The sequence below is a fragment of the Solenopsis invicta genome, chromosome 8 (genome assembly GCF_016802725.1).
Source record: "Solenopsis invicta isolate M01_SB chromosome 8, UNIL_Sinv_3.0, whole genome shotgun sequence".
NCBI lineage: Eukaryota > Metazoa > Arthropoda > Insecta > Hymenoptera > Formicidae > Solenopsis > Solenopsis invicta.
The window spans coordinates 5,735,176-6,677,155 of NC_052671.1; the positions used below are offsets into that span (position 1 = coordinate 5,735,176).

Genomic DNA, 941,980 nt, shown 5'->3' on the forward strand with positions numbered 1-941,980 from the left:
TAAAATGTATTTTTCAATTAATATAATTTCTGCTTCGTATTACATTCCACGCATTTCATTCTAAAATATGTTAAAATACAGAATGTCTGTTTACCGTTATGCAAATGTATGATAAATATGATCGAATAATTAAACGCATGACGATGTTGAAAATTTAGATACCGGCATAACGCGCGTCGCGATAAAATAGCGATGTAATAATAGGAGGGGAATATTGCCATTCATCAAGTTAACTCGTTAGCAGTAGCTGGCATTAAAAATGTTCGAAAAACCGCTCGTGCGCGCAAGCGTGTGCGAGAAAGTTTCGCGACGGATGAAAATTTTCGGTGCGGAAACCACCGCCAAAACGGCAGCGAAAGGAAGAAGAGCATTTTTTCACTGTCGTTCGCCAGGATTTTTGTAGCGTTACCGAAACAAAAAGCCAGCCACATAGTTCCGAAACAATTTCGTCGTGGAATTCCACGACATCCGTGGCTAAAAGGTAGCAGGAAATTTCGCGCGTATTCCGTATATGTGGACGACGGTATGTACAGTCCGAGTTAAAATTGTCATCAGAAAGGAAATGATTTAAGCTATTAAGTATACAAAAACATTAAAAAAAGATAAGAAATTATTATTATACATAATTGCTTCGTTTGTTTTAGATACATGCAAAAGATCATCTTTCGACTATTTTTAAACAAATAATATTTCTTGGATAAAATTTTAAAATTGATCTTGAAGTAATTCTTAAAAATAAAAATATCTTTTACTTTATATTTATTTAATTATTATATTATAATATATGTATACACGGAAAGAATAATTTTGTTGAAATACAGACCTGAAAATAATTGTGTTGAACTTTATTTAAAAAATTGTTTCGGATATTTAACTTGGTTGCTAAAATGTCGAAACTATTTGCAGCAACGTTATTATGCTTGGACGTCCTACATAATTATTTTGTTCGTCAACATAAAACTACTTTCTGATCTATATTCAGTTGAATTTTTATATGTTACAGTAAAGTTGTTCTTTCCGCATATTTTTAATAATATTTTTTTTCTCTTCACACACAAATTTTTTAATAGGCGATATCAGAATCCAATATAAAACTGTGCAACACAATTGATGGAAAATTTTACATTTATTTATAATTGGCATTAATAAAATCTTGGACATGCTTCAGATCGCGAAAGCAGAATAATTTATAAGTTTGAGTGCTGCGTAATGAAACTGCGTTGGTATTCTAATGCTTGCCATTTGTCGTCGTAGAGACAAGGGTGTTGTACCGAAGCAGTGTCTCGCGAATTTGCTTAGCGCATAATTCTATTCCCTTCGCGGCGGTAAACGAGTATCAATGTCTTGATTTGCTCGTGTCACCGCGCGTCTTCCTTCGAGCCGCAACCATCTACGCGAGGCATTTGCATGGGAACGCCCGACTTTAATTCGCGCAGCGGCGAGCTGCCGGCGCGGCGGTACTGAATTATGCCAGCGGCGTAATTTGCATAACCCTTGCAGGCCGGCCCCGATAAATGACGATTCGCGGAAAATTGGCCCCCGGCCGCGGCGCGCACCCCGCACGCCGAATTAAATCCGCCGCTTAATTAACAGAAGTTTACAGCACGGACGAGAGTCGCCGCAATCTCGCCCGCTACGGCCGCGCTTAAGCGAGCGTCGCTGTCACGTAAAATCGTAAGAACTTTCCGTTCGGCGCTTAACATTCACGTGTCTTGCGACATTAACTTTTTAGTATCCAATTAAATATAGCAGTTATAAAATATTTCATTCAACTTTACAACATGTGTAGAATTAATGAAATAACGCAGATAGCTGTATTAAATATTAAGGAAAGTACATTAGTTTCCTTATATGATTCTTTTTTTTTTTTAATGTTCTCCTCGATTATGACGCATTAATTCTAATTAAGTCAGCGTCTTCTCAGACTTCCTCAAATCAATATAAGTTTCTGAACAATAGCTGCGAGAAGGCTGTATCGTGTAATTACGCTCTTAGGCTATGTTGTCGGATAACAGCTGAGAACATCGAAGTTTCGAAGTAGCGTTTAAGTCAAGGAAGCTGTTAGTTAACCTCTGAACTTCGCTGCTCGAACAGAGGAAGAGGAAAAATTCACATTAACTAGTGCCCTGCTTTAGAAGCGCGTACACATCGGAATGAATAGCTTCAATTGGTTTACCCTCGAGGCCCCCGAAGTCATTATGTCGCAACGGTCGATGTTTCTCTTTCTTCTCCCTCGCGTTCTTCATTCATACAATCGCCAATCACGCCAGCCGCGAGAATTGACGGTAAAAACCTCTTTTACTAGATCGTTCGGCGCAACGAGGCACGGTCGACATGATGCATGATTCAAGGCTGAATCAAAAGGCGATTACCTGGCTTGTATCCGGTCGGCATATGCTGAATCTCAATCCCCCTCTCCTTTTTTTCCTCTCTCCTCCGGCGATACCTTTTTTTCGCGTTTGATGCTGCATGGTGGTGCAATTCATCGCATTAACAAATCACTCTCCCGCCTCTTAATGTATGCACGTCTTGACTTAAATTCTCGACGCATGATATCGTCGGCATTCCGTCTGCTGACTTTCTCTCCGACGCGTCGCCGCGCGCGCGCGCAATTTTGCATTCTGGTTTCTGTCAGCCCGACTTTTCGACGAAATTCCCGGTTCCCGATCGGCAATCTGTAGAATGAAAATGATATCACCGAAAGACATCGTTAGCCGACAGTTACGAAATTTGAATATGTAATGCTCCGGTAACTCTTTCGCCGGCGAGGAGCGCGAAATGTTCGAATCTCTCCGATCAGTCCGCGGATGCACCCGCGCCGCGCTAATAATGCGATTCATGTCGCTTTCATTTCCACGCGCCTCTATCTCGAAATAGCATTAATTATCAAACATAAATTGTGTCAGTGTGCGTCGCATTTTAACAGGTGGATTCATGCATAAACATATCCTCTCGATCTACGATCCCCAATTGGTCATGTAATTTTAAAAATGTAATATCGCTACATTGTAACCGTCCGTCGTGGGCTTTTTCGTTGTTAATGACGCAATCATGCCGCCCCGTCCCCCTTTACCGGGACGCGATGTTTCGAATTAACAAATTGCCAGCACGCCTCTCGTCGTTGCACAAATGCAATTTCGTACCGGTTTTAACTTTAAAGTTCCGTGCGTGTGCATACTAATTCGTACCCAGCCTGGTTTTTTATTCACTGCTTTATCAGCGACATTTTATACTCTTTCGAGCCAATTTTGGAAGTAAAAAAGCACGATGAGAGAATTCAAATTACATTTGTCAATTATATCTTCGGCTCTTTCTATACTGCAGCGAGTTTTCAAAATTTCATAACGATGAACGACGATAATCCAATAATTCTGGAATTAATGAATACTTTGGAATTATATGATTGCGACATAACTTTGTCGTAATAATAAACCCACTTGATCAAATGCGATACGTAAAATGGCGATGGGAAGGTTTCTGACAAATTTCAGCAAGTTGTTTGTCAGGCTTAATATATAGATAACGTAATTCGTCACGTCCATTCTTGTCGCAATTCTATTTCGGGGTTTTCACGTTAGGGGCCACGATAGTCATCACGTATAGAACTAGAGGAAGATTTTATGATCTGATATTGATAGATGAAGGGAGAGGAGCGAACATCGAAAGAAACACACCGGCGGGTTCTCTGCTTCAGTGTCGCATTCCCGGGACGCTGACAGTGAAGAACTGACCATCGTGCCGCGGAGATTAGTTCTGCTTTTTGAAGAATCGACCATCGTCCAGCTATACACGACCACCAAACATCACCGGTGAGAATGTACGCGACGGGCGACACGCACGGCATGAAAAAGTCCGGTCGAAATCATATATCGAAATAGAACAAATCGTCCGCGATGTAACAGTGACATCGCGATATTTGTCAAAAGCAAAATCGCTTTAAACCTCTGTTATTATAGGACCTCGAGGCGCAAAAAGGGATGATGGATGTTACGCACAGTTGACAATTGTGAAATGCGTTAGGGCGGCCGCGCCTTCGAATTTTGCGAGGCGGAGCACTACGGTGATGTGTCATACGTAAATTGAAATTCACATATTAAATGCAAGTAGAGAATTGATATGTGCCGACCATACGCGCATTAAATTTAATGAATGGCCGCGTATCTATCTCTACGGGCGCATACTCCATTTACAACGCTGCAAGCCGCAATGATGCCGATAATTCATCGTGGTTTCGCATAATTCGACGATGCACATATCGTTCGTCGATCACCGGCGGAATGTTCGCATTATGTATTAATAGCGGCTCAATGACTTTCGCCGCGCGTAAAAAGATATCGGGTTGCAAATATGTTTACGCGTTTCCGTGTCTCTATGGCTTCTCTCTGTCTTTTCTATTCGTTCGTTTTCGAGGTCTCTGAGAAATAGAATCGCCGAGGCATAGCCGAGAATTCAAAAAAATAATCAGAGTCTCTTTATCGAAGGTATAGCACTTGTACGGAACCCGATCGTGCTACATGTTAACTTAAGCAACGTTGTACACGGCGGGAGGGAAGAGGGGCCTCAGGGAGTCGCTATAAATACGGCAATAAATCGCTACCATAAATCGCTGGCTTTGTTACCGGCGGTATCGATATCGCTGTCGACCCCGCTATCGGATCCAGGTTAGATCTCGGTTAGCGTCGAGGATGACAACGCGGAGAGGCGGGGACAAGGAGAAAGCGACCAAGGAGGAGCAAACACCCTCCGTTACGTGTAGGACGAGGCACGGACGTGTTTCCATAAGAGGATGAAGGGAAGAGGATGCTCTCGATAACGCTCTTGTTACTTCGGACGCGGACACGTCGCGCTCCGTGTATCGGGGTTCTCGAGGAGGGCCAGCTACGATCGAGCCGCTCGATCTTCTTGGGTAGATAGGACGCGGCCGATTCGTCGCGCGAACATCTTGGTTTTTGCCGCTAAAGAGATCGTCCTCCGTCCGACGACGGGCCATCTCGTCCCGGACGAACTCGAAAGGTGTCGTCGTCGATGAAGAAAAACGTCAAGATTGCAAAGTCTGCAACTTGGCGTTTTATACGGCGGTTGAAGGAACGAGCGCCAATTTAGCTTTAAGTTTCTTTTCAGGATTAAAAGAGAGTTTATTAGTCGAAGGGAAGATTTATTCTTCGGAAGAAACTAGCACTTTTCGCCGACGTCGAAGGAAAATTGCTCTATGAAAGGTATAAAGGGGAAGCAGCGAGTGTCAATTATCTCGAGTTTAACAAAACGAGATACATAAATTTGAAAGGAACCTTAATCTCGCTTTGCCGTACAGCCCTTTCGCATTTATTTGTTGCGAAACTTCATAGATTGTCTAATGGATTGGGAGCCAACAATTTCTTGCTGTCTGCAATCCTTCGAGCAATACTTTCGTTTGTTACATCCCCGTGGCCCCGCGCGACTCTGACTGCGTTTCTTCAATAAAACTCTTCACGGTTCCCAAGGCGCCCCGACTCGTGTTTTAATTTCAGGCACTACGTCGTCTCTCCACTTCCTTGCTTCTTTTGGGATGTCTGTATTTTAGTTGTTTCTAGTGCTCTCTTTCTGTCCGATCGAAAACTCGATAGATACCAGTGGACCTTATCTATCGTGGAAATTTCATTTCCTCTCATTGTTTCTACATCAGACTCTCCAGACAACTTCATCGCGGAAGCGAGTTAAAGTATCTGCTTCCAGATTTTCGCGTGAGTTAAAGTATCTACTTTTACATCTAAATAACATTAGGTTTGTATTACAGATTTTGAAGAAAAAAGAACTTAACGAGCGTCTCATTGTAAAAAAGCGCGATACGTACATGTTTCGATTACTATAATCTATAACAATAATCTGCCGAAAATCTCGTCAAAATCTTTGTTTTTTTTTGTTTTTTTCGAAGAGTAGAAAAAACAATTTTGTTGATACACAGATTCGAAAATAATTATGTCAAATCATTAAAAAAATTATACTGAACATTTAAACCGATTGCTAGAATGTTAAAGCTTTTGGCAATTATTATGGAACATTCTACACAATTATTTTGATGGACCAATATAAAATTATTTTCTGGTCTAGCTAGATGTATATTTTTGAATCTAGCTAAATTTTTAAATATCGCAGTAAAATTGTTCTCTTCATACATTATACTTCAAAAGCGCAAAAAAAAAAAAAATAAGTGGGGAAAAACAGGCGAAATTTTTATTTGTCGAATATATCGTATTATTGTAAATTTCTATTTTGAGCGTACTCTCACTATTCAATTGTATTTTAGATTCAATATTTAATTGAGAAGTCAAAATTTCTGGAGATAAAACGATTTTGTTACAGCTATCAAAGAAATTCGATATTAGCAGATTAATTCAATCGCTCAATCGTTGGCAATTTCTCTCTTTTCTCTCTCGGCCAAAGACCATAATCGAAACGCGCAAATAACCAGGTGGAACCTCTACCAGCCAATTGTATCACATCACTCCGTGACCATATGCACTTCTTCAGTGAGAGAGACCTCGCTTGCGCGGGACCACATTATCGCTTAGTACGCCGGATACGCTCCGGGCACTCCGAAGTAGCCTGGCGCTATCGTATTCTTTCGTCTCTGTTGAATTTGCACGCGCCTCGCATGCGTATGTACGTGCGTGCGCGAATGCACGCGTGAATGCGTGCGTGCGTGAGTGCATGCATGCGTTCTCGTCCAGCCGTAGGCGTGGTGCGGCGCGAGACTTGCCGTAGATTACACGGTCGCATCGTACAGTGTTACCTTCCTCCTCGTACCACGCGCGCAGGAAAATCGAAGGGGCAAACCGAAAAAGTCGGAGCGAGTGGTTACGTAGCTGCGGGCAAAAAGCTGCGACGCGACGCGCGCTCGGCTTTATTTACGACATTATTTCCGAGGAATCCGCCGCGCCGCGCGCGCTCGGCGGTACGACCGCCGCTCGCGCGGTGGCAATTTGGTCATACGGGGCCGTGTTACCCGCTAGCCGAGCCGATGTAAATGCAAATACAAATGCATTTAAACCGACCGCGGTCTCTGCTTCTCTCTCTCTCTCTCTCTCTCTCTCTCTCTCTTTCTCTGTTCCTCGATCTCTCTTTTACTCGCGCGTCCGCGATTTCAGCCGCGCGCGTCCTCTTCTCCTCTCGCTCGAGTAAAGCCAAGCCGAGCCCTGCCTATTCGCCGCGGCCGTAACCGTTAATCCGCGTCGGAACTAACCGCGCTTGGATGTGCGAGTGCGGCTACATGCACGGCATGCACGGGCCGGAGCAGCACCCTTCCTCTTAGGCAAACCTAATGCTCTCTCCGTGGTTCGCGAGCCTCTGCTGAATCCTCGACGCTAACGTAGACGCAGCCCCTTCTTCTTCATTATCCCCGACGGGTCCCGTGTACGCGCGGTTAACTTTCCTTTGGCCGAGCACACCTCGAAGATCCACGCGGGCCGAGCGACGGGGTTGCGGAGCGTAACTAATTTCAGGCATGTAGTTTGTCGCCTTAATTAGGTATTTTAATGCGACGTGCGCGCATGACGTTGTCGCGAGCGGCGAACAGTCCGTGCGCCACCGGGGTCTATTCTATATTTGGATTCCGGTCTTTACTGCATTCATCGCGCGTCGCGTCGTGAGATTCACGTGACTCTAATTTCTTTTGTTTTCCGGAGAATTTATTAACGTATTCTTTTTGCTCCGATGAAAGAATATATTGCGCGATTTTTTATTCTGTCAAATATATTTTACATGTACCTTCCAGTAAATGTATTAATTCTTCTACTGGTCATAGCTAGATCTTGATGCTGACATTTTACACATTTACGAATCTGTGCGTTGAATAAATTTTTAGTCTTGAAGCACAGTTATAAATTAAACAAGAATAATAATATATCACGATATTAAACTGATAACTAGTTTGATAATAAATGATGACAAGCATTTAACGTAATGATGCCAATATGATAAAATTTCCTCCCTTAAACATTGGTCTATACACTTTTATTATTATGATTTAAAAATAAAATAAACAATAATAAGAACTGATGAAAATGTCCAATATAAAATTAGCAGGCATATGTCATCAGTCACAGCGATTTTTAGGACTGAATAACACTTAATTTTTAATTTTTACAATCTCCGGCTTATTTGTACTGCATAATATTCGTCGAACTTGAAACGCAGTCATGAAGCCGGAGTACGTAATATAAAATAAAATTATTTACAGGTTTTCCGGGAAAGAGGAGATTACATAAATGCTTCTGAAGCATTAATATTACGTACTTTGGTATCATATCTGTGCTTCAAGTCCGACAGATACGCGGCACGCAATTCAAATAAGTCGGAGAGATTATAAAAATTAAAAATTATTATTCGGCATTTAAGAATCACTGTGACTGACGTAGGCCTGTTAACTTTATGCTTGATAAAAATAAAATATTAAAACGTACGATAAAACGCGAGAGACGTATAAATTTATGGAGTCTCGGATGCATAAGTATTCTCGTTATTGAGCAGCTTTGAAAAATCTGACGGTCTCGCGTAAAAGAGGTACTTGCTGCATTTTCTTCCCTCTATCGCGCGAAGGTGTTTCCCTTCTCACCGGGGCGGAGGGAGGAGGAACCTCACCCCGCCGTATATACGAATCATAGCGGACGTGTCTGGCGACGACAGGATAAAGAGGCGCTCCTACACGCACTTACGTCACGTCCTTCCCCTTTGTACTCCCGCGCCTTCCGGTGCAAAACCGTTCGCCGTGTTATCAGCGCGGAGCGCGCGTCCAGATAAGGCACGTCGGACGTGGCGCGCGCCCAACAGCATAAATTGTTTCGAGGACACTCGCCGATCGCGCGAGCGATTCGCGAGCAGTGAGGAGCGACGAACGGGTCTCTTGTACGCGCTCACATACATAAGTCGCACCATATAAACCCCCTATATACTCCGGCGTACGTCGTACAGTTTATATAGTAGCGAGCGTTATACACGCGTTCGCTCGCTACCATCGAGAGAACAAATGTCTCCTTCCCTGCTCTCCTCTTCTCTTGTCTCCCTGGAGCAACAGGAAGTTCGATCGTTGAAGCCACAAGAAAGTATCCTCCGCGATTCTTTTCTCTCAGAAACCGCAACGATCCTCCGTAATCTCGGAATGTTTCGGACGTGCTGTTGTGACGCGTCGCCGAAAGAAAAAGAGCGGTAATACTTTCCGAATACCTGCTGGCGATCGCACAAAGGTGGTCGTGTTTGTGTAATTTTAATATTTTAAAGAGAAAGGATTACATTACGTATGTCGTAATCAGCGCGAGCTTGTTTTGTTAAATAAAATCTACGTGTATCCGAAACTTTTTTGGCAAATATCACATTTTTCGTCCGGGAAATTACGGGACGTCGATTTCGCCAGGAAAACACTCGGAAATCCACTTTTATTGGAGATTCTACTGCGATTTAAACGGAAGAACGCGGCCGAAGCTCTTTCCTTTGCTGGAGTTGGTAGATAGCAAGATGAAGACGAAGGGTGAGTCTTAGCCAGCGCAAGAAAGCGGCTCCACCAGCATGTTACTTTCCGTTGGTAAATCGTGGTCAGCGATTTCTCGGAAATCTTACCGCGATTTACAGGAGCAAACGTTATTAAGGAGTTTTCGTCCGCAGCGATGCGAACGGCTGAGAAAAAGAGGAATTCCATCGTGGAGGATTCTCGGTCCAGGACCGAGCGCGATTGAAAATTTTATTTCCCCTCCACCGCCGAAACAGGTACAAGTTGAGAGAAATGGTTTTGAACGGGCGCGACGGGTGGCGGGAAAGGAGGGAGAGGGAGGAAAACATTGTCGAGAAGAGGACGAGAGGACGGTGGTTCGTTAGCCGATGTAATTTCAAACTTGCTGACTGGCCCCGTGTATGAATGGATCCGGGGGAAGGTGATCGGGCCAGGGGGGAGAGCCGCGAAACCCCCATTCTATCGGGCTGGTGTACCTCATTTCAAAGCCCAGGGGCGGATTAGACCTTCGATTGACCCTTCTCAAGTTTGTTCTTTGGACTGCGAGCCGTTTGACCGTCCCGAAAGGCGAACTCTCAAGTGGCGCGTATACAAAATCTTTCTTTCAATACTCTCTCCATTTTACTCTGGCGATTTTGCCTTCGCGGCGTAATGGAACGGCTTTTAGCGAGCTGAATAGGCACCCGAGAAGAAGTAAGCAGACCGATGAAGATGACTTTAAGTATGCCACGAGTACGGCTCGCAAATGTTAACTACTTTTTCCTTACTTAGCTCCAATGTACTTTTTAATAACTATGTTTTAATAACCGTCTTGAAAATATCTTATTCGCGTTTTCAATAAATCGCCCAAATCCATGTAATATCAAGATAATGTCGAGGGATGATGAAAGCTGCCGTAAGGATCGATAATCCTACATTTATACGGGCGAATCGTAAACTGTCGTTATGAGGACTGGCATTAACTCGATCGCCATCCAATCCGAGATTAGGGATCCTTGCCAGAGCGTATATCAATCGCGCGATAGCCTGAATTGTGGAATCCCATGAGCTTCGAAGACGATCGCCTTTGCATTTAGAGTTACGTTATAAGCGTGGCGAATAGTTCTGTCCACCCGAGCGCTTTAGAATGTCGGGCATGCAATATACTCGTTGCATCTGCTACTTGAATATCAATTGTGTGTGCATATCTGAAATGCATACACACACACACGCGCGCGCGCGATAAAAATGATAAATTTACTCGAGAGGAATTTTAGTAAATATTTCTATGCAATATAAGATAAAAGTAGGAGAAAAGTATTCCTATGATTTTATGATCTCATGTTGCATATTATACGCAACTTATCGGGAAACGTAACAGTTCATTTAGTATGACACTATTAACATACAACAGAGATTAATAGACTACTTTACGATACAATCGACGCTACCTGTATCAAGCAGGAAATTGTTATCGTTACAAATTTATTCCAATTCTCACCTGCGCCAGCTGTGCACCGTGGAATCGCCGTTAATTACTATGATGCTTCCATGCATAACCCCGCGGCATTGTTTCTCAAGCATGAGAAATGCCTCGAGAAGAGAAGGACTACAAGCAAAGTACGCGGTCGAGCGAGTTGGCGTGCCACGACGCGTTAAAAGCTGTCGTTATTCATAATTAGCGCCGAATCACCGAGGCTTTTACACGGATGAAGGCCTTTTAAAATGGCGGGGATTCGTGACCGTCGACTGTTAGAATAGTTGAGCACGCAGGCACGGTATTACGACGGCGAGTTTTCAGTCTGCGTTGAATATGCCTGGACTGCGTCTGAAACAATGAAAAAAATTTCACCGCAACCATGAAGTTAAGTACATGGGTGAAATTGTTTCCAGGTTCTCCGTAGCCACGATAGTGCCGCGAAAAATGTCGTATGTACGATCGATAAATTATTTCTCAAAATTGTACTCGCGTTCACTTTTCATACGATATTGCCCGTCGAGAAAGTCATTTATTATACAGATTATATAACATTTTCTTTTAAGAACAGCCACGTATGCTCAATTAAAATTAATTTGTATGTCAGAAGGAAAGTTGCAAAATACGTATTACATCTTTATTAAAATATTTATTAAAATAATTACTCTTTGGAATTTATTTTTATACTTTGTTAATAAGCGCAATATAATTATGCTGTTTTCTTATTCTAACCGAGTCACTGGTGCCTGATAGTGTTTATGAAAATGTTTTTGGGCTCCAACAAATCTGAAAAAATTCTTATACATTGTTTCTGTTTTAAGAAACAACGAAGGCATTTTGGACGTTGTTCTTCAAATTGTAGCAATCGCATATAATCTAAACCTACATAATTGCACGTAGCAGGAAGAATGAATCCGAATGAAGTTGGGTATACAGCTTGTATACAAGTTTTCCACGGTCTTTATGGTCACAGAGCCGACCACTTGGCAGGCTAGTCCTTTCTTGACGAATAAACTTTTTCGCCCAGGGTTTGCCTCCTGTGAATAAACGAGGCACGCCCAGTCATTTGTGCAAACGCATAAAAGCAGCGCAAGAAAGGCAATGAATCGCTTTATTCGACAAAAAAAAGAAGCAGGTGGTGAAAAGGGAGGAGTTGCTGCGGTAGGTAAATAAAATCTTAAAGATGGAAATCGCGGTACAATGATATAATACATAAATATCTCAATTTCGGGCACGTTAACATTTTAAAAATTGATTCTTAATTAATATTCAAAATCATTGTATCTCAATTAAAACATATTTATATTTATATTGAATTATAAAAATGAGCAGACTATGCTTCGTTACTAGAACTTGGGACTTTAACATCATTTCTTAATTGAGATTGAGATGAAAATGGGGAGTGTTAAGATTTTAAGTACAAATGTCGATTAAAAAGGGTAGGAGGGGGGTTAAAGACCATTTTAATACACGCAAAGATATTTGTTTCCATAACAATTCGAACCCTTATCACTCTTATCAGTAACTTTTGTTCGAAATTTTGACAGGGGTTGTCCGAAACAAAGACGGCAATTTCTAAAGGCGCTTCGTTACGTCGACGGTGGTTGACGTCACCACCGACATCGGCGAAAGGCCGCAACAAAGGAACCGAGATCCACAAAGAGGAATATTATTCCTGCTGGGCGTAATCCTAGTACGAATATTTATTATGCGGGCCATGTTAAAGCGGGTCGGCTGAATGCGAAAACAATGGCGGATTTTCCTCAAACTGACTAGCCACACACGAATAACGCGGCCTATTCTGATTTATAGGGAACTTCTTTCTCTCGTTTTATCTCTGAGGGAAATCAGGGCCTTCCGGTTGGTGTCGCAATATCCGTGAAAATGCGCGCGAGAACACATTGTTAGAAGCGCACCATCATTTTGCGACAATATTAATACATGTGGTACGAGAGAGAATTAATGTCATTAAGTATTTATGGTGTGAGAGAAGCTTTGGGGCTTTGGTCTTCTGAGCAGCGATTCGCGCGGTGATGCCGTCTAATAAAAGCAGCCAAAATATATTTCCTTAAACATCGGAGGTTAAATCGCGACTTTGTCTAAATCAAGGAGCGTAAATACCGCGTTGTTTCTTTCAGTTGTAAAGTCTATAATTGTTTCAGGGAAAACGAAGGTAAGACGTCTCTTATTCCTTTGTGGCGTAAAAGGTTCCCGATTTTCATGGTAAGTCCACCTTTTCACGTAACAACCGTCATTTCTCGCAGAGAGCGAAGTCGCGCTCGCTTTCCGCTCTTTTACCCTTGTTTTAAAATATTTGGGTTTTATGAACGGGGTGCATAAATTATACGATATTTTGTGCGACGTAAAGAGAGCGAGAGAGAGAGGGAAAGAGATGCGAAGAAGTGAAGCGTCCGGAATATAATGTCCCGTCGGCTTTTTCCCCTGGCACAAAACACCGCCGGTAAAGCACACAAATTGCGCGACGAGAGAAAGGGGAGAAGGAGCAGGAGAAGTCGACCGCTCGGATGTCACATCGAATATTCGTGGCATAAATTGTCACGTCCCGCTCACGCACCGGTGTGTTGAGCCATAGGCAACGCGTTTTCTGATATTTCTGTGGTATTCTGCCTACCAAAAAAAAAAAAAAAAAAAAAATCAACGGGACGTATTCGATGAAAATTGTATTCGCACCGAAAAATGCTGTACTCGTTGGCGCAATTACATTAGTCTTACGCGGAAAAATTTTTCTTTTTGTCATGTAAACATAATTTCTTGCACTTTACATGACAATAATATAAGTGTAAAATATTTGGTTAAAAAGTTTCGTCGAAAAATTTAATAATGCAATTTGTAAGCAGTCACATATAGTATGTTTCGATTACAAAAGATATCGAACGGAACTCTATCCCATAAGAGAAAGGGTCATAGGTGAAATGTGGGTAAGACGCATTTATCTTCGTTTGAGGCGAATCGAGTGCGAATAGCCGAACACCGATAACCTCGTACACCTGGGATACGGATCGACTTATTTCCGACAAATCGGCACGAATGGCGCCAGGGCTTCGATTGATCGAACGAAACATTCCCGCTCCCCCGGGTCTTCCCGAGGGATCGGAGCGTCCCCTCTGCGTTTCTATATCCGCAACGGTGAAAGTCGAAACTTTCCTCGGTTCCGACCGTGAAATCCCCGGGCGCGCAGGTACAATGATTTGCACTGTAAACGTAGAATACGCATCCCCAAGCTATTTTCGTTAACTTTCGCCGTTATGTTTCCGCGGAAATAATACGCCGCGACGGTAAGCATAAGAGCTCATCTCATTTCTTATTCGCCAACTTTTATGTAGTAATAATACGTAAACGACTCCGCGGACTCTCTCTCTGTTTTTATTAAAGATAGAACAACTTTGTATGTATAGAATATCTTTGTTTGAACGTCTTTGTTTTGTTGAAACTATTAGAGGAGAAAGTAATATTATGGCTCCTGTGAGTATAAGGGTTACTTGTAATATTTCTATTAGGTGACAAATTCTAGTTATGGAACTCTTGTTACTTGTGAAATTATTTATTTAGTAGCTTTAATGTAGTAGCGCTCGCTAATATGTGAATAATACACGATAAACGACATTCGAGATAAGGCATTTTTTCTTTTCGAAATTTTTTCAAAGTATATTTTAACATTTAATTACACTTATTTTCTAATTTTTTATACTTAGACGTATTATTACATATTTTATATACTTTATATTGTTTTTGCTTTTCAACATTTTATTCGGTTATATATATTTCAGATTATGCAAAGTTAAACAATAGCATGAAATTTTGCTAGACCTAATGACCTCTTTTTATATCGAAGTGGTTATTCGGTAACAGTAATTGTAGTTCTGTTGTTAATCTATAGTTTGCATTACATGTATTATAAATTTTCAGTATTACAGATAAAAAGTTGTGTATACGTACGTATATTTGCATATATTCAGCAACATTTTCTCTTCATTTTGAAGAAATATATAATTTTATAATAAAAGTTGTGTTCTTTTAAACAAAACTATTTTTTTTAAATTCATTTTGATAGTCACATTATTCTTTCTTTTTGACCTGCAATATTGTCACATTTTTATAAATAACATTTTAAGTAAGAAATATTTGACACCTTTATATCTAAAATCAATTGAACAACATTGACGAATGTAATTGTTGAGTTTTTAAATATTGATAATTAAAATATTAATTATTAATAAAATTATCGTACAAAACGGAAGACGTTAATACCATCTTCTCTATATATCTTTCTTGATTATTATGTTGTCCGTAACGTAAAAGATATAATTGGAAACACTCAGTTGTGCGATCATTTACCACGCAGACTCCAGTCAAACTCCAATCTGTCTTGGATAGCGTTTCTCACTTAATTGCTCTGTGTTTTTTCCCTTCATCAGCCGACGTTTAAGTATTCTTTGAAGGCCAGGCGTAGAATTCTGCTCGTTTTATTCGCGGCTCGCCTGCCCTCTCGTTCGTTCGCTCATGTGCCAGCTCACGCTGCACAGACGCGCGACTATGCCTCCGAGATATTTTAATTGTCGCCTCAAAGCACAGCGGGTCCTAATGTAAAAATTCTTCGTCACCCGGGTGAAATATGAGAGGAGTTGACGAGTCGCTAATAACCTCCCCGCGGAGCTACTGACGGCGAATTTAAAGTTCCCCCGACGGGGGCCCTCAACGTGTAATTCTACACTCGCATCTTAGACTAATGCGTTAACATTTCCATTATGAACGCGAAAAGTCTTCCCTCTTTTCCGTATTAAGAAATTGCAATAAAATTTAATTTTATTGCAATTTTCTAATAAATTTTTATGACGGTCTTTTTACTTTTTAATATACATAGTAGCTTTATAAAACTCATGATTATAATTTATTTATTCACCAAAAAAATTGTGTGTTCTTAACTTGAGAATTTATCTCTTATTTTTAAACGTAGTCTCTTTTAAAATACCAAGAGAATTTCCTTCAACTTGAGAGAATTTTCTTTAACTTCAGAGGAAATTCTTCCAAAGGATAAATTAGTAGCAGGTATTCTTAATTTTTATACAAGAATATATTTGGAGAAGACGAGAGATTTTATAGACGAGAGATTTACTTCAGCACCAATTTTTACCAAATATAAAAAATAATGTAATTTTAAAACAAACTAATAAATATTATAAATATTAATTTTTAAATACGCATGCCTTTTAAGGTTTTGAGTGTTAAACATTATACAACACTGGGTTATGTTTAATTATAATTGTTGCAAGCACCAAATAAAACATGATTTGCATAGAATGTGATTATTCAGAAGGTTTGTTGGAAAGAATATATTCTTAGCTTGAACAGATATTCTATAAAGGAAGAATATAATCTGTTATTCATTAAGTGCTAAGAGGGCTTGTAAAGTATTTAGTCCCCTCATTTTGAGCGTAAAATTTTGTCGGTTACAATGTCGCAAAGGTTACGCGAGGTGTTTTCGGTATTTATGAGGACATTAAATATTTACATTGAGACGAGCAATGGCGAGAAACGATTCGAAAAAACAGATCGGGAATAGCGATGGAGTGCATCGAACCGTCACAAAGGATTTCATTTCACCGATAGTCGATTTCCGAGGCTCAGGTGCCTGGATGTTAAATTCAGTCCCCCGGGCTCGGCTGTGCACGGCAGCCCGTGGAAGTTCATAGGATCGCGCGCCGAGTAAATCGGGGTGCAAGGGGATCGGCACTGCAAACGCGAGCCGGTAAAGAGAGCCGTTGGAGCTCGTTAACACGCCCTTTCGACGGACCTTAAATCACCCGTGTCCTCGAAGAATTGGAAAAGAAACTTTATAACATTCTGAGATTAAATTGGATTTCCCCACTCGGTCGTCCACCTACGGAAAGAGCATGCAAAGAAAGAGAGAAGGCCAGGGGAGAGGAACTCCATGCCGGCTTAATTTTCAAGGGAGAGGGGGGAACCCTTTCGGAAGGGTTCGTCAGGTGGCCATGGAAGGTGAATCGCCGCGGGTACATCGATTAGCAATAAGGGGTAAAGTTTATTTTACGAGGTAATGAATTGATTCACACCGATTAACTCGCGTGGATCGTTACAGCCGCCAAATGAACTCCCGACGTGGTGGAATTTTGGGAGGGGTACATACCCCGAGCCTCGACGCTTATCAAGGGTGATTTTTCACTGACTCGCCCTTGGCAGTGAGACAAGGTTCTCTACATCGATAAAACTCTTTCTTTCTCCCTCTTTCGTTTACTTGCTCGTGCGGCAGGGGTGAAAAATAATTTGCCGCGCGGAGCTGGTAACTTTTGCGAACATTTCGGGCCATTTGTCCGCGGTAGCACCTCGCCTTACAGAAGGAACTACTTTAATATCGCTCCTACCGTCTATTTCGTATGCATGCCGCGACGCGATCTCGTTTTCTCTTTCTCTCGGTCGTCGTCCCGTCCGCCCTCTCTCCTTTCCCGTCAGGGAGAGAGCACACGTGAGCGACCTCGCTCGTTGGGAATGATACTCGTTCGTAACCCTCCATGGACAGGATCATTCGGATCATGCTACGTAGTCTGAGGCGCGCACGTCTGGCGTGCGAAAGGAGGAATCGCAGGCATAACTTTAAAGCCCAACTACAGCTACACTTCGCGCTTCGGATAATAGAAATCCTCGCTTTACACGAGCGCGTTTTCTTGCCACTCAGACCTCGGGAGAAGCTGAAATTGAAACAAAAGTCTTGAGAAACGTGAAAGATTACACTTTTTTAAACCCGTTAACGCCTCCGACCTGCGTAAGAAGATGTCCTAAGTGTTTCAGAAGAGTTAGTTACCACGTTGAAGACTTCTACAACTACAATACGTGCTTGTTTGGAACATGGATGTTTCCCATTCTCACGTAATCCTCTTTATTTTACATGATATTTAGTGCTTTTCAGAATAACACTGTGAATTGTACATCTCTCTCGAATCTCTGTCTCGTTAAAACTCATAGAACGTTTTAGAGTTTGAATGTAGAGGAGAAGATGGTATTACGGCTCCCTATTTACATTTTGTACAGTAACTTTGTTAACAATCAATATTTTAAATTAAAAACTTCACCGTTACATTCGTCAATGTGTTGCTCAATCGATTCAAAATTATGAAATATTTATTTAGGGTATTGTATTTATAAAAATGTGACGACTGCATAATGGGTCGAAGAGAAACAAATGTGGTAATGTGCGCCTCCCTCCACAATAATAGATTTAAAAAATTGATTTAAAAAACCCGGTGTTTTATTGTATAAAATATGTTTATTCAAAATGACGAGAAAATGTTGCAGAATATATGCAAATGTATATATGTAATCATAACCCTTGCGCATTATAGACTGCAATATTAAAAGTCCATGTAATTGTGAACTATGGAACAACAATAAACTTATCGAATGAATTTCTGTATAAAAATCTCGAAAAAGAAGCCGTATTAGAGCGTCAGCATGTTTAAGGAGCTACATTAGCAAAATTCTATACTATTATTTAATTTTGTGTAAAAATCAAAATATATAATATAACCGAATAAAATGTTAAATAACAAAAAAAACACTCGCAAATGTACATACATTCGTGTGATAATACGCTGAAGTTTAAAAAGAATAAGAAAGTTTGTGTAATTAAACGCTAAAATGTACATTGAAAAAGTTTTAAAATTCTAAAAGTACCTTATAACAAATGGTTATTGTTGACATATTAGCATTAGTGCATACCAATGAGCTACAAATTATTACGTAAATAGTAGAATTTGTCACCTAATAATGGAGATATAGCGAGTGTGGTTATTATACACGATATCACTTTCTCCTATATTAAATATTTTAGTTAAAGAAGAAACTTGCATCTGTTTTTGTTGTAGAATTGTGGAAGAAATAGTGCAAATTGTCTCTTTTACGGTTGAAAAGAAAAAATGTGATAATAAGTTTGTCTCAACATGTCTATGAGTGAATCACGTTGCTGTAAAATAAAGTTGAATGCTACCCGGACGTGGTAATCTTAAGAGCATACGTTACATCAAAGTGTACGTGGCTTTTAATAAAGAGCATCGTCGGAGAAACGCGGCTTAATAATGCAGGAAAGCTTTCTTCCGCTCTCCATTGTCGCTTGGAAATTGCGTAAATAAAGAGGACGCAGTAAACTCTACAGTTATTGGCACTCTAAGAGCAGGTGTTCGGAATGATTTCTCTTGGGATTCCGACTCTCTTCGGGTGTGATTCTTTTATTCTAGCCAAGTGAATTCTTCTGTGTGCGCATAAGAGATCAGACATGGAAAGATTAGTAGAAAAGGTGAACGTCAGACCAAGAAATAATAGCTGATCGTGCACTGCGTTTATCATAAATTTTAACATTCTCGTATGTCGAATTTTTTTGCGAGAGGACAGTTTGTATTGAAACATTTATCTAAACGGCATTTCAAGATATTTACAGAAATATGTACAGGATGTTTTATAACATGTGAGCATAATTTCAATAATAAATTTAGGACACAAAAATACTATAAAAGAGTTAATATGCACTACTTATTCGCGCGGCTCAGTTATCGAGACATACAGATAATTTTATTAATATTGTAACAGGCGCAAAGTATCATACATTTACAACTTTTATTAGCGAATTTTATTATGTTATAATTTTATTAGGTAAATAGTATTCTTCTAATTATGTAATATTTATTTAAAATGTTCATCTTCTGTTTGTAAACATACTACGCTCTATGTAGCACTCTTTCAATTAATTTGCCCAAGTCCAATAAATTGAGTAATTAATTTAATTATTAGGAGAATAACATTTACCTAAAATTATAAAGTGCACTAATAAAAGTTATAAATATCTAGTGTACTTTGTTTGTCATAATATTATTAAAATTATCTAGATAACTAAGCTGCGCGCAAATTGATTTATAGTGTAATGAATTTTTCATGTCCTGAATTTATTTCTGAAGTTATGCTCACACGTTATGAAATATTCTGTATATACATGCGCATATAACATGAAAGAAAATAATCGTATTTTCTTCCATTTACAAAAGATATAAATATCATAAATATATTACATCCTAAGGAATACCAAAGATAAATGTTTATACCTTTGCGTGAAATATTTATTTATATGTAACGGATAATACGCATGCGTAGATTAAATCATTGAATTAGATGGACTTCGTAGAGATTTTTCTACGTTTACGGCGGGTATACAATCCAGAGCTTATAAAGAATATTTATTGTTTCACGCCACTCCGAGATCGATTTAAAATCGGCCTACGACTAAGGACGCGTGGGCTGATTTCCGGCGAACGGCATTACTGCCGGAACACGATTCAGGCTGCTGTCATTTCGGACGATTCGTTTTCTGCCTGCCTTCGTCGGCAGCGGACGCGCGAGAGAACGTAGGTGGATACACGAACTTCCAGAGGAGTACTCGCTCTCTGTCCACCGTACGTACAGGCGAGGCCATAAATTCACAGCGTGCGAGCCCGCGCCAGAACCGTGTCTTCATAAAATCTTAGATCGAAGATTACCGCGCTCTCGTCGCGCCGCTCGTGTACATGCGAAAAAAATAATTAGGTGGATGAGCTTTTATAAGCGCGGCGCATTGTGCGGGTACGCACATTGTTGCGCATAAATTGTCGCAGAGGCGTGCTAATCCTTATTTATTAGGGCACTGTATTTTATCCTACCCTCTTAAACGACTACAAGCTTGCGGCACAAAGCTACCGCAATGGGGAAAGCGAAAGTCGTGCTTAATGAGCTATTTGAAGCTTTCTCGGAGAAAGTCGTTTCTTTTGTTCCTTTTTTTCATATTTTTTAATTAACGTACCGCTTGTGAGAGAAAATAATTTGAATGCCACGTGCACGTAAAATAGGGATTTCACAATAATTGAATTTTACTCTGAAGTATCTCTGTCCGGGACGAACGAAGTTCTTTATGTACGTAAGTGACGGTAAACTTCTGTCAGTTGACACTTTACGCTCACTACTCACGCGTCCGCAGTTTGCTCCTGGAATTAAAACAGTATGAGATCTTTTTTTTTTTATGAAGGGACGATTAAAGCACGTGTAAAACCGCCGGGGCGCACGCTCGTCCCGAGAGACACGCTGTGTGTATTTTAAAAATGTAAATTTATAAAATCCGAGTACGCGCGCGAGGAGTAGAGTCCTAGTCGCTGGCCGGCGAGACACCGCCGCGAGAGAGGGTTTGGCGTAATTTATGCTCGTGCTCGTATAGAGGGTTGGTTTGCCCCATAAAGCAAGATAAATACACGTGCCGTACCTCCGCACACTTTTAAGACTTATGCACGCGAATCGAGCGCAATCGAATTTTCTGGCGTCACATTATGGTCGCACCGGGCTGCGCAAGGTGCGATGCCGCGCTTGGATGAAAATAAGTTTCAAGTAACGTACGTAACTTCAACTACCGCCGTAAAATCCTTCTCTAGTAACTTAACTCTCTTGAGCTTGGCAGGCAAATAAATTTGCGGAATCGCGGAATGATGCAGGAGAGGAGGAGGGGGGGGGGAGAGGAGGGGCTGAACGCAAACCTAAAAGCCGGCCAATACGTGCGCCGTAGCTTCACATTGCGCACCGCGAAAGTATACTCGTATATCTCTACTCCTAGGTGCTTTCTTGAGAATATGAGAGACATATTTACTGCCCATTCATTTATCCTGCCTCTTACTTGCGCCAACGTCAGTTGATTCCGCGCTGCTCTCACAATTCAGCGAAGCGTTTCTGAATGCTTCTTCTCGGGTTTCAATTCGATTTCTTTAATGACCGCAGCCGCAATAGTCGCACGGAATGAAGAAATCGAGTAATTAAATTAATTAATAATTACTACAAGTATGAAAGGAGTAATATAATATAGCCTACATACCTACATTTATTTTCTTTCTGGAAATCGCATCGCAGGGCGTCTCTCGAGATTGAGCTAGCTAGATCGTGTACCGATCCGTAATATAGCCGGTGTTATGATTTTATTTCAATCATGTCTTCCGTTTTATAGGAATTGCTAGCGCACCAGTACTAAACGTTCCTCGAACTGGAAGCAATTCGTGTTTGCGTGCAACTCGGCGAAAATGCGCCGTATATTTCTCGCCGTTTCAAGGTGTCTTCCCGAGAGATACGTTTACTACCCTCGCTCCGGTTATTCTTTTTTCTTCTGCCTGTTTTCCCCCGCTTTCTGCCTCTCACTCTTCCTCTCCCCCTCTATTTCTCTCTCTCTCTCTCTCTCTCTCTCTCTTTCTCCCTTCACTCTCCTGCCTCTGATTTTACCCGCGCGCCGATTGATCATCTCTCGTACCACCCACAACTTTACCTCGAACACGAGCCACGTGTGCCTCACGGCATTTTTCGCACCCGCGAAATTGTTTTCGTACGTAACTCTCGCACCGTTGTGGACGTTGTAGCTTAATAGCTGTACATTATTCAGTTGCACGCATCGCGATTGAAAGAGGCATTGCGAAAAAAAAATCGGAAACGAATTGGATTATTCGATTCCATGCGACAGGTAATCGCGAGTACAAGCAACCGGTATCGCAGCATATATTTTAACACTGATGTGCCAGTTATTTTTAAATTCATATAATTTCGTTTTTTTAATTTTATTTCTATTTATGCGTGTGTACTAATTGATTTTATCTGCTCAAAACGCATGTTAAAATAATAGTTTATTTTCGACGTTTAATAGCAATAATTACAAAACGCTCTGTCAAGTTTCAACGGAATGTTTTTAGTCATTATTTATGCTTTCTCCAAAAATAAAAACATTAAGGGTACTTTGGCTATATAATACAAACTAAAAGTTATTAAAATTTTAAAACTGAACGCTTCTCTACGTTTATTCTTTTTTTTTAATCAGAAATAAAAAATTTTGGTCGCTAATTTTCGCTCTGAAATCCACAGTTTTTGCAACAAAATTACTACATTTTGCTGCAGTTTTAAATAAATGATTTTTAAACAACAAATAACTGAATCTAAATAAATTCTTGCACAAATATTTATTAAAGTTTTATTAATATATGTAAAAATTTTGATTTAATTAGTTATTGTACTTTCCCATTAAATTTGCAAATAAGTTCTGCAAAACGCAAATTTACATAAGAATCAAGACTAAAAAATTAAATACCTTTAAACCAATAAGCAAATTGTGTTCAAATTTTACATGGATGTTTAAACGTAATACTAAAGTGTTTTATAAAATTTTTATATTTTTGCTAATGTTTTGAGTGTATGACACATAATTCCTTAAACAATAATTGCATTTTTCACGACGCAGTTCTCTCTCTTTCTTTGTCTGACTCTCTGTCGCTAGGCGCAACAGTTGATGAAGTCTCGACGACGCACGTTGTCTCAGGGCGGAAGAGAGTTTCCGATGCGTTTTGCGTCATCCATCGTAGGAAACGACGAACGAGAGTAACGAGTTGACAAACGACAACAAGACCGACGAAATCCTCCCTAGCATGAGAATGCACTTTGGGAATCAAGCACGGTTACGATCCGTAAGCGTTCGTAGTGTCTCCATCCATCACGCTTCTTAGAGTTCGACCGTTCGACTGGTCCTGTCGGTATGCTGATTAATGATCGGCGAGTCAGCAAGCGCATGGCGATCGAGGGTGTCCGGTATCGAGTTTCCTTCGAGGATCGACGTGGCACCGTTAATTCGCGAAATCCGACCGGTGTCCATTGATGTCCGTCTTCTCTTTTCCTCCGCCTTCCCTCCTTATCCTTCTTCTCCTTCTCTTCCTTCTCGTCTTCTTTCGGAGAACCGCGGGTAGCTTCTTTCAATCAATGTCGATTAATCTCGATTTGAGCTCATCTCCCCTCTCTCCGTTCATCTCGCGAATCCTCTTTTTTCGGCTCACGTGTACTGCAGTCTCTTCGTCAGCTAAAGGGCGGAGAGCGCATAATTATTCATCAGGGTCTTTGCCTAATTCCAGCTCGTTAATCACCTTCCTCACCGTCTTCGTCGGGTCAACGACCTAATCAACAATTCGCAAGAAATCGACGTTTTAAAGCTTCTTCGTTGATCAGAATGAACAAACGTTTTTTGCCGTTTAATTACACTAGTTTACAAATTTTACATTAATTTTAGTACAAAAAGAAAAGAAAACAGCTTTTTTATTGTATCTTGGGGTACTAAATTCGAATCTACTGCCAGAAAAAAATCGATTAGGTCGTTCTTAAGATATAGCATGTTGATAGCATTATTTGATTGATAATGACATTGCAATGTATCATTATTTGTTTACAAAAATATCACACAAAGTTGTGTTAGTTTACTGTTTAATTTGTTTTTTTCTTTTTTTAATAGTATTATGTAAGATTAATCCAAATTCTTCCTAGATTTGTTGGATATACATTATTTAAAAAAAGAGCCGAGTACGCATCACAGAATTTGTTTATTTATTTGTTTATTATTTTTTTATATAAAAAACAACACATGCGAATTAAACGTTTAACACGTCTAATTATTTTCTAATTTTAGAACAACTCTACTGTGTATCAAAAAAAATATCTTCTTTTATAAAAAAGTATCTTCCATCTTAAAAACCGAATCTGGAAGTATTTCGATGACAGATTTATATTTATCGGCGAAACGGTTTTCATATGTTCTTGTGCTAAACCTTAGTGTAGATTGGTGTTATTATCAAACTTCGATATCGTCTGTTCTCAAATTATGCGTCCGCTGCATAATGAAAATGTCAATTTAAAAACTGTAATTAACGAGAAAGTAAAGTAAGCTTTATGTAAAAATAAATAGAAATTATAGTATACCATGCAATATACGTGTATGAATTGCCTCAAGTGTGTGCGAAATAATTTTATATTGAGGTCTATAATCAACTTATCTTGCCTACGATATGAAATTATTTTGCTTTTCGTCTTAATTGGCACATAGGACAAGTACAAGGCTTGGGAATTAAGGTGCGCTTACATTGTAAATATAAAGTACGACTGTAGTGTTGCACGTACAACCATAGAACCAGAACCATAAAATTAAGTGGCTCCCGTGCACGCGTTACAGGAACGAAATCCACTTCGGTAAAAGAAAATTATTGGACCGCTCTCTCTTTCTTTCTCCCTCTCTCCGCGCCTCGGCGAAAATTGCTGTCGTCGTGTTTTTGTTCTGATACGTCGCCGTGATATCCTCGACGGAGGCAGTTTCGATCCGGTTCCCTACGCCGATACGAATCTCCGCGCCGTATGAACGAGCTTTAACGTCGGAACGATCTGGTAGTACGGCCGACTAGAGATCGTAAATGAAGCTTCGTCCGCCACAGATGAGAATCTTCTTACGGGAAACGAATGAAGATATCGCATCGTTTCAGTTACATGACTCTATGGTGTTTGCGTCAATTAACGTTTATTGCCCGGCGCGATTTATTTGCGACTGGCAAAAAATTCACTGGAAACGTTAGGAAATAATCTTTAAAGATATATCAATTCAGTTTTATTTAGGCAAAGAGCATATAATATATTATCCGCGTTTATGCTTTGCCGTGCGAGTTAAGCGTTAAATGTTCGCGTTCGTTGTTGCGCACAAATACGGATAGATTGCGTAATTTCCAGTCGCTTGTTGGCATACCAATTGGATAACGCAACGTCGATGCGTCCAATAGTCACGTAATGCATCGGTTACCATTCACGCTAATAATATATCGGACTATTAGCGTGATTGCTGCAGCAGCACTGTGCAATGCGAAGTTATACCTACAGATGTTGCGGAATTAATACAAACGCATCTCCGAAGTCAAAGTTTCGTCGCGAAACTTCGCTAACAATTGAGTGGCGAGATAATTAGAAGTTAAAGGAGAAGGAGAAAAAGAAGTGTAAAGCGATTAAGGGAAAAATGGATAAAGAGAGAAAAACTGCTATTAAATTATCGGAAAGAAATCAAAGTTGAATGCACACAAACGTTTCTCGATGCTCAGTCGCAGGGGGACAATCAATTCCGTATTTGCCATATTGATCTCGATATTTTTCCTCGAAAGCCATGCATTCTTTCGCGTGATCTTCGACTCTGTAAGAACAGCTCTGGAACTTAGACCCACGGGAGAGTGGATCACTCAATGCGCCCCTATCGATCAGTGCCTCATTCAGGCTGCATTATCCGTACGTGAGCGCTCGTAGCCACTCTCTTTTCCCTCCCTTGTCCTTTAATTCACTCTTTTATCCTCTTTCTCCTCGCGCCACCGTTAAATCTTTGCGTCGGAGCGTATTTGGTGCGATTTCTTTCTGTAATTGACGCCCATTCGATCCGCTTACGTACTCGGGTGAATCTCTCGGACGTTGTTTTTGTCCTTAATTACTTCGCTCGGCGTGGTACCGAAAAAGAAAGGTGACGAAAGGAAAAGGGGGGAGGGGGGAGGGTGGAAGCCGCGCTAGAGACTCGTTAGTTTTCATTCGGGTCGGCGAACTAATTAATTTCGTCCGACCGCGACGAGCCGCGCGTTCTCCGTTTAAACCGTGAAAAGGAAGATCGAGCGAGGAGAGGAACTCCCTTTGGCCGCATCCCCAATTAGACACGGATACGTAACCGTCGTTAAATTAACTCCGCGCGACGCGTGTCATGCGTGAGATTGATCGCCGACGCTCCTCTTTCTCCGACGGAGGAGACAGCGGGACAGACAGCGTCAGAGAGAATCGTTTTCACGGCCGGAATATGGAAGCGCGAACTCTAGGACACTTTTTTTTGTACGGGTGACAGGTCGACGGTGAAAAATTGCGAATCTTGTCTTCTTCGTGGTTGGGAAAGTTTCCTCTCCGGCACGACGCGACGCGACGTCGAGCTTCTACATGCGGCCGCGCGGCTGACGTCAACGTGCGAATGCATGCGCGACGCGAAATCATATCACTTCCTGACGCAAAAGTTGACAAACATTGCCGTAACAATTGAATATTTGTCACTCGTCTCGGCTGTACTTGTGATTTATCTGCAAATCCGCAGCTGCGAGCGATGCTTATTACACTTATGCCGCGATTAACGACGATCGCGTTCGGACGAATTTAGCACACAAATCCACAAAATTCCAGTATATATCGTCCGATTTGGCAGAACGCTCACAAAAGAAGATGTCGGGAGTCTTCGGGGAGAATTACGTTTGTAATTGTAGTTTCTCGTACAATACGAAGAATTCCTCCCGTTGCACCCTCCCGCGGTGCAAGAATTTAGATCTGCGCTAGAACGAATTCGCCGGGGGATATAAAAGGGCTCGGGTTATGTTTGGATTCAGTGGTGTGTTTGCGCAAAAGCGACTGCATGGGTAGAGCACGGGAGTCGTGCACACCCTGATTACACCATAAATCGAATCTCGGCCGACCGCGCGGAAGCTCGGATTAAATGAAATTCCTATGCCATCTCGTATATCTTTCCGGTTTGTAGTGGCGGTTGCTTCGGCAACGAGAACCGCGTCAATGTAACGTTTCCCGCCGTTGGAGTTGTCTGAGGAGCTCCTCAAGGCCGCTTTGCGCGAAATGCACGGCAAGATTTGAGGGCGTGGATCACCTTACTCTTATTAAATGCAATCTACTAGGTTGATTGATAACCAACGCCGCGACTGGCGTACCACTCTGCAGGGAAACAATAAATCTCGCATCCAACAGTTAAAATGCGAAATTGCTGGATATCCGATATCCCCAAGGCTTAATATATGGGACTTTAAAATATCCCTGTCAGTTGTTTCAGATAAAGAATCGTGGATTATTTTACTATAGAATTATAGATGACAGATACGATTCTGACACGGCATGTTAAAAATACATCGCACGAATTGCAAGTCTCTTAAATATTATTTATAAATCGTAATAAAAATAATGTTCTCGTTTCAAAAATATACGCGCATCAATTTTCTCCAAAGCTCATTTGCTTCATTCGATCCTTCCGTTATCTTTGCAATATTTGATACCTCGTTGGCTGTGTCACTGGTAATGCCGGCGATGTTTCTGTCTCGAAATACTATTCGTTCCGACGCGTTTCGTGGTGCTACGTCGTCTCTCGTCTGGGCTGTAGAAAAGAAGATGGGCAGATAAGAAACGCGAGGCCGCGATAAAGAAGAAAGGGGATGATTCGTGCGAAAGCAGAAGAAAAAGAGAGAAAGAGAGAAGAAAACGAACGGAGCGAGTCGAACACGTTCTTTGAGTGTGGGCGGGCAAGCCGAAAGATCGACAAGATCGATAAGATCGCTCGACCGCGGTTCGATGCTCGTGGTTGAATTGTCAACTGGTTCCGTCGATTCATTGAACGGTCAGGATTCAGGAACGAATCGGGCAGCTCTGCGGGAACACCTCGAAATTCTGTGAGGGAGAGGAGGGAAAGACTCGTGACGTATCGCTGACGCATCCTGAACGCTTACGACGCTTCTTGAATGGAGAAACGCGACTGACTGTTGCGTTCAATTTCATTATACAGCTATAAACAACGCGCGATCTATCCAACTCGTCGATACTTCGCACGATATCTTCTTTATTGTACGACATTTGTAAACAAATTAAAGATTGCGTTAAGTTTACTGTAACGGCACTTTGTGGCGCAAAGTTACAATTACGGACGCACGAACGAGTTTCAGGATAAGAAACTCTCCGTTGCAGAAAATGTGGCCGCCCTGAACGACTTTATAATCGAAGATACCGACTCAGCGGATTCTCAAACGAGCCCGGCGCGGCGCGCGGGGCGTTCTGGCGCAGCGCTGTAGAAGTATCTGGCTTTGGAAAGTTTTTAACGAGCTTCTTCACTCGTCTTTTCCTCAGAACCCCGTGTTTACTCTGGTAAAGCAAGACTTGGCGACGCTGGTACCCGTAGATGGGAGTGCGGTGCACCATCGTTTGTTATTTGTCTTCGTCTCGCCGTGGCGATTTGCCGGCGAAAAATGTACCTCTACGAAATGAAATGTGTAAGCGGCGAGTGGCTACGCGACCGTTTGTCTTGCGTGCCTCAGGGCGATGTTAATTAAATTGCTCGCAATCGGGTCTTATCAAGAATTAATATCAATTAAAGGTAACGATCCGTCGGTCGATCGAGATTGATACGCTGCGAAGTAACGAGGCGGCTTGTTTATCTCGAATTCAGATATCTCGTTCCATTCCATCACGAACAATTTTCCGATACTCGTTCCATCACTCTTTCAGAGATTTCATAACTAATATATCGCCTGCACGTTACCTTTATGAGTATTCTTAACTAATTATTTTCTATATACTGGAAAGTTGTTAATCTTTGTAGATTGGAAAGTTATCACTAGTAAAACTGAAACACTGAAACAGTTTTGAAATAAGAAATAAAATAAATTTTAATAATTTTTACTTAAAATAGAATTAAGAAAATAGAAACGTTTGTGTCGAATTTATTAATAAATTTATGTTTTATACAAATATCTAAAAAATTTTTTTGCTCGTCTGATTGGCTTTACTTATTATTTATTAATTAAAAAAAAAAATAGATTTCCCCGCTTTTAAAAATTAATTGACGCTTATGTTCAAATCTCCTACCTTATGTCATTTTTTCTATTGATAAATATATTACATATTGTTTGTTTATATACAGTATAAACAGTACCGATCAATTATCACGTCATAAAAATATTATGATGCATTGCAAAATTTATATAAGATATTGCATATATCGATATGCAGCATTATTTTATTTAAAACAATAAAGCATCATAAATTGTTTAACAATTGTTTTATTTTAAAATTATTGAAATTGAATTATATATATTTTATATTTTATCGTATTAAAATATAAAATATGTATGGTAGGTATAATAAATCGGATTAATAAAATTATATCAAATTCCTTAAAATACAAAGTTGTTCGACAACTGTCATGTTTTCAAATAAATTTTATGAAAAAATTGTCTCCGTGCACAGGCTTAAAAGAATATACTAATTCGTATACATTAAACTAAACTTTTAGGAGACAATTCATGTGTAAAAACTTAATAATAATTCTACATTTTTAAATAATGATTTAATATTATCTTTACTAACTGCAACAATATGGAAGATAATAATCTTTTCTGACATTCGAAGTAAATGCGGTAGCTCCTAGAGCAATTAAGAGTACCCATAACTGTTCCTCTGTGTACGTTTTGTTAAATCCAATCGTAAAATCCAATTCAACCTCAGTACGCAATACTTACGACAGTTTTAGCTGTGGATAGAAACTGGATACTGAATAAAGACATTTGGCCATTTCCAGGCTGTGATTTCGCTGGTCGACCGCTTCCACGGAATCACGTCATGAACTTTGCTCGTTACAAGCGCCGGAGCGGACGCGCACGGAAAGGATCGTGCTGCGACGTTAATCCTTTGACAGTTCGAGAACGGGTATTTGCCGAGCTAATGTCACGCGAGAGAGCAGGACGGCAAGGTGGAGGGAGACGCCGGATGGAAGAACAGCGCGGAAGGGGAGGAAACGTGACAGGGACAACCCTCGCGCGAATGTCCGACCCTTTGTTTGAGCTCTGTCAACCGAGATACATTTTCCGTTTCGCGCCGAGGGTGCAAAACGATTGTTCGACGCTTGCTAGAGCTGCGCGCGTGTAAGAGCATCTCTCAGCTGCACTTACGCGCATTAAAGCACCCTTCTTTCTGCTTCTTTCATTGCTCGAGCTCTCGCGGTAACACCGTCTCGTGAAGAGAACGTGGATTCCGACGGTGCAATGCTTCGCGATATGATACAACCTGTAAGTTTCTGGCAGATGAAATTTATCCCACTATAGATGTTAATAGACAATGTATTTTTGTACACCGGAGAAAATTGATAACATGTTGATTTTTGAGACTCTTGACGCGTAATATAATGAGTATAACAGCGTTTCTGCGTTATAATCGGAGATGCATTATCTACTCGCAACGATGTTCTCCTGTGGTGCATAGATACACGCTCTTGGCGTACAAGCCGAAAGTAATGGTACTATGAAATATTCATGGCCACCAATAACGGCGCAAATCACGATGTTTCGTGTATTCTCGCCAGGTGCAGTCGCCGCAGTCGCCGCGCCGTGTAGGTGTAATCCGCGCCGCTTAATCGCGTGGAGTATGTCAGGAATCGATTGTAGCGCGGAAATCGGTATTAGCACTCCCCGATTATGTAAAGCTCGAGCGATTATGGAGATCGAATTAAGCTCGTGGCGCGCGCCCGCGCACTCAAACGGGACTGACGCGTGAAGAGAGGGTGGGCTGCAGATGAAAGGGGTACAGAGAGGTTGAGAGGGGGGTGGGGGAGGAGCTGTATATGGCATAGGGCAGGGATCGTGAGTGCTTTTCGCGGAGGTAGCGTAGCCTCTCTACGACAGAGAGTAGGGGGCTTGCAATTCCCGTAAATTAAAGGACAATCGAGCCGAGGTCACTCCCTATTGTTGCTGGCTTTGGTTCCAACGGCACGACCGGACAATGCGCATCCAGCGAGATTCGCTCTCGTATTTCATGTAACTGCCAAACGCTCGCGGTTTCCGGTCCGAAAGAGAAGCGGGAGGGGGGGGGAGGAGGTTGTGCCAGCGGGAGAGACAGGCGTATAAATACGGGAACAAAAAACCGGGTGTGATAATGACGACGAGAAAGAAGGAAGCGAGAAGTGAGAGTTTACCGATGTAATTTCGGTATTATCCTCCAACTATTTTAGGTAAATCAGGTAGAACTACTTCAGAAAGATTCCACGCATCATACGTATAGTCTCTAGAACCAAACAATATCTCGAGGAGTTATTAAGTATCGATAATCGTACCGCAAGGTGATCGCGCGCTGAGGTGCTCAAGCTCGTTACTTCGAAATTCCGCAAGTTCGGGGCGAGTACCTTGGCACCCACCGACTGCCACCTGCATGAGCTCGAGTTTACACCCTTCTCACCAAATCTCTCGTCGCATTAGACTCTCGGCAACAGCAAGATCTCCGGAGATCTTGGTTTACTTCGATTCGCGACGGTTTGCCCTGAGTTACCGGCGTACTTTGATCTTCGGCTTCGATAAGTCGCGAAAGGATCCCCCTTCCCGTGCCAATTGCTTGTGTAAACTTTCATCGAGTTCCCGGCGCGATTGCCAGCAGTCGCGTGCTGCTCGGACGGCGAATCGATCTTGCCGCGGTACTTAAAGTCAAACAAGCTTGTACAGATATGTAAATCGCGTTACGCTCTCGAAGTCTTGCCCAGCTAGTCGATTAATTTGACGTATTTTAATTCCCTGGTCGATCTCGAGTCGCTCGTAATTGCTCACGAAAGGCCAGTCTACCGAGTGAGAATTATCTTTTAATTGATCGAATAATTTTATAGATAAATGGAGCAAGTATGCCTGCAACTGGAATCACCGTCGCCAAGTTTATTTGCCAATCTTATGTCAGAAATTAATACAGCTACGAAAAGCTACCTTGTACGCGCGATTAGATATTACATAAAAAATATTTAATTAATGAGCTCATTAAAAACTTGTATGTATGCGAATTTAATAAAATCACGTCTCACGTAGAGTAATCTAAAGTGAGTCAAATATTCTAATAAATTATAATAAATTAGACATGTCGTACGATACAAAATAGCTCGTAGAAAATTAGAAGTTGCTTTAATTTAACACAGAAGACAAAAAAAGATATTAAATATTATAAGATCTGTATCTACGTAAAGAACGATCTATCAAACGAGTAATCTTTAAATAGATCAAATCGACGAATCGTTTTCATTCTGCCGTCCGTTATGATGGAGTGCCGCAGAAACTTTTCTGACGCATTTATAAAACGAAGACTGCAGTCTTCTCTACCAAAACGCATCTCTGTCACGCGGAGAACGCGCCGCGTACCCCGCGGCGCGGAAGTCACCGGCAGCCGTTCTCTCGTGCCCTATTAAAATCCGTCAAACGCTTCGCGGGCAATTAAAGCAGCGGCGGCCGAGCCGCGTCAAATAAATCAGGGATCAATAAATTAGCGGGCGGTTAAAGCTCGAGGGGCTGTGACTTTATCTGCGCGGTGGCATCGCGGCGAGCTGCATCGCGCGCGGCCCGACCCGACCCGACCCGACTCTGGGGAGGCAGAAGAGCGGAAGCTGGCCCCAATAAAACACTTGCCACCCGGCGCTCTTACGTTTACGTCTGCGTTTGCGCCCGCTTCTCCGTTCTCTAATCTGCATTTTAAATGTCGACGCCCCTACGTTGCGTATAGATAACGCCGGGACTGAAATCCGCCACCGCCACCGCCCTTGCCACCCCCGCCGACGAGTTACTTCTCTTTCTCTCTATCTTTCTCCTTCCTTCCCCTGCTGTCTCTCTCTCTTTCTCTCTCCCTTTCTCGTCAGCAGATCTCTTCGTCGTCGGATTCGCCGGATGCGCTGCTACCGGATACCTCGCGAGTACATTCTCGCGCTCGCCGCGGAGATAAAAGTACCTGCCAGGATGAGCTACGGAGATCCCATCCGTGTACCGCCAGCTATGCTGAGAGCCTGTCCGCGAGCATTCGCCAGACGACTTCATTGTTCACCATACTTTTCGGAGTTCCGCCTTTCCGTGCGAGGGATATCGGCCCAGTCTGCAGCTCGCTCGCAAATTCTTTTTGTTTCTGGGATAACGAGCTATGCAGCAGCGCGCCGCTTGAAAGCTGGTTTATGGATCGTTTGGAGCTTCCCTTTACGGCGCGACTGAGAGCTTTAATATTCATTTCAATACGTCTTTTGTTTTTTTACCGCGCGAAAATCAGCCATTGGGACGAGAAACGCTTGAAGAAGGTGAAGAAGGTAATTATGAATGCCGGCACTTGGTGGGAATGTAAAAAGTGCATCAAGAGTGTGTAAAAGAGCATTTAAATAAGAAATTTAAAAGCTTTTAAATATTCTTGTATTTTTTACTTACAGATATCTAAAGAGATTTTTCAACCTTATGATGCGTGTCTTAAGGAGCAGGTTTCAACGGCTTCTGTCTTGCCCCCGTAAAAATATCTTCCTTCTGTGCACGACGCCCCGCGTTAAGTATAGACGCTCGAGAGATCGCCTGGCATCTGCGCACCGTTGCGGAGATCAGCGGAAATGAGGCGTCGCGGTTTCGCCGACGACATAAATCCCATCGTCAGTGGCTCGAGCCGAAAGAACGCTCGATTTTATGGCTCCGTCGAATTCAATGGAACAAGAGTTACGATGTACCGAATACATCATAAGAGGGAGCGATATCGTAGCGACGCAAAGGGGGAATGGATCGGGGGCGATCAGCCTCTTGGCCAAATGACCGAATATGATTGCGCGAGGGAAAAGCTCTTACTGTTTTTCCTTCTCACGTCAATTTCGTAAAGATGACGAAAAGCAGTGCTATTTCCGTTACAATCTCGGTGAAAGTTTCTCCAAGTTTTAAGACAACTTTTCTCTTTAGGAAATAAATATTTTTAAAGATGCATGGGTCATATCTCAAAAATATAATTTTATAATATTCTAGTATTATGTTTGAGTGTGTGTAAAATTTAAGCACAATTTACTTATTGGTTTAAAAGTTATTTAATTTTTTGTTTACTCTTGATTTTTATGTAAAATTGCGTTTTGCAGTACTCATTCGCAAATTTGATAGGGAAGTAGCATTACCAATTAAATCAAAATTTTTATATATATACGTAATAAAACTTTAATAAATATTTGTGCAAAAATTCATTTAGATCCACTTACCCGTTTAAAAGTAATTTATTTAAAACTGCAATAAAATGTAGTAATTTTTGCTGCAAAAATATTATAAATAAATTTTTGGCTGTTTTCTTCTTTGAAGTTAGCTAAAATTTAAGCACTCGCAATTTTGCAAGCTACATTTTTTTTGTTGTTAATTAGGAAAAAAGAATAAACCTAGAGAAGCTTTCAGTTTTTTAATTTCGGTAATTTTTAGCTCGTAGTGTATAGAGAAAACATTCTTAATGATTTTTTATCTTACGATTTATAAGCATGCTCCACAAAAAGCAAATCTCGTTTTTATAGAATAAAGTAAACTGTAAATGTTAATCGCCAAACTTTTTTAAGACATAAATATATTCACTTTAAGACATAAATATATTCTCTTTTTAGTTTCGTAATGCATCTTCAGATAAAAGAACATTAAGAAAAAAAACTGCATAAACATAAAATTGTTCATGTAGATGCGAAGAGCACAAAAGCAGCGATGGAAAAGAGAGATGATGCCGGTAGCTGCCATTCTTGAGAAAAGTGCCAGTAAAGTCAAAGGGACAACGTCAGATCCTTTTTGGTAGGGTATTCCTTTCTGCCTTCCCCTACGGTGACTTATGCAGACCTTGTCATCGTACGCGCAAACAATGGCTTTTCGCGAACGACTGCGTGAGTCGCGAAAAAGTAAGACAGCCGCGCGGAAGGACCCTTTGTCTTTGGGGTACACTGAGGGTACTTACGAGGGGACCAGTTCGAAAGAGAAAGATCCGCGCTTCGCCAGCTATTCTTTCTTCATTTATTAAAAACCGACTCGGGAGCCTTTTGTTTTACGTTCAAGGGAAAAATATATTACTTGGAAAGAAACTTTAACTATAGAAATTACGGCCAGTCATCATTTGATTGTGCCTTTCCTTATTCTCGTAACAAACGCTACAAGGCTTTCAAATATTAGAGCAAACAATATTGCTGCAAACGTTTCTGTTATGTGTAACTTCCATAAAGTTTAATTTCAAGTCATTCGGTATTAAGCGCTACCTGAAGTTGCATTTTCCATTATTTCAAAGCAAGAACTTGCAAGCGGGAGGCTAACAATAAGACCTGGCGCCATGCAACTACACGCGTCAAACGCTCGCAGTCTTTCGCCGTTCCATTCTCTCACCTAGTTGTAAACCAACAAAAGCTGCGAGCGACACAATAGCGTCGCCTCACACCAAGAGGCACTTACATGGCAGACTAGAACAAAGTAGCGTGACACTTCCAGTAACAGAAGCGTCATCGGACAGAGATACGTTGGAATGTCAGCGTGCTGGCGCCCTGTCTATCTGTCCTCGGCAGACAATACGAGATCCGAGGACAGACGTGGCCGAACCGCGCCCCTTTCATGTACCGCTGATTGATACCCTTGGTCCTGCCCGACGTGGGGGTGCGACGGTAATGTCGCCCTCGTTGCCAGTCTCGCGTATGGCCACATTATCAACGCCAGGCCCCGAGATGTACCGATTAACCGAGCGCTCGGTGCTCGACATTGCCGAAAATGTTGAATCGCGCGCCCGCCGTTTCCACGTGTGTCGAAGTAGATGGTGGACGCATAGAGGGTAAGGACACGCGCTATTATCGGGTTTTATAAATTCACGTTTTATCGTCAAATATCGAATTAGTGCACGCAGCAAGCTATAATTTACTTTATCAGTACACGAGAAAAAATTAATTTATTCAGTAAATTCTAATGCACATAGTCGCTGTCAATGCCACCAGTCAATGAATAAATAAGAAATTGGACCAGTTAATAAACAAACATAAAATAACATAATACAATTACGTTTTCAAATAAAAAATTACATTTTAATAAAATCTCCATGAAAATTAGATTTCAACAATATCAATTAATTTTGCAGTTAATTATTTTAAAATCTTATTATTTTAATAGTTTTTCTAAACAGTCATTTATTAACGAGTGGTTCAGCGACTGGTGCAACGACCCTATATGCGTTCGTGATGCAAATCTTTACAATGTTACAATTTTTTTATCTCGACACACTTTCCTTAATGCAAGGATATTTTTGTGAAAATATGGAATCTCGAAAAGTCAGGAAGTGCATCGGATAGAACACTCGAGATACGGCACGCGCGTCTTTATTTTATGCACATAACTGCGCATTAACTTGATCACATCGAAGTGTGGTAGCACTATTTCCGCCTGTCGTCGGGCGACGATCGGTATTGCCGCGCTTCCGGCTCGAACTTGCGATAAATGTCATTCCATTCGCATCGAGGTAACGCGAGCGGCGACATTTCAAAGGGCTTTTCCCGGTGTCGGCAAAAGGGCGGACCCGCACGGATACGCCGTTGCGGAGTTATCCGTCGCATCCGTCGCTTCTTGTTAGAGTGACATTCGCGAGAGACGATCAAAGGCGACATTCCTCGCAGGCAAGAATCTGCGGAATTGCTTTCCGGACACAAGCCGGCAAGCCGTGCGTGACGATTCGGTGAGGAAATTAACGGGTTGTTGCCTACGCGGCTCCTTGTCATCGGCATCGCGTCGTCATACTGCCGCGGGCATTGCTTAAATTCGCGTGAGTGCCGTTTTAATCATGCACAAAGCACCGTTTATAACGCGAATTACGCCGCGGGAAGACTTATCGATCTATGCACACGATAATATGACGCGGATAACACACGGGCAGCTTTGTTATGTGCTCGCGAATTTAAAAAAGTCCCCAGTACATTATGTAACACTAGATTTCTACCGACATGATGAACAGATTTTATTTAGTCACTACGTTCATAGCTTGTTTTTTTCTAAACGTAACAAACATATTACTTAATGCAAAATCAAATTATTTTCTTATTTTCTCATTTTTCTATTCTCCATATTAAGTACGTAATGATGTTAAAAATTATAGCAATTACTTTAAAGATTTTAGTGTTCTAATAAAGCTATTACCACTAAAAAATATATAAAATAGGCTAAACGTTTTTTATTAGAAATATATACATAATATACATATTTAAAAAATTAACAAATTATTTCTCTCAAATTACATTATTACGTTATTTGAATTGATTGTTAAATATATAATATTATGAGTATAATATTGTACGGTATTGTATCAGTAATTTCTCTAAACATACAGCACCTTGTAACATACTTTTATTACTTTGATTTTCAATACAACTTTTTGACATATTGCAATTTGAATTAATTACAAACGATTTCGCATGCCGTGAAAAATTGTCGATTAACAACTAAATCAAATAACCGCGAATATTGATGCCTTTTTGCCTGCCTTTCACAACTTACAATATGTGTTGTCGGAGGCAAATTATTCTGTTTACATCTACTATTTCTCCGCTATTCGCAATTTTCCCAATATCGACATAACCGTTTTCAGTTATGTAAACTTCGGGTAATGTGTAATGGTTATTCAACCACTCCAATAATTTGTTGAGTATCGACATTGTAATCTACGATTAAAATTATATAATTGTGAGACATATATATTTTCATGCATAATAGATAACATTTGGTCTTATATTCTGTAATAATTCACAATTTTTTGTGCACATATTTGCGCATACATATGCATTCTTGCTATTTGAACGAATGTAATACCAGTGTCATGTTCGAGAGATTTTCTCCTGTTTATATTTTAACTGTATTGATATTAATTTCTTCGTAAAAATTAATTCTGTAAAAATCGGATCAAAATTTTTGAAAAATTGCACTTTTTTGGTAAAATAAGATAGCCATAAAAGAAATCTTAAAAAAGTTTTTTATAATTTTTCCATTCTATTTCTCATAAGTTTCAAACAAATTAGCGCTTTTGTTGAAATTTGGATGAATGAATATAAAAAATGTTTTAGGTCCTTAAATGTTTGTTTATGGATTATCATTATCTATGTGTAAAATCCTTTTCTTTTCTATCGTTGATTGCGAAAAAATTGTATTTTTAATAGAAATACATATCATAGATATTATGTATACATACATACATACATACATACATACATACATACATACATATATATATATATATATATATATATTTGTATATATATGTATATATTATATATGTATGTATGTATACATGAAATTTCTTTTTAGGTCACAATTGTTGGTTTATAAATTATTATTTTACATGTACGTATGGTATCTATGACATGCATTTTTATTGAAAATTGCATTTTGTATATGTATAATATACATATATATGTACACACATATACACACACGCACACACATACACACGGGCGCGCACAACCAACGCATACCATTTTGTAACTGGTGAAAATTTTCATTATACACGTTATACACTTTCACGTACGCTAATAACGTGTGATGACCGCAATGATAATCTGTAATGCCAAATTGATTAATTGCCGCTATACGCATATTGCGGTCAGGATATGCCATCAAATTCGCTTCGTTTATGGTAACCCAAAATTTCACTGAAACGCAGAATCAAAATGACAGCATAAGTGTATCTGCAAAAATTATAGAATTTCGTAATTAAAATTTTTCAGAAAATATATAGTTTTGTCGTTTTATTTTTTCTCTTTTTTCAATTTGTATATAAAATTATACACTTTTAAATGTAAATGTCCGAGTAATGAAATCAAGTTTTCCTTTTTATTCATCTATTTTGTCTTAAAGATTATTTTAATGTAATTCTGAAATTGTTCTATGCTATATATAATACAATGATCATCCAAGAATTATAAAGTGAGCGGTAAATCCCAGTCAAACGGGATAACCGTAAGTGTCATATCATTCGTTATAATTTCATTAATAACGTCGTTATAGTGTCGTATAACATCTTCGTTAACGTAGTTTCTGAAGCTCAAAATTCTTACCCGTGACAAGGACATCTTAAACATTTTAGAGTCTGCAAATGAGGAAACTTCTTAGACGACACCACAAGAAGAAGAGCGTCGTTATATTACAATATTCCCGCACCAACAGTACACTTACTTCAATGCTTTACGTGAGAAAATTCTCCTTGTAGAGATATGGGAATCAAGGGTTTTTTTTTACATTGGATTGAATCGAATAAAATTTCATTTCTTCGTTCGAATCCGAATGTAACAAAATTTAACTAAATCAACAAAATTTAGTTTATTTGTCGATTTACTTAAATCATATCGAATCGAATTAAATTGAATTAAACTATTTAAACATTCAGTTAGCAGCACAATTATTATTAAATGGAATTTTAATGTATATACAAAAATTTCTACTTAATAGTATTGAGTTTATGAAAACTATTCATAACAATATTCTGTTCAACGATTATAATTAATTAATTTTTAAATAAATTAATAAAATTCACACTTCTCAGTTATACAAGTTGTTTAAAAAATTATACTTACATCTTATTTTTGAAATCACTATAAATAATAAATTATTCTTACTATTCAAATATATGTAGTTGGATTCTTTTCTTTTACACATACGAATTGAATCTTTTCTCCTTACTTGAAAAAGAAAAAGAAAGACAGTAGCTGGAAGGTATTAAAAGATATTCAAAACATATGTGCAGATGCAAAGAGGATCTAGATGCTTCTTGTCCGACGTAGATCCTCTTTGTATTTATGATAAAAATCATTCGCTACATTCGAGTTGCTCCCGTCTCGTATTAGTCTCAGATTCGCATGAGTCATATAATCCTACGGATTGCACTCTATTTATAGATTGTTTTCAGGACGATGTATAAGGAACAGACTTTAGTTTTTTGATAATAATGATAAAGTCTAATAAAAATTATGTTGAAACATAAACATAAAATATGTATGTACAAAGGATGTTACAAAAAGTTTTTGTTGTATTCAGAAGTAAAATAAATATCATTTCTGATAGTTTTAAGATAAGATAACTAATAATGTTAAAAATATAACAATTGGAAATAGGATCGAATCATGAATAAATATTTCTGATATAAAAAGCACATTGCAAAAATCAATTTTGCAATTGATTGTTATAAACTAATTATTTTTTGCATAAACGGAAAACGATTTAAAAAATTTATACCTCAGATTTTTTTAAATAATTTTTCCCATAGAATCGATTGGCTGATTAATCAATTTTCCTTTAATCACAATTTTCAGTTTTAATTATTAATTTTCAAATTCTTTATAACAATTAATTTCAAATTTGATTTTTGAAATGTACATTTTATGTCAGAAACGTTTGTTCCCGTTCGGGTTCTAGTTGTTATTTTTTGGCTAACCTTGTCAGTCTAGCCTTGACATTAACAGCAAAAATATAGAACGGAGAGATCATAAAGAATACATTGAGCGTATTTGACGTCAGGTAGTGAAAATCAGGTACAAAAAAAATAGAAAGTTTTTGCCATATGTTTTTCTCTCTCTGTTATTCACGCAATTATCTCTTCTCTCTCTTAGGCTGGTACATAGAAAACAGTAAGCAGTCGATGACTTAATAAATAAATCGATCAATCACAGTCGAAAAATAAGACAATAGCATAAATAGTAGTAAATAAAAAATGTTGATTTTATTATTGCTTATATCTTATTGCTCAAGGTTTTCATAAGAATCATTAGCATTGTTGTCTTCTGTCTCTTTCTGAAGATTTCGCGCCTTACGCTCAGTCTATTCTTAAAATGTTTATGGAAAAGGATACGTATAGAGATAAGCACGGCGCGCGGCGGTTCGCCGAGTGAGAGAAACCGACCCAACATGTTCGTTCAAGCACTCGAAAACATTCCATTGCGTGTGTAATATTTTCGCTTAAATGTAGCATTTTTAAAAGATATTCTATATGTTTAATATCAAAATATGATGTTTCACATTGTGTACTATCGGTTTATATAGTTTAGCGAACTGTCTTGTAAATATCTACATCATGCATTTCTCCGACTTAAATATTATACAATTTTTTTATGAGTTTCTGTGATATAATTTTTACTAAAATTGGATCTTTATTCTAAAAAATTATAAGGAATGTCTATTTTATTTTCCATGAGTAGAGCAAAAACAAATCTTGTTGCAACACCTTTCTTTGTTTTTTGTATTTTTTAATATAAAAATTTGTATTTATTTATAAAATATAAATATCGTTTTTCTTCTGTAAGGACAAAAGTAATGTATTATCTTATTAAAAGATTTATTACATTATTTTTTATTACATATTACATTAATTATGTTCTATTAAGATAAACATAATATCCATGTATAAAATAAAAAAAATATATATACGTATATAAGATAGGGCCATAAGGCCCTATTGAGTACTATATAGGCAAGTAAAGTAACTAAGTAATCAGTGGAGCAGTCGTGGAGCAGCAGTGAGAGTGCTAGACATCGGAGCCAAGGGTCCCGAGTTCGAATCCAGCCGTGTCCGCCGATTTTTCCGTCGTCTAATTTCCGGAGAGAGTCTAGTTGTAACCAACCCAGAGGACGTTGCGTTCGCTACGCTCTTAGGAGCACAAAGGTACAATTCGCCAAGCGCTAAGCCGTGTGGAGTACGTTTCTCAGACGATAGAAGCTGCTCATTCGAAGGTAGTGTTATTGTGGTCGGCACACCTTCTCTCAAGTCAATGGGTGGAGAGCTTTCCGGGGGGGCTCATCGATACCCGATCTCGTGCGCTGAATTCTTCAATGACTCGGTCTTAAGTCACAAGGACAACCTAGGAATAATCACGTGCAAGGGCTGATTACTAGGTCGACCGTCAAGAGTCGTCAAATGCATTTGCAAGGAAGGGGCCTGCATCGAGGCCAGGCTTTGGGTTGGACATCATTCACATAGGCACACGGAATAAAATCGCAGGGCAGCGCGCGCCTTCAACAGTGGCTGGATAAGAACGCAGGATCCCGACTCCGATATCCGGGCTGCTCCTTTATTTTTGGCATTGTCTATGATACACGTAACATAAATTGCATATAAATTGTTAATTAAAAATTTTTTTAATGAATGTAATTATGGTATAACATATATATCTCAAATATATTTTTAACACTAACTGATATATTTAAAATATTGGTAATATTCCAAATAATATTTATATTTTATACATTTTCCATATAATTTTAACAGATTTTTTAAATTGTCTTTGAGAATTTTTATCTTCAAAATATCTACACGATATATAGTTTAAATCTATAATAACAAAAAATTAATACTTTATAATTAATTCTTATTATTAAATAAGATATTTAAAATAATGATATTGATTTACAAATGATCTGACTTCGATTCAAAATTACCGATTAGAAAGATCAATTATAAAGCCTATGATATCGATGGTTCTTTGCATGACATTTAATACTTTACATATACATTATTTGAAAATTGTCTATTCCATGTTAACCATGTCTTCTTCTAGCATACCTATTTTTCTACAATTATAATTTTGGATAATAAATAGTTATTAGATTAATTTTAAAATTTTTCTAATTTTTGTGGCGTGCATTAAGAAAAGGTATTTTTTTATCTTCTATTTAAGAAGTTTCCATTTAATCTAAATTTAAAAATAAACACATTTTTCTGTTGACACGATTTCTTAAAAACTACTCTTGTTTTCAACTTTTACGTATACCTACGTACATATGTTTATCACATAAATACAGAAAAAATAAAAAAATGTTACAAATTATTAAAATGATTTTAAGAAACAAGTATTTTCTAATATTTAAATTTAGTATGTATGGAAAAAAATAATTAATTGATAAATATCTCAATAATCCTAATTTATGCGATAAGCAAATACATATTTTACATATATGCAAAAGATGAAATTGATAGCTTTAATAATTTTTAAGAAATATGAGTAAAAGCGTAGAAAAATATGTGCAGCAGTTATCTTTAATCTTCAATTCAATAACCGGTATCCAGGTATTCGTGTATTTCGTGTTTTTTCGCTCTAAATTGCGCCAAACAGCTTCGGATTCCCATTATTTAGACAGTTTCATGTAAGCTCAACTATTCATAAAAAAAACATGTCAGAAAAAAATTGTGAATTTGCGATCATCAAAGTTGACTACACGATTGTACAATAACCAATACTCATTCGCATTTTTTTATTGGAAAGACAGAAGAGCGAGATCTCTTATATTTGGATAAATAAAAAGACAATTAATTTAGAAAGATGCTAGAAATAATAAAAGTACTTTATTTAAACAAGATTTTTGAGTTTTTAATTATTTTCAAAGTAAATCTTACATTTAGTTACAGTTTAACAGTGTTTGTTACACACCGATCTGCCGCAGTCGGCACAAGCGTTGCTAATTTTTCTACACTTCCGAATTTCAATACTGTTATATAGCTATGTAGCAGGCACCAATAACTTTCTTTCTTTCGTCGAGTCCTTTACTGCAGTTACAGAAGTGGAAAACAAAGCACTTTCGTTGATAATATTGACATCATATAACATGCATTAGATGCCACTTTAATTATATTTGTTATTTTAAAACTATATTACAAATATAAGGCGATCACAGCACAGGAATGAACATTAAATTATTAAATATATCATAGATATGTTATCAACTTTCGTAACGTATTAAGAATAGTCTCGATTCAACGGACATTATGAGATTGAGTTACGTACATTCAAACTTGCTTCTGAGAAAGGGCATGGGATGACCTGACAGCTGTACACACTATTGTTAGCAGCTCGAGAAACTAAACCGAAAGATCAATAACAGGTCTAAGGATCTTTTTTTACATGCAACGTAGGAAATTTCCTAGTAGATACTCGGTTATTGAGATTACGTGTAACTTTTGATTATTAAAGTAAGAGATTTAAAAATTCTCAAAAATGGGTAATTTTTTTACGTTCTAGACTGGAAACTAGCTCCTTAAACAATTAACAATTTTCCTAAATAATTTAAATTTATTAACAAAATATAGATGCATATTATTAGTTATTAATTCATATATTTTTTTAAGTATGCTACAGAATGAAGGAAAACTTTGGGATTAATCTAATAACAATTATTTATCATGCAAAATTATAAATGTAGTTAAGTTAATTTAAAAATCTGTTAAAAATATATAAAAGACATATAAAAACAAATTATTTAGAATATTATTAATACCTTAAATATCTTAGTGTTAACAAAATATTTCTAAGATGCGCCGTTATATTATTAATAATTACGTTCATTTAAAAAATTTTTAAATTAGCATCAATATATATATGTATATATATATTATATATACTATAGATGGCGACAAAATTAAAGGAGCAGCCCGGGAATTAGAGCTTGGGGTTCTTCGTTCGCCAATCGACAATTTATTCCGATCACCTATTGTTAAATGTCCACCCAAATTTCGGCATTACATGTAAATGTTTTTTGCAAGCTTGGCCCGACCTGGAATCACGTATATTCTTGTGCCGCGGTGATGTGTCCGAGGTCTTTCTGAAGCCGAAGCCAATGATAAATATGATGGCCGGTAGTACTTTGAGCCCCCCCCAAAACTCGCCCACCGACTTTTGTTGACGGCACACAGTAAAACTTCGAATAATGTAAGCATCTCCATCGCACAGAAGTCGTGCGATGGCTCCATCATATCTTTATTCCCATCGCAGCTATGAGGAGTCATAGCAAACGCGCAACCGTCCTTTGGGTCTGACAATTCCTATTGAATCCTACCTCTGAAATAACGCTACGGAAAAATTGACGACGGCTGGATTCGAACTCGGGACCCTTTGCTCCAATGGCTAGCACTCTCACTGCTACCCCACGACTGCTCCACTGATCGACTAGTTATTTTGTCTGCCTATTAATGTTTAATATGGCTTTACAGTCCTATATGCTGAATAATACTAATTCATAAACAAACATATTTTATATACATGCAAAAGTTAAATTTACCAGCTTTAGTAGTTCCTGAAATCATTATCAGCTGACTTGAAAATGTGTTTATTTTTAAATTCACGTTACATAGAAATTAATAAACACACATTTGGCCATACCAAAATATTTAATGAATATGTAAAACACGTGTAAAAGCGAAAAAATATGTGCAGCAGGTTGCTTTAAAAAAATTGTTAAAAATAAGTTCTTCTTTCGCAATTAAATATGTTTTATTGATATTTGCTTGTTTTATAAACTAGGATTATTTCTATAAATTAACTATTTTTTTATTTATGCTAAATTCAAATGTTAGAAAATATTTATTTCTTAAAATCACTTTAATAATTTAAAATACTTTTTATTTTTCCTATATTTATGTGATAAACACGTATGTACTTTACATATACGTAAAAGTTGAAGTCGAGAGTTATTTTTAAGAAATCGTGTCAACAAAAAAATGTGTTTTCTTTTAAATTTAAATAAAATAAAAACTCCTTAAGTAGAAGATAAAAAATCTAAATATAAAAATATTATATACCTTGTTGATAGCAGTAAAATATCTTACTCGATAAATCAAATTAGAAAAAATTTTTATAAAATATCATTTCTATTTGATACATTTTAAATTATAAAATATATCAAATCTCAAGTTTCTAATGTTGGAACTCACTATCATACATATTATGAATTTGGACATGTGCCAGAAGCAGATTATGACCATATAGAGATTATCTGTTAATACTTGATTAGTTCAATACAAATGCATAATATATTGTACAACCAAAGATAGATATTTATCGATCCGTTTTTAATATACAATATTTGACTTAAAAATTATGTGCATGTGTAAAAAGTATATAAAAATATGGAAAAATTCTAAATTAAGTATTTTAATAAGTATTACAAGGGTATTTATCATTTTATAAAATTATGAGTTTTAATTTTTAATTCAAGCACTTGCACTATTTAATTATATTTTATATTTATTACTTTATAAAAATCACACTTTATATTTTTGGAAACAGTTATAACAATTTTAACATAATTGTCAAACAAATTTAATATTATATAATAAATTAATTTAATTATTCAATTGTTGTAAAGAAAATATGATTACCTTATAATATTGTAACTATAAATATTTTTTGTTAATTATTTTCTTTAACTTATTTAAAATTAATTAATAAAGATATCAAAATGTTTTTAAATATATTTGATCAAATAAGTCAAAATAAAGAGGTACCTATTTCAGTATCATACATTTCAGTATCATATTTTTTATTGAGCATTAGTTAGTCTTGCTTCCAGCTTTGTTGTCGATCGAGTATCCTTGAATTCATGATATGTGTCAGCTGCCATGGTATTGTGTTGGTTGATAGCCGGATTCACGTACGTCATGTAATCCCAAATGGATTGCCTTTCGCCTATAAATTACTGATTACAATTTGAAACAGTACCACGGTGTATTTCCTTCTCAATGACATACATATTTTTAACAAACGTGCAACTTAATCGTACCAAAACATTATTTATTTCTTGATGTTATGTATTTTTAATAAAAACACACAAATAAAAATCTTAGCTATTTATATGCGCTATTAAATTTTAACAATTTTAGATAATATATTTTAATATAAAATTCGTAAATTTTAATGTAAAATTTTGAAGTTTATGTAAAAGTTTGAAGAAACATTGCTTTACATTTTTTAGTTTTAATATTATTTGTTTAAATGTTAAGACTTAGTGTACCGAACATTAGGACTTATCAAAGTTTATCAAAGAACATTAAATTTCAATCTATCTTCGATTATTACAGTAATAAACACTGCTTTAGAATTTCAAACGCATAATCTTATATTTGGAAAACATTTGCTTTTCTTTACGCGTCATTACACTCGACTATTACAGTTCAGTGAATGTCTTTTATCAAGCATTTCGTTGTATTGATCTTGGTTACGATCTCCCCTAAAAGCGGAAATTTATTATATTGCAAGTTTTCTTCTTTCTTGAATATTTATGAAATTCTTACATTTGTTCTGCTATTTGATAGAAGTAAATTTATAAAAATTTAAAGCAGTTATAAAACACAAAGTAATTTACTTATAGCAAGGATATCTTACAATTTATTGTTATCTACATTAAGCATGTAACGTATTGATAAAACACACATTTAATAATTATATTAAAAATTTTTTTATTTGTAAATATAAAAAAATTTATCTTATTAATTTGTCAATTAGTAAATATCAGGAGACACACAATGTTGATATCTTCCGCGAGGCATAGCAAACCAACGAAGGGTTTTCTTCGATCGTCGATAGTGCCAAGGAGTTTGAGTCTTATCAACCTTTTCTATGATTTTCGGTTTACCGAGAGTAACATTAAATGATCTTTTCAGAACGGATGACTCGTTGTATGGATGTATCTATACAATAATCATTAATTAATTACACATATATTTAGTTGACCTAACTTAACAATTGATATTAATTAATAATTAATATTTAATAAACTTTAATAATTTAATCGTATTGGTATAGTTTAGTTTATATTTAATTGCGCATAATGTTTTCAAGTGGTACACAGTAATATTTGTAATAACATGCGCATTTTTCTAATATCTACAAATTTACAAAGCATTTTACGCGTGGACATAACGAAAATACAGCAGACAGAATAATGCAGGATGCTAGCCATCTCATAGTACATAACTATGCCTCATACATCACCATCTGAAGCATCCGGTATTACTCTCATATGCCGTGAGCACGCAATATCCTGCCATGTTATAACTAAGTAAATACTGCCGAATGGAATTCTACTAGCCGGGAGATTAAAAATTGTAACCGATCGAAGCCGATCACTCGCTCGTCATTAAATAAATTTTTCGATGCACGGGATTGAACTAACACAAAATCCATAAAAAAAATTCATTTGTCATTACATAATGTGACGTACATATGACGTATGAACAGTCAAAAGTATAGCGCATAATTTTTGCTATTATTTATTATGTACATATATAAATAATTTTTTTAATCTTCTAAAATTCTAGGTACTTAATATTTTATACCATTTTGATTTGTTATTCAACTTTTACTGCGTGTATGTGTAAAATAGAACTCTGGTATTAAATATTCCATAAAATATGCCGTCGGTTGCTCATAAATTGAAAGAATCTTACGCGATAATGCAATGGCCCTGGCCCTTTGACATCCATCTTTTTTTCACGTGGAGCGGAATATATCACGCCATTCTTTACGTTCTTTGATATATCTCCCCTGAGATCGTAGTGTGCTGGACCTTTGCATGCATAGCAATAATGAAAAAGCTTCCTCTTTCGATTTCTTTTGATATTTACTTCACTTTATACCTGGTACATGAAAATCGGTTTTTGGTATCACTGGAAACCGACTGGCGCGTGAGCCGAAGGGTGGAGCTAATCGTCGACAAAGGAAATCGCATCTATCACGATTAGCTTTGAAGGCTGATAAAGCTTCGTAAGCACCTGAATCCGGTACATCACCCTATCAAAATTGAACGATAAATGAGATTTAATCGAAATGAATACTGACACAATACTCAATCTTATTTTTAACATGAAGATTGCGATTTCAAAATATTGTAAATATTTGTATTTTTATATTTCGAAGCATGTTACTTCCCTGCCTGATAAAATCCAAAGACTCAAAGAAAAAAAAAACAAAAAAAAAACAGAGAATTTGCTTTTTCCCCTCTTTATAATTTAATCATTTAGAACGGCAAATTCGAACACAAATCTAAGCGCCGATGTTTCCAGCTATCCGCAACTCACGCTGTAGAGACAGAGACACCAGGCACGGATTGGCTCGAATTTCCGGCTCAACGAGCCGGAAGTGATCAACGAGCCGGAAGTGATTTCCCTGGGCAACATCAGCCACGTGCCTCTGCGTGGAAATGACCTGCAGAGCGTAGCAAAATGTCATTTCCGGCCTACACGGTCACCATTCTTCCCTACGTTATGTAAATACAGCTTCCACAAAGTAGGACGTTATTGTCAACGAGAGAGTATTCAACGAAAAGAAGAATATCGACTAGTCGGCCATTACGAAGTTATTTAAGCTCATTCAGCGAGAAAGAACCATCGCGGCTGCTAAACAATGTTAATTTAGATCAACATCGTACGTTTGCATAATCTACAAATTTCATTAATAACGTTGCGCTGCTCCGATTGTTTAAGTGAAATGCTAGCTAATCTAAACTACACGGACTCGTCGAAATACGGCGGAATCAGCAGCAAGTCGCTTAGCACTGACGACCATCCTGGCCTATCTACGGGCTGTGGCATCGAATCTCGTCCCGACGCTCTCGATTAACGGCCAGATTGGATCGTAGCCCCGAATCGCCCCGGGTACAGATGCATCGGTTCGATCCGCTCCCATTAATTTCGTCTCCGGCTCTCCTGATTACCTTGCGCTACCCGGATTACTCGGCTCCACCGAGCCCACAGATTCCCGAGCAAGTCCGAAAGAATCTTCGGACGTTTGGTCTGACCACAGAGTTATTGCGACTACTAGCGCGAGTTTCTCGCCGTCTTAATCTTTATGCTCTTAACGCTGTAAGAGCAACTTTGACTGCTTCGGTGCAGCGATTATAGATTGGTTAATTTATCACGATAAATGTAACATATGTAAATAATGTGTTTTTTTATGTATATTTCTAAATATGATTTTGTTCCGAGTTTTTCGAAACACAAGATTCGAAGTGCTTGATGTTAGTTTGAAGAAATGATTTATTTATTGCATGCGTTATATAATTAGCTTTGTCGTTATTAAAACGGAACAATAATTTATGCAAATTGTTAATATGCTATGCTTTATAATTTTCAGAACATTCCTGTGAGAGGTGCAGTATCAAAAGTGATTAAAATCGACTGGAATACATTATCTTCATACAAAATTATGATAAATAAAGTATATTGTATAAATAAATTTATAAAATTTATTATTTAATTACGTTCTTATAACGGCTGGCATCTCTTAGCGTATTGAAACTGAACGCATGTCCATTTCATCGATGCAGTTACATCGATCAAGTGACATCAAATTAGCATGAGATTAAAACAAGCACTTGCTCGGTGAAGCATTGATTGAGCATGCGAGCATGTAACTTCAATCAAATTAATCGGATAAGCAATATATATCATATTAAGCAAAAAGTTCTTACAATACTCACATTTCTGGTAATTTGTGGAAATCTGTCCACTCTTGATTTGAAAACTGCATGATATATCGGACATTTTACTTCGTCCATTTTTGCTACTTTATATTCATCGATTACCGTGTATTCATCATCGTCGCTCATCGACGTCAGTGTTTCGTAAAATTGTGGGTAACCCAACATTTTTTCACGTTTATTTTTAAAACGTTTTGCAGATTCATAAGCCAATGTTCCGATATCCGTGTAGTAATCCGCGGGACCTGCAACATAAACTTACTCAGTTCTAATACAGATTAAGTGCATACAATGTAAAAAATTTTTTCGCACGACATATGTATACCTGATATCGTTACGTCAACAATTTTTCTGAAACGGTGATCGAAAGCGCCAAAAGGTGCATGAAAAATAGAACCGTAACAAATTTGCGGAGCCACAATTTCGTACGCTCCAGGACCAGGTGTATCTAATTGAAAATTCTCTTCGAATCGCTTGAAGAAGAGGAATAAATTGTAATTGTGTTGTAATATAATTAGAACAAACATTTAGAAACGTACCTTCGCAGTTTGATCGAATGGTGGGCGTTCTGCCGTATGAGGGCCACATTTACACGTAATACGTTTGTGCTTGTCAAACACGCTTTTTGGTAGGCCGTAATGATTGGGAGCTGGTAGGTTCTTTGTAGGAAAGGCAAATTTTCATAAGGCGATTCACAGATACAAAGGCAGTTTCCCCGGCTCAGAGTTTTCGCGAAAGAACCGGCGACTGCGAAAGTTACAAAGCATGTTCTTAAAATTACTTGGCGTAATTTTTGCTGGTACAAAGCTTCCAAGAAACGCGACTGCTTAGCGGCGGCTCTTTTCGCTTCCCTAGTTCTCTCGTTGTGGATTTGGGCGGGACTTTTCTTTGTTTCGTGCTCGTAGTCACCGGGACCCGGGGTCACGGAAGTCCGTTCGTCATCTCTACCCTTCATTCTGCTCCAAAAGTTTCCTTTGTACCTCAGAGTGGTAAAGTTTGTCTCCTGCGGTATAAATAATCGTTCGCGAGGTATTCCACAAACGGGAGCCACGGCATCTTATCCATACCCCTCGGGGAACGTCGTAGAAATCGGTTGGCTCACGTTCGATGACTGATTTTTTCACGAGTACGCCTCGCTCGTCGTATCCGCCGAAGTCACGTTTCGAAGGAACGGAAAGGCCTGTTGTGAGCGGTCGCGGCGGACGGGTCAGCCATAACTAACAGATACGTCAAATAAGTTGAATGCAGAAATGTTGCATCGTACATTAAATTAAATAACAGATCGTAAAAGATGTGTATTTTTTTAACGGCAATGACCAACGCAAATTATCTTATATAGCACCGCTTTGTTTTATATAACTTTAGCGTAATCTGATTAAAAATTTTATATGAGTTGTATAAAATGTTTCTCTTTGAGATAGAGTCACTGCACCAGTCAATAAACAAATGAAAGATTGAACTAGTTAATAAACACATAAATAAAATTTTAATATAATTACATTTTTAAATAAAAAATATTTTAATAAAATTTTTATGAAAATTAGATCTTCAAAAATACAATTAATTTGCAATTTATTATTTTAAAATCTTATTATTTTAATACCTTTTTGAAACAATCATTTATTGGTAATTGTTCAACAACTGATGCACTGACCCTATTTGTTCCTACTTTTATACTTTTCGTTTATGAGCGTCAATGACTGTCTAGCATTTAAGATTCGCATAAATTTACAAACTGATTACACAAACGCGTTAAAATAGACAAAAAAGAAAACATTACACTGACATACGTATTTGCAAATATTTGCAGGAAACTGGTGCGCAAATATACACAAATCGCAGAAAGCGTTTTACTTTGCCCGCGAAGCCACGCCAAGTGCCCGGATGAGATCTTATTTTCCGAGGAGTTTCTTTAAACAAATCGTTCGGCAAGGTGTACTCCGTCTGACTCGATTCCTCACACACCACTTCTTTAAATCTAACATCGGTGTAATCGAGACTAACGCCGCCCTGTAAATTATAGAATCTCAGAAGGATATCGAACATCCATGTGTATGTGTATGTATGCCGATGCGGAAGAATTGCAAATAAATGAGGCATGAATAGGGAAAATGCACGTTCTGGTATACGTTTCCGCGGCGCCTCTATATTGTAAGAACCAGGACCCGGAAACTTATGCGCGTCTTTTGGTATGCCGAGTGTCTGCCTGCTGGCTCCGCTCAAAAATGGATAAGCGTTGTCTGTGAAACGTAGAGTCTGTGTGTAACGTAATGGCATACACGACTCGTGCAAATGCAAGTTTCACGGGGGATACTCGCGGATGTTGCGCATTGCGAGTTACCCGGGTCTCGAGCTGGCTTTGATAGATCCGATACGTCGTAGGTCCCTGGGCCCACTCGAGCAGGAGTCGACGCCGCTGCCTCCACTTTGAATCTTTCCGTCCTGTCGAACGCCATGCGTCAGTCCTCGTTCGTACGATTCAGAGGGGAAATGATCAAAGTGTACGCGATTTATAACCTAAACCGGATGTTATTCCCATGTCGTGTAAATCTACGCTTGAGAACGTATCGCGAGATGCAATGCGATCGCAAGATGTAAAACAACGTAGAGTCAATTTCTTTTCGTAATTGTCAATGGAGATTGATGGAGATTGTCAAAGCGCGATAGTGCTTTCCGTCGCCTTTTCGCGTGTATAAGATAGTTTGATTTACATCGGGCGAGAAATATTGTTTATTTTGCAAATACAACTCCGAATGTAATATCTAGCAACGACGAAGCGATTGATATGAAACGTTCCGCACCGTGCATCCTAATGCTCGAGAAAGAGGAAAGAGAGAGATGGTAGAAAACAATATTTCTTGAGATACATTCCGATAAGACGCACGTTTCAAGCTTTTTCCGTTTCGATCGAATTCCTTACGGCAGACGACTTTGCAACATCATTGCATATCTCTATGCAATGTTTCAAAAACGTATTTGTTATAATGTAAATGTGTAATATGATTTTAATAATGTTGCAGCAAAATTTTGAACACATTGCGAAAATAAGCTGTTAAGATTTTATGTATAAATATTTATGTAGATACGCATGTACATTTTCTCATTCGTTTAACTTACAAACAATTTTATGCAAGCCTTGTATTACATTTAAACACGAGTTTATGATGATGAATCATTCAACCATGATGAAAATATTTTGGCAAATATTTGATAGTAACAATTTCTGTTATTCAAATCAAGTAATTTTGATCTCTTTTCAAGTAATGTAGACATTTTAACATCCTTATTAACATCTCAAAAGATCGCGGTCAGGGTTGGTAAAAATCATGTTTCTTTAAAGAACAAAATATTATAATTTTTTAAAACACATTTTAATGCTTCAAATAATATTTTTAAAAATTAACATGTTTAAAAAAAAATTCACGACTTAAATATATTTTAAGTACATAATATTTAGAATAAATATATAAATATAAATACACGTATAATCTGTACATTTTTTATACAATAACGTCAATCTCATGTTACGTTTTATTTTTTAATGTAAGAATTTAATAAGTATTCAGTGAGAAGTATTCAGTGGTAAATTAAATTTATGTCTATTCGACGTCGATTTAAAGATTTCGAGATTGAATTGGTGTCGAATTAAAGCCAATTTAGTTATTTTTCAATTATATAACTTGTTATGTTTAATAATTATTATAAGAATATAAACTGTAAAAAATTATTGATTTTAAATCAAGATTTTGATTTTTAATAATAAAAAATAAATTTAGTTTAATAAAATTAGATGTTCTTTATATTCTAATATAAAAATAATATATTATTGGATTGCTACAAATAATTTGTATCTCTACTGAATAGAAACTCTCAATATGAATATAAAAATTTAAATAATAAAACTACAGGTGTAATTTTTATGTCTTCATATATATTTTGGATATTATTAACATTTATATTTTAGAAAAAAGAAATTTTTTTTATATTAATATTTACGAGAAATAAATATTATAATACATACAAAAAAATGAATATACAAATATGAATACCATAAAATTTATGTTGAATCTTTTTTCTCAAAAAAAAAAATATATATATATATGTATATAATAAACTGTTGTTTTAAAAACGTTTAAAACAAATTTGCTTAAAGTCGTATAGTGTTTAAAACACATTTTAAATATCTGTTAAACATAACGATCCCGATCGCGGCGTTAAATGATTTCCCGCGTCGCGTCGGGTGGAAGTGCGAAATTGAATGGTCACGTGACCGAAATTAGTTGGTACCGGTCAGTTAGCGTCGCGCCATTGTCCGTGTGTAGTCAAGGAGCGATCGTTTCCGCGTATCGCCGTCTTCTTACTCCGCTCCGGCCGAATTTACGTTACGTGCGAGTGTCCGCAGTGATGGACACAGTGATGGACCGTCGTCGCCGTGTGGCAAACGGTTCCTGTGACCGCGATCAGCGTGTACGCCTCGGATATTCGTAATCGGCGTCCGTCGTGTCGTCTCACGGGTCCCGCGTTGCATTCTCTGCAGCAAGCTCCCCGCATATTTCGGAGCAGTCGTACGCTTGACTAACGAGTCGCGCGAGTGCCGTTCGGTATTGCATATCGAGGGGAAAGCGAAAGGAAGAATCATCGTCGGAGGATCATCCTAATCATCCCCACGGGTTAGTCGCGGCGGGTGCAAACCACCTTCGCCACCCGCGATTTGCGTGACGCAGTCCGCCATGATTTTTCGTTATCAGTGTTGCCTCGAGATTTCTGGGATAGCGTCGCGCTAGTGTTGTTCCATGCCGGGAGTGTCAAGGATCGTCGAGAGAGGCACCGGCGTTGATCATCCTCGTGGATTAATCGCGACAGACGGTAGTGATTAGTGATCTACGTCTGAAAGTGTCTGTGCATATTCGCGAATGCGAAAGTGTGAGAGCAAGTGTGAAAATCTCAGTGTTCAAGAATAAAAAGTGTATGTGTATGAAAGTGTACGTGGAGCATAACGAAGGATTACATGCAGCATAACAAAGGATTAACGGAGTACGAATCGAGAGAGAGGGAGCGACTTGCGTTCAGCCAACACCGGTGAGTCTCCGCATGCGTTAATTTTCGTTCGACTACTTCTTGGGTTTTTTCATCGCATGTTGTTTTGACGCACGTTTCCCTGAATTCCGTGGAAGGCTCGCGTCGCGCCCTTCCACTCGTCCTTTTACCGCCCCCCGACCAGCGTCGTCGCTCGAGCGCTCGGGCGATGCTAACAAGTCGAAACAACCCGCGCCTGGATTGCCCTTTATCTGATTTCAGCGAAATGATTAGCCCGAAATATTCCGTAACCAAGTCACAAGCTTATGAGTGAAAAACTGAAAGTTGAACATATTTAGCAACAAATGTTTAGTTAATCTTGTTAGAAGATACTGCCAACATTTCTTAAAAATTTAATGAATATCTGGTAAAATATTTTTTATGCAAATGTGTATAAATATATACGGGCGAAATAATGTCCATATACATTATGTTCACATGTTTATATACATATATTTACGCAAGCAGCAAAGTTTTTAAAAATAATTTTAGAATATTTTTAAAAAACGTTAAAAATAATAAATTATAAAGAAGTTACCTTTATTTCATTAAAAAAAAAATATTTCTCTTAATGAATGGATTGCTTTTAACGTTTGTTTGGTAAACGTTTATTTTAACATTAAACGTTTATTCTAATAAACGTATTCTAAAAATTATCCTTTTATTAAAATAAACTTCTTTTTTAATGAAATAAAGAGAATTTTACCCATTATTTGTAACGTTTTTAAAAATAGTTTTAAAATGTTCTAAAAATATTTTTAAGAACTTTGCTGCTCAGGTATTTGTTCTTTATAAAAAAATTTTTGTCGGGATATATTACTTAAAAGAAAATGGGAATGTAATGATTTATGATGATCTGATTTTCGAAATGGCTCCTAATATCGTGAAGTGATTTTATTTAATGGTGGCATATAATAGTTTAATCAAATTGTAGAGCATTATGTGAAGCATTATGGAAAGCAAATTATACGATAATTTAATCAAGTTAGAAATTAATTTAAAGATGAAGTAGAGTGCGAGATTAATTTAAATAATTAATTTTAACAATGATCTTTTTATATATAAATTATTCTATAAATATCATTTTAAATATAACCGAATTTATAAACTTCTCATAATGAAATTTACACAAACTTTATTATGCCTAGATTGCATAGCGATCATTCAATAGGGTATATACGAAAATCGATTATATGTAGTCACGATATGATATAAAATTCACACGCAATTTAAATATGATAAATTTTTTTCGTATTTAAACAATCTTATAAATAAATGAATGGTGTACTCGAAAGTTGCTAAATCGTTTAGCAACTGACGTTATGTCGAAAATCATGCGGTTACTTTTCACAGTTATCTTTTTTATTCAAGATATATTCAACAAATATTTCTTGTTATTATTTTTGCACTTTAGATATGTTTACGAGAATTGCCTTTTGCAATTTTCTACTTTTGTATTTAATTTTTATGGAAAAAAATACTTATATCAACGGTCGATAACCAACTCGAGGTTTTTCCATCTCTATGCCGTCAGAGCACGCTACTAATGCTGCTCAGCTGGTCGTGTCGTTTCAATCCGGTCGATAATTCTAGATTATTCGAGTATTTTCCCCACGGAAACGTGGTGTGTGTTGTTGGTCTAGCAACAAAGCTTCGTTGCTACGGTTTAACGAATATTCAACGTGTCGGCTTTTCTCTCGTTAAGTGATTTGCGTCGACTCACGAGTATTGAGGAATAATGACGAAGGATCAATTCGATGGAATGTTGCTGGCATTGGCACAGCAACATGAAGGCGGTGTCCAGGATGTAAGTACGGATTTTCTTGGTTGAGGTTAACTCACGCGATGATAGATTTGCGTTTCACGACTTTGCTCACAAGATTCACGACCGTTTTTTTTGTTTTTTAGTTGTTAGACACTATCTTCAGTTTTCTAGCGAGAAAAACAGACTTTTATACCGGAGGTGGTGAAGGGGCAGCTGAAAAGGTAACTGCGTATACGAAAAGTAACGCGAGATAATTTTCTTGGGTTGTTTTAGAAAAGTTCTGAGTTGACTGCGATTTGTTTTTTTTATATGCAGCTTGTCATGAGCAAATTCAAGAAATATGAGGCTAATGGTGTCGCCAAGGCTGCCTCCGATAAAGCAGAAAGACTAGAGCAAGAGAAAAGGCGTAAAGAGAGACTTGATAAGAAGAAAAAGGAAGAACAGGCCGAGGAATTAAAACTAGATAACGATTCTAGAATAGTTGAATTAACTGATGAACAAGCTGTTAAATTACAAGAAGAGATAGACAACAAGGTATTTACATAGTGAAATATCTAATTCTTGTCATTTTTACGTTCTGTTGAGCTGAAATCACACACATAATTGCAAAATTTTTTGTGTGATTAGCTTTCTTTCTGTTCTGCCTAAAGATCATTCTACATTAGTCAATTGCAAGTAGTAATTGGAAGCAAAGGTACCATTGATACTTCTGATTGATTTTTGCACAACCGATGTGGAATGGTTTTTAGTGTAAGAAATCATGCATTGTGTGATTTTAACTTTATTTAATGATTTCTTTAAGATATGGAAAGCTACAGATTGAATGATATTTGACAATTAAAATCGAGAAAGGCCAGTACATAATCACAGCAAAATCTTAGTTCTGAAATACTGTTTCCTGTCTGATGTAATTTATTAGCTAGATTTTAGCATTTATATTTATTTTATGATTTTATATTTACATTTTTTAAATTTACATTTATTTGGCACACAGTTTTATGAACTTAAAAATGTATATAAAATAACATAACAAATATTAGCACTAAGATCTAGTCGTTGAAGCATCTCGATTGTTTGTATTGCGTTTTCACATATCGGTCAAAGTTCTTTATTACTATGAATCAGAAAAGTAATATCACAGAATTAATTTGACAATTAGTTTAATATTAATAATGCTAATTAATATCTCCGAGATCTTCCATCTAGGAAAAATCTGTTGCAAAAAATATTATCTCAGCTAAGGTTTGAATTTAGATCTTCTTACATTCTGTCCTAATCAATTCGACGTGTATTATATACAAATTGCAGTCTTGATTATAGTATGTATGCGCCGACTTTCAAGATGTTCATTAAATATCATTTCTTGTGTAATAAATAATACCAAATGCTTCAGTGGTTTTGGCTAGGACACTCGTACCGAATGAAAGGATCTCATAGACACTAATAATAGACGCATTAGTAATGTATAAATTGATTATCAATATAATTTTATAATTATATTTTTCTGATTCAGAAAAGAAGCAGAAACCGAAAGTAACGATGTACAGTTTGAAAGAATTGAAAATTGTTTGTAAAATCACACAAAAAAAAACATTATTTCAGCACTAATTGTAAGATCTTACTGACCATATACTGGCTTTTCTCAATTCTAATTGTATTGTATACAAATCACGGTCTTGATTCCAATATTAATTACTATAAATGATTTTATTATACAGAAATTAGCAAATGATCTCGCTGCTGTCGCGGGATCTAGCAACGACCGTGATGACAGCGCTAAGAATGAAAAAGATGAAAGTACTGATTCTAAGAACGGCAACGTGTCAGATGAGGAAGAAGACGAGAAGGAGAAAAACAAATTGAAGCCTAACAGCGGTAATGGTGCAGACATGCCGAATTACAGATGGACACAGACTCTTGGAGAGGTTGAGGTAAGTTTGTGTCATATTTTATATCGACGATCAACTACACATGTGGCGCCGAAACATCTTTTTAAAGAAAATTTTTGGAGATTAGAAAATTTTTTAAAATTTATTTTCAAAAGTATTTTTAAAATACTTGAAAAACTTTATTTAATATTATTTTTTAAAATATTTTTTCTTTTAAAAGTAAATTATAAAATATTTTTAAATATTAATTTCTTATTATTCGTACCTAAGCACAGAGCACAATTTAACTTAAATTTATTTTGATGATAGCAATTATAATTATAATCGAAAATATATGTATATCGAAATGAAGAGATATCAAAGTTGCGGCAAATAAAATGACAAAGTTAATAGATTAAGATACTTATCCCACGATACATCGTTATCATTCTCCGCTATTGTGCCGACAGCACACACATCGACACACTGCAAAGGGCGGGTTGAAATGAAATGACGTTTAGTATGTTTGACAGTTTCTTGTTAAACCGACGATTAATACGCAAGTAATATCACAGACGCGAAAAGCGATCGACGCGACCGCCCTTCATTGCTCTTCCGTTTACATTTGCTTCCGGAATAACAATTTGATGGAAATCCAGGTGTGATTAAGGTAGCTTGTTAGTAAAAATTAAATTACAGGCCCTAAGTAGATATTTGCTATCTTGGTCCCATCATCTCTCGCCGATTGCTTCAAACTGTCCGTCGGGACCGTCGGTAATTATTGTTGAAAAAATACTATCGTGATTCGAGATTTCATTGGACGACTAGGATTAGTGACACTTGAGTGATACTTTAATTATAATATACCTCCTCCTCTCTCTCATCGGCTCTCGTTAATGTCGACGCGATTTACAATGATACGATAAATCGGTTGAGAACTCAAGCGGGGAGAAGCGTCGCTACGCGAGAAGCAAACGTTTATTATTTGGAGCAATCGCGGACCACGTCGTGTGTCACCATCGTCCGTAACTCCTTACCACATACATATATCTTTCTACGCGAAAAGATACGGCGTGCAGAGAGATATTATAATCACGCGTGAAACAGTGAAGAAATTTTTAGAGAAAGTTTCGCTTCTGCTCTACATGACACGCGCTATACGCGGTAAGAAGTTAATTAATTAACATTAAAGTATTACGTTATCCGCCGAATCGCGTCTCGCGACACGATCCGGCGAGTCCGTTAAAGATCCGGCATAAATACGCAAGGCTATCCCATCGCGAGGGATCTCGTCGATCCCTTAACAGTACGTCGCTCATTACACAAATGTAATTACTGGTTTTCACGTACCACACTTTTGTCGCGGTGCAATACAATAGACACTTAAGATTCTAACCGCCGCTGTCGGGAACGTCCACTGACACCGAGAGCGGCTGCTAAACGGCTTACACAGATGTACATATATGTATAAATATGAGTAAGTCAAATTGATATCGTGACTGGATCGTGCGCGTTTCCTTTCTTTCTCTCTCTCTCTCTTTCTCTCCCTCATTCTCTTTTCGTCTGCGTGTGTGGAAACAATTTTCCCGACTCCGTTCGCTCCATAGTAGTCATTTTCTTCGCCGCCCGTATCTATCGCGACGATCATCATTCACGGTCACGTGTCGCCGCCGTTTCTGCTCCCCTCGCTCACCCTCGGCCTAGTTGTACTTGTCGCGAGCCCTCACTGCAATCAGAGGTAAACATCAGCGAGGAAGTTCGTGGATGGTGAATCCGCGCGATGTCGAAACACACGCGGTGGATGTAGCAACAGTTTGCGTCGCGCCGCGGCAGCGGCAGCGGCTGCTGCTGCTGGCAGCAGATACTACTCACTTTCCATGTAAAGGATCCCGGCGAGCAGACCGACCATGAATAGAAAACTCATGGTGCACACGAGAACGGTGAGCTGATTTCGCGCGCACCAGGACTTCCTGTAGACGGTGGCCGGTCTGCCGAGACCGTTCACGACCGTGAAGTGGGTGCTGCTGGCGACCGAGGCGGTGTCCATCTGCTTAGGCGCCGTCACCGTGGGCGGATGTATGGCGGCGAGGTTCGCCAGATTCGCGGCCGTGAGTAGCAACGTTCCCGACGCGGCGCTCTGCGAACCGAAAAACTCGATTATGATTTTTATAAAATCTCAAACTTTTTTATACGTAACGTAGAAAGCCGGACTTTTATTTATTTTGCTGATCAGCAGACCTATTCTGTAAACTGTGTTATAACGTTGTTACGTAGATGTAATGTATGTAATATAATGACGATAACAAAACTGTCGTTAAGAGATAGATCCGCAGAACTCATCATGTGCGATGCATAAATTATTCTTCGAATTTTTATCATTGATATTCATCGAACGAAGAACTTGAAGCAAAGTATAACTTTTTGGAATTTGCATCGGAATTTTAAGTTGCGATCGAAAAGCGGGTTTTAATTTAAATTTAAAATCAAGCGAATTTCAATATTTCTGCGAATGGTCGTGTTAAACAGACGAAATTTACGTGTGTACTGGCGGTGGATCCTTGAGACGACGTTGACCCTCTCGAGGGGGAGTTCGGATGCAAGTGATGAGCCCAGCTTCCATTTTCGCTGTCCCTCTCGCTGCGTCCGACCAAGGACGGCCTTGGGATGTGCCAGGAAAGCGGGTTGGCGGCAGCTACCGCCGTTGTTGTTGCCACCGCCGTCGTCTCGATCTGAAACCAACGTAAATCGACGTGAAGCTTCGATTGCATAAGCGATAATGCCATGCCAATTGCAGTTCTACTCTCTCGCCCGCATGTCCTCCATCTGCAACCGCGTGTCGTTTATCTGTCACCAGAAAACATTACTCTACATATAGCTACGCGAGGTATCGTCGGTATTTAAAATTTAAACGCATTAAACGCGTATTATTTAAATGCCAGAGGGTTTTTAGATAAAACTTAACAAGCCGCACTCGGAAAAAAATTCATAGCGGTGGTAACTATAAAAGTGACAACTATACAAGTTTGATACATGGAATTAATGTGCATAGTTCAGTGAACTATTTTATAGTTATTGCAACTCAAGTCTTAGTTCCAATAATTATAAAATAGATTGTGTTACCACGGCACAAATATTTGTACAACTTATTTACAGCGAAATAGCACCTTAACTATAATTACATAATTATATAGACTAGTTGTAATTACTTAACTATAATTACATAGTTATTATAAACAGGTTATGACAATTACTTTCAGTTTACGGCCAGCTGTACGATTGGAATAACTGTGGTAGCAGTGCAGGAATAAGTGTTAAGAATGAGAACGAGGTATCCCGAGTTTGAATCTTAGTCAGTTACTCAGTTCAATTTTTTCACCACTTACATTTTTGCATTAATATTTTTTTATAATTTATCTAACAATTTCACTAAAAATAGTCATATAACTTATTATTTTTATTACAATTGTGTAATACATAGTTGAGATGCTATATATTTGTTCACAAATTTATAGTTACTGATACGATTTTTTATCCGAGTACGTGAAGATCGTTTTATTACACTGACAATTAAACCTACTTACCCACATCTCGTCATGAAAGAAATACTAATGCATTGTGTGACATGATTTTTATAAAATTGAGATTGACTTCTTATAGGCAGGCTTTCAATTTCTCTATTTTTCCTGCAAACTCCTGTTTTTTTCATATTTCCGATTGTTGTCCTTGTCTTGCTTTTAGAAAGTGCAATTAGCTTTTGTTCAGACACAAATGTTCTAACACGTGCGGGATGATCGTATTATCGTTACCGTTGCATCAGCAGGCTTGAAGTGGGAAAACGTCGCGTTCGAAACACCAAACCCTGCACTTCAGCGTAGGGATAAAGGCAAGTGTCAGCGGTCGATTCAAAGTTTCACGTTGCGTGCAGCTGTTAGAAACATCTCGGCCGGGATATACAATACGTGCTCACTATTAATTGATTAATTGAGCGTCGAGTACGCCGCCTCCACGTATATCCATATCTCTATCGTCGGATAATGCACGATTTCACCGAGCGGTATTCTCATTCAAGAATCTGTCGTACCGTAATTTCTCTATCGAGAAGCGGGCACTTGAAGCGCGCGCGCGTCGTCAAAGCAGGACGGTGGGCATATCGCGAATGCATCTTCTGCTCCCACTCTTCCTTCCTGCGAGAGGAAGATTGACGAGAATTTCGGCGTCTCCCGGGGGCGTGGAGCACCTCGACATTCCGGTTTGATCGTTGCATAACGCTCGTTGCGCTCTCGAATTCCGCGCGCCGCCGCCGTCGCTTTGCGCGGCGTCAAGTCCGCCGCCGTTGTTTTTGCACCGCTCTCGTCCTTCGCGCTGAGAGAAGAGATGCGAAGAAATTCGTCGTTGTCGTTCCTCTCGCGCGTTTAACGCGCACCTGTATCTTCGCACGCATACGTTTGTAGTCGCTTTGTACTTCGGGCTCGCGCAGTACGCGCAGCTGGACGTTTCCGCGACTTCGCGTCGCGTCGCGGCTGCGTCGCGCCGCGTTCGCGTATACATGCCGATTACGCCAGTTAATTGGCCATTTTCGCACGTAAATCAAGTGCATTTCGCATCGGTGTGGCCTACCTTCGCGACCGGGCGCCGCCCAAGGACTGCGCCCGCTGTAAGACTGAACGAGTTTGCGCGCGTTCTTTTTCGTCTCCAACGTCGGTTTTTCAGACGCGCACTCGCGCTCGTCCCGACCGGTACGACCGGCGACTCTAATGAAATACTGCGTTTCGTACTTGCCGTTCTGCTCAATGTGCATTCTCGAGCGTATAAAGAAGATTTAATTGAACTGCTGGAGCCAGTAAGGCGCTAAGTCATACACAGTCGAGAGAGAGAGAGAGAGAGAGAGGAGAGAAACCAACGTAAAACTCGTATATTTATTTACAGCGCCGATTATCATTCCCGTGAAAAATGCTCGCCTTGTCTTTATTGTACATTAAGAACTCAGTTCAAAGGCTACGAGGAAGGATAAATCTTCTTAACGATCCGCGGTGTTTTTTATGTATTCGCCTATTCAATTTGCTTCACGCAACTTAATGATATTGACTTTAATTACATACCAGATTATTCCAATTTATCGTAAGTCATTGCTCGCTATACTTATAAACGATCGTGCCAAATTAGGAATACAATAAGAGGCATATAAATTGCGATATATGATTGATTTATTGCACCCGCGTCAAACGCACATCGTTATTCTATAGCAATGCGCGTCGTCATTATAAATGGAAATAGTATCGTCTGTTTATGTATTTCTCCCTTTCAACGAAACAATATTTTATAAATATTTATTGACTCCATAGTCCAATGTTTTTCTATGCTTTCCCTAGTTCAGTCATTCGTGCCCGATAGTGTTTTTGAAAGGGTTTAAAAAATTGGAAAAAATTCTGTGGTAGACCCTTCCAAAATTTCAGAATACGATTTCACAATTGTTTGATTCGAAACGTTTTTCACACTTTTTTTTTACATGTCCGAATTTGAGGCAGAATAATTCAAAATTGAAAATTCGCTCAGGATCTTCAAAACTATGTAGAGTTAAATAATATAATTGTGGAATAGATACTATCGTATTAATAGGATGAATATATGATTTGGCGTCATGCAAATGTCGCGTGTGTAACTGTGTAAATGTCTAACGTGACAAAACATTCGTCAAACGTCAAACAAAGCGCGATTTCATTACGAAATCGCCGAAGCGATGACGATGACAGGTATAATTCTTTGCGAGTCGATATCTCAAAAAAATCCTTCATCGTGCGAGAGTAAAAGGTGGGAGAAAGGAGTAACAGAATACGAAGATGAGAAAGAGATAGGGAGAATGGCGACATTTACGGTGAGGAGTCGTTAGGTATTTTTGTGGAACTCAATACACCGGTCAGCCTCGAAGCGCCGCACCTGTGCCATGCCCATGTAACGTGATACCCTGAAACGGATTTTGAACTCCGTATGTGGAATTTGTCTTTAAAAGGTGTTAAAACGAATTTTTTTCCGAAAAGGAAATTGCATGCCACCTGTTTTAACGTCAATAGATACTTGTCGGAAATAAAAAAGGGCAAATTAACTTTTTCATCAAAATCTCGAAAGTTACGCGTGCGTTTTGGACATAAAAAAGTTATCTTCATTATAAAAAAAATTTTTAATTCTAATCTTTTTTTACTTCTGAATGTAAAAATGTTTTTCTTTTATTTTTATGATAATTTAATATTAATCATTTAATATTAAATTACCATTTTAAATATCAATTTACATTCAATTTAATAGATAATTTATATAATATAATGTATATACATAACAGATAAATAAAGTCCTATGAGATAGTCACATCTGCGGAATTAACATTCACGATTATGTCTGCATTTACATCTATTCTCACGTTCATTCACATTTATGTATCTATCACAGTATACAATTCTAATGTATCTATACAATTCCCAATATGTTTTATGAAAGGTTTTAAATATTAGTCATTTAATATTAAATTCTCATTTTAAATATCAATTTACATTCAATGTAATAGATAATTTATATATATAATATAATGTATATACACAACATATAAATAATAAAATGTATATATTTTATTATTATTAGTATATTTAAATATATATTATATATTGTGTATATTATATAGATAATATAAATATACATATATACAATAAAATTTCTATTTTTACACTATTGTAAAAACATAATTAAAATTTTTTGGAGAAGCGCTTGAGTCGCAAATCGAAAATAAGACGCTACATAATATCTTTCCAGACGTAAAGTCATCAAAAGACGCAGTTAACTGAATTTGTGTAACGTTGGAAAAAGAATAACGTGTTCCATCTCATTGGTAGTCGAAAAGAGTAATCTGCGCGCACGCAGAGAAATTTGGCTCGGAATGTCCTTGGTGCTCGTGTGATTAAGGTACGACATTAAAGTTTGAGATCGTTGCATATGTCGGACATTATGAAAATGCACGCTCGGCGGCTCGCGATACCTCATTAATTGCGTCGCCAATCTTTTGAGGCAGCGCTATTCCTCGTTTCCGCCATATCCTCGGCTAATTACGTTGTCATCGCGCGAGTTTGTCGTTCCGGCCTTCCAGGAATGCAATAAGTACGATCTTCGAGGTGAGCTTTCGTCCATTAACGCGGCAATAGCGAATAAAATTATCGGTGGCACGCGTTATCGCAGTATTTGGAGCAAGGCTACTCGCTTTAGAAAGAAAAAACAAATTTTTTTTCTGTTCTTCATCGAGATTATCGGGAACGCCGTTGGCGTTCACAGGACAAATGTCAAATGCCGTAAAACTGCTTGCGCAGTATTAAATGGTTAATAACGGTGGTTATAACGTCAATGCCGCATATGGCACCGTCGTAATCATCTGTTATTGTCCACCTCTAATATAAACGTCCTCATTAAAAGACTCGCCGTGTACTCGCCATTAACGAAGATCCCTACCATCACATTCTACGACAGCGAAACGGTAGTGTCCGTAATGAACGTTACATTGTGTCTTTTTTTTTCTGTCCGCGCTGTTCATGAATCTATGAATAAATCCATTGACATTTCGCCAAGTGTACACCGTTCCTTTTGATAGCCCGTCGTTATTACAGGCAACACCACGGCGAAGTCCACGAAGTTTCCTCCGCGATTATTTCCTCCGCGATTACATCGCGTTGTCTCTTTCCTATATTATGTAAAGGCTCGCAAGAAAAGAAAAACCGGCGATGCACAAGTTGGAATTCAATATCGCCATGAGGCATGGAGATTAATTAACTCATTAATTGACGGTTGGCACGTTCACGGGCGAAACTTTCGATATTGAAGACGCGGCTGCACGTCATTCTGCACCTAAGGGCATATTTTCTCGTTATCGACGACCCCCGATGGTTCATTTTGTTTGTAAGCAGCAAACGAACGTCACCTCGCCGGATGCGTGAACGCTAATGAGCGTAAAAAGTTATATGTTACAAGGTAGCGATAACAAACATCGCCACGTGGCCTTGTGCATCTTAAAACGGATTACTTTACACTTGCGCGTCGATCGTTTCGATCTATCGAACCGTTTGGCAGATTCGCGGAAACGAGCTATCCGCTAACACCGCATTTCACAGCTGTAACTTTTACCGGCATAATCATGTGTCGATGCGTGTACACTTTTTACTTATATGCGCATTTCACTATACGCTCGCGAGCCACTGCGTCGTAAAATTGGCCGTACTTTCCAATACGTGCAAAGCGAGAAATAAATTACGAAATGTCTTGGAGGAAAAAATATATCACGGAGGATTGATGATAAATCTTATTTAAAACAGGATTGAGATGTAGCAAATTCAGACTCAATTCTCTCCGTGACGACGCGTAACGTCACCTTGCAGCAAAAACTTCATTCATATACAAAAATGTTCAACTACATTTCTTCATGTTCGAGTAATATTGCATTCATCTTCTAGTCCCCTCTAGGATCGCCAATATATTTTTTCTTCTATAATTGAATATTCATATGATAATTAATATCTGCTGAGATTCACATAATTTTATACGCACACAGATATTACATATTGAACGAACTAAAGGTTAACTGTTCGATTGATGTATCGCTAGCTAAAATAAAAAGGTTCTTTAAATAAGCAATAATTAAAATTTTAATATATAGCATGCCTGAAGCAATAAGAGCCGAAAGAAACGAACCAGATCACACGAGATATAATCAGGGTTGAGTAATCACTAGTTAAAAAGTTAAAAGTTAAATAATAAAAGTAAACGTTAATAACTTTTAAGTCATTATTTTTGGAACGCGAATTTCAATTTATTAACTTTTTTCTCAAGTTAAAAATGTATCTATGTAAAAAAAAATTAAAAGCAAAAGTACATTCTTATATAAAAATAATATTCTTTGTTATTTTATATAAATTTAGTACAAATAAAATGTTAAAAATTTGATTATTTAAATTATAATTATTTTGAGTAATCCAATTTAAAAAAATTATGATTGATTCTTATGATTTAATATGAATAATGCTTTTTAAAATTAATTTTTATTTAATTTAATCGTTTAAGTTAATTTTTGGTTTACGTTACTTCTCAATCTATCTAAATTAATTTTATAAGCGATTAACTTGAAAAAAAACTCTTAATTTAGTTAAAAAGATATAATAACTTAACCAACCCTGGATATAATATATACGATTTTTTAAGATAAATTGTTCATGTCACAGTATGTTTCATGAAAAATTTTTCATGTCGAAGTGTATTTAATGCATCGCGTGCTATAGGCGATTGAGAATAAATTGCTTCTTAGAGTTAAGAAATTTAACGGACAATTAAAGATTTTTTTTTTTATTGTAGACAAGAAATTAAGACCGTAACTGCGTGAATTAGCATACTTCATCACATGTTGCATGTATACACCATGCCAGGTATGAGTGAAAGGTTATCGGCATGGTCAGTTCCGTACTTTGCACAGGCTACCTTTCTTCCCCAAGCATTATTCAAGGATACATTTAATAGCGAGTAAAAGAGACATTATGTTTTATCACGAATCTAGCACACCACCTATCTGTTGAGCTGTTGTGATATTTTCATTAGATGGAATGCCATCAGCCAATAATCAGGATTTCGTTAGTCTGTTTATTACGCAAATAAATCCGTTTGGCTTTAATTTTTGTTTACATGTCATGTTTAAAGAATTGTCCAAACTTTACGAGAAAACAGCCGCGTTATGCGTTTTCTCCTCACATTAAAAGTTAAACATTTTAGTTGAAACAGTGTCACGTACATAAATTACGGAAAATCAGTTAGGCGTAATTTAACAATTTTATAGTCCAAGAAATTCAACAGACATTTAAAGTAGCGTCATGTGTTATGGTGACTATAGCTTTTCAAGGTGTACACGAGAAGTGCTCTTCGGTATCTCTTGCGTAATTTATCATATATTTTGCAACATTGCCACATCGCTTCGAGAATCACGGCGGGGATTTACGATCGTTGCTAAGGCAAACTTGCCAATTTCTTGCAGCATTCTGTGATTCGAAATGCATCGATTGGAATACTATCGTTCGGCGGGACTATCGTTCGATGGGATTACCATTTCGTCTCGGGTCCTTGGATGTTCGAGTCAGCTTTGTAACACGATTGTGAATTAATAAAGGCACTTGAACGCGTTACGTACGCGATTATGAAACGGATTTACGATTACGAGGGGAACGTTTGCTCCGATGCAATTATTTCGCGTGCGTCGCGCATCGATCGTTGCGTTTCACGCCTAAGAAACGCTGAGAACGCGAGATAAATTGAGGTGAGAATTTCCTTCGGAAGAAAGAAAAAAAGTCTCGCTTTTATCCTCCTCTGCTAGCGCGAAAACTGCGCTTAATGCAATAAGATGCAGTGACACATGCATGAGATGAGAACGGTGAGCGATAAAGTTTTCATACCCGAGAACAAAGCCTTATTTTTTTTTGTCGACGGTCGTCGCGCATTATCAGATGGAATTATACGCTCGTTGCAAAATTTGATTATATAATTGTACGTGGAATGTTTCTTGATTCCGTAATGCTCCAGTTCTCTCACTTTCATCGTGGACTTTGAAAAGTAACTGATAATTGATACTTATAATATATTACTTTTCATCTCTTCGTTAACTTGTCATTGGGTTAATTGGAAATATAAGGTGTGCCAATATTATTTACAATCTTTTTTTTTTTTCAACGTCGCTCGAACGCAAAATCTGCTTCGCAGCGTATGAACTCATGATTTGAGAGAGATTATTGATTGTTCCACGTCTATTATCATTTTTATGGTGCCACTTAAGACCGATCTTATTTTCGAGGACGCGTATCATCGGACAAACGCGAAAAACATGATGTAAATCGTTTTTGTCCAGTGTGTCATTGCCTTCTTTTTTATTGTGTCTCGTATCTTGAATGGTCGACCCCGAAGTCAACCTGATTGCCAATTAGTAGATACAAGAATGAGATTTGCGAGAAAAAAAGGATCGTCGCCGTTGTATAGCGAAAGATCGAACGATGACTAAATGAAAACTATGTGTCAAGTGTCCTTATTGATAATTATTTGTTATCATGAGTGCCTATGTGCGCTGATTAAAATTGACGCGATGGTTTATTAATATAGAAATTAGATTATGGTTTATTAGTATATAGAATATGAATTTGAAGATTAATTTACTGGAAAGTCGAATGGTTCTATAATTATACTACGTGGAAAAATATAATTTTCTAAAATTTATCAGTTATTACACAGAAAAAAAAAATTGGTATTAAATCAACAATTCATTGTTTCATATGTAAGCAAGAATATAAAATCTGTTTGAAAGAATTTGATAATTTTAAACAGACATAATTTGCTTACATGAAGAAACAAAATTGTTTGTTTAAAATTATAAATTCTTTCAAGATGATTTTATATTCTTGCTTATGTATGAAATAATTAATTGTTGATTTGATATTAATTTTTCTTTCTGTGTATGTAGACAGTAAAAAGATTAGTTAAGAGTTGTTATTTGCTAGATATAAGTTTATTAAAAAATATACAAATTATTTTGTAAGAACAAATTGATTGAATCACGAGTTTAAACCCATATGAGTTCATTAGTATGAATAGTAGTATTTTTGCTCTAATAGCAAAAATATTTGCTAAGAATATATTATTTTACTTTAAGCAAACTAATCTAATTATAAATGCACTTAGCAATGTTTTTCTATTTTAACTACAAAACAGATTCTGTTCTATTAATTAACAATAATTTATAAAATTAATTATGTCAATTAAATTTTATTGCCAATACATTTATGCAACAGCAAAGACAATTTTGTTACAATACCAAAATTATTTTTCTCCGTGTATAATTATCTCCATTTAGGTTTTTTTTTTTTTTTTACTATTTGATTATAGAAATTTTGTGTGCACGATATGAGAGAGATAATATAACCTGAGAAGACACACTAATTCTCTCGAAAGACGTGATTAAATGTTTAACATAAGCGATTGTTACGGGAAGATGAAAGTCGTCGTGTTACACAGACACGTGCTCTAAGTTTACAAGCGTTCGACAAGCGTTCAAAGAGTAGGAAGAAAATTATTTCCTGAAGCGGACAGTGCGTATTTGCGCGTGAGATGCGCGCAAACCATACGGCATATGGACTCGAGAGTTTTCACCGCAATTCTGTTCCTCTTGCCATAATTCATTTTCTCGTAGCGAATGTCCGTCATAGTAATTTTACCGTTGTGACGGTGCAGGATAGACGACGTAAGGATTACACGACTTCCTATAATGATCCGGCAACAAAGCGGAGTTGTATCATGTTCTAATATTACGCGTAATGTATGCGCAACAGATTAATTGGCTCGTAAATAAAGTTTACGCGCACGTCTCTCGACAGATTATTTACGACGATGCGTGCCCGAATAAACAATTTAACGTACGCGCAAGAACACATTCCCATGGTTTTTCGTCTACTTTGAAACTAAATTAAATCGAATAATAATCTTTACTGATCAATCACAAGAATTCGAAATTTATATTACTAATTTATCATTCGCAGAGACGCTTCGATCACGCGATATATCTCTCCTCGTAGGCACTTATAATTTAATTAATTTCAGTTAATGGCATCTATCGTAGACTAAATACCTATCGCACATTTTTTTTCTACCGCGTGCTGACATACAACCGGCCGTTTATCTTCGTTAATCTCCATTTAGACCTTCAGCATGGCCCGTGGCGATTTGTCAAACGTAAGCAGGGGCTTAGCACGCGATAGGAGTTAATTTCGCGCCGTAAGTTTCTGATGCTCATAATTCACAACATCCTCGACACCTTTAACGGGCATCCTCAGGTAATCGCGTATTTGGTAATTTTTTGATTTTGATCGTCCGTCCTTGGATGCGAATGAGCGAGCAGGAAGAGAGCAGTTAATCGATTATGCCCACCGTTTCTTTCCTCACGTAGCCGAATGCAATGCAAATGCAAATACTTTCTTACGGCCGTGACGCGGCTTACAGATCCCCAACAACTTTCTTTTTCCGTTTCGTCTCTAACTACAAAGATTCGACAGATGACACAAGACGTATGTACCCGTGAGTGATGTTCAACACCTACCTTCCTCCACTTTCGATCACTTTCTTTCGCTCTCCGCCCAAGGGCAATTGAGAAATTTCGTCGTTTATTTCGGTAATCAGTGGCGATTTCGATAAGATAGATTGCCGTGTAACCTTTTGGGCGGGTGTTAATTGGTGGCGAACAGCTGGGCCACTTCCTCGAGCAGATATTCGCTAAAAAATTATCGCCAGAATTTCCAACGTGAGCGATTCTAACGAGGTATATATCAACGCCAGGAATTGCCATCTATAAATTCGACGTCGTTACGGCCGCTTTCTTCTTTCTTGCACGTGAGATTTAACGGTCACGGTTGATGAAGAATGTCGTAAGACCGCATACATCGATTTAATATACGATCTTCCGTGCTACGCGCGGCGAGATTGCTTATTAAAACAAGCGACGCGGTCGGTGAAGGACAATCTCGGTGAACGAAATAAGACGTTTTTATTCACCGTAATCGTCACGTCGCGTCGCCGCCGCCGCACCGTGAAATATCACAGTAACTTTCCGACGAGCTCTGCGTACGTCTCAATCATCGGCTTGGAACTTCTCTAGGTCATCGTGGACTTTGGCATCAAATTGATTTGCATTTACGATGTAAATAAAAATAAAGCCCGACGGGATGGCGCTCCATAAATCGTAAAAGATTACGTCCAACTCGCTAAAGGACACTGAAGCCGGCTTTACGTTTTTTCTTCTTGTCCCTCACCTTCTGTCTAGAGTCCCGATACGAGTCTAATAGCCGATATTGCCGAACTCGGTCATCGATCGCTTTCGAAGTCGATCGTGTCGTAATCCATCATATGGTCTTTACGCGGATGACGTGCGACGTATCACGTTCGTGAAGGCCGTCCGTAAATTGGAATGTGCAATCAGTTGTTTATCGAAACAAAGGACGTTTTGGAAAGTGGCCTAGGAAAGGACCGTTTGATGTCGCAATTCGTGATTCTATGGCGATCCGTGTTCGCGAGAATCAAAGATCGGCGAGGCCTCGTGATGTTCGCTTGGATGGAGATGCTAATTACGAAGCAAACGATGGATTGCAAAATGCACACTGTGCTTAACGTAATCAAACGGTCCTCTCTTGACAGTCTCGCTTTTTTCCATTAAAATTTCTGAGGCGTGATTGCAAATATCGGAATGTCCCGAAGATGTGACACACAAAGGTCGGATGAAAGTTCGACACACATCTTCCCGATCACGTAACCTAACGAAATGTTTCCTCAAGGAATTTGTCGGGCCCGTGCTTATATAATTGTGGTGTAAACGCGGTGTAACGTTTAGCGATGTGATAACATCACTTAGTCATCATTTTCGGCTCTTTCCTTCAAATATGTGACGTGGCTATCGAAATCGGTTCCTGAAATCGTGTAGAGGCGATATGTTAACTTAAAAGGACCAAGTTATAAATAAAAGCTTTTAAAGCTTTGTAATACAAACTAGTTTGTATTGTATAAGTCATTACATAAGTAATACAAATGGTTCACACACAGATAAAGCAGATTGAAGTGATCGGGTCGAAGGCTTTTACACACATTGAAAAATGATTTTTTTTTTATGTACTATTATTTCATCAAAGCTGCCACGTTAGTACTTTTATCATATAAGTGGAAAAAAAGTCGATTAAAATCATTAATTTTTTAACAAAAGTCGACTAGCATTATATGTGAACTTCAGTTGAATAAACAAATCAATTTTTTTATTAAAATCGAAGTTTAATTTACATTCCATAAATACGAATGCACAATATCATTATTTAATTTCTGTTTTATTTAACTTTTATTTTACCAAAGATCTAAACGATTTATGTCTACCGAAGAGATATCTGGGTATATATATTTTATATGGAATTTTTAATATACACACACTGAAAAAAAATGGTTAAAAAACTAAAATATTTAGTCCGATACGCACAACTAAACATTGGGTTGAGTCAACAATTATTTAGTTGCACGAAAAAAGATGTTTATTGATATTAATTATTCCAATTTTTTAACTAAGAATTAATTAAATCAACTCAATATTTAGTCGTGCGTATCGGACTAAATATTTTAGTTTTTCAACCAATTTTTTTTCTCAGTGCACATATTTGTATATGTTTTCAATATGTTCAACGTTGTGGCTTTAGCAGAGCATTTATTTATTTTAAACGTAATTTAAAAATTCGAAAATCAGACTTTCACGGACGGTTTCTAAAAAATCTCGCGTTCGAATTGTGTAAGCAGCTTTATGTTTGCTTGCCGTTTTATTTATCTTTCGTTTTTAATCAAGATTAGTCAAGAAAAATCTTTTTTAGTTTTCTTTTCAAAAAACTCCTTATTTTTGTTCAAAACGGAATGCTGTTAATAATCGGTCCTAGTTAATTTTTTTAGTCTTTAGCGAGATCTATTTTTAAATCGATTCTCCAAATTTTTGTTACACGACGAAACTTCTGGGACTTTCCGTATTTTCTGTGTGACAACCAAAAGGAAAAATATGAAATAACTCGGTTAGGTGTTAATTTGCGTACGGATAAAAAATTATTTGTCCCACCGACGGATCCTGTTCTTAAGCGAATTTGCGCGTCCAGAATGAATTGCATCCAGGTCTTACATAAATCCAATTTGTAACCTGCCGTGTAGCGATTTTTTCCCTGTCACACGGAGCTAACGCGACGCGCAATTATATTTCGTTGTCCGCGGATAATTCGATCGACGGCGGAAGGGAGCACTCGCGTTAATAATTACAAAAAGAAAAAAAGAAATTTAAGTCGCCAGGGAGAGAATGCAGTAAATAGTTTCTCTTTCATTCTCGTGGTCGGATGTTATAATGTCATGGAACTTCCCTAGTCGGTATGTTGCAACCGGTCGAATAATTCTGTTGCAAGATGCATGAGAGGGGTTCGACCGCGAGGCGAATCATCATGCGCTAAATACGAACGCGTGGAAAGTGAAATCCTCAGATCATCGTATCGATCATGTTCCCTATAAGGCTAAGAGAATCTTAATCTGCAATCCATCAGTTCCCTGAAGGAATTCGTGAACCTTTAAAAATATGGGCGAATCAATTTTACTTATTTTAAAACTCGTGTTTAATTTTAATATTATTATATTTCAAAATTTGATTGTATCCAATTTTCTTTTTACAAAAGAAACACCGAGTTCTTACGTTGAAAATAGATATAATGTAGAGATATAATGTAGATTATTAAAAGTATATACATATATTATATATTAATTTGACGAAATAAATTCAAATATTTTTTTTATGTCTAAACGCACTAATAATTTTATATTTTTATTGTAGAGATTCGTGACTAAAGAGATGATGAGCGTTACTATTGTGAACGTTTAACATGATGTTTTTTATGCGATTATTGACATCTACAGATTCTTCACTGGCCTCGTCGTTTGAGGTCAAATTAATCGCTTGATTTAATGAGCCCGATAATGACTTAAGCCTGGCAATCTTTTAATGAATCATTTCTATGCGAAACTTTGTCGTTTGGTAAAAATTATTCGTGAATCTCGCCGGTTCGACGTTCGCGGTTGAAGGTTGCTTTCAACACTTTAAGCGCCAAGGAAGCAATCGTTTCTGACACACCGCTGCAGTTTGCATGCTAAGCAAGCTGTATAAGTCGATACGTCGCTAATTTTGTACACATGGCTAATTATAGTACCGTGAATTCACTCGTGCACCGGAATGAATATTGTGTTTTCGTACGTCCGTCCGATACAGTCGCAAACGACGTGTAAGACGTTTTTTCGCCGTGTGCATACTCGTTCTTTTTCCTCTCACAATGACGTTAAGTACCAAAGTTAACGTTTGCCTTTGAGCATTTCGCAGCCACTTTTGCACCTCCGAGGCGTGCCGTGATGCAAAAAGAGGCGAGATTATACCTTGCATGACTAGTCGTTCGGCAAACGACACTCGTTTTACGCATGCATTCCTTCCGTCCATATCTCTTGAAGGTCTCCCAGACGCGCATAATAAAATCGAGCGAATAGAGAAAATTTTCTACTCGTTTATTTTGATCAACAAAGTATCGAAATTGGACTTTGAGAGTCAAAGGCAGTTATTTTTCCGCGAATAATTAAACAATATACCTTGTTTCATCATTCTAAAATTTGCGATTACATCGTTTTTACAAAAATTTTAAATCTCTTAACAGATTTGTCGATAAAAGAATTAAAATTTTTGTCTTACGCCTTGAAAACAGCTCGAACTACAGCTGAATATTGGCAATGTAATCGCAAGACTTTTGGAAGGATGCAAATAAAGTACATTATTAATTATTTGCGCAAAAACTGCGTTTGATTCTCCCTAACATCTCGATATTTTATTGATTGCTTTATATAAGCAAGGTCGTAGAATTATTTGAAATTTTGTTCATTTTAGTTTAAACAGCACATTTATAGAATATTTTAGAAAGAGATCGGATCCGGATGAGAGATGTCTGTGCAATCGAATTTTTCAATCGTAGGGAATCATTACGCTGTCATGTAAAATGATCGATATCGCGACCTTCGAATTCAATTGGCGGCACTCGTCCTCTATCTTTTTCGATCGCATTTTTGATTCACTATTGCGAGATACTATTGCAAAATAGACGTGGGCGTTAAAATTCAATCATTATTTAGCTGCCATTTTAGACGTTTTGTTTATTCATTGGCGGTTTTGCCATTTAAAAAATATTTAGTATACGCGATGCTTGCGCAAATTGCGCATATACGAAACGAATGCAGAAAACGGACAAAGTCATAAATCACTCTACAGTTACTTTTCGTTATAGCAGAAGTTAAACGTGGCACAGGATGGCCAGCGAGGCATAAATTGAGACTTAAAAAAAATATCGGACAAAGTGTCTTGGGAATTAAAATTTATGACAATTGGGTGTATTATTGGGATGTCAAAATTATATTTCTTCGCGCGTAAAGCATCACCCACAAAAATTCTGACTTGCAATAAAATCTAAATGAACTTTAAAGCAATGGGTTCAGAACGCGCAGTAAAGTTTTCGTTAGTCATTAAAAATTTCCTTGCTCGTAAATTAAGATTCCCTGAAACTTACGCCGGACAAAAGGAAGGTCCGTCGCGATAACGCGTTATGCGGTGGTACCGTACGCGTCTCTTCACGTACGCCTCACCTGTACGCGCGAGAGTAAAGTCGTAAACATTAAAATTACGAGAATTATGGAACTTGCGCGTATGATGATTAATGTCTCGCAGGTGGCTGCTTACCGCCTCGTTGAAATCTCTCGTTCAGTCTCGCGCGGTGGTAGAAGTACATAGATTGTTCTCTTGCGACAGCACCCGCATCCGCGCTTTATTTCTCTGACCTTAACGTCGAATCGTTACAAGACTAACGTACTCGTAAATTGCGAACGCAGCTCGGGGATTTAAATTGGCGATCGACAAACAGGGAAACGCCCCGGCAGCGCGGCGGCGATGTCGTTACGGAAGCGGGCGATAATTAAGAGAATTTTATTCATTTTCAAACTGGAATTAAGATTTTCTAGGAAACATATGTCGTTTTGCATTTTTATGATACGCATACGCGATGAGGCTGATATATCCTGCGATATGTCTTGCTTCGAACGTGAAAGTTTAAAGTATCGATAGTGTAAGTGAAACTGAATCTTTAACCAGGAATAAATCAATGACTCGTGTGACTCGTGGGCTTTCGGTAAAAGTCGCACGCGATATTATTTTAATTAGCTGCCGCTATCAATATTGAGGCAAACATCACAAACGTAATAAATGAAGGAGCAAGTCGGATTATTTACAGTTGCGGAGCACCGCGGTCTGTTGAATGTAAAACGAAACCAAATGAAAATGATACCAACATATACTTAAATAGCTCTCGCAAAAAAAAAGAAGAAAAAAAATACAACTCTGGAATAGTCAAGCACGCTGGATGGCCTGAAAACCGCAATCTCACTTTTAACGATAAATTCTATGATCTATCGCGAGTAGATTTTCTTTTCTTAAACGAGACGTTGAGAGATACTTCCGTATCGGAGAAATTGTGTAATTATGCGTGACGCGCGCTATTGTTGAGCTACATCTCCCTTTAAACGCAGATAAAGTTGATGTTTTCTATCTCAGGGTGCACAGAGATTCTCACGTATAACAATTACTACATAGTTAACGTCGTAGACTATCAGCGAGCGTTCGGGGAAGACTTTTTATCTCTGATGCATTATTTTCCGCAGTTACTCTCGTCACGGGATGCATGTTATATGGGAACAATTCTGCCCTTCGCTTCCCAAGTGGTAGCGAGGTTGTGGAGCCCCGTTTTTGCGTTACATAAAACTTGGCGGACGGTAGTCGAGCTCATTAAGTATTTGCGGTGAACGATATAGCTGCACACGTTGCCCGTGAACCTAATGCGTTCGACGCCTTTTACCGGAATACCTCAATTATTAAAACCGCGTCGCCCGTTAAAGCTCGCCGTACGCGTTCGTGCGTTGAACTTGATTCTCAACATCGTAGTTCGCGTACATGTCAGAGTAACAGACAGCGTCAAGAGAACTTGCCATCATAAATCATCCGGCAAAGTCCGTAACCAAAAGTGAATCTAACGCGTTGACTTGTACACGTGTACGACACTGCTCAAATTTCTACTAGACTAACTAGACGGAAGTTGTTCGCACAGGTGAATAGAAGCCTAACTATACATCTCATTGACCATCTATTTTTTTTATTTTTTTTTTTATGGAGAGGAGCCATCGATTAGCACGGGCATAATTAATAGCGTGTATTCTCATTTGTAGAGCTATACAAGTGCTATTTTCGCCGTCAATGCGCATGACCTATTAGCTCGTTAGTTCGCTCCGATCGTTTCACTGGATCGCGTCGCGATTTCTGATTACGCTCGCGGCTCCCTTTGTGCCGCGACGAGTTTTCCCGCCGAATCAAAAGTTGCTCGTCGCGCAACCGTGAAAGTGCCTCCGGGTTTCGCGGAGGCACGTTGATCTCCGAGATGCGAGGATCGAAAACCTGGATGAGCAGCAGCCATCTGAATGGCGGAAGAAACGGTGAAATAGAAAGCCGGCGACCGATAAAAAGCAGAGGACACGCGTGATTTCCGCGATGCCGCGACTTCTCCCCTCCGCACTTCCCCATCCCGAAGTTCGCCGACGAGGTAAGATGTTATTACATCGAGGATTATCGAGTAGCAGCTGCCGCGCGCAATGGACTTACGTCTCTAACGATATCCTCGCCGTCGTTGGAAGCCTCCTCCACGTTGATACGAATAGCCGACATGCTACGAGGCGTCGATCCCTCGCGAAGCCACCCTGATAGAATACTCTCTTGTAGATTGCCGTCGAAAGTCGATGATGCTTCCTGGATCCTCATCAGTGTTATTCGGAAATCGTTCCTCGACCGAGATCACCACTCCTTGGCGCGCCGGCTGGTGATCCTCCTTGTATTAATCCACGGATTTCACAAGAAACCCCACTGTCGGTCACCCTCGGAGAACGAATTGATTTTTCGCGCGGGTGCTCCGTGCGTGACTATCGGCGTTTAACTCGAGATCTTCGCCCTCTCTTCGTACTTAGGAGCGAGAGATCGCTACGAAGCGCATATATCCCAGGGAATGTTTTTTTTTTCCGAAGACAGAGCCGAATCGGAGCTCGCTGTCCTTTCTCTCCCTTTGGAGCAGGACAATGCCTCGTCGTCTCGTCAACTTAATTTCCCTTTGGATGTGCACAGGTACCGGAGACTCGCTTTCGAAGACCCCTTCGCGAAAATCCTGCACGGAATCACTACCGAGGGACGACGACCGGTAGTGCGCTGGTCACTGTCGCATGTAACATGTGTGTACGTTACGTGACACGCGTTTCGCGTTCTGTTAAGAAGGAGTACCGCACGCCGATTATCGTGATCGTCTCTCTCGCACGCGTGCGACTAGAGCCGCCGCCGCATCTGGCCTTTGGACTGGCTGGCACCAGTCTACCAGATCGGTTTTATACCTTCGTATCTCCCACTCTTGTGGACGTGCGAGCGCGCTTGTGTTCGCTTGCTCGCTCGTTCGCTCGCACCGCGGCACGTCGATTCTACACACGGGCAGTTCCACCACGGCCGAGAGGATCGATCTTTTTTTTTTTTTTTTTTTTTTGCTTCCTTCCCAGACGCACATACGCCGTGGAGCGACAGGGCCCATGCGTCGCGCACCTTGTCGATGCGAGGGGACACTTCTCTCCGTGGGTGGGTGCTCTAGGTGCAAGGACGAACGGGAGGTCGAGGGAAGGGTCCACCACCTGAGAGCGAGCCCTAACAAGTCCGATTGACGAGTGTGTGCACGCCGTCGACCGGATCGCGATCGAACCAATTTCCCTGTCTCGCGGAGATACAGGAAATGTGGCGAGCGCAAGCACCAAGGCGTTATCTCCTAATGACCGCGTAACGACCGTCTAGGAAGTATGTGTGGGCTCGCTCTTATCTCGCGGATTCCGTATGTAACCGCGACAGGCACGCCTCGACACCGCGAATTTTATTCGCTTCGAATGCGGACGGGGAAAGGTGGCGTGTATCGGCTCGTCTTATCTCGACTTCCGACATTGATTTTAATATCGTAGACAGATTGACGTCCGTCTGCCGTGTCATTCTTCGGCAATGCGTAACATTTGTTTTTTCCCTACCGTGCACAGATTGCTTCGAATGATGAACGATGACAACAAATAACACTTCTCGCGAATTACGATAATCATCTCTCGTTTTAATAATTTAATCGAGATTTTATTAATACGAGACTATAAAATGCAATAAGGAAATTTTAATTGATTCCGATATAATCGCTCTTTAGGGCCGATATGAAATATCCTTGATGAAAAATTCCGTTGGTGAAATATTAAATGGCCTCACATTATCGTTAAATTAAACATTAATTCTTGCTGTCGTGAAATATCTGTCTCGTAGCTTTAACGTGCATTTTGTATTTCTTTTTTCTTCGTGTGACGAAGTATCTGCAGTCTTGTAATTCATCGTCCTTCGGGTGTGTCTGTCGGCGTCGGTCGTAAGTAAGACCAACGACCGGAAGTGAGTTCCGTCTTATCGCATGTTGTCCGGTTCGCCTGATTTTTATGCCGTTCCGCGTAATCTGGAGCTCGTTTTTCGATGGCCCGCTCACATCGCTCACCGCACGTACGCGCTCGTAATTTTTTACAGGAATATCGCGTGGTACGATGACAGCGATGCTGATAATGACCAAAGGAGAGAAGAGAGATTCCGTTCCTATCTCCAAGCCGCTCTCAATGCAAATTCGGGTAATTAACGACGCGACGGGAGGAGCGAGCTGCACGAATCAGTTCTCTCTGTCCGTGAATGCGTGACACGCTCGAGGAAAGTGCATCCGACGCGAGACGGTATCTCCGCATCATCGTGTTAGATCTCCGCCGTCCTCGGGAACAATCGCGCGCTCCATTTTATGCAACGTCAAAGGCGCGTCGAGGCGTGTGAATCGCACGTTTTCTTTTGTCCGATCAGACCGGATAAAATGAAAAACATCGACCGTGACTGCCACCGACCGAGTTAATGCAGAAATTTTGTAACAGTGATATTGGGCAATCGCGTGGGAGGCTCATATATTTCCATACAGTTCAATTTCACGGCAATCGTATCGCGATTAATCTCCCATTATGACAGAATTAATTCAGCAAGACCTGCGACAAAAATGACGATTCGTCTCGCGAAATATCACATTTACCGGAAGATCTCGACCGACGATTGAAAGGCTCGAGGGGCCTGTGCATAAGAGACAGATAGAAATTACGCGATGCAGACATTATAGGAAGAAAGTATGTCTGACAGCGGTTACTATGTAACTTCCGAATCATCGGCTGACGAAAGTTAACGTAACCGCGACGAAACGATGATCCTTATGCAACGCATAATGTCCGGATTATACGTTTCGGCAGACGTTTCGTAACCTTGAATCCTTCATGCTCACCAAAGATAGCATCATCGACATTCAATTGATCCGCGTAAAAATACCAGGCATCGATCGATTCCGGGAAGCTCTCTGACGTGTTTCGACCTCAATTGGCCCGACTGACTCAACCGATCGCTCGCTCGCCAGTTCGCGAGGACAAGGCGCGAGTTAACGCACATCTCGCAAATTAGATCTAATCACACGACGTTCGGCTTTCCGCGCAAATTAAATATTCCACTCAGGAGTCGTGCGCATACACGCGCATAGCGCTCTATTTCAGGCAAGGACTAACGCACCAGGCTTCCTTCTTGGACCGCTTCCTTCCTACCCCGGCTCCTTTCCCGCGTCGCTCAGGCTCGCGGTCCGCGAGAGAAATCTACGAGGTCGTGATCTCACGGAACGATCTCGATCGTCGGGAGTCAAGTGCACCGTCCCTTCTCGGCCGACCTCCGGTCTCCTCGGTCGCCCCAAGGCGAAAAGTTACGTGGCTTTTATAGCCCGATCTCTCACGAGTTGGCATCCACGGACATCTCGCAAAAGTCACTGTTCAAACAGATCGGCGCGTGCCTCGCATCCCGTATCGCCGATATCGGTAATTTGTTAGATCACGCCTGACCTTTTACGCGTCGTCAATTAATTTCGTTTCTTGTTTCTTTTTTACGATAAATTGAGAGAAACGGCATTGCGGACATTTGAAAGATTAAGCGCGAAATTAATGTCGATAAGACATTAATTAAGTAAAATTGCCTTGAATCTTTCAAGTTATATTTACAGATAATGACTTCTTCAGATACCTTAAAACCATTTCGGGTTTTTTTTTTTTTATAAAATTTTAACAGCTGTTTACCAGTTTTTTAAAGATATTATTACGAAAAATCTCTATAATTTCTAATTGTTTCTTTGTTTAACAATATTATGCTTCGCGAGATTATTTGTGTCACGAGAGGAAAAATTGTTTATAATTAGCCTAAAGATTCCATGTATATGAAAGGAAGTGCGCGCGCGCGCGCGCGCAACAATGCAGGGACATTTGCACTCTACACTTACGATTATGCTCGCCATACAATTAGTCATCTCTACAGTTGCCTGCTACCCATTTTCTTAAGTATATACCAGAGGGACAAAGTCTTTGCGTACGAGTCGATTAAAGTTATTAGCCGTATTTCGCAAGCGGACATTAATCGTCGCCGACAAGTCCTGAGATCGTCGTTGGTTATTCGTCGGAAAAAACGAGTACATCCTCGCGTGCAATTTGTACGGTTTCCATTAATGGCGATTGCGCCTCGATTGAAATTTAAATGCGTCTGCGAGTTACCGCGCGTGCGGCGCACCTACGCTCATCGCGCGATGCGATTTAACGACTCGCGCGCCACGTATCTATCGCGATTGATTGCGTGCCGGAGAATTCCTCTTAACCCTTTATCGCACGATTTTTTTCCTCGGCAAAAAGTATTTTATTAAACCGGATTTTCTTCGATGCTTTTATTCCTCCCGGAGTCGCGGTGTAATCAACGCTGTCGTATTCCGCAATTATGTATTACCGTATTTATAGCTCTGACTGAAAGCGTTGATCATTCTTAGCGCATTATGATAACTCAAACTATGCAGTTAATTTTCAAAATACGTTATTATAATCATACCTCTGGAAGCTTGAATTAGTGTCTTTGATTAATTTTTATTTTATTTTCTTATTTTATCTGTACTGAAAGAAAAAAATATCTTAAAAAATTTCACTTAACATAAAAAAATTATTTACTCGGTGAATCTTAATACGATAGCTTGTTTACTTGCAGTCAAGTTAGAGATTTTTTAATTGAGATATTTGTGTAAATAAAATGAAATAATTTTTTCTTGTAGTTCTAGAAAATATTTACTGTTAAGACTATTTTTATATTCAAAATAATCAGATTTTTTTATTTGAGAAAACAATTTAAGTTTAATAATGTTATTAGCTTATTTGTAAAATCATTATTTAAATGTCAAGAATATAAAAATACAATGTTACATATCTATTTACTTAAAAGTAAATATTTTTATTTAAACAGAACAAACAAATGCTTGCATCAAAATATAGTTTTAAGAGAATGTATTTTTTTTCCAGTAAAAAAAAAATTGTTTTTCAGTGTGCAAAATGCTAGGAATCTTAAAGAGAATACTCTGTTTCTCGTTACGTGTGGCACAACGTTCTTTTATTTGCGGAACAGTTAAAACCTCATTAACAAAAATGGACGCAGGTCCGTGAGATTTTTTCTACTTTCGAATTCGGTTTTGCCTCACGAATCTATCCGCTGCTTTCCGTGGGGCAAGGTCACGCTTTCGACAGCTTCCTGATCCATGTCGCGCACCGCTGCCGGGAGAAATGCGCGTGCGTGCGTGCGTGCACGCAGTAAAAAAAAGCGTGCGTTCAATGGTATATCGATCTTTTGCGATCGCGAGCAAGGTCAAAAGGGATTGGTTTTACCTCGCTCTTCCTCCTCGCGTTACCCCCCCCGCTCGCCGTCTTCGTTCTGCCCACATATTGTTTCTCTTTTTTGCGTAGCACATTTCGTCGTCGTTCGCCCACTTCGAGTCGATATGCGAACCTTCGCTTCGAGAAATTAATTGCGCGCCCGTCTACCTGTCCCTGCTGCGTGTACCACCTCCCGTGCCTCTTCCCGACACTTGCTCAAGAGTCGATCGTTGGATGCTACGCGTCTCTTTTATGACGATGAATGTATCTCCGCGCGCGAGTCAGCCACTTGTGAGATACGTCTGCGCGAGGATTTTCCGGGATGGGCTCGGCAAAGGTTCTCTCGAGAGTGAATGCAATGTACGCCGGTTAAGGAAAGCTTAAAAATGCCTTTTGTATATCCTACAACTTGACCGATAAACGTTACAAACGTTCGACCTCGACTTGACCCTACACTATTGATATTTGTTCACGTCTGCCAGCTTGATTCCTCGATAAATTCGATGCTAAACTCTGCAGTTTATGCAGATTATGTAGATTCAATTTGCTTACTCGATGGAGTTACGCGCGCGACAAAGTGCGTGCGACAATAATGTGCATGAATATTCAATCGTCGATGATCGTCGGACGTTGCAGTTCGGTCCGCCGTTTGCAGGAGCTTTGCTTGTATAGGCGAATTATTCTCATAATTGCTGAAGACAGTGTTAACGATTTGTGCTATGGTTAGTAATGGTTCATTGCGAGTAATTGACTTTGTAAACATAGCCAATAGCTACAAAATATCTTGTTAATATCAAGCTGCGACGCGGTGTAACGAGGCGGAGAAAACGAGGCGATCTAGCTTAACATTGTAGGCCGTAATTGTGCGTCTGCGTTAACTTGTCTGCGCAATTGCTAAACTGCCGTAACCGCTAATTGCCGTCCCTAATTACATTTTTGCCGGCGGACGGACCAGACGATATATATGTCACAATGATGCATGTAACGCGACGCGTGACTGTATTCGCGCAAGAATTCACGCCACCGCACCGTACCGCCATTAAAGCGATACCGAACTTTCCCCTATGGTCGTGCCGAAGACAGTAGATGACGAAACGATCATGGGCGGGTTCAAGCTAACGCCGCCGCTTCAATCGTTCGCAAAGTGTAAAATCTCCGCGACATTTAGACGCCGCCTTCGGTTTTCCAGCACGAATACCACTGTATCTAGGAACAAATATAAAAATCAGTGACCTTTAATTTGAAATGAATTATAGAGTGTAAAGGGTTCAAACCTATTTACATGAATTGTTATAATATTCTGTCTGTTGCATTCGAAACGCTTATAAAAACTTCTCATAACGTTAATGACGAAAATTCTTATTACGATGTAATGATTTCTCTCTATATCTCGTAGAGTGAAACTACATTCTAAAGCCCACTCGACACGATCTATAATATGCTATACAGAATTCAAGACAGAATCCTATTTACAATTTTATATTTAAAAATGTATTATACCGTAATTGGAAATTATGTATAGAATATTCAGTTGTTTCTTTTTTCCCTATAAGCGCTAACAATATTTCTAGAATATTATGCAAATATTATTAAAACTAAAAATAATATTCCGAGAATATTAATCAATATTTTTAACATTTTTTTTTAATATTATGGGAATATTGTATGTTTGTTTTTACATAATATCTGTGGTATATTATTTTAATATTTGTGGAATATTATGAAAATATTCTACGAATATTATTTTGGTAAAAAATTAATGTGAATCATTATGCATAAAATATTCATAAACTTTATAATTATACATTTAAAAGTTATAATATTTCCGATAATTTCCGATAATTTAAAATATTGAAGTAAATAATATTATTTACCTCTCACATAATATTCTTATAATATTATCAGAAGAGGACATAACCATTTTTTATGAATTAATATTTCAGAAATATTGTTTAACATTAAATAATATCGTAGCGCTTATAGGGTTTCTTTTTGTTTTAATTCTGTCGCAAATAAAATCACAGATCGCATAAAGCGGATTTAAAAGAGAAAATTGAGCTTGTGCAATTTTCGAGTAATTTTTCATTCTACGAGATTTAGAGAGTCATTATCTAGTGAATGCGTAGCATTGCATAGAGACGTTTTTATACAATGTCGCTGGAATCTCGTTATCACATCGTTCACTCGAAACAGGCTTCAACATTGCGTTACGTGTACACAACTTGTTCTTATGTCATATATCGTGCAAGAATCCCGGCTCGACTTCCTGATTAGCATGCCGTCACATGGTACCGGTACAATCGAATATATCTTCGTAGTAAACTATACCAAGATTAAAAGCGTCGACCACTTATACCGTAGGGTGATTAATTCCGGAATGTACTCACGCGTGTCCGTATTTGGACGCACCTACATGGGACTCAAATCGTTGGTGGGCCGCTAATAGATCCGCATGTCCATACAAGAGCCAAAATCGAGTTTTACCTGCCGATTAACGGGCCGAAGTGAGTGCGGCATTCTGACAAACGGGGAATGTAGAATCCTTCATCAATTTCGCGGAGGTTCGTGAATGGTGTTCCGTGTGAGAGAAGCGTGGCCCGTCTGTGCACGAACCCGGACACGGCTCTCTCGCTCTCCCTCGCGCATTACGTTATTGCTACGTTGCTCCCGATTCGATCACGATCCGTTTATCTCATCGGCGTAGAACGGTATATATCCGTGCCCGTGAACGCGAGACACGTGTTACGATATATTTGCTGCTGGTTTCTCGTTGAAATCCATCGCGAACGTTTTCGTGCGATTAATTCGAATCTGGGTTGTGTTCTCAAAATCAATAACGCATGTTTAGAGATACACTATTAAAAATGTGAAATTCAATGTATTTTTAAGTTACACGTTAAACGTAGTGTATCTACAGCTAAAAAGCATGCGCATGAAATTTAGTGCACTTTTGGCAATATTAAATTTACATTAAATGTTTCTAATGTATCTAACTGAAATTTGTTTCCATTAAATTTTGCTGCCGATTTTTAACAGTGTAGAATGTGTATGAAACTAGGAAATATTGCTGTCGTAAAATATCTTTTTTTTTCTTTATTGAATTTTTATGAAGTCGATTTTTTTTAAGAACATAAATTGCTATGATAACGTAAATAAAAATTATATATTATGTTAGTAAACACGAGCTTGCCAACCGGTCACGCAGGAACTGCAACAAAGAAAGTTAACGCGATAGGCAGGAAACGTATCAGTATCTAGAGAGAAGAGACTTTCCCGAAAGTAAACATACGTAACAACCAATTAACAGAGACCCGCGATAATTGGTATCGGCGTGTGCAAGCCTCCCGCTGTATTTGCGAAATTGAAGTTCTATCGCTGACTTGTGTGTTTTATTCTCTTGTGTTTGATCTTTACTTGCGTGCGAAGCAGACACTTTAGAGGCGAATAAACATTTCAGGATACATGATGGATATCACCGGTGCAGTGTCGACAAATTGGAAACGGTAAAAGGAGAATAGACAAATGGCATAACTTGATTAAACTGTAGAGGCGGGATTTTTCATTAAAGCCTCGTACTGTCATAATTATACTACACCGTAACGAACACTTTTGATTGATATTACGTTAGATTAATCGATGTAATTCCGATAAAGATAATACGCGCTCGGGCCACGTGCTTGATTGATTATATGGTATGCGTAGGCATATGCGAAGAAGCAGGAAACATTTGCGATTATTTATGCGCGGCGGAGAAAATGTCCAGTAATTTCGTACTCGTGATAATAATAGATTCACCGTGGACAATTTATAATCTCTGCACTCTGACTACCGTATTCTATTCTATTCTATTAATTATTGGTGTTAAACGATATCGATTGAATGCTCGTTGCGATATGTAACGTAACTGGCGATAATCCTGATAAATTTATTCAAACTTTCGCGAATATTGAGACGCCGAGCTCGTATCGAAGTATCATATCGCCACGAGTTGCCATTTCTCGTGTCGTTTGATTGGCACGCAAAATCCGCTTATTCTCGAATGCGAGAACACGTGCAACCCACATGCGGGCCATGAATCAAAATCCGCGATTTTTCCAACGCCAACACTTGTCGGTGTTTCCTCGCTTAATAGTTTCAGAAATACTCGACCGATATCACGCTCGAATTTTTTACATCATTTCCACGCCTATACGCCCTGTAAAATATTCATGTGTTTGCTATATATGCACACTGAGAGAAAAAAATAGTCACAATAACTATAATTTATAGTTATTTTCGACGCCAACTATATATATTTGTCTATACAAATGATAGCTATTAGTTGTTATTACTACGTAAATAGCGAATATTTAAGAAATAGTTAACTACAATTACTATAATTAATTGCATTTACTTTCTAAAAATGTTTATCTTTTACCATCCATGTCTTGATATTTTATTATATTAATATTTGAAATTGTTGTAATTTATAGTAAATATTTTTCATTGTTAGTAGAACTTAAGGTTACTAATATTGTACCAGGAATAAGTCTAAAAATAGAGCTCCTATAATTATTTTACCAATTATTGCAACTGCAGTCACGAATACCAAGTTTCTCTCAGTGTGAATATTTTCTATCCTCATCATTTTAATTGAAAAAAAAATTCATCGAAACGAGCAGATAGATCGCAATTTGAAAAACTCATTTATTCGTGCTGTTACTTCATCGGAAAATTACACATTTAACTGTTACGCGAGATCCTTGAATTTATTTGTAAGTCTGTGCAAGTTCCGATACCTGTTCCGGCATTTACAATGCCCCTTACGTCACTGCTCAACGAAATTCATAGCTGTACATAAAGACATCACAGCATCCCATATTATGTAATTACATCATAATTTTATGATTACATGACGTTCATACTTTCTTCTGAGTTTGTTACGATCTCGCGTAATTAGTCTCGCTTGTGCCTCATTTGCATTCCGCGTATCTTTTTGCGCCGTACTCGTCCTCTATGCAAGTGCGCGTATCTCGCCGTTTGTGTCGCTCGTTAAATCGGGAAGGAAGGACGTGTAATTGTGCAATCCGGTGGCGAGGAAATCTCCGCTATCTCCTACGTGTCGCGGACCACGTGGACGATTTGTGCGGCTTAGGTAAGTCGAAAAGAAAGTGACTATTTGAAGGAGGGGCGCGCGCCTTCGTAACAAGGCGCGTCCGTCTTTATGCGTGCACGTGACTTAACGTCGGCGTTAATTCTTCACGTGCTGTTGAGGAAGCCATTGCGCAATAGCCCGTAGACTCCGGTAGTCGCTAGCGATCGACGATATCGGCGTTTATTATTCGAAGACGAGAAACTCGCTGAAGAAGGCAGCGAAATACGTTAAGCGAGAAATAGAAATGTGAAACTGCTTCAATCGCGTCGCGATGATACTCGTACTGATAAGGAAAACTGGCACAACTGATAACGAGTGAACCTTCCGCGAATTCGTTTCTCGAGATTTCATTAAATACAAACTATAAACACAGTATTTTTAGAATGTTATACGAATATTGTTAAAAATTAAAATAATATTCCGAGAATATATTATTCAATATTTTAATATTATGGCAGTATTATGTGAATGTTTTTTTATATTCGGTATATTACTTCAATATCCGTGGAATATCTTCTACGAACATTATTGTGGTCAGAAATTAATGTTAATTATTATGCACAAGATATTCATATGCTTTTATAATTATTACATTTAAAAGTTATAATATTCCCGATACTTAAAAATGTTGAGATAAATAATACTATTTACTTTTTATAGAATATTTATATAATATTATCAGGAGGTGGACATATAAGTATTTTGTATCAATATTTCAGGAATATTATTGAAAATGAAAATAATATTACGCGCTTGGTAGGAGAATATATACCGTTGAGTAAATCAAATGAAAAGTAGGCTACATATCTTAAAATGTATTTTCTTATATTGACATTGTAATTCCACCTTTAACCCTTAGATTATTAAGTGCTTGTATCTTTCAAACTCACAATATTTTGCATCTTATCTCTGCGTGAAGTACGATTGTTCACTACCGCTTTACTTCCAAACTGTATTGAAACATAATTCGATACGGTTGTGAAGCCGGTTTTTAATGGTCGATTACGATAAATATACAAGCATATAATTAACAACGCGATGCATCGCGCGTCACTGTAAGTAACGCCCAAGTTACGACCTATATTCTACGTCTCGTAAGTTCGACGGCGCTGTCTTTATAAATTACAATTGCCGTAGCAGCAATTCAGCCGCGCGACCTTCGGTAGCGAATTATAATTATGTCGGGCGTAGCGATTCGTGAGTAACGGTCGCCGTCGCAGGCACCGATGCAATTAAGTTTGGCGGAACGTGCTTGCGCGATACGTCGTCTCGCGGATGACGGATGCTAGGCGCAAACGCACTTTCAGCTTCCTCGAACCTTCACAAGTCGGCGATTAAAACGAGCACGTCCGGCCGGGCGTGTATGTCCCCGAATGGGCGTTGAAGAGAACGCATTTCGGTATTAAAACGACCGATAAGTTTTACCCGTGAATCTTTTTTCGGGCGTTTCTCAGCGATTGCATTTCAAGATTGCGCCCGAATTAACCGCTGGAGGCCATCGGTTTGAAACATTGACGCGATAGTCGGCCGAAAATGCATGGATGCGCGATTATACTGCATGTTTACAAGATCGCGAAAGATACAACTTGGATGGGAATTTAATATTTTCTCTGTGGTGAATATTTTATAGGTGTGTTTATAACGTGGAGCGTCATTAAGCTCGCTCGGAGCGAAATATTACGCTCGCAGTCGACGTACTGTTATTCCAAAGGTTATCTCTCCGTTAGTCCCTAAGCGCGATAGGTTAAAGATTTCATTAAAGATTTCCGTTTGCATCATAGGTCTGGTATTTCGCACGTTATGAAATTCTTTTCTATATTATAAACGTGACTGTTTGTAATTTTTCAAGTACTTGCCACACCAAGTCAACGATCTATAGTCAAGGTTAATCGTAGCAGAGATAAACCAATTCTGTCTGGACCGCTCTATCCGGTTCCTGGTTGTAAATTTATGATACTCGGTACCGCGGCTGACGTCGAATCCTGCTAGCAACCGACGCGACGGCGACGGCGAGCCTACGAGACATTCTATTTTATCCGTGGGAATTTTGGGGGAATTCCCAATGACCACTAAGTATGCAGGAATGCTTACGTCGAAATGCAGCTCTTCAAGTTCACGGTTAGGTAGTATCTATAAAATACAGCGAGGTAGTGACGAAAATATAATATTTACATACTTCATAAAACCCTGATTTATACGCGAGTTAGATCCTGTTTCGAAGCTTTTAATAAAACAAATGTTGCTGAAGATATTTTAAAATGCAATTCCACGAATAGTGGTAGGAATGCGGAAAGTTAAATCTTGGCGTCATATGTATATGTATAATAAATTTTTTGTTAAAAATTCGACTATTGTTTTGAGAATTTTGTTAAAAAATTTGCCGCGCAATATATATAATTTCTAGAATAGAAACTTTAATCAGTATAAATATCATTATATAATTTATTTCGAGATAAAAGTGATTATTTAATATACGTTATTCTTATACAATTTGATTTTAAAAGTATCTATTTATACCGTTCAGTTGTATAACCATGTCTCTACCTGATTTTATTGTACTTTAAAATTAATGTAATGTCGGAAACTGTCGATAGTTGATAATGAACACCAACCGTTTCGAACCATTATGTCAGCTTACGTGATTACAGCGTTTTCTCGGAAAAAGGCTCGCAAATTGTAATTTATGCACAAACACGCGGTCAAATACCACTTTTCTTCCGTATACGATTATATGGGAATTTGCAAGACTAGGTTCGCACGACCTACTGAGCGCTCACGCGATCTTATAAGTGTTGTCATTTTCACTCTTCATCAATCGTTACTTGTAGCGTACCTTTGGAACATAGGCTCGCAACTCTATTATTACAAACATTGCATTAACTTTATATTACATTTACAACTGTAAAAGTTATTATTCAATGAAACGATTTAATAAGCTCTGACGTTTAGCATATTTTTTTTTATTCTAATTTGTGTTTAAATGTTTTTAAATTTGTCTTACATTTTTTTCTAATTTATCTTATAAAAATGTATTATATCATAAAACAAACGTTGGAGATAATTTTGGTTAGGCTTTAGGTACGCAAAAAATATAAATTGTACTGCTAAGAAAAACGATTCCTTAACTTATCTTTTTTCTTTTAGCAAATAAAGATTATCTTTGACAAAGAATAATTTTCTTAGTAATTGTCTTAAAATATATTTGCCATAAATTGTATAAAAACTCATTATCATATTCAAAAAATGAATTTATATTCTTTCTGAGAACATTATAAAATCTCATCGAAGAGAAAAGTAGAACAATAAATTGAATTTTTGTTTCAACTTAATATTCTTGATTGAAATATTAAATTACTAGAATACAGAATATATTTTGAATATTTTTTGTGCTTATGACCTTAGGATAGATTTGCAGATACGTGCGAAATAAGTATTGTAATATTTACTTAATTTATGTAAGTTTTACAATATGCGTTCTTTTGTGTACACAGAAGTTTCCCTTAGGTAAATATTACTTCGAGTAAATGACGAATATATTTTAAGATTATTAGCGAGAAAATATTTTTTGTAAAGATAAAACGTACTAAAAGAAGAAAATTAAAAGTTGAGTAATCACTTTCTTAGCACGAGAATACTTTTTTGCATGTATGATTAAGAATCATATATCGTAAATATTATTCACGCAATCCACTGGTATTTCCATTGAAAAAATTAAACATTTTTTTAATGTAACGTCAGTTTCCACTTATAAGTTCATGACTCGCGACTGTCGCATATCAAAAATTAAAAAGACCGTATCATATATCCGTATATCACTTTGACACTCCATAACATTGTCCCATCTGCTAAATTCCACGCATAACATCACTCGTTTCATAAAAAAAAAAGAAATAAAAACATGACTTCTCACAGTGAATCATCACAGTTTTTGCAGCGAAGCCAAGAGCCTCGATTTTCATCTCGCTCGCGTACGTATGCATACGTGCTCATGAGCATGCAGTATATTCCATGTACATACTCCGAGAGAATGAGGGAAAGACAGAGAGAGAGAGAGAGAGAGAGAGAGCGTGTCTTTTCTTCGCGAAACGTTGCGATCGTTTTTGCCGCGATAACTCTCAACTCCGAAGTAAGAAGTAAAAAAAAAAGAACAGAAAAGAATCCGTCGCGCCGCGCCGGCAGTTACGAGCACACGCGGCGCATACACATGATTCTCATAACGTAACACAAGTAGCAAAATGGGACGAGGCGCGCGATCGGTTACACGGTCGATCTCTAATTGGCTGCTGACCGTTTGCGATTTCGCAATTCGTTCGCGACTCGTCTGGACCTTCCACGAAATCCCCGAAGTCCGATTTATCCAAAACTTCGATACGCGACCTGTAAAAAGCGATACGGCGCTTGGAAATGCAATCCGGCGTTGGTCCAACTTTGTCGAAACGAAGACGAGAATATGCGAAACACACTCCATGTGGGCGAATACGACCTCTTCCAAACGAAGATTAAGAGAAAGGAAGCTCGGCGCGCGATGCAATCGATCCTTCTTCTCCTCTTCACGCGCGCGACGGCATCGCCTCAGCTGCGTTCGGCCGGAATTCATGACGTTCATACTACGAATTCCGTGCACGTCATTTCGATGTTGTGTCGCCGCGAAGTATCGTGACACCTACGCGTTTGCCGGCTTCGCAATTGTTTCGAGTAACGGTCGAGTAACGGTGTATATACCTACCCGAGACAACTGAGACGACGTACAATCGAGTGTTTCCTTAAATTCGTGAAACAAATTAGCCATATGGACCTTTCTGATGATTCATTCGCCTTGGCTCGTTTCCTCGAAATGTCGTTAATGAGGATTGCAAAATCTCCTTACGAAACGTTGGTGAAATAATATCACAAATGGCCTAAGCGAAAACGTTTGAGTTAATGATAATTGGTGTCTTTTGCAAATTTGGTAACATGTAGGAAGTGTTGTTTCTCCATTTTTATTATACATTCAGTTTCACTAGATTAATCAAAGTAGTATGTCCACATGATTCTACTTATTTAATATTTTGAGGCCGCCCACTTGATTATATCAATATTAATAATATATATAATATATATAATATATATAATATATTACAATAAGTTTATGCTGGATGTGAATATTATGAATGTTACCAGTTTTTTATCTTTACGAATTATTTCGCAATTGCACGTGGCATGTATGACGTACAAATTTTTACAACACTCCAATGGTATTTTGATGTCGCTTTTTCACAAAATTTATTCCGACGCCAACAAGAGTCGTGAAAAACTCATCTTCGGAATTTTGCCGGAACAGTTTGCACGTGCGTGAATAAAGTTTAATCGTTCGAGATCGCCCGTAAATTGATATTAAATATTCATCATCACGTTGACGTTATACACGTGGAATCGCGGTGTACATCCGGATTAAACTTTTTATACTATCGGCCTATTCTGAAAGTCACAAAGTAAATTCTTATTTAGAATTCGCCGCATCACCGACTATTGTATGCTCCGTAAGGCAATCAAGATTTCTATACTTAATACAGTCGTCATAAAAGCAAAAAAGGAACCCTTTTCTGGCCTGTCCAGTCGGATGCCAGTCGAATCAGAAAAGATCCAACACAATGGCGAAGCCGACGAAAAAAATTCAATTATGCGAGAAAGATGACAAAGTTCGAAGAGCATTGCCCTCGAGGCAGGCTATCGCTTGGTTAGCATTTCCTTGGAATTCGTTTTTGTAAATTCCTCAACCCTTGCCGCGGTCTGCAAGAAAAAGAATTCCATGATCAGCATTTGAAAGAGGATCCATGCACGAAACGTTCTCCATTCCTCGTGCTGCTGCTGACGCTTGTCGCCCTAAAAATGCGAGTCGTCGCATTATCACTAAGAGACGGCTGCTATTCGTCGTCGCAAGGTGAACGGGCGCGTGAAGTATTTTGCGACACCACGCGTATAGAAATCTTTATCCTTCCTCCTTTCATCTTTTTGTCTATTACGACTGCGCCAAGTTTTTCTGCTCTGTTAAACGCGGTCGCAGCAGCGCTATTTGAAATCCTGATATCATCTCGTTGATATAAAAGTGACGAAACGAGGCGTACTAATTATGAAGTTTCACTTCTTCGCGAGATCTAGAAGGCTTGACCAAAATTGTGTCATGATGTGAATTTTATGGTGATTTCCTAATTTCGTATTATACGACCATTAAATTCATATTATTAATATTTGCAAAGTAGAATCATAAAAATTCTTATTAAGACACTTATTTCTTTCAATCACGTTTAGAAATTTTTGACTTTTTAAAAAGCAACAAACACACTTGTTTAGAGTGAGCAAAAGGTAACGAACCGATCTCGAAAACAAAACATTTGATAAAAAAATGTTTCATGCAAAAATTGTATTGAAAGAGGACAAATATTATAGTAGAATTAATTTTCAAAAAAATACATTTTTCAATGTCATATAAAGATTATTGCTATTTTTTTAAACGAAATTATATAATTTTTTTACATAACATAATTCTGCATGTAAAGATATTCTGTACCCTCTGTAGTCCAATTTATTTTTCATTACTTAAATCAACCAGGTCACTAAAGTGAACGGTTGTTTTTTTAAAGAATTCTTTGGACTTTAAAAAAGTGGAAAAATTTTGATGTATATTCTTTGAATATTTATGTTTTTACGTTTTTTGTACATGTTTAAATTTGAGATGAAATGCATTATTACAATGAAAAATTTACTTCTTTATACATGCATTTAAGAAAATTCTTTTAGCTTTGAACAGTTTAAAATTAGTACTTAACAGAAAAAAATAAAAAGTGTGATTATTTTAATTTGAAAAATGTATAATTATGTGATAATTAGAAGATTAGAAATTTTGGTTTGTAGAAATTAGAAAAAAATAATACGTAGAAAAAGGGAAAACTACTCTTTGCAAAAAAAATTAGATATTTTATTTAAAAAATTGTATTAATTTTATCTTAATATGTAAAATGATTAGAGAAATCAGATTATGTTAAAAAAAACTATGAAATTCCAATGTCTTGTTTTCGAAATATTTTACCAGCCCAATACCTTTTGCTCGCTCTGTTTACATGTAAATTCATCGGTAAATCATCGTATATGCTATACTTGTAAAATTTCTGAATTATTTACTTCTTACAATAGTTGTATGCCATAAAATTAATGTATTTACATGTACGCGTGATTTTCTTCTACCTGTGTTTTCTCACACATCACGGACGATGTACATAACTTCGGCACAATTCGCGACAAGGACGTGATTCGAATTGCTCGCTGGTACACACCCGTACAGCCGTGAACCCCCATTCGCAGACATCGGAGCTGGCAGCTTCTCGATTCTTCTTCGTCTCCTGCCTCATCGCTCCATTCGCATATCTCGCCGTCTCCCGCTGTCTGCGGGACTACAAAAATGTCTAATTGCAATCGCGCAACGCGGGTGTGTGCGGCGACTGTCTACGGTCCGTCCGGTATGCGATGGAATCGCATTTCTCTATCTCTCTTTGTTTCTCTCGTGCCGTCTCCTCCGCGACGAGAGAGAGAGGGAGAGAGATAGCTAGCTACAAGAATTTATACGCTCGGTACATTTATATACGCAGCTCCGCGCGGGCAAACCTGTCCGCTTAACGATAAACCACAAGAGCCTTTTTTTCCTTCAACTGCGCACGCACCACCCTGCTTTAAGATTCTTTTATCCCCGGTCGGGTATTCAGTAATGATTCGCCGTACGCAAGGTCGCGCGCGAACAGGTTTCTCGTACTTCCTCCCGTGTCTGCGCGAACAGAAAGGGTAAAATATTGCCAAGGGGGTGTGCGCGGCGACGATCACGGTCGCGCCGCAAATGGCAGACAAAAGGATCCATGTCTCCGAACGTTTATCCGACGTAAATCCAATTACGCGCGAAAAATCGCGATGAGAGATAAAGCAAATACACGGCGGGATCAGCGGGATCAGCGGTGTCACCGTGAAACGGTTAGAGTGATTCATCGCGGGTACTCGGTGCGGAGATCCGTTAAACTGATGAAATGATCAAGAAATAAGGGAATTTAATAGACCGGATTACGGATGAGCCGACGCGTAACAGATAATCGCGTTGGCGCGTAACCGATTAATCTTGCACGAAGTGCGTTTCCAGCAACGGCTTAAGTTTTTGTCCGCTGGAATTCCCCCAGTTGCATATCCATTAATTATATGGACGACCGGTTGCAGCGCTCGGCTACTGCTTTCGCGGTACATGCTTCGCTCGCTTGCCTAAGGCGTTTTAACGTCGCGATACATATACATTATGCGATTAGTCACCGGCTGTGTCCCCAGAACCCGGAACTTGTTATAATTATGCATTACTCTATTATCCGGCGAAGGCGGACTGTGGCGCGCACGATTTTATCGGTAATACCAGCCTGAAAACGACAATAAGATGACCGTCGCCCTTACACGGGGGTCACAAATCACCTTCGTCTTCTCATAAGGGCATCATCGCGAAAGGAGCCGACTACAGAAGCTGTTAATAACTCCTCGCCGCGTTAAAAGCGTCTGCACGACAGTTTGTGAAAGGAAACTTTGTCCTTAAATGTATCCTTCCTTAAAGGAAAAGGTCATACTTTATCTATATGCGTTTAACCTGCATCAATTTATCAAATACTGTCATAACCGTTCAGCTATATATCAAAAGTTCAAGATCAAGACCTGGCGGAATAAGGCACGCATTTCTATTATCGACCGATACAGCTACATTTCACGTACGGTCTTTATTATAATCTTTATAATATCTCTGTCATAAATATCTCACGTAACATTGGATCACTTTTGAATAAATTGTTTTTTTTTTTTATAGTTTCGTGCGAATATTAAATATAAATTTAGCAGTAATAAATATTGATTATGAAAGCGATGAAAGTTCAGAATATAAATATAACAATAAAAAACCATTAACAAGACTGTGAAGCATTATGTCTATGTTTACGGCATAAGTCTTATATCAGGAAATTTTCATGAAATACGGAAGCTTGTAGAATGAAGTACGAGCATGCAATTTTATTACGAGGAATATATTTATGCTGATCCAGGCTGGCCAGGCTTTTGTGGTATAAGGAAGTGTAATAAGCACCAGCAAGGTTGCGATATAACTTGTATCTTTTTAAGATAGAGGCATTAAGTAACTAGCGAAAAAAAAAAATTTTTTTTATAGCAATACAAGAAAAGTGGGAGCAGAGGGGGGGAGCATTGAAAATGCGCGAGATGTGCGGCATTCAATTTCATATTTAAATAAATTGCCGCGACTTTTTGATTTTAAGCGTTTTACAAGTAGCATACGCCGATTATAGTCTCGGAATTTATACGAAGCGGAAATATTTGTGCACTGAAACGCTCGCTCGCGTAATCACTGTCGCCCGTCGCGCAAAATGTTTTAAAATTATAGGTCTTTCTATGTGGTTTATGTTTTCCTCGTGCAACAAATTGTTATGGGATAATACTTTATAGCGGGGCATTTTGCGGAACGCAATGGAGTTATGTTTATCATTCTTCCGTGTATCTAATTGCTGCTTTATATATATAAAGCAGCAGTTATAATGGATACACGGAAGACTGCGGATATATTTTATATATATATGTATATGAGACTGATATATTGTATATAAAGATGATTTTTATGTATAATTATTTTTAAAGTTATATATGTATATAAAAACTGAGAAAAAAGTTATTAAATTTTAATAAATATTTATTTAAATAGTTGCAATGAAATATTTACCAAATGTAAGTAAATATTTAGCACAAGAACCATTAATTTAATTTAACTATTATTTTTTTTTTATTGAGTAAATATTTATGTACCGTAAGTAAATATTTCATTGCAATTATTCAAACAAATATTTATTCAAATTTTGTCTTTTTTTTCAGTGTATTATTTATATATCGTACACATAGAGCTTTCAAAAAAAGTATATGATTGCTAAAAAATTGTTAATTAGTAAAACGATGACAGTTATATCTCGGCGAGTATTAATCGTCCCCTTGAATTCTTTGAACCGAACGGACTTATAAGTAATTTTGTTATCATTTTATGTATTCCAACGAAGTAACTCGCGCTACTTGTCGATCAATGCACTCCGATTTCCATTCAATACGGTGGAATATTTTTCGCACTCTTTGGCATGAATGTAATATCAGATTTGTAACGCTCTCTCACGTATTTTGTGACCGTGAAAGCACTCACGTAATACTTGAACGTGCAAGAAGAAAGCAAACGCGCGAATATAAATACAATATATATATGTAACAAGATGCACAATCTGTTATATATTTATTTTAATATTTATATTCACATTTCTTTTTTTGTTTAGTAATTACAACTAAATTAATTTATTCATTTCTTAGAAATTTAACCAAGTTTAGGCTAGTTTCTATTGACCGCACATCACAAATCGATTTATATTTTGATAATTTCTTTACTTGGATATTTTTATATTTTGTCGCTTCAGCAAATGCGAGAAATGCTATCTATTTTCTTCAGTAGTTTCTCTTCACCGCGAACTCATTGTTTTGCAATTCGATATTGTAACGCCTGGCACGTGATTTCATTCACGGGCAGCATAATATTTACATAATGTCATTTCATTGCAGCCCCCGTAATAATTCGTAAGTAAAAGAAAAAAATAAGGAGAATGATAACGACGATCTTATGTAAACATGCATCGGTTTATTAGCTCGTTACGTGGCGCAAACATTTCTTGCATTCGTGTCTAAGAAATGGTGAAAGCGGCGGCAACGCACAACAGCTCGGTTTTCGTCATTCCATTACGCCTCTCTCATGCTATTCATATCCCATCCATCTTTGTGCGCGTCGGTACTTTCGGAACGCATCGCCGGATTTTAATGCAGAACCGCGCGCGACGCTACATCATCGTGCATGATGAAGGCTAAACGTGATTATACGCATACGCAGGGGGGCACGAAGCCGCGACGGAATGATGTTCATGATGCCCGTGTGGTATCATTTTGCTCGTATCACTTTCCCGCGAATCCGCTTTTGCCCGCGCACTCCATAGGAGGATTCTCCAAGGGCACAAAAGCAGCGAGCACGCGAGCATTAAGATCAGAGGGCGTTGCACCCCGCCGCCGCCCGTATCGCGCTACACTCGAAGCAGAAAGATTAAATCGAACGCTTATTAAAAAATAATGATAAACTTGCTTGTTCGACCAGCTTTCACGAGCGTATTTAGCTCCGAGATAGAAAGAAATTTGCAAGATATATATGCATATTATGATACTTAGCTTTTATTCGCGGAATTAAATTAGTGATTCTGTATGGCAATTACAGTCAACCTTGATAGTACTCTCGTCGGCGAATGCGATACCAAAAAGACACGGCAAAGTAAAATTAATCTTCAAAGGGACAAGTATGTGCGTTTACAATGTCATAATCTGCACTTATCACGCAAACATATGTCAATATCAGGAAATATTCGAAATACGTCGTGTCCAGTGCTTCTCGTACGCGAAAGGTTTTTTCCTACAAGAGTTTCGTGTAACACTCGCTAACAGAGTCTTACATAATTCTAAGCAACAGATTGTTTACATTCATTTTTTTTTATATAATCGCAACCCGTACAGCACAGTATAGCAAAAACATTGCAAAATATTGCAATGTTTCAGCAATATTGCAGCAAGGGCAAAATGTCCGCTTTAAAATATTTATACGTAATTGCAGCAACATGTATAATATAATTGTATTAACGTTGCTGCAATATTGCTGAAACATTGTACACTGAGAGAAAAAAAAATTACTAAATTTTAATAAATATTTATTTGAATAATTGAATCAAATATTTACTCAATAAGAAAAATGATGGCTAACGTTTCTTGTACTAAATAAATATTTGTTTCCATTTAGTAAATATTCCATTGCTACTATTTAAAGTATTTAAACAAATATTTATTGAAACTTGGTAATTTATTTTCTCAGTGTAGCAATATTTTACAATGTTTTTCGTGTAGCAATATTTCACAATGCTGTGCTATATGGGAAATGATGCAGGGTCTAATTTGATTGTTACTGAATCACGCGGATCTATTTTCTCAATTGTTAATAAACGCTTCCGTGTTCTTGGCGCACGAACCAATCTCTAATTCTCATTAGTATTTTATAATAACTCTCAGACTTTGGATTTTAATAACGTTCAGACAAGACTTTGTGCGGATTGCCGCCGACCGAACATTGCGCAATAGCTACTTTCTAATTATAACTTAGATAATCGAACAGGATTTGATTTTCTCTATTTTTAATAACAATACGACGAGAATGCCCAGCTATTTCGTCGACACAATAACCTTCCGGCCGTGAACATTACAATATGGTATGTACCATACCACTTTCACGGAAATCTGATGACGCGACGTAGAGTTATCGCGCTGCCGCCGCTGTGTCATTGAAATCGCCCGGTCTTGAACACGTGCGAAGTCTGTAGCAACATTAGGCCACCATACGCACCAGCGATTAAACGTCGCGTGTACAATCCTACTTTCGCATGGACAAAAACGACAGTTCAAGGTATGCCTGCCCCTGGTCCAACTTCCGCGCCGACGAAGCGATTTATTGACGATCGCAAAAAAGGGCACCAAGAAACTTACATCGCGTGCACTCAGCTGATCAAATACGCGCGAAGCAGTGTGATTAATCCGAGAATAGTCACCCGAGATAGTTTTTGTACCTCTAGCGTCGGAAAAATGAGGCTCACGTCATACAGCAAATTTTTTTACTGATTTAAAATCCTATTTTTCATTCGAAGATTTCAAGACTTAGCTTGTATAATAGAAATGAGAGTTATGACTCCTATATATTCACAATACCGATCTGTTGAAACTAGCTGGGATAAAAAACAGATTATTATTTACATTATAAAATCAATCAAGTGTGGTAAGAGTTTATGTTATATATTGGAAATAATTTTTTTTTAATGAGGTTAAAAATTGTTATAAGCTATTAATATCTTTATGTTTATTTATACGAAAAGTTTATATCATTTTTCTATAAATGTTTATTTTTCGGGGCGAAGGGATCTTATGCTTCTTAGCATCTGTATTATTATAAATTGATTATGAATTTAATATTGTGATGGTTTTTTTATAGTTTTACAGTTCAATTTAAGAACTGTGTTTTAAGACCGAAAGTAACGATGTGTAATACGAAGAAGCTAATAAACATCTATAAGATATCTCGTATTGTATAAACATAAAGAAATTAATAGCTATAATAATTTTTAATTTAAACCTCATTTAAAAAAATTGTTATTTTGTCTATAATCTAAACTCTTGCCATACTTAATTTTATAAATAATGAATGATACATACCATATTGTAATATTCACGACCGGAAGGTCATTATGTCAGCGAAATAGCTGGCATTCTCATCATGCTATTAACATAGTAAAACAGAGAAAATCAAGTCCTGTTCGACTATTCAAGTTATAATCAGAAAGTGGCTATTAGAAAATCACACAAAAAATATTATTTGAGCATTAGAATTCAGCTTTCGTCTTTCATCGATTTTAATTATATTTACACACCGCAATCTTACCCCAATTATTAATCAATAATTCTTGGTTCTCATGTTGTTCGTAAATCATATTGATATTCGATTTGAAATACGCGCAGGAAATTGCTTGTTGTGTATTCCGTCTATCGAGTGTGTGTCTCGACAGGTTGGTCGACATGATGCCAGTTCCCTAAAAGTGCATAGCCAATCTCGAGAACCCGAGTTATCGCTTGCGTAACCAGCGTATAAATAACTATGTACAATAAAATAAGACGTGCGTCGAAATGCATAGGGGGGTTCCTTTTAGGCGGCCCCAATCGTGCAAACGTTCCCTCTTCTTGTTTGTGAACTTTTTATGACGAGCCGTTCATCATCGATCGCGTCAACGCGCTAACAGCTCGCTCGCTGTTTTTAAACTCCCTGCCGGGTGAAAAGAAAAAAAGATCTTAGTGAACGTGGTGGAGTGGGCCCGACCGTCGAGAAACGCGCCGCTAATCCGAGGAATTTTTAAGTATCAAGTGTCTGTGGAGCACAATGAACGCTGACGTAACGCGTGCAATATTGATGACGTAAGGACGATAAGATCTTGAAATGTACGCGCGTAAAAAAAAGGCGAGCACGCTATAGGAAAGCGTAAGCGTACGTTTACATCGCTTGCGTTAATTATATCCTGTTAAAAAGCTATTACCGCCATGTGGTAGGCGAAACTAAGCTAAAAATAAACGTATCCTGCTCCTGTTCGCACACATTCCGACTGCGATACGAAATCATTCTCCTTTGAATTCTTATTATTTAAGAATCTACATTATTTTTTGTGATAATAATAGCTTATTTACAGTGGACTACAATAATTTATCCATGGTATTTTAAAACAGATTATATGAAAAAAAAAAATAATAATATTTTACTTCGTAATGATAAATTAACCCTTTTATATTTATACCTGTTTTATCTAATTTTATCTACTTTAAAGTAGCAAGTTAATGTTGATAAAATATTAATCCAAGGTGGGTCCAAATGTTTGTTGTCGTCGGTATTTTCAAACTACATCTCTTTATAATGATACACGAGATCTGAATGATCGAAGATACGAGGATAAAAATTATCGTCGGTACGCGTTATTACCTTGTATTTACCTTATATTTTACGACGTCAAGCGATCGACAGTTAAAAATATTGGAACAGAAGCGTTTCAAAAGATATCTCTTGCATTTTTTTTTTTTTATTTTGTCTTAAACCAATTACATGCTCCCTCGATCCTGTTCACGGGATGCTATTGACAATCGACAAAATAATGCGAGTGAGCTAAATGCGGTTTCGTTTTACCGTCTCGTTCTACATATCCGTGTCGATATTTCTCGTTTTGTTTTCGTCGTGAAAATATACCCTCGTAAAGACGGCGGTAATCATACGTGGGAGGGTAACTGCCGAACGCGGTCATCATTGGATGCAGTCGTTCGCGCGCGGTTGTATGTATGTACATACACGTACCACGTATATTCGGCATTAAAGCTGAGAAGGGTGGGGCGCGATATGAGCGGGATATATGAGCGCGGATCGGACCAGTTCAAACGAGTTTGAGGCCGAGGAGGCCGAAGGCGAACCGCTCGGTTCACGAAAAGCACGAGCGGAAAGTGAAAGGGATGCAGGTGGTGACGGGAGGGAGACAGGTGGAGTTGCGGGGTCCGGGACGACTTCCCCTGTGTGGAAGCTCCCCGACCTAGCATAACCGGCCGACGCAGCGCCGAACGCTATTATCTTCGGCACGTTGCTAAATGGATTTCCTGGGAATCCCGGGGGAACGTACGGCGCGAACGCCAAATCGAGAATCGGAGAGCATCGCTCCTCTCCGGCCGAGAACGGGCGAAAGCACGTCGACCTTGGGAAACGCGAGGAATCGCGATCCCCCTCGTGGAATCAGCAGCGGGCTCCGCTCCGTTCCGCTTTCGAGGAAGGAACGACCTTCGCGCGTGCGGACGATCGCCTCCCGTGCGTATCATCAGTCATGAATTTCTATGGTTGATGTTGCAACAAAGAACGGCCTGCAAAAACAGATTCTAATCGGCGGGCCCTTACAAAGGTCGTTAAATTTCTTTCCTCGACGGCCTTCGCCGACAAACTCATGACCGGCAAATGTGACGAGGTATCGACCGTGACCTTGAAGAGACAGTCGACGGATGTATTTAACTAGTTCTAGACTCGAGCGAAGGAAAAACACAATTTTATTTTTATTGAATTGGGTTGAGCGAGCACCATGGTCGTCTCACGTGAATCTTGTTGGAACCCCAATTAATCGGCAAAATGGCGAGTCCGTGTCCGAACGCTTAGGTCGAAGAATCCAATTATCATTAAAGAAGTTGCTACCGTTCTATCGTATCTCTTACTAAGATTTTCCCGATTTTAGAAAAAAGATATCGCCCCGATCGGGAGAGTCATTACGAGTTAGGAACTCGATTGTTGTTTTTTTCTCATGGCTTTCTCGATGTCTATTTTTAAGAATGCGCGGTTATTTATAAATCGAATGCATCAGGCTATAAGAGTATTATTAGCCGAGTATATGACGCGACTTCCATTGGTATCTGGAAGGTATCTTAACTAAAATTGACGAATTTCTGTTTTCATATATACGAGTATGTATCTAGATGCACAATGTTGTTTGCTGATATTTACACACTCGCTCGTGCTTCGACGTCCCGTTCGTCGAGGAGGAGTGCCCAAGTCCTAAGGCCGTTCTTCATTATTCCTCACCCGTAACCTCAGCAATGCATATATCCGCGTTGCGGCCAAATGATGCGGTTATTACATGTAATATGCGAGGTCCACGAAAATCTTACCTAAGCCTATAACGATAATTATACGTCTTGAGTTCTAACAACGTTCGCCTGGTGATCGCGATGCTTAAAAATCACAGTTGCGGTAGGGTTGCGGTTAATCGGGGATACTCGGAAGAGAGCCTTGTGCGTCGGCCGTGGCGATTGGTTACTTTGCATATTCGCGCGAGTACGAATATCACGCGCCGTTCGATATTTCCGTTAAAGAGAAATTTCGTACTTTACATATAATTGGTGACAGGCGAATGTCACACGTGAGATTTTCGAGAGTGCGGTCACTAGGTGCTTGCTCGGGATCGCTAATAAGCGAAACGCGACGCGAAGCTTCTTCCACAGCGGTGTCACTTCAGCGCGCTCGACACCAAGCCAAGTCATTACGATGAAGACCTTGTGTGTCTTCTACGATTCAAAATCATCAACATACCGTGCTTTATTGCAGAATTGCGCCAATCCTCTCTCCCTCTTAAGATGACGTTCTTACGCAAATAATGCCATAACACCGTGACAAATATCTGTCGGCTCGCGACAGGTGATGCCTCGCGCGAGAACGTGCTTCGCAGTGATCGCGCTGGCTAAGCCGGACCTGATGGATCACTGTTTCTCGGGTAAAGCGCGGCGAGCCCCGAGTGATTTTCATCCTCGCGAGAGATCTGGCGCAATATTATTCCTAATGCGGTCATTCCGCGCGTGACCTCGTGACACTCGCGGTTTTTCAATACAGCTAATGGTGAAAATCTATTAGTCGCGCGCGCTGAATCGCCGTAAATTGCTCACCAATACGCCGTCGTATCGCTTTGTAGCAAAAATGATTTATTAATCAGACATAATCATACGACGCCCGTATGGTTACGTGTACGCCTCTTTCAATGCTTCTTCAATGTTCTTTGAATCGCACGTGCCGGTAAAACCCTAGAGACGATATTTTTGCGAGCCAGCTAATGTTATGAAACGAACTGTCCTTTCGACCTCCCAGAGCACCAAAAGTTGCTAAATTGGGAGATTTGCAATTAAATGTAGATTTTGTTATTATCACGAGAAACTTTATGGGTGAATAAAAAATTTAAGGGAATCTTCATGGGAGAAAAATATAAAAATGTACACTAAAAAAAAAGTTGTTAACTAAATTTTTCAGCTTGACTGAATTTTTTCTGTTTAAGTATTTATGTATTTAAATAGTTAAATATATATGTAGTTGAGTTAAATATATAATTGCTTAAACTGAAGTTCAAGTATTTTATGTATTTAAATTAAATACATAAATAATGAAAAAAATTAATTGAGTTGAAAAATTTAGGTAAGTTAATGATTTTTTTCACAATGTATATTTTTATCTTTCCAAAAATATCTCTGTGATAATAACAATTAATAAAATTCAAATTTAGGAGAAAATTTTGGCAACTCTTCAGAATCGCGTTGATGATTATCAATTACAAGTTTAAAATATAATAAAATTGAATTTGATGCATGTATTTATTAGATCTTATTTATCTTTTATTTACTTCTTTGGTATTTTTGTAATTGAATCTAATATGCATGAAAGTAATTATTTAAAATACTGATTAGAAACTTATTATATGTAATTGGTAATTGCAGCAATTGTTTCCTTATTTGCTCACACTTCATATTTACTTATTACGCGACCACGCTAAGATATTTGCAAATAAATCTGCGAAGTTAAATATAAATTTTCTTCATTATTTTCTTAACGATATAACATAACCGGATTTTACTACAAAACGAATCACTCAACAAATTATAAATAATTAAGCTTACATATGTTGCAACCTGATCGTTTAAAACAGAGTTATTTCTCTGTTTGAGTAGATTATAAAAAATGATCGCTTCTTTAAAATTGCATACAGTATCTTATAAGATGTTAAGAAATTGGTAAGGTTTATGGCCATACTTTACTAGAAAGGCAAAATTTCCAGATTTCCCTATAATATGCGTAATTAATAATATCCTTCGGAATTTTATATTCGTAAAGAGATAAGTTCGAGACGGATTTTCTCTAATAATGAAAATGGTCGATCAGACTCACGTTCTTGTAAATTTAACGAGATAACTCACACGTAAGCTATTTTTATTACAGCTGATTTCCCTTTAAAAACCATTCTTCTTAATTTTAAAACAAATTGCCGTTGAGTGTCATCGTTGCACATAATCTCGCATGTATTATAGATGTATATTACATCTCGCGGTAGTATTACGTTATCCGTCAAGGTCGCGATTGCGGTTTTGTTGGAGGATGATTAGGCACGTTAGACCGATGTATCAATGCAATGCGCGACGTATGGTAACACGGAAATGACGTTCCCCGAGGAAGAAGAACGGGGCAAAAAACAGATCCGCGAGGAGCATGTGACGTAAGCCTCCTCGTCGGAGGCAACAAAAAAGTCGAAGAAGAAACGTGGCCGCTTGTTACGGCGATCAATGCTCAAGTGGTCGACTTCTCTTCCTCGTGATAAATTTTTCTGCCTCCTACGACTTCCAGGCCTGTATAAATAGCGCGAGTATAGTCTTGAGACGCGAGACGCGGAACTCAGACACCGGGTGTTCATTAATTCGTTGCTCGAGAAACGGTCTGCTACGGGCACGTCTAATGAATGGGCATGAAGACATCGTACTTGTTTCGTTAAAAATCTGACAGCCGATTAATCCAATTACAAAGTAAATCGTGTGAAAAGCCAAAAGTCATTGAACTCACGTGCATGCGGTGCTGGGAATCGTCTATTCTAGTCGGTGTAGATTGAAAAGACGATGATTAAAACGCGATTATTAAGAAACACCTTGAAATTTCCTGGAGAGTCGCGATCATTAGTACGAGAGCGTCTCGTTGCAATGACTTTTAACAAAAAAAATTGCTTTGCATGCACACTTCACGTTGATTGGGTCATGCTTATTTAACGAATGTCCTTATTATATTACAAATTGTATTATATACATATTTGGATATACACACGTGCAAGAAGCGCAATTTATATTTCATAAGAAATATTTCTTCTCGGAACGGTATATAGTTTCTCCCGAGTTTATCCGACGAATGTGCATCGATTCTACGTTTTGCCCGCGGGCAAAACGTAGATCGATGCATATTCGTCAGGTAAATTCTCGGCCGCACACCTTTCAAGTTCGTCACGCTCCCCCCTTCGACAATTAATTCAGTTTTACCACCGTACCGGATCTTGGATTACAAATATTCTCCGAGCTGCGTGTATATATATGTGTGCGTATACAGGACGCTGGCTTTTTATAAATTCCTCCCCGACCAGTCTGTGGAATGTGGATTTTTTTTTTAAGCGCTGGCGAACGCACGCAAGGGCAAGGTTTTTTTACGGTATTCGCGGATCCGTCCGCGGAACAAAAGGGGCGGGGAGAGTCGCAAGCAAGTGATCGCAGACCCGTCCTGAGACAAAGGCAAGCGTGCAGAGCCCGGGTCCGCTTCGAAAATCACTCCTCTCGTTTAAAAGGTTCGAGGACATAGGTAAATGCTCCTTCGTCACCGATTTAATGAGACAAATAACATGAACACTGCAGGTTCACTTGAAAACGTATCGCATCGGGAATACACATAATGGAACTCGGGAACTTTAGCACATCTTATTCAGAATCTTCTTATTGTATTGGACTTTATGTACGGAGAGGTTCTGGAATTACTAGAATTACATGCCACCAGTCTGGGAGTTCAGCATTGTAGATTGCATTTGTTAATCGTAGAAACACCTATCCAATTACCAGAATTCGATGTAATATTCTTATTATTTCATTATTCGTCGAGACGACTAACTTTCTGCAAAGAACGGTAGCTATTGAAGATACAATTCTGTAATAACGCGTATAAATTAAGAACTTGGTCGGTCCCTAATTTAGATCGAGGATTGCCGCTCAAACGGTCTCGGATCGGTACTTGACTGCATTAAGCACAACGGGAGAGCCCTCTCCGGGATTCTTATCTCGCCCGACGAATCCGATGAACAATTTTGATGCGGGAATTAAATGCGCGGGACGCACTCTCTTGCAATAAGGACTTGCATTCGCATAACGATAATGCCCGACGCCGTTTTCTTCCAGGAAAAGATGCGAATCTCGAGAGATCCTCTCGATCCTGGCGGTCGACCTTCGGCGTCTTCTTTCGGAGCGCTACGTAACAACGACACCGGGCCTATCCCCCGCTCTCGAGAGCGTTCAATGATGCGATGAACATTCAAGTCGCGCTAATTAAGGCGATTCTATCATCTGGCGGTGCGCACGCGGGGGTGTTTCGAGTGTCGCTTCTACATGCCATTTATGATCGTCCAGTTCCCGGACGCTCGCGGTGCTCGCACGTGTGTGCATGCACCGACAGGCAAAAATTATAAATTTAAATGCACCCGGGCAATCTGTTAACGAGATGCTTGGAAGTCGAGTCGAGTGCGGCGCGGAGATATACTATACTGGCAAGCATGGTTACGGCTGCCACCGCTAGAAATCGTTTCGTCTCGCTAATTGACTCGCGCTGGTTATTGCACGAGCCTCAATAATCGTAACACGAAATTCAGTGAGCGTGTGCTCCTTGCCCTGCGCTGAGCGAGGACGTCACCTCGAAACGAGGTTAATCGCCCGCTAGTGTCAGTGGGAGCAGCGGCCCGTGCATCATTCGAGATGTCCACTTGGTGCACGCCACGTTCCAAAAGCACCCAATAGCACGCACAATAACGTCATTATAATTAGCGATTGCCTCGTCAACGATCTTATATGGTTAACGATGTGATATGATTGAAACGACAGACGGGTGACAGGCGAAACAAAGTCCGCATGTTATTACGCTGAAACAGCAACGAGATTTCAAAGAGATCTTTTGAATGCCGCGTGATACCTGTATTATCTGTATAAATGTGTGCTGTAGAAGGATATTAATCCGACATTGCAAAATAAAATAGCAAGCAATGAATATCGTTAATAAATATCAACTCTGTTTGACGGAACGTAATGTTTTTTTTTTACACGTTATTTAGTGTGATCTAACGATAGGTTGTTTTATATTTAATTGATATTTTCTGAATGAAATTTAAACTTCTCATAAAATTTTTCCAACGTCGCGCGGCACCTGTCTTGTGTGGAATATTTGGCTACACATTTCTTACGGTGTGTTTCATGTTTTATGCAAATCAAGTACTTACCGGTTTGCAAACATGTCAACGAGATTAGCTATTCGCTTATCGGATTTACGTGTAATTTATTTCAGTAGTGTCGCGACTTATGAAGAGAAATTTGCAGAAGTACATCCTCGTCAGTGTCAGTCGATGATGGGTTTATTGCACAGATCTCGCTGTTTAATTTTCTATAAATTTCTTTTTGTAAAATAGTCATATTACGACTTATTACATGCGATTACCAAAACGTGATGGCAGCGAGAACGTATTACGAATCTCAGCGAGCTAGCACGAGATTTACACACGTGCAAAAGTAAATTTGTACCTTCGTCAACGCCAATCAAGTCATTGTTCCGCTGTCTTGAACCTGCTACCTGTGATCGATGCTTCGAGATCCTACGCACGTTTACACGATACGGCTTATATCAGCAGAACAATGAACATGGAAGAACCGTGACATCAGCCGTGTACCTTTCGCGGCAATTTTAATATCAAGAAATACCGGATGATACATCTCGAGTGCTAACGTTACATGAGCTGCATAGCAGGCTTATTTTCATACAGAAAAGAATTTTTAGATTGATATTTTTCGATTTATACAATCAATATATCGAGCGTAAAATTCTGATAAAACGTGATTTGTCAAATTTTCGCTGTATTATAAAAAAATGTTACACAAAATCTGTCTTATCTACAAACTAGTTTCAATGTATTATATTTGAAAGTAATATTACGAGTATTATACCGTACAAAGAAACGATATTTACGCGATGTTGCATAATCTATCATGTAATTTGATGCTTTAATATACGTACAGGATCTAATTTGTTATTTCATACATAATCGTTTGCGGCTACAAGAATTATATCAAAGTCTCTGAGGTGTCTGCACATTACTGCAAACCGCAGGTGGAAGAGTACAGTCATTTATAGGCGTTGTTTCCCCAAATGCCAACACGAAATTCATTTCGCCGCGCCATGTAGTTTCTCACTCAAGTCATATTGATATACCACATAATACATCAAGTAAGTACAACGAGGCAAACGCCGTGCCGCAGCAGTGGTCGGGGTCCCTCCTAGCCAAATGCAATTGGCGGGTCTGAATATTCCCACTGGATAAACCTACCCAGTAAATTCCAGTGTGGCGGGAGATCCGCGTTACCTGTCATCGTTCTCTCTCGTACCATCCGCATGGAAATCCGGCTTATAGCGACTGTAGCGGTAGCGTCAACGTCTGACGCGATTTGACGTTCTTCGCGAGACAATGAACAGACCGAGAATTGAAGAGACGATCCTTAGGACGGGACGGGAGCGGGGGAGAAATGCCGTTCGGAATACCGTCGAAGGTTTCGTCGTCGTTGCCCATCCCGGGATTACGTACCTTGGTCGTAGACCTTACTCGTGCCGCGATCGCACGTCGCGTACTCGCGCGTCTAACGATTGCATAACATCTCTCGGTGCGCGCGCTCATTGCCGCCGCGTCGATTCTCAATAATGCGCGTCGTCGAGTCTCCTTCGAGAACTCATCCCACTTAATGCTCGCACGAAAGGTTACGCCGACTGCACGTTAGATTAGCAGTGACGATACGCGCATCTGCGTAGGCATATAGACGATCGGTCGCGATACCGTCGATTTATCTTGTGGCAGAAGCTGCGGGAAGTCTATTCTTGTAAGTATGCGCTTTTGACGACTGTCGCGTCGCATATTGATGAATGAAAAATGTAGATAAATATGATTTTCAACGTGTGTATGTGTGTGGAGGAATTCCAAGAGAATATCGTAAACGGAACTTCTTTCTTCCGCGAAAACGCAATTACGGAGAATTAAAAATGTAATGATTAAAAATAATTTAACAACTTAATAATTATACGTCGAATTCAATATATATTTTTATAAGGACTTGTATTTGCTTCTTGCGACGCGCGATTCAACGGAATGGTGCTTGCCATGATGCAAAAATCATTTAAAGATAATTACCTGCTGGTTTTTTTTTTATATAACCCACGTGAATTCATCCACAATTGCGCGTATAATTCGTGATAAATGCAATAATAGTTTAGCATGTCTGTGCGTATACACGCAACGTTGTCCGTCCACGACGATAATTTACCATCGCATGTAATTCTTTCTTCACAAGCCACTTGACATGCTAAATTGGCTGCAGCCTATGAAATATGATGTGAGGGATGATACGTGGTATCTAATATCTTGAAGAATAAACCGTAAATTTTGCAGAATGCAAGAAGATAGGAATTAATCGGTGTTTAGCAAAGTTTAATCCTAAGAAGCGACGCGTTCTTTGCAAGATGCATTCTCGAATCTTTTTTTTTTTTTGCACGCGATTCCGCGCTGATGCACGCACGTCAGAAGGATCTGAAACTAACACACGCCTCGATAATCTTTCGTACTTACGAAATGTTCATGCGCCGCGTTGCCGTAACGCTGAGAAGAAAGAGAAAGAGAACCGACAAGCTGCCATTAATTGCCGCTACTCGCGCACGCGTTACGCTTTACATATACATATGTGAATTACGCAAACATCTCCGCGATTTGCATTCGACGCTTTATGCGTAATAACGGTCTAATCCATGTTATACGCCTGGACAATGCGCCCGCGTGATGTAACCGTCGGTTTTTACGAAATCCCGATATGGCGGACAATGCAAAAGTTTGACACGTTTCACAATGAACAGCAGCGGATGGTGCATCAAATTTCAGTCCTTAAATTCTAAAGAGGCGAAAAGTAATCTCTCTAAATAATCACGCAGTATTTTGTATTACTACTGCAATATATGCGCAATGTGCAATTATTGCCGAAAGGTGGAAAGACACAGGAGACGCGTCTATTCCGACTTTCTTCTTCTGCCTTTTCCCTCTCTTGGTCTTGCGCAGTCTTATGCCCACCGTGCAATTAAATTTGACATATCTGGGTAATAAGCTTTTGCCCACCGCTATTGGCATTCCAGTCGTTTGTCTATCGAATACATATCTCGCAAAAATCAGCGTTCCTCCGACTTTCCACTGCATTCTTATTAAAAGAAAAAAAAAACAAGAAAAAAAACTGGACTTGAACGTCATGTTCTTTCTTCGGCGTGTCATTGCTGTGTCGTCGTCCACGTTCCGTCCGAACTAAAGACTCCGTTTACCTCGGACGTATTCTCAATTAGCGTTTGACAGTGAGATCGCGGAAGAGAGCGAATAAAAGGAGAGATACGTGTTAAAAAGAGCATTGTGTTCCTGACAAATGCATTCAATTCAAGATGCATTTCATCTCTGAGTGCAGCACGGAGTTCGCAACGCTTCTAATCGATTTCAAGGCATCTCGGAATAACGAGTGAATGAAAAGAAGGGAGGAGGGACAGCGACCGACATTAAAAGTCGTCGAGTACGACGTGACTGGATAATCTGGCCATGGCATCTTGCCAAATAAACGATTCTCAACCGTGGCCGGCCAAGTGGAGTCGTGACTTTTTATTATGCCACGGATTTGTGTACGCGCCGACGAAAACCTCGGCGGAGACAAAAGCGCGAGATTCAATTTTTAATCGCGCGCAAAAAGAAAAAAAAAGAAGAAATACAAACTGTGCAAATGTACACATTTTAAATCAATCGAATTAAGGTTATCGTGGAAGTGGAAGTTGGCAATATTATTTTAGTCTGATTAAGTGCTTACTTTTCAAGTTATTGCTACCAAAAGAGAATGTTTATATTATGTAATTCCATTGAACGTTAAATATAATAAGATCGTAACCGGAGTGCATAGCAGTAAATATGCCGCTTGAAAGACAGTCGATGAAATAATTTATATTTTATAATCCGTCTGAATATGAGAAATATAGCTAACATAAAAGGGGCTATTAACCCGTCTCTGTTGGAAATCGTTCAGAAGCCAATATATATATGTATATACGTATATGTATCGCTGCCGGTTTTGTAAACGTCTGCATTACGTTTTACGGCGTTGTTGCGACACTATCAGATTTGGAAGTGGACCACCGCGCGCATGAAAAGTCACCCGAATTGCGAAGACACTTGTATGATCACGGCTGGCCGTTGCGTATCGAGAAAACATCGAAGTCACATTAAGTCGCGTCCGGGACACGCCATTAGCTGAATCTTGAAAGCCTTGTGCGTACGTGGAAAGACTCATGGGAACGGCGAAGGAGCATGAGGTCCTTCACACCCACGCTCTGTTCTATTGATAATCTATTGAGCAGTGTCCGGTATCTATTGTGCTATTTCTTCCTCACGAGAGATACCGTAAATATTTTCTGTACGTGACTTGTTCTCTTATGAAGGAACATTAATCCGGATAGATTTGTCCTAGCACGTAAAGTACACAAATTACTTTGTCACGCGAAGGACTTATTTGAATATAGTGTCTAACGAGTATAAAATTAGAAATTTATTCAAAGATATGTTAATAATTTTTTTTTATCTAGCTTAAGACATTTGAAGTTATTGTTTGAATTATTTAACATTTTTATTCATGAAGCGTGTCATCCTTGGTTATTTTAATATATGTTGTAACTAAATAAGTAAATGATAGTACGTGAACGTATTTTTAAATACCTAACACTTGAACATTTTTTTACGATAAGAAGTAGAGAATAATATCTCTCGATCAGAAAGTGTTGCGATCATATTATATGCTACCTTTATATTATGCATTATACGAGCATGTGACTCAAGTTAGAGAATGGAGGATGCAGTGACCAATATTAAATGAAACAGCTTGGAAAGTACGTTGTGAGTGAGACGGAATCTGGGTCATTGCAGCAACCAAGACTTAAAGGGGCTTTTCATTATTATAGTAATATAATTAAATAAAAAAATGCTTACAATTCTGCTCGCATACGTTTATAATCTTATCGTATCTTTTTTTTTGCGTGTAATCCCACGAACAATCGATAATTCTATCTGAATGTCTGAATGCATTGGCGCAGCTTATGATACAGTTTATGACGGTAAATTCCATTTTAATTTAAATCGCAGAATGATTGTTTAATTATTATTTGGCTAGATAGATCAAACTAACATAAATAGTCAATCCGAGGACTTATTGCGATGCGACAATTGTTCAATTTTGTTTTTTGTTCTTCGCTACTGGATAGTAACTTGCTACTTTTTTCAATGATATTATAAATTGAGATAGTAATGAATAAATCGATCTAACGATCCGTATAAAGCACCATGCTGTGCTTAATAATCTTCCATTCGTCAGAGATTATTAGAATACATGTTATTAGAATAGGCAATGCTAATTTGTTCAAAGTCTTGTTCCTGGAATTGGCTAATGAGATCTGAAAGCGGAAGCATACCATTTAATATCAAGGATGATTTCCTTTCTACATATCCAATTGTAAAATGTTAAAATGAATATCAACCAGGAAGAGAATTTACGAATTTGATTCATTATAATATTCGTAGATTATATGCTCGTATTAGTTTTTTCTCTGTTATTATAGTTCTTTATTATATACATACCTATATAAAGGAATGTTTAATTTCAAATCGTCTATTTGCTATAAAATTGGTACAATCTGGCGTTACCGACAAAGAAAATTTCACATTTCGATTTGATTTTGAGAACATAAAAATTAATGTCCAGTTCTTCTCGACCGATATCCTGCGGCGAATTGAAATGGTCGAGCGGAGTCATGGTAGTTACCGGAGCCAGCGGAGCGTGCACGCGACTTTTCCACAGTCACTTTCATAATACAAGCCACTTCCGAAAGTGAATCAACGTATCCTACGTTAAGAGAAGGTTACGCACAGCTAATGCAATCTTATTTATAAGACGAGATCACGCGCGCAGCACACTGAGGAATTTCTTTGTGCACGATTTTTGACATGCGCATGGTTATACAGCGATATTTTTATAGACAATTGGCTAATATATTGCCACTGAATATTATTGATGCTAATATTCCAGTGAAGGTAATAAAGGCGCACGTGCGAAACAGCAATGCTAATATTGGAGCTTTATACATGACATAACCGTCCTCTTATCGATCGCTATAATTTAACGACCCAGTCACCCGTAGCCAATTTAATTGCACCATTTGTTATAGCTTTGATTTGTTGTTGATAATTGCATTAAATTTTATATAGATTCGAAGGTAGTAAATAATCACAAATCATTTTATATATGAAAATCAGTGTTAATCAGTTAAAATAAATAATTGATGATGTGCTGCCGCCTATTTAGTAAAAAAAATATATATATATGTGTATGTGTGTATATATTTTTTTCTGAATAGGTTATGGATTAATTTTTATTTATTTTAATAAATTAATTGATTAATACTAATTTTCACATGCATACTTATATATATAAGACACTTATATATTAAAATATACATGTATAAGTGGAGGAATCGTTGCTCTTGGCATCATATTAAGGAGCAATAAAATGAGGTGATCGGCCAATGTTACTACGGTTGCCGAATAATTAGTCATGCTTTTCAGTCTGTAACTCCTTACCAAACATAGAATGGATTGAGATGTAATGTGAAAAACTACTTTAATGTTTCGACTTTCACGCACGCCCATTAGCATCACGCTACCACAAGGATAATGATAGAACAATCAACTGTGCGTCACGGTCAATAAAATTAATGCAATAATTTTATCTACAAAAAAATAAAATTAAAATTTTTTGTATATAAAATTGACTTTCAATTTAATAACGCGATGTTGTCATTTCCTGTTCAACTTAAGAACTGTGAACAAAAATTTATTTGGCGCGCAGTTTTGTAAACATGAAAATGTATATAAAATAATTAAAAATGTATAAAACACAATTAATAATACATAATAAAAAATGTATATAAAACAATAATTATCAGCACTAAGATCTAGATACGATAAGGCATCTCGATTGTTCATGAAATTTTTTGCTTTCTTCGACTTTGCTTCTTGGGGAGGAAAGTAGTTATTCCGTTGTGAGAACACTAATATCTTACGCAGGGGTATATTTAAAAATTTGATTTTGTCGTGCGATATTGCGCGATTAGAACTATTTAGATACAATGCGGTGATTGTGTTGCACATCCAATACTACAATGCTTGATTACTCCGTTATATAGTCAAGAATCCGGTCTCGAATTGTCGCGAGAAATGCTTCGTAACGGCAGTGTAACTTTCATTCTCACACTTTAAGCCTGTCACCGATAAAGTATTGCTGGATTGTTTGGCGATTTATAACTGCTCGAGAAATTGAACCGAAATAATTTATCATCATTTTGCAAATAACGTCGGCTCTTGCAATATAATTATCTTTGAAGAAATTTATTATTTTGTTATTTAATAACATTGTAACAAATATTTTTATTGCAATTATTTTTAAATATAATTTCGTAACTATTTTAAAATTTTTATATTGCCTTTTATAAAACGGCACGTTCGTTACATTATTATATACAATTTGTTGAAAATATACTTGTAAATTGTATTCTACAGTAATTGCCGAGAAGCAAATTTAGATTCAGTAGTTAAGAACGATGAGCCCATCAATGATAATACTTTGTAATGACCGTCGAAGAAAATGGTCATCGAAGTGGTATAACTCTATGGTGAATCCCCAACAATCTCAATCAACGCTCGACGATGTTACGTGATTCGCATTGTTCCCAAGTGTCACGGACATTTATTGCGCAATGGCGTTTTGATGAGTGATTGACCTACAGGCACCTTCGCTATATAGTTTTTATAAGTGTCGAAGCAAAACACGTTATTTAAGCGCATTAGCCGCGGTTGAAGTGCCTACATATTACAATTGCAACACTTTTCACGTTATTGCATGAGCCGTATAAACTACTTTCGATTTGATTAAAATGTATTCCGATACCATGACAATCTATTGTCATTTTGAAGAACAAGAGCTCATAGTGTAATCATATCGTTTAAATAATTATTGCATAATTGTTTAAATAGATAAAAAAAATATTAATTGCTTCGATCTATTCAGCAGGAATGCACTTCTAAATATTAATCGAGATTTTGCGTTGTATCTTTGTTAAAGAATTTCTTAACAAACAGACAAGTTTGTTTATGTCGACAACAAATTGATATAAAAATATAGGCCAAAATAACGAAAAATATTACAATTTTACTGGATCGTAAGTTTAATTTAAAATATTTAAAATATTTAAATATTTCTACATCAATTTGTTAAAGAATTTTTGTTTCGAGAATAGTTAATATCAGTCAAACTTGATTAATTGCGTGACATTTGTGAGAAAAATATAAACATATTTCCAGACATATGTATACATACTTGAAATGTATGTTACGAGTATATCAGTAATGAGCATTCGAAACTTGACACGATCAAGTTTTTTACGCTTTTACAGTTTTTGCGTTTCACTAAATTTAGCACGCGTAAATAAATCCAGTTCCAATGGAATCCGATAAATCTTGCATAATAACAGGCACGAACGTGATACTTACCAACATTTCGATCAAGGACAATTCGACGTATCTCGAAGATCGCGTGGATCTTAAGATGCACCGATCGTACCTTCCCAATTAGTCCGCGCGAGATGATGGCCTTCTCAATGGCGCACCGATTTCGGTCGTCATTCAATTTCACTTTCCTTCCTTTCGGTGAATTACGTAGCGTTCGAGTTATGACGAAACGACGGTGAACTAAAAAGCGCGATCTTAAGTAAAGAGTCAAACAATATTATTTGGTAATATCATCCGCGGCACAACGCAGTGGGGACGTTACAAATGCGCGGAGACATGCGGGTTTCGCCCGTAATTCGAAGACTGGTCATCGCGGTGGCGATGCCACGGTATTCAAAGATCGAAACCGAGTGTCGCCTCCCGCGGGGGATCGAATGATTCGAGGAAGGTGTGCGTCCTGTTGGGAACGGGGAGAGACGGGAGAGAGAACTGTCATGGAGAGGGGACCGAGGGCCCCCCCGCGATCTTCATGGAAGGGGCAGAGGCATCCGAACCCCCAAGTTTGTTGGTAGGGGCCTGGGAGAGGGCCCAGGTGAACCGAGCGAAAGACAGAGGAGAGAGAGAGAGAAAGAGCAAGCGTGATGAGGTACGAAAGGGGGAAAAGAGACGCGTTTACCATCGAGAAGAAGAGAGAGATAACGCAAGACGCGATCCACTGTGAATCGCTCGTAAGAAACGCGCATTGTTGTGTGTCAGCGCGCGCGATAGTTATGGGCCCCAGGCAACCTTGTCCCAGTACCGTGTGGCCGTTCGCGCTCATCCAGCGTGCTCCCGCCGCGACGCGGTGGGACGTGGCGAGTAAACGGGCGGACGAGCGGCCGGACGCAACGCACATATCCGACGAAATACGAGCGTCGATGAGGAACCGAGCGGCGCCGCCTCGCGCAAGCGAGAGATCCAAAGTGCCACACGATGAAATCCACACGAGGAAGAAATCCTTCCGCGCTGGTATCGCCGCGCGCTTCGCTTTCGCGTCCGGAGGATGCGTAGTATCTGGCCACTATCTGGGTCATGGATGCACCTGAGAAAACGACGCTATATTTTGGTCAGCCCCCCCTCCCCCTCCCCTTTCCCCTCCTCGTGAGTGGACACGCTCTCCGCTCCCGTCGTCGTCGTCGTCGTCGTCGTCGTCGTCGTCGTCGTCGTCGTCGTCGTCGTTGCCGATTAAGCAGGACCTCAATTTGCATCGCGTTCAGAAAAATAAATGGCGCGCGATTAATGAGAACGGAGGATACGTAATGTCCAAGTTATCCCACGAAATGCGCATTACAGCGAGCTCATGCCGGGGCTGGAGCCGGCTGTTGCACTCGCCAGGTCGCGACGCGAGACAATTTACGAAGGAGAGCCGAACACACAATGCACGCATTGAGAGTCAAATCCGAGACCTCTTCGTCCCGTCGTTTTATCTTCCGTGCCTCCTTCATTTCTCTCCCGTGTTTTTCCACGTCTCTCTCCAGAGCCTCGCTTTAATATGCGAGTCTACAACGATATCATTTACATAACGAATGCTTATTTTAATCAAGTGACAAGTCGATGCAGCGGTCCACGGCGGAATTATATAAGCGTCTAGGAGAAGTACTCATTGTCAGACACATCGCAATATTTCGATTGGTAAACTACTTCTATACTTACGGCTTTTTTTAACATTCTGACAATGATGAGGGCGCCCTGTTACAACTGTGCATATTATGCTATGAAAATAATTCTCCGCGCCTCGTGTTAATCGTACGACGGATTGTAAAATCATCGTTCTTCATTTTGCTAGAATAGTGAAAGCGATTTTGATTAAAAAAAAAAAAGAAAAAAAAATCCAAGTGCAGTTGAATGAAATGATTTACGAGAATTATTACGAAACAAAGAGCTGCATTTAAACGTTCCGACGACGGAAAGGAAAAAAAAGCAGTTCGCATCGGATGGGCAGATACGTAAATGAGAGGCACTTTACGAGATGGTACCGCTAATTAGTTTTAATCGCGGCGTTATTTCGATATCTCGCAAACGCCGATCGTGCTCTTCTCTCTGTCTTTATTATCCGAACGCACTGTAATTATTTCACTGTATGATTATCATGTATATACAACGGTTGGCATGTAACGTCATGTACGCGATCCGGGCATCGGACAGCGTGATCATCGATAAGTCGATACCTCCCGTGCGAGCAAATGCATGATTCGACGATGTGCGGTGCCCGGTCGTGACGGATCGTGATTATTGCTGAAGAGAACGTTCGAAAAAGCTTCTTTCTTCTCCTCTTTTTTTAATACGTTAAATGCAGCGGGTCAGGCATGTGGGTCAGGGACTGGCAGGGAGCTGTTTTGACAGCCTAGGTGAGTCGAAGATGCCGCTACCCCTTTGATATCACGAGACGATAAAATAATCCGAGTTATGTCTACCGTGAATTCGATTCTTTATCGCACTCATACGTGCAATGAGAGACAAAGAGACATATTCGAGATACTCGCATTTATCGAATTCTCGGCATCATTGATTCATCACAACAACGATTCTCCGCTGACAGTCTTCTTCGTATGCATTCATTGTCGCGGTGTCCTCTATTCGCTTGTCTCTAAGCCTGGGATAGTATCACAAATGAATTCGTTGCGAATACGAACGAACGCGCGTGACTCATGCGTTATTCGCAATTAATCGAACGGTGAAGCGAACAATCTTCGATCGGTTAACGCAAAACCCACCGATTGAGTGGAGATAGTTAAGTTGAATAGCAATTGCGTAATGATGTTGTTAAGATAAGCTACTGCAACGCCGTTCATTTTTTTTTTTTTTATATTACATACCGGAAATAATATATCTAAACAACCATTATTTTTTGCAGTTCTGAATTTAATCTGTAGATAGGAAAGTATACATTACATAGAACTCTATAACTTTATTGCAAAACAAACGATACCTTCAACTTTGACATATTTTCTTTAATCAGGGACTATCTTGCATCGAAATACTATTTAAGAATCTTGATTTTTGGTTTAGCTTTACCAGTATGTTTATTGTCATGTCGCAACGTCTAAATTGACAAATTTTGTTAATCCAATATCGTCTTATCGTACATTCGCTGTTGCCATTTGCTAGTCATTAATCATGGGTCAAGAGCTTCTAAAAACTTTTCGAAACGGCATTGCAGATAAAAAAAATGTCAATCTTTTTGGCAGTGTAATTTCGATAAAGAGAATGGCTGGAGATTATCATTTAAAGTATTTTTTTTTTTTTTTTTTGTAGATGCTATTCGCTCCATCTAGGTCAATGTCGGCAAGAGAGCTATTTCAGTGTCGTTTCTGATATGAATCGCGAGAGCCCTTTTGTTAAAAAGAACAGAATCACATCGACGGTAATCGCTCCTTTTATTACGTTTCGAGTGAATTTCCACAAGAGTAAAAGGATTGTATTTCTGACAATCATTGTCGGCAATAAAGTAAATTATCACCGCCGCTTAGTATCCTTTTACGTTCAATATGAGTTATGAAATGTGAACAAGTTTATGATTGCTTACTTTAAGATATCGATCTGTTCTATTATGAAGTCAATTGATACTTAAAGTCAGATGCAATTGATGAATGTCAAGAGTATCAGTAGCTCTTTATCTTTCTTTTTTTATACTTTTGTCTATAATCATGATATCATCCACTCGAAGTTTCACGATGGAAGATGTTGAGAAAATATTGATACCAAGAACTGTTTGTGTACATGCTAAGTTGAAATTTGAAACAGACATGTTGCAAACAATACAATTGATTACATACTCCAAGTTAAGCAATGCACAATGTTTTTATTTACATTTCAATATTCGTATTTTAATATTCTTAAAAAAAATATGAATGTTAATTAACATTATTTAATAGAATTATCTTTGTGAAAAACAATTTTTTTTTAAATATGTATTTATCTTTTGGCGCTTACAAGTTTATATTTTGTACTGAAAAACCAACTTGCCAGGAGTAGAAAGACTTATACGTATCGATTGCTGCATATACAATAATAAATTGAGATTGCTCTCAATTACGATTTATCTCTTATTAATCGGGTGGTTCCAATAAATCGCGCTGAAAGGACGCGTCGTTGCTCCAGGCTGGCGAATCATGCACGATTTAAGCACGATGCCTTCGAACGTGCGCCTTTTCTTAATCGGCGAACCGCGAAGACGTCGAGGGAGATGTTTTTATCCGTCCGATCGAGCGTGCGGTGGAGCGAAATCGATTTCGAGCAATCGCGTCCGCCAACCATTAAGCCGTATCTCATAATCGCTCATCTGGCGCGATACGAGTCTGTCGAAAAATCCGATCGACCCGTCGAAGTGTATCACCGCGCGCAATTGTTATATTCGGAGTGCATTTAAGTGCATTTAAGATCGCACGAATATCTAAGAGGACATCTGCATTACGAGGAAGTGATAACATGATGCAATCGAGCAACAACTTTTCTTTATCGACTGCGAAATTAACGCGTAGTACATTTTCGAGTAGGATTTATCTTTTTGTGCTACTTTCGAAATGTGCACTTTTTCCCTAAAAACAAAAAGGAATGCCAAATAATTAAGGTAACAAGTTACGTCACGAACGTAGATGCGTTGCAGTCAAACGCAAAAATGAAGAATTATAACGTCAGAAAATGTGTACATAGCGCAATATGTCGAAGGTCGAGGACTTGCGCGAGCGTTCGGCGTATACTGTCAAGTGCAAGGTTTTCGATATAGCACGAAGGCAATCAGGGGGCAGGGCAGGGCATCTCGCTGGACATCAGCGGAGATTGGTACAGTACCCCAGGGAGTCCGATTTTGTTCTTTTCTTCTCTCTTTTCTCTCTGTCTCTGTCTCTCTCTCTCTCTCTTCCTTGCTGCGGTACTCGTCGCTAATTATTTTGCACGAAATCGCCTGGAAACGAAGAAACTCTCCAGCCGGCGACGCTCCCTCTCGTTGTTTCGCAACGTTTCGTAATATCAATTACGCGATACCTGTCAAGTTGTACACGCGCATGGTGTGGCAGCGGCGTGGCGCGGCGCGGCGTCGCGTATCGCTTTTCACGGCGTGGCATTATTCCTAAAGGTGTTCTAAAGTATTTAAGGCCGTGTAATTGAATGAAGTCGTGCCGGCGCGCGGCGCGAAGGCTCGCGCTTTGGCTGCCAGGTCGAATTCCAGGCCGTTCGCGGTTTAAAAATTCCGCCCTTTACGAAACTGTAAAATTACAAGCGCGAGTAGAACGCCCTCCGGTTTCGTTCTTAATCCGCTGCCCACAGGCTAGGCGAATTCCCTACTCCGTATGTAACACAACAATTTTCACAGCCCCGCCGGCAAAACGTACGTTAACATTCTCTTTTACGTAAGGAACATTCTTCACGCCGGATCGAGGTTCGCGTTTGCGCGCGAAGAAAAAAAAAACGTACTAACGGACATAAAGTACGCATTCGCGTCTGTATATTTTATAACACTTTGGCACGTTGTGTAAAACTGAATTGTTAAAACATTGTGATCGAATATCGCGATTATTTATCGGGGCTCCTCGATCGCGCGTACAAGCACATCTTCGTGCACCGTACATTTCGCTTGGCGAGTAGGAACGGGGTTGTGTGTGCCGAGAGATGAGTTATACGCGAGCTCGTAAAAAAAACCTCAGAGAATATTCGATTGCACCCGAGAAGCCAGCCGTGACATAAGTAGGAAATGTGAAGAGATAAATTAAAATAACCGCGCGGCGCGCGCGTACGTACGTACGTACGTTTGCATCGGCGCGACGGCGCGCGCGTTCGGGGAAGGGGTTTAAGTAAGATGTATTTTTAGAACCGACGCACATCCCACCGCGCCGCGCCGGCCCGTTACCGCCGAAGCAGAAGCTGCACCGGAGCCGCGACCGTCGGCGCCGAAATTCTAAGTTAACCGGTTTTGCAATTTTGGCGCCACTCACCTTTGAGAAATCGCAGCGCGCGGTCCAGTTTCAGCGATTGGAGTCGGCCCTCATACAGACGGCCCCAGCTGCATGTTACACACGAAACGTTTTCCAATGTGATCTACCTTCTCGGCTCGTTTCATCTCGATTAATTACGTCCTATGTTGGACTCTATGATGATCGAGTTGTTACCTAAACGCGATTGCGTCTACTCGCGCTATGCAGGATCGCGCATGTCGCCACATCGTATCCATTAAAAGCATCCGTAAATCAAAGTGCAACGAGGTAGACGCGAGTTTGCATATATCAATAATTATGCGAATGTATTTACTAATTCGCGTAATTAATGGTTAATTTATTTATCTTGCCACTCTTTCATCTTTTCATCCAGCGCAGTCCGACAACTCGTAAAAGTCGAGACTTTTCACGCAGAACTCGTTTCCTTCGCGAGATCGCGTCTTCGTGCTAAACGAAGTCACCGAGAACGACGGGATTATCTCGCGCCGCGGGAAGGGAGTTAACGACTCCGGCGAGACGCGGCGGAGAATCTATCTGCACGTCTAGTTGCATCTACGATTATCCGGCCAGGATGTGGCGATTGGTATTTAGGCCTCGCAGTTACGCAAGTTGCGCGCGCGCGCGCGACCGTCACGACGATGGATAAAAACCTATTCCGGGGAACGAGGGGGGGATGGTAGCGGATCATGGGGGACTGACATTGAACTCATATTTTCCGTATGCGTCTCGCGTTCCGCCGGGACATACGGCGGTCGGGAGCCCGTCTTCTTTTCACCTTCTCGCATTCTACCTCGCTTGCTCACGCGTCTCGTTCGTCTCACCTCTCAGTCACGTATGAACGCTCGTCAAAGACCCTAACGCGTATGACACGGCTGCTTATGTACTCACCTACGTGCCCGGGAACGCGTAGAACGGGCATCCGCCAATTGCGAAATGCAGGAATTTAAAGGGGAGTTGAAATTCTTCTAAGGTTAACAACGACACCGCCGGGGTCATTCTGGTAATCGTACGCGCAATTAAAGCGCGTGCCCGGCCATGTAAAAGTGACGTATGTTCTCATCGTTTCGAAGAACGTGCGAACATTAGCATTTCCGAAATCCGGTCTGGCAGGGACTCTAGATGTGAACTCATTACGTCGAGAAATGCGTCAAAAATTTTCTATAAAGTCATATCTCAGATTTCATGTTAAAGTTTTTTTATTTTTATTTTTTTTTTAATAAGCTGGTGCATGATTTACTTAGCTATAATTGGTATATACCTAGGTGATATTGCTTTGTGTATATATAATGTTGCAATATTAATTTGGAAACGTTGAATGTACGACTTCGATACTGAAACATGAGGCACCTTATTGCGAAACGAAATTTCATTTTCGTAATATCTCAATTGCAAATAAAAAGGTACTATCTCCCAGATTTTTCGTAAGATTATCCTGCTTCTTCAGGGTCATCGCGGTAATTGTTTGTAGCAATTAAAATATGCGCGGGAGACGACGAGTGCTCTACACGCTCTCAACAATTTTGTCATAAAGACAAACGCGCGTAAGATAGCGAAAAAGAAAAACATGTAACGATATAGAGGAAATAACGTAAAAAAATAACAACGATTCGATTTAATATCTCTCCTCGCAGCTCGCAAAAGGGGAGGAACAAACAAACGCTATACTTCGTTGCCAATTATCCTTTTACCAGTGGTCCTGCCGCGGGATTGACCTTTAATGCCAGAAAGTGTAAGGTCACGCGTAGTCACGAGGTCGCGGCGATAATTATCGCGAAATTAGAACGCGCATTTCGCACGTCGTATTTAATAACGTTGCAACGGTGGCTTACAGACGAAAAGCGCTTTAGAAGCGGCCCCGAATAACAGCAATAGAAACGTGGTAGTTTCGTTCGATACAAGCGTCACTTCAATCACGGCGGAAACTGCTCGTATAGCGCGCTATTATGAAAGTACCTGTCTAATTTAACCGTAATTGCATACGTACGCGTGCCGCATTTAGCCTTAAATGTCAGTTTACAGCCCAACGTTCGTATATATCTTTTGTAGGTTGGAAACGAAGTACGCCTCTGATTTCTTTCATAAGGCAGAAACGGGAGAAAGATCTGCAGAGATTTCAATTATTTTATAGCTCGCCCTCCGGTCTCTCCCTCTTCTGATATGTTTGTCAGTTATGAAATGCAGAAGTTGCAATGCCTGCGCGCCGGGGTCATCGCAGCAATTACTATGCAGTTAGAGAATGTGCGGCTGACGATCGACGACGTCTCGCGCGCCTTGCAAGAACCGGTAATTTTGCAACATTGTTGCCCGATTCGCGAGAAAAATATAATAATAAAATATAATAAAGTCCGCCTTAAGACGGACGAGCGTAATTGTGCCGAAAAACGGTCGTGCGTGCGCCCGCGTCGACCGATCCGCAATTCCCCTTCATATTTCGAGCAGCAGAATTGTCGCGTTACGAAAGATTCCCGCGCTACTTAGCGAATTTGTATTCTCGTTTCTTGCGGTAACGATGTCCTTAACCAAATAATAGTCCCTCATTAGCGCGTGTCTGGCCTCGTATATTTTGAAATTTAATGAAACGTGAGACGCTCGATTGTCAGAAGCTGAAAGAAATCGGAAATCGATGATGAGTTTACATTATCTTTAGTGGTACGAGCACTAGTCTTTTGTTGAATCTCGGTTAAAGGATCTTTCAAGAGATCGTAATAGTTGATAAAGAGAATCGCCGAAATCAAATCCGTCTCGCAATTACATTGCAGCAGTTATGAATTATAGTTGGCGATTCTCAGCCAAGTTAGTCAAGACTTAATTAAGTGAGAGCCGGTTGTTACTAACGATCATAATTGTAATAGCAGCAACGCGGTGCAATGGCTACCAAATACATTTATTTTGCGTCACTATTCTATAAATTACCAGCTGGAAATCTTGTCCGTTATCGGTCTTGTTCCGTTTCAAAACGAGAAACTTTAATAATTTGTGCTCGAGAATGCTCGAGAAATCGTATCTTGATTTGCAATTTGCCGACGTGCTTCTAAATCTTACTTATGAAAAATGAAATCGGTGATTTATAATCTAAAGCGGTATGAGGTAGCTACACTGTTAAAAATACGCAGCTTTAATGTAACAGAAGAAATTTCAAACAGTTAGATTAATTAAAACATTTATTATAATGTTGTAATAAAAGCACTAAATTTCATACTTATGTTTTTCAGTTATAGATACATTAAATTTAATGTATTTATTATAATATATATCTATAGTTTTAGAGATGTTTGTAAGCATCAGAATTATTAAATTGAATAGCAATTTAGTTTCGTGATATTAGATTTCTAAATTCTACTTCAAAGTTACGTTTTAAGGTTAGTAGGTAGCAACTCTTAGTTTGAAGAATTTTGTAAATGTCTGTAAATTCACCTAGAAAATTATTATTAAAATCTGCTTTCGATCGATGTAGCCTTTCTCGTTATTTAAACGTGTTGATACTTCTCGATCATATTAAATTTAATGTATTTGTATAAATGAAAAATACATTGAATCTTTAACAGTGTAGGGAAACGATTGCAAATTGAAATTAATTTCTCTTTAGAGAAAAGATATTTTTATGAAGATAAGAAACAAGTAGGATAACGCGAGTCATTAGAAAACGTCATTGGAATCGTTAGCCATATAAATTGTGCATTGTCAGTTGTGGCCTGGCGGGGGGACGGCATTTATCTGTTCCAAGCCGATCTAATCGTTATTAAATCGTCATTAATTACAATCAATGGCACTGATTGATACATACGCGCGGAAGAAGGAACATAGATTGGGCACCGTGTCGCGCGATTTGCCACGGTGTCACTTGGCCGCGCACAGCCTTGTAACATATACGCAAATAACCCAATAAATCTTGGTATAGACTTCTGCTCATCCTTCGGAGTCCTTGACACCGACGTAGTGTCACCGGCTGCGAGTGCGCGAGCCGCCGCGCCGCCGTCACCGTCGCTCCGTGGAGGAAAACGAGAGTCGGCCGTTGTGGAAGCGACCCGGATCAACCTCGGCGTCGTTTCCCAATACGCGTATAGCCGTTTTCTGCAGCGATCCGCCGCGCGTCATTCTTCTCAATGACGTGTAGTCCCCCTAGAAAAGACGTTAATGATCCTTAGGAGTTATCGACCGCGAGAGGTTCCGCTCGGCTACCTTGAGGAGCGTGGAAGACGCTCTTTCGCAATAATCCCCGAGAGTTTCTGGTCTGCGCGCGGCAGTTTCTTATTTCTCCGCGCGTTCCGACGTTCCTGGAATTTTCGCGACCATCGAGCGATACCACAAATCGGTTGGTATATGCCGACGCGCGAGGTTTGACGATGACGTTGATCTTGAAAGGGCATTACGTACAGACGATGCGCGGGCTGCACCACGCGCATTCGCGACTCTAATTTTCCCGACATTCAGCATGAACAAAGAAATTGTAACGATTAATGTTGAGTAACGTTCGACTGATGCGTGAAAGGTGCTCGCTGACCCAGATCAATAATCGCGATCCGAGCAATTTTCAACTAGCGGCTTAGCCGCCGCACTGTGACGTTTTCGCTCCTTCGAAGTGTCGGTTGTTCTCCGATGCAGCAACCGATGAAATTAATTTGCTCGATGATCACCGTGGTATCTATCAATGGTGAAATCAATAAAAGATTTCTTTTTATTGCGCGAGAGATATGCACACACACACACACACACACGCGCGCGCGCGCGCGCGCGCAAATCATTATGTGAAAAATAAAGCAGATTAAAATTATCCATATGGTCATTCTTAATTAAAATTATTTATGAAATTAATGACACTCGGCGATAATTATCAAGCGCGTAATAATAACGTGAAATCAGTTTTATTTCCCAATCCGAGTGTACTTCAGCAACCGGCAATTAATCCCCCGTATACTATAGCGTGTTTTCAATCGTGGCGAGACAAGGAGAGAGTTACCGAGTGACAGTTTGCTAGTAATTAGCGGTATACACGCGTCATATCGATGATGTACAACAGGCATGAAAGTAAAAATGAAAGAAGATGATGACGATAATATTTATGTTTCGCATCGATAGCGAAAAATTCATATAAACCGCCAATTCCACCCGCCTGCGGTACCGCGGAATAATCGCAGAAGACAAATGGATAAGCCACGCGTAGTGCGCACCTCGGAATAATGGAGGGCACCTAAGGGAGAGTAATTATCAGCTACATGACATTGCTTTTAAGTAGCGATGCAGCGGCGAGCATGCAGCGCGCGCGAGTCGCGATTATTTGTCGTATTAATAGTTACGCAAGGGCGGATGTCATTGTGCGTAATTAAAATTCTTCCACGCGCCTCGTAAAAATTTACGAGCGAATCATCCCCTAACAGGTGCATTCCGAGCATATTACTCGGATTACGGATGCGTCACGGTAATAGACGTTGTCGTTGCCCGCGTGCACCGGGATTATTAGTTATGCGTTTAACTACTGAGCAACCAATCGGCGATATTTTGCAGTATCACTTAAAAACAGGATATAATGATGCACTTAAACGTAATCGAACGCTCGTAACGATCCCGTCCGCGTACACACATTTTTGTGCGCAAGCATGTCAAGGAGATATTTACAAAACAGTAGTGTACGAGCGCTGTGGCATTTAACGCCTTTGAGGAGCGAGTTCTACACCTCTGGATTTTATTAAAACCGATGATAACGGAAGAATAAATTACGGTACGACGCGTGGATCGATATCAAGTCCGTTAATTAGAATTACCGAACGATTTACGGCGTATTCGAGAAAATTTATATTTAATTTCGTCGTATTTCAGATACATTGACAATATTTGAAGTGCCTCTTAAGTCCTAGAAGATAATTCCTAAGATGTAACGTAAGAGCGATATAAATATAGAATATCGTTGGATTATCGACGTCATTTGATTGCCTAACGTATTCAGGAATTTCATCTATTTAGAATTTTATTCCTAATTTTTAGTTTTAAAAATGAAGTTTTTATATATTTTGCATGTGCACGCGAGATTGTTTTGGTGATTCGATTAAAATAGTTGACTGCATCTTATCTAAATTGAAATTTTGAGTTATTTGATAAGACGCACATGAAGAAAGAATTATGAATATTTAATCGCATAGGTTTATTACAAAGTAAAAATTTTTAAATAGAAAAACTTGAGTTTTAAATTTATTTACTTATGTACAGAAAGGACATGTACAGGAAGGGAAAAATATTTACGGTATTAAAGGAGCCGAAGAATGATAAATAATATGTAGCCGCTACATTACATCCGTATATATATCATTATTTATCATAATCCTAATCAGCACATTGCAATAAATTATCGTCCCGGTAAAATTCCCAAATGATCTAAAGCGGAAGATATTTGAGTTTTTAAACGTAATTCCCGCAGAGAGATACCTGCGTTGCTGATCAAAGGTCAAAGTCGCAGGACTATGAAATTGGCTTATCCTCAATCCTAACGGTTTATCACGAAACTTAAAAAAAAACGTAGTATTCAGAATGCTTGTAGCCTTGACAGCAATCACACGACTCGTTTTTTTTTTTTACGAAACTTATACATTTTTGTCGTATTTAAGAATTTGAAGTAACAAAATATAGTTTATTTAACTTTGTACGTTAAATCTTTTACGGAGAAACATATGCCATGACATGTAATAAATCTTTTATACATCTGTTAAGAATTTAATTAACACCGATTCTTGCTTGATAAAGCAGGAATCGTTAAGAAAACGGTTGCCAAATGCTTCCGTATCATAATGCGGTTAGGTAATGTACCTTGGAAAATAACCGGAAACGTCGGCGGCTGATAATAATCTATAATTTTCATCTGCTAAATCTTCTATAGCCGTATCTTTTCATACTCGCTCGCTTTCAGATCAACGAAGCCGGATAAGCGCAACTGGACAAAATCGAAAAAAATTCTCGTAATTCTCATAAGAAGTCAACGAGGTTCGCTTTGAGAACAATGGTCATCGACGGTGTAGCTTGCGCAAGCATAGTTAACAGGGTTGCGATCGCTCGCGTAGTTTTTTTCTCGCGTAGTTTATGGCAGGCTGTGCACGCGGGTGGTCTTTTAACAAGACACCGGAAAAGGCATTCCTCACGATTTTAAGCGCCGATAACCCACTCCCGCGGGCTCGTTTCTATTCATGCTACCGTGGTATTTCTCTACGTATCGCGGCACGTACTCGCCTCTACCCTCTCATAATACATCACAAATGTGACGAAATAGAGCTATACCTCTATAAGTTTATAAGTCATCAGGATTTAAATGATATTTATTAAATCTGTTTATTAAATATTTTAAAATTTAATTTAACGGACTCGGTGTATACTTGCGAACGCATCTCGTGCAATTAAGTTGTTAATAAGCTACATGTACATTAGTTTTAAAATAATTTTTAAATTAATTTAGAAATAATTTAGAATTAATTATTTTAACACTAATATACGTTTAGTTTATTATAATTAAAAATTAACAACTTAATTGCATGAAATGCAATTTGCAAGCGTATACCGAGACTGTTAAATTATAGCTTTCGTTACAAATTATGTAAGCAGAAATGTAAAGACCGATAGCATCCCTATAAGCGCTGCAATATCCCTAGGATATTATTATTAAAATTTAAAATAGTATGAAAATAATATTCCGAAAATCTATTTTTTTAATATTATAGGAATATTGCATTAATATCATATGTTTGCTTTATATAATATACGTAGTATATTATTTTAATACTCATGTATTACGCAAATGTTCTACGAATATTAATTATTTTTTGTTCAAAAATTAATGTGAATTACCATGCATAAAATATTCATAAATTTTATAATTATTACAATGAAAAGTTATAATATTCCCGGTAATGTAAAATGTCGAAGTAGATAATATATTATTTATTTCTCGTATAATATTATAGCGCCTATGTATATCTCTCTAGATCACCGAGATTTTCACCGAGCAGCACCGCGAGATCGATGCTTCGCGACGATTGCCCAAGTAACGCGAGAAATACGATCACGTCAAGGGAGGCTGCGTACTCGTTTCACTTCCCTTTTCGACTTAGCATCTCGAAGCGCCCTATCTCCGCCTGGTCCTCTTCCATCTCTCGATTTCACTTTTGGCGGTCGCGGCGCGCACCAGTCTTTCCCCCGCGCGCGTACCCCCTTCTCTCGATCTCCTTTTCTCCGGTAATTGCGTAAGCGGCGCGTATGCGCGTCGGCAGCGGCAGCGCGCAACGACGACGATCTGCCGCGCGCTCGCGGCGGGCGCCCGGGCCGCACGCGCACACCTCCTCCGAACGAAAAGGACCATTACACCAGGGCGCAATTTGCAAAACGCGCGTTCGCCGCAAAATCCGCGAAAGTAGAGCGATTGTTATTACCGTCCATCTAGCGCGGCGCGCGATGCAACTTTCCACATGCGCGTATATATATTCGCTTACATCCGCGGATCACTCGTGCGCCGATATTTATCGCTCGACGACGAAAAACTTTATCTGCCTCGTGAAAATCTTAGCGTACGCCAATCGACTCGACCTCGCGCATTAACGTTATATTGCGTTATCCACGTGCGTTTCTGTTGCGCAATATTTATGAGCACTGAAGATAATACTTGTTCCGTCCTGTTCTTGTCTATTTCTTCACGTGGTGGCACTTGAAATCTTCGTAGCGCGTAACTATAATGAACAGGAGCAAGTTTCGTAAGGCAAATTTCTCGTACAAATATTGATAAAAAGTTTTTGACGGGAACATCTGCTATTCGTGCGTGATTACTGCCTCAAGGCGGTAAGTAAGGCTTAAGTGACTTACGACTAAGGCGCGCGCGTAATTGATACTGGATAAAGTCATCGCGCATCTAAAGCGAACAAATTGGTAATAAGTCAGCGACTATCTATGGGCCAGGTATGTTCGCGCAAAATTATGTGGGGTTGCAACATTTGCGCTTTCTCGTATACCGGAGGATAGAGAGCACGGCCTTATTATTGCCTGGGTTCCTTTGCGCGCTGCACTGGGCAGAGTGCTTATTTACCGTGCTGTAGCTCGCTTTTGTTGCCTTTCGCGATCACGTATAAAGCATTATCTGCTCAATAATACAACTGATCTGTCGTAACTCACGAATTTCTGTTCGCGTCAACAATTTTGTTCGTGAAATCAAGAAGAGGCCGCGTCTGACGAAAGTTAACGCTCGTCTGTCCGCACTTCGTGCAGATAGCACGGATAAATCAAGGATAAAGCCGATGATTTAATGACATTCAATCGCCCGTTTTAAACACGATGACCTATGCTAATGTCTAATCTCAGCTCAGAATTTAGCATATAGCTCATCACACATCAATACAGTCCGGAGAATTTGGTAAAATTCGTAATTGGTAAAAATCGTTTGAGTCTTTCCATTTAAGGAAATAAGCGCATGTGACTGTGAAGATGCCATCATAAACTTTCCTAATTTAGAGATAAACGATCATCGTTAATTTTTCAACTTGAATAGAAAACACTTGCGAGGCTCGCGGAGTGCCATCTTCAAGCGAGACAATATTAATACAACGCAATATTGTTTACTTCTTCATCATCACCGTTTTATTTTTATTTTTTTTTCCCTCTCTGACATAAGATCACTGTTTACGCCACTGACATCGGCGAATCAAGGTGAGGAGGGGGATCGCGAGGACGCCAAAAGCGCGAGGAGCAGTCACGACGGCGGGAGAGGCGATGGGAAGGTAGAGAGGAGGCCGCGGGAGAGTGAGAGACGGACGAGAGGCAAGGCCGTTCTTTGACCCGAAACGGTCAGCTCGGCGCCAATTTTTCGGGAGGAACCGGTCTCACCCGGCCCCCTGGAATTCTGATCGGCGGGCGCGCACACCGCCGTTGCCGCTGGATCACGATTTCGCCGAGAAGACCGAGGGCGACACGTTGGGTACCATCGCTGGTAGCGGGGCCGCACCTGCCTCTCCCCGTCGACGTTGTATCGCGCCTGGATGTCGCGACGTAGCCCCGAACGATTTATATTGAAAGAAGCCTACCTCGCGAGAGCCTCGTCGATCAGCGATTATCGTGTAGAAAACGATGAGAGATGTCAGCGCGCACCTCTCGGACCGTTTAATAATATTTTGAGCCTGATATTTGCATGTAGCGAGAAAGCGCACATCTCTAAAATTAATTCAGTTTTTTTTTTCGATAAATCTTTTTCATGCGTCACGGAATATTTCCAGTGTGATTTACGGGAATCGAGATTTTAAATTAATCAAATAAAGTGGAGATAAATGCACTATCAGCAATATTTCTCTCTCTCCGGCAATAAACTATAGTAATGCATCCTACGATTATATGCACATACGCACACATAAATCTGCAGGACGATTCTTACTTAATATTATCCGGATCTATCTAATATCTAATCTTGAACGGATACCCTTGGCGATGCCTTATTCTTCACGATTTCGCCGGGATATAAATTGCGCGTTACATCCGCTCGCTTATGAAGGTAAATATATTAATGATTGAAGTAAAGTAACGCTCGACCTACATTAGCCCCGATTCCAGATTGTGGTGTGAAGAAATATTTACCTACGGCCTCCCGCCTCTCCGGTTTACTCCTCACCGCGACCTGAATTCCGTGTCTACCGGCTGTAACAATTTTTACCTTAACGCCCCTGACGCGATGTGCACTCTTGCTTCGGGAAGCGCATCCATTGTCGGCGCTTATTATCGCGACGGCAACTTCTCCGTTTTAATCTCGGCGAGCGGCGTGTCTTTTGCAACATCTTTTCATACGTATAAATTACCCGTCGTGTTTTCGCGCGTGTAAACGTGCATGTTGCGCACCCTGTCTCGTCTCTTTCCCCGCCCCTGGGCCCGCTGATCGTTGGCGAATTGCACAAAATCAGCGTTGAGAATCCTAATCCTCTCCTCCGAGCCGGATGCACGTTCGCAGGCGCCGATTTATCTGTGCCTCGCATCGCCTTTTTGCCTCCTCTCGCGATCTGCACATCTCTCCTCCATTCGGCTCCGTTTCTTCTCGCGCACGGAACGATGCGCATGCACGTGCTTTCGCAGACGTACGCGATGCACCTGTACACTTGCGCACCTGAGCGCGCTCACTGAGAGAAGCTCATCGATCTTCTCGCATCCTTTCGATCGCGCTACTCCTTGGCTTCGTTTTATCGTAATCGTGAATATTAAACTACTGACATAATGTTGAATAATGGCAAAATATATCGTATACGCAATATCTCTTCATTATATATAAAAATGTGTATATAACATTAATATTTCACGCAATTACACCATCGTAAGAATATTTGCAACTCTTTTTGTTTTCTATTTTTTCTAAGCAATTACAAATGTGTTTTTTTAGTGCTGCTTCTACGATAAAATGTTGCACTATTCTTTTTTGCAAACGTGTATTAACTACTTAATGACAATTATTTATTATATGGTAGAGTGCTAATGTACAATAGTTTAGCTACCGTTTGAATATATATATATATTTATTTATTTATAGTATCTATCGGAAGTCATAAATTATATTTTTATCTGTACCGTCGCTTTATGTTTCATCGTTAAAAGACCGATTAGCGATAACAGTGTTTGATTTTGCAAAAACGCGCATTAAATGAACCGCCTGTCACGGGATAATTATATCCTCTGCCGTAACGGACTGCAACTGATTATGAAAAGCGCGAGACGGCACTCGTATGGATAATTGCTAATTTAAATAACAGATTTTGTAGCGTTAATAACGACGTGAGAAGCATCTTGCATTAACCGCGGTCGATACACGATTACTTTTGCGGAACACGATAAAAAAATTTTGTGTGAACCGAGAGCAAATATCTGGAAAGTTTTTACGAATATTTCCAATTTTAATGCGATTAACATGCTGGAATAGAATTTTATGGTTCGATGGTAATTCGAATGCTACGTAAAGTCACGCAGATTGATTTATCATTGAATGACGTTCCCATCCTTAATTTGTCTTCGGCTTTCAATCGTACTACCTTCGTCAGAAGTTTCTTCTTCATCCGTCCGTTATCGTCACTATGAATATTTAATATCGACGTTGAAGTTTCATGCAGAATCAATTACTGCATACACATTATTACTTTACTTCACTCGTTCATTTGACTCTAGAATGCATATGAGCATTTATGAATCAATCTTTATTCACGCTAATAGGTATAAATGGAATCCGTCAATACAAATGGTCAGATTATTCACGTCATCTTTTCTTTGATATTCCACTACTGTTTCGCAAAATTTTTCTTTATTCGAAATAATTTATTGTGCTTTAATATCCTTCCCGAGTTTTTCGTATATATGAAATGCTATCAAGTCTATCTACACTTTGTAATGTGCCTTTACAATATGCGTTAGAAGAGAGATGCGATAGCTATAAAATAATATATTAAATCCAACTGATCAGCAAAAATATAGTCTTTTTTCAAAATAATGATACGAATTTTCAGGTTTTTTTTTTTAATTTTATTTTAACGCGTTTTTCACATTTCGTACGTTACGCACATTATGGTAGAAACTACAGTGACAGCGAAAGAAGAAAACGAAGAGTCTGCTTCTTAATTAAAGACAAAATATAACCAGCTAAAATAATATAAAAACGGACAAGTACACTTGATCTTCGTCCTGACGAGTGGCTGCAACGCTTGCCTAACGTTTTACCAAACTAGTTTTTTTTTTTGTATTTATTAAAGTAGTAAGTCAACCTTGTTCCCGCGTATTTTTGCGTCTCGCATCGTCCTTGGCGTCTTGAGGAGATATCGTATTCGTTAGTTGAGCTTCTATAGTTGTCTGCCGATTGCGATTAATATTGTTTTGTCGCCGATGTATTACCAGGAATTTCATAAATGGAAGTCTTCTTAGTCGTGTAACATCGAATCCGCGATCGCAAATTTCGATCTGGTCACAAAACCTCGCGAAAAAAAGGCGCGTTATTCGACACCATGAGTAACGCGCAAACTATTTGATTGCGTAAACGCGAGTAAAACGTTTCCGATTCTTTAGTATCAAGGATTTCGACGAAGCGCCAAATAAATCGGTTATCCACGAATGAGGCGACGCGCGGCCGTAATAGCCTTCGAAATCACCGTTCGCCCGTTCGTGACAACAAATCGAATGCCGAGGTCCCGAACGTGAACTCGTATAATGTGTAATTTTTATGCCATTTTTAAAGCCTAAAAACATCTTGCGCGATACGGCTACGCGATGATAAGAACGAGCGTAAGTTTCGCAGTTACGAAACGGCATCAGTACAACAGGTCTGTTTTATGCAAGTGCAAGTTAAAGTCCAAGTTAAAGTCAGGATAGCAATTAAATAGTGAACTAGCAGTATTTTTTATATTTTAAGAATTTATATCTTCTAAAGGAATATGCTAATTTAAAACGTTTACCTATTTTCGGGAATTTTGTTTTTTTTTAAAGAAAAACTGTGTTGTACATATTTTTCTCACTTTTGCACGTTTGCTTGTACATATTTAGTCAATATTTACAATATGAATAAATATTTATTAGTTTTTATGTTCTGTATATTTACAAACATATTTTTCAAGTTGATCGACACGATTTCTCAAAAACTATCGATTGAAGCTGTCGACTTCAACTTTTACATATGTAAATACATGTATATTTATCGCATAAATTAGGATAAATAAAAAATATTGTAAATTAAAATGACGTGGTTAAAAAAGCAAGATTTTTAAGATTAGATATCGCAATAATTCTAGTTCTTAGGCCAGTTTTTCGCGCTTTAGAATAGAATACCCGTTAATGCAATCTCTCATAGGCGTCCGGAAAAACAAAAATTGTTAGAAGAGCAAATGCGGAAGAAATCGAGGATCTATGTGCTAAGATTATTTAAAGCTATCTTATTTGAACGCAGCATGCTTTTAATCTTTATTACGTACAATCGGAGATGATCAATTCCTTACTCGGTAAAAAGTTCTGAGAACAAGCTGTGTCAATACAGCTGTGATTGCCAATCATAATACATATGGAAACAGCTGATCTTTGCACCCTAGTTTTTTAAGTATAAAAAGCTAACTACGTTTATATGACATATATCGTTTGGCATTGAACAAAATTCAGTCGTAGCAAGGGTATTGGGATAGAGATAAGAAAACAATATTGCTTTACGATTATTATTTGAGAAAACATTGCCAAGTAACAAGGCTTAGAAAGAAGAAAAACGCAGAATCATCGCGATTGCGAAAGGGAAATATCGTAGTAACATGAGTTCTTAATTATAACGCGTGAATTAACTTTCCAGTGGGGATTCCACGAATGTCTCGAAGATTGTTAAAGCGCACACGTCACAGTCTACTTAGGGTAGGCCTCGGCAAAAGCGAGCTGCCTTACGGCCGTCTTCTTCCTCGCCTTCTCTCGCGGTGCCGCTTTTATAATGATATTCCATTTTGTTAACGTCGGGCGCAAAGTCGGTAGCCATGATCCGTTTCCACGCACCGGTGCACCCAGCTCCGCCGCTGCGCGTTGTTGTCGTCATTCTGGAAATCCAAGAACGAGCTACTGCGAGATGAGTCGGATAATCGCTATGCGATATGAGCCGCGATATGTTCCTTCTTATTGGAAATCGATGTATCGTAAAGGATCATAAAGGTACGCGAAATAATTTCAATCGGTAGCCCAAACGTTAATTACAGAATTCAAAAGATCGTGTAGCGTAGCGAGTGATCGGCGGCTACTGAAAAAAAAGTCTAGTTATAACTACCAAATGTATAGTGAAATAATATCAATTAAATATTTTGCCAATATAACCAAAAATAATTTTGTGTTTCTAAGTGTTTAGTAAGTATTATCAAATCTGATGTAAGTTACTGAATATTTAGAAAAGTAAAATTATTTTTGGTTACATTAGCCAAATATTTAATTGCTACTATTTCACTATACATTTGGTAGTTATTACCAGTCTTTTTTTTCAGTGTACACAGCCGCGAGTTACGCGAAGCTGCGAGCTGTGCATCGCGAAAATTACGTAAACGCGTGAGACCTTACCTTGTTACCTGAGTTACACGAATCGATAAATTTTGAGAGAAGGTTCAAGATAATACAGCAGGATTTGCATGCTTAATAAACTTAAGCATCTTGAATTGTTTACCTGCCACAAATTGAAATTGAAATACAGAGAAGACGTCGGACGCGTGGAAACCACTCTGTCGTGACGGTACATGAATATGTATTAATGAATTTTACTATTCACATTATAATTTACATCAGGACGAAGGTTCAATCAGATGCGCGATACTAGCTGCGATAAGCTAATTAAATGAGAAATTCAAGATCGTAACATATTTGTAATAGTTGGAATATTACGTTGGCGTGTCACGCAGTCTGAGTTTTAATGAATATCATTACTGATTATTATGATTTTCGCTAGCTTGACAGTGACTCAGGTGGTCGCGCAAATGAATGACTCGATAGAACAGCGACCACCATCCCAGATTCGGACGCTTTCACATAAAGCGAACATTCACGTTCGTGATCTGTCTATACTCTTGACCCTTTTGAACTGGCAATGACCCAAAGCCAAGATCTGATCCGCATACGCCTGCGATCAATTAAAGCGAGTACTCTTCGTGGTTAATCAGGTGTATCCCAGGAATGCCAAACCTTTGCCATTTCGCTTCGTGGATCGTTACAATGCACCTTTCATCTTACAGTTCGTGCTCGAAAGATCTGTGAGTGTGCCCCCACGAATCTTCCAAATGTTCAAGGTTTCCTTCTGAGGTCATTGCGATTTTTCGTTTCCGAAATTCGAGCTCGAGGTCACAGATTCGGATCACAATGATCAGTAACGAGATCGTAATCGTAGAAGGACAAAAAACGCGTCCGTGCAGAACACTGGAAACAATTCTCACCCTCCCTCCATCGTTCTCCGTATCCATTCTCTCTTCACTTGGGCGTATCAACTATCCATGGGAGTCTACAGAGTTTTGTAAAATCCAGGCTTCAGAATAAATCACAACTAATTCACATTATATTGAGTGAAGAAGGGGAATGAATTATAATAATAGAAAAAGTATTTATATACACTGAGAGAACAAATTTCTAAATTCTAAATATTTATTCAAATAGTACTTATACAATATTTGTGATACGTAAATATTTACTTTATAAGAATAAGTGATACTTAAATTAAATTAATGGTTCTTGTATTAAATAAATATCTATTTATACAAATATTTAGTAAATATTTTATTAGTACAATTCGAATAAATATTTATTAAAATTTAGTAATTTTTCCATCAGTTTAGGAACATATTATTTTTTGTTAAATAAAGCACTTGTCTTCTTATTGTTTTTATATCACAAATGAGTTTCCGACAAAGTTTCTTTTCATACGAATGTCGTAGGCGCCACATGTGAGTAATACGCGCTTGAGAGAACATACAAATGCAAAAGTTGCGCTCTTTACATTTACAGATTAGAGTGCCGCTAAAGGTAAGTTTTTCGGTGAGACCCAGAGACGTGGTCGTGTCGATCGCAAAGAAACACCTGAGCTGCGGATTGAAAGGCCATCCGCCAATTCTCGTTGGGGACTTTCCGCACGAGGTCAAACTCGAGGAATCTACTTGGGTAATTGAGGACGGAAAACTATTGCTAATTAATCTGGAAAAGGTGAGTGGTGAGCACGTAACAGAGGCGCCCGCGTAAACGCGCTTTTTCGCGACCTCGCCGATCTTCGGCCTTGCCGGAACGATAATTCTGACAGTTCTAACACCATACAGTCGCAGATAGGGATTTAACATTGCGTGACCGATCGTTAATGAATCAGGCAAACCGACATGTCCTTCGATATACGAAATACGGCGTTTAATTAGGCACTTATCCAATTAACTTTTTCGTGTCTGATTATCATATAGATATTTCGTGATTCTGCTTATCTTATTTTTTGTTCCCAATATTATCTCATTAACGGTATATTATAATTAATTTGTCACAAATATTATAATAATGCAAGTATTCTTCTGCTTACGACTACCTTGATTTACGAATTTTCGGATTTGCAATCGGCATGCTGTTGACCGAAAATTAACCAGAAGTAGATTATAAAAAAAACTGATTAAACACTTCAATAATCCAAATTAAATTAATTATTAATTTATATATAATAATTATTAATTTTACTAAAGTACTAAATATTAAGTTATATTTTTTAGGAAAAAAATATTACTGTCTTTAAATCATTTGTTGAAATTAATCTGTGTTTAAGTTGAATATTAATTTTATAATAATATATTAAGAATTATTATTTTTTTTTTTATTTTATTACTTCCTAAGTAGAGGTTTATAATCGTTTCTTAAAATAGCATTTTAAACTATATTGACAATAAATAAAAATGATATACTATTAATGTGAATCTAAAGCACATCGATATTTTCTTATTGAAAAATATTTTTCAAAAATTCTATGTATGGATTTTCAAATTCTTTTATGAATTTGAATACACACCGAATTGAAATACACACAAAAAAGATCACAGAGTGATTTTATGCTAATATAAAAAAATTTTTTTTTATTTTTAATGTGTTAACAATTTTTAAGACATTGAAATTAGGATCTTTTTAATAAATGGTAATATAATTATATACGTATTGATTAATTATTTAATATTATAATAATTGTAATATTAGCCATATTTCTCATAACTGGTGATAGAATTGACATTTGCCGATTGCAGGTGAATAAGATGCAATGGTGGGCACATGTTATAACGAGCGAGCCAGAAATTAGCACGAAGAAAGTGAACCCCGAACCTAGTAAACTCTCTGACCTCGATGGAGAGACAAGAGGTCTCGTGGAAAAGATGATGTACGATCAGAGACAGAAGGAACTAGGACTTCCGACATCCGATGAACAGAAGAAGCAGGACGTCATTAAAAAGTAAAAATATCTCCTGACATTCTTGTTATATTGTACCAACACCAATATCCACGTTTTGAACTGATTAATGAATTTTGTTTAATTTTTCTAGGTTTATGCAACAACATCCCGAAATGGACTTCTCAAAGTGTAAATTCAATTAAAAAAATTTAGTAACATGCTTAATGCTACTCCACTATTAATATGCATATATGTATGTTAATACTGGAATATCATTAAGCGCGTTAATAAATTTTTTTATAATGTAAAAAAATGGCAAAGAAAATGAGAGAATAATTTCAAGAAACTGTTCGATCGAGTTAGCAGAACTCTGTATATAAAGCATTATAGTCTATCACTGTGCTGCCATCTTTACAACAGCATTGACTTTACAACTGTATTCCTCTTCAACATGAGAACATCGCACGTAGAAGACCGCATATTATAACGATAAAAATCAAGATGGTATCTCAATATATATATAATATACATTGATATTATTCAGATACATCTTACTTTTCTACATTCTCTCTCCATGTTCTTATATTGTTGAAGAAGAATACAATTGAAACACAATACTGTTGTGAAGATGACAGCAATGTTAGACTACAACGTTATGTACAGTTCTATTAATTTGAATGTTTCTCAAAATTATTCTTTTATTTTCTTACCACTTTTTTCCATTTTATTTACGTTTCCTTATAAATTCTTTCTATTAAATGATAAGAAAAGCGATAATAGAAAAAAAAATTAGAATTGTATGAAAGAGATGTAACATTGAAAATAGTAGCAGTAGTTCCTCTGATTCCCGTTAAGGATTACGAATTTAAAAAATCCATATATTTATATGTGTGGGATATATGGGTTTGAATTGTAACCTGTTACTCACGAGCTTGTCACTTCTATACGAAGCTGCACAACAACTGTTTTTATTCTTTTCCCGATGTTTTTTTTTCAAATAAAAGATTAATTAAAAGAATAATGTGAATTATTTACAGTGTTATTTTGCATTAGTAAAAATGAGTCTGAAAGAAATATTTGCATATACGATTATAATATACAAGTTTTGGAAAAGAACAAAAATGGTAGCTGAAAAATATTGAGAATTTATCATTTGCTACATGACTAAAAAAATTGTTGTTTTTTTTTCTATTTATCTGCAAAGAAAAGAGAATTCTAATAAAAATTGAATAGACTGAAGAGTTAATGATACTTTTATTTTTTTTTTAATTAATAGGCTAAATCATATTTAAAAATTACAAAATTTTAATTTAAAACATTCAAATTGGAAAATTTTGATTTTTTGTTTTGTTTTGTTTTAATTATGTCGTAGCAAATGAGCAATATCTCTTATGGTAAAGATGACAACAGGAAACCTTTGATAAAAATGTAGGATGAGGATCAGAATCCCAGGACTTCTTGATTACGAATCGGTCGCTTTCGCAATCAATTACACATTACCCTAAGTAAACAGATAAATGAAAAACGATATAAACTCGTATAATTGACCGCAATAATTTCCGCATAAGTTACACTTCATTCCCTGTCTTCTTATATAAAACGATACAATTTTGAAAAAAAAAAAAAAATGTGCGGTATAATAACAGGTTGCAGTATAATTAACTTTATACTTAGCGCTTTTAAATGCGGAGCATTTTTTGTCGTATCGATATACAACTTAAAATTTGTATCCCGATTGCTTGCTATATTTTTCACTTTTAAGCTCGTTTATGCATGAATACTAATTACAGTTATAATACATGCGCCATATTTCCTAGATATGATCGTCCGTTTGTTTCATCACCTTTGTAATCCATCGCACATAATTAGACAGTCTGGCGTATATACCGAATTTACCGCGCTTGCCGCAACCTTCGCCGAAACTAGTGATACCAAAAATTGTCCACGGGTGATCGGGTTTCCGTGGATCTCTGCAGAGCAGAGGTCCTCCGCTGTCACCCGCGCAAGAATCCATTTTGCCACGGCGATAACCCGCACAGAACATATTGTCCGTAATTCTGTAATCTATGTAGACCTCTCGGCAGGTTTCTGGGGACACTATTGGAACCTAAAATCAAATTTTAGCGTTTGTATTGTTTTTCTATTATAAAATATGCATTTGGTTTTGTATGCCTACTATTAAATAATTAAATTCTTTCTATTAAAATCGCATATACTTTAACTTCGTGCAGCACATCTGTTCCGAAATCATCTGTCACGCTGGACTTGCCCCAACCGATAATGGTGCACAATTGGTTCGTAGGTAAGGGCTGCTTTGGCGCAGGCAGACACGCGATTCCCCTCGAAGGAGACGGGGTCAAGGTAACTGGTAAACGAAGTAGAGCCACGTCGTTATCAACGGTATCAGCATCGTACTCCGGGTGGATGGTCACCGAGTCCACCTACGTGACCATAGGATTAATCAGCGCGGCGGCAAATTATCTATTTAGCTCTTGACTGTGACATTTACCCTAAGCTCCAATTCCGTGCCTTCTTTCACCGTTAAATCGTGCTCTCCAATGCGAACGTAGAGGCGTTTTCTAATGCAGTGCGCGGCAGTTAACACCCACCTTGGAGATACCAATGTTCCACCGCAGAAAGCTTCCTAAAAGAAAAAAGCAATCGATTTTAGACAATGTGAAGCCTCTTTTTTCATCGATAATTTGTACAGGCCTTTTTTGTAGACTTCTATTATTTTTTGCTTATAAGAATATAGAACTATCGTCGAACATACCCGAAATCGATTTAGCACGGCCACTTGCCATGGCCAGCTACCAGGTGTAGTTGGACGGCCGCCGATAATTCGCGTAAAGTATGATAATCTGGATCCTTTATGAGTGTTTGCCACTCCACATTTCCAAATGTTCGAATGCTTCTCCGGAGCGAAACTATCCACAGTGTTAGGATTGAGTTCGAACTCGTCCAACACCAAGTCTAAAAAATCGATGAAAGTGATCGCTTGTATTTTTGTATTAATATTCAATCTTGTTGGATTACGCGTACCATCGCCGTCCTCTTCGTGGCTACCACGAATTTTTCGATGGATCCATCTTTGGCAGAAGCTACCTTCGACGTAGCAATAGGCGCTCTCTCGTATCACGTCGCGCCCACAGATGCCTGGCTTTCTGCACCATCTGATCAGAACGAATGAATAATGTATGATGTGTTAGTTACGTGACATACAAATTTTTGTAATACCTGTGACGTTGAGTAGTGCACAATCTCGTGCAAGGCGACCATTTGCTCCATTTTCCATAATGCTTTCCGGAGTGCTCCTTGCTATTTTTGCCTTTTTGTTTTCCATGCCTAGGCTCCGCTTCCTTAGGTACCTGTCGAAAACACGTGCGTGTATTAGCAAATCGAAAATCGATTTATTATCGCGTGTCACGACTTACTTGAACCACGTGAAATCTTTTGTTTCTTCGTCGACGTCCCCGGCGCTGGCGTTGTTTGCATCGCCTTTGGCGAACCTCACGATGATGTTCGCAACCACGTTCCTCCTGAACGATAAACTGTTAATAAAAAATCGTTACGATATCGCATAATTATGTCATTCGCATATTTACCCTAAGTACAGTGGTCCCGCAATCTTTTTTCGATCGGCACCTCCTGACGCGATTTTGCGTGCAATGTCGATCGCACACCGACCACTCGCTCCAGTTTGTAAAGTACGACTTTATCGCTTCTGTATAACAGTATTAATATGTGAGAACATAGATTAGAATTATAATGGTGGTATATAAAGTTGAGAATATTGGAAAAAAAAATACTTTCGATCAGGACGAGGAAATTTATGGAAAGTGCACATACACTTACTGTTCTTTGGCAAATGCTCTACGGTAGACGGCTGATCGGTCGAATGGAGGCAGCTTTCGTTGCCCTTAACTCCAAAGACGAATGCCTTATCCTCATTCTACAAAATTTTTAAATATATTTAACAATATTATAATATCTAGATTTTTTCATTATTAAATCAAAATTCTACTTTTACGTTACAATATTTATTACGAATAGTTATTATGAATTTTGATATTTAAGAAATTCTATGACTATTGTTGAACATATTAATAAGTTGTGACAGATTGTACTTCAAGTTTTGACCTTATCGAATTAATATCTAGTCACTTGACACGTTTTTGTGTCAAGTGGCTAGATAATGCGATATGATAAACACATTGACGACGGCTGCATACTGATACGATTAAAATGCTTTGAAATTATCTGTCCTAGACCGAAAGACTTAATAGATACGACCTGGCCAGCACTCTACTGGTTTTATTATTTAGTATGCTCCAAGGCTGTGTAACGCCCAAGTCGCGACATTAAACTCAATTTGTCCGTAGGTAATGGCATCGCGACGTAATCGCCGTCGGCGCTAATCATGCGTTACACGATGTCACCGTGTCGACAGAGTACGTAGGCATATAAAATTACTGTCATTTTGCCGTCGCGCCTTCTCGAGCTTCTCGAAATCTACGTTCTGAAATTCCCAGTAATAGTTACTGATCGCAATCGCGATGATACGTTATAGTTGATGAATTTAGACGCGCTCAAAATGATATTCGTAACGTCCTTTTAGCAGCCTACCGCCAATGTTGTTCGAAATAACAATGACGCAAAATTTGATTACGTAACCGAGACTGATCACCTCAAAGAATTTTTAATATTGAGTTTGCAATAAGAGAGAAACTTTAAACAGTACTCGTTGGCAAAACATTTTGAAAAAAAATATGTTATTCGCTTGATGTAAATAAAAACATTTATTCATGTTTTCAAATTTATGCTGTAGAAAAATCTACAATAAAAAATGTGTTTAAAAAAATGCATTACTGTAAATGTATTCATAATGAATTGAATATGTGTTTTTATAAAATATAGAGGTATTTTAACATATTTTAATAAGAGACACGCTTTTGGACAGTCATCTTTATAAAGTGGCATACAACCGTGATTAAATATTCATTTTTAACGTGCGAACATTGTCATTATTCAGCATTTAAAGACCGAGACAAGAACAATTTTTGACTATGCCCTTGAAAACGGTCGCAATTTAAAATTAATATCGTCGCGCTGTAAGATTTTTTTGTGAATGCACGAGTTATCAATTGAATTTCTTATTCGGATTGTGCTCGTGCGAACGCTTCTGCGAATGCGATCACGATGAATTTTTAATAATTAGAATCTCGGAACATTTCGAGGATTCCAGAATGATTACCATTTATTGAATTGATTTCATGTATTTCGAGAGGCACTGCCACGAGTTGAATATTATTGAAAGGTTAATAGAATTATATACATGTGTGTTCGAACCGGATTTCTCGACTGTGCCGTGAATATTTAATTAGCTTGAATCAAACATAACAAAACGATATTCTGATACATGTATAGAGACGCTATTGAAACACAAACGTGAACAATATATTGTCCGATAATTGCTCCATAATAACAAAATTGTTTGATAAACAACAGATGACGATGATCCATTAGTAATTGTTTGTTGAAACATGAAACGCTAGATAGAAAAACGTTAAGTGAAAGAAAAGACGATCTCGGAAAGGACAACAAATGAAGTAAGAGAAATTTGTATGCGGCAAGGTTCGCGTGTCCAAACTAGGCTGAGACGTGCGGTACCTTGCATCTCGGTGACGATCCCGCAAAAAGTTTGTGTCGCTAAAAGGGAAGACAATTCCATGGGGTAAAGTTGAAGAGCATGTTACATGTTGCCAATACGACTTCCACCGTTTGAAAAATTGTTTACAAAATGTACGCGAGAATAGTACAAATTATTAAGGAATCTTCACTCTGCGTCCACAAAAAAAAAACAAATTTTGTCAATTTATATGAAACTTAATTAGTTAATCAAACCTTTCAATTTTTTGAAAATTTTTTTTTGACATCTATTTCATGTTAAACGATTAGTAACGGGCAATTTTTATTTTTTATTTGAGATAATTTAATATTTTCATCCGTTTATATTCTTTGTTTAGTCCATATTCATATTTTTATATCTATTCCACGAAAAAAAAATTGATTTATATCTGTGTACTGTAATTTAATACAACAGAATCTAACATATTACAAAATACGTTATTACACGAGATTAATGATAAAAATGAAAGAGGAAATCAGAGGATGAAAAAAATTAGCAAATTTGAATTATGCAATTTAAAAATAACAGCGCATTATAACGGATAAAATTCAAGATCATTGTTCGATTCAATCTCGATCGTAAATCCATGTGAAAAAAAACCTTTAAGCCGTTTTGGATGGTAGACGAAGAAAGGTTCGGAAGCCGTTTCCCGAGCTAGCGCCTAAGCTATACCTTAGATGGTATCGTGGCCGGTCTGCCCACCGTGTCCGCGCATATTTTAATATTACGAGATCGACGCATGGGTGCCACGACATGTGCTTTCATCTCGCACATTATACTTCCTACAGTTTCTTGAGCTAAATTGTCTCCGATAAACATTTATTTCGCTAACATCAATTTGCTTCTATATCTTTCAATCTGTAATCTTGTCCATTCGTAATTATTATTAAAAAAAAATTAATAATTATAACGTGAAAATTTATAGCTTATCTTAGTAATACTAATTTTTTAAACATGCTAATCTGTGAATTTCGTAAATTTTGTACGAATAGTTGCCCGCACGAAGACAAGGGATCTAAAAAGAGCGATATTCGTTTCACGAATTAACACCTCCCTAGATGGTAACGTCGTTGCTCAATGTCCGAAAATGGTTTGCGACTTCTTCAGCGAAGAAGGGTTGCTACAAATTCAATGTGGGATCTCGTGGCCCCGGTTGTTGTCTCGCCGCGCTGTCAACGGAATGCTCGCTATGGCGAGTTCGTGATCTGATTTATGGTACACGCACAATCGGAAAGCCATTCTTGTTGTATTTGTTGATCTTTAAGAAGATGATCTCTAAGATTTTATTAATAATTTCATTCGACTTTATCTTAAAGAATAGAATGGGAAATTGACTAAAAAGACTAATAAATTAATAAAGTTATATTGTAAACGCGAATGCTTCTATATAGCAAGTAAATTAATATTTATTAAACAAATAAATTATATTAAAATTGATGTAATCATCGTGTAATTTGAGTGGTGTATCTGACCACATGATGTATTCGTTCATTTGTTCCCAAGAGAAATTACGCTTACAACTTTGGCGCAGCCGCCGGGACATTTGTTTCGGGTTCGCCGCCTTATAGAGAGGCATAACCGCAAGAGTATGCTCGCACGTATAATCAGAATGATCATTACGACATTGTCGCGATGGTTGCATGAATAATGTTAGACTCGTAACGCGGGACCGCAACTCGCAACGCGCATCAAATTCGCGTTTATTCCGTCCTGCCAACAATCGATTAAAGCAATAGGCAGCATCGTAAAGTACAATAATACCGTGCCGTTTGAATCGGCAGTTGTTAAGAGCAGTCTGTGCCCCTCGAAACGCAGCCCGTTCCACAACGCGTCGCTCGTCACCGAGCGTAACAACGCTGTGTCATTTCTCTTTTTGCGCCGCCTCTTTATATAAGGGTTCGATATCCTTTCGCGTTGAAGTTTACGAGAGCTCGTAAATGCTGCTCCATTTTAATTAGATTTTTAATAGCTGCAATAAACGCACGTGGCCCGACCTGAAAAATCGCCGTCATCTATTCCGCGAATGACATTGTCCATGACGAAAACGATTTCCTCGTAGAACCTTCAGAACCGCGAATCGTTTCGCTTCCCAGCTCTCGCAATCCGACTGAGCCACTCACCGCAGTTTGATCTTTATCTTCTCTTCTGATCCATTTGCGGTAATATTATGCGTCTAATATGTCACAGGTTACATAATTTCTCAGTTGCCTTTCCAGCGTGAGTGAGAGTGCGCAGAATTTATTACTAGCCGCAGTAACGACTTCACTTCTTTATTATGCCTCTCCTCTAAACTTTCAGAGTTTAGAAGAAAAACGTAATAAAGTTAATGTTTGTTGCAATCTCTCAGTGCCGCGGTAAGAACGTGTCATTTGATTTACAGTGTTCGTTTCGTTTAATGCACGGCTTAACGCAACAAAATTATTTTTGTATCACAACTCTGCGAAATATTCTAAGATATCTCTGTCAAGTCGACACTGATAAAGTTCAAGCAGAATGTTACCGCGAGCAATATTCGAATTAAGAGTTATTGTCGTAATTAAATACCAATATTCATTCGGAGGATTACATCTTGATAAAATTATTTACGATCGCGTAAATATCACAGCGTTTATTCTCCATTCGCTAATCACGTGTGTATGCGGGGTTAATTTATAAGTAACATATCAATTCGCGTCGTCGTGTCGAAAGCTTGTCTCAGTGCTCTTCTCTTTATACTTTATTTGCTTCCCTCAATCACTTTAAGCTCCTATAAGTGTTCTTAATGATGCAATTCTCTTGAGACCGGATCTGATTATTTCGATACGCATCGTAACTGCATTGTATCTCGCATACAACGGAAGTGCGTTACGTAAGATTAATAAATTACGAGCTAAATTAATTCCATAGGTTAATGTCGTCCAATTTTCTACGAGTATAAATAGAAATTTACGAGAGCGATAAGAAATGTCGGAAGACGCGCACACGATTCCTCCAAATAGGAGCTCCAAGTTAATTTACAGCGGCGTCTCAAATGGAAATTTAGGCTGTAAAACTGATCATTATGATCGTTTGAGAGACGTAACAAAGGGATTCACCTGCAGCGCTTTTAACCATCTCCAACTGTTTCTTCTTCTACCTGCTGTTCTTTATTTCCCTTCGTTCGTTCTTTCACACATTCGCGTTTGCATTTATGGGCACGGTTATTTCCGGATCAGCGTCTCCGACACTGTACGCCACCGCTTTATATTATTAGGACTGTGTAATTTCTCATTGTTCCTCTCCACTGGCATTCGCTCGCATGAAAGGTTCTACGCGAGATACATCAGCACCCGCGGCTAATTTTACGAGAATTCTATTGATACGCTTCTATGCGGAACTATCATAATAGCCGCTCGTCGCTTCCTCATCCTATCTTCGTTTTATTAGACACGATAAAATTGAAACGTGCTTTCATCTTGATTTTTTTCCTCTCAAGTATGCAAATACACGAATAGAACAATTTTACTGCAGCATCTAAAAATTTAGGTAGATGTAGATCAGAAAATAATTTTATGTCGAGTCATCAAAATAATTCTGTAGAACGTCCAATCGTGCTAATGTTGCTGGAAATAGTTTTCATTTTTCTACCAACCAAGTTAAACATTCGATACAATTTTTTAAATGGTTCCACGTAATTACTTTCAAATCTGTATTTCAGCAAAATTATTCTTTCCGAGTATAGTTGTTAAATTAATAATTTTATTCATTAACATCTGACATGTAAAAAAATATGTCAGACCATTTAATGAGTGTATGATAAATATATCTTAGTAAATTTTTGTGTTTTTTGTAAGGCTAATTTGAATGTTAGCGGGTTGTGTAAAAATAACTTTAACGCGAATTCTTTCACGACGATGAAATTTTGGTCCCGCTGTCTCAAATAGGATGACCCACGTTTACCGGAAACGGTACATTCATTTCAGCAGACAACCTACATAGGCATCGGTTAATACGCGATATTAATGAAGGCAGGTCTTTGTGCGTAGACGAGTTATACCGGAATAACTTGTTTCGAGACATTCCCACTCTATGTACGACGATTGCTAAATCTAAAGTAAAGGCACAATGTCACGTGCAGCAGTGCACCAATCGTGCTAACCGGTTATCATAATTTTACGCGCTTGTCTCGTAGATTTAGAGATGCCATTTATGAGCGTAATTCATAAATGTTATTATCCGTTAACAAGATAATTGGGGGCGTGTAAAATTCCGACTTTTTTCTCTACTGCGGAGTACAACTTGATGTAGATATCACATGAAGCATGATCTATTGCTTGAAGTGCACGGATTAGATTGTGACACGATAAAAATTTCGAAATATCTCATTCTTTAAACGTCATTCTTTTACACAGACACGTAAATGCCATTAAGCAAATATTTCATTCAAACGTACGTTACGCGACAAAGCGTAAAGTGCTTAAGCAAATCATGCGTCTCTCATCGATGAATCAAACGTGAAACAGTAATTCGTGTCATGAGCCGTGGTGTGTATCGGATTCTTCGGTGATCGAGGCCTCGACAATCACGCATTGAACTCGCGGCCGATCGCTGAATTTTAATCGTTCGTTCCGCCGCGACCGCTTTCCTCACGTACATCGACGACGAGACAATGGAATCGCCGGTCTTGGCACAGACGACGTGAAACGTCTCGGCAAAGAAACCACCAGGAAGGAGATGAGGAACGACAGGCGGACCGGACGGGGGTGGATGGAACGGAGGAGAGACAGGCCCTAACGGACACCGAGAATCTTACGAAAGAAAGAAAGAGAGATAAACGAACGCATCTCGGAGGCGGTTGCAAGTCTGAGGACGCTGCTGAAGGGAACCGTACGCGACATTCTCTCTCTCTCATCCTTCTTTACGTTCTCTTCGTCCTCTCCCGAGACCCGACCCCCTTGCACCTCTCTCCCTCTTTCCCGTCAATCCCGCGTGGTACCACGTTTCTTTCCACGATGACGGCAACTTTTTATCAGCCGCGAGACTCACATACTTCCTGCCCGACAACGGGCTGAAATTCCACGCGGTAGTCGTCACGATACACAGTAAGAAGCTAATCGAGCTGGATCCGCCAGAAGGAGTTGCCGAGTGATCCGGAGGGTCCCGCAGGAGAGGGAGAGGATTCTCCACGGGGTGCCAACGAGACGTTCCAGTCTTTCCCGGCTGTTCTTGCGCCGGTGAAAAGCACGCGGTATCCGTACGTTTTTTGCGTAACTTAATGAAGCGAAAGAAGGGCCGGCGATTCTCCATTAGGCGATTTAATTCGCGGCGCATGGATTTTGCTCTTTTTCTTTGCTTCTTTCTTTCTTTTTTTTTTTTTTTTTAACGAACACACGTCTCTTGGGATACGGTATTCGAGATATTCGAGATGCTGTCGAAAAATAGCAATTCATTGCCGAACGCGATAAATTTAGCGCGAGTAGGCTGATGCGAGTCGGCTCTGCAATCTTATAAAATTATATATGTAATTATATTTTAATATAAAAAAGCAATGTAATAAAGACCTTTGCTTATGAAATACATACTTTCGTGCTGATATATAATAGTCAATACAATATAAATTTTGTCGAACTATCCATCGATTTAAATAATAAAAGAATATTTTCTCTCAGGACTAAACGCAAAAAAAGTATTTAGTACTGACATTAGTAATATTTTACGCACGATTACGAGTTAACGTTTTCTCGGCGAAACGATTGACGATCCTTCAATGGAGGCGGAGAAATCATTTGGACGAGCTTCCGTTGCCGCGTGTTCGCGTCAGAGTTCGCGGTGATGTCCGGCGAAGGAACATTGCTTCTTCGGGAAAGTGGAAACAGCTGCTGGAATGTTCCGACAGGGCCTTTCGGCGTTATGATAATAGGGTACTACACGAGCATCTCCGAGGATAACGCGACAGGAAGTTTCACTGCGGGATGTCCGTGGTACATGCAACAGGGCCGAGGTCAACCGTCGACGAGTGATACCTACGCGGTTAGAAAGTCAGATGTTCAGCGATTGATGCAACGTCTCCTTCGCGAACGTCCGACTACACTCACTTTAATGCCGAGAAGCGGCTGTTAATTGGAAAATCGACGTTGCGGTTGATTCAACTCTTCGGGATGCGAGAGGTGCTTCTTCAACTTTAGAGCTTACTCGGTAGAACGCAAGGAGCTCTTCATGGGGTGCCAAGGAGTTGTACAGGAAAAGTTGTTTTGCTCTTCTGCCGTATAGAAAGGCGGAATTATTGCGCAGGAGTGATTACGCTGTCAGTGTATTGATACGAGTCGCTTCTCTGGCGTGACAAAACTCGATAAGACATTTAAGCGAAGTTGCATAATGTATGCGCCGATGATGATCAACATTAAAAAAAGAAATGCATACTTTCGTAAATATGAGGAATGAATATTATAATTTAGTAATTGGGTGACATTACATTTACACTTATCTAGAGAGAAACTATACGTCAAGATACTTAACGACATCTCAAGAGAGCGTCCTACCTATTGGCAGTATTTACATGACGGGGCATGTTAATAAACGAGCTGAAAGGACGATGCAGTTAAGTTTCCTCGAGACTTCCTATACCCTAGCTCGCAAACGTCAGTTCTAATCGACATAGCAATAAACAGACCTTCGCTCGGTAAAATGGATGCGGAGAGACCGCTGTAAAAACACACGCTCGCGTTCCAAATACCAGGCGATCGCGATATCGCCGCATTGCCGGATAAACTAGAGAAACAAATATCCGCCGTTCGATTATTTTCAACAAATTCGAATTTACGGTTGACAAGTTACATCGAGGATGAAACAGCGTCGCACTTCCAACGTCTACAGAATATCTGGCGAATGTCTGTTTTGACGCCGATTGTACCGTAAATTGGCTTATTAGTTGGACGTATCGGATAAGAGGACTCAGATACATTCTTATCCGTTTCTCTATCTGTCGTCCACAGATACGTATGAATGCATCGAATCTTCCTACTCGTTCTCTCTTTCCTTCCGCCTATATAGCCAAAGGATACGGGCAATCGGATATCGATAGTGCTAGCTGGCGGATCATTTGGCACGACTGACCAAACGATCGTGCCTGGCGCGATAACCCCGACGTGTGATTTCGCGAATGCCCGATTACGACGTGATATCATCCACGCACGGCAACGTCATATACATATATATATACGTGCATCGAAAGAGCCGAAGTATGGCATTCGTCCGGCCAAATATAACCCACGTTTCGCTACAACTGACGAGGATCTTATCTCTGAAGATTGGCACTCTCTCTTTCGCGCGTGCACCGCTAAATTTCGATACAAAGTCACCGGATACAACGCCCGAGACGATCGCTGAACAGTGTTGCGCGACGCGAAACTTTTCCGACGCCGAGACGTACTTCGACGATCGGCCTTGTCGATCGTGTCTACATAATTAGAAGGAAGAAAAAAAAGAAGAATACTTAAACTTTACGCAAGAAACACGTTGCGTGTTCTATATTATGTAAGCTAAGTTAATAATTGCCATTTGACGTTAAAAGTTTAACACTTCCGCGTTCTCTTTGGAGGATGGATACATTGTGTCTAACTAACGTTCATCTTTCGCAGAGTTCACATAATTTTCAGCGCGTCCGCTTTAGCCTCGCTCGTAACGGAACCTCGTGTTTTGCGAAATATAAATACCTCGTTGGTTCCCGCACCTGGACGTGGACCTCTTTTCAAATCGTGGCAGTTACAATAAAATGAGGATTTCGAGCAATGTTATTACCGGCCGACTAGCGATAGAACTAGTTTACGTGTCGGCATATTAACCTCGAAAACTGTAAATGATTATTGCAGCCTAAGAATGGTCACGAAACGAAATTACAGTAATTATCCCGACGTGCTTAACTAAAACGAGGTTTCTCCGCTTTGGTCAGTAATTGCGCTAGTATTGCTAGGTTTCTGCCGACACGATGCTTTATCGATTCCTTTAGGCCTCTTGAACCTTTCCATCTTCCCTAATATTCCTACTAATTACCAATTTACTTTTGATAAATTAGACTACATTAATCCGGATCAGTTCAAACTGAATTTAGTACGAGAATATTCTCTTTGTGCCAAGTAGGCACTTAATTTTAATCTTCATGCAAAATCCCATCCAGAGCATTTCGATTTTGATTTCGTTGAATGAATTTATAAGTATTTGTCTACGCGCATTCAAAGTTTTTAGTTTATTAATTAAGATGTAAGTGAATAAATATAGCGGACACATAAAATTGTAGCGTGCGGCCTGTGTGAACGTAAGCGGGAACTCGAGATTGAGTATAATTTTTCACAAATTTATATTATTCAGGTCAATATCAATTTATTCTACATCAAATTTGAAGCGCGAGATTACACGCGCTTTCTGAAATTACGGTGTGTATTAACTGCCGGCTAGATATTACCAGATACGATTCGGCAAACCAATTAAGTAAACTCGTACACGATGAATATCCAAAATTACAGTGCATTAGCTTGGTACAAGGTACGCGTAATACCCCGTTTTTCCCAACTAAACGATTTTACGATCAATAATCGATCGGTCAGGAAAGTCTTTGCTTCCCGTAATATGATGCGGGGTCGATACTTCTGCGTCTACAGAGGCTAAACGCATCGTAATCGTGAGAACTATTGCCCATTATGCTTCAGTTAGTAGTTAGCGGAATTCTTTTCAGTTGACAATGTAATTCCACGCGGCTTCTAACTTTCGCAAAAAATACGTATTCAAATAATTGATCTGATGCATTCAAAAAATGTGTTTTGCTGATGTAAGTAGATTTCTAGGTGTCACACAACAAGAATTTATCTTTGGCTATTTTTTTGTATCTGTTAAAATATTGTTTGCCACGTATAAAACTTATAACAAAATTTATAGTAATTTAGCAATATCTAGAAAATTTCTAATTTATTATTTTGTAACAAGTGTAATTGATCTTCACATGAATATATGTCATAGAAAAATTTTCTAAATAAACAGTTCAGATATAATTAAATTCTGTCTCTATTATTTAGATTGGTTATGTATCAAACATTTACGATATCACAATATTTATTAATCATTTTTCCACTTTAGTTTTGCAGCCAAAAAGCTATACTTGCAAAACTGTTTTTTGAGTATATAATAATCGATTTCAAATTTGTCAAGAATTGACGGAGCAACTGCGTTACAGCTTGTATATATTTTATGATTTTGCTATCAACCTATAATGATATTTTACAGATAATGATCTTCTTGTAGATAAAAATAATGTTTTAATCTAAAATTTTTTCATTGTGCTCAACTTAAATATCATTTTGATATGATTCTCGATATTATTGATGATAAAATACAAGAGATACAGAAAGATAAAGTAGCATGCTGGTGGCATTAATAATAACATTGCAATTACATTTGTTTCAATTACAATTATTTTTCAATGTTATATATTAAATACGATTTAAAAGAATAATATAAAAACTCCCGCGATTTATACAACTTTGTATTTTATTCTTGTTGCAATAGATGAATGATAATTCGCAATGAAAACAGTGTCAGAAATCTGAAGAATTACAACTTTGCAATCGCAATATTTTTTATTGATGCCGTCGATGTGTACGAGACACTTACCGAACAGTTGGCAGCGACCACGTAACCGAGGGTGAGCAAGACGACGAAAACTCGAAAGATCGTGGCGGCGTCGCCGGCGATCATGCCCGGAAGTGGATCGGTGGATCGCAGCCAGCAGGGCGACGAGCGCAGACGGTTCGACGGCGACGGGGACGCATTCGTCGGCGGCGAGGCAGACCGGTGGTGCTTCTGTCGCGGACGCATCGCGTCATGATCGCGACGTGCTGCCGCTCGCTCCCTGCAAACGTGGGCCCGACGTGGCTCGCTCGGTCTCTCGACGGCTGTTCCACGCGTATCTACCTACCCACCCTGGCGACGGAGGACGAGGGAGCCAACGTGCGTGTGCCGCGCGCTCGCGTACGTGGCCCTACGAACCGCACCGCCACACGCGGATCTATAAATACGGGCGCGACTCCACGCGAAGAATTTCAAACAACCGCGCTGTGAAATACCGTCGGTGAGACCGGGGGAGACTCTCCGTGGCTCGATTCTCCGATGCTCGAGCACCACCGTCGTCTAATCCGTCTGTCGCGAGAAACGACGGGCTCTTGGCCTTGACACTGCGCCCCAAGTCCGAACTCGATCTGAAACCCAATGCAGATAGATCTTAGGTTACACGAATTAGCAGCGTAAGAACGTTAGAATTATTTTGTACGGAGAAAGTTGGGTTACTTTCTCAGAAGTTATGCAGAAGTACCCAAGGATTGCATCCGTTAAGGCAATTTCTCAAACGAATCGCATTAATATTATTTGAAAAGTTACTTCTGGTACGGCAATGAAAAGTTTGTGACATGCGTTTAATCATATAAAGTGGAACTTCAGTGATGATTCCAATAACGATATCCCGCGTATTTTACACGTGCCGCGAAGATTCCTATTATAGCGCAGTATGATTTATATCTCCTCCAGCCGGTCTTCAAGTCAGACGAGCGCGATGTAAAAAAATACACATTTCATGCATTTTAACTAGTTTGTATCCAACGAAACCGTTTGACGTTTCATTCTCGCGCGTAAATCGTTACAAGATCAAAAGATCGTACTTGACGTCTCTACCCCCTTGGAGAACGCGAGAACTTGGCTTGCTTATATACCTCGGTTCCCTAAATAACGTGCACCAACGGGGGAAATCTTACCCCGGTGCTTCAACACGCCCGAAAGAATAAATAGCTCGAAGTTGTAAAAAAGTTCATTGATGCATCAAGGTCGAGCAAACGACGTAGACGACGCGGAGACGCCAGTAGCCTTTGCCTTGGCGTTTCAATTCACATGACTATACCTGCTATTTTTGACGTTATCTTCGACGAGTGTGTACAGCAATAGCAGACGACGGTGGACGACGCGACGTCGCGACGACGAGTAGCGGTGGTAGACGGAGACGCAGCCCACCGTAGATCACGCGTGAAGACGCGGCGCGATCGCGTTCCCCGTGAATGTCCGGTCTGTCGGCGGGCTCGTTGCGGTAACGACGATCGTGCCGGATAGTCGTTTACCGCGAATCGCCGTCCGCGAGATTAAAGGCGAGCCCTGTCTCATGGAGATATCACTCTCCTCTCCAGCCGGTAAAATTGTCCAGCGTGGAATATACGACGACGTGGCGGGGCTGCTGCGGGCGCACACCGCCGGCCAACCGCGGAACCGGCTGATATTTTTAGTTCTCCCGACTTCCAACCGACTGTCTGTCTTCACCTTTGAGAGCTACCTAGTCGCTCTCAGCTCGCGGTGATATCTTTGTTCTTCCTCGAAGCACTCTCCCGCGTACATACGCCGTCGGCATTGGTGGCGAATCATACCGCGTCTCGGCAAGCTTGATCGATGAACTCGCGATGAGATATTTCGGTCCTCCTTTGAGTCGGCGTTCGATTACGCGATTGTATTCTTCGCGAGCTACTGGATCTTGGATTCGTTGAACACGTATGAGCATCCTGTATCCATTAGTATCTCGTGCTATTTGTTTCTCGACGAGATGAAAGAACATTTAATATGTTAGGTGCATTGCGTGTGTAGTCTCGGCATCTTGACACAGATAAATTGGTAGAGCTGCTTTTTAGTTACTCTTCAGCTTTTTCTTTCCCGAGTTCTTCGTCAATTATCCTATCCCGCGTACGTCATCAACAAGCCGGTATCTCTCTTAGTCCATTAGCAGCTGGATTCTCTGCAGCTAGCTTTCTCATCGATCGATTTTTCGATAATGAAGACGAATGTATATATATGTGTGTGTGCGTGTATGAGTATGACTCGGGAAATGCAATCGTCTTTCTACACCGGTAACCCCGCTCAAAGACGTTCATCTGTCATCGGACGTACGCGCAGTAGAACAGCTCGATCGCGCGATTCATCGGCACGAAATGACACTGTCCGATGTGTCGCTCGTGCGGGAGCCACTCGAGCGAGCACACGCACGTGGCTCCAGGCCGACTGACGAGATACACGCGCGCGAGAGGAAGTATCATCGGAGGCTGCTGAGAGGAGTGGCTGCCAAGCCAGGCGGAAGTGGAGGGTGTTTCTGCGGCGGGTGGGATGTGGGATGACTACGGGTATCGTCGGCAGATGAGACCTCTACCTCGTAGTAGAACACGCGTTTACGGTTGACCACGCGTAATGTCCGCGCGAAGACGGATTTGTATCGACGCGACGTTTGTTTATCGCCGTTCGGCAAACGATAGGAGAGTTCGCGGAGAGCTCCCGCCGCCGCCGGTCGACAATCGCCGACCGGCCGGACTGGTCTCGCGCCGCGATAATATCAGCTCTTTTCCGACATTAATTTCAAAATAGATTAGCCGGTTAATAGCGTGGTACTAAAATGCTCTTACGCCTGCATCCCGGTTGTTAGGTTCTTGCGCGCCGATGGAGATGCCTGGCAATTTCTTGTTCAATTAAGACGTTAGAGTACATACGACGTATATGCGTTACAGATGGAATGAATTTTTATGAGAAAATTGTGCGATGTTTGATTTTAATGTAAGTGCTTACGCCTCCGTATGACGTGATCTTTAGTGCTTTACCGCTGAACGCGCGCACACACATGTAGGTCATGGACGTGTTTTGCGCGACACTAAAAGATATGTGAAAAATCCTAGAGACTTGTCGTGACGCTAACTACATTTGACAATTCTAATAATGTCCAATATTAATTGCCATGTCAATCAAACTATCTAGCGATATTCTTCAATTCTTCATTTCTTCGGTTTTTTTTTTTTTTTAAGGAATATCGAGACATCGCATATTAAGCAGCCGCTTGTATAATATTTTTTTTAGAGAATTGAAAACTAAATATAGCTTTTAGACGATTAATAATATTGTGCAAATAATACTGAGCATGTAGGAACTCTTTAGAGATTATTGCTACGCGTATCATTAACCTACGGTCAGTTCGGGTGGACCACACCTTCGTAATTCTAAACTTATTCATTCAACTTCGAAAAGGGGGAAGCAGAGACCGACCACGGTCAGTTGAAGGATTCGGTTAATGACACACGTCGCAGTTGCCTACCAAAGTATCCCTGTGGTCTGAGCCACGCCCCGCTCTCGCAAGAAGATTACACGAAATTGGCTGTTTTTGAGGAAAAAATAAGCAAGAAGCATGCCCGCTCTTCAGGCCGGTGATTTCGTTCCCGAAACGAGGACCTCTTTTCGACCTAAGCGAGACTGACTCACGTAAACGATACGCTCGCGCTCGCAAGAGCAGGTCGGAGGCGTTCCGCTCGTTTGAGGAAACTGTTACATTGATCAAAATTGCTCGCGTCCATCTCGCGCCGTATATAACGATTACGCGTCGACGTCACGACGTGCAATAACGAAGATTAACTGCGTTCCGCAGTGCGCGGAACGCGATTAAAGTACGCGTCTCATTATCGCCGCCGGTATCGCGGTGAGCATCAGTTTCGCGACAATGATCTGTCTATTCGATAATGTCGCCTTGAGGGAACCAATTTTCGAATTACGTATGCATGATAATATTGATTGACGTCTAATCATGAGTAGAAACAAATTTTTGATGACAATAACCTGATTCATCGTAATTATATTGCAGTTTGTCGTTCTTCGTATTTTAAAATTATTCTTTAATTTCATCGATCGAGGGAAGGGGGAGAGATATATTATTTAAATGGACAAAGATATTAAAATATTTCCAAGTTAATTCGTTAATAAAAGTAAAAGCAGAGATGGAATATTCCGTTATAAGTGGATTATCAGTTAAAAAATACGTTGACATATTTAAAGTCTACTCTCTGATCTCTTTAAAAAAAAATGTTGGTTGCTTTCTTTCATTTTTCGGGTATTTGTGATGCTATTTATCGCGAATACCTTTCAATGCAAGCATTGGAAATAAATTGTTGGCAAGCCTGATATAAAGCGATTCTTCCGAAAAAACATTACTAACCTGGAAACAGATAACAAAGCTTCGTCATGGTATCATTGTTTGGAATGCTGTTGATGACGCACAGTTTGGCTCAATTTTTATCTACAAAGCACGTTCGGGTGCATCAGCAGATCTTTGAGATAGATATCTATAGAGGAAATCTCTAAGACTTTTTTGCCTGATTTGCGTATGTCATATTTTACATAAGACACTTTTGTATACAGTTTGATGATGCTCTGCACATTTTCAATGAATACAATGGCTGCTGTCAAACCTAAACTTTGAACACAATTAGAAAATTTCTACGGTTGAGAAACTTATAAGAAGCAATTGAATCGCAATGCCGGCCATAAAATCCTGCTTTGCAATCAACCTTGGTACTATAAAGCATCAATTCTCGATGAAGAGAGAGCTGGTGTGTTGTATGTGTGCTACATAAAAGTTTTCCAAGTCAGCAGCGTAATCAGGAAGACTCCATATTTTTTGAAAGATATATCACTCAAGATGCCATATTGACAGCCATTAGACATTATCTGGAAATATATGGGTTTTGTTATTACCTCAGGCACACCGGTGAAGTTCATTTCGTCCGTCAAGATCTCACTTAGAATCTTGTCCACGTCTTTCAACTCTTGCCCCTTAGGGTACTAATACAATGTCGTTGTATGAAAGCATCTCAACAGGTAAATACGTACACGAGTTAATAACCCTGTATATTTGGAAAACCATGTGAATGATGTACAATCTGTGGAATATGGTTTCTCGGTATGGCTGTTGATGAACAAGTATCGATGGACAATCGTAGAGCACTTGTCGGAATATTCAGATCTAAAGTGTTCTGCGACGATGGAGTTGAGAATCTTGTTCGGTCACATTGTTAGAAACAACATCGCGAGATTGTGACACAGTCGTCGGAGTATCATCAGTGCAAGTACCTTGGGCCAGGCGCGTCGTGAATGAAGCGTTTCGTGTCTTCGGCTACGAGGTCGCCCTCGACAATATCCGGTCCTCGCCCCGAGACATAGATATACATGACTAGATCGCGTGACATTGCCCAGCAAGAAACCTGAAACTCTGGCTCTGTTTTACGTAAAGCGTCAGTACATATTCAGTTGTCGCTGCGGCTATTTTACCGAGAATATCGTTCGCCTGCTCGCCTAACAGCGAATCTCAAAGTATGAGAAGCCCATCGTTACGTGACGTTTGCAATACTTTGCTCAAGATATCCGCGAAGAAGTCTTTGCACTCTTCGTTCGAACGATCATTTAGCGGAGAGAAACGGAGCTTTGACTTTCGACAAAACTGGTAAGCTGGTTCAGAACAAATGTCGCCACATGATTCTCATTTCGCCGAGCATGGAAAGAAGTGACTACGGTTATCAGAAGTAATTGAAATGACGGCTGCAAAGACCTTGATATCGAGTATTGACAAATGCGTCACTGCAATTGCGTCACTAGTTGCACAAATTATGCGTTAACGAAAAAAAAAGAATTATTTTTAGAATTCTTAGGCTACAGTTTTTAAAATAATTATTATTTAAATTAATAGTATTTAAATTTGATGCGTTCTACCAATTTGGAATCTGACAATGATGAGAATATCCTATTGGTACATTGAAACATATAAAGAGCTACTTTCAAATTAATTCCCACGAGCTCGAGACTAAAGAAGATGGGATGGCCGTCTGCGCATCCGAACGCCATAGTCCAGTGCCCTTTTAAGTTAAAGGGAAGAAGAGTCGACGGCGAATGCCGCAGAAACCGAAGGGACACTGATATAAATCAACGTCCGGCCGGCACGGCGACTTGCGCGAGAACGGAGTGGAGCAAGCTGAGGAAGAGAGACCGCGCGCACGGACGGCGAGACACCGAAGTCGAACTCGCCTCGTGTCTCTCCCTCGCTACTTATGCTAATGTCGGCAAATCAATTTATTTATATTTATTTATAGCATTCAAATGTTTCCCCCGGAACGGAGCTGAGCCGCGCGCGGACGTCGTCGGTTGTCGGCGCGGACCACCCGCGAAAGAGAGCCGATCCCGCTCGCTGCGGGCTACGAGATCCGTGGGGTCCAAGATCGCCCCCCTTCTCTCGGACTGATACAGATAGCTGGAGGATGCTGGACGTGGGTCCGGGCACTCTCCGCTCGACGCATCACCAGTCGATTCGAAATTTCATGATGCAGATCTTTAAACGCGATCGCGGCGAGAACAAATAGACAAGACATTTTCACAAATAGACTTTGAAACACCTGAGCGACGCGACGCAGCAAACACACTTGTCGCAACAGTGGTGTCCCGTTTTCTCAGAAGCATATAATTTTTTTATAATTTGATTGCGTAGAGACATTGAACTGTGTGTTCTACACTCTGGTACGCGCGAACGATCGTGCTTGTCTAACAAAAACTCGTGGATGGTTAGAGACAATTGACTGACAACCAGTTTATTTTCTAATAATGCGCTTACGTGCATAATGCAGCATAGTGTCTGTATATATTTATATATTTGTTCTACATCACAATATTGTGAGATATCTGATGTTATAACTTTAAATTTTTGACGTGAGAAAACTAAGTTTTGATTTAAATTGATTAATATAAGTATTATTAAACTATTTTTTTATATACATATACATTTTTTCTTTTATATATATTGGAATATATAATGAAATAAAAATATCGGAATATACAATTTGAAAATTGCCTCTTATCTTTTTAAAATAACTTTTTCTTCTTTTTCTTCTTATATCCATTTATTTGAAGACAAATCACTTCGTTTTCTATTTTGCATTCTCTATATTGGATTTACCACTATAAAATAATTTCACTCCTCTGGTGAACATACATGTGACTATATGCCATGACACTATGACAAGGAACATCATATCTGTCGGGCGCGGTTGACTCGAGTCACGCGTGACGTAACTCCGAAGAACCCGAGTATACCCGAAGTTCTCAGTGACGTATATACGAAAATATATGTAATATATCGAGAGAACTTCCCGATATATTTCCTTATAATATAAAAACTTTTACTTTTAAAGCAATTCAGTACATTGTCTAATATTTTTTTTTATATCAGATACATTTTTTGATATTTAATTATTACCACAATATAATTACAATATCGATATAGTAAATATAAATTTACTATATAATAAGATTTACTTAGTAGTGAGATAGCCTTTACAGGCAACGGGGTCAGAGTTAACTGCACCATACAGTTAATTGTGATAATTAAACAATTATGATGATGGACTTGTTCCAGTACGACTTATGATCCCGGAAATTTTATTTTGAATCATAAAAGAATGTTTTTCTATATTTATTCACAACATTAAAAGTTTTTGCATTTGCATGGTTACTTATGGTTTTTTTTTATATCGATTAATTCTACAGTAATTATCCGGGGTTTCTTTAGCAAGCAGTTTGCTCCGATTCATTTATTTCTGAATCACCCAGTATAACTTGGTATAACTGAAGCTACTAGAGGTCTAGCGCGGCGCGCGGTCAGTTGTGTCAATTATAGGCGTGGACACATAGAATATATAAAGAGTATTTAGAGGCATCGACTCTCTATTGTGAGGCGTTTTTACAAAGTTAAGACGTTTTTCCCGAAATGGCCCTTGAAATCCGCTTTTCTTTTTTCGCGATAGCGTTACTCTTTCTTTGCTGCGTCCAACAAGGTATGTTAGAAAAAGATTTAAGCTTTAATTAATATTTTGATATTAACCTTCAAATAACCTTCTCAAAGCACGAGATTGCAAATATTTTGCGTGTACGTGTGTGTGCGACGTCATCGGTTTTTCTACAGAGATCTGCTTATAATTACGATAAAAGTTTTATTTCGCAAACATATTCCTAACCTCCATTTTGTAGAATGTATACAAGTGAATTAGGTAGTATTTAAATAGAAGGCATTTAAAATGTTGGAAATGGAGCATATACTTGTAACTGACGGTAAGAAAGTTTAAACTTTGCCGTATGTTTTTTTTAGGCCTCTCTATCAAATGTTGGGTGTGCAGGTCAGACTCAGATCCAAAGTGCGCGGATCCGTTTGACAATTCCACAGTGCCTATTACAGACTGTAAGCAAGAACCTGAACTGGAGCACTTACCAGGGGTAAAGCCGACAATGTGTCGTAAAATTCGTCAAAAAGGTTATTTATTTATAATGGCATTATGCAATTCCCTATAGCTAATGAGCAAAAATACATATGTGTTGTCTGTCAATTTTATTATTGCACTCTGTATTTTCATGTAAATTTCATTTACAGTTAACGGGGAATGGAGATATTTTCGTAGCTGCGCTTATATGGGCGAGCCAGGAATTTCGGGCGATGAGCGATTCTGCTTAATGCGAACTGGAACGTATAATATATTTATGGAATACTGTACATGCAATAGCAAAGACGGTTGTAACTCGGCACCTTATCAATATGCAAACTGGCATCTCTTATTAATCGGCCTAATAACAACCGTTCGATACGTGTTCGTCGTTTAAAAAAGTCTAGCCAAAGATTCTTAACAGATCTGATTCACTGGATAGTTTAGATTTCAGTAACTATCTTTACGGTTCAAGATTCACTTGTACTTACACAATACTCCTCTCATCTTACACATCGAACGTCAGGGAAGATACAATCTCCAGCAATCAAATATGTATAGATGCATTAATTTTTACAATGCAATTTTGTAATTTTATAATTTTTTATACAATCAAGTGCCTTTTTATATCTATCTTTACATATCTCAATGATGGAAATTTTTAATATTTATAAGAAGTAATATAACTTCCAGTAAGTCAGTAATTTACCCCTTGGCTGAAGCTACATTTTATCAATAAATTACATATTTTATAGAAATATATTTTTACTGCTATACAAAAAAATGAATATTCGTACTATTTTTTTCCATTTTAATATTACTATAGTACAAATTATGAATCTTACTAATATCGAATTAGTCGATTATTATAACCCCAGATATTAAAAATAAGACTGCTAAAACCGTCCAGATTAATCATACGATTAATTTAGTTCTATTGCGGCAATTTGCCTCCTTCTTATTATTTTTGTACATATTTTTTTAGGAATATTTAGTCTTTTACTGCCATACAACATAAACAAGGCATGATTTGTAACATTGTATCATCGATATATTTGATTCATATAAAACACAATATCATTCAATATACATACTTAAAATTCCATATTAAATTGTTAGGTAATTGTATAAAGTACAGACAATAAAATGATTTCTAAATTGAAAATTAGATATTGTCTTGACGAATATAAAACCTGAAATACTTATCGAGCTTTCTATTCGTCGCAGGAAAATAATGAAATTGTTCACTATATGAGATATATTTATAAATAAAGCTTTTTTTCTCTTTTACATACAATACAGAAGTAAATAAAAATATTATTTTAAACAAAATGTATGTGTACTTTTTGGTGTGTCAGCAGTTACAAACATACAAATATTCCTTAAAATAGCAATAGAGTATGCATTACTAAAACAATTCTAGAAAGTCATAGCAAATATGTTAATTGATATTACATCATTTTTTAATATTTTGAAATTTTCTTAACTCTTTTCGTGGCATTTTTATTTGAGCTGTAAAAACATGGAAAATATTAATACTAATTAATTAATAATCAATGCCTTTAAAGGTATATAGTGCAATTATATAATTATGTTTTGTGATTTTTGTGGCATCTTAACATTGATATAAAATTTTATATTGATTTTTATTCTATATTAATATTTTATATTAATAAATGTATGAATAATAATCGATAGAAAAAAAAACATTTCGATGTATCACAAATGGAAATAGCTGTGTGTTAATATCAACTCCGTATATTGGATAAATATCGCCCCTCGCTCCGTTTCTAGCTAACGTGATAATAAAAATGAGCATTTAACGTACGTAAAAAACAAGTCGAATTTATCATTATTAAAAGATATATCGACTTTAACGGCATGCTTTTGTAAACAATTATATATATGAGCGTTTTAATTCATATAAAATTATAGTTACGTTATCTGTATCGAAACAAAATATCAATTAATACTAAAGTAACGTGGCGAGCTTATTCTCGCGATCTTACGAAATATGATATGTAGTATTTGTTACAATTATTCATTAACTATACATATATACTTAGGCAATAGTTCTTATTTTACGGACGGTTACATTGATCGGATTCGGGATAGAAACATCAAGTTTTCTCTTTTGCGGAATCAAGGACGGTTAAAATTGGCAAAGATTTTGTATATACAGAATACGTGCGATTGAAAATTCCAACTAGATTCATGCATTGAAAAACAATTTCCTCTTGCATAGTCACGTAATAATTTTATCATGTAAAAATAACAACAGATCGTAAACGCCGGCGTGTGCAGCAAGAAAGATTCACGTAAAACGTTTTCATTCGCATACGTTTCTATGGTATTCTTTGGAATAGCAGTATCGATCGGTGTCTTAAATATTTATGGCGTACGCGCGCGTATAGCGCAATCTCATTTGTGCCGCGGTGCCTCTAGATATCTAAAGAGGAAAAGTACGTCGTACAACAGCTGCAGTTTTCGTAATGTTGAATAAGTTACCGACTCCTCGCGCGCCTTATTTTTATTCAAACGCCTGCCACTTTGTTATTTGCTGTCCCGGTTTCGCTAAAGCTTGTTTCCATTGCTCACCGTAGGTTCCACCAACGTCAGGTCCGATCACAAAATGGCCCACGGGACTCTTCTTACCTATAAATAATTATAAGAACGATGCATTCGTGTATCGTCGATACTTCGATACTTAATATATTTCGAAGGTGGAACTTGTGCGGCTTACCCATTTTATTTTTTGAGACGAATTTTACAACGAAGCTCACGTCGTTGAGCGCTCCTTTGTATGGATTGTCAGCGGCGACTCTCGCCGTATCCGGTGAGAATTTCATGGACACCGTCGGTGCAAATCGATCGCTCTTCCAGAAATGTGTTACTCGACCACTGTCGACCACCGACATCTTCAGATACATTTGTCCTTTTAGATTCTCGTGCTCGTGCATCGTCTGAAGCGAACATCTCAGACGATTTAGAGACAATACTAGTTGTCCGTCACTGTCCTCATCCTTTTCACCCTTCGAGAGACACAATGACAATTCGACTTGCCCCTTTTTGTTCTCTTTCTGAAAGATTATTGCCTCGTGTATATTTTAACAGCAAAATTAATAAGAAACATATCGATTAATATGATGGAAAGAAATATTACTCTGAGGGGAAAAATTACTAAATTTTAATAAATATTTGTTCAAATAGTTGCAATGAAATATTTACTTACGATACATAAATATTTACTCAATCAAAAAATAATGAGTTAAATTAAATTGATGGTTCTTGTACTAAATAAATACTTATTTACATTTAGTACATATTTCATTTCAACTATTCAAACAAATATTTATTAAAATTTAGTAATTTTATTCTCTCAGTATAATACACAGAAAATAAACACATACTCAAGTTTTTTCATTTCTTTCATTTTTATACTTAATGTATAAGATGTGTTACAGTTATTTCCAAAGAATTGGAAAAGTAAAGAAAAGAAACTATTATAATTATAACCTAATTTAATGATGAAGATTTTATTGCGCGAAAACAGATCTATCTTTAAGAATATTTCTTCGTCAAAAGTATGCTTGCGCCATAATTACGAGTACACACAATATTATTGCGTTAGTTAAAAGATCAAGGTCCACGTTTTTTGTCACTCCACCTTCTTTCTAATGAATGATAAAAATAGAATGATAAAAAGCTAATATCTCTATAAGAGCATTCTGAATATAGGCCTAAAGCAAATAGTGTACTTAAGTCTTCATTTAGAAATGACAACCGTGGTTTTTGCGACTGCTGTATAGTTGCTATGCTTTTTACAACGTTGTGAATACTTACTCTATCCTCAGCACCTGAGATACCACTGGCGATCGGTCGTAGTGGTTTCCACAGCTCTCCTGTAGACACGTCGCTGGTATGTTTCGATTTTGGCGGTTTGCAGACGAAATTTTTCGGATCAAGTGGAATCGTCGTCGCACCAACAGTTCGCCTCTTGTCATAGGCTCTTCTCTCCACGGCTGTAGATTCCGCGAGTTTGTCGGAATTCTTGCCAAAGAATTGGCTGAGAAGTTTGTTCTTTGAGGTTTCTTGATCGGCAGAGCTGCTTTGACCTTCCTTTTTTTTTCCACCTTTCTTCGCTGACTCTTTAGTAGGTGACGTTTTCTCTTTATCCGCCTCCTTCTTTTCAGTCGCTATCAGAGGTTTGTCCTCGAGAACGGCGTAGAGAGTTGCGACGACGAATCTAGATCCGTTAATTTCTTCCTCCACGACTTTCGATTTGCCGAACTTTTGCTTGATTTCTTTGCGCAAGGGAAAAACAAATTCCTCGTTCCATTGGGGCCAGGATTCATTCCTCGAAGTGGTTTCGAACTTATCCTTTCCAGGAATCATCTTCACCTAAAAAATTAAAATCGTTAATCAAGTTCGTTTCTTCGATATTTTTATAATAAAAAGAGAGTGGATATATATAGAAATTAAACAAATATAAAAAGTGGATAAGCAGTAGATTTAAAGAAATTAATACATTTTGATTGTCTTTTGCAGCAAAAAAAAATTCTTTTGAATTGTAAAGTATGCGTTTTTAATTAGTTATACTTTGTTAACTAATAATTATTAAAATTCAGTCGTAAATAGAACGTAAATTTTGTACCGTTGAAATTCAATCGACTATAATTGATTAATAATTAATAATTATTAATCGATTATAGTCGATTGAATTTTAACGGTACAAAATTTATGTTCTATTTACGACTGAATTTTCGCTCAGGGGTAAATAATGAAATTAAGTTAGAAATATTTATGACCGTCACTCTCTGGCAACAGATATTAAAGATTCGTGTACTCCGCGTGTCCCCGAAATATACTGAATCGATTTATTACATATATAGAGATACGTTCAGCGATACGTTGTCTCGTTCGCGCGACAAATCAAAGGAAATTGTATAAGTATACAGAACATTTACTCGTCACTCAATAAGATACTACAGTCAATGTCGGACTTCTATAATGCGTTACTCATATAGTATTACGTAATCGCAGATAACACCCAAGACTGCCGTGAGCGTCTCCGCCTTACGCGTAATTCAGGCTCGAGTACAGCGAAGCGTAGCGGAGCGCGATCTTACAGTTCGCACACAAGTGTGTTAGAATCGTCCGGCATCTCCGACGCACATTTATCGAACGTGATTATTTCGTCCAGTATTTCCATCAGTGCGAACGAAATTGAATTAACTGTGTGTACGGGGAAAAAAAAAAAAAAAAAAGAATGATTACATCTATGGATTTAAACGGATTCGTTCGACGTTAAATGTGCGTCGAAAAAACAAGCCGTTGATGAAACATACGCGCCTTTTGTTTGCTCAAATGCAATCGATCCACATTCACGAGCCACCTACGTCCTCTCATGTTTACTCTACCTTTACAACATAGCTATTGACTCTGGTGAAGCCGAAGTTCTGTGGCAAGTGTCTGGCGCCGAGAACTGTGACGTTCAGTGTCTTCTCGTTCGGCGAGTGCACGATCTTGATGCCGATTTCCGGCTCCAGATTCACCGTACGATCCAACGGCGTGGACACCGTCTTCAGGCTGTTGTCAATGAAATTCCTAATCTTGGCCAGCGCCATGTCCTCGCGTGACTGTTCTCTTGAAATTCCAATTACGGCTTACTGGCGAACGAGCGATCGGTTTAGATAACGGTCGATTACCACAGGCTCGGTAACGTCATCCACGAACGCTGCAAAATTCTATCGTGAGCTGACTTTACTATGAGCTAGCCGCACAAGCGCACGCTAAAGGTGCGCTATTAATACGCGCATGAATGTATATAATACGGCCGTCATGCTTGCTCGCGGATATTCGCGAGACACGAGATTTTCGACACGGCGCGAGATTGTTTGCTGTGGATAGCGACGTAAGAATTTCCGTAGATATCTTTGATAACGAGAAGATCTTCTCTTTTCGTTGTTATTATCTTGTAGATAGTATGACGGTTATTAAAACGTTGATACAATAATTCTGTTTTACAATGACTTTAAAGTTTTATCAGTTGGGCTTATCTTTTTTTTTTTACTTACATGAATAATTTATTGGAAATTATCTTATTTTCATAAAAAATGGAAGAACCTTCAACCATTTTGTGATATCGACTACATCGTCGCGCGTTGTAGCGTTTGTTATTTTATAGAACAACTAAATAGTTTACAGACTTACGATATGCTTACCAAACTTTATTACACTAGTTTACATCCAAAAATCATTTTAAATCAGACAAGGTATTTCTTAAAAATTTTTCAATGCTAAAAATGATGCTACAAATTATATTTCACCAGCACGTTTTCAAAATAATTCAAGTTTAATGTGTAAAATATGATTTTTTGGGGATATTTGATTTTTTCGTAGAAAAGGTTAACGTATCTGGAAATTCTGATCAGATATTATGAATGTATTGTTCACTTTTTATAAAATACAATTTTTTTATTTTGATATCTTATTTTTTAGCCGTGAAAGATTAAAGCTGGGAAATATTTTGAAGGTAGCGTCGCATGATCGGTAGTTTAGTGGGAAGGGAATGATTTTATCATTATTTGTCCTCCTTTAAATAATATAACTTTTGTCTGAAACATATTTTTCAAAAATGCATTTGTTTCGAAAAATTCCAAGTGAGCAATTAAAATGAGACACTAGATCTCACTAAATACATATATGTATAAATATATCTCTACCAGAATAAATTACGCTGCACGTGTGTATCAATAATCATAAATTATGAATATTATAAGTTATATATATCTTCATCATCATAAGCAGTAAAATAACTCTATAAATAACTCTTAAATCCTTCATGTCATGGTTAAAAAGTAAGATAGATAATTGACCTTTTTTTTACAAAAAATTTCAAATATTGCAAAAAAGTCATTTAAACCTCAATTATTTCTAAAATATGTCGTGTTGATGAAAAGTAGCTTGTAACATCCAAAAATTTGTAAGAAGCACCTTGTCTGATTTAAAATAATTCTGGGATATAAACTAGTGTAATAAACGTTTTGTAAACATATGTAAATTGTTTCTCGGTATAAAAATCTGGAAGACACACCTTGTCTCTGATTCAAAATGAAAAAAAAAGTATTTTTTTGCAAACTAGTGTTATTAGAAAAATATTAAAGCAACATCGCCATACTTCGGACGATTCTTTTGACTTTCGATCGCTAAAATCTGTCGATCGTAAAATGCGATCGTAAAGCAGCGTGCTTTCTCTTCTCGTTGGACAATACAATACTTCTATCACCAACAGGTGATTATCAGCTGTTTTCAATCGGCAACGAGCAACGGCCCAACCCTTTCGCTCCAGGCGCAATAAAGTCGCGTGCGTGCGAGAGCAGGATATTCCAGAGAGCATCGAAAAAACGAGTCAACGCGATCGAACTTTCCCCGTGAGAAATAAAAATAAAGAGCTTCGCCCCGCTGTAACCACCGTCGATCGATCCGGGAGCGATCGTGCGACCGCTATGCAGCGACCGCGGAATGCCGCAAGGAAAATCGCGTTAAAACCCGAGACCCAATGGCACCGACCTCCATTATAACGTCATTAACTAAGGGGAATTGACGAGGCAAATACAATAGAGACGCCTGGCATCACCCGGCTTCTTAATAGAGACTTTAATGCTCGGTGTGTCATCCGGAGTTGGGTAAAACAAAGGCGATAATTCCAATTTTCTTACCACGGCGTCCCTCCGTGTCGTTCGCAAATTCAATAAAATTTTGCTCTAACCGTATTAATTAAATGCCTTAGGAACATATTTTTCGCGTTGAAACAGCGATAGTTGCACAACAGCGGAAATGAGTATTTTTATTTTGTTTACTTATCTCTTTTTTTTTAATTGCTTACTCAGTGTTTCTTTTTTTTTTTTTTAACTATTATTAAAAGCATTCTGAAATGATCCGTTATACTAGTCCATCTAATTTGACACGAGCGTGCGCGGTTTCGAATTACGAGAAGTATTACAGTGCACCGACTCGGATAACGCGTCAGGTAGCTTGCTCCACGCGTGACAGTAATGTCCAAGCTATTTGTAAACCAACGACAATTGCGTGGAATTGCGCGAGCCGCGAGAATAAGCGAAACTTGCACGTACCATAATCGCGATCACGGTGATTCGGCGCAAATTACTGCTGCTGCTGCTGCTGCTGTTGCGGCGGCGGCGGCGGCGGCCGCTCTCTCGGCAACGACCGAGATCTCGAGCGAGCAGGAAGAGGATCGTTGTTGGAACCGGCGTGGAGCAGCAACGGGTCTGCGTGGCGGGTCCACGTCTGGTGGCGGTCGGCGGGGCTGCGACTGGTGAGGAGGGATCCTCCGGCGCGGATCTTCCCGTCGTTGGTCAACGGTGTCAGACGCGCGACACCATGGTCACACCGAAAGCGATCGAACGCGTACGCGCACCACCACCTCTGCCGATCGCTCGAGGAGGAATTCACCGGAGAGGGCTTTCACCGCACACGCCGTCGTTCTCGTCCTCGTCGTCCGCAATCGCGTTCGCAGCGCGATCCACCGCGCATCGCGAAGTGAGAGAACTTATTCAGGCGGTCGCATCGACAACCGTCAACCGAGATGTGTGGGACCCCATATGAATGGCTGCTTCGTAGGCTATTGCGCGCGTGCGATCGTTATTGTAGTTGTGGACAGTCGTCGGCTCCGTTTGCGCGCGACGCGCCGCCGTGGTATGCAGCTTGCTTTCGCGTGGGTTCCCTTTATAAGAGACCAGCGTGGCTGGTTTACAGTGACGGATCGTGACAAGGCGTCTTCCGTGGGCGCCGATCGAACAGGAATTTATAGGATGTGCGTAAGAAATTGGTTAGAAAGATATGGAGCTCTCTCGAGTATATTATGTGTGAATTGTAACATTAATGTCTTCTTTTTAGATATCTTTTGCTTAATTCCTCATACAAAGTATACGTAATTATTGGTGTTATTGGTATTGTTCTGTTTAATATTTAATATGTAATTAAATTTCATGATCAGGTCAGAGATGAATTTCAAAATTAAAATTAATCTCAGTATTTGAAAATTCTCTATATAAATTTGGTAACTCCAATTTTTGTAACTACGGCACTGTCGTAAAAGTGGCCGTTGCCGTTAAAGTAGGGGATTTACTCGTACCCGTCATACACCGTCTCTGCGTTGTAGAGTTGTAGTTGTGGAGTGACGCCTGTTGCGCTCACAAGGTCGCACACTCACATTGCACGTTGCTGTACATATACAGGTATGTGAATGTGCAGGTGCGTGAATGTGCACGAGCTTCTGCGTGAGTAAACACAACTACATGAATGAGAGTCTGAGGGTAGACGGAAACAGGATCGTAGATAGCTATAAGTTCTCCTTGCTCCAGCGCGAGCGTCAGAAAAAAATAAACGACAAACAATATTTGCGATAAAAGGAAAAAGATTTCAGTATTAGAGTTGATGTGAAATTTTTAACGACATCGAAATTTTTAATTAAGGAACACAAAATTCAGGCTGTGAAGAATATAAATCATAGAAATTTACTTGTACGGAGAAACAAAGTTTTATGTGTATTTGTAACGTCGTAGACTTTAGTAAGCACGACAATATCATTTAATATTAAATAATATTCTTGTAATATTATAAAAAATATTAATAAAAAATGATTATAAAGGAAAAATAATAATTATAAAGTTTATGAATATTTTATGCATAATAATTTACATTAATTTTTGAAAAAAAATAATATTTGAAAAAAATAAAACATTTTCTTAATATTCTATGAATGTTGAAATAATGTACCACAAATATTATACAATATAATGCGAACATTAATGTAAGTTTAATACAATATTCCTTTAATATTAAAATAATATTAAAAGTATTGAATAATATTCTTGGAATATACATATATTATTTTAATTTTTAATAATATTCATGTAATATTCTAGGAACATTGTAGCGCTTATAGGATATGACGTAAAAAGTTTAGGAAGAGTGCAATAATATAATACTAGAGACAATATACCACGATGATAAGCAAGCGTAACAAAGAGATTATTACGAACTGATGATGAAGAATTGACACATTGGAACGATATGCGATTGAAACATGCATAAGAATGATAACGATCGTCGCAGTGGACCTACGTAATATAAATTTACACATCTGCGTAGAAAAAACTAATTGTCATTTCGCACGATGTCGTCTCATGTAGGCAGCTCGAAAGAATGCGGTAGAGAATATATCGCGCTGCATAGAAAATTAATCGTGCATTAGAATACGATATAAGTCCAACGTGTTGCAGTTAAAAAAGCAACTTGTTGTAGAGCAACTTACGAGATAAATTATTTAAATAAACAATTTATTTTATGATTATTTCCAGATGTCTATTATCTTCTTACGATTTATCACAATTCGATCTTTGAACCTCTTATTTCAGTAAGATAATGTAAGATACTGTGAAAATATAAAGATTTTATAAATAACGCTCTCTCACAATTTTCCTAATTTATATTCTTTTCTTACTTATAAAATGCGCGCTCATAATACACAATAGATTTTTACTGAAATGAACACATTTACGCTCACGATTATGCATTATTTTAAATGCAGCATTTGAATAACGCGTTCCGAACGATGCTCTGCGCGTATCTAATTGCGTTGATCGCACGTGATGATATGCAAGGATGGCTCTGACAGGTATTATGGCCTTCAGAGTTAAGTAATATTTCTCACCAATGATTATATTAATCAAATTACATCTTAAAAGTGAACCCAATTTGTCATCACGTTGTTATATCGTTGTTTATTCGAAGAAAGTAAATTATCTTGATTATTTACAACATGAAATAAGTAAACTTTTATAAAGGGTTAATTACAAACAAGTAAAAATAAATTATAATTGGAAAGTAATGGTTATCTAATGTGGATAGATAAAATTTAATAATTGAAGACTCTCTCGTGAGGTAATAGGAACTGATATTTTCTGCCGAAGTTAAGCAGCAGAGAAGGTTGAAAGTAGTTGCTGCACCCTACTGTAGATGGCAATAATGATGATCAACCCCTTCCTTTAGCCAAACAACCCTCACGATTGACGATCAGCTGTTCAGCACCGCCATGGCGCACGCGACGTCGCGACGTCAAAAACACTTCGAACAATTTCGATTTATCCATGCCGAAAAAATCTTTCCGCGTTGTGATACGATTTACCTGGTGATAAACTTTCGATCGTAGACCGATATTCGGTGATAGTGTTTCGGGCTGTGCCAATTTGTATATTCGCGAGTGATATTAAGGTGACATTTCAGAAATATTAAGTGTGAATATTTTTATTCTTAACAGGTAGGAATTTGTTTTACTTACTTCTTAACGCCTTTTGGGAATAATAGATTAGAAAGAGATGATACATAATTTTTGTCAAGATTCAACGGAGAGATTGAAATATAATCGGCAGATCAGAAAGATACACACAAGATACAATGATAAAAAGATATAATAATGTAATAAATAATATTAAATGACTTTCTTTTTAATTATTTATTTTCAAAAATAAATAATTTTTATTACAGGTACAATATTTTTCTATATCTTACACATTTATTACATATTAAGTAAATAAGACAGATATTATTTTCAAAAGACGATAATCTATTTTTATTATGCTTATATATGAAGCATATAAAAATTTCTTAATTATGTTATTGAAACAATATTTGAAGAAGTATCAAAGAGAAGCTATTTGTTTATATATGTATACACATCAGTATATCGTTTTACTTTGTGTGTGCACATATTATGTAACGTATATTCTTTCAAATTAAATACCTATTTAAATTACCAAGATACCTTATTTAGAAGTTATAAAATACTTAACATCTTGATCGTGAGATGGCACCACGTAGATACATTTCGATTTGACAAATGTAGAACAACTTATTTTATTTTGCAAATTATCGTTCACAATTTACATTCAAATCCAGTAAGTGTCATTTCTGCATTGATCCGCTTCATTAGTCATGTTTATTTTCCATGAGAAATTGATAAAAATTAAGAAATTATTTAAAACGAAAAGAAGATTCTATCATGCTTATATATTTATATAATTACATGTTCAACATGTTTTACATGATTATAATTTTCTGCAAGGTATAAGAAACTTGAATATATTTTTATAACAATTTTATTATAGAAGAGAATGTGAGATTCTGTGAATTATATCGAATGTTTTGCGCTCGTATGCGTATCACATTTCTCTTCTTTGACAATCATAAAACAATCTTAGTGATTTGTTACAAGATGTTAATATGATTTGCATACGTGTGACGAAGAGCAATAGGGATATAATCCTTTTTTTCGGAGAGGAAAGGCAACACACACGATCCGGAAAATCATACACTCTGTTTTCAGTTACACGTGTTCTTATTCAAGTCACGTTCTGACGACAAGGGTAATAGCCCCGAACTTTGTCTTCGTCGGATCAGCTTAACTTCCGGTAGTAAAATTTCACGAAATTCTAGTGCGGTCTCGGCGAAATATGTTTTCTGTGGTTCCTGGCATTTTTCAGCTTGATCGATCACTGCCACGTTGTTGTACGTAGGAAGCCGGAGATATAGCGGACGTTTTTATGAGTTTCCTGGAACATGGACGTTACATCACATCGATTAATTTACATTACCGTATAACATACGCAGGCAATTAAATTATAAAATATTTTACAAAATTAAATTATAACAATAATTTAAAAGGAGGAAATTACAATTAATTTTAAATTAATGAGATTTTATAAATATATAATAGTTAAAAAAATTATTTGAAAAATAAGTTTTAATTTAAAAAAAATAAAATTAATTAAAAAAATAATTAGTTTTGTTATTACAATAGTAAAACAGTCGCTAAACTTATTTGCATTAAAAAAAAAAACGCAACCGTGCGTTCAAATTATCCGTATCTATATATGCAGGAGCTATCTGATGTTCAATACACGGTGCCGCGACGGCACAATAAGAAAAAAAACCCGATATGGCGAAATCACATTATGCGCTAGTAATCCGCGCTGCATTACGATGAATGCTGCACGTGTCTGCGGCTTTTCCACGTCACGAGATTCATGAATGCAAATACTCCGCGAATAAAGAGTCACGCGCGCTCTTTACATCATTCACCTTTCTCATTTTTGTTCCGCCTCTCTTTCCCGCACTGCCCTCACCCATCCCTTTGTTCTTTCTTACGTTATTTCCCGCTGGCTCACCTTCATAACGGGTCAAACTTCAAACCCTAGACGTATCCTGATACGCGCCACCCATTTTCGCGTTTATGATTTAATGAACGCAACTCCGCACCTACCACCATCGACAACCAGTCCGCGCTTCTTCCCTCGGTAAATCTCCGGCATATTCCTTATTATAAACTCTTTTGCGCGGTGCAATTTAAAAGTATAGCTCGCAACTTGGTCCCGCGAAGCCTCGTATTAAGCTTCCACTTTAAAAGCAGCGCCTTGGCAGCCGGTGGAAGTATCGCCAAAGTTTAGCTAATCGTTTCTCATCGCGGACGCTGATAAATTATTCAATTATAACGTCCACCGCCATCGACCGAACAATTTCGAGGAAGGAAGGAAGGAAAGGGAGAAAAAGAATGGATGTAGTTTTCTTGATGCTAACCATTCGAACATTTCTTACGATATCGAATTAGTATCGCGCCGTCAGTGCGGAGATTAAAGTCAGATTTCGAAGTGCTTGGTAATTCCCTGTACGTATTTCTCGCACGTAGTCGCAGCTTGATATATTTAACCTCCCTTTGACCCTGCGCACCCTTTTAAGTGCATCATTACGTATTCTCTTTTGTAACGCCAGGCTTTATGCAGACCACATTCGTAGCACCTTTACTATTCTTGATCATATCGCATATTAACCATGCAAGGTGATAATTTTATCTCTTATTGTGCAAATGTGCCTTCTATTAAGAAAATGTATGTACGACAAATTTAATATACGTGTACATATGTATTTATTTATTACATAACAAATCATTTGTTAGAAATGGTCAGATACTTTTCGTATTAATCTAAAACGATGTGTGCGGAAAAGAAACAAATTACACTTTGAAACCGATAAATCTACAAAATAGAACACGTAACTAAATGCTTTTTATTAATGCATTGAACCATTAATTAATTATTGGTATTTATACAGAAAAAAGTGTAACGAAGGAACAGCGTTCTTTACATTATTCATCTTTTCACTTTTATTCCGCGTTTTCTTCCACAATGCCCCTTTCAATTTCTTCAGTTCCTTTTTTACATTATTTCGTTCTCGCTTTCCTCTTTAATAAATTAAACTTCAATTGATATTTACACTTTTTAAAATTGTATTGATCTATATTAACTTGCAGCAAATTAATGTTGAATTAACTTTTTGCGTCTCCAACAGAGAGAGAGAGAGAGGGGGGGGGGAGGCAAATAGAAACGCATAGTGGATCCGTTTCGGATCCTATACAAGGAAAGTTTTGCAATTGGACAAATCTAAGGATAGCGCGCTGGCTTTAATTGGAATCTATTTGTGCCTGTTGGTGTAGGTTTGAACATGATTCTGTTAATATCGCTCTCCTCGGCGTGTTCACCTTGCTGCTTGTATGACACTTTGTCCCAGTTCTACAACACGAGGACAGAGAAAGAGGTCGGAAGTTTCTGGATGTCGGTAATGAATATATGAATGTAAGAGCGCCGTTTGTCACTCGGGAATGGTATATGTATCGTTTTCATGAATATCACGCATATTATGTTTTCAATTCCAGCAACATTTAACAAGTGCGTACTTCTTTACATTACCGTCTTTACTTATTGAGGAGAGTCAAGTTCCTAAGCTATCGTTCTTTTCACAAATCACGTTTTCTCGTACGATTTTATTTACATAACTAGTTTACGATCTCTAACAGAAACAATTATTGCTAACTACTATTCAAGTAATACCAATTCCTTCTAAGCGAGTATAACAAAACTGCGCTTGTGCATATCGGGAACGAACAATGCGCATTATAAGTGAATACACGTGACAGACGTCTGTCCATCAAATATGTAATCGTGGCATCATCAATTGTTCGAATCCCTACGTAGACAGAGATTTCATTTATCGAGAAAGTTTAAATCAAACCGCCATTACTCACGATGCAACTGTGACGGAGCATTTCGATTCACCAGAAGGCAATTGAAATTCGTTTCGTCATCGGCTTTTACGAGTCGTCTTTTTTTGCGATTTTGCAATTTATAGTAGGTATTTCAAGATTCTGAATCGGCACAATTTGGCGGAACGCGGAAAAATACAATTCGTACGTGGCGGGGCTTTTTAGATCCTCTCTTTTTAATTTTCTATCTATCCTGCGGCACACACAGACCCGACGAATGTAAATTTCTGCCGATTACGATTGGCGTACAAAAATCTATTTTATGAAATACGTTCGTAGTTTGTCAATCATGCAGAACAGAGCGCTTTGGAAAAGCGGAACGCAAACAATTACTCGGCTCGCGGACGATCGTGTGCGTAATTTACGATACCTATAACGTAAAATAATTTAATTCATGATCGCGGCAAAAAAATGTGTAGTTCTTGCCATTTCGCTGGAAGTACTAAATTGCCATGAATTTCGACACTTCGTGCAACTCGAATCCCCGAAACTTCCAGATAAAATGGATTAGTACCGACTGTATCCGAACGAAGGGGATGTAAATCGATTTCGTCGTGCCCTTAAATTCTATTAGCGCCAACTCCGATTGCATTCTTCAAATGGAAATAGGGAACGAGATTTTCGCGACGGAGAAGTGATTTCGACAAAGCAAAGTCGCGCTGGGCGTGTGATTAGATTTTACACTCTCGCTTTACCTTTACGAATGCCGTTGTCTTCGTTGTGTCCTTTAAACGAAGCCCTATGCTGGAACAGTACCGAGCGCGATATCGGAAAATAAATTTTGCGTAATCGTGTTTCGACTATGGAGGGCACCGTGGCTATTAAACGCAGGAAATTCTTGTCCTGCTCTGGCAGAGAACTAACAGGACCATTTCCCTTTCCAGTTTAAACTGCCATTTGTGAAACCGTCTGCCGCGGCGAACGAGTGTCCCGGTTCCTGTTCTATCGTTGATGATTTATTCAATCGCGCGCTTGTCGATATTTATCGTTCGGCAACCGTTCCGAGGGGACCAGACACTCTCGACGAGATAAATCATATTATCGTAGACAAGTAGCGTCCAGTACGTGGCAATCCGCGTCCATGCCAAAATCTGCGGTCGTACGAACATGGAAATCGTATTAGATTGATACCGTGCGTAACGGCGTGCATAATCTGCTCTTATCAGTGTCAACTGTCTTTTTGCGTCCCCATTATAAAGGGTAAACATTAATGATAAAGACGTTTACCTAGCTTATACCTACGTTTCTTTCGTTATTTTCTTTCGAAAAAGAATCATAAGCTTAATTCGTAGTCTTACTCGTCGGTACTTATATATTTAAGAACATCTCGAGTACAGTGAAGACTTTTAAAGACGTCATAAACTAATCACGGAACCGTATTAACATTTTAAAGCACAACTCAAGGTATAACTTGAGACGTTACTTAACTTGAAACGTTCAAGAGACAAGGTTACTTAAAACTTGAAATAAGATCGGACTATGAATATCGGTCATAATGTTACTCTTAAAACTTTTCAAAGATCATGCCTTTGAGAACTTTTTTTATGCCGCGTTCTTTCCGTACCGTTTCCCTTTGTACGAGGAAATAAGAGACGAATGAGAAATTATACAAGTTTCTACATTGTCATTCTTATACTCTTGCTACTCTTTCCTATCAAATATCTGTATCTTATATTTTCCACGTGCCCCTTTAAATTTTCGAGCAAGATCGAGCCCGGTTTGTCGCGGCGAGACATAACATGCAAATGTGACGAGATGTTGCAGCGTAGACGTGCAGAACGACACTTTATCATGGGTAGGGTTAATGTAGAATTGTCGAGTTTCCTCTCGGAAACTTTGGATCCGACAGCCTCCAGCATCATTACGCGAACTAAAACGTTTACCTCGCGAATTCTCCGAGGATGCGCTCTCGGAGAAAGTCCCAGATAGGAAACAAATCCTATCCAGACGGAATAGCCGTTCGGGAGAGTTGCTGCAACGATTGAATGCACGCCATGCTCGATTATTTAAGCGCGCGCCCGAGATTTCTCGGGCGTAAGTCGGGTGCGGCGCCGAAGATCGACGGGAGCACCCTCGGCGTGGCGCGAGACGGTGGATATATAGCGCGATAAGGAAGAGAGAGAGAGAGAGAGAGAGAGAGAGAGAGAGAGAGAGAAGCGTGTGTCGGCTGACGCCGCTTCGCGGAGAGCGATATCGATTCCGACCTGTCGAGCGTGAGCGATTTAAACTCGAAAGACGGAGGAGATAACGTAAGTCTCCGTCCCTACGTCCCTCTCCCTCTCTCTCTTTCGTGCTGGTCCGTGCACCGCGAAGTCGATCGGATTCGAACAGCGAGGAGTATTTCTATGATTTACTCGATCGACGCACCGCTGCGTCCTCAGTGACAACGTAGCAACGATACTGTTTAGATTGTCATAATAGGATTATCTTCTTTTTCCTGTTAACTCTGTTCGATTTAACACAGCGATATTGAAAAAGTTAAGTAAACGATTTTGTCAATTGCAATACGAGGATTTAAACTGAAAAAAGATTTAAAGCTTACCGGTTATCTAAAATCTTTCTAATTTCTGAAAAAATATAAATTTGTGTTTTTGTTAATTGCAAAAATTTTTTAAAAAGAAGTCATAAGAATTTGTCGCAATATGTCTCAATCAATATATTCTACTACTTCTCTTGAACAGCTATTTCGTGTAAAATTTAATAGCACATTTATCACTTGTTATATCTCGTTAAGATAATATATCATTAAAATTGTATAAAAATATATCGGAAATAATTGTTACGCTCTTAAAAGTTATTTTTTACAGCATTTGAGAGGTCTTATTGGTATCATTACCATAATAGATGCTTGCTGGCATTATTATTATTAAATTGATCAATTTAATAATATGAGATTATTGTTTTTTGTTCAACTTAAAATTGTGTCTCAAGATAAAAAATTTATTCGGCGCTTAATTTGTTAAAGTTGAAAATGTTTATAAAGTTACACAGAAAATAAGAGCACAATGATCTAGCTAAGGATAATAAGGCTCATTTTGAATTACACTGTAATCTCGTAATAGAATATCTCGAAATAACGCGAAAAATATCTTATATATGCGCTCGATGCACGTGAGTGGCATGAGTGGAAGTAGCGATGCAACCGCGTAGCTACATTTATCATTTATGTTTTTATAAACAAATCCTCTCCTGGCGATCTATATTGGAAAGGGTGCGTTCGTGCAGGTCTCGTGCGAAATTGTGGTTTGCTGGTATGGTTTATGATTTTATTTTTTGCAATAGTCAATGTTTTGACAAACTTTTTTTTGAAAAACTAAAAAGAAAATTCTTTACAAATTTCTATTTCGAAAGAAATTCAAAGAGGGAAAATGCGAGATGATATTTTGAAAACGTGTAATACGTAAAGTACATTATATATTCACATGAAAGTTCTAATTCGATAAGATACGTTTACGATAGATGATACGTATTTCTTTCTTTATTCATCTCTATAAACATAATAATTTTTTATAATTTTATAATTTAATAGAAAAATTGATGTCAATAAAATTTTCTCTAAAAATTATACTTTTATAGAATAAACGTATTGTAACAAAATATTACTTTTTACATAATAATTATTCAAAAAATTTACATAAATATAAATAAAATAATGAATGAAATAACTGCGGTCTTATTTCATGGTTTGAAAATTAAGTAAGAATAACTGTGTTATTAAGCACATACATCACTTAGGGCCCCGAATTGCGCTCTATTACAAGATTCCAATGTAATTGTGTTTTCACATATATCTATGCTCGCCAGTTATAATATAAAAATATTTGTATCAAAATATATTTTTTATTATCGGTTTCATACACCGAGAAAACCTTGGAAAGTTGAATTTAGAAGGGGATACGCGGCGTTAAATCTACATTTCCAAAAATATTATTCCAGGGGTATTCGCGTGGTAGATAGGACGGCGAGACTGCGCCCAGCCGATGCGGCTACTTTGCGGGGCCGAATATCGATTTCGTATTGCAGCGGCAGATATCGAAAATATTGTCGTTTGTATGTAGCTGAAGGAGCGAGTGCGATTTAGGATTCCAGATAAATAGTTACGACCACCCCAGTCCGGTCAGTCCCTATGCAGTCCCCCCGTTTCGAAACGTTTTACGCGAAAATTTAAGGGCTTACGCGTGCTGTCGGCAGGTGTTGTCCCTTGGAGAGAACGATATCGATTCTGCGCCGTCGAGCATGAGCGATTTAAACTGCGAAAACAGTGGGGTTTATAAAGCCACCGTGCCATAGAATCAGCCCGCGTCGGAAACAGTTAAATCCTTTACTTCCTTCCTCTTCCTCCGACATTTTCGCTTATCTAAGCGTTTTAAGATGCCCTATTAATTCCAGTCCGATAAATAAAGCCAAAGAATGGCAGTTCGCGAATGATACAGGATCGATCGACGTAGCCGATTGGTTTAGATCAGCTTCTCTAAAGTCCTTTCCGAGAGAACTTTGGGTTAGTTTCAGAGTGTTAATGCTTGGCTCGTATCTACGACGGTTATAGGGACGTCATTATGGCTCCGCAACGCCTCTAATCATCGTTGGCGATCTTCACCGATATTCCATAGAAACCATGTCACGTAAATGTGGACTACCATAGGTATAAGTCACTGCGGCTAATGATGACATTAATTATATGTGCGTAACGAAAGAGAGATGCTGACGATAATAGAATCACACTTTGAAAACTCAGTTAATCATTTTATCAGAGAGACACACACAGCGGTTATCCTCTTTGCAATTAAAATTGTAATCAAAATCAATTAAAATTATCTTTCCAAGTGAATATTTTTTTAAATAATTACCGGCTGTACATATTTTCTCCCAATTCCATGTTATCTATTACATCTTCTTGGCTAATCGAGGTCGTCCGCGACCCGAATTGCGCTACAGAAATGAAAATATTTCAATACCGACGATATGATGCCCGGAGTTTCTTCCTCCATGGCAGTTGTAAAACACAATGACAGTACATCAGTTTTATAACCGTGTTAGTGATTTAACTCAATTAAAGGCACGTTACCTGGTTATTACTAGTAAAAATAATGTAATTGGCAGAAATGAAAATTACTGGCGTTCCGTTTCGTTTCTTTCACCAGTAAAACCCAGCAGATGATCCCAAACAGTCCGAAGCGTCATAAAAATTTTCAGGTTGAAAATTATGGACATTTCAACGTTACCACGAGCTCGTAGTAACATTGCAGAAATTTTTTGTAACTTCCGTGCAATATTTAGTTCCGCGGACGATACTTCCTGATATCCATCGAGATTTCTTCTCCGCCCCAACAACGTCGCCTTTAAAACAGTATATTAGGCTGCGAGGGTTATAAATCAGACTGGCGGGGTGGCGGCGGCGGTTGGTGGTCGTGATAGTGCTTAGTAAGTAAGACAGTATGCTGCGCCCCGCGTTGTACGTGTTACATTAGATGTGCCTACAGGACGTATCAGAAATGTGCGTTTTCTTTCAGATATAAATTCCTTAATGAATTCATAGAATCAAGTTTCTCCTAAAAATTTAAAAATTTTCATTAAATACCTTGGACGCGGAATTACACGAATTTTGTATGCAGAACGAAATCAATAGTGCAAGATGCATTATTACTTAATACATAATTAATCATATAAATTTGCAGTGTTGCGTTTCTTTCAGTTAAGCTAAATGCCATTGGAAGTTAGTAGTTCTGCCGTGAAACGTTTCTTAATGGAAAATCGCTTGCAATCGCTTCGTATCTAATCACTAGATTGCGCGCGACTTCTGATGCATCCTGTATACGCGCGCAACGTACGTAGAATACCAGCAGGTTGGAGTCACGAGATTCCCCGGGTAGCCTGCTGCTACAATATTGCTCTTCCCTGGCGTCAGGCCAACTCTTGCCTTCGACGGAGGAAAGAGAAGTGCGTGGAAAGGAGATAGACGAAGTCAGGATAAGAGCGGAACGAAGTAGGTGAATGCCTATCATGTTGATAAGCTCACTCGACGATGTACGTGGGCGTCCTTTTAATCTGCGTACCATTCCATTCCTCTATAGTCCTCTTTACGTTTCTTTTACCTTTCTTTTACCTTTCATCCTCTCTCTCCCTTTCACATTTTTATCTTTTTTTTTATCATTGCTTTCTTTTTCCCGTCAATACTGCGTTAAATGGTGTCTTATCCTGCCTCAGCGAGTGTGGCCGCCATTCAATCTTCGTCTGTCAATCGCCGGATTTAACCACGGCGTCGAAAGCATCAACGAGGATGACGGTGATAAAGGGAAAGATTATGGATCGGATACGTTATCCTCTCTCACGAAGAGATTAGATTCGAACGGAGGTGTTCGCTTTTAAGAATCTGCGAGATCTTATCAGATCTCTCGCGTAACGATTTCACGAAGCTTTCAATAAATATGGAATATGGCATTTGCACTGCTTGTTCAATTGTACAATGTGAGCTATGAGGAAATGATTCCATTGATTCATTTTGATTTGCTGCTGAACACGATCGAAATTCTATAACAACGCATTTTAGATAGAAATAGAAATGTGAAAACAAATAGAAACGTGCTATATTATAAACAATTCTATTTACTTTATAAACGAGAGATCATATTGTTATAGAATTATATCCATATGCGATTTCAATTTGCGCTACAATACGTTGAACAATTTTATTTTTTTTAATTTTTATTTTTTTACTATAGAATATATTTAATCCTCATCTATGTTACGCAGACATTTCGAAAATACGATAAAATTATTTCAACGAGAATGCTTCTTAAGAATTTGTGAATTTGTGAAGTCGGTTCGCACAGTGTCCGAAGTTCGAGGCTCTTCGCAATCTTCACGATGCTACGTCAAGCGAAATGAACTCTTGAAATTATTCTACGCGATAAGTTATTTGAATAATCATAAGTTAGTTTGGAAATTTATGAGAAATCAGTATGAAAATCGTCATGAACTTCGGCAAGCAAGTGAATGAGATTTGTGACTTGTGCGTCAAGATTTTATTAGTTACTTTTCATTGAGACACGACATTTCGATAGAAAATTTCAAACGAGTAATATTTGCATGTAAATTCTGAATTTTTACACTTTTTTTTATTTTATTTATTTAAATTAAATTCTTGATTACAATTTAATTAAATTAGTGATATTACGAATGCTCAACGAATTCCGTCGCTTAGAAAATATTTGATAAAATTGATTTGAGAAAGATCTATTAAAAAAACAGTAATTAATTTTAAAATTCAATGCACGCGTCTGTTTTTTTTTTCAACGCATTGCGCACCTATTTTTAAAGTATCACGGACAATAGTAAATAATACTAATTGGAGCGCAGCGTGTTTTTCTCAACGCGAACAGTGACGAATGCTTCAGTAACGTGTAGCGTACGGATCGGGTCTAACGATAAATTGCACCGAGCGCTACCTCTAACGAAAACATCGTTTCCGCGAACATCGGTCCGCATAGCGCTACATACCAACTGCCGGCCACCTTATCCCTCTTCATTACTCGGCCGAACTTTTCGGCGTGTGCCCGGCTGAATTATATTTTCTCTGTGGCTCCTGCCCACTCGCAAATGCCGCCGCGGAAGCAGCCTGGAGATGACCACAGACTCGTTATTCTCCCGCGGCGACGACGACTCCAATCCACTAAATTCCATTGCCGCGGTTGTTTCCTATTTATCGCGGTCGAAAGAACGGAGGAAGAAAAAGAAAGTAATCGAGGATATGGAAAGAGAGGAAAGAGCTGTACATGCACGAACAGCACGCGCACGAAAAGATTGGAAGCCCGGAGCGAAACGTGTCGAACGAGAGAAAATCGGTTGAAAGAGAAATGGACTGGCGATCGAAAAGAGACGACGATCTCGCCGTGGTGGTTGATCGGTCACCATCGTCAACCCCGAGGGTGGTTTGCCGGGTTAACCGATGCAGTACGACGCAGCGGGGTGTCCTATTGCGACCAGCTTGAAAATCGTTCGAGTGTACCGACGACCCCGGCCGGCCTGCGGTTGCTCATTGGACGTTATATCTGCAGTATTATATAGGTGCACATATGCACAAATACATACGTGTACAGATACAGGGACATTGGTATATGCAATCATAGATATGCGTGCGTACAGGCGGGACACGAGACAGCGACGCTTCCGGGTTCCCGTGAGAGAACTAGAATGAGTGGATGAGTATCGCTGTTAACGTCTCAATGGACACACGCCGTGGCACTGTCCGCTGTCTAACCGATAACGTTGCCAACTCGTTGGGAATGAATGGGCCATTGGTAGAGAGGAGAAGGGGGGGGGGATCGGAGACAATAGAGTCGGTAACGGCATCCGTTCGAGTATATCCCCCGCCTTCTTCTCATCGCTCTTCGGAACTTTGTCGGCGCACTTCATCCTCAATTACTCCGATACCTTGTAATTAATCTCGAGAGCTTGGGTGGTGTTTGTTGGAGCTCATTATATCGGGAATAGAGCCACGGTGGCGGAAGAAGGCGACGAAGGCTGGTGGCCTCCAAAACGCTGCCTTGAGAAATTGAGACGTACATAAAGGATATACTCGGGCATACAGCCGGGAAAAGGACTGCCGGGAGAGGGTGACTTTACTTTGAAGCGCCGCGCCGACCCTCGTCACTGAAGTAATCAAAGAGCGTTAATCGTCCGTGACGCGATTAATTTGATTTTATTGCCTAGTCTCTTTATTTACGACCGATTATCCACGTAGATGATGTTTCGGGTGTTATCTCCTCCTGTCTACCTTGTTAGGACGAAGCTTTTAACGTAAGCGGATTTAATTTTGAGTAATTTGTAGGTGAACGTAAAATGGAAATAAGGAAGCGCGTGTATCGATATTCATCGTCGATAGTTCGCTGTTTTTGAGAATTTAGCTATTAAAGCGAGTCTGGTTACGTGCAAGCCGGTTAAGAAATGGCTTTTAATATTCATGTGTAACTTGAGATATTGGCTGGCGACTGCGACAACCGCGACGGTCACCGGGCAATTGTAAATTCAAATCATCGTTAAAGTTTAAGGCGAGGCAGCGAGTCGCGCGCAGTGGCTCTTTAAGGGGGATACCCGAAGAAAATTATAACTTTCCTCATTGCCGATATCTCAACGGCGCGCTTTTTAGGTCAATTGGTTGAAGTAAAATTTCGCGACGCTTATCTTATCAGTCGGTCGGTGCATTATCCTCCCTCGCCAAATATGCGTGTGGCCGTTCTCCTCGCGCCGAGCGCAAGACGAACAGGAACAACTTATCCTTGCCTCGATAAGGCTACTTTTCCTCGAATGCTCCGTCTACCGTGAGAGTAATCATGTCACACGATCGTAAGAACTTTTGCCTCGGTCGTAGATCACTGTAAACCACTGCGTGTGACGCGCGGTGAAACTCTACAAAACTTTCGTTTCCCTTAAACCAGAGCGCGCGCGCGCGCGCGGGATTAAACCCCAAGGTAGCCCCCGGGATAACAATGGAATCGATTGTCGTCGGCCGGCAAACGCTCGGAGATGACTGCCGGATCCAATCGTCGTGATTCCGCGCGCTCATAGATCGTTATCGGCATACTGACATTAGATCCTACACCGAGTGCGCAACTCCCGGAACTCGCTCTCGCCAACTCGTGAAACGCGCGATCGCCGCCGTTTCCCGGGGCTGGATAACTCGGAATAAACCACCCGATAAGCTATCCAAGTTCTACCGAATGATCGGTATAAGGACGTTTACTGTGTACTTTAGCAAGAGAAGAGTTATTGAAGGTAGTCTTAATTGGATATCGTGAATTATGTAACTTGGTGTTTTACTTGATAATTAGTAGCTCCATTTCTTCACCACGTTAATGTTTGCACGCAATTAAAAATTACATTAATTGAAGAACGTTCTATAATTTTAACATTTATGAATCTACGTTTCGTTATTGAAATTGTGATAAATTTTCGGTTATCTTGGGTGATTATTTTTTAATAAAACATACAACGTTTCATCAATGCAAATTCGCTCCCTTTAAAATTTTTCAATGGAAGATGAAGCCGGAACAAACTGAGACAGCAATTTTTTTTCCGAGTGGAAAACGATCATCGGTAAGAGGAGCAGTGGAGGGGAGCCAGACATCGTGAATGCTTCATAAACTTTTGGGCAGGGACGACAAAGTGATCTTGAGCTTTGGACGCGAGAGATCCTCGACGACGACGTGACGGAAGGATGTTGTAAGCATTGTCGCCGCAGGTTTATGATGGATAGACGGACGAGAAATTCCGGGGGCCTTCGAGCTTGCCGCTCAGTGCCGCTTGATTCCCGGGGTGGAATGCGCGCCCCTTAAAAACGGGGGCTGCGGATAAACTCGAGTAATTTGTCACTTCGCCGCCGTCTCCTGTACAACGGCTGCGACGGCACGCCCTTCATCGTTCGCGTAAAAAGCGAGTCGCTTTCCACCCCCGCCTTTCCTCCCTCTCCCTCCCCCCTGCATAGCGCACCCTTGCTTTCGCATGCCGAGCTGCACGAGATATGACTTTCTGCTCGCGGCAGAAACGAAGAAAAAAGCAACTACATTCACCGAGTGGAAGTCATTTCGTTCCATTTTCGACTGTGTTTTGCGACCGATTATTTTCTCTCTATTAGTAGCCAGTCTGCTTAATCACGTTTACAATACTTGTAAAGATTTTTTTCTTAATTAATATATCAATTTGTGAGAGACGCTGGGCATGTATTCCATAAAATATTGCAAGAATTTTAACTGCCAGTCAGAAAATAATTTTTATCAATTTGTACTTAATCTAGAAAGAATTCGATATTAAAAAAAAGAACCTGTCTTCAATTTGCGTCAATTATTGCAAAGCTGCCATTATTCGCGTCCATATTTTTACGATGAAAAAAGACTTAATGAAATCTCTGGCTAATATCGTTCTTCGACGTACGACAGCTTTAAGAAAATCGAGAGCGGAAAAGCTGCGCTCGTTACCGCCGCTCCTCCTCCTTCTTCTTCTTTCGCGCTCTATTCTCTTCTTTTGCACGCGCGTTATCGCGCCAAAAATAGTCGAGTCAAGATTGCACGGTGCCGAACGATCATATCGATTCTAGATCGTTACTTGCTGAAAGAAGCCGGAGATTCTATCGTCAATAACGAACGCGAACGGAAAGAGGAGAACCGTCGCAATTTTAAGGCTTTTTCTTTCATTCCGCTCAGGAAAGCGCAACCACATCGTGGATGTACGTGTGTGTCCATGTGCGTATGTGTAGAACGCAGTGCTAGTAAAAAGTACATGACACAATCTGGAGGCGCTTAGTTTCATCTTTCCTTCGACTCGCTCGCCTTTCTTTATTTTAGTTTCTCCTTCTTACACACACGTACGGGCGCATACACGGATACCTTATGGAATCTTCACTCCATGTCTCTAAAGAGGTTTACGCAGATAAGGAATAAAGAGCGTACACACGAGCATTCGCGTTAATCTCTACGACAAGAAGGAGTAAACTAGACGTAATTACAGATGATACACCGCGCTTGTTTGCGGACCGCTATTACGAGACTAAGCGATGTATAGTTAAAAGCTTCATTTAGCGACGATGAAATTCCAACGAGAGACGTTTCTCACGTAACAATCTATTTTATTAATGTTCCAACGGCCCTTCCATGGCGATGTGTTTATCGCGAAATTATCGACCGATTGGTGAAACTGCTGTATAAATTTCACAAACGCGCCCAGCATATCCGAGCTAGATCGATATTGGTGTATGGCAACGCGTATATTGCTGCCGAAAACGTCGATGCCCCGGCATCGTAAAGCTGCAGGGGGCGGCGAGTTCGCAAGTGCAACGCGCCACGATCAAACGTTGCAATTAAGTAGGCGCGCCAGCCACTATCTCGTCGCGAAATCTACCTACGTGTAGTACGCCCGTGCCACTGATACTGTGTACCTATTCGCGGTCACGAAAATGTACGCTGACTGTACATTACCTGCCGAACTTCTCGAGGGTGATCGATATTGCTTACATTACTGCCGACGAAGAGTAATTGTATCGAGACGTGTAACGAAATGTAATCTAACTGCTTGATACGGATGGGAATTACGTTACATTATATCGATTACATTACGATGTGGAAATGGAATATGTACGTCAAATCTCTGATGGGGCTGGTTAATTAATTATTGAATTAATTACTAATTAACGTATAATATTAGAGCTTCATGTTAGAATACAGCCAGTGATACGTTAATATCATCGTCCGGCATGATATGTGTCAATAAATGTGTCGATAATACAATTTTTGCACGTTGAATGATGGCGCATCTCAATTACTGATAACTGCAATACTAATCTTATCTTTAGCGCGTCGCGTAAACCATCGAGTATCTTTCCTCGTTTTGGACACCTCTTCTCCTTGCCGTTGTTAATTCGCCGTGCTCTCGCCGTCAATTTGTCTTGCGGAAGATAAAAATAAGGAGTATGTTGCCAGAGAGTCCGGGGTATGGGTAGCTTGCGAGCGAGGAGTTATTGCAGATAAGGGACACGGTGGACGAGGGTGCGAGCCGCGCAAGATGGGACACTCGTTTGTCATCGCTGAATAATCGCGGAGCACGGGGGTAGTGTAGTACGCGAAAGGGTGAGAGTCACAGCAGGGATGGGCGTTTAAAAGTACAATGGAGACCATTTACCCTCGACCCTCGCGCAGCGGTCCGCTCGTCCCCGTCCGCACTTCACGGACGGGTTTAGAGTGCCTTGCACAGGGTTGGAATTCGCTTCATTGATGCAGCCGTGTCCCGGTATGCGTGCAAGTCCGGCCATTCCGCGTAGCGTATGTACATACGAGACGAAATCGCTTCTTTTACCGTGTATGGTCTTGACAACGTCGGACGAGGTGGGTTGACGGTAACGGCGGTGGCAGCGATGATAACCAACAGCATCTTCTACCTGTATTTCCGAACATCAGCGCGTTTTTGTCACGCACTAATGCCACCGTCGTAATTTATCACTGTCTACGCGCGGCCGCGCGGGCGCGAGCGCGGCGCTCCTTCAGTATCGTGTTGGCAACAGCCATTTTATCGCGCAGAGACAATGAATACAACCTCGCGCAAAGTAACTGAATTTATTATTCTTTATCGGCTAGGTACCCATCTGTGTTAGCTTTCTCTTGTATTACGTTTTACCTTCCAATTTTTTAACTTCGCTGAAATACGCCAATTAATATGCTCTCGATTTATTTGTTCTTTAATTCTGATGTGACACATGCTAAAGCAAATCACCTTCCTACTCTAGACAACTTTTTATAGATATCTCTAATTATTCAGATTTTTATAATAAATAGTTATTATATTATTATGTTTATGAAATTCAAAGTTGTAAATTTCTCTATCTCAGAACGACGTGCGTTTCTCGGCGACGACGACACGGTGACGGTTTATCCTTCCATTGACACTACCTCGACAAGATCCTCAAAGATACATATCGCGTTTCTTCCATAAATTGAGATTGATCGTACATACGAAGTCAGTCCGTCAGCACGTAGTATTACGAGATGTTCCGATTTCGACGACCGGATGTCGTACACTTCGCAATGGGTATCGTTCGCCGAGTTTCGCAATCTGATTTATGACAGCCGGTGATCGCTTACCATCGTATCCCCGGGCAAAGGAGGAGCAATTCGTATCTGCCTTGGATTTGATGGGTCTCAGCACGACGATCCTCGACGTTCCTTGATGTACAATGCGCAGTCGTATAGACCTCGCTTTAATCTCAAAACCAACATTAAAGAATTACATCGCAGAATTGAAAGTTTTGAAAACAAATTTTCTTTAAAAAAACGTTTGATTACACAAGCAGACGTAAAGACATCTATCATAGAAATAATAAATCTTTGTAGAAAAATGTTTAAAAGCGCTTAAATTTAATTGAAGCAATAAATATTCAACAATTAATACGAGAGCTGAAATTTTAGTTATTCATACAATTAAATAACCAGGACGTCACGCGATTATGGTAAGATAAGGGCCATTACGATGAGAAACGATCGTTGATCTCTTCTCATACCCAGCATCAATAATCATTACGTGAGCCTTGCCGTGCGATGGAGCAAGAAGACGCCGTGCGCCATCCGTTCTAATTACTCAAGATGGACGGAATATCAACATTTGCGCACCAATGCGAACGTGCTCGTTCGGTCGATGCATCGCATATATATGTATATATATACGCGGGAATCGGTCGGAGAGACAGCAGCATCTCGAGTTATGCCTAATGTCTAAGTGATCCAATCTGTAATGCTAAGCGCCATCTCAATGTGAGTGCGGCATGTGACAAAGGACTTCAACCTAAGGGCGCTGCGTATCCAGGTTGACATAAGACTAATTAGAGAGAGACAGAGAGAGAAAGATAGAGTAAATTAATTTTCAGTTTAGATATCTAATTATTTATTAAAATTAATTAATAACAAAGAAAGAGAAATGGTTCCCATATAGTACAGAAAGATTGCAAAAACGTAGCGAAATGCTGCGCTTTTGTCTGCTTTTAGGAATATTGCAATACAGTAATATATGTTCAGTAACATTTTGTAATATCGTGATAAAGTGTTTTTAATTTAAACACACTTTAATTAAAGATTTCCTAATAAAGCGCAGCAAACAATCCGTAGGATATATATACAAGAGAATTAAAAATTAAAAACATAATTACATTAATAAATTTGTAATGCACTATTAATAACACGTTATTATAACATGTATTATACATATATTTATATTATCTAAAATATGTATTATAATATGTATTAATACATTATTAAAGCGTAATTGTTAATTTATATTTATATAATTGTTTTCTGAATTTTTGATTCTTGTATGCACACGTGTTCCACAGATTGTTCGTAATTTAAATAACATTATAGTTTTTAAAATTTACATAACATTATAATATAATTTTTAGTGTTTTTGAATCACATTAAAATTTAATGTTAAAACTTTGCTGTGAATACAAAATTATAAATTTTACTTGTATTTAAAAAATAGCACACCGTGACTAATCACAATAAAATCAACAGTGTTATTCTAAATATTTTAACAAGAAAACATCTCTAACATATTAAATATGCGCGATAAGTATCTCGTCTTTTGCTCCTTTTTGGAAATTATTACACTTGAGATATTAAACCTTAGCTCGTAAGGTTTAATCTACAACGAAACTCTTTTCGAGATAGAATTAATCTATCTTTCTTCCACGAGCGCGTCACCAGACTTGCAGTTATTAAATTTTTTTTTTTCTTCCTTTCCGTTCAATCGATAAGCTCGCGATCTCTTTGATCCATCTTCTCCGACTATGAGCGCTGCAGATTTTAATACGTTATCCTCAGGTCTCTATCAGCTCCATTTTAATCCTTCGTTTTGCTAACGGTCCGGCTTTCTTTTCATTCAATCGAGCTCCTTGGTTATAATAGAGATCTCTTTTTACAACGCAAATATGGTTACATGGAAGACGAAGGAAGAAATGTACAATACATCTATACAGGAGAGAAAAATGAAGCGAAATGACGTCCTATTTATTACGTTGAACCGTTTGTATATTAAGGTCTATCCGAGATTGAGCGAGTGTTATAAATTTGCGTCGCGCAAATTATTTTTTTTTAACAATGAGTTTTAATGTACCGAGGGAGACGGATTGATAGATAGAGGACTCCATTTGAGGGATAATTCGCCTAATGACTGGTCGACTAACTGCCGCCTTAAAAATCGATATTCCGCGGGTTTCGCAGCAGGTCGCTCGTCGTACACATGCCGCAACGACATCCATTTTCGTCAAAACATGATGATTATAAGCATTACATGGCATTTGACATACCTACACGAAAAAGCGACCGTGCGCCGGTTTATTGATCGTCGGGAGGGATTGCCGCGCGTCCCATTATTAATACATTTCATTTCTGAAACACGGAAATGCCACATATAATTATCGCGACGCGCTAATCAATTTGGAGCGTTCATATATTTCAATAAATTTTGTGTGAGCATTACCAAGAATATTTTGATCATTATCGCCGCAATTTCGCAAATGCCAGAAACGACATCATTTTACCTGTAATAACGGGAATAATTACAACAAATTTTGACAATTCTGAGAAAAAGCTTGATTCCGGGATCCACAGTCGTTAATTTATTCGCATTTGCGAAACAGCGATCAAATGGAAGATATAAATTACGCATCCGTATTAAAGAATCGTGGACTTTCGATAATGATGCTGCCGCAATTGATATTGGCAAACACATTCATCAATTTCCTTTTGCAATGTCTGATGATACTCACTCGTCACAATACTCTCAGTACAATTGCGCCTCGATTTGGAAACTTTTTTTTTCGATTGTCAGTCATAATCGCGTGATCTCCAGGTACTCCGTGAAGCAACGACGCCGATAACCTCACACGTACAATCGTTAACCCCCCCGACGATAGACATTATTTATGGTGGCCAACGCGTCTCGAATCAATTGAAACGACGAGCCAAATCGCGTCTCCGTCTGGCCATTTGCGAGCGGCGGGCAGGAGGGCTGTTTCGGATCGAAGGGGTCGTTTCTTACGGGTTGTTAGCCCCGATCCTACGAGCCATTACCGACATTACGTTATCTCGGCGCGCTCCTGAATGTTATCGTTCGACTTCCACACCCACACCCGTGTGCCAATCCGCCCCCTGACTTTCGTTTCCTTCCGTCACCTTCATCGAACACCTCGAGGCCGTGTTGCGCGCCTTCTCGGCTAATCTTCTTTCAGTTGCACGACTGTAAGCTCGTCGTAAAGCACGCACACTCGTGTGCCACGATGCACACGTAAGATTCCCGTCGTCGTCGAGACTGGTAAAATCAAAATCGCACTCTAGGAAGAAAGATGCGAGGGTAGCTTCAAAGCGGAAGCGACGAGCCGCGTTCTCGGCGATAAAAGGAAACTTTCTGCCTTGGACTCGCCAATGTGAATCGTCAGCACGATATTGCGGGTAGTTACCCGTAAAACGGATGGACACCCACTCTCCTTTTTCTGAGTAGATGCAATCTGCGCCCTTATGGCGCGTTCGCACACCGCGCGCCTCGAGCGAGGCGATCATTCTCGTGTCAATGGACGATGAATCCATTCGCGCGCGGTTTATCTAGCTAACACCACGCGCCGTCGCCACCGTTCTAGATGATTTATATTACGACGCTACTAGGAACCCCCGTTGCGCATGTTGAGCATTTTTTCGTCGGCATTATGCGCGATATTGTAATGCACGACGTTGCCTCTGCCGGCGACACCGAGATACCAAATTTGAATTATATCTGCCCGGTCGTTGACTTCTACCTTGTCACATGTTTCCTTTTCGCTTTAGAAAGTGGGATAAATCTATGTTTCTGCTTGTTTCAAAACTCTCACCTGTTTTTGCTCTCTATTTATTCTCTATTTTCTGCGGACAAAAACGATTGCAATAACTTATAATAGGAACGTATAATGCAAATTGGATGCAACTTTCGCGTACTGTTACATAATGATAAGTTTAATCGAATGTGTTGGAAGTTTGAATTTAATTTTAGTTGAATTGAATAGACGCAATTTTTAAGTTACAAATTATATACAAATTACATATTTTTAAAAGCCAATTTAATTTGTATTTACACACACGTTACTACATTTGTGAACTATATATTATTATTTATGCATTTACTATTATGCATTCGGTATGCATCTAATGAATTAAATGGAATCAAATTTAACATTTCTATAGTTAACCTGTTCAACTTTATTGTTTCAGTTAAAATTGACGACATATTAAGTAAGAACAACGGCCTATAAGAATGATTCAAATTGAGTAGAATTTGATGGCAAATAAAGATATAATAATCTCTGCACTGTACTAAACAAACACAAAGATATGTTATCGTGCTTAAATGTCTTTTTTACATTTAAATAATTATTTAAACTCGCTCTTGTCGTTATCACTGAAAAATGATATCAGCTGTTGTTTCACATCAATTGTAGCAGAGATATATTCATATATAATGCTAAGTTGAGTAAAAAATAATGCGGTATTAACTTTCATAAAAAAATTTTTTTACATAATTTAAATGTATTTACAAATAAAATTTAAACTATAAAATACTGTCAAAAAAGCATTTAAATACAAAATACTCTTAAAAAATATATGTAAATACAAAATGTATTTAAATATGTATTTTAAAAACATGTATATAAAACACTGCGCAGCCCTGTACACACACATACACTCACGCGCACGTACGCGCACGCACGCGCACGCACGCGCGCGGGTGAACATGTACGTGTGTAAGTATTGGTTAAATTTTATTTATACATTTGATATTTTTGATAAAATGGATATATATTTTATGAATATCCATCTAAATAGGATGGGTTTAATGTTTATTTACTGTATATACAAAAGCAAAGACCACATTGCAAATAAGAAAATTAATAAAATTCTTTTAATATGTCTTTTTGCGTAACATACAATACAATAATTAATACAGATTACAATATTGTAGAATAAAAATCTTGTTAATTATACAAACAGAAATGAACATTTTAATAGTAATATTAACTGTAGAGAACATTATAGGATTTAATAGAGATCCCCTATGTAAAATTTCGATTGCTTACTGTGTGAAGGCATAATGAGAAAAAAGGTTCAGGGGAGGGAAGGAAAGTTTGAAGTCAAAATCATCGATCGCTATGATTGACCAAAATTGCTCACTTAAAGATTAAACGTTACAAAAGCAGAATTTTGTTCCATCGATATGGTGTGTTCTAGAGTTGAGCTTTTTAAGAAGGCCGTGATATTACAAATTACAAGATTAAATAACTATAAGAAAATTATAAGAATTATTGAATTGACCAAAACAGCACAACTAATCCTGAGGTTAGTATTGTGATAGTTGATATCGTATTCTTATGCATTGCACAGGTCTGTCTTGCATTCATAGCATTCTGTTAACTGCAACTCGTCCTTCGCAGCTTCACAGAAGTTTTCAATAGCGCATCCACGTATATCAACATACACTTCTGAAAAAAAATATTTTACTTATAACTTACAATTTATAAACAATTTATTAACTTACATATACATATATACATGTACATAAATAGTGTTAAGGATTGTATTGTTTAATTTGCAAGAAACAAATACCATATTTTTAAGCATCTTGGAATGCTTCATGAAATAATTAAAAGTATACAAGTCTCTATAAGCTATTCGACAAGAAAGTAGAAGAAAACTGGAAATTGAAAAAATGCAAATAAAGTTTTTTTAGCGTTGCGATAGCATATTGTAAAAACTATAGCTGAGTAAATGTTGCAACATTTTGAAAAACATTATTCGTATAAAGTACTTTAAACGTAGGATTCACAAATATGTTATAAAAGTTATAAGTTTCTTTTACTTTAGATACTGACTGCTTGAAAATTTGACACATAAAGGCTTAGTCGGTGGACACTCCATCCTCTCCATCTCTCGATCCTCGATCTTCTCCATGGTTAATTCATCGAAGCTCGAAGCATAACATTTCAGTGCCTTGCCTTAAAAAAGATATAAATGCCTTAAAAAAAGATGTAAAACAATAAACTAATTAAAATATTTTTATAGTAATGGCCATGTTAAAATGAAATTGGGAAATAAAAGAAATATGGACGTCGAATCTATACTAATTAGTTGCACAATGAAGTAAATATTTATTATGTAATTGTTACAAACTTGATAATTCTATAGTTTATTGTTTTTAATATTAATTCATTACAAAGCAATTCATAGCAACTGTTAATTATTGTTCATATTCTCTAGATTAATTTTGTTACGTATAAATCCAAATACCAAACTGGCGTCGTCATTCTAACATCGAAATAACGTTTTTGACATTTTGATGTTTACTCCCTGGAAAATTGTTAAGATAAAATATTTTCAATTAAGTCTAAAATTTATATTTAGTATTTTATTAAAAATTTTAATAACGATTTTGAAATAACGGTATAATTTTATGTAATAGTGACAATAACGCTAGAATTAGAGAACAGTCACTTTCAATCACAGACAAGTAACTCGTTATCATTATATATTATTCCTTGAAAAAAGTTGACTTATTACGTAACGAGCAACAGTAACGCAAAAGTAACTCATTACTTTGACTTGTTAATAACAAGTAATTTATAAGTTAGTATTTTTAATGAGTAACACATAACCATAATAAATAAAGTGTCAAAAATAACTAGTCCTAGCCTTATCATTATTACCATAGAAGATTGTAACATTATTACCAAGTTAAAAAAAAATATATTATATTAATGTAATTAGTAACGTTACTTCTTTTAACTCGTTACTTTCCATCCTTGATTAAAATGTGATATATAGTTGTATAGTATCAAAATGACAGTACGGTAACAAAAATGATTAAAACTTAATTTTATTAATATTTTTGTTATTATCATTAATAAAATTGTTAACAATCGAATAAGTTGACAAAAATTTACATCACTTACTTGAATGAAGAATGGAGAGTGCCATCACCAAAAATATGATAATGGAAAAGTGATTTTGCCTTTGCATTTTTCTTTTAGCTTAGTTGATATCTGATCTTGTTTTACCACTAAAAAAATTCGATCGAGGACTAACGCAGTTATTATTGTGGGGTTTATATATACCTGTGATAAACTTCCAACATTCTAATTATCGATAAGTTATCAATAATTAGATTATAGATTAGATGTAAAATACAATCACATGTTTGTTGTAAACGCTTTTATAACAAGATGTAAATGTAAAAATTACTTCAAATAGTAAAATTATTTTCTTAACAAAGATAGATTTTTAACAGACTAATAAATAAAATATAACAATTATAATACATGAAAATACAAAAATCCATTACCTTATTATATACGTAACATTTTGTAGAAAATGTTAGTACATAAAATAATATACTAAGTATGATATTGACAATTCTGTATAACATAACGTAACTAATAAAATTTATATTAATTATTTTGAATAAACCTTTCTTATAATTATATAATTTATATAATTTTAAGAAAATTATTGAATCAAACATTAGAAATTTTTTAATTAAAAAAAAATATAAAATTTAAACGACTTTGATTAAAAAATCACGTTAGATTAAATTTACTATGCATACATTTTAACACGGAAATATCTCCAAATACTTCTAAGCTGATAAACAAAATGAATGTATTTTATCGACATGAGAAATCGGAATATTTTCCACGGAGATTTTTAGATAATTTTATATTTGCGATAAAGCTGTGTGCCCTTGTGCGTGTGTGTGTAAATATTAAGTTAAAATTTATTTATATATTTATTATAAATTTTTAATAAAATGGATATTTTATAAATATCAATCTAAATATGGGTTCAATGTTTATTTATTGTATATACAAAAGCAAAGACCACATTGCAAGTAACAAGATTAATGAAATTCCTTTAATATGTTTTTTTGCCTAACATATAATACAATAATTAGTACAGATTACAATATTATAAAATTAAAAAACTTGTTAATTATAAAAACAGAAATAATTATAAAAACAGAACATTTTAATAGTAGGGGAGAGTAGGGTAAATCGATATTTTGCTTGGATTTTGAAGTAAGCAGGGAAGTGTTTGGCGAGATAGAAAGCTTCGAGTGAGGTAAATCGGACCTAGCTGCAGTTTTGCTCTCTATAAGGCGCAAATAAAGCATGCAAATCTGTTTAACCTATTCATTTAAATTAAAAAGATCCGATTTGTAACACGATCCAATTTAAACCACATTCCCCTAATATAAATTCTAGAAGACATTATCGGATCTAATAGAGACTTCGTATGAAATTCAAATCGTTTGCTGTGTGAAAACGCAATGAGAATAAGGTTCAGAATAGGGGAGGGGAGGAAAGTTTGAAGTCAAAACCATAGATCATTACGATTGAACAAAATTGTTTATTTAGAGAATAACGTCACAAAAGCAAAATTTTGTTCCACCGATATGGTGTGTTCTAGTTGAGCTTTTTAAGAAGGCCATGATATTACAAATTACAAGATTAAATAACTATAAGAAAATTATAAGAATTATTGAATTGACCAAAACAGCACAACCAATCCTGAGGTTAGTATTGTGATAGTTGATATCGTATTCTTATGCATTGCACAGGTCTGTCTTGCATTCATAGCATTCTGTTAACTGCAACTCGTCCTTCGCTACTTCACAGAAGTTGTCAATAGCGCATGCATGTATATTATCGCCAACATATTCTGAAAGAAGATGTTTTACTTTTAACTTTCAATTTGTATACATATACATGTACATAAATACAATGTTAAAAATTGTATTGTTAATTCGTAAGAAATAAAGACCACATTCTTACGTATCTTTGAACGCTTCATAAAATCATTAAAAAATACACAAGTTTCGATAAGCTATTTGAAAAGAAAACAGAAGAAAACTTGAAATTGAAAAAACTGCAAATAAAGTTTTTTAGTGTTGTGATATTGTAAAAAATAGAGCTGAGTAAACTTTGCAACATTTTAAAAAACATTATTCATATAAAGTGTTTTAAACGTAGGATCCACAAATGTGTTATAAAAGTTATAAGTCTTTTTTATTTTGGATACTGACCGCTAGAAAATTTGACACATTCAGGGAAATTCGGCGGACACTGCATCTCTTGGTATCCACCATCGTCAGTCGTACCATAACAATTCAGTGCCTTACCTTAAGAAAAAACATAAATGACTTACGAAAAAGATATAAAACAACAAACAAATTAAAATACTTTTATATTAATGGCCATGTTAAAATAAAATTGGGAAAGAAAAAAGATTATGTACGTCAAAGCTATACTAATTTGTTGCACAGTAAAATAAATTTTGATTATGTAATTATTACAAACTTGATAATTGTATTATTAAATAAGGCTCACTTATACATTTATTGTTATAGCCATTGCCATTTGTTTATTATGTATGTGGCTTGCAACAATGATTTTCAATGATGCTAACTTTCCATAAACTAAAATTTCACTAAAATATTATAGCCAGAATTTCTTAAAGTTAAAATATTAATTATAGACAAATTTAAAAATTATTGTAATGTTTTACAGTAAAATAAAGTCTTAAATCTCAAGTATTTTGTATTTGTGATTAATAATCATTTTAACAGTGAGTTGAAAAATATGTTTAATTTCTTTGTTATTTTCAATTTATTTTTAATTCGGGTCTTATTAAAAACACAAGAATTTAATAAGGCCCTATCTCAGAGTTTAAAACAATTTCTTTTTTGTTTATTTAGAAATGTTTTATATAAATGATAATTTTATTTTGGCAAGTGGTTGAAATAAACATTTTATTCTCATTTAGTTCATTTCAATATTTTTGTAAATGAAAGTTATAAAAAATAAAATAAGTTAGGTGGGCCTTATTTGGTTCGGGTATCTTAGTAACGTTACTTCCTGTAACTTGTAACTTTCCATACTTGATTAAAATATGATATACGTTTGTATAGTGTCAACATGACAATACGGTAGCAAAAATTATTATAAATCAATTTTTTCATTATTTTTGCTTTTGTCATTAATAAAATTGTTAACGATCGAATAAATTGCCAAAAATTTACATCACTTACTTGAATGAAGAATAGCGAGTACCACCACTAAAAATATAACAACGGAAAAGCGATTTTGCCCTTGCATTTTTTTGCAGCTTACTTGATATTTGATTTTGAATTCTCACTAATAAAAATTTGATCGAAAAGTAATGCAGTTATTATTGCAAAGTCTATATATACCTGTGATAAACTTCCAAAATTTTAAATTTTATTGATAAGTTATCAATAATTAAATTAAAGATTAGATTGTAAAATACAATCGCATTTTTGTTATGAACTTTATAACAAGATCAAGGTGTAAAAATTACTTCAAGCAGTAAAATTATTTTCTTAAAAAATACAGTTTTTTAACAGACAAATAAATAAAATATAATAGTTACAATACATGTTAAAAAATGTTAAAAATACAATATTTATTAGCTTATTACATTCTTAACATTTTTACAAAAAAAACTCATTTTCAAACTATTAAGTTGTATCGTCACATTTTTTTAACATGCTAATTAATATTTTATAATTTTGAGTTTAAAATTCATTAAACAATGATTAAAAATAACTCCTATTGAGTAGAATTTGATGGCAAATAAAAATATAATAATTTTTCCACTGTATTAAACAAACACGAAGATATGTTATCGTGCTTAAATGCCTTTTTTACATCTACATAATTATTTAAACTCACTCTTGTCGTTATCACTGAAAAATGATATCAGCTGTTGTTTCACATTAATTGCATCTGAGATATACTCATACATTAATGCTAAGTTGAGTCAACATCAATGCGATTTTAACTTACGCAAAAAAATTTTTTACATAATTTAAATGTATTTACAAATAAAATTTAAAATATAAAATACTGTCAAAAAAATATTAAAATACAAAATATAGAATACTGTTAAAAAATATATGTAAATACAAAATACAAAATAAATTTGAATATGTATTTCAAATACGTGAAGGTATATCAAACACTGCCAGCCCTATACACAGACACACACATACACGCACGCACACGCACACACACACACACACACACACACACACACACACACACACACACACACACACACACACACACACACACACACACACACACACACACACACACATATGATGTGTATGTAAATATTAATTAAAATTTATTAATATATTTATTATATATTTTTGATGAAATGGATATATTTTATTAATATCAATCTAAATATGTGTTTAATGTTCATTTATTGCATATACAAAAGCAAAGACCACATTGCAAGTAACAAAATTAATGAGATTCTTTTAACATGTACTTTTGCGTAACATATAATACAATAATTAATACAGATTATAATATTGTAGAATTAAAAAGTTTGTTAATTATAAAAACAAAAATAAACATTTTAATAGTAATATTTACTCTAAAACACATTATGCGATCTAATAGAGATTTCCTATGAAATTTGGATTGCTTGCTGTGTGAATAGGAATGAGAAAAAAGATTCAGGATAGGAGAGGGGAGGAAAGTTTGAAGTCAAAACCCCTGTTTGCTATAATTGACCAAAATTGCTTAGAGATTAAACGTTACAGAAGTAAAATTTTGTTCCACCAATATTATATGTTCTACAGTTAAGGGGGGAAGATCATGTAATCGGCCGAGAAAAAGCTGATTTACATAATTTTTTTTGCGGCACAAGACTTTTAATGAACTATCCACAACTTTTCTCACATATTTCTTATAATTCGTAGATGAACGAAAAATTTTTTTAAATCAAATTAATTAAAATATGGCGGCGTAATAACGCTTGCTCTTCAAGTTCTGGTTTTCGAGAGAGTCAAATAGCGTACAATGCAGTATTTATTTATCTCATTCTGAAATAAAAAGTCGAACAAATCTGTCTTTTTGATAAAATTGCACACCGGAAGAGCATAAATCTGATAGTAAAAAGTACTAAAGTAAAAATTCTACGCAGTTTTGAAAAAAATCGAATTTTTGAATAAAATTTTCATTTTTATCATGTAAAAAAATAGTTTAGATAGTTATTCTTACAAGTTTTATAGGTAGATCCGGTGGTAAATTTAATGAAAAAATAAATATGCACCGTTTCAGCTATATTAATCGAATATTTTTTGAATTATATTGTTCACTGTTTTAAAAACGTAGTTTCGAGAAAAACGTGTTTAAAGTTTGAAACGCGCGTGAGTATTTACTGAACGCGCACAAATTACTTGTTGTAGGATCGTTAATATGTCGATCTCCAATATAAGGACTTGAAATTTGAATTCTTGAAATCTTTTGGTACATATACATATTGTATATGCAAACAGAAAAAACCCAATTTTTACCTGACATTTCCTCCTTAAGCTTTTTAAGAAGACTTTAATATTTCAAACTGCAAGATTAAATAACTATAAAATAAATTATAAGATTTATTGAATTGACCAAAACTGCAAAATTTGATTTTTTTCACAAAAATATTCATAAAATTTTTAATTTTTGAGATAATTCAATAAAAATTAAGGGGTGTATTCTCAAGATAGAATACTTTCAGATAAAAATTAGTTTCATAGAAGGTTGTTCGATTTTGAATGATCTGTGTACCCTTAAAGTTAGCGTGGGATCTTCTGGATCCTTAGTGATTAAATGACGGATTAAATATGTAAAAATATTTTTTTAATATTTAAATGTATTTACAAATAAAATTCAAAATATAAAATATTAGAAAAGTATTTGAATACAAACTACTCAAAAAGATATATGTAAATACAAAAACGCTGAATTGCGTAAAAGAGGATCGGTCACTTTCGCTTCACGTACACTTGGCGCGAGGCTCAACAGCGCCTCTTGACATAAAATACTCCTAAAAAATATATGTAAATATAAAATACAAAATGTATTTAAAGATGTATTTCAAATACACGTATATCAAACCCTGCCCAACCTTGTACTCACACAAATACACACGCGCGCGCATGCGTGCATGTGTTTGTGTGTGTGTAAATATTAGTTAAAATATTAGTAAAAATTTATATATTTATTATATATTTTTGATGAAATAGATACATTATATGAATACCAATCTAAATAATGAGTTTAATATTTATTTATTGTATATAAAAAAGCAAAGACCACATTGCGAATAACGAGATTAATGAAATTCCTTAAATATGTCTTTTTGCGTAACATACAATACAATAATTAATACAGATTACAATATTGTACAATCAAAAAAACTTGTTAATTATAAAAACAGAAATAAACATTTTAATTAATAGTAATATTAACTTTAAAACACATTATAGGATCTAATAGAGACCTCTTATGAAATTGCTCGCTGTGTGAATGCGAAAAAAGGTTTAGGATAGGGTACGCAAGAAAAGTTTGAAGTAAAAACCAATGATCGCTATGATTGACCAAAATTGCTCACTTACAGATTAAACGTCACAGAAGATTTTGTTCCACCGATATAGTGTGTCTTAGAGTTGAGCTTTTTAAGAAGACCGTGATATTACAAATTACAAGATTAAATAACTATAAGAAAATTATAAAAATTATTGAATTGAACCAATCAGCGTAATCAATTCTGTGGTTAGTATGTGACAGTTGATAACGTATTCTTAGAGGATACATTATTTATTACACAGATCTGTCTTGCATTCATAACATTCTGTGTCCACGCCCTCATTAATTTGACAGAAGTTTTCAAAACCGCATCCACGTATATTATCGCCAATAAATTCTGAAAGAAGATGTTTTACTTTTAACTTTTAATTTATATACATATACATGTACAATAAGATGCATTAATGACGTCCTTTTTCGGTGTAGGAACTCCAGTAATTTAACTAATCATGTGTTGCCATTGGCTTTGTGAGTTTGTCTGATTGGTTAAGATTGCTGTGACTTATTAGCTACACCGAAAACGGACCTCATTAATGCATCTTATTGTATATAAATACAATGTTAAAGGTTGTATTGTATAATTTGTAAGAAATAAAGACCACATTTTTACGCATTTTTAAACGCTTCATGAAATAATTAAAAAATACAAAAGTTTCTATAAGCTGTTTGAAATGAAAATAGAAGAAAACTTGAAATTGGAAAAAAATGCACATGTTTTTTAGCGTTGTAAAAAATAGAGCTCAGTAAATGTTGCGATATTTCGAAAAACATTATTCGTTTAAAGTATTTCAAACGTAGGATCCACAAATGTGTTATAGAAGTCATAAGTCTCTTTTCTTTTAGATACTGACTGCTTGAAAATTTGACACATAAAGGGAAATGCGACGGACACTCGATCTCCGCGGTTGATCCATCCATTTGCGTACCATAACAAATCAGTGCCTTGCCTTAAAAGAAAAACAAATGACTTAAGAAAAAGATATAAGATATAAAGCAACAAACTAATATATATGTTTTTATATTAATGGCCACGTTAAAATAAAATTTGGAAAGAAAAGAGATTATCCACGTCAGAGCTATATTAATTAATTACACAGTGAAGTAAATTTTGATTATGTAATTGTTGCAAACTTAATAATTCTATAGTTTATAATTTTCAATATTAATTCATTACATAGCAATTTATAGCAGCTGTTAATTATTACTAATATTCTTTAGACTAATTTTATTAAATATACATCTAAAGCTGGTGTTGTTTGTCATCATTTTAATATCAAAATAACATCTTTGACGACATTTTAACGTTTATCACTTGGAAAATTGTTAAAATGTAATATTTTTAACTGTATCTACAATTTATATTTAAAATATTTATTTTTATTATAAGTTTTAATAGCAGTTTGAAATAACGTTAAAATTTTATATAATGGTGAACGTAACGCCAGGATTAGAGAATAGTTACATTCAATCACAGACAAGTAACTCGTTATCATTATACACTACTCATTGAAAAAAAGAATTCATTAGTTAACTCATTAGAAAACATGCAAGCGTAATGCAAAAGTAACTCATTCCTTTAACTTGTTAATAACAAGTAATTTATAAGTTAGTATTTTTAATGAGTAACACATAATAATAATAAATTGAGTATCAAAAATAACTAGTCCAACTCTAACCTTCTCATTATTACCATGAAAGATTGTAACATTATTACCAAATTATAAATATTATAATAATGTAAATAGTAACGTTACTTCTTGTAACTTCCTATCCTTGATTAAAATATGATATATGTTTGTATAGTGTCAACATGACAATACGGTAGCAAAAGTTATTATAAATCAATTTCTTCAACATTTTTGTTATTGTCATTTATAAAATTGTTAACGCTCAAATAAGTTGCTAAACGTTACATCACTTACTTGAATGAAGAATAGCAAGTATGATCACCAAAAATATGATACCGGAAAAGCGATTTTGTCCTTGCATTTTTCTTGTAGCTTGGTTGATATCTGATCTTGAATTCTATATTCACTAATAAAAAATCAATCGAAAAATAACGCAGTTATTATTGCGGGGTCTATATATACCTGTGACAAACTTTCAAAATTCTAATCATTGATAAGTTACCGATAATTAGATTAAAGATTAGATTGTGAAATACAAGCATATTTTTGTTGTGGATGCCTTTATAACAAGATCAAGATGTAAAAATTACTTCAAATAGTAAAATTATTTTCTTAACAAAGATAGATTTTTAACAAACTAATAAATAAAATATAACAATTATAATACATGAAAATACAAAAATTGATTACCTTATCATATACTTAACATTTTATAGAAAATGTTAGTACATAAAATAATATACTAACATGATATTATCAATTCTGTATATGCATAACATAACTAATAAAATTTATATTTATTTAAATAATTATTTCAAATAAATTTTTCTTATAATTATATGAGTTTATAATTATATAAGTTTAAGAAAATTATCGCAATATAAACATTAGAAGTTTTAATTTTTTAATAAAAAAAACATTAAAAAATATCAAGCAAATTTGATGAAAAGATCATGTTAAATTTAATTTACTTTGCATACATTTTAATACAGAAGCTACCTCTAAATACTTCTAAGTTGATAAACAAAATGAATGTATTTTATCGACATGAGAAATCGGAATATTTTCCACGGAGATTTTTACATAACGTTTATATTTGCGATAAAGCTGTGTGTGTGTGTGTGTGTGTGTGTGTGTGTGTGTGTGTGTATGTGTGTGTGTGTGTGCTAATATTAGTTAAAATTTATTTATATATTTATTACATGTTTTTGATGAAATAAATATATTTCATGAATATCAATCTAAATATGGGTTCAATGTTTATTTATTGTATATACAAAAGCAAAAACCACATTGCATGCAACAAGATTAATAAAATTCTTTAATATGTCTTTTTGCGTAACATACAATACAATAATTAATACAGATTACAATATTGTACAATTAAAAAATTGTTAATTATAAAAATAGAAATAGACGTTTTAATTAATAATAATATTAACTTTAGAACACATTATAAGACTTCCTATAAAATTTCAATTGCTTATTGTGTGAAGGCGGAATGCGAAAAAAGATTCAGGATAGAAGTGGAGAAAAAAGTTTGAAGTAAAAACCAATAACCGCTATGATTGACCAAAATTGCTCATTGACAGATTAAACGTTACAGAAGCAAAATTTTGTTCCACCGATATGGTGTGTTCTAGAGATAAGCTTCTCTTAACAAGACCGTGATATTACAAATTACAAGATTAAATAACTATAAGAAAATTATAAGAATTATTGAACTGATCAAAACAGAATAATAAATCCTGAGGTTACTATTGTGATAGTTGATATCGTATTCTTATAGGATGTATTATTTACACTCCCAACTTCTTAGAGAGAAAAGTCACTTTAAGACAGTGAGAATTGAGCCAGTGCAATTTTCGAGTAACTTTTCACTCTAATAAAAGTAAAAATTTACTCGTGTAGAGTGAAAATTTATTCCTAAAGAGTGACAATTGAGCTAGTTCAATCCTTCGAGTGATTTTTTACTCTAAGAGAGTTTAGAGTGTATTGCACAGATCTGTCTTGCATTCATAACATTCTGTGACCACGTCCTTATTAATGTCACAGAAGTTTTCAATGCCGCATCCACGTATATCCTTGCCAACAAAATCTGAAAGAAGATGTTTTACTTTTAACTTACAATTTATATACATATATACATGTACAGAAATACAATGTTAAAGATTGTATTGTTTAATTCGCAAGAGATAAAGACCACATTCTTACGCATCTTTGGACGCTTCATGAAGTAATTAAAAAATACACAAGTTTCTATAAACTATTCAAAAAGAAAATAGAAGAAAACTTAAAGTTGGAAAAAATGCAAGAGAAGTTTTTCAGCGTTATGATATTGTAAAAAATAGAGTTGAGTAAATGTTGCAACATTTAAAAAAATATTATTCGTATAAAGTATTTTAAACGTAGGATCCATAAATGTGTTATAAAAGTCATAAGTCTCTTTTATTTTAGATACTGACCGGCTGAAAATGTGATACATAAAGGGTAATCCGGCGGACACTCCATCTCCACACCTGATCCATCGTCAGCCGTACCATAACACTTCAGTGCCTTGCCTTTAAAAAATGCATAAATGACTTAAGAAAAGATATAAAGCAACAAATTAATTAAAATATTTTTATATTAATGGTCATGTTAAAATAAAATTAGGAGAGAAAAGAGATTATGTACGTCAAAGCTATACTAATTAGTTGCACAGTAAAGCAAATTTTAATTATGTAATTGTTACAAACTTGATAATTTTATAGCTTATTGTTTCCAATATTAATTCATTACATAGCAATTCATAGCAACAGTTTATTATTGTTCATATTCTCTAGATTAATTTTATTACATATAAACTCAAATAACAAATTGGCGTTATTTGTCGACATTTTAACATCAAAATAACGTCTTTGACGACTTTTGACTTTAAAATAAATAACATCAATTTGCTAACTAAAAAATTCTTAAAATCTAATACTTTTAATTATATCTAAAATTTATATTTAAAATATTTAATTTTATTAAAAATTTTAATGTCGATTTTGAAATAAAATTATAATTTTACATAATGGTGATGATAACGCCAGAATTAGAGAACAGTCGCATTCAATCATAGATAAGTAACTTGTTATCATTATACATTACTCATTGAGGAAAATAATTCATTAGTTGACTCATTTCGAAACGAACGAAAGTAACGCAAAAGTAACTCATCAAAGTAACTTTGACTTGGTAATAGCGAGTAAATTACAAGTTAGTATTTTTTAATGAGTGACACATAACCGTAATAAATTGAGTGTCAAAAATAACGAATCCAACTCTAACCTTATCATTATTACCATGGAACATTGTAACATTATTACTAAATTATAAAAAAGTATTATAATAATGTAACTCATATTTTATTGTAACTTATTACTTCCCATGTTTGTTTAAAATATGATATATAGTTGTATAGTATCAAAATGACAGTACGGAAGCAAAAATTATTATAAATCACTTTCTTCAACATTTTTGCTGTACCATTAATAAAATTGTTAACGATCGAATAAATTGCCAAAAATTTACATCACTTACTTGAATGAAGAATAGAGAGTATCACCACTAAAAATATGACAACGGAAAAGCGATTTTGCTCTTGCATTTTTCTTATAGCTTAGTTGATATTTGATCTTGAATTATATCACTAATAAAAATTTAATCGAAAAGTAACGCAGTTATTATTGCGAAGTCTATATATACCTGTGATAAACTTCAAAAATTTTAATTTTTATCGATATGTTATCAATAATTAAAGATTAGATTGTAAAATACAATGGCATTTTTGTTGTGAACTTTATAATAAGATTAAAATGTAAAAATTGCTTCAAGTAGTAAAATTATTTTCTTAACAATTACAGATTTTTAATAAACAAATAAATAAAATATTCAACGAAAATTTAGGATTGTATTCTCAAGATAGTATACTTTCAGATAAAAAATAGTTTCATAGAAGATTATTCGATTTTGAATAATTTGTGAAACCCTTAAAGTTAACGGGAGGTCTTTTGGACCTCTAGTGATCTCAACTGGATCGTATTAAATATGTAAAAATACTTTTTACATATTTAAATATATTTACAAATAAAATTCAAAATATAAAATACTGTCAAAAAAGTATGTAAATACAAAATACAAAATACTAATAATAATGTATGTAAATACAAAATATAAAATACTCCTAAAAAATATATGTTGATACAAAATATAAAATGTATTTAAATATGTATTTCAAGTACATGTATATCAAACACTGCCCTATATACACACGCGTACACACACGCGCGCGCGCATGTGTATGTGTGTAAATATTGGGTTAAAATTTATTTATATATTTATAATATATTTTTAATGGAATGGATATATGTATTTTACAAATATCAATCTAAATATAGATTTAATGTTTCTTTATTGCATATACAAAAGCAAAGACTACATTGCAAATAAGAAAATTAATGAAATTCTTTTAATATGTCTTTTTGCGTAACATACAATACAATAATTAATACAAATTACAATATTGTTATACAATTTAAAAAAACTTGTTAATTAAAAAAACAGAAATAAACATTTTAATTAATAGTAATATTAACTTTAGAACATTATAGGATCTAATAGAGACCCCCTATAACATTTCAATTGCTTGTTCTGTGAATGCAAAAGAAGGTTCAAGATAGAGTAGGGAAGGAAAGTTTGAAGTCAAAACCAATGATCGCTATGATTAACCAAAATTGCTCACTTACAGAGAAAACGTCACAGACGCAAAATATTGTTCCACCAATATGGTGTGTTCTAGAGTTGAGCTTTTTAAAAAGACCGTGATATTACAAATTACAAGATTAAATAACTAGAAGAAAATTATAAGAATTATTGAACAAAACAGCGTAATCAATCCTGAGGTCAGTATTGTGATAGTTGATACCGTATTCTTAGTGGATGCATTATTTGTTACACAGATCTGTCTGGCATTCATAACATTCTGTGACCCAGTCCTTCGAAATTTCACAGAAGTTTTCAACAGCGCATCCACGTATATTATCGCCAATATAATCTGAAAGATGTTTTACCTTTAACTTACAATTTATATACATGTACATAAATACAATGTTAAAGGTTGTATTATTTAATTCGCAAGAGATAAAGGTCAGATTCTTACGCATCTTTGAACGTTCATCTTTCATGAAGTAATTAAAAAATACACAAATTTCTATAAACCATTCAAAAAAAAAAAAAAAAAAAAAAAAAAAAAACTTGAAATTGGAAAAAATGCAAATGAATTTTTTTATCGTTGTGATAGCATTGTAAAAAAGAAAGCTGAGTAAACGTTGCAACATTTTGAAAACATTATTCGTATAAAGTATTTTAAACGTAGGATTCATAAATGTGTTATATAAGTCTGTTTTATTTTAAATACTGACCGCTAGAAATTTTGACACACAAAGGCATATTCGGTGGACACTCCATCTCCTCGTATGATTCACCCTCGGTCGTACCATAACATTTCCGGGCCATGCCTTAAAAAAACATAGATGACTTAAGAAAATATATAAAGTGACAAACTAATTAAAATATTTTTATATTAATGGCCATGTTAAAACAAAATTGGGGAAAAAAGAGATTATTTATGTCGAAGCTATACTAATTAGTTGCATAGTAAAGTAAATTTTGATTATATAATTGTAAGAAACTTGATAATTCTATAATTTATTGTTCTTAATATTAATTTATTACATAACAATTTATAGCAACTGTTAATTATTGTTCACATTCTCTAGATTAATTTTATTACATATAAATTCAAATAGTAAATTGGCGTTATTTATCGTCATTTTAATATCAAAATAACATCTTCGATGACATTTTGACGTTTTCTTCCCTGAAAATTGTTAAGATCTAATATATTCAATTATATCTAAATTTATATTTAAAATATTTAATTTTATTAAAAATTTTAATACGGACTTTGCAATAACGTTACAATTTTATATAATGGTGATGAGGATTAAACCCAGGATTAGAGAACAGTCACATTCAATCACAAACAAGTAATTCGTTATCATTATGCAATACTCATTGAAAAAAGTAATTCATTAATTGATTAATAACGAGCATTAATAACGAGCAAAAGTAACACAAAAATAACTCACTACTTTGACTTGTTAATAACGAGTTAGTTACAAGTTAGTATTTTTTGATGAGTAACACATAACCGTAATAAATTAAGTGTCAAAAATAATTAATCTAACCCTAGCTTTATCATTATTATCGTGAAAGATTGTAACATTATTGCAACGTTACTTCTTGTAACTTGTTATTTTCTATCCTTGATTAAAATATGATATATGGTTGTATAGTATCAAAATAACAGTACAATAGTAAAAATTGTTATAAATCCATTTCTTCAACATTTCTGCTATTGTCATTAATAAAATTATTAACGATTGAATAAGTTGCCATAAATTTATATCACTTACTTGAATGAAGAATAGAGAGTATCACCATCAAAAATATAATAACAAAAAAGCGATTTTGCCCTTGCATTTTTCTTGTAGCTTAGTTGATATGTGATCTTGAATTATTACTAATAAAAGTTCTATCGAATAGTAACACAGTTATTATTGCAAAGTCTATATATACCTGTGACAAACTTCCCAAATTTTAATTTTTATCGATAAGTTATCAATAATTAGATTAAAGATTAGATTGTAAAATACAATCACATTTTTGTTATAAACATCTTTATAACAAGATCAAGATGTAAAAATTACTTCAAGCGGTAAAATTATTTTCGTAACAAATACAGATTTTTAACAAACGAACAAATAAGTATAACAGTTACAATATATGTTAAAAATGCAAAATCCGTTATTAATATGTTCTTAACATTTGTTTACTTCACAAATTCGGTCTCGCCTATGTCGGAGGTCGTAGAACTCTTCCGCGTATTAAGATAAGCTGAAAGAAGCCGAGATAAAATAACGCACTCGAATTGATAATAAGCTCTCTTTACTGATATGTTCTATACACAGATTGCGATAGACAAAAGCGGGGCAGCGCGCGTTTCAAAAACGGAAGGCCTAGCACTTTCCTTATCCCGTCTGCCGCATCCTCGCCCCAGCTATTCGATCCATCGAGTCGCGAGGATTCGGCCGGCAGGTACAACCACCTAGTTGACATTTATTAATATAAAATCGGAGTAATGGGATGCTCAACGACAGAAAGAACGCGAACAACATTTTTACAGAATAGAACTCATTTTCAAACTATTAAGTTGTATCGTCACATTTTTGTAACATCCTAAATAATATTTTATAATTTTGAGTTAAAAATTTATTGGACAATATATCAGCAAATGTAAACGTTAAATTTTCCATTTAAAATATTAATTATTAACAAAGTTATTGTGCAAAATGTAAATGGGGATTTATAATACCACCTTCTCATCTATTCATTATAACGATCCGAGAAATGTTGGGCGACGTTAAATATCTACCTTTTCGCGAGATACATCGCGTTACATAATCCATTCGGCAAACGAGCCTAATGAACCTCTGTTGGTAGATACAGCAGTGTTTGCATGATAGAGCCGTAACACGATTTTATCACTTATGTAAGTTATATACGTACTCTCGCATGGCGTGGTAATAAATTCGCGATAATTACACCGGGTGCAACTAAACGAAGTTATTAACTAGAAAGGTTTAAGATCTCACGCAAAAAAAAAAACCTGAAACGATGCGTCAACGTACGTCGTGCCTACATATCTCCGTAGTCGTCACATTCGGCCAATTATAAATCGATTCGTTATATACGATGACATAATTGGAACGCGAGCAATCTGTCGCCGCGTGTTACCCGAACATGCGTACATCATATGACTTCTCGTGGCCGGTGGCTGTGCGAGGGTTGGCAATATTTACCGTGCGCTAATATTGGCCTTTGCTATTGGCTATTTGCCAGTAAATAGAAATTTTCCCCGTAGTCCTGGATACTTCACCAGAGTATCACCGGCGCACATCGAGCAATTATCCTTTTCCTTCGTGCTGCGCGCGATAACCCCGGTACACAATCCTAGAAGACGTAAGCTGTTCTGTAAAATAGAACGTCAGCAGTACCTCTAACTACAGTTACAGTTTCCTAAATGTGATAAGATAACTTCTCGCGACGCGAACTGAAAGATTTTTCTGCACGGGACGCGTGTCGCGTCGCGTCGCGGTAAAGTATCACGAGAGAGGAAGAGACGAGTCGAAACTAAAGTAAAGCACCGTAGAAAAATAACGGAGATAAATCGTAGCGTTACGATCGCGGAGGGTATGTCACTTTGGCGTTGTAACAGTTACATGGTTACGTCAGTCGCCACGCAACTTCCTCGTAGTTGCAACAGTAAACTGTCGTGACTCTTATTCGCTATATACGTGCCAAGATCACGACACATACATAGACGCGCGTACGTATCTCTCGCGCGACAGTTTCTCTGCGAACTTAATGCAGACACGGTACTTTTACTGACGTAAAGACGTCGTATTCACGACGGGCGGCGAAAAATATTAATCGGAAAGTATTAGAAGCGTTCGGAGCGCTCTTGCGTCAAATATTGTCGCTCGCGTGACAATTGGCACGAGGCTTTTTTGCGTTTCTATAAAAAGTATCTCGCCACATGAAACACACTTACGTGCTCATAACGTAATCAAAGAAAGGGGAGAAAAAGTGAGCGACAAAACGAAAGAGAAAGGAGCAGTCGGTCACGCGACGTAAGAGAGCTATCAGTTGGACGTCTTTATCTCCGCGCTATTAACCGCAATGTTTCCTCGGCGCTGCTTAAAGGGTAAGCGGTTTTCCTGTTAATTGTCCGCCGTTTCTGCGACGAGAGGAAACGCGAAAATAAGTCCCGGTCACGTAATGGCCATGATTAATGGATTACGACGCGCTGTAAATTATAAGTCGTGAGGTGTCGCAGTGAATAGTGGACACTCACGATCAGACGTGACGCGCAAGTAGCAGCGGTACTGATATGGTCAGACAGTAGATACGGCGCGCGCTTTGTGCGGTCTTTGTGCGGTCTTAGGATCGTGTGATATCTTAATCGCGGATTACAAAGATAACATATAGAGTGTTGAAAAATTGTTGGAAGACTGCTAAATGCTCGTTTGACATAACGAAGCCTGTTTATAAACACTTCTCTAAAGATCGATTATTTCTGTTGAAACACACAATGCAAATTAGTATATCAATAGAATTATTAATGGAATATTAAATAAAATGACGTTATTAATTAAAACATATTATATCATAAATATTAAATTGATCGTAATCTCGTTATAAATCGTTCATTGTTGCGCGCGTAATTGTTAGCGATACGTGGAACATAATTTAAAGCGTAAGCAAATCTAAAGATACGATTTTCAGAATCGGACGCGCAAACAAATCTAAGATACGATTTTCAGAATCGGACGCTACTTCAAACTTGTACACATAATGGCATAGATAGGTATACTGAGTAATGAGCCGTATTTCACGCATTGGCGCAGAAATAACTACGTGTACATATATCAACAGTATTGGACTTCCATTCGATGGAATAAATATGTTCGAGGAAAATAAGCTCTCCCCGGGGGAAAACCATAGAGACAGCACCGTGCAACAGGGGAATACCGATAATAATGGAACAGCGATTGTGGGATGATGATTATTATCGAAGTACGAAAGGAAGGGAGCCGCGTAATCACATTGCTATAACTAAACAGAGTTAGCCATAATTGAAGAGAGAGAGAAAAAGAGATACGCGCCGGTCAGCCGTGGGACTAAATCGACCGTGTCATCGTGAACCCAGTCGTAGATTCGCGTTGGCCCGACTCAGGTGGGTTAAACGAATAGCGGTCGGTAAATAGATCGACGAAGAGTGACGAAGGACGCGGACGACGGCGATTGGGCGAGCACCCTTGTCTCCATCGGCCAACCACTTTCGCGCGCCAAGAAGCTATCTCTCTTCTTGCCTCTCTTTGCCTTTTGTTGGAATGAAGGCCGCTTAAATAAGCTCGACTTCGATAAGGATTGCAAGTGAAGGGAAATAAATTACTTAGTTCGTAATATCGCGAGCGGCCCACCTTATTACCTCAGGCTGCCCCTGCTACTAATCCACCTCCGTCATTTTGCGTTCACCCGCTTCTGTTCAACGCCCCGCTCATTTGACAGAAATAGCAAGGCGACGTTAAAGACGCGGAAATATTTTTCTCTATTCTTCCCTTGGAACTCGAGCGCAAGAATTTTTCTTTGATTATGAAAAAAACGGATATTGCACTATTTAATTATCAGCACAGAGATTGCATCATACGCGATGATGCGCGTGATAGGCGGTGATACGCGATAACGTTACAAAATGTTTAACTAACGGAACTGTCGCGCATAAAGTTTTCCCTCTGCACTAGCGATTGTATTTGTAATTCGTTTCAAACATTCCAACATTTTTGTATCCTCTCGCGCCGCACGCAAACTTACACTGCATTACCACGTGCTTTTTTAATTCATGTAAAAAAAAAATACGAAAATTCTCTTTTTCCACGATTTCAACCGTATTTTTGTTCCCTACAACGTCATGTTGAATTCACTTTTGTCTCTGATATTTTCCGTTATTTATACCGAGTGTTCTGCAACTATCGTACATTATTTCTATAGCATATCCGGCCCAATAGTTGATTTTACCTTCCCTATCATGTGTCGCATACATGTACGTGTGCGTGTACGTGTCATACATCAGCAATCAGCTAATAATGACAAATAATCGATTCCTAATCAATTTTAATTATGTAAATTTCTTTATCTTAAATATTACAAATTTTTTTTACTTTTTTATATTTAAAAAATACATTTATAAATAAACTCAACATTTATTTTATCACATAATCTATCGTGTATTATAAGCGTTATATTTTATTTATTTGTTTGTTAAAAATCCGTATTTGTTAAGAAAATAATTTTACAGTTTGAAGTAATTTTTACATTTTGATTTTGTTATGAAGATGTCCATAAGAGACATCGTATTTAACAATCTAATCTCTGATCTGTAGTTACTGATAATATATAGGTTATTAAAACCTTGAAAGTTTATCACAGGTTTATATACGAACACTGCGATAATAACTATGTCACTATACGTTCGATTTTCATTAATGATAGTTCAAAATCAGATATTAACAAAGCTACAGGAAAAATGCAAGGGCAAAATCGCTTTTCCGTTATAATATTTTTGGTGGTCGTACTCTCTATTCTTCATTCAAGTAAGTGATGTAAATTTTTGGCAACTTATTCGATCGTTAACAATTTTAATAATGATAATGGCAAAAATGTAGAAAAAAATGATTTATAATAATTTACCGTACTGTCATTTTGATACTATACAACCATATATCATATTTTAATCAAGGATGGGAAGTAACAAGTTACAATAAGTAACGTTACTATTTACATTATTATAATACTTATTTATAATTTGATAATAATGTTACAATCTTCCAAGGTAATAATGATAAGGCTGTGGTTGGACTAGTTATTTTTAACACTCAATTTATTACCATTATGTGTTACTCATTAAAAAATATTAACTCGTAATTTTCGTTATTAACAAGTTAAAGTAATGAGTTACTTTTGCATTACTTTCGCTCGTTACGTAACGAGTCAACTAATAAATTACTTTTCTCAATGAGTAATGTAGAATCAGTTGCTTGTTTCTGATTGAAAATGACTATTCTTTAACCCTGCAGTTATCATTATTATGAAAAATTGTAACGTCTAAATTGTTATTATAATTTTTAATAAATATAAATATTTTAGATATAAATTGTAGATATAATTAAAAATTACATTTTAACAATTTTCCAGGTAGTAAACGTCAAAATGTCATCAAAGATGTTATTTTGATATTAAAATAATGACAAATAACGTCAGCTTGCTATTTGGATGTTGTATATGTAATAAAATTAGTTTAGAAAATATGAATAATAATTAACAACTGCTATAAATTGCTATATAATGAATTAATATTAAAAACCGTAAACTATAGAATTATTAAGTTTGTAATAATTACATAATCAAAATTTACTTTACTGTGCAATTAGTTAATATAGCTTTGACGTAGATAATCGCTTTTCTTTCCCAATTTTATTTTAACATGGCCATTAATATAAAAATATTTTAATTAGTTTTGATCTACGTCTTTTTTTAAGACATTTATGTCTCTTTTAAGGTATGGCCCGGAGATGTTATAGTACGAACATGGATGGGTCATATTAGGAGATGAATTGTACGATGGGTATGCCTTTATGTATCAAAGTTACAAGCGGTCAGTATCTAAAATGAAAGAGATTTATGACTTTTATAACACATTTGTGGATCCTACGTTTAAAATACTTTATATAAATAATGTTTTTCAAAATGTTGCAATATTTACTCAACTCTATTTTACAATATGCTATCGCAACGTTAAAAAACTTTATTCGCATTCTTTCTAATTTCAAGTTCTTTTGTATTTTCTTTTTGAATAGGTTATAGAAATTCATGTATTTTTTAAGTATTTCATGAAGCATTCAAAGATGCGTAAGAATGTGGTCCTTGTCTTTTACTAATTAAACAATACAACCTTTAATAGAGTGTTTATGTACATGTATAAGTGTAGAAATTGTAAGTTAAAAGTAAAACATCTTCTTTCAGATAATATACGTGCATGCGCTATTGGAAACTTTTGTGAAATTTATAAGCACGTGATCACAGAATGTTATGAATGCAACTCAGATCTGTGTAATGCGTCTACTAAAAATATGGTATCAATTATCACTATACTAACCTCAGGATTGATTACGCTGTTTTGGTCAATTCAATAATTCTTATAATTTTTTATAGTTATTTAATCTTGCCGTTTGTAATATCACAACCTTCTTAAAAAACTTAACTCTAGAATACACCGTATCGGCGGAACAAAATTTTGCTTCCGTGCCGTTTAATCTCTAAGTGAGCAATTTTGATCAGCCATAGCGATCGATAGTGGAGATACTTTAAACTCTTCTCTTTTCCTCCATCCAAAATCTCTTTTCTCATTCCGTCTTCACACAGCAAGCGATCCAAATTTCATACGAAGTCTCTATTAAATCATACAATGTATTTTAGGATTAATATTGTTATTAAAATGTTTATTTCTGTTTTTATAATTAATGAGTTTTTTTAATTCGACATTATTGTAATCTCAATCTGTATTAATTACTACATTGGATGTTGGAGCAAAAATGTATATTAAAAGAGTTTCATTAAACTATTAAGAAAATAATTTTATCACATAATTTCTTTTTTTTAGTCATTAAATTTTATGTTTAATATGGTATCATAGATACTGAAGATTCTCTAAGCAGTTATATAAATATAACACTTTTTAAAATATTTTTCTCTTTTAAAGTAAGTAGGATATATTATTTCTATAGCACATCCGGCCCAATAGTTGATTTTACCTTCCCTATCATGTGTCGCATGCATGATACGTGTACGTGTCATACATCAGCAATCAGCTAATAATGACAAATAATCGATTCCTAATCAATTTTAATTATGTAAATTTCTTTAACTTAAATATTACTAAATTTTTTTACTTTTTTATATTAAAAAAAACATTTATAAATAAAATTACCTTAATTTTATCACATAATCTATCGTGTATTATAAACGTTATATTTTATTTATTTGTTTGTTAAAAATCCGTATTTGTTAAGAAAATAATTTTACAGCTTAAAGTAATTTTTACATCTTGATTTTGTTATAAAAATGTCCATAAGAGACATCGTATTTAACAATCTAATCTCTGCTCTCTTGTTACTGATAATATATCGATGATTAAAATCTTGAAAGTTTATCACAGGTTTATATACGAACGCTGAGATAATAACTGTCATTATACGTTCGATTTTTATTAGTAATAATTCAAGATCAGCTATTAACCAAGCTACAAAAAAAAAATGCAAGAGCAAAATCGCTTTTCCGTTATAATATTTTTGGTGCTCGTACTCTCTATTCTTCATTCAAGTAAGTACTGTAAATTTCTGGCAACTTATTCGATCGTTAACAATTTTAATAATGATAATGACAAAAATGTAAAAAAAAATTGATTTATAATAATTTTTGCTACCGTACTGTCATTTTGATAGTATACAACCATATATCATATTTTAATCAAGGATTGGAAGGAACAATTTACAATATGTAACGTTACTATTATAATACTTATTTATAATTTGATAATAATGTTACAATCTTCCAAGGTGATAATGATAAGGCTATGATTGAACTAGTTATTTTTGACACTCAATTTATTACCATTATGTGTTACTCATTAAAAAATATTAACTCGTAATTTTCTCGTTATTAATAAGTTAAAGTAATGAGTTATTTTCACTCGTTACGTAACAAGTCAACTAATGAATTACTTTTCTCAATGAGTAATGTAGAATAAGTTGCTTGTTTCTAATTGAAAGTGACTGTTTTTTAACGCTGCAGTTATTATCATTGTGAAAAATTGTAACGTCTAAATTGGTATCGTAATTTTTAATAAATATAAATATTTTAAATATAAATTATAGATATAATTAAAAATTACATTTTAACAATTTTCCAAGTAGTAAACGTTATTAAATGTCGTCAAAGATGTTATTTTAATATTAAAATGATGACAAATAACGCCAGCTTTAGATGTATATTTAATAAAATTAATCTAGAAAATATTAGCAATAATTAACAGGTGCTATAAATTGCTATGTAATGAATCAATATTGAAAATCATAAACTATAAAATTATTAAGTTTGTAACAATTACATAATCAAAATTTACTGTAAAATTAATTAATATAGTTTCAACGTAGATAATCTCTTTTCTTTCCCAATTTTATTTTAACATGGCCATTAATATAAAAATATTTTAATTACTTTATGATCTACATCTTTTTTAAAGTATTTATGTCTCTTTTAAGGCATGGCCCGGAGATGTTATGGTACGACCGTGGGTGAATCATACGAAGAGATGTATTGTCCGTGGGGTTACCCTTTATGTGTCAAATTTTCAAACAGTCAGTATCTAAAATAAAAGAGACTTATGACTTTTATAACACATTTGTGGATTCCACGTTTAAAATACTTTATACGAATAATGTTTTTCAATATGTTGCAATATTTACTCAGCTCTATTTTTTACTTTTTAATGCTGTTGCAACGTTAAAAAACGTCATACGCATTTTTTTTAATTTCAAGTTCTTTTGTATTTTCTTTTTGAATAGGTTATAGAAATTTGTGTATTTTTTAATTATTTCATGAGCGTTCAAAGATACGTAAGGATGTGGTCCTTGTCTCTTACTAATTAAACAATACAACCTTTAATAGAGTATTTATGTACATGCATATTTATAGAAATTGTAAGTTAAAAGTAAAACATCTTCTTTCAGATTTCTATGGCCATGATTTTCGTGCATGCGGTGTTGAAAACTTCTGTGAAATAGCGAGGGACAAGTTAGAGTTAACAGAATGTTATGAATGCAACTCAGATCTGTGTAATGCTTCTACTAAGAATATGGTATCAACTATCACTATACTAACCTCAGGATTGATTACGCTGTTTTGGTCAATTCAATAATTCTTATAATTTTTTATAGTTATTTAATCTTGCCGTTTGTAATATCACAACCTTCTTCAAAAACTTAACTCTAGAATTAGACACTGTATCGGCGGAACAAAATTTTGCTTCCGTGTCGTTTAATCTCTAAGTGAGCAATTTTGATTAGCCATAGCGATCGATAGTGGAGACACTTTAAACTCTTCTCTCTTCTCCCATCCTAAACCTCTTTTCTCATTCCGTCTTCACACAGCAAGCGATCCAAATTTCATACGAAGTCTCTGTTAAATTGTACAATGTATTTTAGGGTTAATATTGTTATTAAAATGTTTATTTCTGTTTTTATATTTAATGAGTTTTTTTAATTCGACGTTATTGTAATCTCAATCTGTATTAATTACTACTTTGTTTTTTTTAGCAAAAATATATATTAAAAGAGTTTCATTAAACTATTAAGAAAATAATTTTATCACATAATTTCTTTTCTTTTAGTCATTAAATTTTATATTTAATATGATATCATAGATACTGAAGATTCTCTAAGCAGTTATATAAATATAACAGTTTTTAAAATATTTTTCTCTTTTAAAGTAAGTAGGATATATTATTTCTATAGCACATCCTGCCCAATAGTTGATTTTACCTTCCCTATCATATGTCGCATACATGATACGTGTACGTGTCATACATCAGCAATCAGCTAATAATGACAAATAATCGATTTTAATTATGTAAATTTCTTTATCTTAAATATTACTAAATTTTTTTTATTTTTTATATTTAAAAAAAACATTTATAAATAAAATCAACATAATTTTATCACATAATCTATCGTGTATTATAAACGTTATATTTTATTTATTTGTTTGTTAAAAATCCGTATTTAATAAGAAAGTAATTTTACAGCTTGAAGTAATTTTGACATCTTGATTTTGTTATAAAGATGTCCATAAGAGACATCGTATTTAATAATCTAATTTCTCTCTGATTTCTTCTCCTTCCGTTACTGATAATATATCGATAATAACAACCTTGAAAGTTTATCACAGGTTTATATGCGAACACTGAGATAATAACTGTCATTATACGTTCAATTTTTATTAGTGATAGATCAAGATATTAACAAAGCTACAAAAAAAATGCAAGAGCAAAATCGCTTTTCCGTTATAATATTTTTGGTGGTCGTACTCTCTATTCTTCATTCAAGTAAGTACTGTAAATTTTTGGCAACTTATTCGATCGTTAACAAATTTAATAATGATAATGACTAAAATGTAGAAAAAAATGATTTATAATAATTTTTACTACCGTACTGTCATTTTTATACTTTACAACCATATATCATATTTTAATCAAGGATGGGAAGTAACAAGTTACAATAAGTAACGTTACTATTTACATTATTATAATACTTATTTATAATTTGATAATAATGTTACAATCTTCCAAGGTGATAATGATAAGGCTATGATTGAACTAGTTATTTTTGACACTCAATTTATTACCATTATGTGTTACTCATTAAAAAATATTAACTTGCAATTTTTTTGTTATTAACAAGTTAAAGTAATGAGTTACTTTCTCTCGTTATGTAACAAGTCAACTAATGAATTACTTTTCTCAACGAGTAATGTAGAATAAGTTGCTTGTTTCTAATTGAAAGTAACTAATTGAAAGTAATTGAAAGTAACTTTTAACGCTGCAGTTATCATTATTGTGAAAAATTGTAACGTCTAAATTGTTATTGTAATTTTTAATAAATATAAATATTTTAAATATAAATTATAGATATAATTAAAAATTACATTTTAACAATTTTCCAGGTAGTAAACGTCAAATGTCAAAAATGTTATTTTAATATTAAAATGATGACAAATAATACCAGCTTTGGATGTATATTTAATAAAATTAATATAGAGAATATTAGCTATAATTAACAGGTGCTATAAATTGCTATGTAATGAATTAATATTAAAAATCATAAACTATAAAATTATTAAGTTTGTAACAATTACATAATCAAAATTTACTGTAAAATTAACTAATATAGCTTCAACGTAGATAATCTCTTTTCTTTCCCAATTTTATTTTAACATGGCTATTAATGTAAAAATATTTTAATTAGTTTATGATCTACATCTTTTTTTTAAGGCATTTATGTCTCTTTTAAGGCATGGCCCGGAGATGTTATGTTAAGATCGAGGGTGAATCATATAAAGAGATGAATTGTCTGCGGAATTGCCCTTTATGTGTCAAATTTTCAAACAGTCAGTATCTAAAAAAAAGAAACTTATGACTTTTATAACACATTTGTGGATCCTACGTTTAAAATACTTTATACGAATAATGTTTTTCAATATGTTGCAATATTTACTCAGCTTTATTTTTTACTTTTCAATATGCTATCGCAACGTTAAAAAACTTTATTCGCATTTTTTTTAATTTCAAGTTCTTTTGTATTTTCTTTTTGAATAGGTTATAAAAATTTGTGTATTTTTTAATTATTTTATGAGCGTTCAAAGATGCGTAAGAATGTAGTCCTTGTCTCTTACTAATTAAACAATACAATCTTTAATAAAGTATTTATGTACATGCATATGTATAGAAATTGTAAGTTAAAAGTAAAACATTTTCTTTCAGATTCGAATGGCCATTATGTTCATGCATGCGGTATTGAAAACTTCTGTGAAATTAATAAGGACGTGCTCACAGAATGTTATGAATGCAACTCAGATCTGTGTAATGCTTCTACTAAGAATATGGTATCAACTATCACTATACTAATCTCAGGATTGATTACGCTGTTTTGGTCAATTCAATAATTCTTATAATTTTTTATAGTTATTTAATCTTGCCGTTTGTAATATCACAACCTTCTTATAAAACTTAACTCTCGAATACATAGTATCAGCGGAACAAAATTTTGTTTCCGTGCCGTTTAATCTCTAAGTGAGCAATTTTGATCAGCCATAGCGCTCGATAGTGAAGACATTTTAAACTCTTCTCTTTTCCCCCATCCTAAACCTCTTTTCTCATTCCGTCTTCACACAGCAAGCGATCGAAATTTCATACGAAGTCTCTATTAGCTCGTACACTCTATTTTAGGGTTAATATTAAAATGTTTATTTCTGTGTTTATAATTAACGAGTTTTTTTAATTCGACGTTATTGTAATCTCAATCTGTATTAATTACTACTTTGTTTTTTTTTAGCAAAAATATATATTAAAAGAGTTTCATTAAACTATTAAGAAAATAATTTTATCACATAATTTCTTTTCTTTTATTCTTTTATTGAATTTTATATTTTATGGTATCACAGATATTGAAGATTATCCAAGACAGCTATACAAATTTAACAGTTTTTTAAATATTCTTCTTTCTTAAAACAAGTAGGATGTAAATCCGGATCTCACATGCAATTAATTACAATATAAGTGACTGTCACTGGGTGATTTAATAAGATCGAATAAATCAAATCTTGTTTAGTTTAGAGAGCTTGTATTTGATACGTTTTTACGTTTTTTGCAATTTAATTGGTTAATAGGTTATCTTAAACGACGTGAAATTTGTAATGTACCGAATATTATAATAAAATAATTAATATAATTGTTACTTTGCGCATAATCCGAAGACCGTTACCCGACAGTGGGAATTTAAACGTCCGCAATGGCGGTAATTGTGACACCACACATTTAACATTCCCCCGCCGTCCCATCTGCACAGCGTGTGCCGTCCGTTTTCTCGTTACGGCGTTACCACCGGGGTGTGTACACACAAACCGAACGGTGGTTAATGGACCGAGGCAATAAAGCGGACGGCGTTACATCGATTACCAGCCTGGAACGGAACTTTCTGCGATCCGGCAATAACTCTAAATATCGAGGTATCGGTCCGTACCCTGGATTCCCCGGATTAGTTCGACCTGGTTAGTCCGCGACAAGTAACGGCTACTCTTCGACACCCGTTATATGCGAAACAGTGCCGACTACGGGAGTCTCTCTAGCCTCCTCGTTCTTTTTGCTCGTCTCTCTCTCTCTCCGCTGCCATCGCGACATTTGTTATTTTTCATATTTTGCAAGGGTAATTGGCGCTTTTTATTCAGAACAATTAATCCCAAAACAAACACCTACATTAGTTTATGTGTTTCTTTCCCGATACAGGCTCCATATTATTCGCTTACTTAATTAATAATGCAGCAAAGATGTGACGTTCGAGCACTTTTTATTTTCAGAACAAGACTAAAATACTGGACTACAATTAGAGAAAAAAAAAACATGCAGGTTTATTAGTAAAATGTAAAAACGTTTTACATTTTATCGTGCTCAAAATATTTTATACGTTATTTTCTATTTTTAAGAACTTTTCTTCTTGTGTTATTCGTAAACGAATAGTAGATATTTTTATATTTGTCGATTTTAATAACAAAGCACATTGTTTATTTTACGAAATAACTCGAAAAGAAAGTTAACGATGCGCTTAACTATAAAAAGCTGCGATGCGAACAGTCATTCGTTTATGCGGAACAACGAGAGACAAACGGATATTTCCGAATGGCTTTGTAAATTGGGGACGTCAATCGATGCCCGCGAGGATTGGGGCGACTCAGCGAGGTGTAATAAAATAGACACAAATCAGCCAAGCGTGCTGCGCCAATATCTCTGTGTGAAGTAGTACAGTTGTTGAATACTCACGAAAACCGTCTCATAGAGGGTGTGCAATATTAAGAAGCAGTCTTGATCGGGTCGGTCCGTCTGCTCGTGCTGGAATTGAACCAACCGAATTCATCAAGTCTACTTTCGCAAAAAGTTTTCACGCAACGAAGTAACTTTGCCAAGTTTTATTATCGAGCTTTCAAATTCGTAGTTGGCCGGTCATCCATTTTTGTCTATCGCGCATTTTTATCCCGAATTTTTGAATCATACGATTGTTGAATATTAATTGACATCTTAAATGAATGAAACATTTACAGAATTAAATAATAACTTACAATAAGCTTCGGGATTTTTACAAATAAAAAGAGATAAAAAATAGATAATGAAATTGTATGAATAAGTTTCCTAAAATTAGAAAATATAAAAGTTATCGAAGTTTTCCATGAGTCATTTATTTTCCTACATTGCTATTGTTAGCTGCTATCAAGATTTAGATCAATATCAAAACTTTTCGGAAGAGATAGCTACCAGAATTGTCTGAATGTGGATAAGAAGTTTCATTTTCATATCTAAAGTAAGAAAAGGAGAGAGAGAGAGAGAGAGAGAGAGAGAGAGAGAGAGAGAGAGAAACTCGCCAGTAGAAATTACCTTCATTCACCGTTACAAGGATACCGGAAGAATGGTTAAAAAGAGTGGTCGAGTAACAGTGATGGAGGAACACAAATGAAGGCTGTCTCAAAGATACTCGGTCGTCCTCAAGAGGACCTATCACCTGACGGAAATTTAGAAGCCTTTTATCCGCTCCTTTCACGATGAAAACCGAACCGCTGCCTCATATCAAGCGGATGTACGAGTAGGTTGCAGGATACACAAGAGATCGTCTCTCACCCGCGAAACAGATTGGAACTCGAGAGCGGCCAAGGACCGGAGTAAAACTAAAGGACAAATGAGAGGCGAGATGAAGTGGACGACGGTGTATCGTGGCGAACTGTGCTTTTCCTTTTAACGAGCCGGTCGAGCGGCAAAGTTCTTTTTGCGGCTATTAACCTTACCGCGTGCGCGCGCGCGAGCGCGCGGCCCGTAGGGGAAACGGATTCATGTAAAATTCATTCGGAGTTGCCACCGGCAGTTCGGATGAAGTAAGAGCCCGAAGAGAAAGCGAGTTTTATGAAATTTACCCTTTCATCGTACCGCGAGAGCATCGGGATATATAGTTTTTTAATGAGTGACCTTTTCCCTCTACGTCTTGCTTTCCCTCGAGTTTTTGGGAGTTATGGAGCGTAATTTATACAGAAACTTATATAGGGTGAGAGACGGTCATGTTCAATTTGTGTAAATTATTAAAGGAAGGAACAAGACATTCGAGTGAAAATGTTTTTATTCTCTTTGCAGGCCGAATTTCGCGAACTTGGTGGTGAAAACAAGCGCCTACCGTTGCGCAATAGAACGAATTACATTTTGTAAATAAAGCAGACGATTTTACAATTTTACTTTTCAACTGTAAAGTTTTCTCTGTTTACGTTAATGGATTGTTCTTTTAGGATCTGCTTTCTCGCAGCAGTTAGCGGATGGGTTTCTTGAAATCCGCTTTATACCTTTATGTCCTTTATTTTATTTCCTCTTTCTCTTGAAGCTTGCAATAACTTTTTAATTCTCACCACTCTTCTGACATCAGTCAGTTCCGCTTCCGTCAAGCATCGTGCTGTTTACAGAACTCTTCAGCTAGCCGTATCACCACGTTCTGCACATTCTTCGAACTTATGGCACAAACGTCTAAAGGGGTGCGTTAAGGGTGTCTGCGTTGCTTCTGGCATTACTTCTGGGCAAAGAGTTGAGTGAACAGGCAGCAGTTATTGCTCGGAATTTACTCATCCTTACACATAGCTGGAATTCCTTTTTCGTACACGAAAAGGAATTGCAGAAGAGTAATGCGAAAAACACGCCGGCAAAAAGTCTGAGGTTTTTCGGTGAAGTTCTTTCTGATTTTATTGTGTTTGAAAAAATTGAGAGACGGTCTTGAGAAATAAAAACTATAGTATCCCTTTAAGTTCTCTTTACATATTCTATAATTTGTGACAAAATTCAGAACAGAATTCTTTTTATATGTTAAATTATGAATATAATTCTGAAGAAAAAAATATTGTATTATACGAACCATAAGTTGATTAAAAATTAAATATAATATTTAATTATTTTTTTTTCTTCAACATAATTGAGATATTAAAAAATATGATGAATCTCGAATTCTGCCGCAAATTGTTGATTGCTTAAGCGGGCTTTAGAGAACAAAATCAACAAAAAAAAAGAAAAAAAGTGGAACTAACAACATTGTAACAAAAGAAATCGATCAGCGAGTGGCAGCAATTATCTCTAAGTTCTTCATAACTGCATAACTGCATAATCATGTGCGTAAGGAAATTGATTGATTCATTTTCTTATGCATGTGCTAATGAGCTAATGTATATATTTCCTTATGTATACAATTATGTAGCCATGCAAGGGTCTGTGCTCCGGCCTTTATCTCTATATCGTTTCACATTCTTGGTGCAACAGTCGAAGGCATCTTTACGCAAATATGCAGAATACGGCTTTCATTATCGTGCGCAGGGTGCCAACGTCGGCGGAGCGTTAGTTAGGTTCCACGGCGGGATGTGCAACCGCCATTTGCTCGAAATAAGGGTTGGATACCTAACGGAAGTTTAGTTCACCGCCCACGCTTCTCTTGCGAGTGCATCGCGCGCGAGAATATTTGCCCTGGCAGTGTTCGGCGCTTTCCGCGCTAATAAACCGTTCCTCTTGCTACCGTCGCTAATTACTCAACGAACGAGAGCGCCCACCACCCCCATCCGTCGAACGTACCGCGTACGTCGCTCCTCCAATCTCACACCCCTTTAAGCGCGAAACTACTTACTACTCCTTAGTCGTGCGAAAGGTATTCTCGGAATTTTCGCGAGATTGATGCCGCTTCCAGCAGCAAGCACTTTATTATCGGACATAAATAATTAACTTCGCCTTTACGTTAAAGCTATAACCGACTCGTATTTCATTAAAGTAATCAAACCTGTAATAAAGTGCAATTTTCAATAACTTGAAGCTAATTCGCCATAATATAAAATTGTAATACACTGATTTTATATATAATACATATATACGGTTTATACACGTACAATTTCTAATTTTAATAAATAAGATCATGCATTAAATTTTATTAATGCTTAAATTATTTTAATGACGGGCATTAACCGGCGCTATTCCACAGGAGTTTCTCAAATTCTCAAGGGTCCGCAATCCCTTTCGCATTACTTCGCCCAGGTCGCATCGACCGAAACTCAGCAGGAACTTTCGCTCAAGTGCGACCAGGCGTCGCGGATGGATAGAGTTAGCAAGAGAAATAGAATTAGAAGGCACGAGTGGAGGGCCTTAAATTTATGTAATTAAGGGTAGGCATTTTCAATTTGATGCGTTGCGCTCGTTGACATTAAATCTAGTCGTCGGCAAACTATCTCAGGTGCATCTCAATCAATTACCTTCCTCGCGAAATGTCAAGCGTGCAGCGAAGTGTGCGAAATAGGCGACGCGGCGGCGACGGCTTCTTCATCGGACATTTCAGGGTGCCGCTGACGCGATTTTTGTTTTTGACAGTCCTCTTTCACTAAAGGATCGCGTCGTTTCAAACTCTGAGGATTGCTCAAACTTAGAGTGTCACGACGGAGAGACGAGCGGAAGCAAATCAGGGAAAGGAGAGGGAAAAAAAAGGAAAAGAAAAGGTCGCTCAACTGCCAATAGCGGGAACAAGTTATTAACGTTTCAGATCGCCCGAGGGCAAGGAGGACTTTGTTGCGAAAGGTTGTTTAAACTTGAAACGTTTAGTCCTCTTCCGCGCGCGCTCGTCGACATTGACGGCGACGGCGACGGTGACGACGACGACGACAGGCAATGGCGGTTTCGCAGTGTACTCGTGGATGACCCCGCACTCGCGCCCATGTAAACGTTCGTCTCGTATTCCCAGAGGGTTTAATTAAGAGGGCGTGTTGTCGGTACCTCGTCGCCGTTGATCAATAGCTCAAGGGGTGCTACGTGCCGCGATCCTCTTCGTTTCGCATCCAGCCACTCCGATTCCCCGTCCTCTTCGCAACCTCTTACGACTCGATGGTAGGTGGGACGAGTTGGCGTATCTCGATCTATCTAACCATCTTTCTCCCGTCGAGCTGGCTTCGATTCTGTCACTAATACTCGACAGGCTCTTTGATGTCGAGGGCTGGAAGACACTGTCATCGCGTCGTCATGGATACTATGGCACTTGAGAGGCGGAGGAAACCTCTTAGCCTCCTTTCCGCGAGAAATTAAGCGGTCATCTTTTACGTGATCGGGAAATCAAGCACACATTCTCATCAATAATGCGTGCTGCATCGTACTTATCTTGATTTCATACGCTTGACGTGTATTATACCGTTTAATTGAAGAACAAGTCTGTCTGATTGAAAGTGCGACGAGATGGTAAAACGATGTAGCTACCGTCTTGAATTTTAAAATCCGCTTGATTGAATAAAGTGTAACGAAATTATAGTTACGTCATCGTGTGAAATGAGATCATACAATATATTAAAATGCAAATACTTGTTTATGAATTAATTTTGTAAGTTACAAACTCTAATAAAAATATTATAATTCAAATTTATTACAATTATATAAATTAAATGTGTATTTACATATAAAATTCAGAATATAAAATACTCTTAAAAAAGTATTTAAATACAAAATACAAAATGTATTTAAATAATGTATATTAATATAAATTAAATTAATTAAAATTTATTTATATATTTATTACTATATTATTATATTATTATTATATTATATTATTTATTATTATATTATTTTTGATGAAATGGATATATTTTATGAATAACAATCTAAATAAATTTAATGTTTATTTATTACAAAAAAGCAAAGACCAAATTGTATTAAGTAACAAGTTTGATAAAATTCCTTTAATACATCTATTTGCGTAACATCTAATGCAATAATTAATACAGATTATAATTAAAAAATGTAGAATTAAAAGAATTCGTTAATTATAAAAAGAGAAATAAACATTTTAATAACAATATTTATCCTAGAACACACTATAGGATCTAATAAAGACCCACTATGAAATTACGATTGCTTGCTGTGTGAAAGCGGAATAAGATAAAAGGTTTAAGATAGAGGAGGGAAGTAAAGTTTGAAGTCAAAACCATCGATCGCTATAATCGACTAAAATTGCTAAGAGATTAAACGTCACAAAAGCAAAATTTTGTTCCGCCGATACAATGTATTCTACAGTTAAGCATTTTAAGAAGACTGTTATATTACAAAATGCAAGATTAAATAATTATAAAAAAAATTATAAAAATTATTGAATTCACCAAAACAGCGCAATCAATCCTGACGTTAGTATTGTAATAGTTGATATCATATACTTAGTAGAGGCATTACACAGATTTGAGTCGCATTCATAACATTCTGTGACATCGTACTTAAAAATTTTACAGAAGTTTTCAATACCACATTCACATTGATTATTACCAAGAATTTCTAAAAAATGTTTTATTTTTAACTTACACTTTATATACATATACATGTACATAAATACAATGTTAAATGTTGTATTGTTTAATTCGCTAGAGATAAAGACTACATTCTTACGCATCTTTGAACGCTTCATGAAATAATTAAAAAATACACAAGTTTCTATAAGCTACTCAAAAAGAAAATAGAAGAAAACTTGAAATTGGAAAAAAATTCAAATAAAGTTTTTTAGCGTTGTGATAGCATATTTTAAAAAATAGAGCTGAGTAAACGTTGCAACATTTTGAAAAACATTATTCGTATAAAGTATTTTAAACGTAGGATCACAAACGTGTTATAAAAATCATAAGTTTCTTTTATTTTATATACTGACTGCTTGAATATTTGACACATAAAGGCTTAGTCGGTGGACACTCTATTTCGTCGTATGATTCATAATGTTCGGCCGTATCATAACATTTCCGAGCCTTGCCTTAAAAGAGACATAAATGCCTTAAAAAAGATATAAAGCAACAAACTAATAAAAACATTTTTATATTAATGGCCACGTTAAAATAAAATTGGGAAAGAAAAGAGATTATCAACGCCGAAGTTATATTGTTACAAACTTAATAATTCTATAGTTTATTGTCTTCAATATTAATTCATTACATAGCAATTCATAGCAACTGTTAATTATTGTACATATTCTCTAAATTATTTAATTTTATTACATATAAATTGAAATAAAAAAATTTGCGTTATTTGTTGTCATTTTAATATCAAAATAACGTCTTTAACGATGTTATTACGTTAAGATAATGATAAATAACGTCAATTTGCTACCTAAAAAATTGTTAAGATCTAATATTTTTAATTATATCTAAAATTTATATCTACAATATTTAATTTTATTAAAAATCTTAATAACGATTTGAAATGTTACAATTTGTTATAACGGTAATAATAATGCCAGAATTAGTTAACATTATATATTATGCATTGAAAAAAGTAATTCAGTAGTTAACTCGTTACATTGATGCGATTTATAATTTCATACGCGAAAATGGACGTTGGTGACGCTAATGGTCAAAAATGGCCATGGTCGCTCGCAGGTTTCTCTGATCGAAAGCAATGGTGTTAATCTGATTGTTTGATGTTAACATCAGATTATCCAGTGAATAAATAATATCTGACTATCCAATTTAATCCGGCATGGATATGGTGAACGAGACGGAAAAGGGCTAGTATAATAAGTTCTATCTCGTCTAGTATAATACATCCTATCTGCTTTAACCATGGGACTATGAGATCTAGGTCATGGATTATCTGGATGTACATCAATGGCAATAGTATAGGTTCTATTAAACATATTATTATACTGCATAAAGATACCGCCATAAGCACACTATATCCAAAAGTAAAAGCGAACATAAGAAAGCAAGTAGTAGAAGTAGATAGTAACATTGAAAAAAGTACAAAGTACCAAGTAGTAGAAGTATTTAGTAACGCAAAAATAAAAGAACACCAAGGAAAAGGAATGAACACGTAGCAGGTAGCAATAACATATTCATTTTCTGAAATAATTGCTAGTGAAGTGTTCGTTGGTGATGTCATATTATATGTTACTGCATCTAGAAAAATATAATTTGTAATTAGTAAATAATTATATCTATTAATAATTAATTAATTTTTTTTTACAATAACTAATTATTACATAATATATTAAAAAATTAATTTTGTTAAATATAAAAATTTGTTATAAATAAATTTATCTGTTGATTCTAAATAAAGCTAAATTATTTTTATATAAAAAATAACTTTTCAATAATTTCTTTAATTTATTAATTGTTAAATAAAGACGATAGAAAGAAAATAATTTAATTACGCTATATAATTAAATTATAACAAATTTTTAAATAAAACTATAAGAGAAAAGAGTTATGCAATTCTGTCTATATATTTTTATTCTATATAGTGGGAGACCAGGGCAATTCGGAAAACTTTTTTCTTTTGCATTTCCTGAGTCCTAATATTCATTAAAATAAAAATGTTGGACGATTTAAAAGGTTGAACCTTCCCTTTCACAATCCCGTTATAAATAGAACACGGAAATGTACTTGCTTTGAAGTACATATAAAAATGTCGACCAATACCAAATATTTCGAATAACCCCGAGCCCGGGGTAATTCAAAGCTAGTCCAGAAATATTTTGAAATTTATGTTTTAAGATGAAAAAAAATGTAAAAAAGGACTATGTTTTATTCAGAAAAGAATATATAGTATTATGAAGAAATGTTACAGTAAAAGAATACAAACGCACAATAAAGAATTCTATTGCTTTAGCGTTTTGGAACAAATCAGGGACTATTCGTATTTCGTGTAACTACATCTGTTGAGTATTAAATTATGTATTTGGTACATAGAACGTAAATATAAAAGAAAAAAATTGACCGAACGACAATTCGACGTTTGGTGTTCCAAATAGCCCAGACATTAACTGTGCGCATTATTGCGTATGATCGACAAAGTAGACATCACACAGTAAAAAATAAACACAAAATGTTTTAAATACATTCAACCAGACACAATATATTCAAAGTTTTCAAAAAAAATCTTATTTATCTTACTTAAATTTCGAAGAAATACTGACTATCAGAAATTACTTCAACTGTCGCAATACACATTTTTCACTACTACGACTTTAAGATAACGCCGTTACCAACAAAACTTTGTTAACACCTTCATTACATTAGGACGTTTACAGTATTTAAAGTAAATTTTTAATATGTATCCATAAAAAGATATTTCCATTTTTCTAATTGCCCCGTCTCCGGAATTGCCCCAGTTTTTCCTATCTTTTAACATTTCATACATTATGTTTTACAACATTAATTTTATAATCTTCAATATGGTATTCTTATTAAAAGTTGTAGTAAATTTTAATATTATATTATGCTATTTTTTATCATATGTCATTTCTTATCAATTTATTTATTGCTATAAAATATAATAGGCATAACACTTGCCATGTTTTGAAGATTATACAATTAAGAGAATAATAAATAAATAAAGCATTATTTTTTTAGTATAAATTACTTTACCTTTATGTATATTGATGAATAATTTGATCCATGTTGTTAATAGTATCACAATGAAGTTTATTTTCCAGTTATCCTTATTTTTAGGCAAAGTCATTTTTGTTGATAGTAATTAGTATCTTGATATATGGCGTAATGTCTAAAATTAGTAACGTTTCAAATTAATAGTGGATTTATTTTCGATCTTTAAATCAGTGCTCGGAGTTGGTTGCTCATTTCGAGCCGATTCTCGAAGCGACGCCCACTACCGCTCGCCGCTTGACTGTCGAGCCAACGATCACGCGGCAGGCGCTCTGCATCAGGAGCGTCCCTGAGTGAAAAATACGCTGGTAGCGTACCATTCAAGAAATTTGTCGTAAAAACTTATCTTAATTCTAATAATCATACATTATTGTCATTTATATTTTTGCAAAAAATATTTATGTAAATAACAGAAAATTTTATTTATAAAAATTATGTGAAAAGGAAAATTTTTTACGACAAATTACTCGAATGGTCCTAATGCAGAGCGCCAGCGGAGTGATCGTCGGCTCGATCGTCAAGCGGCGAGCGGTAGTGGGGGAACAGTAGACGACTCTTCAGGAATCGGCTCGAAATGAGCAACTTAGAGCAACTAACTTCGAGCACCGGTTTAAATAATAGAGAACACAATAATATATTATCTGCCAGCTTATTAATTCGTGATCTATTTATCGATAATGGACGGGAAGCCACGAATTATGAGCCATGATTTGTGAGCTTCGAGTAACGTGCAGTAAGCTGCTAACAATAACGAATTACTCTTACGGTCACGTGGCTCAGTGTGTTTTCAATTTTCCGCAAATTTGTACACAATGAACCTTGACTTTATCAAAGCTGTGAATATTTTGATGTTACACAGCTCAGTAGCGGGATTCTGTAACTCCTTAGCGACAATTCGGTATCGTTACAGCGTCGTTGCGCAGATATTATATATGGTAAAAAAGCTGCGCAACGACACGTAACGATATCCCTAGCTGTCGTTAAGAGTTACAGAATCCCGCTACAGCTCACAATATTCCACTCGAAGATGATAAGATTTTATAATATTTTATAAGAAAAATAAACATTCTTTTTGAAGATTTCTAACCTGTATAAATTTCTGCAGTAAAAGAGTTTCACGAACTTTTCTTAGGCTGAATGGATCGTTTTGAAATCTTGAAAAGATATTGCTGACTTGTGTAACTTCTTAAAAATCGTAATGTTAATGCAAATGATTCGTGCACAATAATGTATATACTTAGGCCAAGCTTACGAACTCTAGCGCAAAGTTAAACTGATGAAGAAACTGTGCGAAAAAGAGCCTTCCTTATGATCCCCTCTTTTCAATCAACACTAGTCCTTGGAGGAAAGAAAAGAAAACTCATAGATGACTCATGCATCAACATACAGAATAGACTGCTGATGACCATGGTGGGGGTAGAAAGACACATAAAGTGAGAGGAAGACAATACGAAGAACGTTCGTTCTCTGTCTACAAGTCTGATTGGTGGTTGCTGGGGTCCCAACAACCAATCACTCTATGTGCCTTTCTACCCCCACCACGGTCATCAGCAATCCATTCTGTATGTCGATGGACTCATGTCGTACAGTTTTGTTGTCAATACACCATCTTCATGTTTTCTACAAAAAGATTGTTGAATACTGGACCTAGGTGTATGTACACCCATGGTAGAAAGACAAGGGTATGCTCTTGCGCATCGTAAGACGGCTAGCCAATGAGAAGCTGTATCTTGCTCACGCTAAGTTAGGTCATATTAAGCGGCAAATTGAACTGTTCTAATAATGGGCATTTTCCAACAAGCAATACAATTGATACAGCATAACACAGAAAATCATTTTATCCTTTTTGTTCATTAATAAACAAGGATAAAGTGCTGCACTGTGTCTTTCTGTGTGAAAAGCGCCCAATTAATATTAACTTAGTAATATTAATGAACTTTGCACAATTCAATATTAATTCAATATTAAATTCCGGAAAGGTGCATATCTTAAGATATTTGTTAACGTTTGTGATTTTTATTTATAACTAAATATTTATTTTTAAATAATTAATATATAATGTATACATATATTGTAATAATTTATTTTGAAATAATAATTTATACATTTAGATTAAAAGGTATTAAAAAACAAAATTTTTAACAACATATATTTCTAAAATTCACAGTATTTATATTATAACAAAATCAATGTACAAGCAATAAATGTTTAATAAATATTTAAGATATACTATTTTTGCCAGGGAGATAAGCGTACGATTAGCATTGTTGTTGGCATTATTTACATATTTTGGAGGTATTAATATTTAAAAAAAAAACGAAAAAGTCAAAATAATGTTAATTTGATGTTAAACTAATCAAATTTAATTTATATTAAATTAATCAAATTATCATTTTTTAAATTATAAGAATAATACGAGAAATTAAATTTTGTCAAAAATATTCAAGTATAAGGGCATCTAAATAATTCCACTAATCAAATAACAGTAAAGGTAAATAAATGGGTCTTTAACAAGCAGATTAAATGATATGGCAATCAATACATATTTATTTTGAAGAAACAATAATATACATAAATAACAACTTTGAAAACTTTAAAATTTTGCCAGATTTGATATATATAATTGGCACAGAGAATTTAAAAAGAATTCAGACTTATGTCATCATTCAAAATTTATTTTCAAATGCAAAAAGAACTTTTTTCAAAAAAAAGAATTTTTTCTGCATTTCAAATGAACTAAATTGATGACATAAGTCTGAATTCTTTTTCAATTCTTTTTGAATCTGTGTGCCGACTGGGTATATTTGTAAAATTTAAAAACCAAAGGTGTTTTATTCTATACTGAGCCTTCATTAAGCTTGTATCAGACTACGCATTGAAAATTGAAGATTGAAGATTAAAGATTGAGCTTTGGCCAATTAAAATAAAAGGAGTTAAAATTTCCTTGTTTTGATTGGTCAAATTTCAATCTTTAATCTTCAATCTCAATCTTCAATGCATAGTCTGATACGGGCTTTAGGAGGCTTATTAAAAAATTAGTATAAAATTCAATAAATAATAGAATTTAACATTTATGTTTGTTTAACATTTATTGGAATAGCATCCCGAATGTCACCGCGATTTACACAGAAATGTGCTCTAGATCCAAATGTGAAATGAACATGCAAATATATAAAAATAAATATATAAATAAATAATAAAAATAAATAAATACTTAATAAATATAATAATCTTTATGTCAGTGTTAAAAAGAATCAAATAAAACAAGAGATGCGTGTTTTAGGTTTTCTGTATGAATTGGTGCAACCTTTTACTGTACAATACATTTTCGGAAAAAATATTTTTAATTTAAGTATCGATTCTTTCCGACAATAACTTCACAACAGATTTTTCGTACCCACCTCTTGATTTTCTGCTAATAACAATGTCATATGTATCACGGATCACGCTTTTGATAGCGGACAGTCACATGTTATTGACTTATAGTGTCGAAGCGTTCGTTCAATTTCTGCGCGAATGTGACGTCAGCTTGATACATCACGTGATGCGCAGAGAAGTCTTAAGGCTCGGACCCCGGAAGAGCATACCCTTGTCTTTCTACCATGTGTACACCCATGGAATTTGATTCTGTCCATGGGGAAATTTTCCAAACTAAGAAATCGCTATCTTTCTACATACTTAAAGTTCATGATTAACGTAACGACCAATAAGCTCTAGTTGTTACATTAATCATAAACTGCGAGTATGTAGAAAGTGGTGACTTCTCAGTCTAGAAAATTTCCCCACGGACAGAATCAAAAGGTTTGTTCGAGTTGCTTAAAATCCCCAAAAATTTTTGCACTCTAGATGAGATAAATATATTTCGATCGTAAGAAAGAGAGAGAGGACAAAGAAATTAATTCAAAAAGGGCAGCAACACGAACAGGCCTAAAGTCCTTAGGTGTACGTATATACCTAGATCCAGCATTTAAAAGACTTTCCGTAGAAAACACGAAGATGGCATATTGAGAGAGAAACTGTACGACATGAGTCATCTGTGAATTTTCTTCTGTTTCTTTCAAGAACTAGTGTTGATTGAAAAGAGGAAATCACATAAAGAAAGCTCTTTTACGCAGTTTTTTTACACCAGTTTAACTTTGCGCTAGAGTTTGTAAGCTTAGTCTATTGTAAATATACAGGGTGATTATTAATGATGTCCCTACGTTTTACCATAGGAATCTGATTTACCGACAAATATGTATTTCTAACATTATATTAGAAATTACAAATGCGTGCTCTTATGGTAAAACGTGGGGACATTCATGAATAATTACCCTGTATACATTATTGTGCACGAAATATTTGCATTAACATTACAATTTTTAAGAAGTTACTCTTACATAAGTCAGCAATATCTATTCAAGATGTCGAAATGATCCATCAGCCTAAGAGAAGTTTGTGAAACTCTAATACTGAAAAATTTATACAGGTTAGAATTTAAAAAAAAAATATTTATTTTTCTTACGAAATATTATAAAACGTTATCGTCTTCGGGTAGAATATTATAAACTGAGCTGTGTAACATCAAAAAAATACTCACGGCTTTGATATAAAGTTAAGGTTTATCGTGTACAGATTCGCGGAAAATCGAGAACACAGTAAGCCATGTGGCAAAAGTAATTCGTTATTGTTAGCAACTCATGGCTTAGTTTGCAGCTTGCTGCACGTGGTTTGCAGCTCACAGATCGTGGTTCGTAATTCGTGGCTTATCATTCCCGTCCATTATCGATAAATAGATCGCGAATTAATAAGCTGGCAGATATATATATTATTGTATTCTCCATTATTCAAACATTGAAAATAAATACACTATTAATTTAAGACGTTACTAATTTCACCCATATATCAAGATACTAATTACTATCAAGAAAAATTACGACTGACAATAAAGATCACTGGATATTATGGATTATAATGCTATTAAAAATATGGATGATCTTCAGTACGCGTCCCGGTAAAATAATTTATATTTAAAAAATGATGCTTTATTTATTTATTATTCTCTTAATTGAATAAGCTTCATAAATGGTAAGTGTTATGCCTATTATATTTTTTAACAATAAGTAAATTTATAAAAAATAACATAATATGATAAAAAATAACATAATATAATATTAAAATTTTCTACAACTTTTAATAAGAATACCATATTGAAGATTATAAAATTAATGTTGTAAAACATTATATATAAAATGTTAAAAGATATGGAATAAAAATATATAAACAGAATTACATAACCCTTTTCTATTAGTTTTATTTAAAAACTTGTTATAATTTAATTAAGTAGTGTAATTAAATTATTTTCTTTATATCATCTTTATTAAACAATTAATAAATTTAAAAAATTATTAAAAAGTTATTTTTTATGTATAAATAATTTAGTTTTATATATTTAGAATCAACAGATAAATTTATTCATAATACATTTTTATATTTAACAAAATTAATTTGTTAACATATAATGTAATAACTAATTATTACAAAAAAAATTACATAAAATAATATACTAATAAAATTAACATAACTAATAAAATTTATTGTATATTAATTATTTTGAATCAACATTTCTTATAATTATATAATTTACATAATTTTAAAAAAATTATCAGAATATAAACATTAAAAATTTTAATATTTTAATAAAAAAACGTTATAAAAAATCAAGCGAATTTGATGAAAAGATCACGTTAGATTAAATTTACTTTGCATACATTTTAACACGGAAAGTGTTAAAAAATCTTCAAATATTTTTAAGCTGATAAACAAGATAAATGTATTTTATCAATATGAGAAAGCGGAATATTTTCCACGAAGATTTTTACATAACGTCTACATTTACGGTAAAATTGTGTGTGTGTGTGTGTGCGCGTGCGTGCGCGCGCGCGCGCGTGTGTGTGTAAATGTGCGTGCGCGCGCGCGCGCGTGTGTGTGTAAATATTAGTTAAAATTGGTTTATATATTTATTATTTATTTTTGATGAAACAAATATATTTTATGAATATCAATCCAAATATAGGTTTATTTATTGTATATACAAAAACAAAGACCACATCGCAAGTAACAAGATTAAAGAAATTTTTTTAATATGTATTTTTGCGTAACATATAATACAATAATTAATATAGATTACAATATTGTAGAATTAAAAAAATTTGTTAATTATAAAAACAGAAATAGATAATTTTAATAGTAATATTAATTTTATAACACATTAGAGGATCTAATAGAGACCCCCTATGAAACTTCGATTGCTTGCTGTGTAAAAGCTGAATGAGAAAAAGGTTCAGGATAGTGGAGGAAAGGAAAGTTTGAAGTCAAAACCAATGATCGTTATGATTGACCAAAATTGTTCACTTACAGATTAAACATGACAGAAGCAAGATTTTGTTCCACCGTATGGTGTGTTTTAGAGTTGAGCTTTTTAAAAAGACCGTGATATTACAAATTACAAGATTAAGTAACTATAAGAAAATTATAAGTATTATTAAATTAAGCAAAACAGCATAATCAATTCTGAGGTTAATATTGTGATAGTTGATATCGTATTCTTAGAGGATGCATTATTTATTACACAGATCTGTGTTGCATTCATGACATTCTGTAAACGTGTGATCGTCCTTCACTCTTTCACAGAAGTTTTCAATAGCGCATCCACGTTGATTATCCCCAAAAATTTCTGAAAGATGTTTACTTTTAACTTACAATTTCTATACATATTCATGTACATAAATGCAATGTAAAAGGTATTGTTTAATTCGCTAGAGACAAAGACCACATTCTTGTGCGTATTTGAACGCTGAAATAATAAAAAAATACACAAGTTTCTATAAGCTATTTGAAGAGAAAATAGAAGAATACTTGAAATTGGAAAAAATGCAAATGAAGTTTTTTAGCGCTGTGATATTATAATGTAAAAAATAGAACTAAGTAAACGTTGCAATATTTTGAAGAACATTATTCGTATAAAGTATTTTAAACGTAGGATCTACAAATGTGTTATACAAGTTTCTTTTATTTTATATACTGACTGTTTGAATATTTGACACACAAAGGCATATTCGGCGGACACTCCATCTCTTCGTATGATTCACCCTGGGTCGTACCATAACATTTCCGGGCCTTGCCTTAAAAGAGACATAAATGCCTTAAAAAGAGATATAAAGCAACAAACTAGTAAAAACGTTTATATATTATTAGCAACGTCAAATTAAAATTGAGAAAGGAAGAGAGATTATCTACGTCGAGGTTATAAATTTAATTGTATAGTGAAGTAAATTTGAAGTGATTAGGTAATTGTTACAAACTTAATAATTCTATAGTTTGTTGTTTTCAATACTAATTCATTACATAGCAATTCATAGCAACTGTTAATTATTGTTCATATTGTCTAGATTAATATTATTACGTATAAATCCAAAATGCAAATTAGCATTATTTGTCGTCATGTTAACATCAAAATAACGTCTTTGACGACATTTTGATGTTAAGATGACAATAAATAACGTCAATTTGCTACCTGGAAAATTGTTAAGATATAATAATTTTAATTATATCTAAAAATTATATCTACAGTATTTAATTTTATTAGAAATTTTAATAACAATTTAAAACGTTACAATTTTTCATAACAGTAACGATAATGCCAGAATTACAGAAAAATCACTTTTAATTATAGACAAGCAACTAGTTATCACCATACATTACTCATTAAAAAAAGTAATTCATTAGTTGACTCGTTACATAACAAGCGAAAGTAACGCAAAGGTAATTCATTACTTTGACTTGTTAATAACAAGTAAGTTACAATTTAGTATTTTTTAATGAGTAACACATAACCACAATAAATCAAGTATCAAAAAGAACTAGTTCAAGCCTAGCCTTATCATTATTACCATGGAAGATTGTAACATTATTACCAAATTATAAAAAAGTATTATAATGTAAATAGTAACGTTACTTTTTGTAACTCGTTACTTTCCATCCTTGATTAAAATATGATATATAGTTGTATAGTATCAATATGACAGTACGGTAGCAAAAATTATTATAAATCAATTTCTTCAACATTTTTGCTATTATCATTAATAAAATTGTTAACGATCGAATAAGTTGTCAAAAATTTACATCACTTACTTGAATGAAGAATAGAGAGTACGACCACAAAGAATATAATAACGGAAAAGCGATTTTGCCTTTGCATTGTTCTTGTATCTAATTGATATCTGATCTTGAACTATCACTAATAAAAATTCGAAAACATGTCACGCAGTTATTGTCGCGGTGTTTATATATAAATCTGTGATTAACTTTTCAAGTTCTAATCATCGATTATCAATGATTCGATTAAAGATTAGATTGTGAAATACGATGTCTTTTATGAACGATGTTCTTAATAAGAAAATTAAAATGTAAAAATTACTTCAAGCAGTAAAATTATTTTCTTAACAAAAATAAATTTTTAACAGACAAATAAATAAAATATAATAATTAACATACATGTTAAAAATATAAAAATCTATTAACTTATTATATACTTAATATTTTATAGAAAATGTTATTACATATAATAATATATTAAGTATGATATTAACAATTCTGACAGGTATTAAGCTGGCACAGTCATTTCAACACAATTAAATGAAACTTACAATTAGAGCAAATAGAGCAAAAGATTAGCAAAAAATACCCAAAAAATTCTAAATAAGTTTCATTTGACTGTACTGAAATAGCTGTGCCAGCTTAATAGACATACAATTCTGTATAAACATAACGTAACTAATGAAATCTATATTAATTAGTTTAAATAAACCTTTCTTATAATTATATAATTTATATAATTTTAAGAAAATTCTCGGAACACAAACGTTAGAAATTTTTATTTTTTAATATGAAGAACGTTATAAAAAATCAAGCAAATTTGATGGAATAATTACGTTAGATTAAATTTACTTTACACATTTTAACACGGAAACTATCTCCAAATACTTCTAAGCTGATAAACAAGATGAATGTATTTTATCGACATGAGAAATCGGAATATTTTCCACGGGAATTTTTACATAACGTCTATATTTGCGGTAAAGCTAATAAACCACGTTGATCACAGATAGCTCTTCTTTTCACCCGTTTTAATGGCGTTTTATATTGGGATTGGCAGCCCAAAGCCAATATCGGTACCGATATTCTTCGCCAGTATCGAATATTTGAGAGTGTTGTTTTAACAGAACGGCTTCGAACGAATATCCTCTTACATTTCCTATATAGAGCGATGAATGAGATGAAAAGTGCCACGTGCGCGCTCTATTATTCAAACGGCATTGTTAAAATCATTTTTATTTGTGTAATACGACGCAACAAATAAATGTCGGGAATCAGCAAATATTTTTTTTTCATTCATATATGTATATGTGGTACGTGCGTATTAACGTAAATACGCAAAGCTTTGATGAAATTGTCTGCACGTGTGAATTTAGGGGAGGTATGTGAGGGATATAAGGGATTCCGCACGGAATTATGGAATTTATTATGATAATACACACTGATGGTAACTTCGCCTTTCCTCATATAGGATTAAACTATGCGACAAGCGATTTCTGCGTTACACCGCTTAACACGCAAATTCAATTTTAACAAATTTATCCTAAACCGAGTGATGCGGCGCCCCCGACCAAAGTAATCTATTTACAAAGTTTTGAACCGGTCCTGTACTTGAGACTCAATTAATAATGGAATTAATGCACCGCCTCGGTATAAAGCGCATTTGCGAAACAATGATACTTAAAGCGGTACAGATTACGCTAAGAAATTACACAAACTTTTTCGTGGATCATAATTTAGTAAACGTTTAATTTATAATTTTTTTTTATTATTAAAATATATTAAAAATGTATTTCAGATATTAGAATTATAAATGTCCCTTTCTGAATAGGATAATCACATAAATTCTTCAACAACCATTTTCTTTTTTAAATAATTTTTCTTCAAGAAGAAATAAACATTGATCAAATTGTTTCGATAAAAAAATATACAAATGAATTCTGACAATAGCATTAGATCTGTGCGATCTACAACATAGTTTTAAATTGTTCGAATGGCAAATTGCAATGCACCGAACCACTTAACCACTGCCGACGTGCTACCGGGGGTTAGGCGTACATCAAAAACGCTCTCGCGGCGGCGAACCTCCCAAAGCGCCTCTAAATCCCGACACTTCTGGAATTCCTAGTATCAAGACTCATCCTTGAATTTGGGATTAGTACGGTACACGCGCGTGAACAGTAATAGCAATATAGTTTGTTGCTCGAGTTGAACGGTAGCTTACATGAGAAGGAAAGCGCTGTCGGATAAATTGTGATTTAATGTGAGGACACAGTGAAATGCAAATTTGCGGGATTAGCTTTTAAGCTGTAAACTCGTATATTGTTATCACTTTCACATACTTTCCACGTGCAAGTGCGACATGCATTCCTCGTACTAATTAGATATATACAATAGATTGCAAAAATAAATTACTCGTTGGTTATTTTGAAATATTTGTAACAAATAAATAGGGAGTATTATGAACGGAAATTGAATTAAATCAATTGGAATTACAAGAATAGAGAATCTGATGTCGATGCATTGTCAAGATATATATGATCTATCGACAGTTAATCGAAAAAAATATCTATCGTGATGCAAATTGCATGCAAAGTAGTTACGTTGTTCGATGAACGATCATCGATTTTCTCAAAAAAAAAAGTCAAGCAGCAAACTGACAAGCAGCAGAAGAAGATAGATAATAGATGCGACAGACTCAAGCAGTGCAACGAATGACGCGACGAGGGGGGAAAAGGTGGTGGAAAGCGCGAGTGGACAACAAAAGAGAACGAGATTCCCAGAGGGAATAACGTCGGTGAGAGACCAATGGTAGCGCGGAAAGGTAGAGGGAAAGAGAACTGTCGAAATAATATATACAAAGCCATAAATCGAAGGTGTGCTGCCGACGCAGCAACAGTGTTACCGACTACGCAGGACAGAGGGTGAAAATGCCAGTCCCACCGTTCACACCCAGACGCGTTATCCTGGTACGTAACGTGCCCTGGTGTCGTGGGTGTGCGCGCACGTTTGCAAAGGGTTGAATGTGAACGAACAGAAGATAGGGATATTAATCCCACAAGTAACTCATCGTGCAGTAAACCCCGCAGCAAGTGTGGCGTGTGTACCGGGTGTCCCGCTAAAACGAGACACCACCCGGACGCTGCTGATTTACGTCCGAAGTCGCCGCGAAGTTCGCGGGGCCGTGGCACGAGTTTACCGGGCTTTTTGGCACGTTCGTGCCCCCTCCCCTCTGACTAATTGCCGAGATCCCCGACGCGGTGCCGCTAATTCGGCGCTTATCAAGACTGGCACGTTTAAGGGGTATTCCACCTGCACTTTTGGCGGCTCCTGGACACTCGAGCACCGGCAGCTCCGTTATTAAGTACTCGCTCGAGATGTAATACTGCGGAAGTAATGAGAAACCATGAGATTGATGTTTCGCCCGGATTTATAATTAAAAACATTGCCCGCTTCTGTTTTTTTACATTCATGAGAAAAAAAACAAAGAGTATCCAATATTTCTTTGTCCTACGAGAAATCTCTTCTAACGGATATTAAATTTTTCCGATTTATCGAAAGAAATAAGTAATAACAGAAAGGAGGAAGAAAGGAAAATAGAACGAAGGCTACAGGATTACAATTAGCCGCGGCAAGTGTCCCGATTTTTGCGAACAGGATATTTGATAAAGCGCGGTATTGTTTTAGCAGCAAGTTTTCTTAAGAAAAAAAAAAATGTTTCTCGAATTTTTTTTTCTCCGCCATCGGTCTATGCCTCGTTCGCGAGATCATAACTTATTCCGGATAGCAGAACTCGCGGGTCGTATAATAGTTCACAGACGGTTAACCGTGGAATTAATTTCTTGGCAATGTCTCTTTTTGCCGTGCTCACCGCTGCTGTCGCCGCGCCGGGCGCGGGTCGCGCTGTTTTCCATTTTTCCCTCACCCTGCCACCTCGCCACTCTCGAAGGCACGTGACAAATGAATTGGACGTAATCCGAATGCCCATTGTTTCGCTTTAACGACGGTCTCGCAGACTGGGTACGTTATGCCGTACCCCCGGAACACATGGAAGCACACCGACGCCTTTAAACGTGATACCTCGGCCTGTTCGAGCCAGACGCGTACGGCAGAGTTCACGACAAAGCGATGCAGTCTTCTCCGATTTCGAGGAATTTGCCTAATTTATTCTAACATTTCTCTCAATTTTACAGCACGATTCTCTCGCATTTGTAAAGGGATGCTGCGGGGATCAAATTCAATTCTTATGAAATATTCTTCGAGCAATTTATAGCGCTATCAAACGGTAATAATATTTCCATTTCTTCTGCCGAGCAAAAGAGAAATTATGAAATTCAATTATTTTACTCGTGCACAATGCTGCTGCATGGCCGCCGAAGGCTAATTAATAATTTCAATAGAGAGCAGAGCGTGCTATTCCAAGGCGTATCACCGGACTATTCCAAGGCGTATCACCGGAACGAAGCAGAAATTTTTTTTTTATAAACAAACGTGAGAAACGAAATTGAAGAAATTAAGTGCGACGCGCGGACAATAGTGCGCCGATAGATGATAATAAATGAACATTTGTTCCTCGCGATCTACTCGTATATCGGCGCGGCATGCAATTTCGATGAGCACACCAATTCGCGCCGTGAAAGTTGTTTACGATCGCGCGCCGAAAAATACCGGGACGCCGGTGGGTTTTCGCACAAAAATAAAATATTTTTCGCGGACGCGGCCGACCAAACCCGCCGATGTGTCGGATTTATTGGTTTCCGTCTCCCTCCTCCTCCTCCTCCTCCTGCCCTCCCCCTCCCTTCCGCGGCTTTTGCAGATTCTGTTGTAGCGAGTGCAATTGTGCCGATATTGTCTCGCTGCATTCCACTGGAATTCGTTAAAGCATCGCTTCGTTGAAATAATAAGCTCGATAAACCAGCGAACCCTCCCGCTGTGCTTGTTTCGTCAACGTAACACGTGGTAATAAATTAGGAAGGTTTCACGGATTCTAGTTGTATACAGGAATTATCTACTGCGCGTACAGCGAGCATCACTGTCCTCGCTGTTGAAACTGATCTTGATATTTTCATGGCAAAGGTAAAAGTATCTAAATTGAGACGATATCGATCATATTAATAGGCATTATAATCCGACTCGGGTGTCGTCGCTGTTCAAAGTTTCGCTGAAGTGTACGTGTCCCACAACCGCGCTTCTAGTCCTCGAAATCGTGCCCTTAACCACTACTCCGGAAGATTTTACGATGATGGACGACTTCCCGTGCCAGGGAGGTCGGTGGACACCCCTTCATTAAACGCATGTTGCGAAAGCCATCGGAGGGGGTGAATTCATCGGGTAGTGATTTTCTCGGCATGATTATATGTCTAGCCAGTTGTACCAGGCACCAGATCTTCCAGACGGTCGTGCAATCGCGCGTTTCCCCGTCCATCGGTCCTGTTTGATCGATATCATTTTTTACGCGACTTAAACTCCTCCCTTTTTTTTTTGGACTTAACGAGCCCCAGGACGACGTAACTTTCCCTCATGCAAATTGCCCGTCAGCCCGAGAGGCATTAGTCGAAATAAAAAGGGTGCGTCCGCAGGGAATGCCATCTAATATCTTCGTTAACATTATTATAGTTCTCTGATTGACGGCAATTCCGTCTGATCTACTAACGTCATTATCGTCACCCCAGCGTTTCACTTCGGCCGCCCACGGTGCTCGCTCAGTCGATAGAAAACGCGTTTCTCGCCACTGATTAGATCCGATATGCCGTTATCGATCGATATTCGAAGAAAGCGGAAACAGGAGGAACGTAGAATTAATTAATTTGATATACCTTGTGTCTGTCTGACTAAAGAATCGAATATCGCGATTTTAATTGCTCGATGCTTTAATTACGAGCCGGATAGATTTTAACAACACGAAACTTGACGTATCCGACGGAACTTTCCGCCGGTTGTTAATCCGACGATAAAGTGAAATCTTCCTCGTAGCTTCCTCGCTCCGACCATTACGGATATAACATCACGAAGGCAGACGCGATGCCTTTACGCGCGCATCCCTTTCGTCCCTCTCCTAGGGCCTCCAAAACTGCGATGCTATTCATTCGCGCGCTCTTTCAGGCCGTGACGCGCGTATAGAGATAAGGGTGCTAGACTTTGATAGCGAGCTGTCTCACGCACAAAGGGTCTGAAAACTCTATGAATATGGTCGACATTGTCCAGTACTACGTCGTCATTCGTACATCTCTCGGTAAGGGTTCGCCTCGTGCTTGAATTAACTAAGCTTGAATTAATCGAGCTGCGTCTCTAATCATAGATTGTCAGATACGAAGCGGAGACTGATTAATTTTCACAATTATCCCCGTGCTCCGTAAGTTCTTTTGATAAATTCTTCGCAAAGTCGGTATTATTGTACAACCGAGACTTACAAATAATAACGCTGCTGCGCAACGGATGATATTGCACTTTGTCAACATGCGCCATGAATCAAAGCGAATGATCGCGTTTGACTAATTCGAACAACTTTTACGGCATTCTACAACGCTAATTTTCAGTATGAATGTTTAATAAAGAGGAACGCTGAAAATGTTTGGAAACGTTTTGAAGTTGAACTCTAATTAAAATAAATTCGAATTTATTAAATTCGAATAAAATTTTTCGCTTCCAATGTTAATTTTCCGGTTTAAAACTTCACGCTTAATTACATTTAGTATGAAACTAAAAAATGTACTGAAATTACAAACAGTTGTATATTCTCATATTAATAGATAATAAATACAATATACGAAAAATATGAACAATATTTCCGCGTTTACGAATGCGTAATTACCTTGCTTTCATCCCGCATTTTCGACGTGATTTTTTTCCGGTCGGTTTCTTCGCTATGGTAAAAAATAATCCGATCTGCGGATTGCTCGAAGCCGGTTAGTAAAGCCTGGACTGTCACGCTTTGCGCAAAATCACGTTTCTCTCCGTTATGGTGAAAATATTATTGATAAAAAAGGGATGGGAATTGACGATTGACACCCCCAGCGGGAAAAACTAAACGTCCGTCCGATTGTCAATTTTTATGTACACAAATTTGACTTGTTGATTTAGTTCATAAAATGAAAATGTACGATATTCACATAGTCATGTAGGTACAATCAAACCCATTCATCGGCATTCTATTTTATTGGTGCATTGTGTTTGATTATTGTTAAACGATTCAACAATCATTCAACATTTTTGACAACTAGTTTTATACTCAATATATAGCCATAACTTTTCAATTTCTTTTAACTTCTGATTTTATTGTTGAGACTTATGCCGCTTATTTGTAGATGACTAAGTAATCGCTGTGCAAGTAAGAGTTATTATTGCCAATACGCGACGTTGCGCGTATATTAAAGATCATACAACATACTTGTAAGGATTTTAAATAGGGTCGTAAAAAAGTGCACTGGAAGGCTCTGATTTTCAAGACAATGACTAGAACGTGATAGCTCTATTGACCACGAGCTATCTGTAACTTCGATACTATTTACGACACCCATGGCAGTAAACGAGACCCGCACCGTGCTATAAAAATCCCAGGCCACACGATTACGGCCATTTTCTTTATTTTTCCTCTTTTGCGACGAGCGACGCGGTCGTAATGCATCGCACAAAATATCCCATGACGTTGAACACAGCCCATTTGTGCAGCATCTTCCGCCAGTGTTATCAGGCAAATCACCTTCCTCTTCGCTGTCTTTGGATAATGTACGAGCTGCATTGTATCCACGTCGTGGAAAGCGGTTTAATTTCTTCGAAGTGAGAAAATCTTCATAAATACTGTCGCGATTTCCTAACATATGTTGCATTGACGAAGATAAATCGAAGTTATAAGAATTTTATGTTTCGTAAGAATTTCATATAAATTTAATAACTAAATAGTACAACTAAAAGAACATTGTTTCTATGTTACATGTATCACTTTTTAAAAAAGAATTTTAAAATGTGTAAGAAAAAATTAGGTCCTTTACGAGATATTAAAATTATCCGCAAGAAATGTAATAAAAGTGAATAACAAGATTATATTATTAAAATATTTATGAAAAAATATAAAATGACATTATCATTCAATTATGATGAGGTAACATACATTCGGATGAAAAGAGCAGCTTACAGGACTTTTTAGAAAGACTAAGTTAATCTCGAGCGTCTTTGAAAGATAATTCGCGTCGTAAACGACGAAAGATTGTAATCAAAGCGTAAGTACGTAATGATAAAAGCGTTGTACATCCGAGGCGCACGTTGAAGCGAGCTCGATAGACGCTCGAAGCCGGAAGGGATAAAATGCGGCGAAGGAGTAATCTCGCGGAGCAACGTGCTTCTTAAAGGGAACAGGCTATTAGCGAGCGGCTCATCCTAGTTTAGGACGCAGCGGCAACGTCCGTTTCTTGGGACGAGAACCGCCTGAACTTTGACGAGCGTCCGCAAGATATTAAACCGAAGCCAAACTAACTTCCTCGTCCGCCCTTCCATCTTCGTCCGAGCGCGGCGCAGTTCGTCGGCTAGTTAATTACTTAGGTTCCAAACATGGGAGATGGAAATTCTAAGGGGTCTCTTCGCGTTACACATAATGCCGAATGGCGCTTCTCTGCCTCCGTTCGACTATCTCGCAAGGAGAAGCAGTTCCATGGCCGAAAGCTCGAGGAAATGAAATCTATTCGAGTGGACTACGCGGCAGGGGCTAACTATCCCCCAGCGTATCCAACCAGCGGCACCCCCTTTACCGTTATCGTGAAGCTTTTACTTCTTCGTAAGAGCGTGCAAGAGCCCATCCACTCTTCTCCTTCAACCCCGCCGACCCCTGCCGCTTCTCAGCAATTTTGCGCAAAAGCTTGGAAACTCCGTGGCACTTTGTGCTCCATTGTTTGACTTGTGCTCTAACTATCCGCTCCTAGAATCAACCTAATATTTTACTTCGGAGAACGAACGGCCCGTCTTGTATGATGGAGGGCTATTGGAAAGTACTTGTACCCGATTGACTCTCTCTCTCTCTCTCTCTCTCTCTCTCTCTCTCTCTCTCTTTCTCCGACTGTTTCTTATGAACTTACCTGCACTGTCTTTTGCTTTATCCCTTTTCTTATTTCTTTTTTTTTTCTTACCTGCATGCCCCTTTTCGCTCTTTGCTGATGACTATACCTCTACGTTCGCAGAAATTACACATCTTCTGTCCGAGTTGTGGATCTTCGATCTAAAAAGTTCCGACTCGCCTGAGGTGGTTCGGCGAGATTTCACTGTTAGTTTCTTGCGTCGATGATATCCAAAGTAATCAGAGTATAATTGCTCCTATCTCTGTAGATGGTGGATCTGACCCTATTGTAACTTGCACTAACGATTCGCTCGTATTACGGATAAGAAAGTACATTCTCGCGCGGGATAACAATTTCTCGGAACATTAACGACCGAGTCTCCTGTGAAGAACTTTATTTCCGTAGCCATAATAAAGAAATCACACGGTTGTAATACCGACGAGGTACTTTCGTCGAATGCAGCCGCGTTGAAAGAGCGACGAGGTAAAATCGCATAACTTTCCGCACTCGCGCTCTGCGCCGATTGCGGCTTACTCGCTGTTACTTGCCGCTTAAATCCATTAGTGCGTCGAAATCGCGTCGCGGATAAAACCCTAGCGCTAGGTAAAACGGTAGAAAGGCAAAGAGAGACAGAGACAGAGAAAGAGAGAGAGAAAGAGGATGCTTTGGAAATGGTCTCACCGATTATACCATCGCTTCTGGAAACGCCTCGGCAGCCTCATCCCAATAGCACGCTGCTCTTCCATTCGAACGAAATCTTGTCATTCCGAAGCGACGATTGCCGCGTCAAACTTCGAGCGGCCCTCTTCAACGTCCTATCTGGAACACTTTCCTCGATCCGGACCAACTTCCTACAGTGCGAATTCCACATGATGGGATAAGGCGGAGCGGCGCGGCGCGACGACGACGTCTAAAGAACTTCGAGGGCGCGTTGAATCGATTAAATGGCATTCCGAGCTACGAAACTTTTCTCTCTCGCGAATTCATAGCTCGCTCGGCATTCTGCCCGGATTATGTCAAGATTGCTGGAGATCACCCGAGATTTGTCTCGCCGCAATATCGTTCTTTCTCTCACCGCGCATTCTCAGTATATACGCGCTCGCGAGAAATTTTATTAATTGCATCGTGCGAATATTAAAAGTACGAACGCTGTCGGCCAAATGACCGAAACGCTTAATAAGCGCGTACAGAAGCACCAATCGTCGATTCATCTAAAGTCTCAATTTATTTATTTTATTACTATTAATGAAATCTGACGCTAAATCTCAAATCCAGTAATGATCTATTAACTACACTTTCAATAATTAATATAACAATTAACAATCATTGTTCGAGATTAATTATTAATTCTCGAATATTCGTTAAATTCACGACACTCGCATTACCGTTCGCAAACATGCATAATATATTATCTGTATCAGCTGAAAGAAAGTTAAATGTCACGATAAGAAACGTCCTTCTTGCAGGAAACACTGACCGATTCTTCCGACGGAATTTCTTTGAGGTAAAGAAACACCTCGCTGAAAGGACAGTTAACTTCCTCGCAAGCCCTGATTTCGTCTCGATCGAAAAGGGCTAAGAGTCGGCTCACCCTAAGGGAATCCTCCCCGACGCAATTCCACGGAGATCGGATATACGAGGAGGTCGGACAAAAAGTCAGCTGCCCCTCGTCGATGCTGATAGATTCCTGATGTGCTCCCGGGATAGAAGTTTTTGTAACGTTCACTCGAGACCTCTCGCGTCGGGGTTGCCGGGACGGAAGAGATAAGAAGTCAATGTATATAGCGAGACGCATGACGGCCAAAAATTATGTCCAAGATGGAATAGTCGGCAATGGATGCTTGTTCAATGGCTGCTTCTTCTTGCCGATCGTGGCGTGCCGTTCGGCAGCGATAAAAGCGACGTATATAGTCATGTATGATCTATTGCATTATTTTATCTAATGGCCGTCTCTCATTCTCCATTTCCTCCGCGTATACACGCCCGTGAGAAATTTTATTAATCTCATCGTCAGTCGTATTGAAAGTATAAACAGTAGTCTAACCGAAGTATCAATCATCGGTCCATTTAAAGTCCACGTAATTATTAATTTATTATAGACGAAAAATGTGGCATTAAATCTTGTGCATGTTTAAGAATTCATTAAATAATTCATTTCAATAATTATACACATTTTTTCATATTATATGTATTGCAATACGAGTATATCAGCGCGTATAATTATAGCAGATAATTCATCAGCTACACTTTAGAATGACATAGATTAGTTCGAGGTTATCTCCGCGAAACATTTCTCATCTCCGCCGACGTGGTCCTGATGATCTAACTCTTGATTTCTCGCATAGCATGTAGTATCACGTGTTGTAGCTCGTTCGATTAATGATCCTCACGTTACTGCGGTAAACCATAATTCCTTCACCTTGTCTTCGTAAGATAACACAGTGTTCTCTCCTACGTTCAAGCAGCAGAGACTTTCGTAAAGTTGTAAAGATTCAAAGTACAAGTGGATCATCGTCGATCGTACAAATAGGCTTACGAGTTCGTTTACTTGCTGATCATTCCAATGATAGTATGGTTTATCGGTCCCAGGGTAACGAGTATATATGAAAGTTTATGGTTGTTCGAAACAGTGGTTACAATGCCGATCGCCAAGGTAATCCTATAAAAGAGACTTTAAGCTCGAGTGGATCATGTTCCGTTGCACAAAGCACGTACTTTTCCGAGCCAAATTGGCTTAACTCTTCAGCGGCGACTTCTGCATGTCATACGGTTGTTATAAGAAAATCATTGTGTACAGTACCTATTTAAAGTATCGTCAATCTCGGTTTGCGACTGTGCATTCAAATAACATTGACAACTGCATAATATTATAGACAGAACTAAAACAAGATTATCACCATAAAAACGAATGTTTATATGAGTGTGTGTTAGACAGATTACTTATTATTTTCAAAAATTTATTATTTTGCAAAAAATTATAAACAAATAATATACTTGACAGCTCAGGTATTAGAGGAAAAAGTGGTATGACCCTTGTAATAATGATCACTCGAAATATTTTCGTGATTTAGTGATGAATTCTTGTGGTTATGAAATTATTTATACTTAATAGCTTACTTTTATGCATTGGTACTAATATGCTAATAGTCGACATTTATTATAAAATAATTTTATTTTTGATAAATTTGTGACTTCGTCAAAGTAGAGTTTAGCATTTAATTACACGTGCATCCTTATTCATTTTAAATTTCAGCGACTCTAGTGACTATTGTCTCACAAATATATGTATATTTCAGTATATTTTTCACTTTTTGCTTTGTTATTTGAGTTTGTAATTGAGTGTATTTTTTGCTATTTTATATTTTATTCGATTGTACATGTTTCGAGTTATGCAAAGTTAAACAATAGCATGGGATTTTGCTAATGTAGCGTGTTGACACTTTAACATGTCTCTTTCAAAGTTTTCATATTGAAGTAGTTAAGTTTATTGTAGTTTCACTACTGATCTATAGTTTACATTATACGTTTTATAGATTTTCAATACTGTAGTCTATATGCGGAAGGTTATGTGTACATACGTACATATATTTGCATATATTCTACAATATTTTCCCTTTATTTTGAATAAATATTTTATAACAAAACACTGTGTTTTTTTTTTAAACTAAACCAATTTTTTAAACCTATTTTTGTAGAGCGACCACGTTGTCACCTTTGTTTTTCTATGACATTATACAATGTTGTCACATTTATAAACAACATCCTAAGTAATAAGTGACTGAGTTTTGAGTCAAGTGAACAACACATTAACAAATTAAAAATTTTTAATTTAAAATGTTGATTATTAATATAATTATTGTAAATATGGGCCATACTAGCTATATAATAATAATTATTCTCTTTAATAAGAAATTGTAATATATAAAAAAAATAATAATAATAAAATCGGTTATTAAATCTTTTTAGTACTACTTTCGACATGTATATTGCGCTTTCTCTCTCTCTCCCTTTTTAAAATTTCTCAGAAAAATTTTGTCTTATGGCATAATAAAATATTATTCATTCGTTCATTCTCAATTACTACCCGACCGTACTCGCCGTAGAAGACGGCGATAAGCACAGCTAGACTATTAAGTTAAATTAAGAATCGCAGGGCGCCGTGCTCGACGCGTAACGAAGACATCGCGTTTGCTCAGACCTGGTTCACCATCGTCGAGCATCGTTGATTCTTAATACGCGCCGCAGTGCCCATTGTCGCCATTTTCCTGGCGATTAACCCGCGAGCCGGCCATACAAATTCCCTCGTCTCCGCGGCTCGGGCTATTTTTCTCGCCTAATGTACGCTCGCATTAGCGTCACGGAGTCGCTCTTTACGAGAGGGAAAATTATAATTTCCCTGGGAAAAGTCAGCGCTGAATTTACTACCTCGTGATAGTCGCGCTCACCCTACGGAAAATCGTGCACCTCCCTTTTTCCTGCGCGACCTGCTTCCTCTCCTCCTCCCTCTTCTCCTCACATTCACGTGCTTCGGTCCACCTTGTACACCCGTGTTCCTATTCTCGTTTATATCTACGACCATTTCCCGCCTCCGTCACATTTTCTTGATTGCGCGGGCCGCGGATACTTTCGATAAAACATGAGTGTGTAGAGGGATTGTGACCGCGAAATTATTTCTGTATATATCGCACCCGGTGCTCGGACCCGGTGCTTTTTTTCGGAAATACCGATAAATTGAATGCCCGAGCTATTTTACTGCCGTAGAATATGGTTCGCCATTTGAAGCATTTGCGCGCGGAATCGACGCTAAAATATGTGAAACTAATAAAAGTCCATTGTATCAAAATTTCGCTGCGGATTCTATTAAAGCGGCGATTTGTCTGTTAAAATTGCATTATTGTCCCGACGTGGATACGTGAATGAAAAATCGTTCCTCTCCGTCAGGTCCCATTCCCCAAAATTTGACCGCTCATCCCTATCGTAGTACGGCTGCAATTGCCTCGGCTTGAAATACGGCGAGAGACCCATACTGATCGAATCAAACCGCAAGCGTGGTTTCGACATAACTTAGCATGGCAGGCGATCCGCAAGTGAGCGATTTTAGGCGCCGAGGTGGTCGCGTCCACGGTCGCTGGCGGCGGCGATATGTCTGTTTTACGATAGACCCTGTAACTCCTCCACGCTCGAGCGGTATTATTGCCTAATGCGGATCATCGAGCTTTACCGTGCTCGCATTATGCTTCGGTCCGCGCCGCATCCTGTAAATCATAGGCCTGCCCTGCCGTTAAACCACCCAACACACATTCCAGTAGTAACGACGCGTCGTTGCCAGCCGCGCGTCGCGCCGCCAGTAGTACAGTCGCAGTTGTCGCTCGCGACGACGCACGACGAGTATCGTAATCGACCAATTAAATTAGGCGGCGACGCATAATTGTACGTCAACGTCTGCCGTCCGGGCGTCCGCGTAATTGGAAGTTAACGTGTTCGCGCACGTATAACGCCATTCAGCGTAATTAGAACTGTACCGTTGCGAAAACGTTACGCGGGCGTCTCGGAGAAAAGCCCTGGCAAATTGCGCCTCGTCGATACGTTATTCCTACCGACGCTGCTAATTATTTTACTTTGTTTCGTTAGCCACGCGTATCGCGTACGGCTTTAACGTTATTGTGACAATCGCGCGAGAGCGCACGGTATGCGTAATTGCCAAAGCTTTCTCTCTCTCTCTCTCTCTCTCTCTCTCTCTCTCTCTCTCTACGTCGCGCGTAGAGATCTTCCGGGGAGAACGTGCTCGGTTTTTGGAACGAGGGTGGTGATTCATTGACGGGGGCGAGTCGTTCGCACGTTCGCAGAAATATTGATAAAAGAAACGAGCCCGCATTTTACTAAAGTGGAGTTTAGAGATCCAGTGAGCTGTGTTTAGCGATTGTTGTCGCAGGGCGCCGTTAGCAGACTGTTACATCGGCATTGCGATAACATTTGTTAAGCACCGTATTTCTCGCTTTAATTCGACCCGCGCCGCGATAACGTTCAACCACCGTAACGAAAGATCGTCAGCCTGAAATTCAGAACTTTCCATTCCCGAGAGCGTAGAGAGCGTAGAGAGTCTCGCGACGAGAAATTATTACCAGCTGCTGCCGATGGACCACTTATGCGACTTATAAGTTTGTGTACCGGCGCAGAGGAGCGTGCAGTTAACGCATATAACACCACGAACGATACGAGACACATGGCAGATGACGACATGGCGTAAGACTCCGCAAACCGGAATCAGAATCAAAACAGACGCAAAATCTCTCGCCTGTGGTTCGTGGCACCGCGCCGCGTCGTGTGTCACACAGAAGAACGGAGAGTTCTGGCACACGTGTATGCATGTACGGCGCCGCGCACATAAACTCTCGTTGCGCTATTAATTCGACATCCAGGTAAGACGAGCTTATGCCGCGGATAAACAGCGTCGCGACACTCGATTCGCGACGCGACACGTTATATGAGAACTACTCGCGCTGAGAAAACAGGTCACGCGAAATTAGCACGCGGATTGAAAAATGACGCGGCAGCGTAATTGCACGCTTCGCCTGTTATTTATTCCGCAGGCGATGATATTCGCCACGGTTATATCATGACATAAATCCGGTAATGGTATCATCGATGTAACTCAATATTGCCCGAAATGTCAAAGCGGATTATTTGATTACTGCTCTGACGATTTTTGCGTCTCCCTTGTGTCGCGCCTATCGCTTCTTTTTTTTTTACCCTTTTTCACGGTTTTTTTACGTTTAACGATATTTTCCGAGAATCCTCGCGATACGCATATCTTTTTATTTCCCATTAGAGTCGAATTACAATTATACATTTTGCTTGGGTGACGTGCGCATGCATCTGTTCTAGCTTGATGCTGATGCATACGAAAGTTGCGAAATAATCCGCGAATCCATCATAGGAAGCATTAATTACATTGCAAAATGATCTCGTTTTGTCCCGCTTTGATTGCACAGATTGTTATGCCACATTCGTAATATTATTAGTATTGCTCTTGCCTACCATCTATACAGGTTTGTTCGTGGTCGAGCGTAGCCAACATGGCCAGTGCAATCTCACAGTAGTTATTGCAAAGCGTGGTCAGCCAGTAGTCACGCTAGCCCATATACATCAGTTAGCGCTAGCTAGTGTATAATGCACAGCATGCACGTATTTGACATCAATTAAATCGAGGAGGTCTATTAATTAGTATTATATATCAGACGTCTGGAATCGAATAATTTAGATAGAAACCCAGAATTATATGGTGACGTCTAAAACTAGGTCACCTATTAGTCTCGTGGAACATTCTCATGTGTCACATCAAAAATGTAATAATATTAATTTATTTGTCATTAATTATGTACGCGACCAGTATGCTAATATAGCTAATTAATAAATTTATAATTTAAACACCATCTTTATTTCATTTCCATCTAAGTTGATTTCGATCTATCTCCACCTAATTTGACTGTACGTGAAGCGTCTAATTTATTTTGCGGATCGCTCTGAAAGACATAGTCTCATTGCAATGCAGTTAATTGCACGATAATTACGAAGTGATGCCCGGAGAAATTCAAGACGAGTTGTTTTATTTTCGCTCTGATGGTTTCTGTGCTTTTCTCGAGTTTCTCGAGTTTTTTTGCAGCTTTTCGCCGATTCGCGACTTCCTCCGAGAATCATTGGCAAGACTATACCGTCTTGTTTTCCATTGGAATTATAATACGATATAATATGTCCATAATTGTTGTTAGCGTTAATTAAAATTAACTTATTAAATCTTGAATTGTTTTAGAAATTGTATTCGTTATAACGATACGCTTATTAGCGTGAACTGGAAACAAGAAATATTTTTATAATTTTGACTTTTTTCTGTACACGACCGCGTAAAGAGAAATAAAATTGTGCGGCAACGTGCAATATTCAAAATTAAATCTAGCTAATAAAACTGATTTACTGACAGCACACTGTGGAATACGATGAAACATTTTAATTGAAACATTTCTCGTTATTTTTATATTAATACATTTACTTTATTAGCGCGTTATTGAGAAAGATACATTCAATAATTTCTGTCGTTCGATGTCTCCTGTTTTACGCCCCGAATACTTTTTTTATGGCCACGTCTTTTTTAGACTGTCGTAAAAATTTTATGCCTCTTCGTTCAAAGTGAAGCTGTAACATCAAACTCTGGCAAATTTTGAGACTGATGAACGGATCCATGGATGTTTCCTGTTCTTGGTCGTGACCTCGCGACCTCGCCCATCTTCCGCGCAATTGAGTTGGGCACTTTAAATGCAATCGAGTCAAGTACTTTCTACGTCAAATATTCGTCACTCCGCGTCTGGACGTTCAGATTACGCATTTTAGAATAATCATTTTGTTCGGTTCGTGACCGAGCAAACCACAGCAACTGCTGCACAATTTCCATGACAAAATTTCGATTTTGCATTTCGCAGCACTGCTGATGTGCTCTATTTCGTGAGTATTGGCAAATTGCATCGTATTTTATTATATTTGAAGCACATTGATACAAAAAAATATAAATGATGTCGCATGTAAAATCGCATAATTTCGTTATCACAAAAATACGTAAAATTCTTTTATTCATTGCGAATTTTATCTTGCGTAAGCTAAATTAAAAAATTATCCAATTAGTAAATAAGTGTTTGCATTTAATTAAATTTAACGTAACGATATTTCATCGTAATATCGTCGTTTGTTTGCATGATTAAAAATTATGCATATGAAAAAAATAGGAAAAAAGCAATATAAATACACAATGTAAACGAGAAATACGCCACGGTGACAGCTAAAATTATAGGAAAACGAGTTAGTCTGACTTCCTAAAAAAACATTTTAATAATGACGGACATTATGTTCCGTTACCATTTTTATAAGTTCAATATTGACTTAAGAGCAGCAACGTAAATTCAATAAAAATCGACCAACTCTCGACCAGAGTTTTTATCCGCAATTATCAAAACGGGATATAGATTGATAGAGCCATTTATCCTGTGTAAAGCCTCGCTTAGTTTCTACAGCGCTGCACGCTCGCATGTCACACGACTGAAATCGGCTTGTGTACGCGTAAGCCTCGGAGCACGTAACCGACCAATGCGCTCGGAGAGGAAAATTGCGAATGGGACGTGACAAAGTTTTTTTTTCGCGACAAGAGATCGCACAGTTGCAGCAGCGAGCGAACGGTTTTCGAGCGACGAACAAACAAGCGCTAACGACAAATAACAAGAGCTGTTGAGCTCTGGCGAAGGAAAACCCGTGGTGGTTACGGTTATACGGCATCTTTTTGCGCAACATATTTTTTCGTGGAACAGATATTTAAAAAATTCTCATTCGAAAATGTTTACTATGGTAATTTCGTGTCAGGAGGGGATGTATGTACCATTTTGTAATTTCTAAGTTCATAGAATATGCAAGATTTTATAATACGTACGTGTGTGTTGTGCGCGTATAATTTTTATAAAATTCTTCTAGTGAAAAAGAGGGGAAAACTCGGTTGTGCGTCGGAATCGAAACGACTCAAACATAAATCTTTGTTATTGACAAAAGGAATCCAATTATTTTCAAATATCATTTACGCAAATTATTTTCTGCACCTCTGCCTGGCGAGCGAGATGAATTTAAAAACTCGGTCACGCAGCAGTTAGTCGCGCGATTTAATGAAACTCTTGCAATATGTAGAGTGGTACCTGGTCACGGGGAAAAGGAGGGTGTCTGTAGGTGGAGGGAAAATTACCGACGTGACGAAGTGGCCATTAATAACGCAAAATGGTCCCGCGACGCTTCATTACTTTCACCCCCTTTTTTTAAATTAGCAGTCGAGAAAAAGTGTTAGACGGTCGGTACGTTCCTTGAATTAAACCTCCGTACAAGTTTCATTAGAACAAACAGAGTAATGGCCGTTTTACTTACCTGCCATCGATTCGTCGGGGAAACAAGCAAAATTAATGGATGAACAGCAACGACGAGATAAATGATATTGTAAATCATTTCAACTGAGATTGGACTTGAGTTTTTTTTTTTGAGAAAATCATATTTAACAGAAAAAAATATATTCCGCTTGTTTAACTCGTTTCTTTTTGTTATCTTTTTTTTAAATAAAATTTGCGATATATATCTTTGAATAAGTTTTATCAAATTTTGTCACTGTCTCTGAAACGATTCAATTAATTGTGAATTTCGTCAGCAAAGATACCAAAGGAAATAAATTTGCTAAAGAATGATATATCTCAGATAGATCTCAGCCATTCAAAACGTGCATCGTGAAATTTGAGCAAAAAAAAAAGAATATTAATTTTGCGCTATTCTCGCGCGATGATGAGGAGCGTACGGAAATTGACCCGCAGGCAAACCGCGTGACAGGTTCGAAACTAGTTTCGCGGTCGTTCTATGTCCCGACATCGCTCGACAACTTTCCGTTATCGTCAGACATACGTTATGTGTGCGTGAAATTTGAGATTTCTCATTTAACTTTCGTTTAATTATTATTACGGTAGGACCGTTTGGGACTGTCATTATCACGGGACATGTGGCTCAGTCCGCGGACGATGTTTCACTTCGGGCAAAAACCAACAGGATTATGAAGCAGCGGCAGCGCTCGGTACATAGGTCCAAGTGTCGTTAAATTTATGCAAATAATTTTCATTAATATTAAACGGTTGCATGATGCAGCTTGAGAGACGCGCCGTTCACACTCCGTTAAATAACGCTTGTGAATGGTTGTGGACTCTTGATCCTTTCCCGCTTCACACGTCATTTTAATATTTCAGGGACGCCTCTTTCCTATCATCCGTAACACAAATTTAATATTAAGATTAACAAAATTTATAACAAATTTATATAAATTTTCTCTTCTAAATTTTATTCCGCTTTCCGTCGAATTATTAAATATTTTAATATCTTCTTTCCCCGTGTACTCGCTCACAAGGCAAACACACGTTAAGTTTGAACGTTACGTTTGGAGAGATGCTTTGGGTATCTTGCTTTTAGAGGTAATGTAGATTCTATGTTACCTCCTGACTGCTCTTCGTATTACGTCAGCATTTGAGCGCGTTCAGTTCCGCTGATAGTTTAATTAATATTTCGTTCTCCGCGATGGGGGGAAAAGGACAGAAGCAGTATTGAAATATTAATAATTAATTTAATAGTTAATTTAATATTTAATTGCGCGATATTCACGCAAAATTTATAAACCGTTTAATCGAGAGATGATTTGTACAATCCGTCATGATGGCGTTTATGATTCATGTATATGTATTATATATGTATGTGTTACAGAATGCATTTTCATACCTTATCATAAACGTAGCCAATGCCAGTGGTGCTCACGCGAGGTCAGCGTATTACAAAATCACGTTAAAGATAATATATTCCTTATATTCCGTAATATGAAATTAAAATGCATGCTCCTGCTCAGAACAAATTTCTCGTCAAAAAGCGTCTCTTTTGCATGCTACCGCGCAATAATGTGAGCATAAATGACGTCCTTGCATACGACCGACCTTATAATTGGCCGTAAAAAAGAAGTATAGATTTCCTTATACTACTATTAAAACTACAATGGAGTCAGGCGGCCCATGTGACGTTCAATTACCAGCGTTTGTTACCTTGTTTCTCCGCGAGAAACAGAGCATAAATGTAGCTCACAAAGTTTTAAAGATACCACGGTACAGGAAATTTTAGATTCGCGTTTAGATTTCACGTAAGTGGTCACGAAGGTTGAGATACGTTGCAGGTAACGTGTATTAAATTCCAAATCCTCTACAACCGCGTTTCTTTCGCAAGATCTACATCTTTCTCGGAGGGACGGCACCTTGTAGCTGTCAACGTTCGTGTCCGCGCACGACAATTATGCCATATTAACTTGATCTCGCGATGTGTCTCGTCGTGACAGAGCGTTGTCACACACGCTTCGGACATTTCTGTGCCACTGCCGGCTGCATTGTCCGCCTGAAATCAAAGCCGGACCAGGTTCCAACCACAGAGGAAGGAAATCAGAGAGAGATAGATAAACAGCGTGAGAGAAAGGGGGAAGGGAGAGAAGACTACAGAGAAAGGAGAGATAGAGTGAGATCCAACGATACTGGCAGCGAGATCGGGGTGCTACAACCATAGCGTAACACATAACGCAAATACGACTCGCTGACGTATGCGCTGACGTAGGTGAGATGCGACGTCGCGAACGCGCGTTTCACGGGCGCGCAGCCGAATCGCGACGTCGGTGCACCGCAGAAACCGTGACAGTCGACCAGGGGAATGGAGAACGAGGGGAGACAGGGTTAACGAAAGAGAGGAAACGGCACGGGGAACACAACGGTAGCACGGGGAGGGAGGGCAAAATGAGGGAGCGCAAAATGAGAGAGAGAGAGAGAGAGAGAGAGAGAGGGAGAAGAGCCTCCTGTTGTGCAGCCGTCAGCACTGAGACTGGCAAGTGAGTTCCACCGGCTCTTTCGCCCGTTGTGGTACGGCCCGTGAGTGGCTTCCGGAGTGACAGAAATCTTCTTCCGCCTCGTGCCCCCACCTCGTCCCGTTCGCATTTGAATCGCAAATCCCCCGCATCGTCATTGTTTGCCCGGCCAACTTCGCGAAACGGGACGCGCAACGCATCATCCGCGGAGTAAGCGTTCTCTTGCTCCGTGCAGTCGGATGATCTTCGCGAGATCTTCGCTCTGAAAGACGATAGAAGGGTCCTTCGCAGATTCTTCTGCGGGATAGATTTGCTCACACTTGATTCTGCGACACTAAATTTTTAACACTTTTTAGTAGAATCGTGTGATCGACACACATATTGTACTCTTTTCAACAGAGATCTCCCTTGAAAGTGACGAAGACCGTCTGAACTAAATACTCCTTTGTTTGACTAATTAAATATGTTAGAGAATAGATATCGTCAAAATGCAAATATTTCTCTGTTGTACACGATGCATGACATTACCACACCTGTATCTATTCAAGAAGATACTGAAAGCGATCTAATCATGCCTTCTAGATACATGTGCCTTGCCCCAGTTGTCGTAATTGGATATCGATCTCTGGTAAACACATTGCAAAAAGTTCAATTTTGAACTCGTCTTTTCGCCTCTCTCATTCAGCTCTCCCATGCTCGTTGGAATTACTATCGACTAAAGCCGAGTGAATTACGAAAAATTGACGTATCACCGGGCGAGCAGGCGGGCGGGTTGCGTTATACGAAATTGAAACGCCTAATTTTCATGATGACGCTGTACCGTGCGCTTGTTCCGCGTGCAACGCGTGGATAAAAGCGCGCGCGGCTTTTTCCGACGTATCAGCCGGCCGAAAAATAATGCATGTGCGTGTCGCAGGTGCGCTTGTCTCCTCTCACTTGCATATATCGCGCGTTTAGTGCATGCGGCCGAAACGCATGCGAAGGCCGCATCTGTACTGCATTTCACATGCGCGCGACACAAAGAGAAAGAGAGAGAGAGAGAGGGGGGTTCTGCGTGTTGCATCCAGGCTCTCTCTGGCGCCTTTATGCATCGTTCTTTCGTATAACGTCGCACGCATGCACAAATCAACATTTACACAGAGACGGATTCGCGCATACGAAAGCTTCCACGGGACGGTTCGTTATGACTAACGGTTCGTTTCGCGTATCCGGGAGGGAAATATACGATTTTTTACGATGGCACAGCCTTCGTGCCCTTCTGCGTTTCTCTCGTTGTCCCTCTCCGCAAAAGGGATGCGAGATAACGGGACGCAACGAAATGTTATCCGTTATTCGTCCGGCTTTAACGGCGAATGCATGGTGCTAGTGATTGGTACGCAGCGCCGTGGTTTATCGGTGTTCTGTGTGGCCGAAAGTTTTTTTCTGTTTTCACGGCTGTGACAAATATCGATACATTTCACCGGGGTGTCGCCGCAAGAGCGGAAATCGCCGGAAAGAACGGAGTCATAATGTACAGCTTTCACCACTTCCGAAGAATGCGACAAACGAGTCGTAGCGTTTCCATAAGAAAAATTAACACGTCTTGCGTCTCGCAAAGTATGGGCCGTGGTACGTGATGGTATCTTGAAGTAATTTAAACAGCTTACTTAAAATGTAAACCATTACATCATGTTATATGTTATACGTCCTAACAAATTTTAAATAAAAAGCATAAAGTTGCAGAATGTTGCATGCGTATTGCAGAAGTCGTGTATTTCTTTTGAAACGCAGAGGAAATTAAGAAAATTGAGAAAAGATTTTAATATCGATTTTAATTTAATAATATATTAAATCAAAGGAGTTTTCTACTGTGTTACATGGATTTCTCAGGAGGTTTGTAGGAATTTGTTTGGGAAAGCAAAAAAGAGTAAATATTTTTAAAAATTACCTAATTTATTATTGTTTAAAGATTGATGTCCTATTTTTTTTAGTAAAAAATATAAATAATAATTGTGGTGATTGTGACGTAAGAGCAACTGCTCTATGTGCGAAAAAGATTCAGGTTCTTATCCATTTAGAACGTGTCAGATTTTTCCAACAACGTCTTCTCGGAAGACAATAATAAACCACCAAGAGTATAACTTTTCTATCTTTGTCATAAAAAATTGACTTGAAAAAAAAAATTAATAATTAATTAATAACAGATCTATTTAACTCTGCATGATTTATTGATGGTTTCGGATTTTGCAGTGGATTAAAATTAAAAACTCGAATGTCGTTTTAATCAGAGCACTTCGTCATAAGCATTCCAATACAATTTTATTATCGAAGTCAAAATTTTTTTAATTTTTTAATGGCTCCGCGTGAATTGAATGAAGATAATTATCATTTAACATCGTTATTAATTAAGCCTGAAATTTTCATCGCATAACTATAAACAATCTTTTATGTTCAGTGTTCTGATTAAAATGACGTTCGAGTTTGTAATTTTATTCGGGAAATCCGGAATCATGATCAAATTAATCTGTTATTAATTAATATTATTATTAATTAATTATATTTTTTATAAGACAATAATAGGAAAGCAATCTTCAAACAATAATAAACAAAGAACAAAGAGTAAGAAGTATTTATCCACTTTGTTATTAAAAATAATTGCTAAAAATCTCCTAAAAAAATCAATACGACAAAGTAAACAATTCCGCTTAATGTACATGTATAAACTTTACACTTTAACAAAATTGGGACAGCCATTTCGAATCGATGAAAAATATGATGAAATATAAATTTTATATAGATACGCATAGTCGAGTTGTTTTCACGCGAGCATGTAATAAAATAAAAGTTAGTATACAACAGCCAAAAATTTTAGAAACATATTAAATAAGTACATAAAATTGATGACAAATGTAACGCTTGTGCGTTATCTCGGGCTATAAACTTACGACTAATCTCGGCGCGATATCGTGTGCCGCTATACACGTTCGACAACAACACTGTAAACTAGCAAAAGTTTATCGACGATTTTACGCAGTGCATACGGCTACAACGATTTTCGCTCAAACGCGTCCATTCTGAACGTTCGGATGTAGCATGAGCGGCATTCGTCGGAACTGCGGTGAGCCCTGGCGCTATTACTGGGCCTTTTACTAGCATGTGGCATCAGTATAGACAGCAGCAGCCAGGCGGAAAACGCGATGGGAAATCGCCAGGGGGTGAAAATCTCCGGATAGACGTGGCGGACGAAAAGGGAGGTGTGGGCGCGCGGTTTGCGACGAGAGCGGGTAAGCGGGAAAGAACGGAGAACGAAATTTGAATAATTCAATCGCAGAGGAGAGTTGGACGCGGCGTTAAATAAAATAACGCGGCAAAATGTTGGAATAAAGCCGGCGATGGCTCCCGACGTCGTCGGTGCAATCGTTTTGGGGAGAGGGGACTACCGTCGACGGTACCGCGATCCAATTTTCTCTGCTGCCGCTTCGGGGACTTTGCCGACGTCCCCACTCTTCCTTCCTTCCTTCCTTCCTTCGCCCTCGAAGGGACGAGCGAACTCCCCGGACCGGTAAAAAATGCCCCACGGCAATTGGACAGGCGTAACGTGCGCGCCCTCAACAAGGGCTCGTTTCTCAAGAAATATGCATAAACCCGCGCGATATATGTTCTGCGATCCGGTGCCCAATATTACCAGGTTGCATTATTCACCGGGATACGAGCGCACGCGCGCTCAGCTTTTTAACAAGCTAATATTCTGATTTGATCAATTGCTTTTTTTCAGGAGCTATCACGTGAAATTTTTATTAACGATCTCCCCGTGGTAACAAGCATGAAACCAATTTCCTGTATGAAATATACGTCTATCGATATTTCTTCATTATTGTAGTCTCCATGTTATTTCAGAATTATTAATTAGTAGAGGAGAAGGTGGCCCTTGCTGGTACAATAGCCACTCGTAATATTTCCATTATTAAATGGTGAATTTTAGTGATTACTTATGGAACCATTTGTTTAATAGCCTACCGTTATGCAGTAGCGCTAATATACCAATATGTAATAGCCAATATTTATTACGAGGCATTTTTACTTTTCAACATTTCGAAACTTTTTCAAGGAATATTTTAGCATTTCATTACATTATATTGTATGATTTTCTCATTCTTTTTAAACTTGAGCGTATTGTTACATGAATATATGTACACTGAGTGCTTTCTTTATTATTTAATATATTTTTTGGTTGTATACATTTCGAATTATGTAAAGTTAAACAATAACAAATTTTGTTCAACAGACCTCATGTGGACTCTTTGATGTCAGAGAAGTTATTCAATTAGTTTATTGCAGTTCTGTACTACTAATCTACAGTAGTTTACATTACATATATTATAAACTTTCAGTACTGCAGTTCATATGAAGAAAAGTTTTGTGTGCGTATATTCGTTTGCATATTCTATATAATATTTTCTTTTCATTTAAATGTATAATTTTACAACTAAACATTACCATCCCTATTTCTCCGCGATCCATTAAATAGTATCATTTTTATAAAAAAAGAACGTCCCAATAAATATTTCATAACTTTGAGTCCAGAATCGATTGAGCAATATATATATTGACGAATATAATCATTAAGTGTTCAATTTAAAATTTGATTATTAACAAAGTTATTGTAGAAAAAGTAAAAGGGACGGACGGGCATATATTACATCACCTTCTCCTCTATTATTTATTAGTATTATTTACATAGCGTTTCTTATTAAACTCTCGAGACAATCGATTATCCGCGTTATTACGTAACAAAGTTTGCGTTATTTATTACCGAGGATATAATCGAGATCACGTTTATCGTAAAATAGCAGAGAGAGAGAGAGAGAGGTGCTCTTTCTCGCGTTTATCGCTATAATTATAACCGGGTTAAAATTTCAATGTGTGCTTATTTCCGGATTATTCCAAAAATATATCGTCTGCATTTTATCGTCCACATTGTGACCGTTCCCATGATCCGAGGAGATACGATTTCCATTCGCGGCGAAGCGCCCTACTCAAGAATGTAGAATTCGAATGAGCCACCGGTGGACGATTACAGTCCCCCGAATGTGCGGTGCATTGTGCAAGAGGACAAGAGGACAAGAGCGGACAAATTCCAGCGACCTTTTCGCGGGTGTAAATGCTAGCCGGGTCGCGCAATAAAACGGGCTGAATTAATCCCGCGGCGTATTCACTCGGAAGAGGCGGCAGATGATTATGGAGCCGGTAGCCGGGATGATAAGAGGGCGAAAGAGGGTGGATGAAAGTAATGCGGCGCGGCCGTAGCGTGCGGTGGTGATGGTGGTGGCGAGGGTGGAAAAAAGTTTTTTGGCGGACAGTAAATTGAACGCGCGGTCGCGTGTTGTGACATAAAATTAAAGGGAAGCTGCTTTCGACGACGGCGACGGCTATGCGGCTGTGTGGCGACTGATGCAGTTTTGCCGCTATCAGACCCGCCCCTTTGAAGAGGATTAGTTTACGGATAGTTTTAGAGGTAGACGCAATCGCGGTTTCGGTCTCCACCGAGATCCGTCTAATGGCCGTCGGGCTTTCAAGCTAGTTTCGCTTTTGAATACGAGCCAGCCACGAGATAGGCCATATATACGAGCCACTTTTTATATCTAGCGCACATCGCGCGCCGAAATATGAACGTCATGCATCGTCGTCGTTTTCATACATCATGAGAAAGAACGGACTCCTACGATTAAAATGCTCCCGGAAATAAACGCGGTTCGAAGAATGGCACCGATTGAATGGGAAAGAGCTCTTTTCCGCAAGGTTCTTCCGACAACACTTTTTTAATATCCGTCGTAAGGATGTTAAAATCTTTAAATAACTTTATAACGATATTTTCATCTTGGCACAGTTAACGATATCGTGACATTTAAATTATTACGGCTTTTTAGTAATAGAATTAATTCCATTATCCCAAATTTCATTATTTCGCGGGCTAAATCCTTGTCGCATTAATGACATGACGTAAAATGTGCCTATGCATTCTAATGCAGTTCCATTATCAAGCTAGAAATTTTAATTTTTTAATGCTTGCGCGTAAACTAAATGTAATTATCATTTAACATTTTTCCTACTCAAATCTAAAATTACAGTGCGTAGCTGTAAACAGTTCTTTACATTCATTAGAGTTTACATGTAGGAAAATAATTGAATAGCAAAAAATTAAACCTAAATTAAGGTCACACTCTTTCTCGCAAATTGTTTTAATGTAAAGAAGAAAGTGGGACACTCACTATTAAACTCGTAAACATATGCTTGTGCGATCGGAACGTTTTCATTATACAGCGTCAGTAATTTAAACTAATAAGTAGTTTGGAGCATGGTGTGACAGCGTGGCGTCCTTAATACCGCCGCTTCAAACTTTTCGTCTCACGAAGTTTTGATACGCATTACTCGCGCGGAGTTGCAAGACGTGTTCGTGTAAATTTCACTTCACGCGCCGAGATTATGCCACGGGGACTGGCAGTTTTACTACGTGCTCGCTGAAATTTGTACGTCGGTGTAAATGAAATTATCACGTATAATAACGAGTCTTTTCGTATACAACGATAATCTCAATATCATAAATTTTTAGGCCACGCGTGCCGCCCGTTAACTTTCATTCCACCAATCGCAACTCGTCTGGCATCTTCTTCATATTTCTAATTTTTTTTTTACTTTTTGAAAGACGCGCGATTAAGAACATACAGTTCATATTTTATTAAAATTCAATAGATAAATTTTTTTTATAACTTTATGCTGGGTTCTGTTTAATTCTCAAATACATTATGTGAGAGTTACGAATTTCTGTCACGAACAGGACACTGTTGATAACAATAATAAACTGTTTTACGGTGCCGCTGCGGATTCATCCGTCTCGAAATTCGCCGACACTCTCTTGATACAAAGTGATGCGCATTGTCTCGAGGCGGTTGGCAGATGTCAAACTCGATTGTGCTAGATGAAATTTAACATACACAACGTATGATGCATTCATCGGCATATTTTGTTTACATAATAATACCAATCTATGTCACACGATTATTTCGGACAAACGTTGTTACGTGTGCAACGGGGACATAAAATTATTTTACACTATCAAATCAATTAACTCTAAAGTAATTAATTTGGAAATTTCCTTGCTGAGAACCGTTTCACAATAACGCGCGACACAATAGAATACTAATCATAATCCGTAATGAAATTAGAAAAATTATTAATCGATTAAAAAATGCTCAGCTAAGAAAATATTTCAAATGTTTTTCCTAATGAGCGGAATTTGTAAAAAAAAGAAATAGTTGGATAAAGTCCGCAAAACAGTGCGGAAGAGCCACATCAAAAAATAACATATTTGTAACTTTTTCGCAAATGAATTTTCTTTGTTGTCTTTATCTCTCCCATTTTATCGATATTCTATCATTGTCCAAGCGATAACGCGCCACCAAATCCACAAAGAAGCCCTGCGAGGCACTTCTTTAATCAATCGGAGTCTTTTTAGCGCACCACCAACAGACGTATACAGGCTGGTGCAAATAAGCGCCACTGACGCCTCTGTTTCTGCGGCTCTTCCACAAACAAAGAAAAAAAAGGGAGTGCGGGCAGATTGAAAGGAGAGAAAGAGTGAACTTGCGCGTGTGTGGGCGCACGTACACGCGAGCGTATCGTATCGTTATCGCGTGAGTGAGCGACACACGTGTCCGGAGCCAGTCAACGTTAATTACTGCGGAATCGGTAACCCCGGTTGCTGCAAGGGAATGATTCATGGCTGGCGAAAAGGGCTTGGAGAGTGCAAACGCGACTGTTGTTAGTACTCTTTAGGCCGTATTTCTTTTGTGACGATCGTCCGCAACTCAGCGTGACTCACTAACGCCACGCGTTTTTTAATTGGACGACTAAGTGGATGAAGACCGGGTACCCTAAAGTTTCTCCAGATTACTGACGAGTACGTACCCGGGCACTGTTGGATTTTTTTTTTTAGAGTAAAATTAAAAATTAGCAAGTATGATAACGCGTAGCGAGATTAAAAACATTTTTCACGTTCCACGCGCAAACAAGACAAGTCTGAGAATATATAGAGCGTAATTTGTATTGTATACAGAAATATTTAAACTTTTGTGAAAGGCGCTTCGATACTTTCTCGATAAATTAATACAACGCCTATCAAACACAGAGAAAGTGTGAACTTTAATTAAAGCTATTGTCGGTCAAGTTTACAAGTTCAATTTTTGCTGACCGGATTATATGCGATTTTTAGTAATTACTATGCAATTGAGCGATTTTTGTGTTTACACATAAATAAATTATTTGTTTCATATATTTTTTTCAAGAATAAAATTTCATAATTTGATATATTATTTACATGTTCGTGATATCGAGAACACAAACACGAAATTGTCGAAATGGTCGATCGATGATTGACCTAATCGGTTACAGGTTTGCCATTGCGTTTGCATCTCTGGCCGCGATGTATAATTCGCACGAAGAAGAGATACGGAGAGAGAGAGAGAGAGAGAGAGAGAGAGCGCACGGTGGAACGAGGGTTGATGAGAGAGTGCGAGGGTGCAACGCGCCGCGGCTGCAACCGCCAGCGCGCAGGGTCGCCGTGAATAAATAACGAGCTCGCGGTTTTATCTCGGCGGTTACATTCGGCCTTTAACATTTTCCAGTCGCATTAGCGCTTGCGGATGACAGTGCCGTAACAATGCGGCCGCTTTTCCGCGCGTCGCCGAGCGGAATGGCCGCGCTACGTCGGGCCGGGCCGGGCCGGGCGTTGCCGCTTGGCCATCGAGCTTGGCGGTCGAGAGCCATGAAGTGAGGGCGCGGGGCGCACACGCAAGGGGGATGCGATTTCGCGAGAGAGAATAAAAGCGAGCACCCGGCCGGGAGCAGTCGACCAAAAAGGAGCGCGGAACATCCTTAAGCCGCGATAATAATTATGGCCGCCGGCAATTAGAATAAATCGCCAGCCAGCTCTAATTGCCTTATTTATTCGTTGTTGGGAAAAGGTTGCGTAACATTGCGGACGCACCTGCGGCCGTACTTTACACTAAGAAATCATCCCGGCCGTCATCATTATTGTTCTTGGGCGGAAGCGCTTTTACGACGCTAAGAAAAATCCAGGGGCGCAGGTTTACTTTTAGTTATTTTTTATTTGCCCCGCTCCTTTCGCTTCGCGATAATGTTCTCTTTTTTTTTCCTTTTTTAACCTCGCAAAAATATTTTTGTTATTTAAAACATCAATTTTATCTCTTAAAAGTAAAAAGCTGCTGCCGCTGTTATTATCCGAATATTTATTTGAGTTTTCGTGCATAATAACGAATGCAAGCAATTATTGGGAAACTCATTTAATTCTCGTTTATATGCGTCGTTTGTCGTAGCTGCGATACGAGCGGGATATTAAAGCCGTGTATTTGAAGAGCCATTGGCACGATATATACGAAATATAAGTCTACGAATTATCAAGAACATTATGCATTATTGAACATGTTTTACGCCAGATTTGTCGCGCTTATCTACGTCGTATAACCGTGCTCGCTGTCAGTGTGACACACTCGGAATACTTTTCCGATCCCATGCGGGTATGGAGATATATATTTGATGTCACTCGCATTCCCGGTTCTTTTGTGTGTCGCTGTAAACACCAAACGTTGAAAATTCTTTCCCTCACCCCCACACCCCCCCCCGTCTCTCTCTCTGTTGTACACATGCTTTTACTCTTATTTAGATTTCTCCGTCATAAATGTTGTTTCCCGTCTGGCGTGCCTCTGCTTTAAATCCTCAATCGAGTAATGGATTCTTTCTCTCGTCTCTCGTGAAATAAAACAACAAGGATATACATAGAAGTGCGATCCACGCAATAACAATTTCGGAGATCAAGGAGTTACGTTTTCTCTCGCATCCTTTTTTGTATTGCGCAAAAAATATTTGCAATAGATCAAACGCGGGAATGTTTTTATTGCGCATCCCACCTACATTTCCGCCGCAGCTTCTGACTCGATTCGCACACGCGCGCCACGCACGCATGCACACACACCGAACATTTTGTTTTATTTTCCCCCTTTTTTTGGCGGCGTATCAAAAATAGAGAACGCGATAGGATACGGGCCCAGCCATTGAGCGTTCGTTATCCTATTTGCGCGAATATTTTGCAAACGTCAAACGTCAAAATAATTCTCTCGTAATGCAACCCATTTCCGGCGCAATTTCTGGCGTGGTTTTAACGCGCCACGCCCTATCGTAGATCTTTTACTTTCCACGGGTAGCGGTGAAACAAATAGAGTGGCACTGGGTATGGCAGTTAATGGTCAGCCTATGGTTATACTGCATTCCTAGTTGGTCTTAACAGGTGGCAGTACAATTAAACCACGTTACGGTTATGTCAGGTGTGTCAAGCTTGGTTAGGAGTTATGCTTGCGTTCGTTCTGCGTTATGACCACCTGCCGTATTCCTACATTTGCCACGAGTCTCATACGGGAGCAATAAACTACAGATGTAATAAGCACAGCAATTTAGTGCAGAACTTTCATTAAACTTTGGTAAATATGACGTATGCGCTCGTAAAATATTTAAACTTTTTTAAAAGATATGAAATCATCGCCCGCGTCAATATATATGTATATATTGGTATAAGGTGTACAAATAAATAATCCACTATTTTTTATGAAATTCAATATTTATTGTCAAAACAAACCGATATAGACCAATCGTGAAAGTAACTCTTATTATTTTTCAATACTTTTCTCTATCTCTTAGACAAGATACATAGATCCCGGCTCTATATAAAGCCTAGTTTGTTTCTTTTGACAAATTCATCGAGTCGTTTTTTTTCTCTTTCAAATTTTATAAATTTGTCATGAGACAAAGTGTGCTGTATCGAACGGAATAAATTGTAATCAAGTTGCAATAATGCATCTGCAACTGGCGATGTGATAGAAGAAGATCGTCACTTAATCAAATTTTTGTATAACAATGCTTGCTCGCAAATGGCAAGATTGGTCAAAAATATATTGTAACTTAACTGTCACGTTTTACTGCGCGAATATAGGGTTTTTAAATTACTATTGTTTGTTTCGTTCAATGTTTTTGTTTGACAAAAAAAATTTTTTAATATTAAAAAAATAAGAAAATGGCTTGATAAATTTATCGTAAAAAAATCAGTTTTTATATTGAGTCGAAATCAATAATTTGACTGAGAAATAGGGAAAAATATTGAAAAATCGTTGGAACTATTTTTATTATTGAACTATTGATATGTTTCGACAATAAGGATTAAATTTCATAAAGAATAGTGGATTATTTATTTATACACCTCGTGTGTGTGTGTATGCGTGTGTGTGTAAACCGTTGTAAATATTATATATTGTCTATCTGCAAGAAAGGTGACACAAGTCAATATTTTTTAAATTTTGTTTTATGTGCGGATTGTGTTCTAAATACATCGATTTTCAATCAGGAAAAATGATACAAGTTGATTTTAAATAACAAAATTTAAACAAACGGGAAAAACAAAAACAGAAAAAATAACACAAATCAAAAGAGGCAGATTTATGAGTGTAACGTAACACCATACAAAATTAATATTATTATTTCTAAAGTACGAGAAACAAGCAATTTCCGCTTGTTTCTCGTTAGCTCTAAGTTATTTAATTTATGTTTAATGCTGTCGTAAATAATTAATTATAAAACATGCCATTTTCTTTTTTCTCTGGACGACATATTATATATAATACAGTATAATATTTATAATTTACTATATCAATTGCATAAAAAGTGATTAAAAGAAATGATATAATAAATAATAGGCTATTTATGTTTAAGCTACGTCAAGTACACAACTTCACTGAAAATCGATTAAATATCCCGATTAAATGCATTCGTTTTCTCTGATATAATTTTGCACTGGAAAACTTTTACGGACTTCTCGCCAAAATGCCAATCCACTGTCGCGATAGACCATTACGTGCGTGTCCAGCGGTCAGTCGGTGCCAACACACGATACACTGACGAGAGTCCACTCTGGCTGGGGTGACCGGCCAAGTATGAAGTAAAACTTGTCAGCGACGCGAAGGGTGTGAAATCGCGTCACGCGCGAAAATCGCAGTGCACGTGATGTAGCGGAAAACTGCCCGAGTGCCAGATCATACCTTGAATTCGAAATAGTAGTGAAGAGCTAACGTCGACTTGGTTCTCGAAGATCAAAATATTATTTCGTTGCAGATAAATATTTCGTAAGAATCAAGTTTTTTTCCGAGCATATACACTTATATTATTACTTTTTTTATTTCATTTATACACAGGACGTTCTGATGTTAAAAATAAACAACGTCGCTATAAAGATAAATGTGTCATATTAACTTTACATCTATCATGACGTTTCTTCCAACATTTGTCGCGTCTGTTTTTAAGCCAACAGTTTTCTGTTTTTCGCTGCAAATTTTTACATTTAAATATAGAAATAACACACTCGGATTTGCAACGTATTCACGAGTATATCGCCGTTTCCATTTTTTCGACGCTATATACTTGCAAACTTTAGGAAAGCTTTCTCAGAGTATGTAAAATCGGCATACGATCGTCGAGGAATAATGTAAAATAGCCGGAATTTATTGCGGGAAACGGCCATTACTCGTGCAAGGCACCGGATTCTTTAGAAATACGAGAGGGTACAAGAAAAGACGGAAAACAGGACGAAAGAGAGAAGGGTCGGAAGGACAGTGCTCGAATGCTGTCTGTTCAGTCCGATGGGGGCTTTCCAATTAAATTGCAAATTAAAACGCATATTTTACTCGAGTGCCAGTGGGTCCGCTGGGATATCACGAGAGTCGAAGGGGTGAAAGAGGAGGACAGGGCGCACAGGTAGGATCGCGTCACAGCAAGAATTAAGTTTGCCATTTCCTGCTGCGGAAAAATTTTTTTTTCAAGTTCGACCGCGCCACGTCTGCCGTTCCTTCCGTACCGAGAATACCGGCCATAATCTTGTCAGTGATTCCGCAAACTTCGAACGAGCCCAGGTCAAATCGAATCATCCCTCGTGGCGTAGCGACCTCGCCGGCGCCGATACACCCGTCGGGCTACGAGACGATTCTCCACCCTTATACCTTCCGGTTGCATCTACCCCTCGCGTCGTCGCTCGACCGTCCCTCGATCAGCCGGCAGCCGGATTTCCCCGGTCTGGAAGCTGCGGAAACTCCCTCATCCCCCTCCGTCGTCCCTCGTGCACTTTTGCTTATTATTTTGCACGACCGCCGTTTAATCGAGGAATCTTATTCACAGCTGAAATAGCTTGCGAAACGAGGAATGCCCCACCGAGCATTTTTATTGCTGCGTGCGATGCCGAGCAATGAATCATGAACGTGGCCTACCTGAAAGCGTCGGCAAATAATACGCGGACGCTTATGGTGATAATAACAATAAAACTAGGTAGAGATTTTTATGCTGCCCGGGGAAAAACGATAAAAAATGTTGGAAACGACGTGGAAGTTCTTCCGTCCGTTACTGTATAACTTTGATACATTACCGCTTTCATAATTATTATTCATATTTGTGATAGTGGCATAATGTCTGCATTTGTTCGAAAATAAATCATTTTTAATATGTATCTTGTTGAACAATTTAATGCCGATGTGCGTGAGAAAAAGAATAGTATTAAATAAAACAGATATTATTACAAGCGCAAAATTAGGGGCGTATTCGGATAAGATTGGACCGTAGTTTTAACCTTTTTTTTTCACAAACACGATTGTGACTCACGATTATTCACGTGTAAAAGAGAGAGATTTTATTTTTATTTAAATTTCTAATGATATTGAGAAAGAATTATTTTTCATGAAAGATTACGGCTATTGTAGCGGTTTTCTCGGGCACGCGCGCGGCGCGCACAGCGACGGTAGCAGAAGGTTAAAAACAGTGAACGTAGAAAACGAGAAGAGCTCAATTCGGTAAAAGGCACCTCTTACAACGATCCGCAACGATAACTCGTTAGAGCAGAGTGCAGAGTCGTTCTTCGAGACGCCCGAGCCCCGAAAAGCCGTTTTACGGGAGGGCATCTAGACAGAAATCTTCCTCGCCGCAGAGCCGAGAAAACTTTTCTCCGACAGCTACAACGGAAAGGCAGTGGAATCCCGGAGACGATGGATATATCCTGAAGGTGTCCATCCCACCGAAACTTTGCCGCGATATCTCGGGGGTTAAAGGTGACTGCCGGGGGTGAAGGGCGCTCGTCCGGCAGACGTATCGTTCGACGTCTCTAGATTTATTTGCGGATGAGATTTTTGTTTTCGCCAGGTCGTGAAGCATGGGAAAACGGAAAGCGTACGTGGCATCAGGATGCATCTGAGGATCGAAAAAAGCGACGGACGTCGGAAAATTGTTTCGAAACTTTTCCGCGCAGCAAGAGTTGATTCCGTGGAGTGCATTGTTTTGACGCATGTATCATTCAGCGTGCAGACAAGCGAATTTAGTTTCCGTTTCCGATTTTTGTCATCGTCACGCGTGACAAAATACATATAACCAATATAACTGATCTAACTGGAACGATTTGATTTTTTCGAGATCGTAAATGTCACATGGGAACGTTATATTTATTTCTTTTCGCTCGGAATATTCCCTTGTACGCAAATAATTACGAAAGTTATTTATTTGTAAATAATTTATTGTATGTAAATTAATTATGAAACTGACAAGCATATATATGTATACACAATTCTGCATTGATATTTATATTTAGTTGTTTATATTAGTTGTTTATTTATTTCTGTTATAAATAAAATTATATACATATGTATGTGTATGTATATGTGTGTGTGTATGTGTGTATTTTCTTTTCTAGGAAACGTGCTTTTATTTAGTGAACCAAAAATATGTTTTTGTCTCTTTAATAATCAATTTATCTTGTATATGTATCTTACTTTAATATATCTTGTTTTAATATGTATCTTTAACAATATCTATTCTCATTGGTGTGTTACATACACTGAGAAAAAAAATTTTTTGGAAACCTAAGATATTCAGTCTGATATGACTAAATATTGGTTTGATTCAATAATTATTTAATTGCACAAAAAAGGTATAGTTCATATCAACAACTCAAGTTTTATAAATAATTTAAAATTATGTAATTAAACCATCTCAATATTTAATCGAATGTATCGTACTAGATATTTTAATTTTTCAACAAAATTTTTTTCTCAGTATATGTAAGAGAAATTCTCTCGTGAAAAATTTATAAAAAACAAAATTGTCTACATTAAATCTCATGATACATATAAAATATTTTCAATCGCTATTCTTTTTTATAAAAGTAAAGATACTATTTCTATCCACAATTGCACATTCTTTTTACCTCGCTATTGCGCGTCAGTCTATGAATTTTCTACGTTATAGCTGCTCCGTTTTGAACATACAGATACCTCAGACGTTCCATCGCACGTACCGCTACTTTGTGGGCCGTCGATCGACTGCAACTCGTCGTTTATACGAATTCACAATTCATCCGTGGATCCAATTTTCTCTTTCAATAGTGTCAATTTCATACACAAGCGGAAACCTTTCTAGTGACTGTTATATATATATATATATGTGTGTGTGTGTGTGTGTGTCTGTATGGAAAGGGAAAATATCAAAGAATTTCGCTGGACTAAAAATATAAATCGTGTATTTTTGTTCATTAGGTTATTCCATTATAGGCAGCTATATTTCATGGCTTGTAAAATATTGTTATTGTCTGGAAAAAGACACGTACGCATATATTTAAATTGTGTGCAATTAAACGTAAATTATATACATTTGATAATACCAAAATGCATTTATATGTAACAAATTATAACAAATTATAATACAATAGATTATAAATCAAAAAGGAAATGTACAGACAATTATTCGAAATAGAGGAAAATTTGTGGCTTTGTGTCGCACGAGAAGCTAAAAGCGTAAAATCCATTGAACCGCGTATCGCGAATGTAGAGAGCGAACGACGTTACGTACGTACGGCGAGATTGAGATCGAAAGAAAGCAGGAAGTGGAGGGATGGTCCATGTATGATTTAAGCTCATGGGCAATCCTGAATATCCGAATACCGAATAGAAAGCGGCCCGCCGCCGCGCCGCCGCGCCGCCCGGTGTACTATCTATAATACTACGAACAGTATTCCCTCTGATAGCGAAACGCGATGGTTCAATATTCTCTCGTTGCCGCGAAAAGGTAAACAGGATAGAAAATGAGCCGACTACCGAGCGCGCGCGCAATCTCGCCAGCGACAGGTTGAATGCACGAGAAAGAATTTATCTTGGAACTCTCTCCCGTTCCTACGGACGATCACTCCGCTGGATCCGTGCTTTATTACCGCCAAATTGCTTCAGGAACGGAAAACTCTTGAAGTCGAATATTATCTCCGAGTTCGCGAACGTGCAGCTTTAGAAGAAGATTCTCAAAAAATTGTTCTGAGTTCGTGACTATCGAGCCGTTTCTCTCTCACAGCGATCAACGATATCGGTTAATTCATTTGCTTAATGCAATGTTATTATATCTATTCTATTGATTGCTTCCTGAAGAGAAACTCAGGAGGTAGTTGCAGTTGAACATATGTACGTACGAGCCGTAAGTTCAATAAGCAGTTAGTGAAAACGTCGTTCTGAGATTGTCCCAGCAATTCGCGGACAATCAATATTAAGAACGATAATAGAACATGAACGTAATGCGTTATAGATTCAAATAGTCTCATCATGTGATATTATCTAATATTTTTAAGCGTGGTACAGCTTGCAAGGGATTTCCACAGCAACCGCGCTAAAAATAGAAAATAAAATCGTCGTTAACCGTGCGCATAATGGTTAATGCATTAAGTATTAAACACCGGATTTCGGAATTGAAACAGCCAATAATAATATGGAAATATTAATCTTTATAATCTGGATGTTAAAGTTAATGACATTTGCGTAGGAAAATTATTAATCAATTATCATTTGACTGGGATTAAAATCTAATGCACGAGTGATTACGCGCGACAGAAACTACGACAGAGGCTGGCGTAGCGCAATCGCGAAAGTTGCGGAATATTTATGAAAAATATTCAAGAGTGGCAAGAGTATAAATGAATAATTCCCAGGAGAGGAGAAGTAGTCGAGCATCAGCGTTTCTTGCTTACCCCTCGGTAGAAAGTCGGCGCCGAGCGTCCGACGCACCACCGCGGTACCGGCTACGAATGTACATGCATTTCAATACATTAGCGTTCCCCAAAGCAAAATGCAATTATCCTCTCTAATCCATAGTTATACCGTCTCCCATTTCATACTCTTTAAAATGATTTGCCATTCATCCCTCGGGCGCGATTGCCGCGACACATGGATAGCAAAAAAATTATACAGGTCGTGATTAATAATATTGTATTTAAACGTCGTCGTAACTCCCGCGATACCGCGGTAATATTTTAATAACATCCTAATGGATAAAATATTCGCCGTATTAATATCAATACTTGGAAAAAAATAAAATATTTTCGTACGGCTTTTTGCTTCGCAGATAAACGATGACTAGTGTTTCGCGTTTCCATAAAATATTTTCTTCTCTTCTCCGTTCGTAAGTCACGGAAAGGCAACGATTGCATCGCGTTCCGAGGTTTCAATAAAACAGTTTCACGTCTGTAGAGCTTTGTGTGTAGGATGTTAGAAATCGATCCAAGATTTCGGACAGAGAGAGAGAGAGAGAATTAACCAATCGCATTAGAACAACTCGGCCAGCTAACCAAAGTGATTTGTCAATTCACTCTCTATCCGAGATCTCGGATTGACTTCCAGCATGAACGCAAAGCTTTAGCAAACTCGAGCGCCGTGCGAACAATAGCGCAATATTCGCAAGTTTGTATCTTACGTGTTCTGCGCGCGACTATTTTCCTCCAAGGAAATATGTTTGTTATAGCAGAAGTGACATAATTGCATACTAAACGACGCCGAGATGCGACCCAATAAATTCACGACAAACAGCTGAAGATTGTTCAATAGCGGCGCAAACAATCGCGGCCTAACGTTACTGCATCGCAATGATCCCCGGGGCATTAAACACATAATGAGCACTTGTTGCTTATGCAATTGGCATAGATAATTAACTCGAGTGTGACGTCCGGTATTGTTTCTTAGTGCGCAGTGGGTTCGTTAACGAGCGCTCGCGTTTTGGTTACTACGTAATGATAATTTATTACTCTTGGCGTCTCGTTATCGCCAAGGCCGAGAGAAATGAAAGATAGAAAAAAATGCGGGAAAACAAGGATGGAGATAGCTGTCGCCAATGGGGGTCTCAAGGCAAGATGACGACAATTAATTGCCGCACACACATGTCGCCATTATTCTGTCGCGGAATAAGAAAAGGAAGGGAAAGAGAGAAAAAAAAACAGTCGTGGATCGTGAGGATGAGAAGGGAGAGAAAGACAGAAAGAGAAAAAAGTTGACGTCATTTATCGGACGGATAAAAGGCAGATCGGTACGTGGCGTTATCGGCTGCTCACATAGTATATACAATGTACATATAGCCGATGAAAACCAAGCTCGCACCCTCTCTTGTTCCCATCCTCGCTATCTCTCACCGAGCATTACGTAGAACTCCATCAGTAGGGATTAATCCCGCCAGTAGGCCGGATTAAAAATTACGCTCGGATTACGGCGCGCGAAAGGATTTTTGTCATATCTGCTAATGAATCGACGGCCCACATTTTAGAATTATCGCAGTTTGCGCGCGTCCCCGCACCGGGACACCGAAATCCGGACGCGGCGAGTTGCTGACGCCAGTTTTATTCTATATTTTCCGCGCCCTTGTTTCGGAAAGCATTTTTTTCTGCTTACGTTACGTTACGCCGGCAGAAATGATACGGGTAATCAGATTATACGGGTTTCATATTAACATACCAAATTGTATGCAAGGCGCCCACGCGTGCAGCCATTAATTAATCCTCTTAACGAAAATGTGCGTTATTAGTGGTCCGGTAACTGGTTTTTTTTAATGTAAAACGATCTTTATTATCTCCATAAATAGTGACGTAATATGAACATTATCCTATAAAATATAAAAATGAAATGCTAATGCCGGATGCATGGAAATATAAAGTATATAAAATGTTGAGTCCTCTGCTATTTCTCCCCACTTTCTCCCGTATTTTCCACGATTTCACAGAATTGTTAGTATAAGGACAGAATACATTTTTGTAAAAGAGAAGTATTAGAGTTTCCGAACCGTATATTTTATACGTATGTCGCTTAATTCCAGTTTAATATGAAATGTGCAGGCACGTTAAGTCATACCGCAATTTGCTGTTTGCTGGTTATTTCACGGACTGTATTATTTAAATGACAATTTTTGTTGCTTTTTCATTTTCCTCTGAACCCGGCGTTTTCATTCTCCGCGCGCGCGGATATCTGAATAGACTATCTTTCATTTTACTAATTGTCGGTTGCGAACGCATCCAGCTGCTTCAGAACAGCTGAAGTTGGAGTTATTGATAACTCTTGCGGTATTCTGTAATGGTATCCACTGCTGCTGCACCATCGATACGCAGTTTATCACACCAATGGAAAATGGGTAATAAACCAAATGCGAATTACAACGCGGATCCGCGTTGCGAAAGATAAATCGAGCATTTTGCGACGGCGACAGCTGCGTTGACTTTACGAAAATCAAGCGAGTTTATGGCGCAACCACGCATGGCGGGTTTTATCATATAGATTTCCTTTTTTGCATGATGAGGCCGAGAGATTCCGGCAAATATCTCGCGCGGATATACCGCGCAATAGCGTTTAATAGTTACTGTTATGTGTACGTTGTAATATTAGAACATGTTTTTGAAATATCGTGATAAAATCTAATGCGTGTGCGCGCATTAAGAACTTGTTTTTCGAAAATTGTAGAAGTAGCTATCATGTGTAAATGATGAAATACCTTTTCGCGGAACCATTTCGCGCACGCTTGATTTTTCGACCCAACATATTTGTGGCGCAGATCAAATATCATTAAAGTGACATTTAATCGTAATTTCCCTGGCACTTCACCTAGTAGTATTGCTTTACCGTCGAGTAAACACTGGCTGATTTTTATGCGCGCTTTCCACTACGTTGGAAAGATCGTTCGCAGTATTTTGTCCTTTTTAATGATTTGTTACGATAAACGTGGTAACCCGCATTTCGACGATCCTGCAGGCGCGTTAGCACATAATAAAAAGTGCGCATGCATGTAAAATAATATAAAGTTCACATTTATCAAGTTTCATGCGAATAACGTCACGTGAAAGCGTCCATTGTTTAATCAAACATGGTAGCGGAGTAAATATTCCATTATCGTTTGTACAATTATCGGAAAAGTTTTGTTTATTCAGTCTAAATTATTATAGGAGGATTTATTTTCGATACACACTTACGATGGAAATAAATTTTATGTAGGTATCCCGTACGTATGTACATTGTAACAGAGATCTCTGATTGATTAATCAACATGCATTTCGTAATTACATTTGACACTCGAAGATATAATCGAACATTTACGTAATCATTCTTTAATACGTATGTAAAATTATTAATTCTTCGATTACAATTATTTTACTACCAGAAAATTATAATTAAAAAAATAAAAATACGTGCAAATGACTATTACAATCATTTACACGCATTTACTATCATGTCTGTTGATAGATGATGGTTTTGTCTCTCTTACGGTGCAATCGTATAACTCGGTAACGATTGAAATCAAATAAGAACTAAACGGACATTCAAGCGAATACAGACACAGAGGATAACATCTAGATCGTCTGTACCCTCGAAGCTCACCGACCTGTAAGTCCGGTACTTTCAAGCCCCTTCCGAGCATTCTTCCCCTGCCCAAGCTTCTCGAGACGAGTATCGAGGAGATAAAAAAAGAAAAAGGAAAAGATACGATCGACCCACGTCCAGCGTGCAGTACGACAGTATAGGACGCGCAACAGCGGCTAGAAGCTAAAAAAACCATTTCCTTACTGGCGAACGGACGGACATTTTTGCCTTTTGGCGGTGTTCCCGACGCGCTTTCACGGTTATTGTTCCCTGCCTCCCTTACCGACTTGTTATTATCGTTCTTGCCATCGCTCCGTTCCTTACTCCTTCAGCCTGTGCGCCACGTGGCAGGATCGTGCGCGAAGGAAATTCCACCCGCGCTCGCAGAACCACCCCCATTCATCCACTGACGGTGCAACAACGGCTTGCCCCGGGGCTGGCTCCGTTTTTAATCTGGCCCAGGAAAAATCACCGTGGTTTTCTGCGCGTCCATCCGCGACGCGAACCTTTTTTTCGTCTCTTCCATCGAGAGTATCCCATCCTCCAAACGTTCCACCGTGTCTTGCAAATTCTTGCCTCTCGCCATTTCTCAGACCTTTCGCTGTCTTCGCTACCTCCGGGCTATTTTGTAATGAATTTAATTGCTAAAGTAAAATAATAGAACGCCAAAAAGTATCTAAACTACAATTGTCGCAAATATAAGGACAACAAGAAGTTCTGAGAAAGTTAACAACGGTGTGCTGCCGAAATAGAAAAATTAATGTCGCCATTCAATTTCTGATTATTCTTTTGAGTTTATAAGAAGAAAGTTAATCGTAAAAAAATTGAGTGCAGTGTATAAAATGATGTATGATCTAAATAAACTTTCTATACATCACGATATATGAATCGCAAGAAAATTTAGTTAAACTTATTATCATGCATTTATTCGTGAAATTGAGATAAATCTAAAAGAAATATTTTCGCGAATAAATATTTAAATCATATGGGATATGGTGGATTTTATCAGGCTCCTCTTATTTCATATCATGTGATATGAAACGCGCAAAGGATGTACACGCGCCATATTAGGATTCCAGTGATGCACGCAGAGAAATACGTTTGGTGCTGGGAATTTATGGCGATGTTGATGCTCATCGCTGACTGCGGCATACCACAACAATCGATAGCCATGCAGGAGAACGCCCGCATGTATAATTTTTGTTCCCTGTATTTACATTTTGCGCAAAGCTTGCGCAGTTTACAGTAAAATTGCCCCATCCATTAATTTTCTTACAAAGAAGAAGAGGCATTATACACATATTCCTGAGGTCAGAAGGCCAACGACCGCTGGAAACATTGCGTGGCCGTGAGATTACGATACGTCGCTATTGTTTTTGATTATTTATTCATGCAAACGTAGCACTCAAACGTTTTAGCGTAATGCGCGCGATCAAATCTTTTTGCGGTAGGCAATTATTTAATAATCTGATTTACAATTGCGCACGCGTTAGTGATAAATTCTACGCTGCGTTTTACGTTTTAATTGTAACGTGAGAGTTGCTACATTATTCACGGTAGCAGTTTACAATTTTATTCATGTCGCTACGATATTACCGGGAGTGCGAACACCTGAATGCCTCAGCATCGAGATGAATATTGTCACACATGCTTCTATTATATAGGGATAGCAATGCACTTTCTTTATACTCGTGAACTTTATAGCCGTCAGGAAACTAGGAATCTGGGTTAAGCAGCCGTCAAGATAAATTTACGGTGATAATATCATAGAAAAATTGCATTTCATTCGCTAACAGCACGCGGGGGATGAGTCTTCCTTATTACTTCTTATCGATCAACATGTCTGCTCTTTTCCCTCGAAAGAGTTTTACCTCACAACGTTTTACCTCAAATAAATTCACTATCAAATAATTGCTGAGTTGAAAATATATAATACATTATGTTTTTATTTTATATTTCAAATTTTATAGCTATAGAATGAATATTTAATACAAATCTTCAATCTGAAGTATTATAATATTTAGTTTTCCTAAATTTAAGTGTAAAACCAACTTTATACAATCCATAATTTGCAACAGAATTTTATTTATAATTTTATATCAAATTATATATAAATTATTCGTTCGTTTTCTTCTTTGACATACACAGTATAAAATATTTTGTTAAAACGGTCCTTATTAAAATTTGTGTTAAATTTTTAACATAATCAGTGTCAATTTAATATAATGTGATTATGTCATTTGAACATTTTGATATCATGATTTAAACATTTCTTAGCGTTAAAAATTTAACACAAATTTTAATAAAGACCTTAAAACGGTCCTTATTAAAATTTGTGTTAAATTTTTAACATAATCAGTGTCAATTTAATATAATGTGATTATGTCATTTGAACATTTTGATATCATGATTTAAACATTTCTTAGCGTTAAAATAATACAATTTATGAATAAATACACAAAAAACATGAAAATAATGTATTATAGTTTTAAAACATAAAGTCAAAGATAAATGAATAAAATATATGTGTCAACATATTATAAATGTTAATTTTACCGAAGAAATTTCGTTTCACTGTGTCCAAGCTGCATTACATTTTTTTAATTAAGTTTTTATATAATATTTATATTACGTTTTAATCTATTTATCTTGTGTTCAATTAACACAAACATTTGAATGGACTGTTTGAAACATGAGATATACGTTTTAAAATAAATTTTCCAACTGCGTAGATGGGTTATTAAAAAATACATATAAATATAATAAAAGTAAATTATAGAGAATTTTTTAATAATAACATCAGTTTCAATGATAAACACAATTACAGTAATATTCACTCGCAAAAATAAACTTTGTAAATGTAAAAAAAAATTGATGTATGTTATGGCATATCAGAAAAGAGCAAAGTATACTTAGCATGCTACATAACAAATTTTTAGTCAAAGACCTTGTAGCATACCAAATTTTTTTAAGATTAAATAAAAAACAATTAAAGATTTATTTAAAGATTTATTTAAAGATTTACATTTGAGTTCAGAGAAAATTTTCTAATGCATCAGCACGAACATGTTTATTTTTGTAATTAACAGATTTTATTACGTACAGACAAAAATATTTTTAATATTCAGTTAATAAACAAGTCTCTTTGTTCTCGGAATAAAAATATGATAATCAAATATGACAGTAGGTTGAGTTGTAGTTTATGTTACTTACAATTTACGAATATTTATACTCTGCTCATATTTCAGGTATCTCGTTTGTTCACATCTGTTCCGTATAAAATTATAAATAGTATTTTGTCCCGAATTATATTGCAATTATCCTGTTAAGTGAGCTTAAAATTATATTTTTATATTGGGAAAAATTCTTTTAATACAAGACTCGTCAACCAAAAAAAAAAAATAAAAATAAAAATAAAAAAGGCATGAGTTATCACGAATATATCTAAGAATTGAAAATAATAATCTCGTTTTATTCTGGTATGATATTCTGTATTATATCTTCTTAGAGCGCGTCATTTCTATAATTGATACAACCAGTACATTTGCTATTTCAAGACCTAAATAGAGATAATAATAAGGAGTACTAAAGCAGTGCTGCGAATATATACATATCGGCGTTACTTAGTCTGGAAGATGCGCGGTGCGATAGCGAAATTACCATAATGCGATTAGGCGAAGTCGAGCGAATGTGCATACAATCAAGAGTTGCAGGAGATCGAATAGCGAGGAAAAGAGACAACGAACAAAGGGGAAAGAGAGAAAGAGAATGAGCGTAGAGTATCGGAGAGAGGGCGAAAAGGAGAATGAAGGCGTAATAAAGTATCCCACAGCCGACGTAAAGAGCGACCGTAAAATGCACCAAGTGCCGTGCTCGTAACGGGGTACGAGTTTACTCTCTATCCTCCCACCCAACCTTTTCTCTTCCCCACAGATAGCTTCGATCTCAGAGTAAAGTACTTCGTCGATTGTAGGATTCCGGTGAATTAAAAGTGGCTGCCGATAACGGACAAATGCGTAGAGAAGTCTCGCTATGTGTATCGACTTTGTGATTCCAAGTAATTTAGACTCCAGGCACGTTTGCGTTTAAGCATTTACCCACCGAGGGATCAATAACCCTTTGAATGACGTAGATCAATTTTTGAAAAGCACTATCCGATTCTAATGAATGTTTAAAAGCGGTATGTTTACGTCGAATGCACATGGTGGTTTTAATAATGCAATTATTAAAACCGCCGCTCAACGTTACGGCTGTTAACGCTTTTTGCATTTATTTTTCATGCAAATTTGTCTCGCGGCGTAGAACGCCAATATTGTAAAACGTTTAAATAAATATTAATTTGGTATGTGTTTATAGTCACGTGACGGATACACATGACTATTGCCGATATTTGCGCTGAATATTTTATGATCATTACCAATAGACTACGTTTTCATACGCGATGATATAAACAAACTCTTTTTTCGAGCCTTTTTAGAGCCATTGCTATACGGGCACATAAATTGTTAAATATATATAAAACTCGGGTATAAGTAAACATTTACGTCTTTTTCTTCCTCAACCCTCCTCCAAACATTTTTCTACTCTGAAGGAGCACTGAAACGAGATAGCTAAGAGATCTCGAGGGTCGAATATACATCCCCTTCTAATTGCCATGGCGTAATTAGCTCGGTAGCCAACTACCGTGGAATAATTTATCAGAGTTGTTATTAAGTCCCGACCAAACCGTTACGAAGAAAAATCATCTAGAATTATACCGCCGCAATCTTTCTTATCTGAACATCGATTTAAAAAACGCGCTGTGTCATAAATTTTCCTTACTCCGCGAGGCATTAAATTGTGGTTATTTACCATATAAGCGTCATTTTACGATCTCCCATTTTATCATCAAAAAGTATGTTTTGAGGTAAAAGATATTTCCTAAAGAGAACATGTGTCAATGACGTAACATCGTATTAAAATTGTCTATTATAAAAGAATGTTTCAATTCCATACATTTTTGCTGTTAGTTTCGTGTTAGATTAGCAAATCGAATTGAGCAGTCGGTGGCTCGATTTAGAAATGTAAAAGGCTCTTGATGATGCGGACGAAAATAAAATTAAACGAACATCAAAAAGAGCAGAAATAGAACGAAGTGTCGCAGCCAGAACATGAATAAACGAGAAAGGTGCAATGGAAGTTTCCTCTGGGAACGATGATACGCGCAATGCGCACTATCACCCTCGTCTCGCGACTCTTTATGGCTCCTATCTTGTTGATTTGCGAAATAAAATCAAGCGAGATCGGAATTTCCCATTTTAAAATATGTCACCTCGTAACGTTCGTCATACGGGAATAAATATTCTTCGTGTATATTCTACATTTAAATAGTACTCAAAGGTATATGACATACTATATTAGCTGTAAATCCAACGGTTGAACTTTGCAGAACTCAAATATAGATGTTATCGTCAGTAACAACGCAAATGCAAAATCGGCACGCAAAAAATAGTTTTGCTCAAGTATCTAAAAATATAGCTATACAGATCTGAATATAATTTTGTTGACTCATCAAAAGAATTATGTAGAACGCTCAGGGGAACACGATGAGCAACGTTCCTAGAAGTTTTGACACTTTAGCAATTAACTTGAGTGTCTTAAATAATTATTTTAATGGTCTAACAAAATTATTTTCAGATCTATATCCAACTAATCTTTCAGATGCTTCACCGTTCAGATGCAAAACCGTTCTTTCCGTGCATGTCACACGTTTTCATTCTGCTAATGCGTTGCAACTTTGTTGTTCAGTTTTTCAAGGTGATTGAATTTGCTTTTCATTGATCAGATTTTCGAATATCGCGTGAAATCTCATCGATAGACATATAAAGGGAGTTGAATTTTTGCCCCGCCATAAGTAGGATGACACGTTTACAGTGACATGAATTTATTCACAGCTTACCCGCGGAGAAAGAAAGAGAGCGACGATGACTCTCTGCGTGGTAGTCAACGATTTATCTATTCCTACTCTCGTTCGAGTTCTTACTCGCGTGGGTATTTGAGAAATGCGGCATATAAAAGAGAGCCGGCGTAACAGCGAGCGGTGTACGAAGAAGAGTAATAGTGGGTTGTCACAATACACGTAAGCCGTTACTTTAGCATCGATGGAACACTCATGGATAAAGAATTCAGTACCTTATCCACTTCAATTTAAAGCTTCTTGAACGTTCAGTGAGTGACAAATCATTCGTCTGCAAGATGTACAGATTTGCTCGAAATAGGAAATTTTGAGCGGTTTATAAGATATTACGTGATATATCGAAGATCTATTAAATCTCTTCTTGGAACGTTCATCTTCTTGTCAGACATTAGTGTCAATAAAAATGCCCCTATGTACAGAGTCTAAAATAAGGATGCGTAACTGGCGGCCTGCGGGACGCATCCGGCCCACGACATCCAAGTTTTATTCGTAGAAGAAAATGAAAAGTAACCTGAATGTTTAGTGTATAGTGCTGAATTCTTTTAATATATAATGTAGAACAATATATTATATATAATATCCGTACATTATTTTAATAGATATATATGTATTTATAAATTCTACATTAAACTATTATGGCGATATAATTCAATTTTCAAATTTGACCCGTTAAAAGGTCTAATTGAGTTTCTTGGTCTAAAGATAGAGATTTATAAATAACGCAATGTGTGTGTGTGTGTGTGTGTGTGTGTGTGTGTGTGTGTGTGTGTGTGTGTGTGTGTGTGTGTGTGTGTGTGTGTGTGTGTGTGTGTGTAAAATGTTCCATCTAACGTGACTACCTTTCTATCTTTGTAAAGTAAGGTCGAATGAAAAATGTATTGAGACACAAGTTGCAGTCTGAGGGACGTATAATAAAACCAATTTTTTGAAAAATCAATTTTTCAAGGTTGCATGAAGGTCTTTTCTAAAAATAGTATTAGATGATTTTCTTACACAATACGATTCATCTCATTTTATTCTTCTTATAAAAGTTACTTGGCGCAAACTACTATCGTGTATCTTGATTAAAGTATGATAATAAAGAAAATCATTACTTTTGATTTGATTTTATCCTGCAAAGATAAAAGGAGAGGCCCACATGTTAGATAGGAGATTATTTATATTTATATTCTAATCTTTAAACTCTTTATACGTAAAAGCATTTTTATTAACACTAACCTCAGACAACAAGATAAAGGTTCCACGGAGATTTAAAAGGATATAACATACAATATCAATAGAGCGCTAAAAATTTCCTTTTTCAAATAAATTTGTACATTTTGCAAACGAATGATTTGTCACTGAAATTCAAGCAGCTTTAAACTGAAATGAATAGGGTACTGAACTCTGTATAAAAATTAAATGAAATTTTAAAAATAAATGATCCAAGCCAGATACGATGAGTCAGATGGTGCGCAATTTCAGGCTTCATAAATCTAAAAATATTTCTTTGGAGTAAAGTAGCTAATACAGAGGGGTATAGATCAAATTCTATACGAGTGCATATACAACAGTACGAAAGAGAGAAAACTCCGGGATTGTAGAAAAAATTAGAGGTCGCGGTCGATATTCGGCGCGTGTAAAACCAATATGGGGAGCACTTGCGGTTACTCCTCGATTTCGTGCTAGCCAGTTTCTCTCGTTCTAAGCGAAAAATTTTCCCACGTTTGCCTGTCCCTCTAACTACGTAACGTTAATAACAATCGCCAGAACTAATGACGTTTACTTTGTCACCGTTTGTGGATTTTCCTACAATTTTCCCGGCACTGAATTTTTCCACGGACTCGTCACAGAACGCGTTCGATAGCATGGTTTTTGTAAACAGCGCGCGGTCTAACTGATATCCGTCGAATGTGTGTGCTCGCCATTAGAAGTCGCTGTTTAAATACCGTGCGACACAACGCTACTTGAAACGCGACATGGCGTGTGAGAAAATAAAAAAAGGGAATCGACGGACGGGCGAATACGGCGTTGCATTTCGCGCCGGAGCGATGTGTCGTTCGTCGCATGCATTCGTCTCACTTTGAATGCCTTGCATAAATACGGAACATGCTGGATATACATAGCAACAAGAACGTTAAAAGGAACGATAATGAACACGTTAACGAAGATTGGATTTCTCGTGCACGAGAATTTTACTTTTAGAGAAAATGTAAAGGAAACCTGAGAGGAAACATACAATAATAATTGGAATATATTACAAATGTGGATAATAACTCTCTTTTACATAACGTGATTAACTCAAAGTGAATCGTTTATTATAAGCTTTGAAGGAAATATGGTATACAAGTATCAGATCACCTACTTACGGCGACTATATTTTTTTTAGAGAAAATACAGAATAAATTTGAAAATTGTAAGGCTTTGTTCCTACACGTTTCTAAATCAGCTTGCAACTGTCAGGAGTTTGCGCTTTACGAAATTGTCTTGTGCAGTATACTAAAATGAGATACTGCGTAGTTTTATTCTGATAGTTTGAAACTGGTGTGACTGTGTTGGAACCATCGACATATAGTGCTAGATGTAGTATAGGATCGAAACTATCTTAACAGACGCAGAAAAAGAAAGAAGAAAAGAGAGAGAACATGAAGAAAGTAAAGCAACTTTGTTCAAAAGCGATATGGAAAACTTGAAAATTTTGTGTATAGGTACTGCAGCTTCAATAATATGATTTTCGATTAATCTGAGCACCGAGATTAATTCTGAGATGTAAATTTCGGATAATTTAATTTGACAACTTTAAAAACTACTCTCATTTAAAATCTATCGTAGCCTCGAGATTTTTATATTCGAATTTTTTTCTCAAAATAATTTCAGGAATTTGTTAACGAGAACCATGCGAGGTCTGGGACATCCTGTATGTTTTTTTATTGTTTATATTTTTATATATACTTATTATATTTTTTCATTAAACAAAGGTTTTCTTTTTAACAAAAATTAAAAAAAAAACTTTTAATAATATTTTTGCGATAAATGTATTTTTTAAGTGTGTACATGATTATTTAAAAAAAAAATTCGTAAAATTGTAAACAATTCAGTTTATAATTATGTTTTGTATAAATGCAAGTTAGAAGTGTTTCGACACTCTCTCTCTTTAAGTACAGTTTTTTCACTCCACCTCAAATATTATTTATTATTGAGAATATTCTCTCAGTAGGAATATTTGAGTCAGGAAGATATAAACAAAAAATGTTTGTTGTTAAAATAAAGAATAAAATTGAGTTTTGAAAAAATAAATAAATCTAAACGACAGCTGGTATAAAAGTCTGTCCTATACAATAAAGGATATATAGTCATCGTATCCATTCTATCCGTAAGAATACACACTAATCAACAAAAGCGCGTTAAAGAAAAATGCAAAATGTATATACGAACATATACTTAAAATACTGAAAATTCTATTTACAAATATTTTCACCGTGTTTCTACTCAATATTTTACTCATCATCTGACATTTCCTTATTTTCTTCGAAAATCGTAAGTGATAAAAAAGGTTCAAGCAAAAGTTGTTTATTTTTATAAGACCTATCCAACGATAGGTATCTAACTTACCCAATTTGACCCATGTTTCCATTTTAAATTTCATACTTGATTCAGATTTATCAGATTTGATCCAAATTTATCAGACTTGATCAAAATTTATTCTATTTTTAGTAGTTTCCGGAAAATCAAAACGCCACTGTTAGATAGGTCAAATACGCTTTGATAATGACAATTTTTTCCCAACTTTTGACTCCCATCCATTGTCGAGAAAAAGGATAATACAAAAAAATACCTGTTACTAAGCCACCTAATCGCACTTTCAGTTTCTTCATTACACACATTGTGAAATATTGTAATATTTCAGATAATTCAAAGTATTATTCAGCATAATTTAATAAATATTATCATTAATCGCTAAACGTACTAGCTTAGGTGGAAATTTGCAGCAATTCATCCTAGACTGATTTACGCATTATTTTATATTTCAACATCAAGCGCTCGTTTACAGGCTCGTTTATATTGTCTTATATTATGGGAAATATGGTGACTAATTATCGCAATCGATCAATGTCGCTACGATCGGCATGGGAAAATTAAATTGGTGCTCATTTCACTGACATTAACTAATCATTCTCGCCAAAATGTATTTCGATGAAAGAGCAGCAAATACAAAGTGAATCGGCCAAAGAGATACACTAATAAGCATAATGCAAAATTTAGTTTTAAAAATCTTGTTACAAATAGACATTGCTTCTTAAACGTATTTGCTTGGACTTCATGTGGAATTTTATTCAAGTTAATTTCCTAGCTACCGCGCGCGCGCGCGCGTGAAGAAAAAGTCTTTCGGGTCTTCTTCCGGAGGAGCGTAATAAAACGTAAAACCGCTGAATGCGAAATGTGTTCTCTCTCTTTCTTCTGCAAGAAGAAGGGCGTATCATGGAAGATCGTCCCCTTTTTCTTACGACATCCTTTCCTCCGTACGCTCTTGAGTGACAACCCTCATTACGAGTCACGATATCGCGATAAAGCTGCCGGATGTCTCGTCATGGGCGTGAGGCCACAGTTGAGTTTTGCACTGCGCTTTCCGTTCGGATGAAAAATGAAAGATTTAATGAAGCAGATCATCTGGAACTGACAGCTGGCTGTAAAGGAAGGATAACGAGGCGAGACGTCCGGATGTTGCATTTAAAAACCATTTTAGTGCCAATTTTGCGCTCGTTATTGTACAAACACAAAGCATGCTCGGTAATTTTAAGCTCAGTAGCGAGATGACTGGGTGACAATGTGACTAGATTTACTCGTTATTCTATGTATACTCTACGAGAAATTGTGGAGAGAGATCGATTGGCAGTGACAAATAACCACACGCCAGATAGGGGGCGTCTCGAAAAATGATTACAGTTTAATATCAATCCCCACGCGTGTGCCAATCATTTGTACAAAATATGCTGAAATGTTAACGCGACACGGTACAACTCGCAAACGTGCCTTTACGTTTCTCGAGTTTATACCGCAAATGTAAAAATTTTTCGACAATGCGCTTTCTCCATCTCGGCTGGGTCGTTATCGTCTTTTTGTTAGCAATCTACTTAATTAAAATTTTCACCAAGGGAAATAAAGCCCTAATAATAATGTGAGGTACTCGCAAAACGAAATCCGCCGCATTGCGTAACAATCCGCGCGCGTGCCATGTAATACGGCAGACAAGTAATTGAGAACGATCGTTCGACAGCGGTGCATTCGGTCGACGAGTTGTGCCGGGCCGTCTATCGGTTGACGAGCGCGCGTGCACATTTGTTGATGAATAAATTATCGATACCCGCCGCGCACGATCAGCCGGCCGCGTTAAAGCCAACCCTTCCCGAATTTTTATCGCTAATTAGTCAGATCTCGGGAACTCGATGCGGTGAAATTGTGAGTTGCCTGTGCGACGACGGGGAATATTAATGGTGCTGCGTCATGTCGCGTCGCGGTTTCGTTTCGGACAAGAATTAATTAATGAGACCGCTCGTGGCGTAACTAACCGCGCGAAGGGTAGTCCGCGTAGAATAAATAGTAGTACAATTAACGAAATGTAAGAAACCGAGATGGGAAACTGTGCCGAGAACGTCGAGAGAGAGAGAGAGAGAGAGAGAGAGAGAAAGGCAAAACAGGTCAACGTGCGTAATTCGCGTATGTGTTTTTTTTGTCCAACCAGAATTTCCTTTTAATTCTTCATGAATGCTAAGAAGTAAAATCACTGTGAATATTGGATGCGTTGTGTTATTTATTCAGAGTATTAAAAATCTGTGGTAAATGTAACGTGAACTATAGAATTTCTGTACTTGCAATAAATTTCGGAACGCAGCCATTGTTAATAGACATTATTATATAATGATTGTAGAAAAAGTGGTACTATGAGCCTTGCAGGTATAATGGCCACTCATAACACCTCCGTTATTAGGTGACGAATTCTAGTGATTACTTGTGAAATCATTTGTCTAGTTAAATACACGATAGCTGACATTCGTTATAAGGCATTTTTACTTTTGAGTGTTCCAAAACTTTTTCAAGATAAATATACTAAGACATGTATTATATCCGAATACTTACACAAAGCTTAAAAAATTACGCAAAAGAGATCTTTCACACAGATAATAATCTACAGCAAATGATTACATCCAGAGAAAGGTTTCTTTGAGTCAAAATATATTTGTCTGACTCAAAGAAATTTATGCATTGCTATACGATTAAAGAAAAGTTTGTTTGATTTAATGAAATTTCTTGGTTGTCCCTTTTATCAGAATTTTAAAAAATAGTTTGGTTGCGCAATGTAAATCTTTTTTTTTAAATGCAAGAAATATATTTTTAAAGCCAGAACAACTAAATCATTTTTTACATTTCTGTCAATTTCTTTGAATTAAATAATTTGTATAAATTAAATAATTTGAAGAAATAATTTCTTTACTTTTACAAAGGCTAATTTATTTTTTAAAATCAAATAAATTTTTCCGCAAAGATATTTTCTTCAACTTAAAAAAAACCGAGTTAAAGGAACTATCATCAAATTCATCAATTTAAACAAAATTTTTCTCTAGATACATATCCTCAGTTGATTAGTAAAAAATGTTGTCACTATATAAAGAATTTTTAATTATGTTTAAAGAATCAGCAAAAAAATATTTTTATGAATTTCTATAAACTTTTATGTTAAAATCATAAATCAAGCGTTAAAATATATTCATTCAGATGACAAAATTTGTGCGTGTGTATGAGTGTCATGCAAACGGATATAGACAAAATGCCGCATGTCATAAATAACCGACAAGACTTTCGATAATGCGAAATGACCTGATTAAATTAAACGTTACATTAAATTAGATCAAACATACGTTTTTACGGCGTGCACACGAGTGACGCAGTTGCGATACGTCGAACAATTAATATCTACGGCAGTCGGCCGTCCGCTGATATTAAATTTCCGATGCTTACGTGTAATTTACAAGTGACGTTGTTACAGAAAATGTGGAATATACGAATTTTCGCGCTATGAATATTAATGTCGCGACAGATTATTAGAAATAACGCGCGTGCCCCCGATATATACGCCCGTTAGCGTAACCCAGCGATTCCGGGACAATTATTCTCCCATGGCGCCGGTATCACGTTTTCATTTGGTTTAAGCTGATTTAATTTTACGCCGATGCATAAAATTATAATTACACCGTTGCGATCTACGGGCTGATTCCAATCTACCGCGTCAAAACGTTCGGTCGCTCCTTTAAACGATTTATCTTTTGTAATGTAAAAGGACGCGCGCACCGAACTTTCGGTATCATCTTACGGTGCAACTTCGATGCAGTTTGTTAACGTCGTCGTCGTCGACTGTCTCGGCACCAATCGATATTACGTAGAAAGGACGTACAATAAGCCGCGCGTAAAAGCTGCACTGAATTTCAATCGCTCGATAGTACGAAGAAAATAAATCGATAAATCACCCGACAACGGAGGCTTATCGTAATCGGACAACGCTCTTCATACACGCGCGCGCCGGCGTCTTTTGTTTTCGACCGGTCGAAAGTACGAAAGTTTTCGTCAATAATTTCATCTCCTTACGCAAAGCCCGCGCGCGTATCGACGACAACGACGACGTCTGCACGCGTATTGTATACCGGCGCCGTCGTTTTCTCGCTCGGGACCAACCCTCGCCGCCGCTCGCCCTCTTGAGGCATCTCTCTTTTCCGGAACCGCTGCCAAGTTCGACGTCGTGCCCGCCACAACAATGCACCGAAAGTTCCATGAACTTCTGGTTCGTATACCAGCGTGCATCCTGTCCTCCCCGGTGTCGCGCGACAGTCGGCCATCTTTCAACCCATTCGTCCCCTGAAGTGTGTTTCAGCGGTTACCTGACTAGTAGCGAGAGGGAACGAAAGGTCATCGGTGTGAAGGGAACTCCGTCGACGAACGGAATTGCATGCGGCGTTAGAGTGTTCGAACGTGCCGTTAGAGTGTTCGAACGTGCCATTGTAAATCGAAGATCCCGATCGTCGCGCGCATCTGTTGATTCGCCCTACTTTCAGATTTTTTTTTAATTAGCGAGTAATCATCCGAGATGTTTTCTTATAATCCAGTAGCGAAAAAATGAAATTCAGTATAGCAATTTTTGTTACTGATCAAGAATCCGTGTCTGTTTCTTTCATTTCTTCTTACTTTAAGAAATAGAATCGAGTTTAAGTAAGTTTGAATAAATTATAAAACAGGTAATGGCAAATAAATTATGTGACTATTTTCAGGTTGGAATAGTTTTTATAGGAAACAAGAAATATTAAATGTGTTTTTAAATAGAAGCAGTGCCCCCGCGCTTAATCAATCCTTAATAAATCTCTTGTCACGGAAATAAATAGCTGTGTTGAGGCCATTGTTATTTTAGTAATATGCCACTCTTAATTAATTACAATGAGAGAAAAATAAAGCTAAAACAATACAACTCGGTTTACGAGCAGTCTGATTTAGTTTTCGAGACGCTCGACCGTGATGGTAAAAGAGCGGAAGCGAATCTCCTCGAGACGGAAACAGTGGCTCTTTTCACGTCTTTCGTGAACGATGTAACGGACAAAAAATTGTACTTCGCGGTGCAAGTGTAATAAGACTTCGAATTATGGTGCGGTTAATTCGGCGAAGGAAGACGACTCTTTTTGTCCCTTTTTGCGCTCGCCATCGTGCCTCTCACGAACCTGCCTATTGCTTCTTTTTCTCGCGACCCTTTTTTGACACCTTTACGCTTATATGTGACTAGATTACCATCGGGTGTCTCAAAGCCCTGGAGGATTTCGTCGCGGATTCAACTTTCCTCTGCGCGCATCCGTCTTCTAAGAAAAAAAAAAAAGAAACGAACGTAAAAGAAAAAGATTCACCGTCAAATTCCCCACCTCCTCGACAGCGACCTTCTTCCTCTAACTCCCAAAACTCCCCCCCCCCCTTTCCCTGCTGTTCCAATTGCCTTCTACGCCCTAGTCTATGCTCGATCGCAAATACGATACAATTTCGACGAGAGAGAAGACGAAGGTGGAATCGAGCGGAGAATGGAGTTCGATATTTTGTCTAACGCAGCGTGGAAGCAAGAAAATCGAGTCCGATGGGAAATCGTAGTTATCGATTTCATATATTTCGACGACAGTGACCGTTCATGGAATCATTTTTTCATACGCACTTCTCCACAACTCACGCTGATATTGCCAGTTGATTGGAGTTTGGCGCAAGTAATCGAATTGCTTTAAATATACAGCGCGATAATAACCCACATTAAATCCGATTAAGCTAAACTCAAGTATTAAGTGCAGATTTTTTGCTTTACTCTTGCATCCGTATGAGAGTACATTAAACATCTGTAGATGCACATCTGTTCAACATTTTGAAACTTTTTTATAATATTTATAAACATCCATTATTTTTCAATCATTTTACATCGTATCACTGACATCTGTTCTCCCTAACTGAAATTGAATGGTATTAACGGTAAAATTTGATTGCGATGCATTCCGAAGCCTCTGGAGCTTGCAAATCTTAAACTTATTTCACATCCTGCGCGTGCTTCGCTATTGTCTTCAAGATTTTATGCGCTCTCGTGTTTTATTCATGTCTTACACGGTCATGGCCGCGCGCGTCGACAAGATTGGATTTTATTTGGCGAATTGTCTGAGAGAAATTCGACGGTTCGCGAAAGCAGATAGGGTAATCTTCGTGACATCCAGGAGAAATCAAGGTAGTCACTTCCAATATATTCCTCTGGCACACGGTGATCACTCACACATTCCTGAAATCCTTTCCCTGCATGTGGGTCATGCGGTTCGCTGAGTTTCAGCCCGCCAGAATTTCCTATTCGAGTAATCGAGTTGCGCGACTGTACGGGACGGGAAATGATAATAGAAATTGATATCGCGTCTGCCGGCGAGTCTGACGACGAGAAAAAAAGATCGATACTCCATTGAACAGAGGAACCATTTGTTTTGACAAATTTCAGCACGCGATCCATTCGCGATGCGTCAACACGAGACAAAATTAAAACTACGAGGCATCCGCGAACAATGTAATTGCGAAACATTATCAACGACAGCCATCATTCGTTACTCCATTGAAAATACATATACTCGTGAAATTGCGTAACTAAATTCCAAGTGTAATTTATAAACTTTGTTGAAACTTCTCCCTCGGCAATCGAAGAAGCGACATCGACCGCCGTTTTCGCGGAATTCACGTACGAATGAAAATTTATCTTGTTTCGTCGTTCTTGGTTCGCAGAAATTCCGGTGCAGGTTTTCGACGATTAGTTGTTCCGCCGAGGCGAACAAGTGGCTGCCTTCGTATTTCCGTGGGCATCGTTGCGTCTGGCGGGGTGGAAATTTCCTTGTAGTTGGCATGCTAAACCGGTGTACACACAAGCGAGACGGCCAAGTGGGCCGGGAATTTAAGGTCGAATAAAGCTGCTAAACCCGACGGAATTCCGAAATCGCGTTTCCTAAGGTATAAGTGGGCGTTCGCGTTTTGCGCCGCGCGAGATAACGCGAACGCTCGTCGAAGAGTTTTCAGAAACGGTGGTTTACCGCACGCGGAGAGTGCAATTTTTGGCTTGCCAGCTCGCACGAGCGCCGCTCGCGAATAATTTTGCGAGAATCGTTGCCGATTTTCTTCACCACGCTTTCACCTCGCGTTTCCTACGTGCCGCCGTGCGCCGCGCCGCGCCGATTCGAGTCGAGTCGAGTCGAGTCAAGTCGTCCCTTCCCTTTTCGCGTAGAGCTTTGCGCCTCGGCCAAATGCGCCTGATTCCGTATGCAAAACCGCGAATATCGATGTCATGAATTTTCAGTCGGCTCCAAGCCGAAGATCATTACGGTCCAGGCCATCCAATGGTATTCTCCCGAACGTAGAGATCTACATGCCATTTCGCTCGAAATAACATGTTTTCAGGGCACCTGCAAAATCAATCGATGGCCGTCCGTGCAATTTCTACAATCCATTCCGTCCGAAATACGCATTCGCGCGTGAGAGAGGGCGAGATATTTCCACCGAATTCTATTCCGCGCGTGTGATACATGGAAGACCAATTTGTTATACATGCACAAATCACCGAAACAATTAACGGCGAATTATGTCATAAAAGTATAATTTTCATGACACGAATACCCTGAATGCATTGTGCGACACAATTTTCGGAAATGATGACAGTTTGGAAAATTTATGCAGTCAATGGAGAGGCAATATCATAAAGTGTCGCGCGCCACGATGCACATTTGAAACTTGGGCAAAATGCGATACGGGCCGCCTGATTTATTTCATAAGCGGCAATACGAGGCGCGCCGCGGCGCGGCGGGCGCGACGTGCCATTGTATCGAGTTTTCAAACGAAGAAACTTGCCGCTGGTGGTAGTTCGATATAACGGCGCGAGAAGAACGGCGTTCGGCAAACGCGTTGGCGCAAGAAGGCCGGGGCACAAAGGAAAATGAATAATAGAAGGTGGTGCGGAGCATGTAGGACGCATATCGAGCGATAACAGCCGCCAACAGTGAGAGAAGCTTATCGTTTTGAAAGTAAAACAGCGCGCGCTGAATATTGAAGGGAATTTGAATCTCATTTGAATACATCAGCATGATTGGTAAATTATTTTCTCCTGTGTAAAGTTTATATACACGGCGGTGTCTAGGAACAGCGTGCGAATAGCACCGGCGCGGCGCGGCGTCGTCCTGTATCAGTCCCTGTTAACACCGAGAGGCGCTTAACGCCGAAATCAAGTGCCATGGCTTTGCACAAGCGCGCTTTGCGTCACCGATCTAGCGGGGGCTGGCGAATGAGTTGATATTTTGTCTCAGAATCAATTTATACAGTATGACAACATACACGTTTGAGGAAATGCCATTTTCAATAAAAATTTCATTTTCTACATTCCCAATTGTCGAAGTGTCTCAATATTTTAAGTAATTATGTAAAGAAAATTCCCTCCTCATCTACACAGAAGGGACAATTTCGTTGAAATAATACAGATATGAAAATAATTATGTTGGATCATAAAAATAATTATTATCACATATATATTTCAATAAAATAATTTTTTTCGTTTCTTTCAGTATAAGAAAGAAATATAAAGAAAAGTTTTTTTTAGAGTAAAAAATAAATTTGTTTAAATCAAAGAAATTTGTGTATTGTTATACGGTTAAAGAAAAGTTTCTTCAATTTAAAGAAATATTTTTACCGTTTTTTTTATTAGAATTAAAAAAACAATTTTATTGTGTGAAACTATTTAAATGAAAGAAACATATTTTTGAAACCAGACCAACAACAAAATTATTTCTTACAAGTCTTTCACTTTTTTAAATTAAAAAATTATTTGTTTAAATTAAACAAGTAATTGAAATAAATGATTTATTTACTTTAAAATAAGGACAATGTCATTTCTTGAAATCAAATAAATTTTTATTTTTGTCGTACGTATTTTTGCTTCAACTTAAAAAGAAACGATTCTATCAATTTAAACGTAACTTTGATGTACATGTCACATTTTCTACTTACAACGTATTACGACAAAATTAGTTTCTTCGACAGAATATAATTTTGCTATTTATTTATTTCAGAAACAGCGACGCGAGGAGTTGATACCCTTTCACGAGATCATTTAATGAGACAAGTCGAGACATCGAAGGGTGAGCGTCGACGCACGTACCCCTTCTCTCACACACGCACGGGCACATAGGAAGCACGTAAGTTTAATATCTTCGTGTACCAAAGCGCACTAACGTCGCAAGACCCCGACGAGGGCGGAGGTGAAGGCGGGAGGCAAGGAGAGCCAAGATTATTGCTTCAATATTGCCCGATGTCAGGCATCGTAGTTACGTCTACGTATCCGCTCCCCTCAAACTACCCTACGGCACCCTTCCTGTCCACGATACTCGACGTGGAACGTGCTGGTGCCGCGTATACACGTGCACGTATGCTGACGATAGTTGCACGTGTGCACTCTCGCGGCGTCGCGCTACGCCACGCCGCCCGTTATTAAACTATCTCTTACCTTATTACCAGTTGTATCCCTATATCCTCTGCCACCCTTCCAGACAATTGCCTCCTATTTGGCTGCAAATCGGAAGTTGCTATTTACTGTAGAAGATAGAACGGATGGCTAGTAATATATCCATTGTCGAAGTTCTCTGTAAATTAAAGAAGATTAGTATTATTATAACACGTCAGATTTTTCCGAAAAAGTCGTTTTATCCGAAAAAGAAATCTTTTTTGTATTTCAAAATTAATGAATTAATTAGATCATATATTATTATATGTTAATGTAACATAACTTATAAAATATAAAATCTAATTTATAAATTAAATCTAAAATTGTAAATTACAAGTATTCTTTTATCTGTTCTCAAATTTATTAAGCGTAATAAAAAGCTTATGTATATAAAGTTAAGTGACGGTTTTCTTAATTATTAGAGAAGCAAATAGCGGCCTAGTTTACGAACAAACATAATGTATTGGCCGTGTAGGAGAGCTGCCGTCGTGAAGATAAAGCTTCAACTTCATGGAGGCAGCTTTGCTCTTGAAATATTGTCTACGAAGAGAAACAAGAGAGCCTCGCATACCGAAAGAATTACGTATGCATGTCTCGTGAATTTCTGGATCACAACAGAATTCCTTTATTCAAAAAACAAATACAGTACCGTACATCTTGTGCGATGGAACAAACAGTGGCGCGTCTGTGAAATTGGGATGCATCTACTATGTTAACATATGCGACGGTTCCGAAACGTTTAATGTTTTTATAAATAAGAATGCGCAAGAAACAGGTTCAATAGACCCGTGGAAGAATAGCATATATGAATAGTCAAGATTCGTAGAGGAAAATTTGACATTATCTTCTTTATCACAACACTCGTGTTATATTGAATTACAAAGAAATTAATAATTTTTCTAAAAAATATAGATTTCAATTATTTAACACTATTTTATTTATTTAATATTATAATGTTAATAAGTTGGAGGTGTGGTTAATATAGCGTTTTATTCAACTTTAACGTATGTACGTTATAAAAATCCAGGTTGGATAAAGAATGGGTTGCGACTGTGATTGAATAGTCATATGGCTTCTTCCATTATGGCGGAAGAAAGGCTTCGAAATTAGATGCATTCAATTGTTGCTCGCGCTTTCTTTTCGCAAGTTTCAATCGCCGCGCAAGAAGTACATCTTCAAAGCGAATCATGTTGGATCAATCGGCATTCACGGAAATGCGTTGATTTAGCAATCAAAGCGGGACAAGAGAAGGAGAAGGACCGACTATGCGGTCAAGAGGAGAGCGAGGAGAGGGAGAGAGAGAGAGAGAGAGAGAGAGAGAGAGAGAGAGAGAGAGAGAGAGAGAGAGAGAGAGAGGGAATGCCCAACATACGCCATCAGTAATTACAACGGCTACAACGGAATCATTTGTTTGCGCATTGTTGCCGCAAAGCATTGTTGCACAGTGAAATGTTCCACCATCATTGTCCATCGTGCACACAGCTACATCCTTCTGCCCTCTTCCGCTATGTGTATGGTCCTTGCGGACTCAAACGCATTGTACACCCTCTCGATTTGGCCCTGTCGATGCATCTACGCAAGCATACGCACTACATATATACGTGCATACGCAATACATTCGCGCCGACTCGCGACTGCGTGAATTGTATATCGACACAAACGTTGCATCTTTCAATCTCACGCGGAACCGACTACTATGTTGTATGCATACGCTTTCGGAAATGAAACACGCGAAACGAAAAGCTGACCGATTTGTAAGTAGGTATGTCGCATTGTGCAGACGGAACGAGATGGACACGCAACAGCGGGATGGATGCACACGCCGGATACAATGTACCGGTATGAATTAATGTGTTTACGGTAACAGACAAGTCTCCTCTGGTTATGAAAATGTGCGCATTTGGTGATATTTAGATACAACATAATTACAGTTCCCACGTTTTAAAATTTATAATTTCCGCGAATTTCTCCTGTAATATTTATCATATTTATTAAATGTGCTCCTACATTATTTGTTGTTGATACGTATCTGTAGTTTGTTTTAATTATAATACTAATAGGGGAAATCCCTGTGCCATCTCTCTCTCTCATGCATAATATTGATACATTAATATTGAACAAAATCGTACATTACGAGTTAAATATCTATTTTATTGTTAGTCGGATTACAATATACATATATAATGCTAAGACTGATATACTTTGACTGATATAAACCGATACTGATTCGATATACGATTTGATTTTAAACCGATCGTTTTGAACACAAATGCAATGTTTTACATTGTTAGAATAACATGGAAATAATGAAAATAAATACATTTTTCAAGTGAAATTATACCGTGACAATCCAGCATGATTTATGCTTATCAACTTATCAACTTATTCACTTCGAATTAGGAAAAAAAAACATATATATTTATTTATCTTTTGTAACAAAACGTCGAGCGCATTTTTAGTGGTATCGTTGATGTAACGGACACATCTATTTAAACTAGTCAGTCACTCGCGCTGATATTAATTTCGTTCCTACCACAATGTTCGTATTGCGGTTTCACTGCCGCTAATAACGCCGCTTCCAACCAGTCACTCGTTATTTTTCTGTCAAATGCGAATTCCAACGAGGCATATTAATTATCGAAGATGCTACCGCAGGCAAAGCAATTTCTCTCCTCCCCCCTCCCCTATCCTCTCTGGCGCGAGTCCGACGTCGGTACTGCTAGAAATGCGAGTACGTATTGGCTGCGGACTATATCGGCCGCACGTCGAATATCCGATATCATCCAATATTTCATAATGGATATCCAATATTTACGATAGTGGACAGACGCCTGCGGATGTGCGATGCAAAAAACGATACAAAGGGTAGATAGAGAGAAAAGCCGAGTACGCGGATGGAAACACGAATGGGAGTGGGAGGCAAAGTGTGAGTGCTAAAGGAAATAAGAGAGGATAGCGGAGCAAAAGTTAGAAAGGGGAGGGGGGAGAGGAAGCTCAGATTTATTTCTAGTAAATTTTCAATCGCGATATGGTGAGATGCGCTCATTTACAAGGAATGATCGGTTCATCTTTGGCATGATCGAAAATCTGCGGTAATTATGCCACGAATGTCCGACACGATTGGAATTATATACATCGCGCTTCTGATTTCGGAAGTACACGCATTCCGCTCAATACTCCGGCGCGTGCATAATTACATAATCGTAAATATTTGGTACGCTCAATTAGTTGACGAACGGAGATATGTAGATATAAGTGAATGATAAATATTCACATACGCCCAAGTACTCCCAATAAGCATACAAACGAACATTCCAATGCGGACATATCAATATTATTACTTATACATTTCAGTGAAATCATCAATACGATCGTATTCCAAAAGGGGTAACAGAAAGTCTATTATATCAAATCTTCATATAAATTCAATAATTAATCCGGGCGCTAAAGTATACAAATCTTATGATGTAATATTGATATTAATTATTGAATTTATATCGAGATTTTGATTTATCAGTAATATATTATCCGTTACCCCTTTTGGAATACGATCGTATTGATGATTTCACTGAAATGTATACGTGATAATTTTCTCACTCCAATCCTAAGCTCTGGTCAGAGCGCGGTGATCCTTCAGTGTATTTCTGTGGTGTGAGCTGTTTTACAATTCACATAGATATACTAGACCTACAGTTCAGTTTAAATGCCGATTGTAAATGGCCTAATTTAAAGAAGTTCTCGTGACAATATACTCTCGGTGGTTCGCCATTGCCTTCTGAGAGGTAGCGATCGAATAAAATCAAATGTTTCTAAACAGTCGGATTTGAACCCAGGTCTTTAGCACGAAGAGCAGACTATTTGCACTACGATCTATTTAAGTGATGTGTGTGTGTGTGTGTGTGTGTGTGTGTGTGTGTGTGTGTGTATCTTCGTCATGTCATAGGATCGTATCGATCTTTATGTTTTATCTGTAAAAATATATATTTCGTAACATGTGTTTTAAATAAAACATTTGTCTAGACAAGTATAAATGACAGTACAGAGAAAAATGTATAAGAAAACGGAAAAAAATAAATAAACAGATAATTTTTTAAAATTGAACAAGTTATTTTTTTTTGTTTTTATTAAAAAAAATTATGCATATTTAAATGTTTCTTTGTACAAAAATTTGATGATTCTGAAAAAAATCTTTTAATGATTCTAAAAAAAAATCATTTGATAGTTCTAAAAAAAACTTTAAAAATTATTAACGAGTAAAGTTTTTCATTGGGCCTCAGATTTTAACCGCATATGGTTTTTTAAATCTATTTCGAAGGAAAACAAAAAACCTAGAAAGATTTCCGCCTGAGAGTAAGTGGTTCGCTGTGGGCATGAGAATGAATTTTTGAGATTTTCCAGTATTTGGACCTTATTTTCCTTATATTTCAGGTCGTAGCTCATAAATGACTGGATTGATTTTCAATTGCAGAGAAACATTTAAAAGCATCTAAAAATTATACAAAAATTATGAAAAAAAGTTAAAAAAAAATTAAAATTAAATTTTAATTGTTAATAAACTTTTATTAATACATTAATTTTTTTATTTTTTATTTTCTAATTAATTATAATGTTTCGCTGTTTTTAATTTGGTGGCATATTAAATGGATGGTCATTTAAAACTTTGAAAATAGATGAAAAAAATCACGTCAGGAAATTATATAATTAGTGCCTTACGACTAGTTGTCTATTAAATAATTTTATTATCGATTTTCAAAAAAACTTTTATAAATTATTTATTCAATGAACTCTTCACAAAAATGACAACCGTCTTGCCCTTCAAAAAACAGGTAGTTAAAGCAATAACATAGTTTACACCAAGCGCATTTTATAAAGCAAGGTTTTACTGCGCAAGATGCGCAATGGTTGTTCAAAATACAATGCGCATCGAAACAAAATAAATTGGGATCATCAAAGTAAAGAACTGATGTGTCATCGTCATCTAATCGTGAGTCTTCTAAAAAATAAAAAATAAATATAATAATAAAAGTTTATTAACAATTAAAATTTAATTTTAATTTTTTCTTAGCTTATTCTTTTTTTTATTATTTTTGTATAATTTTTAGCTTTTAAATGTTTCTCTGCAATTGAAAATCGATCCAGTCATTCATGAGCTACAACCTGAAATATAAGGAAAATAGGGTCCATATAACGAAAAATCACAAAAATTCATTCTCATGCCCACAGCGAACCGCTTACTCTCAGGCGGAAATTTTTCTAGGTTGTTGTTTTCCTTCGAAATAGATTCGGAAAAACTATATGCGGTTGAAACCTGAAAGGGCCCAACGGAAAGCTTTACTCGTAAGATAAATGTAAAGATTGACAAACTTATAACATGACGAAGATTTAATCGAAACATTTAAATTAGAGAAAAAACAAAAAATAGCGGAACAAATAAAGAATTAGTTATTTATTTTTCTTATTATTTTGTATTACTGAGAGAGAGAGAGAGAGAGAGAGAGAGAGAGAGAGAGAGAACATGTATAATGTGGAAATTAGATGTATCACATATTGAGCAACGTGATATCAGCTGTAAAAGCTTCGAGCAAATAAAGTGGATGGATCATTACCTAATCAAACGAAGTTGCACTTGTACAAGTATGGCTGGTGTACTAAAGCAGGATGTATTTAATAAGATATATAAATGTGTGTGCCTGCACACGATATCAGTAATAAATAGATTGAAATATAAAAATATTTCTTGGGACAGTAAACAACGAATGTGCTTTGATTCTATTTTCAAAAACGATTGCAAATGTAAGCCGTGCGAATTCTATTACAAATTGTTGTTTAACCAAAGTTTACTGAGTGAATTTCCTAAATTATATGTTATTCTTATTAGAATTTGTGCGCGGCGCCAAATCGCGCAATTCAAGCTGATGCACTTTGTCTGCCGGTGCTTGCTTGAAAATGACGTTTCTATAATCCCAAGAGAAAGCATTCCAGGAGAGATGGTATTGTATGCAAACCTCCGCATAGAATTCGAGACGAATGAAGGGCAGAGAGCACCCCTTTCTCTAGCACCGGTGCACAAACAGATTCGCGTAAACCTCAAGTAAGGTCCGGCGCAAGTTCTTCCCTCTAACATGAAATTACGAAATTCTACTCGCAACCAGAGCCACGCATTGTGAAAGGTATTTAATGGCTGGAATTAGATCATTTTGTACCCCATTTTATTGCTGTGAAATGTCAAGACGTTAATCTTATTTCTCAGCATTTTCTACAAGTTGTTATATATGTAGCTATACTCACTTCGCGAAATACTGCAATTCAGAGATATAGGAATTAATGCTGCTCATAAATGTTCTATTAATTCGCATTAGTATCGTTTAGGAATAATTTCACCGTGAATCTGTATCAAATTTCCACAATTAATTAACTATATTTTGGTACATATTACTTCGGTAACTATTCGATTACATTTTGAATACTTAACAATTCAATCGCATTAGAATCAATACAATAATGTATTGAATAGATCGCATTGTGCTGGAGATGCTAATTAATGGCATTAATGAATATTATATAGATCGCATCAAGTTCTATAATAATATTTGCGTTGCAAATGTTCGGATGTTTATATTATTTGCATTAGTATTAGTTTCGTGAAACGCTAGACGCACTCCTGCGCACTTTAGATTTAGTTACGGCTAGGATAAACTTGGTACCGGCATATACGATGCTGCTAGTACGATTTATCTCATTGATGGAAACAATATGTATAATGTTCCGCAATATGCTAACTACGGGATACATCGCATCAAGCAAGCTCACTTCACGTCCATATCTGATTGACAAATCGCAACCAATGTCGTTTCCGACGTGACTTTTACTAATACAACAAAAATATTACTAAAAATATTTTTTTCTATTAATATTATCAAAAACTTTTCAACGCCTTCTTCTTTTAGTCCTTCCTAATTTTATGCGACTTAAAACTAGAGGTCTTTTGTTCTCTTTGAGAAAAGACAGGACCCTATCACTTTTTAGATGAGAAAAACGTACGTAGATCTGATACATTAATCTCTTGGAGATCCATAGTCGTGGTTCGACAGTGATCATTCAGCGGAATTTTTCTTCTGACGCGAGACCTTCGCAACGATAACAAACCGATTAATAACGTTGGGACCGGCGTAGGTTCGATTAACGGAGGAGATTTGGAAAGGAGACACAGAAGGCAAGATCCGTGCAAAAGCCCCTGCCTTTTAAAAGAGCCGACGATCCTCGAACATTTGTTAAGCGTCTCGGCGGCGGACGCTTTAAAAACCATGTCATTTGTAACGCTGCGACGAAGAAAGTGTCTTCGGGGTAGGAAAGAGAATATCCTGTAAGAACGACATTCGAGACGTGCCGCGATTAATCCAAAAGGCCCACGTGAGACGAGAAAAGAGGACAATGAAGTAGCTTTCTCGGTGTCTCTTCTCATTTTTTTTTTATTTCTCTTGGAATCTTTTATATACTCTTCTCCCAATGCCTATCCTTCGTGTATCTCGGCATAATATCGATACGTAAATAAATCATTGACAAAAGATAACAGAATATAAGGGATACAATTAAAAAATGTAATAATAGGAAAAATGTAATTATGATATAATCGTAATTTGTAAATTTTTATATCGCCTATAAAATAATGTAAATTAATTAAATCTGTAAATTTAACAAATAATAAAAATGCTTTATTAATTTCGATACTACTGTTATCAAAATAACACAGAATCGCCGTAATTCGAATTACATCCTGACAAACCAACTGAACCGCGAGCGGGGAATTTTCGACAATTCCGGGGCAATTATCGGAAACGGTTTCCGCGGCTTCCTGAACAGCGGCTCTAGATTCATTTCCTGTCTTCACCTGCTTTGAAATCGGCGGCCCCATCCCATCATCCGAGAGTCGCGCGCATCACGACTGGGAAAGTTTCCTGCGGGTGGTGGATGGTGGGAACAATGTTACCGGATGCAGATGAGTCTCATTTCCCACCTACTCTCAGGTCGTCTCGCTGATCTCTCGTCGCCGCTGATCGGTACCACCGGTGCTCAACGATGATTCCCTCTTTCCCTCTCGCTCTCTTCTATTTTACCCCTCACTCTCATTCGTCCCATCTGCATTGTCAGACCTTGTCTCGTCCGCCGCTTCTCTCTTTCTCTATTTGCCCCATTTGCGCCTTCTTGTACCCACCAGCGCTAGAATAGGATTCTTTATCGCCTTGTGCTGTCGAACGTAAGAGTTGACCGTGGTTTATCGCTCGGCCTTCGATCGGCTAGATAGAACGGGGAAGGACGTTTCCGCATAGCCGAACACCTGGTAATCTCTTTGTTATGACCTGCGCCTATTACTGCAGCTACTCGATCGTTTTATGAGAAGTTAAGATTTACGAGAGAAACTTTATATTCGTCACGCGATCACTGGCGCGTGATTACTTCTTTCAACTATATCAGGTCACTTAAACCAAGTTATCGTGGACCTTTCTTATGGAAGAACTTAAAGGCACTTTTTTTCTTATTTCCCACTGAAAGGCGTTCTTGAGCCTAAACCTTATGTAAAACGAAGTAAAACTAGTTGCATGCACAAAAATATGCGCAGAAACGACGAAAATTATAAGTGCCAGGTTAATTGGAGAAAACTAAAATTACATGATTACGTGATTATATCGACGTACACATGCAACGCAAATACCGACGTCACTGGTCAAAATTTATCATCATTAAAGCCTCTCGTATATCTCGGAAAATGCGGTTGGAAAATATGAAGCTATAAGTTTCAATCTCGCAAAGTAATGTGACCAAACGGAATTTTATGGTAACTAATTCTAACGGCTGACTGCAATTCTGTATTTATGGAACGTTAATCTTTGTAATTTCGCACATATTCAGTGATAATAGGATCTCGTTTACTAATGCGTTCATAATTTAATTCGTCTTCTTGCATGCCCACACGTCTCATGATTAATCGTATCAAAGTAATTCGTTGTAAAATATGATTGCAATATCCATTTCGTGAAATCCTAAAACTCTCGAGGACGTTAGCGCGTGTAAAGTATGGTGGTTGCACCGTTCGCTGAATTTCAGGCACATTTCTACGGGCAATCCTTTTAATGTCACGGGAGAAGATTAAGACTGTGCAATAGTCAGCGTTTAACAATCTCAGTAAAGTGAAACGGCAAATTAAGTGAAATAACTGTAAAATTATTTTTTTTCTTTAAAATAAATATATAAAAAAATGATGCAAAACGAATTACAGTGAACGCGTGCGAAAGACGGAGTGTCACGTTAAACGTCTATAAAACAGTCGGTGTAGCGCCGACTTTGCCAGCATGCGAAAATGGAGAGGAAACTTCGATACTCGACTATATCGCGGATATCAGCACTCTACTGAACTTTTCGCGATGGCACTCGTTAATGTCACATGTTATATCATATCGGTTACATGTCTATTCTGTCAAGATGATTCTCACACTCGCCTATCTTCAAATCGACAGGTACAAGATTGGTTTCCAGAGTGGTAACAGAAATTTTGCATGTATGTGCTAACAACTAAAATTTTTTTAAAATACCGTAACACAATAATTTATATACCATTTTTACGAGTATATTTCTAGTAATAAAACGTCATAAAGGTATATTCGGATTTTTTTCTGTGTCACGTTCATAATTCATTAAACACATCCAAAAGTGATATTATAAATCACTGTATAAAATATGACCGCAATGTCTCTCATTCCCTTATTACTTACATCGTCGACGAGCTATGAGAAATTGTTCTCACATGAAATGAGAAGTACACGTAGCCCGTCGCAAAACGTTAAATCTACCATTGTTCAATCCAACGTTATTGCTTTTCGCTTGATACTCGCTCAAATTCTCGTCGTCCTCGCGCGCGATATATTCATGAAATAAGCGTCTCTTTAAAATTAGACAACGCAACTGGGGTAGGCGCAACTGGGGTAGGCTGATAGACAGGCGAATGGGACGGCGCGCGTGTCGATTGTAAAATCGTCGATTCGATTCGATTTATACGTGCACCATAGTTATATACTCGATATAACCGATATTAGGATGGAAGGCCGTCGACTGATGGACACAGTAAACCAGAATCGATCGTATCTGGGAGGAACCAGCGAGCGGGCAACGAGTTTGCCGGTAGTTCCGTTCGTAACTACCGCGCCGACACGGCCAACAGGGTGATCCAACTTCTCTCGGATGCAAACCCGGAGGCGGTGGTCGGGTTATAAGTAATAGCTAAATTAACATCTTAGTGCATCCCCGGAGCGTCATCTGCTATCTACGGGCCGTTAGTGCCGTAGGAGAGTCGTAAGATGTACCTAAGCGCGTCGCGTACACGCAAACGATGTCCGGCGGGTTCGCGCCGGTAAAAGCATCGCGAAAATGCATTCCCCGTGGTGTTATCGCCATGTAATTCTCGCCGTTCATGTGCACTTTGGCCTGTCTGCGTAATAAAGCCTGATTTATATTAAGGATCTATATAAGCCATGTGCGATGCTACCTGACCCAGTTTATGAAAATTTCACGGCGATTTAAACTGCATTGAGGTCATTCAAATTATTCTGCTATTTCAAACATATCATCTATTTAAAATAACAAGTATGATAAATAAAATGTTTTTTTATACCAACATTGATATGTCTATGTCTGTCTTCATTGTCTATATTTCTGAAACAATTATGAATCGTGTTCAATTATTTTAAGAAACTATCTGAAGAAACTGTAGAAAAATAGGTTCGAATAATTGAATTTCATGTATTTCACATGTTTCACAGTTTTCCATCATTTTAAAATATCAGTGATGGAGACAGATTTCATAGACATACAGAATAAGATTTAATATAATGACATAAAATAAATTCATTGCAATTTTTTTTTATAACGTGAAAAAATTTTGTAAATTATTATTATTATAAAGAATAAATTGTTATGTGTGTATATGTGGAAAAATAGATAACAAGCTATGAATAAGTTCCTATTAGACAATCTCAGATTTAAATTTGTTAATAAACTTTTGCGTATGAATCTTTACATAAAATCGTCTTCTTTAGATTTATTTAATTGATATTCCCCAACATGTCCAAGAGCAACACTAATTTATTCCAGATAGTGTCCTATTGAATTATCTTGCTTTATTCCTTTAATCTTATCGCTACCTTCCTTGAAATGCCTCAAACAACTTTAGTAAACTCACTACACATCCCTCGATCGAATTAGAATATCGTTAACGCGAGATTACAGATCAATTTCAAGATTTAATGTCGCTTAGTTTATGACAAGTTTCCAGACACTAACAGGAAATTGCTATTACTGATCACACGACTGCATTAGGTGTCACAGGCTTTGTGAACATTGCGTAATGACTCTGCCAGAAGGTAATCAAATAGATATAGAGGAAAGTCACTGATACATCGACATATCCAAATAATTTAGTATTCTTAATATTCATTATTGTATAAACCATGCAATTTATAAAGGAAAATGTGCAAATTTTATATAAAATAGAATCACAAATATATGAATTATGGATTTTATTTCTTTAATTATTTAAACAAATGTGTTTTTATCAGCATTAATAAAAACAATATTTAGTTTCTGAGAAGTAAGAAAGTCCGCTTTGAGTCCAATGTATTGGTGACTTTTCTGTATGAAAAGAATTAATAAATAATATTTTCTTATTATAAAACTGAATAGAAAGTAAATTGAAAGAAATGTAAAAGTATCTCGCGTTATATAAAATGTTTTCTAGCAGATTAGCTCGGTGAATATTCACGACTTCAACCGTGCGAATTCCTCAGAATATCTCCGGAATTTTTTAAGGATGAACAAAGTTATTTGCGTAGACGATTTTACAATGATTAATTAAACGAAGACAATAGGCGCCCCCTAGGTTGGGTATGAATCGGCAGGTCGTTATTCATCGAGACGCCTAAATTAATTTAATAATTCCGCGATTTAATACTCTCCATCGTCGATCTCCCTCCGCCCCTTTCCCATTTTCTACCACATTCAGACATTCCTTTGTATTCTACTATGGGGACATACTTATTGTGCATTGTGCTATTATCAATAAAGGCATATCCGTCTAATTAGTTTGCATCTATCTCACCAAATGACAGAAGACTAATTGCAAATAATTAACTGCAAAAATAAATAATTAAAGTTTCCTCATAAAATCTACTAATGTAAACCTAGACAGTTATACATATTTCATGCCACTTGGCAATTCATTTTAACAGTGATTTATTATTATTCCAACGATCTTCTGCATTAATTATTAAATTAATGTATTATTTATAAAAATTGATATAAAAAAGAATATTTGAATACATTTAGGAGAATACAGTTTCATATACATGAAATGTTTAATGAAATTCGAAATACAGTAAGGAAAAGCACACAATTTTCTGTAATAATTATTAAATTACTTATTTGAAAATTAACGTTACAGAAAAGATTGTATGTTTTACGGAAAAATACAACTATGGCGTTGATAACGTTTGATAGAAATTGAGATGCAGTTGTAAGAAATAGATTCGTAAATAAAAGTTCTGCACATGCGTGTACCCGTTCGTGTACATTTCTCAACGTGTACCTTTTTATTACGCGTACACTTATTTTCTTCTTTCACTTTCATGACGCAAATAATGGTGTCACTGTCCCGACAGAAACCTTCAAAAGGTACTTCAAAAGAGCCCGGTCGTACAATATTTTATTTTGTGCCGGCAAATAATTGGCAAAGTCATGTGAAATATCGTACGGCGGAATCTAATTCAGCGAGTCGCTTTGCTCGTAACTAAAATATACACGAGTGTGCCAGTCGTTGGAATGGAAAGAACCACCGAGATGATAAAAACTTTACTTTGTCGGACGCAGAGCTCGTGCTGACCTCGCAACAAATTGTCATAATTGTAATTTCTTTTGCCGCGCATCGTAAAAAAGAGCGTGTCGTAGATACAAAATAATTTGAAATCGTGCACATTGCGGGTTCGCGCTTTTGGTGAAACAATAATGTTTCAATAATTAACAACAAAATCCGAGTCGTAAGCATTAAGATCTCTAGCCCGAAAAGCAGAGAGCCGTTAAAATCTCTACCTAACAGATAATAATATTCTAGAATACATATTGCAATCCTATTGCGTACATTCACGCGCGTAAGAGAAAAACGCTAATCACACGGCTTACCGATGTACTTACACATAAATTTCTACTTGCGGGTAAGAGCTTTCTGTACTCCGCCAGGTACCTTTCTCAGTTCCCAATGGAGCATAAATTATTTTCCTAATTACTGCCAAGCCGTGGATCGCGTGTTGAGGATAATCCCAGTAACTCTTCGCCGCTTTTCCGCCCGCACCGGCTGCTGTGATTAAGTTTGATTTTCAGCGAAACATTCTCATTAAAAAAATTTTTTCAGATACACAGTTTTCAGCTATTCAGTAATTATTAATGAATCTAACTCGAAACTAACAAAGATTATCATTGATAGTATATGTACGACTTGTTAATTATATTGATCCTAAAATTACAATTTCTATATCATAGAAACAATTAAATTTATTATAAATCGTTTCTGTTTTAATCCAAATAATTTACCCTAGAATGCACGCATGAATCAAAAAGTTTCATTTTCAAATCATTCTCGTTTGATACGTTTAATTATCTCAAGAGTCTCACTCAATCTCAGATCTCGTGCCCTAAAAGCGACGTGATGGTACTAGAGGTTAATCTTCCCGTCCCTGTGAGAGTCGTACGTACGTGCAAATTTTCATTTCACTCTCATAATAGTATAAGTTAAGTACAACGCTACAAAGGAAATAAATGACGTCGGAAATTGGTTATGAAATTGCTATACCAGCACAAAGATGCAATGCTAACGAGACGATAATTCTTTTCGCAAAAACTATTTCAAATTTATAATCAAAATAAAATTAGGTACATTCAGTTACATAACAAAAGTCTCTTTTTTATTCAGGAATAAAGGTGAAAAATGGACTTTTACTATCTAACGGCCCAATCCTCTATTTCAAATATGTAATTTTTATTCTCATTCTTCTTATATATATATATATATATATATATATATATATATATACAAAAATTATTTCTGAAATTATATTATAGTTTTATATAGTTTGTTTTTTTATTAGTTTGTTTCTTTTTTTATTATGTGAGAAAATTAATGACGTTTTAAGATATTCAGTGTAAGAGAAAATGACTTGATTGGTATTTTGAAGCACAGACAGTTTAGTGTCCTCTCCAAAGAAAATGCGATTCTCGTTCAACGACCCCTCTCGTATTCACGTCCACCAGTCATCACGAAAATGAATTCTGTTTCGTTCAACGGAGAAAGTCGATCGCTGTCATCGAGACCGATAGTAAATGAATACTACCCCGGGTGAATTATAAAGATGTCACTACTTTAATTGTGTAAAAAGATTTTGCGATCTGTAAAGCCAATTAAGAGATATCTGAGTACAAAAATGAGCACGTATAAAGACCGGTCCAGCATCGCCTTAAAAAGTTTAACAATTTTACATTTCAGTATAATATTATACTTTTATTTCGATATAATAACTGTCATCTAAAGAACACAATATAACTTTATTTCGATAACAATGGTATTAAAAAATTCGCATTCTTTAATTTGACGATACTGTTGCTTTCTTCTAAATATATACTCTTTTCTTTTTAACTCTGATGTAAAATTTATTATTGAATAAAGATGAATATATTTTTTAAACTATATAACATATTTTCATATAAGCAAGCTATCTTTCTTTAACCAAATTTAATTTCTACAAATTCTCTTATATAAAATAATAAATAAAATATTAATAAATTAGACCTTGAGAATCAAACGCAGTTATTTTTGTACGAATAATTATACCAAGACTTATTGAAAGTACAAAATAATTTTTATCCGAAACTTTTGTTTCATGTTTTGGAAAATTTTATGAATTTACTAAGCCTTGAAAATGGCTCGAACTATAGCCGAAACGTTAGCAGAATCTTTGGAAGAATGCAATAAAGTACATACATGGTGTGATTATTCGCGCAAAAATAATAGGATTTGATTCTCAATATTTGTCAATATTTAAATGATTATTTTATATAAGAGAGTTTATAGAATTTGTAAAACATTTTAAATTTTGTTAAAGAAAGATAACTTGCTTATGTAAAGAAAGTAAGCAATTATCAATATTTTACAAAAAATCAATACTCCTACATCTATTTTTTGATAATTATTTACTATAGAGGCCTCAGCTCCAATCATGTTGATCTTGAGATATTTTGTATTAGGATTTTCGTTTTATTTTTAAAGAATACGTTATTAAAATTTTAATTACAGGTTGCGGGAGACCCTGTATACATAGAAAGAATAATTTATTAACGTATCTAAAAATTTAGTTGGTTGGGTACAGATGTCTAAAAATAATTTTGTAAAACCATCAAAATAATTATGTAACAAGACGCTGAAACTGGTTGCTAGAACATCAAACCGTTTTGCAGCATCGCTCATCAATCTTAGATATCCTTCATAATTATTTTAATGGTACAACAAAATTATTTTCAGATTTGTATGTGAGTAAAGTCTTAGCTACATCAACAAAACCGTTCTTTCCATGTAGATACATATTGTATAATGTTCAAATATATACGAGTGTCCGGTGTATTGAGTTCAGATCTGTGGATTCGCTAGACCAATATAACCCTGTACGGATCAGTACTCCCTGCGGAAAGCAGAGCATTTTGATGAATTATAACAACGATGTTCCATCTAGTGCATATTCTAGAATTACTTAAATATTAAAACACAGTACATATCAAGTTTCATTCGGATAAGTCTCGCTCACGTTGCATTGTAAAGTCGTACACGTAACTATTATTCTACAAAGTACGTAAACGACGAATAAAATTACAGTGAACTGAGAATTTCAGTTGCCATCGGACCTGCGTCGGCGCTAAAGCCTTACAAGCCGCAAACTACGGCCACGCGTCATTTACTGAAACCCATCGTGACATATCAGTGCACAAAGGGCAATGCACCTATGCCATGAAACGTGAACGTCCAACGACTTATCGATCCCACCTTCCGTATAAGACCAACGGACGTTTAATAAAATACGAAGGGAGTTCGCGCGAGCGATGCACTTTCACGCTGCCGGCCGGTTGCACCATCAAGTGCATCCATGTGGGGCAACGTGCCACATCGATCATTACATAAAAACTCAAGGGGCACTCGAAGGAATTCGGCCAAGGAAAAATATTCAAAATCTGACGCGACTTCGGCAATTTCGGCTTCCTATACTTCCAAGAGCGACACACGACGTAAAGTAAAATTCAAATGTAGATGAATATAATACAATACAACAAAATCAATATTTTACGAAATATCTCGGTTTTAAAATTAATCAAAAATAACAATAATTTAACGCATCTCAATTTAATTATAATTTAGTGATTACATTATCATTAAACATATTAGTGATTTACAGCATTGCAATTATTATCGTGACAGATAAAATATTATAATTACTTGCAGATTTAACCAACACGTAAATATAATAATTAATACGATATTTATATATGTAGTAATTAAGCTCAAATTTAATTTACTCTAATTAAAATAATAATAATATAAATTTTTTTTGATATTGTTATGAAAAAGCACAATACGGATGTCACAGAGTATAATGACATTTTTTATCACAGCATAAAAAAAGAATGTCCACCGTGCATGTAAGCTATTTTAATTAGGTAATACTGCTACGTATTCAAATGCAGAAAACAACTCGCGTTCCAGTTCGTCGCCAGCTAACCGGAGACAGAATATCCGAGGACCCGTCATAGCGCGACGGGAAAGCGATTATATATAGGGCGAATCAAAGAACTAGGTCAAGTCGCGCTATCGTAACGACGTACCAAAGTACGATAGGACTGACATGAATGACGTTACCGTAACGGCATTACACGTAAAGACGTCGATCGTAATTTTTCGAGACCGAAAGATCGATCGCGCCGCCCTCAACTTCATCCGTAAAAGATTATGAGACTTTCCGTGCAAATTTACGCGTACAAGGACATAAGCGAGAAAATGAAAATCGAATAAATGCGGCTAAACGATGCGGCGCGCGCGAGAGAGAGGGGGAAAGGAGAGAAAGAAAGAAAGAGAAAAAGAGAGAGAAAATCGCAGTCATAAATAATATTCTTCCTTTCCGCAAGGTGGATTGTCCTTGGATGAGGGGAAGAGCGGAATAGATTGTCGCTAGATTAAATTGTACGGGTTACGCGATGCTCTATAGAGAGCTCAAGGGAAAGCTTGAAAGTGGGGGTGAAAAAAGGGTCAGAGGGCGAACAGTAAAGCGGTCGCAGTTACGGCCGGAAATTGGCGAAACTTTGCGGAAGGTAAATTAGCGGTAGTAATAAAAAGCGGCTTGGTGTTCTAGCCGAATTTTCTCGTCTTTTTTTTCCCGCGACAGGCTTTATTGCGCGAACCTCCAACTCCATCCTCCCCCCCCGACCACTTCCGCAATGCACGACGACGGGAGAGAGCTCGGGAAGCGGTCGGATGAAATTATGAGCGCGTTTCGTGGAGAGGTGCAAGAAATTCGCCTCTTCCTGGACCTCTCTCTTTTTCCCTCCTTCTCAGCGTTTGGTTGAAAAAAAACCAACGATAGAACCAAAAACAATTTAGTTAATGCTCCCTATATCCGCTCGCCTCCCAATAGCGCCGATAAGACGACTGGAAACCTCCAATGCTCCCCCTCCGTTGCCATATCGAAAAAGGGGATCATCCCCTCGTAATCTCGCCGGATTTACATTTAGAGGAGAGCGTTTAGACGTAGGTTCAGACGAATATGAAGTATCTACAACGATTCCCCCTGCTCCCTGCCCATCTTTTCTTCCCGTCGCGCCCTAATATTTCTTCCGGGGTATATCTGCAAAAGTAGACCCGAAACTCCCTCGAGAAGCTGCGGGGATAAGTTTTTTTTTTAACTTCAAGAAGAAATAAAATCCACTGCTCACAATTAGCAAGCCTGACATTTTTTTTTTAAATAGAGATTCAACCGATAATATAACAACACAAATTGAAACAACGCCTCTTAACGGTCGTAGCTGGATCTTAGTGCTTTTATTTTTCGTGTGATTTTATATTTATATATTTATATTTTATATTTTATATTTTTTTTTATAGAACTACACTTTTGAAAAATGGAAGAGAAGCGTAAATTATAAAACAATTCAATAAGCACCTACAGCTACAAGTTTTCTTCATTTTGATTTACACAACAAACGTTTTATTATAACACAATCAATATATTCGGATTCTGGGAAATCACGGCAAAATTCAACAGCATTCAGACGAGATAAAATTTAAATATATCTACATACGCGCACATGTATTTATATAATATGTATTACGTAACATTATTATATCAATCCGAAATTTTGTGTCAAGCGAAATTCCAATTAGAATGTATTCAATATATTTCCGATTAAAACAGATTAAACTCATTTAATTCCAATAATCAGTTTGCAGTAATTATCGCTAGAGGAGAACACGAGCATATTTGGAACGCGACACTCTGGATTCTCTTTCATTTGGAATCGGTTCAGAGGTCAACTCGCGAATTAGATTTAATCGTCGTTCAATTCTTGTAATCAATCTACTGTCAAATCTCTCCCAAGTGAGCACTTAATTAAACTGAATTCAATTTTGGCCAGAGTGCCGACTCGCCCGTCATCAGTTCGTATTGTTCCGTCCTAGCGGCGCGCGAGAACGGTTGTAACGTTACGTTTCGTATCTTCTAATAAATTTTCAGAGAGCATTTCATCATGAGTGGCGAAATAAACGACTTGTGAGCTAAAAATCAATTGACTCGTCGAGCCGAAAATTTTCATGTAGCCCCGTTACCCGGCGGAAGCCGTCGCACATTTTCTCGATTTCCGTGTGACTGCGTACGGCCAGACGATTTATATGTGCATAGCTAACCCGCACACACGCTGGGAATTGCACTCGATACGTCGCGCGACATGCCCGTAAACGTATTGGTAATACCTATTACGTCGACGCACATTTCGTCATTAAATGTCCATCAGACTCGTTCGACGGTCGGAATCGAGTATATCGCGTCGATGAGCGCTCTTCCGGCGCGGAATGCAGTCTACTAAATTTGATTAAAAGACCTCTTACGCGCACGGCAGCGTCGCCCAAGTGCTGTAATTTATTGTCAAAGTTCCTTTAATTAGTGCCATGAGGTTATTTAATACTTCGCAATAACGTTACACTGATCTATTTCATCAACGTCCTACCGTGCTTTTAATTCCAATTATGAGATCTACCGCGCGATAGTTTCTTATTACACACTTTTATTAAATTGGAAAAAAAAAGAAAAGAAGCGCCTCGTCTCGTATTTTTAAATCTCAAATTTTCTTACGTAAGCAGCAAGGTTTTATCGGTTATCAACATTTCATGACTTCCAACGTCCAATCCTTTCCTTATTCGCTCCGAACGAAATATTTTTCCATTTCTGCCTCGTCGTATCGCGATGCGAATTGGCGATTTGCGATGCTGCGCGACTAGAGCGAATAATTGTGTTAAATCGTTTCTCGAGTGATCGGTCGACCACTCGCGGGATTCACGTCGACTCTTCCATTCGTTCGCTCAACGACGACGACGACGACGACGACGACGGCCCGGCAACGAGGAATAAAATGATCGTAAATGAAAACGGCTGAACGTTATACGTGCGTGCTCGGCGCACAGCGCTTGAAATCATGCCAGATCGCATCTAATTACGAGCCTGTCGATGCTTACGCCCGGGGAAAATCTTTCCGGTTTATACGGTTACCTCCTCTGTCGCGGGAAAAAGCGCCAACAGAAATTTTCTCTATCTCCCATCCCTTATCACTCCGTAAACCACCTAATACTATCTCCAACTTCTATCCTTGTCCCTCGCTCGCTCCCTCTCGTTCCCATCCTTGACGTATTTTCCGTGGAAATGCAAATTCCGGGTCACCGACATCGTCTCTCAAACTGGCGATATATCGCATCGACGACGTGGAAGGGAAGTGGATGTACGTGTGCGGAAAGATAGAAGCTACACTGCGAATATATCACGAACGAATTTTTCCATATCCTCCCCGATGTCCCCGGGTAATCTCGATGACGACAAGGTCTCGATCCTGAGAAACGCGATAAGGAAAATTCATAGTTAATCCGCTAAAAGAGTAAAAACTCGATAAGAAATTTCGAGCGGGGAACAAGCGCGGGAAGCGTACAAATTACGCGTTACAAATTTGATAATGACGAGCATCCAATTTGTCTAGATAATTATGTGCATCTTCTTAGCTGATAATAATAGAGAAGCAGTAAAACCGTGAATGTAGCCAAGGCGCTGTTAAATTCGACCATTAAGGAAATCGATCATGAAAATCGACGTAACGCACTCTCGCATAGTCATGGCATTATAAATCATGTTCGACAAATAATGTTCACATAACTGTCTTTATCTACCCCAGTGGTAGGGGTTTTCAATGAAAATCGCTATTCATGCCTTCGCAATCGCCTGTCTTGGTCGCTCGGCGGTGCAATCCGCCTCACTTCGGCCACATATTCTGTTCGTCGTCAAATGGACAGTCGCGTCGGTTCTTGCAAATGGCATTTGAAGATCGTGTACGGGTATGAAAGGGATTCGGGGGTTGTGCCAGCCCTTCGTGGCGGTCTAGCGTAACCCCCCGGCGCAAATGCGGCGCGGTTTACGGGGACAGGCGTGTAGAGAGGATCACAGAGGGGGAGAGAATTCTTTCGGTTAACCGCAACGATAATCTCGAAATCGATCCGCTGCGCGAAAGGGCTTTCCCGGTCTAATTCGAAGCGACGTGCATCTCATGGTTCTCGCGTTACGACTGCTCGAAGTGGCCAATCGGGAACGTTGGTGTCTATTACCTTCCGACTGCGCTGAATTGCGATCGCATCCCCATCGCATTCGGCGCTTCCGAGGATGCTTGGCAATGACAGTCCTGGCTGCAATCCCGGGATGAGAACTATGCTTATAATAGTGTCCATTATGCCACAAGAACGGTAATGTGGCCGGAGGAATTATGCTTCAACTTTTTAACGTAAAATTCGTCGCAATCGACGACTCGAAGGCTGTAAAACAACGATAGAAGTACCTATTCTGAATAGTTAACGTTAATTAATAATAATCGCGAGGATAGTATGGCTTTAAAATATTTGGGGAAAAAATATTCGAGGTGTAAGATACGAGAATGTCGTTGTGTCATATAAAGAAAATTTTATTTTTCAATTTTCTTAAAATAAATTTTTCATAATTGTATGCTACAGTTAATAACTTCGCATGTATTACACAGCTTACGTGATTCTAAGAACTTGTCGCCGTTTCTTATAGGGCTAGAAATGACATGTCACTTCATCTGGAAAATTCTCAAGGCGATATCACTTATCGGAAAAGAAACTTTTAGAAATGGAAAATCGATCTACTCGACGTTATCTACTTAAACTTAGTCATGCATTTTGAGAAAGAAGCTTTGGAAATCGGAAATTTAACTATCTAATCAAACTTACAAGCAGCGGTCGGTTGAAAACATATTTGAAACTTATTTAAAATAAAAACTTATTTAAGATAAATTAAATCGATTTACTGAAAATAAAAAAATATATTCCAGAAACTTATTAAACATGTTTCTGAAATCTATTGTACTTTATATTTTTTATTTTCAATACGTCAATTTGGTTTATCTCAAAGAAGTTTTATTTAAAATAAGTTATTCGACCGACTCCTGCTTACAAGAGAGCACAACCTAGTGTTCCTCTTTGATTTTAATAAGCTTTGATAAAATATACATAAAAAGAAGAGACAAATTTTTTTTTACAAGTACGTTCTTTCACTTTATTGACAAACATTATTTTAATAAACATGAACAAAATGTTTGTCAGTAAAAATTAAAACGTTTTTTTTTTTTTTTATTATTATAAAGTAAACTCTTGAAAACATTCAACTTTTATTTTAAAAATATTTTTCTATTTCTCATAATTTCGATGATATTCGCTTCGAAAGAAAATAACCGATTTTTTCAAAGATGTGTTTTACATGTAGTTGAAGTTTGGAATGTTCCTGGAGCAAAAATGAAAATGTGTTTTGTACCAAATATATAAGCACGAGGATAATCTCTGAGGATTACAAAAGTATGAAAAAAGCAGTTCATTAATATTTAAGGTCCAGAGGTGACCCGTTCAGCCGAAAGTAGTAATGTATAACAGCAAACGTGAAAATAAAGACCCCTGGGTTTTGTACCAAAATTTAAAAGAGTGAGGACAAGCTTTAAAACCTCTAAAAGTAAAAAATAATAATTTGTTGAGATTAAATATTAATAAATTGTTTTTTTTTTATACTTTTGTAATCCTCAGAGGTTATCCTCGTACTTATATAAAATACATTTTTATTTTCGCTCCAAGAACGCTCTAAACTTCAACTACGTGTGTTTTATTCCCAACGTGCGAGAGCGCACTTATAAAAATAAAAGAAATACATGACTCTTATGTCTATATTTTAATATATTCAAAGTTTAGTAAAATCGTGGATGAACACGATTGGTTGTGTTCCCTTGTTAATTCTTGAAATAGGTGGGCGATGCTAACAGAGGAAATTAGAATCAACGCGTATTTAACAGTTTCAATGGCGTCATGTTACTGTTTGGTATACATGAGAATTAGCAAAAGAAAGGAGAAAATAGTGACAATAAATTAAATTTGTCTCATTTGTTCGTCTTCGTTAGGAAATTCACTGTTCGAATCAATAATAATAGTCATTAATAGTCACATTAATAATAGTATCATTAATAATAGTACACTATTTAATACAGAAAAAAAACTATTCAGCAAATTGAAATATACCATCGACTTTATTACGTTGAATTTAAATAAAACATTCGAATGAAACTAACTACAACTCCACGAACGAATAATAAATTAAACGAGACAAGAATCGCTGCTCGAACTTTGTCTGTGGCCGCCATAATATTTCCAGGAAATAATGTAACGTTAATGCTTATTTTTGTAGATTAACCATTAAGTTCTAGCTCGTAACTGGCGTCGTGGCGGAAGAAGCATGGCGACAGCGAAGCACGATGAAGCCATTCTTCTTTCCCCAACAACAAGAAACGGAGCAAATCTTGGAGAGTTAAAAAAGAATAAAAATTAATTACGCCATCCGTTAATTACGGAACTTCCGTGGAGTAAGGGCGAAACAACAGCCGTGTCTCGTGACAACTTTTGCTGAAATCGAGTTTCATGAACTTGATTAGGAGCTCCGCGGGTAAATTGATAAGGTTGATGCTGAATTGTAAGTATCGAATATCGTGGAAATGAGTTACTTTGAGACGAGGTCACGTCGCGTCGCAATGACTACGCGCGGAAAAATAAATCGAGGAAAGAAAGCGGAAGAAAATTCATGTTTCGATGCCGCTTTTTATTTCTCAATTCTTACATTCAGATTTTCTGTAACTTCGAAATAGGATATCGCGAATACTCAAAAGCCCCTTAAAATTATTGCAATTTTCTTGAGAATAATGATCTTCTCATTTTTGTAATTTCCAATACGTAGACAACGTGAAGAATCAACTTGCAGTGTTTCTTTTACAAATTCAAGTTCATAAGTCTTCCATAATAATCTTTCTTAATAAAAAATCCTTATCTATGTGCTTCGATCGATGTAAATCTTGTTTCGGTTATATGCTGATAATCGGAAAATTACAGCCTTCGTTAAAATTTATTGCGAAAAAGTATTGAAACAAAATATCGATTCGCAGCTCAAGCGTGTAATAATAAAGGAAAAAATTTATGGCGTTATATCTTCTTATAAAACATAAAACATTGCGATCTTATTTTCCAAGCTATGATTTTCTATTTATGCTTTCCATTCATTAATAAACCACACGAGTGTTCCGTAATTTTGTGAAATTATTTCCGAACACGCGAAAGAGCTTTCATTGCAGCGCGACAAAAGTAACACGCTGCGGTGTTTCTTTACTCAGGAAAGGCAAGTTAAGTTAGTTTTAGATAGGGATGTTTCAGCTCGATAGCAAATTCGCGCCCTGCTTCCGGATCGCGAACTGATATCGCGGGTAATTAATCGCGAAACGCGCAAATAAGAAAAATGGAGAACAAGGAATTCGCGACTGAGCGTAATGTAAATGGAAGAGTTATGTACAAGCTAAATGAAGGGTGGAAGTCGAGGAAGGGGCGCGCCATTTACTCCCCTCTCAAACTTTGCCCTTTCCCTCGTGCGACTTCCTTCTAAGGAAAGCGACTTCGAGAGGGCTTTCATCTTGCGGCCGATTCGCTAAGAGGAAAGTTCGCAGTATGAAAAATATAGCAACTAGACGATAATCAGGTAGACGCTACGTAGTATTCTTTTTTAAGATTGCCTCTGTCATAAAAATCGAAAAGATTGAACAAGTTGAGTGCCTTTGCGCTTTCGTAACACTGTGTAAACTCTTCTCCGGGCAGTTATATCTTGTCCTAGAATTACTGTAACATTCTATATAAAATATTGTGCTACTAACTTATTGTGTACCATATTTACATAAAATTCATTTAGATTATTATCATGAGCGCAAGAGAATTAATATCACTGTCATAAATCCAAAAGTGAAAACATTACATATTAAAATGTCACGATAGGATAATTACTTTCTCTGTGCGAAATTATTAATTACAGAATTTTACGAGTACAATAAATGGAAATGTACAACGTCTAAACAGAAATGCGCGAATAAATTTGCATAGGGAAACATTTATCTCGAATAAAAAGGCTTTCTTCACGTTTGTATCGCGTACGCGACGTGACGCACAAACGAAACTTTACATTGAATACTGAGCGATAGCGGAATCTCATTTCTCAACAAAGAGATTTCTGTGTGATGCAATGAGGAAGGGAGTAAAAAAATCTTCCTCCAGATTTGGCGACAAACACTTTTCACAAGATTAATACTGCTATCCGAATGCAACCTAGCGACATAGAATCTAAACGGTTTCCAAGAAATATCGACAAAGCCTGAAATAATTTGTATATGTATACAAATCGAATTACATTCTGTGATTTCATAGAGATTTATTTATGAAACAAAAATAAAAGTCAACTGAAATGAATTATATAAACTTTAGTGAGGATTATTAAATTATATAATTTAGTAGAACGTGGTTGATAGAACTATGTTAAGAATAATGCATTTAATAAATTTCAATTTTGATTAGAGAGGAAATTAAATAAGAGAACTGGAAAGAAAGCAGAAAATTGGATAAAATAATTATTTGGTTACAATGTACGCAGTTTTTTTTTAGATACCTATCCAGTTACTGTGTAACTACTGTATTTTCATTAGTTGTAACAAATACTAGAAAATAGACAAGAACTTGACAGAATTCTATTTAGTTGATCAAAGCAAATTTTTTTATAACGCATAGACATTTGCTCAGTTATTGTCTGATATTAATAAACTAACTCTTTTAAGCTTGTTTATTAATCAACTGAACGACCCATTTATTGTTCTACTTTTCTCTTATTTTTGTTTGGTAAATAAGTTCAGATTTTGCTCAAAGTAATTGCAAGCAAAATGTCACATCTTTTTTTGGATCCTAAGAATTATTTTACTTTTCAATTACCAGACAGAAATAATATAACTGTTTAATAGTAACTGAATAAAAAATGCATAAAATTTTTACCAGGGTATAAATGGATGCCTATAATGGGAATATTCATTCGCATATTCGTTCATAACATTAATCAAATTTGCGTGTTAAAATCCCAAAATGTTCCATACGATGTTGAACATTAAAATATACGTCTACTTGGAGTTCCATCAATTTTAACATTCAAACCGTTTGAATATCTGGTTTTCACACTCCTCAAAAATCTTCAAAAATACACACGAGTTTTCGTATCTATTTTTGCAATCCAAATTCATAGCGAATTTATCGATCCTTCGTATTTTTATTTTTTTTTTCTTTTTCCGAATGCGGCGTGTGCACATGAATGACTCTTGCGCTCTCGTTCCCTCGAATCGATTGTATAAGGAAGCAATATACATGTACCGATCCACGGCGATCTATGGCTATTCAATTCAATTTTCACAATGGTTACACCTGCGATTCTTTTCGATTCCTTTCCGTTTTCATACGTTTCAAAATTTCTATCTGTGCTTTTTAAAGATCAAGATTTTTAAAACTTTTGCACATTTAAGCCATGCTGCTTAGCAAATTAAAACGATCTAGATTATAGCCATTGATAATAATCAAAATTTGTTCATTAAATGTTTATTTCGTCTCGCATTTGTAAAATGTGTTTATACGGTATTCTTTCCTTCTTATTCTTATAAAATTTTCTTATAAAATATTCTTATTCTTATAAAAAATTCTTATAAAAATTATTCTTTCCTTCAAACACATATTATCTCGCGTAAGTAATATTAACATAGTGAGGTTTAAAAGTATCCGGATCAAATACGAAGAAAAAAAATGATAAAATGAAAAACCATTTTTATTTTTTTATGATCACCCTTCATTTCATTTTTTAAAACAATGAATTCTTTCTGTATCACTAAAATAACACTTTTAATTTTTGTCTCTAAAATATAATAGTTTAATACTAAAGACTCACTTTTTTTACTATCAATGCATTTTTTGTGCAAATTGTATTTTAATTTCAAAAGCAAAAGTGATTTATTTAACAATTATTTTTTATTTTAGAAATTGAAGAAAAATTAATTCATCGGTCTAAGAAATATATTGAAATATAACGAATAATTATATTAAAACATATAAATAATTGTTTTGTATTTAATGAACTTTTTTATATCCTTCAGCTAAAAACTTTTAGACTTGTTACATTATACCATATATCGACTTATATCTTTTTTTTTTTATTTTTATGTACCCAATCCCCAAGTCGATATTGAGACACGTACTTAAAATTAAATTCTTTTACTTATTTAAGAGCTCCTTTTTGTCTACATTATTTTTGATAAGTCATTCAAATTTCACATGCATCAAAGTCGACAATGCCTCCAAAATACACATTGCCGATCTGAAAATTCGAGGCCGCGTCTCTCTCGGTTCGTCGCGAAACGCACAAGCACCGAATTTCGCACTCTCTTTCTGATTGTGCAGTTCAGGCACATTTCGTCGATGATTTCGCATCCGTTATGAAGAGTGCGGGGGAGAAACGCGTCAGCGTATGAAAACGACGTACGTTCGTACCCGTCGATCGAGGACGATCTATGCCGTTCTCACGGTAGATGCACCCGCGATGCACTTTTATCCCGCGCCTCGCCAGCTCTCCTGCCACGAAGTCGGATCGATAGATATTATTTCCGGCCTGTGCACAACACGTGCTGAATTCACAATGCGCTTCCGCGTGCGCGCCGCAACGCACCTACCATAATAATGCCAATGCGTTTCGTGCACAGGCTACGCGTGTGTCTCTCGCGTCTCTATTTTTGCAAGCCGTACACTCGAGATTAAAAATCGTTAATCGCTTTATCGTATCACTCCCAGTGTCCGGCAGGTATATGCCAAGATAAACTACGAGCTATAGGATTATTTAATAGTTTGATGATTTTAACTTTTTTCCCGACTCAACATTTTTCAGCAAAGATTTACCGTTCGACGTTTACCGAATTTCTCGAAAATGCGAGTGAACTGTGTCAAAATGATAGGGAAGTTAGTTTTCCGAAAGGAATACGATGTATTCGTCTCCGGCAAATGGATCTAACTTCGCTTCCATATAACCTTAATCCTGTAGGGAGTTGACGAGGTTCGCAGTTCGCATCTTCCATTTCGATTAGAAGATTCAAGTGCGCTTGCTAGGTCGCAGAATTAAACTGTCCTAAAATAGAATGTAGATCCGTTCCTCTAATAAAACGGCTCTAATAATATCCTATCGCCAATTTTTCGTGTCGCAACGGAATAATAAAACAAAAAAAAAAGCTTTCGCTTTGACAGACTAAAGATACAATGTACAAGACTTTGCAATATTCAACACCAATCATTTCCGGATACGTAATAGTCATAACGTCATCCTCCTCGCAATTTCCACTTCAATTTCCAAAACCAACGGCAAACGAACAGCGTGTCTGGATCTATCTATTTGTTCGGAAAACTCATTTGCCCATTTTTAACCGGTTTTTCTCTCCGAAAAAAAAAAATTCGCGCTTTTAACAAAATGAAAAAAGAGTTCTTGCATTCTTCTTCGGAGCATCGTTAAGGCGTACAAAGCTCAATTATCGATGACAGCGCCCGGTAAAGGTGAGTTCGGTTGGGTATTTAATAAAATGCCCGATTGCTAGCCATAATTCTGGCACCGCGGGTCGTTAAAAACAAGCGTGCAGAGAGCGTCGAAAGTCCCGCGCGTCATTACTGATGACAAATCGGCGTGCGAGTCGATTCGCGAGCGCGAGCGCCGAAAACACTCATCAATTCTCGAAGGAGCCGCATATAGCAGGCCCGCTCATCGACGGTGCCATCGGGAGCCATTAAGTTTCCCCGGAATAGCCGAAAAGCGTCCTGCGATATGCTCGAGAGCGCGGGGAGAACGGAGGACGGTATGTACCAAAGAGCTTAAATTTAATCGGAGGGTGGAAATTCAGGGTGCCGCGCGCGCGAGCGCGTCGACGGCGACATGGGAATAGGCAACGGGTTAAGCGGGAGAGAAGAGGAGGGTGGGGAGGAGCGGTAAAATTTATTATCGCGTCAATTAGAAATTGATGGAACGTTGGACGATAATCGATTTAGGATAGAATCGGTCCACCTCGAATAGCCCGCCTCCGGGATAGTTATCGTCCCGTTGTTCAAACGATCGCCAAAAATATGAAAACCACGATGAACGTTCCTTTCGCCTCTTTTCTCCGCGCGTTAAAGTCCAATTCGGAGGGAATAATATTCCTAACGTGTTTTCTAACGGCCCGCCATAATTGAACTAACTTCCGCTGTATTTGTTCGCACTTTTTTACAACGAGCCATGTAGCTGAATGAACACAAATAACAGCTACAAAAATTCGATAAAAAAAGGATGATTCGCGAAGGGGTGTGTTGTCTCTTTTTTTTTCAAAAAACTATTGTGCGCTCGAAAATATCTCGCCGCACAAAAGTGTTCATTATATAAATTGCAAACTCACGCAACAGCGATTGCACCGCAAGCAAATAATTAAATGGTAGCTCTTTCTTTCGATCAATTTCAAGTATCTTAAACTATTATGAGAACTACATAAAATAGTTAATAATATTTTACTCATTCATCACTCCTAGTCGTGTGCACCAAGTTAGGAATATCGTTAGCTAGCTGTCACGTAGTATGTTAATTTATTATAGCTTCGACGTTTCATAAAGAAAATCTCGTAACACAGCCCGTTAGAAAACACGTTTGTAAAACCGATCCGCTTGAATTCAGATTTACCTCTCTCTGTATGAAAAAAAAACTTCTCTTTAAAATCATGTGTAACGAACCGCAACTCGCCGACTATTTTCCATCGTGACCATTAATCACCAACTTTTTATCGGTTAATGCAAAGTACGCGCATATTGTGGCATGGCCGATGTAAATCGAGCTGGAGGACCGATTTAAAAAATGAAACAAACGGAAAATTCCAGTCCCTGTATGCGTACGTGTGTGTATATATTAACCGCGCGTTTTATTGTCATAACGGAATCTGAAAGAGATGGAACATCATGAGGCAGATTACAAAAATTCCTCTGAACTTATTTTTGTCCCTCTTTTTCTACCAAGAGCGGTAACCGTTATAGATTAAAATAAGCGTATCGATTCCTCCCCCGTTTAATTTAATTAAAGATATCTGCAGAAAGATTCTCTCGTTTTTTCGTATCAATAAATCGTTATAAAAATTACAAAGTGAGGAACGTATCTCAGCGTTTGGATTTATTTAAATTTATGGAGTTGAAATCTTGCACGGAGGCTTGTACGGACGCTCTCTTAATCCTCTTCGTACTCCGTCCTTCGTGTCGGGGCTTAAAATTCTGCATCCTATTATTTTCCAACACAAGAACTTGTTGACTCTAATTGCGTACACGAATATCAAGCCGTCAGAACAATCCTTCCCGATCCGAGAGCGACTTTTCTCTCAGCTGATCGGAACTTTGTACTCTGGGATAGTTAGACACGACGCTAAATGACCGGTCGAACGCGAATAATAAAGGAAGGGGGGAAGGAAGAGAGAGATAGGGTCGCGAGAGAAATCTCGAAGCCGATGAAGCCAACTTTACTTCTCCGCGCGACTACTGCCAAGAGAAGGAAGAGGACGCGCGGAGTAGACGAGTGCCGAGGAGATGGAGCGTTTCGCGTCCAAAGTTCCCTATATAGGACTCAAAGGCGTGCCATTCCTATTTTCTCCATTTTGAACTGTCGAGAGGCCGACTTCGTCTCTACCCGAGGGCACCATACTAATTAGAAAACTTGGAAAGTCCCTCGGATCATAAGGATGACAGGGTGAAGGTGGAGATGAGAGGAGGTGAATAGAGGCGCGACGAAGTCTACGTCGCCAACGTAGCGGGGGACTTTAGTGCAAATATTTGTCCGCAGTGAGCGTGCGTTTGCGTTTCACCTGGCAACGCCGTTCGTAACGCATATGGCAAAGAATTAAATTGTTAGTTAAATATCACGATACGCTCAAATACGTGAGCTTCGAGCTCTCTGTAAGCCCTACCGTAACTTATTGTTACTTTTTCCTATACGACAAAGCAGATTAAGCTGCGAGATCGATGCTCGTATATACGTCCAGTGGATTACCGTAAATAATGCGCTTTCCGACGCGCGGTTAAGGAACGTTACATGGCATACGGAAAATGCAAGTCGGTAAAAATAAAGAAGGAATGAACGAATGGAGCTACGGGAGTATCAGATGTGTGCACGTTATCGTACGGAAGGAAATGCGTATCGACGGGAATAAAGCGTCTCGCCTCCACCCCAGGGAAACGTATTCACATTACTCACGTTCGAAGGCTTGCTTTCACAAAACCAAATGACGTTCTTCCTCCAGAACGATGTATCTGTTTCGAGAAATACACGAAACAGTGGTAAAGTACTTTAACGAAGCAGAGAGAGATGTAACATTGTAACGAAAACAACGTAAACCGTAGCGTAATCCATATTCTTTATCGACTAACTTGCAATAATAATTGATAAAGTAATTGATTTTCAGCGAGTAAATAAAATAAAAACTAATAATTATATAATACGACGGCTTACTCACTCGCGAATAGGATGCTTGACTGATTTCAGATTTCTTGTGACTTCACGCAATTTCAACATGATTTCAAAGTGATTTCGATTTTTTATAAATTTAAAATAATTTCGACTATTTCATATAATTTCAAGTGATTTTAAATGATTTCAAGTGAAGTCATATTTAACTGTATGATGTGAATTTGATTTCTTAAAGATTTGATGTTAAAACAATTTCAACTGACAAGGAAACATTCCCAAGTGTGAAATTCTGATTTTAATGATAGGTGTTTGACTAATTTCATAAATGAGTATCCCCTCGCTAATTACATAGAGTTATTGCTTTAATTAAAAATTCAATAAAAGTTAAGAGGTGTGTTTATTCAAAAAAATTTTGTAAAAGATTTCCCTGAAAATTCCCAAATTTTCCAGAAATTTTATTCAAAATTCCAAAATTAGAAAAATTTTTATTTATTAATGCAGCTTTGAAATAAATTTATTTTATTTTATTATACCTTTTGATGTTCCTTAATCGCATAATCGCAAAGAAAAACCATATTAAATTTAGGATAATATTAAAAAGATATAATGTAAACCAAATATAGCATATACAACAATCTGTCTGCAATAATACAGATCTAGCTCACTATAAGTAAATTTTGAAATTAAAACACAAAATGTGGTAAAATTGATGATTAAAACACAACGCCAATTTAAAATGATGTATTGTCTTCTATTGTCACTATTTATTTTTATAAAAACTCGCGAGTTAATGTACGTGAATGCGTATGCCATCTCTATTGCTCAATGTTTTTGCATTCTCAAGAAAAGAAAAACAAATTTGTCAAAAAGGGAGAGATATGGGACAAAAGTTCGTGGTATTTATTAGGAAATTTAAAATAAAATTCAAAGACAATGTATTATATATAGATATTTGTATATAGATTTATAATATTTAACCAGAAATTTATTTAACAAGGCAGATTTATTTATCACATATGTGCCGCAATAAACTTTTGTTTCAACCATTGATGATAGAATTTAATTTTAGAAATACACTTTAAAAATTTCTCTTAATAAAATCCCATAAAAACCCATTATTTTCAAGAATAAAACATAAATTCCATAAAAATTCCACGTTTTTCCGGTGTTTTCCAGTAGTATACGCCTGGGTTAACTTCCACATATTAAATTATGATTAAATAAGAAATAATTATTGTATAATATTAACGCAAATTGACGCGATGTATATATTTTAAAGTAATTTACGAACATTCCTGGTTTATACGCCACTTTAAAAATAAATGCCTCATATTACCAAGCCACCGTAAATGCTTGGATAAATCTCCTCTGTTTTAACAACCTGCTTTATCACTTGGCATAGCAACGAAAGTTACTGGTTACGCTGCGCTCGCATTTTTTGTCTGAATAAAATTATTTTAAACTTCCTCTTAGGAGAAAATATACACGATGCTTCGGGCGCTTTTTATAAATCTCTGCTTGCCAGCAAAAAAAAGTATCTAACTTGGAACAGAGCCAGTTTTTTTTTCTACATACGTATAGAGAAATATTCTTAGTACTCGATAAAATGCTATGCCTACGTATCGATTTTTCCTTTTTCCCCATATTTCGTTTCTTCAATCCTTCTTTATATTTCTGCTAATCTCGTAATTGCTTTTCATCCCTGTAATCTGAAATTCCGTATATCACATTAAAATTAATTGTTTTCTCGTATAGTCTGAAGTTCACAAGATTAAAGTTTCATATTGTCATTATTCTGTTTGATAAAAAAGTGGGATCTTCCGAAAGGCAGACTCGCCAGTCTTTTAATATTAAGTGACTTCTTACGGCTTACAACGGTGACGAATTTAATTCCATTGAAAGAGTACTTTCAAAGTTTGCGAAATGTCGTAACCACGGGCAGCAAATGATATGAAAATATTTCATTCTGTCTCACGCTCCTCGGTCACTGTTATTGTGAAGGATTCCAGCGATAAATCCAACGAAAAGTCATTGCAGCGTGAAAATGAACAATTCTATTTTGAGCCACGGTCTTCGATAAAACTTTACCAGATAAGCGTACAATAATATGATCACCGTCGGAAAAAGGTGAGCTCGTTTGATAAAAGAGGACTTTATAATTTTATTGCGAGTCGTAATTAACACATTCACTGCCCTGAGGCAAAACATCAGAGGCAAAGTCCCACCTGTTCTCTCTCCGACCGAACTGACATAACAAATCCATTACAGTGGCCATCAAATAAAATTAAAATAATAATTTACTTTCTTTGAATTTTTGTTTAATTTATGGTTTTTCTTTAAAGAAATTATAACAATTTAAAAACTGATGAAAATTTCTCAAACGTCACAGATTTAATATGTGGGTAATGAATTAAGACAAAAGTGAACATAGAAAAAACGCTAAAGTATTCAAAAACTTAACTAAGTATAAATCTGAAAATAATTTTGTTAAACCAATAAAATAATTATGTAGAACGCTCAAGTTGAAATGTCAAAACTTTTTGCAGCGTTGCTCATCATGTTTGAATGTTTTTTATGATTATTTTAATGGTCTAACAAAATTATTTTCAGACTTATACCTAGTTAAATTTTTAGACTTTTACTTTACAGTAAAATCGCTCTTTTCATGAACATATTTAATGATTTGATGTCAGTCATGAGATTTTAAATTAGAGTTAAATCGTTTTTAACGATACATAAATCACGTGTTTGTCTATCACTTTATGTGATTGTATTTTAATTACTGATGCAAACAATTAGAGAACACATTCTCATTACATGTATAGATATAATACTGGCTTACACGATACTAATTTCTACATGTAATTCTGTCCGTTTTATGGCGAATATATTTCAAGTAAGCTCTAATGTCGAAATAATCGACGGTTTATTTATTTTTATCCACGCAACTTGTTTAGGAACACGTTGTTGCAGAACATTATCAAAATCAGTCGGGCTTAGCGGCGCGCTCCGTCCCCCACGTGCTTATCTCGCAAATGAGCGGTAACGAGAGTCGACTGCAACAATTTATCAAAACGCTAAGGTAGCAATTAATAATCCGCTCGCGGTGTACCGATGAAACTACTTGGCAGCGAGGAGAAAAACGATTCGGGACCATTGTTGCGTATCAGCGTGCTGACGCTGAATTAAGGAACTCAATTACGGCGAAGATTATTAATATTCCAGGACGATAGAGCTTAAAATACACAATGTATCACAGCGAACAAGACGGTTGAATGACAAAGCACACGTTCCAAACTGGAATTGGCAATTTTGACCCAGGGTTTACACACGACTCAATGTCATCGAATCGAGCGGCGGTGGCCCCGGCTTGTGCTCCATTTCGCGTATCTTTGACCGGGACAATAGCTACTCCTCAATTGTAGTCTTCACTAAAAGAGTCCACTGTAATCTAGCAAAAGTGAACGCGCGGTAATTGAAGATTGGCGCCATCATATAACGGTAGCAATATCATCGTTTCGATGTTCTTCTCTTCGATCAACATTGGCATCCCGAGAAGCTATCAACGATATCCACGTTCCAACCGCTACGATATTACAAGCAGGTTTCTTGGCCACGTTTCAAGGCGCGCGCGTTCGCGTATCCGAAGAAGCGGTATCACGGCGCAAATTTATGAAACTATGCATATGTAATACGTACTCGGCGATGCGGCCTTGGGGGTGAGAACGAGCGCGTTAGCGAGGGACGGAAAACGACCGGGCGGGGGTTGGTTGGGGGCGCGACGCAAAACCGTTCGCCGTTTTTGCCCGCGCCGCGATATACAGCCTGCTCGCAGCCGGAGAATTCCGCGGCATAAACAGACATGCAATTTTCTCGCCCCGAAAAGTGGGCAGGTTCGTACACTCCTTCGCGGCAAACGCGCCCCCGTCCGCCCGACCGCCCCGTTCGTTCGACCGTTGCTCGCCGCTGCCGCTGCCCTCGACATTTCACGGCACGTTGGCACGCGAATCACGTTCGCAGTTGGCGCTGAAGCAACATGCGGCAAAATCTGACCCCTTGTCGAGTTAGAGATCGTCGGGCGTTTGAGACCGCGAGGAGCAGCAGCCGAGACATCGCCTCTGAAATGGTTCATCCATGCGTGACTATAACGGCTAAAGTTTCGCGTACTCATCTCCCCCTTCCCCCGCCCCCTTCTCGGGATCCTTGATCTCTGGTTCCCTTGTTAAAATATCGTAATTAAACTTGTTCATTATACGATTAACCCGTGTGCTACCGGTCGTTGGTTAATTTGTCGCGCTGCGCTACCGCACGAACCAACGTGATAAATATTCATCGCGCGTGGCAGCGATGGCCTGCTCATGACCGAAAATCATCGTGCCCGCTGCACTTTATTGCTGTGCAAATATAATACAGTTAGTTGGTTTTTTGTATCAAAACTCTTTGATACGACTCTGACTGCTTAAAGCGTCTCGATTGGTTGATACATATTCGTACGTGCTTTTCTAATTCGTAAGAGATATAAAAGGAAGAAGCGCGCTCGTAATCACTGTCCAGATTTTGATTTTCTATCACTCTGCGATCAAAATTCAAGAGTTCTACCTTCTGGCTAACGCACGCGTGATTAACGATCAATAAACGTACTCAAGAGAATGCGCTTCATAATTATCGTTTCTGCAAGTCCATTAAACTGCGCGATTATAAATCTCTGGATACAGTTTCATTAACTATTTTCTCACGAAACAACGTAAATCGAAAGCCGTTTGTCTAGAACTAACTTCATCAATACATTGTAGATTTTGACTGAAATCTCATTAATACACAATGTATCATTCATCTGCTTCATTGCAATAATTTTTAAAAGTTTTCCCTAATATTAATAAAATATTAATACGTCAATTTTAATGTATATTTATATTCATAAAAATAAAAATTTGTACTTTATGAAAGATTAAATAATGATGGGTTTTTCATCAAATTAAGATGATAGTCAATTTAAATAATATTAATCAATATGTAAACTCATATGTATGTATGCACCCTGAAAAAATCTTGAAATCTTTTATTAAACCTCTCGATTCAAAGATAGAAAAGATATGTTTCTTATACGCGAGAGACCTGTTCTTTTGATGTCGAAAATGAGACTCATCGCAATGGCGGTGTGTCACGATTCCTCTATCATCTTCTATATGTTGTCACGCAACGTGACGCTTCAGTCGCTCAAATATCTCGCGCTACGACGTCATTGTGGAAAATGAAAGAAACTTTTATTCTCGCGTTTCCGGTTCGAGTAAAAAGTTGGATGATCCTTCCTTCATTCTTCACCTTATCCGAGCTTCCTCTCGTCGGGGGCCGCGCGCAAGCTTGCGCCGAGGCAGCTCCTGAGTAAACTACGGAGAAGGCGTGAGTAAATTTCAGGGGTGGCTTTTGTGAGTGCGCTATGTCGGAAAGACGCCCCGTGTTCTCGACGCCGACGCGACGGATCAATTAGCAAAGGAGAGAAGACGATCTGCCCTTAAGGCGAATTTCACGGCGCACAACGGCGTTACTGCAAACGTTACTGCCGCAGTAGTCGTTACTTTTATCGTCCATTCAAGTCTGGAACACGGAAATCGACCGAGGATTACGACGGCGGCGGAGCGTATCACGTTTTGTTGACCTTGCTGCAAAAATTTTGAGAATTTCCAATATGAGCTGGGAGCTCGAAAAAAATTCGTTTCTGTTGTACCAGCTGTAAAAATTCGCACGGATTTTGCGACGTTGTAAATCGAATATGTCGTCCGTATCGTCGAATCCGCTTAAATCAATTTTGTGCGTTGCCTCGGGAATGCAATTTTACTAAGATTAGAATGTAATTTCGTTCAGTAAAATGGTAATTCATTTTATTTAAATCATATTCGTTAATTTCACGATGTCGCGACAAGTGACATCGTGAAATCCCACTAATTACATGAGGATCTAAATTTGACGTTAATTCTCCGAATTTATCGAAAAACAATTCAAAATTTGTTCTTGTTCAAACTCGATTTCAATAATTCCTTTAAATGTAGCGCCTTAAATAACTGCGGCATGTTTATTTCAGCAATTTCTAGAGAATCTATCATCGTCTTTAACTTCGCGTTGACTGCACTTCGCACAAACGTCACCTCTGCATAAATAATGCGAAGCCTGTCCGCGTAAAAACGCGGCAACAGGAGCAACCACCCAAGTAGAAGCTATTTTTCTTCTTATCTGAGTTAAATTAATCCCTCCCTCTCTCTCTCCCCCTCCCTCCCCCCTCCCAAGGAGTATCGATTAATTCGAAAGTCGCGACGATCATCCATCTTAAAGTCACGCGCTGCTCATCCCTTTACGCGAACTTCGGACGATCTCGAAAAGACGGCAGATTGCTTTGACAAGAACCAGAGAATTTATCGGGCGGGGATATTAGTCACGTGAAAATAGCGAAAGCTTGTACCGACACGCTTTTCCTTCAACCCTTTTAGCAAGCGCTACCCATTCTCTATGGGCCATCAAGGAAAGCGGACCTTACGGAGTTACGGCGCCAGGAGAGATATACCGGGTTGATTTCGGAGAGGACCATGAGCGCAATAATTCCCTGGTTATTCCTCTACCGGCTGGCTGTTACAACCTACTCGGTGCAGTAAGCATTTGTAATTCGCGAGTATGAGCGGGTACGAGGTGAGGGGATAAGGCGGATTAGAGGCTAGTCCGACGGGCAACGCCGGGGGCGCCTGAGTGCAAATGCTAAAAGCTCGCTGAAAAAAAAAAAATATCAGTAAATCTCGCCCGGCTTGCTCCGCCGACGTAGAAATTAACGATGCCTCTTCTTCCACACCTCCCTGGATGCTTCCTCGCTACCGTAATATCTGTACACGCTCAACGAACGTAGTTATATTTATTTAGACTTGGAGGTAAATTTATATCTTATACTATGCACGCGCGCGTATATGTAAATTGATTTACATATGAATGATTAAACATGGATGTTTATGTGCTTGTACACACTTTGCTTCTCGCGCGAATTTTATATTTAAATGCAACACACACACACACACACGCACACATGGTCACTTGAGTGTTGCGGAACAAATACTTCTAGCTAGCATCCGGTTACATTTTCGCGTATGATGCACACGAGAGCACCGCGTACACGTAAACACCACCAGTGTGCCGAAACAACGGCTTTCTCAGGGAGAACTTTACGCGCCGCACACCACTTATAGCACCAGCAGAAGGGAGTAGAGAGGAGAGCAATTACGAGCAGCTGCTCTCGAATCTACGTACACACATAGCGCGGCGAGTTCCAGAGTGGCTTTCATAAGCTCGACTTTAATCCTTAAACGCGTCCCGCCGCTCGTCAGCACCGGTAATACCCGTTAACGTATATCCGGGGATCGTTAGACGCGACGACGAGGCGGTACCGCAAGCGTTAAGACACGATTTGCGAACTTTTTGCCCGTCAAACTGGTCGTTGACGCTTTATTTTGCGACGTACCGCCCCTGTATGTACCGAAATACTGAATACAGAACGACGAGACTATCGATTGCCGGCGATAAAATAAACTACAATGCGAAACGATTCTTGTTTATTCGAGGAAATAATTCATTTCATTCATTCTTTGGAATTTTTCGAATATGACGTTCTTTTTTAAGTATTTCAAAAACCAATTTCTAATTGAATAGATATTCACTGTCGAATATTATGGCTCGCAATTCCGATGTTTATTATAAAGCAACGAATATTGGATTGATCATACAGAAAGCTTTTGCATAACGCGTTTACTAATTTACTAGCCAAACTTAGACAAACGTACTACGACAGATATATGATTTACTTACTCTAAATTATATTAATATATAAAATAGGAAAATTAATAAAATTAATTGATATACGCTAGAAATAAGAATATAAAGTTATAAAAGTATAGTACGTTATAATTAATGACAGATAATTATTAATCTAAAATAATTGTGTTTATGTCTGTTATATGATACCGCTTTGCAAATTGGCAATACTGTGATTGTACGAGAAATTGTCGAAACTATAGAAGTAATATTACAATATCCCGAGAAAGAGCTAGAGGAGCTTTGTAGATGGTCTCAAATTCCTCTCGAGATGAACATAACTTGCATAACAACATACATACGGTCATGATTAATCAACGTCTCTTCGTTAGGACGATTGTAAGCTGATTGTGACCCTCCGCATTCCGAAATCATGAGAATTACGCAAGCATTTAGGTATTCTAATTTATTATAACAACATCGCGTACGTCACGTGCTAAATACACCTCGTCTACTCGCTGATAAATAGCCTAAATTTAGCAACACTGTATAGCGTTCAATAATTAACTAGCAACATTTTTCATTTAAAATGTCAACGATGGTCTAGCACTCGATCTTTGTCATCTTATTTTCATAAATTATATAGGATTGTATAGACATTTACCCACATCACCTGCATTAGCGAAGAAACAAATCAAACGAGAGGATGATGATGATACATTTACGAATTTTTAATTGCGTCGTCATATAAAGCAACATTTCTCATAATACGAGCGCTATATGTGGCGAACATCCAGCCGGTGGTTTCTTGCACCCTCGTCAGTTTGCACATATTAGCGTGGCTTTTGTCCCCTGCGGTTGGTTGAATACACCAACGAGATAGACATGCTGCGAATGGGCGGGCAAGCTGCTTTGATACTCTAACAAGCGCGAACAGCGCCTCTGATTTATGTGTATTATACCTATCTACATAATGTCGACTCTTTGTGCTTTAAACCAGATAAAATTAAGGCGAAAAAAATATACCTGGCACCCTTATAATGTCTCTTTGTACAATTAGCAAGAATGCACTCGGTGAATTCGTATTAGTATAATGTAGTAATAAATATAATAATAATCATATAATAATATTCCTATTGAGTGCAAAATACAAGTTTACCTAATTTAACAAAGTCCGTTGAGCTTTAAATAAAAATATAAATGCATCACTAATAGGCGAAATGATACAGCTGCTGTAAGATCTAGCACAAAAAAAGCTGAAAAATTTTAAGCAACACAAAATAAAAGAAAAAGAGTGCCATAAACTACAGAAAATGAGATAAATTGTAGAGAGCAGCGGCGGATCGAAAAGAGAAAAGAGATGAGGAGGTCGGATATCAAGAGGTAATGAGTTGAAATATTTCACTGTAGTAAAAGAGAGAAGATGGCGCGGAATTTTACTGGCAACGCAAAGAAATGGAAAGTAGATTTTAAAAATGGATGGACGCGAAATTGGAATAAAATTCGGATTTGAGATGCCGAAGATTGCAACCGTAACTACAATCAATTTGACATAATTTAATCGTATCACACGCATGTGGCAAAGACGTACGACGTAACGAATATAAAATGTTTATGGCTTTGAACTGCATTGCTACTTTGAAAACGTACGTATTTTTTTTTTGTCGTCGATCTTTTTGTAAATAACGCGATAACTATATGCATCATTGCAATTAAGTAATATCCAGGAGCTACACGTCAGAGATTAATCTCGGATAACTTTCGTCGTTGGTGTTGCATCACACCATTATATACTCCGCCCTCGACAAGGGTAACACAATTATATCTTAATTACACTACGCGTTCCCAAGAAAAGCCAGTTGATCGCTAAACTACTACTGCTAACCTCGTTTCCATAATACCATAGTTATACACACCACGCAAGCATTAATCTCCTTTGTGTAGCAAAATAATAGCGACTGATATCAGTACCAGGTATATATAAGCATATGTGAAGTACAGCAATTAGCACATGTCAATCATCTAAACGTAAAATTACACGTTTTCTCATCGCAGAAACCTGCTGTTGCATATGTTTAAATGCAAAAAAAAAGAAAAATACAAAAATAGAGCGAAAAGGATTTCGAAGAAATCCGCGAAGAGATTTTAAAATCGCGAAAGTTTGCTATTAAGAATTTCATTTCGCAGAGAGAAAAACAGCTTTATAGTCAATATTTTCAGTACCATGAGAAACGGTTTCTCGTCATCACTTACGGCAAGAAATTGCGCATCTTACGATTTCATCAAATGTCATATAGCTTTACGCGACACAATGCGGCCGGTATAAGCAAAGCCTGAATACCCGCGGAGATTTTGTACGTTAGAAGGTGACAATAATGTGCAACCGATAGCACGAAAGTGGAACCGTGCATCCTGTTCGAAAACCGATAAACCGGTGGGTGAGACTATCGCCGTTTCTCGCCGTCTGCTGCTGCTGGAGGCTCGGCACTGCCATACCGTTCTTAACTTCCTTTCCGCTCTTTCTTCTCGCTTAGCTTTTTCACCTACGGTGCCGCGCAACGTCTATTTACCATAAAATAGAGTTTCCAGCTCTCTAGGCAGCTAGACTTGCATTTGCCGTTTATTTCTTCCCCTTCTTATCGCGCCGCGGGCGACATACGGAAAGAATTCCGGAAATTCGCAATGGATGAAATCTCGAGTACATGTGACATTAGCCACACGCCAATTGAACGGACATTTTCGAAAGCATTTAGGCAATCGCGTTAGAAATAATTCTCATTTTTTCACTGTCATTATCTTTTCTTGTGAAATTATATTAAAATGAAAAATGAAAAGTAAAAATATTTTTTTCATTCAATCTCTCATCGCTACTTTATCTCAGTTTGCTTTATAAATACACTTGCGGATCTCCTCTGCGCTTATTAAATTACGAAATTAAATTAATACGAATTGAAATTATATACTCTTGGACATTGTACTTGTTTTATGTAAATTTAATCTTGATATTCGCATTTATGAGAATTTTTTAAATTATTATATGTTTACGTCTATCTTTCTTATACAAATAATACATGTGTGCATTCCTGAAAACAACACACATGTATTTTAAATCACTATCCTATAATTTATTATAATAAATAAATATTTGTAAGAGATATTTTTATGCAATGTGTGTTGCCATTGATTTTAGAAAACCATGTATCTGGTACGTACAAACAAAATTTTGGTTATGTATCCATTCGGAAATTTAAAAAAACTTGCACGCACTCGCCAGAAGCCTCGCGTTCGAAATTCTGTATAAGGAGAAAAATTTTTCGAACTTAGGAGGTGCGATTTGGTCGCAATCTTGTATCAAGACCCGTAAATATTCTCTCTTCGAGATCTGGGCGGCGATAAACGCGTTACTTTAGAGGAATGAAACTTCCAAACACACTCCTCCGCATATAGTTTTCTTCGACTTTTCGCGTTCCGAGCGGTTACGATCGTCGAGTAAACTATAAATCCGCGCGCTACGTTAAATATCGTACAGAAAGTTTTCACGGCGAAATGCGCTCGTTTCTTTTGAGAAAAACAAATCCATTCACCAAATTTCACACGGCGTAATATTTCATTATCATTGAAATTTAGAATTCAACACTAATAAAACTTGCTCTTTGATAAACGAGCATTTTGAAACAAATATTTATTTTTACGTAATATATAGGAAAAACAAATTGAAAAACGTATCTATTGAATAATAAATGTTAACAACCGTAGTTTTATTATTCATACTTGAAATTTCTTTCAGCATCGCGACGCGCAATGCTGCCGCCGTCCGTGCGTGGCATCGTTACAGAAAGGAGAGTTTCTACTTTCGAGTTCAATCCTCACGAGGGGCGTGTAATTCGTCGTGTAAGCACATCGAGGAGGTAAGTCGACTAAACACGAACAGATCCCCAATATTCGCGGCAGTCATCCTGAACGTGAACTGGAACACGATGTTACCTCCGGCCCCGATTTCTCAGAATCTCGAAAATGGAAAAGAATATATTTAGTCACGTACGTGCTATGGAAAGGAATTGAAATACCTAATTGGTTGGGTGGGCGAAGGAAGCCTCCAATCTCGCGAACAAATTCGCGATTATGCGCGACAATCGTTGATTATTTACCTCAGGGGTGAACAGGCGGTAACTGAAACAAAGCGGAACGAGTTTCTCCTACTGTACCTCGACACATCGTCGACAGAAATAAAATCGCACAAAATGGCCACTAAAAAATGTGCAATATTTGCGCGTGGCGGAGAAACGTCGGCGCAAGTTTACGAGGGCGTTTCACAGATATTGAAAGTAAGATCGACACCTAGTTTCGTGAATTTATGTACGCGTCGTAAGGCTTATCGCAAATAGCGAATATACACGAGAATCTCTTGGGAAGACAAACGCTGCTGTCAACCTAAACGATAAGAATCGTTTCGAAATGAAGCTTTTCCGCTTACTTGATGTGCGTGGTACCTTGATTTTATATCCCTCTATAAGTCACGCGATATAGGGCAGGCAATCATTTCCATTTTGGGGTTAGAAGAGTGTAGGTGTGACGGGAAGTTCCGGATATACGCGTCCTCGCTAAGAGGAATATGGAAGAAGAAGCGACACAGAGTATATCGTATATAAAGCGGATCATCGGGGCTAGTGTTGCACAAACCCCATCGAGAGGACACTGAACGAAGCTTTCAATTTGCCGTTACAAGGGATTACGCCCACGTTCGTGCCCCATTTACAATTCACCGACAGCGCGTTGAAAATAAATTGCGACCACGGTTGAAGGAAATATCCCCCGGTACATCGGTAAAAGGCGAAATAAAGAGAAATAGTATTAAATTTTTAAATGTTTGTTGCCACAGAAATTCATCTCGCGTAATAAATCACGAGAGAATTGCTGCACTTATCGCGCGCTGGCGATAAGTGCAGTATATAACAACTTTCTCAATTGTAAATTACAATAAATATCGCGGAGAAGCTGTAAAAAATTAAGTAGAAAATTTATGTTCTAATCGATTTTCTTTTTTCATTGTTATTAGTTCAATTGGGTCATGTTTTACATAATTACGTCATGTCACATTACACGTCACATTATAAAAAATATGGAAAATGTTTCGCAAGAAAATATAAATTTTCGATGCATAATCGCGTGCTGTAGGAGAATAGAATAACATTAATCATGCAACATCTAGTTTTGCGAAAACAGTTTAAAACGCTAAAAATGAAAGATAAATTGCTCGATAACAATCACTGGGACGAAATGCGACCTGTAAGCGTCATCAGGTGTGTACGATTATATCGCGCCCAAAAAAAAAAAAAAGTTCCACTCATCGTAAAATTGAATTTCTGCTAGTCAGCATCAACTCAAAACGAACTAACAGCACGCGAGATTGCATTTACGGTCGTTCGAAAGCGGCCGCTACCACATTGGTAGAAATTTCGGTTAGAATTTCGATTGTGCGGCCCGAATAGTTTGAATTCGAACGGCGCTATTATGTACATGCTTCCAGCTGCTAAACGCGCGAATACCAGCCGTAAAGTCTAACTCGAAACAGTAAACAGGACCGAGCTTCTTACGAGCATAAATTCAGCTGTATTACGCGTTAAACAAAGTGAAACAGTTTAGTATCGAATACTTATCGAAAGCTATAAATACAATTTATTGAAACGCGATTGCACACCGTTCAAATTAAATATTTTTTGTTCTGTTTCCACAAAACAAATAGAGGTCAAAAAGCGCTGAATTCGTTTATTTAAAAAAAAAATCACCATCACCAGAGTTTAAAATGAAAATTTTAGTTCTTTGTAATGTAATTTTTGCCCACCCCCTCCCCCCTCCCCATTTCGTTACTGTACACAAATGGAATCTCTCGGTAATAAAATTTTTGAAGAGTTCGATAGTTTGTCGTAATACCATTTCGCGCTTTGATTCGAACCGTGCGCACCTGTCAAAGACCCAGGCTATTGGCATCGCATTGACTCCCCCCCTCCCCCCAGTAAGATATTCTATACTGGAAGTTTTTTTTATTTGTACTTGGCCAAGTCTGGGCTACTTTGATATCGGTAGAACGTCACTCTTTCGGCATACGTGCACTTGCAGCACGCAGCTGCACGATACGAGAGAGCGCGATTCAGTCTCCGAGCACGTATCGGTGTCGTGCTTGTCTACGGTGTATGTATGCACAACCGATACATCGTGCATTCACCTTTTCGTTCGGTTTCTCCTTCGGGCCCCACTCCTCGCAAGTGCTCCGGAATACGTTTTCGCGGCCTCTCGCCACCTCGTACCCTCATCCTCCCTCGTGCCCCTCTCTTCTTCGCACGAGATTCGTTCGAACATCGTAGCAAGCGAACGATATAATAGTGAAATTACCTATGTATTTGGTCTATCGAGTAGATCGGGGGGTGTTGATGGTAGTGAGGGAACGCTCGCGAAGGCGAGAGCCGTGTGACGGTAGGTGTATACGCGAACACAGTCCGGACCGCGCTGGCGTGAATTAACTGGGTGCAGCTGCAGCTTGCACGCCCATCCGCCCCATTTTAGCTCTACCGGCGACAGAAGGAGTAAAAGCGAGAGAGGTTGGAAGAGTGATCAAGGACGTGGCGCGCTAAAAACGGGCGCGCGCCCCCGGCGCGATATAATTCCTTCGGGCCGCAATGTGAGCCTCGGTAATGAGTTGTTATTCGGTACGTAAGGCTTCACACACCGAGGGAGCGGCAGCTTAGCTCCTTTAACGACCACCATAAGTTCCCTCAGGACCGCGGCGAAGGATGGAGAGAAAATATTGCCGCTGGTTATAACTTATTTAGCTCGTTATTTGCAGCAACACAAGATTTATAATGGCCAGTTACGCGTGCGATAAACTATAAATACGTTTAAGGGTATAACGAAACTCTTGCATTATGCTAATGAGTTGTGCTCGTGAAGGCGATTTCATTGAGTAATGACAGCTTTCATTCTATAATCATATTTTAAATAATTGGATTCATTTGTTTTGCAAAAAAATTTTTGTAAATGTATACTATATAATAATAAACATACTGTATATACAAACGCTAATAGGATAAAGACAAGTAACATGGTATAAGTTACTAATATGAAATAGTGGCTTAATTTTTAAAGAAGACACTGCATTCAAGTGGCAATCGTTGAAAATTGTTACAATTGTTGCAAAACAAGCTCTAACGGACACTGAATCTTGTGGAACAACGACTTTTTTCGATACAAGTACTTATATATTTGTGTTACTTATTTTTATTTCTTTTGGAAATGCTTTTATCACAGCATTATTTTAACTATAAGTTTTTTCACGGGTTTAAAATAACTTTTCTAATGTGCATATTCTATAAATTTTTTCTCAATAATGTTGTGTAAATAATGTTATGCTGTTTAATTACGATTTTCAATTTCTTTATTGGTATTTTATGGGAAGATTTTGTTTGTCAAGATATACCTTAATATGAAATAGTTCAAGCGTAGAGATATTATTATTGTATATTGTATTATATATAAAATATGTAACTTTTATATATTATAATGTTTTTTATTTCTTATAAAAAATACTTATATCTTATAAATTTTCTATATTTTAAATTTATTTCTTATATAAAATTGTTTTTATTTTATATAAACTATCAGTTTAAAAATAAGTTTTTAAATTTAAGTAAAATGGCGTAACTTATATGAACAGACATAAATTGGATTTTAATTGTATTTCAATCAGTTTATATAAACAAATAAGTTTAATTGGTCTCTATGTATTATATTATTCATTATTGTTTCTAAAATTTAATTCATATTCATTATATCATTTTTAGACTCCCACATTTTTTTCCTACTTATTTTAATAATATTAAAGTTAGATTTAAATTTTAAAACTTTCATTAATTGCATGTGATTAACATGTTTCTTGAAAATTCTGCATAAATTGCGAGTCTTAATATACGTTTATATCGGAGTAATTTAACATGAAATAATTTAAAATGTTAATTTAACATGAAATATTACTTGCTTTTACGTTAGAGAAAAATGAGTGATTTATAAAATATATTTAATGTATGCCACGTTCTAAGAAATAAAATGCATAAGGTTTAAACTCGTAAACAATTAATTTTTCATTATTTTTGTAAACTACTACTCAAACTTTAATGCATTTGGTTGAAATAGTTCACTTATTTCTACTTCAATTTTCACAAAATAATGCACAATCAGTTAAATTAGAAAGATTAACTGACGTTGATGTAAAACCGACTGTTATAACGGAAAATACTTTTTGCTAAATGTGCGTAATTATATTCGTTTAGCGACAGTCATGCTGATACAGCTTATTTATGCGGCGCGATAAATAACAGCGCTATCTGCCACTTACTAGAATCACGCACTCGACGCATATATAAAAACGCGAAGTTAAATTAAAGTAAAAGCGTGACATAAAATCGCAAAATTATCGAACACAGCTGCGGTCCGCTGTGTCGCGTTTCAGCTTTAATGTTTGTAATTAGATGGCGTTATAAGGTGCGGAACGGACGGACAATTTGCGTCGGGTTGACCAGAAATTCGGCAAGTAAGTTATCGACTCGTAGATTATCGGGCTGACGTGCCCCGCATGCCGAGGAGTCCCCGACTTACCCCATTCGGGTTATTGGACATTCCTTATCGCTCTCACGTCCGTTACAAATTCTAGAACCGCAGGGCCTAAAGCCACTGATTGCTCGATTAATTTCATTATGTATATTTTTGCTCAACTTTTTTATTTGCGTCAACGTGAAAGAAATAATTATTCTGCCTGAATAACTACCTGGTTTAGTAATATGTGCTTTGTCACCCTCCATTGGGCAAAAGACTACGAAAAACTTCCTCCAAAGAATGGTTGAAATATATCACTTGAATTGGAATTACACAATGATATGTGAAGTCGTTACGATTTAAGCATTTTCAATTCGATTTGTCAATATCTATGATTCCAATTAGAAATAAGTTCTGCATTTAAATTAATTATTAAAAACTTGAAAACGTACGTATTGACAAGTACGATTTAGATGAAATAGAGAAAGATACGTTAAAAAATGCAAACGCTGTCTTCTTTGCAAGAAAAGGAAAGCGATACATAACACGATTATTTAACAGTATTATCAAAGTGAGTTCGGTATATGCATCGTGCGAAATTCCACGCCCTATTCCCGAAAGATTGTTGAATCTATCGAGACATCGATTCTCCTGGAGGGGTATAGGAGAGTTCTCGAACTCTCGTAGCACCACGGGGAATTCTAGAGAACCTTTCGAAGTCTCAAGACGCACGTATCGTCCGAAACGCGACGGAAGAGCTTCGAGGCTTACGCCTTTTCTTGCCAACGGCAAGATTTTTCTTCCGGGCCAATGACACAAGGCCAATGCAATTTCGCCAAATTGTTTTCTGCACAATTTCGCAGATCGTGCGAAAGACAAAGTTATATAGAAGGAACGATCTATCAAAAGAAATCCTATTACATAGTCAATGTACCCTTGCCGTCGTTATCGAACGCGGTTAACACTACGACACTTCCCTCTAATACCGCTTACCGAATACGAGAGTCTAATTATCAAAAGAGGTCGGTACCGATGTTACGGATAAGCGATTATGAGCCGAGACAAAGAGATCGCAAAGTGGCTGCCACACACAGGGGCAGCTTTTGTCCGCGCAGCCACCATTCAAGGTATTCACGCTTTGTCTACCATTCATCATCCCATTAGTGACCGTATCCCCGTGATGCCGAACAAACGAAAGGTGCAGATGAGTCACTCTACTAGCGAAGTAAAGTGCATTCGTCATTAGGAGAATCAATCCCCTATCACACGTTTCTCAATCGGCTTTTAATCGAGTAATATCGCATTCAACCATCTATGGTTTCTATATTATCTTCTCTCGGATAAAAAAATATAAGAAATATCGATATATTGATGAAAACAAATTTTAGAAAATGATGAAATATAATACAAAATTTGAATGAATTAATTAAAGCAAATGGTGTAATTGTGCCATTTTGAAATTTACATATTATGATTATTCATAAAGATAGATGGTGCAACACACGTTCCAGCGATACGGTGGCTGCTTAGCAATTGAATTTCTTTGGAATCAGTCGAGTATTCGCTGTACGATTTAAAATCGGCGGAGCATCCGAGAGAAATTACGGCGACGGAGCACGTCGCGACGAACTCGCACGTCCAACGTTTATACGTCAGTCCGTGTTCGGATTAATTTAATGAACCGCGATGTTTGCATGCATGCCTACGTGCATTTAATGCCGATTCCAATAGCTAAAAAAAAAAAAAAAACACACACAGATAGGAATAAAAAGCGCGGCAACGAATGGCTCGCCGATGTATACGCGTGCGTGCATAAATATATGCGTGCATATGTGGCACACATACGCAGCCGTTCCACCACACGCTCACGGCAGTGTCGTGTGGCGATTATCAGATTTATAGTTTGCTCGCGGGCGGAATTCGCTCGGGCGAGTAACGTCACATCGTGCGGGGAAAGGGTATTTAGACGTATAGCAGCACGAAACGCGACGGCGGCAAAATGAAATATTTGCCGATATCGAGTCGTGCGCGCCACGGATTTATAAAATATAAATATTCGTCCTCTCGTCGCCAGCGAGTGCGAACGCAAACGCACGTACGCTGATTGAATTAATCATTTCACCAAATTGTCCGCAAATTGAAACGCTTATCCGCCTAAGTAATAGACCATAAATAGCATATCCAAGACTTATATGCATATTGAAATGCAATTTCCACGTCATTTCCCATTATGTACGCTTTTAGAAGTGGGATATGGTTGACTAAGTAACGAACGATTGGACAAACGTATCGATGAAACTCCCGAATGCAGTATTTCTTCGCGAATGTATATCGAGCGATGTGTTAGCGCAGCTTGTGCGCAAGTCGCAAACGTTTTCTCATTATTTCCGCGAGATTGTCGGTTGTTCTTTCACTGACTGTTCCCAGAAACGGAAAAAAAAAGAAAGGAAACGGGACCTCTTCTTACGAGGCAAACGCAATTTGCCTCTTACAATCAATCCCACGAGTCGCCGGAAGGCTTGTTTTCCGGGAGATTGCATGCGACGAACAGCAGCGATGAGTTTGCTTTTCGTGGAGACGGCGGATATCACAGTCAGAGTCAACCATTCTGCGAAATAAACACGAGCATAGATATAGAGAAGCCACAGGGTACAGTTCCGACGAAGAAGAGGGAAAACGAGGACGGGTAAAAGTATGTACGCCCATACGCGCGGCCCGATTGCCTGTTAACTTATCTAAATGTCTGAATGTAGCGTCGTTGAGTAGAACAGGCGTTAACTTTATTGGAATTCGTTTTAACAAACGGAAATGCGGCGCGCCATGCTCGCTTGCAAGACTGGAGAATTGGACGAAAATTAAGCTGCGTTAATTTCAAGTTAAATTACGAAGCCGTGAAGCGAAGAACCTCCGCAACGTGACGCACGTTTCCCAGTCGAGAACTATGTCGATCGTAAATACTATTAGGTTTATTGCCATTCTTATTCGTTAATGCGATTAAGATTCCTCAACGTGAAGGAGAGAAACATGCGGAATAAGACGGAAACAGAATGAAAATTTCAATCATCCGATTTTCGAATTAAAACGTATCAGGGAGAACGGGGCTCGTTAGCATTGCGTTCTATAAATGCATTTATGGCAAAAGAAGCAATAGAAAAATTATCATAAAATATCTCTCTGATAATATAAGTGCTAATAAATTTTAATTAAATCAAACAAGTATCATCAAAGAGAAAAATCTGATTCCAAAGGAGGCAAGTAAATTGCCAAGCATTCAAAAAAATTCAATGTTCTTCAGCTTGAGAGAGCAAATTTAAATGACACATTATTAATTAAAAAAAACATTTCTGTTATTATACATATTGTTTTAATTAATATGTAACAGTAACTTGTTTCAATAAAATAAATGAAATCAAACGTAGAGATGGGGTATGTTGACTTACATTTAAGGCAAACTTAGATCACGTATGAGTGTGAACGTTCAATTACAATTTAATTCTGACAAAACATTTTATATTTCCATATTAAAGCAAGTTATATTTAATCTAGTTTACCTTTGTTTTCTGATGAAACACAGCATTTCGTTATTTTACATCAGAAAATAATTTTAAAAAACAGTACAAAAACTTTATAGAGAAACACGTATTTGTGATCGGATTTTTTTCATTTCCATCACTTTTATTAATTTAATATGGAGTTTATCGTACAGGTTATTTACTGAGTGATATGTGTCAGTTTACTCCACTTTCGGGATAAGCTCGCTACAATGCAGCATGTTTGTACTACACTTATTACAAAGAAATTATATAGAATCGTACTCGGTGTGAAAATATAGAGAAAAATTTCTCTCTATCAAATTAAAACCGTTTAATTATAATAATTAGTTGTTTAAAATATTGAAATTGTGAAAATTATGCCAACAAACTCTCGGACTCTGCTCTTAAAAATTGATCTGTTCAGCCGTGCTTGTACATTTTTCCGTACGGTACGACTGACACGTGTTACATTTTCATTTTCTCCCGGACATATTACAGCTGTAAATATTTTCGTGCTGAAAACGTTTCGCCAAAGCAACCTTCATAAGCTAATTTCGCGCAAGTCACGAGATTTCGTGGAAATTTACTAGATTAATTTAAGTGTTACGTCGCAACGTCTGTGGCTCACGAAGAAAAGAAGGGCATTGTCCTTGCTAGGAACAGCGAAGTTACTCCGGAAACGAAGAAACCGGCTAAAGAAAGAAGAACAGAAACAAAGACAAGAAAACTCCATTACGTTATGAAGCTGCCTTGTTTCATAGAAACGATATGTCTGCCACGCGAAAGCCATGTATACGCATTGCTGTTGCCGGCGTACGCTAATTATCCGCGTACGATTTTACTTTCGTTGCGTTAAGAAAAATGATGATAAACCTATAAAAAAAAAGAAACGGACAACATTTACGGAATTTGTATTTTTTTAACCGATACAAAATCAATCTAGCAAATTAGAGAGCAAACGTGGTACGCTTTGTTTTATGATGAGGCTGAAAATTGCATACTAAAATTAACGTGCTATTACGAAATGGTACTCGGCTCATGAGACTCGTGAAGCGTTACAAACTTGGTCTGCGCGAGCTCAATTACGCTGATGAATTACGCATACCCATCCTCCCGCGCGCACTCGAGAACGAATTCATCTTCGTCATACTCGTTGGCATACGTATCTACCGGATAAAGTGGCATTTTGCTGGGTAACGCCGCGCCGCTCGAAAATTTCTACGCTCAATAAAATGGAAGGTTTTGTAGGCGCGTGTTGCGTGTCTCAATTATACTCACAAAATACCGGGACCGTCTTTTAGTGATCCTTACAATGTCTCATCAAAGTAATAAACTAATTACAAGAGCCGAACTTATCCTTATTTGCATTGCAAACCTTTTCGCATTTCTCCGATTTTAATTATATGCGTTTCTGGTGCTTCTAACAATTTCGCGAATAAGTCGGAAGCTTTGTACCTCGCTCTTGGGGCAAACTTTCGCGCCACTTTTCCGCATTGGTCGCGCATCGCTCTGAATAATTTAAGGACAAACGGCAACGACGGAATATATTTCCGCCAGCCTCTCGATATTTTCTTACGACTTTCGTCGGGCCTAATTGAAGCTGACGACCCGCCGACTCTTTTATTAGGCGGAACAAGGAGAGCCGGCACCAAAGTCGCGAGAGACGCAGAACTCATTGCGGAGCAACGGGTGCAGCGATAAAAAGCTTGATGAGAAATTCCGGAATGAAAACGATCGACTTTACTGCGGAAGAGTCGCCAGTCTCGGGGAAAATGCGCTAAATAAAAGCAACGCGTGAGCGCACGAAGAAATATACGGAAAAGAGTTTTAGCATCGCTGCCGCTGGCAATACCCAATATCCGCTTTGACGCCAGGGTGCCGCGATGATCGTGTCCCGCATCGTTGTCGCGGGATGCATCGAATTTTGCAACCGGAGGAAACTCCATAGAATTTCGTAATACGCCGCGTGAAAATTTCAACGGCGCCGCTGCTCCTGCCATAAAAAGCCAGGTGTGTCCAACTTTGCATTATGACTAAAACGGAAATTTTCATACTGTCGAGAAGCCAAAGTGCACGAACTCGGCATGTTGCGCTCCCTGATCTCCTCCCTTTCAACCCCTATCCACTTCTTCCCGTAGGAAAATAGAAACATATTAAAGACTTGTTTAGAAATTGCAGTAACGTGCATGTCTATGCAATAAATATGCTCTACGTTAACTGTGCGGAGCGAGAAAAGTAAGGGATACTTGTGCTCCGTCATTAAGTTGTGAACCAGCAACTTTTCGATAAAAAATTTATGTCGCGCTACCGACCAATTAAATTTCCGCGATAAAGTAACTTCGGTATAATTACAAAATGTTGCCTACAAAAACAGAAACGACCCCGTATTAGTAAATAGAATCAAAAGTCCGAAACGTACTGGCAGAGTGTACAAAACAAAAATGCTCCAACTTCGTGTTGATGCGCGATACTTTCAGAGGTTGTGATAAAATTTCTAACAAAATGCGTGAAAAATCGATACGCAATGAATGAAAGCGTGCCATATAAAATATTTAATTATTAAAGTGCAGCATGCCGATATGGAGAAAACAAAAGAGAATACTTTTCGTGAAAATAATTTTGTGCTCTGGGATTCCTTTAAATGAAAAAATTACGCGCGCAATTGTTTTCCTTATCAAAAACTCAGTTTTCCAGTTGTAAATTAACGAATGGTATATAATACAGTTCGCAAAAACAAAATGTATGGAAAACATATTATGAAAACAGTAGTTCTGACAAGTTAATTAAGTAATAACTCAGATAACGGATATTTCTCGTATTTTTAGCACAATTTGATATTCTTTCACGTAAATATAATGTAAATATAATTTATGCATGTCGATAATTTAATTTAATTATGTGCTGAGTATCTCACAGTTACCATGAAATATTTTAATAACGTATTTCAGAGATAATCAAAGTTGAAAATCCCTCGAGACATCGATATCCTACTAGTAACGAACGATGGAGGATTTTAAACCATCAATGTATAAACGATGTGTTTACACGACGCGATAAATAAATGTTGTAATGCACAATCAATTATTCCAAGTATTTACCAATTAAACGCGATATTCGTTGGCAATCCGTCCCATAAAAATGTTTCATTAATAACAAAGAAATTCGAAAATGTTGATTAATAACTTACCTTCTAGTTGCGCTCCGCCCCATCGCTGAATGTTTCTTGAGTCCTCTCCTTCTACTCTTGAAGTTTTTAGTTGCACTTGCACAACACAACACTCGCGAAAACGATTAACTTTCCGGATTGATCGCGCTCGTAATAAAACATAATGGTCGCGTAATTTTGCACGGCACTTTTAACTTTAATTGTACACGACGCGTGCTTTACTGCATTTCCAAGGAAGAACAGCGATCGAAAAAGTATGAATTAAGCTGTGATCTTCTCACACGTACGACATTTCGAAAAGAATCTGAAACAAAATACCAAAACATATAAATGCTAACTTCTTCATATTTTATGGAATTTTATAATTTATATAGAATAGTTTCGTAATGCGTAATAACAAAGTGACTATGTTTATAGAGCACACGATATCTATGCCGCAGAAAAAAAACAAGCACTAAATGCCACGTGCCAGCAAAGCGATATTTAATGCGTTAGAATGTATCAAATATTTCTTGTGAATATTTTTAGTTTATAATTATTAGTAAACAATACACAATAGCGCGTTATATATAACTCTTTCCTTCCAATGATTTATATTTTATTCCGTGTTCTTAAAATGAAGATAAATAATTACATTTAATTCGAATTGAAAGATTGAAAACGCGATGCAAAATACATATACGTTCAATATACGAGAAAATAATTATCACCCGTAAATATCACACAACTCTCAATCGTTTTGATTTTAATTTGGAGCACTGAAAAAAATAATTTTATTATGTCAACAAGATATACATGGTTAACTGCGCGTTGGTAAAATCGTTTTGGTTATTTAGATGCAATAGAATTTATAATCAGAATATTTGATAGATTTTACTATAATCTGATAATTCCTACAAAATTTTGTCCGTTTTTGAACAGACGTATTGGTTGAATCTATCAGCTTTTTAAATAATGGAATAAGATTCTTTTTTCAGTGAGTGCTTTAAATAAATAAATCATACGATATATTTGTTGCGACAAGTCGTCGCGTCGCATCGATAATATCGATATTCGTTGATATTCGTCTGTATCCGATAGTCCGTATCCGTCGTCGATATGCTTATATACGAATCAGGAGAATTAATTACTTACGCTAATTAGTCGATCACTAGCTGTTTGTAAAAAATTAATCGCGGATTCTGTCACAGTACTTATCGCGACGATATCTCGAAGGATAACGTGATGCACACAGAACGTGTCGCTATTTATCTGCCCAAGACTTATCGCATGAATAACACAGTAACCTTGCGTACGTAGCGAAACGTTAGTATTACGCTACTACTATATTTTTATGGTATGAAGTACGAAATAGATTTGAAATATATACATATATTCTCTTTCGTAAATATCAAATTAATTTCGACGAATGGATTCGCCACTATCGCATATTAAATCTATGATTTATTTGCTAAATGACATTTATCTTCATCTTGATTGGACAAAAATTCGAAAGTAGATTAATTTATTATTACTCTCTTTTTATTCATTCCTATCAAAAAAGAGTAAAAAAAGATCGTGTAATTTTTTTTAATTAATCAAAAATCGTGTTTTTTTAATGAAATAAAGAAAATTAAATCAGAATCCAACAAAAAACGATATATTTTATTTATTTATAATAAATCATACGATTTCGTTTCTCTTAAGATATAAACTTTTATCTAAAAAATAATAAATTAATTTTTATTTTTCGATCAAAATAAAAATAAACTTTATTCGCCAGAAAAGGGTGTTATGAAAAAGTTTGTTTTTGCTGTATTCGGGAAAAATTAAATAAACATTATTTCCTATAGTTTGTGAAATAAACAATCTGATAGTGCTAGTTAAAATTATATCACACGATGGCAACGCATAAGAAATTGAATAAATCGGGGAAACGCATAGCGTTGCAGTCATTTACAATTCACTATTGCTATATATAATGATGAATCATAGTAATATATCATGAATCATAGTAATATATCATGTTTTAATATTAAAAAATAAAGTGTCTTATAAAATTCTGTAATAGCAGAAATATCAGATGCAACGGCCATGCGTTTGTGTCACGAACGTGTTCGAAACAATTCCCCCGCCACCCAGCGGATCTTCGTGCAAGTGCACGAAAACTTTCCGATGCGTCTGATATTTTTTCTATTAAATACAGTATTTTTATAAAATATTTATCTCAATTTTTTTTATGCATTTCCGTCATATAACGTAATTTTAACTAACATTCTTGTAATGCTCATCTCAAAAACTATAAAAATTGTCTATTTTATCTTTCCCGAGCACAGCAAAAACATGCCTTTTCATAATATCATCCTTTTTTTAAATTTAATAATTTTTTTAAGTAAAAAGTAATCACTTAAACTTTCTTAAAAAAAGCTCTAATAATTTAGATATAATGTTAATATTAACCTATTATAAGTAATTCCTCTCTCAATTTACCACTTGACGTTTGTGTGGTACCTTATGCTAAGAAACCAAATTTTAAGCAGTGAAAATGAATATCTAAACTGTAAAATCAATAAGAAATAATATATCAAAATGTATAAACACAATTGTAGGTTTTAAACGCACAATACTATTGATTACTTATTAATTATTATTCGAAAACTATTTAACAAATAAAGATTTCTGATAATAAAGATTTCTAGATAAATTTAAGAAAAAAATATATTAATTTATATATAACTACAGGTTAAAGCATTGTGTACGATATTTGTGAAATACTCATGTAGTATTTTATACAGGAAGACGACTTTCGCAAAACATAAAAGTATACTTGATTATTACAGTTGCTATATCAAAAGAATCGAAATAAATCAGATTTGAAATTGGATTGGTAAGTTTGAAGATCCATAAACGACGAATGGGGCAATCGTTGAAAAACTTTTCAAATTAAGATAATATGTGTGCGCGGAATATTGTACGATCTAACTTAAACCATCAATTTCCGTAATGTCAGACCTACGTCGGACGTGCGTATTTCTATGGCTCGAGATGTTTCTTCTCGTAGATAAGAAGTCTGGTTTATAGCAATAATAATGCGCTTAATAAAAGAAATTCGATACGTAAGCAGAAATCAGTTATTCGATATATTTGGAAATTCGGTACTTTCCAAAGTCCTCGTTTACATTACGAGCGCCGCGGCTGGCGAGAGAGTTCGGGAATGGAGTTATATCTATTCCTATGAAGTTCTGTGCACTTGATTCCGAAGAAATCGGACACTCGTGGCATATCGACGAATAAGAGAAAAGGGAGAAGGGAGAAAGAGAGCACCGCCACCGGTCACCACGCGGCCAATTCCGTTCCACCCCAGATCGTCGTGACTTTCGTACACGAACGCGCGTAGACCGACCTAATTTCGTACGCTTCGGGAAAACGACCGTCCGTGGCCAATTCCTCGAACGACCGGTGCTGCATCACGGACTACTGGTAATATCGCTTTCGATGGTGGAAACGCCGTTCGATTACCCTCGCCTTCGACGCGAGGAACGACGCGGTACAAATCCTCCGCTAGGTGGTATGAGGAAATGGTCGTACGTGTGGCGGACTCGTGCGAACAGCATTCAGGTTTCAGAGTTTGGGGATCGCCTTAATGCCGCCGGGGAAGCACCCACTGATACCCTATTAGCCCGATTTCTTATCCGAATCTCCGTCTTAAGCATCGCTCAGGAAGAACGTACTGCATCCCCTCGGTGCTTTTTTACGAAAACGGACGAGCTTACGGTCCGCGACGAGGAAACGGTAGCTACTCGCGAATCTGATTCACAGCTTCCGCTAAATGTTTTCTCGCGCTGAATCTCCTGTGTTGCCTGCAGCAGTTCGCTGCACCCTTTTCGCCCCTTTCGCCTCTCTGGAAGTCGCGATAAATGGCAGCGTTCTTTGTCATTTGTTTCTTATTTAAACGTTCCCGTCTTGAAAGTATCATTGTTTGCAGAGGATGAAACGTCGTCTGATTATTTTCAAATTTACGATACGGAAGAAGAAAAAGTACTTGAGCTTTTGTCATCGATAAGTGCATATCCAAAGAGTGAATTCGTCTCGTCCGTACCTCACACGTTTCATCTTTTGAAGCGAATAAGAAGAGGCAAATGCAGCGCAAACTTTTTTTAACTTGTACCATTATTTTGCAACTGTCAATTTTCAGCAATACCTTAGCAATTGAGATAGCACTTGGCAATAGATTTTTAATTGTTAAGACTGTTGCCACATTAACCTGCTCAACAAATGCAGCGAAAGAACTCAAAACATTTCGTTGTTGACATGTAGCTCGAGTCATCATTTCCGAATTCTTTACTGGATTCTCTAATATCGTCCTTGCATGTCTGTTAATTCTCGCGATGAGCGAACTCAGCTCTGTCTCTTCGAATCTCTACCTTTGGTGTACCCTTAACCCATCATCTCTAGATTATTTACGCGCACACCTTTGTTCTCGGAGGTCGGGGAGCAACACGGGCACCAGAAATACTACTTTCGGAACTTGGAGAACTTCTGACGGAAACCACCACGGGCGCAGTAGAGCGGAAATTTATGGATTTTGTTTGGTACCTTCGTTCCTGGCAGGGCTGCGTTTTGATTTACGATCGAACTACGGTACGATATCGGAGACACGACGACGCGTACATCGTCGAAGAACGAAGGGTAGAACGGATGTAGAAAGAGAAAGAGAGAGAGAGAGAAAGCGAGGAAGGAACGAGCGTAGAGTCGGAGAAAGGTGGCTGGCGTGCAATCACTTTAGCTGTTTCGCGTTTCGATTTGACCGTGTCCTCTCTCTTCCTTTTCCTATCTCTTTTCCTTTCTTCCTCTTTTTTTTCTCTCTCTCTCTCTATTCTCGAGATCACGCGCTGCCGCGCGTCGATTTTTCGTCACGCCTCGAGTGCAACCGATACACTACGGAGGTGCGTTGCGTCGCCGGGCGTCTATCTACCACCAGACGAGAGATCGAGAGTATCTCGGAAGAAGCGCGCGCGGAAAGGAGCTTACGGCACGCCCGGCGGGAGACCAATGTGACATGGTGATGCATGAGAAATCCGTTTTGTAATAGAAATCGTTACCGCGACGTATCGACGCAGTCGCTCGCGGGACTACCCGGAGCTACGTCTACGGATTACCGTCCTCCGGCGAGGTATCTCGCAGCTCAACCCAGAATTTGCAACCGTGCATCGGTATACGTAAGACGCATGGCGTTTTTTTTTTGCGAGAACTCCGTAATCTTCCAATTTTTGCTATTTTCGCTGGAAAAAAAGAAAGGCTGACTCTCGTCCCATAGCAAGATATTTTATTATATTTTAGTTCGATCTCTGGCCAAGATGTTATTTTTTGCAACAAATTTTTTACAGTTTGTTTAGGGGGTAAAGATTTTCACATTTAGATACTTGTATTTAGCATCATTTATTAATAAATTGACTTTTGATTTAATAACGTGATATTACTATTTCTTGTTCAATGTTCTTGCGTTTTAAGACCGAAATTTTATTTGGCGTGCAGTTACGCGAACCTTAAAAGGTATATAAAATCATACAATAAATGTCAGCACTAAGATTTAGCTATGACCGATAAAGCATTTCGTTTATGTTGTATTTTCACTTATTCTCTTTGTAATATGATTTATTATATTTTATTTACGCGTTATATTAAGTATTTTATATAAGAAAAAGTATTATCAAATTATTCTGTTATAGACGTTATTTGTACTAATATCCAAATGTAATAAATTTTTACTCGGATTTTTGTTCAAATAATTACTAAAATATAATTTTTAAGCAACTTATCATTTTGAAAGTAGCATGAAGTCTCATTTCATTAAAACTATGAGAAAAATGTTTACTGAATTAAGTAAAAATCAAATAAATTACATATACAAAATTCGCAATAATATATTTCTACTAAAATAATCCGTCACCGCTTTTGTTAAAATCTAACTATTCGTAAAAGCTCTGTCATTAATAAGTTATGTCTCGTCAGCATGATTGGAAACAAGCCAAAGCTTCGCGGTTAACTTGTCTTGTCAGTGATCGTCGCTAACGCCGCGTCAGAGAGACTTAATTAAATCGCACGCTAACTAACATAATCTGTCTCCACCTCCTGATCACCGGATAGTGATAGCTGAATCGGGGAAGCTACAGAAATGCCAGGGCTAACAGTTTAAGGTAATTAGTTAATGTTCCAACGGACTCTAGTCCCGTCCACAAACCATATGCTCCATATACTTGTATATACCAGATATTTTATATATATAATATATATATATATATGTGTGTGTGGGGGGGGGGAGATATATATACATATTTCACTTTCATCCCGTTGCAACCCACCAGTTAATTTTCAGATGAAGGCGCCGCGAGTCTGTTGATAAATCAGACGCGAGCATGCACCTACGTGCAGGATGTATAAACATCCGCATGCGACGGTGCTTAATCGATCGGCGCTTAATGACTACAATACGTTTCAGTTGGTGCGGGATAGCATAACCCGCTAGTCGTAAATTGAAGAACTAACGTCGTATGTTAGACCGATGCGTACCACTCTTCCTCCCCGCAGCGAAAGATCCGGCAAACGATTATTAATGGCGCTGACGATGAAAACGAGCCCTTTCTCGGCGGACGAATCACCGATAAATTTAGGGGAATGTAGGATTCAGTTCCAAACAAACAAGGATTTCAACTCCCTGCGTGAAGAACCATTAAGTTAATTAGTAGTTATTAATATTAAACTGAAGAAATGTTATAATGTAGATAGCATGATATAATTTCAGCATCCAGAAAACTTAAGAAAGGATCCTTGTTTAGAACCTTCGAAAAATCGTAAAATTTTTTTATATTCTTATAATAGAACATCTAAAAAATATGTTCCCAAAGTATTATTTCGAAATTCGAAGAATCGACGAAATTATAAACGATTTAGCAGGTAGTTATCCGACCACTCGACGCGCTCAGGTAGAGATTCGACCATTCAAACCATAAGAAGTGTTTCTATCGCCGACCGAAGCAACGTAGAAGAGACAATTGAATTTTTTGAGGAACTAGAAGATCTATTTTATAGACAAAGAATAACATGTTAATCAGAAATTAATTATAACTAAAAATTGTGTATTAATAATGTCAAGAAAACGCGTTTTTCTCAAAATCTGCATTTTCATCAATTTCGTGTCCACGATTAAAAAAATTATTTGACCAATCGACTTTTTATAAAGTCCGTTAAATAATGGCCAACCTTCTTCGATTAAGTTAAATATTACAAAAAATTTAATATAAACAATTTCTTTTTTGCATAGTAAAAAATAAATGCTACCTAGCGAAAAACGCAACTTTTTTTCTCAAAATCGCAGAAAATTTTAATTTTTTAATTTTTTTGATTTTATAAATTTATTTAAAACAAAATTACATAAAAATAAAAAATATTGTTTCTTTTTTGTTGAGGCACACAATAAAATGTTTATTTATTTATCATTAATAAATACTTTTTTTGTATACAAAAAATTTTAATGTACTCTTCAATAGTTGTATTAAAATTACAAAAAGTTTTAAAATCACAAACATCATTCTTCCTTTTAAAGAAAATTACGAAAAATCGCTGTTTCAGTTTCCTAACGTATCCTACGTTCTTCCCTTGATAATATTTATTTCATATTAATATTGTTTTTATAGTGCTAATAATTGCACAATCAGATAATTACCATACATTTTAAATACAACTTATTAAACAGATACACAGATTCACCAATTCGAGTAATATAAGCAGAAGCTCTACGGCTACATTGCGTAATAGTACATGAAACATGATACATCTGCAGTACATTTGATATTCCAATGAAGCGTCGCATTTGTATCCTTCCCCCATTTATTCTAGCGCGTAACTATCGATCGGTATTACGAAGTGCTCATCCAGTGAGACGCTTCATGGTCCTTGCATCACGTTAAAGGGCACATTTAATTAGCACCTATAGTGTCCTTCAACGTGTCAAAGCTTATCGCGTCCGTTTGATCATACATTTGCGGTAATCCACAACAGGTGCAAAATGTATCAACCAACGAATTAAATGGATCATCATTACCTTGGAAGTGTTAACAAAATGTGTACTTAACCATAATGTTGAACACATTTCTTACTCTTTGCCTAAATATGTAAATTTGTTACGTCCAATGCTCTTTTCTTTATTTTAAAATATAAAAAGTGTAAACAAATATTATGAAATATTCGTCAAAATTTTATAGTTATTCCTTAATCATTATTTATTGAATATTTTATTTTCAATGAACTTTGAAGCGAGTAATTTCGCGTCTACCGTCCAATATTCCATTTTTTGACAATAACTAAATAAAGAAGCAACGATTTGTCAAAATTTTTTAAGGATGTTTTGATCAAAAACATTTTTCATAAATAATTAGCAAAGTTATTATTTATAGACAAAAGTGTGGGCTTGACACGTGTAAAACTTTACATACTTGGCATTCAGTGCTATCTTGGTCTTTCGTAATAGCTTTGTTGGAGTGGAGCCTCGAGTTCCTTCTACCTACTTTTCTTATGGAGAAGAGCCAGATAGGCGGGTTTACCGGTTTTATAATTACGCGATATTACTTTGCGCCGTAAACCCACATGTGCAGGATTAGGGTTAGTAGTCAGGTAACATCAAAATATAAAAGTCACTAATTTCTCGGTGGAAAAAACCAGTTGTCACATAACACAAAGACATAATGTTAACATATTGCATAGTTATATGATGCAAAAGCGCAGCAATATCTCTGATATTCTTTTCCATAAAAATTGTGAATTTTACAAGAATTACAATTTTATTAAAGAACATTCGTGACTCGAAGCAAAGCAGGGAAAATTGAATCGCTTGCTTGAAGCTCGCCAAACGGAAAAGATGAGAACTCATCTACGATGAAGCACGGCGCTTCGCCGCGCCGGCACATACCGTGTCTCCGCGCGCGCCTTTCGCTTTCCGATAGATGCTCAAAGAGTGCCAGGCGCCATGGAATGCCAGCTCAAAGGAGACAAGACAAACAGAAGGACAAGGGAGTTGTCTACTGACAAAGCCGTCAGACGCCGGTATGGACTATGTACACGACTCGATCGCGGACCGGTCTGACGTACTGTTGGAATCTATTGGAGGCAGAATTTCATCCTCGCTCTACGTGTCATTTCCACTTTTTACCGATTGCCAGGTACGATGTCACATCGCGCGTGCGACCAGAAAAAAAAAGTTAGAAATGACGAATGAACTTGGAAAATTTTTTGTCGGATTCTTACAGAGCGACAACTTTCGCGTGTAAATTCGCTTGAGGTATTCGCACGGTACTGGTACGAATTTTTAATATTAAGACTCTGAGATATTGTCGTTCACTACAGTAACTCAAGACGTTTACCGTTCCAAATTGATTCTACTATTACAACTAATTCTGTTTAATTAATGAACGAGTTCTCTATTTATGTTTTCGCAATACAAAGAAGAAAAACTCTTAGAACAGGGAGTAGATATTAGTCGTGACCCACTGGTGATTGAAAAGTTTTTCAGCTATGAAAAGAGTTAAAACCAAACAAAATAAACTACAATTATTAAAAATTTCTTGTACATAAAATGATTCGTGTGATGCAACGTCAAGAATATTGTCAATACACGGAAAGAACGGTTTTGCTAAAGTATCTAAAATTTTAGCTGGATAACAAATCCGAAAATAATTTTATTAGGTTATTAAAATAATTATGTTGGACTCTCAAACTTATTTGTTGTTTTAAAAAAATTTTCGGCCAAAATCGACATAATTTGAAAATGTCTGTTCTAGAATATGCCTGATAATAAATTAAGTATATAAAGTGAATTAATAAATCTTAAATATAATTACTTAATAAATTCGTTGCTCGAGCTTTTTAAGCAGAAATTTCAAGAGAGGAATATAAGCGATAAGTACGCTATTCCACTATCGTGCTCGCAGAAATACATGATTGTATATATTAAAGAGCAAATAAAGAGGAATTTCATTTCCTCTCGTAAACTCTAGGGGAAAAAAAATTATATTTGCATTTATTTAATAAATAATTCTTCTGGAACAATTATTAAACATAAATAATATTCAGCAGTTTCATAACAATTTAAGTATTAAAAAACGCAATAAATAACTTTCTAAATTCTCTCGGTTATTTGATTCATTCGAGATTGTTAAAATGTACCTGTAATTATTGGCAAAAATTTTTCTTTAAAATGAATCACGTTTTGATAGTATCACTTTAAATAATACTAAAAGTTAATTATACTTCTATAATCCGTGGAAAAACCGATTTTGCTGAATTATTAAAACATTTAGCAAAATACAAATCTGAAAATAATTTTGTCAATAACTATTGAAATAATTATAAAGAACATTCAAACATGAGCAACAAAGTTTTGACATTCTAGCAACCAGTTTGAGTGCTCTGCATAATTATTTTTAAGATCTTACAAAGTCATTTTCAAATCAATATCCAATTAAATTTTCAGACACGTTAGCCAAACCGTCCTCTCCGTGTATTTTTTATAAGTATAAAAGTATTGATTACAATCAAAAGCAGTACTGTTAAATGTTCTCACTCAAGTTTCGCGAAACAATACGAGCTCTTGAAGGTAGGAAAATATGATAATATTCTTACCGAATAGTGTCTATGTAAGAGAGTTTGGTGTACGCGCTATCAGATAATGGACGAACTTACATAAAACGATTGAAACGCTACCTTTTCTTTCAGTAAGCGAGATTCGAAGAAACGGGGGGAGAAGGCAATTGGGAAAAACGATGTCTGCATCGTGATTTTAATTGGCCGTGACGATAAACGTAGCAAGGTGGCACTCAGCAAAAGTAGGTAATAACGATTAAAAGTCTAATCGGCTGAAAACTTGTTAACTTTCGCGAAACTGCCGGCATGGGATTCCATCTCACGCCGAGTGTTAGTTCGCATAATAAAAGAGCCCGGAAGCTGAAGAGAAAATCGAGAATATATTCTAAAGCAGGGAGAGATGAATTGAAATCAATCGACCGTAGATTGGCGTAGCACGACGCTTTGTTAGAGAAAAAGTTAATTGAGTGTTCGATAACCGTAATTAAACTTTATATAGTGATCACATGCAATTACACGTAAATATGATTTTATATCTTTTCCTGTGAGACAAATAATTTCTTTTTCTATTCAATTTAATGTAAAAATTTTAAGAATATACAGACATATATTTTAGAAAAATCGTATTTATACGTTGGAGGATCGCGTAAGAGGAACAATGAACTGTAATATCCAGGACACCGTGAGAATCCTCTTCTCTTTCTTTCCTGGCATTTTCCGTTCGTATGAATTCAAGTATTACTATGATCTCTTACCGACGATTCTCGCCAGGCATCCTCGAACGTGATACTCCGAAATTCAAGAACATAATCCGAATCCCGGGAGCACAATTTCAGATCCGGCAACTCGTGTTCGCGTTATGCGCGAAAAAGAACGGGAGAGAGGAGAGAAAGAGAGAGAAGGCGGACGACGTCAGAATTCTCGCGCCGGTATAAAACGCCTCGCACTTAGCGTCTTATGCCGGCGCTACTCCGAGAGAACGAGAGAGTCGCGGGAGACGTATCGGATGCACGACGAAAGACGGCACGGAAGGTCGAGGTTTTAGCGAACATCTGCCAGGCTAGCTGATTTCCAGTCGGCGATAAGACCTCGAAACGCAGCCGAGACAGCTAGTATAACCGCGTCAGAATTCATTAGTTAACCCTGCGGCTCAGCATTTTTGCAGGCTCATTTCACAGTGTAGCCTGCATGGTATACAATACATACATACGTGGAATTGCATCGTTGAATTCGGAAAAATGCGGAGGAGAGAGAGAGAGAAAAAGAGAAACTACAGCTTCAACTATCACAGCTTGAATACCAAAAGAAGCACCGTACTCCGAGTAGCGTGGTGAAAGCACACTGGTTCACTGCGAGGTGAGAGATATCGGCATAATATCGACGCGACAATCGTTCGTAAACTTTAAATTGCTTCGTGTTGCGCGAGATAACGCAAAGCCGAACGGATAAGCGCGTGACATACGAAATTACGTCGCCTAGGTGGTGGTACAGCTCGACATTTTTGCTGTGCTCAAAATCTGCATGAAAGACGGTATTTGGCTTTAAAAATATTGAAGAATATTCGCGAAATTTCTCCCGCGGCCATCGCGGTATTAGAAAAGTTCATATCGGATTGCATTTCACAGAAATGTCGCGCGACTGAAGAGCAATTGAATGGCGGCTCGAATTAACTGGATTTGGGATTCCAAGTCAATCATATCCGACTACTGTTCATCCATTTTCTCTGAAAGCGTCCATTGATCTATACATGTATTATATTTATATATAATTTATACAACGTTCGCGAGAACTACGTGGGCAAACTGACTTTTTAGAGAAATTTCGCTGCAGCAGACTTTTGTCTTTCGATGAACGATATACACGCGAAAATAAAGAGTAATCGAGCGAACGCGATTATAACTCCCGAGCCACAGAGGGTGTATATCGACGCGTGAGAATAATGGGCGTAGAGTTATCTCACACTTCCTATCCGAAACGGTTCGGTCAGCTGGAATAATGCATGAGTAGAACTCGTTCAAAATATAAGATAGATATACCATATCAGAACTAATGAATTCACGCTAGTGAATCCGCGGGATAATTATATCGCTGATAAGGAAAATTTCATCAGACTTTAAAGACGTATCGTCAAGGGAGTTAGTTAAATGAACTTTGCTCCCACGAATTTACATTAAAGATAATTGCCAAATATTCGACGTCTCTCGGAGACGGAAAAGAAAATTTATCTTTGAAACACGGAAATACATACAGATTGTTCGGTAAATTTTAAATGCTTTAACAAGACAGTTTGCCAAGTTATCAAAAGAAAATTGTGCAAACTGTTTGTACTAATTTTCGTTGAAGAGGAAGTTTCGACAAACATCAACAAATATGCCCCACTGAAGTTTTACCTTTATAAACCTTTAATCTCTTCATTGCTCTTTATTGAATTGTATTGATATTTTATAGATGTGTAGGGGGAAAAATTGCCAAATACGCACCGCTTAAATTATTTTTTATTGTATTTCTCTTTTTATATATTAATTTGTACGCAAATTAATTCAAAAATTGTAACTTGATGCTTCATGTACCCATTTCTATAATATTTAATCTTTTACCGGTAACAATTTGATTGATTATAAGTTTTTTTTATAACATACTGCAAAAGATCAGATTTAAGTAACTAACCATCTATTATAAATTCTATCTTTTAATATCGTTTTTAAAAGTTTCAAAGTTAGAAATTACAATAATTAAAAATATATAAGAATCGTTAACCAATACTTTATTAATAATTTATTATTTGAAAAAAGAGTCAAATATTTAATAATTAATAACGATGATGAATAAGACGTCAAAATAAAACTGGAGCGTTTCTCTCAATTTATTTTAATTTTATTATCAGCTATATAAAATTCATCAAAAATTAATATCAGTTGTATGTTGTATCTGATTTTTTTAAATATTATTAGCACGCACAAAATAAAGTGTCATCTGTTAAGAACGTTTTGACTAAACAACACGAGCTAAAAGTTATCAAAATTTAAAGCCTGAAGTTTTCTCTAAGTTTATTCTTTTTTTCTTAATTAATAACAAAAAATTTTTGTAGCAATTGCTTGTATTTTGGTCCTGAAACTAGGTGCAAAAAGGAAAACAGTGAAACTTTTGATTTATAATGCAAAAAGAAATTTTGCAGCAAAATTATTATATTTTGCTGTAGTTTTAAATAAGTAACTTTTAAATGGGTAAAGTCGATCTAAATAAATTTTTACACAAATATTTTATAAAGTTGAATTAGTATGTGTAAAAATTTGAATTTAATTGGTAATGGTACTTGCCCATCAAATTTGCTAATAAATACTGCAAAACGTATTTTACATAAAAATCAAGAGTAAACAAAAAATTAAATAGCTTTTAAGCTGCTGAATTTAAGTGAAATGTGTTAAAATTTTACACAGATACTGAAATGTAATACTAAAATATTCTATGAAATTTTTATATTTTTGTTTTTTTTTTTTTAGATATGACACATGCAACCTTAAATTTTTTATCTATACATATAATTATTTTTTTATTTATTTCATATTTTTCCACCCAAATGTCGTTTATAAAATATTAAGTAAAAATATCAAATATTGCTGAGGCTTAGGATTTAACCAACTGGCACGCATTCAGCAATTGTCCTCTATACCTTTCAAGATTAATACATTTTTTTTGCTAACTCTGTTTCGTGTGTGTATGTATGTGCAATTTAAAGAGATGTCACAAAATTCTAGACGTGCGTTTTTAAAACCGCTAGGCTATCGATAAAAATGTACTGTGGTCGACGGAATCAATTCTCCTTTACGCTAATTAAACCGTTATGAAAAGCCGCGCAAATAAGTGGCGTGTCAAGTGCATACACAGGGCATACACACGTACACACACACACTCACACGGAGGCACGCACGTAAGCTTGGCCGGAGCACCGAGCTCGAATTCGCGTACGCGATAAACTCACCTACGTCGTTCTACGTGACATGATACGTGAGCGCACGAGGACGATCCGTCGTCCGCGTCCAGCGCCTACGACTCCCCTCGCATTTGCGACAGCCGCAATCGGTTCGTCGCGAGTGCAAGAGCGTAGTACATCAATATGAGGATCGCGCGAGGCGATGCGTTTGGGCGCGACCGCGTGCCAAGTTTCGCGTGCGGCGCATGCGTGCGCATTCCGCTTGCCTCGCGTCGTCTCTCTCTGACCGACAGCCATCGCGTGGCAAGTCTTCATCGTGACAACGAAGGAGTTTCGTCTCTCCGTTCGACCAGCACACGTTGCGTCTAGCACATAGTATTCTCGCTCACGTATGTCTTTGTTTCTCGCTCGAGCGGTCGGAGCACCCAGTTCTCTCTTTCTCAGTCACTCACCTAACGCCATCTTTGTCTGGTCAACAGCGCGCCTCTTTGTCGTAACACCGGCCGCAGTAACTCCATCCCGCTCAGCTCGTCACCTGTTCTCTCTCTCTCTCTCTCTCTCTCTCTCACGCATCGTTCTGCCGAGCACTACTACCGCTTTTTCGTCTGTCCCGTTCGCGCAACCGTTACAGTAAATGGATCTCTCACTCCCGCGCATACACCAGTGTACTCTTTTACCACCGCTACCGCGGCGCTGGCTGGAGAGACGGAGAGGACAGAGTCACGGAAGAAGTCTCGAGTGGTGGGGGAAGCCGGGCGGGCAGCCGAGTGGGAGCGAGCACGGCCGAAGGGAGCGTGACGCAGAATGGGGGAAATGGCGGCGGAGCAGTGGGGCAAAGGCCGGCGGCCGACTAGTTTGAAATACCGGCGGGGTACGTTCAAGGAGAGAGAGAGAGAGAGCGAGAGAGGATAAACAAGCGCGAGAGGGGCGGACGACCCCTCTAGCCGGGCGATGCCACTCAACTGAATCCCCGCTCCGTTCTCGCGGCAGTCTGACGCCGGTCGCGCAGTCAGCATGGCTGGATTTTCGCGCAGTTTTTCGCCGGTCCTCCCGTGCTGAGGGCTCCGAAGTATATACTCGAGGTAACGTCGCACTCGTTCACCGTCGTGCGAGACATCAGGCTCGCGCTCGTCATCGCTCGTCGTCGTCCATCGTCGTCGTCGTCGTCGTCGTCGTCGTCGTCGTCGTCGTCGTCGACGACGACGTCTCCCTTCTCGTCGCGCGAGCGCGCCTAGTGCCCGTCCGATTTACGTCTGACCGAGGCAGCACGAGAGACCCGAGGACGGACGCCAGATGCTTGAACCTAACCTCCAAGCGCGAAGAGCGCCCCGAGGGAACACGCTCGCTACCGCGTCTCGCGTACAACGTGACTTCCTCCGTCCCGTGGCTGATTTTACTTCTGCGTCGCGCTAATCTCACGAGGATCCTCGATCACTCGCGATCGATATATCTCGCATGCGACATCGCGCGGGGCGCGAGTGATCGAGAACAGAGTGCGAGAGCGAGAGAGAACGAGAACGACAGCGGCCGCCGAGAATCCCGCGCGTCTTCATCGTGGAAGGAACTGTCCGGGAGGCTGTCTCGAGGTTCGTGTCGCGCGAGGTGATTGACGACGAGAGGGGCGAGGTAGAGAAGCGGCCGCGCTTCACGGCAAATGACAGTGCAGTGAGAGAAGGGCGCGAACGGAGCAACGGTTCGTGAACGGAAAGAAAGGCTCCGGGCTCCGTGGCAGGCTGTAAATTTTGACCTCGAGGAAAGAAGAAAGAAGACCCTCTCGTCCCAGGGCCCTCCTCGGGATACGGAACGCGATCCGCTCCGGACCGAGGTTCCACGGAATTTTCTTAACGGTGAGTCTCTTCACGACTTTTGTCAACACGGACGCTCGCGCTCCGAACGAGTTCGACGTAACAGTTTCGGGAGGGCGATGTATTCTTGTTTCGTTTGTTTACTGGCGGGGCATTTAAACCGCGCGTCGCTCAGTCGAGCGAGACGATAAGGCGCGCGGCATAAATAATGTTGTGATCATGACGTTGATCGTAAACAAACCGTAGCCCGTCGTCGACTTTTCAAACACGTGACGCGCGATTGAGTGCAGCAAGTGTGCGCGATTGCAGATACGATTATTATCGTAGCTAGATGGTCGGCCACGGAAAATAAATAGGATAATTAATTCATTTAATTACCAATGAATATCGCGAGCCGCAGTTTTCACCGCGCACCTGTGTGAGCAAATTAAATTCTCTACTTTTCCCTTATCGTCTCCCGTCCGTTTGCTGATGAAACGCGAATAAAACCTCTCGTTAAAAATCGGTCATATTTAATATCAAACACGCGCAGCTACACATTCCGTTATCTGTTTTCTGTAGAAAGAAAACACAATCTCTTTTTTTCTCTCTCTTTCCGTCCGTCTCTTTTTCACTTTCTCTCATTCTCTCTCGGCAAGCCGACGCACGTGCGTCCTCTACGCGCACTTTCATGACGAATAAATCTTTTATCTTTTTATCTGCGGCGCACGGAAGCGATAACCAAGGTTCGCTTTATTTATCTCTGCGTAAATTATCGTCGTTTGCTTATTTCCAAGATAGAAGCTTCAATTTCGCGGCGCGCTCAATAAAAGCATTTGAAAACCGAGCGAACGACTCGTCCGACGCGTTATTTTGTTGCGTCTCGTCATTCCGATGAACCCGAGGCGAGAGGCGGAGAGGCGGCGCGTAGTCGCGAGCAATCCGCATCATTAAGCCGACTCTGGCTGCAGATTCTTGGATAGCGTCGACCTCCACGTCATCGGTTCGGGGAGGAAGACGAATGCGCCGTAATAATGGGACCGTAATTCCACAACTAGTTCGTGGTATTAAAGCCGCGACGGCCGTCGCCGCGAATAGTCCGTCTTCATCACGATGAATTTAATTAGCTGTGACTTGCGTAATTAAATATTCGGTCGCGCACGCGAAAGACACGCGCTCGCTCGCTCGCCTCAGTCTCCTCCTCAGATGCATTCCCACGGTGCGAGCTCGCGAGTGGAAATGAATTCCGCGCATATTTCGTATTCGATTTCATTCTGTGGCATATTTTTAGAGGCGAGAGAGAGAGAGAGAGAGAGAAAAGAGAGAGGGAGAGAAGTTTCGGGACGAGGCGCGGAAATTGCAATTTATATTTCTAATTACTTATTCGTCGCAACGCCTCGCGCTTAAATTACGATCGAGGCGAATGATAGCAAATCGAAATTGGCAATGGACGACGTTATTAGAGCTGCGAATAGGAACGAGTGACCAAAATTATTCCCCATTAACGATTTAAAATTACTCTCGTGTAAACAAAGGAGGGAACGTGATGCGGTACTGTGAAATTGGATTGATATTCAAGTGGCGATAAAGTAGTATCTGCGATAATAGATCGTATTTTATGTGACGCGGCGCATTTACCGTAATTACATGCCGATGCATCTGCCGGCGCGGTTTTTACGCTTTCTCGCTGATGGGGAGGACGGGATTTACTGGCGACACATTATGTGTCCCACTGCTTTTCCGACCGTGTCTGCATGCATCTTTTCCGCGCGCGCTGGCGTGGTCGCCTTTAAACGCCGCTCGCCTTTAATGCGACGTCGTACGAACCCTCGTCAGGATCCACACCGCGGGGATGTAGTAAAAATTCCACGTTTGTAGAGTAGAGGGGAAGAGAGAGAGAGGAAGAGAGAGAGAGAGAGAGAGAGAGAGAGAGAGAGAGAGAGAAGAGGGTAAGGCGTTGGAAAAAGTTGAACAAGGAACGTTCGCGCTAACACATAGCGGAAGAGACTCCAAGGCACTGGCAATGTTTTCAGCTAGGTAAAACACGGATTCAGCCTGCAGTTTGTTTTCCTGTTTCTTCATTTCATTTAAGTCACGCACGTATCATGTGTGTCTTCTAGCGACATTATACGAAATATATTTTAAAACCATTGATTCGCGGAACAGTGTTGGATAGTATCTCTATACATGTATCTAGATACATGTATAGAGATGCATTTTATGTATTTGATTCTGTATCTGAGATACACTTGAAATGGAGTATTTGTATCTGTATCTAGATACTAAAACGCTATCTGAATTATATTTCAAATACACCCTGGTAGAAATGTATGCAGTTTTCTTACACACTCATTCAGTTATTGTCTATTACTGTATTTACCACATTCGCTATAACAATATTAAAACGTAAAAAATGGATCAAAAACTTGATAGAGTTTTATTCAGTGGCTGAAGTAGTTTTCCTGATAAAATTATGCATAGATATCGGCCCAGTTACAGTCTAGAATTAATAGATAGGTTTTCAGGCTTGTTGGTTAAACGATTGAATAATCCGCTTATTGTCTTGGTTTTGTTCAGTGAATGCATTCAGATTTTATGCATCTTTTATGCGCAATAACTACAGGCAAAGTGTTACATCTTGATTGGAATTCTTACACAGAAAAAATTTATTTTAATGCTTGAAATGAAATATGTATTTACAGTACAAAAATGTTTGTTCAATAAAAAAATGATAGTTATAATTAAATTAGTGATTCTTGTACTAAACAAATATTTATTTACATTTAATAAATATTTTTGTTGCAAGTATTCAAACAAATGTTCATTAAAATTTTTTCTCTGGGTGAAATAGTTTTACTTTTTAATTACTACACAGAAATAACTAAGTTATTTATTGACTATATTCAAAAAATGCATGAAATTTCTACTAGGGCATTTTCAGATACATTAACTAATGATATCTTCAAAGCATTTTTGGTTTATGGAGGAACGAATTTTTAATTAGTAAAAGTGATTGAAATAGTTTTTGGATTATCCAAATAACGAATGCTCAATACTGTATCGAATATTCTAAAAGAAGATAGAGCGATGGCACGTGTAATGTATAAAGGCTATTTTCTTTTATTCTATAATTATGAGTTTGGTTGGAGAATTCCTTGATATCTTCCTTTTCGCATATTAAATTAATAATACATATAAATTTAAATATTATTTATTATTATTTCATAATTAAATTTAACGGATACGTGTGTAGAAATTTTATTTGTTTTACATTTATGTAAGTTTGTCACGAGTTGTCACGCTTCTAGAATTTTTTTATTAAAAAAATCTGTGACAATAAAACACTACACGATGTAGTCTACATTGCTTTAAATTGACGTGTGTTTAATCACGCTTTGTGTTCTGTACGTTTAGTTAGATCATAGCAAACAAATCGTTAGGCGACACTAACATTAATGAACATTTATTTATTTGTGTATTTTGTGCATATTACAATAAAATATAATTTCGAAGTATCTGATATGCATCTGAGGATACTTTTAAAGTATCTATACACATTTTAATTTGTGTATCTGTATTTAGATACATTTTAAAAATATTTTACCAATCACTGTTCGCGAAACAGCCATTGGAATTTGTACCGATCCGACGCGATCGTTTATATAACGCAATTATTTCGTTATTAAATCTCGACCGTTAATTGCCGTTTTTTCCTCGTTACCGAGCGCAGCTTGGAAATGTGGATTAATGACGATGCAAACGGAAATCTTATAGTAATGTTAGCCTATTTAAAGTAGTTACGTCATACCGTCTCGATGTTGTGATGTAACATTCATCGCGTTTGCAGCGACATTGTGTTGAATTGTAACGATCTGATGTCAATCGTTTTATCTGGCTCAATGCGAATCGATATTCACGAATCCATTCCTGACGCCATGCGCTCTTGTTACTACTCTGGTAAAGGTATTTATTTCTCGCCTAACGGAATTGTCTCGATATTAAACTCAGCTTCGGACTCGAGCGGGATTCGCTCGCTTATCGGCTCTCGCACGCCGATCGTTACCGAAAATTGTTCCCGTACGCGAGAGACTTCGACGCCGCATCTCGCGTGCCGTCGACCTCGAGTGCATGCCGCGTACTCGTGGAAATTCCGAAAACGCCGATCCTGGCTGGCGAGCCATTTTCGTGACATTTATCTCGCGGCAAGTTCGTGCTAACATTGCGCACTTCTTGCCGGAGTTCGGATGCAACGTCCGGATAATTCACATTGAGTTAGAGAGAGGAAGAGAAGACGCAACGGTCGGAAAATGTGTGTAAGAGAGAGAGAGAGACTCTCGTTCTTTTTCAGGTTTTGATACGAATTACCCGAGTTTGCGTATCCTACCCTCAAGATTACCCTCTTTTCACGGTCGCCTTCGGCGCGAGAGACGCGCTTCCCGCGTGATGCGAAAAGTTTGAATGGCTTTCGTTACCGGATTTTCCGGGCGACGCGCTTCGCTACATGCAAATTCGAAGTATTTTCCACGAGCGTGCGCGCGCGGGCGCGCGAGACGGTCTTTAGGGACTTTGCGAGGTGCTTTCCGAATTGGGTTCACGAGCCCACGGGATTTTACCCGGCGGTAATCAGATACGGTGTAAGGATCGTTGTAATCCACATTATATCCGCATCGATCTCTCCTCAGCTGCCTCGCCGAGCGTATGTTACCTAGGTACTAATCAAATGACGCGAATGAATCCCGACGTATATCTCGACGACCCGCGCGCAATGCAATTCTTAACTGCAGTCTAAGCAGCATGCGTATTATTAACGACTCATCGTGACTTCCTCATGTCCTTAATTAAAATTCAGCATTTGCGCTACGAGTAATGATGCGGTTTGATACAATGATTACGCGATTGCACTTTAAGCCAATAGCGTATATTTAACTTGGAGAATTTAAATTTAATTTAATTATGTTAGAGATATTTTTTCTAACATTTAAATAGAGATATTTTTAAATAAATTTTTATCGTTTTCCGTTTTATAAGACTTAAAATAGACAAATAATTTTATTGTTACATTATTAAAAATATCATGGAATTTAATGAAAATGCTTTTCTATTTCATAAGTACATTAAATTTAATGACCTATGAATAACTGAAAAGTAGAAGAAAGTTGCTGAATACATACTGGTCTCCTAAAGCATATTTATTCAACATTTTACATTTTTACTTCATACAAGCAACATTTATATAGAGACAAAAATAAAAAGTATATATAAGAAACAAGTAATATAGATCAAATTTTAACTAGTTTTAATTTATTTTATGCTCTCAGCATTTTCGAAAACCAGATATATTTGATGTAAATTTTTCATTAAATTTTTCTTCTCATATAGCTGACAATGACATAATTATACAATTTTATTTTGAATTATTATATTTTCATAAAAGAGGAGGCTTGTTGTAGAATATTTTACATTTATTATGCATGTATGCATGTTTATAATTATAACCATTAAATCGATATTTTTACAAACTCTATCAAGTTTCCTAATTTGTACCACCATAAATTTTACTATAACGAAATGATACTAATACAAAATTGACGAGTGATAATAGTAAAACTAGTATTTGCTTATTTCGGTGTTTTTACCTTTTCATTGTTGTTATTTATTAATTATTGAATATTTAATCTCTTTTTTGTGTGAAAAGTATATGTATGTGTCAAAATGCAATAGGAAAGATTTAATTTTGTATTTAAAATTTAACTTGTTTTTCTATAAAATGCTCTCATTTATTTTTGTAAAATTGATTTAAAACTAGTAGAGAAATATTTAAATCATCGTTTAATCATCTAAAGTCAGTTAATCGATTATTTTTTAAGTGACGCAAATTTAGTTTTGAGACAAAATGAATTTTTTATATTGTTGATGTGAAGTATAAACTGGATTTTATTTAGATTTGCATCGCTCCAAAAATAATCAATTAAATTACGGAGACAATTATTTTAGATAGTAATTTAAATAATTTTCTGCTGGTTTTAAATCCATTTTACGGAAATAAATAAAGAAGTAATGTTTTTAAATATACAATCAAACCTTTCTGTCGTAATTTTCTGTCAATTTTTATTATTAAAAAAAATTGACTCACCGTCGAAATAAACAAATAAGTTTATGATTTTTTAATTTCTTATTGAGAAAGCAATTATGATTTTGTTTTAAAAAAAATTCTAAAAATTGTTGTAAATTAATGAAAAATTTAATTTATGAGTTAATTTTAACAGTTTTATACAGTTAATTATTCATCTATTCAATATTGCGAAAATCTTGTTAAAAATAATGAAATTTGCGATAGTTTTTTCGCTAAGCACAAATTAACTTAAAATTTATTATTTATTACACGAGATAAAAAAAATTAACGGAATTTAAGATATCTTGTATACAGATAATTTCTCTTTAGAATTATAAAGTAACGTGGCACACATTTTTATTTGTTAAAAAAGAATGTTATTTTTTTTATTCGAGCAGCATGTATCATTCAGAATTTGCCAAGTAGAAAGTAATCATTCGACCAAAGAAGTAATCATCCATTACAAATTTGATCGTTGCGTGTCATTATGCCGTACCGACCATGATTAGCGCGTCATACACGAGCTAATTGGTTCGTTGTCGTGCTGTGTGTCCGCGCTTACGTGCAACGCACTTCGCTCGTTCGATCGGCCGATCGTCAAATCCCGTCGCGAGTTATTATCGCGTCGCGCGCTTATCCGCTTCCGGATTCGCGCACGATAATTGAGCGCACTCCGGTTCATGCCGCGTTAAAACGAGTTTAACCCACCAATAGCGCTACTGGCAGCCTGCCGTCGATATTCGTATAATGTCGTGATACAGCGATTCTCCGACCCGCCGCTATATACGTTCATCGGCCCGAGAAGCGTAGGCGATGAACTCCTTTACCGCACCCACGGTATTATCTTAAGTTAGCACCGACATACGCACGAATTCATGACGGAGCAGTCGCGTTTGCCCGTTATACGTTTCTCGTAAGCCGATTCTGTCGAACTTACATTGGCTGTGAATCGTGATGGCACATCTTATTCGTCGCTGCACCATGAGAAAACGAAATAGTTTTGGCAATTATAGTTTGACAACTACCTTTAAGTATCTGCCACTAGTTTTACGAAGTAGTATAGAAGTAGTACTAAATACTAAAAAATAAATATAATTACTGCAACAATTTGTATGCACTATTAATTGATAATGAAATAAGGACTCAACTTTACACGTTACACAGTTATATAGACTTTATACAAATGAGATTGATAATTTTCCATTTCTTCTAGTTTAAGTAACTATTTTTTTTTTTTGAGTGAAAAAAAGCATAATGCCAGCATAATAACTAATTAATCATTTGCTACGACACATAGTGTCTACGACAATAATATATTTCTCGTTGAGACTTTTGCGTGGGCATCTAGGATCTTAAAGTTGATTAAGTATTCATATATACAACCGGAATATAAGTCTGAAAGCAGTGGAATAGTCGTGATGTGGTATTCTAAGTGCTAGGAGAAGAATGAAGAATTTTAAGGTTGAATCTCAGGCTCAATTTTTTTGTCGCCTTTATTTGTGTTACTATTTTTCTGTTATTTAACGAATAGTTATTAAATTTTCTTAATATTATATAATTTAATTTATTTTTAATTATATAACGTTTTACACTGAGAGAAAAATCTGGTAACATCTATCGACCGTATTTTAGTGTGTTTAGCGTATTGATGATTTATATTTAGTAAATATTATCAAACATAATAATAATAATAATCAACTGTTTCACAATAATTACTGGTCTTGATTACATTAACCGAACATTTGATTAAAATTATTTTACCAAAGCTTTAGTAATTATCATCTAGGCTTAATTGTATTATTAGATTCTTTTAGCATATGGCCACAGTATACAAATTTGAATTAATTTATTTATGAACCGTTCATTAAATAATTTAATGTCTATGCATGGAAAGAAAGTTTTGTTGAAATATTTAAAAATTTAGTTAGATAGAGATTTGGAAACAGTTTTATTAAATCGTTAAACTAATTGTGGAGGACATTCAATCATGAATAATGCAAAAAATTTTTGGATAATCTAACAACCAGTTTTACATAATTATTTTAATGGTCTGACAAAATTATTTTCAGATTTTTATTCTATTAAATTTTTAAATATTTTAACAAAAGCCGTTTTTTCCATGTATATATGAATGAATAAATCTGAATCTATGAAAACACATTTCTTTATTCATATTAATGTGTTGAACATAAATTGTCTTAAACAATATTTATTACACTGACTATTTATACTTTTTTTGGACGTTTTTCCGCATATAATTCAGTCATATATAAGAATTTAAATGGTTGGTAATTCGAAACTCAAATAGTTAATTTGAAACTGGAGAAAAGTTTTGAAAGTTTTAAATATCTAAAACAATTTTTTTTTTTAGAAATGTTTGAACACTTAAAACATGTAAAATATTGGATAATATTATTATCTCTGTATCTGTATATAAAATAGAGATTTGTATCATAAAATTTAAAAATAGAAAAATATTTTTTTAATATCGAAGATTCTCAAAATTTTCAACATTATTCAAGTCTATTAAAATATTTTTAGAAACTCTCTGGATTTTTTAATAAAATTTAGAACAGTATGGCCTTTCTACATTTGGAATTATTCGATGTGTTTTAAACTCGTCACCTTTTTTTGAAATAAATTACATTTTCGAAAATAAAATATAAATTGATTCCAATCTTGTGCGTTTTGTTTCTCATTTATATCATTTATATCATTTATTTACTTGATGTAATTATGAAGAACGTTAACGCACGCAACGTATGTACATGCTGAAATAAAAATTAAAATTGAACGAGATGAAAAGAGATTGGTTGGCACTGATGTCAATTAAACTGAGTTGTCAATCATATCGTTTGTATACCTTCGTTTCATCACTCTTAAGAGAGATACGATCTCGAATCTTCTCAAAGAGTGCTCGGAGTGATAAATCAAACGAAGGGGTCTCTCTTCGCCCTTGCCTGCATCTCGCAAGAGAAGCCCCAGCCAATAAGAGAAACTATACTCTTGGCAATATCCACACGTCACGCGGTATATAATTTTCCAATCGTCAGGCGCGCAAACTCGTCGAGGTACGCAAAAGGCCCATTCGCGGGAGAGGAGCGCAAGGACACGTAATTCGAAGGCGCGCGCAACGATGAAATATCGAGATTCTATCACGTCAGGTCGGTCCGTTTGGCCGGCCCTTCGGAGGTAACCATCTCGCGCGCGCTCGGTCGATCGCCTCTCGATCGGGAAGTAAACGAGTTCCCGGGGCGAACGCTCGCTCCGTTCGGTCAAGCAAAAGCGAGGGAAAAAAGAATGCGATGGTAAGGAATGGCGGGTTAGGGAAGAGAGGGCGGCTACGGAAAAGAGAGGCCGCAGGAGAAACATGATGGCAGCACGCATACCTGGCGTGCATCGACTAACTGCCTGTCCTGGGCTAACTCGATTACCGCGATTGCCGCGATGCGTTATTGGTATAACAGGGGAGTCAGCGTCACTCCTGCATTTGTCACTCCTGAGTTCATTGACCCAATTAGAGACCGCGTTTAAAGAATTAATAGCTGGGCTTCGTTGTAGTCTCGGTTGCGCTGCATATCGTCATATTATATTATAGTCTCACGTCCTCTTTGTGTTTTTGAAACTTTCCACGAAAGATCGTGAAGCTTTCTATTTTAGTATCGCGTACGGCGAAAAGCCAACGAACAACGGCAGTTATGGAAACGTGTAGTTGGTAGGGTTGTATCTACTGTTATTTTTAGAAGCGCGTGGTGCGAATATCCAACTTGGCGGTCAAACGGCATTCTTGAATTAATTATAATGTATGTATCGAACACATTTCTCGTGTGCGCGTGTATCGATCAGTTTGCCGCAAAACATTGTCCCAGTTCAGTGGCGTTTTTCCACGGGATATTCCTCTTCCACCATACCATCCATGACAAATCTGAGAAAGTTGACTTTATATGTTGTACATTTAACGAATATCAAGTTTATAAACAATTACGATTGATTGTAAATTTTTATGCAATACTTTCCGAATTTTGAGAACGAGTTGCTTTTAGTACCAAATTAATAATAACTAATCTGGATTTGTTATCTCACACGATCGATCTGAGAAAGGTTGTCGACCTACGAAGATCCGACGACCATGTAACGTAGCTACTGTTTAAATTTGGAATGCGGCGTTCCAACGTCGCGTATATATACATTTTTGCTTTTATATCATACATGTGTCTAAATCTGCGCGTCAAAGGAATACACAAATTATGTACAAGTGTGCACACTGACGTTAGTGGCTGTCTTGAAATAATCACGCGGTTATAATTACGAAGAGCGCTGAATACTGAAAATGAGGAGTACCGTTTTATCAGATTTGCAAGACACGTAGATCTACAAATAGAACTGAAATATTTCCTTTATCAGTTTAAACGGAAATATTTAATGTTCTTTCGAGCAATAAACAACAGCGTGCGCATTATATGCGTTGCTCATTACGCAGCTGCGCTATGTACAATAGAGTTGCGAACGTAACCGAAGGATGAGCCGACCGATTGAATTGCAGGAAGGGTGGTCGTCTGGGTTATAAATCATAGCTATTGTGTAATTTAATTACGTTTTCGGTAATCGGCAGCTGCAATCGATTGCGCTCAGCCGAGTGTAATTTGCAAACCTAATCGCCTGTTGCGGTCCGCGCGTAAGGTATAATACCAGTTTGTCAACTATATTACTGTGTTTGATAAAGTTCATGTTAACGTGTCCATTAATGCAAATCGCGCTTCAAACACTGCGCGATGGAAGGAGACGGTGGTGTTGTTGGTAAACTCCAATTAAGGCGCGTTGTTGAAAGCTAATCTAGGCGCGTCATTCACGACGACGACTTTTATTTTTATTCTTCTCCGCGGTGGAAAAGTATATTTTATTAGAGGAACAGGTGGCCCCCGAATAACTTTGTTAGTAATCAATATTTTGAATTAGAAACTCAACGATTCAGTATGTTGTTAAATCCATTTTAAACTATTTTATAAAATATATATCACTTCGGGCATTATTTATGAAAATGCGATTGTAATAGGTTGAAAAGAAATAGGTAATGTATTTTCCCGCCATACAAATAGATACAAAAAAATTGTTTTTTTTTAAAGCAAAACCTTTTGTTATAAAATTACATATTTACTTAAAACGAAGAGAAAATATTGCAGACTATATGCAAATACGTGTGCGTACATAAAAGTTTTCCGCATATAGACTGCAGTATTGAAAATCTATAATACATGAAATGTAAACTATAGATCAGTAGTAGAACTACAATACTTGAATTGAATAACTTCTTTAGTATGAAAACTTTGAACTGAAAAGACTAGATTAGATCTGTTGAGATGTCAGCGCGTCTTTAAGAGACTTCCATGTTATTGTTTAACTTTGCATTTACTATAATACATAGTAAAAAAAAATATTAAATAACAAAGAAAGCACTCAAGTATACATATTTGTGTGTGACAATACGTCCAAGTTTAAAAAGAATGTGGAAGTGTATATATAATTAAATATTAAAATAGAAAAAGTTTGGAAATGCTTAAAAGTAAAACTGCCTTGTAACAAATGTCGGCTATTAACGTATTGGCGCTATTGCATAACGGTGAACTACTAAATAAATAATTCTATAAATAATTACTAGACTTTGTTACATAATAATAAGGATATTACGAATAATCATTTACCGACCTAATACCGACAAGGACTATATAATATCACCTTCTTCTTTGTCTTAACAAGAAATACGTCAAACCTATTAAATCGTGAGAGAACAGAGAAATGCTCCTCTCAATTATCAAAGTCCTTAATTGGTAGACCAATTGAAGAGTACGTAAATTTATCAAATTATGGCTACTTTGCGCGAATCGACAGAACCAATCAGGCGTACATAATAGACGAACAATGTGTAATCGCCTTAACTTTGATTTTCCGATTGGCCCTTTTGCCGCATCAGACAATAGCAGATAGAATTTCTAAATTAAACAGGGCCACAAAGTGACTACGCGATCTTTAATGATCGGGTACATTTCTGTTATAGATCTAGATATTATTTAGTTTTCACGCACATATAATTTAACTTTGTCTCAAAAAATATCTTGCGATCAAGGAAACGATAAAATAGTCGTGCGAATCAAATAGAAAAAAAAATATATTATGGAAGAAGAAACGTACACCCAATATTTCGATGATCGTCAATAGAGAAATAGCAACATTTGCATCAGAATGCTACGGATCTTATATCACGTTTGGCAGCAGCGTATCTGACGAGAGAACATTCAACTCGTTGTAATGCGCCAATGAACCTTTATGCATTCAACACGCGGAAACGTTCCTAATGTTTACCCGCTTGCCGATCAAGTCGCGCTTGGTTGCACAATATTCATCGATAGTGCGACATATGCGCGTTGCGGCGACCGATGCAACGACATGCTGATGATACTTGGGATTGACCTGTCCGTGACGTGTGCAACCTGACCGCGGACGTATCCCGTCGCATCCGAAATACCATATTGGATACGAAATTGTCATTAGTGGTGCGATGGTAAACGATTCGCTGTAAGCGTTACGCAGCCGGCTTGGCATATACGAATCTAGAGAAAGCTGAAACATGTTTTGGTTCATGACCGAGCTGATCGGCCGACCGAAAATTACTCTGATACATATCGGGACGCCTATTGTCGCCGATATGACGTTTGTGGAATGGCAATCTAGTTCGACGTATTATATGTGTTGTTCAAACTTTATACAATGCTCGGTTATCGCGAATGAAGACTATATCGAGATCGATAGTACGGCTCTGAGCGAGTAAACTCTATCTAAGGAATTGACAAGCGCACGGCGAATTCCAAGAGGTAAACCGCTGACCAGAAATATGTGGGCGGGGTAAACTCGAATTATTGCAAGCCGTACGGACAAATGGGAAAGGGAAGAGAAATGACAAAGAGCCCACAGCCAACGAGCGGCCGCGATAAATAAACCGCAAAATTTGATCCCTGCGCTTGTCGGAGTAAAATATCGACTCATTTCCTCCGATAACTCGTTTTCGATCGTCCGTTCGCGATCAACGCGAATCTCGCGTCCGTGAGATAGATATAAAGCGCCCGCGTGCAACGGAAGGACCGTTTACGAGGAAGGATCGTTTGCGATCGCTAGTCGAATTTAGCGGACGCGTTTGAATAATCTCCGCAATCTGCGTTAGCTCGCTTGCACAATGTTCAATCAGTCATTCCGCGGCTAAAATAGATCTCACGTGTAAACGTTGTATTATATCTATTTCGCGCACGTCATTGTCAGGGAGAGAGAGAGAGAGAGAGAGAGAGCCATTTTGCTGGAGAATTATACATGAAAAGCCAGACCTAGTACCAAACCGCAACATCCTTTTGCCAAGATTCGGAAACTAATCTCTGATCAAGCTTTGAAAATCAACTAAAATACTAAATTTAACCTTCTGCGGTTTATCATTATTCTTCACGGAAAAAAATTGGTTGAATTAATCTGACTGATTATTTTCGAATTCTATCTGATTGGGAAAAAATCTGGTTGGGAAAAAATCTGGTTGCATTAATTGAAAATCTGGTAGATTCAATCAGCATGTCCGTTCGAAACAAATCAGAATTCTTGTATGAATTATAAGATTCTTAAATTAATTTTTGTACAGTTATTAAAAACTATATTGTTAAGATACATCTCTTATTTTCATTCATCTTCGAACACAATTATAGGGAATTCGCAGAAGAAATCACTTTGTTAAAACACCGTTTGCCTCGAATGCACGACAAAACATATTGTACTTAGAGACTATCAGGTCTCTCAGGAAACGGAAGAAAACAAGCTACCCCATAGTCATGATGCTCTATTTAAAAGTATTACGAAGCCGACAGTGAGATTACGGTTGTCGAGCGTCTACGGTTAAGTAATCGGTGACGTAACGATGCAATTCAAGCTCTTTCTCCATCCCCTTTTGTTCCGTCGGGGCCGTCGGGAGAAAAAAAACGAGTCGTTGGCGAGCGAGGGGAATGTGCAGTAGTTCATTGGACGAGGAGCGAACGCATCGGTGACGCAGCTGCGACAACAACGCGACAATCTGTACGCAACGAGGTGAAACGCTCAAAGACATTTCCCAGTTACGTCCGATGTCGCCGTTCATCGATTGGATTGCGGCCGTTCTCGCTTACCCTCGACGTACTTGCATCAATTCGAGCTGGAAGTAGCCCGAGGTGCCTTTTTCTCGTCTCCTCTTAGCCCGTGTACCCGCCATCCTTGACCATTGCCGTTGCATTCAGCAATTACACTTATGGTCGTTATGCTCTCTCCTCCCGGAGTTTGTCTACCTTAACGGCGCGCGTGCACTAATCTGAATAATCTTATTTCACTTACTCGCTTTGCCGGAGCTGTTTATCGCACGGAATCTGTTACTTGGGCAGAGATTAAATCCAGAGTAATGCTTTGCGACGAATTTTGATCTCTATTTAATTACGTTTTGACGGTCTAACATATCTATATTTGTATATACGTGAATGCCACGAGGGAGAAAGTCGAACGCTGAGCTTTCGACGATTGAAAGTCTAGATGGTTTTCCTTATCACTTTGTACCTTTTCTCCGTAAAGAGTAATTTATAATTGTTTTTTTTTTTTTCAATGGCGCAAAATTCGATTGTTGATTATATGGTATTTTAACGCCCTCGGAATTAGAGTAGACGTAACCGAAATCGGATTGGTTTCAATTACCGGCCTCTACCCGGTTTAACACGGTTGTGGGGAAATTTGTACGTTTGTTGAAATAACTGAACGAGCACTTTTCCCGAATGCTCTCGCATTCAGTGCGGTTTATTAACTTTTCGACTATCGCACGGATGTCGGTTATAGAGCGAACGACGGCGAGTCCACCTATCCGATTTCGCGGATTTAAGCGTACCACATCGCCCGAACCAACGGTATGGACTGTATAGAGTATTATTGTACTTTTAATTGAAGCCAGGTAAAATATTCAGTTACGCGCGATCGTGACCATTGGTATATTTCGTAACGATCGAGGAAAAATATTTTCAAGTTATTCTACTGCTTCCATAATTTATATTTGTTATTTCGAAACGGTGAAAATTTTGAAACTTATTCTCTGTTCTCGTTTACCTTGACTCGTGACTCATTGTTTAAAGCTGTATTTTTTATTCGATAAGAATTTTTTATAAGTACATTTGTTGCTCGATATAATATGTTTAAGATCGGCACTGCTTTCATTTCTGATTAATGCATTTAAACAGTTTTGCCATCGCCCTTAGATTCAACCAGCGAACGATATTAAAACGGTTAATTCGCGAAAATAGGTTATTTCACAGTGCAAAAATATTTTACCGCGATGAAACGGCCGTGAGACCGCAGACGAGCACCGACGGACGTATCGTCACGCTGGACGAAATCGCGACGAAAACGTTTACAAAATCGGATCGTTTCCAATTACCAGCTGGCGCCAGCTCGGCAACCACGGGAAATTTACAGATCCATTGAAACTGCATGCAATTTTTCGTCGCTGATGGTCGCGGTATCACGGACTTGACGCGGTATCGCGTTACCGCGCGCGTACGTGTTACCGTATGTTGCCTTCATCCGTTGACTTCAATCAACGCGGAAGTGTCGCGCGAGAGCCGGTCTATGCTCCAATTGCCGTCTGTCCGTCGCGCCCACGTCGATCTAACCCGATCCACGAGCGTACGTACACAACCGGTTCACGGTTAAGCGAGCTGTAAATACAGTCATTAAGCGCGGTCCACGCGCGCGAACCCACGCATTCGACACACATTTGACCGAGTGCGCGCCGCGGGGCACGCGAGAAAGGAACGGCGGATAAACGATCGATCTCTCGTCGCGCTCGCCGAGAGTGGATCGGCTAGTGTGTTGCACGGCTTTAAGAGCTCGCACTTTAAACATGTACGCCTAATGCGGAACATCCATCAATGTGCTTGGTTTGAAGGGCTATATATAATAGCATTAACAGCATAGATACACGATACGCGCTTTATCGAGTGTTTTTGAAAGAATCTTTTCGAGACTGCGCACACGCTGTGTGCTACTCTGCTTTTCGGTGGGTTAAGTAATACTGTAATGGAGTGTCTAATTACTTACGCAGAGAGAAAACGATTTCTTTGGCCTTCATAAATTTTATTGTGTTCAAAGAAATTTATTTAGAATGCTCCAAACAAGCCAATGTTTTGAATCGATAAGTACGACTAATAATGTTATTTTCAAATAATGTTGTTTGAGCGAAACAACATTTTTATTTAAACAAATGATGTTTTGCATAAGCATATGTTGTTTCAATGGAACAACTTTCAGTCAAATAAATGGGAATTTTAATTCCAGAGAAATCTTCTTCTGGATAGACACTTTATTCTCCTGAGGCTACATGAGAATTATCAAAACTAAAATTACAAAACTTTAGAAAAAGTAATTTAAATAATTGATGAAAATTTTTTTTTTTTTAGAAGTTTGATTAATAAAACCATGAATTTATTACGTTTGTTTGCATTGCGACAAGTTAAAATATCATTCGTTATATAAATATTGGAATAAGCTTTTAGTACCTGCGATACAATATATTATTAATTATACAACGTATTATTTATTACACAATTACCCAGTTTATAAGAAAAAAAAAAAAAAAAAACAATCAATGCATAACACTTTGAAAGTTTGAATTCTGTTTCTGTCTCTTATCCTCCGTGATGTATGCACATAATAAATCCTTCGTTCAGTCGATGCCTTAATACACTACGAGCTTTGTAGATTACACCGTCAAAGGAATTACCGTCAAAGGACGAAGAGCGCTGTTATAGACGCCAGGAAACATCGTGCGCGCGTGCGCCGGCGCGCGGATTAACGGTCGTAAATCGTTGCTTTTTGTACATTACCGCTCGGCTGTGCGCATCGCGAAGGTACAGAAAAATTTGCCCTCGCGCGGTGCGGGATTTATTTATTGCTGGACCGGTAACACGCGCGGCAGGCTGTGCCGGTTATCTTGACGCCGCCGTAAATCTGGCCTAGTAATGCTTGACACAGTTTTCGCCCGAGCGTCATCGGTATACGTATATATGTGTGTACAGATATTACAAATATATCTATATATATATGTCGGTCATGCTGAATGGTTGAGTATAATAATCTGTCGTAATTCACTAGATAAGTGAACCGTGAGCCTCCTCTTGTCGCGAGATAATATAGTGCCACAAATTATCGCGTGTGCGCCCGCTATGTACGAAATAATCTTTCTCGTCGTTGTGGTGGTCGATCCCGTCGTCGTTGCAACACACAACTGCACTTTTCACTTATATTTATTAATCATCAGCGCCGCGCAAAACGGCAGCGCAAGGTCTCGCCGAGTAATCACGCTATCTTCTATAAACGAATACTATTTGAGTAACGAAAAAATTGCGCGGAAAATGTGTTGGATGAATACAGTTGGTGAAAAGAGACGAATTAACGTTGATGATGCGTGATGTTCTCAATTACGGCGCGCTCGAAGACGTGACGTGATTATCATACAACAGCTAGAATTAAGCGAAACGCTGCTATTGAATCAATAATGTGAGGCAGCAAATTTGGTAGTGAATTTAGAGCGTTTAGAGTCCAAATCACAATACATATTTTGATCTCTTGAAATTGGTTAATTCATTAATAACAAACAAAATGACAAAATGAAAATATCGAAAAAATGCAACAGATTCTTTCAGAATTTATAAGTCTGTATAGATACTCTGTAATATTTTTAAATGATATTAGATTTTGTCATGTTTTTTTATTTATTTAATATTTTTAAAATTTTTTAAAAAGCGAATAAAAAATAAGAACTCTCGTTAATTAAAACAAAAAAAAAACACGAATAATGGAAACGGACAAATGAAAGTTAGACGCAGTTTTTGGGGCGCAATAATTTACTTAGGATAATTTTGAATTTAAACGACAGTTACAAACTTTTTGACTCAATTAAATTTTTTCACGTTTCGGTCGATATTTTCTATTTAAATTTTTTCGTTAGAAACAATATTTTTAGAAACGTAGCTGTTGCCGAGATGCATATTGCATATGGTTTCCTCACAAGTAATTTATTATGGCTTAATAAATTCGTGATTAATTAATCTCCTCGAATTATGTGACATTTTATAAATGTCAATGGAGAGGAGAAAGTCATACAATATAATTCCTTTTGTTACATCTCTCTTTCGCTGAGATAAAGTGTGATAGGTCAGGGACACCCGGTATCGTAAGCCTGTAGCCGCTTTTACGGGCTTCAACGATGCAGCGCATACCGAAGTGGTACTGGTTTCGAGCGCGTGCTGCGCTCCAAATGCACGGACAATAGTTTCGCGATGCGAAATGCAAATAAACGCGACAGACCCCGTTGGAAGCGTTGTCGTCCGTGTCAGCTTCATAATACGGCGGAACTTTGACTCGAGTTGTCTTTGACTCGAACTGGCGCGGATCTTGATGCTGCAGCTCGGGAGTTGGCGGAACAATTGTACCTCGGGACTCTCCTAATGCCTCGTCGAATTCGAGGCGGTAACACCTTTGTTGACGTGTTCGCTCCTCAACGAATTGGGGTAGTTCCTTGGATTCCTCGATAGTTTCGGAAGTCTCAACCGCGCGTCACGTGCACCGGTGCGTGAAAAGGAGCTTCATTTATTTGACTGTATGCTGTAAAATGAACAAAGTACTAAAGATATCGAAAGATATCGAGTGTTTTAATTTATATATCTTAGATTACACGAAATGTTGTACGATAACGTAATAAACTTGTTTAACCTTACATATTACAAGATAATTTGCGACAAAAAAATTTCTTGTCTCGAGTAAATACATTTTTTTGAATTATAATTTATTACTTCGAAGAAATAGTTACGCGTAGCAATCATTGTTTTTCTTGATCAAGATAATATTTCATTGAAACAAAAAGTTATTGTTGCAAGTAACTATTTCTTTGAATTAATAAATTATAATTAAACTGTACTTATTTGAGACAAGAAATTTTTTTGCTGTGTTTAATCCCAATCGTTTATTTTTATTTATATTTTATTATATAAATATAATTACGCACAACATAATTCATCGCACAACAATTGAAAATCATATTGGTTTTTTTTTCTATACAAAAATATAAAATTCTGCAGCTTTAATGAAAAAAGCTTTAAAAATACATTTTTTTTTATTTGACGAAGTATTGTTTAAAAATACAATCGCGAGACGCACAATATAGATTTTCTTGTAGCGTACCGAACAGCGGAACCTAGTTAAGGATCAAATTGCATCTCAAATTGCGAAAACTATTTCTTTGTTCCCTGCGTAAAGGAGCAGAAGCTCCCAAACGATACAAAAGCGGCACCAACTTCGTCGCATGGCGCCCTTCCTTTCACGAACGCGAGCGTCTGTTGCGTATTCTTCCGGAAGGAAAACTGCGAAACGAGCGGAAACTCGAAAAAGAGACGTTGAGTTTCCCTTCTTCGCCGTACTCATGGGTCACCGCTGTCGTGTGCATTTTCTTTGGTCAAAAACGACTTTGACTTTTCGTGAACAATACTTGACACATATCTCGGCCATAATCGCACAAGTTTATGGACACGTATCGTTGCGCTTTCAAGAGACGCCGAAGACGCGAAATGCAATCGCTCTAACGATCGAATTATATTTAATGGCTTCGTTCCTTAACTTTGGCAAGAACTGCTCACTAGCTTGTTACAGTATATTGATGTGCTAATGATGACATGAACAAATTTACTTCTGAAGTGAGGTGCTTTTCGAAGCCGCCATAGCATGGATACACATGTACATACATATACACACGTTACTTTGAAAACTATGTATTATTACACGAATGTATACTGAAAAAAAATGAGGTAATATGAATTAAAACGTAATTTGATTCCATTAAACGTCGAATTGCGGGCTGTCATTAATATATGTAGTTGTGATTCAACTAAATTTTATTCATTCAGCTATATATTTGTTATCTATTGTTTTTACTTTTAAGCTTTTTGTTTCATTAATACTGTTATTGAATTAAAATAGTTTCAATTAGACTGATTCAACAGCATTTTTTTCCTCTGTGTATAAATGGCTTATTTAACTTTCCATGGTCCAACCGGAGATTTAAAAGCCTTGACAAATTTTCAATTTTGAATTGTTCCTTCAATTCGGATACGTACAAAAAAAGTGAAAAACGTTTCAGATCAAGCAATTGTGAAATGGTGTTCCGAAATGTTGGAAGAGTGTAACGAAATTTTTTTAGATTTTTTTAAACCCAAAACCCTTATCAAAAACACATCAAGCACCAGGGACTCGGTTAAACTAGAAAAGCAACGAAAACGTTGAACGTGATATGGAGGATTAGAAAACTTTTAAATATATTTTTCTAATATCTTAAAAATTCTTCCACATTTTGTGAAATCTCTCTACATGAGAGATTAATTTTATTGTCTAACATAAAAATATTAACAATATTGTTTTTTATTTTAAGTACATCCTATTACTTCGTGCTAATAAGTATTTTCAGGAATTCTGCTACGCTCTTGAGATTAAAGTGAAAGTTTTAATAGTAGAAAAACCTATATAACTTTATAAAGCTTGTATCTTAAGCTTGTAAACTTGGGTATGTTTACCGAACCGTAGCCGTTAACTCTCGAAAAGTTTCCGGATTCCGTATCGAGAAAAGATTTAGCTCTCGGGCAAGAATGCGAGGTTTGTAACAACGACGTAAGTCAGGCAACCGTGGAACGTGATTCATGACGTATACCGTAACTGTACCCGGCGATCGAATTAAACTTGACGCCTGGCGCACCGGCGCTGCCAATACCCCGTCGCTATACAATATCGACGTGCCACCGATAATAGGTCCAAATTTACACCCTGCTACGATGAGATATGACCCTTCAAACTGACATATTCAAGACTTATGTAGGCTCCGCCAATCAGACGGTTTGTCGATTGACCCGTCTTCGAGAGTAAAAAAAGATCAACGCGGTTTATAATTAATTAAATTAGGTTAACAAATTTATATAATTGAACTTAAATATAACATTTCATTTGATTAAGAACTCGATTTCCGATGCTTCTCGCGTCAAAGTTAAAAGGTGAAAATTTATCAATATCATCCAATCAAGTTTTGATTAAATTAAAATGTGCAAAAAATAATTTTGAAATGTCGGTTGTCGCAGTGTTACTATCCATCGTAATATTTGTTTGGGGGGGGGGGGGGGACAAAATATTACATCTATATAACGACGTTCCCAATAAACCTTTGTCTCGAATCGCAAGATCATTTATGTCCCTTCCGCTTCTGTAATTACACGCACGTATCTGCCTCGATCCGGTGTTACGTAATTGGTACCGTTTATGTCATGATTAACACGCACGAGCAGTAAATACCCGTTACGCCTGGCTAAATGCCATCGATCTCTCGCGCATGGCCGAATTACGCGATTAATTTCTAATGCGCGTGTCCGCTAGCAAATCGACTCGACCGGCTGCGCGAACCGCGCCAAAAGCCCGGACGTCTGTTTCACAAGGACATTCAAGTTTTAATGGAGGACTTGCGAAAATCGATTGCGCGCCCACATAGGTATCCACGTACGTACGTACGTGCGAACATATATCTACGTCGCACTCGTTGCGCGCCGTTAATGACACCGGGTCGAAGTGGCGGCAAAGTGGTGGACGTGTGGCAGTCGTGTTAACGAGTCTCCGATAGCGAGCGGTCGACAGCTGTTAACGTGCAATTAAAATGGCGGGACAGAGAGAGAGAGAGAGAGAGAGAGAGAGAGCCGAGAGAACCGCGGCCGAGAGAGCCGGTGTAAAATCGTCGCGCAACGATGCACACCGCATCTACATATAGCCGCGACTTGCCTGCGCGTAATACCTGCATCATTAACGGCGGGGACGCGCGTTGCGCACAGGACATGCCCGCCTAATTACGGCTGACTAAAGCGTTTGATTATCGGCACGTGCACCGAGATAATGGCGCCCCGGTACACCCGTGCCTCGGCTACCTGATCGAAACCAGTGTCTCGGTCAACGCATCGCGCGCGCGCCGCGACGCGACGCGACGCGACGATCACAAAATCGCTCTAACCCGATTTAACTATCTCTTTTTATTTCGTTTTTTTTTTCTTCGTCTTTATTGGCCCGTCTTTTCGAGTCCCTAATTCTTATTACCGTGATCTTCCATTATGTTTCTACAAGTAGAGAGAGGAAGCGAGGCAGCGCAAAGCGCAAACTCTCGCCCTTACATCATTAAACTTGTTCCGGTCGAGATACTCTCCTCGTAAGTGGAAGAATCCTCTTTCTTCTCTGTCTGCTTTTTCAGATATTTTTTTATCCGAATCGACCGTCCTTTGACTCGCTGTGCCTCGAGTTCTTTGATATCGCAAACCTTTGACCGGACTTCGGACAGCAGCTGTGATCATTAAGGACGGATGGTACCGTCTTAAGATTAAACTGAGCGTACTGAAGTATCAAATTAAGCGATATTATTTACCATTTCTTCTAAGTTCGTGAAGAGGGTTCGCGTGGGTTCACGTATTCTTGAAAAGGGCTCGAGAGATATTTTGTATTTCGCATAACATCAATCCAATCACAATATATTTCATCGTATATCGCAGTTCGGCGATTTGTCGATGATGTATCGTCGCTTTGCTCCTTGGTTGGTCCCTTAAGCGAACACTTATCACGATCACCGTAACGCCCCGATAGTCGTGCGACGACCTTTCGGTATTCCGAACCTATCGATACTCTCCAGAGATAGCGCGATAGACCTCCTCTCCCGTAATATCCTCACACTCTTCGGATTTTCTTTCCTCTTTCCGCATATGCTTGTCGCACACACTTTGTGCTTCATGACGGCGCCGATCTCCTTCGCTCCTCCTCCACCTCCTTTTTTTTCTCTCATCTTCCTCTTATCCCGTATGCGACCCATCTCAGGTACCCTATCACGCTCTCCCCCCGTCGCCATCGATCAGCCGGTACTTTATCACGACGCAACGTGTGTGCACACACATTATCGTCGTTGCCGCATTATGGCAATACGTCAACGTGGTTTTGCCAGCATCAATTGCTATTTAAATCAGCTCCGATCGAATCAGCGTGCCTCGGACAGGATGAGTACTTATGACGGAAGCAGGACGGGCAGGGGGAGGAGAAAGGAAGAACGTCGCAGTCACGACCGCATATCAAGATTTGAAGATACGTTATCGTACATCAAGGCCGGAAGAACGATAAAATGAATTGCTTTTTTATTTTTCTCAAATTAACACGTTATCTGCCGAGAGAGTTTGTCTTATCGTATATATCTACACCACAATAGAATTTCATTATCATAAACGTAATGTGCACAATTATATAAGAATGTGACTTAAGTATAGGTATCGTGTTGAATCGTGCATTTTTTTTTCTTTACGTCGTTATCTAGCTAATTGTATCTTAAATCAGTACTTATTTTTTTTTAATATTAAAAAAAATTTAATAACGTCAATTATGTTGCGATCACAAAGTTTGATTATTGAATTTGATTATTCAATAACACATGTACAAGAAATATACATTTTGTATATTTGATTGTGCGAACTACGCTAACTTTTTAAACAATAATTGAAGTGTGAACCAACAGCTATTGAAAATTTGTGTATATATTTCATGCGGAGGTTATTAATATTTTCCCCAATTGGTTATATCGAATGCGCGAATATACACTCTCGATGTAAATAGATGCGTGATTCGTAAAATAAGGAATATGTGTGTCAATGTGGAGAGAGGGAATTTTTCAAAATTAATGTGAGAATTAGAACGTATCGTTGGAGTGATGAATATCGATGGAATGTTGGTTTTAAAGCATCTCTTTGAATACAGAAATCGGATTTTTTTCAATATTACTCCGAGATTCAGAGATAAATACGAAATGAAATAAAATCATTAGAATCCTCAACGCATCTCGCTAATCGCATTATTCCATTTTTCCCTTATCCCATTCGGAAAAAATTACGCTTGTCAGAATGCGAGCCGGAAATAATAGTCGCTTGTACGGTTGCGAATTATACGACTCTTTTGTATATAAATCTATTTTTTATTATGTTTATATTTTTTTTTCCTCTGTGGCATAAGCTCTCTTCATTTTCATATAATAACTATTGATAAAGCCATATAGTGCGCCACGTGCAAAGTGTATCTATTATAAATATCATTTTATTTTAAAGCTGAGTTTGTGAAACAAGCGGATATTGAAAAGTTAGCGAACAATAAACGTTGTATCAAGGCCGCATTGCGTCGCGAAACATTGAAAGTTTTGAGGATAGGGAGTCTGAACAACGGCACCCGATACATTGCGTTTCTACAAACAGGAAATAATAGGGGAAGCAGTTTTTGTTGCAATTGCGTGTCATGGCATTCAGCTACATGTGCTTATTATCAATAAAGCGGCAAAAGTTTTGTTTACCGCAGCGAAAGGTTTCTTTGTATACGGCTTAACTTTCCGCGATCCATGTGGAATATCTCGTACCCCCATGCTATACTTCATCATGCGTATACTAATTTAGTACGATAGTAATTCCACTTTTATAAAACCGGTCCTTGTCTTTTAAGGTATAAAAATAAAGCATAATAATAATAAAAAAATAAACTCTAACCTTTTAAAGCAAGAAAATAAAAAAGTGATAAGAGTTGAAATCTTGCTGGGATATATCACATCTCACATAATTCACTAAAAATTAACGAAACATTACGATTAATACGGTAAAATGATGATATATTTATAGAAATTATTACAATCAACATTTCGAATAAGAGTAACTGTACGAGCGATGTGAAAGATCTTAACACATATGATCTTTTTACGAAGCTTTCAGTTGAAGGCGTGAATACCAAATTGAAAAAATGAAAAAACTCCTTTTAAACCTCTTAATAAAAACCAATAATTTCGTACTTCTCCTGTCGATCGTTCCATTCCCGTATGAAATCTCGTAGAAAGCGTTCGTTAAAAATAATAGTCGAATAGTTATTGGGTCGGATATTTCTGGTTCGAGAATCCAACTCGGGGATAACAACATTTTAAATGAAACCCTGGGGATGATCGTCTTGAATGCAATTTATTTATACTCTTGGAAACTTAACGAGACTAATTTGGAAGTGGATTTCGAGCTTTATTTCTCGTAAATACTTTCTGCAGTATTGTGTCCCACGCGCGTTGCATCAATTATAATTACGACCGAGTAAATTAATTTGCGTGTGATCCGGTTGTCTAATTGGATTTTATTTGAATCTACTTTCATTCCCGTTCGCGTTTGTATTTTTCGATGTTTGTGAAAAACACCGGAAATGTATCAAATATTTACACGTCCGGTGGAAATCAAACGACTCTCAAAACCGGATATCTGCTATTTAATAATGCTGCTCAAAATGTCCTACAAATTGGCGAGGTACTAACGAGGCGTATATGCGATGTCCTAATTATCGCTTTTGTTTTAAATCGGACATCAATCATGTGCTTGTTATTCAAGCGTACGAGCAGCTTTTATTTTGAACGTAACGATCGTGTTGTTTCGCTGTCTGCTATTTGAGTTTTAATCATTTCATAATCATTTGGATCGCAGCGCGGAAAGATGAAATCCATTTTCCCGTTAATATCCGAACAGTATTAAACCAACTCGATTCGATCACTGCTATCATTATCATTTATTTTCCGAGATACCAAATTAATTGTCAATTGATATGTATCTTTCTCATGATTATTCCGAAAAGATATAAAAGATTATACAAAAAAAAATAAAACGAGACATTTTGATACCCGACGGATGTAACGTTTAAAACAGAATTAGTGTGTAAAATCAGCAGTTTACCGAATTATATGCATTTTAATAAAATATCAAAATTATTACGGCACTCAAGTTTTACAAAAAAAAATACATGTAACATAACACATTTACATGCTATTATCTCTGCAATTTGCTTACAATTCTAATTTTTATTAGGACAATTTTACTTTATAGTTTATCAAAGTTTTAAAAATATGTTTTTCTATTTTTAATGTATACATACATACAAATATATATACACACACACACACACACATTATAATAAATATTAAAAATAAAAAAAATTTTTTGTAATATATGAATATTAATATTTTAAATTTAAAAATCTAAAAAAAAGAAAAAAAAATTTTAATCTTGTTCTTTCTTCAGATTTTTAAATTAAAAATATTATTTATTATGTCTTGTACTGAGAAAAAAACTACTTAAACTACTGAGATTACTTAAATGAATGCAAAGTAGTTATATGAGAGTAACGCAATATAATCGTTTATAATTTCTGTAATTATGTCCTGATCGGTCTATTGAAAGATTGATCTAGAAGTGTAATGTGGTGGAACGAACGTTACATTATATTTCATTGCAGGTGACGCAACTACAAATCTTTTTAGAAATCTTAATGGGTATAGCCATTTCCATATACATTATTATCTAAACAATGTACCAATTTCTGGACCGTTCTGTGCCTGCAAACTTTCTCTCTGCGTGTGCAATTAGTTATGCGATATAAACGGTGACGTTATCGCAACCAAGCGAGATTTTCTGTGCACCACAACGCGCCCCTTTAATATTGTACGTATCATCATCAAATGAAGAAAAATGCAGCGTACATTTATGAAAACTACAATATATATATATATATATATATTGTAGTTTTCATAAATGTATATATATATATATATATATATATATATATATATATATATATACACATACATATATATATATATATATATATATATATATATATACCGCGAGAGGAATGTAGAATATCTCGGTTACACTGTGAAATGTAGCTGCCATGTGGTTCGCGAAATACGAAGCTGGTTTCATTAAAATAGTCTTTGCTTTTCGCTAGACGGTGGGATCAGTTCTAATCAGACTATTATTTTCTTCGTTATTAAGAAAATCAAAGCTCCCTTTGCTTCTTAAATAGAATTTATTATTAGACTTTATTGCGATGTTTTATTCAAGTGGATTAAATTCCTTGAATAACAACGATACAACTTACGCTCCGAGTTATACCTGCTGCTTCACGAGTGTCGTGTCGCCATAAAATCAATATTTCGAGCGATTTAACCGAAGAAACGCGATCGTTTCTAAAGATAGTATACATAAATCGTTGCATGCCTCGTCGCGCTATCAGCTGGTAATACGGACAAACGATCCGATAAAGGCCAGTCCACTTAATGGAACAGTTTTAACTCGCAATAGCTTTTGGGAATTATCGAAATCTTTTCGTAAAACAAAACTGTCGCTTTTAAAGCATAATGAACGATAATGAACCTTCGTGTCATCGCGCGGTTCTATAGTGCAGAGAGCTTTCGATCGGAAGATCGATTCTGTACGATTATACAGGATGGCACAATAACGGGCTTGTACACTAGAGTTACGTTTCGATACCTCGCGTGGATTCGGTTCAACGATTTTCTAACACAACATCAAAAGACCGCAATAAAAAGAGTTTACGACTGAACTACATGCGTCATCATCTTTGTTTTCACGCGTTCCATTATCCATCGTGAAAGTAAAAAGTACGAAATGAAAAATTTAATCGAGGTTGTATTAAAATTGTATATTTTTCGTAAAAATTATGATATATTGTGTTATGACCAGTGACTTTCACAATTTATTGTTGCACTTTTAGTTTGCAATATGATTATGTAAGAAAGTTAAAAAAAATATAAAATATCAATATTATGTGTCATTTAGATAAAAAATTTATTGTACATACAGTCTAATAAATAACTTTAATTTGCATATATAGCAGCAACTAAACTGGTTTTAGAAAATATCTGGTCGGTGTATCGGTTCTTAATAGATATCAAAGAGACACGCATCAGCGCAATGTGTATCAATATATCACAGCCGGGATTACTCCGTTCAAACGGAGCTTGATTAAATCTTTGGATTTTACATCTATCGAAATTAGTCACATCGTTAACGCGTTTGTGTTACGACATAATAACGATGACGATACATTGCCACCGTGTGTACAACAACTAATTATGATACAGCACGATTATTGCGTATTATTGTACCTATTACGTATGATAATAATGCGCGCTTATATCGCCGCGCGATACATTGTATTACAACGTTAGTATAATGCAAATAATATTAACAGTTCGCAATATGTTTGCCAACGATAGTCCTGTTAATAACAATAGAGATTGATAGGAATCCGGCGGTGAGGTGCAAGTTGTAGCTTACCGTCGAACTTCGGAAAAGTATTTTCTGATAAATAGCTTTGCTACTTTTACTTTGACTTACCTTGCAGCTTTAAATTTAAATCTCCAAGAACGTAGTCGTGTTATTTATGTTAAGCTGTTAATACCTTATGCATATACTTCTACTCATATGCATGCTGGAGATTTAAAGTACTGCTCTAGTTATAAATTTAAATATAGCTCTTTGTGCTTTGGTTATTACGCCCCGGTTGAATCCTTAAGAGGATTCCTCGAATATAGTCCATGTTTTTATTACTAGCATCTCATTATACAGTAAATCGAACAAAGTGTTACAATAATATTAAATTATAAATTTACGAAATGAAATTACGAAGAGTCGAAATGTGGGTCAAGCTAGCGCAGGATTTATCATAATTACTTATTTGCATATTTCCCTCTTTTTTTTGCGCATACAACGGTTTAATCCGCAAAAGTAAAATACCCTGCGGGTAAAGACGACGACGACGACGACGACGACGACGACGACGATGACAACAACGACGACGACGACGAAGCTTTAAGCGACGACGTCGCGGACGAGGGACCGTAAATCCGCGTCGCGGAAGTTCGAGGACGAAGCGGAGGTGTACGAGGTGAACTCCGGAATGCCTTGGGGCAAAACGAAAAAGAGAACGTCGAGCTGCAGCGGGGACGAGAGTCGAAGATGCGCTGGTAATGGTGGCGGCTGCGGCGGCGACGACGACGACGACGACGCGACGGTGATCCTGGAGGTGGCTGTGGAGGTGTGCATCACGGTAGGGTCGATGCAACGCGGGGCAAACGGGGGCGAACTTGGGATGGTAAACACGGGAACCGTGCATCATCCGAGAATCGAACTTCCCTCCACGCCCCCAGAGTCTAAGATCTTCGCGCGAAGCGAAATTCAATAGGCCATTTCCTTTTAAAAAATGCATTTCGATGCCGACCCGCGGCTTTGACGCGGAAAGGTGTGAATTTCGCAGTCCCTTTCTACGTCACACGTGAGAGTAACGAAATCGCCAGCACCGCGGAATTTACCGCTATCGGCTGAAATTGAATTTTCTTCTCGAGTCAAGAAATGCGGCAGCAATATCCGATGCGACAGAATATATATAATATATACCTACGTGATTATGTAAAAATTCTTTGGCTTGGAATACACGTTATATCCAAAACCGTAGGTGATTACGCAGTGCGTTAATACGCAAATTTACCATTTTACCTTAATTAACGCGACTGTCTATTAAGTCGTTGTGTGTATTAAATAAGCTTGAAACGTGTTTACCTGGCAACAAGCGAGCGTTTATGCGCCGCTTCGAACCATTTCAATGGACTCGACCGAATTGAGTTGATTGAAGTCGAATAGCTCGTTATTGTTGGCAATGCGTGTAAGCAATTCTGTTGCGCGCATAAATTACTATCGCTCATGAATACGCACGTTCTTGTTTCCCGGATATGTGGTAAGAATTAATTTCTCGACAGCTGATGCTGAACATTGCGCGAAATATTGTTTGTAGAACGGCTGAAAATTCTAGTACGCGCCAACTTCAAAATTTGTTCCTTGAGCGTGCATACGTGAATTTAATTACCATAAATCGTAGCTTACCGCTTTGCAGTGCAGTGCGCGCATTCCGTTTTACGGTGTCATCATTAGTGCAAATATCGTAGCTAGCGTTCTATCCCCTGCAAGTCGGTACACACGACAGATGTTAACACCGAATTAACACGTACAACGTACGACTACACGGGACCGTGGCAAGTTAACAGCGTTGCCGGCACGTCGATATGATCGCAATTTCAGCTTACAACCATAATTATCGCGTACTGTACCAGCCATATGCCTGAGTGGGCTCTACTAAAATGTACTTTACCGACCATTAACTGTACGAGAGACGCGGCATCTCACCGGACGAAAAACACGTAAATATCAAAAACATTCATTTATGGTGCAAACTATTTTCATTAGTCGTTTGGATATAACAATTAAAACTTTCGCGTAATGTTATGCGATATTCGCAGAGTTTGTATCATGAAAACGCTTAGTGAATTTTTAAGAATATTTTTTATTATCATATATATTATTTCACAACTGATTGCCCGTAATACGTAATATCCGTATACGTAGTTCGCTTTATACTGAAGATTTAATCGTTATTTACTCACATAAAATTAAATATTGTATAGAGAGAATGTGGATGAGCTTATATACCTATATATCGTGCATGAAAAAAATCACATATTTATTACAATACGATGTTAATTAGATACGGACAACGAACGCAATTAAAATTTAGGAATTCTTAACAGAAATTGTGAGAAACTAGATTTATTGTGATTAATATAGAAATGATAAATTAACATGTAGCAGATATTACTATCTCCTCTAATCACAATTGGAATGTAATTACGCAAGTTAATGGCGTCGGACGTATGAAATACAGACAATGAATGAAATTGGAATTTAGGAATTCCGAACAGAAATGAGGAGAAAATAGATTTGTTAGGATTGATAGAGAAACTGTAAATTAACATCTAGTAAATAACAAATATTACAATGTCCTCTAATCGCAATCGAAATGTAATTACACAGGTTAATAGCGTCGTTTATTATCAAAATGAACAGGAAAGAGTTGCTGTATTACTAATCCAGGTATAATATTAATTGCAGGTATAATATTAATCAGCAATATTAATCGCTATGCAAATATTGTAGTTCTGGTAAATTTAATAACGACGTCGATAACCCGCTCCTGCGTGTGCTCTTCCGTGTTTGTACAAGTACTTTCGTAAGCGGATACAGAGTCGTAATTAGACGCGTTGCACTCGTCGAGAGAAGCACTCGAAAAGTAAACGAGGGACGAGTGAGCAATAATCCAACAAAGACGGGCATGTACACTCACACGAAGATACACGGGCGCGACAAGGGACAACACGCTCGTTCACTTTTCACGTTCTCGCGTGATATACCGCCCGTCGACTTTTCGTTAAAACTTTTGGATCTAATCGCGAGAGTAGACGGTATCATCAGATTTTCGCCAGCATCGTTTGAACGTAGAAAATTGCAATGATATTTGGATTTGGGCCGGCTCTCGCAGATTTGCTTTCTCTCATTCAAATTGTGTAAAATCTCATTTGAGTAACGTTTAAGCTAATATCATATCTTTCCACGCTGTTATTTCCTAGGAAATTTCAATTTTAATTATAATTTCAAACGACTCGTAAATGAGACGCATTCATTACCTGCGCTTTATGTCGTCCCGCTCGTTCCTGAATGTCCCGGCTATGACGTACAACGCCGACGACAGCTAATTAATGATCAACGTAGCAGTTCAGAACACGATACATCATACTTACTCTCTTCTAGAATTTTAACGTAAAAATAAGTTGTACATTTTCATCGTAGTAAGTAGTAAACTGATATTACAACAAATGGACCATAGGAATAATTAATAGCTCTAACTAATAATGTATTTTGTATTTATTCTACGCTTTCGAGCTTCTTAATTTATGCGATTTATACGTATATAATGACAAAAGTATTATTTCTAGTTTTTCGGGTTAATTTAAACGGGTTAATATTCGTTATTGTTATTTTATACTGTATTTATATCTCAGGGCTTTTAAAATATTAACTGCGACGTGAGTTTTTGAACTTGGATGGAGCACGTGCAAGACAACGGAATGGTACAGAGTACACGTCGCTTCTCTGCATTCTTTCACGAGCCTACGTTCGCATAAACTTCGACGCGCTCGCAAAATCCCGTGGGCGGCGAGCGAAAACGAGCGACAGGACGAATTATGACGACACGTTAAATATCGCGCGATACGGGCGGCAGTCGTAAAGAGGCGTTACCACACCACGTCGATATGCGTATGCATTTATCTATCCTCGGCCGTGCGCATCTCGGTTGTCCGTCCGTCTATCGCTGTGTGTGCAACTGCGTTGAAATGACAGGCAACACCGTCGATAGATCCGCTCTCCGGTTGTGGTCGCGACGGGTAAAAATACGCCGGTCAGAGATTCCGCAATGACCACAAATGCGCCGGAATTGCGACAGTAAAACCCGAAAACAGTCTCTGTTGTGAAGCGATAAGTGGAATAATCCTTGCTCGATTCAAGAAATCCTGTTTGTTGCATAGGATGATAAAATGTATCCAGTATGTTCAAATTTACACAGTTAATTCTTCTTTTGATCTCTCTCTTTCTCTTTTCAGTATTAAAATGTTTTTATTTTGTTTTATTTTGTTTTCAATTTTATGTGTCTCCGAAATGGATATTTTTTATAATCATAATCATTAAATATTATTATGTTATAAATATATATTGTGACTTTCTCTTGATAGCTCGATGTGATCGAGGTGATCGTAGAACTAAAGTTCCAAATTTCGAAAATTGATAAAAAAATAGAGTGCAAACAGGATATTTACATTTGCCTCCATACGCATTAAATAATAAAAATTAATTTCAGTAATTAGCATGTATTTGCATGCTATTTTGATAATACGTGGAAAATGGGGGAAATATTTTCTTATCGCGCAGAACACTTACGCACAGTGTTATCGGCTTCCGTCCAAGACTTTATCTTTGATCGCAGCATTTTCTCTTATCTCGCGCTATTTCCATAATTATAATTACATATTGATATTTTTCTTTCCAACGCCGTAACTGTGCGTTCTCCAAGAAACGAAGATGCTGTTAGGAACGTAAGATAACCTTATTTAATCCGGAGATTTGAAAAGAGAAAGAGTGAGAAAGGAGGGAGGCACAAATAGCGGAGAGCACTAGTTTACACAAAACGACCGTAAAAAAGTCCTATGTAATGCGCGCGCGGTACGAAAAAATCTCCGGCACACCTCGTCAGCCAGTTAATTGCTTTTTAAGTCGGGTAATATGTGGAGACCGTGCTTCATCCGCAGCTTTTAAACCACTACCGAGTCATGATATTCCTGCCGTTACTTTATGCGTCAGAATTCCATCTTCGCCGTTGATACGCCACTTTGATTCTCCATGACGTCAGACAATCTAATCAGCCGGCTATTAAGCTTAAGGTCTTCTCGCTTCTGAGACGGTCATTTAATTATTGCGGATTTTTACGCTATTTATGCACTCTGGTTTGCATCTCCATTTCCTGTTGATTTAACGAATGCTAAACATTGCATAATGCTATATATAGCTTATAAGATATCGACATTTTTGCTTCACATAAAACTTATTCTGAAACAAATCTCAATTTTCTATGCGCATTAATTCACTGACTATTCTTTGGAAGTTTTTGAATATCATTTTCATTAATCATGTATTAGGTAACAATTGATATTCTTATGTTAAAGCTATTTAAATGATAAAATACGCTCTTATTATGTGTGCAACGTTATTTATTAATATAAATCTTCGCTTTTCTTTCTAATTTTAATTATGTGAAGAATAATTGCCTCGCTTTCATCTTCTTTTAATGCATATAATTCTTCTCATGCTCACCCAATGAATTGCAGGTGTCTCCTTGACACCTCAAAAGTCTCTCGTATAATCGCGTTGCCTTCGCGAGCGAGCAGTATGTAAATTCTCAGCTAATTTCCTCGCCCGTCTACGCGACACACTCATTTCTTACAGCACGTGGCTTGTAATTATCAAGCAGGATATTTGATTTCCTTCACGCAAGTAAAGACACGCTCGCATGCCATTTCCAGCGTCTTCTCAAAACGCACTACGTGTTTGCGCACACCGATGTGCCGGCGGAACACTGCAAGCTTTACATTTAGACGTCTTTAGAATTATACGATTCAAAAGTAGGTATACGCCTGTCATTGCTATTTCACGTTCGCGCGTTTAATTCCAATGCGTTATAATACGCGTCTAAATATGCGCGCATCCGTTTCATCGGATTTCGTCGAGATGCGTATTGCCGATGCATCAATTCAGGACCGCGTACCTATTTCGCGATGACACGTCGATTTTAATTCGCGCATTGAGCGAGGCCATTCGTCCGACACGGGTAAATAATGGATCACGCGGTCGTGTCCCGCGCTACTTATATGATATTTTGCGAAAGTTTCCAAACCGCCTGCTTCTGGCGGCGGGAGTCGCGCAGAGATGGCTTATATTATATCGCGATATCATAGCGCACACGCAGCCGGAGCAACAGGGGGGCGTATGAACGTGCGCGGGATGACTACATGTGCGTTCCTCGGATTTAATTTCGCGCTTCCATCCCGGCCAAAAATACATACGTATACGCGGTCACTCCGCGTGTGTACGCAGGAGAGAAACACGACGTCGTCGTGCCGTGTGCGTGCGTGTGTACGTGCAACGAATTGCGCCGGAAAGCGAGAGACCGGTCGGTCAGCCGGCGAGCGCAATAGGCATTATTTCCGGCCGTTGTTTTTTCGTGCTCACCGCCGAATACAACCGACAAGAAAAAAGAGGTATACCCCTATGTACGATAGATTATAATCCAAGGATCGCGCGGCGCGACGTGACATATTGCGACCAGCGAAATAAAAGTTTCGGTTATCAGTCGCGCCGGAAGCTAAACTTGGCGTAATTCCGCAACGTTGGTTGTATTCGGCATATATTGCCGATTCCTTTATTAACGCTTTAAAGCTCAATGGAGCGGCAACGTACTCGTACGTCCAGGCTTAATGTACCTGTGGCCATCGGCTGCCCTCCTCTTTCCCTTGAAATTCCTACGGAGACTGTTCGACCGAATAATGGAAGTTGATCAGCGCGTATTAATACTTAGTACGCGATAGAGTTTTCTATGGATTACGAAACACCTCATAAACTCGAAATCGTTTTATTGATAATACCGTATATGCGGGATATGTCGAGATAATAGGATCGGAAAATAGGGATCTAACTTTTTGAGGAAAAAAAAAAGATCGATCCTTTATTATTCGGTTTAATGGAATGAGTCATTAACTTTCTCATAATTAAAATGAGCCTGTTATATGTTTTTTTCGATATTTTTAATATAAAAAGCTTATATTCTGAAGAAAAAAAGAAATCATATCGAAAAGAGAACGCGATTGTCTTTTTATTTTATTTTTTGCGAAGGAAGTGATAAATTTCGCGCGTGCCCTATCTTCGAGAAATATGTCTCACTTGGGAGATTTCTATACTTACGAAACACTCTCTTGGGAGATACCCGTTTTCGCAGTGCTTTGTTTCACGACGAACTAAAAAGAAACGCACCAATCATGCCGCAAGAAACTTCGGGGTGTGACATTTCCCGATGACTGTTGTTTTTCCTTTATCCAACATGTGATAAAGCATTCATAAACAAGACTGACCATTCTTTCTTTATTCCAGCTTATCTGTTTTTTTTCTGGTATTTGTTACATTTATATAGCACAATTTTAAACTCGTGCGTATTTCAAAGTGCAAGATTGATTTTTTTTTTTATTTTAACATCAAAAACTTTCCTTGGCCACACAGGAGAGAAACCTCTCATAAATTATTAATGGCAATTTCATCGAAACTTCTCACTCGAAAAAGATAGAATTAAAAAAAGAAACTGAAATTGATTGCACGGTACGCATTTTGTAAATTAAAACCTGAATTGTACTCGGGTATATATAAGTACGTACGCCGTGGCGGTTCCGTATGTGCGCGTGCATGGTAGAATATTCTGGGTAGCTTGAATGAAATTGGATCCGCCCGGGCGAACCCGGAGAACGAAGAGAAGGAAGGTTCGCTAAGATTCTTCGGCAGAAGCGAGGAAGAAAGATGGTTTCGTTCGAACGAATAATCAGGAGGAACCTCCGGTAATCATTTCGTGCCAATCGAGTAGTTTCCTCGTGCAATCTCGGCCCTGGTGCACCTACGTGGCTTCTCTCTCTAAATCCGCGCACGTGATGCATCCGACTAACGACCCTCTCGGGGAGCCAAAACGTGTCTCTCGAATTAAGCACCCGGCACTGGGTAGATCGAGAAGGAACCCCGTAGGAATTATTTCTGCGCAATAAACGAATCGACGATCCGCGCGGGGCGGAACTCGCGAGAAAAGTTGCTTCGATGCGTAAGACGAAAAAATATTACGGGATTGAACGTGCCCGCGAGAATTTAGTATGAATGCTGTCATATATCTAAATAAAAGCAGAGTTCTACTACTATAAATTTTATTTACCGTCTTTGTTTAGTAAGACAAATAACTTTGAGGTTGTCTAAAGAACGTGGAATAAATAGCTGAATACATTTTGTGATATTATCTACGTGGAAGATTTAGAAAGATATTATCCTGGTTTCTCTTTATAGCATCTTCACAGCACCTAACATTTATAATCATATAAGCAAATGGTAAAAAAAGGTCAGAAAAAATATTTCTCCGAAGTATTTGCAAATGTTTATTTATCACTGATCACTTTTCACCATATTATGCGGATACTTTGTTCATTAAAAATTATTAACGCGACATTGACGGAACGATTGTCTGTTTTACCTTTCCCTCTAGCGCGTAACAATTATTCTATTTCCACGCGTCAAGCATTCGTTTTGCCGAGCGCCAAGTTTCATTCCGGGCGAACTGTCCCATCATTACACGTCAGCGAGTCAAAGAACGGAGGAGCTCGATCGAGGGGCCCGGCCGGGGCGATAGAAAGGCGGGGAAGGTATTGCCAAAGTTCGACGAGCTACCCCGTCCACCCATTAGCGTGTCAGTCATTCCGGTCGTGTAATTAAATTCCGTGCGCCAATGTCGTAGTGCGGAGCCCCGCACTCCGCGAACAAGTCTTTTTTTTTTTGAAGGATGCATCCGTTCCCTACCTCTTTCTTCCTCTTTGCTTGATTTCTCGAAATCAGCTTGGCGCGTTCTGTGGACGGTATCAATATTTTCCCTGGGAAAAATGTCGGGTCAGCTCCCGGGAGACGCGGGAAGTTGGGAGGCCAAGTTGCGCGGGAAGGGTGATATTCTTCCGGAGGGTCTCCTTGACATCGATTCTATCCATTTCCACGTTTTCCCGCGTTTCTTACCGCTCTGCAGTCTCATTTTCAATTTATCCCTGGCGCCTTTTATCGCATTTTTCGTTTCTCCCACCTCTGTATCAAAGGGTCCGGCGCGGCGCGGCGGCGAATAGGCTCGCGCGAGTACAACAGATAAAACGAAAGTTTGTATCGCCGCGGGGCCGCTCGCTTAGAGTGGGGAAAAGTCCGGGGAAGGAAGGGGACTGATTAATGGACTTTTTGCTGAAGGCGGATGTATATAACCGGTGAGAAAAAAAATTAGTTGAGAGGAGGCCAGTGGCTCCGAGAAGAAAGCTACACTGCTCTATAGCCGGTCGATTAATTGGAGTTGTTAGACGCCGTAATCATTTGGTTGCTGTTGTTTAATTGTTTCGAGATGACTCGTACGGCAGTTATCTCTTATTGCATTATTATCCGGTAGGATTGACTTATTAATATCTATTTACGCAATATTCTTAAAAATAATATTTTCCAATATTTAGTAAACTTTATTTACTGCAGTAGAACCTCCTTAATTTTGGCCCTCTCTAATCTTTGCATTCCTTCGCACGTACTTTCACAAACACTAATATCGTACCTCCTTCCCTTTATAGAATACCCTCACCACAGCACGAGTCTACCAATCACCGTGTACTTGCGTGAGTATTCTATAACTTTGGCATTCCGTTCTTATTGCCCCATAGCGTCAAAGTTAAGGAGACTCTACTATAGTTCAAATATAAATTAATGGCTGATATAAATGTACGAATACACGCAGCACCAATATTGTCACATGCTATATCACATTTTTTCTAATTTTCTCTTTCTACGATTGTTACAGAACGATACTATGGGATTTTCCAACGCTGCACGAAAAGGATCGTTGACACACAGAAATAAACTCCGAAAATTGTTTCGTGTAAGAAACACTGCGTCTGTACATCGTTCCTAATTGACAGATAGAGGTAGGAGCCAGCGGCGGGGAGTAACTAGAAGCGGGAATGAGAAGAGGGTCGGGCGGAAGACACGAAGCAGTGTTCGAAATTTACGAGTGAGTCGGTTTGCTTGCACGTCGTGGGGTCCAAGATGGTGTCTAGGGGCGGTCGTGCGCCGTAACAAATGGTTCAACCGTGAACCCGCTTGCCGTGCAACGACACCGGAAACAGGCGGCAGCTATCCGGCGAGCGAGCGAGCGACCGAGCGAGTGAACGAATAGGGAGAGGGCCGCAAGAATTCGCGAGGACACGGATGTGAAGTTTGCCCTGGCCATCTCTCGCGTGGCGAATTGTTCCGAGGCACGAAAGCCGAACGGCGGAGCTCGTTTACAACGAAATTGTCCGGAGACAAGATGATTCTGAAACGTCGACGATGAGACGGCATACATTTCTTCGCGACGATCGTCCCGTGAGAGAACGCGTTGCGATTTCCTAACGCGCGTTCGTGGGGACCTATAGGGATGACGAGGTGTCGCGCGTCTCGACGTTGAAATCTCGGTGACAGCTCATTCATGATAACCCGGCCAGATGGGTTAAAGAATCGCGGCTCGCGATTGACGGCACGGTCTCGTGCTGCTTGCAAAATGGCGATCATCCCGCGTTCTCGAAAGTGCAACAAGTGGTGTCTGGATTCTCAATGCTGAGACATCATCGATGTTACTCGACAGACGGACGAGGGGATTTGATCCGGGGCCGATCAGGCGTTCGCGACCGGTTGGATCGAGAGTCTTGAACAGGAGGATCGCCGTTGTTTCCTAGACTAGTACGCGATGCCAGTGGGATTAAGCGCGTCTAATGAACTTTAAATCCGTTTTGCCCGTCTCAAGTACGATCGTCTCGAAATTTCTTCGTTAGGATTTCCTTCGTCGGTCTAAATAGATTTACCTCCACCGGGGGGGGAGGAAAACATTCGACCAACGCACCGAGAGTCGAGAGGTCCCGGTCCGATGCTGTTCGTTAACTTCGGCAAAGAGTATTTCATTGAACGTGGGATCGAATGGTTACAGGCGACGAGTAACCTCGAGCTGGGATTTTAACCTGATTCTAACCTCTGGCTTCCCTCAAACTCGAGCATTTGCATTTATCGATATCGTCACTCCTCAAGAAGATACGTAGAAACATTGATTTATACAATAATTTATCCAGAATGAGGAAGAATCTAGTGTCATAAATTGATATATAAATATTAATGTTCGTTGAAACGTAGCGCGATTCAATGTTGCACGTTAACGCTGAAAGAAAGACTGCAAACGCGAGTACATGGCGACGAAGCCCATGCTCTATGCTGTGTAGACGAAAGAATGATCCCCGCTCGCCGGGGATCATCGACGATTCTTGGAGCTGCTACCTGACCTCTCGTCGTCAGATTCGTTGACTATAACGTAGCAGCATCGTTCGCACGCCGCGGGCAGACACGTCCCGCGAGTCGCTCGAGGACGGAGACTTCGAGATAATCCACGTCAAGGCGTTGTCGCATCCGCAGAGACGTCGTCGAATTAGACGATGGTGCTGAGGATATCCGCAAACGAAGCTGGCGTTCCTCTACTAGGCGCCGTCGGTCCGCGCTACGTCGTCAAGCAGGCGACGGTGAAGCGCTGCGTCGCGGCGCTACTGCTCGTCTCCCTCGGCAGTATATTCTACTACACTCACTACATCATCAGCAGTGGACCGCTGTCCAGGTAAGTCCGAACAACGTATTTGAGCAATTTTCTCTCTAGAGCAGGAGCATTAACGTTAATGCCTCGCGTCCCGCAGCCAGGCAGAGATTTTATTTCCACATTATTTTCTAAATCTTAAATGCGTTCATGAAGCTAGCGGTGATGTTTTATTAACTTTTATACAACTTTCAAGCGTTAACATTTTTCAACGAGTTCTACGGTTCTTGGTAAATATAAAAAAAAAGTTGTGCGTTTTTAATATCAAAAAATTGGAAATGAAAAATATACTAATTTCACGTTCCAATACGGCACACTCTTTTAGAAAATGTACAAGATCACTGAAGATTACATCTGTTAAAAGTTGTCATTAATTCTAATTTCTCGTTAGGCTAATTTCATAGTTATATAGCATTTCAAGATAAATTTTAACAATTAACAATTTTGCAGAGTTTTGAATATTCATAGCAGCACCACAGGCAGAAATGTGTCGTGCAGGCAATTTTCGGCATTTCTGGCAGTAGTTCTGGCTTGTTCAACTTGAGTTGTACACGGTTGAATTATTTTCAAAAGTTTTTTCCGCCTTATACACGTTTTTTAAACAGTTTTTATTTTTATATCCCGTCAGCATGACGCTGGTGGAAATGTAATAATTTTCGGCACTTCTGAAGGTAGTTCCGACTTGTTTAGCTCGAGATTTGTGCGGTTGAATTGTTTTCAAAGAAATGATCGAATTCTAAAGTAAGGATATTAACTTATCTCGGCATGAGCTTAGTCACGCTTCTCATTATATCTAAGGCTTGTATATCATCGCTGTTACATCGAGTTAATAAAACGTTGTCGTGCCAGCTTTACACATCTTAAATCTACATTCTGAAAGAGTGGAAATTAATATTTATAGATTATATTATGCGAAATATTTCATAGCTTTAAATAACACATTTTTTCTATTTTTTAATGATATTTTTTTAAGACGATTTAAATGTTCTAAATAGATTAAGTAGTTCGGAAATAATCTCTTCAATTCTGAGCTCCAAAAAACTCTGTTTGCTTGGGAATATTTATGATATTCGCGTAAACAGAATAATGCCTAATTAGCACAAGATTTTTACGCGCAGCATCTGCCGCTGACGGAACTTTCGCAAACTCTTTTTTACCCGATAATCCGACGTGTTCGTAGAAAAACGCTTGTACAACTTTTTTCGGATCGTTGACTTTCGCCCGTCTTGGTCAAGAATAATCGTAAGAATATAAAATGAAGTGCGCCAACTTTGCGCATTGCTACGTAGTGGAATTGCGTAAACTTCGAAATACGTGTAATTTCATCGCGCAGCGCTGGAATAATAGTATGCAAATGCGACGCAAAATACACTGTTAAAGACCGCGAAAGCGAGTTTACAAGGGGCGATTAGGATTGAATGGCAAGAGACGAGTCGTTTGACGATACGTGAAGTATAATGGCGACACTTTTAATTACTTCGTATGCAATCAAGCGAGGCAAAGCAGACCAATTAGAGCCGCGAGTTGGCTGACCGTCGCGCCCCGGCCAGTTCGTAACTCTGAAATTGCGTGGTCGCGTGCAACGTCACTGGTAGGGAATCTTCCAGCAGAAATCTCGCGCGTCGTAGACAATTTACATTGACGTCTTTTTTTTTGTTCACGTGCCAACGATGCGAAAAAGCGGAGTCGATTTAAACGAACGCGATTGGCAATTAATCCGCGGGAAACATCTCATCGTATCTGAGATACGTTTATAATAAGTTATCTCTTATGAGTTACAATATATAATTATAAAATGAATAATCTTTATTGATAGCAGCAACTGAATTCCTTTATTTGAAATAATGGTTTGTTACTGACCATCTCATTAGGGGAAGCGAGGCAACGATCTCGTGAGATAATACCATAATTAAGGAAATAGTAATGATACATAGATATTGATAATGGAACATCAACGGTCTTACGATCTCGATAATAGTCTCGATAATTACAAGCCGCTTTTATCGGATCCGGAGTCACGAAAAGCATTAACGCGACAGATAACAGACAGAAAAAAAGGTATCGCGTTTATAATTTTTTTCACAATTTCGCATGAAGATAACGAATGTAGTATTATAACATCAGCAGAAATTCCACGGAAAGCAATTTTTATTGATGCGATAGCAAATATCGGTAGTATCAAATCGCGTTGATCTAACTTGGCGGTAGCGTATTTCCATGTTCCGTAGTAATAAAATATTTTTGTCACGCAGCCAACACACCGTCCATTATACGCGAATATACGTGCGATTGTTATCAAGAAAATCGCATATAGGCAAAAAATTATACTAATTATTTTTGATAATCAGAGAATAAGAGACGCATTAAAAATTATCATTTACTGTGTCGCAGGATGTTTCATATCTTTAATTACGCGTTGCGTGCTGCATAAAATAAAGCCTGAAATGTTGAGTTAATCATTATTAACAAAAAATGATATCTTTACTTAACATTTTTCTTTTTTGCGGCAGAAAATTTCGCTCGGCCCCGGCTCTCTAATTTTATCGGAAAACAACGTTAAAAATTTTGAATGCTTTTTTCAAGTTGAGCACAGCGTCCTTTGATCATTCGCTTGGCAAACGAGTAGTGCGCAAACGAAGATAGTCGCGAATTTTAGCGAGCGCGGATCTCTTCTACCGTTGTAAACTATTCGAGAACTCGTATGGAAGCCTTCGTAGGAAGCACGAACAACCCGCGCAAAGGCGAAATAGTTTGTGGACTCAGCGAATTGGCAGGTACCTCCGGTCTTAGAGACGATCCTATTTAAATGTACGAGCGCAAGTATATCTATGTGCATGCGAGTCTACATATATATAAAGGTCATGTATATGTTTCCTTAATATAACTGGCTCAATTCCAGTTTTCTTCGATATCCCGCAGTCCTGTAGGATTGCCTGACTACGATGCCCGTCAGGCAGAGAAGTAAATTCACAGTTAATTAGAGAGGAGACGAACAATCTCACGATTTGAGACGCGCGCTCCATACTCTGCTTCCACTATTCTATTCAGTCCGTCTCCACAATAGTGAGACGACATGCGAGTACAGCGTTCACGGTATTTGTTGAAAAATATATCGTAATAATGATCACACATACTATATAGCGGAGCGCTTCCGAAATGTATATAATAGTACCTGAAACGAAACGTGTCGCGTGATCGTCAAGCGCCTGATATTTCCAAAGGTGCGGAAATTATATCGTGGCCAATGTTTTAGCCATTACATACACGCGAAGTTTCGCATTTTTCTCGCACGAGAATCGGAGCAATTAAAGTATAATTTCCCCCGTCCCCGCGCTACGCGACCGGTCTCGTTGAGTGAGAGCTTAACAAGTTTTCTTCGACACGTAGTCGACGAGATTGTTCTGAAAATCGAATTCTGAAATCTTCCACCGAAATATCGCTTGCGTCAAGGGAAAAAGTTCGGGATATATTTTTCATTTGGTAGTATCGCCGAATTGCAAACATTGCAGCTGCATGTGTGCATGTTTGCACGACCGCGAAACTCTTCCCCCACGACAGATCATAATTTACTCGACTGCAATACAAACGGACGTATCTGTTATCATAAAATATTCGTTATAATCCTGCAACACGTGCTTCATATTGGGAGCGACCGGTGGGTCGAGATATATGACTTGTTCCTACGATACTGTACCTAGAGACCAAGGGACCGGGGCATAAATCCTCGTACACGCACTATCGAGTTAGTTGATCATACCGTGATCTTACGCGAATCAATCTTAATGGCTGAACCGCGACACCGTGAAATCCTGTAGCCGATCGCGGTACGCGAGAATCCACTCCTATCGTCAATCATAGAGTTTAATACGCACTAGTACCTGGACATTGACATGTAATATCACATCAATGCTGGCAGCTTCATAACCATCTATATCTAATCCAGACTGGACAATCCCGTTGGTAAATGTACGACGATATCTTGGAAACTGTATTACGAGATTGTATTGCATCTCGGTATTTATAATTGCACTGCCAATTTAGATAAGACAAGACGGACTACGTGCAATTTATCGAGGTCCGAAACTACTTGGATTGATCATCTAATCAAGTTCAGTTGAATCTCATCCATCCACGTTAAATCCATGTAAACTAGATTGTTTATTCATCATCTCGAATCCGCTATCTTTCCAACTATTCAAATAAATTTTCGGCAAGTTGTAATTAAAACTTTTTTATATCCAAATAAATATGTTTATTCACTAACAAAAAACAATTTGAGTACTCGTAATGAAATATTTACTTGCGATACATAAATATTTATTCAATAAAAAATGATAGTTAAATTACATTAGTGATTCTTGTACTAAACAAGTATTTATTAAAATTTAGTAATTTCTTCTCTCAGTGTTGAAAAGATCTTTTAAATGTATAGTGCGCCGATGTATAAGGACGTTGTTACAGAGCAATAAATTATAAATTATAATTGTATTTCTCTATCTCGGTATTTTATACAAAAATATATAGCTAGCTTTTATGTAACAAATATTTTTCGCGACATTCTCAAAGGGCGTCAGTCAGCGACGTCGCTCCTGTAGCAAAATGCATTATCGCGATGGCAGTAACAAATTAGCGGAATCCACGGACGCACAACGTGGCAATTTTAGATCGCTCGTAGGATTCTGCTTCGTCGCGTCGCGATAGTGTCAGCTGTCGCGGCGTCTGCAGCTATGCATCGCCGTTTTTGTGCGCGAGCGCGCTATCGCGCGATAAATCGTTGTTTTACATTTTGGACAGTGACGCGTAAACGCTATTTAAAGTAGGATGCCGGGACACAAAGGCAGCGGCAGGAAATTTATCGTTAACGGTGTCGCGGCTCATTTTTTTTTACCGCCTCGCGTCGCGTCGCGTCGCAAGTCTTCCCCGCGAGAGCCGTGAAATAATATCTCTCGGACTTCCGTCGGTCGCACCGCTGACAAAAAGTACATTCATCTCCGTTGAATAATTCTTTCGCCATTAATCTAAGAAATCGCGATTACGCTGTCATCGCGATGTTCTCAGTGTATACACGTGTCAACGGTGGATGGAGAAAATTGCTCGCAACGATACTGTCGCGAAAAACTATCTACTGTTAAACGCGAGCGCGTATAAACATCCCGGAGTAAAGGCGGAAGCGCGACGAGATACGAAGTGCGACTTCATCTTTCTCTCTCTTTCTCTGTCTCTAGTAAAACGAGAAGCAATCGCTCGATCTATCTCGTGGCACAAACGTACGGTGCACCGAAGAAAGAGAGAGGCGCGTTCCCTGTCGTGGGACGTGAAATGCGACCGGATGTTTGTCGCACGCCCAATCAACGTCAATTCAAGCTTCTCCTCTCCCGGCTGCCCTTACGTCGGCGCTAAGCTTCCCACGTACGCAGTTCCTTCCTATTGCTAGCCACGCGCCTTTTGCATGATGCATCTTGCGATGCGTCCTGTTCTTGAACCTCGCCCGGGAACCGCGCCCATAAAAGTCGTCGAGCGCGATAAAACTTTCCTATCTGCACATATTGCGTTTCATACGTCTAATCTTCTAAGAAGAAATAAAATATGCGTGCATACATTTTCATATATTTACATTAAAGTGGAATAATTAATCGGTTTTTAATGCAGAAGAATAAATATTTTTACAAGCTTGTATTTTTTTAGTTTATAAAACATGTACAATTATTGAATCACTAATATCTATTTTTTCTACTTTCTCTTTTAAATTTCAATAAATTTTGTAAAATTAAAGAGTATAGAAATAAAATCCCAGAGTATTTTTCTTTTACATTTTATTAATACTTGATTATCGTCACAATATAATGATAAATCGTTTTATCGGTGTTTATCGATGAAAAGTATTGACGTCTTTTATAAATCTTAAAGAAGATTTATACGTGTATCAAAGTTTTATCATTACAACGAATTTTCTGACATCCGCGTAAATGTTAATTTAATTTCTGAACTTACGACGCCGCAAATTACAAGCAGACTTATAGTCCGGCTTACAATCTGAAATTAACTAATTAAATTGCGAGCGCCGCGAGAGCTCTACCGACGTGGCGACCAGTATCGCGAGTATCAGGAATAGAGTTTGTTCAACGTAGCGATGCATTATTCATCACGTTTATTCGCCTGCGGAGTTTCGATTATTTTTAACAATTATCTTCTCGAAGTACTAGTAATTGAATCATGAAAACTTGGACCGCAAATTTCTCCGAGAGTCTCTTACGAAATTTATTCCGACATTAACTTAAACTTCAACACTAGCTCGTGCTTAATTACAGACCTTATAATAATTAATTTTTCCGCATACAGATTATCATATAAGAAATGAATTGTTTACCGTTGGCAAGCGTGCAACTAGAGGAATTAGTTTGTCCTTATTTAAGAAAGGAAAACGCTAAACATTTTCTGCGTTAAATATTTCAACACATCGAACATGTTTCAAGTATTGAGCGTTTTACATTTTAGAAATAAATCACCGATGCAATTAGAAGTTTCTCAATATTTTTGTTGATTGAACGTACGACTCGTGTGTACCGGGGGAAAACAATTTCGAATGGAAATTGCGAAATGGTGGTATCAGCAAGGATTACCGGATAGCTGAAAGTTTAAAGAGGCAGAGACGATATACTGGCCGAACAAACATAATTTTCGACGTATCCCGATTTTGATGCTTGTTCTCCCAACAGAGCAATATATCACAAAAGAAAGTAATATATGGTACGGACTTCGCCCCCGCGAAGGATAATCGCAAAGGACGACGACAACGCAGAAGTATCTTTTGCTTTATCGACTTCCGGGACCGTCAGGGAGTGGTCGACGAAAGTCACATATATTTACTCTTACGACAATTCAGCCATCGGATTTAAACTATGGTCCTTGCGCATTTTCTAAAAATTGACTTTTTTCTTAATTTAAAGAGTGATCTCAAAAATAGCTCGCTTTTGATTCTAGGAATTGCGTCATGTGCCAAATAATATCTTATGATGAGACATTAATCACAAAAAAATTTCAAAACGAGGCGATTATTGGTTTAAGAGAGATGGGGAAACAAAGTAGTAAGAGTTCATTAAAGCGTCAGCCCATTTTGAAAATCTGACTTCAAATTCGTTGTCTATAGCCAGCAAAACCTCTGGATATAAAGTTTTAAAATATCGCATAGTCATCATAAATATTCGTGTTTTAAAACGTATGAGCTGACGCTTTAATGAACTTTGACTTCTTTAATTCTCCAAATTTTTTAAACGAATACTTGCCTCACTTTGAAAATTTTTCGTGATTGATGTCTCATCATAGATCATCGTTTGGCACAGAATTTAGTTCCAAAATCACAGGACCAAAACAGACTAAAAAAAAAAAAACTCCCCCGATTTTGGAGACACTTTTTTTGTCCCTATTATTTTAATAGTAGATAATATTTCTTGTAATTATATTTAATATCTATCAAAATAAAAAGCGCTAAGTGTATTAAAGCAAAGTATACGGATTCTTCTTTCATTCGCGTATTTTTTCCCGTCTTCCTCGCGAACCTTCTTACTGCACTCCGGTAACTTCTTATTTCCACGCACGACTGCACCCTAACCCGTTTTAGGCTCTCGTTCGTTGTCGTACGAAATTCCGGCACGGCGACATTTCGCAGACGGCATCGAGCGGTAATTGCCGGCGTGCCGACAAAAAGAAAAGCGAAAAGAAAGAAGCGCGTGCCGCATAGACCGTGGCGTAATTTCAGATCCTCCACCGCGGTGCCTCTCGCTTTTTATTCCCCCGCGCACTACTACGCCAATTTACGCCCGAGTCTCGCGTGTAGGTAGAGTACGTGCATCGTTCTCCGGCAAAGAGGAAAAGTAGGAAAAAGTAGGGTGGCTGCGGTCTCATTAGCGACGGCAACGGCCGAGCAAAAACTCGAGGAGCACTCGACCGAGAGCCGTCCGTCCGTTTAAAAGACGGAGGAGAGCCGCCATCGCCGCTGTACGGGGATTTAATCGGCTATCGTGAATACGCGCGTGCACACTAGACCGACACACAGACACACGGTAGGTAAAAAGCTCCGCAATTACGACCAGTTAAATGAGAAGCCGTGAGGCACCCGCATCGATTCCGCTACAGATCCCCCCTCCCCCTGTCCTCGCGCTAATCGCGATCCAGTCTAATCCGCGATCGCGAATGAAACGCGAACGCGTTTGCATCAGGATTCTTATTGGAGACGTTTCATTCTCGAGATGCGCGTACTCTGCTGTGATAAAAGAAAATGATGGATCGTGAAGTGCAATTCGGAACGAAAATGGTGCACTAATTACAATGCGTTATTTTAATCGGTTTTATTTTGCATTCTGCTTTGGTAAAAGGGTTGCTTTGATCAGATATCGCTGTTGCTATAAATGGTAAATATGGCACCTGGACTATTGTCATGCGCAAGCGTTTTCTTTTATTGAATAAAATTGCATTTTTACGTGATCGCGCTTTCCAGCGAATAAAATAGTGCTTTGATCAAAGTTACACCTGAGATCAAAGCGATCTCCAATTCACAATATTTTCTAGAATAACATACACTCGGCGTCGACAAGAAAACGCTTGACTCCTCGATTGGTCTCCCTAAAGTGATATCGATTTCCATCGTGACGAGATAACGAGAAAAATGATTCCTATCGAATTTTAATGAAAACGGACCGGTGGAAAGAAAGAAAAAAAAAAGGAACCGCCGCCGCTTTTACGTAAACTTAATTAAGCGCGTTATCTCGTCGCAATAACGAGCCGCAGATCTATTCACCACCAAATAATACGTGTCACGCGGCCGTATCGCAAATCGTCATGCATTCCGGTCTGGACTGTCGCTGCACAATGTGGTGTGCACATCCAGGCCATTAACATTGTCCTGTTGCTTTCGCGAGTGCGTGAGAAGCGACCCTAATTCTGTCAATCCTGAGGGTGGCCTCCGGTACGGGGAGGGGGGGATGGTGGTAGCCACCGTTAGTGTGCCGGCGATGTTAACTCGTAATTCTCATCGATTCCGGTGTAAATATACCCGGGAGCATGTACACCGGCCATGCAGGATTTCCGTTACGCGCTAGATATACCGCGGCGCGGCATGAATCGCGGAGAAACGGCCGGGCGTACAAAGGGGGATGAAACGTGCGTACGTGCGACAATCGAAACGCGAAATGCGGTTCGCGGGAGGGAGGAGGGGGGGCGGCAAAAGGGAGGCAAACCGATAACTTCCCGCCCTCCCTCTCCCTCGCTCTTCCTCACCTCCCCCTTTGAAGAATTAATAGCTGCGAGTATCAGGGACTGCCGCCGATATCGTTCGACTCTCCGGTTTGTAAACGAAAAGTATCGGACACATGGTGCGCGTTGCCAGTGTCCACGTACAACTCGTTTTTGTTTTTGTTTTTTGTTTTTTACGCAGAACACGGAATTAGCGAACGGAGCTATACACGAGCTTTGATACCGCTTGTCTCGAAATAGAGAAATGAATTTCCACTTTGGCGTAAGCGCGATTTCACCTGTACATTTGTGGATCCGTTAAACATGACGCGAGGATATTCTCGTCTATTGAGCTTGAAATAAAAAACTGTAGTGTACGAACGGGTTTAATAACTTCCCTAAAATTTCAATTTTAGTACCGTTATACTCGAGTCTTTATTTCTCGCGCTTCTTGGAATACGAGTCATCTCGAACTTGTCGATCAGTTAACACGCGTCGGAGCACTCCGCTTTTAATAAATTTCGGCAAGCGGTTCGACGCAGTCCAACTCGTATATATATTCTCGTACACGTGTATTTCGTTTTGACATCTCGACTGTCGTCGCTCCAATTTTATCTAATCAGTAATCACATTCGCAAATCGCGCTGTCACCTGTACACAGAAAAAAATTTAGTATCTAATCAACAATTCATATATAAGCAAGCATATATGTTTCATATATAAGCAAGAAGATTATAAATTTTTCTAAGAAGATTTATATTCTTGCTTATATATAAAACAATGAATTGTTGATTTAATATTAATTTTTTTTCTGCGTACGATGTTAATTTTTGATTTTCCTGCCTCATCGGTCTCTTATCTACAATATATTCTTGTGCTTACCACAGGAAGATACGCGATTGTTCCCGGGGAAAGTTTCGCGAGCTTTCGATTTTGATTTGTATCGCGATTCGGGTCCGTCTGCAGGTGCCTACGCGTAAAACAAGGTCCTGTCAGTCGCACGCTAAATCTCGCCGATAAACCAACGATCGCGCTCGCTAATCGTCCACTCGTAACATGTGATCAGACGCATCTACCGGGCGACAATCGGCGTGATAGCCTGCCAAGCTCATGGCTAGTCCTCGATTCCGTGATCCTCGGTCGACCATATGCGCGCACACACACATACACACACACGAAGGATATGCACGTCCGTTATTGGTCGTGGGTGGTTTCGGTGGATTTCGATGAATTAGCTGTAGGATATGACGCAAACGCACGGCCATTGTACAATGTCCACTTGCGGATATCTACGTATCGGTTGTGTGGCCATGCAAAGCTCCATTCAAAACGTTTGCGATACCCTTGTAGCCTTGGCTAGCGTGTACGTACAACCCGATACCTTGTACCTAATATCACGCACGCAGTAGGAAGCTACGTGCTCAAAGAGACTGTTTCACGACGAACGTCAACGACGAATTAGTCATCGAATGTAAAGCAAATATGATCGCCTTTAAGGCTTTATGCCAGTTAGCGTATGGGATTATGAATCAAGCGGAAAACCACGGGGAATTTCCCCCTTTTTTTATATACATTAATTTCAGTTTTTCTATTTACTATTATCGCATAAAATGGTGTAGCATTTAACTTCATTCAGCTTATTTTTACAACCATGCTGTATCAAAGTGGCATATAATGTCACGTAAAATGATGTACAAGTCTTGTATAGTTTTCAACAATATCATTGTTGTAACATATCCAGTTACGTAAATAACAATTTTTAAAGATTGGCGTTGGTGGCGCGGAAGACGGGAAATCAAAATAGAGTGTTCCATAGTTTATGAACTCCAAAACCCGCGGACAGTCCAGCGATAGAACTCTCTCCAACAGATTCGGTAGTTACTCCCAATACGGGGGCCGGGATCTTCGCGCATCAACGAATCCCAGCTCGTATCCGAACAGGCGGTTTCACCGAACTTGGTGAACTTGCAACACGTCGCGCGAAACGGCGGCGCGATCAATACGAAAAACGCCACAGGATTCACAGCCGAAGCGAGCGCAAACTGTTCGCAACTGTGCTCGCTCCCACGAGCGAAACTACTCATGGAAGAAATTCGCGGATCGCGCGCGCTGGCGAGCAACAATTAATAAAGCGCGCGAGGTAAGAGGTAACGCGAGCCGCGCGCGTAGCTCGCCGCGTTATCTCGTGACGTGCAATTCGTTGTGAAGGGCGTGGCTCAGGTGGATTTCCATGAATTAACCCTTGGACGCCGCACAAATCTCCTGCAGTGTCGCTGTTATTCTCCCCTATCTATATATTTGCGTGTCGGTGAGCTCTCATACACTCCCGCTCAGCTCGTCGAGATGTTATACCGTGTCCCATTTAACGTACGTGGCATCTGATACTCGTTGCGGGTACACACGTATACACGTACAAACACCTACCTGCGCGCGTACAAGCTGGAGCTCAACCTACATTCAGGTGTGCCGTAGGAAGCGAGCTTAATATACCCGTTAAAAGACTCGTGTGTGCAGCGGTGGTGCGCGGGTGGTGGTGGTGGTGGTGTGTACAGCCATGCGGTCGCTAATCACGTGTTTAATCATACCGCGTCTCGAAATTAACGCGAGAACGTATTGAGATACTTCCGCAAAGGGAGTTAAGTGGGTTCTGAGGGACCGACGCGGCGCTCGGCGCGGCGTTATGGAGCCCTTTACCGCACGAGTTTACTCTTGGAAATTGCGACGCAAAACCTGCACTCAACGCGCATTGGAGAATGACTCGAGAACTTGGCGTATATCGGGAAAAATATATGATAATTCTTTGTCCTCTATATAGGATTCGCATTCACTCCCTATCCGAGTCGATCAGATCAATCGCGTGTCCCTCGATCATCGAAACGTTTAAGGGAAATCGATACCATACGGTTTGTGAGATGTAATAAATATAAAACTGACGTAATGAAAAAAACAATATCGAACTCTGCACGTTGTGTCAGGACGTAAAATTTATAATGTCACATCTCTCGCGGTAATTGAGATCAATCGTGACACACAATTATGACATCCTCAATAATTGAATAGTTGGACGATGATTGATAAGCGATATCAATTGGTCCATAACATTCAATAACGCGCGCGGAACTGACGCTGAAAGAACGTTATCAATACTGTCGATACAAGCGCTGATCCTCAGATGGCAAATTCGTTTCCAACAACAATGTGTACGATGCGATATAAGTCATGTCGCACATCGGGGGAGCCAGTAAATGTATCGTATCGCCGTGAAAACATGGCGCGGCTGGATTTCTCCGCTCCTGGCTCTCTGAAAGCCGGACCCAGGTGATTTCTCGTCGACTACACGTCTCCCCCTCTCTCCCCCCTGGCTCCCGCTCAGCACGCGCGCCGTATCGCGCGACCGGTAAAGGGTTCCGAGGCGTACGGATGGCGATAAAAACGGATTTTACGCGAGAAGAATCGGCGAAGACACAAAGGAGAAGACAGCGACGATATGTTTCGAATTGTGCGGAGTTGATATACGGCACGGTCGGACATAGGACGCAAACCTGGGTGGAAGGAAGCCTGTGCGGACGGACAGATGCCGTTGGTAACTCTGGAGCAGAATGGGAGCCAATAATTCTTTGTGCCCAAGTGGAGCGCTTCCGTGTGGATAGAGATACACGAGGCAGTATGCATCCGCACATGTGTCTGTGTGTGTGTGTGTGTGCGCGCGCCTAGGTACACGCGCGTATATAAATTGCATCTCTCCCTTGAACGGTGCATCATGGTTGACTGATTGCGCTCTATTGATTAGGTTTCCAATTATTGGAAGCAGTCCCGGTTGTTTTCATTTTACCGTACCCCTTTTCAGAATCTTTCGACGACTGCGAAATCCTTTATTTGCCTATACAAAAGAGAAAGTCGACGAGACGCTGTATTACCTCGCCGAGCACGCCCGTATGGTCCCTCCTTTGACTCGATTCTTTCCGATCGAAGTCCGCGCGGGTCTCGTTATCGCGAGAAAATTATTGAATCTACGTGGTAACTTGGCGCGTGCGCGCATCGTGTAAATAAAAACGATTTGCTCGTTAACCGACGCGAAATGTTTTATCGTTTGTGCTTTGCACGTTTCTGGGTGGTGTTGTCGTCGAATAAATGTCGTTGAAATTGACGCCCCGCATGGACAAAATGAAAATCGATGAAAATCATGTTGCGAGAAGCTCGTGTATTTCACGTATTTTCACGAAGCATCTGCAATTTGAATAGCATGGCCGAGCACCATCGTGTCGATCGTCAAGTACTTATCGATGTAAACATACTTGATACTGGGCGTATCAAGGGATTTTCTATCGATAAGCCGCACTCTTTCACGTTTCTTGGCAACGACTTTGCATTATCGATGACACGATGGCAGATTCCGGCTTATCAAGCGACTGCTTATATATATATGTATATATCTCATTACAATAATTCCATTACGCCACGCGCGTCAATGTGAATAGGAAGAAACGCGGAGATTGAGAGACATTTGAAATTTTCTACGATAACGACGACGATCCTCAATTAATTCCGCGAATATTTCCATTCGTCACGAGTCGTGCATTTCTCACAGATAAAATTCAATTTTCTTTAATAGAATCAATAAGTAAATTTACTTTCTTATAGATAACTTGTTCGTGTGTATAAATTTTTATAATGAATCTTTCACGAGTAACTATGAAAAATCACTTATTCCTTTCTAATTGTTTTTCAAACTTTAAAAAAATTAAATTTTTGCGATGTCAGGTAGAAATTTATTTTAATAATTATATGAAACGGCGTATCAACCTTTTTTATTTTTGCGTGTATTCGAAAGTTAGATATTTCACTTGCATTAACGGTTATTAAAAAAATAAATGGTTATTGAGAGATTATTTTTCTGCCGAGCTTTTTTGCTGTGAATACATGAAAGCGGAATAGTTTTTTTTTCCGTTTGCCATTGAAAGCTTTTTTCAAAAATAAAAAAAAATATATATCATCGCGCGCTCGTTCACAAAATGTTATCGCTTCGGATAAAAAATATGACAGCTTAATCCAATTTTTTATTACTTTTATAGATCTGAAGCCATTTATAGGGAACACAAAATGTTATTATTAATATGAGATCTAAGTTACTGTTAGTCGAATTAATAAGGTATTAAAAATAGAATAGTTTCAAGGGCAAAACATGTAGCCTTATTTGCACTCGTATGATACTGTCTGCGCGAATTGTTATAATAACTATAATTGAAATAATAAAGTCAAAACTAAGCCGATTATAACATGGTGCCACTTAGTCTGTCGTTTAACGGATAAATTGCTTTCGGATGTATGAGATGTTGTAGCAAGCTCCTTTTCTGCGACATTGCAAGCAGATTAGCGTCGAATTATCCGACTGACCTCTTTGAAACCTTGCGGCACACTCGGTAGAGCCTTCCACGGCGGCACGTATAAGCACTAATTATAATCTAAATTAAGCGGGTACGGACCGCGAGAAAACGGTCACAAATAAGAGACTGCTACAAACTCGTACCTAGAATGCTCAAATGAAGTTTAGGTATTTTTGCGACAACCCCAGCTAAATTTATGTATTTTTTTTCATTAGTTTTATTTCATTGTATCACATTTATACCGTTCAACAAGACTGTGCGACTTGTTTCGCTAATTTATACCTTAATTTATGCACATATATAATTCTTTGCCGAATATAAGATCTATTCGTTTCGCGAATTCTCATCGCGAATAATGCCGTCAAAGCAACTGTCACGTAGTTACAGAGTCATGCATTAGACGCGGATGAAGATTGAGGAGAAACGCCGTCAGGAATTTTGCCAGTCAAATTCGAGCAGCTGCTGCGCCATTAGAGGCATTTCCGCCTAATTGTTTCAACGCCCGAGCACTCGAGTGTCGGCTCACGTTTTCCACAGGCCTCAGAAATTGCGGGCGTACCAAAGTGGCGCTCCTTTGACGACATATTAATCGTCGCCCTACCACCTTCGTCCGACTGTGATACCCACCGGCGCTTATTAACGCTTCCTTCATTTGTAATCTCGATTACAGCTGTACAACGGCTTCGTAACAACTCGCTCACGACTCGTAATTACGTTATATCGTTATTTTACGCAGTATTCAATTGTTGTAAGTTATTACGCGTGATACGACATTTAATAAGGCCTTTGCGCCGCGTATCGTGCGTACTCGCGCGGAACGCGCGCATTCAGACTCACGTTCCTCGTCGCTACCGCGATCGTGCACAGCGACACGCGGCACACGGATGAATAATACAATTATCGGAACGATAAAAATTATTGCGGATCCGCGAAGTAATTGAAATCGCAGTTTCTTTCCAGGAAACACCGCGCATTGTCCAAGCGGCACACCGATCGACCACGTTCGTGCATGTAATGCAGCGCGTTTACACGTTCCCGTTGTAAACGAGTAAAAACCATGCGGGAGCTCGTGTTCGCGTCCTCCTCTCGTGCAGGAGGGAGGAGAAGCCCTTTCGCGCAACTCGCACACCCCGCTCAATTTATCGCCCGTACTCGCCGGGGTTGCGAGTGTACTTCACGGATCGAATGGTCGATACACCGGGCCTCTAATTAGTGCAGTGCGAATTAAAAACTTCCGCACGGCTGAATGTAGAAAGTAAAAATGTCACATAAACGCACGGAAACGCGACGGACGTAGACGAATTGATCTGTGAAACGCACGATTATATTCTACACGAGATATCCGGGCTTCTACTATACCATATTATATGGTACAAAAACTAGCCGCAAAAAATGCCTTTGTCACGAGAGCTTTTTTTTTTCTTTTGCCCTTCTCTTCTTCGTTCTTTTGTTTCAAGCAAATGGATCAGTTATATCGCTAATCAAAGATTATATTATTTATAAAATTATTATTTATGCGCTGAAAAAGAAACGCTGCAATATGAGTTAAAACGTAGTTTGATTTAATTAAACGTCGAATCACGGACTGTCAATAATACATGCAGTTGATTAAACTAAATTTTATTCATTCAACTATATTTGTTTTATTGCCGGTATTTTTAATTTTTTTGTTTTATTAATTGTATTATTGAATTAAAAAAATATTTCCAATTAGATTGATGCTGAATTCAACAGCATTTTTTTCTCTGGGTGCCGAAATGCAAGTTGTTTCAGATGTCGCGAATTGCGGATTTTTTTTGCAAGTTTATATTTATTTAAAGTAGAGACGAGGAGGTGTAAAATATGAAGTTTGCATTATTTACGTTCATAATATATCTTGACATGTCGCAAGTCTATGATATAAAAGCCTGAGGGACGAAAAATTTTAAACCGCCAATTTCAGATAATCGCTTAATGGTGGACCACGATAAAAAGATTGCGAATAAAATCCCACCAGCCTCGGTGTATTGACGATGTAACAAAGTGAAAGCATTTTGCTGCAACGTTTATTTCGTCCAATTACATTTGGCAGCCATAGTGAAACTACACTACAGGCTAGAAAGTAGATTCCCCGTGCTTGTTTATGGTCTCCCATATATCAGCCTTACGAGCAGTTAACAGAAAGAAATGGCTTCAATCCTTTGTCTCTAATTCAGTCATTTAGCTACCTCTGATGGCAATCTTCGTTACTAATCAACGTTATTTACGTTTGTAACCCGATAATTAATTATACATTTGCTTAATGAGAACTCAAAAAAATGTGTCATCAATATTTATCAATAAACTTACACCTTGCTTATATATATTTATATATAACGTTCTACGTGACGTTTTAAAATTTTACACTAAAAATTTTACTTTAAAATACAATTCAAAAAAATGACTTACTTTTTTCAAAGAAACATTTTACAGAGAAAATGTTTTTTATGTGATTTTTGCATCTCTCGTACATTTGTGCGTATCGAGAAATTTAATTAAGAGTCAACGACAGGAACAGCGTATATGGCGCGAGTCATATATCGGTCCACTATTCTCGAGGAGTGTATTACGAAATATACCGCGGCTACCGTTGGTCTCAAATCGATGCGGCCACAATCTCGATGCTCTGGCCGGAAAACCAATACGAAGAAACCGCGCACTCGCTATAGGCGAATTCAATTGAAGATTACACGACCAAAAGACTCACATTCTCCTTTTTCGTAAATTTGTCATAAAATTGAAAAACGATTTTCACATTATTAGTTTTATCGAATCGATTATATTTTTCTTATACCTTTCTTTCGCTGAATTAAGCATGTTAGACACGTTTAATTGTGATACATATCTTTTTAGTGACACAACAATGAAACGAGATAAGATACGAGAATAAGATTGTATCTCTCACTCAATATCGAGAAAAATTGGAGAATGTGACTTCTGTTTCCGTGCAATCCACAATTCCCAATGCTGTGCCACGACCGAACGAGAGATTCGCCGTAACACTGCAAGCCGGTAGAATACGATACCCCAGAGTCACATCGCGTCGAGAAGAACCAAAAAACCTCGGTATGAGAACGAATAGTGAGAAAGCTGGAAGGGCAGAAGGGAGAGAGCGAGAGAACCGCGACTTCCTGAAGAAGTAATTTCTGTCGCCTCGAAATCAGTTTCGCCGGACGTCCGTAAATTGCCGGATGCCCTCCCTTATGCCCTTCCGAACCGATCGGGATTCTACCTTCTGGTCACCCTCGCCACTCAATCAGAGGGTAGAAGTCCGCGCGCGCGCGATTACCTTCTCGCGAGGGAGGAATCTCTTCTTTTTTTTCCTCTCTTTCTTCCATTTCGCCACAACCAAAGGAGCATCTTCCACCAACGATTCCATTCTCCTCCGACCCCTCTCGATTTTCACCCCATCTCACTACCGACCGATTGACGGAGCAGTTTCAGCCCCACGGACTTTCGTCCTCGTGCCGCCCTCCTCCGCGCCATCGCGAAGAATAAAACCGCAGAAGCAATTTACTGTCGTGTGCCTTCGGTCACGTACTCGACGGAGAGACGCGTGTAGTCGCGCGCAAAATGTGAGTGTCGCGGGAAGGCCGGAGCGATCGAATGACCGAACACGAAGGGTTGTGCCGATTCGGAGAGCTATATGAGAAAGTTGCGCCGCACGATAACAGATGTACATCGTGACGCCGAGCGTACTTCTGAGGCTGGTAAAATCAATGTGCCGATAAAATGCATTACTTATATACGGCTATGTATCAATATGTGACAAGGTGACAAATGCGAACGTGTTAAATCCTTTGAACCTACTATTTTAGTAGGTTTGCGAGATGATGTCTATAGAAATAAATAATTTATACGTAAATCCAGTAACAAAGAAGAAATTGCTTGAATTTGTTAGAATATTTGTTCGTTGATCTAATTGTTCAGAGATATTTTAACACAAGTACCATCTTAATATTTAACGCTTAAAAACCATTTTAATTCATTTATTTTCATGTAACTTGGCGAAAAATATATAATTCAATTATTTTGATTTAACTTATTTATTTGATCTTACGCGAAGAGAGGGTTAATGCAACCGTTACATCAATGCCATCCACGTTTCTACAAATAGTTATTTCATTAAACAACTGCAGCTATTAATACTGTATAATTTTGTAATAGAAATATTTCAAATATAGATCACGTCATTAAATTGCATTTTGCAATATAATATTTGCAATATAATATATGACGCACGATTAAATTTTGCCAAAAGTTAAATTGTTATTAAATAAAATAATTTAATTTCTATATTTATAATTTTATAAATAGTGCAACACAATTATTCTCTAATAATAATATTTCTTTCGTTCACGCACATTTTCTCCTTCATATAAACAAAAAGTAAAAATGTATTTTGCATTCATACATACGAAATAACAGAATTAAAGTAATATGTAGGTAGATATAAAAACTTATTAGCAAATTTAAGCGCAGAGAGGAGGAGAGATACGTAGGTGGTATATAACCCTGAGAGATCATAATTCTGCTTCACTTATACCTCGAGCATGGTACAACTTTATTACACAAAATGAGGAATACCTAGAAGCTGCTCCCATTTCACGTTCACGTTACCTCGCACGTTTATGCTTATATTTGGCGCTCCTTTCCCATTTTTCACGAAGAAAATGTCCAACTTTTTTCGTTACGTTCTTAATTATGCGCAATACAGTTGATATTATAAAAATATCTCAATTTTGTGTAGTTTTTAATATCTTCTAAATTAAAAAAATGTATATTAAAACTCTTTTAAATCCCCATGTATATTATGCATATATTAGATTATACATATAAGGAACTGTATTATCGATTAGATCAATTTTATATTAGAGATTACCTTAAATATTTGCAAAAGTTTGAGGAAACGTGAATAATATATCAATACTTGATAAGTCGCCTGATTACAATATTATTTTTGGCTCGAGATAATTCTTACACGAAGCAGCTAATACATTCAGCAACCGGACAACTCTATCTTTCTCGTGTCGGCGATTTCGTGTCTGCGCTCACACTCGCGCACCTGCGCTCGTAAGATAGATTTCCGGTAACTTGAACGACCGCGTGTGTACGCGAGGGTTAAAGTCGCGCAGACCGCCGCACAGTCGCGCGATAAAGAAAAAGGAAACCCTTGGGACCTTTCATCACCACTGACGCCGTGAATTCGCGTGCCATGGACACATTTTCTGCTCCCGATTCGGGCTGCAAAGCGCCGTTGCTGTTGAAGTGGAAGGAACGTGGTGTAGAGATCGATGGCTTGTTTTTTAATGTCTGAAAAAAATAATTTTTACATTTTGTCTTCATATTTTTTGTAACTAATCTAATAGTGATATTAAAACTTTTTTAAATCTTATGTAAAATAAAATTACATAACATGTCACATTTAAATTTAATAGTTGTATTTGTTAACAAACAAGCAGGTAATATTTTTTCTTGCAACCGAGTATCTTTTTCACTAATAATGAAGCTAACATTATTGATTTGTTCCAAAAACACATTGTCTATCTTCACGAATGCATTGCGGTGCTCCTAATTATAGCACTTCGTTATGGAGTAATAAGTAGCAAATCTGTGCATTTCAGGAAAACATTGTAAAAATTTTAGTAATTTAATCTATCTTTATATTGGTACTGGAGATCAATAAGACGGATGTCTTTCTGTCGTCATTTATAGGTACAATGCATCTCAACTTATCTTTAACATTTTATCTCTTTTATATCTACTTATCTATTATTCAATTTCGCATTACCATTTTTATGACTACGAATGTATAGCAAGCAAAATTGCACCGTATTATCATAGTACAATATCTATAATTGTAGAAATGACACACGTAGTAAATTATTTTTACTATCTTGTCATAAAAATCAGATATGACCTATAATATTAGCAATTTTTATAAGAAAACAATTTTTATTTATATAACTTTTAGTATTATTAATAATCATTCCAGTATTAATGCAAAAATGAAAGATGTCGATCTTTTATTCTAAACTCTAAACAATATTTTTTATACGAATATGCCAGAAAAATATGCGAGAAAACTATAACGATTTTATTCGAACTATATTGAGTATATCGAATTATACATTTAACAAGTCACGAGGCATTTTTAATTAAAATACGTGTTATTACCACTTTAATTAATTCCGGAAATTTGATTTTAACACGATTGTAGTTATAACATTCAACGTAATAACGGAAATTTTGCTTATTGTGAACATTTCATTAGCTAATCCAGATGTTAACATATATGTGTGTCCTTGTTTTCTAAACGATCAAATGTTATTTGCAAATATTTCCGAGCTGTATATAGCTTCCATATTTATCTCGTGCCACAGACGAATAGAAAATATCAATCTACATTTGACAAATATTTGGCAAAATATCGCGAGCGAGAGAGCGCGGAATTTGGTTCGACAAACATATTAAATAAGTATTAAAAAAGGGCATAATCTCAGAGAGATCGTATGCGTACCGTTAATCGACGTATTGTCTGCTGCGACCAACGTTTATGCTAAACGAATCGTGTAACGTTGATCCCTATTATTCTTTCACAAAGGCGACCGTGGACACTTGCTGCTAATTAACATGAGAAAGAGGATCACAAGATTTTGCCAGCGGTAATTCAAATGACGAAACCAAAGGAAGCAAACGAAAGAGAGAGAGAGAGAGAGAGGGAGACAGAGATAGATACGGAGAGAGAAAAGGAAGGCTCATCAAGGTTAACGAACGGGAAGATGATTTCGTTTGTCATTTAACCAATTGACGCTGGCGAGTGAACGCCGTTCGTGAACGCCGTGGGGGCAACCGTGTACTTGCGTGCAGCAGTAGCAGCAGCTGCAGCCGGCGCAGTGCTGCATATAGCCACATCTACTCAGGTTAACCCGGCTAAAGCGTTTCGCGCGGAAAGTACCGATTATGATTCATTAGCGTCGCCATTCTGACCGAGAGATTCTCGCCGCTCTCTAACGAGAAAGTATGCGCGCGGAAAGAGCTTGCTACGCGAACGGTTTTGTCGGTGCATTTGAACGTTAAGACGCGCATACCGCACTCGCGCGCTCGCCGCATTATATTTCACGTAGAGAAAAGCGTGCGCGCGCGCGCGATACAATGGCCCTTCCCGTACGTCGTACATTTGATGAATCTAATAGCATATTGTGTTAGTCGAGCAGTTACGTTAACTCGACGTTTTGAGTACGTTAAAGCGCGAAGATGCGGATGCAGCATTGACGGCTGCAGCCGTAAATACGGTACGTTATGTATGGGAAGCACTTTGAATAAACTCGTAACTTTAAAGCGGGAGAAACGATGAAAGAATAATATTGTTCCGCTGCGCGGAGATAAAAGGACGAATGCCCTCGTAATTTTCTTTGATACTCTTAATTCCCGCTTACGGAACCGTTGATTATTCTCGATTTTACGAATGTATTTAACGTTCCGAAGAAATTTTTACGGATATCACTTTGACACGAGCTTTTGAAACGTGTAACTTTGCCGCGATATCGAATGTTTTCGGCATTTTTCTCGCGTTTTAGTTAGCGAAGACATTTCATAAGAACGCCACATAAAGACTAGACGACACCCGTACGGTAAGACACGAATAAGACACGAAAAGTGCCGGTGACTCCGCCTGTCACGACTAGGCAATAAGAGGACGAAACGCGAAAGAGGATCATAAAGACGCATCGGACGTAACTCGATTATCCGCGCGAAAAGTACGAGACGACGAGCCGTTATACGACATAGTAATTCGAGAGCTTCCTCCTCCGTTCCGTTGTCACTCCCTTGTGTCGAGAGCGATTCTCTACTGTAATTTAATCGGCTGTCGATAGACGACAATGGCGGCCGTAATCTAAAATTACTTTTTAAGAAGCGCACGTCTTTTCCTCTCTCTATCTCTTTTTCTTTTAATGGCGTTTATTAGTGCCTCAGACGATGTCGAAACTGCTGTTACGAGCCTCTTCTTTTTTTTTCTTGTCGCGTTACACATAAAAGTCCCGCAAAGATGGGGGAGAAGCTGGTGCAGCTTGATTTGTGAAAAGCAATTCTCGTGTGATGGCTCCTCTTTGACGGCTCGTAATGTTACACTTAGCACGCCGGATGGCTGACGGAAGATAAAAAAGTTTGACTTAAAAGTAGACGGTTTCGTAAAGCCCGATGACTCGCACTTGACAAGGATCTAATCTCGTCTTACGACGCTCTTACTTAATTATAACTTACAGTTAGCTGCGTAATTAGGCGATTAACGAAATTTTTTTTACATTTGTAAATGTTGTATAGATTTCGACTAGTTTTAGTTGACTGGAGATTATGCGTATCTGATGTTCGGAAAGGAAAGGAAATAGTGAAAACGATCGTACGATATCGGCAATCTCGCTCTAACGCGGAACAAATAAATATACACATCTCTTTTTGCGATCGTGGAGTTCATAGGACATCCCCAGTTGCACGTTTTCACCCGTGGTTAATATCACCGTCGATACATCTACATTGGTCTCGTCGAACGTAGGGATTTATCGAAAAACTATGATATTGCGATTCCCCAACGGCAAACAAAAGTTTCCAATAACAGTAATATTGTATATATATACATTTTTTTTTTGCGCAGTCACAGATTTCTTTGACTTAACGTCGCTGCATGACGTAGTAGAGACGCGATATCGGTTCTTTTCAATCGCAGCGCGCCAAGTCACGTCTGCGTAGCGAGCCTTGTCCCGATCGAAATCGACTTTCCGTTTACTCGCGATGTGTCAGAGGTTCGCCCATCGTTCTCAAGTCAATCATATCCGCGATAGAATAATGGCTGAGCAATGGGGGCATTATGATTGAATACTTCTCTCTCGACAATTGTACGATCGATCCCCTGAAGTTGACGGCGCGCGTGTACCCCGAGTCTTATCGTAAATTCGTGTTAAGGATGCCTACGCACGTCTGTATGCCTGTAAACCGATAGGGACCCGGTATTTAGGTCAGATAGTATCCTCTAATAACGCCGCGCACACTAATAGGCTTACTTGCGGCCACGGCTGATGCGCGATAGGATGATGCATCGTATCTCTCCCGTCCCAGATTACCAATGTACTTGAAAGCCCCTGCGCGAACACGCACGTGCGTATCCACGAAACGTGCACGTAACCGTCAGATTTTACGTCTTCGTATATATTGCTGCTCGTCACTAAAACCCACCTTTACGCGTAGAGCTTTAAAAGTCGTATTGACGTATCTCGACGTGAGGTATAGAAACGATTCTTAAATTTTTTGAAAACGTTCTATAAAATCACAAAAGCTATTCGTGTTTTTACCAGTCTGTATTTGATTACCATAATTGGATGAACATAATTACTTTAGACAGTGTAATTTACTTTAGCTTTGATAGAAATAATACGTAATTTCTTAAAGTAAATGCGCACGCCTCTAAGACACAAATGTATTATTGAGTTAGCTCAATCGAATCTAAGATGTTATAAATGTAAATGTACGTACCAGTTTGGCAGGTATGTAAAATATATACGAAGACGCATCTAAATGCGGCCCATATCTAATGGAATACAGATGAAGCTAGTTTCGACCTCTTACCAAATAGAGACAGAGAGAGAGAGAGAGACAATACACACAGTATCTTTCATGTTCTCAACTGTGGGTAGGATTGCAGATCTTCGATATTTACGAATGATCCCGTGTGCACGGGATAAACGACTTTGATGCACGCGAATGTCAAGAATATTGCATCGATAACCCGCGCATGAAATGCAGAGGAGCCATTCGATGCACCGCCGAGTATGCATACGCGTATGGGACACATCGCGATCGATACCTCTGTTTCCTACTACGAGCGATTTCCATATCTTTATGAAAGCTATTGCAAAACACGCGCCGTAGACGAAACGAGAAACTTTGATAAACGGAAATCGATCATTGACGAGCTTTGGCAAATTATTCTGGAATGCAAGCAGATAACATAGCTCTAGTGAGAAATTTCTCCGGCGAATATTTCACGTCTTGGTAAATTGCGTTTCGCATGGTGGATTATCGTTATGCGCGTCAAAGACCTTTACTGCAGTACGGTTTATGTCTGTGATTGCGTTACGTGGAAAATATTTGCACGAAATTTAGTTTCGCCAAATACTCCGTAACAACGACTAAAGCAGTACTACGAGGGTAAATGTTCGACCGAAGCTGCGTGTATGTGTGTGTGCGTGCGTGCGTCTACTGACACGACGCCTAATGCGCATAAATTGTAAACTGGAGAGGATGAGAGCTGCGAAGCGCAAGTGCATCATCGATAATCTGTTTCGTTCCCATCTAAGCCAGGGGGTTCGACCCTTTCAGTCTCACTCAGCGCTTTAGCCATCGTTTAGAAACTTTTACGCGCACGTTTCCTTTTTGAGAAAAAATTTGTCAAAATTACAATATGATATGACAAAAATACTGTTTAATTACAAATATATAGATTTTTCTATCATTCAGTTACTTTTAGAATCCTTCCAATTTCTTCACATCCGTCAATTAATGATCTATTCAATACGCAATACCATTAATATGCACTCGTAATGTCCACATTCATATTTCAATATAATTCAGCACGCTGCACGATAAACGTTTTTACGCATCAATGAGTGTTACAGCACGTAAATAGGTAGGAATTATTAGAACGATTGATCGTATTGGCATCCCAATTAATAATTCGACGAATTCGTATGCCATAATAGTTATTGCTGTTCCATTATGAAAATGCCCCCGCATGTTTGAATGTAAACGGTCCCGGCTTATCCTGCTTTAGTCCAAAGGCTCGATTTTCGGTTTATAACGACAAGCTCGATTGCTGGATGCATACTAATACACCATTGGATCTGATTGCGACAAACGTTAACATAAAAGAGCTCGACAACAAGAAATACATCTGCTGTATCTGAAGAGAATGCATCTAGCTACAGTCTGAATCTATGCATATAAATCGTACACTATCGACTTTGATTCGACATACTCTAGGGACAATCCCCATTCAAAAAACAAATGTTTAATGTTAAGATATTGAAATGTTTTATTTCTGTCTCCGTTTTATAAACATTTAAAAATATTTTTCTTTTAAACGTATAGATTTAAAACACTAAATCGCATAAAGCTGAAATTTTTAACAGGCTTTAAATATTTTAATGTTTTAAATCTATATACCGTTTAAAATTGAAACATTTTTAAATAATTAAAAAACAAAGACAGAAATAAAACAGTTTGATATCTTAAAATTAAACACTTGTTTTTTGAGTGTGTAATTTAAAAATGTAGATCTAAATAAGAAGAATAGAATAAACAGTTTAAAAAGAAAAGTTTTAAAGGCGCCTTTAAAAAAAACTAATAATAATAATAATCTTCTGAAAAAATATCGAATATCACGGCTTTCGATCTTTTGTGATTTGAAACGCGATACCTCCGATGTTGAGACATAAAAGGGAAAAGTATTACCTTTATATTCACGGAGATAGAGCTCATTCGCGGTAAATACCAGGAGACTCGCAGAATGCTCAATGTTAATAGTTGTCCGGAAGGACTCGTTGCACGGGCGCTAAAGGGTCCTTTGTGGAGTTACGCATACGTTCCGAAATTCCTGCGTCGCTGCTACATCCGCGTTCTCACGGATATACTGGGCACACTGTATCCGTCTATGTTGAAAGCGGAACTTTGAGGACAGGTTGAAAGAGCTGCCGTGCATTCTTTGAGAGCCGCTCGTTACAGGGGTTTCGTTACGAAGAATTTGACGGAAGAATTTGCTCCTGGACTAAGGCCAATCAAAACCATTCCGCTCTTTGAGAGAATATTTAGTATTATCATGAAAACTAACGTGGCATAAAGTAACGCAAGGCTCGCTCTATAACGAGAAAATATCTCATAAATATGTAAACGTCTGAGATAAGAAATAGTTCGAGAAAATGCGTTATATGTATGATCAATATTGCGGAAATTCCTCAGCTTTCAATGTATATGTATGGATATATCAATAGCTTATTTTAGGATCGCGTAAAAAGAATATTACTGGCAAATTGCTACTTGTCAAATTTTAATAAATAAATTGACAAAATTGAAGATAGTTAAAAAAATTTGCAATGTAAACAGTGTGCATTAGGTGATATTCAAATTTTTCAATAAATTCTCTTTATAATATCGCGAGAAAAATTCCGCAAATTCCCCGGTTTCCTGCAGCGTCGGCGATGTTATTTCGCGAATGTCGATATAAATATTAGATTTTTTTATATATTAAAAATTATATTAGGTCACCGTGAGTCTTGGCAGTTTTATGAAAACACATAGAATATGTCATTTTAAACGTTTTGTTTAATCTTGAATTTATTCACCATCCGTTTTCTGTGCTCTTCTTTTTCAGATAGCATTCGAATGCTTTTATCATAAAACGCGATGCTTTTTTTATCAAAGAACAAAATCAGGTGCTTTCTGACGGCCTTTTGTGATGCACATTTTTTTCAAATTGTTTTGCAAAGAACGAAACAAATGATAGTCGGACGGTGCAATATCGGGAGAGAGTACGTAGGATGAAGTAGAAGCTCTCATCCCAACTCAAACATTTTTTGTGTAATATTTGAAGTCTCGCGTTGTCGTGGTAAAAGAGAATTGCTTTCTGTTCCGTTAATCAAACTTGGCCGTTTCTCTTAAATCGCTGCACGCAAATTGTTAAAATTGCTATCAGCATTAATCGTTGAATTCTTTGGCAATAGCTCAAAATACAGTATATTCTTGCGATCTCACCATACGATTGAAAGAACTTTCTCTGGATGCAATCCAGGCTTTATCACCAATTGTGACCACTTTCAATAGATTTTCTCCATTTTTTTTTTGCGTTCAACGAATTGTCATGCACAATCCATTATTCGTCACCTAGTAACAATTTGAGCCGAAAATGCTTTAAAAATCACCGCATTTGAAATTTGCATACCATTTTTCAGAGTTGCCAGGGATTTAAAAAATTTTCCGTCAAATTTGTTTTCTTATTTTTTATTTTCACGGAAATTTTTTTTTAGAGGAGACTAAAAATACTAAATCTTTATATTTTTCAACAATAAAATCCATATTTGCGGGAAAATCTCTCAATCTGGCAACTCTGTCATCTTTCACACGTTCAACTCGACATAGAAAGCTTCTTTGAACGCGTTACAAATATTTGTTACGTCTACTATTTTGTTATCTTTCCATGGAAAAAAATTAATTGCAGCAATGAGAATCTGCTGCAATTAAATTTTAGTAAAGTTGACAGGACTCACGAATATTAAACTCGAAATAAAGACAGGTAACGAGAGTCCACGCGATTGTTAGTGCGTATAGTGCGTATATATAGAACTAATTTATTCTAACATTAATATCTAGAAAATAACAAACGTTTTGACCCGATTTTGAGTCATCTTTAGCAAAAATACAAAATTAACAGAGACAGCTCGAATTAACACCTAGGGTATCCTAATAGGATAGAATTATTGCATTCGCCATGTGATAAGGTTGAGCTTTCTTCATTAATTTTGTATTTTTGCTGAAGATGATCCAAAATTGGGTCGAAACATTCGTTATTTTCTGCACTAGATATTAATGTTAGAATAAATTAGTTCTATATATACGCACCAACAACCGCGTGGACTCTCATTGCCTATCTTTATTTCGAGTTTATTTAAATTTTAGTTGTGTATAGCTAAAATTTATCTGCTATATAGATTTTTGTTGCTGCAACTAACTGTAACTAATCTTTATTTTTTGTGGCAATATACTGGTACATAATTAAAATCGCAATGTAAATAATCCAAATCGTGTTAATTTTTTGTTTCTGTCACAGTTGACACCTTTCTAGCAATATATAATACTATATTTTCCTGCCAATGTTGCCATCTCTTAAGAAACCATCAAAACTTTTGCAGTGACTCAATACAAGCATTTTTTTATTAAACGTATAAGTAATACTGTGTTAAAATATTAACTAACTGAAATGAACTAACAAATGATTTTTATCATTGCAGTTTAATACATCGAGATACAAGACCCGAACCAGCGATACGATGTTCGACCCTCAAAGGAGCGACCAGGCTGCCGTCAGCACCAGACCATCGCAGCGAAGCTCGATTAAGGATAGATCCGAAGGTGTTGGTCTTCGTAGAAACGCTATACTCGAGGCTAGGCCGGGAGATAGCTGAACTACTAGTTTATAATCGAATAAAGTGAGTACGGACTATTTTTCTTTCATATTGGCCAGCACGAAGAGTTGGAGCGGCGTATTTCTTATTTATTGACCAAACAATTACGAATCTGACGAGTCATCACAAACTATTTTTATTACGCGTCAGATAATTATAAAATAATTTATTTACTTGGACGTATGAATTATGTCGTAAAAGCCTGACCTACTTGTATGCACCGCGTTTCGCACAACATGTCTTTTATGCGCATCGACCTGATTCTGGAAAAAAGATTTCACCCTAGCACGATCTAAAAGTAGGTCGCCGACGTAAGCTTTCTTCGGAGTTCTCGGCTGCAATAGTTCATACTATTAGGCAAAAAGTATATGGCTAATGGCACCTAGTTGCTGAAGTCGATCAATATCATGACACATACTCCTGAACGTGCCGTAAGCTCGCTAGGTCGCGATCCTTTTTTATTCGTAAATGCCTTACTTCTCTTTCGTGAGGAAGAAATGATAAGTGACGTGGCATTTCATGAATTTGAAGCAAACATCTTATTCTTATATTTTAAACGATAGACCGATGGTAAATTCACATGTTTACTTTAATTCCACAAAATTTGTGTCTGCCAACACAAATTTTACGTGTGATACTCATGGTGAATTTAGGAAGAATTCATAAATTGTATTTTATTTATGAAGCTCTTTTGATCCTTCATTTTTATAACAAAACTCTCGCCAGTGTCGCGAGCGTTCATCGGGAGAAAATATTTCAACATTTTTCTTCGGGAGGTGGAAAAAAAAACTATATCACCTAGATCTTGTTGTAATTCTCTTATACCGCCGATCCGAATTTTTCAAAAAATTCTCAGCGTTTATAATTCTGCGACGGAGATTCCGCAAATCCCGGTTTTACTACATCGTCGGGGCGATGTTATTTCGTGAATGTCGGTATAAAAATTAGAAATGCAGATTTCTCGACCATCGTAAAGTCCGGGCAGTTTTTACGCTATTATACGGGTTCCACGAATATTTTAAAACCATTTCTGCCGTCTAGGGAGTTAGGAATTGGCGCAACGTCGATGCGGATATCGTGAAACCCGTTACTTCCGCGGCTCTTTCAATCGCCTTATTAACTTCCGTTCCCTATACCGCGTGCTCGATATACCGAAGTTTTACGTTTCAAAGAATAAAAAAATCCCAAAGTATCTTTTCTTTTTTAATCACGACGTCTATCTAGGACGCGCACTAATAATGTATCATGAAAAATAACCGCTTGTTTAGAGCAACACAGTATTCCACGTTTCGGTATGCAATTTTGTATGGTTACATGGATATTGATAATATATGACAATATGAATTGTTAACGGGCAAGCGTATAGACTGGCGGTACGGTGCTCCGATATTCGGATGACTTGTAAATAAATATTAACGTTGTCCACTACGGCAAACGGGAATACGCACATAACATGGTATAACTATATAACGAAGTCTGTATCAGGCGATGAAATTTCGTGTCTATCTACAGCTGAGCGCAAGATTTCACATTTCCATTTCGCGAAAATTGCATGACGTGAGCGTGCCTCGAAAAGTTTAACAAAATTCGCTATCGAGGACACGGTGTATCGCGAAATTTACTTCATTCATGATATGCGCATTTCTTAAACGGTAATAGCCGAGCCAAAAGCTTGTTATAGGAGTCGAGCGATGTATAGGGTCTCTCGGTGAAACTTTGACGCTTGGATGAGAGAGAGCTTAAGCCGGATGTGTCCTCGGATTTCGAAATAGGATCCTGTAAGAGAGAGAGGAGAGAGAGAGAGAGAGAAAGAGAATGGAAGATGGAGAAGGAGAGAGAGAGAGAGAGAGAGAGACGGAAGTCGTTGGCATACTCTCTCGATTATCTCCCGATTCTTCCGCAGGTGATCAAATAATAATGACGGGATAATGCGAACCGTTGGAGCTGCTTCCGCGGCCTCGGCGCCTATCGGGACTTACAGTGACGCAGTCACGTGACACGTTATACATGAGAGAGCATATTGTAGTTTAGAGCCCAACACGAGATAGAGACGAATAGCGATTAGAGAGACTTGCACCATCATCTGCCGGGACGACGAATACGCGCGACGCACAACACGGCTCGATACGGAGAGAACATGCGAGTGGTCGCGTCTACGTGAACTGGCGAGTGACGCGGTGGTGTTCTCACCTGCGTGTCAGAGGGACAGAGAGAGAGAGAGAGAGAGAGAGAGAGAGCGTCACGGTATGCCGATATGATCGGAAAGGTAACCAAGAGCCCGGGCGTATCGGTGATATACGCTCACGAGAACACGAGGGAACCACCGACCAAGCTCGTCGCGGTGGTATCTCGTTTGCTTTATCCAGCGCAATTTCATAATCGATACCGGTGCCTGGGGGCAGGAGGGAAAGGATAAAGGGGAGGGTTGTCCACGCTGGGGCCGCAGCACCAGCGTCCACCTGTGTGCGGCGTCAGGCAAATTTTGTTGTCGGAGATTGCGAGGCGCAGATATGGAAAGCGTCGCGCCCGGATCGTGTTCCGCCGCGAGCCGCGTACGTACACGTACGTAGAGCGTACGTGCACGTCGACGTACAACGGTGCACATAATGAAATATTTATTGATGCGCGGGACCCTTTGCGTGTAGAAGAGCTACGCTGTGTCTGCCTTACGCCGTGTATATACATGCACGTAATGCGATATGGAAAAGTTTTGAATCTGGGATCCAGCTGCGCTAGATAAAATGCGATATCTTGCCCCGGGATACTCTCTCGAGCTGGGACGTAAGAAAAATAGGGGCGGAGGAAGAAGTTTCTATAAGCGAGTTGAGTTTTCAACCCGTTTTACCTTACGTACGAGCAGCGTCTGTTTTATCTTGCCTGCAGCTTTTATTGCTTATTAACTGCTTTTATGTGCACTCGTATCGCTTTATCGATTATGCCCATATCGCGGACAATGAATAATGCAGATATAAAACACACGAGATGTTTCAAATTACGTGAAGGTCTGCTCTATTCTCAAACGTTTACATTAGTAAGAATTTTATAAGATACAAAATGTAAAACGTCTTTTTTGTCCACAATGTATATATAGGAAAAATTGCTTATCACTGAAAATGAATCTCTTTATTGCAAGAAAATAACTTCAATAAGACGCGTTACATAAAGAAGTTTCGAATTAACACGAACCTCTGACGCATCAAAACCGTTCAAATGTCAATTGTGCTTTATCGTCGATATTCTATTCGACACATGACAATCAAACGAATTTTCTCTCATCCCTCGCGATGATATTTTTACTTCATTCCCTCATTGGTAGGCTTTCTCGGTGTGTATCTGTCTGTCGAGAAACCTTCAATAAACGTTCGCGTGTTATCAGCGTGGAGAAAGAAGTCTTCTACCTCTCAATCGAGAGAACGGTGATATCGATCACGCTACTTCAACACCGTTCTCCCTTCCCTCGGGTTATATCCTAATGCCAACGTAGCCTGCGCGACATGGTCTTCGTTACCCGCGGCATCATCGATAAGAGAAGGACAGAGAGAGAGAGAGAGAGAGAGAGAGAGAGAGAGAGAGGGTGGCGACAAAGGGTAAACCTTCCACATCGCGTGTCGTCGAGGCGAACGCGCCGATCGAGCCCTGCGACGCGGATTTTTTTTCATCACACGCACCGACGATTTTCATCTCAAATCCGTCTTTTCATTTCGCGACTCATCTCCCCTTTTCTTTGTCCCGTTTCCTTTTCGGGGCGCGCAGTGTCTCGCACTGTCGCAGTTTTTCTCGATCTCTCGCCCGTTTCCCGTGCACTCTCTGTCTCTCTCTCGTTGAGATATTCCCGCGCACTCGTTGGCTCGTAAGAAAAATAGATGAATCACGGATCCGAGAGGATGCCTCGTCGGGAACGCGCGGAGACGCCTCGTGCGCGCGGCATCCTCTTACCTTGCCGCGCACGAAAATTATACGGCGCGTTTTTCAGCCTCCTCCATTATTTATAGAAGGGAAACGGTGTTATGTACACGTGCCCGCTGCGTATACACGCACCCGGGCTGAATTTTTAATAGCGGCTGCGCCCGTCTCTGTGATTTCCGGTACGCACGTTTATAATATGCGCGATAGGATCGTTCGCGCGGAAGTAACATCTCGGCGCGAAGGTATTTCGGAATTACGGGGAAAAATATGCGGCGTTTATTCAGTCTTCCGCGGGCTGGGGGGGAAAGGGGGAAGAGGTGCTTCGAGGGAGATCGCGCGCCGTTTATTTTCAGGTAGAAGAAAATCAACGTCTTCTGTCACGTAAACCCCCGCTATTTATATCGAGTCCCGGGTTGCGTACGGCGTATACAAGCGTGTCGCGTAATTGCTTGAGATATGACCGTCTTGAATAAGATAAAGAGATATTGTACATTTTCGGGATAGGTACAACGCCGCTTCGCTCTTACAGGGTTTGATTCCATTTCCTAGTCGCTGCAAACGCCCCGCAGCTTCCACCTAACGCGAACGTTGTAAGGAACTCTTGATACATTACCGGCGTAAATCCTCGTAATTCGAAAAAATACGTAAGAGATAATTATACGATGCTTTGTACTAATTAGAGAATCATAATGTTATTTTATTCTGGTACATGTGAAATTTTATTACGTCGTCGCGTGACGGACGATCGTTTCGGCCTCTCATTTGATATCACATCTCTTTATCCGCTTTTCCGAGCGCGCGTTACAATTCGCAAATATACCCGCGGCGTAAAAATAGCGCAGGCACAGTCCGCGGTATCTCCATAATTAAATGGACAATGTAGCTAATAATATGACCAGGAACAGACAGTTATCGCACGCCATAAGTAATGCAAAAATCGGTGTAAGAGCAAGAAGCTATCCCATACGAGAGTGGATGGAGCGTGTGATATTGATTCAGCTACTATGTAGAATATTTTAAAACACACACACGCGATACAGTTGTCTATTTTTACCATTCCGTACATAATGCATATATCTTTGTGTGCATAAGAATGTAACCGTGGCTTATAAAATTATTCTCCGACAGAATTGTCGAACGTACTATACTTTCCTTGATCAAACAATTTTTTGTTGAATGCTTCCACACCCATATCGATTAAGTGTATAAATAAAAAGACTCGAATTGAATCTAAATTATTATAGAATAAATTATTACAGCAGATATACGTAGTTTAAAATGGTCTCTTTAAGCAAATGCTGTCGTAGTTTTTAGCCCTCTGCGTGAGGAAAAATTCAAGTTGAAACAGCGTGATCGACGATCCAGTGAAATGCAAGTAGATTTAAGGTTTTCAGAAACGCAGGAAAATATTACTGTTTACATGATACACTTGTTCCCTCACGCGGATTTGTCCGCGTTTACGCGGACATGACAGTATCCCGCTCGTTTGTATTCCGATCCTGCGGCTATTAGAGATTTCTGCCTGTCGCCTCACTAGCCAGCTCTCTTCTCAAAGAGTTACACGTCGTTGAACACGTATTGGAACATTACGGCAGCGCACACATGCACGCGCTCGCGCGCGTCGCGACATGACGTACGACCGACAACGGCCGGACTTCGCGGATTTCCGTTCGAAATAAATATGTATCTGTCCGACGCATCGTAACATACGACATGACGAAGGTCTTGCGCTGGAAATATATTTTTCTCCGCCCGACGCCTGCATGCAGGAGAAGCGAGCCAAAAAAGAAAAGGAAAGTACTGAAGCGGCCTTGCACTAACTTATCACCATGCAAATCACATTAATAACTTTCCGTCGTGCTTCGGAGTCATAATATTTAGTTAACATCTAAGCGATTTCTCGACGCTCTTGACGCAACGGAAATAAATAATTGAAAAGAGTGTTTTAATATTTAAAAATTAAATTTTATTATTGTGTTTCGCAAGAGAGCAAATTTAGATTTATTTCTTTAATATCTAATAAACACGAATTTTTTATACGCACTAACAACAGAGTCTGACTCACATTAGCTCTCTCTCTCTCTTTCTCTCTCTTGATTTGTTAAATCTTGTGAGTCCTCTGAATTTTCTTTATTTAATTTCTTTAAGCATAAATTTGGAGCCTTCTAACGAGAAATTATGCTCCTGGTCTGCATGCTGCATATATGTTTTTTAATATAACGGCAACCAAACCAAATCATACAAATATGTACGAAAATACGTATACGAACTGGATATTAAAATAATTCACATCAAAGCATCGGGTAATATTTTCCCGTGAATTTATAATCATGAAGGTATATTATTTCTGAATATGATATTTTGCGTTGAATAACTTTTATCCGGAGTAACTGCAGCAACGAACGGGTAGAAGCTATCGTCTGTGAAATAACTTCATTTTTACATTGGATTCGCGCCAATGGACGAAATGATTTACTTACTTCTCATTCCGGCAGCATTAGTCAGGAATCGTTAAATGGAATTCATAATCCTTACTGAGATAACGTATTATACATACACGGGGCATATACATGGCAATATGATTCAGTTCCGCGGCGACTTGACACTCTATCTCCACTCGTTACAATCATTACACAGAGACATCGTAATCTTTCCCGGAATATTAAACATACGGCGAATATGAATAAGCACTTTGCATACATATACACTCTAATCTGCAGAGTACGTTATCGCGATTAATTTTATTACGCGGAAATTGTATATCAGAAGTACACAAAATAACACGCATCTAATTTAAATGACGCGGATATTTGTAAATCGGTCGTTGCGCGCAGTAATGCGTCTTTTAATTAGTCATGAGCTATTGAGCGATCAATCATCAAACCTTCATTATGGAAGGAGAAAAAGAATTATTGTTCGTTTATTGTTCGTTCATTTTTAATGGCCATACTAAATCTTTTACGAAGCGCACATGTGAGCACAATGAAAATCCTCATTGGCGAATTAGATCGGCCGGCAAACGAAACGCGGGTATCGCTGAAAGAGTGGCGAGTGTAAAACAAGCTACCTGAGTACTACTGAGGAGTGGGAACGCGCGTGAGAGGGTCGCTAAATTAAAACCCTCATCAAGGATTCAAACAAATTCCAACGCTATGTCGAACAGATTAGGGCCCCGCGTCGTGTCCAATTCGGGACTGCCGTTTTAAGCCGGCGGAAATCAAGCGGCTGAATTACCGGCTTGATTAATACTCTCGGCGGTTTTCGCCTAATTATCCTGGGAGTCCTGTAATTAATAGCAGTTGCAGAAGCGCTAGCCGAGCTAATTGTACTTTTATTTTCCGCACATGGCGGTTTTCGAATTGATAAATTCTTGTGGGGACGGAGATTAAAGAAGGGCACCACGGTAGAAATAAGACAAGCAATTAATACGGACCGAGGAGGCAATGAAAAGCGTTATACCGGCCGATTGGAAAACAATTATGGCGGTGATCGATACAAAAGTGTAGGAAAAAACGGAAAATTCATCTCCTCTCAGTAAGAGATTGATTGTAGCCCGCTTGCCCGGTCCGAGAACCGTAATAATTATCGCCATGCTCAATTACGTTGTTGCGTACCTGTCCGATCGTAAAATCCTTCATTTGTTTCGGCCTCGCAATCAGTGTTGCTGCTACTGCCGCTGCTGTTGCTGCCGCTGCTGGTCGTTTCTCGTGCCTTCCTGTATCATCGCGCCAATAATTTTTCTTCCTTTGACCTACGAATCGCGTCGATCAAGATAAAAGATCCGCTTTTTTTAACGATGAATTTTCAAATGGAATTTAATCAACGTACAAATATTTGAAAATTAAAGCTGCAAAAATATTTTAGATATACTACTAGTTAACGTGGAAAGAAATTAAAAAACTTATATTTGAAAAAGTCATTTTTGAAACAGTTTTCCGAGTGCTAATATATCTTATTTATTATGTAATGCAGCGTAGTAAATTACTTAACAATTTTACAACGTTGATCTGGACATCCGTCCGTCTGCGAAATTTTCTCAGAAACTGTTACATTTTTTTCAAATTTTGTTTTCATCGATAGAAATCAAAGGATTTTAGATCTGCCCAGGCAAACTATGAGTAAAATCAGTTCATTTTAAAGAGGTCAAAGAACAAGATCAATAAAATTATTTAACGAAATTTTTCCAATTACGGTTTTTCGCTGCTTACTTACATCTATTGCAAGGAGCTTACTATTTCATATTATCATTAATTTGCTACAATAAACAAAATGATATTATTAATATTATTTATTTTAAAATGTTATTTTAAAATGTTTTAATTGTGATAATAATGAAAGCATAAATTATAAAAAAAAACTGTTATTACAAAGAATGCAGCGAGCGTGAGAGATAAAACAAAGAATATAATGCATCAAACGAAAGTTCCGTAACGAACAATTGAAAAATCGCTAAAACGCCGTAATCATTGCCGCAACGGTCAATTATATCCTCCGCACGCTATTCTGCGATGAACCGGCCGCGAAATTCCTGCATTCTCTACGATATTGGTTCCATTGTTCGACCGTATATATCACGGCCCGTGATTTTTTTCACCCATAAAAGGCAGAGCGTGATTACACGATTTCCATGTACGTAAAATTTCACATTTTCGCACCGCTTTGTTATAACAGAGACGCTCTCTTTGCGGCTGACCCGCTTAATTGTCTCGACAGGTTTCACCCGAATTTCCTTGTGGTTTCTCCCCGCCCTTTCCACCTTCGCAATCTCCACCGACGCGGCGTATAGAGTGTCGGCGTAATAAATACGTCTCTGAAACGCCACACTGTCTTCGGGTGTCACTTCCGCCTGGGAGAGCGCGGAAATTCAGCGAGGCGCGGCAGACGACGTAATTCTGCAACGTGCAACACGTCCACATGCGTCAGTCTGTGAATCGTTTCTCGGTCGGATTGTTTTATGTATTTATCTCGTGCCCCCCCCCCTCCCCCGCCATCGCTACGGATAACTTTCCGTACGAATAATTTTCGACGGATTTATTAATTACGCGTTTCAATCATTTTGTATGTTTTCCGCGTGTTTTCGTGGTTCAACGAGCGACTGGCATCGCGAATTTATTACTTTCATGCGGCAGCGACGGATAGGGAGGGGGCAGAATGATTTATTTGGCGAATTAATGAAAAGGCAACAAAAGCGATAACCGTCTTTGCAAAGGTGCACAATTTCGATATCGCATACCGCGGTAACGAAGTATTTATCGAACTTGTAATAACCACCTTCGTCAGGAAAAATAGCCTTCAGTCTTGAAAGAACAGAAGAGAGATCGATTCGTTTTATTACGGCTTGGGTTTCGTACGAAATACAACGACACAACGACGAAACGCGGTAAAAAAAGAAATAAAAAGCTGAGAGTAGGAGGACTAGTGGACGGAGTGGTCACGGAGAGTGCACGGAGCGTTATTATTCTTTGATCTGTACTCCTCCAGAAAATGGAGTTTCACGGGTGAAATGCATAAATAGCATAGTCGTATTTCTTTGTGATCCTTCGTTCCGCGCCTTCGATCAGGTCTCCAAACACGTTTGCAGCGGCGGCGTCGGAGGACTCGGAGGATCGGCGGGTCCTATCGCGCGAGGGAAGACGAACGTGTAAAGGGGATCAAAGGCGCAGGAAAACTCGAGAAATTCATAAAGCGCTTCTTAAGCTGGCACAGAAGAACATCAGTCAGTGACCTTCTTGCGCCAGCGAACGATCTCGGCTTGCCCTCGAGAGGATTCGTCGGGAGTTCGTTTGGTCGAACGCAGTCGATGGCTCCATACGGCCGGAGTTCAAAGCTCCCTCGGAACACCGACGGATATCATCCCCTTTTTGCGGGATATCCCTCGCAACTTTCAAACCCGCTGCTTTCGAGTGCCCCTCTTATCGACCTCCATTCAATCGGCCGATGGGCCGCCCACCCGCGCCTTCTTCTCGCGGATCTCCCTCATTCTCGCTCTTTGTCTTCGGCTAAAGACTAGAAGGGATTGAAATAATACGACTTGTCCGTAACCGCGATCGAAGCCGATAGAAATCTAAGAAGCTGAAAAATGTAGTTAAACGGTGCATTACGCTGCTGCACCTGGAGGAGAATAAATTTCTTGAAATACTTTTCCGACTGACAAATAATTCGAATCTTGCAATGAGTATATTATATGCTATAATAATATTTTTTAATGCAATATTAAACACAAGTTTGAAAATTATCAATTATCCACAATGTTTTTGAAAAGAGAAATATTTATCTTTATTTCTGTTTTAAAATCCATGAATATTTGTTTCAAAAATCTTTATTTTTAATCACGTTGTATTATTTGCATGCTGTGTAATACTATTTATACACACATTCAAATATCATATTTAATAATTGAATATTATGATTAATCGAATGAATCATCGATATTAGTATTACTAAAATTTTGCGATGTGTGTGTACACGCATATTTGTGAAAAATATATTGGATATCGTTGATCTTCCGGTTCTGAGCGATATGCTATTTGGTCACCTTATTAATGTTTTACAAAAAAAGACGGATTTGATGTTATAATTTATTAATAACACGAGCTTTCAGTAGACCGGCACATGAAAAATAAATGCGGATGTCACTATCGATTTCCATATTAATATCTTTTTTGATAGAATAATATACCTCTATCTTCATCATTTACATATATTTTAATATTTTTAACATAATTATCGCGAGGTGACATTCGTTGGTAGTGACAAAGGTGCGTGTCACTAATTACCTTGTTCTGTGTGTAAAATGCTTAAATATGCTAAATATATTTCATTTCTTTTTATCCAGGGATTTTCTCGCCAATTTGCGAATCTGCACATCTTTTAATAATAAAATCTGGGCTCTTGAATTATAAATATGCTTACAACGAAGAATTTTCCACTAATTAAATTTTCTAGAACTTCTTTTTAACGACAGATTTTCTCCTCTTTAGTTCGAATAAATCTTTCTTCAACAAAAATATCAAAAGTTCAATAACTCTTGAGTTATAAGCAATTTACAGTGAGATTTCCCTCTAATTAAATTCCCCTCTTTCCCACCCCAAACTTCTTTAATTTATTTTGTCAACAGAAATTCGAGTGCACGTGGTATATTCAATATTAAAAAGTTTGAAGCGATCAATTACGAGACGCTGTTCATTTGACATTTAAAGATTCGATTGAAATATTCGATAAATTGATTGAAAAGTTACATTTTTTTTTTTAAGGCAAATCAGCAAAAGTCGTTGAAGAAATTTGATTTTTTGCCGTTAAATCAAAGAAAAAAAAAAAATTGCGAGCCAGAAATATCGAAGCGCGCAAATATCGGCGCGATAACGAACAAAAAAAAAAGATCGACATTGCCTGCACGAGGTGGAGAGGTTTACGACTGTCCATCAAGATTCCAAATTGCTTGCAGCGCACGCGGGCGCGAGCATTCTCCCAACTTTCCAGTGAAAACTCAACTTTTGCAGAAATACGTAATTTCGCCCTCCGGCAACGCGTAGAAACGGTTGTTGATGAGCGCCACGCTCGGCAGCCTGTCGGTGCTCTCGCCGCTCTTCTTCCACGCTGGATGTATATGTCGTGCCCGATGAAACGAGTCGCGCCAAGTTACCAGCATCCGCGAGGATTCAACTGCGATATCGCCGTTTCCTCAAACTGCAGTTTCACGGAGAATATTGCAAAGCGGCGCGCGAGAACCGGCTATGAAATTAACTTCTGCCACTCGTCCACGCCTCGCAGATAAATCGCGCGAAACTGGATAAACCTCGCGAAGACGGGTACCGCGCGGATACAATTGGGAAATCGCTGATTCACTCGGCGATCTATTCTCCTCGCTTCTCTCTTTGGTGGGGGTCGCATTAAGCTCGAGATCGAATTTCAACTACGCACGAGAACAAATCAAATATCGTTCGCCGGTATATAAATGTCTCTAGAATGGATTTGAATTATACATGAAAAAGAAGATGAAATATTCGCTTACTTATCTCCAGTGTAATATCTATAATGCATTATCTTTATCTCTTTTGGAGCATTTTTATTTTTATTTTTTTATTTCTAATAAGTACAAAACAGTCAAAAGAAATTGTCTCATTAGAAATTATTGTATAGAAATTATCGAATCTGCGCATTAAATAATCTCCGACGGCTACATAAGCGTGTGATTCGATATCGCTTTAGCGTCTCCTTTCTCTTAGATTCAATCAACGAAAGTTAGAAATAGCTGCAAGCTGTTTTCTTTGCTTGCTGCAGCTGTTTCGAAAATCTCATAAAGCATGACCGAGTTAAGGAATTAAATTGTGCAACTGGCGAAAAGTGGCGAATTGTCGAAAGAACTTTTCAAAATCCAATAAGTGCAAGGAAAGATTGAAACATCTTAAACATTGTGAGCGAAACAAGTGATCGTTGTGTTACTGCTACTTAAATTTATGTACGTTTGACGGTTACAATTATTAATCACAGTCGCAAAGTTCCTACCGTCTCGTTTTCGGATCACTTGTTGTAAATTAATAATGTATGATGAAGCTGTTAATATTCATTTAAGATTAGAATTACATTTTAAAAGCAATTTTTTAAAATTACTTTCTCACGAAATCGACCATTTATCGTTCCCAGTTTCGTCTATTATTTAGAGAAGTTCGCATCCAGAGTTGGATCAAGAAGATTCTTTCCCTCGGCTAAGTTGGAGATCCCCCTTGAACCTCCGAGCACCCTTCTTTCTACCGTAAGACTTCTATTCAATTCCGAATGAATTCCGGCCCTCTTACATGCTTTCTATTTAGCGCTCCGCCTCTCCCCGCGAAAAGGGTCGAACATAGACAAAACAGCATAATAAAGTCTACGTACGATCGCATTTTACGAAGGGGATAGCCACCATTCTATTCTCTTCTCTCGACACAAAGCTACGTACGGACGTAATTATCCACCAGACGTGTATTACCGCTATTCACATGTGTATTTTCTTCCTCTGGGTCTTCTAAGCTTCTGAAACACGATGAAAAAACATACGTGAAATGTTTTTAAAAAATTGTTCAGCCATTTAGAAAGCCGCAAAAAAATTTATGATGAAAACAGCATATGATTTAAATTTATTTCACACCGCCAAGAGTACTTTAACAATGAATTGTCCACGTTATAAAATCGATGTAACAATTTTCTCGCATTTATACATACTCGCAAAGTTTCTAAAAGAGGCTCACACGGGTACTGTTACTAAAACTGAAATATTAATGAAGCCTCCTCTCGATTCAACTATAATTATCTGCATAATAAAATATTCAGACATAAAAAGTATCTGTGATAATTTTAAAAAATTATTATAATATTATGTTATATTATAAAAAAATGTAAAGGCTATTATACTTATAAATATGTATAACATTTAAGAAAAATTAAAAATACAAACGGACTACTTAATAAAAATTTTGAGAAGATCAAAGTTATTGTATCATAAAAAAAGTATAATATATGATTATAAAGTAATTTATAAAAATTGGAAATTTGGTATTTCCTATTACATCCCAAGCTCTTTGTCAGAGAGAAAAATATAAATATTTTATAAATCAATACATGTAGCACGACCCACTTTGGACCTTTCTCGCAAGTTAGATTCCAAGATGAACCGAATCATCTTGCGATGAAGAGTCGTCACATCTTTTGTACTCTTAGAATATTCTCCTGAAAGGGGCTAGTTCTCTCTACACTGATACAAATATCCGTTACACACTCAGCTCCGTGTGGTTTTCTGCCGCAATTGGCACTCTTGTCCGTAACTTTGTTTCCCAATTTCGTTGCCGCGTCGCCTACCAACTGCGCATATACGAACTTACCGGACCGTGTACGAAATTTCGCGAAACTTGTCCCGGCAAACGGGGTTTCCCTCACGACTAACCAGGGAAGAAGCCTGTACCGATGCGATCAACGATGCGCTAGCGGGATCGCCGCTTTTCTCCCGCAGTGATATGATTTATTCAGAAGGTGGGAGACGTACACTTGGTAGCTCTCAAAGCGCAACCTGCGACCAAGTACACGCTCTCGAATCGCCAGTCTCACCGCCACTGTCGGCGTATTCTAATCAAAGACGTATTCTGGCATGCTCCGATATAATCTAATCTAATCTCGACCCAGGCACGGAATGAGAGAACGATAGACCTTTCGTCGAGACTTGGTGGCGCGACTCATGAATTAACGAGTAAGCGATGTCTCGGATTAAATGGCGATTCGTTATAGCGTAATTGATGGAGCTATTTAGAGAGGGACGTTATTCAAAGGGGATTTTAATGCTCCGAAACGTAACAGAACTATTTACGACATAGACTATCAAAATTAATATAAAAAGAAAACAAATTTAGATAACGCATTTTAGATCATTTCTATTGGCTGTTTGCATTCACTAAAAATAAAAAAAAACGAGAGCGATTCAAAGGAGGTAACGATAATGCGTTTTAGACATTATATTGTAGAGGTGAGTAATGAAAATATTTCATCTTCTTTTTAGTTTAAAGCGTGCAGGACGTTTGATCTTCGGCTTTAATAAAATCAAAACGCTACGTGACATACGTGAGTTATTTCTAAATTATTCGGGGTATTCTCGAGAAGTGGACAGTCTGCGCGGTAAATATCTATACGACTGTTACAAACACGACTAAGATGTCGCATACGAAATAACGGTGACAGACGAGGTGAACATCTCGCGGGATCCCGAAATTTTCCTTCATGAATAATTCTCGACGTTCCCCTGTGCATTCGTTTTCCTGAGCGGAATGCGTTTCAGAAATCTAGAAGCACTGGTCAAACCACGATCCATAAATGTTAGTCAAAGACATAAAAAGTCGAATCGCGTCAATCATTCGTCTCAATTTCTCCTCCTCCTCCCTCTATCTCTTTCCATCCCCTCTTTTTCTCTCTCTCTCTTTTTATCTTTCTTCGACTTATCTTTCATCAAAATTCGTTGTACGTACACGTATCCCTTGAAGGTGTAAATGGGCTATAAAAAGGTTTATACATCCTAATGCCCACAGGCATCCAACAGAAGCAATGTTTGCGTTACTTGGAAGAAAAGAATAAGAATGAAGATGTCTCAAGGGAAGAATCGATTGTTTGGAATTTGAAATAGCCAACAATGCATTTGACATAATTTGTGATTATACGATTATATATTTCCTTATACTTAATAATATATGTGTGAATAATTTTTAATTAATAAATCAGGATTATCTTTTTCTATTATGTCTTTGAGATAAAAATCTACTACTTATACAAAATGTACATGTTGCTTCATATTCGTATTGAAGTGATTTCAAACTCTTCGTGTAACATATAGAATACACGTTGTGTGACGGGTAATGGATCGAAAGACAAAGGAAAGGAATTGTAATCTCCCCATCGCAACGTCTTTTCCATTCGTATTCTTGCAGTTTGCCAAAGAAAGTGCCCCGCGACATCAATACTTTCATCGATACTTACCTAATGGCACTTACACAATCATCGAATCTTCGGGGAGCGATCCTTCCGCGGCGCGGCGACGAGAAACTACTTCGTCATTAATTTCAAGAGTATCCTCGATCGATATCGGTCTTGCCTCCCGGATACCTGTCTCGGAAAGTTTTCAAACCTAATCGAACCCAACTCTCCCGATCTATTTTACAATCGTGGGAATAAAATCGTGAGATGGATATGGCATCGAGATGTTCGTCTGCGATGGCCCGTCTGCGGTCGAACGAGTATAACCCTTTTACGGAAAGGGCTTTTAAAATCTCGTACTCGCGGCAGAGAAACGAAAATTAAATATCCGCTAAAAAGCGGACGGGATTTCACAGGAGTGCGGTAGCGATCAGTTTGTCAGGAGGAAACGTGGGGGCCAGGGAAAAAGAAGATAGGAGAGATGGGAGAGAAGAGTGGACGACTGTCACACGGGGACGGCACTCGTATTCAGCCGTTCGCCCGAGTTCACTTTTTTCCATGTGCTCGCAACAGAATGCAAATCGAATAGGAGAGGGAATTTAAAGTCCGCACGGTCCTGTTGACGAACCTGCAAATTAGTGCGCGAGCGTCGGCGACACCGACGCCAGCGTCAGCGCCGCGCGGCGTTAATGAGATTCCACCTAGATGAAAGGGCCGTGGACGAACGTGGAATTAATGGAATTGTCGAGTCTACAGTACGAGGCTTCATCGATCCCTTTCCCGTGGCGCCGGAAACGACTAGCCAACTGATGTCCTATCGGAACGTATCGATAGACAACTGTAACGTCGGCGTGGCTTTCCTTCATTATATTCCGCTGGACAATCCATCGATTAACGACCATCGTTCGTGTGCGCGAGACTGTTTCCCGAAACGATCGGTCGCAAACGTGATTTGCATAGTCCCCGATAAGAGGAGCCGATATCGCCAAGCCGCGATAATGTAGCTCGGGTCAGAAAGTTCAAGGACCTTGCTCGATTGACGGCGAATCGATTAATAGATCCGGTAAATAGAAATTGAACAATTCTCCAATTTAATTACTATCTATAAATTCGACATGTGTCTTTTAAATTACTCGTTTTATTTTTTTTTTTTATTTTGTGCTTTTATTTTTAAGATTTTATCGGTCTATTTAAAATAATAATAATGTATTTGGTTGTAACATAAGTTTTACACACACACACACACACTGAGAAAAAAAAGTTACTAAATATTTATTTGTATACTTGCAATAAAATATTTACTTAATTACTTACATAAATATTTATTGAATAAAAGAAATGATAATTAACTTACATTAGTGATTTTTATACAAATACCTATTTACATTTAGTAAATATTTTACTGCAAGTGTTTAAACAAATGTTCATTAAAATTTAGTAATTTTTTTCTCTCGGCACGTAAATAATTATACGCATTAAAGTAATAATGTGAAATAAATAATTTTTATTTTTTAAATATTTTATATTCTACATTCGAAAGTGTAGTATATAACAAACATTACATATGTACACATGTTTAATGCTTGTCTCTCTAGAAACGTTTCTAATACATTTAAAAGGGACCAAGTAAAGTGCATATTTGCCACTGCATTCTGTTTCTGTTTAATTAAAAGAAGACTGCTGAAGAAAAGACTCGTTTGTAGGACTTATAGTGAGAATGCTGTATCCGATACGCGTGAGGAGTGGTTTAAATGGTTTAGAAGTGGTGATTTCGACGCGGATTACAGACTCCATGTTGCTAAGGAAACGAAGAAAGCCCCGTTGGAATGGGAAGTCCTTCCTTTCGCATCCAGCGTACTCACCAGGACATTGCCCGTTCTGATTACTGTCTATTCAGATCTATGCAACACAGATTGTCTAGTGAGCGCTTCACGAAAGATGCGGATGTCCGAAAATGGATCGATGAATGGATTGCTTTTAAAGAGGATAGTTTCTTCAGACACGATATTTATGAAAGGTGGCAAAATGTAATTTTGATTAAGGCACATTATCTTGTTCATTTTGTTTAATTACAGGAAAATGGTTGAAAAATCCGGGAAACTCACGAAACGTTGTAACCTTGTATAATAAAAATATGTTAAAGTTACATCTCTAAGAGAAATCTTTGTTGTATCATTTATATCAGAATCTCCAAGAGATTAAATCAACACAACTGTTTTTAATAACTTCAAATATTACGGAATGTTACTTACTTTAATTAAAACGCGTCACCGTAAGTGTGCTCGTACTCGGCGGAAAATTAACGCGGAAGATTAGTTTTGCCTTCCCGGACTTTAAGAATTGACCTTTTGTCTTCCGCTAACTGCATTACGGGCAACAACAAGCGCAATACGAGCGAGCGCAATGTCTCTTAACATCTGCATTTACTATCTCCCAGATAGAGACTAGCGAAGCACTTCTACAGAACGACTGTGCGTCATTTGCATTGCCGATAAATGCGTGTCGTTGACGAAGTCGTGCGGCGATAACACTTCGCCATTCCTCGAATTCTCAAGGACCTTGGCCGATTTAATGGATGACGAGCGCGAATCGTAAACTGCGAACTCCGTTTTGCCGTCGCAGAATCACCAGCGCGGATAATTCCACCGTTAGAAATGCGTGCGCGCGCGTGGACGCGCGATAATCACCGGTGAAAATATTTGCGCTGTATTATGTGGCCCGTATGTTCGCCCCGCGATAGAACCGACAATCAGTACACCGGCGCTGTCACATCGTCGTAATTAGGCAAATAAAGCGGTTGCGAAGTAGATGCGGCGCGCAGGCTTGTTTTTGCGCGCGAATGCGGCGGCTCGATAGATTATTCATTCACAATTATGCGCCGTTCTGCCGCACGAGTGATTGATTTTATGCGATGCAAGCTGAATGATATCTTTCTTGACTCGTTTAACCCTTGATCTATTTATATAATTAGTTACGGGAATTATGACTCCATCATGCTTTTATTGCATCGCTAATCTAGACTCTGGTCTTTAAATTAATAATCCTTTTACGGTACTTGGAGTTAATTCGAATCAATAAACAAGCAATTTCGTGCATATTTCACATTTAACTGCGATTTAACTGCGATAGAGAATTAAAACCCGCTTTCAGTAAGCATGTTTTAAAGTAATTAGAGCGTTTACTAACCCATGTGGAAAATCTTAATATAGCCGGACTTTTAAAACGAAGATGATGCTAAAAAATATATATGAACGCATTTGCGTCTCTTTAATTTATATGAATTAAAAATGTCTCAAATTTAATATGTACATACTATTTCCGTCACGTGCTAATTACAGCGCGCCAGTCTCCTTTGAAATTTCCATCTGCATCCCTAGATTAACGATTTTACCTATTGTGTGTCGCGACGAAACGTTCCGTTAGCACCGAAACGACGTGATTTGCATTGCACCCGATGAACGCGCGTGCCGATAGCACCGTGCATTGCCGATAACGTTGATCGGCGGGGAACTTCGACGACGCGAACCGCGTAATCGAATCGACAAATTCAAATGAGCGACTTGGCTGATCTGCCAACTCCTCGACGCGACGTTGAATCGCTGCCTGAATCCTCGCTGGTTGGGAAACTCGTTAGCTATTTAGTGAGACAAAGTAATGATGTGTAACTGACTTTGCGACGGATGTATTCATCCCTTTAGCATCAAATTTTGATACTTCTCTCGTAATGTATAGAGAATTTTTATTTGTTGGTTTATTTTGTACAACCTTTAATCTGTTTGTGACTAAAAAATAATATCTTTTTTTAAGTAAGAATTTACTCGTTATATTTGAAATTAATAAAAATAATTATGTTAATTTAATATATTGGATTCTAATGTTTTGTAAATTTATAATACAAGAAAAATTTTTTCCGAAATCTTTTATATAATATTATTTAATTTGACGATATTTAATTTAGGTAATAGTAACTTAGATTGTGTATCGAAAAAATATTGTAATATGAGTTGAAACGTAGTGTGATCCAATTAAACATTCAATCACGGGCTGTCATTAATATATTTAGTTGATTCAACTAAATTTTATTTATACAACTACATTTATTATTGTCTTTGCTTTTAATCTTTTTGTTTCATTAATACTATTATTGAATTAACAAGATATTTCCAATTACACTGATGCCGTTGATTCAATAATATTTTTTTGCTCTGCGTAGATCTTCCTAAATTGATTGTGAAAATAATTTCAAAATATTCATGGAAAATAAAGTCAATTTTTTGAAAAATTTAAGTCAAATTTACAATTTATCTTTAAAAAAGATAAAATTTATAATTTATTTTGAAATTATTAAAAAGATTACGTTAATGTAAAGAGTTTTATGTAAATACAGATTTTATTAATTTATGTATATATAAAAATTAATTGTTAAATTTTTACTCATTACTCGCAATGCAGTAATTATATTCTCGTTAAAAACATTTAAAAAGTATTATATAATGATGTATAATACTCGCAATCCTTGTACGCAATCACAAAGGCAATCGTTTTGCGTCTCAAGGGACGGATTATAAGTTTCTTTGATCAGAAGGAATTAGTAAATGGAACTGTAATAAGCTTTGCAGTTACAATTTCAGTACAATGCCCAAGTGAAAGCAAACGAAATGCAATTATTTATTTAATGATTCCATTTCGTAAATCAGACGGTCATGTTGCGCGACAGCTATCTGATTTCGCTAGTGTCTCGGGAATCTACAGGACGACTGGTTTAGCATTGAATTGTAGGAAGAACAATATGCCGTCGTGGCTAGCTAAATATTCTGTAGATCAAGAGTAGCACGTGTAATGGAGCGCGGAGATTTGTTGCGATCCTAAGCCGATTATTGGATTCAACGAACTCGATAGAATTGTATGAAGCCGATTAATGGTATTGGAAAACACGACTGTACCGCTGAACTTCGATGCGCGTTTGTGCAACCGAGATGGCACACGATTATCCATACAGCTGAATTTCATTCCTCACGCAGTCACTGGTCGTTGTTTATTAATTCGAATGTATCTTCTATGTTTTATTTGGCAGCCACTCGTAATTCAACTACTTGTTTACCTTTATAGACGGATCGATCTGTCACAAAAAGGTGATCTACGTTATTTTTTTTTGACACAAGACAATATTTTATGAAATATAATGCAATACTGTACATCCTATTATATCTTTAATTTTAAAAAAACTACAATACATTGCTTTATAATAGGCCGTTTGATACATGTATGCGATTGTACTATACATAATTTATTATTGTTTAAAATTAATTATTTTTTTTTAATTAAAATAACATTACACTTTATTATTGAACATAGAAAATATTTAATCTGCTTTGTTATTTTGTTATACAGTTACGAAACTAATTTCGGGTATAGGATATTGGAAATTTATTTTATGCTACAAATTTACTAAATATTATAATTTTTTAAAGGAAAACTTGATTGAAAATAGAAACCCTTATCAGTTCGCGTTTTCAATCGAGTTTTCCCTAAAAAGTTATAATATTTTGTGAATTTATAATATAAAAGAAACACCTACTTATATTCAACGTCCGGGCAATTAATTTCGTGTTTGTATACACCGAAGAAGAAGCGACAGGCAAGACCAACTTAGATAGTATCGATCGCAATATCGCCAGACTCCATTTTCCTTACATAAATAATAGAGTCCGTCTGATCCGTACAAGGTGCAGCGCTTTACTTGAATCAATTGCTATCAAGATACTAGAACACGAGGTTTACATACATTTCCGACAAGTTGGACAGTTCTTCATTACTATCTTTCACAGCAACACGCCGAACGGGTGTACAATTAACAGCTCGTAGCCCTGCCCCGTTGGCGTTACGCTTTACATCAGGGTATCGTATTCAAATCGGAAGATAATTATCGCGCTTGCAGATAAACCGAATAAATTCACGCCAACTTTTTCTTGCACGTTGAGACAAATGATCGGATCAGGCGTTCATCGGTCATCCGCGTAGCGTGATCGGCATATGCCATGATGGACTATTGTCACCCTCCATCTAAACACGAAGACACTGTCACGCCAGACGATCCATCTTATGACTATGCAGATTTGTTGCAGATCCGCTTTTCGTACGTCATGTTTCGGCACGGCTCGACGAGCGATCGATTAACTGCTAACGGTCATCGCTTGCTGTCGAGCCGCGCCACTATTGCGTGATTAGCATGCTCGCGGAGTCAGTAGCCCAAGTTGATAGCTTCCTGTGCAATCGCTCTTGCCCAGGGCAACCGGAGCAATTGGCACGGCAGCGCGAACGATAGCTTTTGCAGCGATAGCGGCTGCATCATTTATGAATCTTCGCTCCTTCGAATTATACATGACTCTTGAGAATCTACGCAAGTGTGCACGTGTATAAAATTTTAAACTTCTTATACAAGCTTCAAGAGGCAGGCGTAAATGAAACTTAACCGAAACTTAACTAGTTAAGCAAACTTTAGATGAAACGACATTAAATTCATATATCGACTTAAGCAGTACAGCTACGAAATAAGACCAACAAAGAACGTCTTTTCCAAAATTTAGCTGAGAGCATCTTTTTCTTTATAAATAGCGTATTGAAAGCTTCACAGGACAGTTAGCTGAGAGCATCTTTTTCTTTATAAATAGCGTATTGAAAGCTTCACAGGACAGTTCAACGTGTATTATATAATAAATGTTAAATGTAGGAATAAATTACATACATGAATCATCTTGCATAAAAGGGGGGTTTTCTAATTCATGGAACTCCGAGGAGAGTGCGGGAAGGACTTCCTCCCTACGAGCCTCTTGTCATGCGACATCACTCTTGCTCCCTTGTTCTAAGGGTATCGCCACATCACAGGATTTCCTCTGCCCTTTAATCCCCTCGGAGTCTTTTAGATTAGAAGCCTCCATACTATGCTGCTCGTAATACTATTACAAAATAAGTAAAAGAAGATTTTATACGCTAATGCTTACACCTTGATGAAAAACCTTGTCGGCACGAATAATGGATTTATATCGTTCATTATAATGCACAGCTCTCTCGCCCTTTCTTACGACGCACGTCGACGATATCATAAGCCGAAAGCATTTGCCGGACCTTGGCCGATTAATGGTAGGACTAACTCCGACGGAATTAGCAAACTTGGAAGTCAATTTGAATCGCCCGCGAAGACCACAAAGTCCATGATCGAAGCAGCTAAACTTCGAAACTTGCGGCGGTAAGTTATTGTTGGCGATTAAGCTAAAGCATGCCGCATTGATGCTCTCGCCTGAAATGTTGTTTCGAAGCACGAAGAAAAATACAGTCGGGGGAACATGGGACAACGAAGACGGATTACCGTGAGTGTTGCGATAAGTGAAGGAAGGGACAGTGCTACAGTCGTCGTGGGTTCTTCGATAAATGTGGGTTGAACGGAATGTCTCGATACGAGGGAGCATGATGTAATAATATTAAACTCAATTCACAGACATTTTTGCCACTTCTCTATGAAAGTTTCCGACAAAAAAACAATTTCCCATGAAGATTTTTTTTTGAAAGTTTTCCAACGAAAACAATCTTCAAATTTGATCACCCATTATAGAATTGCTGAATGCGTACCAGTCGTCTCATTTAATATTTTATACTTTTGCTTAATACAAGCAACATTTTATAACAGATATATGAAATAAATGAGAAATGAGTAATATGAACACAAATTGAACAGATTATATCTTGTTTTGTGTGTGCTAATTTAAAACACTTTAAAAAATCAGATACAACTGATGTTTAATTTTTGATGCAATTTATACAGCTTATAATAACTCAATCGTGAAATTTTATACTGAATTTTTATATTTTTATAAAAGAAGATTTATTGTGAAATATGTTACATTTATTGTACATACGTTACATATTTGCAATTATTGTAAAAATTGAATCGATGTTTTTGTAAAATGTATTAAGTTTCTTATCAAATCATACTATCATATTTTATTTATACAATAAATTGATCTTAATGTAAGGTTGATAAGTGATGGTAATAATAGAACTAATAATTGAAGAACATGTTATAAAAAATATATATATTATAAATATATATTATAAAAATTATAAAATAAATTTAAGCGAGTTTTATTTGTCAATGTTATCTTTTTATTATTATTATTAAATATTTGATCCTTTTCGATAAATTATTAATCAAATAAGTATCGATTAATAATTTTTTATACGTTTTTACACTTTTAATTTATAAATTGGATACTTTTAAAAACGGTACGGTTTAGGAGATCTACAAGTACGTGTTAGACAATTTTAACAGTTTGTTGTTTAAATCGTATTTTTTTGCAGCATGTTGCATAAAGGTTTATAATAAATAAATTTGTAGTATGATGAAAGATTAAATATTGCAATAGTAATAGACATTTGACATATTAAGGCCAACATTTATTTGTATATAAATTATTACAAAATGGGAAATATGAACTGAATAATGAAAAATAACTTATATATAAGATGTGCATTTGATAACTTTCCTCTGTATATCAAGATTGTATTGCTTTATAAAAATAACGCGTCATTGTCATCATTATTTAAAAATCCTTGATTTGTTACTTTTTCACGGAATTTTGAAAACCCTTTTTTAGAATGATTAACCAATTGCCTATGCTGTTTAATCAGTTTGATACGAAATTTATAGTGGTTCCGGCATACCAGGAAGTTATATTCGAATGAACAATACGCATGTATTATATTTATAAAGTAACGATAAAAGTAACGATTACAAAAAGTATACGATGACAAAAACGCGTACTTCTCTGGTATCCATATTTATTTTTTAGTATTTGTATCGATTATTATATATTGTTATATATCGTATTACTCATATTATTCCACATTGCGCTAATATTTAAACACTTATCCTCAATGTTCAGAAAATTTCAACACAAACGTCAAAATTGCCAGAAGCTATAATAATTTTTACGATACATTTCTATTGTATCGTCATACAAAAAAGCCCCAGTGTTCTTTACAATCATTGACGGAACAAATTTGGTACAGAATTCACGAGACACAAGGCGACTTCAAACCGAAAAATAGCATGCATAGGACAGACCCCGCCGGGTGATTTTATTTGTGATACGTTCGCGATTCAACCTGACATCGTACAAAAGAATAAATGCATTTCCGCGCCTCTCCAAAATTGTGGCTATCACAACGTTGTAAATGCGGACGAAAATTTTTTTCATTGTAATCTTTCCGTGTCCGGATTTCATCACAAATATGTGCTCCGCTAATTAAAGATTATTATCAAGCAGGCCGCATGCTTTTTTCAGCTTTTTTAAAAGGTAAAAGCTAGCCGTTATGAGTACGTTCTACATAAATACGCGTGGCCTTTTTCACCGCTAATTAACGCAATAAATTAGATCCGTAATGCAAAAGCCGAAAAGTATTACCAGCTAAAAGTCATGAATGACATTAATCCCACGATATATATCTATATGGCTTTACCCTTCCTCTCTGTATATATGCGAATATCATATTATCGCACAATTATAAATATTCACGGAAGAAAAGAGAATTTATCTCAAATGAAAACGACAGATTGACACGCTACGGAAATCAAATTTTCCGATATATTTTTGCGAGTGTACAAACGAATCGATGGGAAGAAGAGCGTTCTATTCTGAATTTGAGAAAGAGAGAGTGATGGCTCCAGCCGATAGATAGATCTGTCGAAGAGTTAATCTCGCAACCGCACCATAATGGCCCGCGTTAATTTCGCTCGCATCGGCGCGAGCTACGCGCCCATTATACAAGATAATTGGATTTTTATCCAGATACAGATCATCAGAGCGCGGCTGTCTGAACCACGATAGAAAGATCGTCGGGAAATGGTCGGCAGCGTCGGGCGCGCGCCGCCGCCGCCGCCGGCCCGCCATCGCCTTTTTACATTCTGCACCGCGCGCGCCACAAAAGAATAAATATACGTATATATACCCACCTCTCTCGCGGAATTCGCCGGGATCTCGACAATACGCGAATGCGGATTCCGTCGCGTCTTCCGTCCTGGACGTGGCACAATAGGCCAGCTGCGGTGGATCCTTTCGAATTAAATCCCATCCAAATAAAACGCCTTTGTATGCGTGCGTAATCTCCCTCGCGACGAGAGACGAGAGGCGGTTTGGGTAGATTGGACTTTATATAAATATACGCTTCGGCGATCTGACCAAAGAAATTCCGATCGTACGGTATCCGCGACGAATTGGTTGAATCGAAAAGTATACTTCAAACGTTGTTCGTATATTTTCCGTGAATTTTCTCTCGACTTTCGTCGTAACTCGCTGGTCGCTACCGATACAACTACACGCGGAGACTTATCGTATTAGTGAAATTACGGTTGTGCGCACGTGTCATATTATCAGGAAATTAAATACAACAACGTCTAGATTGAGAACATGGATATTATGATATATGAATCCGCAAATTTTTTTTTTTCTGAAAAATAATATGCAATGCCTCCGCAAAGGAAAGCGCAGTCTGCACAATGCAGCACGGTGGATCTTTTTATTTGTATTCTTGCATAGAATTCTCCAGGTATTCATTTCTCGCTTGAAAATGTATTTTCGCCTTATTACTGTCTGCCGAGGAGTTTGTTAAAGCGCGTTCGCGAGGGAGGAAATTTAATCGACGAAAAATTCCCACAAAATAGCGACGTAGATAGTTATTTTAACAGTGATAATGCCAGAAGTGTTCTCTGTAAAATAGTTTTCGGAAAATGTTCTTGCTGACGGTGGTTCAGCGTAAAAATTGACTTTTTTTTTCGTTAACGAAAACACGACTTCAAATTGGTTTTTTAAAAAATCCAATTCAACCCAGTTGGATAGATTCAAGCTTCCAGTCTAGATGATTCGACAAGCCTGAGACACTCTCTGTGCGTCCGCGAAAACAGCTTTTTGTATTTCTTTGGAGGTGGCGGCGGTCGCTTCCGCTTTGCCAGCTCGACAAGCACCTTATTTTCTTATACTCGCTCGCGTCGCCGTCCCTCTTCATTCCGCGGAATGCACTTTCGGCAAATCCGCCTGGGCGACGACTTTTCTCGTTTGCGCTCGTTCCCGTTGCCACCGGATGCGACCGCCGTCGCCGCCGCCAGCCAGGAAGATAAGTCCTTGCCGGGAGTAAATCGTGTTTGCCCACCTCGTCGTCTACGACTACGACGCTACGCGCCGAAGGGTGGTCGGCTTCCTTCTTCGCTTGAGCTTCTTCACGATCCTCGTTGTCCCGTCGCTTTCCTCGCTCTCGCTCCTCCCTTTCCCGCAACGAGAAACGACAATGGCTGCGAGATATCGGCGAATGACGTAGCGACGTTTGCCTTTTATCGTTTACCGTTGCTGTTGTCGCACTATCCACAAATACTATTGAGAAAACGCCCGGGTTTACGGCCGGCCAAACGTTTCGCGAGTACCGACGCTCGATATCGATATTTGAGAAATACGTATTCGATACATTTTGGAAATGTATTAGATAATCGTCCGCTTTACAGCGAATAACCAGTTTCTACGTTACGCGGCATCGATACCATAAGATACATAAGATAATACACTGCTAGCGCTAGCAGGACTGACTAAAAGCATCCATAGCCGATACTTTTGAAGATCCCTATCTGGGTCATGTTAGAGTATCGGATATCCTTACCGAGAACCGAGCCTCATGATGAGATGGGGTTACCGCGATCGTCTTTCATCGTTTTATTTTATCGGTGCGGGGCGTGTGGCACGACAGAGTGGATGTAGTTGCTTTATGTTATAGCGGCTGTTACCGTCTGACACCGTTTAAGCGGGTTGTCTCGGTAAACAGCAATTTGTAATGCGTAACGAATGGCACGGTAATTCTCTAGATTTTTTCGGGGGGTTTTCTCTCGTTTTACTATTTGTCCAATAGCTTACGCTCATTTATTGTAATTGCGATTTCTTTTACTTCTTCCTCGCCGTGAGCGCGGAGGAAAGACGGACGGAAGGGTAAAGCCGTTCTTTAAATCCAGAGGTGCGAAAACACCGGTAGCGAAGAATGAAAGATTCAGGAAGTGCCGCGAGTGCCGGATTAATTCAATATTTTGCAATGCTAACGTGTCGCCGGCCTTGTAAATCTTCAACGAAAACTACGACGGGGCACGCCGTGGAGAGACGGAGGAACTTCAGACATTTATTTTTGAGAGAAACATCCTGCATCCGAGAGGGAAAACATCGGGCAATGTCGCTGTAACATCCGGCGGAGAGTGCACATGTGCAAAACTGGATTCCCGGCCAGTGCTATCGCAGGGGATCTATTGCAGGTTGCGGCGAAACTCCCGAGATTAAGAAAGTTCAGAACATTAAGAGATAGCTTCGTCCATGTACATCACGATTCTACACACTCGACAACTAAATTCTACTCATCTATTTATAACGCAGAGATGACAAAAGACTGGAGGTAGATCTTCATCGAATATATTTAGTATCTGGAGTGGCGTAATTCGAGATACGACTTAAATATCGAGATTAAAAGCTCGCTCGAGAATGTATTTTCGTGTAACTTGTTAAAATTCTTGATGCTTTTAAGCTGTTTTAATAATACCGACGTGATTTTATCGAATCGACCCCTTTGTAAGATATTGCCCCGACATTCTTTATAAATTTTTCGAATTTATGTGCTATTAGTTGAGTTAAGACCCTCATTTAAAACGTTGCGCGACTGCCGCGTCACTGCCGCGCCGTAAATGTCGCCGCGCCTTTGGTCCAATTTGCGTCAACTATGCGGCATAATTTAATTCGAGGAGCAATTTAAAAAGTTTCGCCCGATTGCATAAAACGAAACGGGGTCCGAGAAGAAGGCGCCGCTCGGCGCGGTACGGTACGAAACTAATGAACCCTCATTGGAATTTCCTCCCTCGCATCGTCGACGCTACGCGTATGCCAAATCGGAAGGGTTTCCACGGAAATTATGAAGTTGTTTTCCCCGAAACTCTCCGTTGCCGTTCTTGCAAGTTTTTCCGCTCGCGGAAAAGCGGCGGCCGCGCCGGTCGAGGGGAGCAGAAGCAGATCCGGGGGGAGACGGAGGAGGGTGGGGCACGCGTCGCGTCGGCCAGAAATTTACGAGGCGACTACGACTTCTTTGGAACACGCCCCCGGGGGTAAATTATTTCCTCCCGGGGGCCTCCGCTGCCTTCTCGATGTTGCGTCGGTATATATACACCCCGAGAAGTCACTTATCGTTTTTTACATCTCAATCTATAGAGGTAACTCACGATAACCGCCACAAACGATCCACGATCGCACACTTGAGCCAAATTCACGTACGCTGTTATCCAATCCTGTCATTTAATCCGCTTAATTAAATTATTCTTCTTAATGAAAACGTACCTGGGCCCTTGTACGTCGTTACAGTTCGGACCGCTCGGCACTTTGCGTTTGTAATATCTGCCCTGCACGCGAATTTCCGCGAATTACATCTGCATTTTAACGTGAAATTCGCTCGCTGGCTTCGTAGCCTCGCCCACAGATAATGAAGCGCCACGAGAGTTAGGTATTATCATAATAACTGGATAAAATGCCTGTTTTTTAATACGTCGAAGATGGCCAAGAGCGCGCGTGGCTACATGCTCGTCTATATAAAATCGGGAAGAAAATCTAAAGAGAGAGAGAGAAGAAGACGCCTTTTGCTCTTTATATTATTCTGGAGAAACTGAGCAACGTTTTACTCGATTAAACGATACTGAAATTTATCTGGACGCTGATACGCTTTGCTTTCATACTTTAATAACTTGCGTTTAAGATAAAATTACAGCTGGTTAATTAAACTAGCCGTGTGGTACTAGTCTTATTTTCACAGGGCTAATTTCCTTTAGTGATGATATTGCGATTTACTACTCGAAGCTTTCTTTAAAACTTCAGGAAGACGTAGTCTTTGATTAAAATATAATAGGTCGTTAATTATTTCTCTATAATATTAGCTATACTTTATATTAATATTTTAGATGTATATAACATACATAGATTGAATATTATATTATCTCATTAAAATTTTTATTTATATTAAATTCATTATTTTAATTATACAATTATATTATAATTACACAATTATACTGAAATGAGCAGAAATGAGAGGAAAAGAAATAACCGAAATTATTTCGTATAATCTTAATGTGAGCAATTAATTGTGAAAAATTAATTAATTTCAAATACATAATATTACTAATTATCGTTAATTCGAGCCAATATACGGAATTAGCTATTAGCGAAACCGGCGAGGACGTGGAACCACTAACGATGGAAACTCGACTATCTCGTCTCAAGAGCAAGTCTTATTCAGCGTATCTACCTCTAATATCAAGACACCGAGTCAATTGTATCTCTCTATGCCGTATTAATTAAACTTAATTCAATCTTCATTGCCCGGACGAAACAGGAAAGTTCTCTGTCGCGCAGGCGGGATGAACTTTTAAGGACACGAAGTTTGAAATACAATTAACGAAACTGCCGGTGCCGTGGCGTACAAATTTCGAAGTCCGGGGTATCATCCCCGGCACGTACGCGCCTTTCATCGTTTCGCGATTGGGGACGGTTCGCCGGATCGATACTTCTGAATTTCGCTTTCGGATTCTTCGCGTGACGCGTGGGCGCGCGATGCGCTTGGACGGCGAACTCTCGATTGTTAGCCAAGAACAAAAGAACTCCCCCTCCCCCTCCCGTCGGGTGGTTCGTTATGACAGTTCGTTAGCCTCGTAAATTGGCTAACTTGCCGTTAATGGGCGGTTACCAATTATCGAATCGATTACGTCGCTAAATTATACCCGGCATTCATTAGTTAACTCGAATTTTCTGCGCTCGCGTACGACCGTGATGCACTTGGACGCGATTCGTTATAACGCGAAAATAAAATCGGCTTTGAGCTTGACCCGATAACAACGTTCCTATTTATAAAATTATTGCATCGGGCGTATTACTTGTGGTCCTTAACTTAACTTGCTCGAACGCGTCGGCTCGCCGCAGTGTCGTTGTACCGCGCTAAAGTCATTTATCTTCATTGTTGCGCGCAACCAGTAAATTACGCATTAATAGTACGAGTGCTAAATTAATGCTAACTACGCCGGCAATGTAGATAGGCAACTATCTGCGAAATCACAACGAGATATGATATTTAAAAATTGAAATATCTGTTAATAGATATATGGACGTGCTTCTTTCCAATGTTTTGACGTGGGAATTTTGATTTTTTTCAATTTTTATACGTTATCAGTAATTCTTTATCATTATTATTATTATTAGTCAAGTAACTTTTAATTATATTAATTATATCAAAGATCTAGACTTTTACTCATTGTTGCCGTTTTAGCGCTTAAGATACTGCTGTTTAATATATTTGTCTTTATCACTGTGTACACGTTTGAAGGCATCTTCCCACGACTGAGTCGTTCGCACTTGAATTAATTTTCATTACTTTTACAGGTATAAAAAATTCTTTAGTGACTCTTACATATATTTTAATATTTTCAGAAAGTATTTGCATAGTTGTTAATTTAAAGAAAAATTGTATAAAAATGTTACAACTTACTTTTATACAATTATAGTCGACAAAATCAGGAAAGTGCATGTTTTTGTATAAAAGTTTATAACTTTGGAACAAAAGTGACTTAAAAAAATTATTTTCTTAATTTATAGTTGACAAGTTTCAAATTACAAAAAAAAGCAAATAGTATTGATTGTTCAAAAACTTGAATAATTCAGTAAACGTATTTTAATATGCATAAATGAGTTTAAATTGAAGGTGTATTGCATTTACGTTTTAAACAATACATTTTTTTGTTAATATAGTTATGAAACTTAAAAAAAAGTAAAAGAAACATTTGTAAGTGTTATTTATAACCTTTAACATAAATGCACTTTAATAAAGTTATTATTATTATTATCAGTGATGAAATTGTTAAATAAATTGTATAAATATTTTACTAACAAATACGCTGTACAGGACATTTTATCATTTTATACCGACGGTATTAAGGCTATTTTGCATTCGGGATAACGGCAATCTGCCGTTCTGGCATGCTAACGCGTTGATGTATCTACACGATTAGAATCGGTCCTGAATGTTAAACACAAATAGATACCCAAACTATCGTTGATATTGATCCGTATGAACCTCCAACCGGTTTTCCAGTTATGTCTACGTATGTATACGCAATTTCAAATTGTTTACCGTATTCTGCATACGGTTTGTCATTTTTTAACAACAATGTTACACATATCGGTTGGACGATGCCGCATCGCTTTTTTTCTTTTCATTCGACAAAGCTTCATGTACATTTTCAAAGTCGGTGATTAAATGTGTTTGCCAAATATTCATGCACATTGAGATCCAATTTCGGCTCCAGTCAGGACAGATGCTAATGTTTTTTGTGCTTATTAATATCTCAAATATTTAACGTTTACCGTTGAACTTTATTATAAATGATTTGCCGTAATAATTCCAGTTTGTCTGGTTAACGATATTAACGGTTAAAGGAAACGAGCAGCGGTGTTAAACTTGGGAATAATAAATTTCAATGTTGGTTTCGATATATTACAAATAACAGACAGCGTAACTTCACGTACATAGACGCCCATTGAATATTTATTTCATTGCGACTTTACGAGCGATATGTGCTTTCCATTCCCCGAAAAATCTGCTAAAAAATCGAACATGGACTTGCCGTCGAGCAGACGGTACATTTCTCTTCATTTTTTTTTGTTGAAATTTTTTTTTTTTTTTATCGGAATGCATCTCCAATAAATCTGATATTCGCGCCACCTCTTTACGACGCGCGACAGGATATGAGAGAAATCCATCGGTACGATCGACGAGAGAAGCCTCGCCAGTTTATTTCCGCAATAAAATCATTTTATCGCGCCCAGGACAGAAGTATGGCCTGTCGATTTTTTTTTTGCGATTGGAAGGGAACATTGGAAATAAAAATTCAGATAAGGCCGAAACGCGACGGAAGACAGCTTCAACGGCACCGGGATATGATTTTCAAAAAAAAAAAAAAAAATGCCATAAATCTCCCGAATGTCTCGATGTAGAAGAGAGTGTGTATCATACGTGTAATTGCTTTATTATTCGCGGAGCATTTTTGGATGCTACGTAAATGGAATTTCGATATAAAGTGTCTCAGTTTTATCGTTTAACAATACCGGGCATCCTCCTCCCCACCGGGCTGCTCCTTTTATCGATATTCCATTTTACCTCTATTTACTACGGCTCGCACTTTAAACATCCGATACACCATTCGAATTGAAATTGTCAAAACACACGTTGACGGCTGTATCTTACACGAGTGGCACTCACGTCTAAATATTTGCAGTGAAATATTTGCGCAGGCAGGAGAGAGAAAGATCCCACAAAGTATCAGCTGCGAGGTACTGGGAGGAGAGAGAGCGGCAGAATTTATCTCATTTTAAAGAACACGTTAGCAAGAACTTTTTTTTTCTTCGTTTGACTTATATATAAACCCCCCGCAAGAATAATGCGTACCTTAGCGGAGTTCGCAAAAGTTTACATTCCTCTATGTTCAATTCTTAAGCGCGGAGACCCCGAAGGCGATTAGCGGAATATATATTGCTGGACTTTTAATGGCATCCGGAAACGGTGGAGCGTACAATATATCCGTAAAAATTATAGCACTTTCCGAAAAAGTGCTCGCCGTATCGCAAAAGTGTTTTGTCTGTATCTCATTACTAGTGAATCCGTTCCGTGTTAAATAGCCGCGATCGTGAAAACTTATGAGTTTCATCTCTCATTGAAAAAAAAATTTTGTTTATAAAAGCGTTAAAAACTCTCCAGATAAAATGTAACGAAAAATTTTCAATAAATATCTTCAATAAAGTATGCGCGTTATAAATTGATGTGTTACAGTTTCGATGGAAACGATATAAAACGTTCCATTTTTTTTTCTTTTTTAATAAAATAAATTTTCTCTTAACTTTCGAAAATCACAAATCATGTCGAATTTTACAGATTATTAAATACGAAAAAAATTGTGCTTTCAGGTACAAAGTGGAGGTGGCCGGTAAGTCTTTACCGGTGCTGACGAATCTCGATAAAGGTCGGTACGGGGTGCTGATCTTCGAGAATCTAAATAAGTACCTGCAGATGGACAAATGGAATCGCGAGCTGCTCGACAAATATTGCAGGGAATATTCAGTTGGCATCGTGGGTTTTGCTCCTCCGGGGGAAGAGAGTCTCGTTGGTGCTCAGCTTAAGGGCTTTCCACTTTTTATACACACTAATCTTAGATTGAAGGTCAGTCTCCAACATTAGATATTCAAATTCTAGTTTTACAGTCAGATACATATCAAATTTTTTTACGAGCAACATGTATTTTTTTAATTTTATTACAATTTTTTATTCTTGTGCGTATCGCGTATATCTTTTATACATGCATTTCTTTATAACATACAATTTACGTTATAACTTATTTAGTTTTGTCAAGTCGATGCACACAAGAATAAACTGTTATAATTTTATCTCTTTATAACTGTGTCATCAAGTGCAAAGATAAGGATTTAAAAATGTTTATATTTTTATTTAAAACGATAAATAAAAATTAAATCTGTTTATACGTATATCTTTCGTAATTAATATTAGAGATCAAGGAAACCTGCTGATAGAAAATCTATGTGATAATCTTTATGGTTGCAATCAATTTTGTATCGCGGAAACTGTGGAAAAGAGGACAGAACTCTCGTAAAAGAGAGTAATAAAAGGCGCGATCCCTACAGCGTTAGTGCTGGCCGTGACAATAAAGCAATCGATATTATACGTTTCTCTGGAGAATATTATATTATATTTATTATTTTTTATTATTTTGTATTATTTAATGTCATATTGCGTATTTGTGCAGCACGTATTCTCGAATCATTTTAACGATTAATTATTAGATACTTAATATTGCGATATCAATCATTTACAATTTTTATTATCATAATGCTTGTAATGGGAAATAAGTTACAATCTTCTTAAAACTTTGGAGCATCTATCTATCGTGCTTCGAACGCGTGGCATAACTTGTGAGTAACGATCGCGCTGCTCGGCGGAAAAAGGGCTGACAAAACTAGCGCTGTTCATACACATCAAATACGAAATATGTCATTTCCCTTTAGATAATTGCAAAAATGCAAAGCGATTTTCTCGGTGTATTTAAATGAACATTTAAACTAATTTAATTTCTGGCACAAATTATAAAATCGGAATTATTCCAAGCGCGCGAAGCAAATACAGTTTTAAACCTGGAAATGTTTAATACGATTTTTCGAATTTTTAATTTATCTTTCACTTTGCTAATTATTAACATATCTTATTTTAAAATCATTTTTAATTTAAATTTTCCACGTAATTATTAATTTGTATAGCTTCGCATTTTACGGGAAATATTGTTGCACGTGATATTCCGAATATAAAATCGAGCGGCATTGGCCCGAACAATTCCCTTTTAACAATGCGCTAAAGTGCGTATGATGCCCTCAAAAAATTTGATTTTCCGAAAAGCGAGGGAATATGGCAGGACGAGAGAGAGAGAGAGAGAGAGAGAGAGAGAGAGAGAGAGAGAGAGAGCGGGAGCTTTTATGCGCAAGCATGGAATCAGGTCGCTCTTTCTTTCTTCCCAGGATGCCCAGCTGAATGCGGCGTCTCCCATTCTTCGATTAACCAGATCGGGGGAAACGGCCTGGGGACCACTTCCTGGCGGCGACTGGACTATTTTTCAGGCCAATCACAGCACCTACGAGCCGCTCGCTTGGGCGTATCGAGACAGCCTCGACTATCCGGCCAACAAAAGTCCCTTAGCTACCGTCATCCAGGTGAGCCGTGCACTTTATTTGCTGTACATTCCGGTCACGTATCTCTTCCCGGACAACTCGGACGACTGCGGAATTAATGCACCGACTCGCGCGCCCATGCCTATTACCGTTCGACGACGGGGAACGTTTAAATCATTTTCTCTTCTCTCTCGCGTATTCTATCCGACGCGCTGCTGCGTTAAAAGTCCGTTTAGTTAGTGTGCAAGGATAATAGATGCTTCTTGGATAAATGTAAGAATGAGTAAGTGCTTTCACGACGAACACCGAGGAAGTCGTAGAATCCGCGACTTATCAAGCCAAAGTTATATTATCTTTGAACACCAGCTTTGAACTCCGGTCCCCATTATACTTACACAAAGCTTCGAGAGCGTGTCCTTTGGGAATCCCTTATTAACTCACGCAGCCTCGTGCGCGCTTGGCTCTTATCTTCTCTACTACAAAGATAATCTCGAAAAACGAAAGCGCACGCAGTATTTCCGTGGAACGATCTTCGTGTACTGAAAGGGTGCACGGAACCAGAACTCCGTGGAGATGGTGGGAAAGGTATGACGGCAGAGGGGAAGGAATATATACGAACAATCCGCCAAGTGGATGTACTCGACATTTATACTCGCGCGGGCACGTTTGGGAAAACAAAATTCCTTGTTCACCAGAAACCCGCGAGTCTCACGAGAGCTCATTTTATTACCGCAGGTATCGCGAGGGTATCCCGATTTTAGTGTTCTTGATTCTCTTCGTTTGCGAAACGAGATAAAAGGGGCGCGATAATTTTTAACGATGATCCCGCCCTGCTATTACGTCGGTAACAAACTCAGAGTAATCGCCATAAGAGAATTATACGACGCGATTCTGAAATGCACATTATTCGTGCTCTTATCTCTCTTACGAGAGAGGCGAAATAGCTCTCGGTCTGGGCGTTATCAAAGGCTGATTTCGAGGCCTCTTGTTCTTCAAATCTCGATGCTACAAAAAAAAAGCCAGTCGAAAAGGCAGAAACGCGAAACTTCCCGGATGCGCCACTTCACTTTGCGGCTGCGTGTAACGAAGGGTAGAAAAGAGGCAAGGCGGCCGTGCGGGAAACAAGAAGCTGAGTGGCTGTGTAAGATCCACGAAGAGGGGTAGAATAAAAGGAGGGTCTTGGAACAATACGCACAGTGTGATTTTATTCCGCGCTTGCACCGGCGTGAGTATTCCTACTCCCGAAGAAGAGAGTCTTCCACAAACTCTCTCTCGAACTTCGCAAGAACGCGCTCACCCTCCTCTCAACCCTTAATTGATGTGATAAGGGCTTACGTATTTTCAGAGAATAATTGCCAAATACTGCGTCACGTCAAAAATACCTTCGTACATCTCGCATTGCTTTGAAATAAAGAATCCAGATCTCTAACCCTTGCTCAACATACCTGGGTAGGTATTTCGTGTCTGATCGATTTTTATCCGTGGAAGTTTCTCGAAATTTCAAAGACAATTAAATTATACATTTTTTTCTTAAATAAAATACAGACATTTGATATAGAAACTTGAAAGTATGTTCATGATTTTAATTTTTAAAGATTTTTGAATCACTTTAAGTAGGTAAAAAAGTGATTGGACTTGAGATACGCACATGTAGGAAAAAGGTGTCCCTTTTTACATTGTATTACAAGAGTTAAAATGAGTGCTTTTAAGTAATACTTTGATAATCTTTTATTTTCTTTTCCTTTATAAATTTGTTCTCTAATTTTTACGATACAAGTCTTTCTTTAACGAAAAGATAATATATTTGAAGAGTTAAAGATACAAAAAGCTGTAACAAAATCTTATTCTTTGTTTTATTTTGAATTACAATATATTATTTCATCCAAAATGTTTCTTTCTATTTTATAAATATGAGAATTTATGCGATCTTTTTTTTATTATCAATGATAATTTTGTCTTAATAGAAATCACGAATATGTACGTAACTTTCTCATTCGCCGCCCTGTATTTTTCTCTTCCGCCCTTTCTCTCGTCCTGGCGATTCTTCCTGCTCTGCCAGTGACGGTGCCGGAAAACGAAAACAAATGCGGAATTTCCGCGATACGGCTCGTGACCACGTATACGGAGATGAGAGGAAAGGAAAAAAGGAGGAAGGAACGAAAGCACGAAAAAGAGGGAGGGAGAGAGAGAAAAAGGGGGAAAAAGTAGAAAGGATCCACAGTTGGTGGAGGTAAACTGAAACAATTCGTAAAGCCGTCCCGACCAGCGTTTACACTCGTGCAGGAATTCGCAACTGCAAGATTCCGGACGTAACGGCCGGACGGTGGATAAGAGAGACGGAGAAGGAGAGGTGGTAACGCGAAAAACGCGAAAAAAAACGCACAAACGCGCAGACGTCCGAAGGAGACGCCGAATTTCAGATGATACATATAAAGGAAACGGCGTTCATCGTACAGGCACACGCGAGATGATATCGTCTGACGTAACGAGGAGCGCGAATACACGCGCTGTATTGTCGATGTTTTGCGCGTTCCAGCGCGCGACGTTTTTCCATCTATCCGAAATACATATTTCAACCTCGACCGTTTTGTCTCTGTACTAGCGAGACAGAGCTTATGAGATATGCGAGAAGCTTTTTGTTCAATTTTTCCCATCCCTTTGCCTGCGGTACCAATTGACGGTGCATCTAGTTTATTTCGTATATGCCAATGCGATTGACTTTTAAGAATAAATGAAAAAGTATTTCGAGTTTTCTCTCTTTTTTTTATATTTACATATTGAGAAGATCTGAAATTTAAATCCAGATTCAAAAGCTATTGAATGAGACCAACTCATTAAATGAGGAATACGAATTTTAAATCGTTTTGCGTTAAAATTAAAGCGGTATAGTTTCATAATGGAAATGTCTTGCGGCTATATAAAATTGAGCTTACACATATGGCAAGACTACTTGTACGTAGTAAGATCTAAAGTTCTCCGGTCCAAGATAAAATAAAAGAAGATAAAGTAAAACAACCATGTTTGTTTTTTGATATAATCACCTTTTATTTTAATATAAATTAATTTTTTTTTTAATAATGAATTAATTTTTCACTAAAAGTTAAATTATCTTTAATTCTCAAAATCAAAACTTGAAAAGACTTTACCAATGATGAAGAAATAATCTCTACGGTGTTAAATCAAATTATATCGAGAACAAAAACTCAAAATATTTTTAATGTATAAAAAAAATTAATATAATATTTTAAAAATATATTTTTACAAAAGATAATTGTTGTTTTATTTTATTATTATTTTTTTTATATCTTTGACATACTTGAAACTTACTTGATACTTTCAGACCATGCATAATGTGAACGAGACCGCATTCTTTCTTTAATTAATTGAACTATGTGAATTTATAAATAATTCATAATTAGAACTTGGAAAGAATACTTCGAAATTCCACGGTGATTTCCTCGGTGATTGACTCGTTATACTCGGAACATGCCTCATATTCATGATGATATAATAATATCTCGATAACCTTTTACCCATCTCTGTCGCGTCTCGTCGGCGCCGCCCGTTGATGCTTGATCTATTCATCGGCAGGATAGGACCAACCCCCGAAATAAATTGTTGGTGGTTCCAATGGTAGCAAATGAAGCGCGTCGCGCAGTCGCTTATTAATCGAATGAGCCCACGGCTGATTGGCTTCTGATTTAATCACCTGGCTACCTGTGCGATCCGCGTATCTATCTCGACGCCCACCCTCCCGCGTGGACAGGATTATCCGTGAGATTATTATTGTTGTTTACTGCTAACAAGCCTGGTTCATGACCGAAGCTGCGGAGTTACCGGAGAGTTTCCGTCGAACAATGCAATTAACACGTCGGACGTGGCCGATTACTCGCCGTACTCTACTGTACTCTATTGAGAGAAAAATAACGATGCTCGTTAACGCGCGATGATTAGGTCGGCTGATTGTGTGCGTTCACGTATATAGATTGTCCTGAAACCAGTGCACGTAGGCGCCGAAACTAAAACGCTAAATAAGATCAACGATCGCTCCGACGTGAGAACGTGAATAGAAAAAAAAAATTATTGCGTTATTGGAGAAGAATCCATCGTCATTTATATCATATGCGTGATTAGAATAATTACTTACGATGTAACACAGAGCATACAAGAAAATAAATATTAATATTAATGTAGATTTTTTTTTAGATCTAAAACAGTAGTCTTTTGATTTATAAAATATATTTGTTTCACAGGATCATGGCAGATACGACGGAATTCAAAGAGTTCTCTTTGGCGGTGGCCTACGGTTTTGGCTGCACAAATTGCTGCTGCTAGACTCGTTATCCTACCTGTCGCACGGGCAATTGAGTCTTAGCTTAAATCGTATGATCCTGGTGGACGTCGACGATATATTCGTCGGCGAGAAAGGCACCAGACTGAGAAAAGATGATGTAATGGCGTTGCTAGCCACTCAGCAGAGAATTCAAGCTCTGGTGCCGGGGTTTAAATTTAATTTGGGGTTTTCCGGGAAATATTTTCATCACGGGACAGCGGAGGAGAATTTGGGGGACGACATGCTTCTGGAGAACGTAGACAGGTACGGTAAATCCGAAAATTAATCGCGCGAAAGTGATAAATTTAGTGAATATTACATTACCGTAAGTATAGAGGTGCGCATGCATCACAAGTATACATTAATGGATATATATTAATCAACAGATATTATGTTATTGTATCATAAATTGAAATATTTGTGTAGCTTTAAAGATAATTTAATTAATTAGAACTACAACGGACTATTACAATTATGTAATTTATTATCATGAGGGTGCACATGTATAAAGCGCATAATGTAAACTAAATTTACGGTCACGTCGACATCGTATAGCATAGCTTTTATCGTATAATGTCACGCAACAGTTTGTTATAATGCTGCCATAATCGCATACGACAAAACGTTGCTGCGCCTCGGTCGCAATTAATTTTGACTGTCAAGCTGGAAAGATACAAAAAAAATATTTTCACGCGTATTTGAGAAGTTGTTTTTTTACGCGCCTCTCAAGTACGTTTCCACAAGAAGGCTTGTTACAGTCGGAAATTTGCTTTTAGATTTACGTGGTTTTCCCACATGTGGAATCACCAACAACCGCATTTGTACGAGAATGTAACTCATCTACAATTGGACATGGCGCTGAACAAGCAATTCGCAAAGGACCACGGTATACCGACCGGAAGTGGGTACAGCGTAAGTCCGCATCACTCCGGCGTTTACCCGGTCCACGAAGGCCTTTACGAGGCGTGGAAGCGGGTGTGGAACATCAAAGTCACGAGCACCGAAGAATACCCACACCTGAGGCCGGCTCGTTTGAGACGCGGCTTCATTCATCGTAACATTATGGTACGAAGTCACGTAAATTCAGAGTCATTAAAATGGTTTTTTTTTTCTTTCTTTTAAGCCAGCATTGTGCCTATATACGATGTATGATGTATGAGTTGCGTGCAAACGTTTATTGAAAATAACGTATCCACCGTGCGTTTCGCTTGAATATTAGCTTATACCACAATTTTCGAAATACAAAAAACTCGATTATTGCATGCTAATTTACATGAATATTAAACACGTAAGCGATCGTAAAATTCCATCAATAACTAATTGGGTATTTGTTTGCCAACGGATATGTGCGTAAAACGCGGTTGTATTATTTTACCGGATGCGATATGTAACACGAGGTTAAACTTTCACGAAAAATTAAATTTTTATTTCCAAAATAAATACTTTGTGCATATATATATATATTTTTTTTTTAATTTTATATTTTATTAAATCCTTTGACATTGTATAAATCATAAATTTGATAGTACACGTTACCGGATATAAAAACTTCTCTTCTATGTACTTTTAGGTCCTACCGAGGCAAACATGTGGCCTTTTTACTCACACGATTTTCATCGAGAGGTATCCGGGCGGAAGGGAAAAGCTGGACGAGTCGATACAGGGCGGGGAACTTTTCCAAACGATAGTATATAATCCGGTGAGTAAATCAGCCGTTACGAAATCAATCTTTGCTGGGCTCGTTTGATCTTTCGTATTACAGGCATTCACCTTTAATGCTATTTATCTATAACAAATTGATAATTTCCGTTTTAAATTATTCTTTTCTAGCCTGATATATATTTATACATTTTAGATACACCTTTAATTTGATATCGATTAAATATACGTGTACATATAAAACACATTTTATAGTAAAAATTTTATAGTAATGGTTAAATAATTTTAACCAATACCCGTGTATCGCTTTTTTCAGATAAATATTTTTATGACACATATGTCGAATTATGGAAACGATCGACTGGCGTTGTACACTTTTGAGTCGGTCATAAAATTCATTCAGTGTTGGACGAACTTAAGGCTGTCCAGTGCACCGTCGCTTCAGCTTGGAGAACGTTACTTTCAGTTGTATCCCGAGGAGGCCGATCCAGTGTGGGGAGTAAGTGAATTGGAGATTTGTTAGCTTTGACTATGTTTCTGATTGTATTTTTAATATTTTTTTTTTTACAGAATCCATGCGATGATCAGAGACATCAGAAGATTTGGTCTCGTAATAAAACGTGCGATCAACTACCGCGATTTTTAGTAATTGGACCTCAAAAAACCGGCACGACGGCGTTGTACACATTCCTGTCCATTCATCCAGCAATAAGTAGCAATTTACCGAGTCCTGACACTTTTGAAGAGATACAGTTTTTCAACGGAAAGAATTATTACAAAGGTCTTGATTGGTAAGTAATCAACCAGAAATATTGATTTTGCATCTATTACTGTAATGTATGAAGGAATACATGACTCGCATTATTTTTTTAGGTATATGAGCTTCTTTCCAGCATCAAAAAATGAGAGTTCTCGATATCTCTTTGAAAAATCCGCCACTTATTTTGATGGAGAATTAGTACCGCGAAGAGCCCACGCACTTCTGCCAAGAGCTAAGCTAATCACCATACTACTCTCTCCAGCTAGACGTGCTTATTCATGGTACCAGCATACCAGAGTACATGGAGATCCGGTAGCGAACAATTACTCCTTCCATGCGGTCATCACAGCGAGTGATTCTGCACCGAAACCTCTACGGGATCTTAGAAATAGGTACATAATTGAACATGAACGATTATCTAAGACGCATTCGCCTAATAATATTTGAATAGACGCTATTTGTAGTAGCGTCATTTCTATTCAAGCGTTTATTCAAACATTAAAAGTTAATAAATAAATGAGTGCTAAAATTATAGAACACTTATATTTTCCTGTAATTTTATATGTGATTTAATTAATTCTAGAATGCTATCGATATTGAATGATTTATTTATAATTGAGAAATTAATTTATAATTTATATTTATTTATAAAATAAATTGTACATTAAAATACAAATTTACATTTTACATTAATTCTACAATTATTTAAATTCTACATTATAAACGCAAATAACATAATTATTAACTTCTCATCAAACTAATAATGTAGCCTCAATATTATAATTTTCTACTTAGCATTGTAAATATAACACATGTTGTACGTAATAGTTATATGGAATAGGAAATTCCAATACTGAAGTTATATTACTGTTAGTTGGTGTTTGCTGAGTTAAAAGGAAAGAAAGAACTAAAAAGCACATTATCAAGCTGCAGGTTTATATTAATTTTATTTAGATATATAATAGCATACGATTATAGGGTTTTAACATGTGCAACTTGTATCTTGATGTAAATTTTAATGTATTATAATGTTACATTCAATTGCAGATGTCTAAATCCTGGAAAGTACGCCCAACATTTAGAGAGGTGGTTATCGTTCTATTTACCGCAACAATTACACATCATTGATGGTGAACAGTTACGACAAAACCCCGTGGAAACGCTGCACGAATTGCAACGATTTCTGAAAATAACGCCCGCTTTCAATTATTCCTCGCACTTGAGGTACGATCCAAAAAAGGGTTTCTTCTGTCAAGTGACTAATGAAGATCGTACTAAATGTCTCGGCAAAAGTAAAGGTCGCCAGTACCCACCAATGGAAGATAGATCGTACAAATTATTGCAGGTAAAGTTTTTATAACAAATTCTCTTTTCCGGCATATAAGACAATCGTATCTAAGTGTCAAACGTTATATCTTTTGCAGAGATATTATTTATCCCACAACACGGCTCTGGTGAAATTATTGAAGCGGCTTGGGTCCAGAACAATCCCACAATGGCTGAAGGAGGACCTCACCGACACTGTGATGACCTAGCAAACGCCAATTACATGAAACTTTAATGTTTCCCGGCTGCTCGCTTCCGCTGTCAGCGAAATACATCGCTTACTAATGGAAGACTTGTAAAATAATTGTACATTAAAAATTAAAACCTCCACTGGATTCCACATCTTCAGAAGAAGGACCATACTGGCCTATATCAGTGGATTGGCCTAATGTAATTGGAGACCCTGCACAAGCTAGTCATATAAGCGGCTTTATTAAGTTCCAGTTAATTGTCGATCATTATTAAGCAAGTACTAGTTTTATATTACCATCCCATTAATTTTATTATTATTTCTATTGTATTATCTTTATTATTATATCATTATCATCGTTATCGCGTCGTAGAGATCAGGCGTTAATCGCTCACTAGTGCCATTATCCAGCAAATCGTAATCGTATTAGGCACTTTTCTATTTACTCAAGCATAAATTGGGCAAAATAAAATCAATATATATATATATATGAATTGAAAATTTATGCAAAGAAAGATATATATATGTATATATCTTTACGAAGAAGATAATGGACTTGTTTTTATAAATTTTATGATGTAAAAACAGATTTCATATATCAAAGAAGATATTCATTGTAGTAGAAATTTTTAAAATAATATTTGAAGTTGTGAACATACATGAATTTTTGCTATCAACGCGATACACGTGTTGTAACGAATGATATTAAAGAGTACTCTTTTTGGCAATATGCAATATTTTAAAGTGTTAAAATTCGATTTTCTTAATACCTGACTGTCCAAATCTTGTTGTTTTGAAACATGTATATTTGTGTGTAAGGATGAATTGTATCGACGAATTGTACTGCTGAATGATTTTTAAGTCAGACAGTTTATCGATCATTCTTCTTGCACTAATTATCGGATCGTCCATACGAGCGTGAGATTTCGGGATTTTGAGAGCTTTTCTCTTGAGCCCACTTTCGGAGATACAGTGTATATTAATTCTCGTTACATATTTAAGATCAATGACGACGACAAGAAATCTATGTATATTTTGACAATACTATTCTTGGTATCCGCGGTGAAAAGGCCAACAAAAGATGTGTGATCACGTCCGTTTGTACATTGATGTAACGCATTATTTTGATGTTAATATAGGTGTATTATAAAAAAAATAGAATGAAAACGGACAGTTCAAGTGTATCCGAGATGAGTTTAAAAATTTACCGATCTCGGATACTTTACATTTGCAATAATCAATATTATCAGAGTTGAACTCACGCGGTTATTAGATCGATAAAAAATTATTTGGCGCACTGTGCAAATTACCCGCTGACAAGTTGTATGAAATTATACATATGTGAAAATATTTATGATTTATCACGATCATCGCGTATTATTACGTGCATTGATAAATGTTGTAAAAAAAATAAAATCTTATTTTTCAGCGGGTAGGTCCAAATAATTATTCAGTGATTTTTCGAGATTATTTTTCGCTCGTAACAATATTATATATTTCTTAATTTCGATATATACAGAGTCTATGTTTGTAAAACTGCTTTGTTTCGGAATGATATTACTCTCATACAGTATTTATTTTACTGTACTTGAAAAAAATATTCATAGAATTGATCCAAGGAGAATTTGTTTGTCAAGAGAGCAATGGGATCTGATTATTATATACGTATATTTTTTATATTTATTTGACACTTATACGTATATACAATAATGTGAACTATATGTACAAATATTTTTAATAATACTTGTATCTGTGACCATATCTAATTGTACATTGTGACGAATTCATGGGATCTTAAGGATCTCATGGCAGGTATCTGCATATAATATCTGCTTGCCGCACTTTCTGCATAGAAAAGTGTACTAATATCGTGTGTATGGCCCGTTACGAAAAAATTCAAAATGAGCGATGTAAGATCAGGAGAGAATTTTTTTATTTGCAATTTTACCATTATATTAATTGTCTCGTATTAAGAATGTTTCTGATGATGCCATTACATTGGATATTGCATACGGATGGTATTATATTTAGACAAAATCTTTTGTTATGTTTGTACAACTTGTTTTCATTTTTATACTGCCGTTAAAACCATGCCATGTAACTTTTAACAAATCGTGTACAAACTTTATTGTTAGTATTATAATAGTAGTTGCTAATGATAACGATAATATCAACTGATTGATCTGTTTCGTCGAATCGTGCCATTTTACCAATGTTGTATATATGATTATGATTATAATATTCCAATTGCGAAATCAGATGTTTAGAGTCAATACCTTTAATTTCGTTTAGTATGGCGGTAGCAACAAATGTCCGGATTGCTACTACCTGACAATAACCTGACGGCAGACAAAGATAAGTGATAAAATTCCGCGGAATTTATCAAAATCACACGTGTAAACAGGAAATGTAAGCAGAATTAGCACGCATTAAGCATTATCTCACCACTGAGCTTTGTTTGATGTATTTTTTCTTATTTTTTATTTTACATTTTACATATCTTTTTATTTGTATAAATGATTAGAAGCATAATGATTAAAATTAAAAGCAATACATATATTTATGTACATACAATATCAATGCTTTAGTATCGATCAAGTGTTATATATGAATTAAAAATTATTTTCTTATCTAATTTTGTATATTAGCTATTATTAATCAGTGGTGACATACTGTTAATCGCTACCTAATTTTGCGGATACATTTGTTTGCGTATAAACGCACAGAAATGCCGAGCATTCTGTAAATATTCTGTTCCAATATAGACTGCCCAGGAGAAAAGAAAATGCCATCGTGTGAATAAATGAAATTGCGCGTAGGATGTGTGTGTACGATACTTCAATTATTTAACTTATGACTATTCTAATGTAAAATACTGTAATAATTGTACGAATAGTCTGTAAGTTCTAATAAAAGAAGCACCAAAAATCCTACATTGGATGGTTTTGTAAACAATGATATATGTGTGAAGTGATACCATGCTATATATAATACATTTTTTCTAGTACACATATTTTGAATTATGTCTTTCTTAACTTTAATTTCACATGTTTTATTTACAATTCTTTTATATGACACACTTAATTCTCTTTATTCTTTTCAGATACATGCATTACATCATTGCTACTTTACATGTATCAACATTTTGGAACTGAAACAATTTTAGATCAATCACATTAAAATAATTTAGAACAATGCATTATCAGTAGTTCAACTTTTTTTATTTCAAAACTACACAGTATTTCTAATCGTTCCAGTTCCAAGAAATTGATATAGCTCCTCTGACAACTTTGCCATTTCGATATTCTATGATAATATCATGCTTAAATCAAATCTCTCGTCGTGATAGCAACAGATGAAGTTACTTATTATATATTTTTGCTATAAATCAACTAGTCATTATTTACTGCAATATCTCTTATGGATTCGTTTAAGTCTGACGTCTTTGCAGAAGAAATGTCATCGTCGCATGAATCACTAGATGAAGAATCTAAGCGTTTTGGTCCCAACACAACTTTCACATCTTCCTTGAACAATTCGTGATGTAAATTCGTCAACTTTATGGTTCTTCGAAGCTGATAATTTGATTCGTTCAAATTCCTTTGATCTCCAGACATGTTAAAATATTTTGTCGAAATTGAATTTTTGTCCCCAGCGTTACAATCATCGCTATTACTAAACTGAACGTTATTTTCGACTTCAAATTCTTTCGAAATCTCCTCATCAATTTCTTCAATAGGATCTAGAGCATATTTTATGTCTTTTCCAAGAAATCTTTTCCTTCCAATTTCCAGAAAATTCTTGTCAATCGATTCACCAGTACCACCTTGATCTTCTATCAACATCGGAGTACTCCCAGATAAAGTATACACTTGTCTTGCTTTCTTTACTCTTGCTCCTATAAATATATTATTTCCATTATCGAGGAGATTACAAACGATTTATTCTTTACATGTTTCAATAACCAGTCATAAATTTCACTTTTTAATTATATGTTCACCAATTATTGAAATTATTAACAAAAAGTATTATAAAGAGGGAGATAGAAAAGTACAATAATAGAGTAAAATGCGAGAATATTCTTCGGCAATAAATTACAATTGTAAAATTGATTCGATCAAGATAGTGAAGAAAAGTGTATAAAGTACTTCATAAGTTTTACTGACCCGGCACTTGAATCTTCTTATCTTCAATTTCAACGTTCGTGTCTGGTTTCTTTGTGACAGTGGATCTTCCTTCTTCAAGCTTATTTATCTCTTCTTGATACTTCCAAAGTCTGGAATTAACATTTGGTTGACGTTCCGTATTGGAGATCGAACTCGGTTGCAGGTAAAAACATCCACTATCGGGAGAGAAGAGCCTCTGCAGAAACGATCTTGATGGGCCCCTGTCAACGGCGGCATTTGCTCGTGCGTGATTTAGACATTCCGACCTATTACGGAGTATACCGCAGCACTCCAGCATACCGAAGATCAGCAGCATTGTTACGCCTACTAAGGCCAGTAATGCAGCCAGGCAAATTAATTGCCAGGAGAAACTCAATAATGTCGTCACTGTATCCTCCGTGGTGTGCGCGGCGCAGAAGGGCGCAAGGATACTCCCGAGGATCGCGCAAACGAGATGTACGGCTATGACGTTGCAATAATCCTCCAGGGCGCTGTGGAAAATTCGCGTGGAGACAGGGTGAAACACGATGCCTCCCAGGCAACCCAATGCGATAGCTATTTGCGGCGAGTAATCATATGGCGCGGCCGAGACCATTACCACACCGGCGATCGTTCCCTGAATACATCTCATTAGCGTCCAATGATTGAAGATCTCACGGCCGAGGACGAAGTGTAGAGCCACGGTTATCAATGTGCATGAGGACGCGGCCAGCAAATTGTTGATGTACGCGTGTGAGGGGTCCCGTGCGAGCATTCGATATTTCTCGCGGTCATGCGTGCTTGTGCACAAACCCTGCAAATATATGTTACAACATTCTACGCAGTTGAACCTCATTAATCAGCGGTTTGCGGTTTCTGTGAAACTCCGATTTTTAAGAACCTTCACGAAAGAGTCTTACGTTTGTTGTACAGATACCTCAAAATCGGCGTTTCTTCTTTCAGTCTCCGTATAATATTTTTTTATTCACGATTTTTGTAATGATCAACTTTATAAAACAACTTGCTAGACAAACATGCACTTTTTAAAATTTTTAATAATAAGTTGAATATTAAACTGTGAGTAACATAAGAAATAAGAGGAATGCCATTTTTCGGTCTGGCTAAAGTGATATTTCTCACAAGCTCTTTAGAGTTTTATTAAGATGCTTATTAAATTTGATCAAATTAATTTAAGATATTTACGATTATATTTTAAGCCTGACAACCATATCAGCACGCAGTTCCTCTTCGACCGAGAAATGGCACTTCCTGTCATGTTTATTTAAAACAATTTTTTTCCGAACTCGAAATGATCAGAAATAAATTACGTAAAAAAGAAAGTCTATCTTTTATTCTATCGGCTCGATACTTTGGAAGTCGAGTTCAGTCGAAAGGTATTTACTTGAAGCCCAATGAAGATCAATAGTAGACCTCCGAAAACGGTTCCGGCAGAGCCAGGGGTAATACTCGCGTCATCCAAGTCCCTCAATTTGAACATTCTTCTGCCAAGAATGACGCATCCGATCAGGCCGGAAAGTCCTCCAACGACATGGATCACTCCCGCACCGGCTTGGTCCTTGAAGGCCACCGACTTTCCGCCTAGTTCGTTCTCCGCCATCCATCCCACCCACGTCCAGTGAATGAGCAACGGTTGGATCAGGCCTGACAAGAGGATACTCACCAGCAGGTATCCCGCTACGTGCATCCTACCCGCAACAGCGGTGGTGTAGATCGCTGATGCGATCACCACCGCCTGCCATCCCACAATCGCCTCGTTCCTGTCGATCGTTGGATCACCGATCCAATGGCCCGCGCCAATCAGACCGGCAACGTCGCCGTTGTAAGCGATTAGGAAACCCGTCAGAAAGTACATGACAGTGACGCAACACAGGTCGACCACGTTCTGGAGAAGTATCAGATTGACGTTGTTGACCGGCACGCTGCCGATCTGGACGAGAACGAAGCCGATGCGCAGCAGAACCGTTAGGACGAGACGAGTCAGTGAGTTCCAGTGAAGATTCGTGGTGGAGATATCAGTATCGTTGCCGAACGTACGAGCTTGAACGGCATAGTCGTAATAGTTCTCGTAAAAGTAGTCTTTAGTAAACAACGACATTCTTTCTCCTTTTGGAGTTGGATATCTCTTCTACGCATCACGTTATCATATTGTTTGCTGAGATTGGGATACGCTTTGGAAATCGATACATTTTGCGCGCGGAAGTGACGTTCCTGATGGGGTTGGAGTGACTGACAGAAGATTGAACGAAATAGCATGCGTAGTTTGATTGCCTATTGTTTCATCAAATCGATTGGTTTACACAATTCGATTAGATTATATCTTATTAGTGTCTCAAAAAATCATTAAAATTATATTTAATTTGTTAAAGAACTTAATGGAGTTATTAAATTTTAGTATAAAAATCATTTTTTAAAAATAAAGTTATTATAGAAAAATTATTATAGCTGCGTCAACATATACAAAAATTTATGTGCTATATAATATAAATATATAGGTAGATTGAAGGCACCAATTAGTGGAAAACGGACAAAAAGGACTCGAAAATTGGAGAGATCAAAACATGTCTTCATTTTATTTTTTATTTGAATCTACAAAGTGCTAGTCCGACTTTGAAGTACAAATTCTTTTAAAATTCAAGCAAATTCTTTGCGTCTAATGGACCTTTAAAAAGTGTTTAGCCAATACGTTTTCAATATCTGTATTTTACGTTTATTAAATCGTATTAAAACGTATTTCAAGCTAAAAGAAATTAAAATAGACGTTATAAAGTCTTATAAAATGTTTTTATAATCATATTAAATACAGAATTTCGACTGATATGTGAAAGCAATATAAACCTTAACGATCATAGCTAGATCTTACAATTATTATTAATATTGATTGTGTAATTTTATATACATTTTCAAGTTTATGAAATACGAACGCGCCGAATAACTTCTCGGTCTTAAAATACAGTTCTAAATTGAACGTAAAACAATAATATCATGTTACTAAATTAAAAATCAATTTAATAACAACTGAAGCTACCAACATCTAAATAATCTTTTCCCAATAATAAATACAGATAACAAGTTTGCTTATTTACGAACGTAATCAGAATATTATAAGATTAACGACCATTTACAAGCAATTTAACAATTTTGGATGTTATAATATTTCTTTATAATACTTAACACATTAAACGATATCTCAAATTCAAATCGAATCGAACATTTCGACTGCACAGATTTCTTTATCAGCAATAGCATTCACATTTAATATTAAATAAACCATGGTTTAAATAAAAAATCGCAAACAAATTAAGTCGAACTAAAAAATTTTATTACACCGAAACATTATATAATATTGTTAATGTGATGAAAAAATTTCAGCGTGTTTAAAATTGAAATTCCGTTATTTATTTTCCTCTAAATAAAGAATGTAAAAAATTTATTGCGAAAAATAACATCTCAGCCAGGAATCGAACCTGGGATCCTCCAACTTTTCTGTTTTAGCCACTGAGATCGAATTTTAAAAACAAAGCTTACAGAGCCTTTTCTTCCTATAAAATAAAGCAAGGAATATTTTCTTAAATTTTTCAATACTTATTTAGAAGTACCTGCGTAGGCACACTTCTGAGATGGCAAAATGATTTTCGCACGAGGGCGGTCCACTCTTTTCGCACGTTTCTACTCGGAAGTGTTTTGTTCCCTTACAATAAAGGAGAATCTGTGGGGAAGATCCCGAATCCTGGCGTAATCGGGAATTGGCGTACGAATGCACGCGGGACGTGCGCGAGGCAACGGAACGCACTGAGTCCGAAAGCGACGTTTCCACGGGCGACGACGCCTCCGCGAAGCGAATCTGGAACGCGACTCTCTCCAGAATCACGGTTCCAAACGTGGCGCGAACCCGCGGCGTCGTGGCCGCTCGACCAATGAGCATCGAGCACGGTGCGGCGCGCATGTCACGTCGCCGGCTGCCGCAAGGTCGGGGTCTCGGGTTCGCGCGCGCGATGCCGCCCGTCCGCCGCGCACAGTAGTCGCTCGTAGCCGGTTGTCGGTCCGCTCAAGCAGCGCGACGCGGCTGACAGACGGCTGCTCGTCGTCCCGTTGTCGACTCGTGTTTGCGAGGGAAGAGTTAAACGATTAACGGGCGATCCACGCGTCGAAACGTCGTACGTGTACACCCGGTGTTCTTCGACAGCGGCGACGAAATGGCAGCGGTGAAGTGTCGGGCGATATTCGTCGTTAGGTGGTGCGAGATGAGCCGCGTGCTAACCGCCTCGTCCTGCCTGGCTACAACGAGGAGGTACCAAAAGGTGAGAGAGCGCGCACGTTGACAGCCTAGAGCGGTGAACCACACCTGCGCGGCTGCTAGACAGCCCCTGCTAGCCCTTCGACGATTCCGTCCCAACGAAATTTCACTCTTTTCTTTCTCTCCGCTTTACTCTCGGGATTCTCTTCGCCACGCGTGCGACGTGGGCATCGGTTATCTCAATACCAGCCGGCGTGCGTCGCGTCGGTTTATTTTGAATGCACACGCGGATTAAGTCAGACTGATAGTGCTCGGGCTCGGTCGGGTTGTCCACCCCCTTGTCCCATTCGTAACAGCGATAGCCGCGATAAGATGATTGCGATAAGGTCTCCGAGATCCTGCCTCTCCCACTCTCGTGCGAAACGTACATTTCCCTCCGAGCCGCTCGCGTGTGTGCAACGCGACATTCACCTGGATCTTTATCGCACGCGCGCCTTCCGAAGGCACGCGATGCCTTCGACACGACGGCACCCCGCTCGTCTCTCTTTATCTCGACGCGAATGGCTGCAGGGGAAAGCAGTGTAATGTTAATAAAACCGGTATTAAAGAGACAGAAGGAGAGAAAGAGAGAGAAACGAGATCCCCCGTGATTTAAACGAACTAAACGGAGCTAAGCGCTTCCAAGAGTGCTCCGTAGAAAATTCTACTTTTCTATGCCGTTTGTCTTTCTTTCCGAAACTATATTTGCCGCTCGCGCGATTCAGATTGTATGGATATTACTTGCACATTAGATTAAATTCGATCAGTCAAATTGTCGTTATAATTCCGGTGTGCGATATCGAACATACGTCACTCGAGCTCTCGGTTAATTGCTAATTACCTTGTTAAACATTGATTATAATTTATCATTGGCAAAAACAAATTGACGATTTCAAAGTAATATAAAAGTAAGAGATATATGTGTTTGTTATTTGAGTACTTGTTATTACAATATGCACGTAATTGCTTTGCATAATTTGATAATTACGGAGCGATAACGCGAAATAAACGTTTTTTTCCCGTAGAATTGATGCGAAATACATTTCGTCATACATATATTATTATCAAGGAGAATTGAAAACCATCTTTTATCTTATCGTCGCGCAACAAATCTATTATCTATAATTTGATAAATACATCTGTTAGTTTCCGGATGTTTAATTTCTAATTTAAGAACTGATTTCATGGTGAACGTGGACATACATTAATTGCGCGAGTTTGGGAACGAAAGTAAAAGGATGGTACTTTTACTTTTCATTATTCAGAAAAATTGGAGCAAACTTAAAAAGCTGTTTTTCCACATTTGCATAGATTTGGATAGACATTTGCATTGCCGTGACCATAAATATTAAACAGTCGGATCATTTTTATGCATTCGCAACATAAAGGGACGTAAGCTGGCTATTGTTTCTCTAATCGCCATGAAAAATATGCGAACAACGTACGCAAAATCTCATGCTAGTAAATTGTTATCATTTCTTTGCTCACTGCCGCACGGACGTCGCGGTAATTAGATAAAACGTAAATCATGTATTCTGATGCATATGCATCTACGCGCGTTTTTCTCGCGCAGATCGCATCTGCAGTTAAGTATATCGACATTAATTTGCGTAACGCTTAATTATTACAAACGTAAAATGAGACAAAATGTATCTGTGACCTCTATTTCGCTATTACTTTTAATTTTGGTAGGCGAACATATTTTAATTGTCTATATTATTTTAATTATTTTAATTATTCATATCATATTATTTTGATCTTAATGTAACGTTAATGTTCACATCTTGTACGATTATAAGATACGCGTTTGCAAAACGAATATATGATGTATTAAAATGTTAATACACACTGTTAAAAATATTATGAAATATTTAATTTATTTTTAAGTCTCACGAGTTTGCGTTAAATTTAATTTATGTGTTACTGAAAAGTATGAACATGAAATTAAGCGCACTTTTGGCATTATTAAATTTTTTTTAATGTATCTTGAAATTTCGTTACATTATATTAAATTTTGCGTATTTTTAAATGTATATACAATTAAAATATATTTCTATTATAAAGTGTGTAATATTAATATAAATGTATTTTAATTGTATATAAACATACTTATTGTAGTTATAATGTAACTTCTAAAATATTTCATAATGCATAATTTGTGCTGCGAACAAAGGGCAAATCTACCTGTTATTTTCAAACTGGAAAATGAACAAGGATAATGAAAAAAAAAAAAAAAAAAAAACTAAAATAGCGATCAGCACATTTAATCAATTATTTATATTAAAATTTAGTAAATTTTACCTTGACGTACAATCAATCTATTGAAATTAAATCAACATCTATATAGTTGCATTATATTTAGCACGCTATCAATCGATTTTTAACATTCTTTACGGCTTAAAATAGACCGCCTTCGCAAACTCTCATCGAGCAAAATGCAAAAAATATGAGTAAATAAACGGCGTGATGAGATGTAGGCAATTAATCGTAAGCGATAAAGGTCTGCAGTGAGGAATTATTAAATAAATAGCCAACGACAATATTATCATACGTAGAATGTCCCGTGTTTGTTATTCTATCGAATTATATAATCCAACGGCATCCACTTTCGCAACTGGCGTATAATGGAAACTCAATTTCTGATTCTATGGACTTTGATGCAGAACATTCGATTAATAGAACGCTCGCGCGAACAATGTCCCCTTGTACTCGTCGCTAGGCTTCGCTATTTCGATAACGAGCCGTTTTCGATTAATCCCCGGGCGCACCATATACCGCACATCTTCAGAACAAAAGCGGACCACCCGTGTCCAGGCCGCAGTTTGAACGGCTTTCCTGAGTACATCTCCCGCATCGTTTATGTGGCAAGAGAACTATTTTCCGCGCGAAAAATACAGATAACACCTAGGCTCGTAAATCAAATGACGTCGCACTTTAGCACCGACCATCGCACGGATATTTCATCCGGCTAATAGTAATGCCTCGCTGCAACGCTTGGATGTTTCCGACAAGCTTGTGGATTAAAGTGCACGGAAAAAAAACTCGCGATGTCCCGGTTAAAAGAGCGAGAAGACGGAAACGGAAAGAAATGTGGGTCAAACATATCGTATCTCTAAACTGGGCGTCCTGGGAGTGACACGAATAGTTGATGATGATTAGTACTGTTTGATGTTTGCCGATCTACACGTTTCTTTTGCTTAAAAAAAAATAAACGCGTACAGTTACTTGTATCTCAGCAAACGAAAATAAATTCAAATGAATTGAAAATTACAATCAATTTATTTTAATTTATTCGAGTCGCGCTTTAGAGTCCTGGAGTAGTTTTGGATTCAAATGGACTCAAATGGATTGAAATACGAAATTAAAATTTTAAATTTGAACGAATTTATGTCCTCCTTATATTATTTTTGGATTTTAATGAAGTGAAATGCGAAATGAGCTATTCATTATTTTAAATTCAGATGGATTCACGTCTCATATTATTTTTGGGAGAAATTCAAATGAATTGAAATACGAAGTGAGCTACTTAGCACGTTGAATGGATCACGGATGGATTCATATCAATATTATATTATTTTTTGATTCAAATAAATTTGAACAATCTGAAATGCAAATTCGAAAATATTGTAATAAAGTTATTTCTATCCTTTTCAATTTATTTTCATTTACTGGGATACTATTTTTATATATTTTTGTATATTTTAAAGTGAATTTTTTTCTGCGCCTCACACTAATTGGATATGCGGAAATGGAATCGCAGTACTGGAATAATCGTGTGAAAATACGGAATGTGAAATAAGTGAAGCGACCTGAATTAAATTCAAAGTTTATGCAGAATGAACAATGGAGAAAAAGAAGAACGCGCAAGTTGCATACACGAGTAGCGTAGGTAGTTTCACTTTTTCCGTGTAATAATTGACGATGTCAAAATTAAAATAAGGCAGATAAACAGTGGAATGTAATTAAAGACCGAGAAATATTCAGAGCCTCTCAAATATTTTGGCTTTACCTCGGCTTTACATCAAAAGTGCTGTTGCTCGCGTTATCTGACTCGAGAATCTTCCTGTGACGGCAATCTGGCCAGAATTCAAAATTCTGCGAATGATGTGCCGTAACTGTCGGGAATCTCAGGATCGCGAGAAAGGATTCGTGAAGATACTTCACGAGTGCTTATATGCGTCAATAACACGCCTTTCTCGTGTCTCTGAGTTAAATGTCAAGGGAGATAAATCTGGTCGCCAGTCTCCCGCGTAGTACCCACGGCTATTAAATATTCAGTCTTCTCCAGGTCGTCTCATATCGAAAATATATCGCATTCTGAGACTCGTTTCGAAAACGTTCCGAATCGTCGATGGACGAGTTTGACGAAGCGAAATCTCTTAGGATACACAGTGGAAACATTTATGTTAAATAACATATTGCATATCCCAAACGGTTCTCTGATATTTTTATGTTGATTTAACACATGATGAATGTGTTAAAAAGCAATATAAATATTATGTGAAAAAATTTACGCAAAAAATGTACAACATTTCGACACAATTTGGAAACAGAGTGTGGAAATACATTTCTTCAATAAAATTAATCTATATAAATAAAAAATGTAAATGTTCGTTTGTTGAAAATTTTTAATCTTCGAAAGTTCTTCAACGAATGCTTTGAAATTTTGACACAACGTTGCATTCGAATACGCGCGTGTTTTTATATAAAAATTGTATACCCACAAAAATTGTATTACTTTTCCATTTAATCAGACATCAGACTGAGCCACAGCAACGCGTGGCGGGGCACAGTTAGTATGTACTCGTATATATTATCGAAGAAATAAAATAATACAATTATATGTACACTTAAGTATAATTATAATGTTAATACGTACATTTTATTGATTTATCTTACACTATGTTTTAAAACTACATTATTTTTGTTATTTGTTTATTCGCTCACAATTGTATTATTTTAACGCTAAAAGATATCAAACATCAATTTGTAACAAAATGTTCAAATAACGTAATCGCATTGAGTCAGATAAAATTATCTTAAATGTAATTTAAAAATGCAAATATTTCAACAATGATTTAACCGATTCTAACATGATCATACAAAATGCTTTCTACTATGTAGCCGTGTACCATTTTCGAAAGGTTGACTTTTTTTAGACGCAAGAAGCTTTGCATGTGCGACGTGATTTTTATTTGGAGTTTCTCAAATCATCCGTACAAAAATATAACTGCTTACGTCATCGCTCAGGCTCTTGAGAACGTTGCCATCGTCGAATTTTATTTTGTAGAGGAAATCTGTTTATTGTAAGTTTTTCGCGTACAAATCTAAAAATCTAAGCGTAATTCAAAAGATGTAAAATTCAATGTGAAAATTTCAATAAGTCTTTATGCGTGAATTTTTTTTCTTTTTTCTTCCAAGTGTTATCGAGAAGACAAATTATACAATTAATGATGCAACGAAGGATCGTAAAAAGTTTTTAAATAGCTTTTCTTTTACTCTTGTTCTTTCCTAATGTTAAAACACCATAAATTCTCATCAAGTTTTGAAGAGAACCTGCACGCGGTATCGCGCATCCTGTTTAAATACGTCAGCGTCACCTTTCTTTACCGTTGAACGATACCGGGTAAATGCAACGACGTGTAAAACGCAAGTTCGCGAGAAATGAGTGCGGGATGATGTATCGTTCTCCAATGATTCATCAGTCGCTATACGCATTACGTCACTACAGAGTAGAATTACGCTTCTTTCAAGAAGCTCATCTAGTCGGTATTTCATTGAATCGTCACGGATTCACGGTAATCTCTTAATAGCATGCTTAATGTTTCGCAACGTTCACGCGTTAATTGCCGTGCTCCCGAGAAAATGCACGAATTCCGAACGTACCTTTCCCATTCGTTTTGCGCAGAGAAAAATTGGCGACGCAACGAACACCGACTAATTTGCAAGACCGCGCGACCTAATTACTTCGAACCGAGTGAAACTATTCTGCAATTCGAGGAAAAGAGTTTTTTTTTATTTATTCCTCCCGGCGTGAATTGTGATGCGTCTCAATGAAATTGCCACCGGCAATCAATCGTCGGCATTTCGCAGACAATGCTGTGCAATGTTTGAATTGCGACAAGCGCAAGGCAACTTTGGCCAATCGATTTTTCGTTGACCTATTCTCGTCGGCGCTGATGCACACGTCTCGACACAACAGCTGATCCTCATGAATTTGTTGATTCATCATAAGTGACAGACCTATTCCAAGTTGTGACAAGGCGTCATACGCGACGTCATTGACTCCACGTCCGTGCGTGGATGTGATGTAACAGATCTTCGTTCCATTTATCAAAATAGTTTGATATTCCTGTTGCTTGCGTTTAAAATATAGAATTTTTAGAACGCACGTGTGACATGCTAGATTCATAAATCCTGCAAACTCATGCGATTATTGTCGTTTTTAATTTAGTCTTTGATGATCTTTGTATGTGCTCTGTTTGACCTCTTCTCGAAAGAAATATAGTGAGCAATTGCGCAAGCCGTTTGCAATATACGAAATTGCCTTTGGAGCCGTTAATTGACTAGGTCAATGAGGTAATTAGCTAATCTCATTAATTAGAGTCAATTAAGTTTGAACAAAATAAATAGAGAAACGATACCAAGCCTAACACATCGGAATATACTATTAGATTTCCTGTAAATCGATATGAACATTGTGTAAATGAAATTATCATGAACATTTCAATAACGCAATCGTAGGTGTGATTAATGGAATGTTTTGAATAATTAATTACTAGCAATGTATTTTCTCAGCGAATAAACTTGCAGTTAATACTGGAATATTGGCGTCATAGGTTTCCGTATCGCTGACCCTTTTAGTGCAGGAATAATTTCATGTCAGTTTTAAAATTCAAACAAATGTTCGCATGGTGCACACGGTGTTTGTATCGTGAACTACCGATCCATTGCAATGAACGGTAATCTCGAATTCGTTTCCAATCTGCATCACGAGTTCGAAAAATGGTCCGTGCATTTTAACAGAAACGACGAATGGCAATTACTACGAAAATGTCATATTTTTTTCAGATTAAACCGTACTTGCAAATATCGAATAATTAATCATTCCGGCTTGAACACTAGAAATTTTTGATTATTATCAAATTTTTCGTGTTCCAGCCAGAAAGATTAATTACTCTTCTCGAGGAAGGAAATACGAGCGCAAAGATCAACTGAAGAGGTGAAATGAATATGATATTTTTATCACCGAAATCGATTTACTAGTTGAATTTTTTTCTTTTGAAGTTACGGAAACTTTTCACAGCGTTCCATTAACCTACTGGATGATTCGACGAAAACTCATATAACCACACGGACCGGATCTGGGTTTTTACAGTAACACCTGCAAGTCTCTAAAACATTCGTTTGAATTCATCGCATATTTCAAAGTTAAATTGGGAGCAGAAGAAGAAATTTATGGAAGAATTTGAAATGTCCTTTCTTGACAATTTTTAACAGTTTCTTCGGTCGTCAGTAAGTTTTTATTAGACTGTCATCTCATTGCCCCATCAAACTCGATTATTGTGGTTATCCATTAAATATTATAGGCCACACATATACACACAGATCTTTCTTTAGATACATTACGTCTCACCCCGGACTATCAATAATGATTTTATGAAGATAGAGTGTCGTAAAACTCCTAGAAGTTACCACCTCGCGAATGTCGAAAGATTATATGCTTATCTCAGAATGGAAATGATCAAACTTGAAACTAAAATATTGAACTTTCTGTCGTATATTTTGTTACATTATATTATAATAAAGTTGAAAGGAAAGGCTCCCGCTTACATTTGGTACCCTAACTTTGTAATAATCATTATTTCAAATTGAAAATTTAACGATTACATTCATGTAATGTAATAGTTTAAAAAAAAAATTTTTTTTTAATGAGAAAGTGTGTGTGAAATGTACTTTTAAAAAGTTTCAAAATGCTCAAAAATAAAAATGCTTTATAAAAAATATTGACTATTGTATATATGCATTTTAGCGCCACTGCATTTTAGTGCCACGATGGACTATTAAACGAATGATTCCATAAATCACTAGAATTCGTCACCAAATAACGGAGATATTAGTGGCTATAATACTTCTCTTCTATAATATAACAAACACACATATCTTTTAAAATAATATTGATTGTCATTTGTATTTACAAATTTAGTAATAAATTTTAGAAGCCCAGATAAAATTTTGGATCTCATTTAATAGCAATTTGTTCATACAATTTGATAAAACATTTTGACCAACTTGGTTTTTTTTCAGTCGTTTATTTTATTACATAAATAATAATCTCTATCTTACAATTACAAAATTTTTAATTAAAACGAAACTGAAACATTTGCAAACTGTTGAGATCCGTTCCTTTGTATTCTTTACTTGCACTATAGATTTAAATTGTCATCTGGTCAAAATATAAAATTCTGAGTTAGTCATTTTAATTGTAAGCTTTGGTTGATAGTTTTTTGTTTGATCGCGAGAATCTCCTACATATCCGAATTATTTTTAGAATCATCATTTTTAGTATGATCAATACATTGATTTGTAGTGGATATATTAGTCTGGACCAAGAACGCATCATAAAACTGAGATAATTCTAATCCGATAAAACAATGAAGGTTAATTCTCGTCATATCTATAGTGAGTATAGATATGATAGGAGTTGTCCTTGACTGTCGGATTATCTCAGTTTTATGACACGCTATTGGTCCAGGCTTTGATATACCCACTACAAATCGATGTATTGACCACGATCTTCAAACGAAGAACCACCAATCGGAACTTAGAATGAATTCAGAATTTTATATTTTGACCAGATAGTGATTTAAATCTACAGTGCAAGTGAAGAATGCGACCGAATGTATACTAAAAAAAATTTAGTAATAATAATTGAGCTTTGGTGAAATAAATTTCAAATAAATGTTTGATTAATATAACTAAAATATATTTAGTAATTATATTAATAGTAAATAATTACTATTCGATTACTACATGGTTATTAAACAGTTAGTAAATATTACTAAATATTTGGTCATATTAACTAAATATTTAATTGAAACTATTTCACCGAAGCTTGATAATTATCATTTAAGTTTGATTATTATTATCAAATTCTTTTTTCAGTGTTTTCTTAACATTTTGCGAATGTCTCAGTTTCATTTTAACTAAAAATTTTGTAGTTATAAGATAGAGATTATTATTATTTATGTAATATATAGAATAAATGGTTGAAAATGACCAAATTAGGTCAAAACATTTTGTCAAATTGTGTAAACAAATTGCAGTTAAATGAGATCCAAAATGCTCGTTTTACTTTGGTCTGGACTTCTATGATTTATTATACATATTTTGTTGTATTATAAATTTTAATATGAAATAATGTTAAAGAGAGAGATTATAATGCTTATAGATATTAATATTTAATTTTTGATGTTTTTGCAATGATCAAAACAGTATTGACCTTCGAACATATTTTCTTTATTATTATTATTGTTAAATTCATCAACAATAAATTTTACAAACATACATTTGTTTACATTGAACAGTCTATTTTCTGAAAATTCAACTCACAACTCACTTGCTATCTTTGTGAAGTTTCACACACATAGTAACTAACACTTTGTTAGTTTTATGTCCACGATTTATTTAAGTCGTATATATCTCTCCGCATTTACACTTTTTACAAACTATTGAAGCTGTATTTCATTCGTGAATTTTTTTCCACAGACATACGGAATGATCGAAATAAATATGCTATTATGCTATACCTACGTCAAACAAATGTCATTTATTTTAAGAGACAGCATCAAAGACTGCAGGACTTTTATTTTCGTTGTCAGCGAGCAGTTTCCACAAGGGAATCAAATTTCGCAATATTTTATAGCAGTCTTGCAAGAGTAAAAGTACACATTTCTTGGTAACCTTTATCCACACAATTTGCCAAATAGGTCTACGTGCCTTTCAATATTTCAAGCATGACTGTACTTCTATATTATGCCGTGGGGAAAAAAAATTTCTGTTGCATTGTGTTGGTCTTTGTATTATATATCAAGCAAAATTTGGCCACCTAAAAAATATATATGCGACATTTCAAAATTCTTTTCTTTTATATTTCATGCTACAATCTCACCGTTATATGCTCTATGTTTGGAGCTAATCTTTGCTAAATATAAAAATCGTGAAAAAACATGTGAATCGTAAAGGGGATCTTATTAAAGTTAAAACGAAGTAAATAGTGATTATTTTAATTTAATCGAAAATATATGAAAAAATTAAGAAACAATCTAGTATGCCATAAAAAATACGTAGACCATACATGAAAATTATATGTTCTTTTTTGAATAAATTACAGTTCAAGATGAACTAAAATAGAATGCACCTCATTTGTCATTCATCATTACGCATATAGCTCTCTAATCCAGCTTTAATTGGCACGTCTTGTTTACCTGGCTTTGTGCTCCGACATTAGCGAACAATGTCTCATTTAATTGACAATAAGGTCTTTAGTAAATATCGTTTGCATCACTTTCAAAAGTCTTCGACATACGAAGATATTACATTTAACTTTCATATCTTGTTTCATATGTACTTGTCGTCATCAAAAGCATAAATATAATTTATGCTAAATATAATTACGCTTTGGTTAGTTGTCATTAAGGGATTAGAGCCTTAGCGAATCGAAAAATAGAATATTGTATAAAACTTGTTTAAAAAGATATTTATCATAAGATTATTATTTATCATGAGTTTTTGTTTTAAAAATGTGTATAATATCTGTTTGAAAATTGAGATGTGCAAAATTACATTTAAAGGATTTATTAAATTTTGAACATATTTTTCTCAAAATATTTATCCAAGTGATAACGACGATAATCTAAACATAGAGTATCCGATCAATTTGAAATTTTAAAGCAATATTTGTAATAGCATTCGATATCGGGTGCTTTTTTCGATTTTTAATATATATATATATTTTTTTTAAATTATAACAAGAAAAAAGAGATTTTTTGAAAAAACACAATTTTTACTCTCAAGTGTGTACAGTTTCGCAAATAATACAATTTTAAAACATTTTCTTTACAGATCAGAAAATGACAAGTGTAAATAAACAAAATTGCTTATTTTTTATCGAGCCGAATTATAACTATTGTGCTGATGCGCGTATTTATTTAGAACACTATTATTTACTTTTATCTAAATTTTCATGTAAATTAAAAAAAAATATGTGCATTCAAAGAAACACATTTGTTTATCTTTTTAAATAAAAATTTTACATGATATTGAAAAATGTGTAATACAATCCTAGTTTATTTTTCTTTCTGGTAGTTCTATAAATTTTCAACATGCATCAAGTTACAAATGTTGAAAAGTTTAATATGTAATTTTAAACTCTTATTTTACATAAATAATTTTTTTATTTTTGTACTTATAATTGCTTCAATGAATCAATTTTCCATGTTGTATCCAAGTTTCGGATTGTAAAGCAGGGATAAGAGCGGATTTAACTTGTAAGTACCGTTAGACGAGACCAGAAAAGCCTTGCTCCATTTTGCCAATAAATATTGAAAGTATCCGTCGCGGAGAAAGAGAGACGTGCACTTTGGCATTTACATCGCTAAAGTGTATTCCCGAAAAGATTTTCGATACTCAAATATAAAGTAGTCCTCTGTGACGTTTAATTTAAACAAATTTCGACCTTGCTGTTCGTTGCCTGCAATTTCTTATTTGCTTAGCTGTAGTTAGATTGACTTGCTTGATTCAATTAAACGACAATTAAAGTTGCTCGAGTGTTCGAAGCTACGTTGTATCGTGAGGTCATTAATGTTCTACAATTATTTTCGTACTTAGTAAATATAATTACGTAGTAACTGTGGAGGAAAAGAGGGCATAATATTATTAATATCATCGTAAATTTTACTGCCAATGCAACTTTGTCGATTTCCGGTACTGATAGAGTTTACGTTACTATAATGCTCAAATTTACTACAGCCCTAGTTTAGTGTAATACAATCCTAGTTTATCAGTTCCGTAAAATAACCATAAATGATCGGGCTTATCAAACTACTGGCTTTTGCGATAGAACTGCCATGTGCAGCCTTTGTTGCTTTTATGAGAACATTGTTACCATTGCTGCAATTATGAGTCTAACAACTCATCGACGCAAGTTACTAATGGTAGTTGGATATTAACGGTTAACGGCAAATGCGCATTTTCTGCTACACAAAAAGTGCTAGAAGCAGCTATTGTGCAAAAGTTAGTGGTTCCACCGTTCGTAGATTGGTGTGACCGTTATGTATTTATCCAAGGGACTCCGGACTGCGGAGGCTGCGGCAGGCGGGCGCCACGAGCATCGATCTGCTCCGCTGCGTTCTCCCTGCGCCCCAGCCGACTCTGCGGCAGGGACAATTCTCGTTATTCTTGTAACTCTCGTGAACGAACAAACGATATTTTCCTCGCAACGTAAGAAACAATTTAATAATGTCAAAATATGAATAATCATCTGCGTGCGGTCAACGCGCAATTGAGCGCGCAAATATTTTACCTTGGAGTATTCAATTACCTTGAACGATCGATCGATATTCGCTAATCTACGCGTGATGAATCTCATTTGAGATAGAGGATTACGCGAAATATCTTGCTACTAAATTCTGACGCTACGAATACGGTCAAAGCAGCCGCAGTAATTTCCAAGATTGACGCAGTGCGTTATGAGATTCGTTGCGTAATTGAAATTTTAACTTTGCTGTAGTCCGTATCTGAGGCCGTGCATCGTAAGGTCATGGTACTTGCCTGCATTGTCAGCTTTATATGCAGTGAAATGTGCAACGTGCCATGCAATAATTAAATTAATATTCGACTACAGAGGAACGTACTGTACGACAAACGAGTTTCTCGTTTGACAATAGTAGTTGAAGCAATTACAAGAATTTTGCTGCAAAGTTAGTTCGATCATTGCAAAATAACTTTTGCATCAAAGCGACTATGTAAGCCAAACCGCTTGCATAGTTTTATCTGTTTGTTTTCTGTTATAAGTTTACCTTGTGTAACGATCGGGTAACATCAGAAATTGCTTATTTCACGTACATACAAAGTAAGTCAACGTACTAAGGACGAAAAGAAAATTAAGCATGTCTGAAAGCTCTACGGTCAAAATTGAATCTTTATAAAGATATGTCTCAAATAATGCAATTACTCGTACAATCGCGTGCGTGCGCGCAAATAACAAAATTGCTTCGGAATCGCTACCGTTGTTTGTCACGTAATCATCGTTATGACACGTGTAACGCGATCCCTTTCGAAATTAACGGAGCGAATGCACATACTGATTCACTCATCAATAACCTACATCGTATAATTACAGAATATTTTACGAAACAGTTTCAATTATAAAAATTGCGTTGCTCAAGCAGTAAAACATAATTTTGTTCAAGCGTAAAAAGCAATTTCTCTGCTATGTTAAACAAGTTATTTACGAAAATTGCGATGTCTTTTACTATGGAAAATTTATCATCTTTGTACATGTACCTACATTTGATCAAAGTTAAAATAAATATCAATAGTGGCGTGAATTAATAACCATTAAATTGATGAGCAGTATCATCTTTTCAATTTAGTTTAATGGCGATCATGAATTTGCTAAACGATTAGAGTTTATTTTTCACTCTTTTACACAGAAATAGCTTTGTATATATAAATAATTTAGTAAACATTTTACTTCTTATTCGCAAATTTATTAAATTTTATTAAATTTATTTAAATTTAATTAAATTTAATAATATTGTAATTATTGGAAAATATTTAATTATTGATAAACTATAAATCTAAATTAAACTATCTATAAAGAAAATCATTTAGAAGTTACTATATACAACAATATATATTGAACTGCTACTACACTCACCTGCTAAGAAGTTTATAAACCCGAGGATTTATTATAATGCCACTTGAGATCTAATGACGAAAACGTGACGAGAGTAACCTTTGAATTTTTGCAAGTACTTTCGACTTATAGCACGTTCCGTTCAGTTCATTTATTAAATTTATAGTCTTACTTTAATGAAAATTGTCATTTTAATGAACGCAATCATAAAGTTTTTATTGACGTAATAAAAATTTGCCAAGTTGATGTTCTCACGCAATAAATTGGAAAATGATCGAACGTCAAAATTACATCCTGCGTTTATTTGCTTTAATAATATCTCAATTGATATAAAATACAAAAAGATATTTTCTTTGAATATTTGACGAGTCTCGTCTTTGTAACATTTTGCATCGCTTGATGAGCATCTCGCTTAATAACATTTTGTATTGAGAAAATAAATAACTCGATATACTTGTGATTAATGATCAATGGAAAACAAACGTCAGTTACAATGGATAATTCTGCAGTGTTGAAATTTATAATACTATTCGCCGTGACTCAACTGATATTTGTCTTCGAATATTCAATGAGCATCTCGATTAATAATAGTTTGAATTGATAAGAAAATTAACTCAATATTGTTTTGAAACTAACAATAAATAGAAGACAAACGACAGTTACAGTGGAATAAAGCTGATAATTCTGCAATATTGAAAGCTATTATTCGAGACTTGATAGTACCGGTGGGGTTCTAGAGTGACCCAATTTATAGCCGACCGTGAATGACAAATACTGGAAATTCGCGTTTCTCATTGGCATATCGAATATACGTTTTTCGATTAGAGATTCAATTTCTTCGACAGGCACTCACAAAGTTGCCTGTCCGAACAACGTTACTGCCAAAGGAAACTGCGAACGGAGGGTGGTAATCGAATTGTGCGGCACGGAAGGCCTTGCTATCTTAATGGAAATTCCAAATTTCCTGGAAATTTGTGTGTGAATTTTGACAGATAAATGGTATACATCAGAGAGTAATTCGTTTTTCATCAACTTGATACATTTTGAATTTATAAAAACAAAAATAGCAACACTTATTTATCATAATAAAGTTACGGCAAGCAGTTTAATTAGAATACGAACAAGTAATAGTAATGCCGCGATGTAAACTGGTATTGTTCAAACATCACTTTTACAGATGTTTAAATCGGTTTACATCGCAAATAAAATATCCGAATTGAATAACCACTGATTGCTGCAAACCGTATTTTTTTATTTGATATAAATCTACAGCCAAGAGATGTACATTTGTGTTATACAGTTTCGTACGTGCATTTGCAAACTTTTTCTACATTTTTTTCTATTTGTGACCGGTCATAAAAAGAAAACCGTTCATTTAACAATGCAAGCATATCTACCAACATCAAATAACATTTGTAAAACACTCGTAAAAAAAAGAAACAGGAGGGACAAATATATATGGAAATAAACTGTCGCTGTATCTAAACGAAGCATTGCTCATTATTCACCATGCTCGCTGAATGAAACAGCAAGAGGATCGTAAATTCCAATCTCGCGGTATATCGCGGATTAAGAGCTCTCAAAAACAAACCCTTCTCCGATTACTAACGCTTCATTATATTATTCATTATATTATTTACGCATTAATACCTACGTTTGTTCTATCAGCTTATTTTCGCGCTTAATTATGGCACCTCAACAACGTCGAATTGTAATTCGACGTTGAAACTGTTAAAACGTTTTTATATACAAATAAATTCAGTTGTGGGAGAGAAAGCAATTCCTCACGATCTCGACGGCCTTATTATTTTGCAAGATATTTTACGATCGTTAGAAATCTTGCATCTTGAAGTTCTGTACTTTAGAAAATCAAGTTCCTTCTTGCATTTTGTTTTATTGCGCGCAAGTACTCTTTGCTCTGGGCCAGATTACGGCTTTCATAACTTTTAAGTTCTTTCTCTATAAAATTGCGAAATGGCGTGTAATCTGCGCATTTCGTCGCCGCGACTCGATGCGCTGCGTTAAATTCTTTCAAATATGGTAACAGGTGATCGCAGCAAAAAAAACGAGAGAACGCTTTTTTTTATTAAAAAAACAAAAACCAGATATCGCTTATTCATTGCTGAATTTTCGAGTATCTTTATCTATCGATTTTAAAGTACTCGTTTTTGAACGACACGTTTTTTAAAAATCTACTCAGCTATCGCTAATCGAAAAAAAATTACGTAGTCTCATACATCTTTTTCACGAGATATTTGACAAAGCAGCTTTTACGATATATAGTATATTTTCAATTATAACAGGTACGAAACTTTATTGAAATTCGCAGCTTTAGAATAACGGGAGGAATATCGTCGCGAAAAACATTGCCGTCAAAATATAGTTAGATCGATGCAGCGTACTGCATTTGTTGCGTCGCAGCTATTTAAGCCCTTTATAAAAAAGATATTAAATTTAACGGTCAGACGCAAAATATAAGAATTCCAAGTCCATCTTTCGATGTGCGTTTGTGGTGATATGACTGTGCATGCGGTGACTCTATGTAATGCTGTTTAACGACATTCGATAAAACTTTTAACAACCAGGATGGGTTAACAACGTCAATTTCAGCCTAACAACGGCTTTGTCGATATCCCTTTAAGTCTGGAGAGTAACGTAAAGCTACCTTGTCATCAAATTCTCCCCTCGCTTCGCCTCGTTTTTTCATTGGAAAACGTCTCCAAATTTACACGGACAATCAAAGCTTTCGTCCAGCATCCGTAGTAAATTGCATTGGAACATCGATACGCGTGGAAAAATGAAAAATGCACTATGCATCGCCACGTGCACTTGATACCGTGGAGCAAGGCGGGGCGAAACGGGTCCTTTGTTTCGCGAAATACGGAATTCCCAAAGTGCGAGCGTAACCGAATCATCGTGCGTTTTTCGCTGCTCGATGCTGAGCACGCTTTGCAGCGCAAATCGAGAGGGTAGAGTTTAATCGGCGCGATATAGACATCGCGTGCGCGCGTTGCTACGATGTGTGCTCTCTCGCAGACATCGACAAGCGGAAAAGGCCGCAAGTTGGACGGATTAATACGGAGGGGCTCCGGTTTAAAGCCGTGCACTTGGCTTTACCATTACCACATCACGCCATCGATCCCGGCCAGCGTCCAGCTCCGCTCGACATACGGCGCGGAAAATGTTTTCAGCCTGTGTAATGGTGGTCGGGGACAATGTTGATCGAAAGGGCGTATCGGTTCTGCGCAGAGAAATAACGAAATCATATCGCGTTTACCCTCGCTTATTCCAGCGGAAGATATTAACACATTAATTGCTGCGAAATATTGTCACAGCTATTTAATGATTTTTTTTTTATTTAAGCGTATTGCGATTGTCTAAATTATTATTATAAATTTAACACTGTAAAGAGTTTATATCTTTTATATCTTCTTTATTATTATAGAACAGCTTACTGTGGTATCTTGAAGAAAAAGAGAGCGGTTTTTGCAATTGATTTTTTTTACGGTTATTGCCGCAGAAAAACATTTTCTTGAAATTTTCTGCTTTACTATCTCCTTATTTTTTTTCTTCTATAAAATGCAATTTGCGAAGATATACAGTAAGAAAAACTGCATTATCTTTGTTAATATTATCGTATATCTCCCTTTTTTACAATTGCATTATTACGCAGGTACTTCTTTCGCCGAGGGCAGTTGAAAAATACACGTTTTACATCCTTTAACATTGCGTGGTGAAAAACGGTGACCCGGTTTAAAGCAAAGTTATAATGACACGTAACACGAGAATCGATGGAAGATCAAGTAGAGGATGAAATTGTGTAGTCTCAATGCATTAATTAAAAGCTGTGCGTTTTGTTTCAGTTTTGCCGTTTAGGTGTAGCTTTATCAGTGTATACCTTCGTTATTCGATATGGCAGTGCGCAATATGCTTTCCGTTGAAAATTCGAAAGTTCGCACAAATTCAAATTAAATTCTTTGTATAAATAGATCCTTGATTTTTGACTGTTAACAATGTATCAGGCAAAGGAAAGTTGCGGCACTGAATAGGTATGAGTCGTAGCGATGAATTTTGACATGATTTTCGACGTGGATATACGTCTCTCAGAATTGAGTGTGCTGGTAGGAAACCGCGTGGTAACCGCACATGTAAAATTCAGCGTGTTCAGGTTTGCAGGTAGCCAATTAAAGAGTTACCGCCAAGCTGGCCGTTGAGCTCAAACTTCTTTAACATGTTAATTGTTGATAAGCGCATCTCATTTTACTTAACATAAAATGTTTTCGGGTCCAGAAAAGTAGAAAAAATTCACAAATTATTATATATGATTTCTTGAAAATTATTATTACAAAATTTTAAAAACTATTAACTTAAAATTTAATATTTAAAATTATTGTGTGATTCTATTAATTATTTTATAATTATGTTATAATTATTCTTTTTTTTTACTCTGTACATAATATAATGCAGAAATTAATAACCATCACTTAATAATTACAGAAAGCAGAAATGAGATCATAAGACACATATAAGCAAGAAAATTCTACTGTTAACCTCACTATCAACGACAGAACATACAAACTGAGAAGTCAGTTGCAAACAAGTCACGTTAACAGCGTATATGACATACTAGCAGTATTTGTTCAATTCACTAACTACTTAGAAACAGGAAGTAGGTCATGTTGCGTACTAAGTCATATAGAGTACACTTTACTTGTTTTACTTGTTTTGAGCAAATATTTAAAAAATAAAATTATCTAATTTTGTATTTAAAAATATGATTTTAAGTTGAATATTACACCGATATGTGAATAATATTATACAAGAAATAAGAAGTGCTATTTTTGATCGAAGCGGCTTTTGATACTCAATAATATTTTTATATCAATTATTGAATACATTTTCCAATTCCATAAACTGCCGATATTGTCGAACTTAAACCGCAAACGTAAGCTGAACATGGAAATAATATTTCAATTTAATTTGATCGTCAAATTTAATAATAATGCTACAAATAAATTTCTCCTATATTAAAAAATACAATGTATTAAAATATATATATATATATAATGCAATGTTATTATTAAAAGACTGTTGCTTTTTTTTATTAAATTATTAAAAAAATCTTAGCAATAGCTTGTCATACAAATTTGTTAAATTTCTATAATTTTAGCTGATTCAACCTCAAACTGTAGGAATAAATTAGTTACAGACATACTGGGACACCTGTCGAGAGCTCGTAAACCACAGACACTATAATTAAAAGTACCACTTAAATTAAGAACACATGCTCTTCACCCGTATCAAGTTATCACATTTCATGGAGATTGCAGACACACCCATGTAAATTTTGAGAAATTGGATACCACTATCACGGTCTTTTAAAATTGATGGAAAGTGTACACGCACGTAACGTGTCCTTTTTTTTAAAATTTAACCCTATGTTTATTTTGAAAAGCAGATTAAATGTCTCCGTAAATCGAGAAATGTGATACTCTAAGAGATTACGGATGCTATGGTAAACAACCGAGCAGTTCTATTTGTAGAATTCATTTAAATCAAGAAATGGCCAACAACGGTTAAAGCGAATCTCGGTGTTCAAATATTTTTCTATGTGATTTTATACATTTTCTAATTTTTCAAATTGCACATCGTTACTTTCGGTCTTGAAACAAAAAAAACATGGCTCTTAAATTAAACCAGAAGAGTAAAATCACAATATTAAATTATAATCAATTAAGTAATATTAATATTAATAACTATTTATGAGATCCCTCCATCTTTAAATAGAATACTGTAAAGAATTGGTTGTTCTATTCGTATAGTTTCTACCTTTTTTATTTATCCTCAATTACGATAAATTCTGTTTTTCTTACAGAACAATTGATCTAAAACTTATTGCCACGCAATAATGTTCTCTCTCTCTCTCTCTCTCTCTCTCTCTCTCTCTCTCTCTCTCTCTCTCTCTACAGCTATCGGAATAAATATTTTAGCACGTGTTAGACAATCAATGTCTCTAGATGTGATTTACACCAAGTTTAATAGTGCCGGGGACGTATCGATCGAATTTTTAATTCGCGCTATGGACGTTCTACAAGTATTCTATTTAAGGACGCTCTGTTTATAAATTTATATTACTCGATTGTACATAAATAATGACTGCAGTTGACATATACAATGGATGTTGCGCAATGATAAATATCGTCGATATATTATAAAACAAAGTGTCAGGCGCATTTGCATTTCACAGGCGATTGCACGCAGTTTGCTAGAAATTTCAAAGTCAGCCTTTTTATTGCGAGGTGCAAATATCATTCCCGCGGATGCCGCAGTGGAATCGATGGTGACGCTTCGCTGGGGGCCATGCCGGGGTAAACGCATCGGAAGTAAGAGGCGAGACAGGAAGAAACTAGGGCATCGAGAACCAGAGACAACGGATAAGAAACGGACAATTGAGAAAGATTGAACACCTTCGAAAAGAAAGAGAGAAATCGATGGATACGATTTCCAAAACTCTCGCGTCCATTCAAATGTTCCCTTAGCCAATTTTAACAAAAAACTTACATCTATCGCCTCTAAGTCAACGCACGTACAATACATATGTACATATCTGCAGTTTACTCACGGTCTGTACGAAACAAAAGCGATATTAGTCCGCGAAGCGCGTCCAAGGAAAATTGCTTACATGTCCAGCTATATAATTTTATTTTTATGCGCATATTGACATTATGGTACATTAGTTTGTCGTTGAAGAAATTGAAAGCAGTTACAGAATGGGATGCACGTAGGAAAGAATACTAATAGCTTCCGAGACATCCTTCTTCAATTTACGACCGATCAGAAAGTTGATTTTTAAAAGCTTGATCTTTTTAAAAATGTCATCAGCGAAAAATTAGCAATTGAAAAAATGGCAAGAATTATAATTAATATAATTAATAATTAGAATTATAAAATGTGGATGTAAAGTAATTGTGTTGCAATTTAGGTCATTTTTTTGTCTTGTATTGATTATAATATAGCAGTTTTTTCAAGTTTTAGTTACTTCAAGCTCTTGCTCCTTGTATTAAATATAGTATCCGTTAGATCTTTGTGTGAAACTTCATAAAATTAATGACGATCTCCAGGAGCAGTTTTCTTTTCTATAATAAAGTTTAGAAGAGAAACGCGCTTTGATTTGCATCCTGAAATGTATTGTTATATATTATTTCTCTTTTTCTCTTCTCTCTCTCTCTCTCTTTCTCTCTCTATGTTTTTGTCTCTCTTGGTTGGCTCCTTCTACATCCATCTTATCTAAAAATAACGATTCTCCTTGGAGAATCGATGCAGCGCTATTGAAATAGGAAGTACGCTCTCCTCTGAGAATTCGAATCTACTCTGTTTCATCTGATTCTGTTTAATCCTGCTAACGAAAATGTTATATGTCACGCAACGTGCACTGCTTATTATATAATAATATGATTAAATTAGAAATTATTAATTTATGCAATAGAAAAATAATATTTACGTTACGCGAATTATTATTGTTGCGATTTAGATTACAGCTTGGTGTGAAACCGTAATCTCCGCGGTTCCGTGATTACATTTTTTTACGTTACGGTGCAACTGGCCCCGGTTGCATCAACTGTGCTGTAGTTTGCACAGGATTTCCATCATCCAATATTGCATTTCCATCCTCTGAAGTGAATATTATGCGTGCTTCCCAAGCAGAGATTTCTTGGTTAACATGTTTTCAAGTATCTATACATGCAAAATAAAATAATACGCAGCCAAACAGAATACATAAAGCAAACACAAAATATTTTTTTCGGAAAAACCCACTGACGAAAAATTACAAAAATAACCATGTTTTTATATACTCGTACATTTACGTTTTACTTTGTGCAATAATGTAGCTTGCTAAGCCTGTTATATGTATAACGGTGTGGTATTAAAAGTAAAATAATCTAATATATCTTGTGAATACATGCACTCACGAAAATTGTTAACATTGTAAGCGGATTAAAGCAAACTGCGCACCTTGTTAATGAAGCGCTTTATATTTGTCTGTAAATTATTATTATAGGTTATCGAATAATCGATGAACCGTGATGAGCCGTGAAAAGACCATGAACCGATATATGGCGAACTTTGATGATAGCCAAACGCTTAATTGAAAATCTACGTCCAGTCCGTACATGTTTAACAACTTCGTTGAACTTTGATAATACGTCAATCATATCTCCGAGCTCGTACATACCTGTTTAAATGGAAATATATCGTGTAAACATAACAACGAAAATTGCTATTGCGCGTTTCAGGAAACATGGTGCAGACGATGGTGGCACATCTCTCAAAGAGGCGTCTCCGTATCGGCCAGTTCCTACTCGCCAAAGTTAAATCCGCTTCTGATGAAGCAACTGAAAGAGCCTAAAGCAACGGAAAAAGAAACGAAAAAAGCTGAGAGAGTTACGTCAACGGAAAAAGTGGAGGCCGAGAGTATTGGTGAGTTACTTCATTTATTCTAGTTATATATCGTCCATTCGAAACGAGTATGTATAACAAGCACTACATAATAGGACATAATATTGTAAAAATATTATATTCCTTAGTTTTTATCTTAATTAGTGGTAGGTTTAACGTGACTCAGGAGCAACAAAGCTCGTAGGCTCTAAATTTGTATATAAGTGCAATAGGTCTCTTTTTGAAGATATACCTTTCGCGAACTTGTGAAAAGAAATCGATTTACGTATTCGGTATCTTTACTAGACTATTAATTATTTAATTTTCGATATGAGATAGAGCCTTGTAATTAATTACGCTTTGATTGCATTTTAACGTACCTGCAGGGGTTTGCATGCGAAAATATTCATGCTTCTGGCATCATTAGCACGTTTCGAAGTGCGCTGGCATATTAATTGTACAGGCATACGATATGAGATATGCAAATAGTCCTTATCGCATTATCTGAACTAGAACATTAAATCATCGCGTCTCTCGCTCTCAAACAAAAAGTTAAAACGAAGGGGACACGTAAAGCGATGAAAGTACTGCGAAGCAACTGTGAGTTTTTCAATTTCGCGAATAAAGGACACTAATAGAAAGCGAGCTCTCCTTCGCACGGATGCGGAGAAGTTCTGTAATACTCTTTGCTCAAAGTCCAACAAGAGCGTCTACGCCAAGACCGCTTGACACAGTATTCGTTATACTGTATAAGGCTTGCAGTATACATTTTACAGCACTGCTTGATCTGCGACTAATGCAACGTTCAATGCTGGGATTCACATCAAAAGCTTTTACGATCTTCGCATTTACGACTGTGCCACCCACCCCCCAAAATGAATCGATAATTGCACTGCTTCTGGCGAGAAAACTGGGACATTATTGCAGCGCTTAAATAATTACCGCTAAATGACATTTTGCGCGTATGATAAAAATTATGCTTGTTTGCATACAAATTAGAATTTATGTATTCTTGGAAGCTTCTTGTTATTCTTATTACGATCAAGTTTTTCTTATCTATCTATCTGTATAAATAAAAATGTAAATGTTTGTTTGTTCAAAATCTTAAATCTCCGAAAGAGTCTTTAACGAATGCTTTGAAATTTTGATACAACGTTGCATTCGAATACGCGCGTGTTTTTGTATAAAAATTGTACCGTGCTTTCTTTTTTCTTATTTTTCCATTTAACCAGACCGAGCCGCAGCAATAACGCGGAGCAACTAGTTTTTAATAATAGTAAAACAGAGTAGTCTATTATTGTATTGCTAATTTTACGCTTGCAATTGCGGTAACATGATTTAATGCAAGTCATCATAAGTCTTCATTAAGACATTCCAGACGATTTAATGAGTCGTGGCTTGCCAAAACGTTCTTTGAAGTCTAGTTAAATTTATAGAAAAACCAATAAAATCATGTAATATACATCATCTTGTACACCACCGTTCCAAGACACATATACTGTCGGAAATAACATCGCGTCGTCTGAGCCTTTAATATACTATTTAACTCTTGCGTTTCGAAATATGTGATGTTTGTTCTAGTTTTCGTGACTCGATGCTTATCTTGTTCTTGGCTCGACATAACGGTTTGTACATAGACTGCAGATAAAATGTTTAGCATAATACAAAAATCTTGCTCGCAGACGTATCATTAACGTAAAGTAAAATATTGGGTGATCTCAAATTAATTACAAAGCTATCTACAAAAATAGCACTTAATAATAGTTATAAATTTTTTTTAAAGAGTAAGAGTGATGAACATTAATTAAATGACATTATTACATATGATTATTTATTACACATTTAGTACACTCAAATTACATCGATCATTCGTGCTTTGTGCATTGTATACAATAGTACATTGAATCTTTAATAGGTATTATATTGTAGTATGTATAAACATTTATCACCTGCTCTAATATGACTCGTGTGGACATATCCACCTGAAATAATAAACTAATTCATCGATAGCACTTAATAAGGTACTCAATAAGTTACTTTGACTATCAACATATCTCGCGAGATTTTCATTATTTGCTGCTAGGAACATCTTTTACAAATTCTAGTTTTATTTCTAGCAACATTTATTTGATTGCAATTGAAATTTATCTTTACTCGAATTGAATATTATTTTCTTTTTCACGAAAAAAAAAGTAAGATAAATCGTTTTCAGTAACGTCAAAGAATATTTTTACAACAACTTTATTAGAAATATAATAATCACGTTATCTCCTAATCTCGTCCGTTTCAATCACATCGAAGAAATAAATACACAAAAGACTCCCCGTTCATGATGTTTGCCTATATTGGTTTCGCTCGTCAATCTCATTGAGACTATCCTCGAGTACCTCGAACTCTTCGAACTCCATCTTACCGAAATCATTGCCGACCTTCCAGCTCGAGTTCACCTCCCATCTCGTCAACGCGCTCGGTATGAATCTACTCGGATAATTGGATCTCGAGTCGTCTAGATCGCCCAGCTTAAAGTCGGCTTTAAAGGTCTTCCTTGATTCCTTGGGTTCTTCTTTCTTTGGCTCCAGACCAATCACCACTGGCGGCTCCCTTTTCACCTGCTCAATTTGCTCGATATCTTCGTTCCTCTGAGCCTCATCCTTTTGTCTGTTGTCGATCGTAGTGATCTCGATGCTTGGTGTCTCTGCGATAGTGCATTGTCTAAGATCGGCACATCTATCACGATTATGACGCGATGGTTGTCCCTCGACGAGTCTGCCAGTCAACTCCAGTCTACTGTCGCAGGAGTTGCTCTTTACCAATTTGAATTTTACGTAATCGTTCGATTTGTCCATTCGTTTGAAGCCGTTGCCGATCAACGGCGATACCAACGGCCCGTTGTGCATATTGACCACTTTCCCGCCGTAATAAGTTACGGAAGTGCCGCACTCACGGATCTTCCTTAACACGTCTTGGGATACATAATGCCCCGGGCCATTCGCATCTGCATCGTCATCATTGCAATTCACGTCCTCGTCATCGGACGATGTACAATGAGCACCACTCCCGGGATCGGTGTCAGGATAATCGCTGGACACGCCGGAACTTACACTGCCGGAATCCCAATTTTGATGATGATGGTGATGGTGGTGATGATGATGATAACGACTGACCTTGTTCTTAGAGCAATTGGAGCCACTTGGTGATGTGTTTCCGCTTCTAGCTTCGAAACTTTGTGCAAGAATTCTCGTTTTCGACTCACATCGCGGGGTTCCGAGTTCCTCCTTGGCGACGGAAATAGTCGATGACGCAGACTTGGTCTCGAAGAGTCTCGTGAGATCTTTCGCTCTGCTGGAACATCTGGATCTGAACATAATACATTGATTATGGCAGTTTCACAAACGATCGATGAACGAATGGACGATTTTTTTTTAAGTTTTGGCTACATTAGTTAATACATTACTTTTGATATTAACTTACTTTTTTTCGATTAGAACTCTCGCTTGTAATTTTATAATGAAATTTCGACAATATTATTATCTTAGTCGCGAATAAGCAAATTACAAAACAATACGCAGACGTTCCAACGTAAACTTTGTCACTATTTGCCATTCCATTAAACACTTAAACGTTATTTCGGGCTGATTTATCTAGAGTACCGTCACCCTGCATCTAAATTCATTCGCCTCAACGTACTAAAAGCAGTCGGTATAAGGTATGCCTACATGGTCAAAAACACTCGCATCCGCGTCGTGAATAATAAAAGTTTCGTTGTCATTCCGGCGACATATATTACGCTACCTGGATTCTTCGCGTGTCTTGTCGGACATTTCGTCGTACCGACTGTCGTCGAGGCTAGTCAGATCCTTCATGCTGACACTTCTCCTAGTTTTGTCGTCCCTGGAAAACTCGGCATCGGATATGCTTTTCTTTTTCTCGAGAGTGTTCTCGAACATGCGTCTCACGTTTCTCACGGTATCCGGATCTGGTAGCTCTTCGTCAATCAGCTCACGGTTCACCCGTATAGGTTGATAAAAAAAGTGCTTTCTGATGGACGACTGCCTGGAGCTTTTAGCGGTGCTCTCGGATCGTTCGCCCTTTCTCTCGCGATTCTCCGTTTTCTTCTGGATCGTGCCAGCGATCTTGCACGTGGGTTCCGCTCTGGATAACGGCGACGATTTTCTTTCCACTGGCTCGGCGCGAACCGGCTCAATGATGACAACGTTGTTGTCCATCAGCAATTCTTGGAACGAGTACTCGCTCAAATACTGCATCAGTCCCTCGTATGTGACATCGCCTCGAGCGGTGCTGAACATCATGTTCTTGCTGAACATGTGCGACTTGACGATCTTGTAGCGCACGTGATCGAACTCTTGGCCGTCGTCTTGACACTCTATCGAGTCCATGCAGCTTCTAGACCTGGTGAGATTAGTGTGCGATTTTTTGCTGTCGCCCGTCCTCAGCGTAGCGGAATTGTTGGAGCTCGCGACGTTTCTCGACGGCCGGTCGTCCTCGATACCATCGTCCACCGATCTTCTGCGAGAATCGCTACCGGACTCGGAACCAAGGCCGAGATCGGAACTCTCCGACCTCGCCTCGAAACCCAGGCTGCCCTTTACGACGTTGCACGCTTTGCCGAGGATGTTAGACGTCTCCTTTACGATCCTCTCGAATCTACCCTCGTTTTGCTTATTTCGTGCTTCCTCCTTCTCGGTACTTTTCCGCTCGAAGAAGTTTCTCGTGTCCTCTACCTTCGCCCCATTTTCTGCATTTTCCGGTGTCGCAGCTTCCTGCAAAATTAATTTCTCAATTGATTTAATACGTTTCTGCTTCATTTCCAACGTCGAGATGCCAGTTTTTATTAAATGAAAATATGAGGGAGAGGGGGGGGGAGGAGGAAGATGAGATTGCGAAATTGAAGTGCAACTTTACAAATTGGTGACATTATAAATCACTCAATGGTAATGAGTATTTAATCGAATAAAAAACCGTTACGAAAATAGGTATTAAAGTCACAAGGTGACATCGCAGAGCTACTCAATATTCCAGTCTGCATACAGTGCATGCAGGGAATTCTGAATCTCTGCTTAACACTTCTCTAAAGAAGATTTCGCTTTTTGATATGTTTTAGGGAAAATGCAATTTCTCTCTTGATGTTTCCTCGACGTTACGTTCTTGCAGTCTTTAAAAAATTTTGGTGTCAATTAATAGAATAAAAAAAAGATGATTGAGATAATGATTAATTAAAGTTTTCTTTCTTATCTTATCGAGTACGAATATTCTATCGTATCTCATACTAACTTTCGCTTTTCTTCCATGGACGTCGTTCTTCCCGTCAACATTATTGATCGATTTAATTACGAAGGCGTCGATGCGCTCGTTCGCTTCCTCCGAAATGTCCTGCGATCTCTTATCTTTTGGCACGTCCTTGACGATAGCGTCGATCTCCACGATAGAGCGCCGATGGCGTCTTCTGGTAACGTCATTGTCGACGACTTTGAGAATCTGCGGTCTTCGCGACATCTCGCTCCGGTCCTGGTTATCCGTGATCCAGATCGACTTGTAGCCGTCCACTTCCTCGATCTTGTAGTCTACCTCTTCGCAGGAGGTTACAAAATTTTCGACATCGACTCCCCTCTGGTCGGACTTGGACGAAGAAGGGGCGTGCTGTTCCGTAAACTTATTCGCCGTGATAATATCCGAATCTACCCCGAAATTCTCGTCGGTTTCTCGATGCTTTCGCCTACTCGAGTCCGTCCCCTTGGATGAATCGAGATCCTCGTGAACTTCTTTCCCAGGCTCGTCGTCGGCTTGAGAAGCGGGATTATCCTCGTTCGTCGTATGCTCCTTACATTTCTCCTCGTCCGTAGCGTTGCTGCTTCTCGTCGGCGAAACCTCACTCGCGCCACTCGGCTCGTTGTACTCGAGTACTCGTAAATCTCGCAAACCGTGTACCTTCTTACGCGCAAAATTACCGTCTCTCGTATCGGTCTCGTTGTATTTCAGCCGTATGTTGGAGAGTGGCAGTAAATTCAGTACATCGAAATATTCCAATTCCGCGTCGTCTTCGAAGAGGATGCTGTCTAAACTCCTGTGCTCCTTACGCTTGCGCTTCACCTGAACGGGAAAGCACATCTAAGCGCGTGCTTTTTATACATTCTCTTTAATAGAAAATTTTGTCATTCTACCAATTTTCTGGGTAACTAATTTACTCTTACAAGAGTAATGATCCTTTTATTACAAGAAAATATTTTTATAATAAATGCAGTGACATTTGAAAGAGACAACTTCTAATTCAATTCATTGTTCTCTCGGTTATAAAAGTAGTTTTTGTTATTTAACTAAGTTTAGGAAGAGTTCACAAATAATATAACTCGATCTTTATTTTAGTTTTGCTCACAGAAAGATATTATTTTGCAACTACATATAAATTTGTAGAAAATTAATCTTCCTGGTATACCTGAGTTCAAATTTAATTAGGCAACTGTTCAAGATAATGACGATACTAGGAAACTTGTAGCCGGGACGTAATGATCTCTATCATTAATTAATGTTGGCAACAAACTTCTTAATCTTGCCACCATATTGAACATTCCCAGCATGGCTGATCTCAAAGATGATACATCACTGCATCGAATAAACTTTAATTAATAAATTAACAAATAAAAAATCAAATATTTCATTATGTAGCAGTAATTTAAATTTCATTATGTAGCAGTTTATATACAATACATTATCATTATCATATTGTAAAGTATCAATATGTGTTGTAGCTTGTTATAAACTAATCTAATTAAATGTTAAGGTTTGTTATTTGTGAACAACAAAGTTTTGATTGATTGATCAATTTATTAATCCCCTCGATAATAAAAATTTCTTGAATAAAAATCTTTTGCACGAAATAAATTAGCAATTTTATAATTTTTTATCGATGAAAAACGTGTATCACCTGCGTATAAATGCAGTCGATGCTCCGATTGCCTTCAATGGGCCAATTATCTTCGACGATGTCGACCAATCCGCTTACGGTGTCCAAATTTTGCACGCTGCGGTATCGCCTCGGAGGATCTGGCCAGTTGAGAATATTCAGTCGATCAGGATCGGCGCGATTTCTTCGAGTGTAAGGCAACGGATCTGGAAGAGACGCTAGACCCGATGGAATCGAGTGGAGACCGCACGACGACCGTGAATGATAAGATTTTATCTCGTTGAATCTGTCGTAAGAGTCCGAAAGATGCTGTTGACTCTTGTAGAGCCTGGAACAAAGTGCACCATCTCTTGATCGATTGCTCTCGTAAAATAAAACTGCGTAAAACTTGAAAGTGCTTGTTAAAATGTAAGTAATATAAATCGCGAGTGAAAAGGACATCTGTAACTTCAATGACTTTAATAATCCACTCGAATTTATTGGGTCCGCGTTCTGAATGGTAATATTACTTGATAAAATTATTAAGTGGAAGAACGAGAAGAATGGACTTTTTTATTTTTATTTTTATTTTTTTCATTAAATGGAAAAAATAATTCTGTTAGATTGGATTGCCTCATTCTGTTAAATCGTTACCTCAGCGATTGATCGAACCGGTACATTAACTGCAGTTAAAAGAACGCTTGGTTAATGTATAGAATCTCTTCGATATCGTTTCGCAACGAATATGCCTGGAATACAACGGGTTTCATTTTTTTTTTTTTTTTTCGCCAATGTGCATCGAATTAGATTGCTTTCAATAGACCGTAAATAGATGACGAAAGCAAAAAGTCAAACAGTTGTTGTCTCACTGCGAATAACTATTCGATTTGACTCCGCAATAGGAGATATCAGCTTGCAGGAATCGTATTTCAGTAAAGTTTCTTCGTGAAGTTCTTGTGTCGCTTTGAGAGGAACGTGTAAGTTGTTCTAGCATTTTGTTGAAGATGGTCGCTAACCGATCGAGTTTCGATTATGCTCGCTGTTTGCAATAATCTGCCGATCGCCGTAAGCGACTAATGCAAGTCTACAGCGAAGAGATCAAATTCGTCGCGCATTGCGGGGAAACTCAACTGCTATAACTAGACTTGATGGTTAATCTGTAACTGTCCGATGCTATCTCGTTGAGATTATTATTAAGAAATGTGCTAGGATCTTTCTTCATCAAAATGATCTCAGATTATTTGATTATCTCGAAAGTAACAGTCCCCAAATCAATTGATTAATGCATTATCTAATATTAATCTTTTGTTAAAAGCAGCTATTAGAGAGAGAGAGAGAGAGAGAGAGAGAGAGAGAGAGAGAGAGAGAGAATAACCTTCCAAACTTTTTTTACCCTTTTATTTCCCACATGATGGTTATAGCTTATCGATTAAAAATTAATGAGGTCAAGAGCGTGCGCGGTCTGTGATCGAGTCTTTGTCTTGATGAGAGGGCTTACCTATCCTTGAGAGAATTCCGATCGATCAGCTTGGCCCTCGGTATCAATTGGTGCCTCCTGGGCAAATCGAAGGTCGACTGACCTAGCCGAAAGTGCGCCGCTTCTCGATCCTGCCGAGAATCGTCTTCCGATATCACTGCGAGACTCCTCGTTCGCTTCAGCAGCTTCCTACGATCCTGCGTCGACTGTGCCGAGTGGGAGTCGTAGCGACTGCCCTCTCTGCAATTAAAATCGCGCAATTGCGTGGTAACAGGTTTAAATCATAGGAAACGCAATCATAATAAAATCATACGTTATGACAGGTTTCCATGACGGGTAGAACACGTAATTGACGTATCTTGCATTGTACCGGCTGTATCAGAGGAGCACTTTCTCCCAGTTATACATATATATATATAGTATATACGGATTCTCGAGGGAAATTTTGAAGTTACTACTTTTACCGCGGTAAATGCATTAAGCTTAGAAGCGTAATTAAAAAGTTGCATAACTTAATTCGAAAGTTTTGAAAATCAAGGGGACTCGCGAGCGAATTATACACTTGAACTTTCACTGCAAATGTACAACGATTCTGCATTCTTCAGTTAATGTTACTTAATGAAACGCCTCGTAATTCTTAAATGGAATTTTTATTCGAACCTTAATTAACAAGGCTGAGTTAATGTTAAAATTAATTATAAAATACTGTATGATTAGTAATTGCATCAAATTAAGTTTTTGTTAAGGAGAAACTTATTATTAGCTACCGGATGTATCCTATTAATTAATTAATATTGCTTTCGTATACTTTGTATATAGACTTCGTATATACTGAAATGTTCAACGTATTATAAATACATAGACCCTTGTGACATTCTTTGAACAACGAATAATTAATTATTACGAAGCAAGAATGCTATCGCTGTAACATTAATTTAACACTAATCAAACTTTTGAACTATGCTGGCACGAGTTGGGAGGTAGCATAAAGTGGCGTGGTTCTAATATCCTATTAATTGCTGTAAGTAGCTTAGGTGAGCCACAACATTCATTAACTTAGACACATCGATGCATATTCATCTCTTATCTTATGAGTCGCGTGGTGAATTGTCACATTAACAACGCACCGTGGAAAATTATCTGCGTAGAAATCAACGAGTTGGACGAACCCGGAAAAATTTCTGTGTATTAAAACGCCGAGGGAAAAAAAAGGCATAATAGCACAATGATGAGTCTTACGTTTACGAGAACATCTTTCGAGTTTCTCAACGGACAACGAATTTCCTTGTTTCATAAAAAAAAAAGAGCGTCACGTATCTATGTAATTATTTAAACAGCCTTTTAAGATGAGATTTGTCACACTTGGATAAATCAAATTTCTTACTCTATATTTAAACGATTATTACTTTATTATCGCGCAGCGTGACATATCGTATCTCTTGTTATCATTTTCTTTGCATGACATTTACTGTGATTTATCGTATTTGACTGCACGTGGGTGCATAACGGATGCTAATTAAAGACTTAATTATTACGATGTTATAACTATGTTAGGCGTATCTCCTATTTCGTATTTTCATTGAAGTAAGTTGTTTACACCGGATGCTCGAGAATAATATTAGAGGAAAAGATTGCATTATGTTCTCCCATTTACATTTGGTACAATAACTTAATTAATAATCAATATATTTTAAATTAAAAATTTAACGACTACATTTATCAATATATTATTCAATCGATTTTCAGTTATGAAATATTTATTACTTAGGATATTATTTATAAAAATGTTGTGACTATATAATGGATCGAGGAAAAACAGGGGATAATGTGACCTCCCTTTCCTTCATAAAAATAGAATTTAAAAAATCGGTTTTGTTTAAAAAAACACGATGCTTTGTTATAAAATCATATATGTATTTAAAATAAAAAGAAAATATTGTACAATATATGCAAATGTATGTCCGTACATGTAACCCTTTCGCATATTGCAATACAAAAGATTTAATACGTGTAATGTAAACTGTAGATTAGCAGTAAAACTATTATCAACTTATTTCGATAGAAAAACTTTGAAAAAGAGGCTGCATTAAGTTTTTGGAGACATCAACACGCTTGAGAATCTACATTAGCAAAATCCTGTGCTGTTCTTTAATTTTGCAAAACTCAAAAAATATGCACAAACTAATAAAATGTTAAATGACAATAAAATATATTCTCAATCATATATTCATATGATAACGCGCTAAAGTTTAAAAAAATTGAGAAAGAAAGAATGTATAATTAAATACTAAAATGTACTTCAAAAAAAAGTTTTGTAATGCTTAAAAATAAAAATATAACAAATGTTGGCCATTGTATATTGAAATATTAGTGGGAATATTAGTAGTAATATTAATTGTAAAATCAATATTTTGCTTCGTCAGATACGTCCTTCTAATATTTATCTTATAATTTTCAAGTTTTCTTTAGATATTTTAAGAGAAAAAAAGATTGTTTAATTTTCAGTAAAACATTATGTTGAATTGCACACAAATATATTTCTATGTAAAAGATTTTTATTATATTATAAAATAAAATCTAAATTTACGTTTTTACAAGAAGTAATGTTCTTATTACTTGACTTGGAGAATTTAATTCTTCACCTCGCTTTCATTTACTATGTATAGTTCCTGCAGTTTATATATTCGTAAATTTTTTGTTGGCGTACCTTATTTAAATGCAAAAGTAAAACGGAAACTATGCTTATGTTCCCTATATATTTACATTATTTCTTATTTTCTAGCTATCTTACACAATACTTTTAATTCCAGTTTTATGAAAACAAATTCTTATCGCTTTTTTCTGAATATAATAATAACGTAAAAATTTAAAAATTTTAAAATTTTATATGGAAAAGTTGATAAAATATTTTAAGTAAAATATTTTTAACTGTTTCTCAATACTCAAACGAGATTTAAACTTTGAAAAAGCATGCCAACATTTCACTAGCATTTTTTCAATTATTTTGTTGATTAGAAAGAGAGAGAAGGAACATTGTGCAAAACTTATTTGATACGAAAATGAAGATTATTATAGCTAATTTGCTTACCTCACACTGCTTCAGTATGCGTATCGTTCGTAAAAAGATATTGCCTACGCAATTAATCTTTTTAATCAATAGCGAATAAAAATTTACGTACAATTTTATTACTCACTACACATGCTGACTAAACATAAGACTCGAGTTGTATAATTATCTCTTCACTTCGCCTCACTGTGCATACACTGACAAAGTACTTAATTGATGTTAAAAGAAACATCCTGGCAACGTGCAGAAGTAAAAAAAGCGCGTATAAAAATCTCTTTCGGAGAATCCTGCATTATAACGTAAAACACAGAATAAAAATGAGATACGAATCTGCTGTCGCATGCATCTTTTTAGGTTCCGAAAATCTGTCGCGAACATCACGATCTTTTGTGTCGCGACACGTCTACACACATCTACGTACATACATCGTACGCGGTTTTTTCCACCTCAACATCCGTGAATGTACTGAAAACGGACGTGTCCTTTCGGCCGACTGCCCGTCTTAACGAACGTGAATCCTTGAAGTCCGAATGCAAACGGCGTATCGTCGCGTCGTCCCATTGTATTCGTCTGAGCACGCCGACGTTACGTAAGATTATCACGAGTAATCACGGATAACTCTACACACCGTTTTCAATGCATCGGACTCGGATGACTACCTATTACTTTTTTCTTCCAGTTTTTTTCTTTTTATTTATATACATAAGTTATACCGCCTTATCGATTTATATAAGTTATACCGCGTCATTGATTTTTTTTTTTTTATTAATAATTTCATAGAAGTATTTTGTGAAATTGATTTAACAGAACAGAGCAAATCTTTTGACAACAGCACAAGATCTTTATTATCGCGTTGATTATAGCAGATAATTCAAAGTTTTTTTTGCGAGTTTTATGGCGCTTTTTATTTGCGGCTGCAATTTGTTTGCATTATGATACAATCCTTTACTCTAGTGTAGCTTTATTTCCTCGTCTGCGTCTTTACGAGCGAAAGATGATCGATTATTGACGGCGTTACAGAAACATGTTCCAATTGTGATCAGCTTATCTTGTTACTCTAATTACTCGTAAATTTGATGGCTCTTCTAAATCGGAAATTGTGCTGCATATACTCGCGAAAATTGGAGAGGATTGTAATTACCTCGACGATTTGAAACGACGAACAATTAATATTCAACCGAGTCAATCTAATTTTTTTTTTTTTTTTTTTGTACGAGCACGAAGAACATTCAAATTGCGCAATCAAGTTACGCTATCGATTAATGTCATTTGAATATGCATGAATTATTAAAGTGTGTCGATTATCCATGAAATTATGTCGTCAATCTAGAAAAACGGTAATTATATAGCTACAGGCATTGCCTCTATTAAAAACGATTTGTGCAATCATGGAAATATTCTTGAGAGAGGAGAAATAATATTTGTTTAAGTACAATAAACATATTTGTCATAGAATATCAAGAGAGAGGACAAATACCTCGAGCATTCCTCTTTATTGAAGCGAGCTCTGTTTTGATGTACGATATTAAAAATGAAATATCCGCGATGCAACGGTAATACGAACTGTGCTTTATCAAGGTTTCAGAATACGATATAGATATATATATTGTAAACTAAAAGAAAAAGGTGTTTTATTATGCGCGCATAAGTATTACAACACACATTTCTATGCACGGAGCATTTATTCTGTGTGTAAGCCGCGACAGAATTAATTAAAATCAGTCATGACTTCCGGTTAATAATAGACTGTATCGTTGCACCTGTACTCAGGTAGCACTGCGCAGAGAAAGGAAAGGGACTTTTGCACGTAGTGAAACGCGACGGGAATATCCTACGCGACCGGGCCGGAAGAAGTTCCGCAGCGTTGAACAGTCGATGGTTAACATCCGACTGACGACGAAGTTGACGTACTTGTCTCCGTAAGACTTCACGGGTCGTGGCTCACCGTCCTATATCGCGGCATTTATAAAATGAAATTGTGTAATATAAAAATGCGTAGGTACTCTCACGTTTTAAAAAGATTTGCATTAATCCGCGTGTAGGAAAATTAAATAAAATAATTTATGCCATAAATTAAGACGTATAACAATCGCTTGTTTTCGGGTATTTTTATCGAAATTAAAACGGAATGCAAGATTTTTTTCAAAATATATACGTATGACAATTGTATATAATAATTTTTCAAATTACCAGTTTCATGAAGACTTTAACGAAAGAAAAATAACTGCTCATTCCCAGCACAATATTTTTACTTTGTCTCTCTTTCCGTTGCTCAACTGGAAAAGTGCGCGTTAAAATAAATATTTTCTTGTACTTCTCGGTTATTCAGCGTCGTCGAGTCGAAATTGCAAACTTAACGAAGAAAAATTGTACAACTGATTATACTGGAGATAGTTGAAATAAATCTGAATGACTCTGTATTTATGGCCAGGACAGCTTAAGTGAGTCACCGTATAGATGCTTTTTATCCGTATAAGTCTTCTTTTTTATCCGTATTTAAATAAGAAGCATTAAAACCTTGATCCATGGCGACTCGTGTCTCTGAACGTCGCTGACGAAAACAATGATTATGCAATTTCACGTAACCTAGATACTTACTATGAACAAGGTCCACCACCATGACTAATTACGCCGAGCCTAATTCATTAAAATTGGGGTCAAGATTAGGTAAAAACGACGTAGAAATTTTCTCTTTTTTTTCAAAAAGCTCTTAGACTTTACCTAAACGATGATTTTACATAAAAAACCAAATTATCGTTCTTTTGTTAAAAATTAACTATTGACAAACTTAAATGGAGTATCAGATCACTGAATTATCGATTTATAATTCTTTTTTGCCGAGCATTTTATAGTCATATGAGACTCCCTCACTTACTTGTCACACATGCTGTAAAAGACATTTCGTATCGTTAACGCACGCGATACAACATTAGATAAATTAATCCAGATAACTCACAAATTTCCAAATGAACAGCTGACACAACGAGAACAGTGGTGAAATACAAGTTGACGTTACCGATAACGATTCCTGTTGTTCCTTGCACGTAAGTCGATAAAAGAATCGATCCTTGAGGTAATCGATGATTCCGAATAAGTTCGAATAAGGCCAGCTCCGTTTACCGATAACGGAAAAAGTTGAAGCGCTAGGAAAGTTTTGGCACCTCCTCACGATTGCACGGAACCCCACACCGGATGTTAAGTTTCGGCACTCGCTGGACCGGATCGAGAGCGGGCGATTGTTAATCTCGCACGAGATTCTGCATCGGCCTGGACGCCGGTGCCGGTCTTCACTTTCTCGTTTGCGCGCCGACTGGCGAAGAAGTATTAGTATACCTGCGAACCGATCGCCGCTGTGTGCCACCTGTTCCTGGCGATATAACTATGTACGTAGTGGGAGTAGGATGTACTTCAGTCAGACACAATGACGTCGCTGGTCCTCGGGAATACGATCGTGGTGTAACAATAGTCACGCGGATAAGTTACAAGTGTCGAAAATAAACCGCGAATTTAAACTTATGTAGCAGATTTTGGCAGTTTGTTATGCAAAAAATTTACATTAAAAAGAAGAAATATTTATCTCAAATAATTATATTTATCTTAATTAATAATTTATCACTTGATTTGTAAAAGACATTTTATACCTCATTGTTTTAAATTTATTATTATTATCATTAAAACAATTTAATAAAATTTAACGGTTCGTTAAGTGATTAATTTTAATTATCAATTAGCGTTAACTTTAAAATGAATAATATTATCGTAATGCGATTATATTGTAAAGTTACAAAATTAATAAATTATGCTGATTGATGTGTTACATGTTACAGAATTATAAAATAATTATTATGATTCTGAACATGATGAATGTAACGCATTGTTACCATTAATGAAAATTACAATGAGTTTTGAGGAATTAAGCATGTTATACACGCATTTAAAGAAATTAGATGTCAATAACCATGTGCTGGATTTGACAAGGTTTTCATTAAATACGCGAGACGAGCACTGAATTATTTATTATAACTATCATGCGCGATTGTCAATTGGACAGACGTAAATTTCATCATGAATTTAATTCAATTTAATAAATATAAACTAAAAACACCCGCCAAAATATTTATCTCGAATTTTGCAAAATTTTATAGATTTTATAGATTTTTTAAAGATATTAAACCATAGCTTTTATAACATTTGATCTTTTACATTTATGCAGATTTCATTATAAATATTTCTAAATCGTTAGAGCATCATCTCATTACATTTAAATTTGGATATAATACACAGAAAGAATGACTTCGCTGAAATACCTAAAAATTTAACTATACAGATACAGATCTAAAAATAATTTTGTTAGACCACCAAAATAATAATGGAGAACGCTTAAACTAATTGCTAGAACGTCGAAACTATTTACAGCGTTGCGTATCATGTTTGAGCAAGACCGTTCTTTCCGTGTACTCAAGTGTAGAAAATAATAAAATGGTATTTAAACGTTATACAATTCGCTCGTAAAGAGCCTAGAAAGATAAGATTCCACGGCGACTTTATCTCCGCCATTTTAAATCGCTGGAACATTCTTCAACGATTCACTTTAATGCGTCGAGGTGTATCTTTTAGATTCACAAAGTGCTAAATAATTCTCTAAAGTGACAGAGTGCGGAATTCTAAGTGGCGAGAGAGATCCCGAGTATTTTATCGGGAGTGCCTCATGTCGGAAGTTCGCGTATAGATGCTTCCAAGACATCCTTTGAAGATATTTCCTTCGTTATCATTTCTTATCCACAAGGTTATCGTTTTCCTTATGCGGAAGTACGTTTCTCGGAGTTCAGTTCGCTATTTCCCCGAGGCTTACTCTTGCGACATCGTGTCAAGGCTGAATATACCAAGCGGAACGGCGCTCTACATTTAATATAAAAACGGAAAGAAATTTTTCTTACAGCAGACATGCGTCAATTGGCGAATTAATGCGAATTAAAACTCAACTGATTGGATCTGGAATTCATTCGAGCGTGGTACGGTCGAGAAGGTATAATTTAAATGGAGGTACAGAAATGTGTGTGTGAAGATATACATTTCATAAAATTTTTTGTGCGCAGTTATTTCACTCTACTTTTGTTCAAGTTAATTTATTTAACAAGTTTTTTTTTAACGTACAACTTCTATTATTAAAACACATACCGTAAATGAGTACATGAATAGTCATGAAAAGCTATTTAAATGTTAAAGACTTCCATTGACTTTGAAACAAAACTCTTTCCTTCTTTTTCATGACTTTTCTTACACACACACACACACACACGCGCGCGCGCGCGCGCGCGCGCGTGCGCTCGAATACTCATTTATTTATAATTATATTATCTCTACTGCATTGCACAGGAATTTATTATATTACATTACCCACATATTGTATTATATTTCATAATATTGCATTCTTGCGATATTATTCCTGCAATATTAAGTGTAATACGCCAAATTTGAAGTAAGAGCAATTGAATTTTCCGGATAACAATTGTTAGCGCAACATTTTTTAATGCATCGTGTTGTAGAAATTTCAATCGATTAAAAGTAATTAATTATCTATTACAACAATTAAAGCACATGTTCAGAAACGGAAATGCATAACACAAGTTTGATCGTCTTCTAACCACTCTCATCGTGGTTAATGCGGGTCTCTCGTGATCTACTGAAGTTACCTTCCATTAACACTAGGTAGAAACATCATCGTAGAAAGGCGCAAGCAACTTAGTTAATTAACACAAACACGACAGTGCGTTCAATTAGAAAAGTACCAATGTATTTTCTACGTTAACATACTCGAGTCTCAAAACGTAAAATTGTTACGGCAAATTTTTATACGAATCCTTTTTTTCAACTTCACTCGTCACAATTTTATTTTTTTGATCGTTCAAATAAAACTGCAGTTAAAATTTTGTTGCTTGTTGCACACGTCACAAAATCAATAGACAAATGAAAATAAATAACACGGTCAAAGTTTAAAGATTGATAAAAACTGATACTGCGACATAACACGAGATTTTTTTGGGGACCACTTATGTTTGTGTGTATGTGTAGTGCGGGATTCACTTTCTATCGCAATTTTTTTTTGAGAGAAACGAGAGCATCGTGATGCACATACGATAGGATTCTGTCTTGAGACTAGCACGTCGCGTGAAACCGCAAAGAAGAAAGTGACCGTAGCACTTGGCCTAGGGACCGCTTGCACACGCAACTGTGGGATACTGGATAGCTGGCTAGCTATCTTGGATAGAGTTGAACTTCTCAGTTTCTTTTCTGATTCACTTGGACTCCCGTTTCACGCGCGTTTTTCCACGGATCTTTTTTGGTCATTTAATCCTTTGCTATAGATACTTAGTATAGATATATCACACACTAAAATGACAATTGCAACGAATGTGACCCAGAATATCAAGCGTCTTAATATTTACATAATTAAGATCTACCATTTAACCTTTCGATTCTTTTACTAATTTCATAGATACAAGTTTCCAAGAGCGGCTGACATTAAAAAATTTTTCATATAACGTTTAAATTAAAAATTATATTAAAATGCAATAAATAAAGATATCACTACGCAAATATGATACAATGTCAATTATTTTTATTTATACCGATATAGAATCTTTAAAACTATAATTATAATAAAATAATTATTATAGTTCTTGTATTTATTTATGGAGCTCTCACTTGGTAATCGTAAAATTAATATAAATATGTCATTGTCGGTTTTTATTGCAATAAAAATTATTTTTATTATATTTTTAATTTTAAATCTTAAATAATTTTTTAAATATGCCTTGAGAGAGAAATAGGGAAAGGGATTTATATCTCAGACATATACAATTACTTTACTCTGTTTTAGTTTGTGATTCACTCGAGAACTCACTGCAGCTCATCCATATAGACTCTCTAGGGACCTCTGGACGATAAAATTCTTGCGCTATATCGAACGGAAAAGGGCATGTCGCGGTTCGCATTGGATTCGAATCGCGTGAACTTTCAATCGAAGTCTCATCAAATCGAAGAATTGCAGGGCGTTTCCTTTCTCGGCGTTTCATTAACTGTGCGAGAACGTAATAGAGAACGGATTATGGAAAATCGATTATTTCTTTCCGCGAGCGGGACAAGTGTTGAATATCAAACGTTCGGAAAATTCAGTTCTTACCACAGTCCATCTAAGAGCTGAACAAAGTTTCAATATGAAAGCCGTTTGTGAGAAATTCCGACGGTCGTTTAAAGTTGAGAACACGAAAGAGAGGATGAAAATTGCTGCATTTCTTTATACTTTACACAATCAAGATGTTAAGTAACAGTAATCTTTTGCGAATTCTATTATTAGTCGTTGTCGAAGAGTATTTTCCACGAGGCGTGGTGTGCTTTACGAATACTCGAATTCACTTAAAGCCACTTTCGTCCCGACTTTGTTAATCGTAACAGCTGTTGCTAAGCCGATCAATATCATTTAAACTTCAACCCAAAGTTAAAGGAACGTTGCTTCCTTGATACTGATAGTAGCTGATTATTTAATTTGGGTTAACATAAATAAATAAAAGTAAGAGTTAAGTAAAAAGTATTGTTTATATTCATGAACGAACGATACGGATCTACGTTGCAACATATTCGTGGAGATCCGATCATACTTTTGAGCACGGAACGGCCATAATACAGCTCGTGGCATGTAATTTTAATGACGCAGCATTCGAGTGGCGTTTTAGCGTATCGCACGCTTTCTCTGACGGCTTAATGCAACGCTCGCTTTTTTTCTCGTATTTCTCTTAATGAACGATTTATGAGACGTAATAAAATAATAATCGTAGATGTACATCTTCAGGCAAATTAAATCGATCGATATGTTTTTGGAGATAATTAACGTTAATAAAATACGAGGTAAAGTAGAGCGAAGTAAAACAAGGACAGAATCGAGAATGAGAAACACGTAATTCAGCAAAACTTTCAGCTGTACTGAGAAACGGAACTAAAAGTTCCCCCGAGGAAATTTAAAGTATACATGCAACACTAACCCAGAATTTTGAAACGTAAACGTCAAAAGGTCTTAACTATCTAAACTTCTAACCTTTGCTGCACTCATGTTTAAAATAAAAAACTTGGTTTATAATTCAATGCTACGAAATTACGTAGGTTAAATCTCGCGGAGAAACTTTTTTCGCGCGGAAAGATTCATCTTCAAATATCTTTCACACATATTTTTTTTATCTCGTGCAAATTGTGGAAGATCTTTCTTTTGCCATAAATACCTGAAACACAATTTGCTGAGCGTCCTTTTCGGCTCGGATGTATTCAGTAGAGAATATTATCAAAGAATATCACACTTCGTACAGAATACGCGTGTACAATAGAATTTGAACTACATCTCCGGTTTGTCGTTAAATGCAGCCGATGTGCAACTGGAGTATCAAGTCGAAAAAAAGGTACAAACAAGCCATACTGCTGTTCCATCCCCTCTGTACGGTTTTCGACCGATGAATCATGAGGTTGTCGAGGGAGCCACTTCACCCCGTGTGAAACGAAATGTGTATACTGGGTACAATTGAATGCAGTGCACATTGCACGAGTGACCCCCTCGCGAGTTCACCTGCCTTCGTTCTTCGACTTACCTGGTCGCAGTGATTCGTGCATTGCGCAAAGAGTTGTACGAAGCGTTTTTTTTCTGTTCGATATTTTAATTGTTGATTTTTTTTTTAATACCATATTGCACAGAAATTATCTTTTTCTCTGTAGTGTACAATTTTATTTAGATCACGTATAGATGACAACTTATTTGGAACACGTTTTTTGCAGTTTATATAACAAAGTTTGTAATTTATATAACAAATATTTACACTGAGGGAAAAACTACCTTAAAAAATTTTACTTAATACGAAAAATTATTTACTTGGTGAGTCATAACAGTTTAATTAATTAATAGCTTATTTATTTGCGGTCAAGTTAAAAATTTCTTAATTGAAATATTTATGTAAATAAAATGAAGAGATAATTTTTATTTGCGTATTTTTTCTTGTAATTCTAGAAAATATTTACTATGATTATTTTTATATTCAAGATAATCAGATTTTTTAATCTGAGAAAAACAATTTAATTGAGTTTAATAATATTATCAACTTATTTATCAAATCATTATCTAAATGTAATAATACAAAATTATACTTCATATAACAAAAGTAAATAGTTTTGTTTAAACAGAAAAAACAAATATTTGCGTTAAATATATGGTTTTAAGAAAATGTTTTTTTATTTAAAAAATTATTCTCTCATTGTCAGTGTAAATACATTTTATATACCTTACAATAATATATATATAGTTTATATGCATTTAAAAAAACACAATTGTACATTAGAATTTTATATATAGAATCAAATGTTATAAATCAGAAAATGAAAGAATAATTTATCCAGTACTATCATCATCAAATTTTGATGTGCGAAGATGTTACCTTTATCAACAATTAATTTGCAATGCATTACTTTGCAATTCACTTCAAACAATATTGTCGATAATTATTTCGTTCTTTCTTGTTTCGAGTGGTGCGAACGATAATTACCAGAGTAGAAGCAGTTACGAATGTAATAGTCGACGATGGAACTTTCTCACGTGAAATGGTCTTCACTGATCTTCACTGTTTTCCATTGTTCTTCCGGTTCTCACCGTTTTCACCCGCGACCGATCCGCGGAATTTCCACGAAACACTTCGAGAAGCAATTATGTACTAACCGATAGTACGCACGATGAAATCAATTAAGCTTGATTACCTGAAACGTCGTTAGGAATTCCGCACGGCCGACGATCCGCACTTTATCGCGAGAGAACTACGGAGAAATTGATGCTTTACACCAGAAACGCGGCGCGTGAAAGCGAGTGGTAATGCGAAGTGATACGTATGTAATTTAATTCTCGGTCATTGGCATCTACAAAATTTCGAGTTCCCTGATTCACTTTCCACTGACTATGACCTAGGAATACTAATGCGGCTCTCAAGAAGCATTAAATTTTACAATCTTTGTCATAATATAATTTGCCTTTATCTCCTTCTTTACTTATCGATTCTTTTTTAATAGCAAAATTTAATTAATTTGTCAATAACCTTTTAGTTAAGTAATTAAGAGAATCCTGATCTTTAAGGACAGTTCGAAGGAAGTTTTCTTTTCCGTAGTATTATTTTTTCAAAGAAATGTTTCCATTATTCGAATAAATGTAGACTTGTTTAGCACTTGACGTCTATATATTTCCACCGCAATTTATATACATGTGCGAGCAGAGCGAAGCAGTTTTCGAAACCAGGTCTTGGATGGACCAAGAACGATCCAAGAATCACTCTTACCTAATCTAGCCATCGATTTTAATGCTACCGTGCTTCAAGGATGGTTGCTTCCTTTACGTAACGCGTTCATCGTGAAAAAAAATATCGCCCGTGTGTAATAAAGTTATTATTACATAAGCGAGAGAGAATCTTCGCGAGGCCAATCGCAAATTGTATCTAAGTCGAACGCATAACAGAGTCCGAGGTGCCATCAATCACGCGGAGCCTCTGTATTAACGAACGCTCGCGTCAGCGGCTCATTAGAGCAATTTGGCATGCCGGCTAAACTTCGATGATCGTATATTTGAATTTCGTGAACACCAAACAACGAATCGTACACGTCAGCGTTTTTCAAACAAGACGGAAAGTAGGGCCGATTATATTCCATGGCTTACACGATTTTTCCCGCTGCACCGTGAAAAGGTCAGGAAACGAGGCCACGAACCAGCCGGAAATTACACAATAGAGAGGACGATCCTATTCTCACAAGGGAAATTCTATATATATATGTATATGTATATATATATATATATATATATATATATATATATATTTATTTATTTATTTATTTATTTATTTATTTATTTAGAATTTTCCTTGTGAGACTATACATACATATATATACATATATATATATGCTGATCATGTTTTTTAATGAGGGCTCGAATCTCTCGTTATACAATCGACAAGTTTCCTTACGTTTACGTGTTTATAAAATTCTCGCATTTTCCGTACAACGCAGCGATGATGAGTTACGAAAGTAGATCTCGTTGCAAAATGTATCGAAGAGGCATGCTCAAGGAAAGCAAACCTTCGTCTGCATCCATAACGGGATTATAAAAGTCTGTTCCTCTGATGATCGCGAAATTGCGCGTTCGTTGGCAAATCGTCACGCTAATGCGATCACATCGTTTAAGCATGCGGTCGCGTCTTGCCGCTCTGTTCACCGGGCGGAATTTGATGGCGGTCTCCAGTAATAAAAGCTAAGAGGAACAAGACAACGCCCAGAATAATCCAGCGATATTTTGAGACGTCAAGCGCACGTCGTTACGAATTTTCATTTCTCTAATGGACTCAGTTTATATCGTAGAATGGTTATGACGTGCCACAATCAACAATTGCCGACACCGTATGAAAATCGAATTATCGAACTGGCATAACTCTTTATTTAATTTTCTGTATGGCACCTGCTGTGTTTACGGTATAATCCGAGAATCCAGAAGACTCAGTAATTTGTTTGTATCTCTGAATTCGTAATTGTGTCAAATATTTGGCATTAATGTGGATATCTCTTTGAATACTGGAATCTTTTTTAAAGTTACCTATATAATTTATATATATAGGTATTATATGTATTGATTAAACTTAAAAATTATGTGAATTTTATATGCGAATTAATGGAAAAATATAAATACTTATACGAATATCTAAAACTTTTTAAAATACTATGCTGAATAATTAAAATTTTTAAGATACATTTGATCTATTCAGCACGAAGAATTAAATCACAGATAACGAACGGAATTTCGTGCGATTATAAATTATTAATACTTCCAATCGTGAAACTGATTTTGTGCATTTCTTTTAGTTTATTAATTCCAAAAATTCCGTAATAATAAAATAATTTATTATTTTTATTACTTATTAAATAATAAATTAGTAAAAATGTGATGATATAATCAAAGAGCTCATCAAGAAAAGGCGGTATAAAAAATATTTATTAATTAAAATTTCTGTCATATTTCTGTCTCGTATTACTACATTTCTATGATATTTTTATGAATTTTTCATTCTCATGTTTCTATATTTTTGCGATATTTTTATTCAAAGACTTTGTCGAAATACAATAAGATTAAATAAACGAAACAGACCTAAAAATCCTAAAGGTTTTAACGAAGAAAGATTTTAATGAATTTTAAAAACGAAATGTGCAAACTGCAGTCGCCATTTTTAAAGCCTTTTCAGAATGAGCACCTTTATCAATTGCAATCTACCTTGATGTCCCAACATCACGGTCGACGAACTCCATCGTCACCTGGCAGTAGACAATCTTGACGACGTACATCGCGGTCCGGCACTTTGCACTGACGACACTCCGCGTTACCGGCCCTCTCCGCTTTGCGAATGATTACCGATGTGGAGACACACGCGGTTTGTCATAGCCCTTTGTGCCATGTGCACGTGTGCGTATGTGTTACCGGAGAGAGAAACGGGGAGAAAGGGTTGGAAAAGGAGGGAAATTGAGAGAAACTGAGAGAGAGATACTCGGACGCGAAGACGGATATCCGGTGTTCCGCTACTACGATCACGCTACGACGCACGCTGCCGCGCGGGTCTCGCGCTAATTAGCGATACCTCGGTGAATCGCGCGGTTTGTTTGACACGAATCGATCCCGTGGAATAATTGCCATGTATCGCTTTGATGAATACCATTCATAAATCAATATTATTATATATACGCATAAAGGAGCTTTATTTCAAAATTAATTATAGCAATATTGTATATCTGATGTTCTTCTCTCACACGATCATTATACATGTATCGATTATTAATTGCTATATGAATTTATCTGGAAATGTATTCATACTGAAACGTAGCGCGGCAATATTGCGGTTATCTATATGCTGTCCGTACAGATTCTATACATTACGACTTGTCAACACACATGTCAATTTACCTTAAGGCCATTCTACAATTGCGTAAATGTATTTGTAAGTAGCAAAGCATTGTAAGACGCAGTTGTCTGTCCACTTCCATCAATGTGAATTAACTTTAATCTCGGTTTTTATTATTTTCTTATAGAACTGTAAAAAAAATATAGAAAGGACGTTAAACTGAGATTAAAGTTAATTAGCATTGCTAGAAATGGGCATACAACTGCGTCTTTCTACCGCTTACGCCTGTGCGATTACGCTCTGTTAAATACCGGCCCTTATAGCTTAGCTCTTAATTAACGGAAATCTAATACGGTCATAAGCAAATACGGTAATCTGGGAACACAGCCAATGTTTGAATCTGTTTGGGAGATATTCCTCGGGTCGAGCTCTCCGAGATAGGTTTTGTTACCAAAGCTCTATTTAAAGATGCATCATATTTGCATGCAGCAGATTTGCACGAAACATTCTAGCTTACCCGAATGTATTTGCGCCATCATTATTTCTAAGTGATATCCTTTGTGTTTGACTTGGCTACAAGTCGACACAATTTTCCTGGTTTACCAACCGGTTGGTTTAATTTCCAACTGGGACGACTTGCACACAGCATAATTGGCAAGTATCATTTATAACTGGATGATATTGCAGAATGTCAGCGAACGCGTGTAAAAGTTTTTATTTGACTCTCGAAATAAAACGGGAACTCACGATTAGCGTTTTGCGCGGCCCCTCCCTCCTCGTATAAAAATGAACGCTCAGGTGTTTAGACGAAGTCGCGTAATTAGACCATAACCGTGTTAATAAGCGTTGCCTGACCGTGGCAATGAGGCAGTAATTAGCTATTAACCATTACTAATTGTGACGCATCGTCTCGAGAAACCACGGGATGAACGGGACTCCGGAGTCTTTAAGGCGGGGAGCAGCTCAAAGCGGCACGCGCAAAATTCCCCGGAGATCTTTTAAATTATTCGTGACAACCTTGCTCCACTTAACTGTGTTTTATCTCGGTTTTTTACGATCTCGAAAAAAAAAATAATCCGAAGGAAAGCTGCATTTATTTCTACTGAATGCAGTAAGTACAGGTGCAATCGTAATTATCGTGACTTTGAAAGAAATTTTGTTGAGTAAGAACGAATCGAGATGAGACTCGATTTCGTACTTTCGCGAGGAAGATCACCTCGTAATTAACTGAAACTTCCATTGCTTGAATAATTAACGAATTGCCGGCCCAGATAGATAAATATTCTCCGACATTAGTCATTAGTCTTTAACGTCACTCGGTATTAAGTAGAAGAGCACCGCGAGTAATTAATTGAGAGATGTAACATAAAGTTTTATTGTGTCCCGTAGTACGTATAAGAAAGAAGAGAAATTAGTCATTTTGAAAGCTAAAATATCTCGACCTCCCTCAAAGCATGTTCTGAATTTTGCTGCTGCATCGCCGCTCGCGAGTCTCTCCCGTATAATACAGTGAACGTTTCTCGCGTGCATTATTAAGGGGCTTGCTACTCACCGATGGCACTTCTGCCGCTGTCGTTCCTGCACCCATAACGCCTCGCCAAGATTATGAGTCCCGCTCTGCACACCGCCCATGTCGTCGACACCGCGAAGAGACCTGAATAGAAATCCACGTTTAATAGGAATGAACGTATGTACATGCAAGTGGTACGCCGGTGTTTTGTTACACTTGTAAACGTGCTGCGGTGATTGCGCTTCTCGGCGCATATCTCTTCATTTAGACGATTTGATTGGAAAACGATAAATCTTCCGTTGAGAACAGCTTGCTACCGAGCACGCGATAAAGTCAAGCATTATTAATGGCGGCCGATTATTATTTATCCCACAATCGGGTATTGATTTCTAGTCGACACGCGTATACTTCGCATTCGCGAGTTCTGTCACGGCGGACAGGAAGATGCTGGACGAACATATCAAAAGGATTGGGAATGTTAAAAAGAGTAACGCTATATTATTAGCGTTACCTTTTCATTACTTTTTTGTATAGTAAATCATTAGATTTTAATATTACATTATTTAATAATCAATTGTTAAATGTAATAATAAACATTAACATTTGAAGTTTTATTAACTATTCTATATATAAAACAAGCTTTTCATTATATTAAACTTGTCTAATAATTTTTTTCTTTATATTTTACTATACTCGTGTTCACAAAAATTTAGATTAAACATTTTTTTATAAATTAAATTGGAAAAAGACTTAACACTATTAAAAACGAAGCAAGAAAAATAAAAATATAGAGTTATGTGAGCCAGCGCGGAAATTAGTGTGTAACGATCTAAACCATTAATAATGTGTAATTTAAGAGAATAACAATTACATCAAATTAGCAATGTGTTAAAATGTAAAATAATTTATTCTTTAGTCAACAAAGTGTCTCTAATCACATCCTACCGTGCGCATTTCGACCTAACTTCAAATTATTCTCAATACATAAACTCTGTATTGTTCAATAGAACGTGCAAACGAAATGCAAAAATGTGACGGTATTTTTTTTTAAACATTAATAACATTAATAATATTATTATTAAGAATGCATTCCAATAATATATCGCTGCCAATATTGAAAATTTATAGTACATATGTAATATAAATTATTTAATATCGAGAGTGACTATCGGAATACAACCCAAGATATAAAATACGGGATATTTCTATCTAATCGTATGCTTAGCGCGCGATCTATTGAAGAAGTATAAAGATAATGGAAAATTAAAGTAACGATTAAATTTGTTGTCGTTATTGTAAAAAATGTAACAACGTTGTCGATTAAAGGTAGAAAAGAGTAACGATTGTTACTGAAAAAAAAAAAGTAAACGAAAACAGTAACGGCGCGGCGTTACAAATAGCGCGTTATTTCCCAACCCTGCGTAACCGTATCGTGGAAATCCATAGTGAAACGTCCAATAAGCTCGATGCGGATCGTATTTCAACTTCAATAATCGCTTCGTAGCGCAAAAAAATGCGAACAAGAAATGTGATGTCATTTATAATACACTTGCAATTGCGGTAAGAACGCTAGTAGCAAAAACTTTCAAAGTACTTGCTAGTGTTAAAGATTCAAAGGAGTAATTACTGTAAAATAACTGTACGCGAGGGGGGTTCTTAGGACGTGATTAATAACACCTCGGCTCACTTATCACAATTTAAGACTCTGTTAGAAGTTTATGATATACTATTACACGTTTTAAGCTCAGCTTTCTTGACGCGGATAACAGGGTACATTTATTAGCCCATAATTTACATTTGATATATAATTATATAATACATGATCTCAGTCAGTATAATAGCATAATCAGTCAGTTTTATACATCTTTAAATAAAGTGGACGAGTAAAACAATTATGTAAGTTGATTCTTTTTCTGCGCTGTTTATCTACGTAATAACAGCCGGTCGCGCAGGCAACGATGTGAAAGGCGTCGTTTAGACACACATTGTCAACCTTGTTTTCAAATATATATTTAGAGCTCACTCGGCGTTCTACGGGACAAGTAGATTATACAATTTTTACCGAAAGACTGAGCACGACAATGTGGAATTTAACGTAGGAAATACGCGCTTTCGGTGCATCTATATGTGTCTCAAAAAAGCATAGAATATTTAAAAAAAAAACTCCAAAGAAGTAAAATGAAAGTCCTGCGTTTGCAGAACGATTCGCGGCACCAGCGGAAAAGCATTGCCTCTACTTCCTCTCATCTACTCTGCTCTTGTTATACAGTTCTGCATACATTTCCAGTCAGCGCGTATCTCGTACCACAATGCGTCCCTAGATGGCATAAGCGTGCAGTTTTCTCGTCAACAGAATCGATCCAATGGGCAATATAAGTCCTTAGCAGGAAGATTAAAGCGTATTGCTAACGGAAGATGTTCCAACGTTAATTTTCTCGAGAAAAGGTCATAACCGTAAGGTTTTGACCTAGCAGAATTAAAAAGCAGAAACGATCATTTATCTTGCTAATAGGATCTTGTAAACATTTCATTATAAGTTATTTAGATAAAAATAACACGATTTGTGTTGTAAAATTGTGTTTTTATAAAAATTAATATTTTTATATTTAGTTACTTATTATTAAAAAGTAGCAACTTAAATAATTTTACAAATAATTTATTTTAATTTATGGATTTTTAATATGAATAATTTTATATAATCGTTGTATTTTTTCTCACAAAATCCAAACATATTATAAAATATTGGTTATAATATTTAATTTATACACCTAATTAGGATTTGGAAAAATCCGGATTTAAAAAAAAACAGCCCGGTAAGTTTTTTTGGATTTTATTATTTTTTTGGGGGGTTTAGCGTTATTTTTTATAATCCACCAACAATTTAAAAAATTCACTATTCAATTGATAATTATAATGAATTAATTTCAATTTAATTTAATTTACATAAAATTAAATTTATGTAAAATTTAATTTAATGTAAATTAAATTAAATTGAAATTATTAAATTTTATTTTATTTTATTTTATTTAATATAACATCTGTTATTCTATTCCAAAATCTTTGATCTTTTGTCACTTTTTATTCATTTTTTGACAAAAAATAATTCCATTATTACAATGCGGTTTTAAAATATTTATTACATATAGTAGATTTTTTGTAAATTTATTAAAATGAATAAAAAAATGGAATTTTAAACTAATTAATATTTGAAGAAGGATGAAAATTAAAACAAAAATAAGAAAAATAATTTTTTTCTATTTCTCTAAAAAATGTTAAAAAATGATTTTATTGGATTGTTTTTTGTACATGGCTTTCTTTAAATAGACCTAATAAAACTCGATGGATTTTATCGGATTGTGCTCACCTCGTCAAACCTTGCATTTAATATTTAATTTAACTGTGTGTTACGCGCGCGTCTTCTTTTTTCCGCAGTAATTCTTTTACAAATTTAATAAATATTTATATTAATTAATTAATTATACAATTATTTGATTTAATAATTATGCAATTGTTTGATTTATATAAATTAAATAATTATAATATTATTAAATTAATTTACAACCAATCGGAAACACAAAAAGAGGTTTCAAATGAGATAACATGCCAAATTTAAAATTGGAATTCAAGAAAAAACTTTATTTATTCTTTTTAATTTTACTGAAGTAAAATATATGATGAGTCAAACATGAAGATAAATATAAGACAGATGTTTGATATAAAAAGACTTTCTTTTGAAGCATAAATTTGAAATATTTTAATCCCTGTCATTTACATGAATGTGCGATATATATAGAGCATAGTCCAATACTTATGTTAGCCGAGCGAACACGTATCTACCTCACAGCTTCAGATACCCTGAGGGAATACTCATATATTATCCATGCATCCCAGATGCCTTACCCCAGCATTCGCTACGAAAAATCGAACTGCCTACATGGTGTAATTTTATGATGCATGTTGCTTTCAATTAAAATTTATAATATGCATCTTTGAATTCACTAATGAAATTCGAATATGCATATTCTGTGAAATTGGAAATTCAAAGTTAACTATTAAATAAAATTAGAAATCGAGTTACGTAAAAGGAAGCTACTAAATGTGAAAGATTTTGGTTTTTTACAACTACTGTATGTATTTTATATTAGACACTAATTTAGAATTATACTCTTATATGTTATAATTTTTTACATATTTAAATATATGCAAGTATGAAATTTGAAATGTCTTTTTTATGTATTATTCGCGTGAATGTAACACAACTAAGATAATGGTACACGCTATCGAGATATCCTAAATGTCGCCGATTGCAATCACTACGAGATGACATCTGATAAGGCATAATGCGGCGCTATTGCTAAAAGAGGAAGTGAAACTGCAACATGCCAATCACGGGTACACGCGAACTGTCAGTTAAACAGATTCGTGCCCTAAGATTTTCTTATCAGCCATCGCAAGGTGCATGTAACTCAAGTACACGAATTACGAGTCCACTCATCAGAGAGAAAATAAGAACGAATAAATCATTTTGCGCTCGGTAATTTTTCAAACATAAATTTAACTCGCGTAACGCTTTATACAAGAATATCGCTTCTTCCTTCGTCTAATTCGATAAGATATTTCCACGTGTCAGGATTTCAGAGACTTTCTAGGTGATCACCGGCGCGTAAATTTCTTCACAATTTGGTCTCTGTTGAAAGTTGAATGGTAATTAAAAAAAAAAGAATAGAAAAGCGAGCGCGTGTGCGAAAGACTTTCTTACAATTTTCCAGAATTTTTCTTGTCGATCTTCTCTAAAATTGTTATTAATAGAATCGCTAATAAATTTATGTATATAATTACCAAAAAATATTATTTTATTGGTATCCCTTCTAGGCATTTGTAGGCTGAAGTAATAAATATTTATCTATTACTTTATTGGTAATAAAAAGTTTATACGCTTTTGAGAGACTACTCCAATGTGACTGAAGTTAAATACAGTTATGTACTACACAGAGAGAACTGATTCATACTTATTTTCATATTTATGAGGCTGTTTAATTCCACGGCATCGTATTAATAACACAGTAACTGCATTTACAGAGAGTTCAAAATTATAAGCTTAATGGGTTTTCTTTTCATTTTAACTGTGTACACGTTTGGTCCGCCGTGATCAAAGTATTCGGAGCGTGTAATACTCTAAGTAAACCAGATTTCACAAAAACAGTTGCGATTAAATTTAATAACACGCAAAACTACACGAAATAACTACACTCAACTCGGAGGGTTTAATGTAAAAATTCAAATAAATTTGTAAAAAATCCGTTTTAGAGATACAAGATCACAGCGCAGGTAAACTTCACGCGACAATTTATGGTCCTCTGCCGTTTTTTTTTTTCTTCTCGTCTTGAAAGCCTTCGATTTATTATCTTAGGGATCCGCGCGAGTGTCGCTTGCACGATTACTCGGGTACTAACGACCGCGGTTTCCCGTACGGCGGAATGCCGTAAATTAAACGGTCAATCCAGCTATGTCATGGAATACCGCTTACCCTCGGGAACTTCCCTCGACGTTCGTTAGTCGTACATCCCCAGGAGATAATGGCAGATTTGATTCGCAAGCCTAGAGAAGCTCGAAGAAGTTTGGGGTGTTATCACAAAAAAAAAAAATACGACCGCAATGTTGATTCCACGGTCACGCCACTTATTAATTGAGCAGGATCTTATGGTAGACTGTGGCGGCACAGAAAACTTCACCACCGCGTTGCACGGTCGTCGTCAGAAGAAGGGAGGCGGACGACTAGGTGGTGGTAGATTTCTTGCCTCTTCCATCTACGTGCCAACCTACTGCCAGACGATGCACGCCGCGATGCATGGACGTCGTCGCTCGTCATCCACGTGGAGGGAGGCGTACTAATTGTCGGATGTGGCTCGTATTTGCTTGAGAAACGATCAATGAACGCGGCACCGAATTCCCATCTGAGATGGTTGCGGCTACCGTCGATCGCTACCTATCGCTCCTTCGACGATCGCGCCTTCGAATGATCAAGAGATTTTTATCTGTTGCCGTTTCCCTTTCGGGACAAGAACCCTTCACGACTAACGATCACCGATTATACATCGTGAAATTTTCATGTAAACGAATGTTGTACGTTGATGACCGTTTTTGTGCATGTATAAATAATATTGTGAATAAATACACACAATTTTATACACACGATGGATGCAATAACACAGATTGTAGATTTGTTGCATATATTTGTATACAAATATTAATAGTACATCGCAACATGTTCAAAACAAAATTTAATGAAATGCAAAATAAATAAATGTACTCTTTTATTTTTTTAAGAAGTTGAATTTTTTAAAATTATATTTTTATTATAGACAACAAAATAATTTGTTAATGAAACAGTATTGAACAATAATAAGTTAAATCTGGAAATATCAAACATAGGTTAGCAAACCTATGTCAGTCACAGCGCTTTTTAGTGCTGAAATAATTTGTAATTTTTTAAATGTCTAGCTTATTTAAACTGTGCGCTGTAAATTCGTCGCACTTTAAATACAGTCATAAAGCTCTGAAAAGAAAGAAATCCGCCTGTAAAGAAAAAAACAATGAAAACTTTGGTCTATGCAGTGAAAATGATTCTACTTTGCTACAGTTTTAGGTAAATAAACTTTTAAACGAATAAGTAAAATTTTTTGCACGAATATTTATTAAAGTTTTATTAGTATATATAAAAAATTTGATTTAATTCGTAATCTGCTTCCTTATAAAATTTGTAAAGTAATACAAAAGTATTTTTTTACATAAGAATTAAACGTAAACAAAAACTGAAAAAACAATCTTTATAAACTAATAAAAAAAATATGTTCAAATTTTACAAATACTTAAACGTGATAATAAATAATTGTAAAACCGCCAGAATACGTAATATTAATACTTTAGAAGCTATTTATAATCTATATCCTTTTCCTTTGAAAAACTATAAAGCATTTTATTGCGAAAAAAGAACACCTCAGCCAGGAAGATATGGATCTCCCTACATTCCGTACGGGCATCTTATCAATTACCATGACTATCAAGATACTTCTCGCAACAACTAATACATGTGAAATAAATGTGGTTTTAAGCGACGCAATAAACGATAATAAATTAAATGCGAACTGACGAAAATGTTAGTCCAGAAACAATATTGATCTAAAATATTATTTATTACTTTGTATTTTATAGGCGACTTGTACACAGTATGAATACGCTATTACAAACATGTTCGCATTTTTTTACACGGATTTATATTTTATCGAAAGCGATATAAATCCTTTCACTTATCTATCCATCATAAACATCGATTTCGTGCATCATTTCATTTTATAATAGTTCTCGAATATGAGAAATTTGCTGTCTATCATATCTCTGGGTATCTGATTGATGACATACAATATCCGCATCGTTTTCCCTTTAAAAATATTTTTCCTATATAACATCTTTTTTATTATTTTGTAGCATATATTAGATTACGGATTATTTCAAATTTTACTTTGTTTATTTTACAAAAATATTTTTTGTGACTTTTGTCGTCTCGTTTCATCCATCTACATATATTATCCGCAATTTCTCAGTATTTTAAAATTAACACAGCATATTTAAAGTAATTTTCTATTATACTTTGTTAGATTGCGGACTTCAAAGAACTTAAACTTGAGGAACTTGTGGAGGCGGTGTTTGCGTCAAAAGATGCATTTTCAGAGATCGTTAGCGCAGGCGGATTAACGCTCGGTTCCGTTCTGCTTACAACGGAAAAGATCTCCGGTCGTCCCATTCCGTTCTCCACACTCTAATACCTTCCTCATATCAACGGCTCGTAACCAGGTTAATACAGTCCAGCTCTCGATTGCACGATTATCACGCAAGCGAAGTCGCGGAAACAGTGCACCTGGTCCCGGCATATCCTTCCTCTTTTCTAGTTTTTCAAGATATATTGTGTAATATTACTAAGGACGTTTAATAAATCACTAGAATAAAATTTATGAAATAATACTTAAATATATACTAATAATAAATCAACTTTCAACAATAAATAAAATTAGGATCGATAATGTAAATAGAACACAATTAAAGGTGTATGTGTCATATCTCACCTTATTATCAAAAATTTGAAAATTATTTTATTATTACATTTGAATATTTGTATAAAATTTGCACATAATTCTTTTATTAGTTTAAAGATTATTTTTTTAATTTTTTGTTTGCTTTTAATTCTTATGTAACAATGTTTCGTAGCATTTACAATTTTTGAGGAAGTAGATTATGAATTAAATCAAATTTTTTACACGTACACTAATAAAACTCTAATAAATATTTGTGCAAAAATTTTATTTACTCGTTTAAAAGTTATTTACCTAAAACTGCAGCAAAGTAGGATTATTTTCGCTGCATAAATCAAAATTTTCATTGTTTTTTTCTTTGCAGTTGATTTCAAAACTAAATTTTGAATATTCACGACCAACATCTTTTTTGTCGTTTAGAAAAAAAGTCTAAGAAGTGCAGTTAACACGAGAAATTGTAAAAATTTACTCAAATATTAGGTATCGAGAATCACCTCAATTAAAAAATGGTTTCTTTAACCGTAAATCGACTTTAACGTTACATGTTACATCGATAATATTTTGGGAGACACATATTCATATCAAATTTAGAATTTTATCTTATTCTTCATAATTTTACTCGAAATAAGTTTTATCGAATCTTAAGTAAATCGTTTAATTAAGAAAGACAGGATTTTTTTACTAAGAGATTGTTTCTACTAAAAGATTGATGATTTATTATAGCTGGAAATATTTTTCGGAATTAATTCGTATACAATGCTGTATATGAAGTACGTGTGCATAATATAAATCGAGGATGTAGCGTGTAACTAATGTTTAACGCGTTCTTATAATTGCATTTTGTACATTTCTGTTGCCTCACCGGAACATTATGTTCCGTTCTGGCTACGTTATAATTTTAATTATTGCATAAAACTAATAATTAATAAATTACTTAATTAAATCAACGTTATTTAATCAAATCGTTAGAAATAAACGGATTCAAATGTCGCTTAGCCGATACTTTGAAAAATGAACATTGGTATTAAGTAAAAATAAATTCTGTGCAGCAACAATGTTGGCTTGCACGGCAGTTGGATATTATTGAACGAAAAGGTAAGCTTGAATGCTCACAGTGCTTCATAGGATTTTATGTCCGAGCTCGAATATTTCTTATCCAAACATTTAACAGTGACTGCCCGCGAAGTATCCACTAAACGATCGTACGCCGCATGTGTATTTCTTTCACGTGCAAATCGTATCGCATTTTCGCCGAGTCAAGATATCCGCGTGATACACGCGATCGAATTCGAATTTTTAGAAAATAGAAACGGAATAGCTATTAATACTTATAAGATTTGAAAAGTTGTTGTTAACACTCTGAATATCTCTGAGAAGAAACAATGAAAAAGTGAATAAGAGAAAGCAAGAATGTGCTGCAAAACAAATATTTACACAAAAGTTTCATAGTCACTTTTACGAGGTTTACTAATTACGCTGAAATTCATTACGGTGAAACGTAATTAACATAATTAATTCATCTCTTTACGCGAAGCAAATGTGTTATACGTGAATGCCTGTTAATTCGCAGGTACGGATGTTATCGTGGCGTATCACCGGGGACTTCCTAGGATCACGGTGCCTCTCCCGTCCAGGAGGGAGCACTGCTCGTTCACCATGAAACCGATAACTCACACCGTTGGCAATTTTTTAAGTATGCTGAAGTCAGAGGATCGTGGCATCGATCGAGCGTGCATAACGTCGCTAGGTGAGAACGCCGTACAAATTTATTTCCTCTCAGCGACTAATTAATTAATCGAAGCGTCGGAGAAACGGACAATCAGATTAAAGTCCTTGCATGATGCTGCAAGATAAAGGAATTGATCGTTTTTTCAGATGGCGTCAGGATAGCTTCCAGTAACACGATAGAGTCGCTTTTAGAGGAGGATTTCAAATTATTAATAAACGATAACGAATACATTGTCTCGCCACCGTTGCAAGAAAGGTGCACGACAGTGAGTTATCACATAAAGACGAGTCTTCTATCGGCTTTATGTTTCTATTATCTCGAAGCGCGTGTAGCTGCGACGCGCACTTGATCGACTGTAGAATCTCTAATGATATTTTTCTTCAATATATTATCGGAAATACATTTCGGGTCACGCGAATTTCCCATGTTGCACTGTGTCGCACAAGTATCGACGTGTACGTCTTCCGGTTTTACAGGAGGATTTGCAGAAACTCGGAGACGTGCAGGCGCTCGTCGCACAATTGTACGAGGCGTTCAACGTGCGGGAGTATAACATCGACATGGAGAGATCTGTCGTTGCCGAGCTGGAGGATATTAGATTACAGCTGGTACCCATGGAACAGGTAAAGAAATAAGACACAAAATGATCGTATTTATCGCGACGTATATACGAGTACAGTATACGGATTAAGCAGCGTGCTAAGCGCGCGTATGCTAAAAAGAGCAGTATTCGTTAAGATAAAAAAGATTTAATGGCAACTATAAACGAGGCGCGCCAACGAATTGGCTTTCTATCGCGCGTAAATCAGATTTAAACGCGGGCACACTCCCATTGTCCGTTTTCTCTCACCGCTCTGCCCTCCTCCCTCCCCCCGCTATGGATTTTACGGCTTTTCTTAATTGCTATATTCTTGAGCGTTCTTCTAATTAGAGCACTCGCGTCACGTTTCGCACACGCGACCAAACGAGCAGCACGATACTTTTCTAATCCCGCGCCTTTGTGCGCATCGCGCTCATTGTTACGCAACGCCGTAAGAAGAAAACGTCTTTTTTTTTCCCCCCTTATGAAATAACGAGGCAGGGTAAAAGGTGCCGTTTCAACGTCCACGGTATACTCCTCGGTATATTCATTTGGCTCCGCCGCGGCGTTCTCATTTTCTCAATTACATTACGATGGAAGCTAAATTATCCACGCTGAAAGGAGCGTCAGGACGCAACGCGAATGACGGGCGCGCGCGATTTTCACATTTTTCTTTTAATCACATTCCAGAAATTGCTAGAGATACAGAATGCCGCTTACAAGAAGGCGAATTTTGTTATCTGGACATTCCTAGTCATGATGTCAATCCAATTTGGGGCGTTGGCCAGATTGACCTGGTGGGAATACTCATGGGATATAATGGAGCCCGTGACTTACTTCGTCACCTACGGCACTACTATGATGTGGTTCATTTATTACCTCGTGACTCGACAGGTTGGTTTTAGGCAATAAAGTGTACAGATTGAACTCATAATAATAATAAAACTTTGCAATTCAGAAATGGATTGCACGACGTAAACTGCGCGCGACTCGATACGATCAATCACGATTTCTCATCACTTAGGAATACATGCTGCCGGATGTATTGAACAGGCGTCACCTAATAGAGCTTCACAGAAGAGCGCGTAAGATCGGTCTCGATGTCGAACTGTACAATTCGCTGAAGAATCGTGCATACGAGTTGGAGACCACGCTGAAAATTATTCGCGGCCCTTTATACGATTACAAGATTCAAAGGGAGCAAAAGCAACGCGCCAGATCAAGCTCCAGTAGTAGCTCAAGATCGCCGAGTTCCTCGCCTAGCCCTAGTCCTAGCCCTAGTCCCGAAAGAGACGTTCCTAAAATTATACCCGAATCGAGCATCTCGCGAAAGTATGCCGAAGAGTATAAAATTTAATCAAGGTGTTAATTAAGGTGTTCAAACGAGCCGGAATGTAAAGGAATCAACGATTACCGATCGCTTAAAATCAATGTTATCTTCTTCCAACGAAGTACACTCAGAAAAAAAAAGACTTCCCTTCTCTCGAGTATGAATGCGATGCACTCAGGGTAACTTTCAAGTCCGCAAAATCGAATGGCGAGTGATCGGAATTGCGAGACTGAAATAAAAATGTAATTTATTTTTGTGTTTGCGTGCGTTTACGTGAAGGAAACCCGTGTAGTGATATCCCAGATCTCGAGTCAGTCTTCCAAGTATAGTATCGGCGGCAACCAACTTTCGTCGCGCGTAATGCATTTCATAGGCGTTAAGTGTCGCGGATTATCGAATGCTCAATGCTGTCGACGTGTTTGGAAGACGTTAGAGAAAGATATATAGAAAAGAAAGAAAGAAAGAGTACATCAAGTGTCATAAATAACTTAACAGTTACTAGATGAGCATTCTTCGGTCTCTAGTTAGTATTCCGCGACACATTTCACAAAGATTTTATATAAGAGTTTTATAATAAAAATATGTTTTATTTAAGGTGACGAATGATGTCAAAATCATGTCGTTTTGTATCTTACTTATAAGACGCTGTTTCTCAAAGTGTTCCTGGAAAATGCATCTTAGTAAATGTTAAAACATTTATGACACTTATATGTACGTGCATATTTTGATTAACTCTTTGTTGCATTTAGTGTAATTGGAAAGAAATACATCCTGAGAGATCTTAACGGATTATTGTTGTAGATTACCTTATCACTTTATCGGCTGATCTTAGCACCAACTGTTCAACCGTTATCTCTCATGCTCGGCCGAATTATATATATTATATTAAATCTCAATGTAACTTGAAGCGTGACGAATCTCTTACGCATTGGTGCAAAGTAAATACTATTGAATTTAAACATAAAACTATAAGCGCCTTGACCAACGAAATTTTAGCAGAGAATATTAGTGAAATGCTTAGCGCAGAATTTAAACATTTCACTGATTTATATTCGATTATGCATATGCTTCTATGTCAACTCGTGCACGAAAGTCTTTACTATGCATCAGTGCGCACTCTAATCTGATTCAACTACAATAGTTTAGACGTTAACTGACAAGTAATTGTTCTGTCATGATGTAACATACCTCGCGAAAACTGTGAAAAGATTTTACGAAATGGTGAAATGTTAAGCCACATTGAGTTGAATTGCGTTTACGTTATGGTGTATATATAATTATTCTATTATGTATATAAGACAATGTATTATAAGAACTGTACAATATTAAAAAATTAAGCAATTAGAAATCATAAACTATTAGTTGATACGTAAAAAATAAACAATAATAGTATTTAGTTGCATTTTTTAATATTGTATGATTTATGTTGAAAACTTCTTATATACATTTTATAAAATAAGCGAACAAAAAGTTTTAATTATAAATATATCTTGCAAATATTTAAAAAATTATTTCAATAATTGAAAACTTGGTCACTTATAATAATTATGAATATTTATTACAGTTTGACACGTGTAAAATGATTGATAAGTTACTAAAGTTGTTTTGCATAATCTTTTAAAACGTTGTTGATTGTTCGCAAAGTGATATTATGACACATCGACGTAAACGTTATTGTATATACATACATATATATAGTTTTTCATAAATTCAACGAAATTGCTCTAATCATTGATGACATAATTTAATCAATTTCACACACATCGTTATCACGCTATATTATAAATATAATACGTAACATATTGTTCTTCCTCCCATTGATTCACATTTAAATTCTACATTGGTATACACATACACATAGAGAAAACTAGATCCAAAAAGGGAATATTTTGACAAAAAATTTTTCATTTTATTTATATATATATATATAATATCCATATGTTTTCTTTATATTGTATAATTCTTTCTCTAAATTTTTCTCTAAATATAAAAGAAAAGCAATACAGGAAATAATAGAAAATAATTAAAATAACTTTTAGTGTTTTTTTTTTACAAAAAATAAAATTGCGATTAGATTCTATATCACGTTCTATATATAATCATTTTATAATTTTTTTTTAATTTGTTATGCAGATTATTTGGACAGATATTATACAAGAAAACAAAAACATATAGACATATATATATGAAAAATTTTTTATCAGAATATAAAATTATTCGGAGATATAGTGGATATGTTACATAATGCATTCACTCTCGTTACCTCATTGATATTAACATAAGCTATAAAAATATTTAACGCGTTTCTTCAAAACTTTATCCTTAAAAATTTCTAGTTCTTAAATAATCAAACTCTATATATTATAGAGAATCGTTGATATATACGACCAGAGAAGTAAAAAGCACCTACTACTATCTTAGTATTAACTATTAGCTCTTAATAGAGACAGCATTAATACTATTATTACTATTATGCTTTTCTAGGCGATTTCCACGAAAGTATCATAATCTAAGAACTCATATGTAGATTACACTTCTAAACTAATAGGAACTTCTTCTCGCTTTCATAATATCTATCCGTCCGCTGAGGTAGTTTGTTGAACCAGAATTTTGTTTTTCTTTTTAATAATTTTAAAAAAAGGGTTCAATAAACTCGTGTTCTATAATATCTTCAAATTAAAACAAGATCTTTATAATAATCTATTTCACCAAGGTTCAACTATTATAAATTTGTAATTTTACAATCTTCCATCGAAACAGATTAAATATATTTATCAGAATTAAATTCTTGTGAAGGCATACTATTTCTCTCTTTTATTTTTTTATTTCAAAAAAATTTTTTACTTTTATGTAACAATAGACGATACATAGACAAAAAAAATTAATACCGTACTCTCTTACTCTAGATAATGCACAATCCGGAATTAGAAGTAAGATAGAGTTATACATGCTACTAACGTTAGAGGCCAATGCTTTTTACGAACAGGAAACGAACCATAAAAAACACATTTACGCGTAGAACCTTCTCATCTTCTTCTTAATAAGTTTATCCCACTTCTTTCTAGAAGAATGTACGAAGAGTTTATAGCTTGTAGTGAATAAGAGGCATAATTCTCTAGAGTAATACGAATGAAAGTATCACTTTCCTATTTCTGATCATCAACGCGCAATTTCTTCCTCAAATATTTTGTACCATTCATAGGAGACGTTATATATATATACAATATATATATACATATATGAAAAATTTTTGTACATATATATAAATATATTCATATGTACGTACACGCACATTGTACATTACGCAAACGATTTACGCGTAATTTTGCGAGCGATATTGCCTTAGTATCTTTTCCGGCAAGCTTATCGCCTAATTCTCGATTGACGCATAATATAGGATAATCAAAGCTGGCTACGAATAAGACTACTGAACATCTGCATACACATACAAAAATCACTCCTGGATCTCGACATAAATATCAAGAGGAAAGAAAGATGAAATCTGTTTGTGAGATACAGTAATCGCAACGATAATGCTGACTTCATCTCACGTCAGATCACGCAAAGGAATGATCGAGCACCGAATCTCATATTGTAAAAATCGTTTTTCACCACAGTCTCATTCATCTCCTACCCAGACAGCACACAATATTCTCATAAAAATTTTACAAAATATTTATAATAAATGTTTGAATGGTTTATAAATATATATTTATAAAAATATTTCATAAATATTTTTGTGGTCATAAAGATTTATCATAAATATCATAAAAATATGTATAAAATATCACTTTTTTTACTTAAACAAATATTGTATAAAATATTTAATCTATATTTTAATAAAATTTTGAATAAAGATTTTATGATTTGTTTCCTTCATGTACATAAAATATTTATTGAAAAAATAAATATTTATAAATATTTATCATGAATATTGTTTACTGTCTGGGCATAGATCATTTCGATATCTATATTTTGTATTGATGTGTATTATTTACACGTTCCAAATCGTATGAGATTTGGCGAATTTAATTTAAGATCGGATTCTGAGCACCAAATAAGACCGATAAGTGTATTCGTAAGCGCCGTGTGACCGCATGGGCACAAATTTTATTTCTAAGTATTACAAATATTTGAAAGTCACACGACGATCATGTCGACAGTAATTCTCAATAACAAACAGACACTTGCAAATGTTTATTTGTACTTTGACGTGTACATGCTGTTTACAATCGATGCATGAGTGTTTATTCAAGCGAAGATATGCTGTGATTTACGTCCAATGTACTTACTTCCGTGTGAAGAGAAAAAAAATCGGAAATAAAATAGAAATAACATCAAATTGAAGCACAATCCATTTTAAACATCCCTATACACTTCTCTCTGTATTCATCATGTATTTTCATAAATTTCTTGTATAATGTGAAGTTTAGTATAGCCCATACAGCATAAAACATTCCAGAAATGTTTCTGCAATATTGCTAAAATGTTCTGTTGTATATGGGAATACTCTATTAATAGTTCTTTTTTATCTTAATTGTAATTTAAAATAATTAATTCGCGATTACGTAAGTTTTATAAGTGTGACAAAATTATTTGAAGTTTATAGAAGTTCTCTTTTGTAGATTTTAGAATTTATAATTTGATTTCGTATGTAATTATTTATTTTACACATATATATATATATATATATATATATATATATATGTGTATATATATATATATATATATGTATGTATATATATATATATATATATATATATATATATATATATATATATATATAACATTTTTATTAAAAATATTTGAAATTTATTGAAAGTTCTTTATACTTAGAAATTTTTAGATATTTAATTTTACATAGATAATACTATATTATTGTTTATATCGTTTTATTAATCTTTAAATAATAATGTATTTTATGCAAATATTAGAATATTAATAAAAAAATATTCGTAGTTGTAAATTACAATCGTAAGTTTTTTATAGATTTTTTTATGAAATCAAAAATGTACATAAAAATAATTAATATTAAAAGAGAATACGTTCGTTCGCAGAAGTTTGCAACGCTTTCTCTTTCATCAAGTTTTGAAATGCGCAAATTGATGCTGGCAATTTCACGATCTTTCCGCGTTCTGGAACTCTTTGAACTACCAATGCAACTTCTCACTAGTTCCTAGGGAATACTTACGATACACTGCAAAGGTAGATCGTAGACCTAAAGAACATAATTTTTGGCGCCATTCAGCAGTCTAACCTACCAAAGATGATCGTGCCGATCAAGAGGTAGGTCTAGCTTCATTATGCTCACTTACATACCAATTGTATTCTATTATAAACACAAATTTTTTTATACAATTAAACTAAAATTTAATTTAAAAAAATGTAAAATAACAGCATCAAGCACACGCATTTTTCATGTCCCAAAAGATAATTATTTTCTGTTTATGAAACACGTACAACTTTTTTTCCAAATGTCAAATAAATCCTCACGGTTATTTTTTAGAGACGGAAATGTACAAACTTGGGCTATCATAGATCTTCAGGGCGATCTGAAATTCGAAAAAATCGATAATCCGGACAATCAATTAATCGGCGATCTTCACTTCACGAAAGCTGGAGTACCTGTTTTGATTATCGGAATTCACGTTTTGCATGGGAAAGAAGTCACACTTGATAAACCACTAATTGTACTGGAAAGGCATCGTGATACGACAGATAACGCAAAAGACGAGGAAGCTATGGTAAACACAGAATACTCAGTAAAAGCTATTGTGAGGAAGAAACTGCTGTTTAAGTCAAGACCAAAGCCTATAGTGACCAATGTACCGAAACCATGTTAACACAAGCTTATAATATTACATGTAAACATGAATATGTTGTGAAAGATACAATTTTATTTTACTTGAATTAAGTTAATGTTTAATTATACAAGATTACAATGTACATAATTTTAGATTTTTGTTCTTTAGTCCTTCATCTCGCCCTCCTCATCCGACTCCTCCACTCCTCTTATGTACATAACATTGTTACACCTGATCAGCACTTCGCCAAGGTTCCCAGTGCAATTGCCATCTATGTGTTCCTCGGTGTTCGCCAGCTGCAGATTCATGTATCCGTCAACTGAGACGAGGTAACCTTTGTACTCATGTCCCCATTTTAACTTCACCATAACTGGTTTCCCGGTTAAACCGTTGAGGAATGGCTTTGGGTTGATTGGCATTGTTGCAGCCATGGTAAATAAATCTGTAATCTATAAAAGAGATATATGTAATTTATAAAAATGAAACATTTATTAGGTAATTCGTATTTGTAATCAAATGTGGTTTTCTAACGGGATAATCCTTCGAAAATATACTGAATTATTAACTTTTATACAAATAGCATCATAAGGCACGCCGGTTATGTCAAAGTAAATAACATGCGATAATAAGATAATAGCATTTTCCACGACATGATTCAATAAAGGTACGTATTAATGCTACAAATAAGAGACTTATGTATCTACTTACTTCCTAAGAGAAGCGTAAATAAAAAATTCTTCGTGCACAGTGTGCCGATTAACCTCGAATACAACGCTGTCTTGCGTTGTCTACGATTCCTGCGCACATGCAGTGCAGTCTCTCGATTCTCACGGGCTGCCAACTGTGGGAAATAAAATTCCACTGTTTCGTTTACACGTCCAAAAATTGTATCCAATCAAAAAATCGCGCAGAATTGCCGTGGATCTTGCTTTTTGTGAAAGCTTCGAAAATTGTTTTTATTCGCTAATAAAATCTAACCTAATTTAAATCTGAATCAAACAGAATTTTATTCGAATTCCTGAAGGAGATGGGAAGAATTGTGTAGCGTTGCAAGACTCGATGCTACATGCTACTACAACTGAGGCTTGAAAGAGAGTTTAATCATAGTTAACCTGATACATATAAATCCAAACTCTTGAAAGGAAGGTTTACATTAAAAAAAAAAGTAATCAGTTTTTGACAATCTGATTTTGTTATATCGAGAGCTTATTTTGGCTGACAATGAATATCCTACCGAAAAAAAGGTGAGACATGCATTTTCGCATTTGTATTCGTAAACATCTTGAGACTGATTGTTTGTTTTGCATTTTTTCAGATGGCACGTACGAACGAAAGAAAACATCGCTCGTGTACGGAGAGACGAAGCAAAAGCTGCAGAAGAAGAGAGGATTAGGAAAGAGCGAGCTCAAAAAGCAGTACGTGACATTTTTTGAAGTTTTGATTACTTTACATTTTGCTCCTGAAAATTATTCCTTCATGTCACTATAAGTATAATTGATTTTGTACGATTAAGATCTCTTTTTTATTTTTCATTAGGAAACAGAAGCAAGGGTAGATTTGTTAAGGCAGCGAGTAAGATCCAAGTACGATGGTCGAGCAGAAGCTGAAGGTTCTACCAGCAAGAAGTTGGAGCATGTCAATTTTTTTGCAGAGCTTGAAGATGGAAAGATCGATTACAATAGACCTAATGTGGAACATGAGAAGGAAAAGAAGGAGGAGAAAGAAAAATATGAGAAGCAGATAGGATATTTGACTTACCTAGGGCAAGATACTAATGAAGCAACTGGCAAAAAAAACTGGTATGAGGAATTACCAAAAAGATTAACTGAAACAGAGAGAGATGTAGAGATAGAAACAAAGAAAAAAGTCTTGAATGATCCATTGATTGATATAAAGAAGTATCTCAAAATCATGCATTCTGCCAAAGATCTGAAAGTAAAGACAGAGAGTGTTAAGAGAAAATGTCATGACTCTGATAGTTCTCATTCTGATCACAAATATAATAGCACTCACAAAAAGCATAAGGTTAAAAAACATAAGAACAAGAAACATAAACATTCAGAGAAGAAAGAAGTTAGGAGCCAAAGTAGCATAGATACAGATATAGGTATAGAAAAGTTAAGAGCAGAGAGATTACTCAGGGAACAAAGTGAGAAACTAAGGACTGAAGCACTATTGGCCAAAGTGAAAGGTGAACCAATGCCTGTTGTAGCACCAGAAACTCCTAAGCCTGTCAGAAAACAGAAATACAATTCACAATTCTTTCCTGAAATTGCTAGACAAAATGTAGAAAGGACGCCCAAATATTCTAGACAAAATACATCAACTCTTTGAAACATGTTATTTTAATATTTTTATTTCGGGAAATTGTAATTATAATTTTATTATTTATATTGTATGTAAATAAATATATAAATATTATACAGAAAATTGTTAAAATTTATATATTGTGTAAATTGTGTTTAAAGAAGGCAATGGGAAACTATTTTATTGCTATTGTTTACCAGATGTCAAATTAAAAACAGACTCTTAAAAAAATTTTGAGATTTTTTTATATGGATGTCACATAGTTAAAAACATTATTCTTTGGATTGATTATTAACATAAGGTGACATAGTAGAACTAGAAGAAAAATACACATTTCGATTTTCAGTTAGCGCTATTCTCCCTTACCTCACCAACCTTCATGAAATTCAAATGTAAATCAGCATTTGAATTGCATGGGAAGTAATGAAGAAGAAAATGAGCTCTGTGATGCACGAGATGTAAGTGAAAAAAAGCTCTGCAAACATGTAGTTAGTCTGATAACACAACAAACATGACAATTTTTATTATAAAATACAGTCTTTTTTTATTATTACTTACATTTGGTTATTTTTGCACATCATATATACATATAGTCAACATATAAGTATCAATATACGTATATCACGATGTGCAGGACAAAAAATAAAAAAATCAAGGTTCCAAATAAGGACAGCTTATCTGTGCATAAAAGAATATCTAATATTATGCACAGAACTTCAGTAAGCTTCTTTGGTGAGCAAGTCATGTAAGCATAGAAGCTCTTCCTCTCAATGTGTGTACACACATTCTCATTCTCAAGGAATCGACAACATGAAATTAAAACAAATATCATTATGGCACAATAAAAAAGATTACATATATTTCTATACCGTATCTATGCATTCCTTTTAATATTTGTTATAAGCTTGATCTAAAGAGTATTGCCAAAATTTCCATAGAGACTGCAAATCCTCAGGTGAACCATTACCATGAGTTTTATACCAAGATAAAAATGTGCTGATTGCGTTGAAAGCGTTTACTGCTGTAATATCATCTGTACGATTGCTGTCATTTAAATGTTCATTATCTCTTATCGTTTCATTATTTTCATTAAGTCCGTTGTTTATTTGATGCTCAGATTTGATCACTTCTCCATCATTTGATACTCGCCGTTCTATTGCTATATCATATGTACGATTGCTGTCATTTAAATGTTCATTATCTCTTACCATTTCATTATTTTCATTAAGTTCGTTGTTTATTTGGTGCTCAGATTTAATCACTTCTCCATCATTTGATATTAGCCATTCTATTGCTGTAATATTATCTGTACGGTTGCTGTCATTTAAATGTTCATTATCTCTTACCATTTCATTACTTTTATTAAGTTCGTTGTTTATTTGGTGCTCAGATTTGATTACTTCTCCATCATTTGATATTCGCTGTTCTTGTTCTGCATTGTCTTCAATTAATTCTTGATCAAAATTATTACTGAAGTCTTGATCCAAGTATTCCTTCCCATCCTTCTTAGTATTCCTCTTTTTACGACATGATAACTTAATATTGTGCCTCTTTGTAAATTTATGTAAAAATTCTAAGGGAGCCTTGAAACTTTTGTGATTATTTAGCATTCTGTTCATTTCCAATGTTTTCTGCTGAATCATTGGTCCTGTTACACATTTTCCATTGCTCTTTTCTTGGACAAACCATTCATACAGGGACTGACCGAAGAAAATGTTTTCGATGTCAATAAATCTCTTCAAATATTCCATATCTTTTACTTTTTCGTCATTTTCATTAAGTTCCTTATTAGGTTTTTTGTTTTGGTGCTTAATTTCGCTCACTTCTCGATTATTTGATATTCGCCATTCTTGTTCTGCATTGTCTTCGATTAATCTTTGATCAAAATTATTGCTCGAATCTTGATCCAAATATTTCTTCCCATTCTTCTTAGATTTCCTCTTCTTATGAAATAACTTAATATTGTGCCTCTTTATAAAGTTCCATACAAATCCTAAGGAAGCCTTGAAACTTTTGGGACCATTTAGAGTTCTGTTGATTTTCAATGCTTTCTGCTGGATCATCGACCACGTCACATGTTTTCTATTGCTTTTTTTTTGGACAAACCATTTGTACAAATACTGATCAAGGAAAATGTTTCCGATGCCGGTATATCCTTTTTTGATTTTTCCTTGGAACGTTACAAGAGCATTTTTACATTTTAATAATTTTTCTTTATCTTTCTTTATATTTACAATTGTTGCTTCAGATACTTTGTATTCACACGCCAACGTCACGCTGTTCTCTCCATTCTCGAGTCGTTCCAAAATCTTAAAGCGATCCTCGATGTTGAGTCGTGTATACTTAACATTTACTCTTTCCTGAAAAATAAAACACAAAGCATATTTAATAACAGTTTAAAAATACAACGTACTTATACATAAAAATATCAACAAGATTATTTGTGGCGTAAGTTTCATAATCTCAAAATGTAATGTATCAATATATCCTTTGTGTGTATAAAAAATAATTAAAACGAATATTTCTTTAGTTCCAGCTAAGGACAGCTTATCTGTGCATAGACGAAAATGTAATATTCTTCCTTGTACAGAATTTTAGTGAGCCTTTTCAGTAAGAAAATCATGTAGTAAATAATAGAATCGTTTGCTCGCTCGCTCGCTCTTTCCGCTCTCTTATACATACACACTCATTCCCACTCTCAAAAGAAATCACCAACATCAGATTAAAAGATACATTTTTATGGCAAATTGAAGAAAATTATATGTATGTCTGTGTGTGTATGTATGTATGTATGTATGTATGTATGTATGTATGTATGTATGTATGTATGTATGTATGTATGTATGTATGTATGTATGTATGTATGTATGTATGTATGTATGTATGTATGTATGTATGTATGTATGTATGTATGTATGTATGTATGTATGTATGTATGTATGTACGTATGTATGTGTGTGTGTGTGTGTGTGTGTGTGTGTGTATATATATATAAATCTGTGCATCCCTCGTTTAATTGTTGTAAGGTTGATCTGATTCAAAAAGTATTTCCAAAATTTCTATAAATATTGCCAAGACTCATGTGAACCGTTACAATAAGTTTTATATCAAAATAGGCATGTGTTGATTTTGTTGAAAACGTTTATTGCTGTAATATCATCTGTTCAGTTGCTGTCATTTAAATGTTCATTATCTCTTACCATTTCATTATTTTCACTAAGTTCGTTGTTTATTTGGTGCTCAGATTTGATCACTTCTCCATCATTTGATACTCGCCGTTCTTGTTCTGCATTATCTTCGATTAATTCTTGAACAAAATTATTACTAGAGTCTTGATTCAAGTTTTCCTTTCCATCCTTCTTAGTACTTCGCTTGTTACAACATGATAACTTAATATTGTGCCTCTTTGTAAAGTTCCATAAAAATTTTTGGGAAGCCTTGAAACTTTCGGGACCATTTAGAATTCTGTTGATTTCCAATGCTTTCTGCTGGATCATCCATCCCATCACATGTTTTCCATTGCTCTTTTTTTGGACAAACCACTTGTACAAGTACTGATCGAGGAAAATATTTCTGATGCCAGAATATCCTTTTTTGTTGTTCCCTTGAAATGTTACAAGAGCATTTTTACATTTCAATAATTTTTCCTTATCTTTCTTTATATTTGCAATTGTTTGCCCAGATACTTTGTATTCACGTGCCAATATTACGCTGTTCTCTTCATTCTCGAGTCGTTCTAAAATCTTAACGCGATCCTCAATGCTGAGTCGTGTATACTTAAGACTTTCCTGAAAAAAGCATAAAGCATATTTAATAACAGTTTAAATATACAGCGTACTTACATAGAAAAATATCAACAAGATTATTCGTAACGTAATGCCTTAATCTCAAAATGTAATGTATCAATATATCTTTTGTGTAAAAAAAAATAATTAAAACGAATATTTCTTCAGTTCCAGCTAAGGACAGCTTATTTATGCATAGGAAAAAAATGTAATATTTTTCCTTGTTCAGAATTTTAGTAGCGAGCTCATCTATTATTTATTACATGATTTTCTTACCTTTTCAGTAAGAAAATCATGTAATAAATAATAGAATAGCTCGCTCGCTCTTTTCCTCTCTCATACATACACACACTCACTCCCACTCTTAAAAAGAATCACCAACATCAGATTAAAAGATACATCGTTATAGCAAGTTGAAGAAAATTATATGTGTGTATGTATGTATGTATATGTGTGTGTGTGTGTGTGTGTGTGTGTGTGTGTGTGTGTGTGTGTGTGTGTGTGTGTACACATATAATATAGATATAAATCTGTGCATCCGATATTTAATAATTGTTGTAAGCTTGATCTGATCTAGAGTATTTTCAAAATCTCTAGAGATATTGCCAATCCTCAAGTGAATCGTTACCATAAGTTTTATATCAAGATAGAAATGTGTCGATGGCGTAGGAAACATTTATCGCTGTACGATTATCTGTACATTTAAATGTTCATTATCTCTTACTATTTCATTATTTTCATTAAATTCGTCGTTTATTTGGTGCTTAGATTTGAACACTTCTAGATTATTTGATAATCGCTGTTTTTGCTCTGCATTGTCTTCGATTAAATTTTGATTGAAATTATTGCTCAAGTCTGGATCCAAGTATTTCTTTCCGTCCCTTTTAGTTTTCTTCTTCTTAGAAAATAACTTAATATTGTGTCTTTTTGTAAAGTTCCATATAAATCCTAGGGAAGCCTTAAAAGTTTTGGGACCATTTAGAGTTCTGTTGATTTCCAATGCTTTCTGTTGGATCATCGACCACGTCACATGTTTTCCATTGCTCTTTTTTTGGACAAACCATTTGTACAAGTATTGATCGAGGTAAATGTTTCCGATACCAGTATATCCTTTTTTGTTGTTCCCTTGGAATGTTACAAGAGCATTTTTACATTTTAATAATTTTTCTTTATTTTTCTTTATATTTGCAATTGTTGGCGTAGATACTTTGTATTTACGTGCCAACGTCACGATGTTCTCTCCATTCTCAAATTGTTCTAAAATCTTAACGCGATCCTCAATGCTGAGTCGTGTTTTCTTAACTTTTTCCTGTAAAAAAGCACAAAGCATATTTAATAACAGTTTAAGTATGCAACGTACTTACACATAAAAATATCAACAAGATCGTGATGTAATGTCCATAATCTCAAAATATAATGTATCAATATATCCTTTGTGTAGAAAAAAATAATTAAAACAAATATTTCTTCAGTTCCAGCTAAGAACAGCTTATTTGTGCATAGAAGAAAATGTAATATACTTCCTTGTATAGAATTTTAATGAGCCTTTTCGGTAAGAAAGTCATATAATAATAGAATAGCTGTTCGTCTGCTCTTTCTTTCTTTCTTTCTTTCATATATATACACACACACACACACACACACACACACACACACACACACACACACACACACACACACACACACACACACACACACACACACACGCACGCACTCATTCCCACTCTCAAAAAGAATCATTAACATCAGATTAAAAGATACATTGTTATGGTAAATTGAAGAAAATTATATATATATGTGTGTGTGTGTGTGCGCGTGTGTGTGTGTGTGCGCGTGTGCGTGTGTGTGTATGTGTATATATATGTTACTGTAAAAACCCGAACTATGGTAAATCCTAAGATTTTCTAGTAAAAGATTTACCAACTCTTAATAGTAAAAGTCCGAACAGTTCTATGATCATCGTTGATTTCAAACTTTTACCACCATTCACTTGGTAAATCTTAGGATTTACCTCAAAGGCACGGTAAATGTTGAAAGACATGTCATAACGTGTTCGGCGTATCGTCTCGTACTCGTGGGCAGTTTGCAAGCGTTATGTTTGTAAGAAGATAATTTTATTTGTGTTATTTTTTACTATTCTAGAAGTATTTTAAAGATGTTTTAAAATAACTAGTTACTAAAAATTAATAAATAAAAATACCAAATGAAGATAATTTAAAATAGGTAAGGATTTGACTGATTAGTAATATAAATAGTAATATTAATAATTACTCTCATATGATACATAAAAATATGTAAGGTTTTGATTGATAGTTAATTGAAATAAATGTTTAAGAAGTACTCATTGTTTTATTCCCAAAACCAACATTTACCAGCTATCACTGGTAAAACCTAGTGTGTACTAAATTCCAATAATAAAATCCGAAAAAAGCGTCCCTTTTTTATAAATCCTTACATTTACCAACTCATGTCGGTAAACCTTAAGATTTACCAAATGAATGGTGGTAAAAGTTCGAAATAAACATGATCACAGAACTGTTCGGACTTTTACCATTAAGAGTTGGTAAATCTTAGGTTTTACTGGAAAATCTTAGAATTTATCGTAGTTCGGACTTTTACAATAACATATATAAATCTCAACCAAAGAATATTTCCAAAATTTCTATAGATATTGCCAATCCTCACGTTAACTGTTACCATGAGTTTTATATCGAGATAAGAAGATTATCTATACAGTCTCTATCATTTAAATGTCCATTATGTCTTACCATTTCATTATTTTCATTATGTTGGTTGTTCATTTGGTGCTCAGATTTAATCACTTCTCCATCATTTGATACTCGCCGTTCTTGTTCTGCATTGTCTTCGATTAATTCTTGATCAAAATCATTACTGGAGTCTTGATCCAAGTATTCCTTCCCATCCTTTTTAATATTCCTCTTGTTATGACAAGATAACTTAATATTGTGCCTCTTTGTAAAATTCCACAGAAATCCTGAGGAAGCCTTGAAACTTTTGGGACCATTTAGAGTTCTGTTGATTTCCAATGCTTTCTGTTGAATCATCGACCCCGACACATGTTTTCCATTACTCTTTTTTTGAACAAACCATTTGTACAGGTACTGATCAAGGAAAATGTTTCCAAAGCCGGTATATCCTTTTTTGATTTTTCCATGGAATGTTACAAGAGCATTTTTACATTTTAATAACTTTTTTTTATCTTTCTTTATATTTGCAATTGTTGGCACAGATACATTGTATTCACATGCCAACGTCACGATATTCTCTCCATTCTCAAATCGTTCTAAAATCTTAATGCGATCCTCAATGCTGAGTCGTGTTTTCTTAACTCTTTCCTGAAAAAAAGCACAAAACATTTAATAACAATTTAAATATACAACGTACTTACACATAAAAATATCAACAAGATTATTCGTGGTGTAATGTCCATAATCTCAAAATATATCAATATATCCTTTATGTAGAAAAAAATAATTAAAATAAATATTTCTTCAGTTCCAACTAAGAACAGCTTATTTGTGCATAGAAAAAAATGTAATATTCTTCTTTGTACAGAATTTTAATAAGCTTTTTCACTAATAAAGTCATGTAATTATAGAATAGCTCGCTCGCTTGTTTGCTCTTTCTTTTTTTTTCTGTCATATATATACACACTCATTCCCACTTTCAAAAGGAATCACCAACATCAGATTAAAAGATACATTGTTATGGCAAATTAAGGAAAATTATATGTAATTTTATATATATATATATATATATATATATGTATGTATAAATATATATAATTACATATAATATAGATATAAATCTGTGCATCCCTTATTTAATAATTGTTGTAAGCTTGATCTGATCTAAAGAGTACTTCCAAAATTTCTATAAATACTGCCAATCCTCAATTGAACCGTTATCATGAGTTTTATATCAAAATAGGAAGATTATCTGTACAGTTCCTGTCATTTAAATATTATCTCTTACCATTTCATTATTTTCATTAAGTTGGTTATTTATTTGGTGCTCAGATTTGATCACTTCTCCATCATTTGATACTCGCCGTTCTTGTTCTGCATTGTCTTCAATTAATTCTTGATCAAAATCATTACTGGAGTCTTGCTCCAAGTATTCCTTCCCATCCTTCTTAATATCCCTCTTGTTATGACATGATAACTTAATATTGTGCCTCTTTGTAAAATTCCACAAAAATCCTGAGGAAGCCTTGAAACTTTTGGGACCATTTAGAGTTCTGTTGATTTCCAATGCTTTCTGCTGGATCATAGATCCTGTCACATGCTTTCCATTGCTCTCTTTTTGGACAAACCATTTGTACAAGTACTGATCAAGGAAAATGTTTCCGATGCTGGTATACCCTTTTTTGATTTTTCCTTGGAATGTTACATTTTTACATTTTAATAATTTTTCTTTATCTTTCTTTATATTTGCAATTGTTGGCGCAGATACTTTGTATTTATGTGCCAACGTTGCGCTGTTCTCTCCATTCTCAAGTTGTTCTAAAATCTTAACACGATCCTCAATGTTGAGTCGTGTTTTCTTAACTTTTTCCTAAAAAAGAAAGTACAAAGCATATTTAATAATAGTTTAAATATACAATGTACTTATGCACAGAAATATCAACAAGAATATTCTTGACATAACATGAATTATCTTAAAATGTAATCTCAATACCTTTCTTGACTTCATTGATCCTTTGTCTTTCTATACACAAATATTTTTCTGTAAAAATCCAGGATTCGAATCAGAATCCTTCGCTCTAATAGCCAGCACTCTCGTTACTACGTCACTGACTACTTCACTGCTTTCTAAATTTCAGCCAGCCTGAGATCATTCGGCTTTTTCTATTGAGCCTGTGGATTTCTGACTCTTATCGAGTCACAGTATCACATTTATCGAATCTCAATAAACAGAAGTATTGAAATCCTAGCATTGAACTTTACCGGTTCCGGCATAAGAATGGTTATTGCCTGCATAAACCAGCCTTAACCCTCTAGTGTGTTTAAGAGTTAGGGCCTGCGCACAATAGAGAAGGAAAAATATTAGATATTAAGAATAGGAATCAAAATTTTAGTATCAGTTTCCTCAATGAATACTATGTAGATAAATAATAAGTTATGTTGTATCTTGTACGGCACATTTATGTCTTACGTTTTATTCGTATCCATTGTGCATCACATTTAATATTTATAGAGAAAACTGATGCTAGAATTTTAATTCTTATTCTTAATATCTTATTCCTCTATTGTGTTGGCCATTAAGTAATGTCTAGAGATGCTGATACAGTTCTATGATAGATTGATGGCATCTTAAGATGATACTACAAATACCGGTCTAAGGCCAAATGCGTTCTATCAGAAAGAAACTTGAGCAACTTGAGAGCACTTGAGCCTTGAGCTTGAGTGTTGAAACTCTTGAGTTTAAGAAGTGCCGGTGCCATGTCGGCCATTTTATTATAACGCTAAAAATTCCCAGCGCATTAGAGTACCTCTTACTAGAGGTACTCTACAGCGCATTGCACACTAACGACGCACATTCATTTTGGCCGAAATGTGAACTAAAATCACATCCATTTTGCGACATTGCCGACAAAAATGATTTAAGTCTGTGCTAAAATCATGTAGTAGGGATACCCCTTCGACATTGGGGCGGATACCGATAGCACACGGGACCTGGATTGGATTGACATAATGGTACTCAACGTAGGTATAGAAAATTTCCCTAGGCTAATCGGATTGACGATTGCTGTCTCAAATGTAATCCGATTGATGACGAAAGCGTGGAGACCGAGAAGCATGCTTGAAAAGTCTCTTTATTTTTTTAAATAATAACACAAGAAATCAAAGATAAAGTTAAAAAGAATGATTTGAATTTAGATTTATTGTAATTTTTTTGTCTAAACACTGGATTTCGTTTAAATTTCTGTTTGTAAAAATTAATTAATCTATTCTAAAGTTTGTGGTTATATCGGAAACAAATCAAAGTTAATAAAACAATTATTAATTATTAGGTACATATTAAAGCATATAATATTTTAAGCATATCATATAGAATTCCTGTTTATTATAAACTCAGTAAAAATAACTTTGAAATTATTCAACTACATTATACATTAATCAATATTAATTTATATGTTAAAAATCAATAATGTCGCTGAAAATGTTTTTTTTATTCTTTTCCAGATCGTAAATAAACTTCAACTCCAAGAATAAATAAAAATTACTGGAAAATGGATTGACATGAAAAGGGCATTATTGAACATTAATAACTTATTACTCTCTAATAAACAACTAATAAAGAAAAGTAGATTTTACAAATTTTAAGTTAGCACAAATTGATATTGTTCAATAATGCCCTCTTCATATAAATCCATTTTCCAGTAATTTTTATTTATTCATGGAATTGAAGTTTATTTACGATCTGGAAAAGAATAAAAAGAACATTTTTAGAAACATTATTGATTTTTAACATATAAATTAATATTGATTAATGTATAATGTAGTTGAATAATTTCAAAGTTATGTTTACTAAGTTATAATAAACAGGAATTCTATATGATATGCTTGAAATATTATATGCTTTAATATGTACCTAATAATTAATAATTGTTTTATTAATTTTGATTTGTTTCCGATATAACCACAAACTTTAGAATAGATTAATTAATTTTTACAAACAGAAATTTAAACGAAATCCAGTGTTTAGACAAAACAAATTACAATAAATCTAAATTCAAATCATTCTTTTTAACTTAATCTTTGATTTTTTGTGTTATTATTTAAAAAAATAAAGAGACTTACTTTTCAAGCATACTTCTCGGTCTCCACGCTTTCGTCATCAATCGGATTACATTTGAGACAGCAATCGTCAATCCGATTAGCCTAGGGAAATTTTCTATACTTACGTTGAGTACCATTGTTCGACAATCCGAGAATCGATTTAAGTCTGTGCTAAAATCATGTAGTAGGGATACCCCTTCGACATTGGGGCGGATACCGATAGCACACGGGACCTATAGCACACCACCACTTAAGCCCGTATCAGACTACGCATTGAAAATTGAAGATTGAAGATTAAAGATAGAGCTTTGGCCAATCAAAATAAAAGGAGTTAAAATTTCTTTGTTTTGATTGGTCAAATTTCAATCTTTAATCTTCAATCTCAATCTTCAATGCGTAGTCTGATACGGGCTTTACAGCGGCCGATGCCTAGAGTTTTTCCGTTGGTTAGATTAGATATGTTAAAATGATTGGGCTATCGCACCGGGCGCTATCGAATCCCGTCCTGGCATAGCGTTAGATTCCTCTCTGGGGGTCGATCATGAAACTTTTTCCTGACCTTATGTTTATAAATTTTGATTCTTCTTTTTCTTCTTATAACGTTTCCGACTGCAGTGACTTTTAACTACGAACTTAGGAATCCTAAGTCCGTGGTCTGTACACCCAATGTATTTGATTTATATTATAATTATTTTGAGTATTAAATTTAACTTTAAGAAATTACGAATTTTTAATTATAATTTAAATAAAATGTTTTTCAAAATTAACTTTACTTAATTTAATCTTAACGTATTCTTTATTTTAGTGTTTTACTTTTAATTAAATTGATATAGCTTTTAATTAAATTGATTTTATAAGGCATTAACTTTATCTTATTTTAATTTTAAAAAATATATTAGCCTAACCCTGAGAATCTTTATTTAAGTTGATTAGCTGAACATTTCGACTTACTTTGAGTTATTTTAGACCTATGTGTTTGACAACTTCAAGAATAAGATTTTCAAATTTAGAATATTAATATTTTAAACATAAAATAGGAAAGGCTCTAAAGAAGTAAATCAATACTATGAATAAATGCCGTAAGAGCCGACACAAGATGTTCGTGTAAAAATTAATTTAATTTAATTGACAAACAATTATTAGATGTTTCGATCCTCTGGTTTGGATCATCCTCACTGTAAGTTTATTAATCCACATGTTATGATAATCAGGCTTGTGTAGCGCAGATACAAAAATTGACAGCCAAAAATAGTGCAATACAATTAATATTTTACTCTTAATATTTTTAACTCTTTCAATAATTCTGTCTTAAACTTTGGCGCCTTTTGCAAGTAGGAACATGGCGGTAGGTCACATTATCACAACTCCACATAAAATGCTAGGTGCTGTCGCAAGCGTCCGTCGTCTGGATCAGGGGCTCCGAGCCTGTCCGAGCCAGTCTGGATACGTTTGAGCTGTGTTCGCGTTGTTCTCTCGCGTAGGTATAGAATAACCTTAGCTCAAGCAAAAGAAAAAAAAAACAACACTCCGACACCAAGCCGAGCTTGAGCCTACGCGTATTGTTTCATCGGTAATTTTTCCTCGCTGTTTCGCGCGCACAAATATTGCCGGAATCTCGAACCAGACGCCAAGACGCCCGCCGTACGCGAGGTGCCTCACGAGATACGATTTCGAATTCGAATATTTTCGCAAATGCGTCTTCCATCGCTTCCCTCGCTTCTTCAGCTTTGACGCGCAAAGCGGTGCTCGATCTGGCGACGTGAGGATGTGTCTCGGGCTTAATTATCGTTCGCGAGTTCGCTAGCCTTATCACGCGGAGATAACCTCATTATTCCGTATTGATATTGCACATTCGGATGTATACACATGTTTTGATAGGTATAATCAGCGAATATTGAAACGAACTTGTATAATTTATCACATTTTTGTTACTGTCTTGGTAAGGACCGTTTAAACTCTAAATTCGAACTTGTGATATTAGTCTAGTAAAGTTTATATGAATTGTACCAAAACATTTGGGATTAAAAAAAAAACCAATTAAGAGAAAAAAATATTGTGATTGAGATTTTATGGATCTCGAAATGTGATGTGAGCATTGAAATTTATATTACGAATATCCCAGATACTTAAATCTGTCAAAATAATTTTGGAGTGTCTGCTGCAATCTTATTGATAGCGTGCCAGCGAATATATAATAAAATCTGTTAAAGTAATGATGACAGATTGCAGAAACTGAAATAAAATTTATCATCATAATTGAAATGATATAATTACCAAATTATAGATTCAATTCAGTTTTGGCTAACAAGCTGCTAGATTGGGGCAACAGATTTTGTCATTAAATCATGCAAACACAGTAAATTGCTCGATATCAATTTGCTGCAATATTTTGCTTGAATCTGACAAGTAGGATTGTTAGTTAATTTATATTTAGCTTATTAAAGTGGAATAATTAATTGTGTAAGCATCCCCAAAGTCTTGAACAAATTGTGTTAACGCTTGATCAGATTGCTGTACGATTTTTATCAGCAATGAGCGAAGAAGCCAATGTAGATGAAACCAATGAATCCTATTTGAGCTATTGTGATATAAATGGCACGAGATATATTTACCAACTCACGCCGTCTCCGACGGACATTGTGAAAGACTCAGCAGCAATTGAAGAGCAAGACACAGTCGACACTGTAAAAGGAACAGAATTAAGCAATGGAGAAGAACCGATTTCGTTAGTGTGTTTAAATGGACAGGTATACGCGATTAGGAATGAAGCGATTGAAGGGTGGGATATTGATCAGCCTGCTGAACCTGACTATGAAAATGCACTCTTGATATCAAAGGACACAGAGAACAATGAAAACGGTTACATTACTAATGAAAGTATGGTAATTGAAAGTCCATATGAGCAACCTGAAGAGCAATACGAAAATGCGACAGAGGAAACGGGGAAGGAACTGGAAGACGACAACATCAACCTGGACGATCTCTTTGAAGTTGTGACTGCTTTCAAATGCAAGATGTGTCCCTACTTGTCTCAGGATAAGATGCAGTTATTAGGTCACATTCAAAAGCTACATTTAAACTCTACTGTGGACATCGAAGTAAGTAGCGATCCAAATCAACTGTAGTTTATACTTTTAATTAAAGTAACTGTATTTTGCTTAGCAGAAGTTTACACGCAATACAATATGTAAAAATTGCTTTACTTTTATTATTATATATAGCCAAAGGAAGAATCTAAAGTCGCGGATGAAGTAAGAATAGTTTATATGTGTACGGAGTGTTCCAACTGCTTCCACTCTTTTGAGGACTGTAGGGAACACGTGATTAACGTAATCATCTTAAAGTTGATTTCTTGAAAGGTAGGCTACTCTTATCTCCGGACAATATGACAGAATATATTTCTCTTAGGATCATCAGATGACGGACATTGCGAGTGATGAGGCTGGTAAAGAAAATTTGACAGGCCTGATGAATCCTGGCCCTATAACCGAACATGGGGATCAACATACTGAGAGCAGCGAAGAAAAGAGTTCAGTAAAAATTTCAAAGACTTTAAATTCGGAATATATGCGTAATAGAAAGATGATAGAATCAGCAGAAAGAAATGTAAAGTATGTAATTTTCCAAAAAGTATGTAAAAAGAAACTTATTCCTTTACTTGTCATGTTTAAACAATGTACAATCTTCTTAAAGGTGTTCTTATCAAAATTGCCCATACAAATTCGTTTCGGAAGAAATTATGCAGCAACATGTTCTTTGCCATATGAATTCTGAATCTGAGATTGCAATGAAATTCAAATGCACAGTATGCCGAGACATGAAGTTTACGAAATGGCGCCAATGTAGCTTGCATTTATGGAAAAAGCACCAAATCGGTTTGTAGATATAAAATAAATAAATCTTTTACGAATATTAATAATGCAGTTAAAGACCGTTATAATTGATAAAATTTCATTGAAAAAAATTTTTTGAGCTTTGACTTTAGAATGAACTAGAATTAGACTCATATTAGACTTAGAATTTGACTCATATTTTTCCTCCATATTTAAATTTTGAAGTATCTATTGATGTAAACAAAAGTTAGAAAAAAATTGAGCCATTTTTTAGAAATCTTACAGACTGACGGATAAACACTAAAATTATAAAATAGCTTACTGTGCTGCATTACTTAATAATGTAAGACCCTACGCATAATGAAAGAAGAATTCCTATTCCTAGATATTAGGAATAAGAATTAGACTTTTAGAATTAGTTTCCTCAATAAACATTTTATAGATAAATAATAAATTGTGTTTCATATAATATTTATCTTATATCTCATTAATATCCATTGTGCATTACGTTCAATATTTATTAAGAAAATTGATTCTAAACTTTTAATTATTCTCAATATCTAATTCATTAACATTGTGTGCCTAAACGTTAGAAGAATTATATTTTAATGAAATTACTTTTACACAGATATAGATTTGTTCACCTGCAAAATTTGTGAAGCCTACAAAAGCGCTACCGTAGTGAAACTCTTGACGCACATGAGGGTGCACAGCGATAGTCGTGACTTCAAATGCCCCGAGTGCGGTAAATGTTTTAAACAAGCTAGCCAATTACGTAATCATCGTATAATGCATTTAGATCGCAAAACGTTAGCGGAAGGAACTCGTTGGTACTCTTCTAAGAAATGTGACATGTGCGGCAAGACTTATGCGAACTCGAAATGCTTGAAGAATCACATTCAAGCCGTGCACTCCAAACTACGTCCATACGTTTGTAACGTTTGCGGTCATGCTAGCGCCAGAAAGGCGATGCTGCAAATGCATTTACGTCAGCATACTGGAGATAAGCCCTTCAGCTGCGAACTTTGCGACTACAAAACTGGAGATCACAATACCTTACGAAGGCATATTATGCAACACACGGGTAAGTATTATATTCAAAATTAAAATTATTATAGAGGAATAATTTGATTTTTTTATCTTAGGATTTCGACCCTACAAGTGTCCACATTGCCCGTATACCGCGATACAGAGCAGCAGTTATAAAAATCATTTAAAAGCGAAACATCCCTTACAATCTGGCTTATTTACATGTGATCTATGTCCTTTTAAAACGGTAAAAAATGAAAGTTATATCCAACACTTAGGAGACCATGAAAAGGGTTTAATAAAATCTAATGTGCAGAAAAAGGGTAATATATTAAGCTCTGTTGAACTATTCATGTTTAATTTAGTAGATATCTTTATTTAAATTTCTTCACTACTTTACACGCAGATAACGAGAATGTTGAAGTTTTTCCCGGCAACATTGCGGCAGCGCAATTAGTTTATAGCTGTTTAGGTGCCTTTTCGAAAGATGGGGATACGTTGGAAGCTAATTTGATGTCTTCTTCAACGTCCGCTGACGGTACTTCTCAAACAATCACGATACAAATACCATCGAAACATCTTCAGGGTTCATTATCAAGAGACAGTTTCAACAAAAATGATTCTACCATTGAGCAAGAGGATGACGAAACGATGCATTGCTTTTTAAAAATTCCTAGAGAAGAGGAAGAAAGTATAGACACTGGTGGTATAACAATACCTGCAGAGCCTGAAGAAAGAAATATTGGAACAATCGATATTGAAGAGACAAATATAACAGCTAGTGATATTGAAGACACGAACGTAACAAATATTGATGTTGATTCATGAAATTACGCAACATAAAATAATATCGAAATGAAAATGTCCTCCAGTATGTTCAAGCATGATGACACAATTGTACATAGTGAAACGAATAAAGAAAAGCTAGTCATATGTTATTTAATAATTATTGTGCTTTTTTTCAATAAAATGATAAAACTATCTTAATGGAAATTTATTGTGATATTTTTTGGAGATGTACAACTGTTATGGAAACAATTTTGTATTTGAATTCAGAAATATTGCTAAACTTGATTTAAAATAAATTGTTAAAGAATTATATAAATTTGTCTATCGTGATTTTTTTACGAGAAATTGCAATAACCCTCATTTTGAATTCTTATTAATCAAATTACAAATTTGCTCGTTATATACATTAATGCATGGATATGTAAATCATTTCAGATTATCTTCCTGCTATTTCAAAAATTTTATTTTACCATATTTGGTATTTTTTTCAGTTTCGTTTTACGATAAACATTGCGAGATCGTCGACAATTATCCATCACAAACAAAAAACAAAACAAATAATTTTCATCACATCGTCTCATTATTTAAAAATTTTGTAAAATCTTAAAATAAAATTCTTAATATATTGTGAGAAGTACTCTCTCTTAGATATATTTATTAATAATTAAAATTATATATGTATATATGGAAGAACATACATAAAAAATGTGTAATAGAATTTGGAAGTAGTAAAATATAAATTACATTATCTTTCCAAGTTTCACAGAGTAAAATACCTTAATACTTTAATTAAAAAGAAGTGTATCACGATTTTAGTTCTGATAAGCAAGTCAAAATAACTGAAAAATGCAAACTAAAATATCTTGTTTTCTTTCTTCATTAAAATTACGTTCTGGCCAATTCACCAAAGTAAGCTGTACAAGCAGTAAACTTCCCATTGAACATATTTTGTTGAATTTCCACTTTATCATACCTATCAGCTAACATGATAATCTGTAATTATATTCATATATAATTAATTATATGCACATAGATCTTTTTATGTATGCAAATATTATGATAAAATGGTAATTATTAATTATTACAAACATTTAATTATTCAAATACTCACCTGCAGAGGGTCTGAATTTCTAGGAAGATAATAGGCCACATGTTGCGTGATTCTTCTTGCTGCTTTGAATACACTTCTTCCCCCAATGGGAGGTATAATACTTTCGAGATCAAATACTCTTCTCTTTATATAATCAGGACCGCCCCATGGCGGACTTAAAAACACAACATCAGCAACCAACTGTGGTGCCAATTGCAGGAAATCTCCAGTAATAAATTCTATCCTGTCATCCACACCATAAATTCCCGCATTGTGTCGAGCAATCTTAATTTTATTAGGATCGATGTCTATAGCGATTACTACAAAATACAATCAATAAGTGTTTTTGTCTGTGAACTTTTATATAACAGGAAGACATACCTCTTTCACATGTAAATGCAAACTGAATGGAATTGCTGCCTGCGCCACAAAATGCATCAATTATTGTGTCACATCTGCACCTTTCTGCTATATCCTTTGCTATTTCTTCTGGTGTTACAGAAAACCAACTCTCTATAAGAAATAGATCATCGTTTTACACATACAAAAAAAATCTTGAATTATTTTGAGATAAATATATGTACAGCTGCAGTCCACTTAATGCTTCAAAGCAATACTTTAATTGAAACAACAAGAATTTGACTAATTGACCAATCAATGCTTTGAACCGTTGTAGTGTCAAGTGGATCATAGTCTATATATACATACCTCGATCCAATTTAATTCCATCTTCATATCTGCTGAAGAGGCCAAACCGTTTAATATAATATTTCCATAGCCTATAGTCATTGGCTATCTCTTTCGGAAGGATTTTATTTAACCTTTTGAACTGCTTCTTTCTCTTTTTCCTCTGCATTTTCTTTACACTATCTTCATCATCGGAACTTGACGTAAATGCAGCTTGTGCTTTTGTGTAGGAACCTTTATCATTAAATTGTACATCGGTTTCCGCCGAATCACAAGATAAATACTTTGTCTACAATCGAAAATGGCGTATTAAAATTCTGACACTCGAGAGAATATATCACTGAACCAGAAGAGGAGACACAGCCAACGTTTCTTTGCCATTCTCCTTCTGTTTTCCTACAGATAGTACAGTAGTAGTCTATACGACCCACGTGGAAACGATTCACGACATTAGACAATGGACGCGTTCAACAGACTCAATATATTGAGGTATTCTTCTAGATCATCCAATCAAACCTTTAGATCTAGAAGAATACACCAATAACAGCGAGCGCTCATCCAGCCGTTGTCTGCTGAGCGTGCCAAATAGTTTTTTATAGCTACACTATGTGCACTTTCCACACTACAAAGGATTTTTTACAATGCTTTTTAGAACACATCGAGTATCCACTAAGCCTCGGTCTACAATAGATATATTGACCAATCATAGTTGAATATGAGGAGAACAATCGATCATGGTTGGTCAATTTCTTACGGTTTAAGGCTTACAACATTAATTGTAGAGCGGAACTAAAGCAGGACATTTCTTAGGGACTCTTTCAGCTAATAACGAAATGATTACTTATTAAACTATTAGCCGTGTTATTTTCTTTCTGTCCTGATATATATATATATATATATATATATATATATATATATATATATATATATATATATGCAGTAGTATAATTACAATATTTAAAAATAAACATCAGAGCAAAAACTGATTTTACATATTAATATAAATTCAAATATATCAAGTAAAAAATATTACCTTATTTGCATATCTGGTGATTGTTTCTGTATCATCAAGAGTAGTTTTATATTTAGTTTTCAATCGTTTAAGTTCCGCCATCAAATGAAAACTTTGCCGTCTGATATTACGTTTCCGATAAACAACTTCGCCTTGTAATTTTCTTTGGCTTTCATTTTCAATTGAATTGGCATAACCCATTAATGAAAAGGCTTTTTTAACAGTTTCTAGACCATCTTCATTATCATTATAATCAGCCTCGTGACTAGATAAAAGAAAAAAAAAACAAATTTCATTCAAATTCCTTATTATACTTAGAATTTGTTTAATTTTTATTATGATATAGCAGAAAGTAACTAATCATCTATAATTCATGATTCACACAAACAAGCAATAATATTACTATTATCAAAATTAAATAAGTTATTCTTTTTTAACTAAATTAAGTTAAAGTTAATGGCTTATGATATAAATTTTCATTAAATTTTGCATGAATAAAAAATTAAAATTTAATGCTGTATTAAGATTAAATTAAATATTAATTTTGAAAAGAATTATTTATATTAAATTAGAATGCTGTAATTTTTAAAAATTAGATTACTTTAAACAAAACAATTACAATATAGATCATCAAATAAATTTAATATTTGTAAATTAAGTTTATATAAAATAAAGAAATATTTTTTATATGGAAATGTACTTCTCCTTTTAAATAAATAATTTTTAACTTAAAGAAAACGTTAATAAGTTAGTGTTTTTAAATTAAAAGCTATTAATTTTGTAACTTTATTATTTATATATAACTGTTAACTACTTATTATTTAATCCTAAATATTATTAGTCATTATAGCATTTACCTTTGTTTGTAAATTTCTTGAACCTCTTCGTGAAATTCATCTCCTCCATCAGAAAACTTCTGTTGATAACTATCATTAAAATTGCTACTGGAAGCCGTTGTTTCCATTTTAGTTTCGGTAACTATTGAATCTTGAGCATGAGTTTGCTGCAGTTCTTCGCGCATTTCTTCTTCTTCAACAACATCAGTCGGTTTATTTTCTTCTACTCTTATTGTTAAATTCTTCATAAGGATACCCACTGAATCCATAATTAGCCTCTTTGTCCTCAACTTGGATTTTGAATTCGATGTATTGCCTCTTTTCGAGTTTTTATTTCCAGAATTTGCTTTGCTTAGTATAGTCGAGTCAATTTGTACAGTATCTGTGCTCTCCTTTCTTCGATCTTTACGGGCATGAGTCTCTAAAATCTCTTCGCCACTTTTATCCTTTTGACAGTGCAGTGTCATATCTTCGTCTTGTTGTAGTACAATCGAATCGCCACGTGGTTCATTTAACGTGTTAAAATATAATTGATTATAATCTATATTGTGCTCCTTTTTATAATTTTCTATAAATAATTCATAATGTTTTTGATACTGTGTCTTAAAATTCTCCTTCCATAGATGCTGCCAATATCTGTCGTTGTCTTCCACTGAAAATTCGTTCTCTTGATCGGAACTACTGGTTATGCTGCTTTCTATGGAACTTGTAGCGGAAGTGACGAGACTAGACGAATGAACGGAATTGGAATCGCAACTGGAACTAGTTAACGTCATTTTGGTAACGTTGGTCATGGAATCGGAAGTCGCGTTCGTTTTCGTTACTGAGCCATTAACGGAGTCGCATCTCATCAATAGCCTCTCATCTTCTGCATTAGATTGATGATTATAATTTTCTTCTATACTAAGTGGGCTTAACGGATTCCAACCATCGCCATTCTCTGGTGATATCTCGAAATTGAGAATTTTCTTCCTATTTTCGTCTGCATCTTTGTCATTAACTTCTTGCCTACTTGTTTGTTCAAATGAGAAACTAGTATTTGAAGAAGATATCGCTGCTGGCTTTAGTTCGCTGTCGCTCGAATAACTCTTATTGAAAATTCCTGCAAAGTTAGAACGTAGAAGTTCGCAATTCTTATGCGCTTGCGACGGAAAACATGTATTTTGCTCAAAATATCTTTCTATGGCTACTTCATTAATTTCTGCATCCTGCAACTTTTCGTCTTCTGTTGTGCGTATGTTATTTTGAAAGTAATCAGGATTGATATAATCTGCATATTTTTCGATCCAGGCTGCCCAGATTAATTGTTCTCCGTATTTAGCCCAATACTTGTCCCATGCTATCTCCATTTCACTCTTATTACTGCCATAATCTGCAGAATAGGGATAAGCGTAAGAGTTATAATTATATTGTGCAATGAGATCTTTGTGTCCTTCTGCATCTAATACAGTGGTACCATCTGATAAATTTTGTATCATTGATTCCTTGTCACCTAACAAAGAAAAAAAAGTAAAATCAGCGCAACATTTATTTTAATTCTAAATGAAATACAGTAGGAGATAATATCCCTGAGATTTTTAATAAAGCAATTACCTGATTCAGGTTTATATTCAATCATATCTACATTTTCGGAATTGTTTTCAACCTCAGTTTCAATAGTTTGGAAAGTTTTTCCATAGGATGCTACAAGATTCTGTATACTTTTTGCCTCGTGCTGATCATGATACTCGGATAGGTCTGCACCAGAATCGGACTGATGTAGACCTAATTTTTGGGTTAAGGAATGTGCAGTGGGCCAATGAGCCGAATCGCGTACAGAGTCATGTTCGTCCGTAGAATAATTGTTATCTGTGTGAGAAGCGCTGCAATAACAGCTAACTGGCTCTTCCTGCATCAAAGAAACAAAGAATAACTTAATATGCTAAAAATTATAGACACTAACCGTCAATTAACTGTACTTCATACACTTTACATAATAAATAAAATTTCATTAATAAGTGACAAACATATCATACATCATGCTTTTCTATGGATTGTGTTTCTATTCCAGATCCCTTGCAAAGATCCAGCATCTCTCCCACATAATCTCCATCTGCACCTTCCCCTTCGCTGGCATCTTCTGAAGCTAAGGCAGTATAAACCTCAGGATTCCTAAAAAGAATAATGGCATAAGAGAGTGCAAGACTTACGAGAGCCTTTAATGCAATACTGAACTAATTCTAAGTATAGAAATTCACAAAAGTTAGATAAATTTAAAAATTAGAAGAAATAAAAATGGCACATAAGAGTTGGCTACAGTTGTTGAAGCGCAAAGTATGATAACTTCATCCAACTCTCATGTGTCATTTTTATTTTTTTACAAGATTTTGAATACTGAGTATCTTTACATCGATATTGTTAAGTTAGTATGTAAGAAATGGAAGCCCTTTTAACCTGATTGCAAACAATAAAGTACATATATATGGAAATTCACAAAAGCAGGAATAAAGCCTTATTCTAAACTAAATTTAAATTCTCATAAACTTTCTTTTTCTTTCTTTTTATTATTGTAATTTTATAACAATAATTTTTTTATTTCATCAAAAACAGTGAATTAGATTATCTTGGTTTTATTCATAAGAGGAAGTCAGTAGAAATTAACAAGAGTATTTTGTATCAATTTGTCATCCCTTCCTTTAAAATATATTAATAAAATAAGCTATTAATTAAAGCTTTTACACTTCAAAACATTGTTTCTTAGTAAATTTTACAAAATCTTAACAAGTCATAGCAATCATGTGCCATATGGATATTATATAGAAAAAAAAGGTTTATAAGAAAATAAAAGAATAATCATTGTTAAATTACACCTGAAAATACTTGTCACTTTAGTAAAAGACGTTTCTTCTATCAAAATGTTACATTTCTGCATGCGCTTGGTGTAAAGTGCTACAATCTCTTAATTAAAAAACTATTACTAGATTGTGATTTCAGAATTATTTAATTAATCGTTAAATGGAACTTGTGGAATAATAAATGATGAAAAGTTCACTACGAAATCTGTTACAACCCTCTCGTGATGGACGAGTGGGTGTCAAGGTTAAATCATGCTTCGCACCGACGCTGATCAATAAGCGCGTTAATTCTTTACAGTGTTTCGGATGCCTAAAGAAATGCGGCATACACTGGACATTTCACTCTCCAGGATCAACGAGAGTCGTTGTAGAAGAGAGGCTTGAAGGGTGCAATCGACCGGGTGCGCTTACCGGATGAATATTCGGCTACAAAGACAGTAAATGTAATCATCGGGATCGGAGGCCTCCCGATCCGCGATGTAGATCTCGGCCAGGGGCTCCCAGAAATTGTCGCACATCCCGATGGCGGAGTCCTCTCTGTCTACCGCGTTGTCGTCAATCGTCACAAATGCGACATGCCTCACGTCCGAATTTCACGACCGCCGCTGTGCAAAAACAATCCGCCAGCCTACTTGATGAAGCAGCATCGCGAGGAGGTTGATCGGTCCTGGCTGGTAGGCCTGCTGAAGTTAAAGCTACGTTCATATGGGCGTACGCGAGAACTCGCTCATTGGTCTTTCGTATCAAATATACTCTGTACTGAAAATGTATAGTTTACGTAACGCATGCTATAGATTTTTCGGAATTATCAGTGCATTCCGGCATACGCAGCTGCTCTTTATTGTATTTTCTACGCAAGAAATGAAATATGTTATTAATGTTGAAAAAAATTATGAAAAATTCAGTTAACAAACAAATGTATAAAAAATGCATTAGGATGCTGTTATAAATAAAAAATTTTCGATTTTCTTATGTGCATTATAAATATATAAATACATTAATCTAGATACAATGATTACATTTTATAATCATTAAATTTTAAAGCACGAGGCATGTCAAATGTAATAATTGGCTATGTTCGATAGAAAAAGCAGTGTTGCAATTATAAGATTCGTTAGTATGATTGGTTTGTACATTTAAATCCGATAGGAACTAAGAGCAAGAACCAATCATATTGGTTATTGAAAATTATAATATTTATATTTTATGTCTCGGAGAATAGTTAGAATTTTTTATTTTTAATGTGCATAAGAAAGGTCATATGCTGGTGTAATCTTTATATTAATTATGATTAATTTTTTGATGTTTTTGCGCTATAGTAGTGATTACGCAACAGTATATATATGAATAGACCTTTAATTTTTTGTAGATATGTTTGTGTTGCAAAGTTACCGACGATCAGTCATGTGAATTTCTAATTATCTTTAGGTTTAATAAATTTGATAAATGTAATAAATCATTTTTTAATATTTCTATTCTCTTTATTTTTTGCTCTAGAATATTGTTTACAATCGTATTAATATACGATAAAATTTTCAAATTATTTTCACAAGTTGCCCGTCTTTAATCATGTTTTTTCGACATAAAATGAAAATATTTTATTAACACAAGATAAAAATATTTTATTATCGTCGAGATCAAGAGAAAAAAGATACAACTAATCAAGACTAATATGACTGAACTGATAAAAACTTAATCATCAAATTTTAATAATTTACTTTAATAACAATTTGAAAATATTTAAGTGTTTATATTGATTCTTCTATTTCAAAATATTTATATATTTATAGCATAAATAACGTAAGAGTCTCAAAGTGTCAATTTAAATAAAAAATTATTTTGTCAATACAAAGGTTACTGCATCTAAAATCTTAACTGGAACCTGCTGCCATCTGGGAACTATAATTTTCATCATTCTACTTCAACCTTTGCAGCTGAAATTGTTTCTTAAAAATGAGGAAGTGTTTCGTTTTGAATTTAATATAATCGTCGAATCTGTTCAACCGAAAATATTGATTGAATCAAAAATAATTCAAAGAATTGTTATTTGAGCATTTTATGAAGGTTCTAAAAATATAATTCGCTAATTAAAATCATATATTGATTCGAATGATTTGAAAATTGTACGCGAAATTCGCAAGTTATCACATCAAGTGTAATTTGATATAAGATTCCAAAGTTAGAATAAAGGCTCTCTAAATTTTAAATTTTAAATTTTCAGAGCAATATATAATATTATACACTAATTGTAAGAAAAAAAGTTGATCGAATTTGTCAAATTGATTAAATATCTTTCATTTAAATATTTATATATTTAAATTAAATATATAAATGATTAAAATAAATTTCATATATTCTATGTATTTAAGTTACATAATTATAAATACATAAATATTTAAAGTGACGAAATTTTATCAATTTGAAAAATTTAATCAGTTTAACATTTTTTTCCTTAATGCCATTCATAAAATGCATGAAACATAAATGTAGCATAATTGTCATACATATATTCTTTTATTATATGTATATGATAATCAGATATAATATTTAATAATATTAATCATATTAATATTCTTAATTAAAAATATTAATAATCATGGTTATTTTACGAATAAGATTTTTATATAATAAATTTAATTAATTTTTGTTTAAAATCAAATACGTTTACAACGTAAATTTTCCTATAGTGATATCAATTATTTAACTCATTGTCAGCATCTGTGTCGAGGAAGATGCAGTGCGGGAAAGGGATACCCAACAAGTGGCGCTATCCGCGGGATGCTGCGGAGTCTCGCGTGCGTGAACGGAGCAATGGCGTAGGCGGTGATTCGTGTGATAAATTAATTTTTATTACTTCGTGGGTGGCGGCTCTTACTATTGGTCGCTGATCGGGTACCTCCTACTCCGCAGGAAGCCTTCTCCAGCATTATTCCACGCGACGACGCTGATAGAAAACGGCGCGTGATTTGTCTCGTTTCAAGGCGAAGCAGGATGAACGAGGAAATCGATTGCGCTGCGAAGATCGGAGAATTACGATGCGACTGACATGACAATGAAATGTTCACGTATCTCGTGAATAACTCCTCTGCTGGTTTCTTCCACAAATCGGTGAATTTGTTCATGCAAATTTGTTTGTACAAATTTCACGATCGATCTGGACGAAGTCGAACATGTTTCGAACGGAGAACAGTACAACATCGCGAAACTGAATAATAAAGAAAACAAATTGTTATTATGAAAAAAAGTCACAATAATGTTTTTTTACGTCAGTAAAAAAAAGTATTGTTGCAGTCAATAACCGTTGCGATTATTTAATCAAATGTTTTAATTTGACAAGTCAAATAGATATCCAATGTATATTTATTGCTTACCGACTGTGACGGTCCAATTTCTATTATTATTATTTGAAAAACTGCTTTTTTGTTTCGAGAAAGTAGTAAAGAATATTTCTGTTGGCGAGCGATTCTCGCCTCATGCGTACATTGAAATCACTGACATAATCAAGCATTGAAATCACCGGAAGAGCGCATCTCGCATTCGTTCTTATTTCATTTCGTGTAACAAATCGAGAATATGAATTCTTTAATAATGACACAATATTTAATATAAACAACTTAATTAACGACACGTTATATTTTTAGGAATATATACTGGACATTTTATCGATCGAAGAACTTATGTTTTTGTTGTTTTTTTTTTATAGTGTGCACACAACTAAATTCACTATCAAATATACCTTTCATTATTAACATGCAATTGTGTGTTAAAAACTTAATACGGAGATTAAATATTCTATTGGATTACTTCATACAATAATTCTGTTAGCAAGTTAACGCTTGTTAATGCAAAATCTGCCAATATATTGGAAAAAGAATCGCAGATTGAACTATAATGTAACAATATAATTGCACTCGTATTTTTAGAGATTTTCACTCGTATAATTTATAAAATAGAAGATGGTTGAATTTGTTACACCATCTCTAATGTTTGCGATCATAGTGCGAACATTTGTTGCGTTGCTACGTGATCCACGTTTATACTGCATTTGTAATAGCCGAATGATGTAAGCCAGTGCGAAAAAAAAATCGCGCAGGCAATAAAGTACTTCAATATACGACGAGGTGATGCTTTCCTCGATTACGAGGTGGCTGACTGCTATAGTTACACGAATCGCCGTTTAATGTTACATCGCGCCATATTTTATTGCGTCAACGTAATTCCCGCAAGTTAGCTTATCAGCCCTTCGACTTAATTCAAAAGATCACGCTTTGTTCTACTTCATCAAGAATGTACCAAAAAATAAACCAAAAAATAAAAGACATACTTTCTTGACACTTGTAACATTTTTAACCCCGAGTCCAGAGGATGAGACTGAAAACAATTATTGTCGATTACTGAAGTATCTCAGTACTGAAAGATAGGATAAGTTTCTTACAGTGAAATTGATTTTATATCATGGCAAGTACGATTAGAATCATCTAGTTCAGTTTAAGAAATGATTAATGGAGAAATAAAATCTGGAATTTGGATGACGAAATTAAAATTAGATTACTTTTTAAAATACTATTTTTTAAAATACCGTCTACTTTGTGACAATTATTTGCTAGAGTCATCTCGTAATTTATTACTGTTGTTTGAAAGATTATATGTATCGTGCATCATGATTATAATCTTACTCCTCACGTATCTACTTATTATCTATCTATTATCGTATACATAAGAGATTAATAGAAGGTTAGTGAATGTCTAAAATTATTACTAGAAATTTCAACTTTGCCTTCCGACTCACAAATCTTCGGAGAATATATCAGTTCAGTGATATTGTTAAGATGCAAATATCGCAAATTCCATCTCGATTTATTTTAATATCGGTCATTATCGATATTAATTACTTGACTGTTTTGAGATTACGTTATCAGGAGCCGTAATGTGATAACGAATGTTTTTAATTTTCAATTTGTCATCATCCAATCGAGTCCTTCCTCTTTTTTTTGCCTTGTCCAAGATGACGAAAATTAATGTTTTCACGTTTTCCGCGGACGCATAATTTTTCAAGAGAATCGCGCGACATTGCAGAGCGGAACGGAATTCTGTGCCGCGAATCTGCATAAAATACCGCTGAACGAGAAGGAGGGCTGTGTTGTATATGGGATCGGGGGAGAGGGAGCGCGCATACGTGTGTCGTCTCCTCGGCCGCGGGAGAATCGCGGCTCCTCGCGAGAGAAGCAGGTTGTAACTGGATGGCGGGGAAGTGAGACGAATGCAAGGCGGATAGACGGCGAGGGACAAAGTACGAAACGAACAGCTGGAATGACGGAGAGGAACGAGCGCGCGAACGAGCGAGAGGGAAGCAGCTGGACCGTGTTGCCTCCAACGCGGAGCAGCGCGGCGCGGCGCGGAGACGGATGCTGCGGCGAGGCGGATCGAGAGGGAGAAGGAGAAAGAGATGGGGGAAGATCGGAAGAGATAGACAGCTAGAAGGAGCGAGAGCGTAACAGTGGGAAGGACGGCAGCGCGAGAGAGAGATCGGCCGGCGAGGAGCGAGGAAGAGCGGCGGAGCGTATAGTCGCGGGAAGGCCGCGGTAGTCTTTCTCGGCTGGCTAGGTGAGATAAGGACGAGGCGGACAAACGGACTGACGAAGGTGCCCAAGGTAGGGATACTCAGTCTCGCGGCCACGTGCTACACGAGCGCACGCCCCGAGCCGGCAGGCGGTCCAGCCAGCCAGCCAGCCAGCTAGCCAGCCAGCTCTTCGACGCCGTCCTCTTCTTCGCGTCCTCGTATTAATCCGTGCACGCGCGCGCGCGCGCACGCACCTTCCTCCCGTTCCTCCCGTCCATTCGTCCGCCCGCTCGTGCACACCACGTCTCTCCTCCGTCCGTTTCTTTTTCTACAGACGGAAACTGTCGAAAAGTCGCGCGACAGCGTCCGTAGTTCCGAGCGCGGTCCAGCACGCGATCGGTGGTGGTTCTCCAGCATGCTCCGAGAGGAGTATCGCGCGCGCAGTGATCTCGAAGAGATATCGGAGGGACACACTCGGTTGCTGTGATCCGCGCGGACGGCGCGGCTATTCTCGTCCTGTGATCCTTTCCGACGGGTGACCGCGTTTCTCTCTCTCTCTCTCTCTTCCCGTTGGAGAATATTTTCGACACGAGTGTGTATCGCGCGGATAACTCTCGGTAGTTTGGTGTACCAGCGACGTTATCGCGACGAGGACGATCGCGTACTGTTTGACGACACATACAGTGCGTGGATGGAAGAACGTGCGTCGATGTGCTTTCTGTGTTGGGAGTAAGGGCGAACGGCGATGACGCGTGCTGTCACGGCGGACTGACATGCGTCCGTAGGTGCGACGGTGCGGAAAATTAGAAAAGGGTTTCATACGGAAGTGTATCGAGAGAGAGAGGCAGAGGAATACATCTCGGTGAAGGATATCGCACACAGGTACGTCTACCGATATATATACATCAGCAGTCCTGAAAATTGCAGTTGTTGGAATTGTAGGCGGATGTAGCTTTTCAGCTCTTCTGTTTAGCTTTTTAAAAAGATTGAATGAAGAAGAGCTAAAGCTTATAAATGCAAAGTTACAATCTCTCTCTCTCTTTCCTCTTTTTCTCGCGTGACAGATATCTATTTCTCTATTCTTCTCATACATTTGTTATATTATAGCCATTTAATGAAAAAGATCTTATAAGAAACATTTTATGAGATTTATCAGTTATCAATTTTTTTCCGGAAGAGTGTAAGAAACTTTTTCTCACAAGATCTACCTGTGCATTCTTTTATATCTTCATTTTACTACATATTCTTCATTCTTTTTTTGTTAACGCTAAAAGCAAATACAACTCACACTATCGAGTGAATTACATTAGTCAGATTGTGCCTCATTTGACGTTCGATACAAGTTTCCAGTGATATAATTCCGCGAGATTTCAGGTATCGTGCCAAGTTTGCAAGTTTATCTTTTTGCTCGATTATTCACAACATAATTTCCCGACGAGCAGCATGTCTCTCACCTTTCTCATATTTACCGAGCAGCAATTAACAATCGTGACGTTAAACTTCCGTGGCGAGTTTGACACAGTGTCAGATGGTGATAGCGTGATCATTTATTTAACCGTCTCGTAACAATATCTCCGATACGAGCGCGATACGAAGTCTATTATTTCATTTATCAAACGCCTGTTGCCTCGATGTTCAATTAATCCCCTACGTCGAAATCAAATTATATCTATATATAACGGTGAAGTCTCGGAAAGTAAAAACAACTTCGTTGCTTTCGGCACTCAACAACCGAAACTTCTAAAGTGATAATCCGCAAAAGATTCTTAATCAAATTTGTATCCGCGACATCGCGCGCGTTGTGTTTGGCCATAAGTTCGAGGAAATCTGTGGGAAATCAATCTCGATGCTTGCGATTAATAATGCGCGTGATCGCGAAGCGCGTGATCGCGAACAGTTCGGCGAGCCAACAACCGGTGCCGTTACACGAAAAATCGATTCAGACGGTTACGATTAATTTGTCACGACTTCGGGAGAGGGGAGAGGGCGCAACAATTTCAACTGTCTGCAGCCAGTACTGTGATATCCGTGTGACGTGCCGCTCACAACCGGTTCATTAAAGCTGCAGTCCGCTCGTCACTCATTGGCTGCCACAGCTTGACAGCGATCGAGATGTTCGCCCGGTGAAAAAGAAAAACAGTTATAAAAAAAAAAGAAAAGAAACAAGACAAGAAATAGCGCGTATGTACGTATGCGTGTGTGTGTATATACACGGTGAAGCTTTTGACGCGCGAGTGTGTTTCACCTTTCAATCATTATTATTGCGAAGATGAGCAGAGGCAAGCCGATCGCGATCACCGCGCGTCTCGGTCACAGGTGGAGAAAAAGTATTGCCTGACAATCGAATTATTAATACGCTAGGAGCAGCCGTTGTTTTCGCAAGGCGAGAGAAATCGCTGGAAGAAACGACGAATCGGCAGCGAAATAGTCACGCAAGGATTAAAAATTGATTTCATCGTGAAAGAAATCTGTGTGCATCGATAAATAAATAATGTTTCAATATGACGTCGCACTTTTAATATATCGGAAACCACGCCTAGCGTAGCGGAATAATTTGGAGTGTAGTAAATGTATTCGAACGTATATAAATACATCGTATCGCGGATGTACCGGTAAGGTAAGGAGAGTTTTTTAATTCATCGACAGATCAATCGCGTTACGCAACTTGGTTTTGTAATTAATCAATCGATAAATTAAAAAATTCGCCTGTAATTAATTCGAGACACTCGGTTTCGACGGGGTGCGCTCCGACTCGCGACGGAAAAACCGCGCTTCAATGCAACGCGGAGCGGAAGATTGTTCCGTACGTCAAACGTCAAACGATCGATCGATCGATCGATCGATCGATCGATTCTAGCACTTCCGTGCGTGCGGCGCACCATTACCTCCCACGGCCGTAATTACGCTAATTACGTTTTAATACCTTAATTATTACACAGATTAAGCTCACAATCGATATTACGATGCGCGCTGCTCGCAATGAAACTATCCGTGCCGATCGTTCACGCAACCACTTATTAGCGAACGAGCGGGAGGCGCCGCCGTGCACGCGCGCGCGCTCACGTTCGTCTCGCGGGAGAAGAGAATCGGCTTCTCCTTCCCCCAGATTCTCTTCAAGGACCGCGCGGATCGTGTCGCGATACGCGTAAATACCGGGACGTGGAATCGCGCGATGACAGCTGAAACATATCGGCGATGACGGTGCGCCGGTAATAGTGTCGAGAGCGCGAAACGCAAAGCGAAGCGAGAACGGGCGTCCTTCGGCTAATGAAATACACGCTCGTGAGCGGCTCAAAAACGCAAATAGGAAAAATCCCGATGGCACCGATGGCCAGCCGTCAGCCGTCACCCGTCACCGTCATCGCCGTCATCGTTCGCATCGTAACTCTCGTCCGCGCACTGACGAGATCGTGTTTATCGCCGCGCGTTACAATTGCGCTACCGCCGGCGCGCCGCGCGCGCACGCGTTAATCCGTGAAAACAAGGATTTATCGGAGCCGAAGCGCGGCGAGGCGACGATGTATTCAACGGAACCGGTCTTCCGCGGGCATGCACGGCTGTTAATTAATTTGTCATTAGTCAGCGAGGAAAGATGAGAGGCGCGCAATAAAATTTATCGATGGCGGCGCAGCGCCGTGCGGCCGCGGCGTGCCTCCTCTTCGTCGCGAAGATCGCCCGATTATGCCGATTTTTTACTAATGTACGAGAGCAACGCGCTCGCGATCCATCGCGAAAGCGATCGCATAATCATGTTGCTGACAATTTCTTTAATTAAAGTGCACGGCGTACCATTTTTACGCCATATAACTGCAATAATCGGTTAGAGGTCACGTAAATGTAATATCGTGTTACACATTGTACTACTGATGAAGCCCGTAAAGAATAACTTCTCGTTAATTAAATATCGAATTAAATATCGATTGACATCTTGGGAACAAGATTCCGAAACATTTCAAATATTTCAAAATAGTGTTAGTGTAGGATGTTCCAAAAGTTATATTCTGGCTGGAGAGCAAAAAGAAGCATCTCTTTTGCAATATCGACCGTGAGAATAATCGCTTCGAATTACTGTGCCTCGATAATCAGAGAGAGTTTTGACGATGGATGAATATTCATCGAAACTTTTTTTAGCTTCATCAGCTGCGGATGCTTATTCGTTATATAATGCCCGTTAGTGTTCTGGATTAAATACACCAATTATCCTGGATATGTACGCCATCGCGGCTCCGCAACTTGTTACAGTTCAAGCTTAATAAAGTCGTGGCACTATAAATTCGTGGCGCTTAACGCAATTCACGTGCTTCAATTATAATCCATGAATCCTAGAAATCTCGCGTGCACAATCTTTACTGCTATAGATTCTCGCATATATAACGCGATCGTGTTGCAAGTATATGCCAATATTACTCCGTGATCGCGTAGATTAGCTCGACGCAGCGGCGGCCGGCCAATTACCGCGTTCTTAATCGTGGCTTTGTGATCGACCAGGGAAATCTCGCTGTCCTCAATTAACACTTACTTTCAAATCGCATCTCGGAACTGGATTAATTCTCCCGGCTACCGATCGTTATCCCCGCGAACGCGCGTTGCGATCATTCCTCGTGAGCCCGAGCGCGTGCGCGCGCGGAGATTTACTCTCCGAACTTATTCTGTGTAACGAACGAATTAAAAGAATGAAATACGAATCGATTTTCACGATGTATTTACGACATTCGCCGCTCCGTCTCGGATCGAAACGATATGGGTTTCTCGTCGACGAATTGAAATTAAAGATCGGCAATCAAAAACACGGTTTACACGCGCCGCAGGTTGAGTTCCCACGTGGTGCGCGAGTTGGAAATTAATACGTGGCAGCCTCCGTAATTAGCTCTCGTATTTATGCGCTTCTCGCAGGGCGGTCTGCGTTAACATTGGTAATGGCGTTACACCGTTGTAAACACGACATGTTATCTTGGGCCGATACGACGAGCCCGAGGTCTCGGGGAGAACGATTCGCCGATCGCGATTTCGGCGGTCCCGCGCGCTCTCCCGTTTCTGCGTCTGCGACCCGCCGCTCGTATTCTGGAATAATTATTATACGTCGCGCTGATATACGCCGCCTCGCGCGCTCGTCCGCCGTAAAAATTCCGCTTTGATATTGGGAGATATCCGTACATTCGGGTGTTCTGTTGCTGGGAGGCCGGCATTCGTGCCGGACGCGAATATCCCGGACGCGAATATCTCGTCTCGTACGGAGTATTATACAGCGAATGAATCGCCGAATTTGAACAAGATCTTACGATCTTGATTGTAGACGGCACACAACGGCGAAAGAAAAGTTATTCGAAACTTGATCGACCGGAGTAGTTATTAATGTCATCGTTATCAAGTTCGGCACTGATTCGTTCTCGAGAGAATTATTTATTCTTTTCTTTCTTTTTTTCTTTTTATCAGGTCGTCAGGAAGTCACGCGTCGCGTGAACGTTTCAGCGACGAAGCGTGGCGGCACGCGAGAGGCGCCCAAAATGTTGGCTCGCTACATCAAGCGAAAAGTGGGCAGGTCGGGTCACAGGCCAGGACGGCTGACAACAAGAGATTAAAACGTGTCGAATGGATGTGGGCGATCTGTCAGGCCCCGCAGGATTGATAGGGAGCGGATCCATCTCGGTTGCGACGGGTGTTGGTGTTATCGCCAACGCGACATCCGCTACCCCACGGTGGTGGACGCCTACGTCGACGATCACATCGGTAGCGGCCAACACCGACGTGGTGAGTCTTTTTTTCTCTCTCGATCGCTAGCTCCCGCAGAAGCTCGTCTTTCATCGAACAACGAGGACAGAGATGTATCGCAGTCTCATCGTCACTTTATATCTGATAAATAGACGCAACATTTGTTTCTCGAAGAAAAATAATCGATTATGTTAATATGTTTTTGTGTATGGTTGCTTAAGGATTTGGCTATACGAGTTAAAAGTTTTTGAAAAATCGAAATTTAAAAAGTGAAGACTTTTGAAGTCTTTCTTTTCCTGCTCATTGACAAACAATTTTGGTCGCAAATATCCGGATTTTAGCTCTAAAATTAGTTGAGAAGAAAACATAAAAAATTTGTTTTTGTAATAGTTTTCGCAGCTAAAAGACTGTATTTTGCTATAGTTTTAAATAAATAACTTTTAAACGAGTGCGTAGATCTAAAAAAATTTTATATAAATATTTATTAGAGTTTTATTATTTTATAAATTCGTTTTTAATTTGTGATGCTATTTCCTCTCATCAAATTTGTAAATAAGTACTGCAAAACGCGATTTTACATAAGAATCAAAAGGAAACAAAAAATTAAAGAACTTTTAAACCAATAAGAGGATATATTGTGCTGAAAATTTTATATAGATATTCAAACGTAATAGAACGCTTATAAAATGTTTATTAATTTTTGGTAATGTTATGACATATACATCCTTAAGAATATTTGACTCTACAATATCAATTAAAAGTTATCGAAAAGTATTCTATTTTCCCTAATAAAAAAATTTTAGTCATAAAAATTCAAATTTTGGTCATAAAATTAGTTGTAAAGAAAAAAACAAATTATAATGACTTATAATGACTTACGCAACGAAAATGACCGCATTTTAGATACATAATTTTTAAATGAGTAAATAGATCCAAATAAACTTTTTCTCGAATATTTATTGAAATTTTATTATATGTAAAAAATTTGATTTAACTCGTAATGTTACTTTTTCGATAAATTTTTAAATAAGTATTACAAAATGCAATTTTACGTAAAAATCAAAGATAAATAAAAAAATTAAAAAAAAGTTTTAGTCAATAAGATAACTGTACAAATTTTGCACAAATGCTTAATGTAGTAACGCAACAACCTATAAAATTTTTATATTTTTGGTAATACTTTGGTAATACTAGAAACATCCTAAAGGAGATTTTAAAAATCATTATCAACAAGAGTTCTAATTAAAGAAGTTCTAAAAATCTATAAAAATTCAAGATATTTTTTATCTAAAAAGTTGTTAATTTCTTTAGAATCCTATTAATATTAACGCGACCATTTACTTAATAATATTTTTTATATAGAATTATATTTTATATGATATATATTTTATATGGTATTAAACTAATATATTTAGCTATAATAGAGAAATAACGAAAAAGTTGGATTTTGGTATTTGCAAAAAATATTTGCATTAATATTTGCATTTGCCCATAGGGTGTTAGTCGTCGGATGAGAGAGATCCGTGTGTCACGTGGCCTTTACTGTAAATTATGGTCTTTCTTATTATTCAAATATGGTATTTCTGTGACATTTAGCATGCTTAATTACGGGTCTTGCAATTCAATTAAATTACAGTGTCTTTCGCGAACTGATCGGGTTGAAAACACATAGAGAATCACGCGAGTTTACGCACGTCATCGTCGCTCGCCTCGACGGTTGATTGGTATTTACACGAGTCGGATTATTCTAAATCGCTAACCGAGGTCTAGAATAACGGAATCGAGGGAACGATGGGAACCCCGAAAGAGAGAGAAAGAAGAGAAACGTGTCGTTCGCGATGTAAAAAGACCATCAACGTTATATCGGCGCGTTCTCCTCTTCATTCAGCGTCGCTCGTGGCAGCACTTAATGAGATGATTCTCGTGTGGGACGTGGGTGGGCGACGGAAAGGCTTCAGAAGGATGCGAACCGTTTTGTAGATTATCCGCAAAATGCGAGGAGAAGCGGCACGCGGACCCGGGGAAGGGGGTTGGGAGAGCAGCGCGTTATTTAGTCCCGTCGATGTGTGGCGGTCTGCGGCCGCGGGGATTAGAACCGAGGTGACATAGCCGCGTCATCTGTTGGACGTTTAACCTTTTTTGCCTCCTACCTCGGCCTGCACGTCGCTGCTCCTCGCCGTCATTTCCGCGAGAAGTCATCAGCCCGTACCGCGCATACGTTCCCAGGTTAATGAGATCGAAAGTCGTTTTCGAATACCTGCGCGCCGCTGCCGGTCTGCGTTTTTAGCGTCCGCGACGATCGGCAGAAATCCCGTCAACTGGAAATATTTGCAAATACCGTCGCTTAATCCCTATCCCACGGGCGAAACGTGCGGAAAAGGAGATAAATATTCGCATTTCTAATGTGGAACACTCGTTTATTGCCATGCATCAATCACTAAAAGAACAATTTTAATGTAGTATCTAAAAATTTAGCTAAATATAGATCAGAAAATAATTTTATGTTGGACAATCAAAGCAATTATATAAAACGTTCAAGCATGATGATACTGCTGCAAAAAGTGTTGACATTCTAGCAAGCAGTTTAAACACGTCCAATATAAATTTTTTAATAGTTCAACATACTTATTTTCAAATCTGTATTTCATCAAAATTATCTTTTCCATGTAAGATAATAACGTTGGTGTTATCACGTCGAAGTATCCTCCTTTAAATTGCGGAAGCTTCACTGCTCATTCGCTCAATCGTCTTGCAATGAAAACCAATTCCGCGCGAGGCGCGACAACGCGAGGCGCGACAACGCGAGGCGGTATCTAAATCCAATCGATCCGACGCATATAAATTCTCGCGAACCGCCGTTTCTCCCTACGTTATATGCACGTCTTGAAACGGGGGAGTCCGGGAAAACGCCATTAAGTGTAGATGCTCACCGTCTACATGGAGCAAGTCGCGCAGCAAACCGAAATATTAATGAATCGTAAAGTTTATTTGCGAAAGTCGTAAATGAGCGGCGGTATCGTCCCATCTGGCCGCGCGACGTCCGCGCAACGACGGGCGAAAAGGAATTCGAGCGAGCGCTGATCTCACACGAGCGCGTTTTGATTGTCCCCGACGAACTCCCGCTTGTAACGCGAGCGATCAATTTCTCGTCGTCAGCGTTACGACAGAGCGGTGGCCGTTACTTCAGCCACAGTTCTTTTCGTGTGGGAATCAGATCCGCGCGAGTCGCATCCTCGCTCGTTTGTCCGCGCACAATTCGCGCGTTCTCTCCTCTCCGCGCCTTTTCCGCCTTACGACGAGCCGCGAGGGAACCGCTGTGCGGTCTAGTAATGACTGGCTAACTAGGTTTTAATAGGAAGATGATTTCTCGCAGCGCGAGAGAATAGACCCCTCGTTCGCGTGAGGATCAGCGAGGAGCGCGAACGAGGCAAGAAAGAGTCCTTCTTCTCTCCCGCGCGACGTCACCGTCGAGGATCCTCCACGCGGAGCAGATGCGCGCTCGCGCTGATTGGCGACCACAATGCGCGTACGGATCGACCGCGATCGCACTGTTCGACAATAGATTGTAGTCGAGGATATCCTCGAAATTTTTTTATGACCTTAGATTGCAATCGACTGAGATAAAGGCCAAAGAGATATACTTTTTTTTTCAATAAATAAATTATCTTATTCTTAAAATGAATTTCATGTAAAAAAATCTATCTAAAATAATGCAGACTAGAGCAACTAATACGCTTAAAAATGTTACATATATTGAGGAAACGATAGATTTGCTGGTCTCAATTTTATGATATAAATAGATAGTGGAATTGTGATCCAGTTTTGAAGGTATATTGGATTATACATAGTACTTTGCATATTAGTTTATAGATAGAATATTTATTTAGACAAGAATTTAATTCAATTTTGTGACTTTTGAATCGGCACTGAAGAAGTTATTAATAATTAATCGATACTTTATACCCACGAATAAGTTGGTAAAAATATAGTTTTTGAAAGCAATGAAATATTTATATATTAAGAGAAAGTATCACAGAGAATATCATTTTTTGGCATTTTTAAATATTGTTCGAATTATAAAATAGATGAATATATATATTTAGCACATTTATTGAATTGCCTTGCCTCTTTTCGATTATGATTTCATAGTAGTGCTTTGTACCGAAATAGGAAGCCTCGGCCATATCCTATCACAGTGCTCTTCGTTGTTCCGATCTTGCGTTTCGAGAGCGTGCATTAGGTCGAGAAACCCTTCCGTCATTGGTAGATATTGTACGGGGATCACACACAGGCGCGATCGTCGGGCACACTCTGAACGTCCTCAGGTCCCGCGCGAGCGTAACCACATGTCGCATCTCCACATGTCGCATCTTTTTGTTGCAGATGAATCAGCTCTGCAGGGTTTGCGGAGAGCCGGCCGCGGGTTTTCACTTCGGGGCCTTCACGTGCGAAGGCTGCAAGGTCAGTATCTTCACGTCGCCATTCTTCCACGGCTATTCATCCGTATCGTTGTTCTCTAATAACAAAACGATAAAGTTGAAAAAAAAAGAAAGAAACAACTCGCGATCGCGTAATGTTTCTCGCGATGCGAGACACTTGCGTCGAAATTTACGTAAATCGCGTAGAATCTCGCAGGATCAAGTGTCGGAGACGCTATTATTTTTATACACAAATCTGTGTAAAGATATCCCAGTAAACTCAGTTGCCATTATTAAAGTTGTACTATTCTATGTGCCGTTGTTTAAAATTTAAAGGATTAATTGTGTCACGCGCTTCTAGCCGAAATTTGTAGACTTTTGCGCGCGATTGCTGAGAGTCTAGCTTTACTAACAGGTAGCTAAACATTGATTTTAACAGGCATTTCTCCGTATACCCGATCTCTAATAAAGCAAAAGTCCAAATCGTTAATCGATCGCGACTGACCAATGCGCGTCTATTTCGCTTTCTGTTGCACAGTCCTTCTTCGGGCGCACCTACAACAATCTGGGTAGCATTTCCGAATGCAAGAACGGCGGCGTCTGCGTGATCAACAAGAAGAATCGTACCGCCTGCAAGGCATGTCGCTTACGGAAGTGCCTAATGGTGGGCATGTCCAAGTCCGGCTCGCGTTACGGCCGGCGCTCCAATTGGTTCAAGATACACTGCCTGCTACAGGAACAATCCCAGCAAGCGCAAAATCGCCTAATCAAAGATCCGAAGTCCGCGTATGAGAAGGCGTTCGGCTCGTTAGACGCCGCGAATAACAATAATAATAATAACAATACCGAGAACGCCAGTAACACCAGCGCCAGCAGCATCGTCGGCATCGTCACCACGGCGACCACCACGGCGAACAGTTACCATCATCATCTGCACCACCATCACCATCCGGACCGATTGCCCAAGAGGGAGGACGGGGCGCTCAGGCCACCGGATATCCCGGTGCAACTAAGATCACCCGACATCCCGCCGAGAAGCAGTCAGGATGCGATTCTGAGGCCTGCCGAATTGCCGAGGGCTCCACACGAGATGCTCAGGCCCGAAGTTTCGAGGTTCCCCATGTGGCGGGGTCCACCCTTGTTTCATCCGGCGCTCACGCACATGCAGCTGCTGAACACGCCGTTCTTCCCGTTCCAGCAGCGCTTCATCGTACCTTACGTGAATCAAGTGGGTCCACCGCAGATGACGACCAGCCTGTCGAGTTCGTCCAGCGAGAGCGTCAGCCCGCGATCGACTCCATCGCCAACGAAGAGAAGCGAGGAGAATCGAGAGTGCCGGGAAATCGATCGCGAGACCGCCGAGCGAGACCGATGTCCGAGAGCAAATTCGATAGAGGTCGCGTACGACAAGAATCTGACGTTCTTGCGATCACTCGGGCCGGAGCAGGAGGAGCCGATGGACCTCAGCATGAAGGACACACAGACGGACGGACAGGAGGTGGACGCTGGTAGCCTGGAGGAGGAGGAGGAAACCAAGTCGAGCAACAGCGAGGAAAATGAGCTTCTACAGGACACCGGACCGCCCCTGGACCTCACCCGAAAGACATGACCTCGGATACCAAATGGTGCTCACTAAGTGCTCAACGGGAACTCGATCCGGTCGTGAAAGGATCGTTGCCAATGTTGCTCCGAATCCGCGTGGATAATGGAGCAGTGTCGCCGAGCAATTTATCGAGAGAGAAGCTGACGATGGAAGCTGCCTCTTCCTGCGACAGGAGGAAAGAAATGAACGGTCGAAGGAGAAGACGGATGGATGGGAAAATGACGTGAGACGAAGAAGGAGGAGGAGGAGGAGAAGAAGGCAAAGAAAGAATACAGGAAAGAAGAGAATGGAGAAGAACGCGCGAATCACACGAGATGCGGAGAGGGTGAAAGAAGGTACAGTTACATCGTAATAACGCGGCGAGAAGCACGGCCGAGTGTCAAAGGTGCCTCGGCACAAGAAACGAGGAGGCGACTCAGGGGGAAAGAGGAGTAGCCGAATACGATTACGACACGAGAGGGAAAAGCAGAAGGAGATGGGAAGAGAGGAGAGAGAAAGAGAGAGAGAGAGCGCGGTCAGCCTACGCCGAAGGAGGAGAGGAGGAGAGGAGGAGAGGAGGAGGAGGAAGAAGAAGCGCCGCGCGCGTAGCCAGCCGGCATAAACGGCTTTACGATCGGCGATCCGTCCGATCGATGAAAATTGCTCAAGCCGCTCGGCATTAGCCGACACACAGTCCCTTTTGCCCGGTCGTACCCCGACGGCAGGTGCACACTGACGAAGCGACCGAGAATATATCGGCTCGCGATACATTCTCTTTCGTCGGAGGAACGAACGACGGACGCATCGTGCCTTAGCGAAGCTGGGCGCATCAGACTATGCGCGACTCGCGATTTCGCTATTCGTATTGAGTTTCGTGCATATTGTGGACGAGTTAAGATTCGTCGAGTTCGTCATTCATCATTCACGCTGACCCGTCAGCGGAGCGATATATCGACGAGGCCGGAAGGAAGAGAGGGCGTGAAACCCTGCGAATCAATTCATCCGTGTATTCGTTCGCGTATAGAAGCTGCGCTATGCGAACAAACGAAACTACGAATCGCGAATCGCGCGAGAGGGTTCACGCCGGCGAACTGGCGAATTTCCACTGCGGATCGCGAACCGCGAATCACGAATCGCGAATCGCGCATATCGTGGCACCAGCTCGACGCGGTGCCTTAAAAAATACGGCGATGAAGCTTCAACCGCCGGTGATAGTTTAACATTAATGTACGATATGTAACCGTTTGCCGTAGCGTGGCGACAGCGCACGGCGGGATGGCCAGTGAGTGTAAACTTCGCGCGTACTTACTATTTGCGCCGACAAACGCGTTCGGGGCCCGGGGGTTCTCTCTACGATCCGTGCATTCGCGTCGATTTTTTTTGAAAAAAAAACCCAAAATTGACGGCGATGCGAGAGATCGGACGACGATGATCCGGGCGCCCGATAAATTGTGATTCTGCGAATTCCAAGTGCTCTTAGTACGTAACTTATGTATATTTTTTTTCTCGAGAGTCGGACGAACAGGGATCATATCGCCAAACCCAAGCGCGCGGAAACCGTTCCGAAACGCTCCGATCGTGCCGATCGTTCGCGGTGGGATCCGCAGTTGCGTTCAAGTACAAAAAAAAAAAGAATAGAAAGGTAGAGAAGGAAATATGCGAGAGAGGTGCGCGGTAGCCACGATCGGACGATACGCACGAGGCATGGGCACCGTTTGAGTGTCCGAGTATCGAGAGAGGAGTACGAAGTGAAATAAAGAATATTGTATACCTGAATGTGTGTGACACCTTGATCGCCGTTCATTAAATATCCCTTCACGCTCATCGATCCCCGATCTCCTCGGCTACGTTCCTAACGCGAGACGGTATTCGATTACTTTCGTCTCGCGCGTCTTTCACATTCCACGCCGCGTCTGCTATCGAACGCGCGTTATAATATTATACACCAAGCGTGCGTGCGCGCGCGCGCGCGTACACGCGTATCATCGTATCTGCAATGTTATTTATCTAGCAATAAATTTGTCCTTCTTGATATACTACGCAAAACACGTTTTCCCGATAGTTTCACGCCGACGCGACGCGACGCCTCGAGAAGAATGATGCGATTCCTTCGTCCCCGAGAGTCGAGGACGTCGAAAACGCCTGACAATAAATTTTCTTAAAAGTTCAGCAATAAACACGCGAGTATATCGATCGTAAGGTTTCTCCCCCCCTGGGGTCGTTTGACCAGGTCAACCAAAGCTCCGCGCGCGCGCGCGCGCGCGGGGAGAAGAAAAAAAACGAAACTCCGCAGGAGACGGTGAGCGAAACGAGCGCGCGTGAACGACGTACCAGGAAGTGCGTACTTCTCGTACGCGGAAGTTTTATTGCTAATTACATTATGCTCGTCGAAATCGAGATGGTTTCCCGTCGGCGAGCAATATTTCGCGCGCGCGCGTACGCGGATCCCGGTAATTTATGAACATTCGCGCCGCCGCCACGAGGATCCTCGAGGTGCCGCAATCCTCGAGGAGAGATCACGGCCGGAATTTCGCGTTTTGCGACACGACCCGTCTCTAGAGATTTGTCTTAATGGAAAGTTTTCGTCGTTTCTTTTAGAACGCGACCTCCTTCGCGTGTACATTAACGCATTCTTCGTCGACGTGCTATTATTAGCGATTTTACGATGAAACGCGTGTACGGCAAACGCGTGTACGGCACCTCGTGCCTTACGAAGAATACAAATATTTTGATTATCTAAATACGATTTCACGGATTGTAATGTATATCGATTTTGTCGAAGGTATACCACGCTTGGAACGCTTCGAATTTCAAAAAACTATACTGGACAGTAATGTTCGCTGCAGTATTAATACGCTGTTTGATTTATGCCTGGCCTCCGTAGCTTTGCGAATATTTGCAAAAGATACTTCTCCAAGTTAGACCAGAATATGTCTGGCAACATGAATTGTGCAACGCAAAACGTGCAAGTTCGCAAAATCGTGTTTGCGGCGCGCAAGCCCCGAGACACACAAGATCTCTGTCAACATTCTCGCGAACAAAATGGCCTTCCCCGTTGGCTAGAACACTCAAATAGCGCTTCGTACATATTGCGAGCATGTTTTCACATATGTTCAGCGGAAGGACAGACGATTCGTGTTTTCCGTCGCGCAAAATAATTAGTAGCGAATTTATCATTCAGTTGACACGATTCTCGAAAACGCGTCATCTCAAATTATCCTATTCCACAATATTTCTTCGCTGTTGAAGCTACAATAATTCCAATTATTGCAAATTAATCGTGTTTCGCGAAAATGTGCGGAATCTTCCATGTCTCGCTTCCTAAATGCAATTCGTCCGAGAGCGCTCGCGTTTCGGTCCAATAATAAATTGCACAAAATGCGGATGGCTGCTTTTAATTTAACGATGAATCACTTTTATTCTCGTCTCGATTTTGGGCGTTAGCCGAATCTCTTTAATTCGCCGTGTTATTATTGCATCGGGTCCTTGTTACACGCAATATTAAATAACGCAATGATTCGCGCGGCGGTTACAATTATTATCATTACGCATTTAATAATGCCCGACGCGAGGCAAGCCGCGAGTTATCGTTAGCGCGGGCTGATTCCCTTCTCGCAGCACGCCAGAAGCGAGCCACAATCTGTAAAGGTATCTTTCAACGGTAGTCGCTACTCGAGAGTCGCGTTTCCGCATTTCGATCCCTCCGCAGGGCCTCCTAGACGGCCGTCACGCGTACACGCGGGGGAATTGGCGAGTGACGCGCGAGTTGTGCGTGGTACCGGCGGCATATTGCACGCATCTACGCCAACGTGAGGTGTTCACCTGCGTGCACCTGCGTACTCGCGTTCACGCTCGTAACCTCGCGACTGTAAAATGCCGAGTGAATAAGACTGCTGCTTGTTGACTTAGGCGGGACAAGAGAGGCCACTCGATGTCCATCCCGCGGGCACTTCCTGTCGGGCCTGATTCAGGTATTCTGAAGAACGGTTTACGGCGTGCGCCGAGAAAAAGTGGTGGACATGCAATGTACAAGGAAACAATAGTACTGAGATCTAAAAAAAATGGGACAATGTACCGAAATATCACAATACCGAAATCTAAAAAGTGAAACAACGTTTCAAAATGTCATAATATCGAAGTCTGTAATGAGAACCGAGACAATGTCTTGAAAATGATAGACGAGAATACAATATAATTATATCATTTAACTTATTTTATTGAAATCATTTTAAGCTTCCATTTTTCTAATCAATTTAATTCCTTGAAAAATGTTTAATATTCATAATCTTTTAATTTTTCCACATAAGTACGTAATCTTTGTAATTAAAATTATTAAACATATTAAAACGGAGTTGTTAACGTTTCAGCTTTAACATAAAAGTTTTTAAAGTTCGTAAATGTAATACAAATGATTGAATTAAAATATACTCGATGTGTTACTAAAACTGCATTTTTCGTCATGATAAATGTTTAAAAATATTGCTTATTTGCTACAATATAATTAAAACATTTTTATTATGCAATAAAATGAATTCTGATGAGAATACCTTCAATACCTTAAGTACTATTGATACTTTTATTCCTCTAAAATTCGTAGTCCAAATTGTTACACTAAAATTGTATTTAAAAATAATATTACAAAATTTTTATCAAAACTTTATCTTTCTTAACCTGTATTTAGCGACTTTAGGATAACAGCAAAATGTTCTTTTCTTTTACGTGATTTTAAAAAAAGAGTAGTTGTTGACGTCGTAGATAATATAATACATACACTTAAAATGTGTCTAGTAAATGATCAAAATTTGTCAAAGCGATAAGAATCATCATATCATCAGGAAATTTCTAACAGCTACAGGCGATCAATCGATTTAAAACGTATAGTATCCAAAAGAGCGCAGAGTGCATAAGTAAATCATTAATCATGTCTATCGGGCTGACATTGTCGAAGAATTCGATCATTTTATCATCTTGACACCTTGTCGAACGTAATATCCGAGGATATTCGTCATTCAATCGTCCTTAACGTTATGTTAATTCCTGCTCTGACTTTTTTTCATAAATTTTTAATTCTTCTCACGTCGACTCGTGTACTATTCATTCTACTTATACACATTTCTTCATTCATTTTTCTGACACTAATCATTATGAAGACTCGTCTCTTTGCAGCTTCGAAAAGACGGTTCTCTTTTATTAGGTGTAACAGGAATACAGTAATAGTGCATTTAACGCGATGGCATATCGCGAGGATCGACATTAACGTCAGTCGTTTTTATTTCCGCACGCAAAATCATCCTCGAAGTTTTATACTCTTTGTACAAAGTTTTCCGCACCGCAGTTATTTTTATATCGTTGAATAATTTTGTAACAGTCTTTTGCGCCGTATATCTTCCGAGCCATAAACGTTTTTCACGCACGTTTTTGCGATGCGTTATTTATTCGCCGCTAATGTGCACAACGACGTTATAAATTAACCTTCTATTTATCTATTAATCCGTCAATTCGTACGAGACATCTTCCGTGTTAATCAAACCCGCTATTTGATTAAATCTAATGACACGTGTTGTCGCCGCATTTTGCAACTGCGGAGCATTTTGATGTATTCCCTATGAATTCAAATTTCGAATTTTTTTTTAGTTTTTAATAATTCTTGCGCCATCCCAATTAAGTATGTCCTTCATCGCATGAATCTTTCTCAATGATGTGTCGTTTTATTGCCGACGACGATGACGGCAAGTCGGATTTTGCCGGACCCTCTCTCCTTATTCGCACCTGTCGAGTAATCGGGGTGTTACAGACGTGTCAAAATAGGCCCTGTCTCGAGGACACAGTTTCGTGTCGCCAGACGTCTAAAAATCACGAACACGTCATTACACGATTGTTCGGGAAAGAGAGAAAGAGAGAGAGAAAGAGAGAGAGAGACGCACCTGATTTTTTTTATCTTCGCAACTTGAGAACCGTTCGATCTTCATGAGACATCTCTCGGATTACGAGAGAATATACAGCATAATGGCGTATTTGCCCATTGCCGAGCGTTCTTTTTTTCCCTCTCTACCGTCTCGCGTCTTCCAGATGAGTTACGTAAATCTCAACGAGGAAACCATGTGACAAGATTGCTTAGGTCCTCTGTCTTGTCATAAATTAATAAAATTTTTTCTTTCTCTTTCTCTGTTCGAGGATCAGAGCGCGGAGAAAAGAGAGACAGAAAAATGGAGTAACCGGAAGGGAGCGAGAAACAGACGAACGGATGAACAGACAGACAGACAGACAGACAGACATAGAGGGAGAGAGAAGGGCGAGAGGAGCGGAGTGACGAAGGAGAGAGCCCGGAAGAGAAGCAGGACCGGTTGCTTGTTCATTGACGGGGCGAAGGCCCGCTCGTGAATGGTAGTGGACACTCGCGAGCCAAGAATAGGATTCACCTCTTGGCGATCTCGAATTTTTCTGCGTCGCGCTCATGAACTCGCGCCACGGCCGTGTCATGTCGCATCTCGGTTCTTCCTTTTCCTTCCCCACCGCCTCCTCTCCGTCGCTAGACGGAGACGTACGGCTGGTAGTTCAACGACGCTGATTAATGCGCGGATGCTGAGGACAATCTTGATCGTGTCCGGCGGGCAATCAGCTTCGCCACTTGCCTTGATTTCCGGCAGTGTCCATCACGCGTCCGACAATTCGCGATTGTTTGCGGTGCGATTTTCCTGAAGGAGTTCGCTTTCCCACATCGCACTGATGGAAATAATTTGAACGATGAAATTATGATTAATCCATTAGACGTTTACCGCAGGACTGAAATATTCGCAAGCGTAAGGTCTTTTAATATTCAACAATGACAGTCGAGCCTTCGCGATTCGAGAGATTTATAACGGCAGTAGCCTGATGGAATACAACGTCTGTGACGACTAGCCATTAAAAGTATAATAAATTTCGCCAGAGATGTATTTTTATTTCGGTCGGCGGTGTGGGCCCGGCCGACTTAATATTCAGCCCTGCGAAATTCCAAGCAGGTTTCTATTCACCCTCGCTCCTTTTAATGGCCGAGCGATGTCACGGCCGTTGAAGGACACGACGACGTCGACTGATGATCCTCGCGGAAGCCTTGACAATCGTTCGTTTCGCTCCGCAACGGATGTTCACTGGTTGTTACTTATATTTAAAAGAATGAACAAAAGCATCGAAAAGTTATATAGATTATTTCGCGACGGCAAAGTGCTACGTGGCTCGCCAAAAGCGGAAGAATTTCAATGAGGATTTTTAGTCTGTAGACAATAGAGGCGTACCGCGCATTAATGTCCAGGTCGTGTGTGCCTGGTAGGTAGATAGGTAGTCGGAGGGCAAGAGGACTGACGAGAGGAAAGAAGAGGAAGAAACCAAAGGATGGCAAGAAGAAGAAGTAGAAGTAAACGCAGGTCGTGGCTGGCGAAGGTAGCACGATACACGCTAAGGTCGGCAGATGCGCGGTACGAGTGTAAGAGGGGCCATTACGCGCGAGTGCGTGAGGTAAAGAGGTTTACTACACCTGTGGCCTGTGGGCTTGGCCAGGCACGCGTGAGAGAGAAAGACAGAGGAGGAGGACGAGGAGGAGGAAGAGAAGAAGAAGAAGAAGAAGAAGAAGAAGCAGGAGAGAAAGCCGGCCACGAGAGGAGACAGAAGAGAGGCGGCGGCGTAGGGAGGAAAGAAAACGAAGAGAGGTGAGAGCAACAGAGGTGAGAGCAACGGAGGAGAGGACGCGCTTAAGATTGACAATCCGGGGTCACTGAGCGAAGCTATCCGTGCTCCTTCCGATTGGTCGCCGGGAAATTCATAATACGTTTTTCATATATGCCGGAGAGCCCTGGCGTTGCTTCGGCCGCGGCTCCCTCCGGGGGTAGGGTCGAGAGTCGAGTCGACTCTCCGAGTCAAGACGAGTCGAGTCGAGCCGAGTCCGGTCGAGTCTCGAGCGTTTCGCCGGACGTTTACGAGCGTTTGACCCTAAGTGTACGGTGGGAGCGCGGGAAGTAGAGGAGGCGGAAGAGTAGACGAGGCGATGGAGAGAAAGGGAGAAGTCGCTCTCTTGCCGCGGCCCCGCTAATTGGGTACGTTGCGCACGCATCGTCGTAAGAGGATCCTTGAGTGGACGTAAACCCAATATCGCCGCCGTGTATGAGAAAGGGATGCGTCGCGTCGTTTCCGATGCGACGAGACGGCGGCGCGCTGCTCCTCTAATGGGCGATTCGGCGTGATGCGTTGCTCCGCACCGATGCGCGATGGTTTGTCGTTGGTTGTCGATCGGTCGCCACCGCAGCCACCAGAGACGGAGCGTCGCGCGTCGCCTGGCCTCGGCGCGATGTAAATAGCGTCTTTCTCTCTAAAAACGTGTTGCCGATCAAACCTCGAAAGATGACTGTGAGAATACGTGTTAGCATTTAGATATTTATAGTATTCGTGTAATGAGCCATCGATAAGACTTTCATTTATTCGGTATCGAATACCACAGTCGACGCGAGATGTTATTGGAGAGAATATCACTAAGCTTCAAAGATTTTCACGCAGAGCGTTGTCCAGCCTATGAAATCGACTCAAGTTAAACCTCGAAGATCCTTTCATCTTTTATATCTTTTTTTCCTTCTAAAAAAAATGTTTTGTAAAAATTTAGCTAAGTAATTTAGTACAGCTGTGTAAAAATAATTTTGTTAGATCATTAAAATAATTATGTAGGACGCTCAAGCATGAGCAATGTTAAGAAAAATTTAAGCATTTTAGCAATCCGTCTAAGCGTCCTACATAATTATTTTGATAGTCTAACAAAGTCATTTCATACATGTATATCTAAATTTTTAAATATGTTAGTAAAACCGTTCTTTTCTTGTAACTAATTCGCAAGCAAAGAATTTCTCTTGACTCAAATAAAACGATTTTATGTGTAGAGATTACGAATATTCTTGAGTCACGGTCCGCGATTTCGAAAATGTCATTTTTGAGAAATTAGATTGTTTTCATAAATTTCATATAAATCGTCATATAAACGATAACGATAAATTTCGCAAAATACGAGAGAGTTGCCAAGCCATTAATCAATTGCAACAAAAAGGAAATTAGGACCGGTCAATTTCGTCTGTAAAAATTTATGCAAGAAGTGTGTAATCGTTAAAATGTGATTGTGCGTGTGTGTCTTTAAATTTATTATGATAAAAATTATAATAAAAAAAAGAGTAAAAAAAATATTAATATTAAAATATAAATAAATAATAAAAGACGATTGTATTTAATATAATCCACTTTTTCACAGTAACAGTATATTCTGGAATGTTAAAGAGGTGGACACTTAATTCTTCTCAAACTCTCTCAGGCTTTCTAACATTTGTAAGATACGAGATTCCATAGATTCCAATTGGAGCGTCTAAGACATAAAAGTAGCTCATGGAGATTTTGCCCAAGCATTGCTCCGTGTCAGGGAGCTAGAGGCACACGTGTAGGTGTTTAAAAATTGGAATAGAAGTCGTGCTATCATTTCGCATAAAATTATCATCGATCTTTTCCAATCGATCGGTTATGTGGAAATGTCGGTCGCGTGAATAAGAAACACATTGGACCGGCAATAATTATAATACAGTCAAGAGCGTCCGTGATGGTCCATAACGCTCAAGTACAATTAATAAAGGCTGGTCAAGCTGGTTTCACCAAAAAATGCTAAACGCTATAAACCTATTATTCATCATCCGAAACGTGGTTCTGTAACTCGCGATTTGGACAGAAAAATTAACGGCTGTTATGGTGACGATATTCGCGCTCCGCCAGATTTTATTGGCGACATTTGCATACCTCGGCATAAAATCGTCCCGATTGTGTGTGTGTGTGTGTATGTGTGTGTGTGTGTGTGTGTGTGTGCAAAGAAATTTTGAATATGCATTGACCGATGTTTGGCAATGAGATGCTTTGTTAAGCTTCGAAGTCAGATTACGTGGAATATTTTAACGATTATTCAACGCAATCCAATATTTTACACGAGTGACAATCATGAGATCATCGAACAATAATAATAATTTATAAAGACGTTTTATTTATTGCACGATACAAAAGACACGATAAAAAAAATGGAAACATTAATACATATATTAATATTTTGAATTTACATTATCATCCAATTAGCATTTAGCAATTCTGCTAATTAAATCAAAATACATACGTAGTAAAAAAAATTTTATTCCAATACGATTAAGACAGCTGCGAATCGCGTTAATATGTAACGCAGATTTAGATGTAAATCTAACGATTTGTTCGAACATCTAGTCCTGTGAGAATTCGCATTTAATAATGTCGATTTTTTCTTAAATTCTTATCTCGATAAATATTTATACAAAAATGTTTCACAATGCAATAATCGTCCAAAGTCGTTCGTATAATTTTCTACTACATTTAATTTGCTTGACACACGACACACACACATTGTAATAGAATAAATGCTTCTCTTAATTGGTATAATATGACAGGCTTCTAGGTCATCGTTTATATCTTGATTTATATAAAATTTATAAAAAGAATAAATAAAATTTGTGTTTATATTTATTTATCAGCAACTTTATTAAGAATATTCTGTATCGCATATATTCACATATGTATATTTTTATTAACTGATAATCGTTTCTGATACTGTATTAAATTCAAATTTAAACTTTAAATTTGAAATAATCTGTCGGAACACTTTTCTTATGGACGTGCACGCTACATTATCATTAATATATTATTATTTTTGTGTAACATCGACAAGTGAAAAGAAATTCATTCCAATTATGCGGAAGTTTCGAAGAATCCCGTAAGACGTGATCGATCACACGAAACGTGGAGAGCCATCGACGTCTTGGAACTTATATATCTTGCAATTTTTTTGGCATTACTGAAGAGGGAAAGAGAGAGAGAGAGAGAGAGAGAGAGAGAGAGAGAGAGAGAGAGAGAGAAAGACAGAGAGCGAGTGTATTTTAACGATGCGCGGTCGCGGTCGCGTCATCGAAAGTTTCTCGATCGAAAGTTACTGCGTAGGCGCAGGTACCTATATCGTGGAGACGCGCGCTCGCACGGCCATTAATAAAATGGTGCCGTATCCACGATAAGGAACGTCTACGACGACCGAGAAATATTTTATCTGTCGAAATCCGCACGTGTCTCGCTACGCGTGCGAGGCGTGAAAAAGGAGGACGTCTCCGTCTGAGGAAAGATGCGATTAGTACGTGGGACGCTAAAAAATTAATGCAAGTCACTTAAGTCGCTTTCCTCGTTGCCATTTTTCACGATTTCTTATAATTAAGAACACACATTTCTGCGCGTATAAAAAAAAAGCATGCTAATGCCCCTTTCCTTCGGTTAGCCAGGCTCTTCGACGCCATTCGATGTAGACGGATTGCCGTTACTATATCGTCTACACAATCGATGCGGGTGTTAAAAATTGCGTGTTTAACATTTAAGCGCTCTTGCCAGCTGGAGAAAGCCAAGCCGGTTTCCATCCATCACATCAATGTAAATAATTTAAATAACTTGATAAATCTACTGATATTTATTTCAAAATTTTGGTGTCTGCATATCGATACTAATAAAGCGATAACTCTGCAGCAACGATGAACGACGCCCTAGCCCGTTTCGAGCGAAAGGGGAGTCGTGGGTGCGCACGACTCCTCGATTTCGAGGAGTCATCGCGGCGAATTCTCACCCGCGAAACGTGACCATTAATAAGGTGGCACGTCCAGGGCCCCACGGACACACGATAAGGACCCTCCGCGTGCCCCGCGCGCCGCGACCGATGCGCTGCCGTTAAGACCCCGCGTCCGGGGCCCCGGTGCCCCTGCGCCGCCACCGCGTGCACGGCGGGAATGCCATGCCGTGGCGCGTCCTTTCGCGCGGACTAAGGTAACTTATTCTCTGTCTTTGTGAGCGCCCCTTTTTGCGCGCTCGCTCGTCCGCGGGATGGGGTTAAGTGGGTGCGACCCCAGGACGCTAAATAATATCGAGCTGTGCCATCTACCGAGTACGTAGCCGCGCCATTTTGAAATATTACGCCGGACGCTTTATCATTCGCGTGCGCGAGAGAACGTCTCGTCCCCCCGGCGACGCCGGATTTATAGACGCGCGCAGAAGTAGGGCCCGGTGCCCCATAATGGGTAGCACAGCTGCGGTACCAAAGCCACAGGAAAATGGTGGCTGGGGGCCAACAGGCCTAGTAGCCCCTCCAACCAGAATTTCATACCAGTCTTATATTTGCGCGATAGCAATGATGATTACTATCCGATTATGTGATGAGTTCTAATCAAATTTGAAAAATTTAATGTTTTACAAATACACGTATTAATAAAATGGCAGAATTTTTTTACATATTTAAATTTGTTTTACAATTATTGTAATACAAAATCACTATCTCAATCATCGCTGATATATGAAAAGAAGTGTCAAGTTACCAATAATACACGCAGAAAAAAGTTTCTTCAATTAAAAAAATATTTATTTGAACGAAAGAAATTTCTTGATTGTTTATTTTATTAGAATTAATGAAATATAGTTTGGTTGTACAACGTAAATCTTTTTTAAAAAATAAAAAAAAATATATTTTCAAAATCAGAACTAAATTATTTCTTTCATTTTTGTAAATACTTTTTTCGAATTAAAAAATTAACTAATTTAAACAAATTATTTATTTTTCATTTTAAAAGAGGATAATAATTTCTTGAAATCAAATTAATTTTTATTTTCTTCAAAGATATTTTCACTTCAACTTAAAAAACCAAGTTAAAGGAACGATTTCTTAAACTTAACTTTTCTCTAATAAACTAATAATTCTTTAATTTTTTAATAATTTTCTAGTAAAGCCCTGTAATTACCTCTAATATAATAATTCTTCAATATAATAATTTTTATAATACAGTCTACTCTCAGTAGATTATATTTAATACATTAAACATGTAATAACGTACAACAATTAAAAATGTACATATTAACATACATTAATAAAATGATATATATTTAATTATGTTGATTCATAATTAGGATTTATACACAAACATTTCTTAAGATTTTTTTCAAAATTCACAATCGGTTTATTGAACATATAATATCTACATTTTTTAAGAATATTGCTTACATTAACATTAACAACTTTTTTCAATCGTCAAATTTACACAAATAATGAATTATTTTGATCTTAAATGTTCCATAATTGGGATCGTCGGTCGCCTTTATAGTTATCGAAATGTGTTACAAGATATGCATAGATTCAGATATAACACAGTTTTTATTCAGTGAGCTGTCAAAAAACGGCTAAACTGGATGTCAAAGTAGCGATTTTATGTCTAAAAATAAAAGAAAAAGAAGTAATTCATACATTTATGTATCACTGATCTGCCGAGCCATTTATTTGGACAATGCACGCCAAATGGACAGATGGGTGTCCCTTAAAAGATATTGTAAGCGAAGAATCTTACAAATCGTAAATCCACTACCACGACCTTCACCCGGCGGCTCCGCCGCCGCCGCTACGCCTCATTTCAGATTCCTTCTTCTTCAGATGGTAACTTGTCGCGACCGCGGATATGATACCTTCCCCTCACGGTAGCTTCCCTCTCGTCCTCGGGAATTAACGCGCGCGTAAATCAAAATCCGCGTCGCGCCACACGTCGAATATTTCACGGGTTAACTGTCTTACCGCCTTTGCGGTCGGTAGCGACGCTTACGGCCGATAGCGATAAAGCCACGCGTTATTATCCAGCGGCGGCCGTGTTTTAACCCCTTCCCGATAAGGATTTCATCTATCTTTTCGTGAAGAATTTTAATTACGCGCGTAAGTCTCCGAGTCGCTTCGCGAGGCAGCGGCCGCGACGACGAAAACATTTTTTTTTCCGCACAATTTTTCCAAATTCTGTCCTACCCGTTAACAAGACTTTAATTAGGTGCATAAATTACAAAGGTACATGCGCATTTACGATGAGATTCATTTCTCACTGTATGCTCAGCCTTCTACGCGGAGGATACGCAGGGACTTAAAGACGAATATTGAAATTTTAAATTAGCTAATCGGTTTCTCTCTCCTACATCATTGATCGTGAAGAGATTCCTCTCCATTGGACAAACACGCTGTACTCCACGACTATATATTTACCATTTCCCTCCAATTCTTAAATTCTTTCTAATCGGAGATGGCTAATCGTTTCTACTTGAAGCTCTATTGATGCATAATGAGCACTTATCTTCGCTTCTTCGTCGAGTAGACGTATTTTTATAGCCTTTGGTCGTGTTACACGTTCGATGGCGACACGTCAGTGCCAGTCGCGCGGAGGTCGCCGCGGACGTGACAAGAGGAGATCTGCCCCGGAACCTAGACGTATTTGCCTGTCCAACATGGCTATAAAACAACACCGACGGACAAGACGGAGGTACAACCTTGGAGCTTGAGATCCTCGTCCATCGAACAGAATTCGAGAGCAAACATGGGCGCGATCCGGCGACCGTTTTCGACATCGCGAGAGACACGAGAAGCACTCCGCATTCACTACGCTTCGCGGCCCCCCAACCTCCTCCTCCCCCTCGTTCCCGTTCGGCAATATGTGCTCGTACCTTCTCGAGATTGACATTTGAATTTCAATGAGCCGCGCGTCGAGGATGCCCGGTGCTTCTTCGCCACTCGAGGAGTCGGCGGGGAGGAATAACCCACGGCGACACGGCTCGTCCGCTACGTGGATTTCGGATGTGAAAAGGAGAATTGGTAGTAATGTCGACGATTCTGTGGAAACCGGCGTGTTTGTCCGGATGGGGGGCGAACAATGTCACCGCCTGGAACGGTGTTAATCGTGCTAAACGGCAAGCCAGACACGTTCCTCGCGCATTCTATACGAAATTTCGTCGTTTTATCCGGAATCGCTAATATTAAGAAACGAGTAGTACACTGATTTATGTGTATAAATAGTGTATATAAGTAGTAACATCCGTTTCATCCATTTTACATTCCGTAGAAATCCTCGTATGCAGAGATGTTCTTTTCATCGATTAGATAAAACATTATACGCCAACTATACTACACGTAAAAAACATAACTTAAGGTTCATAAATTATCAATCTACTTACTAGAGAACACCATCAAATATCCTCCTTCAATTTTAATAAGTTTTGGATTAAAATATAGGCAAGAATAAAAAATATGTATTTTTTTTATAAGTGCTGTGTCGCATGTTAAAGGGGTGAGATACATGTTTGAAAAAAATCAATTATTTTTTTTCGAAGCAAATGTTGAGACTATTGAAAAAATGTTCTGAATGAAGGAAACAAATTTTTTAAATAAAAGTTGAACGGTTTCAAAAGTACTTTATAATAATTTTAAAAAATAATTTTTAAAAATATAAATTAAAAAATTTTCTCAATAAAAGTTTAAAAATTATTATTATTATTATAAAGTATTCTTGAAACTATTCAACTTTTATTTAAAAAATTTGTTTCTTGATATATCTCAGGACTACGAAAAAATTCATTTTATCATTCAGATTTCCTTACAATAATACATGTAAATTATTTGATTAAACTCATTTTTCTATCAATTTCTAAATTATATAGATTAATTTAAACGTTTTTGCAAAGCGTACTATAGTCAGTCTTGAAAACGGATCCGAGAACTCATACTTGAGAAACTCCAGCGGAGACACGTGCGCACGGGCGTTAGATCGCCCGAGGTGCCAGGTCCATTTAAACGTTAGGGTTTATTTTCTTCTGTTGAGATTCTCGTAGTCCCGCGGCCGGACGTTCCGTGCGCGGTGACGCGAGATCGCGGGCGAGCAAACGACAAACCCCCGTGTATTACGGCGCTTATATACGTTCACCTGAATGGCGGGCAATTAGAAGGAGGGTAATGAAAGTGCCAGTCGAATCGGCGCGTTTCGCCGCTACACCAATAAAGAGCGTGCTTTACGGTGCGCGCTGAGCCGATGCGCGCGGACTTCAGGGCCCCCCTTCACCTAAATTTCCCGCGACCGGTATTAAATTCGTGCCCCCGCTCGCGCTCGCTCGCTCACGCCCGCGACTGAACGCGCGCAGTCCCCCGCCCCCGGTTAACCGGATACTTATTAATTAGAGATAATTGCCGGAATTTACGATATCGTCGGGCCTCGTGAGTATCGGCGTCCCGGGATGACGGTGATGACGATGACGATTCGCCCACTGCCTCCTCTCGGCGCATCAGCAACGCGGAATTCGCGGCCTCGCGGTAATTCCCCGACTCAACGACGTTTTAATGAGAGAGTTCGATTTGTCGTTTCATTCACGTCATCGTAGGTCTTTTGTTTAATGGCCAAGCGAGCTAATGGGGGATACGCAAGTGTCTTTTATAGTGACTTTTATTATTAGGGGAGAGATCCTGAATGCATCGCCTAAGTCGTATCAATATTTTACACTTTTATTTAATATGGCATTTAATGACAAGAATGTGACATAAGAAATATATAATACAGACAAAAATTTAACAGATTACATCTCGTTTTGTGCACGCTAACAACATTTAAAAAGCGATCAGACAATATTATTATTTATCAATTTATAATTCAGTTTTGTACTAAATTTTCGTATTTCCATAAAAGAAAGTTTATTATAATATACTTATATTCATTGTATATAATGTGAAATTGATATTTTTGTAAAATCTATCAAGTTTACTTAAATCGTATCGCAAATTTTATTATAATAAATTATATTAATATAACATTGATAAGTAATAATAATAAAACTAATAATTAATTATAAATAAAAATATCAATTGCAAAATTAAATTTAAACCGGTTTTATTTTGTCGTCCTTATTTTTTCAATTTATCGCTATCAATTAATTATTAAACATGTAATCTTTTGTCGATAAATTATTAATAAAATAATTATAAGTATCAGTTAATAATTCCTTAAGTTTTTCATTATTTTAGTTCATAATTCGATACTTTTAAAAAGACAATATAATTTAGCAGACTCACAAGTACATTTAGGCGACCGATTGTCTTTTACAGCATGTTGTTATAAAAGACTTATAATAAATTGTTTTTTTATTGTTTAAACATTGTATAGATATCTAAAACACCAAACTATTACATAATTTTCAACGTTCAACATCTGCCTACAAATTAGTATAAATGGGAAATTTTATATAATAAAAAATAAGTTATAAGTGGCACGCATTCGGTAACTCTCCCCTATCTTGTCGCTAGATGAACAATATCGTCCTTCTATAGCGCCAAGAGTTACGTTCTCGGGGTTTACGAGAACAAACGAACGAACGGACGACGGCAGCACGGTAAAGAATTCGGCAGTCCGAGGTGTACTCGTGCGATCTCTGCGCCAGCGGCCGATCGCGTGATTTGTTCCCCGGTCAGAACCGCCGTGGAGTTCGCGCGCTAGTCGTAAGTCTCTGCCGCGATAAGATCGGCTCTCAAAAGCTCCCGCGCTCCGATAGGTCCCGCATAAGCTCGCGCAACACTCGCGCCGTGGCCGCCGTTATCGTGAATTGAGGCGCGTCCCACGGGCGCATAAGCAGCCCCGGTACACCTGTAAGTCCTCTCTCTCTCTCTCTTTCTCTCTCTCCCTTTTCCTTCTCGTTTCCATCCCATCTTCGTTCGTTTATCTCTCTCATTCTCCCCGCGTCTTCGGGGGTATCAGTTGCTGATCGATTCAACCCGTGGGTGGTCTCGGCCACGGGTACGCGCTGTAATCCTACTCCCAACTGAGGCTACCCGGTGTCCCGAGGATTTCCGCCGAGGGTACCTCGACTCGACGCATCGTCGCCGATATACCAGACCCGGTATCGAAAGCGGCCACTGTATGTCGCCCCCGCCGAAGGGACGTACTTTACGGCGTCGTTGCGTACCCCGACTACATCCGAGCGCCAAGAGGTAGTCCGCGTGTTGCGCCGGCAGAAAAATGGAAGCTGGTGATCCGGCTATCACACGCGCGATTCATGAATTCAACCAAGTTGGATCAGAAGTGTTTACAAAGTATCGGTACATATTTTTTGGAGAAAAACATTATTAAACAATATCGTTGAAATGAGAAAAAATTGCAGGAGAGTCGCGATAGAAATTACATAGAGAAGCTGTTTTTACGAATAAATACAGTGAAACAGCAGTTGTATTTGACACTACATATTTTTTCACATCCAGATTTTTTAGGATCTGATAGATTTACGGGGAAGATTCACCCGGTACGTGGAGCGGTATGAGACTGGGGGCGTAAAAGAGCCCGAGACAAATGACGTACAGGAGTGGTAAGCACCGAGCTCTCCGATGATATCGGATCTACCTCGGCCTATCTAAAAATATCAGTTGGTATCGCTCTTGTCCAGTCTCGAAAGTATGCCGGTACGCCGAGGATCGTTAACACTTTGGGGACGGCGGACACAAATCATACGGCGGCGCATAAACTGACGTGGACGACGCGTCTCGTTCTTAAAACGTCAAAGCCACTCGTGTCGCTCATATTTCGACGTTTAATATACTTTAGTACATATCTCCCCCCCCCCCCCCCCCGCAATGCAGTTCTTATGCAATTTTAATAGCGCTACGTCTAATGACCAGGAAAGGCCATAAATCTTCGGCTGGCCTTTATCACAGTCGGAGGGGAAATACACGGAGGATCTATTACATTCTCCGATAAGCATCGGTTAGGAAGACTGAGCATATTATGGACGAAAGTATAACGAGTCCTTGCATTTGCGAGCGTTATAAATTAATGCCGCGCGCCGCGCGTTCGTAGGTACGTCCGTTGCATTGTGGATTGCGCGCACGGAGAAGATACGGTCTCGCCTTTATCGAGTTTAGATCAACCCGTAATGTCCCGCTAAGACGTATGCGCCTCATTAATTCGCATTTGCAGCAGGTCTGCCGCGGGGATACACAGACCGACCGACCGACCGACCGGCCGAGTGGCGCGAGAGAGCCCCATTGTCGCGTTTGAGATCTCACTTTCGAGTCGTCCCGTGGGTATCTAGTAGCTTACTCATCCTCCGATTAATCCGCGAGGTCGACACACCAAAAGCGACATACTTATCCGAATGCTGATATATCACGCCGCGCGAGGCGTATGCGAACTTTTTTTCTTTTTCCCAGACGAACGACGCGGCGCGCTTCCGCGATAAACTCGGGGACCTCTCAGACGCGACGCCTTGCATCCGCTAACACACTCTTTTACCGTCTTTATAAGTCTGCGAAGAGATAATCGACTAAGATAAATCGACGTGCGAGGAACTCCATGTACACTCGGGTTATTCCGCACACCGGCTATCGCGAAAAGATGACATGAGTAGGTATCAAAATTATTTCATTGCAATTGACGTATTATTGTGTAAAATTTTGTATTATTTTATAAAGTATTATTATGTGCATCACTTCAATTGAAGAGTTTCCTATAACAACTAAACAAATCCATTTTTTTTAAATCTGGATTGTGGCGCCAAATTATTTTATCAATAATTTTCTTCCGGCAAGAATTAAACAGAAAATGAGAAATATAAAGAGAAAGTAAATATAAAATTTTCGGCAAGAAGTGCAAACAAGTCCTGAATTTTTTTTGAATGAATTTTTCAAAAATATTATATTAATCCTAAAATTTGAATTTTTATTTGTTCAGAAATCTATTACACGTTCAGAAAAAATGTATCTATTTATGTAAAGAGAAATATAAAGGAATGTTTTAAGAGCAACTTGAAAAATTTGATAAATAAAAAGTGAAAAAATTATTGTCTTATATTTAAAATAATATTTCCTTCTTCACATTATCACAATATCCTTCTCATCATTATCAATGTTATAAAAAAAAAAATAAAATAAAAAATGTTATGCGATAAATATAAAATTTTAAATCAAACAAGTCCAGATATTTTTTAATCATTTTCTTTTAAATGGGTCCTCAAAATATTAAGTAAAGCCAATAATTTTGTTTTTATACTTATTATATGTCCGGAGAAAAATTACAATATTTATACATTTAAAAATGAGAAGTGTTTTATTTCCTGAAAAAAATTGAACTTTTTTTTGGACTTGTTTGCTTTTCATACGAAACTCTTCAATTACTTACTCCTGCGTTTAATCCTACGCCACAATTAAAAGTAATAACAAAAATTTGGTAACGCAGAAAAATTTTAAGCGCGAAATTTTCCATCATATTTTCTTGCAAAGAACAATGCCAGATGGAGATAAAGCGGCGAATACGACGTGTCGGATATGAATCCTACGGGAAATTCCTACGAGAATGTATTTTACGACGAGCCGTTCTATGCAGAACAAAACAACTAAGTACATGGTCTTTTTGTCGTCGTTAACACAATAGTTTCTCTCGGCATGGAATGTCAAGGGGAGGCTGTAGAGGAGGGGAAGAGAGGGCAGCGAGTTCTGCGCCGCGTTAAACATCGGAACGGCGTTTTCGTCTACTTCCAACGTCTACTTCTTGTCGTGCGGCCGGAGAGGCGCGAGAAACGATACGACGATGAGATACGACGGAAGTGCGACACCCCAGCCGTAAGGTAGGCTACCTTATGAATCCCCGGTGCGCCGATACGTACGAGCGGGTAGCAATGAGCGTTACGTGTCGGCGAGAAGCGTACGCGCTTCTGCCTCTACGGGGGTGGTCCGCGTTTCTCGCACTGGCCGCGCCGAGGGAACCAGCCGCTAATCATGTTACCCGTTATACGCATCGTCCACGTATCCGCTACGTCTTCTCGCTACTATACGTTCCTGGTCGTTGTGGTCGGCGGTAACACGACGATGCATTACCCGGCGGCGGACGCGCGGCTCGACTACTTGGTTGCGGCTGTCAACCTTACGCGCCGCGTCGTTATCGAATTTTAACGAAATGTCTCTCGTCGCTTCTGTACTCCGCGCGATCTCACGCAGCTTACCGGAACGCTCTTTCGCCAGAAATTTGACAGAAACGTACGAAACCATTTTATTACTATGTCTGAGAATAATTTTAAGACAGAAATTTTTTTCTAATGTGTAACGCATTGATTCACGCGTTGAGAAAAAAATGCTGTAACGTAAATTAAAACGTGATTTAATTCAATTAAACGTTGAATCACGGACTGTCACTAGTAATATATGTAGTTTCAATTAAATTTTATTCATTCAACTATATTTGTTATTGTCTTTACTTTTAATGCTCTTGTTTCATTAATACTGTTATTGAATTAATAAAATATTTTCAATTAGAGATTGATGCTGTTGGTTCAACAAAATCTTTTTTCTCTGTACAGCTACAAAATATTATATACAAATAAGAAAGAAGAAATATTGCAGGAAGATTAGATAGTATCGAGGAAATTAGATAGCTATTAGAAGAATGGTATGTTTAAATTTCTGCCAAAAACGGACTTTGAATTAATTGAAGAATGTATGCCTTGAGAAAACGGTTTCTCGGTATATTTTAACAATAAACGTATAATTTCAGAGAAACTTTTCATTTAATAGTGATATCTCTTTTGCGAAGGTCAGACGTTAGATTGCATTTGCGGGTTTGTACCTCGGGTAGCCTCGCTTCGTTCTCTCGTTCGCACGAGCCTTCGCGTCGATCAGCCGCGGTCTATTCTCGAGGAACGGAACGTCGAACACGTGTCACGTCGAATGAACGACACGGGCGCACCTAATCACACAACGGTGGTCCGCGATGCGTGTACTCACGAGTTTCTCGCTCCTAGGTGGTACCGCACAGTGTGCACACAATGCCCAACGAGTCGTATGCTGCAACGGTGAAACCAGACGGGATTTCACGGCGCAGAAATCTTAATTCCTGGAAGAGAGAACGGGTACGGAGTGCAGTGGGAACCAGGGGAAGAGGAACGGAGATAAGAGAAAAGAGTGAGTGAGAGAAAGAGAGAGAGAGAGAGAAAACGGTTCGAGATCTTTGTCCGATGGTTGTACGAGGATAATGCAGATAAATCGTAATCCCAGAGCCACGAAACGAGTGTCGATTAATTCCCAGATGAGCCCTGTCAAAATACAGGGGCTCAGTGAGGGCCGCCGCTCTCCCGCGCATACGAGAGAGCTAATCTTGACTAATAACTGTCGCAACTGCGCGAGCGAGGCGAAAAGGAAGGGCCCGTTATGGTTCTATGAGAGACGACGGAGCGGCGTGTGTCTTGCATCGCCCTGCCCCAGCCTCGTACCCTCTCACAATAGATACGTCCATAGATCAGAGATTACCGTAATAAACCAATCATCTTCTCCGTATGAAAATTCATCGTGACGGGGACCACTTACCGCCGGATCGGTTTCCCAGATCGACGCGCATTTGACTACCAGAGACTACGAGAAACTATAAGCAGACGTACTCTTGTACCGTATTACCTGCAAATGTAAGACTAAGTTTTCAAGACGTGTATCGATAACAAAAGCAAAAGACGTAAGGAAAAATTATGTACTACTTATGTAAGTTTTTTATTTTCCATTTGACATATCGATTTATGCAAATAAATATTGGAAATTATAGCTTGATGTTTCAGCCACCTATTACTACAATGTTTAACCTTTCATCAGTGACAAATTTATTATTATAAGTCTTTAGCAACGTGCTGCAAAAGATTGGATTTAGGTAATTGCTCGCTTAAATCTGTCTGTCTCCTAAATTGTATCGCTTTTGAGTATCGAATTTATAAATTAAAATAATTAAAAATGTAAAAATATGAAAAGATTACATATTACATATTAGTTTTGTATTATCACTTGTCAGCGTTTTACTTACATTATATCATTTATTGTAACAAGATTGGTGATTATACGATTTAGAAGAAACTTGAAGAATTTTATATAAAGTTTGATTTAATCTTTGTAATAATTATTCAAATATGTTTATGAAATATGTAAAATATTCAATACAAGTTCTTTTGTGAAAATAAAAATTAAATATAAAATATTATTATATTATTATCCTTTATATAAATTAATATCAATTGTACTTAATTTTAAAGTATTATTAGCGCGCACAACAAAACAAAATGAAGATAAATCTTTTTCTATTAGACCCACTTCTTATTTATATTTTTGTTATTAAATGTTGTTTATATATTAAGTAAAAATATAAAGTATTGACACGCGTTCAATAATTCTTCGCTACATTAGGTAAACAAACATTTTGTAAAATTTGTTGAATAAAAGAAATTAGAAAGAAATATTTACAAAAAAATCACATTCCAGAATGTAGAATATTTTGTCTTATAGTGTTTAAAATAAGTTTAGATTTCAGAAATGTAGATAGATATAATCTTTAAATTTTTTAGTTATTATTTTATTACAAGAAATATTTTAAGAATTTTTTAAAAATTTAGTTTGGCAAGATATCCGAAAGGTATAGAGAAGAGAACGAAGGACTTAAAACAAAAGAGAGCATGCGAGAGAATTCGTGATGAATCATGATCAAGATCACGCCATGCGCGGCGATGTGGATGCATGCGATTTACCGATACCGAGATCAACGGCGTTCTAAATCCGCGAGATTGGGCACTTAGCAGAAGGCGAGAATGTCGGTCGGCGGCGAACTCGAATAGTCGCTCGTTCCGTCGAGGCATTTCTCTCGGCTACGTGATCGACCATCCCCCGAATGACATTATGCGCTGACCTCGACGAACAGCCGATCCGTAAAGAGGGATCGGGCGATTTATCCGCGGCTTGTATGAAAGTTGCCTCTTGACACGCGATTACGCCCGTTACGGAAACCCTCTTCGTGCGGTTGGACGAAAAGCTCGATCTCACTTCTAGGAAAATAAGTATCGCCAAACCGATGCCTCCCGGAAGTGCGCTGGACCAATCGATCGCCGATCGTACTCGCACGGTCGGATCGTAAAGAAGTGCGTTTTCTTTCGAGATAAACTTGTCGATGAGTTGCGGCAAGATTGATCGCTAAAGAAATGGCGTGACCGAAAGGTTTGTATGCCCACTTAATTGCACAGAGAGCACGGGAGTTTTTATTACGTTGCGTTACGTTCTGCCGCGAAGCACGCGATCCTCCGCGAGACGTTAGGAACAAAGTATTACGATCATAAATAAAGTTGGCGTAATTACTTTAACAATTACCATTATCCGTTTCCTCTTCACCGCCTTCTGACGCCGTTTGCCATTTAAATCTTTCGTGATCCAGCTCGTTGCGATGTATCTCCTTGGGCCTTTTCGCATCAATGACAAGCGAAACTTCGTTCTTCGTTTCCGCGTTTTTAACTCTCTATTGAAAATTAAAGAATATCCCGTGCATTTCGTTCATCTTACTTTTACCCGAAGTAAAATAATTTAACATAATAACAAAATAAAATGCAGTTGGTTTTATTTATAAAATTTAATACCAAAACTTTAAAAAATTTTTTCCAAGTTTTATACGTCATGAATTTTTTTATATTGAAACGATTATAATTTTTCATTAACGTATTAATATCCTCGGATAAAAAATTCACATTCTTCACGATAAAAGAATTGAAATAAAGTAAGTTAATAGAAGTCTTGTAATTTAATAAATTTAATAAAAAAAAAATAAAATAAAAGCATATGCGGTTCGTCTTGGATCTCTGGTTCTGTCAAAGATACGGGATCGAGCAGGTATATCTGAATAAAGAACGAAAGCGACTGCGGCCGAGGTGTTCGGCGAGCAATCAGCGCTAAGTACAGCGATTCCCCGAGAACCGTGACGCCATCTTGTTACGTGAGCGTCGTTTGTCTCTGACATATGATCCAGGGAACCCGTTGGTTGCCTCACCTGTCCGCTTCTTACACGTATGCCGCGCATCGCCGCCGACCGCGGATCGGCGGAGGAGGGAATCCGAGCGAGCGAGCGAGCGTGCAAACGCGCGGGGATCTAGATCTCGAGATCGGAGATGGATACGCTCGCGAAACAAATTGATTCCGATGATAAGCCTCGATCGAATCCGTATCGAATGCGCCGGTAATTTGCCAAAGAATCGACGCGCGGATGTGCCGTTCCATATTAGGAGAATCAGCCACATGTGGCTGCATCAAATAGATAGATTCCGGCTTTTCCCCGAGACGATCTTTTTACCCGCGAGTTGCATCATTCCGGGTTACCGCGTCGAATCTCACTTTGAAGCGTTCGTCTTAATGAACGACAGCACGTTCTCACGTCCGCGTGATCTCGTAGATCCCAAGTGTCAATCAATTGCATTCAGATCCGCCTCCGGATTCTCATGCAATCGGTATCAGTCACTCTCGCATATAACGAGATATGATCGCTGGCAAACTAGTCAAAGAGGATTAGACTCCGATTGTAATGTCAAAGATCGTCAAAGATTCACCGAGTTTGGTGAAGATATCTTTTATGAGAACATCAAGTCTACTATTGGCAATTTATGTGTCTTACCATATCTTTAATTCCAGTGGTTCAATATATAGACTATGGCACGGTATTACGTGGTTATTGAACTCAACCACCAATTGCACCAATCAGAATTGAATCATCATGGAACTTAAAATATATTACCGTTAGTGTAAGTATATGTCAGATCTCCTTGCAGTTTTCTATGCGTGCGAAATGCGAGTAGCACCGTATCGAAATTCCTGGAAAATCCAGAGCGTGAGAATATCATAAACTTTAACCGCGAATGGGAGATCCACGCCCATGCTCTATTTAGACTCCCCTTCAGATATGTACAAAGTCTGCTTTCACGTCACTGTCTCGTTCGGCCACGACATTCCGAGAGACCATTTGTCACCAGGTGCCTCGTGGTAATCGTGGTCGGGCGTAGGTCGCTGCCTCGCGATGCATCTGGAGAACACGCAGTGCTCACGATTCATTCGCTGCGATCGATTAGTAACCGGTGCAATCTACACGATCGAAAGAACGAGTCTATCTTTGGAATAGATCTGAATAGCCGCTCTTTAACCGCAGCGGCGTCGGCGGCGATCGGTCGGGTGTCGAAGCGGTGCCGGATACACGTTTCGTAGACTCGATCGAGATCACGATCTCGATCTCGATCCCACCTTCGGCGGCGGAACAGGAAAGGAAGGGGGCCACCAGGAACCGCGCGCGCGGCGAGGAGAGGTAAAGGAACGACGCAGGGAAGGGGACAACGACGGCCGGCCCGGAGAGTCCGCGTCGGCCACTTCCCATGTTAATATCCGGTTATGCGTAAGGTATGGAGGCGTACGGCCAGTTTGCATGGAAACTAAGGCATTACCGTCGTGGACCACCGGAGTCGAACCACTCGTCGAACGGCCCTGTTTGCCGACACCTTGGTGGACGACTCGCCGGAACACCCTACTCCTTATCTCTCCCTTTCCTTCGCTCCCCGATGCGTCAGCCTCACTTCCACTCGCGCGTGTTCTCAGCTCGTCTCCGCGCTGAGACTCCGATTCCTACTCCCCGGAGAGAGACGCTCCGTTCTCTCATCCGCCGCGGATTGTTCAGATTACACCCAAGTATCACCGCCGGATCATTGCGGTTTTATCGATACCGGCAGGACCGGCCCGCTCAGATCTAGGGGCCGTGCGACTTATCGGCGTTAACGATCACGGGGCCGTATCACCGATCGTTGAATTAAATGGCAAGGCCGACTCGCTCGCATCTCGCGCTCCTTTCGAATAGATAAGACTGGGAAGCGATAGCGCGCAAGCACAGACGTTTGAGGTAGCTTTGCCGTTGTTCTAGCTATTGTTTATCAGGCAGCTTACTCTTACATTCGATAATGCGATATAAGGTTTTAATTTTACGATATTCATGGAAAGCGTCTTTATGTGGAGCGTTGTCTTTCTTTCTCTCTTTCAAGTAATTCTCATTCTAAGAGGAAAAGTCTTCTCCCTGGACCGTTAGAGATTAGGTGTCAATTAGACGTGGGCGGTCGATCGCTGGTTTATGTGGAAACCTTCTGAGAACCTTTACTTTTATTTGAAGAACTTTCTTTCGCTTTTCTCTTTTTCTCCAAAACTTCTTTAACAGTATGACGATACAGTATCTTATAATAATTAGAGAATTATAAACGTTATTGGTGCCGCGATACTTTTGCTAATAATAAATTCATTAATTTCAATTATTAATGTGTATTAATACGAATAAAGGCAGAAATATGCGCAGAATGGGGATTCTTCGGTTTGCGGTCTTGGGTTACGGTGCATTCCCGCGCCATTTCATCCATATCGGTGGATCGCTCTTCAATACGGCACTGCCACATTTGAGACGGCATTCTCATCTATGTCGGATCTAAAAGCTGGCCGGCGCCCACACTCGGGGTTCCTAGACCTAAGGAGGTTCAAAGTTCCCTCCGCGGTCGTTTACGCCTTATTTATTCTCGTAATTTACTCCCACGCGGCCCTTGCGCGCCGGCAATTTACTTTACGACGATCATATCTGAAAGTGGCCGGTAGAGTGCTGCCCGGATCCACCGACGGCCTGAGAGACCGCGCGGATCGCGTCGCGGGGTTCCCGTCCGCGGCGACGGCGACGGCGGCCCCGGATAATGGGCAACGTGGAAAGGTGGGAAAGGAAACGGGTGATGACGCCGGTGAAAAAGAAAAAGAGGCAGCAGAGGAACGGCCGCGCGTAGTGGGGAAGAGAATCACCCGGACTGCGCGTCTTTTCGCGTTCGTTTATGGACTGTCGGCGCGGAATATAAAAAGTCGCGGCGAGCGCCGTGTGCCCGAAGTGTACTCACGGCGAATACTTTACGACCCTTAAATGTCGCGACCGCGGGAAGGCCGCCACTTCGGCGCGATGTCGGAAACCTCGCCGCGCCGCGCCGCGCCGGTCCCGTCACCGCGCAACTCCGCGTCTATCCCGTCTACTTCGAGTCGGCGCAAATCGGAAGAGTTACGCGAGAAGGCAGATATACATTCGCGATTAGGATCACCGAGGGTGCCTGGGGTTGGCACGGATGGACGTGCCACGGGCGTTGCGGACAACAGCGGATCGTACACACGGGCGACGAAACGCACGTCGCACCGCCGTTCAAATCGTATAATCGGTTTCCGCGACAGGCATCTCTGAAATGCAACCTCTGACGAGCGGAGGTCATCGAAAGCGGTTAAACGACGCCGAAAAGATCGTGTCGCATCGGGTATTCCCTTTCGATGGATCGGAATTACCGCTTATATCGATATTCGCGCGTTTACACGCGCAACCTTCGACGCTCTTTCAATTAAATTAATCGAAGCCGAGCGCCGATGTCGCCCGTTATAAGATACGGCGACGCGCGTCGCACATTCGCCAAATAGATTAACCGATGCCCAAAGGATATCTGGATTCTTCTCTCATCGTCGAGACGAGCCATTTAAAAAACAACCGGCACATGCCGGGAATATTCTTGAAATTATACGATACACAAGATACACTTTTATAATTAATAAAGTACATCAAGAGACGAAAGTACATCAAGAGACGAAAGAGTTATTTTTCTGATTTTTTTTTTTTTAAGAAAGTATAAAGTTTTGAAATGAGTTTATTTTATTAAAGATAAATGTTTTAAAATTATTTTAAATATTTTTGAATTTTTATGATACAATATGCCGATTTTAGAAACGGTACCAATTAAGTGAAATAACCACAAAACGCATCCAAAATAAAAATTTAAAGTTTTTCTTAAAGTATATATTCATATATTCTCCTAATATCGTTACAGATCATTTAGCCTTAAAAGTATTTACTTAAACAACTTTAAAAATTTAAGAATTCAAGAATTAAAAAACAATTTATTTTAAACCAAGTGGCAAGTGTACAAAATTGAACCATCGCAGTATCACAAAGTTGAATCACGAATTTTGTAATTACAAGTAAAAAAATGTATAAAGTAACTCTAGTTACATCTTCATGCATTTTTTGATGGCTACTAGATGGTTTTATTACTAAACTAAAAAGTAAAACTACTGAAAATCCCAATCGCAAAATAAGCAGGCTTTGCCTGCAGTTATTATGTATAAAAAATGCGCAAAATTTGAATTCATTTACTGAACAAAAACAAGATAATAAATGGACTATTCAATTTGTTAACCAGCAAACCTAGAAACCTATCCACTAATACTAGACAGTAACTGCGTAGGTTTCTACGCATATTTTTATCCCGAAAACTGCTTCAGCCACTAAATAAAACTCAAGTTCCTGTCCATTTCCTACGTAATATTGTTACAACTAATGAGAATAGTACAGTAATACTAGACAGTAATTGGATGGAACTGTTATGTAATGCGGTGTTATAACACCGTTATTTTAAAGGTTTTTGTAACATAAAAAATAAAATGTTTTTTTGAATCTAGTAAATTTATTAAATAAAAAAACTTAATTTTAAAAATGTTATACTTTTCTAAAAAAAGTTTAGAAAAGTAATCCTTACTTTCATTGCTTTATATGTGTATATATATTTTTTAATAATTATAAAACATGGACACATATGCACAGCTGCCAGTGTCGCTACGTCGAACTGGATTCTATGAAAAATTATTTAACTAGAGTGCGTAGCATAAGATTGCAGAATAATCCCCTGTAATAGTATGCTTGTACCATCAGAGAATTTAAGGCTATAAGCCTCTATTCGCATGCGGTGCTATTTAAAAAAAAAAGTTAAGATAACTGATTGCGGTTACATATTGACGGTTTGGACCTGTTGCATACTCGCTTATACAATCATCTTACGACTCTTACCCACAAAGACTTTCTCTTATTCTATTCTTAATTGCACGTACTATTTCTGTATTCTACTTGTATATTTCTCTCGCCTATGTGTATCTATTCGCGGATCTATATTTTAAGTGTTATATTATAATCAGCGTTTATAGGTTTAAGGCAATTTTTACATTGCGCTACTATTGTTTAATATGTACAATCTGTAGTTACTTAAAAAAAGAAGACAATAGTACATCGTGGAAATTGGAAAACTAAAAACGTTACTTCATACTCAATGTTGTTCATTAACTAAAATAATTTAATTTGAAAAAGATAACACTTTTTTCGTCTAATAAGAATAAGTTAAAGATAGAGATAATATACGTTGTAATATAATCTAAATAAAGGAAAATAACATTCCTTCTCTCATCTAGATAATTATTTAGATAATCTTATATTAATAATGATAAACACTTATATTAATAATGATTATTATTATATGTTTGTAACACTATCATAGATGCGTCTAACTGTAAAATTATTTCCTCTTTATTCTATGGTCTTTCGACTAAAAAGATTAATGAAAGGTAATTGAATAAATGATGCTGAATAATAACAGTAATCTATTAACAAGATTTATATCCAAACCTAACCATTTGTTTCCCTAGCGAGCAGAATATGCAAACTCAACGCACACAGCAACTTTAAGATTCCTTTCGGAGTTCTTTATGAAATATCTTAAAGAGGTTTAATTCTTAAAGAATTCTTACAGATACTCGTATCTTAAAGTTGTCTTATGCGTCGATTTTAAACAATATACTGTCTGGGTCTGCCGAACGCATGACGCATCGTGTACTCTCGCTATTTTTTAAAAATACGTGGAACGCGCGTTTTTCCCTTAATATGGAATGGAATTTCAAGTATTCGTACCAATCTGAACTCGGGTCGCCGTCCAGGTCGATAACGTCCAATCGCACGTGTGTAGCAGTGGTGGCGTTAGCGCGTAATCGGTGCTAAAGAGGATCTTTAAATTACAGGCCGGGTCGCCGATAAATATCACGCGCGCTCGCAGAATCCACCCGGATGCGACGGTCCAATTACGCAGGCGTATTTATATTCATTCGCTTTGCGGCCCATTGCGAGGTTCATTTTCGGTCGCGTGCGCGACTTAATGAGGCCCGGGGGCCCCCCGGAGGCCTCCCGCGCTCGCGCTCGCACGAAAATGCGATCGAAATTTATTATACGCGAGATATCCCGAAACTAAGTGGCAGCACGCTGCCAAAATCCATTACGTTTCTGAACCGCGGGGGCGGCTGGCATATAAAGAACATTACCGTTGCGAACGAAATTCCAATTCCTCCCGCGTAAGCGGGAGACACGATATGGCTCGCACGGTGTCGCAACTCGTAGGAGTCGAGTACCATCATTCTTTTAAGTCGGATTTAAAGATGAAGAGAGTTACCGGTTACAGATCCGAGAGACCTGTTAAATAATGTTAACCGCGAGTACATCGTGCGCGGAGTCAAAGGCGAAGGAGTTAATTGAACGGTTGAAAGAGCCTTGCCGTGTGAACGGTAAGCGGATACCGTATCAGCGGGTCGGCGGCGGCGACGGTAATTCCGACGGGGAATTGAATTTGCCAATTAGCGTCGCCGAGAGAGGCGGGAGTAATTCGGGGAGCGTCCCCGAGCGCCCGCGCCGGTCGGCGAAAACGGCGCGGTCGCACGCAGGTCCCGGCGTCGGGCGTTAACGGGCGCAAAATGAATTATCGTTTATACACGGCTCGCCGCACGCAAATTTGCATTGGCGACCGGGGCCCGGCCCCGCGTGCAAGCGGGTTACCCGGCTCCGCGAGACCGCGTAGCCCCACTTCGCACCTCCGGCGCTGGTATAAACTGTGCCCGCACTGTGTGTCCCGCGCGGGCCCGCGCGCGTTTATTTATTTACGTCAGCCGGTAGCTTTATGACGGAAAATTAGCGAGGGTTATACGCGAATGCCGCGACTTGTCGCCACTTAGAGCCGTCGATGCATTGAGCGTTTCCTTAATGGACGACACGACACGCCCTCCTTAGCGCTCTTTTTAACACCTACCAGCTACACGTCGCGGCCTGCGCCCGCGCCGAAAGACGCGCCTTAAAAGCGTCTTTAAGGAACGGGTATGTATGTACGCGCGTACGGGTTCGAAGCGTACGAGAGGAAGGTCGATTAGCGACTTCCGCAGCTCGATTTCATCCCGCTCGTGAACGAACGAGCGAGGGAGACGTTTTTACGACTCCTCGACTCGGTTAGTCGCATTGTTCGACGTGGAAGTGGAGAAAGGTGAGCGTGACGAAAGCTGCGTCTCGAAAGCGGAACGACGTCGAACGCTGCTGAATGGGACGCCTGCTTCGGCGTTTCGCACATTTAGTGAACGCAGCGATTCCTTTAATTAACGAATAACGACGTAGATGGTGCTCCTCCTCTTAAAACTCTTTTAAATATCAACCGATCTGTGAAGATAATTTGAGCGCACGATCAATATCCTTGCTAATCTAGTTAATTTCTCAATTTCTGCTGCGTACTGTTTTGTGTATAATATTAAATTACAGGCGATTTTCATTCGAGAGAAGAGCAAATTTCATTATTTAGAAAAATGCAATATTTACGAGAATTATAATAAAAGAAATATAAATTCTTAAATACTGTAATAGTTTGAAAGTTGATTTTTGAAAAAGTTTATATTATAAAAAAAATGTAAAACATGCAATCTCAAAAACCTTGTTTCAAAAACATATTCTCTAAATCAGAATCAGGATATTTTTCATTAAAAAAGTGTTATATCTATAACTGTATCAGTGATATTTGCATTGTCTTTCAGTTTATAATACCAATTTCTGATCTTAGTAAGAGTACTGCTTTTTTAATCAGAATCACTAAAAGACGGTGAACAGTCACTGATGATCACAGTAAGAAGCACTCGAATATGAATCAGTAAAATTTCACTGATTTTGAGAGTAGGATGTCAAAAGTTTTCTAATTCTATCACGTTTACATCCTAGAATATTACTATGAATAAATTTTTACCCACCCAGAAGCTAATTCAAATATTTGTTATTAAGTAACAACGCAAGTCAGGAGCTCGTGGTTTCACTTATTTTCCTCTTCAGTATGTCTGTAGTTATAGATAGTGTCAAATTTGTAATACGCTCTTTATAACCTATGATTTCTAGCTTACCTAAATAAATATTCACCTAGAGTAGTGTCAATGTAACTTTTTCCTATCCATAATTTTTTGCAATATATCATATAATATTGTTTGCGAGATTTAACTTAACAAATTAATAAATTATTTAATATAAAATATAAAAAAAGCTATTTCAACAATTTTAAATCTCGAGGTAATTTTTCTTTCTTTGACTATAAAAATAAAGATCTGTTAGAATATAATTAAAATCAAATTAATTGTTGTATATACGAGTAATTATTATATATCGTTCAAATAAGAATTATTTCAATTTATTCTACTCAAAAAGATGGAAGAAATCATTTATTAGTTAAATACTTGTGTGTATAAAAGCAGAGAGTTACTTATTTTTTATTTCCATTTTCAATCTTTAAATAGGTATATCGCTTCTTATCGCCGATTAGATTTTCAGAAAGTGCAACCCTTTTCACTTCTAGATACCAATTGTAGTGTAATAACTTTAATTAGGAGTTATAAAAATTTAAAACAGAAAAGTCTAAGAGTTTTATAAATTAAAATAACATTTGATAAAATTGTTAAATATTACAATTAATTTATTTTTTATTAAAATAGTGTTAGTTTAATTGTTCTACCATTTTGAAACTCATAAAGTAGACATAAAAAAGTGTAAAAAAATTCGTAATTATGTGAAATTTTCACCCAGAATAGTATCAACGTCAGAAAAAAATATGAGTGATACTCTAGGGTTAAGTTTCTTCCTCCTCAATAACTAAATCATTCGTTATTAATGAAATACTTATCGAACAATGACTTACTTAGTGGCGTTAACTACGTTCGACGTTTGAATGTCAGCTCATCGAAAGTCACATATATCAGAGATGCTTGTCAACGCGTTCGATTTCTAGGCGGAATTAGGCGCGTAGAAGGCGAGTCGTTCCCGTGGCGCACTTTCTCGCGGTTTGTTCCATCCCCTTTCCTCTCCCCCACCCTCCCCCCTCGAGATCCTCCACGCACTGAATTCTCAAGTGCGCCGTCTTCGAGATTTTCCTCGAGAGTTCTCCATAACTCCGGCATGGCAAGTGGACAGCCCGTGACGGGTATCTACGCTGTTACGCACTATTGAGTTCCACACTCGACAATTGCCTCGAACTAATTCGATAAAAATCGGTAAGATCCACGCATCTCTCGTTGCCTTATTCGTGTCTGATTACGTACGCGATAATAAAAATGCGATACGATAATTATAGCAGTACTTAATTCTTGGATCATTGGATATCCTTCGAAATAGAGTCATGAGCTTATAATAACAATACTGAAATATTTTAACTTTAACTTTCATTGAAAATCAAAGAGAACAAAGTTAAATATTTTTATTAAATGCGCACAAAATTTTTTTTTAAATTAAACTCAACTTTCAGCATTTCGGATGTAATATAAATTAATGTGAACTCTGATTGATGTCAATTTTTGCACGTAAAAAAATGTAGATAAAAAATTGATCACTCACTTTTTAGTTTTTTTTTTGTTTTAAATAACGGTCAACTTTACAAAGAATATTTTCTTGACAATAAGTTTTAAAATACATTCATTATTTACTTAAAGCAAGTATTATTTACTTAAAATAAACTTCTGTGTACACGCACAGAAAATCTATACTTGAATTAAGTAAACATTACTTATTTCAAATATTTCACAAGTTTATGTATCCGCAATCTATCGTAAGTTTATCAGAAGCATTAAATTTATTCAAAATATATATTCTGAATCCTAGTAATTAATACTTTAATCAAGAGTATTAAATTAAAACAACTTCGGTTTACTTGTGATTCTAATTTTTTAAATAAAATTTTATATTTCTCGAAAAATTCCTTTTTATTAAATTTTATTTTTAGCGTATGATACTAAGTTTTTTTAAAATTTGTGATGAGTAAAATTTATGATTTTAAGACATTTATTAAAAAAATATTTATTGTTACAAATAATAATAGAATAAAAAAAAGTAAATTGAGTAATCGTTTTTCTTGGAAGTAAAATTGATATTTTTCTGCTATTTAATCAAAACATATAAAAATACTTGTAAAACTTTGACATGCATAGTCCTCGAAGAATTTACAAAGAACAATAGAATTATTTCGTGCACAATAATTCTCTGAATACTCGTCGGCGAAACCTGCATGCTCGACAATTCGCAGAAGATCGTGGACTTTAGAAACTTCTCTGGCGGTCTACGTGTCACCATGGAATTGCGAAGCATCATCGTCGCGACGACGGCAACAGTCCGTAACCGGCTGTCGTCGGCGATAGAAACTATTGAGTAGCCGCGGGAGAGCTCGCGAAAAATCACCTCGTCGACATTACGTCGGCGGCGCGAGATCGAGCGTACTCGTGCGCGTGAAGAGAAGCGTGTCGGTGGTTCGGCGCGTAGAAGCGTCTCGCTTTCAAGATTTCCCTCGAGAGTACTCCGCGACTCCTCCGCGACGGCGGCGACGGCGGCGGCGGCGAACTGCCCACGAGAAAAAGAGAGGGTACCTGCGTCTCTCCGTTAAGTTACAGCGACTGGCGCTTAACCCCTGACACGACACACAATAGCCGGACGGGACTCCATAATTGTTATTTTAATAAGCTAATTTTCGCTGCGCTTGACCGGTGCGAACCGCACTGGGTGAACGGCAGAGTGAAGAGGACGAGTGAGGGAAAGAGAAAGAGAGAAAGAGAGAGGGCAAGACAACGAAGAGGTGCACCGAGTAAGGTCTCATCGACGTCTGCGTCGGACACGTCGAGATTAACGGCCATACTTCCGAACGGCCCGACGATTTACCCGTAATAAACGTAGCCACGCATCTTATACCACGATTCGTCCCTCTCGCGGACGTGGCTTTTTCCGCGAAAGTGTCCTTCTGCCGCGATCACGTCTTCTCGGTGAAGACGCCAAAGGTGCTGGTGCATCATTTCTCGCAATCGATATACCTTCTTGTAAACAAAGCCATTTAGTAATAAAGTCACACGAGAGCCTGAAAAAGTTCTGTCGCAATCACTTCGGTAATCTTAAACGTCAATTTGAACCTTCAATCTCAGAACAGTAGCACTTTTTCTCTCTCGAAAAACATTTTTATACATAACTACCCGCAGTAAAATATATATGATTATGAAAAGCTAACTTTCTCTGTGTGTTGACGCGAGCCGTGTCTCTCAACGTAAGCTTTAATCAATTTCTTCTTTATGGCGCATAAATACTTTTCTCCAAGCCATTCGCAGCTTTTACGCGTTGCATTAATTAAACCAGCAAGCGTCGTTGCATTCAGTCAATGTTTACAAAACTCCACATACCGTTTGAAACAACCAATTTGTAAAGGCGTATTTTTTCGTGACCGGGAGACACGGCCTCTTCTCTCTCTCTCTCTCTCTCTCTCTCTGCGTAAGAAGTTTTTCACCTCTATCTGCCGAAGGCCTTTAGTAACGTAACATCCAGGCGTACTTGTATAACAAATTGTAATATATATAAAAAGACGGAAATTTTATTAACCCTTAAACCACGTGCGATGTAAGGAGCATGTTTCACCAGATCCGGCATGTCATACCGCAATTTATCACTCTTTTGTGTCAAAAGTTTTTATTTTAATTTTTTTTTCTTTTATAGTTCAATCACAATCATTGTAAAATATTACATTCATAATTTTGCCTTTTTCTTTTTAACTACGAAAGATATATATATATATATATATATATATTGCACTTTATGGATAGAGGAATAAGGAAAGATTTTAAAGAATATATTAAAAATATCTTATTTGTCTTGTAAATATATAAAATTTTCAAATTTTTTATATTTTAAAATTGCGTGTGCAAAAAAAAATATATTTTTAATCAATAAATTATATTGGACGTTTCGGTCTCGGGTTTGGACATCTTCAGTAACAATCAAAACAAAATTGTAGTATATTATATTACAGTATAATCGATAAAATGTTGATCGAGTTAATTATGTTGTGATCCACAGTACGATTGGTGTCCAAAGTGTCAGATTATACAAAATTATTATAGCACGTGAATGTGAATAAAAAAATTATAATTTGGTAGTCAAATTCATTTGGTAGTCAAATCCATAGTCCAAAGGTGTCAGTCATAAATTATGGCTAGTAAAATATCACCAAAAATTATGAAACAGAACCGCAAGACAGAAATCCACCTGAACTGACTTATACTAAAATTATTCTTTATATCTTTTTCGACATATATTTATTGTGAGTTCTTCGACGCAAGGCTGCCACTAGTGGGATTTAGTTCCACATTACCACTACAGAGTAATAAGAGAGAGAGAGAGAGAGAGAGAGAGAGAGAGAGAGAGAGAGAGAGAGAGAGAGAGAGAGAGAGAGAGAAAGCGAGAGAGGTCGAAAGAAGAAAATGCGGCGCGATTAATTCGGCCGAGATAAATCGTAATGAGCTTATCGTTCCACCAGCCGGCCGCAATATGCGCGCCCGCGCGATTCCGCATCGCATCGCATCGCTTGTAAGCTCGCGGCCCTCAACGCAGGACGTTCACTCGCATTAACGGCTTATGGGATTCTCGCGTAACGTATTTACGACGACAAAGAAAAATCCGGGTTCCCTCGGCGCGCGCATAATATACGCTCAAATCCGCTATTCTTCAATTACGCCTCTACTCGCGGCCGCGGACTCGCGGCGGGTCTTTCCCCCGTGCGTGCGTACGTATGTACGTGCGTGCGTGCATGCGTGCGTACATGCCCGCGTGTACACGCGTGAACGTACGGTCGCTGTGCTGCACCGCGCCGCGCTGCCAGGTCGTTGTGTGAGTGCGTGAAGCACGGGTTACCACCGGCGGGTCAAAGGTCGGGTACCTTGTAAGAGAAAGAAACGGGGTAGAGGAGGATGGGCGTGGCTCGTATTTGAAGTAGAATCGACCCTCCACCTTCTATTCCTTCCTTCGGAGGAGGCGCGCATAGACCGTCAAGGATAACGTCGTCGTCGTCGTCGAAAAGACTCGCAAATTCAAAAGAAATTCCTCGTCTTACCCCGCCATTCTCGTGTCGCAATACGAACGAACGAGCCGCGGCCCGGTCGATCTTCGTCTCGCTCGCGCACGTGGGGCGATTTATTAATTTCCTTGTTAATCGACGTGTGTGCGCGCACCGGGCGAGTTTTCGGTTTTCGTTCGTGGGTGCGCACTCGTCGCCCGGATCGGAAGGCGGGATATACCGCGTTTGTCGTGCTTGTGGTTTTATTAGTAGTGATTAAAGCGCGTTGCCGGCGTACGATTAGCCGGCACCAAATTATATACGTCGGCTCATATGCCAGGTTTGAGACGACGGCATCGGGAAGAGCGATTACGCGCGAGCATGCCATCGGAAAATTAGACAAAGGACCGATACGCATATATAATTATAACATTGAAAGAGACCGGGTCGATTCACCTTCGACGCGATCGAGCAATTCTCGAACAATTTCTGTGTGCACAAGAAGCGATTATCGCAGCACGACTGCACTTCATCGCCATATAATGTTACAATGTAGTTAGCGGTAGAATTAGAAAAGGATGCAATCCGTGTGAATTAACGATAGAGATCTTGAACATATAACACAAATTTCTATACATAACTAAAAATCGCTTTATGCACCATTGATAATATTTAATGCCCTGGCGTATATATAAATAAATCAAACGCGTTAATATTTCTTTCAAGATATCACTTTACGTTCGTAGAACAAATTGTTTTTCTGATTGCGTTTGATATTGCGTATACATTATTAAAATATTTAGAAATATTTAGAAAAATAAAAATTTCCCGAGAAGGGGGGGAGGCGTATTAATGTTTCAGTGCGTTAATCATTTGGCTCGTTACAAAGCGGGCAACACCACGTTATTCAAGATAATTGTCGTAATTCATTGCATTAGCGAGGTCAATTGAAAGCGAGGACCGAGCGGCCGAGCGCGGCGAACCGTAATTTATGAATTATTGTTTTCCATCGCCCGTGCGTCCGCGCGCGCGTTATGGCAACAAGAAAGCCGGGCGAGAGAGCGCGTCCTCTTCGCCGTTGGAGAGGCGAAAAACGGCGGGACGAGAAGGAATTGCGGCGTTACGAGTTGTCGAACGTAGTCGTAAAACAGCGGCTGATTGACGGTCGGACGCGCTAGGAATTTCGTAAGACGGTTAACGCGCGTTTTCGCTGTGAAAAGGCATACGCGCGGCCACGACCTAGGGGACCACGACGTGCTTTCACACACATGCCGCCTTAATACCACCGGCAGACCCTTAAAGCCTGATTGAACTTTGTGGCGGCACAACGATCGTTATATCTCTCGCGCCTTCCACTGAAAATGAAAATGCCGATGCAATAAATTATCACGAGTCGTAAATATAATCGATTGAATATATGAATCGCCTCAATGTAAAATAGCTGTAACACAAAAAAAATCTTCCGTTTTTTCCCCTTTGTTGAAATTTCCAGTTATGTGATACTATCAATTCATGTCAACGAGTGGCATTTGCAATGGGGACTGTCAGGGACATATTTGATTTAAACGATCATATATCTAGATTTACATATATAAAATTTTAATTTTAGAAAATTATTAATAAGATAGTTCTTCATAAAAATATTGTGTAAATAGAAAATCCAATCGAAGCATTATATTAATATATTTAAAGTTAATTTATTCAACGACATTCTGATAATAATAACTTCATCTTATCGCTCGTTTGCTACAATGACATAACTCAAAAAAACATAATCCAGTTTAAACGTTTTAAATAATTAAAATTTTATAATAACGTTTTTAAATGCGATTTTGGTATACCGATTTGATTTACAGATAATGAAGGGAAAAAATATCATTAGTTCTTTATTTAATCTCATAGAGATCAATTATTCAAATGTTTATATTAATCACAATTATATTTTTCGATTACGATAAAATGTCGTAAGCCTAAGATTTAATCAATAATAATGATGTGCCTGTAGCAGTACCGTACGTAATAAAGGATGAATGTATTCCGAAGCGTGTCTCTCGCACAATCGTGCAGCTGAATTCGCAGCTAGAAAAAGATCTCTTTGAAGATTTTTCGATAACGAGAGATAATCTGGCGTGTCCGATTATGACGCGGCGTTCAAACAATTAAGCCGTGACGCGCAGGCAAAATTGGCGAAAGATGCAAAGTTTCCGAGAGGCGATTCATCATCGCTTCCTCATCTCTATTCAGCTCTTGACCTACACTAGCGTGATCAGCACTAGCCGAGGGCCATCGCTAATTTAATAAAAGCGCCGCAAAAAAAAGGCGAACGTCGACGAAGAGGTGGCTTCGCCTTGTTCTCGCACCGTTCATCCGATATCGATGACCAATTTAGATAGGTCTGAGACGTGCCAAACTGTCACATCAATCTCATTGACATCCCCGAGTAAAGTTTCTCTCGCGTTGTCTGACATCGTGACGAACAACGTCTTAGTCATCGAGCGTCGCTTGGCGATTTTAGAGCAACTTACGCGATGCGAAAATATTGAGTGTTATGGGAAGCGACAGATTTACCGGTAGGCAATCTAAACAATTTAAAATCTCATGAATTTTAAATCGCTGCCTCAGAGCAGGATATAACAAGATCTCAATTAACATTTGCAAAATTTCGGGAAGGTTTGTTTACACATCTTTCACGTCAAGGATCATTGAGAATTTTGAAAGATGGGCTTCGGTGACCGGTACACAGAAAAATTTCTCATGCTAAGATATGCGATTATTCAATTTATTTCTAGTTTTTTTTTTCAAGTAACGGTTATTTTTACAAGAAATAGTTTTTTAGTAATGATCTCAACACATATTCATCGTTTACTTGAAACGAGTGTTATTTACTTAAAATATGTATATAAAAAAATATATACTTGAATTAAATATTATTTATTTCAAATACTTCATAAATTTATTATAAACATCAAATTTGTTCAAATGATAGTAATTCATTACTTCAATCAAGAATTAAGTTGAAATAAAAATTCAATTGCTTATTCTTTTGACTTTTCTTCGATACATTTTTATCGAAAAAGTATAAATTTTTTTTCATGGCAGTAAGTTTTTCTGAAATTTGTGATGAGTATATTTTAAGAAAATTATCAAGAAAATATTTTTGAAAGATCATTACTTATTGAAATAAATAAATAAATAAATAAAATAATTGCTTTTTTTGGCAAAATTAATATTTTTTTGTCCTTTTATGTCTGACGACATTGGAAAAGAAACAAATAGGCCGTAAAAATTTGTGACACGCAAACGAAAGATTGTTTACAAATCGCAGAAGAATTCAGAGGGTAGTTTTCGATATGTTTTCCAAACATTAAAATAATTTTTCTTAGATAACTCGGTTGGCTTTCTTTGACGACGATGGGCAATTAAAGCCTTATATTCTCCATTAATCCGCGTAGAAAAGAAAGAGGAAGAGGAAAGACACTCGGGTGCCTCTCTGCGGGGGTCTTGCTTCACGGTCTGCCGTTTGCTTCCCTTCGAAATGATATGAAACACCGGACGAAATAAAAAAGGGAAAACTCAAGCTCCTGTCACCGAGGAATCACCGCGGGTGGGACAGTAACGACCTACACAGCATTCTCATCCTTCGGGATCTCTTGGGAGGAGACCTCTCAGCGGACACGGTTGAATACCTTCGCACACAAATCCTCTTCCGTGTTTAACTCTTTGAGCAGTGAGTTTTCATAGTGCTAGCCCATTTGGGATGAATTGTTCGTAGAATAAAATTACGCTTTTTAAAATCAGATTATAAATAGTCTCATTTGTTTCTGAAGTCTCATTATTTTCATTCATGAATTAACTTGACACAAAATGTGACATAAACATTCGTACAATACAACAGGCCAACGATATGATAAACACAATAATATACAAGGAAAGAATAGTTTTGTGTTTTGTTGAAGTATATAAAAATCTAACTACATACACAGATCTGAAAATAATTATGTAAGACATTCAAGCTAATTGCTAAAATGTCAAAATTTTTGCAACATCATTGTCTTGTTAAAGCGTCCTACATAATTATTTATATGGTCAAGTTCAAATAAAAATTTAATTTGCTTGTGTTTTAACTTTTCTTCGATACAATTTTTATCAAAAGAGCTTATAATTTTTTTTTATTTTAAATTTTTTTTTAAATTTGTAACAAGTATATTTTAAGAAAATTATCAATAAAATATTTTTTGTTAAAGACCATTACTTGTTAAAAGATAAAAAATAAATAAATTAAGTAATCGCTTTTCTTGGCAGAACAATATTATTTCAAATCTGTATCTGATTTTTTAGGTATGCACTTTAGCAAAACTGTTTCCTTCGTTATATTGGGCAAAAGAAGGAAAATCATAATAAATTGTCGTAAACTTGATTTCCTCTCTCTCTTGATATTACTCGTGAGTTCTCAACGTGAAGCCCGATGTTACGTCGGTATTTTCCTATTTCGAGGAGTTTATCAAGCCTTATTAATTTGACAAAGCGGTATAATAATTATTAGAGATCATTTAATGTGTGAAGTTAAAATGTGTAATAAATGATTATTAATATATTAATTATACAGTGTGGGATAATTATTTCAGCTTCTCGAGATTTTCATTAATAATTGACGCTAATAGAAGTCGAAAAAAATTACGCGCTGTGTTATTTCACGGCAATACCGTGTGCACTTTCTCCGAAATATTACAACACTCGAATTTAGCCCCGACATCCGATTATCGCTTTCACGAAATTCAAGTATACGAAACGCAAACAATTCCTCTTCCCGGCAGCGGAGAGATAATCGGTTAAATATTGCCCACCTCGTCCTGCTCGGTAACGAGGCCTACACCAATGATTTATCATAATACGGCCGATCTCACGCGCGATTAAAGAAGAAAAAAGTCAAATAAATTCCGTGAGGGCCTCGTTACGCGGCGGCGCGGCGGCGTCCCATTTTTTAACGACGTTTAGAAAGTGGAATGTACCGAACCGTCGAGCGCGCCACTACATTTTCTAAGCGTATGTGACACAGTAATGGTGTACAGAGGATTAACTAACATCTACGAGGCTCACTGCGCGCGGTAACGACAGATAAATTAGCGATGCTCGCATTGTGGATGGGGTAATAGACGTCGCGTAGCGCTGACATTTAAACCGCTGACAGTGTAACCACCTCTGTTGTAATTCCGACGCGAAACCGCGCGCGCCCGCGCGCGCGCGCATCGGCTATCCTCCTTTGCGCTTCCATTTTCTACTCTCTCGCGTGTCGCGCCTAAGCCCGCATAGAGCGCGTAATGAGCCGCGACGAATCGCGGCAACGAGGCGGATAAGGAGCGATCGGCGCCCGCGGCCGAAAAAGGCTCGTCCCGGCCCAACTGCAATTGATATTGATCGACGAGAACGGTCGATTGGCTCGCGTTTCGCCGCCGCGCCGCAACGCGCTTTTGTCTATCTATCGCGAAGATTCGCGTGCGAGATCGGCGCAGGTGGGAGGAAGTAATCGCTACGTACGCGGTACACGTCCGCATCGCTAAACTTCGCGCAGCATACGCGGCTATAAATAATCGAGCGACTGCGGCACGTACTACGTCTCTGCCTTCCCTTCCCTCCATCCCTCCATCCCTCCCTGTCTCTTCTCATTTTCTCTTCAACCTTCGTACGTCTCCTCGCCCCAGAAATTCGCTGACCCCTATGCTCGCGTCAGCGACTGTAATTCCTCTCCTGTCAAAATGCAATCGAGAGCCCTTCTCTCCGTTGGAAGACACGATCGCAAAATTGGCGTGACCCATGGAATATCCGCGACGCGAAAAGATGACGAGCAGGTGCGAGTATTGGAACGTACGCGCAACAATGACGAGAGAGACAAGCGGGAGCAGGTGGAAGGACACGCGATGTAGAAAGGAAAAATCTCGATGCCGCAGGTGGGGAAGTAATAATAAGATAAAAATGAACGAAGACGTGATTTTCATCGGTTTTTGCATCGTTTCAAAATCGATCATCAGCATTGCGCGAGCATTATTAATGCGAGACGACGGCGCGATTTGATAGATTCGCAATGCTCGCAAATCGTAACTGCGAATTTTTCCGGAACAATCATTGAGCAAACATATTGCTGAGCATGAACATAATTGGATTTATTTTAGTTTAAGTGTACGTAAAACTCGTTTTTTTTTAAGTATTTCTCTTTCATTATTATTTATTATCTAATATTCAATTTTGCATTAAACAGCTGATTGTATTAGTTTTAAATATTTCACGTTTTCAGTTCAATGTATTTTTTTTTTTTTTTTTAATATTTTAATAGATAAATTTTACCAAAATATTGATTTTATTCATTCGGTTAGAATTCCAAGGAACATTAAATATACTAACTCAAGAGTTTGAGAGATTTTTGGTTTAAACTATTTCTTTCCAGCAGACAAGATGCACTCGTGAAAGCCAAGAGTTTTCGCATTGACAGTGCACGCATGACGCTCTCAACCGCGTCCTCGCAATGAAGCATCGTCGAGAATGATGGCCATCGAAGTGAAGGGAGTTCAAACGTGGTCTCATTAACGTTCGGCATTTTGTTTTATGCGCTCGCGGGTTCGTGCCGGTTTGCGAAATAATCGCCAGTGTCTTTAATCTCGGATTATACCCGACGTGCATAAAATCGAAGTTGGCGAAGTTGGCTTATTATTACTCCTTCATCTTCCTGCTCTTACATCTCGATCGGTCGATTCCCGCCGTCTGCGCACTGTATCGCAACTAATGCACGTGCATTTTGCGCGAGTGGAACGGCAGTTTCGGTGATGATACGAGATGTATCACGACCGGGATTGCGGATGCAGATAACGTATTAAATCGGGTATTAGCCCGGAATTTATCGGACGTCGAACCACAAATGGGAAGGACTTCGAAGCTGAGATATTTCACGATATGTGAGCAAGATCGTATAGCGCTATGTGGGTGGGTTATTCACAAAGCTGTCACGTAAAAGTGCCGATTACCGTCGGGACTTATGCCGATTGTGTATTTGATGTTTAATGGGGAAATAATTTATATGGAATTAATTTTATTAACTGATTTAAATATAATAATCTTTTATTATCTAAGCTCGTATTCTTGTATTAGCAAACTTTACAGAATATTGACGAATAGTAATTCTAAAATCTGAATATTTTCAAATATGAAAGAATCGAATCTAGATATCAAAGTTACTTGAAGTATTATTGTTATTAAAAAAATAAGAAAATGTGTGTTCTTCTTACACATATACGTGTTAATTTATTTTCCCATTTTTTCTAGAATTAATTGCGCTTAAAATGCAAGCATATTTATCATTCTGTCATTTTTAGATAGTAATTTCGAGCAATTTTAAACTAAACGTTATTTACCAAATTCGTTCATAAACGGAAAAACAATCGACAAATAAAAATTAATATGTTGTAAATAAAGACTTTATAAAAATCTTGTAAATGTATATAAAAATCCATACTGAGATTTCATTAAAACTCATTATGTTCAATTTATTGTATACATTGTAATTTAATTGATTAATTTATTAATTGTATTAAATTTAATTAAATCTTAATAAGATGTTAATATGGGATAAGGATTTAGTATAGCCCTAATAAGGCATCTTAATTAATGAGGATTAGATAAAAATTTTCCTGTATACATATAGAAAAAAAAAAAATACAATTTAAGTTATACTAATATGACAAAATTATTTATTAAGTCACATTTTCTGTACGAAATTTTCCAATACAACATTTAAAATATTGTTCAAGCAATATTTTCTTATGTGATGACCAGTGATCACATTAAAATATATAAAAAACTTATTAAGACTTAACAAAATTCCATATAAAGACATTTAATACAGAACTTTAATTTTATAATTTTAATATGGATATTTGGTCAAAATCTAAAGGAGATATTTAATAAGTAATTATATAAAACTTAATTTGATTCTTTATGTGATCCAAATTAAATCTTTATAAAGTTTAAAAAAAAATAACTTTTATTAAAATATTATTTAGTATATTAATTTTTTTAATAAAATATATATTAAATTATATTAATCTCATATTTAATCTTTATTAAATTATTTTTCGCGAGAAAAGAAGCCGAGAGCGAAGGCTCAAGCTTCAACCGCGAACAGTTTTCGGGACAGAACTAAAGTCGCACGTACAAATAGAAGGTGCGTGCCTGTTTTCTTAATACATAAGCAGTAAGTCGCCGGCGGAGGTAGGTGGTATCGCGCACGGGTGTCCTCGTCTCGCGATCTCGTCGGTATCACGTCGCGGACTATCACGTATTGCGTATTGCGCTCGTGCGCGAAGTCGCGCCGCGCGTCGTTGTATGCATCGCGGCGGCGGCGGCGGCGGCGGCGGAGGAGTACCCGGGTGAGGGTGACCCCGACCTGCGCGAGGCAGGTGAGGCGCGATTTTTCAGACGATCTTTCCCCCGGTGATGTGTACACACGCGCCGAGATATCCGCAAGCACACAGCACACGGAGGACGAGGGAAGGTGAGGCCGGAGGCAACGTGTGCCGATTGGTCGGTGCCGTCCTCTTCGCAGCCAGTGACGAGAATGGAGGCCATCCGGACCCACTCCCACCGCGCCTAGTTTATTCTTACCTTACCTTTCCATTCCTTTCCTTTCCATAATCCTTACCGTCTCGGTAAGCGCGATCCCCACCCCGTCCCGTCGTCGCCACCGCCGCTGCCGCCGCCGCCGCCCCGCCGTAACGACCACCCTGGCCGTCGACGTCGGCGAGGATCTGTTCCGCGATCGGCGAGGATCGGCGACCTGAGGAATAAGCCGCGCGCCGTTAATACATCCCGCGAGTCTCGCGAATAATGGCCTGCCGTCGAAATTTCCATCGGGCGTGGAAAAATCGACGATAAATTTATCAACGATTCACGTGGGTGAAAGCTCAAGCTGTCTCGCACGGTCTGCGAATAGTCGCGGAAACTATCGATCACCTAATAGGAATCTAAACGCCCGTCCGCGAATCTACCGCGAATCGCGTAATGACGCGCCGCGGAGCGTTTCGAAAGAAAGAGAGAGAGAGAGAGAGAGAGAGAGAAGGAGGGGGGTAAGAGAACCGTTTACGGGCTGGTAAACGATCGGCGTTCATCGATCATCTCGCGCACGCACGCGGATCCGTCTGCGCGCACGCGGAAGTCTCGCGCGTCTATAGTCGCGCTTTGTTTAACGAAACACCCGTAACGCAATTACTCCCGTACGTCGAATATTCCCCCGGCCTCTCACCGTTCGCGGCAGCGCCGTGTTTCGTCGCCGCGCTCTCATCCACCTGCCGCGCGCGCCAGGCAGCGTTCGACGTTTTCGATATTAGCGCGTTAGCGGTCACGACGCCTATCCGACCACGCGCGCCGCTACAAGTGGATACTGAAAATTTCTACCGGGCGTCATGTGTGGTCCGCTGCAGAAACAGATTGGAGTGATCAATCTGCGGCGCCGATCCGAGCCTATCTTTTTCTCTCTCTCTTTCTTTCCCTCTCGCCCTCTTCCCGCCCCCTACGCTTTTACCTCCTCTCACACGGTTTTATCCTTCGCCGTCGTACCACCTTCCCCTCGCTTCTCATCTTGCCGCCGCGCGCGCGTCGTTTCCTCTTCTTATTCTTCACCTTAATGCCTCCTCCCGCCGTCGCCGCCGTGGACCCCCCTCGCCGTCCGGTATCTCATGCCGCGGAGAGGAGCCAATCTCGAACTACGCGCGTTCTCTTACGACGCGTTACGATGTCGTAATGCCTGAGCGTAGGGAGTAATATCTCTATTAATAATGTAATTGCCGGGCGCCCGCAGAATCGTGTGCATGCCCGGTACGACCATTAGGTACGGGAAGGGTACGCGCGCGCGCTCGCTCGCTCGAGAGTATATACCCCCTTCTCGCCGTGGGTTTCACCTGGCGAACGTTTACCGCGGCCACGTCGATCGCCGTAGCCGCCGCCGGATCCTCTCGCGTATGTAACGCCGGGTCACTCTTGTCTCGTGCGCGGCCCCGCACGACTATGAATATTTTATGTCCGTTTATTCAAATGCTCCATACCGAACCCTTATTACCCTTATATTTCCTTGACCGTGCGCACATGCCCTCGTATCGATGCATCTCCAGCCGATTCTTTCGCGAGAATTCAAAGAATAAGATACATTCTGTTGTTTTACGCGGCGATTGAAGTTAAAGAAACGTTAAAGTTTGGGAAATACTATTGTAAAATGGCAGGAGGAAAAAATGAAAGCTCTTGCCGATAGTTTTAGTGGGGTCTTTACATATTAACATGTTCTGTGTCGTACTTCTACGTGACTTGTCCACCACAACACGTGAATCACTCACGTAGCATGATTATTATATTTATGAAATATAAAATGTATTACATAATAACTAAAAAAAAATTATAAAAAATATTGCAAAGATGAAATACAAAATGCAATGTAAAATAAAACAAAAAACTCTTATTAATTATTTAGTTAATAAAAAACATTTAATAAAATTATTTTATAAACTTATTGTTTGAAATTATATATGAATCGATGATCAACGCTACATGAAACATGCTAAATAATCTGGTTCGATTAAGTTTTAATTAGGATTATGATGGTTGCTTATTAGAAGTTTATATTTTATTTGAACAAATATAAATATTCGTAAAGTATTCATGTATAGATATTTTGAAAAGCTTGTAGTTTCGAATAAATACATGAATAAATACTTTTTCAACATAAAAATTTTAAATAAATAAAATTTATAGTTATCAATCGTAAATCAATTACGATTAGTTCTGTATTTGTCAGACGCACTAGTGTTAGAAAGGAGAGAAAGAAGTGAAAAATATTTGTAAATACACGATGACATCGGTATGTCAGGTGTTGGATTTTAGTCAGAAATACAAAGTACGGATGGATGTGTGAGGGTAAGGTAAATAGTGCATAAACCAAGTTCCTCCTTAGCCTGTAAGCCGAAGTAAATAAAGTCTATTCTATAAAAGCAAATTGTTTATACATAAGCTAACATGGGAAAACAAAGATAATATTACATATTCTCGTGCTTGTCTATTCACTTTTCAAGATAAAAAGGGATTTACGTCGGCGTCGCTTACAAACGTTTGAACACGTGCGTTACTTTCCGCCCGTCGCGGCGTCGCGCCGTTCGTTAATTGAATGTCGGTTTTTAGGGTCGCGCGCGGCGGCGCGAATAAATATTCCGACCTTCTTGCGCGGTCCCGCGCGTCCGCTCGAAACGATAATAATTGCATTTGCACGGTAATGGATGAGACCGCGGCGGCGTGCGTTTTTCGCCGGTGGGAAAAAGCGCCACGGCCGCGTTCGCAAATATGCGAGAGCGCGGCGTGGCCGCGGCGCGGCGGTGCGACGAAGAATGCGAGACGCTCGTAGAGAGAAGCGATCGTCCTCGGCGGAATTTATGTTCGTCTCTTCGAGGACCTGTGGCGCCGGTGGGAGGCCAGGCTATTGAAAATAACATTATAACTCGCGCGGTGGTAATAACGATAACGAACGTGAAACCGCGGTATTGCGAGCGGGCCCGCGGTTTTCAGTGCGTTCGCGCTTTTCCACGAACGGACGGCCGCTGCTCAGCTTGGCGCATTCCCGTTTCGCCTTAATCGAGATATAATTGTGCTCATTCGCCGAACGTAGTTTATGGAACTCTTTATAGAGCCCCATAGTTACCGTGTCATTTAATAAGCGAAGGAGAAGTGACTATTGACGTCCATTGAAGTTAATCTGCCATACGCAACAGTGTGCGCCTCAATATACATAGAATAAGTTTTCTCTTAACGATTTGCCGACGGTATAGCATAGTGAAATAGCTGGCTGGTGATTTAAAACAGGTGGTTTATTAGCTTTCGCTCGTAAGAAGAATAGTCGCGCATTATGTTAACAAAGACGAAAAATATTGTTAATAAAAATGTCGAGACGGTCTAAGCCAAATTCTACAATATCTAACAGTGGAAGCAGCTCGTAGTTCTCAATTTCTTTACTAAATTATTAAACGTATCACTCATTTGCTACAACTACAAAGGCAGGCTTGAGTTATGTGGGAAAAAGACCAATTCGGGAGCTCTTATTACTTATAATTTAGCTTTTAAAATTGAAAAAAAAAATGAGAAAAATTAATTTTAAATCAAGAGTGTTATAGGCAAAAAAAAGGTTGCTTCTAAGATTCATTTTTATAATACATAGATGAAAATTTAGTATACTGAATAAAGAACTAATGATATTTTTATTCCTCTAGAATCAAATACGTTAAAATTATATATAAAATTATATATTTTAATGATTCAAAATTGTTAACATTAATCGAGATAAGATTACGTATAACATAATTAAAATCAGGAAAATGTCAACAACAGTTGTAGCAGGATCTTACGTCTCAATAATATTTCTTACGTGATTTTATGTACATTTCCTAGTTCTTGGAACTGCGCGTCGTTACGCAGTTCTTAGATTAAATCAGAATAGTATTATCACAATATTAAATTGATCACATCAATACTGCTCAAAGTTTTAACTCGTAAATAAATGCGTGACTTTTTGATAAATTTTTTTTTCTTTATGAATAATTATAAACTAAGACATATTTTAAAGATAAAATAATAAAATTGACAAGTTCTCATTTTTCAATTAGAAATGAAAAGTTCACAGTTTTAGCCCTTATTCTACCAAACGGGTATCATCATAAAACAATTCTTTTTTTATGTTTTGTAATCCTATAGTTTTAAAAAATTTTACAAGTGAACTACACTGTTTAATTTTTTGTCAAAAACACTTTTTTTGATATAACTGTAGCTTGATCAACTAGGCTTTTTTAAGTTGTTTGAGTCTTCGATAAAATAAGGCTTAAAATTCTTTTTTACTTATAATACATTTTATATATCACCCTTACAAGTTAATTATTCAAAACATTCAAACTTATTCTTTTTAATCTTGTTTTTTTTTATGTCGTAATTGTAGCAAATGAACGATATATTAATTAATGTAAGGAACAAATTTATCAAGAAACGTATAAAGTCTGTTACAGACTTGACAATGTTGAGAGAAACGTTGCGGACGACGACGGTGGCCGCGTGCGTGAACGCAACCCGCTCGCCCATTAGGAGGGTATTTCACGGCACGTCACGTTTTATGCCGGCCACGTGACTCCCCGTGACACTGCCGAGCCGAGCCGGTGCCAGGTCGAAGGTTACGCGCGATTCGCCTCGAATCGCCCGGTCCGTCCGTTCGTCAGTCGGTTTACCATCCCGATCGACTTCATTTCGCGAGCACACGCTACTAAACGACCGGTCGGCGGTGCCTTTTGAGATTTTCCCGCCGGGAGAGCGCAAATATACATTCGGCGGTGGAGAGTCGCGCCGCAGACTATAAAGTTGTGTCTGGCGTGTAGTGAACAGCGGAGCCTCCGCGTTATAACGTTCAGGGGAATGATTGTCGTTGCGCAAAAGACAAATAAAAATAATTTCTTATCATTTTTGAAAATAGCTAAGTTCATCTGAGGTACAGACCCTGTGGCAGAGCCGGAGGTAGCGAGCGTAACGTCGGGGTCGTAACTATAAATTAAGCTTAGTCCGGGGCCCGAGTCACCGATCTCTTTTTGAGGAAACGACTCGCCGACACTTGAGATTATTCCGACTCTCGCGTAATGAGCGTGACGAATTCGAGCGTGTCGAATCCCGCGACGTGGCGTGTCGGCGCCGAGCCGTCCACCGAGAGTAGTATTCGAGAGGCCCGATCGTACATAGTGTAAAGAATATAGTGCTTACTCAGCCGGACGGCCCGGTGAACGCCAGTTTTATATCCCGTCGTGATTTACGCGTCAGAGACCGGCACGGACGTGATGCGCGAGGCCCAGAACGATATATTCTAATTTGGTTAAAGGAGTTTAGTAAGCGGTAGTAGTAACGGGCGAGAAACGCGAAGGGGGGAGACAGGGCGAAGAGATCTGGGAACTGTAGCGCAGCAGGGGTGCGCGCCGGCCTTTTAACGACTCATTTGCGTCTCCCGGGAATTTTACGAGCCGCCTGATCGATTATTTTATTTTATTTTGTTTTCGACTCCCTCGCGCGCCCGCGCTCTCGATCTCCCGATCTTCAACTCCCCCTCGCCCGCGCGTCGTCAGAAAGGAAGGGGGTCCTCGCGCGGGGATGACGCAGGTATCTCGGTTTTATCGGCGTATCTTTTATCGGCGTATCGCGTTTCTTGCGCGATACCTCAAGATCTCGGGATCTACGGGATGCGCTCCGATCGGATTACGGGAAACGTTCTCGCCGCGGGGGTAACCGGAAAATAAGAGCGAATGGTCCGAGAAGGACCGCTGAGCAGAAGAGGACGTCGTCGTCCAGTCCTCATCCTCCCTTTCCTCATCCTCATCCTCCCATTCTCAATCGCGAGAAGAAGTCCCCTCCTAGATATTTAACGTAGTGATTTAGTGTCGCTCGAAAAACTGTCTTCGGACTAGCTGTGAGAGCGAGCTCTCTCCCAAGAAGTCGTCAGATTTAATATCAACGGAGTCGCGAGATTATTTAATTCTGAATTTCGGCGCCAGAAACCCTCATTTATTCGAAATAGCACGTTCCGCTTCATTTCGTTCAGCATTAAAAAGAATAGTATGTAGTCTACGTATAAAATACATAAAAACAATAAAAAATGTTAATTTTACACTGAGAAAAAAAATGTATTAAGAAACTAAAATATTTCCAAAATGATGAACTAAACATTAGATTCATTCAATAATTATTTAGTTGCAAAAGAAAAAATACAGTTCACTCATGTCAACCATTTAAATTTTTAAATCAAGAATGAACTAAACCAGTTCAGTATTTAGTTGAATGTACACTGTTTAATTCTTAGGATTGAATTAAACCCAATTTGAATTATTTTTAATCATTTCTGTAAATTGCCATTGTTCCTACTCCAATATGTCGTCAATTTAATTAAATGAAGTTAAGCAATTCAATTATAAAAATGTTAAATTTGATTCAAATTTAATTTACTATTTACTACATTAATATGGGCAAAATTAATCTATTCAATCACAGAAATGAATTGATTAAATGATATTTTTTAACTACATATTTTGTGTTAAAATAATAAATTTCGATTTACATAATAAAAGTTAAAAATAATAAAATGTTATTTAACTTAAGAAATTGGTTTAAATTTGATTCTTTCCTGTTTAACAGTATATCGGATTAAATATTTTAATTTTTTGATAAATATTTTTTCTCAGTGCATCAAGTTACTGTCCACTATCATTTTGTAACAAAGGTGTAAATTGCAAATTATTTCCAACAAATTTTGTCTTCTAAATACAAACAATGTCTATTGTCGAATGTCGTCAAACTCCTAAAATCATTGTTTCCACTTCTTTGAAGTCATTTTTTTCAAAAATTTGACAAATTTGTGTTCAGCATGTAAAAATACATCAGAAATGGCTGATCCTGTTACAAAATAAAGATCAAATTTTGTAGGCGTGTTATTAATAAAGTCGCTCTAAAATATATTTTATTTTTAAAATAAAATAAATTGCATCTATGTTTATATTTATATCCGATTCTCGCGCGAATGGCACCTTATCTCTACATCGTCACTGTTGCGAGCTTCTATCTTCCTCCATTCGCGCTCGCCTGACAATTTTACAATTCCGCGCGGGAGTGATACAGGTTTATAATACGCTGTATTTATAATACGTTTCAGGCTTTATGACCGACCGGCAGCGCATCTCGCAAACAGCTTCCTCCGCGCTCGATGCTCTCTCACTCCCGTCGAACTTTATTTCGCACGAGTCATCACTTATGGAAATTGGCACGTTTCGCGTGTCGATCTATAATAAAATATTGTGTCATGATGCAAATATAAGAGCGAAGGTCTCTTCGAGAATATTCGTTTCTTCCTTACAAGCCATTCGAATTAACATCGTAAACTCACGAGAGAAACGATAACGCTGATGTAAAATAAGAAGAAATTTATTTAAATTGTCTTTTTCACGGATGTGTTACACTTATTTTCAAAATAATGAGAAAAATTAATTTGGTATCGTTGTTATACTTGGATCAAAAATGATTTTAATAAGAAGTAGAAATATGCTGAATTTATTAAAAAATAATGGCAAAAATCTAAATTTGTTATATAATACTTTAAGTATTTAAAATAATTTATGTAAAGTTTTATTGTGATTTATTAGTTATTTATTAATTAAAATTATTTATTAGTTGTACTGTAAATAAACAAAATTTATTTATTTTTTGAATGACTAAGCTCAGAATAGCAATAAAGTTTTGCATATTATATTTAAATTACTTATACAAAAATTATATTTTTTACAAATTTTAGTACAATAATAAATAATAACAAATAAAGTAAATAAAAATGTTTGATAGAAATAGAACATTGTAAGCACTTTTATGAATGTATAGGTATAATTTTCTTAAAGTAATATAGATATTAACATATTTATAAAAAATGGATATAGTACATTCTTAATTAGAATCAATATACATTAGCGTTTGTATTATATCATTTTCGCATCGTAAGCAGTCCCAATAATGAAAAGAAAGATATCGCAACGCGAGATTAAGAAAAACACGTATCTCGGCGTATCAGAGCTGCTTAATTTAATTATTAGCGATCGGACAGTGCTATCGACTTCACTGTAGATTAATGTAATGACGACTCATACGGACGAGCGATCCATCATCAGTCGCGATCGCGCGACCTAGGCGCGGGATTTTTGTCTTCGATTGCCACGGAGTCACCTCGAAAGTTCGGAGCCGTCGAAGATTATGCACGGATGACGAACGCGAATGAGGCGAGCGATTCGCAAGGATACTCGTCGCTCCGTACACGAGGTTGTCCAGAAAGTTGCGATTATTATCCGAGCGTCCATTGGCGTGGACGCCTTGCTCTCGCGCGGGTTATTACATAGTTAGCTCTATCCTCGGCGCGAACCATAAATCACGAGGTACGATCCTCGGCGCTAACGGTGCTTCGAAAAATTGCGCGGACGTGCGCGCGCGACCGGTTGCGCGACCCACGAAAAATCGTTACTTCGAACTCATCAGCGATCGCTCGGGATAACACGGTGAGAACGGTGACTCTAATTGCGCAAATTACGTGCCTTTGTGCGACCGCCACGGATTATTAATATTCCCGTAATTATGTATTGCGTTTACGGACGGAGCACTCTCGCCGCGAAGGACGCATCCATTAACTGAAAAAATACTGGGAGAAACCAGCGGCTCTTGTGCCGCGCGCACCAGCGAGAAAACGTACTCCTTCTCGCTCGCGAGAACGATCGAGCGTCGAGTAACAATGGCGCGCCGAGATGACACGTCGATGCAAATTTTTCAAAGCGATCACCCCACCGCGCCGCGCCGCACCGCGCCGGGAAGGAAGAACCGCGCAGGAGAAAAGAAAAACGAGAGGCAAGTTTACGCCACTGTGTCGGTGCGCGCCAGTTGTATGCAAATAGGACGGGATAAAAATTGATCAACGTCAGCCACCCGATGAATCTCCGAAGCCAATCAGCGTGTCTCATTAACCCCCGCCCCCGTCGAACAGTGCCCGTCAGTTTCGAGGCGAGGCGTCCCGCTGGTCCGGGTATAGGAGCGAGCGGAGCGGAGCGGAGCGGCCGCGCGGCGCAACGCGGCGCGGCGTGTCGCAGAGCGTGAGAATCACTGCATCCCAATTGATCCTAGGGTCAATGAAGCTGTTGAATGATGACCACTGACAGGTGCATTCACAGGATTGCGCATAATACCGCGCAAGAGTTGCCTACGAGAGTTTTCAACCGTGCCTGTCCGTTGCCTGCGCTCCACACGTACGCTCGCTCGCTCGCTCGCCTTCTCTCTTCTCTATTACCCTCTCCGGCCCGTCTTCGCGCAACATCGTCCTCTCCATCCTTTCTTCCTTCCCTCTTTGCAGCGCACCCTCTCCATCAGAGAGAAAGAGAGAGCTGGGTGCATGCCTGCCTCCACGACGACGAGGAGAAAACGAGCGGGCGCATATGTACGCCCGCATTATCTGCGCAGCCGCGCCGCGATCGCTAATTGTCCATAGAAATCGAAACTGCGTTTCTGCGAGTCACGCTTGCGCGGCTTGCCCACTGCAGTCTGCCCCTCCCCCTCTCCCTCTGTCCTGCTCACCCGTCCGACTCTCACCTTTTGTTCGTAGCGGATTCTCAACCCTTCCATTCGCGTCATTCCGAACGATCCGCACGGTGATCGTCGGCAATGCCAGCGAAGGTTCCGCTCGATCGACAAATCGCACGTCTGTCTCTATCGCGCCGGGCGCTCGTAATTGATTTATCAGCGTCTCGGTACTGAGCGTACGCTCTCTCTCTCTCTCTCTCTCTCTCTCTCTCTCTCTCTCTCTCTGTGCCCCTTTATATCCCGGCCGTTAAAGGCGCTAACTTAACGAGCAGCCACCCCTCGTCGCTCGTCGAGCGCATTGCAGCAGGCAGCGTGCCGGTGCAAACGTGCAAACGTGCGCGCGCTTAAAGCTTAAGTGGTACAAAGCTGTCCGCGATTGACGCTACGTTCGCACCCGCCGGGCGTTCGCGCACCGGTAAATGCAGCCGATTCATCATGGAATCATTCGCGTCGGGGGAATTCATTTATATTAATGAATGACTTATTAATCACGGCCCCAGCACGACGAGAGCCGGCTGCGCGCGATGCGGCCGGGTCGGCCGTAGCGCGTTCTCCTCCGCGGAATATCAATTATTGTTCCCGCGCATGGTCGCGCTGCCGGACGTTGTTCGGACGGGAGATTCCAAAGGGAGACGTCGAGGGAGTCGGTCACGCGATTCAAATCACCGACAATATCGATCCACAATCTGTTTGGCCGCGCGATAAAAGAAAAGAAAAAAGGAAAAAGTCGCTATCAGCAAAAATGACGTAAGTAACGTTGCGCGCGATAAGCGTTAAAAATTAGAAATGTGAAATTGATTTATACTTTGGGCTGTCTCGCAAATTTGATTTGACAGCTTCCTCTCCTCGAGTCCCGTTGCAACAATATTCGTGACGCCGAGATATGATACCGCAAAGCGACGTGGGCATCGCTCAAGACCAAGTAGAGATAACAAGAATTTTTTTTCCTAGGAGCCGTATTATATATCAGGTACAAGGATCTTCGTAGGATTTAACTACGTGACCCCGCCACAGACTTGGAGGCAAAATGCGTCTGTCTGTCTATCGACGGCTTCGACATCGGTTCATCGAGGTTGATTAACTCCCCGATACAGCGTGAGAAATCGACTCAAGACCAGATGCTCGCCGTAATGTGATACGTGTATACGCCAGGCAACGTGCGCGCTTTTCCCACTTCCGAGACACACGTAAACTCGCACACGGTAATTTATCAGACGCACGGAAACGTTGCCGGTCGGCCGCAGCGCGGCGGTCATAAATTGGCCGACTCGTATATAAATTTCGGCGCGTCAATAAATGTCGGCTAAATGTCGCCTGGCGATAAGCTCGTAGTCACCAAACGCTCGCGATCGATCCGTGCTTTCAAGGACGAGCGCGATTTATGTTACCATATAATAACGCTCGCGTGGGACAGCCGGGTCAAGTACGAAGACGAATCCTTCTTCTTCGAGAGATAAAAGGAAGGATCGTACCGCGCGCTGGGCAGCTTACGAGCAGCTGTCGGGCGCGTTGATGACGAGAGAGATGTTTTCGATCGCGCAGCCGTCGCGGTGGTCGAATTGTAATGGACCGCAATTATCCGTACGCCCATTCACGTTGCCTCGGGTCTAAAGAGACCTCATTATGCGCGCCGCTTCTGGCAGCAGCGCGGAGCGAGAAAAGGGTTGCCATGAATTACTACTCGGCGCGCAAGGGGTTGACCGCTTTATACAACCGGGAGCTGATTAACGGTGCCCCGGGACACTAACGATCTCGCGTTACCGAGATATAAATGATGATATTAACAATCTTATAAACCGCATCGTGGGAGTCGGTCGAAGGTGAAACGCCGTTACTGGCCGGAGTAATTAAGATCTTAATTAGGTATTCATTCGCGTACGTGAGCGCGGCTCAATCTTCTATTCCCTCGGCAGGCCGGCCGACCGGCCTGTCCGTCTGCCTTAAACACATCGACGTCGATGACACGCTAAAAGTTTCATAAATCTGTGATCACCTCGACGCAGGGTAAATTGCGTCCGCATCGCGTGCACGTGAATTTCCTTGGTAATTCAGTTATTACTAATTCCCTCGGGAGTAATTTCACCGAGAACCTCGCGTCCTTTTTATCCCCGCCGTACTCAATTCCCGAGTTCGCCGGAAATACTCGGGAGTATTTTCAAGGCGTATCAAAGTATCAATTGAACACTATATTAACTTTTTTGCTAATTTATTAGATCGATATACGAAGCATAAATCCGTGTGCCGTGCCTTATGGAAATTTGTGCGTGCGATAAATCAAGGCGCAGTTTTTATTTTTACGTTCGGGAATGCGCGAGGAATTTCAACGATCCGATTGTCCGTCGCTAACAATGCGACGAGTCCGAGCGCGGCTATTCCGTGAACCGGGCGCCGAAACGTCGAGGTAATTAAAATATTTAGACGGGCGCGAGAGTAGCGCGTGAGTACGTGAGGGCCCGCGAGGATCTTGCTCGTAGTGGGCCGGACAATAAAGTACGAGTCGGAATGCCGCTCGATCGTATCACCGCGACTTTTATGCTTCCTTATGTCGACCACCGCGGTGGCCGCGCGGAACGTCATGGCGCTCGACGTCTCATAAACAAGCCAATCCGAGTCCGGCAGTCAACTTTATTCGTGCGGGATAGAGACACTTTAGGGGTAATGCGATACCCGGGGACCCGAGGAGCAAAATCGAGATCAATGTCCGTCTCTCGGCAACTCGAATAGCGGGAGGTCCCGGCCGCGTAAACGAGGAAGCGAGACGTCGCGGAGGTGTTTTATGCGCGAAGCAAACGCTGTGGAACAAAATCTTTCTACATGCAATTGATACAAATAAGGAAAAGTAAGGGGTTGTGGAATACCATTTTGTTTATTTTTTTTTACAATAGCTCTGCAAATATTAACGCGGCATAATTCTAACCAACGCCAATTTATTAGCCATAGAGTTTTACTAATTATCCTATAAGCAAAAGTTTATCGGGTATCTAGAACGAACATAATTTACAATTTAAGAAAGAAGGAGGAATACAAATTATATAAGATGTTATTCCATCACCTCAGATATATTCCATACGATCACCGTTCTTTCTCTATTATATTATAAATCCCACGGTATCTTCTACTCCGTATTTGATTCAGCGTCCAATTGTTTTCAAGACATGCAACACAGCAATTATCTTTTGATATATTGGTATATAGTATATACGGGTGTGTATCAGCGATAATATAATATATTCTCGATTGAATGGCCTCCAATTCGGAGGTAGTCACTTTCCTGCGCGTATTAAAATCTTTTTGCTCGTAACGAGCGCTACCTGTATTTCTATACGATAGCTTGCCAAATGCGCGACGTACAATAGCAATAGCGTATGGCCGCGGAGAACATGAGGAAAGTGACATACGCGCTGCCGGAGGCGTGGCCGCGTGTGTGAATTTGATGTTTGAGTTCCTCGTACGAGCACCTGGTCGTTACCTCCGTCCGTCTCATCGGCCACGCTTGACTGACGGCTCCAAAGGATAAAACGTACATAAACACAGATACGCCGCGACTCGCGCAACCTCGCGTAGCGTGCAATTCATCTCCTCCTCGCGGGTAATCACTAGCGCGCCGATGAAATTCAATTTCCGTCACTTCCGTGGAAGACGCGTATTCTGAATCGCGTTCATTAGGCACGTCGTTCCCAACCCCTTGTCCGTCGCGTGACGGGGCAGAAGATAAGGAGGTGGCAGGGGTGCGATGCTGCCTGATGTTAATAAAAGGATACATTGACGCTCGGTGCTATCAGATCGCTGGGAAAAGGGCACGCATCGCGCTTCTCGGAACGCGCCATGTCTCTTTAACGCTTCGGATAGATGCGAGAAGATAAAGGAGAATGATGTTACCCTAATTATCAAAGTCTTCTTAATGATACAATGCTAACGATCTTTTCAATCCAATGCGTATTCTTTATATTTTATTATTTATCTTTGATAAAGAATAAAATTCTATTTATTATGCGATACAATATTTGATTCTGTACATCGATACGTAAGATCTTCTCACTTAATCTTGAAATTATACCAAATTTTAAAAATAAAGTGGACATATAAAGATAAAAGATAAATATTTTCAAAACTTTCCACAAGTTAAATTATTTATCAGCGCTTCTCGGAGATTTTTCAAATAAAATTTATCTCTGGCAGATATATTGTCGCTCATGCTTATAAACCAACGTATTCATATAAATGCGTTGAAAAAAAAAGCGACAAAGTTTATACGCATTCCACGCTGGTGTAATTTTAACGCCCCTCGTCACTCGCCGAGGTATAGGAAAACGAGAAAGATCGAGGAAGGGGGAAAGATGCGTTAGGGAGGCTAGATGAGACAAGCTTGCCTGTGATTCGCAAGTGGCGATTATCGGAGTAACGCGAAGAGTCGTTAATTATCGTCGGCTCTCACTACTCTCCGTGGCCGTCGCGGGGCCTCGCTTTTAATTGCGCCACGACCCATTTCACCGACAGGTGTTTAGAGCTGTAATGGGCAATCGAGCCAATGGAGTCGGACTTACGAGCTGCGAGAAGTGCGCGATAACGCCCTGAAGAGGCCGCGGTTAGAAGAATGCGAGAGCGCGCAAGTCCTGCGAGCGGGACTCCTCGAACGCAAGAACCTGTAATGAGATATAACTGTTTCGCCGTCGTGAAATCTGTTATTGTTTATTAAGAATTGCTTTTTGCGAGTGCTGCGTGCGCGAGCACGTACCGGCCGCTGGTTAATGGAGAAAGAGAATTGAACGTCATGCGGCTTGGCACACGTAGACTCGGCGATTAAGACCTGCGCGCGCGTAGAGCGTTCCCAGACTTTGAGACTTCCGTCGTGTTCAAGTTGCCTCGCTTCCCGTTTCACCGCATGCAGTTACGTTTTATACAATCTCTTAAAAAAAAAATTCAGTTTTGATTTAACGTGACACTAAAAAGTGAAAAACAGAACTGCGACAACGGAATCTCTTTATAGTGTTAGTTTACTTTCTATTCTAAACTTTTATCGTACTGACAGTTGCCCGATGTTATTCCCAACTTAAATGTTATATTTTCAGTGGATGGCGATCAACTTGTTTCCAAAATGAATTCTTTCGTAATTTCGACGGGAATCGATGTTACCACAAGCGAATTGATCTGAGCATCGGGGTCGCGCGTGGGTGTGCGATCTTTTGAGCGAAGCCGCGTCGAAGATTATCTCCATTATCTTGCTCTATCGCGCACGATCCTAAGATCTCACCCCGAGATACGATCGCGAGCGCGAGCGATCGGGCATCTTTGCTCGCGCGCGGCGCGGAGGAGGGCAGGGTCCAACCATTCCATTACGATCTTGCGAGTACAGGTCGTGCTATACCTTCCTCGGTGCCTGCCCCTCATGAACAGCACTGCTCTCCACATCGCGATCCTCGTGGAGATCGCTCGACGATCGAGCGTTTCTCGCCGCAATCGTCCAACTAATCGAACTTTGGCTCGAGATTGCGCGTAAATGCTCTTTTTGATATTACTAAACTAATAGAAAATTCTAATAAGTCTCATTTTTATATTTTATCAATTCTCTTGTGATAATGTAACAATATTTAATTAAATAAATTTCTCAGATTATATTTTAAAAAAATATTGATTCGAATAGAATTTGGTTTCTATGTCTTGTAAACATCCAAGTCTCAATTGTTCTCAGTGTAATCTTCTAGCAGCTAGTGTTGCATCTTTGCAACGTTCTCTTTTCACACATAAATATAAAATATATTAGTAAAATGGAGTTTACACTCAAAAATTAAAAATGAGTAAGCATATAACATTGATCAAGATATACCGCCAAAGAGGCTAAGCGTTGAAAAAATAAAAAAAACGAGATATTGATAAATTCATTTACAAAATATTTTTAAATACAATTAGTAAAAAAGTTTTTAATAGATAAGGCTCTTTAAAAAGTTAACATTAGTTTTATTATTAAATATTTCGCATATACATATAGAGTTGTTCTTTAAATTATTATTTTTTATTTCAAATGAAGTAATATTTATACGCTGAACGGAATCATGGTTCGCAAATCCGCGCGATGCCATGGCTAGAGAACGTGCTCTCGTATCGTCGGTGGAGGATTTTAGTCGATTCGCCGTCATGCATCAGTGTATCGGCGCGTCGTCGAGGTCCGCGATATCAGCTTGGCGATCTCCCGACGATTTGTCAGCGCTCGACCGGCCGTGTAGCCGCCTTATCAAATATATATCGGACACCGCTTCCACCGTGTGTTTACTGCGATGAGCTTTCGCGTATGCACGTGTGCGCGTGTACGGGGCCGATCGGATCACCAGCGCGCGGAGCATCGAGGGATCGCCGATTTTTCCCTTATGATCGATTTGAATCTTCGCTCATTTTTCGAGCAGACGTCGCGTCCGTTCTAATCCGAATCCCAGTATTTTTTACGATGAAAAAGCTAAACGGCCGGAAATTTCGATTAATTCCAAACTGCCCATTGATATACATAGTAGAATCAAGTCAAGTAACATTTTGTGAGTTACAATGTAAGAAACTTTATTTCACAGATTTTCCAGATAATCGACTTTCCATAAATCAAACCTAAAATCTTTGTCATTTTGTAATACTGTCGCTTAGTAAAGCGGACCCTTGCGTCCGTCCATTAGAGAAAGCTCATTAGATTCCAGGTTTTTTTTCGTAATTAAAACCAGCTGTCCGAATAGAGTACGCTATCTAAAACTTCAAGAGCAAGGTGCAGCTTCGGCCGCTCGTATATCTGTTGCGAGGCCAGGCTTCTGATATTAAAACTGGTCGTACGTTTTACCATTTAATGTAGTTAGTCGCGGTTACGTTAGGGCACGAAATAATTTCGAGACCACACGATACCAGAACGCTCGCGTCGTCGACCGGTTCTCGTTATCTCGACCGATGCCCGCGATGTGAAGCTGTTCGATTATAAGAGATCCAAAGCGGTGAACTACGATATTAGTTTCGGAGGCGATCTCAGACCCGTGGATGAAGTGGTATCCCTTGTAAGTCTAATTTTCTTCGAAAGGCAACTCATTTGAAATTCAATACGGAAAAAAGGTCAAACCAATATTTTTCGAGAAGATACAGGGTCCGTTAGCTCGATTGCATTGTAACTTACTGTTCGAGAAATTTCGAAACTCGATCTTGGTCGAAAGTGTGTGATCGATATATAGTATGACTGCCTAACTGTGTTTTATCGTACTATCTTAGCTTCTAGCTCGGAACAAAATCGGATTACGTCGCTTGTCGCACGAAGCATGCCTGTAATCCTATTTTAGAAGATTGGGATGATTTATAAAGTTGGCACGACATTCTATTAATATAAAAGAAATGCATAGAGTTTCAGTGGCACTTTTCATAATTCCAAAGTTCTTTATAAAAATAACGAAGAGTTCTGCAGTTTTTATCGTAAAAAAACAAAAATAAAAAGTATGTGCTAACTTTGTGAATCTAGCACAACTCCTCCACTAAAGTGCAAGAAAACAAGAAATATTAGTATATTTGATAAAAGTTTCAATTAATACTATCAGAGTTCTACCGATTGCAATTAAAAAAAAATTCATACATGTTATGTGCGTGATCTCTAATTATAAAATGTAATCTGCTACCGTCTATATGTCATATATTTTATTCTGAGCGTCTTAAAATGAATGTGTTATGTTAAAAAATTTAAATCCAACATCTTATAATATATGTTTATTTTTAAAGAAATATAATTAATATAACATAAATTTGAAATTTCAAAGAAACAAATTTATTAAGTATATCTATATAATTTCTGTTTATTGTATATAATAATAATTGGTAAGAGAAAATTTCTCAAAGAATTTTGCACCGCCCACACATAATTTTTTTTGTCTTTTTCGCATTGATAAAACGAATCACTATAAAACGAATCACTGGCTTCTTCATTTGACTCATTTTTAAACATGGATTTTTCAAACTCTTCTATCATTACTCACTACTATTTAATATGTTTAAGAATAAAATATTAAAAATATAATCAGACATTGTACGTATGTCTTAAGTTGATATTTATGTTATCAACTTAAGATATATAGAAATAGAATGAATAAGATTTACTTGTAAAAAAAGTTTCGCGGATAACACACTGGACTCTGAAAGACTTCTGATTAATGTCACAGACACGTTGTCACACAGTCTAGCGACAATTGCGACTGTTTCTGCTGCAGCGAGTTATTCTTAGAAGAAATGCTTAACTTTTTTTTAAAGACGGCCATGACTCGTCTATTAATACTATCAATAATAGAAGTTTGAAATTTCATTGTAGGAGTTTCCAGAGTACATAATTATTAATATGCCTTGTATTTTGAAAAGAAAATAATTATGTACCATATCTCTTTGTCAGTATGAAGTAAAACGTGGAAACCAAAACGAGCAACAGAAAAGCTCGCCCTCATACGCGGGTGTTAACGGACGAGCTTCTAGGCAGAGTGTACTCTCGCCCATCGCGGTCGGTCGGTCATAGGGCGTGAGAAGGCAACGGCGATGACGTCACTCGTGCATCCAACGTGCCGCAAAATAATTGCAGCCTCGTGGCAAGTGCCGTGTCATTAGGCGCCGCGATCATAGAATTTCGTGTCGTTCGCGTACGAAATGGTCATTAAATCATTATGTTTATCCGTCAACCCCGCGTGCCGGCAGCCTCTTGACCTCCCCGTGACCCGCCCGCACTCTCTCGCGTCTCCGCGATGACCCTTCGTCGCCGGGGATGAGGACGCGGGGCCGCACCGATCTCCACGTCGCTCGTTCGCGGTTCGATCGAACGCCTCCTCGCCCCCGCCGCTCTCCGTTTATTTTTCACCTCTTTTCCACCGATCGACGACGACGCGAGATTATGAAGACGATCCGCCTGTTGCGCGTGTACGCCGTTTAACGGCGGCGAAAGCACGATCGCGATGACGCGCGCCTCGGCATGCCGCGTGTCTTTTATGACAGTCAGGTGCCGTATAAATTTGTTTAATGCACCGCGACCCTGAAACAGCTGAGCCTGGTAATGGAATCTCCATATATGCGTTTCTTTATTACATCGAAAATTACGGGCTGCGACGAGCGATTCCCCGAACGCGGCCGACACTAACGCGGAACGTACGCGATAATTTACCGCATACTCGGGGACCATTGTGCCGCGGTGTTATCGTTCTTTCTTTCGCGAGAGCGACACGGTTGCGTCGTCGTCACCGTCGCGTCATTGTTTCCCGCGCGCGGAACGTGTCACTCTTCTTTCCATCGCGTCGGAAATGTGTAACTAACCGCGCTTCCTCCTTTCGACGTGGGTGTCTCGCGTTGAACGATCGATAGCGAGACTTTACAATGGCTCTCGTCCGATTTTGGCGAGCGCACGTTGTCGCAGGAAGAATCGTCGTGGGTACTCGCGTGAAACAACTGTCGCTCCGGCTCACCGTGACTCGGGCAATAAATCTCAAAAGGTCAAGATCGATTATTCCGATATTCCGTTAAGAAAGAAATTGCGCAGAGATGAGAGCCGAGTCGCAATTTATATGCCGTGAAATATCCAGGCAGTGCCTCTCCCTTTCCCTCGATTCCCAAGATCGAGGCTCGATCGCGTCCCGGCTGTCTATCTCACGAACTTCCTTTCGGCGCGTCGTCGGGGCGCATCTAAGAAATTGATCTCGCGACTCGCACGCGAGACGGATCTGTCCCGGGAGAGAAGAGGAGAGGAGAGGAGAGACAAGGGAACGGGGGCGGTAAAGATGGAAAGAAATCGAAGACGAGCTAAGGGGAAGAGCTCTTCCATACTCCCCTCGCATCCTCGCGAGCCTTTGTATGGGGCTCTGTAACGAGATAAAGCCAGGTAAAACTCCGAAGGCGCGTATCGCCGCGTTTCTCCGGTGATTGTTATCTGCCGGCGATATATTAAGCGCCATTACCAGTATTTAGAAGGCGGCGCTCTACCGTGGCGCAGCACTCTCGCGTTTTATCGAGATCGTCAGACGCTAGACGCGCCAAGCTTTTAATCCGAGAATTCGTTATGACCCGACCGTACGTGGAAAAGATGTCAATACGACTTCGAGTAAGATCTATTTGTATCTTTTGCCATTTAAATTTTTATTTTGCTGCAAACACAATTTTCTTTTTTCCATAAAACAAGCTCTCCGATGAAATCTTTACTTGAATTTATCTTGATGATATTTATATGTCAAAGAGAATTAAAAAGTACGACCTAAAAGTAATATTCAAGATATTTTTCAAACATCTTTTATAAGATAAATATAAAATTGTAATTCAATAGGTTTAATTGAAATAAATCAAATACATAATACGTCAATAAAGTGCCAATGAAGAGCAAAATATTTGATAAGAGTTCCAGTTAGTACTATCAGAGTTTTACCGATAATTGCAATTAAAAAAAAATGTATATGATTAATATTTTTTCGCACTAAAATATTAAACATATCACGACACTTGGACAAAATTAGCATTTTTTTCTTTCTTGTTTTTTTACGATAAAAACTGCAGAACTCTTCGTTATTTTTGTAAAGAACTTCGGAACTATTATATGAAAAGTGCCACTGGAACTCTATGCATTTTTTTATATTAATAGAATGTCGTGCCAACTTCATAAATCATCCCAATCTTCTAAAATATGATTACAGGCATGCTTCGTGCGACAAGCGACATAATCCGATTTTGTTCCGAGCTAGAAGCTAAGATAGTACGGTAAAACACAGTTAGGCAATCACATGTACGATTCATGTACGATACGATACTTTTACACTGAGAGAAAAACTACCTTAACAAAAGAATTTTACTTAACACAAAAAAATTTACTCGATGGGTCCCAAAAGCTTATTCAGATGCAGTCAAATTAAAAAATTTTTTAATTGATATATTTATATAAATAAAATAAAGAAATAATTTTTATTTAAGTAATTTTTTCTTGCACTTCTAGAAAATATTTACTGTTAGACTATATTTTTATAAAGATAATCAGTTTTTTTAATCTAAAAAAAAACAATTTAATTAAGTTAACAAATATTATCAAATATTCTTTGTAAAATCATTATTTAAATGTAAAAAATGTAAAAGAACAAAATTATATTCTTAAGAAGTAATGTGTCTACTCAAAAGCAAATATTTTATTTAAACAGAACAAACAAATGCTTACATTAAAGTATACGTTTTTAAAACAATGTATTTTTTTCATTAAAAAATTTTTTTTCTCTCAGTGTAGGTATATCTGTTATCCCATCTTTAAATAATAATGCCACTCACCATTGCAATGCGCAGCAACGGAGTTGTAGCTACGACGTTAATCTGTAAAATATAAATATAGCCAAATTATAATAAAGATGCTAAATAACATAATTAATATTCCAAAAAATTATTACACATATCAACTTTTGTATTTCTCTTTCAAATCGGATATTATTTGATAAAATAATTCTTTTCTTAAAAAGAATTTTTGGTTTTGTAAGCATATTCCTTGTGTATATTCCAGTGAATAAATAATGCAAATTGCTAAAAATTTTAAATCTTACACATACAAACGTTTCGAGAATGTATCAGATCTAATATATCATATTTCGACGTAAAATAAATGTTGCATTTTATTAAACAAGTTTTAAAAAGATGGTTTTTATAACGTATTCAAACACGTTTTACACGCTTTAAGTAGTTTTAGACAATCAATAAAAAAATTTGTGTTAAATTTAGCATATATCGCATATATCCTAAATGATCCCACTTATAGTAATAATTTAATTCAAGGTAAATATATTAAAAAGTAATGCAAATACTACGTAATTTATACGAAAAATATGGATCAAGATAAAGTATATTGCTTCAGTAAAATTAACATTTATAATATGTTGATATATTTTATTCACTTATCTTGAAATTGTTAAAAATCACATTATTTTTATTTTATTTTATTTATTGTATTCTTTGTCCATTCATTCATAAATTATGTTATATAAAAATTATGTAACAGTTGTATTTTAACAAAAAAAAAGATGTTGAATAATTTAACAAGATTCTAGTAAATTGCAATTACATTAAATTAATAACTCAAGTATGTTAAAAATTCAACACAAAAATTTTAATCAAAATCAGAATTAAAATAAATATAAAATGTTTCTTACTGTGTAAGTATGATAGATAAATTCTGACAATAATTACCGATCATCCATTGCTTTTTGTATGCAAGAATGTACATAAGATAAACGCGAAACGTGACAATCATAGCCAAACAATCAATTCTACAATAAATAATAAATTATTTTATCATTAAATAAATAAATATAGTAATTACCCTGATGGTTGCTCCGTTGATGCTCGACGTCTCCCCGGGTCTTCTTCTTCTCTCTCTCCTCCGTCCGTTGATGCTCTTCACGGCACTCACACATACACACTCACTCGCCCGCGAAAATAAGGTTAATTTCTCGCGCTAATCGCGGGAATACGATGATCGCGCGGCACTTTGACACGGGACTCCCGAGGTTAATCGTACCCGAGGTGCACTTCGTTACATCGTGACAGGAAGAATAAAAAGATTAAACATGAAAAAGACGCGATAGCGCGATGCTACGAAATCCACCCGCGAACCAACCTCACCGACCCGCTCGTCAACGACCAAGGCGACACTGACACGATAGATTTCGGGCGAGTTAACCTCTGATGTCGACGCATGTGTACATCCGCGTCCGCGACCTGCCGTCCGCGTTCTGCTCATGTAGAATCGGCCCTTTACACAAATCACTCCGATCGAGTGCGTCATACCTCTTCCCAACGACGCACGGCTCCGCGAGGGCATTCGCGCTCGCTCGAACACGTCGCCAACTATGTAAACAAGCTGTGTGCTTACATGTCACGCGGATGACGAAGATCGAGGCTATTCATGGCTATACGGGATAATTATACGCGACACGACACTGCTCCAGTACGAAGTCGACCCGCTCCGCGCCCGCGACGATTCACAACAATCACCACTAATGCCACTATTGCCACTAACCGAAATATTCAAATATGGCGTCGGTAACGCCACCCATCGCCACCCACCGCCGCCCCCGTCGCCCCCGCCGGTATTGCACGAGTCATACGTACCGACGGATTACTCAGTAATGCATAAATGAAATTTAACATCGCACGCGCGATATACTTTACGCGTTTCAATTCTACGAAATATTGTGGTTAACAAACAGACGTACATCGCGAATTTCTATTCTTTATTTAATTTCCGCGAATCGATGATTCGGCTCTCAACTATATCGAGTAGTGCGCGGAAAAAGACGCTCACTCAAGCCCTATTTCCTCAGATGGGCAAACCGCGCGAAATATTTGCTACTAACATACGTTTTCGCGAACGAGTCGCAGGACCGAATCGCGCGGGTTGACGACTCCGTGTAAAGTTCGCGGTCGACAGGTCTGCATTGCTCGCGATCGCGTCCGATTGTGAGAAGTGCGTATCTCCGCCCGCCGAATCAAGGCCACCCGAACGACAACAATGTCCAGTGTCCACACCGCGCGCCGCGCCGTACGCGTCGTAGAAAAAACAAACACGTGACACCCCTGCGTCTCGATTCTCGTTATCGACACGGAATATTTATCGCATGTGAAAATTGATCGATCAATCGGTCGGTGACGAGCGAACTAGTGAGGTTAGTTCGCGGGCGGATCGCAGAGCATCGCGCTATTGTGTCTCTTTCGTGTCTTATCACGTACTTAATCGGAGCGACCGGTGTAAAGTGATCTGCGTTCTGCATAGTGACCTCGAAACGTGGGTTGCAACGTGTATGGATATCAGAAGTTTACTCGCCTGAAATCCATCGCGCCGTACGCCTCCGGTCGGTGACGAGCGGCCCGGCGAGGTTAGTTCGCGGGCGGATTGCGAAGCATCGCGTTATTGCGTCTCTTTCGTGTCTTATTATCTTATTCTTTTCGTCGCGATGTAATGTACGTCTGTCGAAGTATGTACATGATTGAGTGCCGTGTCAAAATGCCTGATATTCTGCCTCTGAACTCTTCGCGGGATGTCGTCGGGCGTCCTGCATTTCGTTCTGCCTGGATTTTGCTGACATTGCGTAAGGTAAGAGTTAACCTTTACGATACCATGCTCAAGACGATACCTCATTTCTACCATCCTGGTTATCTCGAATTTGTTCGTTTTCTCATCTATTTAAAATGGTTAAAAAAAAATCTCTAAAAATTGACGAACATACTTTCTCCTTTCTAGAACATGTTGAAAGTTTATTTTAAAAAATAATAAAATGTATGTATAATTTAATAATCCATCGAACTTACGAGAAATTAATGCAAACAAAAATCGGTTGGATACGAAATACTCAGGATAGTAGGAAAGTGGTTAATACTGCTCAATTGAAAGCGTTTCGGAAACTCAACGGAAGAATTCTTACTTTGTGTGAGTTATGTAAATATATTGTTTAATCGTTGGTTGACGCAATAGCGAAATCTGTCGACTGTTACTCGTAAATTATGATTTTAGTAATAATATAAATAGTTGAAAATATCAACATGTAATATTGATTTTAATAATTCGTTTTAAAAAAGTTGTCAATTTTATTAACATATTTGAAAGATAAATTTAATTTCTCAATTGAAACAGTATTTATAAAAATCTGTATTTGTTAATATTGTTTTTCCTATTTTTTACTCAAAGAGGATTTAAGTTATGTGATTTTAATAAATAAAAAATTCTATTTTTATATATGTAATAAGTCAAGAAAATTAGATTATATAAATTGTTGCAAAATATCAAACTCAATTTAATTCTTTTTTATTTATTAAAATTATAATATTTTATTTCTCTCGGAGCAAAAAAAAAATAATTAGGAAAATAATAAATAATTTAGTTTCTTCAATAATTTCTAATAAAAACAAAAATGCTGTACTATTAATTTTAATTGTATCTATTATTTTAAAATATTTATTAATTTCCTCAAATAATTTCTAATAAAAACAAAGATAATTTGCTACCAATTGTAATTGTATCAGTTTGAAATATTTACTATTTAATATTTGAGTACTATTTAATATTTAATATTTGAGTCTGAAATCAGATCTTTTACTTGAGTTGTTTCATTTTGCACCCGATAAAAAAAAAATAAAAATTAAATAAATGCAATATCTTTTTAAATCATTTCTAGATTATATTTAAAAGATATACAACTTTTTTTAAATCAATATTCAACTGATACGACATTTAGATAAAAACGTTTATTACTGAAACATCTAAAAATTTAGCTAAATGTAAACCTGAAAATAACTTATAATTTAATTAATGCTCCGAAGACTAAGGTCAACGAAATAAAAAATGCCAATACAAATCAACACAAAATGGTCGTGTGTATATACAAATTTATTCCAGAGAGACATGTTTCTGAAAAGTCTAGATTTAATAAATTTATATATACACACGGCCGTTTTACGTTGATTCTTATTGGTTTTTTTATTTCGTTGAAAACAACTTTTGTTGGATCGTCAAGATACTAATGAAAGATGTGCAAGCATGATGAACATTTTTGACGCTCTAACAAACAGTTCGAGTGTCGTACATAATTATTTTAATATAATAAAATTATTTTCTGTTTTATAGCTCATTTTTTAAATACTTTTAGTAAGAAAAATTATTTAACACCTATACTTTCAAAAATTAATTCTTAAATTTTAAAAAACAAATGAACATTTGATTGTTATGCCCTTGCGAAAATAATATGTTTATTGAAAATTTATGATATTTGCTTAAACGTCGAATAAATTTAATTGGAGTTTTCAAACATTTATTGTTTGAAGTGTTTATGAAATGGAAATATAGACATGGAATTATTTGTTAGATATTCACAACTATGTTTGATAAGTGTTTATAAAGTATTGTGTGATGTTTTCAGAATGTTGCAAATATTCGGGGCATTTAATTTACATTGAATTATATTTTATACAGAATTGTACAAAAATCAATTCAAAATTGTTTTAATTATAAAAATTACTAAGTATCAAAATATATCTCTCACAGTCAGTTCCTTTTGTCTTCGAATTCAACTTTGAAGACTCGCATTGAGAAAGTCATTTTATTGAAAAAGTCAGTGAAAAATTTCATATTATTGTACCTTATATTCTATTGTGCGAGGGAATTTTTGTTTACAAAAAAATAGAATTACGCTTTGTCTATTAGACAGCAGTGCCTTATCATATCCGTTTCAAAAGTTCTCTATATTATGGAAAAGTTTATTAATTATTCATAAACAGATTATTTATGAGATTGTCTTTATGCGCGTTGAATTCAGTGTTATGTAAATGTTTTGAAAGAGTTTCTTATCAACTGATGTTTCAATAGCGTTTAATAACAGTCTCAAATACTTCCATTATAATTTTCCAAGTATTTATAAAATTGTTATTGAACAGAGGATTTCCCAAATATTTACAACGAGGCTGTCAAACAATATAATCATCTTGTAAATCTCTTCATAAACAATGTGAAATTCCATTATGATTCTGGATTATCTCTTGATAAATAGATAGTATTTTTCATTGACGATCGATTGAAACAATTAATACGGTAAAATTACGATGAAAAGACTGAAGGAGGTCTCCCGAACCTCAGTGTCATAATCATATATACGGAAAATAAATGTGTACAGAGCTATAATTACATGAGTCATCGCGTTGTTGAATATCATTCTGTTCATTACTACACTTTACTTCAGTACACTCTTAGGAATGTCAAAGTCGGAAGAGAAGTCGTCCGAAGAGAAGTCGTCCAGGTTCAGATCCAGGCGCAGGTTTTTTTTTTTATGAAACCGCGCTCGTCTGGCAATCGCGAAACTCACTCGAGCGTCGCGACGATGCGCGGTATCCCGGGTCGCTTCGATGCGTCGGTTGCACGCTTTAGATAGCCCTCGAAATGCGCCCGTGGTCGACTTGCGCGAGAGGTTACGCTCCAGTCTCGACCCCTCCCAAGAGCCGGGGAACGATCGCGATTCTCCTTGCGAAGGGGAATTCCAGCCGCGCCAGGAATCCCCGTTCCCGAAACACGTATCGAGATTCGCTGAGGCTCTCGACCGGGGATTATCGCGCCCGCTGAAAGAAGAGAGCACCGTTTCGCATAGAAATTTTTACGACAACGCGGCAGACAGGTGGGCGATACCGCTAACGGATTAATCCCGATCGTAAATGCAGCAACTGTTACCCGATTTCATTATGCGATCCGAGAATGAAATGCGCGTCTTCAGAACAAAGCCGACGTGTAACGCCGATTCCTGTCGTGTTACGCGATCCGGCGATTTAAATAAAATATCAATTAGCGCTCAATGCTCACAATCAGTACGGTTCTTCGAAAAATTCCACGTGTGTGCACCTGGATCATGTCCGATATAAATCATTCCGATTTTATCACGAGAGCGCTTCAGTTATCCGAAAGATCTCTCCCGGCTCCTCTTCGTTAAGCAATCCTCGATATATCAAGGGGATATATGAGGGGAAATGTCACAACCAGTCGTGGAAGGCATCGTGGTGGAAGCGCATCGTTGTCGAGGTCGATCATTTCGCAGATAATAATTGCGCCTCCGCTCAATAATCTCGATTCGTCTTGATCGATTGGAACGATTAGTCGCGGCGTCGCGTCGCGTAGAAAAACACATCGGTGACGCAATCGCTAGATTTCTAAATCGGACGCGGAACTCGAGATGAAATCGCGGATTTATCGCGAGCGCGCAGCCGGTAGAAGATAAACGCGCGATCACGAGGACTGTGTCCACGCGATGCTGCCGGACGGTGATAAATAGTCGACGTTCCGGTGGAAGTCAGTAAACATAAAGCTTGATTTCAATATGAATGAACCGGTGGTTCTAAAGCCGTTTAGAAATGAGATATGTTGGTGCAAACATATTTTAGAGTCTCGAAACTGCCGCATGATGTTTTAATCGCGATTCTTCGATCATTTCAAAATCGATGACGTCCCTGCAAAAATGTCAAAGTAGGCTATTCTTTATTTTAGTTTTGCAATGTGCAAACGATTGACTATATTTTCTTAGATAAAACAAAGGAATGAGAATTTTATTGAACATATTCGAATATATAAATTCGCATTTTCGAAGTTTATTCCAACATCAAAATAAGATGACTGCGTAATTTTCTGATAGTTTGAAACTGTTTCGGTACAACACTCTTGGTTTAAATCCTTAAATAGGTTTGAAATAATGAAAAATAAAAATGGATCTTATCTAAATAATTTTAATAAAAAAAATAATATTTTTTAGTGATAAAACTAATTGGGGACAAAATTGAGTTGAAAAAAAAAAATCTAAAGGATTACTAGAGCTACCCGAAATGAAGGACTGTTTTTTTTTTACAATAAAGGACATAGAATCACCGTAATAATACGATAAAATTAAGATTGTGCTCATTATATGATTTTCATATGAAATCTTGTCCTAGTATAATAGGTAATATAATCCTCTGCAATTTTTTCCTTTGAACAGACGACTACAAAATCATATGCGTACGTAGAGCGTAATGTGAAACGTTTCCTCAACTCGGAGATCGACGATTCGAAAAGCCGTCTCGATCTCTTCGGAATACGATAAACTTACGATAAACCGATTAACTTAATTTACAACATCGACCGCTCGGCTAGAAATCAATTGATGTCGCCGCTTAAACTTAAGGCAATTTGAATGTAATGCTCGTTAATTTGGAGATTTCATCGGCGCAACATGGTCGATTTTCAACAACCGTCATAATTTCTTAACTGGTCTCCTAAGTGTGGGCGATCGTAGATTTACAATTGATCGATGCGATAGACGGCTGCTCGTTCGCTGTAAAGTTCCGCATTTGGCAATACAGATTAGTAAGAAACGGATACGTTGTAGCGATATCATAGCGCGTATAGTCAACCTACAATAAAATGTAATTATGCGATCGGCAAATCGCGCCATCGCGTGGTGGCGTATTTATAGGTCGGAACGTGTGTTGTTTCAAATCTTTTTAAGATTCCTGCGGGGGACTCGTCGGGTTCCCGCTTGATAATGCTGATGGAAACTCGTCCTAGAAATCGACGAAGCTCCGTTTAATCGACGCCCGTGCGAGCATACGCGTCCGCATCAGGGTCGTCGCCGTGGGCGTTTCGACCGTCACAAATTACGACGTTCGCCTCGTCTCCTTAGTTCTTTCTCTCTTTATCTCTCGTCGAATGGCCTTCCCTCGTTCGATCGCGAGCACGACGTTGGAAGGAACACTCGTCCTCGCTACTCTAGGCCAGTGAAAACATAAATTTCTTCGGCGCTTCTCTTCTCTCTCTCTCTCTCTCTCTCTCTCTCTCTCTCTCTCTCTCTCTTTAAACGCTCAGATCGTCTCCCGTTGTCTTCGGGAGGAGGCAAAGCAATCCGTGGAATGAGGAACGCTCGCCGCCGTGTGTACCTAAAAATTATACGTCTCGCGTGTGACGATAATTATAACATTAATCATGATCAACTCGCCCGTAATGTCTTCATTACGACGGATAGATTGACAGTCGTGCGGCATCTGTATGACGAGAAAGCTGCGTAAAAAATTACAGAGTAATGCTGGTGGAGAGCGGATAGATATTAACCGGAGCTCCGGACACGCGCGCGTGCGTAAAAGTCGAGATTAACATTTCAAAATTGATGTTGCATAAACATCTTCGAAACCGATTACTCTTCAATCCAAGACATTTCTACGCGTCAGATTATCATAATGAAGAAGAGTTGGCAATGAACATATTTGATTGTTAAAACTATTTAATTTTATATCTTGAATTATATATTTTTTTATGTTTATTAAAGTCTGAATAAAAGATTAGTAATCGAAACAAAAATCCATTTGCCAACGACAGTGAGACAGCCAATAAAATTCATCGATCGCGCTATTAAGATGCCGGGAGATGCCCTGCGTGTTCACGGGCATATACGTATACTCCAATTCCAGTTTCACCGAATTATCATAATGATCTTCGAAGCGATCGTGAGATGGAGGTCGATTTCTAATTCCCTGCTTGCGATCGGTATGCTCCATAAATTCGATAATTTACGCGCGATTGCACGGTTTTTTACGATTCGGCCAAATTTCGGCGAACGCCTTTGGCTACTGGAGCCTTGAGAAATGCTAGGAACACTCATCACGACGATCCGTCGTCATGTGAATTTTTCTAATCGTGAGAGAGGAATTTCTTAGGCGACACGTGGACTTTATGCAAAACGTATTTCCGATGTTCGTATTAAATGGAAAGAATTTTAATTTTGATATATTAAAAGGTTAACAGATAAATGAACAAATTGAGCTAACGGCTACTTCATCGCTTAACCGCGATAAGGATGACGTGAGTCGAAAATATAAAATGTTCAGAAAAGAAAAAAGAAAATTGCGTAAAACTAATTACTTTTTAAATTGTTCATGGCAATATTAAACATAAATTAAATAACTTATAGCTATTTGCAAATTGCTTGTTCTCTAGAAGTGATGTAAATATTAATTTTGTATGGTGTTATATTACACCTAAAAGCTTTTAGTTTATGTCATTTTTTAATTATTTTTTTTTATTTGAACTCAACTTGTGTAACTTTTATTGTACTGTTTCTGATTCAAGGCTGGTTTCCTGAAACGTATTTGTCGGTCTCCTACATCACTTTTGAAGCTATCGAATTTATGAATTAAAATAATTAAAAATATAAGAAATCATTAACTACTTATTTTATTATATTGAAAAAAGAATCAAATATTTAATAAGTAATAAATAACAATAATAAAAAGTTAAAGAAATCAGAATAAAACTGGCATGAATTTATTTTATAATCGTAATATTCTGTTCGTAGCATTATTAGCTAATTATTGATTTTATTGTTATCACTTACCTTACATTAGTACCGTTTATTGTGATAAAATTTATAGTAGTAAAATTTAGGAAACTTATAAAAATATAATATGATCTAAATTATAAAAATAACAATTTAATCTATATAATAATTGCAAATATACAACGAAAAATATTTTACAAAGTACTTTCTTTCATGAAAATATAAAAATTCTCTACAAAATTGCATATAATTACATTATTATCAGCTATGCAAATTGATTAAAAATTATTATCAGTTTTATTTAATTTTTTAAAATGTCGTTGGCACAACTGGATATAACTTGTCAAATTTTCGTTAAATTTATTTCCCATTCACTTTTCGTCACTAAATGTTTGTTGCTTATATTGAGTAAAAATATTGAAGATATGATTTAGGAGATCGCATTCAGCAACTTTCCTGCTACAGAACGACCACAGTTAATAATCAAAGTTAGAACATATCGTATCATCCAGGCGAAGACGAATGTGCTTGCCTGAGCTGGACGTGTGACACAGATGCGGTCGAGTCATGGACAACCGGAAGTGCCGACGAGGAGGCATCTCGGGATCATTGACAAGTAGACCTCTCCCTTTCTCTCTCGATCTCGCTCGCAGCTCAGGTTTAATTACGACTTTGCTAATGTTATTCACCGCGAGTTATCTTAATTGCCATATAATATCGTCTTATCGCGTCGCCTTCCGCTTGTGCAATCAAGGAGACACGAACCGGGAACCGGCGAAACTTATATGAAATTCCGTTGTAGATCCGCGCGATTTTCCTCGCGTTGCCCGTCCGCGACAATAAACGCGTAGACCATCGCGTAAATCCATCGCGCGAATTTTCCACGCGGCACGAAACATCACAGACGGCCCCGACAGTTCCTTTCAATCGACGCCTCACGGCCTCGTAATATATTTTATCACGCGTATCCTTTGATGTGGAATTTTTCACAGGTAGGAAAGGACAAAAGTGCCTGGTAATACACGTCGGCAGGTACGAAAATAGAATGATATACGGCGATTGCATTGCGATCGTGTTCGATCTTCGTGCTCGGTGCGGTGATCGTGCGCTTTGCACTCGCATGCGCTCGCACGCGGACGAGCGTATCGGCGCGACCACGACTTGCCATTCGGCAATGCGCGCGCGATGAAAAGTCGTTACATCTTTCACGCGGAGCAGCGCAGCGCGGCGTGGCGCGGCGCGGACGGAATCAACCGGCCCTTAACATGTAATTCGAAGTGTTAACGTTATTATAACGTCGGTTCCCAGCCCCGTCCCGATGATTATGCGGTTAAAGCGTGCCGAGGCCCATAGAGCTCGCCGGGCTACAAAGCGGCTGACTTGTAAAGGATGTAGTGCCGTACGTCCGTTAATAGCTGACATCGTGAATGGCGGGAATTTCATGCCTTTCCCGTCGCGACAGGTTCCTATCCACCTCTCCGGTTTTCTTTCGCTCGTTCCGTGTCATAATGAACGAGACATCTGTATCCACGCGGCCAAGAACGCGGCCTAGGTTCGCACTAACGCGATCGCGACTCCGATTCCTCTCCTGCGCAAAAAGGTTAACGACACCACCACGCCACTCGACCACCTCGACCGCTCACTCGCGTTTGCGTTGCCTAAGAGGATTAGAATATAACGACGGCGATCTATTATACAGTTCATTGTCGCGTCGGTAACAGCTCCAAGATTACGTTCTTTTATCATATTTTGACACTCGAGCGACACGTTACGCTTTTCAGACTTCCATTCAACGATGCGTCTTCATTTTGGAATCTTCGCTCCAAACATTAGCAGCAATAACTCATCGTCACGTGGAAGAAGCTTCCGCGCTAAGACGAAAAATAAGTATCTCATTTTTACCTATAAGAAGTTAATAAAGAGATGTGTGAGAACAAATATGCAACATATTGCAAAATATGTATTAACATATAAATAAGAGAAAAGATGTTCCTCAAAGACATCAGAGACTTCTCTTCAGGCGCGAATTAGATACGCGTGTCCGATTACGAAACAGAGAGGAAAAAGCTAGTATAATTAATTTTTTTTTTTCACGTAGCACACTTTTTACTTTGAAAAACCGCAAATGTTGAATTTAAATCCCCTTTGATCGCGTCGATCAAAACACATGTTTTCTGGGTATTTGCAATATTTTTGTATTTTCCTGGTCTATCGTCAACCTAACACGTATATCCGCCTCGGCACGCCCGTGCACGTAGGCACGGCACGGCGCCGCGCCGGTGAAGCGCGAGTTAGTCGCCGCAGCACATTCCCGGAGTTCGCCGGTAAATACAGCCGAGGGGGTTTTCCGTTTAGCCGATGATTTACGGCGCGAACGTGTCTCGGAAGGTGTCGATCGCATAATGGCGAGTCCTGTCGCCGTCGATCGCCGGCCGATACGGGTAATCACGGGGTGGCATCTACCTGGCCGCGATCATAACGATAATGGTCGCTTCGCGGGGAAGACTTCATCCTACACGCTGTCTGCACTGGGTACGCGCGGGCACTTTGCCGTGCTCTCGTGCACCATCTCCTTCGGTCGCATTAACTCCACCGCCTCGTCCTCTCCTCCGCGTTTCCACGCTATCCGCAGGGCCGAACCGTCCCGTCCGTCGCGTTACGCCGCTCTGGTTATTCGTTACCGCCGGTGGCCGCGACGAGAGTACGCCGCCGTTTCTTACCGGCGGCCCCTGAGATACATCACGCTCGGTTGACCGCGCGCGCGTGCGATGGCTCCGATCGATCAAGAAGCGGTTACGCTTTTTCGTCGCGAGAAATCGCGCGCGGTTCTTGCCGAATAAGGAAAAAGAGAACGTGAATTAATTGGACGTGGTAATCGTCGGGACGGCCGCGGCAGCGGCGCGCCGCATCCGTGCGAGACGGCCGGGCGCTGTCGACGTGAGGAGGCCGATACCGGGCAATCAACGGATATACGTATGTCTGACATAATAAACGTCGTCATCATCCACGATGAGCTGTCGTAAGTGAAAGAATTACAAGTTCTGCAAGGAGTCAAATTGGTAAATTATTATGTGTACCGAAGGCGGGATCTCGCGATCTCGCTTCGGTGTATTTATCGTCGCTGGTGAAACGCTCGGTCGCGGTGGTGCTCGACGCTTCGAAAAAATGTCCAAAATTGACAGTAATTTGTGACGGTCGTAATTTCTGGTCCTCCTCTTCATTCACACTGCGCGCGATGGGACCCGACCGGTACTATCATCATCACGCCGGGTGAGGTCGAGAGTCCATCCGCTGCACCTCGTGATCGGTGTGGTGTTACAGCAATTTCTGTAATATTGCCCACGTTGTTGTACGTGAGTAACGTTGTCGTGAGCTCTCGAACTAACAATAAAGAATCCTTAAGGCGTCCCGTCGGGCGGGAGAGCGAGCGCGGCCCTAAGCGGCCAGCTTAAAGCTAACGAGCCCCGGAGTGGAGTTCGTCGGCATCAACTCGGCTCGCCACAAGAGGCAACTTGTTTCCTCCAAATGCCGCTGACGATTTTCAACTCGATTGAACGCGAGCATCGCTCAAGCTCGACGCTGCGCGGCGCGACGCGGCGGCGGCGGCGCGCAATCCACGTCGTCGCGCAAAAAGGGTCGCTCGCTCCTATTCCGAGTTTATTTTTATTCCGCAACGCGTTTTTGTACCCATCGTTTGTTACAAGTACCCTCAGGGAGCACATTCAATTTTATGTTTTTATTATCCTGCACGGTGTACTTAAGTACAGTGACTCGCGGGCATCGAACCAACAAGATAAATAATCTGTGTACTCATCATCTTCATATTTGCAAGATTAATTAAAATGTTACTATAGAGTTACGTTGCGCCACCCACGTTTTCATCATTTACCGCTATTTGTTTCTCTTCCCATCAATTTGTTACCGGATGGACTATCACTTCAATGGCTCAACCGTCAGCAAACAATCGACCTCTCTCCAACCAACTTCACTTTCGATCATCCTCAATGATCTCGAGATAATCACACGTCACTCGTCATTGATTCTCGAAACTCTCACGTCAGCGAGACGTGCGAGACGATTTGGGAAACACCTATAAACGTCGATCAGAAATCCCAGTGCCAAAGGTGAGCGATCGCAACGATCGTTCCGGTTTGGACGCACGTCCCGGTTTCAAAAGCCCGGCAATGACAGCATCGCGGTCACATTTCACGCGGACTGTTGCCTACGCGTCACGACACCGAGAAATCATAGCTATTAATGTCACGGACGGCGAGGATGTTCCCGTATTTGTGCGCCCGGACTATATGTCATTGAGTAATCGACAGTCGGCTATTGAATGGCGAACGCTGCCGCACGAAGCGCACGGACGGTTCCTGGCGTCATCGTCACGTGGGAAACCACCGGGTGAAAGTCACAAAATTCTAACCGCGTATATTTCTCTGTTTCACCATTATTTATCGGCCGGTCGATCCCCGACGATCTTGTCCGCCCTCGACCGCGCTAGAATCGACCGAATTCTTTTAGTCTTCCATGGGTGTGGCGTCGACCGCGATCGGGGAATGGGACGATAAATTTTATTGAGACGATTCGTGGTAACCATCGGTTATCTTGAGATTCGGCCGAATCACTCGGCATACCGGAACTTGATCTCGTATCCTGTTCTCCGTCGGCTCGATGATATATTGACCCTTACGTGGCGATGGTATTCTCATGAGTTAGCTAATACCGAGATAATATATGGGGAGAGAAACTTCGTGTTATATATGTATATACATTTTATTTATAAATTATTGTACGGAGATGAGATGTTTAATATCAAAAGTTGAAAAATCATGCTGGACCTTATGTCATGTGAACTCACTGAATGTATTTCTTCCGTACTATTTGGTTGATCTTTTTTAATTACAAAGTTAGCACATTAATTACGGAGGAATTTGGTATAGGAAGTCGGTAAACAGATCGAGCTCCTTTTAATCTCGATGACCCAAACGGTCGCTCAAATTTGCGTCATGAATAACCGGCCCTACCCGTCTCCCGTTCTTTCCCTTCCGAAACGAGGAACCGTTGCTTGTGCCGCAGCCGGTCCATCGCCGCCGTAACTCAAGTTAGAAAACAACGCCCGTGAGCGTGTATGTATCCAGGTAGCGGTAAATTAGTAGCGTGGAGCCCCGAATTTCGGCCGCGGTAAAAGGAGGAAGGTCCCACGGCGGGGGAGTCCCATGATCGTCGTCGTGGCATCTCCTTCTTCTTCTCTGTCTCTCCCCCGTTTTCTCTCTTTCTTTTTCTCTTGATGCGTTTCTCTTTCCTTTTCCCTTCGAGACCACAGCGGGTCCACGCTGCTCCGGACGTCCCGCGGCGCGGCCCGGCACTCCTGATTAAAATTACTCTCCCGAGATCCGGCGAGATTTCCGCGGCGAAATTTATGAAATTGTCCCGGTTTATTGTTTTAAATGAGCTTGCGTTCCCGAAGAGATCAGCGCCAGATAAGGGATTCCCTGTAAATCCACAGGACAAGAAGAAGAACAGACGCGGGCGCGGACGGCGGTGGGGGCGGTCGACCCCCTAGAGCGGTGCCATCGCGTCGTGAAAATCACCCGGAGCAGCGAGGCTAAATCAGAATTAAAATTAACCGTCCCGCTAGTCCAAGTGGAAGTCTCGAGACGACCCCCCAGGGGTCCCGCGCACCCAATGGGGACAATGGCGTTTGTTTTTTCGTCAGGAATCGTTCTCTACAGTTCTTCCTCGGACATTATCTCCTCGCCCGCGTCTTTGCGAGCATGTTGAAATCGTGAAATATAGCGATGAGCAAGATCGATAGAATGACTACGCGTGTACTATAAATTTTGGAGCAGTAATAGAATTTTCTGTCATTTTGTGTTCTCTTTTGTCACAATATATGTAAATGAGTAATGAGAATTATTAAAAGTAGGACATGATGGTTGTCTCATGGTTGTTGCAATAGACGTCAATAAACTTATTAGTCAATGAATAAAATAATACTTTGTCGATTATAATTAGTTATAAAACATTTGTATACAATATTTTTCTAATTAACAATGATATAAATACTTTCTAAAGATGTCAAAATATATACATGTAAATGTCATTCAATAATTTTTATCTAAGAATGATGAAAATTAATGAAAAACACGAATGACCCGTGCTGTAAGCTGTAAGGGATCGGAAGACAAGTATTAAGTGTATTTAGTGCTAAGTAGATAATCGCTTTTTGAATAAATTCAAGAAGTTATATATTACGTTCACATTGTGTTCTAATGATTAATAGAAATTCATAAAACATTGATTGTACATTGCTCTGATGGCGCAAAGCTGTAACTATTAATTCATATTAACGTAATATTCAGAAACGTTAAGTGTGCATGTCGTGAACTGAAGATATCTTAATCTATCTGTGTCTTTAAAAAGATTTATAAATAGAAAAACGAAGAGAAAAAAGAGGAAGAAAGAGAGAGAGAACAAGAAGAAGATGCAGAAAGTAAAATATATATGCAATATTTTAACCAGCTATCAAGTTGCGTTATTCATCGGCAGAAGCGAAGACCTATTGTGATGATCTCTAGATATTGCGCTTAACGCAGACGTGATGAAATCATGAAGGATGACGTTGGCACGACGAGTGGCCTCTAGGCTGACCGGTATGCAACGAGAGAAAATTGTCTAGCGTCATTAGCCTTGATTCCACGTGGCTCACTATCTCGATGCGTCCGTAATTAACCTTTTTTAATTAGAATTAATATTAATCGCGTCGCGATACCGCTCGTACGTCATATCGCGCGCGATGGTGCGCGCGGGCCAAAGCGCGTCGTCGTCATAACGCGCGCGGAGGCAGTTGTTGCCAATACGTTACGAAATTGAATACTACCTAGGTTGTTACGTATCTACTCGCGATCCGGATGATTTCGCGAAGCGCCTCCTGCGCACGCGGACGCGAATAATTTCTACGGATCTCGCTAACGTTACTCCGTTAAATGGAAAATTGTCTGGCCTGGTCGGCCTTGATTCCGCACCGTCTCGCACTCCGACCTGTTCCATAATTAATCTTGCAGTTAACCTTTGGAAATTGCATTTTCGACGTACTTGCGCTTTCGTACACGAAGCGAGATCATCCCGGAGTCGGCACTCGACGAGACGTACACCACTCCCCCTCGATGGTTACATGCGTATCGTGAGAAGATTATGGAATCCCATCGGGTATATACGCGCATTCCTACGGAACAGCAGGTGTGGATCGCGAGAGATCGCGCACGATCTCATCCCGAGACGAGGCCTGGCTGGGTGATAGCGGGGGTCTCGGCTATCCCGCCCGAGTTTAGCTCAATATCAATCTAATTTATCCCTCCGTTTCGCGCGCGTAACGGTCCCGGTATCATGGGAACCGTGCCACGAGATCGGCACCGGCGAGCGGACAGACAGACGGTATCGGGCGTATACGCACACCTCGCCCATCTATACGCCCGCTTTACGATTTGCAACGCTTCACCGGACACCGGCAGCGGCTCTCAAGGCAGCGGCTCTCAAAACACTGTTCCTGCCGCGAGAAATGCCGAGGATCGAAGACGAGATTTAATCGAAGTTAGAATGAACCAGAAATTTAAATTTTCAGATTTAATTCAGTTGATTGAAGAATAACAATCCATTATAGCAAAATTATAGCAAAATATAATGTTACATTGAACAAGAAATGTGTATGTGAAGGGGATTCTAGGGAAGTATATATTATGTAAATACGAGATCTCGAGAAGTTACATTAGTGCGATACCTTCTAATTGCTAGCGATGAAAAGTTCGAGTATTGTAAAACCAGTAAATTCTCACTTTGCGTTAAATTTTTTCAAGATTCAATCAGAACTTGTTGCGTGGTTATGCCAATGAGTTTCTGGAGGCAAGGAAGGAAGCAAGGCAAATGCGCGCTCGTGCCAAGTCACGAGGATCGTGTTCCCGGCGGCTTTTTCCGCCGAGGACGACAACACTCTCGTAGAACTTTGCGTAGGGAGGGCAAAGAGAGGGAAACGGCAGAGTCGCAGAACGGAAAGGAGGGACGACAGGTGGAAGCGGGAGAACCGATTAATAAATTCGCCGTGTCCACTTCCGGTAACCTTAGCGCGTGTCTCATTAGTCCCGTAAGTCCGGTTTAAAGAGAAATTAAATGCAGCGTCTCGTGGACGGGTGTCGACTCCGCGGGGACCTCATGCCGGGAGTACCGGACTTTATAATGAACGTTCGCAACATCGTGCTTAAACGCTAATGCCTCGAGCGCGCGACGCGTTTGCTTTGGGGTCCCACGAAAGCACGTGCCGCGCTAACGCACGCGAAGCACTTGCGAAGTTTGTCATACGATCTCTTACGGTCGTGTGAAGATCGCCAGCGTCGTTCTCGACGGGCGGGAGATTTAAGGGCACGATGAGGAAAAGCGCGGGGACGAGACTCATCTTTAAAAATAATTGTTTATATTTTTAACAAGGCGAGGATCAGAAGTACACTGACAATGAGTGAAATCGTTTGGTAACATCAATCCAAGTTTGATTAAATAGTGATGAAATGAATTTTGTAGTTATTGGTACCAAAAACTTGGTTATATTGAACGAAACTTTTTGTAATTAGTTGTATGAAAATAATTGTTTGGCTAAGGCTACAAATTGTATGATCAAAACAACTACATATTTGGTAATTATAACTATAAAATTTATTTAATCACTAACCAAACTTTGATTTCACCAAACATTTCAAAAGTAGTCTTTCATGCCTGTATTAAGAATCTCGAAGAATCTCAGTTTTATTTACATATAGCAACAAGTCAATTGATTAAAAAATATTGTAATACTTAATTTTCTTCTTAAGATTTATCGTCCTACCAAGTAGTTTATATGATCCGATGACTTCTCAAAATTTTTATATTTATTGTTGATTTTCAAAAAAAACTAAAGGGTGCCGTGAAGTTAGGATTTGGATTTTATTAACATTAGCGTGACTATCTCTTGCCAGCAAACCAAAATTTCAAAAGGGCGTTTCCACTTCTGGTCCTCTCTTTGTAAGACCAAAGCGCTCGGGGTTTGGAACACTGAGAGCCACGATACATCTGCACGTATAATTAAAACACTTTGAGAATTGTCAGATCATTCTGATGGTGTATAATTTAACATTGCGCAGGTTATTCCGCTGGTTATTGTAGAATCTGTCGAGATATTACAACTAGCAACTTTTTTTTTCACATTGTCCGCACCTATGCACAGCGTAAAAACAAACAAAAAAAAAATGAATTGAATTGACCGCATTCGGGAAAGTGTCAGCGTGGCTATTAAATGATGATAATGACAGGAATGGTTCTCGTCGTCGATATATCTTGCTGTCATCGAGCGACGTTTCGTTTTTTCCGCGTCGTTCTTCGAGGTCATCTTATCGGCGTGGGATTAGATCCAGTCGACGGGTCAATTTATACAAGCCACTTACGCGCGAACAGATTACGTACGCCGCTTCTCTTTTTTTTCCACCCGTCGACTGAGCGTTTAATGCCAGGAGAATCCGGCTCGCCGTTGGAGACGATTTGTACAACGATTGCGTGTGTCCGGCGTGTCATCCCGCGACACACCGCAATATAATAACGCTCAATTAACCCGAAAGGTTCGCGCCAAGATTTCGCAAGGGTTGCGCGCGCGCATCGGCGAACGTAATTGCGAAAGCGCCGGCCCGGCTTTATATACCGATGTTTTAACGCGGAATGCCGCGTAATTCTACGCCGACGCGTGCAGAATCGGCAATTAATTTGAAAAATGAACGCCACTCGTTTAATCTACGAGAAAACATTTCGATCTTGATTAGCGCGTATACGACGTCGAAGCGCAGCTAGTTTTACAACAATACCTGTATTAAATATCAAGGATGTCATAAAGCGATCGATCATTACTCTTTGGAAATCTCTGAGAAATAATAATATCGCTCGCGCGCGCAGCAACGGACGCGTAAATAAATCATGAGATTACAAGCATTAAATAATCGCGTGGCGGCGTAATCGCTCTCCGGCTGTGCGCCGGGACGCTTCTCGCAATTCGCAAAAAACGCAGGGAGTCGCGCTAAGCAATCGATTACACTCCGGTACCCCGGTAGTTTGTCGCCGGCTCCGCTCGTCCCGCCGTATTTTATCGTCGCGGATCGCGTTGGCGCGCTTCGTCCCCCGCTGACGATTAATACGCCGCGCGTCGCCCCGCGGGTCTCGTCGGCGTCGCGCGGACGCAAGAAAATTCCGTTTTCATCGCGGGCTGACCATTTTCGTGCCGCGCGAGGGGGGGACCACCGCACCGTCCGGCCCCGGTGGTTTGCTCCGACGTAAATCATCGGGAATACGCGCGCGGAGGTTTTCCTCTGCCAGCAGGGCATCGGAACCCGGCTGAGGCCCCATGGCGGCGCAAATGTATAAATACCAGCCACAAATCTGCCAGCCGGGCTAATTTATAAATTTCACGCCGATCTCGTAAATGCGTTTCTGATTTAGCGCGTTTAAATTATCGCTAAACCACTTCTAACTGCCCGGCCGTATAGCAATAATCTCCGCCGGCACGCGGGGCCCCCGTGGGGTTTCGCGCGAGGAGACCCGCGAGAAGGGTAGTTACGGAGGGGTCGTGGGGGAGGGAGGAGAGGACCACGACTGATGGTGCGCCCGCTAACCCGCGCGCACAGCCTCTCCGACGAATAGCGTCCGCATAATCGCGAATGATACTTGCTGCGAGCTCGCGCGAGGAAATATGGAGATTGCGAGATAAGGGGGCGACACCGTGCTTTTCTAGTATTTACACACGCCGGCCGTCGTAATTTTTCAGTCTTTGCTCCCGGCTCACGCCGTACTTCATAATCTGTCACCTACTACTCGCACCTGGCTTCCGCGCGCGTTACGTAAGACGACGGACGATCGTGGGCTCTCGCGGTACTTAATATCACTTAATTTACGCTCATGATGTCGACCGGCGTACTTTCTAGGGAAGACCGAAGGGTCGGTAAACGGACAACGGCACTGATCGTTCGAAACTCTTCGATTGCCTCTATTCAATAGTATAACTATTTCGTCACTTGACGCGTGCACTTCCAATTTCAATAAATTTTCTAGTCGACCTCGTCGTTGCTGCTGCGAGATTACAATGCTGTAATCGTCAAGCACGCGGCTTGCGCAAGAAATTAAATCCGGATTGTATATTTACGTAAACGGAGAGTCGTAACATTATTTTACGTCATAATGGAAAGGAAAATATGCCTAGATTGCTCTCGAGTCGTATGGCGCACCCGGAGCGAAGGCGGTGCGCAATTTACTGAATTTACTGATCCAGTCAGGCGAATCTCACGTATATAATCGGTCACTTTCCGAGCATCAGATCTGGAAACCTTTAAATGTCATCGCGGACGCGCGCGCTTCAGCAATCGATATTAACCAGTCACTTCTGTGTCTATCTGTTGACGTGCAATTGAGCGACGCCGAGCGAATGCCATGTACAAGCGCCGATGCATCTCTCATTCGATTTACAGATGATAATTGAAAATTATTTGGTAACACGGGTGATCGATAGTGACCCGTTAACTCGTTCATACATCACCCGCGATCTCTCTCTCTCTCTCTACTCTTTGTCCACCGCCCCTGCAGCCTCCCGGCCCTCGTCATCGATTTAAACTTCTCCCGCACCGTCTGCGAGGCCCCCTCGAAACTACCTCCGGTTTCCCTTCCACCCACCGAAGACGGGGCCCGAGCGAGGCGTCTTAGTGGGGTCAGGTCGACCAATAAATCCAATACGCCACGGTTCGTCCCGCGCGAGAGCAGCAGTTTTACAATTCATGAATTTATTATGGGCACCACCGAGGATACCGCGGGGCCCCCGCTATTGATTTATCGTTACGCTTACCCGGCTTCACGAACGGGCCCGATCTTCCCGAGTAACGTAACGCACGCTCCTGGTGGGGTCTCCGCTCACGAACGCGCGAAATTCGTTGTGTGTGCCGACGGGTGAAAATTAACCCCTGACGTGGCGAGATGTTTGTACAACTATTCTTTTCACGAGAGATAGGAGTTGTATCTCTGGCTTTTATTACGCTTAGATAAAAATTACATTTATACATTTGCTTGTTTGCTTACGTAATATATAAAAATCTTGAATATTTACGCGACTATATTTGCGACTCGCAACAAATAGGACTTGTCACGCTTATGTCTCATGATTCCGATAAATCCTTATTTAGGAAGACTTGGAAAAATATTTAAAAACACTATACATCTTTTATCTTTTTTTCAATTTTTCAAATCGATCGGATCTATATTTAGTCGATATTCCGGAAGTTATAATGTGGCAGATCGTCTCGGGTGGTGGGCGCGGGGAGAGGCAGCACGTCGTGGATGTTCCACGGCTGAGGGAATCCGAGAGGTCGATCGGCCGGCGTGCAAACTTACCGTAGAAATCCCATAGTTCATTAATCAAGCAACGCCCGGAGTAGGAATGCCTTCGTATTTCGAGAGTTGCAGTCCATTTATCACGGCGGAAACGTATTTGTAGGCAGTGGCTGTGCCCGCTTCGCTAACAAGTGGATACGCTGTCCCCGCGGATGATGTAGCACCGGCTAGGCTCGAGGCCCCCTACGGCGTCCGACACCTCCAACCTTCGGCCAAAGTCCCTCAACCCCGGTGCACCTCGCTTGCGTTTAACGAATTTTCCGGCGCAACGGGTGGAGGGAGTTATCGCGCACCTGTTGCTCGCAAAAGTGATTTAGCACGGAGGCACGATCTATATTTGTAAAATAGATATTGTATCCCCTTGGTAGAAATTTCATGCAATTTTTGAGCAGTCAATGGACAACTATATTACGTCTGTTTAGTAGCTGAGAAGTAAAAATACTTGGGATCCCAATCATGATACAATTCTTTGCAGTTACTGCAGCATAAAGGATGCGCAAAGTCTGAATCTATTTATTCAATAAAAAATATGTAACAATAAATGATCTATTCAATTGATTAATAAAAAGTTTCGTTTCCCATGCGGAAAGAACAATTTTGCTGAAATACAGATCTGAAAATAATTACGTTGACAAAAAATTGTATCGAATGTTTAACTCTGCTAGAACTGTTTGCAAGAACATTATCATGCTTGGGCTTCTACATAATTGTTTTGATGACCCAACATAAAAATTATTTTTTGTATCTAAATTTTAGATGTTGCAGTAAAATTATTCTTTCCGTGTACGCATGTATTACAACTAATGAGAATATTGTAATATTAGACTATGGCAGGGATGCCTAGGAAAACTGCATACATTTGTACCAGAGATGTTAAATCCTTTAAAAAAAGAACCACAATAATCGATGCGCGGAACTTTGGTCGAAAAGGTAAATACACGATAATCGTATATTTTCTTCCGGATCGAGGAAGTTATCGCCGGAGCGTGCGACGTTTCCCGCTTACGCGTGGAATTTCCGCGAGCATGAGTCCGCGATTCCAATCTGTGATTTACCGCGGGCAATTAAAAAGATTACCGTTGCGCGTCGCAGTGCACGAGTCGCGGATCAACGACGACCTCCGACCCCGGTATCCCGACCGCCAGCGTGTCCTCTACAAATTCTGTTAAAGGACGCGGCACGTAGAGAGGGTTACGCGTGTTATCGCAGTTTCATCGATCCCGAAGGTAATTTTGCTGGTGATTCTCCGTACATAGAGTAAACGAGGTGTTTGAGAGGACGACGGGGTGTAATTTATCGAGACGAGCAAGAGGCATAGCGGTGCGCGTTGCGTAAGCCACAATTCTCGATTGATATTTCTTCGCACGGCGGCGGTCCGGACAGTAAATTAAATATTAAAATATCGCGGTTAGAGAACGATTAAAATCAGAAAAATAAATGTGTAGCGTACAACGAATAGAATTTATCGATGACCCAGTAATAATTGACCGCGCGTTTCCTCTCGCTTATTACGCTGCGAAATCTATTGATAGATTGGCAACGATCGCCCGGCAGATTAATATCGCGTGATATTTCACGAGGATTATTATTTTTCTCTCGGCTGGGGGGCAGACGGATGAATCGCGACAAGGGGAGTAGCGGAGCGGTTAGCCGCGATGCAAATGAATAGCCTTATAATGTATCACCCGCGGGCAGTTTGTCTAGTTAAGCGCTCAATCAGGTCTGTGGGGACTGATGTAACAACGATATTAAAACTGCTATACGATACGTGCCGACAGCCAACTCGAAAATCAATTCAGGAAACCGCAATGCCGACCTCGAACTCCAACTCGACGAGAATTCCAGAATTAGAAATCTATACTCTCGGTTGACGCGCGCGATACGACGATTCCTCGCCGCGCGCGCGTTACGACAGAACAGAAATTACCACGTCTCCACAAATTAATAGTCTGCACAATTTGCGTGAAAACAAATGCGAGCGCGGGACGTGGGGTTCGCGGCAGCCGCGAAGATTAATTTTGTTTCTTTCCATCGGCTGAATTTGATTATTACCTGTCTCGGCGAACCTGGCGGGCACTAAAATAAAGCGATCGCGCGCGGCTCATGCCGAGCCGGGCGAAATCGCAGGCGCGTTACCGAAGGTGCGAGAGGATCATCCCTCGGGCCCGTCGGCGATCGAAGGGGCGTGCAGAGAGCACGTGAGGGAGAGAGAAGGGGAGAAAAGATGCCTCGCTCCCTCTTCCCCTCTCCCCCTCCCCTATTCGTGATATTCGCCCTGCACTCTTGGGCTGCCTCTTGAACTGGATCCACCGCGCAAGGCGCGAAAGGTTAGCCGTTCCACGGTCGTTTTCGCGGCGTCGACGGTACCATCGGCAGGCGTGCAAAAGGGCACGCCGTCCGCTATAATTCGTAGCGAGGGCACGACCGAATTGGAATCTCGAACGCGCTTTTGTCCGCCTCAGCGGCACGGTTTCCTGCTCGCGCGCCGCGCCGTTCCCGCTCGCGAGCAGCAACGGGGCACGAACGAGGTGAGAAACGAGCTCGATAATGATCCAAGCGATTTCCTCTCAACGATTCCCTCGCAACGATCCGCCGACCCGATTGCGGCAGATTGAATTTTCGATCAACATCGCGCCCCACCTGGGAAAATCCAGTCGGGGATCGATCGATTCGTTCCATATGACTGACTTTCGGACGAGGTCGCGTCTGCGGCGACCTTGTTGCATCAGCGACCACCCCGAAGAGAGGCTTGCGCGGAATATCGCGGCGAAACTGCCGCTTTTCATTTCACGCTCCATTTATAAAGAAATTGGAAATAGAAAAAAATAAAATAAAATAGGCTCTGACCGATCTGTTACAAAATTGCTGAGAATTACGTCCATGAGCGTATCGCGTATCGAGGCGAGACTAATGGCAACTGTTTTCCGACTTACAACGCAACTTTCAGCAAAATCGAACTGCTTGGTACGGAGTCTCTCCCCCCTCCCCTCCCGATCAGTCCTCTTTCTCTTTCTTTTATGCACACCCGCGGCCTGGCATCGTGTACGGCAGCGAGGGCGTACTTAGTCCCGTTCTCCGCTGCTTTGCACGGTCTCGCCTCGGTGTCTAATACACAAACGACGCGGTAATGGTAAGGTGTCCGCGTTATAACGCGATGTGCATGCCCCTCGTTCGGTCCTCTCGCCCTGTGCGCATCACCTGGGCCCCTCTCGGCCCGTCGGCGAGAGGGGGCCCGGGCGGAGCAACGAGAGGAGGCGGCTTCTCTCTCCCTGGGCTACGGAAAATAAATAAAAGGCGAGCCACGGGCTCGCTTATTGAAATCGGCCCTCGCCGCCCTCGCCTCGCTCGTTGCCGCTTTTGACGGGGCAACTCGTTGCTTTAAAACGTACCCGCGTGCGAACCTGACGTACCGACCCCTCCCAGCCTGTGTTGCGCTGCTCTCTCTCTCTCTCTCTCTTTCAACTTGCATTTTCAAGCCTGATTTGGGCTAGAGCGCGAAGAGGCGCGCGATTGTATATACATGTCGCGGCACAGTGCTCCGACTCGTACGTATGTTCCATTTGTAAACATATTTTACTGATATAACATATTAAAATAATTAATAATTAAATTGTCAACGATGAACATTTACTCGACTGTTAATATTATTTGAAATGAACAGAAATTATTTATCTTGTCAATTGGCCATAGTCATGCAAGCAAAGTCCAACTTACATGAAGCTCGAAAAAAATGCAGATAATACTTAATGTGATTTAAAAATGTAGGTAAAAACTGTTTTTTATTAATTTTAAGCACATATTAGACTTGGATCTTTTTTGTTAATGTAGAAAAATGTACAAACTACCTATTGATTACAAAAATTTAAAAGTTATAATTTTGTGGGCTGGACGTTTCTTGCATAATTATGGCCAATTGTAATAAACACTTTCAACCAGCTCGAACATTTTGTACACTAACATTGTACACTAACAGTACAGTAATTGTGGAAATATAAGGAAAGATATAATAAAATAAATTAAATACAAAGAAACACATAATAAAAAATTAATTAAATGTTAATAAATTATTTTATCTTTTTTATAATTGAAAAACAGATTTCACGTTCGAAAATATAGTATTTATTTGCGCTCTTAAGACATTTTGACGCTCTTTAAGGCACATTCACTTGCCTCATTGTATATGTGCAGAGAACATATATATATATATATATATATATATACAAATATCTTAAGTCCCGTAATCGCGCAAAAGCATCTGCTATCGCGTCGACCAATTGCGTCGAACGCTCATTACTTACGAATAATTTTCCAGTAATTAATAATATTCGTACCGAGAATCTTCGTACTTGGGTGATTATGGAGATTACGCGGCGTCGGTAACGGCCGCAATAATTTACATCATCGTCTTAGTCGAAGGCGTGAAATTCTGCCGAAGGTGTTGCCGCGCGAGGGAATTAAAAATCAGGACTTGCAATGTCGCGACAGATCGTTTGCGCGACGCCACGCGCTTTATGGCCTCTTCGGCCGATTGCACGGCGGTTTTCTTTTCCCAGGGTCGACCGTCGGCGGTGGCGGCGGCGGCGGCGACCTCACTCGTGCTACGCGATGTTCCGATTAACGTTGCCCGACGACGCCACTTAGCGCGAAGAGGATTGCTCGAGGGGGGAACAGGGGGGACCTGGGCGTTTCGTTGAGAGTCGCAATAAAACCGGATTGGAAAATCGTCGATGACGTCCACCGCGCGCGCGCGGCACGGTAATGCACATACCGCGAGGCTAAGTCCAGATTTGCATTCCCGTTAATGATACTTCCAGATCTGTTCGGCCGGCATCGGAACAGTGCCGCATTCCGCTCGTGCCGGCCGACGGAGATCCCCTGCGCTCAGGCGCAGGGTGTTAATTAACACTTGACTTTTCTTTCAGTGCCTAGACACTCGCGCACGGCATCGTGCACGTGCGCGCTTTTAAGGCTTAAAGCTTGATGTAAACTCCGGCATAAATTGTAATCGAGATGGCGAGATGGTGCGCGGGCTCTGTAATCTTTTATTACACGAATTCACCTCGGCTCGCGGCCCCAAAGAGCCCAGTATCGCTTCTCTCTTGAGCCGCGGCAGAATTTTTTCGCGCGGCTGCGAGAGAAACGTAATCACGCATTTAAGATACCGCGGAAGGGGAATGTAAAAGGAAGATGTTTAACAGAGTGAAGTACACGAATCGTCACTTGTTAACGTCGTGGACGAGCTAGCTGCGACTTGATGTATAAATACACCATTATAAATATCGTGTCGCAAGGAAGGTTGACGCTTGCGTTACGTCAGAATGTTTCTCGAAATAACAATTACGCCAAGCTATACGAGTATAAATATCCATTCGAAAAATCTAAACTCTAAACCCGCTGTATACAGGATCGATCTCGGATCCGAGGATGACGCGGTAGGTCTGAAGCCTTTTATTGCACAACTCTCTCTGTTATATCGGAAGAATAAGATTTATGAATACAAATCCAAGAATAGAAAACTATTATCTGCGAGATAGGTCAGGTCAAGCTTCGGCTCGGGCCTCGGGTTTCGATATGCCTAGCAAAACGCGAAGGTACATGCATACATACATACGTATCAAACGCCTGACGATCAAAGCCGCAAAGTTCTCTCACCCGGTCTCGTTATAATAGCCGCAGCCGATCTACCTGCTGACCTCGTACGGCGCGGCGGAGCGAGGTCGATCGGTCGGTCGAACGAGCGAGCGAGCGAGCGGGCGGGCGGGCGGGCGATCGGCGCGGATCGATCGATCGATCGATCGATCGATCGTGACGATCGGGCCTCGGAAGCAGAGGGCCGGGGATTACCGCGGAGAGCACGGTGCGCGCAGGCCGAGCCCGCTCCTCGATTCACGAGGCGTTCTGCTCGCTCGCACCGGAGAAAGCACGACGTGGGAATACACGTCGCCGCGGATTACGCCCCCTCTTCGGGTTCGCTCGCTCGCACGCCACAACATGAGCGCGCTCGCGTACACGAGCAACACGTACAACACAGCGAGCGGGACTAGCCGGGCGAGCGTGTGCGCGCGGGTTTCTGCGAGGAAGCAACGGGTAAGTATTCACTTTAGCCCGGTTCGTGACCCCGTATCGCCGGGCATTACAGCCGCTTTTTATCCGTGAGCCCACCACGTCACGGAGGCTGCAATTACTAATTTAGAGGCGAGACCGAGTCGTGCCAAATCCCTCGGCTTCGCCGCTCGCGCGGCGCGGCCGCCCTCTTTCTCATGTTATTTGTATGGAGCTGGGCCGGGTATAAGGTAGACGGATGCGCTCGCGCGCGCGAGCGCGAGCGCGGGCGCTCCTCTCGCCGACGGAAGGAAAGAAGCGCGAGAGACGGGAGATCGAGGTCCGAAGGGGGTGGTGATCCACGTAGCGAAGAGCATCGCTCGGTACGCGAATATCCGACGCGCGACCGACGGCGGAATTATATGCACACCCGCGCGTGCTCGTTAATTACATGGTCGTCGAGCGCGCGAAGATTGTACGCTCGTTGTGCTCGACTCGCCGCCGAATTCGAGACATTCTCGCAGGAGAGATTAACGAGAGAAGTTATGGTAGATTAGATGAACAAGCTAGAATACTCTTTTTTTTTAGCGTAAAAAATACGAACAATCAGCGAATATATAATCTTTAAATAATAACGATCGAAAGTTCGTATTAGGTATAGCCCATTGCTGTTCGAGATTCGTAGTTTACTGCTTGAAATAAAAATGTGGCGAGTTCATGTCTATTACTGATCCTACTGTTCATTTCATAGTTGGATATGTATTGGATTGAAACAAAAGTTTGTAGCGTTTTTATGTGGAATTCGAAGACAATGTTTAGATATTTGTATTGTACATAGATTTATTTAATCGTATGGCCAGGTACGAACTTTTGTTCCAACCCAATATTATGAAACACTTATATTAGGAAACATTATTAAATATTTTGAGCGCTGCTATAACTTTTCTTATACTTGTATGTTACAGATTAACGTTGCAAGATCCGAAAGGAGGAGGAGGAGGCCTGGGAGAGGCATCTGGTCTCGGCGGAGCAACCTTGGGGTAAATATTTCTTATTTATATAAAATTAAGAGTCTTTTTTTGTATTCCATTTTATTGAGATAAAATGGAATAAAAAATACGTAAAGAAAGAAGAATCATATACAATTGTATAGAAATTAAATTTTGCGAAGGTATTTTTCGTATATTAAATTACTAAATATCTAATTAAAAGCTAAATTTAAAAAGTTTCATGTGCCTGTCAGAATTAACTTTTGAAATATTGATTATTTTGAGCGCAGTTTTAATTTTTAAATCTCATTCTTGTGTGTTACAGTTATCACCGCAGCTTCGTGGCTGAGTAACTCCGCTCGTTGCGCATCGGGTCGGTGAGTCATACATCAATTTTCTTGTTATATTTCAATGTTGTGCAAATAATGTCCTGCGTCGATCGAAAAATAGAACACCGAGAAAAAGTATTTTGTAATAGGACGTTTTCAGGCAATGGATTTACAAATTTTAAGTGGACACCCTGATCAATGTTTAAATTAAAATTCAAATATTTGATGTATTTGAGTTAAATACATAAATACTTAAAGTAAAGAAACTTAAATCAAGTTGAAAAATTTAGTCAATTTAACAACTTTTTTTTCTCAGTGTACGTATTCTTTAGGTATACATGTATAAGTGGTATCTAAATATAATTTTTTTGTATTTATAATAAAATAAAACAGAATATATATATAATTAAGAAAATTATCTAATTTATCCATACTCTTTCTTACGCGTATTATCCCGTATGAGAAATTTTGAATGACCACTTGAAAATTTTTTAATGATCTCACACTAGTCTCTATCTGACAAGGCTCTATCTGACAAGGGTCACGGATGTTGACCGCCGATTTGATTCTCCTTGAAATTTGTTACCGTTGTTATTTGTTAATGTCTGATGTTTTGATTAAAAAACAAATTTGTTATAATATGTTCATTTTTCAATCAAAGTTGGGTTGGGTTTATCATACTCACATCAGTATGATGAAATGGATATAACGTGTCATTTTAGAATTGATATTACAATGTGGTAATTGACGTGATACTCGAACATTAGAATATAGAAACAGATACATCAGAAGCTAACCCAATAGACAATGGCATCTCCTGTATTTAACACAGAATAGTCTTACGATCGAGGAGGACGATAGAAATGCCACGTGAGACAATCACAGCTTGTTGTGAAAAAATCTCATCGCAACAGGTAGATGATAATGTCGCTGGTAGTCTTAATACGAAGCCGAGATCTACATCGAGAATTTCGTGGGTCCGAGACCAGACGGAGAGGGAGGGAAGGAGGACTGTGAGACGAAGCCGGGCCCCGGGTCTTCTTCTCGCGCGGTCCGCCGTATCGTAGAACAATGAGAGGCCGCTATTAATATTGGCCGGCTATCGCGGCGCTATCGCGCGCCCCTCACTCCCCACGCACTCTCGAATAACACGGTCCGCGTAGGGACATTTTCATTGCATATTAATGCCCCTCATTACCGCCACTCCGCACCGCATTACTCAATGCTACGCAGCCGGACCGTCTAGTGTTTCAAACGGGATCGAGGCGGAAGAGATATTGACCGCCTAGGTTCAAAGTACGAAAACCGCCCTCTCTCCCGCCCCGGGACGATACGCCGCGTGTGCGCTCGACGTTATCTTTTATATTAATACACCTCGCGCGCGGTTTCCACGACTGAGATTTCGCCGCGGATTATCCCATCTCTCCCTTTCTGTCGAAGGGGGGAGGGGGAGTTTTTTTCTTTATTTCCTCGACTACATGTACATCTAGTATGACACGCACCTAATGATATTCGCTGTCCTCGTCGTCGTCTTCCTCTTATCTCCTATTCGATTTCGCAGAAATGAAATGCTGTCATCGTATATAACCGACGGGACGAAACCGCAACGTCCCCACGGCGATTAGGTAACGGAAATCGTGGTTATCGGAGGATGCTGCTGTCTCTCGATTCAGGATCGCGGAGTGGGCGGTCGATGATCGGTCGGGATTGGCGCGGGGTCACGGCGGGAATGAGGCCGTGAAAAATGGTGTAATTTAATCGAGCGATTCGACATGGCATCGTCGGCGACGTTCTTTCGCCTGCCTAAGCTCTAAGAGGTGAGAAATGCGGCTCGCCCGGTGACCGATGTCTACACACCACGCTGTCACGCGCTGACATATCGCTCTGATAAAACCACGATCCAGCCAACGGTTTCTCCCTCGAGTCCGTCCGCCGAGTGGCCGACGTTTAAGTATTTCTTACACGGGGCAACGATTCGATAGCTAATGTCCCGGACGTCTTCGCTTGTACGTGTCGCGCGGGCTCGCGTCGTCCTTGTCGCTTTCGTCGTTTTCAATGGTCTCGCGGTGAACTCGGGCAGACGAAATGGAGGACCCTCGCGTATCAAGTTTTGCCCGCAATCTCGTTGAGTCAGGCGATTAATGGAGAACGCGCCTCTACATTTTTCATATCGCCCGAATGTATATATCCATAAATCTTATCTTTCGAAATGCAAAAACATTTCAACGTGGAAGATGGCAGAGACATTGTACAAATGAATAAATATATCGACAACGAAATTAGTGAAAAACGTGAATATACGCAGGTGAAAATATTCCTCTTTCTTTATGCGCACGCTCTTGCGTCACGATTATCTCCATGACGTGGACAAATGTGACATATCCGACACCGGAAGACTCTTCGACAGTCGATTATCGGACATGCGTCTCGCCGCGTATATCAGATGCGCAGGTGCATTGCGACGTTGCTTGATTACGAAATAATTTTTGTACAAGCGTTATCGATCTATTTAACATTCATTTTTCATCGTCCTATTGCCGAATCAAGCCAATTTTTGCCAATTATTTCAAATACCTAGCTTCAAGTTTCAAATACGATATACAATTTTGAAAGATCGGAAACACATAAATTGTCTTTTAAAATACAATATGCCATTATCATAACTTCCAAATCAGAGCCTCAAAATATTCCGCTATTTGGAGAATAAATTATATGTCAACATTATTATAAGATCTTATTGTATTTCTTTATACATTAATAAAAGAGTTTTGCAACAACTATCAAATGTTGAGTGAAACAATATCAATTAATTATTTGGTATAGTAAGTAATAGTAATTATAAGTAGTAAGTATATACAGTATTGCCATATTTGGTTATACTTGTTAAGTATTTAAGAAAGTAAAATTATTTGTTATTATATTAACCAAATATTTAATTGGCATTGTTTAACTTAACACTTGATAACAATGTATCAAAAACTGTTTTTTTTTTCAGTATATCTGTTTAGAATGCACACAACAAATATACAAAATCGATTGTATCGTTTTGTGAATATTGATGCATCCATTTTCTCCAACTTCCTAATTTTCTTATCGACAAGCGAGATTTGAAGATCGATGCGTGACTCTGGTGTAACTTCCGACGCGCCATCCATCCATCCATCCATCCATCCATCCACACGTTATCTCCCGTTATCCATTCGTCGTCCGTAACCGTCTCATGCGCGTATCCATCTTCAATAGAGGAAGGTCAAGACTTTATAAAGAAGAGTGCGACGCGAACCGAGTCGGGCTCTTTCCTGTCTCCAGAGGAATACAGTCCGTGTACGTACGCAGGCACATCCCGGTTTGCCCTCGACTTTAACGTCAGCGCCGTCCCGTTCTCTCCCTCTCTCTCCCACCTTTTTTCCCTCCTATATTCGCCGTGTAATTCTGTCTCTGCTTCACGGGGCTTTGCGGTGCGTTCCGTGTGAGCGTGTACGGGCCCCCGCGTCTCTGGACGCCGCGTAGCGCCGCGGAGATCGAGATGCAAAGGGGACCCGCGCCGCTTTTAAGCTCGCCGCCGCGAAGCGGATAAATTCGCCTGGGTCCCTCGATCTATTAATTCGAGCCGCCGTTGCATTCCTACGGGGTCTCGACCGCTAGGCTCTCCCCCTCGACTCCACGACCTTCCTGCTTTCTCGCGCGTATATCCTACGAGTGCGAGCGCGGCTATACCGCGCAACTCGCGTTTTTACGATTTTTCCATTCGTTGCCGCGCCAGCCACGAGATCAATCAAGCCAAAGCGATTCCGATTGGTTGATCGTTGCCATGGAAAAGAGAAAGAAGGATCTTTCCCCAATAAATATACTGATTTTTTTTATGGATACTTGTGTTCTTTTATAACACTGAATTTCAAACGATTGAATGTGTCACCTTCGCATAGTTCATACTCGTTTGTGAAAGGGACTTGACGCGAGCGCGTCCGCCCGTCCGCCCGCACGCGTGGCGATATAAAATACAGCGTTGTAGATGCCGCGCTATCGCATAATTACTGCGCTTTACGGCGGTCTTTACACTTGTTCCTGCACCATTCTGTATCTCGCGTTCATCTCTGTAACCGGAGATCGTAAGAGAATTCGCCACGTACACGCGCCGCCATGACGTAAATCCATCGGCGACGCCGCGCCGATTTTTCTCGCCGATTTCATCGCTCTCGCTAATATCACGGATAGATAAAGACACGAGTATCGATAATATACAGTGTTAAGAGCGTTGCAAATAAGGATAATGTAACGCAAGGGAATGATAATTTCTCTAGACTGGGTAGGTGTGTCGATCCGAGGAGAGACGTAGATTAGATTGTCGCAAAAGCTATACATTTCGTAAGATTCTTGCCAATATTTTCAATGAACTGTAAAAATTAACATTTTAAATAAAACAAGCAATTTGTTCTGTATTATTAGACAAAAATCAGCAAAATTAACTTCAAAATTTATATTTTTAATTAGCCATAAGTTTAGTAAATCTAAAAAAAAGTGTATCTGTAAAACTATATGTGAAAGTTTTAAATAAAATATAAAAAATCCTTTTTGTTTTACTTACCATATATAAACTTAAAGTGAAGAAAAGCAAGTAAAAAAAAATATCTCGAAATTAAGGCATACAAGAAAAAAATGTCGCAAACAAAAGTTATACAGTCTAAAGAAGAACATAAATTTTCGATAAAAACGCTATATAGTCATTTATTCTTTAAATAGAATTATATGATTTTTTTAAGTAACATGATTTTTGTCTAATTATTCTGCATATAGTATTAAGTTAAAGTTACTTAAACGTTGAATAGTTTACGTGATATTTTACATTTTATGTAACATTTATGTAATGTTACATAAAATATTAATATTAATGTTGATATTTTTATAATTTATGTAAAATATAAGATGATAAAATATGTGTGTGTGTGTGTGTGTGTGTGTGTGTGTGTGTGTATATATATATATATATATAAATCATTATGATATAAAAAAAATGATAAATGTTCTTAAAAAAATGATTTTTTCGCAAATTGATTTTACAATTATTTGTTCCTCTTCAGCAGGTCCCCATACAACTTTTATTTCAAACATTTTTTTCTCAATCTCTATTTTTCGAAATATTTTATCGGTTTCATACTTTTCCTTCACCCTGCATAATATTAGACATAGTAACGATGTTATGCAGCTTAAAGCATCATTTTAGAGGTCATTTCGATCGGCATCTGCAATAAGTCGCGACGATTAAATTTACTCAGCGCGCTTCTCCGCGAAACGGCAAACCGGAAACCACGCGCGCCTCCTTTCTCAGACATTCCGGTAGATCACGGTTGAGAAGAAGATTTCTCAGTAGGTACGTCGGGGCGCAGCAGATCTCGCGGCTGATCACGCTGTGAGGATTCGTCGGGATGCTTCGAGAGAGGGCTTTCGACGTCGTTGCGCACATGCGGGAGCTCATGCGAACGCGGAGTCGCGGGAATGGAGATGCGCTTCTTTGGAGCGTAGGTTCTCCGTACCGGAGAAGCGGATCTCTCCAGAAGAGCGAAGGTGGACGAAGGGCCGGAGAAGAGAGAAGGGAAGGCCCTCTCTCGATGTATGAAGCCATAAATCTCGCGCGACAAATCGCTAGCTCGCTCGTTCGTTCTCAGGCTAATTGTTAGGACGTGCTCGAATACCGCGAGATGTGCCTGCTCTTCTCCCCTCTTTTCTCTTTCTCTTTCCCTTCCGCTCTGCTGCATGCATCTTTGCCTCCTCCTCGTCCACCTGTCCATGCCTATCTCCTCGGCATCGACGAATGTACAATCGATTAATCGATTATTCACCCTCGTCGCCAGAGACGTGGCCGAAGCACCTGCGCAATCACTGTCGCTCCGTGTTCCGCGGTATCGATTATCCTGTCGTTTCTGTTATTTCGATCTAGTCTCAGAAACTTTTCGCAGTAAGCTATCGACTTGCGAAGTATCTCGTTCATGAGTAAAACAATTTCCTATTTAAACAAAAGCTTTTTTTTTTATAAAATGTACAAACCATCTAATAACAATAGAATCTCAAATTTTACGAGCTCATTCTTCATTCCCAAGTCTACGATGAAAAGAATGTTTGTTGATTTAAAAATGAAATCAAGTAGATTTAGTAATCCTACCTTGAAAGGGAGGACTCGTTCGATGGAAAAAGAGAAGCTCTCCGATGACCCTAGTCGAGATTAGAAAAATCTAGAATACTTGGTCGTACGCGAGGTCGGTCGTACATGAGGCAGATACGTAATCCACTTAACCGTAGTCAACATTCCACGAGGACTTTAATCCCGACGTGCACGATAAATATCGCGTTTTCCTTCTCCGCTTCCCCATTCAGTATCGCGATTCCGGCTTTTGCCGGCGACCGGTGACTTACTGCGGTCGACTAACGATACCAATCCTACTATGGTTTGGCGCACAAACTCGGAAGCGTCGTTCGGCCGATACGAGGTATAACGGTGCACCCGCTGCGGTTTCGTCGTCTATTCCGAATAGCGAGAGGTCGACAGGCAGAGCAAGGGAGGGAAGAAGTTTCTCCTCGGCCGTTGTCAACGAACAACGTCGGACGTATCGCGAGGACTCGATGTAAATATACGGGGGATAGTTAATTTTTTTTTCTTTTTCCTTTCGTCGGCGTGCAAAACGGACGGATGATCGAGTCGGCGAGATTGGCCGTCCACAAAGGGACCCGCGGGAGATTATTTAAATCCGCGGATTGAACGGAACGTACGCGCAATTTCTTACGATGCGCGTGCATACTTGTTGCGAAGATATACGTATGAATAGAACGAAATTATAAAGTCTATCTCATTAGCTGTTATAGGTTCGCATCAGTGTATTCAACTGACATTTTCAGAAAATCATCATCCTTGTATAAATACTTGGGCCATCACGCGATACCTGGGCCGCTCCAATAATTGCAACGGCTGATCATGATTTAACAGGTTGTCTAGAACTTTCGCGGAATCTAATACGTCCAGTTTCTCATTCATCTTCGTTGAAAGTACCTAAATCATTTATATTCTTATATCATTGGCAGCGGTTGACAGCAACTATTAGTAATCTTAAGCTTAGCCAAATTTAGCAGCTGAGTCTTACATAAGCACGTAGGTAATACAGGAGTTAACTATCTTTGCCTCTTCGCGCGACGAGAAGTGAAGCATTACAGCTTCGCTCGTCTAATAAAATTAAAACATCGATACAACTAATTCCATGTTAGCCGTAGGCATTAACGATTAAAACCGTCTCGTCGCGCGACAGTGAAGATAATGTTTGTTATTTTCCTGTTTAAACGTTAAAAAAAAAAAGTGTCGAGACGTAAAGGTGGATCGGTATTAATTTATTAATCACATTTATTTTATCCGTGAAAGATCGTTATTCAGTATCTAACTGTAGAGCCGTCTATGTTTTCTTCAACGGCACTTAGCACCGATGTATCGAAGCGAAAGAGCTTGAGAAAGGCTCCCGACGGGGCCGCTGTAAGGGATTAACTGTATTATGCGAATGACTGGGAGATAAATTTTACGTGAGTAAAATGCTAATCGCCGGCAAGCGTAAATCCGGGAGCACCTGTTGTCACTCAGTCGGCGGATCGACGTTGCCGGTACGATGACTTTCTCAAAAAATCCCGCGCGAACATTAAGCACGACGCGCGGGGATCGTGACCCGCAATTCGACTTATCGTATAATGCCGATAATAGTGTTTGCACTACCCGAGAAAGTTTCTACGCCGAGAAGAAGAGGTGTATTATAACGGAAACGGCCGCCTCTCTTGTGTGATTTCTCTCCTGGCTACTTCGCACGTTCGTCGCGCAACGCGCGTCGCGCGAGGTGAGAACGGCGTCGCACTTGCGAATGGCGCAATTTCAGGCCTGAATGATTCTACGTAAGTTTAAACGGCGGCACGCCGCGCCGCGCGCCGCGTTTCGAGGGCTCGCGGCGTTGTTTCGCTATTACGCGCGAAACTTTCGAGTAAACTGCGAATCGACACAATCGATCGTTTAAACGGCGAGATCGCGCGCGAACGCGACGTAAAAGTCAAACACGTAAATACCTAACGACAGGACAACGACCCTCAGTCCGTGATGCAATCTAGGAAAGATAATAAAATCTCAATGTAGCAAGTTTATATGCAACACCTCTTTTGCTTGATTCTTGTACAATTCATCCGAGTAACAAATATAATAATTTGTAAAAGTATTTTAATGCTCCTAACGTTTAGCTGGAAAATTTAATAAAATGCATAGTGTGTGTTTACAGTAGCAAGTTAACCCTTACAATGTGAAAACGACGTAAACCTGGAGTTCACGAGTCTGATCACCTTTTTATCTATTTAACGTAATTAAAAAGAATCTCTTATTCATGTGAACATGCTCTCAGTTTCTAAAACAAATATCCGTACTTTGTTTAAAAAAAAAAACGAAAATGTAGAAAATTTAATTACTGAAAAGTAATCACAAATTGTAGGTAAAAGAGTTAATTCACTTTAAAAATTGCAACTTTTTATAATAAATGCATATAAAAAAATAGCTAGGATTTTGTAACTAAAGTATGTGAGGCTTCAAATGAAAAAGTATAGCAACAAATTTTTTAAAATAATATAATTATATAGACACATAAAAATGAATGATGAATTTTTTAAATAAGTGATTTTCTTTTGAGAAAAATAATTTTTAAATACAAACTAACATTTAGATATTAATTTAATTGAAAATAGAACATTTACCATTAATTTTACAAAATTTTCACTTTTCACAAAAAGTCGCAACGTTGCCTATAATCCTGGATCACTGGTGTCCAACGCAAAAATAAATTCGATTTTTAGGAAAATTGATGGTTTCACCCTACCCGGAACGAATCGTAACGAGAACCAATAACTGTTCTATAATCCTTTTTTGTAACCAAAACCATTAACCGTACCAAAATGTTACAAAGTTTATAACATCTGAATAAAATTATTTCTGGTTTATGGTTTTTTGATTATTTTTGGTTTAGAAGAATCGTAATCATAATCGATAAAAAATAATTTAAACGGTTTCAATTTTATTCATTGACAAAAAGACCGAAACCAGAACAATCATTCTATTTTTTGTTAAACCGTAACTGAAACCATAACATGAATTGAAATATTCTTTCGGTCTGGATCCCTGTCTACCACATAAAAGTCTTCCTTACTACGAAAATCTTTTAGGAGAGGTTGTGGATTGTTTGAGATTTCTTTAAGAAATTTCCGTGGAAGAAATCGCACCCTTATTATCTAGATTTATAAGAATTAAGGGTTGACGAGCCTTTTTATTATATTGAATCCAATTACTTTTGAAAAATAGCACGAATGATTATAAAATTAGTCATACTTTATCGGGATGAAAAAATACAAACGGAGAAATACAAATTGAAAGCAGAGAAAAGAAGTCAACACCGTGCCTCGTAGGATTAGTCCTTTGAGTCAACGTTTTCTCGAACGCAGCGCAATCCGGTTCAGATGAGAGCAAATGACAAGGCGTGCTTTGCATGTCGAGGACCCTTCCACCAAGCGGGAGTAAATAAGGCAGAATCCGCACGTCGCATTGTTTGACTTCTCGGACGAACGGGAAAGGGCGACGGTAAAGGGACCGACCGACTGGTACGCGTGACAAGACCGGGAAGATCCTGATTTGCCAATATCGTTCTTGGAAAAACTGCTTTTACAATGCTCGCCATTGTTCATTTTACGAGCAAACTTTACGCTTCCAAAATCACAAGCAGTGTTTTTTTTTTGCAATTTGCAATCTACATGTAGTTAGACTAAATATGTATAATAAATACGAAAGAAACGCCTTTGCTGAAATATTAATAGAAATTTAGCTAGATAAAGATCTGAAAATAATTTTATTGAACTATAAATGTTCAGATACTCTTCAAAATAATTATCAAGAACATACTAGCACGATGAACCATGTTGCAAAAAGTTTTGACATTTCTGCAACCAGTTTGAGAATTCTACATAATTATTTTGATGATCTAACAAAATTATTTTCGAAGATCTGTAGCCAGTTAAATTTTTAAAATCTTTAGCAAAACAATTTTTTTTTTGTATACCTATAACATACTTGGAGAATGTTGTTTCTCTCGTAACTTAAAATCAGATGCTTCTGCTTTATTAAAAAAATGTAACAATTATTCTTAAAAAAAAATTTCAGTAATACATTTAGTCTATGAACATGTGAAATTAGAATTACCAGTACAGTAGATTCTCACGGTTCTTGCATTTATCATAGAGCATTTATTAAAGATCGGGTAAACGGCACGTATCTCGTATGCGCCGTTTACCCGATTTTTCTCGTCTTCATTACCAATTATTTCTCATTATTACCGATTTACGAGATGCGCTCGAATGAGTAAAAACGAGATCCCTAGTAAAGTCCCGCGAGGTTTTGCAAAGGGCGCTATTAATTCCGATTTAAGGTCCCGTTACGCGCTTTGTGTGGTCCCCATATATCAGCCAGTGTTATCGCTCGTTGCAAAGCAACGCCTTTACGCGTACCTGACTTCTGCTCGTGTTGGTATCTTGCGCGGGACGCCTACCGGATGAATAATTTGGTTACAATCTTAATCCAATGACGCATGGGCTCGGTTGGCTTCTCCGTTCCTCTCCCGTTTCCATCCTCCTTGCCCTCTCCGTTCAATCCCTCTTTCTCCCCTTCTACTGCCTGAACCGCGCTTAACTGGGCACTCTGCTTTGCCCTGATTAAAGACCGGCTGTTTTTCTTTTTATATACCGCGCAGTCGCCTTACCTCGTAAATCGTGCCCTTTATTTCGTCACCGCGCACCTACCTTGCGCTTTCAGTCAGACTTTGATCACCAAAGGAGATCAAAATAGCGATCAATTTTTACTCTATCTTTTACACTTCTCATTTTTATTCTTATCTACTTATTTGTTTTTGATATTGTTTACTCTGATCTATATAAAAAATCTTACATCATCCAATGCGTCAGGGATAAATTTTGTTTTTAAAATCGAGATGTACGAAATGTTCGGTAGTCGCCATTAAATAAGCTCGCTAAACGATACTAACATAAATAGCCAAACAATGCAATTTGTTGCCATGGGATGGCCCCGACCGTCCGATTCCCGGCATCGCGTTTTACAATGACACTCTGCGACTTCCCTCGCAGCGCGCAGCGTGCTGGACTTCGAAGCTCTTACAAAATACTGCCAGCAGTGCAAGCAGCGAAATACTACATGGGCCACCACGACGGTGCACCGCATTTCTTTTCCAGCGTCTGATTTATAGCACGAATTCCACGCGCAGTTATACATCTCGCTCGGAAGAATTACCTGAGCTGACCTTGGAACCAATAATTTCTGAACCGACCTACACCTTTCTTCCCTTCTTTTTTTTATTCTCGATGAAGGATTGATTAAAACGTAACGAGATATTGCTGGATGAGACAAGATGACAAATCAAAAGATCAAATTATTTTTAAAAAAATTTAAACAAAGAAAAAAATATTTTTGTCTACATAAATTAATTGTAAAATTAATTGTAATTTCTTATTAAACGCCCCCTTCAAAATAGGTGCGTCACGTATTCCATTCTACGATTTCTCGTTCCAAACGCATCGTCTTATTCTGAATGTATAGAAAGAAAAAGAGATAGAGAGAATAGGATTTGATCCAGGCATTACATAGCATTGCATGTTCGAATGTATCAAGATATAATTATCGGAGTTACCGTAATTACACTCATAATTACAGCGGCGGTAACAGTGATAGTAGTAGTTACGTAATCACACGTGGTACATGGTATAGCATAGAAACACGGGTACATATGTTGTTAGCCGCGAGTCGACTTTCCGTACAACACTGTCTGTACGCGGCATGCGTGCCCACGTATCGCTTGATATACACGACCACATGCTTATCTCAATGAACAACATCAAATATCCTTATTATTATGATGCTTTCCAATTTCTTATTCTCTCCAGCAAATTCGCGTTTCTTGCCTGCGTTCGTCGCGTCGTCCCCCTTTGCGTCGTCCCCCTTTCCCCGAGATTCTTTCGTATGTCGTTGTAATTAGTTAATTAGCTCAACTAATACGCGGATACGTATTCATTTCATTTTACGCACAGATCTGTTACTATTTCATGTAATCGCATGTAGGATGTTCCGGAGGCTGTAAAAACTCGTCCAGTCGATTAGCTACGCTGACCGAAGTTGCTCTCCGCGTTACCGCAAAGTCGCTCTCTACCGAATAATTCAGTTCAAATGGCCATCGCCGAGGGGTCAATGGAGAAATCAGGTTGAACGTCGTCGTCGTCGTCGGGCGAGCGTTCCACGTACGGGGGTCTTAAGTGCTCTGTGGTCTCAATCGCTCTGCCTAGCCGCGACCGGTATGTTATAGTGCTGCAGGGTGGAGAAGAGAAGCGCGCGACCGACGGAGGTCGAGCAATAAGGAACAGAACGGTTTTGCGGTTCGGCCTCGTGGTTCTCTTGAAGGGACCCGACTATCCTCGGTCCCCGCGTATGCACGTTCCTATGTACCCGGCCGGGGCCGGCCATCATCAAGAAATATGATGATTGCAGGCTGCTACCATTTACAGTAGTGCGGTTTTGTCTCGTACTCGTACGGCGGTCTCCGGGGCAGCTATATCCTCTCACGCGCGCTCGTTGTTCTCCGGCGTTCGGGGGTCCGTCCCGAATTTTAAGTGCCTTTAGTCTCGTCACAATGTTATCCTCGTCGCGTATCGAACTGGCATCGCACGGCATCGCGCTCTCGCGAGGATATAATCAAACCAAGCGCACTTTCTCTCCATTGCTCTCCAACAGTCGTCTCGTAATCTCTTCGCGGTGATCTAAATTATTGCCTTGACGAGAAATATAATATTCGTCGCCATCACGATATCTAATACGTCCGCGAAATCTAAATTGAATATAAATTGAAAATTTTCGAGTCTTCGGTACGTGAAATTTTTACACGTTTCAACTTTTGTGCGAATATATTTGTGGTCTCCGGATATTAGCGCGTGAAATTTGCAATACGCGCCGATTAGTCGAGAACACCGTTGAGAACGTCGCCGTCCAGGGACCGGTATAAAATCGACTTTACGGCGTTCTCCAGAATGACACGTGACGGCGTGCCTCGGCGAGAGAGAGAGAGAGAGAGAGAGACGACTTTCCGTTTCGGAACGTCCGCGCGAAGGTAGCGATCATCGGCGAGAGAGTCACCCTACGCGTTTTCGTATGCGATAAATCACCGCGTGCCTCCACGGTGCTCGCACAATGCCGTACTAATCTTCCATCACGCACGCACGATATAACTACGCCCGCATGGCGTCTTGTGATTTACCATCCTGCGGCTAACCTCCATTATGTATAGCGCACGGTGGAAACTGTTGAGAATACCGTGCACCTTGCACTCGGATACTTACTACGTACAGTGCGTTTGGAAAGTACACGGAGAGATCCGTCGTTTTCGCGCAGCGCCCGCTCGATCACGACCGATCCCGCGATTTCCTTCCGCCTTTTACGAGAAACGGCCAGTTAACGATAAACTGTTGCCCGGCCGTAGATTCGTAGGATTCAATATTAGTGTACCTATATATCGACACTTTGAAATCTAAATGACATTGATTACGCTTCGGTTTGGCATGCGAGAGAGGGAGGGAAAGGAAAAAATTTTATATAATCGCATTGTACGAGTATGTAAACATAAAACACGTGTCCGACCCATCCTCTTCAAGCTTTAACACGACCTCCTTTGAAAGTACACACTGATTATCGCGTCCCGTAGCTTTTTACACTCATAATGCATCTTCATCGAAATGACAATAGTGCAAAAACTTAATTCAGGTACGCGTAACGCAAATTCCGATTTAAATATTCCCGGAGGGCACGAAGCGATTGCTTTGTCCGTCGACTGTTGTTGCACAGTCACGCGTACTTCCACCTGCAGATTTCTCGCGATTGTGTCTGGAAGGCCCTTGCAGCGCAGAAGTTGCGTACCCGCTCGTTATGCGGCGGGACGTCTAAAAAGTATTTCATTACCGAGTACGCGCGTGTACAACGCGCCGTTACCGTAACGATAGTACAGTTTCTTTATCAGCGTGTCGAGTCCCGCGACTAGAGAACCGGAGGAGAGAGAAAGAGCTGCGCTGCATCCGCAGAAATATGGGGACAACGATGTTCGCCCGCACATAACTCGCGGCAGATAGGAATAAGTCGCGGCAGTTAGTATCTCGAACGTTACGCGAAGAATAGAGCAATTAAGGACGTTCTTGTGTACGCCAGCGGTCGTCGTGCTAGCCGGAATTGCAACAATTAAACGTCCATTCCGCAAAAGTTACGAGGTACTTGCGAATCGGGAGCTCGGATTTTAGCGCAGTGACGAAAGTCTCGCGCAGCCGCTCGCATTAAAATTTCATGCGAGAGGCTAACTGATAAAAAGGGGGAGGGAGAGAGTGTGCGAAATTAACGCGTTTAAGTGAAGCCGTATATTTAAACTGCATAAGCACGTTTAAATTGCTTGGAATATGTCGTAAATTTTTAGGAGATCAGCTTGCGAGGAGGTACAAAGTGACTGGCGCGGAAGAGAGATCACGCGACACGAGAACTGAATCTGTGCTTCTATTTTTACCACCGCGACCGGGGAAATCGAAAGCCGAGTGCAGGTTGTATTAAAAGCGAGATAAGGGAATTTACGCGAGTCGCATCCGATAGGAATAGGTCGTCGCCGTCGCCGTCGTCGTTAGTAGACCGGCGCGGCTGGAAGAATGGAGCAATAAAGGACTCCGACGTATACGCTTACGAGTCTGGGCACCGGTCTTTACGAGCGATTTTCACGGAGTAACGGTCGTCCGATAGAGAATTACGTCGGCGCGATCGGAGATCCTCTCGTACTAATAGCGTACAAATCGGGCGACCGGTATTATTCACTGGTCATCGCGGCCGTATATGTATCGGTACGTGCCATGCTGTCGATGCTGCTAGATGCGTGGCCCTCGGTCTCCATTCCTGGGGAGATTTGCGACAATTTGCGACGATCCACTCGCCTATCGGAGGAGCGCCTTTTAGGTTTCGCTCGCGACTTCCGGAATTATTAGTCCGAACGAACCGGAGGATGAAGAGAGACTGAGCGATTTTCTTCGATTTCACGTCTTTACGAATCACAATTGATCAAAATTAGCGATTAAAATTAGCAATTGAAAAAATTAAGATCAATGGCATTCCGCTTATGGTGTATTTTTGCAATTTAAAGTCAATCTCTCTTTACCGAGAAAATGTAATTTCTTTTTTATTCTTATATTTAAGATTGCCTAAAATACAATTTCGGGATACAATTATTTCATTAACTTAATGGAATTTTTTGATCATTTAAGACTAGATTCAAGACCAGTACTTAGATAACTTAAAATTATCTAGATGAAGAAGAAATATACATAAGCGTATCTTAAGATAAACACAATTTAATTTTAAGGATAAATCTAGATGAAAAATAAAATTATATATCGTTTTATCTAGGTAATTTTAAAATAATATCGTTGTTGAGCAAAACCATTTAAAATATAAAAATAATATAATATATTTTTATTTTTATTTATTTTTTAAAATCGTTATTTCTTAAAAATAAATGTAAATAAATATAATTTTTTAAATAATTCAATTTAACAAAAAATATTTTTCTTTTAATTTTGATCACTACAAATCAAAATATATAATACAGGGAATATACGTTTTACATTATAATGACTGATAAAGTTGCTGTAAAAGTTTTCGAACCGTTTGTATTATAGTTTTGAGGCAATTCTTACATTGAATTTTTACGTTGCGCTACTATTTTCTGATCTGTGCAATCTATTGTTATCACTTAAAAAAATTTTCTTTAGTTAGTCTAAATAGTAATTTGAAGGTTGAAACTAAAGACAAGTCTCTTATTATTCTCGTTGTTAACCTTAATTTAGATAATTTATAAAAATAAAAAAAATAATACTTCTTTTATCTAAGATAAAACTTGAGAATGTACATACTAATATAATTTAGAAAAAAATAAAGTCATTTCTTTATCTAAATAATTTTATATAAATAACGACGTTACACTTAAGACGATTTTGAATATATTAAAATTTAATTATATGAATATTGCTATAAGTTCAAAAACTTATAGCAATCTTCATCTTACAAAGCTATGAAGTTACATAACTCAATAGAGTTACATTTATTATCACGTATTCGTTGAAACATAATTTATCGTTTCGCTCGAAAATCGACGGCAAGTCGGAATTTTGGTCGAAACAGAACGGGAAGCTGCTAAGACGAAACAAATTCCTGCTCTCGCAGGACGTAATTTATGGTTAACGAACGGCGATATCCTTTCCAACGTATAATTTATATCAAAGATATCCCTCGACTGTCGCTCGTGGCTGTTATTACGCGCATTAATGACGATCCCGCTTGCTCGCTCGCGCGCGCGCGACTAAACTCTGACGAAATATACGGATGAAGAACGCGTACACATGATGTAGAATGTAAAAGATGAAATAATAATATGACACAACCGATCGACGCGACGGCGACGGCGACGCGACGGCAGCGGGTGGATGTGCGCGATGATCCCACGGTTAATCCATCATGCTGGACCGTCCGTCCGACCGATCGACCGACCGACCAACCGACCGATCGACCGGTCAACCGACCGTAGTGACGCAATCGAGCGAAAGGAACGCTGCTCTCTCAGGTCCGTTTTGATTTCATTAATGGATCGGGTGCGCACTAATGCGACTCTGTTTGCCGAGCACTCGGCTCGCATTAAGAGGACGCTCCGCCGCGCGCTGGACACACGCGTCGTTTCGCGCTCGACGATGACACCGATATCTCCTACCTCCTCTCGCCACCGCTTCTCTCGCCTTCCTCTCTACCTATTCCTCCTCCGCTTTGTTATTAGTAGTCATTTTTTTTTCATTCGACGTATACTCTTCTTTTTTTTTTTAATGTACTTGTTTTAACATCGCCAAGATTTCTTTCTCCGCGCGGACACGTTTGCGGTTTTCAAGAGATGTTTATCTAGTATCTTTATCTTACCCTTCTACCCTATTTTTAACTCATTTAAAATATTCGGCGATTTATGAATATGTTATGGGCCACTCATCCTTCGCTTCCACTCGTCGCAAAGCCTACGGCTCTTATCCCGCGTGTCCATGTAGCTTCTCGCAGTTTCCTCTTTCTTCTCCGCTGTTCGCGACTTGTACCGCCGTCCTACTACGGTGTCTCTCGCGTCAATCTCCCTCTCTCGGTGTCCTATTCACATCAAGAATTACCGGGCCGCTGGCTGCGCGGCCTAGCGAGGAATTAACACTTCTAGCAACGCGCACGGAGTCGCCTCGGCGGATTTGCTTATGCTAATCGGGACGAGCGGTCGGTCTCGTCTCGAGTCACGTCGTCGACGCTTCAAATATATTAATTAACATCGTCATTAAGCGGCACGGCCGCCAGTTTACCGGATCTCCTCCCGCGACCTCCTCGCGGCGACTCGCGCGCGGGCGCGCGAGAACGCACGATTCTCCCTATTCCCTATTCCACCTCCCTCTCTCGCCTCCACTCTCCGTTTGTTCGTCTTCCACGAGCAACCGAGGGCATCCTCGGGCCGAGCTAGGGGCCTGTCACGCGTGTTTGCAGACGCATAATTCCGTCTCGCGGCCGTAATTGCGGTCGGCACATTGTCGACTCGCCGTGTGCCACGGCATCGAGACACGAGACATTTCGCGGGGACGTGCTACATCGCGGGGCCGTCCGATTATGCTAATGCGATCGAGTAACGGGGACCCGGCGGCCCGGCGGCCCGGCGGCCCGACTTCCGTGTCAAGAATGCAGGTGTATTTGTAATCCAGGACCGCCTCCGTCACGTAATCGCGTACTCCATCGAAAGCCGCCGCGCGCCGGCGCGTTTAATCCGCTGGAATGAGCAACTTTGTGACGAGATTCGACCAATCGCGCGATAATATCGCGAATGGAAAATTACGGTATATATCCCTCGCACTCGGTGCGCAGCCGTAATTAATGTGCAACCGGCTGGATGGCTGCCCTGCTCCGCCGCTAATCATTTTCACCGTTGTATCGAAAGTCGCTCGCGGAAGGAAAATATGGCTCATCGTTATACGGCGTACACCACTCTTTAACTCGATATTCGATACAATCGCTTTGACGATACACGATCGTCCCTAATTAGTTAGTAATTAGATTCTGTACGGTAATTCGAGCTATGTGCATCCAGCCGGCGACGAAAGGAGTAACGAGCTTTGAGATCTCGCGAAAGTAGCCGGCGGGAAAAATTCCAAAATTCATTTCCTGTCTTCGATACACTTTTCTTATTTCTCTCTGACATCCGAGGGTATCTAGAGGTAATTATGCTTAATGTTTTACAAAGCTAACAAGTATAATTAAAGAATGAACCTTTGTGTAAAATAAATTGCGCTAATTACGATGGGACGTAAATTATGGCAGATCTGTGTTTGGAAAATGGGAGGAGAGAAAGAGAGAGAGGGGGGGGAGTACGATTTTATAAACGCGACACGAATTTGTACAAAAGGCAACGGAGGGGAGAGAGGCAACGTTATCAATCCAATGGACCGCCAGCTCCGAATTCCGTTCCACCTCTTGCACTTTCCCCGCTTTGTGTCCGCAGTTATTTACGACGCTCAAGCACGGCCGCGTAAATTATGGCGAGGCCGGCTTTCATAAATTCCGAGACGAGATATGGAGCGACAAATTCAACTCCCAGGACCCGGCGCCCTGGACGGGCGCAAGTTACACGCGTGGACGCGCATAAATACGTGTGCTCGCGCACGCGGGCTCTCTCTCTCTCTCTCTCTACGTCCAGCATAGTGCGTGGACTACGACCGGGCTTCAGATTATCATTTGTATGCCGACTTCCTGCTGCGATAAACGCACCACCCTACCTGCCCGTCTGATGCCGATCCGGATGTGAATCCATCCTCCCTAAAAAAAAGATTCGAGAATGTTGATTTTTGACAAATTAAATAAACAATAGTTTGAACAATAGCATGAACAATAATTTGTCGGCGTATCAAAAGTACTTATATAAGCGCAGTAATTAAATATATACAATTAATAAAAATTTCGGTGACAATTCCGAAATTTCCGAAATAAGGATTTATCGAACGCGGCATTAATTTATCGAAAATACGATATAAAGAACTATACGAAATAAAGAACTCTGAGACAACACTGAATAGAGATTTTATTAAGAAGCCACTTGCTGTTGAAAAAAAAATCAGATCCAAGTCGATTGGTGAAAGACAGTGAAAAGCAGCAGAATCGAGATCCGTAAGTGCGCGCCGTACGGATTTCAGGCTCCCGTAAAAATCAGTAACATCGACGAACATGAGGAGAATGGGTGGAGGAGGATGGACATGGGTATAACGGAGGGGGAGGGTTGAAGGTAGGGAAAGGCCCGAACGACGTCGTGGAAAGAACCGCATGGAGATCCCAATCTCGCGTGGAAGCCTCTCGAGCAGTGAGTAAAAGGTGGCTAACATCTCGAACATCGTCCCTGTAATCTAATGAGCACCTGCTAGGAGTGCCGCCTACACTCTACATATAGAGACAGACGCTTCTACGTGAAGTCGCGTACGCGGTCCCAGGGCCGTATCCGTCCGCCTACCGGTGCTAACATTGTTCGTTTCGGTCGCCTTCGTCGAAACGTGTTATTTGTATCGTGGGAAATCTCTTCCGCCGATCGTAAACCCCGCTCGAATCGCAATATCGCGAACGAGGAAGGGTTTCGGCCTCGGACATCTCATTGTCAAACGTACGTCGCCCGATCGAACGACACAATATATCGATGAACGTGATGCGATGGGAGATACAATTCATACAATCGTGATTTACGTAAACGAGCTCAATCAGCATAGGTATTTTTTATATTGTATAATTAAATTTCTAAGTCTTCTATTCTGTTTCCGCATTTTTGTTGCTTCTCTCTCTTTCTCTCTCTCTCTCTCTCTCTCTCTCTCTCTCTCTCTCTCTTCTCGGCGGATGGCACAGGCGTTGAGGTAGCCGAAGATATCGGGTCTCGCGGAAGACAAATAGCAAGCCGCAGCGAGAACGTTCTCCTTCGGCAGCGGCGCGCACGTATATCCTCGTGCGAAATCTCTCGGATCGCTGACGGATAACTTCCAGCGGCGTAGACGCGACGAACGCGCCGCGAATGGATCGTGGACTCGTGTCGTGCGATGGCCCTGTACTTACTCACCATCAAACAAACGGCCCACGTATAGTCCGACACCCGCGGATACGTCTAAACGAAGGTTACATTCGGACCGGAAAGGAAAAAAAGATGAGAAGTGAAAAGAGACAGAGGGGAAGGGGAGGGGGAGAGGAGGCTACATGTTATGAGGGTACAGGTGCCGGTTTGTCTCCTTCTCCACCTTCGTCTCGGTGCCACCTCTTGTTTCTCCTTCGTTTGCCGACATTGTCTATAGACGCACAGTGTGCCTCTTCGTCCTGTTCCCCATCCTTCCGCTCTTCTTTTCCTTCTCCAGCTTCGTTCGTATAACTTCTTTTCTCTCGCCCGTCGTTTCTTTCTTTTTCAACCGCGTCGTCCTCGTCGCCGTCCGTGAGACGATGTTCAGCCACGAGAGAGGATACGCTCGCGTATGCGTGAGGTCGCGCCGAGTGCGGGTGAAAGTCTAACCGTGGGTCACCCGCCAGCCGCCCGTACCCTGCCTGCGGCTAATGTAGGTGCATCTATATCGCCGCGTGCGCGCGCGATGGTCAGCCTAAACTATAAGCGCGTCTTTCTCGCGGAAATGCCGCGCGCGCACGCTCTCGCGCTACCAGCATCGGCGCCGACGCGATGAAGCGGCACGACTGGACGGCTATCCTATTATCTCTCGCGTAGCAGATTCGAAAGATGCACCGCCGCCGATAAACCCCGACGGCGAGGTTCCCTTCCGCGATGAGGAGGCTATCGCGCCTCGAACGCCGAGCGGAATCCTCCGCAGAAACGTTATTATGATATCGCGAGTAATAACGCGAGTGATAGACGCGTTAACGCGCGCTAAGTAGCGGTTGTTACGTCTCCCCGCGTTGAATCCGCGGGTTTCAGCAGCTCGCGGATTGTGTGGCTTAATGTCTATTTAAGTATTAGATGCCGCTCGTCGGGCGCCATTCCTCACTCGACTTTCGTGCAATCCTCGTTTCCGTAAACTTTTAACATGGGATACAAAAAATTTAGAAATTTATCGAAGCAATTTCTATTCAGGAATTGATTTCTTATTAATCCTCTAGTCAGGATTTGAAAAAACTCAGCTTAGTAGGATTTTTTCGGCTTTTATTTCTTATAATCCACTAATAATTAACAAAATTTGCTATTCAATTGATAATTCTAATACGAAATAAATTTAATTTAATCTATTTATGTTTAATTTATTAATTTATCAATTTAATTAATTTATTTACTTATTTATTCGTTTAATTTAATTTATTAATTAATATAATAGGTGTGAATATATCTGTATAACGGGCATTCCATCAATTCAAATCGAGTTTTTGGATCCAACCATTTTTTATTAAATTTATTTTTTTATTAAAAATGCTTCTATCTTACAACGTTCACTTTCCCCATATACAAATGTATCAGTAAATCCGGGATCCATGCAGTTATACTCAAAAATTGAAAATGAAAGTATATGTAGCATTGATCATTAAGTAATTGAATTATACCACCAAAGAAGCATCGAAAAAATCAAGATAAAGAAAAAATGAAATATCAATAAATTCTTTACTTGTAAAATATTTTTCAGCAAAATTGATAAAAAAAAAATTTGTTAATGATAATAAAACGATGGCGATTTCCAGAGAGTTCATGAAGATATATCGTTATGACAAATCCTAGATGTAAATATGCGTCATTCAAATTTTATCTATCGATTTCAACGTCAATTTTACATCCTTTGATATCTCTTTTCGCAGTGATGCGTCATAGTCGAACGCTCCTAACATTTTCTGTCGGTAAACAGCAGCGACGTGCGTGGACCTTTTGCTCTGAAAATTATGCGACCGGACGATCGTTAGAGACTCGACGGCGAGCTTCGGTGAAAGCGTCGGTTGAAACATTGTCGCGAGGCGTAGGTCGCGGGGTTAGACGATACGCGCGATTTCGCTTCGTCCACGAGCGAGCAAGCGCGACTCCCTCCCTCCGGAAGAGACGTCGCTTCAGACGCACCTTTCCCCGTACCGTATCGTCGTTGGGTTACGTGGCACGAGGTGGATCGTGCGCGTATGCCGTAATCACGCTTGATTGATTGCCCGCTGATTAATTGACGTCTTGATGATGACCACTGTTGGGCGGAGCACCGATCGATGTTGAGAAACTTTGATACATGAAACGCTACAGTATTGAGACTAACATCGCGAACATCTGTTGAGACTACATTTTACAACGAATTAAATACGATAAGTGAATCTCACAAGAGAACGATTCTTCTACATTTCCAAATAGCCTTATAAAATAATTTAAAAAATTTCGTCGCGATATAAAAGAAAGTTAAAAGTTATATTGTGGCTAGAAACTTGGAAATCATGTACGAAAAGAACAATTTTGCTAAAGTATCTAAATATATTTAGTTGAATACAAATCCGAAAATAATTTTGTCAGATTATCAAATAATTATGTAGCTCAAGCTGATTGCTAAAATATTAAAACTTTTTGCAGCATTGTTCATCAAGCTTAAACGTCCTTATCATAATTACTTGGCTGGTCCAACAAAATTATTTTCTGATCTGTACGTAGCTAAATCTTTATATGCTTTAGTAAAAAACTATTCTTTCTGTATTTCTCATCTTTGTATGACAACATTCTTATAAACTGTTCAAAAAAATGAAGTATGAAATAAAGTATATGCATGGTATACGTTATCTAGTTTGAGCGAAAATAGAAATAAGAGAATATACGCCTTTCTCGTCGTAATTCCTTATTTAAGAAATTCCTCCGCTTTCCATGGAATATAACAAGTCCCTGTAGCGGGAAATTGAATTTCGAAGGTATCGAATAATGCAACTCCTACGAGCGAGCAATTGTGCACAGCGGAGACAGTGCTTTCACGGAGCGTTGCGCTTTGGTCGCGCGTAACTCGCCTCATTCGCCGCTAGTCACGCGTCGCATGCCCGGTGTTAACTCGCCTCAGACTTGTGCTTACTCGAACGTGTCCGTAATAGCACACGGATGAGACAGGCGGTAATGGGGGGAGGGGGAGGGGGAGAAAACGGAGAAGAAGGAGGGGAGGAATAAGCAATGAAATATACTTTTTAGTATCCGGTCGCCGGTCGCACGCCACGTCGCTGTGTCTCGATGACCGCCGCTCGCTTGGCGGCGATGAGCGTGCAATTATCTCACTAACATTAATACGGCTAACGCGCGGTACTGGCGGCGAGCCATTACTCCCGTCTAACCTAATTAGCAATTCCTCGACCACTAATTATTATTAATAGCTGGGCATACCAATAACGCGCGATCAATCGCGAGCGGTACGTACAAGCATTCGAAGCCGCGCCCGTTGTTACTCGGGTCGAAGGCAAAGCAAATAACCGAACGCCGGTAATGACCATTAGGCGAACAATCGACGCGCTTAATAGCCGATGCAACGTTTTACTTAAATTCCACGAGAGATCGGCGAACCCCCTGACGTAATTATCCGCCGTGGTGCCTTCCGAGGTTACGGCTAAAGTCAGCCAAGTGGACGAGTAGGATCGAATCGCGAGGGAATACGAGGGAAGCGAGAGGAGAACCGGACAGATCGGGGGAGATGGTTACTTCTATAAGAAAGGAGGGCCTCCTGATTTATACCGTGTGCTTTATGAGCGGCCTGCCTCTCACGGTCGCGGTTTAAGTTTTGTCCGTCTCGGATCGGCACGCCAAACGGCGGAGATGCATGGAGAGTGACGTCGAGGGTGGCAGGGAGCAACGCGGGGATTACGCGAATAACGAAAATGATGAACACTTTGTTTGCCCGTCTTATTCTCTTTCCATCTCTGAACTCTGCGCTCTTGCACGCACATTTACTTAAGCCTCCACGCTCGATCGGATTTTTTTCATTCAAGCAAGATGGGATTCGCGGGGGATTTGAAGATAAGCTACTTCGAGAGAAAATAATTCTTCTTCCACATTGGCTGAGAGCGAAAGGTTAATTTTAATTCGAAATGAACGGAATTCACGTCACTTAGATGGCTTCTATATATAACGCATAACACAGAGAGTGGTTTAGAGAGCGCGCGACAACGTAATGACTTCCGAGGGTAGCTTGAGGGGAATGTCGCGCGAGTCGCGAAATAAATCCCATCAGGCTGCGCGACGATTTTTCGCGAACTACGAGCAGGTATGTTGATTGCGAGCAGCGATGCGCATAGAGACGCGCGTAGATGCGCCGCTCGCATAGCTGCAGCCGGAGCGGCGCAGCTATGCGCCACTATAATGCCGCGCGGTGCAACGCGCTTGAGCGACATCGGTTAAACGATGCTCCCGGGTGAACAGGACATCGAGGGATCGCCGGACCCCGTTGCCGAGAGAAGAGAGAGAGATAAGCCGCGGACACGTGGGAAAATTACTGCGCGGCCACTCCGCCGATTCCTTATAGACCCCGGTCGTCCATTGTGACTTCAAGATCGCATACCACTATTGATTTATTCTAAATCGCCTTCCGCCACGGTACGCTTCGCGCCGGTACGCGCCAGTTATTTAAGATCGGCCGGCACGTGGAAAAAATAGCCGGGAAATATAGCGTTCCGATGAGGAAGAGATAATTAAAACGATCGAAGAGAGATTGGAAGATTAGAGGGAAGAGGGGGCGGACGAGAGAGCGGAGCTTACCCCTTGCGTGCCACCCTTGAGCTCGTTATTCAGATACGTATCTGTTGTTGCATTTTATGGAAATGTTTTATGACTTCTATCCAGATTATTGATCCGGATATTCATTCTATCGCCGGTAATGTTGAAAATTGTTATGCTTCTAATTAGGGGAGAGTTGCTGAACGTGTACTGATCGCTGAATCGTGCTTTATCAATATTTTATATTTTTATTTAATATAAGCACTATTTAGTGACAAAAATATGAAGTAAATGAAGAATGAATATAGAGTAAAATTTAACAAATTACATCTTGTTTTGTGCTTGTTGGTAATACTTTAAAAAATCAGGTACAACCAATGCTAATTTTTGATCAATTTATGTAGCCAATAATAATACAATCGTTCAATTTTAGAATTTTTTTCATGTAAAGTGTATTGTAGAACATTTTACATTCATTGTATATACATATTTGCAATTATACAGATTAAATTGATATTTTTATTTAAAAGCTATCGTTTTCTACAAAATTTTTATCACTAAAAATTTTTTAATACAATAAATTACATTAATGAATAAAACTGATAATTAGTATGAATAAAAAAATATCAAATTACAAAAATAAATTCAAACCAGTTTTATTTCAATGTTTTTGTCATTTCGTGATTGTTATTTATTTATTATTAAAGATTTGATTTTTTTCACTAAATTATTAATAAAATAAATATTAATGTCTCTTAAATTTTTAATTATTTTAACTCATAAATTCGATACTTTCAAGATGTCACGATTTATAAGATTCATAGGTCCATAGGTACCTGAAACATCAAATTACAATTTCCAACGTTTATTTGCGTACAAATCAGTATATCAAATGGAAGATACAAGAAAAAAGTTTAAGCGTTACGCATTGCATTTGGCAACTCTCCTCTAAATAGGCAAATATATTTCTTTGATTCTGACAGACCATAGCGTCATTGTTTGGATTTAAAAAATTTGCATCTTCCGCAAAATCTATTAGCTTATCTGATCGGTGCAGCTTTTATGACAATCGATTCGCACAACGGCTTGCGTCGTATACATAAACAAGATGCGAATTATACTGAAGTTCTCTCTTACCTCTCTGTAACCCTCCTTCTACCCTATATCTCGTGTCTTTTTCAACGATGAATGGTGGATTTCTTCGAGTGGTTTACGAACAAGTTCTATATCCTTCCTTCACACGGAGACACACAGTCCTTTCGATCCCGGCGCAATGGCAGAAACGATGACAGCGGCGCGGTAATAGCGGTGGCAATAGCAGCAGCAGAAGCGGCAGCTGGACGCTTGCGAGGACAAACGTATCCGAGAAGGATCGGAGCGAAGAACGGAGAAGGAGAGAAATGAATATTCGCGACGCACGAAAACGAATGTTCAGAACGCGCACGGGCGAAGAACTGGTCGTGCCACCTACACGAACGATACGGGGTCGCGCAGCAAGGTCAAGGGTCAGGCCCCCACGGGGCAGTAAACGCAATTTTTGCATGGCGACCGAATGCCAATGAAAACCGGGTTATTAATAAATCGACGTAATTGCCGCGGTCGTCGCCGCCGCCGCTGCCGCCGCCGCAGCGCGCACAGCGCGAAGGGCGCGACAGGGCGAAGCCCTCCGAACGAGTGCGGCTATTCTCGAGCTTTCATAACGCCCCTGGTGGGAGGAATAAATTAAAAATAAAATAAACAGAGGGAAAGGTCAAGCGTCGCGATGCATTGCATTAATAAACTCCCCGGGCATCGTGCTTAAGAGGTTCACGAGAGTCCTCCGCCTCCTCCCTTTCCTCCTCCCCAGTCTCTACGTCTTTGTCGCCCTCCTTCGCTCAGCCTCTCTTATCTTCCTTCTTCTCCGCGTTTGTCCATCGTCGTCCTTCCCGAACCATTCTTTTTCCTTCAGCCGACGATATCCCTTCGCCTTGCGACCATGGCAAGCGTTTAATTCCGTCAAGTCTTAACTTTCGGATTAAAAGAAGAGTTAGGAATCAGTTTTTTGCAAATACGAAAATACTCGCCGAGTACATTGTACGCGGAATAGCATCCTTCTCAGAATATGGTTAGCGACTCTTCCACGGTTAATCTTGCATGTTTGTAACGAACATGTTTACCATCGTCTTATTACGTATAACAAGAAATCTGTGCGTTGAAAAAGAGGAAAAAGAGAATATACACTGAAATATATACACTGAAATATAACACTGAAATATATACACGTCGCATCATACATTGCAATTAGCACTAATGCAACACTGTGTCCTCTGTCCTATGACATTTACATTGCAATAAGAATAATTTCATCAATTATGAACCTTGCATAAATTAATTTCTCGTAAGACGGGGAGAAAGCGGAAGCCGGTGAGAGAGACACTCGTGCGCCTGTGTCGTCTTTGGAAACGTGCCTCGGTGCCGTGGTTTACCGCGAAGGAACAGTATCCTGGATAGCCCGGCATCTAGATACTTCCTTGGCCAGCTTGAGCCCGAGCGGTATCTGAGCGTAGATCGGAATTCAGGTACACGGTAGCGCTACCTCGAGGCGCACAGCTCGTGAACACACCACCTTCGTCCGCCGTGGAGGCAAGGAAAAAGCACATAAAGGACGAAGACAAGAAGTAGGAAAGACACGGAGACGGGGCGAGAGACGGCGCTGGGTGGACCGAGCGAGCGGGAACGAGATGGGAATCTCGCGGCGAGAGAGAGACGCAGGGAGGAGTCAACCTGCGAGAACGGCCGGGGCCGCGCCAGCGACTTCAGCCCCGCCGGCTCTGGCCGTCCGGTGATCTACCGTGCCGAGCCAAGCCCCTCATTAACGCCTTTGCTAAGAAATTACACGCAGTCGGTGGCAAACAAGAGCAAGAAGGTGTCGGCCGCGCTCGTTCCGATACACGGGACCCAGTGCTCTTGTCCCCCGCCTCGCCTCTCGCCACGCCGCTTCCGTCCCGTTCTCGCGTGAAACCCGGCCCTCTCCTCCCCTGTCGCGAAGCGTGCGAACCTTTGCAGCCAATTCGATCGAGATTCTGGTCCAGATAGCACGCGCCTTCGACGCTACGCGCCCGAGAGCCTTTGCCTCGAGATCGCGCGAGATCAGAGCTTCACCGGTCGCGCGCTTTAAGTCGATATTGCCAATTTTTGCTGCTTTAAGGATCAAATCAAGATATCGTTAGATTTTTTAAATGTAGATATGTGTTAATCACAGATTTAGATTAATTATATAAGATTTGAAAAATTTTCAAGCTCAAAAGACCTTAATCTGCCTAAATTTTACGGAAGAGTGATTGCAACGTCCGTAACATACATTAGAAACAATGGGTCATGTTAATGCTTGAATATTGCCATTTTTAATGTAATATTCTTAGTAATTATAGTGCAGTAGCATTTGGTTTTTTTTATTTTACTTTAATAGGTACGTTCAGAAAATGAAATAGTAATGAGATTTGTCTACCATGTGATAGGAAAACGGGTTCTCTCCTTTCTCAAACTAGGCAACGTCCAACCTAGAAACGTCTCTCGGCCGATCCCGTTCGTATGAGCCGAGAGCTCGGGATATGTTCCACGCATCGGCAATCGTGAGACCAAAAAGTCATGAACTCGATCGTTGTACACGGCGAGACGCGCGTCGGCCGAATTCCTGTAGGGTCGTCCTGCTCCCTCGTTCCCTCCCCCGCGACCTCCGGTCCTTCCCATCGCGCTGATGCCTGGTGCCCGCGGTCGGTGTTACGATCGAAATGACTGACGTACTGACGGGAAACATTGCGGCCCCCCGCTGTCGAATGTCGTCGGCCGGCGCGTCGGCCGAGTGACCGATGTGGGTGAATCTTTTTCAACTCCGACGAGAGAGCGGCCGTGAGAGATGGATAAAGAGTCGAGAAGAAAGTCAAATAGAATTCCATGAAAGGCAGGAAGCGCGCGGTAAAGTAAATACAGACAAACAGATGGATTCGTTTGGTTATCATGGCCGGGAGTGCTCATCTCCTCCTAACGCTACGTCATTCCACGGATACGTGCAATATGATTAATTCGCGGAGAAGGGCAATCTCCTTCGCCGTTTACCAATCTCCAAAATAAAGTAACGTTTCTGAGAAACAAAGTATGAAATGATATCAAGCTCCCAGAATAAGCTATACCACAGCGATACATTTGAAATTACTTCCGCAACGTTTGAACCCTGGCAATCCGTGCGAAATTCACGGGCATTCTCGACAATAAGTAACGGTTGTTACGGACTAACGGTCGAACGTCAACGAGCAAACAGTGTAGAGCCGGCCGACGTCGTCTAGCTGAGGGCCGATCAAAATTTTCACTCGGGCGATGCGCATAACTCGGTTGAGTTGTTGCATCCACCTACCCTGTCCGGGATGCCCATCATCGCGGCGCGGTGCCGGCCCGCGGTGCACCTGGGATGACGGCTCTCTGCAAGATTGTAGATCCGTTAAACCAGGCGGAGAGAGAAACTGCGGCCGGCGAGAAGACGTCGGAGCCGGACAGAAAGATACACAGCTGAATCGAGTCGCGCGCGCGTGCGAGCGCGCTTATACGTGACTTCCGCTTCGTATCGAGAGTAACGTCGACGCGAGTCGAAAGTTTCGAAGGGTTCCGCGATGGACGGAGGGAGAGGGGGTGAGGGGGTGATGGGGCAACGGAGAGGATCGACCGTGTCGTGTCTCCATTTCCTCTACGCGCGCCGCGCCGCTCCGCTCCGCTCCGCTCCGCGCCGCGAAGGGGAGCACGCGCGTCTCACGAACGCGAGGCGCGACCGTGTAGGCGTGTAGAGAAGTAAGAGAATGTCTTCCCGTGTCTGCCAGATGTCTAAACGTTGATAAGCCTCGGCGAGCGGCTAATAGCCGTTTAATAAGATTACGTCTCCGGGCGGACGGACTTGACGTGGCCGGAACACGGCTCTCTCTCTCTCTCTCTCTCTCTCTCTCTTTTCCTCGAGCCAGGCCCGTTTGCGTTCTTACGGCCCGGTTTTATGGTCTCGCGGGTACATACATAGATTACGGCTATACACGACCGCCGTGATGCGACGTGGTTACGTACGTGAGCGCTAATGCGATCGTGTCACGGCGCGGCTCCGTTTCGGGACGCTCGCGCTCGACGAAAGCATCGCCGCGGCAGCGGCGACGGTATATATCTCGTGCTTTTTCTGGAAATAATCTGACAATAGCCGAAGAGCGTAATATTATCATACCGACGCGACGACGGATATCGCGCTATGCGATCGTGTAACCCGTTTCCCGACGATAATCGCTCGCGCACGATGTTCGTGGCTAACAGTCGGCTTTTTGCGTCCGGATAATTCCTAACATTGTTTATGGGGGCTCGAATAATAATTACGAAACCTAACGTTGTTGTAACGCCCCCGATATTGTACATCGTGCTTGCTTGTAAGCCTCGATAAATGTCGTGTCGCTATATCGGACGTCGTTACGTCGCACAACCGGTTCTACGCGCGATATCGTGTAATTTATTGATGCATAACTCACTGTATTTTATTAGGTCAATTTAGTAATATAAGTAATTAGCAGCATAAATAATATCGTCGGTGTCGAGACGCTTTAAATAAGTATACGCTTTTCTCACGCGCGTCATAAACCTATAATTTTATATGTGAAAATACGATTAAAATTTCATAAAAATTACTTAATAGCTCGTTCAAAGTAGTTACATAAAATATCAATATTGCTGCATAACGTAATCTAACACTAAAACTTCACTAACGTGTGTTATATATTATATTATCTTAATGAGATTATTATCTAACATTTGCTCAGACGTATGCTATAAAAACGTATATATTTCTAAATTCATATAATAAACATATGCTATTCTAAAAATGCGAAAAATGCAATAATTATACGGAATCGTTAGATGTACGGCTGGTAACATAAATATAAAAATACTATAAAAAGATGCCAGGCATCCTTTACAATGGATGTTAAGCTATGACGATTTGAGAGAAGATATACGAAAACGGAATGCAAACGGGAGGGCCTAGCAGTGGCCATTTGCATCCTCATTTCCAATGGTGAGCGGTTTCACGGGCAATATCGCGAAATTTATCGGGATGCGGTTTGCGATGATATTTTACACAACGAGACCGGCGTGTGTGCGGGGCACACCGCGGGGCCCACCCATGGCGGGGCCCCAGCGCCACCCCATACGTTTGGTACCGCAAGGAGGAAGGGGTGGCCCAACCGACCGGGAGGCGGAGGGAAACGCCGTATAACCTCGCTATTATTCTGGTATTTATACCAGTGTGCCCGCTGCTCTCACCCACCTAAATCTTCTTAATACGCGGCGGTTAGTGCACTTTATTAAACTCGCCGTGCTGGTACGCGCGCCCTCGCCCCCTCACCCCATCGTTCCTTTTCCCTTTCGCAGCTTCCACCTTCCAGGACCACGAAAGAAGAGGGAGGGAATGCAATTCGCCGCGGGACATCGAATCACCGCTACACTGTACGCTTTTGCATTTAAATTCAATGAAAGGATGCCCGGCTTGTGCAATTTTTTGACCTTCCCTCGACACTCGGTCCGACTAATTACGTGCCTTCTTAATTTTTTCCCCAAATGTGATTTGTAACTTTCACTTGGCTGCAATTGTATCGTGGCAATGTTAACTGTGCGTCAACCGTGGAAATGGTTTACAAGTCTTACAATGTGTGAATGGCGTTATTAAACGCGTCGCATGATAATTTTTTTACTCGTGTTTAAATTATTGCACCGGATCTTAATAAAGTAAAATAGATCGTACCACTCGTAACACACACTCTTAAAATAAAAAGACAATTCTCTCCCGGATTAATCATTTAGAACGAAAGGTATTCGTTCCGACCGGGGGAATCTTCGCTGAATTAAATCTGCTTTCGAGGTCGAAGTTCTGCTTGCTCCTGAGATTTTCGAGTCACCTCAGCGAAGAGTCGTCTCATTTGCATACGTGACCTGACCCGGAGTCACCCAAAAGAACGAAGCGACCGAGGCGGCTTTATAAGACAGTCGAGGGAAGGACGCATCTCCCTACCCGCCGCGCCGCCGCCTCCCCTCTGGTCGGAGTCGCGTAGCCTGGTCCACCATAGGTGATTGCCGTCCGAAATTTATATTCTCGCAAATTCCACGGAATCGTCGGTCGGTCGGTCTCCCGGGTACGTTCGACAAAACGGTCGCGGGCCAGCAGATTTATATAAAACTGTAATGCGGCATTGCGCGTGTAACGAGCAAAACCATAAGCTCTGCCTACCACGAGCGAGGTCGACGTTAAAGGGGGATTTTTATAGCGTCGGCAGCATCGGGGATCGTTATACTTGCCGGGATTTATAGATTTTGCCCGGCACTCTGAGCCGAGCGCGTCCGGTAGTTTAGGGCGCTTTTAGGACGCCACGAGTAACGATCCTTTAAAATCCGTCGTTTAACGACCGTTTTAAATTCGTGCATGCGCACGCCGCCCGATACCTTCTTGCAAAATGTGTTTGCTTATCGGGACTTTGGCGGCTGGTACAACGAAGCTCACCGTCGCATCGATTACATCAATGTCGAGAAAGTTCAGTTTATTTACATAACGAATTTGGCAAACAAGAGTAATTACATTAATAAATAATTAAATATCTGTATAAATCACATATCAATCTATAATTAATAGATGTCTCTTCAATGATCAAATCGTAGAGTTATATCTGATCATATCGTAGAGTTATATTTACTTATTGTAGATATACAGAGAATATTATTATTTTCAATTAACAATGAAATAAAAATATATGTGAAATAAAAAAATACGAAATATTTAATTATTTTTTTAACTTTATTAATTATGCTCACGAATAATTGTTACATTTACAAACTATACATCTTACTTATAAAGTATAATGAAAACAATATTTTTAATAGAGATGTCTTAAATATATATAAATACAATTATGAAACTAATTGTCCCACGATATGAAAGTTTACTTTATGCTACAAGTTAAACAAATATTACATTTTTTGTAGGGAAAATGCGATTATCAATGTATTTCAAAAATATGCACTTGATTATTCAATTTCGTGATTGTATGTAAGATTATGTTGTTCATTTAATTAATATTGTTTCATCACAATTTTGCTATTTTTTTTACACACATTTTCAGACTTAAATAAAAACAGACAAAGACAAAAATAAAATAAACTCCTAAGATTTTATATTTGGATAATTAGTTTTGTGACAATGTATGTAATGTAATATACCAATCAAGAATTAAGAGACTAATATTTTGATATTATTTATAGTAATTAAGTATTTTTGATACGACTTGATATTACTTTTGATATAATGAACTATTTAATTATTTTTCTTTATTTATGCATTTTGAATATAAACGTGCGATTCGTATAATTTATGAATTCGTACGTATTTTCAAGACGAAACGATCGTTTGACGATTGAATTACGCGAAACGAGCGCTTCGTTTCCTTCATTTTCTCGATTGATCATTTTCTTCGATCGATGAATATCGAAACGACGAACAGGAACTTCTCGTGGAGGGATGCCCCGAGGAAGGGGTAGTCCAACCAACTAGCTAGTTACAGGAAGAGAGCTCCGTCTCGAATAGAAGGAATAGGTAAGGCCACGTACGTGGAAGTCGAGTCAAGGCGGGTCGAGTAAGCACGAACGAGCGAAAGACAGCGTTGTAATCACATTACCGCGATTTTTTCGCGGCGACCGGCTATTAATTCCGCGGATGTACATGTATGCGCGCCGCGCCGAAGAAGAGAAGGCAGAAAAGAGGAAGAGGAGGAGGAGGAGGAGGAGAAGAAGAAGAAGAAGAAGAAGAAGAAGAACGTAGAATAAGAAGCGAAGAAACAGGGAGAAGGAAGAAAAGGGAAAGAAAGGCGTAAAAGAGACGAGAGAGAGAGAGAGAACGGAGGGCGAAGAGTTAGTGAGAAGAACGAAGAGGAAGAGGAGAGGAGAGGAGAAGGAGGAGGACGAAGACGAAGACCTGCCGGGTATAGGCCTGGGACCCCACCTAAGCATCTGCGAGCGCGGCCCCTAAGCATCGGTGTGCGGGTGTGGCGAATACGTGCCGGGGTCGACGGGTCGGACCTCGATGGACCCCTGAACCTCTTGGAACCTAGATCTTCGTGCCCGTGAACGCACGCAGCGCCGTACACGGACGCACACGGACGCGCGCGTGTTCCTCACGTCTACGTACAGCAGCTGTATAGATGTGTGCGTACGTGCGTGTATGTATCCGCGTGCGAGCTCGCGAGAGGTACGGGCCGTGCAACGAGCGGACGGGCCGAGCACACGCACGCCCGAGCGGGTGGAGGATGAGCGCGAATAGGCATAGGCGTGGGAGAGTTCATTCAGCGGAGATACTATCGCCGATTTTATTTCTAGGCGGATATATCCCGTGCCCGTTAACCGACACGGAGGGTGGGTGGTGGATTGGGGGACAGCGGGGAACGGCCAAACGGAACGCTCGTAAAGGATGCGCGCGCGAGCGCGATGCATCGCGGCATCAGCGCGCCGTATTGGCCGCAGGATTTAAATTAGAGAGATAATTTTCTATTAGTTGCGCGTGATAAACGCGCCGTTGTTGTTTCTTTCGACGGCGTGATACCGCGCCGACTTTCTCGCCACTTTTTACAGCCGTACCGAATGCCCGAGGGTCGCTACGTTAATCCGTGGGCGAAGGATTAAATCCTTACTCGTAGTGGTCTGTACGGTGGACAATTAGACACCTGTTGTATACAATCACCTATAATTCAGTACGATTACGTGTACCTTGTTAACAGTAAATTTTCTGCAAAACGCAAACAAGGTTTTAATATTTATTAGATCTCATTGAAAGTATCTCCTTAAACGTATATTTTTGGAAGATTTTGAAAAAAATTCTGAAAAATCTAAAAATAATAAAAATCGTATACAATAAAGTAAAACATGCAGTGTTACGAAGTCTGTTTTTTAGTAACTGAATTTTTATATATTATCATGCTACAATGTTGTATTTTACAGAACAGCATTTGTATTAATTGACAAAAAACGTTTTACATTGAAGTGAAAGTGCTTCTAGGAATTTTAATGAATCTTATTTGTAAGTATTTTGTACAGATGACTCATATAAAAGGAAAAGAAAAGGAAAATGTAATATTACTATATCTATTACATGAATTTTTCCTCATTTTGTTAGATGTTCATTTTAGCTCGCAAAAAGCTTGATTTTTGCAAAATTCGAAACTGTTGTATATTATAAAAATTATGTCATCTGATAGAAGACACTTTCTTGTTAGTATTACACCTACATAAAACGACAGTATTACTGCAATGCATTACAATCTACGTAAAATAATTTTCTCTTTGTAGGGAATGCTTAGTGGTTATTTTTCGTGTTACATAAACGTGAAATAATAAAGGATAGAGTATACCAAAATACAAGTGTTCAGCACTTGTAGTCTTTGTTCAGTTTGATTGTCCCACTCACGAATGATCGTATATGAATATCCCATCCCTTTTAATGTATGGCAAAAATGCAAGAGTTTCTAAAAGTGTTTTTCAAATATAATAAGAAAAATATTTTGTTTTGACATTTTTTTAAAATAATGAATAATGTAAGGTTTTTATTGACATAGTTATCTTAAACATAGTAAATAATACTTGATAAATTAAGTTTTGCATAGGTGTGGCGTGTGTACTGGAGGTATCTTCCTAATTTTTCACTGTTATGGAAAACCACCCAAGTATAGACTTTCTCTTCTTCGTAGTGAAAAAAATTGCGACTCGGGTAATAATTCGCCGTAGGGGTAAACAATCATGGTGATATTTAACATTGAAAGAAACTCTTGCCATTTGTGCGAAAATGTGGTCTTTCACGTTACGCAATTGACACGCAATAGAATCGCGTTTCGTAAAGCCCTGATTCACGTTGCTCACGGGATCGATTATCGGGTGCGTCGATAATCGATAATACGTAACCGTAGCACCGTTGCATCGTGGAAGCAAAATAGCTCGCGGCGGCACCGTCATCGTCATCATCGTCGTCGTCGTCGACGTCGTAGAGAATAGTGAAAGATGGATAGACACGAGGGAGAGAAAGACAAGAAATGGTGAAACGCGAGCCGGCATTGCGTTCGCCGCGCATTCAATCCGCACGATTCCACCTAAATTATGCGTAGATACGCGAGAACGCGGCGGTGGCGGATCATCTATTGTCCGCGCGAGTCTCACGAAGCCGCCGCGCTTTTCGCGGCTGGACGAAACATTCGCCGCCGCGCGCGGTGGTTTCTCGCGCGACCGGCGCCCTTACGTCTCGGACTCTTAATAGTATTGGAATTGCTAGTTAGACGCATAATCGAGTTACGACTTTTACCGCGAATGATGAAGGTGGATGGTCCATGGGGGCCGCGGCGTTCGCATCCCGATCATGCGAGCGCTCGCCGACTAATGAAAACGAAAACCCCCTGCGAGATGCCCCCCTCGAAACGGTCCCTTCCGGGGGAAGATACGACTCCATCGCTTCCTCCCGTTCTCCTCTCTATCGCCGCCGCGTCGTTTCCTCACGGACGGCTACTGTGAGAAGCTATTCGTTCTCCCCTGCAATTTTCCGCCTGCCACTTTCGCGCAGCGCAGCGGCACTCCGCCCGCGATACGCGTTAATCGATTAATCGAGCCACGCTAATTCACGTCTTACTGCTAAAAACAAATATTTCCTCAGCGAAAAATTAATTGCAAGGGAAGAGATTAAGCATCGTTAGTCTCGAATTATTTCAAAGTGAAGAGAACGGTTATGTTGAAGTAAAAACTAAATAAACTTTAGCTAAATACAGATTTAAAAATAATTATGTAAGACTCTCAAATTAATTGCTAGACTGTAAAAATTTTTTACAGTAGTATTGCTCGAGCGTCTTACAATCATTTTGTTAGTCCAATAAAAAATTATTATTAAATCTGTATTCATGTAGCCAAATCTTTAGATTCTCAGTGAAACTGTTTTTTTTTCTTGAAATTAGGATTTAAAAAATTAGAAATTCAAATTTTTATGAATAAAGTAGTCTATAATAATTCTGTTGGTCCTCAAAATAAATATATAGGACACTCAAATTGGTTGTTAAAATGTTTGCAGCCTTGCTCGTCGTGCTTAAGCGTTCTACATAATCATTTTAATCCATCAAAGCTATTTTCAAATCTGCATTTAGTTAAATTTTTTGTACTATAATGCTTGAGCAAAACCATTGTTTCGGTGAAGGAATAGAAGAGCAACGCAATGTACATTACATCATCCTTTCTCAATTGTTATCTAACTTTATATACACATATACTGAACGCATTGTCGAAAGAGGGATTCAACGTTCGTACTTAAAAATGCACCCGTCAACCACGATACCGATTCGTTAGAATATAAGCATGTAAGCGATCTTTAACCTCCGCAGGAATCATGGCACGTCCGCGAAGCGACATGACGGCGAAGGAATCGCGCGACTCTTTGTGGCGGCACCTCGGAACGCGTCCGTTCTTCTCGCGCGCCACTCCATCCAGGAAAAAAAAAAAGACCGACGAACGACACCGATCGTAGTCGAGCATTGGACAATGCTGCATTGGACAATGCTTCATTAGAGCATTGTCGGTGCACAATATCACACAATTAGCCCGCTCGGCCGTTCCGAGCTTTTAAAAGGTCTCGCGCGGCGATCTTACCATCGGGCATCACTACTACGATCAGACGATCGGGCATCGATCGGCGCGATCCCTTCGATCGGTCGGTTACGTGGCGGCATTATGTGCCGGGCATAATGCTCTTCTTTATGCCCGTACCTCTTACCGCTAAAACGTCCGTGGCGTCTCTCGTGCGTTAGCTCGCGCGAGGCTATAGTTACGTTTTAAATCTAAGGGGTATCGTAATGTAAAATCATATCAATGTTTTCTCAGTCCGCTCCAATTGTTTCCGATCGATGCATCAAAGGATATAAAGCGGGGAGTCAATTTTAAAATCAATTTTACCAATTTTAATATCAAAAGTTTACATTTGATTTAATTCAACGTTACGTCCAACCAAATGAATCGCGTACGATACTTGTATCTAATATCTGAAAGGATTGAAGTTATATATAATTTTACGCGATTGGATACTCGGGGAAACTTTCAATTTGCATTTCAAGCAGATTGTTTCATCGTGCACGCGTCATGCAAAATTAGGAATAACGTCAATTCGTCACGATGATTGGAGAACACTCCGCGTGGAGTTTCTTGCTTCCTCATCAGCAACTTCCACACAAAGTCGGTGAACGCGCGCGGTGCAATTTTTACGGCGCGGAGTCGTGTGAACGGGCCGATTTCGATCTCGAACCGAACGAAGTCGCGATCCTTCGTCCGCAACGTTCAGCGTATATATATATACGAGACGAAGCAAACTTTTGATATCACGAGAAATCCTCGTGGAATCGTCCCGTTAGCGAGCGACGCGCCTTAGATGAATCTACGCGCCGCGCCGCGCCGGCGACCGATAGCCAATCGTGTAATAACTCTCGCGTAATTAGGGAACGGCACGAAGCGTGCATTAATCACCATCGAATTGATTTGTTACCACGTTAAAAGGTGACTTTCGCGGGAGAAAGGTGGATGGCCCGTGCGGCGCGAACGAGAGGCGCCAGGGAGGGAGGAAAGGGGGAGGGAGGGAGAGAGAGAGAGGGTCCTCTCTTGGATCTGCGCGAGGATGAAAGCTCGCGGGCGCAACAAACGGCGCGCGCGGAGAAACGGAATTACAAAATTAGTAAGAGAATTGTATCTCCACCTTCGATGTAATAAACCAATTCTCTTTCCTCGCTGTGCCTCACCCCATCTACTTATTCACCTCTCATTCCGGGAAGACCGTCCAAACGGGTTGCAACCAACCCTTCCCTAATTGGACCGCATTCCACGTGGAGAGCGTCCCTCGCTATACGTATGCGTGTATGCTTTACCGGAATTTTCATTAGCGCGGCACTCCGTCGTGACGGAAGGTCCTCGATACGTGGTGTACCTATGCCGGCAACACCGATACACGCCGTGGCCGTGACCGTAAGTTATGCTCGGGGAAGAAGAAGAAGAATCCGAGTGAATTACTATCGCGGCGAGAGGGTTGCAGCGGGAGAGTTCCGCGATGACTGCTTCCCACTGTCTTTGATGAGCGTTGGCGAATATATGGCAGCGAGAGTATTACGAGCCTTTGATCCTCGTGCGGGATGCATTAGCACGCGCGCGGATAGCCAGATAATTTATAGAAGTCTACATGGGAAACCGGCTAATCATTTCCATAATAAACCTCCAATTATGCCGGTACTTTCGTAATCGTGGCGCAAACTTATCTATGAATCCGCTTATTATCGGCGTAGTATATGTAAATAATAAAAAGTCGTATCTCGTGTCTCGCGAGACCGTTTCGCTTCCTGTTCCGCGATTCGCAACGTCGTTCATTCGCGTATATACCCGTACCTTACTCTGTGGTGGAAGCGATCGACACGGTAAGAGGAAGACGTCAACGGGGTCGACGCGGGTGTACGCGCGATGATGATCCAACGAGATCAGAAGCGCGGTTGAGTACCTCGAAGCTATTAACGCGAACCGTGATTCATGATGGTGGAGTCATCGCGTAGAGGAGAGGTCGCGGCGGCCGGATCCGCCGTACTCTCAAAAGCTTTTAAACGATCATGGGGAAAGAGGAGACGCGGTGAACCTGTCCGTCACGTGGCCGGAGATGAGCAGCACCCACTTCTTCGGGGCACGCCGCGGACCCCGGTGGGAGGTGAGAGGTTAGACAAACACGGGGCCTTATCTGATGGCCCGTCAGCGGCGCTCTCCGGCCCTTCCACGGCCCACTCTGCTCTACCCCCGCAACGCGCTGCTGCGGAGAGGTAGACAAAAAAGCGGTGCCTTCGAGAGCGACGCTCCCGGCGCCGCGCGCTGCGCCGTATCCCTTTCGTTTTGATAGATTCAATTTCGTGTTGATGTCTTTCGCCCACTCGGCTCAGCGCGGCGCGGCGCGGCGCCTGCCGAAAATCCCCCACATCCCTTTCACGGAGATGAATTACTTCGGCGCCGGAATTGCCGGGTAAGAGCGTGTGATATAGCCGTCGTACAAAATTCGTGAATGTTATCCCGGTAAACACTGAATACAAAATTGATAAGATTGATAAAAAAGGGACGCGACGTAATTTTATTCAGCTTCCAGCGCAATTCTTGTTACGAGGCGACACGCATAATATGTCGTTAATAGTATTATAAATTCTCAAGATTGATGAAATACGTTCGATAAATATCAGCGAATACCTGTAAAAGATAACAGTTATGCGTGTAGTCTTAATATCGCCAGGATCGACTTGAAATTTATAGTGTTTACGTCTCTCTTTGACCCTTATGCACACTTACATTATCGGGAGTAAATAATTTGTTCATACGACGTCGACGCGCGCGCGCTGCATCGGGCATAATTTCCAGTAAATATATGCACTACGGGAGAGATATGAAGAAGAGAGCCCCGCACAAAGTTATGTAAGGTCAAAGAGTAAAAACGATATCTCATCCGTTTTAATAGAGTTGGTCTCTCGCATGCGTTTTAAGAGGCGCGCGAGGATCGGAGATCTGGACCGCTCAAAGAGGAATTTGTGGCTCGTGAGAGAGCACGTCTTGCCTCGCGCGATAAAGGGCGCGCGCCTTCTTTCGACAGGTATATCTACCTGCCAGCAGCACGCCTTCTCGCGCGGGCGCAGCCGCTGCCGCTCCGTCCATCAATATCCTTGCCCCAACATGAGATTACTTTGCATGGATAAACGCGTGATACCTTGTAATATGTAAAAGCTACGTATAAATTACGAAAAATAATTCGATGCAAAAAAATTAATTTTCGTCGTTACAGCGTTCCTTCCGATTAAAATTGATACATTGCGAATTGAGGAGCGAGTTATACGACGCACGTGCGAGCGTACTCAAATAATTCGTTCTCGGCCTTGTAAAGGTCAAGATTAAAGATTCGAGATATACGTAATTCTTTTGATAATGTTTCGTTTGATCGAACATCGTTTAATCCTCACCCTCCGCTCTTCTCTTTTAAAACTTATATCTCGAAGTTCTTAAAAATTTACGGGGTGTCCCGAAATTCTCTGATTCAAAATACTATAGCAAGAAATTTCTCGAAAAATTAAGTAAGGAGCTAAATGTTACAAATTTAAATAAATTGCAAGTCTTTAAAAGAAGGTATCCCATAATAGGGCGACTTTGCTCTCTATATTTAACTTTTCCAGAACTCTCTCGCTAAGAAATTTTAATTTGCAGATTTCGGGATACCCTGTACAATATCAGGAATGATGCATTGCGAATGTTGCCATGTATATTTTTAAAGCATCAGTATTTATTTCCTTCCTCAACGAGGAATAATGGCGAGTGTTCCTAAGATGTCGTTCGGTCCCGTAGGGAAAGACTTTTACCGTAAATCGTCACAGTATCGTAATTGAGACGACTCTATCGGGGGTCTTCTACCACACGGCACCAAGAGGTATCTCTCATCCACCTTCCCTGCTACGCCGGTGACTTACTAACGCAGAGACGTTACCGCCCGTACACGAGAACGGCCTTCGGGAATGCATTAACAAATTAATCTCGCTTGCTATCTCGTTCTCTCTCCCTCTCTCTCTCTTTCTCTTTTTCTTTCGCCTTACCTCCGTCTTCTCGTATTCAGTCGCAATACAAGCAGTCCCGGCAGTCACCGGTCAGAAATTCCGGGAAGCCGTATCCACCGCTACGTCGCGCTCGACCAAATTTACGCGCACCGCATAAATACGCGATGTGATCATCGCGGGGCTGATTCAGGGGGTGTGTGTGTGTTGGCATTCCCGCCTTAAGACAAGCGACCGTGCCGATTTAGGATCCAATCGGCCGAGTTTATGCGAGCTTCGCAGCTGGGTGCACGGCCGGTCTTATTTCACGGTAACGTTATTACGTGAGCGAGGGGCCCTCGCTACGCGATCCATACGCGCGTGTACGTACGGGCTCGTGTGTTACGACGCGCATCCTACGTTTCGCGGGGCTCACAGGGTGTCTCGCGGGAAACGTGGGAGAATACTCATCGGCGGAACACTTGCCTCGACGTCGGAACAAATCGAAATATCCTTTTACAATCGTGACTTTTGGTTCCCGCGTTGTCACTCTATATTCGATCATTTTCAAGCAAAAGAGAATATTCTTTATCCAACTTGAAATTTATGTTTATTTATGTTTATTGCATTATTTAACTTCATGCAAAATGTCATGCTTGATCATTCTTGCTGTCACATTTATGTAATACACGCGATATCAAGGAGAGTGGTGTATTTCTCTTATTTCTTCACTACGAAATTTTTGTCAAATTTCTCAAAGTTCTGAGATCATTCGAAAACACTCGCTGAAAGATCAACGGTACGGAATAATGCCGCAATTTAATCGAATTCGCGTCGGGACACCCCGTAGACTCTCTGCGATAGTGTTGGCAGCGTCCTCGCTCGAAGATAGGCTTGTTCGGTAATTAGGTGGTCGGAAAGAGGCTGCGGGGGGTCCGTTTCAGCCTCGAGGCGGGATCGCGTGGGCGTGCGCTACGTGAGCTTAAAATGTTGCCGGTGAAATTGACGGCGACTCTCTAATTAAGCATGCGACCGAATTATTCTACAGATCCCCGATAATTTTCTCACCACTTGCGATTCTTTATTATCATTCCCTGCTATCGCGTATAAATAAAATTTACACTGCACATAACCCGTGTATCTTCATACAGATATTATGAGCAGTGTATTCGTTTCGAGATTTATGATAATTTTACAGCGTGCAATTTAAAGGCAAACGTTCGTCTAACTTAGGCTCGGCGCTAACTTGGATTCAGATCTCGCTTACTCGGAATTAATACTTAATCACTCAAGTATCTCCACCATTAAATGATAAGCGTAAGAGAAAATCTCTTGAGAAAATTCCGATTACGGTGCGTAATGCAGAAAGTAGGCTAGTATCATCGCGCGTAACTTTCCTTTGTGCCTACGATCAGTAGCGCGACGAAGAAAGGACGATCGCGGCTTCTTGCGATGTATCATAGGACGGAAACGAGAATAGACTCCCTATTCGCAATCGCATCGCGGTAGGAGAGAAGGCGTCCCTCCGCGGCGCCCACGCGCATCGCCGCGCGTCCCTCGTATGAAGACATAAATCAAGCGCTTTCGTGGACGATGCTCGCAATTACACACGCGTAAGCGTAACGTAATATATAATGACGCACGCACGGCGGTATGTACCGGGGCTCGTTATAATATACGCCTGCTTCGTTTCTGAACGGATCTCTTTCTCTCTCTCTCTCTCTCTCTCTCTCTTCCTCTTCCATCTTCTCGCACGCGAGAAAATCGATGCTAGTGTGGGAGTCGTGCCAATTTGCTCGGTATTTGGACCGCCCTTTTACATAACGAGATGCCCTTTCACCCCGCCGTCGAGACGAACGATCGAGTTCACTCCTGTAGCCGCCGTCTTTCGACGGCCTTTCGATATCTCGCGGCATGTGATCGGTGATAGATCGCCACACTCGCGGTTTTACGCGCGAGAAAAGAGTGTGAAAGAAAGAACTGCGTATCGCTTTTCTAAATTTGTTTTCTCTTACCCGGAATATCTGTGAAAGATGAAAATTATTGCATAACTCTCATGTGATTAAAAAACTCATATGATATTAATGCGTCAATATGTGTAGAGGAATTCGAAAATAAGATAAGCAATATAAATGACAGATATTGCAAATAATACTATGCTTATATATCGATCAATTAATTCTGTAAACATTAAAAGAAAGTAAGCGAGAAATCGTTCCGTCGAGAAACACATATAAAAAATTAAATAAAATTAGATTTCTTACAAAACATCGAACAAGTCCATTTTTTAAAGAGTATTATGCTACCAAATCAGTATTAAGAATCAAACAGAATACGAAAAATATGAGGTAGATAGAATAAATATAAAATTTTCGGCAAAAAATAAGGTGTTTTAAAATGGATTCTGTAAAATATCCTGAATTAAGCCTAAATCTTTGTTTGTATACTTATATATCCGGAGAACAATTACTATATTTATACAAAGAGAAATATAAAAAGATATTTTTTGTTAAGAGCAACTCGTAAAATTTTGTAAATAAAAAATTAACGCTTTATATTTTAAATAATATTTCCATTTCTTTATTTTTTTATCATTATTAATTTTTAAAAAAATAATAAATATTGAATATTATGGAATATGTAAATAATAAAATTCCCACAACCAAACAAGTTCAAGTGTTTTAATTTTTTCTTTTAAATAGGTCCATAAAATTTTTTTATTAAAATAAAGCCTATGCCTTATTCTTATATAATATATAAGTCTAGAAAAATATTATTATATTTATACGATGAACGATTTTAAGACAAATTTTTTTTGAAAATTTAACTTTTTAGACTTGTTTGGTTTTTGTAGAAAACTCTTCAATTATTTAAAATATTGCAAATTCTTAATCAAATCATCCAGTTTAATTAACATTATACCAGCCATCGTTTGAACCTGACTTCTCGTGGCCCTGATTATCTCGTTACGAGTTTACACCATTGCTATCTCACGATAAAATCTGGTCCATCGTAGATCAATAGGGAAACCTCAATACGAGCTTCACGAAACGTTCTGCCTTCTTATCGCGTTCACATTTTCGTGTTGACGTTAGCGAGGCTTGCTCTCCTCCTCGATGAAAGGTCCGGCACGCTCGTGCCGATAAATCATTCCGCGATCCGATCGATCTTGCCGTTCGTGCCAGCGGTCTCGTGAAGACGATATTGTCCGATAATAAGGCCTCATTCAAACCAAGACGCCATTCTATTACATTAATATAAGTTACTTTCTACCGAACAATATAATAAATCGAAAATATTTCCGATAAACCCATCGCTTTTCTACACGTAAAACTTTTACTTTAATATGCATACTTAAAAAAAAAATTTGGTGATAGCCAAATGCTGAGTGAAACAATGCCAGTTAAGTGTTCGGCTAACCAAAAATAATTTTACTTTTCTAAATATTTAATTATTAATCAAATATTTAATTGGCACAATTTCACTCAACATTTCGTAGCCATTACAAAACTTTTTTTTTTAGTGTGTTTAAACAATTAAGAATTATATTACATAATAGCTTGTTATTCCATATAAGGAAAAAAAGGAAATAATTTTTTTAACAAGCTGATATATAATATTATTATAGTGAAATTTCCGTGTGTGAATTACCCTGAAAGTACCGAGCGGATAGCGAACGTTCGCGGATGTACGCAGATGTTTGCTCTGCTTTAAGGTGCCCGCTGTCGTCGAAGACAGTCAACGTTTACTCGGTAATTATGTAACCCCGTCAAACTGTTTCACCAAACAGCCGAAGACGGCGGCGTTCACACGACTCTGTACCGCGTCGGGCGGCGACAAAAGCCGGCCCGTTACAGATCACCTGCCGCTTGTATTTGACTATCTCACGATGGCGCGATAAGAAGAGGCTTCGCGCAAATGACTTGCCACCCCCTCCTCACCCGCGGCTGTTGCCGCCGTTTCTGGCCGGTTTCCGCGAGAGAGAGAGAGAGAGAGAGAGAGAGAGAGAGAGAGAAGAGAGCGCGTAACCATCCGCGGGTTACCGTGTGAATGTTATTAACTGCCAATTACCGGACTCTCGCCTTCGTAGTTTTGTAGGAAACTAGAAACTGGTTGCACTAATATTTACATTGTTACTTAGGTTCTTTTAGTTTCTCGCGGATGGACGTCATTGACAAATTCTGATTTTACAAAACGCCTTCTCACGAGCGTCTAAAATCAATTCACGCGCAGCTTTCGCGCCGCGCCGCGCCGCGCCGTCGCGTGATCGGGGCCCATATCGCGGCGAGCTCCAGCGGATCGAGATACTTTCACGGGTCGAGTGTTATGGTTCGCGTCGTTTGACAAAAGCGGCACCTTTCCGGGTTCACACGAATCTTAGCTCCCGGGGCCGACCGGTCGGTCGGTCGGTCGGTCGGTCGGTCCGTTAACAACAAATTATATCAATTTGTTAGTCGCACGAGAGCGAGCGGCCGTGGTCTGCGGGGGTGGCGCGTTGCATGCGTGTTCCAGGGCTATAGATCAAAACAGGTCGGGCTGGCAAAGGCGTGGAAGAAAAAGGAGCAGGCGGTCGATGCGCGGGAGAGGCGTCCGAGATCGAAAAGCGCTCGCAAAAAGGAAAGTGGTGCACCAAACTGATGGGGCCCGTCGATGCGCGAACGCGCCTTAACATATCGCCTCGTTTACGCGCCTAATAACGGCGGTGCGGCGTCACAACGACCCTTTCCGCCCCCCCCCCCCCGGCACCGCGCCAATCGATGTCCGATTTGTCGACGGTTAAAAAATCGTATCGATTTGTCCTGTCAAAATTAGTCTGTGCATTTTTTAGCGATCCGACGTTCATCCATCAGGTCGGATCTCGTTTTATCCCCGACACGGTCCTTTACATTTTTCACATCGAGCCTAGTTACGAGCGTGAAAAATGACGGTCGCTCCATCACTCCGGCTAATTTCAAGCGCGACAGTGATCGAAGCGTATTCGTGTTATCTGCCAGCCAATGAATAAGCCCGGAAGAGACCACTTTGTTGCGTTATTACGTCTTGAAGCGGGCACAAATCGGTAGGAAGCGAGGACCGAGCGCGCACAGTGGACGTGTCCAGATAGAAGAGTAACGAGGATCGCGGGTGGAAGGCGCGACGAAGAAAAAGAAAATGAGAGTCGGGCGCGCGTCGTGCGTATGCGTGCGCGTATAAAATATATGCGCTCGAAGGGGCGGAGGAACGTTAAACCGAGAAATATATATGACCACGAAATAGATCGCCAGGTGCGTGGGTGCTCGTGAAAACGACACGGCACGCCGGTGGAACGGAGGTGTTACAAAATATGAAATTGAGCCCATTTGTTCCAGTGGTCTCTGCGAGAGTCCGGGATCGCGCCGTGTGCCGCAGGGGACCCTGTTTGGGCCCTCCGCGCACTTCGCCGTCTCTCTTACCTCCTCCTTCACGAGAGCCTCTCTCGCTTTCTTCCCCTCGTCGCAAGAGAAAGAGAGAGAGAGAGAGAGAGAGAGAGAGAGAGAGAGAGAGAGAGAGAGAACTCGCAGCTCTCGATACCATAAATCCTTCGAGGTGTTAATACGTTCACACACTCAGCGGCTCTTTCGAGCGTGGCACCCACCGGATCTGGCCCCCACGTGGAGAATCATTCGAAGACCTCTCCGTGGCCTTTGTCCTCGCGATATACCTAGCTTATTTGTCTTAAAGCGCGCGCTCGCGGAGATTCATGGCTTAAGCGCGAAGCGCAAATGGACGAAACTGATATGGACGTTAATGCTAGTTGTATGCAGCAATTATCAAACTTTGAAAAATATCCACATTAATTATCGATCTACTGGAAACAAAAGATAAATCGCATCTCTTTTTTTCGATTTTTATAATGTTCCTACACGTAAAGACTATATTTCACAAATATTAAAAGTTTATATACGTCTTATTAAATATCATATCATATACATACACACACGCACATACACATAATAATAAGTACAGGTTGCATTGTTTTCTTTTTTTTTTTTAGATGGCACGTGCGTTCGTGAAATATTCGATTTTCGAGATGAGCCCCCCTTTGCCTTTCCCTTCGCACTCGTTTAGGTGATGCTTCGGAATTTTTGCAACGCGCCGTGAAACATAATAATTAGTTCCAGTTTAGCGAGGTAATGAGTGCCGGGCTCCATTACCAGTGCCTCATAATTGTAACCAAACCCCTATTAAAATCGACCTTATAAACGTGTGCCCCTGCCCCGTCTCACTCCGCCGCTATGCCCTGGACCAACTGCGCAGGTCGAACAACACTATCTTCGTTGAATCGCATATCCTCTCTCGCGCGCGCCGTGCAACGCGAATAACACCCTATAATTTCCGACATACTATACCGCCATGGCGTTATCCGAGCGATCCCTACGAATCGTCGGTCGATCGTCCGGCTTCACTAGATTTCAAGATGGGATTTCAAGCGAACGTCGATAGAATATTTTTTGCCAAATTTTCAATTTATAAACAAATCGAACCAAGGAAAAAACTGTCGACCTCTTACAACTTTTTAGTCGAAAATTGAAAGAGTGTATTTATTATCAATTAATGATTGAATTTCTAATTTTTAATATCAAGATAAAAGAATATGTTTTAATAATAACATGCTTTATTTATTTTAAATGAGATTTTTAATTAATGAATTCTTATGCTGAATCTTATTTCGCAAACATATAAAGATAATGCCGATATAGAGCTGACACTGGTTGTTTGTGTGCGACATACTTTATTATTCAATAAAACTGACAATGTCTTATTTGTCAAGTTTCTTAAAACTGAAAAGAATATGTATTAAAAATTTGTCGTCAAATAGAAATAAAATTAATTAAAGATCCATCCGTGTGAAAGGTGTAGCTCGATAGACTTTCTAAATATTCTTATACAACGAGGATGTACTCGACAGAGGGAAATAACAATAGTAGAGTCAGCGCGATATCACTTGCGAATCGCTCGTGATCCACGGACATCAGCAATTATCGTTAACGGTATCTAATGATATTTATTACTCTCGTGCTTCGCGGCGATTACTCGAAAAGGCACGGATGAAAATTTACGAGCGTGAAAGTGCGCGACGGTGATAACGAGAAATTTTGAGGCGAATATGAGTTACGAGGTTTGGCGCGCGTCGCAACGAGGGCGATAAATTCGTCGACGAGGAGCGCGCTTGAGTTCATTTGGTAACGGAGGTTTGTTTTTGCCCCTCGCCGCTCCGCTCCGCTCCAATCCGCTCGCGTACGTCGAGCACTAACTCTCACGACTTATGAGTTAGTGCTCTGGGAGAGGCACGCTGGGGCCGTTAAAGATTTAGTGTCGGCCGTTAACGGTCCTCGGCGATTTGCATGAGCGAGTCGCGCGCGCGCGCGCGCGAGAGAGTACTCGCGAATTTACGCAAATTTCATTTCTCCCCTTCCGCCGTACGATTCGCCTTTCCTTAGGTCTGAGCGAAATTGATTTTCTTGAAATTTTTCCGGAAACGAATTGCACGAGAGAAAAATGTGTATGTGTTTGTGTGTGCTGTAATGCGTGAGCTTGCAACGATTTTTATATAAATTATTATAATTACTTTTTTGCAAATTTAAATCGTTTGATGACGAATCACAATTGTTAGATTAAAGTTGCTAATAAGATTGTTGCAACACTGAAAGATTCATTCCGTTATATATTATATACTTGGAAATTTTGACACAATTTATTGTCCCATTTTATTCTGTTTTGCGCTCACAGTACTCTATCTCTGGACCGCTTTGTTTTAAACAAGAAATATTCGCGACCTAGCTAATATTAGGGAAAAATAGAAAGGAAAGGAAGGGGAGGGAATTATTTATAACATTTTCTCCTATTTTAAAGCTATTTCTCAAAATATAAAGGCCTGAGAAATACGATTTGGAATGAAAATTCGATTCTTACGATAACTGAAAAATTGCTCACGACCCACCAAAAATCAACCTGCAAAATTTTAATAAATCGTGACCCATACTTTAAGGATTCTCGCTTCTCTATCTTACGCTAGGATAGAGTGCGTTTCACCGCAGTGAAACAACATACGTGTAGACGGCGAGAATCCGACTCTTGTAATTTATACACATTTGTATCGCGGGATATAAATTAATACCAGGCGGGGAGCACGATTGAGGAATGCGCATTCCTGGGACGGATGGGAGATCGGATCGAAAGCTCGCACCGGAAATCGTCAAACCGCAAACGGCGATATCTATCCGCGAACGCTCGTCGGGTTTCGTGCTAAAGACTCATCGGTTTTATACCGACTTCTCGACGATCAATTATTGTCCCCGTCTATCGAATAGGCGACTTTCGAAGATGCTCATTTCTGCAGATCCGTATGGCTGACTCAACGATCTCTCCTCGTGGAGACGATCTTCGGTGCCGTTGAGGAGATCGGCCAAAGTGATCGAAAACGCGATCGATCTCTCCGTCGACGAAAATCGAGGGAGTTCGCGACTTCCGTGCGGACAATAGGTACTCGACCGGCGAGAGACACGCGATATACCGCCAATAGGCGACGAGCAGGGGTCGAGGGTCATTCGCGATCCGTCGAGATAAGAAGCTCGAGCCGCGATTTTACTGCGAGCGGCGCACTTGAAAGCGGCGCGTAGTGCCGGCATCGGCTCACGAGAGTTTCCGATCCGGATTATATTAAGATAAAGAGGCCCGCGCGCGGCGATGGGCGTGACGGAGATCTCGTTACATTTTCGGAAAGGTGGAGAGGATAAGCGCCGATCGCGTAAGGCGGCGAGATGCGAACGAAAGAATCGCGCGAGGAAGAGATGCTTCATCTTGCCGTTGAGAAGGAATGCGTGAACCTCATTTTTTTTATATCGATCGCGAATGTATACTTGCACGTACATACATACATATATTTAATAGGCACGTTTCAAGGAATATTAGAGATAATAATTTTCAATAACAAATTTGTTTTTAACACTTACATATTTAAAATCCAACAAACGTAATTAAACGCGCGGGAAAATTATATGAATCATAATTTCCCAAAGTTGTAGCTAATATGAGAGTGATCATAAATATAAGAGACATCATAAATCTTATTCGCATGAGGTCAAGAATATTCAGCTCTATCGCAGGGAAGTGTGAAATCAATTTATTTTAGAAAAAGTAGAAAAAATTGCACATACACCCAGCTTTTCACTTCGTGCATGATACTTCGTGGAAATCGCATGGAAATTGTAAATTTCTCTCTCTCTCTCTCTCTCTCTCTCTCTCTCTCTGTAATTTTTAAAGAACTACGAATTTAAGAGTGAACAGACACCTTACGCGAGACGGCCCAAGTATCCTTAACTTGTCCACCGGGAAATTTACTCTTCGATTCGCGTGACGGTGTTACGCGAAACCTTCGCGGTGCATAAATAAACTTCGAGACAGTAATTAGTTACTCCGTTAGTTTCACGAATGGTCGGCGGGCGTTTGTTAGCGCGGGACTTGGCGATTAGCGCGCGAGATTGCGGGCGACGCGACGCTTCCTTGCCTTGCCTCATGTTCCGCGGGCCCGCGAGATTTGCGAGGAGGCGGATTCACGAGGAGGAAACGTGCCCCCGATTAGCGCGGTCCGATCCACTTTACGCGAATATCTTCCATCAGGTTGCGAGATGAACGTCTGATTTTCAACAGAGGCTCGCGGAATCTCTCTCGCGTCGACTCGCTCCGTTGTCGATCCTGCGTTGGCCGATCGAGAGAGAAGTATAAAGGGTGCCGACGGGCATTGTCTGGCGTTTAGTGCTGGCCCGACCTTTGCTACATGTATCGGGGGCCCCCTCGGCATCCCGATGAGCCTCGGGGCTTCTTAAACCTTCGAGCTCCTCAGCGCGTCCGGCGCAGATGTAATACTCTTAGGCATCTTCTCACCGACTTCTTTTTATGTCTAATTAATTCAAGTTATTTTATATGTAGCTCTTCCGTATAGCTCCATCCGAATCTTAATATTTATCATTGTAGAACTTTTTGTAGATTTTATGTTTTAAAAGATAAACAGTTATGGATTATAATATAAGAATAATTTCAATTTTATTTCTGCTTATCGCGGAGACTCGTTTATTACTGATGACACTATCAAAAATTGGCTCTCTAGATATTCTTCTAGAGAGTAACGATGAAGGTTGGCTGAGTTTTCAAAAAAGCGGATTTCGTTCCTAGCTTATCGTGACATCCGACTCGCGACATATCATCAAATCGTACTTGGCGGCATTTTCGTTTTAACGCCCGTCGCGCGTCATTAGAGGAAAACACTCTTCGCCTCTCCTCTTTTTGCTTTAACGGTCCGATAACGGATGACGGTTTTTATCTCGTAAATTTTTTCCGATAAACCCATCGTGTCGCTGCGCTTATGCCCCGACCGGACGGTGCTTCGACCGGCCATTTCGCGTTTGCGCGCCGCATCCAAGAATTCCTTCCTGGGAAATTAAGCGGACTTTCAGAAATCGACGTGCACCTGGGGGGTCGTGGCAGAACTCTCTTTAACAGGGAACGTTACGTGCACCGTGCAAATGTAAGCGGCCGTTACTCCCTGACCTCGTCGTATCTTCTGTTTCCCAGTTGACACCGCCGTATATGCGTTAACTGGAGAATAGGATAAACCTGACTTTCTGTGAGCCGTTTTATGGATTTACCCGGCGAGTCATAAAGGATAACGTCGCGCGCGCACGGGGAACGTATTACATTTATGTATGCGTATATCACGTATCTAATTGTAGGGAAACGGTAGGGTATTATGTCGATTATTAGCGTCGCAATGATGCCAGACGGCCGCCGCGCCGATGGGACTTTCTTACCTTACCGCAAATTATCGTAGGCTCGTCCTCACAGGTTGAACATCCCGGATCCAGGTTACACTTCGCCTTTCTCTAAAAAAGAAAATAAAGATATAATAAATAAATTGTTGTTTCGAAAAACGAAACTTGTTAATCGCAAATATTTAAAATTATCCTCATCACGCTATCGGCGTATTATTAAAAAAAAAAAAATTTATTTAATCACTTCTTCACGAAGACCTTAACAAAAGGTTGACCGAGGAAGTGTTTGTGACTGTAATCGCATAGTAAAATAATTATAGGGCTCCATTTTTTTAATGATTATTACTACCTACATGCAGTGTTAGTAATAATAATCTTGTACTTTTATAGCTGTACCAACCGCAAACAGATTTCACTCTAAATTATAATAATTTCAAATATTAAAAATATTCAAATATTATAATAATATAGTAAAATTACTTTATAGTAAAGTATGAATAGTAAAAATGAAATAGACATTTTTACGCAGTAAGTACAGACGCAATTATAGAGTTATAGAATATAACTGTTTTTTTAAACATTCATTTACTATTTACGTAGTGATAATAAATAATAGCTATAATTTGCATCAATGGAACAACTATAAATATATAATTAGCACCGAAAATGCCTATGAATTGTAGTTAAATTATAATAATTGCAACCACATTTTTTCCTCACTGTTGTGAGAAACAAAAAGAAACATTTATCAATTTAAAGAGATCGCACTTTTGCTCTCTCCTCTTTCCTCCGTTTCTGCTTTTCACCTCGTACACCAATTAAAGACCAAAGATAATTAAGTGCCTTTATGAGACGACGCGCATCGGAGTTCGATCAATGACGCCCCGATAAATCGAAGATACGAGACGGGTCACTACACGCGCGCTGGCAACATGTCCGGCCGGCCGCGCGATCGGTCTTAATTTTTCTCAATTGATTCGCGCAATTACCGATTATTAATGATCTCGGTGATTAGCGATGCGCGGCGAGCGCGCTCGCTCTCGAGTCGGGACGCGCCGCACCGGCAAGAGCGCCGTTTGCACGAGGCGCATCTCATACGTCAACTTATTTACGTTGACATACGCGGCGCGATTGTAATAAGGCGTTTATTGCGAATATGCGGATCGCGTTGCCTTTTACATCAGATTTCTTTGGCGCTCGCGCGCGTTACTTCGCCAGCGTCGGGCCGCTTACATTGACGACGCGACGCGACGATCCCGGGCCGCGGCCCGAACATGGCGTGCCGGCTGCCGGTCGGCAATGCATAAGCGCGCATTATCCAAAGATTACGATTATTTTATAGCGCTATACGCGCGAGTCGTAAAATTCACGTGCCATTTTAACAACTGGCTTCCTGCTGATGCGGGTCCGTGTTTGTAGCGGGCGAGTGAGCGGCGACGCGGAGCGATGATCGCGGGACGGGGGAGAAGAACGCGCTACCCGCGCGCGGCCCGAAGGTGGATGGTTTTTAATTGATAAATAAATCACGGCGCGCGCGACACTGATTGAGATTCGCATTCGACATTCTCAATTACCGTCACCGACCCTGAACCCCGTCGCGCAGCGCCACGCCGCGCCGCGCCAAGCCAAGCCGAGCCGAGCCGAGCCGAGCCCTTTCCAATGCGCGTCGGGCCATTTCTCGCCGTTCGAAATCTTGTTTATTGGCGAACGCTCGCTCTATCGCCGCGATCCGTCACCACCCAACGGATGGAACGAGAGAAGGACTGTCTAACCACGCCAACGTGAAGTAAACGAATAAATAAGGTTCCGCGTGCATTTCTCGCATCGAAAAGTTTCTAATAAGAAGAAATGATTTATCGGGCGAGTGAGGAAGAATGAGAAATTCGTTGTCGTGAGCCCCGTGACATCTTACTGTCCTTTCGCACACATAAATCTGCAGTTATGCAATTTTTCTGCGGTTACACGGATCTATGAGTTATGAGGTAAAAACCGTTATGCAACAAGGTATCCTGACGTTCGTTGTACGAAATGATAATTAGATCCGATACGTGCGCCGTGAGAAGTGTATTGAACAATAAAGGATAATGTCAACTTGTGAAGCGTCGAGACGGAATGGGATCCACGGATTTTAAATCAACTTCGAGAAAAATTTCCAACGTGTCCATCCGGACGCGATAGAAATTTGATAAGAGCGGTGATTAAGCACCGAGGGCACTCACAATGGCATCCGAAAGCCCATATAAATAGCGAACACACGGCGTCGAGGGCGATACGAAGGAGTTACGGAAGTCGTGCGGCGATCATTGTGGTCCTCACAGTGGGAGCGTTTATGTTCCGACAATTTCCAGCGTGCTTTAGCGGTCCGGCCGACGTCTTTTGTGTGTCGGGCCGATGCGCCGAGACGAGAGGTGGCTGCTGCGCTCGCGATCCTCCTTGCCTAACGTTGCCCGGTAGTCGAGGTATTTACCTACTTACGTCCGACACACGAGAGCGCGTACACGCTGTCGAGACATAATGCTCGAGAAATATGAGCTCACGACCCCCCGGTAGCGCGGATTCCTATGGCGACGTGAATAAAACGCGCTCGCTGCTCGGAGAACGGTCTCGTTGCGTCACGTATTAGAAGCCTTGCCATAGTATCAATTCTTAGGTATATGGTATAGTCATGAGATATATATGTACCTTTGAAAGAACGCTCTTAATCAAAATCAGGAGATTTATCCTTTTCTTTATGCGTGATATAACGTCTCTTTTATCAAAAACATATGTATTTTTCGGACAAAAGACAAATTGAAGAATAATTACGCTGAAATCAGATTAAAATAAAGAACTATAAAAATTATGTTTAATTAATATAATAATATGTGCAGCAGTTTATTCAATTAAAGCTGTAATTATTTTTTATGAATGTCGAAATGTATTTCTAAACATATATGAGAATCATTGAGGATGTACGTGTCATAGTTAAAGTATTACCAAAATTAAAAAATTTTATAGATTGTTCTATTATTACGTTTGAATATGTATAAGAAGTTCGAGTATTATTCTCTTACTTGTTTAAAAGTTATTTAATTTTTGTTTGCTCGTGATTCTTATGTAAAATCGCGTTTTGTAGTACTCAATTGCAAATTTGATGAGGCATTATTATAGATTAAATCAAACTTTTTATATATACTAATAAAATTAATAAATATTCGTGTGAAAGTCCATTTGGAAATTTTCTTATTCATTTAAAAGTTATTTATCTAAAACTGTAGCAAAATACGGTTATTCTCGTTACATAAATCAAAGTTTTCATTGTTTTCTTCTTCATGCAGCTGGTATCAGTGCTAAACTTGGGGCATTCACGACCGAATTTGTCGTTAATTTGGAAAAAAAAAGAATAGCTCGAAGAAGCCTACAGTATTTAAATTTCGAAACTTTTAGCTAGTATTGTAGAGTCCCCTAAAAAACATTCTCAAATTGTTTCCTCGAAGGGGAACAAGAAAGAGTGTCGCCAAGAAATTAGGCACGGTACAGTTATTCTACATTAGTTACCATACAATGCGTTCTTAAAGTCAGAGATTTCGCTGCACGATACTCGAGAATGATCGGCCGCGAAATGACTCAATCAACGAGGCGATTTGCACATCGTCAGCGTCTGGGGCTCGTGCTTTTCCTCCATCGTGTTCCATCGCCGTTCACTACTTTCGTAGGTCTTGTCGACGACTTGGCGATCGCTCTCGTGGATCGCGATACAGCGCTGGAACGGGTTCGGAGGTCCTGCTTCCCTTGCGCAAACCGCAGCAGTGGCCTCGCGCGTCCGTTCAACGACGCTCGGCGTGCACGTGTACACGCTCCTTCGTGCGAGCACGCACGCGTATACGCGTTCGCTGTAAGCGAAGATAAAACACGTCCGATGCAATGTCGCGGCGGGTACACAGGTGCACAATACCTTCTCGGAGAACGACAGAGAAAGAGAGAAAGAGAAAGAAAGAAGTACCGTATAGTAGACTACTTAAAATGCATTGGCAATAAGCCACGTCGCGTTACGCGTTGCAGACCGTCCGCCGGGCTTGCGACTAGTATCGAGCCACTCTCGGTGGAGCTATAAGACTTAAAGTCGTCTCGTCTAGTCGCATAAGCGGTCTCCCGGCGGACGGCGACGGCGGCATTTACACAGAGAGAAGTTCGAAGCTCTTCTGCGAACGTGACAGAGGACTTGGAGAGCGAAAGGGTGATGTGAGAGAAGTGATGCGAGTTCTGTCGCAGCGGAGAGACGGCGGTTGCGTTTAATTGCAAGATCGAATGGGGAAGACGGACGGACGAACGAACGCGCGCAATGGAAATTATATACAGAAGTACGCCGATTTGTCGATGTTGAGCAACTCGAGAGTCGACCTAAAGACCGTACCGAGATGAAATATGAAAAGGAAGATGTCAAGAAGAAGAAAAGAAACGAAATAAATGGAATGCCTCTCCAATCATCGCGCATTTTAACGAACGGGCACGAACGGATCATCGGAGATCATTATGCGTTGCAAGCCGTTTCGTCATCCCAATTTCCATGCGTATCCTCGAATACGAGGTCGACATGTTTCGTGACCCCGTCGCTCTGCTTGTCCGTAATTAATTGAGAATGCTATTAAAATTATCGGGCTATCGCCTCGCGTTGCCCATAAGCGCCTCGCGTCTCAGACTTGCCGTGCAATTCTGCCTTGCTACATCGATTCCTTAAAGTGCCACGAGGTCACGGGCTGTACGCCGATAATATCTGAACTTCCTTCCAGTGCGCGTGCATCAAGTTATCGATATAATAATTAACTTTGAATTATACCGATGATTATTCAAACCTGTCTTCAGTCTCCTTGGTAGAAAATGCACGTGTATAATTTACACACACTAAATATATAACTTTTTACATATATAAATTGGATTTATTAGACTGTAGACTGTAGACTTTCTAAGGCTGTACCTTACTTCCAATAAGATCTAATAAGATTCGATAGAAGGTATAAGATAAAGATGACGTATGTGAATTATTATTCATCAAACTTCAATATACATCAAATGTTCTTCGACAATCAGTTGCTAGCCAAAAGCAGCGATCGTCCCCTTTTCCCTAGACGAGTCACGCGTGAGATTCATACGTAAAGGGGGGAGGTTGCATTATTAATGCATCGGAGTGCCCGGCGAAGGCACCGCATGTCTGAACGAGGTGGTTGAAACGTAATACTGGTAACGAGTACCTAATTCAGCGTAGCCGCGTCATAAGTCCGGCAAAGTGCGCTATAAGTTGCCCCCGCTAGCTGTAATGGTGTTTATGGGCCATTCTCGGCGCAGGTAGCGTCCGGTGTAACAGCGACCGGCAACATAGGCACGTACCTACTCCGGAAAACCATCGATAGCGGTCGCAATCGCCGACTGGAATTCCGCGATGAATGGAACTGGCATATACGAAGGCGCGACACGAAAGGGGCCCAAAGAGCGAAGAGAGCCCGAGCCCGACGGCGCGCCGTCCGAGCATTGTTTCGAGTCGCGAAGTGCGTTGAGGTCGCCGGTTCAACCGCGAGGAGACTTTAACGCCCGAGCGAGCAGTGCCGCTCGATGCGGAAGCTGCTAAGGGAATGCTTCCCGCTATTGCTTTGTTTTCGAGTTTTAAACCATTAAAGAAGGCTGTGCAATATATTCACGAAGCTAACACAAATCAATAAAGATACTCGAAATGGTGGTTCTACCGTTTGCATTAGATATCCACGCGTAAATTATTTTAGGAATATTTGAATACCCATTAAATTTAAATAATACTTTGATTGATACTTTGACCATTAAAGTAAGCAATCTTAAGTACTCGTAGATCTTTGAATGAACTACAAAGCGAAGAGCAAGAAGAAATTTATATTCCGCTGACGATATGCGAACATTGGGTCGTTTAAGATTAACGAGCCGTTAACGATTAGCGAGTATGGTATCAAATCGATTAATAACGAATTGCTTAAGCTGATAGATTGAATGATCAGGCATTGATTCGTATCAATTGTGATATTAACCTGCTTTGCGAGAAGCAATTATTACCTCGTTAAAATTTAATGAATCGGTAATGATTATTGAAGATATTAAAACAATCGATAATAAATCGATACGTTTGTAAAATATCCGTCAAATGTTTTTCCGTTTACCAGTTATTAATACTGCAACCGTTGAACGCTGATGAAATTGTATGCGAGCAAGTACACTGGAAATAAATTTATCAAAGTAATTACGTTCTAGCAGTAGCAACAATATTTACGTCGAAAAATTATATTCTCAAAATAAGTGGATTATATATAAATACAAGCTTTACAAGCTCTCTTAACAGACAAGAATATATTCTTCTTTTTCAGAATTATTTTTTCAAATATACTTTTGCTATTCTATATAGCTCATGTTTTATTTGGTGTTTGCAGTATATCTTAACACTCCAATGTAACATAGTCGGAGTGTAGTGCTTGTTATTCAAAGTCTGAAACATTGTAATATTTAAATAATGGATGAGAGTAATAAAAGTAATAAAAAGTGATTAACTTAATCGTCTCGGGCACGTGCATGTTTTAAAGATCAGTATTTATGATTTTATATTTAATTTTTATGAAACCGGTGAAAAATAATGCGTGTTTCTAATAAGATTCATTATTTTAAAATTACATTATTTTTCATATTTGTGGAAAATCAGTCCTAGAGTCAATAATACAATTTCATCTTTTTTATTTTTATACAAAAATTAAAAATATCTACTATTAATATATCTTATAGAATATATCCTATGAATTTGCTTTTAAGTTTTAAGAAAATCCTTTTGGTGCTTATTGTAGAAGAGCCTACTATAATCATAAGTATGAGAGAAATTCTCAAATTGAGAATACAATTTCTCGGTGTAGTATTTTAATAATATGGTATTTAATAGTGTTTGAGTAGTGATATTTAGAATGTAATTAGTAGTAGTATACGTGCCGTTCTAAAATAAATATTAAAAAAAAAAGTAATTCTATACATTATTCTATTCTAATTAAGTATCCGCATTACAGGCACGCATACAAAGTGCGCAGTATGACATTTTACACGTATTAGAATGCGTAAAGAAGTTTTCCGACACATTTGAATCGTGTCACTCGTTAATAGAAACGCCGACAAGTGTGAGACTTGACGCTGTGCGAAGCCTAGAAACGCGCCGCGTATGCAAAAGGAACAATCGTCTATACGGGCATATAACGAACAAATCAACGGTGAGGCACGCCGCGCCTTAACCCCGCGCTGTAAACTCCAAACCGAGATGCGCGAGCGCGTTCTCGCTTTCGTTCGCGCGATCGTAAAGAGCACGCATTTGAATATGAATAAATCGTGCGCAGTCGGTTCGCTCGCCTGTTTGTCCGTCCATTCGCTCATCCGTATGTCCGTTCGTCCGTTTGTTCGTCCGCGGCGCGCAACGGCGGCGGCGACTCGCACATCCGTTCGCTCGTCCGACTCGGCGGAGTGTTTTACACATGTGCATTTATGGATTGCTTAATGGCGGCCGCCTACAAATTAGACGAGCGGTAAATCAGACATCGAGCGGACCACACCGCGCTCGCACAATACCGCTGTGGCCCCACGGTGGGCATTGTTGCCTGCGCGCGCCATGGCCAATAAAATATTGGGTGCACCGGGGCTGGTAGGGCGCATCCTCAACGACGACGTCGTTGTCGTCGTCGTCCGATCTCTCCTCGTCTTCTCGCGCGGCTCTCGCGCGTCGAGAGGAAACAAGCCGAAGCCTAGTCATATATCACAAGTGGATAAAGTGCGCCTCGCGAAAGAAATAATGACTCGTGTAGAAATACGTGAGAAAACTCGGCGACCATTGTCCTCGCCGCTAATGCGGTAATGGAAAAAAAAAGACTTGGTTACGGGCTTGATCACCTCGCCACGATTATAATGGCAGTGGATTTTCCCGTAATGTCAGTGGGTTACGCGCTGTTGTTTTTCAGGTTAGATGTGCGACGTATCAGAAATCGATTGGCGGCAAATAATGGCAGGTAATGCCTTTTCCACTTTTCCTCTCTCCATTTATTCCTTATTCTATATATGGACTTACACATATAAATTACACTTGTATATCCTACACACGTGTGTTTATAAATCTGTATACATATATGTTGATTCTTTTATTTTATAATATTCTTCTAAATACTGTCTACTTCGATATAACTGGCGAATTGTATTTCATCGTATTAGCATTCCTTTAAAATACCCGATTGCCGCTGTAATAATATTATAGTTAAAACGTTTGGGAAACTCGTCACGCTTTAGAGCTATTTGCCTTTTCATTCGATTTCTCTTTAACCAGCATTAAAATACCTATTTTACACTAAACAAATCCAATTTTACGAAATCAATTCACGGTGAAGGTATTCCACGCGACCGAAAACCACAACGCGTAGACGGCGTTGCGGTGGCTCGCTCGCGGACGCAGGATGCCGCTACAAGGATAACGTACTCTCGTCGAAGCGACGCGACGGTGGCAGGCAGAGCAACGACGGCAGTGCAAGTTGCGCAGGAGCATTAAAAGACACACCGCGCGCGCGAATAGTGATTACTACGAGGCCGCTCGGAGCTATGGCCGCAGGTTGATTATCTCACCTGTCCGGACTCTTTTACTCTCGCTGCTGCTATAATAGGTTCCTCGTCCCCCATGCCAGTGGTCTACCGCTGCCGCCGTACTCGCCGCGCGCGCGATTATATTTCTTGCTCCCCTACGTACCCTCCCGCCCCCAACCTGCGCGGATCGGCGGCCTCCTTCCGCGTTGCCTTCGCGACTTTGTTTTTCCCTGCTCGCCTCCCGTGTTCCCTCAGAAAATGATCGTCGGCAGCTGCTTGGACGCGATTTATTGCCGATCGGAACGATTTCCCGATTTTTCAGTCGGCCGTAACGAGAGACGGCGAACGCGCGATTTTCTGCGCGCCGCGATGGGGTAATGTAGCAGAGATGTAGAATGGCAATTTCGCTGATCGCTATATTATCTTACGAAAGACGATGAAAGACTCAAAAACAATCGTATCTTCAGTAATGTATGTTCAGTAATATATATCAGTTTCTCTTAATAAATTTTTAACATTCAGCCATTCAGCAATGATGATAATGTTGTTCGCAGTAATATATTGTTCATTCGTAATAGTGGCTACTGTAACAGTGATAACTATACAAATTTTATATGTAGAATTAATACATAATAGTTTAATAAACTATTTTATACTTGTACTTGTCACTTTATAGCTATTGCAACTAAACTGGAAGTAATTGTCATAACTCATTCGTAGTAAAGTCTATATAATTATTATTGTTATTGTAAACTAGAATTTTTGTTGCAATAACTATTAAATAATTTATATCACCACAGCAACAATATTTGCGCAACTAACTAGTTGGCGAAATATCACCTCAACTATAATTACGTAGTTGCACAAACTTTACTACAGATAAGTTATTACAATTACTTTCAGTTTACATACCACCGATTAAGTACAAGACCGGAATAACTATAATAGCAATGGAGCAAGATCTTAAGTGCTAATAATGAGAACGAGGGATTATGAATTCGAATTTCAGTAGATTCAATTTTTCCCTCATCTACATTTGGATAACTATTTTTCTACAATTTATCTAACAATTTTACTATAAATGATTAATATTACTATATTTTTATATAACTTGTTATTGATTTTATTACAACTATGTATACGTAATTAAGAAGTTATTTGTTCACAAATTTATTAATTTGCTGATACGATTTTTGTTTTCCGAGTGTTGAATCGATTAAATCCATAAGGACGAAAACAATCACACGGAACTCTCGCGTCCGGACAATCGCGAGGAATCTGCGCAGAACAATCGGAGAATGCACTCACATCGTTAATATGCTGTTCTACCTTGTCTCGATTTATGAAACAAGGTACGAGAACGCGCGCGGACAATTACTCAGGCGATCGCGCACGCGAAGGCGCAGGCGGAAGGAATAAATCGCATAATGGAGGAGAGTAAACGAACCGTCGTAGGTATGATCTACGTCGCGGAATCAGATTTTTTGCGCGCGCCTCTGCCCGCATACGTGCCATACAGAAAACTCCATTAGACGTTAGATCTCTCCTCCTCGTCCATCACGAGACGAACGCGCCAGAGTGCATCGAGTCGGTGCATCCGCGCTCCCGCGGCACTCGATAAAGCGAGACCGTCGACGGTCGCGGGGTAGGGGCATTCGTGTTGGAAGGGGTTGCAACGTGAAGAGAAACAGGCAGAGGAGAGCAGAAGGGGAGAGGGAGCGACTTTGCGGCGGCGGCGGTGGCGGCGACGACCGCGGTGCCAAGGAGCAGAAGAACCGTCGCTTTTTTGTCCAAGTCAATATATCAGCGCGGGGGCCATGTCTAACGGGTAATGCACTGCTCGATCCCTTCTGCACGACGAAAGGAAGCTGCTGCTGCTGCTGCTGCTGCTGCTGCCGCTGCCGCCACCGCCGCCCCGTCGTTGCTCTCGCTGCTGCGGCTGCAGCGGTAGCGGTTGTTACTGCCGCGAAACGCTCCGGGCAGTCGCACGATCGTCGTTGTCAGGGAAGAAAACTACTTCATTTTCCGCGCCGCCGACAGCCAAGGCTCTGCCGTGGGGGTCGAAATCGCTGGCGTGATTATTGTGTTTTTTCAGCCGATACCGAGTCGATGCTCTCCCTTTGCCGTCCCTTCGCGAGATCGTCATTGCCGGCGCGAGAGGAGGTGGGATTAGAGAGATTGACCTGTTCTTGTTGATCTCGTAATTACAATATATACGCACGGTGGAAGTTAGCATGTCCGTATGATAGAAGTTAAACGAATGAGGTGGAATGCGCAAGATGCAAAATGTGTAATCGCGAGGCGGTCCTTATTGGCAACCGAAGGTAAATAGCATAAATCTCGGAAGTGACTTGTCCAAGAGACAGATAATGCGTCTCACGTGATTGCGCACGGACGATAGCGAGCAAGTCGCCGATTTGACAAATTACCTCCGTCTTCTCTCAGGCAACTACTAGCGCGACGATATTATAAAATCGCGGTAAATTTTTTTTTTAAGCTTTCCTTTTTTTTCTGGACGCTCAGGTCAGGTCGAGACACTCCGCTCAATTAGCCTCGCATTCCACGGGAGACAGGTGCTGTTACCGCCCGCGGTGTACGACATGTGAATTTGATCACAGAGTTATAGATGAGCGCATGTAATATATTCAGTAGATGAGCGTGCACACGCGGATGTATTTTAACCCTGCAACCTTCGGCTCCCAGATAATTTCGAGAAATCGATCAATGATGAGCACGCAGTTTCCATCTTTGCCTTAACGTTATCAACATTATCTAACATGGTAATCAATTTCAGTTATTCGCAACACGCTGCGAAGATGCGTAAAATAGATATAATTATTTAACATTATTCCAAATATACTCGAAAAATATTTATACATAGGGTTATTTAATATTTAATTAATTTTTAAAAAATCTCGAAATCCGTACATTTCAACTTACGGTGTATTTTTGTAAGAAAGATTTGCTCCTTCTTACTCAAAGTTAAATATGAAAAAAGTGATGGGGCCAGATGAATCTAACTTGAAATCACATCGTGCAACGTTTCGTTAACTTGTTTCTACGACGAATATAAATAATCGCAATTCGATTGCGTAATGAACAGAATTATACGCAAACCTATGGTCTGCAGGTCTCCGTAATAGCATCCATAATGCATGCCAATTTCACCGCGGAAGTGTTTTTAGGCCATCTGAATGATCATCGGCCGCGTTTCTCGCGGATTTGCTCGCCGAGTTCGTACGCCCCGTTCGGAGACGCCTGACGTGAATCGATTAGCATCCAAGCGGTCGTTAGACAGGGACGAATTATTGTCACTCGGGTGCTTCCGGAATTTATAACGGTCATCTTTTTCTCTCTCTCTCTCTCTCTCTCTCTCTCTCTCTCTCTCACGCACAATTGATCAAATAAATGCAAATGAGATGCGTCTCGATCAAAATCATCTCGCTCGTGAAGGAAATCGTCTGAATAGACAAATTACTCATTTGTTTCCTCTCTTATTTTTCTCTCGCATATCAGGGCAGTTACACATGCTGACTCGTTACACGTGCGATCGCATGTAATTTGATGCACGAATTAGAAATGCCTGCGAATTATTCTCTGCTCGGTGAGGAAGACCACCCGATGCGGTTATTGTCGAGACGTTACTCTCGCGCAAGTAGCTCAGGAAAGGCTGGCCCGAGATAAGTGCGAGGCCATGAAAACCATAATTTATTACGATGGCTCTCGCCGGGAGGTATCTGGTTCACACACGTTGCGCGAACTGACCTTTTACGCATCGTCGTGCCTTCTCGCTGGTCTTCCTCGAGCGAGAGGAAGGAGCGGGAAATGAGTCTGGTTTTGTGCACACTGAATAAGGGAGGGGGAGAGAGGGGAAGATATACGGTATTTGGAGCAAGAAAGAGAAGAGAGTTATTCTCACGAGTAAAAAACTTGCGTTTAAACAGTCCTACGAGTAACACCTAGAAGTTCTAGTAAAAATCGTACCAAAATTAGTTTTTTATCTTAAATATTTGCAATGTTTTTTATGCTGTCAGCCAGATAAGTTAATAGCAAGATTATATTTCTGAGAGAGAAATTATCAAATTTGTTTATTTATTTAAGATCGCATAGAAATAAAGAAGTCAATACTCGAAATCTCTTAGCATCATTTCATCTTTTATATTTCAGTAGATAAAAATTAATTCTAGAAGACCAAGCTTAACTCTTCGTAGATTGAACTGGATGGTACTGACTTCCTAGGCGATTTTTCCCATTCTGCCAATTCTTCTTCAAATTTGTATAAAGAAGTAAAAAATGCTCCGGGTCATATAATTGTGCAAGTGTATTTTTAAATGTTAAAAGAAAAAGAAACGCAACCGTTTACCAGTGACCCAGGTAGTCTGATTACCCAGTGAAAAACAGGATGGTCTGCGAAGGGTTAATTAACTTCAGATTAGCGACGCATTCTTAAGTTAACTGCTAGTCGCGCGAGATACCTTTCTATCGAAACGTGTGAAGGCCCCGATTAATGCCGTCGATCCGAATCTCCGGAGCGATATTATTATCGTCATTATTGTCGTTATCATTATTATTATATGGTGAATACGCAAAATACACGAGTGAGTCGGCGAAGTCATCCTCGCCCTCGTCCGCCACGGATGGAGGAGAGAAGAAGGAAATGGTAGAGGAGGAGAAACGAGACGCACACGGCTACGCGAGGAAGGATGAGACGAGGATCTAGAGGCCTTCACACATCTCCTTCTTCCTCGCTCTTCACCTTTCTACACGGCTCGCACCGTCTCGCTCGCTCCTTCCTTCTATGCCGTCTCTATAAACCGTGCGGGTATTCGCCAATTAAGCTCTATTGAAGCAGCCCAGGCACCGCAAGGTGGCCCTCCCCCTCCTCCCCCGAGCCCTCTCGCCCTCGCGCCGGAGACCTCGCCGTTAAATCCAGATTAAGAGCGGCGCATGACACGTTGAATCCGCGGCTCGTCGATCCAGAAACATTTAATTTAGACGTTACCGCCTGTTGCCAGGAGGAGATATCTCTCTATTCACGAGACACGCCGTCTCCTCTCCCCCGCGGCCGACGTTCAGGAGCGGACCACTCGAGGGCTCGTTCACGCTCAAAGGAAAGTTGCGATTGAGACTCAAAAACATACAGAGACGTTTAAACGAGATGCAATACTCATTCGTATAAAGTTCTATGTTCAATACATTGCACCCGATAAAATGAATGAATTTGTAAGACAAGATGTCTTCAAAGTTTTTTTTTAAATCAAGAACTTTTCTGAATTAACAACTAACAATGTAAATAGTAAATTCAATTTATTTATTTAATAAAATATAATTATAATTATTAAATATAATTATATTTAAGAATTAATAATTAAATAGTGATTAAGTAATACATTAAATAGTAAAGTAATTCTAAAAAATAATAATAATCGCCAACTACGTTCCTGCGGAACTTTTTATCGCTAATGCAACGCGGTCCGTTCCGAAAACATTCATCGCGGGTTGTTCCGGAGCAGCTGGACAATAAGGAAGGTGTGTACAAAGAGACAGAGAGAGGGGGCGAAGTAGCGTGCCATCGTTACGGGATTACGATTCGGAATCGCGATCGTACGAGCGCGGGACGCGTACACCGGCGTGCAATGCCGCGCGCCGAACTCGCCATCGACCTCTCGCCGCCCCCCTTCGATGTGTTTATCCAACGATAACAAATTACCGAACGAATGTGTACAGTCATACTCTATAATTGCGACTACCGGCGGCGACGGCGGCAGCGGAGGCCGGCCGATCAAGCGTCCCACCGCGGCGCGGGTTAGAATCCGCGAGAGAGAGTCGAAGGTGAGAAGTGCGACGTGAATACACGCGCGTATTGCGAGATCCCGAAGGGTCGCGGTACCACGCGAGAAGAAGGCAGGAGGACGCGTTCGCGCGTCGCCTCCTTAAGGCACGATCGCGTAGATCGCTTCTATTTCTATTCGTCGTGCAACACGCGGCCCGGCGGCGCGCGGCGCGGCGTCGCTCCCGCGACCCTTTTCCCGCAGATCGTAACGTCAAATTACTACGTGCGCGCGGTACCGACCGAACGGTAACTGCGGGCGATCGAGCGGTGGGGTCCAGGAGGAAATAATACGTCAGACATGTATTAATCCCTCGCGGTTCAAATATTTCCCCGCTCGGTAGTTCGCTCTCGAGTAATCTCGCGCTGGGATTCTGTCGAGAGCGGTTCGGGCTTTCAAATCGTTGCAATCGTTCGCAAATGAAGTTATTTTAATGTTGAAGCACTCATCGTGCACTCATTTTGCCGAAACAATTCCGATACATTTTGCAGCGAGCGTAATGCATTTGTGTGCATGTGCGTGTGTGTGTGTTTTGAAAAGCGTTCTCAAATTTTTCTATCCAATTTCTTTTCGCATCTTTTACATATTTTTTTAAATATTTCAAGAAACTAAGCAAAGATATACGAAGAAATGCAAAGCTTAATATGATGAAATTCTTTTGTTCATAGAATACTTCTTTAATAAATAGGAATAATAATAGTAAACTCAGAATCTTCATGTACTTCGAAACGTGTAATGCGCCTCCGCTAGCTTGAAAATCTACCCGCGCGGCGACGAGTTCTCGCCGCCGTATTTCTCGCCGCCGTATTTATGCCACGGCATTCGCGCGGCCGTCGTCGTCGATAATCTAGAAGTGTAACGTTGCAACGGTTCGCCACGTAGATGCTCCAGACTCGAGCAGAGTCCCGAGCCGTGGAGCCGGCAAACTCTCACGGCCTCTGAACTCGCACTCGTCATAACTGCAAATGGAATGAATACCTGCCTGCCCGCCTATAGTGGTAGCCACGAGTGGCCATTGCCGGTGGATGGTTACTGGCATTTACGGCACTAACCCACTGAATGCAAGCTCTAAGATTGGCTCGAGATATTAAGCGTGCTGTACGTACACGTATACGTGAACCACCTACACGCGCGCGCGTGCGCGCGCGAGCGCGAGCGAGCGAGCGAGCGAGCGAGCGAGCGACACGCAATGCGCACGTAGACGTGCCACACACATGAAAACACGCTTATGCACGCAGACACGCGCGAGAACGTCGAGGTGAGGATATACCTATCTACCTGCGCGTACTACGGTAGGTAGGTAGAACGTAGGCCCCCGGAGGCAAGCCGAAGCAACGAATTACGCGATGACCCGGCGACGAAGACAACGATGCGGCGACCGTAGAGTGGAGAACAGAACAGGAGTGTACAGGGTGAGTCACGTTACGCCGATCGTCTCGGATAACTCGCGGTATTATGGTGATAAAAATTTCTTCGACGTACGGCTGCGTGGTTCTACACAATTGCAAAGTGCTCCGACGAAAACGGACGAAAAATTCTTATTCTTCCTTTGCAATTTTCAAATGTTAACTATGCAGCACATGTATATCTACGTGTAATTTATGTTGTCGCGATGATTATCGAGTGAGAAAGTGGAGACTGAGAAATTAGAAATATTATTTATGGCTTCGTCGCTGTTTGGCTCACCCTGTATAAATACCTATTCGCGCATACGCGCGATGTGGTAGGCACGCCGACGCCGGCGACGAGCGGAGGTGCGAAGGTGGCATCGGCTCGAGCACCTGCTACCGTCATTATCATCAGGCCGGCACTCCAGAAAACACGGGGAGCAAAGAGACGAGATTCGAGTCTAATTTCTGCCTACGGGCGCAATCCGCTCTCGTTGCCTGTTGGCCGCTGCGCGCCGCAGCAGCGCGCGGTAGAGCAGATCCGATTTACTTTGCTCCTTGCCCGAGCCGACCATTACCCACGCCGCCGCCGCCGCCGTCGTGGCCGCGACAAAACCGTCTACGTGCGATTTGTCCAGCTTGCTTCCGGCGTTTTCTCGATCCGTCGCGCGAACGCTAATTCCCCACGACAGTTACGCGATTATAGCGGCGAGCTAATAAAGCTCCGGTAACGCTTCGGTGAATCTAATTACGATTTTTCAACGATACGTACAATGTGCCCACCGAAAGGTAGGCATCGCTGCCTTGATTGTTAGAATCAAATCACGAGCTGCACATGTAATAGTGGTAGTAGTAATAGTAGTAGTAATAATGGTTGTGTTTATTGACGGCCTAGGGCAAGCCTTCTAACGTCACATGAAAGGTATATATTAAGCAGGCACAATATGGGATACAAGCTTTGATTAAATAAGCAAGACCGAGAACGCACAAAGGAGCAAAAGTGCGAAGGTGTAAATTATATATTTGAATTATGTACGTGGCTTACATGCGCAAAATTGACAGATTATTTGAGGTTTCGAACAAAAGGGAACAAATGCCAAGCTAACGGATCTACGACCTGTGCGAGAAATATTGTATTTGCATATAGGCACTTGATATACAATATTTATTTTTTAATAAAAAATTTTTGCCTTAATTGACTTTGCATAAATTTAATCGGGACAATGTCTATTGAATTGGTACAGTCATTTCAAAGCAATCGAAACACATGTAGAATTTTAGTGCTTTCTCATTCATTTTGTTGCTGCAGCAGTTTCATTAGCAATGGCAATTTTATCAGCTTGAGTTAAAAAAAAATCAGAACATAGTCACACAAAAGAATTATAATGTAATAACCAAAAATATATACTTTTTCCGTGTTATGTTGCTAATTAATTTTTCTATTCCTTGATTTATTTGACCCAAGCTTAATCCAGTTATTCCAATTTAAAGTAGAAAGAGAACCGTGTGGCTCAAGAAATCTTTAGATTCAACAAAAACCGATATACGAGTTTACCTATTACGACTCATTTATAAATTGCAACAGATAGAAGTCTTGGCAACATACTTTGTGAATAATACTGTTTACGGAGAACGGCTTAGAATTGCGAGAATTCGAGCGGAACGAGAGGAATTATGATTCAAATACCATACTAATGCTGGTGAGAGGAAAGAGCCGCGTGAACGCCTTCTTTCGCAAAACGAGCGACTTCGGTAAACTACTACTCGATCTATCATGCGGATCGTTAAAACCGTGCAAATTATTTGATGCTTAGACAAAATCAAGAAATCGATTAAAATTGATTATTTAATCGGTTTTTTATAAGCAAGAATATTTCTGTTAATGCGTTTATTGTTATTGTGTATATTGTTATATTTGTAAGTGTATTTATTTAATGCACATTTATTTAATCATGCAGTATTGCTTTCTATTTATATACAATTTTCGTTTTGTTATTTGTTTCATGAAAATTACAAATAAATAAAACTTGTTACTGTCTCAATTTTAGGTTTGTTTTAGCTCGAAAATTTTAGCGCGAAAATTTCCAATCAATGAGGGCCTCGCTGCGAATAATTGAGGCAACGAACCACATTTCCTGCGGAAAATGCACATATACATTAAAGGTGCCGTTCACACACATAAGTGAAATTCCTGATGCGTTCATGCAAAGGTTCGAGACGGAGTAAAGAGATGGCAGTAGGTACACTACTCATACGTACCTTAAACTTAGGGATCATCCCTTCTCTCTGAAGCTATTCCTCGAAGCGAGAAGAAATTACGTGAGGTAATACTCATTATTACTCCAGCACGATCATATACGCTCGCGAGGGATTGTTCAATGATCTAATTGGGAGGAGATATAAAATCTACTCTGTCCTCCGTTTGAAAGTCATCTCTCGTCGAATTTTCGAAGCGCATAATAGGCGATCGCACGCATAAAGAAGACGGAAGGAAGAGATGCGGGTCCGCTCGAATGCGAGAAGGCGGTGGTGTACCAGTGGGGATTTACCACCCAGCGAAAAATTAATAAATCCTCCTCTTAAACAAACAAACTCCACCCACCCGCGGATCGGATAAGAGAGCCCGGCTATTGATTTATTAATTTAGAGCTGCCCATTCTAAGACGCGGCCAGGAAAGGAAGACAGAGGGAGGAGAGAGAGAGAGAGAGAAAGAATGATCGAGGAAATATATCCGCTTGCTCACTCGCGCCAGCACGGACGCGCTTCTTCGTAGCGCTTCGGGACCCGAAGTTAAGGGATCCGCTATCCGATGTGGTATCGGTAATTATAGCCCTGAACGCGGGCGCGCGTTGCTTACGTTCATTACTGAATTATCGGCTTCGCTCGGCAAACAATGTGCCTCTTTCAACCCTCCCTCTCCCTCCCGCCTCTCCCCACTGTCTCGCCCCCGCACAACCCTGTTTTGCGCCGATCCTTTTCCATCGAGCGCGACGCGATCGAGTCTTCTTCGACCTGTCTCTCTCTCTCTCTCTCTCTCTCTCTCTCTCTCTCTCTCTCTCTCTCTCTTTCTCTCTTTCTCTCTTTTCTTCGTCCCCCTAGCTCCTCTGTTCTTGCTTTCCCCTCTTGCCAACATGATGCACACACCACAGTGTACCTTCTTCTCGCTTCACCCTTGAACGGAATCAGCGTCCTATCTGATGGGCCACGGGCTGAACTACGACCGTGCACCTCTCTCGCTCGTTTTCTTCCTCTCTCCGTAGTCGCGATCTGCTCTCACTTTCTCTCTCTCTCTTTCTCTCTTTCTCTGGACTCTCTGCTTATTCCGACTCTTTGCGGAATACATCGCGAGAACGGAGCGCGCCGATGCCTCTCTTTCCCTCTCGTCTACGCGATAGCGATTACAATGCGCTCTACGAAGTAGATATTGTTACCAATGTAATGGAGCCGAGCACGATTTTTCGGGACCAAAGTTTTGAAGTTCGTGAAGAGAAAGGGAAGAGTCCGCGGTTAGCTCTCTATAACCGTCAGGCGGAATTTATCGTTGCACCGTTCGAAAGCACACGAAACCAAAGAAGTTGATAGCGGTGTACTATTACTTCCTTTCTCACAGTGTGAACAGGAACTTAATCTCTTGGCCGATGTACGTAGCATACAAAATGCGCTTTAACGAGGCAAGTCGGGACGAGGATTAACCGCGCCGGAACGAGACGGAAACGCCGAAGGTTCGCGCGTAGCGCGCACCGAACGCGGAACGGTTCTATATAGATGCCGCGCGAGGGGGTTAAAGCCGGGATACCGACGAATGTGAATCCACCTTAATACGGATTCTGCGGAGGCAGCGGCAGCTCGGAGCGAGCGGGCAGAGGCTTACGGTATATCACGCGGACTATACGCGGGAGAGATGCGGTCCTATGAGGACGCGCGGCGTGCTCTTTCGCTGCGTCATCCGCGATGAGGAACGCAAGAACGCGCATTACCCACGGATCGTCGTGGCTCCTCTCCATGGTCCATCGTGCGACCACTCGAGCCACCACCACTACGGCCGCACTTTACGCCGGGCTTCTTTTTCGCGGCGCTCCATCCACTGCGGATTTCGATCCGCGGTGCCGCTACCGAGCAATACGACATCGCGAGTGACTTTTATGGGCGGTCAGCTAAGCGCTCGGATAAAAATCACTTTACAAGGAATAGGTATGCATGCCCGTTCGCAGTAATCGGAGATCATAAACTGCCGTCAAAGATAATAATTAACTTTTTCTTCGGCTGCGACGCTGTAATATTTCACACATTCGACACGTTTGACATATTGGCAAATGCAATTACGAATGAACAAAAGTTCCAATCCAATTTTCACTTGTTCCATTATAATTTCGTTTTTTAAGTAAAATTTAAAGATATTTTGTATGTGTCGCTGCGAACGCTTTCGTTCCAACAAAATATCGTCCGAAGACATTAATAATCATTAATTCGTCAAAGTTCCGTTATAAACACAGCCTTCAACGTAGCGATTAATTCAATGATCGAAATGATTATATCATCGAAATAAATGAAACGATCAACAGGTGGGAAGTGAACAGCGGCGCGCATAGGGTTTGGAGGATCGTGCCTTCTGAGAGTGCGGTGGCACGTGAACAATCGAAGCCCTTAATTCCCGAGCACGAGACAGCAGACGCCGATGATTCACGGCGGGCCGGTTATAGGTGTCTCTCCCCGGCGCGCCCCGAGCCGGCCCGAAGCTGTTTTCTCGCGGTGCTATTTTCTGCCTATTCGAGGGCGAAACCTTATAGGGTATAGGTCATCCACAGTCCCTAGCGAAAGATTCCGCGAAGCCGTAGCTGATCTCGTTCGGAATCGCTTTTCTGACAGCGAGTTTACGATTGCCGGCGAACGCGTTGCGGCTTCGTCGATGAAGCGGCGCGGGTGAGAGGGAAGACGCGTCCAGCGAATGCTAACTGACCCTGGCTAAGAGTCTAGCCCTGGAACACAATATTATAGATATTGTGGTCCGGTTGCGTCGGCGGATAATTTATGCCGCAGCGATACCACGCCGCCCAGTTCGCTCTAAAAATTATTTATTTGATTGAATGCCGCTTCGGGGAAGGCTATTTCTGGCCGGGCGGAGCCGATGATCGCTCGCTCGCAAGTTTCCTTTTGCTCGTCTAAGAAAGGAGACGCGATACGAGCGCATAGTGACGTGCTGGTGATCAATTCCGAAAGAGGTACTAGATCGACTAATTTCAAGTCGTCAACAGATGAACATTGAGGTTGAAGCGTCAGCAACGTTAACAATCAATAACTGGCACGATTTTCACGATGTAGATATTACCTACTTCAATTGGCACATCGAACATATCGAAGGTGTCTCAATGGCGTCGATTTTACGTCCGTAATAATAGTGATATTACGTGAGGAATAAAGTGAATGCGTGACGCGTTCGATAGGTGAGGCGCGCACCGGATAATAGACGTTCGGTCTTATAATTGGGTACACCTGTGAGGCTGAGCAGTGTCGAAAGTGCGAGGTTCACGCATGAATCACGTATATCGCCTGGTATTATATCGCCTGGTATATCTTCGAGGTCGTTACGTTAATCGCGAGTCAGAGATCGATGCAGATGCACATGTACTCGCTATCATCGCGAATAGTCCACGCGAATGACTGTGACGAAAAAAATCCCCCCGATTGCGAGTTCTCGACCCGAGTAACTTTCTAACGTTACTCATTAGCTTCCCACACTTGCCGTCGTACGCGTCTCCGCGGACAATGCCAAGCATTGTCTCGTGACGGCTATAATTCGTAATTAGCCTCCTGATTAATTATCGATTTATCGGCCAATTATTATAATTATACATACCTGCGTCAATCTCGTGCACCAGAATACTCTGCTTTATCAGATGAGTCCGAAAGGTCTCTTCTCTCCCTCGTCGCGCACGAGAATCCGTATACGCGGCCCCCTCGTTAGCTAGGCTCGTAGATCTTCGCAGAAGCATCGCGGATACCGGGATACCTGCAACGTTAAGTTATGTTTGGTTAGTACAGTTATATCATCTGAATTAATTCCGACCTACCACAGAGTAAAAAATGCGCGTATTTAACGCATGGCGGTTTATGCAAATCACATTAAGATGGTCTGTTTAGTGCTCGGCTCCTATGGTCACCGATGAGTTCTTACTTTTGTTGTCGTCGGCGCAATCTCACGGTCGGTCGAGCACGGAGGGGACAAAAATGAACGGCTCGCCCGCCTGAGCCGCTGCGCCCCGCGCCGGACGACCGCATCCCTTTCTCGGTAATCCGCGAGTTGCGAGCGCGCATCAGCATCAGGACCGAGGACGGCTGGATGCGAGAGTTGGACGGTCGATAGGAGGAGTGGCCGATGCCAGATACGAGAGGGTCGACCTAACTTTATTGTATTTAATTAATTACTCCGCCCGATAGCCGATCCTGCAATTTGTACCCTCCTCGGACCGCCGTCGCCGCCGCCACCACTACCACCACCCCTCTCCACACCGTTCTTCTTCATTCTCGGGTCGCCGCCTCCGCTCCTCTCGCGCGATCACCGCGGAATCGCACTCGCTCGTACTTGCCCGAGTATCCCGCAAACGCTCGATAGAGCCCTCCGCACTCCGATTCGTTCAGGGCTGGTTACGTTTCTGCATTCAATACACGAGCGGCGAGTGTGGGAGGAACGCTCGTATAGGTATTGACATTTTCTTTGAACTTGAATTATGCACAAGGCGGCGAAGTACGCGCCTCCGCTTTATTCACATGACCGTTCGTTAAACTCTCTTTTAATATTACCTACGGATCGAAGGATCTGTTAACAAGTGTGCCCATTGTCGCGTATGCAGATGTCGAGGATTTCGTATTTTCATGCAGGCGGAGTTTAATGTAAATAAAACGGATAAATATAGCGCGCGCAGAATGGGCCAAAGGATATATATGAATTTAATAGACGATGCATAAGAAAGGGGTAAGAAGCACCGATTTGAGATTATCACGTTCCATTCTTCATTGATACACGCGGCTAGATTAATTCAAGTGTCGCGGGGAAACATCTCCGACTCGAGAATCTGTTCTACATCCGCGATCCGGCATGGCGGCAGTACCGACGCAGCGCAACGCAGCGCAGCGGCTCGTAATGCGATACAATAAATTACGCGTAGCTCGCGTAACTCGGTGCGCCCTGGGAACGGTGCAAGGGGAGTACGTCAGCGCGACGCATGTCGCTATAAGCGGCATAAATCAGAGTTAGAGAGAGCTGATCCTGGCGCGCGCGTCGCGGCAGGCGCGCTACGTGTAAGGCCGCGTCACAACATCGATAATGCGACCATAATGCTAATTTACCGTTCATACTGGAGGAATCCACCTCTCTCTCCCCGCGCCGCGCCACTCGCGCTTCGTCGATCGCGCACATGGGAGTCCCGCGGATGGGAGTCCCGCGGCATTAACGCGGCAGTTTCTCGCGCGAAGACTTTGACCTTGACCCTAGTCGCGACATGGTTCGCGTCCTCGCCAAGTACGATTTCGATAAAAGCTGCGCTCGATCTCTTCCTTTTTTTTCCTTCTCTCTCAGTCCTTTACACGGCAAGCAGCTTCTGCTAAATTCGTAACGTAAATTGTACTTAACATGGAGAATTTAAGACTAGAGGTGTGTGTGTGTATGCAAAGTACGGGCGGGTTTTTTTGAATAGAGGATAGTTCTTTCTCGTCGCTGTGAAAATCATGGAAATATGTTGAGACGCGCCAAGATGCAAAGCCGCGTTCATAAAGGATAAGGCTTGTCTTCACAGAGAGACTTCATAGAAGTCGTCGCTCGTTAGAAAGAGATTTTATTAGAAAATTGATTTCTTTGCTGAACGCACGTCACTTGATCGTAGACTCCGTGCGCGGTAGATAAAATTCTATCGCAGGTAGGACAAGCGAACAGCACAAGTCGGACGAGCTCTTCCATGCGTCATCTCGGCATTCTAACGTTTCGGTCTGCGTTAACCCCGTTAAGTACACACACGTTGCAACATCCTCGACGCTCGTGGCACAGCGGCGCGACAGGATCACGATAGTGTTCCGCCTATTAGCTCGAATTTGGAGCTCTCCATCCGTCCGTCCGTCCGTCCGAGAGTCCGTTGCGCGACTCTCCGTAGGCGCGCGATACGATGGTGGAGAGAAGTGGTCGAGAGTCCAAGTCGAACGCGCGAGAGCCCCGCGTATAAACATTCGTCTGGATGAACGCGCGCGTCGACCGGTTAAGGCGCTATACGCTATCGAGTCTCGAAGCCACCGGCGCGGCGGCGGCGGCGGCGGCAGCGGCGAGTGCACTCGGAACATGACGTCTGCAAGTCACTTCGTGACCGTATCGTGGGAAATACAAATATGTAACTGGGCGTTCTCTCTTCGTCGTCATCGTAACAGCGCGGCGCGCCCCGGTAGATTTACGCCCGACATGGTGAACGAGCGAAGTCTCTCCGGCTCGAACAACGACTCTCTCCGCGCGACTCTCGACATTGCGCTCCGTGATGCACTAGATTTTTAGTTAACGTTCGTGCGCGTGAAACGTCGGCGACGTCATGTGAAACGTCGGCGACGTCATGCGAGAACGCGCGTTCAATGTTATCGCGGAAAGCCAATTTTCGGGAGATTTGTAAGATTTTTAATTGTACGAACAAGCAAATTTCTAAAATTTAAAGTAACTAACATACTTTTGCATATGGATGGTCGTGATACTTTCTAGATGTTCGTACTCATCGCCTCGCGTTTTAAGACAAAGCCGCTTGAATCTCTAAATTGTGGAGTCTTCAGATGCATATACGTAATGCGCGTACGCCCATACGCTTCACGCTAGCCGTCTGTTCACCGCGCACCGCGGAATAACGCTAATTATACGCTATCCGCCGTAATTCTCTGTTTTCTGGCCAAGTGTAGGTAGTCATTAGGACGTAGACGGGGCAGTTAGGTCGGAATACAGAACAAACTTATCCACTTAACTAAGTAACCCAATTTTCCTCGGGATCCCGCCGCACCGCTGGCTTCGCTTTCTCTCGCTCTTTGCGCTCGCGGCGCAGCGAGAACGGGAAGAAGTAAAAAACGGACGCGGCAATGAGCGAGGCGGGATGAGGCCAGGGTGGAGGCGATTCAAGCGGAAAGCGCGCGGAGCTCTCTCGTGGAGCCCTGCCTCGGGGATATTAACATTATAAATCGTCCAGGCCGGCGACACGCCCGGGGCGGAGCCGATCGTATCGGTTCGATGCCTACCTCCGGACCCTGATATCGATTACACTCCGGTGATTGGCAGGATTCGTAACACGCCACGGGGAGCCCGCGGCTGGCGCGACCGTTCGATCGATCTGTTCCCCCCTCGCGACGACGACGCCGAGGCTGTGCGATGCAATGGAAAGGGGACAACCAGTTTCGAATCACGAAACGAGCTAATCTCAACAAACGATGTATCGTACTGTGTCGAGCGTTTATGATTATGGACTGATATTATAGAATTTTTTGGGATTTCTCAGTACTTTTTTTTTTTTTTTTTTTTTTTTTTTTTAATATAGAGTAAGATTGCTGATATAGCACCAGCTCTTAAATCGCATCACCTCGCGTATAAATTCAGCTACAGTACTTGTACACTCTTTGTAAAATTATGTGGATACTACATAACATTACCATCATCCTCCATTGAACTCAACACGTTAAGAACAATAGAAATTTTGTTATTAATATTTATAGAAAAATCGTAACTTTGCTGCTATTTTTCAACACGTTTCGTAGCTTCATTGCAATAAAGGTTAAATAAATAATCTAAATTTTGATAATTTGTAATGATCACAATATTATTAAAATTAGATTGACAAATTTAAAGGCTTCTTAAAAATTGTCATTTAAAAATTTATGACAATACATAAAATTCTAAAAAATAAATATGAAAGGAGAATGTTGTATTTTATTACGTAAGAAAATTAAAAATATTCTTCATAATTTTTTAGTTATAAGCCTTTATGTCAAAAGTGATGCAATTTCGGCAACCCTTACCCTACGTGTATCATTGACAATGCAACAGAGAAATCCTGCAAAAATTATGTATCTAATTATTTCTTTACGATTAATATTCGATAAGTATATGTCGATTAATACTTTTGGTTGTGCCGAATTATATAATGCACATTTCATAAAATAATCCGCTTATAAAACCAAAATAAACACAGAACATATAAATTTAAGTTAATAAATTTTCTTTTATCTTTATTGTACATAAACGATTAAGTATACGACGGCAGTTTCTTTCAAAGTAGCACAGAATTATTTTGGTTATTGATAATAATTATTCTGGGACAAATGGAGAAGACATAACGTGTAATACGAAAGAGTATACATAGCAGGTGTCCGCAATCACTGGTTAAATCGACTTCCATTACGGCTTCGGGCCACGCTCGCCGCGGTGCCGTTAAAATCCGAAAACGGAGGACGATCGTAAAACTATCGCTCTCTTTCCCTTTCTCGGAGAAGAAGACCGGTGAAAACGCCGGAGGATATCGTGAAAAGTGCGCGTTGGCGATCAACGACGGCGGTAATTTATTGAGAAGTCGAAAAAGGTTTGCTTATCGCGCGCGCGCGTCTTCGTTCACCTCTTGAGAAACGTCCTCTCTTCGCCTTTCACCATTTTTATTGATACTAAATGTGAAAACTCGTCACCCTACCGGCGACATCTTCGCTCGGAAGATCCTGTTCGAAGTGGCGCGTAGTGGATGCCTTAGCGTAGCGAAGCTGGGCGATACTGACAAGTGAAATCGGCGGATCAGGCGGGCGCGCACGCGAGGTCGGGTTACAGCGTCGATAATCTTGACGTTAACTGTCGAAATGTCGTCGATGTCACGCGGAATTCGCGCCGCACCTCATCGCGAGAACGGTTTTACGGCCGGTCGCGCACGCTGTGCCGGCAAACGCGCGGAAAGCCAATAGTGGAAGGTATGGTACTAATTATGAATAAACACGTCGATACCTCTCGCGTGAAACCTCTGCATCCCCTTTGTCCTGTTTGCTTGTCACTTAATTACTTGACCTCGTTACCATCTTCCTGAAATGCCTACGCTGTTACCGTCTCTTCACTTCACTTTGCTTTATTACTTTAATGCATTCGACCTACCTTCTATTGTTCTCTTCTCTGTGTTTTAAATAATTTTAATATAAATCTGTGTTCTATGATTGGCAATAGGCGAGAGTTATTGATTGCGTATCGATCGTTTAAATCGCATTTGATTAATTTTATATTTTTTACTTAAGAAATGACATTTTATGACAAAAATATGAAATAAATAAGAAATAAGTAATATAGATAAAAATTGAATAGATTACATCTCTTGCTTTAATAACAATATTTTAAAAAATTGGATACAGCTGTTAATTGTTGATCACTTTATGTACCTGATAATAAAAGCTGTAATTGTAATTTTATACTAAATTTTTATGTTTTTATAATAAAAGATTTATTATATAGAATATTTTATATTTATTATATACACATACATACTGGTAATTAAGTGTATTATAAAGATTAAATCGATATTTTTATAAAATCTATTCAGTTTCCTTAAATCGTATCATCACAAATTTTATTATTGTACAATAAATGATATTAATGAAACTGATGTTAATTATAAAATTAATAATTAATATATAAATAAAAATGTTAATTACAAATAAATTCAAATTAATTTAAATTCTATGTTGTTATCTTTTCATTATCGTTACTTATTTATTAATTATTCAATAATTTATTAATTAAATATTAAATGTTTTTTCATTAAATTATTAATAAAATAAATATTAGTTAATTGATTTCTTGTACTTTTAATTATTTTAATTTATAAATTCGATATTTTAAAAAACGTACAGATATACGATTTATTAGACCGGTTGCCTTTAACAGTACGTTGCAAAAACCTTACAATAAATTAATTTGATACTGGTGAATTGTTTAATGTTGTAATAATAGGTACCTGAAACATCAGGCTACAATTTCCAACATTTATTTGCGTACAAATCAGTATCAAATAGGAAATACAATAAAAAATAATTTAAGTGATACACCTTGGCAACTCTTTTTTGTGTAATCATTTTAGTTTCCCGATTTTTTTCGCTATGAGAATACGGAGTCCGCGCTTTTTACGCTTTAAAAATTTAGTATCTCCATTTTTCTGTATCACTGAAATAAATTCTTTTTATAAAGCTTACATCCTCTCTTTATAATCAACATCTATTTTATATTCTATATAAATCAATTTTGTATGCTGTAGATATTATTGTAGCTCTACTATTCGAAACCAATTGTTTACGCTACGCACATAACATGTGAACTTGAAGGATTTGTCGTCAAGGTCCGCGGAAGCATCGTCCAACGATCGATTTTACGATCAAACGTGACATCTCGCACTCTTGCATAAAAGATTTCGCACTGTTTCTCGTCCACGATAACTGCTGCACGCACTTGTAAAAATCGCATCCAACATCGCTGAGTTTCGCCGAACAAGAGGCGGACAGTCCTCCAGGGACTGTGTCAAAGTGCCCTTTTATTGAGCCGTATTTCATCGAGCTGGTACTCGAAACCGCGTTCGCGTAACGATCCGTCAGGATTGCTATTCATAGCCGCTGCCGATCAAGAAGATCAGTGTGTCGCGACGCGCCGGTCATTGGCATCGTTTCACTTTCGTGTTCCTGCGATCGGACGGGGACTCTTGCATAACGTTCACTTCGATCTGATCATATTTCGCTAATCACGTCGAAGAGGATGAGAAAGAGGACGTTCTTCACGTCAATTTTCTTGTATTTCAATAGCCTCGCACTATTGAAAAATGTATAGTTTCAATTTTAAATAACTTAAACTACTGCAATTTGCGATTGTGTAATAAGACTCAATCCGTATAACTTCCTTATTTTTTCAGCTAACATTATCCGCATATTTAATAAAAAAAAAAAGTACGAAGAAATGTGGGAAAGAAAAGAATAACATAATTCAAAATTTAATATTATACAACTGTAAATTATCACGATTATTCTTCTATTCAATCGCAGTAATACACTTCCCTCATTGATTTTATTTTATTCTTCACGTGCACACATCTCGTTTGATGTTTGCACAATGTCGGAAGGTACCTCAGAAATGCTGAAGCCGTACGCGTCATAAGTGTGTACATACGAATTGAGGCGTTTATATTAATACAGCTCTTTCAATTCGCAGATGTGCATTAATTGTCGGCTAAAGTTCCAGTTAATGGTAATGCCGTAGGCCTCCCAAAGGCAGCGGAGCGCAATGATGCGCAAGTGCGATAACGGCGCGAGAAGAAGAGCTCGCTCGCTCGCTCGCTCGCGCGCGCGCGCATTTGCTCGGCTTGCTCGGCTTGCTCGGGAACGTCGCGCGGGAACATGGAAGGTATGGGAATGCGAGTGTGGGCACGTCGCATCATAACTCCGTGAGCGCCGTAAATCAAGGTGGACGCCTCGTGCACCCATAGAAACGGTTATATTCGGCCATAACGGCGCGTACCCACCGCGACGACGACGAGGCTATATTTTAATGGTAACGATAAATTACTTACGAGAAGAGAATCGCGCGTCGCGCGGAGATGGCGGCGATGAAACCCTCACGCGGCGAGGCCGCGATCCTCCTGTCGGGCATCCTTCTCGTCCTCCTTTTCGCGAGCGAAACCTCTTCCGAGCAAGCGAGCGAGCGCGAGTGGACGGTACCATTGATCGCGATCCGACGTGTCGGCGCGCAAGAGAATTACTTTGACTACGGCGCGGTCTACTGGAATCGCGATAACGTACGATCCGCGGATCGCCGGAATGAAATATTAACTCGTATGGGGCCGCCTCGATATCCACGCAGCCTCGGCAGCGAGAGTAATTTGCTGGCGCACGGGGAATAGAGAAAATTTATATTAGACGTGTGCTCATCACGCGAGATTACGCTCGCGAGTAAGTACCTTGGCTAGCTCTCCTCGCGGTAATCGCAGCCTCTTATCCGGCGTTATCTATCGTTGCTGCAGCGGGAGAACGACATCCGCGCGCGGGTACCGAATCTGCGCCGCGACGCGTATAGGATGTTGCCCCGCGACAACGTTCTAGAACGCGACTCCATCTCCTTTATCTGCGCGGTCACTTTGCAGGATTTCGCTTTTAGATACCGGCCTGGGTGGCGACCGGCTATTACGAATCTTCGCGGCGAGACGCGACGCGAAGATTAATGCTCGTCTCGCCAAGTATCTCATTAATACGCCGCGCAATCGTACGCGCGTACACCAGCGTGTTACATTATGATAACAAAATGGATTTCAATGTAACATCCGCGCCTGCGCGCGACGTCGGCGGGACGGTGTCGTGTAGAATAATGTAATTTCTCTGTACGCGGCAATATATTAGATACGGCGTCGTTCGTCTACGCTTGGTTCGCGTGTTATCTAAAATTATCGCACGCGCAATTTAGATAAATGAATTTCTAAAAATTTTATTCTGGTGTTCAAAGAAAGATATGCATTAGTATGGCTAAATTCAATTTTACACCTTCAAAGAGCAAAAACAGAATTAAATTAAATTAACACGTAGAGATTAAATACTCGATGCAAAGGAGAATAGACGGAATAAAATAGATGAACGACCAAACGCTCTTGTAGATTTAATTAGATCTTTTTCTCGTATCTCCGTGAGTCATCGTCATCGCGCGGCTACCGAACACTTAACCGGATCACACAGCTCTGACCTCCTGAAGCCGAGCTTGCGCAAGCTACGCTAACTGCTCGCGAGCAGATCGCCCACGCAGCGTGCAAGGTGGTCCGAGCACTTGAGATCTTCGGGTCTCGGTCCCTGGACACTTTTATGCCCCCGACGACGAGCGACGACGACATCACCGAGCACCTTCCTCACGTGGCGTGGGCGACTCATGGGAACTTATAACTGCTCGTTCAGCGCGCGTCGTCGTTTTCTGTACGCCCGGTTGCTCGCCTTTCAGTAACACGCGCCTCCCAACGCGCTGGCGCCCGCTAAATATTATGTTTACCAGAAAAGTGAGACAGATTTTGTAAAAAAAAAACACGTATGTTTCGCAAAGACAAGTCGGAAGAACATCTTGAATCCAATTCTTTGAAATAATTTGAAATAATATTTTAATTAATATTTCTAAAACGTCCCGCGTCTTGTATAATTTCCCCATAATTCATTTTGATTGAAAATCCAATTCACTTGTCACGTTAAATCGCGACGTTCTCGATTTGACGACAGCTTGAGCAATCCAGTCGCATCGGAGAACGGCGTAGACGTGATTTTCGTCCGTGAGACACGTGGCCGTAGTATCGAGGGATTTATCGTCGTGAGGAATGCGGCGCAAGGTGGTACGCGAGGGAGAAAGAGAATAAGACGCCGGCTTGCGCGAGGTCGGAGAGCGAGGGAAGAGACGAGGCGAATCTCTACCTCGCACTCGGCATATCTATATACGCCCGTCGTTGTCTCTCCTCATACTCCGCGATGATGCTTTCCTAGCTTCGTCTCTCATTCGCTTGTCGTCTTTTTCTGGGCTTCCCTTCCCGCCCCCTCCTCCTTCTCCTCCATCGCCTCCTAGCTCTTTCTTTTTCCTCGGCGTTGTTCGCGTAGCTGCTCGTACACACGTCGCGCGAGTACACACGCGAGTGGTGTACGTAATACCGCGCCGAGGCTCGAGCGTATAAAACGCGTCTTTGTGCGCTCGGGCCAGCTGTTTGTCTAACACCTCGTACCTGCCCGGGGTCAGTGGCGATTCTGTTACGAGCCCCGGGAACGTCGGTTCGATATCCACGGGCCCGGGGTCAACGCCACTATCCTGGAAGATCGTCGGCTTGCGTACGCGACGCCGGCAAATCGCCGAAGAGAAGATTTCGGCTGTACGCGAGCATCTAATTATCTAGAAGATACCTCGACGTCTGGCAGAAGAGTCAGAGAGGAGCTTAGCATTTTGAGCGATTCAATTTTAATAATATTGCAATAATACATCGATTAATGCGGAAATCTCCGTTTATAATTGTACTTTTCGCACACCTATTTTTACCTTTTTCCTTCAATTGTGCAAAAATAAATGTATTCCACTGCGATTAGAAGTGTTCGAAGATGTTAAACACTTCTCGAAAACGCGGCACTAACGACCGGCAATAATTTGGTCCGGATCCTCTGTCGCGTACCGAACGGGAAAAAGTCGATCGAGAATAATAAATACGTCGCGGATTAGCAGAGGACCGCGGGAGTCCGTGATTGATATTCGCACAGGTTTTCTTTGCCGGTACACCGCTAATAACTTATCCGGTAGACGATGGTCAGCGCCCACTTCTTGCACGTCTATCGAGCGTCTCGTGGCTTTCGTGGCTCCGACCAGCTTGCGCCATAGATCGTTCGTCGTCGAGCGAATGTTTTACGGGTGGGAGCGTTCTGTGTGGTCCTCGTGTCAAAATGTGTCAAAACTCAAGTTCGTGGTCTCGCCATGCCGTGTAAAAAGCGGTTTAGTGGTCCTACAAATTAACGGACTGTCTTGATGAGAGACAACAACTACGATTCACAAATGGAAAATGAATGAGAGAAAGAGAGGCGAATAAATCTTTTGTCAGAATTTGATTTGACAATTATGGGCGAGATCAACGAGCGGAATTCAATTCACGAACGTTGAGCGTCGATTGATGAACGGTGTTGTAACAGAATTTCAATTTTATCGTTTTCCACTCATCATCGGTTGTAGAAAGAGTTATTTAAGCACGAGAGTGCGGATAACGATCGGAAAGAATGCAATCTAAATGGAACTTGGTATTTCAATCGCGATGTTCTCGACGGAAAAGAAGAGCCTATTTCTGTCGAGGACGGGAAGACTCGCGTCATACCGCTTCGAGCGAGAATAGTCGGCGATTCGCTTCCTAGCTTCGCGCTCGCTCGTCCTTCCTACGTCGCATACGAACGATCCTCTTTCGCGTTTACGACGATCGAATGGATCGAGAGGCGACCGTCCTTGATAATTACGGTCGCGCTACCGCGCGTAGAAACGCGAAGAATAATATCCCGAGAAATTGTAGCAGGTCTCACCGAACGCGCGAGCAAGAGTTTACGCTACAACGCGCGCGCATCGGAGATCATTTTTCTTTTCCATTTTCTTCATAGCCTTGTACAAAGGTGCGTCCCATCTAATATCGTCTATTACGAACAATGGCGCGAAGATAATCGTGCAGGCGAGCGGATTAGATATGCAATATTTTCTTGGTAATTGCGGCGAGAGTGGTGGAATAATTCTTTACGGCGTGCGCAGCTGTCCGGCGGGAAGATATATTTTCCTGCGTGTTTCTCTGGCGAGAGCTTTAAAAGAGCCCTGTTACGTATAGACGTCGCCGGCGACAACGACAGCAACGACTTATCGGTCGAACGAAACGACCGAAAGAGTTGCGAAAACCGATCGTTCGATTGGCCTACAACATAGTTGATGTTACATTATAACTCGCTGCAGCGAGTTCTTTACGATCGCGCGAGAGGTTGCGCTTAAACGTGCGCGCGGAAATTTTCGAGCATGACGTGTGCGAATAAAATTAACTCGAACTCTCGAAAGATGCATAAACATAAACATCAAAGAAGATGGACATGAAAATTGCGGACGTTTGACACATAGGCGCGAATGGAAACTAAACTATCGCCAGCGGCGGCGCGCTGGACATTCCAGATACAAGTGCGAAAAAGGATATTGCATTAAATCAAGAGGTGTGCTTTAACAATGCGGTACACACGGATGTAGCGAGATTTCATTGCGACAGTATGTATCGTGGCAGTTTATAGATGTATGATCGATATAATCTCAGCAAGAGTGACTTGTATTATTGAGAACGTAACAATTTTTTTAATTTAGCATATATTTGGATTCCATGAGGTCACTACTGGTTTTAATCGCGCAAATGAAATTAATGAAACGTTTCTAATAATCGTTAATAAGATTTTACATACTGCTCGTGCACAGTTTTGCCGTTAAAAGTATCGACGTGACAATTAGACAGATAACTTGCTTCAATATTTACGCATATCACTGCATATTTTAAGATTTATCTACGCTGTTTAAAATGTCATAAAATTCAATGTTATTTCAAGTACGCAAGTATATTAAATTTGATGTATTTATAACTGAAAAGTATGTACAAAAGTATGTGAAAAATTTAGCCCACTTGTCAACACTAAATGTTTTTAACGTACTTGTTTGAAATTTTGTTTCCGATACATTACATTAAATTTTACCAAATGTATTTTAGTAACTTAATATTGTTAAAAATGTCATGAAATTTAATATATTTTTAAGTTACACATAAAATTTAATGTATCAATCAATCAATAAAAGTAAAATCTTGCGTATAAAATTAGTGCATTTTTAATGCACTTTTGACAACATTAAATTTACATTAAACGTACATTAAACAATTTAATGTACTTGTTTGAAATTTTGTGTCCGATACATTAAATTTTACTAAATGTATTGTAGTAGCTTAATAGATATTCAAAATGTCACTTGATTATTTACTGTTTATTCATTGGGAGGGGGACTAGATTGGAGCATTCGAAGAACGCAAGCCTTTGGGCGTAAATTTTATAAAAGCGGCTCTAGCCGAGGTAATATTTTTCGCAACAGATTTTTTACTTTCTTTGGGGTGGTAGATTTGAAAAAGATGATTTGTCAATTTAATTATGTAATTAACGAAACTCCAACTCGAACTTTCTTTCTTATCAATTCAAAATTTTAATACATTAGTTTTGCTTTAAATAATATGGTATATAATATTTAAACAGATTGAAACATTTTACTTTTTTGATAGTACCTGAATAATAAATAGATAATAGAGAGGATTTAAAAAGGGAAGTGTAAACGCGCGCCGTCACTATTTTCGCAGATACTTTGCGAGAATCAATCCTCTCTCGGTCGGAATGAAAAAGACGTCCCTTTCCCGCTCTCATGTCATATCCCCGTGCTTTCGGTCGCCTCTGATTGAGATAAAATCGCGGCTTTAACTCGCGGCGCGGCGGACGGAGGAGTATCGCACGATAGAATCGAATGCTTGATTTTCTATGGGATAGGATGCAACTATTGTGCGTGATGCTGAATGCGCGATCGTGTACGTGTAAATGGATCCAATTGCGGGACAGTTTGCGTTCTCAGCCGTCGCGCGCGAAACGTTTACCTATAGATTTTCACCGATAAAGTCATACCTTCATCTTGTACAGCCGTGCCAGCCGGATACTTCCGCTTGTCGAATCCGCTCGGAGATTATGATGCTTCCAACAACAGAATTCGATCCTTTTCTTTTCCGCGTATTCCATATACTAGATTCGTACGCATATTGTGACAAGAGGCGTTAAAACGTGTACAAACGGAATATAAATAATGCGTTGTGAGAAAAGACGATAAGGGGATACGTTATCGCGCAAACGCTTAATTATACTACAATCCCAATGCGCATAGTTAACGAGTGCAAACGGAGAAAAGTACTGTAGCAACGAAAGCCGCGGGACCGCAACAACCTAGAGCACAGTAAGAGATCGTATGACGGTCAACGACGTTGTACCGCATGTACCGTACACTTGCAGTATAGAATATTCAACGATCATCGAAGCATCCGTTGTTCGTGATTGCTCGCGAGTTTCTCACCAGCAGCAGCGGAACCACGTTCGCGCGAGACGTTTCAAAATATTTTGCGAGACTATCAATTTTAATCATTTGCGTCCCACTGCGTTGCTTAAGAATAATCGTCTGTTGAATTATTCCCGCCGGTGGAACGGAGACTCGAGAAAAATCCCCGTACCTTGATTTCTCTAATAATTATCGTCTGTTCGTGGGCGCATAAATTCGAACGTCCGCTATTTATTAATGAACGAATGGCGGTATCTTGACTAATTAAGATGTACGCAAAAAGCTAACAGTTCCCGCTTCACATGCCGCGCGTGCCGCTGGATTATTCTTAGAATGCTAATTGAAAATTAACCGGCTGCCGCCGTCGCCGCCACCGCCGTCGGTCGGCTCGTCGCGTCGGGTCAGCGGAAACCGCTAGAACGTATTGCCGGCGCAGCCGGCGATACAATAGACGCACGGCCATAATCCGCCACGCCGGCGGCTTCCGTACGCTTGAATCCCGGCAAACTGCGTCGACCCATCTCCCGGGCTCGTTATTACGGCGGCGAATGGGACGACCGCACGCACGGTCGGAACGGGGCAAAAAGCCGTTTTCGCGTAAAACGATCGGCATTGCTCGGCTTTCCGTCGTAAAGTAGCGCCCACACGCTCCGATGCGTCGCGCGAGCGACCGACGACCGGCAACAACGTGAGAATGTCCGTATGACGATAAAAGTTACGCTCGTGAATTTTACGTTCCGCACCGTGTCCCCGATCTTGCGGCTCGCAGACGACCGGCGACGCGTCCGTCCATATATTACGAACGAATACGAGCGCAAACGCCGCCGCCGCCGTCGCCTCATTTCCCAAAATTTCGCACACCGACGATTCCGGGTCGCGCGGGGAACCGGGCAAATTTATGGCGACGATAAAAATGGTATCTTTGTATCGATCATGCGGTTGACGGTCACATAACAGTATGTTATTTACGACGAGTATATATCATACCTGGTGAAATCTACTTTTGACGCTGCGATATAAAAAAAAGTATAAATAAGAATTCAGATTGCGATAAATACTTGGTTAAAACATTTCATAATTTTAGTTTGTTTTTGCAGTATTTACAATAAATGTAAAACTAAAAAGTGAAAAATAAAAAGATATATGCTCGGCATTGTGATTTATGAGACAATTGAAGTTAGAAAAAGTATCTCATAAATAACATGGATCCAAAAATTCAAGCTGCATCGCCGTTTCGAAGAGTACAGTTGGACAATTATTGTCTCTTATCTAATGCAGCATTATAAGCGGCGTTTCATTAATCATCGACCGGTAGGTTTGTGTGTCCCGAGGCGCATTCCTCCCCGAAGATCGATCGAACAGATCGAAACGCGTGCAATCGCATGCAAGACTACGCACGGATTGTTTACGTCTCGTGGAATTCCAGCTCGATAAATTCAATTTTTTGCACGGGGACGAATATAGTACCGACCAATTCAATCGGTACAGCGCAGGTCGCGCAGGCTACCGTGCGCGCACGCTATTCGCAGCGGCTTACAAGAAGACTGGTCCATTCAAGAGTCAACCTCACTGAATTATACCTCGCCACGAATTCGCACGGGCTGGCCGTGTCGCGCGAGTTTACGCATGTCCGAGGATTATGCGGCGAATGGCACGATATGCGTTTGGCATTGTATCGGAATAATAATAAAAAATATTAAATATCCAAGTGCATTTTCAACACCGTTTGTTTTTTCACAAATGGATGTATAAGGTATTATTGTTATATATTATTTCTTGTCAATTATCATCTAATAAGTTGTCACGATTTAATATGCGTTTTGTCAGCGAGAAAAGAAACTTAATTGCAGATTAGAATTGTGCGTGTAAATATTAAATATGTCAAAAACGTAGAAGACAATTTTTTCCTATACGTCACTTATTCCAAGATAATCGAATTTAGAAATTAAAATATTTTGATATAAAATAACTCTAATAAATTATTTATTTTTTAATAACCGTATATTAATACTTTTATCAATTGATATAATAAAAGCACATTTTAATTGCTTTTAAAAAATTATACAAAATGTAATTATATTTTCTTTTTTAAAAACAATGATGATTTCTTTATATCAATTAATTTATTTCGTTAATAGGTGCATAAAAGTAAGGAACGGTAAAAAATGAATAATTTATAAGATATTTTATATTTCACGTAAAAATATGGCTATTTTCAAATTCGACTCGGAAGTAACGCGAATGAAAGTATTTTATTCTATGTTTTTAACTTATTTTTTTATATAAAATTTCCCTTTTTCCGGTTGTATTACCTGTTACGGGTAATCCTGTATATTGTCTTGCAAATAAAACAAAATTAACGAAGTTTCTTCTCGTTAGTAATTTCGACAAGTAACTTTGTGACTCGCATTGTCAGTTTTAAAGCCATCAGGCATGCTATCTATTGACCCATCACTCAAGCGTAACCGATCTATATAATTAAGCAAATTAAATTCAAGCTTACAAATTCATTAAGTTGTCATCAATTTAATTATCATAGATAATGACATATTAATCGCAGAAAGCCACAGGCGCCAGTTGCTCCTTTTTTCTTCCTCTCTTCAATTTTTTCCGGGATATTACCATCGTTGATCGTAAGAGTCGCATATGCGCGATGATTATAAGACGTTCTTCGGCGGAGCGTGCAACGACGGAGGAGAAAATGACGAGGGGATCGAGAGGGATTCGAACGTAAAAGGAGGGCGTTGGAAGGAGGGAGACAAGAAGAGACGCGAAGCAAGAGAGCTTCTCGCGTAAGAACGATTACCGATGACTTACGTATGCAGACAATCTCGTATATTGCGCGTTTGCGCAATTATTGGAACACCTCGTGTGTCCGTAATAAATGGCGGAATATGCCCTGAAAGGTGTTAGTTCAAGATCACCCGGCGATACAAGAGACGCCGCTACGCTATCGCGGCCGGATTTCATCACCACGGCGACGATGTCTCGACTCATCCGCGGCTACCTCACAGGCACGTATATTTATGTAATCGCGCGCGGGACATTAAGGTTACTCTCGATCGAGGAAAGTCGCACCTATATCTACTCTCAATTCTCTATTCCGCTCCCATCGGCGTCATGCGTAAAAGCGACTCGATCTTTCATACGTTCACAGAGGACTCGCGAAAGGTCGAAGATGCCCGCGATCGTGCCCGCGATCGTCCGCTCGTACTCCGACATCCACTCGAGATTACGTTTTACGCAATTATGCGTGGCCGTAATGCGACTCAAAATTAAATTACGCGCAACACGTTGCAAAATATACGATACATCGATCGTTCATCGATCGTCCATCACGAGCCTTGATCTTAAGCGGTGGGCGTGATGGTACTGTCTTCCCTCACACCTTCCTCGCTTCGCTTCTCTCAGTTTACAGTCTGGAATTTCGAAGTACGACCTCGAGTAGACACATCAGGGCCTCTACGGAACTTTCTACTTCAATATCAGAGTCTATAACAGATCGCTCGAAGGTGTCGGATTAAGATGTTAGAATTGCGAAAGGAGTTCGCTAATTGAAAATTCCAGACTACATTTACGTATTCGGTTCAATGTTTTTCAGACTGCATTGTACCTTCTATGCTATATAATTGTGTATGTAATTGTACATTGTACAATTCGTGTATCGTTTCAATAAATTGGGGAAAAAAAGATGCTTTAGAAAAATACCGATTGACAAACGTTTCTCTCTCTCCCTTTCCCTTTCTCGGTATCTCTCTGTTTCTCGCATAGTTTCGTACGCACAGGCTGACTACTGCCGTCTGGGATTTCAATGCGCCGTGACGTGGGAGTAATTGCGACACGCATACGCGCGCATACATACGCACACGTACAGCGCAACGCCGTCGTCGACCTTGCGCTCGTCTTCCTTGTAAGGCGCAATCGAGCGCTTTGTGCCTACGATCAATTACGAGAGATATCCACTTTTGTCGCTCTCCTTGCCTAACGATGTGTCCCAATTAAGGTACGGCGATTAATGCTGCCGTTCGTTCTGAGGTGCTCGGAATTTTTTTCATGACTTTTTCTTTGCCTCATCTCGTCATGTCCCTTGATGTAACCGACCCCCCCCCCCTCTTCCCTCCCCGGTCTCCCTGCGAAAGGATTATGAAATTTCATGGTCGTATCTCGATCGTAATAAGTAACGAGTCGAATTTGATCGGATTAGTAAAAATCTTTTCTCCTCAAGCTTTTTTTTTTTCTCTACGGATCTAAGCGAATTGAAACGCTCGGTAAAGAGTAGATGGACGGGAGGGATGAAACAATCTCGCAGCTCCGCGCTCACGTCTCACGTTTAACGCGGTCATATAATTCGCGGCCCACGCTTAACGTCAACTAGGATCTTCATATCGAACAAACGGAACTTTGTTATAATCGGACGGCCACGTTTACGGCTAAATGCGGACTGTAAATAAGGACTGTATCTCTCTTCGAGTCGCGCCACACGCGTACGCTCGAAGGAAATCCTATCCCACGCTGGAGATCTCTCTCTCTCTCTCTCTTTTCTCTCTCTCTCTCGGCTCGGCCGCGTTCGGGGAAAAGGAGTCCGGCGCGCAGCGATCTGCGATCGCGTCCACGTACGTCGCGCGGAGGAGGATCGCTCGCGGAGTAGTGTATCCTGTAGCCGAAGATGATCACTTTGCTAGTGAGAGGACGGCCCGTCCTTGTCTACTACCTCGGCACAACGCATACATCACGCCAGGCCAGGCCAAGCTCTCTCAAGATCAGGCGTTCTCGCGTGTGACCACACATATGTAATTCCAATTAACATTGCAGCGCGTGCGTGCGTACGTAAAGGCTTGCATTACACGGCGCGCATGAAGTTACACGCGCGGATTATCCTGCGCTGAGGTTAACGCGTACACAACGTCTGACTGACTGACTAACTGACTGACTGACTGACTGATTTTTCTTCTTGTTCTCCCAATCTTTCACGTACCCTTCGCTCGACGCCATTCGGTTACTCATTCGCTCGCTCATCTCGTTCACGCCGCGAACGTATGTCTGTTTCACACGATGTCGACACACCAATGTGGAATCTGTTACGATCTGTTACGATTTCGCGAAAACGACGACGTCGTGGAAGCGTGGTTTGCGCGGTTTTTCGCATAATGAGAGTCTCGAAGAAGCGAAGATCGGTCCGTTGATTGGATGAGAAAACACTTTCAGATAATTGCCGTAAATCGAGATAGCTTTCTGCTTGCTAAATCGCGAGCGGTTCGACCCACAAGGAAGCTGGAATTAAGTGAAACATCGAGTTGGAATGATCTCTCTAGGCAAGACATATTCGCGATACGTCTTCAAGAGGTTCTCCCGATCGCGCTAACAAATTTGTACGGTCGACAAGTACCATCTTCTCGCACGAACTGTCTCTTTTCTCTCTCTCTCTCTCTTTTTTCATACAAAGAACTCTCGCGGCAGACCACACACGTCGAGGCAAGTGCGTCGTAAGTAGCCTCTATTTCGAGAGAAAATATTATCGTAACGCCGTGCGCGCGTCCGCACCCGCGAACATATTATATACCTGTGCGCCTCTACCACGCGCTCGCTCGTATCGCCGGCTCGAAATAATATTTGGCCGCGTGCGATCGCACGAGTAGCCGTAAAGATCGCGATACCGCGGGATCGCGTCCAGGTGCATGAACGACCCGCTGCACCACTTAGGATGTCGTCCCCTTCTTCCTCTTCTTCTTCCCGCCGCGTCGCACCGGTTCCATTCGTTCGTCGTTTATCTCATGAAATCGGCGCCCGGTCGTCTCGAGAATGCCCCGAGCGAATGTCGTCCAGGGAACGCGACAATTATCGGGATAAAGGGAGCGTCAACCGGTCATTGTGATCGATCCTGCGCAAGAAAATCGGCCGATCTGAAGTGCGGACTCGCCGGATCCTCCTACTTTCTTTCACACCGCCGGTCGCGCGTGGTCGATCTTCTACAAATGCGAAATTTATCTTCGATCTGGATCGAGGGAGCGCGGCTATGGCCACGGGCGCTCCTGACTCTCCATTATACGGTCCGGTACGGTCAGCGGGTCCGTCATTGTCCGTGCCGTTCGAGAATGGATGTTTTGGGTTTTCGTGAATGCGTCGAGTGACACTTTCAAGTGCTGCTCCCTGGACCCTCTCTACATATTTCTTCTCGATCCCCTCCTCTCCTCTCACCCCCTTCATCGGGCTCTAGTGCCACTGTCTCTTTCACCCTCGCTTTCGCTCTTTGATTCCTTTTTCTTTCTCTCGACTCGACCGACTCGCGACGAGTAGCCGAGAATGCGAAACGATCGTTCATCGTTCGAAGCTGGAACGAGCTGGTCATCTCGACTGAGTCAATATATTACCTTTCTCCCTCCGCTCTCTGGTACAGCTTTTTCGAAAGGATAGCGACGCGCTCCGATTTATCTGAATCTAGGGTTGCAGGTTCTAGGTTTCTAAGATTTACGATTAGCTCATTTCACAGGTGCTAGAATTCGATTTAGATGAGAACAGATATTCTCCGAAAGCATATAAATGTATTCATAATATATTTAAAGCCAAGTGAATATAAATTTGTGTCGGTACTTTAATTTAAAAGATAGTGGATGTTATTTTGCAACTTGGAGATAAAAGAATAAATGTATTATATCTGCGCAAATAATGAGCTCTTTCAGAATGATATTAATTAAAATGTTCCGATTTTAATCGATTTCTGTAAACAATTATTTTTTACAAGTAATTTGTATAAAAAGGGATCTTTCTTCGCTTAATTATGAAATTGTTCGACGAGTTCCGATATCGTTTCCAAGAAAATGGAGGCCGTAGCTGAGAATACGTTGAACGCAAAAGAAAAAGGAAATCGTAGGGAAACACGTATTTAATGTCTTTAAGGCCGCGTCAGTCACGCTCTGGTTACGTCATTGCACTCGCGATTACAGTGCGGAGATAATTGCGACTACGTAACTAGCATCAAGCGAAAACAGATGGTTTCTATAGCGACGATAATACGCCACGTGCATCGGGAATAAGTAATTCATGCATTCTGCGAAAACAGAACAATTTTTATCTGTCCTGCCATGCAATGTCTTAAGCACAAAACAGGATTCGAAGCCCATTATCTGTCTCTCACAATCTGTTTTTAGAAATTATTATTTCTTCTGCACGTTTGACGCGTGCGCACTTCTATTAATACATGTTAACACATTACTCCCTTACGTATTTTTTTCCTTTTAAAATACATATTAAGATCTATATTAAAATGTTGCATCGTATAAAAAAGCGTATTGAATAAAATAGTTTAAAGTTTAAGAATAAAATCTTATTAGTTCAATAGCTACATCTTGATTAGAAATCAACTGAGGATGTTCGACTCAATTGAATGCAATATGTAAACGATTACTCATATAAAATCTGTCGTATTAAAATATCACTATTGTGGAACCTTTTGTAATATTATTAAATCTTATGTAATTAAACATATTTAAATATATTTCAAAGAAAAGAAAACCAAGCTCTCAATAAAAAAAAGTCTAAGTTATGGAAAAATTAAAATAGAAAATTAATTCTATCTTATTTATTATAAAAATGAATATAATTAATTTGTCCATTCCAGGATAAAAGATCTTTGTGAAATATTATATTTATATAATTCTCTTATATAATATTTTATTAATTTAATTTATTTACTAATTATTTTATTCAAATTATATAAATATCTGATATAATTTATTAGATCTATTTCTTTAATAAAAACCAATAAGTTACTTACCGGTATGATGCGCAGCAACGAAGTGGCGATAAGGTTACGTTGAACCTGTAAAATATAAATATATGTAAATTATAGTAACGTTCAGAACTAACATAATCATAAAAGAATAATCATTGCTTGAACATAAAATAATTATAAAAATATTGAAAATTATATTTTTAATCAAAGATGAGAAATAACGCATTATTTCTCCAAGTAGTAATGTTAAAATTATATTAGTTGCAATAATGTTAAAATTATATTAGTATTATAAGTTTAATTTTAATAAAATAAACATTTTACTTTTTAAGTATCTAATTAACGGTTAGTTTCCATGTCTTATCATAATGGAATAAAATAGTTTTTAATAAATGTGCGAATTCTATCATAGATGAACTTTTACCTGATGTCTCGAGAAAAGTGGATTGAACATCTGTCGTATATATTTTCTCGAAAGCAGTCGGTCATTAGCACAAAGTAGCGACACATCGTTTTGAACCCCATGAAATCCAGAGGATCTTGTTATGCGTAACCGAATACACGGAAGTGACACAATGGCGGGCGCCTCGATCGGGAAGAAAAGAAAAGAACAGGGATCTCGTCCCTTAATCTGACGGCACACATAAATTCGCGGGAACGAGTCAGTTTTCGTAGCTACAAATCCCTGGCCGCATCTAAAAGGGTTTTTGCCAGATGTTCGATAGGGGTGACACAATTTCTCTCGATGAATCGCTGAGAAAGAAATCACATTCTAACGAGCATCTAAATGCACATTGGTCTGTGTTTTAAGATCGAAAAATTATTTGTCTTGCTAGTTTTTTCGTGAACTTGAAAAAAATATATAAAAAATGTAACAAAAAAGATCATCTTGTAAAAGCCACTATAAGCCACCAAATTATTCATTTTATTTTTTTGGAGATGATTTCAGAGCTTTCAGTTTCAGGGCATTCACGATCAAAAATTTTTTTACGTTTATTAGAAAAAAAAAATCATAAACCCAAGAAGCCGGCAGTTTTTAATTTTCAATAACTTTTAATAACTGGTATTGTATGGTCAAATAAATATTTTTGAGCGCTATGATTTACAGTCGATCAGTGCTGTATGTTGAAGGGTTGACAAGCAATTGCGCCAATTTTTGCAAATATAACAGTGGACCATACAGAATTATGTGCGTCGCGTTCGTAGCAGCTCGGCGATTGCGATCGAACCAAACGTTCTTGTGGTTCCAGTGCGTGCGTTTCATGACCCCCGATGCACCGGCGACGCGGAGGTACACGCGCGCGGCGCGACCGAGTGCCCTTGAATTAAAATGGTAATAGAAATGTACGATTTGAATTGCGAATGTCATAGCGTGCACGCAGCAGCCGAGTCTGGGATATGTATATGCTAAGCAGCGCCTTGTTTTGAATTTAGAACAGACGCCATCTTGCTGGAGAGCGGTTTGCACTTTGCCCCCTTCCAGCGGGCAACTCATGCCGAAGATCGTCGCAACCAATGGGGATGCATTCAGGAAACCACGTACGATACGATAGTATAACTTGTAGGGTATATACGTGCCTATTTTAAAAGGCAACAGCGTTTGTACCACTATTCATGACAGGCGACAGCAAACTCATTAACCCCGGTCTACAGTTGCCTTTCTTCTCGCATTTGTTCAGAGTTCTGCCTTATTCCCTATAGCAATCCCTTTTACGAAAATTCCTATTAAAGTGTCACTAATAGTTTTTTTTAAAGATTACAATTATGAGAAAAAATGTCTCATATAATTACGAAAAAGTAAAAGAGATTATTAAAGAATATCCATAGAAATATAATTATCTTAAATAGGATCAATCAAATTTAGTTTCAAATATTTCTTTTAGAAAATTTCTTAACATACTTTTTCCTTTTCAGTGTCCCAATGCAAAACACAGGAAACCTACAAATATGACAAATGAGTTATGGTTTCTCGGATGTAGGGGAGAAGAATTGTTTTCTTAATTTAAAATTTTTCGAAACTATTAAACCTAAAAGAAAATATAAAAAAGAAGAAATATATGTTAAATATATAAAAAAAATATTTAAAATTCTAAATGTATTATTACAAAATTGCTCGTTCAAAAATAGATTTGAAATCAATTTAATTAACCAAATACTACACAGACAAACTGAAATCTTAAAAAAATAACACTTAAAGATAATTGTATTTTATCGTATGTCATTATAAGTATATATATATATATCATTAAAATATTAATATCTTATTAATGCTTTAATAAAAAAAATCCTAATCTAAAAATATATTTATATATTATCAAACTTATATAATATTTCTATTGTATAAAATTATATATAACGATCTTATTGGAAAAAAATATTTTAATGCGAAAATTGTGTGAAAAATAAATATGATTTTATAAATATATATATCAAAATGCGACCCGGGCACGTGAAGTTTTTATAGTGTATTTTAAATGAAGGATATTTCTATTCTTTTGAATCCCACAAGGGGGTTTCGAACCATAATCGTCTTCCTTTTTTCCGACCCAGAACCTAGAAACCGCATTATTTCGTTGGCCTAAATCAACACTTCTTTAAGAAGGAAAGTATTATGGTATTAGAAGCAAGTATTATACATTTTTCTGTATTCGATTCAGGCTATGCTCTAAAATTTAATGCTAAAAATCTACAACATAAATGGTAAATGTACAGAAAAGAATCCTTTCCAATCATTTTATCCTTGACGTATGTTGTTACGATTCTATTCACGATTAAATCTAGGATTAAACTGATAATTGCAAGTAACATTTTCATATTGCAAACATTTACAATCGCACACCGCTATAATTATACATATTTTTGTTCACCGAGCCGCATAACGTTTATACATTGCATGTAAATTGCATTAAAATATTGCTAATGTCTAAGACTCGAACGGCTACAGAATATTAAAAAATTGAAACGCTTTCAGATGATTATTAAGACTCTTATACATCAGTTTAATTGTACGAGTTTAATTCGCGTTACGAGGAGATCGAGAGACGTGTTGTAACATGTATATCGAGCTATGCGCGATGTCTGATTTTAAATATGCAGTGCAGCTTGATGATAATTGCGTAAAACCTAATCAAAGACGGGGATCGATTTTGTTCGGATCGCGCCAGTCTCGACTGAAAGACGACGGACGCTCTACAGTAATGGCAGAAAATTCCATCCGTCTATTCTCGCGGAAACACAGCGCTGGGTTCCGATAGGAATAATCCTTCCGAGAAAAGGAGATTCCTCGGAGATCTAGGAACGGAGGGAGCGCGTCTAATTGTTCCTCTGCACGCAACGTAGCGCAGCTTTGCGCAAACCACATGCGCGCAATCGGCGCATGTGTATACGACAAGAGCAGCGAGTATGCGCAGAATTCGCGGTCCGGGTTCAAGATTGCGGGGCACGACTCCCGATGACCCCTCCGCGCAAACGGAGAAATATTTAATTGGCGCGTAACGCGGATTAACCAAAGCTTTATGGGGATATCAAGCGCGCAGCGGCGAACGAGAGATAGCGGGTAACAGAAACCGCGAAACGCTCCCGCATATCGACGCGGGAGCGTTTCAATGCTCTCGTTCCGATACGATGACGTTGCCGCACAATCGGCATATCGCACCGGGTTACCGCCAGCCGATGAACCGCCGTCCGCGGAACCGTGCAGGGAATGCCAATTACGGCCCGTTTCCTCTTGACCCGCGCGCGGCGAGGCATGCCTCGCGCGTCGTTTCGCGAAAAATTTTAATGCGCTCGCGTCGTGAGCGTTAGACCTTAAATCTTCGCCAAAGCCGCGGCGCTCTCGAGTGCGGAGGTCTAGCGGAAACGTATAAAATCTGGTAGTTATGAGATATGTATCTCGATGTAGTGTTAATTTCAGGGGTATATCGATGCGCGCGGGCATTATGAGCGTTGCTCATCGAACGGCCGTAGGAAATACCGAAATGATGAAATGTGGAATTGCTGGAGTATCGCAATACTATTATATCGCGAATGTAATACGCGGCTGATACGCTATGCAGAATTGTACGGGTATTACGTTGCGAGAGAAAGAGTTTTCAGTTTTTATTTTAAATGCAATATGTGTTGCATGTGATTGAGAAGTAATTGAAATAAAATACACGCATTATTCGTTTTGCTTTAATATTTTTACGCTATTTACGCGGGACGAACACACACTTTTAATTTTCCCCAGGATTAATTAAATTAAAAATTACTTTTTAACGTTTAGTTCAAACGGCGCTTTAAAAAATAATCGTTTCAATTTTTCATGCCTAGTCAATAGACATAACGTCAATACGTAATACACAAATCTTTAACGCGGCATAATAGTTCCACATGTTCCACGTGCAGTAAGATGCTCCAACTAAACTCGTACTAGAATTACTTCATCAACCGTACGAATAGAATGAGAACAAATCGCTTAATGAAATAATAAATTCCAAAGTCTCGCGCGAGGTTGTAGCATCTTGCAACCGTATTGTAGGGGTCAGTACTGTGAATCTGTTCGCCAATTACGCGTTTCTCTCTCCTTCGGGCCACGTACCGTCCGTTTTCGACGCGCGAGACGTCGACTTCCGCATCGATGGAAACGTAGTCATATCGATGTGCGGCCGCAGGTACAGCCGGTGCGCCCCGTGTGTGGAGCGTTGTTCGCGATCAATAGATCGCTGTACCGGCGGATCAGCGATCTGGCGGGATCTAGCAGCGGGAGATCGTGTAGCGATCGTTCGTTCCGCGATCGCGCACAATACGAATCGTATGTTCCGGGGTCGTACCGGGGGCGACCGTCTACGTACACACCACGTTGGATCCGTGAGAAGCGCCCGCTCACGGACCGGTACACCGGTCTTGCGCCGCTGTAAAAGATACTTTCCACGTGTACGGACCGTTCCGTGTCCGGTGCTATCGAAAATCGGACGGTACGAAGCCGCGGCCGTAACGTAATCCCCGTTTCCGATTTGTGTTTCCGTCTTTCGCGAATCGACAAGTCGAAATTTTATACAAGTCTCACCATTTCTTTTTTCGTAAACATTCATTCTTCGACAAACATAAAAATCTTTCAATTTATTTGATAGGATTAAGAAGTTAGTATTGAATGTGGATTTGTGCACTGAGAGAAAAGATTTTGCTAATTCAACAAATGTCAGTACCTGTAACAAATATTTGTACATGTAGCGACAACAAAATCACATATTTGTTGTCACTATATCTACAATATTTGTTGAATTAACAAAATCTTTTCTCTCAGTGTGAAAATTTAATCTATGTTTCAAGAATGGTTTAGAAATTTTCAATTATCAACATATAGATGCTTTATTCTTATTTCATTTTAATAAATTTTTCAAGTTTTATTTTTTGTAAGATTGCTCTGCGTTCTTTCTCTTTAATTTGATATGTTATCCTCGAAATGTCTACACAGAAAAAAAGAAATAATATCAAATCAATAATCTTTGTGTCATATATAAGCAAAAATATAAAATCTTCTTGGAAGAATTTATAATCTTAAACAGACATAATTTACTTACATGAAGAAAATTTTTCTCTTTATGTAAACAAATTATATTTGTTTGAGGCTATAAATTCTTCCAAGATTTTATATTTTTGCTTACATATGAAACAAAGATTGTTGATTTAATACTAAATTTTTTTCTGTGTATAGAGAGACTCTAGATTAGAGTTACGTATTTTGCATACACGATTCTCTTAAAAAATTTCTGTAATGTTATTTATGAAATTTACGCATTATTCAACGTAATGTTCAATACGTATCGGTTTCGAAATTTATTATAGACATTTCACCCCTCGTGATTTTTAAATAGCTGTACCGTATAACCGGATAACTTTCTCATTTACATGATTAGATTAAGCTTGTCACATTTTCTATGAGATCTATTCATGTTCGTCTTCGATACCTCCCCCTCGAAGAAACGCGTGAAGTATTCATCGTTCGCCAAAAGCATGCGGTGTAAAGTATCTCGCCACGGACATTATATTACGGCAAGCATATCTGATGCCGCACATATACGGGGTGTCTGACAACTTTTGCGCTTCGCAGACATCTTCCCGCCGCATGGTATCTCAAATAATTTAAGCGACGTACGACCTCGCATTTCCTAGGTTTTATGACTTTTCCGAAGCGTGACGAAATTTCGCTTTCACGCGCATTGGCTCACCGAACGATCATAAATTGTTGCTTGCGCGCGTGCGTATCCCGACTGTAAATCAAACGGAAATGTAAAACCGTTTCGATTTTTATTTTCAATATATTTCGTTCGCAATGGCAAATCAAATTGCGCTCTCGTGGGCCGCGCTGCAGAGTCGAACACCTTGTATACCTGCATCCGCCACACTCATGTTGCGCCTGACGAGTACGAAATAATGTAAAGATCGGACGCGGCAGCTGCCGCCAGTGTGTGGCGTATCAAAGGATTTGCTGATTCAGAGCCGTGGAACGAAAGGAAGTCTCGTTTCTTGACTAAGAATCGAAACATCGATCGATCATCGAGGGCGTTACGTCTTGAGCTACGTATATCTGGCGCAGAAAGCGGTTTTCAGAGACCCGACAGTGAGAATTATGCCGAAGATTTATTTTGTGCGGCGATACGCGTGGGAGCAAGCACGAATCTTTTTTTTTATAAAACGCATCTTCAGACGCTACGACTCGGTAACGTCACCAGTGAACGATCTATTAATTCGATAACGCACTTCACAGATCAATCTTTTCCGAGAGATCTCCGATTGTCTCGTATTTTCTATATCTTCAACTTCGCGAGATGTCTTCTTTTTCAAAGTGAAGAAAACAGATCGTCTTACGCTCTGCTCAACACGCTTTGAACGTGTATAACGAAAGTTTCTGTTACATCTATCCCAAACGGGACGATTAGCGCACAATAGAGCTCGACATCGACGATTACTCGTCAAACACGATCTTCTGTGACGCGAGAAAAAAAATGCGCGAACGACTATCTGCGCCCGCCGATCGTTATACCGATGACTATCCCGCAGTCTCGTTTTTCACGAAATCAGTTTTCCCCCAATCGCGGATGACAATCCGTTTCCGGGCGGCGATAGACGTTCTGAATGCGCTTACTCTCCGGTCGATGCGATCTGCAGGGTGTCCCGCAACAAGGACGTTTCGCAACGCGATTTATCGGCTGTTTAGTTATTTCGGCCGGTTCCCGTCGGACTGTTGCCGACGATACCGTGCGGTGTCGATCGCTATCTTAATTTCGTATTGTGATCGGTCAAACGGGCCCGGTGTATATAGTGTGTTGTGGGTCTTGATACAGCATAGGTGAGCATGTCTACGCGTGATGTTTGGCCTCTGTACCTTTGTACATTTCGGATCATAAAGGAAGCCCCTTGTAAGAGAGCATAATGCCGATGAATCGCGTTTACGAAACCGTGTGTACGCATCGCACGCACCGTGTCGAGAATCGAGTAATCAACATGACCCCACACAAAATTCACGCGATTCCAATCGGCGCGACTTCTCTCGCAGCACCACACGTCCCACATCAGACATATGGGAGTATTCGAAACAATCTCTAACAAAGAAGTCAACGAAATGTAGAATTGCATTGAATGTATCGGATTTGTATCGGACCGCTAAAGATATAAAAAGAAGATAACAGAAACCGATCTAATGAGGATTTCAATGAATCCTAATTGAATTTGATATGTACGTGAAACGTACAAAATTTCACGTTTCACCAATCTTACTTTGAATTTCTTTGTTAATTTCTAAATTGGCTTTATTAAAAAGAAACTGTTTATTGTGTTTTTAATTAATTTATAGACGCATCAGCGATCACGATCAATTTATATCGCGCCTCGCCGTGGACCTTGGTGCTACGCTCTTAAAGTCGCTCGTTAAATTCACGAAAGTGGAAGGAGAGCAAGGTAAGCCCATAAAACCGATAATTTACGCATTCGAGAGTATCTCGGCCGAGATCCGCGGTCGGATCTCCGCCGTCGGCCCGAAAATTCCCGAGATGACAGCGCAGGCAGGTAGAGACGGGGTGTGTTGTGCGCGCGGCATGGGTCGCGCCGTGTCCACCGATTCAGATGCGTCACGATTAAGGCCGTGGGCGGGTCTTGCGATCAGATTAATGACGTCATAAACCCAATAAAATATCACCGTGGATGCCAACAATGCGGGCGAATCCCCCGGGGAATCGGGAGCGAGGCGAGCGTAGGTACCCCTAACCGTTCTACTTTTATTTCTTCGTTCTCGCCCGCCGCGTCTCTCGGTCTCTATCCTTGCCCCCTAACACTCCCTCCCACCCCTCTCTGCCTCACTATATGATCTCCTTTTTTTTCGACTGATGGATGATGCAAATAACTGCGCCTTCTCTTGACGCAACCGTCGAACGGTCACGAAGCACTTTTCTCAGCAGGTGGTTGGTACTTCGGTGGCAGGTTCTACGAGAGAAAAAATAGAGGGCAAAAACAGAGTGAGTCTCAGAGTGAAAGAAATCCGAGAGAAATGTATCGCTACGCCCATGTAGGAACTTTTACACTGTTCTCTTTTTTTTTGTGTGTGTGTATGTGTTGGGAATTCTAGGCGACGCTTAGCATCATGGACCAATAAAAATGAAAGTTGGTCGATGAGGGTATGCTCGACCTATGCTTTGCCTCTTCTTCCCACCAGAAGCAGTATTATCTACGTTCTGACTTTCTTTAAGCTTGTTTTTTGAACAGTCCTTTTTTAGCAATGGTGAAAAAAACGTAGTTTCACAAGGTGCGTCTAAATTCAACGTTCGGTTAGCGTTAGATAAATATTATCATTATCGCTGATGGTTAATGCGGTGCAATCATACTGTATCCGAGTTAGAATGCAAATCGAAATCGTGTAATTAATTTGGTATCAAACAAACGGATAATCGTAGATTTTCAAAAAATAGTCACGTTATTCACGTATAAAATTAAAATATCGTTTAAAAATCTAAAAATAATACGCAATGTATTATTGTTGTGTGCCGAGACTGCTGTGGTTTAACTACGGATTACTGGACTGCAACGATGAAAATATTTTCATTCAGAAGGAGAAGGTAAGTGCCTACTTAAATCAGATAAAATTCTTTTAAATTATCACGTGGAATAGCCTGGAGAAACAAACTGCAGCGAAAGAATGAATCATGAATCACGATCTACGCAAGGTGATTCGTAAGACAGTCGACTATCTATCAGATAAAAACCGATGGTGTGGCAGGGTCTGGTAATGAGTGAAGAAATAGAGTCGCGTGTCAAGTAGTCCAAATAATGGCGCGTCCGCGCGACGAGCAATCTGTTTGGCAGTTTCACGTAACGAGTCATACATACGCACACGCGCTGTTAAGCGACATTAAATAATGCTTTACGCAATCTCGGCGATATGCACTCGCGGGAATTGTATAATGGAAAGGCATAAAGCAAGCTTCGACTTGTGAAGTGTTGCGAAAGCGATCGTATGATCTTTATCCCGATGTATCGCTTACGCCGTGCCGGATTCCTCGATCGGACCGCGAACGCGGTATTTAATCGCATCGACGTTTGCCGCATGAGCGGGCAAACGATGCGATCGGCCGGCGAGCCAGAGTGACGACCGATATGTATATATCCGGCCGCGCGGGGCGATATATCGCGCGGCGCAGCCCGCGTATCGGGAGGGGCGACCTTCTAGCTTCTTCGTGAGGGTACACCGGGACAAATTCGTGTCCCGTGGCGAAGGGGGCGGATCTGTCACATCTGCGGAGAGCAATCAGAACCTGCAGCCTCGCTGTATATCGGAGCCCGTTCCGCTCCGTGTAAGAGGCACGACGGCCACGACAAGCCGGGGTCGCGAGGGGTCGGATATCGATACCTTGAATCGGCGAACGATGTCTCTCGTCGTGCTCATCAAGAAGCGACAGGACAGTCTGCAGGTTGCTGCGTCATTCGAGCCGGGATGTCTGCTGTCCGTGGATCGGTCTCGTCCCCGGTACCCCTTTGTTTCTAGATCTTGCGTCGTATGAATATTCGTGAGCGCATTTGTATCAGATTGATTAAAGCTCTTACACACACACACACACACACATACTTTTATAATCTCAGAAAAGAAATATTTATGCTGAGAGAAAAATTTCTAAATTTTACTAAATATTTATTCGAATAATACTAATGAATATTTACTTGCGGTACATAAATATTTATGTACCGTATAAGAAAAAGTGATACTTAAATTAAAGTAGTGGTTCTTGTATTAAAAAATTATACATTTAATAAATATTTCAGTAGTACTATTCGAATAAATATTTATTAAAATTAGTAATTTTTTTCTCAGTGTATACATATAGATGAAACTTAGAGATACCTTGACAGAATTATTTCGCAAAAAATTAAAATATAGGGAAAGAAATATACACTCGTCAACAAAAAAATAGAAAACAATTTTAAATTAAACAATATTCAGATCGCTGTATGATTTATTAAGTAAAAAAAATTCACGATATTTTTGATGTTCTGTTGCATTATGAAAAATTTTTCATACATTTGCAAAATTTTTGATTTTTTTTAATCTTTCTTGAAATTTCCTGCTTTATTTCTTAATGTAAAAGAATCTTCGAGAAAAATTGATTCAGATAATCGAAGTAAAAAAAGCCATTTTTGCTTCAGTGTTGAATAACTCAGTGAAAAAAAGTTGTACAACGCTCAACAAGTATGCACATTAAAGGCAAAGAGTCGCGCTTTCGATGCTGTAAACCGCCTTTGCATGCAATTTTTATTTTACGCCGTGGAGCTTTGTAAAGTTCGTAAAAAATTTTGAGTTTGACGCATCTCCATTTGAATCCGCGTAACTTCGTAAACAATCTATGAATCGTTTGATGAATTATCATTCTCGAAACCAGAGATTTCAAGCTTCAAAATGCTATTTTAGTTTTTTTTCTACGATAATTTTTCACAGAGTTAAAGCGATCTGAATATTGTGTAATTTGGAGCGTTTTAAAAGTGTTCCCTATTTTTTTTTGTTGACGAATGTATATGGAAACAAAAACGTCGTTTTTACGCTTTAAATTTAGTTAGACAATGATACAGTGAAAGTTATAAATTTAGTTAGACAACGTTATAGTGAAAGTTCTAAAATAGAAAACCTTTTTAATACGACTTGACAATGAATTTAAAATATATTGCGAATAGACATTGCGAAAACACTTTTTTTGAACGAAACGTTAAACGTTTTTTACGATCTCATAAATAAATACGAGAAAGGAGCTCAGACGTTCTTTTATATCACTAGAACAAGAATGCGTTGAAAGAAAACAGCATCCAGGATAGATTTGTAGACACATACTTATTTTCACTTTTTTATCAGGTAAAAAGCATAGGGTCTAATTTATGGAATGTCATGGAAAGTGAAATAAACAAGCGCAGCAAATCTAAAACAAAGGCAACAAATTTTTAAAGACTAAAACTTTGCTACACGGAAAGGACAATATTTTGCTGAAATACAGATCTAAAAATAATTATGTTGAACCATTAAACAATTTATATTGGACGTTTAAGCTGATTGAGAAAATGTCAAAACTTTTTGCCGCATTATTATCGTGTTTGAACGTCTTGCATAATTATTTTGATAATTCAACACAAAATTATTTTCTGAATTATATCCAGCTCTTAAAGTAAAGTTGTTCTTTCCGTATAAGGCTAAAAATATCTTTAGAATTTTTTAAAGAATAAAATTTAAAGAACTGATCTCGTATATTCCATTACATGGACTGTCCCGTAAGGACACGCGGAAGTTCTTCTCTTCAGGTAGAAACTGTGGAGGTAACGTAGTACTAGGATAATCCATGACCAACTGATCTTTTTATGCGCCCATGTAGGTGGCCATGTACCGTTAAAAAACTGAGGAAATTATTACAAGGTTACGTACAGAAAAGCCAAGATTATGAGAAACATAGCAGTATATCGTCAATAACATATCCACCCTTGTACTGACTGCTTGCTAAGATCTATTTCTATCTTTCTGGCAATAACTTTAAGAGACCTCGACCAAAACAACTGGTTATAAAGTATAGCGGAAGCAATTGAAACGAAAGGGAAGCAAAGCTAAACAAAATTATGAGGTTTAAAAAAATGGAAAATCCAATACTTTATGAGTTTTCTGTCTATTGTGAAAAAATATCAAAAGCACGCTTCCGCGTTCCATCGTACAAAATTCATTAGTAACAAAAGAAATGTATCTTTGCACGAACTTTGTTCTGAATATACACAAATTAATGAACGTATGCATTTAATCACACTGAGAAAAAAATGTGTTGAAAAACTAAAATATTTAGTCTAATATTTTTAATTAAATATTGAGTTAATGTAGTTAATTCTTGATTAAAAAATGTTAACAATTGATATAAATAACCTATATCTCTTTTTGTACAACTAAATAATTGTTAAATCAATGTTGAATCAACTCAATGTTTAGTTGTGTATGTAATTAATTGTATGTTTCTCTATGCTAGCAAATAAGTTTTTTCCGTATGTTTTCATTTTCTATTTTTTTTAATTCTATAAATTTCTTCGACTTTTGATTTTTACAATAAATTTTTTCAGAGAAAGCGTAAAAAATTTTTAAGTATTTTTGTCTGAAAAAAATAAGGGCGGAACAAAATGTCACAGATTGATCTAAATCTTTTTTGACGAAATCTTTTTTGACGGCCACTTTCTTTTTAGCGGTCACTTTCTTTTTAATGGTTAGCAACTTTTGCTTAGCAATTTTTTTTCGTATAAGTTTATCCTTGTCTTTTATGTTTGTTATATATAGTTTTCGCATATTTATGTTGAGACTATTTGGAAATGAAAGTTGTTTACCCTATTGAGATCAGTTGAGATAAAAGGTCGTAAAAAGGTTTAAAATACAGAAGGGTTCTGTTTGATCTTTACCGTTAGTTCAGAACAATAGCTTTTGTCTGTGACCTCCTAATTCTTAAAATAAAGGATTTTGTTATCACTTACGATGAATTCGATTGAACGCACTAGTGCGCACTGTGCACATTAAAGTCGTGCACAGTACAACGTAAAGATATATGTTCTTTTTACACAAGTTAAATTAATGTACAGCGGTTTTTTTAACATACACCAATGCGCACTAGTACAGTCCAATCAAATTCACTATTAATAATTTAATTTCACAATATTTCACGTATGAAACGTTCGATTTAAAAGTTTCATTATTTTTTTATATCTTTATTTAGCAAAAACCATTCTTCTATTATTTAATATATTCTTGTAAAAAAAAATTAAAAAATTGATTTAAAAATTGATATAGAAATATTACTCAGTATCAAGAAGCGTTGTGACAAAATGGCATTTCTTTCTTCTACTTATATTATTCATATATGGGTCTAAACTTTTATTATTATTATTATTATTATTAGTAAAATAGAGAGTGCTTCATAACATACAATTTCAAAAATTAATTCAGGATACAAAAATAGCATAAAAAATTCATGTATAATTAAATTTAGCCTACTTATCAAAATATAGGTAATTTTATCAGTCGTCAATTAATTTCGAAGTTCTATGTTCAATAAAATTTTGAATAAATTATACAATTAAAGGAATAATATTTTATATCAATAGCTGAGCCGAATTAACATATATAAACTTTTTGTGTTAATTTTTGTGAATTAATTTCTAAAATTATGCCCATATGTTATGAAATGTATTTGTGTGTTTTTAACATATTATTATTTAAATTCTTTGCATATCTTTAATTATATATTTATCATTAAAATTAGACATTTTTTTATACATTTTGTGATGAAGATTATCGCAACTTTTATTATTTTAAGAGAGAAGACAAGAAATATCATACATTTATTCCCATATTTTCTTTCCGTCTATATCTATTCAACTATATCGAAGATCATGAGAGGAACACCCCATTATTATCGACAGTCATCGTTAATGCCAAAGATTACGTGTCCACGTGTAATAAATGGCCAGATATGAAAGGCGGGCTCACATCGCATCGCATCGCATCGCATCGCGCGAGTAAATTCGCCCGAATCACGACGGAAGAGGCCCTCGGAATGGGGCTAAAGTGGAGCGAGCGCTCTCTTCGTGGTAGTCCTCGGGGCGTATCGTTGCGTGAAACCGACATCATCGTAGCACAACGAGGGCCTAACGACGGGCATTCACGATGCGCGCCCGTTTGCCCACGTGACATGCAAAAATCACCCTTCTGGTATGGCTGAGATACGAGGGGCCTCTGGCTGAGGATGACTAGTCCGTGATTGGCTCCAAGGGTGGCAGAGAGGACGGGGAGAATGCTGAGGGAGGAAGGGAGGGAGAGAGAGGGGGAGCGAACATCCCTTTCCCCGTTCTCCACTCGCGTTCTCCGCTCCCTTTCTTCGAGAGCCGAGAGAAACCTACGTCGGGCTAATTCAACCAACAAAACGAACGTTTACGCGCGTTTTGCATAAGCGCCAAGTCACGGTGGTTCTTCCTTTTCTTCTTCGCTCCTGTCCGGTCTCATCGACCTTCTCATTCGTTTATGTCAGAGTCTTGACGAAAAGGGAACGTGATCGTCAATGAGATCAAAGCGTCGTTCTTCAGAGTTCTTTCAAAAACAACTGACACGACCGCACATGATAACGTATCATTCTTTTTCCAATATTTCATAAAACAGAGCCATTATGCTTAGTAAGATGTTATAGCACCTTAACGAAACACCGTTGAAAGTAATCAACGAGGAATCTCTTGATTCGTGACAGTGGGATTTTTAATTAAGTGAAAAATTTCCTCCCCCCGCCTCCGTCTACCGTCTACCGTCTATCGTCGAAGAGACGCACGAGCGTACAGCACCCCACACCATCGGCGAGAGTCAACATAATATCTCCGAAGAGCCTTCATTGGTTCGCCTTCGTATCTACTACGTAACAGCAACCCCGTCCAAAAGGAACACAGACGCGGCCGGACGGATCGCAAGCAGAAACAGGAGTATGCAGAAGAACCGAAGCGCGCAGAGAGTGGATCCCCCTGTTCCGTCTCGCTTTACCGTTGGCAATCGCTCATTCGGGATCACGGTATATCACGCTTCATATAGAAAGCCCCGGGGCCGATGAATTATTGACCGGACAGCGCCATCCCGGGCCGCGCTCCGACTCGCAGAAGCGATCGACCATACCAATTCCGTTCGCGGCAATGATGAATCCAATCATAATTTAGTTACATCTTATTAGACTCCTACCGCGCCGGCTCGCCGTGAGACCGCCAGGTATATAACCTTCTTAATCCACGAAATGCATCTCGCTGCTACCCCTTCGCCCGACTGCCTGCTTACCTTCACTTCCTCCCTCTCTCAATAACGCACTAACGGCAGCAACAGCAGCAACGGCGGCGCGGCGTATCCTTCCACGCTCGCAGCTCCCAGAGAGACGGCTGGTATTCGTGACTACGAGCCCCGATCGCTTTTTGTCTCTTTCCTCGACTCGCTCATAAGTCCCCCTCGCCTCCCCCCTTTCCCCCTTACTCGACTTCATCGAGAAGATTATAGTCGAAATTTGTATCGTATCTACGTCGTAAAGGAGAACGGCAACGGACCACCCGCTGTTTGTCCAGGGAAAATGTCAAGTCGTCGAGGAACGATTTGCTTTGTTCCTTCTGGAGGGATCTAATTGGACGTGCGCTCCAATTGGAGTCGTTTGGAACAACGTTTATTGCATCTTCGTCGTAGATATAATTTGGTTCGCTCTCGCTAAATCAGATGTTCTTGTGCAGGACGCGCGCGGCCTATTTCAGAATACATTATCGTAGCTCGAATATTGAAAATTGACTATTTTTAAAAACTGAAAAGTCACGTTTCCTTTCATTTCTAAAGGTTTTCGACTTTTTGCCGCTTCGACGTGAATTACAAGTAACTATCGTCATAAGCGGACGCTTACATCAAATTAGAATTAAACATAAAATTAAATGTTGGTCAAGTAGAAAGAAAATCACCTTGATTGCCGTAATTTACATTGGTGCATAATGCAAAAAAAAAACTGAAATATTTGAGAGACTCATTAGTCTCTTAATAAATTCACTTTGAACAACCGTGAAGAAGTGGATGCGTCTTATCCAGACTATAGAAAGGTGGCCGCCGTTATATGACCCGCCGTTATATGACATTATACGAGCCGTTTATAAATCACAGCGTGATTTGCGACGCCGCCGCGCCGCGCGGAAAGTTGCATCCAATTACGTAACACTTTCAGTTGCGTGCGCGCGGCAGGGAAATTAAACAAAATATTAGCAAAGCATTCGCCGTTGGCGAGTACTCTAAAGCGAACCCGATACGATCATAATTGCCGTGCGCAGGTCGGAGGTACAGAAGATCTCTCTGGGTCTATACTTTGTACCTGTCGCTGTACCTACCGACAACTCAGTTCTCCTCGAACGCAAGCCCCGAGAGACCCGACCCGACCTGTAACATTCTAATTTGCGGTATTTCGAAAACGGGCCGCGGTGAAGATTAAACGAGGTATACGGCTCTCTCGAACGATGCGGCTGCGGCGTGGCGCGGGCACGACGAAAAGTACTCCCGCGTCTTTAAGCGCCGATAAACGCGGCGGGCGCTAACGTACGTTTAGCCGTGCGCGATTACGTGCTTCGCCCGACGGGTTTTCCTCCTCGTATCGCACACACGGCAACAATCCCGTGCGCCGAACTGCGCGCGAGCCTGAGTCACGGATTTTATGGGCCGCGACCCCACATTTCGCGGTTCTCACGCTGCCTGCCTCGCTTGCGTAGGAATGCTAAAAAGCCGTTCCTCATTAAACGAACTGGAACGGAATTCCGGAACGGTACTGCGAATACTCCGAACTCCGGACGAGCGTTAACTAGAAGCGGATTGTGTATCGCGTGCTCGGCTGCCCCGCCGCCCCGCCCGTCTCGCGCGCGACAGGCACGAAACACGGGCGTTCGATGTTCGATCGAGCGAGTCGCGCCGTCAAATCGCCGACGGTGTTTACGAGATTTATGACTGAAGCAGCAAGTTATTCTTATTCGCCTAACCGCGAATCTACTTCCGTCGCGCGAAGAATCGCGCGACGGCGCGACGGTGCGAACGGTGTCCGTCGCAGGAAGCTTTCGAGGAACTAATCAGACCGAACAATGGCAACCAGCGATCTATGCACGAGCACGTTCCACTAATCAGCCGTGACTAACGATCGGAAGACTGTCTCGAAGTTGCGGGAAAAGTTTTGACGCGGTTCATCGCTCGCCGATGTTTTCCTCCAGTCGTGTATCCGCGCGCAATATTATTATACAAGAACATGACATGATGTTAATATCTCTAGATTTACGGATAATGACCAGTAATTTCGCATAAGCTCTTTTCGTGCATGTAATCTAAACTTTATGCGGTGTTCATCAATGTAAAATAATTATGAAATATTAGTATTATAGATATCGAAATTTTTTGCCGAGCGGTTTTTAAGTCAAACAAGGTTGGCTCGAAAGAATGATTAGAAATTGCACTGCGTAGAAGTACGAATGCCGACATAATAAGTGGTTACATAAGAAAACAAGGGTTACACACTTTCTCCTCGTGATTAAATTTATTGGTTTCCACGTGAATCGCCGACGGAAGGAGTAATCCATTTTACATTTACATCCTTTTGGTGCTTTCTCTTACTATTGTCTCGCTGAACGTTAATATAATCTCTGGCGTTTCGTTTCTTCGAATACTTTCTCATTCTTCCTATTTGTTATATATTTTATCGGCCTTGACGCGTGCCAGTCGATGGTTGTCCGTTTGAACGGGAGCTATAGAAGCGTGGCACTCTCGTGCGTACCGGAGCATGCAACGGGCCGGAGGCGGCGGCGGCGGCGACCGCTTCGAGCGGACATTCACGTAAACACTTCACCCGACGGTTATCCGATTTGCCCGCGAAAAGAATCCGAATGGTCGGCGATTAAACGTTTCGTCGTAAGCCATTAAAGGCGTGCCAGCGCGAATCTCGACGCGATGCGTGACGTTTCTTGCGTTTCGACGTCCCGGTTATGCGCGCACGCGTGCACGCGGTATACGCGCGCAGGTGCGTCGCGCCGCATCGCGTCACATCGCGTCGGGGAGAAGAAGCGGACAAAATCGTAAACGAGAATGCGGCGGCGAACGGTCGACGCGGCGACCGTTAAATCGTTGGACAGGTAAAATCGTGCGGAGATGGATAGATAAACGTTTATTGGGGATGTCGCGACCGGGGCCTTTTAAGCGCTTTATAATTATCCAGATAACGTTACGATAAATGCACGTCGTCGGGTGCATCGCGGAGGAATAGTAGTAAAGCAGGAAGTTTCGCGCAACCTTTCAAAGGAAATATTTTCGAAACAAAGTGTTTAAAAACCGCGTAGAAGTCTTTGAAGGAAGAATAAAATGTCGCGAGAAATTTATAAATCTTTTGCAGAAAAAGAAAAGTGCAATAACAATATTGTGCAACTAGTACAATAAAGTAACTTCATAATATGATAATTTTACGATACTTGAATCAGACTTGCAACGAAACCATTTCTATCTCGCTTTTGGCCTTTGTGCCTCTTCTCCATTAGAATGAAAAACGTAAGAAAAACTGCGAACGGTCGACTATAATTTCGCAAATATTCATTAAATCGTTCGCCAGTGCCGATTTCTGGTAATAATAAGTTTATCCGAATCCTCCTCGTACACCCTAGTATCGTCTAACGAGCAACACCTGTATTCTCGAAGCGACCGCATTTCAGTTAACTGCCGTGTCGTGCTCGCGACGTAAAGGCAAGGAGGAGCAGGCCGCTCCAATTCCTCGACCCCTAACCCGGCCTTGCCGTTGATTTACGGTTTCAGCAATTCCTCGCCGATAGCGGCACGATGGAGGAAGAAAGATCCGCGGCGGCGGCGACGACGACGTCGACGACGACGGCAGCGGCGGTCTCTCTACCTGCCGCGGGCTTCAAGGATCGAGAGGAACGATGTCGAAACGAGTGCCGCTCCAGAATCGTGGTAGTCGTGCATCCGATAATGAGGCTCGCACGGCATTTTCGATCTCGTGCCGCAAATAATCCCTTTTCCACATGGGAGGCTCTCATTATCGTGTGGAGAGATGAAAGGAATGGCAGTGGAAGAAGAAGAAGAAGAAGAAGAAGAAGAGGCAAAAGACAGGGATACAGAGGGCAAATGGGAGGAGGCGGGGGCCGAGGGAGGAGGACAGAGCCCTTTGGGCGGGGGAGAGACGATCGATGATGCCGTTTTATTTTTTTCGGAAGCTGATTGAGATCGCTCGAGATCATTTACCGATCGACCTGTTCCGAGGCCGGACTAATCAGATCAATCAGAGGGAATGATCGCGAAATGAGTTCGGGATCATTATCCTCTCCGGATCGCGGACGGGCCCCGCTTCTTCTTGATGGCTCGGTCCACTACGAGTCCCCGCGACCGCAAATCGAATCGCGGAATCGATTTCAGGCCGCAGTCCATAGACCATCGCGCGCGCTTAAATACATATATGCTGTAATTCACTTAGGTATCGGCGGCGGTGCCCCATCGATAATACGCCATATCGAGCCGCGTGTATATGTGTATAACGCTATTTCACGTTATTAAAAGATTCCTTTCGCGAGCACGAAGTTGCTTGTTTTCCGCGTTAGCGTTAGCAACATCTCTCCGAGAACTGGCAACGTTCAACGAAGGTGTTCCTTTTATAAGGCCTTAGAATAAGTTGTAATTACGGGCTATCAATCTGCGAACTGTTTGAGCACGCGCTCCTATAACTAAACGTTCGAGCTTCGTAGTTAAAATTGCATTGTATATTCATACAGACATACTAGAATTACGTAAAACTTGATTATTTTTTTTTGCTAAATATATATAAAATTTACTAAAATCCACATGAAAAAAAGTATTATATATAGACTAATTTAGACAAATCTATATAATATCGATATATGTTACATAATGAAAGATTCACCTAAGACAGAACCGAACGGAAAAGTACATTTTGCACATAAGCATAATTTTGATTCCTAAAGAAAAAAAATTAGTTTTTCGATATTAAAAAATAAAATCTATAAATCAATATATCGATTATAATCTTTACCTATGAACGATTTCTAGATAATAATAATGCATCTTGAAGCATTATACAATAAATGAGTAAATAATACAATTTGAAGTTGATTTTTGGCACTTTTTAATATTTACTGCTTCCGTAGTAATCTTCAACGTACGCCGCGGACGAACGGAAACGCCCAGACAGGATTCCTCGATACGTTCAATTACGTCCATCTGTCCAGGCGTTTTCTGCTTCCGTGACGATGCCGCTCGCCCACCCATTATTGGAATCGCGTGATTTCACGCGCACGCCCCTGACACTTCAGCGTGTCTCACTCCGTGACGAAGACGCGAACACGCCTACGAAGCACTCTGTTCTATCCTGTCCAATCATTTGCTCATTACTACAACGGCCTCGGTAATGATCCAAAAATGTCCTGCTGCCGTAATGTCTTTTTTAACGGACTCTTTTTAACGGACTGGCCGGCTGCGCCTAATTTATGCTTTATTTATCTGCTGTTAACATGCAAACTTTAATGTAACAAACTGCAAGTGTGTCTGTGTTATTTTCTAAATTTTGTAATTTATAAAATACAACACACATTCTATTAATTAAATTTTTAAAAGAATGTGATTTTTTTGGTAATTCCTTTAATGAAAAGCATTATGGTTTGCAATGCTGTCTCGAGATGATTTATATGTGAGCTCTAAAATCATTCGCCATTAATCATCACATAGTCCAAAACAATTAACCGGCATGTTAGATAAGTCAGCACGTGTACGCAAGATTTATTCATTAAAAATATTCAACACTAAAAGGATTAAGATCATAATCGGATTTTTTTTCCCATGAAAATAATATGAATCTTCAATAACCCTTTTTTTTCATATGCATAAATATTTAATAAGATATAAGTATCTCTTCAATAAAAAAATTTTAGTAATAATAATTAAAATAATACTATTTATAGCAGCCTAAATAATATTATAAGTTATGCTTTATTGAAATAATTTTAATTAAATGTGTTTAGCTAATATAATCAAATATTTATTAAAAATTTATTAACTGTTTGGTAATTGTTTAGTAATCGATTACTACTAATAATAATTACTAAATATTATTAAATATTTAATTATTATATGTTAATCAACATTTAATTGAAATTATTTCATCAAACTTCTTTTTCGGTATTTCTATTGTGCATTTTTTTTTATTTTACGAAGAAAAAAATGCATTTCTTCTTCTATAATCTAAGAACCTTCAATTTACTCCAAACTAATAGCAGGATCTGGTACAAAGCTGACGACTGAGAAAGAATGCGCACACGTGTTGCGGCAAATATTCTTGTAAGAGCATCCGTTGAAAAGAGACACTGATCAGTAGAATCATCCGAAAGTAACCCTACATTAGAAGGGATACATTTAGGTAACGTCGTTTATGAAAGCAGCCAGATTAGAGAAAAATATCAGAGTTTTATAACAGAAAACAGTCCGAACAGAACCTGCAATTATTAAAAGTCACGCAGTCATTCTCTTTTTCCATTTGAGCACAGGCAAAATAATCTCAAGAAGAGTTCTTTGGTATTCAATAGCTCCTAACATTCTCTCATTCATTTTATCCTTTATTTCTTTGTAAAAGTCAATCGTTTTTTTCGGTATTCTCCATAATCCCTTCAATCGCGGTGGCACAAACAGTTCTCCTTCTTTCGGATCGATATCCTTTGTAGCTTTTATAAAAGTACAAAATAAAAGAGAAACTATATTCTGCATGGGGAAATGACAAACGTTTTGACGTAGACATAATGAACGCATCTCAACAGAAATTGACATGAGGCCCTTGGGAGTTTTAGTAGGCGTGGCGACAGATCCTTTCATCGACGGCGGACTGTACATCTGGATCTATCGACGATAATGAATGTTCCTGGTCAATTTTACGATGATGGCCCTTCCGATCGGGTTGTAGAAGCTTCTTTTTGCAAGTTTTTTGCATGCAAAATAATTTACCTGGCAAGGTCGAGAAAGTCAAACGAAGTCAAAGTGAGGGAAGGATAATTACCGCGTAAGTGCGTCGGGGTAACTTTCTCCTCCAGCATCAGCACGGCCGGCCGTTTACACACGCGTAAACGCAAATGCTCACGAGTGAAATTAATATCGTGTTAATAATACATGCGTAGTGTTTACATCATGCATATATGATTCGAAGTGCTTGATTAAAACGCACCTCGGGAACGAGATAAGTAAGCTTGTGATCTTCGCGACATATTCTTCCACTTTTTTCGTCATTAGTTTTTCCACAATTTTCTTAAACGCGTCTTTAGATTCTCAATACTGGTAACGACTGACAAAATGCAGTCTGAAATATAAAGTACAAAATATTTTTCAATATTTAAAACATTATTAAACATGAAAATAAATAAAACTTGTAATTGCATTTAATGCACGTAATCTTTGACCTGGCACGCCGATTACTGTACATATTTACGCGTTAAAAAGTCCTGATAGAAATTTCATACATTTTTTCTTAAGCAGTACTGAAAGTTAAATTACTTCTGTCTAGTGAGAAGTAAAACTAAGATCCCAAGATCAAGCTGTAACTTCTTATCTGCAGTTAAAATGCATAAAAGATACGTAAAAACTGAACCCAGTTACTGACCAAAAACAAGACAATAAATGGACTATTCAATCGATTAATGAGCAAGCATGAAAACCTGTTCATTAATACTAGACGACAACTGGGCAGGTAAACATTTTAGCGTTGTTGCTGCGTTCTCTGATTCACTGTGATATAATAAGATATTCAAAGAACATATTTATTCGATCCTTGCTCACGATTTAAACATCGTCGTTGCAAAACGATAAGATAACCTGGCTAGCGATCGGAAAATATATACATAGAATGATACGGAGATAATCGTTAAATACACATTGCACAGCTCGTAATAAAAATCATGACGTAATAAAAATCAATGACGAGATATCTGTCACTGTGAGGTTTAACGATTTCTCCATGCAAATCGGGGTTTTCTCCGGAATCTTTCGGCATGCCGTCGCGTCGTTTCCCCATGCCTCTCGTCCTTGATAACCAGAGGACGCGGATCACGGCCAAGGATTTTCAGATGGGCGCTACTTCCACCGTTGCTGGGAAAAGGCTTTTGGAACGAAGCGCCGCCGAGAGCGCGGCAGTTGCCATGCCGGGCTCATTTTGATTGATAGGGCAATATAGCCTGCTCGCCCCCCGCGGTTCGTGCATTACCCGGCGCGACGTGGAAAAATTGCCGGATTGAGATGCACTCATTAATAATCCCCGTGCTATGTGTGCGCGCGCGCGCGCGCGAGCGAGCGAGCGAGCGAGCGAGTCGAGGGTCGCTCGAGCACGGCTTTCGCCTTCGCGTCTAAATGCCGTGACGTACCGCGAGCGCAAACGAACGTCCCGTGCGTGCCGTGTGTAACTTCATAGATCGTTGGATGCCCTCTCCTTCCCTCTTACTTCCTCCCGCGCTGACGCGTGTAATTGTTACGGGTCGCCGAAGGCCGTTTTCTTATTAAGATGAGAAAACCTATGTAAAAGGGTATTTTTAACCATTTTTTTCTTACGTTAATATACGATACATAAATATTTAATGGAGAAATAACAAAGTAAAATGTCTTAATAAAATTCATAGACACTTTTAATATTATTCAATCTTTCAAAATAGTGAAAGAAACTGCACGTCATGATTTGTCAACCGGTATGTCGCGGCACATTAGTGTGTCGCGAAGAGTCTCGAAAATTGTAGAGAAGAAAAAAACTGAAGAGATCAGGACCTTCTTAAATTTTACTTGCACCGACGCATTCGTCATGCCGTTAAATTCATGATCAAGAGCTAACACCGGTATTCGTGGGATTAGAAAAGACGCCGCGCGACAGAGAGATTCCCGCGAAATTCAATATCCGTTTATCACGGATCCACTTTGCTTCTTGGATCTGGTGAATTGCTCCCGGTCTCATGTCGCCGATCGGAACGTAAAGTAGGCAGGTACAGGCGCGTACGTATAGCCTGCGCACGGGTACTACAGATAGTTTTATGACGGCCTTCTACCTCCCTGTAATGCATTCGGCTAAGGACTCCCCCTCCCGCGAGCAGGAGCGAGAGGGTATCGCGAAGGGGGAGGAACGATCTTAATATCCTTTGATTTATCTCGGCTGGGTCACGGCGTTCTTCCTCTCCCTCCTGCGTTTGCCGTCGCCCCCGCCCCGCGGCCCGTTCCCCGCACCCGCATGGGCGGGCCAATAAGTTTTTAAATAACCATAACTCCTGGTTTTATGACCGAAACGGCGCGCGATGGCCCACGGCCACTATCTCTTTCTCTCTCTCTTTTTTTTTCTCTTTCGTCTCCTCTTCTCTTCGCTCTGCTTCGCGCAAAGTGTAGCGAAACAACTTGTTTGCTTTGTCCGCGGGCCGTCCGATCGGTTACGCGCGGATAATCGGCAAACGATCCGACGGGCTATTTTGTGAGAGAGATTCTCGCGCGCGATTTCTGCCGCGAATCTCCTCGGTCTCTTCTCATTCTTTCTTTGGATCCTGAACCAGGAGCATAAATAGCGGTGTGATAATATCTGCTATCTGCCCGTTTACATGTCATTCTCTCGATTCCACACCCAAAACTCCCAAACCGGTAACTGCAGTCGTAAATTTTCATTTTTGGTCGAAAGCGAAATTAATTACTGATTATATTGTAAACAAAACTTATTAATAGCAACAATATAGTAATAAAATTCTTCCTTTCGCTTCGCGATACTTGATCTTCACGGAAAGAACGATTTTGCTGAAGTGTCTGAACATTTAGCTGTGGATGCAGATCTGAAAATAATTTTATTGGACCATTAAAATAATTGTCATGGAAGTTCAAGCATGAGCAATGCTGCAAAAAATTTCAACATTCTAGCAATCAGTTTGAGAGTTCAACACAAATATTCTGATGGCCTAACAAAATTTTTTTCAGATTTATATCCAACTGAAGTTTTAAGTACTTTAGCAAAAAACCATTCTTTCCGTGTTGAAAATTCAAGTATAATCGAGAACTCTTCACTGACGTTACATACAATCGAGCTGTAATCACTCGAGTTTTTAACAATTACACGCGTGTCGAGGTGAGAAAGTACTCAGCGAAAAATAACAAAATTGAAAACAATTTGTTTCACATTTCGCATGTACATGTATGTGTTTGAAAATGTACAAAGTCACATCACTTATTGAATTTTGATCGACGAGCCCAAAGTCATGCCTGTATCAGAAGTCATGTAAGACATTACGGAATGGAAGCTAGAACAGCGAGGTGTCCGTTTGTGTCATTTGGTAGACGTATTGGTCCGGCGTGCGGTACGAATGGAGTGCCGTGTACCGGAGTTGTGCTCCTACTATGCCATCTCGTTCTAGTCGTTATTTGATGATGAACGATGGTCGTTTGTCGTACGGCCACTCGAGAGCACACGTCACGAGAGTATCGAGGCCTTCGAGCCTTTTTCGTATCATCCCATTTCTCATTCCTTCCGGCGGCGAAGAAATATCGAATCACTCTTTAGCGATTCATGAGTAACGTCGCGAATGAGCAATCTGTTAATCTGTCTGAGAAACGAAGCGCTGCAAGTTGCATTCTAACGTCCTGATTGAAATGAATAAAATGAATTCACCTAACCCAAGGTATTCTCAAACACGTAATAAAACTCTCTTACGTCAAATGTAATTCCTACACACGGCGCAAATGTGTAATTGCACAATTTGTGCATAAAAAGAAATGATTTATATACATTTTGCAATAAAAAAATCCATCATTAATAATATCTCATTTTTACATTTGCATGATAGAAATTGAATGAAAATAGGAATGGAAATGCGTAATGTCGTGATTTTTTACAGCGAGCGGGTGATTGCACATGCCTGCATACGAAGCAGGTTGTACGGCGATCGAGAGCGACCACCAACTACCGCGAACACGAGCAACCGTCCCTCGCATATGCTTTTCGGTCCGCGTATGCGTGAACGCGCGTCGGATGTGGCACCCAATGAGTTTAAATCATGCCGACTGCCGACGAGACGCGTTACCGGAGCGGAATTCGCTCCACACACACACACACACACACGACTAAATAGTAGAGAAGAGAAACACGAAGATCGCTTTGGAAGCACAAAGGCGAGACTTGCGAATTTATTTCATGGCATTTCGAAGAACTAGTGACCGGTCTTTCTAGTGACCTCACGCGTCGCGGAAATTATGACATAAATTAAAACGGAGAAGGTGATAAGAAGAATTACCAAGCGGAATGTTGAAAATGCTATCCAGAAGATATAGCTCCCTTTGATACTTTCTTACGCTCACTTTTTTGATCTCTCAGCTTTCAATAAGTGCCCGCTGAACCGCGCGCAGGACACTTCCGTCGCGATGTCGTCCTTAATCCTAACAAATCGAATTTAACCGTCGCAATGTGCCACGTACGAGAGCCAGAAAGACCGAGAGCGCGACGGAAAGACGAAGAGATAGATCGCGCGATCGTTACGAAGATAGAAACAGGAGGAGAGGACGGAGCGAAAGAGCAGACGAAAGGCGGACGGGGGCAGGGGGGTCCGCCGAAGTAGGAAAGGAGAATAATAAAGCGAGTCAGTGCCAGGTGCCCGCTTGCCATAAGAAGAAGGCATCCAAAAGCAGTTCGTGTCATTAGAGACCGTGAAAGACGTGACAAATGACAGTCTGTCCGGACTTGAATGCGCATTGGCGCCCCCTATCGCTGCCACTCGTTTGTTTGCGGTCACATATTGTCGCGCTGTATAGGAGGGCACGGCCAACTTCTTCACGAACCTTCTTCTTCATTTATCGTGGAACCTCCGCCGCTGGCTCGCCAGCTCGACCGCCTTGCCCGTCTACTGTGAGAATTTGATTCGCCATGGATCCTTGGGGATGTTTTGACGGCTGCTTTTGACGAGCGATTGTCCTTTCGACTTTTGCGGCCCTTCGAGTACCTCGCTGTGCCCTTTTTTTTTACCCCCCCTCGGTTACTGTCTGCTCTCTCTCTCTCTCTCTCTCGCCTTCCTACTCCTATTCCCCGTCCGCGTTTTACTTCCGGACCGCCGATGATAATCGCGCGCATTTACGCTGATTCATCGATGTATTTCTAAGAATAGCTTGCATTTCTAAGAATACAAATCGTTCCGCGTGAAAGCAACGACCTATGTCATTTTTTAGACTATTTTGATCATTCTTGGAGAACGACCGAAAAAAAATATATATTTTTTTTTACACGATGCTCAAAATTATTGCTGGGAAATTGGCCCTCCTAGGGCAATTTCCAAAAACAAAGGAAAGAGCCTGTGTTGTAACAAAACGAAGCACTCAGGAACGGTAATCCTCTTTCTCTGTCTCTCTGTAAATCTCATCACACAAATTTCTCTTAAACGGTTCTTAAAATATTAACGTCACTTTAGATTCGATTCCGTTATCGAGAGATATCCGTAGAACGTTGTTGTAGCGCTCAAGGTCCTCGGCAGCGCCGGATGCGTACGCCGCGCGCCGTCGTTGGTGGTCGGCGATAATCACGGCGGCGTTTACAAGCGTTCGGTACACGTCTGTCCACGACCGGTGAAGTAATCGCGACCACCGAGAAGAAAACGCGATTTATTAAAACGTACGGTCGATTGCGCAATTACATCGCGCGGACACGCGTCCCCTGCCTCCACGGAGACCGGCGGCGGCGCGGCGGCTCGCGACGGTGGCGGTCGTCGATCCAGCCCGCGGAAGATCCGGCGAGGACACCAGAGAGCAGCTCGGAAGCCTGAGCCAGCCGCACCGACGCCGACGGACGGCGTGTTAACACAGATCGGCGCTAATCGTTCACGTTTTCGCCATAAGGCTTGATTCACTGCCAGCTGTGCTACTTTACGGCATTGTTCGACGCCGCGCTCGGATCGCTATCTTAACTAGCCAGTAGCCCGGCGCGCCCCCGGTAGACTGCACTATGCTCGCAGACGCGATCATTCTTTTCCGTCCGTGTTCCACGTCCGCGCTCCGGCTTATACGTGACGGTAGTAAAGCAAACGGTTCAACCGCGGACTTCCACGACCGAACAGGACCGCGGAGCAACAGCAACTCGGCGACTCGGAAAATGTTTAAGATCAAGAAGCGATATCAAGGAGATATTGCCTCTCATCTTCTCTCTCACGCCTCTCTTTGCAGCGATATAGATAGAAAATTGTGGGAATCAGGATCGAGAGTTCCTTTCTTCTATCGTTATATCTCGAAATTATATTACTAATTTTTTATTTAATCATAATAACTCTAGTTACAAGCTTGACAAGTCACATAGTCAATGACCTCTAATATGCTGATAATTATTACATTTCTGAACGCGAATATATAAGCTTATAAGAAATAAATAACAAACTAGAATTTTTTGCAAATATACAAAATATATTGATTTCAAAATTTTACGTATCCGCCACGAGAAAGGTAGTTAAGAAATAATCATCCATTTCTGCACCTATATCTTTTATACTTTTTTTATTTTTATAAGATTATAAGATCTTTTCTAACAACCGTGAAAAGAGGAGCCGTGCGTCTTTTCTCTTTTTCGACACCGCTATTGTCAACGAGCCGCTGGCAATGAAATGAGGTTGAACGAACGATAGAAGGGGAAGCCCCTGCGAAGATGGTTACTAAAGGTCAAGTTAAGCTCCGAGGCCCTTTAACGTAGCCCTCGGTCTTTCTCCTCTTTCCTTCTCGGCCCACCATATTTTCTCGAGGTCACGTCCTTCCCGCGCGCGACGATTTGCGGTTACACGATTCACGGCGGGATCGTGATGGCCGAATAGATACCGCATACGAGTGGTTTCGTGTCCGCTATGTCACCAAGCGCTTATCGTTTCCAGCGGCGTTCTGCTTTATAACGACCACGCGTTTGGAAATCTCTCGTCTTTTATAGCAGTTTCAGATCGTAAAAAAACAAAAAAACAAAAAAAAACAAGTTTTCACTGACTAAGTAATTATGTAACCATCTCGTCGTTCCATCGTCATCAATAAAACAATTTTACGACATATGTGTCTCGCGTAATAAATCTAAATTTGTGTCTAACGATCGCAGATTATCGGCACTTGCGAGACTAGAGTTCACGGTAGCTACGGTAAGCGACTTAGAAATCTTCAGTTCTTCTAAAGCTCTTATTGTGCTCGATCATTCGACAATCGATCGGCATGATGCATAAGACAAGATCCGCGGGGCAAACACACCGGCGACATGAGCGACGAACGAGAGAAACGGGCGACAGCGTATCGATCTTAATAGATTGTCCATCAACCGTCATCTATCTTCGAGCGCTTTGAATCAACGCGGCGGGAATCGGCGGTTTTCGAGTTAAAAGCCCGTCGGAAATCACCGCAGTGTCACGGCAGCTAACTGCAACGTATAGGTGGAGTCGTAACGATCCAACGCGAGAGGAGTAACGTACACGGGCACCGATGGCCATTCGTCTCTTTCAGCGTCGTTGGGAGTGACACGCGAGCGACGTCGTATTAATGGCTACTTAGCGCCGAGATATACGGTACTACTCGACGAGTTGAGGATCAGGGTCGGTCATTACCATCCGAGTGTTTGTCGCGAGATTAGTCGCCGCCGACCAGATCGACGGCTTTGATCGACGCGATTCCGTTCTCCGGCCAGAACTTCCAAGCTCCGAGAAGATTTATCTCATGCACCTGTCCGCGCGATTATTGTCATATAAATATCGAGGCAATTTCCTTTGGCCGGACACGTTTCGCTCGTCGGCCAGTTTTTCCGCTAAGTAAAATTACGAACGTCCCGCGTGCCATTAATAATGAATGACGGTATCTAACTAACACCGCGATTGAAGACTCGCGATATCTTTAAACCTACTTTATCCTTATATCATTCGCAAACGAAAAAGCAGCCGCGCCAAATAGGGAACGCGTGGAACGAAAGCGCAATGTATCTGCCACCATATGGCGTCGCAAACGACGTGTATCCATCGTCATCAATCTCCTGACAGCGGTTTCACAAAATTTCAAATTCGTGCGTGAAGTGTATTGCGACGATTATATAAAAGTCAATACGAATTAAACTATAAGATCGAGATTTTTTTCATCCGTATACTGCACGACCTGCACAGTCATTTTTACTTATTCGTTCTTATAATCCTCATCTGCCTCTCAAATTTGTTTCAACATGAATATGACAAAAGGCAACCCAAGACGAGATGAGACAAAAGACCGAAGCAACTCGTGAGCAAGACCGACGACTTTATTTTACTCAGAACTACCATGTTCATTATTAGCGACTTGTTTAAGGAAAGCGAAATCTATTGGAGAACATACCTGAGAGATAGCGCGCCTAATGGAACGCGCGCCGGTCACGCGCCTCTCCCCTAGGTCGATTATTATTCATTAAAGTGAAATTCTGAAACGGTCGTCTAATTGTTGAACGCGGAACTTTTGTGTGCTAGGGAAAGTCACACCGCACCGGAGAACCGCGCCGCTAAAACGTTAATGTTAGGAACGTGGCGACGGGCATGCGACACGACTAGCAAGCAGTTAATCGTTGTTCTTGAAATCGAGCGTGCTTGACGAGCCGAAGTTGACGCGAGTCAAATTAAGCAAGAAATTAGAATTAGTATCCGCCATTAAAAAGAAAAGAATACTTTGTCAAGTCGAAACTAACATGCTCGTTTACTCATGTTGACATCTTTTCCACGATTGAAAATGATGTTACGAATCTCAAACGATGATAACTATCGCTGAATTATGTTAAATGTCGAAAAAAGTACCTTTCTGTAATAAAAATTCGGAGAATTAATTCTGCTGATTTTATGTTTAATGCTATATGTTTGATGAGTTCATTGAGTTAAAATAGCTATTTTAACATTGCGTTTATCAATTCTGTGACGATTTATTTAAAGTTGGTAGATTAAAGTCCAAAAAATTTTAGGAATAATTAAACCGTGTATTTTTTTAAATGTAGAAAACATTGTAAACCAAGTAAGGCCAAATCGAAATAGCACAAAAATATGAGATGAGCAGGACAAGAGAAAAAGAGAGAGCAAAAGTTTATCATTTTTAAAAGCTGAAATTTTTGAAATAAATAACTTATGATCTGTTATGATTCAGGTCAGCTTTTAAAACATACCATTAGTAACTGCGCAAATCATGTTATTTTAGGATACAAGTATTTCTGAAATCCATTAATTCCTTCTATGCCGAAAAAATTATTTGCTCTTTCTAAAAGCAAAAGAAAATGACGCCTCTTCTTTTTTTTCATTTTCATCGAGTTTATAACACAATGTTATAGCAGTCATAATGATCATGACGGTAACATCAAAGTAACATGAAGCAAAATCATTAGAGAGTATTGTTATGTAGGTACGTGACAAAGGCAGTCGTTTTAGTCTGCACTGAAAAGCTTTAAGTAAAATAGATGATGTATCTCTTTGACACAAGTGATTCTAATAATTTATTTTACATAATATTTTAAGTATTATAAAGTATTAAGCAATGTTAAAAAATATAATAAATTTCTTACGCAATTAGGTTAAAGTTTATATTTTAATGATATTTTAAAAATTTTTGAAGAAAAATCCTGTATTTTCCAATAAAATATTTTTTTTGTATCTATTTCATAAACAGCACATAAAGCGGTAATAATAGAAAGTTTTTAGGATAAGCATTTGAAACATTAAAAAAAAGCATTTTAAATTGTCCAAATATTTATTCATTTAATTGTTTTACAAATTATTTTTGGAAAAATTAAAAAAATTTTTACATTCTTTGTATGTATTAATAATAACGTTTTGTATTTCATATTTCAGTTAACTATATAATTAAATCATTTTATATCGTAAATTTTTACGAAAATTCAACAATCAATTGACTTTACATCATTGCATGTCTGGATACCGGGACATTTACCTTACATTAGAACTTGTCGTGTTCATGGAGAATTATATTGGCACAGATCAGCAACACTCGCCACGCGTTTCATGCATTGTCACGATCCGAAACGGAAGTGTTTTAATGGCAGCAACAGAAGAAATAGCGGAAAACTGTACTTGCAACATAGCCGGAGATAGTTGGACAAAAGGGCCAGTCAAGTAAAGAATCGTGTAAGTCTCGATATCGCAATCGTCATGTCGGATTACTAGTCCGAGCTACGCGCAAAAGTTACCGATCTTGAAGTTGGCCTTTGCCGATTTCTAGATTCTTTTCCGAGAAAACACAATTGCGCCGCGACATAGGTTATTCTTTTTCTAGAATTCTAACAAATGTAGTAATTCTAAATATATCAATTGCATTTCATTCTCTTCTGATTCTTTCATGATTCTGACTTTTCGGAGAATTCCGATCATACCCTAGATAAAACTTTAATGCGTCTATTCTCTGAATTGATGAATATGTGCGAATCGTGCATAACACTTTTTACGAGCTGCTGCGGTCGCGTTATGCGGTGGCGATGTATCTACGAGCGATAAAAGTTTCTTAGTTTCTGAAGCGGAACAGGCCGATGCTGCCATTGTCCGATCGTCGCGGTTGACGAAGGCTAAATTATGTGAAAATTAGAAAAAAGAAACTATTTGGAATTTAAAGCTGTAACATCTAATCGCAAATTCAATGACAATGTGTGGATATGAAATATAATTTTTAGACCTAATTGCTACATATATGTGTAAAATCGTTTTTTTTGTGTGTGTGTGTGTGTTTACCGCCTAAAACTCTTTACTACCTGAGGAGATGGAAGAAAAAATTAGTTAACCCTCTTTTCTAGTAAAAGAAAATGAATAAACCTTTTACAGAAAAATCTATAACTCATCTACAAATCTGACAACTACTTTCGGTAGTATGCTGTTCACTGTAGTAACTTGCTAATGGCAAGACGATGCTATAGAACTGTCTGACAAATTCTCTCGTAGCTAATTTATGATCGTTTTTGCCAATTGTTAAGAAAAATCTGGGTTAATCTATTCTGCAAGGTAAATATTAATTCCGTTGTTATTTTGGCTTATTAAAATATATATTCGGAAATTTTTCGTGAACTTTAGTTTACTGAAATACATTTTTTGCCGGAATATCGCCATCTTTGGTACGGGATCCGCTGTCAGAAACACGTACGAAGTGATAATTGCGACACGTCGTTTTATTTGAGATCTTACTTTTTAGGCAACATCGATATGATCTCGAGTTTAGTAGCACTTGAATTTCACGTTCGACCAAAAATACGATCGAGAGTGGGATTGTCATGGCAGTTGCTCACATACAAACGCAATCGTTAAAAAAAAAATTACTTTTCCTTGGTGAATCTTTTTAGATAGTGTCTGCCTCCCACGCGTGTCGTGCTCTTAGGTCTTTCGCAAGCTGGCCCAATTTCTATGGTGGCATGCCTTATAAATCGCCGCACACCTCTTCTCTCCTCTTTTTTACGACCTTCACGTAAAGCGCCAAGACAAGTTCTCTCACGAGAAAGATAACAAACACATCTTTTTTCTTTTTTTCCCCCCGCATGTCCACTATGCTCTTCTTCCCGCGTGAATTCGCCGGAGTTCATTCGTTGCTCATTCGAAAATAGCACGCGAGTATAAAGGCGAGATCTCACGGCGCGTGGCTCGCCAAGACTCGTGGCTCGTCTAGGCTCGTCACAAGCTCGGCTCGCAGATTAAGAAAAACAGGCTAAAACCGCGAGTGACAACGAGCCACCTTGTTCCCACGGCGCGATAGGCTCGCCTTAAGGTGCAACTTTATGCGATTATGCGTTAAAATTGCTCTTATTATCAGTGAAAGCGCATTCTTGCATTTTTTTTAATTATTTCTTACGACTCGGCAAGCATTATGACTCGCTCCACCGGAAGCACACGTGTTCCCAGTACTGTCGCACGCACAGCGTGAAGAAACTCGAAGATAGTAAAGGAACAAATACTTGGCGAATTTATTGTAGCAATTAACCAATGTGATATTTTTGAAGCGCGATAGGAAGAGCATGATTCGGTATTGTGGAATGCGACGAAGGATGGAGATCAACCACGATTATTTTGCCGCATGGAATTCTCAAGTTGGCCGACTCGCATTGCAAAGGCGGAAAGTTAATTCGCCGGTAAAAAGTCCTCTATCTAAAGTTTGTCGGGTCGGCGATAGCTCCAGCAATTTAAATGCTAATCTACGCATCACGGAACAAAGCAGCATCGAGAAAGTTTCGCCTCTCTCTCTCTTTACATTGTCTCACGTATTCGCGATGCGTCATACCGCCGACCATTAGCCAACCACGACACGACTTTCCGTCAGATTTGAATCAGATTTGCATCAGAGCCAACACACCGCACGGTTCGTTAACACATTATATGATAATTCTCCACGTTCAAAACAATCAATGTAACATTAAAAATGTATCTAGTTTCTTCTAACACTTAGAAAAGGTCAAGATAAAGTATTAAATGTATCCAGTTTTTTAAAAGAAAAGATCAAGTTAAAATATCAAATGCATCGAGGAAAGAAAAAATCCGTTTAAAATTAAAATCCGTTAAAACGTTTAGGATTAAGTGAAATACGTTTGCTATACATAATCATTTATAATTCAAAACTATTAACTAATATCGCAATTGTCTAGAATGTGTCGTAATTATTACATTTTGATCCATTATTGTATTTTGTAAAATTTAGCATGAATTACATGTATAAACTAAATCAGGATTATCTTGGCAGAATTATCTAATTCCATAAATGGATAAACTTGGTACTTATAGAGACGAGCGATCACACAAGTGTCTTTGCTAAATAGAATCCGTCCGATTACGCAATATATCAGCTCCATCAGCACAATCAAACGGCAAACGTAGTATTACGAGCTTTTGTCGCAGATGATATGTCGATTCTACGTATCTGAATTTCCGAGGGTGCTCAAGCTCGTAAAGGCTGCTGCTGCTGCTGCTCACTGTCATCGCTAGTACGTTCGATAATTCAGCGAGAAAATAAAAAGGAAAATGCGACGGTGAAGATTCGATTCGGCACTCCCCCAATATTTTGACTACCGTGTCAACGAGCCGGTCTCGTCCCGCATTCAGCATGCTCGCCAGCCCGTAACGCCATTCATTCAACTTTCAATGTTAACGCGCCAAGCAGATTTATCGAACGATGTGTCGCCGGTTCAACGCCGCGCGTCCGTGCGGTTAAATTTGTGGCTCTTGTGGTTTTGTCCCGCCGGATAAAAGGGGCCTCGCAAAAGGGCAGACCAATTGCAACGAACTCTATGTATCCGTTATGTTTCGAACGCAATTGCGAACTGCCGAACTTCATCAAACGGAATCGTCATCGCTCAGATAAGAAATCGCGTCGGTGTATTTATGGTACGATCAGGAGATGTAATACCTCGCGGAATGTTAATAAACAATCCTGAACTTTTTTATGTATTTTTTCCAAAGAAAATAGACGAACACAACGCTCATATATTTCAAAATTGTGCAACTATTGCTATATACAAATGATTGGGAATAACTGAATAATATATGAATAATATATGAGTCTTTTCGAAAGTAAAATATACGTAGCAAATGAAGAAATAATAAATAATGTGCAGATTCGGTTTTTATCTCAAATTATAACTTATTGATTTAAGATCAATATGCAAATCTAAGCGGTAAATGTACGAACATACCATGAAATTTTTCAACGTTCCTTTCTTTTCTCACCAGTACAATTTATGTTCGTTGAATACGCAAAAAACATTTTTATCTGATGTTCCGATTACCGCGTTTTAAACTTTTATTTATAGTTCTCATTAGTCGATGATCCCGATTGAATTGCAAAAAAACTTTTCTGTTCAGTTCAATAAGGACTGCAGATGAGGACTTTAGTAGAAGTTATCGAAACCGGTATCGAGACACCAGATATAAAAAAAGTCTACCTCGTCCATACAAATAATTAAATTGTAGATAGGTAAGAAAAAAAGAAGAAAAAAAAGCATTAAAAATTTGTACCGGAAATGTAAATCCGCGCCGTAGATTCGCACTGGCCTTATATTTAAATTTATAGTTTGTAATAAACGAGCCAATTTATCGTTTTTATCATCTCAGTTTTATTCGTTTTTATCTCATCGATTTATACGGCTGTGCAAAAAAATTTCGAACACTCTTAAAGATTTATAGAAGGTACTTTCGTACTTGAATCACTTGTGCAAGCGCAAGCTCTCGCCATCAGCGATCACGCAGGATGAATCTACGGGGTACATCCAGATACCGGAACGTGACGATAACGACCAACGAGGGTTCTGGTGCTCCAGAGAAATCGAGTGAGCCTCATGCGAGGGGAGAGAGGCGCGTTTAATCGTGCGGAACGATATTCGTTCCGTGGTTCCGTGTTATGTGCTGCTGCGGTAGTTTATAGTTGTCATCCATTAAGTGTATTTAGACAGCGGGGTACCACGTCACCGACGAGACGGATCGTTGCTTCTTGTCGTCGACATTAAATCGGCAAGAAGTCGGCGGCTATTATCGTCATTCGATATTCATTTGGCGTTTCTTGCTCTATGAGGAATCTTTATTTTATCTTACGCTCACAAGAGGGCAAAATAACAGGATATAAGTAATTACAGAAAATCATTTGGCCTTTGAGCGAACCTCTCCGAAAATGCGTGGAGAGGTTTGTTTAAAGACTGAACGATTTTCTGTAATTAAATATGCCGAGTGGACGATAGACGAGTGAACGGTCGAGTTATTTGTGAAAACTGTGAGAGGCGTTATTAAATTTCGGATAAGGTCGAGTAGTCGTCTTTAAAAATTATGTAGTGCATTTCAAGTCGGGTGCTAAATTTTGACTTAATACTGTGTCAAGCTCAAACACTGGAATACGTTATTAAAAAAAATCATTGCAGTTGGAAAGTGAGGAAAGAATGTTGGAAAGTATACAGTAACGCGTCACACCTTGCTCGACTTTTATTGAGATGGACGCCGAGTAAAACGATCGCGGAAATCTTTCGCGAGGAGTACGGCCGAACTTTCACTCGACCGATTCCTAAGCGAAGGAAAATGCGTGCCGCGCCGCGCAAACCGCTGCCGGCGAATTATCTGAGAATCGAAAGACGTATAAAAGATCCCTCGGTCGCGAGGAGACGCGAAATAAACCGTTCCCAGGTTTGTCACGAAACGGTGCGGGAGATACACCGCAGCCGCTTGATTTTCACCGTCGCGGAAGTGTTTTCCATCGTCGCGGTGCGGCGTGATGCGGCGGCGCGATTGGACGCGGTCTCGTGAGTGCGGCTTCGACCGGAATCCACCACTAGACTCTCGTTAGCGGTATTCAGAAATTATTCACAGCGCGCCCGAGAGCCCGTGGTGGGCTGCCGTCGTCCTCGGGCTCGCTTGAAATATCGCGAGGGAAAGCGTCCCGTGACAAATCGGGCAGATGTCGAAGTCTAGTTAGGTACCCATGGTACCTTGTAACACCGGCACTCCAGACACTCGGCGGACGTTAATCGACCGATTCTGATCGTTGTTGATTCGTCATCCGGTCGACACCCGTCGATCTCGAGCCTATCCTGACGATTTTTTTTTCCCTCAAGACTCGATCGATACGGTGCACTCGTTAGTTGAGGCTTGTAAGTAACAGTGGGGAGCATAGAGGATCTAGACAAATCTTCACTAGTTTGCGTTATGAAAAATTACCATACGAAGTTTAGGATCTTCTATGTTTCTTTCATTCCCTTTCCCTTGACAAATGACAATATTATTCGAAACTTTTACGCAACGAATATTTATTTTCTAAAATTCTCTCTCTTATCTTAGAAGTATGTATTTAGTGAAACTGAGCGTTTTATTTTTCATTATTTCTGAATTTTAATTGTTTGTGAAAATGTCTCGTAATAGTTAAAACAGTCACAAACAATTTTTTTTCTTTATGATAGAGCTCCTTTGCCAGCGCTTAAATTTGAATTCTCGTGCACGATACCGCGAAACACGTTTTGCGAGTCCATAAAATCTCGCATGAATTTGCCAAAGATCGCGACTCTCTCGATTACGTCGCACTGTAGATCACCGAGAAGTACATCCTCTCCGAATAGGCAGGCGTACCTGTACCTTTTCTCGCTTTGTGAGAGGACACAAAGTAGATTCGAGATACGCGGTCGTGCTCCCAGTTCCCGTGAGGTCGTACGCCGAGAGAGGTTGACTTCCAGCGGCTCTCGAGATCGAAGATTCGCCTACGCCCTTCCCGCGGAAGGATCTTCACCGAAGGACGTACGCGAGATCCTGTTTCGACTCGCGGCTCTCCCGCTCGAAATAATCTCTTGACCTCGGCCCTCGCGAAATCGATATGCCATCGTGCGTAGTTTGACAGCTGCTTTCTTTTTCTTCATATATCTACTACGGAAAGGTGGATAAAATATTTTCATTGAAAATATTTCATCTATTTCTTGAATTTTACGAATTAATTTCAAATACTACGCGAGAATGACAACGAGTGTTATACGTTTTAGGCGATATATTATATTTAATATTACAAGGGAACATAATTGTCTCCCTCCAATTTTAATGAGCTTCGTTAAATTATAAATAAAAATAACAGACATGTATTTTTTTAAGTGCGTTCTCGCACGTTGAAAGGGTAAAACACTTTTTTGAAGAAAAATCAATTATTTTCTTTCGAAGCAAATATCATCAAAATTATATAAAAAAAAGAAAAAAATTTTAAATAAAAGTTGAATGATTTCAAGAGTTTTTATAATAAGTTTAAAAAGTTTTTATTTACTAGTCCCGAGTTTGTGTGTATGTGTGTATGTGTATGTGTGTATGTGTGCGTGTGTATAGTCGTGACTATTTTAAATGGCAGATGGAGGATAAAATAGCGAGATTTCTATTGGTGATATCTCGAACTATGATGCAGATATGTGTAGTTTATTAACTAGATGCTTATATTAAAATGCTAATCTTTACGTATGTCGTTATCCTACACCTCTAAAGTTTCATAAAAAATAATAATCATTCAAGTATAAGTTTGCCGTCAATCGACAATTTAATAGCTTGTATATCTTCAGAATTTCCGCGAAACACTATTACTCCGCAATCTTACACTATTGATCTCGCACTGCGAAATAAATCGTGACTAGCTCGGTCTCTTCACACTATTGTTGAAATTACTCTACGAGTATTACCAAGTGTGATGATTTCAGTTATGGAAACTGGCTTTTTCTAATTATTATCGACGTAATCTTCCGCGAAACTGCCAGGTGCAAAAAAATATAGCAGTTGACAAGCTAAGATGTTTCTTTCATGAATGTGTACACTGAGAAAAAAAATTTTCATAATTCAAGTAAATACGTTATTATAGTACTATTTAATTAAATTATTTACATTACGCAAGTAAATATTACTTGTTTGCAGAAAATTAATAACAACATAGTTACTTGAATCACGAAAAACTTTTTTCTCAATGTATATGAATGTTACGTGTACGACAAATTTTTTGACGTTGTTTGGCCAAGAAAATTTCGACAACGGTTAAACAGTAAAATTTACAATGGCTTGGTATGCTTTCAGGTTAAACTTGTAAAACAGAAATTCAATCAAAATCTTCGATTAACTTCGAAAACACAAGTATAAATATAAAAATTGATATAAATTTATATTTATAATAATAATTCATAAGAATCGTAAGAATCAATCACTAAATCGAAAATCCGATAAATATTCAAATGTGCACGCGACAGTTCACAGATTCAGAAAAATTTGAAGAGGAGATAGCTAAATTAATTTAACACACAAAATCATAATATATTAAGAGAAATAAAGAATTTGAAGAATCTCTAAAATATTCTTGTGTTTTCTATTTCACTATTTGTTTCTCCGTGGTGTATTTCTTCTGCTTGGAGATGCAACTTTGCAAGTTTTCACGGGGCGCACAGTCGTCTCGGCTGTGTGTCCCTTTGACCTCGCGCCGTAAGATGAGATTTCTTCGCTCGAAGAGGCCGACTGCGTTTAATAATCTCGCGGTAATCGATTTACAGCAACGACGACGATTCGCACGCCGTCGCGTCGCTCGCCCGTTTGCTCAGCCGGCTGCAACGTAGAAACGGCCTGGCTCGCCTGCTCGCTCGCTTGCTCTTACGACATTCCGCGTGTTTTCGATTAATAGGACCAAGCGCGCTATAGCAAATGGCGCTTTTCAGCGTGCCGCATCGCCGTCGCGTTCCTGAAATCTCGCGAATGCCGCGCCATTTTTTCGCCGCGCCGCACGCCAAGCGATGTCATAGCTCAATTTCTCAGACAACGTGGCTTTTGTAGCGCTCTCTGCACCTCCCTGATCGCATCATCCTAGGATTCAGACTCGAATACGAAAAGACATTAGAGCCTATGTTGCACCTCTCTCCGCTAGAAGCGATCATACATCTTATCTCGAGAAATTCTGCGTTGCACGATCGCGCTTTCGTAAAACCGTTAACTCCATCCTTCTTCGTGGACCTGCCTTATTCGGCGGTAATACTTCTCTATTTTCGAAGAAAGACAAGACATTGGGAATTTGCATATAAAATCTCTTATTAGAGACATTAGTTAGATTAGCTCGTAAAATATAACTGGACTGAGTATAAAAAGTTTATGTACACTGTTAAATACTAAAGAATCAAATTTAAATCAATTCCTTGAGTTGAATAACATTTTATTACTTTTAACTTCTATGTTGGAATTTATTATTTCAATTTATTGTTAGAACAAAAACAATTGTGTTTAATCAATTTATTCTATAATTGAATTAATCAGTCGTAGCAAGTAGTGTCCATATCAATGTATGCATCTAATAAATAATAAATTTCAAATGTAACAAATTTTTTGAGTTTAATTGTTTAACTTTATTGTTTTACAGTTATTAAATTATAAAATTAAACTAACACATTAAGTAACAGCAGTGAGAGACGTAGAAAGATTAAAAAATAATTTAAATTGAACTCAATTCGACATTTAATAGTGCAAACAAAAAGAATATGATCAACTTTAAAAAACAAACTAACATATCTGAACAATTACACTGTGCCTGGCGAAACTGATCCTGATCAAATAAGATGTAATTCATTTCGAACAAGAGATTGCCGATGTACAAGGATTTGCGAAATCTAGAATTCATGCAAAACGATCTAAATTGTACTACACTGTTTTTCTTTCTTTTGACTCGGTCGCGGCGCGAGAATTATTACGGAATTGCGATCGTAATTTCTCTACTCTAATTTATTTCCAAGGATTTGCGTTTACCTCCGATCGCGCGGATCATATTTTTACAAGGCGGCCGATTTAGTCAGGAAATACGATCGTGATGCGAATTTCACGCGTCGTGCGCAGAAAAAGGTTTACGAATGTTCCCGTTGTCCGAGTCCCGCAATAACCGATATCACTGTCACCAGGATTTTAGTGGGCTCTCGATCGTGAAAAACACACGTTTGCACTTTATGTTTACGAGTGCGTATACCACTCCGCGATTTATGAGCTGTACTGTATGTACGTAGCACCGGAAATAATGGGGTTTCTGCATTTTAGAGCACGATAAAGTAGTGAATCATTTTTTTAAATCGCCACCTTATTACGTATACTTCTCGCAGTCTTGAATAACTGAAGTGCAAAAGTGAAGAATATATACGTATATGTATATACATTCTTAATACAAGATACCTGAGCCAAAATAACCATTGTTTGGCAGTATCTCAATACAAAATTCTATATTTTTCTTATGGAACATCGGGTGTGATAATAGAAGTGTTCTGTCAATTGAATTATAAACTATTTCTATTTTACATTGACAATGAGAAAAAAATTTTCGTAATTCATCAGGTAAATATGTTATTCTTCTTTAGAGAGAGAGAGAAGTATTATTTTCTACAAACAAGTAATATTTAATATTGTGATATAAATAATTTACTTGAATAGTACTGATAACATATCTATTTGAATCTTTTTTTCTCAATGTATGGCAAAACTGATGGTTAACAGGATAAGACCTTGCTTGACAATGTTTTTTTTATTTTGTTAAACCCTTCCGTGTAACGCTTATAGATAACGCTATTGTTAATTATCAACAATAAGTCCCGGAAACTTAGACAACGGTTCTCTTCGTATTTAATTGTGTGAATGTATTTGCGATAAGAAATTTTTTTGCCGTATAAATATTATTCCACGTGACTCGCACTTTTATACAATACAAATTTAAAATAAATTAATATGAAATGAGTATTTTAGATTGATCGACACGTCTGCATTAAATTTAGTTACATCTAAATGCCATGCAAAAATAAATAAAAAAATATTTTATCGCACCAATTCACACATATTTCTTTTCCTATCTTCTAATTCAATTTGTCTGTATAATTAAGTTAAATAGATAATTTCAATATTTCATCGTTTCGTATTTTAATTACAAATTGATACTCGTAATCTAACACTTGCAATCTACCGCATAAACTAACGTATCATTTTCCTCGGTATTTTTCCTCGTTTTTTTACACGTTAATATCTATGCTACATCTATACAAGACGAAAACTATCACAACCGTTTCCCAACGACAAGGGGCGATCAGAGCGACATACACGGAACGATAAATCTTATTTGTTTCCGTGTCGATGAGCAGCTCCGACACCATCGAAAGAATGAGTTCATATCTTCGGGATAGAATGGAGTCTATATTAGTCCCATCTGCCTTCTCGAGAAAGGCTTCTGCATGAACGAGCATTCATACTAGGATGAGACTGCGACAGACAAAAAGGAGAACGGACGGCCGAACGCGTAGATACATCCAGATTATATGCGGCCAATTGATCACGAATCTGACGTTGTCTGCAGTGCCTCTCTTGTTGCCATACATCGGCGGATTTACAGCAGTTTCTTTCACAGGAAATATCACAGGATCATCAACGGATCAATGACGAAATAAGAATACAATCCTCTGCAAAAAATTTATTCTTCCAGTCTACGACAATTGTCATGCAATAATCGTCATATTCAAGCTTTACGTAATTATGATCTTGTAATCTTTTTTGCGCCATCTACATAATCAAGAATACTAATGTTAGTCCGACACGTTCGTATTTTTAAAGACACATTTCATTCGACTTTGCAAATCTTTCCGCTATTCCACAAGAAAAAATAATTAAAATATTAATTATTGTAAAAATTAAAAGATACGTTTTTTTAAATATTACTTATCAATGTTCTGTGATACTTTGTTTAACGAACAAATCACTCTGAATACGAATTGAATGCTGAAAAATTTTCATTTGTTACACACATCTTCCCTAATTTCAATAACAGAAATTCTTACTTGTTGTTTGTTCGTATACATCGATTTTTATGATGAGATTTTATGAATGTTCGTTTTATTATCTTCTCCGGCAAATAAAATCAATTGTTAATCGAGGAAGCGAAATGAATAATACAAGACACGACGAGCACGAGTGTGAAAGAAGAATGAAGATCACGAGTAGAAAAGAGAAGAATAAAAGGAACGATCATGAGGAGCGGCGAAGGTAAAGGGATACTTGAATGAAAAAGTAAAAGAAAAAAAGGGAAGAAATGAAACAGAGAGGAGATGAAATGAAGAAAAAGAGAGTCATGTGCATGCAGCAAGAGGAGATGCGTTTTACGTTCAAAACCAGTTTCTATAGTTTAATTTCCACGAGTGGACACATCTTACTAATTTATAGCGCCGCTGTACCTCGTCTCGCACCACTGCGACTCGACCTCGCCCCCGTGCGCCTTTCGACATTTTATTGGATCGGCCAGCCCCTTTGTGACCCGTTGGATCTTTAACGGTCGCGTCGCATCGTCGGAGCATCAAAAAATTTCGATGCTCCGAAATACAGAATGCATCTTCCTAATGATGGAGACTACTTTGGTCGCATGCAGTTTCATTTAATTCATGCATTTCATTTAAATATAGAGCAGCAATTGCATTGCTTTGTACTACGCTTTTGCAAAAGTGACTGATAAACGTGATGCAACATAAGAAAAGTGAACCTTTCAATGACAAAATGAGAATGGGACAAGAGATTAAAATGCTTCTAGTTTTTAGTTTTACTGAGCTCGCATTTTAATTATGTATTCACGCTAGTTGGATGGTGTTAAAAATATTTGTATAAATTACCCTTTGAAAGGAGTACATTTCCTGTTTCATATCTAATGATCTTTGATCAATGTGTAGAACATGCTTATTCCGAGACGTTATTAAAATGAAATTATGTAGCACAATTACTACAATTAAGGAGTAATATATTATTAATCTAAGAGTTTTAGAATTTAAGTTGATAACATAAAATTGTTAGAACATTTTAAATGAAATTTAGTTCCGAAATGTAAATAATGTCAATAACATTGTGTTAAAGTTTCAAATTATTAAAAAATTGTCTTTCATCACAATGACAACAATAGAGAACAATTATGAAAATAATAGTAAAAGCAACAGCTTGTAAAATCTAGAATTTGTTATATCCCGTTAATATTTAGGCAATACAATATGAAACAATGATAATGTAAAAATGATGGCTCAATAAAGACTTTAAGAAAAGCCGATCACGTCCTATAAATTAAAGTGGCAATAATCACTCTTAAAGAAAGAGAAAGAGAGCTATATTTAATTATAAACCAAGCTCAGAAGCAAGGATTCCAATAGGAGTTTGATAGAAGGTGAATTCCACGAATTCCAGTGGAGATGACCTCCGCTGTCTAAATTGTCTTTACAAACTGCCGCATTGGTACGATAGAAAAAAAAATACGGTCGCTCCGAATGGCAAAGCCGTGTCGTAAAGTACGTCTGAAGACTAAAGGATTCACGCCGCGTGTTCACGATTATTTGCGGTATGATTAGCCATTCCAGAGAATGTGGAAACCACGTGCGTGCACCATTTAGCATACGCAAATAAAGCCCGCATTGGCGACATAAGGCGCCTTTGCTTAAACCGCGAACGTCGCCGCGTAGCGCAAAAAGACTCATCTCTCCGTAGCTGGATTCTGGAGCGTCGTAAGAGTGCTATTTCGAATACCGAACAGAGAGAGAGAGAAAGAGAGAGAGTGACAAGAAAACCTCTTGTCTATATACGCTTGAGAAATCATCATAATATTCGCCACACTGGAGAAAACTGAAAATACCTGTGACTTCAACCAGGAAAAACCGTGTTACGTGGAAATCCGTTGGCTCGATTGTTTGAACGTCTGTGACGTGATAATAATAGAAAATTATACACTTATAAGAAAAAAAAATGAAGAATAATAAAAAATATATCGTTATAAAAATCATAATAGTTTCTCCGTATGAAAATATTGTGATAAATAAAATAAAACGTTTGTTATTTTGCCTTCGTTATTCATTAAAAATTAATGTATAATAAATCTCGTATCCAAATAAATTTACAAAAATAGAATTAAATATTTAAAACTTTACATTATTAAAATTAGAACATAATCAAAATAACGTTTAATCCCGATCTATTTAGCAACAATAGAGGGAAGAGGAGAAACAGAAAAATAGTGCAGGAAGTGTAAAATAACAACTTATTATACCTCTCTTTCTCTGCTCACATATTTTATACATATATATGTATACATATATTCCTGATAAAAATATTCAAGTCGTAGCCAACGAACGAGTTAGCGGAGTGGCAATATTTGCGGTTGGCGAGGGCCGGTTGGAATCTTTCAAGAGTGGTGGAGCCGGTTACAAGTGGGGACGGATGGGTGGCACTTGGACAGGTACCGGGAACCGGTGAACACCGATTGGTCGACGATCGGGCCCGGACTGGAGCTGTTGGAGGGCCCGGGCACAGGCGTGAACCGATGGGTAAGAACAGCTCCCCAGATGGCTCTTACTATACGGAGGAAAATCGTGTTCCTTCGGTACGGCACGGTTCTCCTTAGGCGCTTCGATGCAGTCAAACAGGTCTGAGCGATCGTACAGCACCAGTCCTTTCTCGTCCATCGTCGTAGTCGCACCGTCACACGTGCACATACAAGAGAGATAGAAAGAGAGGGGGGAGAGAAAGAGAGAGAAAGAGATTGAGAATATACAAAGACGAGCACAGCGACCGAGGAGGAAAAGAGGTGAAGGAAAAAATCGCGAGGAAACAGCGGGGGAAGTAGAAAAGAAGGAGAAGAAAGAGAGAGAGAGAGAGAGAGAAAAGGAATAGAATAAGTATCGGACGAGGAAGTGCGTGAATTACGATCAATCGAAATTGTATGGTTCAAGCATGACACGCCGCCGGTAGCGGTCTGTGAAGAGAACGAGACTAATCGGATATAGCGAAGCTCTCAAGAAGATCACCGGCCATTGCGAGGGAAGAAACAATTTTCTTCGAATTTGAACGTTAAATAATTGGAGAAATATGTGATCGAAGATAAGGTATAATCGGTATAATAAGAGCAAACGGAACGTTCAATGGAAATGAGAGATATGATGTGTAACATATGATAACGGACTGGAACAGTTGCTTCGGAACACTTCTTATTTGTTGACTTACAATTAGTGAACCGGGAAACGAGACTGACATTTGCGGTGGATTTTCAATTTGTGTGAGGTGAGTCATCTTACTTTTACACATTTCGTTAGATTACAAACATACTATTAATATTTTTATGTATTTGTAATTAATGATGTATTGTAATGTGTGTGACAATTCTTTCATTACTGATCAATATTATTGTCATAAACTTGCCATTAAGGTTATTTTTTAAGCAATGTTTTTTGATAAGAAAAATATCAATAAATATCGTTAGTACGACACGAATAAACTTGCATTTAAATTCTCAACGCGCCAAGTAGCAGGTTAAGACCGCCGGCATTGGATCTATGGTAATTCTCTTAGAAAATTACCGAAATGTTGTACTTATATCCAAGATACAAGTACAATATTTCGGGATAACCTATATAATATCGGATCCTCTGTAGCGTCTATATTTAGATTTTCCGGCGGTCTAAAGGTTAAAGTCTCCGATTATATACTTGTTACGAAATCGCACGGAAGCAGTGTTGTAACAACATTCTTGATAATTTTTATTCCTTTCACACAAACATAGTTTATTATTTCCGTGATAAAATTGGGTTATATAAGAATACTTCATTTGGTTAATTTTACTACGAAAGAAATTATTTTTCAAAGTTATGTCTACAAATATGTAAAGGTTTAGGTACTTTTTACTCTTTTCCTTAATACAAATCCTTAAATTTAAAAATACATTTATATACACATAGAGAAGAAAAGTTGTTAACTTGACCAAAATTTTTAACTTGATTAAATTTTTTCAGTTCAAGCATTTATGTATTCAAGTTAAATATATAAATGCTTAAATTCAAGTACTTTGTATTTGAGTTAAATGCGTAAATTAAAAATGAAATATAGTTTTAGCTCTATATCTACATATGCAGTGTCAGAATATTAAATAGGTCAATAAAGAGCAATCATAGATAGATGTTAAAATTGAAATATATAATTGTGACTAAATGTCTTATGACTAATTATGATTAAATGACTTTATATACCACCATGTATACGTTTCGAGCTTATTTGCTCCTTATCAACATGTGATAGTTTACAACATGTGCGATTAAAATTCGTGAAAAAACTATCACATGTTGATAAGGGGCAAGTGAACCCGAAATATGCATGGTGGAATGTAAACATTTAGTCATAATTATATATCTCAATATTAACGTCTATATATGTTTGCTCTTTATTGATCTATTTAATATTCTGATAAATACATAAATACTTGAACTAAAAGAATTAATCAAATTGAATAATTTACTCAATTTAACAACTTTTCTTTCTCAGTGTCATGCTTTTAAAATCCAACAGGACTAACCCAATAAAAAAAAAAGTGATTAAATTTTTTTTGTTTCTTCAAAATAGTCTCCTAAATGATCAAACGTGTTTAAAATTTTATTTTTATTTATTCAAAGTCACGTCCTAAATCTATACACTGCTGATAATGCTTTACAAATGACTGAAATGACTATTCCAAAACCATCGACCAGTTTGGCTTTCACAGAACGCGTCGTCGCCCTTTGAATGCAGGTTGCAATAGCATTCTTTTATCAGCATTTTTATCTTGGGAATAAAAAAATGTCACATAATACCAAATTAGGCGAATAAAGTGAATGGCTGATGATAAAGACTTGATTTCGGATCAAATACTGGCGTACAACAATTAAATTATGACAACGCGTTCTCCGAAAGCCGTATCAGTCAACGCTTTGCGACAGTCATTTCAGTCACTTGTAAATTATTGTCAGGCATGTGGAATAAACTTAAAATGCAATTTTTTGCATTTTAGTAAACAAAAATAAAATACAAAGAAAATAACCATTTTGTTTTTTATTGACCAAGTCCCGTTGGATTCCAGATATACTATACACGCTCTGTATATATTAACTTATTTAAAATGCGTATTTGCGTAAATTCCGGAGAAGCTTCTTTTTACGTGCTTCGTCCGAGGAGGAGGAGGAGGGCAGATGGGGGACCTTCTCCCCAATGTGTGATCTCACGTGCGGTTAGTCGAGGTTAGTCGTCATCAAATGAAAACATTATCGTTACCCCTCGTCTCTTCGCCTGTTGCTATAATATTTGCCTACTGCTAGCCAGTATCGTAATTCGGCGACACAAAGGGCCCGAGAGCGACGACGTCTTGCCCGCGTGCGTACGTTGTGCGTACGCGTTGTACCGTGCAAGTGCGAGAGAGACGGCCGTTACAATTATTATGCATAAGACCGTCGGCAAGGCTCTCCCATGTCAAAATATATTTATTGCTATTCCCTTGCCCGCGCCCATACCCTTGCCCCCTGCTCTTTACGTCGACCGCGGTGTGTCAGCCACCTTTGTTACCCTTTCATACGGTTATTACCCACTTGTATATCCGGCGAGCTCTATGCTCCAAGAGAGGTCCGAGAAGAGAATCGCGCATCTTCTCTTTTCCTTTCTTCATTCTCTTTCTCTTTCTCTCTCTCTCTCTCTCTCTCTCTCTCTCTTCGATCTTTCTCCCGCTCCGATTCATCGCTCATACACGTGCACGCGTACACTCGCGCGACGAGTTGCATGCGTGCTCAGGGACGCATCTTCATTTCGGTAAGTTAAATATGAAAGTTAGGGAGAACGTCGAACTTCTCGCGTCAAGTAAGATAATAGCGTAAACAGCTTCACAAGCTGAATATTTAACACAAATTAAGTTAAAAATTTTTCAGTGCTATACCATTTACAGCAAAGACTTTTACGTTGACTCCAGTATCGAATTAAAAAATGTTGATGTAATTAATCCTTTCCCTACTATCTCGGACCTTTCGTGTTCGATCGATTCTTGTTCGTACAAGTTTCTCGCAAGTCAACAGATTATTGTATATATTTTATTATTTTTTAAAGTAAAGTTTCAATATTTTTGCTCTAGAAAGCTAAAAGTATGTACGTGAATTTTTTTAACCACTTTAAATAGATAAAATAGTGAACAGATTTGAGAGACTCAAAATGGTAGGAATGAGACACTGTTTCGAGCATAATATCGTAAGAGTTAATATTATTTATGAGGATTTTCTGCCACAATTTTTTTTAGCAAAAACTAAATTTTTAATCCTTTCGACGCTTCAGAATCTTTAATAGCAGTCTTCGATTTCCATACAGAACAAACAGTTCGACTGACCAACTTTTTGAAACGTAAAAAAATCATACATATGCATATTACTTCCTTTTATGTTGATTGATTTGTATGTTTTGTCGTTACATAACATGTATGCACAATTGTCGAAATATTCCATCGTGTCATCTCTGATCTAGTGATACGCAAAGATTAGATTTGCATGATGTTAGTGCAACCGACGTTGCAAATCTTTTATGCATACCGACCTAAGCGCGACGTGTCGCGTCTCATTTGCATATTAACCCCTTCCGGCGTGGTTCGTCGTCGTCACGGGGTCGTGATCTGACTTAACGCCTTTTTGCCGCCACTACAGTGCCACCCTTTACAAGTCATGCGGGAAGTACTGAGAGTCGTGACAAATACGCGTATTATCTTTTTTTGTCCGATGCCGAATGGAGGCCTAAGACCCTGACCTAACCGTGGCGGTAAAGTGTAGATGAAATGCTCGATTAAGAATTCTGCATTCTCAAATCCAACTCTCTCACATGGCAGTCACGTCGTACTGATCTGTAAGAAAACACTTGCGCACTTCATTTTTCTTTCAGTGCGCAAACTGGATTATCATCTTTGCGACTTGGCAATCTGTAGACAGTATTATCGTCTTCTAAATAAATTAGAATGAGCTTAGGCAAGGACAAAAAAACCGGGTTGTACAACAGAATATGCGAGAATATTTTCTTAGAACGGACATAAGCGAAACGCACCGCGGCCGACCAGAAGTTAAGTGAAACGTGCGAATGCGTGGAAATGTCTCTCTTTATCTTATCTGGATCGTTTAAAAGGCGCGTTTAACGGCGTGCACGCAAATTACCCGTTACTTTTCTAATCTAAATCGATGCTCTTTGTTCACCGGCGATAACTCGTGAATTACACCAATCTACACTTGGTCCCGCTTCCGTTAGAATGACAACAGTGCCTACGGAAGGCGACCGCGCTAGCTGAGTGGACGATCCGATCGTCTTATCGCGTACACTGTGCAACTCGTCGCGGACGAGAGCAAAAGATAATCACGAATACGTATTCTCGAGTACTATGCTTACGTCTTGAACTGAGTGAAGTAATTGCCTGGAATTATCAGACTTACAACGAGAATATCTCGCAATGGTAAATAGTTATTTTCACGGATTAAAAATAAAAAATTATAATTATTTGATTTCGATTTTAATTTACTGCGTGCAACACAGGTAGTACGAAAATAAAATACGCATTATAGTAAAAAGGTTATGATGATGATTGAGCGCACAATAGGTGAGGCTACAGCCAAGCGACTGACGTGATGTCTTACCTAATCAATATCAACATAATAAATTAAACATAAACTGATTAATATTCTAATTAATATTAATAATGAAATTAGATTAATAATTAAAGGTACATATAGAAACAAGTTCGAAATTTATCGCAAAATATTATATAACATACAAAGTATAATTAAAATACAATTTTTAATAACGAAGTAATTAATTAATGTTGATACGATTCTGAATAAAATGTCTGTTCTACAAAACTTTAACGAAAGTATAACGGACTTTCGACCGTATTATTTTTTTAATGCATTGCGCATTTCTATTAAGTTAATGTCGAAAACTGTCGGAGAATTTGTTCACGAGATCGAGTATAAAATTTTAAATGTCACTTTCGTAGAAATTGCACTTATATCGCGGCTTACGCGCGAGTACATACGCACGCATATACACGCGCGAAACCTTCCCGATGCTCTTTCGGTTCGCGATATTGCCGACGTCGTTACAGGACCGTGCCTTCGGCCTTTTATGAGATTATAAATCAATGGTGGCGCGCTTAATCGCCAAATAAAGGGAGATTAAATTGCGCCGCGGCGAGGCATACCGGTCTCGTGCGTCTTGGAGTAAGCAGAAGACGGATATAAAACCCGGAGCTTTTATATATTCGAAGGGACCCTCCGTTATAATACGCGGTTATTTAACGAGTTCCGACTCTGCACGATTGTTCATTCTTGTTTCAAGAGAAATCGTATATTTATTCGTATATTCCTTACGAGACTCGATGATTAAATATTTAACGTTAAACGTGCGATGATACGCTCGTTGTAAGAAAAGTACTTGAACGGAAGGAAACATTTGTTTCGCTGCACGTTTATTTAATGCCGTGATACGCTTCTTCCGCCTAAGCGTTCGGCTACTATACAATATAGCATGCTTTTGGGCTTGTAGAAGAGTCCTGAATAAGTAAATTGTCACATGTATCACGATCTAGATGACCATGCACGATCTCGTCCATCACGCAATCATTATCTGGCAAAACGCACTGCGAATGTAAATCACTACTTAGTCACAATCGCGTGCAATATGCTCCTTCGAACATAACGAACGTATACAAAACACGCGTGCGGATTCTTGATCGTTTTACTTCTCTCGTAAATCTAACGAAAATATATTGTGTATTTATCATTGAGGCCTTCCGCGTTAATCCCCACTTCGTTCCCTGTCGCATGTTACGCGGCGTGTAATTCGAAGTACAATGACGCGACGATTGGTTTTCCTGCCGAAGTCGGCCACGGATCTTTTTTTCCTCCGCGAGTCGCGCTCGACCGCTCGCAACGTTACGTATTCATTTGGCGCTTCGGAACGTGCCGCTCGCGAAACGCATCGCGTCTCCGTGCATGGAAGCAGCTGCTCTCAGATAGAGGTTCTGGCTCAGACGACGTACGTACGTGGCACATGTGCAGTCACATGCACGAGGGCATAACGCGGGCATAACGCGGGCATAACGAATCGTGGTACTTCCGAGAGGAGCACCCATCGCGATTCCCACAAGTGCGAGAGGGTCGCGCGCGGCGACCGTTCTCGATTGACTCTCGAGTGGCGGACGCAAAATCGCTGTTAAAAATCGGATCGGTCACGGCTCGAGGAGGCAGACAATGTCATCTACGACGTGGCTACCTGCGCCACGACGTTTATGCGCTTCGTGCTCCTCGATGGGACGAGCTCGCTCTAACGTGAGGCTAAACTGTCGCGATAAATGATACTCCGGAAGGTTATTAATTGTCTTTGGCTCCCGACCGGGCGCATTGTGGATCGCGAAAACATATTAACCGAAAAGGAACTCTGCTGCCTAGCTTGCCATATGCTCGCGGACTGCGTATATACAGGGTGTGAAGAAAAATTATGTGCTATCAGCGGAAGATTCTTTTACAAAATTTCAAGATTCATTAGCCAGGATTTCATTGCACGAGTTTTTTTTCGCCTTTCCAACGAAATTCGTTTACTTAGGTCGGAGTTAATTATGGCGCGATTTAAGTCAAATAAAACTGTTTAATGTTAAAACTTTTATTAGGTTTTTATTTATTGTCTCCATAAAATTTAATTGGCAAAAAATATTCAATTTTCAAAGTAACTTGCTCCTAATTTATCACATACCATCACATTGCGCAAATTTGTTGTATGTTCTAATTTTACGTAATTATGTAAAAGCTTCTGTAGAAGCGAGCCGCTTTTTAAACACCCTATATAGTAGCGCATCGCTACATCTATATATTCCCGTTGAGAATGTGCGAGCCGATGCGCAAGATCATTTTTCAGGGATTCGATCGACGCGTCTGTGAATGAGCGACTATCATCCATCAAAGGGATCGTTAAAAACGCATCGACGCCAATACAAATTGCACCGGCCGGCGGCCGCGTGTATCTTGCTTCCTTTTTAGGGCTTTTCCAGAATTTTCGTAGATTTTACAATATGATAAACTATATTTTCTTCGCTTTGATCGTATTATGCACACGATCAGTAGCATAGATGAAATCTGCTTTATAAGAAAAATGACATTATCTTTTTCATTTATCATGAATAACGATAATCGATCTTATTTACGTGATACATATAAAACATTCAATATAAAATCAATGCACGCAGAATTTATTTAAGAGATTTATTTGAAATTACTGAAACACCTCTCCAAGAATATCCTTTTCCAAATTAAAAAGTTTTTAAAAATAATCAATTTTATTATATTGTACTTTAAATAAAAATTGTGGCATCACGATTATTTTTATTTGAAGAGTATATTTTATCGATTAGAGACTGTGTGTGTGTTTACGAAGTTTCACTTAGACTATCTGAAAGATCGTTAAAAACTTCCCGTCCCTAACTAATGTTACCGTTCATGCCCGATGAGAGAACCAGTTTCCTAAAGTCTTTTTTCCATCGCTCGCCTCCCGCTTCGCCGAAGTCTCTTGATACTCGTTTGTGTACACGCAGGATCCTGTTTATTTTATGTAATCCGGTAATAGTCGATTATATACGGCGTATGCATTTATTTGAGCGTAATCCTTCCGCGCATAATTAAGCGCCGATAACATCGAGACGAGGAACTTTCGTGCGCAAACGCGCGCGCGCGCGCGAACGCGTATCCCGGGTGATATATCGACTCCTTCTTTCGAGTAGATTCATTGACTCATTAACGCACTGGAGAAAAATCACCGGCCGTATATCACGACCTGGACAGTAATCAAGTGCTCATTCTTAACGCGGTATGTAATAAATATGTGAATTAATACACCGCCGATTAATTATTTCGCGCAAACTGCGTTTCTAACGTGTACTCTCGTTGCCGCGAAGAATTATAACGACGGACGCGCCTGCGAGTGTCACGGAAAAATGATTATACCCCTGTTTGCGCAAAGTGTCCTGTAAAACAAGAGATTCCTCGTAACTGACGAGCCTCGCATAGTATCGTCGAGTATTCCGAATTAGCACCTTCAAACGTAAACGATCGTCGTTTTTCTATTGCTGCTGACAAATATATATGGCATTCTAAAGTTATCTACTTTCTTTATTCAAACCATAAACACTAGGTTCTAAAACGTCCTTTCCCAGGAAAATTTTACTCGAAATATACAGTACACGTAACGTATGCTATATTACAACGACTGAAATTTTTCTCGGAGAGGATGCTTTGGAATGTAGCTTAGAAGTATATCGGATAAAGAAAAGGAATTATAAATCGTTGTCTCGATGATGTCATTACTTTATCTAATTCTGCGTCGAACGATTCTTCTTCCTTCGGCAACAACCGTCGCAAGCGATCGAAATGATTTCGTAATATTTCCATTCCTTCTTATGTCACTTTCGTGATCCATATGAATCATGCGCTTTTTACCACTGGCCATTGTTCATCCTCTCCTACGAGAACTTCGAACTTCGACGTGAACTAGTTCGAGGTTCAAGAAAATTATTTGTCGCAGTACAGAAAAATACATTACATAATTAGCTTCATTTACATTTTATCTTCGGGGAAATAATGACTTAGCGCTATTAGGGAAGATAGTGAATCAGCGCTATTACAAAAATATCTCAAATAAAACGTAGATTTCTCATATTTTTCTTTCGCCGAATGATTTTCACGGTAGAAAGTACAAAGAAGAAAGAATTCCGTCGTCGATTACCAAAATGATTACAAAAATGATGATCAAGAGCCGTACAAAGTCGGCACGAAGAAAGGGTTGTAACGACACAGTAGCGAGGGTTAGGAACGACAAAAGAAGCGCTCCTGACTCTCAGGTCAAAAAACGCCTCATAAAGGGATAAACGTCACACGGGACTTGTGTTTAATGGCGCGTAAACTACGATGTGCCCCCGTTTGCAGGTATACGGGCCGCATAGACGCGTGTGAGCACGCACATGGGAGGCTAGTAAAAGGCTCACGCGTGACCCTTCTGCTCTCGCGCCATCGTCGTCGTCGTGGCTCGCGAGTCGATATTTGGAGCAGGTACGCAAAGTCGATCGACTTCATTAACGCACCGATGCCAGGCAAATATTGACTCTATCTACAGAAACTGGGGTACGAGGCACCGCGTGTTTACACTGTTGGCTCCCCCGTGACCCCCTTTTCTTCTTGACTCTTCTCTCGTTTCACCTGTTCCCCTGCGCTGCACCACGAACTGCGATCCATTGAAGTCAATGACATCGATGATCAGATTGAAAGACGTCGCGCGTATTGTTTTCTTTTCTTTCCTTTCTGCGATTCACGCACTGATCGGAACGTTCGTCGAAATCGTAAGAATTTGTATGCGAGACGAACCCGGCAGGGTCGAGCAGATATTTCGAAGTCGACGCAACCGCGCGTACAAAGAGCTAGATCGGATCCGTCGCGACGATGTAGATTTACCTTGGCCCACATTGATCCCCATGGACTACCGTCGATAACAGTTGCAGCGTGATCTTTTGTGAAATCAATAGGGTCAGCCGCGTAAATGGTACGGTTTACCAGATACGGCGCAACGTCCACCGCGAAGGCCTGACTTATGCGCTCTCTGAGATTTATTGCAAATCACGGCGCACACCCCGCTCCTCGGGTCTGTTCCCTTCAGTTATTAGAACGATGGGAGTTTTTTTTTCGTTTGCAATTGCTCCACCTCCGACGCTCGCATCTCGGCCTTTACCTCTCTCGCGTCTCGACCTTTCGCGCTTATTGTTTTCTTCGTATTCGCGATGTGCTGCATCCCGCGCCGTTCCTATACGTCTGTTCGTTCGAGAGCACACGCGATCCGGTGGCTCCGTTATACGTATACTCTGCTCTATTTGGTTTTGTATTAGGTTTCGTTGCTCGAACTCTTAAACCCACTTAGAACGACTGGGTCTTGGAATGCGTTAGAAATATCAGAAAATAGTCGACGGAGATCCGCCGAATGTTTCGAACACAAATATTTTAAAGACAAAAGCACGTGCGTATTATAATACAACGCTGAAAAAATTATAAATTTTAGATAAAAATAAAAAATATGTATATATGCGAGAGCGCAATATCTAAACCATGTAATTTATTTGAATTAATTTGTTTAAACGGTACATACTTTCTCATTTTGTGACAACCGTTAATTATATTAATTCTGTTTTTTATTATTTAAATCTAATGTTCGCGAAAACACACGGATCGAGATGCGTGCTCTTTTGAAAAGAATGGCATTGCGATTGGCATCGAAATCGGCGCGAGCGGTTATAATAATCACCAGCTGATTACTTGATCGTTCTAATGATTTTCATGAACAAACATCGCGAAATTCGACCAACCGAGAGAGCAGACCGAACAGGAAGGAGTGGAAGAATTTTTCGCTTCATCAACGAACACGCAGCGAGTGGAGGAGGAGGGTTAGCGGGTGTTAAGCAACCGAAAAAACTTGAAACCTTAACGAACCTGCGGACCCGACCTCTTCCTCTCCTCTTCCTCTCTAGTTCGTTCTCTTTTCGTTTTATCGTCCGTCTTCGTCGGTAAATGCGAGCGGCAGCCCATTTTCTTCGGAGGAGCAATTACAAAGACCACGACTAGGCGCAGCGCGCGCGAGATCGTGTCGTATCGGAGCTCTAATTACCGTCACTCTGAATTCTCGTTAAAGTGCTCTTCTTCTCGTCTTACATAAAAAAAAGAGCATCCTTTCGAGGAACTTTGTCTCCCGGGCTGAGTACACCAACGACTACCGGTCGCGGTTATATTTTTAAATCAACGAATCCGCAGGTGGTCCCCGTCCCGAAACGGCTCGCGACTGTTCGCGGCAGGCGAACGCAGTTAATTTTTTTGCGCGCACTCTTAACGTATCATTCGACGTGCGCAGCTTGTCACAATATAGCATCATTTGCCAGAGATACGAACGGAGTGTCAGAAACATACGCATTTCATGGACGCTACGTCGCATAAAATCTCTTTATCTCTCTCCATATATGTGTACGTATTTTGTGAACCATAAACCTGTATTTTGCATTCGTTAACTAAAAGAAAGAGACGCATCGCGACTCAAAGTATAACTCAATCGTTTTATTATAACTTATTATAAACAACAAAATCGTATTCGTATCAAATATGCACAACGGAATAGAATTTTATAAAGATACGATTCATAAACTTTGAGAGCTGGTTTCTCCAGTTTTTTTTTTCCTATTAATTTAGAATCAAGATTTTTTTTATGCCACGATGATCGAAATACTCGCGCGACGAACGCGCGTGGAACGCCGATCGTAATATCCTTATCGGATCATCAATGGTCTAATTTTATTTCAGCTTATTCGAAAAATAGTTTCTTCGCTCCGACACAGAACCGAGGCAGATGGCACCGTTTGCCGAGATAGCGCTGATTTATAACACGCCAGTGGGTTAAAACGGGTTTCGATTCGAGTGTTACGAGGGGGTGGGGAAACGTAGATTCAGGAAAGAAGGGAACCTAATGATTCTTCAGATATCCATTTCATGCCCATGGGCGAAGATCTAATCGACCCAAAAAATTCCGAATCTCCAGGAAAGATGTACACAAAATATATCTCATACGGGCGCGATGTATCATCGTAAGTTTACGTCGCGTTTTATATAGTGTAATCTGAAGATACCTATAACGTTTTCGACTGCGACGGGTTTGAAAGTTTGGACCTAAGCCGAGGTGGATTAACGACGTCGCGTGCTCTACTTTAGGTACTTCTAATTGGGCGGTTCCAGCACGTGACGTCACTAACCTACTTTGAGTTGGATTCAAACCCACCACAGTCGAAAGCGCTATTAGATGACTTCACCGAAGAAATGAGAACAATCGAAACACATCGATAGACGTGACTATTTTCTCCGTGCTATCATTTGCATACTCGCTTAATCCAAGTTCCAACATATTTCCAATTACTTTTCCCGTACTCCAAATCCTGTTCGAACATCCGTAAGATATCGTGGGAGGAATAAAAATCGAAGTGAGAACGTAGAAAACCGGTTCGCCGCCCCACCATCCAGTGTGTAACACCGCACTTTATTCTTCCAAGGATGAGCCGAAGTAACTGACTCTGACGTATCTGCTCTTCGAATAACTTCTATAATTTCTATAATTGCAGATGAACCAGCAGTGCAGGGTATGCGACGAGCCCGCAGCGGGGTTTCATTTCGGGGCGTTCACATGCGAGGGTTGCAAGGTAAGAGGAATCCGATGACAATGAAGTTTTGTAAGTAATGAGACCGCCGCCGGATGAATCCGGGTTACATTTCGCGTACGCGGACTTTGTGATGTGACGCCGAGAATTCACACGACGTCTCGTCATACAATCCGTTCATTGTCGAGTCGCATGTTATGTAACATTTGTGATGCAAATTCTACACACTTTAAAGAGTAACGCAAGCGTAATTACGAAGTCGAGCGTGGCAGTTCCGTTGCGTTTTCTAGCAATAAGTAAGTCTTCACATTTTACGAAATTATATCTTGAAAATTATAATGCGTGGCTGACAGAAAATCGGTACAAAGTTAAACAAGCGAATGGAAAGTTAAAGAAATATGTTCGGAAAAAATCCAATTAATATAAGTGGAGATTTCTGAAAAACAGACAAAACTCTTTCACTTCATTTAAATATAATAATTACTCTTATATATCTAAATATAACGATTTAATGTTTCGAAAGTTATTATAATAATTAATTATATTATTAATTATAATAACATAACAATTACTTTTGAAACATTAAATTATTTAAGACTTACGAAACAATACTCTTTCAATTCATCTGCTCATGATAATAATAGCTTTTCCAAGAGTAGGTAAATATAAATTTAACCAAGCAGAGGAAAAATGTATAAAAAAAACGCAAAAGAAATAATTCTACAATTAAAAAAAAATTTATCGCACGTACGATTTTATCGCTTTCAATTATAAATTAATAAAAATTGAAACAAACTAATGCATATCTTTTTACTTTTCTTGGCAGTACTTAATTTCTTAATGAAAAAGTAACGTAATATTATACAAAATTTAAAAAAGAAGAAATATGGGTTTTTAAGGCACGCGATTTTGAGAAGAAATATAGCAAAGTGAGACGGTTATTATCGATTCGTCTTCGGAAAGACAATCGTCGACAAAAAGCAGACGGAAGTAGTTTCCACGCAGTATTAACCTGCTGCGAGGACTCGGCGAAGTCGTACAAGTCGATACGCTGACGATGAGTTGACGTATGCGATTCGTGCACGCGTTTCGCACTCTAGTTTAAAGAAGAGGCAACTTAATAAGCCGTGACGGATGCGAAAACGAAAAGATTGCGGTAGTAGGGATCCTCGCGGTAATCACGGTCAACGAAAAGAGGTGAGAAAGTCCGATATGTGGAAAAGGCGAGCGTGCGAGAAGTAGAAAAAAAATGTGAGAAAAAATCTTCTGCCCGGTTCGAATCCGTAAGTGGACGAGAGACTCGAGCGCGACCAATCGATTATCTTGGATCGTCCCCGTTCGACGAAGCCTCGCGTCGCGGTGAATCGCAATGAGTGTTCTGGAAACAGTGACGTATGGGTTGATAACATATCTCGAAAATGCGCCGCTGTGCGCTATTACATCCAATCGCAATAATCGCATGATAAAAGATGATTTGTGTGAATTCCTAGCGCTTTATTTTGTCCTATTACTTCGAGGCAGCGACAATTTGTAATTGGAAAATTTTACGACGACGCTGCAAAATAAATTCTCCGGGAAAATCGTCTTGGAGGAACGGACGTGGCTGTTTTCCTGCGACAAATATGGGATACGCGCAGGAGCGGAAAGCTACGAAAGGAGGGGTCTTGTCTCGATTGCGATTCGCTTCCGCGTGTCGGACGCGAGGGTCGACACAGTAGGGAGTAATATTCAACAGGTGGATTCCGGGTTGCGCACGTGCGCCGGAATGCGTACGCCTATGGTGCGCGAGCACGCATGTCGTACAGATAAACGACGACGACGACGACGACGACGACGACGACGATCGAGTCTCGTTAGGCTGCGCTAGGTCTCCGAGGGATGTTGACCCTTGCCTCGCGTTCTTTCGTCCCACTAATGTGTGCTATACACTGTCAGAATATCGTTACCGTATACTAAGTGACCCATCCGATAGTAATTGGACCTCATTAAGGCAACAACGGATAATGATTACCCTTACGGCTCTCGCACATTCGATTTCCCGGAGACGGAGTAGCAGATAACGCCTTTTAGGTCAATTAGACCTTCTCCTCTCGTGGAATAAAATGAGACGGGAAACCTTAGGAAGGAGAATACATTACCGTCCCAAGTATAAAAGAGGCGGTTACGTATCTTAATCGAATTTGTCAAAAATCTATCGTGGGTCGTTTTCTTGCAGGCTTTTTAAATAACGGTATCGAAATTAACCTCGATTTTTATCATATAAAAGAATTTTATTACACAGAATTAATCACGAACGTTTGGACGATGAAATCAGCTCTTACAGCGTATACAGTCCTGCCTTCTTTCCGTTATACACTTACGGTCACCACTGGTCATTGATATAATTATTATCACTCACGTATAAATGAAATTAATTGATGTCCCGCTCGCACGTTTAATTAATGTCGCGGGATGGCCCGATATGATTGTACAAATGTGATACCGTCCGGGAAATTAATATCGCCTTCATCTTGCGTACGTCATTTTGGTTATACGACTATATACCAGCGGAAAGGGATGTCATGTGGACGCTTTCACAGAATTTCGATGTTATCGCGAGGAATATAACGGCGTCATCGTAATCCCGATATGGAGAGGACGAGAAGAAGGGTGAAAAGGGAGAGAGGCACGAAAGTATAGCGGTAAGAGTTATAAGCATGCACATGTATTATAAACACGCACCAAGCGTCATAGGCGTGTCACTAAGCTTCACGATCTATAACTCAAAGTCGATCTAGTCGCCTCGTGTGACATTTGGAAATATCTGAAATAATTTAGCGGTTGCGCGCCGCGGTCACGGACGAAGAAACGAGGGACACTCATTAGCATACTAACGACTGCCTCGAATTCCCTGAGTAACATTGAGAAGAGGACGATCTCTCCTGCTCCCTCCTGCTCTCTTCGCGCGCGATGACGACTGTGGCCCCTCTTGCTCTGGATCTTTCCCAACGGCTTTCTTCCATTTTTGGTCCGTAAGAAGCACGTGTGCGTGTTCTACGAATTCACGAAAGAAGGATCGAAATTATGACGTTACCTCGAATACGTATCAGGAGCGGATCGATTATCGCTAATATCGACAACGTCGTTTTGATATTTCCTACAATCGCAAAAGTAAAAAAAAATTCTTTCTTCGATTCATGTCAACGAGCGAAATGAATTTAAAGACAATGGAAACTCTGCGAATAAATGCAAATAGAAGCGCATGAAGCTTTTTTTCTAAATAACGCAAAAAATATCGTTTGCATCGTAAATGTAGATAACTCGTGCGTAGACGGAGCGTTCCTGTTTCACGCCTTGGCTCTTCTCGAATGTCGTCCAAATTCCACGTTCGTCCTGAACACGTTCAAATAAAGAAGGAGAGCCAGGTCGTTTGAAGGCCGAGCGTGAAGCAGAGCCATGCAGGCAGGCTCGCCAAAAGACAGCAATTTGCCGTCAGCCTCTTCCTCCCTCGTTTCTCTTCTTCTCATTTGGTTTCGTTGTTCAGGCAGCCTCGATGCACTAATTTGCAGAATCTCGTTCGCTCGTTAAAAGAATCGCCCGCGCGCCGGAAGGCAACCGAGATTCAGGTCAGGCGTCGCGTTTATTTATGATGCAAATACCATTGTTTTTCGGGGCCTCGACAGCCCGCGCATTATGCGCGACCGACATTGCACAAATTTTTCACAACGCTCCTCACCTCGCTCCTCCCCTCCTTCATCTCCTCGACTCAAAAAATGGCGCATGATTCAGGGGACACGTTTATTCATTGTTCAACAATGAGGGCTTCGCCCGAAACGTCGAAAGCACGATCGAGGACGCGATCGGCACAAAAGCGTTATTCCTGACCGAAATAGTCTGGACTACTTTCTCGACGGAGTCATCCGCATTAAACTCGGATTTTTTACGATCTCAGCCGGGAATCCACCAAGTTTCCGGCAACGACTTGAATTCGAAAAGACACTTAGACAAGTAACAACGATTTCCGGCGAGCGGTACACGATCGGACGACGGAAGAGTATAAGACGCTTCAAAGAGCCAACGATGCACGTACGGTGCATAGAAATTGTCCTTCGAATGTTTAACTACTGCGTATCACAACGAATCGCAACGCTCCTTTGGATATCTAACGATTATGCACTTCAGCTTCTGCTAAATCGGTGAAGCGATTTGACGAGATAAAATAACACGCGTAAAGATAATATGAAATGTCTGAGGAATTAAGCGGATGTAAAAAAAAAAGGCACTGCCGTTACCGTCGTCAAAAAATTGAAACGTGAACAGATGGCCAGCGATTAAGCGCACACTTAAGGAAAATCAAGGAGGCACGTTCGGAGTCTTTGACGACGGCGAGCGGAACGAAAGTGGCAGTCCGGCGAAGGAGATAACACTCTGGGAACAGCGTCGCGGTAAAAATTGTTCAGTCGTTCGATTTCCTCGAGCACCGGCGATTTCTCGGGCCGCGATAGATTGTCGGAGTCCTGTCACGAACGACAGATTAAGCGACCAGTTTGGATTTTCCCTTTTTCATGCTAGCTAGCCGAGTATGCCAGTCCTCTCTCGTACGACGATATATATCGGCTCGTGACGCCCTTTGGACATCGCCACCGGGTAGGTCAGCGTCACCGTCGAGAACAGCGGCTCGCGTTCTCCTTCTGTCGCAATCGATTCAGCTCGTGAATCGCGACGATGACCAGCAGAAAACTGAATATTATACAGGATGTTTACGAGTCCCCCCCCCCTCCCCCTCCTCTAACTCAATCGTTAAGAATATCTCCGTTCTTTTTGATAATACGAAAAAAAAATTTCAAATATAAAAATTGCTCGTTTCGAAAGGTAATATTATGATACGCATCACTTTTTTTTCCAAGTTTGTTACTTTTGAGATTTCGAGGCCATCAACTTTTTTTATAATAGGACGGCATTTCTTCATTAACACAGTAATGTAGTTCATTTAAAAAAAAAGAAACACATTTAACTATATATTTAAATGCAATCTTTTTTTATGTTTAAGATCATCTTAAAATCACATTTGGATAGTAGAATTCGTTTTTTTTTATGAACTACATTACTACGTTAATGAAAATGTAACACCCTACTACTAAAAAATGTTAAATTTAAAAAAATGATCTTTAAATAATCGAGTAACGGGAAATACCCTGTCATGTATTACAAATGTTATTATTAAACAATTAAAGATAAGAGAATAAAATGAAGAAAGAAATGGAGAGGAAAAGGGATAAATGAAAGGATAGGCACCTTGTGATAAGAATGGCAGGGAAGATGCGTTCAGGGAATATACACTCGTATTAAGAGCGCCGTAAAGCCGATTATGGACCCAATCTCTTCGCGATATCTCCCCTGGTACAATTAGCTCTCTCGTAAAGCGACATTAAGATGGGCATAAGGTGGCGCGTGTTAACATACGGCAAGAATCCGCGAGTAGTTCGCAGTTCCTCCTCGCGCCTGCCTTCCTAACTCGCCGCGCGTCGTACGTGCTCGCGCGAGGCGGATCAGTCGCCGGCTTCGTGGAAGCGCTTTTTAACTGCGGCTATTACGTCTTCTAATTGCTGGCCATTTAAGTACCGCTGCGAAACAGATACCGGGAGATCGCGAGTAAAGAGCGCGAGATTCGAGGAGCTTAGCGCCGGCCTGCGAGTCGACGATATAGCACTCGAGCGTAGTCGTAGCACTCGATAATTGCACGCGCGGCAGATTGCACCGGCAAAAGTTGTAGCGTCCAGAAAGCTTCGATCGATAAGAGCCACCTGATCTAAGAATCCTACATTCGAAATTGCATATCGATAATGTGTCACGCAGAATTATTTTTGCTGTACGACTGAAATAAGATTGAAATAAAAGAATGGTTTAACTTCGCAATCGAATAGAATATCTGCCAAGAAAAAAATGAATTTAAATTTTCCCTATCTTGCTTTATTTATGTCAAAAACATATATATGTGGAGTAATCTTATTCTTCTTGTTGTTTTTTTAATTAAGTTGTATCCAGCTTCCATTTCTTTTCAAATATGTTTTTCAAATATTTATTACGTTATTATTTGTGACAACGTGCATATATGTATGTAAATATATAAGCGTCTGTATCGAGCTTGGGTCCGTGAGTTTGCACAGTGTTGGACTTAGGACGGATCAATCACCTCTGCGGAAAAACCACGACTTGTTTTTTTCGCGTCAACGTGGCACCCATCGGCATTGATGGTCAACGCGTGAAACGCGGTTCAGGAAGGAAACCGCGAACCGCGCTTCAGCACACTGCGGCGATCGGTCGATCGTATAAAGTGGCGATTTACGATCGGTATGGGTACAGGTACAGGTAGAAGGGAAGAACTGCGTACGTATGTGGGCCAAACCGCGCGGCGACCGTCGACTTTACACTCGGTTTACGAGCCAATAAATCGCGATCTATGAAAAGATCTGTCGATCGGACAACATTCTATGCTGCCGCCTTGCCGACAACCGGCGCTACGAATTATTGCTAAATTCGCGATTCTCAGTATATCATCGTTGCCCGTTGTAAATTAAATCTTTACTCGCGAAGAATAGTATCGCGTAGAATAACAAAGAAGATAGATCAACGATGAGTTATTAAAGACTGGAAAGAATATATTTAATTTCTTAAATACTGTTTTAAATCACAAACTGCTATATTAAATACAATAGTATTTTATTTTTATTATCACAAAATAAAGACGGTATTAAACATTGACATTTATTATTTACAAATACCGATCTTTCGATCTTAAATATTTTTTAATATTTTTATAATAAAATTGTTACATTCTTATCACGTTTGTCTACTTACAATTAAAAACACGGTTTTACAAGTACAGACACAATCTTTTGGCTGCAAAAAATTAACTAAAATGATTAAATAATTAGCAAATATTGTGATATCGGATATGTTTGATCACTTAACTAATCTAAATAACAGAGACAGAATTTGTATCTAAACTGTTAGTGAAATTTAGAAAGAACATTTTTCTGTGACACCCATTCCATGTTAAGGCCAATCGTACTTGTTATAAAATTTTATTGTGCAATTTGCAATAAAACCTATATTTTCAAGAAGATATTGTTAAACGTTACTGCTACAAATTTCTATATGTGACAAACAATATTTTAGCAGACAAGAAATACCTAGCGATAAATTTTTATTGTGACATCAAACTTTTTTTTTTTTGGAGTGAAACAAACTGCAAATTTTAAATAAAATATCGAGACGAAATGCTCCAACGACAATTGAAACGTTTAAGATTCGAGTGGTAATGCGACAACGTAAGGACGGTATCGGCATCGTGCAAAGGGTCGATACGATCGCGTGAACTAAATAGCGAAGCGAGCACGAGCGGCCAACCGTTCTCGCATGTGGCCCAGTTCACGCCCGTGCGATCGCATCGCAGTGTTACTACATAGACGGCGCGCCCTTGGGAAGCAATAGTTAGCATTCAGCGGCCGCGCGGCTTCGTGAGTCGTCTTCGTGGTCGTCGTTGTTGTCATCCTGCGCAACCGATGTCCAACCGCGACGCCGCCGCGCGCCGCGCCGACCTCACGTTTACGAACGCGGTCGATCTTTTCAGAACGATCGCGTTACGCAAACGGAAAGAGACCGATTGGTGTAATCTTCCTGAATTCGTCAAAGAGAAAAGAAGTTACCTGTTGCGACCAATCGCGATGAGCGAAGGAAAACGTAGCGAAGGAAACGTGCGACGTGCGAGACAAGAGGACGTGGGCATGTGTTGTCCCAGATGCATAAATATGTAATTTTTCCAAAGCTGTCTTTCTGTCTTTGAAACGCGGACGAAAGGGTTGCAGCCGGCTACCGTTACCGCGCGCGGGTCAATGAGGATTAACGAGAGCCCATCGCGAGTGTCGGACGTTCTCCAGATGTCTCGCCTCTTGGCAGTCACGGAGTCATAGAAACGTAGTAAACTTAATCGGACGCCTCTGTTTTTGACTTGTCGCTGATTTTTATCGCTGTCATTAATCAAGCTTGCTTAGCACTTGGTCGTTCCTTATTTATTATTAATACGTATGCCAGATATTCGGGATGGTAGTAAATAAGAACATGTTTTTTTATCATTCGCTGAAAGCGCCTGTCACTGGTAGTTCGTCGCAAACGGAAACTATTATAGCATCGTTTGCTCGAAACTTAACAGTACATATTCCATTACTTTCGCGTTAACGCGGTAGATGGGGATAGAAGGCTGCCGTTTCCGTCTATCGCCACGTAGTCGCCTTTTGCTACACTGAATTACATGATCGCGTTTTATGCTAGAGCAGACGCGAATTGTAGCTCCAGTAACGAAAGTACATTAATGGACAACCAAGTGTAACGCGCAGAGCGGGATTAAAAACACGATTATTTGTACGATGTTATTATCCTAGCTTTCTCCAGTTTTTTTTTTCCATTCGCTTGAATGGAATGTCAGAGCTGCATCATCCATCAAGATTCCGATTCACTATATTTATTCAATAATCATGCCTAAAATATGTTCGCGTAAAAAAAAATGTCTATATACACAAATTTCGATTTTTCTCTTAACGGAATTACATTAATCAGTCTCCGTCTCTCTAATTATTTCCGCGTCTGAAAGATTAAAAGGGAGAAAATCGGCGCCAACGTTCAAGTCGAGCGATATTTGAAATGAGTGTTTATCAATAGCGAGCTTTAATTCGCAAAGTAATCCGAAGGAAATGGAATTACATAAGTAACCATGGCAAGATATCTTCGCCTGAGACGCATAATAGTCCGAAGAAATAATTCTCGAGTTCGCGGCGATCCATTTCGCAGACAGTTTTCAACTGTCTCCGAGTCGTATCTCTTCTCGCGCGTTCTTCGCCAAGAACAGTCTTATCTCTCGTCCTGGGAAGCGGATCTGGTTGAATATAGCCGCGCACGCATCTCGCGTCGGTCTTTTTTCTCTTCCGAAGGCAAACGCGAATCGTTCTCGTGCATCAATCCGTGCTCGTCTGTCCCGAGTAGAGACCAAGTATGCTCGAACGCTCTTCCTCTTCCCTTGAATTGAGGCGGATTCTAATGTAAGCAAATAACTTCCGAGGACAAATCCCCGGCGACCATATCCGCGCGCCGTAAAAATTTCTAACATACGATCTTCCCGTTCTCAACACTGACCGTAAAGCGTACGTAAAACGAATACAAAACGACCGCCGCGGACAATTCTCTCTGGACGATTAACATCGTACCGTGAGTTACTTTGTCAGTATTTTCATTATGTATTCCGAAATATTATCTCACGATGGTCAAAGCTTTTATCTTACCTTTTACTACACTATAACTTCACTGGAGATTAAAATAATTTCAGATATTATCGAGTCCTAGATAGATCGAGTCCTAGATAATTTTAACTTGAAATAATTTTGTCGTTACTATACACCGAGAAAAATAATTTTGTTATATTAACAAGATATATAATATGTATTTTGATGATATCAAGCACTCTGTTAAAAATGTCACGAAATTCAATGTGTTTATAGTTAAATTTATAGTTAAATTTAATGTATCTATAACTGACAAGATAATGTATGCATGAAATTTACACTTTGAAAACATTAAATTTACATCAAATGTACATTAAATGCTTTTAATGTATCTGTTGTGAAATTTGATTCCGTTACATTACATTAATATTAAACGAAAAGCCTTACATTACATTAAATTCTGCTGCCGATTTTTAATAGTGCGAAATTTCTAGTTATCATGATAGAACTTGTGGCTTTATAATTAGAACGTTCAACAAAACTTTAGTATAATTCAATAATTCCTACAAGATTTCTGACTTCGTCTATTTTTAACAGATGCATTAATTGAACGTATCAGATTTTTAGTTAATGCGACAAGACATTTTCAGTGTATAATTAAAATACTTTTGTTTTATTTTTATACTTTTTTAGAAATTCTATTTCTTCGCTGTTCATATTTCATAAAGCTACGAAGGAAACTGAATTCCATAATAAAACAAAATATATATGTCGGTTGAGAATAAGTTTGACGACGGACATTATCAAATATCATAATTATTATGTCAAACGAAACGAAATATACCGCCAGTGTTACGCGTCAGCGGTGAAATGCGATGCTACGGAATACTTTCGGTCTCCCGAGAAAGTACCGGTTTATTAAATTTTATCGCGGCGCGTGCTTACTCTTCAGAGAAGCAGACTTTCAAAATCCGCGAGAGAAAATCAGCATACAATAACCGGCGCCCATTGTCTCTGTAGTTAGGAACTGTCGTTGCGTACCTATCTGCAATTCAATCAGTGCAATACCGTAGGACGTGGAAGCGTTCTGTGTCGCACGTGATAAACTGAACTGCCACGCGAATGTGTAATACGTCCGAAACGTGATTTCTAAGATAATCGCGATTGCGAAACACCCGCTGAAATAACGCGTCGATAATAATTTGCTACGATTTTGTAGCAAGGGGTCGGTTCCTTAGCCGTCTAATTTTGTTTTTATATTGTTCGAGCACATCGCGAGTTTCATATACATCACACGAATAAAACCGACGCGGATGTTCAGAGCGAATGACGCAAAAGACAGAAGCTTTGACGTTACTAATTGATCAAGATATCTTTCACCTTAACATTCCTGTGTCAAGACGCCAATAATCGCGCAAAATGTTTTTCAATCGACCGAAGACTGGATACTCATCAATACGCATTTGCATCGTTGATTTTGATTCGCGGAAATATCAGTGTCTCATCAAATCGACCGTTGGCCATTTATCAACGGCCGACGTTAGCTAATTGCAAGGCTCGTCTCTCGATTAGAAATCACTCGAAACGAAAATGAGAGTGCTCTACGCTTGGAATAAGTATGCGGAGCACACGAGGCTCAAGGTCCGTTCTACCGAGAATGACGTCAACTCGTCTCATCCGTCTTCGTCCGGATTGCCAGATTTCTTGGAATCGCGTCAAATATCTGTAACGTCGAATGAGCGTTTTCGAAATTCGCAGCATAAATTCTCTGCATAAAATTCGTATACACAAGCGCATGTTCGATTTATCATATTTCTATGTAGGAAATGCGGAAGAACGATAATAGTTCTCGTTGCCGTCTTTATTAATTATACGTGTATTGCCGTGTGCAACGTACGCTTAAATAGAAAAATGCAGAGTCCACTTTAACGACGATAATGAGAAATGGCAACAATGACTGCCTCCAGGCGATCTCTATTCTCGAGTTTTAATCCGGTAAATAAAAAAATGGTTATTCCCGATTGTATAGGTATTCCAGGTAAAACAAACGTCATACTGTGAAGTGTTTGAATTTCCTTACGTTGCGCTACGCTTTGCAGGTGCATTTCATTAGCGGATACGAGCAAATTGAACTTATCTCGAAAGCATCGGATGGTATTCCGCGACGTGTAATAAAGCGGATAGTGATTTACGTATACGTATTACACGTTTGATGCGGTGCATACTACATAATCGCGAGAATACACAATTAAGCTTCGCCGTAATGAACGCGGATCTGTTGTTATGAACGACAAACGATTAAAAATAGTCAGACGGATCTAGTTACGATTTTATTTCACGCGGAACACGTAACCGCTGACGCTCGCTCTTTCCTCGACTCGCATGAGCACTATCCGGAATCCCTGGCGAGGCAAATTGCGACGATAATACGGCCGGGAATACGAGAAAAACCATTAGCGAGTTCATTACGGCGCGTCACGGCGGAAACACCGTCGTGACTAATGTAATCGATTATTATTAGCGCGGCCAGTTGGTGGCGCAGTGCCACGTAGTGCCTGGACGCGAAATCCAGATCGTTGCGGATCATGGCACCGCGTCATCCTCATCTGGGAAAGCCAGCGTGAGCGAAGAAACGCGGGCAAAGGATGACCGGATGCGAAGGAGGAGGAGGAGGATGACGCGCGAATACGGTTTGCGATCAGGCAGCGTGTATCAGGGTCACTCGCCGATACGCGCATTCATGTGTTAATGCCGCCGTTCGTTCGAGATGTTAACGAGTCGTTTCGAGTCGTCGCGACGAAATCGAGGCTAACTATTCGCACATTGGCGGTTGATCGTGCATTTTCTCTCGCGATTGCTCTGCTCGCTTAATCCTCGAATTTCGAGCGGCAGAAAGACCGTTGCAGTTTATTAATATAGCAGGACTTAAGTTTCATACGTGTCAAATTCCTAGATACATTAGATAGATATATTTGAATTATTTAATTGAAGACATTACTTCGTTACGTTAGGAGACCGTTACGCATTCAGCAACTTTCCCCTATAGAAGTATAACTATGCGACAATTAATGTTCCAATTTGTCAAGACAGAACGATTGACTCTATCGAGGGCTTGTCGATCGCGAGTGTCTCGGGTGATCCGCTCTATCGGAGTAGCCGGCGACACTTGCGATTACAGCGTAACCGTACGTCGCGCGTCGGGCGCGCACAGTTGAGGAACAACTCGCGACGTGATCGCACGACGCGCGACCACCGCCGAAGCTGGCAGCCGTGTCCCTAGTCTACCACGACTTTGCAAACTTTTCTCTTCTCCTGCTCCGTCTCGCTCTTCCTCGTCCGTGCGCTGGCGCGACCCGCTGGCACACGGCACGGTGAGGCACCTGTGCCGTGAGGCACTCCACCAGCGGTGCGCCTTTCTCCGTCGCACCAGCGGCGGCAAACGTAACGCAAACGTCTCGTCCTCGTCGTTCCTGCGCGGCGCATCTAAGTCTCTCTCGGTCCATTTCTTCCCAGTCACTTCTCGCCGCGCTCCGCGCCGTGACCCTGCGAACGTGCGCCTGTCCTTCTCCCTCGCCCGCCACCTCCGCCACCTCCGTCGCCTCCCCCCCTCCCCCCCGATGCCATTATGTATATTCCCGCTCGTCCCGTCTCGCTCGTTCGCTCGCGCCTATCAACAATCTATATTAAGGACGTGGGAATGTGAAATGGCCTGTCCAGCTATGCCAGCGATGCTATTGGAGTCGCGGTGTGGCCGTGTCGACTGTCTCGACTCTCTGATCCTCCCTCCCCGCCACCCATCGCCGCACACATAACCACGCATCTAATCCACCTCACCCTCCTCCTCGTATCACGCGTTCGTGCCGTGACCTCAGATTCGTGCACGACGGATGCTGCACGCCGAAACCCGTGCGATATGTGCCACGGACTTTCTCGTAAAACGTTTACGAGAAATCCAGTAATGCCGTCCATAAGCCTTCGTTTCTTCCTCCAAAAGTAATTTTCGTCTTTTTTCCCCGCGGGTCGTTCACGTTTACAGGAAAATAATCGTCCCTTTAGGAAATGGCGTGACTATTGCCGCGTTTGGCATCACGTTACGTTTTCGCCTAGCGTGGGACTAAATGTTTATTTAATATGATGGAAGAAACAAATACATATTTTATCAAATTCCCATAACGAAATTGCTAATATTACATTCACGTCGTAAAATCCTTAATCTAACGGTATAATATTTATCAGAGAATATATCTTAACGCGCGCTGGTACGCGCCGTGCGATACTCGATGTCGATGGAATTTTGATGCTCTACATATCATGTACAAATGTAAAATAATGTGACACGTACGTAAAATTATAAAAAAAACAACGTATCATTAAAATTCCATTGCGTTCTGCGAGAACGATAATAAAAGTAAAAATTGAAATTAACGATCTTATTCGCAATCGAATTGCCCAATGCGTGTCAAGCAAAGCGTCAAAGTGAAACCAAGTTTCTTCACACGAATGGCAAACAAATTTCTTAAAGCAGATCGCGAATAGTGAAATAATGAAAAAATCCACCTTCGAGCAGATGCTTCTTCGTTCGTTGTCTCAATTGCGACAATGTATCGATCTACAACGCGTCGCGTTGTTGAAGCGAAAATTGTATTTGTCGTCTCACTTAGCTGGTCTCGAAGAAATCCGCGATGTCGCGCGAATAATGGTTGCGCTAAACGCGCACGTAAGTCATTCGCGGAATCGTCGGGACGACAGACTCGCGATGAAGGCCCGACTTTCCGTCGATCTTGTGGGAAACCGAATCTCTGGAAAACGTCTCGATTCGTTTAAACCGCATCGATTCGGATCGTTCGTATATTCCCCATTTGGCAACAAAAAAAAAGGTGAGACTTCCAATCGATTCTTCTCACGCACGAGAAACACACTATCGCGGTTCTCCCTCGAGGAAAATTAACGTCACGCCACTGATCGACTTGCAGAATGTCATATCGATGACATTTTTATCATTGCGGCTGATTGCGAGCCGCGTTTCAACTCTTTCCGTTTCACCTGCGCTGCTAGATTGCTCCTAATAGCTTCTAATATTTGTTACAATATAATTTTTGGCATCGTGTATTACGTTTTTTATATAGATAACTGTAGTATATTTATAAAAGTGATTTATTACTAAAATATCGATCGAATGAATTTGGATTCGAAGATGCGTTCACTTTCTACAAGCCGTTTTACATTTCTTTTCACGATCACGGACGATTCTGATTTCTCTACGTTGCTTTATGGTGTTACAAATCGGTCCAGGATTCCGGGCATACCGGCTGATTTGAGATAATCTCAGCTTCTCTCTCGACGGATTTGTCGCACGCGCCCGTAAATGGCGTGTGTTTCAACGCTTTGCGCGTTCTCCACGCGGACGAGAACTGGTTGCCTCGTCGCCGTTGTTGTTGCTGTTGCCGTCGCATTGCGGCTCGTCGTCGCCCGCTGTTCCTGGTGCCGGGCCCATATGCGTACACACGTCCAATGACCGGACGAAGAACTGTGCAAAAACTTGAAAACCCGAGTGAACACACGCTCGCATGCACGGCAATGTTACGCAATCCTGCGAATCCCGTTGTCCCCCTTCGTCGAGGTCTGTCCGACTGTCCGTACGCAGCTGACCGAGTGAACACACGATGACCGGACTAGGCAGGACCTGGCGACGCAATCGCTATCCGCGAAAGACAAAGTCATCCGCGGCGCTTTAAGAACGCCACTTTTCCCAGTCCCGGGGCGATTCGAAACCCGATATGGCAGAAGCGCGACACCGGATCAATTACACCGCGGACGACTTTGAGCGATTCGATCGAGCACGTAATGTCCGTGATACACGTAAATTGGTACGTAAATCGCACCTCCCTGACACAGTCACGCTGCGAAACGTGTACGTCTCTCGCGCGCGATTTCTCTCATATCTAGGCCTTATGAAAAGAGTGAATTTTCGAGAAACTATGCCTTGAAATTATAGAATCCTTAAATCTACTCAGCCGCAAATACACTAAGAAAAAAATTACTAAATTTTAATAAACATTTGTTTAAATACTTGCAATAAAATATTTACTAATCGTACATAAATATTTACTTAGTAAAAAAAAATGATAGTTAAATTATATTAGTGATTTGTGTACTAAATAAATATTTAATTACATTTAATGAATATTTCATTGCAAGTATTTTAATAATCGAATGTTTATTAACATTTAGTAATTTTTTCTCTCAGTACGCTCGACAATATTATTTATTGCGAATAATATTGAAAATAATAATTTTAATAATGATATTGAAATTTGAGAATATTAATAATAAACAAATTTTACTCGACTCGTAATAGCATGGAGTGTTGTTATTAAAAACGGAAAAAAGAAGCAAACACGAAAAATTGATCTATTTTTGGACCGTCCAAGTTTGCACTCGACACATTGCGCGATTCGAATTACGAAATGGCCGGAAAGAATTAAATATATGCGAAGGCCTATATGGCTGATAAATCGTTCAGGAAACGGAAGCACCATTTGGCGTCGATATCGATGACGCACATATACTTGGACTCCTGCGCGCAGGATGGCATCGTAATTTCTTTCACGCAGTCGTGGCGACAGCTAAGAATCATCTGGTATACGAGGAGAGCTGTTTTCAATTCCACATTCTCAGATCGTCGCAATTCGCGATCGCCCTATTGTTCAATGCCTTGTTGCGCATTTCGGACGTTTACATATTCGCGTTTCGCTGATTACGAGATCGCTCGAGCCTCACCTACCGTTTGTCGATTACGATCTACGATTTCGATTCATCGAGACACGATCCCCCACGCAGCATAGTCTATCGATGTAACTATTACAGTCAGAATAGTGATATATTTGATTTGCAACTATAATAAATTCCAAATCGATAGATACGACTTCCCGCAGTCGCGCCGACTCGGATTCGTTGATTTACGGGTACTGATAATTATGACGTTTATATGACGATGTCCGAGCGCAACCGAGCGGCAAACGTGTAATACATTAATCCTTGGAATTATCGATACTTCGTGTGAACGAGTTTCCGTACAAGTTTCTGCACTCGGGCAGTCCGGTCGTATTACTCCGGATGACTCACGACGATGACATCGATGCGATGATCATCCGGAAGTCCATCGAGTCATCGGACACTACCGAACCCGACCAAGGATCGTCGTGGGCCGTGAATTTGGCCACTGTGGACACTTCATCGAGCGATTCGTTACTCCCGATCTGAACGTGTACCGCTACATGCGAACTTTCGGGATTTCGGTCCGTTACCAGCCCGCCCACGTGACTCTTCGGTCAGGTGAAGCCCAGAATCCGTGTCCTTCGGCAACCTCCGCGACGATACGACACGAAATTTTTTTACATTTCACCTTCCGTATCTTGTTCCGTACATAACACGTGTGCGTTACGCACTAAATCAATCGTGGCGCAATAGCGTAATAACGGGGAAGCGTGGGAACGCGAGTGCACTGCATAGATATGCAGAATTGCCTCCCGTGAGACATCGTAACGATAACTACACTTTAACGAGACGTCGCAATCTTAAAAAAGAATCAGGTTAATACGGCTTTAATACGGAAAGTAAAATCTACATATACTGAGACACAATAATTAACGCGTTGGTAAAAAAATATAAATATATATAATTATTCGGATTAATTAAATTAAGAAGGTAAATGCATTTTTTTCAAGTTCAATTTTGACGTTGACTTAATTTGCAATACGATCCATATCGTAGATGCGAATCTACTAAATATTTATGCAATTAAGTATTCCCTTTGACTCTTTTTCGAAACAAAATATACTTGGAAGATTCAGAAATTTCCGCTGAACACGGAAGCCTAATCGAACGATATGTAACCGACCTATCGACCGCGGGCGTTGCGCGCTCGCATTGTGGCATCTCTCGAAATTTCCGCAGGGTGCGAGCGGCGAAAGATTGCAAAGCTGCGTCGTAAATTAGTACTCGATGACCGTGCGAGCGAGACCGCGCGCACCTTTCGAAGCAACGGGTCTTCTCGAGGCAGTTTTATCGTCGGCCGACAGGCGTTTAACTTTACGAGCGGCCACGCCACGTATATACTCTATCTCCTCCTCCTCCTTTTCCTCCCCTTCCTCCGCCACTACCTCCTCCTCCTCCTCCTCCTCCTCGTCTTCTCGCTTTCTTTCTCCATCTCCTTCCGCTCCCTTCACCCTTTACTCGCTCTCTTGCGTGCTCTTCGTCACTCCGCCCTTCTCTTTCTTTCCCGTATGCGCCTCTCTTCTAGGCACAGGCATGCTAATTCACGTGACGCGCGTAACATTAAACCCTGACGTTTAATCCGGTAGAAACGCGCGTGGCTTACACACGGGCACCGACCGTCGACCCTTTATATGGTTCGGTCGTATGGAGGCTTCTCTCACGTGGACGTATCTGGTAATATCCGGCGCGAAAGTACGGCGCGGGCCTCTATCGCGATAATGCTTCGTTTGTCTCGATAATCCGATTAATTTATATGGATGAGCCGCGCGCCGCACCGTGGCTCTCCGCGATTCTCTAGACGTGTCGAGGGTCGAAGGTCGGGTCGAGAGCCATTGCGCGAAAATTCATGATCGTCCGACGACCGTAACCGCGAAGCTGTTGGGTATCCGGTGCGGCGATAAGTACGTTTGTAGATCAATTTAACGAGCAACGCGCATTAATTTCGACGAATGCGTCAGCGAAATATTCCGTACCTTAATCTCGCGTGTGATTTTTAAGTGGCGTAAATCTGGAAGTATCAAGTGCCAAGGCGCGCTTTCAATGGCTATGAAGTCAATATAATATAACGTTGTTATTGCAGCACTAAATTTGTAATTTCTTTTTGCGCAAAATTTTACGGAATGTTAATTTGGAATGTTCAAAATAGAAAAATGCAACTCTAATGTTAGCTGGATATTGCAATGCGAACAATTAATTTTACGGATTACCGTAATCTTCTGTTACAGTCATTCTTCGGTCGCACGTACAACAATCCCACTAACGTGACAGCATGTAAGAACGGCGGCAACTGCACGATCAACAAGAGGAATCGGACGGCTTGCAAAGCCTGCCGATTAAAGAAATGCCTAGAAGTCGGCATGTCCAAGTCGAGCTCGCGCTACGGCCGGCGCTCGAATTGGTTCAAGATCACTTATTTTTCGGAGCAAATGGGGCTGTGTAATCGAAACGTGAACGGAGCATCGCTCCGTCCTCTGATGTCTCCGTCCTCTGGTATCACTCCTGCATCTTTCCGTTTAAATTATCCGCAAGTGACGCAAAATGATGGCAGCGCCGAAGCGGACAACGGCGCGTCGACCAGTCAGGAAAACCTGGCGGCCCAGTACCCGTACCATACATCACCTGCAATGCTACAGAGATCGGACGGATCGTCTCACCCCGACGACGTGGCTCTGTACCATCGACTCTATCTGCGCAATTGGTATTTGGGGGAACATCAGCCACAACTACCATCTATCACAACACCGCCGCCTACATCGAGGGAAGTCTCATCATCGCCGCTCGACAATCGTTCGCCACGGCAACAGAGTCCGTCCACGGAGACTTCGGCGACGTTAACTCAGGGGACGTCGTTTCACTCGTCAGATTCTTACCGATCACCCATACAGTCGGAATCAGTGTCGAGAAATAATACGAGAAACGATGGATCCGAGAGCGAGTACAACGATGACGATCATCTTCGCGATGTACAATCCAGGAGCAGTTCAAGTCGATCACCATTCACACCTACGAGAGCGAACGAGCAAGAGTCGTCCATACCCAGAGTATCGATCAACGGCATGCTCATGCTCACGGGTCAACATCCCCTGTTACTCCCGGGGGGGATGTTCACGTCGGCGGCACCCTCGTTGGCGACATCTCCATGGAGGTATAACAATCTACTTCTGGTTAACCCTAATTCTAACAATCCTGCCGGCGACGAGCCAATAGACCTCAGCATGCGAACGAGTGGCAGTCCGTCGCGATCTAGAGAATCACCGGAGAAGGAAGAGAAGGAGGAGGAACAGGACGAGAAGAACGACAGGTCGCCCAATGAAGAAACCACGGCGTATCCGCTCGATCTGACCCTCTCCGCTGGTACGTCCTTGACGGCGAATTGTTTTTGAGAATCATGAGAATCGATTGGACCGATTTCAATTCTCGGACTTTCGATTCGCCTTCAGAAACATTTTGTCTCAAGAAACACGCTTAAAGATCTGCGCGGTTTCTAGGAAAAGCAAACTTGAAAACAATTCAAGAGAAGGACGATATTTATAATTGTTGCAACTCTACTAATGAAGTGAAACAGAAACGAATAATGTAGCGAGGAAAACGATGTATATAAAAGTATTTTCACGATGGAAAACCAATAGTGATGCTGACGGGGAGCGAGAAGCGCTGCAGTAAAATTATTTTGACCGGCAGTAATAGATAGTACCATCATGAAAATGTGTTCATTTTGTGCAGTACGTGGAACGATAAATTTTGACGCAATTTATATTGATTTAATTTATTTCACAGACTAATTAATATATATATATATATATTTATATGACTGTCGTTTTAATCAATGCTGTTTTAAATCAATACTATTTTTTCGATACGAATCAAATTACTGATTAATTAATATTTCGAAAATTATTATATTATATTATCACAGGTATAACTGCAAAAGATGTCTGCTATAAAAGATATCTTACAGATTCGTTAGTCATTTTATAATCAATGTCGTTTCAAACAAATGAACAAATACATAATCTCAAGTTTTACTGTTAGTATAAATAATCGAGAAATTGATTATAAACAACACGCTACATTTCTGTTTACGAGATAAAAATGAAGATGATATTTTATATAATAAACCAGAGTGAGATATATTGGCCAGTAATTAAAAGCTTTACTATATTTATGTTGTATAGAGTCACACAGTCACACACAAATACACATACACATACATAAAAGTATGATATGTATATCTATGTTTCTCCTAAAGTAACAAAATATTTTTATAACTATTGACGGTACGAAAAGATTTGTAAAAAGATATTATTATTATTACCATTAGTATTATTATTGTTATTAGACTCAGTTATTATCGTCATTATTATTAAGCATTATTTATCAAATGCTCCGGGAAAAAAATCATCTAAAAAAGCAGTAGTATAAATGTATACAAAAATAAATACATAAGGTGGATGATCTATGTGATATATGTATATTGCACTCATAAACGAATGTAAAGAAAGAGCAACAAAGATTATTCAAAAATTATATATGACAATGTATTTAAATTTTCATATTTGACCATTTTTACAGTGTATACTTCAAGACACGTTTATACAGTCCCGTACTATATTGCGGAACGATGAACAAATCTCCTATAATTATTGTGTCTCTACTTAATGTTTTTGCCAGAAATTTATATTATTATAAATAATGTAAATTTCTCTATTCGAAACCTATAAAATGATACAATGCTACGTGATGGCAACATTCCTAATATGAATCGGCCTTTCATATTTAAACAAAAACATGAAGGCTAATTGACATATAAATATCACATATTAATTTATATATAAAATTTTTTCTAGGTTCATTTTTTCATGTGTGATTGAAAAAAGTTAAGAATTCATACATTCAAGCGGAAATGGCGTAAATATGTTTTTATTTCTTTAGACATGCTCAAAATATCGTATAAATACATAAAGGCAATACTAATAACAATTTTCATAGTTTTCACTATACATAATTCTTTTGTTTTTCTTTTTTACTAGTCTGGGATATTTCAATTTTGTGATTACTATTTATCATTCTTATTGTCTACGTTTACGACATTAATTAGTACGATGATAATAGTATGCTAGCTTTATAATTCTTTGTTGAAGACATTCCGAATATGTAAATTTGTATCTAAACTCAGTAAAAAAAAAGAACAAAATTGTAAATAAATTTTTATTTAAAAAACCAAGAAAAGGTCAAAGTATGGATTTTTATTGTAATAAACCAAATGTTTTGTCAACCAGAACGGCAGGAGAAATTTAAGTGACGTTTAATAACATAATGGATCGATCTCATTTCTTAATGTGGAAGCGAGCGTACGAAATTTAAATCGACAAACATTTGCTTTCAAGCGATTTACTCTTTAAATTTGTGTGTTTTAAATTTATGCTCATTCGGTTTGCCTAAATACTCATGTTGCAAATATTTTCCATATTAAAAACGTGTGATCTTAAATAAAGCGACAATTGACCGGTTTGTAATTACAGTCAATTTCTGACAATCCTGAAAACTTTAAACTTTTTTTACTACGCACAAATTACATATGATATATATATATATATATATATATATATATATATATATATATATATATACACTTTTTTTTTATGTATGATGCAACGTGCTCTACAAGCTTAATATAATGGATTAATATAAATTGCACATGTATCACATTGTGCAATTTATATTAATCAATTGCAATAGGAAATACGAGTGTTTCACAATCATCGAGTTAGGAATACCAGCTCACGCGACTAATTTTGGCAAATCAATTATTTTTTTACATTCGGATCGAACAATATTCAATACTTTTTTTAATTTTACCTTGTCATTCGAGAATTTATTAAAGTATATTATACATTAGCGTAGTTTTTAACATATTGATAATTTTTTTATTAGTTACGTTATATAACAGAGTTTTTATGCTATATCATAAAAATCATAATGACATATTTAAATAGAATTGCACAATGTGCAATATCCAAAATGTTTTTCACCATTTCGTAAATAATATACTAAATAGGACATTGATTGATCATGCTCTCTTAATTGTCATACATTAATCTTCTATAATGTAATAATTGGTAATAAAAAAGCAGCATTATATCTTGATTCATAAAAAAGTTGGGTTTTCCCGAAAATATAAAAAACGTTTCGCGATCAATCTTGAATGACAGCAAAAAATCTCAAATGATCTATCAGGTACCTCGAGAAAAAAAAGTCGATTGAGCCGAGTTTGGCGTAACAACTCATAGAACAGATAGTTGAATCAATACCGATGATCGAGATCGATGTATACGACGGTATCAGAGTCCACGATACTTCAGTACACGTATCAAGACGCATGATTCCCAGCGTGTATACATACGTACAGCCGTGTATATGTATGTACGCACGTACTAATGCGGATAACAAACGAGCGAGACTTGAAGCAGTGCGTCAGTCCACGGCGACTGGTTATACCAGCCAAGCAATAAGCAATCGCTTATACCCGTCATGACTCTATGCATGAGAGTTGGGCAACACTGCCGCGGCAACAGGACGATTTTAACCGTGAGCGCGACTCCCGTTCGGCACGAGTGAAATATCGATAGACGAGCCGGTTTACGAGTCTGAGACACGATCACTCGTCTCGCGTTGCAACGCGCAAAAGCGAATTTCCACGAGAACAACAACGGTGACCGGTCCCGGAGAAGCTTTTATACACAAGCGTGTAAATCTCCAGAAATGGAATGTATAAACGATAAAAAATGATTGACTATTGCGACTGCTTGTTCTCTTTGCGTCAGGGAAATTCGTTCAACCTAGCTGCTATTCGTACCATACGACAGATAAAAAATATTCGTCATATTTAGCTCCTTATAAAAATATGATTAATTACGTTTAATCATTTTATAAGTGCTATTATAATTGTACAGAATTTTAATCAATTCTTTAATCATTTATCTTCTTTTTAAAGTACGACTCAAAGAAACGCCGAAAAAAATTATCATGATGCTCAAAAGAATCGAAAAGAAAATCGTGTTAAATTTAACATTAAATTTAATCAATAACATTTTGCGCTTATTTATTTCTCTAAACATACAGTATCAATAAACAAGCAATTTTGCTACGAATTTCTTTGTTATCAAGCTTATGTTGGAATGAGCAAATATAATAAACAAATGTCTACCACCACGTGCATTCACTATCTTTAAAAAAATAAATACTACATGAATAATTTAGAATTATCATCGATAGGCTAAATTATTCTCATGAATAAACGGCTATAATTGTCAGCAAGATTTATATCGGAACTGAAAACGAATCGCAGCGATTCGTTTGGATTTTACTGGAAACGCCAGTCGCTTTCTCTTCGAAGCCACTCGCGGAAAATGCGTTCGATCATCAGCAGGAGCGACAACAAGAGAGGAGCGTAAGGTGCGAGCATAATATACAGAATGTCAACGGTTCTCTTGGAAACACGATAAACAAGTTATCGGCACCAAATGCGAGAATCGACCCAAGCGCTACGACTACTCGTTTACATTTCAAGCAGCGCAGGTAAGAAACCACTGGGAGATCCCGCGTGCAGTTTAGCAGCTGCGCCGCTCGTTTTCTCATTCTTTCTTCGCTTACCTATTTCTCTCCTGATCAAGCAAATTGATAACTCAAAGAACCAACCGTAATGACGCCTAATTGATTGCGTGAAATGCGGCGTTCGCGTAAAACCACTGCCGGCCGCGTAGCTGTGAATAATGAGCCGTGTATCCGCGTAATTATTAATTCCTAGAGCCGTTGACGGTTTTACAAAGTAGGACTATTTATTTTGTTTGTCAAAAATCGTGTTACAATCGACGAAGAGGCCGCTCGCGCCGCTATTGCATCATGCATGTGGCAAAAAATAGATCTTGTGTAGAATCATAATCCTTCGATAATGTCAACGAGTTTCAACGAAGACTCAGACTATTTTTATTTTAATAATACATATATCATAAGTAATGTTATCCTTAGTGTTGTACACTTGTATATAACGTGTCTTTTACATATGTTCGATTTAAATTAGCTACGAGATTATCGAGAGAGATGTTATCGTTAGCATCTGACTATTTCAAGCATACTCATTATAATAAAAAAAACAATGAATAAACTCCTCATAACTATAATAACAAACACTTCTCGATTCCTTTTAAAACGCGACCAGCGTGCATCAATCGTATGAATATATTTATGTAAAGTTTCATAAATGTTCAAATTAAATAATTCTCCAACACTTTTCGGAAAATCTAGGAAAAAATTTTTTAACTAAACAAATTCTCGATCCATTATTTTTATCACTCTTCACATCACTTTTTATCATCGTTATTGAACAGTAATCAATAAGTCTAAATACCATGATTAATCCGAAAAGTACAATTGTAACAAGAAAGTGATGAAAAAGTGATCAAGGTTCAGGAGCACGAATTGCAGCTGCGAGCCAATTCACGATGATTCAGTCGTAGACAAATCGAATAACGATCGCGTTGTTCGGTGCGACGCGAAGGCTATCGCCGGTACCGATAAACCTGAAGTATACGGCTTATATGGATCCCTGGCGTGCACGCGGAGAGCGTTAGGGGTTAACGAGGGCCGATCGTGCGATCGGTCGATCTTTCCCAAGAGCCGAGGCGGCCCAATTAGAAGGCACATAAAAGCCGGGCGCATAATCAGCAATTTGTATTGTCGAAGGATAAGGGCGCGCGTGCGCTCGCTCGCTCGCTCGTTCGCGAAAAGAAGAACCATCCCTCTTTCTCTCTCCCGCGCTCTTCGTGCGTCCTCGTTCTGTCCTTCTCGTTCATTGTTCTCTTCTGCACGCCCACCCTTTCTTTCGAAGCCACTTTGCAAAATAACTTCATACACACAAGGCGAACGATGTCAGACGCGAGGGGATGAGAGGTAAGGGCTGCGCGGCGCATTCGTTGACGGTGCTGGCTCGGTGAGATCGAGGAAGGGAAAGACGCGAGGAGGGCTGGCACCCGATTAAGCTATGCAATCGCCAATTATCGGCAATTTGATCCGGTTATAACTCAATTTAAAGTAATTGGGCCGCGTCGAGCGCTTGCTTCTCGTGAGTCTTTTGTATGTATTAAGACGCCTCGTGTACGCACATGTACGCGTGCACTCGCGCAATTTATGAATGTGTATGTGCAATGCACGTACAAACGACAGGTACAAAAGAAGGAACGTGAAAGCAAAGAGAGAGAGAGAGAGAGAGAGAGAGGTGAAGAAAGAGCGGGAGAGAGATGTCCCGAGAAGCAACGCTATAGCGGCTTGCATTTAAGAGACTCAGCCTGGATGCTTTTAGCGCCCTTCGATGATCATAAATTGCTGATCGGCCAGCGTGCACATCGAAACGATGATACTGAAATCCTTCCTGCGGCAGGAATTGATAGACATACACATATACGCGAGAGTAGACGAGTAGGGTAAGATAAGAAAAACGTGTGCGACTTCCTGAATTCCGTTTCCTGTCTTTACACATTCTTGATACATTACTACATCGATTGTCATTCGCAGTGATCACAATTTACCTAATTAGTTTAATTTTAATAAAAGTGTTATTATACTGAATCTAAATAAAAACTTCACAAATAAAACCTAAATTAGGAAATTAAAGACTAGTATAATTAGATTTACAATTTTGATAAAAGAGACAGCATCACAGTGTGCGAGCAAAGTAATTGGTTTCAATAATAGCTTATTTCTGATTAATCCTCTCCCAGCGCGAACGTTGACGGACACAACGTATTATTATCATTAAAGCCATGTTGACATCAACCGCACTTTTTGTCAAGCATTTTTTGTTCATACCAGTCTTTCGCTCATATTATTTAACGTAACAAGTTATAACGCATTTGTCACATCATGTCTTCAATCACTTTACTATTTTTCTTGTCTTCCTTTTTTTGTCACACGTTTTTTTTTCAATCTTTCTTTTCTATCCGTATACTCTCGATATTGCAAGTAACGAGTTTGGTAAAGTAACTGCGCTTGAGCATCGTTACGTCGGTGGCCGGTTCGCACCCGTTGACAAATTTGACGAGATTCGCAACCAATAGGTCTTAACCGGCGTTAATCGATACAGCGATCGGTTCATTAAACGGATCGAACTCGTTTCTCCTTCATGACCGAGAACGAACAAGTGTATCGTTATTGGCTTTTCGATCACGTTCGGTCTGGCGGAAATCTGTACAACGCCGTCGATGGCTTTCTTCCTCGCCGGTCTCGCACTTCGATCGAAATCGACGGTAACTTTCCAACGTCTCCAAAATCTCAAAAGCAGACCTCTTGATGAACAATATTCTTTAACTTCACGTACACAGAAAAACAAATTAGTGTCAAACCAACAATTCATTGTTTCATACATATAAGCAAAAATATCAAATTTTCTTGGAAGAATTTGATAATCTTAAACATAGAATTTTATATTCTTGCTTGTACAGTAGAGCCTCCCATATCTGAAGTTCCATTATCCAAATATTTTAATATCCGAAGATTTATTATCCGAATACTTAATATCCGAACGTTCTACTATTTAAATGTTATAACATATTATGAAATTAATTTTGCTTTCTTTACGTAAAGAATTTAAGTTTTTTTGAATATATGAAGTCCTTTTTGTTAAAAATTTAAGTTTCTGTTTGAATAAATGAAATTTAATATAAAAATGTGTTAATTCTATTATCCAAAAATTCCTTTATCCGAACAATTTTGTCTCCCTATTATTTCAAATATGGGAAGCTCCACTGTATATGAAACAATGAATTGATGATTTGGTACTAATTTTTTTCTTCTGTGTGTAAATTTTAGAGGAATTATTTTTTTCATCTGCTTTTTAATTTACAAAATTGCAACATCTTAAAAATAGAATTTCTTAAAGGCGTACTGTCAAAGCATCATTTTCTTGTTCGTCAAATAGAAATACATGAGATTATAAAAACACGAGATCAGTTAAAGAAAACAAAAAGTTTTATTGTTAAATAATTTAAAAAATAAAATTAGCATCCTAACGCGGAAGTTATATAAACAGAAGCATATGTATTATGTAATAATGCCCGATTGTTACTGGACAATTTATTTTACGGATACAGGAATCGTGAAAAGTAGAATTTCAACAATTCCCAGGATTGTACGAGATACGCGTGGATCCAGTTCAAACGTTCGCTATTATCTAATTCCGCTCGTGTACATACTCCGTGCACTCCTTTCTCGACTAGATCTGTTACGTGTCTTCATACACGTAAATGGAATGGTCGCAAACTCGTGTATGTACAATATGGAAAACTTTGCCATAAAAAAGAATGAAATGCAATTCTACGTGTGTAAAAGTTGTTTCGAGAGAGATTGAAAATAAAATTAAAAAATTGTAAAATACGCTCAAGTATGCGCACAAGTACCCTGTTAATCGGTACTATTAATATGTAAAAGAAAAAAATGTAAATTGACGAACTTCACGTTTCAGTATTATAACGGCTGCTCCTCTCCTTAAACTCTCTTCCCGCAACTCATCACATTGTTCCTGATGAGAACCTCGTTTTGCGGCGGATTTCGCGTGCGGTTTCTATCCGTCGCTAGGCGCGAAGCAATTTCCGTGAAACCCCATTAACCCTTCGTAGATGAACGACGGGGAAGTGGAAGGAGGCGGCGCGAGGGCTTCAGAAGAGGATAAGAAGAATCGTGCGGGAGGAGGACGCGGTGGATCGCACTTGTCGCTTGCCACGCCAGTGTGTTGCACGTTGCGAGAATATCGGGCCTCCTCTATGCAACGCGCGGCGCGGCACGATGTTTCACCGTGAAACAGAAGGGAGGCGGAGTAGGAGGAGGAGGAAGAGCATGAAGAAGAGGAAGAAGACGAAGACGAAGGCGAAGAAGAAGAGGAGGTGGAGGAAGAGGAGGAAGAAGTGGCCCTCGCGAGGCGAGGGGTCACAGTCGCTTATGTAAACCATATAGAAGCGCGCACTATCTAGCGGCGCGCCGTTTATCTAATAATATTATGGTGCAATGCCAGCGCGGCCCATAAGAAGCGCTCGAGATGCACCGGTCGCGGTGGTTCGCATGCACATGCACACGTACGTGTTCGTGCGAATATTCGTGCGAAGACGGTGGAGAGAGGACGGAGGGAGGAGATTCCGGCACGGAGGGTAAATCCTCCTCGTGTATCGTCTCGACAGACGCGCAAGGTGTGCGCCTTCGCGTTCATGGGGGTGTGCGAGCACTTGTCCCGATGCTATCGGCTGATATTCCGCGCGATAGACCGCGTGCGCGCGTGCGGGGCCGCGATATTATCATTGCGGAACCGAGCGTTTTTCCTCGCCGCGCGCTGGGAACGCACGGAAAGTGGTACCTGGCCGGAAGGATCAGACCGCGTAGCGTGGGCGATATACGTTTAATTTCAGCGAAGGAGGAGGTTCTATGACGATAGTAATTAATTATAGCAATTAATTATTGAATTCCTTCGCGCCTTGCAATACAAAGTTACTTCGAGAAAATGAACTTCATCGAACATAATATTTATCTCTGTGTACATATAGCTAGATAGATGTAGAAATGTATATAATCTAAAAGTATAAACTAAAAAAAAAAAATTATTTGAACACTTGCAATGAAATATAATATTTACTTACGGTACATAAATATTTATTTAATAAAAAATGATAGTTAAATTAGTGGTTCTTGTACTGAATAAATATTTATTTATATTTTATTGCAACTATTCAAACAAATATGTATTTACTAAAATTTAATTTTTTTCTCAGTGCGCATAAACAAATATATATTTTTATATTCATATGCTAAAAAGACATAAAAATAAAATATTAGCTTGAATCCATCGATTCTATTTACAAGATTCGTTTTTTTTTCAGATTTACACAAAACACGTTTCCTTGACTACTTTACGGTAATTTTAAAATCAGGTATAGGTTTTAGTACAAACAAGCCGTATAAATACTCATCGAGAATCTCACGAGCACGCGCCTCGATAGTTCCGAGGCGGAGTCAGGAATCGTTAGACGCTTGGCGTTACTCTTTCTTCAAGAAGCGCGGCAATTTTTTTTTTTTTTTTTTCAGTCGAACTCGTCGCCAGGAATGGTCATCCAGCACGCAACCAGTAGCACACGCGACGCATTAATTCCAGCATTTTTCTGGCGTTCCAGCATTAACCTCTAAAGCAGGCGCGTGATTGCGACCGATCACGCGTGCTGTCCGTTAAATCGCCTATCGTTCCACTTTGCGCGCGCGGCGCGCTCTGAACTTGTACGATTTTTGCCTTCTTAATTCGATTCGGTCGTGCCGGAATATAACGTTGCGCGATATATCCCCAAGAAGAGGAAGGTGATCGTACGCGCCGCTAACGATCACGGGCAACCTCTCTCGGCATTAAGCCCCGACCATGGAACCGTAATGATGGTCGATCACGCGTGCCCGATCTTAAATCGTACCGCTTCTTCATAGGATCCGCCAACATTTCCAATTTCTTGTTTCACATTAATACGAATCGTTTCATCACGATCAAAGAGCTGCGCCAAACGCTTTTGGCAAACCGTCCACTTATTTAATTTTGTGAAGACGATCGCAATTTCACGATTCATGTAATCTCTTTCTTTCGACACACGTTTGACCACATGTCAATTAAAAAACCTATTTGTGTTACAGCAATTCATTGAAACTAGTGTTTCTTTTTTAGAGCGATTATCAAAATAAGCATTTTCTTACTTACCCCGATCATCCGTTTATACGTTCGATAATCGAACTAAATTCGTTAGGAAACCACGCGAAAGTCAATTGCTCGTCTATTCGCGGCACAAACGTCGATTATCCGCAATACGTGATGCCTCGACGAATTAGAGAACGACATCACCGGGGGTCTCGATGGCAAAAATGCAAGAACATGCTCGGAACGGGTCGATAAGGACGCTAAACGTACTAAGAAAGGTATGCAAGGTATGCCGTTTTCTCGTAAGCGAAACTCAATTGTCGTACGGTATAAAGATAATTGCGCGCAAGCAGCACCAACCGGACGGCGAGCGAGCCGGTCGTAAAGATCGATGGTCTCTCGATGAAGTCGCCGGGCATCTTCACGCATAAGCCCCGTGGACGATGCACGTCGAAGGAGATTAACGCGTTAGGCGAGGCGCTGCTAGGACGGCGATGGAGACCCGCAAGAAAGAAAACCGGAGAGGTGGACGGACGTGAGAGGTATCTAATCCGTGTTGAGACGCGACGCATTGCGCTTTGCCATTCGAGCGTAATTCGAACCGGCAAACTTAATTACGTCGAGTCGCCGAGCTGAGATCGAACGCGAGAGAGGATCGGGCCGCGCCATTCGCCCTCAGCGACTCGTCGGATAATTAATTAACGGCGCGACTGTTCCCTGTGCGCGCTCGCGAAATCGGGTACTATTGGCTATTAACGCGAAGATCTGACGCTTGAATCGTCGTAATCGCGAATTATCACGACGCAAAGTGCAATGCTTGTCGCGTTATCGATCCCGAGATCGCGTTTCGCTTCCGCCCGAGAGTTCAGGTCGACCGGTAGCACGACACGTCGCGATGCGCATAATACCTACTTTGTAGAAAGTCACCGATGGTAGTTAAATATTTATCGAGAAGTCGTTTCTCTTTGCGGACAATTAGCGGAGCGGAATCGAGCCGCTCACAGCAAATGCATTTATGCCAGATCTCTAAAAAATATGGATGACTCGGTTTTCACATGGTCGGTGGCGATGCTATCGAAGTGCTATCGAACACGTGTCTATTTGCTCGTATACATCAAGTTAAAAAAGAAAGAGTCCATTTAATTGAACAATTTCCAAATTTTACGCAGTCGAGAATTTTCTCAGGGAATTGAGGATTCTCAAGCACGAGAATTCACGTATCGTAATCGATGCGCTTTAACGGTTGTCATGATTCATCGTCGATAAGAGGTATGTAATATCGGATAGAGCGGATCAGGATGGCACAAAGAGTCCACCGATGTCCAATAAGAAGGTACTCGCGGTAGTAAGAGATGCGAACGTCCTCGCGACGACCATAGCCGAGCTTAGGAGGATCACCGAGCGATCGGAAGACAAGAAACGAAGAGAGAGAAAGAGGAGAACATGGAAAAGAACGGGACGGACTAAAGAGAGCGAGCTGCCCCATGAATATTTAGGATCCCGTACTCCCGCAATGGAGTATTTATTCGTGGATGCGGGTTTTATATCACTCAACGAGGAGCGACGACGGGAAACCAAGAGTCTGTGCTTACGCCAGAAGAGTCGCCGGCTTCTTAAAGGGACTTTCCCGATGGGGGATCCGCGAGGCCGAGTCCCTAGCATTGCGTTTCACGTCCGCGTTTGGTTAAATATTGCTGCGATCTACTGACCAAGCGGCATTAAACGACCCAGTATTGAAAACCTCGACGTCGATTGTCAATGGAAAATGACTTCGATACGTCCGAGTCCGAACCTCAGAGTTTTCAAGATGTAGAGTTATTGATAGTATTATATTCCATAGAACTTTTTAAATAAATAATTAATAATAATAGTCATCTTCAGCTCCACTTCAGTTGTAAAAAGACCAAGTAAAAAATATAAACATTAAGAATAATGAATTTGAAGGAGTGCTCATTTTTCAACCGATAATTTTACTTGTATAGTTTGTATATACGATATAAATGTTATTTGTGATGTTAAATATAAAGAGACGAAACATGAAACAGAAAAGAAAAGGAATAAAATTGTCGAGAGAAGAATTATTCAGTTCTCATCGTCTTTCACTATTATAAAAAACCGCCACTAATTCTCGCTCAACGCATCAATCGCATTCGATTGAAATTCAAATTCCTAATTATCATCCTATTCTGAGTTACTAATTCCACGTCATTCCATTGATGATGAACGAGCCTTCAAGAGACGAAAAGATTTCATCACTCGTCATCTCCAGATAGGCGCCATGAGATGATCTCGCGGCGATCGTGATCGCGACGGTTCTTGCACGCAATGGCCTAATCGTCTCGAATTTGCTGGCGACCACCGGCTGATTCGTGATCCACAGTTCGCGCGCTGAGGATCAGGGGATTCGGATCCCACTGTAAAGCCCCAGCTAACAAAGGCACAGGACGGTAAAAATTGAATTAAAACATCGAGTGGGTCAGGCCACGAATTAATTTCGCGCGCGACCCACGACGCAAATCGCACGAAATGTCGCCATCATGACCTTTCGCATCGGCTCGATTTCCGCGATTTCACCACAACGCTCGCGCGGGAGTGCCGCGCTCGTCCCTTTTTTCGTAGTTGTATACGTGTGTGTATGTATGTGTATGTATGTGAAAGAGAGACCTCCGGAATCAAGAGATCTGTATCTAGAGAGAGTATCTATAAGACATGATCGCGCGGTGAGATGCGAAAAAGACGCCGGTCTTCATGGCTGTTTGCTCGAGAGATAACGAAACAAATATGCGTTAATAATTAAAAAAAAAAAAAAACAATAATTCAAGAAACAATAGAATGTGTACGAATCAATCATTTGCGAGGTCGAGTTGAATCGAATTGAATCTCTTCGAATCAATTAATTCGAATCAAATTTATGGAATATGCTAATTTAAATTTAAAGTATTTTGACATTGTAAATCTTTTCTAAAATAAACAATAAAATTAATCATTAGAAGAATTTAAAAAAATAATCGCAAAAAATGCTAAATAAACCTATTTTTAATCCATGTTCGAGTCTACTTGAAAATACTGCTTTCATTTTTCAAGGTAATTACAGAAAGTTCGAACGTTACCAGATTCGAACCTACTTCATTAAAAAAGTTTTATTGGTGTAAGTAGAATTCTAGACATCATAACAAAAATTTATCGCTATTTTTTGTATCTACTAAAATATCGTTTATCACATATAGAATTTATAGTAGCAATATTTTAGTCTACTTTCTAAAAAATTTAGCTCATTGTCAATTATACAGTCAAATTTTATACAGGTACGATTGGCCTTACATAAATAAAGAGAAACTACAAAAAAATTTTTTTTCTTTTCACAAACAGTTCAAATATAAATTCCGTTATTTAGATTGATTAAGTACCGAACATATGCGATATCGCAATATTCGCTAATTATTTATCTACCTTAGTTAAATGTTTGCAAAAAAGCATGACCGTATCTGCAAGATCATTTTTTAAGTGTTGAGTGTAAGATACTTATTCCATCATTATTTATCAATAATTAAAGCGATAATGAAGGACGCGAAATTAGAGAAAGCCAAGTATCGCATAGAGAAGATCCCCCAAGACGAAAAAAGAGAACGAGAAGGATGGAAGCGAGATGAAAAGAGACTGCATAGCGAATGATCAGCGAAAGATGCCCCGGAGCGTCCGATTTCCTGATCATATCGCGTTAATAAATTCCATACATGGACGCGAATCTTCAACTCGGCTAATAGTCGTGCCACGTGGACATTTTCCTAGTTATTTTCTCGCGGATATATGTTCTCGAGGTGCATATTAATGATCCTGCGGACAGTACATCCGTCGGAACGTCGTCATCGATAATGATGTCAGACGCGTGCGGCTCCCTCCACACACGACCTACTCCGCTCCTGTAGTTGGAGAGTAACGGGATCAGCGACGTTTTCTCGATCGCGCTTTTGTCGCTTGGCTCATCCGCCGTCTGTGCAATAAGCACGCGAATTAATATTAATACTAAAGTCTATTAATATTAATACTGTCAAAATCTCATCATAAACCAGTGTTTGCCTCGAGAGACATATAATTTCACTAATTATTTCCATCAGCCTTCCATCATCGATTACAAAATTATATCATGCGTTATTTTCAGCGTATATACACGTTTTCTCTCGCGAGCGAGAAAGAGGGAGAGGACGAGTTATCGGAGGCGGTCGATCGATAAATTACAGCATGAGGCATGAAGGAGAAGGCGGCTCAGGAAGGGCGATGCGCGTTGCCAATTGCCGATCGTTGATGTCGCAGGCAGTTAACGGTCTAGCCATCGCTTATTCCGTTTCTAATAGTTCCACGAGCGTTTATTCGTCGTGGAAAATTGTCCGTCGTAAAGTAATCGAGGAAAAACTCGAGGGGCTTCGTTTGTCCGATCGTGGAACGCAAGGCATTTCGCTCGCGCGTTTTGTCGACACGAGTATGACGTGCCTGAATCTGTCGTCGCGAAAGAGGACGTCTGGGAGGAACTGCTCGACTCTCCCTCGTCGCCGCCCCACCTTTCTCAGTCCACGTAATAATACGTTGCCGCCGTGGTCCGACCAATATATTAATTACCTCTCAATATATTAATTACTGACCCTATAATCTCGCCGGGACGCGCCGTGGGATCTCGCCACGGAATGTTCAAACGCGGTCCAACGTTCTACGGTCGTCCACATCTTCCATTCATTCTACGTTCACCGTTCCTCGTCGTGATCTCATCTCTTTTTTTTCCATTTTGATTCGAATTTTCTCTTTTCTCTTCCACATTCTACATTTTTATGGCTTCCCCGACCTCCGTCGCGATGATACAGTGCGAGCAGCTAATTTCAGAGATCTATGAGGTACTTTAAGTGCAAAGTTAAGTGGTCAATCAGCGAGATTATTAGCGATTAGATAACTGTGTTTAATAGAGTATCGTATACGGAATAAGACAATGTAAGTTCGAAAAAAAACAATGCGTATTCCAAACGAAACTCCCGTGTAATATACGCATTTATACGTATTCACATATAAAGTACCTGAACCGAATAAGGTCTACCCAATTTATTTTATTTTTTATAAACTCTATTTATGAGATATTGAAACTAAGTGATAGACTGAATAAAATGTCTATTTCAATCACTAATCAAAATAAAATTATTTTCCATATAGAACATTTTTAAATAGACAAAAAAAATTTTTTTAACTCTGAACTGAGCTTTATTAAATGCTTATGTTTTTAATAAAACCTAAATCAAAAATAAATTGAAAATAACAAAGAAATTAAACATTACCTTACAGATCATTTTTAAAATAAATTATTAGTCACAAAAATAAAACGTCTATTCTAATGTTAAATATCACAATTATCTACAATTTTGTCTCTAATTAATTTGTTAACTTTTGGAAATTAGAGCATCATTGAAGTTAGCTCATTAAAAATCATTATCTGTTGCAAACTGCATATATAATAAACAAATAATAATGGCCATAAACGTTTAAGTAAGGCTTATTTAATACCTACATTATTTATAAAAAAATAAACTTATTCCAAAAAATTGATATATACAAAGTATTCGAAAAACCGCTATCAGTACTTTAGGAAGTGATTCAAAACCCCCCAAAAAAGGACAAAAATTATGTAAACATAGATCTGGAAATAAGTCGTTTCCAAGTTAAAAAAATTGTAATTTATGTTTCATAATCTTAATAAAAATATAATTTTTTAATTATAGTTTTTTTTAGAAAAAACTTTATTTCAAACTATTATGGCGACAAATTACGATTTTTAAATAAAATAAATTACAATAATAATTTAGCTAAATACAGATCAAAAAATAATTTTTATGTTAGACCATCGAAATAATTATGTAGGACGCTCAAGCATGATAATGTTGCTACAAATAGTTTGCATATTTTTGGCAATCGAGTTAAATATCCTATACAATTTTTTAAATGGTTTAACATAATTATTTTCACCTCTGTATTTGAGCAAAATTATTCTTTCCATGTATAAATGAAACTTATAATAAATTAAACTGCTATACATTTTTAGAAAAGAGCTATCTACCAATAAAATTATAAACAGCTCAAAAAAGACGTATATAGATTTCAAAGTAAAGATGCAAATACTACATGAAACATTTCGGCGGGATGAAAGGAGGAATATTATAGGCGCGTATCTAAATACAAAATAAAATGCTCATATCGTAATTTCCAAGTGATTCGAGTTAACTCGCGAGTTCGCCGACATCGATAGAAAACGGAAAGATCGTGGGCGAAGGACGGCTCGCATAGCTCGTAAACCTAAAAGGCGATCTCGAAGGGCTCGCATACCGGGAGAGCGGGTCCTTCGATGGAGCGAACGATACCCGCGCGGAATTCAAATGAGACGCCACGAATCCCGCGAGTCGTCCGATGCCGGCTGGCGCGCATTCCGACGAGCGAGCGAGCGGGCAAGCGGGCACGGCGGCGACGAGTCACGAGCGCGGCGGCGCGGCGGCGCGGCGCGGTGGCGGCGAGCTCGTGGAAGCACGCGGGTGACGTCGTCGTTCGTCGAGCCGCTCCGACCGACGTCCGTCAAGATCGCGTCATCACGCGGGGGTCTTATTAAATCAAAGCGGGCGATCCGTCGGCGTGATAAGGGCGCCGCCGACCTGTCGACAGGTGGATTCGTCTGAAGCGTACAACACACAGGAGCGGCCGCGATGGGGCCGCGATAGGGCGGCTTAAAAACTCACACGGAGGACGTCACGAATGTCACGCGCGCGGCGCTCGTTCTCGCTTGTAACTATGAGCGATCAACGCGAACTCGATACGACGGCTGATGTGATTAACAAGCTGCGCGGGGAAATATTACACTTCGAACGGTATCGCCGATACCTGTGCTTCGTTTAATGGCTACACGCCGGAGGATAAGTATACGTTTCGTCGTATCGTAAGGGAGTGCAACTATACGCTGAAAGGTACGGTGGATACGTTCGCGTGTGTGAACTTTCGGTGCTTTCGTTTCCTTCCGATCTACATCGATAGCACATACGAGCTATCAGGTCGTCGTATCGAATGTATTAATTTAACGTCTTTCTATTGATGGACTCGTAGATCAAACGCGCCGATAGAACGGAAGTGAGTCGGTAATTGTTCTGTCTTTCCATCTAACACTTGTGAAGGACATTAGAGACGATTTTTAACGCTGCGTCTTCCATCGAGGAATTGGTCGTAACTCGTATTTAATAAGAGGAAGTAATCGATAGCGAAATCAATTAAATTTCTAATCGCGCGCCTAAAACCGATTCTCGATGAGGAATCGAACTCGCGACTCGTACGTAATAACCGTCACTTAGCCATAATTATTGCCACGAGTAATTTTAAGTGATCTTTACGACTACGTCCATCGTACAGGATAATGGTAGGTCTGATCTAGGACCACATGCGACCAACCGATCGTACCGCGAGCCACGCAATAGGTACCGTTTTCCACGCTTTGTTCGCCGTGAGAACGACCTTCGGAAGCACTACGAAAATTAAAGGCGCAATGCTTCGTGTATGATCTGTGAATACGGGTCCGGGAAAGGGCACCATCACATAGATAGTCCTTATAATTCGGTCGGTCCGCGCGCGAACCTTGAATTATACTGGATGATACTCGCGTCTAGTAATCTCCGCCAAACCCTACCACTCAATCTAAACTGGATACCGAGTTTGAGAAGTCGAGAACAGAGCGCTAATGATTCGCCGTTTGTTAGATTTGGACTACATATTTCTGAAATGTATGTAAGAAAATACTCTTGCATTTAAAACAGGTTTGCGCGATTTGAATGAAGACAGTTTATACGATGCATATGTTCCCATATAATACGTACTATAATCTTAGAATTTTATTATATACTGAAAAGAAAATATTAATTTTAATAAATATTTGTATGAATACTTGCAATAAAATATTTGCTTACGGTACATAAATATTTGTTCAATTAAAAAATGATAGTTAAATTATAAGTAACTCTTGTACTAAATAAATATTTATTTACATTTAGTAAATATTTCGTTGCAACATTCAAACAAATGTGCATTAAAATTTAATAATTTTTTTTTCTTAGTGCATATAATCATATAAAATAATAAAATAAAATATACAATAATTGTTATTATATTTATCAATAATTATTATTACTATTAATAATTAAAAAATGTTTAAGAGGAATTATAAAAATTAAACTTTATTAACAAATCAATTGTATCGTTAATATTTGCGAAATGTAAATACGTTTTTCATATTTATAGTTTTGAAATACTTTTTGAAATACACTGAAAAAAATTCTTTCCATTCGAATCATTTCCTTAAGTTAAATAAATATTAGTTAGTATAAAATAATTCATTTTTAAACTCGGAAAATATATTTTTTAATCAAGAAAATAATGTTAAAAATAAATATATTTGTTTGAAAATAAAAAATTTGTTTTCAGTGAACACTTATATTAATTATAGTGATTCTAAATTCTATTTATCTTCGTACGCGTGTGTGTAATATGTGTGTGAAGAGTTCTTTTAAAATAGTGAACTACAAGCTAATTAAAAGATTCCTTTCCTATGGCGATCATCCGCAAGGGCAGCATCGTTCCAGCCGTTTACCCACCCGAATCGCGGAAGGCAGTTCGCGTAAAGGCTACAATCATCATACTTTTCGCACGATTATTTACTATGTGATTATAGATCAACCGGTTCGCGTGCAGGATTCAGAAGATATTGCCCCAGATATATCTCTAGAGCAATGGGACTCCTCGCTAGAGAGGGCGCAGGAGCGAGAACGAGTCGTGATCCACCGTCGGAGGACGACGACGGTGGGATCTTTTGCTTTCTAATCATCTTCAAGGTTAAACCTTGGTGAACCTGCCGGCTCCTGCACGATGTCGGTTAGAGCCTCGTCCGATGCTCTCGTCCTCCTCTTCGCCTCTCTGTCTCTCATATATGCTATATAGATCGTCGTATAAGGGTACGACCTTAGCCACGGGAATAAGACGTCGTCGACCTGCTGCTCGCTCGACCTGCGATTGTCTCTGTCGGTCGAGGAGCAGCGAGGATATTTCTATACCGTTAAGCGATCGGAACGCCTCGCGCTCCATTGTCTCCGCGAGAGCATGCACCTATATGTTTATCTGCACAGAGAATATTTATATCTACACGCCGGCATGCCGCCGAGAAAGAGAGACAGACTCTCCTTCTCTTTATGGGTTAATTACCGTTCGACTGGGTGCATGCGCATCGATAACAATGAGGCATCGATCTGCAATGAGAATCTTAGGCTCGATTTGGCAACGAAAGATACCAATTCTCGCAGCGATGCGAGGTCGAGAACTATTCACACTTGCACCGATAATAAATCAAAGATAGATTCGATAATCTCTGACTTTTATTTCTGTGCTGAGACAATGCGTAAGAACGAAATCGTTTCACGGAGAAAAATTCGATACTGTTAATAAAATCGTTTATTGCGTCATGGAATTATTTATATTACGAGCACTAGATTATTTTTAAATTTAAATTTATCTAGAATGCAAACAGAGATGTTAAATACGCCTGTTCCGAAAGTTGTGTTTTAACTATTTGTCATCAATAATAAGAATATTAATACTTCACGTATAAATCTCAAAAGTATAGTCATATTCAATCTAAGACGCTCAGAATAAAATATATGACACATAGATGATAGCAGACCACATTTTATAATTAGAAATCAGATGTATAAACATGTACGATACGATATTTTCACACTGAGAGAAAAAATATCTTACAATAAAAAAAATTTTACTTAATACAAACAAATTATTTAGTCGGTGGATCCCAATAGCTTATTCATTTAAATTCAAGTTAAAAATTTTGTAATTAAAATATTTACGTAAATAAAATGCAATACATTTTTTTCAAGTAATTTTTTTTTTACAATTTTAGAGAATATTTACTGTTGGACTATTTTTATATAATCAAAATTTTTAATCTAAAAAAATAATTTAATTAAGTTTGAAAATATTATTAGTTTATTTGTAAAATCATTATTTCAATGTAAAAAATGCAAAAGTACGAAATTATATACTCAAGATAATATGTATATTTACTTAAAAGAAAATATTTTTACTTAAACATAACAAACAAATGTTTGCATCAAAATACTTAAGAAAATGTATTTTTATCATTTAAACAATTTTTTCTCACAGTGTATGTATATCTGTTGCTGCAGACAATAATTCAACTCACCAATGCGATGCGCAGCAACGGAGTTGTAGCAACGACGTTAATCTGTAAAATATAAATATACCCAAATTATAATACAGTTTCTAAAAAACATAATTAATATTTCAACAAATTATTACATACGTCGAATTTTGTATTTCTCTTTCACACACAAATGTATATTTGATAAAATAATATTTGTAAGCCAATTTTTTCATGAAGGGCTTTTTATTTGCAAGCATATTCCTTGTGTATATTCCAGAGAATAAATAATATAAATTATTAAAAACTTTAAATCACACACAAATGTTTCCAAAATATTTATAATTCGACGTAAAATAAAATATTATAGTAATTTCTTCGGTAATTGTATTTCAACAATCAAAAAAAAAAAAGATTTCAGTGAATCATAATCACCTTAAATTAACCACTCAGATATGTTAAAAATTCATCACAAAAATTTTAATCAAAAACGGAATTAATATACATATTATAAATATAAAATGTTTTCTACTGTAAGTATGATAGATAAATTCCGACAATAATTTTATCGATCGTCCAAAGTGGATTTTATATACAAGAAAGGACGTAAGATAAACACGAAATGCGACAGTCACGAAGCCAAACAATTAATTTCGCAATAAATAATAAATTATGCTCTCTATCATTAAATAAATAATAAATATAGTAATTACCCAGATGGTTGCTCCGTCGATGCTCGATGCCTTCCTGGGCCTCCTTCTCCTCCTCTCTCTCTCTCTCTTGCGTTGATGCTCCTTCACTCACGGCACTCACACACACAGCTCACTCGCGAAAATAAGGTTAACTCCTTGCGCTAATCGCGGGAATACGATGATCGCGCGGCACTTTGACACGGCACACCCGAGATCAATCGTACGCGACGTGCACTTCGTTACATCGCGACGGAGAGAATAAGATGATAAGACACGAAAAAGATGCGATAGCGCGATGCTACGCGATCAACACGCAAACTACTCTCGCCGACCCGCTCGTCACCGACTGACGCGACCGGCGGCCGGCGGCACACGGTGCGACATTGATACGATAGATTTCGGGCGAGTTAACCTCTGATGACGACGCATGTGTACATCCGCGTCCGCGACCTGCCGTCCGCGTTCTGCTCATGTAGAATCGGCCCTTTACACAAATCACTCCGATCGAGTGCGTCATACCTCTTCCCAACGACGCACGGCTCCGCGAGGGCATTCGCGCTCGCTCGAACACGTCGCCAACTATGTAAACAAGCTGTGTGCTTACATGTCACGCGGATGACGAATATCGAGCCGCGATCGAGGCTATTCACGGCTATACGGGATAATTATACGCGACACGACACTGCTCCAGTACGAAGTCGACCCGCTCCGTGCCCGCGACGATTCACAACAATCACCACTATTGCCAACTATTGCCACTAACCGAAATATTCAAATACGGCGTCGGTAACGCCACCCATCGCCACCCACCGCCGCCCCCGTCGCCCCCGGTAATCCGTCGGTACATACAACTCGCGTGATACCGGCAGGGGCGACGGGGGCGGCGGTGGGTGGCGTTACTGACGCCGTATTTGAATATTTCGGCTAGTGGTGATTGTTGTGAATCGTCGCGAGTGCGGAACAGGTCGACTTGGAGTACTGGAGCAGTGTCGAGTCGCGTATAATTCCGTATAGCCGTGAATAGTCTCGATCTCGTCATCCGCGTAATAAAGAGTAAGTACACGGCTTCTTTACATACGTTGGCGATGCGTTCAAGCGACCGCGAATGCCGATCCCCCCTCCTCCCCTCGCGGTGCCGTACATCGTTGGGAAGGATGCGTTGGGAAGAATGCGTTGAAAAGAAACACGATGCTCTTGATCGGAATGACTTGTGTAAAGGGCCGATTCTACGTAAGGGGAACGCGGGTGGCAGGTTGCGAACGCGGATGCACATGCATCGACATCAGAGGTTAACTCGCCCGAAATCTTTCGCGTCAATGCCGTGCGCCGGTTGCATCGCGGCGTCGGTCGGTGATGACGAGCGGGTCGGTGAGGTTAATTCGCGGGTGGATTGCCTAGCATCGCACTATCGCGTCTAAATCCTATTCTTCTCGTCGCGATGTATGTCTGTCGAAGTACATGATTGAGTACCGTGTCAAAGTGTCCGATATTCTACCTCTGGACTTTTCACGGGATGTCGTCGGGTGTCCTGCATTTCGTTCTACCTGGACTTCGTCGGCATTGCGTGAGGTAAGAGTTAACCTTTACGATACCTTGCTCAAGACGGTATCTTATTCCTATCATCCTCGTTATCTCGAATTTATTCATTTTTTCACCTATTTTTAAAATGGTTCAAAAAAGTCTCTAAAAACTGACGAACATATTTTCTATTTTCTTCTTTGTAGAATATGTTGAAACTTTAGAAAATAAAATAAAATGTATATAACTTATATAATATAATAATCCTTCGAACCTGCGAGAAACTTGTACAAACAAGCATCAGTCAGATACAAAATATCCAGGATGGCAGGAAATAGATTAATACCGCTCAATTGAAAGCGTTTCGAGAACTTAATGGAAGAATTTGTACTTTGTACGATTTATGTAAATGTATTGTTTAATCGCTTGTTGTACGAAATCTGTCGACTCTGTTGCCTGTAAATTGTCACATGATGACTTTAGTAATAATATGAATAGTTGAAAATATTAACATGAAATATTGATTTTAATTAGTTGCTTAAAGAATTGTTAACTTTATTAACATATTTATATTTGAAAGATAGATTTAATTTCTTAATTGAAACAGTATTTATGAAAATTTATATTTGTTAATATTGTTTTTCCTAATTTTTTTACTCAAAGAAAATGTTATAAATAGTTATATGTGATTTTAATAAATTAAAAATTCTATTGTTTATATATGTAATAAATAAAGAAAAATAGATTATATAAGTTGTTGCAAAATATATCAAATTTAATTTAATTTTTCTTTTTTATTTATTAAAATTATAAAATTTCTTTTGAGACGAAAGAAAATAAGAAAGAAATAATTTAATTTTCTCAATAATTCTTGATAAAAACAAAAATACTATCAATTACTTTAAAATATTTATTAATTTTCTCAAATAATTTCTACAAACAAAGATAATTTACTACTAATTCTAATTATATCATTTTAAAATATTTAGTCTTAAATCTGGAATCAGATCTTTTACTTGAGTCTTTTCATTGTCACCTGATTTAAAAATATACAAATCAAATGCAATATCTTTTTAAATCATGTCTAGACTACACTTAAAAGATGCAACTTTTTTTAAATTAATATTTGACTGATACGACATTCAGGAACTATCAGTACACATACACACAAAGAAAAACTCGTTGCTGAAGCATCTAAAAATTTAGCTAAATATAGACGTGAAAATAATTTATACCTTAATTAAGACTCTCAAGCTATGGTCAACAAAATAAAAAATGCCAATAAGAATCAACATAGAATGGTCGTGTGTGTATATGTGTGTGTGTGTGTATGTGTATATTAATTTATTAAATCCAGAAAGACTTTTTTTGAAAAGTTTTTCTAAATTTAATAAATTTTATGTTGGTTCTTATTGGCCTTTTTTTTCGTTGAAAACAACTTTTTGTTAGACCATCAAAATAATAATGAAGACCATGCAGAATGATGAGCAATGCTGCAAAAATTTTTGACGCTCGGACAAACAGTTCGAATGTCCTTTATAATTATTGTAATGTAACAAAATCATTTTCTGTCAGAAGTAATTTTTTAAATACTTTTAGTAAGCAAAACTGTGTAAAATCTACTTTTGAAAATTAATTGTTAAATTTCAAAAAACAAAATGTAATTACTATGCCTTGGCGAAAATAATATGTTCCTTGAAAATTTATAAGATACTCGCTTAAGTGTTGAATAGATGTTTAATTGAATTTTTAAAACGTTTTTTCAAGTGTTTATGAAATGAAAATATAAACATGGAATTATTTATGAGATATTCACATTTTAAGATCAATTCTATTTTATGGCACATCTTTTATATAATTATTTATATTTTACTTATCATTATAATTAGAAATTTCCACTTTAACAAGTTTCATTTAATATCATTTTATCGCCACCGTTATAAATAGTAGCAGTCTTCTATTAAGAAAAATGTAGAATACAATTTTATTAATTATTATTATGAATATTTGAATTTGTGATAATTGAAATAATTGAACATTTTGTGATAATTAGTGAAAGTTAGTTTCAATCGAAACTTAGTCACAATCTTGAAGCTTTTATTAAAACTTTATTCCGAAATTCACTAATCAAAAACTCACGTTTGCTCAAACAGCAGTGTATTTATTACAAATCATATATTATCACATGAAATTGATGTTTAAGATTCATTTAGAAAATCGCATTATATCCCAAACTGGTTTCGACTGAGTTCTCCAGCAGAAACGCGATTATAAATGCGAGCTTTGCGCTCAGGAAAGATAATGCTTTAAGCGTCGTTCGTCAACGCTTACGCGGCTCGTTCCTTTTACGTTGCGGTGTCTAGAACCACCCAAGTAGCCGAGTAACCAATCCTTGACCAGAGCACGCCACGTGAATAGGTGAGAACGAATCCAAGCGAATATGTCTGTCGTGTTACGACAAAGGCCGCGCTATCGGGGCCCCGCGCTCGCGCAAGATAAGTAAGTGCTTTAATTTATTCGAAACACCTCGGTTATTAATCGTCCGCTTCGTGGACCGGGACGGGTCCCGGAGGTGGTACCCGGCGTGGCCCCGAGTTCGGTGGGGAGAGAGGGGTCGAGGGCGCGATGAGAAGGGGTTAAGAGGTTGGTCCCTCCGTGCGTGAGGTTGCGTGTGCCCGCGCATACGTCTCTTGCATACGTGTGCTTATATACGCATATAAATACGCGGATACAAATAACGAACACGCGGTCGTGTCTCAGCTAAGCTCGTTGCAGGCGCAACGCACCCAGAGCTGAACCAGAGAAATGTTTTAAGCGAGGCACTCGCGGCGCCCACGCTCGTCCGCGGCAACAGACGCGCCGACACGCGCGCGCACACCGCGCTGGGCCCTTATTTCAGCCATAAATTAATGTTCTGTCTTCTGCGTATGCATAATTGTGCGAGCCGCGCTACCCGCTCATCCTCCTCCTCCTCCTCCCTCTCCCGCCCTCCCCTTCCGTTTTTCGTGTCTACACAGACCGGACGCCGGGCGACGATCCGCAACGACACCGCCGACGAGGTTAATATCAATGCTGATGACACGTAACGAGGGCTCTAATGGATACCGCGAGCGCGGATCGCGCGGGCATATGCGCAATGTGTATCGTGTACGTGGCATTATCCATGGACCGGATACGCTCCCGTGACGTGTTACCGCAAGGATAATACTCGCGCCATCCCGCCCGCGATATTTTCAACTAGCTGTGCTTCTACCAATGCGTTATATTTATAACAGAATAATGATACCTACGAGATAAAACACATTCCCTCGTGTCTCCGTACGAAACTAATGATCACGGCTAAGCAACGGCGAGAAGCGTGAGCAAATATCTTCTTGTCTTGCCTCGATAAATTATTTTGATTAATGACTTCTCAATTTTTTCTTCAGCCTTTGATATATATGAAATTACAGCCTTCGATATAATATGAAAAAAAAAATTGACTAACCGTGACGGTTATCAATGAATGAACAGATAGATGTTCTTTTGTATAATTTTTTGTTAGCAATAATTGCTAAAAAGGATCGTGTACATAACTATACAACTGTCGAGAGAGTCCTCAGCAGTTAAATTAGCATGAAGACAAGGGCGGGGGGGCGGAGAGATCACTTTTCGTTTGTATCGTCGTATAAACGAAGATAATAAGGATGGGTCTCACGTTCTTGCATTTACATTCGACCTATTGTCTTCCTCTCTCCGATTGTCTCTCTTCTCTCAATAATCCGAGGCCTTCGCTCTTGAACTCGCCACAATTCGCTTTCGATGCTATTTTTGTGTCGTCTTCACCACCATGTGTCTACCGTTGCCCTGGTTAAACGAAGTTACTTAATGTCCCCAACGGTCTTTGAATACTAACAATAAGATAACAAAACAAATGTCGCTCTTAGCTCCGAGGCTGCAGTGCCTGTCACAGTAATGTCACATTCCGCATATAACAAGTCCGTGCATTATACACGTATCCTTTCTCCCCCGTTTCGTGTTCTACAACATGATTCTTTCCTGATCATTTGCTGTTCATGGATCACGATGAAGCCCATTTTCAAATAATAGCGATGTTCAAATAACAGCGTTGGGAGGCGTATCCAGGATTTTTTTTGGACCAAATGTTACACAGAGAAAAATCGATGCTTGTGTGTAATAATTTTTTGAAATCTTAATCATGTTTTTTAGGAACTTTATTATAATTTGGCTATATTTATATTTTACAGATTGACGTCGTTGCTACAACTCCGTTGCTGCACATCGCATTGGTGAGTCGAATTATTATTTATTTTAAGATGGAATAACAGATATACATACACTAAGAAAAAAATTTTTTTAAATAAAAAAAATACATTTTCTTATAATCGTATATTTTGATACAGGCATTTATTTGTTCCGTTTAAGTAAAAATATTTACTTTTATATAAATAAACGTGTTAGCTTTAATATGTAATTTTATATTATTACATTTCAATAATGATTTTTTCAATAAGCTAATAATATTATTAAACTTAATTAAATTGTTTTCTGAGATTTCAAGAATCTGATTATCTTGAATATAAAAATAGTTTAACAATAAATATTTTCTAGAACTGCAAAATAAGTATTTCATTAAAAACTGTTTTTTTTTAATTTTATTTACATAAATATTTCAATGGAAAAGTTTTTTACTTGACGACTATAAGTAAATTAGCAGCCATCGAGTAAATAATTGTTTTGTGTTAAGTACACAACTTTTTTATTTTAAGATATTCTTTCTTTCAGTGTAGGTTTTGCAAAATCTTAATTTTTATTTTTTTCTGAAGAAAATATAAGTAAAATACAATTATCAAAAACAAATACTGACAGCGTTTTAATTATTTTTGTATGACGACTCTGTAATTATGAGAGAAGCGAGTAGCCGCGGTGACTATGCGAATAGGAGATGTTGGAAGCAACGTGATTGCGCGCACAACACGCGGGAAATAATGAAAATAACGCAGGGAAATACCGCGTTTGGTAAGGCAGCCGTGTACGTGTCGCCGCGTGCACACACGCTCGGTTCCACGGTGGTTCTCCACGAGCCTTGCACTCTCGCAGGCACCTTGTTATGCGCTCTAGCTTTTATCTCTCGAGTCCCGCGGTGACGAAGCCGACCTGTCAGTCACGTACCAGGGTACGTACGCGGGATTTGATTTTATCGGCCTCGTGCTTTTGCATACGGCGCCGCGTCGGTGTACCCACGCTGGTACACATGTGTCGCCTTCGTGATGCTGCCTTTTCATACTACGTCGCGCGGACGCGCAGGCGACGATAACGCCGTTCCGCGCACCGTTTATCCCGCACTGGTGAATGCACTCGTGTCCCGCACACCGTCGACGGAAACAATTCAAATTACGTTCTTAGAAAACTGAAGAATATTCCCTTAAAATACGCCACAAATTTAGCGATCTATTTAATTGCCACAACGGAATGTACATTGCAGAATGTTAAAATAAGAAAACGTTCACGTATGTGTGAAAACGTATTTGCAATTTATACAATTAGGGCTCTGAGGACTAAAGTCAGAGAATTAAAATTGTTAATAAGAGTCAATGCAAGATAGTCGCGTGTACATGCAATTTTATTAATTTAAATGGACATTTCAACTCTAGTTTTGGATCATCTTCAATGTAATTGAATAAATTACTCGTTATAATAGGCAATGGTTACAAGTTGACAACTTTCCTTTCATCAAGACGAAATTGTTAACTTAGAATCACTGAAGGCCTATTGTAACGAATATTTATTCAATTAAACTGAAGATGACCCAAAACTAGGATCGAAATGTCCATTTAGATCAATAAAATTATATGTGCACGCGACTATCCTATGTTGGCTCTTATTAGCATTTTTAATTCTTTGATTTTATACTAATATTATTAATATTATTATCATTTATTTTTGCATGAAAGAAAAATAGGTGCAATAGAGGGCACTTTACGTAGGAATTTAATACAAGAGCGATTTTTTTTTATAAACTTATATATGATACGGAATAGTCTTATTCCTTAATCAGTGACTTTGTTTTGTTCGCCACAAAGTAGACAACAACGCAGTAACAAGTGAGTAATGTGAATTACTTTGCCAGACAGCGGTTTATAAATCGTGCGGTTTTAATAGGCAGTACACGTCGAATGTCACCATTGGGAAGGCGACCTCCGTACACGCATCACGGTCGTGCACCAAGTACATAAGAGCGTATGGCTCGCGTTTAAAGCGGCGAATTAGCGTCGCACCCGTTTTAATATCGACCAACACGACTGTTTTGGAACGTACCAGAATGATTCGTTCCAAGGCCGGTCCGAAAAGGCACGGAGATCAACGTTCAAAGTGTTCGTCGATGATCGCGATCGTGCGCGAACGACGTAGACCGCAAACTTTTGAGGCTGATGAAGGAACAAATGAGAAAAAAAGGGATATAATCATAGTGATTTGTGGCGATCCGCGGAGAGGTACGCGAGCAAAAACGCGATATCGTGCGATAAGTAAATCGAGAGAATCGTGTAAATTAAGAGAGATCGTGTAAGGTAATGATGATGACGCGACTTTATCATGATGATTGTGAGAGATCGAGCGCACGAAGGATACGATATTCTACTAAAATGTTTATACGATGCGCACGGACGGTTCGAGCGAAAGAATGCCGCGGTAGAAGGGAAAGTGAAAGATGCGAAGTGTTTCAAGGATATGCCAGTGCGGGAGTATAACCAAGTTACTAATTATATCGATTAACAGGCTAATCTATTCCACGCGGAATAAAATTGCTTAAGTACTCGTGTCCTTGACTTTGCCAGCGCTTCTCAGCTCGGTTTTCCGCTACGATTCGTGTCTCTTCTTGTCCTTCCTGTTCCCTTGCATCAAGATCGACGATAACGATCTGACCCGAAACCTGCTACTGACGTACACTTACACGTGTTTATCGAATACGTAAGAAAATGAGATTTGATGATTCTCCTGGAACGGAACAGTTAAGCCTTAATTAAAACAAGATAAACCATCGCAGGATAATTTAATGAAGTTCCAGAACTTAGGCCGCGGAGGCCGGTCTTCCTGGAAGGGACTCCGAGATTTAATTAAAAAGCTAAATCACCAGGACAGAACCTGCAATAATTTAACAAAGCTTCCGAACTTGAGTATCATAAACTCTCCCTCCTATCGCGTCATCTCTTTATCGCCTCGGTTTCGTAACACAAGTAAAGTCGCTTCTATCGTGCATCAACACGATAGAAAATGAACGTTCGAGAGGTGAGCAAAAATGCTTGTCGCTTTATCGAACGATCGGAGATAACCGGCGTGCAGAACGTAGTGCGAACGACGATGAAGGTGCATGCGATTTGCGTTACTTTTACCGGCTCGAGATCTCGAGGTTACACACAGCCGGGAGAAGAGTTTATTTTTACTAGCAGGTGATACATTCTGCACGCGCGTTCGGCCGATGCTAATAAATCCTGGACGTGTCCTGGACGCGCGCGCTACGAAGTAACGCGATTCTCGTAATTATTGATTTCGCAATGACCGACACGATCGAGTGTATGTCCGAATGCGGTGCGCGAATGACTCCGCCGCCGCTCACATACTCGCACCTCCATTAAAGACAATTACTGGAGAGGGATATGTTCTCTGTGAATGATTAAATACGTGTATCTATAAATCACGAGGCATACGGCATCAGAATCGAATGATTATTGATTGATATCGGTGTATTTGGTGCCAATGAAAGAGAGCGACGAGTGCTATGCGCGCGTTGTGTAACGATTAAAAATGGGAGAATGGATAAATGTCATCACATGAAGAAGCTTCTAATAATAATTACTTCTCAGCAATTCTTTTCTCGGCAATAAATTTCCGTAATTATAATTTTGCAATGACTGAGCAAAGAGACGAGTATATCAACTAATATTAAAAGTTAACTTGAAAAGAATTTGAAATATTTAACATGATAAAATAGATTATTTTTTCATTCATTTCTTTCGTTCAATTATTTATTTTGTGTATCATTTTAATTTTGTAGAAAAACGAACGTAATATAATTATGAGATTTTGGAGATTGCAATGACAGAAAACAATCCGATTTTCAATAACAATTCATTAAATCCAGGAAGTGCTATTTAATTCTGCAATTCTGTTTGGATTTATTTTATCTAAAATTTATTTTTTTTTATTAATATTTTATTAAAAATTTTTCTCTATTTTTTCTGATTTTGTTTGTAAATGTAAGATCTTTTTTCTGTGAAAATGTTTTATTTTTTTTTTATTTTTTAGAACTTTTTGACCGTACTGACTCTAAACGATATGATAGGAAATTCGAACAGAACAGCAGGATTAAATAAAGTATGGATAACGAGAATACATTTTTTTTTAAGGAATATCAAAAGCAGAGAGACGTATACTTATTCTATAATACTTCGGCTTGATATTAACTACATAACTATCTTGTTCTTTATATATCGCGCGAAGCTTTCCGTTCGACAATCGAAACCGATCGATCGACACTCGCCTATGAGAAAGATCATCATTTCGCCGTGTAATTACGCCGCTAGGATAATTTGCAATAATCCTCTCCCGTCTTCCTCGGCGTATTGTTTTCCAACTCGGTCAATCGAGATGGCCTTCGATCGAATATCGAGGCGAGATAGAATCAAAATCTCAGGGCCACTCTCGGATTCGCTGCTCTCCCTTGCCAGCGATTTGTAATATTCTCGGGAACTCGCCGAGATCTGCGCCAACGCGAGATCGCGCGAATCTATCCGCGACAATTTGTTAACTGATCCAAGAAAGATCAAGCGCGTTCATCCGATAAAGGATTTATTTTTTGCACTTACAAACAATTATTATTAGTACGATTGGGGAAGTTTCCAGATAAAATTAATGACAAAAACTGCTTTAATACACAAATTTTATTGGTAAGAATTATAAGGAATAAGAAAAAAATCTTAATGCTTAATATTTTTATATCAATCATTAAATATATTTCTCTATAGACTAATATATAGTTCTATAAACTGCACGTCAATACGAGTTCTCGGACTTAAAACGCAATCTTTAAATTAAAGCTATAAATTATATTTAAATTATAATAAAATTAATTTAGTCAAATTTGGTAATAATGCTAATCTTAAAAAAACAGTAAAGAGCTTGTGAAAAAAATCACCCTAGAGTAAAAGTATAAATCCAGAAAGTTCATTTTATTACATAGGAATATACTCTCTAAATCGGAATTAGTGTATTGTTCACTGAAAGACAATGAATAGTCTGATTCCAATGGTACACTTATAACTATACCAATCAGTGATATATGCACTGTCTTTCAGTGATAATACACCGATTCCGGTCAGTGAGACTAACCCTTTCTTAATTAGAATCACTAGAAAACAGTGAAGAGTCACAGTTATAAGTACAGCACTGCAAATCAGTAAGATTTCACTATCAGTAAGATTCAGAGTTGAAGAGTCGTTTTCCTTTCTTCGTGGAGATAGGATTGCAATTAAAAGAAGTGTAATGAAGAAAGAGTATTCCGGGAACATAACATCGGTAGCTTTTACGATCTCGTGCGATGCTGATTGAGAGAGAACAGGTCACAACAGTGCGCAGGTGGCGCCGGTCGATTCGTCGCAATAAATCTCATTTCTGTGCAATCCGTTAGACGGTACTATAGTTGCGCGGGAAGTAGGTAGTGTGGGAGCTGGTGCGTCGCGCGAGTTCGCGTGTGTCACCTCTGGCACTGCGCCTTTACCGCGACGGCTTGCCGTCAACTCGTCATTATCTGCCGCGCGGCGATGATTACAATTATTATTCCGGTTGGCCAATAATCATATCCCGTATAGCGTAACCATTCGTCTACGATTGCGATCGGCGATCACGTACGTGCCGTCCCCGTCTTTCGCAGCGTCGCAACATTACTACGACCACGAGACCTACGTACGACTCTCTTCCCCCGCGAATTTTCTCAAGTCCGCGATAATGCGATCTTCCCCGGCATGATCATTGAACAAGCCGTCTAAAAATAGTGAAATGTAGAAAATATATATTACATCGCAAATGTACACTTTAAAATATTTAAAATTGCGCAATTTTCCTCACTTTATTAACGCAAATATTATAGAAGCCTCTTAGTTGAGAAAGTTGTCTCATTATGTTAATACGATTTATGATTGAGATTCAATCGTTTACTTCGAGATCAAGTCGAATCTCGGAGTTGTCTTGGATCATGTCGAAAGGTCCGGTCTACAATTTCGAAGGACGACAGCGAGATTCGCGGATATGCATGCCGTGTGTGTCGTACCGGTAGGATAGAATGCGCTCACGCGTCGTCGTGAGTCAGATATCCTCCGGGTTTCAGCGTGCCGGGTCGGAGGTCGTCCGCATTTGCTCCCATCTCCACCTGCCCCCCTGCTTCGCCGCCACCGCGCGCCATCACTATCCTCGCAGTCGCATCCATCGCATCAGCGTGTGTCTCGGTGTCCTTGATATTAGAATGGTCCAGGGGAACGCGCGCATCCCGGTGACCGTTACACGGCTGCGCCGTCCGTGTACATATGCGGTCCTAGCTAACCACGACACAGATGCGCAAGATCGCCGGATGACGACATCGGTTCATTATCATCCGGCAGGTTTCATCCGATTCGCGATTTATTCCTGCGATTTTACGATCTCTTTTTTTTATTATGTTGATTTTGGGCGCTCGAATCACGACTCGCGACGCGAAGATCGATGGGCAAGAATGATCTGTAGATCGCGTCGATTTATGTTGCTCGACGACTTCGTCGACAGCGAACAAGCGTTTCACGTCGCATTGCCGATGTTTTTTTGCCGCTGATATTTTTGGAAGATAGGAGAAGCAAAAAAGATGATTATGCATTGTGGCTAGAATCACAGCTCGCGGCGATGCGCGGTCTTCGTTGCGCTGATTCCCAATCGATTAGTTCATAGGACGAAAGAGCGTTTATTGCTCATTACCAACACCGATGCACGCTTGCTGCACGGTCGTTGTGAGAGCTCGGCGGAGATAGTTGCCGCGCGCGTAATCGCTCCCGAGTCCGTATGCGCGTTAAAAATCATGCTCTTCTCGAATGGCACTCATCACGGCAGCGACGATGATTACCTACCAGCTTTTACATATTCATTCGCGCGCTCGCAGCCGAAGCATGCGTTCTGTTATCGACAAATACGTAAAAGCATGGCAGGCGCATTACGCCAACTGACTCAGTCGTCATTGTATCTCGCGAAGACTAATCGCCGAGAGATAATCTTCGCGCGATGGTTCTATACCCGGAGTCCTTTACTCTCTCGCGATATTGATGGATGAACGCGGCTGACAAATGGAGATTGACATGTTCATAGAGTTGTCGCGATATAACACAGATGAAATATAGATGTAAAAACACCGACTCCGTTAATAGTTGCTTAATGTTAAACTTTTATTCGTTATGAAACGTAGCGGCGGCAAATAAATTTGTTGAATTTCACGCGGTGTAAAAGATTGCACGGATCGCTTAAATGGGAATAACGGTAAGCGCGAGAATTTTTTTTCCACGATTCGCAAAGTTATGTAATACGATAAGACATGTGGAGATCGAGAAGGATTAGCGAATTCAAGAGGAGTAATTTGCGAGGATGGTCGGACAGCTCGTAAGCGGAAGCGGAGAACGTGCGACCGTGCCGCGTAGCCTGGATTAAGGATGGTACGGGGCACCGACGTAGGATCGCGTGAACGTGGCTGCAAAAAAAAACGCATAATACACGGCTCTTAGAGCATAAAGCGGAGGAGAACTGTTCCGAGGCGCCCGGAGCGGTTACGAGGAGCGTGGAATCCGCGAACAAACGTTGTGTGGTAAAACCAACGCGGCGCGGTGCGGTGCGGTGCGGTGCGGTACGTCCGATATTTTCGACCGGTCGCGACCGCTGCGATTACGCAAGGTGAAGGCAGGTTAAAGGATCATCGTAGCCTAGTCGGGGGAGACCCAGTTCTCATCTATTAATGCGCAATTACTGACAAACAATGTGATTACGGGCGCGTTTAAAGTCGTTACGCGACGCTTACGAGCTGCCGCTCCATCGGCTCTTGCTCTCAATAATGCCTCTTCCTCTTCTCTCTCTCTCTTTACTTTCGCCATCGGCCACTTTTAGTTTCACGGTCGACGTACGAAAGACGTGTTACGCCCGCGCTAGATCGCCTCTCGCTGAAATCGACGAGCGACGAAACTCAATGATCGTCTAATTTAACACGATGGCCGTTTAACGAACGGCGGCGGCGGTAACCGATTCTCACAAGGCCGATCGATCTTGTCGAGGAAGATCGATCGACTGCACTCGGCAAATAACTCGACCGCGTGCATTGTGCATTAGCGAAGGCGAGGTTCAAGGACGCGGCTCTAAGCCTATAGGGAACCACCGTCGTCGAGAACGAATACGGCGTTTCGCCAAGTTCCGGTTATCGATCGGTCGATGAGTCATCGAACGTACAATATGAAATAAGTGGGTGATCGGAGAGATATGAGAAACAGTTAATAGTTCTGTGAATTGATCGGGAGTCGATCGACACGACGGATAAGGGTAAGAAAAATTTCTATTCGAGGGAACGCGCAAATGCGTTTCATCGCGAATTGAAAATATCTCCGCGATTCCGTCATGGTTTCTCACTTTTGCACCCGGAAGCTCTATAGTTAGTCATCGTTAATCGCTCGTAAATTTTCTACCGTGCAAAAAACTGGATCGCGAGGATACCATAATGCGTTCTCGACGGGCGCCAGGGTCCAAGGATGCGCTCCCCGTGTGTGCGGGCAAAAGATACTTAATAATGCATTAAAAGATGTTTTATTAGTCCGTCGGGTCGAGAGGCAGGTATCCGTTTTCGTATTTCATCGAAGCCGCTCGTACGTCATTACGCGACGGGGAGAATCCACCAAGTTTTCGAATTATATAACACGCGTTATTATTGAAACGAATACCGAGCTTAACCACAGTGAGAATGTATGTAGCCGTTTAAAGCCGCTTTTGCAGGCTGTCGCGTCTTTTTGTATACGCTCCGTTCCGTAATCTTAATCCCCGTCGCTCTTCTCCGAATGACTTTTATTGCGAGATATAACGTAATTAGGGATCCCGCAAAATTATCTGCTTTCGACCCGAATAGCGGTGTATCACGATACGTCGTCGCATGCCGAGTGCCTGACGACGTTGGAACCGTTAAACAATAATAGTCCTTATAGAAGCGAACGTCGTCGTCGCGCGTTCACACGGTCGATCTGCTCATAAATTTGGCATTTATACTTCGTCTAGGAAATAAGAAACTTTGCGCATTCGTCTGGAGAGAAGAGAGAATTCACGTTTTATGGCTCTGCATCGCATCGTCGGGATGACACGCGAGCATCTCGAAAAATACTATTCTCTATTCCAGAAAATCACACGTAGCGATCGTGCCACTTCTTGGTTCACATTACTTTTTTCAATCAACGAAGAATCTGTAGAACGATTGAATCATCTCACGTTGTTTGTTGAATTTATCTCATATACTTGCGCACAGGCACGTCGATTGCTTACTATGCTAAACGAAAGCAACGTACAACGAATACCGCACAAATTGCTACGCTCGTAACAAATTCATTAATTAGAGACCATGACTCACGTCATCCTATCTATCAGCAACGCCTTCTATAGACGCTACTTTGCGGCAGGTCTTTATACCAGACAGAACAAGGATAATGAGGTGTTTCTCGTAGCTTTTTTTTTAGCGATTTGCAAACATGTGAATATATCAAGGTAAACACTTTGCACATGTAACAAACACAAATCTAATCCCACGCAAAACTGACATTTAATAAGAAGAAATATATTCAACTTTTAAGTATAGTATATTAATACGTTGAGGAAAACGTTACTAAATTACTTAATAAATATTTATTTAAATAGTACTAATAAAATATTTACTACATGTAAATTATATATTTATTTAGTAGAAGAACCACTGATTTAAGTATTATTATTTCTTGTAAAGTGAATATTTATGTACCGTGAGTAAATATTTCATTAGTATTATTCGAATAAATCGAGGGGAAATTCACAGCCGGCATTGGTGTACAAAATTTCGGCAGTGGACTGCCGAAAAAAGTAAGCAGTGACCTATAATATTGACGGCATTGTCGTCAGTGGTTGGGGAGTGGTGAGCTCACTTCAGAGTCGATCATGGGGTTGAGCACAAAAATTTTTGAATACTTCGGGAAAGCTTTAGAATTCTTGTGCAGGCATTGGCGTATGATAATGGGCACGCGGTAGTGCTCATAATTGCATGGCATTGCCTTAATTTTAATATAGGATTGACGGCATTGTAGGCATTGACTAACAATAAGCATTGTCGGCAGTGTACAAAAATGTCGGCAGTGTTTTACAGCAATGCCAAAAATCGGCATTGGTGTACAAAATTTTGGGTTGTGAATTCCCCCTCGGAATAAATCTTTATTGAGATTTAGAAATGTTTTCTCTTAGGATAGAAAAATCTAATATATCAAATAACAATTTAGTTATTAAATTTAATGCTTTGCATTTTATATAATTGAATTTATTAATGTCGGGTATTTTTTTCGACATAAATAAAAATAATAATAATTTTAGCAGTGTCGTTTCATGATTTTGAAGACTAATAAAATGTTATGCACGACGTCGGTGTTGCAATTAAATGCTGAATTATTAACTCCGCAATTGGATTGCGGATGGGAAGTAAATTTTATATCTCCCTCTTGAATTTTAGTTGGACTTATCGGGAATGAGAGAGACAGCACTTTCTGACGGCAGTAAATTATCGATGTACCGGGATGCTTCACGTGAACGATTCGGGTCATCGAAAATTAAGGGGGGGCTTAATTTTAACGATCTGTAAGTCTTCCGTGCCACGAACACCAACAAGTAACTGCGTCTTCAATTACTGAAGTAATTCGGAGCGGGTAGGTAGCGACGACTCGCATAACCGCTTTCACCTTTGAACATTTTCGCCCACGTTGAGGAATAATTGGATTTTCCGCGATTCCCGTGGCCGATGGCGAATGTAAAAACCTGAATTAACAAGAAAATTTTAAACGCGCACGTGACACGCGTGCACGTTGCTCGCGCGAGCAATAATAATGCCGGCACGATCCTAGCCACGCACCGTGGAGACGCCTTTCGGCGCCGACTCGTAGAACGAATCAGCGCGGATCTCAAGGACTGTGAGAAAGCCCAAGGGCGAAGTCGCGATTAAGTCAGAGACTCCAGAGGAGGATGAGAGACGAGGGGAGTTCCGCGGACTGATAATATTAGTCAACGATTATGCATGAACCCTGACCTACGTAAGGCCCCTTTCCTCTCAATCTTTTATATAAGTCTGTTTCTATATACATCTAAATTTTATTCTCATAAAACTAATTGCAAATTACCGAACTAATATATGTAATTATTCTCCGCATAATTATGTATAAATACTTTCTGTGCGTAATTTACGTAAGGAAAAACATGGGCGTATTAATTGATAAATTGGTCATTATTTTAATTGATATAAATAAACATTGATTAATATAACAATAATAAATTTGGTAAACTTGAAAAATTAGTGAAAGTAACGAAGACAAGGATCACTTTCTCAGTTTTATCTCGCAATTTTTAATTTTTTGCAAGACTTTCGCAAGTATGAACTTTTACGTAAGTAAACGATCAACATGTATCGACCCGCATTGCAAGTTTAATAATGCAAAATGTTCTTTATCATACAATTGCGAAAATATTTGAATACACGTTGACTAAATTTCTCTCATCATAAACCGAAATTAAGGCAACTATTTGAGATTGCTAGAGATGAAAGAAGTATTTTATATTTCGGTGTAAAAAAAAACAATTTTCAACATGTTTTTTTTTTACTAAAATACTGAAGAAAAATATAAGATTTATTTTTCTTCATCATTTGTTATTAAAACGTGATTTCTGTGTTATTTTGATATTATTTAATATCTTTACATTTATAATTTCAAATTGAGGTGGAAATGTTTTTGCATTGTTGCGATATCTAATGTTTTCATAATGCTTTTTCGTTAATAAATGAAAGTTAATACATAAACAATAAATGAAAAGATTTTTATGTTAATTCATGGGTTTCTTTTATAATATCTTTTTATGTTAATTCATGGATTTCTAGTAAATAAACACAAAGAAGTTTGTTTAAATAACATGTTCTTTGAACTCATTTCTTGTTTCCAACGTTAATCTAAATACATCCATGATTACTGCCACTTAGTCATTGTTTGTAGCTATTTTTACACATAAATCTTTTCGATGTCGAAAGAAAATACAATTCGAGTAAATTGTTAGAATCGAAACAAAAAACCACTTTTGTACTGATTATTTTTACTCAAAGTTTTTAGTTCTTTTTTAATCATTTTTATCTTTAGCGATTGCGCATACCTACTCCGCGCTTATGTAATGTGAAGAACGCGAAGCGCGACGTCCGCGTCGATCGCGCTGCGTCTTAAACGCGTCGCGACCGATATGTCGGCGAGTGCAAGAATCAAACCCAAGCGCACGTACTAGTAGCACAGCGGATAAATTAATTAGCGTAATTAGTACATAAATCCGCGGGGAATGCCGGGGCCGTCACGGTTAATTGCGGTTAATGGCCGGGACCGTACGCAATGCTCTCGAACGACCAACAAGCGTACGCGAGATATCCGCTCCGCTCCGCTCTGCAACGCGCGCTCGCGCCACATCTATTTTTCATTCGTGTGCTGCGTGAAACCGTCGTCTTTCCATCGAGTTTTTTGTCGAGTTACGGGGACCTGATCCGCTGTGGCTTGATCGCCGACCTATCTCGATACGCCACACGTCTCTGCGAGGAGGAATTTAATGGTACTCTCGAGCATCTGAAAGTCGCTCACCTGCCAGCTGCCGTCGGCTGCGAGAAATTTCGTGCGCGTCTGCCTTCCCAGATATACTCTCACAAAATCGATAAGCACATTCTCGTGGATTCTCTCTCTCTCTCTCTCTCTCTCTCTCTCTCTCTCTCTCTCGTTCTCCGCCGCAGTGACGAATTTAATGCTGCCCACGGTTATTAATAAATTGTTATTAATTACTCGAGGAGCGAAATATCACCGGCTAATTACTAATTAGGCATCGCACGGTAATTACGACGCGACGGAATATAGCACACGTCGCTCATTCCAGCCAGCGGCGGTCCAACAACCCTACCATGCAAATGAACGTATATTTGCCGTAATTACGCGCAATCAACGAAATTTATTGATATCCCGTTTGGTCGACTGCGTTGTCGATCAAAAGGCCGACGTGTCGAGGTTCAGCGTCGGACCATTTCGGGACACGACCTGATTTAGAGCGTCGCGCATCGATCACTGTCGGCAATGCGTTGCTGATAAATCGCCGTTTAATCCGACCGCGGGTTGACACGTAGCCAAAAAAAAATTATCGCCCTTCATATCGTCGACGTATCACGTCAGGCGTACGTATAAAGGACTTTGGCGGTAAAAAGGTTGCTCTAGTTTGCTCGCGACTCGCGAACGACCTCAGTTGGCGGTGACCATCGCGAATAGCATGACGACGACGATCGGCGGCGGCGGCGGCTCGTCACACGAGATACGTTTGCGGATTCTTACGAAAAAAGCGTGCGGTTGTTTAGAAGTCGCGGAAATAAATCAGCGCGGCGCTTCTGCGAGTACTTTCACGTTGGCGAGGCGAACAGGCAGGGCGAGCGGAAAGTATACGAGCGCAACAAAACGGCACGGCGTTCGCGCCAAACAAGGTTTAATTGCCGGAGCATTGACATGCGTGCGGTTTGCTCCGACGCAATGCGAGCGCTCCTTTTGTCTTTAGCTTCGTGGAACTTCCGCGCGCTTCTCGGAGACTGCCTCCACAGCGGCTCGGCGGGGAAGTCCGTGATTTGTTTTCCGCGTCGCGAGATAAAATAATACGTTACGTACGCCACAGAGAGAATATTGTAAAACCAATTGCGGAAGAAGTACGTTAAGGTATGGTAAGATATTCCGATAATAATATAATTCAGGTTACATAAAGTTCACGCTGTGATTACAATCGTAATAGGCAATTATAATATAATTAAATATAATTAATCCTTTCCCTACTATTCTGGATATTTCGTGTCCGATTGTTCGAAGTGCTCCAACTTATCATTACTTCGGTTATTAAATTATATACTACATTTCATTATTTTCTGAAACAAAGTTTCAACATTTGTTTTAGAAAGCTGAAAGTGTATTTATGAATTTTTAAACTAGTTTAAATAGGTGAAAAAAATAAACAGATTTGAGACAACCGGGATAATAGGGATGAAACATCGTTTTAAGCATGGTGTTGTAAGGAGTAAAACTTCAGTATATTCTCTCTTCTTTTTGGAGATTCCAAATATTTAAAGAGAAAACATTTTTCTACGTAAATTTTACGTCTTTCTTTAATGAAACATCCACGACGCGTGATTTGGAAGTGAAACAAGGGCTTCTTTTAAAAAATGCGTACTGATTGTTGCGAATAACGCAGTATTATCGCGTTTACGTGAGTCATAGGCAGGTATCGGCTCTAAAGCGCACGATTTCGGTACGTCCGTTTTACTCGCGCGAGGTTTGTTAGCGCCCGTATCGCCGCCGCCGAAGATCCAGGGATAACGCCACCCCCTCCGGGTCTTCGGGAAGGTAAAGATGCCGCGGATTACGGGATTCCTAACTCCTCGTCGGTTGCCGCATAACGTTATACCTGCCTTTAACCAAGGTCGATCGTGTCTCGACAATCGCCCGGTAAGATCGTGAGATCGGCCGGCTGATGTTGGTCGGAAAGTTCGCGCGATCGTAAGCAGCCAGAGTTCCACTTTTGATATACGTATTACAATACCTGGACTATACGTTGGCATTAAGCGTTTATCGTCCGAGAATCGCGGATTACGATAATTCCGCCGATATACAGAAGTGCGCTCGGGATTAAGTAAGGATGATTAATGTAATAATAGTGTGTAATTCCACTCGAGATTTATGACATGCCAATAGACGTAACCGCCTTCTGAGCGAGGCTTAGATTGTATAGAAATTCAACAATTAACATTATTAATTTCCTGATTGTATCGGTGTACATCGCAACCTCGGTAAATTGCAAAAAAGCAATCGTAAGCTTTTTCTCGCGATGCGTAAGAACGGAAATCAACTTCACCCCAAACCTCATCAGATGTTTGAATAGGCGAAGAATGTTTCGCTGCGTAAAATATAAAAAAAGCTTTTCGTTTAAAGTGATCATAAGGGTGAGCTAGATTACGATAATGAGTTAGATTAGAAGGAAGTGTATCGATGCACATCGAAGTGCCTCGTTTGTGGATCCCTAGATCTTTATTATCGCTTTCTTCCTTTTGCATACGCGGTGGTTAAAGTCGACATGGTGGTACGGTAGCTATCGAATCGATAGGATCGCATCTGCAACGACCCCGTTTGAGTTTCTCATGATGCACTTCTCTCAAGTCTAGGCTCTCAAGGAACTTTCACGGCCCTGAAGAGCGCGGGGTCCTTGACCGTTCCCGCCGTGATCCCCTTAATAAATTATGGGCGACGATCGGCGGTAAACGCGGGAGGATCAATTTTATCTCTGTTCGCGCTATTTTCGCTACTTTGTACTTTTTTCTATCTTTGGCAAAAAATTGAATGATAGATACTACGAATAGTAATAGAGATGTCGTAAAAAAAAATCATATTTTCAGAATATTAAATTAAAACTATTATAAAAAAAGCCATTTTTTTTTTTTTTTTTAATGTAACCATTAGATCGATCATTGAGATTAATCGCTTACTAATCATTTTATAATGCGTAGAATAGATAGATTCATAAATTTGACTGGAAATCAATGGAAACGTGCACATGCTGCTTCTATAAAACTTGTACACAAGCCGCGAGCAACGAGAGATTAAGACACAGTTTACAGCTGTTTAATGTAATGATAATCATACAAAATTTCTCCTCGCAAATTTCTCTTTGCGAAGCGATAATGATTGATTCTGCTCAGCGTGAAACGGGATGATAGAGTGCGAAGGTCAGGGCTGTGTCGTTCGCAATCGAGAGAGATCAGTCGAAACTATGCGGAGCTCTCGCGAATTACGGGATCTTTCGGCGGCAATCCGGGGATTTTGATCGACGCGCGCGAACGCGCTCGCGCGATCCTACGGGCGAGTAGGATCGATTTATGGTCCAGCGACCGACAAGAAACAACGTCGCCCGGGGCGGGGTCGAATTGAAAAGCAATCGAGAGAGTTTCGGGACGTGGGAAGCGCTCGTTTTCTTCTCTTTCTCGCGCGCGTACGAAGAGGTACGTCGCCGCTGCCGCGAGCGTGTCAGTGAATAGTGAGTGGTGAGTGAGTCACCTGTAGGAGTGGTGACTCGCCCCGCGATCGGCGTGATCGGCGGCTCACCGATCGTGTTCCGTTCGTTCTTGTTGCGCGCGCGCGCGCACGCGCGAGATCGGCGGAACTCTCCTCGAGTCTTGTAATCGTCAAAATAGATGACGTCCCGACGTTTTACACGACGGCCGCGGGTCCGTCGTCCCTCGCGGACGCCGACGTTTACGTGGACGTCGTCGATGGCGTGCTCGGAATCGCGTGGAACAAAAGTCGGTCGGAATGATCGTACGAGATATCGCGTAGCAGCAACTACATGTACCTTTCGATAATTGGAACAGTTAAGCGATCGCGAGTGTTATTCAGGAGGAGATAACTTTTTGAAAGAGAAATGAAATATTTTAACACAAAGATTAAATAAAATGATAAACTCAATTGAAACTGAACCCAATCCAGAGAAAGGGGATAAAAAGATTATAAAAATGACTGAAATTATAAATCAGTTGATCCTTCAAATTTTATTTTCTACCTCAAATAAGAATGTTTTTCACTGAGGAAATTAGCGTACATGTAGTCGAAGATATAAACCTAATTATATAAAGACTAGAACAAGTTTTTGAACATGCAACAATAAGTACTGCATTTGTTCGGCGTATTTACTTGCACTCGCGATCGAGGAAGCGGTCGGCGGCCAACCTTTTCCCGGTTTCTCCTTTTTTTTTTCGGCGCGCTGCCGATCCCTTTTAGTACCGCACGACCTCGGCTGGCCTGCACCCGCTGCTGCCGGACGTCAAACGATCCCGCCGAGATCGCGTGACGGTAATGGCTCGCTCGTACACTAGTTAGCTGGCCGGGGAAACGGAACGGGATGAGTCGTGTGAACCAATCCCTCGATTAAGCAAACCTTGTAGTGACATTTAGCCGCGGTATCTGTCTCTGAGTTCCAGTCGTTGCGAGACGATCGAGTTCACGATGAAGCGACGCAATTGCACGCCGACCGTCGCGCCGTCGATTGATCGTCATTCCGCTTCTTTCTGATTGTGAGCAGAGATCGGTTGAATGCCACGAGAATTTTCCTGATCGCGCCTCTACTAATACGAAATTACGGTTACAAGGAAGACGCGCGGATATAGCGGGCGGCGGGCCATTAGGCATTTTGCGTGACGAATCGCGTAGCGTGACGCGATAAAATCTACGTTATGATCGTGACGAAATGCTGATTATAAAACTTCCTATCGATTCTGGCTTTAACAACTACATTTAATTATATTTGATTGCATTAGTACGACAAAAAGATTGATTTCCGATTATCAGCTCGAAAAACCACAGATGGTCGACTGTTATGTATTTGCGTGTTAGAAAGCCTTACGTGTTGAATATCTTTAACCCGCTCATTCGAGTATACACGCAAGAATTATCGAATTATCGTTATTATCTCGTATAAAATTTGAGGAAATTAAGATTGCGTCGAAACAAATATAAATGGCTTGTTTTTCTGCCGTTATTATCTTCTAAGAAGTGATAATGCCAAGCATTAAAAGCTAACGCAAACTGTTCGCAAATTATTCGCTATGCATAATTAATGATTGTTACTTCGTGCCATTAATTAATACTTACAACTAACGACATGTAAACGTATCAAAATGACAATTAAAATTTTCGAAGCTTTTTTTTATTCAAAATACGGTGAAAGAGATAATATTTTTAAATTAGTTTTGACGACGCATCGGATTATTAACGTTAAGCACAGTTCTAATTAAATCTGTATTTTAATATTTATCAAGGTAAATTCGACGTGGCATAAATTAGACGTTTATATATCATTTATAATTTATGAAAGTCATTCTCTATTTAAGAGAACAACTTTAATAAATCATATATAATAATATAGAATAATTGTAAGTGCTAATTAACGGTACGAAGTAACAATCATTAATTATTCGTAGCGAATATTCTCTCTATTTCATGCTAATTTGCGAAATTTGCGGGTATCGAATCAATCATCATAGAGCTTCGTACTATGAGCTATTTTGAAATTTTTTTTTCATTGTAATATATGCGAAGTATTTATCATATGCCATCAATGTCAAAATTGTCGTACTAAGTGATTATCCGATTCCGTTGATTAGTTTGCGTCATCGTAATTAATCGTGTGTTCGTCCCTGTTATAGTGTTGAATGCAATGGGCAAATGTGAGAGGATGAGCGGACTTGGAAAGCATCAGCCGACGTCGGAACAACCATGGTGAGTGAATTATTGTTTTATTTTATTAATCTTTCGCGCTCTAAATTATATCTCGCGAGTGAACACCGTTAACGTTCCACATTCATTAACATCTTTTTCCGCAATGTTTTCCATTGCGAATGGCTCGTCGGAGGAACCGGTGCACGCCGATTCCGAACGGCAGATATCGGCCGGCGACGAGGGCATGAAAAAGTTTATTCCGCGCTTGCAAAAATCGCGTGGATCGTCGCGCACGGCCCGTGCATAGGAAACGAGGATGCGTTTTAGCGACGGCGTCGGTTAATTAACGTCGGCATTGCTTCGGCTAGCACTCTTGTAACAGCGAGATCGCGAGATGCGATAGCGGTCACACCGACCGCGAAAGATCCTCTTCTTCCTTCGCTTCCTCGCCATTCTTTTTTCCCCTCCTTGCCTTGCTTATCCTCCCGCTTCTCTCTCGATCGCGGCAAGCGGTGATCCTCCACAACGGGTCGTGCATCGATAAATTTCGGAATTGGCGCCTCTGTCGATCCCGGGTCCACCTAATTAAGCGGTTTGCCCCATAATTATAGTCAATTAACGTCAAACTCAGTCGACAGCGTCGAAACCGCTATCGCTCCAAGATTGCTCGATATTACGCGCACCTATACGCGCGCGAGCGTCCACGTGTCTCTCATCTTAATATTATCAGGTCGATCATTTTCTCGCCCGCAGCGAAATCGCTCGTCGTCTCTGAGACGCGACGTCTTTGTATAACACTGAAGACTACTTCCGCACAAGAACGGAGAGGAAAATCTAATCCTATTGAAAATAATCCCTGTTTAAAAGATCGATAGAAATCAATACGAATTGATACGATCTATCAAGAATCTTATCGTTTTCTATTGTAACAATCGTTTTACTTTTCATGTTCTGAAAGAAAAGTTATCGTTTCGCACCATTATCTGATGAAAGTGAATTCAATCGTTAGAATACGATAAAATTCTTATATTGCATTATTGCTCTTTATTCTTCGATGGAATTTATCGTAAATTTTAATTTCTGATTCACAATTACGATTGAATATTTCCTATTACTTTCCATCAATTTTTTTTAAACAGAGATATCTTCGTGATGTTATCAACAATTTATTAATATCTTATAAGAAAAAATTATTAATGTTATATAATATATAACATATGTAAGATTATACGATATTCATTAAGCAATTAATATTCGTTCGCTTAACACGCATCAATAATCTTGCAAACAAATGGAGATTTACAAACCACCCCGTTGAACGGAAGCAAACAACCTGGAGCGATCGCACGTAATCAGAATGTATCCGTGCGTCCAATAGTCAGGGGTAAGCGTAAGCTGTCATTTAATCATTGATCATCGAGTGTTCCGCTGTCCGCGCGGCCCGTTGATCGAGGCATAATAAATTGATTCTTTCCGTCTTATTTCTAAACAATAATCACAAGCGATTTTCTCCGACCCTCGAGCGACGTATCCTCATTCGGAGAACGGCGATCGCGCCGGTCGGTGCGCGGCGCGATTAAAAGTCTAGCGCGCTCGGTGCTTATCCGTGAGCGTTTTAATGATCGCAGAGACGATTTCGTCGGTCGGGCGTTCTCTCGCACTGGCCTTAATATCTCGCTCGGCGACGGGTCGTTACATAAGCGGATGTATACGCGGGCTTCTCTCTGTCTCCCTCTCTCTCTCTCTCTCTCTTTGTCTCTCTTTCTCGACAAGGTAGATGCGCTATACGGGTCGCTCGCCAGAGAAGACGTGACCACGATGCATAGAGCGGCGACCGTGCGGCGATCGTGAGTCGCGAATCCGTGCGCGGGGCCTAAGAAGAAAAATCCCATTAATTGCTTCTATGGTGATAAATTTCCCCCTGGCGGTGCACGATTCCTCTCTCAGGCTGTGACCGCGCGTGTGCGCCCGCGCAGCGATGCTTCCTCGGTGCGAAGCAGAGCTCACGGGTCTCCGCTCTTAGACCATATCTCCTGCTATGTTAATTTTCAGTTTAATAAGGTGTACCAGGAAGTGATACGGCGCGGCGGCGGCGGCGAGCCAAGCCAACGTGGTGCGATCACGCTGGCTCGCGTGCGCGGCGATCATCGGGTGAAAATGTCGCGGCGGGAGTGACATTTCAATTAATGTTCATTGCCTTCGTGTGGGAAGACGTACGTCGGCACGACTATTCCGCGACTCCTGCGACAGGTGCGAAAAGCGAAATGAGCGGAAATGCGACCGGTTTTACGGAGGACCCCCGCGATTAGGAAAGTCTTGAGCGTCCGTGCGAAGTCCTAAAGAGAGATTTAATTTCTGCCCCTTCGTTACTTTCCTCATTTATCGTATAATATATATATATATATATTTTTTACAGTTCGTACTTTAATTATAAAATTTATTTTTGCTTGTTTCATGCAAAAATTACAAATTAATGCTCTCTTCTCTCTATCAACTCTCATAGATAATTATGATCATAAACGTTATTTCCAAGTAACTGTTTATGAATTGAGTGCAACAGTGTCTTCCGTAGCAGAGCAGACTAATAAATAATCAATACATTCGCAAAAAGTGCAGCCGGAACAATCAAGACGCTCGTTCCGCCGCTCTCGCAGATGCGCTCGTTCTCGCACATGCCTTTCTTAGCGTCTAAACGACCGGCCAATGTCATTAATGACGTATAACCAGGGAAAACCTGTGGTTACCTCTTCTCGCGGCGAGCCGCGCTAGGTGGGTCCGCTCGTATTAATTTAATAATCCTGCTTATGAGTTACGAGCAGCGCCCCTATATTACTCGTCCAGTTACAACTACCAGCGGCACTGTTACCATCTCGTAACCAGCCGCAGGCTATGCGCTGCACTTGGCGCTAAAACTCGCCTCGGAGTCTTTTAAAGCGATGCTTCGCGCCCCGCGCCTTAATATATTGCCGTCAGACCAAGTCTTCCTTAAAAGAGCTCTGCCCTTAATAGAGAACGCCCGTTACTCAACGCGATCCGTGCAGAGCAAGGATCACAACTATGAAATCGGTATCGCGCCGTCGATCTCGCCTATCGCCTATCGACGACGGCATGCGGCAGCGGGGCACGACGATTAACACCTTTCCGCAAATTTTTCTCCGCGACGCGCGTTGAGCATTTATCTTCTTCCGCGCGCAGCGGCGGCGTCAATCGCGGAAAACGTCATCGATGATCGCGGGCCGCGGCTTGAGTAAGATTGATGCCGAGACTAATTCAAACGGTCGCTTAATTATCCCGGCATGCCCAACAGCCAATCTTACGCATCGTGCCGCCAAGGCGGCTCGTTCCTCCCCCCTTCCCCTGCCCCCGATAAAATGCTCTCGTAAACCGAGCGGATAAGCGAACCGGTCCAATTTCGGCGGCGAGCAATTACAAGCGTGGACCGAGTGCCATCGCCGCCACCCGCGTCGCTGCTGCGCTTTATTTTTTACTCCCCTTTTCCCTTCTTACCTTTCTTATCGTTAATATTATATGCTGCCATCGGCAGCACTCGCCTCGATATTTTCGGTATGTGACGCAACATCGTCGAGCGGCGAGATCCGGTGAGCGAGGAAAGTGAAGCTTCTTCGTCTCGATTCGCTCGTTCTTCCTCCCGAGGCGCTCTAACGCTCCCCGCACGTCACGGTTCTCACGATCTCGATCGTGAGTTTCGTCCGAAAATGGTAAAGCGGAGCGACCGTGGGCCGCGGTGAGAGCTCGCTCGTCGAAAAAATCAATTAATCTCAATCTCACGGCGCGGCGACCGCGCGCGCGAGAGGGTAATTTCCAATTTGTCGCGGCACCGAAAAGCGAGGAGTGCCAAAAGCGGAGAGAAGCTCGGGGACGGTGCGTATACACACGCATCAGACGCATCAGGTGACAGACAGAGAGATAGATAGAGAAAAAGAGAGAGAGAAAGAGGACACTGCTGTTGGATATCAGACCGGAGGATGAGCCTCCGGGGATTCGCGTAAGTGGCGAAAGTATATTTCGGTCGGATAAGGGCATCGCACGCGGCACTCGTAGCCCCAGGTGGGACACTTTGACATGCGAGAAAGAGAGAGAGAGAGAGAGAGAGACCGCTTTCTGGCACCCGACTCGATTACGATCTCGAAAACTCGAGTGTGATCTTCTGTTCCTTTGGATCCAAGTGGTCATCACTGCGTTAGGAGTATTATGATTCAGCCATTGCAAATATCAAACGCGATTTAAATAAGCATGATGCATATGTATGAAATTTTACGTATGCGGCTATAATCTTTTTCAATTGGTTTTTTGTGTTTATGAACGCATCCTTTATCCGCTTGGATGACGGCACGCTTTTTATTCCCAGGCAAAAAATAACTACAAAAGATGTATAAATCTTTTTTTAGCGATGGTCGCATTGTAACCGCAAACCGCAATGTACGAAGAATCAATATAATTTTATACGTCTAGTGAATTCTCATGGGATTATGTATTGAGAAATAAATGAGTTGCGGTTTTATTAATGCTCAAACGGTCAGTGCCCAAAGTCCAAAAGTTACAATTACAATAAGCGATAATGATGAATATGAGAAGAGGCACATGTCGAGAAAATCTGTTCAACAGAAATAGCAATCGATGCTATTACGAATTGCTATTGGAAATTTACATAATCTCATTACTTGCAGTAGCAGAATAAATTTACACATAAATTTGTTTCTCATTTATCTTTACAGAATTCAATGGATAGAAACACATTATCGATATTGTTTGGGAAAATGTTGCAATGAAAATGTAAAAATCATTTCAGTATTTTTACACTACAGATAAAAAATCAGTTTATGGCTTTTTCCAATTTATTGACTTCTAATCTCGACTAGCACTTTCTATAAAATGATTGACTCGATTACAATCGGTATGTTGCTTTCACGGCGATTCGATTCAGCGGACATTAATAAATCCTTATCTATTCTTTACCCGTTCATTCCTGTCGAGCGTTCATCGAACTAGAGCATCGATTAGCGATTAAAGGAGTCCTTGATCCAGGAATAAGATCAGACGTTCGCACCGACCACGCGTTCCGCCGCCAACGTCCTTTCGAAAGCGCGCCGCGACACTGTGTGCGGTAGTTACGGTATCGGAAAGCAATCCGCGATAGATACCGCGATCTGCTCGCGATAGAATGCCGAGATTACGTATGCGGAGGATTGTACGGGTATATACGTAGGGCCGCGCGTGCTTGTACGCGCGCGGGCTACGTGTTCGTAGGTGTGCATGCGGGGAACGAATGGTATATGCCGCAATGCACACAACCTTCATTAATGACTCATCTAATCGAGCGACTCGAGTCGACCGAACGTGATTGGTGTCAGATACACGAGTCACCATTAAACGCCGAGTCGCGCGGCTTAATCGTTCGTAAACAGGAAGAAGTTGTAAGAAGAGAAGGAAGTAAAACTGATGCGATTCAAAAGGCTTTTATTAAGAAATTTAAAATCTCTTTAGCCTTTAAATTCCGTAATATATTTAATTTCCCTGTTTTTTTTTCTTATATTATGCACAGTAAACACGCAGCAAATTCTTACACGAATATTGCGGTAAAAGGTAATATTACAATAAAAGACAAAGTATACTTACATGCACATGACGGTTGTAAAGAGCGTAGCGTTTCCGGGCCCGAAACGAATTAAGATGTAAAATAAATTATACTTTTAAATGTCTTTTCGTGTGCGGAGACGCCGTATAAATTGGGCATATCACGAGCGCGATATAAAAGGTAACGAATTACGTTTCTTCTTTCGCGCTTCTCCGCCATGAAAAATCCGTGCAAATTAAGCGATTTCTCAGTCCCTTTTCCATCAGCGCGCGAAAAGTGAAAGCGGATAAGAGCGTTCTGCCGGGTGGATCCTTATAAGAGCCGGACGACGCCGGATTATATCACAATGATATAGAGTGTATTTCGATGCGTCCCGTTGCCGGTATCCTCGTCCAGTGGGACAGCAGCATCAGCAGCAGCAGCAACAGCAGCAGCAGCGGCGGCGGCAGCGGCGGCGGCGACGGAAAGCAACTCGCTTCTACCATATACGGGTCGACACCGGGCGAGAACTGATCGGCAGACTTCTCCAACTAAAAGATCAGCATGCAAATTAATAAGTCCCTTGACACGACTAACGGTCCTTCGACACCCTTCACGTACTACCACAGACGAAGCGTTCGTAGAATGCTTGTCGATCGCACGGTGCGGGCCGTGGATCCTTCCTTTAAAACGCGTTTATCGCCGTTTATCTCAATACGCTTGATCGTCGTCGATCGACCTCCCGGCACGGCATGCGTTCGAATTACATAGCCGCGAGCCGCACGCCGCGCCGCGTCGCGCCGATCGAAGACCTACCTTTCCTTCCGATCGCGCGCGGTGGTATCGATTTGAATAAATTTGAATAATACGCCGCGCGCACGTAGAACAATGCTAAATCAATTGTAATTGTTAATAATCGCGATACCGTGTCGTTGGGATACTTGCACCACAGCCACATCCACCGTCCCGCTTCTCTCCGCTCCGCGAAAGGCAGAGCCGGGTTCTCGTCGTGATCTGGTTACATTGCTACCCGTTATGTCGAGAGTTCGGAGTACATTCTTACTCGCTCCCGTTGCTCCTCCCGCGCTTCTCCTTCGCGAAATATACACACATACGTTCCCGTACCATATACTTGTTCCTTTCATTCTCCAGAAGCTGTTTGGTTCTCTCTACCTTCCCCCTCTCACACACACACACACACACACACACACACACACGTTCTCTTTCTCTGTCTCTCTCCTCCACATCTTTGTCGGTATTTGCCGTATGTAACGTACATCACCTCGTCCAGCTTCCTGCTCTCCTCCTTTGCTGAATCTGGCAACACAGATCGGTGAGGTCTCGACTCTTTTGCATGAAATTACATCTCTACCTTTGGACTTTATGTTCGGAGAAAATATGCCAGTTCGATCGCTCGGTAATCTTCGCCCCTGCACACGCTCTCGCCACTTTCTTGCTCCTCGTTGCCATCGCGATCTTCTTTCTCCTGCTTTCGGTATCAATTTAGGGTCTTAACAAATTCACGCAAATATCTCACATTCCTTGGTTAAATCGTGTCAAAACATGTTTTAAATATGTTAAAACGTATTGGTCTACGCAAGATTTCATAGAAAAAACGCAATATACATTTGTCTTGAATATTTTTTTGCCGACTAAGCAGACGTTAAAATATTAAGAATAAAATTCTGAAATCAACTTATTTATAATATATGTTTTTTTCTTTTCAAGAAACATTTTTCACAGTTATCATGAGTAATAAATATCAGTTCTAAACATTTTATGGCGGCTATATAAATTATGTAGTGTATTTTTTAAATCTTTCGAAACATTATTAATATTTTTCAAAATATTCTCGCATGAAAAATTGCGTTGATGACCTTCACAATTTCTTAATTTCTTACGAATGGTTCTTTAGCATTTTACCAGATTGGAATAAAAAGTACGATTTCTTGCAATACAAAGCAGAATTTCCTATAGCGTTTTCCGAGCCCTCGTATAATAAAATTTAGTGTCCTCTGTGAGAGGACACGTGGAAGCAAGTATTTTTGTGACACTCAACCGGTTCGTTCTTTAATCCTTGACTGCAACATTCCCGTTATCATAACGTGCTATATCTAAAAAAAAAGGAAGAAAACCAGAACTTCTGTTTCTATTTAATAGAAGACTGCGTTTGAAATCAAGTATGATCGCGCGATTCGCGAAACAAACTTTGTAATTAAATCTATTTGCCAATTACTTATTCTTACTACTTCGTTGGTAAAAGTAATTATAGAATGATGTGAGTATTAATGATTAGAAAATCCGACCTATGTAATAACAAAAAGCACTTATATATAAAGTAATTACACATAAATAATGCGTTCGCGTTTATGAGCGGGAAAGTGTCACTTTATTCTATAATTGTTTAAGTTTCTGCATCGGGCCATAATTATCTCAGCGCTGTATCGGCTTACTGGTTTCGGGCAACGACCGCGGAGTCATGAATGCAACGCCGAGATGTATGTCGAGCGTAAAGCCAGTGGGGCGTCCGCGCACGATCGTGACGCAATGATTTTACATGCGCACATACGACATCATTGTAAATATCAGTGGCTATATGGCCTCGTAAACAAGCCCGCGGTACCCGAGAGGTTGGCCGAGAGTCGTCTCAATCTAGAATGCAGCAACGGTCGCGGTACCCGTTCTGCACGCGAGCCGGGATCTCCTCTTTCGAGCCTGTCCTTTCTGCACACTCTACCATTTTGAAGATTAGTACCTCAACTTAAGACCTCCTCTTTCTTTCAGACCTCGCAAACGCACAGACTTGGCTTCTCGAAATTCGAATAGGACGAATCGTCGTCGCCCATTTCAGTGAACAACCGTGTTTCAACAATACTTGAACTTTGCTCACATTTCAATTCTCGCACGTGAATCATTTTAATGATACGCTTCATGATTATTCACGAAAACTAAATATTCTCTAAGTGGTAATAAATGTCGTGCATAAATTTTGCGGAAAAATCCTAAAGGACCGATCTGCATAATCGCATGCTGATTTAGCATGACAAAGTTGTTGGTGATAAAAAAAAAAAACTGAAATATACATTTTAATGAGAGTACAAGATCCACGTGTAGAGGCCACAGTCTCTTTTGTGGTCGCGACCTCATAAACAACACCATATCCGGTCGTAGAGAGCTGCCTCGATCTTCCTTCGCGTGCGTGGAGCTTTCGGTGAAAACAAACATCTCTCGCTCGCTTCTAATTTCTCTTCGTTCCGAGTGTTGTTCTCTCGCGAGGCCTTATCGGATGCGGTTTATCAGAAACTCCGAAGACAGTCTTGCCGATGGTATAATAACAAATTGTTGCTAATTACCACATCGCGCGATGCAGTCCCGACAGAATCGTTATGTTTTAATGAGTTGTAGCACTCCCGCCACGGTGACGTGCCGCGGTCGCGTGTAATTCGTCGGTGCTAATGAAGCAATTAAATAGCTGCTTCTTGTTATAATTATTAACGCTGTATGTTTTCAATTACAGCCTATGTCTTATCCCCATTAAAGAGAAGCAATTCTCTCTTCACTTTGAAAACTGATCGACTTTTGTCGGTTATTTGTTTATTGATTTAGAAAGTTATAAATTATAAACACATAATTGATATTATACAAAATGAATTTTTGGAATAGCAAAAATCTGTAATTAAAAAAGCAGTTGCGTACATGATGAATGGATAAGGCAGAGAGAGAGAGAGAGAGAGAGAGAGAGAGAGAGAGAGAGAGGGTCCGCCAATAGTAAATGATAAAAAAGTTGATCAGATTCGATTGTTTCCAAATTTTAATTAATTAATTAATTGCGCATTAAAAAGTTTTTTAAGATACATCACAAGTGAAAAATTATTTGCCCATGTGAGGCGAATGCTTGCGTAATTATGTAGATGCCAACGTATACATATACACATGATGAAAAAATTGATTGCCAAATAGTATGTTGCAGCTGAATCTATAAGTTAATACTTGGGTTAATAAATGATCTTTTACAGTCAAGATCAATGACCGTCGATTACAGCGTTGGCGTGCAATTTTTTCTTTCGGTTTTTTTTATTTTTTTTATTTTTTTTTTTTTTTTATTTTTTTTACATAATGCGAGATCAGACCGGTATTTCGCATATCTTGTCAGAATAAGTAGTAGATCGTTGTAAAAAAAATTAATTAAAAAAAACGATGCGACGCAGTATCCTACTAATTGCGCAATAAAGCTTAATCCAAGGCCGCGATCAACTATAAATTTTATTGGATAGATAATAGTCTTTTGAAGAGAGGCCGACGCAACGCGATGCGAGACGGTACGAGCTCCGAGTGGAGAGCATGGACAAGAAATTTAACGGAGACGCGACATTTCTATTTGTCGCTGATTTATCGGCAGCTATACGTTGGAATTTCAGATTCGGTCGATTGCATGGTTCTCCTTAGTATATAGCCGTTCTTAGCGTAAAAAAACGTTTCACCTTTAATGCCACGGGTTCTCTCCACGCATTCATCACAAAGCACAGGCGTACCGTGCATCTGTGTAATTCGTATAAAAATCTCTTTACTTCTTAACAAAATTTTAAATCTATAGCACATGTTTAATTAATTGTAATAATTAAGTCCAATTATTTCGATGTTATATTACGCTTTGTTTACTTAATTGTAGATTGTCTTATCGCTCAAACTCATGCCCGCGTATAAATATTTACTTAGCCTAACGGGACACCGTAGATCCAAATAAAAGATTTATCTTCACATCTGCCATGGTCAAGCGGATTGCCGGTGGTACATCTGTACCGGATATCCCGCGTGCAGCTCATGCGAGTGCAGAACGACGTAGGTAGAGAGAAGAAAGTAGATACAGTTGTTGGGACATATCGGATTATGCACGGCCTTCTTGCGTGCGGACCGCATGCGAGTCTCTTAAACTCCGACTAATTAAAAAAATATATATTTATTTTCCAACGTCGGGGATTTTTTTGCAACAGCTCGTGGAGGTCTAATTTGCTGCAGTTATATTTTTTTCTGTAAATTTTTTTCACACACACACGCACGCACACACACACACACATAGGTACACGTACATGTACACGTACACGCGTAACGGCTGAAGGAACAAGAAACTTTCTACTCGTGGGCGGGCGAAATCAGGTCTCTTTCTCTCTCTCTCTCTCTCAATTTCGGCTGACAGAACGCACACCGGGGAAAGAAAAAGACATCCATGAAAAGACGCGACGAAAAACAAGATCTCGGATTTTCTCTCGGGGTTCGAAGTGCGTGAAAGCGATCTCGTGCAAAGCAAATGCCAATCGATCGGCTTCGATCGCAACTGAAGATCGAACGGTCAATAAATTTCTGCTATCTTTACGAGCTCGTGTGAATCGGTGGATATCGCTCACCCATCTTTCCTCGCCTCGAGATCGTAGAGCCAGATAATGTTGCTCCGTCTCGTTACGGGAACGCTGTTCAATCGTCTTAATCGCGCAAAAATGAAACGGCCATAAGAAGTCGTGAAGTTGCACGTGGTATCACGTTAATAATAGTAGTATGTGTGTTATTATTTTCTATACAATCTATACAATCTTCTTTCTAAGTGATATTTTAATCATAATACTAACGTTCGTAATAGCGATGCATTAGTTGCATTAACAGATTCGTTATTGATTGTTAATCAATTTTTTATTCACGGTACCAGAATCTGGACGTTTCACAAAATTGTAAGAAATGGTAGAAGAAAAGAAATTATAAGCTAACGATTATTTAAAATTGTAACAATTATACACTTATATAATTATTTATCCTTGTTACGATTGATTCGATTAACATCCGCGGTAACATTAACAAAAAAAGAAACGTCGCTTATTCGCGCAACGTACGCCCGCAATGTTCCACGACGTGTCTTGTATAACTCGCACGATGATGGATATGCAGAAAAAGAATCGAAGATCGCTTCGGTCGGATAATGCTTTCACCGTGCCAATTTCCACGAGACATCAATGGCTCCGCGGGTCGCATGTTTCGCATTTTATGGATAGGCGCGCGTGCTGCTGGCGCGGAGTTCGGGACAGCGGCAGGTATAGGAATACGAATGAGTGCGGGTTACTCGATCTAGTAAGGATCTGAGCCGCGGCCACGGCGGACTGTGAGAACAGGCGCTAGCGCGGCTAATATACGCGCGATACGCGGATAAGCTCGAATGACTTCATTCGAGCGTGACAGCCGGCGCGATCGATTACGCGCGATCGAAAGTCAAAAAACGGGATCGATCGTGGGATCTTGCACACTTCGAATCTTTCACGGTCGTTAGAGCCGGTGCGCTTATCCGCGCGCATAACTTTTTTTTTTATCTTCACATCTCGATTGATTTAAATCTAGTTTTCTCCTTAGTGATTTGAGATACACTCCTTTGTTTACTCTATAAAATCGAGTCTGATCTGTCTGATTCACAAAGACTTTTAATAAATTTCATCTTGATATGAAGATATGCGCTTGCATTATTTAAAGCATCATTTAATCATAACTACGGAAAGAACAATTTTACTGGGATGCCTAAAAATTTGATTAGACACGCATCAAAAAATAATTTTTTATTGGATTAAAATTATTATGTAGAACGTTCAAGTATGATAATATTGCTGGAAAAAATTTTATAGTAACCAGCTTAAACATCCAATAGAAATATTTTAACCCAATATAATTATTATTTTTAGATTTATATTTCAGCAAAATTGTTCTATCCATGTATGAAAGATAAGACAGAAAGTAAGAAAATTATTGTTAAAGAAAAAAAAACCAGCGAATAGTATACAACTGAAGAATATTTCTGATAAATCAAGATGAAGTATGCTCAATCTCTTTTAATATGAGTATCGCTTTTAATACGAGATTATGTAATGTGGAACAGTAAAAAATGCACATTGGTAACGCCTGGTATGTTCTCTCTGATCTTTCGCGGCTGTACGACGGATGCCGCGAGCATCCATGTGTCCTTTGATTAATGTAACGCGGTAGACCGTGCCGCGTTCATTATTTAGCCGCCCGTGCGGCGTGTGGGACGCTCACGAGGAACGGTCTCGTAATCAATTTTAATGATCGCTTTAAATAACTCAAACGCTTAAACAATCCGATTGCCAGACGGCGAACCCAGACTGCTTTATGCGTTGGTAAAAGAATTAATTGGATTATCTTCAAATATTCATATTTTATTACTATTTAACTTTTGTCTCGGGACAAATAAAATCTTTCAAAAAATGTCATTTCATTTTGGGAAGGGATACAAGAGGGACTATCACTGTTTAGTTCTCAGTAGATTTCAATTTTATTTTAATCTTTGTTTGCCTTTCGTTTGACGTTCTTGCTGTTAATACACCATCCTGTAAGTACGCTAAGAGAGGATCGAAAAATCGTTTCGCAGTGATTAATGCTACAATTTCGCGAGCCGCTTTGCGCAATTCGATTAAGAGCGGTTAATTACCGACCGCTTTCATAATTTGTTTTTACGTCCATTAACGTTACACGTGCTTTCACGCGTGTCTTCGCCCAGTATCGCGCATATTTCATCACCTGTATCGGCACGATCGCGCGCGCCGCCGCGCCGCGCCGCGGCCTCTTCTCGCCGCAGCCTCACCACCCGAACGTCACGTCGCTAGCCCATAATAATATCGATATTATCACCGCCGTCATTATCTCCCGCCATATACGTCCCGTTAGATTCGAATCTCGTCGAGCGAGGCCACCCTTCCTCCCTCGTTCGCGATGAAATACGCGTGGATATAATCGTCGCGCTCCGTCACGTCGGATGCGGTCCACAGCTACGGCTAAGCTCGGCTCGGCTCGAATCAGCTTAGTTGAGCTCGGCTCGGCGTCGTGCAATCGCATTATCAATTAATAATTACCCCCCATGTAATCGCAGTTTCCCACAATTACGCCGTAATCAGCAAGAGCCTGCATCGAACTGGTAGATGTATCATGTTAGATTTAACTTTACCTCCAGGCGTTTTCTCGCTCTTTCGTAATTAGATGAACTGGTCTATGAGGTAAATGTGAAATATATAAAATAGTAGAATAAATAGAAACATTAAAATAAATATACATATTGGAAATTGGTGATTTTAAATTAAACAATAAAGCTAATTAATCAAAGCTTAAATTGTTCTTGTTTAAAGCGCAAAAAGTGAAATATTAAAATAAATTTTTTATGAAAAATGGTAAAGTGAACGTACGATCTTTAATTCTTTAATCGTTGTCATCCGCGAAAGAACGAAGGAGCGAGAACGCTGCCAGACACAATCGCCGAGGAAATTGTAATTAAAGCCGCGAGCGAAATCTCACGCGTCTCGTGGCTGCATTTTGCAACGCAAGCGATCTCTGTACCGCCTTGAACCGGCGTCCATCCGTATCGACGATGCTCGCGGTGCGCGAGCGTTAATATCGTTAATAACCGTGACGTTTTGAAGGCATCATCGCGAGGGTAAATGAGACGCGATGGTAGGACGATTCCTGATTTCTATGTTCGAGCGTATAATTACGCGCGAAGCGTTAGTTGCTAATGTGCATGAATCTGACAGCGATATATCTATGCATTTTCGTGCCAGATTAAGTTAATTAATAAAATTATATGATCTTGCACATTTCTTTCTCTCTCTCTCTCTCTCTCTAAAGAATTCATAACGTATAAATATAAAATATTTAAATTCTTTTACACAATTTATTTTATATATAAAACCGTCAAAAGGAAACCAATGGCGTCAAAGTGAGATAACATCGATGAGTATGCGACGATATAAAGAAATTCGTAACTTCGATTTTCCCTTTCGTAATCTTGCCGACGATGACCTGAAAAAGGAGCATTCGTCGAGACACGAGGTGAACTACTTGTTCATATATGTCTCGTATCTTCTGCCGGACAGCTGCGTTCAAGGAGGACGTTGTTATTACCCCGTACAATTAGCTGATTCTCGTTTGCGTAATTAATGGTCGAATCGCCGCGCCGCCGGTTTATGACGGTGACTTTTTCGTTAAATTAACTCGGCCCGCTTGCACGTAAAACACGGTGTATCGTCATATACAGACTTCGCGTACGCCGACTTAATGAAAACGTACCCACATTTATGGTCATATATGGGTTTAAAAGAACGTAATGTGGGTTTAAAGGAAGGTCCGTTTAACTGTTGACAAAGTTAAATTACAAACCATTTCAAAGCTTAAGTAAATTGATATCTTTTTAATTGAGAAATTGTGATAATTTTATATTGATGTAAACGTACTAAATGTAATATTATATTAAATGTAATATTTTACTTCTTTATCTTTTAACAATGAATGCTTGCATAATCGGTAAATTACTCCGGTGACAATAAAATCAAAAACGTTATTTTAAGATATATGTAGTATAAATGACAAATTCATGAAAAGAAATATGTAATTTGAAGAAACTTTTGTATACTCAATACAAGAAGAGATTTGAAATATTAATAAAATATTAATACAGTAGAATACAGTTTCATTTTTGATTTTACTAATCTTGGCATTCCTCGTACATCTTTCACACACATTAATACCATATTCCTTCCATATTACAATGGACGGTTTTGTTGATGCACATTGTATATAAAACATATAGTTTGATATCAAACTCGTACTGTCGTGAAGATATCCCATAATTTTGACATTCCGTTCTTATTATTTCATAGGGCCAAAATTAAGGAAACTCTATTGTATTACTGAAAAGAATTATGATTTTTTAATAGTCTGTCATTGTCTTTGAAATTTACTAAAGTATATTCAAAAACGTCAATTATTTACTAACAACAAGTCAGATCGCAAATCGGGATTCGTCGAGCACGTTTGACGCCTGTGACGATCGATAAGAGTGAGCCGGACATATCAGTTCGCGAAATCCCTGAGCTTAGCGCGAAGCAGAACGGCGTGGAGCGGTAGCACGAGACGATCGATCGTCGAAAGGAGGATCGTCGTATACGAAGGAGGCTCTTGGGTCACGAGCATCACGAGTCGTCGGCGGTAGCGAGCGTGGTAGTCGGCCAGGCTGAATCATGCCTCCTCCACGGTATACACGGGAGTCAATTGGACGGTTACGCCGTCCTCGGACGAAGGGAGCAGCTACGAGCGGAGGCGCCTTCATCTTTACGACGAGGTGTCCTCGTAACTCCCGTCGTTTTTCCTTGCCGTCCTCCTCGCTCTCGCCGGACCCGGCTTTCGGTCGAAGAGGTCTCTTTCATCCTCTTTCTCTCTCTTATCTTTTTTCTCCCGCCCTCCCACGATACATATGAATGCGAAATCCTGAAGCAAGTTGCTCCCTCTCTTTCCCTCGCTCCGCTTCGTATGCGGATCGAACGATTTACATCGAGCCCATGTCGAGACACGCCTCGCGAGAAAAATGCCCGTATTTACGACCGATGAGGAAAAATTGTGCGATGGTGGTTGTAAGTGATATAATGGAAGAGGTGATGCAGTATAAGAACAGCGCGCGCGTTGGCGTGTCACCGCTCGATATCGCAAAGTTCTAACGTTGGATTTTCGTAACCGAGACTAAATTATTGCCACGTTCGTGCAATTTAACATAAACGTAATCTTTGACTTCGTAATGCGAAAATACGAGTCCCCGAATCGAAATGTAATTCACCCGTGCACGGCGTTTAAATCTGTGTTGTGTAAAGAGTTTATTACCAACAATCGTGTGGATCCGCGAGATATTGTAACACGCCGTTGATGTAGAGTCGAGAGCCTTTTCATCAAACAGACACTAATAATCAAGTATAAATTCTTTTTCTAATCTAATCGCGCCTGCCAGGTTTGCGTCACACGAGACACGGAGATCGTTCGACTTACAAATTATCGACATCAAACAAAGTTCCTTTTGACAGCATGCCAGAACGTTTGAGAAAGAATTTGCGGTTGGAGGGTCACGCGGCCCATCACGGCTCATCGATACTGGCTAAGGTCGCCGTGCGCCGTGCGAAAGCAAGTGCCGATCGCTCCAATTACAGCGAGACTGATCGCGCACGAAGAGCGGTAGAGGTATCCGCGAGGTATCCGCAGGCATCTGCGAGTACACGCGGCTCCCCGTCTCGCAACAAGCACTACGCCGATCGTCCTTACACGCCACTCGTGAGCGTTACGTCGATCGGGCTCACGCTGCTGGTACTCGCCTATCGCTGCCGTGTAGCGCGGCCACGGTGAGGGTGAGGTTGCGCTCACGCGAAATAGCTTTCGCACGGTGACCGGAGCAACGATCGTCGATCGCATGTAGGGGTCTGCCCGCGCGAAATATACGTGCCGGCATCCTCCGCGTTCGAAGATATAATTTTAGTCGTTTAATCGGCCGGAGTGCGGAGTACGTCGCGATCGGCCGCGTGTTGCTGACGGGGGAAACGCCTGATAATGCCGTAATTTTCATCGATCAGAACTATTTCCCGCCCTGTAGACGCTAGCTGGCGAACTGCATCTTTACCTGCGTTAAGAGCTTGTAATTCCGTGACTTGTGATGAATTACGTACCATCATTCTCGACGAACAACCCTACGTGTATAATTAATTAATAGTTCAATTTTTATACAACTTACGATTTGCGATATCGTAGCATGTTAAAACTTTGCTGAAACTATATTCTTCATGTTTGATATTTTTATTAATTACTTCTTCCACAGAGGAAAGAGATAATTTATATGGAAACAAAAAAGTGAAAAGTTTCTTATATAAAAGATAGAAGACGATAACAGATTTGGGCAATAGACCCGTCAGTTTAACAAATAGTCCATCTTGAACTATATTTACGGCTCTAGCCCAAGGAGGACCGAAATCGTCGGCTTCCTCATCTCGAAAAAATTAGGTAGGCCAGTCTCGTTAAGTCGGATCAGCGAGTTTCTGGCGTGGACTCTCCGGATGCGTCTGTCGTCT

General features: G+C 38.9%; 22 protein-coding genes, 6 long non-coding RNA genes and 1 pseudogene across 51 annotated transcripts; 11 read left to right on the forward strand and 18 right to left on the reverse strand.

Moving 5' to 3' along the window:
- Positions 1–37,656: 37,656 nt before the first annotated feature.
- On the reverse strand, positions 37,657–45,140 carry LOC113003843 (annotated as a pseudogene).
- Positions 45,141–47,958: 2,818 nt separating this feature from the next.
- LOC105197393 lies at positions 47,959–51,824 on the reverse strand. Its single transcript, XM_039452972.1, has 4 exons — positions 50,934–51,824; positions 50,609–50,853; positions 48,768–48,921; positions 47,959–48,697 (listed from the first exon to the last, which is right to left on the reverse strand). Exons 1-4 carry the CDS (start codon positions 51,133–51,135, stop codon positions 48,525–48,527), a joined length of 774 nt encoding a protein of 257 aa, XP_039308906.1. The 5' UTR covers positions 51,136–51,824; the 3' UTR covers positions 47,959–48,524.
- A 5,437-nt stretch (positions 51,825–57,261) lies between these two features.
- Positions 57,262–145,365, forward strand: LOC105196715 (nuclear migration protein nudC). Its single transcript, XM_011162792.3, has 7 exons — positions 57,262–57,491; positions 57,593–57,670; positions 57,765–57,983; positions 59,168–59,380; positions 142,336–142,530; positions 143,595–143,797; positions 143,889–145,365. The coding sequence occupies exons 1-7, from the start codon at positions 57,423–57,425 to the stop codon at positions 143,938–143,940; spliced, it is 1,029 nt and encodes a 342-aa protein (XP_011161094.1). The 5' UTR covers positions 57,262–57,422; the 3' UTR covers positions 143,941–145,365.
- On the reverse strand, positions 59,839–80,418 carry LOC105196710. The gene is made up of 4 exons (XM_011162779.3): positions 79,647–80,418; positions 61,855–62,046; positions 61,190–61,454; positions 59,839–61,043 (listed from the first exon to the last, which is right to left on the reverse strand). Exons 1-4 carry the CDS (start codon positions 79,800–79,802, stop codon positions 61,018–61,020), a joined length of 639 nt encoding a protein of 212 aa, XP_011161081.1. The 5' UTR covers positions 79,803–80,418; the 3' UTR covers positions 59,839–61,017.
- On the reverse strand, positions 144,723–163,036 carry LOC105196673 (coagulation factor VII). 2 transcript variants are annotated; one of them, XM_026135131.2, is made up of 11 exons: positions 160,321–163,036; positions 159,497–159,628; positions 159,045–159,411; positions 147,593–147,689; positions 147,343–147,461; positions 147,172–147,276; positions 146,975–147,105; positions 146,511–146,910; positions 146,247–146,381; positions 145,954–146,178; positions 144,723–145,844 (listed from the first exon to the last, which is right to left on the reverse strand). In XM_026135131.2, the coding sequence occupies exons 3-11, from the start codon at positions 159,246–159,248 to the stop codon at positions 145,551–145,553; spliced, it is 1,710 nt and encodes a 569-aa protein (XP_025990916.1). In that variant the 5' UTR covers positions 159,249–159,411; positions 159,497–159,628; positions 160,321–163,036; the 3' UTR covers positions 144,723–145,550. The 2 variants fall into 2 exon arrangements, with proteins under 2 accessions (XP_025990916.1, XP_011161055.1); XM_011162753.3 differs by having other exon boundaries at positions 146,511–146,710; positions 146,780–146,910; positions 159,045–159,628; positions 160,321–162,859.
- Positions 163,037–166,862: 3,826 nt separating this feature from the next.
- Positions 166,863–168,665, forward strand: LOC105196736. Of its 2 annotated transcripts, none has more exons than XM_011162823.3 (3): positions 166,863–167,086; positions 167,398–167,559; positions 167,677–168,665. In XM_011162823.3, exons 1-3 carry the CDS (start codon positions 167,020–167,022, stop codon positions 167,901–167,903), a joined length of 456 nt encoding a protein of 151 aa, XP_011161125.1. In that variant the 5' UTR covers positions 166,863–167,019; the 3' UTR covers positions 167,904–168,665. The 2 variants fall into 2 exon arrangements, with proteins under 2 accessions (XP_011161125.1, XP_025990884.1); XM_026135099.2 differs by lacking the exon at positions 166,863–167,086 and adding an exon at positions 167,138–167,299.
- Positions 168,666–168,746: 81 nt separating this feature from the next.
- On the reverse strand, positions 168,747–176,385 carry LOC105196725. 2 transcript variants are annotated; one of them, XM_011162810.3, is made up of 5 exons: positions 175,642–176,385; positions 172,927–173,253; positions 171,350–171,907; positions 170,250–170,586; positions 168,747–170,161 (listed from the first exon to the last, which is right to left on the reverse strand). In XM_011162810.3, the coding sequence occupies exons 2-5, from the start codon at positions 173,131–173,133 to the stop codon at positions 170,037–170,039; spliced, it is 1,227 nt and encodes a 408-aa protein (XP_011161112.1). In that variant the 5' UTR covers positions 173,134–173,253; positions 175,642–176,385; the 3' UTR covers positions 168,747–170,036. The 2 variants fall into 2 exon arrangements, with proteins under 2 accessions (XP_011161112.1, XP_011161105.1); XM_011162803.3 differs by having other exon boundaries at positions 172,927–173,243; positions 175,642–176,384.
- A 2,219-nt stretch (positions 176,386–178,604) lies between these two features.
- LOC105196796 (bifunctional heparan sulfate N-deacetylase/N-sulfotransferase) lies at positions 178,605–495,606 on the forward strand. 2 transcript variants are annotated; one of them, XM_039452718.1, is made up of 15 exons: positions 178,605–178,850; positions 309,275–309,400; positions 352,552–352,672; positions 418,549–420,381; positions 449,042–449,239; positions 482,617–482,869; positions 484,234–484,425; positions 488,637–488,980; positions 489,493–489,781; positions 490,287–490,415; positions 490,692–490,874; positions 490,946–491,166; positions 491,249–491,527; positions 492,183–492,480; positions 492,560–495,606. In XM_039452718.1, the coding sequence occupies exons 4-15, from the start codon at positions 420,206–420,208 to the stop codon at positions 492,668–492,670; spliced, it is 2,673 nt and encodes an 890-aa protein (XP_039308652.1). In that variant the 5' UTR covers positions 178,605–178,850; positions 309,275–309,400; positions 352,552–352,672; positions 418,549–420,205; the 3' UTR covers positions 492,671–495,606. The 2 variants fall into 2 exon arrangements, with proteins under 2 accessions (XP_039308652.1, XP_011161215.1); XM_011162913.3 differs by lacking the exons at positions 178,605–178,850; positions 309,275–309,400; positions 352,552–352,672 and adding an exon at positions 379,609–380,438.
- LOC105196746 lies at positions 201,160–203,440 on the reverse strand. 2 transcript variants are annotated; one of them, XM_039452721.1, is made up of 3 exons: positions 203,188–203,440; positions 202,098–202,233; positions 201,160–201,720 (listed from the first exon to the last, which is right to left on the reverse strand). In XM_039452721.1, the coding sequence occupies exons 1-3, from the start codon at positions 203,252–203,254 to the stop codon at positions 201,708–201,710; spliced, it is 216 nt and encodes a 71-aa protein (XP_039308655.1). In that variant the 5' UTR covers positions 203,255–203,440; the 3' UTR covers positions 201,160–201,707. The 2 variants fall into 2 exon arrangements, with proteins under 2 accessions (XP_039308655.1, XP_011161137.1); XM_011162835.3 differs by having other exon boundaries at positions 201,166–201,720; positions 202,111–202,233; positions 203,188–203,433.
- Positions 204,621–206,456, reverse strand: LOC105196755. The gene is made up of 3 exons (XR_850776.3): positions 206,322–206,456; positions 205,317–205,412; positions 204,621–204,952 (listed from the first exon to the last, which is right to left on the reverse strand). It is a non-coding gene; the product is annotated as an uncharacterized LOC105196755 (long non-coding RNA).
- On the reverse strand, positions 210,522–215,022 carry LOC105196785. 2 transcript variants are annotated; one of them, XR_005575393.1, is made up of 4 exons: positions 214,878–215,022; positions 213,776–213,871; positions 211,605–213,408; positions 210,522–210,629 (listed from the first exon to the last, which is right to left on the reverse strand). It is a non-coding gene; the product is annotated as an uncharacterized LOC105196785 (long non-coding RNA). The 2 variants fall into 2 exon arrangements; XR_005575392.1 differs by lacking the exon at positions 210,522–210,629 and having other exon boundaries at positions 212,611–213,408; positions 214,878–215,018.
- LOC120358431 lies at positions 215,726–379,296 on the reverse strand. 5 transcript variants are annotated; one of them, XR_005575389.1, is made up of 5 exons: positions 379,044–379,296; positions 364,068–364,350; positions 309,709–309,844; positions 247,367–247,462; positions 246,260–247,014 (listed from the first exon to the last, which is right to left on the reverse strand). XR_005575389.1 is itself a non-coding variant. In XM_039452720.1 (4 exons), the coding sequence occupies exons 1-4, from the start codon at positions 248,536–248,538 to the stop codon at positions 216,281–216,283; spliced, it is 369 nt and encodes a 122-aa protein (XP_039308654.1). In that variant the 5' UTR covers positions 248,539–248,671; the 3' UTR covers positions 215,726–216,280. The 5 variants fall into 5 exon arrangements, 1 of the variants encoding a protein (XP_039308654.1); XR_005575388.1 differs by having other exon boundaries at positions 378,640–379,296; XR_005575391.1 differs by lacking the exon at positions 379,044–379,296 and adding an exon at positions 368,622–368,937.
- On the forward strand, positions 220,395–227,416 carry LOC113003854. Its single transcript, XM_026135129.2, has 3 exons — positions 220,395–222,613; positions 226,340–226,435; positions 226,808–227,416. Exons 1-3 carry the CDS (start codon positions 222,547–222,549, stop codon positions 226,993–226,995), a joined length of 351 nt encoding a protein of 116 aa, XP_025990914.2. The 5' UTR covers positions 220,395–222,546; the 3' UTR covers positions 226,996–227,416.
- LOC105196768 lies at positions 237,202–242,202 on the reverse strand. The gene is made up of 3 exons (XM_011162871.3): positions 241,387–242,202; positions 240,282–240,417; positions 237,202–238,811 (listed from the first exon to the last, which is right to left on the reverse strand). Exons 2-3 carry the CDS (start codon positions 240,373–240,375, stop codon positions 238,348–238,350), a joined length of 558 nt encoding a protein of 185 aa, XP_011161173.1. The 5' UTR covers positions 240,376–240,417; positions 241,387–242,202; the 3' UTR covers positions 237,202–238,347.
- LOC120358432 lies at positions 466,033–467,005 on the reverse strand. Its single transcript, XR_005575394.1, has 2 exons — positions 466,804–467,005; positions 466,033–466,450 (listed from the first exon to the last, which is right to left on the reverse strand). It is a non-coding gene; the product is annotated as an uncharacterized LOC120358432 (long non-coding RNA).
- A 207-nt stretch (positions 495,607–495,813) lies between the features above and the next one.
- LOC105197406 (ammonium transporter 1 member 3) lies at positions 495,814–499,190 on the reverse strand. Its single transcript, XM_011163738.3, has 3 exons — positions 498,199–499,190; positions 496,818–497,610; positions 495,814–496,549 (listed from the first exon to the last, which is right to left on the reverse strand). Exons 1-3 carry the CDS (start codon positions 498,910–498,912, stop codon positions 496,044–496,046), a joined length of 2,013 nt encoding a protein of 670 aa, XP_011162040.2. The 5' UTR covers positions 498,913–499,190; the 3' UTR covers positions 495,814–496,043.
- A 1,620-nt stretch (positions 499,191–500,810) lies between these two features.
- Positions 500,811–564,546, forward strand: LOC105196804 (calcium uniporter protein, mitochondrial). Its single transcript, XM_011162926.3, has 7 exons — positions 500,811–501,115; positions 523,306–523,489; positions 559,007–559,183; positions 559,312–559,430; positions 559,642–559,788; positions 560,436–560,639; positions 560,770–564,546. Exons 1-7 carry the CDS (start codon positions 501,011–501,013, stop codon positions 561,100–561,102), a joined length of 1,269 nt encoding a protein of 422 aa, XP_011161228.1. The 5' UTR covers positions 500,811–501,010; the 3' UTR covers positions 561,103–564,546.
- On the reverse strand, positions 525,252–555,414 carry LOC120358430. Of its 2 annotated transcripts, XM_039452716.1 has the most exons (7): positions 554,877–555,414; positions 549,392–549,493; positions 531,844–532,062; positions 530,388–530,694; positions 528,740–529,555; positions 527,240–528,228; positions 525,252–526,804 (listed from the first exon to the last, which is right to left on the reverse strand). In XM_039452716.1, exons 2-7 carry the CDS (start codon positions 549,469–549,471, stop codon positions 525,775–525,777), a joined length of 3,441 nt encoding a protein of 1,146 aa, XP_039308650.1. In that variant the 5' UTR covers positions 549,472–549,493; positions 554,877–555,414; the 3' UTR covers positions 525,252–525,774. The 2 variants fall into 2 exon arrangements, with proteins under 2 accessions (XP_039308650.1, XP_039308651.1); XM_039452717.1 differs by lacking the exons at positions 549,392–549,493; positions 554,877–555,414 and adding an exon at positions 547,218–547,985.
- A 1,558-nt stretch (positions 564,547–566,104) lies between the features above and the next one.
- On the forward strand, positions 566,105–567,023 carry LOC105196817 (chromosome transmission fidelity protein 8 homolog). Its single transcript, XM_011162952.3, has 2 exons — positions 566,105–566,361; positions 566,582–567,023. The coding sequence occupies exons 1-2, from the start codon at positions 566,342–566,344 to the stop codon at positions 566,916–566,918; spliced, it is 357 nt and encodes a 118-aa protein (XP_011161254.1). The 5' UTR covers positions 566,105–566,341; the 3' UTR covers positions 566,919–567,023.
- Positions 566,951–567,739, reverse strand: LOC105196810 (small nuclear ribonucleoprotein F). Its single transcript, XM_011162939.3, has 2 exons — positions 567,588–567,739; positions 566,951–567,328 (listed from the first exon to the last, which is right to left on the reverse strand). Exon 2 carries the CDS (start codon positions 567,308–567,310, stop codon positions 567,044–567,046), a length of 267 nt encoding a protein of 88 aa, XP_011161241.1. The 5' UTR covers positions 567,311–567,328; positions 567,588–567,739; the 3' UTR covers positions 566,951–567,043.
- Positions 567,740–567,804: 65 nt separating this feature from the next.
- On the forward strand, positions 567,805–569,309 carry LOC105196828 (leukocyte receptor cluster member 1 homolog). Its single transcript, XM_011162961.3, has 3 exons — positions 567,805–568,123; positions 568,195–568,294; positions 568,416–569,309. The coding sequence occupies exons 1-3, from the start codon at positions 568,101–568,103 to the stop codon at positions 569,211–569,213; spliced, it is 921 nt and encodes a 306-aa protein (XP_011161263.2). The 5' UTR covers positions 567,805–568,100; the 3' UTR covers positions 569,214–569,309.
- Positions 569,310–569,678: 369 nt separating this feature from the next.
- On the reverse strand, positions 569,679–578,564 carry LOC105196834 (myb-like protein X). 4 transcript variants are annotated; one of them, XM_026135118.2, is made up of 7 exons: positions 578,329–578,559; positions 577,673–578,014; positions 576,968–577,549; positions 575,740–576,327; positions 573,696–574,280; positions 572,387–572,974; positions 569,679–571,546 (listed from the first exon to the last, which is right to left on the reverse strand). In XM_026135118.2, the coding sequence occupies exons 2-7, from the start codon at positions 577,685–577,687 to the stop codon at positions 570,074–570,076; spliced, it is 3,831 nt and encodes a 1,276-aa protein (XP_025990903.2). In that variant the 5' UTR covers positions 577,688–578,014; positions 578,329–578,559; the 3' UTR covers positions 569,679–570,073. The 4 variants fall into 4 exon arrangements, with proteins under 4 accessions (XP_025990903.2, XP_025990901.2, XP_025990904.2 ...); XM_026135116.2 differs by having other exon boundaries at positions 578,150–578,559; XM_026135119.2 differs by lacking the exon at positions 575,740–576,327 and having other exon boundaries at positions 578,150–578,564.
- Positions 578,565–581,067: 2,503 nt separating this feature from the next.
- Positions 581,068–585,736, forward strand: LOC105196850 (zinc finger protein 569). 7 transcript variants are annotated; one of them, XM_011162987.3, is made up of 8 exons: positions 581,075–581,716; positions 582,285–582,875; positions 582,999–583,106; positions 583,186–583,388; positions 583,471–583,652; positions 584,239–584,694; positions 584,756–584,962; positions 585,046–585,467. In XM_011162987.3, exons 2-8 carry the CDS (start codon positions 582,309–582,311, stop codon positions 585,465–585,467), a joined length of 2,145 nt encoding a protein of 714 aa, XP_011161289.2. In that variant the 5' UTR covers positions 581,075–581,716; positions 582,285–582,308. The 7 variants fall into 7 exon arrangements, with proteins under 7 accessions (XP_039308963.1, XP_011161289.2, XP_011161297.2 ...); XM_011162995.3 differs by having other exon boundaries at positions 582,307–582,875; XM_039453028.1 differs by having other exon boundaries at positions 581,075–581,655.
- Positions 585,737–585,869: 133 nt separating this feature from the next.
- LOC105196890 (trimethylguanosine synthase) lies at positions 585,870–592,570 on the reverse strand. Of its 2 annotated transcripts, XM_039453025.1 has the most exons (10): positions 592,299–592,570; positions 591,069–591,204; positions 590,647–590,941; positions 589,075–590,545; positions 588,239–588,482; positions 587,340–587,494; positions 587,227–587,255; positions 586,900–587,031; positions 586,540–586,838; positions 585,870–586,421 (listed from the first exon to the last, which is right to left on the reverse strand). In XM_039453025.1, exons 1-10 carry the CDS (start codon positions 592,403–592,405, stop codon positions 586,314–586,316), a joined length of 2,976 nt encoding a protein of 991 aa, XP_039308959.1. In that variant the 5' UTR covers positions 592,406–592,570; the 3' UTR covers positions 585,870–586,313. The 2 variants fall into 2 exon arrangements, with proteins under 2 accessions (XP_039308959.1, XP_039308958.1); XM_039453024.1 differs by having other exon boundaries at positions 587,227–587,494.
- A 4,566-nt stretch (positions 592,571–597,136) lies between these two features.
- Positions 597,137–610,932, forward strand: LOC105196879. The gene is made up of 4 exons (XM_011163032.3): positions 597,137–598,329; positions 602,881–603,195; positions 607,540–607,617; positions 608,113–610,932. Exons 2-4 carry the CDS (start codon positions 603,037–603,039, stop codon positions 609,181–609,183), a joined length of 1,308 nt encoding a protein of 435 aa, XP_011161334.1. The 5' UTR covers positions 597,137–598,329; positions 602,881–603,036; the 3' UTR covers positions 609,184–610,932.
- Positions 607,516–678,256, reverse strand: LOC120358531. Its single transcript, XR_005575469.1, has 3 exons — positions 677,375–678,256; positions 676,336–676,377; positions 607,516–607,672 (listed from the first exon to the last, which is right to left on the reverse strand). It is a non-coding gene; the product is annotated as an uncharacterized LOC120358531 (long non-coding RNA).
- A 43,529-nt stretch (positions 678,257–721,785) lies between these two features.
- On the reverse strand, positions 721,786–901,199 carry LOC120358604. Of its 3 annotated transcripts, none has more exons than XR_005575490.1 (6): positions 900,417–901,199; positions 899,746–899,787; positions 801,191–801,235; positions 779,626–779,778; positions 758,007–758,073; positions 721,786–724,690 (listed from the first exon to the last, which is right to left on the reverse strand). It is a non-coding gene; the product is annotated as an uncharacterized LOC120358604 (long non-coding RNA). The 3 variants fall into 3 exon arrangements; XR_005575491.1 differs by having other exon boundaries at positions 758,002–758,073; XR_005575489.1 differs by lacking the exon at positions 721,786–724,690 and having other exon boundaries at positions 751,918–758,073; positions 900,417–901,152.
- LOC105196906 (protein embryonic gonad) lies at positions 847,043–880,988 on the forward strand. The gene is made up of 3 exons (XM_011163065.3): positions 847,043–847,756; positions 859,698–859,775; positions 877,990–880,988. Exons 2-3 carry the CDS (start codon positions 859,698–859,700, stop codon positions 879,145–879,147), a joined length of 1,236 nt encoding a protein of 411 aa, XP_011161367.1. The 5' UTR covers positions 847,043–847,756; the 3' UTR covers positions 879,148–880,988.
- LOC105196915 lies at positions 901,160–925,218 on the forward strand. The gene is made up of 3 exons (XR_850785.3): positions 901,160–901,964; positions 906,161–906,202; positions 924,475–925,218. It is a non-coding gene; the product is annotated as an uncharacterized LOC105196915 (long non-coding RNA).
- Positions 925,219–941,980: the final 16,762 nt, after the last annotated feature.

Bases quoted from the DNA above. Each gene is read 5' to 3' on its own strand.
- LOC105197393 (XM_039452972.1), bottom strand. From the start codon at position 51,135: ATGTTTGTTCTAATTATATTACAACACAATTACAATTTATTCCTCTTC. The intron at 48,922-50,608 runs GTGAGTATTGTA...CAATTTTGATAG, and splicing joins TTCCACAAATTACCAGAAAT to GGTGATGTACCGGATTCAGG. The intron at 48,698-48,767 runs GTATAAAGTGAA...ATGCATGCAAAG, and splicing joins AACCGATTTTCATGTACCAG to GTCCAGCACACTACGATCTC.
- LOC105196715 (XM_011162792.3), top strand. From the start codon at position 57,423: ATGACGAAGGATCAATTCGATGGAATGTTGCTGGCATTGGCACAGCAA. The intron at 57,492-57,592 runs GTAAGTACGGAT...TTTGTTTTTTAG, and splicing joins ATGAAGGCGGTGTCCAGGAT to TTGTTAGACACTATCTTCAG. The intron at 59,381-142,335 runs GTAAGTTTGTGT...TTACATTTACAG, and splicing joins AGACTCTTGGAGAGGTTGAG to ATTAGAGTGCCGCTAAAGGT.
- LOC105196710 (XM_011162779.3), bottom strand. From the start codon at position 79,802: ATGAGGATCCAGGAAGCATCATCGACTTTCGACGGCAATCTACAAGAG. The intron at 62,047-79,646 runs GTAAGTCCATTG...CGTTGGTTTCAG, and splicing joins GCGAGGATATCGTTAGAGAC to ATCGAGACGACGGCGGTGGC. The intron at 61,455-61,854 runs GTAAATTTCGTC...TTCGGTTCGCAG, and splicing joins GATCCACCGCCAGTACACAC to AGCGCCGCGTCGGGAACGTT.
- LOC105196673 (XM_026135131.2), bottom strand. From the start codon at position 159,248: ATGCGTCCGCGACAGAAGCACCACCGGTCTGCCTCGCCGCCGACGAAT. The intron at 146,911-146,974 runs GTATTACAAAAA...CGTTCTGATCAG, and splicing joins TGCACTACTCAACGTCACAG to ATGGTGCAGAAAGCCAGGCA. The intron at 145,845-145,953 runs GTATATGCGATT...ATTTGATTTTAG, and splicing joins ATGTGCTGCACGAAGTTAAA to GTTCCAATAGTGTCCCCAGA.
- LOC105196736 (XM_011162823.3), top strand. From the start codon at position 167,020: ATGGCCCTTGAAATCCGCTTTTCTTTTTTCGCGATAGCGTTACTCTTT. The intron at 167,087-167,397 runs GTATGTTAGAAA...TGTTTTTTTTAG, and splicing joins TCTTTGCTGCGTCCAACAAG to GCCTCTCTATCAAATGTTGG. The intron at 167,560-167,676 runs GTTATTTATTTA...TTTCATTTACAG, and splicing joins TCGTAAAATTCGTCAAAAAG to TTAACGGGGAATGGAGATAT.
- LOC105196725 (XM_011162810.3), bottom strand. From the start codon at position 173,133: ATGGCGCTGGCCAAGATTAGGAATTTCATTGACAACAGCCTGAAGACG. The intron at 171,908-172,926 runs GTAGAGTAAACA...TTAATTTTTTAG, and splicing joins TCAATAGCTATGTTGTAAAG to GTGAAGATGATTCCTGGAAA. The intron at 170,587-171,349 runs GTAAGTATTCAC...ATAATCTTTCAG, and splicing joins TCTCAGGTGCTGAGGATAGA to AAAGAGAACAAAAAGGGGCA.
- LOC105196746 (XM_011162835.3), bottom strand. From the start codon at position 203,254: ATGCAAAGGCAAAATCACTTTTCCATTATCATATTTTTGGTGATGGCA. The intron at 202,234-203,187 runs GTAAGTGATGTA...ATCTTTTTTAAG, and splicing joins ACTCTCCATTCTTCATTCAA to GCAAGGCACTGAAATGTTAT. The intron at 201,721-202,110 runs GTCAGTATCTAA...ATTTTTTTTCAG, and splicing joins ATGTGTCAAATTTTCAAGCA to AAGTGTATGTTGATATACGT.
- LOC113003854 (XM_026135129.2), top strand. From the start codon at position 222,547: ATGCAAGGGCAAAATCGCTTTTCCGTTATAATATTTTTGGTGGTCGTA. The intron at 222,614-226,339 runs GTAAGTGATGTA...GTCTCTTTTAAG, and splicing joins ACTCTCTATTCTTCATTCAA to GCATGGCCCGGAGATGTTAT. The intron at 226,436-226,807 runs GTCAGTATCTAA...ATCTTCTTTCAG, and splicing joins ATGTGTCAAATTTTCAAACA to ATTTCTATGGCCATGATTTT.
- LOC105196768 (XM_011162871.3), bottom strand. From the start codon at position 240,375: ATGACTTTGCCTAAAAATAAGGATAACTGGAAAATAAACTTCATTGTG. The intron at 238,812-240,281 runs GTAAAGTAATTT...ATATTTTTCTAG, and splicing joins ATTCATCAATATACATAAAG to ATGCAGTAACATATAATATG.
- LOC120358431 (XM_039452720.1), bottom strand. From the start codon at position 248,538: ATGCAAAGGCAAAATCGCTTTTCCGTTATTATATTCTTTGTGGTCGTA. The intron at 216,854-247,366 runs GTCAGTATATAA...TGTTTTTTTAAG, and splicing joins GTGTGTCAAATATTCAAACA to GCATGGCCCGGAAATGTTAT. The intron at 216,391-216,757 runs GTCAGTATTTAA...AACATCTTTCAG, and splicing joins GTGTGTCAAAATTTCTAGCG to ATTATATTGGCGATAATATA.
- LOC105196796 (XM_039452718.1), top strand. From the start codon at position 420,206: ATGGTGCTGAGGATATCCGCAAACGAAGCTGGCGTTCCTCTACTAGGC. The intron at 482,870-484,233 runs GTCAGTCTCCAA...CTTTCTTCCCAG, and splicing joins ACACTAATCTTAGATTGAAG to GATGCCCAGCTGAATGCGGC. The intron at 492,481-492,559 runs GTAAAGTTTTTA...TATCTTTTGCAG, and splicing joins GATCGTACAAATTATTGCAG to AGATATTATTTATCCCACAA.
- LOC105197406 (XM_011163738.3), bottom strand. From the start codon at position 498,912: ATGTCGTTGTTTACTAAAGACTACTTTTACGAGAACTATTACGACTAT. The intron at 497,611-498,198 runs GTAAATACCTTT...ATATATTTGCAG, and splicing joins TGATCTTCATTGGGCTTCAA to GGTTTGTGCACAAGCACGCA. The intron at 496,550-496,817 runs GTCAGTAAAACT...ATATATTTATAG, and splicing joins TAAGAAGATTCAAGTGCCGG to GAGCAAGAGTAAAGAAAGCA.
- LOC105196804 (XM_011162926.3), top strand. From the start codon at position 501,011: ATGGCAGCGGTGAAGTGTCGGGCGATATTCGTCGTTAGGTGGTGCGAG. The intron at 523,490-559,006 runs GTGAGTTACTTC...GTTAATTCGCAG, and splicing joins AGTGGAGGCCGAGAGTATTG to GTACGGATGTTATCGTGGCG. The intron at 559,184-559,311 runs GTGAGAACGCCG...TCGTTTTTTCAG, and splicing joins AGCGTGCATAACGTCGCTAG to ATGGCGTCAGGATAGCTTCC.
- LOC120358430 (XM_039452716.1), bottom strand. From the start codon at position 549,471: ATGGGCGGTGTGCAGAGCGGGACTCATAATCTTGGCGAGGCGTTATGG. The intron at 529,556-530,387 runs GTGATACACGTT...TTTCCCGTTCAG, and splicing joins TCGACTGCATTTATACGCAG to GTGAAGCGCAAGCGTAAGGA. The intron at 526,805-527,239 runs GTAGCGTAATAT...TATTATGTTCAG, and splicing joins AAGACACGCGAAGAATCCAG to ATCCAGATGTTCCAGCAGAG.
- LOC105196817 (XM_011162952.3), top strand. From the start codon at position 566,342: ATGATCGTGCCGATCAAGAG. The intron at 566,362-566,581 runs GTAGGTCTAGCT...GTTATTTTTTAG, and splicing joins ATGATCGTGCCGATCAAGAG to AGACGGAAATGTACAAACTT.
- LOC105196810 (XM_011162939.3), bottom strand. From the start codon at position 567,310: ATGGCTGCAACAATGCCAATCAACCCAAAGCCATTCCTCAACGGTTTA.
- LOC105196828 (XM_011162961.3), top strand. From the start codon at position 568,101: ATGAATATCCTACCGAAAAAAAG. The intron at 568,124-568,194 runs GTGAGACATGCA...GCATTTTTTCAG, and splicing joins AATATCCTACCGAAAAAAAG to ATGGCACGTACGAACGAAAG. The intron at 568,295-568,415 runs GTACGTGACATT...ATTTTTCATTAG, and splicing joins AAGAGCGAGCTCAAAAAGCA to GAAACAGAAGCAAGGGTAGA.
- LOC105196834 (XM_026135118.2), bottom strand. The intron at 574,281-575,739 runs GTAAGACATAAT...GCTTTTTTACAG, and splicing joins ATAATGAAAATAATGAAATG to GAAAAAGTTAAGAAAACACG. The intron at 572,975-573,695 runs GTAAGAGATAAT...TGCTTTTTTCAG, and splicing joins TTAATGAAAATAATGAAATA to GAAAGTCTTAAGTATACACG.
- LOC105196850 (XM_039453026.1), top strand. From the start codon at position 581,634: ATGTATACACATGTTTTGATAG. The intron at 583,107-583,185 runs GTAATCATCTTA...TATTTCTCTTAG, and splicing joins GTAGGGAACACGTGATTAAC to GATCATCAGATGACGGACAT. The intron at 583,653-584,238 runs GTTTGTAGATAT...ACTTTTACACAG, and splicing joins ATGGAAAAAGCACCAAATCG to ATATAGATTTGTTCACCTGC.
- LOC105196890 (XM_039453024.1), bottom strand. From the start codon at position 592,405: ATGTGCGACAATTTCTGGGAGCCCCTGGCCGAGATCTACATCGCGGAT. The intron at 588,483-589,074 runs GTAAATGCTATA...TCTTTTATCTAG, and splicing joins CAAGAAATTTACAAACAAAG to TCACGAGGCTGATTATAATG. The intron at 586,839-586,899 runs GTATGTCTTCCT...TGTATTTTGTAG, and splicing joins TGCATTTACATGTGAAAGAG to TAATCGCTATAGACATCGAT.
- LOC105196879 (XM_011163032.3), top strand. From the start codon at position 603,037: ATGGATGTGGGCGATCTGTCAGGCCCCGCAGGATTGATAGGGAGCGGA. The intron at 603,196-607,539 runs GTGAGTCTTTTT...TTTTTGTTGCAG, and splicing joins TAGCGGCCAACACCGACGTG to ATGAATCAGCTCTGCAGGGT. The intron at 607,618-608,112 runs GTCAGTATCTTC...TCTGTTGCACAG, and splicing joins TCACGTGCGAAGGCTGCAAG to TCCTTCTTCGGGCGCACCTA.
- LOC105196906 (XM_011163065.3), top strand. From the start codon at position 859,698: ATGAACCAGCAGTGCAGGGTATGCGACGAGCCCGCAGCGGGGTTTCAT. The intron at 859,776-877,989 runs GTAAGAGGAATC...CTTCTGTTACAG, and splicing joins TCACATGCGAGGGTTGCAAG to TCATTCTTCGGTCGCACGTA.